At 40.7% G+C, this 982,585-nt stretch overlaps 12 protein-coding genes and 1 long non-coding RNA gene across 43 annotated transcripts; 9 read left to right on the plus strand and 4 right to left on the minus strand.

Annotated features, from left to right (window-relative positions):
- The first annotated feature begins 32,922 nt into the window (after positions 1-32,922).
- LPCAT1 (lysophosphatidylcholine acyltransferase 1) lies at positions 32,923-96,865 on the plus strand. Of its 3 annotated transcripts, none has more exons than XM_049830529.1 (14): positions 32,923-33,168; positions 39,903-40,045; positions 41,582-41,796; positions 51,870-51,982; positions 53,375-53,435; positions 55,992-56,050; positions 61,286-61,320; positions 63,880-63,934; positions 67,493-67,575; positions 79,015-79,140; positions 86,286-86,439; positions 87,332-87,430; positions 90,717-90,855; positions 95,975-96,865. In XM_049830529.1, the coding sequence occupies exons 1-14, from the start codon at positions 33,052-33,054 to the stop codon at positions 96,157-96,159; spliced, it is 1,584 nt and encodes a 527-aa protein (XP_049686486.1). In that variant the 5' UTR covers positions 32,923-33,051; the 3' UTR covers positions 96,160-96,865. The 3 variants fall into 3 exon arrangements, with proteins under 3 accessions (XP_049686486.1, XP_049686487.1, XP_049686488.1); XM_049830530.1 differs by lacking the exon at positions 32,923-33,168 and adding an exon at positions 40,239-41,155 and having other exon boundaries at positions 39,971-40,045; XM_049830531.1 differs by lacking the exon at positions 32,923-33,168 and adding an exon at positions 40,701-41,155 and having other exon boundaries at positions 39,971-40,045.
- A 13,454-nt stretch (positions 96,866-110,319) lies between these two features.
- Positions 110,320-138,376, plus strand: CLPTM1L (CLPTM1 like). Of its 2 annotated transcripts, XM_049830528.1 has the most exons (17): positions 110,321-110,578; positions 111,034-111,134; positions 113,039-113,228; positions 114,473-114,615; positions 116,604-116,682; positions 120,503-120,620; positions 121,102-121,196; positions 122,714-122,798; positions 124,528-124,631; positions 127,140-127,205; positions 128,316-128,366; positions 129,012-129,094; positions 130,937-130,971; positions 131,280-131,335; positions 131,412-131,456; positions 135,898-136,013; positions 137,301-138,376. In XM_049830528.1, exons 1-17 carry the CDS (start codon positions 110,384-110,386, stop codon positions 137,383-137,385), a joined length of 1,647 nt encoding a protein of 548 aa, XP_049686485.1. In that variant the 5' UTR covers positions 110,321-110,383; the 3' UTR covers positions 137,386-138,376. The 2 variants fall into 2 exon arrangements, 1 of the variants encoding a protein (XP_049686485.1); XR_007509813.1 differs by lacking the exon at positions 130,937-130,971 and having other exon boundaries at positions 110,320-110,578.
- An 8,455-nt stretch (positions 138,377-146,831) lies between these two features.
- Positions 146,832-180,104, plus strand: TERT (telomerase reverse transcriptase). Of its 2 annotated transcripts, XM_049830182.1 has the most exons (17): positions 146,832-147,113; positions 148,438-149,957; positions 149,994-150,343; positions 153,028-153,223; positions 157,478-157,667; positions 161,114-161,296; positions 162,494-162,655; positions 163,049-163,144; positions 165,045-165,130; positions 167,117-167,230; positions 169,032-169,103; positions 170,962-171,147; positions 172,606-172,732; positions 173,060-173,121; positions 174,866-174,990; positions 175,357-175,494; positions 180,001-180,104. In XM_049830182.1, the coding sequence occupies exons 1-17, from the start codon at positions 146,886-146,888 to the stop codon at positions 180,102-180,104; spliced, it is 3,939 nt and encodes a 1,312-aa protein (XP_049686139.1). In that variant the 5' UTR covers positions 146,832-146,885. The 2 variants fall into 2 exon arrangements, with proteins under 2 accessions (XP_049686139.1, XP_049686140.1); XM_049830183.1 differs by lacking the exon at positions 161,114-161,296.
- Positions 180,105-186,618: 6,514 nt separating this feature from the next.
- On the minus strand, positions 186,619-213,410 carry LOC126051226 (sodium-dependent neutral amino acid transporter B(0)AT3-like). Its single transcript, XM_049830212.1, has 12 exons — positions 213,254-213,410; positions 204,500-204,640; positions 202,758-202,895; positions 199,947-200,128; positions 199,442-199,552; positions 194,140-194,252; positions 193,751-193,879; positions 192,977-193,133; positions 191,220-191,424; positions 189,484-189,643; positions 187,931-188,093; positions 186,619-186,831 (listed from the first exon to the last, which is right to left on the minus strand). Exons 1-12 carry the CDS (start codon positions 213,408-213,410, stop codon positions 186,619-186,621), a joined length of 1,869 nt encoding a protein of 622 aa, XP_049686169.1.
- Positions 213,411-215,717: 2,307 nt separating this feature from the next.
- On the minus strand, positions 215,718-237,765 carry SLC6A19 (solute carrier family 6 member 19). The gene is made up of 12 exons (XM_049830400.1): positions 237,564-237,765; positions 229,803-229,943; positions 228,112-228,249; positions 226,648-226,829; positions 225,750-225,860; positions 224,901-225,013; positions 222,407-222,535; positions 220,654-220,810; positions 219,709-219,913; positions 218,980-219,139; positions 216,527-216,689; positions 215,718-215,927 (listed from the first exon to the last, which is right to left on the minus strand). Exons 1-12 carry the CDS (start codon positions 237,763-237,765, stop codon positions 215,718-215,720), a joined length of 1,911 nt encoding a protein of 636 aa, XP_049686357.1.
- Positions 237,766-246,073: 8,308 nt separating this feature from the next.
- CCDC127 (coiled-coil domain containing 127) lies at positions 246,074-250,564 on the minus strand. 3 transcript variants are annotated; one of them, XM_049830420.1, is made up of 3 exons: positions 250,391-250,564; positions 249,853-249,982; positions 246,074-249,185 (listed from the first exon to the last, which is right to left on the minus strand). In XM_049830420.1, exons 1-3 carry the CDS (start codon positions 250,424-250,426, stop codon positions 248,512-248,514), a joined length of 840 nt encoding a protein of 279 aa, XP_049686377.1. In that variant the 5' UTR covers positions 250,427-250,564; the 3' UTR covers positions 246,074-248,511. The 3 variants fall into 3 exon arrangements, with proteins under 3 accessions (XP_049686377.1, XP_049686379.1, XP_049686378.1); XM_049830422.1 differs by lacking the exon at positions 250,391-250,564 and adding an exon at positions 250,357-250,372; XM_049830421.1 differs by lacking the exon at positions 250,391-250,564 and adding an exon at positions 250,209-250,344.
- A 79-nt stretch (positions 250,565-250,643) lies between these two features.
- On the plus strand, positions 250,644-266,543 carry SDHA (succinate dehydrogenase complex flavoprotein subunit A). The gene is made up of 15 exons (XM_049830399.1): positions 250,644-250,768; positions 254,079-254,165; positions 254,474-254,635; positions 255,023-255,166; positions 255,313-255,477; positions 256,681-256,829; positions 258,103-258,227; positions 259,504-259,672; positions 260,266-260,461; positions 261,262-261,433; positions 262,793-262,911; positions 263,287-263,398; positions 264,543-264,673; positions 265,218-265,331; positions 266,200-266,543. The coding sequence occupies exons 1-15, from the start codon at positions 250,703-250,705 to the stop codon at positions 266,284-266,286; spliced, it is 1,998 nt and encodes a 665-aa protein (XP_049686356.1). The 5' UTR covers positions 250,644-250,702; the 3' UTR covers positions 266,287-266,543.
- Positions 266,544-267,678: 1,135 nt separating this feature from the next.
- Positions 267,679-285,897, plus strand: FH (fumarate hydratase). Of its 3 annotated transcripts, none has more exons than XM_049830401.1 (10): positions 267,684-267,842; positions 273,192-273,326; positions 274,106-274,216; positions 277,384-277,560; positions 278,530-278,712; positions 279,699-279,864; positions 281,712-281,915; positions 283,170-283,297; positions 284,950-285,103; positions 285,676-285,897. In XM_049830401.1, the coding sequence occupies exons 1-10, from the start codon at positions 267,726-267,728 to the stop codon at positions 285,816-285,818; spliced, it is 1,518 nt and encodes a 505-aa protein (XP_049686358.1). In that variant the 5' UTR covers positions 267,684-267,725; the 3' UTR covers positions 285,819-285,897. The 3 variants fall into 3 exon arrangements, with proteins under 3 accessions (XP_049686360.1, XP_049686358.1, XP_049686359.1); XM_049830402.1 differs by lacking the exon at positions 267,684-267,842 and adding an exon at positions 268,270-271,491; XM_049830403.1 differs by lacking the exons at positions 283,170-283,297; positions 284,950-285,103; positions 285,676-285,897 and adding an exon at positions 282,345-283,091 and having other exon boundaries at positions 267,679-267,842.
- Positions 285,898-286,243: 346 nt separating this feature from the next.
- CHMP5 (charged multivesicular body protein 5) lies at positions 286,244-297,131 on the plus strand. The gene is made up of 8 exons (XM_049830423.1): positions 286,244-286,383; positions 291,385-291,489; positions 292,218-292,264; positions 293,873-293,966; positions 294,047-294,118; positions 295,210-295,318; positions 295,711-295,823; positions 296,527-297,131. The coding sequence occupies exons 1-8, from the start codon at positions 286,315-286,317 to the stop codon at positions 296,575-296,577; spliced, it is 660 nt and encodes a 219-aa protein (XP_049686380.1). The 5' UTR covers positions 286,244-286,314; the 3' UTR covers positions 296,578-297,131.
- A 250-nt stretch (positions 297,132-297,381) lies between these two features.
- Positions 297,382-317,439, plus strand: BAG1 (BAG cochaperone 1). 6 transcript variants are annotated; one of them, XR_007509785.1, is made up of 9 exons: positions 297,382-297,484; positions 300,601-300,729; positions 300,880-300,962; positions 301,684-301,797; positions 302,306-302,413; positions 302,573-302,710; positions 307,820-307,885; positions 311,018-311,080; positions 313,473-313,524. XR_007509785.1 is itself a non-coding variant. In XM_049830424.1 (7 exons), the coding sequence occupies exons 1-7, from the start codon at positions 297,442-297,444 to the stop codon at positions 313,560-313,562; spliced, it is 630 nt and encodes a 209-aa protein (XP_049686381.1). In that variant the 5' UTR covers positions 297,382-297,441; the 3' UTR covers positions 313,563-317,439. The 6 variants fall into 6 exon arrangements, 2 of the variants coding, with proteins under 2 accessions (XP_049686381.1, XP_049686382.1); XR_007509786.1 differs by lacking the exons at positions 311,018-311,080; positions 313,473-313,524 and adding an exon at positions 309,689-309,709; XR_007509787.1 differs by lacking the exons at positions 307,820-307,885; positions 313,473-313,524 and having other exon boundaries at positions 311,018-311,082.
- A 64-nt stretch (positions 317,440-317,503) lies between these two features.
- On the plus strand, positions 317,504-338,757 carry ZNF830 (zinc finger protein 830). 3 transcript variants are annotated; one of them, XM_049830417.1, is made up of 14 exons: positions 317,504-317,676; positions 317,831-317,930; positions 318,856-318,976; positions 319,534-319,567; positions 320,962-321,167; positions 321,504-321,594; positions 322,260-322,323; positions 325,368-325,448; positions 326,787-326,863; positions 328,759-329,861; positions 332,085-332,245; positions 333,015-333,118; positions 338,401-338,523; positions 338,643-338,757. In XM_049830417.1, exons 1-10 carry the CDS (start codon positions 317,555-317,557, stop codon positions 328,940-328,942), a joined length of 1,080 nt encoding a protein of 359 aa, XP_049686374.1. In that variant the 5' UTR covers positions 317,504-317,554; the 3' UTR covers positions 328,943-329,861; positions 332,085-332,245; positions 333,015-333,118; positions 338,401-338,523; positions 338,643-338,757. The 3 variants fall into 3 exon arrangements, with proteins under 3 accessions (XP_049686374.1, XP_049686375.1, XP_049686373.1); XM_049830418.1 differs by lacking the exons at positions 338,401-338,523; positions 338,643-338,757 and adding an exon at positions 333,544-335,262; XM_049830416.1 differs by lacking the exons at positions 332,085-332,245; positions 338,643-338,757 and having other exon boundaries at positions 338,401-338,501.
- LOC126051298 (poly(rC)-binding protein 3-like) lies at positions 325,490-845,550 on the minus strand. Of its 12 annotated transcripts, XM_049830407.1 has the most exons (15): positions 845,332-845,550; positions 738,663-738,800; positions 509,102-509,199; positions 388,378-388,527; positions 374,807-374,830; positions 374,674-374,706; positions 371,435-371,551; positions 366,003-366,134; positions 362,487-362,615; positions 360,393-360,536; positions 356,118-356,174; positions 355,559-355,634; positions 353,694-353,746; positions 344,873-345,042; positions 338,698-339,046 (listed from the first exon to the last, which is right to left on the minus strand). In XM_049830407.1, the coding sequence occupies exons 4-15, from the start codon at positions 388,453-388,455 to the stop codon at positions 338,698-338,700; spliced, it is 1,362 nt and encodes a 453-aa protein (XP_049686364.1). In that variant the 5' UTR covers positions 388,456-388,527; positions 509,102-509,199; positions 738,663-738,800; positions 845,332-845,550. The 12 variants fall into 12 exon arrangements, with proteins under 12 accessions (XP_049686370.1, XP_049686371.1, XP_049686372.1 ...); XM_049830413.1 differs by lacking the exons at positions 338,698-339,046; positions 509,102-509,199; positions 738,663-738,800; positions 845,332-845,550 and adding exons at positions 325,490-326,358; positions 469,036-469,536; XM_049830414.1 differs by lacking the exons at positions 338,698-339,046; positions 509,102-509,199; positions 738,663-738,800; positions 845,332-845,550 and adding exons at positions 336,464-336,680; positions 469,036-469,538.
- LOC126051306 (uncharacterized) lies at positions 339,080-353,563 on the plus strand. 5 transcript variants are annotated; one of them, XR_007509793.1, is made up of 9 exons: positions 339,080-342,270; positions 343,848-343,956; positions 344,607-344,886; positions 345,295-347,517; positions 350,590-350,812; positions 351,203-351,390; positions 351,836-352,734; positions 353,307-353,324; positions 353,428-353,563. It is a non-coding gene; the product is annotated as an uncharacterized LOC126051306 (long non-coding RNA). The 5 variants fall into 5 exon arrangements; XR_007509789.1 differs by having other exon boundaries at positions 353,307-353,563; XR_007509791.1 differs by having other exon boundaries at positions 351,905-352,734; positions 353,307-353,563.
- Positions 845,551-982,585: the final 137,035 nt, after the last annotated feature.

The raw sequence follows: 982,585 nt of genomic DNA on the forward strand, positions 1-982,585 counted from the left end.
CACCACCATCGCCTTTATTTACCTCTGGGGAATGCTCGTCATCATATTGTGGTCCTCGAGACATGTGTTTTCTCCCTTTCTTTTTAATTGGGTCTGGATACTCACTGCCTTGCTCACTGAGGTGTACATGTGCTTGGTTTCAGCAGGAGACAACTATGGGTTAACATGGAAGTCACTTGGCCTCCTCTGCTGAAATAGGGAAAGAAGTATTTTGCCGTAGTGGCCAACAGCCCCAACTTCTTAAGAAACTTCTGCTTTTCTAAAGTTCTGGTTTTTTCAGCTAGTAGCTGTGAGTAATCCCAGACAAGTTTCACATTGCTCCATGTGACTTTTCAGCTTCATCTTTCCAAAAAAAAGAATTGTAAATGTACAACTTAGCTCATTCAGATTTTGAAAGTAAAATAGTTATAAGAAGCAGAGGAGATGCACAGGCTTAGATAAATCTCATTTATCTTTCCAAAGAGAAAGGATTAGAGTCCATGAAGAGAAAGGATGAAAGTCCATGAAACTGAGAAAAAGCCCTAAAATGTGAAAAAAAAGAGGTAACAATAACTTTGGGGTTTTAATCTTTGCATTTTTTATGTGTACTGTTAAATACAATATAAATTTATTGAACTGTTGGGTTTTTTTACAAGCCTTATTGTTGTCGTTTAACCCCAGCCAGCAACTAAGCACCATGCAGCCGCTCACTTACTTCCCCCCCCACCCAGTGGGATGGGGGAGAAAATCAGGAAAAAAAAGTAAAACTCATGGGTTGAGATAAGAACAGTTTAATAGAACAGAAAAGAAGAAACTAACAATGATAATGATAACACTAATAAAATGACAATAGTAATAATAAAAGGATTGGAATATACAACTGATGCACAATGCAGTTGGTCACCATCTGCCGATCGAAACCCAGTTAGTCCCTGAGCGGAGACCCCCCCCTCCCCACTCCCCCCAGTTTACATACTGGACATGCCATCACATGGTATGGAATGTCCCTTTGGCCAGTTTGGGTCAGCTGTGCTGGCCGTGTCCCCTCCCAACTTCTTGTGCCCCTCCAGCCTTCTGGCTGGCTGGTGATGAGAAGCTGAAAAAATCCTTGACTTTACACTAAACATTACTTGGCAACAACTGAAAACATCAGTGTGTTATCAAGATTTTTCTCATACCGAACTCAAAAACACAGCACTGTGCCAGCTACTAGGAAGACAATTAACTCCATCCCAGCTGAAACCAGGACACTTATATTTGAGGTCATTTTGTAATGCAGCAAGCCACTCCAGAGCAGCTAAGTACGGTGGTGAAAAAATGTTTATTTGGTGATCTGCGGTAAACAGCCTTATGCCTAATAAATCAAAGATAACAGAAAAACTTATGGAGCTCGGTTACAGCAAGAGATCAGCCCTGCGCTCCCGAGGTACCACATCCCGCGCATCCGCCCGCATCCAGCCCTGCTTCCCAGCTCTCCGTCACGCTGGGCTCCGTCATTCGGTCATGATTTATTTACCCAGACCGTTAAGTTGTGCTGGCATTTCCACAAGAACTTGTAATGGATATGTAGCTGGCAGAGGGCATGTGTACACAGCGCGGCGTCGGAGATACCCATCTGGCTGGGAGGGAGCCAGCACACCTACACGGAGCAGCGGAGCACTCTGCAAAAAAATAACAAACCTGAAATCCCCAGCCGTGTCCAAGCACGTATAGGGAATGAGCTCAGCACTGCACAGGCATGGCTTACGTCCCCCAGCCTAGCAGGATCGGGGCCGGCGGAGAGATCTTTGTGCTGATCTGTGCTGTGCAAGGCTGGCAGAGGTGGCTGTGCTGCCTTCTCCCGGTGGCAAAACGAGCTCTTCTCTCAGCCTCCTCTATGTAGCAAATGCAGAAATATGACCTGTTCTTTCCTCCTCCTTACTGAGCACGGGCTACAACCAAGACGACTTTGGTCAGAATATACTTACGATACTATTTACTTCTTGAATTGGTGACATACCTTGTCAAATAATGGATTTACATCCCGCCTAGTTGATGTATGAAGTCCGAACCTGATTTGTAAGTCACGCCGCTTTGTATGCTCTTGCGTTCAATTAAGAGCCATTGAACTGATTTATGGCTTGAGCTTTTGAATTCTAAATCACACTTGTATTCTACATCTCCTGTAACTTTTTTGCAAGCCAGCACTTTTTACTTTGTTCATAAACTGTGCTTTACTAACTTGTCTGTACAAACAGAAGAAAGGAGCCATGCCTAACGAGATAAAGCTTTAACGTGCTCTTCGCAATGCACAGGGCAACTTTAGCACCACCCGTCTCATCATCCCATGCAAAACTAGTCCAGCCCTTGTATAAGCACACCACACGTGATCCCACGAACCATTCTGCAGCCTTGCAAAGGCCATTGCCTAACTCAAACCAGTACCTTTGAGGCTGGCCTGGTCTGAATCGCTGTTTCTCTAGGTCTGTGCTTCTGCCTGAGAATCCACATGCGACAAAAAGCCAGCAACCGTTTGTACAGGCTCAGTACATCTGAATTGAGCCCTCCCTGGGTGCCTTCTTCCAGGATGAGCTGAACCTCTTTCTGTACTGATTAAGTTTCATTGACTATTTTTCAAGCTTATTTTTATTTTCATACTTTTTTACTTTGGACTCTGGGGTTCCTCCACTGTATCGAGTGCATCCTCGCTATGCTGGGGAAAACTTAAGTGCCACGTTAATGTCCTGATCATCCCTGGGTAAAATCTGAATTTTCTTGCCCCCAAGCACCATGTATCTATCACCTTTTGTCCCCAAAAACCATGCAGTTTGGCCATTGGCATTATTTCTACAGGCCAGTCTCTGTAGCCCTGCACACAGGGCAGTGGAGGATACAGCAGAGGAATGCCCTCGCAGAGAATAAGTCTATATATATATTAACAGAGATGCCTTCTGCTGTTGTACCCTGAGTCTTTATAGCGGTCAGGTGTTTCCTTTCAGGAAAAATGGCTTGTGTCACTCTTTTGTGGCTTCGTCAGCTGTATTTCAGAAAAAGGTTGGAAGATTTTAACACCAGCGGATTACAAAAGCAGGTTCAGCTACAACTAATCGTGTCCAAAGAAACGAAAAGGAAACCTCTCTCATCAGTTTCAGCAACAACAGGGTATTTCTTTATACAAAGCAACAGAATTGTTCATATGGATGCGAAGTACCAAAGTCCTAAGGTAGGCGCCTACTCCCTACTCCCTGTGCTCCCTCTGTGCTGGGTGTAGCACACAGCCCTCAGCTGTCCTTTTACAGCAGTTACGTTTTGTGACCGTGTACTGGGCATTGAGCAAGCACAGTAGGCAAAAGCCACAGAAAAGCTTTTAAAGAAGAATATATATTCAGCTCTTTATTTGCATCCTGTGACTGAACCAAATGTGGGAGCACTGACCAAAAAATAAAAGTGCCAAAACTTCTGTTCCAAAGAACAAAATGATTGCTGAGAGATCATGACTGTCACCACTCTGTGACTGACATTTCCACTCCCGCAGAGTGTTTCTGCGAATGCTTAACCTGTGTGTTGACTATCACAAGTTTGGAAGTAGGCAGTTTGCGTGTGACACATGCGCCTTCTACACGTCCCCACGATACGCGTTAGAAAAACAAGCAAATTGTTTTAAGAGCACTGCCAGGAGCAAAGGACAGGCTGCAGAAGTTCAGGCTGCAGTACTTTGTGTTACAATAAAATGTCCAGTCTATATTTCCCACCGTCAGCCAACTCTGCAGAGAGCTAAGAAGGAGACGATCTCGCTGCTCTATTGCCAATATTGTCCCCTCAACACACCCAGAGGTGCTCTGGGCTTGCAGCCACTGCTCTGAAATGCTCCGAAAAGAGTGCAGCAGCAAACTGTTTGATAGAAAAGCCAAGGAAAGGCTGTCCTTACAGCAAACCGAGGATTCTAGCAATGAAAAGTAATGACTTTGGTGTATACATCAGCCCCGTTGGCGCCACGTGGCTTACGGCGCGTTCTACACGAGACAGATGTACCACGTACCGTGTCTACCTCAACCCATGTGCTGCTACTCCAGGGCCATGCCGAAGCTCTCCAGTAGGAACCAACTGGTGCATTCAAAAATGGACAGAGGATGCAAGGGACTTCGATATACATAAAGACTATATATGTATAGCATATTTCTAAAAAGGACGCCTTACCTAAGGCAAACAATTACCAAGGAGGAGATTTCCAGGGTAGAGAAAGTAGATAAAGCAGAAGCCGCACAGCCCTGGACAATTCTCCAGACTGTAGCAGACACAATATTTTGTAGTTCTCTTTTTCTGCAACAGTGTTTGGGGGTGGGTGTTGCTTTGGGGAGTTTTCTGGTAGGTATTGCCAAAAGGCTAAATGGTTTGAATGAGAAAAGGATTTAAAAGAAATCTTCCTCCCATTCCTTTCGCAGCTAATGTTTCAGGTTCCTTTTATTTAGGTGCAGATGGCAGCACTTGTAGATGAGGAACAGTACTGACATAAGAGCAAAGGTCGTGAGAGGCTTGTGACATATTGGAGCAGAAGTCTAGGGTCTTTTAAGAGAAATTAGTCTGCCAGAAGAAACATATTCTTTAACGATCGCACTGATAAATTTTATTCTCCATTTATATAAGCATTATTTTACAAATCACAGTTTGAGAAGTCCAAGTAGAAATGTAAATTGTTACATACTCATGGCTAGCAATGCTCCTCTTCTGTGCAGGTGTCCCGTTTTCCCTCAGATACTAGTGAATTTGGCCTGGTGTTTGCTAAGATTACGGGAATATGCGGAAATGGTGTTTATACAGTCTACCTTTTTTTTTTTTTTTTTTTTAATAATAACTAGTCCAGGCTTGCTATAATCTGTGGCAGCTAGCTTTGACTGTCCAAAGTCTTTAAGGAACTAGAAATAAGAATATTTTGCCTGCTTTGATCTCTTAAGGAGGAGTTGTTCCCTGGGAACCGTGCATTCATATGGATCTGAGATTGCTGAAAGAAAGCATTATCCAACAAGCTATTTAGTCACCACCAGTCTCGAGCTGGTGTTTATGGTTAAATAAATCAAGCTGCAAACAGGTTTGCACACCCTTTTTTCTACTTTGGGCAGCTGTTTGCAAGGACTTTTGTTGGGTGCCACCCTGGCTCAGGGGCAAAAATAGAATTTTAGCTGATTTTCCTTGTCTCTAAAAGTTCATTAGAGGAAAGATAGTGAACAGATGTTTTAAAACCAATAAACTGCAGCCATGGATATTTTCAAATAAGTATTTTAAAATTACTCATTGTATTACATCCATTCAGGGCTACTTGCAGCTGCTATGACCTCCAGGCTGAAGGTCAGCTCTTTTCTCAGATCCGTGACAAGCAGCAGTAAATTGGTTCATCTCCATGTTTGGACACAATTTTTTTTCTGCTATGTAGTCATGCCCTTAAAATAAAACTGCTGGAGGTGCTCTGCTGAAGATATTTAAGTCTCAATATCCAGAGACGATGACCACTTACATCACTTAATGTTGCTGCATGGAGTAAGAGTTGGTCCCTAGAACGGGGGACCCACGCTGGAGCAGTATCCTTGTTTGGTGCATTCAAAAAGGAAAATCAGGGCACATCTGTTGACAGATAAAAATAACAATATATTTTAAAAGCAGCTTTAGTCAGCTAGAGCTATAATTTTTGTGCAGTAAAGGAGGCAGTGGTCCTGTGGAAAAAACAAAGTGTAATTGTAAGTGATATCATAAATCATTGTTTTAGGTACCCAAATTTAGCCTGCATTTCAATATAAATAAATAAAACTGCAAACACAGTTCTTCTTAACATACTTAAAAGGATATTTTTTTTTTTCTGGTTTTTTTTCACTAGAAATTGTTTGTTTCATCTGTTGCAGACTTTTTAGGTTCAGGTGAGAGCCTTTGGGCCAAAGGAGTGCCCTTCCATTGCCTCATAACAGTTCCTTTACCGCTATTAAGATACAAACTGTTAAATACCACCACTAGTCATATTTTTGTTGCCATAATAATTTTGACATTATCAGGCAGTGGTGACTGAACACCAAACATTTCCAAGGGAGAATCTACATCAGTGTATGCATCATGGTATGATCTTTAGTTACAGTTACAGCTGTTTCACTCAAAAAGGATTGGGAAATTTGGCTTTCTATCCACAAGTGACTAAATTTCAGAAATTATCGATTTTCAGCATTCTGGAGGTGATGCTTTTGAAATCCAAAGTTGTTTTGTAGTTCTAATGATTCCAAACCTGTCATTAACAAGCAGAGATTTTACAGAATAAATGTTTAATGCACAATATATTAGAACACAAAATTTGCATTCTTGCATGTGCTTATCACCAGAATACAAGATAATAGCACAAAATTAAAGATTTCACAGACTGTGCCTTGCTGGGCCAAGAACAGCTGAAAAGTATCCAGTGTTTGCAAATATTAGTTTGCTTGGCTGTCGCAGTTGCCATCGTTCTGTTTTGCTGGATTGCTAAAAGCGTATTCCCATCAGAAGCACTATTTCAATAAGCAAAAAAAATTCTTATTGGTTTAATAACTGATACTTAATTCTCAAAGGCAGCACATAAAATCTGTGTGTGATACATTCACGGTGATATTTCATCCTCTTGAGCGAATCCAGTAGGATGCAGACTGTTGGCAGTTATGCTTCCACCAAACTCCAAGCTTGCTTTTGAGTTAATTTGCTTGCCAAAGCTGGAACATCTCGCTTACTTAAAACATTCTTCATCATCGCTGGCTGACAAGATCTTCTTTCCCAGCAAACAGCAGCTGTCCCTGCCTACTGGCTGTAGCGTGAGGTGCTAAGAAAACAAATCCAGGCACTAATATTTGCCATAGAAGTTGCCTTGTTAACCCCAGCGACACTTTTACTTCCTGAGAAGGCATCTGAACGTCAGACAAACACCCTGCAGACAGCACTGCCGGTCTGGGTCCTTTTATTTTCCGTGTAAGAGACCGGCAGGCATTTAGCTTTTCCTTTTTCCAAGTGCAGATCCTTTCCTCTACAGATCCCAAATTGTTTTCATTCATCGGTTCTACCCAGACGGGCAGTCACTTCGCAGTTTCACCCGGTGCAGTCTGAGGTTGTTTGCCACACTCAGTGCTGATGGTGGGACCGACTCAACCAGAGCCTTGAGGTGGAACTGCTCCACGTATCTCTGAAGTGAGCAAACCAGAAGATGCCCTCTGTCTCCAGCTTTTAAAGCAGGATTTATTAGAAGTCGGCATAAAATATTGGTGCAAAGCCAAACAACAAACGCTATGAGCAGCAAGCAATGCGTTCTTCATCTCTCGGTGACAGCTTAATAGCTGGCATTTTATAAACAAGACCTGTCTTCTCTGCACCCTAAATGTTCCCAAGGTTGGATTCACGAAGGACTGCAAGCAACATTTCCAGCCTTGAACCTCCTCCTCCAGCAGCGCTTTGAGCTCGCCAGTGCGTTGCTTCAGCAAAGATTCGTCTGCCGCAGTGAGAGTCCAAGGTGCCAGGAGGAGGACAAGGAGCCTCGCTGGCAGACCAAACTCTTGAATAAGCACGTCTTCACACGACTGCTCAGTGCCGTATTTTTTTCCAATGCCGTGCATTTTTTTCCAGTCGGCTAACAAAACATTGCTTGGTTTTGCACCAAGCATGGGCATCAGGATGCCTTCCTGACTTCTCAGCAGACCACTAAAGGTTCAGCACACTAGGATTCTTTCATACATCAGATTGCTTATCCGTAGCTATCTCCTGTTCAGCTTCCAGTTTCTTGCTCGGTGCAAGACTTTGCTTTTGCCTTTGCACTCATCATTATTGCTGTTAAAAGATTAAGTCCTTAGCTCATATCAAGCCTGCTGACTGCTTGCCATCTGACTTAACGTGGCCACTGACATGGGGGTTTTAAATCCACAATGTGTCTCCAGCCTGTAACCCAGTGTCTAAACCAACATATAGGTCTTCTAACAACCGAGAATTCATTGGGAGGAAATTCCATTGGGTTTTAGTATGTGTGCACATTTATAATGACAAGTTCTGCTTTAACAAGTAACAAATAATCCAAAGTCTCTTCTGTACAAATCAGAAGAGTTGTGGCAGAGACTCTCCATACCAAAGAATAAGGCGACAGTGGTGAATTATCCCAGAGACAAATAAACCAGATTTACTATATGTGAGTATGTGCAATTTCTCCTGAATGACTCCCATGTCATATACTGTACAGGTCAGAAGTGCAAGAGAGCTGAAATGAAAGCTAAAGAGTAACTGTAAATTGGGCATTTCCCAACTTGTGTACAGCAAGCCACAACTATTCTTTTAATCATTTTGGCATGTGAATTTATTGATTTAGCCTGACATCTTGCATTTCCCTGGGGAAAACAAGCTACGAAAAATTCTTTTTGCACCATTTCATATCTCTGCCAAGTCTGAGCAGAATTTGGTAAGACAAAAAGAAATCGCCAAAGTTCATGACTTGGGCAGAGCAGAAGTTCTCAGCCATGTAGAATGAAAGTGATGCTCGGGAATTTGGTCTGTGTTGAGAGACTGAGGTCAGGAGGCGTGTGTGTTTGTGTGCAGTGGTGCCTGGTTGACCATCTAGGTCTGTCTGGGAAGGCAGCGACTTTTTAACAAGCTTTTTGATTAGCAAAAACCTGAGCGATGGTGTAGCTAGTTGCTATATGGAAGTGTCCTTCCAATGATTCATGGTTGTCAGGGTGCAGGAGGCTGTATCAAGGACTTCTTCATTCCCGGGTGGGGGTGAGTGGCGGGGGAATGGAGAGAAAGGGTCTTCTGTAAGCGTGAACGAAGTGTTGACAAAGGAGAACATGCACCAGAAGCATTGCCTTGCTCAAAGTGTCCCTCTAATCCCTCCAGACATGATGGCAGGAAAGGCAGGTTGATGAGGCATCCCCCAGAAGACAGTTTTTCCTCTCCATCCTTGACCCTTCCTTCAGGGGACAAGAGGATCAAAATATAGGTCAGGTTCCTCCAAAGCTTAGTACGGAGCACTGGCCCCAAACCTGTAAGACTGTGAAGCATGAAGTACTCCTTTCTGTACTTGACCTAGCCACTTAAGCAGGTGACTGATAGTCCTGATTTCTTTAGATGACCCTATGATCCCAAGTGTTATTTCATGGGTTTAACACAAAGGCAAGAAACTGAAAATGAGCCAGGTACCTAAAATCATGCTGTCATGGTTGCATCCTTATACCAGGTGGTGGAAAGTATGTCAGAAACACGTTGGGGCACGTTTGTGAGGTTGTATGGGAGTCTGTCAAAGTGATTGAGTGAGATGGTGCTGGAGGACCAGTCTTAAAAATTTTCTACATCTGTGTCTCTGTTTTCTGTAGGGTGCAGAAATAGTTCAGTGAACTATTCTTGCAAGCGTGCCTGAGTCAGAGGGACCTACACAGTTCACTACAGATGGGGATGTTACTATTCGAGCATGTATGCAGCACAAGCCATGGAGGAACCAGAGCCTTGGAGCAAACCCAGGGGCAAAACACACCAGTATAAGGAGCAGTTTGTTTTGGGGGGAACAGGAGTGTGTTGCCTCCCACGAAGCACAATTAGTGGGAACACCGCTTCACTGATATAACTGAGTTGTGGGTCAGGATCATAAAAGATAATGAGTAAAACGGGTGACACTGGTAAAACCACTCCAGTCTACATGAACAGATTTTGGCTCCATTACTCAGCCACAAGGCTGCAGAGTCAGTTTTATTTGAAAATATAAGGCAGCTGAAGAGTAAGACTGTGCCTGAAATGCCTTGTTTTCTCTTTAAGGATATGATCAGGTGCAGCTTTCAAACACAAGTCCTTCCTGGGGTGGGGAAGAGTACATCACAGGTCACTCACAAAACTGTTATTTCTGGGTCTGGAAAAATAACGTTGCCAAAGTAAAACAAGTTTTATAAGACAGAAAGGAAAGAAAGAGAGAAAAACGTAACTTAGAGCAAAGAGGTGGTGTATGTGGTGTTGTAAAAGGAAAGGTGTGTGTCTGAAAAGGACTTGGAAAGTGACTTGATAGAAAAATCCTTTTCCGAGAAAAACTGGACACCATACAGAATTTATCTGGGTAAATTATGTGTCTTTTGTGAAAAAGCAGTATTTGTAACAATAATACACTAGGGAATATCATATTTATATCACTGCATTGGATGATCATCTAGCATTGATTTTAATTTTTTGTACTGTTAAATAGGGGAGACTGAACTGATTTATACAGTGGCTGAAAGTCCACCAAGCAACACAGAAATTCCAAGTTGAAATTTTATGATAAATTTTTCCAAAACCATCTGAATAAAGGTGCTTGGCAAGACTCTGGGCATACGTAGGTGTGCATTTTCAACCAATTGTTTCTGGAAAGTTGGTTGGAGATCTGGGAAGCTGGGTTACAGACACATAACAGCTATTCATGTTGTTAATGCAGCGAATATCGCAGATTCATGAGGAAACCCTGGAGCAAAACAGTTAATAATATCGTGTAAACATTTTCCATACAGAGGTCACATATGACTGACACACAGCACTACCGATTTGATAAAACACTTTTGTAGACTAAAACAACATAAGCCAGGCTGTCACTCATTTGAGCCTTAGCCTCAAGGCTTATTTAAGATATAGAAATGAAAACGAAGTGTGTTTTACTGATACTCTCTCCTGTTTCTCTTCCACTGGTGCTGGAAGGACCAGTAGGAGTTCAGTACATGTTGGAGGAAATTGTGGTACCTATTGGTGAATGACACTGCTATTTGTACTCTGTGCCCTACATGACCCAATCAATTCTCTGTTGCAATAAACACTACTGCCTGACTAAAGAATTTAACCTGAGAAATACTGAACCCAAAACAAATGTCATTTAACCTAGATTGGATTTTTTTGTTTGTTTGTTCATTAAAATTGTTCATAAGGTTCCATTTCCTGAGGCAAACCAAGGGCAATAGAAGCAGAGATATGTAACTAACCATAATCCTTGATGATCTTATGTTGAAACACCAGTGCTCAGCTACTGCCCTACATCTTAATTATCCTGCTCTACTTAAACATTCAAATCAGCAGTTCCAACCAGGAATTCATAAATACCAAACCTTGCTAAAAAAGCCTACCTTCTATGTTTCTCTCTATTGTATTACTAAATATCAGGCACTCTACCCCAGCTCAGGATTTCGAAACGACGGGTTTGCATCTAAACTTAGGGTTTTCATTGATACGACAGCAGACTATTCCTGTTTCTTCATGCCCCTTTTGTGAAAAGGACCTGTTCCTACAGGGAAATACATGGTGCTGTTGCAGTTAGCTCTCTGGGTAGAGAAATTCCTTGCTGCGTCTGTTACAATCGGCCTCTCAGGATGCTTTTGCTCATTATGTCCAAGATGAGAACAAAATATTACTGAACTTGACCTAGGCAGGGACTAAAACAAGGGTATCTTTCTCAGTCCTTGCTAACGTAGGTATCTAGAAAGGTTCAGGAATACTCCCCTTGATATCAGCCTGCAGACCAGCTGTCTAACCTACCTCAGTGAAGGAAGCCACAGAACTGGCTGACTGATCTGTGAGCAAAATAAATCTTTTGTCAACCTACTCCAGCAGTCTGAGGGACCATAAGCCCAAAAAAAAGAAACCCGGGTATGTCCTAGAAGGCCAGATGGGTGCCAAAACCTTCCCAGGTAGAATGAAGCATATCATGAAAACTATCGGAAAATTATAGTTGTAGCTGGGTAGGGCCCAGGACCATACTTCCCTGGGCCTAATTTTGGAATTACAGCAGTTGTCCCAGCCACGCAAGAGGGATGGACAAGGGCTTTCTACACTGACACCACTAACAAGGGAGCAATGCCTACACCAGAAGAAGACTGTAACCTTCATAAGGTTGCTGTCAGTTGAGTCAACTCCCTCTCCAGATGAACCCTCAGCAATATTTGTGTCATCCCCCACCAGTGGAGGGAATCCCATCATGGTACTGAAAGAAATATGGTGAACCTATGACAATTAATGAAAATATTATATCACATTGATACAGATGAATTAGTCCTTGCACAGAGAAGGTACATGCCATAACCGATACACACAATGCTTTACTGAAAACTGGAGAAAGTGTCAGTGTATGATCCATCAGAAGGCTGTTTATTCCAAAGACAGTGTCTTATTGTATGTTTCAATCTATGCTAATTGCCTCATCATCTGTTCCATTAAACCTTGAAGACTTTCATAATTTATTTAACAAAAATTAAGAGCACAGAGCAAGAGGTCTCCATTGTAGGGCTCACGGATTCTCAGAGAGAAACATCATAAAAAGTCTTGAGAATTCAGAAAACCGGTGTAAAGGTGTTGTGAAAAAGAGGGGTACATTTGCTGATGATTGCCAGTTACTGAAAGACAAAGGCTAGCTATACAACCTTTCTTTACAGACAGCACACACAGTGTTTTGGTGTTACGGTAGCTCTGATGCTCTAAGGACATAAGCATGGCAAGATCTGTAATCATCGTCCTTTATCTGGGGATTTGGAAAATACTGTTTGGTTTTTGGGCACAGAGGCTCTTGTGTACATCAAAGCTTGTCTTCATTTTTCATCATGTGATAATGTTGGGGATATACGCCATGAAAAACACAGCAATGAAGTTTCTTCAATTTTAGGCTCGTTGGAATCTGTATTTGAAGAGTCTCAGGCAAAAAAAAGACAGTCTTTTTTTGCCAACCTCAACACTGTGATTGACTCCAGTTGTTAGCTCATTTTGATCTTGGGGGTAAATCCAAATGAGTGGCATGAGTCCGCTTTGTATCAGGACTTCACACCATTGTGAAGATTTGTCACAAAAATGGATTAGCCTTCACTTTAATCTTTGGCATGCATGATGAAATTACATTTGTGTTGTATATACAGCAGTGCAATTTTGAGTGGGGACTGTCTTATAAAAAGATAGAATCCCACGGTCACAAATTTTATATTTTGGTGACTCCCTCTAGGGTCAACAAATCTTACTTCAGGGACTGATGACTTCATGACAAAAAGGACATTGAGGAATTCCCTTAGACCGTCATCACAGCACATTGATTGTGTCCAATTTCAGTCTGCATTGAATTTCATTATATTTTTTATTAGTATTGGTGTTAAGCATAGCTATAAAAACAAGCTTTGCCCCTGAAGATTACTGTTTAGTAATGCACAGCATTTTAAGAAAAAAATCACTACAGAAATCATTATTCATATTAGACTGGTTGTAAAATGGCTAAATGATGGTTGCCCAAATACAATTATTAGTGAGGACTCATAGATAATAAGGTTTTCCAAATAGAGTCTCTAAGGGATCAGCTGTCAGGATAATATTCCTCAATATTTCCATGTCAGCTCTGAAGGAAAATACAGGAGGATTATGGCTGCGGAGGGAGCCCAAAGATCAGTCAGCAGTGAAAAGGAACGGTCATTTACACAGAGGGGACCATTACTCAGTCCGATGGTGGAACTGTTGTGAGGATGTTTGGATGAAGAAGACAGAGATTGTTTCTGGTTTATAGTAAGAAATCAAGAAATCGCATAAACAGGGCAGACCCATCAATGATAACAGGGTGGCAAAGCAGCAAAACTCAAGTGCACTTTGAAAGAATAATTAGCCTTTCAAATCCTTAGCTTGTAATATTACAGTATACTGTGGTTAGATCACAATGATTTAAAATGTTAGAAATATATGTAATTACACAATACAAAGTTGTACTAATGAGGATATATTCTTTCTAAAAGTAAAAAAAAAAAAACAACAAAACACAAAAATGAAAACTTGCACTATTTGTAAGGTTGAGTTATAGGTTTTTTACCCAAAGTTTGTAAGATATTTTGGGAAAAAAAAATGAAGTTGACTTTTACTCATGCAAAGAATGAAGTCCTACAATAGTTTTCCAGAAAAAAGAAACCTGTAAATAAATAGAAGTTCAAATCTGAAAGAAACAACTAATAGTCTAAGGTAGTAATGAAAGTAGATGCAGTATAATTTTTTAGTTGTTGTTGTTAATCAGAAAAGATCCCCACTTCACACAAAGTCATTTGGAATGAGGGAGTGGGGCCCTGAGGAGCAATTGAAGTCAAGTATACTTCACTAACAGTAATTAACAGCATGCGGGATGTAGTACGCGGCTGCAGTGAAACAGGATTAAGCAGGATGAAGGAACTCATTCCATTACTTTGAGAAAGATTCCACTTTCTTTTAATGCTGATGTAAATCTGCAGGAGCTTCAATCGCTGTAATGTAGTCGCTCATGTTAGACGATAGTAGGGAATAAGATTTAGGCCATTGTCTTTTATCAGAATTCACATCTCATGGGCATTAATCGGAATGCTCATTTTCAAAGCTATTAATATCAAAATAAGCAGTAACTGCCTGGATACAAGAAGTTTTTGTGTATGTGATTATTCCGTATCATTTTTTTCCAATGTATAAATGGAAGCTACAATCCAGAGAAAGAAAGCTTCTTCTAGTAACTTATTTACATTTGTTATTAAACGTCTCCCAATGCCAGACAACTATTTATTTCTGAGAAAATGCAAGGTCCATATCCAATGGAAATATGTTTGCTAACAGACCACATGGAACAGGATAAACATTTAATTATGTCATTTTGAAACTCCAAAAGGATCAGCTAAGCTGTAATTTGTCATGTTATTCTGGTTTTGAATACTTCACGGTAAACTGTCTGATTATATAAATTCATGTTTGCTCTCTTGTTAAAGACATTTTTGCTTTTGAGTAATACAGGGCAGAAAAAGATTTTCTCTCTAGAAATTGAGGGGCTGGAGTTTTTCTGTGGAACCAATCCTGCTTTACAAAAGACCACCAGTTTACAAAACACTGCAGATGACTCTACTTGTGAACTAGTTTTGTTTGCCAAAAGACTAAAGTATTTCCATCTGCCTTCTGCCATTCAGAAATTATCCTATAAATTTTTTTTTATAGGAGATTGGAATGGAAAAGATAGAACTGTTTGCTAAGGAACATATAACCTATAATTGATTTTACTCCCCTTAGTCTGAATAATACTTTCCTTTATCTAAAATGCATGAGCCCATTTATATCTGTGGTTCATTTTGGCACAAAACTACATTAGAGCTTCTCTCTGAAAAGGAGCTGATTTCTGCCCACATTGTTTACTGTCTTCTCATCCTTCTTCAAATATTAAATCAGTACCACAATCAATTTCAAACTATTAAGTTAGAGACTTTAGTATTCTTGATGGATCGTTAGGTCATCCTGCTCAAAAGTGACACACAAAACCAAAAACCAGATAGACATGAAAAGTAAATGTGTTGCGATATATTTATGCAAATATGCTGGTGGAAGATGTGCTCAGTTATCAACTTTCGTTGGCTTTTTGAAGTCTGTAATCATGGCTGACATATGTAAAGTCAAAGAAAGCTTTCAAGAAGACTACCATTTAGACTACATGTACTAGTTTTCTGGAATTGTTGTAACTTTGTTGGAATAATTACTGATCTAACAAATTTTTGAAGTTTCACATTTGGCACTTGAAAACCTTGACTTCACTATGATGCAGAACTGATTTCTTACAGAAGGAAATCTCCCAGTGATTCTGTGTGCTCCCCTTGAGTCCCCAGCCTGCACCCTACCAAAAAAAGAAGATGCATGAAGGTCTTGTGTGGAGAGAAGACTGATGTTTCTCTGTTTCTTGTATTCTTACTCCACCTTCCTGTCCTTGCAGATTCTGGTTCATACGTACTGTGCTCATACACATTCAGGAGATGATTTGCATTAGGCTATCAAAACAATAAAAAAAAATACAATTCAATGGAAAAAAAAAAAAAACAAACACCAAAACACCAAAAACCAAACACATCAGCTCTGTCCTGAAGTTCTTAATAAAACATTATATGTCTTGCCTGAATGGCTCAGTTCAGAGCTCTGAATGCATAAAGACTGTAAGAGAGCAGTGGGTCCAACACAGATGAGAGATGCATCTACAACGTGCATGGAAATACTTGACCTCGCAGAAAAAGCAAGTTGTTCATGTTGGTGCTAATGAACACCAGGGAGATCCATTATTTGGAGGGAACAGATCTCAAACTGATCTGTCTGAGATCAGTTTCTGAGAGCAGAAAATATTTCAAAATAAATCCATGCAATGGATAGTCAAAAATCACAAGGACCACTTTCCTTTTAAACAAAGAAATGAAGTGAAAGCATTGCACTGTCATTGGCAGTGCGTAATTTGGACATGGTTCAAAGGTTCCAAAAAGTATTCAAAAACTGCAAAAAATGCCTCTAAGGGTGAGAGAGAGACTTTAAGACCTCAGTCTCTTTAACCTATCAAAGAGAAGACTGAGAGGAGAAATGATTACCCAGTATAATTATCTCCGTGACGGAAAAATACTAATACAGGTATTAAGTAGCTTTTCAAACCAGCAGTGAAAAGTGCAACAAGAACTAAAGGCTGAAAGCTAAAGCCTGACATATTCACATTATTACACAGGCAGAATATTTTAACAGGGAGGGTAGTTTACCTCTGAAACATGGTAATAGAGGAAGCAGGACATTATCCATCTCTCGTGGTCTTCAAATTAACTATCCTGCACTAAGACATGAAGGAGCTACGGCTTCTTAATGAAGCAATTATAAAGAAAATGTTAACAGGTACAAAACAGGCTGCTTCTTGTAATCTCACTCTGCAAAATGACCAGACTATTTCAGGTGAAAATCAAACATGCACAAACACAGAGTCAGCTTGAAGCAGGCTCCTTAAAGGGGAAATTTTGCAAGGCTGTAGACAAATTAAATTAAGTCTTAATTATAATCAGTAGTACCATCTCATTCTTTTCAAACAACCCTTGGGTTTTACTGGTCTTCTGTACAGAAGGTCAAGCAGAAACAATTTCCAGAGGCCAGAGTACTAAGCAAAATTGTTGACAGCATCTAGTCATTGCTAAAGTGATCGCTTTCAAATATACACAAAAATATACTGTAGCCTCATAGCTGTATTCATACATACGTCTAATAGTCTTGATTAAAATTTCAAATAAAAGATAAGATTTGAGATTTAGAAAAAATATTTTATTCTTCATGAGGACAGTAACCTTTTTAAAATGCAATGTAACATTAAGATAATTATCTAGTGTATTGCTTAAAGCAGAAACAATCTGAAATATAATGCAATTATAGGGGTTCAGTAGGCATTTTTAACAGTGAAAATACATCAGGTTTTGAGAGCTTGCAGGTATCTGAAAACTTCTTTTTCAAATTTTTTCATCAGTGTAGTACTAGGGGTAAAGTGCACTGTAGCCTTCAACTATAAAATACAGAGATAGCTCTGTACCAAAGCCAGACATACCCACATGCATGCAGTAATGTGCTCTCATACATACAGATCAGATGCAAGTAACAGAGTTTGGCTTCATGTTTGCAAACTACATTTTTTCTTCCCCTCCCTCCCTCCCCTAAAATTCAACTGTTGTAATGTAAGCCTTATTAGATTTTCTACTTATTATTAACCTGGAGGCCCTCCAGCCTCCTCCCTGCTCTCTTTCTTATTCGTTTTTATACTTCTGACCTGATGCAATCTGCCTGCAGGGGCAAATACAGTTATCTCCTTCTAAATTAAAATTGTAACTCATTTGGTACAGTTTACACAAGGCCTCAGCTTTGACACATGCAATTACTATGAACATAGGAGGAACATGATTGCTGAGAGCCACCAGAAATAGAGTTTAATCAGAAAACATGGAGTTGTTCCAACAGATTTATAATTTCACCACTTGCTATTCTTTTATGTTCCTGAGTGTTCGGATAATTAGATACACTGATTTTTTGCTTCCCAAGAGGCTAGGGAAAGCAAAATTCCCACTTTTACATTAACAAGATGAAATTATAATACACACAATCCATAACTTTTTTGTTGAAATGACAAATTCATACAACATTAATTTTAGTACTTACAAAATGTTTCAAATAATTTGTTCCGTAGTATCGGTGTGTATCTCATAAAGTAGACTTATGTGAACTAATTACCCATTCAGATGGATCACCCAGTCTGCCAGCTTTTATTCACATGAGAACCTCTAGGTAGCTCACCTCGCCTATCTTAAAAGGCAGCTTTTTTTAAATAGGTCTTTAAAAAAGTAAGGTTCACATTTTGTGCTACTAATAGGGAATGATCCTCTGGTGTAGTGGATCAGACTGCAGATCTGTAAAAAGGTGGAGATGTTATGGAGCCAGGTTCATAGCCCTGCCTGACCTCTGTGCCTCAAACTCATCTCTGAAAAAGGAATTTTAAGTGTATTTGATCAAGTTCAGTTAAACATAGAGTTGAATCAACAAAGAGACATCACTCACTGTAATTAGAAAGGAAGATGCAGACTTCAACTACACGCTGCCTTGCATGATGGCATTACGTTCTTCTGAGGATAGGGGTGCTCGTGACTCGATTGCTTTTACAAATAAAAGCATCTGAACAGTAAATATAAATGAATAGACACGTGCAACATGGAAGGGTTTTGCGGTCTTTTTACTGGGGTCTGAATGCATTCATTTTAATTATACTTTAATATCAAGTTTTCCAGGCTGATGGATGGGCCTCTGGGAGGACTGTGGGTCAAATAAGGAATAAGGTTACAGAAAAGGGTTACAGAAAATACTTTGGGTAAAGAAAATGCATGGCTGATGATGTGCTCTGTAGTACAAATGTGGTCCTGGAGCTCTGGCTGCTTTTTCAAGAGGCCACCTGCTTTCTATTTCTCCTTTTATGTTAGCCATTAATTTCACTGCCACAGGCACAATTCATACTTACAAGGTTGGAGGCTCAGACAGGAGCAGCTGCTGTTTCAAATGGCACTACTCCATTCCCAAGACAGCCAGCTCAGCTGCAACAACATCAGTGACCTGGATACACCAAATTCACCAAAAGATAGACTTTTCCATCCTTAACATACTGTGTTCTGCTGAGTACGTAGCAGCAAGGAGAATCCATAAGGCTTGAAGGAAACAAACTGCAAGTATGACAATGTTATGGAAAGAAAGAGCCTGGAAGAGCAACAAAGAGAAGCAAGGGGGAGGGGGGGGCGGGGAGGGGGGAGGAAAAAAGGGATTACATAAATATTAGTGCTGAGGTTGCCAGTCTGTCTCAAGCAAACTGCTTGGTCTAGAAGATTTTCTGTGTTAGTAAAAAACCTAACTTACGTAATAGTACCAGTTACCAAATTTATAAAGAGATGGCAAAATAGAGACATGTGGTACTACCATGTTTGTTTAAGTCTGGGATGACCAAGTCCAGCTCCAAATGCAGATTTATTTTTTTTGGCTCCGGGAAGGTGCCCTGAGCTGTCAGGATACACTGCCATCCTGGCAGCCTGTGCACCCCCATTCTTCTCCCCAGGACCCCACCTTCAGTGGGCTCTGCAAACCACCTGCAGAGCCATCTCATTTCTTAGACAGTTTATGAGCTGAGCCATGGTCCTGGGCAACCTGTGCTCTTTTTTTTTTTTTCCCCCAAGCCCATTTGGTTTCATCTCAGCCCGTTCTGGGAAAATCCAGCCCAGGGGTCCCTGCACCACATTTCCAGAAACTGGAAATGCAGGTAGCGCAGCTCAAAGCATCCCGATGCTGTTAGAGGCACAGCTCTTAAATTGCTTCGATGCTGGTACAAGGATACAGGAGCCTGTGGCCAGGAGCAGGGTCAGGGAATAGGTGGGGGAGAAAAAAGGACCACAGCGGCCCTCAGCAGTCTGCCTTAGGTCATCGTCACAGTGGAAACAACCCCTGAATCATCTGAAATTCCATCGTGCCCCAAGTGCATCAGGGAGAGCTAGAGCTTGGGAGCAGCGCTCCAGTAACATATGGGGACAGCAAGGGCTCACAGTGAGTGATTTTGCAATATCCTGAAAGGAAAAGAGACTGACTGTTCCCTGTCTCGTCCAGTACAAGCAGCAAAAGCCGTCAAATTAATTTAGTAGCGGCCATGTTCAAAACAAACAGAAGGAACTGGCTCACTACACGGCAGATAGAACTGAGAAACTCCTTGCCCAAGGGGCTGTGGCTGCAAGAAGTCTGGTGGGGCTCCAACGGAGGCTTGTAGGACTGCTTAAAAGATCCAGAATCTTGTAAAAGAGACCACAGCAGACTCGAGAAATACCCTCAGCTGGGGAAGTTTTAAAAGGGAAGTATTTTATAGATTTGCTTTTGTTGTGCCCAAGCCATCCGCTTTTGGACACTGCTGCAGACAGGATAATGGATTAGTTGGCCCACGATCTGTACCAGTCCAGTCACTCCTCTCAAGACTGATAAATCCTACCAGCTTCCAGTTAGGAGCAGCTGGGTGATTTCCACGGTTGCAGCTAAACGGCTGTATTCAACAGCCACATTAGGCCTATCCTCCAAAACCAGGCCTAATCCCATTTTTTAACCTGTTTCTGGCCTCCACAACATCTTGCAACAATCAATTCTAAACTTTATTTATAAATTGTGAATAAAGGCACTTCATCTTCGTTACTTTAAATATGCCACTTGGCACCTTCATTGAAAATGTTCTCGCCACATTATAAGAAAATAGTAAAAAAGTTGGGGATTTTTATTATCTTCTTTCCCATACATTCATACAGCTCTTTTCTTGCCTGAAGCAGTTCATGTATTTATTTATAACTCAGCACAAAATTATTCTCATAAAAAGTTAGAAAATACATATCTTGGGAGATAGCTTTGAGAGTTTAATGTTGAAATCTCCTACAGATAAAGCATAGAAACTTAAAGGATAAACATTTGTTTCTACAGATTATTTGCAATTCCTATTATGATCTTCTGTTGTGCTGAATACAGGCTCTGCATTTGTACCAGACTCTTCTGCACCCCTTTGCCCCAGTTCAGACATTTACAGGCACATAAATTGAGTCTAAGGGAGTTGGTTAGGACACTTGAGTGCCATAATATGAACGTGAAAACACCAAATGTTAAGCATAGCAGTGGGGAATCCACAGCACTTAAAAAGAAAGGCCTGTGTAAAGGGATATGCTGTATTTTTTACAATGGCCATGAAAATTGATAGTAACGGTGGCTAGATAAGAACTAGGACAGAGTAAAAACACTTCTCTAATTCATTTGATTTGTGACACTAGACTTAAACTGTTCTCCTGTGTTTGTAAATAGACATAAAAGCAAATGTATACACTTCTAATGTAAAGACAAAAATCTCAGTTACCCTCTAGAAAAAGTTTGAATTGCTCGCTAGACCAGCACAGGTTTCCACCAGGTGGTGCTCCGAGCTTTAGAAAAGCTTTAAACAGATTAACCTGCTGCAATGCAAGGGGAGGAACACGTTGTTTGACGGGCTGGTGAGCGAAGAAACCTGCTGCACCTTCTTGCAGATCTCAACCCACCTTCCTACATCCCCAGGCTGCAGTAGTTTTGCTCTTTCCTCACGCCTCCTAGAGAACTCACAAGCACAACATTTTCAGTTTCGTTCTCCTTTTCCTACAACTTCTCGTCCCGGTAACCCTCAGGTCCTGCCCGTGCCCCCAGCTCGGAGCTGGCGTCGTGCCTTGGCCAAGCTGCGTGAGTGCCCGTTGCCCTCAGCCCACGGGCACAATCCTGCTGAGCCCATGCTCCAGCCTTCCCACAGCACAGACTGGCCTTCCTACCTTTTCTTCAGCTGCAGAATTTCACAAAGCCTGTAAGACACCTCTCAAACCTTTTCTGCACAGCAGACTTATGCAGAAACACCATCTCTCGGGTATATGCACGTATTGTGCAGCTTCTTTATCTGGTCATTGTTATTCTTGCCACTATTCTTTTTACTTCCTCCACTATTGCTGTAAGGGTTACCATCTTCATTCTTGACAGGTAAACACACACCAAAAAAAAAAAAAAAAATTCCTAAATAGTGTTCCACACAGACATTTACTTTTGCTACTCCATTGGCAGACATTGCAGTGTCGATTGAACTCCCCCAAAGGCATTAATTTCTTTGACTTCTTGGGTAACACCTGCTGATATCTTCCCCTGTAACCTCTTCCATCTGAGTAGCAGAGCAGCTTTTTCATCAGTCCACCTGGTACCAGCAATATACATAAGAAGAATGTTGAAATACTGGAGACGTTTTGGAGATGAGCTGCAAAAATGATTGAAGATAGGGAAAAGTATCTCCCAGTGAGAGATTCAGAGTTCAAACTTGTCCACTTTAGATGTGCTTGAGCACCATCAAGTCCCAAGATGGGAAAAGAAAGGTAAGAATTAGTAGGAAACAGAAAGATATAGACATAGTTAAGTCCAACACATGAGCAGTGTGCAGCAGAGTTGGGTTTGCGTGCATTTGGGGATACCTCATGCTCACTGGGTGCATGAAGAACAACTGCAGCCAGTTTCTGGGAACATCGCACTTGCCGGGCCGACGCAGAGCAAGCAGGCTTTGCAAACAGATTAGGTGGTAACTGAAAGCACCAGACTTCCATCTGCGTGTACAGCCACCGTGCACATGGGCCACAATCGTACTGAGGCTTTCCAGACAGGCACAAGCCTGGTCAGGCTGTGCAGTTATCTGAAAGGCTAAATGGTATAGATTCGTAAGGTGGAAGAAGCTAAAACTGAGCAGGCAGGTCTATATGAAGTCTTCCCAAGGAGTCTTTTTTTACAAGAACTGCCTGTCTTTGGCTCAAAACAACTACCACTGGTTGGTGGAACAGACTAATAGCTGGCAGCACCAGCAAAATTTCTGTCTTAAAAGTGTGCTGCTACAGTTCACTAAAATGAGATTTGTCCTCATTCATCAAGAAGGAAATCTTAAAAGCACAGGAGCAGGAGCTGCCGGCAGGGAAGAAGTCTGGCCTGGCTGAGCAGAGATCTTTGGCTGGAACTCAGGGAAAAAAAAAAAAGAGAGTTTACGACCTTTGGAAGATGGGGCAGGCAACTCAGGCAGACTACAAGGATGTTGTGGTGTTATACAGGGAGAAAATTAGAAGGGCCAAAGCCCAGTTAGAACTTAAGCTGGATACTGCCATAAAAGACAATAATTTTTTTTCTATAAATATATTAGCAACAAAAGGAAGGCGAAGGAGAATCTATAAGGCTACCTATATGTATGCACTCTGTAAGAGACATCAAGAATTTTTAAACATACTGAACTTGGTGCAAAAAAAAATCAAATTCTGTGCCCCCTACCAACAGATTTGTGTGTGTAAAAAAAATCCAGCCTCCAAAGAAAAAAGCTTGAAACCAAAAGCTGCACACTCCATGACTTATGATTAAATGTGGTGGAATATAAAGACTGGCTAAAAAAATATACCAATAAAACAAATGCCTACTGTTCAATTTGTCAGTGCATCTTTACTGCAAAATACAGTGAAGCTGATCCTCTTCAGGTTCTTTTCTGAGGAAAGAGCACTAAGCAGCAGTCCTGAGTGAAGAAAAGCAACATGCCATTGTAACAGAGGTTGGGGGGGGGGTCACAGAAGAATACAAGACATTGTGGGTTAACTGACCAGTATCTTTTGCAGAGGGATATAAAACTACAGGTTTTGTATGGGGTCTCTGGCAACAAATTACCTGCATGTAAACAGTTCCTATATGGTAAATGACATGAGACCAAGAACTGAAAGTATGATGTGTACACCTGTGTGCATGAATATATATAAATTATTATTATATATTATATTTTTATAAATGTGATGCAGTTGCAATGCTTCTGCTGCACTGGGAGGCTACTAAGCTATATTTCTTGCAAGTTGGAGAATAAGCCGATCACCAGGAATTTGACATCCATCACAAGGCAGAGGGCCAAGCTAAGAGGGTGTTCCTCGCAGGCTGTGGATTCTGGCATGGTTCATTTTTGGAAAAGCAGTACAGAAGATTCTCTTCATCATGTCAGACATCAGAAGGCAGCGACTCGATGGCACAAAAGAGGCAAAGTTATGGGATTAAAGTTTTCCCATGCTTTCTGAAGAATCCCAACGAGCAGTTAAAAAGGAGGAGAAAAAAATGCTTTACACCATAGCAGCAGTTCGTCTGAAGAAAAAGTTGCTTGAGAAACCTCCTTTTAAGTCATTGTCATTCCCTGACTTCACAAACACTTCATGTGACAAGAACAGCCTCACCAATGCTACGGATACGGAACTTCAGATTTTTAGGGCAGTTGAGCCCTGAAATTTACTTCAACTTGGCCATCTGTCACACTTTCCTTTTTCTCTCTGATGCTGACTGCGACCATTGCCCAAGTCCCTGGCTGCTGGTAGATCTCCTGCCCAGTTCATTAGTTTAATTTCCTAGCCAAAGAGGTAAAGTCCACCACTTCTGGAGCAATGGCCATTCAAGCAGAACACCACATGACCACCTAAGTTGATCTCTATAACTTCTGCCCCAAATCCCAGACAGTAACTTTTTCATTAATTTCTATTTCTGTTAAGAAAGACATCAAATCTTTACTAAAAACTTCTAGTGGGAAAGATGTAAGCATCTGAAGGAAAGCCTTTGGATGTTTAATTATTTTCTTTTCACTGGCCCTTCCCCAAATCTCCTCTTCTCCAATTTAATTTGAATCTGGATGCTTTTAGCTTTTACTTGCAATCATTGAATCTTGTTATGATATTGTTGTCTGCAGGGTTAGAGTCATCTACCACTAGCAATCTCCTTAAGTGCATGTAATTATGAATCCTACAGAGTACATCAGACTCCACGTTTCTCACCAGCTGTTTTTTTTCCAGACTGTGGAATATTCTTGTGTGTTCTGGCTGAAACCTCACTTAAAGGCTAGCGTCATTTATGAAGGGAGGATGTGATGCTCTGGTAGCAATATCCCTCATGCCAAAAGCAAAGGACTGCCAGGGCAGACACATGCTCAATCCAAACAGGAGAGCCATGTAATTGCATGCCTATGACATGAGTGGGAGCCTGAACATTGTGTCGGGAGGATCAGCTAATTCTGAGCTGATGATCCCCTTGCCCTCTTAATAAATTCATCATCTCTGAATACTGTTCCCCTTCTCTCTGGCTTGCTATGATACGAGCCAGAGAACTACGGCAGCACATGAATTAAAGGATACAGACGGGGTTGCTCCACTGAGGGGCTACAACCACCACGCAGGCATGCAACTACCGCTGCTTCCCGGGTACAGCACGTGAGTAGCTCTGCACTGCTAGCAACGCGCAGGGACAATAATCTCCCCTGCGTCCTTAGCAAATCCTCTGCTGTCTGACCTGTGATTACTGGTGGCTGTGGGTGGAGTCGCGTGAAGTCACACAGATGAGCTTAAACCTCATGTAAGACATTTTGTTTAATAGGGGCTGTTCAGTGGACCATAGGTATGACTGTTCTTCCCTGCCACTGAGTAGATTTTCTAAGGTCCATCCATCCTTGTCAAAGCTTTGGGAAGACAGTCTGATCCCACCAGCAATAGCACACTATGCATGAAGCAAGAATCACTAGCAGGGAGCTCCTGCTAACTAATAATTGGATACCTAGTATCATCTTTTTCCACCTTGCGCAACTGACAAAAAAAATCAATTACCTTTTGGCAAGAGCCAATGAAAAAGTGTTAAAATCTGAGTATAAGATTAATATAGAACAGGGCTATGCAATTTATAACTGCATCATTTCAAGTGATTATTACTACCTGACAGGGTTTTAAACTTTCACATTAGATTAATGCATTCAGTTTCGCCATCCTTATTGTTTGTCATCATGGCTCACTGTTGTAAAATATTTCCATTGAAATGTTACTAACACAAAATGTTGCATTCAAAGAATTGTCTTTTTATTGGCAAGATGATCTTGAATTTAAGAAAAGCTGTAGAAAAGCTAGGTACAATCAGTCATGCTAACTAACCACTCCATTCTCCAGCGCCTAGAATTCATTCATAGCATGAACAGCTAAGTGATACTCAGCTCATACAAGAGACTATCTAAATTTAACTGCTGTATCACGTTAACGAGAGATAAAATGCCCTGCGTCCACAAACAGATGGTGTTAGCCCACATTAATAAACTCACTGGAGAACTTAATATGCTTAGATTTAGATGGGTTATTTGACTGGATGACGCAGTCGATGACGCATCCTGAAGAAACGTATCTGTATTTGGCAGTTCTTTATCGTCTTATTCGGTTCTGCTGGCTATGCCGTCTGCTCTCCCTCTGTCCTGTCCTGCCTCTGGGTTATCCTGACTGGCAGATATACAGGTGCAGCCCTTTGATGTTCTTCTTTGTGGAAGCCAAATGCAATTGGAATAAACCACTTACTGTTGCACAGCCATATTTTGTATTTTCACATGATCCCTGGATTTTACTGACCCCAGGGAAGACCTGTGCATCCAAACTGTATTTGGAGAGCAGTCAGTGTACCCCTGCTCTCTCCACCAACACACACACACAGGTTTAATCTCCCTCTTCCCCCAGCAGAGTGTGAAGAGGTATACAGGTAAGAAATAGATGGCCACCCATTTCTGCCTTGCCCTGTCTCATTTGAGGGCTGCAGCTGCCAGGGAGCTGGCATGGGCAGGGGCATGAGCTGGGCATAAAGCCACTGGCATCACTGTGAGACCCATATGGTCTCTTTTTCACCACAGGCTGTGATTTTGCCTCCCTGTATTCTGCCTCCCAAGGCAACAGATTGAATCTGGACATTCTTGCCCAGGGATATTTTGGCAGCTCACCCTATCTGCACTTCCAAAAGCATAAAATGTTTGTATGTTATGTTTTGCATATTTAACCAGTGTTACTAGCTTGTAGTAAATAAATATTTAAAACATATTAAATAGTGGACTTTGCTACTTCAGAAAAATTAAATTAAGCATTTCATGTGATTGGAAAGTGGTGTTGCATGTGATTGGATCATGGTATTAATTTGATGAAGGCTGCTTCTGGTGAATTAATTTATATGAATTTGATCTACCTTATCAACATTCTCCATTATTCTTTTGTTATTTGAATAATGCAAAGCTTCCTAAAATAAATCTTTTGGATACTGCTTTACTCATCTTCTGAATAACGTTCATTTAGTGCTCTTTAAATAAAGGTTGCCTAATACAAAACCTCTGTAAATACATACAGTAACTTAGAAACGAGAAATCATACAAAGCGGGCAGAAGAGAACATGTGCAAACTGAATGTTCAGATGTATTGGAATTCAGAAGGTATTTTCATAAGATATTGCAATATTTGCACAAAGATACAAGTGTGGAGTCTGCAGAAAGCTTAAGATGTTCTTAGCTACCTTATAGAGTGTGATCTGGAAGATGGAAAATCTCGGCTCAGTAGTTAGTATTCCAACCTGCAGAAATTACCATGACAGTCATATGGACCTTTAGCTGCTGTATACCCAGGCACGGGCTTTAAATACGGGCAGAAAAAAATTGTTTCTTTTGAGAGTAAGTACATCTGTAGAATTTGCATATTCTACTGGCAAACCACAGATGTACCTGAAAAGTCACAGAAAAGAACTCAAGGATTTCATTCCTTACCTTCCAAGATTATCTTGGGTCAGGGAGAGACCATTTCATCTCCTCAGGATTGCTCTTTCCTGTTGGGACTAGAAACATAAAGTGTTTTCAGCTAAGACACTCAGAGAAAGAAGAGGAAGAAGGTGTGTGAAGATGAAAAAGAAACACACACAGATACTGAGGGCTACAAGCATATTAACACACAGAAAACTTTTGCTACTTTAATTTGCACCTAGTCCCCTTTATCTGTGGTCTATTTTCACCTTTATGCACCTTGTCTGCGTGGCCATTTACAAGGATGTGGTTTTTCAAGTAAGAACTGAGAGGAGTTCAGTCTAGATCTGAACCACCACTAAGAACCAATACATTTAAAGGTCAGTGAGATATTACCAGAACCACTATGGCCTCTTTCTTCTGGGTTTCAGTCTAAGAACAGTAAGGGAGAAATAAAATACACAAGACGAATTGGGATACTCTTGAGCAAGTGATCAAGCATAAGGCAGATCTCAGATCCCAGAGCAATTTGTTCCACAGCCTTGGATCAGCCTTTGAAAGAGTTGAGCAAGGCTCCAGCTGCCCAAAATTTCTTTTCATCAACTGGGGAAGGATGGAATCAGCAAGCAACGCTCCTTAAGTTCACTCACCCTCGTAACGCTGCGTATTTCCAGTGGTGTGCAGGGGCAGTTTTTGCGTAACAAGTGTGGACTGCTCAGCCCCTGGCAAGGACTCCGTGACACCTAGCACATGTGTCTTCTCCTACTGCAGTACTGAGGCCATCGTCAGATGGGAGCTGATGAGTTTGTTTGCAATTGCTGAAGCCAAGGTCGCGTATGAATTATAACACTGGGAATCCTGAGGTGAAAACTATGTATTAAGTGAAAAATTATTTCTTGAAAACCTTGAATTATTTTTCCTAATAATTCCTGAATGAGGGAGGTCTCGTTTTGTTTTGGGGTTTTTTTTTGCCACAAGGGCCTCTTATTTCTTCAGGCTGACATATCCAAGATACTACAGCACCATCAAACCAAAAAAGTGCTGTTCTTCGCACAAACCTGCCACTAACTCCAGCCACTCCTTTCCTGATTCAAGAAACTCAGATGGATTCTGCATTTCCTCACAAATCAGAAAAGAAACCTGAGCACATTTTCATTGCAAAATCTGTACTCCTGCTAGTTACTCAACATAAACTTATTTGATTTTTCTCTTCACAGAATACTTTTTTTTTTCTTCAAATATTCTTAAACTGTTCCCTGGTTTAAACACTGAATAGATTTGCAGTGGGATCATGAGGAAAAAAACAAAAAAGAAAAAAAAAACCCCAACATTAAAAAAAACCCTACAGAACATGTGAAATCAACTGTAGAAAAGTTGTTTTAAGGGTGGAGGTGTATCTGAATTGTGCTTGAATAGCTATCAGCTGATTCTAGCAAATGGCCAGTGAGGTCAAGAACCATCATAAAAATCAAAGCAAGGACTTTTCCTAGGGAAGAATTTTATTTTATTTTTTTAAATAAAGTTCAGTGCTGTGGTCAATATATTTGCTTTTCATAAACTTTTATTTGATTTACTTTAGAGAAAACTACTTCAGTTTAGCTGTTAAATATTAAATACTCCTTTTCCTACTTCAAGGCTCACAGAAGAATATTTCATAATTAATATTTGTATGCTTTTTATACGCGACTCCTCTTATTTGTACACCTCCCTATAAATCATACAAAAGTATGACAGAAAGGACCAATTAGAGCTATTGCGCACCAGGGTAGGATGGGACTTATATGTTTGTGCAGACTCATTTTAATGGTTTCAGGTTCCACAGTTTCCCTGAGGAGATTATTTGAGAGTTTACTGCAATTTATTCTCATGATAGTGAGCTTCAACATTTCCTTTTCCAACTGTATCATAATACACTTACATCGAATATAATGTATCACACATCTTTTCCTCTTGTGAAGCTAGGTAGGTTCCATAAATCCTGCAATAAATTCGTCACCTCTTCTTGTGTCCTTTTAAGTCCTTATTAGACGAGCTACATAGCGTATGCCAGCCTTGCCAGCAACATCATAGTTACAGTTCTTTTGTGATTTGCACAAAAAAGTAGCAATCAAACCCCAGTACCATAGACTTACTTTATTCAATCTCCAAATTAATTCACAAAAAGAAAAATGATACTTGTTTTTAAATAATTGTATTATGTTATATATTGTAAGTATAAAATAATGCCCTTCTTTTATGCACGCTTGCAGAGTCTTACCCCCACCTTCTCAGGGCCGTACAAAAACATTCCAGGAGCAAGTTTCATCATGTGTCTGTGAAGGGATCCAAACAAACTTCACAGTTCACTGCACAAAAAGCAGTAGCATCCTGTAAGTGTGGCTCACTCTGCCCTGCCATGTAGGATGGTCCCTTCACCCCTCTCTTTTATCACACGCCAAACTGGTTTGCTTGCAGACTCCCAGCCTGCCTTTGCCATTCAAGCCCTGCCACGGGATCGTCCCTGTTCCAGGGCTTGCGCTCAGCTCCCTCACTGGGCAAATTTTCTTTCACAAGAAAAAGGGCTTAGATCCATCTTTTTACGACTACACATTAAAGGGACTACAAAGATGGGGAAACACGTTCCTGCGAATTTAAGAAAGCTAGGGTGTACATTTTAAGTTATCTCTCTTAAGTTATACTCATCACAGCAGAATTTTAAAGAAAAAAAAAAGAGAATCAAAATCCAGAGAAGCACCACAACCTCCTAGTTGTTCATGTATGCTCATATAGGCTCCAAAACAACCTAGAAGATGGCCATCAAATTACAACTCATGGAACAATATTCCTACCCAACAAATGAGTTCTATAAAACTACAAAGTCTCCTGGAAACTCTTTCAGGTGGTACAGATGTGGTAATTAGAAAATAATGGACTAAACCCATGAAAGCAGTAATAAAAAGTTAGAATACTGTTTGTGCACTCAGTAATACAGAACAGGTGCTCTAATAGCGAAGGTTTAAGAGCTAAAGGAACAGGCAGGTGTCTAATACTCCACTAGATTTTACAATTGTGGAAGATGCTACAAATACCAAAACCTCTGATGCAACTACTAATAATATTAGATCATTTTTGGAAGCTGGCTTTAGAAAACTAATAAAACACAACTAGCAGAACTAAAGAAGCCTGCTTGCGTCTCACAGCTGAACTTGTTCCGATACCCTCATCGCATCTCGTGTCCTACGCCTACCGGACGGGGAAGCCCTCAAACGCCGGAGCCCTCCGACCGGCTGCGTGCTGGGTAGCCAGTGCCCACCACTTGCCACCCGCTGACCTGACAGGACAGCTTCTAGCGGCTGCCAAGCCGGGCAGATCCCCGTGGGGAACGGCCATGAACTCCTCCCAGGCCCTGTTAGAGGGAGTCTCTGCTTCATTCTTCAAAAAATCTCTCATTTATTATTGAAATCAGCCCCGTATGCTCGAACTGATCACTGGCTTGAAGTCACTGGAGAGGGAGGAAAGGAGAGGGCAGCCAAGTCGTTTGGAATGCAGCTAAAATACTTTAGAGAGTTTACAGTTGAAAGGGATCGTTGGATCACATACTCTGACCACGGGCCAGTAAGTCTTATCACTAGTCCCAAACCGAACCGAGGAGCTTGTTTATGATTAAAACTCTTACATTTGCATTAGGTTATCTCAGCTCCTGACCACTGATTCTTCTATGTTTTTTTCCTACCATTTTAAAAAGCTTTAGCAGGCAGTACTTCTTGCTTGTGGAGGTATTTGAACACTGCAGTAAAGCCAACTCTTGCAGATCATTTTGACAAATTAAATTATTGTAGCTTTTAAAATGTATTGTTGTAAGAGATTTCCTCCAGCACTGTAATATTTTGGCAGGTCTTTTCTGCACCACCTGATCTTTAACATCAGAGCTACACGCCTTGTTCTAGTACCAGTCTCATTAATAGACCTAGTAATTGATCTCCTGTATGCTACTAATCCTGGTAGCACATACAACAGTCATACTGGACACACCGCACTGGGAGCTTATCTGTAACAGTTTGTTCGAAATTGCTTTTAGACTGTCTTTTCCAAGACACAAGCTCTCCTTCCAGAAGCATGGCTTATATTCTTGGAAAATATATACGCAGTTGGCTGTAAAAGCCTGTTTGAAAGTGTTAATTTTACTAAGCAGTCCAGATGACATTGCAGTTGCTCTCACAGTAGTTTACCATTTAGCACATGTACAGATTTTATTAACAGAGAGTTTATTTTGGATCTTTGGCAAAAATCTTTAAAGATGCTGAGCCTGCAGAACCTTGCAAACCCCAGTATCGTGAAGACTAACCTATAAAAAATTTTCAGATCTTTCAAAAGTCAAAACCAATTTATCCTTTTAACACATTAACCATTTAATAGCATTAGCCATTAGAAGTATATATGGTTTAACCATAGGATTCGGAGACCATTTTGCAGTTCTAAGCCTAATGATTAGGAACTGTAGCATCATGATGTTTTTGCAGCTACTGTTATCAATTTACCTTTAAATCTCACTGCATAAGGCTATCGGAATCGTTTTACGAGACCCGAGATGATTAAGAGTATCTTACGTATTTCTTTATCAAACCGTTTGCGTTATCTTTGCTACTGTTTTGCCTGTGGTTGATGTGGAACAGTCAAGAATTGTCCAGGTCATTCTCCTTAATCTTTTGAAAACGGGCAGAACACGAGCGCTTTTTTATTTCTGAAGAACCACTTTTATATTTAAAGATTTATTAAACCCCAGGCTTAGATACTTCCTCAGCCGACTCCGTCAAGATCCCAGGGTGCAAATTAGCTAGACTCTTCATTAAAGAACGTCTAGGTTGTTCGGAAGAGAAGATTCCCCACGGAGCTGGCAAACACCTCGCTTCTTCCCGGTACGGCGGCGACACGTTCGTTATTACCGATCGCCCATCTCGCTACTGCTAATAGCAGGGAAGAACCACCTCCGCCTCAAAGAGATGCCCCTTATCCCTTTTAATTCCTCAATTTTTAAAAAAAGAAAAAAATTCCCCTCAGCTGTCCCACGCCCAGCAGCACCCCCTCTCCGCGGCCCGACCCCGGGGCGCACCTGAGCTGGACGGCGGCCGGTCCCCGTCACTCACCTCCCTCAACCCCCGACCCCCGGTGCTCCTTTCAGCCGCCCTCCTCCCTCCCTCTACGGGTAACACGGCCTCAGCGCGCCCGCGGAGAACCCCCTTCACCCTCCCCTCACACACACCCCACCCTCCCCACAGCCCGCCGTGAGGGAGCGAGGCGGGAACCGCTCTCCCAGCATGCCCTGAGGGGAACGGTGATGAGGGTGGGTGGGCGCGCCAGTGCGCGCGCGCCCCCCCCCCCCTTCCCTCCTTCTCTCTCTTTCTCTCTCCCTCTCAACCGACGCGGAAACCGGCGCCCAAGCCGTAGAGCCGCTGTAGCCGGCGCGCAGGGCGCATGCGCGGGCCCCTGAGGAGGGCGGGGGCCGGCGTCTCTCAGCGGCGAGGGCAAGCTGGCCGCCGGTGCTCTCGCCCGCCGCCGTTACTCGGAGCGGGGACCGGGGCGGGGGGGGGGAGGGAGGGACGGGACGGGACGACGACAGTAGCGGTCGCTAACGCAGCGTCCGCGCCCTCCTCTCTCTCTTTCTCCTCTCTTTCTCTGGTTGCTGGGCCGCTCGGTAGTCTTGCCCCGCCATGAAGTTAAGCAGCCGCGGCCGGGGATGCTGCGTGGCCGGCAGCCGGGAGCGCGGGCCGCCGCCGCGGAGTCCCTTCGTGCACCAGCTGCGCCTCAGCCCCTTGGAGAAAGCCAAGGTAGGGGAGACCGGGGCCCGGCCCACCCCCGCCGCCGCCGCCGCCGCTGCTGCTGCTTCCTTCCGCGGCGTACCGGCTTGACGGGCCGCGTCCTGCGGCGGGCGGAGGTAGCCTGCCGACCGGGCTTTGTGAGCCGCCGGTGGCGGCGGGACCGGGGAAGAACCGGTGGGGGTTTGGGGGGGGGCGGCCGTGAGGCGCGGGGGCTCGCGGGGCCAACGGCCGCTGAGGCGCCCGCCGCTCGCTGGGCGTGTTCCTTAAGTTCTTCACCGCCGCTTTCTTTAAAAAAAAAAAAACAAAACCACCAAAAACTACTGGTTTGGGTGTTTTTTAAATACGGTTCTGTGCTGTTTTGTGGGGTTTGGTGTTTTGGGTTTTTTTTATTGGGGGGGGATAGGGGAGCAGTCCCGTGGAGGCACTCTTTTCCAGCGTCGAGTTAAGGTATGCCAGGGCCGAGGCATCCCCTGCCTCTCAAGTTTGGCCCCTGGGTAAATATAAATAATTCTTAGGGCGTAATTTACGTGTTGTACAGGTAGCATGAGATGACAGGAACCGGTATTGAAATGCGAATTTGCAGTTGCATGGCTTTTTGTTCATGGTTTGTGTGTTTTTGTTGGGTTTTTTTTGTTTTGTTTTGTTTTTCCTCCGTGCCACTGCCTCGCTCATCTTGCACAGTGAGCAGTAGGTGGTTGGATATTCAGAGGGCATGGCCCTCGTCTTAGCCTTTCGGTAAGATCTGGGTCAGGTGCTGGATGAAGAAATACCATCAAAGGCTCACCTAATAAGGGGCTGGCCATTTCTATTACTTTCATCACTGTAATACTTCAGTGCCTTAAAACTGTTGTTTTGGGGGCCTAACAGCCTACAGTACCTATCTACGTGGAAATTAAGATCTGCTAATATTGAACCTCTCTGATCAAGGTGGTTTAGATCCAACTTTGATTTATGTTCTGAGCAAAGTTCATTGTCGCATTGCCCTGTTGCTGTCCAGATACTTAACACGACATGTATGGCCTGACTTGCAAAACAACAGAACGTGCCTTATGTTAAGTATCTGGCAGCCAAGGAATTTATAGGAGACTCCAGTGGAAAAGGTTTTTACTTTTTTAATCAAGTTTCCCACTACGTATTCCCTGGTTACTGATAGATTGTTGTTTGAATGGGTGAAGAGGTTGGTGTCATTCAGTTTATACCTAGAGCTTCCTCCATAAATCACATAGTTGCGATGATTTCTTTTCCATGTAACCTTACTTTGTTCCTTAAGTCATGTTTTCTAAGTAATCAATGAGGCAGAAGTCTTCCAGGGAGCAGAGGGAAGCAAAGACAGCATGTATTCGTATGGACTAGGATTGTATCTAATTATAATAACAGCAACAATATTTTAACTTGCAGTGTCAATTTATCTCTCTAATGTTGCTTTAAACTTGGTTATTTATAAGTAATTTAAAAAATACTGCTGGGAGGGCAGAGTACCAGTTCCGCACTTTTTGCAGTATTGAGTCTCATCGGAGCCACTAGCATTGCTGATCTGTTGTTAGTCCTAACAGACCTTTAGCTGCTTCACCAGCAAAGTGACTGGTTATAGAACATACCTGCCTTCTGTGTGGGCTGTCCTGTACATCTGTATGAGATGTGAGCTTTGCCACTGGATTTCAAGGATTTGTTATTTTCAATGAAAACTGTAAGATGTGTTTAAAGCTCCGTAGATTTTACAGTGTGCAGACCAAAGGAATAGCCTCGCCAAGGAGTGTGACTTGGTCTTGCTTTTTAAGTGAGCAATTTTTTATTGATGTACAGCGGCACAGACTTCTTTAACCCAGCCTTTCTTGCAGTCTTATTTTTGCAGTTTTATGGGAGGAAAAAGCACACAAGCTGATATACGGAACCGTGATAGATTTTCTTCTTTGCCTTGATTGCGCTCTCCTAACCTCCTCACTGATTAAAAGTTATGCTCCTAGAGGCTGTTAGAGAAGAGCTGTGGAACTGTTCCACTTACGAGAAATGCTGCTCTCCCAGAGAGGGAGACTTCTTCGATGGGGAGGCTGCTTTACAGTGAATTACAGCAGTCTGCGTTCTCTTCCATACTTTCCTGGCCTGTTGCTCGGGGTTCGGTATGAAGTATTACAGCTGAACTCACTTCCTGTTCAGCTGTAGGCGCATACTGTGTCACAGGTTTTTCTATCTGCCCTGTGAATCTAACAGAGGTGAGTTCTGGGATTGCAAAGCCTGTCGAGAAAGTTTAGGAACGTGTGGGGGCTGGAGGTATGTGAAGAAGTTGGTGAGCACAGGGGACTGGGAGACAAGACTGCTTTGTCTGACAGTCTGTTTTCTGTTGCTGGTGGTCTGCCAGATAGCTCCATTATCTTCACTGCTACCTCATCCTGCACCCTGCAAGAGGTTAAATTTGTTTTTTTGCTCATTAATACAACTCAAAGTAAATGCATTTTAGAACATTTCAGACCGAGACTGTGGGAGTGAAAAAAAGGTAGAAAGTAAGAGGACAAAGCAACCGCAAAGAGGAAGAACAACAGCGAAAAAAAATAATCCATTTGAGTGCTGAGAAATTGTTCACATCATCTTTTACTGGCTTTATTAAAACTGGGAGATAACGGGAGTGTAAAAGCAGTAAGGCTATTTAAGAACTAAGTCTCATGCTTCCTGTAGAAATGATGGTTATTTTATTCTGATCTGAGGGTGACAGCGTGGGTCATTCTTGAAGCCACCTGTTTTATTTCAGTACTACAATAAAGAGATCCTTTCTAGAAGACAGACAGACACGATTTCATTAACCGTTAATTTTGTTCATTCGAACACCTTCTGGGCACCCATCACATAAGTCAAAGCTCTTGATTCTCGTTACCTCTGCAGAACAGGCAGAAGCATTACTGGAGCTGTCACAAAGTGTTCGTACCTTTGTTTCCCTGCCACTTAAAAACACAAAATGATGACGTTTTCCTTGCTTCCAGTGTTTCTGGCTCTTTTATTGCACCAACACTGATGTTCCATTGGTGCCTTGGTGAGCTGATTTGGCTCATTAAAGCAGCATAGTGTTGTGTTTTTCTGTATTGTGATTGTTTTCTTTTGCTGGGATTGCTTTTCTTCACTCTAATGAGCTGTATTGGCTCATTGCAAGTTCAGATAAGTGCTAGAGCTGACTCAAGGGGAGGATTGAGGGGAGAGTGAACAAGACCACTCTCTTGAGCAGCAATGATCTGTTAGATTGTTTTAGTTGCACATGAAAATTTCTACTCCTGTATTTATCTCCATGATTGTGTCAGTCAGGGAACGGGAACTTGCAGAGTGGGAAAGTGAGTAGTAAAAGAATTGATGAGGGATGAATTCCTAGCTCCTTCAGTGCCATCTTTGGTGAATTGAGGCTATAGGGATGATAATAGTGAAGAAGTGAAAGTGTGGGGCAAGATGTAGTCTCTATCTGATACGTGTAAAAGAAAAATCAAAACCTCTGCCATGTTAAATGTGCAGTTAATTATTGTATTTTCTTTGTCCAATATGTGACCATCAATTTGTAATAAGTCATGGAAATTTTGTTGTGAATGAACTGGTTTTTAATGATGTTTCTCACTGTACTACTAATATCAGAGATGCATTTTTTTCAGCTTCTGTGTGCCTGAGAGGTATGATACTGACTTTGAAGACAGGAAATGGAGACATACAGAAGGAGAAACAAGAGTACTCTGTGATTCTCTTGCTCAGTGCTTAACTATGTAGGACCTGATGCTTTTGAGAACTTAAAAAGGGCTTAAGTTCATATTATATACCTTCATTGTAAGTTCATACTCAAATCTGAATGCAAAGTCTCTAAACAAGGAGAATGTATGATACCTATTTAGTTTAAGTGACTTGCCTTACATCAGTTTGAAGCCCTTCTGACAGAAGAGTGGAGTACATTTTCCCAGGGCAGCCTTCTGTTACAAGCTGTAAGACCATTCTCTCCCTTCCTGCTGTCCATAGGTCTTTCACAGCATACACTGCAACTTCTGAAAAACTAAGTAGGATCCTGTAGACCAGCAAAAGTTAAATGAGCTGTAGTCAAACCCCTCTTGAGAAAATCAGTTGTGAGCTGAACCTCCCAAGGTGCAGCCCCAAATGGGCCTTTAGGGTTTTCTAAATGTATCTCAAAACACAGGTGTTTATGTGTGACTTATTACCAGATAGAGTTTGTAATTTTAATAGAAAGCATGTCTGCGTGAATGTCCTAAATATGTAGAAATATGATCACCAAAATTAGATGTCTGTACAAGGTCAGACCAGGAGTGTATGTCTCCTGCATTCTGATCTCTGACGGAGGCCAGTGAGGATGGGATCTTCTCCCTTTTTCTGTCTGACACTGTTACTGTACTTAAGTTTTACAGGATAGAAGCTTTCTTACCCAGGAAGGTGTCTGAATGTAGATGTAGACTGAACTACTTTTCAAATGTTAGTGTCTTTGTTGATTCCTAACCTTCTTCATGGGCCAAACATATTTCTCTCTCCTACCAAATTTCTTGTGTGGACAGGTACTGCACTACCGCCTGCTAAAAAAGAGGCTGGTGTCACAGCCAGACCCCATATACCTGTGTACTTGGAACTGCTTCTTGCTGGCCATTTCCACCACTGCTGTCTCTGGACACAGAAAACCAGGAAGCCTTTTCTACACATTTATGCCATCTTATACAAGCTTATGGATGCAACTACTGCTTCCGTTCTGTGATGTGGCTCTAAAGCAGTCTTGAGACAAAGGATTGCTACAGAGATGCAAAGTACTGAATAGCTGACCAGCAGTCACCTGCCATTCAGCTTTGCGCTGGTGTAGGGAGGAGACTTTGAGGAGTAGGAGAGAGTGTGAATCCCAGAGGACCGTGTCCTCACCTGCATTCTGTTTCCCTTTTTTCTTGACAGTTGGTTCTTCTCATTTTGCGAGCTTAGAAGGCAGCTGCTCTCTCTTTTCCAGTTTGCAGATGAATGCTCCCCTATTTGCTGCCAGGCATGGTGGTCTTGTCTATGGATGCAGAGTTGCATGAGTTAGTATGACTTCAGTGCTCATCTGACACTTGCAGTTTAGGAAGTTGTACTGGTTCATCTGGGAAACTAGCCTATCTAAGAAAAAAAGAAAAATTTTGGTTCTGCAGACTGAGGCAGTCTACCCAGGGACTGGAATCCTGTCTTGGGGAGTGAGACCATGGTTGTTATGAGATGATGGTGCCAGTCTGAACCATCACTATAAAATTTTGACATTGCAGTGGGCTGGTAGCTTAGGGCTTGAAACTGGTAACTTGGGCTTTTCTCCTGCTATGTGTTCCCTGCCCCTACCCTAGACCTACAGATTTGTATGGCTACAGAAGGGGTTGGTTATTGAGCTGTTTTGGGAAGTGAGAGGAAGCAGGAACCGATCAATGGAAAACTGAGCTGTGTGATGACTAGATCTGCATCAGGGAAGAGAAGAAGAATACGAATAATGCTTTCCACAGCAGCCTAGAGATGCGTCAGATTAAGCACAACATGAGACAGCATCTTATGCCTCATTACTCATCCTTGCCCAGCCATTGTGATGCTGAAAAGTGCTTTTTTACCTCACCTGGTGCACTGATATGTAGCATATTTCCTTTTGAATTCTCTTTCTTTACATGGCCCTTCTATTTGGTAGTGTTGTCTTCATCTTCTGCTAGCCTCCATTGTACAGCTTGAGGAGCTTTAGTGCCACCCTAGCCAGCTTCAGCCAGTTTTCAGTTCCCTTTCTCTCCCTTAGCCAGTCATCTGAAGCTGTATCCTCCTCCACATTAAGAGCTTTTTTTTTTTTCTTTCTTCCTGTCCTTTGAGTGAGAAAGATGGGGACTCTTGGCTCTTGGAACTGTTTCCTGGAGCAAGTGGATCATTGCATGCATAGCTGTTGTGTTTTCTGGAGGACAGTTAGGAACAACTCCAGCTCAGGAAAGGCCCTACTTTTGGGAGAATTCTTCAAAAGACCATGGGAGGAGTTCCAACATGACGTGGTTTTTGCCAAAGTTGAAGGCAGAGGGCTGACTGGCTGGGAATGGGCTCTCCAAGAACTAGAGCGCTGGAAGGAGGTGCAGAGGCAGCTAGGTTCACCATGGCTTCCCAGCGGAGGATAACTTCTTGAAAACCTCTGCTTTCTAGGGGGTTGTGCTTGTTAGTGCAGACCTGGAACTTAAACTCGTATGCGTGTCTGGCTATTTGTCCAGAGGTCTCTGCAGTGTTCTACCTGTGGTTCCCCACAGCTTCTGGTTCCAAGAACATACAGCAGAGGAACTGGTGCCTGCCCAGCCCTGGAGGATCTTTCTAGGTTGGGTCCTGTGTTGCCATGTGAGTGCACCCTGCTGAAGAAGTGCACATCACTGACTGGGAGCTGCTGTGATGGACTGACTTCTCTGTAGTGCAGTAAGATTTACAACCCGCCCATACTAAATATTTACTTAATGTGAGGCTGCAGAAAGGGAAAAGAGCATGCGGATGTATTCACTGACAAACAGGGTCTGAAGAAGTATGGAAAGCTAAGACTGCATTAGCTTTAAAGTGTGCTGTGTTTCAGCTATAATTAAGGTGGGTGAGTACAAAATTGTTACGCGTACACCACAATTATTTGTTTGGAATTGAAGTGTATTCTGCTATTTTTAACATTAGATATTTTTAAATTAAGACTTCAGATCAGTTTCTAGGAATCGGTGGCTTTTTCAGTCCAAGATTGTGTTAGAATAATGCATTTGTTTTGGATTTTGCAGATTGCCTTCATGACCTTGACTCTGTTTCCTATCCGACTCTTTTTTGCTGCTTTTATGATGCTGTTGGCCTGGCCTTTTGCATTCATTGCTTCAATGGGATCTGATGAGCAAGAGCTTGAAAAGCCCCTCTCCTGGTGGCGAAAGTGAGTCACTGCTGTGGTGAAATACTGAGAGAATCGTTATTTAGTTCAGCAGTTTGAAATAGAGAAGATTGGAAATAACTGATATCTGTCCCACAGACCTGCTTTTCTCTTCAAAAGAAAAATATAAAAATTATTACTTAAACACTTTCCTCAGATGGGAAACTAAAAATACCTCATCTATTTGATTTACCAGGTGACCCAAGAATTACAAGGAGAAAACCTGATCATTTCTGGCCTCTTATCGTTATCAAGGATGTAGTGTGAAGCTTCACTGTGGCATCCGTCAATTTCAATTATTCCCATAGTGTCAACTTCTTGTTATGAAGATTGACAGTACAGAATGTGCCCAGATTTTGTATTCTAAATTGTTCTTTTAGACTGCTTCACCCCATTGTTTGCTAGCCTGTGATGAATCGACAAAACTTCTCTTGATTCTCTGAGGGCTTGCCCCCTGCTTTGGTGCTTATTAATAAGTCTGTGCTTGCTTTGATATTGGAATGCTAATTAAGGTAGAATGTAAAACAGTGTTTGCCCATCCATGAAAACTGCCATTTGAGGAGCAAGAAATGAGGAGTGTATCACCTATTCTGTAGAGAACTTTAAAATTAGGAGCTGGGACTAGCATGAGGGAAGTTGACTGTATTTTGCATCGCAGGAGGGGAGGAGGTTGAGAACCACAGAAGCGTGTCACTTTACATTTCATTTGGAATGATATCAGTATAATAACTAAAGGAATAATGGATTGCCTTCAATCTTGCATACAGTTATTTTGAAGCTTTTTATATTGTCCCTCCCCCATTTCATCCAGTTTTCAGTGTCAGCCTGCTCTCCAGCCTCCAATCCCTGTGAGTATAACAATTTGTGTTGTTTGGTTTTTACACTGTTGGTTCAAAGTAAAAGTTTCTCTGTTCATGACTTTCAGTTTAAAAAACAAGCAAACAAAACCCTACAAAAAAAAAAAAAACAAAAACAAAACCAACCACAAGACACTTCAGGAGGAGATGGGGAAAAGGGATGAAAGTAAAATATTTCCGAAGCTCCCAGATGTGTTGTACAGGCATTCCTGTGTTTGAGAATCTCTGCCCTGCATTTCTACACTGCTTTGTTTAGGTAAACTCAAACCCAAGAATCAGGGTTGTTGCATTCTAGCAATATCCTAATAGCATTTTTCAGGACTCAGTTTTAGAGCTTTTTTGGTGTTACTAGAAAGCATTATTAGACATTGTATAGGAGAAACTCAACAGTCATAGTCTGAATCAAAATTAATTTAGTGCTAAAATAAATGCCAATCTTACTGTGATTAAGAAGCATTCATCTTCAGGCATGAAATGAAATTGAATGGCATCTTACCTTGAAAGTGGTCTTAAATCTGCTGAGAAAGAGAAAACAAAGGGTCTATGCAATGTTCCTGCTCTGTTTAAGCAGCATATGCTATCTATACTTTCGTCATGCTTAGAAAGTTTTTGTGTATTGTTTTTCTTTGCACTATATTAAAGTATGTGGTGGCAGCATAACTGTTTTCTCAACTCTTTGCAGGATAGTGGATATTTTGCTGAAAGCAATCATGAGAATGATGTGGCTTGCTGGTGGATTCCACTGGATAAATGTAAAAGGCAGACGGGCATTGCCGGCAGAAGCAGCAATATTAACTGTGGCTCCCCATTCTTCCTACTTTGATGCCATTCCAGTAACTATGACCTTCGCCTCCATTGTGATGAAAGCAGAAAGCAAAGATATTCCTGTTTGGGGAAGTAAGTTGGTAGATACTTAATTTTTCAAGAACAATTAACAATGTTTACTTAGGAAGTTCACTGGTTGTGTATGAGAAGGCCTGAAACGCAAAGAAAATTTTGCTATAATATATGATGGGATTTTTTTTTAATGGTCTACTTTGAATGCCAATAGAAAAAATTTTGGGGGGAGCGTGGATGGATGATGGTTTTTTTGTTCCCTTTCTCCAAAGTTGAATCATTGTACAAAGTCAAAACAATCCTACAGAGCTCATGGTTAAATTTGCAGTGAAATTGCAACATTTTAAGACCCAACAAATAGAAAAGCAAGTTAGGACAGGGCTACAGAAGCAATGTGTGAGGCTATAGAGAAAGTCCACCAAAACTTCTTTCTTGATGCGAGTTGGGGTGCCATCCCAGAAATGTGTTTTAGGAATGTTGTCTGCTCTGAATGGTACCCTGCCTTGAGGGAGTGCTGCTAATCCTTCATGCATCAGTAAGTTTGTTTCAGGCAGGGTGTGAGACATAAGCAAGAGCAGATTGTTGTGTATTCAGATTTAGTCATAAGAAATGCAGATGTGCAAGTCAGTAGTGTTTGAATACTATCTTTAGAATTATCAATGTAGATTCTCACAAAGGCTTGAGACACCTGTGGGTTTTTTTGGTGCAGTTGTGCCAAAAAAATGTGTAAGCTTTTAGGCTTGTAGACTTCTAACCAAAGTCTGTGTGGAAGCATTTTGGAGAAACCCACCATGTTGTGTCTAGGGACCAGCGAAGTTCAAAGAATCTTCCTGTGTCTCATTGTGTAGATTTTAAGGGTAGTATAAAAAGGACAAAAGATTTTACTTTGTCCTTGGGTAGGGACTCTCTCTTTGTCTAAACAAAAGCTTTGACTTCCTTCACAACTAAGTGGAATCAGGCTGTTGGTGATGACATCCTCCTAAAATTTCATTAGACAATGTGGTTTTAAGTAGAACCTATTCAAAACCAGAAGCTGAGACACACCTACAAATGGTGAGTGATTATATGTGGAAGCGTCATGTAGGGAATCTCTTGGTATAAAGGTGTCTCTGTATCAGGTAAAGCTCAGGCCAGAACTGTAGCTGTATCTCAGTTTCATTGAATACCTGACTAACAGATTCTAATAAAAGTTTGTGGCAGTGAAAAATCTCTTTAAAAATGAATAGATGCTTTGAACAAAAGGATATAGGTATGTGTTTTTAAAAACAAATGTATACAAACAAGCAAAAGAAATTGAACTCTCTTGTCCAGTACTGAAAGAAAATGCTGTTGTGAGACAGTATGTTGACACTCCTGTATAGTATAGGTGTATCCAGGCCAACTTGGGCTTTAGGAGCAGGCCAGCCATTGAAGCAGGGGCAGATTTATCTTCTTTCTGAGCTGACTTAATTGACTGTTTAATAATTACTAGCTCAGCAAAATAAAGTAGTCCATATGGAGCATTCCTTTACTTGCAGCTGGACTGTTTGGAGGACCCAAACTAGATGAGGTAACTCCAGGCCATGTTGTGTTACTGAAATGTGATGAAACAGCAGAATGGCATTTGACAGAATGCCCTAATAGCTGCTTAACTATCCCACATAATAGATTCAGTGGGGACTAGTGGGAAAGCCTGAGGAGAATCTGTAGGGATATGGAGGTTATAGTTACACTGAATGTACCACAAATAATGCGTATCAAGTAGCTCAAACTATTTCCTATATACCTAATTTAATTTTAAGGTAACTTTTAAAGGATTCAAATGAAAGTCTAGACTTAGTACGATAAATTTCAAAAATCATTCACTTGATTTTGTTCATGTGTGAGCAAAACCAGTTACAGAAAACCCAGAAAACTACATATAGTGATTTGATGGAATATTACTGAAATGTACAGTGCAGTCAAGTAAATGAGTATTTTGTCCTGTATACCTGTATTCGCTTTATGTCATACAGCCACAAAAATGACGTAGTCCCTTGTAAAATGTTCAGAAAAATGCCATGGAAACGAGGCATGGCAAAGTTTGTAACTGGGATTCAGAGTTCAAAAACCTTTTTTGTTTATAGAGGAATACTTGTATATGAGCAACATTAATTACAGCAGTTTGTGTTATTAAAGTAAATGGACCTTAACAGAGAGGTAAGTAATCACTGTAATGATTAGTTGGGCTTAAAATGTAGTGAAAACTTTCCAGGGGAGTGAAGTTGTTGGTTTTTTGTTTTTTTTTTTCCTTTTACTGCTTGAAAGAGGTTTTCTGTGAAGCAGATGTGCTGTGAAGCACACTACCTGTGAAGCAGATGTGCTGTGAAGCACACTACCTGTGAAGCAGGTAGTGACTATCCTCTCCTCCTTTGATCTAGTATTTTAATTCCAATTTTATTTACACTCTTTTACATACACAAAAACGTATTTCATGTTATTGGACCACTGGTATTTCTCCTATGCTATCTGTGAAAAGGTGGTCATGTTTTTCTTGGATTGCGTGTTGAATTGTCAGCACTCTAAACAGTTTATTAATCTAGAATTTATATTTAATTTTTATGTTCTTCAGTTTTGTAAATCTTGCAAACCTGTACAATCTCCAGTGAAGTTTTGGAGCCAGCTGTTGATAATCCTAACCTTGCTATCTCTTAACTGAGTCTTGTTAATAGTCATTCAGGATCTCTGGGAAGTTTTGAATAAAGTACATTCATTTAACTCTGTGAGCAGACTTCAGCATGTAAAAAAATGAAACAGCAGAGGAAATTCCAAGATAATTTCCAAATATAAGGACTTTGGGTGAAGAATAGATCTTCATCCAGAGTATCCAAATATGTTATAAACAGCTGGCTTTTTGATGTTATGTACCAGAGGGATCAGGTACTTTAGCAGGCACAAAAAGATCTGACTGCTAACTGGTTACCAAGATTGGTTCCAAAAGTATTTAATAGGTTTCTGGAGCAGCTGCCTGTATTATTGTACCCTTAGTTTGCCAGTCATGGAATATTAAGGTTTTGATCCACTTCTAAGTCCAGATGGTTAAAAGCCTGTTCTTTAAGGGTTTGGAAGTATTCCGTGTGTGTGTGTGTATGAGTGTTTCATTGCCTTCTGACTTGAAGGCAGCTCTCCTGGATGACAAAGTCCAATTTCAGAAGCAGACTCAAGTCTTGTGACTCTTTCAGGCAACTTCCTTTTTTTTAAGAAAACAAAGAAAAGAAAAACCAAATTAATAAATGCTCTTTTGCTCTGACAGAAGACTTGTGACCTCTTCAGTTAGTGGTCAGTAGTGAAAAAAATTACCCACTTGGCACGCATACTAGGTTAACAAACTCTGGGGAGGAACTGCTTGCCCAATATAAAGAAGCCTTCAATGATCACAAAAAAAAAAATAAATATCAGTATCTGGTAAGTAGAGAATGCTAGAACAGACGGAGCACATCACCATGATGCTGAGGAAGGACATATATTTCTGCACAGTAGCTTGCAGAGTTTTGGTTAGGTTGCAGATGTGAAGTTCGCTGGACCACTTTAAAGTGTGCAGCCCAGGGAAGATGACATCTAGGAATCTGTTGCACCTTACATTGGCTGAACAATTTAGACAAATTCATTCATCAGCACAGGTCCTTAAACTTTCCTGTTTAGTCTACTGGACCCTACTTCAAGTCAGGACAAGCTCTTTGCATAAATTCTGGATAGTTACACTTCACTGCCTTATTTTTCGCTGGTAAAGCAACCTGGTTAAAAGTTATTTTTCATTGCTGAAGAGGTCAGTGCTATGGCAGAAATACTTCAATAAAAAGGAAAAGGGATTTGTCAGTAAGTATGATTTGGTGAGGATTTTGTTGGACAACTGATTCGAACATCTTCTGTGGTCTGAACTTTTAAAAACTAAGTTTAAGGTGATAAGCTAATTTACACTTTAAGCAATTTCTTGACATCTGTAAGCTCATCCTCTAAAAAAGAAAGGAAGTTGGTCCCTGTGATACAAATGAGGGGGATATGTTAGCTTAAGTTTATAAAGGGGAAGGAGGTCATTTGTACTTGGCAAAATACAGAAGAGCTATAGAATGAGAATCATACCGTGCTGTAAAAACTGTATCAATTCTATTGTGGACTTCTTTTCCACATCTAGTAAACTTACGATTTTTGGTTCGAGCTCATCTTTTGACAGTGCTTTATAGGCCTTTCTTGAGCATCATAACTAAAAGACAAGTAAGTAATTCAGCGGGAAATATTTATGCTGTGGTAGCTGGGTATGTTTTCTTCTTGGAATTTAAAAGATGCCAAATTACTTACTCATCAGCTCTGTTATGCAACCTAATTCTCCAGTCCTCCACCCCAATTGCTTCCTGCTCCCCCCCGCCCCATACCTTCCAGAGCACACAAGAAAGAGAACCGTGGTAGACCCATAGCTCTTCAGTGAGGATCTTGCATTTAAATACTTCTGAGATTCATCAAAACAGTCCTTAAACCCCTTTTGGAAAAACCTGCTGTAAGGTGAAGGCGTCACAGATTTCTTTATACACTGTAAATCAGCAGCTTAAACACTGTTAAGGTCACCAGCTTGAATGCCAACATCCTATGCTATGTTGGCATTGTAGACTGCCTTGAGTACACAAATGAGCTCCCTAATTCTGAGGAGCATCTTGGAGTTACTGCCAAGCTTATGCATTTCATCCTTTCCTTTTAAAAACTTTGGTTTCAAAATTCAATGTTTCCTTCAGGCTGTGGGCATCCAGATGGTCCTGCAATATTTCAGTCCTTACAGGAACTCTCTTGGAGAGACTTAAAATAATTGCACTGTCATCTGCGTATTATAGGTATGCCTTTATTGTTTGGGTTGGAATCCTGGACTCGTTGGATTATTTTATTTTTTTTCACCATAAGTTCAGTAACAATTACTTGTCATTTAAACTGCTGCTGGAGTGCCTAAACCACCATCACTGTTTTTTAAGCATCCTATTTAATATCATTTATAAAAGTTACAAACTACAGTATATACGAAGCCTGCAAACCAACACAACAGCCTTCATAAAATACTTTTTGAACTGGCAGCAGAAAGCTAAAACATAGAGCCGTGCCCTCGTACAGGTATTGCAGGTGTGAGAGCAAACAGCAATCTTTGTGATATGAAAAGGGTCTTTGTCCCTCAAGAAGTCCTTAAAGGAAAGAGATCACATTTTTAAAGACCAACCTAAATACCACAGAATTTACTTCTGTTAAAGCTAAAGAGAACACTGATTATTTACCTCCCACTACTGACTTCTTCTTGTCCTACAGACCGCATGTTTCCTGCCTTTCTCTTTGGAAATACGGAGAACTTTCCCATTAACACTGCATCTATATTGGGAATACCTGGTATCTTTCTTTCAGGTGGTCCATCTGCTAAACATTGTCAAACTCAGAGAAGTTGTTCTTGACACATATTTAGCTTTAGTGGTTGGTTCAGTCTTGGGTTTTAAAAGTATGTATTTCTGTGTATGATTGTTGTTCTAATAAGATACTACCAGTAACTTTACAAATATCACATACAACACCGTGACTACAGTAACACTATTTCTGTAAGAACAATGTAACTCCAAGTGGAAAAGATCCTTATTTTGGTTGACTTCAGTTTTGTGCATCGATACAACTTTGTGTATTTGGGGGGGGGGCGGGGGGTTAAGGGTTTTTTCCATTTGTAAGGTCTCTGTGTCCATATACACAGGAAGCAATTTTAGTCTGGAACCTTAGCAGGTTTTTTCCCATAACCTTAAGAAGACCTCTGAGCCTCTTGCAGATTGTTTTTTTTTTTCTCCAGAAAAGAGCAGTTTTCATGTTAGTTATTACTTCATTAGAAAAGGTGTGAGTTCAGAACTTTGAGTATGTTTATTTCAGTAAGGCAACTCTTAAAAACTAAGCCCAAGGTAGTGCTTTTCAACCTTTAACCTTCATGGTTTTGTAAGCCCTAAATACAGAATGCACAAGAGGGCAACTGCTATTAGAAAAATAATCTGGGGGTTTTTTTCCCCATAGTAGGAAAAATGAAGGTGTAAATATTGTAAATAGATATCCCACTTCAAGGCTGCCTGTATTACACAGCCTACCTCCATGTTAAATGCGAACAGAGCCAGTTGTACTGGCTCTATAGGCTGTCATCTCAGTGTATCAGAGGAACATATGTGATGGGATTTTGTGGTGTTTGCAGGGGGGAGACCAAGTGAAGGCCTAGGTTCAGCATTCTCTACTTCAGCAGCAGATCTGTCAGTGATGCTGTTTCTACAGTGGCGAAAATTTAACTGCCCACTCAAAAATGTGTGTATGGATACATGTTAGAAGAACAGTATTTAGTGCCGCATTGCCATTCCATGTGTTCTCTGGCACCTTGTAGACCAATGGTGATGCTGTCAGTGTAGCTTTATCTACTGTATGGTTGTAACTGTCAAGCATAATTTAAACTGTTTGTTACAATAGCTTTTTCTATTCCATGTTAAGTAGCACTTCATGTCTTGATTTGAAACAAGGTTTCCTCACCCACATTTGCCCAGAAATAGAGAGGTGAAATACCTTCTTTTTTCCTGTTATCCTGAGAAGTTCGTTGACACTGATTGCATGTGTTCAGCTTACCAGAAAGAAACTTTTTTTGCTTGTGCATCAGCTGGTGCTTGAAATGATTGCATGGGAGTTATGGTTCTGAAATCAGCTGGAGCTGCCACCCTGCAATTAATTAAAGCAATTCTGAATTTTTGTAGTCTCTCTTAAAAAAAGGCAGTTTCGTGCTAAAGCAGCTTTCCATTGGTTAGCATATCTGTGGCATTCTGGCTGCCCTGCAAGACAGAGGTCTTGATGAATTACTAGCAGTACTGTTTAAATTGCAGGCACCTGCCTAAGAAGGTGGAGCACAGTATGTGTCACCTGTCTTCGGGACTACTTGTAATGAGCTGAACTTGGGTATAAGAGTAACTACATCAAGTAGGACTGACACTGCTAGAGAAGAAGCTGGAATAATGATACTGGCCAGGTCAATTTTGTGAATCGAGGGATTGTCTGCCATCACCCACTAGGATTTATAATTTAAGGATGGTTTTAATGGAGTGAGAGAAGATGGACAAGCACATCTTTTAGCATCTCTGAATACTTGAGCTGTGGTTTTCACTACCTGGTTACAATTGGTCTTGAACAGTTAAATTGATGAGCAGAGAAGGTTAAGATGTTGCGTTTATTAAGCATATTGCACAGTTCTGCTTGTTTCCTTAAGTTGTTCAGTATGCCAGCTGTCTGAAGCATTTTCATGCATCCTGCTTTTTGCTCCTGCCCTGACTTCGCTCTAGTCCTGCCTATTCCTTGCCTTATACTACCTTACAGTACCGTCTCCAGGCTTCACTGTATTTTGACTTGACTTCTGACCGCAGTCTCACCTTGTCCACCTATTTGGTATGTTTCTCAGCTTCTCTTTACAGACCTTTGGCCCTGCTCCTGCCCGATTTTTGCACAGATCGACTTAGTACAGCCTTTGAATTTTCAGATGCCTGTCTGTTTACTGAATGTGAAAATATGTGGTGGGAGTAAAGGTCTGTGTAGCCTTGTGCTCTGTTTTTAAAAGTGGTTATGAAAAGAGTATATGAGGAAAGGCAAGTACAGAGCTAGCCTTCCCTTGGTATGTACTTTCAGCTTCTTACTGATGACGGAGAGTTTCAATTTCACTTAAATTGTTGGAATTAGCCACTAATGGCCTGGTAGTTGGAGTCCTACAGGATCTTAAATTGCTGTTTAATGTTAAAACAAGAATTCTGTCAGCTTTTTAGTCTGACCCCTAAGGAATTAAGACTTGATGTGGTGGGTTGAAATAGTGATGGCTTCACACATATTTGAAAGCAAGCTGATGGTTTAAAAGATAATTAAGTTCTGCAAGCTGCATGAGAATAGCGTCTGAACCATGACAAAAGAAATGAACCTTATCTTGCAGCCTGTTTTGTGTCATATAATTCAACAGGCAGGACAAATCCATAGGAAAGCAAGCTTTCAGTTGTCTCTTCTTTTTCAGCATACCATAATTGTTTTTCTTTGCACATGAGTGTGTTGCTGTTAGTGGTGTCATCTGTTTGTGAGACAACTTGCAGTGTGTTATTTTGGAGGTTGGTAACATTGCAGTAGCTTGCTTTTGGGAAGGTTGTAACAGTAACCCAGGTTAACACTGCTTGCCTGTCTGGTTTTCAGATAGAGATTGCGTTGGTGGTTAGAGATTCAAAAGTGGTAGCTTGTCTATAGTCTGATGTTTCTATCAGACTGCCCTAAGTAAAATCTATCTGCTTGCTTAATTTCATGTGTTGCAAAGATGACCCTGCTTGCAGCATATTCCCAGGTAAGAGCCTCCAAGCTCTGGAATTACCTTGTTCATTCATTGGCCTGAAGTAACCTGAATTCCGTCATTTGGGCCTAATGTAAAAGAAGCTTTGGGGTGAAGGCTGAGGATATTTGAGTCTTTTTTGCTTTCTTTTACTTGATAATGATGTTTTTGCTATGGAATAGCAATTTGCAGCAGTAGGGGGAAACTCAGGACTAGCATCACTGAGAAACAAAACAAGAGTTATGAAACCAAGTATGGTTTCCTTTGAAATTTTATTGCTCGTTCTGTTTTTTGTTTGTTTTTATGTATCGTTGTTTCGTGGTTTGTTTGGGCATTTTTTTTGTTGTTTTTTTAACCTTCCCACAGCAGTAACTCCAGCTGGCTCACTATGATCCTTGCTCCCCTAGCAAGCAGTGTTCTATGGATACTATCTAATAGCAGGCATGTAGGAAAAAGTGCAAGAGTATGGTAACTTTTCTCTGATACACTGTGTCCTAAGCTTCCACAACTTGTGGAACAAAAGCAGTATTTCAGAGGCTGGCTGAATATTTGGGAACTTGCTGTGAGGTGTGACAGATTAGTTTCACAGAACCATAGAAGAATTTTGGTGAGTTGCTGGCAAAACTGCCAGTGGGGTAACACCAGAACCAGTAGCTTTTCCTGAGTACAGGACTGTAATTCCTTCACTGGTTTTTTTTTCTTCACACTTTAAGCACTGGCTGATCCATTAATGCAGCAAGTCTATCCTTGACAAAAGAAGATTATACAACTAGTGTTGGCAAACTCGTCTCACAGTGGTTAGAAATGTGAAAACTGTGATTTATATTTGTATTTTAGGCAAATAGAATAGCTAATGATTTAGTGACTCTTGAACCTTCGAATAAGATTGCAAGGTACAAAAATGATAAAAAGGTATTTGAAGACAACCTGCTTAAAAACATGAAGTAGTATATTTGAAGATGCTTCTTTTGTAGTGCTTTTTGACACTGTGAACGAGTTGTATATGCTACTTATTATTTTGTAAGTGGGTCTTGGTGTTCTTTTGACAGACATGCATGGAGGGGATATTGTGGATTGATTTCTGATACTTGCTCATGCTCATTTTGTGTCTGGCTATGTATAAGGCTTCCTGGATTCCACTGAGCCAGGAAGAAGATACCTGAGATCTGATTCATCTCGTATGAGAAATAGGCAAACAGGTGACAGCTTAGAAAATAAGCATGCTTTTTCTTTTGGTGATGCTGATTCGCCAGAAAAAATAACTTAATCCATGTATGGAATATCTTTGATAGTGTACCTTCAGTGAAGCTGAGCTGTCATAGAAGACAAAACCTGTAAAGACAGTGGCAGTTTGACCCACAGGATGTCTTTTGGAAGCACTTGCACAGGGAGATTCCTGCTACTTTCCTGGGTTGGGGGTGGCTATAGATTTTGTGATTTTTGTGGGGGGAGGAAAGGGCCTATGGTCAGCCACAGCTGCTTGGTTGCAAAAAACTATGCATGACACGCACAATCATGTTTTAAATTATCTGTATGTGTACTGGTCTATTAAAAATTGAACAAGTACCAAGTGCTAAAATAATGAAAATGGTTTTCCTCACAGGAATTCATGAAAATATTTCAGTGAAACTGCAATAATTCAGCTGAGTATTTAAGTTTGCAGTGTAATATAGTAAAGTAGTCATGTACATGTACCAAAATTTTTGTCCAGAGAACTGGGGGGGAATCTTTTTCAAACAAAGGGGAAATAAAGGCTGGTTTGCTTCTTTTTGTTTTCCCTCATCTTCAGCTCTAATCAAATACATCCGGCCAGTATTTGTATCTCGGTCAGACCAGGATTCTCGCAGGAAAACTGTTGAAGAGATTAAGAGGCGTGCTCAGTCTGATGGTAAATGGCCACAGGTACTGTATACTACTACTGTGTGACAGATGGTATTTGGCATTTCCAGGCTTCCGATATGCAGTTTACTTTTTGCCTTGTGGAATTCTTTAGATGGTTTGTGGAGGGTGGGATTCCCCCCTGCCTTTCTAGAAGATAGAATGTAAGATTATCTTATCTGTACAAAATGCTAGCTTTTCATTGCCATGTGTTTCAACGGGAGACTGGGTAAGTACATGGGAAGATAGCTCTATTAAGTGATACCAAATGGACAGACCACAGCAGATTTAGAAAGTCCTCTAAGAAGGAAATAGTTAGGTGCTCAGCAGAATACCTGGGGAATTATTGTGTGTTCCTGCCTTTCTCAAGATTTTGGCATGCTGTCACTGTTGGAGATGCAATACTGGCCATAACTGGAGTATACCTCTATTGGACCACATGATGAAAACATTGCTAGAAAGTGGCTTAGGGTTTTTTTTCCTCCACCTGAAATGTGACTATTTATAATGTGCCTTGGAAGAGAGTAGTGGGAGGAAAGGGATGACTACCAAAGGTGTCAGTTTCTTGAAAGCATGTGATTATTTTGTGAATTTGAAGCATTCTTCTTGTGAATATTTTTGATTAAGATATGGTATGTCTTTTGCGGCATTGTTACTACGACAGTGGTTACATCCAGGTACTGGACTACAGAAACATTATAAACAGTTATAAAAAATGTGACAGAAAGGTGATACATAGCTTTCACATCATGACTTTCATCAACAGATTTCAAAGCACTTTAAAAAGTAAATATTCTTACTTACAGATTAAGAAACTGAGTTGCAGAGCTGAAGTGATTTAGAGAATATCTAGCAGGTTTTGGCTTTTTGCTGTCTGAAACTTTTTTTTTTTTACAATCTAACCTCTTCCTCTGAATTCGGTTCAACTTGAGTATTTTTTGCCTTGTTAGAATTCTGTTTAGATATTTTCAGCCTCTGTCATTCTGACATCTGTGCACATGCCAAGTAATAAATGCAAAAAGAAAATAACAGTCTTCCTTTTCTTAGCCTATAGGCAGGTAGCTTGGGAGCAGGAATTTTGTTTTGGTGCTGGTAAAAATATCATATTCTATTTTGCACCTTTTGTGAAAATTCTGTTGTACTCACAACTGTTTCTGATTGCTGTCAATGTTCAAATCGAATAAAATGATTATCAGAGGCCAAGAAAGAGGCAAATTCACAGATAAAGACAAATATTTTTATTATTAAGACAGAACTTTACTTCTTTATTGAGCACTCTTTTTTATTACTCTGAACTGTTTTTTCCCTGAAAACTTTTTTACTGTAATCAGTTAATGTTAGCTTTGAAAAGATGTGTTTATAAATAAATCCACACTGAAATAGTTCTTAATAGTAAAATATTTTTTTTATTGCTAGATAATGATATTCCCAGAGGGCACTTGCACAAACAGATCCTGTCTAATTACATTCAAGCCTGGTAGGTATGATGCTCGTTTCTCTGTTCTCTACAGAATGTTCTTGTATCTTCGTTTTCTGAAATACCACTTGCATTGTAATTTGCTTGCTGTTGCAGAAGTTGAGTTAAAAATTGCAGTAGCGTGGAATTGGAATAGAAATTTTCTGATGCTACAAAAGGATTGTAGTTCCACTGTTGAGCAAAATGGTTTAGATAATTCAGATGTGTTTTTCTTCTTGGCTTGTGAGATGCATGTGAGCTGGAGGAGTAATGTTTCTTACTGGGTTTTTGTTTGTGGTTGTCTTTCTTTTTCTTTTTTTTATTTTTTCCTTGCCCCCTCCATTTCCTGTTTGGGGTCTGTCATGCAGCATTTAGATACCTTAAGTTTTATAGTGTATCAGTGTGTATCTATTTCAGGCTGCTGCAGCCTTTGTTGCTGTGTTGTACGTGGTTGATTCCTCTCCAACTCTTCTGTTGAGTTGCATTCTGGTGAAGATAGCATGAGAATCTTGCTAGTATAGCACTGTTACAGAGGCTGTCATTTTTTACAATATTTTTTTAACATCCACATTCTAAACTCTTTTCAGTTAGTATCAGTCTTTTAGCTTATCACATTATTAAAGGGTATAACACTGGACATTGTTGCAGCTGTAAACTGTAGTTACAACAAGGAGAAATGCCAATATATCAGTGAACCACCAATGTTTAATGTAAACTTGCCTTTATGATGTAGGTAGGGAGATGGTGAATGAGGAAGCTGCAGTGAGTGAGGCATTTGTGAATGTGTTTTTTGACTCTTTCTAGGCTTCTGCCTAGCTCATTGTGTTCTGGTGTTGCTGTGTGTCTTACATTTTGTATTACGTACAACTTGCATATCGCTATTAGAATATCATGCAATGAATCAGCATTGTAATTCCTTGCACTGATTCATTTGGCTGAAGGAATCTCAGTATTGTCTCCTGAACAAACATTCAAAAAGCTTTTCTTCCTCCCCTCTCAGCTCTTTACCTTTTTAGGTGAATGAGTGGTGGTTAGGAGAATATCCACTTCTTTCGCTCTTTAGTCTTCCTTTCCCTCTCTCTACCTGAATCCTGGCCATGCTTTGAAAACCAGCCTGAATCCTTCATTAAACCCCTGATTTCCTGCATCCCTGTGCCATAGACTTTCTAGGCACCATATACTTTCTGCCTCAAATCCCCAGTCTATCTTCCTCTCCTGGTCTAGTACCTGCTGCTGTCTGCCTCTTGACTGTCTCACTTTTCCTACTGGAACCTGCTTCTGTATCTATCCGGCCTCCCAGAAATCCTTTGCCTCAAAATTCCTTGCTTATATCAAATTACTTAGGTGTCTATTCAAGTAAGTGCTTTCAGGGTGCCTTTCCCCATTCTACTCAAGTGGTCTACACTCCTTGTTCTTACTACACAGTTTTTTGGCTTTGTGTTCGTGCAAGCTACTCATACAGGGCTAGTCTAGTTTTGTTTAAATGGTGGTCTTGTCATCTACCACTCAGATTTTTGTCATCTTTGGATTCTTTCAAAAGTTGCTTAAGGTCTTGGTTTAGGAGACTGAACAGAAAGTACCACTGGGCCAAGAACCAAATCTTTGCAGGATCCCATTCAGACAACCTTAATTTAAAGATGTGTAAACTCCATTAACTATTACTTCTTTTACAGCTATGCAAGTATTCTGTAAAGCAAATGTAATGCTAAGAATACAGTATACTTCCATTGGTCAGTTCTTAATTTTAATTGAAATAGTAGGCAGAACGTATTAAATTGCTATAAAAAACATAGTTTGAGTGAAGACTGTCTTTATTGTTTTCATGAGAAAAAGATGTTTAGAGAAATCTTGAGCAAGATAGTTATCATGCTTACCCAATCTTTGTGCTAGAAACCAAGAAAATGATTAGCAAATGACATTTATAGATCTTGTGCTACTTATTTACCAGAACGATAATTCTCATATGAAATGAAGTGATACTTCCGTGCAACAGCTTTAGTTCAATAGTTTCTATTAGATTTTTCCATAGCTACAGAATAAATAAATAAGCCCTTCTAAGGGGAATTAAGGTGGGAGAAAAAAGTCAAGTTAATTCTGTTACTTCAGAGATGATAAATTTCCTATAAATCGGTGTTGCTCAGCTAAAAATAGGAAGCTGCTTTTGCATAAGAAAGCTTAGGTTCTTCACCAAAAAATACTGTTGACCAATAGAGAATATATTGACTTAAATATCTTGCACATACTCATATATTTTTTAATCATTTATCAAGCTGAATTTGGTACTGGGCTTTGACTTTTGTACATAACAATTTATGTAAGTGGTAGAGGATAATTTAGAGAATGCAAGCAAGCATTCGTAATTATTTATCTTCTGAAAAGATGGTTATGCATTGTCATTCTTCAGTGCTTGCTCTTTAGATTACTTTTGAGGCTACTTTTGGGTCTTATTTTTCCTCTATCACTTAATTCTTATGCATATCAGCACAGTAATTGTATAATTTTTTTTCTTTACTGCAATAAATTTATTCTCCACAAAAATGCACTATGAAGTAATGATTTGTTGTATGTGCCTTCTAGGAGCGTTTATTCCTGGAGTTCCTGTACAGCCAGTGGTTTTACGTTATCCAAACAAACTGGTAAGTTCAGCTTGCAGTAGGTATGGGGCATTTTCCTCTAAATACATTGGCACTTCTGTAATCTTTTAGGTTGGATAATTAGATTTAGAAATTTGGCTAGCATTAGTAAATGCTTATTGGCTAAGTGTGTGTTGCTTAAGCCTCTAGCAATATAAATAGTCTTAACTGAGATAGTTTAAATGTTTCTGCTTTTATTAGGTTACTCTTTTAAAACGGTGCTCTGAAAGTTACTGAGGTTGTTACAGGAAGTACTGTACAAATGACAAGACAAATGTCAATTTCTGCCTAGGATCTGTGTTCCCATGTGCTCCCTGTTCCTACAGTGTGTGCTGGAGAGTTTTTTTTAGTATAATTTATTGCTGGAAGATGCTTCTGCACCTCCTGCCTGTGGGGTTGTTAGTCACAAATTAATGCAATTAGATAAATGATAATAGAATAATGTTTGGGGGACCTCGTCACCTTTATAAGGTGTCTCAGTGTCTGGTTTACATTCACTATGCACTTGGCTAAGGAATGCTAGACACTAGCTAATTTGGAGTAGTCCTTCAATATAAATCAGATTAATGTAAATTATATGTGCAAATTATAGTGTTTATTTACAATATCTAAATTAAACAATCATTACAAATGCTTGTAATAATATAGGGAAACAAATAAAGATAAAGCTTACTTCATCTACTTCCAGACCAAGCCTACAGCAAAGCACAGACGAGGTGGTGGGTTTTTTATATATTATTATTATTCATTTTACCTGATGTAGATACTTTCCTGTCGTACTGCAGCCAGAATCCTGTATGTCTACATTCCTCAGTTAAATAGAAGATGCTTCCTAGTGAACTTTGCTAGCTTCTATACTTGAAGTTTCTTTTTGAGCACTGTTAGGCTATTTTCAGGTCCAGTCTGTCTCCTTCTAAAATAGAAGTTATTTAGGGGAGTGTGGGAGTAATGTCAGAAGTAAAATAAGGACTGCGTTGCTTCTTTGCTGATGCATGTCACATCAGAAGATCTCATGTAGTCTCTCTTTGACTAACCCTTTAACAACCCCTTGATCTAAGGAGTTCATTTCTTCTTGGTACCCAAGTGCTGATGTTTTAAAGTTTTTTCCATCGATTGTTCTTTCTGTCAGTTTGCAGGTTGATATAAAACGTATGCTTGATTAAAAAAGAAAAGAACCTAAGCAAAGTTAATACACATAGACCACCATTTGCTCTTGACTGAGACAAGGTGTGATGGCAGTCAACTAGTTTGCAGTAACAAACCCCAAAATTATCTTTGCAGATGCTGTGACAAGTATAGCAGTCTGTTACACTCTCATAGTATTAAGTGCATTGTAGCAGGTTGCCTGGAACTTTTCATTACATAATTGTTTTATTTTCAGGAAGAAAGATTCTTTTCTAAAAATATTTTTAAACCTTTATTGCACTACCATTTTAAATTGCAAATATGCACATGCCTTATGTCATACTTAATATACCTTGTTACTTTTGGTTAATATTGAACTTATTTATAACAATATAAAGCTATCAAAGATTAATTTGCAAATGTTAAAAAATTTATCTTCATCCTGAAATGTCCTTATTGCCTGTAGTACATAATATGCAGTGTTTGTCAACTAATATTAAATGTCCCTAATAATCTATTAATGGAAATTGTGAGCTTTTTACTGTGAAGTAAATGAATGTAAATGTCAATGAAAATTTTCGTAATTTTTTTATATTACTGCAAAATGTTGTAAAAGAAACTGTAAATATTTATATAGATATCCATTGGACTTTGCCTGAATCTGTGTATGAAACTTTACTTTTTCCTACTACTTTTAATTGCTGTAAAACAGTTTTCAGTGCCTTACTGAGTCATTTAACCTCCTAAGGTCTACTTCCACTAAGCATAAATGGGGGGATGATAGTTGCTATTACTATTTGATTTTTAGATTATCTTGGGGGCTGCAGAAGAGTTGCAGCAAAGTTAGAATGAGGAGAGGAAGGAGGAGGAGTATGATGTGATACATGAAGGTGAGATTTATTTTGGTTAAGATGCAGTTAAGAGTTAGGTAGCAAGCAAGAGTTGGGAGAGAACATTGTTTTTCATACACTAAAGCAGCATTTCTAGCAAACTTTAATTGTCTCTGGCTTTCTGTTTGTTGTCTTGTTTGACTGCTGGATATTATAATTTTAGGTTTAGAAAGTAATTTCTTAAGATCTTCGCTTAGCCTGTGAATTCTAGATATGCATTGTGTGCAGTCACCCCACTGCTTTTAGCTTGAACTGTCTGCTCTGATCTACCTTCAGAGCTCTGAGTTCCACAGTACAGATGCAAACAGTCTTGGACTTGAGTGCCGCTGACTGTTCTGGGAGGCTTTTTGAGATCAGAGCCTGGGGAGAGTGTAGTAGGTATGTGCACTCTTACATGTTTCTTTCTTTGTACTCTATTCAAGAACTAGGTAGAGTACTACTGTTTGGCAGTGGACTGAAAAGTGGCAAAAGTGATGATGATAAATTCAGTTCTTTTCTAGTAAATAAATCTAGTTCTGGTTGCCATGAAGAAATCTTTCTAGTCAGGGTTGCCCTCTGAATACCTTTCTTCTTTGGGCTTGGGATTGTTTGTAGTAGATGATGCCTCTAGTCCTGTATCAATATTTCTTTAGGAGTAGTATGTTAGTATGTTGCTCCCCTTGATGCATGAGCAGAAAGAAATTGTAAGGTTTAAAGTGTTGGTTAGACCTGAAATTCAAAATTTGCTTCTGTTTATCTAGTTTGGTAGTATTTTCCCTATTGGATGCTTGACAGCTATTACCTACATTTTAATTAAAATAAATGCTCTGTCTCCATCCATAGGTTCTGCAGCAATCCTTTTTGCAGTTCACTTGTACACACGAAGAATTTTAGTGTAAAGCATTTCCTTCTGTCAGAGTGCTGGTGATTACAAAAGGCTTATATACCTGTTTAAATTTCACAGAGCCATTTTAAATATATTTTTATGCCCCAGTGTCTTCCACAGGTAACTGTGCTATTTGATAAGAGGTTTGGCAGCATCTCTTGTGCAGCTTTGTTGTGTCAGGGTTGACTGAGCATGTAAAAACACAGCCTATCTGCTGTTTGAAGCTTGGCATGATTCTCAGTATCTTCTTGTGTCATACAAATTATATGGAAGATACACTTCCACACAATTCAAGGGATTCATTATCTAGATACAAAAGTTTCAAAGTGTACTCAGAATGCTATCAAAGTGAATGCTGTCCATAAGCATAAGCCAGTAGCTGTGATAAAATATAAAAGGTATCTAAACTAGGTATAGAAAATACCACTTCCTCTCTTCTGCTTGCTGTTTTTTATCATTAAAATATTGGATATGCTGGCAGGAGTCTCCTGCAAAATAGGTCTGCCTATTGCGGACCAGAATCCTGTTTTCTACTACATGGCACTTGGTCATCATCCCTGCTGCATCCTGATGTGCTTGATAAGAAAAAGCATGCATGTCTGCTGTGACATTCATATTAGGAATTTCTTGCAGGATTGTTGATAGATACGTGGCTTATTTGAGTTTGTCGTGCCAGCTAGCCAGCACAATGGCTGGATTCTGAAAATACCTATTTGCTGTGCAGTGATCCATTGCCCAGGCAAGGTACCTTTATAGAGCTTGCTTTTCTTTGTCTCTTTCTGCCCTGTTGTAATTTAGAGAGCTGAGTTGGATATGTGTAATGCTGTGTTGTTGTTCTGTATGGTAGTTTCTGATTAGAGAAATTATCAGCTATCTACCTTGAAATGGTTAGGGTTTATAAATGAAAGTTCCCTGTGGAAAAAACAAACCCCATAACATGTTTACTTGGAGTATTGCCAAAACCACTTTAACAGTAAAACTACAGACATTAAAGTTCTACAAGATCATTACGTGGAGAAGTCTATTTTCATGCATGTATGTTGATTGCTAGAGATAGAATCATTCTTTATCATATTTTGTTTGATTTAAAATAATTGTTGAAAGTCAGGATTTAAATTTTTAGTAGCCCTTCATGATAAATTGACCTTGCCCCAAGCTGTTGATCTATCATATTAGTCACATTTTTCACCTTTTATGGATGTGTTGCTTGCTCTCATTTTAACTTGTGACAGCCTTTTGCTCTAAATGGTAATTAAAACATGAGTTTGACTTGATTTTTCGAGATCATGGCACACGTGATCACCTAAACTCTCTAAAATGGTTTGGATGGTAGCATAGAACTGAACTTGGAACACTTTCAGTAGGTTGATAGACATATCTTTCTGATCTGGTCTTTTAGAAACCTGAATTTACTAAGTCCTCTTGTCTTTCCATTAACGACTTGTACATTTTTTTCCCAGTTGTTCAGAACAGTAGCTTTGGAACTCATTTTCAGGTTTTTGGATTCTTACTTCTATGCTTAAATTTCATGTCCAAGTGTTGCAATTTTTTTCTTATGGTGTTTCTTAGTCTTACAGTTAAAATGTGATGACCTTTACTGTTATATTCTTCCTTGTCACCAGTTATATACTTCTTTCCAGGTCTCCATTCTTTTTTTGCTGGTTGGATCTTGTTCACTTTTTTCACTGCTATTTGTCCTCTCTTAGTGTTTTATACACTGCTCATTGCAGCCATCTAAAAGTGCTGCTGGTCTTGCCTGAGAGTAAATTCGTGGGTTTAGGTGTCTTATGTGCCTTTTGATTCTTGGATCAGGCAGGTGGCTGTATGCTGTCTGTGAGTACAGGCAACTGGAAAAATACTGTTTTGAGGTCCAACTTAAGGTCTGTCTTGTCCTACTGCTTCATGTCAGTTAAGCAGACTTCAGTCATCTCCACAGGTCCCAAACACTTCAGAAGTGTTACAGAGCGTTCATATCTGTTGCTGGGAGGCCTGTGTAAAGTGTAGGGGGACACCCTGTCAAGCAGGATGGGTTAGGAAAATACACATGGCCTATGCATATCCAAGAACTTCAGCTCACAGTAAAGAACTTTCTTTTCCAAGGCTAACAGCATTTGAAGAATCCCTGGATCTTTAACCGTTTTATGAATATAGATATTCTGTGTTTAAGAGCTGGGTTCCTGGGCATTTCCTAGCTACCTAAAAGGTAGCTGGTTCCTGTTGGGGCTAAGAACTTTTGCAAAGAGGGCACTGAAGTTCCGTGTAAACCTTTTAGTCATATGTTATCAGTTATACTAACTATAATGTTACAAAAGTTTAAAATACAGTAATTAATTGCAACTGTCGTGCTTCTTTTCTTAGGATACAATCACATGGACGTGGCAAGGGCCAGGAGCGTAAGTGGTTTATGTTTAATTGCTTATACCATGATTGCTTTCCTTCATTAGTTTTTATTTACATGTCTTATAGGCATATATAGTCAAGTAGTAATTGCTGGTTATTGGCTTATTCTCTGGGATTAATTTGTCTTTTATCTATTATTACTTAGTTATGATAATACTCAGAGGAATTCAGGCATAAACAGTATAATTCTGCTGCTATGATTTTGGTGGTTTGCAGAATGGATTTTAGGTTTTTATTTCAAACTTTTTTTTTTAAGCCAAGTGCATTGATTTGGTGTGTTTCTGTATGGCTATTGTTTGAAATTGGTCTAGTCCCATGGAAACAGTCAACTCAGGGAATTTGGAGATACTGTTTCCATTATCTTGCCTGAATGCAACTTTGATTTTTTTTTTTTTAAACCCAAAATGTTTTTCTAGAGGTTCCTTAGTAAATTTATGTAAAATACTAAATGAAACAGTTCTTGCTTGTTTAAAAAAAATAATATTTTTTTAGCATTATTTTCACGTTGTGGTTGGACTAGTTCTAAAGTGTTTCAATGAAGATCAAAGCAATAAATTTTGAACCCTACGTAACAGGGAGTTGGTTTCTATGGTTAATGGCTTGCCATTAGCCTTCTTGGGAACTATTGTTTTGAATGTCCCACCTGAGATGCTGTATTTTAGTAGTAACGAGGAAACCATTGGGATTAGCCAAGATTCAAGTAATTTAGAGTTTTGTGAATTAATTTTGCACCTTCAAATGGACTGGGAACCAGGTCTAATTAAGGACACGTCTAGATTTGGAGACTTGATGAAATCATTGATCACTTTCAAAGGTTCAGCTTTTAGTGAAGTCGTCATGTTGGAAGTGGATGAATCCATAATAGTGTCTAAAGTAAGTAGGTACTGTAGCATTTACTGTATGCAGGGATTTCTTTTCTCTCCTTGTGAGTTCCTACCTGTTCCCTTGCATTTGCACTGCAGTTCGTCTAGCAAATTAACTCAGCCAGAGGGGAGAAAGATGAGTAGCTTACTTCCAGCTTAGTCTACTACCTGAGGAGTCAAGAACACATAGGAGGAAGAAGAGGGAAGGAACTTGTAGGTGTGTTGCCTCAGATCACTTCAATGTGTACAAAACCCTTACTTGGAAGTGCTGACCACTGCTTAATAAAGTGAAATTAAATTAAAGCTGAATCAATCTGAGGCAGGACGTGATGTTATGCAAATTCACTGGATCAGTTTAAATTACAGCCTTATTTAATTAGGATTAATTCTCCTGAGTGACCTAAAATGTATTTCTGATGTCTTAGCAGAAAATACTGTTAAGACTGATACAGTCTTCACTTTCTCAGCGAATGTCTCTCTTCTGTCATAGTGTTAGCCAAAACTTAGTCTGGAAATGCTGATGTATCCAAGAGTATTCTGTTTGTTCAAAGTTGTTGTAGCCTATAAAATGGATTGAAAACTTGTCACATGGAAACTATGCGCTTCCACTTACAGAAGTTACTTACAGTAATGTTTTACTATTTTGACAGTATTCAGAGCAGATCAACACATTCTACCTTGAAAATAAAGATTGACTATAGCATACAACTTAAATTTTTTCTGCATCAGGCTTGAGTTAGATACAGGTTCTATCAGTTTTTTATGTTGATATTTATAATTTGAGGATTACAGAGAGTTGACAGAGAAAAGTTTACTTGTCCAAGAGCATTAAAAAACTAATAAATTACAAGGACCCAGAAACCAGACTTTCATATTTCCTGTCAGCGACATGAACTTCAAATCACAAGTTCCCCTGTTCTTGCTCCTTTTCTTTGCTTTAATCTGTTCAAAGTTCAGTAAGAAAGAAGGGGAAAAAACTGTGTTGCAGCCCTGAATGAGTGTATAGCAAAATGAGCAGGGTTTTGCTTCTAGGAACTGCACTTTATCTGCCTAAGAGGATTTTGACCAGCCCTCACCTCACAGTGATTGATTGCTGTAACTACCTAGATACTGTATAAAATGTGGCTACTGACTCGGCTCCCTAATTTAGGTTTACTAAATCCTTTCCTGGATTTGAATCTTCCTGCTTTCTAAGGTCAAGTTTATTCCAGTATCTTGTGTCTTAGGCTACAAAAACGCATGTACTATTACAGACTTCTGAAGTATAATGAACTTTGATTCCAAACCAAGTTGTTAATAAAATCACAGCAATTATAATTAATCTTGCCAGCTCTATGCTGAATACAGCATTTTCTTGAAACAGACATTCTTTCCACACTATGTGTACATCATATCTTACTGTATGTATTAGTACCTGTATATCATATTACTGCTTGTCTCCCTGCTTTTGGGTATCTTTTAAGATGCAACTTCAGTGTAAATTGCTTTTGTTCTACCTTACAGAATGTAATGTATAGAATTACTCACAAAGACCTTTTCTGTTAATTTTTATCTGAATATGATCATACCTACAAGTAGGAATGTTACTTGAAGACTTCAGAGCATAATGTACTACTGTTTCACTACATGTAAATCTTTTTCCCTTATCCTTTTCCTTTTTTTTTCTTTTTTTTTTCTTTTCCCTTTCAGGTTAGAAATTCTATGGCTTACTTTGTGTCAGTTTCACAATTCTGTGGAAATTGAGGTAAGTAAAAAAAAAAAACAAACCAGTGTATTCTGAGCAGTATCAGAATACATAATATTGTACATAATTCTGAAGTAAAAGTTTGTATTCCAACTTTATATGTTAACACACTCTAAAAATAGGTTAAAATACCACTTATGTTTTAGACAAATGGCTTCTGTATCTGAAAATGTAGCCTAAAAATGGAGTAACAAAATATAGTTTTCCACTTGGCTTAAAACTTTACTTTCTTACTCATTGAAATTGAGTAGATAGATTTCTGACTCGTTTAAAGAGTCTTTTGTGAACAAATTTCTTGTCTTTCAATCACCTGATTGTTATTCCAGCTAGTATACCAACTGTGTATGTTAGATATCCAAGTGTGTCAATGCTGATGTACAAACCTAAGGACTCACTTCTAGAGAAAAATCATTTTAAGTGGTTTCTTATAGGCCAGATAGATTATTTAATATGTCTGGCTAATTTTTTTATTAGGCTGCACTGTTCAGAATGTGAAATTGGAAAACAAAAAGAAAATTTATGTATATTCTTAACTTTATTTTGAGGGAAACACTATGTGATTCTAAGGCTGAAGACTATCGTAGTGAAAATGTGAAAACAGTTAAAACCTTTCCTTTTAAATTGCTATCCTCGTGCATTTTCCAGAGAGTAATTAATCTTTGTGGAGAAGTATGGTGTTTTAAAGGTGTTATAGAGGATATTTGACAGACGTCATGCGGTTCTTTTGCTTACCTTTTTTAATAATGAGGTAGCTACTTATCTCTTACTGGTGGCAGGGTAAATTAGTAGGAACTATTACATATTTACATACATGTACGTGTTACTATTGTAACATATAATGTGCTAATCATGGTATTTAGCATTGCTATGCTCTGTGTTTACTTATTTATGCTATAAATTCTTCTCAAAAGTAATGAATTCACAAAATACCAGCCACTGACCAGTTGTTTCTATTATAGAAATTAGTGGTTTGTATTATCACTTTAGTTGCGTGTTTGCAGCTATTAATAGTAAAAAAAAAATAATTAAAAAAAATAAAAAAAATCTTATTCCAAAACAGTGGCCCGTTTGTGGTAGAAGGACAAGGAGTGATTGCCTCGTGTAGATACACGACAAACCAGCTAATTGGCAGGATTTTTACTCTGTCTCAGGAACATGGTTTTCTGCCCCCAGCAAGTAAAATGGGTTCTTTCACACAGAAGTGAACACCGCTGAGCTTTTGTGATTTTTGAGGCAGCAGCTGCTAGCAGCTGCTGAGTTTCTGTAGCACATACAGAACTTGCACAAAGACAAGTTATAATCTTTGGTTGTCTTTAAAAAAAAAAAAAAAAAAAAAAAGGCAAGTGACTTTCTGAAATACTCTGTACTAAAGCAGGAGCTGGCAGAGGCTAGAAGAGCAGAGCTGTTTGCAAGGCTGCTCGCAAGTATGAGGCAGAGTACTTGAGAGCTACTTGTTGAATCTGTTTTTGTAAGGAAGTGCTGCAGATTTAGGAACATAGAGAAAAAGAGTTGTTCTGTGTTCAAAGTCATGTTTTTCCCTTGGTTTTCAGATTTTGTTGGCTTTTATTCCTGCTTTGTTCCATCAGCACAGGGATACTGGCTAATACCAACCAGCCTTGATACCAGAATTACTGCTGAAGACCCAATAACTCAGGGAGATGTACAGCAAAGCAACACAATTTCAATATGGTTCTGATTAAATGATAGCTTGTAAGGTCTAACAGCCAGCAATCAGGATCCAAAGATTGTTAGTCTGAGCTTCTCTGTATACAATGTATGTTCTGGCATTATGTGTCATCCAGCATGTATATTGAGAAGCAAGCATCTATGTACATTTTATAATGGGTTACTATAAATAGTGGCCTGCCCATCCATTCTGTACTTGGAACTGACATGCAAGCAATCTTGTGAAGAAGAAAGGGTATGTGATCACCTGCACATGTAGTTTGTTTTGGCTCGTGTCTGTTTTGCTGGCCTGTCAGCTTCAGCATTCATACATCTATCAGCCTGCAGCAGCTGAGAGTTCTTCTCTTAGTTTTGTTAGTGGTGCTGAAATGATAATGCTGTTTCTGTCCAGTTAGGTGCAGACATGGAGAACACGTCTGAAATCACCTCATATTCCAAGTTGTCCTGATAGCAATTTGCAACTCAAAGTAAAATAAATAGAATTGGGCCCAAAGGAACAATCTTTCTGTCTCTGTTAGCTTCACAGTCTTGTCCTTTTGTATATTACATCACATCAGGCTGGTGCCACCTGCTTGTAAACCTAGAAGACAGGAGGCATAAGTTTTCAACTGCAGTGGTGCATATAGGGAAGGCTGTAGCAAAACCCAAAATAAACTAAAGATTTGTCCATCACTGAATACTTCTGAGAAACAGACAAATAATGGCAGCATTTTGGGTACTGCTGATCATACCATTATTCTTTTCTGAAAATATAGCTAACTTCATAGTTACTGAGAAATATTTGCTTAAATGATAAAATTTATGTTTATTCCCCAATTCTTATTTTCTTTTCTAAAGACCAGTGTGAAATTTCTGGGTCATAATTCCCATTTTGTATTACCGATAGGTAATTATATGAAATATAACTAAGTTTATTACACATTTGGTTTCTACTTCAGAAGCTTTCCACAGGATTACAAACATTTTGGTGCATAATTTATTTCATTACGTTGAATTACTAGGGGAATTGTCTGTCTGGGACTGAACAGGGGTGGGAATTGGAGTGATCATTTCTTGTTCCTTCTCTCTGAGAAGTTAGTTACTCGGCAGAAATGGGATGTTTGAGGGTTTTTATAGGCAAGACTGGCCATGATCTTGGGACTTGCATATTTCAATGAACACTTAAAAACATAGCTAAAAGCTAGAAGGTCTATTAATATAGGCCTTCCCATTTTGAAAGCTGCCTTTTCTGTTGCAGGTCTCCAGCAGTTGTGGTTTAATTTTCCCTTTCCAACCTCAACTGTTCTGTGGTTCTGTGGCCATCTGCATTTATTTAGAATTTTTCTTTCAACTGAGTATTGATATCCAGTGTCCAATTTGAAGGAGAAATTTTTCAAAACTTCCAACAGCAGAAGATAAAAACACTTCTAATGTGTACATTAAGCAGTCATATATGATTCAAAATATGCAGGGGCAACAGTAAATACCTGATGTCCTGAGAATCTGAATTCTTGATATTTAAGCAGATAGCAGGTGCTTTTCTTGGTAATCTGCAAAGAGCTGAACAATACAGAATGTAAGATAAAAGTTTGTGCAAGAAAATGCTAATACTTTTAAATAATTTAAAAATTCCTGGTCTCACCTATGAAAGGAAGGTAAAGCTCTACTTGGGTTCCATGAGGTAAGAAATGAGCAGAGTCACTGTTATGTGAATTTCTAGAAGTATGATGCATCCTTAAGCATTTGAGTTCCATTTTTAGTTTTTTTAATAGTCCTTCTGTTAATATAATTTTGTAAGTAGCAACAAACTGTATACCTTTTCACCATAGTGCTATAATCGAGGTTGTTTAAAATGTTAAATATTCTTGGTATAATTCAGTTCTCTGTATGCAGTTTCTGCCTGTGTATATTCCTTCAGAAGAAGAAAGAAAAAATCCAGTGTTATATGCCAATAATGTCAGACGTGTAATGGCAGAGTAAGTATGTTTTAATATGGAATAAAAATACATGTGTGATTTTAATTTTAGGCTCAAGAAAATGTCATTAAATCAAGTCAGTGTAGTTGCCTGCTTGCAAAGAAGCTTGTAGTCTGCAGTAGTCTATACAAAACTTTTTCTGTAGCAGTTGCCTTCTTCTCCGAGGAGGCCAGGGAGCCACAAATACAGCAGGAACTGTAGGAGTTGGATGTTTTGGTTCTTCTTTAACATGTCTTCATATAACAAGCCAGTTCTGCTTGCTGCTGTGGATATTTAGTCTTCTGGGGTGAAAGGTATAGTTGAATTTTATGAAAGTTAATGTAACTGAATTTTGTGATATTGAGGTTGCATTTTAAGCTGTGACTTTTTAAATGAGGTTAAGGATAGTTTCCCATATTCATTGTTAGCCTGTGGTTATTTCAAGTAGTAAAGCACAGGAAAGCTGCTTCTGTTGGAAATAGGGCACTGATACAATGCAAACTAATTGAAGTTGAATGTTAATGTGAGGATGCTTACAACACTTGTCTATAGTGTATAATAAGGCCAACACTGAATACACAGACCTTCATTGTCTTTTGTTCTATTTTTATTAATCTCTTGTTCATTCATTTTTGTCCTTTCAGTAAGTCTTCCATTTGCCAGTAAATGTTCTTTTCAGTATTTACAGAGAACCCTCAGGTGTATGATCATTAATAACTCTTGAAGGATTTATGAACCTTTCTACTCCTAATTTTGAACGAAATTGTGAAATCTTAATTTCCTTTCTGTAACTTCTCTTCTGTTTCTAAGTTGCCAGTTTGTAGACAAAAACTGGTAATTCTTCTCTGGTTTGTAAGGAGAACCCAGCTCTGTGAGTTTCCTTAAGGATGTTGGGCCTGTAATACAACAATAGATCAATAGTCGATCTGTTGTATGAAATGACAGTTCTCACAAAAGAAAAATAAAGGATCTGTTTGAATCAACCTGTCTTAGAGTTGTAGTGGCCTCAAAGACTTTTGTAGTTAATTTAAGGCAGTCAGCTGGCACTACATAAAAGTGTTGTCCTCAGACTTTGGGTAGAAGAAGGTTCTATTATGAAACCTTAAATCTGAACTCTACTTCAATCAGATGACAGGGATTGTGTGGTATAAGGAGAAATTTTGAAAGACTAAAGAAGTTTACAACAACTTGCATGTTGAAAGCCTTCTCTTCTATGTTTGCTTAGGAGGAGAGCAATGATTTTCCTTTTCCTTTTTGTTTCTTCCTCCCACCTCTGAAGAATTAGGCATTTCGGGTAACAGATGTGGGATGCAGGTCTAAAGGGAACACTCTCAGAATGGTGACAGCAAATATGGCTTGCTTGGAGATGAAGAAAAGGCTGCAGATGCTGTGTTGATGTGAAAGGAAAATAAATGTGTTTGGATATCGAAGTTCTGAAGTTAAAATGCAGATGGGACTAAACCAGAATGCTGACTCCTGGATACCATGGATTACTGTAGACCAGTTAAAATAACATCAACATAGCCAAAATTTATTTACTTCTGATCACTTCCAGATGCTTAGTTCTCCTGGCAGTTCTCCAGACTCTCCCAATTAGCTCATGTGGCTTTTGGTGTAGGAGATACCAACTCAGATGCTGCCAGTCTATTTTGGAGATCTAGCAGTTGCAACTCTAGCACCTCAGGTGCTATTTGGTGCTAGTATTGCACCCTGCATTGCTGAATAAAGGACAGTATTACTGCTTCATCTGGATTTGTCTCTTTTTCTTGAAGATTCAATTGGTGACAGTGTACTATTTTGATGTCAAGAGGTCAATTCAGTATCTCTTTAGATGTCTGCTTTCCCCTTCATCCCTGCTGTATTTTTCTGGAAGAAGAGTCTAATGCTACTGGATATTTTATAGCAGCAGAGGTGGCAGTCCCAGCTAATAATGCATTTGTAAGTCTAAAACCAGTGTTGCAGCAAAACCTTCTCTCTTGCCCCTGATTTCAAGGGGAATTGATAGAACTTACCGAGTGCAACAATAGATATGATTTCCGCTCCTGAAATCTGTTTGCCTTCATCATACTCTTGTCTTGTGAACAGCTTCTGTTAAGTGTTGAAGAAAGCACTTGACAGCATGTCTGCTTCTTATGCTGCTTCTGCTCACTGACTCTGTGGAGAATTCTTGGTTTAGCCTTACTTGTTTAGATTTTCTGTGGGCAGCCACAGATGCGAGTGATGGGAGTCTCTAGATAGTTCCTGTTCGCTTATATATAAACTGAATATTTGACAAAGGAGTTGCTGTCATTCACAGATGTTTGCTTCCTTAGGACATTAGTTTCTTGCATGACAGATTAATTTACTTGCCCCAAAAGTGAAACCCAAAGTGAGCCTGGCCTTTTGGCACTCTGCTTTAGGCCAGGAACTTCAAGTGTAACTGTTCTCCTATGCTTCAGGTTCCCTCAGGCAGCCATACCAATAACAAAGGAAATGCTGTCTTTTAACTGTTGTAGCGCTCTACACATCTTCATTGTATTCCTTCTCATCTGGGATAACAAGGATTGTATACTTTTGAAGATGCATTCAGGTGTTAACCAACCATTTGTATTATTCATCTTTGCTGCCATAGAGCATCCATTTGAGTATGAATACACTGGTTTGTTTTTCCTGGACCATGTTGTGGATGATCATCTCATTGATGTGAACGTTGTGACGAGAAGTTACTCAGGACAGATTACTGTTCTGCTCTGCAGGCACCCTTTTCTGCTGCTTTTCAGGACCTCATCTCACAGACTTTTTTTTCTAAACTAAACCTAGTTTATGTTTTAATTAATTCAAATGTAACATGAGCTGATCTTTTCTTGATTGATGGTGTTTTTCAGTATTTGTGCACTGATCTGTCACCAAATTCCACAAGAATCCAGGTGATATATTTCTGTTTTTTAAAGGATAGTGCTGTGGCAGAAAATGAATTTAAGGCTCGCAGCTTCTACAGACCTTTCAGTTGCACCTGTGGATATTTGCTTCCTGCAATGCTAACTTGCAGTCATATCTTGTGTTGCAATCCTCCTCATCAAGAGGATGAGCAAGATCCAAGCCTTAGTGGTTGATTGCTTTACAGCATCTATAAAACCCCAAAACTTCTTTCTAAAAGGCTTTCTTAATCTCACCTATGCAATTACCAGGTTTTAATGTCTGTGATCTTCAACCTTTTTTCTCATTGACAGATATTTACTCAGTAGCATTGGGCCAAAAACTAGATCATGTGCAGTCTTGTTACAGCCACTCAGCTCACTGTTTCTTCTGTTTTGGGGATTATCTGTGTAATCAGAACTCATGCAGGATAGCCACTGCTGCTGAATAGTTACTCCATGCTTGTCTTCCCTGGGATCATTTTCTTATTGTGCACAAAAGGTATGTGCAAATTAGATTAATCTACTGTTCAAAGTATGGACCCCTACTTATTCCTTGTCAATATGCTTTGGATTTGATTTTTCTCATATAACCTATCTTCTTGAGCGCGTCTGTCATCTTTAGTCTTTCTGGTCTTCCTCTGACTTCTACTCTGTTTCATCGATATCCATCTCATCCACAACATGCAGTCAGGAAGTGTGTTTAGAGCCACTTTAACTGAAAAAGTTGAGTGCTTTTAAATATGGCAACAATCCATGCAGGTTCTCCCTTTAAAATAAATAAATAAGATTTGGTGATATCTTAAGTTTAATTCACTTCATGTGTTCTTTATTGTTTTAATACAGTTCTGAAACCACCATGCTAGTAAGTCATGCCATGTAGATACACATTATATTGGCTCACTTTTTAAAGTATTACTTAAAATTGCAAGATCATAATTTTGGACTTCATGTGTGAGCTGTTATCACCTTACATTAATGGTAGTAAACATGGATTATTTTGATCTGTTAATTTATTAATTTTGGTACTTACTGTTTCTTCTATATATCTTCTAATTGTGTCAAGCTTTCTGGCCTGCATTGTTACATTTTTATTTTTGCTTTTTAAAAAAGTATTTTCAAAGTATTAACTCATGATTTACTGGAACTACAGTAGTGTTGTAAAATCATCGGTGTGTAGACTTGAGGCTTCAACCCTAGCTCTTCTAGAATTATCAGGAACAAATCATCTGACCTTGCCATCATAAGTATTTATTTTTTAAAATCTCAGTGATAAATTAAACATCTTTACCGCTGTTAAAGCATTTGAAAGTACTTCATGTTATTCATAAGATATGTCATCTTAATTGTTTCTTGATTTAAAGTATTTATTGCATGCGACATCTTTTTTTGCCTCTTGGCAATTTTACTATCTTCAGTTAGTAATAGGTTATGTCACCGTTTACATTTTTTTTCTTATGCTTTAAAAACAGTCTTATGCTTCTTAGCTGCATCAGTTGCAACTTTTTCTCTGTCTTTACCTTTCCATATTGTTCTTATGCATCATAGTTTCTAATTTACTGATACCCACTTAAAATTCATTTGTTTTGTGGTGGGTTTGTATTTCCCTAAAAAAAAAAATTAAAAATTAGTTGTCTGTCTTCATTGTGGGATTGTAGCCTTTTGCCTGTTGAATTGATTCTTCAACACCTAATTTTCATTAGCACTTTTATTCTGGAAGACAGAATTATTCTGATAGTTGTAAAATAATCTAAGTACTGTTAAGAGTATAGAAATACTGCTTTAAAGAAAAAGTAGGTAACTCTTCCACTCCCACTTTCCAATACAAAATTTGTTAGTTTTCTTACTATCCATTAGGGCTTAAATATATTTAAAAGGAGTATGTCAGTAGCTCAGCTTCTAGTTAGTTGCATGTACCTAGCTCTGTTCATTTTGTACACAAATAAACCCATGGTAGTGCAGGCAGCTAATTGTGAAAATCTGCACTCCAGGCTTTTTTTGTGTAAGTAACCTTGCCCATAATTATAGATGGAGACTGCTTAGATAATTATACAGAGACCTGTTGGACACTTACTAACATATAAACGCAATTTGTTTTGCTTTAGTTTGTTAGTTTCTCTTACAGAGACTATCTTCAAAATAAAGAATAATATGGGTTAGATGGTACAATTTGAAAACAAATGCAAGTTAAAACATTGCAGCTTTGTTAATTTTTTTATGCATATGGCAGATGTTTAGACCGAGACCTGATGGAAACTGGACACCTTTCCTTCTTGTTTTTTCAAAACTTAAGCACCTCAGAACTGAAGTTCTGTCAGCATCCCTGATTTGAGCATTTCATTTTTCTATCTTTCTGGTGTTAGAACTCAGCATTATAACTACAGACATGACACTAGCCAGGGGTTGTGAAGTTTCTTTTGTGGTGAGCCCAGAAAGGCAGACTTCCTGTAGAAATACCAAAATGTCATTGTCTGGTTTGCATTTTTCCAATAACTTTGTTTTTCTTCTCCAATTACACAAACACTTTAAGGCATGTTTTTTTTTATTTACAGTAGATGCTCAAATCAATTGATGTGCAGAATGTTAGGCATGGAACTTGAAAACATCTGTCTTCCTTACGTTTTCTCTGTCAAGTGCTTGCCAGGATCACTTTCCCCTTGTTGGAGCATGTCATGCTGTTAAAGCAGTAACTCTTATCAGCTTGACATATGAGAACTATGGTTTTGCTTTTGAGCAATGAATCCTTTTTTTCTAGCATGCTGGTGAAGGCCAAAGATATTGCAGATAGTCTTCTGCGTCCATTTCGCCTTTTGTATCTTCTACATAGTCAAAATGAGATTTTTATTATTTTTCTTGAAGGCTTTGACAGCATCAGAATGTGATGTCTGCCACTGTATGTGATATGGTAATGCTAGTTGCTGAAGAATAGCTTTGAGGATGTGGATTTGCAGTAGCTTACTGGTCTATCTTGTGGCTATTCGTTGTATTTTTCAGTGGCCAGTTAAATCTAACTTTGGAGAAACTGCTGTGCTCTGTGCCTGTGCTGTCTTAAGTTTTATATGTGACTCTGCAGAAGCACTGCTTGGATGCTCAGCACTCAACTTTGAAATTCAAGACTTCTTTTTGTCAGTTTTGTACCATCAAAGGCATGAGGATTAGTGTAAGTGGAATTACTGAAGTGCTGGAGTTAACAAGCATCCATTTGTTTAGGTTTCAGGCCATATACAAAAATGGAGATAACTACATCGTGCACTCTTTTATTTCTGTGAATGCTGCAAGTGTGGCTATGAGGCAAATATAGTTGCTGAACATGGTTAACTCTGCGCAGCTTCTTGCTAAGTTTATTTTCTCAAGGAAGAGATAATATTTTAAAGTAAAATTTTGCAACAGTTTGGTTTGAACTAGATTTTTTGAATGCTGATAACACAAAGAGAATCCACTTCATTTTTCACCCCTTGAAGATTTGTGATGTACAAGCCTACAAGATCTTATCCAGACCGACAATTACAGGACCTATTTTCTTAACACAAGGGATAAGTTCAACTGTTAGCAGTTTCTTTTTCTGTCTAAAAATTAAACCATCATGAGATACTATATTCTTGATGTGACCTCCAGACTCCTATGACTGGCCTTTCATTTGCTTATAGAAGGTCACAAAGTAGGAGTAGTCCAAGGAGAGAAAAGGGGCTACCTACCCTGGCCTTCCAAGACTAAATAGGTGAAACCTCTGCAGCTTGGGAAAGAAAGAAAAAGAAGGGGGAAAAAAAGTGGAGAGTTGTTTTGAAGGTCAGTAAAATCATGAGTGTTCTGGAAATGTGTAGTAAGGCAACTCCTGTTACTCTCCGTAGCAGAAGAGATAGAAAGCACTCAACAGTAGATCAGCTAAAAGTAAATTGAAATACTCTTTAAAACATATACAAAATTGTGGCTTTCACTACCAGATGCATAAAATGAATCCATCAGAGCTGACATATACTGTAAAAAATTTGGTCCGTCAGTGATTCTAAGCCACAGTGGTACAAATAGTCTCTGGTTCAGGAAGTTCCTACACAGAAGACTACCATGTTTTGTGTCTTTTTCCTAAACATCTGATAGCAAATTTGGTATTTTACTTCACTATCCTTTTAATGTCTTCAGCACCCTATAAGGATTACAGCCAATTTAAAGTGGTTTTATTGAGTAGCCTGTGGAATCTTTTTCTAGATTAGTTCACAGTTCTGCTTATTAACTGTGTAAAACATTTTGAAAATGTTTTTGTTAAAGCATAGATTCAGAGTGTCACAATATTGCCTGTACTCTTTTCTCTCACTTTCCATAATATTACAGCAGTCACAGTCTGGTTTATGTTCAGAATTTTGTATGTATAGTGGATTGGTATGCAGAAGATGAGAAAGTTGATAATTTATTTTTATATTATGACTGCACAAGTGTTAGACATAGGGAGCTGTTTGGTGTGAGAAGTCAGAATATAACAAGTACAACTGTTGCACGTAGCAGATTGGGTTTGCAAGAAGGCTTTTGGATTTTTGTTTGGTTTTATTTTGGGATTTGGTTTGGTTTTTTTGAAGTGCCTTGCTGATTTTGGAATTTCATGTAATGTGGTATCATGAAAGGTAAATAGCCAGTATTTCAGAGGTGGGAGGGAGGGAGAAAGTTTCAAGGTATGTCAAGCCAAACATGCACATCTGGCCATGTAAAAGTGCTGAACAGTAAAAAGGCCAGGCTCAGGTTAACTGACTGTGAAAGCAGAGGTAGCATGAAGAAAAAAGGGAAAAAAATGCATCCAAATGAAGATATGGGACAAGCTGTTATATTTCTGGTTTATTAAAAACATTGGGTTGCACTTGCAATTTGCATCTCAAATTGAAATGATCTTTTTTTTTCCCTAACAGTTGAATTGAAGTAGAGGAAGATTGCCCTGGAGATGAGTTGGGATAGTTTGGTAACTGGTTCTGTAGAAAATCCTGTCAGTTGCAGCTGTACCCAGGCTTTACAGTGAACTCTAGTATGCCAGTATTGTAGTATTCTAAGAAACTGAAAAATTCCCAAGTCTTAGCACAAATAATGAGCTTTATATGTTCCCCAGCCTCAGATTTTTCAACATTCTGAGCTGAAATCGAGGTCCTTTTGTGTTTAACTTCTAGCTCTACAGAGCTTGTGATTTACTTTCTGAACTCAAGAGCCCCTTGAACTCCAATTTATCTGGCCTTGTTTGATCCTATGACTGAATGTCACTGTGAGCAAAAGTTGTTTCTTCCCCTTCTTTACTTCTCATATTTGTAATTCCGAAAATCTGGATCTATATACAAACACACTGTTTCAGTTCATTTTGCTTTTTTTGGAAGTCCAGAGGCTGGAAAATTGCCAACAGGTGAGCAAGAGAAGATGCTTTTATCCTTCTCAATCCTGTTTTGTGTTTGTGTTGACACTGGGCATACCTGCAGGCATTAATTGTAGTGGGAATTTTTCCTGTACCAATAGCACTGTAAGTCTGGCCCAAATTCCACTCCTTCTGTAAGGGGTGCACACAGCTATAAAAAGATGCAGGTTTTATTTTCCCCTTATGGTTTGGCTGAATCTGAGATGATCCCTACTTTTGTTTGGAATTTGTTCTGTATCACACGTTTGGGTTTGGTTGGTTGTTGGGGTTTTTTTTAGTTCCTCTCTGGCTAGGCTCCTTCAGCATATTTGGGTACCATTATTTAGGAGAAATTATTTATATCTGGCATTGGCTCTGGATGGCAGTCAGTCAGGCTTCTACCCTCCCCCCAGGCTGAGTGGCCTGATCTTAGTCATCTTTCTTTTGATGTGTTTGAAAAGCTTCTAGCTTTTAGTTTTAACAAGATACTGCTTCTTGCTTTGGCTTGCCACCTTATGGTTATGTTTTAACTTGTCTGTCTTCTCTCTTTTCCTTGAGAGAATGTTGGGTTTTTTAAAAAAAACAGTCTTTTTGTTCTAATTGCCACCTTTAATCAGTTGCTGAGTCATACTGGATTTTGTTTTGTCCTTTCAGAATCTTATTAAATAAGTGTCTTGTCACTTCTCCTGATTCCCTAATATGGTGTGTTGTTTTGTACCACAAATGAATGCTTTACCCTTTCAGTTTAACTTATTTTTTAACCAGCTTCCCCTTTACTGTATAGTTGCCCTGTGCTTCAGCTGATTGCCCATAAGTTCCTGTATTTCTGTTGTGTGCTATACCTACTGTTGCCTTAAGATCTCTTGAAATTTGGTGTAATGTGCCTAGCTGGACAAGATCTTCAATTATTACCACATTCTTTTATATAAGCTGCTCTGGATAGTAGTGCTTTATAGTGTGTCCTTGCTGCTCTAGGAGTTCAGCTATTTCACTACAGTTGCCAGGGAAGTTTATAGGGATGATCTAGTGCGCACGCAGTACAAAAGAAGGGAACAGGCAGTAATCTAAACTGGCAGGATAGACTCTCCTTCTTTCCTCCACCCCTTTTTCTTCTTCCAAGGAAATTGATTTTGTATTGTATAATACTACACTGTATTAAATACCATCTAATACAAGTATTGACAAGACCTGTAATACCTGATCTCTAAGTCAGGTGGAACTTGGAAATAGATTTAAATGCCCTCAGTATGGGGGAGTTCTTCATCTGGATTTTACACAACATTTATTACAACATTAACCATAAGTCCAAAGGGGTGAAATATGGTGTCACAAGGACCTCTTGTGACATTCCGTTAAGGTGGTTTACTTATTTGCAAATACTACTAGGACATTCTTCACAGGAGGAGTAGTGTGATGAAACAGGAACAGATCAAGAAATGAAAAATTTGGAGGAACTGAATTTAATCACTTAGGTTCACCCATATGAGGCAATCTAGCCTTCAACAGTCTGCAGGATTTTAGGATGACTTTTCTATGTACCTGTATCTTTTTGGCTTAGTTGGCTTTTTCTTTTTGTTCCTTCCTATTGTTGTTCTTCCAAGGGGGAGGCTATTCATCCAAAATCACTACCATCTATGTCCTTGTTTTATTCATAAGTAGCTAATAAATAATACCTGATTTTTTAACATATTGGTACTTTTGAGCTTGAAAATCTATTAGTGAGGTGTTTTTTCTGAATATTTGACTTGCTCAACCTTAGAGAGGAGAGAAACCCTGATCAGTAGCTTTAATGTTAAGCGCATGTCTTAGTAATGTATTAGAATTCCTGAAGTTTGACAGTTAATTGGTGGATAAAAGAGAACTGGCTTGTGTTATTTACATTGGCATTCAAAGGCCTTGCAGTGAGATTCTAGGGAAGAGGCTACTTAACAGAAATTAAGTTGTTACTGCATGAGAGGTAACTGCCGTTACAGATCAAACTGTCTATAATAAGGTATAGAATTGAATGTAGAGTTTTCATCAAAGCCAAAATGACTGTCGCATGCCTCAGGGTTTTGTATCAATCTTGCCATTACTGTGTATTAACTTCACAGATGAAAAAGGTGGTTAGTAGTAAGGTAGAAAAACCTGTAGATGAAAAGAATGAAGGTAAGTGAAGAAAAAACTTTTGTGAAGACTTCATCAAACTAGAAAAAGCTGCACAAAGGAGATAATGTTCCGTACTGATATACGTGAAAACATGGCAGATGAGTAACTTGTATGGAGCAGTGTTTGCTTTCTAAATTGCGTCTTATGGTTGTACACTGAATTCTTAAAGGCCTCTTCCAAAGCAAAGTGTCTTTCTCTCAACTTTGGCATAGCAAATGCAGTGCAACTACAGTATCGGGATTTCGTTGAAGTATGTTTTGGTGCTGCTATTACTATAGAGCATCAAGTGAGAAGTATAGCAAAAATGAGTACTTAATTGTTTGGCATATTAAAACTTGGGAGTGTTTTTTCTTCTACCTTTCTTACAGCTGTGCTGGTTTTGGCTGGGATAGAGTTAATTTCCTTCATAGTAGCTACTATGGGGCTATGCTTTGGATTTGTGCTGAAAAGTGTTGACAATACAGGGATGTTTTCATTATTGCTGAGCCGTGCTTACACAGAGTCAAGGCCTTAAAAATAACTTGTGTTTCCTTGGAGTTTAACTCTACTTGCTTTTATACTTCATGTTCTAGCCATTCTTTGTAGACAAATGTTGTCTGTTGTATAATTTTAATTACTTGAAGGTAATAGTTGTTCTGCTCAGGTAATTATTGATTTATTAACATGTTAGTGTAATAATAATATAAATATTTAACATAATTATTAATAAATATGTATTTTTGTTCTAGATTAATTATTGTTAAACCCTTGTTATTCACTTCTATGAAAATATGACAGAATTTGAAAGTCTATGCACTGCCTAATTTTTCCCTTGTGTTCTTTTATATTTTCATATACATGTAAAGTCAAAATAGATGCTCTGCAATGGGTAGAGTACCATATTTCATTTCACATTTGTATGTGAACTTTCTTTTATGGACTCTTCCTTATGGACTCTTTCTTATTGTTCTTCAGAATAGAGAGCATAGTTACAGGATTTCTTGTTATAAAAAAAAGTTATGATTCTGCATAGTTTTCTTAGATTATCTTGCTTACTTGTGTTTCTTTGGTTTATTCAAGGGCATTGGGAGTTTCAGTGACAGACTACACATTTGAAGACTGTCAGCTAGCTTTGGCTGAAGGACAACTTCGTCTGCCTTCAGACACGTGTCTTTTAGAATTTGCAAAGCTTGTGAGAAGCCTTGGGTGAGCATATACAATATTTATATGTAAGGTGCATCTTTATTATATAACTATGTTGATATTGTTTTCCCTTCACATAACACTACTGGATTTATGAATATATACGGAACATTGTCATATTACCATTGGGAAACACTGATATAAAATTAAACCAATACTGTTATCCACTCTCAAGCACCACCTCTAGATCGTAACGAGTAGGTTGTAAAATGCATATTTTCAGTCTGACAAGTGACCAGAGTGTGTCTGAAATGTTCATTCCTGAACAAAACTAGAAGATACCTCCTGAAGAGAGTCAGGAATACTGTGGGATTCCAAATATTTGATACAGTTAAGTCAATTGCCCTTTCCTGTGACACCGATGAAGGGAGAACAGTGCTGCCATAGCAGTCTTGTGACTGGATTAATGTTATAACAGTGAGGGCAGAGGGGTCACCCTTTCCCAAGAAGCACGAAGAAGTGGTTGATCTTTTGAGTACGTTACTGCTAGATGGACTTTCTAACGAAACCGTACCTTAGTATATGCAGTGTGGCTCCTCTCTTCTCTCTTCTCATAGTGTCAGTTCCCTCTGGCTTTACCTTTCAGAAAAGCTTCAGCAAACAGTGAAAAAAATTCATGTAGACCAAATAATAGAACTTGTTTCTGCTGTTTTCCAGTTTTTCTCCTGCTTCTCCTCTCATCCTATTCAACAACCAGAAACTAAATTTACAGCCTCATCCTATTAACTGCTTTAATATACAAACACCCTTTTCCATTTTTTGTCTCCTCACCTGAAAGTACAGGGCATAGTTTCATGTTTCCATTCTGTAACTTATTTCCTTTCACTAATTTTCCCTTCATCTTCCAGCTTGTGTACACAAATGAAAAGAAGAAGAGAAAGATCTATTGGAGAATAAGGAATGTAGAACAGCATATATTATGCATTCAGATAACAAGCATATATTAATTCATTGTCGGGATCTCCATCTGAAAAGACTTCCAGTAGGATAGGAGAGACTTCGAAGGGGAAGCAAACATTCTTGCTTTGTTCCAAAGGCTCTGAATTTACAGTACTAAGAAAAATGAACAAACAAACAAAAAAAAACCACCCAAAAAAACCAGCCACATCTCTTATTATGCAGTTGATAATCCCAGGATTCAGCTTAATCCTCTTGTTAAATTGTCTGGCTTCTGTCTGCTTAATTTAAAGCTGTTCTTTCAAATTATGTTTTTCTGGGTTTTTGTTTTGGCCTCTAAAACAATTATGTGCATTTGTGAGTGAGGTTCCCCACAACCCAAAAGTTCTCTTGTCTGTTTTGAGCAATTGTACATTGGTGAAATATTATCCTGTCTTGATTGGATATGTGCCAGTAAGAAAGCTATTACAATGGTATTTTTCTGGCACAATTGGATGAAGATTGTAATATGACTTCATCTCTAATGCATATTTGATGACGATGCAGTCATTTTGCTGTTTATTCAAAGGTTTTGAGGCCAGGGAGGCATTAAGATCATCCAGTCACATCCCTAAATAACTGGAACAGTAGATTTTACCCAATGGATTTTGCATCTAGTCTTAATGCTTATTTTTGAGCATTTTTCAAGGTAACATCCAGTTTTAAATGCAGGATTTTTATAGTAAGGCAAATCCAGATTTGGTTTTGGTTTAGATTCTTTGAAATCAAGTGATACCTCAATTGGCTACACTGGAGAGTTATTTCTGTTCATGTTATGTATCTACAGGATTCATTAACATTGTCTGTAAAACTTGCTTAGTCTGTGCTCAGCTGGATGGGATCCAATCCAGAAGTCATGCAGCCACAGCAGTGAGTTCTCATGCTTCATCTAATGAAGAGCTTGGGCTCTTAGCACAGCTATACAGCTGCCAGGTCACAGCTGGCTGAAACTCAGCTGCCTCATACTGACCTCTGTGGCAAAATGATTGCTGTATCAATGAGATCAATTGATGACAGTCTCATCTTCTCAAATGCTGCATTCGTTAGTTGTCAAGCAGTTATGCTTCTGTTGAGCCTGATAATCTAGGTTTGACCAATGGGCTGATTACTAAGCTATATGCAATCTTTATTGTAGCTTTCATACATTGTAAATCCTTGGCTTCATTTGATGATTTGTTCCACAATTAATTACCCCACTGCTTAAAATGGTTCTCCATTTGTACTTTGAATCTATTACCGTGTCCTAGACATTGAAGCTTGTTTGGATTTTATGCCTTATTGAAGACCTCTTTGGATATCTTCTCCTTCAGAAAGTGTTAATACAGTATAAATAAGCTTCATCTCCATCTTTTTATGAGCTACTTTTTATGAGCTGCTTTAGGGTAGTTGCCTGCAAGGAAATCCTTAAGTCCTGATTTGAATTGTTTTGTTCCTATTGTCTGAAACTTCTTTTCATTCTAATTTCTGCATTCACTTGGCCCCTGGACTAGAAGGACCTTCTAGCCTTAGTAGTTGTTCCCCTTTTTTATGGAACCGTGGCTTTTAGGCCATCAGTAGCTCCTTGGAGAATTCCTAGTTTTCAGTTAAGTGATTTTCTAATTTTCTGGGTTTGTAATTATTCTCAGCTTTAATTCTTTTACTTTCTGAATATTAGAGATATCTCTCCTCTCTTTACTAACAAAAAAAAAAAAAAGCCAAATGTAGCACATACTGCAATCCAAAGTAGACTTTTTTTTTTGTGACTGTGTTCTGCTTGCTATTAGATGAGGCTTATAAAGTCAGGTCTTGATGTAACCTGAAGTTTTGCTCAAGTAATTGTAGTCGTTTAGGCCTTTTGCATCTCTTTGAGAGAGGGGGGAAGTATTGATAGCCTCATCAAACTTCTAGCCAGATTAAGATCTTTTTGCTTATCCTGTGCTTGATTTTTTTTTTCTTCTTTTTTTAAACTGATCTCTTCTCATTTCTCTTGCTTTCTGTCTACCTGTCAATTTGTTAACATTCAGTACTCTACTACCACATTATTTACTTAATTGCTTCCTGGTTGTTTTTTCCCCAAATCTTTCACTTTTAAAACCCCAGGTATGATTTGGAACATCTAGCAAAGGTGGATGTGTCTCACATCCTTCTGTTTTAGTCACTGTTTTCTACTTCCTGATTTTCCCTATTCATTCGACAAGTCTTTGGGAAATACTATTTAAAAATTAAGATTTTTCATCTATTTTTTCTAATTTTTTTTTTTTTAGGCTAGGCAGCACTGATACTTGTACAAGATAGCACATTTTCTCTTCTAGTATGGTAGTTGGCTTCCACTTTGTGCATCAGAAAGCACATTTTCTCTTCCAGTATGGTAGTTGGTTTCCACTTTGTGCATCAAAAAGCAATAAGTATAGAAAGTACAGCAAGAACATAATATGGTATCATGGTGAATGTGCATTTTATTATTGGTATATGTGTGGCACAAGACCCTTTGGTTTGGCAGGTTCTTGATCTGTTGTATGGATTTAGTACACAGACTCTGAGGTTCTTTGTATTTTCAGTGAAGACAGTATGGCTGTGTTGATTATGTCTACTTTTAAAAGCTATGGTTTGCACCAAATTATCTTTTTCAGGTCAGATTTTGGAAAAATCCCCTGTTCTTGCCTTCTAGATTTCTTTAGCTTTCTCAGTAGGATTACTCCTAGTCAGTAACTTTAACAATGGGCAGTAATTTATTTTGGAATTCTTTTTGAATCCTTAACCACCTCCTTTGCTTTCCTGAGCCTGAGTATTGTTTTGTCTTGTACCCATGTGATGAGTACTGGTGATGTCTGCCTTGGAAGAATGTTCTACAACCTTAGCAAGCCTGCAAGGTTTACCTCCTTGCACATTCCCTGGCCCTGGTGAAATTTAATGTTAGTAAACCTGCTTGTGTTGAATCAATTCTGCTGTCTCTTAAAAGCCATAGTATTTTGGTAAGAATGACCTGAATTAAACGGCAGTTCCATTTTGACCACTATTGTCCAATGTTATCTCATCCAGTTGGCCACAAGGATCTTACTAGGCAATGCCTCTATTGGCTCTTAAGATCTGCAAGAAGATAATTGCCTCATAGGCCTGGTGCCTGCCTATTCTTGCTCAACAGCCTTGACCATCCAGACTACAATGTAAACTTCCGCTGTCCATGTGTGCCTGAAATGGTGGTCCAGACTGTAGGTAGAGCTTTGCATCCCCAAAGTAATAACCCCTCACAGCTAACTAACAGTGCCACGACTTTAGAGTGTTCAGAGATCATCTATAACAAGAAAGAACCTCTGGAGGATGTTGTCCGTCTGCATTCATGATAAAAGCAATATAGTCTATTACAGGAGGTGATCACGGATTAGGCTTAACACAGCAAGTACCAACCATGATAACCCCTGCCTCATTGATCAAGGCAGGGTGTGCCAAAGTATTCGGAAGGTCGGTTTTGCAGCTGTTCAGTATCCTTTCTCCATTATGACAAGAAGTTGCACAGAAGTACATCAGCAGACATAAAACTGAATGTATTGTGCTTTTCTGGCTTAGGGCATGTTTCTCTGAGCTTGCAGTTTGCAGTAGCTAGCTACAAGATCAAGCTGTTCTTATGCAACTTCCAGCTCTGTGAGACACTAGAAGTTTTTTGGCAGGTTCCCAGCATGCAAGAAAGGAGTTTGTTTTCAAATAGTCAAATACAGCTAAAACTAGCTTTAAGGAGGTAAGCCATCTCACTTGCTAAAAATAGTGGCAATTATACTGAAAATATCCTACCTTCAGGGATCTGGTTTTTCTTGTGAAGTCTGCTGTGAAGGATTTAATGTTCAGAGCTGTTAATCTTGAAAAATACCCTTTGCATCTTCAGGGACTCTGGAATGACTTTTTGTTCTTTTTAGTGCGCAGTGGCCTAAAAAATGAAGCAAAACACCACAATAGCAAATAATGTTATGCATCGTAAAACGTAGATCCTGCATGGAAGCCATTAGGCAAACAAGCATGATTTCATGAGGAAAGACATCCACTGTTGGCTTTCTAGCTTTTATAGCCTCCATTGGGATAAAAGTAACAATTTTAAAGGATTTGAGACATTCAAACCATTTCATATTGGTTCAGAACCTATTGTGGGGGATTTGGAACACTTGACTTCAAAAGACTTCTGCATAGTAGGTCATGGTCATCCACAGGTCAATTACTTTCTGAAAAGGCTAGACAAGCGGAAGCAATTAAGTTTGCCTCGCTGATCCACATACTCATTTTGTGATTGGCTCACATCTCTTCCTATATTTATAAAACCCAAACCACAAGATGTCTGCGAGATTTGTGGTAAGCCATGCTACTTTCCATACAAGGTTTTGCCTTAAAATTTTTAGCTTTTTGGACTTAATTAACTGGTGAAGAGGAGATCTCACAAGTCTTGAATACTACTCACCAAACAAGTACTCGCTCAGTTCTAAAAGGTGAATTTTGAGTCAATTCATTGCAAATCAAATCTCTGATTTAGAGACAGATGTTAGACTGCATGTTCTGTGTCAGTGGTGCCTTATCTCAAGGGAGGATTCAGATGCCAGCTGTCCTTCATCCTACAGTTAAAATCCATATTGGCTACTACAGTAGGGATGTGTTATCTGCGGACACTTCTTATATGTAATCCCGCTTGTGAGAAGTTGAGTTCTGTGTACATCTCAAATCTTCCTTGGATTCCTTTGTCATTGTTCCTGCTACTTTTCTGCTTGATCATGGAAAACGAATGCTTGCAGAGGAGAGTTTGCTGCTCTTTTTATACTCTCTAGGACCAAAACTTAAGATAGGTGCTTTAATGCCAGGATGGAGAATATATGAATGTTCTGCAGGGCCCATGGGTCTCTGGAAAAATTCTTGCATGTTCAGGTCTTGCAATTCAGAAATACAGGGCTTGGCATTGTTTAGTACTAAACACTGTTTAGTATTCACTGTTTTGGTGAGTCAGTTTAGGTAATGGCAGACAGCATAGTAGTTGTGGTTTTGCTTAAAAGCAGTGATGTTTAGGAAGGGTCATTTCAGCAAGCAGTCAAGGTCTGGAGCTGACATATTAGATAATCTTCCTTTCAGAAATGCTCTTATCTTTTTTTCAGAAGCTCCTGAGAATGCTGATATTAAATATTTTATTCATTCTTGTCACTGAAAGGAAGCTGCAGAGGAGTTCCAGCTGCAGTCTGGCAACAATTCTGGTGTGAGCTTGTGAGTTCTGTAAACAGCTGCTTTTCCTTGTCTGCAGCAGCAAACAGCAAAACAGACAACTGCAGAAGAATATTGTAGAAGACTTTATCGGCTTCTTTTGTCTTCAGACTGGAAAGTTTGGATGCCCATGTTACTCTAGATCAGTTCAGAGGAAACCTGCTGATCACTATTTTGTTGATGTTGTAATAGGGAGGGAATTTACTTTTCCCCACATACCTGCAGCAGCATTTATTATATTCATAGTAAGACTTATTTTCACAAAAACAGGAAGCTTAACTTAAGGAAAAAAAACCAACCAAAGAAAATAACAAACCCAAAAACCCCACGCAGTAGATACCTGCATAAATATAAAGCTGTTCATTCATCTGTCAAAATCTGGTTTTGCAATCGGAAGGACTGAGGGAATTTCTGTAGCTGTATTAACTCCTGTAACTTTGTTTGAGTCACCTCGTAATGGTGTCCAACTCTGGACTGAATGTGAAAAACGAGGACTGACAAACAGGATTAACAGTATAATCGCTATTATGTAATCCCTGATTTCTTTTAGGCAAGATGCATTAGGTCTTTCCTGTTCAGTGACATTAGTAAATTTGGAATCGTAATTGGTTTATGTTACTGTCCTACAATACAGCCATATTCGGGTGACCTAAATCCCACCTAGTTCTCCATGCCTGGTATTTCTTATTAGCTAGTTCTAGACTGTGTTTCTTGTTCATGTTGAACTGCTTACACGTACAGCTTATAATCAAGGTAGAATAAAGGACACAAGTTTATGACCACGGTTCCTATGCCCTTGCAGTAATTTCTAATAGAGTTCAAGAACCAATGGGAGCCTTAAAATTACAGGAATATGTTATTTTATTATAAAGTTGCTTAGTAATTCTGATTCCAGATTTTGCAATGTTTTACACCATTATCATCCATTGCTTCATTTGGTATGTTGAATTTTGTATTGTTAAAACTGGGTATATTTTTTAAATGTGCAAAAATAATATGCTTTCTAGGCTGAAGCCAGAAACACTTGAAGATGATCTTGATAAATACGCTGCAAGTGCCATGAAAATGAAAAAAGAAAAGGTTGATCTTAAAGAATTTTCAGCATACTTGGAATTTCCAGTTTCTCACACATTAGAAAGTATGTTTGCGCTGTTTGATGAGGTAAGAAATAACATCACGTTTAAAAATTGTACTACTTTTGGTAAACTCTGCTTTAGCCTAAGTTTGTTCCAGTTGAGGTCTGATTTGGGCCTAAGTGCTTTTGAGTACTTCACCATAGTATTTGCCTACTGCATTTCCCTTTCAGCAAGGTAAGAGCACCTATCATCAACTCAGTAAAGCATTCATTCAGGTAGAAGTTAAAAGGAGTATCAGTTGGACAAAACTGATTTTCTTTCTAGATGCAAAATATGAAGAGGAAGAAAGATGGGTTCAGGCTAAAGCTCTGCTGTGGCTTGTTGCAACTGAATGCAATGCCTATTAGCTGGTATTTCACTTACCTTGTAAATAAATTTCTTGTTCTTCTAGGTTGCCTGAAACCTGAAGGACCTAGGAACTTGGCAGATGAGCCAGTTTTTCATTCCTCTGGCAATTAGTCAGGATGGGGCAATGACTATTATCTTTGTCTGGATGAGGTGCTGTTTGGACCAGGTGGTGGATATGTCCAGTGTTCTCTCTTAGACCGAAGAGCAGATGTCACGTATTCAGGGCTTAAATTAGGCTACCTTGCCCTCTAGTTCTCTGACTTTAATTTCAACACAGTAATTCAGATTATTTAATGTAAAAATCTTAAATATGCAAGTGACGGGTCACAGCAGCAGCACTGTCTTCCAAGAATCTTTGAATTATGACTTCTGAGCAAAACTCTGAGAAGGGCTGCAGAGCTTTGATGACCCAGGTTCTTGCCCTGAATTAATTCCATTTCAGTGAGACTTTTTTTGTAGTGGCATATGTACTGATCTTTCTGAATATTCTCCATCTTTAGCCACTGTTAGTTATTTATAAAAGTTCTCTGACAAATTGCAGTATTTTGAGGTGAGGTTTTCCTTTACAGAATGAAGATGGTATAATCGACATTCGGGAATTTGTCATTGCTCTGTCAGTTGTCTGTAAGCCATCCAAAACTCTGGAAACAATTCAGTTGGCATTTCAGGTAAGCAGCATTTTCTTCCTCTATGTAGTTTACTTTTTTTTTTTTTTTTAGAAATTATTAATACTGCCATTAGACTTAAAAGAAGCTTGTTTGACATGCCCTTTTAATACTTAATTGCATTTTAAAATAACATTAATGGAAATTTAGATTAAGAGGTCATTTCAGAGGGAATGCACTGCAAGTTTAAGTCATGTAAAACTGAAGTTTACAGTTTGAAATTTTTCTCTGTGGAACTCTGGTAGAATCTTTTTCAGCACATTGAGTCTCAAACCTGAAGCCCTTTGATTCTTCTAAACTAAAGGCTAATGAGCTGTTCTTACTACTTTTTTAATGTTTCAATCAAATCTTATTTTTCAAGTTAATAAAATATTTAAAAACTTTTCCTACATGTTAATAGAGATTAATCTTTTAAGGTCCTTTTGCCTTCTTGATAAGATTTTCTTCCCTCTTAGTTCTTACCGTGTTTCTGTGTTGGTCCTGCAGTCTCAGCCCAGACTTTATGCTTCCCAGAAGTGCTCCTGATCTTGTTCTAGCCTCAGTGGTTTGTTGCAGCATCAGCATAGATAGTTATTAATGCAGGCTTTTTGGGAATGTGTCAGCAGCAATACTTAATGTTTAGCATTCTGGTGGGGTTGTCTGACACCTTGGTTTATTACTCTTTAATTAATTTCTTTAATACTGCTATTTCAACATGCAAACTGCTGCATCCTGCATCATCTTTCCACTTTGCCTCAAACTCACATGGTCTTTAGCGTTACTGAAACTGAAGAGTGCTAACTCTTGATGCTGTCATCACTGGTGAATGCATGGAGTTGAGAACATTGATTTGCATGGTACTACATGGTAGCCTTATTTTCTGAGTAGTTATTTTTTAGGTTCTTCAGCATACCTGTATTACTCTCTCAACTATGTTTTGCTAAATAAATGAGGGTCCTGTGAATGTTTAGTGTTCACATCTATCATTCTTACCCTTTGGCCAGTATCAAACAAATTTGACAAAGGAGGAAGGAACAAAAATGTTTAGTTACTACAAATATTGGGGGAAATATGCCTCTAATAGCTGCTGTTACTGCTACTTCTGAGGGAAAACCAGAAAGGTCTCTGCCCTTACTTATTCCATTTGGTCTATGTAATGGCATAGAGAAACGGTCAGGTGCTGTTTAGTCAGCTCTGTGTATTCATACTAAAATGAACAAGCTTGAAGTAAACCTGAAGGTGGCTTTTGGGCAGTATTTCAATGAAATTTAGCTGTTGTGATGCATAATGTGCAATATACTTTTACCATTTTAGAGAAAGAAAAGCTCAGATTAGGCAATTACTTTCTTTTTGGAAGCACCTAACTTTAAGTTAATAGAACTGTTTCTTTAAAAAATTCTTCACTGTCTGCTCTATTCTTCAACTCATAATATGTAATTTTGAGTTTCCTGGTTAATTGCAAAATATTAAGTTAACTGTAGAACTGCAGAGAAGTACTATGCGTGTATGAAGAAGGGGAAGCACTCAGCAAGGGGTAGCAGGTAGTGCTCATTTTTTCCTGCTAGTGATGATTGGAAGGGTTAAGAAAAGTCTTGAGCTGAGGAAATTTTGCTCACAGTATTCTAGAAAAAAGGAAAAGAGAACTTTTTTCAATATCCTTTCTTCCCCGTCCTTTCCAGGGTTTGTGCACAGTAAGATGTTCACACAGTTTACTGGGAGCCGTTGAAGGATCTAGCCAGTTCATGAATGTGTGACTTTGAACAGTTGCTGTCCTCTGCCATGTGCTACTTTTTGCAAAACACCCTGTCATTTGTTTTCAGGGATAAAGTGCAACATTTCATGTAGCTGAACAAGTTTTCAAAGTGGAAGTGTTTAGTATATGGTTGAAGAACTTGAGAAATAGCAGTTACTGAGCTACTAGAGTTCTAAAGCAGTGAACAATTAAAAGAGAAGGCGTGGATTATAGCAATCAAGTCTAAGAGCAGCACTCCAGTCTAAGTGCTAAGCATCCTCCATTCCTAATTGTTAGGGAAACAAAAGGGTGTTGTAAATCTTGCCAGTATGATGCTTGTGAGCCTTACCATCAAGTATCACTTTCTGACTACTTGATCTGTGAAAATATAGCAGGTTTTATTAAACAAGTGTCTTGTCCTTGCCCGTACTGCTTGTGAAACTGTGTGTAAGTTAGGTGCTAGGGAGGAAAAGGCAAGATTCCTGATTTGAGCATGAATGTTGTCTTCCATGGTACTTAAGGTTTTTTATTGCACTGACTTTTTTTATCCCATTGAAGTGTGCTGTCTTGTGACAGCAACTTCTGCTTGTGTGAAAAATACATCCTTATGCCAGTTTTGTTCAATCTCATCAGTTTCCACCTGCTTGATGTAGAGAAACTAAATGGAAGTTTCCAAAATAGCATTTTTCACATGGTTCAATATTTGCAGTGTTGTCATGCTTGAAAATGAGACAAGGATGTTTCAAAAATGCTTCTGTCTCAATTTCCATTGCACGGGCAAATTGAGTTATTTTAGAAAGTTAAATGAAGTTGTATTTGTTACAGATGTTTTGAAATACTCGGGTCCTTTTTCAGGGGAAAACACTGTACTTGTACAAAGATAGAATGAGACTATGAACAATTACCTTTAGTTGTCAGTCTCCTGTCAGTAGTAAAGCTAACTCTTTCTGTGAGGAAATTCTGCTTCAGGACTTAAGAATATGCAAATTATTGTTTTCTAGAATTTTGAATAAGTATTTGTAGAAAATTATAGGCCCATCACTTTATGGGGTAGGATTCTCCTGATTAATATAATGCCACTTAGATGTAGGCATTTTATGCAAACTGGCTGTTGAATCAGTTGGATGTTGGTCAAAGGAATCTCAAGATTTATATCTGACCAAGTGGAAACGGTATCTGCTTTAGGCTGACCTAAATATATCTCTTGATTCCACAGACTCTCTTGGAGTGGACAGCTCAATAGACTTAAAAATTATTCTCAGTTACATATCTGCAAAACATGCTAGTGTTAAATAGTCTTGTCTCTGAATATCACTGAAATGTCAGTGCTTAGGCATGTAAACATAGGGTTTTTTCTGACTATAGCAACTTTACTTTCTAAGTGTACACAGGTGAACTAATAATTAATGCTGTCTTTTACCCAGACTAATCAGAAATCCTTAGTAGATCATATCAATCTGAGAGCAACTAGAATTTCCAATACCAAATTTTAATTTTGCATAACTTGTTAGCGTGGTGCTGTTTATAGGAGTTAGCGTTCAGCTTTGCAAATGTTTATCTTGCTGTCTTGATTCATAGCTGTACCAGTCAGAAAATGGAACTATAACAGAAGAGGATTTAGCTCATATTCTGAAGACTGCCATGGGTGTGTCACAGATTAATGTTACGCATCTCTTTAGAGCTGTAGATGAAGAAGAAAAAGGAAAGATTACATATGGTAAGTATTTTAAGTGGATCTGAACTGTCAAAGTTGTATAAACTCATGTTGATATACAAACTGCCTATATTTTTATTAAACTTAACCATTTTTCGTTGACTTGTTGACTTTAACAGTGATAAAAGCACTGCAGACAAAGTGAATTTACATTTAAAAAAATATATTTGGGTTTCACCTTTAATATCAAATGTCAGGTTTACATGTTTTCACATGTTTTCCCCTCCACATTAAGTCAGGCAATTACCTAGATTAGCTCTTTCAGCATATTCTGTATGTCAATATGTTTTTTAAGAAAGCTATCTTAGTTCTGTCCTGTTGCTTTGTCTCTTGTGTCTGTTCCCCACTGTTTCTGCCCTCCCAGAATATAGGGGGATGTAAGATTTTCTGCTCCCATAATAATTTCTCAGCCTGTTTCAAAATAAGTCACGAGTGTGTCTGCGGGGGAAATGAGGGGGTATTAACCAGGCTGCTCAATATATAGTCTGTAATGCAGGCGATATGGAGGCGAGAAAGTTGCATTTGAAAAACTGAGAGATCTGGGTGAATAGATTATGCTGGGAACCAAAGTACTTGTGTGTTACTTCAGATTCTTCATCTTTTATGCAATAAGGTTCTAAATTTAGTTGTATCATTTAAGTATTAACCAAGTTGTTGATAGCCAATATATCACGTATCTCCAGTAGAAGTGCTTATGACATGCCCTGTTCCAGTGGTTTTCCTTGAGGATAATCAGTATGTTTTTCATTTGTAAAAATCTTACAAATTAAGACATCAGTGTTAGTAAATCACAATTTCTACACTAGTAATTCCTATGTTTCAATCATACAATATGTATGTAAAGCTTCAACTGCAGAACTATTTTAGAGTTATTGGAATGAATATCATTGCCATTGTGCTTCCCTTTTTTCCTGACTGCTATGTCTTGCCTCCTTGATTCCTGCTGTACTAACTCTTTCCTTTCTGCACCTCTCATCTGTCACATCCCCAGCATTTCCATGTCCATCCGACGCTATTGCCTTTTTCCTGCCTGTCTTTGTTGCTCCTTGTCTCCTAACTCATTTGGCCGGTGACTCAACTTTTCTCCCTCCCTGCCCTGCCCCATCACCAGCTTCAAAAATACCAGCACAGAAATTTAAGCTGGTAAGCCTAGCAGAACTCTAATTTTGGCATACTTCATTGTTTGAGAATAGGTAAATTTGAAATGGTGTACAAGTGAACTCAGACCAGTTCATGTGAGTTGCCAAAGAACTCGTATTTTAATATCCATCTTCAATAGTACTTAGTTGCATTTACATTTGCCCTTTTCCCCTAAGTGGTCGTGGTATATTACCATCACAAGAAAATCTGGACCACTGAGCCACAGCAGTGGCCACTGAAGTGCTTAGCTCTCATTTTCACTATTTTATTTCCTGTAGTCAAACCTAGTTTTTTGTGAGGCTACAGAAAGTAGGATGGTGTTTACATAATTTCTTTGAAACTTTGCTTGGATCTTTTTCTGAGAGAAGTGCTCATTTTATAATATAAACATTGTGCTGAGATTTTAACATACCTGAAAGCTTAATAGCAAGAATGAATGTCCAATTTATTGTGGTAGAGAATTAGAAGTTGAAAATAAACTTCTGGTATTGCATTTCTGTCTTGAAAGTTCTTGCTGTAAATATTCAATCTCTTGCCTTTCCTGAGAATGCGTACAACTTTCCACATACTCAATTTGTTGCGCTTAAAATACTGAGAAGGGAGGGGTGGAAAACTTGCAGACTATGCTGTTTCTGAAGGCATTGTCCAGACAGGTTCGGAGAAATGAAAACTTTGTATATGGTGGAAGAGTACTGACATTACTTTGGATATGCACAGCAGAGGGGTCTGCTCGCAAGCTCCTTCTTGTATCCCAGAGAAAAAGCTCAGGTTGCAGGTAAACAGAATAACCAAAAGCAAAATTAAGATTGTGTAACTAGATTGATAATCTTGGATGTGACTTGTTAGAAGTCTGGATTTTTGTTGCATGTTTGCAAGTACACTAGTTGGCAAAGATCTGTGTCAGTTCTCTTAAGCAGCATGCTGTTGGCTTAACTGTTTAGATGCACCTTGATTCCAAAGCTCATACTTTCACTGTAATCTAGAGAGAGGCAAGATTTCTCAATCTTAAGACATGATTCTGGAGAATTTGATTAGGTTCTGTAGGTGGGCATCACAAATTCTAGGAAACTCTCCACCTGCTCTTGATAGACAAATGATGACTGAGTGTTCTGAAGACTGCCTTCCTTGCTTGTAACAAGAAGAAAGGTGGAATTAGCAGTATTGTGAATATCTGTATGGATGAATGCTCAGAGAAGGAAGAATTATTTGTTCTTTAAAATGTAGTACCCTTACCTGTGTTAACCACAGGATTATCCTATTAGGTTCCTGTACACTAAAGTAATTACGTAGTTGAGGGGGAACAAAAACTAGAGGAGGTTCATGAACACAGAGCTTCCATCAGGAGCATCAAGTAGTAGGAGGGTATTGCAAAGGCAGAAGAAAAACCTCTTGCAGTTCTTGTAGTACATATGCATACTTAATGCAAAAATATGGACAGGAGTCTTAAAGAACTCCACTTTGGATTCTTCCCTTCTTCTTGTGTCTTTCTTCTTAGTAGGAAGCAAAATTACTTTTTTCCTAAGTAAATGGCTAAGTTGATCTTTTCTTCCAGTCTGATGCTTCACAGCTGCTTTAAGCTTGAGCTCCAGGATGAGACATGCAATTAGAAGTAATGCTGGAATAGCTCAATTCTTCCTACATCACCTTGTGTCGCATTTCTGATGAATGAAGCAAATGGGATCCCAAGCACTTTTCCTTGGGCTCTGCTGTCTACAGCTTTGAAAAATATTCCTTAATATCTTCAGGACTTGTTTCTACAATATCCAAAATGTCTACTTACTGAGATCTATCAGCAACATCATCCTGTTCAATTCAATCCTCCCTGGAATCTGAGGTTTTTCATTTGGATCCAGTACTGATAAAACGTTGAGGAATGGATCCTGACAGAGTTGTCAGGATGCCAATTTGGATATAGACGATCGTGCTTGTGTGAACAACTGCTTCAAGGGATTTTCTGAATTTATTTTCTGAAAGGATAAAGCAGCTTTTTGAAGAATTACTTAGAATGGCATCTACAGTGAATATTCTAGTCTTTCCCATGCAAAAAGGATTATGCTTAATGAGACTGTAAAAGCATCTTTGGTACTGTTGGTTGAAATTTTTATACTTATCTTACCTTAGTTGGGCTAACTATCAGAATGACCTTTCCCAAAAAAGGCTATTTTTTCATAGTCTTCAGTAAGGTGCACATACATGTATTGTTACAAAAAGGAGTAGATCCTTGGGATGGGCTTGAAGTGTCCGTGTGAGGAGGAAAAAGGAAAAAAAAAAGGAATGCTTTCATGTTCCTGCTGCAGGCCAGACCCAGTTAAGGCTGATAGCTGATTGCTCTCTCCTTGTTAGCTGCAGAAAAATAATATACTCAGTTGGATTCACTGAATGTGCTTAACTGTTTTGATTCTGATGAATGAGTTTGCACTCAAGTGTTTCTAATATATTATTGCAACTACTACCACTGTTAAGTATTTTAAATATAAAGAAGTTCTACGTTTCCTGCTTGAGAAAGGTAGATGCATCCCATTCTTTGCTATGAGATTATTTTTTTAAAAGTTGAACTTGCATTAAATATTATCAAAAGAGAAATTTTTGCTGTATGCACTTTCAGACATTTAAGATATCTCCCCCACGCGATGAAGACTTTATCGTTTACATGATCAGTCAGCCTGTTGTACTTACTTAAGATGGTAGTGTTGGTTTTCATGGCCTGAACATCATCAACTTTTGTTGAAATTACAGGGTCCAAAATACTTCAGATCCATATAAACTGTAGATAAAGGATACCCACTTTTTTGTTTGCAGAAGGATGAAGTTACATTTATTGCATTCTCCCCACGTATCCCTTTGCAACAGTTCAGAGGCAGGGTTGGCCTACAACTTCAGTGCCCCTGTGAGCCAAATGACATTCTCTTGCTCTTTGCAATATTGAGAAAAACATGCTGCCTCTAATGGAGAAGGGTGGCAGAGAAGGAAAGCTGTGGTAGTTCCCTTCTTCCACACCAGCCCAGTTGTACCAGGAGGAGCTGGGCTTTACTCCTCTGAAAGGCTACTTCAGCTGTCATCTGCGCTGCACTCCAGGGAACTCGCAGCATTGTTTGACCATGAACTCTCCTGGGATAACACAGTGAATTGAGTGGGCTGTGTGTGATACGCTGTAGGTGACTGAGTGATAATGTTCACATCCAGCTTCTTCCAGTGTCAGTTTACATTACAAGAATAGCTTCTTATGACTTGGATCCTGTACAGTATCTTGTGTTCAAATCGTGTCTGAATAAATAGTCAAATGGGCAAATTGTGACAAGGCTTCGATGCCTGATTTTTCAACACAAGATGTAACTTCTTGATGTTAAGGATTCCCCACTCCCCCAAGAACTGATCTTGCTCTTTTTTATTGTCTTATTAGTATCCAACATTAAAATCAATTTTTCATAATGTGTTACAAAGTAGTTACCTTCTCACAATATTATTCTCTAAAATATTAGGAGTTTTGAAATGCTGAAATCTTGAAAGTGGAAGGCAGCAGTGATAGCTTGCCATTAGGTTGAAGAGAATTATGCGTGCAAAGCATTAAAGGGCATGTTTGCAAAAGACTTCCCAGATTTTAAGAAATGACTGCTTTTGCGGTTCATTGTTCCTCAGCTGGAGGGCTTCTGCCCTTCCCCCAGTGAACAGTGAGATGCTGTGTCAGGGCATGTGGTGCTTCTCATGCATTTTAATACAAATCTGAGCCTGTTTACCCCTTCACCATACAAGCTAAGCTCTGGTCTGAAGTGTTTTAAGAGGGCTTAGGTAACTCTTTGTGGCATCTGGGTTCTGGGCATGTGGTAAACTGCTGAGAAGCTAAAACAAGCTATGGGGATAGCATTATGTTAACTGCTTCTATTTTTCTCCAAAGTGATCATGTGATTATATATGTGTAAGTACTCAAATTTAGCATCCTTCTGTTTCAAAGAGCTGATTCTGTGTAACAACGATTTTTTTTTAGATGACTTCTACAGATTTGCTGAATTGCACCCACACTTTGCAGAAGACTATCTCTATGCTGATCAGATGGGAGCTGAGAGTGGCTTGGAGACTTCATCTCTTTCTGCTCCTAATGGTATCTGTACTGACTTCAGCCCTGAAAATGCTGAAGATAAAAACAAGCCCCTGCAGAAGAAACTGAATTAACACTACAACTGTTACCTTCCTCTCCTGGTGAGAGGATTGTCTTTTCTTGGGATTTTCATAAGTCACTCCAACTATACAGCAAATACCAGTTTTATGTGTGAAAGTTCTTCTACCTTAATACTGTTCTTTGAATCGTATGTGCTATATTTAACAACATGTTCCAGGTTACTTTGGAGAAGGTGTTTTTATTTTTTTTCAAAAAGGTCTTTGAAAGGCAAAAATGTGAATGTGCTTCATTATTAATGTTCATATTTAAAAGGAAGCGGCACACTTATTTATATTCCATTGGCTAGTTTCATGTACAAAGTGTCGCACAAACTGTGCATGTATAAAGAAACTGTAGCTACTATGGTGTTAAGTGCACTTTGGTGATTAGTGTTTTCCCTAGTTATGGGGATGTTTATTTGGGGCCAAACTTTGCTGTCCATATTTGCATAGTCGGTCTTGTTGGTTTCAGTGGGATTATTCTCTCGAGCAAGGCAAGCATATTTTGGCCCTTTGTTTTGGTCTCAGTGAACATTTGAAACAATTAATGCAAAAAGTTGCTAAGGATTACTTTTTATTTTTATTGTTGAATGACAAAATTGTTTCTCTTTCAGTCTATTCCATGGTAGAATGAAAAGGAAAGGCTTTTTATCCCTCACCCCAACACTTTTCTACTGTAATCTTCTGGATGCAATTAAACGTGAACTTTTTTCCAAACTGACATGCCACATACTGTTTGCAAATACATGACAAAACTGTTTGTGCTTTTCTTATAATCATTTCAAATCATGTTCACCCACTTAAATGGGAGACGTTTACACAATTGTACTTATTCTAGATTTATCAGGAATCACAGGTTTCTTTTGTAGCAAGCCTGTATATACAGATAATTTAGCATGGAACACATTATGAAAACTTTGTTGTATCAGCACAAGTTTGAAAAGGTTGCAGTTTCTGCAGAGGCCAAGCCAGCAACAAGTTGCAGAACATCCTGAAGAAGTGCTAGTTAAATCTCTATAGCAACATTACGTATACTGCATATAATGTATATGAAGCTTAAAATAGTTTAGAACTGTTAAAAAAACAAAACAACAAAAAAACCCACCAACCTAAATCACTTGTCTTAGTAACATTTTTTATCTTTCCTTTTGTAAAGCCACATGCCTTAATTACCAGTGGAGGTCTCAGAGAAAAAATTAGATTATTATAAAGTCACGGAGCTTCACTGATTAGGAAATGTGACAAAAGCCTCAAGGAGTAGGAAGGAGGACTCTGGCACAAAATAACTGTGATGGCAACTCTACTTCCAAACAAAGAAACAATACTTTCAAATAATTTCTATGACTAATTTTGTAGGGCTGCACTAAAATATGATGGTTTTGTGATTGGAAAACTGTTGAGATTTGAATTTTCCACATGTTGCAGTACTTTAAAACTACATTTCAAAGGGAGAAATTTTCGCTGAAAGAAATCTGTTTTGTACCAAATGCTTTTATTACTATTTTTTTTTAAATAGCAGGAGGTGTTTTAAAGCTCATTAGGGTATTGGAATGTGTCCTTAGAAATCCCTAACTGTATGTGGCAAGACTCCAAATTAAAACTGGCTTTAATAGAAAGTGTATGAGGGAAAAAAAATGTAACAAATTACGCTTTCTGTGGGGTATGTGGAGGTAGGTCCTCATTTGGAGGTAATAATTAAATTTTTGATTTATCCAAGTAGCGCATGCCAAGCTGACAGGGCTGCAGCAGACTTGCAGACAAGATTTGAATTAAATCTGATCATGAAAAACAGGATAAATGGTTTAGAAAAATAAGGCATGTGAAGAACTACACTTAGGTAGGAATAATCAGCTGCACAAACAGAGGAGGGAGTGGGTATTGCTGCATAAAACACCCTGGGGCAGGGATGTTATAGAGTATGACAAACCGAGCACTGTTAACTTATTGCTGCAGAAAAGATACTCATTGTAGTGGGACACATCAACAGTGTAGCCTGTGAGAAGCGTGGTGGCATTTCTGTGTTACCAAGGTGTGATAAGGCCTTACCTGAAGTACCTGTCCATGTTGGGGCACCTGAGAAAAACGGGGAGTAGCTGGATAGAGTCTGGGGGACAGAAAGTACTCAAAAAAAGAGATCAAAAGTATTCTTTAATCCAAAGAAGAGAAGACTGAAGGAAGATGTAGATCCAGGCTATTCATTTAAAAGGCAAGTTAAGCATTAGGAAAATTTCCTTGCAATACACCTAGTTAAGCTAAGGAGAATGGGTTATTCCAGGTGGGATGAGGAGCCTTCCTTCACTGGAGGTTTTGGAAACAGAACAGACAGACAGCTAAGGTGGAGACACTTGATTTTGATGATCATGCCCCAGGGTCATAGGGATATGTCCTGAGGTCTGCTTGCTGTGATTATACAGTATTTTAGTCGGTATGTGAGGGACAGCACACGAACTGTAGTCTGGGCGTATCACATCTCCTCTACAAGAGTTTTTATGGTGCGTGGCTCAAGCTGTCTGTCTAAGATTAGTTATCTTTTGCTTTGTGTGTGAGCTTGGGAATTTGAGAATTTCAGAGTGCAATGGACGAGAGAGAGTTCCCTGAGACACATGTCTGAAAAGAAGAAAAAGGTAAGCTTAGTCTCATGGATGACTTTGAGGTGAGAGAAGCTCCAGAGGCTACTCTGTCCGCATCTGTGAGAGTAAAGCAAGCTGACTGAAGTTAGCTAAATACAAGTGTGCCTAATTTGCATGTATGATGTGTGTAACTTGGGGATCCGTCTTCTGAAAACCGAAGGGTTCTTTTGGTTCATATTTGTTTTGCTAAGGGAGATGTTTTCTAATTGTGGTGAGTGTAATAACTGCACTTGTGTGCAGCTAAGCTGTGCGGAGTGTTTGGGTTGAAGGGCGCTGCAGCCTACAATAGACAGGTCCTTAAACAAACGCCACGTTGCGTGGTGAAGAAGCACTGAAAGTCATGTGCGTCAGTGAGCTCAGTCCAGAGCTGCTGCTGAAGAAGGCTGGTGACCAGCACATTGTTTGCTTGGTGAGCAAGTACTCTTGATGGAAGCAACCATTTTAAAACAAAACAAAACAAAACAAAAAAACAACAAACAAAAAAACCCACACCACCACAAAAGGACACTTGGATTCTGTAATGAGTTGCGATGCTCCCTCTTTTGTGAGATTGTTGAATGAGGTAGAGGCATAATGAATTGATAGGGTGAAGTCCTGATCAGCCTGCACGAAAACAGTGTTAGATCACACAATGTCACAAAAGATGAGATTATTGAATATAATTCAGATGATTTTAGCATCTGTAGAATATAAGGCTATAATATTAGAGTGCCGTTGTAGTGACAGAAAAGCCACATTACTATAGGGTGGTAAACTCAGACTTTATTGTAACACATTGCATTACTGCAGCAACGTTCATTACAACTCATCTATCAAACTCTGACTGCTGAAATGTTTTAGTAGTTCCGCATAAGTAGCCCTTTTAAAAGGCACCTGACTGTGGAACAGCTAGGTTGTGACAGTCAAGTTTCAGTGACTTGCTGCAGTGTGAGGGTAGAAGTGAAAGCTTCCTTTTCCCCTTCACCAAACATTGACATGTAAATGCTTTCAATTAAAATATTACAGATTTTACAAGCACATTGTTTTAACTGGTGATATCGACAACCCCTAAATTTATAGGGAGACATATGAAGACATGACTTTAGTTCTTTGCAACACTTTAACTTATTAAATGTTCCTTACACACAAAAAATGCAGGGGTGTGAAGGCATTTGACATGTCTGATGAGCACTATGCTACTTTTATGTAATACTGCCATCCCTTGCCAGTAGAGCTCTTGCATCAGACTGAATTTTTATATATTGTATGAGATAGCCACCCAAAGGTTTGCTGTTCTGATATGATTGAACAAGTATACTCTGTATTTTGAATGTACCTAGTTACACAGAAAACCATGAAATCCAAGATACCTAAAAAGTGTCTTTTTTTTTTCCTTCATTTGTATTTCTTCAAACATAATAAAGCCCCACTAAAACCAGACATGTTTAGGAGGTGCAAAGCGTGTTTAAACCACGGTCCCTACCACAGTAAGGCAAGTGCTATTACAGATTTCTCAGGAGTCCATTGCTGTAAGCAGATAGGCTTAAAAGGCACTAGAGGCAATTGGTAAGCCTTATGGAGACATTAGGTTGTACGCTTAATTTTATACCGATGAATTGCACTATATGTTTCAATGCATTTATTGTAGCTAGAATACTCTTACTGTGATAAAAACAAACCAGGCTCACGTGTGTGTTTGCTAATCCCACTTTGAAGGTATAAATCCTTGGGTCACAAAGGAGAAAAGGAGACGTGTGTGCAGTAGGGAAGTGATGCAACCTCTTCAGTGGCAAAGCTGCCAGAAGTAAATAGTTAAGTGTTGTACATAGCTGTTCATTAAAATTTTCATGCTAACTGAATAGGCTTGTTAGCTAGTTTAAGCATTGAGCTCGTTGGAATAATTTTTATTCATAAAATGTAGTAAACTTTTTTCTGGAAATAGGATTGTTGCACTTTAACATCTGCATGGCTTGATAAATTTTCTAAAGCAGATATGGTTTTATTAATTTATGAGTTTTATTACAAGGCCATCTTTGGTATTGCCATTAACTTCCTACTTTTATATTACCATGCAGTAAGTACAGCTTTTCGTGTTAACTGTTGTAGTCACATTCTGTTCTCTGCTCTTTCAAAAATGGTATTCTCGCTTAAAAAAAAAAAAAAGAAAAAGAGAAAGAAAAAGAAAAAAAGGTCTTAAAGAGTACAAGTTGCAGAACTTGAGCAGCATGTGCTATAGATCCCATGATCTCAGAAAAACACTGTAAGTGCAGTTTTGCATATCTTATGGGACTGAACTAGGAGGGAGAGAAAGAAAAATTCTGATTAAAAACTCTGACCAAGTCAGATTAATTTTCCTTTAGGTCAGAGTGTGGGTCATAAGACTTTCTGAAATGTTACATTCTGCTTTACGTGAAGCCTTTGTTTTTTCCTAGCAGCACTTTCATGAGTGTTCTAGAATTAAGAAGTAACAAATATGTTGGTGTCGTGGTTTAACCCCAGCCAGCAATTTAAGCACCATGCAGCCACTCACTCACTTGCTCCACCCCACCCAGTGGGATGGGGGACAAAATCGGGAAAAAAGTAAAATGCATGGGTTGAGATAAGAACAGTTTAATAGAACAGAATAGAAGAAACTAACAATGATAATGATAACGCTATAATAAAATGACAACAGTAATAATAAAAGGATTGGAATATATAAATGATGCACAATGCAATGGGTCGCCACCCACTGATTGATGCCCAGTTAGTCCCTGAGTGGAGACCCCCCCATCCCCAGTCCCCCCAGTTTATATACTGGACGTGATGTCACACGGTATGGAATACCCCTTTGGCCAGTTTGGGTCAGCTGTCCTGGCTGTGTCCCCTCCCAACTTCTTGTGCCCCTCCAGCCTTCTGGCTGGCTGGTGATGAGAAGCTGAAAAAATCCTTGACTTTACACTAAACATTACTTGGCAACAACTGAAAACATCAGTGTGTTATCAACATTCTTCTCATACCGAACTCAAAAACACAGCACTGTGCCAGCTACTAGGAAGGCAATTAACTCTATCCCAGCTGAAACCAGGACAGTTGGTCAAGAATTTTACATTAGCAAAACTTAAGTTCAGCTCCTAAACTCATATTGAAGCACAGAAGTTCCCTGTGAACCAAGAACTTAAGATGGTTTGTTACTTATTAGGTATCCGAACTTCAGCTAATTTGGAAAACTTAAATTACTTAATATGGCTAGATCCTTTACAAAAAAAAAAGGAAGACTAGGTCCAACAGTTCAAAATGGAAAGTAAGAATTTGACATCAGTGCCATTCATAATTAGTTATTAATTATATTAATTATTAATCAGTCCACCAAAACTGCAAGATCCATTTCACAGATGAGCAGGAAGACTGAGATTGTCATTCAGGCAATTCTGCAGGCCCAGCTAGGTAGAAACGAAGCCAGCTCTTCTTCAGTCAGAGGATGATTTCTTGAAGGTACTGCAGCATCGTGTATCCAAGTAATGTCTAGGTCACTGGCAGCGCAGCCAGCGAGGTTTCATCTGCTGTCCCTGCTTATTTCTTTTGAAGACTGGAAAAAAGTACTCAAACCGTGATAGGAACCTTGTAAGACCTCCTTAAAGGTAAAATCCTCAGGCACCACCTCGGAGGAACAAACGCCACAGTTCTGTGCTATAGCAAAAGCAGTGAACTGGGTATACACGTTAGTCACCAACACACTGATCAAAATGTGCATCAATTATATAATATTCAGGTAAAACTACTGAGAGAATGCAGCAGCGAGCAGATGATCCATTAGATGTGCCTGGACTTGCATCCGTAAGTATTTCCGACATCTCGGAGTGATCAAGTTAAGACAGTTTCTTCCTCTAGGAAAGCCTTCGGGTTTATTTCAAGTTAATTACTTTGACTTTCATAAGTGGAGAAGTGATTTGTTTTGTAGATAACTTTTTCCCCAGATGGTATGATGTGCTTTATCATGTAATGGGATTAAACTGGAGTGGGTGCTGCCAAGAGCAGAGGATTTAAGAGGCTTATAAAATGGAGGGGTTAAGTTTCTGTGAAATATGCTGAGACCTTTTTGCAGCCGTTGACGGTCTGCCTAGGTTGTCTTGCGAGTTCATTAGGCAAAATAATTGTACTAGTTGTGTGATGGCAGTGGCTGCTTATTCCATTTTCTGTAGCAAAGTGGTAGAGCGGAGTGCTCCTGTGCAGGCTAACAGTGGGGGGGCATCTGTAACTGGTAAAGACATATTTGTAGTTTTCAAATGATCAGTCTCCGGGAATGGTAACAGTAGAATTGCCTTAGCACAGATTGCACCTCAGTAAGTTATTCCTGTTAATTACTTTATTTGTTTGGGGGTTCTTTTACCAACATAGTTGTCATGCTTCTTTATTCTGAGCTAAATTGCACAGGGCATATGAACATCAGAGCTCATTTGAGGTTAGTTTGGGGATCTCGGAAAAGGTGCTGTATGATAATCTGTTGATCTGGTGTTAAGTTTCAGTTTTTTCACTTTGACCAAAAATGTTAGAAGCAAGAGAAAAGCCATAATGACTTTTGTATTATTCCGTTTAGATATCATGAATGGGTTGTTATTCGAGAGCGCCAGTTTTGAGCCAAAGAGTCAGCTGGAGAATAATCGGGCTGAACTTCTGGTCCTGAACCAGCAAGCAGAAAAGCCTGTCAAGGCCAGCATGGCAGCAAAGCTTTTGCTGCGCAACTGGTCTTTCCCTACAGTAAAGAAAGATCTTTCCTGCCTCCTGGGCTGGTGAATTCAGTTTTCTGTAGCCCTAGCTCTTGCCTGCGCTGTCGGTTCTTTGTAGGTGCGTTGCAGCCTGAGGGAGACCTCGCTGCCTCTTAAGCTTAAGTGACGTTCATGGACTTTTCTCCCTGAGCCGTAAGCAGCAGGTGAGTATTAAAGTCCTGTTCTGGTAATGCCACCCAAAACGAAGGGCCCGTGTACTGCTGTAGCTAGTGCCTGCTGTTAAGTAAAGGATTGCTTTTTCTTTTCCCACACTTTAACCGTTTGCAGGTGTGTCCAGGTGACAGCAGGTCTGAAAGAGCTTATGAGATTCTCCGTCTTCCTATAAGCAGTAAGAAATTAAATTTAGGAATATAGTACAACGAAACCTTAAATTGGATTGACTTCTGACTCGCTATGCCACTTTCAGTGTGTGCCTGTTTACTTCCAACTTCCGAATGCAGCATCTGTAAATGTGATAGCAAACAAAGTCTCCTCATGGATACTGAAGAAAGCTGAAGCTCAGACACTTTTCATCCTACCATGGTACTGGAAATGAAATTCATCTGATGATATAGGTTATTTCTAAGTCTATGAATGTATATGGGCAAAACCCAAATACATGTCTTTTACTCACTATCCAGCATGAAGACAATTTTGTATTTTAAATGCTAAAGAAATAAACTTGTAGAGATCTTGTATGCCCTAAGTATATATTTTTGTCCGATGTTTTCTTTTATAATGAAGTTCAAGCAAAATATTTCTTATATTTCAGAAGGGAGGTTTAGGTTAACCAGTGCTGTACTTTCCAGACTACAAAAGCAGTTTTTAAGCAAACATCTAAAAATGAAATTGTATTTTTAAATATGTGGATTAGAATTCCTTAAGTTAAACATCTCTCCTTAGCAATTGTATATACTTAGAGAAGAAGCAAAACCGTTTCAGCTGCTTGTCTGTATGATTGTTTGTGTTTGGTGAATTGTTTATATTGCTTTCTCAAATTGCTCTAAGGGTATTAAGAGCTCCATGTAAATCGGTAACGTTAGAAATAGAAGGAAATTTCCTTAGAAGCAATAGATTTTGTTTCCCGGAGGAGGACCAAGCGTAAGCATCTGCTAACCTCGTATTATGTACTGTACAACTTCAACGTTGCGGCATTGTGCTGAAAGTATTGGGCATCTGTTCAATGGGACCACTTTCTAAACCTTTTTGTAATTCCCAGCATCTCTCCAGGTGCCCAAGACATTCCTAATTTGATTGCAGGTACTAGTTGATCTTTTTGGAAGAATAAAATTATCAACAAGCTGAGAAATAATTCAGGAAAAAAAAATGGTTTTGATCTCTTGAATTATTGTTAAACTTGCATTGAGGATATCATTTATATATTTTGGAAAAAATACTGCTACGTTTCTGAACACACTTGACAATTTAAATGCAAAAGCAAAAAAGTTAACCTTTTAAATGATCACATTTTGGAATTTTCTCTTACCGCTACTGAATCCAAGTTAGGCACTGCCATGAAGAGGATGCTTTTAGCTGAAAACCTGTGCTGACAGAGCAGGGAAGGTTTTTCGTAGGAACTCACTTGCAAGGTATTACGTGCTTGTTCCATCAGTGGTACAACTTCTGTTGACTTCAAGGCTGCTCAAGCAGACCTGGTGTGTTTAAAGATGCATATTGGCTGCAAGCTTTTTTATTATAATAGCCCTTGGATATGCAGTGTAAATCTGTAATGATATATAGTGCTACTGGATAATAATAATCTGAATGCATATTTTCTGCTGTAAATTTCCCTCCTATGGTATGTGTACATAGACTATTACCTTTGCACTGAAATGACTATACTTCATAACTGTAAAGCAAAAACAAGTAGTGTACTAAAGATGACTGTAGCTTGTGGTTCCAACTGTGGAAATACTTTTGCAGAACAAAAAGTATAGCTTCAGTGCTACGAATTTGATTTTTATATTTTTTATTAACATGCATGGAAGACTAAGGATAATATTTTTTAAAAATGAACTTGGTTTTGTACATTTTTCAATGTTTAAAACTATATGATTTAACATTACCTCTGAATACCAGTGATCAGTCAATTCTTAAAGGAAATACCTCAATTTGAGCATTCTTTTCTTGTTAGTTGTCTGATAGGTTGAAATGGACTATAGCGTGTGATGAACTGAGCCAAATCATGTAGACACTTAAACTATGCTATATAAGTCATATGATGATTTACTAAAAGGGAACTAAATGATACACTACAAGTATTGATGTGCAGTAACCTATTGATGTGCAGTATACAATCACGGCTCGTTCTGCCCAACTGGACGTTTTCTTATGAATGGCTTGTAAATTGAATTTTCAGCGTGAAGCCAAATTAAAAATGAAACAAAAAAATGTTTGGTTTCCTCTGGATTTTATTTTTTTTTTTTAGATTTAAGTTTTGGGTTTCTTTTACAAACAACAGGGTTTACAACAAGGAAAAGGATACAAATCATAATTGTGAATAAGTACTGAGTCCATATGTGTTTAGGTGTGCTCTGTTGATGTATGTTCTCTGTGGCAGTGTATGTAGGAGAACAGTGTTTGTTTACCTGACAACTGGGAGTATGAAATACAGGGTTTTGAGGGGGTTTTGTTTGGGGTTTGGGGAGCTTGCGGGTGTGTGTTGTATTTGGTTTGGTTTATTGGGTTTTTGTTTTGTTTTGTTTCACCTAAGGATGATAGAGATATTGACTCTAGTTCTGTTTTCGGTGTTTAAAGAAGACTGAATGATCAAAAAAGATTCGCAAAAGGGGCTCCAGAAGTCTGGAGAGCCAGTCTGTCTAAATTATACTAAAGTAGCTCTGGCTACTTTTATTTATTCGGGAAACAGACGAGAAGTGATCCAAGACTCCAGATACCAACATAAATGAGAAATTCATAACAGAGGGTGGAAAAAGGCATAATGAGGTCCAGTGGATATAAGCTGAACCATTAATATGAACATTTTTAAGAATACAAGTGAGACACTGGGGAAGTTTACTGGAGAAATGACGTACATTCATTGTGATATGAAGATTGCAAGGGAAGACTTGTTAGTGGTTTTTCTTAATGTTAGTCTCTAATTTCAAGTTACAGGTTGGATGCATTTTTTGAGTATGGTCTTTGCGCCAAGTCAAGTTAGTCATGCTGTGGTTTGTGTGAAAGAATAGACATCTGTAGGTGATAGCAAATGTGTGTAATTTCATTCTGTGTAAGAAAAAAGACTGAATACTGTATTCGTCCAAAACAAAATTTAATTTAATTTCTTCTTTCAGTGGAGTCCTACTAGTCATGCAGCAACATGGCATGCTTTCTTATGAAGAAAAGCTTTAAAGCCTGAACCACTTTTTGCTTAAATATATTTTTCCTTTGTCTTCTGTTCTAAAATGCAAATGACTTATTTGCTTTATACTTATGAGAGTAGTTTACACAAGAAAATGTTTTAAGTAATGATAGAGGGTGATACCAGAATGTGGCCCAGTGAAGAGGGCATACTGACTGTCATTTTCTGGCAGTTTATTATACAGTGGGTCCTCTTCAGCACATGTCACCTCCTCCTCTGGCAATATTCCGAAATCTTTGCCTTCTGGCCAGTCCGTGATCACTTCCAAAATTCCTGGGCAGCTGGGGTTTCCTATTCGAGCCCGTTGTGTGATCAGTGCGATCCACTTACTCCACGTGGCGTCAGCCGCGTGATGTGTAGAGGAGGCCCTCCCTTTGAACATCCAGCTCAGCACCGGCAGTCGGGGTGCTAAGAGGAGCTGTGTTTCGGTACCAACCATTTCTGAGGCAGCCCGAACTCCTTCATATGCTGCCAATATCTCTTTTTCAGTTGGAGTATCGCGAGCCTCGGATCCTCCGTATCCCTGACTCTAAAACCTCAGGGGTCAGCCTCAGGTCTCCCCAGGGTACTTTCTGCCAGAGGCTCCAGGCAGGGCTGTTCTCTCCGGCTGCGGTACAGAGCACATTTTTAACATTTTGTCTTGCCCAGACTGGCCCAAGGGCTACTGCATGAACAACCTCCTGTTTAATTTGTTCAAAGGCTTGTTGTTGCTCAGGGCCCCATCACCAATCCAGGGAACTACGGGCCTGTCAGCCTGACCTCAGTACCAGGGAAGATTATGGAGCGGTTCATCTTGAGTGCGCTCACACGGCACGTACAGGACAAACAGGGGATCAGGTCCAGCCAGCATGGGTTGATGAAAGGCAGGTCCTGCTTGACCAACCTGATCTCCTTCTATGATCAGGTGACCCGCCTAGTGGATGAGGGCAAGGCTGTGGATGTTATCTACCTCGACTTCAGCAAGGCCTTTGACCCTGTCTCTCACAGCATACTCCTTGAGAAGCTGGCGGCTCATGGCTTGGACAAGTGTGTTCTTTGCTGGGTGAAAAACTGGCTGGATGGATGAGCCCAGAGAGTGGTGGTGAATGGAGTTAAATCCAGTTGGCGACCGGTCACAAGTGGTGTTCCCCAGGGCTCAGTATTGGGGCCAGTTCTGTTTAATATCTTTATCAATGATCTGGACAAGGAGATCGAGTGCACCCTCAGTCAGCTTGCAGACAACACCAAGATGGGAGGGAAGGTTGATCTGCTTGAGGGTGTGAAGGCTCTACAGAGGGATCTGGACAGGCTGCATCGATGGGCCAAGGCCAGTTGTATGAGGTTCAACAAGGCCAAGTATCGGATCCTACACTTGGGTCACAACAACCCCATGCAGTGCAACACGCTTGGGGAAGTGTGGCTGGAAAGCTGCCCGGCAGAAAAGGACCTGAGGGTGCTGGTTGACAGCTGGTGAATGTGAGCCAGCAGTGTGCCCAGGTGGCCAAGAAGGCCAACGGCATCCTGGCCTGTATCAGAAATAGTGTGGCCAGCAGGAGCAGGGAGGTGGTTGTTCCCTTGTACTCAGCACTGGTGAGGCTGCACCTCGAGTCCTGTGTTCAGTTTTGGGCCCCTCACTACAGGAAAGACATGGAGGTGCTGGAGCGTGTCCAGAGGAGGGCAACCAAGCTGGTGAGGGGCCTGGAGCACAAGTCTATGAGGAGCGGCTGAGGGAACTGGGGTTGTTTAGTCTGGAGAAAAGGAGGCTGAGGGGAGACCTGATCGCTCTCTACAACTACCTGAAAGGAGGGTGTAGCGAGGTGGGGCTCGGTCTCTTCTCCCAAGTAACAAGCGATAGGACAAGAGGAAATGGCCTCCAGTTGCGCCAGGGGAGGTTTAGATTGGATATTAGGAAAAAAATCTTTACTGAAAGGGTTGTCAGCCATTGGAACAGGCTGCCCTGGGAAGTGGTGGAGCCACCATCCCTGGAGGTGTTCAAAAAACACGTAGATGAGGCATTTCAGGACATGGTTTAGTGAGCATGGTGGTGTTGGGTTGACGGTTGGACTCAATGATCTTCAAGGTCTTTTCCAATCTCAATGATTCTATGATTAATGGTACCCCACTTAATATGATTGAACCTGGTAGTTTGGAAAAGTACCTGGGACTAAAAATAGACCCATGGACTGGAATATCTACAGCTAAACTACTGGCAAAGGTAAAAGACTGGTTACAACGGATAGGTGAAGCTCCACTGAAACTATTCCAGAAGGCAGACATCTTGAAGGGATATACTATCCCACAACTGATCTACTTAGCAGACCAGGCCGCCGTAAAAGTAATGTACCCAGAAACACTTGCCCTGACAATTTGAACAACAGTCAAAGAGTGGTTACATCTATTGCTAAGTACCTGCCATGCCATTCTATATTCCAGTACGTGTGATGGAGGTTTAGGCATCAGGAGACTCTCGGGTCTGATCCCCAGTGTACAAACCCAAAGACTGCATGGGATTGCGCAGGATGAACTAATAAGATCAATTGTGAAAAAGGTAACAGCTGGAAGTGACAAGAACAAAATTCCATCTATTTGGGACCCGAGTGTGGTTGGGGTAAAATCAGAGGAACTGGGTGACGAGGAACCAGCTTCAGAATAGGAGCTATTGGCCCCCAAAATTATTTTTCCTGAACCATGTAACTGGAGAAAACAGGAATTTACAAATTAGACCAAGTTACAGTCTTAGGGCTGTGGAATTACCAACTTTGAAAACGATAAAATCAGTAACAACTGGATCGAAGGTTACAGGGGCATCCCTCAGAAAACTTCCCACCACGCCACAAGCGAGAGCTAAGGTGTGTCCCACTAGGGAATTCCCAGCAAGGGGGAGGCAGGAGTCACAAGTTAAATCCTGTCAACCCTGCCAGGTGGAAAATAAAACCTGCTCACGTCACCCGGTACAGCCCCGCGGTACAAGGCGCCAGAACTGAAAGGCACAATGTGAAATATTGATGAATGAAGCTCAAAAGGATTGGATTGTATTCCGGGAACCTATGTGAAACGATAAACAAAATGAAATATTTAAGCCCGATCTTGTGTTTCGAAAGGGAGATCAGGTGATAGCTGTGGATGTTACGATGCGGTGCGAAAGTCCACATCGGTGGCAGGCGCGGCGGCGGGAAAAGTGAAGCACTATCACCACTTTGCTGCGTCACAGGTAATTTCCGGTTAGGCTGCTGAAGGATTTTTTAATTATCATCATCGTTAATACCGCAGGCACCGAAGCCACCTCGCCCTCCCTTCCCTGACAAGCCACCGCCCCCCGCCTTCGCCTCATGACGCACCCCCCCGCCCACGTCACGCCCCTCCGCGCTGACGTCACGCCGCGACGCGCCCCCCCCCACCCATAAGCCGTCCCGTCCCGCTAGGCCGGAAGTGACGGAGCGACGTGACGGTGGGATGCGCGAGCAGCAGCGGCGGCGGCGGCGGCGGCGGGGCGGGGGCGGCCCGGTTGATCCTGAGCGGGGGGGGGGGCGGCGGTGGGCGCCGCCATGTTGAGCCGCAGCTCGTTCACCAGCCTGGTGGTGGGGGTGTTCGCCGTCTACGTGGCGCACACCTGCTGGGTGATGTACGGTATCGTCTACACACGGCCCTGCCCGGCGGCGGCGGCGGCGGGAGGAGGCGGCGGGGCGGCGGCGGCGGCGGGGTGCGTCTGGCCCTACCTGTCGCGGAGGCCCAAGCTGCAGGTGAGCGGGAAGCAGCGTCTGAGGAGATGGCGACGGCGGGAACGGTCCCCTCACCGCTGAGGGGAGGCGAGGGCTCCGGGCCCGCTCCTCAGGCCCGGGCTCGTCTCCCCCGGCGCCGCGCTGGTGGGTGTGGGAAGGGCGGCGCTGGCTGAGGGCTGCGGTCACGCGTGGCCTGCCCGCAGGTCCCGCACAAACACACACACCCCCTTCCCTCATCTCGTAATGCCGCGGTTTGGAGAGGGGGGGGGGGCTGGTGGTCTGTGGAAGGCGGATAGCGGCCGCGGAGGGTGGGATGGAAGCGTGTGGTGGGTTTGTTTGTTTGGGGGGGTGTCTTTTGTTCCCCAGTGTATATAACCGTCCTGCCACGGGGGGAAGCTGAAACACAGCTCCGTGCTCTTAGGCGTGAGCTTGGTGTTTCCGTACCCTGATTTCTCTGTGCTGTGTTTTGATTTCAGTTAAGCGTGTATACGACCACGCGGTCAAGCATTGGTGCCGAGAGTAACGTAGATCTGGTTTTGAACGTGGAGGATTTTGATATAGAGTCCAAATTTGAAAGGTAGGTACCCAACCTACGAGTTCTTCAATTCCAAAGTATGTATCCTAACTAGTAGTACGCATGAAGTAAGGTAAGGTAGGCTGTTCATAATACTTGTGTTGAAAGAGTAGAGTTGTTGTTCTTATGTTCTTTGGGGGTTAAAGCTATTTTTGCATTGTGTACAGGCTATTCAGTTCGCACTTGTCTTCAAAAGTAATAAACGTGTTTGCCGTGTTAAGGTAGTAAAGGTATTAGTTGGATTTCAGCCTTAGAGTTGAGGACAAAGTGCCGCTGTTAATAAAAACAGTATTTTTTTTCTTTAATTAAAGGCTTCTAGAATATTTCATGGATTAAACATTGGTAAAGTGCCTGCCTTGATGGAAATGCTGTGTCAAATTCACCTGGCACTGAGAAACAGTCTCTTAGACAAACTTTTCTTGACGTTGGAAGTCATCTTGTAGTTGCAGGAAGCAAAGCTTGCAAAACAAGGCTATACTAGTAAATACAGAATGCCTGTTTCTCTCATGTAGATTCTGCAAATCTTGAACACTGTCCTGTGTTGTCTGTTGTAATTTTCAGATACCGCTCTAAACGTTCATCTCACTAGCTGTGCATGATCAGTAACGTATGTATGATGTGCGCTAAGCTTAAGCATTGATCAGTTTGGATCAGCATACTCTTCTCAGCAATATGGCCAAATGTTTTACAAAAGTGTGCTTTGCTTATAATAGTCAAAATTACTTTCCGTTGTGAAAATCTAAGTCAAAGTGCCTGCAAATGCTTGAGACTTTCCTCTAATAACATGTGTAGCCAGTCTGCTAGTTACATGATGTTCTTAATAGCCATGGCTTCAGACCTGGAATAGAACTTGCTAATAATCGTAAAAGTAAACCTTGTTTTCCTGGTAGTTTAGAGTTTTGCGATCTTCTGAAGGGATGTGGGTGCTAAGATGGAGTAAAATTGTGCCCTTAGACAAATTTCTGAGTGTAACATTGCGCTCTGTGTATGCCTCTCTACAATTAAAATGATTAGAACTGCTTGTTTTGTGCTTCATATTTGCTGCCTTACTTTTTTTTGTTTAAAATAGTCGCCTTATTCTTGACTGTCTTCTTGTAGAGTCTCCCAAGTTCTTTCACGTTCTGCATTTTCTATAATTAAAGAATGCGTTGGTCTGCAGTTAGGTCATTTTAAACTTCATCTCTGACAGACTTGAAAATATAGGAATTGTTTTACTGACAGAGTCTGCTAAGCCATTGGAAGTACTCAGAGAAAAATAACCCGGGCAAATTTACAGGAATAGAGGAGGTATTACACAAGGTTGCATGTAGGGTGATTTCCTGGTTAACACGAGGGGAGTGACTTCGTGGTCAATCTCGAGTTCTATGCTTGGCATGCCACAGCTAAGAAGATATTTTGTTAATGCAAAGCGCTTGGCAAAACTTCATGATTTTCTTTTAAAACTTTTTATCGTGTATACAATCTGGGATACATATTCAGTAACAGAAAGCTATTTTCTACAAGTGCTGTGGTAATTTTGGCCCTATGACCTCTTGGCAGGGGAAAACAGCAAAAGAACTGATGATGCAGTCCTGTGTTATCTAGGGTAATAAAGGACAAATTGGACAAAGATTAAAGTATCTTAAGATAACAGTAAAACTTTGGAAATGCAAATATTATGATACATACTGGAGTATATAAATTGATCCTATCCAGCCGCAGCTCACTGGGACATATTAGCCAGAACTAACTGTTGTGTGCCAGGGAACCTAAATGTCTTGTCTTTTTTTTTTCCTTTTTTTTTCTTCCCTAATGTCCCCAGCTTTTTCGAGCTTGCTCCCAGAACATCTTCAGTGATCCTTATATGTATAGCTAAGTATTTCAGCATGTGCTATGCCATCTCATAATGTATTTATTTTGTATTTTAGGACAGTGAATGTCTCTGTACCAAAGAAAACCCGAAATAATGGCACATTATATGCGTATATATTTCTTCATCATGCTGGCGTTTTGCCTTGGCATGACGGTAAGCAGGTGCATGTGGTGAGCCCTCTGACCACGTACATGGTCCCTAAACCAGAAGAGATTAATTTGCTCACTGGAGAATCAGCCACACAGGTAGGTGGTTTTTCCATCTATAGATGAACAACTGAAAAAAAAAAAAAAAAAGTAATTTATTTTGTAGACACTTCTAGTGTTAGCATCCGCTGTGCTTGCATCTTTACGCTAATGATGATACTAGGGGGAAAAAAAATTAAACCCCCTCTTCTTGATTATCAGCTTGTGCTCTAATAGTAGACCACTCAGCACAGCAGACGTAGAGCGCTCTATGACACTGGCTGCTATCAAAACACTTCTCTAGTTAACTTTAATTACTTCTTTAAGGATTCATTGCTTTTGGTAGAAATAGCGTATTGTTCTGTAACAGCATGATGCTGCTTGCTATAGTGAATTGGATTGATGTGACATAATGCGCTTTGCTTTTATAAAACAGATATGAACTTGATTTTGACATTGGTGAGTGACCAATGTTAAATTGCTTCTTTTCTTTTAGGACATTCTTACTTTGCACTTCAGTTCAAGAGAATAAGATAGTATCATTTGACAAATGCTGTGATTACTCAGCAGGGGAAGAAATGTAGCGTTATGTAATGAAATACTTGTGAGTGGCTGTTGTACCTTGTATTAAGTGGAGCTTGAGAATTTCACTCTGTTCTTCTTTGGAATCTGAAATACACCTGTAGCCAGCAGTGCTGTTTCTAAATCCTGTCAGGATAAAGTTGAAAATGAGTTGAGGCTAGAGTCCAACGCTAAAAGTCAGAACAGGTGGTGTTCACCCAAAGAAAAGCAAATAGAACACCCTTTAGCATCCATCTACTGAAGGCTAAAGTCGTACTCGGTTTCAGCACTGCTTTATGCAGCATTTGGAAGCTCAGAAGTTCAAAACAAATGGTCTGATCTTTTTAGTCCCCAAAGTTCATATGGTTGATCACCCACATCCTTCTGACTGTTTTGAAGTAACATCTGATTACGCTACAGTCCTTATTTCAAAGTGACTTTCTCTGACTAGTATCCACATTCCTAACATATGAAGATTAATTAGCTGAAAATTCATTCTTGATGAACAAGGCTATAAATGGGCACTGAAGTTTTTCAGTGTCAGATTATGGTGGGCCTTTATAATCCATTCTGTCATATTTGAGCAAAATACTTGACCTGGTCAAAATTAAGGTAAAGTGTTTCTTAGTGGGCTTCTGTTTTGTGGTATAGTTAATGACTCCATAGTTTCTGCAAGTTAGAGTATTACCCTCTTCAGAGTTTTGTATCATTTAGCAATATGTATGTTTATTGTATTTTTAAAGCAAATTGAAGCAGAAAAACAGACCAACGCTCTAGACGAACCTGTCTCTCACTGGAGGTCAAGATTAACCTTAAATGTCATGGTGGAACATTTTGTGTTTGATGGATCATCCCTCCCTGCTGATGTTCACCGTTACATGAAGATGTAAGTCAATGACTTAGCTTTACTAGATTTGTTATTTATAAACTTACTGCACATTTCTTCAAAAATCCTCCCTGGCCTCCTTTAGTATTTTACATTTAAATTGCCGCTTAGGGGACAAGAATAGATAGTCTTAATGCTTGCGTTTCAGTACTGACAATTAGTAAGATACTGCATACAAGAAAACCTTATTGGAGATGCCTCGTTTCTGGGCAGCTCAGAGTTTAGAATACTTTTTTGTATGGAGTTATCATAGTAAGACAAAGCAGAACTACAAAGACACAACTAAAATGCTACAGCAGACTTCATACCCCCTTGTTCTCAAATCATACTTCTGGCCTTTAAAGCAATTACTGTCCCTTGACCTTTCCAGTTATCCTTCAACTGCAAGTTATCTGTGCAAACTGCAATTGCTGAAGAGGCACAGCTGATCTCCTGTGGCGTCTTTTTTTCTCCCTTTACGATACGATTGACTTGATTTTACTTTGACAATGTGTGTTTCTACATTATGTCACTTTCTCAAGAAAGTACTGAAAAGCGGGGATAGGTTTTTAGGCCACTAAATGCAGGCAGTAGCTTCTGTTCACTGCTTGCTTAAATTACTTCCAGCATTAACCATAAAGATAGTGCTGTATTGGCTTGTGCTGCTGTTTGTTAATGCCTTTCTCTGCAAGTATCCTGTTAAATCCAGAGATAGTTGCTTAATCAGCAGACCCTGGGGTTCTGGGATAGCTTCCCAGCCAGAATAGATAAACTTAGTAACTCATAAGATAGGCCCAGAACAAGAAGGGTTTGGGCTGGGGTTGATGAACGAGGATACTTTTTCTGGTCATGTTTAGATATACATCAGTGCTGTTCTGTCATTGCATTATACAGGAAATAGTTTGGATATGAAATAGCCTGCTGCAATTCCACTAGCAGTAGCTTTAATTGTAGTTACTGTATAGAAGTCTAAACCTCTTCAGTTAAATAACCAAGCACTATTTCTGAGCCTCAGTTTAGCACTTTTCTGTATTACTGTTGCCCCTTCTGTATTTAGTATGCAGTCTTTCTTAGCATGCATAGAGACTTCTTTCTTTTGTCAGCAGCTGGAATTCAACTTTCAGGCTTTAAAAAGCTCTGTTACGCTAGTTCCATAGATGTTTACTGAGAACATCACAGGGGAGGTAACTGCCTTTCTAATGAAGAACTTCAAGAACTTGTCTCTTAGGGCATTAGGCTAAATCCTTTCCTAAGGTATTGGCAAAGCAATTGTGTATAGGTCACAATTTGCTAAATAACGTTCCAGTAGTCAGTTATGTAGAGGGCTCAAAGGCTGGTAAGTTTCTATTGGTTTCATGCAGGTTGGTGAGGTGGTAGAGCAACCCAAACAAGTGCTTCTGTTGAGGAGAGGACAGAGAAGGTTTCTGCTCCTCGTTCACTCTCCCTGGTAGTATCGAGCCTTCTGGCATGCATACCAGCCATCGTGTTCATAGTCCCATGCTAGCTAGAGCATGTGCTGTTGCTGACCTGAGAGATGTCACTGAGGGTGCAGAGGAGTGGGGGAGATGGTGGAGGGTTGTCACTGTTGCAGTAGGAGAGGGATACTTGAGACAAAGGATAGAAATACATGGCAGTAAACTTCAGCACATTTCTCTTCGAACTTTTAATTTTCTCTACCCTTGGTCATGCAACAACTTCGGCATCATCACAGCCAATGTCACGTGTCTTTCATTATTTTTTTTTTTGCTTATTCTGTCTTTCTATGGAAAAGTAAAAACCAACTGAAGAGAAGTGTGACATGCATAATCTTTTATACAGACATCTCTCAGTGAAAGACTCTAGGCTAGCTGCTTCTTTCTTGCTGGGTGTTAAAGGAAAATGTGCCTGAAAAGATGGTGGGAAATATCTACATGGGTACATTTGAAAGTGATGAATGAGTGCTAATTTGAATAAAAGTAGTTTTCTTTTTAGATTACTATAGTCATAAAATCCATGTTTAAACATCCTAGGGTTCAGTTGGGGAAGACAGTGCATTACCTTCCAATATTATTTATTGATCAGCTAAGCAACAGAGTGAAAGATTTGATGGTGAGTAATAGAATACCTTTAATTATATTTACCAGTTTTAACAGTAATCTTCAATGTTGTTTTAATTACGATTTTGTCATAGGTTGTTTGCTGTAATGAAAAAGTACAAATTCACAAAGGGACTCTATCAATGACTTTAACTTAATGTGGTCAACTGTGGTAACTGGAGGGGCTGGATCTGGGTTTTGAGACTCCCATCTAGCAGAATTCTTTACCAAGCACTCCCTCCTATTCCACCAAAAGATGCGTGGACTCCATTGCTTCTGCCTTTTGGGTGGATATGGAGGACATCACTGCAGCAGCAGCTCTGGTGGGAGGAGTTTTATGAGCAATTTGACTCCCTAAGCTGAAGAAGTTGTATTGACATCCCAGAGCTGCTTCTGATACCTTCTAGGGAAGTGACCATACTGAACACAGCTGATACTGGAGCTATGCTGAGATAAGTCAGCAGTTGTTCTCTTATCTCCAAAAAATTCACTTGTGGTTAAATTTTCTGGTGGTGCTCTCTATCATGTTAGAGTAACCTGAGCACCTGAAAATTTGGTGTTGCAGTACATCTAATGATTTTGTGCACTGAAACAAATCAGGGCTTAGAAACATCAATAATGGAGTTACAGAAGGATGAGATCTCTGGAGGTTGCTAGTCCAACGCCCGTGCTCAGAGTAGGGTTACCTAGAGTGGATTGCTCAGGATTCTCTCCGGTTGGCTTTTGGATATATCCAACGATGGAGATGCCATAGCCTCTCTGGGCAGCCTGTTCTAGAGTTCAGTCACCCCTGCAGTTACGATAAAGGTGTTTTCATACATTTAAACAGAATTTTCTGCATTCAGTTTTTGCACAACTCTTCTCTTGTGGGAAATCATGCAGTTCCTTTGGTACAAGTTGCACGTGGCATCTAAACTATGTTCATCTTAGCAGCTCTTAGTTAAGCCCTACAGTTCTTTTCAGTTGCACTGGCTGGAATTTAGCTGTCAGAGTTTCTGAGAGCTAAAGTCTTGGAGTGTCTCAAAACTGTTAAATGAGTATGTCTGGATTCAGCATCTTCTAGATGAAAGTCTTGGTGGATCTAAACTTTTCGATAGACCTTCTAAATCATCTTTGCAATTCATTAACTTTAGCTCAGACAAAGAATTTTGTTACTTAGTGTTGGGGAGAATCTTCTTTAAAAACTTGTATCCTTCCCCCACAAAGCTTGTTCAGCAAAATAAACTCCTCAGCATTTGTTACAACTCTTGGTAGCAGATAGTTTTGTCCAGTATTTCTTTAGATACACTTTTATGATGTCTTTATCAGTGGTCATTGTCCTTTGTTTTAAGTTTCTTACAGCTCATTCAGTTCAATACATTCATATGAGCTTCTAACTGGTCATGTACCCTGTTTACAAATAAACTCAGCATTCTCACTTTATTAATAACATTCCTGCAGTTGTCATACATGTCACGGTTAATGCTATTGTAACTCACAGCTTTAAAGTTGATAAGGATCCTGAGAAGTGCTGCAAAGGCTATTCCATCAAAACTAGCAAACTTGCCCTTCAGCACTGGCTTATGTGACTCTTCAGTAGTGACTTGCCAAACTGCTTGCAAGCCTTGCAGAAAGAGTGGTCTAATAGTATGTGAGATAACAAGGGGCAAGTGAAGAGCAGGAAGGAATAAGGGAAAAAGGTGATAGAGCTTTTGTGGAGCGCGGTTGGCGTTTGACTGAAAATAAGGGTATGGAAGCTGTCTGTTTGGTATGCCCAACCTGAAGTCATGGAGCTGAAGATGCGTTTTCCCTGCTTGTGCTACACTCTGTAGATTTTGAACTGACTGTTGTTTTGACCCAGAAATAGGTCTTCTGTGGTAAGCGCTGTAGTCTAGATGTTATGTGTTCCTTGTGTTCTTAAATTTTCTTGCCAGTGCTGGGGGTTTGGGGATTGCACAGGATTCTGATTTAATAAAGAGAAAGCTTTAAAATTCATACTGCTGAACTTGCTTTGTTTACACACTGTGTTGTAGTGCTGACAGAGTGCTAGGTTGTATTGCAGAGGTTTGGTAACTTCTAGTTTTCAAAAGCTTAACAACCATCACACTGAACTAGGTTGTGAGGCAGCGCTTGTGGACTTCTAATTGTTCATTAAGGAAGAGTTCATTCTTCTAGTCTTTGTATCTTCATTTAATTTGCTTTTGCTGTTGAGGAATTCCTATCTCTGTCTTGTATTATAATCTGATTTCCTTGCTATGCTACCCCTAACTCCTTAGTAGTGCTTTGTCTGTGTAAAGTGCATTTGCTGAGTGTTACTTACCCGTGCATTTGCAACATTTTTGTTTCCTGTATGTCCTGCACAGGTAAAATTTCTTTTCCTTTTCTCCCAGAAATGTTGATGCTATCTTTGATAGACTTGAGAAATTGGAATGGGAATTGATGGATTACAGCCATCCTTTAAAAAGGAGAAGAAGCCTGGAAGATGTTTATGTAGCTTTTGGTAAACAGCTGTAGAATCTTGCCAGCATTCTCTACTGTCAGCTGTAACCACTTTGGTTTCACCCTGGTTTTTTGTTTGTTTGTTTCTTTTTCGAGACAGTTCAGAGATCCCTGGCACCCTTCCAGTTTCTCAAGCTTTCTCCCTGCTGTATTTATAAAACTTTCTCAGCTTCTCTTTCCCATACATGCATGCATGTTCTGCCACTGTCTGAAGAGCTTATAGGGTCTTGGGAGAGTGGTGAAGTTGAGAATTGTTTGTACTCAGTGGAGGAAAGAGTGAATGGGAGAATGAACAGAATCCCCAGTTCACATCTGACTGACGCGTGGGGAGGCTAAAACCATGTAACATGAGAATCAGAAGCCCATTCATCTCGGATAGGTGTCAGCTAACTAATTGCTGTAGGAACAGATACAGTGTAGAGTAGCAGTTCTGAGATGGGAATTACGATTGGATAGTAATTAGGAGCTGAGAGCAATAGATGTTGAACTGTTGCCATTCAGGGTGCCTGCCTATCTGTAGTCTTGAGCTATTCTTGAAGGTTTGAATCATACTGCCTGAACTTGTACCTGGGTAGCTGTGGAGAATTCTGATGTCTATGAGGACAATGGTTTTTTTCTTTTTTTTTTAAACCTATTTGAGAGAGAGTCAACTATCATGCAGGAGGAGCTGAGGCAATTTAAGGCTTTTTTTTTTTCCCCAGCTTAAGGGGGCCCCAGGTAGTTCTCATCACAACTAAAGTGTAGATGGTATAGGAGGATTAGCTGAATTTTATTTCTCATGGAGCAGGAAGATTTCTGTCACACCCCATATCCCAAATTTTGCAGGCAGGGTAGTTTGCATCATCTTGCTGCCCCACATTTTGTTTTGATATGAGGTGTTGTAACTTTAATTTTTCTCAAAAACAGCCTCAATTTAGTTCTGACTGTGGCCTTTGATATTGATTTTTTTCAATTATTTTTAATCTTCTAGTTTAGGTAATCTCAGCATATATATTCAGAGAACTGTCAAAAGAGAGAATTACCTTAAGCACGCTTTTCCCACTTGAGCCGAGACCAGCAGAAGGAACTTTATGTGACTATCTCAGAGGCATCTGTATACAGTAACAGTGAGACTGAGAACTTGAACAGAACAAACTGCTAATTTAGCATTTCTTGGGATAAATCCCCACAGACTTCAAGCATAGTCTAGAAGTCTAAGATCTTATTCCCTTTCAAAAAACAAACTGACCTCTTAAAATTGTGTGATTAAATCATAATGTCATATAATCATTTTCGTTTATTTAAAAAAAAAAGAATGGAAATAATTTTTGCAATTTTCCTGCTATTAAAAGAAACTGTATTTTTGTGAAATACAGGTTATAAATCGTTCAACAACAGAGCTACCTCTTACAGTTTCGTATGACAAAATATCTCTTGGAAAGCTCCGATTTTGGATCCACATGCAAGATGCTGTGTACTCCCTCCAACAATTTGGTATGTTTTTTATTTTTAATGACTTTGGGCCAAAAAAAAACCCAACAAACCAACCCTCAATAGTGTAGTCCTTTTCTCATTTTTCAGTTTTCAATGTGAAGCTCCCTTTTCTTACAGATCAAATAAGTTCAGAGGCCAAGTTGAATAATCCTTTTTCTTCCTACTCGGGCCAGAATGACTTCCTGTGTCTCGCCATTTGTGTCTCTGGTGTGTAACTACAACCTAAGCTGAACAACATGTTAAAGGCATATCAGTCTGCTTGCAACTGATGGGTTTTGTTTAAGGCAAGCCTTAACTTGCCAAAATATAGGTAGACTTGGGTTTTAGCAATAAAGCTACCATCGTGTTTCAGGTTTATGATTTCTCGACAAAACGTGTGCAGGTGACAGAAGATTGCTTTCATACTGGACTCTAGCATAACAGCAATGTGAATTTCACAATGTCTAATACTTCCTGCATAATTACATGTTCTTTCTCTTAGGGTTTTCAGAAAAGGATGCAGATGAAGTAAAAGGAATTTTTGTTGATACTAACCTGTACTTCCTGGCTTTGACGTTCTTCGTAGCAGCGTTCCATGTAAGTGGAGAAACTTTGGGGTTTAGGAATTAGAGTATATGTAATTAAAAAGGTGGGGGGGAGACACACGTGACTGAATTTCAACTCTTTCATTTATTAAGAACTGTTCTTGGAAATAGTAGTTTCAATAGGGCAATGGAATTGTTTTCTGGTACAAGTCAGCTGTATTTCCAATACAGAGTTAATATAAAAATCTCAAAGAAAACAAAAATCTGAGATAACTAGATAGAAACTAACAGTCTTGACTGAAATATAAAACATTTAACTTCATTATTGCTTTTTTTTTTAGTTGTAGTTGAACCAAAGCCCCTAGAATTAATATGCCTGTCAACATGAGTTTAATTTTTGTTGTATAGCTGTGGCACCAATAGTAGGGTTTGAGTCTCTGACTTCTGATCCCTGGAGAAATTTAGATCAACTGATCTAAATTGCTTCAAAAAATTGTTGCTGTAAAGTGCAGAGCTTGTGGCTCTAGTCATGGTTATTTGTTGTTGTTGTGTCCCTCTCTTAGCATTGTGTATGTCTTGGTTTATATATGATTTTTTTGTTTTAATGAACAATTTTTTTAGACTGTACTGTTCTACTGTGAACATTTTTATCATCTATGATTGCATTCAATACAATTTCCGTATTCTGGGAGAGATAAGAACTTGCTGGGCATATTATGTTTCTTTATACTTATATTACGTACAATTAATTTTGTTGGAAAGCCATAGACTTCCCAGTCATGGGAAGTCATACTTCCCAGTCATACTCTTTTTTCTTTTTTTTTTCCATTCTGTTTATCAGGTTGTAAGATTATCTGTAGACTGGGACTAGCTCTTCTGATACTTTTTTCTTTTGTGCACCATTTGCCGAAATTAAAAAAATATATCCATTAAAATTCTCTGACGCAAGGGGTTCTTGAATTTGTGCTGCTTTTTTTAAGACAGTGAATGCTTAAAGGAAATACTGGAAAATATATTGAATGAAAATACTGAAAAAATTACTCACTACAAATAAATTTAATGCTAAAATGTCCCTGAAGTTTAGGTCAACTTGTTAGTGATGAAACAGAGATGAAAGCTGACTTGCTGTATTGCAGGATTTTTTAAAAACTTTAGTACTAGCCAAGCCTAAATTGACTATCAAACCAATACAAAGGACTTTGAATCTAATTAATTGTGGCTTTCCCTGGTCTGTCAAGGAGGTGAGTAATTCCTCAGGGTCCTCATTCTTCATCCTCTACCATGTGTTACCCTGTATTGGGTCACTAACTTTCTTTACAGGACACTGCAATGTGCAGCATTGTAGTAGTAGAAGTATTTGGAATTCATCCTGTTGTTTTGCACTGCTTTTAGAGCCTGGGCTTCTAAAACAGTTTTTAGCTTTTATTTGTGATACTTAATTTTTATTTCTGAAGCTTCTAAAACAGGTTTTTCTTTAATTCCATCTTAAATGCATTTTTAACAGTTCAGCTGGCAGTCTCTAATTGGTGCATGTTTCAAGCAAATGAGTGTGTGTTTTGCTATTTGCAGCTTCTCTTTGATTTCCTTGCATTCAAAAATGACATCAGTTTTTGGAAGAAAAAAAGGAGTATGATTGGGATGTCTACAAAAGCAGGTATGGACCAAAATGCAGTCTTGTGCATGTGCTGCGTAACATATACTGTGTGTTTTCAATATTACTCTGAGTTGACACTTTGACCAAGATGGCAAAATGAGATGTTTTTGTCTATGAAAAGAAGGCAGCTAACAGGCTGGTTCCAACTTCATTAGCATTGTGCTCAAGTATCACTTGCTTTTCAGCACTTGTCACTTCCGAGGTTTGACTGTCTTGTAGTTGAGAATTAGTTTAGTATTAAGTCAATTACCATACTTCCCTTGCTGAAGGAAAAGAAAAATATTTGAGAAAAGAATGAGGACCAGAAAAAACCCCATGGGTGGAGAGAATGTGTTATCATGGGTAATGTTGTCCTGTGAGTCCCACGTGTTCCTTGTAGGTAGCTACAGGTTCCAAAATAGTTGGGGGGCGAAACACTGTAGTGTAATGCCTTTATTTGATTTGGGCTTTGATGTGAACAGGAGCAGTAGAAGCTCCTGTGGTGGGATGGGGGGAAGAGCATGGGAGGGTTGAGTTGGCTTGGATGTAGGAAAGATGAGAGAAACATAGCAGTCTGACATCTTGTCAAGCCTTCCTAGAGACAAATGAAGGTAGTAGCCAGCCCTGGATGCTTGAGTTTTAACACACCAGTCCCCAGCCTTGTTTATTGTGCTAATGCTTACTGCTTGTTTTTTCTAATAGGTTTTTCCATTCTGACTATAAACCTGGAGTCACTTGACCTCTGAGACTATCCCTAATTCTATCATATTTACAGGTTGATTAAAACATGTGAGGAATGTATCAATACCAGGAACAAAATCAGGCGTTCTGAATTACGATGAACAGCAGAGTGTTTTTCTCATGTGGAGAATCTGTTTTATCATCTTTATCAGGGTGCCTTTGATCTTGTAAGCCATTTATACTGCTGTTGGCATATATACACCAAAAAGTAAAAATTCAAAATAGTCCATGGAATTTCAGAATTGAGAATTAATTGCCAGTTTAAAAATGAATAAAATCAAATTGGAAAGACTGAGTGACAAAGGGTTTTCTAACCTTACTTTCGAAGTATCAATCTTCAGCCTCCAGTAATTAACGGTTCCCATCATCTCTTTAGCAAGCCTTAGTCACCTTTCTGCCTGTATCTCCTTCTTTCCCTGAGGGAGAAGTGCAACCAGCAATTGCTCTGGAATGGTACAGTGTAATTGTCGTTGTCTGAGTGTGTTGTATAGCTCTTCCCTCTTTCTGTCCCTGCTTGGGGCGATGGTTATTCGAATCTAAGAATTACTTAGAAGACACTTACAAGCATCTAAGGCTTTATAAAACCTGAAAAATAACCCTAAAATATACTTAACATTTACAAACATTAAATTAGTTGCATGAGTTTCAAAGACTGACATTGTATTACCTCACAGCCTTTAGGCTTCCTTGAGACAAGAATCATTAATGTAGTTCATAATAGTACTCATACATTGCTGAACTGCTGCAGTACAGAAGACTTCCTTAAATATTCTGACTTCCTTGCATCTTTTGTGATAAGGATTTCATAAAATGTTTTTGTACCTTATTTGCCTGGAGGTATATAGATCACTGGCTATTTCTAGGACTACTTGATACATCAAGATGTTTATAGAAGTTCATGCTTAAACTGCGTAAGACAGAATTATAGTAACTAGGCCAACAGTGTTCTGTCATCTCAGCTGTTCGTTTAAATATTAATAAGCCTTTTGTTTTCATTTTTTCTATTTAGTGCTTTGGCGGTGCTTTAGTACTGTGGTAATATTTCTTTTCCTTTTGGATGAACAAACAAGTTTATTGGTACTGATCCCAGCTGGCATTGGTGCAGTGATTGAGGTGAGTTCTTAAAGCTCTAGAACCAAATACCAGTATTCGCAGCGACATCCATAGTTTATTGTAGAAAAAGAATGCTAAACTAGTTACTGGAAAAATACTGCTGTAGTACGCTGGCTTAGCAGCATTGCTTAACTGGCTTTCAGTGGTAGAGGAGATTGTGTGCCTTTATCAAATCACTAAACTGGAAGTATCAGCTTTTTCTGGGGTGGGCCAGCTGGTATTGTGGAAATCAAACGTAGAGCTATGCTGAGATTCCTTCCTATCACATCATCTGATAGGCATCACTCCTGACCAGGCATGTATAACCATGTCAGCAAGCCTTCACAGAAGCATTTGTCAAAGAGTAGGCTGTGTGCCATCAAGACAGTGCTGCAGGTCTGCAGCTTTCTCCCTGGCTGTGACTGAGGTGCTTGGGGGAGGAGGAGGAGGAGGAGACTGCTGGCTGTGTTCATTATTCCAGAAGACCATGTCCAGTCAGTGGGTTGCAGGTACTGCTTAGAAGCCTGCTTTATATGTAGTAAAGCACAAAGTCAGCAGCAGTGGGGAGGGGAGATCTCTCTACCTAGCGCTGCTTGCAGATCTATTTACTTCTCAGTATTTAAAAAGAAGTTCAGGAGTCTCATGTGAAATTCTTGACCACACATCTGTTACAGTTGCAGACAGTCCCTGTGGAAACAAAACAGTTCAGAATTTTTAGTTAGTGATTAAATTGTTGAATAGAAAGTCGTGAAGTGATCCTTACATTTCAGCTTATTGTATAAAACAGATTGAGCTCTCGTGAAAACTATGAACAGTGGTGTCCTAAATAGTACTGTTTCACTATTTTTCAGGAAGTTGAGATTTTAAGTCTGATGTATTTCTGTATGTTAAGTTTTTTTGTATCAGATTTTCCGGTGGTTTTGTTCCTATAAATAGCAATTTAGTCTTATATTTCAAACTTTCTTTAGCTGCCTAAAATGTTAACTGAGTTTCAGGGATAAATATATATCCCTGTAAATATGCTACTTCTTTTGTAGAATATCTTTTATTTTGATCCTTGAAATCTAAATAACTAAATTAAAAAAAATCTGAAGACTTCAGAAATTCAAAAGTGTCAAATGATTTGAAAGTGAATCAGGTCGAGAAAAGCGATGCTTTTGTTTAGTGGGGAAGAAGAAATAGTCCTGGTCTCAGGCATGTATAGTGGTAGGGTAACAGGAATGATCAGATTTAAGTGCAATTAAAACTGTTAGGATTTTGCATTTCTCTTTAATAATGAAGATTAATTTCTTGGTTGCCACTGCCTAAGAACAGGCAGATTCAGATCTCATTTGGTTGTTGTGCCTGTCTGAGATTCTTCTTTGAGCTGTGCAAAGATCTGTTAAATAGATCTCTCTGAGATCTGTAGTTCCTATGACTGTTTGGCTCCTATCATCTTTCTCGTGCACCTTATTTTCCGGTATGTTGCTTCTGGATTGCAGGCTGGGGGAACTGGGTTTGAAGGATTATATAGGAACACTCTGTGGGACACTTAAATTGAGAGGAAATGTTCTGTAGGTTCTGTTGAAGTAATGTATCTCTCCTCTCAAGTAATGGTGAGATAACATGGTTGTCTCAAGGTGAGAATGAACATATGGACTATACATCTCAAAGGAATGTGCTGGGAAGAGCTTTTTCACAACTTGTTCTTAACACCTGTTTCTCATGCAGTAATAGTAGTGACATATCTTCTGTAATAAGTAATTTTCTTGCTTGCATCAAAGATGACAGTAAGGGATTGTCTTTACTGTATTGCCCTTTTTTTTTTTGGAAGATATGAAGGGTGAGAAGACAATATTGGTGTATTTAAAGTTAAACAAACAAACCTTGTCCACAAAAAGCATAGCTCTCCTGGTGAGCTTACTGTGTTGGCTGAGTTGTTGAATCGGTATAGCAGAGTGGGTACATGAGTAAATTTTCAGGTGAACAGAACCTTTGGTTACATTACAGTCAAGCTGTTACAGCTGTACAGTAAGTAGCCAAACAGTTCAGCGAATTCGCTGACTTTTGCTTGTAGCCCACTACTGAAATGTAATGACCATGTAAGTGCCCACTTAATTGCTGTTAGGAGTTCTGAGGCACCCTTCATCTTGCATACCCCAGCTGACCTCAGACGCAGGTAAAAACTTGCTTGGCAGGTGGTTACTGGAGAATTCTCTAAATGCCTTGCATGCTGGTGCTGAGAGCAGCTAACCCCCACCGAAGTGCTGCAATCCAGATATCCTGGAAGGACTATATTATTTCACTTAAAGTATATACTCTGATACAGAGACTTAATAGTGCAGGCTCCCAGTGTTGTACTTGTCTGGTGACAGGTTTTTTGGTTTATATAGAGACGCAGGCAGTGTTCTGCAATGAGGCTGTTCCTGCTTTATGCAATGGGTGCTTAAAATAGATATTCTGGTGTCTTGGTTCTGATTATCTGAATCCTGCATAAGACATTCCTTTGGATAATCTTTTATGTTCACTTTTTTTTTTGGCTAATCACAGCTCTGGAAAGTGAAGAAAGCTTTGAAAATGACAATCAAGTGGCAAGGCTTAAGACCCAAAATGCAGGTATAGTAGACATTGGCCTGTTAATGATTACACTCTTGATTTATCCATCTGTTTCCACATTCCTGTGCAACTTGGCTTTTAGTGAAGTGAAGATCTAAAAAAAAACCTATAAAAGCTTTGTATCTACATCTTCTCTTTATCGATGGTTTAATCCAAAAGCTGGATGAGCATTTTCAAACTGAATTTCTTTGAGTTCTGTAGAAGAAGCAGCTATTTGTATTTATGGTGTAAGAAACTTCAGAACTCCTGTTAGTCCTGCTAAATCTTACAGGAGGGACTGTGCTTCTACCACTGTATCAGAAAGGCGCTCTTAAGTGACATTGTGATTTGAAGTAAGAAACTGAATTTTTCATGAAGCTGTAGGTATAACTTCTCCATTGTGGAACTAGTAGAAGTGACGTGTTCTGGAGATAGGACAGTCTTTGACAAATCCTCTGGGTAAAAATTAAGTCCTGAGAGTGTTTGCAGGACATGCAGTGGCAGCAGGGATTCAGATTACTTTTTTTTGACATGAGCATAATCTTTTTAGGTTACAATCAACATGGGAAGTTTCTCCTGTTGGTAGGAGAAACAGTTGTCTAATCTTCAGTGTTTACTTCACAAGAACTACTGGGGTTTTGTGCTGCTTGAAGTCTCTGCATCTTGAGTGGCTGATAGCTCTGGTTGTTCCTTTATCAGTATTCAAGGCACTGTGTTTAAGCAGTGACAGTCACAATTTCTGGAGATGTGGTGATAATCCATAACTGAACTCTTTGTGCATGAAAATGGTTATGGTTTTTAATGATGCCTTGCTGTATCAGCCAGATTCTTAGCTACTTGACTTTGCTTTTCCTTTGTGAACTCTGCTGTCTCAACAGCATTTTCCTAAGCAAAGCAGTCCTGGACGTTTGGTGTAAAATATGAAGAGAAAAACTAAACTTTTTGCCTACCTTGTGTTTAGCAGGCTGCACAGAACATTTGTATGACTCTCTTGTTATAAGAACTTTGAACTGTTACCTAGCTTAATGTCTAAGCAGTTTAGTTTGCAGTTTAAATTTCTGTTCAGGGAGTTGGACAGCAGGTGCTTTTTACCCCAGTCCTGACTTCATTATCTTTTTATATGTATTGCAGTTTGGCACATACAGTGACTCTGAAAAGAAAACTGAGGAGTATGATACCCAGGTAAGAGGGAATCCTGTGACTTCTAATCTATAAAGTCTATTTATGTGGCCTGCTCATTGACTTGTTTTGCTCTTCATATTGCTACAAGTATATTTTCCATGTTCTCATAGTTGTCAAGTGGATCATCATCATGTGGATGATCAGATAGTGAAGATTTGTTCTGATAATTTATGAAAAGAAACAGTGAAAGAGTTGTTTTGTTAGCTGAATCTGGTTGAAACATTTCTCTGAGAAGCAGAATTGCAAGTAACTTATCTGAAGAGAAATATCTTAAAGGGCTGACATTCACAAATTTGAAAATTGATGTTTTTATTTGTTATTTATAGTGGAGGAATGTTCATGTGCTTCCTGATTTCTGGAAGGAGTTGAACATAGGTGGAGACATTGGTGATAAGTAGACAGCTACTCTTAAACTCTGATCTTTGTGCTGCCGCTTGGTGCCTATGCTCTAAGGTGCTTGGTTGTCTGAACTGGGCATTGGAATTTTCACCACTTTCTCTAGAACTTGAAGCATACTAGAAACAATAGCAGTATTTGGGAATAGGAAAAGATTTTCAGGAAAAATATTATGTGGCTGTCTTCTACTTAATGCCATGAAAAGTCTGCTGTATATAAAATGTGAACTAACAGTTTTCCTTGTCTTAGGCTATGAAATACTTGTCATATTTGCTCTATCCGCTGTGTATTGGTGGTGCAGGTTACTCCTTGCTGAATGTCAAATACAAAAGGTACTGTAAATCTATAAATGATCTTGTACAGAATTGAAACATTGCCCATTTTTTCTATATAAATTAACTGGAGATGATGGGTTATGGAAATCAGTTATGTTAGTTTGTTTCATTCATAAGCCAGGAACTAGAAAATTCCTCATTCAATAGGATCTAAAGCTGAAGACTCTAGCTGGTTTTTTAGTGTCCTGTAAGCTACAGGCTGTTGGATTTCACAAGTAACCTGATATTACTGTAGTATAGAATTCAATAGCTTGCGTACATGAGTAAGCTGTCAATCAGAAGAGGAGGAAGAAAGCTGCCACTGATGTTCAGACAACTGGTAAGGTGACAGGAGAGATGAGAGGAATTCAGTGGTTGAATATGTCCAGTAACAGCGAGAAGCAAAAGCTGTCCCAAAATTATTTGCTCTGACCAAGAGGTTCCTGTGTTCCCAAATATGATAGCTAGATGTCAAGCAAGCAAAAGCATTTTTAAGGGAGGACCCTGTATTCCTTTACAGCCATGGACTTACTGCAGCATATTGATGCTTCAGCAAGAGCTGAAGACTCAGTATTTCATGAAAAGGTGAAACTCTTGTCCACTTTCACTCAAAGTAATACAACTAGTTCATTTTGTATTGGAAAGATGCAAGGAAACATGCAGCTATGAGACTTTGTTGTAGAAAAAAATCTGCAAATGCAAGCATGGTGATGGCCATGTAGACATACTTTTTATAGTGTTTAGACCCAGAAGGGATGGGAGGGAGAGCAAGCATTAGCTTAAAATAATATCAGAAAGAACTACTGTTGCTGCATACATGAGCCATAGCACTTGTACTAGAAACTGGGGCAATTTCTGGGCTATTAGAAAAATTGTTTTTTCAAAAGGTTCTTGTCTTAGTAAGGGGCTAACAAATATGCAGCATTTAAAAATTTTGCTTTTCTCACAAAATTCTTGAATTTATTCAGTACTGCAAAATGCTATATGCCAGCTGTTCGATGAGCTGTAGCTGAAGAAAGTGAAAACAGTTCATATTATAGAATTTTTATCATTGTTAAATCGGTTTGTAAGGAAATGTGATGGAACAATTAGTCTTAAGAGTGGCTTATCCTTTAATCTTGCAGGCATCTTCTGATGCATTTTTTAGATGCTTGTGGATTACTGAAGTGCTGCTACAGCTGTAATGTTGCTATTAACATGTCACTAACACAGCAGTGCAAGTTTATTTTTAAATGATGTAACTTGAGCATCACAGTTATTAGCTGTTTTTACTATCGCAAGCAGAAGCATGGAATTTGACCACTCTCCATAGCACCACTGTTGCTTTGCGAAGATTGTGCTCCATTGAACGTCTGGGAAGGGTTGTTAGATGTAAGGAGGCAAAAATGTAGTTTCCTTGTATCTACTTTCGTTTTTTAAGTGCCTACTGTGGTGGTTTCCACTGAATGAATTTGTTGTTTGAAATTTGATTAAGTCCTTACAGTGCCATATTAAGTGTCTCTTTAGTATTTAGAATACAGCGTTACCTCTGCAAGCCTTAATATTGTCAGGGTTCAGTGCTCAGTATTATCTGATGTCAGTTTGTGTGCAGAAGTCTTAGAACATTCTGAAAAAATGTAAAAGCCGTTTATAAACTTGTTGTCCAAACTTCTTGTATGGACTGATAAGCATCCTTTGCTTAAACTACCTTCTCTGGAGCCCTGCCTAATCCAAGGAAGAGGCAAGGTATTTAGTTCTTGTGTAATTTGCAACGTAGCCTTCTCTTGGAGTAGTCAGCATACAGTCATGTAGAGGATGTACTACATGTATGTATATTTGGCTGAGGTGGAAAAATAACCGGACTGTTGTCTTTGTTTGTAGCTGGTACTCCTGGTTGATTAACAGTTTTGTCAATGGTGAGTCCCTTCGTACGTTTTTTTTTTTTCTATGCGCATTTCTTCAAATGGAGGCCAAGACTCAAAAATAGAAAATTAACTGCTGTCAGCTGGATCAGTGTACTACAGAGCAATAACTTGACTGTAGGTTCCAAAATAATCACAGTGATTGAGAAAGGGAGAAGAATGAACCTAAAGTGAACAAAAGGGATTAGGTATGTCTTCTCTCTTAAGGAAAATGACTGTAAATCTCTAATTGTGAAAGTACAGTTGGTGTGATGTACTTCTGTTGTGCACTTGTGTCTAAGTTTTCCATATTTTATCTTCAGGAGTGTATGCTTTTGGATTCCTGTTTATGCTGCCCCAGCTGTTTGTAAACTACAAGGTAAGATTTAAAAGTGATAAAAGACTACAAGTCTCTTCTTCCAGACTTTATTACAATTTGATATTTTTATTCCTAGATGAAATCTGTTGCACACTTACCATGGAAGGCTTTCACATACAAAGTAAGTAAAGCTCTAATTTAAAGATTGGAGCAGTCATTTTGGAAATAATTTTCTGTAAGAAACAGCTTAGTAATATGTATCTTAAGGCTGACAGTGCTTTTTTTGTTTAAGAACTAAACTTGTTTGCAACTGTCCTTTAAATAAAACACATTGATTTCCATTTTTCATAATGACTTCCATATGACAATACTTGGATCCTCGTTTTGATTGTAATACTGCTTTTTGTACTGTCAGCTGTCTTGCATGGGTGCAAATGTTGGTCCTGCAAATAAATTAATCAGTCTAAATTTAATGCATTATTTTAGGAAGAGAGAGATTATATTAAAGGATAGTTCTCAAGAAACAGATAGGGCCACTAAGAGACCTTATTTTGGCAGGTTCCAGGAGCTACCAGAGACTGAAGCAACGTACACACTGTTTTGTGCTAGGGTGGTAATTCTGAGCTTCTGGGTGGTGTAGTGACAGACGTGTGGTGGGTTGTTACATGGTGGAAGATGGGCTGCACTGTGGTGTCCCCACTGCCTAGACTGCCCTTGTAGGAAATAATGTGATGCTATAGCAAAGCTTAACACCAAACCTTGGAGGAGGGAAAGGTGAGTTTATTTCAAAACAAAATCAACTTAGTGTAACCCTTTGATACCTGCATACCCGCAAGCACCCACCTGTGTGTCCAGGTGGTTTGTATAGTATCCAGGCACCAAGATGGATGTACCCAAGTATCCCAGTCAGGATTCCTTGTGCTAATATGGAGGACAAGAGACACGCACTGTTGAGTTCCTATGTGTCCTGTGTTCTTCCTCAGTTGGCAACTACATGCTGCTTTTGTTCTCGTACCCCTAAAGAGCTGATAGTGTTTTGACTCCATCCTTTACTGCCTCTCTGAGTCATTAAGATTTTTGTACTGTCCTTTGTTTTCCTGATCATTATGTCCAAGAAACCCTGGCTGGATGTGCTGGGATCATCAAGACCTTGATGCCATAAAAGTGCACTTTTTTTTCTTCTGCTTCCACTCCTAAATGCTTTCATTTATTCTTCCTTTGTGCCAATGTATTACAGTTCTCCAGAACATCAGTACTTTAAAAGAAACAGTGTTAAAAAGTGCTCAAGACATGGTGTCCAATTCTGAACACATCATCTGGGATAAAAGAACTAAAATCTTAAAATTTGAAGTGCCTTTCATAGCTTTTCCATTTCTGTGAGCCTACAGCAATAGCCCAACTTTGTACTGCCTGAATATTTTTAAGGAATCAGGGGGCATCTAGGAAAACAGGTTGAAATATAGCTGATAGCAGAATAGCAACTAAACAGTGTTTGATATAGACATATAGTAAAAAATAAACATCTAGTGTTTCAGACATACTAGGCAAATCAGCATGTTTCTTAATAGAGGGGAGTAAAAGGTACGTTAGTGAAGTAATTTCACAATTTTACTTCAGCAACAAAATACAGTAACTGAGCAGAGACATCAGCAGTTAAATAGACAACAAAGGGAGAGTATTCAAGCAAGTAACCTTTAAAGCAGTAGAATTCTCTTACGGAATAGCCTTTTCTTACAGAGCATTTATGGTTCCTGTTAAGATGCCAGAGGCTACCCACAACAAAGGCTTGTGTGTATGTAGAAAGAAGTATATGATGTTTTCAATTATGTTTAACTTACTGGGTTTTGGAGGGGGTAATTTACTTTTTCCTAGCAGATACTTAAAGTTGCTTGCTCTCTTCTGCACTTTGAAGAGTGGAAAGAATAGTCTGAGGTTTCATCTCCGATTGTTGTTTTGGAGAGCTTTGGGGTTTTTTCCTTAATGTGAACTCTTTCCTGTGTTGGAAGACTGTGGCAAAAATGAAGATTATTCTAACTTTCTGTTTTCTGTAGTCTTTATGTCTTTTATACTTTCATGAGGAGCACCTTCAAATGAGGTAGTCTCAGAAGAAAACTAGCTAGACTAAATACTATTAGATGGGCTGCCTTGATGCATTCAGTTTCAATGGCTTATGAGGGCTGCCTAAGTGCCTGAAGGATGGAGCATTTAGCTTTTTCTTCCTTTCATCACTGTAGGATCACTCACTTGGGTGTTGACTTGGAAAGGCTGCCTTTTCCAACTTGCCAAGTTTGGGTTTTTGTTCCATGACGAACCTTCTTTGCACAGGCTTGAGAAGTGCCATCCATATTCTTTGATCGCTTTGGATTGGTGTATTTGTTTTGACTTGCCAGAAAGAGCTTTCCTGTTGTAACTAATCAGAACTCTCTCCTGTCCAACATCCCCATCTTCTGCTAATGGTTTGTTTCATCGTACAAACGTTGGTTCATTTTGAAGAGTGAGTCCTTGTGTGCTTAGAGAATACATAATTTTGCCCCTTATGGTATGGATTAATGTACAGCTTGCTAATACTGAAAGAAGCAGCCGTGTTACTGACTCAGTTCATTAACCCAAGAATGAATACTCTTTGCTGGACTTGTTTCCTGCTGGTTTTAGTCAGTTTGAAACCATTTATTGCACCATTTGAGTACTAGAGCTGGTGCACTGTAAGAGTTGATTCCTAGTCCTCCCTGTAGGCTAGAACCAGATCCAGAGGAGTTGCCCTTCTGTTTACTTTCTTTACCTTCTCTGACAAAATATTGTTGCTGTATTGGTTTTGTTTGGCAAGGTTTTGGTAGCGGGGGGGGGTTACAGGGGTGGCTTCTGTAAGAAACTGCTGGAAGCTTCCCCTGTGTTCAAGAGAGAGCGAGCCCATATTAGCCGGCTCTGAGACGGACCCGCCGCCGGCCAAGGCCGAGCCAATCAGTGATAGTGGTAACGCCTCTGTGATAACATTTTTAAGAAGGAAAAAGTTGGGACGGAAAAAAACTGCCGCCGGAGTGAGGAGTGAGAACATGTAAGAGAAACAAGCCTGCGGACACCAAGGTCAGTGAAGAAGGAGGGGGAGGAGATGCTCCAGGCGCCGGAGCGAAGATTCCCCTGCAGCCCGTGGTGAAGACCCTGGTGAGGCAGGCTGTCCCCCTGCAGTCCAGGGAGGTCCACGGTGGAGCAGATCTCCACCTGTAGCCCGTGGAGGACCCCACGCCGGAGCAGGTGGGTTCCCGAAGGAGGCTGTGACCCCGCGGGAACCCCGCGCTGGAGCAGGTTCCTGGCAGGACCTGCGGATCTGTGGAGAGAGGAGCCCACGGAGCAGGCTTTCTGGCAGGACTTGTGACCCCGTGGGGGACCCGCGCTGGAGCAGTGTGCTCCTGAAGGACTGCACACCGTGGAATGGACCCATGCTGGAGCAGTTCGTGAAGAACTGCAGCCCGTGGGAATGGCCCACGTTGGAGGAGTTCGTGGAGGACTGTCTCCCGTGGGTGGGACCCCACGCTGGAGCAGGGGAAGAGTGTGATCAGCCCTCGTCCTGAGGAGGTGAAGCGGCAGAAAATAACGTGTGATGACCATAAACCCCATCCCTGTCCCCCTGTGCCGCTGGGGGGGCTTGGTGGTGAAATCCGGGAGGGTAGTTGTGCCCGGGAAGAACGGAGGGGTGGTGGGAAGGTGTTCTGAGATTTCGTTTTACTTCTCATTACCTTGCTCTGGTTGATTTGTAATAAATTGAGTATGTTTTGCAAATTGAGTCTGTTTTGCCCGTGACGGTAATAGTGAATGATCTCTCCTGTCCTTATCTCGACCCGCGAGCCTTTTGTTATATTTTCTCTCCCCTGTCCAGCTGAGGATGGGGGAGTGATAGAATGGCTTTGGTGGGCACCTGGTGTTCAGCCAGGGTCAACCCATCACAGTTGCCTGTTGTTCTCTCAGCAGATGTCTGGAAATTTAAACTTTTTTACTCAGGAAAAAAGTAGTGAGAAAATGATTTCATTATTGCTTCAGAAACAGAACCTATAGTATGCCTAGCTGAGTGGAAATGGTGTAGAAAAATATGTCTCGAATAAGGGATGGGTGATTACTTCCAGGAGAGCACCAAACATATTTTAAAATCTCTCCAAGGCTGTCAATTTAATGCTCTTAAGAGCAGTAAATCAACAAGTTTTTACACAAATTTCAAACTCCCACAGAAAGTGAAAGTGAACTGACATTTGTAAATCTTAAATCATTTGAGTAATGAATGAATAAAAGTTCTTTTTCCAGTTTCTTTGAAAGATGTCACTGAAGTTGAATCCATGTTTTTCCCCTCACATGACAATACTCTCACTTACCTGAAGTAATCCTACTTCCTTTTTACTTGTAACTGTAATAGCGTGGTCTGGAGCAGACAGTATGGTCTTTGTTAAAAGCACGCACTTCAAAGTTTGCATTACTTAGTTTTTCAGCATAACACTTAAGTATTGTTATAAATATGGAAGCAGTCCATATTCCTACTGAAGAATACAGTTCTAGGAAGCCTGTTTCCTGTAGCTTTGTATGACAGATGACTTCCTTTCTTCACAGCCAACTGAAGTATACTTTTCTTTTATTTGTAGGCATTCAACACCTTTATTGATGATATATTTGCTTTTATCATCACTATGCCAACGTCTCATAGACTGGCGTGCTTTAGAGATGATGTCGTGTTCCTGGTGTATCTTTACCAAAGATGGTATGCCTTTCTTTAATATTCATCAGAGTTTTTACAATGCTGTAGATGGTTGCAGTCTTACTGTTATGAAGAACTATAAAATAGTTTGGGATAGACCTCAAGCAGAATTTTTATACTATAGCAATATATAGTATGGTCTGAATAATGGTAGTTGTGTGTACGCCTAGCGAAGGGAATGGTGAGCAGGGGATCCTGAAAATGAGATCTCAATACAAATAAGAGGAGCAAAAGAGCTTTCCATAAATGACAGCATTCCTGCACCCTTTTTAGCATGCTGAGAGAGTAGTCAAGCAATTCCTTTTCTCACAGCACTCTCAGATTTTTTTTGTCAGTTACCCCTTTTCCCTCCCCAAAACAGTCCTCCTTTTCAGCAGATAGTTTCACATTTGCCAGTTACAAAAAAGATTAACCTGAGATATCAATACCTGAAGTAAGGTGAAGGAGAGCAATTCTGAAGCTTGTATTCACAAACCCACTTAGGAATTCTGGGCTTCTAACCCTTGCTGAGGGGCTGCATGTCTACACATGCTCAGTATGAGGCATGCTTTCCACATTACTCTGCAAGGCACTAGGAAAGGATGTTTTCTGATGGATTGCCCTGCTGTGCTTTCCTCTTTATCTAGTTTCCAAACACAAGTTATCAGGTTCTCTTGTAAGTTGAGCATCAGGCAAGTTTCAAATGTTTTCAGTAGCTGAAATCAGATGGGGAAGAAGGCTATATGCAGTTATCATTGAAATGTCATTCATAAGTGAAGCTACAGAAAGTATATTCTTGTTCCCAAGAATAAGTATTTATATGTGGAGCAAACACGAATTTTAAGCCAAGTTCACGTTATACCAGAATATATGGATGTGTACATCTAACTAATCAATACTAAATGTGGACTTCAGTTCTGGGTTTATATAGTCACACGTAAGTATAGTAAAATAGGTCCCCTTCCAAGGTATTCTTCTAGAAGTTAAGAGCTCAACAACTTCTGATAGGGGCTGGGCACTGGTTTCAAGTTTGAGAGGTACCCTGGACTGCTTGAGAAGTACTCCAGCCAAGCTTTAGGGGACCTAATACATCTCTTAAGAGGGCCTGTTATGAGACAACTGGTTAAGTCTTAATGTGAAGAAGGTGATGTGTCTGTAGTTAATCTTTAAAACTGTTGTGGTTTTTGCCACAAATGGGAATAGAGAATACGATGAGAAAGAAGTTCACTTTTAAAATTAAGTATCACAGAACTGCTTAATTCCTTCAGGTAGCAGACAATATTGTAACTAATGGCTTGTTTTTTCTGCCAGGCTTTATCCTGTGGATAAGAGCAGAGTGAATGAGTATGGAGAATCCTATGAAGAAAAGCCAAAAAAAAAAGCTCATAGAGAATAACTTAAGAATTGAAGAAGATTCTGACCCCTGGACTCTTACTGGCTTCATGTATTATCTGGTCTTAAGGAAAAACTTATTTAATAAGAGTATTTTTAAAGCTTATGACAGAACTACATGGACAATACATCTTCTATATTGCCAAAATCTAGTTTTGATATCCTCCTATTTCAAGACCCTCTTTTTTCCTCACAAGGTCCACAGTCTGCCAGATGTCGTTGAACAAACTTCCTGCATTTAAACTTATCTTCGGTGAAAACCTAAAAGTCCTGACTGTTGTAATTAATATCTAAATCTGTGTTTTGAAGGCAACTCACTAACTCAAAGGGTGGTGCCCATGCCGCTAGGCTATGAAAAGTGAAAAAACAAGCCAGTGTGTTACAGCAGAATCAAGCATTATTGCCAAACTGGAGGCTGTCAAAAATAAAATGTATGATATTGGATTCTATGCCAATTACAAATCAATCTTGTTTAATAATGGAAATTCCAGAAATAGTGATTAAGCTGTAAGTTGTATGTGGGCATTTTTCATGGCTGAAAAAAAAAAAATAAATAAAAATTGTTGGAAATACAGGATGAAAGAGATGGGGTTGTTAGAATTCAAATTCTGCCATGTTCTTAGCCCACAACGTGGCAGAGGATTTCAGTTGGCTTAAACTGAATGAAGATGTGAAAAAACTCTAATATTATTTCTTTAAATATGTATCCAAGTTTATACAAATCCTTCTGCATTGTTGACAAACCTGATTTCTTGGCATAGCAGGTATTCATATAATGCAAATCATTGTTACATGCTAGGAAAGTCTCTTTAACACATCTTAAATTCTTCATCATGTGCTATCCCAGTGACCTATTACGCCAATTCTCTCATCTTTCAAAGGGAATAATTCCTTCATCTTTCCCCTCTCCTTCCCTGCCCCGTTCTGTTTATAAGATAAAACACACATCATTCAAGTGGAATGATTTTGCTCAAATACAGTACAGATTCAACAAACTTTCTGGATACAGAGAAAAAAAACCCCAGCCTGGTGAAGAACAGGTATCTTCCTTTCACACAATTTAAAATCCATATTCCATGGGAACAGTTCATTAAGGGAGGTATTTTGATCTGTTTCTTTCAAATTAGTAAAAACAATCAGGTTGAATTATTATATGAGAATTCAAACTTCACAGCTATATCTAGAAAACCATGGTTCTAGATTTTTAAAAGCAAGTTTCTTAGGAACGGTAAGTGAAATACAGAGTGCATTCCTTTCAGCAGCAAATAAAATGCAGTTAAAAAAAAATCCAAAGGGCAGAATTGTAATTTCCAATTCTAGTTTTGCTTTGGTCAGTAAGTTTACAAGTGGACCTTAATGATTCTAGAAGTTTCTTTATTAAATTGCATGCTGTTTGTGCAAGGCTATTTAACTCCAATTTGTCATTGATTGAAAATATTAATTGAATAACCTTGAAGAACATAAATCTATTCCTATAGTCTGTAACTACTTTATGAAGTAGATTTTATCCAGTTCTGATACTGCAGAAGTCTGAACATATAAATACTTGGGTCCCCAAAAAATACAGAAATGTGCCTAACTTCTTTTGTCACAGACTATTAGTCTTTCTTACATTGAAGTCCTCCGTACATGCTACTGGCAATGGAAAGGAGTCTTGAATAGTTAACTCACGTTCATGTTAAGGTCTCATTAACACTGTTAATTGTAACTAAGGAGGACTGTTGATTTTAGCATTAAACATACATAAATAAGTCTATGCAAAACTGGGGTTGCATTTGCTGTATCTTGTACCTGTTTTGGATTTGTTTGGAAGGAGCTCTTTGCTGTTAAGCAGACTAATTTGGGGCTCCTATTTCATAATAATAGTTAAATGTAAGTGGAAAATTTTTCCTGATATAAATAATACATATAGCACATTCCCTTTCTGTGCCATTTCAAAACATTCTAGTCATTGGTTCTAGAGTAGCTTCTGAAAGTCCAGAATACCATATTCAGGTATTTCTAATGTTTCATCACTCATTTTTGTATGTAGCTGTTGAAAAATCACTCTTGCACCTTTACATACTGTGAGTTTATTGGTCTTCTGTCTTGCATTTCTGATGACAATGACCTCAGAATATCCTATACAGTAGTCATAAAGAACATAAAATTAGACCATTTTGTGTCTTCAAAATGAGTGAGACTTTCCTGTTCAAATCATTGTTTTATGCATTCCATTTCCAAATAAAAGACTTGGCATACGAGATAAAGAGTTACCTTTTGTTGTTGGAAAGAAAGGTGGTGAAAAACTATGTAAGTAGTGTAACTTCGGACATACTAAATGAAATGTTTTAACTTTCTAGTTGTGGCAATGCCATCAGCTTGAAACAAAAATGTGGTGCTGTATGCAGTTAATGCAGAAGAAAAACTTATATACAAAGTTTCAATGAATGTCTTGCAGCTCATGCTGGATTATCAGTATCTGTGATCTATTCAAGAGTTCAAGAGTAACTTAAAAAACTTCCTCACTTCTAATAGGATTAACTGTGTTAAGCAACTAGGTGACCATCTCACATTCTCATCTTAGCCTTGTAATGGCTTTGGAAGTTAAAAGATGACAGTGATTGGGGCTGGGGCTGTCTTACAGTTAATTGGGAAAAGCCTCATACGCTTCTGGAAGATACTCTCGCACAGTACTTATTAGTTCATAATAACATAGCAGTCACGATTCTCTAAGGACATAAGTGAAGAAAAGCAGCTGACTTGACTCTGTGGGTGTACACGACCTGTGGCTCCGTGCCTCTCGGCTGTGTTACGGAGACCGTGCTGTACTCCCACACAGTTCTTGCACTTCCATTCCATGCAATTTCCTGCTCATCCTCACCTGCTGCTGACTCTGTTCTCCAAGAGGTGACCTTCTGCCCTTATAGCTTTTTTCCCTGGAGCCACAGGGCTATCTGAATTACAAAATGGGCGGCAGCAGCACAGTTTTTCTGTTGCCAGCAGAGCTTAAGAAGTCTGCTCTCCGCTTCCGTTGCTGGAGCGGGTACTGTATCCATTGCTGATACACAGCACCAGCCTTTTAATACAGCATTACACTCCAGTAATCGTCAGCTACAGCATCTACGGCTTGGTGCCAGAAGCATTAAGACAGATAATTCTGTAGTTTGTCTGCAAACACCATGTTTTCCCATCGGAAGATAAATCTCACGTTGAAGAAGTGAAGCATGATCATGTATTAGTAATGCCGGTCCTCTTTATGTTACAGGTTACAGCTTTTCCGTATCATAAGATCTAAAACAATGGAGATGGGAAGGGACCTCAGGAGGCTATCCAGTGCCAGCACAGCATCTTCCCCTCCTTACAGACTAATAGGGCTTCCCCATAGTCCTGTGTAAAACCCTCTGAGTGAATAAATCTAGCTCTAGGAGTTGAAGAAATAAAGCCAGGAAGAGCCCAGCTTTCCCAGATGCCCAATGACAGTCTCTGACTGCTTCCCCTCTTGCACTAGGAGAGGTTTGGTCCTGTATCTGTGAGGATCAATGCTCTTTTCCAGTAGATACAGACTCATTTAAGAATTTCCTCTTAGTACAGAGGGAACTGGTGTCTGCCGTGTTTTCATCCATCCGTGTTAAATACCACTGCACCTTCTGAAGGATATCTGGAGCTAATTAGTTTGCTTCGGCTGCTTTACGCAATTCTATTTCTTACTGCTCCTTTTAATGTTGGGTCCCCAAAAATCCTGTATTTTTTTTTTTTTTTTTATCCTACCCCCACTCACCCTGATGAGTACACTCGCATCAAAAGGAGCACAATACTTAAGATTCAAAAGACAAACACACTAACACTGGGGAATTCTGGCTCACGTCTGCCAATGTTTGCTTAAAAGAATAGGATAGCCTCTGCCCTTCTCCCCCCAGGTTTCTGCTTAGCAATACTCTGTCCTTTTAGTCCTTGCCATATGGTACCCATAAAACTTCTCGCAAGCTGTTTTCGGTATAGCAGGTACCAGCCTCTCAGTTTCTCGACCCCAGTGTTCTCCTTCGTCATCCACAGCTCCATAGTCCTTATTTAGACAGAGCTCTTTCATGGTTGCCTTTATGATGATTTGTCCCCCTAGTCTTGTACGCCTGCAAAGACTCGTGAGCTGTCATATTTTGGACTTTGAAGAGCGCACTCTGAACGTTTTTATTAGGCATTAATTGCCTCTAGCAGTCTCTAGCCACAGGTTAGTCTGCGTCGAGCAGACTAAAGCCAGGTAGATGTTTCACTGCCGTGGTTCATCGGCACGCTCTGGTCCAGCTAACCACCTGGCCACTGAATCTGAAGCCTTTGAGCGTGTATGTGGGAATCACAGCTACACTCATCGTTCCGCTCAGAACACCTGGCCTGGCACAGCTCCAGCTTAGTGCCGCGTAACACTCAATGCCTGGCTGGTGGCCAGCCAGCAGCGGCTATCCAGCACGCTCTGCCTCCTCGCTGCCCTGCGGTCTCCCGTCTGCATCACTTGCAAGCTTCAGCTCAAAGAATCGTCATAGATAATGAGTTTGACTGACTTCCACAGGATCTACTGGAGCATAGCCTCTACCTTTCCAACTGGACTTAGCAATTTACAGTTCCTGTACTGAAATTCTCAGCTCTTCCTGCATCTACTGTTTTGTCTCCATCATAAGCAGGTGTTTCATTTGCCTAGTGCTGACAAAGAGAACAGAAAGGAATAAGCAGTGTTTTATTCAGTAAAACCAACAAACCCTTCATCAACTTGCTTAAGAACTGGTTAGCCTCACCCTCTCTGCCATCCCAGAAGTTACAAAGATACATAGGAGAGAAAAAAACCACACCACCTTGAACCAGGAATTTGTGTTGTTTCAAGACAACTCTGGTTTCAAAAACTGGGGGATCTCAGATTAGTGTCAGAGGACTAGGCAATCCGACAAAATTCCCGTCACAGACCTTGACTCCGTTATGCTTGGAACACAGTAAGGATTCTCTGCAGCCTCATACAGGCTACCTCTGATCCTCTTTAGCTATGCCAAAAGTGCAAGGATCAGCAGTACATTATGGATCTGTTTTCTTATTACCAAAACCCTTTGCTGAACAGCCATTCGAAAAGCAGACTTGAAGATACAAGGCTCTGCAAGCATCCATGTCCTTCACTACCGCTTTCTTCAACCTGTAACTTCACAGAATTAGAATTTCAAGAAGTAGCTTACAAAAAGGGAACAGAAACACATTCACCCCCTTTGGGGTCAGGAGAGAGGAAAAGAAGAAAGTGTTCTTTGGTTAGGATTTGTTTTTAAATGATTGCTTATAAATAACGTTTAGCTGGAGTGCCAAGCAAGTCCCTTAAACTTTCTTGTTTTCTATCCCAGGAATTCGGAAAGGATTGGGGTCTTCTCCTGCTAATCAGCTACAGCCATTCTCAGTCTGCAACAATCTTTTTTAAAAAGCTGCTTTTTTTCTGCTGACCTCTGCATTCCTAAAGGAAGCACAGTCTTTGACTGAAAGTCTCCCAGTGACAAAGGCTAATTTAGTTCATACACAAAACAGGGATTCATTCTGCTGAAGATTTGACCAACTGAAGGAACTGTTCTTACATTCAGCTACCAGCAGGATCATATATTTTACTTCTTTCAGATTACTCTTCCCCAGCATCTTTTCCCCTTGTTAAATGTAGTTCCATAGTTCTTTTTTGGGACTGTATCCTGGCATCACATTACTGGGGCAGAGTTCTGAAGGACTCAGCAGAGAAGTGAAAGGCTACTCCCTTCCCTAATGAAGTTGCCAACTACCAACTCTTTTTAGGGTCAAGCTGAAAATTTCTTATCAGAATGGACCATCTTTGAAGTGAGATAGTTAATACCTAGGTTTGCCAAGGCCGAGAGTAAACGCTAAGAAAAGTGCTTTCTTTATAGGAGCAGAATTAGATTCTTCAGCATGCAAAGCTTTATTTCCACTGGACCACTTCTGGACCCTACTAAGGTTTAGCGCACGTGGACTCCCATGCCGCTGCCACAGGGGCAGGACTTGCTTTACACCGGGCTGTCGAGCAGCCTACGCTTCTGCCTTTTGGCACAATGAGTCACAAACGTGAGCTAAGTAGACTTGGAGCACTTGTACAGCATTTACTCCACACAATAAAAATACAGCCCTGCGAAGTCAGGTTTTTTGCTAGTGCTCCTGGTAGGTGGCAGGTACCAAACAGCCTCTGCAGAGAAATGCTGGTTTTCTTTCTCCTTTCCTCAAATACCCATGTGTAGTGAGACATGCCTTTTCTTACATGGTAACACCATTCTGTGGGTTTGTGAGCTTGGATTTAAGTGTAAAGGGTTAGGATATGAAAGCTGAGTTACACTTACTGTTTCTTACATAGCCAGCCCCCTCTGAGGTTACAAGCACAGGACTGAGAGCAGAATTCCCACCACTCAAGGACAGCTACATGAACTACAAATGGTCAGTTAATGGTCACTGGGGAATGCCATCCAAGGGGACAGGTAGAAAGAGGTTCTCTACACAGAAACGAAACAACCCATTTGAAAAACCTCCCATAAATGGTGAAAATGCAGAGGATTACAAGGCATAAAAGATGGTCAGAGCCCCCTACAAGAACAGGAAAGGAGTTACAACAGGGAGAGAACGCTCCAGCATTAACCCTGTGTAAGGACACTGTGTCTGATCAACACCACCTCTTCACTGCCAGCAGGTTCCCCACCCCTTCAGTACGTGAAGAGCACTGCTTTTTGATTAACATTTTGCTACGGCAGACTCTGCAATCACATAGTAAAAAAATAACCCACTGAGGTGTAAAGGATGGAGTAAATAAAAATTTTAGGGAGCCAACTGTATGCACATTTTCTGCTCTACCTTTCCCATGTAACAAGATGCTGCACTTAGGCATAGTAAATCTAGATGCAGACTGGTGGATGATGCAGGCATCCTCAGCACTAAAGTAGCAGTCAAAGCCTGAAAGCAACTGGACAGACCACACCTGGGCTATGAAAAGATCTGCGCCCGAGGGAATGAGCTTGTGTGGAGGTCTCAAAACTTACAAGGCTCATCTGCCTGAACAGCAGCATGTCAGCACAGCATGAGCTTCCAGAAAGTAGTAATTCAGTAGGGACTGAACCCACGGTGTTGTGGTTTAATCCTGGCCAGCAACTAAGCACCACACAGCTGCTCACTCACTCCCCCTCCCCGGTGGGGTGGAGGGAGAATTGAAAAGGTAAAAGTGAGAAAGAAACTCATGGGTTGAGATAAAAACAGTTTAATAGTTAAAAAGAAATAATAATTTAAAAAAATAAAATTGTAAGGAAAAAAATTAATTACAAAGAGAGAGGAAAATAAAACCCAAGAAAGACAAGTGATGCAAATGAAAACTATTGCTCACCACCAACCGACCGATGCCCAGCCAGTCCCCGAGCAGCGGCCCCCCCTGCCAACATCCCCCCCCAGTTTTATTGCTGAGCACGGTACCATATGGTCTGGAATATCCCTTTGGTCAGCTGGGGTCAGCTGTCCTGGCTGTGTCCCCTCCCAGCTTTTTTGTGTGTCCCCCCCCCCAGCCTCCTCGCTGGCAGGGCAGTATAAGGAGCACAGAAGACCTTGGCTCTCTGTAAGCCCTGCTCAGCAGTAACCAAAACATCCCTGTGTTATCAACCCTGTTTTCAGCAAAAATCCAAAACATAGCCCCATACCAGCTACTATGAAGAAATTTAACTGTATCCCAGCCAAAACAAGCACACACAGAAAATTAGTTTCCCCTCAAACTCTCTAATACGGAAAGGCAGCGTGAAACGTGAGGAAGAGCAAAGTATGACGCACGTGAGCATGGCTGGCTGTCAGCCAAGAGGCTGAGAAAAGGATCAAAGAGTTTCTGGAGGAAATATTGGGACTGAGAGGTGAAAAGCAGCACTGAACATGGATTAAACAAAATTGAAAAGTTCAAAGTTTGACTGGCACGGGGTGTGTCTGATGCAATGAAGACCATGACTCTGAGGAGGCAAATGGAGGAGGAGAAGGAAAGGCTAAACATTTGCTTTAAGGAGCAACAGGCAAGTAGGGAGAAGCTGAATCAAATAGAAAGGCTGGGGCTGGTGTGAGAAGAGAGACATGCCATTCAGGGACCATCACACACAGTGTGAGAGACACACAGTGGCCTGCAAAAAGCAGTTAAAAGGTGAAGAAGAGACCACTGCAACACTCAGGGAGAGTCCCGATCCAGAGGATTGGGATGGAGATGCATGGGAAGAACCAGACCCATCTAAGTCTGGTAACTGTAATAATAACAGTGCTAAAAAGGGCTTGTTGCCCCACATCACAGGCCTCGCTGCAAGATGAGCTCTGTAACTTGGGAAGCCAGCCAGAGAGACAAATGGCACCTCCAGTTACCAAGACCACTGTAAAGAAAACCAAGGCTGCAGATGCAGCCCAGCAGAGAAGCAAGTCCCTCACAACAGGCTTCATTCCACAGCAAATAAGAGCTGTGACAGGTGACAGGTGCCCTAAAAAGGGATTCTGGAGGGATGTCCTTGATTGGCAGCGTATGACTATGGATCTGGCTCAAGCAGCAGCCTCAGGGTGAGACTGGGACCAAGATTGGCCACATTGGCTGAAGATCCCCTAGTCAGTGATGACTCAGACTGATCCTATCTTCTGTTATTTCTACTAATTTACCTGGAACAAACATCAGGCTTAAAGAGCTACAGTTCCCCAGAACTCCACTGCAATCGCTTTTACAGTCTGGCATCAAGTTTGCTACCAGGAAGTCTTCAGACACCGAGAAAGGTTTTGAGTAGGAGGTTACACTCCACCGTAAGTGATTCGGCTTCTTTGTTCACGAGTTTGAGGAGAAACCCAGAAGCTGCCCATTTGTTATTTTTAGGGTTTACGCTGTTCATCTCCCCCGCGACCTCTTCTACAGTCGCTCTTGTTTCAGACAGATCCTCGAGGGAGTGCTGACCCTACAAGGGGTTCCACAGAAGGGAATCTTCCAGAGGAAACCCACCTTCCCAAACAGTTACAAACTCCTTCCAACACCTTTCTTTGACCGCAGTTCCGCCCCATCCCAAGCACCCCGAAAACGCACAGCACGAAATCACCCACCGAAAAGTCGCTACGAAGCTGTCCCAACACAAAAACCCAAGCAATTTTGCCTCACAGACTCCCCCTCCAGCCCTTCCTTCGCCCCTCCGGGCTGGGCCGGGCCGGGCTGCCGCAGCAGACGGCGCCGGAGGAGGGAAGGAACGCCGGAGCTGGACAGCGGCCTCCCGCCCCGCCCCGCCCCGCCCCGCCTCGACCGCCGCCCCTCAGAGGCCACGCTGGGGCCCGGCGGTGGCCGCAGGGGCAATTTTGCGAGGGTGTTTTCCTCAGTTTTTGTTTTTTGGTTTTTTTTTTTTTTTTTTTTTTTTTTTTAAATTGATGCAGTTTGCGCCCGCCCGCCGTCGGTGGTAGGGGAGCGTAGCGGTGCGGGAGGGGAGGGGAGCGCGGGGCCACCTCAGGTGGCGGCGTGCTCCGTCTCTCCACAACATGGCGGGCGCGGAGCCCTTCGCGGCGGTGCTGGCCGCCCTGCGCGGCTGCTACGCCGAGGCCGCCCCGTTGGAGACCTTCATCCGTCGGTTGCGGGAAAGCGGCACCGGGGAGACCGAGGTGCTGCGGGGCGACGACGCCCCCTGCTACCGGACCTTCGTGGGGCAGTGCCTGGTGTGCGTCCCCCGCGGGGCCCGCGCCATCCCCCGGCCCTTCACCTTCCAGCAGGTAGGAGGCAGGGACCGAGCGGTAGCCCGCTCGCACCTGTGTCGCTCCCCGGGGCGGCCGCACCAGCGCCAGCCCTCGCCGAGGACCGAGCCCCAACCGGGGTTGGGTAGTGGTGGTGGTGGGGGGACACCGGGCGAGAACACGGACAACCCCCCCACCCCCCCCACCCCCCATCCCCATCCATCATCATCCCCACGCCGGCGGCGCGGGGCTTCCCCGGGCGGCTGGGGCGAGCGGTGAGGGCCGCTGCCGACCCCGAGGGGGGCCGGGGAGGCGGCGCTGGGCGCTGCCGCCCGCCTTGGCTGGGTGGTAGAGCGCTTCCTGCGTCCTCCATGGCTGAGCGGGGGCGGCGGACCGTCGCCCCTCGTGGCTGCTGCCGGCCCGGCCTCCCCTCGCCTCGCCTCGCCTGCCCCCTTCCAGCCGCCTCGGCTGTCGGCCCTAGGTAGCAGGGAGCGGTTGGGGGGGATCGTTCACCCCCTCCTCCTCCTCCTCCTCTTGCTGGGGGGGTGGGCGAGCAAAGCGCTGGCGCTCAGCGGGTGGGCGGTTAGCCAGGGCAAAAAGCCTGCCGGCCTGGGGGGGCTCCCTGACTTGCGCTGTGGGGTAGGAACGAACAAGCTCAAATGTGGCCCGGGGAGCAGCTGGGGAAGTGGCATTTTTTTCATTTCCACTCTTGAGAGGGTAGGGAAGAGGGGGGGAACACCGGTTGCAGGTCGGCTTTTAAGCAGAAGAAACTTTTCAGAGAGGAAAAGACGGCTTTTTCTCTTGGAGCCGCTAAGTGCGTGAGCGAAACCGTGCTACGGTAGGAAACGAACTTTGCAAGCTTGTTGAGCGGGTTTTAGAATTGTGAACCGAGTCGTTTAGTTGAACTTTTCTTTACGTAAAAGGAAATGGAGGCCTCAAGAAAAATCGGTGTTAGTTCCCTGGAGGTTAGAGCCTGTGTGAGCACGTATCTATGAGCACTTATCTACGGGCAGAGTGACCCGAAGGCCTTGGAGTCCAGGTTGCTCCGGGAGCCGAGGGGAGTAGTGTAGGGTGTTTCCTGGGCATGAAAACGAGGATCAAAAGGGCAGACGTTAAAAAGACTTCCTTAAAGTCGTAGGCCCGTGTCGCTGCATGTAAACATGTTCTGGTACACTTGAAAACCTTTCTTTTTGGGTATGGCGCTTGTGAATCGTTAATATTGCTTTGAAAGGGCTTGATCTAAAGCTGATGGCTAGGACTATGTATCTTGCATGTCTGTTTATTTGAAGTGTATATTGTGGTTTATGGAAGAGTTGTTGATAAAAAGCTCATTCTCTTTTTCTTTCTTTCTTTCTTTCTTCAGTTATCTAGTCAGAGTGAAGTCATCACAAGAGTTGTTCAGAGACTGTGTGAAAAAAGAAAGAAGAATGTCCTTGCGTATGGATACTCCTTACTGGACGAAAACAGTTCTAATTTCCAAATCATGCCGTCTTCAAATATATACAGCTACCTACCCAATACTGCAACAGAAACTATTCGTATCAGCGGCCTCTGGGAAACACTGCTGAGCAGGATAGGGGATGATGTGATGATGTATTTGTTGGAACATTGTGCAATCTTTATGCTGGTTCCCCCTAGTAATTGTTACCAAGTTTGTGGGCAACCAGTTTATGAACTTATTTCACATAATGTAGACTCATCCCCAGTGTTTGTTAAACAAAGGTTTTCAAAGCATAAACGTAGTAGCTTGCTTGACTATATGCAAAAAAGGCTTATGTTTCATAGAAAGTATCTTTCAAAGTCGTATTGGTGGAAATGCAGACAGAGACTTGAAGCTAATGTCTCCAGCATGGGAAATAAAAAAAATAACAAGACACAAAGCGTCATGTCCAGTTACCAGTATTCTGCAAAAGCCGTTTCTAAAGCAAGCAAACAGATCAGAATGGTTACTCAACATCTGGAAAAACAGAGTAGCTCCAGTTCATATTTGTCAGCTACAGCACCATCTTTAAAAAGGAAGCTTGATAGGGAACAACTTGAAATTCCAGCTAAGAGAGCAAAAGTAGACGAAAAAGAGAGAGAGGAAAAGGCTTGTAATCTCACTCCTAATGTAAACCAAAGTAGTTCCAAGAGATACGGGACTGGGTATGTAGAATCACAATCTGTAAATCTCATTAAAAACCAGCACGTTTCTCAAAGAAGTAACAGTGATATGTCTGGTCCTTCTTTAGTTCACACATCTTGTGACAGGAAGAAGTTTGTGGCAGGTGAAAGGTCTTTCCTGCAAGGAGTTCAGAGTAACAAACCTTTAAAGTCCAGCATTGAAATTCAAGCAGAATCCCATAGGAGAGGAGTAGAGATGCATGTGTATAAATCTCAGTTGGATTCTGTACAGATCAAAGCCGTGGAGGGTATTTCTTCAAAATGTGGAAGGCAGGAAAGTCCCCTAGCTCATTTGGCAAAGAAGTTACCAAACACACTCCTGCGTTCTGCAGTATACATTGACAGGAAGTTTCTTCTGTACTCTCGCAGGAGTTTCCAAGAATGTTTTCCTAAATCGTTTTTATTGAATCGCTTGCAGGGCTGTCAGGCAGGTGGAAGACGGCTTATAGAAACTATATTCTTAAGCCAAAATCTGTTGGAGCAAAAGCACAGCCAAAGTCTGCCACATCACAACTGGAGAAAGAAGAGGTTGCCCAAACGGTACTGGCAAATGAGACACACATTTCAGAAACTCTTAAAGAACCATGGAAAGTGCCCTTACTTAGTTCTCTTGAAAAAAAATTGCCCTGTCTGGATATCTGAAACCAGTGTGAGACAAAGTGAGCTGCCTTGTGAGGCAGCCTTGCCTGGGGAAGCAGAGGTTCGTGAGCAAGTGGAACAGTTTGGGAAAGAGCCTACTAAGAGTGTGACAAGCAGCAGATGTGAATCTGGTCACATTGCTGCGCCAGACAACTTACGCGCTCCTCTTGCAAAATCTGTGCGTGGGGAGTTGCAGAGTGAGGATCAAAACTCAGGAGAGGTGTGTGATTCAGCCCTCGGGGAGCTCCTCAAGCAGCACAGCAGCCACTGGCAGGTGTACATCTTTGTGAGGGAGTGCCTGGAGCGGGTCATCCCCGCTGAGCTTTGGGGTTCTAACCATAACAAGTGCCGGTTCTTAAAAAATGTGAAAGTGTTCATTTCCATGGGGAAGTTTGCTAAGCTTTCGTTGCAGGAGTTGATGTGGAAGATGAGAGTGAATGACTGCATGTGGCTTCGTCTAGTCAAAGGTACTTCTTAAAGAACTTCAGGGACGGGGGTGTCAGATGTTTAAGGTGGGAAGGGGAGGGTACTGAATATGAGTTCAGAGTTGTTGAGTTCATTGATAATAACCATAGCCAAGAGAGCAAATCTAGTAATATTTGTAATTGATGGTGGAATAACACTTAAGCCTGTCTTCCTTCCAGAACTACAGTTTTCATTGTTTTCATTCGCGCTTTTTGTGTGTAATAGGATGACATTTTCACAAACATGAATTCAGAACCTGGGCCTTTCAATAAAGCTCCCTTCCACCCCTACCCTCCAAATTGCAGTAACTCTAAAAATTCCTTGAAGTATGACCTAAACACATAAGGAACAAATGCAGTCTGCCTGTTGGTTACCATAAGCCTTCAGAAAGAACTGAAGACGCTTGTAGTGGCATGTGTTCCTCTGCTATGGGAGTGAACCTTCGTTCCACAGTGTGTTTCCCCTCCCCTTGCCCCCCTCATCAACCTTGTGAGAAAGACATGAGTATGGGAGCTGTGCAATCCAGGGGTTGTCCACTATCTGTCACCTTTCTAGAGCCCTACTCTAGGAACAAGAGACCTGTGCTGAGCACTATTTCAGGCTGTGTTGTTGATGGTACAGAGGTCACCAGACCGAGTGGTCCCTGGCTGAAAGCTGTCGTGAGGGCATCAGCTGATTGCTCCAAATTCTGCATGAATCCCTTCAGTTTAGTCCTCTTTTTCAAATGATGTCAAGTAAATCTTGCTTCCCTGAAAAAGTCTTTATCAGACACTATCCTAGGATTTAAATCTAGGCTGAAGCTGGCGTTCTGTGGTTGATTGCTGTAGGATCTAATGCATGTTGTCATTTTTCTGTGCTTCCATTCTCCACCTATACAATGTGGATTGCACTTCCTTAACTGGTATGTTTGCAGTATTTATTCTTACCTGGTAGTGTACGTGGATCCTACAGTAACATGAGCTGAAAATGGTATTCCTTCTTAAAAGGTGCGATAAGGTTCTGAAATTACTATGGGTTCTTTGTAATGTAGGAGGAAAATAAACAAGTCTGATGTTTGAGAACTGATGTCAAAAATAGGGGAGGTTACACTTCCATAAGAAACTGTTAATGCTAGCAAATACATTGATTCTTTATTCAGAAACTCTGGCTCAAAGACATGCTTTTCAAAATGCTGAGGAGTTAAATATTTTAAAAGGTTTTTATTGTAGAATATATGTTTGGTTCATAGTCATTTGGAACATCTTATCTGAAAAAAATGTAATACCCTCATACTCTCTGGTCTTACTCCAGGAAAAGCAACACATAGGCTTAATTTTAATTTTCATGAAAGTACTCCCTTGTGCTTGAAGTTTAAACACACATTTAATTGCTTTGCTGCACTGTAGTTGTTGGTTGGTTTTTTTTCTCCAAAAGTGGTAGTAGTGGTTTCTTGTTAGTTCCCTGAATTGTAGCCATCATCTACATCTGTTGTCAAGCACTTAGTAAAAAGTGATCTAATTCCAGGACAGCTACTTAACAACATGCTGATTTAATTTGTGTATTACAGTGGCATATTGCAACTCTTCAGTTAGAGGATTTTCTAACAATCACTGGATTTTTTCATTGATGTTAGCTGGCTTCTGTTGAAGTGAACACTGTTTTCTCTCTTTATGGTAGTCTTTTCTTAGGTGCTGTAAATACATGAATATGCCTCCTCCCTGAAGCACACAAAAACCAAACAGGGTAGAGAACTGGCAACTTATTTCCATTTCATAAGTCTCAGTTTTAAGCCTCAGCTCTTCTGTGTCAAAATTAAGCTGTTTTTAACACATTTGTGCCATAATCATTTGTGCTATGCAGCTAAACTAATATTTCTCTATATTTCTTTAAATTATCCTGTTGTATTTTGCTAAATTCTACTCTTAAATTTAATTAGAAAAAAATGTAATTGAAAGTTGGCAAAAATTCAGTATTGTAGCACTGGGCTTTATTCCCTACTCACCCATATTTCAGCACCACTACTGGCCTTAAATTTGACAGTAGCTAGGAATGTTCTGCGTTTGTAATTTTTGTGCCATCTAAATATTAGAAGTGCTGATAGACTTAAATAAGGGTAATTTTTTTTCTTCTTCTTTTTTTTGACTGCAGCAATAAGCTTTTATATAGGATGTCTGAAATAAAGGTTAACCCTGAAATTTATTTTCATGTAACTGGGAAATCTGAGTATCATTCTTATCCCCAGGTCAGCCCACTTCAATTATGTTATTTTTACAGTATACCCAAGTATTTTCATTCTTTTGCAGGTTTTTTTTTTTTAAAGTTTTATATTGTAGTAGGCTTATTTCCATTTTGCCTTTCCCTTCACAATAATTTTGCCATTGTGCATTAAAGATCTTGCACGATCAACGCTGGGGAAAGAAAGTAAGTCTTTGGGCTACTAATGGCATGTATTCATATCCTGTATGTCAATTTGTCACTGCAAATTAGTTTCTATGTTTGTACTTTAAGCTTGGGTCGGTCACTTTAATGCCAGTGAAAATTTGGAGTGGCATCTGTGCACTTGTTTGTACTTGCTTTTTTTCTTTCCATTAACCTCAAGCTAAGAAAAGTGTTAACAATGTGTGGTTTTTTTGTTTGTATGTTCTGTTTCTTTACTAATACAAATAGTTGATATTCACTATAACTACCTTTGAATTGTTTATTGAAGGTGATCACTTTGTTCCTGCATATGAACATTGTTTCCGTGAAGAACTTTTGGCTAAATTCCTGTACTGGCTGATGGATACCTATGTTGTTGAGTTGCTCAGATCATTTTTCTATATCACCGAGACCATGTTCCAGAAAAACATGCTTTTCTACTACCGAAAGTTTATTTGGGGCAAGTTACAGAACATTGGAATTAGGTAACATTAGAAAACTAATCAAACATTAATGGAATATGTAGAAATCTCGTGTTTTGTAGTGTAAAGTTATAATTCTGCTTTCATTTATTGCCCATTTATCCTCCTTTTATTTGCTTAATTTCCCAAAAGAAAATTCAGCCTGTGATTTTAGTATGCGCAGCTTGTAAATTATGAAGTATTTTGTGTGAGAAAAGTGATTCAACTTTAGAATTCTTTGATAGGAGAAGAGAAACCTTTGCAACAATAAAATCCATTTTATTTGATAAGTCAGTTTTTTACACTTTTTAACAGTGAGTAGAGCATAGTGGCAGAATCCCAAAGTAACCTTGGGAAAGTTAATTTTAAAAATACTCAATTTGCTTCAGCTGCTTTAATTAAAAAAAAAAGAACAACACCCCCCCCCCCCCCCAAACAACCCAAACCCAAACCCCTGCTGAAATGCTGTAATACTCTAGTCATAAATTCAGACAGAGCTTTGTGATTTCAGTATTTTTAAGATTGAAGGATTTAAAAGCTGCAGTTTCTTTTTTAGTGCAGCTGTGGAATTCCATGCTGCTTTTTTGCTCCTAAAAATGCATGCATGTATTTAAGTTAGGGCATTATTTAAGATCAAATTTTAAGCAATTAAGTGAGAAAATAGGAAAGATTTGAAGGCAATTTTAATGAATGGTATTGTGCACACATCTCTATAGTTCACATCTTTTTGGGTTTTCGTTATAAATTGTTGGTGTCTGAGAGTGCTTTGCAACTGATATTGCAAAATTAGCATATTTTGTCTTGTGTTTTAATGGCTGTGTTATGCAGTCAACCTTTTGCTTTCACAGTGGTCTGTTGGTCTACAATGTTGTATGTGTGATTTTATTTTTTTCCCTTCCTGCCCTGCTGCTCCCTGATTTCAACATTGGTATCTCCAGTGTAGCTTTTCTGCATGTTTTTGCCCTTAATGGGGCCTCAATCTTGTTTGCAGTTGTAGCACAGAATATGCAATTTAGTAGTAGTAGAATATAATTTTCAGTACCACATATTCTGTTTGTTTTGTCTTCAAACTAACACTTAGTTTTGCAATTAGTGTTTTATGTAGTTTTAATGTACTTTAAAGGCTACTTTTTGGCATAAAGTATCATCAAGTACTAATTTTACACATTAGATATAATGCTGTTTTTAGTGGGGTATGTGATTAAAAGAAAATTTGGTTTTAGCCCTTTTGTCCCTATTCCCAGTTTCCCAGAAAAAACAGGCATGTAAGGACAAGGTGCTCTGAACTCCAAAGACTCTAATCTGGGGTGATCCCGTTTCTTCTAATTTCCTCCCCACATATTTCCCCACTGTGCAGGAAGCCCTTTCTCACCTTTGGCTTGGGAAGTCCCTGAACAGTAGATTACTGGAAGCTGGGGAAGCATCCCAAGGAAGTACGGCTGTGTGCTTGCCAAGGGTGTGCTGTAAGGGCAGAGTGTTTGCTGTTGGCTACAGGATACACAGCTATAGAGACTTTCAGTCTGATCCCAGCAGCTGCGCTTAAGCTTCACTCACAAGGCTAGGGCTTTCAGCACTGCTTTTTCAAGTGTGCCATGTAACATGAGGTCTCCTACTAATCCAGCTTACTGCGTTCATACAGGTGGCAAACTGCCTGCTTCACACGGGAGGAGAGGAATTGGGGTTTAGAGATCTTGGGAAACAGCTGTTGAGAGCTGCCTTGGCCATTTTGAGGGTCTCCAGGCACCATCCTCTCTTAACCAGCCAGCGTTTTCAGGCACTGTTGGTGAATTGGTGCCAGAGGCTGTTGAGCTGCTTTCATCTTCCCTGGAGAAAGAGTATCTGGCTGTTGTGCGGTTGTTCTGGTTCTTTTTCTCAGCTGGAGCTGCTTGTGGCCATTGCTTTGAGCTGGCTTGCAGGAAGGTGTTCGCAGCCGAGCGTGGCCACTGATGCCTTTCCAGTTCTTTTGCATCCTCCTTTGGGAGGAAGAGAGTGGATGGAACAGGCTGGACTGAGTGGACCTGGACTTTACTCATGAGCTTGTCTTTGCACTGCACTGTCGTTAGGGAGTAAATCCTCATGAGTAGATCTTCCTGCGCAGAATCCCACTCAAGAGTACAGACCATGGTTCTGAGAAGGGACATGGATCTTTATGTTTGTCTTGCTGTATGGGTGGAGGTGAGAGTGTGCTGGTCATTGCTCACAGACAACGTTCTGTTAACTTTTGAGGCTATACCAAACTTCATACCCCAAATTAAAAATAGTACTTACTAGGAAAAATTCAGTATTTCATGCTACAGTTGCTTCAAGTTACATGGCCCACAGAATGCAAAATTATGTTTTAAAAATAAGGTACCCGATGTTGGGGTGACAGCATCTGTTTTCCTAAGGACCGTGCCCTCCCTGCTCTTGCCACACACAGTGGCTGCTGAGGATTAGAAAATGCTGCAGAAGTTCTGAATCTCCCCCATCAGGTTGTGGTGAGGTGACAAAAGACAGCAGGATCATCCACTCAACTTCCTCCAAGTTCCCGTGCTTAACAGCGTTGTGAGTGTGCAAATGAGAGCAGAATGGTTCAGTGGCCATTAGATCAGTGTATATTAAAAATAATTAGCACTGCTATAAATGCCATGAAATAAGCAATGAATGTTGCTGCAGGCAAAATGATGTCCAATTCTATAGCTGGCCAGAGGTAGTAACGATGAAGATCTGCCAATAATTGGCCTTTGTCTTCACTTTCAAAGGAAGTAATTTTTTTTTTTTATACAGTGGTTGAGGTTTTTTTCCTCCAGACTTAAATGTAAACTGTAAAGGGGTGGAGATTTGATCATTCAGTTGTTTCTGTTGAACTGGAGTTCTTTGTTTTGTCTTGGTGATCTACCTAATACTGTAGTACATGATGAAGTTTTACGGGTTCAGTGATCTCTAGCTGTGGAAAACGGATGTCCTGTCCTTTCTGTCTTACTTTAGGCAGCATCTCTACCAGGAATTTAATTCCAAAGTCTGAGTATAAATCCTGAAAACACTCGCTCAGTAATAGCTCAACTTGCTGGCCCTGGATGCCTCTATACCTTCTAGGTGTCATGCACTGTATCGCTTGGACCCTGACAGTCCAAGCAGCTGGATCATTACCTCGTGAGTTGTGTTGGCATGGAGAAGAGAAGTATTTGCGTGCCTCTTACCCGCATGCTTGGCTTCTCAGGTGTCTCCTAGAGCATGCTTACCAGCTTTCTACCATCCATCCACTCCCTTTTGTGATAGTGTGGCCTCCTATTGTTAAACCAGCTGGTTGGTTTGTGTGGGATGTGAAAAATCTGCATGTAAGTTTAGATATGTGCCCCTTCTTTTGCGAGTATGTGAATTGTCTTGCTTCATTTCCCAGGGCAGTAGCCTAACCACTAGGCTGTAGGGCTTTTTGGAATGGCACATTTTGTCCATCTGAACAATACAAGCAGTGCAGGAGATTGATCCAGGTCTTTTATGTTGTAGGTAGGGCACTTTAACAATACATCTTAAGTAAAAGCAAGGGCTTTTGCTCCACCTCCTTTTCCTGCGTCATTGCATGGGAAAGTATTGATTTGGACTAAGCTACACTGAACTATAAATCCTGAGGGGGAAGCACATTTCCTGGTAAGATGAATTTACGGAGCTCAGAACCCGTGACTTGGGAGCCTTCCATTCTTGATTATTTTGTGCTGTTCAATTTAGCTGCAGCTAAACACTTGAATCATGTTACTGGATACTTAAATGCCCTTATGTTGTATATGTGTCCTAGTATCTCAGTTCACTATAACTTTTAATAAGTACTAGGTCCCCTAAATGTTGGGATTAGAACAGCCCATTACAGCATGCAAGTCCTTCCCTGGATCTTTCTTAACATAGTTTTCTGAAGGTTCTATTCAACTTCATTAATGTCTTTCAAGCTTCTGAAACCATGAGAAATATCCAACTTCCTGTTGTCTTGCATCAAAAATATTTCATAATGTTCAAAGGTACTCAGCTAATATGTGCTTAAATTTTCATTTGTGTTAATTAAGATTTTTTTTTAATTACCTTAATTTGCATCAAGCAGAAATGTGTACTCTTTTATTATTGTATTACGTTGTCATTAAGATACTGTGAAATTGGTCTGAAATTCAGATGTCCATGTCACTTTCTGCAGAGGTTAGTATTTGTAATTATCTTAGAAAAATATTTGGTTTCAGTTATCATAAAGAGATTAAGTGTTTTAACTTTACTGCCTTTCCTGTTGCTTACACTAAATGTGTATTTGTATTTTAGAAACCATTTTGCCAGAGTACACCTACGTGCTTTATCTTCAGAGGAGATTGAAGCTGTCCGTCAAAAAAATTATGTTCCTATGGCATCAAAGCTCCGGTTCATTCCCAAAGCGAATGGGTTAAGACCCATAGTAAAAGTGAGCGGTGTTGTTGAAGCACGAGCATTCAGCAGGGAAAGCAGAGAAAAGAAGGTTTTTATTTTCTTTATTGTTTTATGTGGGTTTGATGTAGGTAGCTAATACAGTGAGTAAGGTTTTTTTGTTACATAAAACTAGTTTTAACATGGTGAACTGGAACATTCAAATCAGAATGACTGAATGGGTCTACCTGTTGCAACTTAGCTTCTCCCTTCCCAGTGCTTAATTGCCATTAGCCTCCAATTCCAGAATCGTGTACTTCTGTTTGCAAGCCTGTCTTAAGGAAATGAGTCTTAACAGAATGGCAATGGCCTGTCAGGTAATCGTGTTTTCTTTCTCTTCTCTTTCCATCCCTTTCCCTCAGGCTTGCTAACTGTGTCTGGTTGTGGTAGGCACTGGCCATCTATGGGAGCAGAAAGACAGAAATCTCAAAGATGCTCAGTATTCTGAACTAGCATGTCGTATTTGTTTGGCACACCAGGGAGTGAGGGATGGATGAGTCCAAATCCCTGTTGGGATTTAGCTGAATACTGATTGTGCACGTTGATCGGCTAGTTGGCTGTGGTGCCAGGTCTACTCAGGGGGCTGAACAGTGGTGCGTTGGGTATGTTACAGGAGAAGGTCTAACGAAGAAGGGCGAGTAAGCTGGATCAAGGATAGTAGGGGGATAGGAAGGAGGCAGGGAATTACTGCAGTGTGGGAACAAAGACAGAACATTCAGTGCATGGAGTAATCTATTTAACAGGCCAGTTAACCACAAGACATAGTGGGAACCCAGTTTCACTATCTTGCATGACTGCATTAATTGTTTTTCCTTAAGACTGAGTCCCATTTAGTGCACAAGATTTAAGTGTTTACCAAATGGGTGAGAGGTCAATGGCTTCTTAGTACTTACTGTTCAGTATGTGATTCCAGCCCAGATTTACAGGGCATCAGCTAAAAGTTGTTCCGAACTGTTACTTCTTCCTAGTCTTTCTGTGACAATCAGACTGTCAGATTTGAGAGTATGCACACAGTGAATCTGGAAATAGTTGCAGTGCTTTAAAGGTGCAATTGCTCCTGTATGGATCTGGAATAAAGGATGACATGAATATACTGAAGAAGATTAAGGTTCAAAGTTGACCATGGTAGCTGGTCAAGTGATTTGAGCTAACCTGGCTGCTCTGGAGCTGAGAGGGAATATCTGTGTCAGCTGAAAAGTAGGAGCAATAGACTCCTGTTGGAGAGTGCTGACAAATAACTGAGGACACTAAGGTCTTCAGCTTTTAGACAGTCCTCGTCTGTCTAAACTGATCACAAAGCATAGCTAATGATTTTCATAAGTCCATGAAAGAGAAGGTTGTAGTAGTGTTACCTTTCTTTTTGGATAGTAGACTGAGAAAGAGAAAAGTGTCTAGTGCAAAATGATCCATCTTGTTCATCAATTTAGGGCTTCCAACCTAATGGAACTGATGTAGTCTTCTCTCCCCCCCCCCCCCCCCCCCCCCCCAACTTGCATGGCTTCTTAGTTTGCTTCTGTCATGGCCTTTTATTACGCACTCTGTTCCAGTTTTTCATCCTGTACCATATCCAGCTTGTCTCTGCTCTCCACTTTCCTCCTAGCATTTAAATTGTAGAAGGAAGACAATCTTCCAGTTCTTTCTGTCTGAGAATATTCCAGGTTTTGGAATTTGGAAGCCAGTTTAGAATTGTAGGGGTAGTCTTGGCCAGCTTCTGTAGCTCAGTGCTGGAATGTATCCAGATGACTTGCCAGAGAGAATCTCCCAAATATCCAGTGAACCAATTTCTGATTCTTGGGCAACTCTCAAACTTCGCTGCAAAATACATGGTGGAATGTGTCCAGTTCCATGAATTTATCCTCAGATCAGTGTAGATTTTATTTTGTTTCAAAGGTTTTACGTATTTGCTTTACACCCTTCTACCTTTTTCATTTGAACCAGTATTTTTTTTTGTTTTCTATTTTTTATTTTTAATGGGAAGCTCAAAGCACTGGGCAGCAGTAGGGTTCCAAAAGATCGAATTTGTCTGAGAGCTCATAGTCTTTTACTGCATTCTGGAGAGATTCAAACAGATCTTTAGGTTTTGCAAAAATGTTAACAAATCTGTGGATTAAACCTGTTCTGGGGAATTAAGAGGCTCGAGGGAATTCCTTCCAACATGAAAATGAGGAGTTACTGTGACTACTGCAACTCCAGGTGTCTCAGGTCTAGTTCAAACAGGGGTTGAAACCAATCTGAGTTTTCTTTTATTGACTCACCTGCTAACACCCATATGGCCATCAGCTTTGTGAGAAGGTGAAAGTGTGCTTTTTGAGAAAAAGCAACCATCTTGGGATATGCTTATTAAGAAGGAAAGGAGGAACTTTGATTACTTTGAACTTGCTGCTTCTATTTACCTTTGAGCTACATCTCTACCCTTTTGATTGTTTTTCTTAGGAACTTGGCCTATAACAGAAAAGATACCACTGCAGTAATTCAGGAAAGCATATTAATTTTCAGAAATCTTTGTTTTATAAACTTGTCAAAAACATTTTGCAAGATCAGCCAGTGAATGAACATAATTACTTACCTTACGTAAAACTGAAGTTGGATTAAGTTGTTCTGGAGGCAGTGGCAGTAGTCCACTGAACATTTTTGGTGTGCTTTAGTTTTACCAGCTTTTCACTGAAACCTGTAATTGATTTTTTTCAGTGCAAAAATAAATGTTTTCAGATGAATTGGAATGCTTCTGTAATTAGTAGTTTCAGTGTATCCGTATCATGATCATAGTACTACTGTTGATAGTAAGAACGCTTTTATGTATACATTTTGGAGGATTTCTCTGAAGCTCTAAACTGATTTATAAGTATGCTATGTGTGCGGTTTGTTTATTTTCTTCAGTGGTATGGCTTGCCCTTTCAACATTCTTTTGTTGCCAGCTCTGTCAATATTTTTTTTTTCCTTAAGGTGTTTACAGAGCTAATCAACCAGCTCAACTTCACTGCTGCTCTGGTGTAGTTTACTATTCCCATAGCTGAGAGTTAAATCTTTGCTAATGTACTTGCATAAAGTACCTCCAGAGGCTCAACTGGTGGTGCAGCTGAAGTTCGCCTAAAGTCTCCAGGTGCATGTTCTTTTTGCTGTTCTCTCCAGCAGAGAGAATGAAGGGTATTTAAGAAGACACCTTTTAATTGGTGGCAGTTTTATTTGCTGGAGTGTATCTCCTTAACTATTACACCTTGATTTCCAAAAGCCAAGTACAGAAAAAAATTTTTTCCATGGGATATAAATCTACAACACCCCCCCAACACCCCCTGCCCCAAAACCTCTGAGGCTGTTTTGACACTTCCAAGTAGTTACTGAAGCTATATTAATGCTTTCTGAAAACTGAAGTTGACCAAAATAATATAGTAAATATACAAATTTAGTCTCATACTTCATCTGAATGTGAAATCTATGTATTGCACAGAATTTAATACATTTCACCATACTTAAAGGTGATTCTCTTTGGTCTCTTTTTAGATGCATCACTACAACACTCGACTAAAAAATCTATTTAGTGTGTTAAATTATGAACGGACTATAAACACCAGTTTTATCGGCTCTTCAGTGTTTGGGAAAGATGATATCTACAAGACATGGAAGAAGTTTGTTACAAAGGTTCTTGAATCAGATGGTGAAATTCCTCATTTCTACTATGTAAAGGTATGTCTTTGTAATTACATATTCAGACTAACTTCAAAGTCAGCTTGTGCAGATATTTTTATACCTGTAATAGGTGTGATCTGAGTGCATGATTATTTCTCTCTCAAACTAAACTTTTGTGCATACCTAACACAGACTCTGGTTGTTTTTTTAAGGGGGGTTGTCCCTGGAGTAGTGCTTCCTTTACTTGGATATTTTTCTGTTAATCTTTCTGTTATGTAGCAGCTCTTGCTTCTGCACATGCACTGGCTTTTTCAGTTACACTTACTTGGATGTAAAAATGGGACAAAAATAGAAACTCAGATATGTTTTTAGGGCCATCTTCCCAAAGGAAAACCAGGAAAAACTCGCTATGCACATTTGGATAAATTCAGCATCTTTTTAAAAATAGGTCTCTTCTGTCTCAGTATCATTAGTTTCTGTTGAAGATGAACACTTGAACTCTAGTGTGTCTCCAACAAGTTTCTTCTCCCACTTGAAAGTAATGAGTGCTTGTCATATCCCACTATTTGAAGGAGTTTCTTCTTAACACTTTTTTTTTCAGTTACGTCTAGCAAGCAACCTTTTGTGTTTGAGCTGAATTCATAGCTTTGAATTGGAGCAATTTATACAGATGTATGTAAATTACACTGATTTATGTATATATATATTATGTTGGGGCTCCTCTCCCATGCTCTCATATGTCAGTTGTCATCCTGTCCTGAAATTACTTTCAGTGATTGTCTCGTTAACTTTCAAGCCAAAGAATCATGTCATTGATGCACTTCTCCTAAGGTTGTTGCTTCTTCAGAATGTTTTGAATTTTGTCTATGACAAATAAAAGCAGAGGTAAGATTGCAATATGAGGTTTAGGAAAGGTGAAACACCTGAGTTTGCAGCTTTTCAAAAGCCCAAGATGTCACCTCTGTGATCACATGGAGAGGAGCATTTCTTAAAATATTTAAACATAAAATATCAGCAATAAACTTTACTTAAATGATTGAAGGTTCAGTGTTAGATTTAAGGTTGCATATGGTATCATCTTCTGTTAGTAACAAGAATTGTGCTAAAACTGATGGTTTGGTTATCCCTTGTAAGGGAAAACTCATTGAAGAGTGAGGAAAGGTTTTGCAGATAAACAGTGAGTTTTTTTGTACTACCACAGTGTTCACAGTGATACTGATGAATATATAATGGTAGATTTTTCTTCTGTTTCAGGCTGATGTGTCCAGGGCTTATGATACCATTCCTCACAATAAGCTTGTGGAAGTGATTTCACGGATCCTAAACCCTGAGAAAAGAACTGTGTACTGCATACGGCGCTATGCTGTGATTATGATTACCACAAGTGGAAAAGCCAAGAGGTTCTATAGGAGACATGTATGACTTGCTGATTTCTTCTGTTTGCTGCTGTAGATATATTTCAGTCCAAGGAATATTTTTGTTTGTAGCTTTTTTTTTTTTTAAGTCACAATTTGAATTAGAGAATTACTTCATAAACCCTTTTTTAGTAGTGTTGGATATTTTCCAGAGTTAGCAAAGCTTCTTTTTACTCTGTACTTTTTACACTTTTTACTTAACGTTAGTAAGAGTAAAGATAAATGTGTTGTGGAAATAGAGATACGTGAGGGAGATATTTCATTTTAACAATAGCAGAATTGTTGGATTAAAATAATGCAATCAGGCTGGCCCTTTGACCTTCACTGAATAAAAGAGTCTGGTACTGAATTTTCTACTGCTTTTGTCATTTATTTCTTTACACTCAATATACAGGTTTCTACTTTCAAGGATTTTATGCCAGACATGAAGCAATTTGTGTCCCAGCTTCAGGAGAATGCCTCATTGCAAAATGCAATAATAGTTGAACAGGTAAATATGGGGAGGCTTCTTTTCAACTGAAAAAGAAAGCTACAGAAGAATTGGAGGAAGATTGGAATTTTTAATTGAATGTACATAATATGTGGTGACACCACCTCTTTTCTAGTTACCCAGCACCTTCCGTAGAAAGTTTTTTGTCATCTCTTCTTTGATGTTTATAACAGGCTGTTAGTGTTCAGTGGAGGAAATGCACCAGGCAAGAAATCTGACAAAATGTCCTGCTAGACTTTTTCGAGATTTTCTCATTGTTGTCTCAAGCTTTCGTTTTAACCAGTGTTTTCTTTTTCCTTTCCTAATTCCATTGTTTGTTGCGACAGGTCTCAAGTGAGAAATTAACTGTCTAGTAAAGAAGGGCTTCAGCCTGCCAAGGTTGATAAGAACGAGCTCTTCTTTAGAGTTAAAATGCAACACAAAACAAGAGCAACTCCTGTATTTTTTTGTTTAAAGAGATTTCTCACTTTCAGTAAATTAAAGTACGGTTAAAAATGATACGTATTTTAAATTTACTCCAGCTGATGCTTTGTTACAAGAAGCAAGCATGCTTGTGTTCTTTTAATTCTTGTGCTGCAGAGAACTGCTAATTCCAAATGTTTGTTCTCAAGACTTCCTTCTGTGCAAGGAGCATGACAGAGGAAGGCATTAGAATTAGGCGGTATGCTCAAATCACTTTCTTAATACATTGTATTGCTTTGCATCATGGTCTTCCATGATAACAACCTACAACATTCCTGAGCATCAGATGATCAGACATGTGTTTTTTCATACGCTACTTTCTCTTGAAAAATTTTTTTTCTAAGCTTGTCAGTGGAAAATTTTGACATAGGATAATCTATGCTTCTAACATGCAAGTAAAATGATCTTGTATATCTGTGGACATAGGAGCAGAATATACAGTGTGGGTGGTGCACAATTCCAGGATGCTACAGGGTGCAGAGAGCCTAACGAGTACATGAATGAAAATGAAAACTAGCTGGATCTCTGATGATGTGTATGTAGGGGTTTGTTTTGTTGTTTTTTCCAGTGCACAGCTGATTTTGGTAACTACGCTAGCTATTACATGAACAGCAGCATTCTATTTCAAAGTATTTTACATTTGAAAATGATTTGTGTGCATGTGTGTCATTACTTTTTAAAAAAAAAAAGTATTCTGAGAAAAGTATCATGTCAGCCTAGTTGTCTGTACCACAGGTGCATTGCATTAGCTTTTCAGTACAAATAACCATGGTCTCACATGGCTCTATCAAAAGCTGGGTGCATTTGTCTGATGTCTAATCTATGCAAGTGGGAAGTAATTTTGCTTTATTTCTCATGAAGTCATTGTTAAAGAGATTTAAACAGCTCTAAATGATTTTTTTATTACACAATTTTTAACAAAAAGCTTCATAAATATTGGGTGGACAGTCACACATGTAATCGTTGGTAATATGTGGCAAAGAACGTGTTCTGCAGCAGAACTGGCAAGTGAGTGTATCTATACTTGTGGAATCTTAAAGAACATGACAGTTACAGAAATTGCCCTACAGGATAGAAGGTGTCCAAAAGAGCAAGGTCTCATACATCGTAATAATCCAACATAATATACCTAGCACTTTAGAAAGTGGGTTTAGATGTTATATTTGACTATTTTCCCATGTAATGCCAATCAAGACTGTTTTTCTCCTAAAGCAAAACAAAAAAAGGAACTGCACCATTTACTTGTTAGATGTGAGCAGCTTTTTAGCATGTATATTCAGATCTTGGTTTTAGGTGTTTTTTTTCTTACCTTACGGGGTTGAACTACTAGTCTTAACTTTTCATAAAGGTTTCTGTGTATCTTTTAAGTTTATACTGTATTTTTAGTTTCAGTACGTTTCTGAAGGACAAATCTTGTTTTGTTTTGTCCCATTTCTAGAGCTTAACTTTTAATGAGACAAGTTCCAGCCTGTTTACTTTTTTTCTTCAAATGATACAAAACAACATCCTGGAGATTGGGAGCAGGTAAAAAAGAAGTTCATTTTTCTTTGTATAATGTGTTTGGTTTTTTTGGTTGGTGGTTTTTTTTCTGTTAAGCAGGATACTTTTAATTGGCTCAAGGGATTTTTGATAACTGCCTTTTAAAAATTTTTATTTCATGTTAATTTGAAATCTGTTTATCAGTTTAAGATCCATAAAAGCATGAAGAGTTTGATATCAGATTTATATTGAATAAAATCTCTCTTTCCCATCTAGATGATGTTAACTATACACACAATGCATTATTCTGTGAATATGTAACCTTATTCCTTTGAAAGTGCAAATGTAGAGCAAAAGAAAAATACTTAAAAATGTTGGGATCCATAGTGATGAACAAAAGCAAGGTTAATAAGGACTGAGCAACATCATTATGTTTAATAAAAGTTTAACGGTTTTAAAGAAAGCACACCCCGACAAAGCCAACTTCACACGTACTTAAATTCAGTCACAGCTTAGCTGAAAAAATGCTGTTTGTCCTGGAATGCATTTGCCCTTTTTAAGTAGCTCATTCTCATTTGCAGTTTTGGGTGGGTTTTTTGGAACAAATAAGTTTAGTAAATGAGTACACTCTTTACCTGATGGTTCTCAAAAAGCCGCCACAGTTAGTTATCATTCACTTGATGTTTTGAGAATAATGCTGATTGTTGAGCTGGCGACCTAGAAGGAATCTTTTAATACCATTTGATAGATTTATCAAAAGCCTGGAAAAATGTAAAATTACTACTAGAAAAATTTGCACAGGACTCAAAACATAGCTAAGTTCACTCCTAGAATGTAGTATGTGGCCCTGGTGTCCAGTTGCATAATTTCATTCTCTTCAGTTTCACTAAGCCATTCATGTAGTAATAGTAAAATGGACATTATAATGTAATATCTCACTCCTTCAAAGGAGTGTTGTGAAAATAATTTCCTTGGGTTTTGTGAGGCAGGCTCATTCCGTTGCTGCCAGCATGGAAAAATCCACAAGGTAATGGGGAACTTTGTCTTCAGTAGCTTATCTATATTTGATACATTACTATTACTATGTGTGGTTTTACTGGCTTTATACAAGGAACAGTATAGGGGAAGTATTAATGAACCTACCCTTGGCTATGTCTATATGAGTTATTTGAAGCCACAAGAAACAAATCAAGATTTACTCTTCTGCAAAATGACAACTGACAACTTCAGTGAACTTTTCAAGCGGGGGGGTGGGGGGAGGCTGAGTATAATTACAAATAGTAAGGGTTAGCATTTCACAGGAGGTAGTGGTTTTTCCTGATTAGAAGTAAGATAGCTTCATGCCTGAGCTGTTAAATGAGGAAATAAATGTGTTTTACAGTACAGCTGGGATATATAAAACCAGATCACATGCTCTATTGAGCTAAGCCATCAGAAATTTCCCTAAAATTAAAGTGATATTTATTTGTGTGTGGGGGGGGAACCACCAAACCAACCAACCAAAAAAAAAACCCCCAAAACCAGAAACCCAAGAAAATATTTTCCTTGGCCAGATCATGCTGTGCAAGTATAAACAAAGAATAAACACCTCAATAATAATTTAAAATAAATTATGGTTTGAAAGATTTGTCCAGTGCACTTTGTTTCTTGTACAAGAACACTTGTTTTGAATCTATGTAAGATGTAACATAAAGAATTACAAAGCTTAAATGAAGGGTGGCTCCGCAGCTGAAGGAGGCAGGAGGCATTGTGGTTTGAGATCAGTTTTAAAATTTCTTGGAGTTTGATAATAAGAAAGGAATAAGTATATTAGTGGGTTTTTTCACTGTTTAGCTTAAAACTTCTGGAGCCATATGTAGATTCTCAGATGAAGGAACAAACAAATTTAAGTAAGGCTAACTAGCAGGCATGTAGCGTATTTCTCATTGAAACACATACGTTATACTTGAGGAAAAAAGGTAAATTTTTAATGGCTATTGCAATCTTCTTGCTGCATGTTTTGATTTTTTTTTTTCTTTTATTCTTTACTAGGTACTACTTACAGTGCTGTGGAATTCCACAGGGCTCCATTTTGTCAACCTTACTTTGCAGCTTATGCTATGGAGACATGGAAAACAAATTGCTCTGTGGAGTACAGCAGGATGGGTAGGGATGTTTTGTTCTGTGCTCTGTTACAGTAGTGCATAATATAGGGTATATGTGTTAGACATTTTCTCTGAAGTTTAATTTTGAATTTCAAGGATTTCCCACTCTCCATTAGGAGTGTGGTGCACACAAACATCTCTGCAGCTTCAGTGTCACCGTGATTGTTTTGTGGGGGAATTTCCCTGTTTGTGATAAGATTGGAACGACAAGCACTTAAAAGAAGCTTTCCCAGATCTGTGGGTAGGCTACTTGCTCTTACAAAGACCGCAGTATTTAGAGATGCTGTAAAGAGCCTGACAAGCTCTTCTTGTACATCTAGGAAGTTTATGGTTCTCCCACACTCATTCCCACAACATCTGTGGTCTTCTGTCCTCAGACAAGATAGGATGTTCATTACAGGCTTTCTGATATTCCAGGTTTCTGCCTGAGGGTTTTCCAATCCACTGTCTGTAAATCTTAACTTTTTATCAAGGTGACAGCTTTATTGCAGATTTTTTACAAGGCATAAAGCGTGCTGGTTCTTGTTTGAAGCCCCGTGTGGCTCTTGGTACATCTTCTAAGTCTTTGTGCTCTGCATATGCTTGCTGCTTAGGAACTTGACAGAAAGCTCGCCTGATAAAAGCTCTACCTCTTTATTAGTTGCGAATACTTTGGGGTCCCTTTTAGCGCCATATGAACTGATCCCCAGGTGAATCCCAGATTAGGGTCTTCAGGCATGAGCTGGAGCCTGAAGCTTGTCTGTGTTCACGCATCTCCCTCCATTGCTATGAATTCTGTCCTAAGAAAGAAAAAAGAAACTGAGAAGTGTGTAGGAGGACTCGGGATAAGGGTATCTGTCTGGTGTCTCTTCTTGGGAGGCTCACTGGTTAAGTCTCAGAATTTTAAACATTTCTTTACACGAGTAGTAGGGTTCTTCTCATAGACTTTAGGATGCTGTGATGATATGAGTCTAAACAGCTATATTTTGCTTTTAAAGGATGTTGCTTATACATACTGAAATTATGAAACTGATTCAGAAGAATGCACTCTTTAATATAGCAGCTGTTTTTATATAGAGGAGATTTTAGAATGTTACTTAGGTGTCTGTTGAATGATTTTGATAGTTTCATTTGACCTTTAAGTCAAAAAAACCCTGGCTAATGACTTGGCTAGGCAAAAGTGCAGCTGATCTGATCATAGTGATGGCAATACTCCTGCTTTGAAGAGGAGACTGGACGAGATCATCTTTAGAGTTTCCTCTCTATGATCTACTAGGCAGGATTTATCAGAAAAATAAGGGCATGCATGGGGCCTGAATTCTGTTGAAAAAGAAAATTCCAGCCTTTACAGTGGTAGGTGGTGGTGTGTTTTACATTCAAGTTATAGCTTCACAAACAAGTTACTACATGGTAAACAAAGATACAGAGTTAGAGCACATCAAGAATCTGGTATCTGCTTGTGTACCTGGTATTACACTTCCTTTCCTTGTCTTGTAGATTAAGATACTGCAAATTCTCCCTTGGAAAAGTGTAAAACCCTGCATCCAAGAAGCTGCTATGGAGTAGCTTATGTGCTGTAAATTCCTGTCATGTTTTGTGTAGCCAGCCCCTTTGCTTTCTTTTTTTCTTTTTTCTTTTTTTTTTCCATTTATTTTTAGGAAAGAAGCAGAACTGAGAATTTCTTTGTGAGACTCGATTTGGAGGTCATATTGGCCTCTACTTTCTTGTGAATTAAAATGGGCATGTTGTTGCTCTGAAGAGTATGACAAAAATTTGAAAGGATTACATGTAAAATAAATCTAACAGTTTCTTCTTGATTACAGAGTCCTAATACGTCTCATTGATGACTTTTTGCTGGTTACGCCACATTTAAAGCAGGCAAGAACTTTTCTAAGGTATGCTATTAAAGACATAGTCTTCAAAGTAATAAACATTAACAACTTCTAGGTCATTCTTTTTCATCTTTATACATGCTTGTACATATAGGTGTATTTGTTTTATGGGTTAATAATCAAGGGCTTTTTTGGAGTCCTTGCTGGTAGACTGTGCCTGGGAAGAATCTTAATAGCTACATTCTTGATGGCCAACTAACAATCTGTTGCAGCTCAGATGGTGGGGGATTCCTGCTGAAGTTTAATTAGGGACCTAGCTACTGTCCTTGATGGAGCTTCTAGCAGCAGTTAGTAGTGCAGACTGACCAAAGCAGCTGACATTGTCTTTTAAGACAATTTTCCCTCAATTTTTTAAGATGTCTTAGTGACGTTTTTAAAATATATTTGTCAGGCAGGCATGCTGCTACCTTCTATTCGCGAGGAAAGAATGGAACTTTTCTCTGATACAATACTGCTAAGAATTTTCTGGTCGTTAGTATTCTGGGGTGAGTGTTTGAAGATACTGATAGCATGGCAGCATGCAGCTCATAGAAGTTTTCAAACAGTAATTCTTTAGAGTGCTTCAGAACTACCTTTTTTTAAAAACTGGGCCCCCAAAGAGGTTCCTGGTTACCATGGATATGAATGTACAGTCAGTATCCAAGAAGAGTTCTGCTGATGCCAAAGCCAGTTTTAAGGATCCAAAAGAGAGATCTTGAAGAAAAGCTTAGCATTTGCAATGCAGTCAGTTGAATCGTGCTTTTCAATAGTCAGAAAAATGCAGCTCTGTTGTGACCCTGAAAGGTCATGGGGAAATCAATTAAGTACAGTTTGAAGTGTAAATTGTACTAATTAGTGGATAGTGTACTTTGAAGACTTCATTTGTCCTCATTTCCTTATCAGAACAGAAAGAAATTTCTAGGGATATGGAGATTTACTGGAAGTGATAAGTTGAACTAAGAGGCTTGGGGATGCCTTGAGCTATTAATCTCTGTAACATCTTTTCAGCATAATGTCACTTGAAGTAGCATTGCAGATACTGTCCTACTTGCCCTTTGAACTTATCTGCATCTTTATTCTATATCAACTTCTGTACTAGCTGTGTTGATTTTCTGTAAACAAGTAGCCTCTTCTGTGCAAGTTTCCAGAACTGCTTACAGATCGTATGAACTCTCTGCCACAAATGGAGTAGTGACAGTTTTTTCTAATGTAGTATTAGAACTGGCGGACTCAAGAAATTAATTTTGAGGAGACAGCGTTATGACTATTAGTCCCCAACAAGAAGAGCCTACCTCTTCTCTCTCTTTAAAAGCATGAAGTGTGCACGAGTACATCGCCAAGTAAGACAAACTGCTGCTTATCCATGAGATGGCGCTGCTGATCCCATGTGCAGTAGGTAATCAGCAGGCATTCTGGCAATGAAAACATCCTTAGGGAAAACTCTGTGGAGAAAGTTCAAAACTTTTCATCAGATAAATGAGGTTCCTGTTATGTGGATTCTCCTTGGTTTTATTAACTTTAAAAATCAATAAGTCTTCATCTGTGTTTTTCCAGTGATTTTGGTCTCAATGGTTTCTGTGAGTGTGGTTTATGTAGCTTGTCTCAAATGTTTCACGGCTTAAGTTCCTAACTTTTACAGATTAATGCAAATTTTTCTCTATTATCCTCATATCCTTAAGCTTATTTATTTTATGTATTTATCTCTAATATCTTCAGTTTTGTTTATTTCTAGCTGTGTTCCTTAACCTAAAGAGTTGGCCATGATTCCCTTTATTCTTTGGTTTCTGTCCTTTGATGTAAGATCATATCAGTCTTGCAGCATGGTGGGCTTTTTTATTTGCTTTTGCATGGGAGTTAGGCTAACTGTTTATATCTGTTTTAGGACTCTAGCAACAGGTATTCCTGAGTATGGCTTTTTAATAAACCCCAATAAGACAGTCGTGAATTTTCCTGTTGATGATATCCCAGGATGTTCCAAATTTAAACAGCTGCCAGATTGTCGTTTGATCCCGTGGTGTGGTTTATTATTAGATATACAGACACTTGAGGTTTACTGCGATTACTCCAGGTAAATAGTTGAATACTCCAGTGTCAGCTTTACAGTATATTGTACATAGTGTGGGAAGCACAAGGGTGTCTTGTGAACAGTGTAGATGAATTAACTGCAAAATAGATTTTACAGTTCTATTTCTTATAAAGTAATCTAAACATTCTATTCTGCTGTGGAGCCTGCTATTTTCTTCATTCCATTCTGGTGGAATGTACATACCACTAACACCATTGAATGTGGCACAGATCGCTGGTGACCAGAAGTCATATACTGTATGGTGGCTAAATGGTTCTGAGAAAGTTTATTCAATCACCTCAGTTCAGCTTCTTTCACCATTATGCACTATATTGTACCTGATATCATATAACTACATTTTTTGTTCTGAAATTGTTATTTTTTTTGTACCTTCCTAAAAGAAGCAGTAAGGATTACATGAACAGATTGGGATTAATTTTGTATAGACTAGAGGGACTAGTAATTCTTTCAACATCAGAGGTGTTCCCCTATACTACCATACTTCAGATGGTAGTATAGGGGAGAAGTAACCTGTCTTTAAGCTAGCAGCCTTGACTGTTTACACAAAGCAGTCTGAAGTGGCATAGAATTCAGGATGGGACAATATATACTACTGAAAAGCTCTGTAGATCCTTTACATGGTCTGCTAGAGATGGCATTAGACTTTTGCTAAAGATTAACAAGAAAGAACTGTTTAAACTGAAGGATAATATTGCTGTGTTATTGACCATATTTAGTATAAACAGCCAATGCATACATTGAAGTGGGAAATCAGAAGGAGGTTTTCCATCACCGGAGTGGTGTTGTTCTTCAGTAGTCTTCCAAACCAGAAAATCTTGGTCAGTTTAGGAAAGGAATTTATATGACATGATTTTCTGTAACAACAGAGGACTAAAATCAACAGCCACAGAGATTTATTCACTAGCTATGTTTCTAAAAGAAGCAGTTAACATGGATGAGGGCATTGGTGCTGCTGGTCTGGGAGACACTCATCAGAATCCTGAGGGTGTTTGTTACAAGGCTGCCTTACTTTTGTTGAGCTTGACTTAAATAACTGGAATGGTAGGGTGAACTGAGGTGGCATCCAGCCTGAGCTCCTGCATTGCGTGGATCACAGTGTATCACCTGGTTGTCACTGGAGTCATTAGTAATGGCCTGGCTAGACCATGTGTTTTAGAAATATATATAGTTTGTTTAAGGTTATTGGTTTGGTTCTTTTAGCAGGGTGAATTATTCAGCCCTGGGGTATTGAAGTCGTTCCTTAGCTAATAGCCTTAATGCCACAATGTCTGGTCTTTCTCTAAATTGAATTTAGTTATAGTAATCTTGTAGCTACTGGCTCATTGATTAGCAGGCAATCTCTGTAACATGAGAAGTTAAATGAGGCTTACTTTACAGAAGTTAATTTAGTCTATTAGCCCATGGAGTTTAACTACCTTTTTTTTTTCTTTTTTTTTCTAGTTATACCTGTACTTCCATCAGATCAAGCCTTTCCTTCAATTCAAGTAGAACAGCTGGGAAAAACATGAAATACAAATTGATTACAGTCCTGAAACTGAAATGTCATTGTTTATTTCTTGATTTACAGGTGAGAATATGGAAAGAGATGTTTGGAAATACTGTGATTAGTGATACAGAACATTAAAACAGCCTTGAGTTCTAACATAAAGAGTTGATTTTGAGAAGTAATCCACATTACTTGGAAATGTTGACATCAGCTAAAATGTGGGGTCTCATCACCTTCCAGAACTGAGCCTTCACAACATTGTTAACTTGGGCACATAAAAGAAATCTTCAAAGTTTAGCACAAGTTTTTTTTTCTCTAGATCTCTAAATCATCTTATGCTCTTGAACTTGAACAAATCCTATCATGACACTAAAATATTCCTATAGCTCTCTTTCTGTTCTGTTCTAGATCAACAGCCTTAGAACAGTTTTCATTAACATCTACAAGATATTTTTACTTCAGGCTTACAGGTAGGCACTGTCTTCCGTGGTAACTGAATATTTCATTACTCTTTCTTGACACATGGAGGAGCTACGGATTAGGAAGAAGTGTGCCATATAAATGTGCAGTGGTAAATGTCAGTAGTAGGTCACGTTATTCTTGTTTCAACACTGTTCTTACGTAATATTATTAGATTCAGGATACAGGATTATATTGATGTGTGTGTTTAAGTGACACTTCACTAAATGGATTTTCAGTGTCTGTTGGTATTGACAGCTGACCTCAAGAAAAACAGTCTGTTTTGCTTCAGGAGGATGACGAGAAGCCTTATCACTCATTAACCAGTTAATATTTAGAACTTTGTATCTATTAAAATCATATCGAACTTTGACCTGTATAACTTTAGGTAAAGTGAGGTTTCATTCTACCAAGTTAATTGCAGTTTCTTAGCTGCTGATAATGTCTTAATTGCTCCTTAGCTGGTAATACCTTGGGTTTTGTGAGCTCTTCTTGACCAGCAGAGGAAGTGAATGTTTTCAACAATGATAAGGGAAAGAAATCAAAACTGATAAGCAAGTTGGGAGAAAATACTAATCTCTGTGCATTGAAAACTTTGAATGATTGGCAGCACCAAGTAATTGTTTATTGCTTTAATGCAAAAAATGTCTAAGAGGTGCTTCCCTCTTTATAGAAATCAGGTGTTGCTCTTTTGCTAGGCTCATACTTGTTAGGAAATGGCATTTTAGTTTTGTTCTTCAATTCAGCTTGGTCCACATTTACCCTGTATCGTTCTTGTGTCCAGGAAGTGTAATTGGACTTGTTTAGTACAGCACTGATGTGTCAAACTCTTAAACTTCATGTTGTGAGTGACTTACAGTTTTTCTCTGATGTTGGACATGATTAGTTAGTTACTTCTGTTTGCTTTTATGGTAACACTCTAACAAAGGTCTTTACATTAGAGTACCTTTAAAAAACTGTCCACCATGCTAACAGCATGTCAGGTTAATTCAGCCAGAGCTCTGTGATGCAGTGTGGTAATTATGTTTATCCTTTAAATATTCTAAAATTTCAAAATTTCTTGAAGTGATTACACTTATGCTGTGTTAATTTAATAAACAAGTGTATACATTGTTGAGTAAGTAAAAATCAGCGTTGTAGTTGTTGACTGTGTTCAGCATAAGCAAGATTATAATGCCAAAGGCTGAAGAAAAAAAAAAGAGAGAGAAAAAAAAAAAAGCCAGCAGTTTTAAAATACGTCCAAATAGAGGAGTAAGGGAGCGTACAATACAAGTCATTTCCATAGAATTGGCTTCCAAATAGACAAAAGAGTGGGGATCCTGGTCTGTGGAACACTACGTTATTTGGAGGTCTGTTTTCCTGAATTTCTGAACAGAATTTGTTGTGGGGTTTTGTTTTTTCTTCCTCTCACACTCTCTCATGTGGGTGTTCTCTGGATGCATGGTCCATGATATGGAATTGCTGAGGATGTGTAATTTAACTTTCCCTGCACATAAAACGGTCATTCTCAGAAGAGAATTCTATTACCAAGGCAGATGGCTTCAAGATCTTTCAGCACAAAATTGACAAACATCATATGTGTCTGATCCTCCAGGGATTTGTATATATGGGAGAGGTGTTGTATGCTAACAGTGTTGATATAGCTAAAGACTGTTGGGTGCTTTTAAATGTTGTAATAGTGCCTAAGGTATGTAATCATAGTTTCACTTGAAGTTGCAAATGACTTGTGATTAAATAGGCTGGTTTTGTGAACAGGTTCCATGCCTGTGTTCTCCAACTTCCGTTCAACCAGCAAGTTAGAAACAATCCTTATTTCTTCCTAAGGATCATCTCTGAGACTGCATCATGCTGCTATGCTATCCTGAAAGCAAAAAACACCGGTATAGTATGTTATTGGCTATGAAGTAGCATGTTTGGGTTTGTTTGGTTTTGGGGTTTTTTTTAGACAAATAAAGCATCTTGAATGTGCAGTCAGATCGTGTAATTTTGAGATAAAGATCAAGAATGAAAAATAGGGAGTGCATTATAGGAATCACTGTGGGTTTTTTTCTTAAACTCAATTTGCTGAAGATAAAATGTTTCAGGTTTTAGTTTTTCGTTCTCTGCTGACATAGGAGACTTCATTGACTACATAGGTTTTTAGTAAAAAAAATTTTGGAGTGATTTTGTAGAAAGAGAAGAGAGGTCAGCCATGCTTCTTAATGCTCATCATTTTCAGTGACATTATTTTCCTCTTCTGTCTCTAGGCGTTGCTTTAGGTAACAAAGGTGCATCTGGTATGTTCCCTTCTGAGGCAGCAGAATGGCTCTGCTACCATGCCTTCACTGTCAAACTGTCAAATCACAAAGTTGTTTACAAATGCTTGCTTAAGCCCCTAAAAATCTGTAAGTACTCTATTATTTTTACATTTTGAAATATGGTTAATTGTAATAAAACTTGGAATCTAATGGATTTTTTTAAGTTTTCTTATCATAAAATGTTATAAGATATACACTGACGAGCTTTCTGATTTTAATCAAATTTACTAAGTATAAGTAGACAAATTAAAATGGTATGTTTTTCAGCACTGTGTGTTCTAGAGTCTTGTTCTTATGGGACAGTTGTTGATACTTGGCACTCAGTAAGATTGTACAGTTCAGAAAGCTTAGTAAGATTGGGTTAATCATATAAGCATTCTCAGCAAGTTTACTAAATGAAATATGAATGCTCAGTTTTCTATTTTTAAAAATGTAGATTAACTGACAACTAAGTTAGTTCCTCCTGCAATATAAACTCTTACCCAAAAAAGTGTCACCGGGGTCACTTTGAAACAGAAGCACTTGCCGTTCTGCATGTGCTATATTGTAATAGAGTTGAGTGGTCTTGGCAAATCTTTGACTGTTACAGTCAGTGAAAGAAGCTGTCTGTGTACCTGGCCTCTGGGGAGCTCTCTCTTTGACCGGTTGTGCGGTCTGTCCCCAGGCCAGCCACAGTAATAATAGCGTTTTCAGTTCTAAGATATTAAAAGTGAACAGCAGTAGGTTTTTCTGAAGCGGTCGGTACTGTTGTTGAATTTAGCTACAGTGAAGGCCAGACTCAACACTGACTCGCTAATTTGTACTCTAAATGACTCATTACTTGGGCAGTTTCATTATGCAATACTGAGAAATTCTTCAGTCTGGTTCCAGAATAACCCTTATTTGATTCGAAATGTATTGCAAGCTTCCCTTGATACCTGTGCTGAGACCCAGTGTCCCAAAAAAGAAAGTGGCTCTGCTTTGGAAGTAAGTATTTCCTCCCATATCAAAGGCTTGCAGCAACGCCTGAGTGCAGTCTGATTTTTGGTGGTGCAGTGTGAATGTATCAAAGAAGACACTTAAACTTTTACAGGAAACAAACTGATGGCTGGGATTGCACCAGGCGTGTTTCTGACAGCAATGGACTTTCTGTATGGAGCAGAACTCCAGCAGTCTCTCCCAGAGAAGCTCCTTCTCTCAGTTATTCAGTGACACCAAAACCAGAGGCACCACGTCTCATCACTGCTGCAGAGAAGCCAGTTCTGTTCAGCCCTTCTAGAAGTAGCAGGGGAAGCAGACCTTCCTCTGGGAAGGGAAGAGATGGCTGTTTGCCTCACTTGGCGAGGACAGAAACTGAAGAACTGAGCAGAGAATGCAGTAGTCACACCCAGTAGGATAATAGCTTTGCTGGGAGCTGTGTCACTTCTCTAAGGTCCATATAGAGCACATCTGAGTTTTAATCCCTAATGCTGAAGGTTTTGCTCTTGGCATCTTTGACTGGCAGATCACAATCCAAGCAAAAGCTCCCCCGTCCTTGTCTGTGCATGCTTTGCTGTTGAATCTGATAGTATGTTCAGGGTGGAGGTGCAGCCCCAGGCACCTTTATTGTCCAGCAGAATCTCATCTTCCATGGGTGTGTGCATCTGCCGTAAAAGTAGTCTCTGCTGTCCGCAAAATTACACCACGACAGATACCAAGGAAAATGGTATGGAAAGTAGAGGTAGAATTTTTCTAGTTTGAATAATGATTGTTGTTAGGTTCCTTCTGCTGTACCTGTACAGCCCCTTGCCTAATCACAATACTGACCTGAAACTTGGTGTGTGGTCCACATCTAACTCTGTATGCACAGTTTCTAACCCAAGAAGGGAAAGCTGACCATCTATCAGTTGACTTCTCTGACAGTGAGAATTGCACTTGCAGAAATGGAATAACCTCGCTTCCTAAATTCCTGGGAACTATTGATGTTCTACTTGCCGAGTATTGTGAGGGTGGAGCAGGAAAAGTCCAAAGGCAAGTAGAAAATTAGTAGTGACATTCTCTTGAAGAGTAGTTTCCAGCTATTGTTTCATAAATCGTACCCTCTCTGAGGCAGAATTCTGTTCTTCACATCCATAATGTCAAGACAACTTTCTCTTTTTATCTACAAGGCCCAGTTTCCTTTGGAAATATTTGAAACTTCAAGTACACTGCTGAAAGATCAGAGGTTCAGATATTTTGCTAAATGGCTGCCTAAACAATTAGCAGGCTGTGACTTGTTTTTACCATGAAACTTTTAAGATGGAAGATTTTGCTGTGATCAACAGATCACTGGGGCCCAAATAACGTGAATGCTGTCTCTGAGAGATCTCCATTTGCTTATAGCCCCCTGAAATCTTACCTGTACTTCCACTAGCCCTGTTCCACCTGTGCTGCAAGGGTTGATACAGTATTTGGTGGAGCACTTCTGTAGTTGCTGTTTTCATGAAAATCTCCCAAAACATCTACTAGGTAATTTGGCAGGAGGGTGGCTGTTTGGGGTCAGCTTGTCATGCAGCTTGAATGCCTACCGGTGACTAATTTTGAGAGGTGCTTTGACTGACTGTATATTTGTTTCCCACCTGCCTTTCTCCTTCCTTTAAGAATTGGTTGAGGTTTTAAAAATAATTTCAAACTGTTCTTGAAAAGGAACTGAGAAGGCACCAGATGTCCCACCTACAGGCTGAGCAGGAGGGAAGGTGAGGCATCAGTGTGCTGGTACTGTAAAGCTGTACAAAGGTATCTTGTGATCTGTAGTGATAAGTCATACGCATACCCTTATGTGAACGTGCATCATTATCTCCATGTCTCCAAGATCTCTGGTCATAGGTGAAGGCTAGTTTTCAGTCACCTGATCGCACATGTTATTTATATTTGTATTGTCTTCCAAATTTAGTAAGATACTAAGTCTTCCAATCTTGTAGGAATGCACTAAAATCTACTTAAAGAGACATTGATAGATAGTTTTCTATTCAGTCTTATAAGTTAGTTTTGTTTGGCATGCATCAGACTTATTCATGGGTAATGTTGTAATCAGAACATTATGCTGTAGGGTGGGTTACTACATAGCTGAGCATTATATAGAGATGTCGGAGCTAATTTTAAACACCGTATTTTAAGTTTTGTCTTACTTCTGGAAATCAGATAGCATTTGTGGGTGTCAGAGTAGCTGTGACAGGGAAGTCACTGGTTCTCAGGTGTGTTCCCTGTGAAGTTAGCTCAGTATCTTTATATGGCACAGCAATCTGTAGCATAGAGATAACCAAGGCTGGTAATAGCACCTGTGTTGATTTAACTACACTTTTTGTTGTCATTTTGGAGTTTGTATCAGCTATATAAAACCTATTACCCCTGTAAGATCATGTTGTTGACAGGAATTGATATAAACTTAATTTTTTTTCTTGTGTCCCTGCACATGCCTTTCCATTACTCTCCATGGGAGAGGTTTTGGGGAGGAGGTTCTTCCCAATATTCCAAACCCTGTTAAATATCAATATCAGGGGCTTGTCAGTACAAGTTGTCGTCATTCTTCAGAGTTAAGTATTTAAAACGTAGTTACTGTTTAACATCCCTCCTATTATTACCAGTGGGGAAAGGAGCAAGAATCTTTCCTTATCATGATAAGATATCATCTTATATATTTATATATATATAAATACCTCATCTGTCTCCTTTCCAAATACAGAACAAATGTTTATTGAGCACTTCTGCCTTTCTGCACCATTGACAATTTTGCCAACTCTGTTTAGGTAATGGACTTAAACTGTTGCTAGGATTCTACATGTTCTTCCTAATCTCTAAAAAGTCCTTTTTGTTGTCTATAATTCTGTTGACTATAGACTGAGTGACCTGTGTTTCAAAACTGTTATGTCCTCTTATAAAAACGCCATTCCTGATTTAAGAGCCTTGTTTAGTTTCCAAAATTTTCCACCTTAAGGGTGGCTTTCCAGTTAGTCTCTGTTCTCTTACAGAGAAACACAGTGGGGAGAATTGCTGTTGCCAGTGTTATAGCAAAAAGTGCATTTTCCACGTGATTTTTTTTTTTTAATCTTTTTGTATATGTCAGTTCCAAACATAGGCTACTTTGATGTCATATCTGAAAGTAGAGGAGAAAGGAAACAGTTTGGGAATACCTTCCTGCTGCAAGTAAACGTTAGCAACCAGATAAGGACCTGTACCTTGTCCTTAGCGTTGTTTAAAATACGGTCTTTCTAAGTAACTATGGCTTGACAGAAGGCCTTTTTTGGTGGATCAAGTTATTGAATAAATGGTCTTACACTTTTCAAAAAAATTTTAAAATTCTTAAACCCAAACAAAGAAGTATTACAAGGACATAATAGGACGAATTTGCTCCTTGGTTATCTTAGTTTGTTAGTATTTTAACATATGATTTTTAACCTTTTTATTTATTAGACTGATTTAAGAGCTAAAGAATAGTAGCATATTTTATTATAGCTTTTTTAATCTCCATATTCCAGGTGTTCCAACTTTTTAATTGGATTCAGCTAGTATTGATTTCATTACTTTATTAGCATTTTCCCTAAAACAGAATAGTTAGTTACTTGAAGTAGTAATGAATTGTTTCTCATATTTTGGTAGGTAAGATGCAGCTATTCAGGAAGATCCCCAAGGATACTATGGCACTGCTGAAGACAGTGACAGAACCGTCTCTTTGTCAAGATTTCAAAGCTATCCTGGACTGACTGATTGAAGTTTATTTTGTAATTTTTCCAGGTTTGAAAATAAATGCTATGTTTTTAGATGACTTTTCTCTGTAGTTTATTTTGGTAGAGTGGACTGAAAACAACTTCACTCTGAAGTTTTCCATGTTTGTTTCTCAGATACTACACAAGGACTTAAAAAGAGCAGACAATTTTGTTAATACCTTCTTGTTGGTGTTGCCTTTAAATTGACAGGCTATTCGAAGTAATTGACTTAGTTTCGTTCAGTAATTCCCATCTTTTTGATGAAGGCATCATTAAGATATGTTCTGTATGAGCAGATCTACTTCCATGTTTCAGTGTGTTGTTTCAGAAGAACTGTTCTTTGCTTCTCTGTCCTGCAGACTATTTTATAATAAATTGTCTGGTTATTTGCAATAACACGTACTTGTCTCCAATACCTTTATTTTATAGTAGTCTTTAACATCCTGCCCAGCTGGGTTATGTCCTGAAAATCAGTTACCTGCACAGGGCAAGTGCATTTCATGGCACTATCTAGCAAGACATACAGGTCAGAAATTTTATGCTTTGGAGAACACAACTAATATATGCCAAAATTTAAGCATCAAAGCTGGTTATGTTTAGTGTATGTTTCATATATTTTGAATACTTCGTGATATTTTCAATACAGTGATGTACAGAACGATGGTGGTGCTTTTATACCTACAAAACAGAAGTTCTTGATTAAATAATATACCTAGCAGATGACTCTTCTGTTTGTATTTCCTGTTCTTTATTTAGGTTTATCTTTGGCTCTGTAATGTTACTGAACATTGGCTCTGTAATGTTACTGTCTAGCCCTGGTGTTGGTGTGTTGTACACAGCTGAATTTTGCCCTGTGGGTGCTCTAATAAACCTGCACGTATGTTGGGGGTTTTTTCTCTTCCAGGCTTGTGTGTTGAATTTGCATTGCTCTAATGTAGACCTATTTTATTAGGATTTTTCTGTCTCTATTATAGGCTAAATAGCAGCTGCTGGGAGGTTTTGTCAAAGCAGATGGAGGATATCTTGCTGGAGTGAAACACTGTAGGCAGTGTTACTGAGTAGATGTTTTCAAAGGATTGACAGACCACCACCATGCAGGGATTGGTAATACAGCTCCTAGAAGCCAATTTGCCATATTGCAGTCTTTCCATTAACATCATAACTCAGTTCGAACTGTCAAAATGTATAGAGTGTCAGTCATACAGTTGTTTTTTGTTTTTTTTTCTTTCTATGAAGTGGCACTGTTAAAAATAAAATTAAAAAAAGCCATAGAATAACTGCTCCTATGAGAGTAGAGAGCAGATGAAGAACAGCACAGTTGCTCCCCGGCCAGCAGCTCAAACATTTAAACCCCCCCATCCTCCACAACGTTCTGTAGTGATATTGGCGTGAGGGAACACTATCATGGACAACGTCACATAATAGATGCCTGGCGGTGCAAGAAGCTTTATTTTTTTGGATCATATGGCAGGAAGAGGCAGCGAGGTGCTCCAGCAAGGGCCTCCGCAGGGACGAGACTTGAGCACTTGGAGAATTTCCTACGCTTCGGCTGGAGCTGTTCCTACCTGTGGCTGTTCCCCCTTTACATTCAGCTGTGCGTTCCTTCCTTCCTGCTTCTCTTCCCCTCTCCAGCTGTAGTAGGTGTGGGTGACACAAATTTTGACTCTTCACCACTTACTGCACAGGCCCTGTGCGTTTTGTGTGTCATGTTGAAGAAGCACAATGTGCTGGTGGGCAGCAGCAGGGGTGAATGTGTGCTCGCCTTGTCCTGGTCGCTGTGTTCTGCATGAACCTTCAGAGAAGGTTGAAACAGAGGAGCCCAATCATTTCCCGAGAGCTAACGAGCATGCCTGTTTTGGAGGAACGGTCTGGAATAGGGGTTGGGCAGCCTGAAAGGATACCTCGTGAGCCAGGATCCTACAGCACAAATCCATACAGGGAGGATGGGGCCCTGGGAAGAGCAGGGAGCCTTTCTGCAGTGAACAGCTGTGCCAAGGCAAGCTTGCAAGGTGTTCAAAAAAAGAGTGTCCTGGATAAGTGAGGTAGATAACTGGAGCAAGACCTGTGATGAATTGGTCAGTGTTTCAGAAAGAATTGCAGATACGTGGGCTTGGGAGGACTAGAAGAAAACCTTTCTGCTCCATCCAGGAACAAGGTAGTTATGGATATGTTTGCTTCTAAGCATTTGAACTTAGATTTTTCCATGTCAGCCAAAACATGTTTTATTCTATAAGTTTTAACATTAAAGACAGAAGTTTTTAATGTCATTCAGCATGTTCCCTTCTAGAAAAGGATGGGGCTGTTTCCACCTTAAGGCTTAGAACAACGGGTCTTAATTCCAGCATCGTCACTGCTTTATGTGGCTTCCACAGGATGCTGTAACATGGAGAATGGAGGGAATATAAACTTCACTGATAGCTTGGATTAGCCCATTTTTGCTCTGTATCACAATGGATACTGTGATAATGTAAACTGCCAATGTGGTCTCAGCTGAAGGTGTAATTTTATAACAATGCATAAAGTGTAATGCTTGCAATTCTCTGAGCCAATGTTTGCCTTTCCTCTTAACTACTTGCTGAGTCATCAGTTTTAAACAGTAACTGCTGTTTCTGAAAGCTGTTTGTAAACAGATGCAAATACAATGCAGAAATCACAAGAGAAGACATTTTAAAATATCTTCCATTCAAGAAGGCAAGTGAAAACAAGGCTGGAACTAGTATGTGTGTTAGCAAACAGAGAATTTGGAAATTTAAAGAGCTGGCAGTCTGTATTGTGAACTTGGACTTGCTGCTGTGGCTTATGACAATTGGAAAAAAATGCTGTGAGCATATACGTAAGGAATAGATTAGCCATAGCAATGTCATAGATTTAATGCTCTAAAATGAGATGTTTATACTGTTGGGAGGGTAGCAATATTCCATAAAGCTACTTCTGTACGAACTGTTTTAAAAGAAATAGTACGATATATTATGGGGGTAAAATATTTGCTACTTGATTGGTAGCAGGGTAGTACATTAAACTGCAACTGCTGACAGGAAACGTTAGGGTGGATTGAGGAACTTGAATCTGGAAATATTAAAAGAATTAGCTTAGGAGCATTCTGAACCTGTAATGTGGATTTTCAACAATCAGTGGAAAGCTGGGAAAATTGCAAAAGACTGAGGGCTGGGGGGGAAGCTTAAGACTGTCTCAGTATTTAGAAGGTAAGTAGAGAGATTGAGAGCTAAGCTGCTCAGTGTAACTACACTGCAACCTGTGTTGCAAGTTTTGCAAACCACTGTGCAAGTGAGCTTGCTGGAGGCTTTATGTGGGGAGAAAGAGTGATAGGGCTGAAAATTATTTTTTAGTGTCTCTGTGCAGGGCCAGAAGAGAGGAATTTGACAGAAGCCCCTCTAGAGGAAATCGTAGCATCTGGATGCATCCATCAAACACATCCTCCCCACTGCTTCTTTTTGGTGGAGTGTTATGGACTGTGAATCTCAATTTGAGGTAGGTATCAAATTTTGCAATGTGGGAAACTGCCTGTGTGCCAGAAGGAATATGCTCTTCTCTCTAGCAGCTTTTCTCTGTTTTTATTGTTTTATGATAATTTGGATGCTTCCTTATTTATAGTGCTGTTGCAGTGCTCCTTCTGAGGCTTTTTCCTTTAATAGGTACTTGAGCTTTTTGTCTTAGGGCTATCAATTCTGTTTAAGGCTGGACATCACCATGCCTGTGTCTGTGTCCTTTACAGATTTACCCCTAAAGAATCCAGGCTGTTCTTACAGCCTCAAAAATTCCAGAAAGGTCTTGTCCATCAGAACGGTGTGAGTTCACATTAGGGTACTATAGCAAAGAAGATCTCATGGGACATGCAGAAAAAAGATTGGGAGGAGAGGGAGCAGAAGTAGAAAGTGCTTAGTATGTAAGACTTCAACACAGATTCAGTTTCATGTTTGCATGCACATGCTTACTCAAGTAACAAAGTCAGTCATGCTATTCAAGAGAAAAAAGTACCTATAAGATGCTGTCCTTCATATGAATATGAAGGGGTAGATTGCAGCACTAATTTTACTGGAATAAGGCTACAGTTCTGGCACAGGAATTTCAGTAGAGGTCACATCAGAAATGCACTGAGAACAGAAGAGCAATATTCCTGCAAGAGTTGCTCAACACATTATCTACATGCCTACTTCAGCTAAACAGTAACTTCAGCTAGTGCATTTCCCTGATGTGAGTTGTAGTTGCTGGAGCTGAAAATTGTCTTCCCCGAGTCCCATCCCAGAGTGAACTGCGTGTCTGACGACCCACAAAGTCTCCCGTCTGGTGAATGGGAAGGGGCAGCTCGAAGTCAAGAACTCTGTGACTGCCATGACAGTAACTCAAGATAGATTTATAGACTTGAGAGTCTTGTATATGTAGTTTAATTCTTTTCTCAGCTTGTATTAGTTGGATGTATTTTTCTTTAACAACAGATCTTTGCCCAGGTACTTAAACCTGCTGCGTATACTCTGCATATATGATTTTAATGAACACTTAGCTGTCTGTAGTCAGAGACATGAATATAGAGTGTACACTTTGGTTAATTAAAAATTCTTATTTATGTATTTATAGCTTTTATATGAATATATGTTAAAAATTATAATTATAATGGAGTTTTTGATTATTCTTTTTTTTTTTTTAAGCCTTTTTTACTCATAACCTTTCAAGTCTAATTTGCAACAGGCACAGTGGCAATTTAAGTCTTCCCTGTCATTGTCAAGAACCTTTACAGTGCACAGCTGCAGAACGTCTTGTGATATTTCTGCTAACAGAAGCTGTGTTTCTATGCTGGGGTATCTGCTCCTCTATTGACTTGGAAGGGCTGTGGCTGTTGGTAGGGTACCATGGGGAATTGCTGGACATCATCACACAGACCATTGGGCAAGCCTGTGGCTCTCAGAAATAAAAACACATGGAGCCCAGGCACTTAACTGTTTTGCAAGTGATACTACTCATCCCACATAGTGGAATGGCCAGGAGGGTCTGGACTGGCAAACTGCTGTGCACACAGACAGTTTTCTGGTGCATTTCCTTCCAGCAGGCAGAGACACAGTGTGCTTTTGATCTTCTGATGGATCTGGTGTGACAGACTGGATGCTGCTGTTTCTAGTACTGTCACTGCTCCCGGAGAGTCTTACTGTCCAGGCTAGTTGCAGGACAGGAGGTTGCAGCAGCAGCTGTGTGAGGGGGATACTAAATCTAAAAAAGAAAAATCTAAAAAAAACCCCCAAACCTCTTTTTCTTTACCCTGCTCTTTCCTTAAGCAGCAAGATAAAAATCATCCCCTCCTCCCTCCCAGGCTTGTAGTTCCCCTTGTGCCCCTTTCAAGGAGTCAGGTAACTGCCTTTGCTCTGCAGAGTTGGAGTTGGTTTCATTCACCTTCACTGTGTGGCCAAATTCTTGTTACCTATTATGAAGCCCTACTAGTGCATAGCCTGTCACAAGGCTCAATACTGAAAATTGCCTCCATTTTCCTTAATCATCTTCTCCTTTCCTTGAGTCTCTTAATTACTCAGCCTAAAGGTTTTGTCATAGCTTATCCTCACATATTTTCCCTATATTTTTTCAGAGGCTGCTGGTTGCTCTAGTATCTCAGCAAAAGGAATCCTCATCTCCCATCACTGCAGTGGCCAGGGTCTGCAGGCAAGTACATAAAAACCCGTTTTTAAGTAAAGATTAACTTCATTGTCCTGTCCTGTGAGGTTACAGCTCACTGAGAGGCTTCCATGCATCTGCACTTCCATTACAGTGTTCAGTTACTGGGTTCAGTATGAGAAATTAAGGGGAAAAAATTGGGGACATATGTTTTCACTGCATTTTCCACTACAATAAATTCTGGAATCTGCTAGGGTAAGAGATTTGTGCAAAATTAATTACTCAGATTTACTTAATGTACATTCTTTTAACTGCTGATGCTTTATTTTTGCTCTTTGCAGTGTTTGAGAATATGAAATAATCACAGAATAACTGCTGTTTAAATGTTACAAAAAGTAGAGTGCAGTGGACAAGAGGAGTCCTTACTCTTCAAGAGCTTCCATTCTACATCTCTCAGAGGGCAGGGTCAGTGAATGAAACTGTAGGTGCTTGCGTTCCAATTTTTATGTTGCTGATCCTTAGGAGCAAACTGGGTTTTTAGAAGAGAAGTGAAAGAAGACAGGGCACTTGCAATAATTAGCAGGCTTTCCAAGTTTAAAGTCTGGCTGGAGAGAGACATGAAGTTGGTAATGCATGAAAAGGGTTAAAGCAATGGGGCTGGTACTTGGTTGGTGTGTAGGATTCAGGACAAGGATGTAGGAGGGACAGGATTAATGTAACTGTTGTGAAATTGGTTGAAAATAAAGGAAACATAGCAGCACTGTTTGTAGAGTCCTAGTGATTGGCTGTAAGCATATGAACTGCATAAACAGGTTGGTTGGATGATACCATGCTGAAGCTAATTGTGTCTAACAAAGGCTGTCTTATTTTCACTTACAGACAGATAAATGGGTATTTATTCTTTTGGATGAAAAAAGTTGCTATTAGACCCCTGACATGAAAACACTTCTGGTGCTACAAAACTTGGTTCCTTGTTTCTGCACATTCGTTTGATCAGATGGAAAAGTGCTACCAGAGGCACAAACACACAAGGAAGGACAGCTAACAGCACACAGATGGCCAGTACCCAAGGTGGATAAACTTTCTCCTCTTTCATAGGAAAGCCTTCCTATGGAGATAAAAAAGCAAGCAAAAGAAACAATTGGTAGGTACACTTACGTTTTTCTCTGATTTCCATTTCCATTTTCTTATGGTGTTATAGTAAGTATAGCTAAAGTTTTACTCTTATACTGCAACAGCATTCAGTGGCCCTGTATACCTTTCTCACAGGTCTGAAGATGGCTGTAAATGTTTTACAGTTTCAAAGATTTATAGCTGAAGTGTGACACATTCCTAGGGATGCAGGCATTGCCCAAAGAGTTACAAACTTTCACCCTCAGGTGGTTAAAGTCTGATTATTCTTGTTAGTACTCAAAGCTTACCTGGTTTCAGCAATTACTGAGTGTGCTCTTTGCCAAATAGGGAAGATTTATATGAGAGATTTTGAGGGAATGATGATAATGCAATTTCTGCAAGACTGTGGGTATGAGTTTTATTTTGGGATAACAGATACTCAATGGCGTTTGGAGGAGACACTGCTGCTGTGTAGTCCTCACGCAGTTTAACACCAGAATCGATCTTCAAACAGGGTGTATTTGAGAGGGATCCAAGAAACTGCAACTGACATGAGACAATGACATCCAGATCAACTGTTCTCAACATTGACATCTCTTTGGTGCTGAATTAACCAACACTGTTCTTGGACCACTGCCTCCCTCCCTGTCTGCCTGTCAAAACTACACATTCATATATTCATCAAGGCCCCAGTGATATTGGTAGTTCTCACTGAGTACTGTTTTCATCCTCGGCATCTGTTGTGCAGCTCTAAAGCTCTGCCCATGCATTTGTTCCACCTGTGAACCCCCTGTAGGTATGGAGTTTCTGAGACACATTTCACTTCAACAGTTCTCTGCATTACACATATCTGTAAGAAATGTGGAGCATGGACTATGCAGGACTCCTCAAGAAGATGCTCTGTTAACAGAAATGCATTTTAATATGTGTAACCTCTATGCATACCAGAGCCTTCTCATTCTGAGCGTTGCATCGCTTCAGGCTGCTTTATGTAGGTAAACAGTGGATGACAGTGATTTTAAAGGATCTGGTAAGGGAGAAAAATATACAAGTCTTGCTTTTATTAGAAGCTTTGAAAATATTTGGGAACATACGTATTTAGGGTTCCAGGCTGCGTAGCTTGCTGGCTTCTGTATCTGAAGAGTAACAAAGGCCACGAAGACAATTAGCAGGAGCAGAGGGCTAATGAACCTCCATGTGATCTGCCAGTAGAGATTGGGTTTTCGTCCAGTCATCCATTTCACATCTTTACTGAACCTTTTAAGAGGAGGCATGTTTATGATGATGTCAGATCTAAGTGGTAACAGTTTCACTTTTTCATACTTTTCTGTAAGTTTTAAAGGCATGGTACAGCTCCCTAAATCTATGCTATTCCATACCTTTTTTGTAATAACTTACTATAGATTTAAGTAAATAATAATACCAATAAATAGATATAATTGATCCCTACCAGGGACAAATGGTCAGTTTACATTACTTGAGCACCTAGTCTAAGGTTTCTAAGCACAAACAAGTGAAGAAAATATTACAGCAGTTCTGTAGAACTATTCCAAAATTTAAAGAAAGACAAAATTGCCAAGGGAACAAACATAGCTTGTTAGGAAGAAGTCTGAATTAAGCGGCATCAAATCAAGTCAGGGAAAAAATTATTGCAGCCTGAGCCAGCTTCCTCTGCAGTCGGTAGCGGCAGTCACTTGGACATGGAACTGATCTTTTACATATACCTCTTACAGTTTTGTACATTGAATGGGCAGTAGGTATATGCTTCTGGGTTTGATAGTGTCATGATAACCTGTATCTGTCAAGTTGGAAAGTGTTTCGTAATCTGGAATAGGAATTGTGATTGTGTGTGTGTGTTCAAACACAAGCTTTGTCTTCAATTCTGTTAATCTAACTGAAGATACTAGAAATTCTCTCGAGAGCTGGGAAAAAATTATTTGACTATGCTCGTATCCCATAGTAACAAGGAGGAAAAAGTATATGTATACTGGCACAACAGAGAAAATACAGGTGCTGTGGAATCCAGAGTCTGTTGTAGCATGTGAAACCAGGTTTTGTTGCCACTTTTGCGTCATGGAAGATTGAGGCTAGCTGTTCAGGCAGCAAGAGGGATGTGTGAAATTGTTTTATGATGATGTAGCCTGGAAGTTATCGCCACTTAACATGGGAGATGCTCCAAGGATCTTAACAGTGGATTTAAAAAATTTTTAATCGGTGTCTGTGACTGTGGAAATTCTCAGCATGTAGGTTGAGCTTTTTAACCTGGGCGAGTTACTGCATGTTGTTTACTATGAAGTTTGAGGGGAAAAATAATGATATACAAAAAATGCAAGAGTATACAAAACAAAATGGCAGCAACAGGAGCATATTTGAAAGATGGTGTAACTCCTCTTGGCCAAAGAGCTATAATGGCTGTTGACTTTCTAGCTTTAAACTTAGGATCCCTCCTTCCATAAGTGCTATGTAGAGATTATTCTTCCTGTTTTACACATATAGGAGACTTGAAGCAAAGAATAACTACATTCACAGAAGTGTTAAGTACTACAGAAGTAAGTTAATATTGTATACCTGTATGTAACATACATGGATTGAGAAGAAAATATATTTGTCTCTTATAAGAAAAAAATTCCATCCGTTTCCAACGTACCTTTTCATTTTATAGACATATGCAACCCCAATCACTTCAAAGAAAGCGATGACTAGAAGAGGCACGGAGCCTGCATAGCTGTCAAAAATGTCAATCCAGTAACTCCCTGAACCCAGTGTAAAACACAGAGTGATGAGGAAGGAAATTAGACATATTATACCTGAAGAAAAAAAGGGTTGTTACTGGAGTACTGAACTGAACTTGGTAAGTATATTTTTGTTCTAAATTATTTTTGCTCTTGTTCTAGTGATTTTTATCTTCTCTCCCTCTATGGAGCTATGACAAGCTATTTTTTCCTTAGAGGAGCGAATGCCACTTCCCAAACTTCATTTTCCCCTGTGTATTGGCCAAGAGGCACCAGTGTGTTGCAGGAAGAATGCACTGGTGTGACTCAGAGCATCCTTCAGTTGTTAGTACTTCCAGCAGATAACCTGGGCTGCGCTATGCTATTGCCTTGTGTTAATTTTTGACTGATGCAGTGAGTTTCAAGTGCCCTTATTTCCATGCAGTCATAGGCTCAAAGCACACGTAGCCGGCACCTGGGAAGTTGTAAGGGCTCCCTGGATTTCTGCCCCCCATTTCCTCAAAAAACCCAGAGCTTCAAATGTGTATGTGCCTTATGTCACAGTGTGTATGGTTTAGGTTTCACCACACTTCTGTACAGTCAGTTCCCCTTTAGCCAAGGTATGGATTTGGGGTAATTGAGAGAAAAAGTGGGAAGGAAGGAAAGTGTTGCTGGATGCAGACTTGGGCTGCAATTCAATTTGTATGTCCTTGTGCTGTGTCACTAATTGCATCTGACTCTGAGATGGCTTTTGGTTCAATGCTGTGTAAAATTGGCTCCGGACTTTTTTTTTTTCTTAAAAAAGCTCACAATTGGAAAATCAATTTCAAAATAATACGTTTACCTTATCAGGTTGTGTAAAATGAGAAGGGTATAATTTTGATGCCACAGGAATACTCTAAAAAAGGCACAACAGCAATATTCCTGATAAAAATTTAAAAGGACAGGTTGCAGAAGTGTTAATCCATTACTTCAAACTGCCAGAAATTTTTCTAGACCAATTTCACAGTAGGATCTCTCAGACTCTCACTGAGTCTGGTTCTTCAGGAACAGGTTGGGTTCAATAACTGTCTCTGGTTGAAAAGATTCCAGTTTTGGTGCAAGAACAGGATCGCACGCACTCATTCCTGTGTTTCCAAGTGGTAATCTTCTACTCTGGCGTGTTCACAGTAAATGTGAAATAATCTGTAGCAGCATAAACCTGAATGAAATGGGGGTGAGTGACCTGTCTTACAGTTGTGACAATGTGGTATGTTTGTGCACAGGTGGTTATGTCAGACCAGCTGATGTCACTGGTTGCGTTAAAGTGACTTGTTTAGGTGCCAAAGGCTTAAGTGAAGACAAGGCTCTTCCTGATAGCTACAACAGCTCAGAGTGAACTTGACTCCAGGAATAGCAATTTAACAAGCTTTCTCAGACTGAAACAGCTCTTGCAAGCTAAGAAAAAAAGATGGAAAGGGCAATATAATACTGTCATCTGACAGCTACTGCCATAACTGCTACCTCATCTATGTGCTTATCTTCTGCAAACACAATCCACTGCCCTTACTAACACTGTGAGATAGCCAAGTTAATATTACAAATTCTTAATCCCTCTACAATATTTATTAAGGTAGTTTGCACATCTATAAATAAGCCACCTTCTTTGAAGAAAGCAAAGCAAATACCTTACCAGATAACAGCTCTTTGGGTATTGATTTAGATATAATTCGAAGCTCTAAAAGAGGAGTGAAGACTCCTTCGATGTTCCCAAACATAGAAGAAAGGCCCAAGCTGAACAACATTATGAAAAACAGGATGGCCCAGGCCTGGGAGCCTGGCATGAGAATGATGGCTTGAGTGAAAATGATGAAAGCCAAGCCAGTTCCCGATACACTCTGCAGAATTCACAAACAGATAAAAATGCGCATTTTAATGGCGTAAATACAGTTTCTCATGCATATAGAATTATAACAGGCTTCTGTCCTTCCCTGGAGTCAAGGGTGCTGGTCAGCCTTTGGGGCTCTGTGGCAGCCAGCAGTTGAGAAAACGGGGAGCAGGGAGCGTTTGTGGGGATTTTAATTGTAAATGGAGTATCAGACATGTGTAGAAAATGATAGAGCAGAATTTTAGCTTGCACAGAGATGAGTCCAGAGTAAAGCAGATCTGAGAGTTGTAATTGGAATAGCAATTGTTTTGCCAATACCATCTCAAATTTGTTTTTTAAAAAATCTGTGTTGACTACAAAAAGACCCATAATTACCAGGGCAGGAAAGGCTAATAGGGAAAAACACAATTTCAGCCAAATTTCTTTGAATTCACTATCCCAAGGACAAGGATAGTTAAATCTAATCATTGAAAAATGCTAATATTGCTCTAATTTGAAAGTAAAATATGTCAAACTGTAAATCAGAAATGGGCGTCATCAGAGGAAGCCAGACGAAACAGAAACTGAGTTGTGTAAGGGCTGGAATGTTGTCCTTTGAATTCTCTGTCGTGTGATTAAAATAGCTTATTTTACCATTGTTGCGTGTTAAGGCTATCGTGCACTGGCACACTCTGTCTCTAACAGGTGTGTCCACCCTTTTGTCCTAATATTTTATTTTAATTTTTTCTCAAGCTTCTTTCTTTTGTATTCTCTCCTCCAACCATGGCCCTATTCATTTTTCATTAGGTGGTAGGGACTTGTAACAAGGGAGTACAAATGGGTGAATAGTAAATGAGAGTTACAAAACTGGAGCAAGTGGAATGAGTTTGGAGAAGTAAACAGAGAAGAAACATCTGTGTTTCGTGATAGGGGAAATGTTTTAGGAGGATTGGAAAAGACAGAAAGGGAGAAGATGTATTTTGGCAAGGGGGAGGGAGGGTGGGGAAAAAAAAATAAATTAAAATATTGGTGAGATCCTGTGCAGAGATGAGGAAAAATAAAAGGGAGAGGTCAAAAGGGAATAGAAAGATGGGGAAAGGAAGAGAAAACAGAAGACAGTGATAAGATACCTTCCTGGTGGTCATACATGTGATTGAAAGCAAACAGTGAACATTTTAATAGATTTTTTTGATACTTTCTTAAATATGGATTTAGGAAACTCCCATTCAGCATCCTTTTTCTATAATGTTTTCAGCTAGATGCATTTCCTCTGTTGTGCTTATTCCTGTAGACCAAAGTAGGACTGAATCTAGTGTCCATGGTAGGCTCCAGGTAGGAACCCATTTGAAGATAGGCTTTGTGATAATAGTGTGTAATTTTGCATGCCGTACCAGACAGCTTTGAGTTGAAACTGTCCTACAGCAGTGTTATTTCAAATTTCGAGAAATCATTTTGTTTGATCATTATGTATAATATATTCATTATGAGTATAGTAATGTACGAGCACGTATAAGAAAAAGGAAAATACCAGTCCTTCTACATATTTTGTTTAAGGGTTACTTTGTTGAAAGCAATTATGGTACCTGATCAAGAAATTCTTGAAGGTCACAGCTTTTCAGTTTGAGTCCAGCAATTTTTTCTGGATGTGATGAATTTAGGTAACTAATCCAGGCTGTATAGTTCTGTCGCATGATGCTTTCTTCTGGAAGATCAAATTCATTGATGACATTGATAATGTTCCTGCCAGAGAAGCCAACATACCATTAGTTTAAATGTTTGCAGATGATGTGGCTGGAAATGCTATGCCATGTATTCGGATGTTAACAGAAAGTTGTGTTTACTTTCTGTGCTGTTATTTACAATATAAAGGAAAATGTTAAATAATAACTTTGTATATAAAATAGGAGAAAATATTCAGACCATTTAATGTCTTCTCTTTCAGACACAAACTTTGAGTACTTTATGCAGATGCAGTCTCTAAAACATTTCTGTTTTTATTTTATCAGCTCTCCAGAGCATTTCCACCACTTGTGTTTAATAACTTAGTGAATCTAGTGGAACAGGGAAAAGTGTTGGGTTTTTAACTACTTCTAATGCTAGTCTGAGGCTGAGATGTGACCCTTGATGCACTACTTGCAGTGAGTTGTTTTATAATTTGTCTTGCTTCTTACAAACACTACCTCTGATCATTCTTGCCTCAGTGCCATAATACTTTCCATTTTTATATTAGACTTCTCCATGCAGATGCTTTTCCTTTTTAGTGAAAAGAAATTCTCTAAATGCATGTTTTTCAAGTAACACATTATCTATTGAGGCGTTGAAACCACAGTATAACACTGGAAATGCAAGTTTCTCACCTGTCCAAGCAGTCCCAGTAGCCTGTCGTTGCTTTAAACCCCAAAACAGAAAAGACTGGGATGGAAGCATAGAGGGATGTCATGCTGTTCACAATTGCCACTGTCACTGCATCCTTTTCACAGTCATTTCTAGAAATAGCATTCAGACAAGTGAAGTGACTAAAAAAAGGCAATATTTTATCTGTGATTCTCTCGGGCATTTTATTTTTTTTAGATTTTTTTTTTTTCCCCCCCTTCCTGTTAGAAAATCTATTTGGCCTTTTAGAAAGACAGCAGCTGTTAAGATCCTTTAGAAAAATTAAGATCCAATTAAAATGTGAAAGTTTTAGAAAATTGCACAAAATGCAGCAAGAATTTAGCCAATTTATAAAGGTTGTAGTTCTACTTACTTTGGTGGATTGTAGCTTGAGAATGCAATAAGCCCTCCAAAAGCCAAAGAGAGAGAGAAGAAAATCTGGGTAGCTGCATCAAGCCATACACGGGGATTTTTCAAAGTGTTCAGCTGAAATAATTGGAATAAATGCATGTATTAGGCTGAAATTAAAATTTCTTTTTCTCTCTTGGTTGTTATAGCTCATCTCTTATTAGACTTATGAAATTGAGAGTTGTGCTGCCATGTAAATACACTGAAAATGGAAATTAGTACAAAATGTGTCAGTAAAGCAGGTGTTTCTGAAGACATAATTTGGTCTATTTAAATATATTTAGTAATTATAGAATCTGCTTCATTGTACACATCTTCTGTGTGACAGTAAAAATGTGTTTCTAAATGATAGGCATTAGGCACGCAATAGGGACAGTACATTACATTTTTCCTCAGTTTATTTCTTTTTGTTAATCCACATACTGGGTAACTTCCAGTTTAAGAATATTATCTTCCTAAAACTGTATAAACAAATACTAAACCTTCATTGTTTTAAGACAAAGTGATTCCATAGCTTTCCAAATTTGCTTTAAAAAAAAGACTAAAAGCCCAAGCAGGCAAGAGCAGGCTCTTCATTGAAAAGAGCATCTTGGATTCAAAGTACTGTGAAAACAGCAACAAAAGATAAAATGGCAACATAGGAAAAATAAAAAAAAAGGACAAATTGACAGAGTGAGATTTGAATTTTGATGTAGGGACAACATGATAGAGGAAGCTAAATTAAAGAGTTAATGACTGTTGGATTACAGAGAATAATATGCAATTTTAAATAGCTGTGCTAAGAAGGAATCTTACCATTAAAATCTAAAAGAAAAAGATAAAACATAAGTAATGTGCAAAATGTAAATGTGCTCAATGAATATTAGTTTCCTGCAGAAACTAAGTGGCATGTTATATTCATACCCTACCATGTGAATTACTTTCTGATCCGTTATCAAGTAGGGGAAATAAAATCCAGTATTAGTTAAGAATGAGCGTTTTAAAAACCAGGTGGCCCAAAAGTAGTACTGGGGCTGTAGAGTATTTCACTTTGTTTTACATCCGTCTGAGTCAAATCTGTATCCTAGTCATGCAGGGTGAATTGTGTGTTTTCTGTGTCGTGTCTATGTGCCTGTGCCATTCATCCTAGTACGTGACTAGGAAGATTTGTAGGAATGCTCGATCCTGCCAGGAGCATTGGTAGGAATGAGGGGTAAGTATGCCAGAAGACCCTTAATAGCACTTTGGGTTTCTCTGAAGCTGGCCTGAGCTTGGAAGAGCGCGAATAATGGGTTGACCTCGGTGTGGATGGATGCAGTGAATGCCTTTACTGCAGATGCTTTCTCCACAAGTGTGCCAGTGCTTTGACCACGGCAGAACTGGTATTACGTTTTGTACAACATAACATAGCAAGCAGATATGTGTAACTGTTACTGGCCGAAAGGCTTCAGCTTAGGCAAAGCTTTCTAGAGGTTTATTTTGAAAGATCATAACCAAACCCTTCAATGCCAGAGTGCTCACTGGTAGGACCTTGTGGAGGTGCAGGACTAGATGCAATTGCAGTGCAGAAACTTGGCATTCCCGTTGCCACTTGGCCTTCACATTGTGATTAAGTGCTGATAGATACAACTGTTACAAGTCTGGCTTTCTGACTGGGGACTTTGGCAAATGAGTCTGGAGATAGTTTAGTTTGGTGGTAGATGCAATGCATTTATTGACTCTAAAAGATGCTCGTCAGCGTCCAAACTTGAAGAAACAGCAGACAGGCAAGCGTGCTGTGGCAATGTCATTATCTGGTTTTAAGCACATTATGAATCTAAATGTTATTTTATATTTTCAGTAATACGGCATACAGATTTCATAAGAGTGTCTTCAGAAGAAAAAATGTGCTGGAGCTAGAAACGTGTGGATGAAGATACACAGCCAGAATGTTAATGATTGAACACGGGACTAATGAGGAAAGGAAGCATAATTGCTCCCCCCTGGGTGGTAGGATTTTTGAATACTTGAACACATGAAAGACAGATGGAAACTTTCTTAAAACAGAATTAAAAAATACTGGGATCGCTGTGATGTGTAATTTTGGTGTAAAAACAGCTGTTGCTTTTCTCATAAGCAAGTGGCTAACAAGTAATATTGCACTTAAAGACAGCAGTTCATTAAGGTAATGCTTTTGTTCTCCTTAATACCAGAAACAATATGGACAGACCGGGTACCTTGAAAGCAGTTTTAAGTGTCCATTCACAGTAATGCATCAGGTGTAAAACTAAACGGCAAAATAGAGGAAAAAATTACAAATTGCCTCTGTGATAGAGGACCTGGTGCCTGTGCTGCCTTTTTCTTGGCTATTCTCACTGCTCATTAAATAACTCCAGAGCTCTGGGTGCAGGTGTCAGTTGCCCAACCAAGTTCCTGAAATTGTTTGTTGCCAGAGAACCTCCAAATATTTACAGTCTCTGAAGCTCTTTCAGATGTGAAAGAGACTGGAGAAGGAGGCCTTTGTGCTCCCTGAGCCGACACAGATGTCCACAGAAGCTGAATCGTGTAGAGACCGTTGCTGATGCTTGGTGGGATCCCTTTTCTGCTGCCTCTGGTTATTTTTTTTTTTCCCCAAGAACCTTTCCAAAAGTCTCTGTTCCAGCTCCTGTGTTGCTTCATCTTTGCACAGCTTCTGCTTTCCCCTCAAGTGCCTGTGAGCAAAACTTCAGTATCTTTTTTGTTTTCTTGGCAACTTCACTTTCCAGGTAGCCAAGGATTTAGTGAGGGTGAGTACATAGACTTCTCCATGTCTGAAAGTCAATGGAAAGAAGTATTCCTTATTTGTTCTAGAATTTAAGGTGTGAAAATGTGTCAGATGGCAAAAAGCCGACTATGTATTTCTGCATGAAAATAAGACCACAGCCTGCCACTTTTAAAATCCATATGCATGCAGTTATTATTTATGATATTTATTAATAAGAACTAAAATACAAACTTGGAAAGTGAATAAACTTAAACAATGGTGCTTTGGAAAAAAAAATTCAGTTGGGTGATTATGATGTTGAAACTGGGTAAGATGTGACTTTTAGCACTAGGTATTTCTTTCACAGATTTTCAAAAACAACAGTGAGGTGTAACGGTTACCAGAGAGTGGATGTGGCAGCTGTTACAGAGAAACTACAATTTCTGCTGCACTGCAAAGTTGGAAAAAAGTTGGAAAAGATTGCCTCCAATGAGTGGAGAATGACAGGAAGGTTGATTTCTTTCTTTATTTAAAATTTTCTTTTTTTAAAGCATGGTGAAACAGGCAGTAGGTGAGCTAACTCTTACTTTATTTTGCTAAAGCTTTACAAGCTCCTGCAAAAAGACAGGAGAAGAAGAAGAAAACAGCACACACTTAAGAAATACGCTTTACGGTTTTGTAAGCTAATGTGGTTTGAGCGGGCCAGGTCAATCTTTGCCAAAAAAAGCCCACAAACCGAGAACCCCCCTGTGCAACTCACTTTGGGACATCCCCTGTGGAGAAGTGTAACAAGAAAAACGCATATATTTATTGATGGCAGTGGTGGGAATAGTTCCTCATTAAACAGGCTAACAGAAAAGGCAATAATGGTACTGCAGCTGTGGGCTAAAGGGAAGAAGAGAGAAAGGAAATGTTGTTGCAGTTGTATGCTTACTGTCTTTTTGAAGTCCTTGAAGTGCCAAAATCCTCCATAGCAGTTGGTGTGTTAGTTTAACAAGCCATCTCTCTGTCTCACACTGTGACTTCCTATGCAGTAGCAACACCCATAGCAGATATCACTTACCAGGCTGTTGCATCAGCTTTTCCATGTTTGTAGAAAAGTTTCATCACCAAAACCACCTTCAGATGACTCTTCAAGGACGTCCCTGGGATCTGCTTCCTCAGACCAACTAATCATTAACTGCAGGTTGATTGCAGCTGGTTTTTCATTCTGACTTCTGGCGCTGGTCTACAAAACAGTCCAGCTCTTCTTTTCTGACGATCCTCTCCCCCTCAGCACTGCAATACCTCCAGGCTTTGTGGATACACGTAAATCTAGTTTTTGCATTAAGTTCGCTATGCAACGTTTGTAAGTCCCTAAGATGCTCTCCAGAGAAACCTGACAGCTGGGCAGAGACCAAATGACAACAGGCCAAGCCGTGTTCTGGTTGTGTTGTCTAGTCTGCTTTTGAAGAAAGCATTAAGACATTGCACCAAGCATTTATTGTCCTGTTTGGGCCCTAGAAAAATGCAAGTGCACGTCCTGATCTCCTGTAAAGACCAGGGTTGTCCTTTTTGAGCTCTGACAGTGTTCAGATGGGTGCCCATACCACTGGGCTTGCAGGGGGAGGGATAAAAGAGGTGTCTCCTCTGAACTTTCTCTTGCTGGTGTCCCTTTCCAGGCTGGCATGTAACGTATCTCCGGGCTTCTTGGCTTATGTTTTCCTTAATGCCTGTATTCCGGTTGTAGGACGGGAAAGGGAAATACCCAGTGCTCCTGTGGTGGGAAGCACTGCTGTTGCTGTGGAGGCAGAGGATGCTCCAAGACCATCCATCAGTGCGTGCTGCTTTTCCTCCTCTACGCTCACTGCTTTGTGGAGCTTTTTAGCATGAAGGCAGAGCTGTGAGGAGCCTACAATTAATAGCAACCGCTTGGTAGGACAATTTCACTTTGCATTTGGGAAGGCTGCTAAGAACAGTGTAAAGAGGTCCTTCTGAAATGGCCTGCATATGAAGGGATCTGGGACTCCTGTCCCTTTGAGAAGATGAGAAAAAATGGGAGAGGGATATTCTCCAGCAGTTCTGTCTTTTAGGGACAGCTACAGGGGGTGAAAAACTTAAGCTATAGAGAAATGGGTAGGAGAAAATTACTTTCAACCTTAAAAAAAAATCACTTTGCACTATAATTCCTCAGTCATTTTCCTTGCGAATTCTTAAAAGGTTAAAGTTGTGTAAATTCTGTAGCATTGGCAGGGAAATCCCATCTTTATCATGTGTAAAAGAGAGATGATTCTACTCATGAAGTGCATCAGTTTCACTTACACATTCAAGACTGAAGCACCTATAATGTAGTCAATTTTCCAGTATTTTCTGATATGCTTATTACCGAACTGTTAAATACTTTGCTGCTTCTTTTCTTGCTAAAGTATATTAAAATACTGAATCACTTCATCTAAGAAAAAAGAGCTTAGCTAAGATCTTGGATAGGGAGCTAGATCAGGAGTTGCTGGAAAATTAATATACAGTATGAGATCTGAGGGGGAGAAAAAGGAAAAATAACATTTCTGACTATAGCAGCAATACTTACATTAGGGGTGAAGAGGTAAGCCAGACCATCAGTGGCTCCTGGTAGAGTGAGTCCGTGGATAAGGAATATAGTTAGGACCAGGTAAGGAAATATTGCTGTTACATAAATTGCCTAAAGTGAGAAGGTAAGAAGACAGACAGTTACTAACATTGAAAAATCCTGTTTAAGTTATTACAAGAGTCAATCCTAATAATATTGGGTAAGACAGCTACAGATGAACATTGTCATCTTTAAAAGAACCAGAATGTGCTTTTGCTGAACGTATTTGTAACAAAATTCCTCTTAAAACTGCTTGAGGGGAGACTGGTAGGGCAGAAGCATTTGCAATGGGGAAGAAGTGTCATTTTGAGCCAGCTGTACTGCTGTGATCACTTCCTTGGACAAGGAGCACACTGAAACGGTGCTAGTGAGGTAAACGGGGAAGGCTTTCCTTGGTGGGGAAACTCAGTATCTGGAGAGCAAGACCCAAAGTGTGGGATAATGAACTTCTGTATCCTTTCCATACCTTTCCTGTGGTTTCAATTCCTCGGATGGTGCAGAGGTATACAATTGCCCAGGAAGTCGCTAAGCACAAAATGAGCCACCACTGTAACGTGCCAGTCTCAGTGACATCAGGTGTTATGTTCAAAGTTTTCCTGTACCAAAAATAATTTACTGCGGTACTTTTGTAACATTCTTCGTTGAGCCCTGGAAAAAAATGTGGCAAGCGTAAGAATAAATTTTAAAATTGGTAATATTTTTTCCCACTCACTGTAGGGTTAGGAAGCAATACTTTACGCTAACGGAGAGTGGCAGGATGGTGTTGTTGTGGGTTGCCAAATGAAATATAGAGATGGACTGAACTGGCCTTTCTGCACTGTCTGTAATGTGCAGCAAGACAAACTCCGTCACGACAGGCTGAGACTGCGAGACTTATGTGAGACCTTCACCAGAACATCACTAGCATTTCTACAGGTGATAACTTTCTAAATAGAAAAGGTGTCATACTCAGTGCAAGGTAGAATCTAAACTGTAATTGTGGTGGAGACTATGAAGTTTTTTAGCTATATGGCTACAAGCTGGTGGAGCCTTAACAAGGTTCAGGCACCTGAGGATACATCTAAGCCTTCAGATCTTCAGGAAACCCACTGACCTGCTGTCTTTAGCTGGAAACCTGAGTTCCCTGGGTGCTGCACCTCCTGCCTTTGCTCCTAGCCAGAATCAGGTGTGTCCCAAGAGCACAAGGCAGTCCTGTGCATTTCCAGGAGCTGGGGTTACACAGCACGGAGCCGACAATGGTAGCAATCCCTGTAACCAGGAGGTCCAGCACACACCAGGACTGGGAGAGCTCTTTCCCCTTTCCCTGCCTGGTGAGACCTGAATGGCTCTTCCTCTGCCTAGGAGAGCATGCTAACTTTCTTGCAGTGTCTCCTGCTGAAGCTGCTGTTTTGCACACAATCCCACTCAAGTTTACCATAACTCCTACCCCTCCCCGATTGTGGCCATTGTGGCTTTACGAAACTTTTCAAACAAAACTTGCTCTGGTGAGATTGCAAGGTGGAAAATGAAGTCACTTGCAGGTATGTGAGGCACTGATTAGCCAAGTGGCTTTCCAGTGACAAATTTACACTTGCAAGTGTGGTTGCCACTGAAATGTCATTACACCTGAAGCCGGTGATCCTCTTTCAGTGTCTGAGGACGCTCGTGTACTCAGACTTGCTGGCATCCTTTCCTCAGCTCTGAATTAAAAGAATCGGACGTGCACCCGGACATACACTGACCAGTGCAATCCTAGTTACCTCTGAATACACAGTCTCTGGCTGTTGAATGAAAGTCTGTGGGTTATAGCGCAGTGTATGAGTAACGAGCTATGTCATGAAAAGCTTTGCTGCTGTTGTCCCTTTAGCCCCAGCTTAAGTACGTGAGCCTGAAATAATGCCATTTTAGTCTACGTTCAGCTAAGCCTAGTGGATGGGAACAGCTGGTACTTGGCTCGCTTAGGAAGCAGCTCCCCAGAGAGAGCATTGCAATCGTGATGGAGAAGTGCAGGTTCTTCCCATCTTGGCACTGGTATTGAAAAATCTGTCCTTAAAGGACTTCTTCAATATTTTCTAAAAGATTCTTAACTAAAATTGCAGTTTTTCTGTATACCAAACCGGTTGATTAAAAAGCTGATCTCCAAAGGAGGTTTGGAAAATATTTGTTTAGCTCGCTAGTCGGGCCACCTGTATCCTGAGAAATGAAAGAATCCTATTTCTTAAGGCCCAAATAATTTTCTCTACTTCTGTAACAAAGATGGGGGGTGTCTAATTGTCTTCCTACTCCAGAATAGTCCTAAGGTCTCCAAAAGAAAGTTGACTTCTGCTATGTTTTGTTGTTTTGTCTTTTTTCTTACCCTCTTACTCAGATTACGTTTCTTGCTCTGCCCTGGAACTTGTCATCTCTCATGTTCTGAACAAAAAAAGCTGAAAAATAATTTTAAAGAACTGAGAGCAGTCTTCCTTATCCTGCTTAGGTACACTGTCTTTGGTCTCACTAAAGTTTTTGAACTGGGTAATGTGAATTTGGTCTGAGCCTCAAAGATTCCCTCTTTAAGTAGTATCTCTGCTACCTCAAAAGTGTTTTGCTTATTTAGTTGCTCCTTTTTCTTTTTTTTTTTTTTTTAAACACTTATTTTGTTTCCCTTTTAGAAATCAAGCAAAAGGGGTCATGGACTTTCTGGCTTTTGTTGTGCCTGTGAGGATGATGAATTTGAGAAGGCTATCATCCTTCTCGTAGCTTTTTGACAGGAAAACAAACCAGGTCTTTTGCACAACCTAGGGCCAAATCAAGTGTGACTTCTCTTCTCAGGGCTTTCTTGGCTAGCTGCTCTAGGAAACTGTCTTGTTGGATGTGTAAAAGTAGTCTTGGCAATCTACAGGCAGAAACTGAAGTTCTCTGGTAGGGTTGTGTTTCCTGCTCTGGCAACTCAGCTGATCTTTCTCAGCACATCATGGCAAATGAGCTGAAATGTTATGAGTCATAACCAATGCATCACCACCCAATGAAAACTCGAGTCTCATTTAAAGCAGTTACCAAAAGATGTAGTCATAAATTGGGTTCTTAATTATGCTAACAATCTCACGTGTCTTGATATGTAGTTTATGATAACAGGCACGTGTGTCTTGATAAATGGTTATTTCTCCATAGTCAGAAAGCAGAGGACGCTCTTTCAGACTGGTATTTGTATCATAGCACAAGCACAAAAAATAAACAAAACTTTTCCTGTTGCAAGCCCCAAGACTCTGACATTTGTGATCCTCCTTTTGCTAGCAGTGATGCTCTAAGTGGTAGTTACCTGTTCTGTTTTCATTTAGAGGGCAAACACTCCAAGGAAGAGGTTCTTGGAAGGAATTTGTGAAATACCACATCACCCAGGTTAAAACAGTGTTGTAGTATAAGCTCACCAGAACTGACACCATCCACGAACCAATCCCTGCAGAAAGCACAAGATCTCAGCTTAGAAAAGCTTTGGAAAAAATTATCAGTCACAGCACTTGCTCTTAGAAGTTCACGTTTCCTATTTTTTCAAGATTTTCTGTTTTGCCTCAGAGATTTTCACATGAAAGATGGGCATTTGTGTCCTTAGTAGCCAAACACTGGTGCACAGTCCCCCAGCTCACCAGCCCTGCTCCAAGAAGGCTAACAACAAAGATTAGGGTTGAAATTTTTGCTCAAGTATATAATACATTGTTTTCTGCAACACGGGACAACTTGAATAGCAGAGACCAAAAGAGACTGACGTCTCACAGCATGCTACAGCTGCGTAAGGAGCACTTTTTTGTCCCAAATCTTGCATATAAGCATGTAACAAACACCAGTAACTGTTTTACTCCTACAAGAAGGAAGGAAGAATAGCAACACCATGGTTTCTGCTTGCTTGCATTTTTGCAAAGGGAGGATGGACGTGCCTAATTGTAGGAGATGGGTTTAGCTGGCGGCACCACCCTGCTGCTTGGCATTTCTTCCTGGTTGCCCTCTGGCCCTTCGATAACTCCTCTTACCCAGCCCTTCTCCTCCCACGCCTGCCCGCAGGCACAGCTCTTGCTGCCAATCCCATTTTCAGGCGCCTGCTTAAAGCAGGGCATCATCCAGCAGTCCTGGCTGGAGCATCCGAGGGTTTCTCCTTGCCCCGGCAGGCAGGAGGATGCCATCTCAAAACTGGTAGAGCCGAGGGTTCAGCCCTCTAACAGTGGCTGCTCCCGGTCACTTTTTGCAGCCTAACAATGCACGCAGGACATGAGGTATGGTTTTTTCAGTGTATATTAAATTAAATAAATAGAAAAAAAATTGCTGGTGCAGGGCTGCAAACCAGTCTGATACAGGCTGCTCTGTGGATTGTCCTTGTGCCCAGCCATGTTGTTAATGTCCCTTTAGTAGCCCAACCGTGCCCCTCTCTCATGGAGGGGAACTTTCCCAGGTGCATTAGGCTCCTTAGGAAGTGCCAGGATCCCGTTCCTGATTTTCTGTCCCTCCTCCAGTCCGACTATCCCTGGACAGAGAAGACTGGCTCCTGGTGAGGCTGTGAGGGAGGAGCGAGAAGCCCTGTGGGCAGGCAGCTCTTGTGTAAGCACCAAGATATGGTGGGAACGGGGCAGTGTTGGCTAGCAGAGCTCGTGATTGTTACTATTCCCACAGCAAAAGTTATGAGGTTTGCATTTAAGGCTCCTGTGTCCCTAGAGTAACACCTGATGGGAGCAATATAGAATTACAGAATCATAGAATGGTTTGGGTTGGAAAGGACCTTTAAAATCATCTAGTCCAACCCCCCTGCAATGAGCAGGGACATCTTCCACTAGATCAGGTTGCTCAGAGCCCCATCCAACCTGACCTTGAATGTTTCCAGGGATGGGGCATCTACCACCTCAGTGAACAACCTGTGCCAGTGTTTCACCACCCTCATTGTAAAAATTTTCTTTTTATATCCTGACAAGCATTTCTTTTTATATCTTAGCAAGCATTAGGTGCAGGTCTGTAGGAAGAGAGTGCTGTGTGGGAGCACAGCTGCAGTTTCTTGAGCTGGGACCCTGAGAGACGTACCGACTCCTCCAAGGTAAGGCGAGATGGTGTTCCAGGCACCGATGCTACCTTTCCTCAGGCACTGTCCTAGGGCCAGTTCAAGATGCAACAGTGGGATTCCTTCGAAGAGAAGAGCGATGAAGTATGGGATCAGGAAAGCCCCTGAAAACACATTTAAGTGCAGTTGAGCCACAGGATTATCTGCATCTTACTGAAATTACTGGTTTGTAATTTGTCTGCTTTATGACCCTAACAAAGTCCTTGTGGGGTGTGTTGAGAGAGGGAGCATTGCTAGGGATACCTGCCAAGTAATGTCTGTTACTGGTAATTTTGTTGGTGAAGATGTAGGAGGAAGAACTGGGATGCTTAATGCTGCAGGACACTTCCCCTCAGGCACTGCTACAGCCCATTATAAACAGCCTCGCTATTTCCTCCATTTCCCTTTCTTTCAAGCATCTTCTTTTCTCCCCATGCTCATAAAGCGCAAGGGTTTGCCTCTCCCTTATACTGTCTCTTTCCCGTTCAGTGTATCATTTCATTTCCGTCCCTAAAGTTCTCAGGCACCTGCTCCTCCATCTTCCCCTGGTAAAGCAGGATTTTGCACTGGAGACCCCCAAGAGACCAGGTTCCTTTACTGCATAAAGTTCTGCTCAAAGCACAGAGCCTCTGGCTAATGAAAAACTGAAAGCAAGCCAAGTTGTTCTGTGAGACGTGGGAGCAACGAACCCCTATTTCCTCCCACTTTGTGTCATCTCCTACGTCTTCCCTATTTTTTCTCGTAGCAGCTGCCTTGGGCCAGAGGCAGCAGATGCTGTTGAGTGCCTGCAGGCGGGTCTCAATCCTGCTGGCAGCCTGGCTAGTTCCTGCAAAATGGTGTGCAACACCTCATCTTCCCCGCCTTTCCTCAGAAGGGACACGGGTTTGGGTCTTTGCACAGATACTGGTTTTCATGACACCAGGAGAAGTTTTGTCAGTATGTTTAAAGCACCTGCTCAAACATCCAATTAAATTGAAATGATCTAATAGATTGAAGTTGATTGCCATGACCGACAACCGCTGTGACCACAAAGCTTCTTTTTCTTGGGGAAGCAAAGACAGAAGTCCTGCCTCAGCCCATAACCAATCCTTCTACCAACTCATACCGACTCTGTGCTCCTCACCGCTTTTGTTCATAGACCCGTGCCTTGTTATACCATTTCAACTTTGCCTCCAAATCTCATAGCTGAGTCTCTCTGGGCTCATAGCCCAGCTCTTCCAGCCCTGGAAACCTTCTCCCCTCCCTCCAGGCTGGCAGGGAGAGCAGCTTTACCATCACCTCCATCGGTTCTCCGCTCCGTCTTCGGCCCGGAGAGGGAGGTGGGGGAATGCGCAAGGATTTCTGGTCTCCTCCTGGACTGGCTCCTGTGTTTTGCAATCACCGATTATTCCGAAAGGCTGGGCAGATAAATCGAATCACTTGGGCTAGGTGTTGCAATAACTTTGCTACCTATTGCTAGCTGCTGCAGTAACTACATACAACACCCAGAGAAAGTGTGTTGTTTAATGGTTTAGCCCTTTATCAAGCAGTACATAGGAACAAAAATCAGCAAAGCTCTTCTCAGTGAAGGACTGTTCTTAATTTGCCAAAGGTGGAAATAAATGTCTCTCCTTATGATCTGATTTCTTACAATATTTTTAACTGCTAAGAAGCAGATTTGAAAGAGGAGTCTCACAGTTAATTCTCATTATGTTAAATCCTCATTATGGATCCTTAGTACCCCTGCTCAGTAGTCCTCTTGCTTGGAGGATGCTCTAAAGTGGCTGTTATAAACCTCCTCCCCTCCCCCAAAGAGAGAGATTCACAGAGAGAGAGTTAAGGACCACAACAGTTTGTTTATTTTTAAGTGTTTTACCACCTGATGAATTCTCACCTGGAGCTACCTACCAAAGCTCCCATGTAAATACTAAGGAGTTTGCAGGTCCGTTCCGCAAGAACTCAGAAACCTCTCCCCACGCTCAGTCCTGTGCTCTCCTTCAAACCTGCTGCGATATCGATATCCCCCTCAGCAGCATACCTGGGGATGCCCACCCAGCCCTCCTGCGAGCCCCATGCCTTGGGCTGTCTCCTGGGAAAAGCAAAATATTCACGCGGGTGACTGGAGCACGGCAGCACGGAGCACTGGGCTCGTTCGCCCGGCTTGTTCGCCTGAGCTGTTTCTCTGCAAGCCACGCGTGATGCTGAGCCCTTGCTAGCACAGTGCTCTATAAGGGACCAACCTATCTCCCATATCATATCTCCCTGGAAATAACTGTGTAATAATTAGTGCAAACTGCCCTCTGTTATCTCTCTCCCATTTTCTGTTTGCTAGTTGAACCATCAATAGCAGAGCATGTTTAGATATTCTGCTGATAAAAGCCTGTTTGCTTTGTGCTGGCTTGTACGTTATCTCCAATGATATTTATAGCATGGCAAAACATTATGTCGCACGTGGAAAGAAAATACGGGTTTTCCATCAGAACTGTATAAAAAGTATGCTATCTGCAAATATGGAAATATGGCAGAATATTGGGCTAAGAAGAAATAGTTAATGGAGCTAATCTTTCTCAGAACTAATTCAGATAAATGGCTTGTAGTGTAAAAATATGTGTTCAGTTATTCATTCCTTTGCTTTACAGTATTTTTAGGCAAAAAGGAAATAGTCATGAAAAGCATAGACAGTCTGCTCAAGCACTTGAAGCTTACTCTTTTCCACAATAAAATCCCCCACCCATAGAAAGAAAAAAAATACTGGAAAGGTATCAGATACTCCAGCACTACATAGATAATGGCTTTGTTTAATAGATAGAGGAGGATGTGCCATAAGGCAAATTTTAAATACTTTTTTAAAAAAAATGCCAGAAAAATCTAACTGTGAAAAAGGCAAGAAGAAAATCCAAGAAGCAGAATGAAGAAGGAAGCTGGTACCTGACACAGAGCATGTGTCACAAAACAGAGCATTCAGACACAGGCACAGCAAAACCCAATTGGCACCCAGGTGATGTGTTGAACAGGTACTGCAGAAAGGTTTGGCTTCCATGAGGCATGGGAAAAGGAAACCTTAGCAGAAACAATCATAAAGTGCCAGTAAGCAAATTATTCTATATCTGAATATTCTAGGTATATGTATATCTAGATGTTCTAGCTCTATATGCTCCACAGTGAAAGGAAAATAAATGACATACGTAAGAAGCGAGCCCAGGGGAGAACCTCTAAAACCAAAAGTTTAGCTTCAGTAACTTTTTTCCTCTCAAAAAATGTATAAGGAAAATGGCAGTGATCAAGCATTTGTAAGTACCTTAAAAGCCTGGAGAAACGCCCATAAAAATCAAAAGTATCACCAGGGCATGCATCCCTGAGACGTGACCTAGGAAAATTTCAGTCTACACCATTCCTTCTGTTAGAAAGACACCCAAAATGCACAAAGCATCCATCCTGCAAGTACATACATGCCCTACTAAAAGAAGGTCAAGGAGAAAAAAACCCAAACCAGTCCAAAATCTACCAGAGTTAAAAGCTATGTTGGAAGGAGATCCTGCACAAGGATACCGCAAAGCCAAGGAACAATCCTTGTGCACATGAGAAGGCACAGAAAGCCTACAAGAGCTTTTCCAACTGAGGCTATCATCAATTACAAATACTGCACATATTGGTAAGTTGGTTTCGTTAACGATAGGGTCCCAAGTGACAAGGAGCACCAGTCTATAGCACGGTCGGTATCGTTGCTAACTCAGAAGAGCCATTAGAGTGGAGATAGCTCTGTAGTCATGGCAGTAGAAAAGAAAATGCCTGCTGCGCTCTAGATGCACTGTGGGTTTTTAAAACCTGACCCCTCGATTGCAATGTACAGGCAAATCAGGTCAGAAAAGCAACTGCTTGAGCATATTCAGCCCTCAGCCTGCAAAATGACGCTTCAAATTCTAGCAAAAGGTCACAACAGCATTTGAAAGGCAACAACGTGAATATCAGAGATTTAGGGATAGAAAAAAGTAATTGTAATGAAGACAGAAATGACCCAGAAAATGGCAAAATAGTAATTCCAAAGGAAACACGTGTAGAGTCTGAAAAATTCAGAAAGCCCATCTCAGTATGATACAATGCAACAAGCATTCAGAGATCCACTTCACCGGTTCTGTTGGTACATAGGAGAAATGGCGATGGGTGCATTTTTCCAAAAGACTGAGAAATTAATGGCAAGATACCTGCCATAATTTATGTTTTACCTGCAAGAAATTGCAATAGGTGGGAACTACTTGTTCAGATACAGAGAAAAAGCTATTAGCTATTGAAAGGGGATTATCAGACCTGTCCCCATTTCTCCATGGGATTTCAGCTAAGCAGCGTAGTAGCCAACACAGCAACGAATCACATCAAGACATCAGGTAGGGAAAAAGCAGCAACTTAACCCTATTCACCCCTCTCTCTGGAAAACAATCCTTCATGATCTTTGTTATGTCTTTTGCACATGCCTTAATCCAGGTGAAGAGTGTGAGCTACTAGAAGTGTGGTATTTGTGCAGTATATTTATGATGGCACTGATTTTGACTGACAGGCCCCATTGCACATCTTACGGACACTGAAACTTGACAGGGTTGAGTTTCCCACGTAGATGACTGTATCTCCTTGAGCAATAATGAAGCAGCTAAAGCCATGTCCAGAAAACCAAGAGGGCAATAGCCATTTCAAACGAAGATGGGTAACACCTGTAGAGTGACTTATAAAATAGCCTTGGTGGTCTTCCCTGTGAAATACTCATGACTGAAGGACGCAAGTGAGCAGCACCCATGTGCAAGCACCAACCTGAGCTGTAAAGAGCAACCAAGTACAACAAGTTATGAAAGGATCAACCCCGAATGCCATAGTTTTTCACCAAGGACTTGAGCAGGACATGGTAACAATCCAGAAAAGGAAGTTTGTTACTTGTTGTAACATAATTAATTTTTCTATCAGAGTATGAACTGTTCTGCTCTTCCCAACACATATATTTTTTTTTTTTTCACAGTGTCTTCCAAGTATATCTGTTGTTCTGCTCAGATTTTATGTTCTTTCTGAGGACGCAGTGAGCCAGACAACTGCATTTCATACCAAGTTGTAGTTCAAATTCTAGCAAAAGGTCAGGTAAGCCACAGGTTATGAAAGTCTGTAAATCATTGCCCCAGAAGTAAACAGCTCTCCCTTTTTAGCAGGACTTTAGTGTTTACATGTATTTATTTTCCTAGAAAGAAACTGTATTTTATATTAAAGATTTTTTTCAATCATCCTATAGGCTCGGGCACCATGCTCATTTTTAATAACCGTGGCTTAGGGAAGCGTATGTATATACTAGCTATAATCAAAAGTAAAACACTGCAGTAAGTTCCAGCTAGAACTGGGTTGGGATTTTTTTAAGTATACTGAGATGACTGTATGTGTACATATATAGCTATATGACTTGTTTGAGTCTCGGTTTTAAGTGACAAACTATATACTGGGCCATTTAGAGACTTCTTTTCAATCCCAGTTGCCTGGGAACCTTTGCGTTTGTCTCCACTTACTGTGGCAAACAACCTTCATGTCCATTAGTCATGAAAAGTAAATAACTAACTTAACTCAGGCAATAAATCCAAATAATCAGTAACGACAACGGGTGATAAATGTCAGCAAAACTGATATTATATTAGATCCAAGTTACTGAGTAACACTAATGTGCGATGAATAAGGTCCAGAGGTCTGATGAGAACAGCTGACATGAGGCAAATATACAAGCACTTATTTTTATCTCTTGTTTTTTAAAAGATCTAGAAATGAGGTAAAGTGCATTGCCTAACTCTTAAAACACTTGGATATCACCTGAACCAGCTGTGAAACTGTGATCCGTACCCCAGAAGCCATTCACTGCACCTCTCAGGGCTCCCGCTTAACCACGATGCTGCTGGTCTCTCCCATCTTCACCTCTTCAGACCAACACAAGTGGGATTTATGCTCCAATAGCCCTGAAAAGCTATTGGGCTTTTGCATCTGAGTTGTCTGCTTTCAAAAATGCAACCCCAAATCACATCACTGCCTTAAATTAGCAGAAGAAAAAAGCAGCTACATTATACACTGGTGTAAACCCAACAGCTCTGTCTTCTTGGTGGTCTTCATGACTCACACAAACTCTTCCAACGCCAGCTTTCTGAGATAAATTATTCACAAACCCCACAGCGCTTTGTTACAGAGTCCATCCTGCTGTTGAGCTCTCTGAGCCCTTCGTTAAAATCCAGCGACCAAACACTGGCTGTACATCCATACATTGAACCTTTATTCACCCCTGTCTTGTGATGCGGTTCGCAGTGAAGCAAAGTAGCTACATGCCATTACTGAGTCTGCTAGCTATTTTAAACTGATTTTTTCACTGGCAAGATTGCTACTTGTGGAGCAAAGGAACAACTCGACCTTTGTCCCTGCAGCATTTTCCTATTTTTATTATCATTAAACCTGCTCCAAATCCTGTCTTTTTTGTCCCTAGCAGCTCCTGTGGGATGTATCAGTGCTCAGAAGCTGGATACACAAGCAAACAGGCTTTTGGAGTAAAACAGGTCACCCTGGGTCTCCTTGCACTCGTACTCATGCTTCTTCTGGGGTGGTAGAGGTCCGTAGGGCAGAGATGCAGGACATCCCAGAGGGGAAGGATGGAAGGGAGAGCTCAAACCTCAATAGGAGGTGAGTGTTGCTGATCTTTTGAAGTGAGGCTGAGATCTGAAGAGGTTGAAAAACAGCTGGCCACAGCTAGTCCCCCACCTCCAGCACAGAGAAGCAACCCTTGGTGCTTCATGGGAAGGTGTGAGAGCGTTTTTACAGTCAGCAGAATAATATTTCATCTTAATCCATAACAGAGATTTGCACAAAGCCTTGAAGCACAAAGTTCATGCAGCCTCGTGCAGCTGGTGGCCCCAGAAGCAGCTCTGGGTAACAAGATGTGCAGAGGAGCTACATCTCGCTATGGTCCCGTCTGTGAGTTTCAAATCTTCCACTGACTGCTTTGTGTTAATTGTTCATTATATTACAAAAATATCACTTTATGTTAGTTTTATTATGTTGTTTGTTAATACTGAATGCTTGTTCCCTTGCTCTAAGATAGAAAGGCCACCTGAGATGCTGTAGGGTATTTTTCCGACCTACAGCTCCTATGCCAGAAGAACATCTTCCTTGCGGGCCCCATGCCGTATCTGCTATGGGGCTGTCTCTCTACAGGTGTTTATCGTGTCTCATTAACGCATGTATCATTAACTGAAGCGACAGGCTTTTTCCGTGGGCAAACGCAGAGACACAGCGTGCTCACACCTATGGCTTTCTAACCACCCAGTTATGGCACTTCTCTGAGAGAGTTTCACTGGGTTTCACATCTTGTAAATAAATAATGGCAAATGTTGTCTCCTGGGAGGAAGCTAACCTACTGCTTCTTCTCTTTTCTTATTTGAATTTGTGTAATCGTAGCTTCCAGCTGTTACATGTTCAATGTTAAAGAGCTCCTTGCCACCAAAATAGTTTCCATTTGCTTCTTTATAGACTATGATAAATGTACTCTTTCATTTTCAATTTCATGAGCTGAATAGATTGGATTCTTAAGTCATTCCTTGTCCCATAAGTTTCCCAGACCTTAAATAATTGTTGGGGCTTTTCTGCATTTTGGCAAGTTTTTCAAGTTGACTTTGAAATTTGGACTTTCAGAAGATGTCAGAAGTTCAGAAGTTGTCTTAGTGTCGGTAGCAATGTCTACACCTACTTCCTAGTGCTCTGCTTATATATGCCGAGATTCTTTTTGTTGATACAACCTGCTATATCTCATTCATTCAGCTACTTACCAGAGTCCCTAAGTGGCTACTTCTTTCTGAAACACCTCCTTCCATTAAAGGCAGCATCCATTCTTGGTTCCTTGGTTGAATCAAATATATGTAGTTCATCAAGTAATACAGACACCTTAGTAGAACAAGCTTGGATTTAATTTTTTTTTCTGTCATTTGACAGTTTCTCCAGGTTTGAATTTTCTGTTTCTCCCGTTAATTAAAAGATAACGAATAATTCTGGGCTGAAACAATTTGCTATCTGACTCTGCTTTAGACAGCTTACCATGGCAGATCTCAGAAGCGACTGTGAGTGGTGAGTTATCAAGTACTCTTTTCCGATCCATCTATATTTACCAAATTGGCTGCTTCTAAGGCAATTCTTTGTGGGACTGGTGCCCAGGGACAGGCTTGGGCAGCTCTTCACACTGCCTGGCAGGCTCCTGGTTGGTGTTCTATCAGCTGAGCATTTCAAACAGCCTCACAGACATCAAAAAGTGCAATTTAGTTTTGTGCAGGGCCAGTGCCAGACGATGAGGTAGCTCCTACGAGCATCAGAGAAGGGAGGGGAACGACTCGCTCACCTTCCCAAAGGAAAGCGCAGCGACCATTTATCTGGGAGCCTGTTCTCTCCAGACTTTTCACTTTTCCTTAACATAATGACCTTCAGGTTCAGTTTCGTGCTCCCGGTGGGACTGTAGCAGCAATGTAAGAACTTACAATGGTTTTGCTGAGAGTTAGCGTCGGTCTGGTCTTAATTCCTAAACAAACACATCATTTTAAAATGAAATACACTCTATAGAAAAAGCTAATCTAACTGGTGCAAAACATTTATGAGAATGAGACAGTTAAAGAAAGAAGTGATGCAAATATATAACTTCCATGCCCATCATAAGTTAGTATGGTTACATTAGGATTGTAGTTTAATATTTTGGCAAAGTCCCGTTTCAGTCTTACCGCCTCCATGTATCTGACACAAGTATGGAAATCTCCACACGTTCCCCAGACCGACGGCAAATCCGATACAGCTTAAAATATACTGGAACTTATTGTCCCACTTGGGTCTGCCATCTTCCTTAGGGATTTCAGGTGGCACTGATAAATCTTTTGACATTTTAAGGAAATATCCTTAGCTCCCTATAAATGGGAAGATCCTTCAAAACCCGTCTCTCCTACAGGTTTTATGCGGGGTGACTGAAGGATCCTGGAAAGGGAGGTGGAGCTTTCTTTTTATGTAATGCAAAGGAATGTGTCATTGCAGTTTAAAGACAAAACCAGGAATTATTATTATATAGACAGAGTTACCACTCTTGACTCTTTTGCGGCTCCTTCTATAGTTGGAGGATGGGGGAATATGTTGTTAATAGGTAACTCGGGATCAAACGGGGTTTTATTTTCTGTTCTCCTTCTGTTCTTAGGTGCTTCCAGAGAAGTGTGACACTGAATATAATTAAAAAGAAACCTTTACAGCAGACTTATTAAAACCGTAGAATACTTGGAAAAAATCTGTGAATAAAGCAAGTGTTGCCATTTCCTCTTTTAGTTCATTAACAGAGTTAAATGATTGAAGACATCATTTGCAAGTGCAAAAAGTAAATAAAAAAAAGGCAAGAAAAATTAGACTGTGTATGCTCAGACATTAGAATCTGGTCCCTTTTCACCATCGCTGCTAGAGGTTAATCACTTCCCACCTGTCAATGAATCCCAAGAGACTATTTTTACTGTTCATTAAATAGTTACTGATGAATGCAAGAGCTGAGTGCTTTCCTTCAACTGAAAGTGTGTGAGAACATTTTTCCTGTTGCCTTTCGGTTATACCAGGGTTTTGCTATTTTGCACTCCAAACCAGTTCAGTCCACACTTACGAGATCAGCCAGACAGCTTCACTAAATCCACACTTTATGCCTGGATTCCCCTTTTTGAAATGGGAAGAGTTTCTAAACAAAGATGGATATTTTTCTTTTTGTTTCCCCAAAAAATACTTTGAGAAAAAAAAGAAGCCCTGCTCTGCACCAAAGCATACCAGTATGGTCAGGTTGCAGCTCATCCAACCAGAAGCCAGTTTCACATTTAGGCTACACAAGTCTCCCCAGAGAAGCACAGATCATCTGCTTGCAGCTCTGCAAACATCCAGGTCCATAGCTGGAGCAACTCAACTTCCCAGTCCCTTATCGGGACGTCTCACGGGGCACGCACGAGCCGGTGAAAAAAATTGAAATTGGAATGCAAATGAATTTAATAATTCAAATACTCATACAATGCCTGCTACTTTACTCACTATTTAGAGCAGCTATACTACTCCAAAGATACGCTCTAGAGTAGATATACCCTAAAAATCCCTATTTCTTGTAAGAGCATTTTGATTATAAGGAAGTGTCAGGCTATAAACTGGATCAATTCTTAAAAGGTGGGTGTAGGAAGAGCTGCAAAGTGATAAAAATGTGTTGCCTGTGTACAGGGACAGTGGGATGAAGGGGACCACCTACCTGGAGGGGACATTTACACTGTCTCCTTCTGGCATTCAGCCTGGGTGCTCTAAAGGTGCTCCTTTCTCCAGTGACCACATACCTAAGGAACGGGACTCCTGACTGAGCTCCTCTGGGTCACACGGAATTTGGAAGCTTGAAATAGTCCTAAGGTCGGTGTCCGTGTGTCTGTGTGTACGTGAACGAGAGCTACCCACCTTGGTTGTGACAGATGAGGGCAAGAAGCTTTGCACCACCTGGCTGCCTTGGATCCCCCATCAGCAGGGATGGCCCAGACGCCAGAGAAGGCAGATTTTTGCCATTACCTGAACTGCCGCTGCCCCATTGCAAGATTACTACTTCTGTCGTCAGTGAAAGCAGCGCTATCTGCTGGGAACTTGGAAGGAATAGGCAATCAATAAAATAGCCAGAGCTACAAACGAATCAAACCGTCATTCTCATACCTAGAAATGTTTTTATTAAATATTTTAAACTTCTGCATTGAGACAAATAATATTGGTGGCTTTGTGCAACACGGTGGCATGTAAAGTAAAAACAATTTAATGTGCGAGAGAACTCAATATTAAGTTACCCTTCGTATTGGTCACCCAACCAGAATGACTGCACATGGAAGAGTCACTTCTGGCACATCAAGCACGCTGCATCTCTAAATGGAGAACTGCAAGCCAGTTTTGAACAAGCTGGCTTCAAAACCAGAAGGAGGACAAATGATTTGGGCCAGCGCCCCAATGGCTTGCAAAAGTGGCTGTTTTGCTTCCAGGATCCAAGCCATTAACTCTTCACGGTGCATTGCATTGTTAAGTAAACAAATGTTTACCTGGAAACAACACATAGTTATCCTTTTATGAAAAGAAAATTAACTCTGGATTCTTTAAAAAAAAATATTTTTACTTTTCTCGCTGACAAAGCATTCTTCCACATGTTTTTAAATGGTTTTACGCTGAATACTTTAAGTTTCCATTAACAGAAGTCTCAGATGTGGAGATCATAAGGCCAGTACGATCACTTTTTTTCTGACAGAAATTTCTGATCGCTTTGTAGGTGGCAAAGACAGGGATGGCCAAACTAGGCACTCCAGCGAGAATTACAATAATAGCATACACCCAGCTGGGATATTCGACCTTCTGTGTTTTGGGGAACTCCTCCTGAAAGAGCAAACAATCAAGTTGTAGTAAGTCATGAAGGAGCAAATACTTGGGAGTATGCACACATTCAGTAATTCAACAGATCAAAAATGTATATCAGAACAGTCGCTAGCCACAATGGCAGAGTAATTTGCCAGTTCCACAGCAGTTTCCAGCTCAAGGATTTCCAGTCTCGGCTGTTTTGGACCAGGGCTTGGTGGCCAAACAGCCTTTGGGTGGGAATACTGAAAACAAAGGGAGCAGGAGGGCTGGAACATTATTAAGAAGGAGGTGATGTTGCCAAGGAGGAGAAAAGCAAGCAGACCCATTTCCCCATCTTCTTTTCTCTCCCTTTCTGTCTGTGTCTTATGAAAATAAAAACTCGTCTTTACAAATGAGGTGTCCTGCACGACTTTTTCTGCTTTAAGGATTGCGATCACAGCTGAATTTAGGACTTATTTTTCTAAGTGTTACTTTTTATTATTACTGAATGTCTTGTAGTAAGTTTTTTTACCGGAAAACTGTTTCAGATGGGAGATTAATATAACTGACTATGACTCTTACATTAAAGAAGAATACATAAACCAATTCTACATAATATTTTGGTTTTATATACTTACGTAGCTAGGGTCCCAAATGCTGTAGAGCAGTTCTTCGTTGACTTTCACCACAAAATAAAAGAAGAAAATAACTAACATAATGAGAGGACTGATAACCCTCCAGGTAACCTGCCAGAAAATATTGGGCTTGTGTCCAATCATGAACTCAATATCCTTGTTAAATCTAGAAACAAAAATAGGAAGTTCAGGACAGTAAAAACTGGTCAGGATCAAAGAGTGCCTACTCATAAACAGGGAAGTCCAAACTACCCCTCGCTGGGCTTCCCAGGACTTTGGTATTGTCAATGTGAAGCGAGAATTGGTAACAACACCAGGAGTGAGATCTAAAAGTAGTTCAAGTTAAGGCAGATATCGTTGCGAGTCAGGAAAGTTACTTTTGGAAATGTACTTTCTTCAAGAAGTCTGTGAAGCATGTGCGAAATAGTTTTGACATAAAAGGGCCAATGCAGATGGACTTTCTCTATAATATAGTGCAGTATTGTTTCACGATTTTTTGGTAAGCATCTCAGAGCTGCATAAATTAAAAGGAATGACAGAAGATTAAAAACGAGCAAAAGCAAATTGGAGTAATTTTAAAAATTAGATTCTATGCATAATGTTTGCTTAATGTGGGTTTCTACCAGTTTTTTTCTGGTTGAGTATTGAAACAATACTTAACTTTACACATTAGTAACAACAGCTAAAAATGTGTTATCTGGGTTATTCATAGAGCATGCAGTGGACAATGGGGCAAAAATGTCTCCACAAAAAACCCACAACCAATCCCTGCATTGAGAGTGATACTGTCTGTATCGGTCCTGAACCAATTCATGACCTCTACGTACGATGCAGTACCATGTGCACGCACTTCTTAATAATTATTTTGGACGTTTGAGGCCTCTATTGTTAGTCCTCTTGTCTGGCTTTCCTGCATATGGTGTGGGGATAAGTCTGATGGGACTATTCAGTTGGTCCTACAGCTATGAACAACACGCAGCATTCAGCTGAGCCTCAATTACTGCGTAAATTTATTTTATCTTTTCATCCCTAATTTCTAAGATCTAGGTGTCATTCTTAAAATGATATGGAGCCCCATGTCCCGATGGCAGAGCGGGTCCAGGTGTATTTCACGTGAGTATCGTGGATAACATGCATGTTCTCCTTCAAGGAGCAGAGCCGTCGTTCTACCAATGCCCCTTTCTCAGAAAAAGGTCACAGAAACTCACCTGGAGCCGATACCACGACCTTTGGGCAGCCCGGATAAGCTCTGTGCTCAAAGAGGGCTACAGCGATGTGTACTGGCCAGGAACATGAAAGTTTGGTGTGAAGCTCTTCTCTGAATCAATCCCCACCCCTCTATGGCCTCAGCCCACGTTCATGTCCGGGCAATAGTTTTAATATGACTTTGTGAAGTGTTCTGAGATTTTAAAGGGAGGGAAAAGTGATCAACACAGACTTTTCTGTCCTTAAATTAAAATAAGCCTTCTTTCTCTAGGGCACTCCCTCTGTGCTTCTGATTTACCTAGGTTGATTCATGCCTCCTCAGGTAATATAAAACGTAAAGTATGGGAAGATGGGCCACAAGGACGTTGACCCCATCGCCAGGAGCGGCACAGCCGGAGGGTCTGGCACAGGTTCAAGCAAAACCTATGGGTGATTGCAGTCCCCACTCTTTTTTTCATAGTTCTTACGTATTAATTATGACCAGAAAGATGGTGAAATTTGATTTATTACATCTCTAGAAGGTTGATAGGATAATTACTCACTGCTACCACTGATAAAGTCCTGAGTCTTTCAGCTAAGAACGTATCTCAGTAGCCTTGGATTTGCATCCTGCTGTAAAACCATATCTGCATTCTGCCTGGAGATCCCCGCTTTGGACAGTATCATTTAGCATTCACTTTAAACACTCCCGGGATATACATCTGTTCTAAACTTTCAGCTCCGTGCCAATGTGCTTGTACTTTGCTTCTGCTGATCAAATATTGAATGCAATTACCCTGAAGAAGATTTATTGTAAATGTCACCGTATTTAAAATGTAAGTGAGCTACAGTGGCACTTACATAACTGTTGCAAATACGTACGTTCTGATGCCTACTATAAAAAGAAATTAGTTGCACTCATACAATTATACTCTAGGCACTTGCTAATGCTTAATATTTTCTTGCAGTATCTTAGCCATGTGTTTATTTTAGCTGTTGCTATAGAGCACTACCTAGTATAATGTATTAATAAAGTGGAAAGCTTTCATGTACAAATAAAAATCCCCACTGCACTCTTCACAAGCATTTTTTCTTTTTGTTGAGAACTATTTTAGAAACCTGAATCATATAAGCAACCCTAAACCACAGTTGCATAATTTCAGTGATTTCTATAACAGAAATTTTATACACTGAGATGTAGCAAGATTGCAGCTATACAACTCATCAATTTATGCACTCGTTTCTAGTAATATTTAAGTTGTATTTCATACCTGTCTATTCCATAAATGTAGACGACTGAAAACATCTCAAAAAATGCAATTATTAGCAAGGGAATAGAGCCGGCAAAACTGTCAAATAGAGCCAGCCAGTAATTACCAGACTTCAGCACAAAAATAAAAGCTATCAAGTAAGACCCCACACAAATGAGACCTGTGGAAAAAAAAAAAAACAACAAAGCAACAGCACATTTAGGCAAAGAAAGCAAAAGAGAAAAAAAGTAAGATGTTTTCCCAGTAGCTAGAAAGCTTTCTACGTCACTTTTAATTCAGTTGCAGCCTGAAGGTAACTACCTTATTTTTAAATGGTACTCTGAGGAAGCCTGCTTCTACACAGGTAAAATGGCAAAACTCTCCTAACGTTGCAGGGGTGGGAGATGCTGCAAACAAAACGGGAGAAGGCTGAGGAGAAAAAACCAAACAGGTCCTCTCCCTCCTAGTCAGGGGGGACAACATTGCCCTGGCTGAAGAGCTTCCCGACGGAGGAGATGCTAATTAATCATCATGAGGAGGCTGACGGGCAAGGAACGGGGTGAGCAACTATCTGCAGGCTCGGAATGAACCTCACGGGAGCTGCCCCGTTGGGAGACACGAGAAAAAACTTCAGTAGGTTTTCTAGGACTCTTAAGACGACGCCAGATCCCCAAGTAGGTGGGTTGGTTTTTCAGTATACAAGCTGTTCCCTGGGGAGGGGAGAGGTCACTTGTCTAAAAAAGCACTTACCAGTAACAAGTTCCTTAGGCACTTTGGGGGGTATAATCTTAAGATCTTGTAAAGGTACAAGCACACCTTCCATATTTCCAAACATGGAGGACAAACCCAAGCAGAAGAGCATGATGAAGAAGAGAATGGACCACAAAGGGGAGATGGGCATTTTGGTGATAGCTTCAGTGAAGACAATAAAGGCTAAGCCAGTTCCTTCAACTCCCTGTGGAAGATTTCAGAAACTCCAAAATTAGGCTCAATAAAGTCGCGCAGCACTTAAATTTACATTGGTATTCACTGGACTTGGTGTATGTTACACCATACCACAGTAATTTTGCTTTTTGTTTCCACGAAGACCTCCTAATGCAGCATTATATTTACTGTAGTTACAATACAAATTCTATTTCGTGGAATTTTATGGATCCTTATTTTCACCTGTAATTCGCCACCTTTTTAACCAAGGGGAAAAAAAAAAAAAGTGCACCCATTTTATTCTTCTTGTAACTTTTTTCACCCTGGTGCCGAGGTCCATTCTTCTGTGTTGTGACATACTCATCCTGATCGGGACAGGACTTGCTCCAACTGCTTCCTCGCTCTGGGATTCTCTTCCCTAGTCATCTTGTCCCACCACGGCTGCAGCCAGCTGGTTCCAGAGAAATAAATACCTGCTGCTATTTTGCCAGCTACATGAGGCCAACCTAGAACCCTTGTGGTTTTAGTTACTAGTCAGACAGATTGCCAATACTTTTCAGAGGAATTAAACAGTTTATCTCTTCAAAAGCAAAATGGGGTAAGCAGAAGTAATTCTTCAGTCCAAGAGCATTCCAAGCCAACTGCAATCAATCAGTGGAAAAATATAAAGACCCAACAACCCCAGAAGAAAAAAGCATTAGGCAATTAAAAAATTGCTATGCGTTCCTACCGTATTTATGGTATCAATATGAGTCAAGGTGTTAAACTTACATCATTCAGGAAAGTTTCCAGATTACAGGTTTCAAACTTCAGGCTTGCAAAAAGTGTCGGATCGGTCCTGTTACATAGCTGCTGCATTTGTTCAAAGTTATCTTGGGTTACATTACCTTCTGGCAAATCAAATGCATTCATCAGAGTAAGAATATTTCTGAAAAAATGAAATACAATTAATTTGAAATGATTTCTTTGTAAGCATCCTCAGGATTCTTCTTCATCATCAAGCGAGTTATTAACAGCACGACGTCTCTTATAAAGATACAAAGGAAGCAATGTTTCTGTGGCTCAAGATCAGATTTTGAAATTGGGAAGTCCAGCAGTTTCGTGCGTGTGCAATTCTTTCTTTCTTTCTTTCTTTCTTTCTTCTTCCGAGGTGAGTCTGGTACCACCTTTCACGGCACAGATGACAGCTAAATGGATGGGCACTCGAGGGAACCTGTGCAGAAGTTAGGTGCCCATCTTTGCGCTGCAGACTGGGCACCAGTTCCCAGACTGGGCACCAGTTCCCAGACTGGGCAGCTTCTGGGCATGTGTGAGGTGTCTGCAGTTATGTGTCATGCACTTTCACAGCTGGTGTGGAGGAACTTGGCTGGAACCCGCAGGGTCTGGCAGCCCTGGTTAGAAGGGAGTCCGAATTGCTCTGGTAAAATTAGGTACCTCTGATGAGACCTAAGCATTTAAGCTTTCCAGGAGGCAATCTAAACACAGAGCTGGCACCGGGACGGGGTATATTACATTTGTGCCATATGTCAGCTCAGCAGGCATCGATTATTGTGAATTCTGCTTTTTTTTTTTTTTTTTTTTTTTTTTTTTTTTTTTTTTCCCCCAGAGTTTCTAGACAATCTTCCAGTGCTTGGTAGAGCTTCATCTAATGAATTAAAATGGGAAGAATTCCATGAATGAATTTGGGTAATTTCCCAGCGTAGTACGCAGAGTCACCAGCGGTACCTGAGGTGCCTACGCTGTGATCCAGCTGTGGCCAGGATTCTGCAGGACTGTCAGAACCGCCTGGTCACAGCGAGAGTTCTTAAAACGGGCAGTGCCGTCAGTGGCTCGTTGCTCATTTTTGAGGCACAACTGCATCGTTTGGCCACTATGTCAGGAGGGCTTTGAGGATTTGACATCAGCCGCAGGAGAAATAGCAGCAGCAGCAGACTAGTACCCTTTGGTTGGTTGGTTGTTTTTGAAGTATGTAATGTAAACCCCAATTTTTCACAGAACCAGTTTTACTGAAACTTGCCTTATCCAGTTAAGTAAATACATTCCTTGAGAACATTTCATATTCATGTTGCAAATGATTTGTTTTTCACATTTACCTCTAAAACTATAGATATTCCAGCATGTTTTAGTGAAATAATGTATCACGAACTGAACCTACCTTTAGGTAAATAGAAATTGTTACATAAACTGCGGTTATATTTGCAAGAACTGTTTGAAAAAAAGGCATTAAAACATGGAATATCCTCTTCCTCCCTTGTTACTTTTTGGAAACATCAGGGAATAATGTAAAATATAGTTGCTTACACAACATCTATCTAGGAAATAAGGTGGCTCAAATAATTCTCACTCCCTATGAGGCTGACATCACATGATTTAAATATTTTGAAGACATGAGTGGTCTGATACCATGTGGGTTAGGAGCTGCAATTGTTCAGCAATAATAAATCCGTTATCATCAGGCTAACAGAGCTGCCTCAGCCAAACAAACAGCTGTATAGTCTGGTGGGGTTTTTTTCCAATAACTTACTTGTCGAAACAGTCGTCATATCTTTCTGTGGCTCTGAATCCAATGATGGAGTATATAACAGTTGCTGCATAGACGGATGTGAAACCATTGATCACTGAGATAATCAGGGCATCTTTCTCACAGTTATTGCTGCAATTCAAAGAGAAAAAAAAAAAAGGGATTTCAAACACATTCCCCAAATAAATACTAAAAACTGGCTACCAAGACTGATAAAAAGTAGTCTACAGATGCATAGGTACATCAGTACTCTCTCTAAGAGTGTACAAGTACAGCTGTTAAAGATAGATTTGGTGAATTAAAACTTGGTGCCTTAAGCAGTTTTGGGGTTCCCCCCCCCCCGCCCCCTTAAATAATCCTATTCGTAAGGAATAACTGCCTGAGTTGTTTTGATATCTGGCTCATGGAAAGTAAAACATGAAGGGCAAAAAAGTGTTTCTCCTCCTTTTCACGCCTGGATGCATGTGTGCAGACACACATTGGCATAAACTGTATGTTAGCTGCTGGGGTGTTCCGCTGCAAGGTAAAAGATTTGGGTTTGAATTCGGACAGTCAGAAGAGAAAAGTGACCAAAAGTTTCCACAGCACTTTGGTATGGTGAAGTTGCAGTAGCCAAGAGCGCTTGGGACCAGTTTTGTTTGATTGTTGGACAGAAGATGGTTCAAAATGTCCTCAAGTTTTGGAAATATGATGGAACATTATGCTGATAAGGTCAGACAGGCAAGCTATTACATTGTGAAAATTAAACTGCTTTGTAGAGGCTTCTCTGCTGTGGGCACTTGTCAGCGTATGTGTGCTAAGATGAAAAAATTGTGGAGCCTGAAAGAGATTTTCATCTGAGAGGGAAGATAAAGAATCAATATTAAATTAGTTAATGGTTTTATGTGAAGGCTGTAAAGTTCTAGATATTGTATTTGTCTTGGACAAGAGAGCACTATCGAGATTAACTTGATGTTGTCATGTTTAATTTTCTGATCACCCTCAAGAGGAGAGGAAAGACAAGCCTGCCCAGCCAAGACCTGTGACGCTGTGACTTTTCCTAATTTACAGCATTGCAAACAGGTCTCTAGTGGGTGGAAGGCATTGAATTGAAATTCTTGGCTGTACCCTCCTGTCAGTTTTTCCACTCTAACATGAGATTCTCAATGACAGGCTTGATAAAAATATTTCTTCCCTTTAGAGAAAGTAAGATGCTCATGATCCTCTTGGTTAGGAATGGGTGAATCCCTGATGGCATTGAAACCTCACAGGATTTCTTGAGATGTTTATAATCCCAAACTATGTGGGAGCAGAGTCACTCACACCTGGTCCAGCTGGTGCTGGACTGCAGGTGGCCCAGCACCACAGTGTAACACGCTGGTATTTGCACGTTTTTTTCTCATATCTCCTCGGGAATTTCATTACTTTCTGCAGTTTCCTCCTTCAGTCGTGAATGACTGAGAATCGAAGGAACGTGGCCCGGTGCTATAGCCCTGTGTGCTGGAAAAGGAGAAGGACACTGCTCCTTTTTTTTGGGTCTTTTGGAAAGATGCGGAACATTCTCAGCCCTGCTCCTCACGGCTGTGGGAACATTGACTTGGACCTGAAGTGGGGCTGGTCACCTCGCACTGAGACTTGCAAGCACCAAAAGTTCCAGATGAACTTTGGAAAAAATATCTGAAATCAGGAGCGGTGGTAGGGAATTACATCAGTGACTGAAATGCCGGGGTGGTGTGGTCAAACCTGAGCCAAAACCGAAACACAGATTTCTGAATGCATGACCAAACCGGATAAACAAAACTTAATTCAGAGAAATTTATAAAAAATACTAGGTTCAGAGAATGCTGCACAGTTTGTCTTTCAAGGGGACAGTGCTGAAGGAATGGAAGGCACCAAGAGGCACTGGTGGCCGCTCCAATATTTTGGGAACGTGAGTGTAAAATATAGCACCATGTCGTAATTTGCTGACTGGGTCATTCCCTGGGTGATGGGAGTTTGTACTCCACCTCTTCCCTGGCCCCATCGCATATATATATATATATTTAATATATATATATATTTATATATATTTTTATATATATATATATATATATATATATAAAGGAAGGAACTGAGTTTGAATTTCAAAACTCCTAGATAAATCCCTAAGCTAAAGATTTAAACTTTGGTCTGTAAATCGCTTTGAAATGTGTATAGCATCACCCAGCTCCGACAGCGGGGACACAAAGAGCATCCCGGTGCCTCGAGCGCTCCCGCAAAGGAACCTCCTGCCCATCAGCCGGTGGTGGGCAGCCAGTCCCCTTCTTTCTAGCCTGTGCCACCACATCTTTCTGCAGGAAAGCACTGCGACCTGAAATCTTGGCTGGTGAGACCTAGCATCAGTCAGAGATGTGCCTGACGTGGCTGAGGGGATGGTGTCCCGGTCCCATTACTGTGTAGTGATAAGGCAGAAGTGGACACGCTTCATTTGAAAGAATGAAATATTCATATAAAATTTGGCTTTTGCCTGGCTACTTACTGAACAGAGTTGTAACTGGAGAATGAAATGAGGCCTCCAAAGGCCAGGGAGAAAGAGTAAAACACCTGAGCACCTGCGTCCAGCCACGTCACTGGGTTAGCCAGCTCGGTAACCTGAGGCATCAGACACACAGCTTTAAGCATCTGCAGCACTGCTATTTAGACTGAATACCAGGGAATTAAAACAAGAACATTAACCGTGCAGAACTCACCATTTTTGAAGAATATTAACAAATAGGTCAATACTTTTGTCAAACTTTTTTTCAAAAAGAAAACCTATGTGTAGGTTTTCTACAAGTATTTTGAAGACTGATAAATGTTACTTTCCGTAGCTGACAGCTACCACGCCTGTTTCCAGAAAAGGTGTTCATTATTTAGCATTAATAAGGACCATCCAGAGGTGTTCTCGTGGAAAATGAGACCCCTTTTCATTTTGTTTAAAAACTCTTGTGTGGTTAAATCATTCCCTCAGATCTTTTGTCCGTATAGCCATACCAGTTAGATGGGTGCTACTCCCAGCTGCACTATTTGTACTTTAAGGTTAGACTTGTCCTTAACTGGTATACAGGAAAAGAAAGCAAGCCCCCTTATGGCAATCCCATTGCTTTGCTCCATGATGATCCTTTTTTTATAACAGATTTTGTTGAGGGGTGGAGAGAGAGAATGTGTGCGTATATATGTCTACTTTTTACATGCAAAAGATCCACCCCCCAGAATCAAGATTTTAAAGGCATCTCAGGGATAGTGAGAAAAGCACCAGCGGAGGGGACTACTTTTCAATTGGTTGTTAATTGCAGAAAGAAAGAACTACATCGTGTTTCACTAAGGGACGAACCATGCGGTGACTTACATTAGGAGTGAAGAGATACACGATTCCGTTGGTTGAGCCTTTCAGCGTCAAGCCACGGATTAGAAAAATGGTAAGCACAAGGTATGGAAGAGTTGATGTTACATACACGGCCTGCACAAGAAACATGTAAATAAAACACTTAAATAAAACAGAACACTTGAATGAAAAATAGCACTGCAGGGAAGAAAAGAGGGAAATAAACAAGGTACTGTAACTAACAATAACGGCAAGTTTTAAGCGAGTCACAATTAACATACTTCACCATGTTCAAGAGAAACAGTATATGCAGTACATCTTGATAATAAACATTTTCACAGTTATAGCGCTCTATTTAAGACAAATTGTCATTGTTGAAATCCGACTCGTATCGTTTGAAAGCAGTATAAAAAGTAATCGACACCCTGAGATCAGGTTGATGCTGCCAACGCGAGGTTGGGCTCTTAGGGCTTTGCTGGGCAGCAGAACGTTGGTCACTCTTTAGAGAGACAATATTAAGGACTAGCACAAACCCAAATAAATCTGTACATGTATGTTCTGAAGGGAACGGCCATAGCAAAAAGATCGAGTCCCTTGAGCCTTCATTAAAGGTTAATATTAATGTTAAGGTACTAATAGCTAAAGAATGTTTTACTAGGACCTATGAGGACAAGGAAGCAGAAGTGCTCGCAAAAAGCTCCACATAAATCAAATCAAATCAAATCAAATCAACTCCAATCCAATCCAATCCCATTTCATTCAGCTTCCTTCTTCAAAAAGCAGCCTCAGTGATGACACAGTAAGTTTTAGACATGCTTTTACTCAAGGAACAGGCAGTTTCTACGACATGATTAAGTCAGTATAAATAAGGAATCACAACAGCATAATGAATATCACCGCATAAAAACCCAAAATAGAGTACCTTTCCTGTTGTTTCGATGCCTCTGATTGTGCACACGTACAGTACACCCCAGGCACATGTTAAACATAACAAAAGCCACCACTGTATACTGCCTGAATCGCCAATGGAAGTGGAGATGTTTAATGTTTCTCTGTACCAGAAATAATCTACAGGAGAGCTCTTGGCACACTCTTCTACGTAATCTGTAACCACAAAACGGTTGTCATTCTGTATGTCTTTTATTTACTTGAAAAAAAGGAAGTTAAATAATAAACACTGCTGTTCTGAATTATAGCACCTAATGCCAACAATTTTGTTGTTGGCAAATTTCAGATACTTAGAGGCTGGTTTCATGGAAAAATGAGACATTCAAGAGAGTTTTGTTCAACAGGGATTTAATACAAATTTTGTTGTTATTTCTATTAATTCAACCATGCAGATAAAATCTCTGAAGCTCACTCAGTGACTCTTCTATTGTTACAATTTTTCTTTTTTCCTACAAAAATGTGAGGTTAGAAGCCTCTTGTGCCAAAGAAAGCGTGGAGAGGATTTCTGAGCATAAATGTATGTATATCGCTTGGACTATTTTTTTTTTTAGTAGAAGAAAAGCAGTTAGGCAGATGTTTCTCAATGATAGCACGCTTCCTATTTATTTCATTTAAAAAAACCAACCAAACATACAACTTGGGGCTTTCCACACGCATCCTGCTCTTTCTTGCCTGATGGATTGTGGGCACCTGCTCTTCCCCTTTGGCTCTTCCCCTCCCACCCCTCCTTCAGATCAGCAATACTTTGTCTTTCTGTTTCGTGGGGCATTTTTCAAGGTCTTGACAGTTCAGGTTGGATTCTCAGCTCCCTGCAATGCGCTGACCTGTGCAGTATTCTGCCCTGGCCTGCCCTTATATGAGGCTTTTTATACTTATTCTGGGAGGAGAGGAGCAAAGCTCTCTGAAGAGCTGTTCATTGACCCACCAGAAAAACCTGCTTCATACAGCTTCACGCAGGACTGGTTACGGAAAACAAAGCTGCTCTCACCAAGCAGTCTCCAGGGATCTATAGACTGCTGTCGTATTGAGAGATACAGGTGTTTCATATGGATTATGCATCTCCTTTTTTTTTTCTTTTTTTCTTTTCAGTATGCTAACAGAGGGCTGTTGATGAAGAGATGGATGAAACACGTTGTCTAAATCTGGAAAATGTTAGTGTTTATGCTAGACTTGCACTTTGTGAATATCCTGTATGTGAACACATCTGTCAAAATCAGCCCTGAAGTTTCATATAAAAAAATCAAAGTTTGTCTCAAAGATTAAGTGTCGATCACGTTTTATATAATGTGAATTTTTACAAAACACAAGTATTAAGATAGCACAGTGTTCCTGACAGGACTGCCATTCTTTACTGCTGTTTTACAGAAAGAGTCTCGATTAGGCTAATTGCTAGAAACCACGTGCTGCACAACAAAATACAATATTTCATAAAATATACCTGTTTGGTTGTCATTGAGAGGACAGCTACTCCAAGGCAGGGGCTCTTGGAAGGAGTTGAAGAAATACCACATGACCCAGGCAATAATAGTGTTATAATATAAACCCACCAGGAAGGATACAAACATTGCTGCTATGCCTGAAACAAATAAAATCAGAACACAACGTACATTTCAATACTCTTGAATTCAGGACATATGAAAATATATAGCGCGAGCCTCAACCTTTCCCTACCGTCCTCCCCACCCTAATTCCATGTTTTACAGCCTTTCCCCTCTCCTCTATTTTGGATGTAGGTTTAATCACTGTGAATTTGTCACCTGAAGGTTGGACAGGTGAGACCTACGTAGACGTACAGCCTAAAATTACTCTAGGACTGATGCTGACACCCACTTAGGAGCCAACATTACGGGTGGACTAACTCCCCACAGGCACCACACAATCCTGTTCACAGTCTTGCCACCTGATACCGAGGGAGTTTGGGGTGCTGGGGACATGTGAAGCTCAACCGACTTGGGGTTTTTGCCTAAATGAGACCCAGATTTCCCTCCTCTTCCACAATGTCACCGCAGAGGTCAGCAGAGGTGGTGGTGTATAGGATGGACGGCTGCAAGGAGGCACAGTCTGTGAAAAGGTGCAGGATTGAAGCTGCTATCGCTCCTTCTCCGCTTGCTCCCAAGTAATCAACCTCTGGTGACTTCTCTGGCGGACAGTAGATGCTAATGATTAGCTCCTGGGAGCTCTTAGGTTCTAAAGAAGTTTGAAAAATTCCGGATGCAATGAACAAATATCTTTTGCAATTGATTTACAGATGGAGCGCGTGCCAACAACAGTCCTAACTGGCTGTGTTTCTTCCCTTTCAAGTGTGTGGTAATCACAGACTCACAGCATGGCTGAGGTTGGACGGGACCTCTGGAGATCATCTGGTTCAAACTTCTGCACAGGCAAGGTCACCTACAGCCGGTTGCCCAGGACCACGTCCAGGCAGCTTTGGAATATCTCTAAGAACGGAGACTCCAAACCTCCCCAGGCAATCTGTGCCAGTGCTCGGTCCCTCTCCCAGTTTTTCCTGGTGTTCAGATGGCATCTCCTGTGTTTCACGTGTAACGAGGTATCTGTAGAGGGTTTTTTATGCTGTGTGCATAATGCTGCTTTTTACTACATTGTTAGATGGAGTGTTTGAATACTCAGAGGTCTGGTACAGTGGTGAAGAAGAATTTTCTGCAAAATCCTGTCTCCCTGGCTTTTGGCATGGTACCTCTCTCAGATGCAAGAAAGTCACGTTACGTGGAGCTGAAGTCTGGTAGACCAGCTTGGAGAAAGACACAACTATTATTTATCCACAGAACAGTTACAGAACAAATTTTTGGGAGACTCAAACATTCATCCTAATGGTAAAAATGGCCAATATTGCTAATACAGAAAACATCTCTGAAGCCCGAAATTGGTCTCACGTTAGAGAAAGGTTTTAACCGGACCCACCGTACCTGGGTATGTGGACACAAAATTGTCATAGTGCCTTATCATGATTAGTTTGACCTATCAATGGAGAGTTAGTGAGAAGGGAAAAGTAATAGATCCTGGAATCTTTTATGGCACACTGGAATAAAATCCTGAAGACTTGCTCTTCAGATTATCAGTTCAGAGACTTGTGCTTTTTCAGGGGGCTTTTTGTACCCTCTTCAGACTTACCAACCCCTTTCAGGGTAGGGTGGATAGAGCTCCAGACACCCACGCTGCCTTTCCTCAGCCTTTGACCAATGGCAAACTCAAGATGAAGCAGGGGGATACCTTCCAGGACTAGCAAAATCAGGAAAGGGATCATGAAGGCTCCTGTAATGGAGAAGAAAAAAACACGATTCCCATCAGCAAAGTGCTACAATAAAGTACAAATGTTAGATTTGGGGGGGGTTGACGTAGTAAGCGACTTGTAAGCATACTTGTAGAAAACTTTCTCTGGCTTCTGGGCAATGCTTTTGCCGGATTGCCCAAGCAGGGGACTTGATTATGTATGTGGTTTCAGGTAGGAATTTTTATTCTTCCCGAGTGACAAACATAAACACAAATTACACACTCCCAAGGTTAAACGTTGAAGAAGCCACCTTTGGATTGCAAGTGGAGGAAAGGTAGGCACTTTCCTGGAATGACTTCTTTTTTTTCCTGCAAACTGTTATGGTTTTATAATTGTGAATCACGCAAATTATATGAAGTAGCTGAATGAACTAACCAACATGCCTCTAAAGATTAGGCAGGAGCCTGGGGCTGTCTATATAAAACAACCAGTAACTTCCTGGCAGCCGTGTTCAACAGCTTTTCTGTTTGAGTAGAAGAGATCTGAAGTTCAGGGTTCAAACCTTGTTAATTATGACAAGGCTGGTTAGTATAGGACAAGTTTTTTAAATTAATTTTTTCCCGAACATGGTGTACCTCGGACATGGGAGATAACACATAACATCACACTGGAATACCAAAGTGCAGAGTCAAATGCTTGAATATTGCTATATATTAGAATTAGGATTATCTGTCATTACAAAAAATCTTTAACTTCCTAATCATAGGCTGTAAATAATCTAAAAGTGCATTAAAAAAAAAATGCAGAACAGTATGTGAATGGTTCAGGTTTGGTTATGTGCTGACTTTTTTCTCATGTGTGCAATGAAAATCAGGTAGCGAGTGAAAGAGGAAATTTGAAGAATAGAAACTATAGTTTTGAATTCAAGGCAGTTGAATGTTTTGGAAGAGCTGAACTGCATGCTTGTCTGCTCTGTGGGATATCTTCTTGATGATGTCGTCTACACTGGAGTTTTAGAAACGATCATTACTGCAAAGTCTTCATTTTCTGTGTACTTCAATAAAGTCTGCTAAAAACAATACTGTTGTATCAAGTGGCCACTACTACAATGAAATCAGCCAACTATACTTTGCTTTCCACTGCTATGGAATTCAACTAATGCTAGCTACTCACCTGTCTTTCCCTGACATTTTAAAGATTTGCTAATCAAAATCAGTAGTTTTGAATATATAAAATGCTATTGAAAATGCTGGGCACTTTGAAAATGCACATGCCACACATCAGGTTGAATGACTAATCACTGATGCACCAGAAAATATGCTTTTTGTTGAAGCCAGTTGCCAAAGGTAACTGTATAGACATGATATTCTCAGACTTCTATGAAGCATGTCATTTAGCAACACAAAAACTTCTTACTAAAAACGTTAACACTTCCTAAAATCAGTGTAGTTCATCTTGCATGCATTAAAAACTGGCAATCACTGTAAAAATGGAGGCTGACAAACCGAAAAGGTTTCAGAGGAGAGCTGGAAGGATAACTGACTCGGGACATATTTTTTGTCAGTTAAAAACTGAAGGACTCATTATGAATTATTATTTGTAGAGAAGTTTGCTAAACTCCCAAATTTGCTCCCAAATGGTCCCAAGTCAGTGGGACAACGTCCACGCACGGAACCTCTGGCCTTTCACAGAGACAAAGCTGGTTATCAATGTGTGGAGCTGCAAGCAGCCAGAAATATCTCACGTGCTCCAACCTCATGTCAGGCTGGCACACAGTTTCCCTCCCGTCGCACTCCGTTCAGGAGCTCTCACCAGGGTAAGATGAGATAAGGACAAGATAATTGTGTTTATACCAGCAATTTTTAGTTCCAGAGCATTCTCTGTTTTAAGCCCAAGACACTTCCTAAGAGTCTGAAAACCGACCCTACAGAGTTTTTATGGGTGCTCCATCAGGATCTTTTCTTTCTACCTCCCCTTTCCGATGCCGAGTAGGTGTCTGCTGTGCCACAATCTCACTTCGCTCTGGTAAAGCCCTTCCTCAGCAATGGTAGCAGTTCAGCCCACACGATGGAACTGTACAGCTACCCGATCCAAGGACTCCTCATTTGCACTCAGGGTAAGTCCTTGCCACCCTTGTAAACTCAATTAGCAGTGATTTCAGATCATGTCTTGAAACTTAATGGACTGGCAGTTAGTTTTGCTAAGGTACATTGCTTAACCATCTTTGCTCCTAGTGGAGACGTGTCACTTTTTTTCATCAGGTCACAGTAAGATTGCTTAAGGACTTGATTAGAAGTTCTCCCCCTGGTCAAAGATCTAGTTGCACAAGGAAATACAGTCCTTTCAATCTATGACCACTTGTTTCTTATCATATCTGTCAAAGAAAATATTTTCTTTGGTAGTTACCCTCTCTGTTAGCAGAAGGGAGGGAAGATCACGCTGTTTCCTATGAAGCATTAAAAGCATTTGCTTTAGAAAGCACTCAAAGGTAGTCTCAACTTTTCACTTTCAGGCTGACTGACATCCTAAATTCTGCCTGAGACATTCTTGCAAACCGTAAATGCAAAGTGCACCTCCACTCGCACAGCCCTAGCAGTCTGGGTGGACATCACGCCTCACCCTCCCAGGCAGCGAGATTCAGCGACAGCTCTGTCCCTACACCATAACTCTCCCCGTGGACCGCGTAGTGCATCAAATTTGCTGCAAGACTCTCAGAATTGAACCACCTTCTGCGGCGGACGTGCCATGAGCGCTCTATCATCAACCTCGGGGGATTCCCTGAGGCCTCGAGATACTTACAGAGGTACTTTTATGACTTTAAGATGACATAAAAGATGTCATAAACCATTATGAGATTGAGGTGTCATAAAAGAAGTCTAAGCATGACGCATCTTTGACAGAGCAGTCAGATAAAGGGACTCCACGACCTTCCTTGAGCAGCCACAAAAAGGGGAAAGGGTGCCCTTCGCCATCTATCCCATGAAATAGATGTGCTGTCCAACTGTCTGCTCACAGCTCCCCACCTTCCTCACTACCTCGGAATCGCCGGCAAACAAATTTCAGGTTCAGGGATGGACACAAATGGAGAAGGTGGGTCTCTGTCCACCCCTCTTGCTGTCACAGACATAAAGTACGTGGTCTGTGTATACACCCGCAGTGCAGAATCTATATCCCTACGCAAACAGATAAAACTGAAACATTTCTAGCTTGAAGGGCTAGCCATGTATAGTAGGGTAGCTCTGATGAGTTAAAATTGCAGGGTGTGCCATGTCAGAACTGGACGAATAAGTAAAACTCCCTATATTTAGCTGTAGGAATATTGGTATCTTTTCAAGAGAAACAAAATGGCCGCTCTCCATTATGTATGCCACTTCTTTTTTCTCTTTCTTGGGTTGTTTCCTTTGCAGGGTTAAATTCTAACAGTCAGCTCAGAAATCTAACTCTGTTGTATTTTCTATTCTCTCAATTTCTCCCCAACCTTTCTGAAAGAAGCTATAATGGAAAAATAAGCGATAATGATTCTGCAAAGCTGTTACCTGGGACATACCAAAAAAAAACCCCAACAATTCTTTTTAAGCTGTCACAATTTTGTGAACCTAACAAATAAACTAATGATCTGAAGATAAATGCTGTATGGATGTATAAAAACAATGAGTAATCTCCCAGACTGAAAACCTTACAGCTGAGATACTAGATTCTCATCCTGTTTCAGTACTGTATTTCAGAACACATAATATTTGGTTTGAACAACGGTACAGCTATTACTCTCTCTTTAAGAATTTCTAATGTGAAGTTGAAAAACTTATTATTGCTTTTATGTAATTCCTCATAAAGGGAAGGCAGGTAGACTTCAGATGGAGATGTTTTTCTATACTATCACATTCTTAGACCTCAACTGTAGTGAGGGTACCGGTGCCAGCAAGGAACTGCTGATGTCATTACTGTCACTTCATTCAACGTGGCGTGCACAGAGATGAAAAAGTTCTCCCTCACGCAGTGGCAAGGTTCACCACAGACATATGCAAGCTGTAGACTTCAAGACTTTTTTTTTATCAATGGTTTAAACATTAAATATACATCCTCTTTTATATAATACTTATCAGGGATGAAACAAAAGTGTTTAACAGTTGATTAAATGACATGTTGCTCAATAAAGATTAAGCAAAAGCTATGTGTAATGTCAGAGATAGCTATCAAATGAAAGGAAATTTCAATCTCATTAAGCTGGTGAAAGCACCAAGGCAAACACCGTCGCTTTTACACTGTGTGTAGATTGAAATCTAGTTCACCTGTGGTAATGATGTATTTTACAACTTTTAAGATGTGAAAGGGATAAAATGTGCTTTACTCTACTAAATTTTACTGGGGTAAATATTCCTTTTTTAAAAATATAAACTCATAATCTATGACAACAAAAGTAAATTATGTAACCCCCCATTTCTTTTTGTATATTTGGATATCACAGTGTCAAAGCACTATCATAGTGATGTGTTTAGGAAGAAGCAGCCCTCAAATAATGCTAGAATTAGTTCAAACATCTGAAAATAAGAGTTATCTATAAACACAGGGTTCCTAACTACCTTCACTACAGTCAATTTGCAGACAAAAAATCCACCTTCCTTGAAGTCCAAGTTCTACAAGGGTAAATTTTATACTTCACTATAGTCCATTTACATTCCATGAGGGATATAAAATGTGCAAACACTGATTCACAAAGTAGGTGGACATCCAGCCTCATCTGGGAGTGTCCTGGCTGAAATACTGACTATCTACACCCTTGCTACCAGACCTCACCTGTGCTAAATGACTCCAAACGTTCATCCATATAACTCATATTTCAAAAAGAAAGAAGTTAAGATAGCAAAGCCAACCCTCGGAAATTAGAAACTATTTTCATGAGGTAGTCTATGTAACCTTGATTCTGCATGCAACTTATGAGACGACCTGTAATTATGTGATCACACAGGACTGTTTCTCATCCCCTCCAGATATTTACTGTGTGATAAATAGCTGTATTTTTTTCTGTCTCTTAATGCACGGCCGTAATCTAACATCACATCCAAAGTGAGCTTTAGGACTATGAAATAATCACGCCAGGGACAACCTGAGGAGCAGCATAATCCCCATCTCCAGTGAAAGAGAGCAGCAGCAGAAGGGATTCCTGCTGCTCTGCACCCAGGATTCAGTGAAGACATATCCTGAAGACACAAAGTGTGAAGCCGTACACCAGCCAGAGTAAAGGCACTGGACAGACTAGGGGAAAACGGAGCTTCCTCAGTGCACTCATGAGTGCGGTATATGCTTTGTATTAGATAATTTGGAAGAAGGTGCATAACGTTGCAGTTTTCCCCCTCTGTTACAGAGGCACATCTTGTCTCTGAGGGGGGCTGAAAAAATGCAAAGATGAATGAATCATCTTGACCACCACGTTGAGTGGCAAAGACTAAGGCAAAACTTGTCCAAAATGTCTAGTAAATATGTATTTCCAGCTGGAGGTAGCTGAAGCCAGACTTAAGAGTGTCTGTGCAATCAAAGATGACGCAGAGTGCTATATCTCTTGGGTGTTTGCGATGCTGTGAACGTGGCTGAATGGGAATTAGAGAGGCAGGAGCCAGAAAATCTCATGCGGCAGAAAATGTCTCAACGCCAAAATATCTTCCGAAATAAGAACTTCAAGATCTGCTTTTACACTACAGATGTGAATACAAACATTCGAATTCAAAGCCGTCCATCCAAAGAACAGTAAAAGCTTTTTTTTTTTTTTTTTTCTGATTGAAGGGCGAAGTTGGAGAACAGGCACTATAATAAGAGGATGGCAGTGATGGCAGGAATTGGATTTAGACCCACCAGAAGAGGTTCAGGTGCACTTTACAGCAGGGAAGGAGGAGGGATTGCACAACAGCTCTCCACCCTCACGTGTGATATAGTTAATGAGTCCTTTCCAAGAAGTCATGGGAAGGCATTGCTGCTCACTCTTATGCATTGATATGAGTCACAGAATTTGGTGTGATGCAGAAGAATTGATAGAGAAAGTAGCAAGTCTGGCTACAGGGACACAGAGCTGTATAGTAGCTCTAAGCCCAGAGCCAGCTGCATCATTTCTTTGCTATGTGCTGCCTTTCAACTTCTGTCTAAAGTTTGAGTGAGTCCCAGGGAGGCAAGAAGCCGGGGATAACTGTTGTTAGTGTTCCTGAGCAAGGACAAGCCACAGGGTGATAAGAAAGAAAAATAATTGCTGCCAAAGGATAAATTAAAACGCAGTACTGACAGGCACACGTGAGCAATTCATAAATCTTCGCTGACATCAGTCAGAAAAACATCAACCATACCAAGTTCTTTGTGTCTGTTGGATGTTCATCTTTCAGCTGCATTTCATACAGCTAGAACACAAGGGAAAGGAAATATAGATGGAAAAGCAGAAAAGTGCCTATAAATCAACACTGGGAAACAGGGCATGTCCCTGTCCCCTAAGACCAAATAGAAGAACCTGAGAAGCCAATGAGTGCCATGAATTTTGGAGATATCCATCCACTTTTTCAAATTAAAATTGTCACACATGGAAAGGGGGTTATGATTTTTGTGTGTGTCTTGTAACTTTTTTGTTGACTGAGCTGCAAACGACCTCCAGTTTGCACTGCAAACTCTAAAAGCCAGCTCATGTTAGAAAAATCTTAATTTTAAGAGCATCTCTTCTTGCAACTGAGACATCTGCTGTTAAACGTCCCTGAGTTTGTACCAGCAACCCCCCACAGAGCCCTCCTTGGCCCCTACTCTAACTAGGAAGAGCAGTTTTTAAACATCTCGCTGTGTACATTTAATGAATATTACTTTGAAATACTGTTCCTTCAGCCAAAAATTTTCTTTCAAGATCAAACATCACAAAGGAACAGACACTTTTTACACATATCCCAGAGTGAAATGGAGATAACGAGTAAATAGTGGGCAGAAAAGACTGTCGGGAAATGAGAAATTTATGTTGTCATATAATATTTAAGCAATGGTTCAGCTCAAGTTCATCTTTAAAAACAAACAGCAAAACAGTGAAACAAAATTTTTAACATAGTCATTCAGTCCTAACCCGAACCCTAAGGAGTCACAGTAAATTACATGGTAAATAGTATACATTAGGATTTTAAATGAATTAATAACACAAATGGCTAAAAATACATTCTTAACGTTAACTACTTTCATGCTGTTACTCCTATCATAAACTACACACACATTGACCCTACAGCTGACAGGAAGATCAGCCCAAAACCAATGAAAACCCTATTATGAAAAGGTCATTTGGGATCATGATCAAAATCATACTCCCAAGTAATTTATCAACATTTTTAAATATACATTATATAAATGTAAAGTAACATTAGTTTTAGATTGAGAAAATATACTACGTACATGACAGCGCAAGACTGATTTGATCAGTCCTGTGTCCTGACATAAAAACAGTCCCTTCCTTTTCTTCCATCACTAACAAGACTTCAGTGGGTGTTCATAACCTGTGAAATAACCTTCTCCATCAGACAGTCTTCTAGAGATGAACATCGCTGTTCTTACAGGAACTGACCAGTTCTAAACACATTCCATTATTCGTTTCCCAAAAAAAGAGAGATTAAACCTAGTTTATAGCCAAAATTAGTTAAGATATATTAAAGACATACCTCCTCCATGGCTCTGGCAGAGATACGGAAACCGCCACACATTTCCTAAGCCCACACAAAACCCTACGCACGTCAGCATATACTGAGCCTTGTTATCCCATTTTGGTCTGGAGTCTGCCTCTTCTTTCTCAAGGACCTCAAGTTCTGCATGGGAAGGTATCCTGTCCTCCAGGCCAGGATTGGGCAACAGCAGCTTCACCATATTTTAAATTTTCTGAGTGAAAACGCTGCCCCAGTGAGGAGATGATGAAACAGGCAGCTAGTTAGAAATCTGCACAAAAAGAGAACATCTATTTGCTGTCTTCAGCTATATATAGTGAACCTTTGGCACTAAACTTGGAAGTGCAGGCTTGTGGTAAAAAGAAGCGTCAGCAAATCGTTCGATTGACCAAGTCAGCTCTGACACTTATTAATGCTTTATCTGTCAAGGTTTTATGGAACAGTCTGTTCATCTAGTAGAAGACATTGATTTCAGCTAATGTAATTCAGGAGATAATTTGGCTATAAACTGTAATCACCTATAAGGTTATGAAACACCCCTTGCCACTCCCCTGTTTAAACTCACTTAAATACATATACAGCCCTAGCAAATCTGGAGTGAAAAGATTCCACTGGCCTCAGACTGAATATAGAGGTTTCATACTGGTTTTTGTCAGGAAGATAAACTGCTTGTGAATCACCGTCACATTCAGTTTCCCGTAGTGTATGCTTACAATATTGTACGTTTCGTGATAATTACTGGAACATGTTCTTCCTTCTCTGTAAGAGATCTTACTCTACTAAATGTTCTAACAAAAAGGATAGAGAATGAAAGGGATTATAAAATCTGACCTTTAAAATCATAAGCGTAATCTCCTTACCCTAACGCCTCTAATCATTATTATAGAACAAGGTCTGAAGAACATAACATCTTTCTTCTAAACGGGCTTGAAATCAAAGGTCCCTTCACCTTTTCAATGACCCTGTGATATTACTGGTCAAAAATGAAAAAGAAACACTGGTTAACAAATATCACAGATACTACTCACATCCTCATTCTTTCAGTACAATCACAACAGGACTGTTCTGTTTGTACCTCAGTGTTATCAAAAGGTAAGTACTTGCCACTGAAAACTGTATATAAAATCTAACACAGTATATGTCATAAGAGAGAATTTTGTCGGCTAAGCCCTACAGGCTCATTGCATACAACGATACAGGGTGGCAAAAAAACCAAGAACTAGAAGGGATCTTGTAAGTCCAGCCCCTGCCAAAGAAGGTGAAGACATCACAGCATCCCTTTGCAACCTTATCATACTGATTCAAATTTGATTTTTTTGTACTCCCTATTTCTAAAAGTCTTGTCTAGAATTGCAGCCCTCTTATGCCCCAAGAAGGCTGTTCATCATCTTTTGTATAGAAGAGTTATGAAAAAAGTCTTCATCCTTGACATGGACAAGTGTGTAGAGTAGCTGAGATGGATTTTCTCTGTGCCTTGTAATCAGGTATTAATATTTCCCTAACTTGACTTGAAATACCTCTATCGGTCTGCCTAGCGATAGCACTTGCCTTTTTCATGACCCTGACAGTTCGGTGAATGAGCTGTCTCCTGATTAACCACTGGATCAACACCTTTCTTCTCCTTTGGCGGTTCCAATTAAGGAGTTCCTAGGTAGCAGCACTTCTTTTTCTAAGTTACCAAAAGCATATTTATACATTTCACCCACTTTCTGCTATTCCAGCTCATTTAGCTACTCAGTTCTTCCTGAATGACACTTTTTCAGCATTCACAATACTTCTGAGACTGTGTCATGAGTACTTCACTAACACACTACTATTTTTTGTCCTTAGTTACTAGTGGAAGAATGACAAAAGATTGTTCCTAAACCGATCCTTGAGGAACTGCTTTAGTAACCTCCCCTTAGACCACGATTTCTGCTTTCAGCACAGCTTATCATCATCATCAGACTTTTACCTCGTTCGTTGTTCATGTTATGTCTCCTGTTTAGCTCAGCTAATACATCCAGTTGTGGTCAAGTGGCAACTGGTCCACTGAAGTGCAAAAAGACTACATTAACCGTACTTCCCTTGTCTAGAAGAATGAATTTTCACTTATAATTGGCAATAGAGAACTTCCAAATTGCAGCTCTTCAACTTCCAATTTTGCAGAAGGACATTGACCTATTGGTCAATAGCAAGAAACTGCTTGGTCCAGGAGCTCACAACTCATCTGGGTTATTATTCCACCTCCTGAATCATTGGAAGATAATCCTAATATTCATGCTGTAGGGAAAATGAGGCAGTAATAGAGAAGACAGAATACAAATAGGAAAACCCAACATCCTCCCCATAATATTTCTATATTCCCTGAATTGCAGGCTTTAGTTCTAAATCTTTGCAAAGTCATATATAGAACCTCTTTCAGTAACAGAATCAGATCGTGATTACATGCTGTCCACACAACACATCTTACAGCTACGATCTAATGACTCTTTGTAATCAGAAATCTTTGATAATCGAGATTCTGTATAGAATTTATTGAACCTAAAATAGCATGTTTCTCTTTAAGCACAGTGCAAGCTGACATGGAAGGAATGAATGTAGCTTCCTTTGGGAATCAAATTATATGAGGACAACCTGTTACGATAGGAAACAAGTTCACACTTGTGTTAGGATGATCTGAAAATTTCTCTCTGCTGTTTCATGTGCAAGCAGTTTCCATCAGGATCCAAAAATACATTCCAGATTGCTTTCTGCTGCATAAATCCCAAATGTCTTTCCGGAGAAGTTTATCTTACTTTGATAATGCCAGGTTCCAGTGGTTGTTGCTTATCTATCAGTTGTTAAATATTTGCAGAAGCAAATATGCTGCTATAGCATCTAGCTCAAATTTCTTTATCAGTGTAATTGCATGCCTAATGATCTTGGGAGGCGCAGCGCCTTTTTCTGAAGGACCTGAGGTAGCAATGGGAGATCAGCTGGAACATGACCCACAATTGCACGGAGGGGTTGTCTATATTGCCACCCTGTGGATTTGAACAAACAAGCTGCTCCGCGATAGTCACAGCCACTTGCTTATTCAACAGAGCCCTTTCCTTTGCTCGAAGATAAACTTCTCCTTCAGGTAACACAAGGCTTAGGTTTGGCACATCCCACGGGGTTTGTTATGGCTAATAAACCTCTACGAAATCAATCCTTTCACAATACAGGCTGCTAAACAAGACGTGTCTTGCAAATTGTTAATTATAAATGCAGGAGAAAAATGGATCTTACATTTAGATTGGATTACTTGTGTTAAAACATTTCTAATGACACATTTGGCTTTTTGTCCACCACCCCCATATTTTTAATGTACTATTTTTTCAAAAGTTAGAAGAGGCTATGCAAAGAAGTAAGCCAACTTGTCCATAAGTAACTCACAATTTTACAAAAACTTGATTAAAAAGGAAATATCCCCTTTCTTAAAGCCATATATTTTATTGGAATATACACACATACACGTTTGTGGAAGAATATGGGCATATTCCTTTTCTTAGATGAAAATTCCCCTGGGGGGGGGTGTCTCTGTTTATGGTGGCGGGGGCGCTCCTGGTCCAGCACAGCTCGCTCACCCTGCAGGGACCCATCCCCATACAGAGAAGGACAGGTTCTTCTCCCACAAACGAGTCGAGTTGACTGAAGCTCTTGTCTTCTTCTGCCCCGCACCATGGGCTGGAGGCGACTGCACTGGGGGAACCTCTTCTGGCTGGGTCCTGTGAAGGGGAGGACAAGGAGCAACCGGCAAGACAGGGCAGGTTCTTTAAGAAACCCAATTCCTTTCATTTAAAGCCAGTGAGAAAAGCAGAGAGCAGTGGCAATATATGTGGTTTGCGTCCAATCATAGTTTCAGGAATGAAAAACGGGTATGGTCCTCTCCTTGTGATCCCATCATCCCTGGTACGACATAGGACAAGTCTGTAACTCTCCGAATATTTTCAGAGTGACATTTACAGAGCATTGCAGCTAGAGGCAATTAATCACACACACCGAGTTTGTTCTCTAATCTTGCCTTACAGGATACCATGTTATTAGGATTAACTACATTATTTTCTGACCCTTTTTAGTACTTTAGCAGATACTGGTGTGAAATCCCTTACTCTTGTGATTCTATAGCAATATCTCAACAGTATTAATCATATTTTTTTGCAGTCGGCTTCTACTTTGTAGTCAAAGCAACATATACAGCAATCACAATTACTTTTCGTTGTGTGATAAGCCTAAAAGAGGAAAAGATGGAAATGTAAAGATGGTGGTAACTATACAGCCAAATGCCTAAAGCCCAGGATTCTTATTTGGAAGTGTAAAGTGGTAAAGATGTAATAAAAGTGAAGAAGAAGAAAATTCAGAGGTTAAATGAAATGCTCTCTCTGACAGGCTGTCCCTGGCAAAATCTGCTTGGACCATCTTTTAAAATATGTGGAGAAAACATAAAATCCTTTCACAAGCTGCCAATGGGTAAAATCCTTGACCAGCTATGCAAAGAGGGAGCACTGAACCCCAGGGTCAGGAGGAGACTCAAGACCCCGAGCCTAGGGGACACTAATGGTCATATTAGAACAGGAGATATGCAAGCAAAATGTTTCAGAGTTGCTTAGTTTTAAGGCTAATAATCAATGGCAGCTGGTTATGAAGTTTACCTTGCCAAGAAATGTTCTGTAGATCTTTAACTTGATCTAAGTTTTATGCTCTGTTGTTCTCAAACTCTACCGGATAAGTAACCAAAAGACACAGCTCCTCAGCTGGCATGATTTGGTTTCCCATGTGTGTGCTTCAAGGCTGCTGTTGTCAGCCCACAGCAGTTCAAGCAGGGATACCTTGAAGGCTTTGGAGAAGCCCAATAAACTTTGGAGGCTAAATCTCTTTCCATGCAATTGTAAACTTCTCCAAATGGGAAAGAAGTCCTTTTGTGCCAGCAAGTATCACTGCAGAGGAGAAACAAGACAGCACTGAGCTGTCACTGAAATTCTCTCTCAGGCTATTGGGAATGCAACGGAGGTAGGACGTCATATACAATGACTTCCACAAGCATCCCTTTCTGGAATGTTTTTATGGTGTCAGAGAGTTTCCTTCAGCAATCTGACATGCCTAGAAATTGCCAGTCTGTGTTTATTGTGGAAGTAGCAGTGTCCTTAGCCACAGAAAAATTAATGAGAACAAGCTATGAACATTGTCTGCTGTCCAGAACTGAGCTGACGCTGATGCCCATGTGGCACTTGTCTCCTTTTCATCTTCCAGAAATAGGCATGATCTTTGTTTTTGTATATACTGGTAGTTTGTGCAATACTTATTTCAGCTTTGTATATAATTTCACTTTAGTAATAGCAGCTCCAGCAACATCATTCTTCTTTGTTTTGTTCTTGTTGAGACCATAGAGGGAGATGTGCTATCCTTAATGTTGCACCGCATACGTTTAGAAGACCCCCAAAATATTGTTTTCATCTTTGAAGAATACATTTCATCTTTGAAGAATACATTTCACCTTTGGAATCACTTTAGGAGGGAACTACAGGCAAGGTGCACAGGTGTAGAAATGCTTCTGTGGACAGCACCAAATTACCTGATCTCATGATGGCCAGCATCGCCCTAAATTTCTTAGCCGGTGAAGTGCTACTGCTTGGATCTCTCCCACCACATGCATCCCTTCTCTAGGAAGGCAGCAGAACATGTTGATGGTTGTAGGTTGTTGCTTGCCATGTTCATTAAGCAACGAACAGTGTTCTTTAATCAAGGTTGTTACTGTTCCCTTTTCCAGTGCTGTAGTATAGAGTGAGATGCTAATAGGATGCTGAACTCCATCCAACTCCTGCATGCCACCTTTGCATAGAGGTCTACCGCAATACCCACTTTGATGGAGACAAGTTCATTGCTCACCGAACACCACGTTTTTTTCTCAGCTGTCTTGTTATTACGGTCCAGTCGTGTTTGGACCAGAGAGCTCTGACCATGTAGCATCGGAGATGCGCTCCAGAAGAGTTGATGGGAACGCAAGGTGCCGCTGAGGCTGCTGGCTGGAAGACCCATTGGCCAGAAGGGGTGGGTGGTCGTTAATAATACCAAGTACCAACCGCTTCAGCTGAGGATTTCGTTCTGATGGCGTAAGTCAAGTTTAGAAGTGAAGTGTCTCATAAATAGAAATCCGCAGGAGCAGGTATGAAAAGAAGGGGGAAGAGGCGTTTTTCCAGCAGCTGGACGGCTCGGGCTGGGATCAGCCGGGAGCACGGGGCTGTTGGGGGTGCACGACAGCGAATGGCCATCACGGCAGCTCTCACAACCCCTCTGCGCTCTTCACGCTCTTCCACAGGCTCTTCACACTCTTCCACAGACTCTTTGTTTCCAGAGGCACCATTTACTTGAGTTGTTTGGTTGTTGCCATTAGTATTATACAGAGTAGCTAGCAATTTCGGGGCTATTTCACCAGCAATGTTTCATCTTTTCACTTTCTCTGACAGCTATCCATAACCTGTGTGTAATTAGTCTTTTTGCACAACTCCTTCCACAGTAATTTCTCAGACAGTGGTACCTTGTGAGTAATAAGGTCAGGTCAGGTGCTGAAGTTTTACTTGTTTCTTTTATCTCCTACAAAATGTTTTTAGGTGTTAGCAGTTTAAAAGGCCAATTTGCCCACTTTCCAAGACTTTGAAACTTCTCTGTGCTGAGAAACGGTTTCTCACTCTCCCACTTGGACTTTATGAACTGAATATACTGCTGCACACATTCACAGACAGAACGTTTATTATTTTTATTGGAATATTTTGCTGGGAGAGCTCCTGCAGCAATCAGTCGGTTGTTTTGTTGTGAAGTGGCTGGCCGATCACCTCATTGCCAAGCTACCCTAAATTTCAGTGAGTTACTTCTTTGCAGCTCCATCTGTTGTCTCAGCTATGCAGTGATTAGCTGGAGAGCTCCTGGACCGGGCAGTTAATTAAGGACTAAGTGGCCTTGGCATGCACACAGGCAAAGACTCCACATCCAGCTGCACCATGACTAGAACTATAGAGTAAACTTGAATTTCATCCTTTTATCACAGCAATAACTTAGATTCCTTTGATTTTGCCACAATACCTGAACTGTTGACCACTGCCTTGTGTCCTCCACAGAGGAACACTGACTATTTTCTCATCCTCACACAGGAGTGCTCAGAAGCATGATTTAAAGAGCAAGAGGCAACGGGTGGCTTCCCAAGAGCAAGACCTGTTGTCACGCCAGTGGTCTTCTGGCAGCTCCTGTTTAGGCAAAAGGAGCGAGAGAAGGCCAGATCCTCTGGGATGCTCCTCTTCACCCATGCCCCTTCTGGAACATTTCGTAAGGAAGATTTTCCAGCACCCAGTCCAAGTTCTCTGAAGTCTAAGTGTGTCTTGTGTTTCTTTTTGTGTTGCATGCACCCAGGACAGCAGCTGTGTCACCCAACAGACAGACCAAACAGAATAAGTGTTTTGGTTTTATTGAAAGCACAAGACGTCTTGGCGGTGTTTCCTTACCTGTGTCTACACGTAGAAAGTCATACGAACGCAGCTACTGCCCTGCGGGGTAGGGACTGGGGACAACTTAGCTGTGATGATGAGGGATGGGTAAATGCGAAGGATTGTGTCAAATAGAAAGAGATTAAGCATCTTTTATGGAGGGAACAAGGACTTCCAGAGTGTCTGAACACTGTCCTAGAGCAGCTGGATTGTAGCTTTTCACAGAGCAGAAAAGACAAAATCCACACAGGGAAACAAAAAGGAGCTGACGTGCAGATGAGACATCTGAGAGATTCTGGAGGAAGGCAGAATGCCCTGTGTAACAAACAGACAGAAGGCATCGCCCCACTCTTTCAGTGGGATGGTCATCTTTAACCACTCCTCTTTAGTTAAAGCTGGTGCACTTACCTGTTTAACGATGCTGTTCTTTCCCAAGACAGAAAAAACTTTCCAACATATTCTCTTCTCAGCATCAAGACCAGAAGTTTTTACATGCCCATTTAAAAATTGTCCTATTTGTAAAATCTTAAAATTGTGCAGTTTGCTCGGAATAGTTGGAATAAAATAGGAAATTCCACTCCTCCCACCCACCTTGCCCAAGTTACAAAACAGTGCAGAAGTATGCAAGGGTTTTTATTAATTGTTATTGCTTGTTTAACAGGTGAGTGACTGTTTTTGTAACAAGAAAAGTTCATTAAATATTTTGAAAACAAATTATTAGTGCATTCTACATATATATGGGCATTTCCAAACAAATAACTAATCCAGAACAACAGCTGTTGGGCAATATAAAGCTCACAATAGAACTTTTAACATAACAACCTACAAAGGGGGAATGTTGCAAAAATATGTAACACACCAGCAAACATGAGTTTTGGTAGAAGCTAACAGGATTGGTGCTTCTAAACCAGTTTACACGCTTTTAAAAATCCTCCTCAAGTAACTCTTCGGTCTTAATATACTGACCTGCAAAGTGTCCATGAACAATAGTTCAACAATTAGTTGTGCAAATAATTGACACTTCTAAAAAAGTGAAAGTGAGTATCAAACATTTATTACATTGCATCCAACCTTGTACAATCGAGTGTATGATCCTTCAACTTATACTTGACTACATTTTCTTTAAAACATTTTGAGTGATCAGTGACAAACTATGAAAAAAATGAAAAAGCATAAAATGTTTGATCTTTTAATCCTAAGAACTCATGAATATGTACAAATTCAAGGCATGAATCTCAAATACATTGGCATTGATTCACTGGCTGCTGTTTGTCATCCGAGTTGCTTAACTGCCTGTACGTATGTACGTATGAAGTGTGCCACAGCTGTGTGGTCAGACACTTTCCACATCCTGAAGGAATTACACACAGGGTAAGTTATTGAAACTAATTTGTTCTACTGGGAATTTAGGGCATGTACATATGGCCAGCTACAGTGGCTTGGCTCAGACTGTCACACAATAACTCGATTGTGTTCTCACCTCCCAACTCGCACATGCTTGGCATCCAGACAAACTTTGGCCTTTCTGGTGTTTGTGATGATATCTCCTTTCCCCCCCCACAGGTCTGTCTATCTACTACAACTTTATTTAAAAAAAAAAAATAAAAATCAGTACATAACAGACTAATAAATCAATACCACAGTATAATTAGTACCACCAGGTTGAGCAAAATCACAACTGGAAAAATGAGTAGTTGGAAAACATGTATTCTGTTTAGGAATTTTATTTCATGTTAGATACTTTTGCTGAGTAACTGGATTAGGTTGCACACACTACTTCAAAAGATTTATCTGCTGTCTTCTGTGCCCAGACTGAAATGAAACCAGGAGGAAATACTAAGAGAAAAACCCGTATCTGCTGAAGGTCTCTGTTAAAATTGGATAGGCATTCACTTAGCTGGATTGCTTCCGAGCTATACAGTAGCTGATTGCCTAGAGCAAACACGTTTGTCAAGTCTAGCCCTCGGTAAATAAAGAACTGCTAATTAAAGAACTGACAACCTACCGACACTAATCAAAGTCAAGGATCAGAGAAGACCAGATGTTATAAACAGAAGGGTAAACACTGCCCCTTTGAGGTCTAAGGCTGGATTAGAAAGGAGGAAGAAAAAAAGAGTTATTCTCCAAAATACATGGCACATTTGAAAAAGAAGGTGGTTCCTACTGCTACAAGGACCCAAAGAACACTCAAAGTTTTAAGGGATTTCAAGCATGGAAATGCACTCTTTTCTTAGTCTTTGTTTGTTTGTTTTCATCTAGATCTGTTTATTTTACTGCACTAACTAAACTAAAAAGCCCCCTGTCTTTAAGGTTTGCAAAGCTTTTGTATCTGTAGGCTTTCATGGTCATGTGTATGTGAAGTGGTGAACCATAAGCTCAAACTTTAAGAGTTGTGGAAGAGTATACTTCAGTTCTGGGAGATCTGAGACGGTCAGAGAGGGAGGTAGTGGCTACCAGAGCAGGTTGCATTCAGGTTCCTATCTGCAAATAACAAACGGGACCTGTTCAGGGAACAGAGCCAGGTACAATGGCTGTAACCCATGGAGGTTCCTGCAAGCTAACCAGGCAGCAGCACAGTGATGGAATGGAAGCACACTGTTGGGTTACAACTAAAACCTTGACTGAGAGAAAAACCTAAGTATTCTTAACATATCTCCAGTATGATTGAGAATGTAACTTTGAGTTTATACACTTCCTAGTATTCAAGCATGGATCTCTAGCTCCAATGAGACTTTCATGAATCTGTTTCTTCGTGTGTTATTTTAATTAGCTTCTTTTGGATGTTTCATTCATAAAGTACTATTTCTATATTAAGCTGGAAGACAATGCAAGACTGATTAAATTTGAAACAAGATCATACTATTCCCCCCCTCAGAATACTAATACATACATTTATACACATACACATTCACACACACATAATTTATATAAATGTATGTATATACACTTAGGATTTATGTGGCAAGTAGCTTGCTCAAACACAGTCTCTTCCAAACACCTGCTTCAGAACCAGTCTTGCTTAAAAAAAACAAGCAAACTTAAAAAAAAATAATAAAAAAAGATAGCATTGAGACATCATGTAAAACATCAGGGATAAGGAGTACAATGTGCTACCCCACTTAGGGGAGACAAATCACACTTCTCTGTTGATGGAGTATGACCATCAACTAGGTAAATCAGTCTAAATTCTGTTTTGCTGCTTCTGATACCTATGGAAGCTGGCACCTCTCTATACTACACAGCAGCCTGGAATACAAACACAACAGAGTTTAAGAGCATGCAGAGCTCACTGGAGCATCTGTTGTTGGACAGTGAAAGGGAAGGCACCGACACTGCACATCCCATGCAAATACAAGTGCAACAAGGAGGAGAAACGGAAACGCAGTAGGAGAATTTAACACTTTCAGACTACAACTGTGATTGTCCCTACTATGCACGGTGGATCACATGAAATCCCATTACTCCCCTGCTTAGCGTTTTCCTAACATGGCCTTTTCTGCCCTCTTGAACTTCCGTAGTTCAATAGCTAGTTCCCAATATCTCAGATACAGCCACATAAGTCTTCCATTTTGACTTTTGTTTCTGTTCAGCAGATTGCCACAGTAGTTATCATGTTTGAAAATATCTTTTAAGCCACTTTCCATATGTAGAGCCATAGCAACAGGATCAGTTGCTGCTTTAACTAGCAGATTTCTCTCTATTTCTAGTCTCTGGCCTCTGGGTACAACAAGGCTGCAGTAGATGTCCTGTCTTTCTTTGAGTCCCTCTTCAAATTCTTTTAGTACAATATTGGCTCTCTTTTGCCACTCTTCTTCCTTTGCCAGACAACTTTGATACAAGTTACCTTCTGCTCCTGAGCGCAAAAGGACTTGTTTTTCTCGCTCTAACTTCTCCTGCTCCTGCTCTAGGATCCTTCTTTCTTCTACTAGTTTGCGACTCTGGGACACAAGGGCTTCACGGTAACTCAGGGTTCTGTGGCGTTCCTTTTCAAGCTCCAACTCCAAATGAGCGACCGTGCGACGATTTTCTGTGATTATATCCCGGTATTTGGCTTCCAGCTCTTTTTGCAAAGATGAATGTTTTTTATAATATTCTTTTTTTTCTCTTTCTATTTCTTTTTGACATTCTCTGGTCCAGATCCAACCTATCACATATAAATGAGACTTCAGACATGAGTATAACACATATAACACTGATGGGTATGATAATAATTAAGTATGATTCTAAAGAAGCTATTAAGGGGTAAAAAGCTTCCTTTCCTGCCCTCCCCAGTGATATTCACTTCTATTCACATGTCCCACAAAATGTATTTCTGTGGGTCCATGTTTCACAGTAAGTCACTTTAAATGACTATGTTTCCTTTGAAGTAAAATCCCCCCTAGTCTTTTATTGCTAATACACACACTTCTTGGATTAAAGAAGGAAAATAAAGTTATGGGGAAACAAACTGGAGGCTTCCAATGCAGGAACTACACTGAGGACTTTTCAGGTCCAGTCAATAAATGTACATCCGCAGCTCCCTGGGTTGTTACCTTTGGGCTCTCTAGCACATCACGTGCCCGCTCTTCTGAGAGAGCCATGTAAATTAGAGCTTATTCAATACGGATTCAATTCCGTGCGTGAAAAACGGCCGTTGCCCTAACGCTATAAACAGCGCTTACCGTTACAAACGAGCAGACCAGAGGGAAACCCTAGATGGGGTATTACTTTATCACTGTACTGCTTCAGAGGTTCCCCTTTGGCGGGCGGGTGAGACCCCCGAGCGTGGCCGCGCACCCCAGCTCCGGCGGCCAGGCCTGGGCGCTACTTACGGAAAGCGGCCAAGCCCAGCATGGGCACCAGCAAGGCGTAGTTCCATCTGCTGCCTTCATCCCCGGGCTCTCGTTGATTTGGCAGGATGTTCCAGTTGGGAGGGTCATTTAAGTTATTCATGAAGGCACCCTAAGACGTACGGGAGAGAAACGGGGAGTTATTTGGCCCGCTCCCACAGCCACCTCGCACCGCAGCTAACTCCGGGACGGGTATTTCTGCCTCAAGACCCTCAAACGGCGGCCCCATCCCTCGGGGAACTCTGCACGGACGCCCCTTCATCCAGCCACAGGCTCCCCGGCCTGCTCCATAACTACTGGCCACCCCGGGCCTCGGCGCTGCCGCTGTCACCGCCCACCCCCTTCCCCGTCCGGCGGCACGTTTGTTGCCGCCGTCCCGAAGGTCTCCAGGTTTCCTCCGCGTTGCCAGGCCGAGGCCGCGGCCCCGTCCTCGCCGCCGAGCCCGTGGCGGGGCGGGGGGGTCCCCTCAGCGGGACAGACACCTACCGGGCCGCGGCGGAGCGTGGCCGCTGTCACTTACCTGCCGGACCCGCCCCCTTTTTTCGGGCCGGCCCATTAGCCTAGAGAAAAAGGGGGGGAGACGAGGGGGACAACGAACCGACTCGCCCGATCCCCTAAGCGCTCCGGGTCGTCTGGCTCCGTCCCAGCCAGCTCAGCTAGCGGCATGAGGCGAGGTTTGGCAAAGGAGGGGGGGACACCGCATAGAAGTACACAGGCTCTCAGCCTTTGAGCCCCCCCCCGCTCCTAGCACAATTGGTTTCTCCCGCCGAGCCTTGCGGGTAGCGGCGCCCTGGCGCATGCGCCCTCGTCGGCGCCTGCGGGCCCTTGCGAAATGGCGGCAACGGTAGCGGCTTCGCGGAGCTTGGCGAAGCGCTGGTTGCGGCCGGCGGCGCGGGCGGTGAGTGCTTGTCCTCGGCCCGCTCTGCTCTCCCGCCGGCGTCGAGGAAACGGTCAGGCCGCGGGGCTGGCGCGGAGAAACCCCCTTCAGGAGGGAGACGGGCCGGCCGGGCCTGGCGACCATCCCCCCCCGCCCCCCCAACCGGCGTCCCCTGCCGCTCCCCTCAGCCGCGGCGGGGGAGTGCGCCTGCTGCCGGCCGGGCTCCCCCGTTGCCTTGCCCCGCGGCCTGGTTCGCGGCGGCCCGTAGCCGGTGTCTCCCCCGTGACCTTGGCGGGGGAGCACCCGCCCCGGGGCGGGGAGCCGCGGCTGGGTTGCGGGAGCGGGGCGGGCAGGGCCGTGCGGAGCCGGGTGCCCCCCTCGGCGGGCTCGTTCCCACCGGTTCTTTTATGCTTTTTTTTTTTTTTTTTTTTTTTTTTTTTTTCTTTCGAAGCGGGGCCGGCCTCGCTACTCGGCTCTTAGGGCGGGTTACTGGGTGGTAGCTGACTGTGGGCAGGGCTGGGCCGCTTCTCCTGGCTTGGAAAGCGAACGCCGTAGCCTTAGGCCGTGAGGGAGCTCCAGGGGGGATGGGAGAAGGCAGCGGGGACGGGACATGGTGGGGAAGGGTCTGGATGAGGCCGGCAGCACCTTCCAGCCCCAGCACCTGGGTAGAAAGCGTACTGCTGGCTGCTTCTGGACCTGTGTGGGAAGCTGGTGTATCTCTGTATGTTGTGTGAATCTGGGTAGCAGTTGTTTCCAGAAGCAGTGCTTCTTAAACGTTTGACTGTTTTGTTTTAGATGATCCGTAAGCAGTCCTTAGCGAAGGCTTGTTTTCCTCCGTGGTGAAGTGGGAGTTTTCAGCTTCTTTCCGCTGTTCTCATTGTGTCTGTAATGAGCTTGGGATTGCAAAAGACAAATGCGTGGGAAAAGGACCCTGTAAATGCAGCTGTAGTTGTCTCTGTCTTATAAAGCAAGTGCAGGAAAGACAACCTGCTGAGAGGGAGAAAGACTTAAAGATTGTCTTTATGTTTTAGATGGCGGTGAACTGGCTCTGGTTGGACCTTTAATTTCATAAGGGCGGTGATGTCCCTGGTGGCATAAAAACTTAGGATTAGTGTGATCAGCGTTTACTTAAAATTTAGTGTAATGTCTTTTTCGGCTTTGTGGAATTCTGTTCAGACTCATTCTGAACAAAACTTATGGTGGCAGAAATTCATATGTATAACTTTAACAGAAAAGCGTATGTGGATGGGAATGGCAGTTCTGAAAACTGTTTTCTCAAAGCTTAGATGTGGAAAGAAAAGCAATCTGCTAAATAGTTGTGTGGTTTGGGGTTTTTTGTAATGTATTTCCAGAGTCCTCTGATGCAAAATATGTTTGATAACTGTTTATAGCAACTTCAGAATATAACAAAGTTTCTTCAAAGGAAATTAGTTGCAAGGCATTATGGCAGAATTCTGACTGAATATTGCAGCAGGCTGTTTACTCTGAGGGGAGAAAAAAAAGGGTCAGTTTCTTTTGGGGCTTTAGGGCATAGTCACAGGGGAGGTGGTTTGTGTTGGTTTTTTTCCCCCCCCTCAGTCATTTGCACTTTAAGCAATACTAAGTATGTACAAACGTCTTCATTGTGTGCTGTCTTTACATGCAGTAAAGATTTTCTTTGAATTGCTTTATGCAATTACCAAGTGTATTGTTGCTCACCTATGATAAATAATTTATTGCAGTAAAAAGAGCTGTACTGTTGTTGCAACAACATTTTGGAAAAAAGCATTAGGAGTATATGCTAGAGAATGCATGGTTGCTACGTTTAAAGTGTGCACTGTAGCGTGCCACGTCAGTTAGAGTTCTGTTAGTCTAACTTGACAGTTCTGCTGCAGAGAGGAAGCCCCATTTTAGCTTGCGCTGTAGTTGTTGGGAAAGCTGTTTTGCAGATAAATTGCATATGATACTTAGGTTTCTTCTGGCTGTCCATAAACTAGTTGATCTGATTCTGTATGTGAAATGTTAACAAAGATTATTAATACAGGAATTAAGATGGGCATGGAGTTGCCCCAAAGCGTGGTAACAGAGCAGAGTGGAAGGGGGAGAGTAACTGCCTGGAGGAGTGTACTTGCAGAACTCTTTGTGAATAGGTGTTAAGGCTGACCTTACTTGAAGATGGCTGTAAAAACCAGAAGTGTGTTAGCAAATACGATGACACATTAGATTCACTGTTATGCAAGACGATAATTAGAGGAAGCTAGTATGAGAAGTGATAAAACTAGGTCGAGGAAGGTGTACTGTAGTTCAGTTCTGGTATGGAGGAAGAGGGGAATGTTTGGAACAGATAGGGAAGATCTGCTTGTTAGCATATTATAGGGTGATTGTCTTTTCTAGCAACTGTTACATTCGTGGTTCAAATGTTACTCCAGTGCATTTTAGGATATATTTCAAATAGGGAAGTGCTGATGTCACTGCATAGGTCACTAGTATGGGTTTGTGTTGCTGTTCTCATCAATCATACATCCTCAGTTAGATGTGTTTTTCTGAACAGTGCAAAGAAGAAATACCAGGTTCCAAGAAATTGGGTATTTATACTGTGGAGACTAAAATTCTTTTAACCTGTTAAAGCAAAGACTGGATATTGGGTAGGTTTGTGTGGTGGAGTTTTTTTGTTTTGTTTTTGGTTTTGAACATGTCAGGGGAGAGGGAATAATATTACAGAAGGGGAAAACTGTGCCCTTGTGCTTCATTTAGGTATTAATAAATGGTTCTAAATTGGCCACTAATTAATAGAGAATGAGAAAAAGAGAAATATATCTGACTCTTGAAGCAATGTTGAGCTGGAACAGCTTTCCCTACCACCTAATTTTTTTATCTTCATTACTCTTGACCACCTGAAATAATTAAAATTCTGAGGATTGATTGATGTGAGAGGTATTTTCCATTAATTCCTGTGGTTCCCATAAAGCTGTCTCCATCTTTGCTTACATACGTAAAAAAGTGTAAGAATACTGCAGCATTAATTGCAAACATATTCTTCTGTTGGTGCAGCCTCAGATAGGTCTGAGAGACTGGTTAGCTTTAGTGATGTAAATAACATACCCTGCCAGTAGCAGGGTGTCACAGACTGTTCTCTCATCCAGTCAAAACTTTTTTTCTTTTCTGGTTGTGAATATAGGAAAGCTGGAACTTCATTGCGTGTAGCTTTAAAATAAGTTGATACAATATTCTTGTATATACGTTACCAGTGGTGAGTAAAAGTTTGTTATAAATGTAGGGTAGCTGAGAATGCTGAAAGTCATCTTTGTGGAAAAATTTGTTCTATAATAGTTATCTTGACTTCTTTCCATAGTGGCCAGCGGCATGTCAGACTCTTGCACGCAACTTACACTTCACAGTCTATGGAAAGAAAAATGCTTCTACGAAGGTTTCTGATTCGGTATGTTTGTGCTTCTTTATGTCTTAAGTAACAGGTTAAATAATATACATAATGCTTGAGAGATGTGAAACAATGTGGTACTCGGCTTTTAGTGGAATGTTGTGTTCAAGTACATAGTGAGATTGAGTTGCTGAAATGCATTGCTTTTTTAATGATAGTTTCCACCCAAGACAGTACATAACAGATGTAGCATTTGCTGCAAGAGTCTATTAAGAACATGAAACTTATACTGCTTGTGTCTCTATGAAACTTAAGTTTGACCTACCTTGAAATATTTGTAATCATAACGAACTGATTTATTTTTGCAGATTTCTACACAATATCCAGTAGTGGACCATGAATTCGATGCAGTTGTTGTGGGTGCAGGAGGAGCAGGTCTGCGGGCTGCATTTGGTTTGTCAGAAGCTGGATTTAATACAGCATGTGTCACAAAGCTGTTTCCCACCAGATCTCATACTGTTGCTGCACAGGTGAGAAATGAGGTAGAATAAATGTTTAAAAAATGCCTGCTGTCAGAAAGCTGATTTGAATATCCACACAAACATCGTGTTTCAAGGCCACGCTTCCTTTTATAAATATTGCATATTTAGCTGAAACTACTTTGGAGGGCAATATACGTTTAGATTCTATTCAGTGCAACTTTGCAATTTGTTGTGTTACACGAAACAGAACAAGATAAGAGTGAGTGTGAAACTGATAAATTGTGCAGGTTTTTCACAGCCACGTTAAATCTGACTTTACTGTATTTTTTGTACACGGAGGCATAAATGGTGTGTGACTTCTAACAGGAATGAGTAAAACCTACTAAGGCTGTACTTCAGTAATATAATTCCAGGAAAATGGATTTTCATTTTCAGGGAGGGATCAATGCTGCTCTGGGAAACATGGAGGATGATAACTGGAGGTGGCATTTCTACGACACAGTGAAAGGGTCTGATTGGCTGGGTGACCAAGATGCCATACACTACATGACCGAGCAAGCCCCAGCTGCGGTGATAGAGGTGAGACTCACTGGAAATCATGTTGGCTCTAAGTATTTATAACACAGACTAGCTTCCAAAGAGATCTCCTTACTAGGAACATGGTAAAATAACATGTTGGATTGTTATGCACAAGAGTTTCTGATGTTTCTGTTTGGGTTCAACAGCTGGAAAACTATGGGATGCCTTTCAGCAGAACTGAAGAAGGAAAAATATATCAGCGTGCATTTGGTGGACAGAGTCTTAAGTTTGGAAAAGGAGGACAGGCTCACAGATGCTGCTGTGTTGCAGACAGGACAGGACACTCACTCTTACATACTCTGTATGGCAGGGTAAGCAGCTGTGAAGCAAACTTGGTTTGGGTTTTTGTATTTGCAATTGATGAAGTTTGTTTTTTTTCTTCTTCCCCCTAGAGGTTGTGGGGGGGAACCACCCATGTGTAGCTCTTCACATATGAATGAGGAATCCTGGGGAATGATTGAGAACAATTTTGGATTTCCTTCCTTCGGCAAACTGGAAGGATGTAGCCTAGGTGGTGCTTGGTTTTTGTCAGGAGTATGCAGAAATAGAATAAACTGAAAGATCGTAATTATAATGGCTCTCGTGAAGACAACGAATGTTAATTAGTGTACACTGTTAGCTTTGTGGCCTGTAGTAGTTCTTAACTGTTAATACTTTTGTGTCTGTTAACGAGACCCAAAGACAATTTATGTAAACCTTCCCCAAAGAACTTCTTTCAAAAAATCTGACACAGCAGCATTGGGGAACCCTGAAAACAGGTACAAGGCAGTGTTTTCTTTCACTCATCTTCAAACAGGGAGCAGGGGAAGCAAGAGGTGTAAAATGCATGGTGGTGTACTGTGCATTTCTGAGCTTGCTCTATGGCAAGTAAGTGGCTGGTGTTCCAGCGTCTGTTCCTATCAATTCTACAAACCATAATTAAAGGAAGGTTTGGTTATTTTAAAATGGTAGTGAGCTACTTGAAACCTGAAATTAAGTAGCTAGTAGCTAATGTTTTTTTTATTTACTTAGTAGGTAGCTAATTGCTTTCCTTCAGGTTCACACTATATATGCTGCTGCAATATGAATGTTCAGTGCTGCCAAACGCTGGTCTGATCCTTGAGGGCATGAAAGAATGTTTTATTCAATGCCTGCTGCTTTTGCTGGTATACTAGGCTCTTGGAGATGTATTCTGCTTCTCTTCAAGAGGTTAAGTAAAACGTGCTTGTACATGTATCAGGCACTGCAGCTGACTAAAGTGTTGCCAAATGTAGCGGGAAATAACAAGTCTTGCTGACTAGCTATGACTTCTCAGAATTAAGTGGTTTGGTAACTACTTGTGTCTCTTTAAGCTAGAATAGATTCATTTTTATAATTTATAATTTTTATAAAGATTTGTGAGGAAACCAGCTTCCCTGAGAGTTGGTGGGAGTGGTTTTTATCATGATAACAGCCTGTATGCATTGACAGTTTTGAAGAGAGGTTACTTTGGTTTCTGGATTTTTCTTAAAATTCCTTTTTTTATTTTCCTCCAGTCTCTAAGATATGATACAAGCTACTTTGTTGAATATTTTGCCTTGGACCTACTTATGGAAAATGGAGAATGTCGTGGTGTTATTGCCCTTTGCATAGAAGATGGCACTATACATCGTTTTAGAGCAAAGAACACTGTCATTGCCACTGGGTAATGTAATGTTTATGTTGAAGGACGCAAACTTGAGTGTGCTACTAGTTGGAAGTCTGTGTGTTTGTACATATATTTGAATCCACAGTGTAGAGATGCCGTGTTGGCTTGAAAAACATAACTTGCGTGTTCATCTGCTTTCCCTGCTTTGATCAAGAGTAATATAACTGAATTCAGTCGTTCCCTCTGAAAGAAGGCAGCTATTACTTTTGTGACCAAGTATAAATTTAATGTGAGGTCTAACTTTGAATTCTGGAGCAATGACTCAAAGACGAAATGTGCAAGAGCAGTATGTGTGATCCAAATGGTCTGAGATTTTTAAAAAAGTGCTGTTTAAAGCAGAGATTGTTGCAGTGCTGCCAATGTGTATGTATCTGTAGGGTTCTGAGTTTCCTGTAGGAAACAACTTTCTTCCAAATCTAGGAGAATCTGTTACATTAAGATACCAAAATTGTAAGTCTGATTGTTGTAGGATGAAATTGCTGGATGAGTGTAACTTAACATTACTTGGTTGCAAAAGTTTGTATACCTTTATTACAATGCTATATGCATTAGATAGCAATAAGCAGCAAAAGTCCCTTCTCTGTTTCAGTGTGACAGATATGTTTATAGAGCATAGCAAAATAATGGAGTTTGGTTGCCTATATAATTTGGCTTTATTAAAGCTGAGGCTGTTTTTGTACTTGAGTACTTTGAGGTACCTAAAATATGTAGATTGATACCTCTTCTGAGAGTTTGTCCTGAAATTGGGGGTATTTGCAGCGCTCAATAACATTGGAAGCTAACATGTTTTAGGCACGAGAATTCTCTTTTAATACCTAATTTTGGGCAACTAGGTTTTGTAATCTAGAAATATAAAATCAGGGCGGTGTTGAGGACTTAAACTATTGTTATATGCTATTTTTGATAAAACTGCTAAGTGATAGTTCAAATTGAGTTTAATGCTATTGGGTTGTATTGAGAGAACTTCCTGCAGTAACTTTTTCTGGCAAAAAGGCTTCTGATATTAACCTAACTATCCTGCTTTGGAACTGTTATTCTTTTTCTTGGACCTTCTGTCACCAGCTGTTTTTTTAAATACAGTTGAGCATAACAGGACAATACCAATTTTCTTTTCTTTTGTTTGAACGTAGTACAGGCGATGGCAAAACTTGGGTATCTTGCTTATTAACCCTCTGCTCTATTTCCACTATTGTGCAAAGAGCATAGCTGAGTGGTATGTTCTGGTGATATGTTTTTGACTGCTAATTCTGTTAACTTTTGTGTCCTGTAGTGGGTATGGCCGCACTTACTTCAGTTGTACATCTGCTCATACTAGTACGGGTGATGGCACTGCTATGGTCACACGAGCTGGTCTTCCTTGCCAGGACTTAGAATTTGTACAGTTTCACCCTACAGGTACAGAATATGAAATAATACAATGTTATTTTTAATGATTTGAACAGATTGGGGGTTTTGTGGTGTTTTAAAATGTGCTCAAATCAGTTTGCACTTTCTGCAGCACTTCATTAGTTGCTTGTGACAGGTGTTCAGACTTGGTTGCAACTGCTGTGGAATATAAATTGAGAGTAAGACACAATATGAGAGAGATATCTCAGCTGTTCTAATTTAAAGGCCAGTGTTAAATATTTTAAGTTGCTGTCTTTACCATACGAAGAGGTTTTATGAATTCCAAGTTGAAACCACTTCACCTCTTAAACTTACATTTCCTCTTGTCTTTAATATTTTGAAGAGTTTGATATTAGATACAGGAGCAACAGGGTAGATGCAAACGTTAAGGAGTTATATACCAGAATCTTTTGTGGAAGTGGGGTAGTTGAAGTAAAGGTATATATTTAGGACTGCAGTTTTATAGCAGAGGATCAGGATCTAAACTGTGGACAGCAGTGGTCACAGACTAAAAAGTGAAGATCTGCTTTTTTGGTTGTAGCTAAATAAATGCTGAGTTTTAACTTGTGATAAGTAGTGATTTTTTTAATTGTTCACTTAGTTTTACAATGTTCTCCTTGTTATGTCATAGAGATCCAGTGTTCATTTCACTTAGCTAAGGTTTTTCTAGTCAAAGAAGCTTCATTACTTGTCTGAGAATTCCATAGCTTTTCACGTAATTATCAAGTGCATGAATTGGTTAGCATTTTTGTTTTCTATGATGACCAGTGCTGAAGGCTGACAGGTAGGCCTTCCTTCTCTAAAGAAAAAGAAGACTTATTGAGTAGGCTTTGACATTCCACACAATTGGAAGCTGTCCTGTACTGCCTTAGCACAGGAGAAGAGGGAACAAAGATGAGCAAACTGGCCTTGAGATCATCAGCTTCTGGTTTACTTAAAGATGTTGAACAAAGTAATTCCTGAAGGTCTACAAAGTCTTTGTAAAAGTCTCCTTACCTATTGCTGGGTGCAGATCTCTTCTAGTTCTGATATTTTAGATACCATGGGTGTTCCAAATCAACTTGCTCACCTTCCAAGAAGAGTGTTTGAAAGGAATAACAATACTTGTTTCTGAGCAGTCTTGAGTCTTGGGAGACAGTTACTAGTGATATGATTAAGGTGGAATAAAATCTATCCCCGCGACTTGTTTGCATTATTTTAAGGCAACCTTGTTTGTTCAGTCCTGGTCATCCTGGTTATGAAGCTGTTGAATATCTCATTTGATGGTTATTTTCTTTCTTGACAGGTATCTATGGGGCTGGCTGCCTTATAACAGAAGGCTGTCGTGGAGAGGGAGGTATTCTAATTAACAGTCAAGGTGAAAGATTCATGGAGAGATACGCACCTGTTGCTAAGGATCTGGCTTCCAGGGATGTAGTATCTCGTTCTATGACCATAGAAATCCGTGAAGGAAGGTTAGTTAAATATTCTAACAAAGCTGCAGAATGAATACTTAATCATACTAGACTATATGTGGTACAATGTGATAAACACCTCATAATCCATGGGAGTGAGCTTTAATAACTGGTAGCTGAACACTGCATGTAGGGAAAAAATTTTGCTTGTTAATTCCTAATGATACTAAAAGGGAACACAAGATGTTAGGAGTATCCTGTTTGAATTTGGTGCATCTAGAGACAGTTGCTCAAACAAGTTTAATGTATATGCTCTTAACTGCAAACAATGGAAATAATTTGGTGCTCTGTTCTCTTGATTAATTATCTTCAATTCTTAGATATTTCTGCAGGGATATAGTGGTTTAAAGTCTGAAGTACTGTGAATTATTCTGAAAAGAAAGCTGTGAGGTGAAAACTACATGTAAATTCTGACAGGTTCAACACTTTTCAAATATGCTAGATATTCATTTTTGTCAGATGACCTTTGAAAAAATTAAACGTAAAATTTTTCATAAATGAAACAAATTGGATTAGAAATATTACTGGTGTTTGCAGAATTCCTGTTATGTGTTCCAATGTTGACTTGGGTTTTTGTGTTTTTTTTGTGGTAGGGGTTGTGGTCCTGAAAAAGACCATGTGTACTTGCAGTTGCACCACCTACCACCACAGCAGTTAGCAACCCGTCTCCCAGGAATTTCAGAAACAGCTATGATATTTGCTGGAGTTGATGTCACTAAAGAGCCTATTCCTGTTCTGCCTACTGTGCATTATAATATGGGAGGTATTCCTACTAACTACAAAGGACAGGTAAGTAATAGATCACTTTCAGGATTTTTTTTTTTCCAGTCTGATAAAAGGAAATGATTTTCCAAATACAAAAGCATTAACAATGCTTTTCATGTATGTAAGGATGCTGAGTAAGATTAGCTTAATATTATAGTAATGATGTCAGAGTACTTAAAACATACAGTCTGGTTTGGTTTTGTCAGTAACTTGAGAGCCATGTTACAGCCCATCTGGAGATGAAGAAATGTCTAAAATGAAGTTACTGTCATGTCTGACAACAATTATCTTGTTTATCAAGTTGGTGTTAATATATAGTTGAACAGGGATCAAACTAGGGCTCTATATTACAATCTGTAACTGCAGTTAATGTATATTAATTCTCTGTACCTCATGTAATCTCTACACTAAAGCAGATTGCTTCAACTCATACTAGTTAGAAGTCAATGTGATGGTGTCAGGTGAATTTTTCTGTTTCAGTGTATTGCACTTGTTAACTTTTAGTGTAAAATTTTGCCTTAGAGATGTGTGCAGATCAGACTTCCTTCCTGTGCTTTTCTGACTTGCTGCAGAATTGTGATGAAGAGTACATGGTTCTGTTTCATCAGCATAACTAAAGAAATCTTAGGTTTTACTGCCATCTGTATTTACGTAGCATTGCTACTTACACTTTAGAACTAAGGTATTTATTGTTTTAGAGTTGGAGAAAACTTCAGATTGCTGTGTTTCATCCTTAACATGCACATGGCCTTTGCAAATAAGGAGGTTTGTGCTGTTATAAACTGTTTAAGAAATGAGTATTAATTGACTGTCTGAAATGATAGGTGATCACACATGTGAATGGTGAGGATAGAGTGGTACCTGGTTTATATGCTTGTGGGGAAGCAGCCTCTGCATCTGTCCATGGCGCCAATCGACTTGGAGCAAACTCACTTCTGGATTTGGTGGTCTTTGGCCGTGCTTGCGCCCTTACTATTGCAGAGACATGCAAGCCTGGTAAGTCTCACTTTGTTTTAGAGACATTTGCCTTTATAATTTCATTTCTGCTAAACAAAGAGTTGTTGCTACCTAATTCAAATTCAGAATGCTAGACATACACTCTTATTAGTTGGAAAAGCCAGAAATCAGTGTTTTTGCTTTTTTATAGGCATGTTCTTTGTGATGCAAATGCTTGTCACTAACATTTGCTTTGTGAGTTGATCTTCTTAAAACTGGAACTGGGTCAATGCTATTGGCAAAAACAGCTGAGATTTTTCACAGACTAGCAAAACAGAGTATTGAATTATGAAGACTGATTTCTCTACATGCTGCACTTTATCTTCTACATCAAAATGTACAAAATGTATTATAGTGGAATTTGCTGCTGTCTTGTTGATATATAAGGTGGACTGCATATGCAAATGATACTAAAAATAGATAGATAGATACTAGTATCTAGAGATAGATACTAAAAATCATACCATCTCATCCCCTATATATGGATTATCACAGCCGAATGTTATTTTTAAATAATCTGGTTCAGCAACAGGTAGTGAGCTGAAAAAAACCCCCAACCAACCAACAAAATACTGTGAGAGGCAGTTATGTTGCCAGAGCAGCTGAAGTCCAGAAGTAGTCATCTGTTTTCTCATTGCTTAATGTACAAATTAATAAGACTGTTTGTTTTTTTTCAGTCTGAATGTGCAAAAGGTACACAGAGTAATGGTTCTTGATGGAACCAGCTTGGATCTAGTAATGCCAGTTGGCTCTGTCTTTGTGCAAACATTTATTTGGATCAGTCTTTCTGTGACTCCTTTGAGTTTGAAGTTGCAGGAGGGTTTTTATTAGTCTGAATGCAAAGCTACATGAGAGATGAAGTGTGCTGGTAAGATGCTGTGTTTGGTTTGTTACCCAGTAACAGATGGGTTCCAGTATTGAAGGCAAGATGCAGAGCTCATGTAACTGCCAGGCTTTTTGGCTGGTCCCTGGTCCCTTAATGGGCCCAAGAGAGTGTGGGAGGTCTGGGGGTGAGGAGACAAAGTATTAAGGGAAGGTGGTAAGGAGCCACGAGCATGAGCTTATTCTATAGTCAGCATCAAGTACTGTTTTTAAGGAATTAACAGCAGAATTTAGCCAAACCTGTAAATTCCCTACTAACTGTCACAGGAAAGAATGTGATTCATATATTCCACTGAGAACTCTATTTTTAAGTGTAAGGATACTATTGGTGGGAGTTCAGGAAAATTACAGTTAACCTGTACCTTGGAGGAAAACAGGTTCTGTTTTAGTCAAATCTGACTTTTAGTGGTTGCTAGTCTATGAAACTGACAAACCAAAACCAGTCACCTACTAAACTTACCGAAATTTTCTTATTAGGAGAGCCAGTTCCCTCCATTAAACCAAATGCCGGTGAAGCATCAGTTGCTAATCTTGACAAATTAAGATTTGCTAATGGAACTGTAAGAACTTCAGAAGTGCGACTTAACATGCAGAAGGTAAGCCTGGTGAAGCTCTCAAGTATGAGGTGCAAGAAGCTGCAAGCAACAGGGGGCTTGGTCCCTTTGTGAAGTACACTTCAGGATTTGCTTTGCAGAAGTAAAAAGCAGTGTGAGAAGATTGGCTGTGCACAGTAAAGGCTGTATCAGTTTTGTTAGTTTCTTCTTCCCTTCGTGGCTATTCCTCTTGCATAGTTTACCCAATGTATAATAGAGCGAGGTTTCCTCTAGGATGAGCAGAAGACTGTTTTTTCTTCAGGCTGCAGATGTGTTTGAAGTCAAAACAGCTCTGTATCAAGCTGTTGGAACTAAGGAAGTCGTGGGATATTATGCATATGTGGCATGTGAAATTGATTTTGTTTTACTGTCTTGCAGACAATGCAAAACCATGCTGCTGTATTTCGTACTGGTTCTGTACTCCAAGAAGGCTGTGAAAAACTCAGCCAAATTTATAGTGATCTGGCTCACCTAAAGACATTTGACAGAGGTAATTTGATAGCAAACAATCCACCTTGGCTAGAGTACTCTCCGGGAAAACTATTGTTTTTTGTGGTGGTTTTTTTTTCTTCTGTAAACCTTCTTATGTGTTTCTTGAAACTTTGGCTAAAGACTGACCACTTTGAACCTTTCAAAATATTTTGTAGAGCCCTACTTGCCAAACATGGTAATCAGTAATGTACTAGATCTTACTGGTCATTTTCTGACTGCATAGTCTTTCAAAGAAGCAGAGACTGAAATCAGATATAACTGTATAAGGTACTAACTGCTGTTCTTTCATAACATGATACGAAGTTGTTCACATACTAAGATGAACTTTGTAAGTGTCATCCGAAAAGACCAGGGAGTTGCAAAAAGATAAGACTATTCATAGGCTGAACACTTCAGTTTTCACTCTTCAGCTGAGCAGATGGTGCTGCATACAGATACTGGCATATCTTGCAGTGTATCTTAGGAGAACTTGGTTAATTAAGTACAACTGGTGAGGTACCTTTTTGTCCACTCACGTGTATTTCTTTCCATCTACTGCTATTTGACATGTATCCTAACACTGAAAGTAGAACTGGCTTTCTTGGACAGCTCTCACCAAGCATCAAGAAAAGTGTTAAAATAGCTTAGAACGTAGGAATCAAAATGAAGATACATTCATGTAAGTGAACTTGGGTCCACCTTGGAGATACTTAAATGAAGAAGAACCTTGTATAACTAGCAGGTTGGTTTGTTCCTGAGGATGGGCAGGAAGGGAAAGCCCTGTTGTCTGGATCTGCTAGGGATCTACTTAAAAAGCTACCATGTAGCCAGATCTTGTGATCCCAAATGAGGTATGGGGACTGAGTTGTAGGTATGGTATAAAGCAGGCAAGAATCCATGGTGTAATTTTGTCTCAGCAGTACACACGCAACGGGGACTCCTGGTAGAACTACTGAATTTTTCTAAGATTGATTATGACTGTTAGGGTGTAGGAATTGTTACTGCGCCTTGCAGGCAATAGTGAGTAATTCAGTGCTGCAGAGTACTGTGACTGCAGTAGGTGAAGCATTGGCTAGTTCAATTCTAAGTATCAGCAATAGGACACAAACTGAAGAATAACTTGTTTGTAGAACATCTTCCATAGTATTTTAATATCTTACTAGGTATTGTGTGGAACACTGACTTGGTGGAGACCCTGGAACTGCAAAACCTGATGCTTTGTGCTCTACAAACCATTTATGGTGCTGAAGCTCGCAAAGAATCCCGGGGTGCTCATGCCAGAGAGGACTATAAGGTATAAACATTTTCTGTGACCTGGATGTAGGATTGAATTTTCTTGTTACGTGTCCTCAGATGGATTATTTAAAAGTTGTAATTTCTTCAAAGTACAGTCTTTAGAGTCTTGAGTTAAGACTAGTGTAGTATTTGTTTGGGGTCACATCTGTTCCATTTTATCTGTTCTTATTTGTTATGTATAAAATGACCGATGCACGCAATATTGGGTGACAGTCTTGAGAGAAGAGTTGTTCATCTTGTTGTTCAGATGTGTGCATCTGAATGATTAGAGAGGTCTAAACCAGGACTATAGTAATAATAAGGTCATGAGTGCATAGACAGGACTTCAAGCAGAGTAATTGTCCTATGCAGGGAACATTACCTTAAAGCCCTTGTTAAGCCTCAGTATTTAAGATTTGACATAGACAGTGTTAAGATAAAGCTTGCTGGCTATTAGGAGACACGTTGTATTACAGTTGTAATTGGAATGCAACTAATCATGAGGTTGTAAAGTGATGTGCAGATGTAATTTCTGGTCTATACCAACCTAATTTTCTCCTTAGTTAAGGATAGATGAGTTTGACTATTCTAAGCCGCTCCAAGGCCAACAGCGGAAGCCATTTGAAGAGCACTGGAGAAAGCACACCCTTTCGTATGTGGACATCCCATCTGGGAAGGTATGTTGAGCCTGATGCTTGAGGTTCTTTCTCACTGTCAACTGACAGCTGCTTTCATACACAGCTCTTGATATCATGATAATACTGCAAATGATTGTCACCATCTGAGGTACCTGGTACAGTTTAGTGTACTTAGAGCAAGTACACTAATGTGGGAGAAGTTACTGTTGATCTTTGGGAAATGACTTTGCAATTTGAGCTGGAATTGTTTTTCCCCTTGCATTGGGCTAGTTCAAAAGCTTTTTCCTTTTCCTCTGATGGTGGCAAAACCCGTTGTTGGTGTTTAGCATAAAGTTTTTGTGGTGTTTCAAAGATAGAACTGAAATCTGACCCTATACAAGTCTTGAGAGTTTTGTTGGGTTTTTTTATCCCGTACTCTGAATCCTCTCTGTTTCCTCTCTCCCAGTTTCAGCTTCTTTGAGCCTAGTTTGAGGACAAGTGAGAACACTTTGCTTCCTGAATAGCTGCTGAGAATGGAAAGATAGAGTGATACAGTTCTGTCTCCTAACTGACCATTGGGTTCTCTATCTCCCAAGACTTTCCTAGCTTAAAGAACTAGGAACTAGCAATCTTGGCCAAAACTTTACTTTTGTCTGAAAGGCCTTTTTAAAAGTACTAGTCTTCTGATACCATTTCTGGTCAGGCTTTGCTTCTGAGGAATCAGTCAGTGGTAACTTGGGGGAACTTAAATGTTCTTTGTAGTTTACTAACTTCATTTTCTATGGAAGGAAAAGAATAATGGAGAAATTAGCTTAACATCAATGCAGTTGTTCAGTTATCTGTGTTATTTGGTCATTCTTGTTAGCTAGGCTGTCTTGTTTAGATACAAGATGTTTGTCTTAAAGTTCTTTGTTCTCTTTTACTTTAGGTTACCTTGAAATACAGACCTGTGATCGACAGAACTTTGAATGAAGAAGACTGCTCAACTGTCCCGCCTGCTATTCGCTCATACTAGTAACTTACATTTAACTTGGAGTCCCCTCCCAGAGGCGGTTAGTGTATATAAGCATAGCACAAGCAAATCAAAATAGTATTGTCACTCTCAATTAATGGAAAATGCTGACTAAACATTTTTCCAGCTTGTGTTCTGCTGTGGCTTACTGTACAGTTATGAAAAAGGAATGCAGGACAGCTTATGTTCTTTCACCCATCTGTCAAAACTGACAGAGAAAACACAGAATGTGTCTAAATAAAATGATTGGAAGTCTTGTATTTGTTTGAATGTGCTGTTATGTATATAATTACAGTGCTTTTATTTTGAATGTATAATTATTTCCATACTTTAAGAACAAGAAATGCATTGCAATAGTTTTAGACAAGATTGAGATGCTGAGTTTTATGATATGGGGACTTAGTCAGCAATTATGACACTTAAAATTAAGTAACATGAAAGAAAAGCAGATGATGCACTAGTAATTACAACTTTATTATTTCTAAAGCTAAAATTGTCATATTGTTGTTTTATTGAAAGAAACAAGATACTTGTACTCCAGTTACTTCTTCCAAAATATACCATGAACAGAATATATTCTTAATAGCTACTCTCTGCTATCTCTGGAACTGCTGAAGCCATTTTAGTGGTGTGTCCTGTGTGGGTATTTCTTCGACTGTCTTTTCTCTTAGAGGAGCCAAGGGCAGTTTTGCAAAAGACTTACCTAAGTGTTAAAGCTTACCTGGCTCCAGCTTACTGTGCTTTAATGCCAAGATGTAATTTGTAAGGCATCAATAGAGCAGTTTCTAGCAGCGTTTCTGTGAATAACTCCCCATTCTTGGAGGACTGAAGTGTAATTCAATGGAGTGTTTAATTTTTGACCATTATTTTGTTTTCTCAACTGCTGACTGTTGGCTGTTGTTAGAAAAACTGGACTGTTGCTGGCTGTGGTTGGAAAAATTGAATACACCCTATTTCGCTCTGGCAGCAGTGTTTCTGTACCTTGCACCAGGGAGTGGGGACTGGACTCTGAGAAATGAAGCACTACCCTGGGACGGGCTGGAAGGGAAAAGGGGGGAGGAAGTAAGGTTCCATACATCTTTAACAAGATTACAATAAAGCAGAATAACCTAACGCCATTCTCTCCCTCTGGAAGTTGCTGTTCCAAGGCCTTCGCCCGGGGGGGGGGGGGCGGGGCCGGCTTTTCCTCACACCGCCTGGGGGCGGGAAGGGCGCGAGGGGCGGGGTCTGCCCGGCCTCTGCGCATGCGCCGCCGCCTGGTCCCGCCCCCCGGCCGCCGTTCCGGCGGCAGCCGATTGGCGCGGAGTCCCCGCTACAGTGATGGAGGCCCGTACCGCCTTGACGTTCGTCCGGGGTGGGCCCGCTCTCTCTCCCTCTCTCTCCCCTCCCCGCGGCCGCCCTCCCACCCCTCCCCCGGGCGGTAACTCCCCGCAGCCGTCACCATGCACCGCTCACTCCGCGCCTGCCGCCGCCTCGGCTGCTCCGCCGGCTTCCTCGCCCGTCAGCCACCTCCCTGCGCCACCGCCGCTCGCTGGAGCCCGCCGCTGCGCTCCGCCATGGTGAGCACCCCGACGGGGGGGGGGGGGAGAGCGGTGACCTCTAACTGCCACAGCCAGCCGTTGCCGCCGTGACTCCTCCCCCTTGCGCCCGCCGGCGCTCGCGCCCCTCCGTCCGCCACCGGAGGGGAGAGAGGCCGGGGAGCGGGCGCTCGCGCGCTGCCTGAGGGAACGGCGGGCACCGGGGGTTTCAGCCCTAACCCCGCCATCCCCTTGCCGAGCTTCTGCGGCTCTTTCCCTTCTTCCGCTGGGGCCGGGGCCCGTCCCCGCCTGGCGGCGGAGTGCGCGGTGAGGGCCGGGGCCCGGCTGGGTCCCCGCTGAGGCAGCGTTTGGCGCAGCCGGTTTTGGAAGCCCGCAGGAGGTGTTCGCTCCCAGGGACGGGCTGCGCTGCCCGGGGGAGGGAGACTGGCGTCGTGAACACGGCCGTCGGCTGCCTCGGCATGGCCGCGGAGGGAAGGGCTGGCATCCGACCGGGTAGGCGGGAAAGGTGTTGGTGTAGGACCTGCTGTGACAGAGCTGCGGCATCCAGCAGCTTCTCCCACAGAAATTTCAGGCCCCTTTCTTAGAGCCGTTGAGGTACAGACAAGACAAAGCTGTGTCCCCGCAGAAGCGGGGCTCTCCGGAAAATCTTTGGGGCTGCCTGAAAACTAGGGGGCTTTCAGCTGAGAACTGCCTGTGAATTCTAGCGGGCATCCTCAGTTGTTCAAGCGCGGTCAGCTGGCTGTCAGGCTGAAACGTGAGTGGAACTTGTTTATTGCACGTGGCTCAAGGCAGAAACGAAAATGCTGTTTGAATTAGGCACTCTGAACCTCAGTACGGACAGCTGGGGTGTTGCACGGAAGCCTTAGTCGCAGGCGCATCTCTGTAAGTTCGCCCCTTAAAACAGGGAGGTAATTTAGACTCTCAGAAGAATTTCCGCAGAAAGTGGGGTGTCTAGGATTCTATTAATTCATTCGTTTACTAAAATAGTAAATTTCACTAGGACGGTTTCCAATCTGTGAAACTAAGGTGTAGAAAACAGCATTTAAAAGAACAGGCTTCCCAGTGGGTGAATAAACTGCATGGTGAATGAAACGTACCTGTATAAGAAAACTGGTGTCGAAGCAGACTATGTAACTCAAACCGTTGGCCTGTCAGATGGTTCCCTCTTTTATTTTTCTGTTTGGCATCATCCAGGAAAGACATTATAGGTCATGGCCTTCATTTACTTGCTGAAGACCCGGTATTTATGAAAGGCTGCAATCTTACGAGAAACATGCGTTTTGATCTTTGCTGGTCAGAAATATGACCTGTCCTGTAAATAGGCGTTATTAATTGCTTAGGTTTAAATAACAGCCATAGTTAGAGCAAAATGTCCCTCAATGAATTTGGAACTCAAGCAGCTGTTGAATTTTTACAGGAAAACTTTATATGCTTTTATTCCAAGGCAACCACCAAAAAATGTACCAACCAGTATTTAAATAAAACTACCACCACCACCACTTTTTGATGCATGTAGAGATTTTTCAGCAAGAGTTGCTTTGGAACATGTCACGCAGACACAACCAAATGTGCATGTTGTCCTATGGTATGACTATTGCGTTGCCTTAACTTAAGAGCTAAATTGCACAAGATGTTTTAAATGGAGTTGTGGTCATAATGGTCCTTCTTCAGCTGAATGTTGTGAAATATTTGGTTTTGGTTTCTAAAGAGTAAATTTCAGAATTTGTGACTCGATATTACGAAGGAGAAATGATGCTTAAAAATGGAAACGTTCTTCATCTGGTAGAGGAGAGCAGTTGAACACAAATTCCATTTTCTGCTGGCCTTGAAAGATTGCTGTGCTAAAAATGATGATTCTTTGAATTGAAATACTTATATCCAAAAGTTGCTGCATCCTTAAATCAGAATGTAATTTTCCACGGGAAGCATTATTGCAGCAGTACTGCCCTGTGAATCTCTCCAGCGTGTTGTGGTGCAATCAGTTCTAGCTGATTAGTTCCCTGCACCAAGGCAAAAGTACAGTTATATTTGCCTATGTAACCTTTGGACTATGGGCTCTTGGGATTTTGGAGGGCAGAGTGCACTTTGTCAGGCCTCAAAAAAACCCCAAACAAACATATATAGGTTCGTTTTGTAAAGGTGAGGAATAGTAGTTCTGAGCTGAGACTTGCTGTGGCCATGATAGAAACTAAGTGAGCATAGGAGTTTGCCGTAGCCTGTGGCAGAGTTGGCTAGGTCTCCTTTTGGCTTCTGTGGCCTGCTGGTGGGCGAAGTAGAGGGTTCACACAAGTGTGCTGCTCTTGTGTCATTTTACAGCAGGTTGCCTAGGTCAGGGAGTGAGTGCAGAAAGAGCTTTAGGTAGGGGAACTGGGATCTTTGGCTCATAAAGCCACTCAAGAGGGTGAATTCTGTCTAAGGAGTGGGGGAAGCAGGGTTTTTACATAACAATTCAGTGACTTCTGTAGGCTGCTACATTAGTCTGAAGGTAATGTTGAAGTTTAGTTTAGTATGTATGAAAAATATCACTTTGCTTTTTTACCTAATGTCACTTGTTACTCTATTAATCAGCAAATGACATTCAGCTTAGAGCACCTTACACCATTAACTTGATTGGACCTTGTAAATGTGTGTAAAGTGGAATTGGCTAGGAGTGTAATTTTTTTTTTTTAATAGTAGGATTTCATTGTTAAAAGGTACTTGTACGAGAAGGTACTGATCCTATTTATCTTTGTTTCATCATTGTTGACATTGGGATTATGTAAGTTTGAGGAATGAGTTGTGCAACTGCTAGCTTTTTTGTCTAAAAGGTTACAGGTAGTTTAACTTTTTTATATTGTTTGAGTGTGGATACTTTCAGTGATTGAACCACTGATGAGATCAAGAGCTGAGCTTGGAACTGAATTGGTTCTGCTTATCCAGCTCTAGGGAAAGCTTGACATTGTCTGCCTACTCAAGGCATCCAAATACTAAAAGCAGGGATTTCAAAGACCATGCATCAGTGATCCCTACTGTTGGAATATTAATACGTGCACGTGTATAGTAAGACCCACAAGCATCCCTATTTTTTTTGGTAGTAAGATGCCAAAGAAGCGTTAAGTATGTTCTGTTTCTTGTTAGCATGTAAGTGAATGCTAAGTAACTAAAATTGGATAAAGAGGATTAAAGAACATAAGGGTGGCATACTGGTCCACACTAAGCTTTGTATTCTTATGGGGTCAGTGTCTGGAAGACCATCAGCCAAAACACAAGGTGTGGGGAGCAGGACAGCAATGCGAGAGCTAACCCTTACTGTTTGTGGGCTGGGCTGCGGTTTCTTTTGGGTCACACGCACCACCGACTCTGCAACAGTGCCCTAAGCAAGTGGGGCTGGTGTCTCTGGTATGTGACTGCTGGAGTACCTGGCGGCAGAGCATCTCCACCTGGCTGGGAACGCCGCTTAAGACAGCGAAAAGGCTGGAACACCACCACCGCCTGCAGCTTGCCATCCATGGTGATGCGGACGGACCTGGGCAGGCTGCTGCAGAGAGTCAGTGTTGCTGAAGAGGCTGTTCTGCCCAATACCCAGCTGTGCTCCTGTCCAAGAAGACAGACCCACCAAACAGGGAGCAAGTAAAACGGACCAAGAAAAGAGAGGAACGGTCTGCCTTCAGAAGTGGACACCTAGGGAAGAGTAAGAACTGTGCAAACATATATGATGCTTTCCTCTTATTCTGACCCAGGCTCTTCATTTTCACATGAGAGGATTTCCTGAGTCTGTGGTTTGTATGATAACCCAATTTAGATCTTTCTTCTGAGTGCTTATCTTGCTTTCCCTCAACTCTTGTGGGCTTCTTGTATCTGCAGCATCAGCTGGCAAGGAGTTTCATCAGTCTGCCACTTGTGTGAAGAGCTGCTTCCTCTTCCTTGCTTTGAACCTGACTCCTGTTAGCTTTATGTTACGGTTCCTGTTTCTTGGAAGAGACAGTGAGCAGATAATACCCATCACCCTTCTACTGATGCTTTTATTGACCTCAGTTTTCCTTCAGTCCCCAAGTTGTCTCTTCTCTGAACAAGAAAGTCAGTTGTCTTAAGAAATCTGTTCCTTACCTTTCATCAACTTTATTGCCTTTCTTTGAACTGTTCCAATAATATGCTTTTTGGGGGTGAAAGAACCAAATCTGCACAAGGACTTCAGAGTGTAGATGAACCGTGGTGGCACAGCAGTGTTTCTTTTTGTATCCTCTGCTTTTCTTAATAGTTCCTAACGTTTGGTTTTCTTCTTTCACTGCACTGCAACATCGACTTGATGCTCTGATAGAGCTTTCCCAAGGACTCACCCTTGTGGGTCATGGTTAGGTCAGAGCCCAGCATTCTATATGTATACACCCTACCTATGGAGTTGGGATTGTTTTACTCTATCTATGATTAAGAATTACAAAAGACTTCTTCCCCTTCCTGAAGACTCTGCAAGAAGGTAATCTCCTCTTCTGGGGAAGGATGAACACCTTTCTCACAGAAAATTGGGACTTTGCTGACCAAGGCGTGGGGAGAGGAAGAGTAAACTGCTCCTGTTTCCTGTCCACTCCCATAATGTTTGTAGAGCTGCATGTGAATGTGATCACATCATCACAAATGAATGGGTTGTTTCACAAAAAGTAAAAAAAATACTTTTTAGTTGGTGTATGTCAGCTAAAATTAACTTACCTCTGGCCGTGTTAGATAATAATAAATGCTAGGTGTATATGTGATACAGAAATACTGCCTTACAAAAATATTGCACAAAATATACCTAGATGCAGTTTCTTTGTGTTGCACAGCTAGGACAACTGTGTTTCTGGTTTATTAGGCTTAAGAAGGTAATTAATTGTTAGTAACTCAGCACTGGATTAGTCAGTTGCTCCCTTCCAGTATTTTATGTCTCATGTGCAGTGTAGATTTCAAACAGGGATTCTGTTACATGTATGTTGACTGAGCAGATGCTGCCTGAATTATTACTGTGCTAGTTCTTCAGTTTGCTTTTAATAAAACACCAGTTCCATAAATTCTAAGATAAGTTACTAATTCTTCAAAAAGAAGAAACAGAGACTTTCGTCGGGGTGATGCGTTTCGTACAGTGGGCAGCCGAGGTCTTAAGTCTTGCAGTGCTCCCTTTCACCAGTGGGTCTGCTAGGCTACGCAATGTAATTAGTTGTGACTTTCAGGGAGACAAGTGCTCAAACTAGAGAAGTGTCTTAACTTTGAAGATATAATTAGAACAATACCTATGACTAGCTGCATGTCTTTGTTCTGTTTTTTCCCCCCTTCTTGCATGTTTTTTCTTAACTGTATCTGCTTTCAAAAAGGATGTGCTGTTTACCAATGTTTGAAATGCCTTTCTTTCCTTTTCCATAGTCCACTCAAGAGGCTTTTAGGATAGAATATGATACCTTTGGTGAACTGAAGGTCCCAAATGACAAATACTATGGTGCCCAGACTGTAAGGTCTACAATGAACTTCAAGATTGGAGGTGTTTCAGAAAGAATGCCAGTAAGTAATTGAAAGCTCTGTTCGTTTCCTGTCTTTAAGTATGTTTTGGATGTGAGAGTGAATACCTTCTTCTTAGACTTTTGCTGGGAGTATGAGCAACTTTGAATTTAATTAAAGTTAAAAATTCCTTGGCAAGATATTGTTCTGTGTTAGAAATACTTTTTGTTTTATTTAAATAAATTGAATATTGCTTTTGAATAATTATTTTACTGTGTTGCTTCACTTTTTTTAACAACCGGGATGAATAGAAATCTGTCTTTAATTTTTCTGAAGACAAAAGACTGAATGGAATAGTTTGTTTGCTATAGCTTTATGTAGTTTATTATTGAAGATGTTTAGTGTAGCATGAGTTGATACGAAGTTACTTCTTCACATGTAGCTGTGCATAGAGCATTAGTGTGCACCCTCTTTGTCATGCAGTGGCTTTCTATGTGCTGAAACATGTGTCGGTTTGCCTTCAAAAAGGCTGATTTAGAAATGGAAACTGTTCTCCTTTTCCGTTCATTTTAATGCTTATAATCTGTTTCGATACACAAAGCGTACCCGGACTTACAAAGAAAGGACAAGCTGTGTACTGCTTTCTGTACTGCTTGGATAAATGTTTCTGTTAATGGGACCATAGGTCATGTGATCTGATTGCTCTTAGGTTTAGTTGATGGACTACTGCTTGCACTTAAGTTCAGAAGGAGTTTGGTTTAGAACTAGACCTGTGCTATAGGTTCCTAAAATGTCCTTTGGGGAAGAAAAATTACATATTTAAACTTACTCTTGTGTCTCAGGTTCAAGTTATAAGGGCTTTTGGCATCTTGAAGAGAGCAGCTGCTGAAGTAAATCAAGATTATGGTCTCGACCCAAAGATTGCTAATGCTATCGTAAAGGCAGCAAATGAGGTAGGAACAAACTGTTCAAAATACTAGAACTGCCATTGTATTTTTGTTAAGCTTTTCTTTCACCTCTTGCATTTCTCAAGTTGTCAGAGGAAGACATTTATTGTTAGTAAATTTTGGGTTTGTTTTTCAGATTTAGAAATAATTTACTTTATATAATGTTTTACTATTTTAATTCTTACATTTATAGAAATGATAGAAGTTCAAATACATTTTGATACTTAAATTATAACAAGAATGTAATTTTTCTACTCTATTAAGACTACTCATTACTTGCATAGTGTTGACTCTTACCAGGTGAACAGTATAAAAATACCTAGGAGGGGAATGGAATGTCTGTTCATTCAGCTAATGTGAAGTCTGACGTGCCAAGCAAAGCTTTTTCATTTTGGAAGTCTCCAATCTCTTAAGCAATTGCATCTTGGTAATGTGAAGACCATCTGCAGTCTGAAAAGTTCCTCTGTTACTAGTCTATTTCCTCTTCAGACTTAAGCTTACTAGTAAATCTGTGCTCTGAAAGTATCGCTTTTATAGCTAAAGAGGACACGCTGTGACACGCAGGCATCTCTTTCTCAGGATAAACGCCACCAAAGTGCACAGAGTTGTGAATGACCATTATTTGAGGTATGGTAATACCAGGTGTGTTGCTTTGTGTAAATCAATAGATACATTTATCTAGAAGCATTGTTTTACAGAGCTTTCTTCTTCTGACTAGCTTCAAAATATTTCAGTGTTTGTAGAAGGCCTTATCCTCTCTTTACCAGCTGTAGCACCGTAAGTCCCAAGAGCTTTGGAGAACTCCAGAATATGTGCAGTCTCTTCTTGTGGTTTCTAGGGTTCTTCTAGTTACAGGTGGGTCAGAAGTTTTAGTGGCTAAATGCTACTTAGTTTAGGTTCACGGGTTCTGGAAGTTGTTTGGGGCTTTTTTGTTGTGTTTTAAAAACACCCCTGCAGTGCTATCCTTTCCCTTACCTCCAAAATAATTTTCTAATATAACTGAAAAAGAAAGATACAGCAAGGAATCAAGTTACTCTTGGAGGTGGGAACTTTCCCCCTGTATAATATGGGAAATATGCAAGATCCTTTCCTGAAAAGCATGATGTCGTGGTTTAACCCCAGCCAGCAACTAAGCACCACACAGCTGCTTGCTCACTCTCCCTGCCCCCCAGTGGGATGGGGGAGACAATTGGAAGGAGAAAGGTAAAACTCATGGGTTGAGATAAGAACGGTTTAATAAAACAGAAAGGAAGAAACTAATAATGATAATAATAATATTATGACAATAACAATAATAAAATAATTGGAATATACAAAACAAGTGATGCACAGTGCAATTGGTCGCTACTTACCAACCAATGCCTGGTCAGTTCCTGAGCAGCAATCCACCCCCAGGCCAGCTCCCCCCAGTTTATATACTAGGCATGCCATCACATGGTATGGAATACCCCTTTGGCCCCTTTGGGTCAGCTGTCCTGGCTGTGTCCCGTCCCAACTTCTTGTGCCCCTCCAGCCTTCTTGCTGGCTGAGCATGAGAAGTTGAAAAATCCATGACTTAGTCTAAGTATTACTTAACGCACTGATATTTTCAGTTGTTGCTATCAACATTCTTCTCATACTGAGTCCAAGATATAACACTATACTAGCTACTAGGAAGAAAATTAACTCTACCCCAGCCGAAACCAGGACACGTGATTCCAGAAGGACTGATGTATCTTGATAATCTGGAGATAGTTATCTAGCCTCCAAGTTGTGACAACAGATCCTTTGCTTTGCATTCTCGACTTTTCTGAGGCTAATATGCATGGGGGTGATACTTCTGAGCACAGATTTTGATATTATCACAAATACACATTTTGAAAAATCTGTAAATGCATATAAGGTTCGGCAGGCTCAAAAAAATACAGATCAAACAGGACAGTATTTGTACCTGTTGTTCTGTTTTGATTTGAGATGGTAGTTGTCATAGCCTACCTACAGAAGATGTAAGTTGGTATAGCAATTTTTTGCTGATCAGGACTTTGTTCCCATGGGTAATCAGCAAGTCAATACCTGTGAATCTTTTTAAGTCCGTGTGATGCTCTTACTTGTTTATATGTGTAACATACTTAGTCACACTTGAGGTACAGTAAAGACAGTCACAGGTCCCTTATAGGCACCTCTCAATTTAAAGCCATGTAGGTCCAGGGCAGTATTAGGGAAAGCAGGACTTACAGGAAGAAGGTGTTTGATACCAGCAACCATCTGCCCACTCATTTTGTTGATGCAGAATATGATGTCTACAGGTGTAAGAGGTCTGGAACCTCCTGGTATGAAATTTATTTCTGGAGACATTTCAGAGTCCAGTTATACAAATACCGTGTACTGCATGTGCAGGACAGATGGCCTTTGGCAAAAACACCTCCTCTGGGGGACTATTTCCCATAAGGAATGGACTTCTAAATGCCTCTAATTCAAATTGTTATATAGTTGTGATCAGTGTTCATGATGAAACTGTGCTGCTGTTGAACTTGATTTCCTAGGAGAAAGCAGTGCACCCATGCTGATCAGGAGTTTGTAAACAGATAAGCACTGTCTGAAAACTGATGTTTCTGACACCCAAAGGATGGTCATGACCCAAGGAGACATAACACTGAATCAGTACCCTGAAGCACCTTATGTGCTCTGCTTGAGAAACTATTTAAGGTATTTTCCTTCCCCAGGAGATCTTACTGACCTGAACAAATAACTGTGGAAGGGAGAACCAGCACATACTACCTCTAGTCCTACCCAGGAGGATTAGAATCCAAATTGCTTTAAAATTTGGGAAGGGGAGGGATGTTTTTGGACTTATACAATGATCTGCATTGTTGGGGATACAAAAGATAGAACCTAAAAGACCTTTTAAAAATATTTTATTTCTATGACTGTAGAACATGAAATCAAATTTTATATTTCTCTTGTGTTTCAGAATTCAGCATCTTCAAAAAAGCATAGCAAAAGTTTTTTGCCCTGTTAGTATCTAGTATTACATCAAATTCTCAATTATTCTGGTATAAATTCACAATTGTGTGTACATTTACAAATATAATGGAGAACATTATTTGAATTCTAGCTATAAAATTCTCAAGTTTATGCTTTTTAATTGTTTTTGTTCCAGCAGAACAACTTTTCTCTCTCTTTTTCCATTATAGGTAGCTGAAGGAAAATTGAATGATCACTTTCCGTTGGTGGTGTGGCAGACTGGTTCTGGAACTCAGACCAATATGAATGTCAATGAAGTCATCAGCAATAGAGCTATTGAGATAATGGGGGGCAAACTGGGGAGCAAAACCCCAGTACATCCCAACGATCATGTTAACAAAAGCCAGGTCGCTATACTTGCATTATACTTCTTTTAATGGCAAAAGTATTTTTTTTGGAATTGTGAATTTTGAATTGTCTTACACCACTGTTTAGATTTTTTTTTAAAAAGGGGGAGTGGAAGTTTTTGTACAGCTTTGGAAACAATTTTCCAGGTTTTACAGTTTAAATGAACTTCAAAATCTCAGTCAGTGACATTATGAGCTTTTTGGGTTAAAAATTTTGAACTCATTCATGACATGAATTCATACATTATGTAGCAGGCAGAGGTGGCCTGGTGACAACCGCTGCTACAACAGGCAGTCTTAAAGAAGTTAAATAGAGATCCAGTTTCTAAAGGTTGGATACTTATAACTGTTATCTTCATAATACATAGCATAAAGCATGTAGAAAGAATAATAAAGCATCTAAAGTCCTGTAATGGGTAAATGAAATATCCATTTCATTTTTTTCCCCCCAAGGATCATGGTAGACGTTTTTATTGTACTTCGCTCTTAATATTTTCTTTAGATTAGCAGAAGTTTAAGGCACTGACTTGGTTGTATCGCTTCCTGATATTTTGTTCTTACTCAGTATCCTGGGAATGGATTTAAGATTACCAAAGCAACACAGAGGTGTTTTAAAGCCACCTACAATTGCTTTAACATCATCTATCCATTTTGTTACCTGTCTCTTGTAACTACTTTAACAAGCCTTTTTCTTTTTTGGACCCAATGTTGTTGTGAATAGTCTACTCACATAGTTAACTTTCTGTGGGTATAGTTATAAAACGTGGTCTTTATCAATAAGGTGCTGGACTGGAGTTTAGCAGTTTTGATTATTCCTGCTGATTGACTTGTGGAACACTGCTAAATTGCTTTCTCTTAGTTTAGTTTCTTCATGTTTATAAAATAAAGAGAATAAAGCCATATGTGTACATCTTGCAGCACCAATGGTGAGAAAAACTTGTAAATAAATTTCTTGAACTTCCTTCACAGAGTTCAAATGACACTTTCCCAACGGCAATGCATATTGCTGCTGCCCAGGAGGTTAATGAGGTGTTGTTACCTGGCCTAAAGAAGCTACAGAATGCACTTGAAGCAAAATCCAAAGAGTTTTCCCAAATCATAAAAATAGGGCGCACTCATACACAAGATGCTGTTCCACTTACGCTTGGACAGGTAAAAAAAAAAATCATCATGCATTTGTTTGACAAAGTCTTGTAAATATATCTGAGGAAACTGAGGCAAACTTGAGGAACCCTAAATTATGTTGATAGCTTAAGTGAAATAATAGGAAACTGAATCTCAGTCAGGGTATTTTCATCTTTATTGGAGTTTGCTGGACGCTGTAGTCTAATTACTGAATCATAAATTTTCTCAGTTTTTTCTATGTGTGTTTTACTTCTAACAGTAGTAAGATATAGATGATTTTTAAATCATTCCATTACCAAATAACATGATGCAATATTTCTATTACACTGACATTGGAAGGAAGAAGGTAATTAGTCTCTAATCTGTAATCTTACATAAAAGAGCTTTTGCTAACACACAAGGCTACTAAGTATTTGGAATTAAAATCTTTGATATATGATCATGTGTATATATATGTATATGTTTATAGGTGTATATATATATGATAGGAAATCTTTGTTGTCACATTGTAAAGAATGGCTTATATTACATTAATCTGGTAATGAATTAACTTACATGGATTTTTATCAGTTCAGTTTAAAATTTATTGTTTTTTTCCAAGAATGCACAGGTGGGTTTTTTACTAACCAAAATTAAGTGGAAAAAAGCCCAGGATCTGTTTCTCTAATTGTACCTTGGGGACATTAATTTATTCTGAGAGCTGATTTACCATGGATTCAGATGCTGCTGAGTACACAACTGAGATAAAAGACAAGAGAAAGATGCATTGTGAATACATTTTTATGTGTTAGGTTGTTTTATGTGGAGTTGTTCATACTGTGAGAGCAGTCTTCTAATACGTGTAAATTTTCTCTCTTAATGAGAACATGCTAAGACTTAGCATCTGTGCAAAGTTCAGTGGCTTTAGGCTTTTAAAGAAATTAGTCCAAATGTGTTAAAAACCAAAATAATTCTAGATGCTTATTCTTGGTTGTTGTCTTTGTTCCTTTATGTTGTCCTCCTTTCTTTCAAAGGAATTCAGTGGCTATGTGCAACAAATTAAATACGGTGTGGCTAGGATTGAGTCAACCATGCCAAGAGTGTATCAGCTGGCAGCGGGCGGGACTGCAGTTGGTACAGGATTAAACACAAGAATTGGCTTTGCTGAGAAAGTTGCTGCTAAAGTGGCTGAACTGACAGGTGAGGAATAATATTTCAGAGTTACCAGTAAAGCAGTATATGTAACACGCAGTCAAATTCATACTAAATCTTTCAGTTTCTGTACTTCTCATAAGCTTCTCAAATTGTCTTTGTGTTTTAATGTGAAACTTTCTGTTAATGCTGTATTTTATATGCCTTGTACTTAGGGTTTTTCCTGGAATGTATTTTTGTAGTTACACCCGATGCATTGACACTGACTGAAATTGCCACGTTTTTCTTAGCAAGGCTTAGTGGAGGTGGATATAGTTTCAAGCTTCTATTATTAGTCCAGCTTCTGTCTTGACGGCTGCTCCTCTGACTTGCTTAATCTACAGTGACTTGGCACAAAAGAAGAAGAAAAAGACCTCCCAAAGCCAGTACATTTTTTCACATGAAAGTAAAAGTTAGCTGTCTGATTTTTGATGCTGTCTTTTTAGATCTTAAAACTTAATGTACAGAACTACTGAGTTTTTTGACCTGTGAACCAGTTCTTCTGTGTCACAGTATCAGTTTTAAAAATGCCCCCAAGATGGATGCGTGTATCTTTCACTTAAGTTTGCTGTAAAACCTGAAACTGCTTATCAGCAGTATTTTTGTTTTAATGGATCAATTATTCACCATCTCACACAGTCAAGATTTTCTTGTACCCTGACAGGGAAGAAGTAACTTGTCATAAGCAACAGCAGCTGAGAAGCGGTACAGGGCTTGTTTTGGTGCTTGAAGAAGCCATGCGTGGTGTTAGGAAGCTCTCCCATCTTAATGTTTGTTAGGTGTACCATATGGGCAGATTGTACAAGTATGGCAGACTACTGGAAGTTCTACATGTTCTTATAGGGGAATTTTATTGGCAAAGGCAAAATGGAAAGATTGGAATGATATCTGCAACTGAGAAGGCAGCTATGCAATTCAGAATCCCATGCAAATTGGGTGGGATTTCCTGTTTGGCAGCAACTGCGAAACATAGTAGAAATTCTGCTGTTTCTCTAGCAAAGGTGTTATGCTACTTTTCTTAAAACTGGCAGTGTAAGCTCAGACCAGTAGTTTTGTAGGGCAGAAGTCCAGCACACAGTCAGCATCCCTGTGCACATCCTTAGTGATGTCCATTACCACTAATAAAATTCTGCTGAGAATTTTCTTCCAGAGCAAAGCCCAGAAGAAATGTTTTTTTGTGATGGAACCTAGCCTTAAATCTCAGGCATTTAATTAACGTAAACAGAGCTGTTGCCTCCATTGCTCTTGCGCTCTTGCTGTTGGCAGCAGTTGCAGGCATCCTCCTGGGTCTGAATCAGCTTTCACATGTTCTCTCTGGTTTGTTGTGCTCCTCCAGTGCTGATACTTCGATGCATCTTTTTTCTTTAAGTAGCTAATTCCATTGTGATTACTTTTTATTTATCCTGATGTCTGCACTGTGCCACAAAACCCTCTATTTTCATAAGTGAGAGAAAGCATCACAATTGGCAGTCTAAAGAATCTAACTTGATTTAATGGAAGAAATACATAAGTTTGGGCTAACTTGTAAGAGGTTATTGACATTCACAAAATATTGTGGTGCAAAGCAATGTTTAGTATGCAACTTGTTATGAAAGTTTGAAAATTACACCTTTCTTGTGGGTACATGCTCAGATTTCTTATTCTTCCGTATTTTAGTGACTTTTATTGTGTTTTTTGTATTGAATTTAATCTGTTGTAAGAAATATGTTTGTGTGGAAAGGTGTGGAGAAGAGAGATAACCTTACAGCGTTACTAATTTTTCTTACTTTTATTCAGCTAATTATGTGTTTGATTATCTGGTTTATATCTGCAAGGAAGTGCCTCACAGGTTTAATATTTCCCCCACCTCCCTGTAGGTTTGCCTTTTGTCACTGCTCCAAATAAGTTTGAAGCTCTTGCGGCTCATGATGCTCTAGTTGAACTCAGTGGAGCTATGAACACAGTGGCATGTAGTCTGATGAAAATAGCTAATGATATTCGTTTCCTGGGTTCTGGACCACGCTCTGGACTAGGAGAACTCATCCTGCCTGAAAATGAACCAGGAAGCAGCATTATGCCAGGTACAGAGAAAACATACGGAGAAAAATTGCCTGTTTCTTTTGTTTTGAACCACTAACTCTTAACAGGTACTTACCAAACACCACCACAAATGTCAGAAAGTCCATGATTCAACACTCGTGTCAGTTTTTATCTTCTGCCATATTTTACCTAAATTTGTGTTCATAGAAATGCTTGCTTGCACAGCTCTGTGTTGGCAAGTATGTGGGGGAGAGTAGCATCTGTAAACATACGACTTTATTAATACAAGCATACTTCTCAAAACCTTCTTTTAGAATTGCAAGATCTCTGCAATTGTTATGTAAAGGCTTTTCTGAAACAAGCTTTAAATGATTAATCTATGAATTGTAACAATATTGTGATATAAATTGGCTTTTGTCTTTACTTCCTAGCATGAATAGTGTTATGTACTCACATTTTCCCTTCTGCAGTGATCCCATTGTATGGGAGGATAAGAAAGGAAGGAATAATATTAGTAATCATTCCTTGCCTCTCTCCTAAAAAAGTATGTATATGTGAATTTTGCACATCCAAAATTATTCTAAGCATATTCTTCCTGTATGATAAATTATAAAAGAAGCAGGTTGTGAGCATATCTGGCTTTAATAAAAGCAGATAATAAATGTTCTTATTAGGATTATTTCTAGAAATGAAATCGACTATGAAACTTCCTTGTTAGGAGGCCACTAATTTTTGTTCTTTTTTTCCTGACAAAGTAAACATAGTGTACTAATTTTATTACAAAGTAATTCTAACAAATCAGTAGTACTTTTCTTAAGTTGACTGAGATTTGGTAATGATTTACCAGAAATGCCTACTTGCACAAGTAAAGACAGGTTATAATCTCTTGGCTATTAAGAACTGTAGTAATTAACACCTGCTTAGCTCATGCACATTTGATCCAGTTCCCAAAAGCCTTGGTAGATTGCTGAAGCATCCATAGCTGTCTTAAAAATCCTAGCTGAATTAGTAGACTAGTACAGTCAATTTAGTATCATTTATCAAAATTATTTCTTTTCTGTGGAGCACACATACAGATGAGTAAGACGTGTTATCTCCTATAAAACATCTGTTGAATGTGATTTGGTAAATGAGGAAACTACTGTTTTTTGGTTGGTGGGTGGTTTTTTGGGTTTTTTGGTTGGTGGTCCCCCCCCCCGCCCCGCCTTTTTTTTTTCTTTTTTTTTTTTTTTTCTCTTTTTTTCTCCCTTCCTCCTTCTTCTTTGGTAACCTTTTTCTCTCCCTTCCACAACCAGGAAAAGTGAATCCTACCCAGTGTGAAGCTGTAACCATGGTGGCAGCCCAAGTTATGGGAAACCATGTTGCTGTTACTGTAGGAGGTAGCAATGGACACTTTGAACTGAATGTTTTTAAGCCCATGATGGTAAGTTCATAAAGTATTTTAAATAGCTAGGACTTTTGAAATCATTGTTGGTACAATCAGATAACTCATGGGAAAAAAACTTCAGTAAATATTTGGTCAGTATCAGCACCAGAGAAGCTAATAAATTGTGAGAACAAATTCTATTCTTTTGTATTGTCTTTGTTATTTTGACAGGCAGTCTTTTTTATGTGAAACTATCTTATGCAGATTCGCTTTTATCTTAACAATGTATGCTTATCATCAGTCTATGGCAGTAGGGAGAGAGGAACACAAACTGAGGCAAAATTTTTTCCAAAGCCAAAGAGAATTTGGTGTTTTAGCTAGAAATAAGGATTATTTTTTTCCTTAGCAACTATCTGTTACTAATTTCTGTTCCTGCTGAATACCAAAGGATTACATGCTTTTGGCAAGTGAGTCATGTAAAATTGTAAATGATTAGTCTTAAACTTCAATATTTAAAATAATGTCTGCCTTCTACAGTGTGAGCAGGACACATCAAGACATATACTGCTGCTTCTGTGTATTTAATTTTAAAAAGTCAAGTTAATTGAGTGTTACAAATCACCTTGTACTGAAATTTGGATGTTTTGACGCCAAGTCCTAATTCTTGTTTTCTTCTTTGGGCTGTCTACTTTTTTGTTTGTTTTTCTTAAAACCAACCAAGAAGATAAAAATAAACAGAGGAGAAATTGAGGAAAAGAATATAAACAAAAGCATCAAATCAGAAGATTGTGGAGAACTGTGTATAAGATGTTGAAGGAATAGTACAGAGATTGGGGTAGGGGTGATAGTTTAAAAAGAATTAAGGTAGCTTGCAGAAAAGATCCTAATACTAAATAGAAATAAAAGGACAGTTTTTGAGTTTTTGTTGTCTTGTTGTAAGAGGTACAAAGGAAGCAGCATGTCATATGTTATTTTTCTGCACACCCTGTACTGACTGACACAGCTTTTTTGTTACGCTCATTAGAAATGATTGAAAGAAAATTGAAATTTTATAATAAAATCAGTATTTGTCTCTTCCTTACTGTGTCTGCTTAGGGTAATCATTTTTTTCTGCTGATCTGAACATACTTCTTCTAAGCATATAGCACCTGGTTTTGAAGAAGAAAAAAAAATCATATTGAACAGCCAAGAGATGTACCTAGCAGAAGATAAATTTTGATAGAAACAGACACCTCTCTAAAAAAATTTAAAAAAAAAACAAAAAACAACCAAAACCACCCCAACAGTGGCATGTCATGGATTGTCAAAGTAGAGGACTAATGCCAGACATTATTGTACTTTGTATTTTTAGATGTCCTCTCATGATAATTACCTGAGAGGGAAAATGACAGTGAATCAAATGCCTTCATGGATTTTTTACTTGGTTATTTGTGAACTGTTATGACAAAATGATTATACATACTGTGGTCGTCTTTATGCAAGAGTTCTGCTATTCAGTGCTTCTCACAAATTCCTTTAAATAGAAGTGGCTGAGCTTACCCTGCTAAAGGAGGAGGAGGGCGTACGATTTACTGTACTACTTTTCTACGAATAGCCTGTTAAGGAAGTGGATATTGCAAGGGAGGCAATGGTTACGAACAGAAGTGCCAGACTGTACAGCTATTAATGTCAGAATATAATAGTTTGTATTTCTTTCTTTTTTTTGTTAGATTAAAAATGTTTTAAACTCTGCAAGACTTCTTGGAGATGTTTGTGTTTCTTTCACTGACCACTGTGTAGTTGGAATCCAAGCCAATACGGACAGGATCAATAAACTTATGAGTGAATCTCTGATGTTGGTAACAGCACTGAACCCACATATAGGTAGGTTTAAGGCTCAGAAACTTCTCAAAACATTATACTGAAATATTTGCAGTAAAGTTATTTTGTGCACATTATTTGTATTGTCACAATGTTTAGGAGACCAAGTCATGGCTCAGGCTAAAAGTTAATTTATGTTAACATCACCAACTGCTATTACTGTTGAAAAAGATGTGTCCTCCTTGCAGCGGCCATATCAGTGCATTATAAAAATAATTTTGACGAGAGTCAAAAAAAAAAAAGGAGATTGCGAGAATTTGTGTACCTGTCTTCCTGATCTGATCGCTAATAATAATAATGAATAGTGAAAGATTACTATAGGGGATGTTTTTTTCTAAAGAGAAAGTCACGTAAAACTTGGATCTAAACGCATTAAGAGCAGAATAGCAGAATTTACCTTCACTTTAAGTAAGGAGTTGGTGTAAACATTTGGTGTGCATTTACTGCAAGTTAAGCAGTAATGGCAGCATCCAGCAAATTAATTCTCTGAACGCCAAATGTCCCACTTTTTTCTCACCTCTGACAAATCTTCTGAAACTGCAAACGGCTAACTTGCTCGTTTTGTTTTGTTACAGGATACGACAAAGCAGCTAAGATCGCCAAAACCGCGCACAAAGAAGGGACAACGTTGAAAGAAGCCGCTCTAAAGCTGGGATTCCTTACGTCAGACCAGTTTGATCAGTGGGTGAAGCCTAAAGACATGTTAGGTCCTCAGTAACCTCTGTAGGGGGGAACAAAAAAAGAAAAAAAAGAAGCGTTCATAACACGAAAAATAAATAAGTACAATATGCTTTTGTTTCACGTGTTTTCGTGGTTATTACTTTTTGACAGATCGGGTGAACTGATCTTATGGGGCAAGATTCTACAGCTACGGGTTTTTATATTGGAAAATAACAGAATGTCAGTACTGATGTAACTTAAACGGTGTTTTTGTAGGCGGCGGTGTTGAACAGGCGGTGCAAGCCCCGTGCCGTAGAAACGATGACACAGTGTCAGTGTTGAGGGAAGAAAACCGCTTCCCGTACGTCATCGCCGTCCCTCACGCGCTGTGGCCCCACGCAGCCAATGGCAGCCCGCCGCCGTCGCGAGGAGGGCGGAAGTCCGGGGGCGTGCCGCCGTACCAGCGCTCCGGGGGTGGGGTGGGGGCGGAGCCTGGCCGTCGGTGGGTTTCCGGGTCGGCCGGGAGCTGTTACCGGGACCGAGGCACCGCCGCCATGAACCGCTTCTTCGGTAAAGCGAAGCCGAAGGCGCCTCCGCCCAGCCTCACCGACTGCATCGGGACGGTCAGTGCCCTCCCCGGGGGTGGTGGTGGTGGTGGGGGGCTGAGGGAGCGGTGGAACGGCCCGGGCTCGGCCCGGCCCGGCCGGTGGGGTGAGGCCCGGGAGCTGAGGGCGAGCCTGGAGGGCCGGCGGCCCGCGGGCCCTGCCCGCCTCCGCTGGTGTGGAGCTTCGGCCCCGAGTTCAGTGCCCGTCTCCGGGCCTGCACCGCCCCGGAGGCACGGCGAGGGCGAGGGGGGGGGCGGTGGGCGTACGTACGGTGGTTTGGAGACAGAGGCCTGTGGACGGATAGATAGATGGACAGACGGACAGACGGATGGATGTGGGTGTCGGTATGCACCTGCGCACGGGTGTGCGTCTGGGTATCCGGGGGTGGAAAGAGAGCGGTGTGCGGGTCTGCTGGTGTGTGTACTTGAGCGTGTGTAGCTACACGGCCGTGCTTTGGCACGGTGTGGTTGTGTGTGTGTGTGTGCACGCAGGTGTGTTTTAGCGCACACCTGGGCATCGGCGCTTGTACAGATATACGCCCACTCCTGTGTTTCTTCGCTGTGCCTAGGAGCACATCCCATAAATTGATGCACGCAATGGGCGTGTAAGGCCTGGCTCGTCTTACATCCTCGAGGATATTTCCATTATTTCCGTCTGAGGGCTTCGCTGCTCTGATCGCACGCGCCAACTCCCTCCAAGTTGCGAGAAGGCAGGGACAGGAGTAAGGGAACGAGCCCCTTTGTCCCATACAGAAGGTGGGAGGGCAGATCCCACCTTCTGATGAAGATTGTTCTGTCTGCTACGGACGAGCTTGCCGTAGGGTCGATGGCAAAGGCGTGTGCAGGTGGACAGTTAAGCCCAGACCGAGTAAGAAATGCTGAGGAAGCACGTGGTGGAACACTTCACAGCTGTTGTAAGGTTGGCCTGCCTGAAAAGAAGGTTAAGGAAAAGTTTTAAGAAGGTTAATCTTGTAATTTCATAGTCTTTGTTTGGCTTTTAAGTTTGCGAAGAAAACCGGGGTATGTTTTTACCGCTCCTTCTGTCTTGAACTAATTTTGAGAGGTGAAGAAAGAACACAAAAGTCTTGAGTATTTGTCCGAGTGGCTAACAAAGGCAGGTGAAATGTCAGTAATGGTTGTGGTATAAGTAGAGGGTAACTGAGCATTTTCCCTGGAACCTGGCAACAAAGCGTTTTTGTGGAAAATCACCGTTTTCCTCCCAGAAGACTTATTTTGCTACCCAGTGAAGAGACTCTTTCAGTTAAACACCTGATATTTGTCAGTGCTGCCTACACAAACCCATGCACATCAGTCTCTTGTGGATGCCAGTGGCTGGGATGAGGAGAGAAGTGGTCACAGTTACTGTTTTTCCCAGTACGTTATTTTATTGGCAAAGAATCTGCATTGCTTTTTAGCGGTGTTGAACCCAAACATAGCTCCAAGTACGTTTAGTTAGAACAGTAAATAAAGCATATCCTCAAAAATCCGGGTGAGCTTTCCCATTGTTACCAGTGAATGCTTTGGTGGATGTCTGCAACTCCAAAATCCATCTGAGATACTGTTATTAATACTTAAGTTTGCCATTCCAGCGCTATAAGCAGAAGATCAGGAAATCTCTTCCTCAGAGCAGCCAACTCTATATTAGTCAGTCAGATTTCTGAGGGCTGATTTTGACAGTTCCAATTTAATGTGTGTTTTCTAATGTTGAGACAAATCATAACAAAACCGGCCAGATTTCGATATGCCAGTAGGCTGTCTTCCACTAGGAGCTTGTTCAATCCCAGTGGATTTTTGGGGTACATAAAAGTGTAATTTAAACGGCTGCTTTGACTGGCAATGCCAGGAATTTAGGGTTTTTTCCAAAAAGGTGGTCGTCACCACTACCCACCAGGAGCTACATGCAGTTTTGATTGTCTTCTAGTTGTCTATAATGACATTATCTGAAAATTTGGCTATAGAAGACAATAGGTTAGCGGAAACGCAGACTTTCAGATTTATGTTACATATGTGGTGACTTGGCAACCCGTGATGGATTACAGGGTGGCTTTTAAGATACGAAATCAAGAGCCTGTGTTGGTCAGCTGTTGAGAAATGAAGGGCTGGGTCCAAGCACAGCTCTTGGTATGAGGAAGTCTATAAACCACTGTTAATGTTACTGAGCTCCATCTTAGCTTTTTGCCCTGTTTTGACAACTTTAAATTTCTGTGGATGGAACTAAAATTTAAGACAGTTCTGTATACTAGTAGGTGTGGGCAGAAACATACTTCCTTTTACGAGTTTGAAGTTTGTGCATTAACTTTTTGTGCCAATTTACATGAGGTAATCTATTTGATCTGAAAATAACTTGCTGTGTTTTCAGGTCATTTTCCAATAGTGAAATCTCTAGTACAGGTCCTGCTAAAAGATGAGAGAGATCATCAGGTTTGTTTTTTTTTTCTTAAATTGCCTGTGAATCATTATTGAAGAGAGTTGTGTGAGATGTTAAAAACTTGCACTGTTTCTTTCGCATGTGAAATTCAACAATTTGGAGACACAAGTAATATCACCTCTATGTTGTTTTCAATCTTAGACACATTTTGTTATATCTTTTGAAAGAGTCAGATTGCTTTGTAAAATCTCTTACTGTGTTACTTCAGTGGTAATTGGCCATTAAATGGCAGTTAGGAGTTATTGTATTTGGCGAGCAATGATTAATGTTTAGAGTTACTATTTGTTAAAAATGTAGACAACTCTTGGGCGGTAATTATGCCTGTGTTTGGGGTGTTCTTTCCTGTGTATGCAGAAGTAGTATGACTGAACCCAATAAGATCAGCACACAATGTGCTTTTTCTCCTGTGGTGAGAGAACAAGCATCACCTTAAGATATCAAAACAATTCAAGATTTTTGCATTTAAAGAGCTGGTTCTATGGGGTCACTAATCTGAAGTGTTTACTAAAGCCCAGGGAACAGTTCTCCCTACTTTTCTTCGATGGCTGGTTACTATTGAGTTTTCCGGCTGGCTGTGTGATGCCCTTCTGTCACTTATTCTCCACTGGTGTGTTCCCATTCTCCCTTGCAGTTTCTGCTCGCTGTCTTGCCCGCCTGCTGTGCTTGCCTCGACATTGCACTAAGTGGCAGATTTTTTTTATCCTTGCTGGCTGAGCACAATCAGATGACTCAAAGCTGTCATGAGGCTGGTAGGAGGAAGGATCTGTGGCATTGGTATTGTTTTTACTTTGTCTTCTTTGAAAAAACATTCCAAATTTACGTTTTTTCAGAGTAGTAAGTAGGAAACATAGGAACAAAAGACCAATAGTTGTGACAACAGTGTTAAAACTCAGTCTTGTATGTGATGTTCTTTTTTTAATTGAAATAAAATGTGATTTTGCTTAATAGCGATTTGGGATACCACGATCACTTTCTTTTGTTTAGATTGGGGCCCTTCTTTAGCAACGAAACGTACCTCAGCATGCCTTATTTGTCAATAATAGAAAGCAGCTCTTCAAGTCCTAATACACAGTCTAGTTTTCTTTTGGATAAATTAGATCCATTGTCCCCTCTTCTGTCCGTTCTCATTTTTAAAAGCTGTGTAATGTCCTGTGTAATATGTGTGTGCAATTTTTATGTAGTTAATCAAGGTGGGAGGATCTGTCTCTGTTTTCTGCTAGTACTGCCTAAAAGAATCATATAAATAAACCAAATAACTGGGTTTTCCCTGTGAGGGAGGCTGACCTCAGAGATACATTTAGCTGATGAAGATCTTGAGGAGGTGCTACACTTTGAGCCTGCAAGAGGTTTGCAATCGCCAGTATCTCTTTGTCTTGCTGTTAGTAAAATATTTGGCATCATAGAAAGCTTAATACAATTTTTTTCAATGCCAGCTGTGCCCAGGCACTTTAATGTCTTGTGTGGAGTGTTCATATCAAATGTTCTACTCAGGATGCCTCTGGTGAAAGCATGTTGCTGTCCTAGAGCAGAGATTCAAAAGGATCACTGAGGCACCAAAATGAAAATCTGCATAATTATACATGTTTAGCCACACTATTAGCAAGTCAAAATTGTAAATTTGCACTGATTGGCCTCACGCTATAATTGGAATGTCAGTATATTCTAATCCCTAGAGAGGCTCCTTGGAATGAGAAGTTAATAAGCTTTATTTTGTTGTTTCCAGAGAAATGCTGTGAAAGTTGGTTCACGTTAAGGAGGCTTTCTTTATCTTTTTTATGAATTTGTCTATGCTGTTAGAATGATCTATACCCATGCTGGGTTATGTAATTATCACTTTTAACCCTCTTATGCAGAATGGTTAAAATATTTCCATGATGACAGCTCTGTGATACGCTTTGCAGCAGGGTTGTTGGGCTTGACTGCTGGAGGTCTTTCACTGAGCTACGCAGCTACTATTGGGATTTGAAGCAAAAGTGCAGTAAGAATTCAGAGTAGCTACAAGGTGGAACTGCTGTGTCCTGGCGTCTTTTGCGGGAAGTGATGGGGAAAGTGTCTCTCAGACAAATAAGTTAGGCACCTTTGAAAAAATGGTTAAGTCTGGGCTTCTTAAACGTAACCAGTAATCCAGGTATTATTCTGAAGGATTACTGTTCTCTCCTCACCAGAAATAAACCTCTAGCCTTGCTGAACACATCCCTGTCCCATTTGCATTTCCCCCCTACCTGCCAGCATGGTACACTTAGGTTTTCCTTTCTCCGTTCCAGTTTAGTCCCTGGCACTGGAAGTTATCAGAAATTCCTGAACGGAGACCTTGACTTGAGTGGGTGTGCAAGGGAGCATCTCAAAGTGATGACAACATGTTGCAATGGCAGAGCTTCCTGCAACCTCAGAATGTTTCTTGTGCTCCTTGTAGAAGGTGTTTCACTTGATTCTGGGTTTGGATTCTCTACAAACTGTTTATAAAACCACTGAGTGAAGACACAATTCAGTTAGAAGCATAATGAAACTGAGGCTGTTCTTTTTATTGTCCAATACCTGAACAAAACCTTAATGAATGTTTTTTTTGTTTGTTTTCCCCATTATGTATTAAAGGTGGATAGCAGAGCTGAGTCAATTGACAAGAAAATTGCTAGGCTTGATGCAGAACTAGTGAAGTATAAGGATCAAATGAAGAAGATGAGAGAGGGACCTGCAAAGGTAAGAATCTTCTGTGGGATTTAAGCATGAGAGGATGTGACTCATACTTCTTGTCACGTAGTGGCGTGATTTAGCCAGTTCATCAGGTTCTTAGAATTGCATGGTGCCCTACTGATGAGATCTAAAGATCCTGCAGGATTATTTTTATTCTGAAGCATCTCTTAGACATGCATCTTTGAACAGTGTTTTCACTGGTCTTTATTTCTTCCAAAGTGTACTGTAATTCCTCAGTTCCTGAATTAAGTCTAGTAGAGAGGCTGTTTTCTTCATCAGCCAAAACAAAAAGGTCTGCACTGTGCAGAAAGGGAGTAGGAAAACCCGTTTTTGAAAGTGGATGAACATGTAATATAAAATCTATCTAATAATAAACATATCTAATATAAACAGTATTGTTAAAGTACCTTTTGCAGTATTATTTGATGCTGACCATTAAAATGTGTTGATGAAAGATGGTTCTGGTGAACTAAGTTTGACTTTGTATTCTGCTTATCAAAAAAAAATTTAAAAGCCAGAAATTTGAAAGTATTTTCTATTAGAAGCTTTACTTACAAGCCTATTTGGTTAATCATTAATGCAGGACAAATGCTGAATGTGACTGTTGTTAAACTCTTTGCACTGGTAACTGAGGAATCTTTTGGAAAACTTAAATGCAATACATTAGGTTTAAACGGTATAATCAAGAGTGAAGTCAAATATTTTTCCTAACATAACGATATTGTGTCTTTCAGAATACAGTAAAGCAGAAAGCATTGAGAGTGTTAAAGCAGAAGCGAATGTAAGTTTAAACCTTTCTCAGTTTGGGATTAATGAAAGCCTGTTTTCTTTAAGGGTGATGGCACACTTTCATTTATTTTTCCAGTACTCTTGCTTCTGAGCATTCTTTAAAGAAAAATGCTGAACAAGCTAGCCGGCCTTTCAGAAGCATCTCCTTGCAGATTTTGCATCAGCATATTTATGCCTTACTTGTATGTGAGCATATAAATTTGGATTGGGACAAGCTGACCTAAATCTGCTCATTATTAAAGCAATGCTTGGGTCCTAAACTTTCTTACAGTGCCTCATTTTATATTATTAATTGAGTGCTGTAGATCGTGTACTTAATGATCTTGGTCTGGTTTACTGGAAATTTACCTGTTCTCTGTGGACACCCTTTAGGACTTGAGCACATGTAGCACAGGTAATTGTGTCTATGCAAAAAAAACAGAATAGACAGGATAGATGATCCTGTGGTCTGGTATAGTCTGCTATACTGTCTTGAAAAGTGTCCAGCAACAAATACAAAGAAAAGAATGCCAGAACATGGCAAGTGTTCAGTCGCTGGAATATTTTACACTCCCTGAATTGCAAATCTCTTAGATGCTATCTGAGCCAAAGCTCCTTCGTCTTGTATTTCATATCCCTCAGATGAATTGTACCTCTGCAGACTTGCTCAATTACTTGTTAAGTATTTGTGAACTCTTACCATCCAAAACATCCTATGGTAAGGAATGCAATAGTTAGATGTTATGAGAAGAAGGACTGCTTGGTTTTGTTTGGTTTTTTGTTGTTTGGGTTTGGGTTTGGGGTGGGGTTTTTTTCATTTTTTTTCCTATGCCACCTGCTAATCTTACTTGATAGTTGTTCGCCTATTTACAGTCACTGGGCCCCTCATAATAGGCTATCATCATATCTTTTCCATCTTGTTGAACAGTAATTTATTTAGTCATTCTTTGTCCAGAAGCTGTTCTGTATTCGGAGCATCCTTGTCTTGCAGATGTTCTGCCTTGGGTTTGAAGAAGGACTCGCTGTTCATGTTTATGCTTTCATTTTTATATTTAACTTGACACACTTTACATTCTTGATTGGATACAAATTTAGCTTTGAGAAGGATGATTTCTTGATTTTTAAAGTCTCCCTCTTCTTTCTGGTTAGCCTTAACAGTTACCTTTTGCTACCCTATCCTCCCTCTCCTCCCTGCCCTGCAAAGCTCCAGTGCAGAGCCATTGTGGTTTGGATAACCTGCATCTCTTCCATTGTGCTTACAGCATTAGTGAGCAACGGCATGCATCTCTAGCTTATAGCAATTAAAACTTTTGCTATATCCTCACCTACTGTGTTAGCCTATACAAATATGGTATTGCTGTCAGTTAGAACAGAAGCTTAGTTCAGGAGTCACTTTGTCCACTTCAAATACACATAAATGCATATGGCCAGATTTTTATGAAGCTGTTTATTCTGTGATTGTTTATAAGAAATTAAAAAAAACCCAAACAACAAAAAACGACCATCTGTTCCTATCTTTAGACTACTGCTGCTGATTTTTCAATTTAAAAAAAAATTAAGAATTTTTTTGGCAATAAATAGTGTGGTGTTTTAAAGCCATTATTTGCATTGTTTTTAACAGGTATGAACAACAGAGGGATAATCTATCACAGCAGTCTTTTAATATGGAACAAGCTAATTACACTATTCAGGCACTGAAGGATACAAAGACAACGGTACCAGTATATTAATCTCACATTTGTTTAATTTGTGTATGCTACATCAGATACAAACATGTTTTTTGGCTCTATTCTAGGTTGATGCAATGAAACTGGGGGTGAAAGAAATGAAGAAAGCTTACAAGCAAGTCAAAATTGATCAAATTGAGGTGAGCTTCTATAGTTATTAAAGCACAGAAACAGTGTACTAAAATAGTGACAAGTGGACTGTGTAACTTAAATGTAAGCTGACTGTTTTAGTTCACATGAGTTTTTCTCCCTTTTTTATGGGAACACCATCATAATCCCTTCCCGATTTCTCTGGTACTGCACAGTCAGTTGTTGGCCTTACTGCACTGATTGTTGTTTCCTTGCTGGGCTAATCTTTAACGTCTCCCTTTCTTTCCTCTGTACTTCGGCGTAAATGTTGGTGAATACTTCCTGCTATGGCTTTTTTGTCCTCTTTTTTTTTCTTTTATTTTTCTTCCATGTTAGCAACACGCAGTCCTTTGCTCCCCCAGTTCAAGGTAGCACCTGATTAAAAAAAACAAAACCCAAACCCCAAAACAAGCAAAACCCCCCCAACCAAAAAACAAACAAAAAATTTAATTTCAAGAAGTCTGCAAGGCCTGAGCCTGTCTTCAGAAAATGCATAAGAAACCCCTGTAAGATCTCTAAATATAAAGTATGCTGTACTTAAACTCTTATCAAATGCCAGTGCTGAATTCCTTTAAGTCCTCTCTCCTACGCTGTTTTTATATATGGCCTGCATTGTAAACCTTTAGGCAAGTATTGTCTCCTTAGTTTTACCAAGTATAGTGCCAAGAGGTATGCTAAAGTATCCTCTAAATTTTGCTGTGGCACAACTCAGGTTAGTGCTTATTCTCCAGATGGTAGATTTAATTTCTCTAGATTTCAAACTCTCCTGCTTTTCAGGATGATGCTGGACTCTGGGTATTTTATTAGAGGTTTTCAATTTACCCTGAAGAATACTTAAACCAAGAGGATTTTGCAGAGATGTTGTTTCAAGGTTCTTCTTTTTCTACCTCATACATTTATTGTAATTTTAATAGTAGTTAAGGCCACACTGTAGTCCTGAACGCATGTGTCTTGACTTGTATTAATGCTGCTTCAAAAAACAGTTTATGCATTAACAAATTTGAGTGCCTTGTATGTTGGAATTATTAAACTGAATTTGATTAATCTCTGATAAGTTTAAAACTATAAAATATGGACCAGTTGAAATTGTTTCTTGCTTCAGGACATACAAGATCAGTTAGAGGATATGATGGAAGAAGCCAATGAAGTCCAGGAGGCACTGAGTCGCAGCTATGGAACACCAGAGATTGATGAAGATGACTTGGAAGCAGGTGAGGAAGGTGGAGGATGATTTTTACGTTACTGAACGTAAAAATCATCATGCAGTCATACAGTGATTTTTAATTTCATTAGTCAAATACTTTTAAGTGTGTTTAAAAAAAAAAAGTTTTAATCACTTTTTTAAACATAAAAGCTGCATTTCCTTTAAGACCAGTAACAAGAGTATGAGACAAACATGAGAGATACGCTGATGGAATGCTACAATGATGGAAAGAAGGTTCTCCATTGTGTGTGTGTCTGTATTCCTGACTGATGACTAAATAATGCTGAATGAGTATGAATGTAAGCATTCAGTATGAATCCTGTTTCTCTGTAAGAGTGACTTTTCTTTTGCAAAAGGAATTCCTTGCATAATTTTCCAACCGACATAATTTAATTCCAGAACTGGATGCGTTAGGTGATGAGCTTTTAGCTGATGAAGACAATTCCTACTTAGATGAAGCTGCATCTGCTCCAGCAATCCCAGATGTCACTCCTACTGACACGAAAAACAAAGTGAGTCCTTTCCTCTTTAAAAGCAATATACGTGTATTTTTTTGTTTTGGATTAGTCACATTTGTGTTGGTTGCTTGATATTTGGAATCAATATTTTGAACAAGAAAATGTGCTGTTTTACATATTTTGGATGCTATATATGAGACAGTACAGTGTACTGAATGCTCTTCATTATATTTTAAAGAGCTAAAATGGCATTTTGTAACTCCTGTCAGATGGGATATTAGAAGAAATATCTTTACTGAAAGGGTTGTCAGGCATTGGAACAGGCTGCCCAGGGAAGCAGTGGTGTCACCATGCCTGGAGTTATTAAAAAACCACATAGACGAGGCACTTCAGGACATGGTCTAGTGGGCATGGTGGTGTTGGGTTGATGGTTGGACTTGATGATCTTAAAGGTCTTTTCCAACCTAAACGATTCTGTGATTCTAACATCGTCTGAATGCAAGTAGAATGAAGTATACTATTACAGCTCCTGCTACAGTTATTCTTAAAAATGTAAGAAAGTCTTCTGTGTGTTTGCTTTTGGGGTTTTGATACAGCTTCATAGTGAGGGAGAACACCGTTGCTCTTATTTTGACCCCAGCTGTCACACAGGGACAATTACAGATATATCACTTTATAGAAATTGTAAGGAAACTTTTGTGAAACGTTCTGGCTGGTGGAGAGTTGTTAACCTGTTGCTTCTTTCCCTTTCTTACAGGATGGTGTATTGGTAGATGAATTTGGATTGCCAAAGATCCCTGCAACATAAACGTTTCAAAAGCACAATGGATATAATGAACTACACTTTACAAATCATGTTAAGAATTTTTTTTTTAAATCCTGGAGAACTTGTCCTTCCAGTGTAACCTTAATATCACTACATCTTAGAAGGCAGTATCAATGGCTGGTGGTGTTCTTTCTTTGAAGAAAGTTGCTCTGCTACTGACTTTTCTATTAATGGAAAATTCGGCACAGTTCTCTTCAGTGGAAGCAGTCAAGTCTGACAGGTTTCGATTTCCATGTCTTCTGGACAAAGTATGATGTGAAGAGTAGTGCTGCCTGTCGATAGCTGAGGTTTATTTTGACTCTGTATTATGTTTCTCTTTCTTGAAACCGAGACTGTGCGTCGCTGCTCACTCTCTGTAAAATAGCTCCCTTATTACTATGCTCGTTTGATAAAAGAATTGAAACCAATTTTTAAACTACTGCAGTCTCGAGACTTTTACGCTACCATCCTTGTAACCTTCTGGGAAGCTGTAATAAATAGGGTTATTGTTAACTTTATGTATTCTATGGAGACATAAAATCACGTAGATGAGCTGACGCCTTCGTGTGGTGTTTCTGGCCGTTAATTTGGGCTTTGCCCCCCACCCCCGGTTTTAACCGTGCCCGGTGCTGCTCGAGCCGAGGCCTCCCCACAGCTGAAGGCCGGTTCCGTCCCCTTTCACGGGAAAAAAAAAGAGCCCCCCGCCCCCCAGCAAAAACGTCATCGATGACGCCCCGTCAGCAACAGCCCCCGCCGCCTGCTGGCGTCACGTCCGCCTTCCCCGCCAGAGGGGAGGGGCGTGGCGCGGAAGTGACGCGCTGCCGGCGCGCGCCCGCCCGCCGGACGGTTTCCTCACGGCGGGGTGAGATGGCGGCGCCCGGAGCCCCGGTTACCGTCACCGTCACTTACAGTAAGAGCCGGGGCAGCGGTAGGGGCTTGGGCGGGTCTCGCCTCCCGCCGAGCCGAGCCGAGGGCCGCTTCCCCCGGCGGGAGCGTGCGGGCCGGTCCCCGGCGCTTCGGCGGCCTCCTCCGGGGCCGGCCTTCCCTGCCGCCCCCGCCGGCCTCGCCTCTGAACGGCAGCCGCTGGGCTGCCCCGGGACAGCGCGGGGGCGGGGGGGGGGGGGCACGGCTCGTCCTCCGCTTAGCCTGGTCTTCGATCCACTCGAGGTTTCACTCCTCCGCTGGCCGCGTCTCCCCACCGTCCCCCTCGGGTTGGATCTCTTAAGCCGATCCAACAGAAGGGGGGGGGGGGGAAATAAAAATAAATGGCTTTTTCCACGGCCACAAGGTGATCAAAGTCTCCGCGCGGGGTTAGATCTACTGTAAGGATGATGGTTGGAACAGGCGACCTTGCCAGAGAGCGCGGGGCTGGCAGAGGTCACTTTTTTGGTAGTAATCTTCATTTAGATGAAATCTGCCACTGAATTCAGCCCTGTGCATTAAAAGCAGGCGCTGCCCGCTGGGCTCTCCTCTTGTTGGTTGAACAAGCTTGAAGGTTTGTCAGTTAGCGAGCTGCAAGATCACAGCAGAAAGCGGTGGTTTCTTCAGGAGGACGGCTGGGTGCTGACTTGATGAAGCAGGTTACTCAAAGGCCAGCTGACACGGTTGAGCTTTTTTTTTTTTTTCCTCGGGGGAAAAAAAACCAGGAGGAGGGAGAAGAAGGTGGAAGGGAAGATGTTGTTAAGTCTGCAAATAAATATAAAAAGTTACTGCAAAGAGGTACGAATAGCCTGGACTCCAGGGTTCTTAAAAATAAGATGGGAAATACCATGGTTAAATTTTGATGAAGTGGATCTAGGTGAGGCAGTAGGATGAATGGGAAGGATAGTAAGGTATTAAATCAGCAAGGTAATCGTCAGCTTGGTTTTGTTAACAAAACTTGTAATTTTTTACAGATTAGTTTTTAATTATTGAATAATAAATTCTGCTCCTGCTCCTTTTGCACTATGTTGGTGATGTTCTTTCCACCTTTAGAGCTTACTGTTTATTTCTGCTTGCTCATTCGTATTTTCAAACTGTTGGATTATTTTGTGAAAATGTTCCTTTATCACCTGGCAGTTTTATCTAAGAGTCTTTGGTAAGGAACTTTGTGGAATAATCTGTTTGAATCTTCATGATGCGTATGCTCATCCATGCCTTCAGAGAGCTCCATTTGATCTGAGGTGTTTCCATTTACAAGGATGACAATGACTTAATGATATTAACATATTTAAAATTCCAACATCTTGCTGTTTGCCAACAGTCATCTTATCTGAGAAGGTTTTTATCTTTCCAGGTGTTTTCTTCTCTGGTAATTACAGGAGCAAATAGAAGGCGTTGTTCATCTTGGACTTCAGCTGTCTGATTTATACCTGTTGCTGTCAGATGCTTGTTTACTACATAGCACAAACATTTTTATTAAAGTTTTGCATGCATGAGTGAAAGCGGGCAAAGATTGAAATAAGGGTCAAGAAAGAGAATGATAGTAGACGCACATGTATCACTAGACTATCTGCGAGAAATTGAATTGACCTGTTTTTTAAATGTATTTAGGCTTTTTTTTTTTAAAGACTTTGGAATTTTGCGCTAGTGGTTACTTTAAATTAGTATTGTCATTTACTGAAGCAAACTAATAAACTGTGATACGAGGTCTAACCTGTCAGGTATTTTTCATGGTGATTTCACTCTGCTGTGAATTTACAGTAAAATTTTTTTTACAGTCTGCCCACAGTGGTACTCGTAATTTGTAATTAAAGCTGTTTCTAGTGCTAGGCAAACTTCAGCTGTTCTCTTCCCCATTTGCTGTTTGCTTGTTTGTTTTTTTCCCTCAGCTGCTGACAGGCACAGCCCTTACACAAAGCAGTTGTATATACCAGAACAACCTTTTGAAATGTATTGAGCTTAAGCCCTAAATTTTTGGGTTTGGTTGTTTGTGGGGGTTTTTTTCCCCCCAAAAAATTGGGAAGAAGGTCTGTTTATGGAAAATGCTTGGGAGGGAGTTTGTGTAATGTCATTTTGAGCTTAGAACCATTTTGAAATTAAGAAATATTGTTGGAGCTGCAAGTTTTTGAGGCCACAGTGTCACTTGTCATGTGACCCTTGGGAGCTGGAACAGGCTAGACATTTCTAGCACTCTTCTTCATAAAAGATACATGCACTTCAAATTAGTGGCATGAGAATAGTTTTATTTCTGGTATTTGTTAAGGAGTTCTCTCTTCTTGCAAAGTAAAAAATGCCTGTCTTGATTTCCCTTGCAGCCAGTCGTGGTTGATTCCTATGAGTGCTTTCAGACTGACGGGCCTTAAGTGAGTGGGAGCAGAGGGTTATAGGAGGGCTTTATTGCAAAGCAGAGATGAATAGACATACTCCTTTTTTCTAAGAACTTCCTGCTGTTTGCATGCAAGTAATCTTAGGGAGTCTGAATAAGATGCTCCATAAGTGGAAGGTGACGTATAGGCTGAGACTTCTCAAAGTGGTTAAGGCTGCATATTAGCAGTATTATGGGGAGAAATAATTTTTGGACTGTGAGAATTCTCTCAGGTGGGTGGTGGAGAGGAGGCAGGGTAGGCATTGATCGCTTACTTCTTGTGTATGAGGAGTAGGGAGCAAAGGAAGTGATAAATTGTCTCAGATTCCCCATTATGCATTCAGATTCCCTCACCTTGCCATTAGAAGTTCCTACAAGTAGGAAATGGAATACATCAGGAAGGTGTGGGCTTTCATGCTTTAGCTTGTGGGATGTCTGGACACCGTCTGCACTCTTAAAAAGAGGTGGGGAATAATATTTAGCAGGAGCATTATGCCAGTAGACTATGCCTGATCAAACTCTTCAGGTTGTTAGAATGTAAAACAAAATTTTCAGCTGAGATAAGTCACTCCAAGAGGAAGGAAATGCAATAGAATCCTTTGATTGAAAATTATGATTGTACATGAGAATCAGTGATTTGAGAACTTTCTGCACTAATGGAAATAAATATCAGAAGTGGATTCCCTGTAATATTTTTCTAGGTAAAAATAAGTATTACTGTTACTCTGTTTTTTTGTTAGGTAATGAAAAACACAGTATTCAGGTGGCTCCTCAACAAGAAGATGGTGAACCTACACTACAAGACATGGCTGTACTAATTGAACAAGTCACTGGTGTTCCAGTTCCTTTTCAGAAACTGATATACAAAGGTAACTTATAAATCTGTCAACGTTTCTTATAGATGATGCCTTTCATCTTAGTCACTTTCAGGTGTCCATGTTCTGCATGTTTTCAAAAAGACATTCTTATGCCATTAACTATATTTTAACTGGTTTTTTCCCCTCTCATTTTCCATTTAGGGAGGTCTCTGAAAGAATTGGAACAACCGTTGTCAGCACTTGGTGTTAAAAATGGTTGCAAAGTCATGTTGATCGGGAAAAGGGTAAGTGTTGCTTTTGGACCCTTTTTTTTGTTTGTTTCCTTAAATTATTATCATTTCTGTCAGTGATTCAACTGCGGAACACAGAAACAGGTTATAGCATAAAACCTAATCTCATATACCTACCCACAAAGTTGAGTTCAATGTCACGTTGTACTGCATATAACTCTGCAGTTTATACATTTCGGAAATTACATTGTTGACTGACTTCTGCCTTACGTTATTGACAAAATTCTGCCTAATCTGTTGCTTGTCGTTGCTCCTGAACCTTCTGTGCACTGATGACCTCATCTTATTTTTCTGTTTAAAAAAAACAAACAAAAACAAAAACCCTGTAGCTGCTGAGTCTGCTGGGTTATTTCTAGTGCAATGAGCTGTGGCTGGCTTTGCCAAGTAGAGGACAAGGTAATATCTCATGATATAAATGTTACCTCTACTTAAAAGATGCTAAGCTAACAAAAAAAAAGAGTTTTCCTTTTTCTCTTCAAATTCATCTAATTTAATGTGTTTATATACATTGCTGCTTTGACTGTATTTGTAATTAAGCTTTGGAAGAAGAAGCTTATTTGATAGGTATTAAAATATGGAAAGAATGACCACAGTGTAGTATGTATTTTAAATTAGCAGAAGCCTTTATGTCTGTATCACCACTGTTGCTGCTTTTTAGCTGCATAGTGTCTCTATTTGTTCCATGGTTGTGAATGTTGTGCTTTTGAATACACAGAATAGTCCAGAAGAAGAGGCTGAATTAAAGAAGTTAAAAGATTTGGAGAAGTCAGTGGAGCAAATAGCTAATAAGTTAGAGGAAGTTAATAAAGAGTTCACAAGTATCCAGAAGGTATGCCAGTTTTTTATCATTTTATATCTTTGCAAAACAGTTTTGTAGGTATATGAATTTGAAAAAAATACCATTTAAAGGTTTTGAGTAGTCAGTAATAGGCCACCCCTCCTAACTGTCCAAGGGTTCTGTAAAATTCTTACTGAATTTCAAATGCTATTCATGAATTTGAAAAATAGAGATGTGGCACTAGTTGGAGGAAGGTAAATACTGTTGCATATTGGATAAATCATATTCTTTAGATCTGGAAAAAACATAGAGTTCTCTCAAAGTCCAAAGGAGAATGGCTGTTACTTGTTTAATCTTTTAAGTAAACCTAGCACATCGTACGTTTAGCGTTTCAAGGATTGATAGAATACAGGTTGAGATTGGAGTCCCTATCATACTTGAAACTACAGAAATTGTAAAAGATGTTTTCTGCTGTGGTGGACTGACAGATTTTCTAAGCTGAGTATTCTAGTAGGGTATGGAATAATTTTGTCTTTCCTTCTCCCTTTTTCCTCCTCAGGGGTTTTTAGCAAAGGATCTCCAAGCAGAAGCACTAAAACAGCTGGACAAGAGGATAAAAGGAACTGCAGAGCAGTTCATGAAGATCCTGGAGCAGATTGATGCCATTGTAAGTAAATAACCACAGAAGAGGGTCAAATCCCAACAGAAACTTACTGCTAAGACTCTATCTTTCTTGTAATTTATTTAATATTTTAAAATAGTAAAAAATTTATTTTGGCTTTGAAAATTAGTTAATTGGTTTGCTCATTTTTTCTTTAATATCCAGCTCTTGCCCCTGTATGTCTCCAAAAGACTACTTGGCAGCATCTATTTCTAAATGGTGACATTAATGCCTGTGCATGCATCCCCATTCTACAGAAGAGCTTCATTTGGGGCAGCAGCCTGTTAAGACTACATGAAATGGGTATCCTTTACTCAAGTTTTACCCTTTTAGTTTGTCTTGGCAAACTTTTCTGTTAAACTTCATGCTAACAGTAAAGGTCTGGAAAAAAAAAAACCCAGATACACTTTGTATTCTATATCGCATAGGAGCAAGGAAGTCCTGAAGAGCGAAGAATTTTCTGGTCAGTCATATGTGGACTGGCAGTACTTTTATTTGAGATGCCTGCATATTGAGGACTGGATACTTTCTTTGGAATGTACTGGGGTATATTCAAGTGCTTCACAGTCATTAATGGATCATAACCTTACAGCATATTGCCAGAGTATAATATGTATCTTCCTGCGTCATGTAGTAGCTGAGAGCTAGGTGAGAATAAGGGACTTGTGCAGAGATAAATAGAAGATTGTGGCAACTAGGGTATTTCCATATTCTGTTTCTCTGTCTGCTGGTCATTCTCTGTAAACTTCTTTGTATAATTATGTTGCATATCATGGTCATAATATCCTGTTCTGAAGGAAAAATGCTGCTTTTTTGTAGTAGTGATGTCTTTGGGTCTACTCCTTTATACAGTGACCCTTTATGGGATTGTTTCAGAAAGATTCCATGCAAGTACCTATAATTGGTGAACCAAATGTAGTTTAATTGATGGACACTTTGAAAAAGTTTAGCAGCAGGCTAAATCAAAGAGTAATAATTTGAATTGGCCATCATCAAATGCTATACAATATGGATGTGTTCCTAGGAATGGTGGGGAGCTCATTAACTTATTTCCTCCTTTCGTATTGTACACCTTTAATGGTAAACTAGCCTTTGTTGTTTGTTATAGCCAACAGTTCTTAAATACTTTTTTTGAATTGTAATATGCTAAGTGTGTTAAAGTCTTAAAATTTCCCTTTCCTTTTCTCCCTCCTTTATAAAGAGGAAAATATTTTGCTGACAGTTCCTGAATGCTGTTAGACATACAGACTTCATATAACTGATTCCCTATTTGCAGTGGCAGCTCTAATATGTGTTATCATGGAAACAGCATGCGTGACAAGTGTTACAATTGGATGGGATTAAAGCTTATTTCTGATCCCTTCAACTTCTGATACCAAGTCCTATCTAGAAAAAAGTCAGTACTTGTATGCTGGTGTACAGTTCTGGAACCCAGCAAGCAGCCTTGAAAAACCCTTTCACTGCTTCCTAATTAATCCAAACTGAATTTCCCAAGTTCATTTTTGATTCTGGTACTTTTTGCATGGCTTAAACAGAAAGCATGCTATTATCTATCTCCTTATCCAAAACACTCCAAATAGTACTGGACAAGGGACTTTCAGGTTTAGTACAAGATTTTAGAAGACTTACAACCTAGAGGCCTCATGTTTAGATTTAGGAAATAATGGAGTCCTTGTGCCTCAGTTTTGTCTCTTGTGGAAGTGGAGCAGCCAGAGCCAAAACTAATTATAACTAGTATGTTGTAATATTTGTAATAGTTGTTTGCTACTTTGTTGTATAAGAGCCTATGACATTGAGCCTCATTCTTTTTTAAAACAAGAAAGAAGTGAGGGTTTTCATTACCAGTGATTGAAGTTATGTTCCAAATACCAAAGTCCATATTTATTTGTTTTAATATATGAAGGCAGCTGTGTTTTTTGTCATGAAAACTGAACTTCTGTGCAACTTCTGTGTAATCTTGCAGATGAGATGAATGTAGTTGGGTGGAATCTTTACAAAAAATGTAGCTGTTCAGTGTACTGGTGTTACACCAGAACAGATGAACAGGCCACCAACTGCCTGAGGTATTACTTAGCTGTACTGTAGTTGTGCAATGTACAGAGGTAGCAACACAGAAGGGTAATGAGGTATGTATATGAACAATAAATAGGTTCCACTGAAGTAAAAAATGGTAAGTAGAAATGCAAAGCAGAAAAACGTAAAGCTTCCAGAAAGTATTTTACCTGTATCTCAGAATTGTTTTATACAGTATTAGTATTCTTTTTGTTTAGCCAAGTAAAAAGCAAGTTCTGACACATCTCTTAAATGCTGTTGACCATGTAGATGTGCTATTGATGCAATCAACAGCGTCTTAAAAAAAGATAAGGGGGGGGAAGCGACGGAGTGAGCTGTTTTCTGCTAAGACAGAAGAGTGGATGCATTGTAGAAGTGAAACATACCAGCAAGCTCACACTGTAAATGTTTCAGTTTGTTTCTTTGGCAGAACTGTTGTGAAAGCTCTTTAAAGTGTCTGGGCTGTCACACATTGTTTGGATCAGTCAAAAACATCTAGCTTGATACAAAATGAGATTTGTATGCATATAGAGAGCTAAGGGTGAGGAAGCCTACATATTGTTTTCTATCTATTCTAGGGGTGTCACCCTTTTACTGTTAGCAGGCAAGCTCATTAATTAGAGGAGCTGAGTTTGGAACTACTACAATTTTTTTACTAGAGCCCATGTGTTCAACAGCTATGAATTTAAAAGAAGTGGTTTAGGAAGTGGAGAAGTAGGTCGGTAGTTATACAGTATTGGGGTGGGAGAGAAAAAATACAGTGTTGTCACTGCCAGAGATGTGAAAGGAAAGTATTGAAGGGATGCTTTTGGGTAGAGTAGCTGTAACTTAAACATTTTAACATTAAATTGTTTAAATAGGTACTGCTTCCACAGCAGGAACGGTGGAAGGATCTTATGAGCATCTTACACATTTTTGAATGCTGTGACCCAGTTAGACATTCCCATAAGCCACAGATCTTTGAAGTTTTCTTCAGGAGGAATACAAATTTAGTCTTGTTCAACAGTTGAAGATTTGTGTGTGCGCATCACCAGAAATGCCATTTATTTCAGCAGTTAAAACATTTTGTCCAGGAGTAAAAGTCAAAGTACACTACTTATTACAAATCTTAGTGAGTAGAACACAGAAAATCCTTGATTCGATCAGCTGGCACAGTCTTTTAAATAACTGAAAGGCTTTTTCAAGAAAAAAGGAGGAAAGCTTTTCTGAGATCAGCAGGAAAATTTAAATCCACAGTCATGACACTATGTACTTCTTGTGAGCCTGCTCTAATTTACATGGAGTCTGTCACCAATGTTGCAGTCTGAGAGATTACTTTGTTCTCATGATGATTTCTTATTAAATGGCAGATTGGTAATCTAGAAAGACAATATTGCAGAGCAGAGTGTTCCAACAACTGAAAAAAAAGCTTTCTCTTCTGAAATACCAGTCCCTGATTTTGTTTACATAAATTCATGACAAAATCATCTGTCAACTTGCATGTATCACTATTGAGGACATTGATAACATTACTGACTCATAATTATGTTCTGGTGGCCCATTCTCCTTTCTTGAGGATCTGTTTTGGCTATAATTCCACTGTAAAACTTACTTAAATCACTGTGTTGTTCTGATGAAGCTTTTTTCACTGTCTCCTTGTCCCTGCTGTACTTGTCATCTGGTAAATCAATACCAAATTAACATTTCAAGGACTAAAAGAAAGAAATATTCTGAAAACAACATCATTCTGCCTGTAACAGACTTTTCCCAGGCTTCTGGGAAGTTTTGACACTTACAATAAGATGAGAACTTACTACTAAACCTTTGAATTTATCTGTATAAATAAACATTTGATAAGCATTTCTTATTATAATTCCTAAATCTCTTAGCATGAATTATAAAATCAAAGCTTCGGAAGAAAATTTTTCTAAAGCACAAGGAGAATGAAAATACTATCATCACTCAGTAAGGGTAGAACGCATAGTTACCCCTTCTGTATTCAGAAAACCCACTGACAAATGCTGCCATTTAATAGCTGCTTTTAAAGAAGCTGCTCAGGCAGACATCTGCTTAGATGACAAAGATTCAGTGTAACCATAATGTGCTTACCCAATCTACCAATTTATTTAACAATAAGTTTAAAAAAAGGGAAGGGCTGGTAGTCAATAAAACCTGCACACTAAAATACTGTATGTTGTTTTGGATTTTTAAAAGAAACTAACAAAAAAGCTTCTTGTTAGATGGATGGGGTGTCAGCAAAAAATCCTTTTTTTGCAACTGATTAGCATTGTTTGGGGTTTTTTTTCCAATTTGATAACAAAGGAGAAATGTTTCTAGCTGTTACTGCTAGTAACTGCTAGTTTAGGAGATTGCCTGTTTTAAAAATGATGTCCCTTTGGTTCTGATAACATAATCATAAATAATAAATTTTACTAGTATTTAATTTGTTTATTAACTGACTACACTGCTATAAAGTGGATTCAGGCATCAGATATTACCTACTGGGATTTATGGTTTGGGAAATAAGAAATAGCCAAAGAGGAGAACGAAGATGTGGCAGTAACACTAAGCTTAAAAATCATTGTTGGAAGCGCTTCCAAAACAAATGGAACTTGAGCAGAGCTGAAGGTGATGTTCTGTGGCAAAGGGAGGTGGTTTTATTAGAGATCAGCTGTGAAAGGGGAAAGAAATGACAAGAGAGTTTATATTTTCTAAGCAGCAGTGCTCAGGAGAGAGGGATGCTAGGTCTGTAGTTAAAAGAACACTCAAGAACAGAGAGAATCTAGAGGCAGGAAAACACACACATTAATTTATTACTGTGTAAATGGTGATTGGTTTTAAGGATTTCTTGTACAAAGCATGAGTGTTGTGCATCCAAAAGAGGAGTCTTTAAGGATGTAACGTGTGTGTGTCTGCAGTGCATCTTGTCAGTGTATCTGCAGGGTGAGAACTCGCGAAGAGATGTGGTTAAGCAACTCTGAATTTGGGGGGGTGGGGTGGGAGATAACCACTGGTAACAAGGGGGACTCAGGCTCTGTTTCTGGGTGTATGGGGAGAGGATAAAGAACCCGTGCCCAGGAGTTCTACAGAAGTTGCTGGGGTGAAGCCAGCACTGCAATCGCTTTTGAAAGTTTAAGACCAAGGACTGTGAGACTTGAGCAGGGTTTTGTCACAGAGAAAGTGCAATGCAAAGAGGAGACCTGCTATGAAAGTAAGAATATGCTGTGCAGTAGAAAGCTCCGCAAGCAATGCTAGCACCAAAACGTAGATTTGGCAAGAGTTTTGCATACATGCTGCCTAGGCTTAAGCTACTCCTTCTTTAATTAAATTTGATTTTAATTAAATATGGAAATGTTATTGTGACTTAAGGTTTATTGCCAGCTTCACCTGTTAGACCCTGAATAGTTGGACAACGTATTCCTGGAGAGGAGACGTAAGCTGACTAAGGTAAAACAGAGAGACTGTGAGATTTAAATTTGATGTTAAGATTTATAAACTTTACTAATTTGATTGTAATACCTTTTGAGCAGCTTGATAAGTTAGTACATTTAGGCCTTCCAATTCCATGTCTTTGCCAAGGAGATTACAAGGTGTGATTTGAAAAAAAAACAGCTATGATGGCATGCAAGCAAACATAGGAGTTTGCATGCACAGATGTAATTAAAAAGAACAGTTTTGAAAAATGTTGTCAAAAATAGAAATAGTCTGAATGTCTTCCCTACACTTAGATTTCAAATTTTCCTCCAGTTACCAAGACGTGTTTTAGAAATGGACTTTGTGTGGTAAGCCCAGCTGGAGTTCCGTGTCTGCTATTGAAAGTTAACTTAGGCCTGTTCTGGTGCTAGGAAATTGTTTGTTAATTTGCTATTTCAGATTGGTAGGAATATTTGCCTAGGCCAGAATCTCTTTCAGAAAGCACAGCCTGAAGTAAGTACTCAGCAAAGGGAGATGGGCAGTGTAACTGAGCTAGTGCATAATTTCATTTTTAATTTGATTATTAAGAAATTCCAAGTCATGGAAAACTTCAAGGCATAGAAGAATTCTTGTGACAGTGAGATAACATCTTCATTTTCTGGTGAGAATCAGCTATTAATAATTAGGCCTAACTGATCTTTGTTCTTTCAGGCTATTGCATATATGGATTCAAAATAGTACACATCAAATATTCTTTATGCTAAATGTTTCTTGTCATATATTATATTAATTTTAAAAAATGAATTGTGTTGTTGAAAACCAAGGGGAAAATAAGAATGTTTTCTCGTGTGGTTACACGGTCCTATGTTTAAGATCCCTTAGAATAGTTCATATAACTTTATAATATTTTTTAAAACTTTTTTTTTTCCCCTGTGATAACTATAAGTACTCTGAAGGCTGCCTTTTTCATCTGTGAACTAGAACTGGTGTTTGAAGAGAATTCATCCACAGCTTTAAACTAACTTCTCAATTGTTTTGTAATGTCTTTGGAGCATTCAGTTTCTGAAAGAAAAGCATGGAATACAACCTTTCCACAGTGTCCTGCTTACTGGGAGGAGACATGGAGGTTTAGCACGCTATAGTGAGCAATGGCTTATTGCAGTACAGAGTACTAGAAAATATACTTTGTAAAGAGCAAAGTAGCCTCCAAAATGAACAATTTAAAAAAAGCTGTGCTTTGGAAAGTGGACATATGCCACCTAGTAAAAAGGAGTTTTCAGTTTAGGCAGACCATTGTTGAAAAAGTAATTAACAGCTTCTGAACCTATCCTGTGCTGTAAATCCAATGAAGTAAGGTGACATTACATAAGTGAACAAAGTGACTAGCATAGAACAGGCTCCTGTAGGAGAATTTACATTGTGCGTGACAGATTCCTGGGATTAACCTGGTAACTTACTTTCAGAGCTACTTCTCCTCCTCTTTCTCACAAAATTTGGAAAGGATACCAGTGTACCCAGCATGTCTTAGAGCAACAGGCTGGGGGCCCTCGCTAGCACATCCTCCCTCTAACCTTGGCGTTTCATCCCACAGATTGTCAAGGGCAAGGCTGATATTATCCCCTGTCCCCCTTCAAGTCTAGTTTAAAGCTCTGTCAATGAGCCCTGCTAGCTTGTGAGCAAAGACCCTCTCCCCATTTTAAGAAAAGTGAATCCCATCTGACACCAGCAGGCCTGGTGCCGTGTAGGCCATCCTATTACCGAAAACCCCAAAATTGTAGTGGTGACACCAGCCATGGAGACATGTATTAATAGACTGGGTCTGTCTGTTTCTTCCAGTGTCGTTGCCCACAACTGGAAGGATAGAGAAAAAAATTACTTGTGCTCCAGATTCCCTTACTAACCGTCCCAAGGCCCTGAAGTTTCTTTTGATTGCCCTTGGAAATGTAAGAATGTGTCCCAGCTCGCTCTGTTGCGTGGCCCTTTTCTCATCACCCATGGTTCTGGGAAACTGTACTAAACCTGGTGATTATTATTTCTCTGTCTGATATCACTTATGGTGTGCTAATTACTGCACAAACACTGGAACAGTGTGATGCCTGGGATCTCAGTGATGCCTATAGTTTCACTTCCCCTGATGGACTGTTTTTCTGGTGTGGAATCTTGTGTATTTTTAACTCCTGTATTGGGTTATGTACAAGACTCCTATATTTAAGACCATACATGTTTGGCTGGATACTAAAAGAGCACTTTTTTTTTTTTTTTTGACTGTTATAAAAGATTATGTATCTAAACCTTCCACTGGGTCTTGCATTTTAGCTGAAACAAAACAGAGAGTAGTATAGGGAAACCTCTATTCTTGATAGGGAATTAGGGTGGAAACTAAAAGTTATACCACTGAGAAACTCCAAAAATTTTATGCATCATCAACAGTGAGAGCACAGTGTTTCTAAGAATGTTCACATAAACTTCATAGAATGATAATCATCTGTATGGGTGTTTTACCTGCTACAAAAACCATCATAAACCTGAGCACCATTCCCCACCAACATCCCAATTTCACATAGCTCCAAAAGGACAAAGCATATAAGATTTGCTAAGATGACATACATGAATATATTGGGTGGTAGCAGTACAGAAAATGATGCAGTTTGAATTAAATTAAAAGCTGTCAGCATGTAACGCTTCACATCTGTTGCCTTCCGCGACTAGTTTGCAGAGAAAATAAGATGCACAGCTTAAACTGGCAATGCCTGCATTACTGATGATACATTCTAATGCTGGCAAGTGATTGAATTAACTTGTTCGTAAGAAATTAAATCATCTTATAGTGTCTGAAAAAACCTGAAGTTGAAGCTCAGCAGAGCAGTTAACATACACCACAGTAGACAAAATCAGTGTATGTAGTCTATTGCTGTATGTTACGTAAAGACACGTGGTAAATTTGCTAGCTCAGTTCTTTGCGATCAGCATGCTGCATCCCTGACTTTTTGAATTTATGGCTTTTTCTTTTAAATTTTTTCTTGTGTAATAATCCTCACTGAGCAGGCATGGCATTTGCAGGATGCCTGTTCAGAGGATTCTTTGATACATTCAGTTTTTGCTGTAAGTTTAACATGTTAATTTCAACATGAAGCTGCATCAACTTGTTTGTTTATTTTACTGCAGAATCTGCCAGAGAATTTCAGTGATTGCAAACTGAAAAAGAAAGGGTTGGTGAAGAGGGTTCAGGTGAGTTTTTTGGGGTTTTTTTTGTTTTCCATTAATGCTGGGCACTTGTATACCAAGAGTTTGTGAAAATGAGAGCTGTTTAGATTTTTTTCAGTGTTTGTTCTTACCTTCGTATTTCTTATAGCCTCCCTTTGAGAGGTATTTAATAGCTTTATAATAAACAGTATACAAAAATACAGATTTTCATAGTTCATGCTGTTTTCAGATAATGTTTGTAATTTACATTAGTGGTTGGCCTTATGGCTGCCTGATGACGTAAAGTAATTCTGATAATTTGTAAAGAAAACAGGATCATTCCTCCTTTCCCACTCCTTGGTGGGCTGGAGTAACGAATGAGGTCTGGGCATAAGAATGCAATCAACTCTAACTCCTGCTGGACCTTGCTAGAGGTGTTCTTTGGAAAATTTAGCTTCTATTGCAATGTTCCAACTTTCTATGGAGAGTAAGTCTCTAAAGTAAAATCTGTACAGAAGAGCAGCTTCTCTGGGGGGTGGGTTTTTTAATTGCTTTGCCATTGTATGCTGCTTAGGAATTCCTGGGCATTGTATCCTTAGAGACCTTGAACTGAAGGTTTGTTAATAAATACTGGAGTTCATGTTTCTGTGTGTTGTCCCCCCCAAGTCAAACTTCCATAAATGATTGGTAATGCTACTCATATTACTGGTTTTATTTGTATTATGCTAGCTTCAGTCACAGGTTAGAGTCCTGAAAATTTTTTGTGAAAGCACCTTGCATTCATACATGGAGTTGAAAGGTTTTGTCTTGTACTGTAACCTTATTAAATACTTTCCATTAATGTTTCCCAAATTTTCTAAAATAGCCATCTATTTAGAGGAAGCCCTACCAAGAAGTACTTCATTTTACAAATGGTTTTTGTTACAGCTTTAGGGACAAAGCACTTTGTACTCAGTTACAGAGGTAAGTTCAGATAATGCAGATTGAAATGAAGACGATTGCTGGCGTAGCTATGTTATATGGGGCTCTGAACGTGCTCTTGATTCCCTGTGCCTAACCAAAGCAGCAAAACTTTGTAATAGAGGTATGGCTATAAACCTCATGACAAGTTACTAGAGCTCCACTCTCGGGTGAAGTTATTGCAGAAATAAGTGGGGCTTTGTATAAGAACTGCTGTTTAAATCATAAAACAGACTCTGTTGAGTAGAGATCAGAATTACTGATGTGCTTTTATAGGCACAGTGTTCTGCAACTATAGGTTATGAAGCCTTTGAGGACTGACAAGAATCTAAGGGGTTTCAAACCAGAGCTGTTAACAACAATTTGTTTTTCCAGAGCAAGAAAATGATGGCAAGTTATGCTTATTACTCTTAAGTATTCATGGAAGTGAGGGGGAGCTATTAACTGCCTTCTGTTGCTGGCAATCACATATCTTCCGGAATGGGGAGACAGATAAAAAACACTTGCAGCCAGCAATCGCAGTTGTTACCACCTTGACTTTTTCATCCCTCAAATCCTTACAGAAGTGAGTTGATGCCAGTTCAAGGGATTGGTTGAAGATAGACGATTCAAAATAGTGTGAAGCTTCTTAATGTCATTTTAATGTAAATAACATTAAATATCTGGTTTGACTGTTAAAATCTAATGCAGACATAGCAAAACTGAGTACAAGATGTGAATAGATGGTGGGAGAGTCTGCTCAGGAACTACAGTGTACTCACATACATTGGAATTGGCATTAAAAGAATTTATTGGCTTAAAGTGCTGGCGCGTTGTGCTGTGTACAGCACAAGCAAAGTGACTAGTGGCTGCTGGCTCTTAATTGCTGTGTGTGGGTTGCTATACTTGTAAGAACTCGTGGACAGGTCCTAGGAAAGCTTAAGGTGCTGTGGACTGCCCCTTTTGGAAAGGAGCCTTCTGTCTTTTAGGCACACCAGCTATTAACTGAGAAAGATGAGGGTTTGTGTTGCCCTGTAGTTCTGAGAAATAGAAGCAGCCTTGGTTTAATGAAAGCTTGTTTTAGGTTTGACTGAGTAGGTTTGTCACTCCCACCCTCAGCGACAGAAAGAAGTATGTGCTTTAGAAAGGAGTTTAAAAGTCGTGTTCCAAATTGAAGCGCTAACTGGTCTGACCCTTTATGATTCTTGTTGTTTATGAACTTTGGATCAACTCAAAGTACTTCAGCAGCAGGACTGGTGAGGATGGGCAACCATGTTATTGCCTTATCAAATATCATTATTGCCTTATCAGTCCATGTTTCTGTTGGACTCTGGGTAAACAAAATTGTGAACAAGCTATTGTCAAAACTGAACTGGAAGGTGGTTATTGAGTTGGCTTCTTCAAATTCATGTTGGAAACTGCAGTATCTGTTCTTAAGAAGTATCTACCATTGCTATAATTACATCCCCAATAACATTTATTTGTTTCTTATTCTCAGGTTTTTCTTGCCCAGTGTGATACCATTGAAGGAAATATTGGTCAAGAAATGGACAAGCTACAGTCAAAGAATTTGGCACTGGCAGAATGAGGCATTGCCCTACTTAATTAGGAAACATAATTGCTCTATGAGCAAGAAGAAAAGTTTGCTCTTTGTTTTGGAGCACGTATTCAGCTTTTTTTTTTTTTTTTTTTAAAAAGCCCAGTCTGTTAGACTGGTACCAGTCAATCATTTCTTGCTGGTTGTCTTGTTTGCCGCTTGGTTAGACTATTATTTTGAAAAGAAAATCCTTCCTGAAGAATGGCAGAAATAATCTTTGTGGTGAATTGTTATGTATCTTATGGACGAATGTTTAGTTAACTAAGTTATAAAGTTTGCAGTGATGGGCAATTTTGTCTGATATGTCTTTGAATTTATTTACAGCTCAAATCAAAGAAGGTCTATAATTGTACAAGTGCCATAAGTTGCAATTGTAGGACTTCAGCTTGATTGAAAAAGGCAAACTGAGACGACATCTGGGAGAGTCGAACATTCTAGTAGACGGTTCAGAGCAATAAAAAAACCTACGCATTTGTATCTACGTAATGTTTGTATGCATTTATAAATATAAGAAAGCTTGACTATAAGGGAGTCGTACCTATTTTAGCCTTAAATTGTCATAATAAATGGAATGTACTGTAACATGTATGGTACTTAATTTTGAGTGGTGCTTTAAGTTGTTACTAAGCTTGATACAGACGTATGTCTTTTATATAGATTTCTGATGTACTGTGGTTTTTATAGATTATTCTTATTTTTATTGTTTGTGTTCCATCTTGAGTTATGGTGGGAAATGAAATGAGATTAATCATGCTGCTCATATACCAAGAGTTCAGTTAAGCAAGGTATAACTAAGGAGCTATTTTGAAAGGTTTTTTATACTTTTTTTCTGTTTTTATGGAATTCATGATGCTATATTTAATGGAAAATTACAGTGATTATTTCTAGTCTGTTAAGGTAATTGGTGAATTTTTATAGCATGTTACAAAGTGACAGAACTTTATTTTAGCAATGCCATGTGACTGAGGGTTATGACTGATTCTCGCAGTCAGATACGCGCCACACTTGGCATTCTCTGTTAGGTGAAAAATAAGCTTTTGCAGGAGATAGTACCTGTCAGCAGGTGCAGCCAACTTTGCGGTTGTTGGTCAGAGCCCATAGCTAATGTACCTATAGTGGGAATTGCTTTTTCACTGATAGTTCTGGTCCGTAGGTCAGTCATATATGCAGTGGCTGCTGCGGTAGTGACTGGTAAGGAGCCTCTTTCTGAGGGGAAAAAAAAAAAAGCTCTTTTGTCTCAGATGAGTCAGACTAAGGAGGTTTAGAAATGGCCCTTAGGTAGTGAGCTTTTATCTATATGTGACTGTTCTAAGATTAGCTTTGCTTTCCAGATAAAAACAGGGAATGTGTGTAAAAAGATGTTAACTTCTAGTAAGTTATAAACCATAAATAATTCCTAAAGTATTTTTATTAAAGTATTATCTCTGATGTTTGTAATTGGAGGAGCATTTATTTAGTGAAAAATGCCATTGGACAAATGAAGTGATAGCCCTGCATTGGAAAGGGTCACTTTTATTCTAACAATGCCTTCTGACCATACCAAGATTGGAGTTGCCATATTTTTTACTCTTAACCAGTTTCTTCAAGGTTGTATTTTTTCCACATGTAACTCTCTTCTCAGCATCTGTGGAGGATTTTAAGGTCTAAACTCCTAGGAAGTTTGTCTATCATGTTAGGAAATGGTATGTTTGGTAGGACTGTGGATATTTTTTCCTAGGCTGCTATAGTCTGGTCATGCTGCATTTTCCCAGCACTTTAGAGTTAGGAGAAAGAAGAGTTGGTTATAGCCATTTTTGTGAAGCCCTACCTAGCTTGGTGCTGCTTCTGGACCAGATTCAGCTGACTTGTAACCACCAGCAATGCTGTTGCCTAATTCAGGGGATGCAAGGTTGCCCACTTGCCTGTGATGGAAAGGATCCTCACCCTCTCAAATGTAAGTCCTCTAATGCATTGAAATTTCACAGGTGCATGTATAATAAGCAAAGTATCCTCTTGTGCCTGTGAAGAGAACTGGGAGCCGTGGTGAAGGCTACGACCGTGTCCATTTCTGCTGCTCCTTTGTGTTTTTTCTCTCTTGGGCAAGAACACTAAGGCTATAGGCAGACATCATCTTCCCAGCACTCCCTTCCCAGAAACTTCTGCTTCTTGAGATGTGCCTGTGTGAGTACATCCTCAGCCTGTCTCAAAGCCAGGTGGACTCACTTTAAGAAGTTCTATAGTAGGTCTTTTGATAATCTGCTACTTTGAGGCAGAGAGTGATGAGGAACCTCTCCCACCAGCACATCTGGATTCAGCAAAGAGTGGGTGTCCTGAGCTGAAGTTACCTTACAGTGGTGATTCCTGGTATCAGAGTGTTTGGTTTCTATGCCAAAAGTATGTGTGTGAAGATGAACTTTGCAGTATAAATTTTTTTGTCTTCCAAATGTAAAAATGAGTTTATTTGTTTTGGAAAATGGATGGTTGTATTTAAGTTACCTAAGACCTTCTAGAGTGGGTTGACTTTTATAGTTAGTTTTGAAAGAAGAGTCTTATACTTCATTTTTTCATAATAGCCTTAAATTTCAGTGAAAGCAAACCTCTGTGCTTTTGAAAAAGTGCAGCAGGCTACAATTGCAGGGGGAAGGGGAAGGAAGAGGAGATTTTAAGTATTCTTCAGTATTTATAAAGGTAAACATAGATCTTAATCAAGCTTAAACTATATTCTCACTGATTCTGTAGTCTGGGTGTATTGTGATACCTATTTTGCTGCCGAATCATTTCTGCACCCCAGCCATCTGCCCTGATCACGTCAAAAGAGAAGTTACTCCCTTTCGCCTTAGTTGCATTTGCCCCATCGTCTTCCTCCAGTTGCTGCGTTGCTCTGGCTGTGTTTACACATCTCAGATTTGCCATGTGGGCAAAATATCTTACCACAAAGTTTGTCTTTTTATGAAAATGGAAATCAAATCACACACTTCCTTGCCCCGTTTTCTCCCCCAGCTCCTGTAGGCTGGTGTGAGACGAACCAAACCCGACCTTCGGGGAGCAGCGGAGTCTGGAGCCGTGGGACGCCTTGGGAAAAGCGTAAAACACGCTGGTTGTAGTGGCGTCCTGTGACCGAGTCCTCCTGAAGGTAATGTGGCTGTAAACCTGGAGTAACGCTTCTTTGACTTTTAATGGTCACGCGTGGTTTGGTGTGGAGTACTTGATGCTGTGGAACTTGGGGCTAGATTTTTGGGGGGTTATTTTGTTGTACTATCATGAATGAAAAGGTAAAAATAAAATACGGAAAGTTCTCTGCTGTCCTTGGTCATGGTGCGCTTACTAAATGTTGTAGATGTGCTGTAGATGGACTGTATTTTAGTGGGGAAAATGCGTGCTGCTGTCTGTGTCGTAGTGTGCACTGTGTGGGTGAGTAGGAGGTGTTTGGGAGTGGGAACTGCCTGTGCAAGGTCTCCCCAAAGGGAGTGGGGAATCAAAGCCTGAAATGTTGCCTGAAATGATCCGCAACAATCTGGAAAAGGGGGGGGGGGGGAAGCTGGATTTTATTTGGTTTTGGTGGTTTTTTTAAAGCACTTTTCACAGTTGCGTTGCACACTGAGGTGATCTGGATGTATGGGATGTACTTATTATTTTTTACTTATTTGGGGCAGGTCTGGGGGTGCGTTTTAGGGATCTTATTCAGAGACCTGGCCCACAGCTGGATTACCGTGCCCATCTAGTCCTGATGGTGCTCCAAAGGGTTAACTTCTGCCAAACCTGATCAAGACGGAGAATTTAATTCAGCTCCTCTATTGAGATAATTTTCTCTTCCTCCTCCTCCTCCTCCTCTGGGGGCGGGCCTGGGCCTTCTGGCCCCGCCCTCCCCCCCCCAGCCGGAGCCCCGCCCCGGGGCGGTGCTTACCGTCAGCCGCTCCCTCCCGCCGTGCGTGGCGTCGCGGGGCGGGGCCGCAGCCTCCCTCTAGCGGTCGGCACCGCCCCTGCGCTGTGCTCGCCGGGAGAAGATGGCGGCGGCCGGGGTGGGCCCGGGTCGGAAGCAGGTGCGGCAGGAAGAGCTGCGGCGCCTCATGCGGGAGAAGCAGCTGCAGAAGGCGGGAAAGAAGCGGATCGACTCGCCTTTCGCCAAATATCCTCGTCGCCGGGCTCCCTAGCCCTCGCCTCGGGGGCTGGCCCGTCGCGGTGTGAGGGAAGGAGGGAGGGAGGGAGGAAGGGGGTGTCCGGCCGGTGAGGGGCGGGTGTCCGCGCCGCAGCTCCCTGCTTCCCTTAACGGCCTCCGCCACGTACAACAGCCTGGGACACCTCAGCTGCACGCTGTGCAACGCGCCCGTGAAGAGCGAGCTGCTGTGGCAGACCCACGCCCTGGGCAAGCAGCACCGTGAGGTGAGCTGGGTTCCCGCCCGGGAGGGCGGGGGGTGGGGGGGTGCTGCTTTTTGAGGTGTGCGCTGCCGTTGAGCGTCTGCCGGGAGAGAGTTGTGTGAAAATAAGCCTCGTTGCTTCGTCTCGTTTCGTTTTCTTAACACCTACGTAGCGATGGAAAGGCCGGCCCTTGAGAGAGCCGGCCCGCGGCTTTCAAGGGTCGTGCTCTTGGGGTGAAGCTGCTCCCACGTTTAGCGACAGCTTCTAACTGTCCCTCGTCTGCAGCTGGGACTTGGAAACCCTCCTTGGGATCGCTTTGCTACCTGTATGTTACCAAGTGACAGCTTACACGTGGTTGAGACAATGGGCGCTTTTTTCTTCATAATTTAGCAGATGAGAATTTGTAAAACAATTTCAGCGAGCTTTTAACTTGGATGCGGCCTTAAATGCGGGTTTTTATCCTTTTACATTCTGCTGCTGCTTCTTAGCAGAAACTGAGAGATTGCATTTAATTTTACAAGTACTGGGAAGACCAAAAGAACTGAGATGACGTCTAGTTCATTGCCTGCATTCTGAGTAGATCATCATGGGGAGGCATAGTGACATGTCTTTAATACTACTGCTGTGTTTTAATTTTAAAACACTTAATATTCCAGGACCTCAGGATGAGTCCAGCCTTCCTGCTCTTTCCTCCAGTGTCTTACAGCTGTAAATATTACTGGTCTTGGTCTTTCCTTTCTCACTACTATGACCTCCCTTGTGCAAGTGCCAATTCCTCTCCCCCCATACCACATCATTCAAGAGGCTGACAGAAACACGGTCTTGGTTTTGGTATTCATGATGTCTATTTCAGTGATCTTGCTCTAGGAAGATATTAGCTCACTTTAATAAACTGTTCTAAAAGTGCTGTATTTTAAGCTGCAATCCTGAATTTTGTACTTCTTTACAGAGAGTTGCAGAGTTAAAAGGCACAAAGCAGACAGCAACTGGTTCAGCTGCTAGCACGTCATCTAATCCTGTCAAGAGAAAAACTGTTGACACAGAAGATACAGAGTTAAAGAAAGTAAAAGGTAAGGAGAGAAAAATACTTATCAAGCACTTGCCAGAATCTAGCCATTTTACATCTTGAATGTCTTTGGTTTGGGTTTTTTTTCCAGTGGAAGTGAGTGTGAATACACAAGGCTGTTGAGTTAATGTCAGCCTGTTGCTGCTGAAAAGGGAAAAAGTCTGTCTTGCTCTTTCTCTGTGAGTTTGCTGATCAGGAGAGAGCTGCACTTTTGGTCGTTTACCTAGTTTTCTTCTGTGTTATTGGGTTAAAATTAGGTCATGGAGCTGTGGGCTTGGTCCAAACAGAACCAGAAACAGTGCAAGTTAAACAGTAGAAGCACTTGCCCAGAAATGGTGTCAGTCCTTTTTAGTGGGATCAAACCACTGGTTTATCTCAAACCATGCATAAAAGTACATGCTAATGATAGTTAATTTTTTTGCCTTTGGTGCTACTAAACATGTAAATATAAAATATGTGGAAGTGTGCATTTGTGAACTTGCTGCTGCAGTAGGAGTTTGTTTGAGGGATGTTTCTGTTAAAAGCATGGATTGTAAGAAGTGACTCTTGGCTGTTACACAGGTACAGATGAAAAACCACATACGTCTACATCTGGGTAAGTAGATCTTATTACGTATGAGTTTTTTGTAACTGTACCAACTGCTGCATTCTCTGTTGGTAAAAACTGCTGGTTTTCCTCATCTGTCCTTCCTAGCCAAGGGTAAAGATTCAGAGAATCGGCAGATCCCTGCTTCTGCTCATTTTCTAACGTAGGTGTGTATTCCTGAACATGGCAGCATCTTCCTCAGTGCAGATGAGAAAATCATGGTATTAACTCTAGAGTCTCTGACAAAACAGAAATTCTTTTACTGTCACTATCCGAGTTTTAAGCATTAGTATGTGGTGGTACTACGCAGTTTGCTAGAATGAAAATACCTAGATTGTGGCATGCACTCTAATCTTTAAATGTTGGCATACTGCAGGAGAGATGGTAGTCTGAAATTAAGACAAATTTTAAATGTGTACTTAAATATACGTTTAAACTATATTTATTCACAGAAACTACTAACAAATGTCATCAACAGGTCTTTATTAAGATGTTTTTGTCACTTAAAATTCGTGTAAATGCAATTCATGCAGTTAGAACTCTCACAAATATAGGAGTGTATTTGACTTCGATTCGGTTAAGCATCTTACTGCCACTGAAGATTTCTGGTGGTATTTGGACATCTTTGTGGGGTTGGTAGATGTCACAGGAGGCCTGCAGGTCCTCTGTATGCTTCTTCACAGGATAAATTATTATTATCTTGCATAGCTACTACATGCTGTTTACCTTGATAGTAGAAAACACCTTGTAGAAATTCTGAGTGTGTGTGCAAAATTAACAGTTGAGAGATTTGTTCAGTATTAAACTGATTGGTATGATTATTTTAAAGTATAACCTGGAAAAACGTTTGCCTTGGAGGCTTGCAGCTATTATAAGCAAATCTGGGTTTTCTCATTGCTGAGCCTGTGTGGCTCTTCTAAGCTGCAGTTCTGAGCAGCAGTAGGTCCCCCAAGTAACTGGTTGTGTTCTGCATGAAGGTTATCAAGGTTTATATGGCATTAGTGTGACCGCTGAACTATTAATTTTGTATTTAGTGTGTTTGCAGCAGGTATATTGATGCAAGTAACTTTGAATGCGGAGATAGAATCACCTAAGCTGCCATTCCTCCAAATGCACTTTGTTTTGGGATATTTTTATTAATGTTTCTGATATTGAATACTCAAATACAAAAGTGGATCTGAAATGTGTTTTCAGAATTAACCTGAGCATTTCTGGGGAACTTCAAATGAAGGCAACAAGCACGTGCTGCCTTCAGACAGTGGTTACGTGGGTAGCTGTGCAGTTTAGGGTATTGCACTGTATCTAAAAAACTGTATTGCTCACAGGCTGAATAGGCTTCGGATGCTAGACTGTAACTGATTCTTGTGAAGTTTGAAATAATTATGTTGTGTGTTCTTTACTAGGCTACCAGCAGATTTTTTTGATGAAACAGAGCAAGATAGGGCAAACGAACAGCTTTCAAAGGGTCCAGGTCCCAGTTTATTGTCAGGAAATTACGATGATGAAGAGGAAGAGGAAGAACAAGATCAATCAAACAAATCTTCAGTTATGCATAAAACTGAAATTCCACCTCCAACTCAAGAAGTAATAGCTAATTCTCTGCCTGCAGGTAATGCTGACTGAAATAGTAAGTGATTCAGTAAGGAGAAGTTGTGTTTTAACTGACGATGGAAGGGTTTTCATTTATTTTTCTAATTATTGCTATTAGCTGGTTAGCATGTGTAGAGAAAGGAGATTCTTTGTTAGTTTTTTATTGTGTGGTGGTTTCTCAGCATGCTTATTGGTTTTATATTCTAATTGTTTGAGCCTGTCAGATGAAATAATGTCTGTCTGTTCTTCCCTTGATTCAGTAAGGTATTAATTGAAATTCTTGACTAGTCAGAATTTTATAAAGAAGCTTGAACAGTTGTTCTTTTTGTTCATAGGCTTCTGTCCTTTCTTATAGACTTCTTTGACAGCAAAACTACAGCTGCTCCTATAGTTTCCCATTCAGGATCCATACAGAAAGCAGAGATACAAGAGAAGATAGTGGAAAGGTAAGCAGTCAAATCAAATATTGATAGATTTGGGAACTGTAAATAAACGTTGTTCTTCCAGGAAATGCAGATTGTGATCACTTAGAAATCTGTCATATTGTTAACTTGTATTTGGAATAATTTGCGCGTATGTCAGCCTCTGGCATTATTTCAGACGGGTATTTCACACTGTAGAGGCAGGATAAGAGGTGGAGCAATGTCATACAGTGTCTGTTAGACATCTCTATTTGTAAATTTTAACACAGGGTACTTTGGAAGCTTAATGTCAACCACTGCTTTTAACTGTTTAAAGAAAACCATTTGCTTGTTCTATAGTAATGGTTCAGCTCACTTGAGCACTTTAGACAGTGGTTTCAGCTTTCAGAAGTAGAGACTGTGCTGTTAAAATGTTTGTGTGCTCAGCACACTGGAAAGAACAGTTTAAGAAGCCTAAGCTGTAGCTCTTTTTTTGACAGTGAGATTTAAATCTCTCTGTGCAGTTCCTTTTAAGTTAGTTAAGACCGAACTGAAGAAGCAGGTTTTGATGGTTGTAGGTAAAACTTGGGGTGTAAAAAAACTTGCTCCATTTCTAGGTCCTTTCATAAAAGATTATGGATTTTATTCTTGACTATTTTTAACTCTACGTGAAGTGTTAACTTTAGGATAATAGTAATCAAACATTTCAGGAAAGAAAACACTGCTGAAGCTTTGCCAGAAGGTTTCTTTGATGATCCTGAAGTGGATGCAAAAGTAAGTGATCTGCTCTTTTTATGCTGTTGGATTTATTTCTGCCAGTTGTAATGATTTTCTGAGTAGTGAGGATGCTTTTCCAGCTAATTAGTCATACCAGGATATAAGGAAGGGACTGAACTATTTAGAATAGAATAGACTATATCACTTGGAAGGGACCTACAACGATTATCTAGTCTAACTGCTTGACCAATTCAGGGCTGACCAGAAGTTAAAGCATGCCATTAAGGGCATTGTCCAAAAGCCCCTTAAACACTGACACAGGCTTGGGTCATCGACCACCTCTCTAGGAAGCCCGTTCCAGTGTTTGACTAGCCTCTTGGTAAAGAAATGCTTCCTAATGTCCAGTGTAAACCTCCCCTTGCACAGCTTTGAATCATTCATTCTCTATTAGAAAACATGAAAAGGGATGGAGGTGGGCAGGAAGACCTTGTTAAATCATCTCTCGGAAGGTATTTTTGATTGTGGTTCCTTTCTGGCTCTTAAAGAAAACCAAAGAAATGTTATTTGTTGGTTAAAATGCTGGACTGAGATTTGGACAATCCACCTGTTACTTTTATTTCTTTGAGTCATCCCAGGAAAAGCATTTCACCTAATTTGTACATCCAGTTCTGCTTCGGAATTGAAGATATAAAAATAGTTCTCTAATGTCCTTTGAGAGATCCTGTTGAAAAGTATTAAGAGTTACTATGTGACAGATACTATACATCCTGTTAGAATGAAAATAGCTAGGTTGTGGCCTGCACTGTAATCTCTAGTACTGGCATACTACAACAGTGAACTTGGTCTTCAGCCCTCTTGTCTTTTACCACTATAGGTTTTTTGATGCTGAGAAAAGAAATATGGGCATTCAACATGTTTCTCAAAAAAAACCAAACCAAAAAACCAACAAAAAACCCAAAAAACCCACAACTAAAAATCTTGACATTTTGATCAAAACGAAGCATACTTCCTTCAACTTGCATAGTACAGAATGATGACCAAAATAAACACTGATATTTGAAATACAAACTTTTTTTTGTTTGGTTTGGTTTGTAAAATTTGCCACAGGTGGCTTTCCTGCTTGCTTTGTTGAAATAATAGTGTTGTAGGCTCAAAGTCTTTTTTATTTTCCTTGAGTATATTTCCCTATTCACACTGTGGAAGGCTGCTGGCATATTTAAATTGCATTGTGAGGTCGAGCCATAACTTCTGATTTGGAGACCTTCCAAATAATGCCTCTTTATGTTCAGTTAGTCCCACTGTCCCAATCACAAGCTTGGGTGTCTTTTATTTGCTCTGGCAAGATTCTTTTGGCACCACTCATGCCCATGTGTTGGCATATGTGAATAGTTTTGAATAATGGCATTTTGAATACTGAAATATATAGCTGAAAAAGCCATACCTTTTTGTTGTTGTTGTTTTGATTTTTTTTTTTTTGCATATGACTAATTGGAGTGATAAATTTTTCATATACTTAGTTTCACCATGAATTGGGAAGCTTGTACAAAGTGGGAATGCCTAGCAGGCAAAGGAGGATCTGCTTATATCTGTCTGTGAGGATGCTGGTTAGTGATCTTTGTTCTGGTTATCGCCTCAGCTGATAAAATTTACAAGTAGATACATGTTCCAATAAGCTCTTCCTTGAATTGCTTCCAGGTGCTGCTCTTTTTTAATCAGTCCTTTCTAAGTTTAGCTAATAGGCAGGGGAAGGAAAATGTTTGTGACTGCTTATGTTTAATTGGCTGCAGTGATTCTGTGTTGGAATCATATGCAAAATAATTATTTTCAGAATTAACAGTGAGCATTTGGAAGGGAGATTGTGGGCTTGAAAAATGTTGACTCTTTACATCAGGAATTTACAAAGCATATAAATTCTGGATTAGATAAATATTTCAAGGAAAAATAATTTCTTTAGTGTTTAAATTTATTGTAAGAAATACAAATAATTATGAATTACAAAAGACAACCACAATGCGTAATAACACAGTACATACACATATGATAGAAATAATCACAGAACAGAAAAATGAAATGATGACTATTACTTCCCAGTAAGTAGTTTGCTTGGAAGCTTCTAATTTATTCTATAAACTTAATTCATACTACTGGATTTTGTATAATTGTTCAGGAACAAAACATACCAAACTTTTCTTTACCATGATGATGACTGATGTGTTACCAAAGGAGAGGAATGAATAAAGGAAAAATAAAACTAATGCAAAAAGATGGTGTTATGAATTATTCTGTTCAAACTGCTTAGTTCTCCTAGCTATATAATTTTCACCCAGTCCAGAGCCAGGCATCGTCTGTCATCTAAGATGTTATATGCCACATCTTCCACTCTTGAATTATGGAAGGTTTGGTTACACAGGTAGGTTATATCTTGTTTATTTACTCGTATTAAAAGCACAATCTGGTTTTGATTACCTTAGTTGTAGATGCTAAACACATTCTTACAGCTATTACTTTTTCAGTCTTCTTGTCTTAGTACTTAATGTAATCTACCACAGAAGAAAAAGCTTTGCATGTCATTAAAATTGGTATGTAGGTGTACTATTTCTTCTGTTAGCCAACAAAATTAGACTAGATTTGAAATATAGTCAGACTATCTAACACCAGTCAGAGTAGCGACTGAATCATTTGATGTTATGCCAACGGCAAATAATTCACTGCTTTTTGGCTTGTGAGATAGCTACTATATACGATTGAACAGGCAGCTTACAGAATTTAAACGTTATCACCCAACATAGTGAAATTACAGACCATCAAATTAACAGACTTAGTCACTTGTTTTACTCTGAACATTCCACACCATCCATTCTTAGTCAATTATTATTTAACGTTACAGTCAAGGATGTTGTTTTAATTCAGGAATAGTCAGATTTTTCCTCCAAAACCATTGTGTAGCTGCACTCTCTTAAGCATTACTTGAATGGAAGTATGTTGACCAGACTTTTCTGAGAACACAGCATAATTTGTGCTATTTCTTCAGGTGTTTTACAGTGCCCCAAAGAGTCACTAGACATAAATTTTTAATAAGCCTGTTTTTTCATGTTCCTTAGGTGCGAAAAGTTGATGCTCCAAAGGATCAGATGGACAAAGAATGGGATGAATTTCAAAAGGCAATGCGACAGGTCAACACAGTAAGTAATGGAATCTATTTTTATTGATTCTAAATACTATACACAATAAGGAAAACAACAGTTTCATGCAGCTCTGCAAAATGACTGACATCTGCATTTGTCAGCTGTTTGTTGCAATGCAGTGTGTGGTTAAATGCACTTTATAAATGAGCAAAGGGTTCCTTCTATTTTCCTCTCAAGGGAAATTAAGTTGAAAAAACTTTTGATCAGGATCCAGTCATCAATATATATCTAGCTACATTTGTTAAATTGTATTTAAATAAGATAGCATATACATCAGATCAGTGTCCTGTATCCAAACAGGACATAATTTTGGGCTCTTCTTTAGATGAGATATTTTAACCTTGAAAAACACAGTACAAAATGCCAACTGTTTGTCTGCCTTTTTCAAAAACGATCTATAAAGTGTAGGTAACCTGGGTTTTATGGTTAATTTAAATCTACTGGAAAGGAACCCCAAAATCTGGGAGGGACAAAAGATTTTGTGTGTGAGACACATAAGCTGGCCACAATTTTTCTGTTCTTCCATTTTTTACTGTTTAGCATTGCATGGAAAGTCTTCCCGGAACAGATTTTTATCTGCCATTTTGTACAATATAAAACTGTGACTAACGATACCTGGTGTTATCAATCTTCCCCTAGAGTATTTGCTAGGTTTTTAACTTTAATTGTAAAGAATTGCCCATATGTCAACTGCTAAGAAAAGTGGTGAAAAAAAATTTATCATTGCTCATTTTAAAGCAGTCAGCACTATAAACAGAGCGAATGTTCATACAAAAGCAGTGGTGGATACATTTTGCTAGCATTAGCCATTCAGATAATTCTTCAGCTTAGAAGGAATCTTCTCAGTTATGCGTGGACCATTGATTGCATAGCATCTCCCAGACATTCAGATTTGAGAAAGTATATGCTGAAAAAAATAACAGGTTAGAAACACTTCGGGATCTAGTGGGAATATTTAACCAGTATTTTCAATAAGTGTGTGTAATTAAGTCCCAAGCATTGGGGTATAGCTCCTATTTCAACCTCAGACTTTGGGTGTGCGTAGCTTGTTTATGCTCCATTTCAAATAGTAGTATATTGAAAAATTTGAAAAGTTAACCCCAAAGCAGCCAAACTACTTTTAGTTTTAAGAAAAAACATTTCAATTTCAAATTAAACCAGATCAGGTTTTTTCTGTATTTGCCTCCAGAGTCTTTTGTGAAGGTGGGAGTATACATATTAGGAGACTAACATTGACTTGAGGTAGAGGGGAGAAAGGGAAGACACAGACATCGAAAAGGAACAACAGTGGAATTCAGGATGAAGGTGAATTTTCTTAGCGGTTTTCTGGTTTAGATTTCAGAAGCAATAGTGGCAGAAGAGGATGAGGAGGGACGACTAGATCGTCAGATTGGAGAAATTGATGAGCAGATGTAAGTAGATCAATTTTTCCTCAAACTTTCTGTTCTCCAGCAGTAATGGATCACTATTTGACTAGAGTGATAAAGACATTTTTAATTTGAATCTTCTGTGATACTACCTTTCATTAATCACCTAAATAGACTCCCTCAAATTGCTTAATGATACCCAATATGAATTTTTGTGCAAATTTATTTGCAAAGAGAGAATGCACTAGAATCACTGAAAGTACGGCAAGCAGGCATGAGCAAAATAAAGCAATAGAAGGCAAATTCTTTGAACAAACTGTCACCCTCCCCCCTGTCAAATGTCTTAATTTGTATTTCTCTATGAATTCTGATTGATGTAGAATTTATGTGAACATTTTTTAAAAGCAAGATCTGATATTCTGCATGCAATAAAATTTCAATAATGAGATTTTGGTGGTTTGACCATCTGTTTGCTGTACTGAAAATGTCCTGTTATGTCACTAACTCTCCTTGTTTCTAATGAAAGTTTACTTAAAGGTTTTGTTGAATGATGGACTTTATAACATGAGGTGGTTTTTTTTGTTTTGTTTTCTTGAAATGGTAGGCATAGCAGTTGGATAAGCATTAGCTTAAACTCTAGGTTACCTGAAATACAGCTTAGTAGAACAGATTGTTCCCATTACCATGTAGCTTAACACGTTGATTAACAGTGATTGTGGCAATGGTAGCAATGGAAAAGAAAAATATTAATTCTGATTTTAACGAACCTTGCAACAAAAAGAAGACACTAAAAATTAAAGCAACACTTAAGCTATCTGTACAGTTTTACATGCTATAGGTAATCAGCATATAACAACAGCAGCATTGGGTTCAAGCTGAGCTTTGGTAGTACATGAATGTCTTTTAACAATGTTCGTGTAATTTTGGAGAGGGCTTGATCTAAACCTGGCTGTCTTTGAGCATTCATTTTTCCCAGTAGCTTAGGATGCTATAGTACGTAGAACCAAATTCAGAAGTTTATAGAGAATTTGAGGTTTGTTAGCATAATTATTTTTCCCCAAAATAAAAGTTCCAAGTAGACTTTTAAAGGCTATTTTTGTAGCTTTGTCTTCTGAGTGTATTTAAACTCGGGCTACTTCAAATTTAATTCAAAATCAGATTAATTCCAGTGACATTCATGTTTTCCTTTAGCCTTCAAATCTTCATCTGCGACTGCCTGTAAGTAATCATATTGCAGATACACAAGGGGAAACAGGATCCAGATAACAATCTTTCTTTGTTGACTCTTCTAGCAAATAGGAATGAAAGAAGCAAAGATGTATTTAAATCTGGCTGATAGTACTTGGCATTTTCAACAAAATAGCCTGTTACAATGGCTAGAATAATTGTTATAAAACACATTTCCAGGACAGAACTTTTTAAGTAAATGGAAAACCGAAACTTGTGGATTGTGTTTACTTAAAATGTTCTGTTATAGCACACAGTAAGCAGATAAAGAATCTGAACACTTGTGCTGCTTTTCTCATTTTCAGAGATGCCATCCCTAAGTTATCAAAATTGATAGCCAGTTGATATCTCCCCTTTCTACCATATATGAAAACCATAAGTGAAGCAAAGAATGGCATCTCTTCCTGTGTGGAAGTGGATATTGGTTCTGTGTGCTTTTTTAAAAAATGATTTGTGGTGGTATTGCAGTTGTTAAATACTTGGATTAGATCTTATTGCTAGAGAATTGACCACACCTCTCCTCTCATCTGGTCTGTTTCCACCTGATGAACACAGAGAAGGTGCACAAGCATATTGAAAGCTTATTTTTTCAGTCGATGGGAAGCTAGCAAGTTTTTTTTATCCCAAGTTGGAGAAGCAAAATCCAGCACTGTAGAAAATCCAATTCATGTGGAAAGACCACAAATGTTAATAGGTGGTTTACTTTTCAACAGTGAATGTTATCGCCGTGTTGAGCTTTTGCGTAACCGCCAGGATCTGATGAAGGAGAAGTTAAAGGAAGCCATGAGATTAAGAGCAACACAAGAGAAAGAAGATGAAGCTATTGGTAGCGAAGATGAAGAAGAATTGCAGGATTTGCTGTCTCAGGACTGGCGGGTGAAAGGGGCTTTGTTGTAGCATTTCTGCAACATGGTTGAAATTCTCTTTACCTCTCATGTTATTTCCATTGTTAGAAGTGAGATGCTTTTGTGGAATATTTATTTAAAGACGATTGTGAGATGGTAAAGAGCCAAGTGCATTAAAAAAAACCCAGCTTTGTAGATCTACAGTGGTGTATTACTTGCTGTAAAAACTGTATATTGCAAATGTTTTATGCACCTTTCCTATTAAAATTATTGGTTTCCTACCAGAGGTATTTTAATGGGATTAATAAGTAACTGAAGAATCTCTAAGGTTTTGGAAGCGTTAGATATATCTGGCAATTTTGAGACTTGGGTTGTTGTGCATAGAAGTAAAGGACTTGCAAAAGTGATAGCGTATGCAGTTTTCCCAGATTGGGGGGATTAGGGAAAGGAAAATATTCTGCATTTATGTTGTCTTAAGATTTATAAGTGCTCTTCCGTCCATTGCCCCAGCTCCCAATAAAATATGTACAGTTTTTTCAGGATCTGTTACGGTTTCTCTGTGTGTGTAAGGACTAAGCTCAGAAATGTTGAGCTACAGCTTTTCCACAGATACTCTGTGATGTGCCATAGGCAGTGCTGAATATTTTTCTTTATAGTATCTTGTTTTGCTTAGTGCAGCCATAGTGTAGCAAAGCTCACATTTCTTGAACCAGAGGGGTGAAAACACAATGGTTACATATTTGCATAACTAAATGAAAGGGTCACAAAATGCCAGAGAGGAAGGTACTGCACTGGAAACTGATGAGGTAAAATTTATCTAGCTGTAAATACTGGAAATTTTCTTAAGGTATCTTAGGCACAGAGAGCATCTAAAATTGATTTCTGTTCTGATAAACACAGATGAAGTAAAATCGAGAACCAACAAACTTGAGAAGACTGGGACATGGAAAGCAGAACTACCTTGAGCTTTGGTAAGTATCTCTCTTTTTTTTCCTTTTTTTTTTTTTTTTTAGTGAAGCATTTTTATTTGACTTTTGCAAATCTTAAAACATTTCAAATTTGCTGAGGACTTTTGAAAAAATAGGAGAAATGTGTGGTTTGAGATTTTTATCAAAAAATTAAAAAAGTTAAGTTGTGAAAGAACAGCTTAACATTTTCCTTTTATTTTTTCCCCCAAAGATTCTAGTTTTAAAACAAGTTCGTGAGGTGTAAAGGGAGAAACCAAGCTTTGTTCTTATGAGAGCATTCTAAATACTTGCCTCAAAGATGTTTACTAACCAACCAGTAAAGAGAAAAACTAAAGCTAGATGTTTGATTTGCCTGTTCCGGAAGAAAGACTTGATATGGTGGGAGCCCTTTCCATATTGTGAGATGCCTTTTCACCACTCCTGGTTTCCGTGATCCTTGGGTTCAGCTCTTTATTTATATTTCTACAGCTGTCAAAATTCAAGCAATGGTCCTTAGCAGCTTGGTGCATCCATTTATTTCTGCTCATATATGCTGGCTTACGGCCACTGTTTTTTGGTTGATTTAATAACCATAAGTGTAAGTAGCTGTTACTTTAAGTTGCTAAAATGTTTGACGCAACGCTGCAGTCTTGGGTGAATTAGTAGTGTTGCTGAGACAGCAACATTCAGAGAGTATGGAAGTACAGAATACAGAAACATTCAGAGAGTATCAAAACAAATAATGAATGTTTTGGCAAGTTGGAGAAAACTTAGTTGGGCCAAAACTGGAATAAAATTTCTGTATATAGCATGAAACATTTGAATATTAATGTATAAGGAGGTGCCTATCATGCTGTGGTGAAAGATCTCTAGACCCCTTTATCACTATAAAGAGAACTTTCAGCTGAGAGGGTGATACAATATTAACAGGTGGACAGTTTTTGGTTTTGTTTTGTTTTTTAAAACAAAACAAAAGACACTCCCCCAGTTTCACTCTCTAGAAGGGCTAAGCTAAGTTTCTAATTGTTCTACTTATCTTTGCTTTTCACTGACCTCATTCACCAAAGCATGCTAGCTTGTTAACACTGAACTTTAGAACCACTCTGCATTTGGCTTAATGTCAGAGAAACAGAGGTGACTAAAGTCAGGTTACACTGAGTGTCATGGACATACACAGATGTTTTTATAGTATAAAAATGTTCAGTTTCTGAGCTTATAACTTACACTTCCATTTTGTACATCTGTCTGTAACTTTTTTTTTGTACATGAATATGTAAATCATGGTTTCAACTGCAGATAAATAGGAAAGGAACTAAGTATTAAAACAGTTCAGCTGTTTCAGTTCAGTTGCTCTCCTCTTTAGAGATATCTAGTGGCAAGAACCTAATCAGTGAGTTTAGTTACAGTGCAGGGAGCTTGTACATTCAAATCCAAACCAGTGCAGCCCGTTGTTTTAATTATAAGAAAGAGATGGCAGGAGTGAACACCAGATCACTCATTACTCTATTTGTTATCCTTGCATAACTTCTGTTGTAAAAGTAAAGATGATAAACAAGCCAGTGGGTGTACATGTTGCTGAGGAAGTAACTGACAGCATTGGTCCCTCTTGGCTGTTGCTTGTTCAGGAGTTGGTACTTTTTTCCTTGGAGGAATCTCATAGTTCCGCAAATAGTGTTGTAAAAAATTTATACAGCTTATTGTATACAACTGTACGTTTCTTCATTTGAAACAAAGCTTTTAGAGAGCTCTGTTAAGAAGATAGGAGTGACTTTGCTATCTGTATCCTGTGTGACCGTTGATGTACATGTGCTGTTGTGTCAAGAAGGCAAGAAATCATCCTGCTTTTTAGCAATGAAAGTAGCATGGCTGTAAGGGAGAAGAGGGAATTATCCCAACCTTACTGAATAGTCAAGCTAATTTATCAAGGTAAATGATCTCCTGTGTCTTAGAAAAACATAGGCATAATTAATTTATATTTTAAGTCTGTCATCAGTTTTAGAAAACAATTTTATGGACTTCTGATGAGCTATTCAGCTAGACGATTACCCAGAGCAAATAGCTGTTTTTAAAAATACGTATTTCCTTAATTTCTTTCTAACTTCTTAACTTTCTTGAATTCTATTTTTAAACAAAAAAAGATGAAAGCAGTCTTAATAACTAGCTCTGTCCATAGCCACTATTACAAATGAGGTTTTAATGTCTGGCACAGTGGAATTGAGAAGAATATTTTAATTCTCTGATCTCCAGGACGTCCAGAAAACTGAAGAATCAGAATTAAGGAGGAAGACTTAGCATTTGTAATCCTTACTTATTGATATAATGGAGAGTGTTGCCCAAATTTAAGAACTGTGGAATTTCATGCCACCAAAAAATAGTTGCAATTCGCCAGCACAGTGGTTTTGAAACTGGTAAGTAACTTCCAGGGCCAGAATGTGTGTGCGGGTGTGTGCATGCGTGTTTGAAGTGGAGTTCCAAGTAGCAGCTCTACAGGGAGCAGCTAACTACGGCTGCAACTGCCAGTTGTTGGTAGTTAGCTGTTCTTTGGCAAGTGCAATCACAAATGGTAGGTAGTCTGTGTGCTAACTTCTCTCCCACCATGGAAGAAATAAGCTGCTGCTGTCATGACTTCGAAGCAGATGTGGAAAAAGGGCTGTATTTGGTACAGAGGAGGCCAAAGTGATTGCGCAAAAACAACCAAAGCAAACCAAAATAACAACAACAAACAAAACAGTGGTCTCATTTGTTAACATGATTGTTTGTCATTCCTTCGCTAAAGCATATAAATATAAAATTTGCTCTGAATTACGAATACTGGTTAAAGAGCACATTAACATTAGTTTTGGTCAGGCCCCCTGCCAATAAATTCAATCTGAGGAGAGACAAATTTTGCTTATTACATGCCCCTGTGATTAAATTCTCTGCATTTTATCATCTTAAAAACACTGAGCTAGAATTAACTCTAATGAGAAAAGTCGTATTACTCAAATGTTTTCAGCATTTAAAAAAACTTTCTTTTTTCTTATAATCAAGAAAGCTTGCACTAGGAAATCAGACATTCAACCAATAGAAATCATGCTGTAGCTGTCATTAGAAACCATAATGTGAGTATATAATGTTTCAGAAATTCCCTTTTGTTAAGTACCATCAGATGAATTTGACACTTCTCTTTCATTTCAGTTACTGTCTTGAGACATATGCCAGTCTGTAGAGTGACAGGACACATGCATTGATGCAGAAACTGATTTTATCAACATTACTGCATTCCTTTCTGGAACCAAGGAGTAAGTACAATTCAGTGGCAAGAAAGGCACTATTACTTTGTATCCCTAGAAAGTGTTGCTTAGGCCAAGAGATTTGAAATTTTCTGGTGCGAAGCAGTTTTTCAGTGTCTGCCTTCATTTATCTTCTGTTCGTCACTTCACTTAGAACTATCCTGGCCTGTCAGCTGGGAAAAGAAATGCAAGCAGTTCCCTTGTGTAGACATCTAAACCAGGTCTTTTTTCCAAAAATATAGCGGAGGGACTATTGCCTTGTGTAATTGGTGGTTACAGCAGTTACAGAAGATATATCTCTCTCTGTTCAAATCCTTCCTCTCTATGCTGTCCTTTGAACTAGTTGAGCAGCCTAACAATTTCAGTCTTTCCTTTAGAAGCTGTGCCACTGTAAAATGATTGAATTAGTGAGCATATGTGACTTTCTTGTTCAGTAATTATGACACTTGCCCGAGAAGGGGAAGGTCCTGTTCCAAGTACATAAATAGTGCCAAAATACATTCAGCGGAATCGACGCTCTGGAATAAACTGGATTTGGATCTCTCCCATCCCAGAGAAGCGCTCCTGTTTTCATGCTGTTGGGTATTTAAAAAACAAACCAGGGATACTTCCATTTCTGCCTAGTTCAGGTGGGGAAGGTTCAGCATGGGCTCTAAGACTGTCTTGTGAAACCTCACAGAAACACCTTGCCCATGCAACCCAGTGAGGCTGAGGCACTTACCAGGTGCCTACATTCATTGCATCAGCGAGATTTATGCTGTTAGCTTCCTAGGAGCCTTGACTGGCACAAATATGCACCTTGGGGCCCATAGATGCCTTCTGGCTATGTCTGAGAACAGAAAGCACTCTGGGTATTAGCAATGGACTAGATTATGTGGCTGAATACTTCTAACTTTGCTTGTTTTCCTTCTGGTTGACTATTCTAGCCAGCATTTCTACTTTCTATTTTTTTTCACTTGAGAAACTTTAACAGAGCAGCTTGAATTTGTTTGAGATGTTTGCCAGAACTCTGATAATGATTTGATGATGTGAAAGCTACAGAAATTGTGCTTTCACTTGGAAACTCACAGTTGTGTGGGCAGTGACCTTTTCATATCAGGTGCATGCTTCCTCTTGTCTACCTTTGGGCATGAGTGGTTTAGTTTTCTATCTATCTTGGATAATACTATTTTTTACTTTTTTTTTTTCCCCTTCAGATGTACCTTCTTGTGTTTTATTTGCCTGTTTTATATATTAAAGCTATCCAGGAACTTTTTGTTGCCACTCAAATCTTTTCCAGCTAAAATAAATAAATTAAAATGAGTCCTCAATTAGCCTAGCTTTTATCACATTTCTGCCTGTATTTTTTGCAAAAGCCCTCTCAAGAGACTTTTTCCCTTCCTTTGTCCATGTGTCTATTTTACCTCTCCGCACTTCACACACAAATGTACCCCTGCACTAGTTTGTTTAAATCTCAGTCTTTTCTAGCCAATTCTGCAACGCACGTGGGAATTATTTATGTGAAAGATGCTATACGTGACAGAGTTGCTGCTGCCCTTTACCTAGCAGCTTTACTGGGAGAGTAAAGCCTTGACCTACTTAGTGTTGAGCTGCAATAATGTTCTATTTTTTTCATTTACACTAGCCAGGCTAGCCAGAGAAATAGCTTTTGCTGTTAAGGAAATGAAGTGTATGGAGGTCTCCGCTGTGAAAGCGGCTTCAGGTCTCCTTTCAAGAGTAAGAAGTTAAGTATATTTTAAGTAAAATATATATAGTTTAAGTAATAACACAGAATTTTATCAAGGTTAGTACTACAGCCTATAGTTCTTCCAACCTAAGGCTTGGAATAGTTAATTCAACATTGGGTAAGGCTTCCTGTGTGCTGGCATGCAATGAGGCATTCTGTAATCTTCCTCAGCAGCCTTTATTGTCAAGAGTTGCTTTGTGGCTGCATCTGTATTGAAAAAGCTGTTGACTTCTACAGGTTTCCAGGTCTGGATGCACGTCTTGGTCATACTGTAGTTCCAGGCTCAGACTCAAGACCCAGACACATAGAAGCTCTCTGTACCCTAGAGTCCATGGAAAATAATAGTGATAGGCCCCAGAAATATTCAGCTGGGGCAGTGAGGGGAACCGGGACCCCAAGCTAAACAGCTGGAGACAAGTATAGACCTTAGTAGAGTAGGAATGGAGGTTGTAGAATTAGTATCACATCATGAAGGATGCTACTTGCTTGCACTGCCAAAAACTCTGCTTTCTCATGAGGATAAAGCAGTAAATGTGAAAGTATTGCCAATGCCCTAAGAGGAGAGGTGGCCAAAGCGCAGCCAGAAGTGCTGTACGCAGCAACTCGGGGCCAGCCCCTTTCTTTCACTTCCATGTGAAGAAATAATTTGAGGCTGTGACTGCAGTGCTTCAGCAGATCCAAAGGAGGAGCTGAACGGCTCAAGCAGAGTGTCAGGGCAGGATGAGACAGTTCCCTGGGTTAGCTATCCATTTTTTAATGCAAATTGTCATGCTCCTCCCAGCTGCTGGGCTGCTTTCCTGGGTGGGCGAAAGGTGCTGTCTAGAAGCCTTGTCACTGAACAGTGCTGCCGGGAATGGGAAAATACAAAGGGTCTTAGCAATAACGTACTCAGTACCTGAGTTTGTTCTTTTGTTCCTGTTTTGTCTTTTCCCAGTATCTGATCTTAAAATCAGCATGGGAAAACACGGGAGATGATAGATACAAACCAGTGGCTTCTCGTAGCAAGAAGCCAAATTCTTTCTTTTCTATGCAGTGTGAGAAGTTCTCCAAGAGCAACTTTGTTAAAAACCAAATAAGGTTTTGCAGAAATACTGCTTGCTCTACTGATTACATGATCTGGTTCCATCTAATCATGAAAAGACTCACCATCCCTGACAATGGGCTAACGTACTTTCTAACGTTGCCAGTATTGCACAGTTGTTACACTCTCCCAATGAGCACTGGGAACTTAAGCGTGATGATATGAAACCTTTAATCATTAATGAAAACAAGCAATTTGTCTATGATCTTAGTTTGACAATCCATAAAATAGTGTTTCTCAAATGACAAATTAGCAACTTGGTTACAAAGAACAAAGTTTAAACAACACAACAGTTGTATGCACAAAGCTACCACGTCTTTTTTTTTTTTAAATCAGGAAAAAAATTTATTTATAAAAACGTCTCATTTAATTTACTGTCGAGTCTCTAGCTGAATACAGTGGTTTAGAACACTAACGGCCCATGCTTTTATACAGATTAGCCAAAGCATGAACATCAATGAAAATTAACCCCCGAAAATAACTTTTCTTTGCTTTGTTATGAGCCACAACAGTGTTAAAACTGGAACAGTAATGAAAGCAACACAAGAGTTAGGAAGCACAGTTGCTTAAAGAGTAAAGGAAGTATTTTCATTTGATGTCTCAGAATAATAAGAAAGTTAGAAATGGCAGAAACTCCTCTGTAGATTAGTCCATAGAAAGCATTGTCTCATGGGGCTTTGGAAAAGTCCTGTCTGGTGGCTAATGCACTAGGGCATGATGAGATACATTACAGAGCCCCCAGGCCAGTAACTTCTGAAGACAGCCTAAAATGTAGGAACAAAAATGAGGAAAAGAAAAGGAAAAAAAAAAAAAAGGCAAAAAAAAGAAAAAAAAAAAATCTTCTCACTATTAAAAAAATAACACTTGAGTACAACCAGCATAGAACAGCATTTCAATGCAGGCAAGTTTTCTCACACAGAGGTTGGTGGTTTGGTTTTTTTAAAATGTCAATTACTGAAACAGTTACAATAGTCCAGAACAATTTTACAGCAGGTTTCTAGAGCTGTTAAATAGCTGAGGTACCTTGACATTATTTCCAGTTTCTCCTTCATTATATACAAACAAAAAAAGAAAGCCCAAAACAAACAAAACAAAAAAAACCAAAACAACAAACCCAAACAACAAAACCAACCAAAAACCCCATTTGGATAAGTGCAAACTGTAACAATGGCAGTTCTACAAATGGTTACAGTGACAAAACTTAGTGCAAAGGTACTAAGGTGAAGAAAAGCCCACAGAATACAGAAATGACACAAAATACTGAGATAGTACTTAGCCCTATACAATAATAATAACACACTTTGAAATACCATGTTTTAAAAAGTATTGCATTTGCATTGTGTTTTTAGTTTATATTAAAATGCACTGAATACAGTTCAATTGTTAAAGCTTTGTGTCCAAGGAGTGCAAAGTGTATGAACATGGCGGGCTAATGGGATTCTGGATTCGGAAGTGGTGAGGAAAACAATATTGCATTACTGAGTTATGCAACAGAAATTAAAAAGAAGGTGGATGGACAAACAGAAAATGCAGTTAAAAACTAGTTCCAACAGCTAGCAACCAGCCATTACATCACCCAGCTCTCTTTGGTTTGGCTGCAGTTAGGTGTCTGGTTTTACTTAATCTGAACATCGTTAAGTTCCTGTTAAAGGGATGTTATCTGTTCAGGCAGCAACCTTTGAATGTCCTTTGGCAAGCACTAGATTTTATTCGTAATTACAATACAACCCGATTGCATGATTAGCGGTGAGTTAAATAGGGATGTATTTTGTACAGAAACCTAACAAAAAATGGTCATTTTGGCTGAACAAAATATATGCGGGAGGGGGTACCAGAATAGTGACTGTGCATGTCTGATTTGTACCTACTCTTAAGTACTTACAGAAGTAAGTACTGTGTCGGTATATAAAACATCTGGGTGCAAAAGGAGGAGCCTGCTCTCCTTCCCTAAAGCAGAGTTCTTAAAATTGTATTTTTCCAAACCAGAGAAAGATTGTTGTGTCCTTTAAAAGAATGAAGTGGAAAGGCTCAGGTGCCTGATAGTTTTTTGGTTTTGTTTTTTTTTCTTGGTTGTCTTCCAATCGTTTTAAGTTAGCGGTTTTTCTCAGACCAGAAAGCTTCATTTGTTGTATGCAGAAGTACCTGAGCTTTGGTACTTTCTAGCCCCCATCTCCTGCTTGCAGGCAGGTGTTGGGGCAGGGAAGACGGGAGTCTTCAGGCCTGTGGAGAGCAGCAGAATGACTGAGGGGGCCAGCACTTCACGAGTGGATTTCGGGGGCGTTAGCCATCACCAGAAGTGCTGGATTTGCAGGCTCTAGCAATAGAAAAATTCCTTAGAGGTGCCAATTTGCCATAGAAAATTGTTCTGCGGTTGGAGGGATCCCTTCAGATGGATCTAAGTGTATTTATATGCCAGGCAGCATTGCTGGAGCAGGAGCCGGCTGTCAAAATTTCGCCTCACTTATGTTTTTTCTTTCTCTCCAGGTGTCTCCTTGCTGGGGTGGGGGCAACCCTGCCGTGCTGCGGAGCTGCCGGAGGGGCAGCCCTGGCTGCGGCCCCGGCGGAGGGACGGCGTCGCGGGGGGAAGCCCGCTGTTGGAACTAGTTGGTAGGTGGTGCCCGGGTGTTAGTCGTTATGGAGAGCGGAAGACGACTTGAGTCGGCAACAGTTAACACTAGCAATTTAACAGAAAATAAAAGATGCCGTATTGTTTCCTTGATAACTAGGATCTACCACAGACTCTTGGTAGAGCTGGCAAAGCTTGCATTGTGTCTCATCCCTTCAATATGGAGCAAACTTCTGGCGGTCAGATTTCTTAACCCCGCTCGTCGAAGGAATTTTGGCAGTGTAAGCGGACAAACTCCCCGTGGCCCCCGCGGCGGCCGCGGCATTTAGTGCCAGGAGTGGGACAGTTTTCATGCCAAGCAGACTGGAGACAGGAACGGCATAGTGGGTGGTTGGCAGAGTTGGTAGGGGAGGGGGGGTACTGACGGTAACGGCGGAGGCGGCCGCCAGCACGGCCATGGAGGTGGGGGTGGAGGTAGGGGTGGCAGACTGAGAGAGGTTCATGTTGAGGTCAACAGGGGTCGTGACGGAAGCGGTCTGGGTGCTGACTTTAGCCATCTCTAAGCTGCAAACGAAGAGAGGAAGAGGAACAAACAGGTTGGGAGGGTCCAGCCAGGGCGGTGGGGCCGGGAGGAGGAGGAGGAGGAGGAGGAGGAGGAAGGGGCGAACGGAGGGAGGGAGGGAGGGACAGCAACCACGAAAGGGCAGGATTAGATCGGTGGACGAGGGGGACAGACGAGTGGGAGGGAGAGGGGGGAGAGAGAGAAAAAAAGGGAAAATGAGGGTCAAAGGAGGAACATGTTATGTGTTAAAGAAGAGAAATAACAAAAGGGTTTTTCATGATTCGATGGCGAAAACATTACTGAGACTCTAAAGTTCTTTCAAAAAAAAAAAAAAGAGGTTGGGAGGGGTTGCTAGTTCATTTTACGTATGAAAAAAGAAATCTAAGGAATGCAGGTAATGGCAAAAAGATGGAAAAAACGAAACTTAAAGAAAACTTAAAATAACTATGAAGTTTACTCCCCAGCACTGATATGGTGAATTTCGCTTTTCAAAATTACGGTATTTTTGAAAGGGGGACGCGGGGGGTTTTGGTAATTTTTTTCAATTTGTCAATTTTGTGACAGAAATAGTACCCTTTGTCATTTTGCTAGGATGAGAGGAGACTGAGCAATGATTTGCTGCTTCCATCTAAGGCATAAAGTTCTGGTTTGTTTTGTTTTATTTTAGAAAGTTAGTTTTTCATTTCATTCATTGTGAGGTCAATGTGCATTTTTCATATAAAGCAAACCTGATTAGCCAGTGTGTTCACTTCGGTTTGTACTTTCCCCATACTTTTTTTTTTTTAAATCACAACAAAATATTTATGCAATCAAATTATAAGGAAATTAGTAAAAAGGAAGACGGAAAGACACCCCGGCTTCCACAGCAGCGGTATCCTTTCTGAGCTTGTGGCAGTGGTTACAGTGAACATAAAAGAGTTACCAGCTGACAGACAAGGTACTACTACATGGATACAACATACACATTGTCAAGACGGACCCCACCAGCATGAGGAAGTTCAGATTGACCCGACCTCTGAGCCCAAGGCAGTGATGGGCTCTTTGGAGGATGCAGATATCAAACCACCTTCACTTTAGTCTAATTCCACCCACTGGCAGGTGAGATGAGTTTGGCCCATGTACTTAGGCTTTTCTGTACATTTTTAAACAGTAAAATACAGTAATTCCAAGTACGCATTGTTTTTTTCAGATGACAAAAGGTTTACTTAGATAAATCATCTCTTTGCTGTTTGTTGCAGCTTGTGCACTGGCTCTCGGCTCGGAACAACCTAAATACTAATTTCAGGACGTGTTTTGCATGGGACCAGCTGGGAGGCGTGACAGTCTAGCGTATAAATAGGACTATGGCTTAGAAAGTCTTTGCTAGCTACAGTTATATGTGTATTAATTCTAAGTTTGGTGATTTTTTTCAGTAATGACTAACTTGTTGGGCTCCTGGGCTTTCTCCTGAGGTGAACCAAGGAGCCGCAGCAGCTTCTCCCTCCCAGAGTGGAGTGTGTGCCAGCGAGCGAGCGGCTGGCCGGGCAGCAGACCTGCTGTTTTCCTATCGGATCCCGTCAGGCCTGGGGAAGCTTCCCAGCACAGGGTTTGTGCTGGTCCCTGTTGGCACGTGGGGCTGGCTGTGCAGGCTTAGAGAGCAGCAGCTGTAGCCAGGCTACAGGTTGGGAGAGGAGCGTGGTCACCGTACTCAGGGCTCAGAAGAGCCTCGCTTTTCCTCACCTTAGACTTACATGCAGTTTTGACAGTAACAGCCCGTGGTCTAATCCTGGCCAGAGAAAGGGAACAACCAGAAGGCCTGCCCACTTTACGCAAGGGCAAGGATGTAAGCGATCAGCTGGTGCTCTACAGGGGATGGGGACGTTGGACTAGAGCTTCCCAAAGCGCTGCTGCTGGTGGTGAGTCTAAAGGGTGCCTGAAGCTGGGGAGAGGAGCGTGGAGGAGCGTGAGAAAGGCTTGAGCGCCGAGCTGCCCTCTTTCCCGCAAAAGAAAGAGGGCTCTCGGAGTATTTATTAACTCCTCGTTGGCTTTTGCCAACGTTGGCTCAGGTCTTCTCTGAGGGGCTGGGAGGGGAGGAGGGCGAGTGCGTGAAATGCAGACCTGTTTGTGGGAGGTAAAGCTTTTGCTTTCCTACCCTGTGGTGTTCATCTGTCCCCATGGATAAGCAGCTCGGAATTTTTCTAACCCTTGCAGCAGAGTTGTTCTTTGCAGAGAGAAGAGCATCCTTGCGCTGTTAGCCATGCTACTTGCAATCTACTCACACAGCAGGATTTCCATCAAGAATACTGAATCAGTGAATACAACTCCACTGTATGTCCTCGACTTGGGGTGTTGGAGTTACACGGTGGTGATACCTTATTAGGTTTTGAAAAGCTCAGTTTATATAGTTGTTATTTTTTAAATATTACTAACACACTATTATTCTGGGAGGGAGGCATATAGAAAGATAATGCAGGATTCGTGTTTCAATGACTCCAAATTTGCCTACCTTGCATTTAACAAAAAAAAAATCCGTACTGATACAAGGGGTATTTGAGCCCGAGTTCTTTCCTGCACCAGCAGGGAGAATAGATCCCACAGGCTAAATGCTGGTGTTGGTAGCAGCCACTCAAAGTCTCTGTCTCTGGTGTACTTGCACAGGTATGATTAAAGCAGTAATTTGCCCTGCTTCACATTTATTACTGGTGGTAACGCGCAAGGTGAAAGTACATCAGGTTAGCTATTGGCTGTCCTGTGACAGCGGCAGTTTCCCAAACCAATTGTAGATGCAACAAAATTAAACGTGAAAGCGGGTGAGGCAGCCTTCGTACAAAATTTCATGGTGCCAATTCTACACCGTACCTTTGAAGACCTACACTTTATGAATATATACATTGAAGGCCGCATCCTGCATTACCCCAAACTGGTGAAAGGAATAAAGCTCAATTGTGACTTTGGCGGTCCTGTTAGCTCTGTGAATGAACCTCTTATCAAAATGGCAGTAAAAAAATATCTTCAGCAAACTGTTTTTCAACAAGAAGCAAGTGCTGCTGGCTACAATTTGTCTATAATCCAAAGTCAAATATTACACAGGAAACCTAAACTGCAGTTCATTCTTAATAAAAGCTAGAAGATGGAATTGGATAATGAAAATCCAGTTACTACAGTGGAGACCAGCTAAGAGACAGAAGATTTTACAGGAAAAAAAGACACTTGGACACATTCTACTCATACAGAGGTCAGCGCTCAGGTAATCAATACAAAATCAAAACTATTTTTGAAATATTTAAATCTCTGTCTTTATATTTATCAATGTATTAATATATCTATAATTTAGAGTATACTGTGTACGTATTCGACACCAGATTGCAATAGAAGTCTTAAAACAACTTGATAAATTATTCTATAGATGGCAGCTTTGGCTGGAGGCTAGTTTAAAGATACACACAGAACGTTTCAGGAATACTGTGGATAGATAGTTTTTTATATCCTATGCTGCTCTGAGGCATTGATTTATGCAGAAATACTGGCCCTGGAAACCAAACCACAAGAATGACAGATCTTCTGGGAGAGAGATTAAAAAAAAAAAAAGTCCACCTTACCCTGAATGCTTATATGGCTTTTATTTATTATAATTATTGTTTTGATATACCAGACTATACCTTGGGCAGTCTAGGTACTGTACTCAGCTCTTCCCCAACACTGTTTATTTCATGCCACTATTTATTTAATCTTTAAAAGAGACGGCAGTACTTGTGGCAGGTTCAGGACTGACAAAACACTGGAATTGGCTCCCAGCGTGCACAGGCAGCAGCAGCAGCCTAGATCTGCCTCTCAGAAACCTGCCCGAGCACCTAAAACCCAGCTACAGCAGACCTCCCTCTTGCCTGAAAGTTTCTCGTTTCTTCCTCCAGTGCGACTGCGAACTAGCACTGCTGCGGTGGTGGCACCTAACTGGACGGGAATTTCTCTTGTGAAAGGAGAAATCTGGAATAGTGTCACTTTTTTAAATGAAAAAGCCACCTTAATGTCCTATGTTACCTTAGAGCTTAATTTATTATACATTACTTTAGGAGTCTTCATTTACAAATGAAGTCACTTTATCTAAATACAGTTTCAACACATGGTACATAATAATATATGATGGTTTATTGTAGATAATGGTAACAAATGACTTCTATCTAGAAATTCAACAGGAAGAAAATATTTTGTTTATGGTTTCACAGGGTATAGATAGAGTATCCATGGTATATGACTGCTGAGAAGTTTTCTTCTTTGCAAAAGTATGTTAAAAGACCTCATATATATCCCATTCCATCAAAAGAATCATTAAACAGTAATAAACAGAAGTGTGAGAGTTCACAGGCTTTTCTAAAGTGAGTCAAACAGGTCACTAGAGTTTCTGTCTCTGGTGAGCAGCTCACTGCAACTCCATTAATAAGTGCATTATTTTATTTGCATGCTTTAGCTGTCTTGAAGATCTTAAATTGTTATCTTCTGAGATCCAGGTGCATGCCATATGGTGTTTGAGCAACTAAAAATGAAGGGGTCTATTCTCATCTCGATGTGTGGGGAATCCCTGAACACCAAGAGAAGAACATATCCTTAAGGGTTAAAGGAGGGAACACATTTTTATTTGATTACAGGGCTTATGGAAGTGACATATTTGCTACAAAGAATATAAATCAAAAGAGCTGTAGGTTGTTTTAGGATTCTGGAAACGGCTTATCTTAAGCTTCATGACGCCACCCCTCAATATAGTTTTCCCTAGGAAACTACTTTCAAACCGAATTATGAAAAGTTATATTTTTGTTTGCTGTACCACAGAGCTGAACAAACATCCTTTTCCTCCATTAAGACGTTTACAGTGGCTTGCAGTGGTGCACTGCAGAACTGGGCTGGAGAGGAGCTTGGACCATAGGAACCTGTAGACCTGGTATGACTACAGCGCCCCCCCCCCCCCCTCCCCCACCATATAAATCACATACTTTCTACTACCTTAACAGCAAACATAGTTAAACACAAAGCTTGATTCATATCACAGTATTTTGGGGGGGGTGGGGGGGATAAAAGGGGGAAAAAAAAAGGCAATAAAATACATAGATACTCCCCCTCCCCACAATATATTGCCTTGGTCCATCCTTTACAAGTAGATCTATGAGCACTGTATGCTTTGCGCTTTCTTCTCATGGCAATTGCAAATAAATGTAGTATCAATTTTAGTATTTTTTTTAAATAATCATATAAAAACTGATAGAGATTTAAGCTGTTGCAATGGTTTAGCTAAACAGCCAGTGCTTTCATTAATTCTGGCACCAAGAAGTGGAGAAGCAGATAGTCTCACCCTGCCTCATTAGGGAATGCTTTTCACAAATTTGTGATGCTGTCTCTGAAAAAATAAATCCCGTGGCTCTATCAGTTTAATATCAACTCTGAGTGGCAATTTCCAGTTAGTAAATTACACCTGTTTTGCAATCTGTTTCACTATATTTGCCATTTAGGACAGTAAAATGGGTCTGTGAAAAGTATTTTCTTCTAAAGAATTTATGATTGTAATTTAATTTAATTTATCTGCCTGTATTTTAGGTGGATGCTAATGTTGAGTATTCAGATTTTTCAGCTTTTGTCATTCAACATGACCTGGAACTGCACCGGATTAAGCTCCTTTCCATATAAACCAACAGCAAACACAGGTTCTAATGACACAGGCTTTACAAATCATTAGGAATTGAATAATACTATGCAAAATGGACACTGCGAAGCAACTTTCTGGATCTATCCAGGACAGACATTTGCTGGACAGCAGACAGAGCAATCTTGCAGAAGCGTTATCACTTACAAAGCAAACTTACCTTGCATTAATGAGGTACTGTGCTAAGCTGATGTTTGCAGGGGATCCTGTGATTGTAACTTGTCGTTCTGCGGAGCCTTCTGTGGCATTAGCAATCTTGATCTGCGCTCCTGACATCTGCCTGATTTCATTTATCTTACTGCCTTGTCTGCCAATAATGCAGCCTATTAACTGGAGTGGGACAAAGACTGAGATTAGTGCCACAGACACAAGCAAAAACCACTTAACTGCAATTTGTAGTATTGCTAAAAACATGGTTATGAAAAGCTCAATATCAAACCAAAAGATTTTTGCTGTGCTGTTTGGAAGGAATAACTAAGTAGCGCAGTCTATTGGCTCTACGGTGATACGTCTCTAAATCGAGTTTCGCTGCTACATGATTATCAACTCGATATCAGATTATTTTGCTGTCTTCTGTGGCAGGGAAATGACAGCGTGCCATGGTACTGACGAATACAAAACAGAGCCTGACTTGCCAGTGGCAGCAGCGAGCCAAGAACAGCAGCTAGAAGTCACGCTGACCATCCAAGGCTGCCGGTGTGCAGCTCTGCACTGTTCCAGCGCGCCGCTAGTCCTAGACCTCCCTGGGCACACGTGGTCCTCGCTTGGCCAGGTACTGTGCTATTAAAGTCAGTGGGATTTACAGCTCTGTAACTGCAGGCAGGTGCAGGCATAGGAAGAGACCGAAATTTGTCTGCGTTCCTTTGCAGAAACTTACCAAAACTCATATTTTTGTGGGTAAAACTGAGCCCGAGTTGTGTGTGTCCCTAGATCCCCAGGGGTTTTTTGTAAAATTGCATTGGTGTTATCTTCAATTAACAGTGTTTTAAAGGTTGTTTAAATGCACTTGGTGGACTCACAAGCTTTTGGAAGCTGTGTGCAAGACCTCGAGAGAGTGTTTCGCAGCACACCTAACTAACTGGTGCAGCTGGGGTAAGGGAGTGTGATAGTCGTGCCAGGGCATTGCTCCTCCAGCACAGGGACCCTCCCCCAAGAGCAAGTAGGCACCAAGCCAGCAGCTGAGGCTGAGATATTTTGGCCTCTGTAAGGGTGAGAAGGGTGGACTTTTGTTTTGTATTAAGGAAGGACTGGGTGCTGAGAAACTCAGCAGTGGCCAGAATGGGTGGGAAATGGAAGCTTTGTTCTACAGGCCTGTTGACACTGGGATGATGTTGCCAGTTTGGCAGAAAGGCTGTGCCAAGATACAGAGACCGCCTTCCCCTCCCACCTTTTCCGCTGCTTCAGGCCCTGACCTGTTACCCTTTCTGGTACTGTAGTGGTTGGAGTATCTTGCCAGAAACAGATTCACAATGTCCAGACATTTTATCAGAAGAAGGGAAAAAAAAACCCCAATGTAATCCTTGCTTCATGCTCAGGGACAAGCAGAAAGCCAAAGCAGGTACCCCAGGTAGCTGAAACAGAGACCGAGCACAAGGGGAACACCCATGAAGGGGAAAAAATGGGGTTTTAGGAAATGCACACAGGATTTCCTGTCCTGTTCAAACAGGAGGGCCTCGCTGAGCTCTCTGTCCTTATCCTGAGGACCTTAGTGTCCTACCAGAGCATCATCGTACAGCAAAGCTGGCAGCATGAGATCCACTCTTATCTGTTAAAACCAGGTGATGGACTTCCATAATTTTGTTCCCCTGAATCATTTGTATGCCATTCTGTAGCTATAATTTACCCAAATCTGGTCAGAAGCGTTCACTATTGCAGAAGCAGAACGGAGCACAGAGCAGGGAGAAGCTTTGGGTTGTCTTTACTTGACTGCTAGCCAGAGTTGTCCCCCCAAATATTAGAGTAGCTTGAAATGGCCAACAGGAGTGGAGGCTGTCAGTATTTCCTTCTGCCACAACCAGCATCTAATCGTTTCTGTGATGATGGTCTTGAAGCGACTGGTCAAGAATCCATCTGTTGCTACTGATGATCTCATGAAGCGGTGACCAGAATTTAGGCTCTGTGAAGTAGCTGTTATGGTGCTCATCACGTCTTCAGATTCCTCTGATACTTTTCCTGCAACGTGCAGGTCTGAGTATGCTTCTGGTTGCTTTAATAATGATGTCTTAAGTGTCAACAGGAAAATGCAGGCTGCACGTATTCCCTCAGTTTGTCCCCAGAGCAGGAGTGGAAAGCTGATAAAATTACTTGGTGTAAAAAAAAATGGGCAAAAATATATAAAAATATATTATTTAGAAGAATTTCAAGCAGTCCAGTTAACAGGTGTGGTTGTCATTATGGCATTCAAAGCAGAGGAACTGTGTGGGACTGTTGGTTCTTCAGGCACGTTGTGAGACAGCCTTAGATGTCTGGTTCACCAGCTCTGAGAATGCACTTGCCGGGTCACTCGGGAGTCTACTGCTTGTACGTGCTGGGGGTCTTCCAACAAGGCTTGTAACCCAGGTGGGTCAGTACAAAGTATTTGCAATTTCCTAGCTGACTTTTGAGTTAGGGAGTGAGGATTCAGTCCATGCACCGGTCAAGGATATTGCTGATGCAAGCATCTGGAAGAGAGGGTTGATAACCTTCGGTCTGAAGCTCTCCAAAGTCATCCTTTGTTGCTGTGACAATGGGCTGCTTGAACATGCTCTGTAAGCCGTGATGTGACGTGCAGCTCACGCAGAATACGCTTCTCCGTTTGCCATGCAGGTAGGACGGTAGTGCTGGGGTGCTTGGGGTGTCTCTGGGGTGCCTTTCCTGTTATGTATTACTTATGCCAAAATTTGTGCAGTATCTATCTGAACAGTCAAGAGCTGATGGGTTCTGGAGGAAGTTCAAGGGACTGGTTTTCAACTACAAAGCTTTGATCAATCAGGCCGTGGACATTTGGTTTTACATAAAAACACTTGCCCTGCCTTGCTTTGAGATGAAGCCAGGACAAATTGCATCCGAACACGTATCTCTTTTTGAGACTGACCTTTCTAATGCCATCAGCTGCCCGCCCCGGTTGTTCTGTAGCTGGCCATTTCACACCATTTGGCAGGCGCTGTGTAATTCAGACCCAGAAAAGTCCCTCACCACAAAAGCAAGCTTCCCCAGACTTTGAAAGTTGCTACCTTGCATGCGATGCTGCATGTTTTACAGACATGGGTTCGCTGCTTTTCCACACTCAGTAGATGGAGTTAGTTACGGAATGTCGAGGACAGTAAATATAGAGCTGTTTTTAAGGACTTTAAGTGCTGCATTATTTTTGATGCTCACCTGCTTTCTCAACATACAGTGAGCCTTACTCTTACTTACAGAATAAATCAAGAGGAAATTCTCCAAAAAAGAAGTGATAAAGCTGGTTCATGTGAGGGAGGAGCCAAACCTACTACAGACAATACCAAACCTACTATGCAATATAGTATAAAATATATACTATAAATATACATATGTGTAACATACATAATATACACATATGTACATAAAAACACACGTGTATGTATATGCATATATAGTTTAACTCTCTGAAGACATGAGCTCAGATCAGATGTGCACCTAGCCCAGCAGCCTGTCTCTGACTGTGGCAGTAGCACACGCTTACAAAAAAAAAAAAAAAAAAGGATAAAAACAGTGTGAGGTATAAAACAAAGTTTCCACTGGTATCCCAAATTCCCAGCTAAGGCTTACAGACCACCTGAGCAGCAGCTGGTATCTCTGCCTTTATGCTCAATAGTCCATGTATCTGACAATTTCTTTTTGAACTCATTTTGCCTCCTGCCCAAGAAGGGCCATAGCAGTGACCTGCAGAGCTTGCTTGTGTGTGTAAGCAAGTATCAGTATTTGTTCATACATCTCAAAATTTCAGCTGCTGTCCCCTCCTTCTTGGAGTGTGAGCACCAGGGGAAAACTGTTCCCTTTTCAATTTCTCTGCATGGCTTCTGATCTGGCTTCTTCTACCTTAGTTTGCCTCATTTCTTCTCATGCCAAAAAACCCTCAAACAAACCAACCCTAAACCATGGATTCTGCTTTTTGCCTTTTTCTAGTTTTACTCTGTCCTTCAGTAGCATTCTGCTGGTACCAATGTAAACAGGACTGAATCAGGAGTCTGGACTCTTAAAGGGTGGGACTGGAAGGTCTACTGTGATTCCTCCAGCCCCAAAACTCTTGATGCTGATAGTTTCTTCCAATATTCTATGTAATCTCTCGTTCAAGTCCCTCTCTTCCTTTCTTTTTTCTTCTCCATAATGCTAAATATATATATTGTTTTCCCATAATGCTATAGTCACTGACAGAGCCTAATAATAACAACTTTCTGCTGGGTGTTTCCTGCACATTTGTTCCTCTGTGTCCATCACACTGTGTTACTTCTGTGCAGCACTGGGAGCAGTCAGGCTTTTAGGTTTTGGTTTATTATCTGAGGCCAATGCTGCAGAGTATTGCTTGTCACAGGCAGTGGCATGGAGCTCACTTTCTTTTTAAATACTGGTTAAAAAAAATCAGATTCCTTTCTTATAGTGAATATAGTGCTGGTAAAAGGGCTAAGAAATTAGCCTCTGCAACTTGGTATCTGCTGTCCAGAGCAGAGGGGTTGACCATACCTGTCCACAGGTACATCGCTGCCAACCCAGTGCAAGTCCATTGGCTTTGGCAAAGCCTCTGCATTAGTTGAGCAAGCAGGTGCTCATCTTGAAGGAGACTCTTCAAGCACTTTTTGTAAAGATACAGGCTTTCCAAGTTCCAGGTTTGGGTTGGTTTTGGTTTTTTTCAGTCAGAAATGCTGGGGCAGAGTACTCTGTAGGGAGAAATAATCTCCTGAGGTATGATTACAGTTCTTTACAGACTTACTGCAGGGCTGAGAAAGATGCTTAAATACTCTGTGCCTCTTAAAACCCAATAATAATAATTATTAACTTCACTTCCCTTGCACCAGGATAATGCAAAATCTCGACTATAATAATATCACAGGCTTTGCAAGAAGGCATATAGAAAACTGAGAAAACGCGTTCAGAAATGAGCCTTCTTATTACTTGTTTTGTAACCCAAATGACTCTGCAGATTTGTGTGCATTTCAATTTATTGTGGACCCAACACCAGTTCCCATCCTGTTCCCTAAAGCGGGCAGCAGTAGGTGGTTTTGGGGGGGGATTATTTTTAATGCTAAATAGTGCCTCGTCCCACAAATGGGCTCACTTTGCTTCTGATAGATATTGTCTGCAAAATCTTTCTACTGATTCTTGAGCTCATCTGAACAGGTCTACCTGAGTAATCAAATGCCATTTTTTTTAGATTAAGGGGAGACAAAAATCAGGCCATGTGCAGACATAAAAAATGATTTTAAAAAAAATCTTTTTTTTTGATTCCACAACCCCTTAAACATTGCTAACTGATAGAATCTGGTTAATTCTGTATTTTGGCTTTGGGCATTATTTCTCTATTACATGAGAGGCTCTCAGCAGTAAGGTAAATTTATTGAGGTTGAATTCACAGGTCCCTTGCCTTCACTAGAAGTGCTTTGATTTACACTACTGCAGGATCTTTCCCAGCACGTCCTGTGTGGATTATTAAGTCTTTGCCTAACCATTTTTTTAAAATCCTCTCATACAGCTGGAAAGTTTCTGAGGCAGGGATGGACTTAGCCAGCAGCTTAGTTTTATAAGACCACGGCCCTCGTTCTCAGGTCTTTTCTGGAAGACGGCTGGAGGGAGGGCAAAGGTGCACTTTTCCTGTAACAAGTAGGTGGTGGGTGGCCTTGCTGGAAGTCACGGGTCGGACACTGCCTTTATATTCTCCTTAAGGGCTTATGGTGATTCTCTCCACCGCAAGCGATGGATTGGGGATCTGCAAAGATGAGAGGTCTGTCCCCCCAGTGACCGCTGGTGGAAGAGGCAGTGCCACAGAGACCTCCTTGGAGCATCACCTGGAGCCGCCGCTGGATTTCACCGTGAGCTGCTCCGAGAGAATTTGGCACGTGTGGGTCCCCTGCCATTGTTTGCAGGGAAGTACTCCTGGCTCCACAAGGTAATGAGGGCACTTCTTCAGTATGCCATTTCCAACTTGGATGGACTGACATTTCTGTTTCTGTGGAGTATTGATCAGATTCATAGCTTGCTTAAAATGTTCTTGGTGCTTTCTGAAGGGGAAGTTGTTTTCCTGTTATTTGTTTCGACCTGTCTGTCCCACATGTATGCAAAATATGCATAATTTTTAATGAGACAAGTTCTTTTTATTATTGGTCTGTTCATTTACTCTCAGTGGGCATTTTGGGGGATTGGATCATGAAATCTTAAGCCATCTGTTAGCTGTGCCAAATCTGCCACACCCAGAGATACCATCCCTTAAGGACCTGCCACTGCTAACACCACTTTATTCTGGGATTTATGTGAAACACACTTATATTGTGTAACTTAGGCAGCAGCGGAAGGCCAGACAAGATCCGAGCAAGGGAAGAAAGGCAACCAGATGCCCCTGTAAGAGGTTTTGGTGAGGAAAAGGAGATACTAGAGAAAGATCAGAGTGACTTCTGAGAGGGACCTGGAGAAATGTCCTCTCTGTTCTCTTTTTGGAGATACCCGGAAGTTATGAGAAAACCTAGAAAGGTAAATCTTCTGAATTCAGTATTTGGAGAGGAAGCTTTGGCTTTTAGCATGTGGAAAATAACTTTCTGTGAAATGCATTTCTTTGTTCTCTGGTATCTCATTGTTATTGAGCAACAGGTTAGTTGCGATTATCAGCATACGGCATGAAGGAAGTAGCATGATATTCTTACAGGAATTATTAATAACAGGAAAAAAAAGTTCTGTCACTGCCTTAATGCCAGAGGGAGTGAGGAAAATTTATTTTAATATGAAGCTATGCATATTGTAAATGGCTGTTAACATCTACTTTCTGTGGACTAGGCTAAAGTCTGAGCTCCTTACTCTCTTTATATCTGATTTTGCTCCATCAGATTCTTACCGAGGCTTTGGCTTTATGTGCTTATCATTATCTTGGTTTTAAAAAATCAGCGTAGCACATGTAGATATACACTGACTTCTCTTGTAGCTGCAGAGCATGTAGATATTTGCAAGTCTCGTGTTCTTCTCATGCATGCTGGACTTTTGCACACATAAGCGCATATGATAAGAAACCCGTGAGACTCATGCAGCACCGGGGATCCCTGGAGTCGGGGCAGACAGGAGACTGGCCACATGCAGCCAGCCCCACGCCAGGGCCTGCAGCTTCCTTCACCTTCAGCCAGATGAGTAATCGCCATACCACACCGACGGCCTAGCTATCAAACCCGGGACTAGGAGATGCTTAGCAGGAAAGCAAAGTCAAATTACCCACGCAGGCTTTGCCGCACAATTGTTGTTGCCTCTCCTGCCCTGCCCTCCCTCTGTGCACAGATTCAGGCTGACAGGGCGCACGTGAAACATGGGTGCTGGCGTTTTTCCCCCCTGCAAAATTCCCAAGAAGCCCCCGATGCCCAACGGGACGCGAGAGCCCTTCCACGCACACGGGCAGCACTAATGCCTTTTGGTCCTTTAATGGACCCCTTGACACCACATGAACGTCAGAACTCCCTTTTCACCACCTGTAGAGGCCTTGCGGGCTGTTTCTGAGCCTAACCCCATTTTGGCCTTGGCTTTGCACCCTTAGCAACAACAGCAACAAACGCACTGCATAGCCAGAAAAATCTTCTATTAGAAACAACGCACGGATGTGTGTTTGCTTTTCAGAGAATAGTGCTGAGGCAGGGCCTTTCATACCTCCTGGATGAGAAACTGATGGTTGTTTTTTTTTTTTTAATTTTCTACTGCACTACAGGACACAAGGCCAACTTTCTCCCTCTCCTTCTCCACTCTGAATCCTGAAAGAAGTGAAGTCAGAAGAGTGACCTTGGATTTGTATCACTGATGGCAAGAACATCTGCCTGAAAGTGGGATGAAAAAACTTGCACTGTAAGGATAAATAGCGTGCTCCGGTAAAATTCTCAACATACAATAAATTGGGTTGTAAAGCAGGTACTGATAAATCAGCAGGGCATCTTTTAAGTAACAGAAAGCTTACAAAATCACAGCACTCACACCTTCACTTCTTTGTTATTCTGTGGGGTTTTTTTACTGTAAATCATTGCCACTGAGTTTAATAGAGCTTACACAGTATTGTAAGTATCTCTTAAGTAATATAATTGCTATTTGTGATCCCATTCATGCTTGAAAGCTTTTTTTACTGGAGGGGAAATCTTCAATTTTCCAAGTGACTCATTTGTAATGAGAACTGAAAAAAAATCATCCGTTTGCAATGAAAGTGAATAAAATGGGAAGGCATTTTTATATGACACACAGCATATCAGTTGGGCATTTAGAGTAGCTGTTTGAAGACTCAGCACCATATTGCTCATGGAGACTGAGTTTGTTGATCACAGCTGGTCCAGAGTTGCTGGAGCAGGAATGTTTTTAGCCCTTGTTTTTCAAGTAAACTCTTATATTGCATGTTTACATAACTGAATTAGCTTTTTTTTTTCCCTCAGGAAAAAAAGCTGTCTCAGGTAAGTGCGGGGTGCAGCGGAGACTGGCACAGCACAAGCCGTTGCACGGGGGATTCCAGCCCAAGACAGCACACGAGGCTGCATGTTTTTCCACCCCCTTCAGCCCTTCTGCAGAGACCGCCCATGCTAGTGCCACCTGAGAGATGAATTTTGGTAACTCAGATCTAAGACCGGCATCGCTGGAGACCTGACACTGCTGCTTCTGCCCAGCATTTTACTAACCTTTAATACCCCCTCCCCAACAGACTAAATGGTGTACAGTTTATTCTGGGGACTGGTGTTTACAAATCGGCCACAGATGAAAGGTTTCCCCGCCAGTGGCAGAGGAGCAAGAGAAGAGAAAGCGATACTGACTATTGGTCCACTTACATCATTGGGAATAGTAAGTTCATGGGAACTGGTTGGAGTAGTGGCATCCAGTCCTATTCAGGGGACAGAGGGAAAATGTTACGCCAGTTGTTTGCAAGAAGGGCAAGACACAACAAATGGTATTTTAAAGAAGGAAACATACAGGAGGAAGGAAAAAAAAAAAAAAAAAAAAAGAGGAGCAAAGAAAAATAGAGAACTGCTAGTGAAACAGAAAAGAAAGCAAGAGATGCAAAACTCAGAGGGCTGGACTAATTTTAAATGAGTCTTATTTTAATTAACCTTTAAGCCACCAAAGCAACAAATGTCACATGAGATTCCACAGGGTCATAAAAACCTTCTAGAAAATGAAGGGTTTCCCCTAAAAATAGTCTCTGACGTTTGTTCTAAACACATCAATTGAGAAATTAATGGATGGCTGAAATTTGACCTGTCTACCAGGAATTCTAGAATACCGAAAATGGAAGTCAAATGAACAATTAGCAAAACATAGATACGAAAAAGAAAAATTAATGAATTAAAATAAGGATGAGGAAATTAACCTAGGAAAATTTGGAAATTATATGTGGGATTAGCTGCTGAAGAAATGTTGGGAAGGGTAATTTTGAAGGGAAATGTACAAAATAGTCTAAGCTGCATACATTTGTTTGTAAATTGGGTGGACAAAAGGAAAATGCTCAGGAAAAATGCAATTACTGCTCTAACACAGAGTAACAGAAACATACGTGTCACAAATATAACCGGGAAAAGATTAAGGAGCAGCATGTTAATGACAAGAATAAGGAAAATATAAAGCTAGGAAAGGCAATTTAGTGTTACTTGTAGATATTTTATCAGATACATCATGAAGAAACAAAAGTATATTTTGGATGTCATGTCTCTCTCTCCTTTTCTCTTTTTTGGGTGTTTATTATTGTGATGATGATGATGATGATGATTATTGTCTGTAAAGACATGCCAAAAAATACTCATTTCCAACTAGAACAGATGGAAAAGAAATACTCTTACAAAAACGTGACTCACCTACATTTTACATAGGTTTGCATTCAATTGAGTTGCATATGCTTATTTTACATAGAATATAAAACAACCAAGTTGCTCACAGAATTTGATGTATGTGATAAAATGTTATTTGCCATACGAAGCATGTACCAGTACATCTGTAATTCTGTTTTGTGAAGTTTTTAGATGTCAAGCATGTATGAAGTACATGTACAGTAAAAATGATTTATTGCAGGGTTAACTGACTTCTCACACGTGAATCAAGAATTCAGCTTCAGCAAGTATAGATCAAATTTGCAGTCTTTAATTTAACTAAATTTCCATTGCATTTTGTGGCTCTATCTGCATATCTAGTAGGAAGAGGCACTTGTCCCAGCAGTGATGATTACAGATGCTCTTAAGACATTTGGCTCTACAAGGAATTCGAGTTTCAGCGTGCTGTAATTTCTTTAATCAGTATTTCTGTACTGCGATTACAGACTGTTTTCCTATGTTTACTTCTTTCTGAAGCATGTTACCAAACTAGAAATTTGACAAGATGCATGCCCAAATACTTCACTCGGGACCAACTGGTACATACTGTATGGTCCATAATAACTTTACAAGGACTGAACAAAAGAAACTCAGGGCTTTTAGCTAATGGCACAAATGAAGCGGTTTTGATTAATAAATGTACCAAACAAAGCATGTTTTAGTAATGATGAAAGGAACTGTCACAGAGGTACGGGAGGGAAGAACAGAGATTAATGTGTAAAAACAGAAGGGTTGCTGGTCATTGACCACATTTATTATTAAAATGATGTAATGACCATGGGAAACAAAGCTGTTAAGAAGAAGGACATCCCCAGGGGGTCATGGGTACGTACCAGGGAAACCAGGGGTGGTCTGCCCAAGGGGAGTAAAGGGGGGATGCTGCATAGCCAACTGGTGAAGCTTGGTCAACTGCAGGGCAGGATGGGAAATTAGAACTAACCAATCAAATGGAATTATTTCAGAGCAGAGAAACCATCTTACATGTTCTAAAACTGGATTAATTAAAATTATATTGAAAAAAAAAAAAGGTTTAATCATTCATTCTAATCTAACGTAGAGAAAAAAACCCAAACTGGTTATAAATGACATCTCTACTGTTATTACATGTAATGGCTATTGTTAATATTAAACTAATTACTGTAGAATTACATATTAAAAGAACTCAAATATATCACATGCAAAAAAGACCAAGATAACTGTCATTTGTTCCTGGGCCATTGTACTTTCTAGCAATTACTATGCAAGGTAAGAGATGCCGCTGAGCTAACATTTGGCTATACAGTGCGTTGTGCAGGTAAAGTGTCCTTAGGCCGTGTCTTTGTTGCTAACTGTAGAAAGCAAATGTTGCCCGGAACAAATAAGAGGAAGAGGAAGAAAAAGGGAGTAATTTACATGCGCTGGACTCACGTCTGGATGAGGGATGGCGTACTGCCCCTGAATCGTGAACGCCTGAAAACAACAAGCACAGTTAAGACACGGGTCAGTCAGGTGGGACAAGCAGCGTACCTGTTCTCATCAGAAAATCTCCTTCTGCCTCCCCAGGCAAACGCCACCCACATCGCTTTCAACACTTGGTGAAGCTTAATTGTCTTGTGCCGCTTGATAACGCACGGTACGGGAAGGTCTCTGTCGGGCTGCCCACGTGCCCCTTGCAAGCAGGGTCCAGCCAAATGCTGCTGCCTGAGCTCTGACGACCTCGGTCCTCAGCACGTCTCTTTAGTCCAGCTCCGTCTGCCGGGAGCAGAGCTGGGGACACCGCAGGGGTCGAGGAAATCGGGGGGGATGGCACTTCCCCTGTCCACTGCGCACAGGTTGATGCCGACGCTGAAGCAGCACCAGGGGCAGCGAGGATGGGGCAGACCTGCCGGGGGGATGCCCTGCTCTGCCATCCAGCTCCTGCCTGCCACGGGCCGGGACCCCCACCAGCCGGCTCTTGAGCCGGTTCTTGAGCCACCTCAGCTGGCTACCGACAGACCCTAAGTGCCAGCAAACGTGTGCACCCCACGGGGCTCGTGCCCCACGCTGCCACGCCGGCGAGGACGTGAGCACGCGTGCTGGGTGGCAGCCTGTCCTACAGTGCCTGGAGACACAGGAGCGTGATGGAGATCCCCAGCGTCATGGTCTTCTCCTCCACAAGAAGCCAACTATCGCCCCTCCAACTCCAGCCTCTCTGCACCACAAGAGCAGTGCAAGGGGTATAGTTTCTGGCATCGCTTCTGGCAGCACTGGGGAGAGGTGGGGGAGGCCAAAAAAAAAAAAAGGACGTGAGCGGGGAGGGATACGGTGGCATGCCTGGACCTGGCTAGCACAGCCCGTTGTCTCTCCTGCTGGTTCCGTTCAACTCTCGGTAACGGCCTCCAAAGCAAAAACTACAGCAAGTTTATAATTTTCTAGTATATCCTGTAGGGCTTTTCTGAAAGGAACAGCATGTCAGAAAAATTCTAAATGTGCTTGCGCTTAGACAGGCAGGAAAGCAGAAGGACAAATTATAACATATAAATATTTGTAGTGGGAGAATTATAAACAGGAACAGAGCTGATTAGCTTAGTTTGCAAAGCGCTTATTTGACAAAAGGCCTCTTAGAAAGTAATGAATCCTCTGCAAATGATAAAACAATTCATTTAATGGAGTTTGGATATTAAAACCTTTAATGCCTCAACTGCTTGATGCACATTTCTGCAGCAGAATTTCCCTTCCGGAGAAGAAACATCTCATTTCGTTTTTAAATTAGTTATAAAGCAAGGCCCCAATCCGGCAAACATTATGCACATGAGCAGTTTTCAGGCAGAATTGTGTGCTGCTGGGCTCCATGGGATGCTCATGGGCAAGGATACTCATGTGCATCTACACGGGATGGCCGTTAGTGACGCTTTATAAATGACAAGAAAAGGTTCCAGACCACCAAAACAGGCGATCACTGCCATCTGTGGGTCTTAAGCAAGCACGTAGTCAAGCAAGCAAAGCACGTGTTTAAGTGTTTTACCCGCTGAGGACAACTTTCAGGAGATGGTACGCTGCTTTGCTGATCGGGGGCTCTGTGCGTAGCCAAGCACTGGAGCAGCCTCAGGGAGGTTATAGCTGGAAACGGCGCTGGGCAGGAGCTTGGGTCCATGAGCAAACAGCGGGTTTGGAAACCACGCTTTGGTCTCTGAGCCTCTGTGCTGGATCACAAGCGTCCTTTCTGATCTTGGTTTTACTTCAAACCCAGCTGAGAGAGTATCTTTTACATGGGTGCTTCCCATGCAATGGTCTGCAAACCAGCAAGAAACCACTGCAAAAAAAATTCACCAGCGAACCTAATAAAGTCAACCCTTTCCTCATCACTCCGCCTCCTCATACTTCCGTGTATACATACGAGGAAGCAAACAAACTGGAGAAACAACAAAAATAACGAACATTCAGAGCTCAGACTAGCTTTTACCTGGTTGTCAATGAAAGCCATCAAAGCAGCACGGACAAGACGGGTCTTGAATTTTCTTTCCCAGTAAAAAAAAAAAAGCTCTTCAGTTCTTAGGCTCCCAAAAGGTCATATGATTGATTTAGGTTGAGAAAAAACTGTCTTTGACTGCTTTACCCTTTGACAGACGAACTGTGCCCTTCTGTGGCTGAGACCTGCTAAGTACAAGCCTGGCAGAGGCTACCGAGACATCTGGACTGTAATGTTTCACTAAGGACATGAGCTACGGGTCTGCTTCCATCAAAGTCAAGTGCAACTTCCCTGCTGACGTACTGACATTAGTAAGAGCGGGAATGACTTGGTCTACAAATATTCCCCAATTTAAACCATAAAACTGCTATGAGACATAAAGCAAAGCTGTACCCTGCGAGTACCCGTCTAAAGAGCAATGTAGCACAGTGTGTAGAAATTTCCTATTTGTTTCCATCAGGCAGGAGTGCTGGATTTTTTTTTTTTTAACCACTGCATATGCTAAATGGTGGTAAGGGGCAGAACAGGGCAGGACAGTGTTCATCTTCCTTTTAGTTCTGTCATGCAATACAGTATCAAAGAAGCACAAGAGAATTAAAAGCAATACTTAAAGCAGAAGAACCCCAACTTGTCAAGGAAAACTAGAAATTTGATTTTGCTAGTCTTGCTTGATATGCAAGCATTAAACAACCCAAAACCTTTCAAGATAGCCATGATGGAATTTAGAAGGGAAAAATAACTTCTATAGCATAGCCAAAAGGTTGGATGGAATTAACACTGCTGATAAAATTCTGTTTTCAGTATTAATTTCTACTTATGAAACCTGGTTAACGTGTCTTTCCGTACTGACGCCCAAACACACCTTAAGCGTTTTCTTAAAAAGTCTGCTTAGTCAGAGCACGCAGAAAGTCAAAGCACACAGAAAGCGTCCGTCTTTTACACACTTTCTCACATCAACAAAGTTGCATTAGGAAAGTGAGAACAGTTGTTTAACTGATAAAACTGAAGATGACAAGAGCTATTAGACCTTAAAATAGGACACTTTCAATTATTTATACAAACTGCTCAGAGCACTCTAGCAAACAGTTTCAATACTTTTCAGTAATGACGTACAAAGACAAGTCACTGAAGGTAGTGGCAATTACAGTACTGGGAACATGGGCTGCTGCATATATACACACACTTATTTCTTAAAGGAAAGCACTGCAGTGTAAACTTGTATACGGAGTAAATTATTCTGAACTTTCAGTCACAGACCAATTTCTAGCAAATTATGGAATTCCTCTAGGCCAGATGTAGTAGATCTATTTCCCCTTGAGTTGGACAGGGCTTGCAGCATCTCCCTCCTCCGCCATCACACGTATCTGGGCAGCTATATGATAGCACATAGCGGCTATACGAGTCTCCTTCTGAGCCTCCTATGGTGTTTTTAGGGTACCTACCAGCTGCGTTCATTGCTGGCTCATCAGTTATTAAAACCGCATTGCCCCTGCGACGGATGACGGCAGAGCAAATTCCTGCCCCGTCTCAGCGGCACGTTGCAGACCCATTTCAGAGCATTATCAAAAGGCAAGGAGGAGTCACGTTGCACACGGGGTTTTAAAGGTAGATGAGAACCCTGGCTGATATAGCTTAAGATGAAGGGGGAATCGTCAAAACTTCACTTTATAAAAAAAGAAACAGGAACAACACTGTTCTTGTTTTATCAATCAGGCTGTTGCATGCCCTGGTTGGGAAGGTTTACACTTGCGTGTATGTAGTTCCTGTAACCTCAGAACCCTGTTGCTACTTGGTCCTGAGGGACTATAAGCAGCAGAAATTACGCGTGTGTAAATTTTTCCTGCAAAATGCACTATTTGGTCCTAAAAAATACGAAAACTGTGAGAGAACAATTATGCCTTTCATGAGCAGAGATATCCTGCTGTTTGATCATCTCTGAAAACTGACAAAACGGCTTATACTGCTAGTGGAGCTGCAAGTGTGAAAAAACCAATCCCTACAATAAGGAATTTTGGCCCACTCGGGGAGCATCTGATTTGGACACCTCTCAATCTGCAGAAGGGAAAGCTTTTCTTAATTACATAAGTTAAATTTTAAATGTAGGTAAACTACCAGTCATCACAATTTTGCATCAAGTTTGCAATGCAGTGTTCTCCTTTCCTGCAAACCGTAAGCACACAGAGTAGACAAAGCACATCAATACTATACCAGGCAAAAAAGAGTAAAAGTTGAAAACTAACAGGCGCTGGCTGAGGTTGGGCCAAGACGGTGTGGTTTCCAGCTGAAGCCAAAATGGTGTCTGCTCTTACCTGGCCACCTGCAAAAATGATAGGTGCAGAGGCAGGTTTGGGACGGTAGGGGATGGTGGCACCTTTGGGTGGGGACTGCAGACAAAAACACAAAGCAATCAAAATGCAGAACGAAGCAGAGCTTGTATTAAAAAAATCACTCCTTATCTTGGTCACCTCGGACAACAAGGCGTGTAGCTAACCCAGCCCACCCTGCCCTCCACCTCATCAGCCCAAAAGCAAGCCGGAGGCCGGTCGTCTGGGCTTTGAGGAGAAGAGCCGAGGTCCCGACTGCACGGCCAAAACAGGCAGCGCTAGCACTCGTGGCTTCATTACTGCCATCGTCGGATGAAGCTGTGAAGCTTCGTTAAGCATGTCGGGAAACACGGGCACAATTTTGAGATTTGTCGATGTTTTGGAAGAGTCCGGCCCGTGCTCTCCCTTTGTTAACACGGAGCACGTCTCCTGCTTATCGATCTTTCCTACGCTGCTACGCATCAAGGTTTCTTGTTTTACCAACTCAATTAAGTCAGGTCTTCAACTGCAAATGACCCGCCTGATCCTGCCTTTCGTCTGACTGAGCTGGAAGGTTGGAGAAAAATCCTCCCAGCTTCTGCAGGAGCATAACCATGGCCTTTGTAATGCATGAAAAGGGATTTTGTTCCCTGTAGCCCGAGGCGAGGACCCAAAGGGAAAACCCGTAACCAAGGCTAACTTTCTCCTCATAAATAAAGCAGGAGCACGTGTCTGTAAAAAAGGCTTCAAGCCGTCTGTGGTACACCTAGCAGGATGGTGCCCCGATTTCAGTGCATTAAGTACAACCAAAGAAGGTAACAACAATATCACTTCCATTAATTAATACCATATAAATAGCTATTTCGTGTCAATAAAAGCGTTTGTTGCCAAATTAAATATATGCTGCAAATAGAGCACATTCGTTTTCTTGAATGTTTGAAGCAGCAAACTGTAGTTAAGCCAGTGTCGTCTTAGTGCTGCTTGCGACTTGCCTAGTGCTAAAATTAAGGACTTCTTCTGTCAAAACTGGTTATTTAATAAGTGGCTCTACCTGCGGGAAAATAGGACTGCGTCTCTCTGATTTTGAGAAGCAGCTTCTCTCATCATCTTTAACAAATAACTATTTATTCCATGAATGTCACTTGGACAATAGACTAACAAACTAAAATTATTTTTTAATATTATCTTTCTGTTGTCTTGCATTTTATAAAGTAACTCCTTCCTCACAGCAGTCCAGCAAAAACTGAAGCAAAAGTCACTTCTGCCCAGTAAAACACCGGGGATTTATTAGTTTTTATGCTTTTATTTGCGTTAGGCTGTATGACACTTTGATGCAAAGGCTGTACGTCATTTTGATGCATTCCATACTTCTGAACAGCCAATAGCCGTAGTGCTGTCTCAAACGCTCCGCTGTTTCTCCCCTCTTTAAGGAATAACAGAACAGTAGGGTGTCAGAGATTGTCATGAGACAGCCCTTGACTAGACCAAACCAAACCAACAAATCAGAGAAAACTTGCCAGCAGAAAATGTGATAAAAGCAGAGATGTTTCATGTTCCTTGTCAAAAATTACGGTTACTAGGTCAAAATATTTAATTTGCTGATTATTTTTTTTTCCATACTTCTGTTCAACTTAATCAGTTGAGAAATGTACTTGCACGAAATTTTCAGCACGGGTTAAAACGCCCAGATCATTAATTTTGTATCATTTAATCTAAGAGCTAAAAACCCGCCATCAAAACGACACCTTCTGGCCTTATGCAATGACCTGACCCTAAGGAAGCAAAAAGTCCTGGCAAATCTAGATTACTCTAGTCGGAATTATTTCTATTTAAAACAAGACCTAGATGTTTGCTGCCCTACTCTGCCTCAGAATAAAATACTTTTCTCTCAGAAGAGGCTGCAGCTCCACGCTGGACCTGGTTTGTTGTTTGCCAGTGTCGTGACAGCCCCGGTCTTTGGGAGACGCTCTCAAACACCAGGCAGGGCACGGTCTAACAGCGTCCTCTTGAAATCCCGGATTTCATGCTTACCTCCAGCATAACCACGCAGATTTGCTTCACGCACTGGATGATGGCGTCGGGAGTGCCCGAAATGGTCACGGCGCGCTCCGTCGAGTTCGGCAGCATATCGCCCGCTACCTGCACCTGGGCTCCTGTGGACTTGAGCAGAGACAAAGCAAAGAGAGAGCGTCACGGCCGGGCAGGCGACGGCACCTCTCCAAAACCAGCGATTCACCCGTGATGGAGGGGACGCGCCTCTCGACTTTTTGTCTTTTCTGCGGTAGAGCGCGTCTGTAAACTCGCGCCCAGGCGGGGTAATTGGGGTCTGGCAGGACACGGATTTGCCTGTTCAAGCCAATTTGCAAACACTCCTACCCTAGGAAAATTAGTCCGCAGTAGCTGTTAATGAATCAAAGCGTGACCTGAAATTTCAGGACAAGTCTTCTAACCCTCTCAGAGACAGACAGTTGCGATGCTGACTAAAAAATGAAAGAGGTGAAGTTCTTTTCAATAATAAAAAGAAAGGAAAAAAGTGCTGATAACCAAAGAAGGTCTGCTAATCAAATGAGCTGCAGATAAATGGCTCTTAATCCACTGATGGCCGACTTGTGTCTCTGGATGAGATTTGGGGCTGCCTTATGCTCTGGAATATCTTAGGACGGTACAGAAGCACTTCTAAATTGTAATTAGTGTTGATTAAATATATGCACTTCATCAACTTTTAGCTCATTAATGAACCCAAGGAGGTAATGAGCCAGTTTTGTTTTCTTTTTTTTTTAAATTTGATCTTGGCACTAATGTATCTTAGTTAACCAAAAAAAAAACCCACAAAGAAAGGAAAAAAATACATGAGACCAAAACAATCCTTGGCATTATTTCACAAACATCATGGAAGACCTTTTCAGTCAATAGAGAAAACCCCAGGCATCTCATATTAAGTTAGCACTTTTGCATATTACAAACAAAATCTATTACTGACTGTTATTGCAATGCAATATTTTGGGCTTTTTAAGAAAAGTATTTTCAGTAACCATTGACTTCGTGTCAGTCAGCAAGGAATTAATTTGTTTTCCTGCTGGTTAGATACAACACGTGTTTTTTCTGCTTTCCAAAGACATTAAATTACTGATTGCATCTTCTGTTCACTAGTACTGTTTAAGGCCAGAATATCAATTCCTTGCTCTATAATATGCTTTGGAATTTCACCACAATTCAATCAATCAGTCATGCTTTGCTTTTCTGTTTTGGTTTTTTTTTTGTGTAGCCTTATCTTGAAAACAGTACTGCAAGCCTACATGTTGTTCCTGGGTACATCGCTGAATGCAAAAGACCATCCCTCGTGCAATTGCTGCTCAGCGTCTTGTGTGATGATGAAATTAGACCACATCTCGAGCTGGATGCTCCTTTTTCTTCCTGTTTGACTGTATTTGCCGTTTAACATACGGTTCTGGGTATCTGTACATCTAGCACAAAATACTCTGCCAAATACTGCAGTCATGTATGCATTTGCTTCCAGTGCCAGTCTTGTTTATTCTTTGACTTTGGTCATATATCAGCATCAAAAAAATGAGTAATATTTTCTCCACTGTGCTTATGCTTAAGAAAACGTGCAGTGTGACTTCTCGCTACATTAGCCTTGTCAAAACAGCTATTTGGCCAAACGCTGTCCTTTTACTTTCTTGTACTAGACTAGTAGGTAATTGCTTCCGAAACTGTGCTCACCAGAAGAATCACTTTAGTCGTTTAATGTACACAGACCAACAGACCAATCTCACCTTTAAACACCTATGTCCTAAAAGCACTCAGTGCTCTGGATGAGGTCACCAATATTTAAAATAAAATCAAATCCAAAGTACCGACAGCTGTAAAACCTAGAGCTAAGCACTTACCAGCACACAGTTCACACTCACGCCTGCTCTTATTTTAACACAACTAAGAAATCAGCTGGATTCCGGCTGCCTGACAGCTCTCCTGGACACCTAAGAGATCTGGAGGACCAAGAGAAATCATGTCTCGTGGCTGAGGTCGCCTCTCACTTTTCTGGGATTAAAAAAATAAATAGAGAGGGTTTCCTATCACCCTGACATCTGCACAGAAATAATGCTTTTTTCCCTTCAGTGTCATCAAGCGACTCCTTTCTCCCGCATCTCAAAAGCTGGTTTTTCAATAAGGACTACTGAGAGGCATAGCTCCCGGACCATTTGATGAAAAATAAAGTAACAGCATTTCAACAAAAAAAAAAAAAAAAAAAAAAAAAAATCTGATTTGTAATTGCCTTTTATTTGCAGGTCTCAGTAAGCACAGAGACCCCCTTCAAATGGCAGGGCTCCGAATCGTTTTTCTGTGAGTTTACAGCAGACAACCTACGCGTGTTTTCATGAACACGGTTTACAAAGCAAGAGGCGCATGGAGGAAGAACAGGTTGTCTGCTTGGCAACAAAAAATCTGAAACAGCTTTGGCAGCTCTGTCAGCTAATGGAAGCGGTACACGCTGCTTTTACTTCCCTGTACGCAAGGAGAGAAAAGACCCTTTCAGTAGCGGCCAAATCCTGAAAGGTAAGATAAGCCTTCAGAGGGATTTGTTAAAAAAAATCCCGGGACAGTCACATTGGCATTGAAATGAAATAATTTGGAAGAACTTGAAAGTCGAAAGCATGAGAGCCTTAACTGTCCTCTATCATCACCTTTCCTTCCAAGGCCACCATAACCTAACATTTCATACCAAACGCTGGATACAAAATTTTGATCAAAGGATTTTCCACACCTTTTTGACATTTGATCAAATTTTCCTTCATAGAAAAAATATCCATTAACTTTTTTTTCACATTTGAAATGAAACGTAAAAGCTCACTGAAACCTACTGTCTCAAATCTACATTTTAGATAAAAAAAGGAGGTTTCACTTTGGTAAAGCCTGTCAAAAGCTTCTGTTTTGACATAGTCAAATGAAAAAAAATGATCAGCATGTTATCTTGATATTCAACACCCCATGCCATGTTGGAATGAATACAAATTTAGGAGGAGTACTGTCACTTTCTCCGGAATAAAAATCCATTTTTCCCAAAATGTCCTATTCAGATTTTCTCTACATAACTGAGCATGTACCTAATTTTCTTTCTTGACTGATTACAAACATCGGAACCCTGGCTTGGCATGTGCCATGTCGTTACAGTCATGCATGGAAGAATTAAAACTGGCACTGTATGATAATTTTTGCATTTTCTGGTTAAAGGAAAATGAGGCTGATAGCACAGCGCATTGAATGAATAACTTTAGCTAAAGTCTGGATTAAAAAAAAGTCAATATGCGTTTGGAATACCTGAAATGGGGTCACCTGTGGCACAGTGAGATTAGGGGGAAACAGGAAAGGAGTATGAAACTACATTTTTTCTAAAGAGTAGATCAAGCTTTTGACCTACTAACCTGGACTCCCCAGTGCTACGTGGACTCTCTCTGGCTCGTGTGAGGAGCAAAGCACGGCGGCCGGCGGTGGCCGCGGTGGGACACTGAGCTAGCCAGTGTTCCCAGCAGACATCCCAAGACTTACCTCCCTGATTTCTTTGATTTTGGAACCTCCTTTTCCTATAAGGGATCCACACTGACTTGCCGGGACGACGAGCCGCAGCGTTACAGGCGGTTTGCTTGTCACCGTGCTGTTTGTCATTGAAGCGTTTATGTCCTGTAATCACAACGTCAGGGAGAATTAGCGGAGGATTCGGCATTCCTGATAGGAACTGAAGGGCTCAGAGCAAATGCCCAGATCTGGTCGTGGAGACCCGGGGAGCGCGCGACCAGTTGTGGTTTGTTTCTAGCGCAGGTAAAGCCGTAAGCACGAACCGCGCGAGCAGCTTGTGCCGGAGGAATTTTTTTGCTGCCTGGCGTTGCAGGTCCACGCTGCGGGACCAGAGGCCAGTGTCTGAGGCAAGGTGAGGCGGAGGTGGTATCTGTCATCAGACCAGCCGAAGCAGATGGAAAAGACAAAGAGGCTTTTGACTTCAGAGGCCCCCAAATCCTGATTTGGTCTGTTTTCCACCATCTCAATTAGAACGCTTCCACTAAACAATATGTCTTTACATTTCACGCAATTTCTTGTCAGGTTTGATACAAAGAAAAGAGGTTAAAAAAAGGGAATGACAAAGAATCTGTCTAATAATCTGAAGCAGAGAAAATCAGATTATTTTGATAAATATTTTGCCGCCCCCCAGGTTTAATTTCTCTTTCGCAGGAGATCCGTAAGTATTTGTAGTGTCAAATAATTTCCAAAATCTTTTCCATCACAGCTATGTAACCAGAGTACAAAGAGCTCAGCAGAACAACAATAACCTGTATCGAGGTAATGTAACCTGTGTCCATGTATCTCGATATCCAATGAGACTACACTGCAGATTTTCAGGAGCATTTCAATATACTACTTCTCACAAGGTTTACATTGTTTTAAATATATTTTGCTAGTTCAAAACCTTCTAGCCAAGACAAAACAATCCCTCTAATATCTTCACCACAAAGGAGAAGCTAAAGCTTATTTTCCCACTGATCGATGGGATGCTGTTGAGAGCACTTAGGATCACCAGAAAAAGCCACAGGCTGCCTAGCACTTGTGCAACAACTCATGTGAATCTCGACGTGGTTTGCTAACACTAGCTGTGAGCTGAAAAGACCATCTCGTCCATCTGTGAAGTGGCATGGCACAGCTTTTACATCCTTCACAGAAATGCTACCCAAAAGATTAGGACAGGATGACAGAAAACATGTATTTCATTTTCATTTAGACTCATTTACGATGCAATAATAGTTCCAGCAGACAGAACTGATGTTTCCCTACATTCTCGCTTATCAAAGATTACCACTTGGGGGCGGGGGGGGGAGTGCCTATACTGTGTGATATCAGGACGTCAAGTTGAAAAAAAAAAAAAGTACTTTAAACAACCCTGCATGCCTTGTTGAACCGGTGCGGGAGCTCAGTGACACCAGCACTGACACCTGCAGTAGCTCTGCATTTGTGATGGCAGCATTCTTCCGTCCAAGAAATGGCTCAGTGTGACCTTGCTTAGCTTAGAAGAGAAGAAAAAAAAATCTTGAACAGAATGAGGCATTGCTGCATGCCACAAGAGAGCTATCAAATCATTCCTCTGCCAGCCAGTAACTCACATTTTGTTTAGTGCCCGTGTCAGTGAGAGATTGCAACCCAAAACAAAGCGAGAGGGATAACGGATTTTTACAGCACCCGTGTATCTGAAATAAAGTGCAAGTCATGACAATTTTTCAGCTGGAAGATGCCATCTCACTCTATCACGTTTGTGTCAGGTGGAGGCACGTGATCATCCAGATGTAGGTAAATAACCCTCTTCAGCCACCCAGCAGGACCATGATAATGTCTCCCACTTCCACATTACGTGGCCTGGCCTCAAAGCCTTCGCTGCGCTTACTGCCTTCGGAAGCACTTCACAAAAATTGGAAGCCGTTAGTCTCTTTATTTTCTCCTCATCGTTTAAAAAGAACAAAATCTAAAGACGCAGGCTCAGCAGCGTGGAGTGCGTGAAGGAGTTAGTCCAGCTTAAGAACACAACAAAAAAGAAATGAGCAGAAAAAAATCCCCTCCAGACCTGCAGGCTCCCAGGTAGGGCTGTCTGGAGACTTTCTCACAGACCGGTTGTCTTTAGCAGCAGGAGTTAGCATTTGTCATAAAAAGCACCATCCCAATTGCTTTTATCACCTCCCCTTTCTTTTCTCCTTATTCCTAGGGCTGAGCAATTTCTTTGTAAACGTTTGCAAATAAACAAGGGTTCCACCAAACTTTGTCTTATTTATTTGGAGAAGGTTTGACCACTGAGCTCTGCCTGCTGGTTTTTCGAGCACTGAACTACTACGTGCTTCCAGTAGATTATGCGTATTTATGCCCAATACCAGAGCTGCCCCATTCACCAGTGAACTTAGAGCTGCATTTCTTGGGTCTCAGCCTCCAGTCTGGAAATCACTGCTCTAAAATGTCCCCTCTTGCAACTCCAGTGGTCTGCCTGGGTTAGTGCTGTTTTTTAACAAGTCTCTTTTTCCTCTGCAGTAAATACTTCAGTTATTTATGTAATTACCTACCTGGCTTGTAAATTCATCAGCAGGCTGCTAGAAAATCAACTTTTATTAGGAAGGCTGTCAAAGCGGAGTGATATAAGGCTGCAGAGCAACCACACAGAGAACACTCCTCCGGATCTTTCTTTTTGATTATCTGACGCATTTTGAGCTTTTTGCTAACTTTAGAAAAGCATTGAGGGCTCCCATGTCATCCTAGCCCTGCTCATCCCCAGCTATACAGCTGTAGGGTTGAAATTAAGGGTTCAAGGACTTCATGTCAAACCGCTTCATGCGGGCGTGCATAACAAATACCAAAAAATCCCTCAAACTATCACTCTCACACATGCATCTTTTTCGTTCTGTTTGAAAGTAGGTGCGATAACCAGAGCTGGGCCAGGCACTGTCTGCTCTGGGATTGTCAAATTTTTAAATGGCTGAAGAAATCTCCAACAAAAAAATATGCATGAATAGTAACATTTGGTACCTAGCTCCCTTGTAATTTCTGAAACAGTACTTTATGTTGCCTCCAAAGTGTTACAGTTACCTCATTTTATTGACAGGAGTAATTATAGGAAACCTAACTGATTATATGAGACGTTTTCTTTACCACTGTTCCTTTAAATATACCAGAAGCCAATTATATTAAAACTAAATACAGATATTTCAGAATATAACTGGAGTCCCTTATCTGCAGGGAGTGCCAATACCCATTTAGAAATATCCACATGAAGAGTCCAGACGACCCTCTAAAATCTACAAGGGTAAATACGCATAAAATCCAGTCAGATGCCTGAATTCCAGATTTCTTTCCCTATTGCTAGCTACAGCACTTACAAAGACAACGTGGTGTTGGGTGGTGGGGTAGGGATCTGATGCTGTGCAGCGTTCGATGTTTTTATGAGAAACGCAAGGTTATTTCCCCTGGGTACTCATTTTGGTGGGAACTGGCAGGGATTATCGCTGTTAATGACTCCTTTAGCATTTTTCAGGATAAGGCCTTAAGCAGAGCGTGTTTTTCATGTAAAGAGCAGAGAGACTGCTCTCTCCAGCTATCCGTGGATTGGAGGGTATGGTACCATACCCGAAGCTGCTTCTTAAGCTAGAAGAAGCAGGGATTGGTACAAGTTGGGTAGGAGATAAAGCTGAGGAGGAGGTGACAACAGGTGGTCTTAAAATCGGGCTGCAGAGAATCACTGGTGTGGTCCTGCAGGATTCAACCTCAAAATCATTATTATCTCATTAAAAACTGGTAAGAAAAATTAGTGTTCCTTTAAAATATACCATGCCACAAACCCAGAGTACTTTATCAACGTGTTGAAAGATTGGAATATCACAAAGAAAGCTCTGAAAACTCATGAAGGATAGGAGAAATATAAACGGGATTAACATTTGCAGTATATAAAAAAAAAAAAAAGGGGGGGGTCATTTGTCTGGGGGCTGACAGGAAGGTTCTCACTGCAAACATCTGAGCGGGAGCTGGGGATGCCCGCCAGGCACAGCGCGCTTGTGTGCAAAGCACGACACTAGAAGGAGGTGAGGCATTTCCAGCAGCAACAGGGATACTACAGCACGATAGCCAGGAGAAAGGACTGTTAGCGCCATTAAATAAGCCCCGTGGAACTTCATTTGCAACCCGTCCACAATTAACACATGCATTTAATACAAACTGTAACTGGGAAAAGGTAAAAAGGGACTGCTAGAGGCAGGACAGGGGCGGGGAATGCATCTTCTGAAAGACTGAGCTTGGCTCGCTCACTCTGGCAAAAGCAAGGGGGTGGGGGGATAAAACTGTTTTCTGAAGACAGGTCTAAGAGGGGAATCGTCAGGGATGAAAAGGCAAGAATTACTTAAACTAATGGCCAGTGCTGGCACAGAAGCAAAGCTGCAGAAACTGTTCATGGATAAATTTAGGTGAGGAGTGGAAAAAACCAGGTGTCTAATTATCAGAGAACTGAGATTGTGGATCTAAGATCAGGAAACAGAAAAAAATCTAACTAGTTTTTGATCATGCTGTGAAGATGCAAGTTGCAAGACGTACTGCTTATGCTAGAAGACAACTGCATCTGATGACACACAAGCTCTTTCCTAGTCCTGTTGCTCTAAATGTGAAGAATCACCATGGGTAAATAAAGGCGCACGCTGACACTTCCCATCAGTCTCCCATCAGGAGAGATGCCTGGACTAGATGTGTGATTTCAAAAGTAGAGGGAGGTTAAATCCTCTCCTGAGTGACCAGGGTTCACGTTCTGTAGTCTGCTGTCTTTTCTGTGAGGTTTGCCGTTAAAGTGGTGGCCATATCTAATTGTAGTTGGTCCAAGAAACCTGAGGAGATCCCAGCACTTTAGGTGCGTATCTGCACAGAAGAGTTATTTTACAGTAAATTGAGCTCTCGTCTCACTTACTCTTAGTGCCTTTTTTTTTAATTAATTTTAAAAGCCAAGTTTTAGATATGGTAATTGGTAATTGGTAATCAAATAGTTTGTTTTTAAAAGAAAAATTTTCTAGTTGAGTTATATATTCATTTTGACATATATAAAATTTACATCAATACCAAATGGAATCATAGAAAAACAGAGCTAAAAGTTAGGAAATTATTCTTTTCAAATCAAACCCACAATGGGACCAGAAATTTTCCAAGACATTTTTCCTACCATTAGTGCACATTACTAGAAGCAATTGCTTTTCCCTGAAGCCTTCAAAAAGCAAAAGAAATGATCAAACAGCTTGTAAATCGACCCATTATTTTTCTTCAGCGTTACTGCCAAAAGCATTTATAAAAATACCACCATTTTCATTGCTATTAAATAGAACATTAAACAAATCATATTTAACATTAAAGCAAACATGAGAAAATTCAAACAGTGTTTGTATTTCAACTTGAAGAGAGAAAAAAAATGTATTTTATTTGCTTACCTCTTCAAATTTTAGTGCAATCATAGAAAAAGCTTTAAAAATTGCATCTGTTGGGCCTGTTATTGTCACAATTCTCTCTGGACAGGAGCCTTCTGAAATATTGATTCGAGCACCACTCTGTCAAAAAGAACAAACATTTTTCAAATTTATACTTCCCAGGGAGGAAACTAAGTAGGATTAGGGATATAGTTGGGGAAGGAATATCTTGAGGCATCTAATTCCCTCTCCTACAACTGCAGCCCCAACATCATATAATTTGAGCATAAACTGATCTCACTCAAAAAATTCATCTAACTGCAGGAAGCCGGATTCTGCCTGGGTAAATACTTATACAGCCTTCATCACAGTGTGCAAATAGTGCCTCTGTAACTCAAAGTTGCAAATAATTCCACAATCAAGTCTTTACCCTTCCCTCTTGCAGGGTTAACCTTAAGCAGGACTGGAGCTGCGGAATTTCAGACGAGGTTGTTGTCTCCAGGGAGCATCAGCAGCAGATTTCTGGTTTGCAGACCCAAAGGCAGGACTCGATCTGTCTATCTGGGTATTGCTTTGCGCTGTGGAGAAGGTTCCTTATAGACATGTCTTGTGTAAAGGCAGTCGATTAATAGGCACTGAACGACCCTTTAAAGGAGTAGCGGTAGGACAGGCAACAGTAACGGTGTTATCTCCTTAAGGCAAGCAGCCTGTTGGAAGGAGTTAGAAAACCGTAAGTCTTGGAGACAAGCCAGGCTGGCTCTCAGGTATACTCAGTCCCATTTATGCCACTGTGGCAGTGCAGAGAAAACCCCGAAACCAGATGTAAATACATTTAAGAGGATCTTGGTGTAGATAACGATCAAAGCCGGTTCAGGTAAGACCCACCCTATGCTTTCCCTGAGGTTTCAGGCACGGAAAGGAGTTAATGCAGTCTAATGACTCAGTGGCCCCTCAACTCATCCACAGGCACTGACCTTCTCGAGGATCTGAGCCTATAGAAAACGTGAGATAATCTGGGTTAATTTGGCCCTTTGCCTTCAGGGTTACCACCAATCGACTAACGTGCTGTGTGTCCGAGCCCTTGTTCACGTGCTGCTCGACACCGAGATATCTTATTTCCCTGTGTAACGGCAACCAAGCACGACAACAAAAAAAACCCCAACGCTGCCGACGATAGAAAAATCTTGGTGCCACGACCTCGGCCGTCAGACACACTCGGCGTTCCTAGGTGAGAAGGGGCAGCAGGCGCTTCTTCCGACAGGCCGACCTGAGCGGGACTTTGCCCTCCTCGTCAAACACCAGCGCTGGATCGGGAAGGAGATGGTGGCCAAGGTCTCCTTCATGCTGGTGGCAACGTCTGGCAGAGCTGCCGGCGGTGGGCAGGCCTGCCCGTCCCACGGCCGCCTTGGCGCAAAGCACGGCTCTTCCTTTGAAACCGGAGCCGTGGGAGCTCGTCTGGAAGATCGCTCCACCGGGGATCGGCGGCAGCCAAAATTCACAGATGTTACTCCTCCAGTAGATGATGGGTCAAAGCAGAGCTACGGCAATTCAAGTGTTATGTGGCGGCCTCCGTGTTTGCGTAGGAGGTTGACAACTGCAGGGCACAGAACCGAGGGTTTTGTACTTTTCTTTAGGCCAAAAGTTGTCTCTGATATTTCCCCAATGACAGAGCAAGACAGAGTTGCATTCCATTCCGTTAAGATGGCATACACCTTGCCACATCTGTCAGGAAAGTCAAAATAAAGTTGCATTTTGCTTATAAAGAAGTACTGAAGAAGGTAGTCACTTAAAGGAGGACCAAGTTATCATCGTGTGGAGACACAGCCTCTTAGTCCTGTGCTGATATAAAGATGCATATAATTCCTTTCTTTAAAAAAAACACAATCAAACAAATAAAGTCTCTTGTGACCCCACGTACATGACAGTAGGTTTTTGGGAGTGGAAGAAGAACGTTTGATATTTATCTTGAAAAACTAACTAGGGATGATAACTCTTCTCGAAGATGTTTCACTCAGAAGTCAGGAGCGATCTCCAACGATGGCTTCCCTTTTGTTCATGCAATTTATATCCAAAGATATCTGCCCATGATCATAATTAATAATTAAACTAAGATGTGTTTAATCAACTGGCAGGATTACCTAGTATATTAGAAACATTTTTTTCTTGTATTTTTTTTAAGTCTTAGCAAATTTACTTATGTGTGAAAACATGGGTGAAAACTCTTATCATCAGAAAAGGAGCTCTGAACTCAGTCAGCCTGACAATGAACTCCTTGTTGTGTATATTTAAAGATGGATCTCAGGAATTTTCTTTACTACAAATACTTAGAGATTTCCCTGCCACAGACCTTCTATCAGTGTATAAAACAACAAAGCAGCTGACATAGTAACGTACTGCAGATTTACCAGAACCAAATTGACTTTTCTGGAGGCATTCCCTATACACTTTGCACTCCTAAAGTTTTAAACAGTAGGATTTGTCTTTTGACTTATGCTTTTAGCACTTGCTTCAAAGAAGAAAAATTACATGCATCTCCAGGTAAGATGTACTGCCTTGGCGGACAAGCGTGGGTCTGTAAGCTCCACCTGGGCACAATCTTCTGAAGACCGTGCAGATTGCTCTGCGGCAGGGAAAGCAGCGTTGTGGACGCTGGGGAGACTGAGGTTTATGCAGTGCCCTGTTTTAGTTAGCTATTTTGTGTTGACAACCTTTTCAAAGGATGCGAGTGGTGGGCGAGCAGCTCTACCCTGTCTGCATCCTACTCACCGCTGCAGAACGATGAAAAGTTAAGGCTTTGCCAAGACATGGAAGAGGGATACTTTTTGACTTATGCAAGTTTGGCTCCAGCTCTGATGAAGCTTGTGTCTACCCTCAAACTTTACGCAGCATCGGTCCAATGCTTGGTTTCAGATTTCTGAAACTCTACCAGAGGCCAAACCACGTGCAGGACCAGTGTCGGTACGCTAAAGAAAGATACAGTGATTTTGATGCAGAGAATCATGTTGGCTAGGCTGTTCCTGAGATAAGACAGCAACAGGCATATTGCTGTGGGAATGAAAGGCTCCAGACTGCTGTGGCGATAAGGAGGTTACATTAACAATAATGTTTAATTTAGGCCAGAGCATTTATATACCGCCACTTGCAAAGAATGGTGATGTTAAATTAACTGCCCACTTGATGGCAGTGTCGGTCTGCAAACGCTCAATTTCCCTGCTCTCTGAGCTGGAAAGAAAGGCAAGTAAAGACATCAAGGCTTGTCTTACCTCCTCCCTCATCTTCTTAACTGTCTCACCTTTCTGTAAAGAAACGGAAAAAAAAAAGTTAGCCTGGGCTGATGAAGCGAACCGATATACAATATTTTGTCATGAAAATAAAGAGAGAAAGTAATTTCCTGACCTTTCCGATAATGCTTCCAACCTCCTGCAATAGAAAAAAGAAGACATAATGAATGATCCGATTCACTACGGAAGAGCGTTTGCTCTGCTCCTAAACTGTTTCGCTATCACTTATTTCAAACCTGCAATGTGAAGCATAGAGTAGCCCCCTTCCATTGTTGCTGTATACAAATATGCCATGTTAGATACAAAGGGGCGGACGAAAAATCCGGCTTTGCAGCTTAGTGATTGTGAAAGAAAAATACCCTTAACGGAAACTGATCTTGTGGCTACAGATCAATCTTGCTACTATAAAAACACAGGTCAACCCCTATCAGGGAATGAAAAGTTCAAAAATAATATAACTGCACAACCTGCTGAAGAAAACAGGATATAATGCAAGCATCAAAATAATTGCTGATCTCTCTGAGGGCAGGCGTTTACCCTCTTTACACCATGTAATAGCTAGAGCTGAATTTCCATGCTACTGAGTATTATTGTGTAAACACCTGGTGGCCTGTCTTAATCTCTCTATTAAGCACTTACAGAACAATAATTGCTAATCACTTTTTAGGGATTTGGGAATTGCTACTGGGCTCCCACAATCTTCCATGAAGGGACAGAAAATACTGAGAAATGTGACTGTGAACATACAATAGGGGAACAATTTGGCAGTTCTGGCAACATCCCAAGGGTTAAAGCCTTGGTGAATAAAACCAACAGGTAGCAAAAAGGAAGTTAGTAACTCTCAAATGAATAGTCTGGACACATAACACAAATCACGCAGGTGTGACTTCAGGCTGGAAATCATCTGATGGAGAGGAGACCAGCTAAAGGAAAACAAACTCCTCTTCTATGCTCACATTGTGAAATGTATTTAAACAGTTAAAGACTGTCTCACGTGGCTGATCTGTCCCAGATATATGATCTACAGTTCCTGCCTCCTGCTTCCCCAGCCTACATACTGAAGTCTGACCCATGCTGAAACACAGTCCAAAGAGTAAGGTTAAAGAAATTGTCCTCCGTTGCTCTATCCAATAACGGACTCATGATAAAGTGGTCCGAACTTCACTCTGCAGTGACCTTGAGAGAGTTATTTCTCACCAGAAGGTTATTTATAAGCTCACGTCCTTCTCCCAAGACATAAAGACTTTGCAGTGAGAAGAAGACCTATCTCAATGAAGAACTTTGGCATACGGTTCCTTTGCGCTCTCTGCAAGTCTATACATAACACCAGACTGGGGGGAACAGTCAACACACTGCTGGACAAGGCTGCTGTTTGGAGTCACCTAGACAGGCTGGAGAAATGGGCTGAGAGAAACCTCAGGGAGCAGAACGAAGTCAAATGAAAATTCCCATGTCCGGGATGGAACAAGCCCATGCAGCAGGACAAGCTGGGCAAAAACTTGCTACATGTAAAACTGGCTTTGCAAAAAAAGTCTTGAGAGTCCCGACGCACAACTCCAACATGAGCAGGAGCGTGCGTTCCTGAGCAACCAAATGCCGGTCTGTATTAGCAAGAGTATAGCCAGCAGGCTGTGGCAAATGATTCTTGCCTTCTCCTTGTGTTTGTGAGACCACACCTGGAAGATTGCATCCTGTTTTGGGCTCCTAGCACAAGACAGAGAAGGTCACGCTGAAGTGAATCCAATGCAGGGCCACCAAGGCGGTCAGGGGACCGGAGCACAGAACACGAGGAGAGGCTGAGAGAACTGCACTTGCTCACCCTTAGGAAGACAAGGCTTGTGGGGAATCTTACTGCGGTGTATAATAAGGAAAGCAAGTTACGACATCAAATTCCTACTCAATATGAGGAAAAAAGTTTTTACCATAGGGATGGCTCGACATTGGAACAGGCACCTGCAGATGCTGTGGAGTCTCCAGCCTTGAAGGTCTCCAAACCCAGCCTGGGCAAGGCCCTGAGCGACCTGCTCCAATGGGATCTGCTTGATTCAGGAGGTCAGACTGGAGGCCTTTGGGGGTCCCTTCCAACCTCCATGGGTCTGTGATTCTTCAAGCGTGGCCTTATACCCACTGAAGTCAATGCCTAACTAGCCACAAAGTTCCTTAACCCAGTGAGGCCTCTTTTCAGGTTTATTTTCAAACTTGACTTTTTCAGTTTCCCATTTCCCTTTTTTATTCCCTTTCCTGCTTCTCTTCTGAGATGGCTTTCTGCTCTCTTGTACATGCTGACCAGAGAACAGATATTGTCCAGACAGGCATTGCAAATCTTCCAGAGGTAACTGCTTTGCAAGCCTACAGTTCTGCTGCCTGATGTATAGTAGACCTTTACATGTCACACAGCTGTGTGACTGTTCTTGCTAAAGTTTCCTTTGTCCGTCTGGGACTGTGAGACGTCTGTACATCTGCACATACAATGCAAAGAAGCAGCTCTGTGAGGAGAGGAATAAATGAAGCAGACTCGCTGCAGTTTTGTGCCTTGTGACCAAAATATCCTGTGTCTCTTAATACGTGGGTTTATGTCACGCCTTTTCCTGGGGCTGAGACAGCCCTACCAGCGTGCTATGTAGGCTTTCTAATGAGGTGCAGCTTTTTTGTTAGCAGTGACACAAATTTGGGACAGCCTTTTTACAGAATTTTTAAGTTCTTACTATTTTTTTATATTAGCACTGTCACTGCCAACCTGCCTGTAACTGTTGAATGGGATTAAACAATACAGGGAGTAAGACTCTGAATGATGATAAGCCTTAGGAACCCCTCCTGTCTAGTAGTTCCTATCTTGCCCACTCAGCACATTCAGCAGTTTTACCTTGAAAACTTTTCCCATTCTTCTCAGTCCCAGCTTTCAGAAATAATTTCTTTTGTAAAACAGATTCTTAGGAGGTATAGAAGGACCTTTTGCTATGGGTGAGCATATTGTGTTTCAACTGCTCTGGGCAAGCAATAGTATTTCAGTCCGTGGTCCAATTTCTAGGTTTTGTATACCTGAAGTTTCATTAGAAGCTGTAGGCCTGGTCTTGAACCTGCAAGGCTCTGCCAGAATACACTTAGTATGAAATCTGTTCCAGTCCATTTGATCATCCTGAGTCTTAATGACAGATGCTGTTCTTCCAGAAATGTATGGACGGGTCATGGCTAATAAGCACAAGGATATCTTCCTCGGAAATAGGAAAAGATACTTTAGCTTTGGAAACAGAAAAGCAATATACTATTTGTAGCCTTAGTAAACAACATGGTCCATTTCGAACGAGGAAATTGGGAGTATGTAAACAAGCAGAGCAGAGCATAAAATATTAGGATTCTTAAGCTGCTTGTTCCACTGAAGTCTGTGGGAGTTTTGCTATTGATTTCAGTGGGGAGAGGGATTCTACCTGACTGATCATCACCTTGTTATTACCAAAGAGTACAAGCTGCTGAAGAACTGAGCAAATGAACAGTGTGAATCCCTCTGAGAAAAAATATTTCAGTCAGACTGGTGACTAGTTCCTTGCAACATGCTAGTAAATGTCACTGTAACGCTGTGGAGTACTTCAAACCTTCCCCTCCTCAAAGGGTGAATTTAAAGCTTATTCCATAAGAAGGTAGTTTCAAAACATCCAGGCAAACGCCACCTCTCCCTGCACTGGGAGCTGGGATACTGCTTGGAAGTGTGAGGGAAGGGCATAGGGGGAGAGAGAAACATTAACTTTACAAGGATATTCCTAATTTTTCCAGAATTTTTGATCCATATAAGTCACTACCCCCCTCCCCCCCCCCCCCCAAAAAAAAAACAACCAAAAAAACCACCCCAAAAACCCAACACCTAGAATGGTTCTAAACAGGTCACTTCAGACTTTTTTGGGGGCCTCAGCTGTTTCTAGGAAAGCTCTCCTAAGTACTGGTGACAACAGATCATGTCTTTAATTATGATGAGAAACCTACTTCAGCCACAGATTAAATCGGAAGACTCTTTATACCTCATTCTCCAAGCTACCAATGCATCAAACCTTTAATGTTTCTTTATACAGTCCAATATTTGTTTCATATAGATTCTTATATCACCCTGAATTACGTTTTGTGCTTAATGAGATACCTAACATCATTTTTATGACACTCAAGTTTTACCAGTATCCTAGCCAAGGTTACTTTGAGGGCTTTATCTTCTTCAGAAAATGTTTCTAGGTCTGCCAGACACCAAACTGTGCTGTAGTTAACTGCGTAAGACTGAAGGGATGGGATGTCTGTCACCTGCATCAGTTCATTAGAAGTTAGGGATCTAGCGTAAGCCAGGCACACGGCCTCCTCTGCGGTCCAGGGAGAGAGAATGGAGGATGTTTTGTTCCTAAAAGAGGAGGGAAGAAGCGTACTCCCAAGGGTTTTGTCTTTTTCCATCTGCAGCAGAAGCAGCCTAGACTGACACTAACATTCCTGATGTTTGGTGAGAGGAATCCTGGGGTTGATGTCAAATTCAGCCTCAGTGCAGGTCAGACAGGAGTTTGATTTAGCTGTCCTAGCAAATAATTGCCTATTAGAATATACTAATAACTCTTGAACTATTTGCCGTTTTCCAGTGCTCAGGAATATAAGCTAAAGGTAAGTATTTATGATCAATTTCAGATGGATTTATTGACTAACTGTCTACGCATAAACACAGTGGGAAAATAAGTTATATGGTAACAGTTACTGGGTTTCATATAATCACATTTCAACAGCTGATTGAAAAGCAGGGCACAAGAAAAAAAGACGTTCTAAATGGGGGAACTAAAGCTCAGAGGGAAAAAGACAGGCCCAAGGCAACCCAGCGGACTGATGCCAGAGCTAAAAGCACTACCCAAGCTCCTTGGCCTCAACATATAAACAGCCAGATACGACACAGCAACCGTGCTGGATGTATAGGATGTCTCCGAAAAGCTGCAAATGTGTGCGTGCCTACATGCACTGATACATATGCATACACACACACACACATTTATATATTGGTGCATAAAGAAATTACAGCAATTTGGGGTGCCTAAGCTGAGATTCATCAGAGAGGCCTGAGCTTCAGATTATGCTGAGTACCCAGCCCAGGTAATGCCTTCCAAAGGGCATATCTCCACGTGACATTATCTCAAGCAGGACAGGGCGGGTTGAGTTCATTTACGACTATGATTTTCTTTAGTACGTCATTTCTAATAAAACAGATAAAACAACAAGAGGTGAACCTCACCAAGAAACATTGGAAGACTGCTCGGTATCGATAAAGTATATTGCTAGCCAACCACCCATTTCATCGCAGATAACTTGAGGAAAAGCAATGGTAAAACCAGGGGATGCTTTCTTTGATGCTGAAACGCAACATATAATATTATTTGCGCATTATATTCGCATGAACGGGATGAGTTTTGCTCTTAACGAACACTTGGGGAGCGGTGGGCCCATCGAAGAGCAGAAAGCTATTTTTGCAGTTTTTGCATCGTCATCTGTGGTGAAGGCAAGGCAGCACCAACACAACAAAAGGTGGCAGCAGAGAAGTCTGCAAGCTAAGGCTTTCCCGGGGCTCTTGATGGTGGGAATGACTAAACAAAGACATAAAACAGGCTGTAAGAGAAAGCTATTTCCTAATCAATTATCTGGTGTGCCTTTTGAATAACAGGAGAAAGAAATTAGTCATGTTAAGAAAACAAGAGGCTTAACAAATGGTAACAAACCTTGGTTTAAAGATTAACCTTTGATCCGTAAACATAATGCGTGAAATTCCATCATTTTTCTAAGCGTGAGGCTAGTTATATAATTACTGTGTCCCAGGAAATCAAAACAAAACAGGTAGCTATTCCAGGTCCATAGAAAAGCACAGGCCTTGCCCTATTACTGTGGGGCATGCAGCTTTTATTACCGGCACTACGGGGCGAATGGAACACTAACCTCACAGCAGCCCTGAGATAAAGCCACGTCTAGAAGGAAAACACGTTTAAGAACTAATATAAGAATATTGTATTTCACCCCAAAGCATCTGACGAAGCACAGGCCACCTCCTAAAGCCTGCAATTCATTCAGGCAATGCTTCAATTGCATACGCTTACCTGCTTTCTATGAGCAAGAATAAGGTAGAACCAGTAGGACTCTACAAGCAAAAAACCTTGCTAGAAAAGCTTTGAAAGGAGAGAAATACAGCCTTCCATGGTGGGAAAGCACATTCATCACAAGACAAGGAGGGATCCTGGCAACGGCAAACAACATCTCTGATGATAAAGTTTTCTAGACCAGGACCGGTTGTCGTTATCTCATCCATAAAGAGGCATAACATAACCCAACTCTCTCTCTTCATCGCCTTCTGAGGATAGAGCTGCCAATACTCGTATAAACTCATGAATACGCTTGCATGGAAGACCCCAGGAACATGTTCCATGAGGATGTTCTGAACAACGTGTTTGCGTGGAGCACGTTGAGGCATCAGCATTTTTCAAAGACTGGAAGAAAAGTCAGGTTTGGGGAACATGACGTAACGTGTCTACCTCAGGGAACAAACGGCTGCCTCGGATAAACTGAGAGGCTGATTTGTGTTCTGGGATTATGTGGGATTAGCCTCACTGACATGGGAGATCTCATCTCATGTTCCTAGGTGGTGCTTCAGTAGTCACTGTCTGATGCTAACAGCCCTAATTTAGCAAGGCACTGCAGTCCAAGCCCTTACTGAGACAGATCTCACGCTAACAAATGTGGTAGTGTATGAGGACACCTTCAAATTATGTTCTTTCTGATGGAGGTGCCAGAGTTATGAATCTTCCACAGGTCCACCGACCATTTTGGGGGCAGTTGTGCCAATAGGCATTTCTCATTTGCCTTTTGATAGCAGATGGGTAACCAATTTACATTCAGTTTCACACCAAACCTCCCAGCCTTCCCCCCCCCCCCAAAACCAACCCAAAACCCAGTTCTGTTCCTTTGCTTGTCTGCCTGTGATGCTGAAGCACAGCATGTGCCTCCCGCAATCTCAGCTCATTATAGCTGTGGACCAATAAGGAGATCGTTTGACACAAGTGGGGAAATTTGGCTATGGAGATCATTTTTGGGGACACAGAGTGCCCAGGGGCTGGGGGCAAAGACCTCTGTCCTTTCCGTTGATCTTTTAGGCTAGTGAAAAACTCTCAGCTGTTACTACACACACTAAGAGGAGATCCATCTTGTGTTGTGTATTTGCACACAGAGTACTGTTCCATAACTAGAGCTCTTAGGTACCACAGTAATGCAAACAAACAAAACAAGAACTGTAATAGCAATAGGCAGGACAGTCAATCCTCATAATACCCTGACAGTGTTCGTGGAAACTAGAAAGAACAGAACAAACATTGGCTTGGTTGGCATTTTACTGCTTGGATTAAATTACCGACAAGGTGATTCTTAAAGCTACTTTGTTGTATTCTGTATTTTAATAAGTAAAAAATAAAAGAAAAAAACGGGGGAGAAGAAGGGCATTACCTTCAAGATGGGGAAAAATTATTTCTGTGCTTGCTTTACAGTCTTTCAGAGGGCTATTAAGCAGACACAAAAAAGTGGTCACTAAAAGAAATCCCTGATGCTAAAACTGTATTATCTATACTGATGGAAAAGGCAGTTTTCTCCATGGTTTTATTCTGTCTATATTTGTGCTGTTAAGTGTGAGCAATCACCTTAATAATCCTAAATTTTCTTTCTTGCAAAAAATTCTCTCTATATAGCATCATAAAATAATCACCAACATGTCTGAAAGTGACCACTGAAGCTGGATGTAAGTGCACTGTAACCAGTCCTTCCAGTGCCACAGGGCACCCACTGATCCTGCTGAAACCATTGGGAGACAGAGTTCCTCAGGGCAACTAAAATTAAGCTTTGAGTACTGGAAGATTAGCACCTAAAAATCAAGGCACTCATAGGGTTTTGTCCAAACCTGAACATTTGACTGAAGGTATATTTTTCTAATTCACTACTGCTGAAACTATGAGAAATACACCATTGAGCAAATGGTAACAGCGAAGGAAAAGCTCCACTCAGTCATCGTACCTTTCCTCCATCAATGCAGATTATACATTCTACATAATACCCGTGCTGCTCTTCCCCAGACATGTTTAAAATCTGCTTAGGAGACTTCTAGAACCTCATAAAAATCTCAATGCCAGGAATTTCTCCTGGGACTCCCTTATTAGGATTTATTTTCAAAAATATATTTTATCCCATTATTGCCAGCCACAAGCACTTGTATCATTCAAAATAATGACACCCCATTACACTCGTATTAATGCTCTCCAGGTATTTATGAGAATGTCTGAAGAAAGCTAGACACAGTCTCCTCAGCCTCCTAAAATTTTGTTATTTTTCTGCAAATTCCCTCTCTGCTCCGTCTTCAACATCACTCACACACGTGGCACCTGCTGCTGAGCACAGAACCGCAGGTGTGATTTTGCCAGAAGAACAGTAAGGTAATTACCCTCTCTTTGCCCCACGATGCACCAATGCTATACATCCAAAATTGCATATGCTTCTGCTGCAATAGCTTTCCTCTCCAACTCAGCGTATCCCAAATGTGCCACTCTCTAGGCACTGCCACATCTGATGCCTTTCAGCCTTTTATGCTTTCCAGATTTCCTTCTCTCACTGCACATGTATCTTCTAAATTACCTTCTCCAGTTAATTGCCTCAACTCTCCAATTTACACCTCTCGGTATTTGGCAAGAGTCCTGCTTCCCTGCCGGTTTTCCCTTCCCTCCTTCATCCTACCTGTAAATGATTTCCTCCTTCTTCCCAACCATCTGACTTTATTAATCCATTTTGTTTCCTATTTCTGAACTCCTTCCCCTTTCTCTAAAAGATTCCTCGGATTCAATGTATTAATATAGTCTACACAGGTGTCTTGCAGACTTCACTGCACCCAGTATGCCTTCATCGACGCACACCTTCACACGGCGTCTTTGGAAACGCTGCATTTTTACTTCTGCAGGTTTGTACTGGAGGGAGGAAACAGAAACTCCTGTGCCACCACTACGAGATGGAGACCAAAGTGGATTCGTGACCCTGCTGCCCTTTCCATGCTGGCACATTTGAACATTTTCTCCTGTTCCACCTCGTGGACCTGACTTTTAAATCTCCATTAAGCTGCTTTTCTGAAATTTAATGTCTTTCGACCAGCACAGTCTCTTTACCATCCACATCTAAAATTAACCTTTAACGGTGAGTCTTTAGGGTCTTAATCAGCCTATTACCACTGGCTGTGTACAAATCCAAACCAGTCCAAAATCATGTAATCATTATCCAGTATAGTCAAAGTAGGTGCTTTTTCAAGAGTTATTTCTTTCTGGGTATGAACTGACCAAAACTAGAAGAGGAGCACTGTAGATGTCAATTACTAAGGCATGTTGGCAGATACCTGTGGGCAAGGCTACAATTTTCTACCATCTTCCAACCTCATTACCTGTGGCAGTAAGCAAGAAAAAAAACCCAGCCACAAGCTACGGGAATAAAAAATTCAACACAGAGTGAGCAAACAACGATAAGAAACATCGAGCTCCATCAAAGACCCTGTAACATGCAGGTAGCCAAAAGAAGTTTGATTTTGGTAAAAATTAAAAAAGGAAGAAAAAGTAAAAGGTACATTTCTTTTGGAGCCTGAGCTCTGCCTCTCCTTACAGAGAGATCTGATAGCTGGGGACTGTTTGCCCATGAATGCAGACACACTCAATTTGTGTTCCTTAAGCCCTTCAAAAATGTTGATCTGATCTGGGTAAATGCTGCCACTTTTGCCTTTGCTGGAAGCAGAAATCCTGCAACCCCTGCAATATTCTAATCCTGCCCAGAAATTATACTTTTAAAGCAGACAAAGGTACTAAAATATCCGTACCCATTCACTCGTCTGCCCTACACAGTGGTTTTACTTATTTTACTTCAAGAAACAGCATGAATTAGATGGAAAATACGGAAGTAGGGCAATGTAAACAGCCCCAGTCCCTATTCCCTGTTTTTCTCTACTGAAATGCATGAAACGGTTTTATTCCTTAATGTGGTGCATCTTTCTCATTAATAAAAGATGAAAATGCATCTCTGCATTATTTAATATACCCTATATACCCAACTCCTGGACATGTTTCAAAAGGCTCTTCCGTTCCTGCCCTCTCCGGAGCAGCATTCAGGTAACTCGGTCAGAAAGGTCCCGAGCAGCAGAGGCTGCAGTGCCATGGCAGCTTTACAGGGTATATTCATTTTTGTCTAACTTGTCCTTAAAAGCCTCCAGTAAGGGATGGTGCGGCGTTCCCGGGCTGCCTCCTTCCCTCCTCACACATCCGCCTAACTAGTTTTTCCTAATTTTGCTTTTAAAATTCCCACAATTGCTTCTCTGTGGATGTGAAGAACACCCGAGCGCTGCCTGCCCTTGTCGCGTACTCCCTAACACCTGCCCTCTAATTCATCGCAGGAAAGTACGACAAATGTTCTGTGTGGCTCCCGGTTTCTCTTCAGGGCCGTCACGCTATCATATCGTAGCCTTTTTACTGATGGAACGCGGCGTAAGATGAAAATTAGGCTTTTCATCTTACACCATCACACGCTCTCTGAAGTCCTGGCTCAGGAGGACACCTTTCATATCAGGCCCTGGAAACATTTACCCCGAGGTTAACCTTTTATACCTCGCAGTGGTTAGCTTTTTTGCTGCTTCCACAGGTGGAAAAACCCCCTGGTGCCTTCCCTTAAGATTACATTTTCTGCCCTGAGAAAATCAAGGCTGTGCCTTCCCTCGTCGCCAGCCAGCTGCTCCCAAATCTTGCTACTCCGCGGAAGAGCGGCCGAGCTGGTCCTCCAGGCGGCCATCCCAGCCTCTTCCGAAGGATGCTGCACAAAGCCCCGCCAGAGCTCAGCTGGACCTACAGCCGCTTCTTTCCCCAAGGCACGATAAAGGAAAGGTGATGAGGAGAGGTATCCCACCCGCAGGGAAGCACTGATCCTGGGTTGTTCCGGAGCTCGGGACTGAGCTCCCATCTCTTTTCCTTTCACCAGACGCTGATGTTGCCTTTGATTTTTTTGCCACTTGTTTTGGTTGTTGTTGTTAAAGATGCTTTTTTTATTCCCTATCCTCTTGCAGAGGTCTGTCCGTTCATACAAATCCCAATTTTTCTGTCTGCAGGTATAGAATTTAGCTTAATTGCCTAATTAAGATGTCCATCCTTGACTTAAAGCCCCTATACAAATCACAAGAAAAATACATACCCCAAATTCCCTAAGTCTGCAGGATTTACAGCCGAGATAACTAAGCACAGTAGCACAAGTTACGGACTTTCAATCAAAACAAATACAAATATCACAAAGCACATAGACCTTCCCTATGCAAAGGTACACTGGTAATAAAGGTTTAGAGACGGAGTTAAGGTCAGTGGCGACAGACCCTCATATTTCCATGAAACACACTAATAAATAAATAACTTTAAAATTATCTTACTTTAAAATTATCTAACTGAACCCAGTTTGCTACTGGTATTTTTAAAACCCACCTTTTAATTCGCCTCTTTCAAGTTATGACCAGTTATTTACAGCTCCAGCTCTGCTTCAGTTAATTGTTTTGTCTAGAAATACTAATTAAAGATCAGCAATTTCCACCGATGTCATTACCACAACAAATCTTAAGGAAGAGCCTTAGAAAAATGTTTCTTCTTCTTTTTCAGAGGCACATACAGCTTTCAGAGTGACCTTCTCACACTGAGCTCATATTGACTCAGACATCCTTCATTCTTCTGTATTATCATTTCTAAATCACAGAAATGACATCAAAGAAACCATAAGGGTCTGACTTTTATCACCAAAATAAATTCTGATTTAACGTACTCTTTGCAATACTTAGGCACAATAGGATATGTGATTAGAGCATAGTAGAGTTAACAGTATACCCATTGTGCCTTGTTAACGGAGGATGCATGGTATACTCCCGCTTAAAATTTGAACTTCATAGCTTTTATGGGCTTAATTTAGACACTTGGGGCTACATATGCATTGAAGATTGGACACATAACATCTGTTATCTTTAAAAGTGGTTGCATACCCAACCATTGATGTTTAACACAGAAAAGTAGCTTTTTCTAATTTAATTTCTGATTTCAAATTTTTTTTTTGTTTCAACACCCCCCCCCCCCCATCTGCAGTTTAACTAAAATGTCCTGAAAATGACAGATATTTGATTTTTGCTTTAAAAGCATGATTCTGAAAGAAGCAGATATGTCTGACAGAGGCTGAAAAAAAGCATGCCTAAGCACATGGGAATTTGACTGAAACCAGTAGGGCTACATGTACCCGCCAGGATAAGGATGTGTTCAAACATTTTTCTGGATTGGGATCAGAAGCTGGTAGAATCAACCCTTAAGACCTAATTTTGAGTGTAGACATGCATACAGATTTTAGGTGGGTTTGGTAAGAGAGACTGTTATTAAATTTGTTTGACAGATCCCTATTTAAGATGCAGATTTTACACACCAGATGCCTGCCTGAAGCTGAATATTTCAGGGGAAAAAAATCAAACAAAACAGATTATTTCTGAGAAAATACATAATTTGATCTGACATAACCTAATTTCTGACTTTCTTCATTTGCAAACTTAAAATGTACCCCCTCATACTTCTTAGCAGCTCGATAAGTAAAATACAAAGGGAGATACCTTAGTCTCCTATTTTTGCTATGGGTATATCATATGTGCGTTCATGCCATTCGTTGAAAGCATGCACTGTTTGAAAATGTAAATGTATTTTTAGTTATTAAATTAAATTCTAGGAGTAAAAATACTTTTTAGATGTATATATACAAATTTGATCTCCAGAATGAGATACATATATATATATATATATATTTTCACTGTTCCTTGTTAAGAAAGGGCCAAAACCACCTCCTTTATATAACATTCATTCATTAAGCCTAAAAACGCCCGCTGTTGCCTGATGCAACTAATACAAATGATCCTATGAATTGTGTTTTTTAATTAAAAGCCCATTTTGTGATCTGGCAATGTGAAATAAACGGCTATCAGACTGTTAAGTCTGACAACACTGAATTGGCACTTTGTCCATGGCACAGATTTCACACTTATCTGCATGCTTAAGTGCTGCGCTGGACAGAAACGAAATGACAGTCAACCTTCCAAATCAAACCCGCAGGGGACCTGGATGAATGCTTGGTATATCAGGGGGTTCGCTCTAATAAGATGTTACATCGGAATAATGAAGAACTATCCCGTTTGCGTTCAACAGAAATAGACAGTAATTCTGTGTCAGTTATTTCACGCAAGTCAATGTTCTGGTATCTTAAAAAAACCCTGCAAAAAAATCCAGCAAATGATGAGAAAGGCAAACCGTATGCAGGTCAGCCTTATGCAAGGGTCTGCCACATTTGGCTAACTATCAGTGAAAGAACTCTTTTTTTGCCGCCGGATCTGCTCAAAACGGTTTTTTTTACAGACGGGGTTCATGCCAATGAACCCGGGTTGCAGTGCAAACTTAAGTGTGATGCCTTGGAAGGCAGCGGGTGATTTTTCAGTGATGGCAACGGTGGTTTTGACTCAAGCGGGAGGAGGAGGAGCGGACCCTCTGTTAACGGCCCCGTCAGGTTCTGACGGTAACTGCACACACTCGCTCAATACACAGGCAACTGCTGTGGCGACAGTAAATGCTTCACCTTGCCGTGCATGAGAAGGCGTATGGTAAGCGTGACATTGAGACCTCCTTCAGTCACTTTTGTGTCCTTCGTGTTCATCCTGGCCTTGTATCTTCAATACTTGGAAGCAGCTTCGTTTTTCTTCTTTTTGCTTCTATTCACTTAATCAACCTACAAAGAAAGGGAGAGAAAAAGAAAAAGTACCATTGAGCGGCTGAAGCTACTCTGAACTGAGAATATCATGTTGTACAAACCAATTAACATTCCTCCCTTTGATTTTCTGGACTACAGTTTAGTGCTGAAAAGGCTCCTTTGATTATTATCCCTCCCTGACCAACTCTTTAGCCCTTCACCAATTACAAGATAAACTCCCCTTTGAAACCTTAAAAATTCTCTTAAACTTCCTGTATTTCAAAGCTGAAAGTACAGAGCACAACAGAGTGAAATACTGCGTTTTCTTCTGAACAGCATTTTCTCTTTGTTAACCATATATATATCTATCTGCATTTTTACACATGCCTGGTGCTGTTTTCATTTCTCTCCCTGTTACTACCTCTTTCTCTTTCTGCTCTTGCAGACAAGATATTTTTGTTTTCTCTCCAGCTAGAGAGAAATTAATTCTGAGCCTAAACACTGATCTCTGCCAGCAACAGTGGATGACACATTATCAAAGACATCTGAGTAACTAAGAGCCACTTGCTGCTGTAAATCTGGGCACTGTCTGACTTTGTTTTTGTCTACCAGGCCCAGAGGTGGCTCAGACCCTCAAAGACCAAAGCTGAGCTTTAGTCCTAAGTAGAAGAAAGATTTTTCTTAATTCCTAATGACAAATTGCAGATTTTCAGTCATTTACAAAGTCCTAAATATCCTAAAATGCTAATGAAAGCTGCAAGGACTGGCTTTGAAGGGATAAACAAGATGCGTTATGAGATTACTCATGCAAGAACATTTATCGGTACAAGCAAAAATGGGGGCAGGAAGGAATAGTACCAAGGGCAGGCAAATTCCCCAGTAGAAAAGGCTTAGAGACTCCTTATTCGCTTTTGTCCTTTTCAGGCCTATCTTATAGAGCATAAAACCCTTAAACAGACATCACGCCTCTCAGTAACCATCCCTTAATGACAACCCTATTAGCTTTGCACCTTGGAGCTTCCCAAAAATTTGACTGGCTTGGGCACTGGCTAATGAGGACCCCTAGGGGCAACCATTTTGTGGCTCGGAGCGTACAGCGGTGTCTCACCGGGGTGACAGGCTATTGTCCCCTTGTAGCCACTGCTCAGGCATGGGACCAAATTACTGGAGGGACCTACGAGATCATTCCCCTAAAAACACCAGAGGTAGTATCATGCAGACTGTTTCATCCACTGATTAATCTCCATCTTAAGAGCCACTAAGCACTGACATAGTAGACCAAAGTAAAGCCCATCTCAGTTGAGCGTGAATTTGTCTAATCTTCTTGAATCCATACATCTGGTCTCTGAAAGTTCTGGCCTCACAAATTAATTATTAGTGTGGGAAAAAGCGCTCCACTTCATCTGGCTTAAATCTGCTGACTGTCAGTTCCCCACGTTACACATTTTGCCCTCTGCGCGTTATCTGAAGACCATCCCAGACAGTCACTCCTCTGGTGGCTGATGGTTCTCGCTTCAGCCTGAGCCTGCGAGTGGCCAAGCCACTCCTGATATTTTTGCTGCTGGGAAGTACACTGGAAGATGCCGAGTTTTCTCCAAGTCTCTGCAGGAGTACTTAGGGCCACAGAGAGCTTCTGTGCCTTCAGTGACTGCAAGAATAAGAGGCAGACGTGCTTGGAGAGAAGTGAAAAGAAAGAGGGAGAAAGAACAACTTAAACTCCTCCTTCCTAAAGGCAAATTCATTAGTTGCTACCACAGAGCAGCTCCTGCCTACCTGCTCCATTGCCAAAGTTGATTTTCCCTAACTCAGGATGGACTCGGTGTATTTCATACCATACGCTCCACCACCCAGCCCACAGCCGCTGAAATAAATCCCATTTATTTCACATTTCTAGGCTTATCACTTACATCCCATATCACCTATCCAGACGGAGAAAAGCAGAAGAGAAAAGCAAGGTGCCTGGGTGAGAAGGCAGAAAACAGAAGCAGCCTGACCATGTCTCTGATGCACCATGTGTGCAAGAGGGCGAGAAGAAAATGTCCCAAGGCTCTGTCAAAAAAAAACCCCCAAACCCAAACCAAAACGCCAAACAGGAACACTTTGGTGCATAAACAGTAGAACAGATCGCAGCGTTCTGGACTTTATGGGAGGAATACTGGCCATCTGAGATCTCTAGAAACTCATGGTACCTTAGGGTATGCTTGGAAGATTTCACATAACGGGTGTGTTTCAAGTAGAAGCAAGGTATTTAAGACCTTCTGTGGACCAAAATTTAGCGATGAAGGTACAGCTATGTTTCTAATAAAATGTATTCCCAAGTGGGAAAAATAATCCCAGACTAGATACAGGCTTACAGTTGCTATGACCTTTTACTGCTGTGATGTTACAGCAGTATGCTCACTTTGGGAAAAATTTGGGAGGAAAGCCTTTTCTCAGAAAACAAACTCACCGCTACCCAGGCCTAGCCATTTCCACAGAAAACCTGGAGAAAAAAAAAAAAAAAGAAAAGGAAAAAAAAAAAAAAATCTGTGTTTTTTAGCTAAAGCCTTTTGGGTTCTTTTTAAACCCAGAAGTGAAAAATGAAATTCCACCACAAATACTGTTAAAAATATCACTGCCATCTAATTTTTTTTAAAGGATTTTGTCTTTGCCCCACCTCCCAACAAGCTCAAACTCTGGCACCTGGTACTGAGAAACAGAACAGATGTCTGGGGGAGGGCTGGGAGCGTGTGTGCCTGCAAGGAGTTAGGCAGCTGTGTGAGATACAAAGGGAATGAATTAAAAAAGGCAACCTCACATGATAAGGAAGAATACAAGAAACCTACACATATACCATGAAGAGAGAAGAGTTTTTACTATGCCAGGTCATTTACAACTGCCCCAGTTGTCCTGAGAGTCCAAGTATTCCGCTAAAAGATTTACAGATTTATAAAGTAAACCTACACAACTGTTAATTACCCGAGTATTTAACTTTTAAAGACAGATTAAAATAAAATGCCTTGTTGTACTTTATTATTTTTAACTAATTACAGCCAATTTTTCCGCAGGCATCGTTGCAAACACGTGCCGGGCTAGATCTCTGTGTGCATGCAGGGGTCAGACCACGGCACAAGGAAGAGAGTGGTTTCCTCTACAAAGCCTCCTACCAGCCAGCAATACATCTATGTATTTATAAACCTACTGCTGTAATATATGAGCACATCATGAATATTAAATCAGTAAAATAATTTCCCTCTCCTTTGCAAAATCAGCATTTCAAACAATTTACTATGTTCCTGCCTTACGCGTGTGTCTACGTGAGCAAAGAGAAGGCTAAATACATAAGGCTTTCCTTTCTCAAGCTCTGTGTGATGAGGTCTCGTGGCTATTCCGGGTGCTGGGAGCGTTGAGTCTCAGACTATGAAAAAAATCAATATGTCACGCTTTTCCTGATGCCAGAGGAAAGTCAGGGGACTCCACAGGTGAGCAGAGAGCCTCGTACAGACAGATACAGTCAATGGCATAGCTGAATGTTAGAAGTGAGGGTTTATCCATTTTACTCTGCCTTCAGCAGAGAGCTGGCAACGACAGGAGGACAGCTGGACAACATCCTCCTTCTGACCTTGGGAGGGGAATGGACCAGAATGCACAAAATCCAAGATCCAGGGCTCTGCAGCTCCAGGTAACGAGCAAAAAAAAAAAAAAAAATATCATGCCCAGGGAACGAAGGCAAGTAGATAACATCAGATAGTTCCCAGCAAACAGCAGATCTTTGCCTCCTGTGGGGCTGAGCGTGAACTTCTGAGGACACTTCCACTGCTGTTTAACATGTAAAAAGTGAAAATTTCTCTTTAGGTAGAAAAGGGCACCTATATGCATTAAAAAAAACCCCCAAACAACCTTTTGAAAACTCCGATAAAATGGACATGTAGTGTCATGCAAATGCCTTTTGTCTGTAAGTATGCGTTTCTATACACTTTTAATATTAGCTATCCCAAAAATGGCATGTCCTATATGCTCACTGTTCATTACATAAGGACCATCAATTTTCTAAGACGGTTTTTCAATAATCGTTGGTAGATTAAGCGACTAAACCAACAAGCACCTAAGCCACGTGTTCATCAGACTACCAAAAAGAACACCACAGTTTCTCTCAAGGATTTCACTGAATTAATAAAAGCTACAAGAAGAACTATACAGCCAAAGGGCAGTGCCACAACCCACACGCACGCACAGACACGGAGGTTAGGAATCCACGTGGCTGAGGGGGTAGTGTGAAATTGCTGCCTGAAGCCATGGAAAGTCAACCTCATGACCCCCTTGCTTCCTACTCCTCATGCTCACTAATCCTCTCCCAAGAAAATAAGCAGATTATTGCAGAGAATATGGCTGCACCGTGCTGAAAAAAAAAATAAAAAATGTTTTAAATCTCTAAGGTGACCACTTCAGGCACGCAGGATAAGAAAGCCTTTGACTCCACAACAGGCAGGGATGCCAAAGATGAATAAAATCAACATAGTACCAAGGTGGACATCAGGCAACTGATCTCTGAGTTTAAAGCCACAATAAATTATTTGACATCTGTGAATCTGCCAAGAAAGCTACTCATCTGGAAGATCCAGAGGAATGAGAGGGAGGAGGGAGAGAAAGAGCGTGCACGTGGTGAAATGGGACGGAGCTGCACAGTCACAGAGGTGTGCTGGAAAGGAAAGAGATGCAGAGAGAAGGAGAAAGGCAGGGAGAAAGAGAAAAATGAAGCTTCGGATGGCTGATACGGAGAATGACGTGAGAAGAATCAAAGTGGAAGTAAGAACCACCTGAAAACATTGAAGGAGGAAGCCTGCTCTGATACGTGAAATCTTGATTGTATGGTTGTTAAATCTGAGCCTGTCAGGAAAGATGAAACTGGTCAGAGCACCCAGCACAGCATTCCTTGTGCTTGAGCTCAAAAGGGACTCTTGAACCTAATTATGGTGCTTCATCACCATCAACAGAAAGATGTAATTATGAAGAAAGCAAGGAACAATCTACAGATGAAATTCAAAAAACCAAATTCCAGTTGCTCCACTGGAAGAAAAAAACGTTTCTAACAAAGAAAAAAGAATGGGGGAAATTATAGTGACATTCAGCAGAAGCCATGTCTAATTTAAATGAGGACACACAAACGCAGTCATCTAGTTCCCATGTATCGGTAGGTTTAGAAGAAAACTTCAATAAAGGAAACATAAGAACATCCAGCCTCTCACAGTAAATCTGTCATTTCCATAATTCATGGAAACATCCCAAAGGAGGGGTAGCTAAGCACATGATAAACCCATAGGGATGGGGGCAGGCAAAGACAGGAGCTGAACAAGGAGACTAAGACGCGAGCACAGTAACCTGAAGACAAAGAGATTATCCTGAGTTATGAAGAGTTGGAAGTCGGACAGTAACACACTGATGTTTTGAAGAAATAGTTCAGAGTTTGGTTTATTTAGCAAGAATTCTTTTTTTTTTTTTAAAAGTGTTATTACCGAAAAAGAGGAAAAAAAAAGATAGTAAGAGTGAACAAAAAAGAACAGAGAAAACTGAAACACAGGAAGCCATGAAAAGGCTGTAGCTAAGTCCTCTTGATCAGAAGCCTGCAGGTGGAGGGAGACCTCCCGGGAATTGGAAGAAGCACACTGCCAGGGATCATCACGAGAAGAAAGGACCTGTGCTTTCAGCAGAGCAGAGTTCTTCGGGGACAGATTTATGCTACTTACATGATTTTAGTCTTTCATTTAAACTGGAGGGAATACAGGAAAGGAGAAGGAGACCGAAAGGAACATAAAATTACTACAGGATAAGAACTGATGACATTATCAATAGAAATTGACAGATTCAGCTTTATAGGTAAGGTTTAAAATTAAAAATAAGCTGTCTGCCACAGAAAGGTTCATGCTATCAATTGAAGAAATAACTACTTTGCTTTCAAGTTCTCTGATAAGCTAAGCATTTATTATCTATGGCTTTTCACTTGAAAGTAGCATCTCTGGATGTCAAAGGACTAAACAGTGTAATTATACAGAAAAACACTGGCAGAAGCTTAAAAAAAAATAATAAAGGCACAGCCCAAAGTGAAATCAAAAGCAAAACCAGCTCCAGTTGTATTATTTTGTTTCAAGGAACTTCTTTTCAGAAACTGTGAAAAGTGATAACAATCAGCAGCTATTTACTGTCTCAGCTGAAGCAAAAGACGACGACTGGCCATTTGCTAAACATACACATCTTCAGTTTCTGTGTCAACTGAAGGATGAAGACATTTATTGTTACTAAACCATATCGCTGTGAGGTTACTAAGAACAAAAAGCTCACAGGATGCCCACAATAACTTAACAGTAATAACAATGACAACTCTTCAAAGGATTTCTCTCCCAATAATAACTATTTGGAAAAGGAGAAATCACACTTTGAAGCACTCCATTTTTACACAGAGAGCTCACCAGGGGAATCTGATTAATGAACAATAGCTAAAGAAGCAGGTGCAGTATTAACCTTTCTCCTTTACCAGTTCTGCCTCCCAAATTATTAGAGGACTGTACACAAAGGAATGAGATTATACATTTTATTCACATCTTGATCATTTATATCCCCAAATAGATTTAATGTTAATCTCTAACTCCTTAATGAAGTGAACAAGATCCGCAGAACCTGGCTCCATTAAATTGTCATATCATGGCCCATTTTAAGTTGATAGTTGGGATGGATCCAAAAATCCAGAACTGAGAAAATTAATTCTTTGTGTTAGCAGACCAAAGCGGGTGTGTGTGTGTCAGCTGGTTTTCACTAAAAAGATAAGAGAAGATAAAGGAATACCTCAAGAACGAAATTTGAACAAACACTAGAGAGAACGAAAGGAAATTCATAAATCACATGCTCAAAGAGATCTAAGTAAAAATTAACCAACAGGAAAGTAACCTGAACATGGACCACTGAAAGAACAGCAAGTGGGTTTACAAACAGAAATAGAAAATATCTCTTTTACAAAAAAAAGTAGTAAAATATGAGCTCAAAAGTCAAAGGGCACTAAAGAGCAGCACATTATTCCATGAGCTAGCAGCTACCAACAAGACAGTTACACACCTTAGCAAGCCACGTGCTCCTTTTACTAATTATTGTAAAAATCTCTGTATCTCTGATATGCTAAGCTCTGTAGTTACTACATCTATTTGGAAGCAGCAGGGTTGGCAAAGGAGTGAAACTGATAAGGAAATAACAGATTGAAAAAATAGCAGAACAACTTTTGAAGGCAATAGCAAGTGAAAAGCTGGCAAGACTCCAGGAGTGCTGCCTTTCAAATGTAATTTTATGAAGTATGTAAAGCGGTACTAGTTTTTCCTTGAGGGATATGTTAACGCTATTTTGTGAGAGGAAGAACCTATCCTATCTATAGAAGAAGCTGTCTTTGTGTTCTCCCTAAACCAAGAAATGCCCTTACTCTGGACGACTAACGTCTTGTTTGCTGAAGATCACTAGATGTCAAATAATCCTTTGAAGAGAACAGCAAAAGATGAGAGACTTATTTTTTCTCTTCTCAGCTGATGAATGTTTAGCTGCTGAACTTGACATATATGAACTCCATTCTTTAAATTTTTCCTCATGCTGGTCAAAAAGCATATGCTTCAGCCAAGGACGCTGGCTGCTGCCTTTTTGATTAATTAAAGGAAATGAACAGCAACATATTTATTGACGCTTCTACTTACAACATTTTCTGTAAAGCCTTTTGAGTAAACAATATGGCATCATGACTTTACTACAGGAAGAAAACTCACAGAAGCACAATAAAGACTATTGCCTCGTTGTTCACAAAACTATTTCCTAATATCAATATTCAATGATGAAATACTTATCTAATATAAATTAATATAAAAATGTTATGCTGTGTGTGAAAAGACAGCTACACACTTTGCCAAAATAGAGAAAGTTATCCCTTCAGAAAACATCACTTGTCAAACAGGTAATAAATGCTATCAAATGCCTGGAAATCAAGTCTCAAGAAATCTAGAAAAGCTGTATAACGGCCTTCAGCAAATGCCAAACAGATCTGGGATCCTGTGGGGAGTAAATAATTTCCAGGTGGAAAACACAGTAATTCTTCTACCTTTCTTCCATCTTTCTAAGTCTTTTTTTTTCCTCCTTTCTGTAATTATTCCAGAAAGAATTACCGTAGCAGGAATGCAGAGAGCATCTTTACAGTTTGCCATGAACTACAAAAAAAAAGCAGCAGGGTGTGCGTGTCAATATTTTGTACAGATCCACTAGCCAACTAGCTCTTCTGCGTATGTGAAAAAGCCAGGCAGCTAAAAGCTCCTGTAGATGGAAGCCGCCATGGTTAGACTAATGAAACAAAAAATCCTCCACAAATAAGAAAGTTGTGGCAGCCTGCTGTAAATTATTCTGTACAAATATCCTCCAGGAGGATTCAACGACGAGTTCAGGATGGAGCAGAAGGTGCTTTCTTTCCTTTCCTAATGGCACACAATGCAATTAACTGTAAGCTTTATCATGGACCTGGCAGTTTGCAGGATCAGGAAAGACAATATATGCGTGTGGTAGACCAGCTATTTACCAAAGAATGATTTCTAATCATAGCTTTGAGCACAAAATCAGCTTCACCTGCCACTTCATCCGGTGGCTCCAAACCCCGCAAGTTAAGCATCATGTTGCTCCAATCTTTGGTTTTATGTTGCTCGAGTTTTAAATAAAAATGTTGCTTTACTTACTTATGTTCAACCAAGAAACAGACACTCCAGCTAACTTGCATTAATCATTCCATATGGTCTGAGATAATAAATCTAACAGAGAAATGTACATACAAGTCACAGTGAAGATGGGGAAAAAATTGAACAGACCACCAAAAGGAGCAGAGTCGTCTCTCCAGCACAGAGATGCTTACAAGAATGGCCTACCACATAAGAACAGATTTTCAGTCCACTCCTGATCCTGGAAAAAACCTGGATTCTGATGACCCAAACATTGTGAATGTGTGTTATATTTGTTAAATTATCCCTGTGGCCCAAAGTCAAATGTATGACTAATAATAATAAATATTTTTATTTTGAAACAATGTTTCAATTGTAAATTTACCTTGATTTAATTCAAAGCAAATAAAACAACTAAAAATGTTCTGGGGCATACAAACTTTGCTTGTTGATTCAAAAATAAATGCACTTGCAACCAAAGGAGAGTCAAGCCTAAACAGATGTTCTTTTTTCCATTTTTTAAAATCTCAGAGAAGAGAGAAATCATTCACATCGTCTATTTCCAAGATATTTTAAGTGAGCAAGATTTATTTACATATGTAAAAAGATATATTTATCTTTAAATAGTATGCATATATGCATAGAATACGGTCAAATGCTGGAAAATAAGCAAGGTACATTTTTTACACAACAGATGTGGACAAATGTTAAAATATTGCTGGGGCATAATCCAATAAGCAAATATTAAGAATAGCATGATTTTTTAAATGACATTTTTATCCTTAGTAAAAACAGTCTCACAGATGTAAAGAAGAATTATAATTTTCTTTGCTAATACATACAAGAGTACAGATAGCTTCTTATTGATCAAAGGGAAAAATGCCCCAAACCAGTAGAACAGTCCAAGAAATATGGGAGCTTCTTTAATGGGAAACATTAACCCATCAAGTATGTTCCCACTGGGCACAGAATAAGCAGATATTTAAATATATTTATGTTTTTATAATTCCATCAATGTTGAAATGACATCTGCCTTAGAAGATATATTTGTCCAACCTATTTGTAATTAAATTTTTTGTAGACATATCCGGTTCGATAAACATGAGTCAGTTGTTTCACTCAATCCAGTATAAAACATGGCTGTTGGTTAGGGAAAAGAGGCTAATGATACTAATACATTTCACCTAATTAAACAGAAAAATATTATATATTGATATAATTGAATCTGACACAAACAAGCAAAAATATCACTTCGTAATCACCTTATGTTATTTACAAGGCTGTGATTTGAAAAACCATTCAAACTCCCTAGATGGATAAAATAAATATTCATTAAAAAAAAAGGAAATTCATACAGCAGCTAAGGGAGGGAAGAGGATGAGCTCCCATCCTTCTGTTGCAAGGGGATTGGTATTAGCCTCCGGAATGTGGCTCCCTTCTGGGATACCACGCTCGTGCTTGCTTGAGGCAAGGGTGGATTTGGAATTGTCGGAGAAACGGATGCAACAGGAGGAGCACAGCTGTAACAGCTGCAAACACGGCTGAGCACTGCGAAGACTTCCATCGTTTACTGGGATAAAAGGGAAAAGAAAAAACAGAGTTGCAATGTCCTCCCAGTTCACTGGAATTGTTGCCTTCAAAAGTCATGCTCACAAGGCAAATATTTAAGTTCTCCATCACTGGTGGTTAGTCAAACCATATAGCATTGTACGAACTTCACTGTGAAACTCAAGACTATGCGGTGGGTAAAAACCCCTAGTATGTTCCCAGAGCTTCATCTGAAACTAGATTTAACAACAAGAAACAAAACCCAAGCCAAAAAACCAACAAGCAGCCCACAATAAACGACTCTTTTATGGGCAGTCAATACTCAGAGTAGAGCACCAAACACATGCCAAGGTTTAAGCCGCTTAAGTCAATGTTTTTGTCACTGATTCAAACCAGGAGAATCTTTAAAACTCAGAGCAAGTCTAATTGATGAAGTATTCAAAAGCAAAGAAAAATCAAATCGTTTATTTATTAATAACTTCCAAGCGCCAGCCGTAAAGTGAATCGCTGCATCTTGCTCTAGCACTGGGAAAAAGCAGCGCTAAGGCTATCCATTTGCTACTTCTGTGCAACCTTTACAAAGAAAAGAGCCTGGTTTTGCATAAACAACTCATTTGCTTCACCAAATTACTCAGCTGAAACAGCGCTTCACGAAGTATCTGTCCTTTTGTCTACCCTTCAGTCCCTCTCCTTACCAATACCTGCGTCCGTACATACCTATACATATACGCGTATGCGTTCCACCGCTGGAAAAGCTTTGGTGGGAACCCGGGGGTGCGGGATTCCCGGTCGGGCTGGCGGCAGGTGGGTGGGCAGAAGGGGCTCACAGCCAGCATCAGAGAGAGCAAAGCGAGACGATGGGGGCTCTGGAAGCGAACTGATACAATCGCTAAAAAAGCCCCCGTGTTTGGAGGAACTCCCTACAAAAGGTGCTTTAAGCAGACTTAGGGTTCACATTCCGGTTTTTTTCCCAGCTGGTCCAGTAACTTTGTTGCTGGTACGCAACCCCGCTGCCTTTAATGGTTTCAGGGATGTAACTGGACGTGGAATTTGGTCCTATGTTCTTTATGAAAACAAGACAGGACCTGTGCTAATGCGAAGGATTTGATGCTGCCCTTACCTTCCCAACTTTGACTTGGGACCACAAAGCGGTCCATTTGCTCATTTGAAAGAAAAAAAAAAAGTAAAGATCAAAGAAGGTAATTGCTGGTTTATTGCAGAGACTCCAGAGACATACTGAGGAATAGGTTACTATTAAATACAAATAAAAAATTAAAAAGCATTACTGACGTTTTGGTAGTATCTACATCAATAACTAGAGGAGGGCATTAGCAGCACATTAGCGACAGTCAATTGGAAGGACTGTGGACATTATAAAAGAGAAGAGCAGGAAGACAACAACCTGAAAAGAAACACAGTGCAAAAAATGTATGCCAAGATATTTACAATACTAGGAGAAGAGGAAGCAACCACATTCACCTAACCATATCCTGCTTCATATTTGGTTCTGGACACTCCATAAACACAGAAAAAACCCAACAAAACAAACAAACAAAAAACCACCAAAAAAGAAAAAGTGGGAGTTCATTGAGAGGAGAGTCGAAAAAACTACTAACAGAAAATGATACAAAGATGGGGGTGGATCTTAGCCACCAAGAAATGAGGCAGTATTCGAAAAAGGCTACTGATATTGGAGGGAACCAAAGAAAACGAGAGAAACTAGGATGCTGCAAGTGAGGCTGGTTGATGTAAGGGTGACTTTACTACCCAAAAAAGAAGAAATTAAAGCTAAATCTGTCCCCCCAAACTAATTTGGGGTATCTCTCAGGCTGAATGACATGTTCCAGAAGCGGCACTGCCTCTGGTGTTTCCATGTAGAAAGGTTGCTGGAAGCTTCCTGGAAGCCTCATAAGAAATACACTGCAGTCAGCCGAGACGCTCAGCACCAGGAATGCCAGATCAGGTCTTAAAGAGAATTTACACGTAGTGTGCCTATTTTATAGGGAATTCCACCTTGCAAAGTTTGCTTTCATTCCAAATGGAACAAAACCGACAAATTTTGAAACAATTTAGTGTATGAGTCTGTGAGTATGTGTGTTTGTGTATGTTTTAATATTTTTTGTCAATCCAAAGAAGTTCTTTTTCTACAACTAAATTTTTGTACAGGCTCCAACTTGCTGGTTTTATATTCTACTATGTATAATATATCTCAAAGTAAATACATCTCTTTGCAATGGAAAACCAAAATGCCACAATTTTACAATTTTGCAAAGGCAGTACGGACAGTCACTATCAAAGTTTAATTTAATGTTTTAAATAAGGAAATCAACACATTCCCACAGAACATTTAGATATTGGCAATCGGGGGAAAAAAAATTTTGAGAAATTTCTATCTGCTCCTCTATAGACTCACTTTGTAATGGAAACAGAGTTGAGTGAACAGACGAGGTCTTTTTAATCTCCAGTTTCCAAGACTTTGTACATTTTCTGTCTCTTCCCTGTTTTTATAAGAGCCCTGGCATTATTTTTATTGAAGTTAGAGAGAGGAGGGATGTTTTAGAGATTTTATTTTTTTTACTATTATTTAGTCAATAAGTAAGTTAACTTGGTAAGAGAAAAAGGAGGTCATATAGTATTCAAAAAGATACAATACTTGTTTTCTTTTTTCCCCTCCAGTGCTCTGTATTGAAATCTGAAAAGCCCTGTTTCAGATTCTGCACTTTGCTATTGCACACGTAATAATAGGACACACTGGCCTTTGATACAATTCTCTTCAGGGAACAAAAGCTTCCTTTGGCACAACTACAGCCACTGCTTGTTGTAGGTTACACATGTCTTTCCAGTCAAGCATGATTAATAACTGTTAAAAAAAATGCTTATGACCCATGGCAAGTATTCTTTCAACTATAATACCAGCATTATGGGCTCTGAATCTCAGTAATTTTAAAATGTGCTTCTACAATGGAACTATAATTTAATTACTTTTTCTGCAGCCTGTTCCATTTTGTTTCATCACTTTGATTGCACCATGCGCTTGGCAGCTTATGGAAGACTGCATCTGCCTCCAGGATTATTTCACTGGGCTCTTTCGACATCTGTTTCTGAAAATGACTTTATTTGCAGTGGCATAAAGAATAATCAGAGACTTGTTTAATCCAGATAAATTGGAAAAGAGAGAGACATGGAGATGGAGTTGGAGGCAGGGAAGAGACGGGGGGAAAAGAGAAAGGAAATCTATGTTGCACGCTGCAGAAGACATCAAAATAATCTGCCCTGTTCCTGCGCTTCTGAAATGCTGTTATCTGATGGATGATATGATACATGAAAAGACGAGTCACTAAGTCAGTTCCTTTTAATATTTGGGTGGAGTTTGTAGATGCAATACGTAAGCCATTCCAGCTAAAGCTTCATGTTTTGCTTGATCGGTTTAATATAATTTTCATGAACTACACTTGCAGCCTCATCCCTCGAGAATCACAAAGCGGTCTGAAATGATCGGTAGCAGTTGACGAAAGTCCCTATAATAAACGAGCTAAACCCAGGCTCCAGCATGACCTGACAGCCTTCCAACCGCGGCTACAGCCAGCACCTGTTGCAGAGTGCCACAGCACGGACCGCCGAGCGCAGGGTTTAGCACTCACCCCGACGGATAACTTCCCACACATCAGCAGACATCAACTGGGTCACCTGTGTCTCAGATGAGCAAATACATGCCCGCGCCTGCGCCGGCTTGTGTTCAACCCAATGGAAATCACCACTGGCGACGGGCGTTTATTTGTGTGTTACGGGTGGGTTTGTTAACCCGCAAACCGTCATAAGCATTTAAAGAAGCACTCTCTAACAGATCACAGGTGTTGGTCAGGTTTGGTTTTGTTCCTTATTCTTTTTGTTTATTTTTTGCGGGGAGTGAACAGATATTTGTCAAGAAGCATCCACTGCCTCAAGAAAGAAGTGATGCAGGAAGGCACCTCCGGCAACAGAAGAGTAACGACCGAACGAGCCACACAACGTGGCTTTAGGGACCAGGGCCGCTAAAACTTGAAGCGCCAGAGTGGACAGACTGCAATAATAACAAGCAAAACAATCCCCAACGTGCTCTCACTTTTGCGAGTTTAAAATCTTGCCTGTCTTGTTGCTCCTTTCCCTTTGGAGATTTTTTCTGTGTTATTTGCTGGTCTTCTGGGCTGTGTTGCTGTAGCAAGCACATCAGGAACAGTCACACTGAACAGATTATCCAGCTGGTTGGGACACATGTATTTTGCTAGGAATTACTTAAAGACAATCCAAAAGGAGGTCATGCAGTTCTCAGAACAATAATGAAGAAAAATCATTGTCCCCAAAAGTAATAGGTATCATGCAAACACACAATAGCTGGAGCTAAACAACTTAGTAATAGCCTGAGTCCCGCAGTCGTGTAGCCTTAATTAACTGTCACAAGCATTTGGACTTTCCTTTCCCATATGGCCAGACTGACTCTTGCCCCAGTCAAGAGCGGTCCCAGCTTCCTTTTGGAATTTCATCCATCCAGGGCATGTAACTCCCTGCACACCCAAAGACGTGGTCTTAAGAGGTGCCTATGCACTATGCTGCTGTCCCCGTGGGAAGGTCACTAAAAGGAAAGACAAAAAATTCCTCCTCTTCTGTATTTCACTGCCTCACCTTTCCTCAGCAAAATACAGCAGGGGAGCTGAGGACACTGAAAAACTCAAAGCTTCCACATTGCTGATCTACTTACAGGCAATATGAGAAGCAAAACTCCTCTGGCAACCTGCATGTCTAGTAACTTGGCAAGCTTGACAGACCGCATTTGGAAGCCTGGTTATTTTCATAAAAGACATAATCCCAAAAGCAAACATCTCAAACTTTTGGAAGGAAACAGAGCAAACCAAAAATACACAGCTAACAAAAAGGGAAAAGTCATCAGTGTAGAGTATTTTGCTGAAGAACTATCTGAAACCCAGGACAACAAGGTTCTCTCCTCTCCTTCTTAACCAACCCCCCCGATATCTCTCTGATGTCTGAAGAAGAGGTGAAGATTTGATAGAAGATATCACCTATTCACAGAAGGTTTCTATTTGGCTAAAACAGGAGGGGAAGCTGCCCTAAGAGAGATACGTTCCGGTGGCAGGGCATGCCTGTGAAAATCCTATTAACAGAGATTAATAAAAGTTATTTTCTTTTTTTCTTTCTTTCCTTTTTTTTTTTTTTTAAATTTAGATAAATTCACTTCCTCCCCTCATTTTCCACCTCACAAGCGTGGGCTGTAACAAAGCAGTTGCGCAGGGCCAATGGACGTGCAAAGAAATTGCTCATTGCTTTTCTAGAGCTTCAAAGTAAACTGTACACAGCAGAAGACACGCAGAGGGTCATTATAATTTGACAAGGCTTTGTCATCTTGCCAGTATTACCAAAGAACAAAAGCCATCATGCTAAATTAGAAATTCTCCCTAAAGAATTTATAAGAATTTATTGCTCAACAGCCAAGGTGAAAATAGTTTGCTTCTGAAGTACCAGCTAATGACCACTATTGGTCAATGAGTAGATGTCTGTGCAGTCAGATATGGCTCGGTAGCATCTCTGTCCCCACGATGTTTCATAAAAAGGGTCCTTAAAGACAGGGTAAGTGTTTGAACATACAGATGTTTACCTTAGCTTAGTCACGTGAACCTGGGATGAAGCTTTCAGACTGTTGGTAGCAACTGAAGAGACAGAAGGCAACGTAGTCAAAGGAGAAAGGGTGGCAAGGGGGCCTGAGTCCGAGAAGGGTAACTTTGCCGTCACTTGAGGAGGGGCAGAAGGTGCCTGATGCTGCAAAAAGCGGAGGAGACAGCAGCCAGTTAAGTTGGCTATATTTTTTTTTCTTCAAGGAGGTGATGAAGGTAGCATTGAGAGAGACAGGGAAAAGAGTCAGTGGAGATGGAGTAACTGACAGGAGGGAAGAAACCAGCCAAACTCGTGCTAAGAGTCTGGGATTGCATCAGCCATGATCAAACTTAAGAACGAAGCAGGCGTAAAAGTTAAAAAAGCACCAGGGTGGGTGCTCCTGGTACGGCATTCAGAGCCCTGGAGACAGGGTATAGTATGGTCACGTTTGATTCATACACACTTGAGACAGGCTGAACTCCGTCAGGAAAAGAAATTCAGTTTATGCAAAAGCACAACCTGGTTTGTACGCACTCCCCTCTCTTAGGCGGGGCACAGAAACATTTTCTGAAGACACTTTAAAGGCTATACTGGTAACAGGGAGCAGCTCCTCCAAAAGTGAAATCAATGTATGTGAGTGGAAACAGCAGAGATGCCTCCTAAGTGGCTAGATGCTGGCAGGTCCTTAGTTATTTAGGTGCAGCTGACTATAAAACCGAGTGATTTAAGCCCCTTAATCCAAGCACATGGAGGATCCCAGAACCTGCTCAGTGTGGGCACAGCTGCAGCCAAACCACTATGCCACCAAATCTTGCTATCATGAAAAAAACGATGTCTGCAGTCATTCTATCTTCAAAAAAGGTCATAAGTATAGGACAGTTATCCCCCAGCAGCTACCCACAGAGACTGTCCAAGACTGCCTGGAGTCAACTAGTTAGACCCAACGATGCATCTGAAGAGCAAACCTGCTCGACAGAGTTGCTCTTAGGTCAGCACAGAAGGAAGACCACACTATATTAATTGTATTAACTATTCCTCCTCCCTTTCCCCTTGACATGCTCCATACAAATTAACCATTTTTCTTGCAGCATTTAAGGAAATGTACTTATAAATTGCTTTCTGATGCTCCATTTCTCACCTATGTAATTGATTTTCATCTACAACTTATATATACATCCTTGAAGTGAAATCAATTAAGAGCGGCCGAAATGAAAACGGACCCTGTTTGTAATGAGCAGATCTAGTTCCTCTCTGTAGCTATTCTCCACCTCAACAGGGGAAGTGATAAGATACAGAAGGAAAATAATCTGTGTGGGAGGCTTCACTGTGCTCTGCTTAATTAACTGCTGTTCAATATGTGGAACACACAGCGGTGTGCACCTTCATGTCCACGCACGTACTTACATATAAAACCAACGTGCAGAGGTAACAGGGTTGACGTATTTTCTATAAACTGGGATATAACACCAAAACATGGCCAAGAGGAACTAGTCTGCATTAATTTACAAAACAAGTCGAGGTTCTCCCAGACTGCAACAGCTCTGAGCCTATTTAATACTGAGTTCATGAGCAGGATCCTTTTCTTCAGGATCCAAGTCTTCAACAGCTATCATAAAGATGAAGCTCTGCCTTTGCAACAGCATGCAGTCAAGCTATCTAGAGTCTCCCCAACCTGTACTGTAATATAAAACCAAGATAACGGAGAGATCAGCCATGTGATACACATATACATATATATGTATATTCGTTCTGATGGATTCCTACATGCATTAAGCTGCCTGTGTTAGCCCCAATGCTCCCTCAGCACTCAAAGATAATATTCTGATCACATAAAATGCGGCAGCAACCACTGTTTTATCACACAGTCGTCCCATACACAAATGTCAGATTATGTATTGTTCTTGCCAATGCAAATGTCAGTTTGGATCGTTCATAGGGTACAGATGTGCCCCGGGTTACCCTGGGTCCCCCGTGGAGCTGAGGCACGAATTCCCAGCACCTCGCAGGACGAAAAACCTTTGCCGCAGTGATAGGCTAGGGTACATTGGTCCTGCCTTTCTGGCATGAAGGAGGCCCAAATAAAAGGTTAAGTCCGTGTACTTCTGACTCCTAAAATGCAGCATCAAACAAAAGCACGGCAGGACAACTTCTGTGGATATGTAAAATTAATGATCCAGTTTCCTTGGTCTGTGAGCACAGGTGAATGGGGAGTGGAAGGTCACAGGTGGGGCTCCTCTGGGCACAAACCGGACCTTTAAGGAGCAACGTCAGGCATCGAAAAACCCGCGGAAAGGAGAACAGCACAACGCGTGGTGGGCGACTTCTGCAGCTAACCGCTCCTCTACTGTTTCTACAGCAACCTTTTGGTTACAAAAGGCTGCTGGGGGATGTCTGTTAAGATAAGAGGGTGAAAAAAGAGGACATTTTAGGGAAAGGAAATATCAGACGTACATGGTGCGTTAAATGTTTCCCTTGACTGCCCCGTGCTCTAAACAGGAAAGGTGGTGAACCACTCTGAAGGATTTCCTGGGCTCTACCGATAGCCTCCAAATGGCTCTCATTTCTCATCATGACAGATTTGGTTAATGGCAAAATTGAGGAACAAAAAGATGTAGACAACCTGAAAATGTTGAACCTAATCATTTTGTGTGGGTTTTTTTTGTGTGCGTTAAACCCTGAGAAACATAAATTCTGTTGAAGTATTAGGACCTTGGAGAAGAATTATACAGGTAATTTGTTATTATGGCTAGCTGAATAAACCCCCCCCAAACCTCCAACAACACATCATTGCCTCCCAGAGTATTTCTTCAAGGATGAAGTTTCAAATGCTACATAAAGCCTAAGGCATCATGTTTTATATGAGGTGTGTATGTGTTAATAGAGGGATATCCGTGATGATATCCTCAAGCCCTAGGCGCGCTAACAGTGCCTCTCCTCCCTCCGAGCCACGCTGCCTGCTTCCTTCCCTGAATCACGTCTCCACCAGCTAGTTCAAGAGACCCCAAGCCAAATATTCCAAATTTCTTCAAGCTATTTTGTCAAGAATTCCTAAACGAGAAACTAGTCTGAAAGTCCTATTTCTGTTACCTAAACATTTGTCAAATATCATCCATTCCCAGACATTTTTGCTGTTAAAAAACAGTGGAAGCCAGCTCTCCCGGGAGTACAGATAACTGAGATAACCACAGTACTGTACTCTAACAGTGTTCAGAAAGACTAGCAAAAATAATAGCAAAACAGCAAAGGAGCTGTAAGTATGAAATGCAAAGATGACTAAATACTTAAGCAGTAGCTTTCGGGTCATGCGAATACAAATGCAAGTCATTCCCTTTCTGTTCCATGAATCACAGAAGCACAGCAGCTGATGCAGAGGAATAGTTACAGCTGCACGTTCTCTTCCCCCACACACCCCCTGCCCCAGTTGCTGCCACCCTAGCACTTCTGCAAACGACAGTTTTGCCATCCAGCTTTTGGAAATCCATAATGCAAAACTCCGTGGGTCTTACCTCCTCCTTAGTGATGGACTGTTAACACAAACTGGCTTGACTTTACATGCAGACAGAATATACCAACAGCTGCACTCTTTCATAAAACGAGATACAGTTGCTAATTTTGCCACCAAAGTCATCAGACCAGAGTTTCTTACTTGTGGCCATGAAATTCCTTTCAGATGACATACTTCAAAAAAAAAAACCAAACAAACCTAAGAATCCATGGAGGGCAGGATAAAATGACTCATATATTTTAGCAAAACATAGACTTGCAACTCCGAGACATGTAGGTTTGGCAGGAAGCAAATTTGTACACAGCCTATTACAAAAGGCATCTTGTTGATGTCTCCCACAAATGCATAAGTAACTGACAGGCTACTTGAAAAACTTTCATGAAAACAGCTTTTTCATGGGAAACTGAGTTGTTCTGTTGTTGGGCTTTTTTTAAGTTTTAAACAAAGAGTCTTATTTTTTGCATGAAGGACATTCCAAATTCCACTTTCCAACTTTAATCACAAAATACCTTTGCAGCATGTATTAGAACAACAATGGCTCTTCCCAGGGAGAAGTCTCTTCTGGACGAACTAGCAGCTAGCAAATATCTTGGAGCTGCTAGAATACCAAAGCGTGAAGCCCCTGGCCAGGATGTCTCCCTTTCCCCTTTTCAAATCTTGCCCACAGCAGTTGCAGTGTGAGCTTTGAGAGAAAATTCCCTTTCCTCATCCTGTTCTTCCTCGCTTGCATGGGAATGCGCTTCTCTGGGCTGTGACCAGGAGCGAGGACTTCTGTCTCGGTGTGGAAGAGGGATGCTCTGCTCTCCCCTGTCCACTCACTCCGCAGAGGAGCCGCTCAGCATGAGTAACAAAACACCAGTGTGGAGGGCTGGCTGGAGTAAAAACGCTAGCAATGACGAAAAATGAAGCCCTACGCTGACAGCATACGCGCTACAGAAAATGGCAGAGTTATGCTGAAGTCCAGGTTCAGGTGGGTGAAAGTCCCTATACCCAGTATTTCCTATCGGGTAGGTGCCTCTGGTGGGCGCAGCCAGAATATAGAGAAACTGAGTCCAAGGTCTCCGGTGCAGTTGAAGCCATCTGAATCCAACCACCTAGGGCATTTCCCACGCCGCAGCCGTCTCCCAGCTGCTGCAGGAATTCTGGCCAAGCACAGCCTTGCTATTTAGACCCATAGGTCCTACGATTGCAACCTTAAGGCTCACGAACGTACAGCCCTGCTCTCGCTGTCAAAAATGATGCTGCAAATTCTGCAGACGTTTAAGACGGTAACGTCCCATGGACTATCTGTGGGCTCACCTCGCTCAGAGCAAGGGGGCACAAGCTCTCCCCACCCACTGCAGGTAGGTAATAATTGTGACAGCTACGCAGGACCAAAGCAAATGGAACCAACCTCTAGTTCTATACGTAGGCTTAACTGTGAGAGCATTAGTCTACAAAACAGGCTTTCTAGTAAGGGCTAACTAGATCTATACTACAAGGTTCTACCAGCATGGGCTATCAAGGGACAAGAAGACGTAATTTTGAGGTGCTAAAGCTCTGCTGATACAACCTTCCAGGCTAATATAAGGTCAAAACAACGTACCTACCCGAAGTAGTTTACTGTGCTTGGAGACTGTGTACAAGCTACGGTGTGTTCCGTCGCTAGTCGAAGCTGTAAACACACAAGGGGTGCACTGGTCGTACGGTACCGCGGGTTTACAAAGCCACACTGGTGTTTACATCACCTGAGCACGTGCCCTTAATTTCAGTGGGACTGCTTAAGTGATTGAAGGTATACCAAATTGGGCCTTACCCTTGTGCTGGTAACGTTACCTTGAACTCTGCAAGGTGAACAGCCATTTACATCTTCAGTAGATTAAAAGTGTTGGCTTCATTTGAGTTTGCTTTTCAAACAAATTTAATTTGGAGGATTTTGTGTCCCTTTTGTTCCTGGTATGTAAAATGCTAATCCACTTATTTTGGTACACGTCCCTACTTTAAGATGCTTTATGACTGCACACTTGTAGCATTACAATTTATCATATGCTGGCACTGAAGGAGATTAAATCCAAAATCTTGTAATACTGTGGCAGTTAACACTGGAGCTAGTTCAACCACTGCTTGTCAACAGTTTGATAAACACAATGTTTTTATCCTGCTGGTAAATTGTCTGTAAAGAAAATAAACTTTTTGTAAATGCGTTTGCCATTTTCAGGTGTACTGGGATTGATTTATCCAGCTACAGGTTTATCCTGAACTGTTCACACTGAATAACAAATTGACTGGACAACATACGGCGATTAGTATTCAAGGACGGTTGTGCATACAACTAACTTGGTTTATCCATTTTGTGCCGTCATAGGGCGATCTGGTTCAAATTAATACCACAAAATAATAATAGTAAATTTAATACAACCTGGTTTATACATACCTTCAGAAGGTATTGACAGATCCACATAAACAGAGTTTCTAATTTAACAGTTTATTTAGAGGCTGTTAGTTTCTGACTCTGGTTTCATGCATAATGTAACTAGCCTTTCTAAACACTGATAGCTCTTTAAATGTGTGCATGAAGCTGAATTAAAATTTCCATGGACTTGGGAAAAAAAAAAAAAAAATTGAAACGAATCAAACATTCTCCCTCTATCGATGTATTTAAGAACTGTAAGTGACCCTGAGCCAGTTGAGCTCAGACTCCCAAGCTCCTGGTAACACAGCAGACAAGTCCACGTGCACATTGCACATCCTTATCTCCAGTTTACACGCTATTACTTTCACATCCTTTGCAGCTCCCTAGGTAACCTGACAGATAATGACAAATATTTCATTAGAAGATGCTGAAATTGCTTTGTTTCCATAAAATATTTGGGTAGTGTTAGATAATGCTATTTCTGACAATTCTCCTTTCTCTTTCTTTCATTAGGAAACTCCCAAGAAGGTGTTGCCACATCAGAAAAATGAAAGCAGCGTTACAGAAACATTTTATGTGATGACAAATGCACTTTAAGAAGTCTCCATCCTTTTTTCTTTATATTTACTTCTTTCCTGAAGTCCTCTATCCCCTCAGTCATGCTGATGTAACTGTAAACTGAACAGAACTGTACTGAAGTGATTTGACTTGAAAACCAAACCAAAAAAAATAAACCCCAAATCTGAATCTGGTTTATAGCACAACCCTACAAAGAATCATCTGGCACAACATGGAAGTGGATGAACAACGGTGCGGGAATGGTGACTTATTAAACTGGCTTTGCTGACTGAGGAAATGTTTGTGTAACCATGCCTAGCTGTATAAAATAGATGGTACTGAAGAATCAGATGTTACACTTTTTTCCCTAGCAGTTTTGCCCATTTCTAGTTGGCCAGGGTTAAAATTTTCTGCTGCTTCTCAGGGACCGCAAGACAACTTGGTATCTGCCTGTAATTCCTTGCTGTTTCTCAATCGTGTTGTCTCAGGTCCAGGAAGGGATGTGTTCGTGGAGCTGAATTTCTCAGCAACGTGCAGTGTAACTGCCTTTGGGTTAGCAAAACACGAGGAGTGGTCACTTTTTACTGTTGCTACCTTCGTCACTGTTAGAGCTGCAGTGTTGGTAGTTAACCAAACTGGAAAGATGCATCAAATAGGGAGGCTAAATTAACCTGCGAATTTTCTTCAACCATTTACACATCGCATCACAGGTGTGATCTTTTTTCTTTTGAAAAGAGCAGCATACATTTTTTTTTCCAGTTACCTGTGACAACTAAATGCTCAGTACAGACTGAAAAGTCCAAAAAAAAAAAAAGGTATTTACTGTACTTTCTTATATTTTAATTGTAACTTTTTAAGAAAATGAAAGCTTTGCTGCAAACACATTTTGATCACTGAATGAAAATGTTCTTTCACATTTCTGAAATGTTTTGAGATCCCCAGAGAGAAGATAATGTGTAAGCCTTACTGTAAAAAATCACCACCTCCTCATCCTTAGAGAAACAGTATGCAAAATGCTTACAGTGAATTTTAATGCAGCAGAAATGCAGGCACTATTTCTTCATGACAATTTATCTCTCCCCCCCCCCCCCCCCATTTTAGAAAAGTATTTGGGCCCAGATGTTATCAGGTGAAATTCAACAGCAGACGTCCTGTCAAAGGCATGCCAAGCACGCTGAATTTATTTTAGTGATCTGCTGGCACTCCAGTGTAAACGGCTCAGTGTCATTAACCAAATTCTCCCTGCTCACCTGAAGTGGATTTAAACTCATTTTTGTCTTGCAAGAAGAACCACACAAGAGTAATCTGATTAGTTTAGAAGCTGCTAATCTGATGCTAATTTAGAAGATGCTTAAAGTGAAGTGTGTGGCAAGGAACAACAACTAGTAGCAGCAGGTTTCTTGCTTTTCCCATCAAAGACCCAGAAGCAAACTTTACCATCCCATTTCTATGCCAGTGTCCTGGCACGTCTTTGTATAACCGTCTTATTCTGACAATTTTGCTACTGTGATTTTGGAGATGGGTTGAAACCGAGACCCAAATGAGAATGCTGAACTCTGAAGTGGCACTTCTTCCTAACTCTACCCACAAGTACAATTCCACCAAGCCCCAACAGACAGATCTAAGCTTCAAAACCGGGCCTTATCTTTCTTTTCTTTCTTTTTCCTCCATTAAAAAATATGATTCCTTATATTACATTTTAATAATCCGCAGTATCTTGCCCAATGACCGTAAGGCTCTGCAAAATATTTGCAGTTCCTCATTAAGCCTCTACATCAGGAAAAGATTGTTGCTTCTGGTTAGCTGGAGGGGACCTGCCGGTGACCACGAAATCACAAAGATCTAAGCAGCTAAGGGTCGCACGCTCCTAACATCTCCCCGGAGGTCCTGCTGTCCTCAGTAACTCCCTGGTTCAAGCTCATGATCCGCATCTTGCCCACTAAACCAAAACCTGCGTTGACACTTGTGCCCGGCTCTCGGTTCCAAACTTGCCTTCGCTGTCTTCTGCAGGCCTGGGAGCCTGGTGGCCTCCTGCCAACACCGTCTTTGGATCGACTTGAATTGTTCTAAGTCTTCAAACCTGGACAGACACCCCCCCTTACCCTGCGAAACGAACCCCAGAGAAAGACCATTTCTCACCATTGGCTCGCTCCCTCCAAGACTTGGGATGACACCATGTCCAAAGCTCAGGCTGTCCCACAACTGGGTCCCCCTGCTGCCGTTCCAACTCTGTTGGAAACCTTGGTGAGCAGATCAGCCCGGCTCGCCCACGGCCAGCAGCCAGGAGGAAAGGATAAACCTGTCTGGACTTCTCCTTTCCCAAAGAGCCGGTTCCTAATCCCAATGCCTTCCTTCTCCCTGCCACCCTTAGGCAGTGGCAGCAGTGAAGTCTCCTGCCTGAAGTTCATCCGATCCGGACACAAGACTCTCATTTCCGTTCCTGAAGTCATCCTCCCTCTTCATCACACAATCATCAATTCCTAGATTAACTTCTTCGACAACATCCTCATTCATTACGCCAAACTGATTCATGTCCCGAATACGGCTCATCCCGTGCCCAAAGGGAATGCAGCTCCTCTGGAAAAACGGCTGCAATGATGTCATTCGTGACTGTAACACAATATGTATGTATAATAAGGCCAAATTGAAGGCATAGAAGAAACCAAACATCTGGCTTTTCCTACTTCTAAGAGCTTGTTTCTGCCACTTTAAAGTTCTTCTCATGTTGTTTTTCGGCGCGATGCTACGTACTCTTTGTTAAGCACTGACAGCGGGGTTGGTGCCACAGTGGAAACAGATATAAATAGAGTCTCTGTCTTGAGGAATACCCTTTCAAGCAAAAAAAGATGCGGAAAAGAAAAGAGCCTGAACCCCTTTGGCCTCACAGAACTTCACGGTCTTCACCTCCCACTGCCAGCAAAGTGAAACCTACAGCCATCGCAGCCCTGCACCACTACTAGGGGACACGCAGGGGAATTCCTTCAGATGGGAATAAAGCTAAATACCACCTAAGTCTATGTTGCTACCAGTCTACAGCGTAGCAGCATTTACAGCACAGATATTAAGTCCCCAGTGTCCCACCAACCTTCATTCGTAAGCATAGTTTGGGTGTTTTTTTGGTTGGGTTTTTTTTTTGTTTTTTGGTTTTTTTGAGCAAACAACTTGCACTTTGAGCCTCCTCGGCATGGAGGCTATGCCTTAACATTTACTACATTAAGCTTTATTGTTCTTATAAATATCACGTTCCCTTTTCGTTCTGCTTTACAATTAACGTCACATAATGCACAAGTCATCACACACCGTTATTTTTTTAAATGAGAGTCAGAGCTGTACCGCACGCAAGCGACCACCACCAAGAAAAAGCAGCACTACTACCTTTGGTTCTGCCCTCTCCTTCCTCGCAAACCACAGCCCTCTCCCTGCTATGCTCAGCCCGTTTCCATTTCTAAAAAGTGCAATTTTAATATGCTGAGAATTTTAGGCACTCCAACAATTTGTAGACACGTTTGAGCTTCTGACTATAAAGGGTCACTCTATGCTAAATTAAAAAGGACTGAATAATCATTTATTATAAACAAAGACTCTTTTGTTCCCTGAAGTTGTTGCTATGCACATTGATGCGGGAATATAACTTGATCACAGGGAACAAGAAAGCTTTGTAGTTTGCATTTTTTTGGCTTACAGATGCAGTCCTGTTCACAGTGGTCACAAAGACATCACTTGATTTTTCACCAGGATTAGTAATGAAACAATCTTTTCTTGCTAACGTTTAGTGCTGCACAATTAATACACAACTGTAATACAACAGACCTGTCTTTATGGGTTTTGCGGCTGGAAAGCCTGGGTTTTGCACAGTGTTTCTTAGTGTTTCAGACACTGAATGGTACCAGTGATGGGCAAGGGGTGATGCTTGCAGTCAGTCCAGCCGTGCCTCTGCACAGCCAGTTCACAGGGTTCAAGCCAGATCCCAGACCTGCTCACGCTGTCCCCCGCGGCCTTTGGCTTTCCATTTTGGACACGCCATGAGGTTCTCCGTAGCATAAGGCAAGGCTGCCGCGGAGAAACAATCCTCTCGGGGCAGATTTGGGGCAGGAGTGATAAAGTCGGAGGCAGAGAAGCCCGACTCAAACCCTGGAAGCCATCGGAGCCTGCCGCTGCGGTGCAGTTGTGAGCGCAGACAGGCGGTCAGAGGAGCAATCTGGCCTCAGACCAGGTCTGGGACAGCTCGGGGCATTCCAAAAGCATGGGCTGTTTTCATTTGCGGTCCTGTAGGTTTAAGTGCTCACTTGCACATGGGCCTTTAGCTAAGGAAAATGAGTTTACAAAGCATCTTTCATTTAAGAATAAATGAAACGGAGCCACGGATATGGGAAATGACTTTGGGAGCCGAGGCAAAAAACCAACCCCAAAACCAAACATTTCTTGCTGTTGAGTAGGTTTTTAGTAAGACATTCAAAGCCCGCAAACAATATTTTCTCTTCTTTGACCGCAGCAAACTGCATCTTCACTAACCCTGGCATCAGAAAAAATCAGCTATCGCTGCCCTTCTCCAGTTACAGCTGAATCACTCTTGGCTCTGCAAGCAGGGCAAGGATGGGAACTTGAGCCTGGAGAGGCGGAAAAACTTCCTCAATACCCTTCCCAAAGAAATATTTGTGCTAAGAGTCTGCTTTAAGACTGTCAGGATGTGAAGGTATTGTCTTGTTCTCTGCTGGAGCACGAGCATATATGACGTGAGGCACCAAGTAGCTTAGCAACTCAGGAATAGCAAGCAATGCAAATCATTTCATAAAGCAGCACATAAAGTAATAGTCTTTTTGCCACTGCCTGATATCAATAGCAACTTGGACAGAGCACTTTTCACCCGTCTATAATTCTGATCTATAATTCGCTTGATCTTGTCACGCTGAGTTATCATACCGTCTTACACTGAAAGCAACTTCATTTATCAGTTAACCTCACCTGACAAGGGGAAACTGTAATATTATTGCATTTTACATGAAAGAAAATAGGGTATCGGTTAAAAAATTGGAAGAGACTGCCTATTTCAAGGACTATTCTAATGAAACGAGTTAGATGTGCTTTTCTGGCACTGCTAATACTAATTTTCACTGAGCGTATGTATTTAGTGATGTTCCGTATCGGGAGATGTCACAATGCACCTAATTTGTTCACAACGATTCAGCAAAACCATTAAAACAGGCAGACCACAACGACCTTCTTTGGTTGAGCGGCAAAATTGCATCCACTCGCTTTAACGTGAAGCACACTTCCAAGCGCGTGATGGACATGATGTTAGGTGAGTGTTCACACACGGGTTTGCTGAGGCGGTGGGATCAGAGCAGGACAAGAGCGAATACTCTGTTGCCTTAACATGATGCCTTCACCCTGGGGAAACTCCCTTTCCTTCTTATTTCCTCTGCAAAGAAAATCTAGCTGTCAAGTGTCAGTCTGAACTCAGACTAAAACGTTGATAAGATTTCAACAACATAAAACTGCCTTGGTCGTTTCCAAGCTTCGCAACAACTAGAAATAATCTCAGAAAAATAGAAGTACCTACTTATAACATATGGAAGCTTGAATGAAAATCAACATTTCGTGATTTTCTGCACCCTACCCTAATGTATGGGGTCTAGAATAATGTATAAAGTCAAATTCTCAGGACGTAAAAAACCCACCAACAACAGAGCTCTTGCTTGCCTGTTTTTCTGGCTCTTCAGTTTGGTTCTGCTCTGTTAAGCTAGGATGAAATCACAGCAAACACTACACTAACTCTTCTGTTAATTAACAACCTGCTTCGCAACTGCACTTTTCATTCCCACAAAAAGTGCTGCATTTTCACAAAGTATCACTTGTAGTAAGGCATTCAAACATGCTAATGGCAGCTTTGCCTCCCAGGGAGATGTATGGGCTTACTCTGCATTAAAGACTTCTGAGTTGATTTCCTTTTATTACTGTTGTTATAACTATTTGAAAAAAAATAAAGAGAATTTGTTTTGTTTTTGCAAACTTGCACAAGAACAGATAAAGTGGTACCCGGATATGCTTTTCAAAGATACACATAACCCAGCTAGGTTTACAACAGTGTCACAGAAATGCAGATCGGAAAGGGGCTGGGAACAAAAATTCTTGACACATCCCCGTTTTTTTCCACATCACAGAAATGGAAGACAGACCACTCTGCATAGGCTATGATGGGAATGGGACAGAGAAACGACTGCAGACTGTGCAAAACAGATGTGACTGTAAATTGCAACATATGCAAATTGTTCAGTGTAGGTTCCTATAAACATTGTATTTTTATTTTTTTTTAATGATCTTCACTTGTATTGTTATTGAGTATTTCAGGCTTTTTTCCTTTGCTTTATTTTTATCCGGTTGCTGGGTAGTAATATCAACGATTGAAAAGTTTAGTTGCAAGACAACAGGATCCAGCACTTGGTTATTGCAAATGCTTCTTTACTGTAAACACTGACATATGCGAATGAAGAATCTGGGTCAAAAAAGCACAACAGAGGATGCTACCTGCCTTTATACTGAATAGCAGGCAGCTGGGAAATTGGCAAGCTTTAGTACAAAAACAGTAGGAAACTGCTTCAATGAGATGATTTATTTTTTTGTAAGGGCATTTTTAGATGTTCAGCCAAAATGAGAAAAGTTGGTGTTTCCTCTTGAATTAATGCTTCACTTTCCAATAGATCTAGGCATCTGCGGCTCCTATTTCACCGTCCGTGCAGCAGTGAAATTTGTCTTGCTAGGCACCTCTGCGCTGATTGCATTGCTAAATAAATTAGGAGAGGACGGGACCTGTGGGTCTGGGAAGAAGCACTCTTCAGAATAGTTGTCCACTGCTAGACAGGGAGAGAAGAGATGCCTTGGAGAACATGTTATTAGGAAACTGCCTGGGAAGAGAAGCCCCAGGGATCTTGCTCTATCTTGAAAGCAGCTGCTATACCGCTAACATATGATAATCTGCCTGGAAGATTCTCGGGTAATGTTATAACTAGAATAAAATCGATGATGCAATTTTTGACCACGTGTAAGTGGTGGGAGATTGTACAATATTAAGAAAGAGACAAAAAACAGGCCACTGCATGAAGAGAATGTCTGGAGTGCATCAGCAATAAGCTCACAGGGCATGGAGAAATGAACACAATGGGGCCAGAGAGCCCCAGACCAATTTACAATGAGTCATGATTCTCCAAAATAACAAATCAATGTAGATGACATATCCAGCCGTCATCCAAACTATATGGCCCTTTCTGAACCAGATCTTGAAAAGAGTAATTTGTCCCTTGAAACTAAGCATTAGGATGAACCTTTTTTCAATGAAAAGTGCAACTAAATTTTTTTTTTCCTAAAAACAAACCAAACAAACAAAAGAATTCAATAGACAAACACATTTGATTATATAGATGTTACTCATTGAAGGTGTGGCCCAACTTGAAAATGTCATGTGTCAACACACAGAGCACATTATGCATTGTCAGTCTTCTAGTTGTATTTGTACACAAACTTAGTCAAACAAAGCTAGCAGAATTATTTTTTTTGCACCATTTTTCTGAAAATACATATGCAAGTCACATATACAAAGCCTTTACTACCTTGATCTCACTAGATGTTGTTTTCAGTAGGACTAATAAAAGTCTAGAGTAAATTAATTTAGCATATTGGTATTACTGCATAGGGAAGGGCAAGGCAGATTACGCTCCAATTTACAACGCTAAAAATAGATACACTCACTGTAGGTGTTTTAAAAAGAGGATCTTATTCTAAAAGAAAAGAAATAATTTTAAAAAGTTCCTCTAAATCCATACTTATCTGCAAAAGTTAAGTTCCTGAAAACTAACATTAAAAGCCTAGGATTCCCCTTATGGAAACCACCAGGAGCTCTGCCATGAGAATAAATGGCAGCCACATCAATGGCAGCAGAAGCGGTAGATAAATTAATTGTCTACAAGCACACCTTTATTTAAAAAAAAACCCATAGGCATAAGATCAATTTGTTACAACGTAGATGTTAGGTGTTACAGAGTCAATTAATGAAATGAAAAGTTAGGGTAAATCCATCACTGCCAATTAAGATGTATTAAAGATAATATTGTCTCTTTGGTGTTCTTACAAATTTAAAGGCATTTACCCTTAGGCTATTGTTATTCAGCTCTTGTATGTGAGCATTAGCCCGTGTCTTAATGATGCTTGATAATATATACACTGCAATGGGCTGTTTTCTTCATTTAAAGGTGAACTGCCAAGCAAAAAGACTACATCCCTACTGTTGCCTTAGAATGTATTAAAGAACCGCAGTAGCAGGACTGAGTATTTTTGCTTAAATACTGTGTGCTAACATCTTTTGTCTTGTCTCCTCTTTCAGCCCCTTCTCCAGGCAGGGGCTCTGAGCAACGCAGCATCTCGTTGTGTTAAAGCTTTATTGTTCGCTCCTTTTGAAACGCACAAGCTGCTTTAGCTTTGAGAAGATTTTGAACTCGCACGCTGTCTGGATCTGGGCGTTTCCTCCATCGCCAAAAAAAGGGGGAGTTGGTTTGGGGAACTTGCACAACGCCTGGATGCCCGTTGTCTTCTGCTCCCACGCACCTCGAAGAGGGGAAGCGTAAGCCCGGAGTTGCGCAGTGATGAACAACCGTGCCGTTGCACTTGAAGGCATGTGTGCTGCCGGGCTGGAAGGAACAGGGAAGGCCTGCGGGCACCCTGCAAACTCAAGGTGGGTCCGGTCCCTGCTGTTGGGTTTAGATATACTTCTGACAGTCCCTAGAACTTCTTTGGATGACTTTGTTTATTGTCTTCGAGAATCCCGCTGCTATTGCTTAATCTCCAGTGACAGGCAGACTGTTCCCAGTGCACGATTAAATATATACAGGAGCACAAAGTAATGAACAAGAACCTATATTCTCCCTTAGGAAAGCAGGGACCCGTTATCAGTACCAGCAGTGATGCAGATGGACGCTCCATTGAATGGTTAAAACCATTTGAGATGAAGGACAAGGCCTGGTTTTCCAAGACAACACCCCACAAAAAGCGTCAGCTTCTTGAGTGGGAACTTCTTTGTTTAGATAAAGAAAACCTTTGAACTAAGCGCTTCCTTGGTACGCTCAGAGAAGGGTTTCTATGGCACTACGCTTACACAAACCGCTAGCCCTGGTGGGGACGGCCAGAAGGGAAGACTAAAGGTGTCCTTTGCCTCTCTCGGTAATGAAACGAGGAGCGGTACTCACCCTACAAAGAGCAGGCCGTGCCCTTTGCCGACATGGCAGAAGGGCTGTCCTAGACATTAGCATTATAGGGGGCAGGTGAAAAAGAGAGTTGTCAATCTCTCACATCTTGCTGGTTGTATAAAATGCACTATGTTAGAACTAAATACTGCTGCTAATGAAATCATATTGTTAAAGAAAGCCATTTAACATGGACAAGCATTAATCAAAATTACTTCATTTTTAAACACCATCACTGTTAAAAACAGGAGATCATTGAACTCTTTCCTTGTTGAGAAAACACGATACAAGACAGTACTCCCACTCCCCTTAGAGGCATCACTGAGCTTCCATGGGAGAAGACGACTGATGCTGTGGAGAAAAAGACATTTTCCTCTCAATGCCACCCTGCTCTCCCCTCCCATCCCTGCCCATCAGCTTTGAAGAGGGCAAGACACAGCTCTCTGTTGATTCACTGGGCACAGTTTTAGCCATCTCAATGAATGAATCTGAAGGTAGAAACAAAAGAATTGTAACATTTTGTTCTACACACTGAGCCTCAAAGGTCTTGATCTTGAAATGTCACTGGTCAGAGATGTCCAAATAAATATCCTTCAGCCAGAATTGTAACCTTTAATAAAAAGGTACAAGTACTTCCTAAGGTTATATGTCTTCAGCACAAACACAATGTATACAAATAAAAACAAATCCAACACCACAGCTGGTCTTTAATGGCACTTAATTTACATGACAGAACCAGAACTGAGTGTTTATGGAACTGGCAAAGGATTGAGGTGATGGTTTTACCTTCAAACTGCCACTAAAAAAAGCCTCCCTCCGTTTCCATAGATGCTTCCCAATGCATTACCTTTTCGGTAACGCGTGCTAGGAGATCTAATCAGAGATGGGTGTTTACTGAAATACAAATCCACAGCCAGTTGCTCCTTCAGACAGCAAAATTCACCTCAGAGTAATTTCCCTTTTTGCAGAGGACCAGCAAGCTTTAAGTCTCTCTTGAACTTTCAAACTAGGGTTTAAATAAGACTTAGGAGAGGTATAGTTATGATGTTGACCACCCGCCTCAATCCGTAGCTTAGATGTGAAGCAGAGCATACAGAACACGAGTCGACAAGCCTTGTGTTCAGTGGTGTCCAAGGCTGACGATACACCTAATAAAAACCAGCACAGGTACCTCCATATTCATCATCCTTTGCTGGGAGTCAATTACCCAACATCTATGCAAATTCATCTGAGTCTTCCTTGTGTTGAACATAAAATTGCACCACATCAGGTCAGTTTGAAAGGCTGCATTCCTTGTTGGCTGAAGTCCACATCTCTCTCCTTGCTGTACTTCAACCCCAGCTGCAAACTTCTAGTAAAGCTGCAGTATTCTATTTAATTATTTATTAAAATTAAGCCTCACATTAACACTGATAAATAATCCATGTTAACACTCACAGAGCTCAAAACTCCTTGGAGCCAGTGACTCTATCCAGCCTTTCTTTTCTCCAGCACAAAGGAAGTCCCCAGCCACATTTTCACCCCATCAACCCAAGCTCAAGCTCTTAAGAGCAACTGCATCTCCAACGCTCTGCTACCACCCTCGTTTTTCAAACTGTTGAAGTTTGCCATCGACCTCAGGGAGATAAGTCCAGGACCCCCAACGCGTGAGCTCCAGAACAGGGAGCACCGAGTGAGCTGCTCTAGAAGCGCTTTCAGCAGGCTGTCATCCAGCTTTGTTCTCATCTCTTTCTTCAGTTTCAATATCCTCATTCTGATGTAAACTCCGCATAATTTCTCTGCTTTTCTCTTCTTATTCGCTTAGATGGTAAAACCGGCTTTTCATTTCAACTGCTCACAAGCTGATCTGCTACATCACTGTCAGAAATTAATACTCCACACAGCAAATTGCCACAATTACATTACTAGTAAGTTTTGATATTTCTATGATGACAAAACCCACATGAGAGAGGAACCACTTTGTAAAGAGAAAATTGGCACTGTTATTTACAGGTGTGTCTGTGCAAAGGGCAATTTTCTGACACACTGTTTTATTCAGTAAGCTGAAAAGAATCTCCCTGCCCAAGATATGCTTAAGAAAATGCATGCAATAATTTAATTAGCTACTGCAATTTTGTGTAGTCCACGTAAGGTTTTCTGTAGAAATCCCCCAGTTCATGGGACTTCACTGGAAGGACTCCAGGAGTTCTCTTCATGCTGCACAAGAATGCTTCCACCCCACAATATCAGGTGAAAAAGTGTCACCTCCTAACAACATACTGTTCCAGTATTATTTGTGCTTAGCATGGGAGGCACTGGCGGCACAAGTATTTGGTGCAAATAACTGCATGTAGAGACAATGGTGTGGATTCAATCTGCCATCCTGGATTCTGGCTGAACGCTTCTAAACCACAACCTCTCACGCAAACTTCACATCAGCTTACACATAGCGTCTGCTACCAAATAAGGCTATATCATTTCTATTTAGCACAATAACAAACAAAAATAAAACTATGACTAAGCACAGAAGTTAAAAACATCTACCTGTTTATACTACCCTGGAAATATCTTGATGCAAGTAAACATTCCACCAGGGGTGGAGCGTGATACCCATCAAATAAAGAATAATGGCATTCTATCAACGAACATGGAGGTATGTGCCCAATCCATGTAACATGTTGAAGAAAATGTGGTATCAGAAAGGGGCAGGACGGCCAGCTGAAGAGAAACTGGTGCAATTTCCTACTCTGCCATAGATGTGCTGGGAGATCTTGGGTGACCACTGCTCGGTAAGCATGGCTTAACAGTCTTGATGCTTTTCTGTTCAAGGCACTGAGAAATCTCTTGGGGAGACATACTAAGAGATCAGTTAGGGTACAGCTAGGGACATCTCATTTAAAGGGCTAGAAAGAACTGAAATGCTCAGAAACCTCTAAGAGCCTCTCCATGATATCAGGTGGTACCTTGCCCTGTTGTATGGATAAGGCCATTTTGATGTGAGTAGCTGAGAAGCAGTTGTGTCGATACCCAATTCAGTAATAAATTCTAGTTTGACCATCTTTTCACCATTCCTTCCAGGGAGGCAAAATTTGAAATCAAGGATAAAACTTTGAGGTATCTTACATCCTTCCCCCTTCTCCCTCAAGAAAGTTTAGGAATGAGTCTTAGGTGGGTGGATGCTGGTTCAGCCATTCGTACATTTGTATTGAAAACCAAAACAAAACCTACATTTATAGTTAGGAAAGTCATTCCAGGAAGCTGTGAGAAAGCAAAACATCATTGGGGAGCTCATTTAGAGAAAGCACAGCAGGATACGCAGTCACAGAAAAACAATATTCAAAAAATCTGACCTAGATAACAGTATTTCCTAGTGACTAGAGTTCATTAAAAACATCAGATTAAAAATGTACTGCACTGGATTCTTTGAAGCCCGAGTGTCACATTCAGTTTAAATAACCCAATCCAGCTAAAAATAAAAGCAACTTGTGGTTTTTTTCTGTACAAAAAAAAAAAAAACCCAACAACAAAGCAAGCTGAGAGTTCTGCTATTAAGAAGAGGCTAATAATAAGTCAGTATGAAAGAGAGCTCTGACTTTGTAGGGTTTTATATGAGCGAATGCTTTCTTTGGCTATAAGCGACACTGATAAGCTCACAGTCCTGAGTGTTGGGTTCAAAGGGATTCCAAATGGAAAAGCAAAACTCAGCAGAAAGTCTCAAAGTTTCCACACTATAGAACTAAAGCATTTTCACGTAATTTTAGTGGAAAATCACGATGATTAAATTATGCTGTCTCATGTGTTAGCACACGTTAGGAAGTCTCCCTCAAGCCTTTCCTACTTCCCCGCTTCTCCCCGAGTGCTGCAGTGAAAATCCTTCTTACAAAAGGAGGCTCAGTTGTGTCCCTCACAGAGACAAAGAAGGGAGACTCAAACCCTTTCCTCCTTGAGAAAGCTTTGGAGTTGTGTTGAATACAGCCCCAGGTTACCTCTCCATTTCAAGAAGCTACTCACAGGCTTCTATACTCAAAGTGAAGCATGTGCTTAAGCACTATACTAATGCCAAAGTGCTTTTCCACATCAAGCCTATATTCACCTTACAAGTAGATGTGGTTTACCTTAAAAGCTTTACTGTCATGTCAGCATGAATAAAGGGATGAGATTCATTAACACGTAGTCCATATTTTCCTGTAAAAATAACATCATGCATCACAAAATATTTTCTAGTGTAAATTCAAAACTTTAGGTCCCTGCAGAAGGTCCTCTGGACTTCTCCATGTTCGAAAAAGACACTCTCCCCACCCAACAAAAACCATAATCTAATCTCTAGTTTAAAATTTGCTAAAAGAGAAGAATCACAGAACTACAACCATCATAAACACACCTTCATGCTTACCACATTCAAGGAATTTGACAGTTTCTTAAAAATTACTCCAGAAGCAGCTTTGAATTGTACAACTGCTTTAAACCTAACTGGCTGCGTGGTTAGCCATTTGTCACTTGATAGTATTTATTTTTGCCCTGAAACAGTTACAGGAGCCAAACTAAGATCTTTTAGAAAACACTAAAATAATGTAGGTAGATGAGCATGCTCCATTCTAGTCATTATTTACTTACTAATCAATCGTATTTGATATTCACTTCTTATCCATCAAGTCTTTTCCAAGCAAACCCATTAAAGAAGGTCAATTAGAAGACGACTACAGTTGCTAGCTAATATCGGGCCCATTCATCCCCTGAAGATAGCAAAATACCAGTCAACCATGTTGCAGGAAAGAAAAGGTTCATTGCAACTTCTGCCACCTGGACAGTAAGCACTGCGCAAACCAATCCCTACTGGATTTAACCGTGGTTTACCGAAGGGGTTGCCGGTGCTCCCACCCTCTTCCCACAGTTAAATCTGATGAGTTAGGGACTCAAAGTCCCAGCCACCTCAGCTCACACGCTGCCTCAACACCAGATAAAACCTGAAGGTGGATTACACTGCCCTGGGCTGGGACCTGCAGTGGCTGAGGGGCAGGCACATTACTTTTTGCTCTTTTTACCTCAAGGATAACGAATTCCAGCAGAAGCAGGGCGAAGTAATTGGCACTAACTTCTTAAACCGCCTTGGCATCAACAGAGCTCTTCAATCACAGCCCGTGGAGCAAAACCCAGCCCTGCTCCCCATCCGCTCCGTCTAAGTTACCCACAAAAGGATTTGCTAAAGTACATGGCAATTGCTTTTCTTTTGTTGCCCCAATCACTGACAAATCTCTGGAATGAAACTTGTTATAACTCATTTCACCAAGAAGATGAAATTTCTTCTCAGACAGGCAGTTCTGCCTAGTAAGGCAGCTCAGCTACCTGCGTGGCTTTGGATCTTGGGCAAATTTGCAGACTTACCAGAATGAAAACTGAGCAAAACAGCCTCGTGTGTTTTAACGGATTTAACTCTTGCATTTTAGAGTTACTATTTTTAGGCCTCGCAGGCTGACATCATCTCCTTGCAGGGCCAGTAATCTGAAGTTAAACTTGGTACCTTGGAGTCAGTGCTCTTCCACCCGGGATTTTTGCAGATCACCTCAGAAGTCCTACCACAACTGGTGCCTGTCCAAGTGTCTCTAGTGACGGTGACTGCTTGGCAGTCACCTGCAAGACCTCCCTAGCATTTTCTTTCTTACTCTCAAGAACAACACATTACTTCACTGTATTCAGACTTCAAGGCTATCTATAACATAAAACTGCTACAAGGTCCTCCTGCCGCTTCAGAGATCGCTGGCAGCAACCTTTCGCTGGATGTTGATTTACTACATTTGGTACGTAGTGTTTCTGCATCGGTTTCCATCCTCTCAAAGTTCAAAACACGGTTACAGGCTGACTGGCTGACACAGGCGGTGCTGCTCCCCTACTGCCTTCGTCCCTCTGCCAAGAACTGAAAGGTAAGGTTGCTCCCAGTTTCGACCTGATCCCTTCCTCCTTGAGAAGCCTTGGAAAAAAAAAAAAAATGGTCCAAACGATTTTGCTATTTTACTGTTCAGTTTTACTGTTCAATCAGAATCATGACGCTTTTTTCCTGTAACTGGATTGACGTTTCTCCTTTGGAGGACACCATTTCCGTTGAATAGCACACAGTGAAATAATCCTTCCTCCCTGCCTGATATTCTAAGTGACTGATTTGGGACTCTACATTAACCTTGGCAGCTAAAATTATCTAAACTGTTTAATGCTTAAGAAGGGAGTTTCTTCTTGCATGCATGAATCTGAGGTTTCCATTTTCAGCCCCTCTAACTCCAGAAAAGGGAATGGTTTGCTGTTCCTTTTTATTTATTTACTTCTCACTTGAGGCCCTTTCTTGTGAGGAACATTTCAGTATGAGTTTGGATCTTAAGAATTAAATTCTAGGAGAAGTTGGCAAGAACAGTAGGAGACGGACAACCGCAATGTGCCACGACACTCAGAGTAAATGGACTTATATTAGGCAGGGGTGGTGCCACTCAAGATCTCTATTACACTAGGGGCAAATCAGGAGCATCTTCAGGACATTGACCGGATTTATATCAACGATAGAGGAGAAGGAGATAACTGGTTTTTATAGAATGTACTTCAAAAAGTTGAAGCAGCCTGTAGGTCTGTCATCCTCCCTCCAACCCTGAGTCTATACAAACTCGCAGGATGTAATTCAGGAAAAAAATAAAGTATCCTGGTTTCAGCTGGGACAGAGTGAAGTTTCTTCCTAGGAGCTGGTACAGTGCTGTATTTTGGATTTAGCGTGAGAAGAATGTTGATAAACACACTGATGTTTTAGTTGTTGCTAAGTCAAGGATTTTTCAGTTTCCCCTGCTCTGCCAGCAAGCAGGTGCACAAGAAGCTGGGAGGGAGCACGGCCAGGATAGCTGACCCAAACTACCCAAAATGATATTCGTATCATAGGACATCATTCTTAATATATAAACTGGGGGGAGTTGGCCAGGAGGGGTGGATCACTGCTCGGGGACTGGCTGGGCATCGGTCAGCGAACAGTTAACCAAGCATCTGCTGTATTTCCTTGAATTCTCCTTTACTTTCTCCATAGGGAGATTCTGGAAAGCCTGTCCTCACTGAAGGCTGCCCAAAATCTGTACTTAGGCTGTGACTAAGCATTGCTTTGGATCGCTCAAGTCCCAAATTCAGTAAAACAGTTAAATTTATGCTTAGGTTTATTTCTACTGAGCTAAAGGCTTACCTATATGCCTAAGTCTCGTGGAAATAAAAAGGATTTAAAATATATACTTGCATTTACACAAGGGAGATGGATTTAAGCATAATGTTCAACTGCTGTATGGAGATGGGACTTAGGCAAGTCAAGGCAAGTAACAGATTAAATTTAAAAGTACTGCTCTGTGCTCCTGTGATATCCCAATAATTAAGATGTGACTGTGGAAGTGGCAAATCACACTCAGTACCCTTAACCTACTTCGTAAAGAATATACTCATAAATTAATGTAATTAAGGTATTTTAGACATATCATCACTTGTACCACGCTCTTGCCCCTCTCTTTGTGGATTATTTTACTATCTGTCTGGTTTACTGCGCCAGGAATAGGAGTTTCCCAATTTTCACATGAAGACTTGCTCCCACCACTGGGACAGAACATATTTTCAAGTTCACATAAGGTAAAATTACTGTGCCAAAATGCAGGTAACTCACCTGAGGATAAGCCCCCTCAGACTAATGTAATAAATTATCATTATTTCGGTCCCTGCTCCAGAGACACTGGAAGAGGCTGTGGCTTAAGCCATTGTCTGAAATACAGTTTTGGTGACTGTAAAATCCAGTCAGATCCACCAGTACAAATCCAAAGTGATTGATAGGTACACAGTTTTATCCAGAGCCTTAATATGTCTCAGAAAAGCTGACGTATGTACAATTTACAATCAGAAATAACTTAGTCAAAAAAATTAAAATCTAACAGCAAATGGATACAAGTAAATGACTGTCAAATGATTTTGGAAAAGCTCTTTCGCATTTACCAAAGCAATGAATTTTAAGTCCCACATCTCAGGCTTGAAAGCCCACAAGTAGCTGTTCAGCAAGGTAGAGTAGCAAGCGGAGATCCAGTAAGCAATTGACACATTTATAACGTAATTCTGTGATGATCATCACATGATGATCTCCACATACATGTGTATACATACCTAAATTTTTAACTGTATAGTGTATATACTTTATAAGGGTATTAAAAATACGTACACAGATTATGTGTAACAATAGTAAAATTGCACCAACGTGTATATTGAATTAATGGAATTTCCAATTATACAAATATTAATACTTCCCCAAAAGTAGCAAAAAAGAATTCTCTCTTCCTTTTAATCTCATAGTTTAAATTAAAAAGATACTGAAAATTACATCAATCAAAATGCAAGAAAGCACCAGTTTCACTGGAGATTTTATAAAAGTATTATTCTCTGCTTTGCCTGTGCTCCTCAGACTTATTACTGCAGTTCTCTTGCAGTTCGGTTAAATGTCAATGCTCCAATTACTTTAATAGTCAAACTGTGCGCTATTTTCACCACACAGTCATTCAGGCTTGTCATGTTTGACAAATCCAGTAATTGAGATGAACTCTTGGAGAATACTGACATGCAACCAGTCATTTCCTACTGCAAAACATTGACCTCTGCAGCGTAAACCACAAAGGATTTATTCAGCAGCTTGAAAAAACAAACAGGCTTGTTAAGTTTAAGATCATCATTTCACACATCTCCACTCATTTCCTTGTTTATTCACTTTATGTTCCATCGGGCTGGGAATTAAAACATTAGGAGCACTTTGAATAAGCACAGAAAAAGGACTCGAGCAAATATTCTGAAAAACTATTGTTAATTAAAAATTGCCTAGCAGATTACTAGAGGCTGAGCGTACTGTCAAGGAGCTTCAAATCCCCCCTCGATCCTCTCCTGCCCCCAAGCAGCTACACCTCACCCCCGCTTCAGCTCTTTAACAGAAGAAGGTATTAAACAAATTACATCAAGCATTTATTGAACAGCGCTTGTTTCAGTCAGTCATTACAGTATGTTAACCCTTCCTAGGGCCTTTTTTGTTTTACCATTCCTCCACCGTGATGTTCCGCAGCCAGTACGTAGGCAACACACTGAAACCTCAGGACTATCCCCATTTACTTCAGATTCACCAAGCCAAGCGCAAGCGCTGCAAAACCTACCAAGTGCGTCGTACTTGCTGGGCTGGCAGGTCCTTGGGTGACGCCTTTGGGACGACCATCAGTATTTGACAGGTCTCGACAGCTACAAGCCCATCATGTTCATATTGAAAACCAAACAAATATTTTGCAATGCCAGCTCGTTACAAAGAGAAAACGCAACAAAGGTTGGGGATGAGGCTGTAACCTAATTCAAATGCAATTCTGAAGTCTCCCTGTGATTTACATCCACTGGGGACCCGATGGTACTTTTGTTATAGATATGAAAGTTACTATGAACCTTTCCACCAGAATTTAGCCCTTCTTTGGATGAAGTACTGACATTTTATATAAAGAATAACGAAGAAAAAAAAAAATAGAGTTGTGATCAAAAGCAAACGGTAGATAAAAATATGAAGAAGAAATAATCCACACAGACAATACCAGCTTCCAAGAAGTGACCTTTGCAGTTGCCAGAATTAAACATCCCTTTGAATGCTTCTGACTGCCTTTATCAGAGACCGCGGCTGGTCTAGGACACGTTACCAAACTGGGCTATAAGAGATCTTGCTTCTTGTTCTCTCTCCCAAAGACTTTTTGCTTGATCTTGGGCAAGTGAATTCATTTATCTATTTTACACGCTGATTGATTGCTCCTCCCTGGAGTCGTTGAAAGAAATGCGTTAACTACTACAGGTCACTTCTGCAGGGAATAAAGACCTCTTAAGTACCGAAGACAGCCTGTCCATATAATTCTTTTAATGCATATTAATTTGCAACCAAGTGTATGGCAACCACCAAGGCTGAAAGGGCAACAGGAATCATCTCAGAAGGCAGAACTAAGAGCAACAGACTTTTGCAGGAAATGAAGAGCTAGGAATTACTTGGGCAAAATTCAATTTCCAGGAAAAAGAAATGCTTCAAATACCCAATAGAAGGGGAAAAGTGAGTAACTAAACAGCTGCACTCTGATTAAATTACATTTATTTTCATACTAGTTCCTTCTAGTAGTACTTTTTCAATTAGGCAGGCATTGCCCACCTGACAGATAGAGACCAGAAGCCTATGAGGCTACTTAGAATATCTGGTAGGTACAAAGCCTAAGACCTGGGGAGCGAGAACAACGTCCTTCCTCGCTGCCGAGATCACTTAACGCTCACTGAGGAGGAAGGCGGTAACTGGAGGGGGAAGCTGGATTCCGGCCTATTCCCCGGGAACGCACAAGTTCTTCATGAAAGCCAGCGGTTAGTTACTCATACGTCACGTGTTCAAATGGAAATTAGCTTGTGGTACAGCACGCAGCTGACTGAAGCAATTCACTGCGTTTGCCTTGAGGAGTCAGACTCAAAGAGGACCAGAGGACAGTCCTTTTCACTGTCTTGCAGTCCTCAGCATCTCCATCGGTCACGCGCACTGCGTGTCCATCCTTACCAAGCAACGGATTTGCAGAGATCGCGAATTAGCTTTCTGCCTATTCACGTGACACAAACCCAGTTGAGTCTCGCAACGAGGAACAACCAGTAGCAAGAAGGTCCCAGGGGAGACTAGGCACTCTCCCGAGGCACCGCAAACCGAGTAGCAGCGTTCCCCGAAGGCAGCGCGGTCTCTTGCGCCGTCTCCACGCGACTGCGGCTGCCGAAGGAGTTTCCGTAAGCGTCAAAGCACTCCACGGTCCTGATCCACAGAGCATCTGTAGGCACGACCACAACGCAGAGGACAACTCCTCAGGTTTAGCTACGAACAGCCCTGGCTAATGAGTATTCGGAGGGGAGGGTTGCTACCTCTCCGAGGCAGAGCCGCAAGGCCTGAAGAAGCGCAGACGTCCAAGACGGGGGTCGGTGCTCTGCCCTCCTCCCCACCATACGGCAGCCCCCTGCTATAGGAGTCCCCGGCAGTCTTCCCGACTGAGGGAAAGCAGGTTATGTCCCATCTGCCACTGTGTGCTGGATTGATTTTTTGATTCCTTCTTCCCCACCCACCTGCTGGTAGATGATATTATATCAGTAGTCCAGACAACTTCACACCACATGCACCTGAGCAGGAGATGAACCTTTTTGATCCAGAGACGCCAGCCTTGCTACTCGCCCTCCATGGCTTCACCACCTCCCAGAACAGTGGGGCTCTGGCAGAAAACCTTTGCCTTTCCGCTAACGAGGAGCAAAGCAACATGCTAATTGAGCATACCTAGGGCTTTAAGGTCTGCACTGGGCTGCCCACTGCTCGGCAGGTAGAGTTTGAGGGGGTGGTTATCATGTCTGAAGCTGTAAAACAGGCATCAGACAACTGCTCAGCCCAGTTCTGGGAAATGGGGGAAAAAGCATTTTCCCGTCACTGGACACAGTAAATCCAAACCTGTCAACCCCCAGAACATCATCCCCCTGCCTTCCCCAGTAAAGCCAAGCCTGGTCTGATGTATCCCAGTGACCGTCCCTCTCCCTGCGCCTTCTTGCCATAGCTCCAGAGTGGATTCTCACTGTTGTACCAAAAAATGGGATTGCAACTCCAATGCTCTTCCGAAGGGCAACAAACTGTAGACCACAGCAGGGAGCAAGTTCTTCAAACTGGAACATGACGACCCTCAGGGTATGATTAAGGAAAGCTGATCCTTACGGCAGCGGGTCTGCACTAGGTGACCTTTTGAGGTGCCTTCCAGCACTCTTTGCTATGACTCTGCTTGCAAAGCCCCGTTTATTAGACAGCATTTGTGGCAAAGGCAGAACTTGCGCTTCTAGGTGGTACACACAATGTATTGGTTTGCTAACTTAATTTGTTACCTATGTAAGGTTATCTATGTTATCTGGTCACTAATACACAACTGAGATTAGTTGCCGACAGTATTTACAATTTTATTCACAATGCAATTTTGTTGCATTGATAAATCATGCAAAAAAAATAACACTGTTATTAGCCCGTGACTAATAACTAAGGAAGTGTCTGGGAAACTGCTTTCCAACATTTCCTTTTTGCTGCCATACAAGGCAACCTGCTGTACAAGAGCTGGCTGCTTACCTTTATATGAAAAATAAACATGCTACGGAAAACTCCGGATTTACATGATTTCTTCTTCTGCATAAAAATCCAGGGAAAAATATGCCCATGATATATCTGCTCCTGATACTTGGAGGGGGAGCTGTCTCATGAAATTAATCTTCTCTTTTAATAATCAGTCATCAGTATTTCTCAGGGTACATTTTCAGGCCCCAGAGCCTGTCAAAGCCACTTTTGCTGACTGTTTCAAAGTCAGCCATATCTCTTTTCACAGTCTGAAAACAGATTATCACATCCTGTAATTTTTTTTTTTTTTTTTTTTTTCAGGCCACATGCTTCTTCACTGCAATCAAAGTCCCAGCCAGCCAGATATCTGAACGTCTAGTCCAAAAAAAAGAGTTTTCTCTTGCAGAAAGAGGCAACAAGGAGGCAGGAGCAAAGGGGCAGGAAGAAAGCGTTATTTGTGGCTCTAAATTGGGAAGATGGGCAACTGAGAGGAGCAAAAATGCCTGATGATCGACTAGGAGGATTGTGGCTTATACCTTCCTAAGATGCTACTTTGCAGGGTGGCCTGCAAGCCAGGCAGGTGGGTGTCTTGGCAACGTATCAACAGCTTTTCATCAATAATTAGATCACCAAGGGGCAGGGAGAGGCAAGTTTATTTACAGACCTGAAAATATATGTATGTTTGTGGGCTATTGATCATACTCAAATGTTTAACCACAGTGTACTTAAACAGTGATTTGCTCTCAGTTATAAAATTAACAAACCTTCCTTTCCTTAAAAATACATTTGTGTTTTCCTCAGAATGTTATTTCAGGTTACTTCGTGGATTTTTTTGACTCACAGATAGTTCACTTGATGCTGGCTTTTAAAAAAAAACAAAAACGAAAGGAGCCCAAATGATCTTCTAGATGTTAAAAAGGCACTGCCTTGTGAGAAAATTCATGACCGCCACGATGATCTCCATTCATGTCTCCAAGCTCCCGAATTACTTAAATTTGTCTGTAAAGCACCCTAACATATTCTAAGTGGAACGGTTACATCTACGAAGAATGCCATAAATTTGCGTTAATAATATCTAATAAAAGACTTATTCACACATCTGGAATGGAGGAGTCAAAGGGCCTGATGTGCCATAAACAACCACAAATTCTTTTGAAATCACAGTAACCATTTCAATCTCGGAAACAATTAGTTTTGGTTATGTACTGAATATGCCGCTCATGCTAATACGAGTGACCTTTAACACTCCTTACATTTACATTGCCAACAAGTGTACTAGGTTCTTTACAGAATAAAAGATGAAAGCCTTGCCTTGGCACGCTTACGGTCTTCAGAGACGAGAAGGGTGAGGGTGTAAAGACAGCAGGAAAGAAATGGGTTAGTCTGTGTCTCCCAAGCTATAGCTTACTAAATATTGTGCTTGTGTTACTAAACACATCTGTGCACAATGCAATTACATTTTCCTGAAGTGCCACTCGCAGCCTCACATGTAAGAAGGTCCGTTCACAGCAGTACTGCATCCTACGAGTTACAGGAAAAAGGAAAAATCCTCTGGGAACGGTCCTAACAGGATACCAAGGGTTCCCATAGCCATGGCAAACTGAGATAAACCACACTCATTTAGCCACAATGCTGCTTTCATAAACTTACTGATGTAGAAGAGACCACAAAAAAACCCCAAAACAAAACGAAAGAACAGAAACTAAATCAGGGCTTTTCTTGATGCTAAACGAGACCTCCTTTTAATCATGTTTGCTTTATAAGGCTCTGGGGGCTATTATGCTTTTGGTAAAATCTTGTTTGAGTTACTAAAGCATAATCTCACAGCCCAGATGGAGCTTTTTCATTTATTCTGAGAATTTAAACCATTTTGGCCATTCTAAGACAATACATTCCACGGCACTTGTATTTTCTGTCATAAATTCTGTGCATATTGTACGGAATTTTTAACAGATAAACATACACAGGTTGATGTAATATGCAGTCTACTTTTTTCTATGTACACTTGCATATAACTTACATAGTATGTATTATATGTTTATATTTTATTATATGTAGTATGCTGTACTATGCCCTTTTCCCTTAATACATTCCAAAGCTCATTGTATTGCCTAAACAACAGGTAACAATAGAGGATGTTTATTATGCATCTTGGGCTTGATACACAACTATGTTTTTCCCGTTTTACACCTATTCAATTAAACTGAGAGTGCCACACAGTTCTAAAACTGGAAAACCCGAATAATGAACTGTACAATAGCTGTACTGTACCATGACTCTCTAACACCCAACCTCAATATCTTTAAAGCACTTTACAGACTTGATCTGCATATTTATCTCTTTCCCTTTCAGTGTGGAAAAGCGGAGTAGCTGTTGAAAATTTTCTGTTAATTGCCCTCAAACATCTGTTTAATAACTCTGAGAAAATATGAAATCAAAAGGGTATCTTTAGTAGATGGCTTTTCTTTATGTCTCTTTCATATGCACGTTCATAAGCGTATACTAATATGCCAACCCCTAAAAACCAACAGAAAACTTCAAATTACTTGGAGTGGAAACTGAGTTTTAGTCCTAAAGGCACAAACCTGCAGCTGCCCAACTCTGCTGCCTACACTGAAAATGAAGCTAACATAAAAATTTCCAAACGAGAAGGAAAAAAGAAAAAAACTCTTCACACAATAAAAATAAATAATTAGATGCAAGAACACACACATACACAGAGGAAGCCTGTCTTGGTTCTACAGTAAGGAATCATTTGAACTTATGTTTCTGGTTGGTTTTCATCCCACCAGAACCCTATCAACAAAATGATAACCATGTATTACAGGCTGCCTACTTACCGTTAACACACACTTAATCCTGCCAACGCCGGTTCTACAGAAAACATTACCCGTGTGCAACCATAAATGAACAAAATTACCATCTGCACGCTGAAGAACAGAATTGCAAACGTAATTATATCTCTTACTTGTTGTAAGTACACAGTTGGTTTAAATCTGGACTTACAACCTGTTTTTCAAATAACAGCTTCAGTCTGCTTCCAAGCCACCAAGGTAATGGCTGATAATAAGTAGCTATACCTCCTAATCAGCGAATGTCACAATAAGCATAGTGCATCTATCTATCTAATCTTTTTTGGCCATGTTATTATGGTTTATGAGCAGTTTTACCACCCATATGTTATGCTGTCATGTTCTTCTAAAAGCTGGTTATTAGGATTAACTGGAGAAAGTGAAATATGAATGCCTGTATAAATTACAGAGCTGAATGCTGCTGAAAGCAAGGTGTCCTAGGTCAGAGGAAGACGTGTTATGCATTGCAGGGCATGCTACTTATTTTAGTAGGAAACCCACAGAATTTGCTTTGGCCTGTGCGAGGTTTTCTGACGCGTTGCCACAGTTGGCTTCATATGGAAAACAACAGCTGACCCTCATTTATTTCTACTCTACTAATATGTACCACGGACGTCTGTACAAAACAGTAGAATCAATCCTTCTCCTCACCAACTTTAAAGCCAGATGCTGTAATGACCGTGTTATTCATCCCATTAAGAGCACTGTACCTTATGAAGAATTATTGATACCCCTTTCTGACCTTAACAATACATCAAAATGCAGAGGCCTACTTTCATTAGGACAAAAAGGTCATGATGAAATCAGATATGCTTAGATGCAGAAACCTTCATTTTTGGTACAAAATACAAGACGTACAATGGGGTATAAGTAGAAAACAAAAAGAACCCCCCCAAAACCAAAACCCACAGAACCCCTTGGGGATCTGTGACTCACAACAATTTACTTGTATTATGAATTATGATTTGCAAAGGAACCAATACTGTAAGACTGTTTGGGGCAGGGGCAAATCTCATTCTGTAACTTATTAGCAGAAGTGCTATATGCAAAAGACGGGAGGCACTTATTGTCCTCTGCTCAGCACCGAGGCGGCCCCATCTGACGTTTGGGACATTGCAGTTGCGGGAAGTGTGGAGAAACTGGAGAGAATCTAGAAGAAAGCAACATATTTAAGAGAGTTCCTAAAGCTCTGACAAGGAAGGAGAGACTGCAAGGTGGGGTTTCCTAGCCTTTGTAAAAGAGGAGAGCTTTCTGAGAGGAAAATGTTCTTATAAATGAGGACAGTGCTGTTTTTCTCCACATCTGTCTGGACAAAAAAATTACTGGTTTAACTTGCAATTTAAAAAAATAAATTATTCTGTGATTCCCATTAATGAGAGGGCAGACCTCCTAACTAAAAGGACCACAGAACAGAGAAGGAGACTGCTGCATGCAATCCTGTTCACTTTAAGAAAAAAATCCCGTAAGAGATAATGTAATGATAAATAATTCTCCAACCTAGCGGAACTAGGTGACCTTTCGAGATCCCTTCCAGCAGAAGCACCGTAAGAACTGTGGTGTTCTGCAAAGCAGAGGGGAAGAGATGAGCCCCTTTCCTCTGTGGTGCAGCTTCCCATCTCAGCTGAACAAGATGGGCTGGCAGAGCCCGGTGCTCCTACCCAACGGCCCGGAGGACTCACAACAGCCCACATAGCAGCACACTATGATGTATTTATCAGTAAAACACTAGCTAAGACATTTCTGTGACAGCTCTTCCTACGTTATTAGAATGGCAATTTCAGTATTGGAAGTTCACTCGCTTCTCCAAGGTGGACTCTTCTCTATTCCTAAGTTTCAGCATCCTTCCTTTCTGACATACACGTCTTTAAACGTCTATTCTATTACTATAGAAGGATTCCTGCAAAAGAACATGCAGCTTATAAATTGAGACCCTTTTCGTAACTGCCTCCGAGATTCAGGGAAGAAAAGGTCTTTGGCCAAAGTTGCCCATGTCCGGTGCCAGGGAGTTTAATTCCGCGGACGATCAGCAGCACTGTACCAGAGACACGAAGCTAGCGTGGCAATCTGTAGACAGACCAGCATCCATACCAGTACTTCGATGACCTTATACGTTGAATGAGCCCACAGTTGGCTGCTAAAGCAAACGGGATGCCAGCTGATGATGCACAGCATAGGCGCCGTGTGTTCGCAGTGCTGTCCCTACTAATGAGGTAGGCTGCTGCGCTCCGCAATAGCTGGAGTTTCTATGGAGCTTTTATCTTCAGCTTCAGCGAGTTACAATAATCCAGCCTGGTTGTGCAGAACGCGTTCATCACTACTGCTAGATTCACGGCAAAGAAAAGGAAGCGTAGCTTCTTGAACAGCCAGAAGTAGAATAATTAATTTCTGACTATTTCTAGCATCTTGGAATTGAAGTACTAGCTAGAGTAGAAGGCTGCACAGGACTCATAATGCGTTGAAAAATGAAGGTCAAGTGCCTTCCCAGAGAAAAGGGGTCACTGCCTCTTCTAGTTCCATCAAATCACTCACACTAGATACATTTCTATGCCGTGGCTTGGATACGACCTGAGCCAGTCGCTCTTGCTGAGTAATTTCACAGTATTTTGTGATCTACATGTCAAAAAGAGTAGGAAGATCAAGTATGGATGTTAATATGATTTAAAAGGTACTTTGCAGTAGCAACAGCTAGAGACACAATTAGGTCTCTGTCTTTGCTAGTCATGGAAATATAATGAAAGATTAGTATAAGTAATTACATTACAGTGGTCAAAATAAAAGAGCTAAGCACTGCATTCTCTTTGGTGTCTGTACTCATTTGCAAGTTTGAAGTAGCAGCTCCTTAACGTCTTAGCCGTGGTAATATACTGCGGAGGCTGTATTGCAGATGTACCTTTAGCATTCTATTCGCTCCTTATGAAAGAAACCTAAATAAAGGCAGCACATAATGGTACTTTGCAATGTATGTTGGATGAAGCACTTCTCTGATACACAACAGCTAAACATTACAGTGTAGATATATGAGAAGATGGGCAATGTTCCGTACTCTGCATTAGAAGCTGCTAGTAAAGTAGCACCTCATAGGTGAGGTGACAGCTTAAAATGTTCAATATAAACCATCTTGGTTGGGGGGAGAGGGGGGAATCCCATGCCAGCAAATTAATTCTTAAAGTGGTCAAAACCCCCCAGTGTTCCAACACTGTTCTTCTGAAACAGCCTACCTTGTTAGTTAGTACTAACGCTTTGGAGCAAAGGGAGGTTTGGCAGCAGTCGGAGGTAGCCTCTTATGCCAGGGGGAGAAGGGAGGGAAAAGAGGGAGGGACTGGCTTTTCCCAGTGACAGACTCTAGAATATGGGCTGAAGAGTCTAGAGGGCATATGCTCACAGCGTTAACGACAAAGAGGGATTACCAGGATGTTTTCCCCTCTGAGGTAATGCGATGAAAAAGATAGAGCTGCGCATTAAGCGAGATAAACATCTGACCCTCCACGGAGGCCCCAAGACCTGCAGTACTTTCTGCAACAAATGACACATTGTAATGCAAAGACCTTGAGTCAGTGAATGTGACTGATGGGCGCGTCTAGGACATGGTACCCACACAACCAGACATTATCAGAGCGTGAGAACTTTCAACCTGAGAAGATGCCAAAGCGCGCCTCGGCCTTAGTCATTCATGCCTTGCTGGGATAACAAGGACTTGCCTCGCAAGGCAGTTTTGCATTCAGAGAAGAGATGTGACCTTTCGATTTCTCCATCCGTTGTGGGCCGTTGCTTTCTAGCACCAGCTGTAACCGCACAGCTGGTGGGAAGCTACAAGCAGGCTGGCAAGGTAATGCCCTGCAGAAGATGACTGGACAAAGGTGAGCAGGTACAACGTCCATCCCATTCCCACTCCAGTGGAGCAGCAACCGTGATTTGCAGGCTCGGCCATCGGCACAGAAGCCCCCAAGGAGCGTTTTCATTTTAGAGGTCCCAGGCACGTCAGGAGCGCACGCCTTCTGCTACGCCCCTCGGGTAGCGGTGGGATGCGCACCCTGTCCCTAGGAATACCCTTCTCCTCATTAGGGGGTTACAAACGAGCTCAGCGTAATGCAGTCCTACTGGCGATGGCCCGCCGGGCATCACTTTCTTACATGCTGCCAAAGTTTAAAAGAGTTCAGGTTGCTTGCTCAGCCCACGAATCTCATGTAGTATCACTAAGTAGTACCCAGTAAATCCTCAGCTGCTGCTATAAAATGAAGTAAAATGACCAATAAGCACTATTTTTAACCACTAAACTTGTTACTCATGCAATATATGCTTCTGTCATTCTCTGAGGGAAAAGTGCCTAATTGCCTACATTATATCTCACTGGAAATGTAACAGAGACGACAAGACAGGCTACTGAGGGATGAAAATAACCATCGTGGCAACTTGTGGCACAAGGGCTGACCCCAAGAAAGAGGCATTTATTCTGAAGACATGTAGATTATAACAGGAGTTTTGAGAAAAGCACTGCCAATTAAGGAAATTGTCTGACTTACATCAAGGAAGTCACGTTTACCGAAATACTATTTGCTTAATTTTAACCCATATGTATTTGTTCCTGTGTGCAGGGGTGGAGAACAGCGGCATACGAGATTGATGAAATCCTGACTGCCCCCCCCAATATCCTTTCTGCTGCTCTTGGGACTATAGCTCAGGGTAATACAGAAAGATAGTTTTCTGAAAAATTATAGTGGCCATCACTTACCTTTGAACATATGGTCATTTTGACATAATCTCTAGCAGCCTTATGGCTTAATACTTTGTTTTTGCCTCGACAAGCAATGGCGTAAACCTGTATCTTTTTTCCTTTTTGCTGACTGCCCATCACTCACACACATTTACACAGAGGAGCATACAGGGAACAAATAATAATAATAATAATAATAATAATAATTAGTGACATTACATTTCTGCAAACGCAATGGGTAGCCATTTCTCAGGAATCCTCTATGTCCTCTGCACACAAAACTTGCAGACCTCCAGAACAGCTGCTACTTATTAGTAGTCTATAAATCTGCACACCCATAAATGTGTTGGATGTGCTTGGTTATCTATCAGATATGCAGAAAGGTAATGGTGTGGCACACATTAGAATTCATGAATGCACTTTTTGTAGTGCCTTTTTTTCCCCAGAGGTATATTCAGGCCAAATCAATGGCCTCCAGAAAGTGGTGTTGATGCAGAGCACGGCTTGGAAATCCATTCATGAGGGAGGGTGACATGAAAGATTAATTAGATATTTGTACTTTCTGGGGCCACGGTTGTCACTTTTGCGGAAAGGCACCTGTTACGTGCAGGTATGTACCAGGTTTGACAAAATGGGGCATAACTGGACACGAAGCCTTAAAAATTCATACTTGCAACTGAAAGTGTAAATGTTTAAAGGACACCACAGCCATTGTTCTACACATGCAGCGCGCCACGTGGAAGAATGGGGATGCGCCAACATGACCGTTAAAAGGTTTGTAGCAATGACTACCTGCTAAATGCAATGCAATTAGAGAATACTTCCCTATGAATTAAATGCAAACTCTTTGATATGTGACCGAGTGAGCACATTTAGTTACTATTAGCATATTAAATACAATTTAAACCCCATTCTCAAGCACCTGATTTTTTTCCCCCCTAAGATGGCAGTCAAGCAGAATACAGTATTTCCACACCAGGAGCAGGAGCGGGGCTGGAAAGCTTGGTGAGGCATGAAAAATTGAATTGCAGCGAGGCAACGGAAAGGACATTGTTGGGCAATTACAGCGCTCCAGCGTTTGCAGTCCGCGAAGGCTGCAATCATCTGCAACGACAGCGTGGTGTACGACTCCCCCAAGGCAGTGCACTCTCGTTAAATCAATTTGTCAGAACCAGGGCTGCTCCCTCCCTTCTGCAGAGGAGGCCCACTGGAGCGGAGGACAGCTGGGGTGCACAGCTGTCTCTCTGCAGCAGATCAATTAGAACATCAAAATTCATCTGCTAATTAGCAAGCGTGTACAGAGGGGAAAGAAACCTCCCTTAAATGAATCATTTCCACGTATTAATGAATTCAGTGACATCCCAAATTTCGAGCCTAGCCCAATGAGAAGAGACGTAGCCACGGGAGGTGCTGGCTAACACGAGGAGACGATTTCGTTACCACAAAAGTTGAATCTGCTGCTGAGGTGAAATTAAGTTCACTAAACCTAAAAATTTGCACTTCCACTATCAGTGAAAGAAGGCCCACAGCTAGTAGAGCTACTACGGTGTAAACAGTGATCCCTGTAACGCGGCACTGAGAGTAAATACGAGCGGGAGCAGGAAAAATTCTAATCCCGGTCAGCCTGACATACCGCTTGCGTTGAAATACGCTGAAAAGTCACTGGACTTCTGTGGTTGAGGACCGGGCCTCAGGTCAGCAATTTTTGTACTTGCTTTTATTTATCTTTATATTCAACCTTTGTGTTATTTGAATGACACTTACTGTTTATTCGCATGTTGCAATGTTGCTAAGGGGTGTTTTTACAAAAGAACTTGGCCAAAGTCAGCTGCTGATCTAATGCTGTTTCAAGGCTTAGCAGGACAAGGTCACTATTATTATTTTTTTCCCTGACACTTTTAGCCTGGTTAGAGAAAACAAAAAAAAGAAAATAAAAAGTCATACTACTTTTTGCAACAAAGCTCAGAGTGTAGCTGTTACTTCTTGCATGTGCAGTTCCCAGCCCAAAGAGGAGCCAGGAACATCGATTGATAATACATAGAAAATTAATTTCTTCAGCTGGGACACGTGCCACCAGCCTCCCTGGTTACTTCCAGTGCCTCAGCCATCACAGCCTAATTGCGACGGACTTGAGCAGCTCTTCTCTGGATACCGAGCACAACCCCTTTGTTCTTCGAAGTTTGTCTAAGAACACTCGTACGTACGATGGGCATCTTGTCAGAAATGATTAAGGAAAAAAGAACATCGGTGTGGAGAAGAAGACGACAAAATCATCTCTCAGAAACAGTAACACAAAAAGGGAAACAGTAAAAATGGTATCAGCAATGACCCTACTGCTCATCTGAAGCAGTTGATTCACTACAGTTGAATCCGTTTCCCCCAAGGTGTTTATTTTGTAAGGCTCCATTTTCTTCCAATTGTATGTAGATGTGACTTTTAGGCCACTTGACACCAAATAACTGACTGTGAATCATTATTTTAACATATATTACTGTAACCTGCAGCATGGAGAAGCCACCACACACGATACCTACTTGGAAACGATAGTCTTTAACCTGACACACAGGTGCTGACTGCTTACCTTGTTCTTAGGCATAGATTTCCCTCACCAAGATTTTTCCTCTTTTGTTCTTTTAACGGCACTCATTAAAACTAAAACTGCATTAGAGGGCTGAAAACACAAAGCCACACAGCAATGCCAGTACATGAGGAGCTGAATTCTCTAAGGGGAGGCTATGAAATGTTATTGCTAGCTCTGCTGCAGTAAAACAAACTGCCACAGAGACTCATGTCCATTCTCATCTATTGAAGGAGGTGAGCTGAAAATAAGTCACGGAGGAGGTCAACCACGATACTGCAGTGCCCCACTTGCCCTGCAATAACGAAGAGCATGTATGAAAAATGTTTAATAATACAGGGAAGTTTTACCACCACCCTCACTTCTTTTCAAACCCTGCACCGGACGTTCATCTTGCACTGATTTCCATGACACCCAATGAAGCTTAGGCATGATCAAGAAGAGTGTGACCCACCAAGTTTTACAGCTCTAAGCTGCCATTTAGTTCTAAATTTCTTTGAGTGAGGACTGCTGAATACTGCAAGCACCGAGCTGTAATATATACTCCATTAAAAGCAGTCTAGAGAATGTGACATTCTTCTTATCGTATTACCTCAGTTACTGGCAGAATAATATAATTATGATTCACATTGAAGTGGCCTACAGAATGAATTTAATCAAATTTTAATATAAAATATGGCCACTCAGAACATATTCCATTCAATAGCTTGTTCAGTCAAGATTCTGTGTAGGGAGGGGAAGTGCGGTTGTCATTCCCAGTAACAAAACAACAATCCTTTTTAAGTCAAATACAGCGTCACGATGTTTAAGCAGACAGTCGAGGATGCATTGGTGTCACTGATATTGTGCTGTACTCTGTATATAATTTGGCATGGATGACTGCTGCATCACTTTCAGTCTCTTATGTTTACAATACAAAGCTATAGAGAAACTTAGTATTTGAGTGCTCCTATCAAGGAATAAGTAATTCATTCACTGAGAAAAAGTCTTCTCCTACCTATATTCATGCAGACCAAGTGGCTGGATTCTGTGCTGAAGGACACCGGGGCAAATTCAGAGCATAGTCATCGAAAGCACACCAGTTGCTGCAATTCTACACCGTTCTGACTGAGCTGATATCTACTGATTTAATTATAACTAAATGACTTGAAAGTCGAGTGTGTCCCATTGATCAGATCTTAGGTGACTCCAAATGCAAGGAGATACTGCATAAGTGCATAAAATTCTCATAGATAGTTTTTCAGAGAGTCCACTTGGGAATCATGGTTGCAAGTGTTCAGATACAAAACTAATGCAGAAAAGACACAAAAGATACTAGATATGAGAGGTATTAGGTAATAAAAGCATTTGTGCAGGAGTTTAAGTTGATTACTGGGGACATCTGCAGCACATAAGCTGCTGCTTTTCAGTTTTAAGGCTCCAGCAAGGCCCTCACACTCCAGTAACACAGGAAGAGCTGTGATGGGTTAAAAATTCAGTGGAGAGCTACATTTTACTTTACAGCATCTGAAGATGCAGCCATGCACTTTACAACTATTTACAACATTTTAGCTATTTGACTACGACTTCCTGGCTGTTAATGAGATTTTTCCTGAAGGTGTCCATGAATTCCTTGGATGTCATTCAGGAGTTCTGTTGGTTTATTTTGTTAGGTTTTGGTTGTTTTTTTGTTTTTTTTTTTTTTCCTCTGGGTTTTTTGTTGTTGTTTGTTTTCGTAAAAAACCCTGTCCATCTGCTATTCTCCTGGGGCTCTCACCACATCCCTTACTGCCTCACAGCATCTGTCTCCTTTATCCTTTCCTTACACTAGCTCCATTTGCTCTTCTCCCTTTGCTTTTTTTCTGTTATTTTAACTTCTTTTTGGTTCCTATCTGCTACATCCGACATCTTTGTTTATTCTCTCTTCATTTCCCCCTCTCAGCAACCCTGTGATCCGCCATCTCACTGTCCTGCTTCTGATGACTTTCTCCCCCGGGAGGAACCTTCCTGCCATGTCCACTTTCTACTTCCCACCCCAGTTTTGGCACTACTTCAAGGCCTTTAATAAAGTTATTCCTGCTTGCACATCTCATGTCTCAGCCTCTTGCTTTCTCTCTGTCTCTGCTTTTATTTTCTCTGAAACTCTGTATTTAAAATGACTATAATTAGCCACAGCTTCATTACAATTCCCCTTTCCACCATTGCCTCAGAGATCAAGACGCTTTCTTCTGAAACTACTCCTTTAACTATACTTTGAGTGATTTCTCCTTCTCCCTACCACTCTCCTTACCTCTGCTCAGATGGTCATGGGGATATGGGCCTTTCCCAGCTACCTTTCGCAAATGTTCTCTGGTCTGGAGTTCTGTTCAATTATTTTATTTTAGGTCTATTTAGTGTCACATCCAGTTCTACTTGCATCTCCCCTCCATGTTGCTCTCATCTACAATCTACCAACTCCTTCCTTCCCTTCTTCACAACTAACTGAACCAATTTTTGATGACTTGGTCTTCCCCTCCTTCACTTAGACACCATCACCCTCCCATCTTCATTCAGCTAAAAGCCTTGATTCAATTCTTCCACCCTGCCAGACTAACCTTTCGTTTTACTTTGTTCCAACTAAGCAATAACATGATCCCACGCTGCCATGGTAGCCTTCTCCTATCATCTTTTGGTCTCAGCCAAAACAGAGCATCAACCCCTCCTCCTCACTCCTTATCTGTGATTTCCAGGTCATGAATACTGATGACTTTTTGCATCTTCTCAGTTTACTCTTGCATTCTTTGGCTTTCTTTGCCCCATGCACGTGCCTGCAGATCATCTTCCTTTTCCACATTTTTCATCCTCAACTCACTTGTTCTTCTGCCTCGTTACAAAGCATAGCAACTGTTTGGATATCTCACTTCCCACAAGCATTTTTACAAATACTGTTTGAAACTCTCCATTTCCATTTTTGACCTGCTGCAGTCTGGCTTCTATTTCTTGTACAAATTCCCTCCTTCACTGAAGGCTTTAGTGTCTTCTTTTTGGTCAGGTCTTTTAATCAGCACCCTGGCCATCCAACTGCCTTCCACAAAGTGAGTCAGAAGCTTTTTCTCCAAGAATTTTAATGCCTTTTTTTTTTCCCTACCCCTCCAATCATTACTTAAGAGAATAATCCTCACCTTCCCCCATGGTTTTCAGAAAAAACCTGACACAGGCGTGTCTTGTGTTCTTTTACCTTCCGCATCTTATTCCCCAACTTTATCAAGAAATTGGACTACTGTGCTGATATTATTGATTTACCTCTCCCATGCATAACCATCTCCTTTTCTCCAGTCTGTATTTTGATCTTTCGTTCTGATATCTCCTGTAACGATCAGCAAGTTCAAGAAGGACAGGGACAAAGCACAGTAGACCTTCCTGCTATTTCTTTCCCTGAATACTGCAAGGGCTCTATCATCTTTCGTTATTACCAATCACGCAATCATCTACCAGGATGCCATCTTCAACTCTAACCTCAGTGTGACTTTTGTCACCTAGTTACGTCCTAATCCTGCAAATGTGCCTGAGAGATGACCTTTTCTATTCATCCTCATTGCCAAAACTTGCATGTTGTGGTCTTTTTGCTAGTTTTTACAGCTCAGTGTTTCTCAGTTCATGCAAGAATTAAAGAATTGTGATATTCTTGTGGTCAAAGTAGACAATATTAGATGCATTTACTGCCAGAAAACCCTTGTTCAGATCTTTCAGGTTTTAATCCCTGTACCTACCTAAGGAGTGAAAGAGGCAGGCAGGTGAACAGAGAGGGACAGAGTCATACGCGTCTAGAGCGTGGGACATGAAGTCCTGTGTCCAATCTAGGGAAGTGAAACATGGAGGGAAAAAATAGAAAGGCAAAAATAAGGAAGATGTGGAAATAAAGAAAAGGACAAAGAATCAAAAAAATGCAAGCCAAGTTAGAAAGACAAGAACAAATGAAAGGAAGTGGGTGCAATAAATAGAGAAACAGAGAAAATGAAAAAAGTAAAAAAATAGTGGGGGAAGTCTTTGATACTTAAAAGGATATTTAAAAGAAATTTAAGTAAGTACGCTCAGTTATAACTTTAGGAAAAGAAACACAACCACCTCATATAATCAGACATCAACCAAAATCACTCTGGCTTAGCAGGAAGTATAAAAAATCTAAAATATTTCCAAAGTTTTCATTAATCTTTAACTTATTCTTGAAAATGGGGAAGGAATAAGTTTGGTTTGAGAAGACATTCCAAGTTAATAGCGCAGCTCCACAACCATGGCAACAACGAGTTGACTTCACGCTGCTGGGGTCTGACACGGGAGCTGCACGCACAGTACAGCGCTGGGATCGTGATCAATACCAAGAGAAATGCTGTGGGTTCACCACTCTGCTACAGCACAGCTACTTCATGTGTATCTTACCGTGCACGCAAGTCATAGTAGATCCTCACTTGTTTTAGGATTATTTCCAACTAATTTAAACTCATAACAGCTTTTTAAACATATCAGCATCTTAAATTAAAAATAAATGTTTTCGTCTCAGAGCTAGGCAAAGACCTTAGGAAAACTGGTTGCGTTTATAAACATGTATCTTACCTCTAAACAGAAGATGGATTTCCAGGTTATTCAAAATACACAAGAAATCCCCTATATTTTAACAGAACAGTGGCTTCAGAAACAAACTCAAAACTACTATAGATTAAACAAAATATTACCTGTTTGAACTGATTTCTACACAACTTCTAATTGATTAAAATTATGCTGAGTTGTGAATGTCTAAACATACTCTTTGTAATGAAGACAGATCATTAAATACCGACTGTTGTCAGAAATACTAAAACAAACACCAGAAAGGTATTGTACAAAATTAAAATATTAGATAGGTCATCTTCAAAGTTAACGCAGGATATTCCATTCTCAAGATCACTCTTTTCTCAGGGAGAAGATTAATTTTTGTTTGCCTCCTAATCTACACGTTTTAAAATAATCTATGGTGTAACTACGGTACTTCCATCTGTTCCAGAAACATGCCCTTTCAGTACTACCTTTTCATTTATCAAGACCATGATGAATATAAAAACAAAACTATCATAAATTATCACAATCAAGCCACTGAACATATTAGAAGTTGAGTAAAGGGAGATGCTGAAATAATTTGTCTTGCCAAGTGAAATGATGGAAAAGCTAGCAGTGCAGGGGGCAATGCTATGCATGGAAGAAAAATAAATGGAAGGGTCTCCATTTCACTGACTGCTCAGTGTATTTTTCTGTCCAGTTCTCTCTAGTAGGTTAATAGCTGGGCTGTCTTAACCATGATAGCCTTGATGACTGTACTGACAAGAAATCATGATCTACAGCAGATCTGCTTTTACAAAATGGCTGGATAAGCCCTTCCATTAACAATACTAATCAGATAAAGTATTGCTAATGGATGACCCTGCATCTGGTTAGCATGAACTGCTCTGTTTAGTATGTATATGCTGTCTTTCTCATGCAAGATCAAGATGTCACTGCTATAAATTTATACATTATGTTTGGAAAATTGTTTATAATTTATTCTCTACATCTGCTGCAACTTTGGAAAACAGAGAGCTGGTTCTTTCTTCTTGTCATTAAATCAGATTATTCTCGTGCACTGCTAAGGGTTTTGATGACCCAAATAACAAACAAAGGACCAACATGTAAGGACAGACTAGGAATTAATTTATATACTCACTTTTCCCTCCTGGTGTAAGGGAGTTATCTATAAAGTATGTCCTGATAATCACATTTCTAGGTAAAGCATATTATGAAACTGGAAGTATAATAGCCATTTGACAGATATGCTGCATAAAGCCATAGTGTCCTGAGCGCCAATCCCTTTATGTAGCTATAAAATATTTAAAGTACACAGTGTTTACAGGCAGTTAATAGATAGCAGTGATAAATCCCTTTAAGAAAAAAAACCTTGTCCTGTGAGCTTTATAGAAATGAGAGAAATCTTAAGAGGTGCAGCATCCACAAAATTCACACGCCAAGAGATCTCCCATGCTCTTTTCTATGAAAAGAGTGGCATCTGTGCCAAAGCGTGTATGGAAACGATTTTCCTTCAGTCCTGTGATGGGTTTGCCACCAGATCAGCGTATACTATTCACAAAAGCTTTTACAGCATTTGTCTTCAGTTAGTAAAGATCTCCCTTACCGACCGCACAGGTAACAGAACTTGGTTGGCTTTGTTCTCTTTTGCAATGTAACATGCAAAAAGAGAGCAAAACATCACCAATTAATACAACAGCAACATTTTGTACCTACCTCATGGAGTCAGTGCAAAGTCAGTTATAGTCTGGACATGAGCGAGAAGTTGGAACCGAAGTCACTTACGTTAACGTTTGTTTTACAGAAGAGTGTCACAGTCCCTGCAGATTACGGCTGGCTTTCATTTTAAAGCAAAATTTAGGACTCTTCCAATTTGGCCCAGAAAACAGATTTTTGCTTCAAGATTGCCAGGTTTACAGTAAACATACAGAGGATTGTCTTTGTAAAGGCTAACGCAAAAACCGAAAGTTGCAAACTGTTAAAAGGACCTATCCAATATAAACTTAGTGGTTTTCCCCCTAAAGTTTCTTTATTTTCCTCTACATCAAAAAATCACTTGTCACCCTACTCGGTCAAACTAGTGACATCCTGTTGAAAAGCCAAGCTACAGAGGAAAGCTTAAGAGAGTTCCTAAACCCCTATGCCTAAGCAAATCCTCAGTTATGAGTTTCTTCTCCTTAATAAGGACCTTGAACACAGAGGGACAGGTTCTTGTCAGCAAGGGGCTTGGGAGGTCAAAAGCTCCCCTCCACCCATGGATCTCTTGTTTGTTAGGTGGAACTGTGATGCTTCACATATTTATGAAAGAACATAAACTATGTCCTAAACTTGCGTTCCTTTGATATTCAGAACTTGAGCTGCATGAGCTGGGAAGCAAATAGGCATTTAGAATATTAGTGATTTTTAAAAGCATTTTACTTTGCCCCCCGAAGTTCTGAAACTTAAATGACTTATCCCAATAGTACTAGCAATGCTGAACATTGCACAGCTAACTCAAAGCACACACTTGTCAACTCATATATCATACAAAGAAGCTAAAAGACATTTTCATACCAGGTTACTAATAATCACTTCATGAAAATGAGCAGACAATGCAATTTAATTGTTTAAAAGTGGCTTTTGCCAACCTACAAAGCTAAATTTTCACTTTCAATCAATGCAAACCTATTTTTTCAAAAGTTATTTCCCCCTCCCCCAAAGGAATACTGTGCCAAAGCTTTTACAGAGGTTACTTAATTATGTTTTTTTTCCCCAGCTACAATAATGTTTGGATGCCCTTTCAGCTTTAAAGCTTTGATCTAAATATTGTCACGCCCCATATGATTTCGAGGTGGTCTAGTGCCACACGGAAACAATGCCTGGGGTTATCTCTGTGCATCTTTTTGCCAAATTATGCAACCTTCCACCTGTGGATGGAAACAGATGCCAGATACTATCAACTGTAAGTGAACTCCTACATCTCTTCTCTATAATGAATCTATTTTTCTTTAAACATTAACCTCTACTGCTGCCAAGTCTGGATTCCCTCAGTGCTGTTCTTGTGCCTGCAGCGAGGTTTGCGCAGCTTGGTCAATCTTCTTATAGCACCTGTCAACTCACTGTTATGCTTTACATGCTTTCCTTAACCCCTTCATTGTCATTTTATTATTTTGTTTTTAAATCAGGATGAAAATCAGGACCTAAGTCCTCGGCTTTGAGTCTTACAGAATCCAGCCCTATAGGACTATGCCAAAAAATACAATAAAAACCCCAATCTTAACCCAACACTGTTTGGTTGGCTCCTTTAAGGTCTGGGACAGATCCAGACAGTACAAGTGTTTGCCCTTAATTTGTTCTTATACTTTCCAGCCCCATTGCACATCAGAAGGGATGGATAAAGCAAGAAAGAGGAGAGTTTTGGTAAAAGGAGGAATCGAGGTGCCAATTCCCACATTTTTCAGAGTTTTAAGGATTTTTTTCCCTCCTTAAAATATATATAACAAAGCAACGAACTCTTTACAAATGAGCCAAGTTTCTCTTCCCTATCTTTACGAAGGGCACCAAAAAGCACAGACTGGAGGAAAGCCGAAGGGCAGCTGCAGCTCGGTGGTGGCTCAGCAAATCTTGCCTGGGCTTCTGCCTGAACCCCGAGCCCAGGAGAACCATATTGCAGAAGGCCAAGTGGTCCAGACTTTGTACAGGGTGATGGACGGAATTAGCTTCAACATGCCGACTGCTGCAACGATGTTCTTCCATGAACGCTCTTCAACACTGAGGTCATATGTACAGAAGACTTTTTTATGTGTTTTGGGGGTCATAGCGACGCTGCGTATGCTTTTGTAGCAGATAGGAAAGTATACAGTTGAAGAAGTGCCTCTCGCAACCCATAGGTATCTTTTGGCCATTGCTTAAAGGCAGGTGCTTTCATCAAAGAGCTGAAAGCAGCATTTGTTTCAATAAATTCATGGGTGTAAGTCGTCGGGAATCCCTGTGGTTATTCTTACCATTAAGACAGCATCGCAGCGTTACCAAGCCGCTGCTTAAGCTTTAATGGGTCTGTGACTTCACCATGAGAAATTCTCAGCGTAGCTCGTGCTGCTCTCCTGATGTCAGAAGCACGTACCCCAGAGTTCAATTACTCAGCTAAAACGCAACAGTTGCCTTATACAACATCGTGCCAGAAAAAGGTGCGTTTTCACACAGGAACCGATCTATCCATTTCCTTTCAGGGTGGACTTTCATTCGTTACGCAGTTGTCCTTTTCTTTTAATTAGGCCTGTTTGCTGTGTTAGCAATTGCAAGATGATTTGAGGTTGGGGATTCCCCCCCCCCCCCCCCCCCCCCCCCCCCCCGAAATAAAAGGTAGCATGGTGGTAGTAGTGGCGGAAGGTAAAAGGATCTTTAGGAAAGGGGGACGGTTTGATGTTTTGCTTTGAGACTGGCAAGTTATTTGGATAACCTGGTGGCTTCAGGCAACATCCCAAAATAAAACGATATGGTGTCATATAAAGGAAAGGAGGAAGGTCATAAATATCACAGCAGTGCTCCACTAAAATGCAGTACAATTAACTCCAGGAGCTGCAGCTTCCCTACCTGCATTAAGAGTCATTTGCAACAAATACAAGCCCCAGTCGCCTGAACTGGAAGAATGTTTTCCTGCTCAAGACTGCTGCCAAGGGCTATGATCAGACATGAGCACGTTTCATGAAGATGACAGTTACTTCAAGGGAAATGATGTCCACCCCAGGCAACCCTAGTGATTTCAGCACATAATTTAGGTAACAGCAACCTCCTACACGTTCCATGCTGAAAAAAACCCCAAAGCCGGGGGGAAAGGGGGGAAGGAATCCCAAACACCAAAAAACCAGTGCCATATCCCATAAAACATCACCCTTCTGTCAGAACGAAGCCCGATTCCAACATAAACACCTTTTGGGGTAACCTCTTCCTACAAACCTCCAAACTGAAATACCGCTTGTATACGTAAAATAAAGAACTATAATGTAAGTACACATGAATGAGCTCTGACCTTTCCTTCTGGCTTGCCCATATGACTAAAATAATGATATCTGCTTAAGGTCAGAGGTCTGGAATATATGAATGCTGTGCCTGTAGTACATGCGTTCCAAAGGCAGGCTGCACTGTCATGGATAATTATGATATCTAGTGTAATCACATCTCAGTTTCATTTACAGTAGTAATTTTTAAATATTTTTTTTTTTGAGCATAAATAGGAATAAGCCTTGATCCAGAACTATAAGACATCATTGTTATAATAGGAGATCTCTTTGGCAAGACTAACCATTTAAAATTGAGAAACTTTTCTTTTTTTCAAACTAATCTAACTTTTCATTTGCATTTAATTTGCAATACATCAGATAATTGTACAAGCAGTCTAGAAAAGCTCCATGCTGATGTTTCAACACAAAAAGATCTCGTTAGAAAAGGTTCTGACCGTAAGAAATGAAAGGCTATATTCTGGCTACAAACCACATGATCCATTAGTAGGATAGGGGGTAGGGGGAAAGGCAGCAACATCACCATAGAGAAATGTTCTGCTAACTCAGTCTTGCTGGTTTTCTGAAAACAAGGGAATATATTTTCAGGTCAGTGATTTTCAACTGTTTTCAATTCACAGATCCCTAAATATTTTCCAGCGGAGATGCAGACCTTTGAATAGCAAAATTAAGCCCAAGGCAAAGTGCCTGCTTTTCATCTTTACCTGCCACGGGTTTGTGAGGTATGCTTCACAGACTATAGGTTCAAACCCATTTTTTTAGAAGATCTCTCTTTATTGCAATTTAGCTGTTTTGCTTAGAATACTGCTATCCTAGCTTTGCCTAAAAGGAAGGGGGGAGAAGAAGAGACATGCTCTGTGGACAAGACTTCTTTGAACTGAAATCACAGATGCTAACGTTTTTAGGTCCCTTCATTCTAGATACGTTTAGGTACAAATTACATTGCAATCCTTCTTTCTGTAGTTTATCAGCCTTCAGTTATACAGGAAAGCACCCATGCCCAACTGCCTGAGACTGATCTTCAGCATGCAAGATCCGTGCCTGGTCCTGGTTCAGAGCCAGCATGTCTTTGACCAGAACCACAGACTCAATTTACAGCACAAAGTGAAATGCCGATATACTACCGGGGGCGCAGGGAGGTGCATACATGCCGCCCTGGAGAAGTCCTATGTGTCATCTCCATTCGCCCACGAATCGCCAGACATGGGACAAACAGAAAGGCCTATTTTTTTTTTTGTTTGTTTTAAAATATCTTTCTTTTAGTTGCCTGCAGAATTCTTTCCTTCCCTGGGTTCCACTGGAGCAAGGGGAGGGCCCGTTGCTCCGACAGAGGTTTACACTATGTATAGTCCTCTCCATATTTCCTTCGAGAGCATCTCGTGCATCCACTTAGCAACAGATATGATTCACCCAAAGGGCCCAGCCCAGCATTATGTGGCCTATATGAAGAGTCCTCTACGTGACAGATATCCCCTCAGGCACAAACTTGGAAACAAAAGCATCTTTGTGCCCACTGATCATTGAAGCCCCTGGAGCGCTTCTTTCAATCCATGTTTTGTACACATGTTGGTTTTGAAGACACGCATCCCTTATGCTCTTTATAGAGTGTTCTTGGTGCAGGCATTTAAAAGAAATATTGATTTGAACAGGGTTCTTTTCCCCAATCCCCTTCCAAATTTTGACTAAGGGTTTGAGCACTAAGCATCAGCTCTAACTCTGGTGTTTGGCAACGGCACATCATGGCTTCTGGTGATACACCGCATTACGGAGAGGAAAGAACAATATAGTCACCATGCACTAGCTGAGACCCAATGTAGATGATTATGTAGGCTCTTTCCAATAACGCCATCTCCTCCTCTCTCTAATTTATACAGGAAATAATGATTAAAAAAATCCTCAGACTAATTTGTATGTGGGGATTGTGCAATTTGATAGAAAACACGACAAAACCTTGATAGAATCACCAGAAAAAAAAATCTTATGGATTTATACAGTGCAGACAACAATAATCTAATTTTTTTCCACAGTGATTTTGATGTTACTTATTCCCACATCTACAGCGTGTTAGCAGTCTTTTTCCCTGCTAACACACTGTAGAAATCCCTTTCCTGGCAAACATCATCAAGGGGACAATTTCCCAGAGAAATCTGGCTCAAATTCAAGATGCTTTGGTAGGATCAAAGATGGATCAAAAAAGGGGGAAGGGAATTCATGAACACATCAACCAGAAAATGTGCATGCATCTACTCTTGCACTTGATCAAGAAAAATGAAGCAAAATTGTTTTCTTTTAGTCTCTGTACGACTGATTAACATTGAGGCTGTCAACAACTCTGATTTGCAACTGGGAGCAACCGTGCTTTCAAAGAGATCCAGATCAAGTAAATGAAATATAAACAAAGATGAGTTAACACCAGAAACCTTCCCTGTAGAACAAAGACATGGAACAGGGACTTGCACACTTTTTTTTTTCCAGACAGGTCATACATGTAACATCCTGACAGATTTAATGTTCACACTTGCATTACTATAAATCTGCAAAGCACTCCACTTCAATAAAAACTTGATTTTGATGAGCTAGAAATCAGTGGTCCAGAATGGCTTCAAAGAATAATGGACTACTTCAGAAAACTCGTTCAGATTTTTGGATGAAATAAAACATAAGACTCCTTTATGAGGCCATGAAAGCTTACTGAATATCTTTGTTACATCAAACAACAGCAATTGAGCTGCTTAATTAGAGAAAACTGAAAGTAATGTTAATAAAACTACTACAAAAGAGCTAAATAAAATAACTATGTTGTTGAAAATTGCACTGAAATTTATTATCCTTGGTTCATAAGATACGAAAAATAAAAGTGAATTTGAAATATATAGGCTTGTCTTTGCAAATAATACTGCCAAGCATGGAGTAAAATAACTCAGGTCACACTGGAAAGGGCTTCCTTACCATTGATAACTGGGTAAGGGGATCCGTGGGGACAAAGAAATTGAGAGTTAACCCAAGTGACTCAACCCTACCTTGTATTGTTATATTCTGCCCAAGCCACCCTAGCATTAGCAACTAACACACTTGCTATTGGTCTTAAACTGTGAGTGTTTAACAGCACTTTGCAACTTCACGCTCCTAAGCTGATCTCAGGTGCAAGACAAGAGCAGACAAAGTGATTGCTACTCCAATTTGTGTGCTGCATTTTCTTTGGCAGTAAGGGAAAAAGAGAAAAAAAGGGCAGGGGGAAAAAAAAAGAAGAAAGAGCGAGCAGAAGGGATAACAGAACAATTTCTGCCTCTGTAAGCGTCCCCTGTGCCATTCCAATTTAAACACAGACCTTAAGATGAGCATCGTGGTGGTCACGTTGATCCCAAGCCGAAGAACAAAGCAATTAAGGTGCAAGGACTACCAAGGCGCAGAAAGCAGTTAGGTGACAATATGTGTAAGCCCATAGTGGGCTTACACATCTCCCCTAGACACCAGGAAACTGTATGAATAGGAGCCAATTTTCCTTTTTAACCTTGCGAGGATAGTTTTTTACAACGCGAGCGAACTTAGTACAAATTACTGCTCAGACCTTGAAAATCTGGTTCATTTGCAAAGGGATCCCCCCCCCTTGCAAACACACACACACACACAACTGCTGGCTCAGGAGTAGCTGTGGTTGCAATTCCAGTGTCTGGGAGACGAAGCTGTTCAACAGCCATTTCTGCTCATCCCAGAAGGTACACGGACACTCAGACAGCAGCTAGTCCGTGCAGGCCAACTCTCTGCACTCGGCAGACTAATCAACCTGGGTGGCTTAGATTAAAAAAAACCCAACAAACAAACAAAAAAACCCAACCCCCAAAACCCCCCAACCTCCCCCCAAAAGCAAACCCACCCCCCCAAACACACCCCAAAACCCCAACAAAACCCAGAAAACCCCAAACCCAACCAACCCAACGACCAGCCCACAAAAAAAACCCAAACGCACATCTATTCTCTCTTGCTGACAACACGACCACAGGCAGCATGACAGCAACGCTCCCTGCCTCTCTGCCTTGCGTACCGACAGCGCTGTAAGAGCCTATAAATACCATGGGGACGCACGCCTGTGGTGCAGAGCCCGCTCACGCTCTCTTTCCATTCTCCGGCCTCGTCACCAGATGCCAGACAGCTCTGCAGGGCAGCAAGGGCACTCCTGGGCTTTTGTAGCCGACCGGAGTAACGTGGCAGCATCATTTGTTTCAGAAACAAAACAATACGGAAGGCTTCAGCTGTATAAGTAGGAAGCGAATGGTTTCTTGGAATCTCGAGAACCTGTTAACTGTACGTATCTGACTTCCACCGCACGTTTTTCTTTAGCTATTTATGCGCTACAACACAGACTCCCTGAACAGGCTACTAACCTTAAATGATAACAAGCAAAATCCTCCAATATCCTAATTTCCTAAACTCAGGCACTTGTGGCAAACCTCCCCACCACCCTTCAGTTCACAGTAATGCCAAGGGCGTTCAAGAGAGCTGCTCTGAGGATGGGGGAGGCAAACCGGGAATACCCACCCCGAGCTCCTCTGCTCCCAGCACAGTATGGCAAGATGAACTCCACGTCTAATAGCCCGAGACAGACATTAGGAAGGAACTCGTCATTTACCGAGGAGATGGTAATCGAAGCCAGGTCTCTGCAGATGCTGTGGCAATGAGATATGAGACAAGATTCCAGCTCCAGGGCTAGAAAGATGCCTTCAAATGGCTTAAATTTTCTCCCTAAAGCCTGTTATTTTCTAATTCCAGTTCAATTTTTGCAGCAAGTCCCCTCTCCTTGGGCTTCCCTTGGGACAACAGGACTGTGTTTCAACTTTTCAGGACTAACACTGCTCTCCCAGATCTCAGTGACTGCTGACTTCAAAAGGGAACATACTTGGTTCATTAGACTACTTAATGACATTCATTGTGGCACTGATCTTAAAGCACTTAATGCATTTAAATTTTTTTTTTTTTTTTTTTTAAATAACAAGTATAACCTAGCAGTCAGAATGGATTTGCCAACAATTGGCAAGGACCTCCATCACAGGAGGAAGCAGGCACATTTGAAAGACAGCTTGCCTTATTCAACTTTCACCTGAATTATGATAATGCATCATCCAGAACCATGCATCAAAATCTTTTGTACAATATTTGAGCAACATTTATATTTTTTCCAACTGAAGATAATGAAACAAATTAATCTCTGGCACAGACTACTATGGAAGCAAATAAGCAACGTGGCCACTGATGCCAAGGATAAATCTGGATGGGAAGAGTAAGAACCACCAGTGGTGATACAATCAGCACAAAGTCTTTAAGTGTTTACATCTGGATGAGCAGAAGAATGTGATAATCAAGGAACAAACTGCTTTGCTACTAATTCTGAAATTCTAGCATTCACTCAGGCAAGAACAATACAAGTTGCCAGTGGTGTGAGCTATTTCACACAGATAAGCAACTCTGGAAGGAAGCAAAAGGTGCTAAATGTTACTCAAGGGAGGAGAAACAGCAGTAGAGAAAGAATTAGACACACAGGATAAATTTAGCAGAAAAAGACTACTGACTTGGAAAATGTACATTACTAGAAAATTACAGAAAGTTAAAATAAAGATTTTTTTATTATTATTATTATTATAGAAGTTACTACAGATGTCATTAATAGAACCCCATGATATTTCTATGTAATTTGATTTACAAATGTAATTCATTGTTGGGTCACACTGAAACTGAAAACATCTTAAATTCAAGGGAGAGAAATCAGACACGGTTCAGAGGTTTGATGTACTGGGGTGAGGGGGGGGGTATAAGCGTGGAGTGGAGAACAAAACCAACCAAGGCTGTAAAAATTTAGAGGCCTCCTAAACACAGCAACTGAAGTTGGTTTTGTGAGAACTCTGGTACGTCCAGCAGCTGGTCTTACATGCCGTTGGTGTCTCTTTATTTTAGAACTATTACTTTGTTGCTCTCTTGAAATCAGAAATGACAGATACACCTGAAAATTAACCAAAACCCAAATACATATCAAGTAAAGAGGAATGATTTTTTTTTTAATAATAAAAAAAAAAAGTCCATAAGCATTAAGTTCATACACTCTGAAGGAAATATTTTGCATCTTCCCATTTGATTTGCCTTTGTCTACAAAGCCAAAGAGGATAGCAATCCACAAACATTTGAAATGTGCCGACACAGAAAACAAGGCTATGTTTACTCATAATAAAGCAAGCTTTAGGTTGGAATATAAGCGGCACCGACAAAAACTGTAGTTGTCTGAAAGCATCGAGCGTGATGCCATCTGAAAGCAGGGTCAATATTTGATCGGAGATCGAAGATTATTTTGCATGTTTGATCTGTTTGCAGAAGAAGCAACTGCTGGTCTTTGATGTGTACGTATCTCCTATAAATCCAAGGAGGTAATAATTCCACAGTACAAAGCCATGACGTGACCACAAACGGAATATCACATGCAGCTCTTACCTCAACGGATTGCAAAAAAAAGATATAAAATAACTAGGCATACACAAAGAAGGCTGACTTAAATGATATAGGAATTGGAGGGTGAGATACTGACTGTGAAGACAGACTAAGGAAGCTAAAGTTATATAATCCAGAAAAGAGGATTGAGCAGAATATGATCATGGCCTATAAATAACTTACAGGTAACAATATAGATGAAAGAAGAGAATTATTTAGAGTCCTAGTAGAGGATAAGATGAGAAGCAATTTCCTTTAGCTAAAGAAGGAAAAACCGAACAGAATAATGTAGGCCAAACATTTGCAGAACTTAACACCCCACAGCAGTATGCATGAGACTGCATTTTAATCAAGGTGAAGCCATTTTACACACGTGGCAGTTCTACCGAAAACAGGCGAGTCTTGGGCCTAGCAGGACCCAGCTCGACCCTACGGTCGCCTGCCAACGGAATGGACTGGGGTTTGTTTTGCTGTCCGGGTACCCAATAGCAGAGATGAATTCAGAGAGATGTCAAAATTGTATATAGTTTTAAAGTTAGAAGACAGGCTGTCTGGAAGAAGTACTTTCAATTTCCCCTGCAACTTATGGGAGACAGGTTGTTAATACTAACCACAGACAGGAAAAATGGCATTAACATGGCAAATAACCCGCCATAACAGTTAAAGATGGACATAGAGCGAGTGCCCTGGATGTGTCTCGAAACAGCAAGAAGACTTGCTCTCAATTAATCCAACTTGCAGTCTTCAAGCAATGTCAACATAAGCCATACCTGCTCATAGCAAATAAATTGGAACAAGTAAGTAGAGATTTACCTCAAAGACTGAAAAAAAAGTGAAGTTTGACTTTGCAAATACATTCAACAGAGCAGCAGGAGTCTACAAAAGACGACGAGAAGCTGGCCTTAAGATTAATGAGATCCAGAAGGCTGCTGCTGTGCCCCTCATGCTGCTGTACAGCGGCGTGGACTGAGCTAACGTGAGAGTAATTATTTCCTTGGGCACTGCGCAGGCAGCGTAGCCATAGCCACGCCGACGTAAGCACAACCTGCAAACCCACGTGTGGATGCCGGTAAAAGCTCAGGCTCTTGCCTGGTTTTGTGCTGCTGCGGCTATATCGCCGTCAGTAGGCAAGCAGCCCACTTAATGGTAGTTTTAAAAGATCTGCAGGAGGACTGTGCTGATGCACTAGTCTGCACCGCAGGCAGCTAAATACTGATGTATCCAAGCGGACTGATGTTCAGGGGTTAAATTCAGCCCAGCAAGGCTTCCCAATAGCCAGGAGAGAATGACTGGCTTCCGAGACGGGCAATTCGGAGCTGCTCTGCTTGGAGGTGTTTCTCCCTCCACTGAGTACAGACTGAGCCAAGGCTGGGGGGAAGCCTTGTTAGGCAGCTTTGGGGAATACTCCCGCCTTGCATCAGACATACCATACTCGTAACCAGATGTAACTCTGCCCACTAAATTCTTGAAACAGCATTTTATCTTGGATCGCACGCTTCTAATACTGTTAAGTGTCTGTCTGATAATCCAACTGATTTACAATGGATTTAGAAGAAGCAAGCAAGAATTTTTTATACTTAATAGCATTGCTGTACACATCTTGGGAAGATTTTGTTACTCGATTGCCAACTGTCATGAAAACCCAAACGAGCAGTGGAACAAGAATACACCTCTTTGCCCCATAAACAAGGCCATTTGAGACATTTTTTCTGCTATGGAAATGTCACAGGTTCAAGAAAGGTAATCGACTGCAGTCCATTTGCTGAGAAACATTTGTACAATGGTATTTTTCTACAAACGCATCCAAGATGCACAATCGCAATCAGCTCAGAAGAGAAACACTGCAGTAGTTATAACTGTAAGTAGAGCTACAGATTGCCCCTTGCTGCAAGAGAGTGTTTTGTTTGATTTTTTTTTTTTTTTTCATTTTTACATCACGCCCTTGTGTCTACAGTACTATGACAGTAAACTAGATAATACACCAGTGTTTACTAGGGAGGCTCGGACAACAACCAACCAAAGCCTACTTGTTCCATCCCATTAGAGTCCCTTGCTAACGCAGACACGCCGACACGCACAACTTCACACAGAGGTTTCAGATGCACTGGATGCCGTCCAAGACTGTCTGCTCACGCACCACCGCAGCACCTTCTTGGGGCATTCATTCCCATTTCAGTTGGTATCAGCAGTACTGGGGCTGGGACAGTTTTGAATGGGGGAAAAAAAATCCCACAAACCTGCCTAGAATATGATGTTTTAGGTATTTCGCCGCTGAATGTTCCAAGTGGTTGAAATAAAAATGCACAATTTTTGGAAAGTCCGTGTTCCTACTGAAGCAAAGTGGCGGTGGACATAATAAAATAGGAGTTACGGTGTAGTGTTCCCATGCTAAACACTAGACCTTTCCCATGTCGTTAAGAATAACATCTCCTCTCAGGGACGTGGAAAAAAATCCACATACCAAGATAAGCACTTTCTACTCAAAGATATTGCAAAGACTTTCCCTTTCCAATCTCATGGCCATACCACTCTCACTCTCCATTGGTTCCACGACTGAGACAAGGTATCTTTGCAAACCCATTTCTTTGTTCTTTTACCCCAAACAGAAGGTGCCATCCAGGCTTAAAACTCAGGCCTTCTGAAGAGAGGAAGGAAAGTCAGGAGAAATGGATGGGAGAAGACGACCAGAGCCCGTGAAAACACAGTTTCCACAGATCTTAGAATCATAGAATCATTTAGGTTGGAAAAGACCCTTAAAATCATCTAGTTCAACCATAAACCTAACACTGCCAAGTCCACCGCTAAACCATGTCCCTAAGCACCACATCTACACAGCTTTTAAAAACCTCCAGGGATGGTGACTCAACCACTTCCCTCAGCAGCCTGCTCCAGTGCTTGATAATCCTTTCAGTGAAAATTTTTTTCCTGATATCTAATCTAGACCTCCCCTAATGCAACTTGAAACTGTTTCCTTTTGTTCTGTTGCTTGTCACTTGGAAAAAGCTCGTATCTTATTCAGATACAAGCTGGAGCGGTATCACACATCACCTTCACGATGAGATGCCACCCTGCAGCCCAAGTCAACAGAAGTGGCTGGTAACATCTCTGTGTTGTCACAAAGATGGATGTTCCTGGGATGTAGGAGCACAAAGGATCCCAGGAGCCCTCGGGGATTAGACAGAAACCTGTTCTCATCCAACTGCTCCAAAGGAATAATCGAGGAGAAATTCTGTCAGGGGCTCTGAGGACATCTCCTCCTCCTCAACGCCTGCCTTGGATGTTACAACAGGACAGGGCTACCTCCAGCTCAGCCTCTTATCACAGTTGGTCTTCTGCACACGTGTTAAAATTCAGGACAACCTTCACAGTCTGTCCCAAAGCATTAAGGCAGCAAATGATTGGAAGACGTCGAAAGAGCTGTTTCAGTTTGTAAAAACTAACCAAGTAAACTGTGTTAAAATATGGCTTCAGTTACAAATCCAAGACCATCATTGGCTAAGAATGCAGATCAGTGGCACTTCAGATTGCCAAAAAAGAGAAACAGAAGATGATGTTTATGGCTCAGAATCCCTTCTAATACCATTTTTGTCACAAGGTCGCTACATGTATATACAAGCTACAGAGAGGTACATAAAATAGGTGTCCAGTGCTTACACAAAACTACTGACTTTGACTAAATATGAATTGAACACGACAGTTAGGTTAAAATTAATGTTGATGAACTCCATGCTTTGTTGATCACACATCATAAATTAAAAAGAAATTTATCTGAACAAATACAGTTAAGTCCTTTTCATGAGTAAGAAGTGTGAAGGCAAGAGACTGTTACAAGCAGCACTTATTCAAAGCTGCAGACACGAAAGCCAGTCTCACAACATGAGCTGTAAAACCATTTTTGTTTATTACTATAGCCTACCCATTTGACATCTACCCTAATAAATGGTTCTCAATGAAAAGCATGCAAGTACACACCATTTTCTCCGGCTTCCCCCAGAGTATTGAGGATCATTAGACAGATCATCGGCTTTCTGCAAGAGACATCTGCATAGTTTTCAAATTTTGACTAATAATCTCTTGAAATAAGGTTTGCAGCAGAAGACATGCTGAGCCAAAGTCATCAGTAGTCTGAGTCTGTGAGGATGTGATTTTTGAAGATGACTTTGCCCTCAGCTTTAGACATATTTGCAAGTCCAAAGTGGTTTTATTCTGTGGATGTCCCCACACCCCCCAAAATTGCAATTACTATCAAGAAAATAAAAGTATCAACCCAGAACTACTTCAGCCGAGATGTTTCTGTGACTATTCCCAGCAACAGACTTGTTTCTCAGAAAGCAGAGAAAACAGTGCAAATCAATTTCCTTTCAAACTCGGGCAAATATGTGCACAAATGTTACTTGATTTGCCCAGATTCTAATAAACAAAAGTATGCAAGAGACTTAATGTAGTATAAACATGATTATTTTCTTTAGAAAGTTGCCAGGCATGGTTTAAAGTTGTAGTTAAAGTTCCCACTTAAGTGTTTCAAGTGAGTAAGAATTAGTATTTTTGAAATCAACACAGCCAAGAAAGGACTTTGTAAAATCTACTAAGCTCCACATACGATAATCCCCCAATATAAAAATATATGTATCTGAAAAAATCTGAATTGCATTAGCAGTGTAGGAACTAGAAATGAAACCTATTTTAGGTGCATCTGCAATCTTTTATGCTTGTCCAGTAGATTTTAGGGATATTATTTAGAAATACATTTCTGTATCTGTCAACTCAGCCACATTCTCATTGAGAGCATCAGATTTTGATGTATTTTTAAGTCTAATCTCAGCGGCATGCAGAGCTAAACTGAAGGTGACATTTTATTAGTAGCTGTAGGCAACCCTAGTTCTGGCTACTTTCGTTAATATTTATCTCCCAATGTATATATGATCTGCTGCTTTTAACTTTATTGACTAATAATAATATTCACTGGAGATTGGGTCTTTCCTGCCTAGCGATGGGAAAGCGGAAAGGTCACAAGGTAAAAGAAAACTCCATTTTCATAGGCACTTTAATGCATTGCTCCTAAGGGAATTCAAGTTGCTTTAGAAAGGTTTAGATATATATTGGTGGGCCCTTTACTCCCGCGCCAACTAAAAGCCCATCCATCTGTGCACAATCCAACGTAATAAAAGCAGAGTAAAAAGGATAGTTTCTGTACACTTTTTTTTCTAAAGCCTCGCTTGCATTTTATTGCCAACTCCACAGTAACTTCGCACACCCACTCCAAGTAAGATCAGGGTTGTTTCTGAACCAGAGGTACAACAGGCAAGGAAAGGTCACAGTGCTGTGAGATTGCCTTTCAGACAATGAACAGGATTAGAAGTGAATAGGTCTCAGTGAGCAGATTACCCTAAAACGAAACCCAGGGATGACAAGGCAAAACCCAGGGTCCAAATAGTTTGTCAGCAATCTCCTCCCAGCAAGTCTGGGGTCAAGAAGTGGCTACCAAAAAACCTGGCATATATATATTTATATTTATATGGAATCCACCACAGGTGGTGTTGATATATTTGCCCAGACAAACAACAAAGCAAGCAAACAAAACCCTCTAAAAGTTTAGCGTATCCAAAAGTGAAGGCTACCTTTGTCAGAAGAAAACTAGTACCGGAAAATATGGGAACATCAAGACAGGCTGCCTACATGGCCGTAACGCTGCCTTTTATCACCTTTGCATTGAAACTGAAAACCAAGAGAGCAGGAAGGCTGTTTATGAGAAATCAAAAAGCATCATCCAACCGCATTAAAGAATGTTCACGCGACTGCAAGGAGATCGTATCGCCCACCGGCCATAAAGCACCCCTCACCTCTCACCCATCAGCTGACACTCAGTACCTGGCCGTGGGTGCGATCCTATGCGGGGGGCAACACGAAGCAAAACAGGTGAGCGACCGTTACACTCCGTCATGACAGTCTTAGTAGTTGCCGAAGGAATTTATCTGCATTTCTAGTGTTTAAGCTACTGCATTCTGCTCCACAGCCAGTGGAACAGGCATCCCTGAAGTTACCGTGCCACAGCTGAAGATCCGTGTCGTGTCAAAGCATGCTTTTTAACACACGGCTGAAATTACTCACAAACGCTAATGAGCTACCAACGAGAGGTTGAATACTGTGACATCACATAAGAAGTTCCGAGAGGATATGCTGACAGATTAATTGGTACTTTAGCTCCCAGGGAGATACAGGCAATTATGGTACCTGTAACCAAACAGGAGGCCAAGAGTAAGGCTGGTTAGAAGCGTGCGTGTCGTGGTTTAACCCCAGCCAGCAACGAAGCACCACGCAGCCGCTCTGTCACTCCCCCCCCCTCCAGTGGGATGGGGGAGAGAATCGGGAAAAGAAGTAAAACTCCTGGGTTGAGATAAGAACGGTTTAAGAGAACTGAAAAGAAGAAACTAATAATGATAATACTAATCAAATGACAGCAGTAATAATAAAAGAATTGGACTATACAACTGATGCACAGTGCAATTGCTCACCACCCGCTGATTGACGCCCAGTTAATCCCCGAGCGGCGACTCCCCCCACCCCCAGTCCCCCCAGTTTACATACTGGACATGACGTCACACGGTGTGGAATACCCTGTTGGCCGGTTTGGGTCAGCTGCGCCGGCCGTGTCCTGTGCCAACTTTTTGTGCCCCTCCGGCCTTCTGGCTGGCTGGGCTTGAGAAGCTGAAAAAAATCTTTGACTTTAGACTAAACGCTTCTTAGCAACAACTGAAAACTTCACTGTTATCAACATTCTTCGCATACTGAACTCAAAACAGAGCACCGTACCAGCTACTAGGAAGACAGTTAACTCTATCCCAGCTGAAACCAGGACAGTGGGAAAGAATCACACCCAGCACGTGACGGTCACAACAGGCACCCCCAAATGCAGACGCGTTTCTGTCAGCATCGGAAGCTGTTTAGGGAGCTGCTCTAGTTAGTCACGGAAAGTACAGCTTCAGGAGGCTCCATCACCACGAATCACATTGGAGGCTTTTGTCAGAGATGTATCATTCCTGCTGAAACAACAGAAGCCTCCAAACTTTCAGCAGTCTCTTAAAACACAGCGTCAGATTCAGAGTATTTCTTATCTGACGCTACAAACACTGAAGGGACATTAGACTTTGTCACGAGCAAGGTTTAAGAGCTCTTCTAATTTTTACTCAGCCTTCTCTATCCCATCCCAGTCCACAGTAAGCATCTTGGGATGCTCACAGCACTTAATTAACAGCGACAGTCTTTTCGTTACCTCCGGGCATCTGTATTTGTACAGTGGGAATGCTGATGGGGGAAGGAGGGAGGGGGAAATGAAATCTCTCTCTCTCTCTCTGTGTCTGCCTGGAGCCCTTGCTCTTCCCGGAGAAATCTAATGGTGTAACTTCTGATGTTCCCCACTACTCAAATCAAAATCCAGAGATTTAAACACCTCTGAACTGAAAGGAGTTGAGACTCCAAACCTGATTCTCATCACTGCGAATGAAAACTCTGAACTTGCTTATCAGAACAATGGTGATCTCTCGTATTTTCCTATTTGCAGGAGCAAAATATTTTATTTTAATTTACTCTCATAGGTATGACATACATTAATAAAAAAGACAAACAGTCTTTTTAATCACTTTGATCATATGTAAGCAAATCTCCACCAGATCCAGGCAGCTCAGGGACTTTCAGTATTTAATCCAGTACTGTATAGTAGCTATTGAGTGGATTTACAGTATTTACAAAGGTTGCGTCTGTCCCCAATGTTTTTACAGCCTTTTCATTTAAAAATCTCTGCTGTTCTATAGAATGTTTAATGTTACAAAACAGCCGGCAAAATTCCCATTAGCTCTTCCGGCTAGATCCTGGCACGTAGCCACAATCATGCTAATGAAATCCTTGAGGTACGCACACAGTTTTGTTAATTGAATGAAATCACAGAAAAGTCATTTTATGGTCTTCAAAGCTCACATTCTGTCTTTCTATTCATTTAAACCAGGCTCAAATGCTGAATAGTGCTGTACTGCCCACCAACAAGAAAATACAAGCCAACGGAGGTAAAGGCAAAAGACCATCATAAATAAATACAGGACTGGACGGCGTGGACATCGCAACAAGCACTTCATTGCCATGTAGCTACATCCAAAAGTATTCTTTTCCTGGGAGACGTGCCCTCTGCTTTTCTGGAGAGTGCTCTGCATCTGGGATGGTATTCCACTGCCCTTGTTGCCACCAGGACAACCAGACTGCTCAGATTTCGTTTCATGAAATCCTCGGATTAGCACTAATATCTTATCTGTATTTGCTCACCAACAAATGCATATCTATTTGTATATAAAAGATGACGGGAGTCTTTTTCTAGAGCCCCACTTGCTCTGTATGCAGCCACCCAGACTTTCGCTGCACGCCTGGGACTGCGGTTCTGACACAGCCACCCCCGTTTTCTAAAACTTGGCTGAACCTTCAGAAAGCCTCGTTTTAAAGCATCACAGTCAAATGCTTTTGTTTGGTTTTGGGTTTGGTTTTTGTTTGGTTTTTTTTTTTTTTTTTTATAAATTTATTTCAGTGAAATTATTCTTTGTTTCTTATTACAGACATGTCCCTAAACTAGTCTGTAAGTATAGTCAAAAGTTTTTCAGTAAGCATACTGTGAATCTAACAGAAATAAAGCAATACAGAACAAGGCAGAGAAGTGCAAACAGTATTTTTCTAAACATTTTCATTGTTTGGGGTGGTTTTGTTTAGTTATTTGAAAAATGTTTGTCTTAAACTGTTCTTGAGGTCAAAAGGAAACAAAACCAAACCTACACATTCAAGTTTTTCTCTGAACCATTTTGTAGAAGTTTTCAGGTGTCACTGCAATAAATCCTACTAAGAAATGCTGCAGCGTCCTCCTTGCGCGCTTGTACCAAGCCACAGGTTGTCTGAGCAACTAGATTATGCTGAAAACACCAGGTATGTGGACTCTGCTGCTTATTTATTCCATGCTGTTACAGTCAAATCCTGCCACCGATGCCCCTGTCCTTCTCAGAGGGAAAGTCTGTTGAGGTCACTGGGCTGAGTCTTGACAGTCTTAATCACTGCTCAGTGACTCCCAGCAGCGTCTACCTACGACGTCAAGCACGGACCTCTGAGGGGGTGGGCGGAATAGGAAAGTTCATCTGACTCTAAATGACCATTACAGCTCTGGGAAAAACAAGGTCTGATCTGAGTGGGAGCCTGGTCTGTAGGGGAACAGAATTTAAAAAAAAAACAACAAACCAACCAAGCCCTTGCCCCCGTAACATTAACCCTCTTGGAAAAAAGATCCATTCATGTTGGTTTGCCTTTTTTTTTTTTTTTTTTTTTTTTTTTAGTAGAGATAGTAACCCTTTATATTTTAAATAACAATGACTTTCTATACTAATTGTTTTTTGTGTCTCTGCGCTGAAGGCTTTCAGGGCTCGGAAGGCAAGTCAAGATGCTGAACAGCGTGTGTGTACACAGGATGACAGCCTTTGGCAGGGGACACAAAAGCTTCAGAATACGGGTGAGCCCAGCGAAGGGCCACCCGTGTGCGTCAGGGACGATGGGGCTGTCTGCTGGAAATCTGGCATACTGCTCAAATGGGAGTTTGTTAATCTGAACTTAATTTCTGTGCCTGATTGATGAATGTTAACATATAGGCACACTTGCTGAACAGTTTCATGGCTTTATAACCACTTTATAGGCGCTCGGATGTATTACCGTCTCCCTCTTCCATCCCCCTAGCCAATGGACACTACACTCCATAAAAACATACACCCTTAAGACTAGGTGGATGCCTGTTGCAAAGATTTTCTGCTTGATTTTAATCCAAAAGAGCTGGCATCGAGCTGGTATTTTTTTAATTACAACCTCCTTCGCTCAGTTCTGGTTTGTCTTGTGGAACACCTATCAATCAGGAGGAGTCACCGCAGGATGCACCCAGTGGCAGAAGGCTATTTCACCTCCTCCCCCAACCCCAGACGCTGACTTTTTTTTTTCCTCTGCCCCCCCCTCCCCCCCCTTCATTAACTAAATGCACTGAATAAACCTTAACATCCCAGCTAAATCCTATTGGCCTTGGATTTGCTGCTTAATGCTAAAACCCGAGCGACCCATTTTTCTCCTGTTGATACTTCTATTGCTGATGGCAGCCAGCAGAGAAAAATACCCAACCTTAAAATATTTTAATGTAAGGAGCAAAACCCAGAAAATTCATCACTCACTCTTTCTGCTGCTGCTCATGAACTTTACGTAAGCTCTACTTCATGTGGCAAAGCCTCCCTTGCTTTTGTGCTTCATAGGCAACACAGCGAGTCTGTTGCTTAGCAAATGAACGCAACAAAGTGCATCTGTTATTAAAAGTGCGGCAAGGTCTCTTTTAAAGAAAAATGATCTTGCAAAGTCTATGGAAATAAATTTCTGTGCATTCGACAATCTCCAGTCACGACGCTGTTAGAAACGTCAGAAGATGGAAACCCCGCTAACTAAAAATCTTTGGGAAAGACTACCAACGAGAGTAAAGCGTTTCAGAGCCACGGATTCCTTTTGGGTTCCTATCCTTACGTTTTGCTTTAACCTGTAAGTTTGTCTTCTCGATTTCACGTACGCAACAGAAAAGGCTAAAGATTATTCGCCACCCCCTGCACCCCGGTTATAACCGCTGTACCTCATCTCACCTCGGCTCAGCTGCCCAACGCTTCCTCCTCGCTCCGTGGCGAGGAGCGGGAATCCCGACGGTCGCTTCCCAGCTCTTGACTCTTTATTCCCAAAGCGCCCAAACCGGGTTATCCGTGCGGCTACAAAGTCTCCCTATGGCAGCATTAAGAGCTTTGGCTCCCGAGGCCATCGGCCCCCGCCTTTACTCCTCGCTCCAGCAGACCTCTGACCTCTCTGCCCCCCTCAAAACATCACCGCCGTGACCGCCACGTGTTTTGCCGCGGCATCTGCCGCTCCAAAACCCCTGCCCTCCTTCAAGGACCTCTTTCACGCTTCTGCCACGCACGCATCCGTGCCTGCAACCACGTCGCAAGCTTCTCCGCAACTTTCCGCCACAGCGATGACCCCCTCGCCCTACGGCAGGGTCTCTTCCCAGTTATCCCAGCCCTCCCGAGCAGGAGGGCCAGCTCACACTCCGCTTCCCCGGCTCCTGTCCCGCTTCCCCCAGCACGGAGCGCCGCCAGGGGCGCGAACCGCCGCGATTTCGGCTAGGAAACCTCTCGCCCCGCGACGGTTCCGTGGCAAACGGCTTCGCGGGGCAGAAAGCTGAGCGCTTCCCGCACGGCTTGCAAAAGTCGCTCACCACATTTGCAGTAATCCGTCGGAGAAGGCTATTCCAGCTTGCTCTTGGGGATCCGACCAACACAGCAGTCTTGGGATTTGACTTCTATTTTCTAATACCGCATTTCACTCTACGTGAATATCGGACCTCAATGCCCCGCAATACCGAGGCCGGCTTCTGAGAAGAAGGGCTGGATCCTGAAACGCCTACCACATGCACGCCCAGCCCTTCGCCTGGCAAATTCCTGTGGCTTTCAGAGCCTGCAAAGGCTGAAAAGAAACAAGGAGCCTGGACATCTAGTAGAAATTCAGTTATCCTGAATAAAAATTGTACTCACAAAGAATCCGAAAGCAAATCTAATCTAACGCTGAAGGTATGCAGCACAGGTTACACATTAAGATTATTAGTACCATGTCCGTTATGAGAAGGCTTTCAAATAAAAGCGCTTTCTCACTGACTGTGCACTTGTGTTAATGTATTTCTTACCAATACCACTAATGGAGCATTCATCATGTTTCTAGCTTCTCTGAAGTAACAAGAAAAATATATTGAGCCATGCAAGAGCAAAACGAACGTATCCACTTCCCCAACCGTTATCATAGCGCTCACACTCTACAGATGTGTGTAAATATGATCCTTGAAGGAAATAATGGCAAATGACTTCAACATTACAGAAATATTCAAACCAGCATAAATCGGAGACCAAGAGCGATAAGGAACGGAACCAGTAAACCAAACAGTTATATTCTTGAGGACCTATTTTTGCAGCATGGACACAGATGAAAGAAAGAAAGGGGGCAAGGTCTTTTGTCAGAAATCGGCTATTTCAGACTGTAAGAAAAGTAAAAATGTTTTCGTTCACCTGATTATAAATTAAGAAGGTATGGGCTAATAACCACATGATCGATCAAGTTTTTCCTTTTCTTGAATACAGTGAGTAGAATACTAGATAGATAACGTATTTATTAAGAGGTTTATGAGTAGGCAATCCCCAGCTTTTCAGTTTATTTTATTTTTACAAACTCTTGCCTGATTTTAGTATGGCCAATTCCTGGATTCCATTTTGAACCATCCTCAGTGATAGTTCATGAACTTTGCACCAGGAATCTTTGTAGGCATAAGTGGTGGACAAATGGATTACCAGCTGCCTAACTCCATTTTTCCCTATTGTTCTGCTTCTAAAACCGTATATAAAAGAAACAAACAAAACCTACGGCTAAGACTGGATGGTACGCACACTTCTAACAGCACTTCATTTTTTTCTTTTAAGATTTGAAGACAGGCATGCACAAAAATTTCCAGCTATGGCTGCATTTTGCTGTCTGTAATCTACACAAGAGCTGTTAAAATACGATTAGGTAACACGTGTTAAGTGAGTGTTTATTTTTCCAGTAGTACCAGTAGGGTTATCAGAAACACAAATAGAAGTTGTACACTAAACATGACCATATCCAGTGTAATAGCACATTCTAGCAGATGTATCGAAAAGATTAAAGCATGGGTTTTGGCACATAATAACAAAACTTCTTGCACCTTTCAAAATAATAACAATAATAATAATAATAATAAAAAAAAAGAGTCATGAAGTCCAGAGTCCTTTCTTATTACTGTTACCATAAAGCTATCATATATTTCCTAACTTTTCTTTAAGAAACACGCACTTTGAAGTTCACTTGTTCCCCCATTGCACACCACACAGAACCACGATACGCTTGTTTACTTAGGCTGTTTACATTAGCAACTTAAAAGCAACCCCCCCCCCAACCCTCCAGAAACGTTAACAGCTAAACGAAAGGAGGTAATTTCCAGTGTTAATACCCCCCAAACACGGGACAACATTCCAGCTCGGCTGCATTTGACAGGGATGCTGGTTTCTAGCATGTCAGAAACTTCCTCGCCTCTGCCTTTCTAATCCCTCCGCAGCCCCTGCGGTTTCCCTTGGCCTCTCTCCATTTCACGTTAAACTTGCAGGAAACTATTAACCGGGACGCACGCACACATACACATCATTTCCAGCTGAAATTACGGCATTTAAACCCTGGAGCTGCCGGCTCAGGCGGGGTTACTCACCCGAGGGAAGCCCACACTTTCCAACTGACAGTCCCTAAGAGAGAGATTTTAGCGCGGATGACGATGATGATGATAAACCAGCCCCGTCTCCGCACAAATCCCTTCCACAGCAACTTGTTGGTTTCCATCTTTTAACGACTTTACGCATCGCAGCCTATCCCGGGCAGACAGAGGAGCAAAACTCAGCCCCTAAATCACCCGCAAAAAAATAATAATAAAAAAGCAGCCCTCTCGGCTCCTACGAGCTCAAAACAAAGCAACCCACCCCCATACCCCCCCCACCATCACCCCCTCATCCTCCCCACGACTCCAGCAAGCGGGAGAAGGTTTCTCTTTGCCTCTCTCCCTCCACCTTCTCCTCCCCACCCGGGGCCGAGGTACCCACCTGCCGAGCGGGACCCCGAGCCCCACGCCGGTCCCTTTCTCCCGTGGGTGGGTGGGTGGGCTGCTGCCGCCCCAGCCGGCTCCCTCCCCGCCGCCCGAGCGGGGACAGATGGCCGGGAGCCCTGAGCCCTACCACAGTCAAGCAAAGCTGGGCTTTTTTTTTTTTCTCCCCCCCTCTTTTTCTTCTTCCTCTCTTTTTTTTTTTTTTTTTTTTCCCCTCTCCTTTTCCTCCCTTCTCCCTGTTTTTCCTCCCTCCCTCCCCTGGCTTAGCCCCTGGCAGATAAACCCGAGTCAGGCAGAGTGTGCTCGCAACACCCCCTCCACCAATCATTTCAATTAGTGCCACATGAGAGGAGCTTCTGCCCAAAATCTGCTTAAGAAAGGGCCAGAGGGCAGGGCAATCTCCTTTGCTCAACAATGACCAGAAGCTGCTATAAATATCCAAACAAAAGCACTGTCAAGGCCAGGAATGTCACATCCTAATGTGATAAAAATTGTAAAGATCCCGTGTATACCAGAAGTACAAAGGAGGAAAAATAATTTTTAAAAAAGAGACAGAGATTAAAAGCAGTCGCCACCTTCCTACCCTCTCCCCCAACACGAAACCTGGTAATATGTTATCAAAGTTGTATATTTCTGGGTGCCGAGCTATTGTGTTTTCCAGGTCCTGAGCGGCTCACTCACAATCCTTTTGTGACAGCTGCACGCTAATATTTATAGGTACCCGAGTCTACAATATATATCCTGTATAACCAAGTACAGTGACCGGGGCTGGGCAGAGGTAGCCCCCAACCCCGCAGATACATTGCATCCCACAAATAGTACAAGCAACGACTTCTCTAAATTAAAACATTAACAAGAGGTTCCCAATATGCCAATAAGTAAATCAATACATTGATCAAGTAGAGACTCGGGTGTATTTGTATCAAAACTGGGGGATTTAATCTAATTTGATTTACACACGTTTTACGCCAGCATATTCCAGCACTGGGAGTGAGGAGAAACTCCAGGCGGAGGTTTCTAACTCTACGGTGAGTTAGAGCTGAAAACTAACAAAAAATCCCCGCAAACTCCCTCGATCAAGCAGAGCGTGTCCGCCGGCAGTGCCCGGACCTGGAGTTTGTGCACCACTTCCCAAACCTCCAGTTTACACCGTGAAGTAGCTGGATGCTGCCTGCTCTGGCACGGGGAGGGCAAGCCAGGAGACGGGAAGGGTTTCGGACCCATTTGACTGCTTGTAAACCCTGCAACGCCTTTGAGAGAATAATTTCCAGCCTGTTGATGGCAGGATGACAACAGCTAGGTTCATCTGAGGAGAAGCCGATAGTCGCTGTCACCTAATTCCCCCCCTCCCCCCCGCCCCGAGATGTTCCCGAATGTAATCACTGCCAAGGGAGGATGCTCAGCCGATGTCCCTCCAACTCTCCTGTCTCGATGTTTATGTACAAACCTACGTAGAAGTAGTTAATCCTATTGACTAACCTCATGCTCTTTTAGAACTGAGATAAAAGCCGTCTGAAATTATCCCCGTTTCCTCTGTTTGGTTTCCACCAACTCAACAATAAACTTCTCTTCTACTACAAATAAATGTTATTTTTTCCATTTCATTCCCATGCCCTCCTCTGATCATACTTGTTTGTCCCGCTGCAGTGAACACTGCTTTCTCATACTAAACCCATTCACATACAGGCTTATCCTCAAAGCACCCTTATCCTCAGAGGATGTCCAGAGATGGGTTTTGCTGCTTTATTAATTCCCTCAAGTTAAGCATGTGTCCTACATAACAAAGGATGTACTTTTAGAAGATCATTTGAAGAAACGCATTGAAAAGAGAGAATATTGAAGCGAAGCTCCCGCAAAACCCTCGTCCAAAAGCCACGTGCGCAGGCTCGCAGGACCAAAACCACCCGCAAGATTTCCAGCCTTCCTAGTTTGAGCAGGGACAGAAATGTTCTTTCTTTCGACAAAGAGCTTTCAGTAACCCAGAGCGCACAGATGCAGAACGGTAACACCGACACAAACAATACAGACTGAGCGTTGGGCCACCGAGGATGGGGGGGGAGCAAAGCAGAGCCCCCCAATTCTGGCACTGGCAGGGTAGATGTCCATGTAGCCCAGCACAGCAGCTGGAGGTGCTTGCAAGATATTGCAATATAGCTAAATAAACCCTGGCAATTCCACCGCCTGATCTTTACGTAGCGTCCTGCTTTTACTTCAAGCGGGGCCAAGCTGGGCGTCCGCAGCAGCAGTACAGACATGTGTTGTAAAGGAGCGGACAGAACCTTTGCTGAAGGAAAAAAAAAAAAAAAAAAAATCCTCAACAACAAAAAACCCTCCAGGTAAGCAGGAAAGGATTTTTAGGCTAATGAGCTTACCTGGGAAAAACATCACCTATGACTTAAATAGCTGCATAGTTGTAACTGAGTAACAAGACAGCAAAAATAAGTCACTACTGGAGTGAAATGAAAGCTTGTGTGCACGGTACAAAAAGCTAGCCAGCCAGGCAGATGAATAAATTGGCGGAACTGAGCCACTGATGCCAGAAGTCAAAGAAAAATATCTTTCTCTCTGCATTTTGGGTGGTTTATCTTTCACTTCCTGGATCAGCTAGCATTACAGAGTTCAAAGAGGAAAAAAAAGGTTACAAAAATAAACAATATTTTCTCATTTTGCTCAAAGGCCCTGTTTGAGTTGATCTGTCTTGACCTGGCCCTCGTTGTTTTGCATGCTGCTTTCCTCCACCAGCTTTTCCAACCTATGGATAGAAATGGTGGAAGAATCTTGCAACCTCCCTTCAGGATGCTGAAAATGTAACATGAAGAAAACCGCATGTATTGAAATATTCCTTGCAGAGAGGTATTCAGAACGGCTCTCCTTGGTAAGCTTGAAAGTATTCAAAATGCCATTTGCTTTACAGATCAAAATGCTGTGTTTGATGGTAAATCTAAGAGACAGATGACAGAAATCTCCATGAGCAATGTCCCCAAAATAAAATGTATAAAGAAAAGATACTGCTTAGTTTGTAAACAATTTAGTGTATATTTGCAATTTTAAACTGTTTATAAAATATTCCACCAATAGATCAGGGTAAGGCTTCTTGTTTTACAGAAAATTATGACTATTACCTGGAAGTGATTTAAGTTAACTCATTATGGAAATGGAAACCCGGATCAGATGCATCGGGTCCTCGCGTTTGACATAATTTCCTGGAGAAGCAAGGAAATACATGGAAAGCTATCCTCAAGCACTGGTTGAAGTTTTCCCTTAAATACTGTTTTGTTTGATAAGTGAAAACTGACAACACCACCAAATCATCTACTATTAGTGTTCTTTTCTTTTACATGTCCCTGCCCTTGGAAAAAAAAAAAAAGGATTATGCTATTTCTTTGTCTGAATAAAATGTTGCAGTTCCGGAGATAAAGACTTATTCAGCTGAGCAATTAAATAGCTAAATAAATGAATCAGCAGAGCAGAAGTGACAGATTTAATTACTGCTTAGAGCTAGGAAGGGGAACTAATTATGGGGTTCATGAACCACATGCCATTCTTCTCCTTAAGCATGTGCTTCGAGTCTTCTGGATCAAGCTCTGTAAATGCAGTAGCATCATGAACCATATTTAAAAAAAAAAAAAAAAAAAGGAGAAAAAACAAAAAAAAAAAAGAAAAAAAGCCATCCAAAATTTAGAAATTAAGTCTAATTTTTGAAGAAAGAATAGTCAATACTCTGCTTTAAAAGCCCATGTTCAATTGACTCGATACTATGAGTTAGAGAAACTTTCTTTTAAGTAGATAAACACTAAAAATGTAGTTCTCCAAAAACTGAAAGCACAATGAAATTCACTGGTTGTGAATAAACCAAAGATTGCAACAGAAAGCTGCGGTAATTGAGGCATAAAGCATACAGCTATATCAAGTGATTAGGAGCCCTGTTCCTCAGAAAGGATCTGTAACTGGGAAGCCTGAGAAAGCTGCTGATCCTACCTCTCTTCTGCTTTGGTCAGCCCACCTCAGCAAGCAATAAAGTTCAAAAAAAAAAATTTTTTTGGCCACCAACTGCAAAGCCACTAGCTGTGGAAAAAAATGTGCCTTGGTTTTGCCTTTTGCCCCATTTCTCTACTTTGTATTTACTTTACCATCCTAATTTTATTCTTGTTTGATAAGACTGTCAATACCAATTATTTAAGCTTCATATTAACATCATGAGCCTTGTGGTATAATACCAGAAACATAGAACTCCTTCCCTCAGTAGTGGGAGGGAGAAAGAGGAAAAAAACCCACACGTACTGCATTTGAATCACATCGTTCACTGAATCTCAAAATTTTGGCGAGTTTATGGCTATCTTATACAGATGAAAAGAGACAGGTATCATTTCCGAAAAGAAGAAAGCTCCAAGCTATGTTTAAAAAAAAGAAAAAAAAATAAATAAAAAAAATTACTGGAGATAAGAGAGAAGTCTTTCATTCATAGCCAGTGGTTTTCTAAAATTAAAATTTCAGTCTGTTGTGATGTCTGTTTTAGCATAATTTTAAAAATCAACATTTGCCTCTTTTCCTAAAAATACTGTGAAGAAAGAGATAAATAACTGCACCGTTGACTTCCTACACCATTCTGAAAAACAATCAGACCTTCTACTCCACTGACTTTGAAAATTTTTAAAAAGCAGGACACGATGCAAAAAATAAAATATCTTATGGCTGGGAAAGATCTAAATCTACCCCAGCTATAGCCATATTCTCCTTCTACACAACCAGTAATTTTGTCAAAATTAAAATAATCGTGTCCAAACCCAGAAATGTAGGCTGATCTCTGGGAAAGCTCACTGGACAATCACAGGTGCCGTCATCTTCCAAGATTACGGCATCAGCTCTGCTTGGCTGAAATTCTGTTCTCTGAAGGCAGCCAAAACCAAGGTCTATTGCATCAATAAAGTCCAAAATAAATCCAATCTTGAAAATCAGTGTCTGGGCTTCTGTATCAAGGGACACTGTATCTGCAGGGAACCAGGAGCACTGTACATCCAAGATAAGGTAAAACCAGGATTTTTTTTTTTTTTTTTTTTTTTTTCTCAAATGAAATTATGGTATAGCTCTATAAAAGTGACATCCCTTGCCTCGAATTCCACTGCAGCTAGATCAGACGAAAATGCACCTTGTACCTAGACACACAGCAAAGCAGAGAGGAGCCGATCTTCAAAAAGGACACTATATCTGAAACATTACGTACAAGTTGCAGTAGCACTCATACCACACGATTTTTAGAGCATCTGTTATCCACGTTAATAAAGTGTGATGTCTCTAAAAAGCCACTAAGGTACCAGTGATCGCAAAACTTGCAGAATACATGCACAACTGATATCTCATAATAGAGATATTATGGTTGTATAAACAACCTCAGTGGAGCGTGAGGAGTCGAGAAGGGTCCCGTGGGCAGGGGCAGCTAGTCGGCGGACTGCCAAAGGACAAAGGTGGTGCACGACTCTTCTGGTCTCGGGAGGCAAAATCACCTGTATTTTTCTGACAGTCCCTGATAGCTCACATGGAACCCACCGTTTAAGTATCTGAGGCGTCCCTCTCAAGACAGGACGTGATCGACATTTGCATTTGCATCCAAAACCACAGCCCCAAAGGAATACCGGGCGTTTGGAAGTGGAAGTCACGCAGAAGTGAGCTTGCCACCTGGGAAGAAGGCTGATTCCATGAACCCCCCCACCTTCTGCTCTCCCCGCAGGGCAATGCAAAAGAAATCCCTCGCGGGATACTTGAAACAGGAGTCAGGGTTAAATATAGACCAGAAGCTCATTTGTCATGGTTTTATTTATACCCTTTTGCTCTCAATCTTGCACTTCGATGTTTGTCCTTAAGTCCCGCTTAACGTAATTTTGCAGTTTTTTACCACCCAGCCAGCGTGGTGCAGTGGAGAGACAGGATGAAACAGAGTGAAACCAGTGGGTTCTCAGTAGAAAACAAAGAAGGGTGCACAGGGTGTCTTGAGACATGACTGTCTCCTCCGGCAGGGTCATAGAAGACCAGAGCTGGCAAATATTTCTTTCCTGTTTTCAAAGGATCACTGGGGGACGGATGGGAAGGGAGGAAGGACCTCACTAGCAGGGAAAGGATTAGCCCTAACAGGCACGAACTAATTCCTCTCCTGCGAGAAGCAGATGGCAAAGCAATATTCCACAGTTCTGGGTGAGCCCTGGGTTTTCAAACAGGCTCCGACACCGTGTCTGGTTGTTGCAGGGAAGGTAGAAGGTCATTTTTCACTGCCATGGGGAGCGTGACAGTTTATCAAAGCTACCCTTGGGAAAGTTTGCTTGTGATGATTTACAAAAGAGGTGACTAAGTATGCCAGTGGGTTGCTAGTTGACTGGTAAAAAGCAGAAATTACTGTGTTTTTTGTATAAAGTCTAAATAACATTTATACACTACTAATCACAGAGCTAAAAATAATTTAAAATCACCCACCATTTCCTTCTTTTAAAACCCAAGTGATTTGTTGGGGGTTTTTTTGAGTGCCCTATTGCATTTTCCTCATAGTTCATTGAAGACTAGAAGCAAACATCCAGTCTTCACTGAGGACTACTATAAAAAACAATCAAGCTCCTTGACAATAATGACAACTGAAATAACAGGAGCCACTGTCCAAACCAAAAGCTGAAGTAGGCATCCAGCCATGATGCCCAAAGGGTTTTCACTGAGAAGGGCAAGGATGCCTGCACACAAACGTCAGAGCTTGCTTACGGTTGGAATAAATTTTATCTGAGAAAAAACAGAAATATGCCAGAAATAGGGGGAGCGAGGAAGCATGTGAACTGGCTAGAGGGCAGCCCTTGAAGACTGAGCCTGACCAAAACTCAGAGTCGGTTCCTCCTTTCTCCTACTGCAGTGGCACATCAAAGAGGAACAGCCATAAGAAGTATGAAATAAGGAGTAAGAAATCCAATCCTCACGCGCCTCCCAATACAGCTCCTGACCTAATACAGATGACAAAAAGGGGGATTATAATACGGCGCACGGTGACGCTTTTTGAACAATTAGAATAAAAAGCTGTCTTGATTTGTAAAAACAGAGAAGCAGTTACGTTGTAAAATTCTGTCACTTTGAAAAACACTGGCTGCGATGTGAGGGAATATCACAAGCACAGGATGGACCAAGAGAACAATTAACAGATCTAAAGGAACAGATCAATTCCATCACTTAATGTCTGAGGTTTGCCAACTTAAAGGAACAGAGCTCCAGGGCACGAAAACCGGTCACACAGTTGTGGAACAGCCTTGGGAAGTTCCACTTCTAGACTCTGAATTTAGCTACTGAATTTGTAATCTCTGGAAATTCCTACAGCAGGAGGTATAGAAATTACCAAGCCCAAAATCCCCAAAACACAGGGAGGTTGAAAAGTTGAAACTGAACCACATTTGTGGTTCAAATCCCAAATGCAGACAGTGATGGCAGAACACCTGTCCATCCATCCTGAATGAAAATTTTTTTTAACACTCACCTGTAGAATTCACAACAAAGAACTTGAAGGACAAAAAGGAAAAACTGAGATAGCCAGGAGCGGAGAATTAAATGCTGATAACGTCACCCGCATTTTGGAACAAGTAGCACGGTACATACAACATTGAGTCCAAGGACGCTCCCTGAAATTCTAAATATAAATAACGCCGTGATTATTCCTCATTTAAGACCATAAACATTTTGCATGCCTTTTATTCTAGAGCTATCACGAGACTTTTCAACAGCTCAGACAAAATCGAGAGTCAGTCCTCCCAAAACAACAGATGGGACAGGGCCACCCCTGCCTGTCGCCGAAAAGTGGGGAATTGCAATGGAGGGATCTAGAGGATCCACGCTGCTAATCTGGCTGCCTCCCGGGACTGATACCAGTCAGCTCTCACAGCTGCCAGCACTGGGCATTCTACCAATAGTTTCCACTCCTACTTTAGGGGCAGCAGCAGTTTCAGACAACCTGTTTTTCCCTGTCCTAATATAGACAAAATTTGGGGGGGTGTGGATGTTAAGAGACGTGCACTTTGCTTTCCCAGCAGCCTTAGGCAATTTCTGCTTTGCCTGTGCTCAGAGCCAGGCCAGTTTGCTGCTGGAAGCTGGACTCAATTTAACTATGCTTCTTCTGCATTCTCAGGAGATTCACCAAAGACCATGTTCACCAGTGTCATCTCATAATTCTTCTGAGAGTCAGGGGCCTTGACCCTAAATGTGTGAAATCCACCTTGTGTCAGTCTTAATTCTGTCTCCAGGGACATGAGTATAATATCATTCTCAAAAAAGCAAACAGTTCATCTCTAATGATCACGAATTTTTTAATATGCTGTCTGTATTGTGCTCTTCAAGTTCCTTATGAGTTTGTGTGCAGCGAAATTCTTGATGTAAAAGACTACCGTGAAATATTTCAATATGCTGGTGCAACATAAGAGTTATCAGTGTGCCAGCATAGAGCTCGACTAGTTTGATCAGGAAACTACTGAAGAGCCGTAGAGTAAATAATAGATTTAAAACCAGGAACAGCTTTGAAGCGTGTATTGGCAGTTGCTCATTGTACAGTACCATCAGAACATGCGTTGCATCAATATTGGCAGATAACACTCAAATTTCAGTAAATATTAGTGTTTCGAGCTAGAGTTATTAAAGCCTTATGCGGGTATATTTGTTACAGCTTCTCTGACAGATTATACCGTTGTTGGCCAAGTCCACTAGCGTAGAAACAAGAGGAGAAAAATGCAGAACAATAGTTTTGGTCAACATAAAATCACACTTTGCTATATCAAAATGCCTTTTTATATCCAACTTCATATCCTACTTCATTCCATTACTCTTTTTGAAATGTCTGAAACTTTACTGGGGGAGAAATGCTTCAGTGGTGCTCACCAAGTTTAGACCCCTTCTCCACCTGCAGATTTCCACTGCACCCTCCTGAGATTCACTTTGTCTTTCAGTGCCTTAGCTCCATGGGCGTAAAATAAAAACCTTGTCCTACCTCACAGATTTGCTATTAGCACAGCCTGTTTAGATTCTGGAGCATTGCAGCACTATGGGAGAAAAATGGTTTATCTATGTACCATTTTGTGTGTACATTTTCTACTGAGCTTTTTTTTTTAAAAAAAACAACTAAATTTGCCGGTTGAACACTTGTTTTTTCATTTTATTTTCTAACTTCCATCACTTAGTTTTGCTTTGTACTGTGTTGTGTCTTCTCGTAGAGTCTTCTTTCTCCTTCAGTCACTTTTCTGTGTCATGTAACTGTGATGAAGTTTCTCTCCACACCTCTTCTCTCCACCATTGCATTCTTCTTATTTCTCCTATATTGCCAGGCTCTCTAGACTGAGAATAGATAACTATTCCCAAACTTATTCACATCTTTGTATCTTCTTCCTCATTGCTCTGAGCCTTTCTTTTCCTGTCTGTGTACCATCCTGCTTCTCCTCCCGAAAGAATTTTCTCCCTTTCCAGGGGTAAAGGAGAGCCCTGCACCAGCAAGCATTCATTGATGAGGAGGTAGGGAAATTAGAAAGAGTGACTGATCAGAGAGCTTTTATTCAGGATACATGTAGGCCTTTAGCTATGTGTAAAACACCTCAATGAAAAAGATAATGAGTGCTTCTGGGCAGGGATGGTATTTGCCTGAAATAAGCATTTCTCCAGTGCTCAGTTGGAAAAAGCTGCTAACCTTGCAGAGGGCTTAGAGTTGCTAGAGCTCAAACCCCAGGAGGCTTTAGAGCTAAAATCTTAGAGTTAAATCTTACATCTCGGACCCAACTGGGAAACAAAATCAAAGCTGCCGCATGCTAACGAAACACGTGGTTTACGGGCTGATCGCAGCCCAGGTGCTGATGGCTTCCAGCTACTTATTTCTTTGTCCTGTGCAGTGGACTTTCAAAAAGTGCAAGTCAGGAGCAACCAGTGCTGTCGTTTACCTTGATTTCACTCCGTTGGAGGATCTAGATGTGTCCTCAGAAAAAAGAAGTTAAAAGTCTCATTGTTAAACCTAGTTAAAACATGATGCTTACAACTGCAACTACAACTTTCAAAGAAGAACTCAGAATCCAGCAGAACTCCTAGAGTAAGAATAGATAATGTATTTATATATATAGTCATACTAATTTTTATATTTACTTCCTTTTCAGGGGTGCTCAGTGCATTTTAAAAGTTTGATAATCGCTCCGTTCCAAAAGGTAAGATGTCTCCTCTCTGCGAATCTGGAGAAACGTTAAAGTTGGCAATACATCGCTGGAAAGCCTTACGTTGTTAGGGCTCAAAACAGACCCACCATTTCTGTGCAGAGCAGCAGGCTCGGGGAGAAATCGGCACCTCTCCTTCTGGAGTGGCTCCTGAGCAAAAGCTCGCAGGACTCAATCCTGCAAGGCGCTGACATAATCTGGTAACACACTTTTTTGCTTCAGGGTGCAGTGCTCAGCCGCTGCCAGGATATACCCAGGAAACATGTCTGTATGCACCTCGAGGTTTACGAGAGACGGAACCGACCATTTGGAGTCTGCTGATGAGTGAGGAAATCTGGGCAGCTGCCCAAGGATGAAATTTGCCTCTGCTTTGGGGGATCTGCTTGCTATTCAAATCCCATCAAAGCATCTGGAAGCTTTGCTGTCTGTCTTCCTCACCTTTGGGGCAGGACATACACGCACACGCCTATATCCATATCTAAACCTCTGTGTATATCTGGGTATGATTTTCAGAAAACACACAATTTCATGATTTCAGACAATTCCTAGGACTCATCCCACTGAACTGTAGTGCAAGCTGCGCTGAAACCTTTAAAATTTCAGAGGTGATTATTTTGGTATGATCACTTTTTCATTTGTCTGTGTAAATTTTCCCAACCTGGTCTTTCCTCCTTCTGCTCCTTCTCTCACACCAACCCTTCCTTTCTCTATTCCTTTTTGCAGGTGGTTTCCCTTTGATTTTCCCCCCCCATGGTTTGAATTTTATGAGCACTCCCTTCCTATTTTAGTGCCTTTTCTGAGGGAACACAAAAGAGAAAGCAATTCAGAAAAAGAACCAAGAATTACTTTATAACTTTAACTACATACCTAATGTCAGATCATTTGGGGGGGGAAGGCAGGGAACACGGAAAGAGAAACTCCCCAGAGTTCTCACTTTTTTTCTAGACCATTTCAATACACAGCACAGTAAAGGAGATTACTAGAAGTTCTTCTGAAAGTGGAAGTCATTTCCCAATCAGAAAAATAGAAGAGAGTATCAACTTTGGCAAGTTAAATTTAATAAGCCCGGCCAAAAAAGATTTTGAAGAGCAATTTGCTAAAGGCATAAAACCAATAATAAAATGTGTTTTAAGCACATCAGAAACAGGAAGTCTGCCAGAAAGTCTGTAGGGCTGATAAGTAACTGGGTTAGGAAAGGGGAGCTCAAAAAAAGATCAGACTGTTCACCAGCAAAGTGAAAAGAATTCTTTACGCACGTGTTCACTGCGGAAGAGACTTTGGAGGTTCCTAGGCCCAAACCTTTCCTTCTGGGGAACAAGCCCCTTAAAACTGGTTAGACAATAGGAAACACATAGTAGAAGTAAATAGTCACTCTTCACAATGCAGAGGGACTTCTAGTGGATCAGCACAGGGAAATACAGAACATAGTCGCCGGTACTTTGGATAAGGCTGAATAGTGAGGTGACGGTTAATCACACCAGATTATTTAGGGCAGTAAAAGCCGAAGGTGACTGAAAAAGTGCAGAAAGGTCTCAATTCTGTATGATCGGTGATAAAACTGTGGATGAGATGTAATGCTGACAAATGCTGAATCCAAAATAAAACCATAGCATCCTAACTACGAGTACCCAGTGATGAGCTTTAAGTTAGCTGTTACCACTCTGAAATATGGCTACTGCAACTGGAGAAATCATGTACCATTCTACGAAAACATCAGCCTAAAGCAAATGGAATATTATGAACTATTAGGAAAATGAAATGAAAGAGAGCAATCTTACTGCCACAGAGAGAATGTGCCTTATCTTCTAAGCCCTGAGGGACTCACCTGAAGTAGAAAACAGAGACAAGGATGATAAATAAGATAATTGACGGTAAGGGACAGTATCTGCGTGAGGAACAATAAGCAGGTAGGGATAACTCTGGAAAAGCGATAACTCAGAAAAAAATGCCAAAACCGCTAACATCATGTGCCACACTGAGAAGGGTAAAACAGAAGAGGCTCTTCACCCCTACTAGTAATACAAGAAGGAAAGAGCAGCAAACGAAATGGTGGAGTGTCAGATTAAAGCTTAAAAAAGCAAATATGGGTTTTTTATAGAATGAATAATTAAGTTACGGAATAAAGCATTAGAAGATATTGCAGATGTTAAAAGCCTGAATAAAATAAAAAAGCAATGAAACAATTTCATGGGACATCCCTCTCCCGCACCCAATATTTATTAGAAACAAAGGTATAATTTCTAGCCAAGTCCCTAATTTCAGAGCAGGAAAGGCTGAGAAGAGTACTGGAAAACGTACTCCCCTAACGCTGCCATCTTACGATCTTGAAATATATGTTATTATCTATGTTCAGAAAAATATACCAGGCCTGTCAGTTGGGTCCAGCAGAGCCGTTTTTCTGTTCTTACCCTCGGGAGAGCTGTTCTCTGAGCAGAAGACCTGCACAGAGGCGCAGGGTTGCCCAATGAACCACTAACAACGCGTGTCAGGACAGCAAAAGGGAGCCAGAGGGTTTCTCATCTCATGCTGGGAGCTCTACGGCATCTGTACCCAAGCCTCTGAGCTCTCTAAGCCTGGATATTCACCTGGTACAGTCAGAAGCTCTGACTACCACTCTGGCTGCCACCAAAACTAGGGGTTTATTTCACGCCGTAATGTAGGTTTTCCTCGGAGGAGTTCTGGAACCATAAGAGGAAGAACAAGGCCTTGCCCTCTTGAGAAAAACCCCTTCTGCTCACAGATCCATTGGACAGTAGAGTCCCTTATTTTTAGGTAGGTCTTGATACACAGCTAGTGAAAGATTTTGAAAGAGAAATCGCTGCCTGTATTCTGGAATGAAAGATCCCACCAAACTCCACAACAATTTCTTCCCTTCATTTCCCCAAACCCCGAGGCCTATCAGATTTATTCTCTAAGCAAAAGAATATTTGCAAAGACTGAGAAAACTGGTGAAGAAAGTTGTGTGCATTTTAAGTAGAATAAAAAAGCAAGACAGAAAAATATTAAAATATATTTAAGTTGGATTTGCCCAGGCTAGTAAATCACCCAAACTGACCTATTTTTACCTTGTTTACAGGGTCTGCAGAACTCTTCACTTGTGTGGATTAAACATGCTTCACTGAGCTTTTTGTTCTATTTAACAAAAACCACAATCCATTCTGGCAGCCTGGTATACATGACTACTTGTGCAATATTTCCTAGCAGCAATGACTTACATTTTGGTAATAATAACGATCTGCATTTTCGCTGTTCTTTTTCTTCAGAGTGCCCCAGGAATATTATTTAAATCCTTAAAGCAGACACTTAAGTAAGCAAAACCAGATTCTGTTGGAATTATCACGTTGGAAGGGAACTTTGGGCCTCATCTGGGCCCACCCAAGCAAGATCAGCTTTGAAGTTACATCCGAGTTCAAAGGTCACTCAGGGACTTGCACAGTCAACTTTGTCATATCTCCAAGAATGGAGATGCCACAGACTCTTCGGGTACCTGTGCCAGTATTTAACCTCCCATCAAGGCAAGAAAGATTTTTCTGATACTTACACAAAATTTCTCATGTTGCAATTTTTGGTTGTTGCCTCTTGTCCCATTATGGTGCACTGCCTAAAAGAGTCTGGCTTCACCTTCTCCGTACATTGCCAGTGCGTAGTTTAAAACAATTAAGATTTCCCCCTTATTCTCATCTTCAGGCCGAACAAACCCCGTTCTGTCAGCTTCTCCTTGTACGTCCTGTGCTCCAAGAGACTCTTTCCAGTACGTCAATGTTGATCTTGAACACGGGAATCCAAAACAGAACATAGTCCTCCATGCAGGGTCTCACACGTGCCAAGCAGAGAGCAAACAAGAATCACTTCCCTCAACCTGCTGGCTACGTTCTTGCTAGTACAGCCCAGGATGCAGTTGACCTTCAGGATGCACGGTTGGCTCCTGTTGGAGCTGGTGTCTGCTGGGACCCCCAGGACTATTTACGCGAAGCTGCTTTGTAGCCAGGTGGTGCCCAGCCTGTCCTGCTGCATGGACTTGTCCTGCCTCAGGTCCAAGAATTTGCATTTGCTTGTTCCAAACTTCCAAAAGTTTCTGCCAGGTTACTTCTCCAGCTTGTTAAGAGTCCTCTGAATGGCAGCCCTGCACTCTGGCACATCATTAATTGCTCCCCTAATTAGGTATCGTCCATGAGCTTACTGAGGGTGCATTTCATCCCATCAGCTATGTTTCTAGGGAAGACGTGAACAAATGTCAGCACCAGGATTGACTCCTGACAGATGGTACTAGAAACCACTCATTAATTGGACTTTATACAACTGATCACAACTCTTGAAGCCTCACGATATGGCCAGCAGCGCACTCACCTTGTAGTCCACTTCTCAAGTCCATGTCTCACCAATTTGGCTGCAGGAATACCACGTAACAGGCCTTGCAGAAGTCAAGGTAAATAACGACTGCTCTTCCTTCACCCATCATACCAGCCATCTCCTCAGAGCAAGCTCTCAGACTGACCAGCCACAATTTGCCATTTGTGAATCCGTGCTGGCTGTGCACAATTGCCGCCTTGTCCTGCACGTGCTTGGACATGGTTTTCAGAAGGGTTTTCTCCAAAATCTTCATGGAGACTGAAGGGAGCTTTACCAGCAGATAGCTCCCCAGATAATGCTTGCCTTTTCCCAGTCCGCAGGAACCTCTCCTGATCCCTAGAGACCTTTTGAAGAAGATACAAAGCAGTCCTCGCAGTGACCTTGGCCAGCTCTCTCCACATCCTTGGATCCGTTCTCTCTTGTCCCACAGACTTACGTATGCTGAGTTTGCTTATTTGGTGACTAACTCAATCTTCCCCGATCCTGCCTGAGAGATCGGAGGACAGAACTTGGCAGTAAAGAGCAAAGCAAAGAAGCTGCCGAGTTGCTCGGCCTTTTCTGTGTGCTTTGCTACCAAGTCTGCTGCCTTGTTTCACAGCCCCGCATCTTCCTTAGGTGTCCTTTTGATTCCACCTCTAAAAGCTCTTCTTGTTGCCATTCCCATTCCTCACCAATTTCAAACCCAGCTGAGCTCTGGCTTCCCTAATTCCCTGCCTACATAGCCAGAAAATGCTCTCCACTGCTCCCGAGTAGCCCTCCTTAGCCTCCTCTGCCCTCTTTTTTGGCATTGGAGACCAGGCTGGAGCTCCCTGCCCGCCTGATGTGCCTGGGTGACCGCCTGGGCCATGCCCTCAGAGAGCAGCATCCTCTACGGGTCCCCGTCCCCTTCCCCTTCAGGGCAGCCTCCCCATGGGAACCTGCCAAACAGTTCCCAGAATGAGCTGTTGAACCCTCTATTTTCGTTTGCTCTTTATCATTCTGACAACTTCCCCTTTTTGCTCAAAGTATTGGTTCATTTCAGACAAAAGAGCTGCAAAAAAGGAAGTTTAAATGTAAAAAAAAAAAAAAAAAAAAAAAAAAAGAAATGGAAATTAACCTTTTTATCTATCAAAGTCAGTTTAGATGGATCTGAACTTTTACAAGAAGCTGTAGTCACTACATTGTGTTCACTAAGCCGAAAAAAAAAGTAATGGATTGGTGATGCTTAATGATTATTGACTATAAATAATGTAAATTATTAGTAATTTTAAATATTGATTTGCATACAATGATCCATGTCTAAGTCTGACAATATGGCTGGAAAATAAAATCAAGCGAGATTACATATCCCCCCCCCCCCCCAACATGTCACAAATTTTTCTTGCTACCTGTCAACAGCCGTTTCACTTTTCACCAACCTAGTCTCGCCTCCTTTGCAAATCACAGTGCTGCCTAATTTGAACATTCCATGATCATGTTTTTTAGTCCTAAATCATGAGCCTGTGAGATGTCCAATTACTGCCTCTGTGATTTTATTCATAAAAGACAAGCAAGAGGGAGAATACTGGGTTTTTTTTTACTCCCACCTGTTATGCTAAGAGAAACTAAACAAGTGTTTGACAGGTAAAAATATAAATGATGAACCCCCAAATTAAAACACTATCGGAATTAAATCCACATACGTTTGTGAGAGTTTGGGCAAGTTCCAGAAACTGACAGCATTTTGCTTTTTCTTTGACATGTATAGTATGCTCCAAAAGCCTCCATTAAAATGCCATGTAATTAACTTAGGATACAAGAGATAAAACAGTGAAGAGAACAACAAAGATAATTTGTCATCAGGATTTTCATTAAACCCCCCAGTATTATAGGAATTAATTTCAGCAGTGCTTTGCCCTGATTATTGCCTGTCAGACAGTATACAGGGACCCAAAGGGATATTTGAATGGGAGCCCTTTGCAGAATCTCATCCTGCATCAGCTTTATGAAGGTGAGTGGTTTAGCTACATTGACTGTAATTCATCATCTGTATTTTAATATTGCAAAACCTGAAGACTTTGCTCTGGTTTTAACTTCCCTGAGCATTACTATTTTCCAGGAAATGTTACACTGATAATAGCTTTTCCTGACACACATTGCCATCTCCATCTTAGACAGGGAGAAACATCAACGTGTTTCAAAGTCACAGTAGTCGTTAATTTGTCACTTTTGTTCCCCAGCCCTTACAGTTTGCTACATAGTGTTGTATCACACAGGCACACAAACCTTGTTGGCCACGGCAAGGCGAGAACCAACTCCGATTTCAGATTCTGAATCGTCCTACCACCTGTACAGCATTAGGCAGTGTTCTTATCCAGCCTTCGTTTTTTTTTTTATTTTTTCCAAAATGTTCCCCCTGTAAAACAGACGACTTTGAAGTCTGCAACACATTCTAAAATAATGACTAAACACTAATCCACTAACATATTAAAGTGGCACTTGAGAATTTGGCAGTATCACTTGAAATAACCTCTCAGCCTACTGATGTCTCTCTCAGTATCCCGTGTTTCCACACATAGTTGATGAATACAATTATTTGAACTAATCCGTGCCTATACTTTGCTTCACACAGTATTTCTTCCATGAAAAGCAAATGATGCAACACATACGGCTAACAGGAAGGAAACCTGTAATGCAACATATAGTAAAAAATTCAGTTTCTATAACATTTTTTCCTTCAAGTTATCTATAAGTATTTTTATAAACAATCTCACCTTAAATCTGAGAGTGCCATTGTGGACTGTATTACAGGAATTACTTTGGTCACTTTTGGCCAAAGCAATGCAGGATTTCAGTGTCACACATGGGGGCAGGGAGGGGGGAGCAGATAGACAAATCAAACTCACCCCTACAGCATACACGAGATACGCAACGTTACTGAGGAACAACAAGCTGCAATATTGTACGATGTCTTCTAAAATCATGCTAAGGGAACACAGAGGTAATTGGACGTTGCCTTGAGTTCTTTTTGTTCATTGGCGGGAATTTATGATTTATTCTCTGTAAAAACTTGACTGAATAATGTCTGTGGTGCACACAGCTGCCTATAAGGCGTGTAGACAAAGTGTCTTTTATGGCTTAAAAATTATTAGGGGATCAAGATCCGCCTAGCTCCTCGAGCTGAATAAAATGTGGCTGAAACCAAAGGACTAAGCTTTCGATTCTCCCTCTTTGAGTGGGGAAAATGAAGGTGGGGGGTGTCCTCATCCTTAAGCAGTATTTCAAACAAAAAAGCAGCATTCTCTAGCATTGTGCTTTACAAGTTGTGTTGGTTCCCTGCTTTTCCAACAGTTCCCAGCTTTCCTAAGAGCTGTACCAATAGGCTACAGGTATCGGGTTCAAACCTGCTTTGCTTGCACCTTCTGTCATAATCACATTATGAGATGACGCGTACATTCATTTGGCCATAAGGGAATGCTTAGAGAATTCAGGTTAAGAAGATGACTCAGTTTCCTTATTTAGATGGAAAATTCTGACTATCTGGCACATCAAGCTAGTCATTAAATAACAAAATGTGCCACCTCTCTTTCTTCTCTCTGTCCTCATTTTTCCATTCCCAGTTTCCTGGTCGTTCTCTCACCGCACATTTCTCCCAGTCTGTTGATCCCTTTTCTCCTCTTTGCTACTCCTAGACTTGCTCTTCCTCCTGTTCCTCTTTAGTTTTCCTATACTATCTGCTATCCTCCTTCTCCTTTTATTCACATCCAGCCTCCCATGGTGTTCCTTTTCATGGAACACATATACATGGCAGGAAACCAGCAGCTTTCTCATTTTCCATTACTTTACGTAGAGAAAATCTGTGCCATTACATAGGATCTAAACCCAGTCTATAGCAATGCCCCGTTCACCAGGTGCCCCAGAAGCAAGGGGCCACCATTTCTTTTGAATGTCCTGCAGCCCACGGAGCTGTTCTAGCCAGGAACAGGTCCCATAAGTGACATGCATGACAGTGGCTCCATGCTAAACAGCAGGTCTTGCTCTTCCCTGAAACTCTTCAAGGCTGCTAGATGTGTAAAACAAGTTATGTTGGGTCACACAAAAAGTGTTTTCCCCCTCCTCTCCCAGTGCTAGATTTGCCTTTTAAATTATTAAAGCTACTCATCAGAGCTAGTTCTACTGGGCAAGGCCTAGGGCTTCTGAACACAAAGATATCACAGGCATGAAAGCATTTCTTTTCTGCCACAATGGAGCCATAGAATGGAACCTAAAATAAAAAGTAGAAAATCTAGAGACAGAACATTGGATTTTTCTCTTTCATTTTTCTTCCTTAGATGTAATACCCATTAAATCAGCCAGTATGTAGGCAACCTCTTATTTAAACTAGAATTATGGCAATTGCATCCACTCCACATGGAAACATATTGAGTAGTAATGGCTAATTATTTCAATGGACTGTTTTCCAATCAATAATTATTACTCCCAGATATTGATTGTAACCCATATCTTTGAAAATATCAACAATTATTGCTAAAAGACTGAGTAGTTCCTATAGCGGAAAACATACACATTAGGAGAGAAGAATTAGTCAAAATTATACGCATTCTGCAACACAGAAAATCTATTAGCACACACAAATTAACAAGCTACTTTGTGTTTCCAGTCAGAGCACCACGATAGTCTGTGACTGGTAATCTAGAGCACAAACAAAGCTGTGAATTTGCCATGCTAAAGTGCCACCATTGATATTCCTACATTTACTGTGCCTTGCTTAAATGAACTAGTCCAAGAGGAAGGTGGTTGGATGATGCTTACTTACATTTGGATAGTACCCTTTATGTACCAGCTATAAGCTGTTGTCACAAGAACGGCGAGGACTCCCTCCAGATTCATCTCCCGTTTTCAACGCAGCCACACCAGTTCTGCTTTCAGGGCAACACCATGGCTGCAGGGACATAACTTGCTGAAATTACCTTAATTATGCTTTCTCTCACCTTTACAGATGCTGCTGATACCAAAGACGACTCTTTGCAATCCTATCCTTGGAAAAGGTACAGAGAAAGCCTTCCACACCACCCTTTTTTTAACAAATCTGTCTTGCTAGACTTTGGGTTATAAGAAATCTGAAGCAATTTCTGTTCACTATGTAAAACTAGGGCAACAGAAATGTGATTGTTAGCAATGTGACAAAATACATTTAAACCTCTGGCAATTAATGAAAAGCACTAGTTTCTCAGTTCAGAAGTATCACAAAATCACACTTTCCACTGGCTTCAGTGGGAACTCTCACCTGGATGTAATTCTGCCCTTACTGCCTCCGTACTGACAGACTTCTCAGCACTTAAAGTCATCCGGGCAACAGGGAGGCTTTGTTAACTCCATGAAAACCTGGGATTACCTTAAGTGTTTTTTTTTCTTTTTTAATTTTTTTTTTTTTCATTTTTTTTTCTTCTTCCAGCAATCGGTGCAATTTTCAGGAATTAGAGTGCATGGGCTAGAGGAACGCTGATGTGCTTTTCTATATATCTTACGGTAATCAGGATAGGAATGTCGCACAGTTGTGTCTCCCCTTTCACGGCAGGAATGTGAGGAAACTACAAAATATTGCAATATACACCAATGTCACTGTAAGTAGAATTTGACTCGCAGGACTTTTTTTTCAACTGAAAAATCAATAAACATCAAACAATTACAATACGAGCAACTTTTCCCAGCACAGCCTGTAATGAAATTGTGCTTTAGACATAAGGCTAATGCAAGCCACATTTTAGCCATGTTTTGGAGTTAGCAAAAGGCAGAGTTCTCTAGAATTACCCACTACCACCATGGCATAACCTGAAATTTTTTTCTTCTGTCTTCCAGATGCATTTTCAGTTATTCTTTTATTTCTTTACTTATTTTACTCCTTGCCATATTCTCTGGATAGGGTGCAGTTTAAAAACATCTCTGTTTTGATTTACAACACAAGTCCAATAAATGCTTATATGCCTCTGACCATGAAATATTAATCTTTTAAAATACACACTGATGCTTTGAACCATCACAGAACTGATGGTGAAGGTGGTCAGAGCTTGTCTGAACCTGAGCTACCCAAGGCTGGGTCCTACTGTTTTACCCGAGGCAAGTGTGTAGATGAAAGTGCAGTTAAATAATAAAGATAACATATTTATACTACTTCGAATTGTTATTTCACTTGGCACTGCTCATTTGGAGTGAAAAAAGAAATCCTCCAGGCTTGTAGACATGCTTGGTACAGTAATTATGAGAAAGAAAAGAACAGCTGTTTGCTCTAGGTTTCAGAGTCAGTTCAGGCCGCTAACATCTGAAATCGGGAAAGCAGAACAGTGTCCAGCAATGAGAAAAGATCACCCTGTGTCTGACTTTAAAAAAAAAGTACGCAAAGCCCATGTTGCCTACAGCGGGCCATATCCATGGTCTGGATAGTGAAAATAATACAGCCCTCCTCTTCCAAAAAAAAAAGCAAAGCTGCGCACATCACCACCGCCTGGCTCGGAAGGGAGACGAAGGCAAGGGATTGATCTGGAAAAGGAAGAAGGAAAACTACTTGCTGAGAAGATGCAGAAATACACATCCCTGTTGCCTGACACAGGAAAGAAGAACGGGTGCCGAATGCATCTATGGACGTACATCCTTCTACTTGCAGCACTACCCAAGCCAAGGGAAAACAACCAGCTGGAGAGAAACAAAGCAGAAAGAGATGGAAAGTAACATAAATCCAGCCTATCCAATGCAATAAAAGCTGAGGCAGATTTTTAAAGGAGTTCAGCACCAACGATAAGGGTTCTGTCCTGCTAACAGGTCTCCTGAGCTCTTCGAGATGGCGGGGGATAGAAGAGGAACAGGAGAACAGTTTTGAAAGCTTAGCGAGATTGCTGGTGCGGTACCTTATACCGCGTCCTAACGCAGCGTCTCAGCCTTTGTACAGGGCCCCTGAGAACACCCTCGCAATGCCACGTGAAGCACTTCATAGGGTGACACAGCTTACTGTAGATGTAGGGGTTACAATTTACGGAATCCAGCCCCGGGCAGCGTGAGTCCTGAACTGGGCTGCTGCGATGCAGGGCTGAGCACTACGGACACTCACTCTCTGGCTTAGCTACTTGGGTTCCTCCAAGTAGAGCGAGAGTCCATAAATCCCTAGAGAGAAGACACGCTCAGCGGGGAATTGAGTGGCTGACAAACAGCTGAATGGAAACACCCCACGGAGCGGCTAGCGCATCTATGCGGAGCCATATGTGGGCACAGCAGGGTAAAGGCAGCGTCATCTCCTGCCACGGGCTGTATTAGCAACTATGTTGGAATCCTTTGCTCCAGAAATACCCACTAAATATCCCGGTTCAAAAGATAGATATAAGCAAACATTGCATGGAGGTGCGCTCTTACAACATTAACGCAGGGGGGATTTTGCAGTAGTATGCCTTGGCATTTCATAACATTATCTGACCACTTTCCCAAAAGAAGAACAACAACAACATACAGAAATAAGTGGTTTTGCTAAAGGTACAGTGATCATGAAGGAAAAAACCCATAAAATCCAGACACATAACAACTGTTTGGGATGTTTCCTGGCCTAAATTGCAGCTCTCCTCATGTCTAATATCTTGGATGCAGAAGATAGTTAATGATGATCATAAAATAAAATACTGAAACGACTATTCAATTCCTATTCTCTGGCAGAAAGCGTGATGTTGGTTATTACTGGCCTTTCACGCTTCTCTAAGTCTTTAAAATATCACCTCTGACTTGACTGATGTGCTTTTGAAGTAGTTTGTTGAATCAGAATACCTCCACTACCACTCTACTACCAAGTTCCCTTCAGAGTTCCTGGCTTCTGTATTAACAAGTTTTCTTTCTTAATGTTTTCTTCTCTCCTGTGGTCAAGGCTTGGAAACGCTACTCTATGCGTGTGTGCAAGGACACAAGGTTCCTCTCAGTGATTTTATTTGAGCTCCTTTATTTAAGAAAACAAACATTGGGATTAATTAATTCTCAGATGTGACTTCCCAGCTGAGAAACTACATTTCTTCCCCTACTCCCTTTGTTAATTCTACTAATAAAGGTTATTGTGATATACTGGTAGAGAATTTAAACAGTAATTTTGTTGATGATACACTTTGCAGCGGAGAACGGATCTTCCTTTCTCGTCGTGAGAGTGGTGCTGCCGTCCTTTCGTGGTACACAAACGGTAAGGCAGCCAATCTGTTTGGATATTGCAGCAACAGGCTTCTGACTCCCGAGGACAAAAAGAGACTAATCAATCCTGTTCAGTATCTGGATTCCTCCTCAGGTGTCCAGGCTATGTTATCTTCTCCATATACTTAATTTTTCTTCTGGAGGAATCATCAGGGATTTCCTAGCAAATTACCAAACTGAACTCTTCAAACTCCTTAGGCCGTTCTGTAGCTGGGATTATGGAGCATTAGTTATCTACTGCCAGGTTAAGCTCCATGAGCTGCTGAGAGCACCTCCTAATCAACTCTTCTGTTCTTAACTGGTCGACTTACAGACTATAAAACAAACTTTTGTCTCCTGTGTAGCAAAGGTTTGGCACACCCTCATTGATCTCTATTTACTAAAATTAACCACCAATTAACGTGCAGTAAAAGAAAACCAACCCCAAAATGCTAGCATAGGCCAGCTTTAGCCTATAGAAGGGGGGAAAAGGTGAACAAATGTTTAGGTATCAGTGCGAACAAAGAAAATTTGCATATGAGTTTACATATCGTTGCACGCTTAGCATCACACCTGAACGCAAGTCTGCTGGACGCAACCATGCTACAGCCACTTCTGCTGCCTTCTCTTGTGTTTAAAGTGCTTAAGAGTTGGAGAATAGCAAACCCTCGCTTTGCGCACAATATTACACTGGCTTGACAACGTTACTCTTCCCGGTTTTCCACACTCTGCCCCGAAGCTGCGCCAGCGGAGGGGCTCCTGTGAACACTCTAAAATGCTCGAGGCAAAACAAGCCAGTTTATTTTAAGTGGTGTGAACTGTGGATCTGGACTGGCTTGGCTGAGTTTGCAAGTTGCAGGCTAAGGAGCAATCATGCGAGCCGCTCCGCTAGCAAAACCGCAGGGGCAGCACTGCCAGCTGGTGGGTGGCAATGACAGTGGAAAGCAGGAACGTCTTTAAGCAGAACAGCTGGAGCTTAGAAGATGCCATCCCTCTGCAGCTGTAAAACTTCTGCCTCAGTGGCCCTTAGATATCAGAAAGACCAACCCCAAAAGAAAACAGATGTGACAGGGAAAATTTCTATTAGTATCTGGGAAAAAAAAAGTTACAATATTTACTTCTATCCACTTGATATAAGCTGTACTCAAAGGGAAAAGAAAAAAAAACCCAACCCAAACCAGCTAGTAAATCAGCAAATTCTTGTAAGTATATAAAGAAAAAATTTCTTATACCAAATCCTCAAAGATACAAACTACACTTTTCTGTGGTATTTTTCCTAGCTTTTAGCATTAAAAAACCTCTAAACTCATAAAACCTTTAAATACCAAAAGCTAAATCTATCCCTAAACGTTGTTCCTGTACTGGCAAAAGTTTTCAGCAAAGATTTGCTTCAGAGATAACACCATTACTAGTATTTAACCTTAAGCATGTCTACGTAGTTTATAGGCTAAAGCATCAAGCAAATGGCAGGTCTTAAAATCCAATGGTGGTTCGATGGACAATTTTTTCTGGCCTGACTGAACCAAAGCAGTTCCCTTCCCTAAGATGCACGTTCGGTTGCGCTGGGTCAATGATTTGGGGACTACCCTGCAAACCAGATGAACACACTGCTTTGCTTTATAAAGGACCTTGAGACAAAGAGGAAGGAGATGGGCCATTTGCCAAGGTTGTTAACCCAGTTCAGCGTTCAGTCCTACAACAAACCTTTGCCAGCACAATGGGAAGGAAAGAGGCAGAGATAGGTAGAAGGTTGTGGATGCAGGTGGGAGCTGCTTAAGGTCAACTTTGCCACAAAAAAAATACCCACGGAAGTCTAAATTGGTGTTTGGCGTGAGTTCTGCACCCCACTCAGAACTACCAATTAGTATTTATTAATTTCTATTAATACTAATATACACATAAATTAAATCATGTTAAATATTAAACATACCAAATAAATAATATTAAAAACCTTGATTTGATAGTCCTTTAAAACTGTAATCAAGTAAAACTAAAATTAATGTACATATAATGCATTTGTATTTTAACACCTTTAAAGAACTTCACCTAAATATATAGTATGAATTCTTACACAGGAAAACAGTCACTTGTGATTCAATGCGGTTTGTCTTTTGCATTTGGAAGGAACTGTGGGATGGCATCACGGATGTGTATTTTCCTCTCATTCTATTAGATACACCATAAAGCTTTCAGAATATTTTTACGTGTCATAACAAAAACTCTATAAGAAGCAAAAAAATAGCTGAAAATCGCAGAAGTCTATTTTCTGAGGCCCGCCCCTGACCCCAGACACAACCATTAGCACAGAAACTGCACTTATCTTATGGATATGGAATATGGCCTTCAAGCAATGGCTGCCAGAACCCACATTTAATGGAGATAAAGTAACAGAGCGCTGGAGAATACCAGCTAGTAAACTTCTCGGGATTACTCACACAAGACATCATCCTTTTGCGTAAACACACGAACATCCTTTTGCCAGCCAAACCCCGTGTTAATCTAACATTGAATTAAAGGCAGTTTTCACTTCTGGACTTCACATCGTGGGCTGAGGGTGACTCTCCCCCCTCTCAGCACTACGCCAGAGCTCCCGGAGTTTCCCAGGCTGCTCTGCAGCTTGGGTTTGTATATTAAAAGTATATGGCACCGCCTCTGAGGGGGTATATTAGGGCATAAAGGTCAGGAAAGGAACTGAGAGAGATCGCCCCAAGGGCCAGCCCCCCAAAGGTGACACATTCTGTGAGAAATGACATTCTAAAGGACGGTTGGTCTCACCAGCAGCCTAACGCCTACCGCAGGGGTAACGATCGTGGCTGCAACGCTTGAAGGGTGATTGTTTAAAGACACCCAAGTCTGACCTAAAGGAGGACTTACGTGCTTGAAACTTGCCTGCTTCTCCCAACTATTCTGGTCAGCGCAAGAAAGGACAACCCCGCCTCTCTTATCTCACATGCGTTTAAAATTAAAACCAGCAGTTTGAAGCCGAGAGCAACCTGTTCACATATAAAAGGAAAAAAATTGCACGCAAACTTACCCAAAACACTGAATTATGAGAAAACTATGAATTGTAACTAAAGTTACACCTCTTGCTACCTCCCAGAGCAAAACATAAACTAGCTGAGTGGCTGTATTTAATTCTTTAAGCAAAGCTGCAGGACTGGATCTTTGGGTCTCAGCTTTAAACAGAGAAACATGCAAGTTTCGGCAAGGGTTAAAAGCAATATTCGGCAAGGGTTAAGAGCTATATGAAGTTGCTGGTACATTGCACAGCTACTAATCTGGCTTAACTTTTAAGAGAAGTGATTGGAAGTGCAGGTGCAACAGACTGTCTTTTCTCACTGAGTGGGCAGTATTGAAGAACAGTGCAGAAAACGGGGTGTGTTCCAGTCAGCTGCGGAGAAGCTGCTGTACTCATTTTATAGACTAATAAGACATTTGGACAAAGATTTTAACACCACCAGCAGTAACTGAAACAGTAGCAGGCACTATTATCTATGAGAATACATTATGGAAAACTTTGTAGCTTTTGTTTTATCAAAGCACAGTTTAACAAAGAAGCTTTTTCATTTTTCATTTTGTTTCCAAGTATTTCATGACAAGCACAGTTCCAGAAGCCATCTCTTATCCTTCTAGACTCTGATTTCTCATGCAGAATGAGCGTATTGAGGTTTTAGTATTAAATAGTTTACTCACAGCACTCTCATTCAGACTCGCATGCTAGTTTTCCTCCTTCACAAAAAGGTATTTTTGGATACATGGCTGAAGAGCCAATGCACAAAGTTGCCTTCCGAATGCAGCAGCTGAGCGCAGGGCACAATCCCAGAGTTATCCCTCTCGCTACCCTCGGAAGAACGCATGGGTAACGCTCTGCACGTCGTTCTGAGCATAATGGGAAATGCCATCCACGCCAGCAAGGCTGGAAAAACCTTTTTCCTGATTGGCTGCTCATCCCAAACTGCCTGGCAGAGGTTCGAAATATGCAATGCAGGGGAGTGATATTCTGTGGCATTCATTCAATTTACCTGCACTACACTCCAGGGAGCCATGCTATTAAACAACAGCTCCAGCGGGTCAATAAAGTTAACTTAATTAAATTGCCTTCCCTCCCACTCTTCCAACTAGCAAGATTTAGGGCACAGGGACACAGCACTGCTTGTAAATAAAAGGATGATTTAGCTAATCATTTGCTGAAGAACGGCATATTTTTGTCAATAATTCTATACGCAAAGCGGAGAGCTAGCTTAAATTAAAACAATCATGTAGGATAAGGGGAGAGACAATACCCACTAATGAATGGCCATTAATATTTTTCAAGCAGTGTCAATTAAATCCACTACTTAAAAGTTAAATCTCAGAGATTGCACTTTTTGCTCCATAAAACTGAAATTACAATTGCTCGAGTGTAATGTTATAAACCATACCATCATTATTACAAGCATAATGAATGCACATTCCTAATTTGCTGGGGACTGATCTAGTCCCTTTCTGGTCATTTTGGTACATACGCTCTCATTGCCTTACAAGAGTCATCTTTTAGGAGTCTCTAGTCTGTCTTTTTCAACGGCAGTACACAGAAAATATCACCAATAACTAAGGATAACAAACATTACAGTTAAGCCAACGTTTACAGATTATTTGCAACTTTATCATACTTTCAAATCCTCAGTCTGAAACCTCTGAGGCTGCTTGTCTATTTGAGGCTAGATGTTTTGAAAGGCTACAATTAAACTGATGTAGCTGTTTTGCAAAATGATATTTAGCTGTCCTTATTCCTTTTTCCTCAGAAATTCTACTACCTTCTCAGTCGGAATACAGACTTACATTTTGGCAGGAGTTGCCCTGATGTTACACGTGCACCCTCTGCTCTGCCTCTTGAATCTTTCCAGCTTTGCCCCAAATCTCCTTTTGCATACGCCGAGCAAAAGCGTGACAAACACTAGCAGCTAGACTCTCGAAAGATTTCTTCTGCGCTGCTCATCATCTATTCCCTCTGAGCTTTTACCTGCAAGTAAATGGGTCTTTTTTGTTTCTTTGCTTCAAATATCTTTACTGTTTCCTATGAACAGCAAGACCTTGGAGCTAGTCTGAGTTCTTACAAACAAGTGAAGAAGGAGGGATACTTGTAAAGGCACATAGGCACAATTTAATAGAGGAAGTATGAAAATGCACTACAAGGCAGAAAAAGGTGCCCGTACGTCCTCACAGCCAGTTGTTGCAGTACAGGCGGTCTCTCCGTAAACCTGGCTGCCGTTGGGTCCGAGACCGTCCTTTCTTCCTAGAGCTCAAATCCTCCCCCAGTGTTGGGTTTGCTGCCCTTTGCTCTACTCTGACTCCATCCATCCAGCGCAAGTGAAGGTCTCTGACCCCAAACCAGTGAAATCACCAAGCTGGATAGCCTCACCATAGAGGCCTTTCTCTGTTTTTCATGCTGGTTATTTTGTCTCCTATTTTTTCACAGCACAAGCTGGAATGGCAACAGCCTTCCTGCACATCATCTCGCAGTATCACAGAAAGAAGCCCAGGGAGAGCGTTACTCACACGGATTTGAATGTCACTCCCTAAGAACTCCCACCGAATACCGTAAGACAAAACTAAGATTAAACATATTTACTGTGATTAGGAGTGTCAGAATTCGGTTGGAATGAACAGCCATTTGACTGCTTCATATTCCAGAACGCGTTACTTCATCAGCGCCTTGTCAAAGTCGAGAGTCCACAATGAAAAATGCATATACAAATACAAACATTAAATAACCAGGCTGAGAAATTTAACATCAAACTAAATATCGCCTATCTAGGGAACTATCCGTCAAAGAGACTGAATTAATTTAAATTAATGGCACAATGCAGTGGAAAGGTGGTCAGGGTGCCAAGCGCTGGAGGGGCAGAGCCAGGAGGCCCGGTGGGGTCGCCCGTCCCTTTCCTCGCGCAATTTCTGCAGCACCCAGGGGTGCTGCTCTTGACCTCCAGGAGGGGAGGGTGACACTCAGCCGCTCCTGGTGCACCTTCCCACTGACAGATCTCAGCCTCAGAGAAAGCGAGCTCTATTCCCAGCATCCAGAGGTGCCAGGAAGGGGAGGGAGACTTGCAGGACAACAGTGACCTTTCGGCTAGGACTGAATACACTGAAGAAGAACTTCTGGAAGTAGAAGGGTGAGGGGAAAGGGAAGTTTCTATTATAAAACAAATAGCATTGAAATGGAAATTCTTCTCTGTTTTTTTAACCAGTTTAACTCCATATGGCAGCATAAAATAATTCAGTATTATAGTCATGACATTCACATATTTCCTTTTCCTTTTTTCGCCTCAATTCCCCAAGCTGGATGAAGTTGATAGGCCAGGAGACAGATGCTCTGCACTTTTATTGCAATATATATAAATCTCAGTAAGATTTCTATAGTATAAATAGTAAGAAACTACAAGCATTACCAAAAAAAAGAAAGAAAAAGAAAAAAAATAGGAAGACAGTCTTCTTAGGATAATTAAATGGCTTGGTTCCTTCCTAATGAACTGTACTTCTGGCTCTTTGCTCATTCGTACCCTGACAAGACAGGCAAAGAATACGTCTGTAACTGCCTAGTAAGCGTTGTTATCTTTTAACTGGTTATTAGTACTACAATACAAAAATAATATTCATGTTGAGCTACACAGGACTGCATTTAGCCAAACCTGCCCTTAAGCTGGACTGGGTCTCCCAGCATGGGATAATCACAGTTTGGTAGCCGCATTCCTCCTTAAAAAGACACTAAACACTCGCTCTCTGCCCCAAATTCTTTGGGCTGTCAGGAATTTGCAGCACTTTGCCAGAGCCCCAGGAGTTGCAGCTGGAGGCAGGGTGTCACAGACATACACCATAACCCCAGGGATCCCACAGACACATTTTTGGGGAGGAAGGCAGAGCCGCGAAGAGTTTCCCACTGCTGCGGCGGCGAAGGTGCCGCCCGGGGGTTCAGCATCGAGGGCGAGCGGCAGAGACAGGCAATACCTGCTCTGGTGCAAAGGCTCTGATGGAAAACGTAACCCCTGAATGCTATTTTAACACGCCTGAACCGGGGTGAATTTCTGCCTTTTTGTGTTCACTGCCACTGGCTTTTCTTGCCTGATTAAAGGCTCCCTAAAACTGAATTCCTTTCAGCTGTCCTCCTGCCATCCCCCCAACGAGGCGACTGCGACCCCTCATTTTTACTCGTGCACACACCCAAACCCCTCTGAATTAGCAGACGGGTGCCACAGGTGCTCAGCATCTCCCGAGGCCAAGATCTTTATTTTTTGTACCTGTCAGCCCAGTCAATGAGTGCTTTATCTCACTGTGGGCAAGCGTATTCCCTCCTGCCAGTGTCAAAAGCGTATCTATCTATTCGGCAATGCTCTACGCCAAGCAACTGCCGGGCTGTAGGAAAAGAAGATTGTGATCAGCACCGTTTGTCTACGTAATTGCACTTGTTACTGGACAACTGTTGGGTCAGAGGCTAATGTTTTTTATTTATAGTCTTTCCACATTCATCTGAATTTTCCTGTGCCTTTTCCCCTAACAAAGATTGCGATGCCATTTGGCCTCATACTGCAGAAAGTCTGCTAGAAATCTGAGACAAAAATATCTGAAAGTAAATCCATCACACTCGATTGAACAGAATTTTATATTAAGGAGCTGGAGAAGCACCTCAGGTTCAAGGTGCATTTCTAGGAAAAAAGAAAGACCGCGTACGTATCTAGCCTCTTTTTTTCATATTGTGTAATTTCTAGGAAAATATATTGGATTCTGCTAATGGTTTACACAGAATTAGATATATGGAAGATGAAGATCTATACATTTTCAAGGTTAGCTTTCAATTAGCCCTTTATTAATAAGACTACCAAGCAAAAGTCAAATATACTTGCCTGGATGCTACCTCACCTTTAAAAACCGAAACAAAAAAATCTATGTCCCCCTTATATCTCCGTGTCCATATAATCTGGTTCTGAAACGCATTAAATGAGGAAAAAATAGTTGTTTTCTTTATGATAAGAATTCTGTTTATTTTCACAAAGTTTATGCATACTATTTTGCCTTTTTGTTATGCTTATTAAATAAACAAATCAACATCTAAGTGTAACACACTTATTGCCTTAGGCAAGCCACTATTTCACTTCTTTAACACCTCAAGGGTTTCCAAATAATCATGCAAAGTAGAGCTGCTTGCTTCATTTTCCATTGTCATGCAGGCAGCCTGGATAGAAATTCACACATCATTTTTAACACAAGAATGGATTTGCCTCAAACTAGGTGCATTTTTTTCAGATTAAATATGCGTTTTTATTTTAAAATAGGATCATTTACTATTAAACATGAACTTTTAAGAAGGTAATGCCAAACTTCTTAAATTCCATAACTTGATTTACATTAAACTACAAGCAGTATTCAAGCGTTCCATATCTGTTGGTAAAGATTTGATGACCATCAAACCACTGAGCTGGGAGAGTTTGAGTGACTGAAGAAAATGGTCTCTGACAAATTGTTCAGCCCAGGTTTGATAGGTGTAGCCTCCTCTGCAGGTCCAGAGAAGGTATTTGCACTTCATTGAGGTTAGCGCTGTTCAATATCTAGTTCATGCAGAGCTATTGCTCGAGAGCCGATAAAGGCAGAAAATCTTACTTTCTACTGTAGGTAAAAGCTCCATGGCAGAGGCTGAAATCTGCTAATTCTAAAATCTTGCAGGACACAGTAAACAGAAAGAAACACACAGTTCTGTTTACTCAGTACAAAGAAGGTTAATTTGACTAATAAATCACCTTAATGTAAGTAATAAATAAAACAAACATGTAGTAAATGTGAAATGCCATTCATTGGTTTCTAAGATAACAAAGTAAAAATCAGGAATCTAAATAAATATATGAGGAGCTTTTATATAATTCCTCAAATGCAACTTAATACAGTTCCACCTTTACAAACAAAAGTACCTAATGTAAACAAAGCAGCAGTCAAAATAATCTCATGCATGATATTCTCACAACAGTGGAGCAGGACTGATTATAGTGTCAAGGACTTTTCTCCCATCACCACTCTGACCATGGGAATTATGCTTCCAGTCAACAATAGTGTACACCAGGAGAATATGACGTAAAAGGAAATTACCTACTCTTATTTGGGTAATAATGCATTTCCCAGTCTAGATTATCAAACAAGTGAGGTCACCCGCTGGATTATTTACTGCTACACTGTGGCAGAAAACCAGAATACTTTAAAGATACCAACTGAGAAGAACCGACCCTTTTCCAGGAAGGTAATTAAAAAGTAAATGCACCAAAGACAGACAGAGCGATGATTTCATTTACGCTCCTTGCTTGCTTTTTCCCATAGTATGACCATCAAATCGGCTCCCAGCTTCTTTTAAAAAAGCCAAAGCAGACTAAGCCCTTCAAATCTGTTGCAGACATTTTCTTCAGCGTACTAATGATTTCTGTGGCCCTCTTCTGACCCTGTTTTTTTCAATGTGCTTTCTTAAAGCAGGGACACCAAGACGCAGCCTTCTAGCATCAGTCTTACCAAAGCCAGGCTCGTGAGCAAAGCAACAACCCCTGTTCTATGTAATCAATTTTCTCACTGGAGTTGCTTATCTGATGGGATTCCTGCAATCTTTCCCTCAAAGGTTAGGACTCCTTACAACACAATTCCTCTTTCTCTCAATGAAGCTAGTATTCTTCAACCTTAAATTAAGTATTTCGCTTTATATAGATGGACTGAGGTTACCAAGCAACCCAGGTTTCTTGCTATAGCAAGGGGCCTGGACTATTTGTATCGTTTGCAAATTTCATTGACAGTGATTGTGTCAGCTTCCAGGTTGTCTGAAAAAACATTGAAAATATATGTCTAATTGTGAAATTTGTTGAAACCCACTACAGACACCTTCCCTCAATCACGACTCATCATGCCAAGTATTTTCTGTGGATAGGCTAGTTTAGCATGTGCTTTATTGTCACTGTGTAGGGTTAATTTTTTATCAGAGCATTGAACAGATTGCAGTAAACTCTAATAACTTGCCTGGGAATATTGAAAGCTGAAAGGTACTGTAAGCAGAGGCGAGGGTTTTGGGTTCCAATACTACTCAGTTGAAGAAGGAATTGACCCTGTGAATATTTCACTTCTGTACTACAAAATAAAAGGAAATATGACCACCACTACATCCACTTATACTGTGAACCTGATTATCCTTCTCCTTTGCTTTTGTAACATGTGCCTGAAAATAAGATGTTGTTAATCAAAATTGATTAATCTACCTAAACCCAACTGGAGCCTCTTTCCTACCCTCCGCCCCCATCTCAAAATGAAACCCTCCCTTTTCTCCATTCAGATTGACTCACTACTTATTATTTATTCCCTGGGTTGATGATGTGATAAATCAGGTGTGTGCACAGTCCTGATATGGTTAATGCCACAGAGATTGAGTAATTCAATTATTAGGCTTGAACTCATTGCGTCAAATGGCCTCAGCTTCCTTATGGTCTGCTTTTCACGGTAAACAGGACAGAGCTTCAAAACTGCATCTTAGAGACAAATCCAAGCAGAATTGAAGCTGTTGGCTCTAGCCTGGCTTTTCTCTTAGTAAAATTCAAGTGAATGGTCAATTAGGTAGATACGGAAGCTCGTATTGTTATACACATCTCTGACATGTTATGGTCCGGACAGCAACGTGAACCACACAGAAGTACAGATTAGAAGAGACATCACTTAGTAACAAGGGATATCTTCAGTACATATATTTCTGTCTCCCCAGAAAGCAGAAGTAGTGACCCTGTGTTCTTTTCAGACCCCAAATAAGACTCAAAAGTTTGGCTATGTGCTTATAGCAAAACACCTGAAAAGCAACCAAGCAAGCAATAAGAAAGAAGGAAGCTGGTTTTTCACTTGTAAAAACAATGGATACATAGAAAAATCTTACAATTTCATCTGCTTGTGTAGAATGTGAAATTTCAGGTGTTCAATCTACAGCTTCTAACATAATTACATTTAAGTAATATAAATAATATAAACCCAAAGATTTTTACTCCTGTATTTTCACTGATTGATGTGAGCACTTATTAAATAGTGCGAATTCTTTATATCACTCTTCCTTCTTTTATGGGAAATAATATATCAGAACTCTTATTTTGGAGGCTACTGATAGCTAAACTTGCTTATTTATGATATACAAGGTCATGAAATATTAGATACTGTATCAATTCTATTCAATGTATTCTCTTCATCTTCATCTCAGAAATATGCAGTGGCAAAAAGTGATAACATCCTAAAATTTCATCGCCTATTGTCCACAGGATAATCAAATATGACTGCCAAAGCTGACCCAGCCTGTAACCAGGCACTGAGTTTCATAAAATCCTTTGGGTACACTGAAGTGGAACATATTCCAACAAGAAGCAAATAACATAATATTTACAGTAGCTGTATGAAATTACAAAGAAAGATGAAGTGTGGTAGTGATATGAGAATCTTCCTTGCTATTTTGGTGGAGCAGTCTCTGGAAATATAAGATCCCTCCCTTAAGAGGCTAGGATGAGTGGACTCCATTGTTTAGAAATAATTCTGTGTTTTAAAACGTAGTTTCTTATAAATGTTATTCTTTATGAACAGGAAAACTTTCAGAAGTTCTGAAGTTCTCCTTCAATAAGTCTGGAACAGAAAAGAGCTTTCTTTTCTGTTCCTCTTAGTAAGAATCCTCTTCCTCTCCCTTCCAATGCAACTTGCTCTTTTTCCTCTCCGCTTTTCCCAAACCTACTAGCCCTTCTAACACTCTTTCCTTTAACTGTAGAGGCTATCCTCAGACACTATTATTTCCAGCAGTTTCCAAATTTTTCCAGCTTCCTCTCACTAAGTCCTGTAAGGACTTCCAAGTTGTTAAACACTTTTATTTTTCCCTTTCTATAAAATCTCTGCTATTTTTGAGAGATGCTGTCGTTACATTTGTCTCAAGAGTTTTCACCCTGGGCTTCACTCAGATAGGGAGGAGTAACAACTTGTAGATTACTTTTAAAAGCTTAAAAACCTCTCCTATACCGCAGTGCACTGCAACCAGCATCTCCCTGAGTGCTCACAAACTCTCTCATCTGCAAAAATCAGAGGACCGTCACCGAAAGCTGATGACGGAACTTGGGCTGATGGCCTTCACTCCTTGAGGCTCAACCCTTCGCCTGTTGGGAAATGCTGAGACATTTCACGTGAATATTTCACTGAATCTGAGAGGAATTTTTAACAGGTATACCTCTGTTTATCTATCTATCTGTGTGTGTGTGAGAATTGACCTAGGTATATTCTATTGAATCGCTTTGTAAATGTTAAATTAGCCAGTGATTTTTACTAAATCTTGTGACTTACCTCAAACTGTAAATGAACATCAGACCGCTGCTGCACACATAATCCCTTAGACAAAAACTCTTACCCAAGTCTGGGACTAGGAGCAGATCCAGCCACACCTAAGCTCCGACAGGAGTTTAGAATGCAAGGGGGTCTTCTCTGAACCTCGTGACTCAACGGGAGGGTCTCCCCTACCCTTCTGTGTTCCCCATCTTTATACAAATCATGAAAAATCAGTTCTAGCTTGATCTTTCCTTGTATGTTTCTCCCTTAATCTTTTGCATTTTCGGTCTCTGGTAAATCATTCTAGTTAGAATCAAACTTGATTTTACTTTGTACACTTCACCCACGTATTAAGTAATAGAGTGAACCTTGCCATCAAACTGTGAAATCACGCTTTTATAAACTCCTATTAAATCACTTTTGCTAATGTGACAGACTGCAAGAGTTAACTTCTCAAACATTGTGGTGGGACAAATTCTGCCTAAGGACAAACTCTACAGAACAAGGAACCCAGCCTAGCAAGGAACCGCGGGTGAAAAGAAGCCGATCAGCACAGGACATCAGCAACAGGACAGGGAAGTCCCTGTTCCGATAATGCTGATCCCTCGAAATAACGGGTCCCGATAATGGGACCCCTCGGCTGACTGGGCCAATGCTGGACCCAGGACCAGTGAAATCTTTCTCTTTTCTCTCTCTCCCTTTTTTTTTCCATAATCCCTACACCCCATCCCTTTAGACATAAACTGATGACTAAGTCTGGGACTAGGAGCGGATCCAGCCACCCCCAGGCTCCTCTCTGAGAAGGAGTCTAGAAAGCAAGGGGGTCTGCTCTGAACCTCCTGACCCGACGGGAGGGCTCTCCTCATTATTTTCCCTGAACTGATCCCCAAATAAGCAAAGCCTGTAGTATATGCTTAGTGCTGTACGGTTAGCACATGTTACACAGTTTGCTGACGTAGTTTCATGCCAATTTTTGTTGCGAGCATACCAGTTTTTGTGGTGAGCATGCCAATTCTTGTTGTGAGCGAATAAAAGTTGAGTGTTGCGAGTTAAAGGATCCCTGGTGTCATTTCACCTTAATCCCAACCTGGGAATCAGCAAACCCGAGTCATCATCCTGAGAAATTCGGATATGACAGCTAATACCTTTGACGGTAATTTTTTAAGCAGTTCTAACCGCTCATTTGTGACAAAGAGGCGTGAGAAGGTTTAAGGGTAGCCAGAGATCTAAATTTTGGGGAATGCAGGGGAATTTGAGAAAGACAATGCAAAATCAGTGGGAGAAAGTGAGTCAGGTATTGCTGCCGTATAGATAATAAGCATAGTTATAGAAACAAGTTGTATTAAAGGGCTATTCTGGTACAATCTGCTGTACTAGGTGGACTGCACTGTGTAAGGTACTCATTTAGATGCAGTGTTAGCAAACTCCTGATGTAGTATAAATCTGAGACTAAGCAGTTCAACCTTTCCAAGAGTAAGACAAGCAAAGGGAACGCAAGAGACTAAATGGGCAAAGGAGGCATATAAAGACAGTTTTTGTATCCATGTGAACCCTGGCAAATTTTAGGGCCCCATTTAATACAATGAGTAACCTCTGGAGGTGCCCAAGAAGAAAAAGAAGAGCCCAACTGCAAATGAGCAAGCATTTCCTGACCCTGATGCCACACAATTCTAGCGACAGAAAAGAAGCTTTAACCATTTAACCTTTTACCAGGAAAAAGCCCCAAAATGTCCAGAGATACGAGTACAGTCCCAGTGGCATTACCAGTGGGAATAATCAGGTGAGCAAGTACTTCATCTCAATTATATCTGTAATATTGATAGATTTCATTCTAGCTGGGAAAGATTAAGATCAGTTTCATACTATTCAATTTGCACTCACATTCAATTGGCCCAGAAAATGAATATGGTAGTCCATATAATAAATGCAAGGATAAAATACAAGTCAGGGCTACATGGGAGAAAACAAAACTGAGAACGAAGAACTTACTTGTCAGAAGACCAGTGATATTTAAAAAACTGCTGTTGGTCAGTTTTTGCAGTCACTCTGCGGTCTCAATGAAGATATCTAAAGGTGTTGAGTATGCTCTGAAAAGAAGAAGAAGAATCAAGAGCTTAGTAATTATATCACCTACCAAATACTAAACCAAAACTTGTCCAAAATAACTTGCTTATGAGGTTATTCATTCATAAAATAATTTTTTATTCCACCACTGAATCTGCGGAGAGTTTATGGGCTTCTACAAGTTGAACTGCTCAGATCAGGCTTCCTGGAGTGCACAGGGAATCAGAACAATGAGATGAGTAATTATTTAATTTATTCTCTTGCATACCTACACTTCTAAGCTGTTCCACTTGTGAGAGAACAGTGAAAATGAAAGAGGTCCAGCTCCTTTCTGGTTTAATAAACCAATATGCTGGAGTAAATGATTTTCCAAAACAGGCACATAAAATCATGTCCCTAAATGTCTTTCAAACAACTGACTAGAGTTCATTAGTTATCTTTTGGACTAGTTCATGTATTTGGCCTCCTTATTTGTGATCGAATAGCTGAGGATGTCCCTTTGTACTCACAAAATTATTCTGCATTTTAGGTCTAGCATTATAATTTCCAATTGTCCTTAATGGACAGGACAGTTAACTGAGTCAAGGAGCCATCTCAGCTCTCCAAATCAAAATGAAACCGGAAGACTGGGAGATGACCAGTGCTCCCACCTATGCAGACTCGGGGCGGGAAGAGGTAGAGGAGTTGGGAATGAAGGAGTGAAGTTGAGCTTGGGAAAAAGAAGGGGTAGAGATAAGGTGGGTTTAGTGTTGTCTTTGTTTCTCACTATCCTACTCTATTTTTAATTGACTATAAATTAAATGAATTTTCCCCAAGTTGAGTCTGCTTTTTGCCCATGATGGTAACTGGTGTGTTATCCCCTTGTCTTTATCTCAACCCATAAGATGCTTCATCATATTTTCTCCCCCTGTTCTGCTGAGAAGGCGAAGTGAGAGAGCAGATGGGTGGGTGTCTGACTGCTGGCCAAGGTCAACCCACCACAGCTATAAAATAATGTTTTCATCACCGATCTCTTCAAGATCAGCAGGACTAAGACCGGAATGGAAAAAAAAGCCATACAAGGAAAACTCTGCCTATAATGCATAGGAATAAACAGAATTAATAAGGAACAGAACTCCTTCTCAGAAAAAACTGCATTAACAGGAAATCTTCATACACCTTTAACTTCTCTACTGTAGTGCAGCCACAAATTTGAAAACAAGTGCTTACATTAACGAGCAAAAAGTCAAATGACTCATACCCTATGAAAGGAGAGTGCCGAAAACCTCATTTAAAAAAAGATCTCTGCTTGTGATATGATACTGAGGTCTTTTTCGCCCATTAGGGAATTTTTGACAGTGATCACCGAAATATAACACAGCAAGTGTTTTAAAGTTGGAGATAAGACTGATTGACTTGCAATAATGTATTTATTCTGTCAGCATTTCTTTTAGAAACAACTATTTAAAGTTCTTTCGCAGCTACGTTTTAACAATCCTGAGGTGATTTATTTAATTCCAGATTTCATTAAGCTCCAGAACTTCATTTTAGCAACCATTATAATAGTAATAGCACATTTCAGCCACAAAAAAACCTGAAGGGCTATGCATCTCTATCTGATATTGAAGACTATGGAATGAAATCTCCATCGAGTTAGTACAGCAAAGGATTATACATTTGTTTGGATTCCCTTGGCTTTGGTGAGGATATGCCTTACAGTGGCAAAATTAGCAAAACCCTCTCAGATAAAACTGGTTGAATGTACTCTTTCCTGACTGAGTTTCTTAGAATTAATGTTCTGTTAAAATAATCAACAACCTGCTAAAAAGATGGGGGAAACATTCACACTGCCTCACATACTTGTTGTGAGGAATCTCTGGTATAACAAAACCTAGAACAATATGAATTGCCAGCAGAACTGAGCGAATATTAAATTCTACCAACAATCTCCTGTTTACAGCCTAAAACGCTCTTGTAATTTAGCTGTGTTTTCATGGCTAAATAACTAAGGTCTCATGCCTGTACCTTGGGAAATCTATAAACACACAGTGAAATTAACTGTTACTTGGGAAAGAGAGCTTGGAAACAGCTTTATGGAAATGTCACCTAAATCCTCATCAACTGTCAAAAAAAGAAAATAGTATATTAGGAAATATTAGGAAAAAGAACAGAAAACAGCAGAAGAAAACATGATAATGCTGCCATAAAAATCCATTGCCCACCTAACGTTTTGAATATTGAATACAGTTCCAGTCATCTCATCTCAAAAATGACAGGATAGCAATAGAAGGATAAAGAAAAGGGCGACAGGATGATCAAAGGTATGTAATGGCTTCTGTACTAGGAGAGGGAAAAAAAATGGCTTTACGATTTTCATATTGGAAGAGCGACAAACAAGGGGAAGGACTGTGAGAGAGCCCCAGAAAGTCATGAACAGCACTAAGAAAGTGAATAAAAAAATGCTTTTTCACTGTATTTCATAGCACGGGAAACAGTCCCAATAAAATGAGCAGTTAGCAAGTTTCAAACATGAAACCCAAGAAAGGATGCTTTCCCCAAAGATCATAATTAAACGGTGGAACTCATTGCCACAGGATGCGGTGGATGCCACATACAAGTGTGGGCTTCAAAAAGCAATTCACTGCGGTGGTAAATCAAACACTGACCAGTCTGTATTTTACACAAAGATACACAATATAAGCCTTCAGCTTAGGAAACATTATGGAGTGATGTGGGATGATATCAAGGGAAGTTATCCTTTGGTCTGATTTAAATACAGCTGTCGCAATGTCCTCATTCGTTTTGCACTTCTATTGCATTCTCGGTGTTCTCTTGCAACACGCAGATGTTAGAAAGTGCACTGTGCCTCCAGCTAGTGTGCAAGGAAGTTTTTGAGGGCAGGAAATTCCTAGTTTCCCTGGTCCCCCTGCGCGGCTTCACAGCCTAGGGTAATCAGAATAAATGAAGGGTTTTCTTTTTGGAGACCTTACAAGCCCATCCGTAGTTTTGGAAATAAAAAATGAATATAATGATAATTATAATAATACTCCATACAGACCTGTGATAATCTTTTAGTGTTTTGGCACCTTGCACAAACGAGTAAATAAGAACGGCTATACTAGGTCAGACAGAAGATCTGCCTACCTAAGCCAGTATCCCATCTACAACAGTGGCCAAAATACAAAGTTAGCTTTGGCTAGCATGACATATTCGGCTTTCAGGGTATGATACACTTCAGAAAGCCGTGAAAACCTTTTTTGTCCTGATCAGAAACTGAGTAACCACTATGAAAGGAAAAATTGTGGAGAAAAATCCTCCTCAGGCCCAAGTCCTGGTTCACTTCCCAGCGGTGGGGATCACACTCAGCTATGCCGCATCCCTCCTCTCATACGCTGGTTTTCACTGAAAAATAACGTGGGCATGTAGCAGGAGGGAATAGTGATAGCAACCACGGTTAATGATCTGGGCAACCGAGACTCTGGGTACACGTGCCCCACAGCTTACGTGCCACCTGCACAACCAGCGATGGAGTCAGCCGAAGGTAGTCAGAGCATTTTCATTGTAGTGTTATAAAAGCATTTTCTGAACATAGCCTTTTATTTCATAGGAAGCATCAGCCATCCCATGGCAGAACTGGGAAGCCCTTCATTTGTAGCATGATAGTGAGCAGGTTAAAGTCCTTTATGAAACTGCATCGGATGAACACAAGATGGATACAGAGTTGAAGCAACCTTGCTTATTCACTAAAAATAATCGTATTTTATCACCACAATAAAGGGAAAGGGACAATTCTACGTATCCTATGTCTATGCATTTGTCTGGAAAAATCTCTATTCCTCCATCATGAGTTAGATTAAACAGTTAAAATGAAGATCACTAACTGAACAAGAAGGACCATTTTCTTCTTTTTTTTTTGAGGGGAGAAAAGGCAGTACCTTATTACTTATTTCCATAAAATGAGAGTTTTGTTTATGAAGCCCTTTAATCTTCAGTAACAGCTGGATGCCAGTCCTGAGGCTCCTTAGAAAACCCCAGCCTAAAACCTGCCTCAGTCGCCTGCACTATTTGAACTTAAAATTGTATGTAAGCCCCTCTGCAGATATGTTTATATCAATCCAAAATCACAGATTTGGACTAAATTTAAGCCAATTCCTAAGAGTCTTGCCCAAAAAAGGGAAACTGGGCCAAAAAGATATTGCAGAAAAAGCTACTTCTAGCTACCCACATTGGAACAGTGACTACTCTTGACACTCATATTCTATACAGAGAAATGGCAGCCATTCAAAACTGATGGGAAACGAATGAGGTTTACACCCAAAGAAGTGTGTCTGCATAACTTATTCAGACTTAACTTACTTATAACTTTTAATGTTAATTTAGGTAAACTTCAACAGTTTACCTAAATTAACATTAAATCATTACTCTGGCCAAGCCAAAAGACTTTCTTATGCAGGCATGTATTTACCCCAACGCCTGTCCACTCAATAAAGGTTATCGTTCAGGGGAACCACGAGTCAGAAGAACGTGTTCTAGTAGCACAGAAGCCAACTGCCACGAGCCCCAGGACCTTACTACGTTTACGCTGGTTTTTCAGCTCGTAGAGTTGTGTTGGTCTAGGACAAGGTATCCAGGTCCCTGACTGGCTGACAACTTCCCCAGTAAAATTTTTTTTTTTTTTTTTTTTTTTTTTTTTCTGGGGGACAGGAAACAACAACAACCTTTCCAGGGTGATTTTATTACCGTGGCATGACGTGGGACTGCTGGTGTGGCTGGAGCCCAGCCTGAGGAGCACAATCTACCTATATTTCTGAGTTGATCAGGAAAGGATTCCTGCTGTGGGTGTGACTAGAACAGACCATCGCTTTTATAGCAGTTTACTGCTTTGTCTACCAGAGCACATCTAAAAGAATTAAACTTTGCAGCATAGAAAAGATCCCAAGTCAGCTGAAACCCCTGTGGAGACGATGAAGCAGCTCAAGGGCACCTGCAAACTATGGCTTAGTCTACTGGACGTGCTAGTCCCCCCTACCCACCCACCTACACCTAACCTTGGCAAAATAGTAGGTTTTTGTGGTAGTTTGTACCAGGCCTAGAAATGATATGAACTATAGTACGCTTACAGGCACTAGAATCGATGTTAAACCTTCTACTAGCCCAGCAGCACTGCAATAAACACATCTCAGATAACATTGGTGTGCCAACAGCTCCTTGTATAGTCCTGGCCTTGTTTCTCAATGGAAATCAGGAGTAATCAAAGAAATAATGAAATTAATAAGTTAAAGGGTAAAAAAAAATATTATTTTTGATAGCTTAATTCTTTGCATTGGGAGTAGGTGTCAAAGTGTTGGCATTGGGGGGGTTGCAGGTGTGGCCTCTGTGAGGAGCATAGCTGGTGGCATCTCTGGGGAACATATTTAAGAAAGGGCAGAAAATACCACACAGACAGAGGAGAAGGGCAAAAAGATGAGTGAGAAACAACAGAAGGAGTACCAAGGTCAGAGGCGGTGCTCCAAGCACTGGAGCAGATATCCCCTGTGGCCCGTGGAGGACTCCACACCAGAGCAGACAGGTATTTCCCGAAGGACTGTGGTCCATGGGAGAGAGCCCAGGCTGGAGCAGGGGAGAAGAGTGAGTGGGAAGGAACAAACTGGGAGCAAATTAAATTCATTTTCCCCAAGTTGAGTCTGGTTTGCCTGGGACAGTAACTGACAAGTGATCTCCTTGTCTTCTTCTTGACTCATGAGCTTTTTCATCCTATTTTGTCCCCCTGTCCTTCTGAGGAAGGGGGTCGAGAGAGCAGCAGGGTGGGTGCCTAGCCACTGGCCAAGGTCAACTCGCCACATCCTTGGAGCAGGCAACGTGTTTATGCTACTCTGCTTTCAGTGAAAAGGTCCGTGCTGTTGCACCTCAATTATATACATGAACTCCAATACCTTCAGTTAAGTTAACGTGAACTGCTCTGAGCAATCCTTATATAGACAAGGAATGATTCTGTTCTCAGGGAGCATGAGGATGCAACCCTACTTTCCTACTACATCCATTGTAGCTAGTTTGTAAATGCATTATCCAACCCTATTTCCCGTTCGCAAACTGTTAATGATCGGATTTCTGCAAATGCATTTGTTAATTACGTACTGAATTATTTGGACAAAGCGTTTTTAGTGTGTGGGTTGTTTGTCAGCTGTTTGCTATTGCCTATGCATTGTTAATAACTGTTTTGACTTCTGCCTTATGTGCCTTATGGTGCAGGACAAATGATATTGTTCGTGAATGGCCACCTCATAGTAACAATAATGTTTCTGCTTACTGAACAGATGAAAACAACTTTCCCAAAAGAAACAGGTGAGTAAGGAATGACTAAATAAGAACCAGCAAATAGAAATAGGAACTAAATAAGAAACAGAAAAAAACCCCCTACCATCTTAGTTTGCATCTGGATACTGTTGTTTGCCTGCGAGGAGCACAAAATATTCAGCAAAGCAAAGCGCTTCCTCACACATGTAAGTAAATATTTCTCAGTTCTTCAGGAAAGGAATTGAAATGTCATCAAACCGAATAGCTGTTTGGATCTAACAGATGTTTTTGTCAAACGTTATAGCAGTAGTGAAACAGTTTCATCTATAAGAAACCAAGTTTGCTGTGAACAACATGTAATCTGTAATGCAAAGGTTGCCATATTACTGAAGGAGTTTTGAGGAAGCTACGGGGGCAACCAATTAGAATTATTATATTTGCTGTAAGTCTGGACAACCACCTGGAATGATTTCATTTGCTTTAGGCTTGGTCAACCCAAGTGCATTCTTTTTTCTGATTTTCCTTAAAACCTCTGTTTCACCTGAAAAGATCACATCTGGTAGGGTCAGTGCTTTTTCTTTGCCCTTCCAATCCACACACACACCACTCTTTAAGTCCCAGAGGCCTTTGACATTGCATTACAATGGATGAGCCACCTCTAATATGCTGAGAAGGAAAAAAGCAGACTCCCCAAGAGAGGGGAAGCAGACAATCTGCCCTGAGGCTTCCCTATTGTTATTTCATTTGGAGAGACAGGCAATACCACAGTGTCTATGACAAGAGAGGAAAAGATTTCAAGTCCCCCCAGCTGCCTCCTCCTTAATTCGATACTGATTGTTCAGTTGGTCCCAACCCTCCCTAAAACACAGATTTTTCATGGCTGCTGTGCTAGAGAAGTCTCCTGCCTGCTTGTGATGTGCTGTTCTACTTTGAGCAATACTCCAAAACCAGTGAGCACATGAGTAACCATAGGCAGCAGACACTGTGCTACCTCAAGCTGGGTTTTTATTGAAGATTATCCCGGTGCGTCAGGAAGCAAGATTCATGCTTAAACTTCTCCAATCGCCTCCGCTTAGTTTCATAAGGACACGTGCAACCCAAAGATATACGTAAAGAACGTTGCACAGTTCAGTAAGCATTGCTTTGGGGAGGATGGACAAAAAAGAATGTGGTTGTCAGCGTAGTATCCTTGTTTGACAAGCCTGGACTGACAGCTAGGGAAGACTGTGCAGATAAGAAAGAACAAGGGTTGTTTCACTGACACTCTCTGCAGGAGAAAACCTCTTCTCTATGCAGTAGACACTGATCAGTAATGGTTAAGAAGAGGGAATCTCTGAGAGACTGTGTTTAGTTAATATGCCATCTCAACTTCGAAAATACAAGCATGTTTATTGTGCTATATTGCTCAACAGAAATATGAAGCACTTCCAGAGTTCTCATTCTCTCCCGCAGTAGGTATCAAAATCTTTTACTAGGTGAGAAGCAGTATTATGCAGACTGTACGAAGAGGCTGAGCCACCTGCCTCAGGCCTTGCAATGAGAGCAGTAAAACTAGAAATAAAATTCACGTGAGCTATCCTAGATGCTATGCAGGTTCCATCACCGCAGGCAGACTTACACAGATGACACATCTCTGACAGGTAAGGGCAGAGAAACGACATAACTTGCCCCACGTCACATAGGTGAGGCTTACTTAACCTTCATGGTAATGCGTTATCTGCTAAACTGCTCTACCTCAGTAATTAGCTAAGGCTAATGAAATGGGATGCTATCAGAAGGCAACTGAGAAGAAAAGACTCACCGTGAATTACTGACCGTTATTGCTTACATCACAAAAATGACACCCATTAAAGTACCACTCTCCAGCAAAAAGAAACCGAACAATCATAGCACAAACATAACAACTTGCACAGAGGACTAACTGTGCAGGAGATATAAGTATTCTAGGACGAAAAACTGTTAACATAGTATCAATTTAATCAACTATTTTTTATTCCAGGACTAGAATGAATAGACACATACCATATTATAAGAATCTGTGAGCACAATCCCATTTCACTTATATATGAAATCAATGGCCTTACATTAGAAAAGAATCTCATTCAGGGACGTCCTCGAAACCATTGACATGATTAAGATGAGCAAGATTTCACTTACTATGGTCAGCTGACATCCCTGATGCATATCACGCATTACCAATTATACTGTTATGTTATCCTTACTCAGCGCTGCAATACTTAAAATGTCATTTCATCCATTCAAGCATCAATATTGATCTCTGGTTACATTAAGTATTTCCAGTTACACAGTGTGAAAAATCCCACCTTTCCAGCTACAGTTTTAGCGAAATAACTCAGCTGAAAACTACAAGAACAGCTCTTATTCAATTTCCTCATTCCACGTATAAGAATGATTGGCAGTAATCTACTTCATTCAAACAGCGATCTCCCATAGTTTTCCAACAAGATATAAACGGAAACAAATAATTTTGATCAATCTACAGCTTACACAGACAATAAATAGCATTCTGGAATCAGTAAGCAAATCTGTAAGGGTACAGTTTATAGCAGCAGGTCATTTTCTTGTACTGCAATTTAGATTTCAGTTTTCTGATATCCGCTTAGCAATTTTACCTGCTATGTTTCCCAGAACACTGTGGTGTATCCTATTGTCATAGGCAATTTGGCCGTCTGGAAGCACAGTAACGTTTCTATAATTTAACTTGCATGCAGAGGCCCACCTTACCCTTCCTTACGCCAAAAGGAAAGCCCCGGTTGTTTCCATTGCTTACAGGTTATGACCCCTTTTGTGAAGATAAGCGGGTCCTCTTTGATCACTAAATGTGACCACCCACAGAATACGTGATGCAGAATCCCACTTGGTTCGTAGGTCCCTGACTACGAGCCTAAACTACTCCCTTCTCACCTTGTATACCACCCTGTTTGTTTGGTGTCAGTGTACGAAAATGAGATTCCTCTTAGAAATTACGGTTCCCTCGCCTTCCATGGCTGTCTCAATGTCCTCCAAAGAGAAAACAGACAATACAGAAAAGGTGATAGACAGAAAAATGGCTCTACAGAAGGAAAGAAAGTCAGAAACAGCAAACTGCAGAATTACTGGTGGCCAGCTGCGGCCGTCCACCTCCAGGGTAGGTTTGTCTGTAAGATAAGGAAGCGCAGCCTATTCTCTCAGCCAGATCATTACCAAAGCCACTGAACAGTTGGGGGAATTGAAAGGTTGCATACTGGAAAGGGCTCAGTGGGTGATTTCAAGCCCAGGCACTCCTGGGAAAATCTGCAAGATAAGCAGGGGTCCAGCAGACTTGAGAAAGTCTAAAAATTCTCTTGGAGGCTGAGCCGAGGGGGTTGCAGCAGAGGCAACTGGTGGGTCAGGGGTGGAAGGACAACCCAACCCTCGGTGCAGATACCGGACTGTGGCCTGCATAAGGCACGAGAGCCACAAAACACTGGTCTTGGTGCAGCAAAAACCCGCTGGTGCCCACGGCTAGCGAGCTCTGTCCTGCAGGAGAGCAGTGTGCTACTCTGGCACAACACATGCTAATGCAGGCAGAAGGCTAAGCCCGCAGATCAAGTATTTCTTTGTCCCCTTAGCTGTGCAGTTTGCATAAACTGTAGCAGGACCTTGGTTATGTCTAGCAGGCACAGGAATAGTTTACCTGCTCTTTATTCCACTTTTCCAGGAGGGACGATGAGGCCTAGGAGAAATCTGACCCATTCTGCACCAGTCCGCCACCATTAAGCCTAACATTTTTGTACTTACAGCTGCAATAGCATCACAGTCTGTAGATTGAGATAGATGCTGAATTTTTTTATGAGCACCCATTGCAGTAAAAGTGAAAACTCTTCAGAAACATAAAAGTTCTTTGAATCACTACAGTATTTATAATGAAAAGAGAAGTAAGTCACCATAAATATTTAAGTGTCTCAAATAAAGATTAATTAAGAACTAGGCAGGAAGCTGCCTTTTCTTTTTAAGCAATAAATTTTTAATTGCAAAGTATGCTTTAGTAACAAATTGGTGCTTAATGGAGGTATAAAAGGAGAAATCTGAAGGTCAGGGATAATGATCAGATACCTGCATATGCCTCTGCACATAGAACACTCTACTATACTTGAGCAAATATTGCAAAAATTATTAAAAGATATGCATTTGAATAAAATGCTAAGTTCTGGTGAAGCATTTACCATCCTTTTTATTTGCAGGAGTTCATGCTCATATGCAAGAGTATACCTTAAAAGAATACAAATTGCAGACACCTACTTCTAAAAATTTTTCCGTGGCTGACATGCCTTTGATTAGGAAAGTAGAGAACAAACAGAAAGGTGCCATTTGGAAGAGATGAAAACATCTAATTTTAACTACATGGAAGAAGCCACGTCTATGGAAAATGAACATAAGCAAAGAGCTTCAGTTTTCCAGTAATCAGGTAATAAATAACATTGTTAGTCATCTGCAGACAGACGCAGGCATTCCAAGTGCGATGTCATGGACTATTTTAAGGTGTGCTCTACCTGTTTGAAAAGAAGCTTAATTCTTCTCTGGTCTTTTAAGACAAACAGAAACCAGAAAGGTACCATGACTTCAATTATTCTCAGCTACTCAGAGAACCTGGAAAAACTGGCTTTGGAAGGCATGGGCAAGGCATACTTTGGTTTTGTTTTAGCACAGTGCCTTGGTTTGTTTTGTTGACTCACACTTCCCCTATTGAGTGAGCTTATTTTATTTATTTGTGCAACCGCACATGTAGAGCTTTATACATTAGTTAGGGTATTGCTATCCATCCAGGTTCACAATACTCAGTGGTGACTATTGGGTACTAAGCTGAAGTAGCAGCATTTTATAGACACCGTGCATCAAATGAAAGTTAATTACTGCAATATTAGTTGCATAAAGGCAATTCTGAAATGCAGTTTTGTAATGGGATGAGCAGAACTGAAAGAAAAAAGACAAAGTGCAAGAAGAATTTGCTGAACTGAACTGAAACCTAGCTTTTGATCCAAAAAGCATGGATCAGGCTGAAATCATGTAGTCTCCCTTCATATGAATGTGGCCTCCTAGCATGCATAGAAAAAGTCTCTTTCCTATATTCTTGCTTGCCCTTTGCACATTCAGAGATAAGAACATAAGAAAAATAAAGGGCCAGAGAAAACATCAAAGCGTTTCCTTCAGTTACTCTCTTGGTGGGATGTTCAACAGAAAGGAGGCTTCTTTTTTTATTCTACTGTTTGAATTTCCTAGATGCAACCTTCCAAACTTATTTCAGGCCACCTGCAGTAGGAGATTGCTATGATTTTCGGGTACTGACCAGCTCCCTGCCACCTCCCCGCTCTGAATACTTTATTCTATGTTTACAGTAGAGCTTTGCGTGCTTTCCTCCTAGCCACTTCCCAGTAAGCTGAAACTGAGAAATGAACACAAGCAAGGGCGAGTGGTTTTCCTTTTGGCAACTTTTCAGAGTCTCACTTGAAATGGAAAAGTTTTATTATTTTGTTTTGGGAATGAAGTTCCTAACCAGAAAAACAACAACAGCAGAGAATATATCTTCTTTCTCTGGTATTAGCATAGCAGATACCACTACAATTAACATAAACTCTTAGCCTCCCGCACTGCAATTGTACCAGCTTCTCTCTTCCTGGTGCTCAAGCACTGGTACTTCTTATGCTAATAGTGGAGCATTAGGAATATCCCCTATGCCCTACTGTCCCATGGCAGAGGCAGGAACCGAGCTCCTTCTCTGCAAACACGAAAAATTCCTAGTGAATCCTAAAGCAGCGAGTACTGAAGTGATGCATTGAAATGAGAGAGTCAAAAATAGAAAAAGTGGGCAGTTAAATACAAAAGAGTTTGAACTGCATGAGCAAGACATACCTAAACACACTGGGTCACATCCTCAAGTGGTATAAATAACCTTAAGACCATTAATCTCAGAGCTACATTGATTCTCCCCTTGCTAGTGATATAGCACAAGTCAAAAAGAATCCAGTGCTGGGCTCCCACCTTGCTAAGCTTTGGTAGTTTGCGTATTTTATAAAACAAGTTGAGAAAACAACCACGAGGGGTTAGTAGCATGTTACAAGCTGTCCACTTAGAGAACCTGAGCAACTCAACTGGCACACAGCCTAGGAGCTGCTCTGCCTTCCACAGGGTGCCTCTGCAGGCTGGCAGGGCAGTCTGGGGTAGCCTCCACAGCATCTCCCCGGTTGTGCAGAGACTGCGCATCAAATGATGCCTTCAGCCTCCCCATTATTTCCTGAGGCAGCTTTCTGAACACCAAGGGACACTATTCCCTGAGGAAAGCATAAAATCTTCTAAACCTCTCTAAGCATTAAAAAGAAACGCAGGGGAAAATACAAATATTTTTTTCAACATTTTTGAGCACTGATTTGTGGTGTAGACTACGTTCTCAAATGCTTCTTCAGCTGTAATGATCTTTCCTTTAAACCTTGTCAATTTAACATGTTCATGTTCTGTGATGAGGACCATCTCTCACTGTCTATAAATTTGCTTATGTACAGCATAGGCTATAGTCTTGGTTGGACCAATGAGAAACAAATCCAAGTGAATCTGACATCATCTGTAAGATGGGGCTCTATTTTTCTGTAATAAATTTACTCCATTCACTCCAGTATATTTTTTCTCTCATAACAAACATTTGAAGAAGCCATGACGCCCCTTACTTTCCTCAATATTTTGTAGGTGTGAGCTTCTGATAGAGATTACATTTTACGGATGCTTAATACAACGAGAAATTAATATTAATGGCACTGATCACTGGATCAAGATATTTGTTGATTATAGTAAGAGTTTAATCTGTTTAGTTTTGCTAGATTTACAAGATCAAGAAAGAATGATCAGAAATGCATCTATACCAAGCTAGATTTGGAAATAAGCATCACTGCTGGCAAATAAAACCACAGCGCCTTTCAATATTATTCACAAAGGTTGTTTTGGTTGCCCAATACAGTGATTTGTTACCAACAGAACTACATTTATTTCAAAAGATCTATAAATGCTGGGCTTACCCCTCCACGGAAGAACACCTTTTCTGCCGAGGATTCCCCGCTGAAGCCCATAATTACGTGGTGCCATTCCAGTCTAGCTGAGTGCAGAATCAGGACCCGCTCACGTTTTGACCACCAGAGCCGTGGTCCTCCACTTGCCCACACGACTCCTAGCCACTAACTGACTTTTCCAGGGATTTCAACTAATGGTCAAATCTGGCTAACAGAAATCAAAACACAGAGGTTCTTACCTAAACACTTGTAATTTGTCTATAGCACAAATGAAACAAGCATGTCCCTTATCACTGAGCTTCTCCTATCATTTGAGAAACAAGTATGTCGAAGCACTGCTGTAAACAGGGTGGGAATACTACTGCTGTGCATCAGGAGAAAAACAAATAAGACAAGACAGTAAAAAAAAGATGCTTTCTCGCTGAAACAAACCAAATCACAGCATGGAACTTTATTACAGAATCTGACAGCAAAGCACTAATTCGCTTCTTTGAAAGATGCAGATTCAATCAATAAATCTCCAGCTATCAGAGTAAATCCTTCAGGAAGATAAACCAAACCAGAAAATCGGAATTCTCTCTTCTTTCCACTGAACATTTGAAATATTTAACTTTTTCTGTGCTGTATTTTGTTGATAAGGTATTTGAGTCCATACCAAAGCCATGCTTTATTTTCATCGTATAAGCATATCAATGTTCCTGTGCTCCCATTCCTTAAAAAAATACATTAATAAATTAAAAAGATAATAAAGCTTCAGTGAACTATTTCTGCACAGCTCTGATTCTACCAGGTACTTCAGTAGAAGCCTTACTCACTAAGATCAAGTCAAAGCTGAACACGTATGTTAAAAACTATGGCAAATCAGGGATTAAAACCTATATCCTGTATCCACAGCTCTACATACTCTGTGGCGTGTATAGTATACATTTTCTGAGGTCCCTTATTTTACTGGAGGACAAACACAGCAATAGTCTACTCTCTAGAACTTTGACATACGCTTGTCAGCTGAAGATGGCTTTAAAACCAAAAGTTGTTATATAAATTAAAAAAAGGAACACCAGCAGCAAGACCTCCGGGGTCTTCTTTCCTTTGAGACTGAACTCAGGTCTCATTTTTGGCTTGTTTACCAACATACTAATTTCCTTCATTCGCTCCATGTTTTCTATTTTTGTATTGTCATGACGTGCTTACAGATCATGGTGGTGAAGGAGGAAAGAGGAGAGAAGTTTCTGGTAGGGTAGTGGCCAGACCAGAGTAAAAACCTGGGAAGAGGTGGCTAATATTTATGATGCTTGCAATAATAACCATGAGAGAAGTAGAGTGCAGCAGAAAGATCTACACTTTTCCTGAAAGGCTCCTGTTTTCTATGATTTTCTTTCTTGATGAGCAAGATGGAGACCGACTGAAATTTTGGACTGAGTGGGAAATTTGGTCCCTTGTAAGTTCTTGCAGGGATGAGAACAACAGGAAAAGAAGATGAGAGTTTGGATCTTCTTTATATTCAAGACATTATTAAGTTCTTTATGAAGTAAAGCAGAAGAAGAGAAAGAAAGGATGGGAGAGAGGAGTAGGCTTTAAGGAAGGAGTCAAGCATGACAGAAGTGTTTTGAGGAGCAGGGTTCACTCAAAGCTAAAAAGCAAACGTGCTTGGCCAAGAGCACAGCAGAAAGGAAGGGAGAGGCAACACTTGGCAGGAGGAAATGTGATCCCACTAATGGTTTCAGGCCAATATCCGCAGATTAGGGATAATTGTACCTAAACCAAGATCACTTACCCACAACATTACATGATTATCATTAATACAATAAAAGTAGTGTGGCTACAAATAGAGTATAATATGCACTAAGGGAACTAATTACAGCAGATAAGGTCGGCAATTTCAAAGCGGATATTTGTGTTCTTAATCGACATAGGTTTCTCTACCTCTTAAGGATGTTCTTAAGTCTGCCTCAGTTCCTGGAGTACCAGGATTCCAAGATATATATAACAAGGAAAGCTATTTTATGACTGGGAACCTTCCTGGATGCAAAACTGTCACTCTGGTTACAATGTTTATCTGCTTGAGACAAGATTCAGATTCAGGAGCACCAAGGCTTGCGTCTGGATGACCCTTCTTGGTTCAAGTGGTAAGATGCCACTGCACCATTATACCTCCTGCTCTCCCCTTCTGCTCAGAGAAAGGGTAAGGGCTTGGGTGGGGGGATGAAGGAGGCAAAGGCACATCAAGGGAAAACGACATGTCCTCACAGGACAGGCAGTACGTTCAATATTCAGGGGAAAGAACTAAGGACAGAATAACGAGCACAAAACTCATCATTCTATCATGTCAGTGAGGAAAAGAGTGCCCCTGTCGCTACACTACTAGGGAGAGACTCGCTCAGCTGCATTTTCTGAAGCTCTTACTCTGCATAGCACTTTTTGAATCGCTAGCTGTGGTCGTTAAGCTGCAAAGTACCTCTGTTCGGACAGAAAGAATTGAATCTGTGTAATACACCTGCAAAGTTAGAAATTATTAAGTAATAGGATCAATTTAAAAAGAAACTTTTTTTTTTATTTCAGATGGCATTACCTCAACCACAAACTACTAAATCTGAATTTTTCAAAGAAAAATATTTTAAAGACTTCACATTCTATTAGTCACAATGCTATCTTAAAACAATGTATTTGGAGAAGCAGCACCTGCATTCATCTAAAGTTTGAATGGAGCAGACGATGAAATGCTTAAAGGAATGGAAATCCTCTTATATACCTACTTGTTGAATATTCAGCTACACATCTTTGTGCTTTCTCCAGCCCTCTGCTTCATACTCAAGATGAACTTCACACAAGCACTTGAAGTTACCCAATTATCCTTCTACAAATCCCTTCTCAAAATTCTTACTTCCCATGATGCTTATAAATACAGACTACAGAAAAGGAGATGGAAAGGTCCACAGGAGGTCATTTATCCATCTTCCTAAACCAGGATCAGATTATTCCCGAAGACTGCTGCAGTTTCCACAGTAACAGAAGGTCTGCCCGGATCAAAGCGATCTATACCAGTACTTTCTGAATATTCCCTTCCCATCTTTCACACCTTTCCTTTAAGGAAGGAGTCAAGGATGATGTCCTTTACTCCAGGCCACTGTGGAAATGAAAACCACCATTTCCTTCCTCTGCTGGTGAAGCCATCATCATACTAGACCATTAGCAGTGCTGACCAGCTACCTCACACAGGTTTCACTGCTACCTTTTATCTCCCTTGCCTCTTTCTTCATCTTTTACTTAGGCAGTAAACACCTCATGCTAGTGACAAACCTTTTGCTCTGTGTATGCCTAAACTTCAGACTAGGACTTATTTGGTAGTATCTTTACACACGCTAATGGTAATAAAAAGAGGAAAAACTTAAAAGATTACAGTTGTCAAAAGATGAGGAAATACTAATTATTTCAGAGAATTGCAAAGATAATGGATGTGGGTTAAGCAATGATTAGCAGCCAGCTGGGGTTTGCCAAGAATATTACCAAACTGATCGAATTTCCTTCTACAAGATGATAACAGTATTTTTAGAAGAGAAGTGTTAGCTGCTTGGATTTTGACACTGTCTCATATAGCATTCTTACAAGTAACCTGAGGAAAACCAGGTCTGAATGAAATGTTCATACAACAGATACAAACATGACTGAGTTTATCAGATTAGTTAACGAAGCACTGTATTTACTGCAAAATCAAAGGATGGAATAAGCAGGGTTATCCAGGGGTCCCACACCCAGTATTACTCAATATTTTCACTAGTCATATAGATGACAGGATAGAAAGTGTGCTAGCCAGGTTTGCAGATCACAGCACGTTGTGAAGGACTGCAAGGATGTTGAAAAATAAGATAGCAACCAAAAAGAATATCAATAAATTAGATCATTGATTTGGAAACAAATTAAAAAAAGACCGTTACTCGGTATGGAAAGAGAGAGTTACATCATTCTTAGGCAGGAAAAATCAACTGCAGAAGTATGGCATGGCCAGAGTTTTAAGTGGGTTATATGTATGAAAATCAAGTTTGCTTCATACCTATAATTGGGGTGTAAGTGGGTAACAGGGCCATGGCTTATGCATACCCAGTGCACTTCGCTTAGTCCAGGAACTCCCCAGCTAGTCACCTGTAGAGATGAGATAAAGGACTGGTTTGAGAGCAGGGACCAGCCCGAAACTAGGCGATGACCTGATCATTCACAGTCAAGCGTCTGACTGATGTTACAGGAGCCCTGCTGGTGGGAATTTTGGACAGTTACGGAAATTACTCCCTTCTCTCAGGTCACACTGTGTCTAGTCCAGTTTGTATAGTCAGATGTGTGAACACGCTGGGTGCAGTGTCCCAAAGGCTGCTCTTGGTACTCAGAGTTACTACTGCTCAGCAGTAACCAAAACATCCTCGTGTTATCAAGCCTGTTTTCAGCACAAATCCAAAACATAGCCCCCTACTAGTTACTGTGATGAAAATTAACTCTATCCCAGCCAAAACCAGCACAATGTAGTTAAGATATATAAATAGCACTGAATTACACAGGTGCTGGGTGGTGGCTCTGGACCACGGCCAGCTGGATTATAAGAAGTGGGCAGAGAAGTGGTTCGAGGGCCTCACTCCATGTCACGGCAAGTGCCCTTGCAATGGAGACTCCTGTCACCACCAGACAGAGACCAACCATTCTGTTCAGGAGATTTGATCCTCCCTGTGTGTACTACCCTATGCTAAGAGCCTCAATTCTTTTTCTTTACCAAACACTCTCTCTGAGTGTTTATGCAACAGCGGGATGGAAAACAAGTGTCTGCGCAACAGTGCTATGGAAAAAGGATATAAGAATCATAGAGGACCGCTGTATGAGTTTCACTCTGCTGTAAGAAAAGCAAATTCTGTCTGGGGATACCTAACAGAAGCACAGCCGGCAAGAGAAATGAAATGATTCTTCTGCTGCTCCCAATACAGCAAGACCCAGAGGAGGGCCTAAAACCGAATCTGTTCTTCGTGTCCACAGCAGGCAGGGCAGGAAATAATAAGCATAGACCAAAGCAAGGAAGATTCAGGTTAGAAACAAGGAAAAACTTCCTTTGAGGAAAGATCCTGAAGCTCTTGGACAGACTGCTGTGGTGACAGCATTTCTATTGCTGCCTAAACTGTTCCTTAAAGTTTTCAAACCTCTGTTAAAGACGAGCCTGCCACAGGATGAGGGAATTGTCTAGGTGAGGTCTTGTGGTCCTTTTCAGGTCTATGACTCTAACATAATGTAGTAAGTGAAAGAAAAACCTACGCTTATTTGATACAATTACTCCTGAAGTGGACAAATACAGAACTGTAGAGTAGTCTATTAGAAAGGTCACCACGTCATCTGCAACAAACATGTGTTTCCCGATCATCTGAGTACTTTTAAGACCAGTGAAAATCTTTGTTCAGCTTTAGCGCCAATGAATTCCATGATATGCGAAATGAAAGGAGGAGTTAAACCAGATGTTTCTGTGTTACTTGTAGGTCCTGTAAGACCATTAAGTTCACAGTGACTGAAATATGCTGTTATAGGAGCTTTAATACCTCAAGACATCATCTAAGTAAATAGGCATTTTTACTCCTAGACACATTAGCAGATGAATAACCAAGCTCATAAATGCGTAATGAATGAATAACTCATTTCAGTCCCTGGAGGTAACGCACAGACTAGATACCATGATTTCCTACTGAAGTGCCCGTTTCAAGGACAAGCCTTTGAATTTTCTGTAGCGTGAATCAGCACCATCACGGTGTGCTTACCTTCACTCGGGTATATTTGCAGCAGGAAAAGCCCTTTTGTTTAAAGAGAGCCGAGAGAGCTGCCAAATATCACGCCTCTTGCACAACGCTCGGACATTTGGCAGCAACGACGATGACTCCTGCAGCCTGCCCACGCCAAGGGAGCTGTAAGAAATGCCTTCCAGCGTGGCCCCAAATCCGACAGCAGGGACCTGTCTCTGGCCCATCCTCTTGCCTCCAGCTCACGTGAGCTGCCAACGACGGGGGGACGCTGTGCCAGCAAAGAGACGCGGGCCAAAGCTGACTCCCTTGGCTCTTTTCCCCAAGGCGACAGGGGAAAAAAAGCTGCCGAGGGGAAAATAATTAGTCAGCAGAGATGACAGACAGGTGCGGTTTTCCCCATTCCCAGGAAGGCTCTAGCAAAACTGAAGGTGAAATCATACCTTGAAACATACCCTTTAATCAACTCAGCCTGCTTGCCAGTGGCACAGTAGTTGTTGTCATTAACGAAGGCAGAGGAACACAACCCTCTGCATGAGACACCCTGTGAAGGTGAAGGTCCAGAGAAGGTCTGAGAAGTATGTGCTGGTGCCTGTGGAGCCACAGACTTACTACTCTTTATGCCTGAGAAAGCCTACGGCCCTGAAAGCACTGCCTGCACAGCCTGAGTCTTAGAAACCATCTCATACCACCGTAAGCACTCTCCCCTTAAAAATCAGTCCCTCTGGAGCTCTTCCTTAGCCATCAGTTTACTGTCAGAAGATTCAGCGCCGTCTCTGGTAACACATTCCCTTCCACCTGCACCACATATTTCATTATGGCCAATATCTCCCTCCTTCAGACTTCTCTAGACTCACGTGAACCCACGTGAACGCCATTTAAACTCCTTCCCAGACATAAGCATCAGCCTTTCCCACACCGTTTAGAGGAATACAACCAACAGCTTACCTTTTTAAACACGGATTCAGCTACTGAATTCTTATTGAATAATTATCACCAAAAGATATACGTGACTCGTAGAAAGGTACATGAGAAAAACTGAATCTTGTGAGACTCCAAAAATTTTGAGTGGCTTGGTGCTCATTTGCGCTTAAGAAGTGCTTTTAGTAGCAAGTACACAAAACCCCTCCCTCTCAAAAAAAAAAAAAAATCCCCAAAGAGTGATAAATAAACTATGTATTAAGATTTAACACATATAAGTGTCAGGTTTTGGGAGAAATGACAGCATTCAATAAAGAAAAAGAGAACTACGTCTTCAGCAACTACAATCACAAATTAATTAGTTCTGATATAACTTCAGAAATACATTAAGAACAGCCATTCTAATTTATTTATGACTTAAATGCTTTTGCTGATGGGAAACATTACACCTAAGATAGCACAATATAAAATAGCACCTATCAGCTGCTGCGTTGTCTGTGGTGGTGTCCACCCACTTTATTGAGGAAAATTACAAATGAACCTCTGACAGAAGGAAGATGCTGTGTGTGGGTATTGATGCAGAGCCCGATGGAGTCAGAGGACCAACGTGCTCTCACGACACGTGAGAGACTGAACATTCAGAAGCAGAGATCGTGTTGGGGGAGGAAGGGTTGTTTGCTTGGTTTTGCTGGGGTTTGTGAGTTTAGTTTTTTACCTCCTGATCCTTGTGTATTTTCCTCTAAGTCACAGGAAATCAGTTTTCTGAAGGCAGGATTTTTCAGAAAAAAATCTGTGCTGTCCGTTCCCTCTCTGACCTGTGTCACTCGCTATTCCTCATTTTTCAGAGCTCAGCATTGACATCAGGCTCCCATTCAGCACAGCCGCATTCCTATCAATCAATCTTTTCTCCTTAGGAGAAAACCACATTTCTCTAGTATAACTGCTACCTATGTTGGTTCTTCTTATTACAGGCAGATGACAAAACACAGCAGCTGAGACTGTGTGGTGTAATCTGACTGACCTACATTTCACTAAGTATCAACCTCTACAGGCTTTAAATGCATTGTTCCCTACTTTGAACTCATTTCAGCATTCAGACTAAATTTTTCCAAAAGTCTCCCCACAGATGAGGAAGATTTCATTTAAGGGTCTCTGCAGTTGGATAGAGCCGTGGCTCTCTGTTTTTATTTACCGTATGTTATACGTTAGAATCAAATGTCACCTAGCAACTGCAACATGTCCCCTTTTTCACTCTTACACCCAGTCCTAAAAAGACCAATGCACACGTGCAATTTGCTTCCTGTGAGTAGATCCTGTTGAAGGGGATGAAGTTACTCATGTTTAGTATTTTACAGGCCTGAGGGAATGAAATGGATCAAATAGAATAGAAATATGTTATTTCTGATCAGTGTTATAATAAAATATTATTGTACCATATCTGAATTGTTGAAGTGCATTCAAAAATATTCAGTGAAGTCTCATCCAGAATGAAATTCTATTCATCTTACATTACGATATCTTAGGCACAAATAAATTATTATTATACAGCAGTTACTTTGTTTAGAGGATAAATATACTTGTATATGTAGATGTACAAGACAACATAATAATAGCTCTAGCCTGTTCAACTAGATTCTTCTTAATACAACGATTTTTAAGAAGAACATACTAGAAATGTTGTAACACTGTCTTAGCTAAAGGGACACTGCCTGATCCATATTTCTATCTATTGATCTACCTTTAAAACACCCTGCTGTTAAAATATTATTAAAACATCTCCCTCCTCTACTAAGAGGGCAGTCCGGATGGAGGGAGACAAAACCACCTTGAAGACTGGGCTTTCTTCTTCATAAGGTGTTGATATTAAAAGAAATCTTCTGAGGGACAGAGGATTTTGGACATCTCCAGTATGTTTGCCAGTTTACAAGGGCACTGGAAAACACGAAAACGGTGGTGACAGAGAGTACATGCCTTGGCTGCAAACCAAGACAAAGCTGGCTGATCTGATTTGAAGCCTAAGAGGTTTGATGGCGTCTTGTCCGCAGGACTACGGAGTGGGCTGTGATGAAGGTGCTTCCTCGGCACCGTAGGTCTGCTGGGTGCGTGCCCTGGAGTGCTAACCCACAGCCAAGACCGGCGCTCGCCATCCTCTTTTCAGGCAGAACTACACATTTGCATTGTAATTTGCTCACGGCTACTGTAAATCCTAAAACTTTGAAAAAACAAGGCCACTAGCATACATCTCTTGCAGTCTTCGGCAGTGACTCTCATTGTCGCTTCTCTTTGTAATTCAACTACTGTTCTCCGCTGCTGCTCATTTTTTTTAAGATTAGTGTACCTTTACAGCTTCTTAAGACAGCTTATTTTCTTGAACTCCTCTATAGTACATGTTGACCTTCTTTCTTCTATATGCAAGTAACAATTACGGAGCTTTACCATAAACTTAATTAAAAAAGAAAAACCCCAAATCATACTACACAGTGCTAATACCTTTATTTTAACCTGGATCTGCTCTTATTTTCACTGACAACATTACTACTACTGTGAAGAGATGCCATTCTGTATCTGAAACATCTTGATCTAGAAAATAGTTGTAGCTATCCCTGATTAATTAAAGTCTCTATCTTTTCAAAAATATTTATTATTTTTCAGACTGAGTGCCCAAACTGTTATTCCAGAGCAGCACCTGTGGGCATGTATCAAGACAAGAAAGCAAAATCAGAAGACACCATTACTACCGTACCAATTACATTTGCCACGCAAGGCTGCGGAGAAGTGCGTTCCCCGGAGAGCCAGAATTACACACTAAAAATCACTCAAAGGGATCACCCATCACTTGATCCAAATAAGTGCTGAGAACTCATTTTATCATCATTAACTGATCACAGCAAAAGACTGTTGGTTAAAATTATCCTTCTGGTTATAACTCCACACACTAATGTCATCCAGACAGGCTGTCATAAGCCCATAAACTCACACGCCGGGAGAAAAAGCTCACGGTCTTGGTTCAGTTCCGTTTACGGCCACTGCTTGTCACTGTTACAGATGTTAATTAAACACCTCTCGTTTTGAATATCCATAATTCAACTTCCGGACTACTTTTGTTAATGAAAGCCTCACGCCCACATGACGCGTGAAAATTAACGTGCTACGACACGTCTTTTTGTAGGCACTGTCGGCCTGAGGCCCCTCGTGCTGCTCTTCCATCCTTGCTCTACGTAGGCCAAACTCCGCTATTCATCAAGCCTTGTTTTTCACCCTCCTTTGACGAGCCGAAAGGCAATATTCATTCGGTCTGCCCTACCATCACAGTCTGATTTGTAACCTAACTGCTCAGCTGTCAGCTTCACTGCAGGTTGCATTTTATTTTAATAAAACCGTGGGAGTGAGACAACTTCTTTGTACAAGCACAGCGAAGGCCTGGAGCTTGCCTAACTGAATCCATTAAGGCTTTATTATTAACTGATCTTCAAGATCTATTCGAATATGGAGTGTTAGTGATCTGACACAACGCTGAGAATAAGTTTAATTGACTTTTGGTAGTTTTTCCTTTTCAGGATCAGAACTGAGCGGAGTTAATGCTCTGCTACTAGAAAGGGCCCTCTACCCATTACTGACCGCACAAGAGGACACAAACCTACCGTACCAACACTCAGGCCTAAAACCCATCCCACTGAGGACATTCACACTTCTTCTTAAAACCTAAACATTGCAAAGCATTTAATTCAAACAGGTGAAGTATAATGAGGAACAGGAGGTTGGGCACGGTTAACACACAGCTAATCTTGACAGACTAATTCCTTTTATCTTAAATTTCCAAAGAATTGGCATACAAACCCCAAGTGTTTTAAAATAGCTTGCACCTCCTCGAAAAACTAGGCACTTGGGTTTGTGTCTCCTAGAACTACGCTAAACTCACATCAGCCAATTCACTTGCATTTCTCAAATGGAAAATGCAAGCTCCTGGGTTAAAAAGAAGATAAGGCTCACTCAAGCTAAAGGAATGCAGAATCCTCGCAAAAATTTAATTCATACAATAAAATAAAGTAAAACAAGCATAACTAAATATATAGGAAACAAACTAGATTTAGATTCCCAGGTCAGTGACATTACTGGTTCCGACAAGGTGAATTTATCCAAGCTTTTAAAACTAGGATGTCCAATTTACCCAAGAACACGCTTATATTTTTCTGTTCCATCTTTTCAATTTGATGACATTACTGCTGCACCATTAGCAAATAGGTTGCTACTTTTTAAAAATTTTTTTGCCAAGCTGAGAATTTAACAGAGAAATAAAGTTCGGATTCTGTGACACCTATGTTTCAAAATTCACTATCAATCATCAGGTTAATTATTGCTCGAAGAAAATCAGGAGGTAAACTTAAGTCAAGGTGCAAAACACCCTGGAACAACTTTTGCACTCTTTTATGCCCTGTTTTGCCCCACTGACCTAATCAAGTTGCAGAGAGTAAGAACAGGACTGAAATTCTTTCCATTATAGAAAACAGCCTTGTACAATGAAATTTCTTTGCAGGTCTTGTTTAGTTCCATAAATGTTTCCGAATGAAATTTTTGGTCTGATTGAAATTTTCTACTGACTTGCATAAAGTTGCAAATTGTTGCCTGTCTTCTACTTGTAGCAGGATGTATATACAGGATGTGGTATTAATTTCATCTATCTGCGAGACTATTAGAAACTTTTCATATAGTTGTTTTTTTAAAAGGTAGAAAGTAAACTACGGGTCTGATTCTGCAGCCCCGATCTTGTGTTCCATTGTCTTAGACGTTCTTAACATGTATTACAAATGCTAAGCAATGATATACAATCATTAATTGCCTTTAAGAAACGTTTTTGCCTTTTTAACATCATCTCAAATTGCACATAGACCAATAACAAAAGAGTGTTTGCTCAACTTAAAATTAATTTCACTTACGTGAACTTCTGTGATAAACAAACACAAATACTAACGAAATAAACATGATTCAAACCTCTCAAGGGAGAAGTTGATTTACTGTGAAGACTGCTTTCTGTGTCCTGCACTGCCCCTTGCTGGAGTATCTTACAAATATGACACTGTAAATTCTAATAGCAGCACTAATTAAAACTTGCAGCCGTTTCTGAACCACGAAATAATCTTAAAATGTAAGGACTGCACGAGTTTATAATCAGTCACTTAATCAACAGTTCATTATCACACATGTGGACTTCTTTTCTGTAAAACTATTAACCATTCTCATTTGCAAAGACTAATTTTAATCCGTACAGAGTTGATGAACACCGTTAGCTTTTTCCCTGATTGCTTTCTCAGAAGAGATTGCTATTCAAAGAAGAAAACCATAAAATGAAACACCCAGAAATATTGCTACTTTACTGCTAATGAAAAGTGGCAAGGAAACCACGGCAAGCAGATGCTTTCCTAAGAAACATAACACGTCTAAAATGTACACTAAATGTGAACATGATCCATACACAGAAATAGGAATAAGAAAAAAATAGCGCACTTAGCAATATCTCTTACACCTGAAACTTCCACAGCGTTTCCTGTTATCTTTCAAAAATGCATCTGAAAAACCGGCATCTGTTCCATTTCTGTGTGTTTTTGGTCATAGATTCATTCATTCTCAAAGTTGTTGCAAACTTGACAAAATAAATACACTCGCGTACCTGTGTCTGCGGCTCTGCATTTTTCAGCTTTCTGGTTCTGGTGATTATTTGATTTCTTTTAAGTTTTCCATCATGGATACTATTCAACCTTAAACAAAGAACGCGTTTTGACAAAACTTTGAAAGGTCGTTTGTACAGCTGTGTATGTAGAAAACCTGAATTACATGTTAGAAGATCAATGACCACTTCCCTGCATTAAAATAAATCCTACCACAACACATCTTCTAACCAAACTATTTGTAATACCCCTCAGCTAGTCATAATTTATTCAATTTGTGCCGGTATTTTTAATTGCGTCCTACATGCATATATTAGCTTTGGCGAAGCTATTCTATAGATCTGATCTATATAAGCCCAATGCAAGTTACCCTCTCCTTCCCTCCCAACAGGGACAATCTTCTGTTGGTGAATGAAGCCAAGGACTGACTTTCCTTAAGTTCTGTCTATGAAACCACAGACTCCAATTTGTCAACAAATAGTAAAGCACTCGACGGTACGCTTGGTCTTCGCACTGAACTAAGTGACATCACTCTCCTGAAAGCTGGGGGCCGCGTAAGGGTCAAAACAACTAGTCTACACTTGAAACGTTATCTTCAATTTAAAAACGCGCAAGAGAAAAAAAAATAGCAAGCCATAGGCAGCTAGTTACTTAAATGTCTGTCTTCTAAGAGCTTGCGGGAAAAGCCTGAGGGAAGAGCCTTAGCCCTGGCCACACTGACAGCAGAGCACCCTTTCTGACTTCATCAACGCTTTAACTTCACCCCCAGACTTTTAAACTGACCTGGGAGATTGGCCCAAAATATAATGGGGTCAAGTGACAAGAACAGGAATTGAACCCTACCTCTTAAATAATCCTCCATGCTAACAGATCTATGGGTGGTAACACTAAGGGAAAAGACTGAAAAATATGAGGCGATATTGGAAAAGAGCACCACGAAGCACCTGCAGCTCCTTAGAGAACTTACAAAGAAAATAAAGACTAAAATATTGACTGTGGTCTGTTCCTGTGTGCCAGCCCAGGTATTGATTTAGCCAGTCCGTCTCGGGATGTGAGGCTGACAGAGGTCCAACACGCAGTGGTTCTGTTTTCCTACTGTCCCGATCCAGGAACACATCGGGATGCAGGAGCAAAGCTGCAACCAGCTTAGGGTCCTGCCTCTTCTTAGCTCGCACACGTCCTGCTGCTACAGGGAAGCTCAACGTGGCTATTTCAAATGTCAACTCACTGCCACAGCTGATTACGCATCTGCTCTAGAATGGAGTGTCATCAAAGAAAAAAATCTTCTACATTGTACAGAGCGGAGAGCTCTATGGGAAAGCTAAATTGAAGCCTGCCAAACCCACCAAGCCCCTTTCCAGCACGTCTGCAGAAGAGCAGCGCTGTGAATAAGAATCAGGATGCTACCACAGATGTAGCATGGCAAAACGGGTGACGATAAATCTCAAGGGTAAGACGGTGTCTCTGTGTTTCATCTGTATAGAGCGAGGCAGGCCAACTCCCAATTTACTCTTAAGATTTGATTGAGGGGGACAGAAGTACAATATATTACTTCTGTGTTTGGCACCAGCGTAACTGTGGCTGGAACACTGTGCCTATTTCAAGCATCCAAATTTCAAGAAGGATGCTGAGCAATTGGACAAGGTTCATAACAGAGCCTAGGGAATGATTAAAGAATTAGAAGACATGCCTTCTAGTGAAAGACTCCAGAAGGTTAATCTACTTAGCTCATCAAAGAGAAGGTTAAGGGGTTGGGACTTAATCATAGTCTCACATCTAATATGAGAAGCGTAAGTTTGACAGTAAAAGAGTTTATCTCCTACCTAATTACCAAAGGTCCAGTGGTTGAAAGCTGAATATAAATAAATTCAGAAAGGACAGAAGGCAGGTTTGTTTGCTAATGTATTTAATTTTAACCAAGGAGGGTAATTAACTACTGGGGGGGGGGGGAGGGAAGTGCTACATTTTGCCACTGATGTGAAATCAAGATTGATGCTTTTCTGAAAAACTGTGCTGCAGTTCAAACACAGTTATCAGATACAGGCTGTGCTCTTTACTGAAAGATATAAATAACACAGAATGAACTTACAGAAACAAAGTCATCAACATATTGTACTGAGAAGTGCCATAATTTCTAAATATAGCAAGTCCTTTAGCTCAAAACTAATTCTGCCTAAACCTGAATTTAAAAAGATGCCCACAGAAATCTGAATCACTAAAAGGACATACCTAGCAGCAAATTGTAGCTAGAATTAAACACGTGAATTTAGCCAACTACAAAAAACGTACTCAATATCTACTTCATTAAGGGCTATGTTCTGAGAGACTGTTTTGCCACAGCGTTCCCCAAATCATTCCCAGTTATTGATTTGCACTGTCCAGGTGGATGAATGTGACTCCGATAAGGATGAACACTTCAAAGTTGAATGATTCTCCATAGCTGTCTAACAGATAAGCTTCTAAACACATCTGGCATTACTGGGAAAATACGATATAAAAATCAAGCAGGGATTGTTTCCCCCCAACCCCGCTTTTGGTAATGGTAGAAGATACTTGCAATGTCGGTGGGTTTTTTCTAGGAACAAATGAATCAGCTGTGTCAGGAACTAATTTTGCCGTAACATAAATTACCTTTACATTTTCTCTTTGTTCCGGTGAGACAGGCCTGCTGGTGAACAACCTCTTCCATTTATTCATACAAGCATGTATGAATACAAGACATTTATTCATACAAACGGTAGCATGAATTTTGAAAGATGCATAACCTCTGACTTAGGAATACTGGGGTATATAAGATTTAGCTTGTTAGGTGATTTTCATTAAAAAATAGAAACATAGAATAAATACCTTGGTAAGTGTCTCAACCCTTAAGCTAAAACTCCTTCTTATACGCCTTCACCTTCACCAATAGTCCACAGGCCTAAATTTCACAAAGAAAATAGTGTATTCTTTAAATCATATTAGCTAGCACAAGGTAGCCAACTTTTTGGCAGACCAAAGAATACATTACAGCAACCTGACAGTCCTGACGTTAACCTGGATGTATACCAAAATCTGCCTATTTATTATTCAGATTAACTTTTATTATCTGTATATCAGATCCTGAAAATATTGGTGTTCAGATTGCAGAAATGCCCATTCCTTTCGTGTGTCAGGCTTGGAAAAATAATTGTCAGCCAGGAGTCAGACTGATACTGTCACCTTAACACACAAAAAGTAGATTTTATGAGAGACAGCCTAGAGCTTGCTTCATTCAATTTTTTATCAAGTTTCACAATTTGTTGCCCTCGGAAAAGAATCTAAAAGTATCTTTGATATACATCGTTTCTCATTTAGGCATGCAGATGTTCCTGAATGCTTACAGTATGTTTCAATCTCGCCTTAAAGTTAATGGTGAGAGCAAGATTCTTTTCTCCTGTTTGCTGTGATGACCGGATTAACAAGCAGAAAGGTGCCACGAGTAGCACGATAGCAGTATCGCAACCCAGCACTGCCTAAGGCTGATGCCCAATTCGAGTCTCTGGAGTCTTTCCAAAAGGAAAGGGAATTGCATGTTGCTGTAGGGCTCAGAAGAGGTTCACGGTGCAGGTCTACACCCCAGGCAAACTCACGGAGATGGGTATAACTGCAGGCAACGTAAACGAGCGCAGCGCTGGCCCGTGCAAGGCGTGCTGGCCAAAGCATTCAGACAGCTCCAGGTCCAGAACACGTCCATGTTCCGAAGGACAATCCTTTCTTTCTTTTCAACATACTGTGTTCCGTCTTTGCTATTGTTGTTTATTAATTTGACCTTGTTGGTTTTAAGTTTACTACTAAATCACTCTGTTTTCCCACATACTAATAGGGTAGCCTTATCAAGAGGGACTTTAAAGCAGCTGGTGCTTTATGAGCAATCTGCATCACTCCAGGTTAGTCAAAAAATATACCAGTTACTACAGAGCTTAGGAAATGAAACACTGATCTAGGCAGTAGCACTAAGAGCTTTAGAGGTTTAATGTTTTACAGCTCTGGAGGTATATGTTTGTATATTTCTAAACTGCTTAAATCAGTGGGATGCAACATTCTAAGCCTTGAGGATCAAGCTTATTTTTAAAAGTTCAGGGGACAATAACAAATGCTGAGAGAGGTTCTCTGTATTATTCTGAGCTACATTTGTGAAAGTGTAAGGTGAATTGAGAATTTTTTTGCATTAGGTCATTGGACTGTCACAGATTATTTTTTTTCTTCCAGATGGGCTTGGGACAAATGCTTCTATCTTCCTAGTTTGCCACATTTTGCTATTTTTGTTCATCAGTTAGTGTGTGCACAACCTAGCCTCCCAGCATCATGGCAGGGGTGGAAAAGGCAACTTGCCAAAAGTCAGAAGCCCTTTGCTGATGTGTTATTCAGAGGGATGCATGCAGGGAACTGCGCAAAGGGTGAAGTTGCAAGGTTTACCTAAGCAGATTTTACCAAGTTAGTTCTGTGCTATTTCAGTGAACTGAACCGGCTTGCTGTGGATGGCACTCAAGTTGGCACAAGGTGGGTCGGCTTTGGGGGACAGGAGGTGAAGCTCTGCATCTGAGCAGTAACAAACCGATCCGTTTGGATCAAGCCATACCTTGAAACTATGCCCAGAAAAGTTTTTTTTCTGCTGCTTAAGTGAACTGAGTCATGGGGGAATCCTTCTGGAAGAGTCCAAGGAACACCAGAGCCAAAGCAGAGCTCAGAGATAATATGTGGCAGAGCCGTAACATAAGAATATAGATAGCAAACAGGTAGAGAAATAAATGATTCATTAAGAGGGTTTTTTTAATCTCTCGTGGTTTAACCCCAGCCAGCAGCTAAGCATCACGCAGCCGCCTGCTCACTCCTCCCACCCCCTGCAGTGGGGTGGGGAATCGAAAACAAGTAAAACTAGTTGGTTGAGATAAGAACAGTTTAATAATTGAAATAAAAAAAAAAAAATGAAAAGGAAAATAACAAAAAGTAGAATACAACCCAAGAAAGACAAGTGATGCACAATGCAATTGCTCACCACCCGCTGACCGATGCCCAGTCAGTTCTCGAGCAGCAAGCTGCGCCCCTCCTCCCAGCCCAACTCCCCCCAGTTTACATACTGGGCATGACATCACACTGTATGGAATACCCCTTTGGCCAGTTTGGGTCAAGTGTCCTGGCCGTGTCCCCTCCCAACTTCTTGTGCCCCTCCAAGCTGAAAAATCCCTGACTGAGCATAAACACTACTGAGCAACAACTAAAAAACATCAGTGTGTCATCAACATTCTCACACCGAACCCAAAATATTATACCAGCTACTAGAAAGAAAACTAACTCTATCCCAGCCGAAACCAGGAAAACATCTTTCTGTAGAAGGAAAAATGAAAGATAATTATGAATTTGGGCATAGGGATGAAAACATGCGATTGGGTGACTTTGCATACATTGGTTAAGCTACACAGAAATAGACATATACATCCTAGCTGCTTAAGAAGCAGCATGAATGTACGTCTTCTATTTTTTCCCCACCAAGTTACACAAATATGCAAATTTAATAGCAAATTATTGATTTTAATTATTTATAGTGGAGATATTACAACTAGCATACTCAAACTAATGCTTTGTAAACTACGATTGCTAGAAAATAGTCAACCAAAAGCCCACGTACAAATTCTTGTGCCAAGAGGGGCAAGCTCCACGTATGTAGGCAAGCCTGCCATACAACAACCTTGTTAAAGCCAAGTTCTCGTGAAGAGTATACTAACAGGAAACCTCATTATAGAGAGTACACTACCTACTACCTAGCAAAAAATATATCTGACAACACACTGTGATAGAAGCCTGAATATTGATATGCTATGTGTAAAACTAATAAAGGGGAAGACTATCAAAAGGTTCCAATTTTCAGTAATACCTGTGCTAGCTGAGTTAATTGGAAGTCTTACCCATAACTTTTTCTGAATATTTCCTCTTCTTGCAATGATCTGTTATTTCCTTGCTTGTTAATGGAACAACAGTTAGAAATTTCCCAAGTGACAGCCTGCTCTGCAGGCTGCTTGTAAACACAGAAGAGTGCATTATAGCCATCCTCTGTTAAAGCTATTTGTTCTGTGAATACAATCTGCAATCTTCCTGACCAACTCGAAATAACCTCAAATACATTTTTTTGCTATTAAGAAGGCAGAAAAAAAGAGCATCATTTTGGTTTTTTTCTTTTCTTGGAAGGAATTCTTGGATTCTACAAAGACCTGCTTCAATTTTTCTAAAACTTCAATAAGCTGAAAAACAAACACTGGGAGATACTGTGTTGTAGAGCTATAATGTAAGGGAATAGAATGATACAGTGGTAGAAAGAAAAAAACCCCAACATTTCATTAGGAGATTTTCTCTGTAAGATTTCCATTCAGCCCTACACAGGAATACAAAGTAGAAAAGATTGTAAAGGGAGAGCATACAGTAATGCATACAAAGGCCAGACATCTACCGTCTAACACATGTTCGGTTCAGCATCTTAATTCCTCATATGAACTTTCAAGGTGAAAAATTCTTATACTTTCAATGCAATGCTAACGGTTATCCTGGATCCCTACAATGTAACCGCAGCTTGTGATTTTAGTTTGGTGTTACTGTTTTACATTGGTGATGGTCTTAGCTCTCAGCCTTTAAAACAATGGTATTTTAATCTCATGAAGAGAAAAGTTAAACTAAAAGTTTTTAGTTGGAAAAAAACCTTCTGATGCAGAAGTTTTAAATCAACAACAAAAATAACTGAAAGTAAGTTTAAAAAAATCATGCCATAAAAAAATACACTATAAAAAGAACAACCCATCTTCAGCCTGCTGTGACGGTGTGGCCGTGCCCACCTGCGGATCTGGATGTTGCCCAGAGCTCTGCCTGGGTGTGGGTACACGTGGGCGAAGAACATCCTACACACTGCCACGAAGGGGGAGGCCAGATGCCAGCGTTGGCCCCAACAGAGCTAAAGACTTTCCTGTGTCCTGCACTCGCTCCCTCTATGTATGCGAGCGTACCATAAAGCAAACTTGCTAACGATCTAGGGTCTCAACATGCATCGCCGCAGCTGCCTTATTATGAAGGGCAAGTTTGCACCTGCAATACTACGGTGTAAATATCAAAAGTCCCACGATACACTGTACAACGCTATACAACTGTAAAACAGGGTAAAAGAAAATCTCTGCCTTACACAGGCCATGCAAATATGCCTTCAGAAAATATACTTTCTCCTCTTAGTGACTATCTTTTATTGGTTTGGGGGCTTTGCTTTTATGTTTGGGGTTTGTTGGTTGGTTTTTTTTTTATTTTTTTAATTAAAGTGAGTAGAGTATGTATATGCACATATATTAGCTTTTAATATATTAATATTTGTTTGCCTTACTTTTTGGCATAAAAAGGAGTTCATTTTCAAAGTAAGAAGCGTGACAGGATATTTTCCTTTAATTCAGAAGACCTTCTGTCACTCTCAGAAATCCCACTATATTTCAGTCTTTAATTCACAGTAGAAGCCACTTCAGTTCCTCACGCCATAATTCAAGAGAGGTAGGTGTGATCTTTGCTTCGCAAGAGGAGAGGGAGCACGACACAGGGACATTCTGCAAACTCAGAGCAGCGCTGCAGTGCTAGCGAAGCAGGCAGATCGAGGTCCTTTGTTGGAAGCCAGTTTTGGTCCCAACTGTCATATGTTTAAGGTGAAACTTGTGAAACAAATGAAAACTGAAGCATTCCCATGCAAACCATAAATCTTATGATTTAGCATTAAGCCTAAAACTATTAATGGATAAATCTCCAATGGCCAGGAATGATGGAAAACCTGCTTAACATTACCTGTTGTGCATACGCGTTTGGTATTTAATCCTTCCCTATGTTTCCCTGCTTTCACTGCCTTAGGTTACAATATTAATATTCTTTTAATGAAGCTTGTCTATGTGAATTAAATTATGCTTGAGTTCTGAAGGATTCAGATGCGGCATTATTTTTTCATATTTTTTCCTCCAGACTACTTATTTTTCCTTAGACAAAAATGCATCGGCAAGAAGGCGTTGCCACTAGCTCTCAGCTGCATGAAGAAAAGCTTTCAGAGCAGCACTTGGAGCATCCAATTTAGATAAGGATAAGTTCTATTTGGAAAATTTTGGAGAATGCTAGGATAAGAAGGTTATCTGCTGACCAGCTGAATGACAGTCAAGAAAATGTAAGCATCCTCCACAAAGGGTGGTTGTATCAGAGAGAGTACATTAAAAAAATGAATAAGAACCTCCTATTCAGAATCATTTACGAACTTATTGTACCAGATAAGAAAGAGCTGGAGTTCAGGAGTATATCTCTTATAAAACACGATTAGATTCCTTAATCTTAGGAGTGATGAATATTTACTCTGGAGCTTTTAAATATATCCGAAGATTTACATACATTTATTCCAATAATTCGAGATTTGACAAAATACTGATACAGTTTGCACGCCTTCCCTCGTGGAGGCAGAGCTGAACTGGCAAAGCAGCCTTCTGCCGATGCAGATGACAGTCAATATATCAAGTCACATAAAAGAAATCAATGAAACCTTTCTATTTCTGCTAGAATGGCTGCTGTACACCAGGGTTCCTGCTGCGACGGGGAAGGTATCAACCAGTGGCCTCCCCATCCACACCTCATGTTCCTGCTGGGTGGCCCTAGTAAAACCCCGACACAGAGTCGAGGCCTCAGCACAAAGGGAAATGTCTTAAACGCATAGTTTCGTGAGCAAAGGAACTAGGACAGCGTGGTTTCTGGAGGACCTGAGGCACCGGACTGACTCACTAAGGAGGTGCGAGTTCCCACGGGAATCTCTCGCAGGCTGCCGGTGCCGACGAGGATGCCCTGTCGGAGCGGAGTCTCTGCTGCTCAGTAAGGTATTGGGAAACTATCGGAGTCTCCCATTTACGAAACAAGGATAAATGAAAAAAGGTAACTGTGTAAATGACCAAAAGGGTGGAGAAGTTAGTGGCCGTAGCAAAACCAGAGAAAATCAAAGAAACTGAACTCATTGACACTCCCACTGTCCTCCCCCATGCAGGATGTGGTAGCCCTTGCAAATTCCTCCCGAATTCCTTTCCTTACTTCTTTGATTATTATGGTTGCTGGAATGCATTTATAGAACTTCAAAACCAGCATACGATATCTAATATGCAGAGAAAAGGAAGAAAAAGAAATTCTTTAACTAAAAGGTACATTCGTAGCTCTTGTTCCAAACTGGGCCACTCCAGCAGATCATATGATTTATACTCAGATTTCCTTAGATCCTCTTTGAGGAGGAAACACGGGATCGCAAACATAAATGTCCAACTGTGCTCCAGAGGTGGCGCATTTCTTCTAGAACAAAAACGGTCAGTACCTTGGTAGTTTTATGGTCTATGAAATAAGAAAACTACGATCTTGATTTGCAAGCCAGAGACACACTTGGAGCCCCCCTCATCTGCGTTACCACTTCTGAAGAGCTCAGTTCCATGCAAGCAGAGGAGCTTTTTCTTTTTGCCCTAAATACCATTTCCTTTTCTTCTGTATTTTACTGCACAGGAGTTTTCTGCCTCCTTATTACTGATCTTGCTGTAACACTTCGCAAGGTGTGAACGCACATCTGTGGGCACAAGAAGTGCTAACACTTCAGTATCTACATTTTAGCAGATGTTACCTTCAATAACCATGCTTCACTGGAGACAGCAAGAGTATGTTTGTGTAGAACTAATCTTCTGGAAAAAAGAATTGAGCCATTTTGATAATTCCCACTTAATATTTGATATCTACAATGCAGATGTCTACAGCCAAGGTAGTGACCTGCATTTTCTTTAGAGTCAGTGAAGAGAAATAAAAACTTGTAAGGTATGATTTATGTGACCATTTTTAAACACATAATTTAGAATAGAATTATTTATATCCGACAAGTGCTTATTACTCTCTATGAACTAAAAAGGTGCTAACTGAGAAGCGTGGCTACATCAACAGTTATACTGTAAACACTTATTTTTGGCATTGTGAATCCCACCTTCTGTACAGCAGAACAAGTAGGAAAAAAAAGAAAAAAAGTAACTCGTGAAGCAAATCTGATTGGCACAGCTGTGCCTCAAAGGGCTGGAGAGTTGGTTAAATCCCTTGCATTTCTGTGGTTGTGCTGCACAACTTCATAATTTGAATCTTCCTTCCATCTACAACTGGATGCTGTTGTTTTAATTTCACACAGATACTAATTCATTAAAAGATCAATTTAATCAACTAAGCAAAATCGATGTGACTCCAACTGCAAATTTGATTTGTTGATTGCACTAGTCTCCTGTAATCAGTTTTGTAAAAGAAAAAAGTTTACACGTTAATTGATTTTTGCTCTACTGGCTTGCCATAAAATGCTAAAAAGAACATTGAGAGCTCCTGCCCCCAAAACGAAAGGCAAGTTGTAGCTCTGCAAGAAGAGATATAAAGCTACTGAACCTTTTGCCACTTTGCCGTGCTTCCAAATTACAACAGTCGCTGCAGAAGATCAATAAGTAACATAAGGAACTTCATGAAAGCACTCTGCAATGATAATGAGATTCTCCCACCAACAGTGATAATTCTTACGGAACAGGTGAAATGTGATACAGAAGTATTTGCCTCACAAAGAGAAGAAAAATACAGTCTAAAAGACCTAGCACAGAAATCCATCTTGCCTTTCAACTGGTAAATATATTTGAAACTACAGAGGCTTAGAGCAGAGCACTGGAGCCCTTCCTTCTTCCAGATCAGAAAATTATGCTGGAGAATTATTTGCCCTAGAGTTTCATGCTCTCAATTTCCACTACTCCAAATTACAGGAGTTGTCTTCCCTCCTGGACAAGAAATTATGAGAAGGGGAAGTTCTTAAAGGGACAACAGACAACAGGGTAAGGAGGTACTGAAAATCAACTATCTTTTGTCTACGATTGCCAGAGTAAGGTCATCTAGTTTCATATGTCCTGAAATACAGAAACAAATAAATAAAACTGGTTTCCTTAAAAAATGGGGAGAAATTCGAGCCTTCCAGAGGAGAAATAGCTGATACCAAAGGGTATTGAGTACAAGTGAGATGAGATCTGACATCTCCAGGACTGTTCCACCTATGTTTATGGTCCCTCAGCTTCACAATATTCAGGGTAAGAGATGTAACAAGTGCACTTGTAGGCACTGGTTCTAGTATCAGCTTCTTGCCATACAGTGTGTCAATTCTGTGCGGTTTAGTGCACAATCATTGACAGGGGGGTTGTCAGCGGTACCCACCGTGCATGAAGAACTTCAAAATGTATTGAGGTTGTCATATGACCCGATCTGGGCATTCAGCTGCAATTTGCACAGGATTTGCTCTGTACTGGGGATAGGAATCTGTGAAATTGGTTACCGTATCACTGCCAAAAGGTAGCAGATGTTTTTTTAGACCTCATCAACCAAAATACATTTTTTTATCTTCTAAAACAAGGTTCCAACACTGATAAAACCATCCTACTACCTACCTAAGCACTAACTAGAAGAATTAAATCACAGTGGCCAACAACAAAATCTTTGCCAGTGTGCTAGCTCCATAGCTATAAATAATAAGATAGAACTGAAGGAAAATCATAAATTTTCCAATTTTCAACTCTTGTGAGTAAGGACATCACAGGTAACGCAGAGTAGATACGTAACCTCACACACTGGAAGCAAGATATACGTGGATCACCACTCAAAGGTCAAGCAACATTTCATAGCTCAAATTCTACTCCCAGTAAAGCAAGGTGCAAGTGGAAACATTTCTCATGAGTTTACCGGCACTACGTCAGATCTGCACATGCGTAGCTGACCAAAGCTCAGCTCTGAATATCTAAGATCAGTATGTAAGGTATTTATGCACATAATTGATGGCCGTACCCATTTAAGTAGCTCGATCAGTGGGCTAGAGTATACGAAGATGAAATTGCCTAAACTAACAGCATTGCACCTGAATGGGATGGGGAACACGTTGTGTTGGTATAAGGGACTTTTACATCAGCATAATGTTAGAGCTTTCCAAATAGAAATATTTTGATCCAAAAAAAGAAAATAAATCTCCCCAAACAAACAAACAAACAAACAAAAAGCCTTTGTACTCAACTGAAATAGTGACAACAGGAAAAACCTGTCAGACCTTAGTGATTAGCTTTGGATGTATTTCTCTCCCTCCTAGATTTTCTACCCTCACACAGAACTGTGCCAGTTTTTTAAAGGATAGAAAATACAACTGTAGTTACTTAATTTTTGAAGGCATACAAAAGAAAAGAGAGAACAAGGAAATGAAAGGCTAAATCGCTAGCTGGATTAAAGCAAGCTGTGGTCCCCATGTTGTCCTGAGCACAGACAGAGCTCCTCAGTATTTCAGAAAGAAGGAAATTACCTTCTGACCTTGCACATAAAATAGCCTGGGTATCTAGTCATTACAAAAAGAAGCTTATGATCCTCTCTTTGATCTGAACTGATGTGGAAACTTGGCCTGTCTTGGATTAAGCTGAACATGGAAATTCAACAAGGGAGGTTCCCTTCTGTCCTTCTTGCATCCATTTTAAATCTAATTTATAAAGCAGCACCCTTAATCTGCTTGTAAACTTGTTTTTAACTGTCAGACTCGAGTAGCTATCGAGCAAAATGTTACACATTTCAAACAACTGCCTAACTGGGAATTCACTCTAGAGACATGACTGCATTCAAATAAGGTATTCCATCTTCACAGGCAAATATTTTTCAATTTATATAATTTCATAAATTATTTTTAAAGAGAATTTAAATATTCCTCGACTACTACTCCTCAGTAGCCACCAAGATTGTAACAAACGTCGGCAGAGAAAAATTTGCAAAGTAACACTCCGTCCTTCAGTGCCTCAGCAGTGCCCTTGTTTTGTATTTTTACAGCAGTAGCTAATAGCTTACTTGCTAGTTCCTCCCTTGTGTCATACACCTGACTGTCTTTTGTCACTTTTGTGACAGCCATTCTGTTATTTAAGCATATCTTTCCCTTGTACCTAATATAAGCACAAGCCTATCTGCAAAACTGAAGCTGTGCCTTCGTGCTTTTACTCGAGCAAAACTCCTGTGAACTTCAGTGAGAGGATTAAGGCCTGCTTGCTAACTTTCCCAGTGTAAAAGCCCTCAGCGAATGGAAGAAACATGCAGACACCAGTGGGAACCTCCTGCCCCAGACAGAGACGATCCCTCTCCCAGCCTGCAAAAGGGGCTGGGGACTGCATGGAGACTTTATGGGACACTCGAGGAGAGCCGTATGGAAGCCTGAGACTTCTTCAGAGCTCTTCACGCTTCTCGGCCGGACAACACAATGTCGTCAGGTCTTCAAGCCAAAGTCTTCAAAAAACCTGTACTCTAGAGAACAAAACAAGTGGTCTGATCTCCAACAAAGTCAAGAGCCAGGATCTTCCAGGGGGGAGGGTATTCAATGCTTTTCAAAATCAGAGGACTTCATTAGTTGTTTCAACTCCATGCCTTTCACCCTTCGTCAGATTCCCCAGTCTATATATCAGCAGCTCTATCCTGTTGGTCACCGACTTGTCGGAAAGCACCAGATCACCAAGACGCGCGTGACTTTTTTCACTGCAGAGTTAGCTTCAGTTAACATATGTGCTGTTGATAACTCGGGTCCTATCCATGAAACAAACAAACAAACGAACAAAAACCCAGCAGCTCTCATTCAGGAATAGTTACACCTTTAACTGAAGTTAGCTGGCCCATCAGTGGAAATCAGCTCAGGAAAGGCACCACATCAGCTACTAACACAACTATTTTATATTGCTATAGCGTTAATTCACGGGGTGGCTTTCCTCATTGAAGCCACATTAACTTGAGGGGCATTAATTGAGTGTATGCAATTTAACTCTTCAGTGAGGACAAGTTCTGTGAAGTAGCTTTTACCATAACCTTATAACCTTTCTGCCAGTAGTGCCTTATCAGGAATTCATTTTAAAAGAAGAGCTTTTCTCCCACTCTTAATGTAGTATTGCACAGGGCAAAGCAACCAACCGTCTGCCTGGTATTTTAGCATGCTGGACTAGAAGCTCTCACCTAGGACAGAATAGAGTCGCAACAAGCCGCTCTCACCTAGGACACAACAGAATCATTTTTATTTTGCTTGTTGTTTTATGTGCTTTGACCTCCAGGTTTTGTCATTTTTACCAGAAGGACCTATCATTATGAGTGCTTTCCGCTAGCCAATATAAATCCTTGGCAGCCAGTCCCCTCAGCCTGACTGAAGCAATCAATCTGCCAGAAAATCACAACAGTATCATGTGCTATGAATATTTTATAGTTTACTTACTCTAATTGCCTATTTCATGCCCAAGCACTAAGGTCATGCTGGTCACACCTGTTAGGATATTTTGTCCTCCATGAGACTGAAAAGCAGGTCGAACCCAAGAATATTCTCATAACTCATAATTCAGTTAAAGAAAGATAAACTGGGACTAAGAAACAGATGAATCGACAAGCTTCTCCAGACCACAGAGCTATCAAAACACTTTCAAGACACCTGACCTCTTTTCACCCTGCACACATATCTGTCAGGCACTTTGTGAACCTACTCTGGGTCTGGAGCCACACAGTGCCTATCTCAATCCATTTGTGCAGTGATTTCTGTGGTACGTGCTGATGTGGCAGGCTGACAATTAACCTCTGCTTTAACATGGGATGCCCTTAGGTTCAAAGTCAAGCTCCTGTCCAGAGAAATACTAATATAAAAAACCAAAATAAAATAAGACAAAATAAAATCAAATAAAAATTTACTTTAGCAGCTTCTTTTAGGATTTTTGCATCCCAGGACCTCATTTGCATACCAGGCTCTGGAACACTGGACAACCCCAGTACACTATTGAAAAGGTAAATGCGAAGATCATCCTGTACTGGATTGTCCTGCATTCAAGCTATCTGAAGAAATACCTGCACTATATCACGCTCCCAGATTCAACATCTTGTACGTAGCTGGCAAAGTTATGTCCTTTCCTCTTTCTGGTGTGGAGATAGTGCTGCCACATATAGGACTTACAGTGCAAAACGTGTATTGAGCACTGATGTATCAGTAAAGATACTCAAGAAACCTTTAAAGAATTCCACTACAGTAGGACATCCCCCCAGATACAGGCACAAATACAGCGTATTAGGCACATTAAAGACAAGAGCGGTGCTTGTCTACCGTACCAGGGAAATTAACTCGATTCCGGTCTTCTTCTCCTAAGACAAGACATACAGAACTGGAATAACATAAGCAGCTTTGATTCAGCACTGCTTCTGGGTTTTACTGCTTAAAGAGAAGCATGCCTTCACAAGTACACTCGGGTTATTCCACAGTTCCAGCAAGAGATACATGACATCTGTAGCATGTACTGCCACGGCAATGCAGCAGGTGATTAGAGATTCAGACAAACCCATCTTTCAGCGCAGGTCGTTCTGGTATTCCACAGGCTGTGATAAGAGCTGCTGGGTGAAGGCCAGGGTTGGATGTAAAGCAGTGCTCTAAGCACTAAAAGCACTTGGGAACCCTGTTATGAACTTTTGGAATGCGGCATTCTGGTAAAAAGAAGATTATTGCCAGCAGATTCAGAACAGACATGATATTCTTCTGCCAGAAACAGAAAACAATGACTCTGGTAGCATTTCTGTCCGAGTACAGGCGGTTCTCAGCTGTCATGCACATAGACATTCGACAGGAATCCCTAGAAATGAACGTTTGCTAATTGTTTCCGTATCCAGGCCTAAGCAGAAAGCAGTTTACCAGATTTGCCAGTGTATTACTTCATACACTATCTGTCTCTCACATCCCTACACCTTGCTTTCTGTTGGGATTCACTGCCAAAAGTTAGAAAAAAGCAGAACTGGATAAAGAAGCCATCACAGTTGGATAAATCCCACAAAGCTGTCAATAGAAAAGTAGCCTGAAGTAGGAAGGCCATGTATCAGACTGGTCTATTACACATTCCAGAAAATGGTGGCTTATACATTTCCTGGATTTCCTGCAAAGATTTTGTTTTGGCAATGTCTAGAAATTACAGCTCAGGCTGTTCCTCAGCAATGCAATACCTGGTAAATACAGCCTTTTAAAACAAATCAAGAAGTGCACACAAATTCACACACGCAGAGTGGTGATTTAGGTTTTGTGTTAGGCTTCTGCCTCAAAAACTCTCCTATTATCGTCCTAAAAAAATGTACAAAACATATATTGTTCTGAATAATCTGTAAACCGCGAATGATTCTCAATAATCAGTTTCAGTGCTCTATCATGTTTTTGTTGACACTTAATAGGATGTAGTTTCACCTCAACTTTTTCATATACTTTAGTGGGGGAAAAGGGTCATCTTGAAAAGTATTGCTGAATAAAGTCTAAAAAGTATTTTCAGTTTGTTTGTATTCTTCCAAAGTTTTATGCATAATATAGAGTCACAACTGCAAGCCTGGAATAAGTAGGATGCAAAATAATTGCTTCAAATACAAAGAGCTCACACGTCCAATTTCAGTATTCAGAGATTGGGCAAGAACTTTTTTCCTCCATCTTGCCTTGAATACTTCTGTCAATCCTTTAAGTTTTCCCATTCTTTCAGACATCTTCAATTTCATTCAGGTTCTGATCGCTGGAAGATTCCAAAGTATTTGTGTATCTGTATGTCCACTTCCTGTGCTGGTATTTTTAATGATGCATTTCTACCATTTATTGTAATAATTAACACCAGAACCAATAACTTCAGTACGACTACCTCTGATAATTTGGTAGTTTGAATTTGCCTGAAAATGTGGTCTCATCAAAAGCTATTATGATGGTGTATGGGAAGATGCAGCCGTAAATATGCTCGCCACATTCAAATTCTTGATGAAAATAAAGCTGCATATAATGTTTTGCGTTTTTTGCCGATTCTTCTGCTAGTGAATGACTTTTGATACGTAATGCAGTAATACACTAAGGATATTTCTTGGATATGTTAGTTACAGTCAGCTTTTTTAAAATAAAGATGGAATCAGAAAGTCCTCTACCTGGTTCCCCTATGATAAGGATCTTTGTAAGTACACAGAAATAAAAATATGATATTTTTCCTAAATCAATTCATTATCATGCTTTAGCAGCTGTTGAAGTGATTTGAAAAGTTTACTGCAAACCTGAACTGGCAGTTAGTTATACCCAGAATGATTTGTAGAGTACAGTTTTGTGTCTATCCCATGTTCCCAACTGTACTGAAATAAATTTAAGACTGTTTAAGCTCATTTGCCTTAAAGTGATGTGAAAACCCTTGGCCACATCTAGAAAGTAGGTCATACTTCTTTTCTAGGAAAATCTTTTTTCTTTTCGGGAGGAAAAAAAGCCTTTGTATCACAGTACAAAGCTTTGTAGCTTCTTCTTCCTTTCAGCAGCCAAATACAACAAGGGGAAGCCCAGTGATGGTTTCGTCTCTGGAGGAAGCTCTATGCCACATAAGCCTTACATGACGGCATGCATAATATTCTGCTAAGATAAGAGCAAACAATAGGAGAAGCCTGTATCGGACAAAAGCTGCTACTGATAGGAACTGTTCAGGTATCTTAATTGCCCATTGTCTTGACCTGGAAATACTGGACACGGATAAGGTGCCACATCTCCAGGTGCACAGGAGAGATCAACACCACTGTAGGGCCTTGACTATCCAGACAAACCAGCAGGCTATTAGGCAAAGAATATAAGTCACTCCATCCGGCACAAGCCTGCATGGAGTCATCCTTCTGCTATTTTTCAAGTTTTATTTAGTAGCAATACCGGAAAAATGCCCAGCAGTTCCACTTCCAGTTAAATCTTTTCAGCAGCAGTAATGCACACATTTCCTAGCACAGCACATCTAACCCTAGAGTCTCTGTCCTAGAAAACATTTACGTAAAAAAGGTCCGTTATGTGCACCAGCGGCTGAAGAGTCAGCAGTGCTGGCACGACGATGGATACTGCCTACTTTCTTGTAAAAAAGTTAGAACTTCTTCAGTTCAAGGAGCTTGCATTAGAGCTAACAAATTAAACAAAAGTGTTGAAGCTGCTACTTCAGTGAAAATCTCTGTGTTTACTAGATGAGCTACAAATATGAGCACTGAAGTGTGGCCAATGGGGATATCTGCCTACTAGCAACACAAATCACTGCGTATTTCTACTCATTTTATTACAATACTAAGCTTATACACTACAATACTAAGTTTCTACACATGGGACATGTCTGATAAAAAAGAGATTTTGCTTTTGAGATATGCTGCATGTTTACTAAACTACTTCATCATCCTGTTCTTTCACAAACAAATCTACCTGTTATTATTTCAAATCAAGTTTCTTTCTTTTAAGTCAATCTCATGGTAAACAACTGTGCTATTCTTGCTGTGGATTTTCCCTGAATGGACAAACGAGCCTGAGTGTCAAAAGACCAATTCTGTGCTTATGGCAAGTGGATAGATTTATAGACTGTGACCGAGCAAGCAATGTACTTATAGCAACAGTGGATAGTTTGAGAATGAATGGCAGGTGTACAGGGTATTGGCATCTAATTGAAACCTGCTAGTACGATATAAAGCAGTCTCCGTTTTAAAGACTGAAATGGTTACCCTATCCTTAATACGAATGCTTTGCAGGAGTCAGTGGAAAATAATAATAATAATAAATCAGTAAAAAAAGCAGATGAAGGAAGGAATAGGCTAATACGTTTGCATGTTTGGTGTACAGGATCTGAGCTGCTGTAAATGGCAGTAAATTACATGCCATGTCTGAGAGCCAGTATTGCACATCAAACTAAACACGAGATGGTAGCTATCATTCAGATGAGACAGCGTCTGCTGTAGGCACTGGGCATCTGAAAGGGAACCTGAAGCAGGGGACGTGGGATATTATGCTCATGAACATGAAGAATACAAAGGCTGAACCAAACTTGGGTTTCCAGGGCTGTTTGCTTCTTCCCACTGGCTCTGAACACTGGGCAGTGTTCAATGGTATGGAAAGTTAGATGCTCAAGGACAGCTCTCTCTCACCTATGATTAAAAAAGCATAGTACTTTCTGCTGCTGACAGCTGATTTCAGGCTGAAGGCTATATATTGTCCCCTTGATGCGGCACGTCCTTGAGTAAGATTTGAAACTTGATTTCGTGTTTGTTTAAGCGGAAGCAGTGGACCACAAACACATCTGTCCTTTCCCTCAGCAAAGGAGCAGCAAACCCTTCATTAATCAAATACAATGAATGTTAAACACTGACTCTATTAACTCAGAGTAAATAAGCTACATGATTACATTCATCTTGGAGGTCAAGCCCAAGGGGATTTGTCAGAGACCACTTCGTAACAGGCTACCCTTCTGCCCTGCCGCACCTTTTCCCCTCTCCAAACAAAGCGCAGAAGGAGACGGGCACAGGCCGTGTGGTGTCCATACCGAACATCTGCGTTGCAGCGCAAGGACGGGAGCAGTAACTCTGGACACCGTCAGGTAACTGGACTGGATTGTTTAACAGCAACAAAGTTGCCCGTGAGGACGAATAAAGCCTCTTTATCCATAAGAAGCTGCAAGAAGAAACTTTTGTTTTCTCTCCTGGCTTGGTCTACGCCAAAAGCACGAGAGTAGAGAAGATGCCCAAGACTCCCCTTTGCTGAGGCATCTGCACAGCGAACTGTGCCAGCGACCATGAGATGACTCGGTTCTCCTCTCCGCTGCCACCTGAAGAACGGGCGGGAAGGAGGGCTGAGCAAATCAACAGACCGAAGAAGAACCAGGGCCTCAAATCCATGAGTAATTCATCTGATTTTGGTGAACTACCTTTGCGATATGCTCCTAGTTGGAGGCTCGAGGGAGTAGCAGAATTTATCCTCATATGAATAAATAATTTATTCCACACGGATATAATGCATCCACGCATTTACAGAAAAAGAAACACAAGAACGTAGTAAAAAAAACCCTCTAAGTTTTCCAAAACATGATTACATACTTACTGATATAAACTCCTTTAATACATTTGCAAGCAACCTCCTATGAAATGATATGCATATTCACAAATGCAATGAGTACCTTTCTTACCTTTAATTAGCATGGCAGAATTTCTGCACTCTGATAATTTATCTGTGAAAATTACGTTACAGATTTTGCAGCTGATATGAAGACATTACAGTAAAAGACACCCAGTAAAAACTATGAACTAATTACATAATGAGCCTTGAGAAATCAAGTTCTCACTTGGTACGTCACTGGTGGTATATCAGATATGAACATCAGCGGTACCCAAGAGCAGTAATCTGCTCTATAAACATTGGTGATTAAACTTAATAACTAGGTCTTAATTCTGCTGAACTGACTATCCAGGATTAGATGTCTGCAGATGCCTCCAGTGCCTGGAATGATTCATTTATGTCAAACCAGGACAGGCAGCTCCCTACAGCACATATTTGTGTTTTAAAAATCTACTTTAAACTATCCATACTGTAAATCTTCCCCGCTCTTCCTTCGGTTATACACATCTTTTAATGCTGTACCCTTTGTCCCAGCATATACTGGAGTAAATTATTTTGTGTTACTCAGACAGAAATCAGGGCAATCTCTGCCCACACGAACATACTGCACACCCGAGATCACAAGGGCTATATCCCTCCCTTCGCCAGTTGTGCACACCAGCAAGAGCGGCTCCATGGAGCAAAACACTTGTAACTGGAGATCCCACAGCTGCATTATGCCCATTTTGAAGCTTTTCACTTTGGACTAGCCCTGGTCTGACTCCACTGACCAAATGCTTGTTTACAACTGGAACATATTATGAACACCTCTGGAGAAAATCTTCCAGCCTCGTTTACTCCCAAAGAAAAGCAGCTCACGTGTTCAGAGACAGCTCCACACTGCAAACCAAAGCAGAGTGTGTAGGGAGAGTTGGGAGACTTGCCTCAAAAGTGCCCTCCTAATCCGAACTAAAAAGCTAATGGAGACATACCCCATCTGACCACATCATGCTTATGCTAAAGGGTGAAATTCTCTTTCCTCCATCTCACCTTTCAGGAAAGCTGAGGAGTTAGTAGCAGGGAAATTCAAATGTAATCACAAAACTTCTCCGACAAAATGGTAATATATCACTTTAATGTGAAGCTGCCTCTCCCACAAAACCTTGTGCAAAAAGTTATGTGCTTTTGCCGAGTGGCCTTTCCAGATTTAGTTGTCCAAGCAGACGTAAAAACCTATACTAATCCAAGATGACACGAGACAAGGTTTCTAAAAATGTGTGTTCTGCTTAACTGTTCACTTGCAATATATGCTCAATGGTAAAGCGGATTTTCTCTATTAGTCATGACTAGTTTGCGGGTCAAGGTCAAACAAATTTAGAACAGATCTCTGAATATGCTTTTGCCTCCTTACGCTATTTACAACCCAGTTTACACCAGGGCAAAACCTGGAGGGCCCGCTAGAAGCATCAGCAGACGCTTTGGTCTGTCAAGTAGACATGCTTCATAGTTGCAGTCAGCTTACAGTCTGTGTGAAAAGTATTCAGTGCTCTTTGCGTTTTTGTGCGTGTGTGCTTTAATTGGATTTACTAGTCTTTTAAATCTGGGAATTACTTTTAAAATGATAGCTTCACACAACTGTCCACAGCTACAAAATTAAGATCTTCTCTATGGGAGAACAAGGAAAACTATGAAAAATCAATGAAAAATGTGACCAATTTAACGTGAATTAAACTGTAGAGACTACAGCTTCTGAATGAGATTGTATTTTTAAGTTACATAAACCAATCATTGTAAAGACTTCTTAGAACACGGGGATGGAAAGGACTCAGTCCTCTCATTCCCCTTATATCAGTGTGCCCCAATATAATGTGCTTATTATTCACCCCCTAAGTTGCCTTCAAAGAAAATACATGTGCAAGAGTAACCTATCTACACATCAGAATGAAGGCAAATTGAGAGAGAACAGCAACGCTACACCACCACCGAGCTCCAGTTCCGACTAAGTCCTGATCCTCTAGGAAGACCTAGAAAATAACTCCAAGAGACCAGCCTGCAAAATACCCGGGAGCAAGTATACCTCTATGAGGAGCACATGTTACGCTTCACAGTGCAGTACAGATTTCCCCATATCCAGATCTTGTTAACGCATGCTGTTCCCTAAGTGACACGCACTTGTTTGTCTGTCCCTTCTAGAAAGAATAACCAATGTCACTTCACCCTTCTGCTTCACAGGTGCCAGCTATTTTTGTCGTTCTAATTATCTTATTAGACAGCATAATTAAGTTAAGTTCACAGAAATTGTTCCTAATCTGCATTAGATGCTGTTGTATCTGTTTCCAGCCTAGAAAGAAGAGCTTTTCTTCAAGTCTTGCCTATTTATATTTTGTTGGTCAGATGAAAGATGCTTACTTTCCCACTTTCTCAATTTGCCTCCCTTGCTAATTGTAAAGGACATTTCCCAGGCCCTGTAGCTGCTGCAGGTGTTAGCTGCTTCCTGAGCATTCATATGATTATGGATCTCCATCTATAGCTGCTTGCCAGTAATGCACCCACAAACATCCAATAAAAGAGAACTGTAAGACACTGAAAACAAAACTTACAGCAGAAGTAAATTAGGCAAAATACAGAGGTCGATCTAAGGAATTTCAACATACGTATATGTATGTATTTAGTTCTTGCTTCTTCACCGTCTGCAATACGCGTTTATAATATTCTTCGTTCAGACTCTAGAAAAATCACGTGCATGGTCCTCAAGAAGATTTACTAAGTGCACGCCTGAAGTTTGGGAAAGCGGAGTTACAACAGCATGTTGTCTTTGAACTTTGTCTCTGCTACTGATACTGATAATAAATAGATTTACATAGAATTTGATGCCCAGGAGTTATGAGCTGAAGGGGACAAGCCTGTAGTAGATGCTTCTGACAGAGTGCTATCCGATTTTGACATCCAAAAGAAAAAGCCTGAAGTAAGGTTAATAAGACTGCATGTTCCATAACATTTTCCCAGTAATTCTTGAAGACAAAAACACCTCTGAGACTCTTCCAAGAACTGAGAAGACTAATGATATATTTGATCTTAAGTTTATTTCTTTCTTTGGATGTTTTCTTTCTGTCTCCTCTCACATTGATTAGTGCTGTGTTAGACTAACTTTTTTTGATTATTGTCTCCTGTGCTATTTTTTCTGAGATGAAATTAAACTTTTAAAACGTGCTTTACTATTTGCAAGTGTTTTCTTTCTCCCTTTCTTCTTTGCACTTTCTCAGTAAAATTAGGAGCTCTTGGGAAATGCTAAAACATCCTTTAAAACACGCCAGCTATGCTCTTTAAAAACAGTTTTGATTCCTGTTCTAGAAAAGCACAGGAAAGAAAACAAAAATGGGGTGCAGTCAGTGTAGCCTCACCACTGTTCAAAGTGATTAAGTCAGTACGATCTGTAGTGTAGCTCATCCTTGAAGTATTTTTGCCATTGCTCATTCGGTTTTCTAAAATAGAAGGATATGTACGGAAGCTAGCTTTACGCTATGTGGCCAACATTTATAGAAAAATCAGAGACTCTGCCCAGGCTCAATTCATTGGCCAGTGCTGCGGATTGACATAATTCAGATCTCTGAACAGATTCTACAGCAACACATCTATTTCAGAAATACAGCAGCAAGTTTCTGAACTTTACCTTCTCTTATTTCATCCCAATAAAGTCCAAAAGAGAACGTCAAACGAGAAGAAAAACAAAATGGGAATGTGTTCTCTAGATAAGATTCTTACTCTGAATGCAATTTCTCCATGGACTCTCAGTCTTCAACTTGTGTACTTGTACAGTTATTTTCAAAAATTATCATCTTTTAATAAAAGCCAAAGCAGTACAGTCGTGAAATGGGAGATCCCACTGTGGCAAATGTTTACAAACAAAAAGACTGTTCTTGCGCTAAAGGCTTTATGATTGTTCCCATTATTCTAATTCATTGAACAGTTAAACTTTACTATGCTGCTGGTTTTATAGAGCTTCTGACTCATCATTGTTCTTCTTACTTCTTGGCAATCATTTAAAGTTTGACCCTTAATCACACGTGGGAAAACAAAGATCTTCACTGGAGTGTCTGAGAATATTGTGTTACCACAAGTTGAGAGACACAACCAGTGAGGGCTCAGCAGAAAGCAGCAGCAGGCACTGTCAGAACTGCCTCCAAAGAGAAGTCCAAGGACACGGTAAAGAGCTGATGGGTAGCTGCAGGAACAGAAGACGACATTTTTGGCCAAGAGAAGAAGCTGAAGATGGGAAGGGAAACCAAGAAAAAACATGGTCAAGAACAGGGCTGAAGACAATACAGAGCAGAAGCAGCCATGAAGCTACATGACTGATCTGAGGAAGTGGAAAAGTGAATGATGAAAAAGCGGGTGCAGCATGGTCAGTGCTGAGAATGACCACAACCTGATGGAGATAACTGCAGTCCATTTCAAAGTATGCAAGGTGACAACTAGACTATCCTGGGAAGAGGTATCAGGTTTCCGAACTACCAGTAACTCTGGAAGAGAATGAGGGCAAGAGTGCAAAAGGACTCATGATATACCTCATCTATTTTGTCCATAGCTCTAGCAGACTTGAGAAGTATTGAGCTGTCCCACCATGACCTCCAAAGCAGCTACCATGACATGAAAGAATGGAAGAGGGGCCTTGGAACTCCTCAATTTTTCAGGAAAAACCTATCTGATGAAACGTAGCAAGAAGTAACTCACTGCAGTCAAGGCAAATCTGAATCCTGAGCTCAACAGAACTAAAATGAGCTATTTTGCCCCATTATCAGCGTCTTCTTTCCAGAGTGTGGTATAGGATTTTAAAAGGATGAACAGTTCTCCCTCCTAGACACTTATGGGAAAGTCGTCGGAGCTCTTTGTTTCTTGAAATGGTGCTTCCTGCTCATCATTTCCACTGTGATAGTGCCTCAGAGTGTTACCTTTCTGTAATAAAGATTGGAAAATTGTATGCTACTGATTCTCCCAAGAGACAAGAACACACCTGAAGCAAGCGCCGAGGTTGAAAATACTTTATGTTCTCTTCCTCCACCCAAACCGCAAAGTAATAGGTGCCGTGACAACTATCAATATAGTAGGATGATGTGTATCAAGTCCTTTCTCTCCAGTATCCTTCTATCAGAAAACTGAACTCGCTTCAATCTTTTATTAATACTTGATGTTAGTTTTAACAGCATAAAATATATGCTAATAAACCAAAGGAGTATTTATAGCAGTGGCTATACATGATGAAATTATTTTAGTGGCAAGGACACCAAACCAGAACGTGCCATGAACTGGAGATTTACAGCTGTATATACAGGACTTTGTGAGACAGCAAAGCTCTTCACTCTGTAAGTTAGTTTTAGTATTGATTTCAAATCCGTTTCACTCCTATACTTTCAGAAACTCTAGCAAGAGTCTATCTGCTATTTGTAATTTCATTTACATAGCAAATATGTGCTAAAGATTACTGAAAAAGTTTCTTGCATTGATAACCTTAGTGGAAATAATATCCAGGCAGCAAACCAGAATTTTACAATGCAGACTCACATAGATTATAGACTTTCTTTTAATGTACTTAACCAAAGTAAAGCTTGACAATACTCCCCTGCCAGAATAAAACTTTATCATATGAAAGCTGCCCACGTAGCTGAATAGATGGAAATCTTTCATACTAGTTAAATAATATATGCAGCTTCATGCAGAGCAATAAAGTGACTATCATCAGAATTTCATATTGACAATGGGGAAAAAAAAGAAGTAATAGGCCCCATTTATTCCTGGTAAGATTTTATTATCTACAGTAAGGTTATACCTTGAAGTATAGTTTGGAGGCTTGGGCATGTCAGATTTATACTGACTTCTGCTTTTCAGACTACCTGGGCTTTGATTCCATAACCCATTATAATTTCATGTACTCAAAAGGACTGGTTAATAGATCCTGAGGTCCAATGGTTTGGAAAGTTTAAAGTAACATCAGGGACTATCAAGTCAGAGGGATCTCTGTATTTGGCTTGGTGTTCACATAACACTGATAGCTCTACACTCTGCGTTAGATCTGGCAGTTCAGCTCAAGTTTATTCACATCCAGCTTCCACAAAAGCTGAGTGAGGAGACTCACCACTGAAAGAGGCTTCGTGGCCCCTCCTAACTTATTAAGCTAAATGCCATATACAGAGTAACAAAATTATAATAAGATAAGCCTCAGTGAACTAACTGGTGGGTGCCTGCAAAAATTCAGATATTTCAGTTAGTACCTGACAGACTACCAGCCATTCTTGTCTTCCAAAGAAATGCTGAAAAACCTGTGAAAGGGAGAATTTCCCATAGGAAAAGTTTGTCTTCCTTTCTTATTGAGTGGTGTTTTGGTTTGGTTTTTCAGGTGTGGGGGGTTTTTTTGTTTCGTTGGTTGATTTTTTTGATTGCCACATACCACTCAAGCTTCACGGAGTGTCTATTGCCCTAGGCAAGAATTCAGACAAAAAGAGTATGCCAAGGACAGTGGCTGTAAGGATCAGGAACTCCGTCAGAATTTCCTAATGGGGAAAAAGGAACATAATCTTGATTTCCTGCATGGGGTGAAGACAAAATCAGGGATCTCCGCTTCCCAGCAAGAAGCGAAGGAAAAACAATCACAGCATCTTGCATACACACAGCTGGTGTCTAGCTGGCTCTAAAAGAATAGGATGTACTGCAGCCAGGATCTGCAAGCACATTGGCACAGATCCCCTTTCTGATTGTTCCACTAAACAGAGACAGTATAAAGTGGCATCACAAGATCTTCTAACACTGTTATGTTAATTCTTGCATACTCCTCAATCCTTCTCTCTAAACTCTTGCCATTACGCACTGACCCCATCCCGGTGGCAGATACGTGGGATGTTCCAGGAATACACACAGTGCTGAAATCAGGTTTCTTTGGGCAACAGCTGTGCTACACGGCTCCCCCTCTGAGCGTCTGATCGCGGCTGTAAATGCGTTCGAGTGGAGAAGGATGTCTTAGCTCAAGGTTTGGATCTTCTCCATTTCTGATCTAATCTTTGGTATAGCTGTTCCTGTAGTTTCATGGTTTATTTTATCTTGTATTAATGAGTAAGCCAGTAACCATAAAAAGTTATATAACAACAATGGAACCAGTAACATAAAAGTCATCGTCATTTGGCTCCATTAAACTAAACAAAGCGTGATCCGACAGTTATGGAAGAATCACAGTAAAAGACAGCAAAGTCCTGTATCATCAACCAGAACACATCTGAATAACTTTAGATTTGTGTTATGTCTTAGCAGGTGAGGAGCTATTACACAGATTTATTGGTTCACACTTACCCCTGGTATAACTCAGTTAAAGTAAATGGTGGAACAAAAGGAATAACTTTGGTCTATTATGTAGTAAACGGTTTTTATAGCTTTGCTGAGTGAATAAATACTGATAGATAGGTTTTGTTGTCAACTACAGCGCTTATTTTCTGCATTGTACATTTGTATTCATAGCAAATACACTGAATGTGTTTTAAGAGAAAGCAATCATAAAGAGTTGCACACTAAGTTATATATCCAGTGTGAAAATTAAAACAACAACAAACATACCCAAAAGGGACATAAATGTTTAGTCATGATCTTATAAGCAGAAGAAACAAGTCTACCAATGTTTCTAGACTGTGGATCTGATCTCCTGCGGTGTTCCCACAGACTTATTCTGTGGGATTAAAATGCTGAAGCTTAAGATATTATGTTCTCGGACATCCACCCTCTTAGCAATTACTGTCTCCACAGCAAGGACAGCAGAAACAACATGCAAAGAAAGCAATGGCTCTCTGGACACTGAAGTTCACAAGTTCAGCGCATTAGTTTAAACTACTCTCAGCCTGTTGGATTTAGCTGCAGGGTTTAACCACTCCTCAGCAGGATGCTGAGGAGAGCAGCGTTCTCTTCTGCCTCTCCACCGTGTATCTGCTGGTCTCTCGCAGCTTGGTGCGTGGACACCTGGAAGCAGTAATGTCATCGTTGCAGCTTATTCCAGCACAGCCCATCCCTCTGAACCCTAAGCTCTCTGAAAACTTCCCCAGAGAAAGAATAAAGATTACGTTACGACACTTCTCTATTGTTTTCTCACACGGCGCATACTGCTGAATTTTAATGGTCTCAGACATACTAAAAGCTTGAGCATCCAAATTTAGAGGGTCCGCGGAGCTTAGACAAGATGTGAGACACCCTGAAGGGACACCTTGGACAGTAATATTTTGCAGAGATTAGATAAGGCATCTTAGTACAGCTCTGCTTTCTTTACCAAGGAATAAATCTTGCTCCCAAGAAATTAGTGGCAAACTTTGCTTTTACCGCAGGCCACTGGGATCTCGCTCCAATCCAACTCTCAACATGTTAGCAGAAACATATATATTTCGATTTAAAGCCAAATCTTATACCCAAAGAAAGTAGCCTGGCCCACTGCTTTACTCCACTGTACAGAAGCCCGCTCCCTGCGGCTCCACAAACAGTGAGGGAGACGGTAAAATAGTCCCTTTCACTTCTACCGGAGGAAACATAGAGACATAGCTATGGGATGTTCATTGACGTCGTTTACCACAGGGTGCTCTACAGTATTGTGTAATCATGTGGCTTTTATTGCACGGGACAGAAAAATACTAGCTGTTAAAATATGATTTCACAAAGTATTAGTAATTAAGCAGGTAATGAAAATTAACTTGGAACAATTCTTCTTTGCCACTGCTAAGAATTCAACCCCCTCCTGTTTTCAGTCCAAGAGAGGGAAGGAGGAATAGATTTTTATTTTTTTTAAGTGAATTTAATAGCTCATTGCAGCTGATTAACAGGAACTCAGACAATTTTATTAGTAGCGCTGTATTTTCATGTGTAAAGCCTTTGCCCTCAGATAACCTCACATACCTCTAAAAGCACTACTCCTTAAAAATACACGCTGCACCCTCAGATAACCCAAACAAAGTAAGAGGTGAGGAAGGTGAAGGAGGGGTTACGGAGGGAGAGGGAACAGACAGTGGAGGAGCTCCCAGGAAAATTTTTCTTTTTATTACTCACACACATATACAACCCACTCTGCTGCTGAATGACATTCTATTTTTCAAGCAGGTAACCTGCAGGTTAGACACACAGAAATACAGGTTATTATTATTTGAGCTGCAGTATACTGAGGAATGGACTTGCACCCTAGTGTGCTGACTGTATTACAAACAGAGTTTAAAAAAAATGTTTCTGTCCCAGTAGACCTTCACAGTCCCATAAAATTACAGAAAGGTCAAATCTTGATGGTAAGTTCAACCCAACTCTTTTCTGGTTTCAAGTCACTCAGAGTGTTTTATATTACACCCTTGGGTTCTTTGTAGTTCCTTTCAGTCACAAAAGCATTTGGCAATCACATTATAAACAGTTCAGAAAAATTCAAAATGCAGGAGCATAAATTACTTGAGACACTCTCAACCTTTAGAGAGAGAAGCCAAAAGACGGGAGGGAGAGGTAACGTGAATGTGAAATGGGGGACAAATAGAAAATAGTAACAACATTTTACTTCCAAACTTCTGTCTGACATCCAAGCAAGAAGGGAGGCATCAGGGGAATTTCCCAGGAAGTTCAGCCCCCAAGAAAGCAAATCGTAGCCATGATAGGGAGGAAAAACATCGTCTTCGGCAAAATTGGCCACCTTATCTATAGGTACAAAGTGTATGTTCGAGATAGGTTGTGCTGTTGCATATAAGCCCTTGTTTTCCCCCTGACTCCTGGTAAATGGGAGCATGCTAAGCATGCCAGCTAAGTATGCTCTCCATGCAACCTGCTCCTGAGAGTTGCACAGGGGAAGGCAGAGAAAGTTCTCAAAGGCGAGAGTGGGACGCAGAGGCAGAGATCATGAAAACCAGAATTTTCTTCCAAGAAAACAAAAAAATGTCCAAAAGACATCAACAACAATTACCACCAGTCTCAGGACTACATTGATACAGGGATGTGATCTCTTCATTTTTTCAGATGTGTGCCTGAGTGTTCAGATTGTCTACATTTTCGATACAGCTGAGATCAAGCTATGGAAATTCCATCAGCCTTCACATTCATCCTCCGTAAGACTGATTTTTATTAGCCCTATTTGTTATTTAAAAAGCAGTCTCGCTAAGAGGCCCCTCTTGAATCAGGAGTCCTGTTTGGGGGGAAATTGCAAAAATGTTCAGTAACAGATAGCTGTCACTAAGAGAAGAATTTTCAACCCAAATAGGCAGACAAATGAAGAATAATTGCTCCCACAGGCACAGAGGGATGAAGACTTGACTGCCATTGGAAAAAAGGTTTTGGAAAAAACATGGGGTTTAGTGAGTCGTGTTTTTCCCTTTCCAGCTCCACAACCAACAAAGCAGGTCTTCTTTTTCTTTTGGGGAAGCAAGCAACCCCATTTTAACCACATTTTCTTGTAGGCAAATGCTCACCTAGAAGTTGCCACCCTATTCCATCCCCGAAGCCAGCTCCCTACATCCCATATTTGAGCAGTGAGGAGTATGAAAAAAGGCCACGTTTTCTCCTCACTTCCCTTTTTTAAAATTTATCTTCTAATATTATCAAGGTACCTTTCTCTATGGAATGTCTAACAAGATATTTTGTATCCCTTAAACAAAAGTAGTAAAGTGACGTATTTTTATTAGAAGCACCAATAGAGTTACAAGCGACATTGTCCATCACCAATACAGAAGAAGGAAATATGTGTGAATGTTTCCCTGCCTTGGCTACGTTTAAGATCTGAATACTGAACGTGCTGCCAGATGTGATCCAACTCACCTATGCTAGTGAAACAGAAATACTAAGAATATTTCAAAGCAAGCCCCAAACCCAGAAAAGTAAAGCCATCCAACAGCTGTGACAGTGGACCGGAGTCCTTCTCCCGTGTTGCTGAATGCGGCTGGAGCAGCAGTTAATTACCAGTCCTTTTTTGCATCACGAGGAGAAAACCTCCAGAAGAGGATCACAAACGAAGGATAAATTTTTTTAACAACCGTAAATCAGAGCCTAAAGAGTCAGCATAACAATATGTTGTGAAAACATTCAGAATACTTGGTTTGCCCGCAAACAGCAAATCTGAGATGAGCAACCTCCCCCTGCATTAGTTACGCAGATCAAAGACGCAGAAGTTCAAACGTAGAGGTTTGAAAAGCAGGTCGGTGGATGTGGTGACGTGGCACAGGGAGATCAGGCCAGGGGCCTCGACTTTGGCCCACCTGGTCTGCAGGTACAGGCACTTTCTCTCAAAGTGTGGTGGTGGTATCGGGTTCTCTGGTTCCAAACAGCAAACGCAGGCGCGCACGAGGAAAAAGTAACGCAACTACTTTACTGAGGACTCTAAGAACATGGGCAGGGGACTTTGGGATTATACTATGTTGGCCTGGACTACTGACAACTCCTTGTGTCACCGGCTTTCCTAACAGCAACAGGCCATCTCACCAATATTTGCACAGTTACAGAGTAGGCTAGGCTTGGCTATGCCCTAACAGTCAGTACCATTTTATACAGATGTCACGCACTTGATTGCTTCAGCAACAGCTGATAATTTGTCAAATGGGACCCCAGCAGTGAGGTCAGCCTGGTCATAAGGGTACTCACACCAAACCGCTGCCAAAAGTGTAAGGTCTCGCTTCCCATCTCTCCTCTCCTGCTCCTCCGATCCGCTATCCCCGGCACAACCCCATCAATCTCCTTTCCTTTGTACCTGGACTATCTACCTTCTCTTTGCTGGGTGAGTTTCCCAACAGGTCGGGGGAACGAAGCATTTCAAGGAGAGGCTGGACAGGCACCAGAGCTGGCCCACGGTTCCGAACAGAACTGTGTGACAGGGAAAGCCAGGGAAGATGATGGAAAGAAGCACAATAACGTCCCCTCTTGGTGGCTGTGGGAAGCTGTTAGATCAGTTCAAGGTGTATTTCCTTTCACCCTTTCGAATACAGTCCCATTACAATGTAAAGGCCTGACTTGTCTTGCTGTGCTGACCCTGGGAATGCTTGAGGGCTGCAGAGCAGGTGATGCCCATGCACAGGTGGCAGAGTTTTCAGCAGGTGGAAAAAAAGGCAGGAGAGGGCTAGTAATCCATGTATCCACTGATGGATTTAAGATGCAGTGTAAAGAAAGGTACCCTAACTCTAGCAGGGGCTAGAGATGTGTGCAGAGCTAATGTGATAAATTCACACTCGGATGCACAGCTGGCTGATCGAGAAGTGCAGGGAAAAGATGAAAGTATAAGGGGAAGTAGCAAAGAGAAAAGCATTACAAAAGCATACATACGTACAAAGGAGGAACATCTGAAAACTAAACTTCAGGTACCATGAAGTTCTGCCACCAAGGTGAACTTTCGGGTACTGATGCCCTACCCTCCTTCCCCTCATGCCAGTACCAGCTAACACGGAGCAGTGCGATGAGTCCGATTCGGCTGAAAACTAAGCCCATCCCCATCTTACTTTTCAGCTGGATCGCCCTGAATCTAACCGACCACACGGCTGCACGAGCAGCAACGGTACTAATGCAGTGGCAGCCTGTGCTTAGATGAGTTCAAAGCACCCATCGCCCTGCTAGCCAGTACAACCCTGCAACACGTTCACAGCACAAACCCGTGCCATCCATCCTGGGATGTACCAGGCAGGGGTACTGGTCCAGGACAGCTGGCCAGTTACACGGTAGCGGCTCTCTGCCTTGTTTCCAGTTGCCATTGACTCGTTAGCAGGTTAAGAAGAAAGTTGCATTAAGTCCTTTGCTTTTCATTTTCCTTGTGAGCACGCTGTTCTAATTAGGAAACTGAAGCCAGAGAATGACACAGAAAGTGGTACCTAGGCACAGTGTTCTTACACAGCTATCTACCCTAGGAAATAAGGAGAAAACTGATGTTCTTTAGAACCTCATCATCTTCTACTTACCTGCGTGTCAACTGAACCCCTGTTAAGGCCACAGAGACTCAGAATAAGCAAGGCTAGAGGAAAAAAAAAAAAAAAGAAAAAGAAAAAAATGTGCAAATATAAAGGGCTAACATTTCACTGTTTTTGTGAAACAGGTCTTAAATAAGTACCTTTTAAAAGACTTACTGGATTTTTTTAATGACTAGAATTAAGGGAGGTATTGTTCCTGCAAGGGGTATTTTGAGAAGTGGGTAGTTACGGCACACAGTGTTACAAGCAGTGAACCACCTGCCCAGAACCACGAACCGAAGGACACCGTCTCCCCTCACGTAAAACACAACTTCAGCATCTGGTTTCCGATGGAAGCTCATTTACAGAGTGGCAGCTCTGATGTCGTAATACAACGTTAACAGGTAGCAAGCTGTTAAAACGTGGAATTAAGATGAATATGGTTGATACCCAAGGATTATTTTGCAGATTAAATACAAGGGAGAAATATTCATGTTTCAGTAATTACGATAACATTGTATGAATAGCTTCCCTCAATTAATTACATACATTCTGAACCAAATAAAGCCTTAATGTGGCTGATGACAGCAAAGCTGAATGTGGTCTTCCTTGCCTAAGCAATAATGGTTCTGTTCACATAGTTGGCACTTCTGAAAGGAAGATGAATTCTGGCAACCAGATCTATTTTCCTTAACAGATGTTTCAAAATATGGTAATGAGGTGTGGGTTTCCTAGGCTGTCAGCTGGAATTCACTAACCAGGAAACAGAACAAAATGGATTTGATGCAATCCATCTTTTCCCTTTAAACCTTTAAAGACTACATTAGATTTTATATTAATTTTACAAAACACTGCTTGCAATAAATTATGTAACAGTACATCCACCTCTGCTAACACAATTTACTCTCAACCTTTCCTTCACTAATTCATAACTGTGTGTGACAGACACCATGTCTATTTGAAGGGTTTCAGAGTGGCTCTAGCACCCAGAACACTATCACATCCCCCCAAAAGAAAAAAAAATAATTAAAAAAAACCGGAAGAAATAAATTTTTTCTGTGACACGCTCAATCGAACGCCACAGTTTGAAAAATGCAACACATTTTTAGATAGCAAACAAAATTCATACTGAAATTGAATCTTAAGTAATTTCTTAAATACAGCTTTATCTTCACATTGATGAAAGCTGTACTAATGAAGGACCAGCTAGAATTACATGTCTAGCAGAAAGATGAAAGAGAATGACTCTCTTAATTAAAAGCTGAATCACATTTCAATTTTCCACTTACAGTAGTTGCCAAACTCTTCTTTCCTGTATTTTTATAGAATAACTCTCACGTACATCTCCGTATAAAGGAGCAAACTATATCATGACAGCGTACCATATTAAATGTTTGCATACCTACAAAGAGTAAACAATTGAGAAACACATCAAAACCTTAAACTTCCAGCATTGCTACTCATATAAATGATAAATTTACGTGTCTGATGTTATATGTTGGGCATCATTAAGATTGGTCTTTGGTTAGCAGGTAAGAAAACCTACACTGAATCCTGACAACACAGAAAGACTAGCACTAGTCATTTTTAGCCAATGTGCACTGTTAGAAGGCCAATAACATTGGTAGCTGTATCAATAATATTTTCGCTGGCAGAACTCATAGCTTCACCAGTTATTAGGGCTACCTGCCAATTCTTCTTAGGAAGCCCTGAAAAGAAGGGAAAATAAACAACTGGGTCGACATTTTCCTGACAGTCTGCAGATGGATTTCCTATACATGATCACACCACCCAATTTCAGACACAACTGTTTAGGCATTTCCACGAACGAGGTTAGAGAAAAACCCAGTGGTCTGCAATTTCAGATAATTCTGGCAATCATTCCCCAAGAAACTGTAGCATCTCACGCACTGGAAGAGTAGCGTGAAATTTGGAAGATTGGTGAGTAAGCTTTTGCATCCGAAATATGCTTCTTACTCTTATGCAAATCCTCCCAAAGTTGGCCAAACTATGAAAACGTGAAGTAACGCTAAGAAAAACACTTATGCACTTATGGGAGGTTTCTCAGAGCCAGCTAAAATGCCTGGACCTTCTGTTCTTGCTGAGGAAGCTCCATCTTTTCCCTGTCTGTGACTGAACTTATCACCTGGCATATCATCTGCCTTGCAGGACTTGGGCTGCTCCAACAGGGAGAGAGGAGGATAAACCTTCATCCCTGCTACAGCTGCAGCGGTACAGGACAGTGGAATGGAGAACACCAACTCTGCCTTCTCCTCACCATCACCTAGCACAGAGAAGGAAGCTGCTGGACTTAAATACAGGGAAAGAACCAAATTTAACATAGTTACAGGTTTATTTGGGTCCTGTTGTAAAAGTTACTTGTGCTCTTCGTCACACTCTCTCAGGTACTTTTTTTACGTTCTTATGAGTGGCTGGGAATCGTTACTGCTCCTGTATTGCAAATACAATACTGAGTATTAGAGATTCAAATCGGCACCCCCAAAATGCCAGTTGTGTTGTAGAGCAGAAACTGAATCCATGTTTCTGATTTTTCTCCTTTTCTGCTAGCCTGGGGAGAGATTGGGGTAGAAGAACAGTGACTGAGACTTGGAAGAAGACTAGAACTAATATTTCTGATAGTCTTTGTCTAGTTAATTCCCACCTGTAAAGCAGAAATATGTGTTCTTCATTATCTTTAGAGACTATTGTGAAGATAAATCCACTGAAGACTTTGAAGTGACCAGAAAAAAAACAGCAAAAATAAGTAAAAGAGTAACTTCTAATAGACATGTTAGTTCTAGGGTGAATATGACTTCAGAGTAGTAGGATTTATTTATATAATAAAAAGAATTTTTTTGTTTTATTTTGCTTTTTAACTGACTATATAAAAGCAAGTGTGCGTGCACACGCATATTTAAAGAGACAAGGATAACCTATACCAAAAATTTTACTACAATAAAACCCAAAACTTTGATATCAAGCTAGTAGTTTCCCCCAGTCTCCCATTAAATAACTCCCTCTGCTCCCCACAGAGAGAGTTGCCCTTATTATGGAGAACTTGAAGGACAGTGGCAAAACAGGTAATGGTTTTTTCCCTCTGCTGCTTGTGTAAAAGACAGTAAATGCAGTTTCATTATCACAACCAAAACACTAAAGCCATTTTCTGCTGAGGCATTGCTGTATTGACCTGGAACAAGCACGTAGCCAAGCTTATGTCTGAAGTTTGATGTGTCCAATAAATAATAAATAGTAGGTAACCATAAAATACACTGAGATATGCCTCATAAGCCGGACTTCATTTTTATTTTCTCCGAGTAGTTAAAAAACTATTATGTTAGTCCTATTGCTAATGGCAGAGCTTATATGTAGTAAGGGTTGCTTCTACATCAGTCTTTGCCAAGTGTTCATACCTAGCAGCCATTCTCCAGACTATGTAAAGCTATAAATCTTATTGCAGTTTTAGATAGATAGTTTTCCATACACAAGCCTACAAACAGGCACAAGACATTACCCACGATGACATCAAAGCGGAGCATCGGGAGGCTGAACGAGCACACGTTTCAATTCCATCATGTATAGCAGTGGTCCTTCTGAGGCAAGAAAGTTCTTAAAGTGTCTCATTTCTGCCGACATAAAAATACTCTTTTTGGACCTACTGGTCCACTGCCTCCTACAATCACTGTAATATTTATACTGAGCAGAACTCCAAAGCCTTCCTAAAGAAACCAAAATCAAACTGGGTTTTCATCCCCTCCTTAAACAATAGCTCGTTCACTGACAAAACTTGTCCATACTTCACTGTTACCTAGTGTTAAAGAAAACAGCAAAATACAAGAAAAACCTCTGGACTTGAGCACTTTCAACAGTTACTATCACGGAACAATCCACAGCAGGACTTGCTTAAGCTCTGAAATCAAGAAACGTTGAAGGTGTTAATAATTTACACTGGTGTCATCTTTCATTTGCTATCCCCATCCATATTTTACACATTCATCAACACCGCTTCACTTCAGTGGCAGCTGGACTTTCATGAAAACACTGGAATGAGCTGACACTGTGGTTCAAAGGCACTCCATTTTACAGCTGTTTTACTACCATTCTTCTGTTTCAGTTATACTCGTGTGCTCATCTCCTCAGCATTTTGAGGCTTGCAGTCAAAACATTTACTTTCGAATTCACTCACCTCTATCTTTCCCACCTGCACCCTTTCCTTGGCCATTTTACCAATAGGTCATTCAAAACCACCTCTGAAGTTTCTTGCATTTGATGGTCTGTGATATTTGAAAGAGTACTGGCAGCTTGCTCCATGCTACTGTCAGAACCACCTCCCGACGCCTAGCTCAGGCCAGAGTGAGAATTAAATCCAGCTTATTTAGAAAAAAACCCATTTGATTTCCATCACCAGCGCCACAGCAGAAACAAGCAGCCCAAATTCAGTTATGTTGATTTACGTACAAGGAATCATAAAACAGTCACTACCTTGGGACCTGATTTTAGGCAAAGGCTCTGTCTGCCGCTGCATCCCTTTAGCCTTTCTGCATGTCACCAGTGGTCGCTGCTGTGCAAAGCAGCGCTCTTCGGTTCCCTGTATCCCAAAGGCTATCAAAGAGATGTAGTTTTTGTCACTCTTTCTTCACCTGAAAGTGAGATGTGACCCCCGTATTAGCGTACTACCGTCGCACACAGGCATCCTGCGCAACTAAAAGCACTGGCTTGTGCTCTGACAACATCTGCCAGAGACAGTGTCATGTTGCTAGAAATTTCCAGATACCTGCCAGAGACCAACTCCAGTGCCAGAATTTCTATTCTATCATGTCAAATTTGGGAACAGCCAGAGCAGTCAGCATCTGGGCTGCAGGGCTGTCTACTCAGTGGCTTTATTTTATAACATAGCACTGCCATTCTCATTTTGCTAAAGAAGGATGAACCTCCTACTCCATGCTCTACCAAGCTTCTCAAAATTCATTCCCTTCTCCCAGGTGACTTTTGATATTCTGGCAGTTCTCAGGGATGCATCTCACACCTGTTCTGACTTCCTTTCATTCAGCAGTAGGTATGATCTAGTATTGCTTGTCTCGTATAGAATGCCACGCAAGTGCACACATCCAGATTTTAGTATCACAAGACAAAAAAAGTGTAATTCTCAGATTCATATACTCCTTGTTTCCTGTAGCACACAAAGACACCATCCCTATGCCACAGCTGAATTTGGCAAAGGATTTCACCATGGCAGGAGGGTTGATATGGAGACCTCTTCTGGCGTCTTCCCAAAAGCTGATGTTTAAAACACGATTTTAAATTACTTATTTTGTTGTTCTCATTCACAACTCTATTAAAGGTTTTCTTGTATGTGACCATAAATATTAAACAGAGTTCAGTCAGCACATTCATTTCTGATTTCATCTGTGGATTGTAACAACCAGCTTTTCATACAGAAATAATAGGGTTCACAGGCACATATTTTATTTAAATTGCTGCTTTATTCCTTACACCTGTATGCAGAACAGAAGGAGAAAACTGGAAGCTCAGTTTCCTATAGTAGGTACTTCAGGCCAAGAGGAAACTGAGATACAAAGAGAAATGAGAGCAAACTTTCAGTCTTTCTTTTAGGTTACGATTCTTGAGTGTTCCTGATAAGCACCGAGGTATGATCTACTAGTGATTTTCAATTATAAGCCTTTTTTTTAATTTTTATTTAAGTAAATATTTGAAGTTTCAAATAACTTGAGTCAAAAACAAACTAAAAAGAAAAAATAAAAAAAATGCTGCTAGTACTTTCCAACAGTGCATTAAACAACATGACTAATACCTGACACATGCTTTCATTAACTTTTCTTCCCAGTGCACAGGTGTGTCCAGATTAGAAACAGGTTTTCTCTCTTTAGTTTATAATATAATAAGAATAGAATTCACTGTTCATTCATTAGAAAAAGTGATGTCAAAGACATGTGCCCATATCTGGGGGCAAGCATGATAAAGATTGTGGTTGTTCTTAATTCCTAAGAAATCTCAGTTGACAACCATTTTCTCCCAAATTCTGTATCATCCAGCTATGCTTTATCCATATCATAGAACAATGTTACTCAAGCAGTGACTCAGGAGACTTTTGAAACTGGTCCAAGATGTAATAGAAAAAAATCTTTTGGTTTTAACCAAAGATTTTAAAAAATGACATGCATATTCCTGTTCATTACAAGCAAGCAAACAGAAACAAGGAAATAAAAATAATGTAAATGAACTTCAATAACCTTTTTTTTCTGTTTGGTTGTAAATTAGATTAAATATGGCAATTAATACTCTCTCCGTCTGTTGTTTTCAAAAACATTTGGGTGGCCCTTGGATTTCTTTGAGAAAGGGCAGGTTACCTACTTTGATTTAAAAAGCATGAGAAATTGCATCACAGAAGGAACAGCACTTTTGAGACAGGTTCCTGCCCTAGGATTGAGCATCCCAAATGCCTCCAGGGGATCACTGCAAGAGAGAAGGACTGTAATTTTGAATTTGATTTCAAATTCTCTGCAAAGTCTACTAGAAAGCAGAGACCGTTTTAATTTGCACTTGGCATAGCTTGTATCATTGAGGAATCATGTTAAAGCACTATATGCTATTTACTGATTTCCAAAAGTTCAAATTTCTGTGCTATTCTGAATTGCAATACTGAATTACATATTGAATTAGCTAAAAGAGAATATCATCTAATCTGATCAATTGCTAGCTATATATGCTTGATGAAAAGAACAAGGGGAAAAACATGGGGGGTTTGTGATACCACACAAAAGACAAACTAACTCCTAAAAAGAGTTTTCTTAATTACATTTACTCTGCAGATACATTTTCCTAAGCTGAAGTGACACATATGGATACCGAAAACAAAAATTGATGTCTTCAGATATGAATGAATTTGTATATAGCTTATGTATTGCCCAGCACCTAATTAAGCACCTTCAATTCACAGCTTGCCTGATTCGGCTTCTTCAACCTTTTGTTGGTTAAAAGGTGCTGGCAAACTTCTAATTGTTCAGTCTGTTCTTCTACAGCCTCTTATTGTGATTCTTGGTAGAGATACTTCCCTGAACCCAGCAGGAGAAAAAGAAAGGCACATTTTAAGGAACATTGCCTCCTGCCATAAATGGTGTGGTAGTAGGATTGTTTAGGAGTTGAGAAATTATTATCAGGGCTTGAACTTTCAGTTCCCTTTCGGGAAAGAAAAGGACAACTGGGTTTGACCAGTGCAGCAGAGGAGCTGCAAGCCTTTACTAGGCTCTTCTAGTGGTGAGAACTGCCTGTCAACCCACTGAACACGTTACGTGTTCCTTCAGTCATGCCCACGAGGCTGCTGGTGCTGCACTACACAAGAGCTTTTATCATCCTTTCCAAGCCCAGACCTCTCCTAGGTCCATGAACACCACACCAATCAGGTCATGCAAATCACTGTCCTGAACAAAACAAACCAATTCCACAATTCTTATTCTCTGAAGTACTCTCATTGACTTCATTACAGCATTTAAGCCTTGATTTTTCCATCCTGCACAAGCAAGGAAAACAGTACGGATTCATTTGAGATGAAAGGGGAAAAATCGTGTGAGATAAAGTCACATGAAAACTTCTGTCCAGCACAGGAATTATTAATAAGCAGCAAGATGAATGTATGACCTCTGTCTTTGAAAGATACACAAACACACTCGCTGATAAACTATAAAAGCCTTACTCTGTAATCTAACTCAGTTTCCAGCCTATAGCAAGCTGCATTCTTCATCAATGGAATATTTTATTTTTCGGAACACCTACATACGTAGACTCAAATATGAGAAAATATTACATCCTGAATACATACATTCAGCAAGGAAGTCAGCACGACTGCTCTCGGTGTGAAGGCAACCCAATGATTACACTGTGAATGCGTCTGTCATCCTGACCTCTAGATTTGCTTAATTACTTGTATAATATGTTTACTGGACAGTTTAGAAGTATCCCATTTCATCCAAACCGACATTTTCTCAGAGTGAGCCTGCGTTATTACTATATGGGAAATATAATAAGAGGACAGTGTTAGAGGCATTGCTTCACACATGAAGTTACTTGTGGTGTAGTTTCATTACGTTTCACAGTATGGATTAATTCAAGTGACTGGTACTCTGGTCTAACCATCTTAAGATATTCACGTCTAAAGACGAGACGTACTCTGAAGCTATATACAAACGGCTGTATTTTTATTTGAACTGACCAGTAAGCAGAATTTCTGTTCAGCAACAACGCACAGTTTTGAGATAAAAGCCAAAACTACACCATTTTAATGGAAAGAAGAGCTGCAACAGCCTGTTTCAGAAACATCAAGGCATTGCCCGAACCTGGAGGCAAACATACAAATAGCAGCATGAGCAAGAGAAGTAACATCATTAAAACACTTCCAAGTTTCAAAACTTTCTGATCTGAAATGCATGTGAATTTTCATGGATAGAGGCATGACAGTGTAGTCTAAACCATTTTAGCTGACCTATTACCAATAGAAAACTGAGATCTGGAGATCAGTATTCTCTGAATATGCAGTTAAAATTCCCTACGAACTTAACTAGAATCTGAGTTTCAAAACCGAGTAAGAAATCTGTTTGACTTTATAACTTTCCCCAATAATATATGTACAAGCTGTTTTAGCTTGCAAACATGAGTGCATCTTATGAGTAAGAAAAAAAATTATGGCTTTAGAAAGTAGGCACGTAGTTCTGTGTTGAATTCTTTTAGTTACATGAGACTAAGTCAGACTTAAGTCCTGTACTTTGATGGAGGTGTTTACACATATCCTCTTAAAAACAGAATTTGATACTCTATTACTTTAAGACTATTCCTAGACGGATGGGTATGTTTATTAAGACGCAATCCATTATCAGAAACATTTTAGACACAATTTTTCTAAGAATAGGGAAAACCCGTGATACCTTCAGTACTAAGCACTTTAAATTATATACATTAAAATTTATTCAAAGACTTCAAAAACATAAAGATCAGTAAACACCTATGAAGTGCTGTCCCCATCTAGGCCAAACCATTTGAGCCAGGTGAGCAGTGCCATTTCCTCAATAGCACTCTGCATACAAGTCACTGCTTTAGAATCATGATTCCCAAAGGGATTTCACAAGCAGAGCTTTCCTACAGGTCGCGATTAGCTTCTGCAGGGCTGTGAAAAAAACCCTTGATTTTTACTTCTATAAAAGGCAAAATAACTGTCGGTATCGACGATGACAAAATCCTCCGCAAGCAGCTACAGTTTAATACCTTCAGAGTGGTATGATCTGTTATGCTGATCTGTGTTTGGGATTCTCACAGCGCAGCTGCGCAAAGCCCCCAGGCCCTGGAAAACCAGTCCCGCTTCCACACCAGAGCCAGGGTGTTGGAAGTCACAGGGCTCTGGTTTACCGTACCGCTTTAAAACGTAACCCCTATGTTTTTCTCCTTCCATTTTGCACACTCTTCACCAGGTTGCAACCAGTTTTTAGTCCCAAATCCTTAAACTCTCCCACAACTCTACCAGGAGAGGGGACTCCCTATCAGCCTCCTCATTAAGAACTTCCACTCATCTAGGAAACATAAAACCTCTGCTCCTCCATGTAGCAAACCCAGAAACTTTGGAGGTTTTCACTGCACCTCACAACCCCTGAGCAATGAATCCCAAGGGGAAAGTTGGGAGCATTTGCAAAATCCTCAGCAGCAAAGTCGCTGCTGCCGGAGCTCCCCACGCTCCTTTAAGAAGTAAAGCTACACTTTCTGCTTTTAAGCCTATCACCGTGGAATTTACTTTGACCAGTTCAGCAAAAGGACTTTAGTGAAAACAGTAAAAATTAATGATGGGGAGCTGCCATATAACTGGAAGCAAAGCCTGAAAGCCCATGCTTACCAAGTGTTATTCAAAGTCTGCTAAAGCACCCTCTGAAACAGAGCCGCCATCTGCCATACTTAAGGATGAGAGTAAGAAAGCAGAAGCTAGTTTTATTTCAAAAGATTTCCCACTACGTACACAGGTAGGAGAGACGGGGAAAGTAAACAAAACGTGCTGAAGTGCTGACTCAACACAGCCAAAGACCTGGCACGGCGATGAACGCCACGCCACCTGCAGAACAGAACATGACCTTCGGGCTTTGCTTCCCATCCAGGTTTTTGAGGAAGCTACGCGGCAAAACACGTGCGTCAAGGGAGTGCGGTGTCTGCACAGCTCCTCGGAGAATTCCTGATTCCCTGGTCCACAGATCTTTGGGTGTCCAGCACTGTTGTATTGATTTCTCATCAGTGTTTCAATTCTGCTACTTGTCTTCTGTCTACTGAACTCTGAAAAATCATAAGCGTGTTTAACTGCAACCACTCTGAAGACCTCTGTGAGAGGTTGAAGGTAGAGAAAGGTGTTGAAAAGATCAGACACAGGAAGTATCTGCTGCAAAACTAACAGTTTGACGCAGTGAACATCATTTAACAACAACAACAAAAAGATGCGGGATCAGATGGAGCATAATCTTAAAATCTTTCTGTGACAATTGTTCTAATATTACAAAAACATGAAGAATAATAAAGATGATCCTGGTCAATGACACCTTTGAAAGAGAGGAACGACTAAACACATGAAAACAGTTGTTATTTCCCTTCTGTATTTACCTCTTACTTGCCATTTGCATTGCTCTGGGTCACAGGATGGGCACTGACCACTGAAGAATATCAGAGTACAAGAATGGCTGGACTGCCAGGGCCTTTCTGGAAATACTACATATCCCATCCAGATCAGCACCTGAGCCTAAGTCCATTTTTTTTCAGCCTTATGTGTTTATGAAAATAACTATAGACTTCCTTTTTTTACTTTGTTTAGGTTTCTGTTTCTGCATATCTAGGGTACAGCTAAAATTGTACCTTTCTGTCCTGTCAACAGGCTGTAAAATGTATGCACGTTTTCATAGCTATCAGAATCCTGTAAAATTGCACTGGGGTGCTGTTACATGCAAAAACAGATAGGAGCCATATAGGTGCGAGAGGGTGTTGAAAAAATGAAGCTATTAGATTATATGGTTCTGTCAGACAGAATAGGATGGTATTCTGCCTTCGCTTAAATGTCAGCCTACTAAAATCAATGGATACAAAGACAAAACTAAAGCGTAAGACATCTCGCTACGTGCAGTCCTTATTGCACGCTCATTTGTATATATGACATAGATAAAGGACCATGTTGACAAAAGCCTGTCCACCTTTCTGACTTTATTAGTGATCTAATGAAAGATATTAACCCTGCCTGGACACCTTGCATCACTCATCTGTGCCACATCATAAGTACATTCCTTATTTGCTTGAAAAGAACACAGGATGCTTAAAGACCCAACGTAGCAGCCACCCCAAATTTAAATATTTAGTTACGTTGAACAGTTTTAAATATTTTGTTGCCTAGTTTCTGAGCTTACTTCAGACTCGGGGATAAAAAAGTAGTAGGTAGAGATCACGAAAGCCCCCAGGTGTCCTGTGGTCAGAGACACAAAACACCTCTGACGACTTGTCACTGCCCAGCCAGCGCAAGGAGAGGAGCAGCAGGAGACGAGGAGCGTTACAAAGTCCTGTAACAGCCGAGCAGTTCAGAGGGGAGCTTAGAAGGCCCAACACAGATAACTTTTACACCTAGCACTCTGTTTCGCTATCTTGCTTTAATCTAGTTGTGGTTTGCTGCAAAAAACCTGAGAGGCAGCAAGCCTCAGGCTGCTACAAAACCATGAATCCATTGGCTGGACATTCAGTGGGTACACCACACACAGCACACGCGCTCTTATCAGAAAGGACGAGGGAGAGGAACTTGAGTTACTGTGGGGTGGAGAAGGGGTACAGGACAGATATTAGCAGTTCAAGGCTTGCTTAACTGCTCCAAATGGATCAGCTTCCGAAGCCAAGGGTCATAGTGGTGAAGTAGGGCCAAGGCAAGACAGGTACCTGAATCAGCACCCTTTCCCCCTATCTATGTATGTACAGAGACACAGAGTCTTTCAGCTACAACTTCTGTGTGAGCAACAAGCTTCAGCTCCGTTATTCTGCTTGCAGAACGTGTAAGCAGCTTTCAATCAAATGGAAAAATAACTTCACTTACATATGTTCACGTAACAAAATTTATTTAAGAATCTCCAGTGATAGGGAGCAGTGAGGGATGAAGAAAAGGATACACGACACATTAGCATTCTCACCCCTCTTACGTGTTTGTATTTCAGTACTTTTAAAATTAATTCAAAATTAAACATTCCCAGTCATATCACAAGGGAGTTTCAGCTATGTATTGTGGCTGGGAAACTAAAATGCATAAAGACAACAAGACCCACTCAAGTATATGTCTCTTAGTACAGAAAGGATATTTGAAGCTGCTTTTATCACTTACTTGTTTTATTATTTATAAGGCCATCTGCAGCCAGTCAGTTCACCTAAGCCTGGTCACAGCTGAAAGCCCTTTTTTTGTTGTTGTTGTTTCTGCTGTTTGTGACATGGAACCTGCCCCTTAAAAAGACATGCTATGAGATGCGCTACTCACTCACAGCTGCCCCCTCTTTTCCCCAGTAGCTGTATGAGGGTTTGATGTTAATGCGATCAAGGTCTGTAGGATGTTGCTTGTTAGTACCCCTATAAAAAGCAGTTCATGTACAGGGAATTCAAATTGATGGGTTGACAATTAAAACTAGCATACTTATGCTCATTTTGTTCAGTTGTTGCAATTTTTCTGGGCCTTTTTTCATTTAAATATCATTCAATAACAGGAAGTCCTGCTGAATAAAGTATCTGAGAAACATATATTAGAGTTGTATTAAGGTATAACCAGAGCACACTTTTCTAAGTCAATCTTCCCCCATTTAGTCTCACACCTTCCCCATACGCTCAGCAATGCATAATCTACTCTGTGCCCCACACCTCATTAGGTCAGGCTCAGGCATTCGGTTTTTGCACAGAAAAGCTGCCATTCCCCGAAGAGCAGAAGGATTCCTGAGCATCTACTTCCATTCACTTTGTGAGAAGTCACCCCTTGAAAAACACGGGAAGAAGGATAAATGTTGGACTATGATAGCCACCACAGGTAATTCGCTTTTAATGTTCTGAGGACACCACATCACAACTTACTATAGCTATTATTGCTTATCTCAAAGTTGCGTTTACAAATGCCAACCTGCAGTTGAGGATCTCATTTCTATCACCACCTCCAAACAGGACACTGTTAGCCAAGCACAAGCTGGCTAATCACAAAATTGGAAGTTTTAAATGTGACTTTGAACCTCCAAAACGCAGTAAGACCATATCTTCACGCTTTCCTCTGCAATCACGAAGACTATCAAGTTTCTTCTATTGGCTTCTCCCAAGAACTACAGAATTAAGGCAAATCTACGACTACCTGTCTTGCAGCAAAACTACCAGAATTAACAGCACTGTATCGTACCATTTAATCATTAAAAGTTTGGGTATGAAGGATGAACAAGGCAGACTGTGTGACTGTGGCCATACAAATAGATGACACTGTGCAGAAAATTTGTTTCACGTTCTAAACAGTGTCTCAAGAGTTATGGTTAAGCAGGTTCAGTGAATTAAAGAAAAAATATCAGTAACCCTTCACCTACATAAGTGCCCAGCACTTCCCAGTATAAGTACTATGGCCATTTTCTGAAGAGCTGCAGCATTTCCACAGCCTCTAGAGGGGATCTCATATCTGCCAGAGGCATTTCTCTAAGAGTGGACATTTAATTTTTTCAGGTTCAATAAAACCACATGCCACCTTAGGTAAGGCTTTCCATACAGATTTTCCTTGGTAGTTTTTTTATTATCGTATTGGGGTTTTTTTTCTGACAGGCTTCTTGAACACTCCAGCAAGTAGCACTCTGTCCATCTTTCCCTAATATCTTAAAGTTGAAATTTCAAGCTGGACATGGACAAATTAACTGTGCTACTGTCTAAAACATTACTTTGTCCTAAGGAAAATTCCACTGGGCAAGTGATCAGAACAGATGATAACATTTCTCTCCCAAAATCTTCTAGATGCATTTACAAAATCTAAGGCTGAAGAACTAATGCAAAATGTCAGTTCTAATTTAGGAAGTTCAGTATCTAAAATGTTTTTCTACCATTTCTCAGATGTTTTGTAGCTAAACTGCATTCAGACAGAATGATCTTCGCTAATGCTCTCTCCTAACTGAAGTTACCATGTCAATACAAATGATCATCATTTTACATTTAAACTCTTAATCACAAACAATGAAGCAGGACCTTCTGCTTGAATTACTAGACAAGCAACCCGAGACATCTATTGGCAGTAAAGTATAAGCAGAAGCAGCTCGTCTTTCCAAAATACATTCAGACACCTTGCTCTGTATCAGTGCTGGTAAAATAAGACATAAGAGTAGAGAATTTACACAACCTATCATCTGTTTTCCTCCAGTTAAGGTATACATGTTGTTTTTCACGTCTACTCTGGAATAAATGAGCTTCTACCAATTCCATGGGAAATTATTCCACAAGGTATTTATTTTGGAAGTCCCCGAGTTCTTTCCCGTCAGAGTTGCTTCCATCCACAAACATAAACAACTGTTTTTTAAATTTGAAGCCACATTCTGCCAAATTTGCACCAAGAGACAGCTGAGAACAAAATTAATGAAGGTATTTTATCACCCTGTATTCCTTTGTGGATCTGGCCCTTACTTCAGAAATTGCCTTCAGTTAAACCAGCAAGCATCTTGGGGGAAATGAGATCTGGGGAAATAAGATCCTGCATCTCATAAATAAAACTGGAAGAATCTGGTTCCATACTTGCATCCATGCATCTTTCCTCCCTAATACAATCTAAATATTGATATAAGCCTGTCAAGGGCAGGCAATAAGCGCTTGGCAATGCTAAAACACCTGTATCGTTCTTGCTAAGCAAGGCCACGTGCACCCAGAAGAAAAGGGACTTGGATTTTGTTGCACAATCATCATATTTTGAGCTTGACAGAAATTAAAGGTAGAGGTTAGTCAATGAACGATAATACGATCCTGAATAGCACAGTCAGCATAGGTAATGTTTGCTTCTTATCATCTCCATAGCATCTTTCGCAGCTTGTGGGTGAGTCTCATACCTTGCAAATGCCCCTGGGAGAATGACCAGGAGGCAAAAAAGTGAACAACTACCCTCCAGCGGCTGAAGACTCAACACACCGAAGGGGTGAACTGAGGCAGTTTGCAATTTCCACACAGTGTTTCAGTCTGTTGTTTAACAAAGTATACATGAATAGATGAAGTTTATACGGCAGCCTGTTTTTTTCCCAGCAGCCTTGCTGCCCTCTCATTAATACCTATTCTGCAGTCAGACACGGGCAATACTTTTGTACGGAATGAATTTCACTAGCCCTCTTTTTCAATTAGCAGCCAATGCTGTAAAATACACTAGTTTTTAAAAATGTTCGGCCTTGTTATCTTGCAGCTTTCTTCTTTAAAAACACCTCTCCTCTACAATTTCTACCTGCACCTGTTACCTCCTGCAAGTGATAACTTTTCTTCATTACCCGGCACACAAATTTAGACATTAATCCCAAAGGAAGGACCATAAAATTGGTTTCGGCCTGCCTTTAAATTTCCTTACTATTTACCTCAGCTAAATCCATGAGCCAATCTCTAGCTTTGCAGCTTTGCTTCCTGAACTCATGTATTAATGATATGTCAAAATCTAAAGCTCCCTGAAGAAAAGAGGTTGCCATGGGATACTGAGCGCTTAGGAGCAAAGTGTAGAAAGACGTATCCTGCTAAGAAAGGCTCCAAAGACCTTGCTGTGTCAGCCAGTATTGCTTTTTATCTCTTTAGATGAAACAAAATCACTGCTCTGGGAGTCACTGGGCATCTGTCAGCTCTGATTGCTCCATCGTACTGACCATTTCAACAGGACTATAGGAATCCATTAGTGGAAAGGAAACTCCTCCGGTTCTGCAAAAGCTCCAACTTTGCTGCCTGGTATCGGGGCTGCTCTCCTGCAACATATGTAGACAAATAATTTACCTCTCTGTAATCATCCTTTTTCCTCCTAGCTTTTTAAATGTCTCCGAAGCCATATGCAAAGATGTCGTGTGCTAAAGATTAGTGATGCTTATGAGGGAGGAAAAGAGAATAAGGCGCGAATGCTTTAGGTGGGGTTAGCTAGCCAGATGGACATCATTTCCTCAGAGGTAAAGCTGACTTTTGAAAAAGACAAAAGGAAAAGAAGAGGTGAAGACTAGAATATGTGACTGCTGAGGGATAATTTCCAAGAGAGAGCATAGCTTCTGCCAGAAGTGTGTGCTTGGTGAGAAAAATAGAAGTCTGAATTGCCCGAAGGCTAACAAGAGAGAAGGCATTTGTGACAAGTTCCCTGTGTGCATCAAAGAGCTTGGTCACTCATGTAGTTGGTAGCATTTCTATATTCCCTCAGTAACGTAGTCACACTAACATCTTTACAATTTCACTTTTTCTGAACACAAATTGCTGCCACAGAGCAATAGTACATACACAGAGGTGGCTTCTGACACAATCTTTAGCAACAGACAAGTTTACAGAAATTCAGGTCTGTCCGCAAATGATTCACGAAAGAGAAGAAAGGCTAAATTTGAATAAAAATTTGCACCTTTTTTTCCCATCTCCTGTAGCAAACTTACTCTTTGTAAGGGTAGCTGTAAAGATTTGATTGCAAATGTTGTGCGCAGTAATTGCATTGTTTTAAAAAGCTACCTAAGAGCACAATCTTCAACTGGCAAAACCAATTATGCATTTACATGTCTCATATGTTTCTAATTAATTTTTTTGAAGGAAAACAAGAAAATTTTGCCTCTGGATCAGCAATGATGTTCAGTTGAATTATCGGTGATATTGATTATTTCCCCACACAGCTATCTAAAGATACAGCTAACATACAGGCTTTGGTCTTCCTCTGTTGCAGTCATTTGTACAGATAGAAGTGAGGCAAAACGATGCATTGCGTACTTTCCAAGAATACGTCTGCTTCACCAGCCAGTGACTGGTGGAGGTAAGAGAAATTCCCCTATTATAATGGTTTCCAGTTGAAGACCATGCTAGATTCTGTCAGCAGGACCTCTTTTATATCACGAGCATCCAATGCTAAAAAGAAAACAAGAAACCAAGTATACATTTTAGCTATATAGGACAGATAACTTTTCATGGCAGAACAAGGAACATGGTGTTATTTACCTCCAACACGAGATAGAAGAAAGATTCCACTGAATATACCAATGAGACGACGTCGAAAATATTGTGTTCCTGTTTCTGAAAAGCCTGTATCACAAAAAATACAGGGAATTTACAGAAAAGAAGAACAAATTATTAAAGAAAAGGACGTTGTGATTTATGGGTAAAGATCAAAAGATTAATGCCCGGTTAAATTAAGACTATGGTGAATGGGCGTATGAAAATCAGTTTGAAGTATTGCAATGTCGTAAGCAATGAAATGGCAGAGACATTACTTCTGCTTAAGGGACAACATAACAAAAAGCGAATATGGTGTAATAATAGATAAGGAAACATCTCCCAACAGTGCATTTTACTGCACTGCACAGGTTTTCCTCGGAAACATTGAGGCTCACACCTCTTAATGTAAATGAACGTGCTAAATCATCAAGTTACCCACACGGGCAAAAGAACAGTCTAAAAGAGCTCTCTGTGCCAGTTTTCTCCTGTGAATTTGCAAGACTAAATTAAAAACTAAGAAACAAAAAAGTGTCTTGAGTTCAGAACAGCAAAAGAGAGCAGATTCTATAAAAATACGAGCTAAAAATTACAGTTCTTGGTTTTACTTCTTCTCATACTGGAAACTTTTGAATCTCTTCAAAAAACCCAAGACAGAATATAACAGTAAAACAAAATTGCCTTTGGTGAAACATTTCTCCTTGAAAAATATTTTTAGTTCAACAGTACTTTAAGTGTAAGAAATCTCTTACAAATTGCAAAATCTTTCAAATGAGAACTTTTTGTTTTGAAAAGCAACCACAGTGATTTTCTGTCCACTGTATTTTGTAATAAACATGAAATCCTCATTAATTTTTGACTGTATTATCATTAATCTACTGACTCATTGATTTTTAAATTTAAAAAATAAAAAGCAGCAAAACCCCAGGAAATCAAAATTATTGAAACAAGCAAAAAAACCTATTCAAGCTGCAACTAGTACCCAGCTCCCATTGTAAGCTTTTGAAAACCTCATCCTCCCTGGGGCGAGTGGAATCCACAATGACACAGTGGATTCAGATTGGACCGATGGCCTGGATAACCTGCACACTTAACTGCATGCAGCATCAATTCCCACCCACAGACCAGGATAAAACCCACACAATGAATAGTACATTTAGCCAGACAACAGCCTTGGATCATGAATGAAGAACAAAGAGCACCCTCATGTCTTTGAATTTAACTTTCTGATGCGAGGCATCACTTTCAGGTATAAATCAGAGCTCTTGGGAGTGGGGTTTTGAAAAACTCCTGGTTTAAGTCAGTGGCAAAACTTCCATTAACTTTTGTGAAATGTTACGAGCCCTTCTACAAAAATGTCAGCACTCTGAGGGACCGAACACTTAAACCGTTATGAAGCACAGCATCATGGTCAGTTCCTCAGAGTGGTAAAAGGGCATCTGTACACGTACAGTCCACTCAGAGAGTAGCATATGTTTGGGCCACGCGATGCTAGCCAACTAACGTAGACAACTAGTTTTCCTAGGCTCCTTCCATAGTCAAGTAAGAGTGATATGTAGCACTTGGCTACTTCCTATTGCTCTCACATTTAGCAAAACTGTCAAAAATTCAGCATATTCAGGCACAGTCCTGGTTCTCTGCTGCTTCCACCTAAAAGCGCTGCTGGGGATGGGATTTAATTCCCCTAACCAGACAGCTGTAGTGTTAAAGTATCTCTCTGAAACAGGCTTCAGCTCCCTTACATTGTGGGGTGCAGCAGAGAACTACCTAGATTACCGTTCATTTACCCAAACACAGACATCTTCAACTACAAGCAGCCCTGTCAATTAGAAACTGACCCTTGGAAATACAACCCCCCCGCTTTGAGCCCGCACTGAAAGGGAGATTGTTGTTTATTTTAATGTAACCTCTGTTAAACACAAAGTCAGAGCAGCTGCAGTTTTAATTCCTGGCTATAGGGCTGCAGTCAGCTTGCTAGTGTGCGACATATTCAGGCTCGACTTCCCATAGATATGGGGAAATCATTGGTCATTTTACATTTAAACAAATAACCCAGGAGAGCCATTAAATCTTTAAAACCTCAGCTTTAAACAATTCTCGAACCTCATCAAGGTTGGCTTTGTACCTCAGCTTGAGGATGACCTCAAATTGGCTATGACAAAGCTAAAACTACCTTACTCTTGCCACTACTGTCATAGTAAAGCAACACCGCTGCCATCTCATGTATTGAATGCAGTGTAAACACATCCCTTTTTTTCAGTGAAGACACAGCCTGAGGCTGCTGCTTCTCCTTTCTCTGTGTGTTGGAGCATGGCTGTCTTTTGAACCTCCTGAAGTCAGCAGGATCCCCTGGGTAATATCATGTTTATTTTAGAAAAGACCTATTGTTCTGGAGACTAAGACCGTTTCTGAGGCTATTTTGAAACTGCTCTTTCAAACCGTTCATTGTTCTAACCTTCAATTTTAGGGACATCAGAGGAAAAGTGATTAAAGACCCGTTTCCCCCAGCAGATACACTATTTTTATTCAGTTTTGATGCCCTATTTGGCTATTTATTGCCCTTATTGTTCCTTTTGATGGTTGCTAGGGAGAAGGAGATTAAAACTCAATGTGCAGCACAGCTCATTCTAGGGTATAATTTTTCTGGTATTTAAAATAATATATGCTAGATAATAGATAAAAATTACTGTGTTGAGCTTAAAAGGGGATATTATTGTGCCATATTTAGTTTTATTCTTTCCTAGTCTTCAAAAAAATGTTTCTTAAGGGATGCACAGGAAGAAGACAGATGTGATAAATACAAACAGATTTCCTCTGTGAATGCAAGAGAAGAAACATAAGCCCCAGAACAGCTGACTCTGTTTTCCTCCACAGAACAAAGAAAAAGTTCCTCTCTAGGCAGGACTAATTTACTTTAATTACGGTATTTTTACTGAAGTACGTGCTGTCATGCATTATTTGGAGCATATGATAGAATTCTGTGAAAAAAAAAAAAATTCTTAATATGGCTGTATTGGTGATAAAACTATTCAAAAAATGGGCAAATATCCCCTACTTGGTGATCAACTACATTGGGCAGGGCAAAACACGGCGTCTCCCTTGGAAAAAGCAGAAATCTAGTCAGCAATCATGTTTTGCTCTGGGCCTCTAGTTTCTTCCGGAGACTCTTGATTTCTTTGGGAAGGTTGGTCCTTCCAGACATGATCAGCAGTGAAGCGACAGATTCTGGGTAGGTCAGGTGATAAAGCTCTTTTTAGTGAAACCGAAACGGATGGTTGTACACAGGAGATGGACTTCCCCGTGAGCACTGCTAATCTGGAGTCGGTGTCCGGAGGAGGAGGAACAATTCACCCACTTCTGAGCCTGCCTGGACCAGAGGGAGGAAACTCCGCAAGGGGAGATCTGTCCCGTGCGGAAGAGCTGCACAGCTAAAACCAGGGCTGTAGGAACGGCTGTGCCAGCCGCAACGCACCGCTCGGCTTGCATTATTTGTCAAGGTAAGTAAAACAAGAGGCAACAAGTTTTATCAAGTAGGAAGAAAAAGCTCATTCAAGGTAAGTGACAGATTTTTAAAGCTCCTAAAACCTGGGAATGAATAGAGACTCGTGAGTGAGTTTGGACAAAGCATTTACATTCTTTGAGAAACAATATCTGAAACGGGGTAGCCGATTCCTGTTGCTGACACCTGTCAGGAAGAATTCAGAGAGGAATTTCTCCGCTATATTAAAAGAGAAAACATGCCCGTGGTCACAGCCTCCTCTTACTCCCTCGGGCTCAGTTTCTACAGCTGACTGCCTTTGGGCACATGCCTGTGTGCTGCTCACATAGTTTTAACAGGGTCCCATGAGGAGGAGAATTGGAAAGAGCGAGGTTTGATTCCCAGCCCCACCAAAGGGCTTCTTGTGAGCCCTGAAGCATCTCATTTCATCTACACAGTTCACTTCTTCATTCAAAAATGAATATAGTAGCACTAACCCATTCTACCGCAAACTATAACAATATTAATGTGCTTGTAACACTCAAATGTTACACTGATAAGCATCACGCAGAAGCACGCCTAAATATTCACAGTGGACAACGGATTGTCAGATCAAAGTGTTTGGCTATCTGTCTCCCATGAACTTCAGATCTTTCTCTCGCAGAGATTACAGCACGCCTCAGTTGTACGACCAGAACTGTAAAAGCTGAACATTAGCTGCCAGTATCACTGATTTAAAAAGAGGAAAAAAGTCTCATCAGCACAACTTGAAAGAGCTCTGAAAGATGCCAGTTTGGATTTCACAATTCAGCCTGTGATCGTTAGGCAGCCTGGGACTGTTGCACTGGACATCTTCTGATTACCCAGAAGCTATCTGCGCAGAGTGGTGGAATTGGCAAACATTGCAAGTACCAGGAAAGCTGTTTTTCTAACAGAACCTTAATTTACCAATGCCTGTCAAGATCAATGAACAAATGACCTCAGGAGTTACAGCTATTTTTTCAAAAGAAATTACAAGACCCAGTGGTAATGGATGCAAGAGAGACTCATGTAAAATACTAACTCAGCTGGTTTCCTCATGGATCCTTTAAAATCTGTGATCCCTGAAATTAAGTATTTCTAGAGATTATAAAGTGTGTCATTTACTACAGCAGTTCATATACTCCCTCAAACTCAAAACAAAAGATTCACAGAGATCATAAACTTGCCAAATACAAGACCTGGCATAGATACACATGCTTTTCTTCTGACTGTCAGGTTCTGGAGAACTTTCATTTATGAGAATATTTTTTTCCCAGCTTTCTAACTGCTCTTGTATGTGCGTGCTACTCTGACTACATGTGTTCATATAGAGCCGGAGAACTAATGTAACAGAGTAACAAGAATTTCAGCCTCAGTACATACTACAGGACGGAAGATGCTTCCTTTGAAGTAGCTTCAGTTTTATAAGCATAAACACCAGAAACTTGAAAAAACACATAGAGAACCCAATGAAAATAATGATCACGTAGAGGTCAGCTGATAGAAGAGCTGACAATATGACTGACTGCACAGTTCCAGGAGAGAAGGAACTCAGGATACATAAAAGGAAAAAAAGAGTTAGAGAGACAGTAGCCACTTAGAGAGTCAAGATTTAAATTAAAACAAGAGGTGTTGTAGAAGGCAGGTGAACTGAGCTGACATTTTATGGAATTAAACGCAACCTAAAAATGGAAATAGGGACTCAAAGGGATGATGTAAAAGTATGGTTTAAAAATAGTTTTCGAAGAACAGGAAGGAAATACATAAGGTGAACTTTTACTAGATTTGAAGATCAGCTATCAAGGGAAAAATGAAAATATTAACATTTAAGGAGATAGTGAAGGCTACAGAAAACGACTCCAAAACAGCACGGGCAATGTTAAAAGTCATTAGGAAGATGAAAAGGACTTCCCTGAAGATGCGAGATGAAAATATCACTATACTGCTGTAGCACCTTAAGTAAACAGTTGCTTAGGGTCAAGTATAGCATCGGCTACACCATTTTCAGATGGATCGTTTCGGTGGTCAGATGTTAGCCCGAGCTGGGACAAAACCGAATTGACTGTGAAGCACTCTAACGTGCGTGTGTTACTGCCACTGCCCAGAAGGAAGACTTATGGAAATATTTGCAACTGAAGTCTCCCCAGATGGAAGGAATTACAAATATATATCTACAGGGTACACCCCTTGGCTAACCACAGTAGTTTCAGTCACAGAAATGGCACCGAGATTTCTTGTCAGAGTCTAAGATGTTAGATAACCTATTTGATGCCAGATACGTTCAGTTAACAGCTATGGTTTCTATGAAGAATATAAAATACCAGTGTGATACTATACTGGATACCTCTTCTATTCCAAAAGTGCGTTTCCCCCGCTTTGCATTTTGGCAAACGTATTCCAACTTCAAGGAGATAAACATCAATTGTCCTGAAGCACTTAGTTTTAATTTAGAAGAAAATAAAGCCAGATAAAAACTGTAACCTTAAGTAGGTTAAAACGACAGCTTTGTCTGAAGGAGAAACAAACTAATTTAGAAATCTTCTGCACTGGATATTTACTACAATTTTGTTCAATCTTGATTTAAAATGTTTCAATCAATATGGCTTCAAAGCATGTCCCTAGTGAGATCTTACTGTCAGCTATTCAGCACATCAGCTCATCTAAAATCCTAAACCCAATCGCATGATATCTAAATGGAACCAGTCCCATTTTTTTAAATCAGATGGACACGTTGAAATTTTCAAAGGAAAATAATCAAGTCACAGCAAGAATTATGCAAAAACATATCAAAATGAACTACTGACGTCTTTTAAAATATCAAGCTCTCAAAATGAGCAAACTTGATCCTATTTTACTATAAAGCTAGACTATACTCAGATGTTGCTTTTTTTTTTAAAAATCTGAGCTTCACACATTTATACAGCAGAACGGGTCTCTTAAAATATCAGATTCAGAATTACTTAGGCTCCTTTCTTCATCTCAGTGTATCTGCCTTCTTTCTCATTTTGACTGGAAGAGCATGTAAACATGTATGTGCAAACTACTGTTCACATCAGGTGGACCTGCTTTTATAGGGAAGAGTACAAACAATAAAGTAACAGGATATTTGCTAATATAAACAATCTTACAGACAAAAAGAGAAGACTCGACTAAGACAAAGAGAACAAAACACAGAAACCTAATTAGAAGGTAAAGTCTAGATATAAAAGCAATTACAAACCTCAGCTGTGGGAAGCAATTTTCATGACGACAACAACAAGAAGCCATTTCACCTCCTCTCTGGGCCCCGGCCCTTCGCTTCCCTAACAGCCTATGTGGTGTCTCTGCACGCTGCATAGTGAGAAACAGGCCAAAATTTAACATTTCAGACCTGTAACTGGTGCTGAATCTATTTAATCTCAAACTGCAAGAGAAATGTTTGGATGCAAAATAAATTACGCTTCATTACAGTTACCTCTTCTTTCTTCGTAATCTAAATCCAGATACTAAGCTCAGGAAGTACTCACAATTCAGAGTCTCAGGTATATCTCAATATTACAACCAAAACTGAGCTTGAGTCTCTGTTAGAGGAGCTTATTACTCTAATCAACTAATGATGTCACCGAGTACAACGTAGACACGGTGCCTGTACTGAGACTGCTTTAATTCCTGTTTGAAGTCCCATGCAAGCTGTGATAAAACACTAATCATCAGAGATTTCCACACCCTTAAGTGATAATCTGCAAAGCTCTATGAATTTTGTATATAGCTGCTCCAGCATAAAAACCAGAAAGATAAGCCCACTAACTTACATAGCATTATTCTTGATTTAAACCAATATGACAAATATCACAAGTTTATGATTATAGTTGCAAATTGTCAATTTTGCTTAAAGGTAAAAAAAACCCCCAAAATGTGTAAATTTAGCTCAATGTAGTAAATAATAGGTGAAGAAGGTTAATGATGTCTAATTGGAATTTTCTTTTTTTCATATTTCAATTATTTTTTGCATAAAAAAGTATTGTTGGGAATGCCAAATAAGCCAAAAAGACACTTATTAGCCAAATAACACTAAACAAAAATGAAAATGAAATGCTTCTAAACTTAATTTGGGCATAGGGCATAATAATTATGAAACTTAATAAAAGGTAAACAGAGTTTCAAGAGTCATTTTTCAATTCAATTGACATGTAATGGGCTCCATTTACATGCAAAACATATCTTGGCTATATAAGCTACCCACAGCTGGCAGAGGTTCAATTTTCCAATTATAGCTAATAGATATTTCACTGTAAGTTGAGAGAAAAATTATATACACTATAAAAGCGTGTGATGACCAAGTAAGTTGAGAAGTATGTAATCAATGACAATCAAGATATGGAAAAGGAGGAGCAACTCTTGCTTCAAATGAGGAAAAACCGAGACACAACGGGTCAGAGGACCAACTAACTAAATTAGAGTTAACTAAATTAGGACAGAGGGACAGATCCTGGCGGCTGCTGGTGTACGCCAGGTGCGTGTGCGTACAGGATGGGTGTGTAAGAAAAAGTATGAAATAAGATGAGAATCATTTACCACTCGGCTACAGCTAGGAAGGTGCGATTTTGCACCTTTTCTGCTGCTCTTCTCTGCTTGTACTTGACTCCGTAGAGGCACCGAAGCCAGAGACACCATGGCAGGGTGAACGAACGGACACACAACCATGGGCTGATTTTCCAAATTTTAAGCGTGTCTTAGAGAGGGCAGCAGGCAAGCACACCTAAGCAGCGTAAGATCGTATGAGCCTTTTTGGAGGACTGCTTTGCAAACTGTACAAAGACAGACAATCAGGATAGTATTCACATATATCTCTGTGCACATTATACCCGTTATTTTTCACTGACAATACGGGTGTTATTTCAGCTCTCCTGCAGCATTACAAGGGTTCTTCAAGTAGCTTTGCTTGTTAAGAGCCTAACCAGGTAGTCAGGAGGAGTCAGGCCACCTCACCCAGCTGGTGTTGCAGGCGTGAATCTGGCTGGTGCTCTGGTTCCAGCCCCTGGCACACCATCTTCCTCCAGGCCCTGGGAACCTTCTCTCGCACCGTCCACCCTTATCTCCCTGTCTCACGCTGAAGCCTCAGGGATATATTCTGCCCAGAAAACACAGGAACAAACGGGAAAGCGGAGCAGTCCATAAGGCGGGGGCGGCGGCTCCCACCTGAGCAATACGTAGAGACCTCCAGAAGGAAAAACCGCACTGCATACAGATTTACAGCGTGTTGCAGGAAGGCCAGGCAGGATTTACGCCTGTAAACACTTGCTGCTGCTTGCACTGTTCTGTGGTAGGATTTCACAACAGGTGAGAAATGCAGCAAATGCTCTCAGATGATGATTTTTCAGCTTTTCTAAAATGACGGAAGTTTTTAGCAGCGTTAATTGCGTTCTGCACTAACTTACAGGGAAAACCTCTCCAAGAAATATCTTAAAAAGAGTTAATGGGAGAAAAGGACGTTTTTTCATGCTACTGCTACTGTTTGCAGGCGCGAGCACAGAATCTCTGTAGAACAGGAGAGAAAGGGAGGGAAGGATGGGGTCTGCAGCCAGAATAAAGCATTCACAACTGGGTTTATTTTGTGGTATTATGTATGCAGCAAATAAGCCATTTTGTTTGTATTTTTCTTTTTTTCTTTTTTTGAGGAGTGAAGAGTAAAGGTGAGATGTGAAAAAGATAGTTTTTAGCCTGTACGATTTATACATTCAGCTACTGTCATGATAAAAAAAAATATGGGAGAACCAGCAGCAATAGAGGTAAAAAAAGAAAGAACCGAAAACACAGGAGGGAAAGAAAGGGTAAGTAGAAGGAAATTAGGGCTAGATATAGCACCATATCTTATTATGGCACTACCTTTTGATGTAAAGGTTTCCACTATCTGCTTCAACAAAAGACTGCCTTATACAGCCTAAGAAAAGGTTAAGCCACAAGACAAGGGCAAAAGTGGAATGTTAATACAGGCAGAAATATATTCTTTTGTGAAAGAAGTGAAAAGCTTTCCTTCATTGTTTTATTCTAAGAGAACTTTGTAAAAAGCACATTTTCATGTGAATTCATGGTTTCCTCTGCAGCCTGTCAAGTGGTTTTCTCAGCATTTAATATCAGAGTGAGTGTGTAGATAGATTACAAGCTCACCCAGCCTATTATTTCACAGGATTTATAACTGTTGTTAGTTAAATAATATTTTTTGTGTAATACACCTTGTATAAGAAATCTGAGGTTTTCAGTCTTCACTTCAGCTCTGATCTGAAGGGAAAAGAAACCTTCAGGCTGGCACCGAGGACAGAACAGAGAAGCGATGTGGCCGAGATTAAGGCAGGGATGATTTCAGGATGTAATCTGAAGAGCTCACAAGGAATCCCTTCTTGCAGATGTCAACACAAAAGACGTCCTGACAGGAGGCACTTGGCATTTTTGCATCGCTCTTCATTCTGCACACAGGGACAGGGGCCAACGCTTGGGATCCTCCCAGGCTCTGTTAGGGCCGACATCACACACGGGTGTACGTATTAATGTCATCGCTGACTTAGCTCCAGCTGCAGAAATATTCATTGCCTTACTATGTCCTTCCTTCCCTTTCCTGGCCAGTGTTATGAGATCCTGCTTTTTTTTTCTCAGGGTGCTCAGAGGAGCTGAAAACAGACCAGTCCCTTGGCAAAGACACCGCCAGGGAACGGCTTCTTCCCAGTGGCCAAAGAATACCGCGAAGAAACATACAAAACCCAAGAAAATTGTTCTGAACATCTTGCCAAAACTCGACATATTGCGTTTGCAGATTTTCTTGTAATTACTGTATTTATTGGAAAGATACGTATATAAACACACATAGAGTGAACGTATACATGCGTATATGTACTGCATATATTACTATATGTGTGTGTCTACACCTGTTATATATGTATTTATATAATAATAAAATGAGGTTTTATTATGGCTAAGATATATTGCCAGAGCTGCAGGGTGCATTTTAGAGCACAAACGACAGGAAATCACCAGATTACTAGCACATTGGCAGTATATAGCTTGACAAGGTCCATTTCAACTATTGTTGCAAATAAAAAAAGGAGACTGACAAAACACTCATCCATTGCCAAAGCACCCTTCAGCCCATGCTGCCTTTCATCCTATTCTTCCATTTTACATATTTCCACTCACAGACATGCCCCAGCTTATGCTGTTGCTACACAGGGTGTAACTAACACACATTGTTTATTGGAAAGGATAACATTAAGGAGAAGAGTGTGGAGACCTCAGGAATGCCATCCAGCTCTCGTGCTATAGTTAATAAACTAATCATAAATTCCTGTTCAATTTTACTAGTGCTCCCTCTCCAAACTGTTGAATATATACGGCATTTCAAAACTACGGTTGCATGCTAGAGACTGAAAACCACAAACACACAGGAAAAATTACTTTGAAAAGCCAGTTTCAGGCTGCTGTTATAACTAAATTTCAGCTGGCGCCATGCTTAGCTTAATTACACAAAATGAAATAAAGGCTAAAGATAAAAACAGAAAAGCTATACCACAAAGGCAGTACCCCTGCATGGCAGGCAACGGAGAAGAGGAGGTGGGCACAGCGGACATGAGGAGTACACCGAAGACAGCTTGGGGTGGGGGAGCGAAAGATCCCAAGTCCCGCTGAGAACTGGCCTAAATTGCAGTTTAAGATTGCAGGTAATATAAATCAGTGTATTTAAACTCACTTAAATAAAGCTATACTACCTTACACCTGTTGAAAATCCTGTCCAATGTATTTCAGTTGATAGCAATGATAAGCTGAGAAGTGGATTTAAATTACTACTTGCATTAGATGAATCAGTAATAATGAAAATGCAACCACTGAGGAAAATATCCCCTCAAATGAGAGCCTTACGATGCTAACATTATGTTGCACACACTATTAAAGAATAGTTGAACAGGTTGATTAGCCCTTTCTAATGGTGCCCATCCATTATTAATAAAGCCATCATACTTTTAAGGCCTGATTCTCAATTATTTCATTAGCTGAATGAAAAATTAAGCAAAGATGAAGAGAGAAACATTTTAGCTTCCTTAGCAGCCCTGGAGAGGGAAACATTTTCTCCCACAGTGTATTTACCGAATTATTTGACAAGCTGAATAACCAACCTTTATCGTCAAGGATTTTTGCTGGTGAACATATGCCAATGAACCCACCAGATTTGTTCATTAAGTCTGACTCATGGGAAGATTGAAAAGAGTGCACCATATCAGCAGTAGGAAAATGCCAAAAGATTTAGATGCTTTGCTTGACCTTTGTTTATGAATTGGCTTCCTCCACAAATGGGGCTGAAAGCCTCATAAAAATCCTTCATCTTTTCAAAAAGGGCAAAAAGGAGCCTTCTTGAAATACAAGCTCAGTAATACTTACGCACAAATCCTTTTTTTCCAATTTATATAAAACTCGCCATACTTTTTTTTCCCATTCAGCAGATCACTCGGAAACAAAAAAGTGCTGTTCAGGCCAACTGAGATGAAATTCATAAACAGAAGAGCAGAACTTCTAAGAACAAATCAATGTTTAAAACTCGAGATGCTTCCCGTTCTTCTGCTCATCTTCCCCATACTTATACAAGCTTACTAGTCACCACATTTCCATTTTCTAAGAGATTAATACCCACTACCGTATGTGAGAGCCAGGGATGCAGCTAATGGCCTACCATAGAGCAAGAGATACATACTGATTTTTGTAGACCAGATTAGCTCAGCCCATTGAATTTGTTTTCCATACACAGGCAGTAAGTGACACCAGCCTCTAGGCTGATAAGCAAGCCGTGGTTTGCAAGCATTGTGTGTGTCTGAACTATAGCCAAAGGGGGATGAAACCTTATTTGTTTGATCCTCTTAAACGTTTTGTACCTATTCCTTAATTCTTTCTGAAAGCCTCCATACGCACTGCAGACCTCCTAATAGTTACTCTGAAACAACAGCTGCCCACAGAACGTTGCTCAACAAAGACTTCTTTCAAACTACAGAGGGACAGGACTGAAGGAGAGGCAATTTACAATTGTATCATGCAAGAGTTGACGCAGGGAGAAATGGATGAAAAAATTTCCCCAATGATTCCCCAAGACACAAGCAGATCATGGCAGCTGCTGTTGCTGCATCCTTGCCGCTAATGCACCATATCTGTAATGAAGTTTTCTGGTATTTTGGAGAACAGAATTAGGGGCCGTTTCCTTCCCACGTTCCTGGGGCTGTCTCCCAGCCTTAGGAACACAGGTGATCAGCAAGGCATGCTTGCTTGTCAGAAATGAACTCACCTCACATAGTCTCACTGCTTAAAGCACAGCACTGTCACCCAAAGCAGAACACTTGAAAAAAACAGAAAAGTGCAATTTTTTTTCATGTGCAGAGAAGGCGGAGCAGGGCATTCAAGAAATACAATTGTAGGAATGTTCAGCTAAGCACTCATTTGTCTTGGTGTTCCAAGTGTCGTCTTATTTTCTTTTTTTCTCTCTTTTTTTTCTTTGATTTAATGCAACTCTACAGCGTTAAAGTTCTTTTTATATTCATGGCTGATGCAACAGAGGGAATGTTTGGAAAGTGAAGTGAAAGCAGAGCTGTAGTGAACAGAATTTAAAAGGTTGCCCTAAGAACGCAAAGCAACAGAAAACAGAGATGTTTCTGGGAGAATATGATGAAAGGTGTGGTGAGATTCATCTCTATGGGAAAACAGACAACAGGAATATTATTTTTTTTAAAAAAAAAATAAATGATAGCATTCTTCCAAAAGAATTTTCTACCATCAGACTAAGCCTAACATAACATTTTCCTCCTTCTTGTCTGAGAACAGCCTATTTAAGAGTATATACTATTGGCTTCATACTATGGTTTGAAGCCATATACTATGGGTTTATTCTATGTATTCAAGCTTCTGCTGCCCAGACATACCCAATCTCCCTCCATGTGTCGATCCACACAGACAGCTACGAGCTGAGGCCCAGGCCAGAAAAGTATGCCAAATCACTCGCCTTCATCCAGGCTCCAAGCTCCCCTGCATCCAGTCCAACACTGGCAATAGGAAGCACCGAACACCCTAAAGCTTATCGACCAGCGTGGCTCTCCCCGAGAACTGCGTGGATGTCAGGCGCTGAAGGTCCCACCGCGTTTCCACACCTCACGGCGAATGGAAATGGCATGGTTCGCAGTACACTGCATACACGCGTCTGCTCCTGCACCCTTGTGTCAGCTGGAAGAGCAGCCAGAAGCACAGCCTGAACAGCAGCTCCCCGAGCAGGCAGTCCCAGCAACCGGCCCTCCGGCTCCGGGAAAACGGCAGGGTCTTTTTCCTTCCTTGTGTATGATGCCTAGCACAAAGGCATCCTTTGATTACTGTTCCCGTTGCTGTTTCTTACTAATAAAATTTTCTGGGCTATGCGAGACATCATTGCCACGTCTCCTCTGCAAGCTTTTTAAGTCCAAAGCTTACCTAGAGCTTCTTTCCGATATCGATTATAAAGCGGTGCTTTTTGGGTCTTCATTGTATAACACTGCGATGACCCAGGCCTACTAAATGACTGCAGAGTGACCAAGATATTAAAGTCATAGGAAGGGAGGAAAGGTTGGCTTCTATTAGCATTCCGTTAATGTGCTTCATGTTGCTAATCCTTGACCTCAATCTACTAATAAAATATTTTCAGATTTGGAGTGCCAGGATCATTTTTGAGTTCATCCATTCTGGTGCAGGAAATTTAATTTGGGCTTACAGTAAGCGACAGAATCGAAAACTGACGAGGGGATAGTACAGCATATTACGGTATTAGAGTATCTGATTTCTGACTTACTTTTTGCAATGCTATAGAAACAGACTAATGTGCAGAGATTAGAGGTTTGAAAGGACTGGAAGACCATATCCATATCCAGTAAATCAGATGCTTAGTGCAACAAATACCCACTGATTACCTGTTATTAAAAAAATGAACTAAAATACATTCATAAAAACATATAATGTTACAAGAAAGGAAGTATAGTATAACAAACATTGATAACCCTGTGAAAGACAAGAGATGCTGTGTATTTTTGAAGAATGCTGGTTGTGTTTCTTTGTAGTCATTCTTTGAAATAAGTGATATATTTGTCATTTCAGTATCTCAGAAAAGGCTGAATGAACTCCCCTGCTCTCTGTTGTTATGAAAGAACTCTAAACGTAACTCCTGCATCATTACATTATCGGAGAACTAGGTTATGAATCCTAACCTTTCCGCTACACGTGACAAGAGCAGTTTTGTCATCAGATTTTGCAAAACAGAATCAGCCTGAATATTCCAAGTAAGTATTTCAGGATGAAAAAATGGGCTTTGTGTAAACGTTGACAAGCAGAAAGTATTACTGCTCCTGCATGTTCAAATGAAACGTGGATGAATAATCATTAGAGAACCGGTTTACTCATGAGAATTTGGAAATTATTCACAACCTTGCTTTCTCCATTAACACTGGCTTCTAATATGTAATCAATGTATTTCAGGATATCTCCTGTCTAAGTAGTACTTATTAAAAAAAAAAAAAAAAAGACACTGATAAAAATGTAGGGGCCTTCAACAACCATTTGACTTAGAGCAGTCGTCCCTCTTTCAGCAAGTCTGTGGAAGATGGGTGCCCTTTTCCCACCTCTATCAGTACCTTCCCAGGGAGTTAAGGAAACTACATCTACATATTTTCCCAATGTATCCAATGGGTTTCTTGGGACCCTTAGTTAGCCAATGTTTCCAAGTCATTCAGATAACATTTACAAAAATCTTTATTCTCTTACCAGTGTAAAAGAAAGAATATGAAAGGGTTTTTTATCATTTGTTTAGGTTGGGGTCTTTTTTGCATTCAGTTCCCTACAGCTGAGAAGATTTGTTTACAATTTCTTAATCACTTTAAGCTTTCTGGGAACCAGACTATGACTGAAATTTTGAAGTAGAAAAAACTCTGAGACAACGGAACGAATTCTGCATCAAGTAGAACCTTTGTGAACTCCCTTGCAAAGATTAGGCTTCAAATCAATTATTCAAACTCCTTTTGTTAGTTCGATGTTTACATACACAGACTTAACAGGCGAAGTAGCTTTTTTACATGGGAGGATAGTTTGACTGGTTTCTTGTTTTCAGCAGAAGTGTTTAGTGCGAGGAGAGATTCTAGACTAATTTCACTGGTTTCTAGTGTTGGCACCATTGTAAAGTCAAAATCCGAGTCTTGCTCTAAATAGGTATTTTAATGTCTAATAACTAATTAATAATTTAAGCTTCTCCTCCCTTTTAAATAATGCATTGAGAATTCTTTGCAGCTGCATCTGGGTTTTGAGTTTCTGTAACTGCTTTAAAAATTTCTCCATGTAACCACCAGGGCTACAGACCGAGATCACATAAGTTACTACATACCAATAGGAATCTGGGAAACAGAGCTGTAAGACACTGGTGTAAAACCACCAGCAAAAAGGCCTTACCCAAAGTACACCTAGGGGAAGCTGAATTTTTCTTTTAAGCCATCACCTCTTCCCGGCCAGAAGGATCCTGACAGATTCTTCATACTCCTTTCTTCTTCCTCCCTCTCCTCCCCCTTTTTTTTCATTTAGTTACAGAAGTTTTGGCTAAAGAGAAAAACAAGTTTATCTTTACACCTGACAGTCTAAGCCACTCTTAAGAAGCAACTGACTGTCAGCAGCACATGACATGGTAGGGTTGAGGACAGGCACCTTCTTTAGGATACCAGGGAAAGAAGGATGCATACGAATAGACACTGACTTAAAAAAATCCTTCCCCTGCCCCCTTTTAACAGCAACAAAGAAATTTTTCCTTTTCAGAATAGGACACTGTCTTTCTCTCTCATCCTCCCACACTGCAGTGCTCTGTTCCCCTAATTTCAATTATTAAACTTTGCTTAGACATAAAAATGTCAATGAAACAGCACAGAGAGAAACATTATGAAAAGAACTCCTTCTGGGAACTACAGGCCTCCTAAGATATGGATATGAGTAAATGGAAATTTGGATCCATGAAAAAGAAAAGGACCTTGTGAAAAACCACATTAATAACTGAGGAAAACTGAGGCAAAGCTACAAGAAAGCAAGCAGTGCTGTAACCGCAAAAAAGACTTTGTGTGATGAACTTGCAGAAATAAAAGTTACCTTCTTCCTAAATGGATTTGTTTGTATACTACAGCTTCTAGGTGTTCTAACAACACAGCTTTGCTTTCACACCCCCCCGGGCCCCAAATCAAACCCTAAATGGTGACTCACGAGTGACTCTATTTCTTTATAACATAGCAGTCACAGTGTCTCTCTCACCATGGCTGGTTTAGCTAAGGTTCTTTTCAATGAGTTACTGGTATTAGAATTTTCTCAGCCACTCGCATACCCATAAAAAAAGCACTGTAATTTCCCATCTCAGTGTCAACATGTCATTTTTTCTAAGACACTTGACAAGCCCCTCAATCCCAAATCCAAATGCTCATATTTTATATTTGCTTCTTGTTTCTGCACAATTTTTTTCAGCAGCTGTTACTGCTTTTCCCGATTTTACTCACTTTTAAATGAATCCATGTGGTCCTTGTCTCTCAGCAAGAGTAGCCTATCCTGAATCATAATAACACTTAAAACTTTTTTGAAAATGAATTTGTTTTCCTAGTTGCACCACACACAACTCTGTTCTGGCTTAAAAATGCCCTTAAACCCCCCGAACGTCAGCTGTTTCACAGATCAGAACTTATATAAACAATTTTCATCATATTCCAATTGTAAAAATTATGAAAATTTGGAAATTAGACTTTGATCTAGTTTCTACGAAAATTAAATTAAGATAAAATCTTTTGAAAGAGCACTAACAATAAGAACCAGACCTACCATTTTATAAATGAGACGCTGTTTTACTTCATTACACAAACATTTACGAACAGATGTAAACCCCTGACCTTTCATTCTGCTTCCCACAGGAAAAAGGAAAAAGTCTTGTTACTAGCAGTCTTCATTTATGTCAGTCATCATTCTGATTACCAATAGTACCAACATCATATTAGCTGGAGTTCATCTTCCAATTTTATAAAGTATAAGTGAAATTAACAAACTTGTAAGGAAGTATACGAATAACGTAAGGTATACTCTGCAAAATGCTGATAATCCTAGCTGAGACACAGCAGAGCCTGTGTAATGACCAACATTACGAGCAAACTCCAATAAGTCTCTTGTCTAAGTACTCTTCCAATTTCTTGTTGAGCCTACTTTTGGCATTCGTAACATCCTCCACTGAGGAGTTGTATGTCTACACCACTGTGCATGAAAATCACCCTCCATTCGTTTGTTTTGAACATGGCTTGTACCAGGATCACGCAACGGCCCCTGGTTCCTGTACTGAAAGAGATGGTGAGCAATCAGGATTATTCACCCTCCCATCACACTTGCCATTTCATAGATTTCTATCAGATCTCACCTCAATCATCCCTTTTCAAGGAAAAAAAGTCCCAGCCTACTCAGTTGTTTCTTATGTGGAAGTCATTCCACATCCATCTCACATGACAGTTTAATTCTCTTAAAGACTTCTACCGAGGGACTTAGAGTCAAAGCAGACTCTATCAGTTGAGTCACTCATCTCCACATACTTGCTGACCACTTAAAATAGAAGAGATTTGAAGACAAAAATTCCTTTACAGTAGCCATTCTGATTCTTTCCAAATAGATCATGTTTATCCAGGTGTCCACTAAGTCTCTCTTTCGTTGAAATTTCTACTAATTTCTCCGGATGGATCTCAGTTACAGGACTGCTGTTTCCAGCTTCCACCTAAAGGTTTCTTCAAAGATGGCCATCACACCATCCTCCCGTATTCAAATACCAACAGGGTTTTAAAACAGGATATTACACTCTGCTACTATTACACTATTTTATCCCTGAGTTATTTTGGCACCCTTTGTGAATACTATCCAGTCCTTGTATTCTTTTAGTGATCATTTCCTCTATTTCTACTACAACCTCTTTGACATTTATTTCAATTCCACAAAAAGCCACTGTTGTGCCCTTCCCCAAAAAAAGGTTTTGCTGTGGGACTCTCCTTGGTCTCTTCAGCAATGAGTGCTGCTGTAAAGAGCTGATTTGGCCTGTCAGCGATGTACTTCTGCTTCTTTTATGGTTCTAGCCCTTCCACAAGTGTTTCTTCTTTGTGCTTGACCTTCTACACCCTCCCTGAAGGGCTTCTTGCTCCTGGGTATGAATAGGGATCAAAGTTAGTTCCAATTCCTTTAACTACTTGCTCTTCAAACTCTTCTTTCGTCTGCGCCTTTGTGCAGCTGGCCAGAGTTTAAGATCCATTCTCTTTTCTTAATTTGGATTCAATTTCAGTTCCCTAGAGGATGTTTTCTTCTAGTAACCTCCATTACTTTGCTGATTAGCAATACTTTTATCCTTTTCCAGTCCTTCCTCTAGTGCTTTATTTCCAGGAGGGTGCTCCTTGCTAATCTTCGTGCCACAGGTAAGGATAACTCTCTCAGCTGCTTCTTGTAGGCTCTATTAACGATGCTTGCTCATTTTTTACACAGCTCGCCTTTTGAATAGAAGCAGGTGATTTCTTGCTAGCTGTTGCTCTTGAAGGGATGCCAAATCTTAATACAGTATCGGTGACAACACTGATACAATGATGCTTCAGCTGTAAGATTTCACACCAGGCCCTTCCTTACATTCCTAAATACTGATTCAAGGGCTGAATTTTCCTTTGTGAGTATGCTGAACAGCTGCTCTACATGAAACAACCACTGAGAGCACCTAAGAATTATGTCTCTACTTCATGCCCTTATATAACATTTGCCCAATTCACATGGGAAAACTTTAAGTTACCCCATGCTAATTTTCTCCGCTTTCTGCTTCTCGCAGAATATTACAGCGGTTCTGACCTTCTGGTCAAGCAGACAGTATTGTGGCCCAAGTGTTGTATTCTTCCTGTTCACACCTGGAATTTCAATCTATATTGATTCTAAACGTTACAAATTGCAGTGGTGAGTTGACTAATGTGATGTGAATCTTATCTCCTTTAATTTACAGTATTATTATTCCACCTTATCTTTCTTGTATATTTGGTATTAGTGTCTCTTTGATTGTCTTCTTTCCAGTAAGATGTTGACACACGCTATTACATCCAAGTCTTCATTTAGGTACGAATTCCAGTTCCATCTTCATTCTTAGATTCACACAATTTCTTTAGAAATACACATACCACTACCCTAATTCCCCTCTTGGCAGGGAAAGAAGATAACCAGCTGCTCACTTAAGGATATGAATGTTTTCTATCTTGCCTTAGAAGCATTATCCCAAACTGCTATTCTTGCACCCAGCAAAATGTCAACAGCTCAGTGCCTGATTGTGCTCTGGACACCCCAATCTGACCAAGGACCATTTGGGGGAAATCGTCTCTGGCTACTCCTGTTGGTTTTGGCTTACTAAAAATGTGCAAGGTATTTCAATGGAGGCATAATTTCTTCATCTCGGCATACTGTTTTCTCCAAGTGCTACAGCTGTAGTTATCTACTGTTATATATGTCTGAATAGGATACACTTAATGACCTACAAGAGGCTCAGTTCTTCTATGCTTGGTATGATTAGCAATTTTACAAATAATCTTACTCAAGTCAAATGAAGACATAAGAGCCTGCTACAACTGCCAGCAGTATAAGCCTAGAAAATTGTGAGAAGAGGCCAGACATACTTGTCCCAGACTCTAGCAGCTCAAGGACTTCCTGAGCCAAAGACGCTATCTTCCGTTTAGCAAACCTTGATAATCTTATTCCATTGATTTCTCCAATCACATTCTAAATCCACGTAAATAAAACACTAGCAAAATCGTAGATGGAACACAGGATGCAAAATTTTTCATCCTTGGCCCGATTACTCGTCTGTCAGATTCTTATCAGGAGCAGTAACTGCGCATTGTGCTGGAGCATCTATGGATGCCAGCTATACATAAAAGACAAGGAGAGGTGTGCTTCTTCCTTCTGTATTGACTAAATATAGAACGAGATTGAGCTGCATCCCCGAAATGAAACATGACTTCGATGCCTATGACTACTCTTTACAGTTGAAATCTGGGAAGAGCAAAACAGAAGTGTTTCTGAAGCGCCATGCCACATCCTCCCCAGAGGAAAATCAACACAACTCCACAGAAGTTCAGTGGAGTGACACAATTAACAGTGTGTCTCCCCAGTTTCTGCCCCCACCCTCAGCGCATTGTCAGGTACAGCATGCACCTGAAAAGAACACTTTAGAGAGAAAAACTATTCTGCTAAGCTGAGAGCCTCTCTAATGCAGCTTAAGCTATAAACCCCACACCTTTAGGGAACACTTTAAAAAAAAAAAAAATCCACCATCTGTTTTTATACGAAAGAGGAACACCAAACTGCACATTTTACTCTCTTTGAAAAAAGCTACTTCAAGAGTAGATGGGATGTGAGAGATGCACCTTGCCCATGCACGCGGCCCTTGCTTAGCTCTCCTCACCCTTTGAAAGAGTTCTGACCTAGCAAAGTTCAAAGCACTTGAACACTCGATGTTGGGCATGTTCTGCAGCTTTTTTACTAGCCAGGAGGTGTACCCTGAAATAGAAACATGATGCGTTCGTGAGCAGCTGTGAAGTGTTCTGCTTTCGAAAACTGCAAGAAGCACCAAGTGCTTCTTCCTAAGGTACAACTTATTGTTTGCTCTAGTTCAATACTATGTTGCTCTAAAATGTTGCATCTGAAAACCTAGATGCTATAAGCAATTAAAGCCAAACTAATGCACCAGAGCCTCATGAGAACCTAAATTCTAGCTCTTTATACCAAGTTCAGCTGGGAGGAAGAAAGAGTGGTAGTCTTGAAGGAAAGAGAGAGTTGTGTATGGGTATCTAAATAGGTATAAACACGCACATACAGACATCCATGTACAGAAACTGTTACTTATCCTGAAATTATATCGAGTGGTTTCTTCTATTGTCTGAGACAAAGGACTTTTGCTAAATCAGCTAGCTAGCATACGATTAGCATTGAAACCAAGCAAATCTAATCTAACCTTGAGTAACTAGAGACAGTTAATCTCCAGAACTAGGGACTTCTCTAGTTCGCTAGGAAGTTGAACTTACGTCAAACTAAACAATGTATGATTCTGCTGGAACAATGTCTATTGATGTGAGAAGCAAAAATATGTCCAGGGTTCTATACAACAGGGAGGGAAGTAAAATCGCCTGTTTATCTATAATTTTAAATGTACAAGCTACATTAATAAAGCTCTGTGAAATGACACTAATTAAGGAGACAAGGCATCTTGTAAAAATTCAGTGGATTTCTTACTGCTTGATAGGGGTTTTTCTTAGACTTTGTGTACTGTATTTAGGTTCCTGAATCTTTCATAATCAAGACATAAAAAGAAAACCATCCTCCACAATGAAATATTTACGCTCCTTTAGCACCAACTTCACTAACGATCTCTGCTTCTCTGTCTGAAAGCTGGAGTGCCCCAACATGATTTCCTTTCTAAACTGAGTCACTTGTTCCCCTTCATGCTTTGGAACTCCCTGTTGGCATTTCCAGTCCGTATCGAAACTGGGAAATCTGATAGAAAAAGGTTTGTTTTCTCCAAAATGTTTTACAGGAAGCGTCGTCAAAACCAGATACCCTCAAGGGGAGAACCATCTATTCTAATTTTGCCATGATGCATAGTCCTTGCTGGTTTTACAACAGCCAGCCATGAGACACGGACCTCACTGCAGGCAGAAGTAAAAGATGCCTGTGACAGCAGACTACTGAGGTGACCGTGGCTAGAGAAGGGATCCAGCAACATCCGAAAATGCAGCTTCTCCCCCTTGAACAGCCCTTTGGTCCTGCTTCTACCACAGAGGCTGAGGTTGAGCTGGAGAACATGGCAGCTACCGCAGGGAAGAAATGGAACTGCGGCTAACACCTTGTCCCCGACAGCATCAGAAGTAGCAAGCTCTGTCTGCGCTGTCACAAAGCCTTGAGCTGGCTCAGAGAGAAGAACTGATGTATTCTTCACTGTCTCTTCTTTCCATTCCTGTACTCATTTTGTAATCAACCTTTCAGCAGATGAAATGAAACATCGTTCTGATTACAAGTGCATCTTTAAGACATCGCTCCTGAGCATAATTTCCCAGTGACTAGACAAAGAAAACTTCTGATTTACCATCTGCTTTTTAATTCCTTTCTGAGTGAAGATTATGAGTAAATAGGTCATCTTTACGTCTCCTCAGTCAGTCTACTTAGATTCTCTGAATCCACCCACACATGACTGAAGGCACTACACAAAAAATCCACGCTATCTGAGGTTGGCGAGCAGCTTGTCTTCCAAGTGTACTGCAAGACAGATACATTAATACCTCCAGCAAATACCTATGCAGCATGGTGATGGGGAATCTTTCCCCATCGCTTGCATTTTTATATCCTGCTAGGACTGAATCATAACTGCATAAGGATGCTGAAAACTATTATTCAGCTGCAGATTATTTTTCTCTATTAAGATGCATTAAAAAGGAAACACTTACAATCTCTCATGTTCACACTTTTCACATTACTTTCTTCAAGAGCAAGGTTATTAAACAGCTGCTTATTTTGACCCTTTGAAATGACCGCAATTTAGTAATGGAATTACAGTTCTTCACCTGTCACTGCATACCAAATTGTTAGAAGCTTTGGAATGAATTTCTGTGCAAATGAAAATGATTGTCACTATTGTTACCAGCCATAAAGAATGAGTTCAGAGTGTTTCTTAACAGGATGCAAATGCTGCGAGTTGTTTCTGATAAATTACTTCAGTCCTCAAAAATAAAGAGTTTAAAAAGGTGAATGTGAAGATGCAGTCAGCAAGACAGTAAATGTTAGAGGAGGACAGAGCTGTAAGTGTGGGCACAGCAGGATGCCAAGACTAGAGAGAACTACCAAAAATGCATGCCTGGAGTATGGAGTCTTTTTTAATTAGCATCAAGCTTCTCTGAAACAGCCTTCCAAGGTAGCCTTGCACTTTCTGTAGAGGTGGGATGGAAGTCAGTTAATTGCTTCTTCACAAACATCTAATATCATTGTGTAACTCAAACATTTTGGCTTACAATACATTTCTCTATTACCAGCCAGCTGGAGAAGTGTGGTCCCAAAATTGACACCTGGTCTGCTTAATCACACTCTTCATATTTCAAAACTGGCCACATTCAAAAGTCCTCAGCCTAGTGACATCTCAAGCAATCAGATCACCGTGAGGACTAGCACATTAGTGTGCTATCCTAACGCATCACTGATATACATTACTGTGCCTAGTCCTTTTCTGGCTCAAAAGGACTGGACAGCAAGCAAGGAAAATCAATCAGACCCAAACTTTGTCTACATCTGCCTAAATTGCCTTCAGAAAGCAGCCAGAAATACAGTGCCTGGTTCCTCCAGCACATCCAGTTCCAAGTTCTGACAGGCCATCTTGGAGATAGTTTTTGTTCAGGTGTACATTTTAAAGACCAGTTTAGCTGTCTACGTTTTTAGTCTATCTTAAATGTGGCAATAATAGATTACCGATAGGGGAACTCAGGTTGCCAAGAAATGGCTCACAGGAAATTTTAAAACTGCCTGCAGAACTCTGATTTTACAGAGTCGTAGGACCAGTCGAGTTGGAAGGGACCTCAGGAGGTTTCTGGTCCAACTTTCTGCTCAAAGCAGGGTTGGCCATGAGATCAGACCAAGTTGCTGAGGGCTTCATCCAGGTAGGTCTTGAAATCCTCCTATGATGGAGACTGCCCAGCATCCCCGTTCCCACGCTTAGCTGTTCTCAAGGTGAAAAAGTTTCTCCCCGCATCTGGCAGTCTGAATTTTCCCTTTTCAGTTTACAACTGTTGCCTTTCACTCTCCTGCCGTGCACCTCAGTGGAGAGCCTAGCTCCATCTTCTTGCTAACCTTCTTAGAGGAGTTGGCAGGCCACTCTTAGCTTTCCACTCTTCCCCAGGCTGAACAAGCCCCTTTCCCTCAGCCTTTCCTCGCAGGGCAAATGCACCAGTTCCCCAACCATCTTGGTGACTCCAGTTTACGATTTTTCTTTTATTAGCACCCAAAACTGGACAAAACATTCCAGAAGTGCTCTAGAAAGGCCAAATAAAGAGGAATAATCATTTCCTTCGATCTAACTGCAGTCCTGTTAATGCATCCCAGCATATTGCCAGCCTTCCCTGGTGCCAGGGCACGCTTGCTGACTCAGAAGCAGCTTCCTCTGCACCAAAAGTATGCTCAGTCACATGCTGCTTAGTCCTCTTCTAGCCCTTTCGATGCTAATAATTTCTTCCAAGAATACAGTCTGTAAGAGCGTGGTGCTCCTGAAAGCAGTGTCAAGAATGGCATCACCATAGCAAAACAAGCAATTTCCTAAAGAGGACCAGGAATAGCTTAAATACACTAACCTGCATATCTTTACTATAGCCATTCAAATACTGTTCTTAAACAACGAAAGCTTACTCAGTCCCAGGCAGGTCAAAAAAAGACATAAATGATAGATTAATGTGATCCATATTTGTGATGGAAAAGATGTTTAAAAAGTGCATGCTCATAGAAGTAAAATAATGTCTACATCCAACTGTAAGAAAAATTAACTACACTAACTACTAAGGAGGAAAACAAGACAAATAGTTACGTATACCTTAGGCAATTTTTTATCTTTAGTATTAATGTTCTGTTTCTACTGACAATTACTCCTAAGACCTTACAGTTGAATATTTCACCTGTTCTAACAGGACAAGTTAAAAAAACCTCATTCACTCAACATGCCACAGGTTACCAGGCTTATTATTCTGCTGAAACTAGGAGCCATTGGCTGCCTTTTTTTTTTTTTTTTTTTTTTTTTTGGTAAGTGCTAAATATACACAAGAGGCACTGAGGAGGGAAGGGTAATCAAACTGCTTAAATTAACATCACTGAATCAGAGGCCCAGGCATCTCTGATTCCCTGCCCTGAGTCATCTTTCATAAGAAGATAATTTTGAGAATCTGTACCTTCAGCTTGGTCACAAGCAATCCTACATAAGATTAGATATTTTATATTTGTCTTAGGACTTCATGTTTGGACCATGACCATAGATATCTGTCTAGTAGCAAAGAACACTTTGTAGGATTCGAGGGTTCAACATTGATTTTATCATATCGTAAGGCACAGGTTCCTACTTAGATCTTTTAGGACTTCTAAAAGCTGAGTGATCTTCGCAAAGCCAGTGCTGCATATTCCATTTCTGTTAGGTTCAAGCTAAGCTAAACCCGAAGTGGGTTGATGGTATCAAAGGGGGCTTTCATCTGAAAGGTCCTTATTTAAGGTCATAGCAACCGGGCAATTTCTCATGCGTTTCTCCTTACTCATACTGAACTCAAAATACCTACTTGATCATGTACATTTCTTCAGGGACTTCCACATTCTCCCCAGGCCTCTGCATGCTCCCTTAAAAGCATGCCCATTCATGGGGTACCTCCAGTCTCTGAATTAGATTAACTTCTGCAAGAAGATGGTCACCGTTATTCAGATCTCGTTCTTTTAGTGAAGGCAAATGAAATCCAAATACGTTCACCTTCACACGGCATATAGTGAGTGAGTGCATCTGCACCTTACTCTTCTGTATGTCAGACTTCTCTCATTTCAGAGACCTTCCCGAATTTTCTGTTCTCTTCCCGTTTCATTTCATGGGTTCCTGGAGAATCAGTTGCTAATGGCTTTTGTAGAGAGGGACGTGAATTTGTCATTTTTCTGTTTAATGTTTCTAATAAAGTGCATTGTGAATCATCATAATCTCAGGCCAAATTGTACTTGAGCGAAGGAGGAAATGAGCAGGATGAAACCTCCTGTCTCCTTGTGTGATTAGATGCATGCAAGCTGCAGCACTATTTAGAGTGAAGGGATAAGACTCAATTATGACAAACATAATGAAGATTCTTTATTCAGGACATTGGAGACTGTCAAATCCCCTGCTTCTTCCTCAGTCTTATTAAACAAACTGTCCTCTCTGCTGCCAGCTGCCCAAGAACGCTTTATGCCCGTGCATGCTCTGCAAAGCTCCAGAACAGATCTTTGTCAACAGCAAGTACAGCGTCTTTTTTGATGACTTGTCCTGTTCCTGATAAATACCTTTAAATCTTCGCAGCAGCAGCAGTAAAAACTCAGTTTATTTTCATTAATAATCACTTATCTCTTAGTTATTTACAAAAGGTCACGTAATAGTCCCTATCGCTGCTTTAGACACTGCAAAGCTCTTCTGGCATTAATTTTACCGTCAATACAAGTTTTGTCAGCAACTACCATTTTGAACGTCAGTATTCCTTTCTAATTTTTAACATTTTAAAGCTGTCTTGTTTATATTTGCTCGATTCAAAACTAATAAAAAAAAGATTGCGCCTTCATAATAGAAGCTCTTTTTTGAAGGTACATAGGTATCATTTATTGTTCACAGAGTTCCCATAAAATCTATAAATAACCCATAAAGTAAACAATACCTCTAATCACTACCTTTCTTCAGACTTTGTGCCATTCAGATGTGAAATTCTAGCTTGACTTGCATTACAGTTATTGCTGTTTATTTGACTAAAGTGCCAGGGGGAAGTAGAGTCAGACCTCAGTCATATCATGTGTGGAAAACAACTCTAATGAAATCTAGAGTTATTCCGCTTAAATACATGCCAGTGGGATCAGAGCCTACTTGCACTACATCTAGCAGTCCTGCTTGTCCTAGTTATTGTTGTGGTTTGCCAAAAGTCCCACCCGTAAGATAACCAAGCTGGGTTAAACATACTGGCTGGGTGGAAGTTGCACAAATGTAAGTAAACAGTAGCAACATTCCAAATGCTAACAAGAACTATTACTTCATCCACATGAGCATTCACTGGCGCTTAGCTAAAAATGTCATTAAATACATTTCATAAGCACTGCAGCCTGCATGTAATACTAGAGGTGGACTGATATAATCATAAATTATTCATGGACAGTCAATGGCATTGTAAAAAAATCAAGATTCCTCTTCTGAGAGACTGACTATCCTTTTGAGAATATCAGTTGAACAGCTATTGCACTTTAAGACAAAAGCCTTTCAGTGAATACAAAATATAAAAACCTGTAATGATATCTACATCTATGCAACATAAGTGCATGTCTATAGGCACAAGCCATCAATTATGTATAATGAAAAGGGTATAAAGTGCCTACCCTTGAGAAACAAGAGTAACATATGGATGCCTAAAGGTATCAGGGTATAATGAGTCCTAGAACTCTCACAATCAAAAGTACAGGACCCGCACAACCAGATACACTGATATTGATATGACCAGGAAATTAAAAAAATATTGGGAAAAAAACCCAAAACCAAACACCTAATGAATGCTATGTAACTAGATATCATTATAAAAACAGGTTACCAACTACAACCAAGTGACCCTAACAACTACTCAGTGTTACTGTTTAAAGAGGAACAAGCACTCAGCCGGCTGTAAAAGCTTATATGCAGAAGTTAGTGCAGAAAACTGGTATGTCTAGGTGTCCTGGTTTTGGCTGGGATAGAGTTAATTTTCTTCCTAGTAGCTGGTATAGTGCTCTGTTTTGAGTTTGGTATGAGAAGAATGTTGATAACCCACTGATGTTTTCAGTTGTTGCTCAGTAGTGTTTATGCTAAATCAGGGATTTTTCAGCTTGGAGGGGCACAAGGAGTTGGGAGGGGACACGGCCAGGACACCTGACCCAAACTGGCCAAAGGGGTATTCCATACAGTGTGACGTCATGCCCAGTATGTAAACTGGGGGGAGTGGGGCTGGGGGGAATCACTGCTTGGGAACTGACCGGGCATCAGCTGGTGAGTGGTGAGCAATTGCACTGTGCATCACTTGTTTTGTATATTCCAATCCTTTTATTATTATTTTCATTTTATATTATTGTTATTGTTATAACTTTTAGTTTCTTCCTTTCTGTTCTATTAAACCGTTCTTATCTCAAACCATGGGTTTTATCTTTTTCCTTCCTAATCTCTCCCCCATCCCACTGGATGCGGGGGGAAGTGAGTGAGCGGCTACGTGGTGCTTAGTCGCTGGCCGGGGTTAAACCACGACACTAGGCAACATCACTTCCATAAGATCCACACCTTTATCACTGTCAAGGGTCCTAGCAATTCTGCTGTGCAGCAGACCACAACAGCACTCAATTAAAGCAAGAAAAGCAGACTACTTAGTGTTCTTCATGTTCAGGCACAACTTTAATAAATACATGCCACGGCACTTCATGACGGAAAGAGAAAAAGTAAAATGCTCAAAATGTATTACTACGCCAAAACTAAGTCTGTCACCGTGCAGAATGGCACAAAGAGCTTCGTCTCTAACTTTCTCCCTGTATTTACGTAAAACCAAGAACTGAATAGTAATAGGCAATTATTTAGGGTGTTAATATCCAGCAATGTTTGTCTGAGCAAAGGCCTGACAGATTTGTTCGATACGGTAGAGAGCTTCCCAGTAGGCTTCGGCATCTCTGAACCCACAGGTCTAAGGCACAGGGTGGGGTAACCTCAGCCATCTCATTGGAAATGCTAGCAGAGAATTTGCCATCCTCTGTAACTTGTTCTGCAGACAGCAAATCTTTTTGCTTTCTGTACAGTAATTTCTAGGTAGTCCACTTGGGAGAAAAAGTAATGTCTGTTACTCTAAGATAAAAAACTACTTCATGTTACTTTGCTTTTATCAATCTCTCCACCAGTTGAAGGAAAAAGAAAGGTTCCTTTTATTTTTCCCTATTCCTTTCTAACAAGTAAGGGAAGATCTATTTTAACTCTCATATGATTTTATTTTTTCATGCATTGTGAAGCAGATCCCTTTTTAGTATCTCATAGGTTGCTTCCAACTGCCCCAACCTTCCTATCTGACACTGAGAAAGACATTGCCATTAAATGTTTCTAGGTCAAACCCAAATTGAAGTTTCCTCTTTGGCAGCTGAGAACGACTTATCCTTCACTATCACTGGGTAAACACAATATTGCTTTTCAAAGAAAATCATAGCAAGAGATGAAGCAAAGTAGATAGTAAACAAACAAACAAATAATCCATCAAAACAGTGGCAATGTTTTCCAAAACAAAACCCAAACCTCCAACTCCTCTACAGCACTTGCTCATGTAATTTTTCAAGACAGACAGTTGCAAAGGGAGCTTATCATCTTAATAAAACTTGATCCATTAAAATCAGGAAACCAACAGTAACTTTTTTCCACTTCAATACAGGCCTTACTAAGAAGCACTGCTACTGCAGTCATCTTAAAGCGAGGCCAACATGCTACCATAAAAAAAAAAAACAAAAAAAACAAACAAACCGAAAACGTGGATCATAGAGTCTTTAGCACTTGGTTAGTACACATTTCATTTCTTTTCATCCTGCTCATGAAACTGTCCCTGGTTTTCTGGCCAAACTGCCTAGGACAAGTGACAGAGAGAGCACCACGCTCAAAGGCACAGAAACTTACCCTTCATCTCAGCAGTCATTCTTCGTTTTCACATTTAAGCTGTGCCCACAAACAAGGGGTACACTCAATAAATCTATTGCAACCTTGGAAAGAACCCACTGCAGATGTTTCAAAAACTTGAATGGGAATCTCTAAAATGGCTGGAAGAATTACCCATCTAACTACTACTGAAATGAAAGCCATCTGCCTGTAGGTAGTTTCGTATTTAACAGCCTAAAGGTTGGACAAGGGACAGTGACTCATCCTTTAACTGGGAAGAGTGGGGAAAATACTGCATTTGCTTTTCTCACAGCATCAACCTCAACATTCGCTGTGCCACATGAAGTGAAGTACTGAGGCGGACAGAACAACACGTCCAGCTCAGAACGATGTCTCTGGCTGGTACTAGATGCTTCAGCAGAAGAGTGGCATCATGTAGCAGAGAGCTAGGAAAAAGAGGGCACTCTCAGTGGAATAAAAATCCAAGCAAATACATCCCTACAATGAGAGATTCACTGTGAGGAGCCTCACAAGAAGAAAGAAAAGTAATAGCTAGCTAACCCAGGAAATGGTTCTGCTATGTAATTTTCTAGAACTGCGAGTAACAAAAGTAAGCCAGTTAGATGAGGGATCAGGTTTAAGGATGGAGAAACATTGTATGTCCACAAACTCATCGTTCTAAAGTGTCTGTTGGAAATTACTTCATCCTAAGGAAGCTTGTGGGGGAGGTCTGCATCAAAAAGCCCACTGCAGCGTCCCAGGGCCACCGTCACAGCTCCGTAACTTGCGAATAGAGCAGACACCACCTGCAGCCCCACTTCACCAGCCCTTCCTCTCTACAGCCCCAAGATTTATCCCTGCATCCTACTGGGAAAGCCAGGCCCATCCGCTACCTCAGATTCCTAGGTCCACTCCCCAGAGTCTGAGGAATTCCTGTTCCCCGCAAATCTTTTGGCATACTCGGCTCAGCTGGCTGAACGCCATCGCCCACCACCAGGTTCTTTTAGAAGCATGAGATGTCCCCAGCTGCCCTCATATCTAAAGGGCAGCTCCCACGCTAACCTGAGGTGTGACACTCCCGCTGCTGTCTAAATAGGGAGAAACCAGAAGTGACAGAAAGACAACAGGATAATGACACAAAAAGGAGAGAACCTTGTAAAATTTAAATGGAGCGGACAATTACCAAACCTTCTTGGTCGTTCCTAATTTGAATCTTGAAACAAAAGGCGATTTTCAGGTGACTATGACGTAACTTGGTATCCCAGGAAGGAATAGTTTAAAACAGAGAGTTTAAAACCATCTAAGATAGTTGGGCTTCAACTTATTTAAACGTATATTGGTGCTATTCTCTGTTCTTATGTAAAAAAAGGAACACCTCCAAAAGCAGCTCAAAACCTTGCTGCCTTTTGATCTTCCCAGCTGACGAATTATTTGAAGTACAGCTAACGGGGAATGCCACAATTACAGAACCTATGGAGTGGCATATTTAGGAAGTGATTTACTTCCTCTCCTGTCAGAACAGCTGCACAAGCCTGATGCGTACAGTCTATCAGACAGCTGGCCTAGAGGCACAGAGGCTGCACGCTACCTGACAAGTTGGAAACTTTAATTGGGGAACAAACATCAAGCCTTTATCTTGCTTAAACAAAAGCAGCAGATCTATCGAGAGGATAGAGCCATCACCTTGGTGTTGTTCAACATTCCCTCGGTAACCGATTTTGCTGCTGGAATTTGCATCAGCTTGGCAGGGCCCTGTTCACCTGCTCTTCCAGTTTAATGCAAGCATCAAGTACGACAGCGCTTGGTTCCTGCGTGCAGAAAAGGGGGAGGTGGTCCAGAGAGAGAGGATTAGGACGAGCTTGTTTCAGGCACAACAAATCAAGGAAACTGCTCTATAGGTTGAGATCAAGACTAATTCCTCTTATGAAATCACATTCGGAGGAACAGTGATTATCTAATGTTAATTTGAATTACCAATTTGAAATTGGTGTCACAGATCACGTTACGGTTTGTGAATCTCTATTGCATTTAGTGATGTGGACTGTTTGCTTCACCAGACTAGGACTTCAGTTTGTTTAAAAGCTACCAGCTGTTTTTTGATGACCTTGAAATTTCTGGTTCTGCAAGAGGGATTCAGCCAAAGCTATGTGAAATAATACCCTCCCCCGCTCCACGCACACTGTTTCATCCTGAGCAAAGATACGATCCCAGAGAAGCAATGCCTACGAACTTAGTAGATATAACACGTACAGCCAAACCCTTTCATTTCTACCTGGGAGCAGTGCTAATGGAAGCCACATTCAGAAATCTTGTAAAGCAACTCCACCACTCATTAATGCAAGAGCATTGACTTAATTATAAATGTCATCTTCTTGTTCAGCCTGAAACTTGAGAAGTAGTTTAAAAAAATCTCAATCTAATCTTCTGCTGTTAATTAATTACTAATTAGAGGGATACATGCTAGAACTACTTTGTTTACTGCAACAGAGGTTGCCATGCCCTTTGATGCCTTTCAATGAGACAAACCACAAAACATAATCCCAACTGCTCCATGTTTTGGCAGAAACTGGACCTGCCCCAGTAAGCTTGGTGTTCTTCTCTTCTGTAAAATTTTGCCTCACTTATAATCTTTTTGGGGTTGGATACTTTTAGATGGTAGTTTAAACCCCATATAAAGCAACTGTCCCCTTGCAGCGATTACTTAGATGGGAGAACTATGAGGTAAATTGGGAGAACTAAATTCACTGTCTAAACCAGATCAAATTCTACTCATCTTTATACCTCTTATGCAATCTTCTGTACTACATTTGCTTTAATTCAAGCTGTTAAAAGGTGACAAAGTCATGAAACATTTCAGGAACACACAAATCACTGGAGTTTTACATTTGCTTGTAAAACCCAACCACAAAACACAGATCGTTTAATACATGTATCATCCCATCCTTGCTTGGAAAACATCTCCCTTGAATCACTTATAAACCAAGGATGCAACAACACTGGCAAAAGAAAGGCTTTCAGAGCCATATGCAGTGTTGTAACCTTCCGATTTTTCTGCAAACAAGAGCATTAATATTTTGCTTTCCTTACTTTACTATGAAAATAAAAAATAGGCTGTGCGCATGCACACACAAAAAGGTTTTTTAAACATACAGTAAAAAAAACCCCAAACTCTTACTGTTTTACCCACTGATCACCCAAATATTTTGAAGGTCTGTCAAATCTCATTTTTTCCACAGAGACACAACTTCCTGATTCAGTACATGTCAGTGATTAACAAATACAAAAAAGAGCAAATTTGAACTCCTGTCCTTCTTCCAGAACTCTTTTCTTCCCACGCTTGGCATACTAGTCTGGTAGTTTGCACAAAGTCCTTCCTGCTTTTAGAAGGCTTGGTCTTGAGAATACTACCTCTGGGCAGTATCACCGCTTTTAATAAACTACATCTGAGATAAAGAAATTATGGCAGTTTATAATCAGCTGGAAATGAAAACCGTAGTTGTTCTTTTTGGAAAAAATAAAATAAAATATTGGAGAACATTATCTAATATAGCACTACCGCCGCAGGGTTGCTGCCAAAAAGCAAGGCACTCGGTCTGTCTGCACTCTGTACCCGGAGCTCTGCTTTTAGACCATGCAGTAAGCAGGTACCACAGCTGTGACGCATCCAACCTCAATCTAATGCACGGTGCCTTAGATCCAGAGGATGTGCATGTGGTTCTTCCCCTGTTCTTTAGTTCTAGACAGTGCGTTATATATTTGTGCGTCTTGCACAGGGTTTTCCACTTGGCCGGCCTGCCAACCTCCATCCCATTTCAAGCGCCTCTCCTTTATACTGCAAATGCATCCTGGCATCCATTCCCTTCCACTAGCCAGGAATGTTAAGAACAGAACCCAACCATGTCTAATTCTCTTCATCCTAATATACACCACAACGGTTGATAGATATCCAGCCATCGAATAGCTTGCAGAGCTCTCACCCTTTTCAGTCCATGGCTGGACATGCAGCTGCAGTTCTCAAGAGTGCCATTAGCCTGCCAGCTTCAGAGATTATCCACACCACGCACAAGCAGCATGAGCAGTTCGAATAGGTACGTGTCAGCAAGAGGATGAACTGCGTTCAGCAATAAGCCAGTAGAAAACAGAAACAGGCTGGTTTCAAACATTCACCGACTCAGAGGGTGGGATTCAATCCAGAGCTAGAAATCTAGCAGGCAAACCTCCCCTTAGACATCAAGAGATTCTTGCACCAAAGGTCTTGGGGACACTTTTTCAGTTCTAGAGGGTCCTCTTCCAGAACAGCGAGTTCAGCGTATTGTTACAAATACAAATAATAGATAGCAAGTCTATTCCAAAAAGTGCTTTATTCTTGACAGGCTGCATCAGAAGAGTTTTCATCTGACTGCTTTAATAGAGCTCAGACATATTCTCAGGGATTATTAATTACCTTTCAACCTCCAGCACCCACACGGTACAGAGTTAATTCTACCAGAACTGCAATACGGGTTGAAACACAACAGTTACTCAGGCCAAAAAAATTGCAAGGCTTACAAGAGTGCTCTACTGTTCAGTAGTCTCCACTAAGTGAGAACAACTTTTCAAAGGTTTAAATAAAAGAAGGTGCAACAAATATTGCCATCCGAGCAACTCTGTTTAGGCTGTACTTCAGCATTTGAATGGGCAGGTTACAGAAATCCCTCCAAATTTTAGGTTTTTTTTCTTTTTCTCCCACCACCACCACTGCTTTTTCAGTGTAAGTATTTCAATGCTATTAGCCCCAACATTTTCTTGCCAAGAACACGTTAGTTCAGTCATTGTAATAACACCTGTCATACCCAAACCACTGCTCTTCACATGGAACCATACTTAAACATGTGGGATGTAAATACGCAGCTCCTGCACAAAGCACTTGGACGTAGGACAGGGTTACCCAGTGAGCTCATGGAAAGCTCATTAGCTTACTTTCAGTCTCAAAACTAGAAAATTTATTTAAAGTATGTATATCTGCAGTCACAGGGGAAATCGGACGGATTTTCCTGTTTTCCAACTATACTTTGGTCAGGAAACATATATATACGTATGCACGCATATGTAAATTCACACATGTATAAAGCACAGACAGCACTGATAAACAACTAATAGCTTGTCTGCAACAAGAAAAAAAAAAAGCCCAGTGCGAGCAATATAAAAATCAAATCAAATGAATCAGAACAAAAAAGGATGGATTTCTCAAGGTGACTGACTGCGTGCATTGTCTAGTGTTCAATATGGACTGATCTTTTTTGGTTGTTTCTCACTCAAGAAGAGCACAAACACAGCCTGGCTGCCTATTCTTATGACAGTCCTTGTAACTCAGTAGCTTTAGAAATCCACCCCCCTGTCAAGTCTGGCTGAAGCTGGTTTAAAAGTTATTCAGAAGAGGACTTGCAGATACACCCAGAGAATGTTCATGAGAGTCTTGTTTCCTTAGGAAATTAGGTTGGGGGGGGGGGGGGGGGGGGGGGGGACGGGACAGGGAAGGGAGAGAAAAGAAAAAAAATTAAAGAAAAAAAAGAGTTGAGGGATATAGTTAGAATACAACACTACAGAGGATTTCTGGGTCTCTGACTCCTGACCATATATTCTTTCTGTGTTCACAGGGAATGACACCACTTTATGTGTGCCTTGGTTCTCCCTTAATGTAAAAATTACACTTCCATACTCAAAGGGATGTTGGGATGATAAACTCCCATTAAGGATCGTAAACTGTTCAGACACTACAGGTATAAAACCATACACAATGACCAGACAGTCAGAAAGTGGCTACGTTGCTGTAAATCAGAAGCAAGTGAAATACATGCCCACACTAATTATGTTTTAGAGGCCACAAGTTTTTCATTTCTGAAGGGATTCAAATTTGCCCAAAGTTTAAGGGTAGTTTCCTGTGAACTTACTAATTCTGCACAGCATTGCTCACCGTCTCCATTTTCAGCTGTTGTTTCACCACCTAATTGGCAGTATTATGATTGCTTCTTTCATTTTTACACAGAATTCTCAGGGAATATTATACTAGATAAAACTTACATAATGGGGGGGAAGTCATTTTTGTTTATGTTCTATTCCTTTCAACATGTATCATTTAACAGAAGCGAAACATATTTTAACCTCAGATTTATTTTTTCAGCTGCTGCTCCTGAAGGGAGAAAAAAAAATCCTTGATTTTTAAGTGCTTATTAAGAAAAAAAATATATATTTTAGGCCTTTTTTTAAATAATCATACAACGCTTTCACTACTGAGAAAACAGACATCATCTTTTCTTACACCACTTGCAACTGGAATGCCAAATTCAGTGAAAGAGTAAATAGGGATAGCATAGTTTGTGGAATTCTTTGAAAAAGACTAATACTGTTCCATAGGGTTATTATCTCCCAAGTCAGCGCCCAAAGAGTCAGCAGATATACTAATATTTTTGAAGTAGAAGCTTATCGCATTGATTGCAGGGAAGTTACCTGTCAGAACACTACTGCTGAAAGATGTCCTTCTATTAGCTGGACCAGAATTATTGTGTCATAAAAGCCCTCAGAAATTATTAAACCTTTTATTTCCAAGATAAGTAATAAAGGATCCTAAAATATGTTTTTGTATAACTATGCAACCAGGTAAATCCAGTGAGCGTATGTGTGTGGAAAGGAAGAAAATCTAGCTAAACTCCACATAACCAATATTTTATCACTATCAATTCAGACCAAGGCCACACCCTCAGAAACTCAGCTCAGAAAAACTGTATGCATTTAAATTGTTTTCACTTTATAGACTATTCAATGTTCAGTTGCTGATTTTGCTTATCTCCTGCTATTTTTCCCTTTCAGAGCAGAGACCAGTCTATGCTTTGAAAACAGGGTATTCACTTGCATTTGTACACCTGAGGAAAGCAGCGTATCCTCTGTCCAGGCAAAGAATGAGGTTTTCTGAGAGTATGAACTACTAATACTGATTATAGCTGCGTGTCTTAGAAGTCATTAAAAAGACATTTTGCAAAAGCCACAGAAGGAAAAAATGGATAGAAAAGCCCACCCCTGGGTCATTAAAAATTACTTTAACAAACATTATTATGCGAAATGAGGACTGTACACTTAATAAACAGCATTACCGAAGAACTGAAGTAGGTTTATGTGAGCGTCCTGCAGTCACGGTGCCATGATCCTGAGGGGTGGATCTGCGCACTGTTGGCTTACTCAGCAACAGGAACATGTTCCAAACCAGGCACAGACACGCCGTGGCACTGCGCTGAATTTCACCAAGGCACGCTGTACGCTGTAGATGTGTTTATGCTGGCTGCAGAAGAACAGCTGATACGCAATGAGGCTTGAAGCCTGCTGGAACAAAGCTCCTGTCAATGTTTTGTGAGCTTATCGAAGCGAGTTTAGAAAATGTGTCATGTGGTTGCAGGGGGCTTGATCTGGCAGAAGTCTGAAAGCTAGGGTTTCTATACCACAGTTTCATTGAGTGTTTCTGGCATAGCTCCTTTCATTTTAATTCTAACTCAAACCTTGGCACAATTACTAGGAAGAATTATTTGCTTCACCTGCTTTACTTAGCACAGAAGCTCTGGTTTCCAGTAGTTCTGATCCGTCATAACAGTAAACCCAAACAGTCTAGTTCTGATGTCACTTGTGACATCAGATTGTAACTCTAGGGAATAACTCCTTCCATGCATCACCTCGTGACCAATCCTAACACCACCTCACAGGCAAGTATTTAGGACCTTTCAAGTGTATTTGTTAAATAACTAAGAGTTTGTCTACAATAGTGTCTTAGTCCGGATCAGGAGTGCACTTTTGAAGCACATCTCCCAGACGGCCTCACCTTGCACTTTGGTTCACACCATAAAGGAGCTTAGAAACTGGATTCCTCCTGGATGAAGCTAAATTTTGGATTTTGCATCCAAAGGAGAGCAGCGAAGCTGGTGAAGGGGCTAGAGCACAAGTCTTATGAGGAGCAGTTGTGGGAACTGGCGTTGTTCAGTCTGGAGAAGAGGAGGCTGAGGGGAGACCTGATCGCTCTCTACAACTGCCTGAAGGGAGGTTGTAGCGAGGTGGGTGCTGGTCTCTTCTATCGAGTAACTAGTGATAGGACGAGAGGAAATGGCCTCAAGTTGCTCCAGGGGAGGTTTAGATGGGATGTTAGGAAAAAATTCTTCACTGAAAGGGTTGTCAAGCACTAGAACAGGCTGCCCAGGGAAGTGTTGAGTTCCCGTCCCTGGAGGTTTTTAAAAGACGTGTAGATGTGCACTTAGGGACATGGTTTAGTGGTGGATTTGGTCGTGCTAGGTTAACATTTGGGCTCGATGATCTTAAGAGTCTTTTCCTACCTACATGATTCTATGATTCTATAAACCAAAAGAAGCGCTCCAGGAGTGCACGTAATGCATCCCGCTGCTAAGGAGGGTTCAGTCCAAGGGATGACACTGGAACAAGACCCGAGTAAAGCTACAGACAGCTGCTGTGACTGCTCTTCAGTATGTTCTTCTGATTCTCCTGACCCATCGTCTTCCTGTTGGGATGAGGCTGCTACAATGAGACAGCCTTATGCCATTTCTACACCTAATAATTGAACTCTTTCCTAAATAAAGCTACAACACACTAAAGAGACTGCGAAAGAAGCTTCAAGCCCAAATTTGGTGGAGTGATAAACTGTGAACTAAGAAATGGATGCCAAATGCAGTAATTTTTACCACATCTATATTTTGAGTGCATCCAAAATAAGTGTAAAATACATAATGCAGAAGGGTAAGCAAGGTTAACCAGGGTAAGGGAACACGTATAACCTGCAAAGTTCCTACATAAGGAGTAAACATGTATTTCTCTTGCATGCACGAGAGGCTTGCACAGCTCAAAGTAAAAAAATCATAAGGGACTAAATCCTAAGAATCCCTAGATGATGCCACATAAGAAATCCCACCACAATGAACTGTTAGGAAGATGGAAATAGTACACAGTTTATAGCTGACCCCAAGTAACATGATCTAATTCTGAAATTAGCTCTAACTTTGAAGTTAGCCCTGATTAGGGCAGGTGCTGATGGGGAGAGCGGCTTGGACCAGAGGGCCTCCAGAGGTCCCTTCTACCCTAAGTTATTCTATGACTCCACAATTCTTAATATTTGTTAACAGAAATGTAAAATTGCTTGATAAGGAGCACACAACACCAGTGAAGTCTCCTCTTATTTCAGGGCTCGGTGTTTTCGTCAAACAGCATTTTATATAGTGGAGGAAAGAATTCTGTCGGCCCCAAAATTACAGTGCTTCACTGGAATGAAAGCAAAGGAGTTTTTATACAAATACATAAGGTTTATCTCAAAGCTTGAGCCTTTAATTTAAAAAAGCTTACACCGCAGGTAAGCCCAAGTTATTTATCACCAATAGAGCCTTGCAATTACATGGAATAAATGATGACTGCAGAAGAACCAAGTTCTGTTCCTAAACTCCTTCTACGCTATGTCACCTTCGGCAAAATACTAAAAAAAAACCCAAACAAACCCCAAACGATTGATACTCAATACACGTGAAATTTTTTCACTCCAAGTCAGTCAGTGAGTAGTTAAAAGTAAAATTTTATTTATTCTAATTTGAATTACATGTATATGCAAAGGTCTGAAAAATCAGAGTTGATCCTCCTTCAGCTTTATTTCTCCTGTTATAAAACAGGAAATGCAATAGGGCCTTGGTGCAGAAACTACTAGAAGAAAATTCTTTGTCTTCTGTTTTACCGGAGTCAGACTAAATTATCATAATAGTCTGTTTTGGCCTTAATCTGTACTTCACTTCCTCACACAGGTTTTGTGAGGATAAATTCACTTGGGTATTATTGGTGATAGGAGCAATTTAAGTACATAATAGATAGAGAATGTTCCCCTTCCAAATGAATGGATTAGCAATTAAAGATATAAATAGCATAATCAGTTCTCCAGTTTCATTATTAATTATCTGCACACACAGGTAATCACACAGATATACACATAAACATTTGATTTTTTCTTTTTTTTTTTTTTAAATTGACATTTTTGAAACACTAACATTTTAATCATAAACATGTGCATTAGCTAATTCTCCAAATACTCTGGCAAAGTAGGGGAATAAGTATTAATATTCCTTCTTCAGCTGAAGGAAAATCAAGAGACTGCGGTGAACAGTAAGTGATTTTTTCAAAGACCATGTATCAAATTAACAGAAGAACTTCGCTCCCAGTTCTCTGCTCATTCCCTCTCTCCATGTTGCCTCTAACTTGATTAGTTTCTTATGACTAACCATTAATAATTCTGCATTATGCAATCATCCCTAGGTAGAAGAGAAGTTTATTCTTAATAAATGTCAGGGAAGCCAAACAATTTGAGAGTACCACAAAATGTATAATAATCAGATTAATTAAAGTGGACTCTGTTTGATTATGGCCATAACCCGATATACCCAGCCAGTCAGTCTCTCATAGGCTCTAATTGCCAGACAAAATTACATTTCAAATGTATCAGGAAAAGAGAATCTTTTCCTGCATTTAAAGTCATTATTTTTCTTCTCTGCAAACCGTGTACAATCCAAAATAACCCTTTCTACTCCTTAGTAAACTAAGTAATAATAAAAAAAAAATATAAAACTCTGTGTAATCAACAGAAGCCTTGGTGAAGCAAAGTAATAATTTTCAGTGAACAGCAAAAAACCTGCCACTCGACAGTGAAGCAGAAGTGATTCGATTTCAATAGATCTGATCTGATCACCCTGGACAGCATTTAATCAATTAGCCTCATTTAGCAAAGTACATAAGTGCATGCTTAGTATTCATTTGATGTCACCATCGTGGTCATGAGGTTATAAGGACATACCTGAGCCATGTACTGAAACTGGATCTCTGCTACTACACTGTGCTTCAAACCAACCAGTGAATTTGCATTTACCAGTGAAGGAAATACAACATGTGACGAGGTACATGGGGTCTATCAGCCTTCCTATAAATGGGAATTTCTTACTGGTTAACCTCACAGAGCAACATATAGAGAAACAGCTTAAGAGAAGGTGCTGAATACAAGTCTGCCCACATTCTCATGAAAGACAATGTGAACAACATAAGGGACAGCTACAAACATAAGTGTCAAAGATGACAGAATTCCAAATTCGGTTATTTTAGGCACAACCATCACTTCTGTTTCTTTGCTGGTAGGGCAAATAGGTTTCCCTGCTCACTCTCAGATTGCAGTCATTTTTCTCTTCCAAAACCCTTAAGGAATCATGGAGGAGAAAGCACGGAAACTTTGAAAAGGTAAGAAATCTTTACAAACACCACGTTATGCTGGGTAACTTAAGATGTTTCACATCCTTTGGGGGTTTAAAAAAAAAAAAAAAAAAAAAAAAAAAAATTAACACAACAAAATGCCAGGTTCTGTCTTAGCACAGCGAACTCCACCAGCTCTTAAATCTTCCTGACCGGCTCCATGGCCAAAGCCCCCTTCCCCTGAGCAATTTATGGGTGGAAGAATCCTGCAGCAGCAACTCTACAGTGCCAGGCCATGCCCCTGCCTCTTGACACCTCCTGATGCCACGTGCTTCTTCCCCCAGCTTTCTCCGAAATGGAACAGGAAGCAGGAACGACTGGGTATGGATATGACCAGACCTGAAATTCCAGGGCAGCTTGGAAAAATTCTCTAGCTTCTTTAGGATTGCCCTTTTACAAGAGGGAAAGGATCAGGTTCACATTTGGACTCCTTCTCCTGGCCCCAGGCCAAGTGATTCTCTCTGCGCCTTGAACGATCTGGTCTGTCACTTATGGGGACAGCAGCGCTGATGGACTGCTAGCACCGCCTGCAAATTAAATTCCAATTAACTGCACTATCTCCTTGATAGTTAGCACTAGCCGCCCTGCCCCCGCCCCCCCCCCCCCCCCCCCCCCCCCGCCTTTAGTCCCATTCCTAGTGGCTGTGCCTACAGAAACTTGAGGTGCCAGCTCCAGACAGAAAATCAAATTAGGATTTCAGCTTTTTCAATTCTTTTGCTTTCTCTTGAGCTTGGTCTCAGCCCTGGTAGCTGCTCCAGCCTCAGCATTTCACCGTTGAGCAGTAGGGCCAGAGCTTTAGCAGTCCCTTGAAGGCTGGGGTCACGTTTGCACCGTGGATCAATAAGCCGAGTTTTTCAGTCTAATTGTACCGCTAGCATTGTACCTCCACAGAAGTCCAAGGCGAGATTTTTCTCCTGAAAGGGCCCCGAAGCCCTTACGCACTTTGGACGTTAGGCACGTATCTAACACTTCAGCAGCGCCCACGAATTCAGTGCCAACAACCGTTCGTTCTCAAAACGCTGCCACACAAAGAATACAAAGGAAATCCGCAATTAGGAAGCTTTAGGAGAAGCGAAGAACTCCCTGGTTTCAGGTGGTTATGGGAATAATATGGGATCCTAATTTGCTGTTTACTCTGTCTTCTTCTAGTACACAGATTAGCCCTTGACTCCAAAGACTTCTGTCCAGAGTCTCTGCAGGGTTACAGCCTCTAAAATGATGCATTTTTGAGTAAGCATAGAGAAAGAATTTCCATTATTTTATAGAAATCTGACTTCCCCGAGAACGACAGTATATCAAAATGAGCTTGGATCACTAAAGGGGAGATTGTATAAAGCACGTGGGTGTTTGACAAGAAAAATGAAATGCCTTTGTGAGAAAGGAATTCCCACGGGGTTTTGACCGAGTCTCTGAAAACCTGAACCTGTTCACCAGAAATGTCAAGCCAGTAAACTGGGATTCTTGTGGAGACAGTGACTCAGGAGTAAGAGAAGCTTTCAGCTGTTCCTTCTTCCACCTAACACCACTACTCATTAATCTACAAAATACAGTATAATTCGCTATTATAAACATTAGATTGGATATCAACAAATGTGGCATAATCTATGAATAAATAAGAATGTTCTTCAAAGACCATTACCATAACCGGAATGAATACATCAGACACAGTCCTCCTCCTTCCACATTTAACCGACTCAAATATCTAAGCACTAACGAACTGAAAAAGATTTTCCTTGAAAATGTTCGTTGTAGAAAAGATAGCATACACTGTAGGTAACGCAGTTCAAGAATAATGATATCATATTCCAGGAATAGACACGGGTTGCTCCAGGTTGAGATAATGGAAACAATTTAGGGCACAATTTAAGCTAAATCTAAATTATGTCTGTGCGAGAGAGCTGTAAATTCAGGCAGGAAGGGAAAGGAGAAGGTACACGACTGCGGGTTTTCAGTGAAGTAGAGCTCTTTGGATAATTGTTGAACCTGAGTTTTTAATCTATAATTGAGGTGATTATTTAATTTGAATTTTATTAGGAACCGTGCACTGTAGCAACATCCTCTTTCAGTTTACAGATACCAGCTGGGTAACATAGGCATGAAGAACTAGGATGAAACATTACACTTCACTGAAAATTCAGCACATCTAATTAGTCACCTAAAGGACTGATTAATTAAGTTTGGGGGGAAGGGGGAGGCTTGCTTCCATAATACTAAATCCTTCCTGAAAATGTACAGATATTCCAATAAGAGCAATTGGAAGGAAACCAAATTATAGAAGGCTACCACTACTATTTCTGAGCTTGCAGAAATCCTTTGCTAGATGCTACATACCATAGTGAAATACTGAAATTATAAACCTAAGAGGCATTCAAACTCCAGTTTCAAATATCAGAGGATTTTCATTAAATCATATTGTACTTCCTGTTAGATAAGATTTTAACAGAGGGAACGATGCTACTCAATTTTCTGGAAAACATAGTAGTAACTTTAAGAACTTGTACTTTTGCTGACACCTCAAGTAGCTAAAAAATGCCTTTGATTTTAATTACAATGAAATATTTGCAGATCATAGTATCTCGCAACTGTTAAAAATTTTTAACATTTTTAATAGTCTCTTACAACTTTAGGTTACTTACTAATGGATTATGAACTTCAGCCACAAAACCTGATAGGTTGAGAACTGAAACTTCATTTATTTTGTAGTTCTCATATACTTATTTATTCTTACCTTAAAATAACAGGTAAAACCTCAAATGTGGCCTTTATTAGAATCACAATGACCACCTGGTTTTTTTGTTGTTGCTCTCCTTTCCAAGACTGGTATGCTCAACAGACTTTTGGACAGCCCTGCTCTTAAAAAGCAAGACTGTCAGGCTACAACCATGTAGTTTCCATCCCACTTTGATTTTCTGAGCATCAGCCACAAAGTCTTCCCATGATGGCACAGAGCATGTTTTCCCTGTTAGTAGGCTGTACTATGGGAACAGAGTTCTGCTGCCCTTGTATTTCCTTACTCAGGGAAAACCTTTCTGACTGGCTTTCCAAGGAGCTGTGCCTCAGCTGGGAGAGCTCATCTTATCCGTATAACACATGAAAGGGCAGAACCTGGAAAGTATTAGCTGCACATTTACCTCTTATTTAATATGAGTTACGTGCACTGCAGTATCCCCTAGCAGTCAGACACTGCTGTGCTTTCATCCTCTTCATACCGCACAACAGACAGAAACGGGCAGTTTAACACCCGCAAACAGGAGTCCTTGTAAACCTAACTAAGGGGAACCCTCTTGGATTGAAAACCATAGTCAGGATCAGATGTCCATGCTTATCCTATGTTGCGTAAACGTACAGAACGCTGAGTAATTCAGTTCACAATATAAGATGTAGCATTATCAGACACACAAATATGACTATCTGAAATATGACAGCTAGAAAAATATGTGAGTATTGACAAAACTATTTAAGAGACTTTTTTACCTGTAAAAGTTAGAAAAAGGTATTCCTCAAAATGTTGCAAGCATTTACATTTTTGATACTATAGTTCTTTAAGGACATTACATACAGTGTCCTCCAGTACTTCTGCTTTAGCTAACAGACTTAAATACATCAAATTGAAAGCATCAAAAGGCTGGACAGAGAGAGGCACAGCTTTGAACTACTGTCCTCACACATCAGTTATCAAACTTAGCTGGGACGTTTTTCCTTCAAAATATGTTTCACCTTCCCATCAAAGATGTTTTCCAAAGGAAAAAAAAAACACCATTAACAAACAACAGCCTTTCTCTCTGTCCCTCAACACCTTCCATGGGGAAATATTTGAACATTTTTTTCAGCAAGGAAATTTTTACAAAACAGTACCTTCCAGGCTGCTTTGATTTGATCAATATTCTACTTGCTTTTCTGTCTTCTGCTGCAGCTATTCCACTTGGCATAAACCACTAAATAATCCTCCAGCCATAAGCTGAAATCTCAGAGAAGAATAATCACTACCATAAATTCTCCGTTTTCTTCCTTTTTTCTCTCAAAACCAAAAATATTTAGAGTTTTTACCAGCGCAAGGCAACAAAAATGCTGGAGCCACCTCCCACTTCCAACTCAAATACCGTCCAACAACTTCCCAAGTAAACACCTACAGGCCAACACACCACATACAGATACCTAGGGAAAGGTGCAGAAGAACATCACTCCAAGTAGACCAAATCTGATCACATGAAACCAAAGATGTAAGCAACCCACCATCCTGCACCCTGAAAACGGTCAGTAAAAGGAAGAAAGTTAAGAGAGGTCATGAATACCTGAATAGTATACGTACCCAAGAGGAATACAAACATGCAAACCCCAGTTACCGGCAGAGCCCTTCGGGTAGCTCTCCGGCAAATTCACCAGATCTCAGCAACCACACCAGAGCCCCGTGGTCTGCTGCCTCTCAGGTGCAGCAGCATCTTTCACTAACAGCCATCAGTCCCGACCTACCCCCGATGAAATGCTGACCCACACCACCACACAAACATTTCACGTATCTGCTGCTCCCATTTCCAGGCAGGTCATGCACTGGGAACACACGTCGTTGGGTAGCAACGTGTATCAATGCAAAGAATCAGCGATGTCAAACGTGACTTGCTGGCACTGTATCCCACTGAGTCCAAGGTGGGTCTGGATGCGCACAAAACCAAAGAGCAAAACACAAAACACAAAAATCCCTTTGTTACTTCTTGCCTAACGTAACAAACTTCGCTGGTTATTGGCAAAGAAAAGTTGAAGACAGAAAGTGCCCAAATTAAATTCTTTTTTCCAACCATTTTGAGATTAACAGACCCTTAAAATTTTCTCAGTAGAAGCATTGTAAATTCAAGCTCATTGACAATAAACTTGCTTTTCTCAGTCAGGCTTTAGAAGTAGCTCACGGATCTCCACAAGGCCTGAGCAAGCCATATAATGAAAAACAATCCTAGTAAATTAGGAGGCCTTTTCTTTCAAGCCCTGTCACACGCCTTCTGTTTTTTATTAATACTAAGCATACTATAGTTATACTACTAATAAAATCAAATATAATGATACTATGCATACAAATTCTTTATCCAAGAGCTCCTAAAATAGAATAAAAACTTCAGTTGCCTCACTTAGAAGCCAGGAAATCATCATGATTATTTGCTTTGTAGGATTAGAATTTAAAAAAAAAACCAACACTTACACTGAAAACTCCCCCCCCCCCCCCCCATTTTCTTACAGGGTTGTTTCAGACATGGTACTCCTTCAGTGCAAAATAAACAAGGAAGATAAGCCGGCAAGCAAGTTCCAAACATTCATTGCTTCTACCTTGTACATGATTTTTTTTGCACTGCTGTTTTCCATTTTAAGAAGTGAAAAGGCATCCTCCAGGGATTGCTCTGTGCCCAAGTAAAAGATGCAATTAAAAATCAGTCTTGTAAAACGTTATTGTTTCTCACAGACAGGTAGAATAGCACTTGCAGCCTTGTGCAGCCTGAATGTGAATGAGCTCCTACTGTATCCCATACTATTTGGCCTTGTTCATCAGAACTGCAGGTCCCTTTGTGCTCAAAAGGTAAAATAAGGATAGTGAAGCTGATAATAAGGAAAATCAGGACCTAGGCTGGCAAGGCAATAACAAATATTGCCTAGTCAATAACAAATAACTTCTATCTGCACGTGTACTTCTAGTGTATGTCTGATTTTAAGAAATTTTCATGAAACATATATAGAGATTATATTCTTAAACAAAACCAGTTCCCTTAATCTACTAAATCAACCACCTAAGCACTGTAAACAACCATTAAAATAGATTTTTATTTAAAAGACTTATATGTACATGGTGTATGGCATTAGTAGGAAAAAAACCAGAGATGCAATGCACACAATTCACTACTCCACCTTTTGACTACCTCCATCAGCAACTGATGCCTAAGGAAAGAGTAAATGCGCAAGGGAACTACAGCAGTATTTCCTCAACAGCAAAGGGACTTCCCAAGCCAAAGTTTGTGTCTATACCTTTGCTCTGACAGCACTTCAGGGGGCTTTTGCCAAGAACTCATTAAATGATTTTGGAGCCTGATTGTGTAAAAGAATTCCTAACAGTTTTAAATTTTTTTCAAAGCTTTGAGGTTGAAACATTATGTTTGATCCTCTGATTCCTTGCACCATGAGAAAAAGAATAAATAATCTCCACACTGTTTCAAGGTTAGATAAAACTGTGGGTTATTGCTCAGATATGTTTATCATAAAGTTGAAATGTGTCAGTGAACTTCAACTCCTGATATATGGAAGTTGTCTCTCACTCTTGGTTGCTGGCCTTTTTATTCTTTTCTAATTTTCCTCCTTCACTTTTGAGAAAAGTCCAGACCAGCATAAAAATTTCAACACGTGAACACACCATTAATTTATGCAAGTATATATGCAACACCACAATGACATTTTCTGGTTTGTTCACTATTCTTGCTTACTAGTGCCCAGTTTTGACTGTTGCTGAGTTTGAGGAGATGTTTTCAAGGAGCTATCTACAGCATTGCTCCAAGACCTACTGCCTAAATGCTAACTGCCAATTTCAGGACCATCAATGCAATATGTATACTGTAGGCTGCTTCCAAATGTGAATTACTTATGTTATTTGAATATGAAGTTTAATCTGCTATTTACTAAAAAAATGCTCTGTGATATAAAGTTTTTCTATAACTTTTTACAACAAGAGTTAGTTCTCGTTGCCCTTAATAATTTGATTTCATCAGCCAAGTTGGCCATTCCTGTGTTAACCACAGTTAAAGTACTCATTTTAATAATTTGCTGAACCTAGTGAAAAAAAGCATTAAGGCTTGAAGACCACAAAGAACTAGTGAACTAAACATTTTCATGGTAAATATATGGGAGCATGCTTTGTCTTCTACATGGAGAGCATTTGATTTCTGCTGATCAAACTGTAGAGTAGGAAAACTGCTTTACACATTTTGTTAGGACTACAGTGCTTTTCTAACTAAGTAAAACAGAAGAAAACTGATAAAAACATTTTCAAACCATTTGTTTGGATTTAAAGTAAATAAGTATTTAATCCTGCATAAGTAAATATGAAGGTGAGTAAAAAAATGTTATTATTTGTAACGTTCATAAAGTTATATTAAATCAACAGAATATTGTACCTTGCTTTTACTATAGGATTGTGTATACATACACACTTGAAAAATGAATGTACAAATTATGTGCTTTATGGATTAAGAAAGATATTAAAGAATTGGCTCTTTGACACTTTTCCTACAAGATACCTAGAAACCTGCCATTTATCTTGTTTCTGTCATGATGGGGTAGATTTATCTTGTTTCTGTCATGATGGGGTAGCACATCTGAGAGAATGTGGTGGTTAGAATTGACTTTAGTACTAAAGACAGATCTCGTTCTATGCACAAGTAGTAAATAACTGCTGTGACTATGCACAAAAAAAATGAAACAAAATTTCATGGTTTAATCTTAATTTGGGAATTAAATTTAGAAGCTACATCACTCTCCACCCCTTTTTCCAGGTCATGTTTCCAAACGAAGTCCTAGATGGCATAAAAAACCCCTGTGAAGTTAAGCATGCAGTCCACTTACGCATAAGTTACAACATACAATAAAATCAGCTGTAAGCATGAAGAGACAGCGTGGTCTCACTCTAAGTGCAGTTCTAGGAGGACTACGTAACAGAGCAGAAAAAGTAATTTATGCACACAGTAAATGATCATCAGCTTGCAGAAGGCCCCCCATTGATTTTGCCATTTGATCTTCCACAAATAATTCTAGAGAAAGCCCCAGGTTAATCCATCAAGCAAATGCCAGGGAAGGATCAAGCTAAAACACTACCCGGTATTCTTGGTAAACACAGGAACGCCACTGCCGCTCAGATCACGGTACACAATCGCACTGGGAAATGTGAAAACTCTCAATAATAACGTCTTACTACAATTAAGTTTAAAAGCCAGAAACCAGCACATTTGGGCCAGATAAAGGCATGTGGTTACAGTCCAGATCTGCAAACATATCTAAGCGCTTCACTGTTATTTAACACTCTCAACATGAGATTGGCTTCGGAATGCTTTTGTTGGAATGAGGGTCTCGGTGCTTCCAGCTTCCAATACCTACTGCTGGCCCACAGCTCCTACACAGCTGGGCAATTTCATTCTACTTAGCAAAGAAACTGCAGCTAATTAAAAGCAATGTAGTCTTTTGGAAGGGAAAGAAAGGAGGGTATTAAACCTTTCCATCACTTCAAAATGCTCAGATTCAGTCTCTGCTAACAATTTTGGAATAAACAAAGCCACACTGACTGCAAAATGCAGGCTTTAAAAATATTTGAAATATACTGAAATCATGGATGTATTGAAATGTCACTTTCTTCTTTCTTAGAACAGTTCTATAGATATTCTGAAACCTGCAAAGGAAAAGAAACATGCCATAAACTGCAATATCTCCAGCCTCTGAAGTACATGCGGGAGACAACTCCGGCCAAGAGAAATGCTCCTGGTAAAGACAGCGTACATTTAACTACAGTTAGGCTGCAATACATCCCTTCTTCAGATAGGCAACTGTTGTTTTCCCTACCACTGATCATTCCCAGCTGGGGGGATTTTGCAAGTGATCTCCTGCAGATACCCAAGTCAGAGCAAAAGACAGGGATGTTCATTGCTACTGATGGCTTTCAGTAGAAGTGAGAAGACCTGGATTAATTTAATTCATTTCACTAGGGAAAAAAAGAAAAGGGAAAAAAAAAAAGAAAAAAAAGTTATGCAGGTCCTCTCCTTCCCCAACTGTATTAATCTTAGGTGAATGCTACAAGTAATTAGCCCTGACTTGCTTCCAGCACTATCCTTGCCCAGAGAAGTCAGAGACTTTATTAAGGAAATCACATAACTGCTGTCAAACCACTTCATTTTATTGAGCTTTACTCCCATTTTTTTTCTCCTGGAAAACAAATTTCTCAGTGCATTCGGACTCCTCCAAATCCCCACACTGCTGCATTGCCAGTCACTGGAAAAAGAAGGTTCTTCAAAACTGCTGCTGTCGTCCCACCCAAGACAGTCAACGGGTGACACTGGGGGGGGCGTGTAGAGGACCTAGCTCTTATTCAAATACTCTGTCATCTGGAGAGGTATATATGGGAAAGATGTCAGAATCCAGACATTTCACAAGGACTATATTGAAAATATTTCTAATTGCTGACTCACAGCTTTGCAGTATGGTATCAGTGAAGAATACTACTACATTGCATATTCAAGAGAATGATAAACTGTAAACTCCTGATAACAAAGAAACAGTTACACGGTTCTTGTGTGCGTGCGTCTCCCCAAAACACAATCCCAACAATAAAAAAAGTTTGTGAGTTCTTGTTTTAGAAGTACAGGAAACATTTTTGAAAGGAAGAAGCTCATTAATGTACCAATGCTAATCCTAAGTATTTCAAGATTCCAAAGAAATGTTGGAATCAATTAAATTATTTTCCACCTCAGAAACTCTTATTTTCATACAAAAGAAAAACATCTTCATAAAACAAAGGCTTCTAGGGTGTTTGAGGCTCCACTCATAAAACAGGGAATAACATAAGTTGTTTCAGATAAAAACAATCTGAAAGCGTATGCTTTGTAAACCACAAAAACCTCAAGAACGTTTGTGGGGTTTTTATTTTGATTTTTCAACATTACATAATATTGAACTAAAATGATGTCTTCACCAATGTGAAAAGTAGGAGGGGAAAAAAGACGTACCTTGAACAAGATCCGATTTTGACTTTGCAATCACGTTTATTCTCTACAGAAAGAAAGAAATACATACTTTTTTTATGAGAAAATAAATTTTTGTTGGGGATGAAACACCACAGAAGAGTAGCAAACGTCCAACCGGGAAATCTCTCAAAAGCTTTTTCAGTTTCACACTGATCCAGTACCCTTTTTATCTGAACATCTTGTCTGCACATTTTACAAATTTCCTAGTTGTTATAATTCTCCTAGACTGATAGCTCCCAGCAGAGCCAGGTACCAGCGGGGCCTCATTGTGCCGGCCACAATACAAAGCACAATGGCAGATGTTTTATCTGCCCCAAATCGCTTATAATCCAGTGGCCGTGACGCAACGCTGACTGGTGCTAGTGCAATCACAGCTGTGAAACAGGCCCCTCTCCAGTAACATTCCGACTATTTCACACAAAGGGTTAAAGTAATATTTGTCAGTCGTGTGCAGAAAGGTTTCATTCTGTAGACAATCAAGCATTTGAAATCTCTCCAGCCACTGACTACTCAGAAAACCAACATGTTATCCAGGCTCCAGCCTCTACTTTCAGCGGCGCAGCGTACGCAGAGCCAGCGTGCTCCACAGCCCTCTGGAAGCCATCTAGGCAGAGTCCTTTTAGACACAGTTATTGCATTTGGTAAAAGCAGCTGAGGCTTTTCATTCCCTGGGCAGTATTTCTGCTCCAAAATTGCAAGTGATCATAATTTCATGAAAAGCAGATTAGAAAGGGGAAAACACCCAAACCCAGGTTGGCTACTTTCTTTACGCAGAAAATCGTAATCTTGCTACAGAAGTTGCTTGCTGAATACCCGAATTTATTGCAACACTAAATAAATGGCACTGGTTTAGTCTCCCCCTTCCATTCTAAAAATGGGATCAGAATATTTGCACACTTGCTCATCTGGAAGGCTGGGACCTCCAGATAATCTTTTGTTTGAATGGTCCGCGAACTGCAGTCTCGGATACACCACTGCTTAACCACGAGGTTGCCAGTTTTGTGTTGTAGGCATAACTAAAAATGGATTTTAAGTGACACTGATACAGAAACAGTACTTTTTCCGTCCTTATCTTGCATCCAGAGAAGGGTTTTGCCCCTTCAAAGTTAATTCAGCATTCAGCCAAAAAGTGTGAATTGCACTGCCTAGCAAGGAGGAAGCAACTCCTAAAACTGATTTGGTCTAGAGGAAACTTCTGCTCTGCTGATGGTGGGTCCCTTTCAGAAGGTTTGTCTCCCATCGCTCAACCCTGCCCTTCAGCAGCTGGAGATGGTGTTCGGTCAAGTCTCTCTTCAAGCAGTAATAAAAAGATAAAAAAGTTACCATACAAAAACCTGACACATGAATAACGGGCTGCTGCTTAACACCTGCTTAATTATTACATTGAGGCTCTATCTTTTCTATAGGCATTTTTAATTTCTCTCTGAGAGGATTTGTGGAAGCATACGCTACCTGAAAAACAGATGACGAGGTCGGTGCAACCCAAGGTATTTCATTTCAGCTTTTCCAATTAACACGCACACTGGAAGTGCTGGAAAGGTCTCAGAAGAGCAGGGGATTTGTCAAGTGCTCGCCCTCTCCCACACGCATTTGCAAGGGGAGGTAATGGAAGACCAACAGCAAGTGTACTGGTACTGGGCAGATGAGGAACCCACAGATGGCCGGACAGCTCTGGGAGAGAACGATACAAACATGCCACAAAGAAGCACCAGGTACAGAATTTTTTATTTCTCGCAGTAAGTTTCACCAGCGAGAAAGAAAGTCTCCAGAGTACAGCTTTGCTAAACGCACCTTGTTGAGAACGAAGCGAGCTTCACACTCTCTTCATAGTTAACTTTCAACTGCCACACTTTGATGGCAGAATTCATTGAACTTCGAACTATTTTTAAAAGAAATACCCCTTAAAACATTCCCCTTCGACTAGTATTATTATTTCTATCTGCCTCAGCAAACACAAAAAGAGCAGCTCAGATGCTATGTTATTAGAAACGGGGCTGCGTAGGATGAATGAGGAAAATACTAGGACATCCTATTAAACCTAAACTCCACACGCAGCACCGCATCGACCTGGAACCGGAGCACCGCGGTGGGAGCTGGCACTCTCTGGGGAAGCCACTGCTCTTTTGAACTCAAGCTTGGAAACAAGCATCTAAGGTGCATTGAAAGCCTAAGGATTTGCACAGATCTACTAATACATGTATAAACTACACTATATAGGATGCATCCCGACGGAGAGGCAGCATTATATAACTATTGTTAAAGAAAAAGCAGCACTGAAGGGGGGGGTGGGGGGTGGGGGGTGAGAGAAAGGAGGAAGGCATGGAAGGAAAAGAAAACCAAAAAGGTTTTGAATCTGAACTTGGAGTTAAATACACTTACATAATTCTACCATTAGCGGTTGGACATGAAAAAGCAGTCATTTATTTCCTGGTTTATTAGCAACTCCAGTCTCTGAAAGCTAACTTGATTTCCCAGACACAGCTGGCAGGAAAGTTAGATTTTCAGTTTGTGAGATACCATTATTCTCCTTCCCACCACCCACGCCACGTCTTTACATCAGAAACAAACCAACAACTGTTTATAAATTACCAATAAACTAGAAACGCAAACAGATTTTTAATTCCAGGAAAAAACAGAACAGAGTTTCTGACACAAAATACCCTCCATTATTTGGCTGTGCCATCTTTATGCCAGCTGAACAAGAGAAAATTGGGGTCAAATTAAGAGGTGCTCTCAGCTACTTGATACCACTTCAAAGGTAAAGCATGGCTGGAACAGACAACTGCCTATTAAGTCTATGAAAAGGATAGATGTATTCTGAGGGGGAGAAGAGGGTTTACTATTCAACAGCATTAAATCCGAGTGGTCTGCCGGGAACTTTCACAGGGAGAGCGCTGAGCGGCAAAGGCTGTCCAAAATGGATACAAATACGTTGTCAAGCCGCTGTGACAGATCCATTATGGGTGAGCAGCTTAGCAAAATGAACTTGATCTCAACTGTCTCACAATATAAATGCCACAAGCTCAGGAGGACTTGAGCTTCCAGTTTCCCCATCCCTTCCTCTGAGGTTAGCAAGAGAGAGCTGGCATCAAAGAGAAGCAGCGGGTCAAGGAAAGCTTTATCCACAGGAACTACCACCCCAGGAAAGACCCTCCTGTCACCTGCCAAATCTGCCATGCCGTGAAACTACACGCTTTCAAACACATAAACCCTCACAGTTGCGCTCTCTCCTTGTCTGGCTGCAGAAAGGAAATGTCAACAAACGATACATCTGTTTGCATATGCTGATTTCTCAAGTTAGACCAAAATGTCATAGTCAGTGACACTTTTTTCCCTACAGTGAACTAATGAAGGAGCACAAAAAGGATAATGACCTAGGGTTGGTAGCAACTTGAAACTGCTTAAATGACATTTCCCCGGATGTATTAGCAGTAATACTTCCAAACTCAATCTACGAGGATATATGTGTGACATATACGGGTAAGTGAACGCTTGAGCTTTTAAAATGTATTCAATTTTCAAACACAGAATATTTAACACCAAATTAAGTTTTATGATAAAAGTTAAGGCCACGTTACAATTTTTGCTCACGCTTATGCAAAAAGCATTTCAGCATATGCTTAAGTCTCATTAAGGCCAGAAGAATGTGGGCCTGGTGATTTGCTAAGCTACGGCATCAGCGAGCAACTCGCCAGCCAAACTCAAAGGATCTTCAGAATAACCCCAGTAGCAAGTCAGCAGGGTGGCGACTGAGAAAAGATGAAGTATGTTATCTCCACTCTTCAGGAGGATTTCTCTCACATTGTGATGAACTTCTTATAAAATATAGTCATTTACAAGATTTCCTATTATTTCTTTCCTTCAAAATAACAAGCTTTGCCACTCTCTTCAGGTCCATCCCCTCCAAGAGAACTGCTAGAGCAGACACCAAAGGTTCATAGAGGATCTTTTGCTAATTCAGCATAGTACAAGCATTGCCGCATGTTGTAGATCTGAGTGCAGGGATGTGGAAAAGCGTATCTGAACCAAGTCTCAGCCAAATATGCCCTCTTAGCCAACATGAGGAGAGACTAAAGTGCAGTAGGTCCCCTCAGTGTGGAAGATACAGACTACTCCACTTGTTTATTAAATGCCAGCCCTGGCCTTGCTCCAGATTGCATGTTGGATGCCACAAAATAGGAAGAATAGCAAGTATTCCCACCTGGCTGATGATCAGCTAGCTCTATATATTGCTCCACAGGACCAGGTACCGCTGAAAAACACACAAATGAGAAGTTTCATGCATGAACCTGATCACACAAGAATCACTTTTCTCTCTTTCCTCTCTCTTTCTTCTCATTGTCCTCCCTCTTTTTCAATGCTACAGCACAAAAGCGATCCACCTACAAGCGAGGCCTCACTGCAGAAACAGTTTTTCAACTCCATTCAATAAACAGACTGACAGCTATGGCTCCTAACCTTAGCAAAGGTCCAAAAGTGAGTTTTCTGCCATTGCAGCCCAGCCAACACTGCGTGGCTCATTCATGGGGCGAGGATTCAATTCCCCTGTCACATCCAAGAGCTGGTCAACACTCATCATGCAAACCAAATACTTTCTCATGTAGTTGCCTAAAAGACTCGGAAGTCACCCGAGTAATTCAGCAACCACTTCCACTCCCCACCCACTCATTTTTTTTTTTTTTTAAAGCATGCAGTCTAGCATTTACTACAATACTGCTTTTTAACACCTATGTACCATGACATTTGCAGGACTGAGTATACTAGTGCCAATTTTAGCTTTGGAGGGGTTTTGAGATGGAGAAGAAGGGCATTTGCTTTTCTTAAATTGGCCAAGTACTCACTGGCCAGGTTTTTTTTGTTTTGTCTGTTTTTTGTGTTTTGGTTTTTTTTTTTTAAACGAAGTAGTTACCTTATCGTCATGAACTCTGATTAGATATCCAATCTAATAGACTGAAAATTTTGCACATAAATCTCAAAGGACTGCATTGGATTATCAGTACCAGTTGATGAAAGTAAGTGCTCTCCAATTTTTTAGTGTGCCCATACTAAATGAAAAGAGGTATCAATTTATGGAAACATTTATCTGAATGAAGTTACCATCATCAAATGATGACCTTATGAGATTGGCTAAAGAGCCATTAACATAAACTGGTAGACTGCCATGAGACCAAATAATGAGACATCAAGCAGAATAGCATTAACGATAAAAAAAAAACCAAAACAACAAGCCCTACATAAAAACAAAAACAAAACAAAACCAGCCTCCAGTCTTCAATATTTGCTGCACATATAATGCCAGGTGGTTATTTTTCCTGACATCTTTCTGAGCCTCTGCACATTGCAGTGCTCCCCCCCCACACCCCGAAACAACACTGGCAGAACAGAAATAGCCTCATTTTCAAGAGCTCTATCTGCACTAAAAGTTTCTTTTAGTTTTCCTCAACTCCCAGTTTATCTCTGTGAGGAACAGTACTCAACATATGGCTGCTGAAACATAAATACTGACATCACTACAATAAACAATTCCGATAATTTAAAAGCAAAGCAATATAGGAAAAAAAACCCACCAACAAACCCTTAAAAAGTACCATTAAGAGTAAAACCTGGATACGTCTAAATCCCTGCAACTGGTAATTAAAGCAAAATGAGTCAAGAGGTGGAACTACCATCACAACAAGTAATGAAGCATGAGAAACAAGAGAAACCAAATGCACTGAGCCAGGGATAACAATGGACATTTTTAATTGTATTTCTTCACTTTCCCATCCCCACAAGCTTCTCATTGTAGCTCCTCCACTATGATCTCTGCCACTGAGCTCTCTCTTTTGGGCTCTTCACCTCCCTCTTAGCTCCATATTTCCAACTTGCTGGAATTTCCTTCCCTGAATCAGCTGCCTGTGCCTGCCTTCTCTTTTCAGCAAAGCGCTATTCCTCTTGCAAGAATAAAAGTCTCCCCATCCCTCTCCCCACATAATGAGCTATATACACATCAAATCCACTGGCTGACATCTATTTTCCTGGGGTTTTTTTTAGGACATTAATAATGTTACTTTGAAAAATTTTAAGTGTGTTCTATGGCTTGACAGCATTACGTGTGTGTCACAGACTGTTATTCTGCCACCCTTGTGTTTCCAGTTTCAGCCTGCAGCACAATTTGTATTGCATTTCCTCAGGATCAGACCTTCCAAAACATTCGAGGCTTGCTCCTGACGCAGTGAAGGAAAAATTGACCCTGTAAATATAGCCTCTTTTAAGGAAAGCTCTATCTGTAAAATACCTAGATCTTTTATGATATAGAGGAGATACACGCACACACACAGAAAAAAACCTCTGCGAAAAGATAAGCTCATGGAGTGTCCTCTGCTGAGATGAATCTTTCCCTTTCTGCAAGGAAGGAAAGATCCACATACTTCTGCAGCACCGTTTTTCCTTTTTCTGCCTCCCACAAGCAAGCAAGAATTGATTTATCCAATCCATAATAAAAGGCAACATAGCAACAGAAAAATATATCCGTTTGATCCAGTGTTACCAATTACACTTACACAACACGCACCCACCACCAACTTCTCTCATGCACTCTTGCAATATGAATGCACCTCTCATTTGAGGAATTCATACTCAGACCACATTAAGTGCCTGCCTGTATAATTTATCACAAGGTATTAGACACAAAGTTAAACTAAGGTTCATTTTATCTAGGAAGGGATGATGAGATTCTGAACTATAAATCACAACATACTGACATTTTAGAAGCTACTCAACCCATGTGTGATCCATAGGTCTGGCTGGCAAACTGTTCTGATGCTAAAAATACAATAATATGTTTTACACTCCCTATTATTAAATTTACTGTCACTTCATCATGCCAATGTTGGACTGGTGCTACCAGTTTGCCGTTGATTGTCTGTACCAAAAAGCAAGTTAAAAAACCCCAAACGTAGTTGATACCTTGCAAAGAATTGACAGAAGTAAAACAGACCAAATGGAGTTAAAACTCTCTCCTACATAGCTTCATAAAAAGAAAACTCTGAAGTATCAACAAAGTTCCAGAAATTTATCATGATGTTCAGACTGGTAGAGAAAGCAGTGACACTTTTTCCTACCTTCATTTTTAAATCTTACCCATAAAAACCTGAATGTAGACAACAACATGTATTGTAAATAGGACTCAAAATCCTACCGGGAATATATATCTTATCTAGATTACTTCAGGAAAAGCTACCCTGCAACTTGAAAAATGACATCATTAAGCAGTCTCCTAAACCGGATTTGAGAGATGACAAACTAATAGTTACTTGTCATTTCCTTCTTTTTTTTTTTGCATACTTAGAAATTCCTACTGCAAGTTTCAGTGCAACTGTGTTTGTCAGATCAACTCTACCCAATTAAATACACTTCTCCACAACGCATCTGCTTGAGTGACACAAGTAGCGCAGGACACCCCCCAGTTGCCTAACTGCTTCTGACTGCCACAACCCTTCCAGTAATCATTTCTACAGCGGATGTCCCTGCAACAAAGGTTTTCTAAAGCCTCACGCAAGCTTAGATCAAATCCTTTCACTTTTCTCTCCACTGTTTCTCTGGGACTGGAGCAGCCTCACATACTCCAGCATAAGCCGAGCTCCTGCTTGGTCACACCACTGTTTCATGATTGTAAGACCAAACAGGTCTGTAGATCTATGCCCTAAGTATTAAACAACTGCCATGAATAATAAAATTCAGTGAACAGCACAATATAAAACTCTACCCTTACTTTCGTCTCTCTTTTACGTACTAGCAATGTGCTGGGATACCTTCTTTACAGCACTGCCCATCTGGTTAAAGAGCTGAAGAGAAAAGAGAAAGAGTACCACCAAGTAATTTCACATCATTGACTATTACTATACCCAAACAGTTATTTATTACTCTATGAGCATGTGGACTATGCATCAATTATACCAGATTTTCTGAGCTGTCTCCCCAAAAGCCCAAATAGCCTTTTTGACACTGAAATATCTTACCACCTTATTTCAAGAAATAAGGTATAATGAAGTTACTTTTTTTGTTCACTTACCTCCTCCTGGATATTGTTTCTGAATAAAAAGCTCATTGGTAATAATTTAAACCTTGGTTTTGAGTGTCATTTGGGAGAGAGGGAAAGGAGGTAAATTTTCATTTCACTTCCACCCATTTAAATACAAAATAAGTAAGATAATACATCCATAGTTTGCACTTACATTAGCATAATCAAGATCAATGTTTGCCATGTGGCAGTAATTTAGTAAGACATGTCAAAAAGCAATTTACCCATCATGTCAGATGTCCACGAACCACAATTCCACCTCAACCCAAAGAAAACTTGACTTGTTGAAGATGAAGCAATATGTTTTCACCCATGATGAAGTCTCGCCCTCTTTAGAACAGGCTAACAAGCCACAGATTTTTGTGGGGAAGAACAAAAAGCACTTTGTCACAAGAACTTAGAATCCCACAACTTTCTTTTTGCTTTCATTACAATTCAAATATTTACAGATAACTTAGGTTTCCCAATCAGTAGCTTATTTTGTTTTAATCTTTATACAGAGTGTTCACTGAGGTTCAGCACTCGGTTCTAAGAAGTATCTCAGAAAGATTTACAAAAAAACCCTGAAGGTTACAGATTGTAAAAAATTTGTACAAATTCTTATGGTGCCCTTTGAACAAATCCACAAAGACCAGAAAGCAAAACGTGCCCTTATTCCTTTACTTCCACTCTTCATCTTTGCTCCTTTCTACATATTTATATCTCTCTCAGAGTAAAGTCAAAAAGGGAATGGACAAGAACAGGAATGGAAAGAAATAATGAGGACTGTCAGGGAGATGAGGGGGCTGTTTTCTGCCAACAGTACCATTTTATTAATTGCCTTTTTATAAAATCAGCTCTCTGAAAACCATAGCTGCCAAGTATTTAGTTTTCTTATATTCACACAACCTAACTGAGACTTAAAACAGTTTTGCTGAAATTTCTTGAGCTATAAAGCAAGGCAAACAAGACGCTCTAGCAGCCTGCATTCACTAGAAAGTAAGCAGAAGTTAGAGGTGTCCAACCCTCATTAATGTATGTAAACCATATTGGTAATGCTAATATTGTTCTTGAAAAGAAAACACGTCAAGTTTCAACTCTCTACTGGCACGACAGCAGTATAAACATGCATTTTTATTATCTGACTGTGAGTTTGAGATGATAAAATACACAATCTACAACTTCTGGTGTACAGAATTGTAGTGTGCTATATTAATTGCCCCCAAAGTAAAGCACAAAACATGAATCCACCATTACCGACTTAAATTGTTTCAGTGACTCCACTTAAGCAGTGCAAGAGACCTGTTTTCAGGGTAAGCTGGGAAAAGATACACAAGTCGGGAACGTTTAACCTGTGACACCCGACATTGATTTTATTTTTTTTTTTTTTTGAACACGATCTATATTAATGTTGGCCTTCCTATTTTTCCCTTGGTCGTACGGGTGCAGGAAACTCCACTGCATTAGAATGAGGTCAGTAAGCAAAGGCTCAATCCCATTTCCACTCAATTGAGTGGCAGAACTTCCATTAACTTGATAGGGAGTAATAGCAGCGTCTGAATGGCAAAAGATATCCTGCAGGCCCCCTTTTCTTGCCTAGGGCAGGGATTATACGCATCAGTATTTCAGGATATAAAAGAGGGAAAAAAAAAAAAAAAAAGTGGTTATTTGGGAGAGTTGAGCGAGGGGATTATTTCCATGGTTTTGTTTGTTTGTTTTGTGGCGAGCCGTGTTGACACGTAGCCAAGTGCAAACAAGAAAGTAAAAACTAACACTGTGTTACATGCCGCAAGGGAAAAAACAATCTGGTTTTATAATGCATCAGGAAATTTCCTCAGGAATAATGCTGTCACAGCATGCTTGCGTGATATAAAGAGGAAAGAGATGCAGAAATGAATAAATGATTGGGGGAGGAGAAGATTTCTAGTGGACCAGTTAAAGACCATCAAGTCTCTGATATTGCCTGCAAGCAAGTTGCCTTGTCACACACTTACACCTTCATGCGAGAAGAGAGTTACACAGTTAGCCCTTTCTGCTGATTTCCATCGCTTGTTTGCTGTTACAACAGTTTTCCTAGGGAACATTTCAATCATTAAAACAGACGAGCTTGAAGCCAGCTGGACAACGCTCTGCGGCTCAGCCGAATACATCCGCTGCTTTCAAACAAATAATCCAAAGCTGATTCCCCACCCCACCCCCCAGCTCCCCACATTTGTGAGCTATACCTCGCTACGTTTTACATTTCCTTAGTTCTGTTAGGGTGTCCCTCTGCTTTTCCCTGAAGGGGAGCAAGTCCTGGGGCCTTCAGCCAGCAGTCCAGGCATCTGAGCAGGCTCTGCCCTAGAACAGCCATAACGGAGAAGGGCTTGCACAGCCTCTTCCTATGAGGAGCTTAAAACATTTTAAAAGGATAAACACCGGCACATCTACTACATCTTTATCATCCATTTGCTAAAGACTGAAGGAAAAAAAAAAAATATTTTTTTAATGCTTTAAGATCCATAATGTCTTTAAGAACATTACTCAGTACATTTTTATTCTATAGTGCCTTTCTCTTTATTTGCATTTTTAATTAGAGGAAGGTTTATGAATCAACATCAGCATAATGGAAATATATTAGCAACATATTCAGTCATTGATATGTATGTTCATCTAGATAAAAAAGTACCTTGAAAATTCACACACTATGTTTAATACACATTATTCTTCTAATTTCAAACCTTGTGTTTCCTCACATACAGAACTGAAATAACATTTCCTTTTTAGCTCAAGATGGAGTTCACAACTCGATCTTCTCTTTGCTTCCCTCTTTCAAAAGACCACCACCTTTCAGTCCACAGCACGCAGTTAAGCAATACTTGGGAGTGAAAAGGTCTTTGAATGAATCCTATTAAATGTGCTCAGTGCTGTTTTTTCTGCAGTACAGCTGTATACAATAGGGAACATTTTATCTTTGGACTAGTCCTTAAGAATAGGAAATGTACTATATGAAAGCTGATATGAATACAATTAGAAAAATGTGCAAGTCACAGAAACCAGCATCCAATTTCTTAAAAGAGTTAAAGCTTCCAAAAAGAGTAATTTGCTCACTAAGTGAACTATTTGGCACGCAGTGTTATTCCATTTTCCTCTTAAGGTTGTTTTACATTTACGTGGTATTTGTTGTTTTAGACTCCCTCAAGTAACAACTTAAAGACTCTCAACTTTATCACTCCACGAAGTCTGCAACAAGACATTGATCTCCTGTTTCAGGAGTGGGACACGGCAACGGTTCCCATATCACGCTGCCTCTAAAGACACAGACTTGGTCAGCCACCGCTCTGCCCCTCTGCAGACCTTCCTAAAAAGCCAGTCCTGGTGGGCTAAGCAGAACAAAACTAGATGTCCTGGAGGACAAACTGCTCCCTCTCATGGAAAGGACGGACAGACACCAAAAGGTATACAAACCAAAGACCCTGCGGGATCCCTGGGGGGGAGATGCCCCTATCTGTGGCTTCTAAGGGATGGGGAACCTTGGGGAGATGTTGCTAGCATGAATTTTAAGAGAAATCCCATGATGCTGCTTCTCTTTTATGCCAGCCCATAGGGTGATAAAACCCTGTGACATAGCGATTCCTGCGTCACAGCAGTGGTGCCTCAGTAGACAGTAACTGAAAGCCAAAACAAAACCACCCAAAACACATGTGGAAAGATGAGTTCTTGATTTGGGGTCTAACTTTAATTTTTCATACAACCCAGCACACTCTGCTGTGGCGATCAGCCAAGATAAATTTTCACTTTGCTCTGTTTCCTAGCCATGAAATGCCATAAAGAACTAGATAAGGATTATGTCTTTTATCCAGCACACCAGGAGACTAGTGGCAATTTATTTGAAAGGAAGGACTTTAGATAGAAACAAAAAAGGCAATGTTGATTAACATAACTCAGTATTTTCTTTTAAAATGGAGTTTAATATAATTGAAAAGTTGGGGATCCAAGTTATGCACTGCTTATTCACTCAGAAGTTACAGAAAGAACATGAGCTTTACAAGCTTTTCCAAGGCTGTTTCCAGCTAAAGTTCATTACCTGTGGTCTTCTGAAAAAGAAAAAAAGAAAAAACAACCACAAACCAAACCAACTACCCAAACCTAACGGATCAGCTAGTTAGATTATTTAAACAGTGGCCACTCATTGTGCAGAACACACAAATGAGGTTTTAGTTTCAAAATATGAATATATGTCCACAAAGAAATGAAATCACACAGCCAAACTAATTTCTTGAGGCACTCTTGCAACTTATCAGATAACAATAACTCACCACTGAAGATTTAAACCTCAACTTCTTTAATTTAACAAGCATGTGATCTCCCCTGCTTTGTATGTTGTGTAGGAATTTACATTTGCATAAAGGACAGAAAGAAAGCAAAAAAACCCCACCCCTCTATCAAACTATTGTGGTAATGTTGTAAGAGCATTTTACAACGGAGTCAGTGAAGACTGCTAGAGCATCTGTCCCTATATCACTAAGAAAATACTCACTTTCTTTTTTTTTTTTTTTTTCTTTTTTAATTAAAAAGCAAACAAAAGCAGCCTTACCAAGCAACATTTGAATTTCATGGCTTGCATTGGAAAATGCTTTATCCCTAAACTTTGAAAAGACTGCAGTGATTTAGAATAGTGTTACAAGAAGCTAGACCTTGTTAATTCACTAACATGACTCTCAGAAACGAGTTAACACATTTGGATAAATAAGCAAACAAGGCAGAAGCGGGGGAAGGAAAACAGCTCTGAAATACAGCTCTGCATCGCCATTACCAAAGGCTGAAACTAAGATACAGTTGCTAAAGGCATCAACACCACAATACTTTACACGCATTCAAAACATTTAACTACAGTGCCTCATACTATATTAATTAACATTTTCTAGTATCATCAGCGAACGCAAGTAAACTGCAATTATTATGCAGACACATTTCTGACATAGCAAAGTGAAAGCTAGCAACGGAAAATGCAGTAACTTCTTAAAAGGCCGACAGCCGCAAACTGCTAATATCAGGTACGGTATGCTGGAAACAGCGATGCAGCGGCTGTATCATGCCAGACCATTTGTGTAATCAGAGGCATGTCGAAGCTCATAGGAGCCTTGCATCTATCAGGCTCCTGCGAATCACTTAACAAAAGGCATGAAGATGAAGCGCACTGCACAGAATTACAAAATGAGATGGGAGCTAACGACATGTCAGGAAGAGCGTTAAAATGGAGCATTTAAAAATTCACATGTGGATTGAAAACAAATACAAAAGTGTCTTGAGCACATACGGGTCAGAGAACTTGCAGTGCTGAGCTGTACTCACAGCGCCGTGCTCCGATCTGAGGCCTGCAGGCTCTCCTTCAAGAATGGTTCTTAAGTCATTTACATTGTTGTTTCACAACTGTTTACAAGCCAGTGGGAGTTCTTGATACTCAAAAAAGCCTACCAAAAATATTTAAGCACCTAAATTTCAGTTTATATATACACATTTAAATGTACATTTACGTTCCAAACTTCTGTCAACTATTAGAAGTTTGAGTCAGACTGTACCACTGTATGTGTTGTAGATCTCCACGCGTTAGGAGGTTCTTACTTCTGGTTTTTTTCCTCTTAGCTCATAAGATTCTCCTCCCTTTATTTTTTTTAAGTAAAAACTTATTTTACTTCAAGTAACAAAATTAAGTATGTAAAAAAACCCCACCAAAACCCTAAACGACTTGAGGTATAAGCAACAAAATGTCAGCTTCTTAATTTTCTTCCCCATAAGCTCATTCATCATTTCAGAATTACAAAATTTTAAAGGGTTAACATAGGCCCAAAATATTGATGATTTTTAAGAGATCTTCATTACCTTTCAAAACACTTTGACTATCTGTAATGTCCCCGCTTGTCAGATTTCAAAAACCAAGACCACAGCTGTGTATGCAGGCTCTTCAGCCTTCCAAAACGGACATACAAAGGAAGTCACAGAAATAATACCTTAAATAAAGGCAAAGGGCTCAGAATTGTCATACCTACTGAACAACTTCATTTACAACCACTGACTAAATCCATTATAGATGCTGACAGCTTTAGATCTATGTATTACGTTTTGGGGAATAAATGCCACTACATATTTAGCCTTTATAGAGCAAAGCTTTTATTTTGTGTATAAATCTGCGTTTAATGAGCCTTGAAAGAGATGATTGCTAAATAACAGCCTGCTGCATTCAAGCTCAACTGCCTCCAATTATATTGTTTATAATTATATAATTGTACAATATAATGTGTGTCCAACAATCCCTGTGTTTTATTACTGCACAGCACTATGACACCAGCGTAAATCACCTTTTCACTTTCACAGTCAGCCTCTTTCATTTTGCTTACTCAGCCAACACAAATGCACACGGAACTGCACTTTTGACTGCTGAATGCATCAAACCAGCTTACCAGCCTCAGCAGAAATAGGAAAGTAATGGAAGTGGTCAACTCGCAAAGATGAAAGGAGAAAGAAAGGTACTGTCTATACAAGAAAGTGAGGGAGAAAAAAAAAAAAAAGAAAAAACTGGTTCAAAATCATACATGGTGTTTGTGAATTCTGTTTCTTAGGGTGTTTCTTGTTGGCAGATGCTTCTGAATATATTGCCTAAGCAAAATTCTCATGAGAACTAGTACAAAGCAGCCAACATTGGCAGGTAACGTTCTTCGCGTTGTTCTTACTCCTATGTGGATATCGCAGCATTTGCTGTAATGGCACTAAAATTAGCAAGAATCTTATTAGCAAACACGCCATTATACTGTTAAACACCTACAGAAACCTCTCTTCTTCCTCCAACTCCAAAGAACAACATTTCTTCTCCCTGTTCCATCATTTGAAAACTAACCCAACTTTTAATCAGCAATTTAATACACCGGCATTCAGCATATACTTGTAACAATTCCTGCCGCAGAAATTTAAGCCCCGAAGTCATCCATAAGAATCCTTTTTGACTTAATAGGGACAGCATTGCATGGTTTTGACATGACTTGTTGGGCACACCTTCCAAAGTAATAAAATTCTTGGTTTTAAATGTGACATAAAGCCCTCTGCCTCCCTCTTCTCTTCCCTTCCCTTCAAGCACACTCTCCACACAGGATTTTCTCCTTTTCTCTTTAGCCCCAAAGTCCTCACACCCAGAACACCTGGCCTTTTAATAAGTGAGGCTCTGGTACTGCCGCCCCCCCATCAGAAGGGCTCCCATCGATCTCCCCATCAGCAGAGGGCGGCTCACATCTGTATTTTTTGCTCTTGACTGCCTGTAAAGCACCGACTTTGAGTTGGGCCATGCCGACTTTTAAAGCCTGCAGCTTAGCCTTACTCCAGATCAATACACTGAACTCTGACAATTTGAAAGGACGACTCGTTTAAGGGTTTTGGTGTCATTAGGTGGCTAGCAGGTGAGCCCTTCAAAGGGGACTTTTGTTGTAGGGCTTCACAGCCTCTAAACTACCCGAGCCTGTCCTCCTCCCTCGTCAGCATTTGCATACCTTTCAAACTCCTGCACTTGGAGGCATGGGTATAGCTAAAATCTACTGCTATCATCATTTTAACAACTTGGACAATTTCCCTAATTGGGAGAAGTTGGTTTAAAACTATGATTAATTTTTTCAATGTTACCAGTAAAATTACTGCAAACACCTTTTCAGGTCAATTAACTTCACTATTGCACATCAGTTCCTAAACAGTCCCTTAACTAGAGTCATTGACTGTAGAAAAGCAAGGCAGCTGAACTTCTCTTAGGTTTAGATGTTGTTTTGGAACTGAAGACTAAATTAGAAGTTACCATGTAATTATACTTATGAAATTATTTTAAAATAATAGCTGTATCACTTTCTTTGATCTTGAGGAAACGTTTCCCCATTATTTATCAAACAACCTACTTTTATATGCCATCTCTTATAAAAATTCTTCAAACTATGACCTTAATACAAACATTTGTATCGTGTTGAATAGAAAAGCATCAGGTAGTGAAAAACACGATCACCGTCTCAGTTTTGAAAAACTGGTTGTCACAGCAATAAATACCACACAAATGACAAACACACCGATATTAACTTGCATTTAGATTTAGCAAATCATTTCCTATAGCCAGGCACACTTGTTAAACAAAATCCAAGCAGAAGCCAATTAAAGGAAACATCCAAGGGCAGGAGGGAAAAGGCGCAGTGAAGAGGCAGCCCACGCAGAGCGTCACACAACCATGGGTCCTCTCGGTCACTTCAGAGCAGCCTGGGGCTGACTGTAGGACCACGGGGAAAAGCAACGTGCTGCCAGCACAGGACATGGCACCATTTCCATTCTCAGCACAGAGACCTCCCACAGCTTCTAGATCCCCAGATGTACTCAGAGGTACTGACCCAATTTCCAACTGCTGTACTTTCCTTGCTAAAATAACCGGCAGAGTTTCCCACGGCATCTTCCCCAAGTTCTCAGCCTCTTCCGAGGTAAGTGTCTGTGCACCTTGCCTTGAACACCAGTGCTCATTACAGCAACAGGAACAATACTGTTGATGGAAGAGATGCTTTCTGCTAAACTGTGAGAGTATATATACCTCAAATTGCTAAAGTGGTTAAGGTATTCTAAAATTCAGAGCCCTTTGATTTGCCGCCTTGTTTCCAAGTCTCTGGGATTTGCTCTCCCATCTTTACAAGCTTTCCTCTGCAAAAATAAGGGCTACATCTTTTGGCTTTTTCAAATAAATGCCGAGGTTTCAAGTGTTCTCCCCATCCTTTTTCCATTTCACTGCAGGGGAAGGAGGGGTGAGCGTAACGAGATCTGCAGTAAAGAGAAATAGCCATTCCGAGTTCAGGTACCTTGGGTACAATACCTGGGAGCAGCTCTGTAGGACCCCACCGTTCATAAGCAGCTGCCTGACATGTGAAGTGATGACACCCTGTGTGTTTCAGCATTTTAAATAAATGGGCATCTAAACCGTTCTCACCTGTCTTGATTTCAAGCAGAAAATTAGGTGCCAGCAACAGCAAGAGGAAGCACTTGTTGGCTGGCAGTGGAAGCGCACGGCAAGGGCAAATTTAAAACTGGTGGGGGAGGCAGAACAGACTACGTAAAACTTGTTACCAGCTGAGGAAAAGATAAATTTAAAGAAAAAAAAGCAGCTTATATCTTACATTTTGGGTCAGTTTCCTTTCATACACATACTACATTGCCTTTGAAAGGCTTTTCAGTAGATCTATCTACTGCACTTGGTTCTGCTTCACACATCTGTAAATTCCTAACTGTCGTGGTGGTTTGGGTTTTGTTCATATGCTTTAAGGGTTGTTTTCCAGACTGCTATACTTGGACTCTTCTCTAAAAGTTACTGAATTTGTGTTGCATTGCACCTTCAAAATATCTATGTAATACAAGAATTGCCTGCTATAGAGAAACTGCTTCAGAAGGTAATTTTTTCTTTATTTGGTGGGGTTTGGGGAGTGTTTTGGTTTGGTTTTTAAACCCCTCTCTGGAGAAATGGTATCATTAACTGAAGTAGTCATGGCTTTAAAAAAAAAAGTGTTCATAAGCAAGAAAGATTAAACAATAGTGTATGTTTCAATGCAAATGGAAAAAAACCCAGAAGGTAGAAACAAAAAGCAGACACACAAATATGTCAAATTTAAGAGGAAAGAATGTCTTGTCCTAACCATTGATAAAGGCCACATTCCACCCCTCAGAGCTACAAATTGACAGTAGATAAATAAGCAGCAGAGAAAGAATATGCATTAGATACCAGCATTTTTGCTGAGAAATAGAAATCTTGCTACTCTGTAGATGCTAAATGTACCAAACACTTCAAACTGATCTTAGCTTACTACACATACATGGATGAACTGTTACTTCCACAGTCACTGCTACCAGGTGCAGCAATTTTCCAGCTGGCTCTTCCAGTAACCCCAGGAAAAAAAGAGGGGGAAAAAAGTCTTCCTTTGCCATTTGCAAATGTCCAGGAAAATGTACATGTTGGGCATGCCAAATTGTATGCACTTTAAGCCCTGAATTTGCAAAAGGTTAAATGAAGTCTGAGCAATAAAAGCCTTGCATATTTTACTATTTTTCCTAGAATATGGGGAAGTCGCACAACCCTGCATCCAATTTCTTAAAAGAGTTAAAGCTTCTAAAAAGAGTAATTTGCTCATAGAGTAATATAAGCAATTCGGCATGCAGTGTTATTCTGTTTTCCTCTTAAGATTGTTCTACATTTACATTATATTTGTTGGTTTATACACAGTTAGGTATGGTCACACACCCAGCAACAGTATTGCTGAGAAACAGCTGTTACTTTGACTTCCAGCTGAAACAGAAAAAGTGCTCACCTGTTACCAAATTTTACATACATTAGCTTCCTTCACAAAGTTGAAGTATAAGAGGATAAAATAATCGTGCTTCAACAGCTTTATCACAAAATCTATCTCTATTTAAGAAAAAAACCCCATGCATGTCAGTGCATGTGAATGTAAAGTTTTCAATTCTCCTTTCCTTGAACAGTCTTGCATCAAAGCTTTGCACAATAGGTTGTTTTAATTTATTTATTTTCACACAGAAAGATTTTGAATGCTTTTTTCCCCATCCTTATCCCTCAGACAACCCAGCATAACTGAAGGAAAAATGTGTCCTTCCCCCCCCCCCCCCCCCCCCTTATTTAATGGATATTCATTGATTAAAACAGTGGTGAAAGTAGAACTCTTTATTTACAGGTTCATCAAGTATGGTATGTCTTAATTTGATTCTGTCAAGAGCCTGTAGATGCCACTATGTATTTGAATTCATAATAGAATATGAAAAAAATAAGAAAAAAATAAAATCATGAGATTCATTTTAACAGAACATGCTAAAGCATTTCTTGAAAGAAATGGAAATGAATAAAGAAAAGCTAAAGGCGGAAGAGGAGTCATTCCTCCAATATTAGATTTTGTTCTGTACTGAGGTTCGTGTCCTTGCTGACAGCTTGCAGGTAACACATTATTGCAAGTAACCAATATACATCCCTTGACAAAACACTACAAGTCTACATCAGGAATTTAAAAGTCACATGTTCATGTCTTTTCATAAAGTGCACAGATATATGTAAAAATTATGTTTGCACCTGCCAAAAATGCTCTTCCCTCCCTGCTTTCTCCCCACAATCCTTTCTTTCCTTGAAAAAAATGGTTTCACTATGCAGTGAAAACATTATTAGTGTAATTTTTAAGGCTGTAAGGTATCAGGCAGTCATTCATGATATCATAGATACCATAAGACACAAAAATACATATTTCAGCCATTGATCACGCGTTTTGACTGTGTATGTCATGCAAGGATGGGTTTAAACATTATAGAACATGAAAGTGAACAGAATAATGGCTTTTCCATCTCCCATGTGGGAAAAATACATGGCTGATTCCAAAGCCTGAATTCCTGGGTGTGGTACTGATATCAGGTTCAGGTGACTTTCCACATGGCATTCATCTACAAGAAGCCTCCAAGCTTGTCAACATTAGTATTCCAGGATCTCAATTTTCCACACTGACGTATTGTAATTCCATTACCTGTTACAAAAAAAAGTGTGTCTCCTGCCTCCAAAGCACTAAAAAGAGCCATTCTTTGGCCATGCTTTCTGAGCTCTCTACTCATGCCCCGAGCGAGCGAGGAGAATTACTTCACAGGTCGATGATTGTCCGTAGGACATTTTAACACTAATTTCAAGCTTCACCTATGCAATCAGGTCTTGGGTTATCCAGCAGCTGTACAAAAGCCCAAAATGCCAACAGCCATGTATCTGGAGCCTGTCCCCTAAAAGGGTCTTCAGCTCTTCAAAGGAAGTGCTTGCTTCTTGCTGGAACTGAGCCCCATCACTGGAACTCCCTCCCCTCACTTTAATTATGTGCCTCCTAAAGCAATTTGTCAGCTTACTGGGAGAACAGCTTCCCACAGGTAACTCCCTACCTTACAGAAAGAGAAAGGACAACCTAGTTCCCTTCTGTGAATTCACATAGCCTCTTTAAACTCCTCAGAAATCCCCACTGGAAAGCTTCTCTGAAACATTTTCAGGACTCGAGAGTATTGTTCTCCTTTCTGAAAATGCTGATATTATTCCTGTGTCTCCTTTCAAAGATTTTGTCACAGTTAAGACAGGCAGAGTTTCCCTTCTGGGCCTATCAATATTCCTCTGGGCTGTCAACCAGGGAAGTTTCCAGTTCTAAAAGCATAAGATAATCTAAAAAAAAAAAAGAGGCATTTGCCTTAACTGCCTGTTACTTTCCAGAAGTTCTTAAATTCTCATACTTATTCTTCACCAGTCTGCTGAAACCATTCCTCTGATGCTTGTTTTCATATTAATAGTACTGATTAAGTTTTTAGCTCTGCCCCCTCGTACCAAGGTTTCCCTGACTGAAGTCTTAGGGGTTCTGGTTTTAGCAGGACTCCTTTGTATGAAATAGGATGCCTTTTTTTTTTTTTTTTTTTTAAATAAAAAGACCCAAACAACCAAAAACACAAACAAAAAACTGTGCTGCATCTCAGCTAACAGCTACTATGGGATCCAGCCTGGTTTTGCATAGGAACTGAGATGTCCCATGTACCTGCAGCACAACTCATTCCACAAATGGAAAAATACCAAGAAACAGCAAAGCTACTAGGAAGCACGGTGCCCATGTACTGAAATAGCTCTTGAGGAGTAAGGCTGGGTCCAAACAGGCAGCTGAGATGAACCCGGGCTGCTCAGGACCACCGCTATCTCATACAAAGCCACCTCATTATGCCTATACAGACTTCCAAAACCAAGTAGAAGTGCAGACACCTGCCATGGGGCTGCACGGAGCCAGCTTGGGTCCCAAGCGGATTTTATTTCCTCAGGCTTCACGCTGCAAGACAGGAACTATAGCGCTTCCACCCCGGAGCTGGCCCTGGAAGCAATCTGTCCACATCCACACCTATTTGAACATGATCCGTCAGATGGGAGCTGACTTGGCACAGAGCCGGCTCCCTGTTGCCCACCGTGGGTAACACCAGTGCCGGTGGGCAGCACTGCCTCCCACCCTGCACCACAGCTTTGCCACCTTGGGGGAGCACGATCCCATGCCGTTAACGGATTAGCAAGAACAGGGATACGCACTTATTCTCGGCCTTAACGGTGGGAGAACATCACAAAAATCACTGGAACTGAAGAAGGAGACCATTTTCCCATTCCCAGACTGCAACTGCACCCACACTGCTGCTTCAGATCCAAGTCCCAAATTTTCAGGAGGAAAGCAGGAAGAAAGGGAAAGGAAGCTTCTACCTATGAGTATATATCAGATACTGAGGAATTTTCTCTATGACCGTTCAGTGAAAGAAAATACAAAATGCGATGGTCTGATGAGGTCATAGACTCCATTAATGTATTACAAAATAGGATAGGATTTCTGTGCCTTGAGGTAAACTGCTGCATGGGAAATGGTGATCCAGGATAATGTAGCACAGTTATGGTACGCTTAGAAATTCTAAATACAAGTGTGTTCAGATATTTTTTTTTAATGGCTTGGCTTAAGGGGATTCTGAATGCGTTCTAAAAACATGCTATTTTGCTATACTTCATGTAACAGCCAAATTAATTCTACTTTGAAACATATATATTGATCACATTTAGATTAACACACAAATTCTAAGACAAACAAGGTTTTATGTGTCTCATAAATGTTTATATATCAGGATGTTTCTTGATGGAATATTCTTGTCACTCCCACACCTCCTGCTTCAAGAAGATAATAATTAAGATAAGAACCTTCAACAAACTATAAAATTTGGAAACAAGACCTATAAAAAAATCAGAAATTTCTTACTGTCCTTTCCAAAACAAATGCATTCTAAGAAATACAAAAGAAAGATGAAGAAAATCTGGCACTGTTAATATAAAACCTCTTATGTTGCACTAAAAATGAAGGCACTGTTAACCTGTACACTAGCCTAACAGTCACATGAGTTATTCAAAAAGTAAAAGCAGGTCTTTAATTACTGAATTGATGCTAGAGTATTTTTATTTTTTAAACACCAGTGACAATAATATAAACCAATTTATGAGATAAATATTGAAACTGTTAAGAATAAGAGGTAACTCTTATCCACAAAGCAATCTAGTCCCCCTGCATCTCAACATCAAACATTATGGTTTTGATCTTTATTTATTCTGACATTGGCCCAAAAGAGAACAAAAGCTGAGAAACCAAGGGCAGCAAGTTCGGCCATAAACAAAGTAATTTCGTGTTTGCTGTGGGGAGCTGAACACATCTGAAAACACAGCTCTGTTAACGAATGAGTTTTCCAAATAACTGCTACAGAAGTGCTTTATCAGGTTGATACAAAAACACTAGACAATAATTAAGCAAGCTCAAGTGGTGTAAAGATGGTCCCAAAGCCTTAGGTTAAAGCGGAAATTTTTCCTTTTCCCGGGAATGTTGGAAGACGACTTACAAGCTGCCCTCCACAGACGCTGCTACAAGCACTGGTGTACGGAGAAGGCCACCGCACTCAGCACCGTGAAGACTACAGCTTGCTCAAAGCCAAAAAGGACAGTTCGAGAGAGATCACCACAATTTACAGAGGTGCCCAGAGCTGGACAGTTTACCCTAGGGTCCCTTTCTGCCTCCAAAGCATCTCTGCATCAGGAAAACATAAAGATGCCTTAAAGCATTCTTACTTTTCATTTCATCTCCAAAACCTGCACTGTGCTTCTGAAAAGGCAAGAGGGAAAGAAAACATCTATCAGGATATTTCAGTACAAATTTTCCTTGAAAGAAAGCCTGCAACATCAATTGTGGAAGATCAATTCCCTGTAAAATGTTAATAATACATAATAAAGATCTTTCTACCTTAGACTTCAAGGGCAAAACCGATGCAAAGATTTTTAAATATGTTATAGATGTGACATCTTTTTTAAGTGAAAGAGGACTTTAGATGCAGTCCAAGGATGTTTCTCTCAGCAGTTTACAAAAACAAATTCTTCATATCCAGAGGGCTCTTATTCACTTTTCTCCTATTCTGATTTATGAGGTCATTAGTAACAAAATTATTAGTGTTAGTACTTATGGAGCCATAAAAACATTAATTTCATTTAGAGTTCTGTCCCTTCCTCTGTCCTATCTATCCTCTAGCCACCATTTGCATTGGTTAGTATCACAAAACAAAAGAAAAATCAGGAAGCTTTTCAAACCAAGGGACTACAACTCTATAAATTGTACACAGTTAGACTAGCAAGTTACAAAGCCGATAAAACATCTCCTAGAACAGAAAGTTTCACAAATAATTTTCAGGCATCAGACGTGTTTGTGAAAGTAAGGTGAATTTTGATCCTTATTCCTTTTGAAAATTGTAGGTTAAAACCTCTGTTGTAACAGTCTCAGTTAAAAAGATACTATTCTTTTTGATGCAATTTTAAACAGCTACAAGATGGGGATTAGGAAAACTCTCAAATTTAAAAGTGTTTGATTTTAATTAGCAGTTTCCAAAAACTGTGTGAACTTCACACTTGTATGTTTTTGCTGGTGACTAAATCCCACCACATTAGTTACCGGTAAGGTCGTAGTCCACCATTGCTGCAGAGCAATGAGGGCACTACGATAACACCCGCATTTGGAACACCAAGCCACGTAACTGCTTTCTGGCAGTACCCCGGGGGATTTCAAGATTTTCTTTAACCTCACAAAAGGACACTTTGGGTTACTGAGTTGTAACTTTTTCTTGTTGTTGTCAAATCACAATCCATAAACCTCAAGACAGCCTCTCTCAGCCCAAACATGAAGATCTAACTATAAAAAAAAAAAAAAAAAAAAAAAAAAGCATGGAGATGGGAGATGTCAAAGAAATGCAGTTCTTTTCTTAGTCATCAGTTTCTGGCAGGTTTCCATTAAAACTTCAAAAGACACGCATAGCTGAAAGTAAACCAAGTAACGTGGCTGATGCTACTGGGAAAGGTCTACGTTCACAGGGATCGCTCAACAAACCACAGCTTATGTTCTGTGTCTTGCTAAATAGAACTCTAGAGTATTACTCTAGAGTAATAGATTATTCATTTAACAAACAAAAAAAAACCAAACAAAAAAAGATGATGATAATTGGAACAGAAGTCATCAGAAGGAACACCACGTGAAACGTACATAATAAAAGCTGAAACAGGTAAATCTGTCTGTTGTGGGCATTCTGGTTTAGGCTTTTAAAAATAACCATTGTGAATGTGTACAGTTCTACCTCAAGTCAATAAACATTGCCCGTTGATTATGTAACTTTGTGGTCTTGGGGGGGGATATTATTGTTTTCCCATGTTTTCCAGATCATCTGAAATCTGCTCGTTTTTCCTGAGTTTGATTTAAATATTTTGCACTTAAAAAACCCAACCAAACAAACAAAACAACACACAAAGGTTTCCCTAATCTCATGTAAATTCCAATCACTGTTGTGAGAAGTTTAAGTTCTGACTAGTTTATCTTTCTTAGTGATTCCTATTAAAACAGAAGAAACCCCACTACGCCTACTTAAAAAATTCTTCATGACATGGCAAGCCAAATAAAGGATACTGTTCCAAACAGCCTCAGACCTATACCTTTTAAACTATTTGCACACTTCAATACAGAGTCACGTTGTCCCATTGATTATTCCATGTGATAGAACTGAAAGTTAAAATAAATGTAGCAACAAAGCGAAAAGTTATGCTTTCTGGTGGAAAAGCTTCCCACTGCACTGCAGTCACAGTCACCACCAGCACTAGGTTTGACTGGGCAATGATTTTTTTTTTTCCCCTCCAAGCAAAGTAGAACATTTCCAGAGAAATCACCCTGCCACACTTCATGGGGTGGTTCACCTGTTTTACACTCACACTTGTCTTTGTCAGCCTTGCTCTGTAGCCCTATGTAAAGGCAGGAAGGGAGCTGTCATGGCTTAAACCCAGCTGGCAAATAAGCCCCACACAGACGCTTGCTCACTTCCCTCACCAGTGGGATGGGGGAGAGAATCAGAAGGGTAAAAGTGAGAAAACTCATCAGCTGAGATAAAGACAGTTTAACAGGCAAAGCAAAAGCTGCACAAACACAACCAAAGCAAACCAAGGAATCCGTTCCCCACTTCCCCCGGGCAGGCAGGAGTTCAGCCATCTCCAGGACAGCAGGGCTCCAGCACGCCTGACGGGGACTTGGGAAGACAAACGCCATCACTCCAAATGTCCCCCCTTCCTCCTTCTTCCCCCAGCTTTATATGCTGAGCATGATGTCCTATGGTCTGGAATATCCCTTGGGTCAGTCGGGGTCAGCTGTCCCGGCTGTGTCCCCCCCAACCCCTTGTGCCCCCCCAGCCTCCTCGCTGGTGGGGTGGGGGGAGAAGCAGAACAGCCCTTGGCTCTGGGTAAGCCCTGCTCAGCGGTAACCAAAACATCCCTGTGTTATCAACCCTGCTTTCAGCACAAGTCCAAAACATAGCCCCGTGCTGGCTACTATGAAGGAAATGAACTCTATCCCCACCAAAACCAGCACAGGAGCAAAACACAGGGGTACCGTGCTACAGTATAGTCTAGGGAGCGCTAGCCCACTTACAGAGCAGAGCGTGGAGCAGAGGATAGAAGCCAACAGAAAGACTCAAGCTGCAATTCACAGGGGACCTGGCAGTAGCACTGTGAAACAAGCATTTCAATTTGTGTCTTGATGAAAAAAATAAAAAGAGAATTATACCTGTAGCCATCTGATTATTTTTTTCCTAAAAAAATCTTGAAGTAGCATGCTTTTTGGGGGGTGGGAAGGAGGGGGAAATTCATTGAAAACCCAACTGTCTGAGAAAAATAACATCAAAATGTAGTCTGAACTAGCCCTAGTTAATTCCCTCAAACAGAAAATAAATCCTTTGATGAACTTCCAAAATATCCAAGGATATGCAAATTTGTAAACAGGCTAATTTTTCTGAAGGAAGAAGAAGCTTTTATATACTTTATACTATGCTGCTCTTCAGCTACATATATTTTTGCTCTCTGCGTGGAAATACAAATACTTCAGGCAAACAAAACCAGGGAGACAATTATTTTGTTGTTTCAGGTTTCATTACCACATCTGTATTGTAGAAGCCAAAATGTTTCAAGTCTCCCTGAATGCATATGTGCCACTCAGTACATTTCCCAGAAAAAAACCACATCTTTTGTCACAGGTTTTCCATTACTTAGCAAAAAAAAAAAAAAAAAATGAAAATAGGAGATATATTTGTAATTTACCCTAGTTAAAAAAACCAAACTCACCTACAAGGAGAAAACTGGGGCATTTGCTCAAACAAAACCAAGCTGACCCCTGTAGCACAGTGAGCTTAAACTGTTCGTAGATGCATTGTGAAATACCATTCTTCTGAGGTAAGAAAACGGGAAATAGTAACAATTAAGATTTTTAGCTGTGTACTTCCTGAATTATCGTATTAGCAGTTAATGACATGGTATTACTGTATCATTTTGAAGTCAGCTAAGCAGCAACAACTAGAGTATAACGTGTGAATCATCACAGCATAACTGAGTTGCAGGAGATTAACATTCTTGCAATTGGCAATGTTCAGTACAACGTAATGCTTCAGTTCTGAAAATATCAGTCACTCCCATGTGCAACAATGGAGCATCAAGGCACCATAAATACCTCTACTCATCGTTAATAAACCCCTGAACAGGTACGGTGAACATACCTCTGAGACAAATTCAGAAAAGTTTGACTGCATCCTGAGATGCTGGTAACTTTCATTATTACTCCCCCTGTAATTCACCTGCAGCAAATTGCTCACATATATGCAGAGGCACACACAGCTTCACAAACGTTTAAGCGGTTTGACTGCACCCCGAAAGTGTGACTGAAGCCCTCTGGGGACACACCTGTGCTAACTCGGGTACCAGTAACCACACAGCCACCGCTGCAGAGCCCTGCCAGCAAATCCCAGTTACCTTACAGGGAACAACGCTGCTGTCACCAGACTGCAGCCCCAGTCTGCCCTAGCTGACACCGCTCCATGCTAGTGCTCCTGGAGCTGTGCAGAGACAGCTGGAATAGCTTTGCAACGTGCACCTTTTCACCAAGACCTTTTTTTTTCCCTGCAGCTGAGCAGTAAGGTAAGTGCTGAGCAGACAAATGCCCGTAGCAAGTATATGTAGTTTCTCAGTCCTCATGCAGAGCAAGCATTACATTCCTGTTTCCCAGCACAACTGACTGCAAGACAATCAGAGACATAGACAAGTTGTTTGTTCACTCTGATCCAGGTGTGCAATTTGAGCACATGGCAGTGAAACTGAAGATTTGGGTTTGGACCTTCTTAAAAACGAAAAGACCAGTTTCTGCCTTGTGGTGACAATGAAGCTGATAAATCCAAGGATGGGAAGAAACTTGCATCTCTATATTCAGAATATACCTCTATATTCAACTCATCAGGGCTAATGAGGAATAAAGTGCTACCCCTTACTGAAGGGACCTCAGTGGACCGCTGCAGGGATCCCAACTCAGCAAGCATGAAGACCATGTTAGTTACACAGCCCATCATCCTGACACGCCAGCTCTAACACCGAAACAGCCTGCAAACATACACATACCTTCCCCAAGTCACCACCATATCTTCAGACCTCATGGGAGACAGTGCAGCAATTTTCAGCTACCATCTTAGGCTTTAACTTATAACTGTGCATTTCTTCCTCACAGATCCGGTTCTTCGAAACCTCGCTCTTGTATACGTGTTTATGCAAAGGCCCACGTGGTTAGCACAATGATACCTTGGCAGAGAAATAAACAGGTATACGCATTGCGAGGAGATGGTAAATTAGATTCCTAAAACATGGTATTTTGAATTGCAAATCCAGAGGATAGATATCATCTTTTGCCTGTTGAGAGTCAGTGTTAGCATCGCTACACGGCATAAAAGGTGGGAAGTGTGAGCGCATATGTCTGTGTTGGAAAGAGAGGCCATGAAAATAGGGGAATGGATGTAAATACCAAGGCCTAAATACAGAGGTAGCACAGTAGGGAATGGGGATGGTAGTCACATTTAACTATGCAATACGTAGTTGATAAGGTGGCTTACTTAACAGCTTACCCACTTATTTGGTTTGGGCAGCCTCCTCCAGAGCACACGGAAAAGTCCTAAACTGATTTTAAACAACGTAGGTATCTTCAAAATTATTTGGTGCCTGCACACAACAGCTGGACAAGAGAAGGGAATTTATTCTCTTTCCCAAACCCTTTAAAAAGAATTGCCTTTCATATTGACATCTCCTTAGGTGCAAAAGGCAGGCAGATTATCAGAAGTGAGGGCGTACCCCTCGAAACGACTGTTTCAGGTTCTTGGCAAACTGCACAGATTTATTCCTTTTACATTTCCGAGGCACTCTCCAAACTCACATGTAAGTACAGATTTCAAGTGAGGAAAATGACAGCATGATCCCCTGGCCTCAAATAAGTAAAACAACAACAAAAGCAAAGATCTTCAGAAAGAGTTAAGTCATTTGGTGTAGACCCATCTGACAGCTGGCCACCTGTAGCTATAATAAATTATTACTTGACATGCTATCGTTGACTTTCATTAGTCAGATATTCCCCCCAAGATATCACGCTACATTTAGTTTTAAAGATTCAATCTCATATTTCTTTCCTCATTTTTATGTGATAAACTTTAAAATCATCCAAAATTACTTTAGGACTGAACCTTGACGAGGAAACCACAATCTTACATTCAAGTTGCATCCTTACAATCCTTCGTCATTTAGAAATGTCATAAACAGATGTATAAAATAGAAAATAACTATTCCCAAATATTTATTAAAAAGCAAGAAAAACAGAAATCTAAACAAAGTGCTTGGCAATTTATTTTTAATGCAGATGCTTTGATTTTGCACAGCTTCATTACGCATGAATTTCTGAAAGCATTACAAAATTAGGATTAGTTTGTATCATGGATGAGATGCCTGACATTATATATAAATAACTATTCATTGGTTTCATAGTCCTCTAGGGTGTATCACGTATCTACAAGGTATATCTGACTGCTAGGCCTGATTTTTTTTTAAGCCAGCAAATGAGTAAAAAAGTCTGCATAAATCCGACAACTCTCAGTTGGATAAATTTCTCCGAGGTTTTTACAAAGAAAGTTTTATTCCCACTAAGAGCTGAGCGAAACGCATACCTCATTAAATTTTTTCCAGATAAAAAGCAGTCCCCTCCCCTGTCCCTCAGATTTACCACACAGACAACTGCTGAGTCAGGCAGAAAATGATATTTCAATACAAAATGATTCAGATTCAGAAGAAGGAAAAAAGTAGAGAGACCTGCAGGATGTAGAAAAAATGCATAGCCTAGAATTTCAGTCCCTCGCTCAGTAGCACTAGGGAAAGCTTCTACTAGATATGAGGAAATAAAATGTCTTCTCTATACTGTCCTTCTGGAAGTATATGCATGCAGGTCTGGTCAGAGGCTGGTATTTCTACCTCCTCTTTTTTTTTTTTTTTTTTTCCTAAAGTCCATAAAGATGTTCTCACAGAACTTCGTATGACCATGGAATGCCGAAGTAACTACCAGCTCAGTAAAAGCACTTCAGCATGAAGCTACTGTCCCTCTGAGGGGCATGGGATGTGGCAGCTTCACTTAGATGGTTTCACTTAAAGAATTTCAAAGTGTTGGCTCAATAAATCACTTCGTACTGGTGATACTTCAACCATCACTCTTCTTCCAAGCGTCTTTTTATTAAAGGCTGTTACTGTATATTTTATTAAGGGCTGTTACTGTATAGAAATCACCAACTGGCTTTTGTCCATCTAGTTTCAGGACGGTGACACGGCATAAAGACCCCTTTTTTCTCTTGGTTGATAATCTTCACCTACAGAAGGGTAAACGTTTAACGACGGAACATGGCTTTTGGTCTACCAGCCGATTCTCTGGGATTGTCTCTTTTGGCTGAAGTAGCAGCAAACCCAGAACAAGTGCAAGAGCACAAACCTCTCCCCCCGTTGTTTGCTCACCGTGCCCGGGGGGCTTCCCTTTGGATAGAGAAACCAAACTGTTCCCATAAACAGCCAAGCAGGCTGGAAGGTTCCTAATGAAACCACATCCACGTCAGCCAGCCCTCCCTGCTCCGCTGAGCCCCATCCCGGCCTCTGCTCCCGTGCTGGCTGGACACGCGGGGCGTGCTGCCGCAGGCGGCCGCCCTCACGACACCCTCTCCCGCTCCAAGCGGCCCCGGGCCTTGCAGCCCAGGGCGGCTCCCGGAAAAGCTGGGCCTGGAAGGATCCTGCCGACTTTGTACTTCTTTTACTCAAACACTGGGAGGATCTGGCTGTCATCCTGACATGGGTTGGAAGCATTTTTACGCCATGGCATGGGAAAGGCAGGGGTCTGGTTCAGGAGTGTTGCAGGTTCCCGGTGAGATTTCCCCCATCCCCGCTGCAGCCCTGTTGTCACTTCATAATTAATGCCATCTCTTCTCCTTATGTCTGGACAGAAAGTAAATATCAGAAATAATTATAATACTTACTGACTTCGCAGTTAGCTCTAACTGAATAACCTGCTGCAGTGGTATTTCTCCTGCTTTAGGCAGGACATGCCAGCTATTGTTTTTTAATGTCACGGAATACGAATTGTGCGCTTCTATGCTATTTGTTTCGTTGTCAGTCTAGTCAATTTGAAGAAAATGGAATTTATTATTTTAATACCCCAAACCCGATTTCTGCCCACCATCTGCAGGGCAACACAGAAATACATCAGAAGGCAAGGAGGACAGAGTCACTCAGTGACAAAATAAACCCAACAATTTATAAATGCAACTGGATGTGAATTTTTGCACCTGTAAGCATCCTTTAGGATAAGTTAAATATGCTAGAAGGTGACTGACAATTTTCATCAGTCCTAAAGACTGCATAATTTAAATGCAGGGCTTCTTCTCGTCTAATACAAAGTGCTGAGCACAGAATCCTAAACAAACACTGTCAAATTTAAATCTGGTCTGCACAAAATCTGAAACAGAGAAAACCATTTAACCCAAGGTGAGCCTGCACACTCTGTGACTGCAATACCACCTGATTACTGAGAAAGCAGCGGGAAAATCTACCCCGACTGCAAACTTAAAAAGGATGGGGCACGTTAAACTCATCTGAAAAAAATCCAAGAACAACAAAAATTCTAAGTCCTGTAACTGTGCTAGCGTTAGATGGTGACCTGTGTCTGCCTTGACTCTCATTGCAGCAAAGCGCTGCGTTAGTGGGAGACAAGCCCAAATCCTCACGCGTCCCAATAGTCACCATTTTGCTGAAGAATCAAGTAAGAGCCTGATGAACCCTACTATCATTTATAGAAAGCCTCAGAAGAGCTTCAGAACTACAGGAAAGTAGCCGAGCAAATCCTTTGACTTGGGGAGGAACTTACATGCACACGGGCAGGCCGGCTGCGCTCGGGAATCAGTTGGTGCCAAGGAAGCTACGGGAGATCTGCTTCCTCCAGTGTCCCAGTTCATTCTACATCGTATGAGCTGTTGTTCCACCTCCGTCGGCCAGTCCTTTACAAAAGCCCTTGCATAAGCCAATAATTTCATCTGCTCTTCCCAGCAATATGCACAGAACTGAATTTTCATAATTTTGTCTGCAAATTAAGCCTACAGGTGCCTTGTATGGGCATTCTTTAACATCAGCATCACTGTCATCAGCCAGTGACATGTTAAGTTAACTCCGGTGGTGGGATGCTCTGGGACCTAGACATTTCTCTCTGCTTGGGTTTTTCATAAAACCAGGGCAAACCTCCGAGATTTCAGAACACCACGAGTTTTTATTTTTCCTTCTCTGTCTTCTCTCATATCTGCAAGAGCCTTGCAACTCTGACACTGCTTTCTTAGAGTCAAAACATCTCAGCCTTCAGCCCTGCAGTACACATAGTGCCACAGTGATATAGTCGTGTTGCACTGGTCACGTGCTGTGGTTTAACACAAAATGCAGACTGATGTGCCACTTCTTTTTTTATAATTTAAATAAATACTTTAGCATTGTAATGGATAACCCGGCTACTTATTAAACTAGGATTACACGTTCAGTTTTAAACTTTACAACAGGCTGCTTAAACATGCCCTATATTTTTTGTAGCACAATCCTGAAAGCTTTACACAAAACCACATCTAGTACAGGCCGCTACTCCTTCCATTAATGATAAAGGGTGGAAATATGCTGTTCTGGGCAAGCTGTCCAAATAACCCTAATTGCTTTTTTCCCAGATGTCATTCTCAGAAGTAACTCTGACAGTCCCATTCCTGCCCCTTTCTTCCCTCATACCCATCAAACTGACATTCTTTATAATCTAGCTATGATTAGCTAGAAATAGCTAATTTCCACAGCTATGCTTTTGACAAATGTTCAGGAAAGGATGTTTGCAATCATCCAGTTTCTCCTAGGTTAGAATTTAATTTGCAGCCACCAAAGTGCTCTCTATCCTCGTTGCGAAAGAGGTACAGGACTACTAGTCAGACTCCTTTCAGGAAAGGGAATCTATTTCAGCTGACTTAACCTCCTGTAAATAAAGATAGGAACTTTTACTTACTAATTTTCCATCCAAACTACTAATGTACGCTTAAAGAGCATTCAGTTTTTCTTAGGAGTGAGATAAATAAGCCGCTGCTTGGTTAAAACCATAATGGTTTATGACACTGCATCAATGTGCTCCTACGACATGATCATAAATAAAACTGTTTTGTGTTTGTGGCTTCTGGACAAAATATTCTGTTCTTCCATCCTTATTTTCATAAAAACACATCAAAAAGCATGACAAATTCTTATGAGGATCAGAAGATGCCTTGATATGAAAAGTGACTTACGTGCACATCTCTAATACTTGAAATATCTCCAACAACATTAACTTTAAAGCACACATTTAATGAATATAATTACTGCTTAAATAACTATAATAACCAAAGTATGAAACATTTATCTGATTATGAGATTTCACTGAAGCCAATAAAAGCTTGTCTTTTTCTTTTCACAATGTGTCACTACATTTTTCTTCAGTTTTTAATCCAGATGCAATCTGGCATGACAAAAACGGCTGGCTTCCCAGACACAGTCTGATAAGCCAAATTCCATGCTGATTCAAACCCCGCTTGAGCGGGAGCATGTGGGTTTCAAAGACAGCATACAACAGTTGTCGTTGTTGAGAAACTTCTGAAGAGGGATGAATCACCACAGCCAAAATAAAATTGCAGATTACTGGGATTTCTTTTATGGAACAAGGATCTCGCCCATTTCCATTTTTGCATGTGCTCTTCTGTTTGTTTTCTTTCTGATATTACGTGAATTCATAGAGGTCGGTTCGTGCTTTTTTGGCTGCTATATCAAACAATTTCCTCTCCATGCACAGAACACATTCCACTGGAAAATAATAAAAAAAAAAACCAACCCAACACACAAACCCAAAATCACACAGACAATTTTTCTTCTGATTAATCCTAAGTGGAACCAATGCTTTCTTACGCTGCCTTACCTCCATTCCTGATAATGAAAGGTGTGGGGTTTGTTTTGGTTTTGGTTTTGTTTAATTTGGGATTGTGTGGGTTTTTGTTGTTTGTTTGGTTTTTTAAGTTAACCTTTCCATTTGTGTTGCCATAGTCTAGACTGAAGTTTTCTGCTCTATTACAAATGCAAGAGAACAATAAAACAGATTAAGAGTCATACCCTGCTTCTCTCTATTTCAACTGCGAAACCGAGATGCATTGCCGCTGATGCCAGAAGAATTACCCAGATTCAGATATACCAGAATAAAAGACAGAATAATCTAAATATAAATTTGGACCACAAATCAGGCTTATCTTCACATAAAAGCTTCTGATAACATTGCAATTGGCAAAGCACATTTAGCGAATATGTATGGGTACAGATAAATATGTATATAGGCTATGCTTGTAGCTGCAGAAATGCGAACAGAGATAGAGATGAAACCTGTTTAACTCTCTAAGAGAAAGAAAGTGGGGAAATCAAATTGGAATCTGGAACACTTTCACAAAAATATTCTTTTGGATCATAAAATACTCTTTTATAGACACACAAGCATGCAGGAAGACTTACTGAAAACTAGCTAATAATGCTTCTGTCAGCACCTGATGCAACAGCAACATGTGGCTATTTGTCAAGGAAAATTATTTTCCCCAGTAAGTTAATGTCCTCAATTATAGTTTATCATACAACACTGTTGTTAATATTCACTCTGAGCAGAAGAATAGCTCTGATTATGTCTTCATCCATTTGATTTTTCTCTACACACACAGTCCACGTTGGCTTACCGTGTTTGCTGCTGATTAACAGAGAACAAGCCTTGGGTATAGCAGTCTATATTAAGCATATGTTTTATAGCAACTAAATGAATTTGAGGCAATTAAAAAAAACAAAAGTCAAAACTATGGTATTTCCAGCATCTATAACAGAAGATCCCAACAATGCAAGTTGAATCTTCCTTCAAATTTTCAGATCTGGAGTCATGTCACTCAGCTTAATCCTCAAAGCACCAGGGCAAAAGACAAGGGCAAGGTGTAAAATACCATCTTGGGAGAGGGAGAGAGGGAGGGAAGTAAAAAGAAAGATGATAGTTCTCAGAAGTCCTAGAATAGTAATTCAACATCTGGTCAGATGAAGCAGATGATAGCACAGCAGCTGATGCAGCTAGTGAGCACAAAACCCCAGGGATAAGCCCTCTTTTCTCCTCCCCCTCCTCTGTCACCTTGAGGAGCAACATCTTCTAGTGACTTTTAGAAGAAGGAATCACTAACCCATCCTTTCCCCAGTTTTCTGGGGATACTCAGCAGTAGAAGGCATAAAATGTGTCCTGGGACTTCTTTATACCAGCCTGAGAAGATGACAGTGGTAAAAGCTTGAACTTTTCCTTCCTTCCTGTCTTGCCTGACTACAGCTAGGCATACGTGTACATGCTGGAAATGGAGAAGAGGAAGGAAACTTGTCCAAAAGGATGCAGAGGGGAGACAATTTACAGAAAGTTGGAGCGTTACACATTTTGATCACATTTTGAGCCTTTAAGACTATATCTAAGAACCACCATACAATTTAGAAAGAGCACCGCCCCTCCCAAAAGGCAGTTCCTCTAAATTTAGAGGTTCATTGTCCTAGCTGGACACAGTCCAGCTGGACATTAGACCTCTATCTCCACCCCCATCACCATGTAGGCTATTTCATTTAAACGTGCCGAGACTTTTATTAGCATCCTTTATGCCCAAATTTTCAAAGCAATTTGAAAAGCATTATTTTCAAGTCATGCACAAGAAAGGCAGGGAAAAAACCCGAAGTGATCTGTCCAAGGCAGCTTCTCAAACTGCATCTGCTCTCAGTGCAAACCAGTCAAGGCTGGGCACATCTATGTGCAACAGAAAGTCTGACACAGATACCCCAGCTAGCCTTGCACGTGCCAGCAGCAACACTGCCAGCAAATATAAAGTTATCAGCACAATGCTCAAGGCTATGCTGAGAAACAGGGAATAGCAGCCCCCAGAGCACTACTCTAACATAATCATGCTGTGAAAATATGCAAGCAACGTTAGCTGTGGGCATGGTGCCCACATAAACCTACCCATTCTTAGACATAGCATTAATTTGCCCGTAGGTGGAGCTCAAGAATACATATCTAGTTCCTGCATTTTGTGGGATGAACACTGTCTCGTACACTCACCCTAGCCTTACATCAACAGCTAACACAGAAGTTTTTAATAGAAATGACTATACAGGGTCAAAGCCACATAAGTGTATATTCACAATAACGCATACCTGACTGAAAAGATGGACTATTCTTGCTTTAAGTTACATAACACTCAGTGATTTTTATTATCCGTCCTGTTAATCTATTCATAGAAGCAACCGTATCTCCCAGCAGTCCTTTCTTCCCTTGTCCGTACCTAGACTCAGACCCTTCCCTGTAAGCCACGGGAAAACAGATCGCAAGGATGCCCCCCCAAAGAGCTAACACCCCAAGCACTACCGAACAAATCTCTCTTTTCATTCATCCTAATTTTGCAGCAGCAAAACTGTGTTCTTCAGGGGCCCTTATACCATGAACAGAACCAGATAAGCACCTCTTTTTGTATTTGTTTGATTCCCTGACACCAGATAGGAAGGAAGCCATTAGAAACATTAGCTTCTTCAGATGATGTGCTCTCTCATTGAGAACTGGGATTTTAACAATCCACTCTGTTGTTAATTGCTGATGCTTAATCTTTCAAACCTGAACAGGTTATTCAATCATTGTTATTTTATTGTTTACCCATGCTAAATAAAAATCCTGATATGTCAGGAGGCATCCTATAGGAGTTCACAGATAGCCTGCTAAATATTTCAAATGACAATTATTAAAGTAAATTTCTTTGTCTTAGTAACACAATAGTACATCTCAAATTCTGCTCAAAATTGTACACAGTCATCTCTGAAGAATGGAGCCAAATACCACTCCAAGTTACTCGTCTACAATGCTATCTGAACATAACTGGGAACAAAATGTAATCAATGTGCTAAAACCACAACTTCACAAGGTACGTAAGCCAGGATCCTATTTCCAAAGGCAGGATCAGCCAGCTGTAACATAAAGGAATGCTGCACATTGTCACTTCTGAACTTCATAAGGCAAATATGGCCAGAGTGCTCCCACCTGAGAAAACTTAGCATTTGTGAAATCCCTTTTAGTCTAGTAACACCATTTAAGATGCAAAGCTGATACACAATTGGCCCAATCCTGATTCCATTTAAAAAGAGAGTTAATCTATATTAAAGCCACTAATGGATATAAAGGGATTCTGGATTTACACCAACACAAATAAGAACAGGGTATGTCTCTTGCTGAAGATCTTGAAGGGCAAATGGTTGCATTACATATTTTTATTATAACACAGTACCTGAAATGATTCACTGAACTAGTATCCACTAGGGATTAGTGGACATATGCACGATCACACTTGGATGGTGTATATGTTCAGGGGTGTTATTCTAAGAAGTACTTGAGAAAATCAGGAACGGGACAAAAAGCAAAACCTTGGAACTTACGCAAGTAAAATCTGAAAAGCGACGGCCAGGGAAATCAGAACAGCACGTGCAACGGAAGCCAGCAGAGCGCAGCATCAAGATTAATGATTTTCTGTTTCTTACGTTCTTATGACAAGTTTCTAACCATTTCACAGAAATTGCAGCATCATTTGTGGCAAAAAAAAAAAAAAAAAAAAAGATGAAGGAAGCCCAAGGTGGGCATAACCACAGAACCAACCACAGAAGGGAATGGCTTGACAGCAATCCACAGCTCACTGGCAAGTGCAAAGGAGAAAATCCACACTGAAGGAACCAACATGGCAGAGTGTTTGCTGAGCAGAGTGCTTGACCTGGTTCAATTTATTTTGTAGCAGTGAGAAGATTAGCCAATGCCACAAAAAAAAAAAAAAAAAAAAAAAAAAAAAAACCACAAACCAAAAACACCACCAAAGACAGGAGAACGATGACAGTAGCCAGAAAGTAATAAGACAAAAGCCTAGGAGGTTCCATGGAGAGTCCCCAAATTAAAAACAAAACAGTGACATTCAAAAATGAAATTGCAAAACAGCTCTCAGAGAGTGGCATCCCTCAAGCTGTCCTCCCACAATTTAGAATCCAACATTGTTGTTGCTGGGATTTTTACAGGATTTTTCTGCAAGCAGTTCAAATTAATTTAAAAGTTAAGGGCTCAAATAAACACATACAGTGCTTCCTTAAAATGTGTAAGGGCCAGATTGTGGAAGGTTTCCCTTTCTTCTACATGTATATCCCTTACAGCAAAGATACATTTCATGGCAGAGCTCTATTTTGCATGTTAGTTACCTGATTTTGAATCTCTCAATTTTATAGAAATTGGCCCAGTAGCCAAAAATTTGGAGCTAAGCTTAGCAAGAGTTCTCAACCCCATAACATGATTTGTGTATCTTACAGAAGAAGATACACCCCACCAGTTCAACAACAGATGGAAGACTCATACATAAAAATATTAAAATTACAGGAATGCTGCAATATCGCTGTTGCCCCCTGTCACTTAAGTGGCAAGAACTCCAGGGGTTCTGGTAATCTTAATGACCTAGTAGAATAAGCCTATTTTCTAGTGTGTGCATGCCAGCAACAGCACAAGATAACCAGGAGAAATGAAGGCTAAGGAGTGGGCGTAGACCATAGTAATGAGCAATAAAAGTCTCTGCAGCCTTCCTTCTTACACCAAGAGGGGAAGAGGGAGAACAAACCAAGAACGGGAGAGGGCATTGGCAGGAAATGAGCCTGGCACATTAGCTGAAATGCCATCCCCTGCGTAATGCTAATGGGAGCACTTATCCGTGCACCCCTTCCTCAAGTCTTGCTTTTCCCACTACGCAAAAGCAGCAGCAGGACTTCCATTAGCACAGGATGGGGTCCTTCTTAGCAGCTGTCTCAAAATTTGAAACACATACTCATCACTCTGCATTTGTGTCATGCAAAATTAAGTTTTCAGGAGTCAAAATGGAGAGACTCAAATCCCAGACCAGTTACCAGTAACTAAATTAACAAAGTATGAGTTAGCTCAAAATAAACAGCACCTAGCTCACTGGCTGCAAAAATCCCTGTTCAGCATTTACTCCATTGTAGTCTGTTTGCCACTTTGTTTATGCCATCCCTCTCCCCCACCAACTGTATGCACTACGATTGAGCTGTACGGTCTGTTAAATAAATGCTAACTCATCAAACTCAAGATGCTTCATGCAGACACTTCCATTTCAACAATGTTTTCAGTGAAATTATTTTTTAGGAGCAAGAAAAGCAAGCAAAGGCAAATATCATAGGCTAGAATGTTAGAAGCCCAGGTTCCAGTGTCTGAGCTCTGTCTCAATAAGTATTTCAGGATGTAAGACTACTTTGAACTGGGCAGGGAGAAAACATGAGGTGGGGTACCCCATATCCTACCAGCAGCCCCACATCACAGACCAAGCTACTTCTGCCTGAATTGAGATGCACATGCTTTCTATTTGAAAAGGGAAATGCCCTTTGAATGAAAAGGGCATTCAGACACCAGATCAATGCAAAAACCTTAGAAATGTTTAATTTACCTTATGGTACCTGAAAGAAACCGAATTTAGAAGTCCCGGGGGATGAGGTAAGATGGCAGCAGCATCCCCCAGCCAACCAGAGCCTGCCCTTGCACTGGAGGCAATGGCAGATGCTCAGAGACCTGCTCTTTCATCCTGCTGCTTTCCTTGTCCTATATTATGCCAAAACACACAGATGTGAGAAGAACAAAAACGAATCAAAACACCACCACCCCCACGCCCCCCCAAATCCTTGAATCTTTGGGTTTGGTCCTGCCAGTGAAGCTCCACTACCTTTTCATCAGGCTTGAAAGAAAAGAGCATTCAAAATGAATTTCCAGAGTATTCCTCAATAACTAGCTGCACTTGATCTGCAAATTAGAATTGGTGATAAAGTCATTGATGCTCATTAATAAATCTTTACATTGTTTAAGTTGCTATGGGTAGCTGTAATTGTCCCTCAAAGCATCCTGACAATGAACCACAATAAATCAAGTTAAATATACCAAGTGAGCTGCAGTATCAGGTGGCATTGTTTTAACATTTACTGTAATAATAATATGAATGACAGGAACAACTGACCAGAAAAACAATGTGGAGTCGAAAGGCCCCCGAACGGCAAAATAGCACTTCACTTCATCAACCGCTGACACATCACAGCCATCACTTCAATTTCATCCACTGTCCAACAGCAACAGGTTGAATAGAGACAGAAAGCAAAAAATAAACAAGGGGAAATTCAAACTGTGGTGGTTCTCCCCCACCCCCAATTCTGCAGCAGTCAGTTGCACTAGGCAACTTGTCACATTTTATTTTCTTCAGGGAACGTAGTTTTTTATCTAAACTAATTCAAACCAGCAAAATCATTATAACTCATTAGGTATCTAGCTACTCCATGTATCAAAATCATAATTTTTATGCTGTAGGACATCTGTATCAAACATGGTATGAAAGGCCAGTTAGCTAACATAAAAAAGAAAAAAATCATGTCTGGCAAAGAATCTCCTCCTACCCCGAGTTTTAAAGGGAAATAAAAAAACAAAGATAAAAATAAATTTTGCATTTTTTAAAGCTACTACAATCCATCATTGACATCTGTGGGGGAGGATTGGAAGGAGCAATACACAAGTGTAAGGAAAAGGATTGGAATTTACAGCTTGCTGGGGTTTTTTTGGTTTGGGGGGTTTGTTTGGTTGGTTTTTTAAAGAAGGAAAAAGAGCAAAATAAGCATTCAGAAAAGATCCCATTCCTGAAAATGTTAAACAAAGATCACTAACTTTGTTAGCTTCTTCAGTTTACAACATTTATCAGATGAAGAAATGCAATAGGGACACTTTTCCAACAGTCACTCCAACACGAGTCCTTGACAGGATTTACTCAGATCATCTTTCATTCACTTGAAATGGGGAGGAAAAGAACATTCACTAACCACATAAAAAGATAGCACATGCAGTACTTTTAAAGACAGAGTTGCAAAAGATTCAAAACCAAAGTATTTTTCTTACACTAGCATTCCTACTCACAAAGGCAAAAAAAATTACAGGAACTAAATCAGAACCAGGTACCTGATCCACAAGTATTGCTGGGAGACCTACTTAATGCTGTAAGTACACTCAGTAACTTCAATGGGAATTGTGGTTCTAAGCACCACTGAACATTAAGCTATTTCCAATTAGTAATAATTTATGAAAGGGGAGTTTGCAAGAGGTACCAGGTCCCTCACATATACTGTAGCTGAATTCAAAGTGCAGCAGGTAGGGGAGCAGCAGGTACCACTATCATGTATAATTTATTACAACAGGACTTCTCCAGTATCCAGCAGCACTGCTCTGTGGGCTGCTCTTGCAGGCAGCTGGAATTGCTGCTGAACAAGCGGCCCCTGAGAAGTTTTTTGGATATCACAGTTCCCCTGAGCTATAAGCTCACTGCGCTGCTGGCGAGGACAGCAGAGGGACTTTACATTCTTCTTTGATGTCGCTTTGGCCTCAGAATTCAAGTCAGAATTTGTGGTGCAGGGCCACATGAATCCCCTCCGAACTCAGAACTAAAGTAAGAAATGAAGTCATTTAAGTAATTCCCTTGGAATATAAGTCACTTTCTGCATGAGTTATTAAGTCTTTTCAAGTCACTTGTAGAACACAGCTGGAAGTAAAATCTGTCCTTCCAGAAGATATTTTAATTGATATTGATGCTGGGAAAGAGACTGAAACCTTCTGGCAAAACCAAGAGTAAAAGTCTACTGGGAAAGCCAAGATATAACAGGAAAAAGAAAAAAAAAAGTAAAAAAAAAAAAAAAAAGGTGCCTCATGACAACTGTTATTTGCAGCTACAGATAGCATTTAGGAATGTGCTGGTTTTGGCTGGGATAGAGTTAATTTTATTCAAACTAGCCAGCACGGGGCTATGTTTTGGATTTGTGCTGAAAGCAGGGTTGATAACACAGGGATGTTTTGGTTACCGCTGAGCGGGGCTTGCCCAGAGCCAAGGGCTTCTCCCCCCACCCCACCAGCGAGGAGGCTGGGGGGGCACAAGGGGTTGGGGGGGGGACACAGCCGGGACAGCTGATCCTGACTGACCCAAGGGGTATTTCAGAACATAGGACATCGTGCTCAGCATATAAAGCTGGGGGAGGAAGAAGGAAGGGGGGGACGTTTGGAGTGACGGCATTTGCCTTCCCAAGTCCCCGTCAGGCGTGCTGGAGCGCTGCTGTCCTGGAGATGGCTGAACTCCTGCCTGCCCGGGGGAAGTGGGGAACGGATTCCTTGGTTTGCTTTGGTTGTGTTTGTGCAGCTTTTGCTTTGCCTGTTAAACTGTCTTTATCTCAGCTGATGAGTTTTCTCACTTTTACCCTTCTGATTCTCTCCCCCATCCCACTGGTGAGGGAAGTGAGCAAGTGGCTGCATGGGGCTTATTTGCCAGTTGGGGTTAAACCATGACAGGGAACAACAACAACAAAAAAAGCAAATGCTATAATATAAGATACAGATTTTTTCCTTATTATTTTTTTCACACCATTTTTTATATAAATTACATCTTGGAAAAGTGTAAAGCATGTAGTAAGATACAGAGTAAAGGACCACTAGCTCTAATTTATAAAGATATTAATAAAACCAATTTTGCCTTGAGATGGCTTCTTCTAGTACTACCATCTCCAGCACTAATTACACACATGTATCCAACAGCAAAATTTTGCTGGAGTATTTGAGCCAAATCAAAGCACAGGGTAATTAGTCCTGTAAACTAGAGACCTTACTCAGCATCGCTTGCACAGTCAAAACTCCTGCTGAAGCCCCAGGGAATTCAGCATAATTAAGGCACAAGGAAAGTGGCTCTAGAATTGCATCTGAAGAAATCTGGCTAGAGATGGACTCTTTTTAATTACGGTAGCTGGCTCAGAAGTATTACCAGTATCCATCTCAACGATAAGTTGCAAATCAGAACATGAGGTTGGATAGATGAAGCTAACAGGAGGACACCTAGTAGGTAAAAAGAGGACTTCACAAACATTAAAGCTCTCTTTTGGGAGAGATTAGCCCTTTCCGAGTAGGGAAGGATCTTCCGACTTCAAGTCCTAGATGTTACAGTCCTAAGGGGGCTAGACCGACCCACCTGCCAGCGGTTGCCTTGCCTCCTCAGCACCGACACAGGCATTTGTCTGAGCCGCTGCCTGCATGTTTTACCTCAATAAGCTAGCAAGAAGCAACTTTGGTTGCTCTGGATTTATGCTGCCTTAGAGGTCCATAATACCCTGTGAAAGGATGGTAGCACAGTACCTAGCTGATAGATCGCCAGATACAGCCATGGGTTTGCAGCGCAAGGGCAAAGTGGCACAAGACAGGCCCCAATGCAGACAGATGAGGTGTTGCTGCTCCCTTTTCTCATCTTACCTCTTCACAAGCATCCCTCCTCTCTACCTTGAATTGGCTCTAAGTGCTTAACTGACAAGAGAATGAACCACCTCCATCAGCTAAGACAGAAAATTAAACTGCTGGGGAAAAAAAACCCCACAAAACAAACCATCATTGCCTGTTTTGTCGGCAAAGTGCGCTGGCTGACCAGTAAGTAGGAGGATCAAAGCAAGGGAGAAGGCAAGACCACATAGCCACAGCTTTGGTTGGAGCGGGGAAGAGGATTACCAGTTTAGGTGACAGCCAGCTATCGGATTAGGTCAGCTTTTCAGGTTGCAAAACCTTACTACTTCAAACAGTGGGGTCTGCTTCTGAGCATCACTCTTGAGAAGTTACCCAAAAAAAGATTAGGAAGCTCGTTTATCCTCTGCAGGACAGGCAAAGACATGATGATTTCTTGCCCCCCCCTCAGTGCACTTTCACAGAACATACCTTCTGCTGATTTGCCTTTCCCTCAATAAACATGTAAAAATAAAAGAGGTCCTTTTAATTTGAACAATTTCCTTCTCTTTAAAGCTGGACACAGAATAAATCAGAGACATAAAATTAGTTTCAGATTAAGCACAATTTAATATAACACAGACCGAAATGGGAAAAATAATAAAAATGCCTTTTTTCTGGGCTGTAAAAGACAGGCTTATTCTTATATCTTTATATCCATATGGAGTACACCTGTACATAAATGGGAGAGAGATGTCAAGCCTGCTCATACAGTCTCACAAGACATCTAAATATATATATATTATTCAAAAAAATCCCTCAAGCTGAGAGATCTTCTATCCAATTAATTTTCAAAGGGATGAGGCACATAAGTAATTTCAGATCTTTAAGAATTTGGACTCATTGAAACAGGTGAAGTACTGTATTTAAACAGTAGTTTTAAGATTGAGATTTTTTTTATTTACAAGTAAAAGACCTGCAAAGCTTGGCCACGCATAAGGAAAATGTAGAAAGGTAAGTGGAAAATGAAGGAAGGTTTAGAGTTGATGGCAAAATCCTTCAGTTCTCTGGGCACATCCTAATGGAATGAAACTGGGGCAGGGGCAGTTCAGATGGGACATTAGGAAAAGGTTCTTCACCGAGAGGGTGGTCGGTCCCTGGAGCAGGCTGCCCGGGGAAGCGGTCATGGCACCAAGCCTGTCAGAGTTCAAGGAGCGTCTCGACGACGCTCTTAGGCATATGGTTTAGTTTTAGGCAGTCCTGCATGGAGCAGGGAGCTGGATTTCATGATCTTATCCGTCCCTCCCAACTTGAGATACTCTATGGTTCTACACTTTGTGAAGTCAGTGCAAGTTCTTATGCAGAATTTTCATTATTGCCTCCAATACAAATATGTTGGAAACACAGGGAAATTAATGAAGTAGTCATTTTGGCATTCAGAAAGTTGAACAGAACAGTGACATATGTTAAAACATGACAAACTGTCTATATAGTCACCAAAGGGATTAAACTCAGCACAAAGAAAAAAAAAACCAAAACCCAGTACTTCTCACGTAAGAGATATTCAAGAAGAAATTTGTATCATATGAAAAGGTATGAGAGGAAATCAGAAGTTTTAACTGCAACCTTCAACTAACTCCAAGTTTTGGATCAAGTGTAAAGAAAAAAAAAATTATTATCTCACTAGATGAAAGAACTAGTCAGACTGACTAAAGTAACAACTAGAAAAACAACTTTATTTTAATAGTTACTGTTCGCAAGTACAACTTGCAATATATGAATTTAATATATGGCTAGCTAGATTTTATTTTAATACTGTAACAAAATGCATACATATGTAGGTTTTCTAGAAGTATGTTTGTATACAGGACACAGTAGTTACATCAGTGTGTGATGAACTAGCATAAATAGGTTTGAGTGCTTATGATGGAAGGATCTCAAAAAGGAAGACAGACATTACTGATAATGCAGTTACCAGTTTTGTTGTGCCTGATTACACTTATGTCTAGCACCGAGGCTAGAAAATAAAGAGGGCACGGGGAAAGCAAAGTATCTGTGGCAGTTTTATGAAAAATAAAGCTTCCTAGGATGTGCTTAATGGCACTAAAGAAAGTAGTATCTGGAGATGAGCAAGGATTATGGAACATAGAGGAATGGAAGGTGCTCTAACCACATTAGAAATGTGACTAGAAAGGCCACCTTCGGTGTTATTGTATTCTAAGAGGCAAAGTCCCTGTCCTGCTGCCAATTGATGCATAGACTTCATTCCCTTTGAAGTTAATTATAGTTGTGCACATTACAATAGCTACTGTTCTGATGATGATTCTCATATCCATTTTCAAGAGCCATTGCTCTTCTCCAGCTTGCTCTGATAAAAAAAGGTCAGGTTAAAAAAAGAATAAGGCTTGAAACATTGACACAAATGGTTAACTTCTGTTTGTTCATTAATGCAGTCCAGGCATTCTCCTTCCTTTCCCCTTAGAGCAGACCATCAACTCAGTCTAATGGGTGTCCTGCTCACATTCAGAAGATATCAGTTTTGGTCTAATGCCATGTTCTGTTAAGAAACTCTTCATATTTGGAGTGTGGAATATAACCTGTTACATGTCAAACTAAGCACACCCAAAAAGTTACCCGGAAGAGAGCCATGCTCCTAAAAGTGAAAATTGATTTATGCCTCTTCTCTTCATATAAAAATGCCATGCATTTCAAACAGGGTAGAAGCTGCATACCTAGAGCGCTTATGGAAATGATATGTTTGTTTTGCAGAGGAAGATAGCAGGCATTTGCCAGAACCCCTGCATAAGCAAATGCTTCTGCTGCTTATTTTTGGATAAGAGAGTATACATAGACTGACTCCACAACCAGAATTCCTACACCACTTGATGACAAAGGGATCAACTTGACAAATAGCTGGTACTGTACACACAGGAACACAAGTAAGTGTGATAAGCGGTGTTACTGGAGTATAAATTTATTAATAAAAATTTCTAAAAATATGAGATTCCTTCATAGACATTAACCAAGCAGGTGATTTATCCAGGCTGATGGATGCAATATGCTAATCAAAACCAGTCTCAGTGAGACACTGACCATTAATTAGACCCTCATCATTAGGAGAAACAAACTCTTGAGTAAGAGCAGTGTTTGAAACCGCAAGATAAAAGCTTTGGACAATATTCATATTTCTGTTAGGACAGCAGCTACAGGGGCCAGTTGGGAATCTCTGCTTTATTGAGCAAGATGCTGTACCGCATGCATGCAAGAAGAAAAAAAACTCTTTTGGCCAAAGACCTTCATATTACTCTCTGAAAGAAGAAAAACAAATTAAATCAGATCTCCTGAGAATAAAAATGGCAGATGTTACAGGAAAGATTTCCTCTTTGCCCAAAGACAAAAGATTGAATAGTGAACATTTTGGAAGGAGGGGGGGGGGGGGGGGGGGGGGGGGTAAGGCAAGCTTGCTTCCATGGAAAAAAACTTCACCCCTCCTTGCATGTCCCTGTTGTCCATTTTCTCTGATTGTATCAAAGAGGGTCACCAAATGCATAATGTTAATGAATGCTCCTTAGTGTTAAAGACAAATAACTGCTTTCTAGCTTTGTGCACAAATTTCAATTCCTGCTGGAACTGGTGAAGCCCTGCATCTCCTCAGGCCTGCTCTCCACTCCCATTCACTGCAGGAATGTCCCTCCAAGAATCTCCAATTAAGGCATGATGCCTGATTAACACTGATGTGGAAAAAAAGTGTCTATCTTCTTCTACTTTTTTTTTTTTAAATAGCCATAGAAACTATGAAAAGCAGAAATTAAAAAAAAAAACAAAACAGTGTACCAGCAACAGAAGAAATTGAACAAAAGATGACTATCATGGAGGACTCCCAAATATAGTGTTTGAGAAATGTACAGCTCTTTGGGGGCAAAAAATCCATCTGTATATTATGTTTTATTGTCATACAGCAGATGCAATCCAATACTGTATTTATTAGAATTGTTGAGGGAACAGAAAGATACAGCAGGAATTAAGCACCAGGGCTCAATGGTGAAAAATCTTTGTGATGCTGTGTGGTGAACTTACTTTGGAAAGCATGGTAATTTACCTAGTTTCAGTTCATATCACTCTTAGGATCAAACTTGGTACAGAGGCCAGGGATCCACCATTACTACTCAAGGCAGTCAGCAAAAAATTATTTTGGGAGCACTCATTAGTCTTGAAAGTCTAGGTCTTGTCCTTAGACCTTGAGGACTAAGACAAAAGTAGCAAGATATTGCTCTAGATCAGTCTAATAAAAAAAGCAGTAAGATTTCAGAAGAGGGAAGAAAATTAAGAAACTCAGGAAAGCACAGAACACTTGCAGAGAAGAGAATCATAAACTACAGTATAAACATTTTAGTATTTTTCCTTGTTGTGAACTTCAAAAAAAAATCAATTAGACAACAAGAATGTTAAAATGAAATACTGTGACTTCAGAGAGGCTGGGTCATACTGCCCCCCCCCCCCAATTCTGCTATGCCAAACTTACATTTACCAAAATTCTAAAGTATATACTTGGAATGAAAAAGAACTACTAGGACTCTTAGAAGCCTTAGGTATTATTTCAGCATCAAAGATCTTTTTTTTTTTTTTTTTTCCTTTGGTAAGCTGAAATTGTGGTGCCCCATGTATTTACTTGAGGGCTGAACATACTGAAAACCAATGAAAAAGATGGAGACTTTGAGGTAACAATCTTTTATACTGCTTTGTAGCTTAAAAAGAAAGAAGCAATGGAAGTCATGCAACAAATACAAACGTTCCTACAGGGGTCTCTCAGATGTTGCCTCTGAGGTCCCGTTGAAAGTGAAAGCAGGAAATAATTCAAACAAGCTGTTTTCCTGCTGTCTTCCCTACTACTTATGATCCCTTAGTTATCATATCCAGCGAACAAAAATTAAAGCAGCCTTCAGGCTACTCTAACCTTAGCTGTGACAGTGAATCGCAGACACTGCTGGATCTCAGGTTCCTCTGCTTACACCATTCCTGAGCTGCTAGACAAGGCTGCCTCCCAAATCAGCTTTTTCTAGGCACATCCTTTGGCTCACGCAGAGCCGTTGAGTTTCTACCTAATCCTTCCCAAGGTTTCTCAGGGCCAAATGTGTCTTATGCTCAGGAACACTTCAGTTTCAAAACTGCAAGGAGTTGGAAAACAATGCTTCCTTTCACAAATCAAAACGTATAAGGTTTTGCAAAATTATCCAAAAGCCACAGTGTAAAGCCTCAAGATCCAAAGCCTGTTTGAAAGCCACAGGAAAAATTACCACAGGCTACAAATAATTTTAAAGGTAGGAGGTTTTTCTGTCAGGCTTTGTATAAATTGCAAACTCACTTTTCACTGATCCTTGCTCATTTGTGAGCAAAAGTAAATGCCTTTTCAACATAATAATCACCCATCAAGTTTGCTGCTTGCGCTAAACCTGGATTCTTCAGAGGATCACAAACACTCCTAATTACTGCGAAAGTCAAAACCAACCCCAGTTAAAAATCTCTGTAGTTTAGCTCCATCTCTCCTCTACCGCAAGCCTTCTCAATATAAATCTCAACTACTTCCAACCTAAAATACTACCACTCAATATATGGCACTCTAGTCATGACACCCTCTCTTATCAACAGGTAGAAGTAAAGGCAAAAAGTAATTATGCCAGGATTTTTGTGCTCTATTTCCACTTCTTTACTGTCCACACAGAGCTGCTACAGTGTGAAATACTCTAAGTGTGAAAGTAGCTGCATCTGTGGGAGACTTAGGCACATCACCATGCCAGAGTTATAAGGGCATGGTCTCAGCTAACTGAGTTAGGGCAAATACTTTACTCTCTTTGTTGACAGGTATTACAACAGCATAACTCCAGGGAGCGAAGGGGACTGTGCATGGGAAAAGGAAATGTTGAGAATATGTAAAAAAGAAAAAAAAAATTAAAGGGTTTTATTTTTACAGGTGACTACATGATTGATTTTCACCTTTTACCCTTTACATACTTCTCTCCTTGAAATTCTTGTTAGAGTTTCAACTGCAAAGCTCCATGCTGCAAACAAAACATTACACAAATAAACCTATTTACCCTAAAATTACCTCAGACAAGACAGTATTGCTATCCACATTTTACACTTAAGGGAACTGAAACTATAGTAAGAATGAAGAGTCTCAAAATAACACTGATGGCAGAAGAAATGAATCCTGACTTAAAGTCAGACTGTTGTGGCATGATTACTGAATCATCCTACTCTCCCCCTAACAAACCTGAATGCTAAGAAGGGATCAGAGGAGTGTTGGATCTTTTTGAAATAAAATAATCAGAAGCATGTTCATTCTTTACTCCCTGTTCACTCTTCACTACATGAAAGTCTTACCTTCACACTGCACCGTGTAGGAGGCAAATAAAAAACACAAGGCAATGGAAAACAAATTCTGCACTGTTACTGTATATTAAACTTATTAATGAAACCAGTCCCCATGAAAGCAAAGGGATGACAATACTAACCAACCCAGAAAATGCATATGCAGTGGGTACAATACAAAGCTGAGACTGCAGAAGGATGATGGCATGATCTCATTTTTACTCAGAGTTACTGATGTAACTCTACGAGGTTCAGTGGAAGGCTCTTGATTTCATACTACCAGTCAATCAAAACAGAGTTCCAGCTGCTAATAACATCAGCTCTCAGAATTGCTTTTAAGCTGTTTATGAGCCTGCAGGGCATCCGCAACAAGGTTTATTCTGGGGTGTAAAAATAAGCATGTTTTCATGCAGGCTTACAGAATTTTAAGAACAAAATATTAGAGCAAATCCTCAGCTGGAACAAGCTGTCCATTCATTTCAGTAGAGCTGCCTCCTTATATTTGCATATTTCCAATTGACCGTGTCAGAGACGTTGGCAACTATTGCTTTTAAAAGACAAGCATCTCAAACATTTTTTTGTGCTTTCACTGACCTTAAGTTTAAAAAAAGCCCCACATCCCCCACCCCCCCCACACCCCAACAATCCACTACACAAACCCAGCAACCCATGATAAAGTCAGAATACTGGTATTTCCTCCCCTCCCTAGTTATGCATCCAAACTGCTGTGCTCTGCTCCAGAAAGCAGAATAGTTAATTGAAATATCTCGTAAATATTTAAGGTCAAGGATCTCACCAGTCACGCTTCCATGACAATCAGGGGTGGGGGGCACAGGGAAGGACGACAAATAAATTTCAACAGATTTGATGAATAAACAAGTTAAGGTAAGATTCCTTTGTAAACCTGCTAAAATTGAGAGCATCACAGTCAGCAGATTTTTTTTTAAAAAGTCCATTGTCCCATTTTTCAGTCATGCCCATTCTAGTTTAAACTTAAAATTGACCAGATACAAACCCACCCGTGTTTTTCTCTGTCACATACAAAGCCAGTAAAAAGTGTGGAAGTCCCATTCTGGGAAGGATAAGCTTTTAATTCTGCTGGCTCAGTAGAACTTCATTATGCAATTGTGTTGTGGTACCACCTGAAGAGGCTAAGGTCTGATATTTTCATTACTGTAAGCCAGTACTTAGTTAAGTTACACAAGAGCTTAAGAGATCAAGGCTATGAAATACTTAGAATTGACCATAGCAAGCAACAGGTGAGGTTCAACATCCTCAGGAGAGCAAAACTCCTTTACAAAACTTCTGCTAAACAGTCTTTTATTTATTTTTCCACTTGAGCTCCAGAAACTCTCCTGGCCCCAGCCCCACACGAGGGGGCACTACCTGAAGAATCTCTGACAGCCAGGAGTCACCGAGCAGTTCCAGAACCGCAAGGCCAGCGAGCGTGTCTTGGTTGCAACTTGCCTGTTCCCTAGAAAGAAATTTTATAGTCCAAGGAAAAGGGTGTTTTGGGATTGGAGAGGAATTTGAGATACCACAGCCATTGTTCCTATTGTTAATTACCAAAGGCGGTAACATCTTTTTAAATATGGTAATGTAAAAAATAAAATTACCATGATACATTTAAAACAAAGGGATTAATGAATAATTCATTAGTATACGGATGGTGTAAATGCATCCTTGCACTTAAAGTAGATTAACTACTATCTGAAATAAATCATTACAAAAATGCAAATGAGTTTTCCACTGCAATCATATTTTATTCGCATTGTATGATATTTATAGCTGTGTTCAGTATACAGCAATAAATACCTTTATGAAAACAAAGATATCTAGATTAATTCCATGCTATTCAAGTGGGCTTTGGGCTGTTTTCTAGATACATGTGATTTTTAAAAAGCACTTCTCTCTGGAAACAGAAAAAAGCAAGCTTGACACACGAAGACGAATACCTTAATTTTCCATTTTTCACAAGAACCTTGTTGCCTCCGTGATGCCTATGTGTAGCCTGCTACATGCAAAACTAAACAAGATCCTGAAATTGGCCCTAAGGCATAAAGTTTTACAATATTGGATATGTGTTATTTTGAAGACCTAAAAAAACCCCAAAACCCAACCATGAAGAAAAATAGGTCTCTAAGCCTTCTACTCCAAAGAGTATTCTTTTTTCTACCCCCCTCCCCAAATAGCTTAAATGAAAAGGCAATTTTTAAGCAGTTTTGCATCTTTCGTAAAACATGACTGAATTCTCTGGCAATAAGAACAAAAAAAAAAAAAACAAACAAAACATTTTCTTGTAATAGATATTAAAGCAAGTATATGGGTTATTTGGGGTGAATTGAAATATCTGTGATCAATAACAAACACACATAACCATTTCACACTTCCTTGTCTCTTTTCTGTAACTTCAGTATCTGAACCTTCTCTTTCTCCCAGTCCAGAGTCAGGGAAGTCTATTTTCAGCTAAATGATCTTGTGCAAGCACATGTACACAAGCAAGTCAACGTAAGTGTTCAGTAAAAGCTCTAACAGGAATCTCTGCACTCTCACCTTGTCACCACAGCGAGGATTCTTTAGTTATTGGGCTTTCTGATATTGCTACAAAGGAATTTCTGTCGAGAACTGTTAACTGCTTCTCTCAGCTTCCCTAGGAGCATCTGCATCTTCCTTCCACAGAATTTAAACTGAACTTGTATATAGCAAGCCCAGAGATGAGCCAGTCTGCTCAGGAGCACCTAGAAACTCAAACCATAGTGTTTCAACTTTACCAACAATTAATTCCATACAGCACAGTTTCTCAAGTGTAATAGAACCCCCAAACCTGTTGAAACCTCATTATATAATGATCGTAAGCTGTTTCAATAGCATTCAAGATCCATACCTTAGAGAAATACATGCTTAATGCTTGGTTTACATATGAGATTTCTATTTATCTTCCATTTATTTTTTTCCAAGGTGCCGCAGCATATTCAGCTAAATCCTGGCAACATAAGTTAAGCTTTGCTCCTATATTTCCAGTGATGCTTAGTCATGTTTCACAGAAAACATACCTTCTAGACCAAGTTTCAGGCAGCAGTAAATCTGAAATGAGGTTTACTTTATACTGGAACTATGCATTATAGTAGAAGTGTTGACAAATTATAGCATTATTTCATACATATAAAAGCTTACGTTGTTTCCTTTTTTTTAAAATATACTCAAGTAGGTGGGAGTACACACAAATAGTCTGTTAGACTGCATGACTGTCCACACAATATCACAATAATTTTTGTCCTTCTCAGATTTTTGCAGACAAACAGATACTTCAAGAATGCATACAAGACTTTAGAAGGAGCAGTCAGGTTTACAGAAATTATTTTATGCTGACCCAGTTCTCGTCACCTTATTTCCAAACTGGGGAGTCCATGGGAATTGAATAGGGGAAAAGAACCAACAGCCCTCAAAACCTAAAGATGCCACCTTTACTCATGAGACCAGATGTAGCCCATCTCCTTCCTTTCTCAAAAGGACAGAAAAGTAAGAGGATATTTGTTAGAACTAAGAGACAACAAAAACTTCTAGCCTTTCTCCCTACCACACTACCTACAATTTGGGCTCTTTCCTCAGGAGCTGGACCTTGCACTGACTTCTTGAAAGCAAAACATCCACTATCTGAAATCATATTCAAAAAGTACAGGAGGTTTCAGTATCTGGAGCGGATACCTTTGCCTTAGAAAGAATAATACAGAAAGGCTTTTCTCATGAAGAGTGTTTACTTTGAGCAGTAGCAAAAATACAGAAAGTCATTGACACTTGCCTCTGTTCTGTATTAAGGACATTTGGATTCCGGTGTTGGCGTAAACCTTGGTGGGAAACTGGCATCTTTAGGGCTAAGGGAAAAAACTAGAATCTCTCTCAAGCCTTCCTAAGACAGCAGCTAGCATCCAAAAGGTGAAGCTGTTAACAGGACCAATGGCATTGTGTGAAAAAGCCATGCCTCCAACTCGTGTATATAGATGCAAGTATGAAACAGAGTGGTGTGAGATACTGAAAGAGTTAAACACTGTGGTGGGGCAAGCTCTGCTTAACAATGAACCCCACATAACAACGAACCCGCAGAGCAAGGAACCACAGGGGGAAAGAAGCCGATCAGCACAGGACATCAGCAACAGGACAGGGTGAGCGAGGGGGAGATCGCGCAGCTCCCTGTTCTGATAACGCTGTTCTGACGGGCTGAGCGGGCACCTCACCCCACACCGCCAAAGATCAAACAACAGTCACGTCTGCAGGAGAAGTTACTCCCCAAACAACCCCCAAGCCCGCTGACCCATTTCCCGAAGGTTCTGAAAGCACAAACCCTGCATGACACCGAATGAGCCTAACGAGTTTGAGTGTCCGCCCGAAGGAGGGGAAGGATGATAGAAGGACACAAACTGAAGCTACACACACACACACACACCAGAGCGGGACCCCTCGGTTGACCAGACCAATGCTGGACCTAGAACCAGTGAAATCGTTCTCTCTTCTTTTCCTCTTTTTCATAATCCCTACACCTCATCCCTTTAGACATAAACCCCTGACCAAGTCTGGGACTAGGAGTAGATCCAGCCGCCCCTGGGCTCCTCTCTGAGGAGGAGTCTAGAAAGCAAGGTGGTCCACTCCTGATTCAATGGGAAGGATCTCCTTATTCCCTGAATTGACGTATATGGTTTACCATGGGTTACACAGGTCACTGAAGTAGTTCCACGCTAATTCCTGTTGTGAGAAACCACACCACGCTTTCCAAGTTCAGTTTGCATCCGCTGGGAATAAAATGTTTAACTGATCATTTGGTGGTGTTTCACTTTAATTTAGCCCGAGGGAAGTCCAATTTCACCATGACCCCTCCCTGGTCTGTGCAGCCCAGGTCATCACAAGTACGTAATCTAATGTATACACATCCATACAGCATGGAAAACTACCATAAAACTGCAAAAGAAACCAAAAAACCCGTTACCAATACCTTTTGATAGAACTAAAAATTTGTATTGTATCACTGAATTTATCTAGTCAGCCTTTCTTAATATTGCTAGCAATCAAATCCTATACTTCTAACCCTAGCATACAAGATTTGTGAAAGATTTTTTTCCCCATTTCAGGACACTGATTTTAGCACAGTTCAGTTGTCATCATTCCTGGTTACGGACACACAGCCTGTACTTCAAGACCACTGTTTCTCAACTAAATCAGAAACTAGAAGATGGAAGAACTCCTTAAAAGATTGCCCACTGAAATCTCAGGTTTCTCTTGACTCCCTGATAGAGGTTTTCTTCATGCCAAATCTTTCCTGTCTCTTATAGAACCTGTACCACCTTATGCATGGCTTCTCTGTATAAGTAATTAGAGGAAAAACATGTAAGAGAAAAAGGCATATTAACAGTAACTCTACTTCAAAAATAACAAAACTGGCAATGGAAACAAGTTTAATCAGTGACCAAGGATAAGGCAGTAATAGGTGTTAGCCATCCCTCCCCTTCCCAAATCTACAGGGTGTTTGAATCATGCCTAGTTTCATACACTTAAATAAATGAAAGATCTCATGCCTTTACTACTCTCTGAAAAAAAAGAAGGAATTGAGGAAGAGTTTTATCGTGCAGATATGAAGGCTGACTCTAGTCATCACATCTGCACAGATGTTCACGCTCTCTGGACCAACTCTCTGCAGTCTGAAGCCTTGTGTAATTGCTTGTTTGCACATGGGCAAAACACCTGGCATTACGCATGGGTATGGTGCTGGACTATGAATTTATGCGTTTTTGATGGGCAGCTCAGTCGGAGATGCTGGGCGACTGGCACCAGGATGTGGATTCCCCTGTGACAGTCTGGCAGGCACCAATGCTCCTCAGGTCCCTTTTGAATATAGCTGAAAGCACCTTCCAACTCCAAAAAAACAAACAAACAACAAAAAAATCCCCCCCCAACCACCCACATTTCTGAAAGAGACTTTACGATTGTTATATATAATATAGAAAAGGTCATGATTAAGAACTACTGACATTGAGATGAAACTCAATGCAGAGGTCACCAACAAAAATCCTTAGAGAATTAAATTAGTCTGATGCCTTGAAAGTGATACCTTCTAGGCTTTGATAACCTCCTTTAATTAAAGTTTCCCTTCAAGCCTCTAAACAAATATCACTGAATGAAGTTGTGTTAAACTTCCTCAGGGGTTGTGCTGGGGAACGGACACATTGCAAATAAAATGTTAAATGAATCTTATCATGAAGCAGAAATAAGACTTCCTAATTTATGTAGATCCTACCTCATTTTCTGTTTAAATTATGATGAAATGGTTTAGCTTCCTTCACTGTTGCTGTTTACACTAATGCATTTTTTGTAGGATTTAAGCAAAACAAGAAAAGAGAATAAATATCCAGTTATTCTTCAAACTACATGCATGATGGGCACACTAAAAAAGTTCAATGATCAAACAACACAATATGAGCATAGAAAAAAAACCCAAAAATAAATGAGCCACACAGTCATGACTTACAGGAAACCTTTCTCTGGTTCAAGTTTGTTTGTTTTAATGTTACTATTTGTTACTATTTCTAACAATCTTTTCTCTGACTTTTTGTTCCCCCAGATGTTAATTCTTCTCTTAGATTTTTGTTCACTCACAGAAGTTTAATTAAAAAAAACCCCACACCCTATAACATTTTGAAACATATTTTTTCCTTGCCTCAAGGAAAGCTGAATACAGGTTTTGTTCATGCTTGCATTAAATGGACACTTGTAGCAGTTAGCTCGGCTTATTTTCTGCATTCAAATGCCACAAATAGATGGCATTAGGACTGAACAGATCTGTCTTGGATGAAGACTAAAAATTACTCTGTACAATATTTATTTTTCTCTCTCAGCTGGGGGCTTGGTTTCAATAGGCAGCTTGTAGCAGTTTCTGAACTCCAAGATGATTGTCCATTAAGTCCTGAGAACTACCAACACTTTCCCATGTTCTCACATCCCTTGGACTTTGCAGTTAAAAACATTCCTGACTTGTGCTGGAACTCTGAGATAACATTTGTTATAGGAATATACATTAGAGGAAGTGGAATGCAGCTGAGTGCCTTAAGTCGACTAATCAAAGTGACAACACATCCATAATAGCAACAGAGCATCACTAGTGCTAGCTGAGAACTTGATAATGAAGCAGTAGATGTCCTGTAACTCAGCAAAATTAAAATATTTTGTAGCTATGCAACAACTCAACTTTATGGAGAGAAGATCTTGTAGTTCAGGTTGACCAACAGCCTTTTAGATGCCACAGTTGCTTGCACCAAAACATTTCCAGTCCTAATATCACCAAGCAGGGAGCAGGACCCGGCTCAGAGTACCTCCCTCCGAGCCTCCCACATTCAGGCCATAGATGCAAGCACTCCCTAGAGAACAGAGGCTATTTTCTGCCTGTTTCTCACCAGTGCACAAATACTGAAGGAAGGAATATTAAAAACCAAAGAAGAACAGGAATGGGATTCAAGCTACAGCTAAGCTCAATGGAAAGGAAGCTGGTACCTCTAAAAAGTTCAAGCTTCTGCCTCCTGTCCATCTCTAAAACAGAAAAGAAACTGATTAAACAGAACTGACTCAGGACTTTCACAGGGGAGAGGCCAATAACTTACAAACAAAACAGCAACAAAGTTCATTTGAAAGCATGGTTACTTGGAGACCAAGAAAGGTATTAGAAACAAACAAACAAAATACTTTAATTTGGAAACTTTCAAATTTCTCCTGGAAGAGGAAGTCTCCCCCCCCAGTGGCTGTGTGCTGGCTGCGTGGCCAGAAGGGACTGGCCAGTACCCATCTGTTGTGGGCACTGGCTGCACTCCTCCTACCACCCTCCGTCCGGCCCAGGCTTCAGCTCTGGTCCTGCATCCTCCCACCCACGCACGCCCCAGCCTCCTTTGTCCCCACACTCCCAGGAGGGAGACCAGGCCAGAAGCACCAGCAGGACCTGCAGAACTCCCCCCCCCCCCCCCCCCCCCCCCCCCCACCTTTGGGGACCTGCAAAGCAGCCAGGCAACCAGGACAGGGGTATACTGAACATTAGACTTTCCACAGGACAGCCTGTGTGGAACCAGGACCTTTTGCAAAAGCCAGTGATGGCAGCTTACATACCATCCGTTGTCCCAGGTCTTCACATAAAGGTCCAATCTTCCCCCAAATGAATGGCTCTGTGCTTCGAAACTCCCCCCAAAAGAAAGAAAAGGCAACTAAGATAATTGCCTCTATTTTCCTGTGTTTTACCTTTCTAGATTTGCCTCTCATCCTCTACCCAACCTCCAGCTTGAAGGGTCAGAAACAAACATCACATATGGTGTTTGCATTGTCTGATTCGACGCAAGGTGGTATCTTCAGATACCACACATAGACATTTTTTAAACGGTAAGACGTCTCACCTGATTGTTGCCAATTGTGTTGCAGATATTTCTGTGAGAGACTGAAAGACTTAACGTCTCAAACATTGTGGAGAGGCAAGTTCTACATGACAATGAACCCTGCATAACAGAAGTTGATCGGCACAGATCACCGCTGGACATCAGCAGCAGGCTGACAGGGAGGGCGTGCCAGAGGATGCACGGCTCCCTGTTCTGATGCACTCCCCCTGCACGGCCAAAGATCAAACGATGGTCACGTCTGCAGGGAAGGAGAAGTTACTCCCCAAACAACCCCCAAGCCCGCCGACCCATTTCCTGAAGGTTCTGAAAGCACAAACCCTGCATGACACCTAATTAGCCTAACGAGTTTGAGTGCCCACCCAAAGGAGGGGCAAGGAGACAATAAGAGGACACAAACTGAAGCCCCAGATGCGTGTGCCCACCAGGACTGGACCAACACTGGACTCAGGACTGGTGAAATCTTTCTCCTTTCTCACGCTCTCTGTTTTTCTGTAATCCCTACACCTCATCCCTTTAGACATAAACCGTTGACCAAGTCTGGGACTAGGATTGGGTCCAGCCGCCCCTGGGCTCCTCTCTGAGAAGGAGTCTAGAAAGCAAGGGGGTCTGCTCTGAACCTCCTGACCCGACAGGAGGGATCTCCTCATTCCCTGAACTGATGTATATGGTTACCACAGATTCCACAGTTTACTGAAGTAGTTCCATGCCAATTCCTGTTGCGAGAAACCACACCACCTACTGTTACACCTTCCAAGTTCAGGCTGCTTCTGCCATAAATAAAGCATTTAACTGATCCATTTGGTGTTGTTTCACCTTAATTTAGCCCAAGGGAATTCCAAACTCAGTACGACCCCTCCCTAGTCTGTCCAGCACAGGTTGGGACAATTTCACACCCATAAATATTTTTTTAAAACCTTTAAATAGCCTAACCAAATTAGTAGGACAGGAGAAACACCTCACAATTTAGTGCTTACTGCTGGGGATCAAAATACTGCACTGCTGCTTTTGTTTCACCATTCTAGTGCACTGTTTATTTCTAACCTAGAACAAAATAATGTCAGAAAGGAAATCCGTGATCATAAATAGCCAAGGAATAATATCCTAAACAGTACTACTCTGTCCATAAAGAATAGCTTCCTGGCAGTATCATCCTCACAGAATCGTTCTAGAATGTTCCCTCTCATCACTTATTTTTTGTGACTATTAAAACCACACACATGCAAGCTGTCTGCAGAAGAATCTCCCAAGTGGATGCTGTATTGCAGATACATCTAAGAATCAAGTTCAGCCAAATAAACAGAAACAGGCAAATTAATCTCAGGAAGAACTTCATTAGGATAAACTTTGCTCTCAGTTTTCTGGTATCAACTGGAGCAACATCCTGCCCGTAACAAGGCTCCGAACAGGGCTGCTATAACAGAGCAGGAATTTGGCTAACTACGGATAAGCAACAACTAAGATTCAGTTCCTGCCACAGAAAGCATTTTTAATAGTGTGAATGTGCAAACGTTTCTGCTGGATTTGCGAGATCTCCCCAAGAGTTTTAGCAATTAGTTGGCTAAGCCGTGCCACGCTGGGCAGCACAGCTGCAGCTGTCCGGTGCTGCCTGACAATCCCATTGCTCTGCCCAGAGGATGCCACTCTCAGCTCTGCCACTAGGTATTTTCATCCACTTACTTTAATAGGGGGAAAGTAGCTTTACCACTGAATTTTATAGCCTGATTTGCAATGCTGCCCTGGGAGAAAAAGCTGGAAATTTGCGCAAACTGTTAGACGAGCTTTAATAGCAATACATTACAATAAGCTTATTAAATAGAAGCCTGTGATTGAAGGCGATTGCACAGCTTCTGTTGTCTAGGTAATTAACAATGTTACATGGAGCGCCTTGCTTGCAATACATTTAAGACTTTAAATATTTGCAAAGTATTCCCCCTCTTCTTACCTGCCCAGACCTAATCAGTTGTTATTGCTATTCTTTATTACTTGTTAAGCACCTTCTCTGTGCTTGGTGCCTGCAGGATCCTTCCTAGCAGAGTGAAAACAGTATTCGAGTTGTAAGGAGCATAAAGGAATTCTTTATTCAGGCTATGGGAGACAGAGAGCCTCTCACCTCCCCACTTCTTCAGCATGGCTCTTGCTGCTTCACGTCACCAGGCAGGGCCTCTCCCAACCATGGTGACCCCCATGCTCCTGGAAGGGGGTAAGGACCGTGCTGTGCTGGTTCCTCATCAGCAACAGGACATCTGATGGAGACGTGGCTCCCCTCTGGTCCTGGCAGGCGACAGCTTCGCTGCCTTCTCCTTGCGAGTAGGTCCTGGTGGGTGCAGCCTTACTGGGACAGCTGGTCATGGAGTTTGGCAGAGAGCTAGCCCAACCCTATAAGTGATGGTCACCTCTCATGGATACAGTCCTACATACTCAGATTTTCTCCTTTCCACTTTATTACTAACATGGGTGACTTCAGACTTTTAATTGGTAAACCCTAATAAATCCCTTACCTGTTTAAAGATACTCAAAGCTTTCTGATCTCTCAGCCATTTTGCTGGACATAAGAAATCATTTTCAACCCAACATTTAGTCAGCTTGTACAACTTTATTTTCCAATAGAAGAGAGGTTTATGGGCTTCCATAAAAGCAGGTGCTTCTGGCTCTTCAGTCCAAGACTGAAGAACCAAAAGACTTAATTTCCTTAAATAAGTAATCAAATAAATAATCAGGCATCGGAAGAGGTTTTAGTTTTGAATATCCCATAAAAAGGCTATTAGAACCTTTGAAAAATTTTTAATTTTACCTTTAAATCATATAATCACAGAGAAATATATTTGCAGAAAACACATTTGAACCCATTAATAACCCTTTATTTTTAAAGCTGCTTAGAGCAATGCCAAACAAGCTTTAGTTCCTGCAGCAGGAGCAGGAGACCATCAGCCAATATCGTGGGGACAGGGAGCACTGCGCTACTTTGTGGGCAGTGCTGCTCAAGAGAGCGGAGCTGGGGCAGAGCCTTTGGTGAAAGAGCCAGTAGCAAAGATTCACGCATGCAGCAGAGGATTGCTTCAGCTTTAAAAAGAGGGATATTCACTTCACTGACTCAGAGGCAGAGCTCACTTTCAGCATACCATACCATATATATTCTTGCACCCATGGATATAAACTAAACCTAAGACATTTCAAATAACCTGCTGAGATTAGGTTTTTTCTTGCATTCCTGCAGCTGCTGCTTTTGCTCATTGTTCCACATGAAGCCCTTAATTCTCAAAGCACTAATTGAAGGCGGGGGGGGGGGGGGGGGGGGGGAATCTGCCAAAAAGCTAATCACTGCAAACAGATCATAGAACCATTTAGGTTGGAAAAGACCTTTAAGATCTTCAAGTCCAACCGTTAACCTAGCACCGCCAAGTCCACCATGTTCCTAAGTGCACATCTATGGGTCTTTCAAATACCTCCAGGGATGCTGACTCCACTACTTCCCTGGGCAGCCTGTTCCAATTCTTGACAACCCTTTCAGTAAAGAAATTTTTCTTAACATCCAATCTAAACCTCCCCCGGTACAACTTGAGGCCATTTCCTCTCATCCTATTACTTGTTGCTTGGGAGAAGAGACCAACACCCACCTCACTATAACCTCCTTTCAGGTAGCTGTTAGAGAGTGATAAGGTCTCTCCTCAGCCTCCTTTTCTCCAGATTAAATGCATCCAGTTCCCTCAGCTGCTCCTATAAGACTTGTTCTCTAGACCCTTCGCCAGCTTTGTTGCCCTTCTCTGAACATGCTCCAACATCTCAATGTCTTTGTTGTAGTGGGGGGCCCAAAACTGAACACAGGATTTGACGTACAGCCTCACCAGGGCCAAGTACAGGGGGATGATCACTTCCCTGGTCCTACTGGCCACACTATTTCTGATACAAGCCAGGATGCCGTTGGCCTTCTTGGCCACCTGGGCACACTGCTGGCTCACATTCAGCCGGCTGTTGACCAGCACCCCCAGGTCTTTCTCTGCCGGGCAGCTTTCCAGCCACTCTTCCCCAAGCCTGTAGCGCTGCATGGGGTTGTTGTGACCCAAGTGTAGGACCCGGTACTTGGCCTTGTTGAACCTCATACAATCGGCTTTGGCCCATCGATCCAGCCTGTCCAGATCCCTCTGTAGAGCCTTCCCACCCTCCAGCAGATCAACACTCCCTCCCAACTTGGTGTTGTCTGCAAACTCATTGAGTGTGCACTCAATCCCCTCATCCAGATCATTGATAAAGATATTAAACAGAACAGTGCCCAACACCGAGCCCTGGGGAACACCACTTGTGACTGGCCGCCAACTGGATTTAACTCCATTCACCACAACCCTTTGGGTTCAGCCGTCCAGACAGATTTTTACCCAGTGAAGAGTACATCCACCAAGCAATGAGCAGCCAGTTTCTCCAGGAGAACGCTGTGGGAAACAGTGTCAAAGTCTTTACTAAAGTCTAGGTAGAAAACATCTACAGCCTTTCCCAATGTCACAATAAATTAACTACTACTTAAAGTAATCATTCTCTGACAGTCTATCACACACCAGTACAGGATACACACCTGACTGCAGCAGACTGCAAAACGCAAACCTGAAATTTGCCTTTGACACAAGCAATTCCCTAGGATTTTCACTTTTCAGAGTTTCTCAGCGCAATGGAAAGGGAAATAACAAGCCTGTATTACTACATCTTCATAAGAAGATTAAGCAATCTGCTTTGTCACATCCAAGAAACAGTAAATCTGTGTTCTTCCTCTTTTTGGTCATATACTGACAGACACACACACACAAAAAGACAGGAGGATAGGCCATCTCTTTCCTGCTCCATACTTTTATTTTTCCAGAGCACCCACCTTAAAGACCCTTCAAAGGCTCTTTATTTCTTTGTCTCCATCTGCTTCAGCTCCCCTTGACAATGCCTGGTTCTCTTCCCTCTTCACTTTACATGTGCCTCACCTTGGCCTCAGGAACAGTCTTCAATTTACCTTCTAACCTGTGCTCCCCTGTCATACAGCAGAGTTTGTACCCCTTCCCTTCCTTATCTCTTCCCCCTACAACCATTTTCTGGGAAAAAAGCTGTGATCAAACTGCTGGTATTTACAGGGGTTTCCAGTCCTGCCTCTTTCCTTTGTGGCCAGAGGAGACAGCAGACAGCATTTCTCAGCGGTCACTGAAGATGCCGAGAGCCTCACCCATCTCCTGTCTGCCAAATTGCATCTGTGAGACTGTTTCTAGCCCTGGGCATAAAACAAAAGCATATTTCTTGTAGGTCTGGAGGGACAGTAGACTGGTTAATATAAGTATAACTCAATACATTTACCACATGCCATATAAAAATAGCTGCATCAAACACCTGACTTGTGTGACTGCTATCTTGAGATGTGCTTCTTGCAAATGGCTTTTCAAATCATATTTTATCAATGCTTACTTTAAAAAAAAAAAAGTTCAAGCCTCTCGCATAATCAGTTCCTAAGAGTAGGCACTATCTATACCTAGCTTTTCGTTTATGACCTCAAGATCCTCCCGAATGCCCTTGAGCAAACAATCCCACCCAAAAGCATGACATTTTGGATTGAAACGCGAAAGACCTTGCAGGGTTCTCCATAAAAACTGCAGTATATTGGACATACTATAATAAAGTTTTACTGTCTCCAAGTGGAGTACTTTCAAGGTACGTCCTATTTCCACACATTGCATTTTTACTCATTTCTTTTTGTAGTTTGACAATTAAATCATAATTCAGCTTAAAAAAAAAAAGTTGTCATGTTTTTCCAGAAAGGATTTACACTAACAAATGACAACTGTCCCACCATTCCCTCTGTCATATGCATTCTTGCTGTTGCTACCATACTTACCTCCCCCTTTACCATCAGGCCTCCCCAAATCTCTGGTGCATCTTTCAGTGCAGTTCAATAAAAACATCTCTGAACAGGTGTCATTTCTGACCAGCCAGTGCAAAACAAGCTCTGCAAGGTTCTGCTTCTCTAAATTGCCATAAGATGCTCCCAGATCTCACTCATTACAAATCTTCCTTTCAACTCATTTATGGCCAAAGACTAGTCAGCCATATGGTTTTCATTAACTACACACTCAAAAAGATGCATATACGCACATACTTGCCCTGCTCCCGTATGCCCAGTCATGTTAGAGCACTTCAGCAACCCATGCACTTTTCCACTTACACACTTCGTGTATAATACAGATCCCAGCAATTCCTCCTCTTCTTTTTCAGCACTGGAAAAAAACTGCAATGCTAGGGCTTAGTTGCCTCTCTCTAAAAACCACAGTAATACATAGCAATCTACTTTAAAAAAATGGAGGTCTGTTTCTAAGGTGCTGTGTAAGTTAGATTGCAATCATCTCCATATTTGAAGACAATATACAAAGAACAGAGCAACAACAGGTGAAACAAAACAACATATCTGGCCAAGTGCTAACTTGAATAGCATTAATGCCAGCAATACATCAGAAAACATTCAAAAGCAGTGTGCTGTTACTCAAGTGTCACTTTCTGTTGTGGCGAGGATCAATAAGTCTTCCAAACGGCTTGACAGCCACACAGAACAGATTAGCATGGAAGTTAGTTTCACTTGAAAGAAGACCACAGAAGATTAATTCGCACCAGGGACTCCTGTGCACCTTCACGTTTCAGAACAAGAGCCTAAACATAGAATAGAGAGCAGAAAAACACTCTCCTTCAAAAGAATATAGGAATTTCATCAAGTTAGAGAAACTAACTTGACCTACAGCTAATGCTACTTGGCTGAGAGGTAACAGGTGCATCAATTAAAAATGTTGCAGCACCATTTTAATATGGCAACAGTGATGCCAGCACCCAAACTACCTTGGTAATTTTAGTAGTCCTTCATTTTGACATCTCTCTGATTAGCAAGAAGTATGCAATGTGGCCAGCTGGAGTCTCAGGAGTAAACTTACAGAGCTAGAATACAATTGGTCAGCTTGGAAACCATCACTGGCTTTTTATAGTTTATTTCTTCTCATAAGGTTTTTTTTTTTTTGTTGGACTTCTTTTAAATTAAAAATAAATTCTGAAAAATTTTAAAAGTTTAGGGTGCCTGTTCCCAAGTAAAAACAATATAAAACCTTTCAAAGGATAAGTAAGGATTTGGCTCAAAAAAGAAAGAGAGGGCAAAAATCAAGTCAAAATGCTTTATTTAACTGGGACAAATCTAGGAAGAAATCTTAATTTCAAAATGCTATTTCAACTTTTTATCCCTGCTTCAGGTGAGGATTTTAGTTAAGTGATGGGGAGATGCATAAAAATTTGCAAAGCTGACCTACGTCAATCTTTTATGCCTGTAATTGTCAGCATTTCACAGAAGAAATAATCCTTTCTCTATATGTCACTAAACTGATGACAGTGGCGGTCATTATGCATTTTGCAGCTCTAAAATTCTGCTCTCAGTAAGAATACCAGAACACCAGTAATTCTCACACAGGAGAAAGTCAGTGGAGGAAAGACCTAGTTCTCTATAGCCGGCCTTTCAATTTCCAGCTGACTTCCACTGACTTTCAGCCCCACTGTATCAGATCCTCCCAGCTACTGGGCTGGTCTGAGACATTTAACAACCATCCCTGCTTGAGCTTGGAAGAGAATTACAGGCTATTTCCAACTTCCAGAGAAACAAAGTCCTACCCTCCCCTTCCATCACAGGATACTGGACAATAACATAAAGTCCTCAAGCATCTAACCCTTAATTTTAGCATTCTGTGGACTTCCTCAGGACCCTTCCATGTTTGTTTTAGAACTCGACAGGAGCTCTAAATCAGTGCCACATAACACAGCATAAACGCAAAGTGCACACGGGTCCAAAACAATGAGTTTTGCTATAACCAAGTCTTGCTCTGTAGCAGGACTTTCAAGTGTGGATAACGCGCTCGATTCCTCCCAGCTTCTCTAGGCGAGAACTGCATTGTGGGGAGGGAAACAGTAACAGTTGTGGATTTTTATCTTTACTGTAGATTAAATTTGTCACAAAAGAAATGCTTTAGAGCTCCTTGTGTGCTGCCCACATGCAATAGATACTGTGGGCTTCACAGCAGTTGCATAACTGCCTGCGATTGCAGAGGACTGGATGGGGACTGATAGGCAGTCCCTTTCATCCCTATGTTCATACAACTATTAGTGTAAACAAGCAAAATAAATATATTAATCCATGTGTTTTACAAGTTTTCATTTGTAATGCATGTGCAGTTAGGATCAGTTAGGACCTGGTTGGGTTTGATACTGAAGAACTAGAGTAGCTGAGAGCATGGACAATAGTTGATTTATCTATGAAATAAATTATTAGTCTGTATTCAGAAAGGCTAGAAGTCACAAATTAAGACATTTGGAGAGAAATCTAGTGCTCTGAGTGGGCAAATATGTCCTAGTTCCAACCCCTATCCCAACTGTGATGTTTCCTTCACGGGCAGGGGAGCACTAAATTCACCTGTGGTAAGATGAGAAAAGTTATTACCTTCTGGGGAAAACCACTTTCCTTTTTTTTTTTTTTAACACATGGCCATCAGACTTCAATTTTGGAAAATATACAGCAATACAGTATATATAATACTGCTGGGTAGTATTTTAGCGTTGCTCTAGCATGTTAAATATTTAAGTAACATAGGTATCATCCTGGTTTGTGTATATTTTCACAGAAGACTGTTATCAAACTCAAATTTTCCCAGAAGACAGTTGTCAAGTATACACACAGAAAACAACAATAAGCACAAGGGAAGTCCAGCAGACTTCAGTATGTGCTCTGCGATTTCTCATGACTTACGTACATATTGCAGATCAATACAACCATTAACCTGCTATACAGCTGATACCATCAATTAATATTACAGACCCACAGCTATGTGCATCAGCTAACGACCACTCATTCACTTTTACCCTACCTAACTTGCCCCCCAGGATGCTTGACCAGCAGGACACAGTGCCATTTTCAGTTGGGAGATCTGATTTCCACGTGAAGAATCATCACTACATTACTACACAATTCTCAGGTCCTCTACCTCCTGTTGTGTCCTTCAGATACACACTACCGTTTGAGGCTCTTCCCCTGTACAGGCACATAAAGCACCCTAGATTCTGCTGTCTCATGAAGACCTCTCCCAAACCCAGACCTTGCAATGATTGTCACTCTAGCTCTCAGCCTGCAAGCTAAAAAGCTTCTCCAGATTCAGCCCAAAGGTGGACAAAGAGTCAAGCCCTCTCTTAACTACCATATCCATATGGTACATATATTCTCTTCTACTGCAAGAGTAGTTAAGCCTTTGATATAAAATTAGTAACACCATATTCCATACCTGTCACGTCCCCAGAAGCGACATGATTGTCTATATTCTCTTACTTTGAAAAACCTTAACCTCAATGCAATCATTCCATCAATCCAAACCTTCTCATTGGTGAAATATTGGTCAAGCCTTTGTGTATCACACTCTGTAAAATGCAAACGTGTTCTGATTCTTAAGAAATTATTTTTTTTTCCTCACTGCTGTACACAAACAGCAGATGGAAGTTAAAGGGGACACATTTAGATACAGGGTATATATCAGTGCCTCTTACAACGACTTAATGATCAATTAATATTTTATGGCTTGGGACCATTTTCCAGCATGATTCGCTTTTTTAATAGCTTGTATTTGCAAACAGTACTTTAAACATTAAACTGCCTCATGCACATATTCTATTCCTTTGCCTCTTCCTATAGACCAAACATATTCTTTATTGGCTACAGACTGCAATTAAAGCTATACCTATAGCTAATTAGGCAGTTGCCACAGTTCCCTAAATGAATCCTTATCTGGAAGCTACTCTTCAGTAATTTTAGCTGTGCATACAAATGAACTGATTATACTCACTTTGGCCAAACTGTATTCTGTCTACAACAGAGTTGTGGAGCACATGCTTACAGTGTGCTTGTTTTTCCAATTTTGACATAAGCGGGTAACATATTGCGTCCTGCAGCAACGTAGCAAGTGTCACCAATTCTGTGTCAAAACTGGACCCATGATGGGTACCGACCTACTTGCAAATGAGTAGAAGTTCTGCCATTTATGTGACATCTTCTGTGCAGGACCCAACCTCAGCTTCAGGATGTCCAGGGCTGGCCACTGCTTAATCTTTTGTAACTGGTCTTTGGAGACAAGGAAACAAATCCCAAGAGTATGACAGCCATATATCCGCTATGCTATGGCCAAGAACTAGTTCCTTTTCAAAAAGTATGTATGTATCCTTATTATTTTCCCTATAGTCCAGTCTTATTCTCTCTGCACGGGAACAAGGGTAACTCCAGGGGCCACAGCAGATGCTGTCAGAGGGCAAGGACAAGTTCATGTCCCTTGTATGGAAAACTCATTAGGAACATACAAACCGCTTAAATAAGAATCAGGAACAGAGTATTTGCTGGTATGCAACATCCTTCCTGGGCTACTGAAAGGTTGCCACACTCCTCTGTTTTTCCTGAAGGCATGCCACTGCTGAGGTGGCATGTCACAGCTGAAAAACTTATGGTATTCCTTTCATTTCACTTAGAGGCATGCTATGCAATGCAGCAACCCTAACTGCAAAATACCATCACAGATCCCATACATTGATCAAGCATATAGTGTTACTGGGCTACTTACAATTGCAGCAGCCATGAAAAGGCTAAGAAACTGGGGGAGGGAAGAATATACATATGTTTGTACTTTTTAGGTCACACATATGGTGGATTAGCTGTGTTTGGCATATGAACTTTCAGCAGAAGGTTGCTTATTTCACACTTGCAGTTATGGTAAGCACGCTTGTTTCTTATGCCTACTAAAGAATTGTTTAAAAATCCTCTTCCTGATTAGGCAGCCAAGCTGACACATAGGAAACCAGAGAGCTTATATAGAAAACTTTATATCAAGAGTGCTCAGGTTAAACACAGGTCATATACAAGCTAAGTACAAAGACAAAGAACAACTGCAAAGCCAGATCTCTCTTTAGAGCCACATGGAAAATCCTGAACGGGGCAGAAGTCAGTGACGAGACTCCTATTAGCATCACTGATGCTTTAGATGTGTTTGTGCAAGGCCTAAGCTGATGTATCCACAACACTCAACAGGGAGTGCCCTACTGCTATTAGTAAATCCTGGCACAAGTGTCCACAAAAAGCTGCACTTAGCCAACTCAATTATCTGGGGTAACAGAATAGGATAACTCAGATCATAAAAAAAAAAAAAAAAAAAAAAACAACCAAAAAACAACCAACCAATATTCCCCTCCCCAACCCACACACACTGACAGCACAAAACACAGATAACATCAGGTGTGAGACATTTAATACATTCACCTTTGAAAGTATCCCTTTGCAGCCATCTGTAAAGAGCAGAAGAAACCCAAAGGGCAACAAGGCAAAGCAGACTTGATGCCTGCTGCGTTCTGCAGCTAGCAACACCTCCCTGCAGCTGGTGCTGTTGGGGAAAGGGTTAATGAATATGTAACATCAGAGGAAATAGAAAGCTGGGTAGTTGCATTAGACCCCATCCCCACTGTACACCCCTCTTATTCCACATGTTGCCTGCTTCCTGCAAAGGAAGCATCTGTTGGGTTTCTGCCAGCATCACTTCCCATGTGGGTAGCTGTTGTTGTACTCAAGTCTCCCCAGGGCAGGAGCAGGGAAGAGAAGGTGGCAAGGGGAGAAGAACTTCAGGTCCTGGGGATAGAGACTGCTGCAAGGAGTTGTGTGGGCAAGAAATCGTACCCAACCCAAATCTGAACCTGCTTTTACAGTGTGCCCTGTCCTGCAGCCTAAAACAGGAGAAGCCAAAGTCTTTTCATGTCCGTGATCATGAAAGGACCACTTATGAGGCCAAGACAAATAACAAAAGCTTTGCTTCTTTGCTCCAGTGACATTCAGAGCAGGAACACCTAGCAGCTTGACCTGTCTCACCTACACATGCCCCATCCTCAAAAGCAGATAGCCAGCTAGCAGGCAACCAGTGGGAGAAAAGATAGACCTTAAAGGAAGGGAAAAAAAAAAAAAAAAAAAATCACAGGCAAAAGGCAGAAAAAGACTAGAAGGGAAAGTGAAAAAGAAAGAAAAAAGTAGCAGGGGCAGAGAGCATAAAGATGTGGAAAACATCCTTTTTGTTTTTTTCAATCAGACCACGCAGGTGCATAGGCTAGTTTCTACATGAAATGAGGGTTAAATCTTAGAGTCCCTCAGATAGGTTCACTTTGACATACGAAACCAAACTTTCGCAAAAAGCTCACTTTTCTTTAATATTGCCAACCAATGGTTGTTACTACAGCATATGAAAGTTTCAGAAGACTTGCACCCTCTCCTCACAGAAAATCCTCAGATAAAACACTGACAGATCTGGCAGCAACCTGTGTTCACAAACACCCCACCCCACCCCCCCCCCCGAAGCCTACAACCAAAACCCCTTCAGCATCATTGAACACGTTCAGATGAAGCACAGCTCAGTGAAGAATTCCTTGCTCACAGAAGGACTTCCACCTTTCAGAAGAAAGAAGCCAAGTGAAAGACAGTACCTTTCAATTCCAAGAACAGTAGCAAGCATGACTTTGAATGTCATGCTCTTCAAAAGCAGCAGAGGAGAGAAGCTGTTGATATCTTAAATAGTGCATATATGCAGATTTCAACAACTTCTCTATGAAATATTATTAACAAACCCACTCAAACTATTAGAGAAGAAACTCCCTATCACCCAGCGGCAGCAGCCCTGAGAAGCAGCATGAACCGCCGCTACTTAGAAAGAAAAATTACATGCTCCTTTTGCCATAAGAAAAAAAAAAAAATCAATTTATAATCCAAGTCACCTTTTTTCTTCTAAACCCCTCTTCAGCATATTATATCAAATATAACCATTCCATCTCAACTGCCTCCAAATACTTTCAGAGAAAAAGGAGATCCACAGACAGCCAAACTAATGTATTTTTACACCAATTAACAAATACATATTACTAGTTATTTTTCCATAATGGCACAAATTATGTATAAAATAATCTTATGGAGTCCTCACACGTTCACTTTCAAGCTTAGGAAACTTTCATGAAGAGGAGGTCAAAACCATCTCATGCCTCAGTTAAAGCCTGCACGGTCTTCCACCTCCTGCTGCTTAGCTGCAAAACCTGTGTTACAACTCAGAAAATTTAAAGGATATGAGACTAATTTTAAGGACAGAAACCCACAGATACGGTTACATGGAAAAGTAATCGAAGACGACGTGGGCTAATCCGAAAGAAACAGAGTGCTCTTTTTTATAGGGTAAGAAAGGGACCAGTGCTTCTCCCTGCCGGCATGCCTGCCTGCCTCCCAGAGCAGAAGGATGGAGAGAGCCTGCCACCAAGGCAGGCAGGGAAAGACAAGGTCCCCCCCAAGAGGCTAGTCACCCACTTTCACAAGCTGTTAAGCACCGCTCAGAAGTAGGGTGACAGACCCACAGAAGGGCTTTCATTCAGTGCTGCGTCCCTCTGGTTTCTTGCAAGATATTACAGAAAGGTTACAGAACGAAGAAGAACCTGATACACAGCTCTGTGTGACTAGACCTACCAATAAGCATTATCTATAATACAATAGAGATATAAATGTAAGCCCCCACTAATGGAATAGAAATGTGTGAATGCAACCATGCTTCTCAGTTTAAATTTACATCCAACTATCACTGACTATGGCAGTAAGGAATGAGGTTTAGAAGCTTTAGCATAACACATTAAAAGCAGAGCAATGCTCTCCCATAAGTATTACGCGTGCATTTAACTGCAGCATCCCAAATCTGATTTGTTTACATGAATGCTAGATCAGATTATTTATGTCTTCAATTCCTTGAATTGAACAGAATCCTAAACATTATTAGGTATACTTCCACTCTCTTGGCTTTTTTTTTTGGTCAAGAAAATGCCCACATCTCTTAAAACAGGAAAAGTAAATGCTACAAAGTGTAGCGATCAACTGAATGAAAAAACTAGATATTTTCTTTTATGATGGAAAAGGCATATAAAGCAAGTGTTGTGAGTACACCAGTTAGAAATTAGGTGGGGTGCCCCTCTGAAAAGGTTGTTACCAGAAACCTTTAAAAGCAGCAATATAATGCAATCTGTGATGTGATTTTTTTCAATAAATGAGGCTGTCAGTAAAAGACAACTAAAAAAGTCTGGGCTACTAGGACTGAAACATAGAATCACGGAATCCTTTGGGTTGGAAGGGACCTTTAAAGGTCATTTAGTCCAACCCCCTGCAATGAGCAGGGACATCTTCCACTAGATCAGGTTGCTCAGAGCCCCGTCCAACCTGACCTTGAATGTTTCCAGGGATGGGGCACCTACCACCTCGCTGAACAACCTGTGCCAGTGTTTCACCACCCTCATCATGAAAAATTTCTTCCTTATATCTAGTCTGAATCTACCCTCTTTTAGTTTAAAACCATTACCCCTTGTCCTATAGCAACAGGCCCTGCTAAAATGTTTGTCCTCATCTTTCTTACAGGCCCCCTCTCAGTACTGAAAGGTTGCAATAAGGTCTCCCCGGAGCATTCTCTTCTCCGGACTGACCAACCCCAACTCTCTCAGCCTTAAAATATCAGGGTTTTTTTCATGTAAGTGTCTCATAATTGCTGCTTCAATGGTTTGTATATTTAGTAAGAGTTTGTGTTCTAGCTTAGTACATTTTCAATAAATAGAAAGTGTTACTTATTTATGACTTGAGCAGCATATAATACAGCTGAAAATAAATCACCAAGATATATTTGGAGATAAATAAGAACCAGTGAGATTTCTCTGAGGAATTAATTTTAACTACCATCTTAAAAAAAAAAATAAAAAAAATCTCATCAGTTCTATACATGGGTTTCTTTCACTTTTCTCAGAAACATCTGGCAGTAGCTAGTAGCAGTGACAGGACACCGAACCCAACAGACCACAAAGCTAGTCTAAATGCTCATTCATAAATCCCTGTTACAGTGACTAGTTTTATCTAAGAGATTAAACTTAACCTTCATCCCTGCTCATATACCTCTGGTTTTAGCAGATTACTGCAAACAAGAAGTGGGTTTGGCAACAATATTCTAGACAATTTAGCCTTTGCCATTCACAAATCTCATATGTCGTAAAGAGAAACCATGTTTAGCTTTAAATAATTAATCATATACTCAAAATAGCACTTCACATGAAATATTTAGTAGCTGCACAGGGCAACCATGACAAGTGCTGTGTTCAGCCTTACATATGACTTTACAAACAGAAGGCATGATTCTCCTCCTCTTTTCAGGTTTGTAAGTCGAACTCCAGTGAGTTCAACAGCCTCACAGCAATACAAAAATCAGTGGGATTCAGACAATCATCTGGTATTCCTAATTTACATGGGAATTGGTTATAATTATTCTTTCTACATTTACAGTGATTCCTCCTCAAAACATGTTTCCTTATAGGTCAAATTGTACATTGATAAGCACTTGAAACTGCCACCTAGCATCTGGTAGAAGAAATACAAGAACAAGCTCTTCAGTTAGACGGGTTTGCATCTCATCAGCGAGGGATGGCCACCAAGGCACTGAAATACAGCATTTGGAAGTACACTTAAGTCTCACGTTAAATTTTGCAGCACCCTAAACGATGAGCTATAGTTTCACACAGTTTGGAACCACCCATTTTATGTTATCCATTTTGTTTTCAATATGAGCCCATATACGCAAGGTCTCCTTAAAACAACAGCTGGAGATTCTGGATCAAACCCACATCATTTATGGTGATTTGCATTTCTGGATTGCAAAAGAGCAAAGGCTAAAAAGGAGACTTTCTTCAACCATTTGGGTTTTTTTTTCTGCCAGCAGAAAGCAGGCTAGCCTTTATCTTGGGCGATTTAGACCCTTTCTTCTCCTTTGCCTGGCACCAGAGCTGCAGCAGCTGATAGGGCCAGCTTTCCAGAAGCTCTAGGGCAGCTTTGATTTATCCTGCCATGGATAAATCTAGCATGTACCAGAAAAGCATAGTCTCTTCCCATCTACAAAATATTCTATGTGAAACCAGCCTCTCCTTGCTAACCCAACACCAAAGAGACACGTTGCTGTGTCTCATAGGTGCTGACTGCCACAAAGACCCTTCAGAGCTCTCCGAATCCACCCTCCAGCCATCTCTAATCTGTGTGACAGGAACAGTCTGGCACTAAGAATGATGAGGAGCCACTAAGCACAAAATCACTTTGCACAAAACACCTCTCCCTAATCTGTTCTGAGTACTTGATCTGGTCCACAGACTGTTTCTGCTCATCCTTCCATATTTTTTTTCAGTGCCCTATCAGCCTGTGACATCTTAAATGTGTTTATGCTGCTTACATACGTGCAAAGTCTGTAATTTGATGTGCACTTATTTTGAATAATCAATATAAATTCAGTCACCTAAGAAACATTCCTGACTATATCCTTCTAATGATGCACCAGACTGCAATTCCATGCTATTCTAACACAACACTGACAGCATAATCTTCTCCATGGCAGCATATGGTATAATCACAGATCACAAAAATACTAAGTGCAGGCAATACCTAAGCAGATACTTAAAAGTGTACTACACATAACAAGTGTGCAAGTGATCCTAAAATAAAAAACACTATAGCGTAGAACTGTATGTTACTGAAAGATTAATTATTTCATACAATCACTCACTACAAGGAGTGTCTGGAGTCATTCATGTGTCTTTCCTAACCAGGGTAAATATCTCTTCACTGTTCAGGAAAAGCAGCACTGCATGAATAATTGATTTTTTTAAACAATTGGTATGATGTCCAAGTTCATGTAATTAAATTTCCCTTTGTCAAGACATACCACCAGTAAACGATTCCTAAAAGGGGATGAGAAGAGGCAGACTTTAACATCAAAATTTAACTGGCATTATAATCTCAAAAAACCCACAGTGAACTATGAAATTCTCCATCACCAGGCCAGAGATACATACTGCTTATAAACCCCCTCTTCCCTCACCCAGCCCTAATCATAAGTAGATACTATTGTCTGTTAGAGTCCACATACAAATTATGCAAAACAAAAGCAAACAGAAATTTTGTCAGCTAAATCCTATCCCAACTGGAGTCGGTGGCAAGACTCCCACGGACTTCAAAGGCAGCAGGATTTGGCAGGGGTTAAGCGTTCCAAATGGCATTCAAACAACAGATGGACTTGCACTGTAGTTCAAAGGCACAAGACATAGCTTGTGCCTGACTTATGTTAAAATCTTATTGCAGCTTATATATTGTGGAAAGACCACGACTTCTAAACATGGTGAATAGGCCACAGAGAGCCTCATGCAAGCCACCATTCATCCACTGTGAAACTGTGCTGAAAGTCAAGTTACTAAGATGAAGAAGAAAACCAGTGAAAGGTGGCTGGAAGTGGTCAGAGGACGCCTATGCTCAGCAGTAATTCAGCTGTCTGCAGCAGACGCAGGGGAGCAGGGGTGCATTCCCTCCATCCCATGTTTCAGTTCACTCCAGTCATGAATTTATGCTCAGCATTTCACCCACACTACAAAAAAAAGTGCGCTTGCTCATAGCTAGTTCTTGCTTGGCCTTAGCTTACCATTAAAAGACTTGCTTTTATTTTGTGAACTTGTAAGACTTGCGCTATTCTACAAAAATGAACTATGATGATCTACATATTATTAATGAAAATTTGATGAACAAGCATGTTCATATCCAACCGAAATGGGAAATTCAGAAATTTAAAAGAAAGCAACCACTTCTTACTGCTCTCATTTAATCTCCTGGCACCTCTCCAATTTATTCCATTTTACTAGCTTTCCTACACACTCTGAAAACATTGTTCATGGGTTTGTTTTCTCTGTTTCCTGATATACAATCATGTGTATTCAAAACTGAAATCTTAGGATATCACCTACCCTGTAGAAAGCAATGTCATGGCATTTCTAGGAAAGCCAAAAATTCCATCCTGAAGCCAGGAAATTCCCTACCGAAGAGGAAGAGTTTTATAGCCTTATGAGTGGTTTAAAAACACTCAGATGGGACTAGAAATATAGTGCTAAAGGACCCAGTAAAGGTTTGGAAAATACATTTACATCAAACCCAGCCAACTTACCACCACCCATGGACAGAGTACCCAGGTGCTGGACTACACAGGCTACAGGCGAAGAGGCATCTGTGCTGGCTCCAGGCAGAGCCAGCTTGGACTCAGTACCCAAATAACCAGGCTCATATGGCAAGTATCCAACTGGCTCAGGTGAGTATTAGCTCACCGACATTTCATCTCCATTACACTTTCACTGTGCATTTTTATGGTGTGATTTGCATATGTTTTGCATTATCTGTATTTGTTTTTCACAGCCACCCAGTATCATTGTCCTTCTCTGCTCTGCCTCCTACCACCACAGATAACCAGGAGTCCCTCGCATAAATGAAGGGGCATTTGCAAAGCAGTGGGAGGTAGGGTTGAAGAAAGCTCTATAACATCTCCATGGAAGAGAAATACTTCACTGAAATTGAGAGAACCATTCAGTGAGCATAAATATGAACTTCAAGCAGTTCTTTGCTCTGATATTCACATCAGCTTTGCTGTATCCTCTTTTGTAAGTCTATTTTCATATTCCCAATGCATGGAAGCCAGTTCAAAGGTACTCCAGGCTTCCAAAGAGTAGCCCAAACTGCTTCAGAGTTACCATTCAGCATCTTGCCAGAAAAATAAAACAAAAGGCTCCTTTTGTTCTGGATGCCTCTGACTGAGAAATGACTTTGCTTTACAAGTCCCTATTTCACATTCTCTCTGAGCATGCATAGTTTGGAAGCAAAGTGCTCTAAAAACAAGAGAGTTATTAAAGGCTCTTTGGCAAACTGACAGATTCTATGCAAGCAGCCCTGACAGCAAAACATTTTACCAGCAATTTGACAATTACACTTTAGAATTGAGGGCTAATGCAAGTTTTCATTCAGAAATAGTTACTCTAGGCATTTTCCTTATAACGGTATATTCCAAAATGTAAATTGAAGATAAGTATTAGACATTTATCATGCAATAATTTTTCTGTCCTTGTAAGTAAAGTATGTCTTAGACAAGCTGTCCAATGAGGTCTTAAGATGTAATGAAATCATTGTTACCCTACAGTTCATGCCCTCATGCTTAATGTAACATGGATCTAAGCCACCTTTTGCCCCAGAAGCTGTCTCACACCTCAGCCGGATCCACTCTGGCAAAAAAAAAAAAAAAAAACCAACCAAACAAAAAACCACAACAGATATGTTACAGCAGCTTAGGATCTCCTATAACACTGACTGGCAGTGAAAGACCACAGTGAAAGAGCTCTCATATTTCCTGCATATTTCACCACTGCCCCTGCAAAGAAAGTCAAATGTAAGGCTGCATAGATAACATATTTCTTGGCTTGGCCATTGAACTAAAGCAAACATGAATGCACAAAACCTCACAATGCTTCTGTTTGTATTCAGAACAAATGGAAATTTTCAACAAATCCAAAATTAGGTATATGGGTTTGAGCACTTAGAAAGAAATGAAGGACGCACATAAATACAAAAATAGAAAGCACCAGTCATTCTCTTTTATCCAATATCCTCCTGTGCAGAGCCTTTCCTTAGTCCAAGGTAACTTAAACCCATTACATCCCAGTAGAACAGCTCACTGCTTGTGTATCAGCTTTTCTAGGGTGGTATAAAACTTAAGACAGAGTTCCTAGTTTTGCCATTACACATGCGCTAAAGTAGATATATGAATCAAAATCTTCATCCTCTCAGACAACATAAACACTTGCTGTCTTGCTTGATAAATATCTCAGTTTTCAGTGTGACAGAGCTGCAAAACTGGAAAGATAACCCAGCTCAGAATATTCCATTCTTGCAGTAGCAGAAGGCAGACATGGATTCAGACCTTTCAGGCAAAAGAAGTACTTCAGCTAATGTCTTTTGTACCTCAGAGTGAGGAAGTGTTCTCATCATCCTGATATAGTTAGTGGAATTGTTTTTGTTGGTTCCCCACCCAACAGCATTAGCCTGGAATTTTTCTGAGACAAACCTATTAGATCAATTTAGTCCAAATTTACAAATAACACAAGTCATTCACCAAATATTCAGTCTCCTGGATTTATTTTGCACCTATCTAATAGAAAATAAGCACTGCCTCTTCTCTCCCCCTTTCCTCCCAACAGTTGGAGAACAGACAGCAGAGTATTCCACTTCTTCAACTTACTGTAATATTACCATTTTAAAATAAGTCTCGACATTCAAAGATGATGATGGGAAATTACGGATCTACAAACTCCACAACACTGTAATTGCATTTTTAGCGTTCACTCACAGAAAGTAAATGGAACTGGAAGGAGATTTGCAAGAGCAGAGGCATTAGCAAGTGGCTATGAAAATGGATTTTATATTGAGAATGCTTAGTTTGGTAGTGGGGTTTCTGCAAAGGGACTAAAGCAGCAACTTAAAGGCACAACTGAGCAAACCAGTTTCCATTTGTCAGTGGTTAGGCCAAACGGTAAGGCACAGAAGAGAGTAAAGGTTAGTCTTTATAATGGCTTTATGGAGATTCAGTACTTTTCCTATGTTGACTTCCTATTCTGTCCTCAGCAAATGACTACTTGAGCGCTGAAACGTCCACACATCTACTCATTATCTTTTACTCTTCACCTGGAAAAAAGATCTCAGTCCCAGACAACCCATTACACTACAGTTATTCAACTACCCGAATATCATTCAATGAGAACCAGTTTTTGCATAAGCAAAACTGAATCCACTTGTGATATTTATGCCCTTTAGTTCTTCCAAACTGCCTTAAGGAACGGAAAGATAATTAGTATGACCAATACCAAGAGCTTCTATCATCACAGAGGAAAGCAAGCTATAAAATTCATCTTTATACAGAGGCTGTAAATCCTCCATATATCACAGGTACAAGCATCAAGTAGCAATGATGGTACAAGGTACACAAGTGTAAAAACAGCCTACATGAACGGTTCAATATCATTTGGCCGTGGTAGAGTGTGCATTGTGCTGTCCATGGGAGAAAAATAGGAAATTGCATCTGCATTGAATGATTTATCTCCTCCTCAGATACCCATATTCAACTTCATGCACTCAAGTTGTTCTCTGGAGCACTGTATAGGAAGTCCTCTCTCCTCGAATCCCACCCCCAGTGGGAATGAAAGGGGCATGGTTTAATAGCAGGCTCTCTGAACAGTGAAAAGCTTTCATGTATTTGAGGTGAGGCTGTGGGCCTCAGGCTCTCCTAAACATCACAGAATTTCCTCTTTCCAAAACTTATGTTTTAGGATTCATTAAGAGAACTGTTCATTATACTGTTCTAGACTTTGTTTCATTTCTCCTGCCCCTTCATAGCATACATGAGAAGCACTGGAACAGAGGAAACACTGCTGAAAAGGGCCAACACGGACGTACAAATAACTCATGAAATGTAAAATATTAAGAGAGAAAAAAAGGGAAATGAAAGGACTTAATGAGTTGCAAAAGGGCTTATACTGACAGTGGTCAGATTCAACATGGCAGTGATGAGGAAAAATATGTTCAGCTCTCTGCTCAACAGCAGTCAGACCTGTGGAAAAAAATCCTAGAGGATCTGAGAAAAAGCAAAGTCAATCAAAACTAATGATAACACTGTGCCTGACAGTGAATGGGAGCAATTCTGTAGCACCATCCACCCTTTTGGGCTTTATTCATGAGCTGAAAATGAACAATCTGGGTCTCTCAGCAATAATTACCTGCTTGTGATGTGCTGCGTACACCCTGCGAGGATACACGGTGTTGGACAGAAGAAGAGAAGGAGAAAGCACCAATAGAAAAATCCCAGCGTTTCTTCCATTTTAGCAACAATTTCAAGCTGAAATCTGATTCTTTTCACACTGAAACTTTTTTTCAATTTCAGATTTTTAAAAAAAGTACTCTAATTGGCTACCACAGTTATGACTGTTTTGTTTTGGTTTGGTTTTTTAAGCACTAGACTGTTTTGGTGACATCTGTGAAAGTCCTTTCCACAAAATGAGAATGTATGGCACTGGAGGAACATACCCACCTCCCATTAGAAACAGTATTTCATATACCTCTTATCATAGAAGGCCTGTACATACACTCATTTTCAGATTATCTTCAGCATATCAGTATAAAAATGAGACATTCCTTATTCTTAACCACTGGCTTGACTTGGATCCACTTCCACAGAGTTGTTTGGCCAAAACACACCTGCATAACAAGAGGCAGCTATCCTCAGCAGAGGGACAACCTGCCCCTAGAAATGTGACATGAAGCAGCGTGCCTGCCGCTCTGGATGTGTGAAAGCAATGTGGCGCTTCAGGAACCCTTACAATATTTCTGACCTTGGCCATTCCACCGAAAGGCACTGTGTCAGATGCAGCATGAAAAGAGTTCATGCAGCTGCATAGCTTAAACAGGTTGTCCCCTTATTTATCCCTGTACAGCCTCCCAACAGCAAAACACATGCCCTTGCAGCCACAAAGACCAGCTATTGTAATTCTCTCCGTATTGAGTTTCCCCGCAGGGTTTTCCTGCCTCGTGTGGTTAGCGCCGCATGCAGCAGCGCGTTGGCCATGGGGATGGAGCTGCAGCGATCGTGTTACAGCCACCCAGCACAGTGCCCCATGCTCGGGCAAAAGAAAGCCTTCAGAAGAAAGGCATTGTACAGTTTTGTTCACCACTGGTTGCAGAATTACCTTTTCTTCACACCCCCTCATTCCTGCATTCAAACTAACACAAGGGAACATTAAGTAGGTTTTCCTCCATGTAAACACCTTCCCTGTAAGAGGCTCTGTGTGCCTCAGCAGGTCACGGCTACCCTACACACAGCTCCTGTAAGCTCAGCCAGCCTTCCAGTCTACAAACATTTTTGCCTTTCAAAGGGGTTAAGCTTTAACAACCTTTACATATCCCCTCTCCTCTCCGGCCTCCTGCCTTCAGAAAAAAGGTAGAGGAAACCCGTAGATCTATTTCAACACGACTTACCTTCCCTACATGAAAAAACAGTATGTAAATCAGTATTAGTCCCAACCACGGTATAATTGCCATTACTCCTGGATTTATTGCGATTAGTTAGTTCAAGTGGGTCCAACATTCACGCATTTCGCATCCAAGGCTCACAGCAGTGGAGCGCACTATAAGCACACAGAAATTAACACTAAGAACTGTCAATACAGCACCCCTTCACCTGTCTGCAGGTCTCAAATTGAAGTGTTTCACAGGAAAAAGTTGAATGCAGCTCTGAGGGCTCATCTACATGAAAAAACCCTGCTTCCACAGGCCTCATGTAAAAGCCCCAGCTTGTAGACCCTCCCAAAAGCTAAGCCTCCTGGCAATCTCTGCAGTGCTCACTAGCTCTGTTTAAAGTAGCAAAGAGTCAGTGCAACCCAAACAGGGTAGAATATCGAAGCAATTGGCACTGAAGACACTACATCTACCTGTAGCTGGGGTATTTTACTTGAAACTACATTTTGCCTGGTTCCCTGGACAGGTGTTCCCAATGCAAAAGTGGTACCAAGCTGTTGAAAGGGACCACTAATACCTCCTGTCCCCATTAGAGGCTGAACCGCACTTGGAAAGAAGTTTCTTGTACAGCCCTCCGTCAAGGAATCTTGTTTGCACACACCAAAACCACTTTGTGAACCAAACCAATTAGCAGTATAAGTGGGGACAAGGAGAGGATTCAGTTCAAAATTGCACTGCAGCTCCAAACAAAAAACTAAAAAAGCAGTCTTGGGCACTACAACTATGTAAAAACATCTTTTTTGGGGAGCCCAAGTTCCCCTAACAGTTAGTCTGGGTTGGGAACCTGCAAACCTTGCCAAATGACAGCCGAGAGGCAGTGCTACTGGATGCTGCCTTTCTGGACCGCTGCTATTTTTCTTTCAGAGATAGGTGCCTGAAAAAAGGAACTATTACACTCTCTCTCTTCAGCTTCAACTCAACAAGTCATAGGTTTAAGTGCTGTTCAGGTGTAAAACCTCAGGCTACTGGAGGTGACATCCATCCTAAGGCAGCTGCCCAAACAAAGCGTTTACGTACTGTGGGAACAGATAAAGATCCCATAGTGCATGTAGGGAAGCAGCTGGGAAAAGCTGCGTAGATTGCTCCTCCCTTGGGAAAAGCCAGACCCATTCCTGGGGTAGCCTTCTGTCAATGACCCAGGTGCACTTGGTGGAAAACACAGAAGGATGGAGAAACGCAATGTGTACCTCAAGGAAATTTAACCTTTAGGGAAAATAACCCATGATTTGAGTTGTGTGTTATAGGAAGTACTACAGTAGGAACCACTTGAAACACCAGAGAATAAGACTCACAAGGAACAGGGCAAACATGGGGATGACCCAACACAAGCCGGTCTTGGCAGCCAACAACCCACCACGCTGTCTCTCCTGTTTTGAGTTACCACCTTGACAGACGAAGCAAGTCATCAACTGTTCTTATGGACATTTGAAAGGGCCCCATGACATGTGGAAATCATATCTGTATATACATCAAGGAACAGATGATAGTGGTTAATAAGGATATATAAAACCTGACTGTTGGATGTAAAGATGGTTTTAGCATGTAGTAGAAATTGTGTTGATGAGAGGGAACTTCAGGCATAAGAAATAAATAGAATGGAAAGAAGAAAAAAGGTATGGCATAGAAGGATCAAGTGTTGTAATGCAGCATAGGTTAGGTAAGTAAGAGGAGAAGCACGATTAGGACACAGAAATGAAACCATATACGAATAGCGCAGTCAGAGGATACTTAGATGTATCAAATAACAAAAAACTGGAGTATGACGCAAACAGTATGGAATAAGGGGTGGGGGTCTGACTGGGGTGGCGTTAACTTTCTTCATAGTAGCCCATATTGTGCTGTGCTTTGTATTTGTGGCTAAAACAACGTTAACAACACACCAATGTTTTGACTACTGTTGAACAGTTCCTCTAATAGAAGTAAGTTTTATCATAGACTGATTATTTTAAGGGACTTTTAGGTCAGGAAGAGAGCACATAAAGGCTTTGAAGAAAATAATGTGAATCAGTACCTTCATTAGCTGCGTATCGTTTACCTTTCAGATCCAAAGTTTCAAAAAGCCTCATACTGTGGGACATCATAACCAACTAAGACTTGCAAATCCCCCAACGCACACACACATATTTTGCATTCATTGGAGGACACACGACTCATTAGTGGCATTGTTTCAACAACCAATTTCAAAAAACAAATTCAAAGATGATCTAGGAAAAAAGCCTGCCATTGTCCCACAATAGTTACTATCCTTATTAAACACAATTCTTTAAAAAATGGGGCAACTGTTGTAACACACTGAACAATGGATCCCTGGCTGTCTCCTCCCCTCCCCCTCCCAAGCATCAAATATTGAGGAGAAGCTTTTGTTTAAATTGCTTAGTTACTGCTGAGTTGTTTACTGACCTCTTAAATTTTATATTACAACATGCTGCTGTGGTAAAACTGTGAGCACAGACAAAAAAGCTGCCTTAAGAGTCCGTGTCGTGTCCCGTGTCTGTCCCTGCCCCCCCCCCCCCCCCGCCTTGTATAAGGAGAACAATTCACAAGAAGACGACCTCAATTCCATATTTGTAAAATGAGGAACAGCTACAATGGGCTAGAAATGAATTATAATGAGGCACAGCGCTCCACTTGAAGGGTAGCTGCCTTCAAGTACATCAACCTGCCAATTACGGCTGCAGAAAACATTCAAGACAGACATGTGAGAGCCTGGAACAAAGAGGAAATGAGGATATCTCACTGACCCATTGCCACCTCTGCAGCAGGGCTAACATGCACACTTAGGGGTAACAACAGATAGGGCAGGAGGGTCAGAACAACCTGTTGCTGGTTTGGGTTTTTTTTTTTCCTCTTGGAAGAAGAACATGCCGTAATGAAGACGGGAATGCCTTTTATCGTAGATAAGTCTGTCTACTTCTCATATATGCTTGCAAATGCTAGGAACCACCAAAATCCCCTTCGGTGGAATGCCTCCCTGCTCCCAAACGAGATCAGCCCACAGTGCTGCATCCCAGAGCAGAACGATCCAGGCTGAAAAACATGAGTCACCACACTTAAATTCTTGGCAGTTATTACTATTGTTATTTTAAATCATAGGACTTAGTGCAATCTGTGGTTTGTATAAAGGAGGGATTATTTAATGCGCTTGGGAGCGGACCTGGAGTCAGTCTAGTCAGCTTCACCTTAGTCCCTGGGAAGGCGATAGAGCAACTTATCCTGGAAACCATTTCCAAACACATGAAGGGCAAGAAGGTGGTCAGAAAAGGTCAACATGTATTTATGAAGGGGAAATCATGCCTAACCAACCTCATCACCTTCTACAATGAGGTGACCAGCTTGGTGGATTTCATTAGAGCAGTGGATATTGTTTACCTTGACCTCAGTAAGGCTTAGTAAAGCACCAAGCTGTGTGGTGCAGCCACCACGCTGGAAGGAAGGGATGCCATCCAGAGAGACCTTGACAAGCTTGAGAGGCGGGCCCATGCAAACCTCATGAAGTTGTCCTGGTTTGGGCCAGACTGGGCAAATAAGAGGACTCCATGAACACCTTATTAGCCACATAAAATGTATCACAGTTGGAAGCAAGTCACAGGAGTTACCTCCAATGAATGCCACAGTTCAGCTCACACTGAGACTAATTCATTGCTCCATTCTAGAATAAACACGAGCAAATATTCAGAGTTTAATCACTGGAGCCACAACACCATGGGAGCAGAATCAAGACTGATATATCCCTTTCCAGAAATATTTCCAAATAACTTATTCCTAACAACAGTAAAATACTGCAGCATCAGCACTAATCATTTCCTTCTTCAAAAACTAATGTTGATTTGTCTTATATTCTGCAAGTACCCAAGCTGCAATTCGTCAAGAAGTTTGTACTAATACATTGTCATACTCTCTAAAACGATCTGAAATTACCTTCATGGAAATTGTTATGTTGCAGGGTTAAGAAACTGATTTTTTTTCTCCCTGTTTGAGATAGAAATAAATACTCTGTTCATCGGTGAGAATGTCATTGTGAGGCCATAAAACACCTGACACCACATACCTGCTAAAGGGGAGGTAAGGAGAGGAAGATACATCCCTACTGCGACTTGTAATCCCACTGAACCCCGACCCAGGCCTTGTGCTCAGAGCTGAAGGCAGGTATCAGGCTGTCATTCCAGGGCTAAGCCCTTCAAGAATGAGGAAGGAAAGGGAGGGGGTTAAAGCCAGGCCTTTTCTTTCTTTTCTTTTTCGTGAGGAGCACACGTTTGTTCTTTCACTGGACAGTTTACACCAAGTTTACTAGAGAAGTAATTGACTGCTATGGTTATAAAGGAGTCAGAAATGTATGCAGAAATCACAGTATGAAACCTATTTCCCTGCAGCTTATGTTAAATACTGCATCTTAAAACTGCTGTTAAGCCCACCTAATTTTTTTTTTTTTTACAAAATAATGATATGTCCAACTGACATAAAGCAGACTGCTCTGATCTCTGCAGGTGCAGCAGTGCTGCACATCTGACTAGAGCAGATACAGCTACTGTCAGGGAGATGAGGGAAGAGTCCATGTGCAGTGATATGGCTCTACAAATCCCCCAAATAAAGCAAACTACGAATAAAATCACTTGCTTTGTGAACAACAGCACCCCACTCCACACAACATCTGGCCTTGAACACTGTGTTAGTAAAATGCAAAGATGTACTGTGGAATTATTCAATTTACTATGGGAACACTGACTTGAGAAATTCAATTCAGGTTAACCTTGTATTTGGTTTCAGTAGTACTCACATTATTCCCTTACAAAGCAGTAAGGGAACATGGCTTTAAAGCTTCCTGAAATGGGGATTATTAGTAAAATAAAAATTCTCCTTTAAGTATTTCAGTGAGTATCTTTTTTTCTTGAGTATCAAGGCAGAAGAGAGCAGGAAAGCAAGAAAATTGGGGAGATAACTTTGAGGACAACTGTTTAGCTTGCCTGTAAGAACCAAAGCACTGCAATAAAATATCATCTGTGGATCTGAAGATGCAGGATGAAAGAAAAAAAAAACCCAAACAATACCACAACAGTCTTCTGATCTTCAATTTAAAAAAAGCTCTTGGACACTTTCACATCTACTAGAGGCTTATTTTTAGTAGACAGTGTTTTTTAGGAAGATTCACTTAAGTGAGAGAAGGATATGCATGCGTTTGAAGATACAGCAGGACTAAGTTCCTTATCCCTGCTGCCTTAAAAATCACATCATCTCTGCAGTAGAACTAAAAAAAAAAGGGGGGGGGGGGGGGGACAGGGGACGACACAACAATAAAAAAGCCTCAAACTAACATTAGAATGTTTCCTCTCCAAAAAACATCATGATTTATAGAAAGGTGATTTCACTCAAGAAATAATCACATGCATTGCATTATACAGATTAATGGGCTAAAAATAATAAGTTACTGTGTACATGATAGAGAAAAGACACTGTGTGCAAGTGTGGAACAGATCTTGCAGGGGGGATAGGTTTTAAACAGTGCAGGGTGGAACAAATTCTAAGCTTAAACCAAAGTCAATAATAATTTATACTACCAAGTACAAAACATGATTGAAACAGCACCTGGATTCTAGATCTCATCCTGGACAAGTATCAAAATTAGTATTGAACAGCAAAGGTTGTACTGAGTCCTGTGATGAAACCATAAAAAAAAAAAGAGGATTCTACTATACTCTCAGTTGTGCATGCATGAATCTAGAGTAACGGCTGACATTGATGTTATTTTGTACATTTGAGGCTTAACAGGGAATGGAATGGGAAAACACAGAATGTGAGGACTTTCATATACCTTTGATAGATTTTGTAGTTAAAAGGTGCTTTATTACAAGGCTGAGAATGGACAGACAGGAACAGCTATTTTGCAGTCTTAGAAAAACTTAATAGCTACGTGCTAACACTTGTTACATTTACCTCAGAAGATGCCCAGGAAATATATTATAATATTGCCAGAAGGGAAGCAAGACAGGATTACAATTTTTTCCTGGTACTTCAGAATGGGAACAAAAAGAGAAAAGTGAACTGTCTATTGGGGCCCTCAAGTATACTACACAGCACCTGTTAAAAAAAAAAACCAAAAAACAACCAACAACCCAAAATCCAGAACATCCACCCCCTCATCCCCAAATGCAGCCTGTCCTAATATTTTGTAAGAATTGCTCTGTTATCTAAGGTTGTAATGGATCTACTTCTTTCTCCTTATGTCTTGTTCCAGGGTCTTTTGGGAAAGCCATAGTAAGTTTTAATAGGTTTTGCCTCATCTCCCAGGCTGCTCATTGAAAAGGCAAAGACTGTGGTAGTGTGGATGCAACTTACATCTTCAGAAAAATAATTTATACTTGTATATTGTAAAACAAAGGATGTTGAGGGCTCTCATCCCCTCAGCAGAGGGAAACTGGCAGCAGCTAGCTTGAGAAAAAACCCTACACTGTCTCTTTGGACTAAATGAACACAAAGCCTGCTCTCATACACCATCCCCCTTGCTTTAGGTCTGCTGACTGCCACTGAGCAAGTCATTAATACTTATGACCTATGCAATATTAGAATCACATGGATATTTTTCAGAAACACAGGATAAACTCTTTCAATAAGCCATGCTGTTAGGTACGACACCAAGTTACAGCCAGTTTTGAAATTTCTACTTAGAACCATTTTTGTTCATACACCACAGCATTTAGAAGTCCTAATCACAGGCCCAGACCCCATCATATTTGATGCTGTGCAAACATGAAACAAAAAGATGCCAAAACTTCACAGTCATCTTTTGTAACTGAAAGAACTTTACACTTCCAGTTTTAAGAGCAAAAGGTGGCTCTTGCTGCTACACCACAGCAACGGAGGTATCAATGCTTGCCTTCCTCCTAGCAAAGCAATGCTAATCTGTCCCTGTTCAGCACAGACTGCCATTTAAGTAGCATTCCTAAAAATCAGGTTTTGAAATGAAAAACCGATATGGAACCAGACCATATGACTTCGGGAGACTTTTCGTACAGCAACATTTATGAAGTAAAAATCTCAAAGTCACTAGGATCTCCAAGACCTGGTACCGATAGAAAAGATTTCTTTTACAGAAGGAACGGCATGCTGTGTTTAATGCAGCAGAAGCCTGGTACTAACATTCCTCTGCCTGGAAGTTTTCATAGATACAGCCCATACTCCAATCCATCTTGAGGGCATTATTCTCCCTATACATTGTCAAGTTTTATTTAATGTGTTAAAGTTTATCCATAGTCATATCATAATTTATAAACAGTCTTTCATGTGGTGATCCCTCAGAAACTTAAGACAGTACACATAGTTTCAGGTACTACAATTAACCCAAAACTTATATTCTACTTTGACATCAAACTTAGTATTCTGATTTTTTTTTTCTTCTTACTGCCCATTATCTAATGAACCATTTACCAAGGGACTCATACTGTTCTCAGCTGATGTGCAGTTTACTAAAACTAATTCCATTTAAAATTTAAATCACTTTTAAAGTGTCAGCCTGGATATCAAAGAGCAAAAGTGCTTTCTTTTATAAATTTTTGTTTCCAGCATACTTGAGGAACAAAAAAAAAAAAAAGAGAAAAAAGAGAAAAAAGAGAAGGGGATTAATACTCGTTTACATTTGTAAACCAAGTAAAAATAAATCTTATTAGCGTATTAGAATTTTATCATTATGTAGTCTAATCAGATCATACTATTATTAGACAATTAGTTGGTCTTACAACCACAAGGTTCTGGGTTGAAATTTTGGAATAAATGTTCTGTCAAACACTGTTTTCTAGAAGTTGAAATCCTTCAGTACTATGATAATATTTTGTCCAATAGCTTTTGTGGCTTCAAAATTCTATTTAATCAACTGGACTCAGGACTGGAAATCGACCTTTTGACATGAACTGATTTGGCACTGTCCAAAGGTGTGTTTTTCCTTCAAGCACAAAATGACAAATTTCAAAACCTCTACAGGTTTCATAAAGCTGAACTAGAATCATCCACATTGCTCCTCTGTAAAATGTCTGAAGAGACCTGATTGCAAGTAGGTTTTCTAACTATTGTATCTCCTTAAACTCATAACTTGAACACTTCAGCAGTCAAAACATTTTACACCTGAAGTAGGCATCTTTGCTCCTTATCCTCATCTCTCTCAGTAAGAGATTACCTGTATTTTGTAAAGGAACAACTATGTGGACTGGCCTCCTTTCTCTTCCCTAGCTGCATTAGTCTTCACATCATTCTTTGTTCTATTGTTCCAAGTACTGTCTGAGGAGAATCAGCACCTTTCCAGCAATCCAAGAACTGATAAAATCAGTCCACAAGAGAGAAGCAGAGCAGGTCGTTTAGGGGAAACTACTGGAGGAACAAAGCAAGTAGCTCACATGGTCAGACTTGAGATGTCTTAAGAGACCTTTAAGTAACTACAGAGGTATCAATCTGCATATCCAGCCTGTATTTTTGCCTATGTGTATATAGACACGATTCTGAACTAACACACATAACCTGCAGGGAAGATTTTAAATTTCTGAAATGCTACCAGTTTGAAATGAAGCAGTACTGTAGTACCTAAATAAGTACATTCCGAGGTATGCATTTCAGATTTGAGAGTATCCAATTCCCTTTTCCAGATACATGCTGTCTGGATTAATTTTTTTGGTTGTTTTTACATAGATTAGTAGGATTTGTGGCAATTCCAATACAGCAAGAAGCTAGTTGCACTTGTTCACAGGGGTGCGGAGGAAACCTCTTTTGTCATACCACAGAAGAAGGGATTATTGATGATGCTAGGTTTACATAAAGCAAGGAAAGTATTACATCTTTCAAGAGTGTCACACAAGCCAGTGATTATAAATTGGACTCACAATGTGTAGGACGACCCTCAGACCAGAGCTAGTTTTGAAACACACACCACAACTTCACTAATAAGTCTTGAAGGGAAGAAAGGTTTAAGTGCTTTAAAAGCCAGCAAAACAAAGCCAGTATGTTCCAAACACAGTATTCTAGGTCTGGAAAGGCCATCAAGGTCAACTTCTTATCACCAAAGGCAAACCCCCAAGGTAGTCTTCTAAAGGCAGATGGTGATCCTTAGACTGCAGCCACAGATGATACTGCAGAAAAGATAGATAACACAAGCATTACGGTCCTATGAAACTCCAGCCCTTACAATACTCATAATTACAACAGATATTAATCCCAAGGTAAAAGATGCAACAGCACTGTGGAAACCCACGAGGCTAGGTTATAAATAAATCAAATGGCCTAAACAGTTGCTCTACGGCAACCCCTACAGCTTTCCTGCCATAACAACAGGTACAGCCAAATGAGCTCTCACCATTTGTAGTTGGCTTACAAGTCTTCAAGCAAGCTGGCAACGGAATGATAGTTAAAAGTGGGATATGAAGTGATAATGAAGTGTGATATGAATGATAGTGAAAAGACTGATATTAATTGGGAACAGCAGCACTAGGTTACATAGGGCAGTACTATTAATTAAGAAGTAGACCCTACACAAGGTCTACACCTTGGGCAGGAACGTAGTATTAGATGAGCCACACTGGCCTAAAAATAATTCCTCAGTCCTACAACCATAGTAGCCACTGCAAGGATAAAGAAGTAGAGAAATTCTGCAGTGACATCAAAAGGGTCTGATAGCTGCTTCTCAACAGGAACAGACTCTGGATGGCATCCATCAGCTCTGCCCCAGAAACACAATTGTACAGCAAAGTCCATGCATGCCAAGTCAAACAGTAGAGTGACTTGTGAGCAAGAATAACACAGTAATAAAATTGGTTTTGTCCATTCATAAACCATCAAGGTGATGCACAGCCATCATATCGGCATATGTAAACTGGATGAATGTTATCATCATTTCAGAAAGTGCAACTCTGCTAAGAAAGTAAACAAATCAATATTGCAAAACCTATAAAGTAGCAACACACAAAAGCTAGACAGTTCATTTTCTTCCTCGGAAGACAAACCTATCAGTGGGACCTCCATTTGTACGGGATGGTGTGAGCAAGACATAATGCCTAATCCAAACCTCTTTCAATATCCTCCATGGAATTTCATTCCTCTTAAATTTCACAGCAATAACAGCATCTCCATTCATTTGGGATGCACTTACCAGAGAACACAACTGTCTACCCCACCCTCATCCACACAGACCACCAGCTCATCCAAAGGCTTTGGACTGTCTTGGCTGCATTCGCTCCTCTTATACATCTCACCTCTCCGTGTATCTGAGCAGCTCTGAACGGATACCGTCTGCAAACAAAGGAATATGTTACCCCTTTCCCCAGCAGAGAAGAAAGTGTTTCCCCAGCCTACACTGCCCTCCAGACCAGGAGGATCATATTCCTTGGTTTAAAGGACCCGTCATTCTGGATGAGAAATTCCAGGGCAGGGGAGTAGCGTGGAGGGGGGTGTGCACGGAATGTGGGCTGCAGGCGTGCAGCAGGCAAGACACATTAAGTACAAGTAGAGTCATTAGCTCTTACGATCATTGCTGACCACCAATGTATGTGTTGGAGAAGCCACTTTTTGATAGTCTTGCACTAGCTTTGAGTATATTGCCTGATACACTGCTTACAAGGCTTGTGGACAACTGTGAAGCACTTCCAAATAGGCTGTTACAAATAATTCTGAATAACTGTCATTCAGCAAGCCTTTACAGACATTGTTGCCTCCTTAGAAAAGAGATTGACTGAGAACATTAAATCGATACAAGCCCAAGCTGATCCTTGGCTTTAGCATGAGATTGAAAATTGGCCTTCAAGCAGTTTGAACACTTTTGTACTTCCTTCAAGGTCTGTGTAGCACTGACCAACCTTGAAAATTTTTGATCTACTCTAGGTCCTCAATGATGTTACTTGAATATTAATTAGTAGGTCAGATAGCAGAAAGTGTTTTTCTACTGAAACCATTAACAAGAAAGTTTTACGCTGTCTGAGGTCCTCTGTCTGCCTTCCTATACTCCTTGGCAGCAGCCAGAGAGTCCTACTGCCGTGTCTGACATCTAACAGCTTTAAGCAGCTGGAAAAACCATCTTTCTCTGAGAGACTTCTGCTTTGCCAACAATGAACGTCTGCCATCAAGTCTTGGAGAGAGTTCAAAAATCCATGACTTTAGCAAGATTAAGTGCAGAATCAGCCCGCCATGTCTACTATTCCAGACACATATAGAAAATAGGTAAATTTTGTACAAGCAGGTCTACAGCAGGTCTTAGCTTTTGTCTTCTTTTGATATCATACATTAAGAACAGAGAAGCAGTACCATTATATTCTAGCACATTCCCATTATATACAGAAGTAAATGCACTCATAGACAGTAACAAGAATTACCACTATAATAACAAGAATTACCACTATAAACCAGGAGCTAATCTGTCAGTCACAAGAAGTAGGATTATTCTGATTAAATGCAGAAATTCTCATCAACACAAACCACTTTAGGCTTCCATGATTCTCAAAGATTTAGGGTATGATTCCTTTCATCCCAAATTAGATGCCTAAAATAGGTAGAGCTAGGGTGAGATTAATCTGACCTATTTCCATGTAGTGACTGTACAGACAGCCCAAGGTGCCTAGTTCAGACAGATAAACGAAGCTAGGGGAGATTCATCTTACTCAGGATGCCTACAAGCTTCCAATAAGCTCGCTCTCTGCAGGAGAGCCCAAGATATATCAAGAAATGTGTTTACATTAGGAAGCATCAATCCTGTAGAAACTGGTGGGAAAATCATTTGAAATGGTGAGCGATCATAGCTTTACACATCCTAAACCAGAAACAATTTAAAAAATGGAAAAAAAAGACAGAACACCTAATCAAAATAGCAAAACAAGAGAAAAACCCACCTCCCCACCCCACTTACCTGAAGAGACACATTTCAAAGGCCTTAGTTTGTTAACTCTCACAAAAACAAAACCTGAGAAAGTTTCGCACACAACAGAGAGGCAAAACCATTTAAGCTAAGGGACAATACTGGCAGTAAAACAAATACTAACAAACTGGCTTTGAACTTGCCTTCGCTAAAAACTAGAAGGTTTCTAATTTCCACAGGAACTCAGCTGGGGAACAACCAGCTTATAACAGGGCAAAGAGCCCTGCTAAATTGAAGACTGACTATGACAGCCTTCTCAAAGGGATTTATATACTACAGCAGCTGTGATGGCAAGAGAAAAGACAGGATGACTCAGGAGGTGCCTTCCAATCCTATATTCCTAATTTAAGTTTCTACTAAATAGCAGAGGTCACGCTGATCAAAGAGCAAATAGCACCAGTGTTCATGTAATTCAAGAAACAACTTCAAATCTCTTTCCTTCTTCCCCCAACTCACCCACATCTCAGCCCCCTCAGCCTTCCTCTGACCCTAAGCCTCTAGGGCCAGATAGACTAAGCAGCCCTATTATTTTCTTCAAATAAATCACCTCAGCCCTGATACTGAAGAAGGGCAAAGAGAGCTTCCAATCCCTCTTCGTTCATTACCACATAGAAGATATTATACAGCTACACAACAGAAAATAATTTTCATTCACCCCAGCAGCACCATTATTTATGCACTATATGATAATGCATTTCAAAGCAGAAGGATAACACAAATAAACCACTCCAGTAAAACACTTCCTTCAGGAAACTAGATATTATTTTATATATTTATGATATCTAACCACAAGATATAATCTAGGAAACACATCCAACATCCATTTACAAAGCACATATATCTTACCAGATGAGTTTACTTTTCTCATTCCAGTAGAGCTCCGCAACATATGCAAACTCTAGTATTGACTGGTGGGCACCAGCTAAGAACTGGCTGTAACGAGAAGAGAGCTTTCACCTGGGCCTTTCAGGAAGGTTCTCCTCCTCTTTGGGAGGGTAATCAAACACCACAATTAAGAAAGCAAAACAGCAGCCACCTGTGGAGGTGGCACTGACACTCAGAAAAACAGATCCCTAAAGAAATTTTCAAGGGAAGTCTGCCTACTTTATAAGAGTATATGTTACCTAAGTAAAATAAAAAGCATATAAAACAGCTGCAATGTCTGCACTGAGGTGTGAACTACCATAGGAGTGAAAATACTTACAGAAATGTTTTAGGGGGGGCGGGGGGGGGGGGGAAAGGTTGAACATTCATATAGCAACATTAAAAAAAAAAACAAAACCAACTCAGACCAACTCCCCTCTCTGCTGAGTGGACAGCAACCAGAAGCATGCCTAATTCTCAAATCCAATGTGGTTAGCTCGGGAGAGGGGTGCCATGCCACCGCCATTCGTTTTGGCACTCCCCACTGCACTGCTTTACACTACATTCAGGAGGGAAGAGGCAGGACCTGAGGTACCTGTGGCTATTTGAAACCTGCACATTAGGGAGAGGCATGTGCAAGGGTTGCTAATAATGGCGGTAGAAGATGTCCTATGTGGCAAAGTGGAGTAAGTGGGTCTGTGCTGCCTGGCAGGGAAAAGAGGAGTGTGATGGGTTGAGGGAAATGTGTGTTGGTGTTGGTGGGTGCAGGGGAGTTTTGTGTAGTGTGTGGTGTTAAGGTGGAGGATACTGGAAGAGGATGTGTTTATGCAGAGCAGCAAAAGGTGTTCGAAAGTCCTGTTTGGGCCTGATTAAAGGAAAAGTTTCTTCAGGCAATTACTGAGGGAAAGAAAGTCATTATTCAACGGAGTAGGAAGTGACTCAGGACAGCAGTCATATCCTCTAACTATTTATGGTTTCAATGACCAAAGTCACTTTTTTTCCATTAAACTTTATGATGGAAAAACTACAACCATTCAGTCCCCGTTGTAGCTGGATCCTGGACTTAGTGCTCTTGTGAGAAGATGATGAAGGACAATTCGCATGAGTTGTTATTGCAAGGGGAGCACTATTTGCATAACTAACCGTTCACCTGATTAGGCGCTAAGAGACTCATGGGACTAAATCACTAAACCTAAGCAACTTATTGAAAAAGTAAAGAAAAATAGGAGGCAAAATTAAGTGCCTTTATATGGTCCCCTTACAGGTCGAAGGTAGTCTAGAACTCAGTGAAGACTGTACCGACATCAAGAGAACCTCATTATGAAGAAAGAACATGATGTTATAAACGGGAAAGGACAAGTAAAGTGTTTCCTCCAAAATGCTGCTGACCCCGGTGAGAAGGTATATACTGACTATATAGGTTATTTCTGAACAAATAATTTTTCCAAAAATACACTGTTTAAAGTTTTCTGAGATGCTAAAAAGAATCACTGCTGCTCTTAGCCAATCTCTTCCCCACTAATTGCAACACAGCTGCTGTTAGCCAATTCCCCTGGCCTCTCCAGCTTCCACAGTGATTTGAAACCCTGATAATGTTTTTTATTTTGTTTCTTCTGTAGACAGAGGCAAAAGCATTTCCTTTCCAACAGCATGACACAGGCTACAGACAGCCTGACGCCAAAGCTTTCTGCAGATCAATATATTTAATGCATTTGAACTCAGTAAAATCTCCCAGGCTAGTCCAGGCTTGCTTGAGGAAAAAGAAAGCCAAAAGGCTAGAGAGCTGTGTGGATATGGATTTAATATTCAATTTGCTTACTTAAAGATCTCTCCATTTTAACAGAAACCCATTTAAGTTACCTTAGGTTGTAATTTAGAGTATTTTTCTCAAAAAGTTTTGGTGAGTATGGAGAAAAATTTAATTTAGTAAGTTGAGTCAGATACACTCAAACCCCGGCTGGCAGGAGGTATGTTTATATGCATAAAGACACAACAGTGAATAAATCCCAAAGATTGTGGGAGCAAAAATATTATCAATCGTATCACATCAATTCTCTTTCTCCCCATCTCCCAGATTTATTTTGTGCACTTGAATATTGATCCAGCCACTCTGGCCTTTCCCACAGGCTTTCCTTGTTTACTTAAGATTCCTCTCATTTTCATTAACCTTTAATCTTTATTGCTACAAAGCATCTTTCTTGCCCATCAATGAAGTTTTACTGCCTCTTAAACACAATAGCCAGAGGCAATCACACAAGTGAGGAAGCCAGTCGTTTTCCTATCAAACCCATCAGAACTGTTTTCCATCCATTCAGCCTCAAAAATTCCCCAGGGATTCCTGTTCACTCTACCTTCTTCTCCCCTCCCACTCCACAAAACTGTATATCGCAAAAAAGGGAAAAAGCCTCACTAAAACAGCTGCCATGCTTTCCAGTCTTATTTCATATCCATCAAATGCATGATTATGTATTAGGCTAGGCTGTAAAACTCCATAACACCACAGAGCAATTGCTACCTTGCTGTCAATGTTTAAAAGCTGCTAAATAATGGTACCCCAAGTTCACTATTTGTCTTGCAAAACAGAAGCGTTTTTATTGCTTACAATTGGAAGAGCAATTTAATAAACTTCAGCTCTAGGTATAACCTTGGGTTGCCAGAAACAGTGAATAAAATAACATCTTCCACCTTAACATAGTATTAACTATGATGCTCAAATACACATTGCTTTAAATGCAAATATTAATTATTTCATGCTAATATTTCAGCAAGAATGAATGCAATTATTTCATCAAAGCAGATGCAGTGGGAGGTAAGCAGGAAAAGGTAGCTGTTACTGGTTTGCGGGAAATAAATTGAGTCTTTCTCTCAGTCATTTTTTGTTGTGTGGATTAGGTGGTTAGAAAAAGAAATGTTGCCCTTCTGTCACATCAAAAGGTCTGGCTATGGAGTTCCAGACCACTTGTGCTGCTTTCCTGAATACTAACAGTCCAGGTTAACCTAATAATATTTGCAAAGTGTTTATAGTAATTTTTATAGGGTTTTTATTGAAAATCTGGAAAGTGAGAATCAGGGTATATGATACAATCATTAAATATAACATCATTTGTTTCTCTCTCTGAGTGCATCCCATTCTGCTACAAATCTTCATCCTGGTACATTACAGTGTTACAAGAAAGTAGGGTCCCTGCCACAAATTCCAGGACAGCCTGACTCAAGCAGCTCTCGGGTATGGCACTTTATTCCTCTGTAGCAAATATATGAAGAGAGCAGGTGAATTATATCATCTGGGCTCAGCACAGCAGAACAGGAGAAAATTACAGGAAAAGCTTCCATGTCTGGTTTTTGCACAACGTTGTCCTGTGTTTGAAATGGCATAAACCAGCTGTGGGTATTTCACCCAGTGACCAGGTCTGCCTGATGCCATGTCAGAGGCATTGGGCAGCAGCCCAGCTCTCTGCATGTTCTCTGCTTACCAAGTCAAATTGCAGATGGGCTGCTTCAGCCAGAAGCTTTACATGATGCCTATCAAAGTTCCTAAAGAACTCAGTGATCAAAAAAGTGATAATCCCCTCCCAGAAAAACTGCCTTCATGCAGGTCCTGAGGCCTCTCTTGGCTTGAGGTTCTTGTGACAGAAAAGTTTAGCCTGGAAGCAAGCAAGCAATAAAAATTCACACATCCACTCACATCACAATGCTAACTCTCGTCTGCATAAACTTCTCATTGAATCAACTCTTCCTAGCCACTTGCCCCCTCTATTCAGCAATGCGTAACAATATATGCATTTTAGAAAATAAGTCTGTTGTTCCTTGTGATCTACAGAAAGCAAGTTGTGCCTATGCTTTCTGAAGAAATAGCCATAACATCACGTAACCGCTGCGTGCTAAAAAGGCAAAAAGATGTACTATGAGATACAAAAAAAGGACCGTTTCTACCTCAACAGGACTCCCATCTGAGCAGCAAGGTTTCTGTTTTGAGCTTGCATTGTCAGGGATCTCAGCTGTAATTTTTCTATCCTACATGACAGGCCTCAAAATTTGCACGTGATTTCCCAGTCCATGAAAATGTCTACTCTGTCTCTTAAATTTAAATATGCAAATGTAATGCAGTAGCATCTAGAGAGTCCAACCAATACTGAGTCAGGCAGAAGACAGAAAAAATACTCTGCCTGCAAACTTGTACTCTTTCATATGCCAGTAGTGTAGGTAAAAATTCCAGTATAGTCCATCGGCCTATGGACCAGAGGCCAAATTCCTCTCTGCTCTATATTGGAACGGCTCAGCCAGTTGAATTCAAATAACCAGTGCCATTTCATTCCAGCAAAGAGTTTGCCCCAAGGATCTTGCTAACACTTTTGATCATAAACAGTAAAAGGGCAGTAATACTCAAGCTCAAACGAATTAACACACTAGGTTTCTATGGCTCAGAGGAAGCAAAAGCTGTTCAATTTACTGTGAAAAGGCAGCATTTGTCCGATAAATAAAAAAAACAAACAACCAGAGTGTTGTCAAAATAAGCGTGTATATGATGGTTCAAAAATACAAATTATTCACTGCTAAGCACATGCAAGGCCAAATATTATGGATGGCAGGACATAGCAATGCTCTTCTGGAAGCTTCTCATGAGGCAGGTAAATGCTGATCTCTTTAAACTCCGACTCACACAAGGAAGCCCACTGAAATCACTGGGACCGGTCACCTCGCTGTGAGGTGACCTACACCTGCACTTCCCAGTGCAAGACTAGAAACCTCAACCATCCTAAAGGGTAGCTGATACTACACTTCTTTTTTGTACCCGAAAAATGAGTTACACCAAGAGACTTTTAACAATAGCAAGAGGTAAATAAGGAGGTACAACACAATACTGCTGTAGGCCTGCATTTGTTGCACATACTTAATTATTATTCTGAAGGAGAGGTAATGACCAACTGTTAATTAAGTTAGTCAGATCTGAAGAAAACTGTTAGGAAATTTTGAGTGACCTCTGATTCAAACAGGGACTGTGATGGCAGGGAAAATGCCAGGCTGCCAATTAAAGGTTTGGTGATCGAGTAGAGTAACAGGAACGTCTCATGCGGATTGCTAGATCTTCAACTAGCTATTATCACTCAAGGAAAAATCACAAGTTTCATGTGAACAAGTCTTTACCTAAAACAAACACACACTTGCTCAAAAAGCAGTGATATCATCCTCAAAAAATGTTAAGAAAGGCAGTACTGGAGTTATGGCTTCTTATAACTTCCTGGAACAGCATGTTCATGTTGGTTACCTATCTTAAAACACTGTACCAGGCAAAAAAACCACAATCCCCATCCCCTACCCCCCCCCCCCCCCCAAAAAAAAGCCCAAATCCAAAGCAAAGAAAGAAAGAAAGAAAGAAAGAAACAACAACAAAAAAGAATAGCTGAAAAATATTAGGGCAATGAAAAACTTGCCCAAAAGACAGAGACATGCTAAAGAAAGACAAAACAGAAGTCCTTTTCTACATAACCTTTTCTTCAGAAAACTCACTTTTATGCTCTTTTATTCTGCTGCAATTCTGTAATGATCTCTTCTTCTCAGTACTGTAACTGTTGCAGAGGATTTAAACAAAATGGCCCCAATATTTTCAGTGAGACAAAGAATAAGAAGAAACACAATAACATTATACAATAGTATGGAGAATGTAAATTACAATACCTTCAACAGAGCGTAATTAAACGTTATTAAACATTGCTGTGAACTGTCAATAAGTGCATCTATAAGCCATATGAAGGTTAAAAGAGTGAAGACAAGACAACATATTTTTCTGCTCAGGTTAACAGCTCTAGGTGAAGTTAACATGGGTGCGAATTCAAACTCCCAACTAGAAATAAAACCTAAGCTATTTTATCCTGCAATAGTCTGGAAAAGAACAGCAGCCCTTGTGTGAAATGATTCCAAGAGAAGAATCTTAGTACCATATGTTGGTAGGAGAAGAAATCTCATTTCTTTAAGTGGTTCTTGGTCAAGAGGAAGTCTGGACCACCTACAAATTTACGTGTCTGAATATGAAAACTGTAATGAGATAATGCTTGTTCAGTGGCTGCTGAAGCTCATTTTTCACTCTGTCTTTAATAAAGTCCCACAAACTGCTCCACCTCAGCAACAAGGTGCTCATCTCAAATTCAGGAGACCCTACAACCCTGAAACAACACCTAAGCCCCAAAATCTCAGATCTGCTCAGCATACACCTAACAGGCAGAGGCAGATTTGCACCCCTCAGAAAATACCTTGTTTTTTAGGTCACAGCTGGAGGAGGTAGTATCCCGTATTCCACAAGCGTACAGCTGGAGCACTCGAGTGTGAAGGATCTCGTTTCCAGGCTCTCCCCACCCTGAGGTGGTGTGGACACCCCTTTCCTAGTAGAACTACAAGATGGTCTGCAAAACAGGAGTGGGGAGCAGTCCACTACTCCCGCTACAGCCCTGCCAGAGCAAAGTGGCAAATTTCATGCAGCTGGCAGAAAACCTCGCGAGAGGATAGCACAGCCCAGCGACTGGACAACTTGGTAAGGAAGGGAAGAGCCCTCAGTTTCACACAAGCAATGAGATCCCACATATCTGTCAGGCTGCAATGATGACCACGAAGCCTGATGAGTCCTTTTAAAAAACTCTGCTATGGGGACCTACCTCCAGAGAAGAGCCTGGACTCTGCAGCCTGTAGGCACTGGGCTCTGCTTAGCCTTTGCTATGGGCTATTTCAAGGCAGTTTCTGCTGAGTTTGCAGCTTTCCACCCAATTCTGGCATGCACTACAGAGGGAGATTGTGTGTCCCAGCCCTATGTCTTTATTGAGCCTTCCTGGGACTGGCTACTGAAGACACCTGTTTCAGCCCTAAATATGACAGCAGAGAAGCACAGAGATTACATCCTGCCCTTTGTTCTTACACGTAAAGCATTTCTGGCCCAACATTTTAAACACTTCACAATTCACCAACTGCAGTGGGAAGTGTATTGCATCTTCTATATTTTGATTTAACTCTCCTCTGTACTTTGCAGCTGAGGACAAAAATGTTGTCCTTGTGATAAATTTCCTTACCATAAGATCAGAGACACTAACAACAATGAAGGAAGAAAAAACACTAGAAAAAAAGAAGTGCATTACTTAGACAAAATAATAGAAACCATAAATCACTGCAGTGACAGGATTAAATGTGAAACCTTTAATTATACATTTAATCATTTACCAACTTCTTATTTTCCCTGTAGTAATGCTCATGAAGCTTCAATAAGATCTGAGTTTGAGGACCTTTTTATTTTATACCTGGATTGCAAAAGCAATACACACAGAAATGGTTTTAAGAATAAAGATAATATTAACTTTAACCTTCAACTATGTTGACACCTTTACTGAGCACCTTTATTGTTCTCAGTCTTACTGGCCCTCACTTGATGGTGTCAATGCATGTCAAGCCCATCTCCACTGCACAGATATTATATAAACCAAAGTAGAACTAAGGGGGAAATAAGTGGTGGTTCAGAAAGTAACTACTGTATTAAAACAAGAGGGTGTAATTACATTCTTGAAGAAGACGTTGTGCTATTTATGAAGTATGGACAAACCTGTGCCCACCAGCTTTATCTGCTCCACTGCCTTTTCCACAAGGAGGCAAGAAGGAGCTGCTAGAGCAGAAAAGTGACTCTTCAGCCCCTCAACACCTTTCCCTATAGATTCCAGAGTCCAGCAACAGCAAGCAGGGCTGTTGTTGCTGTTGCCATCGGGTTTAGAGTGAGCCAGGAAATAACCCAATTTCTGTAAAAATTCTGTGCACCAGAATAATCTTTCAGCACACTCAGAGTAGTAGTTACTGAAAACAAAAAAAACCAAACCAAAACAAAAAAGCAAAAATAGCAAAATTCCCCTTTTTCTAACTGGAGAGTAAGGCAAAGTCCAGACAGCTTTGGTATTTACACAGATCCCATCAAAGAATGTGCAGTAGGAAAAAGCAGACTTTCATCAAAGTCGAAACATTGCTTGGATGCTAAGAAAAACAGCCTAATATTATACTAAACACATCATCTAGTAGCAATTGTAAAGGCACTATTATACTGCTAGATATTGCATTGCATATCAGAGAGCTGTTGGCAGGAAAATACTTGTCCGCTGGAGTATCCTTCGTTTTGTTCTATCGTGTTGCAGGCTCTGGCAAATTGCCTTAAGGTTCCTAGCTGGGGTGGGCTGTCACACAGCTAAAACCGTAATTCAGCTGCTGTACATTTTCCTTAAAAAGTGTCCACTAGGCCTGGATTGCAGTGAAGATGGGTTTGCTCTACGCATTCAGCTCATGCTTTTTGCTCCAGCACAGAAGACAGGAGCAGATAGGGCCTTGTCAATGTTGTGGGTGCAGAAATGGGCAGGACCAAGTACAGTGGGGAAGCACACGCTCAGAGGGAGTTTCAGCCATCCCAATGGAGGAAGGCAACATTTTTATTATGTCTTTTGTAGAGACCCAAACCACCAGACGGAGATCTCCGAGGTAATCTTCAGGTTGTTTTTGTGGTGGTTTGTTTTTTATTATTATTTACTGCCATTTTAGTCATCTGTTTTGATTTGGATCATCTTTTTGACAAATAAGTCATCCTCTGTACATGGGACTCTTGAATCTATTGCATTGGCTTGTTCGTACTTGACAGACCTCCTAGCTCACTGCCATGGACTGGAGAAAATGCTCCAGACTCCTCTGTGGTCTCTACTTCTACCACATTTTGGAACAGGTGGACCCAGAAAGAAAAGGGGATCATATAATTAGGTTCTGACTATCACATAAGTGACTACACGTTTGCTTCTCAGCTAGGTAATTTTTTTCTATTGCATTTTGTAAGCAAGAAAGAATTGCCTAGGGAAAGCAGGGAACACAGGCCCAGATCTGTAGGAGTCTAAGTACAGTCAGCACCAGGAAAATGAGTTTTCTATCTTTCTTTCCTCTCTTGGGTCTCTTTTTGAGTCATGAGGAGTTTGGACAGATTCCGTAGTAGTTAGATATTTCTTTTTCACCCACCCAATTTGAAAATGGCCTTAACAGCACAACGTGCATAAAAAAACCCAGAACACAGAACTGCCTATTCTATTAAATCCGTGTTCAAGGCTTAAACTGAAAATATAGGAGGTGTCTGGCTTAGTACTTCTGAATGTATGTGGGGCACCAGTGTCAGAGAGCTGGAAACAGGAGATGTTTTTATCATCTTTTTCTCAAAAATTACTGGAGACGAAATTCCTGAGGCAACCCTTAAGGCAGGATCACTCGTTGTGTACCTGACAATGCAAGACTGAGATGCTGGGACATTTACTCACCCTGCCAGCAAGATGATCTGTAGGTCTTGGGATTTTTTCTCTCTTTCCTTTCTCTAGTCCACTCATGCATCAGGTCCCTTAGAGATATGGGACAGCCAAGTGAGTTGACATTTCTTGCTCTGGGTGTAAGATGGTTTCCTGTGACAGAGAAGATATAGAGATCATATGTGGCATATGAAGGCACTGGGACAATCATTTCCAATCATACTATAATTCAAGTAGTTCCTACCTCCTGCCTTCAACAGTAGCCAATATTGAGGAATAAAAACCCCAAGAGATGGTTTCCAAATAAGCAGCCTGGGGGGATTATTGCTTAGTAAGTGCCAGAATCTTTTATGCTGCCCTATTTAGTTGTAGAGAAATAATATGTGTGAGACTTTCCAGTGTTTTACTCAATAGAATCTTATATCAATCAATTCTACTAGTTAACTGGGCACATTTCAAATAAGTTTTTCTTTCATCAGTGTTAAATGCATTTATTTTTAAAGTTTCTATCCCACTGTTCAGGTACTACGGCAATGACCATGATCCCTACTGAAATATTAATTCAGTCCCATCACCCTATGCATATTCTCTTTCCTGTACCTTCTCTAAACTATATTTTCTACTTGTTTTTCACCCCAGAATGTCTTCCTTAAAGATTATTCATTGTTTTTGTGGGTTTTTTTAACACCTATAGATTTTTCCTCTTTAAAGATGAACTGGCCAGACCTAAATACATTTCAGAATGGTGACCAAGCATTTCTGTTTCCCTCTTTTCCTCCCTGTACCACCAAGTGAGCTGTGGGAGACCAGTTCAAAGTCAAGCATGATAATCATCTATGGCACTTTTCTGCTCCATTTCCTTCAGAAAATCAGTGCATCTGGTAGAGAAGCGGAAGAGGAGAATTCAGAATGCACACACGAATCACATCCTCTATGACCACTGGGCTGCCATGGATCAAGTGGAGAAAAGCAAACATGCAAACCTCCAAACATACTGCACTTAAGAACATTATTAAAAGCAGAAACGGGCAAATGCCTAGCTTTGAGGGTTTCAGAGCTTCCCTGCATAATTTTTCTGATTTGTCAATTGAACAGTCAAGAGACTGGAATAATTCAGAAAAAAGAAAGAACCCAACCAAGAATGGGTAATTATTTTAATTGCCTCATAAAGCCTAAAATACAAAGGACTATCACTAGGGGTAACTTTGGAGGCGAAATTGGAAACTTCTCTTTAGAGATTTTTCTATTAAAGGTCATGGGTATCAAAATCTATCATCTCACTTTAGATCAGTTATAAAGCTACTATAAATAAAGTCTCCTATATGGCACCTTGTCATTGATTCCCACTTCAGTGTAATCAGCACTGCAGACACAGGAAATTCTTGAAATAAACAGCAGTATTCTCTACTTACTGCACTTAAAATGGAGTCAGGAGTTCTGCACTTTTATTTTAAGATATTTATTGTAATTGCTCATTGAGCAAATTATTTTATTACTGTTTAGATGAACACAACTACTATATCAAAATACAGTGTAACTATGACAACAGTAATTCATAGTTTACCACTTTCTTTACCACTAGGCAAATTAAGTAATTTTGCTGAATTATTTCTTAATAATAAAAATATTATAATTTCCAAGCAGCAGTGTTGACATTTACAGTTCTTAGAGCTAATCCAATATCTTCTGTGACAATTGAAAATACATCAATATATCTTTCTTGAATAAAACCAGACCATACAACTGGAAAATATAGTGCCTATTCTGCTGAAGCTGTTAGAGAACTCATGGTGACTGTTCCAAAGTTCTGGCTAAAAAAAAAAAAAAAAAATCCAGAAAAAAAAAGTCAAATACTTGGCAACTTTGAAACAAACAAAAAAAAGCATAGTAAATTTACTCACATACAAATGAAAAATCATGCTAAAAAAGAAAAACTTGTGGAAATACAATGTTTTTATATCCTTCAGATTACACTTCTATATCTCTCTAAAAAAGATTTAGGGATGTGAAGATGGAAGAGTGGGAAGTAAGAAGGATGACGTGAAAAATCTAAACCCAACTTTTGCATAAATTTTTTTTGACAGCTTAAACTGAAACGTGACTCCTGAAAACCAAGACAGCAAAGGGGCCCAGAAGAGCAAGTTGCTTGCTGAACACAGCCTCCCTGGCTCACAGGGACTTCCCAGCTTGCCACGTGGAAAGTCATGCAGGCACAGCAGAAGGGCAGCGTGGACAGACAGAGGATGAAGAGGCTGGAGGGTTACTTGGGACCAGTGCAGAACTTCCTTGTTCTGGCCTGCTTGGATGAAACTGGGGAAGACCTCAGCTGGACTTGAAACTGGTGAGGGACACGAGGAGCAACCAGATAAGCTTCTTGGGGAACATCAGCAGCAAAAGGAAGACTGAGGAACAGGTAGTTGGGAGAGGCTGGTGAATCTCCATCCTTGTAGATAATCTACACTCAACTGAACAAGGCTCTGAGCAACGTTATTTAACCTTCTCTTACTTGGACTAGGACGTTGTTGATGCCCTCCAGAGGTCTGTTCTAACCAACACGATTCTGTGATTCTACGAAATACTTCATTTGCCTGCAGTTTTCTTCCCTCTGAATACAAGAAGGGTGGAAGTAAAAAGAAAAAACAGGGGAAAAAAGAAAAGTAGCAATTTACCTCATATTTAATACTTTCCTGAAAGAAGAGATGCTGAATTTGAATAGAAAATACTGTGAATGGGGTAAAACTGTTAGACCACTACTAATTGCATTTCTATTTTTTATTTTATCTTTCACTCTCTATTACTTATATGATTTTGTAAGCCATTCACCTTGTTCTGCTTTTTTTCCTTTTACTGAATTAATGCAGGCTGATAAAAGAAGATTAACTGACAAGCTAGTTCTCATCAGACTCTTGACTGATCTAGGTAAGCTCCAGGTCTAGGTAGGTGCTAGGATTGATTAGCGCAGTTTGGTAGACAGCTTTCCCTGTGCCACATACTGGCAGTTCACAAGTGACACTACCATAAGTGGGAAGAGATAGGACATGGAGATCTTGAGTCCAGCCTTCACAAAAGGACTTATAGGGACCTTTCATGTCACCAGACGTTTCCCTGGGCAGAAAGCTTCCAGGGACCATCTGGGACACCAGAGTGTAGGCATTATCAATTTTCCAGGTGCATGCTTCATCTATTTCTCCTTCTTTGCCTCTTCATGTTTACCCAAGAAAAAGCAAGAATTTAGCACCATACACTTTTCAAGACTGAGTAAGCAGCTTAATTATTCAGACAAAATACCATTGATTTGAACATGTCTGAACAAATGAAATTCAGGCTTGCCGACCTCATTGAGAAGGACAGCCAAACTTCTCAGGGAATTTCCAATTGTATTACTTACAGTTCTTGTTCCTTTCTTTTCTTTCAGGGGCATTTGATACAATACAACGCAACTTCCAATATTGCACATACACAGCTGCTTTTAAAATCAGAGGAGACTTTGCTTAAGATGCAGACCTTCAGCTTCCTCTGAATTCAAGAGCAACCACCAGGAGGGCTACGAAGACGATCAGGGGGCTGGAGCACCTCCCCTATGAGGACAGGCTGAGAGAGTTGGGCTTGTTGAGCCTGGAGAAGAGAAGGCTCCAGGGAGACCTTTTAGCAGCCTTCAAGTACTTAAAGGGGGCCTACAGGAAAGATGGGGAGGGACTTTTTGCAAGGGCATGAGTGACAAGACAAGGGGTAACAGTTTTAAACTGAAAGAGGGTAGATTTAGATTAGCTATTAGGAAGAAATTCTTTACTGTGAGGGTGGTGAGGCACTGGAACAGGTTGCCCTGAGAGGTTGTGGCTGCCCCATCCCTGGCAGTGTTCAAGGCCAGGCTGGATGGGACTTTGAGCAACCTGGTTCAGTGGAAGGTGTCTCTGCCCATGGCAGGGGGGTTGGAACTAGATGATCTTTAAGGTCCCTTCCAACCCAAACCATTCTATGATTCTATGAGTCTATGTGCACCCAAAGACAATATATGAAGCAGGGAAGCTGACAGAAGTGATAAAAAAATCAAATGGCTGGCTGAATTAAGCATCCACTAAAATGAACGGGACCATATACATCTATGAATGTGCTACCTTTAAACATGAAGTGTATCTCACACTCCATCGCTGACTTCTTACACCATAAATTCAAGTTCCTCTAATGTCATTCCATAGGGTCATTTTCCAACAAGCCACACCTTTTTTTCTTCAGTCTTTCCACGTGTAAGCATTTAGAGAATGGACAATCATCTTCCCCTTCACTTTTATCACAGTAGGTGTGTTACAAAATAGAGACCCTATATACTACATTTACTAAATGTAGGTAGGAAGCAATTTCCCAGGCTATAAATTGACCGTATTACTCATTATGTTATTTGCTATAGCAGTTGAACACCAATGAGTTGCAGATCCAAAAAATATCCAAAAACAGCTACCCAAAAAGCCCTAAAATTAAGTTCTTGACAGATAATAACTAATGCTGTACACCCTACTCTTTATATTATGAACAATATGTACACTATATTTATGCAGAAGAAACCAGTATTTAAAACTCTTACATTTATCATAAAAATAGATTTTATTACAGAAAACAGTGCCTTCCCACAAGAGATTCACAATTGATTAAAAAGGATGGCTTGTCCTAAAACACTTACATGATTGCATGCAAAGAAAACAGATGGTCTCTGTAACAGTAATTTGATTTCTTCCAGTAAACATTACTCATGATATAGAAAACGCTTATGTTGATCTCTTCCAGAATGATGTGTGCGCTTTGCATCTCTCTTTAAATGAAGCCTGTAATTCCATTCAAGAAACAGCACAGCAGCTCTAGTTTCCCAACAAATCAAATAAAATCAGGTAGTCTAATGCATCATTCCTCACTTAAGAGCCTGACAACACAAGAGATTGATTTTAACTTTTCACTCTTCCAGAAGTGCTTAACATAATGCCATGCTCTTTCTCATTTACTCCTTTTGTAACACTTCTTCAAACCAAAAAAAAAGAACACCGTTTCTACCCTCATCTCTGCCTAAGAGAAGAATCATAAGCCAAAATACAATGTCTATTCTCTTCTGATTGCATCTAACATTCTTCTCCTTTAGATAGCTGCAGGTGTGTAAGAAGGGAAAAAAGTCTTACTGATACATCTCCATCTGTCCACCTCAAATTTTGTTCTATCCCTTGAGTCACACCAAGAATGCTGCTCAGGGAACTTCAGCACACAGATTTCCCCAAAATGACTCTACTCAACTTTTATGCTTCCCAAACACTGGATGAAATGTGTTTGCCTTTGTAAGGCAGACAGCCCTCATGAGGTCATCTAAATCACTGAAGTCCTTGGGACTGAACTGTGGATGGGAACTCTGTCACTTGTTGCCACAGGATGACAGTCTGGGCTGATAAAGGATTCATGTTGCCTTTCACACATCTTTTGCACTGGATGAATACAGGCCGATCTTTCTTGAAGGTACAAATTTAACCCCTAAGAGTGCACCCTTAAATCTGGCCCTAATTTTTCCAGGGACTTCGCACCAGGGTATGTTCCATCATCTGCAAGTAAGAACATTCCTGCTGGGATGTAACCTTATTTGTCATTATCTTGTCTTGTTTGATTATTGTCGCTTCACCTGACTGGCCTGGACTTAGCCCAGCCACATGAAGTAAGGGCACAAACCTATTAAATGCCTGCTGGGAACACCCTAAGCTGCAGCTCTTGTCGGTGGGAATTAAGGGTTCTCAGTACATTGTAACAGGTACTCAGACCCTTGAGAAATTGGGCTCTTAATTAGATATTCCCTCGTGACATTGTGTGATTATTTAATGTTCTGACAAGATGCCTCAGCAATCTCACAGGCGCTGAATTAACTATCCTAGAAGAGCTCTTTGCCAACTGCAATTCTGTGAAACCTTTGTCATGCTTGGCCATGGAAGCAAATTGCATTTCATGGAGCATATGAAATGATTTACCCAATGAATTGCCTGAATTATATATAACACGAACTACTGGCCAGGCTTGAGATGTCCAGTTTTAAATAGCTGTTCCTTCTTTGTCTCTTTCCTAATCCCTCGCATGTGCCCTCCCCTCCACCCTTCCATGCACACTTTTTATTGTCCCACTTGCTGGCAGAGCTCAGCAGCAGCAGCAGCAGTCCTTGTGGCAATGTGGGATGATTCATCACACAGTCTACATGAGGCAGATTAATACTGCCAGAGCAGTGCCTTATAAATTTCCCTTTCTCCTGTCTGGCTCATCTGCATTATAATATTTGTTACTCACACGTAAATTTCCAGCTCAAGCCTATCCATCCAGGGGCTGCTGAAGTTTTTTAATCTATACTGAAAAGTTTAACGAAACCCCAACAGAGCAAACATTTCTGCCTTGCAGCTGATGCCATGTTATCAAACACATTAATAAATGCTACAATAAGCATGAAAAACAAGGTGTAAATAAACAGAAAAGGGCTGAATGACATAGTATCACCTAACAAATGCACACAAGAAATAGTCATCTTTCTATCATTCCTTATGCATTACAGTTTTAGGCACAATCACCTCAGGGGAAAAGGGCATAGCATCAAATGTTTTCCATAGGATTTTAGCAACAATCCCATTCTGGTTACTAAACCCTGGCTCAAGTGTGCAAAATTATAGTGCTTCGCAATCAATATTCATCTCCCCTCCACTTCGTAGAAATGGAAGCTAGAGAAGGAGTATTTGGACCACCTATCCTAACTCCTATGACACTCAAATACCCACCTCAGACCCAAGGACTGTAGTCTGTCAGCTATAGGGAACTGAAACATGTGCTGCAGGTAAAGAATAATAGAGACAATGACGGTCACGAGAGGTATTAAAGTACTCCAAAGGTTGTATTTTTAGGAAAAGCTTTCTTAAACTTTAAACTTCTCCAGCCCTGCCGGGTTGCAACACACTTTCTGAGATCGCTACGCAGAAATCACAGCACTTGCATGCTCTCTGCTAAGGCTTGTAGTTCCTACACTTGCAACTGCTTTTCAAAAGGTGTATTCAACTCCACTTATCTGTGGTCACAATTTCTACTAAGCTCAACTCAAAGAACTCACAGGCATGGAGTGTCTCCAGCCTCCTCCCTGCCCTCTTACCCAGGCCAGATTTTTGCTTTACCTGCTTACCTTTTAGGGAGGCTTTTTTTCATCCTTCTGTTGTTAACAACATTTCCATTGACTACGTATTTTTTAATGAGCCTTCAACACAACCTTAAATTGTGTCTCACAAGCATCATCAAATCCACTTCCACAATGAGGAGTCTAACTTCAGATAAATCATTCTACCAACTAGTTTCAAGTACAACAAAAAGAGTTTCTTGAGTGCTTTATGCATTCTGGCAAGCATCTGCTTTGCCAGGAGTGGATTAAATAACACTACCTCTATTATTCTAATAGTGTGGGAGATCATATAAAATATTTATATCATGAACTGCAGGCAAAACGCGTACTCTAAATTATGTTCCGGAAGCTCAGCAAGATCTTATATTGATAGAAAAATACCTCAGTTTCAATAATTGGGCAATTTTAGTTATTCCTTATTCTACAGATCTCATGTCATTTTGCTTTCCCCCCTTGGGAATGTGATCTGTTTTCTGTGTTCAAGGGTTTCCTGTGTACTAGTACAAACATCTCACCCACATTATACTGAATCACAGGGACAGCACAGAGGTAAAAATAAAAAAATACAAATGCCGTCAGTGCAGATCAATGTTCTGCCTGAGCTTCTTCATTGCATTATACAGGGCATCAGACAGTTTTTAGTATATAGCTATGAAAAAATTTGCTTAAGGCTCAATTTTCAGCTGAGTTCCAAATTTGCAAACAAAGAGTTTGCTTATGCAGTTATTTGCAAAGATTGTATTCACAAAGCCCATCAATGTGGTAAGCTGGCACCAATCTGCAAGAATAATGTTTATACAAACCAAATATCCTCTCTCCCCAGAGTTGTATTCTTGATTTTATTTGGGTTACTCCAATTCACTAGGTGGGTATGCATGACTGCTTTAGGATCACAAGCCCATTCTCACAAAAGTCACTTGTTTCTGCAGGCTCAAGTTCTAATTTAAAGGGGTTGCTTTTTCTTAATACAAAACCTATGCTTTCCCCACATTTCATTATTATACAGTGCAAGATGGTTGGCATCAGATTCTGCAACTGGCTGAATGCAGTGTATGCATGCTTGTGTTTTGTACAGCCCCAGGACACTGTGACATGAGGAAGAAGGGCATGAACCATTCCTCTGCAGAATTTTCCCTGGGAAGCAGCATTTTCAGTCACTCTGGAGCCAGTAAGGACAGCTCACTGAATCCACACCAACTTTGTCTAATCCTGATGATGCTTTTCTAAGCATCATCAGCAAGAAGAGGAATGAGGACATGGGCAGAGGGAGGGCAAAGTGGCACACAACAGGGAGTGCACTGTGCCTGTTGTGTGCTACTTTGCCTTCCCCTCCATTGGCAGAAGGCATCAAAAGCAATCCCGCTGCACCTCCCATGCAGCCTTGCACATGCTATGAGCAGGCAAGCTCTTTAAATGCGGATATCTCAGTTAACAGCTGAAGTCAGCTGTCAGGCAGATGTCCAAGCTTATGGCATTTTTAGTGGCCTTGGAGAATCTTCTCTGCAGACTGTCACGTGTGGTCCTCTCTACACTTAGATTCAGAGATTACTCTAGGTTGCCCATGCCCAGCTCAGCTCCCGTTGCACACAATTTCCCTGACAAAACCAGCCGCACAGTGCTGTTGATATGTGAGGTTCACCTCTTTGAGTGAATAGAAATGCCTTGCCCTCCAGCCTTACTCCAGTTAGTGAGGGCAGGCATGGGCAAGGGCAGCACGAGGAAGGGAAGCTGGCAGGAGACGAAGCACAGGTTTTCCTTGACTGTCTTGCTCTTGTCAATTCTGCCTCAGCTCCAGCACTGTCACTTGGCAAGGGCAGAGATGGGGCAGCAAGGCCCACCCTTTCCAATGAGAAATGGGGCATTAAGCAGTGCCTGCTTTCCCTGATCCCTCCTCACTCCATGGGTCTGCTCCTTTATTGTGTAGGCACCTCACACTCCAGTGTCCTCCAGTGCTCTCTCTCCTATCTATCTCCCCCAAGGACTGCCTTTCCCCTTGCCTGAACAGGAGTGCCCTGAGAGCAGCTCCCAGCCCTCTGGTTGCCAACTCCTTCTGCCCAGGCTGCAGCTGGGTCATGGCAGCCACTGGGATCCAGTGCAGCCAGAGGAGTAACTGGTCTGTCCATTCATCCTCTCTGCACTGGGCAGAGGACTTAAGATACCCAGTACTCTCAATTTCAGTAGATCCAAAAGCATAAAGTCAATCCCACTCAAAATCAGGATGATTTTCCAGAAAAAAACCACAATCATGGTATTGTAGCCTGTCTTGTGACTTGTTAACTTCCTTCTCTTCAGCCAGCATATGCAAAACTGCAATAACTTCAGACTGAAAAGCCAGCCTTGAATGCATTTAAAATGTGCACATTTCCTTTGCTGTTTATGCAGACACTACATTGACTCTCTGCTCACATCTGTAAGAAAACCTATGCATTTCCCATCCCTGGTCTGATTTCTTCCCACTTTCTCAACCTGACCCTCATGCTCCTGCACTCCCACCAGTCCTTTCCTCCTTTTACTGTCCCCAGCAGAGCAAAAAAATACAGCTAGAAAAGTGAACATGAACATCCATAACCCAGTAAGCACTCATCCCATGTATTAGGTTTTCAAATGATTTTTCAATAGAGATTTATCAGCTGCCTTGCTAGTGGATAGTAAAGCACTCAGCCAAACAGCACCTTCTCTAGCTTACTACTTTAATGATACTTAAAATTCTTAAATAAAACAGAATCAATTCTCAATCATTCAAAGTATGTAAACCAGTTTTGCACTGCTCTCTTTTTTTGCAGCTACCACCAACTATAAAAATACAGAAATTATCCAATAAATTTTGTTTATTGCTCAATAAATACACTCAATAATATACTGCTCAGTAAAGAGTTTTTATTAAAGACAACGACATGACAACAGAATTATCCAAGTACCTAATGTAATTCATTTCAGATTTGTTCAATGCCTGGGACCCTAAAAGCACTTCCACCACTCTGTTCCTTCACTATCTCCTTGGACACGACCCCAGGAACAACAGAAATCCCTCATCCCTGCTTAAGCAGTCACATCTTGCCCTACAGCAAAACAGAAAAGCATCTCACATTATTGAGAGAACTCTTACCAGTATTCCTGCAGAAATAACAAGGTGTTTGATTTTCACTTCCATTTTAATCTAGACACCTTAGCATCAGACACACCGTTGAGTATTTCAAGGTGTCTACCCCGGACAGTAAGAAACTAAGGCTGGAATGTCCACAAGGCTGCAGCCTATGTAAGAACTGCATTTAGCCTAAAATTTCAAGTAGACTCTAGCAGTCTGATACTGAGGGAGGGAAATATTTCAGGTAACCCGGGAGGGTCCAGTCCCACAACAGGATTGCACTCAGATGTGAAGCTGAGCTGTTTATTTTATATTTAAACAGCCTTGCTGACATTTGTATGCTCTGCAGAGCAAGGAGACAGATAAGACTTCAGGTCAAGCCAAGCATTCAGCTACTTAGCAGTATGTCCCAAGGTGACAAGGAGGGCTGAATTTTTGCATCCTTTCTTTTGGAGACCTGGTCAACAAATACAAAGAAGCAAATACAGACCAACCATTTGAGTAAGATCTGCCATGTCCAACACAAAGAGAAAACCTATTGTGCTTTGAATTTCCTTGGCCTAAGATCTTCAGTGACAACACGTTGTCAGCAAGTAGGATTCTATTGATGCAATCCTCCTCCCCCTGGCAAAATAAGAACCAGGTTCCCCAATACTGATTTTAATATTAAAACATGTTCAGAGAGAGTCTTTTTCAGGTTCTCACTGAAAGTCTTGCTTGACTTTATGGCTTGTCACAGCTGACATGATTCTTAATCAGAGCTCCTTTAAAAACACAGTGAATAAATAATAATATCTGGAAAACTAGGACATTCAAACTTTGATTCACATAGCACATCTCTCTACTCTTATCATACATTATGTATAGCTGTACTATATTTTGAAGGAAACCGCTGTGACGTGTTTTCAGTGGGAGATATACGCATGACTACAGACTCTACAGCATATCAAAAAACAGGATTCTGATCTGTGGAAGATGTTCAGATAATTAGGCAAAACTCCAATACAGGAACTTTTTGCCCCAAACCAGAAATATTTTGGGTTGATAATGAAACACTTAGATTCTATATTACCATGAAGGTATCTCAGGAGTTATAGTTTAGGTGCCCCAGCAGCCCAGTGTCAAGGATATTTAGTTTTCCTAAAACTCCAGTTTGCTATGTGAAGACTACGTCATTAGAAATAATCAGACTCCAGCTGGTATACAATAAAGACCCATAGCTGCCTACTTTTATCATGTTAGTTTTGCTTTTTAAAGCAACGGTAATTATTGACAAATTGGTATTGACTCTGATCTCTTTAACTGTTATGTAGATAAATTTTCATCCTATCATTTACTTGACAGTACTAACATCATATCCCAACTTTAATGATGTGACTGAATTTAAAGATTCATAAATTCATTACTACAGCACATATCAAGGTTAAAAGAGGGAGAATTCCCTTATCAGTATGAAGGACTCGTACAGTTTGCAACAATCCTAGATGAAATTACCCTTTTGTCTTTCAATAAGCAGAAATCTCCTGCAGTGGCAAGTGTTCATAATGGACTGTTTCATCTTGGCAATCATCTGAAAAGCATCTAATTTAATTAAAGCTTTAGGACAAAGTGATCTCCCCTTTAACAATTAAATATTTATGTTAACACACATATCACTTAATTGGCATAACATATCAAAGGGTATTAATTGATTGTATAGTGTGTAAGGACTGAAAAAAAAAAAGTCTAGCACAGGTTTAAAAGCCTTTTCTGTATTAAATACTAAATAAAAAATTGCAAGGCAGAGGAAGGGCATCAAAGATACCCCTACCCCAAAGATAAGACAACTGAGATTTTAATGATCATTAGCTCTATGCTACCACTATGGTAACTGCTGGCAGTACAAACTGTATGACAAGCCACCAGAAATGCTGTGTTCACAGAAGCCACATTAACTAATTCTGGAATTGAGAGAAAGAACAGGAGCAGAGATTAGAGAGATCCTAGACTCAACAGTAGGTCTGTGTATTCTTGGTCATTAATCACTGTTGAACACTTGATTCCAGAGCTGCGCCAAAGAAGCTATAAGTGGCATAATACTATCTATGTCAACATGAACTGTATAACGAAACAGTATCTACAGCCTACATCATCTCGACAAAGATCAAAAGAATGTATCACATTTTATTCAATTATCTGGCAGAGAGAGACAGAATTTAAATATGTAAGCCACACTAATTGGAAACATCCTTTTCAGGCTTTTTTCTGCCTTTTTCCTAGGGAATTAGAACATATCCGTGAAAGGGAGGAGGTGAAAATTTGTCTGAATAGTTGCTAAAATTAACTTAAATGTGCAGTTAACAGGCCATCTCTTCAGCTAACAAGCCCTTACTGATACCATTTTATTTAGTAAGAAGCTGACTTCTACACTAACAAGAAGCTCAATGGGGAACATTCAAGCAACTTCATGGGGGGAAAATCAGAAATTAACCTCTTACATACTACTTTTTGAGGTCTTACAGGCTCTACTGTTAAAGCCACATTTATTTATTACTCTATCAAAGGTCAGAATAGCAAAGCCCAAATTAACAGATTTAGACATTCAGTACCAATTCAAGGGACTAGTTCTGACATAGATATGTGTGATTACCCTGTTATACAGTCATTTGGAAGTGTAAAAGCTGCTCATTGAAGTTGCAAATATTAGCAAATAAAACCTGTTTAAGCTATAGTGTTGACAATTTAAGCTGGCATGAACAGATGCTGCTACCAAATGTAGTCCTGGATCCCTCTGTTAATGTTGCTGCCTTTGTGGGTTTAACCCAGGCCAATTCCTTCCAGAAACACTTGTGGCAACATCAGAGAGAACACAGGCAAGGGAATAAAGCAGTGGGGTGGAAGGAGGACAGGATCACTTCCTTCAGTGGCAACAGAAGTTTACATTTCTTGATCTCATCTCCACCCTCTTTCGTAAAAGCAGAAAAGGAAGCAGGAGGGAGAGAATATCTCAACCCCAAACCAGGACTCTTCACTCTACATCTCAGAACTAGCTGCAAGATCCAACCAAGGGTATACTTCCATTATTTGCTAGTGAAAGAAGAAAATATGACAACTTGCCAGAAAGTCTAGCAACAAAAATTTTAGAATTGATGCACTCCTAACAGAAAAGCATACCAAAGGATGAGTAACAAATATCTAGCAAATAAAGCAAATGATGTCTAGGAAAAGACAAGCGAGTTTTACAAATGCAGTGGTCCTCTGTGTAAACAAAGAAGGGAGACACAGGGTGTAAATTTGCTATGTGTAACATCCCCAAAATAAAACATAAAGTCATATAAGCATTACTAGTTATTTCAGCCATATACTGCTTGAAAGTACAGTCTGTGGATGCTCCCCGGTGTTTATTAAAAAAAACTATGTCAATATCTATTCCCAAATTTCAGTGATTTTGAAAAGCTTGTTTCTTATACATATCCTGATCACTACTACACTTAAAGCACTTGTATAGGAGCAGCTGCTCATGAATCTTTCCAGCACAGTTCTGTGCACATACATTTGGCAATGAACTTTCTCACCATGATTTCCTTCTAAATAGATTACATGCTATTCATCAGTTTTCTAGGGCTATGTTTTACAATTAAGAGCAACATTTGGTTCCCTGAGGGCCTTCAGAAACAAAAGGAAGTAAACATTAAAGAATTGTTCAGGAAACTTCAATCTAAGATGGACTGAGCACTTGACGAAGGTTTTCTTCAGAAGTGTAACGTGAAATGGCTACACTAGATCACAACATATACTCCAGTACTCTACCTTTGACAACAGCTAAAAACAGATACTCATGGTGAAAATAAAATTAAGAATCAATCAAGTAAAGAAATTTTAGTAATCATTGTGTTCAGGACTTTCTGAGCCTGGACTGTTTTGTCCTTAATCAGTGTGGAGACATCACTTTTAAAAATATTTTTCCAATTTATACTGAAATCATACATACTTTCAGCCTCTAAAATAGTGTAGAAAGAAAAGTATTTCCTTATCTTTTAAAAATTCTGCAACTTTTTTTGATGACTTCTGTTTCTTGAATTGTGAGAAACACTGAACACTTTTTTTTGTTTAACATTCCCATTTCACATTTAACCATATCCCATCTCAGCTGTCTCTTTTCAAAGCTGAAAAACTAGGCAATAAAATAATAGATGATATTCAGTGTTGATAAATTCAAAGGAATATATATGGAGAAGAAAATGCCCTCTTACTATTCAAATACACTGCTGGGTCTGAATTAACTATTGCTGTTGAGGAAACAGATCTCAGAATCACCATGGACAGTTTTATGAAAACTTCCAGTCAGCTGCAGTGGCGGTCAAAAAGGCAAATATAATATTATTGATAACCAGTAAAAGAACAGAGAACAAAATAGAAAACAAATTATAACAAGCAAATAATAACAACTAATAATAATAATTAATATCAGCATAATTGAACATCATTATTATGTTGTTATTATTTATTTGTTATTACTATTTATTTGTTATTATTATGCTATTGTTCAAAACTAGCATGGACCCATACCTTTACTGATGCACACAGTTCTGCTCCACGCTCTGTGAGAAAGAATAGAGTAAGGCACAGCAAGGTATATATTATATACTACCCCATACAGAGATCTCAACAGGCTGGAAGACGGGGCCAACACGAATTGAATGACGTTTAACAAAGATAATTACAACATCCTGCACCTGGGATGGAAATAATCCCAAGCAGCAGTGCAGGCCAGGGACTGACTGGATGGCGTATGCATCCCTGCAGCAATGAAACCAGCCTGGGGCCTCGACTGCATCAGCCAAATTAAAATCAACTGATGAAAGATTGTCACTGTTTCATTTGGCATTTGTTAGTTCACACTTGGAATAATGTGTCCAGTTTTGGACCCCCACTTCAAAAGAGACATTGAAATATTGGAGATCGTCCAGTGAAGGGCCACCAAGTCGATTAGAGGGTTGGAGACCTTGATGTGTGTGGAAAGGTCGAAGGAATTCAGTTTGGTCAACCTAAAGAAGAGAAGGGGCAGAGGGAAGTCTAATCACATTCTCTCAATACCTAAAAGTTAGTTATAGAGAAGAAGGACACAGCGACAGGATAAGAAGCAAAGGGCATCAGTTGCTTCAAAGGGAAATTTCATCAGTCTATATGAAAAACTTCTTCACTGTGAGAACAACCAAGCATTGGAGCGGGTTGTCCAGAGAACTGGTGGAATCTCCCTTGCTGGAAGTAATTCAGGACTTGTTGGGCCAATGGATAACCTAATCCAAACCCTTGCTGTCAGCCGTAGGTGGGCTCAGATGATCTCCAGAGGTCCCTTCCAACCTAGGCTTTTCCCTGCTTCTACACGGGAGGGCAGCAGGCACAATGGAATTTCCGAAACAGCATCCACAGCGGGCAAGAAGTGGCGGACTAGCGCTCTTTAACAATGAAAAAGAAATGACAGAGGACAGAGAGGGGGAAGACAGTGGTTTACAGCATCATAAAAGACCCAGAGAAGGTAAGTATGGAACAGATATTCAACCTTTTTCACAATACAGGAAGGAGGGGATATAAGATGAAATTTTCAAAGGGAAAACTTGAAAGAAACCAAAGTACTTTTACCAACAAAACAGAACTGACTGGTGAAACTCACTGACTTATATTTTCTGGGTATCAAAGAATAAAGGGCATCAAAAGGACATTCTGAAATGAGTCCATCAAAGGCTGTTAATAGTAGAGATGTAGACTCAAACTCTGGACAGGAAGTCAACAAGCACCAAGATGACCGAACATGGGAGAGTATACCATGGCAAGGATCGTGGTATGTACTCATGCCTTTTCTGAAAGGATTTTCCATATTTGGAAACCTAGAGTTCATGGGAGAATGAGAATGTTTTACCTAAAAAAATCTCAACAAAAAATAAATTCTGATGCCTTTACTGCCATGCCTGAATCAGGAAAACATTCACCAACTCAGTGGCTCAACAATTCTTCCCCCCCCCCCCCCCCCTTTTTTTTTTTCAGATTTCCATTGAAAAGCTTAATTCTTTTCCTGAGGACAAAATTAAATCCTGCAAAATATACCAAGTTCCTAAGCTTTTGGATAGGTGACTACGTAACAACCAACATTTGGCCTATTTTTCTTTTTTAACTGATGCTGGGAGCACTGAGATGGAAGAAGGATCATGCATATGATTATAGCAACAGTGGGAATTCTCCTGGCTTTACAAATGAGAACCATGGCTTACCACAGGGAAGCCACAGAACGCCTTAAGGCCCCAACTGTAGCAGCCTGTCTAAACCTGCTGTGCAGCAGGATTTGTTTCTTAAAATTCACAATTTACATCTTTTTGCCAGAAGGGAGGTTGCACATTCTCCTGTTACAAAAAAAAAAAAAAAAAAAGAAGACGAAGAAGAAGAAAAAGTGTAGATTTTATCAGTAGCCTTTGGTAAGTATTTATTTATTTCTTCTAACCAAAAGGCTCCAAGGGGAAACCTGACTCATTTAAAAGTGAAAGATGAGCTCGCATGCATTTTCTTGATAGCAGTCTCAGAGCACGATGCTGCAATGCTGCCCCATCAGCAGAGCTCTGGTTAGGTATCCCAAGCGTTTATAGGGACTAATGCAGGGTAGACGTACTGATACCAAAATTTCTCTAGGTTTTCACGTTACTAACATTAGAGGACTAAGCACTAAAACTGTTACTTCTTCAAACAAAATCTTTTTCTGATAGCTCCAAATTTCACGGCTGCTTTTTGCTGTGATCAAGTATCAAAACCAAGTGGCAGTACCCTAGGATGATACACATCTTTTAGCTATATTCACAGGCATCCTGGCCCACCATTTTAACTGATTTTAAGGCTGTGTATTACATCCATTCTGTCAAAATATTGATAAGAAATTCAAACATCCAGATTTGAGTCACTTACAGCACATGGCTCAAACACTCACTTCCCAAAATGAACAGCAGAACATTAAATTTCTTTCTACTTTGCTTTTCAAAGTTCTTCAAAAATCAGAGGTAAATCAGTGGGCCTGTTCATGTATAAATATCACATTTATGAGATCCATTGTGAAGTATCATTTCATTCTTTTGTGATCAAATACAGATTCTTTAAAGGATTCGATTATGTTTATATAAAAATGTCTGTACATTCAATGTCAAAGAAACAAAATTTGCTTTTGCCGATGGTGGTAAGCAATTGTCCAAAAGTGCTGAAATCTGCTTTATTCCAAGCCACTACATTAATTTCCTATTGCAGTGATTTGCAAACTGTAATTTATCAATTTGTTTTCATTTGTAACAGTCAATTCTGTTCTTCAGCAGGGACATTCTCTGGGTTGCCTTGGTTTTGCCATAGAAAGGATACGTTTCTGTTTTCTGGTGTGTTTGGACAGATTAGAAGGCCATGGAACTGGAGCAAGAATACCCAGCGGATTATTTGGATTTTAAATACAAAGAAAGAAAGAAAGAAAGCCAAACAACCCTACCCACTAGAATAACGATGTTAATCTGGTGAGACTTAATGAGGAAGTAGCAAATATCAAGTTACATGGATGACTCTGAAATATTGGTGTGGGGCAATGGATTTTACAAGATTTTTTAAAAATCTAGGAGAGAAAAGTTTAGACTTAGTAGATTAAATAACATTAATTGAATGCATGTGCTGTTTTAAGATGTTCCTCTCATTGATGAGAAAAAGCAAATAAAACTATGAGGCAATGCTAGAACCCCCAGATAAGTATACTCTTTAGACCAGTGAAGAGAACAATTAATTTAATCTAAAATCAGGATCCATTTAAATGGATCACAAGTTACTCTTTAAATATTTTTTTCAGAATAAATAAAGCAGATTATCATTATTCTAATTGAATTTCAAATATCCTTGGCCCCATTTTGCTGCCATTTGGAATAAATTCAGCAAAGTGGAAAAGGTTTGTTGATCTGTTCCATCAAGACAATGAGCTATTATAAGCAGATAATCAATGAGTTTCAGATATGGTTGTCAGCTTCTTAAACACAAACAGAAAATCAAACTTTGGAGAAGAACAGAATTGATGTTATTATCCTGTGACCCTAACTGAAGTTGATTTTTCAATCACTATGAATATGAAAAGTACAAAATAAAACTACAGAGTGCTCTACAGCTACTGCATTTAAAATACCCCAAGGTGTATTTTTTGTCAAAAGGCTTTTAAAATCCATCTACATTGCAGTAATGAAAGCATGCAGCAATTAATCACAAGTTCATTTTTTAAATGGAGGGCCTAGAGGATAAAATACTGACTCCTTCACTGACATAAACCCCACATACATATTAGCAAATGGCATCCACAAAATTCAAAAGCTACAGAATGTTACAGTCTCTCATCATTTTTTCCCAGGCTGGCAATCTGTGCAAAACACAAGTACTTATGAGTCAGCAGTTCATTTGCACGTTACCCCAGAAGATGAGAAAACTGTTATTTTTGTTTGGGTTTAGGGTTGTTTTCAAGGAGACTAAAAAGGGGAAATTATAATCAGGTTGATTACTCTAAAACAACGGGTGCATCCAGATCATACACAAATCAGTGTATCAGACCTGAAATGAAAGCACATAAAAATGTATGCATGGTTAATGTAAAAGATTTCTAGGTATTTTACTTCCACAAATCACCTAGGACACTATATTGTGAATTTTGAAAGATTTCTATATTTACAATTGGAATATCAAGTTGATAAAATTCTGATCAGTGTAAGTTAAAAGCCCTAACACATCCATTAGGTCTGTTCCTTTACCCAATGTAACTGGAGGAGCTAATCTCTTTTCAGGACAGGTCTTACCTGCACATGCACAGAAATCTACAGTATCTAAACTTCAACATCAAACTGGCCTGTTTGTAACTCAGTATCCTGAAATTTCTTATGGGATTTCAGGTTTTCAAACATGATAAGGTCAATCCCTAAGTCCATAAATCAGAGGAACAGATGAAGTGAATAGCCTGAGTGGGAGCACTCAGCTTCCCCGATTCCTGAGCTGGTTCTTTGCAGTTTCTAGCACAATTTAATCCAGTCTTGCTGCACAGCGAGAAATGACCATGTGAAATAAAGTGCTGGCACACTGGCTGGGAGTGCAACATTTCTCCAAACCTGAAAGAGAAAAGAGCTCAGTTCCCCACATCTCCCAGGCCAGAAGCCATTAGCTGTTTGACTGTGCTTTTTCTCCAGCACTTCCCTTCCCTGGCAATCTGAGGTAGAAGTAAGACAACAGGCTAACCTGGTCACAGCTATCAAAAAACATGACTGGACTCAGACTACTGCCTGAGACATTAATACATTTTTCTGGTCAGATTCTCCTGCCTGACAGCCCTTACTGTGTTTTCAGACCACACAGTATTGCTATATTCCTGTAACAAATACATTTTTGGTTACCAATCCTTGTAACAGATAACTCAATGCCCTGAACTGTAAACCACTGCTTTTCCTCACCCCAAATCACATCACGTCATGCTTTTTAAGCCAACACCTGCCTTTCGCCTCAAATTCAATTCTACCTTTCTTCCACGGGGTGAGCTTATTTCCTCCTCCTAGAGGTCAGGGGGAGAAACACCAGAGAAATGTTCCTTTTCTTCCTTTCTGCATTAAGGGACAGAAAGGAGAGCAGGATACAGGCTACCCTTTGGGCCAGGACGTGGGAAATCACAGCAGAGCAGTGGTAGGCTAAACACAGCCTTTGGCTTCCCTTCCTTCCCTCGAAATATATTTTGCTGCTCAAGGGCAGAAGAATACCTATCAATGATGTGATTTAGATAGATGACTCTAAACACTGTATAGTAACCCCATTTTGCAGTAATTCTGAGCTCTTCTTCCAAAAGAAGAGGTGATCCTCATCTGTGTTATCAAGTATACCACGCTGATTTACATGCTAAAGTCAGTGAGCTCCTGCTTGCCAGACAGACACCACCAGGTCCCACCTTCTCACTTGCAGATTCTGTTCACAATTTGGCTAATAAGCTCTCTTCTTTGTCTGTAGACAATTTGTCAATAGTACTTGGAATTATTTTAATTCTCGATTAGGCAGTCATCACGCTTGCCTTTTAGAAAGAAAAATATGTTTTAATACAACCCAATCTATAGAAAACAGTTTGGTTGACTAATTTTAATAAAAACATCATTTATCTTGTCCCAAGCACCTCACACTCTACTAAGAGGTTCTCTTTTTTAATAATGAGGAGGAGGAGGAGAGGGCTTTGTCTTCCTTTGAAGACATTTGTAAGTACATTTACTTTTCCACAGACAGAGAAACAAGCAACACACCGAACAAGGAGACCTGCTTCTGAAAATATTACTGCCTGCATCACCTTCCTCTGTCCCAAAACTAGCTAAAGGAAGAGCCAGTGTCAGCACTGAGAGAGATGAATTAGTTTTTAAAAGAAACAAAAAATGGACTATATGAAGCTAAAAGCATTGGTGGACCACAAAAATTGACTGAAAACAACTGACTGCCCTGCAGACATTGATGCAAAGATGTGAAACATGATAAAAGTTGGAATTGTCTGGTTTTCAACATTATATGCCCACTGGCCAAACTCTGTCTGTTGCTCTCCATTAAAGTTGATGAGATGGATCAAATAAGGAGAAGTAGTGTTTGGTCATAAATATTCCATTCCAAAATGGAAAAAAGGAACAACACTTATCATCTGTATTTCAAGAGTCAATAACCATAACTTGACTCAACAGAATATTCAGGATTATGCTTCTAAGATATGAACACTGAAAATGTGAGTGTCCTGAAACTGCCTCAAACCGCATGTGAATCATTACTGACCTAAAACCTCACTGAGGTTTCAAGATGGAAGGATGGCAAGACAAGATGTCAGGATTGAACCCCTACAGACATGTTTAAAAGGATATGCTGAAGTGAGTGTTTCTATCAATAATTGTGATTAAATTATAACAAAGGCAATAAAGAGAATGATATTTATTCATTCTCCAGTGGCAGTAACACAGACAGGAGTTTTGCTTGAGTAAATAATATTTTTGATTTTGCATACAAGATAGTACTGCAACTTTAAGACTTCCTGTTTAGCGGGATGTGTGTTTTTTTTATTGGTGACATGAAGTGTTGGGATTTTGTGCCATTTAAAAATCTTATTTCAATTTGGATTTTATTTCCTGCTAGTAAATCCAGAATAACACTTTTATGTTGTTTGACAAAATTATAAAAGTGCTCGCACATATATCAACTGCTCCTCATTAAGAGGGGCTTTCACATCAGCATTCCTCTGCCCCCATAGAACAGATGTCATGCCATTTTACAATATATAATTCTAATTTATCAACATGAGTAATGCTGAATTACAAAAACAAGTAATTGTTGGCAGACAATATAAACAATTCATTTAAAGCATTCTCCCACTGCTATACTTCTAATTCCTGCCTCAAAAAAACATTTACTCTGTGATTGATTCTCCAAACCATGGATTCAAAATCAATGTATTAGTCCATTTTGGAAACAGGAGGAGTATTGCTCTTGCAGTGTCATTTAATTTTAAGGAATTTAGGTCTTAGCGCTGCTTCTACTGAAGTCATTGGGAGTTCCAGTAAAGACTCTGGTAGGAGAAAAAGCTAATTCTATATGATTGAGATGGAACAGGTTCATATTTTCAGACTTAGATTCTTTAGTCCTAATAAATACAGGTAGAAAGAGGTCAGTTCCTCAGAGCACTTCCACTGCACAGCAGCATACAATGACATGTACATAGTAAGCTGGTCATGAACAGAAAAATATTAACTATTTATTTATATTAATATCTCTGTGCACTCTTTTCTCCCTACAGCTTTGTTTCAGAGACAAAGTGACAGCGTCACTTAGTGTTGTATTCTGTTTTGGAAAGCAAAATATTGGAATCAGAGCTTCTGGTGAAATAGAAATTACAATTTCTGAAGAGTTCTAGAGAGGAATAACTGCCATGAAGGCTTGTCTTGGACTGTTAGTGCCAGTCACTTATGCTGGGGAAGAAAACTCTTATCTTTCTTAGAGAGGCAGAATTTCATACAGAAACCCCACCAAAACCTCCATCTGAAAACAAACTGTCATTTTTACCCACAAGTAGGCAGTCTAGTTGGCCATTCAACACCAAGCTTGAAATCAAGATTCCTCTTTCTTTTTTGCCAGGCTCTGGATGACTTTCATATACAGTACAAAAGAAGCCAACAGTCACTACACAGCCTAATAGTGTTTGGTATATGTCCCCCCAGGCTCCTTGCTTTTTAATTCATTCACTATGCCAAGGACAGTTAAAAAAGTGTGGCCTGGGAATCCATCTCTCTAAGCTCTAGTGCTACCATTTTATTTTCTCGTTGAGACTCATTACTTCATGTACTGTCTTTAACTCCTCACATATAAAGGGCAACAAAACTCTCTGCCTCATATTTTGGTGCAAATATGTGCTTGCTGAATAGCTCCAGAAGGGCTCATCAGCTGCACTGCTAGCATTTCTGAACCACAACAGCAAAAGGACAAGTGCTTCTCTGGCTGCTGCTTCTCTGAGGCTCTTCAGAGATGCAGGAGAAAGAACTGGATTTTGCCACATAGCATCCTATAGCTGCAAACAAGTAGAAACACCAATTTGGAATTCTACATAACACACGGTTCAGCCCAGCCTATACCTCTGATATGTAGGGCAGGGCGAATCGAGGACATCCTGCAGTGCTCTTTTGATCTAAATGCCAGAAGTGATTTATAAGTAACTACACGGTAAATGTTTTTCACAAGCTATTCCATAACTGTTATTTCTAAAAAAATTAGCACATGATACTATTTAGGGATGTGAATTCTGATGCTACAGATATGTTGGAAGAAATGGAGTTGGACAGTTTTGATGTGAGGTGTGTTATTGATTAAATACACAGGTGTTTATATTAATTTCAAAATGCATAGACACTTGTACAGCTGTATATGCATTAAAAGTGATTTTTTATATCCTCCGTGGATTACTGATAACTATGCAAATAAGGAACATTATTGTAATGTTTTTCTTTTGTATTTTGATTGCAATCAATTGTGTATCTTTTTCACTGTCTGTTGGAGCAGCACATACTAGACCTAATAAATGTTTCCATCTAGTAACAGGCAACATCCACTGTAGGTAGATTTAATTTGTGCTGTCAGAAGCAATACTGCACCTAATGAAAGATCCCTCCATGCATTTTTGAAGCATGATAATGAATGCTATGCAGCTGAGATTAAGAACAAGCCTCTACATAACATTTCTTCAATCAGTTCTTTTAATTTTGTAAGAAATACTTCAAGTTTTAAGGACTTAACTTACAATATGAATAATTTGCTTTACATTTACTAATGGGAATGTTTCCTTTGACATACAGAAGTCTATCTAGGAAAGTAAACAATACATTGAGGAAAAAGATTTACAGAACTTCCCTTGAAATCATGTTTTATCTGTTTTCCCTTGGTAAGTCTCCCATTTACAGAGGACGTATTTTCCAAGGCGTGCATGCTCACCTGTAACATTTGCTTTCATTTTTTCTACTCTATTTTTCATTTTTCCAGAGAGAATTAATTGCATAACATTAATTAAACTAATACTTGAGCTAATCTCTTTCCTACCTTTCAAAAAGTATTCTGATTTTTTTCTTTTTACATCAAGATAATTTATAAGTTCCTAACTTAGCAGGGGATACAACTTGTGACCTGTGATGTGCATAAATAATTTTGGAAACAGTTGTAGATCCCAGCTCCAGAAAACAGTAGAGCAAAGCTGGCTTTCTTCCTTAGTAAAAGTGGAAGGCTATTTCAGTAAGTAGGTTGCAACTATCTGCTGCACTGACTGGCACCACAAGCATCTCCATATAGGTAGCACACAGGCACATTTTCATGTCCTTGTGCCAGGCTTCTTCATGTGGTAGCCCATGAGCCAAAGTTGGTCCACGAGAGAGTGCCATTCAATAAGATCACTGTTTACACAAAGCTGAAATTGGAAGAACCTACGGAGAGACTCATCAAACAGCCAAACATATCAAGGCTCAGCCTCAGGCCTACATAGTGCATATTTTCTTTCCCATCTGCCTGTCTTCCCAAACCAGTAAGAGTCCTGCATTATGCTCTGTATTTCTCTTCCTGCAAGTCAGCTTTCCTGTTTCAGCTCTGTTCTCCAGTTGCTTCGCTATAGAAGTGATACCACCTTAGACTCTCTAGCACGAACACAAGAGAGTATTGCTTACTCCCTCTGTCCGCTTCCATTTACATCACATCTGAATTGGACCAATTGTATCTGTTGAGCTCTATATGCTACTTTGGAAACATCCCCTACTTTGCTGAGTTCAAGAAGCCTGCTGTAAGGTATCCACTGCAGAGAATGCTTCATTCACCTTTCAAGCAGACTTCTCACCACCCCTTCACTAACACCTTTTGCAGTCCTCTCTATAATACATGGCTTTTGACAGAGTCAATTCTTACCTTTACAGGTAACTAAGTGAAGAAAGATCTAAGAGGCACAGAAAAAAAAAAAATTGTACCATGTCATCCATGAGGATAACTGTGTAATAAAGTGTTGAGGATTTCTGCAAGTATCCAACTTAGCCACCATAAAGGAAGAGGTAGTCCATGGGAAATGCATGGCCAAATCCAGTTAATCTAGTCCAGCTTCACATGGTTCTCTTCTTCACACGGTAGTCTCCATGACCATGAGTCTCCAGCTTTGCAAGTACCAGAGGAGGAAGTAATGAATCATCTACTGTAAGACTTCATCTACCATCCTTTTGTCCTCTGATGTTATTACATGCCATACTGGGAGGCAAGGGAAGTATTTCCTTCCTGGAGCAATATTTGACGACTGCTGTATTTGTGGTTTAACAGTGCATTTTGGCTAATTGATTCAAGAGGAAAAGAAAAGGTTTCAGTTTTTAATATTGTATCTTGAATCATTAATGAGTCAGGTTTGTAATTTTTTTCTCCTAACTCCCTGTGTCTACTCGTCAGTTTTATATCTGACTGCTTCATTTTGTTTTCATGTTGACAGCTGTTGTGTTTATATCTCTGTGATTGTATGTGTGTGTGCATGTGTGTATGCATTTATATATAAAAATAAATACTGTTCTTAGTACCTGTATTGTTAGCCTAGATTACCAGATTATCAACATACAATTTTTCATATGGTAGTCTTTCAGATGTTTAAAATTATGTTCTTGAATAGAAACCTTAGTCACAATGGTGGCATTTTTCTAGCTCTACTAGTATTGTCACTTGCGTAAAGGGACAGTATCATCTTTAGTATGTCACATGGAGGAGGCATTTACTATTTATTAGTAGGTATTTGATAAAAACAGTCAGACTTTTTCCTAAGTCATAATTTTACATATTTTATATCTCCAGAAGCCAGATATAGACTCATTAGAACACCATTTAATGAATGTACAGTATGTTTACAACTACATGTAGTGAGACTTTTATATGGCCAAACCCAAGGAGAAATGGTTGCTGCTGTTCACAAAGGCTTTTGGGGCTACTGTTTATCCTGTGGAGGAACTTTCTTCCATCAGAAAATGCTTCATAATTTTCACTGATTTATGATTGCCAAGACCATAGCAGTTATGGGACCCAGTCACTGGCTTTACTGATCCTGAAGGGGCAGAATGACAATTGGGTTAATCGCACATGAGTCTGAGTGCTTTGATGTGCAACGATAAAGCTTAGGTTCTTTGTTCACTGATTCTGGGGAAAAAGACATCAAGCTTTTAATGGTCAGAAGTGGTATAAAATGCAGCTATTTGTTTCACAAAATGGTGAGATAGTACGTCAGGTGCTTTGATCCTGTAGCTCACTGAGGTCACCTACTCAATCATTAAAACCCTTTTTTAGATACCTTAGTTTCCCCTTGAAGATCTCTTGTGCAAGCTGTAGTGAAATCTGATCTTGTACAGTCAGTAGCAGGTTCACAGCCCAAGGTCACATTTTATGTTTGAAGGCTAAGATATAGATGGATAATAAGACATTACGTTTAATGAGATGGGCCCAGTAGGGCAATTAGGAGTTGACTATAGAGCACATATTTCCTCCAGGTTCACATGAGTGTTTCTATAGAGGTTTGAAAAGCAGCAGTGCCAGGGAAATGGATGCACAAAGAATGAAAAGAATCATGTGGAAGATTTTCAAAGACCTAGAGGATACTCAGGAGTCTATTCACTGGAAACATCAACTCAGTGAAAAATCAGAGAGAGACAGAGGCCTAATTCTTCTTTCTGTCTTTGAAAACCTCCCATGATAATGCAAAAAATAACTAAAAGTCCAGAAGACTCATTACTTATTTGAACAAAAAAATACTGCTTCGGAGAAAGAAAATAATCCTCTGGACTTTGTCAGTAAATAATTTTGTGTGAGAAATACTTTTGATTCACAGTGATAAGAATAATGTCTGGCCTTATAATCTTGTAGAAAATAAAATTGCCTATGACAACACCTTCTGAAAACTGTAAGTGCAAATGGCTGTAGTCACACTAGCTAGAGAACAGACTGCAGCTGGGCTACTTCAAAAGGCAGGTTTTAAGTGGCATGTGAAGAGTTATGGAAAAGCACTGCATCACTCTGGTTTAGCAAAGAACCTGCCTTTCAAAGATTTTTCAGTGTTTATCCTCTGATGCATAACTAAACTGCTCCCTTCAAGACGTGATACTGACTTGAGACAGAAATACAATCTTAGAAAATAATGATTTATAAGAAATGCCATGTATCAAGCTATCATATTGAGAGCATCAATAGCCAAGTCACATCGGTAAAGAAGTCTGCTGTGAAGGATTTCAACACAGAATTGCTCCTGCCACAAGAATTTCTTAGTCTGATAGAGCAGCTAAACCAGAGAAGGCTTTGGGTTCAAAACACACCATGAAGAGCAATGCCCATTGTAGAGTGTGGCCTCTGTATTCCAGATTAAGCTTATTATATGAACACCTGAAGCCATATGCTTGCAAGTGGCTTACTTTTAGAGAGAGATCATTTCACATCCCTAAATTACCATCTAGGTGGACAGAATGACTGTTCTGCATAAGTAACTCGGCCCCTCAAAGTCTTGGGAACTGTGAAATTTCAAAGGCAGTTGTCACTGTATGATCCCCCTCCCTAGCCGCAAAAGAGCCATTCATTTGAGAAGCACAAGTAGTTCAGATTCTCTGAACCAAAGCATCCCATTGCAGCAAAGTTTACTTTGAAGGAAGATGAACTGGATCAAGACTTCTGCTTAGGCTTACTTTGTTTGGAATTGCTAGCAGGGGACCTCAGTTATTCTGAGGAATAGCTCCAAAAGTTCATGAATTAATTTCAAAGAAGCCAAAGCTAAAAAAAGAAGGAAGATTGGAAAATGATGTCTGGAAGGTACTCCTCTGCTCTCTGGAGTTAATCTTAAAATATAGATGGTGCATTATGTGCTGGAAGAATGTATAATAAGTGGAAGAAATTTTGCAGATATCCAACAAGGTGCAGCAGTTCAAGATCACCTTTTCTTTGACATGTGGTGGAAAAAATAATGGCCGTTACTAAAAGGAACTGAGTATTTTCACTGAATTCACTCCCTGAATGAGAGCATGACTGAATTACTGGCTGTTACCAAACCAAGAAATCTCAGAGGGAGAAAAGACTGGTCACCCTTTCACTAAGCATGCAAGGCAAGGTATATTCAGGCAATAAATGTAACCCCGTGACAGGTTTGCTGTACTGGTAGCCACCTCAAGAGTATTATTATCCCTTTACGAGGCTAAAGGCTCAGCAACATATCAGATACTTCTGGGAGAAAAGGGGAGAGGTGTTACCACAGTGTGCAAAGCATCAAAGGTAAGACAACAGGCAAAGTTCGATTGTGCAGGAAATTTGTCAGCTGACACAAGCTTGACTCACAAGACCTTTTCCCCGCTAAACCCTGTGGGCTTTGGAAAGCTTAAATTGCTCCATACTTTTGAATGGAGGAAGTTGGAGTGAACCCTTTTTTGTTCTGTGCCACTTGGCATTTGGGTAGCTAGAGAGTGGCTTTCACAACTCCTTGTGATTTTGAGCAATTATTTAGACGTTCCTATTGCTTTCCACCCAAAGTGATTACAGACAGGGGCATACCATTGTTGAGGGCTGAAGGCTCCCTGAAAGACTCAAGAATGGACACGAATACAGGTGATGGGTCTGCTGTATTGTCACCCGCAACAGAGGGTAGGGTCCTTTCCATCTCGTTTGCATTCCAGGAAAGAAAAAACAACTTTAAATTGTGACTAACTTGTTAATTGTAAATTGTCCATCTCTTCTCTGTGTAATTCAACATGGTTGTTTTATAAAATAAGACTTTAGATCTCGCTCTGAAGAAAAATACATCCTTTAGTTGACAGTTCCACGTAGATCAAATAAAGTGTTCTTCTAAGTCCTAGACTTCTCAGGTGATAAACACTGTGCAATGAGGTCTGTGAATAACAAATGCTATATACCACAATAAAAGTACAAATCACTTAGCTGTGTAAAGAGGCAAAAGGGGAAGTGAGTATCGATCAAGCATTCCCAGAACTGTTCTTAAACAAAGAAGAATTGATTTGGCTCCCAGTTACAATGGTCTGACAGGGACGAAACTACTGAATTTGAGCCCTCAGCTACCCCAGAGGAACACAATAAAAGTCCTCCTGGCTCACAAGCACTGTCCTCAAACTATTCATTTTCTGTACCTGCCTTTCAAGGCACCAGTTCTACTCAATACAAATGCACGCTGTCTTTTCAGACTGTCCTCAGCCCAGCCCCATTGGATCAGCACACCTATTGGTCAGCATTTCTCTGTTTTGGCTCCTGTTTCTGAACAACAACAAAAAATCTGCTTGTGTTTTCCCAAGCAGTCACAACGCCCAAATAGGCCAGTTACCAATGGTTACCCTGGCAGGATTTAAACGTGGTCTTTTGCCATCTTACCTTATCACACCATTTCATGTTGAGGTCCACAGGGTGGAAAAAGCATACCTTCCTGAGCAACACCAATCTGCAGGGCTACAAGCTATTTAACAAACACAGAGCTCCAAATAGTTTTCTCTGATGTGCTCTGTTATTATCTGTATATTCCTTTCAAAGTGGAGCACAATGCACAGCACCGATCTATACTCTAATTATTCAGCAAGATTAAAGAATATCTTTAAGGCACTTACTTAGAGTTACAAACAAATAAATATTGGCTCCTCAAAGTCTTCTGCTTTGGACCAGAGGCTAGCTGATTCACACTCATTGAGCAGCATACTTCTCATCTAAATTCAGTGAGATTATTTATAAGATAATGTTTTTCAGTCAGAGTAAAGTTTTCCAAATGTAGCCCCTGGGTCTCAGCTATTGTGTAGACCTTCCTGTTCCTCACTTCAGAGACCTACTCCTAGAAGAAAGGACTGGTTTCATCTTCTTCAATAAAACTCTAATGTCATTCAGTGTAGGCTATTCAGATCTGATCATAGGAGAGATTTTCACAGATGTGCAGTGGCGACAGAATTATTGTTATTGCTATTATTGGTTTCTTGGCTTGAACATTACCCAAAACTGGGGCCTTTATAATGTTGTTTCTACTAAAGTAAGAAACAGATTTGTTTCCACTAAAGTAAGAAACAGATTATAAGCACTTTGGTTAAGCGTAATGCTGCTTACACACATACACACAAAAGGAAAGAGAATTTTAAAACAGCAACAAGTCCTGTTTCCCTGAATGCAGCAGAAAGAAAAGAAGAAAAACAAGCAGGGTTTTCTTCTGCTCACGTTTTCTGTTACAAGCCCTGTGCCCAAGAAGTCCTCCCTTTTCCTCCTTTTCAGGGTCATACTCGCAGATTCTCAGACCAGCTGCTTCTGTAGCCTGCAACTGGCATTTCTGCTACCAAGCACAAGCCACAGTCTTCGTAGCTTCTCTCTAAGATTTCATTCTGCCCAAAGCCTCTGATCAAGCTTTCAACTAGTACTGTTTAGCTGCATGCAGGAGCTGTTTATTCTTGCTTCCACTGAAAAGTATCGGTTTGTACACCTGCAGACTAGTGCATAGGTGCACTACTGCCCTTGGACCTGAGATTGCCTGCCTAATGGCTGGCGTACAGCCATGAATTTCCTCCAAGGTTGCCCTCTCACTGGCCACATCTTCTTGGATCACCTGCGTAATCCTGAAAGAACTAGTCTTAACAAAATAAAATGCCTGCTTTTGAAACACATGCTTGTTCACCTTTGTCCCCTCTAGAGAGAAAGAACTTTCCCTGGTTTCTAAGACACTTATGGTTTTGTTTATCTTAGCAACTCTTCACATTTTCTGTTGGTTCTTTCTTCTTGTTGCATAACCTAGTTGATGCTTGCAGTCCCATTTTATAGACATAATGCCCACATTAAATATTTTATTTTAGCAAAGATTTTACCATCTGTGCTTATAATATTTACTGCCCAAATGAATACTTCATCCTTTGGGTTTAGCATATTTCTCTTCAGTATATATGTGTTTATTTTTCATGTCTCACAAAAGACACCTGGTACCCTGCAAAATTCCATGTATATTTTTGTTATCGGTTTCCACCTGAACATGTTCACACACAGACACAAAGAATAACCTAAAATTATCAATTAAATTATTTTAAATTAAATTACATTTTCTTATTTGCTACAAGGATAATACAGCCTATATATCTATCATAGAAAAGTATTTGTGGATACAGTTCATGGGCCTACAATCTCTAGGGAATGTTACAAATCCATTCAATGTTCCCAAACATCCAAAGACCTTTAGGAATTGAAGGATATGTAAAACTGATTGGCATCAAAGAACTCCTTATATTGGACACATCAGTAAGGATGCTCATGTAAATTGTTTATTCACATAGTGAAAGAAATATATGTGAAAAACCAATGTAAATACTAGGGGGGAAAAACCAAACCTTCACACAGGTAAAAAACCTCTCCCATTCTAAATCCCACATTTTATTTTCAAAGCAATGTCTAGAGCTACTATGTCTTCCAGCCAGCAGCAAAATCCCAGCTCTGAAACCACAGGAAATGTAGATAATGCAAAAGAAAACAATCATCTGTACTTCCATTATACTTTATAATATCTTTTTTGAGAGCAAGGTGAGGTTCAGATGTGCAGTTTTTTATGGATAGTTTCCATCAAGTGATCTTGCATGCATTTGAAGACATTATTTCTTAAGTTCAAAAAAAAAACCCCTTATATCTTAGCTTCACTCTTACCATATGTTGTACTACATTATTTAACAATTGATAGCAATGGGTATTGCTAAAAACACTGGAACCAATTGCTTAGAGAGGTTGTGGGGTCTCAATATTCAAGATATTCAAACCCCAGCTGGACAGGGTCCTGAGCAACCTGCTCTAGTTGAGCCTGCTTGAGTAAGAAGGGTGAACTGGATTATCCCAAGAGGTTCCTTCCAACCTCAATGGTTCTGTGCTTCTGTGAAATAAAAGTATGTATGTTTACTGCTGTAAGCCAGGCAAGTCCTTCAGTACTCCCTTTTTTTTAATGACATAAGCAAAACACAAGACTGCTTTTGCACTTAAAATTAGACAAGCGATTAAACGATTTGATATATCCTCATATCTCATTTCAGTGGAGAGGTTTAACCTGCTTCACTTTGCTGATGCATGGAAAAATCCCAAGCTATAACAGCCCCTTCAAAAATAAATCTTGTTAGCTGCACATTAAACATGATCAATAATTAAACATGGAAAATTTTATTCTTAAATTTACCAATAATCTATGAATGCTTACACATAGATACAAGCTGAGGTAACCACCTAGTTGTAAACATATACATATTGTGTCATACTGCATTGTGTGGCTGCAATCAACAGAAAGCAACAAATATTCATCTGGAGAGAACTTGAACAGCTTAGACTAGACACTGAAAGCTGGGTGAGACAACCCTCAGATTAACATACTGCCGTCAGGTAGTCCTCCTAAATATTTACAGAATTGGCTGGATTCTGTAACTCATATATTGAGCTGTAGTTGTGCAACAAGACCTGTTTCACTCGAGAAGCTGCCTGTGTAAATAAAGGCAATTCAGCTAGTTCATAGGGGCCCCAGCATCCTGCCTCCTTCCCGGAGCTGTCCAAAGGCAAAAAAATACATGCTGTAGAGCTTAGTGAAAAATGCCTTCTGGCTCATATAGATTACCACAGGAGTTGAAAAATTTGGCCATCTAGCAGCACAAAAGTGGGAGGACACAGTAATATAAATTATCTTTGGATTATTGTTTGTACTGTAATTACTGAGGCTCTTGTTTGCTTCTTATTTTATTAGTAGAAACCAGAATTGTTACAGTGTTAAAAAAAAGTCTTCCCTAAATGGAAACGCTTTCAAGCAGTAAGCCTAGTATCTTCATCAGTGCCAGAGGTATAAATACCAGAAAGAGTGACAGCTAATCCACATGCACTCAGAAGCAAAAATGAAAAGGCCAGTTACACGCACTTGTCAGTGCTAGCTTCATCTACACCTACTAGTCTGCAAGACCTTCAGACAATCAGTAATGAAATAAGTAGAGGGAAGAGAAGAACAGAGGAACAGGACAGCAAAAAGATGGAACACCAGCAAAACATCATTCCCCATTCATGTATATGGGAACAGGACATTTTAAATGGAGCTTTACAAGGTGGCTTAAATAATTTCAGGACTAAATATCTCTCTGTACTGTATCAGCTTCTCAGGATCACTGTTTGTTGGGATTTTGTAATCCCCTATCTCCTTTTCCACCTCCCCTTTCCTACTCCACACCATTGTCAGCATTTCTGTCTTGGCAACATCAGAGCAAACAGAGAAGGGACTGAAACAAGAGAATCGCATAGAAGAGATTGTTTTGGCAGGGCTATGCAGGGCTGCCTTACTAATCCAGCACACACAAGGTATTACTGACTTGTATTCTATTAAAAAAATATTAGCAGAGTGAAAAAGCATCCCATGCCAAATCCAAGGACTGCTGAGCTCCAGGTGAAGTTCTGTCTTACACTCTCACTCTGCAGATGAGACAAAAAAAGGAGAGACCGTAGTTTTTGTTTGCCTAATAACAACTTTTAAAAAGGCAATATGCATATGGAGCTAGTGTGCTCAGTAATTTGATCAGCCATGCCTGACTGACATATGTGTTCCCCCAAACTGTGATTTAAGTTACAGGGCATCTATGCATCAAAGGGGAGCTTTTCTATCTTCTCTAACAGCTGTGGGATGAAAGTACTGATTGACAATGCAATTTTGCACAGATATATAAACAAGGCTCTTAATTCCTTTAGGCTCCTTGAAAAATCCCATCTGAACATATTCCTATGGAGGAATCTTTCCATGGTTACATGTGAGGGATCCACTGATTTTTCCACTGAGCTTTCTGAGTTCACTCAAGGCAGAAAATATGGCCCTGAAGCTTTGCAGTCACAAAGCTTGGCAGTGTTTCAGAAATACCATTTTCACAAACTTTGTCATGATATTAATATCCATGAACAAAGATCAGCATGCTGGTATTTGCAAAATGAAAAAAAAAAAAAAAACCCTGTCTTTGGTGAATTTGTCAGTGAAAACGTTGCATTATCATTTTGCTCAGGCAGGCTATTATTCGGTGAATCTGAAGGCTAATGTAAGGCTTCCAGAACTGATCTTCAAATCCTCATACATTTATTGAGTAATACCATACAGGTAAGATGGAAATTTAAGGAAATATTTAAGGATAGCCATATTGTATCATTAACTTCTGACGTTTTGTAAAAAATATGAGCTGCTCAGTAGTACATATATGCTGGATATAATGGTTGGACTGGCAGATAGTAGAAGAAAAGAAATGTCAATTGTCACCTTGTTCAGCTTTATCCTTCAAATTCCCCTGTCTTAAAGCATGATGGACACACAAATTTTCTACTGTAAAAGGTCTGTTAAAGTTGCTTTATTAAACACTTTTCAAACTTCTGGGAATTATTGTTCTGGACAGATGTTACAATCTTTTCAGTTATTCCTGGTGAGTGTATTCTGCAGCCGTAAAGACAATGGTACTCCTCTAGCTATTTATGAAGAATATACAAAAGATTCTTGTGGGATTAAATTTGCTCACCAAACAAGCAGAAGTTATGATAGCCCAGAAACTGTTTGTCAGCCTTTCCTGTGCCAAAACAACAAAAAGCGACAAATTGGCAGGGGTGGGGGGAGAAAAGGAAACAGGACATGAATTGTGCAACTAAATTTCAGCACCATGCTTATTCTAGTCTTGGCCTTTTACCAATGTCTCAAGAAGAGATGAACAACAGAAATTTAAGATGCAACCGTCGACTGGTTGAACCTTCTCTTTTCCCACTTCTGGAAGTTCATCTTCCTGTAGCAAAGCTGCCTGTTCTTTAGAGGCTCCAGCTGACAGCCTGTATATTAATGGAACAGCAGTTGAAGCAGATAGGTTGGACTGTGATTTGCAGTAGCTGAGAAGCTGATACACACTCCCTTCTGTTATTTCTGCTCTAGGGCCCTTGTCCACTGGAGGATAGATGGCACAGACCACAGGACACTATAACCTTTTACACCGCTGGAGCAAGATTCAGCAGAGCTTGATCCACTTGTGACCTTATTAGATTTGTCATTTTAAGCATTAAAACCTACAGCTGGACCAATCGTATCTAGCAGTTTGTGATGGTACCCTCCAAAAAGACGAAAAGCTCCCCACCTTGAGGGAGCCACGATTTGTTGGCAGAGGCTCGAGCAAGTACTGACAAATGGGTTGTGCTTTGCTGTCTACCACCTTCTCAAGGAGCTGTTTGCTTGAACATGTTATAGTTTGCTACTGGCACAGATCAGCATGGCATTATGACTCCTCAGAAAGCAAAAAGGAAGTACAAGATGAACTAAGCTGACAGGACACATCAAATTCACACTGACTGAAATTTCTCCCAATCTCTGCCAAACACACTGACCCACTGACAACAACAACTAGTCTTAAGCTCTTATCATCCTCTTTTCTTCAGTCATCCAGCCTTTTCTTTTAATTTTAAAGGGGTATTTGGACCTGATTTTTTTCTTAACACTGCAACACTAAAGACTATTCACACTCAGTGAAAAAAAAAAAAAACAAACAATGCAAAATACTATAAACACAAGGCAGGCTGTGTGCATATAAATGTGCTATTTTATTGTTAGACAGAATGAAAGACCATCCCATCGAGGAAAATAAAGATATTCCTCAAAACCTCACAGTGATTTTTCCAAGATAAAATTTTCAGTGCAATGTATGACCATTGTATGATGGCTAACTGCTGTACAGGGAAAGGCAAAGGGGAAAAAAAACAAGAAGAAATTTGGGGTTTTAATATGATTTGATTAGTCTCAATGGCCCACATGAGGACATCACATTAGAAAGACATTTGCTTGGGTTTGCAACATGAAACAAATCTGTGTTGCAAAAATAGTCAGCATCTTTAAGCTATGCTGCAGAGAAACCTATAGTAGTATAGCCATCTGTTTTAATTCAAAGGTACTGTTGGGTACTGCACTACCGAGAATTCATGGAACAACTGAGTATATTGAAAAGAAAAACATGAGTCAAAGGATGATAACAAAAAGCTCGTACATTTTGTTAAAATGTTTACCCTCTTTGGGATACCATGTCCTATTGGTAAAATAGCACTGCAAGCTTTCTTCATTACATTCTAAGAATTATTTATTTTTGGCTGATTTTTCTGCAAGTCAGCAGGAATAAAGGCATTTGTCATTCAGTACTTTTTTTCTGTCTGTCTCCAAAGTGGTTCAATGCCCATGTAGCTGTGCCACTCATAAAAACTCAAGAAACAAAACATAAATCTGCTTGTCTAATTTAGTGGCTCAGAGAATATTTTGAAGTTTGATTCAAAAAGGAAAATAAAACCTTCACAGTTCATCTTCTATTTTCTTTTAAATAATTCAATCTTTCAAGCATTATATTCCACTCACTTGCTCTAATCCATTCATTTACTTTTCTTATTTTTATTGCTTATGAATGTAATGATCATGAACTAAGCCAGTATGAAAGCCCCAGTGAATAAAACTCACTGTTTGGGTTTTGTATCAGTGTTTGGTGCAATATCCTCTTTTTATCCATAGTGGACACATCAAGGGCAATGACAGCAACAGATTGCTCTACCCCTGTGACCAGTCCAAATCCAGCAAGAACTGGATCTGTTTCAATTATGCCTTTTCTCCTTTGGCATCATTTACCAAACAATGTACCATTTATCTATGCAAAATAATGATAAATTCTTTCTAATTACAATTTTTATAGCTATCTGCCAGCACAGATGTAAATACTTGGGCCATATACCAGAGAATCAGGTAACACCAAAGCAAAGGGGAATCGGGGTCCCATCTCTGAGCACAACGGAGAATTCAGGCCCCATAGCACACAGGATGCTCACAGGTTCTAGCAAGAAGGCTAGCAAGGGTACTAATTAGCGCTAGGCATAATCCCCTTTCTGTGGCCTGGGTATCTCTATGTTAGGAATGGGAAGAACTGTGTCAGATTCCACAGGCCCACTTTTCAGAAGAGCTCAGCACCTTGCATTACACGCTCCTGGAGTCCAAAGCAAGTTCATCCTCCTGAGCATGTGACTGTGTGAAGGACGCTTTCACTTAAGCAGTCAAACGAAGGGCCTCCCTCTGCTTCCATTACAGCCGCTATACACCCACTGGAACCTACTCCCCTGGGCTAAGGGGGGAACAAAGCTCGCTTATTCACATTTCATCTCAAAAGTATTATTTTTCCTTAGGTACGGAATACATTTTTCAAGGGTTGAGGGCAGCCGTGACATTGATCAGGGGCTATACTGAAGAAATGAAAACCTAATCCTCATCTAGTGATGAGGAGGTGCATGCCACAGCAGGCAATGCTAATAGGAAGCACAGATGGTATATGTCCAGCCCAGAAGCAGCAGTGGGAAGGTTAACATTTTCAGGTATCAGACCATTCACCTTCACTACAACATTTTTACAAGCCCATGATCTATGTTCAATAAGAAAGGCATGCTGTCCCCAGCATTTTGCCAACACGACCAGCAGTTTGCTATCTGCGAGGCTATCTACAAATTGTTACCTTTCACTTTTATTTAGAGGGAAAATATGGCTTCCTTTTCTAATTTGATTTAAAATCAAAGATTTTGTGCAGCATTACTCTACTCAAATGATGTCTTAATTGCAAGTCTTTTGATGCAGTATAATCTCCCTGAGAGTACTTTAACATGTAAAAGATGAAAAATCTCTATCAGTTTCTAAAAACTAGAGACCCACGGTGCCTAGCTGGTGTAGGGTTTCCCTTCACACCTGATAGATAAATGAAGTTTTAAAGTCTTCCTTATTCTGATCAGAGGACACACCATATTTACATTCAGATAATCCTGAATGGGAGACTTACTTGCACAGAAAAACAATCTGGGTCATCACAGTTAGCTGTGTGCTTGCAATTTATATCCCCCAGTGAACATAAATAATGCTCACAATATATTCAGGAGAGTTACCCTAGAAAGCGGCACAGTGGAGGGCAGAAGAAAAAGTAGTGCAATTGTTAAAGATGCCTGGCAGTTGTATCCTCATCCAGGTGACAACACTTACTCTCTTTCGCTCCATTTAAGTCTGAGAATGAAAAAGGGTATGGCTTCCAAACTGAGGTCTGAGAGTCCTCTTGCCAGTATTACAGCTCTCACCTTACCCTCTGATAACATAAGAGGTAACCTCATCTTGCTATATGGCTTGACATGTCTTGTAAAATGAATCCCTGACTGACTGAAGACACTGGATATGTGGTAAGGTCACCACACTTACTCATGGAGCTGGAGTGAATCAACATCCTTACAGGAATACACACTGTGGGGCAGCGGGAAAATCCTGTCCTGGTGGTGTAATACAAAGCATGAAAGGATTAAATTAGGAATGAGAAATGGCTGGCAGGAAAACCACCCATACAGTCTTAGAGAGTACCAAGGTGGTTTTGGAAGTTCTTGCACAAGGGACAAATTAAACTAGTAATTAAACTAGCAAACTAATGCAAATTGCTACATCTCCTGCAGTTGGCATTAATTGTCATGTCCAAAAAAAAGCAGCTTTTACAGATGTGCAGGCCAGGACCTCACTGCAATGAGCACTCCATGAGAGAACTGTATCTCAGTGATGATGATTTTCACGTGTACATAAAAGCTGGACTCCAAAGGTGATTTCAGGCCCTAAAGATGCACATAGATGCATGTGCAGTTTTGTGGCACTGAAATCTGCCAACTTTTTCTTCCCTGTGCACGCAGCATGGAAGCTTAATTTCAAACAAATTTGCATTAATGGAAGCTCTTTAATTAACTTAAGATGGGGAAGCTTTCACATCTCAGCTGAGCAAGACATGAGAGAGAAGTGCAAATCCAGGGATCTCATTTCAAGCCCAGTGACTCAGTGAGTTGCAACACAATGAGAATAAAAATCTACTTCCTCTCGCATACTTTCATCTTTGCTTTTTTTTGTTGTTGTTGTTGTTCTTATCCCTACCTCCAAGGTAATCTGGACACATCGTTACCAGCACTGGCATTAATGGCACATTGAAAACTCTGTCAAATGAAATGATAGACAGGGGGATATTTGGTGCACCCTAATGAAATAAAAGACTTATTTTCCAGACATGAGTACTCTTCTTTCCAAGGTGTACTTGAATGCTTATGTCCCTCAGCGCTGCCTAACAAATAAATGGCATCCTAAAAGCAAGTGCTTGGTAGGATATATGGAAACCACGTGATATCCTATACAAGGTCTATTGTCCCTCTAAATTTTCAAGCTGATGTGTGCTAAGGTGTCTTGCGAAACCTTATAAACCTAGCTCCCACACTTCCTATAGATCTGGCAACACAGCAAGTCCCAAACATTTAAGTCCTTTTACTTATTCATGATGAAGCCGTGGACTAAATTGTCAGTATTGCACTTCTTTTCTACCCTGTGTTATTCCCCAGAATTCATTTAGAATGAAGAGGTCTCTTAAGAATTAATATTTACAAATAGTGGAGAGCTCAAAATGTTAGAAACCTGTTATATTAAGCATCTAACCTGTTATAACAAGCATCTAAAATGGTGGGTAAGTATATAACATGCATTGCTCTTTGTGTTTGGCAACGTGGGAGCACACCTCTCTTGTGTCTGCAAAACTTTCACACACTGGTATGAGAGGACCTCCTTGTCGGTATTTGTCCCCAGTCACCAGAAGTCACCATACGTCCACAGCAGTGGAATTAGAGTCTCAGTCGGCAGTCACAGTCTGCAATTATGTCTCAGAAGTAGCAAGGTTAGTTGTTCTCCAAAATCCACCCACAGGCAGACTGCAGCATACCTAGAGAAATGCTGTAGACATTGGACTGCCCAAGCCAGTCTATATTCTGGGTCCTGCACGCTCTGGAGGGAATATTCCTCAGGAAATATCTAAGACCTTGTCTAAAAGATCACCATTTATCTGGATCGACAAATAATTTGGCAATACTGTGTGCTGACTCAGGGCAACTTTCAAAAGGCAGCATAGGTGTGCATATTCTTCTTTACAAGATATGAGGAGCTTGACAGTAATTTAGTGGCAAGTACAGTTCCAACACTTCTCATACAGAAGCAATCTTAGCTGTAGGCTAAGGTATAAATATAAACTATCTATTAACAGCTGAATGCAATTTTAGACTCTCGTTTGTTTCTGGGCTACCTGCTGTAAGATGAGACATAATTCAGTAAGCAGATTCATGCAAAAAGTAACCATGCCTAACAAAAGAACTGGACAACAAATAGGTCTTTTCACTTGTGCTCTCAATTTTACGTGGGCTAAGGTTGGCAATGCAAGCGAGGACTAATGAAATAAAAAATTTAACATTTAATTAATCAGATCCATGTGGTACTTCTGTTAATGAAATGGTGAGCTCAAGCTTAGTGGAAAAAAGAAATAATCAAAACAATCTATCTACTCATCCATCTATAGAAACTGAATGCCAATTCTCTGGGTACAATGCCCTGATTTCAACAACATCATGATACCCTTGTGCATTTGCCTCCACAAAGGAGTCACACAGGTCTCTCTAGAGCAGCACCAGACTCCAGCTCTGTCTTGGCAATACACTTGCTGAAATACCATGTTAGAGTTGTCCCACAGCTAAGGTAGCTGGCAGAGAAGAAGCTTAAAGAAGCTACAGAGAGATACCGTGGAAAGCAGTGTATGTCTAGAAGGAATACATAAAGAACAAACTTCAGATTTTTATTGTTGAGGAAGAAGTTCAATACACTTTAACAACAGATGCAGAAAAAACAAACAAGAAAATTCTTGCTCTGAAGATAAAACTAGTAGAAAACTAGCCCATGGTCAAAGCCCAGGGGGCTATTTTGAAGCCTGATGTAAAATACATAATTTTCCAACAATCCAGAGTCAGTCGGAATATTCTTCTGTAGATATTGTGCTAATAAATATTCTGATTGATCTTTCTAATGCAAACATTGTGCTAATAGAGAAAGAACATGCTGTTACTTCAAGTCTGGAGCACTTTCCATTAGCTAGCTGATCATGGGTGGAGGATTTATTGAATAATAAATTGCCTACTGGCAATAGGCTTGCAAAAGCTCAATACGTCCTTATTAGTGTCTCAAAATTCTGCAATACAATAATTAGGCTTTGAGTGGAACAGAGATATTTTTCTGCATTCTGCAAAGCGTTGGCTAATGATTTTGTGAAGTTCTGACTGTTCTCAGTTGCAATACATTCTTATTAAGATCCATGGGACTTACACTTGCAAGTCTTGACAAGTCCAAAATGTCCTCTATGGGAAATTTTGACTGAGTAGAGCATGCAGAATTAAGACCATATGCAGTGTATTACAGTGAATATATAAAATAAACAAACAAAAATTTCTCATAAAAATGTAGGATATCTCGAACTGTCTCTTAAAATTATAGCATTGCTCGATGTCTCTCTGCCAGGGAATAGAACAGCACATTACATGGAGCTTGCATAAGCTGAATAGGTCTCAAAAAATTGTATTAGCCAACAGAGTGAATGCGGACCATAAATCCCATTTCCAGCTACCTCATAATTTTTAGTGAGTGGTCCTCTCAAAAGACCCAAAAGGGCAAAACTGTACTTTAGGTTGGAGGTGTAAATAAATTTAGCACACAAAAGAAATCATTCCAGTATTACAAGCATGAAAACATAAAATCCAACTCAGTTCCAAATTTCTTTTGCACAGTACAGCTATAGATTACTTCAGCTTCTACAAGGATTTATATTGGAGATGCTGGTAGATGCTGAACTGATGTGTAAGGACAAGACATAGCTGATTTAAGCAAGAGCAGATTACTTCTTCCTCTAGAGATATAGAGAGCATCCATAAGCATATTCTGACTCAGATGGTCTTTCTACTGACATAACACAAACCTAAATAATGAAGAATATTCAGACTCAGCCAGTAATTAATTGCTTTTTAGGGGGTGGAAAAATGTCTCCAATTCCAATATCAGCCAGAAGAGAATAGCGACTGGTGATCTGAAGATAGTTCCTGCAGGACTCTTGCTCATACCTTAAATCACCATGCAATGTGGTACCACAGAGGCTGTGGTCACTTCTACCTAAGATGCACTACCACTCTGTTTTAAGAAAAAAACCACTCCATTCAGTTCTGGCTGTGTTATACGTAGCCACAACCACTGCCATCAGTCCGCAATTTTAATAAAAAATTCTATGCATGCTGACACCACATCCATCCCAAACTAATCTAACTACATCCTTCCCCCCTGATTCTGTATCCCATTAAATCATTTGCAAACTATTAAAGGTTAAGGGATGGTGTATCTCTTTCCCAATTACTGAACCCTATAGCATACTACATACACACACACACACACACACACACAAAGGCATGCGGTTCTGGGTTAGATGATTTTCTTTCCTGAATTTTCCTCTCTCCCCTAGATTTTCACTGTTACTGTAAGGATTATAATATCTAAATAGCTTGACTGGGTAGGCAGTGTATGCAAATTAAAAGACCTGAAAACTTTTGCTGCCTTTAACCTCTACATCACACAACTCCTCTAAGCCTTATTTTCTCTAAAGATACAATGTCATTCTTAGTAAACTGGTGTGACAGCTACAGATGAATCATGCTATTTAAAAAGCAAAACACAAGGAATTAACTGTAGAAATATGAACAATACAGGAAAACGATGAGCATGACACACACAATCTGAATAAACTACTGCAAGATCAGAGTAAGTGGGCAAAATTGGTTGATATTCAATAAAACTGGGGTTGCAGGATAATCAGGGAAAGGACAGAAGAATGTGTTGTTACAGCTGGTTTTATTTACAGAGATGAAACTGTAATTGTGACTAGGTAAAAAGCCAATGCTGATACTAATAAAAATAAGCTAATCTTATAAAATACGTGCCATGCCGCATAAATCTAAATTAATCCTGAGGCAATGAACACTATGAAGCTATTCTTTCCAGCTTTATCATTTCCCCATTTTATCAAAACCAGGTCAAATAGACTATGCGCTGCATGCCTCATATCTGTAAGTAAAAGGTCTGAATTACCATTTATAACAAATGCTCTGGCTTGCTTTTAACACAAAATTGTTTTTGAACTGTTCTCTTTCCAACTTTAAGGCCTTAAAATAGGTAGCGTAATAGTAGTCTGTGTAACATCAACAGCATTAACTTCTATCCATTTACCCATTAAATAGCATATTTATACAGACTTGCTCTAAAGTACAGTTTCTGGGAGAGTACATGAGTAACCACCAGAGAAGGTCCAGTCCAGCGGATATTCCATAGAGATAAAAGGCCTGGTTTGTTTACTTCAATGGCAGAAAGACCCACTGAAAAGTGTAGATTTCATCCTGCGTGGATTATTATCAGTGGTGATTCATTTTGAACCAATCATGACTTTTTATTGTGTTGTATTTGACACCAGTGCAGTACAGTACCTAACCAATATGCATTGTCCACCACCTGGGAGGCAAAACACAAATGACAAATCCTAATCCATCACATTTTAAGAAACCAAACTACGACCAAGGCTGGATGTGCAAGGGAGGCAGGGAATTTTTCTGCAAAACCTTTTAAGTTGGATTTAAAGTTATTCTGGATGCCCTCTAATAAATAAAGACCTGCCTGTAAAGGGGACCAGCAAAGAGCACACAATCGGGCTGGTATTTTGTCCTGTTTCTTTGCCTTGTGTAAAAAAATCAAGGAGGATGAAAATTTTTTGTTGTTGTTGTTTGTTTTTTTTTTACGAAGAATAAGTTCTACTTTTCTACTTTTTTCCAACTAAAATTCAACATTCATTTAACTTAGTAAACTACAATGACAAGGCAACTCATGAAAAAAGGACAGTATGAAAACCAGTAAACAAAAGTTGGGTAAATAAAAGCATTTGTTGTTGTTGTTATTAGATACACAAATTCTTTGTTTCTTTAAAAAATTCTACAACTCCAATGATTGGCATTTTGGAGAAGAGATTTTTTTGTTAACACTTTTGTCTCTCAGCTTTAAGTGTGAGAATTTGCAATATACATCTTTAAGATTTCCACCAAGTATTCCAAAAATAAGAATCAGAACAAGTGTTTCTGACATTTCTTATTTTAAATAGCGGGGGAAAATTCAACATTTCTAAGAACCTTTCCAATCTGTCTTATTCACTGCAAGAGAACAAAGAGAGGGAAAAGTTCAAATGGTTAAAAATCACCTGGAGGTCACCTTGTATTTTGTGAGCATTTACAGAGACAGTAAATGCATTTTTTTCTGTTATCCTGGAAATGGATTTCCAGAAGTATGTACAGAAGACCTGGGTTCTCATCTGAATTCTGGTCCTTAGAGTAACATAGCTACAGCAGAATTAGACTCTAAATAGTAATTGTCAATATCTGAATATTCTGTGAAGTAAAATAATTACAGCAGAGTCTTCTAAAAGAGGTGATATTTAAAGTGGAAGTGTAAGTAACTGAACCAATTTATCCTGTTCATAACTCATTTCTAATGTTACACGAACTAATACTTGAAAACAGGGAAAAGTACTGCTTGAAGTTATTAACATGTCCATCAATCCGCATGAAACTTCTGAAGCCTTGCTTTCTATCACTGCTTATTCCAGAAAGTGGTGTCAGCAAACATGCTGGCGTACATACGTGACCACATCACAACGGTACATCTTACATTTGCTCTACATAACAGAATTTTGCCACGTTGCCACGTTATCCCCAAGCAATAAGCAGTACTCTTTACCGCCCCCAAAAAGTCCAGATGCTCTTGCCTGTGGTGACCAGATTAAGTTCTTGCACCTACCACTCTCTTTCTTATGTGAATGCAATGTTTCCCTTATGATGCTTTATGGCAGGCCAAGGAAAACATGTGCCTATGGCTTTATTTGTTCTGATAATGTTGGAAAAGTGTGTCAATTTTCCCACGCATGGTTGTGATGTTTCCCAGTTAAGCCTTGTAAGTATCTATGCCATATTTAAAGAGGCAATTGATCTTAAGTGGCAATTCCTTAAAATCATTGTTATGTACAATGCGATGAGTGTTCCCAGCCCTCAGGAAGTTGGTGTAGGCTTTGGCACAGACCTGAATAAGGTCAGGACTGTATTCAACTTTTCGGTTTCATAGAGTATCCATATAAAGCTTGATTATTTAACTCTGAATACAGATTCGTATGCCAAAATGCACACTGAAATAACCTCCAACGATCATTGTTACACTGAAGCTACTGAGTCATTGTTGATTCAACTGAGAATCAAGAAAACCAGACAAAATGTATTAGATATTCAGCCTTTGCTTGCTCAAAATCATACCACCACCCACTGCCACCACCACAAGCCAGAACAAATATTCAGCAGAGTTGGTCTATGGCCATTTCCATGTCAAAATGCCAAGCTATGTATTAAGGCAAGCTCTTAATTCTGTAATGGAAGTACTATCATCCCACCCAAATCAGATGGAAGAAAAACATGATCAGCAGTTCTCATCTCAATGTTTCAATCTTTGATGACCTACTATGGGAAAGGAATTACAGGCATTTCTGGAGCCCCTGTGGCACTGAAGCCAGCTTCACAGTAAGTCATTGAACACCCGTGGACAGGGCTTGGGAGAAAAATAGTCTAAAATTCCTTATTCAATAAAAGGGTCTTATTTTAAAAAGACTGGACAATATCTGTGAATTACTGTATTTCAGCTGAATGACTGAAAATATGAAGTCAGTGGATGTTTCTTCGGTTTTGCTTTCTGTTATTACCTTGTTCTTCTCTGATAAAAGGAAGGGACACAGTAAAAGGGAAAGAACAGTGATCAAGAGCTACTATCATTATTTCTAATTGAAAAAGTGAAGAATTTTAAGGATCTGTAAGTTTAAAACAAATACATGAGAATGCGCTGCAAGTCCAACTTACCATTTTATTAACTGCTCACAACCATGAGTGAAAAATTCATCATCTAGTCCCATACTGATAATATACAGTGACTGCAATTAAACTTGACACTTGGCTGTAGCCCCACATGTTAAAAAAATGACCGGCAATGTGATATGTTTGAAATGCCAGGCTGTGAGCACTATTTTTGTCTGCAGGTTATTCTTCCATATCCAGCTATAATAGTTTCATCTATAAACTTAAGCCTTCCAGGCTACATATTCATAACCTTTAAAAATCTCTTTGCCCTGAAGGTAGTTTTCTTAAAGCCTCTGCTTCACCACAAAGGAAGATGCGTCAGGTCTGAGATGCCTAGAATCAGTAAAATCATAGCTTTTCATCCTACCAGCTTACAACTGATGAAGTAGATTACATATAGCCTGCCCATGTGTGAATGCATCCATATGTATTTAAAACTGCATTTCTTGCTTGCTCTGCAGCATTTTTCTTGAGAGGTTTATGTCAATATCTTTGGCAAAATTCCCCCTCCTTCCCACTGTTTTGCAGTATGCTATGAAGCTGTTACCTACTGCCCATCTGTAAGGTGGCTGAATCTGAGCAAACTTGCAAGCACAGACAGAGCAATGCAAAGCAATGAGTGTGCCAGGAATTTGCAAAATGGTATATAAATTAATGATATTATTCTGCATTTTCATTTACTAAGTCACATGATCCTATTTCAGCCAGTAGAAGAGATTAAACATTGCTTTATGACAACTATGTGTAATTTGCTATTCATTACTTCTTTATACTGCTGATCCTCCACATTTACTTTGCTCTTCAGATCTGATTGAGAACATCTCCAAGTCAAATCTTCTGTTGCCTTCTGGCATATATAAAATTATATTTTTGCCTATAAGTCATCTATCTTCAGTTCCCTATCCACAATGCTGGAGCTCTGTTTTGCAGCTGAAAAGTCATACAGGCAAAAGATAGAACAAGAACTGTAATCCGTGAGCTGAGTGAATCAAATGTAAACATTTCAAACAGACGTTCCCAAGCCATGCTTAAACTTCAACTCTGAAAAGCTTTTTTTTTTTTTCAGGTGCAACGGGCAGAGAAAGACCTTTCAGTGACTACAAGGAACACTGAATATATTGCAGATGGCACTGCAAAGGAACTGACCTTGTGACAGCAGGAGTCATTTTTCATAAAATAAAATAAAAAATAAGCCTAGTGTAATCTTAACAAACAGGCTGCTGCATGAGGCTTTGCCTGGAAGAGACTACTCTTCTACAGCCTCCTACAAGTATGACCCAAATTCCATCCGATCAATACCTGCCTGAAAATATCAACTTTCTACCATTCATGCAAAAGTGCTCAAGGCCACATTATTAATTACTAAGAACACCTAGTGCTGTTGGAAATCTCCAGGTTTTCACAACATCATCTAGACATTATAGGTAATAACTTGATCCAGATCCTGTATCAGAGAAAAAAAATGTGTTAGAGATCAAATTACTCCCAAGGAATAATCTTGCCCCATTCAAGGCATTTAGTGACGTTTTTTCCCTTGATTTCAGTAGCTGGGATTTCACCTGTAACAGTTGAATGATTGCAATGGTTAGAATACAATGGCATTTGATTTTAATAATTATTACTGTTAGCCTCCAGTCAGTCACTCTGCATATTTTAAAAAAAAACAAAACCATCCTACCTCTGCATATAAGACATGGCTTCAGACTGCAAGTAATTTGTTTTATTTTTATCTTTTCAGTGTCACACACTTTGCAGTTAGGGCATACTACAGTTAGGAGTATCCACACAACCCCCCGCCCCCGGCCCCCCCCCCCCCCAAAAAAAAAAAGAGAAATTAACTTTCTTTGGTATTAAAATTCCTAGTGGAACTCTCTACCCCTTGATAAGATTTTGTTTCCATGGAAGAATATCAGTTGGAGATTTTCTGAGATGCAATGATCATTTCACTTGCATGAACAAAATGGAATTTACCCATATCATTCCTTGTGACGGTATTTCAACATTTATTTTAGGAAAATTAACAACAGAGAACCATGTCCCTGATGCAGTAATGGATGCACTACATACAAATCAAGGAAGGTTAAACAAATGCATATACGAACAATCAGTATTATCCCCTACTGTAGGAATGTGGTAAATTTTACAACATGGAAACATAATTGGTTACCAATTCCACTAAAAATTTCAGTAAAAGAAGGATCCTGTCCAGCAAGAAAATAAAACAGAATGTGGTTCATAGATTAAGCAACTTTAATACAGCAACTGCTATATTATACATCAGATTTGGTTAGTTTAGTAGTAAACATCTTTATACAAAACACCTGCTAGAATTGCTTTCATTTTAGCTTTCCCCTGGGTTCTTCTATAAGGATAACACTACTAAAAGGATAAACTGTATAAACCACAGTTTTCTCATCGGATTTGGACTGCAACATGACCTGAATTAAAGCTTTCTGTTGAATGCAACTTGCAGAATTCCCTGTTTATTTTCTTGATGGACATGTACCCTACATATGCGAGTCTCATCCCATCTGCATTAATTCCTGTTAAATGTAACTAAACTCCACAATTGGAGACCAGCTGGAGGACAGGACCAGCTGCTCTTTTGTCTCAAGGCCCCCGGGGGCAGGGGGGGGGAACGACACGACCTTTCCCTGAGAGCCCCCAGTGAGCTCCTGTTGTGGCAGTCAGCGCTGGACAACAATGCAAACCCACCAGGCAGATGGGTGGCCGAGAGCTAGTGAAGGACCTGCCCAAGACCAACCAGACATCGGGCCAGATTCGGTCCCTATCCCCCACCGTCACCCTCTGACCTCGTGGTCTTCAGCAGAGGCGGCTGGTATAGTCTCCTCTGAAATGAACATGCAAACAGGGTATGCACGTGCACCGCTGGCTATGAGGATCTTGAGATAAGTGTCCATATTTACATAAACAATGTCTTCTTAAATTCTTGTCTTTTCTCTGTAAATATAAAAGTTTTGAATGGAATAGCTCCTTCCTGAGTAAAAACTATCAGCTCTCTATTTTACAAATTCACACATACGCACTACTTAAAATGCGCAAGCTCGTTTTGGAGGGTAAGAGTATGTGGTGCAGAACGGGGGAAAAAATGGGCATATTTGAAAATTATTTCACATGTTTCCTTGGCTATTCGTCATGCCATTACATTCATTATCCACAAACTTGTAGTCATCCTTCTTTGTCATTCTAGGCTGCTCACAGATGTCACAATTTATTTAACATTCTACAATGATTTCGACAGTGCACATACACATCTGACAATTTCAATATGAATACTGAGGAAATATTATATTGCATTCCGTAAGACCAATATAAAATGAAAAACAAATACTTTGTTTTCATCAAACTAAAAAAAGTATTCAAGCTAAAGTATTACCTTTATATTCACAAAGTATAGCAAAACTGCCAAAGGAAAAGAGCAGGTTGCAAAAGTAATCAAAACAGATGCAATGAATTACAGTACTTGGGGGAGGGAAAAAAGGGTTCTTAAGATCATTTAAACATATAGTTATTAGAACCATTTCTTCTTTTTCGTAATCGGATCACTTAAAATCATTGAATAGTGCTAGATTACAGTTCTTAAGAAGAACACACCACCCTCAGGAAGGTTTTTCCATCTGTTTCCAGCTTCTGGTCTTTTCAGACTCAATTTTCAATACTTCGTATCTCCAACTCCAGTCATTATTCAGGGGCAGCATTAATATAGCCAGTGATAAAACTGATTAGAAAAAGTGGGCAGGGTGGGTAAGTACATTAGGAGTGAGTGACAGAAGCCATGGGAAACCAAGCTGCTTTTGTTACACATGCCATGGGAGTTAGGACCGTACACCAAGGAGGATCTTATACAGCCAGCTCACATTAATGCAACACTAGTGGCTAATGGACGTGGAAGAGGATTAAATCCATATGGTAATGGCACTGAAAAGGGAAAAAAGGGCGTAATAAGAAAAGAAAAATCATGAAAAAGAACAGTCATCTTCTCTCAAACCATTTTAAACCTAAGTCCATCTTCTGATGAAGTAGACCAATTTGCCATTGGTTTTGATGGGAGTAGCACTGGCCTCATTATTGGTATCTGGCATATTTACAATGTATTACATAACCCTCCATAATGCACTCCCAGAAAAAGCACCTACCCCCAAAAAAACCCAAAAATCCATTAAGGGAAGGGCTTCTATCAGTGCCTAGTGTACAAAATGCAGCTCAGTTCTTATGTTGTCTAAAAGGCAATGGTCAGGGGCCCTGGTCCAACAGCTGATCTCTCCTTTCCATTCCTCCTTTCAACAACAAATGTTTGGGATACTCTCACATCCAAAGAGGATGCTGCCAAGTGAAAAGAAGGATTAACAGAACCCTCCCCATGGCACTTTCGTGGTCACTTAAGTGCTCATTCAGGCTTGATGCTCCTGTACTTTCCAATACACCTAATGTTAATCAAGAAAATTCCTCTGCCTGGATGAACATGACTACTACTAAGCTTAAGAGTTTAGTAAATGTGGAATTAATAGTAGGACTGAGACAGTTCAGGCTCCTCCTGTTCTCCTCCTTGGTCAAAAAGTTAATTTTCCCATTTTCTCACAAATTGTGATCTGCCAGAATGGAGTTGCAGTGCATGGAATTTACAGGATAATTTCCAAAGTGATTTTAAAATGTAAGGAAGGAGAAGTGCATTTGCAGTGTATTCCCAGTGAGCACAAGAGCTACTGTTTACAACAGCACTCAAGACTGGAAGTGCCTGATATTTTACTTCCACAGCCCAGAAAAATATTTGAGTGCCACCCACAAACAAGTAGGACCTTGAATCAACTTAAATCCTACTGGGCTATGTTAGGAAAGTTTGGAGGCACAGCATTTATGACCCCCAATGGTTTCACAACATCACCCTGAAATCCCACAGATAATCTTGTAATGTTTCTAAAGGTAGTGAATTAATGGCATTAAAAGGAACGAGGGCATGCATTTCCCTCTAGCGTTGTGTTAAATGTAATATTGAAACAGAGGGGACAGGAACAGGAGACACTTCTGCTGGGACAGAGGAGCACTGCTACAAGTTATGAAGAACTCTCTTTTTAGCCAAGGAGTTTTGCTGAACTCTCTGTTGCTCCCACTTAACTAATCCCCTCTCCTGACAGATAGACAGTACATTCTTCTTTTTTAATGCAGCTGCCAAAAAACTGATAGGTCATTTCCCTTAAAGGCTTGAGATGGGCACTGACAAAGAGAAGTCTTAGTCCTAGTCAGGGGAGCACCTTATGAAACAAAAAGGGTAGCACACGCCCCATGGTTCTTCTGTTCCCCTAGGACTAGGAGCCTGTTTGTTCTGCTAAGCTCCACAGATGTCTGAAAAAGCCCTTGTTGCTCACATAAGAAAACAACAAAGTGAAAGCGGAAAAACAAGCCCAAAATTAAATATCTGGATATCAGTTATTCCAGAGCTTAAAAATATTTGGAGCTAGGACTTTGATTCACATCTTCCCATACTGAAGAAGCAATGTGAAACTTCTTGTACAAAGGGGATGGCAAGTTTGCTGGACTGAAATTTGCCTTTGGCTTAGAGGTTTGTAATGACTGATATGGCAAAATGCAAACATTAGTTATAAAGCAAGCATAAAGAATCCAAAACTTCACGCAATGACTAAAGAAGATCACAGAACAAGTGTGACAGGACACCTAAATGTCAGAAGTATCAGGCACTTACTATGCCACTGAATATTGGTACCGATTGATGGCTAACAGATACAAAGCTGCTATCTCCAAATGCTTCAGAGATTTGGGAAAGCTCTTATTTAGGGAAGGTTTCTGCAGAAAGAGCAGCAGGTTCTGCACAGTGTTGTCTTCCTGACCTGAAGCTGTACCACCAGCCTGGGTACAGAAGCGCATGGCTACCTCCACTAATACAACTGGACTCTGAGATGTACCAGGCTTGCTAATCTATGGCTTCTGGATATAAGCTCACAACTCTGTTCTCCTGCCCTGTCCTGCTCAGTATATTTTACTGCTGAATCTTTCTCTTTTTGCCCTCTAATGAGTGCCCAGTTTGGCACACTCTGACAAATGTGTCCTTGCTTTGCTTTTGTGATAAAAAGGTAAGTGAAAACCGACACTTCCATCTGATTCTCAGCCACAGAGATAGTGTTAAATTTTCCTCAGCTGAAAATCACACTTACTATACTGCCATCATACCCACCATATTCTGAGACCTCCTGCCAAAATGCAACTCTGACTCACAAGACCAGAACATAAATATTTCTGTTCTTTAATTTTCATAACACACTTTAAAATGCCTTTTTTTTTTTCTTGATACAGTTCCATGGCCTGTTAAAGAAGCAAAAGTTTGATGTATCACACTAAGAACATCACCACTTGGGCTAGATTTGTAAGTAGCCTACTCAGCCACTCTATGGGAACACAGAACTGCAGGAAAAGACACTCTCTCCCCAAATCTGTGTATTTGGAGAGGTTCCTCACATGGCTGTTAGCTGCTCCCCCTTTGGGGAATGGTGTCAGCAGTTGTGACACTAACTTCTATAACAAGATCTGGTGCAGCTACACTTTTGCTTTAAATGAGCTTTTTGAGTATCAGAAGAATTTGTACTAAGCAGCACAGACTCCACACACTCTGAAAATGGAGTTATGACCCTGAACTGAGCTCTGTGCTTTTGTGACGAGACTGCATTGACTATTCAAGCTAGCTATTTAAAATTCACTCTGGTATCTCTATACAACACTAAAATCTATAGCACAGATGTGTACTCAGGTCTTCACAGAGATCAAGCTCTTCCTTACAGGTAAAGCTGCTCAAGAGAAACCAATTTTTTGCACCTGTAAGTAAATAACTATTTAAAATCATTAAAAACCCACCCTAGAATATAGGTTTAATCTGCATGTTTTATACAGGAAGGACTCCCAAATGAAGAAAACAAGAGATACTAGTTTTCCTTGCTGTTGAAGGCAGCCCAGAAAATCTGAAAAAAACCCCCATGGTAGGGACTTGTATGATTTATGCAGCAAAACCCAGCAATTTTTTAAAATTATGACACAGGGAAAAATATGTATGGCAGGCAAGATTTTCCATCACCCTTCAGTTTATATGCTACTGTAATGATAGAAGCTAGTGAGTTACTCCTGAGCTATGGTGGTGTGATTGAGCTCAGCATCAGGTACTCATGAAGTGAAGGCATCTATGCTCTCTATTTAAAATAAGAGAATGTAGTAGTTTTAATATTTTTAAACCCCCAAACAAACCACCCTCATGTTTCAATGGTATAAAAGTCAACGCAATAATAACTTCAGCAGGTCAGCACATTTTAAATGTAAAGTGGTGACATGCTCACTAACGAATAAAGGGAACAATATTACACCATTACAGAATCACAAGACTCACAGCATTGCTGAGGCTGGAAAGGACCTCTGGAGGTCATCTGATCCAATGCCCTGCTCAAGCAGGGCCACCTACAGCCAGTTGCCCAGGACTAATCCAGGTAGCTTTTGAAGATCTTCATTAAAGGCTTACTAGATGTTACACTGTTTTATTCCATAACACATGTATAGCATTTTGCTAACTGACAGAACAGAGGAAAATTATCTCTAAACCTCCTAAGTAAGTACTTGCTTATTATAATTATCACTGTGTTTGGGTGGATATCTTAAATTATACCTGCGAGTGAATATTAGAATCTGCAAACCTGTAAAACAGAATGACAAAGTTTATCCAACGTTCAATTTGGATACTGCTGCTCATTCTTAAACCACATCTCAACTGAGTAAATTGACTATTTTAAAGTGTTTGCTAACCTAGCCAAGAAACTTATAATTTTGGGAAAAAAATAACGATTAAAAAATGGTGGTAGGAAGTTGGTTGAACAGAAAATTTCAATACCCACTCATTTTAATAAACAGAATTTAAACAGACCTTCAAGTCCACTGCAAGGGGAAGACATAATTTAAAAAAAAAACCAAACAAAACCAAACGTGAGTGGGGCAGGACTTCCCAGTTAAATTACAGCTTAAAAACATGAATAGTCAGTGTTGAACCTTTATGCCTTGCCTAACAGTTTCTTTAATACGTACTGCTTAATAGATGAGAAAATGTGTTTTAAAACATTACTGATTTTTCCATAATCTAAACATAAAACCACAGTCTGGCCATGGAAAAGTATGTCTCTGGTTGTCACCATTCTTCATCAGATGCAGCTCTGGTGTTTACATTTTCTGTACAGTAGTTCTTTAAATGGTCTACTCCAGCATAGGAAGCAATTACAGCTACTAATAATGCCTTTCTCTGCAGGATCTGCACATCTATAGAAGATAGCCTGATAAGGAGCTGGGGCTGAGATAAGGCTGCAAACAGATTGCTTGCGGCTCCACCAATACGCTGCCATATGTTGTACCCTTTTCTCAGGAACTGCACTGGATCTTAAACATCCTGCTGGAAGTACTTCATGCCATCTTCTATGTAAAACTAGGTGATCCCTTTATGATTATTGCCTTTGAAAGTATGTATGTCTAGGAAAGCACTTAATTACTCGTTTGGTCTGGGAACAAATGCCTATTGCAAAGCTTTTATTTTCTGTGCCTCTGGGGTATCTGGTGTCTGTACAGACAGATGACAGTGCCAGGGTAGTGAAAGAGAACAAACAATGAAGACCATCTCCTGAATGCCCTATTTTTGTTAAGACATGTATTTATAGTGGTCTAAAGACTGGGCTAAATCACAAATCACCTGACGTATGCAGGGCTTCATGACATGGGGCTGCAGTACCATCACCTGAGATTAATGATGGGGCACAGAGCTGTTTCTCAACATGAATGCTGCAGTTGCTCCGAGAAAGAAAATACCACCTCCTTTTCCCAAGCTTTTGCATTTCAATGCTATCTTGTCCCAGTTACACTCAAATGTGTTAGGCATGCAATAAGAAATACGGAGTTGTTGAAACTTTTATTTTGAGATGGGCAGGATGGCAATTCAAAGTCAGGTTTAAAATAGAAAGCACGTTGATTCATTCAGTGTGGAAGCATTCCTGTGACTGTAACAGAGATTGCTCTTATTTGAACAAACCTTACTGCTAAAGAGCCAAATTATGCCATTGGTTTAAAGCAGACTCCCCGGTGAGATCAATGGAGACGTCTGCTTAAAAACCAGTGGTACGACACGGCAAAGATATTTAATACAATGAGTTTCCAATCTAAGTAGCAAATCCCCTAACGGGGTGTTTCTGGAAAGGTACTTGCAGTTTGAAATCAATGAGGTGGAGTGCCTAAGGAGAACGGGAAGATGCCGACTGGCTCGGGAATCAAGTTTTTTCTGAGCAGTGGTGCAGTGGCCTTCCAGCTGTGCAGGTTGTGCTGCCAGCCTAACCTACTCGCTTCTGGACAGAAGATTGCTTGCAAGCGGTGTTCTGTGGCAGCTCTTGAATATAGATACAGCGGCTGTGGTTTAAATAAAAAGAAGCAGCACCGTGCTGGATTGCTTGCTCCTTTGAAAATAAAACTGGTGGTCTGAAGTGACTCCAAAGTCCTGAATACTCAAATTATGCTGAGGGAGATGAACTCGTAATACATGAACACATGAGGTGGCTATAGTAAAAAAATACAGTCTCTTACATAGGTCTGTAATTCATCACCTGGACCAGCACCAACTTCCAAGGTGTTCAAGATACCATAGAAAGAAGGAAGAAAGGAAGGAAGGAAGAGAGGGAGGGAGGGAGAGAGGAAGGAAGGAAGGGAGGGAGGGAGAGAGGAAGGAAGGAAGGAAGGAAGGAAGGAAGGAAGGAAGGAAGGAAGGAAGGAAGGAAGGAAGGAAGGAAGGAAGGATGAGGATAGTATCCAACACACCCATGCTTAAGGTTGCTGTTCTCTCTCAGCTGTCATCCACAGTTAATGGGGACAGAGACACTTCTCCAAAGGACTCTGCTGGCCACCTGGTTAAGTTTCTGCTCTACACGATAACGCAGAAGCACAGAGCACTGTAATTTAAGCAGTGTAAAATACCCTGTCCTAATTTCTCTTTCTGCCAAAGAAAGGGCAAGGGAGTGAGACATAGCCTTCCACACTTCCATCAGAAGCTCTGCTCTATTTCAACAGAGTCGCTATGGAAAACAGTGACTAAAAAAACCCAAGCAATTTATTATTATGAATCCAGCTTCTGAAAAGACCTCTAGTTATTTTTGTGGACTATATGCCACCCCAGACTACTGCTATAACTACACAGCACAAGTAAACCACAAAACAAGACAGGAATGCCATGTACCTCTGTCTCTCTAGATACAGCAGTGATATTACTGTGATTCCACATTATTCATCTTGACACCACATAACATTTCCAAAGTAGCAAAAAGCCACAGAAATGGAGATAATGTCTTGAGCTGTAAAAGACATTTTTTACTTCCTAAAATAACATTAAAAATATCTAAGAGATATCTAAAAATATCTAATAGATATTTTTATGGTCTTTTTAAAAAATGTATGTGGAATCAGTTTTCCAAGCTTTTTTCTCTAACAGGTATGGCTAGAAACGTGGTTTTTCTAAAGAAAGCTGAAGTTACAATGGACATCTGAGGAAAAATCATGAAACATGGCAATACTATGTCAGTTTACAGGACTTAAACACCAGTGTTGTCAACAGGAAGGTAGGAGAACAAACAGAATGCAGTACCTTTACAGAAGCTGCAGACAGGAAAATGGTAACACAGTAAGAATGAGGAAAAGAAATCAGAATATAACAGACAAAATAAGCTATTTGGCATGGGCCAAATATTTTAAAATACAGTTTGATTCAGTTTAATTAGACAAAATGTTTTGAATTAAAATGCAATGATTTTCTTCTTCCCATTATGCCAATGGTGGGTTGAAAAAAATCCAGAAACAGCAATTTCTGGATGAGCTGAGGTGATGTTTTGCCTTTGAAATTTTCTGGTTGGAAATGGAACTCAAAAGAAAATCTCTCTTATCATAGCTTTCTAGTCAACGGCCATGAACGAGACCTCCAAAGGTAGCTTCTCTTGACCCTGTCGTACTTCCGTACTTCCCCTTATCTTATGCTCTTCCGTGCATACAACAGTGTTCAGTATTCAGCCCTTACACTGTTAGAAAAGATGCTTTTTTACTTCAGGATACAGAATTTAATTTATGTCATTATTCTCAGTGTTTCTTTTACAAGATAATCTAATGATTCAGCAAGTAAGAGAATCTGTTCCACTGTATGTCACAAAGAGTAATATTAGCTATTATTGTTTGTGATATGTTAGGACTTTATCTTACTGGATGTACCTAATTCAACATCAGGCTGCTGCCTCTCAGGAATTCTGCAGATCTCTTCTAAACATAACAAAATAAGTAAGAATGCTTCCTAAATCAGCATCAATCCAGTAGAACATACATCTGAGGCTTAGGCTATCTCTGGTAACTTTTTTACTTGCTTTTTGTTTTATCTACCCAACTTACAACCTTTCTTGGGAGTACAAAACAATTTTCTTTCTTAAATACATAATGAAACATACAGTTTATGACAAGGCTCTTTTCACCTTATTCCAGAAAGCAAATATACTCCAAACTATACACTCCAGATACGTGAGTGAAGGACCAGCTGAAGTATAGATAGAACTCTTTGCTCCATGGGTTTGGGGGGGGGGGGGGGGGACACACCAAAAAACCCCCAAACCCAGAAAACAAACCACAACACTAAATAAACTCTAAATCATAGCCTCTGATGCTAGTGTAGTGACAAGTGCTGGAATTTGCAGAAATTCTGGAACAATTGCTTTGAAGTCTGAATGTCCTAAATTCTCTTAATAGATGCTAACTCAACTGTTACTGATGCAAAGCAACCTCAGTGCTTTTTTTTATCTGGGACTTGTACAATGAGGGGTCCAGAAAAATAAGAATGGCTAGTATTCGTACTCATATGTAAAGCACTGAGTTGTCTTTTCTTTAGATGCATCTTTTTACAAACTAGCAATAGCATGATTTTTAGTACTGCAAAGTATTATTATTTCCCCATATTTTCCTCGTTACCCATGTGGGTGATTTTGGATTGTGGCTCCATCATCATGACAGCATTTTTCCCTATGTATCTGGTATGTGAATTCCATTTTGTATTATCACCTTGCCTTTTTTTTTGTAAAATAATCACCTCCTCTCTGTCACAGTTTGTTCACACCTGCAGGGGTTGTAACTCCCAGAAGAATGAGATTAACCCTAATTACTACAGTTTTTAACAGAAAAGAGTTTCAGAATTTGAGTCCTTCTTCTGAAAATCTTGTTCAGCTGTGGACCACAGTATCTAAAAGACAAAACAACTATAACATATTTTATTCCCCTTCTGAGGTAGCTTTAAGTGAAATTGCAATAATCTTCTTGGACTATATAAAGTCTTTTTGATCTACCAACAGTACTTGAAAGCTGGCTTAAATCAACAAAGTCTTTTTACGTCTCAGAAGGTAGTCAAAAACTGGGGTATACAGTGTGGAATGCCATTGGGTTAAGATAGCTCCTGAGCAACTATTTATTTACTTTCAATGTATAAATGAAAGAGAATAAATAACAAGGCATCCGGGAAGATGGAAGAGAAAATAAAAAACACGGGTAAAAAAAAAGAGAAAAACCACAAAATTTTACTGGGATGAGGGGGAAATATTTTAGAAACTGTAGCTAGCAAACAGCTACAAGGCAAATGACCAAGGCAGATCCAAACCCTGACATAACAATTACAAGATAAAATGATCTGCTGGATCTCATAACATCTTTTAGCTCATGAACAGACTAACTTCTTTGTGTTACACATAACACAACAGAGCTCTTGCTAGTGGTACTTCAAGCATGCCCAACACCAAATTATTTCTTCAGTAGAAACAACTGAGCAATGACTAGATTGATCAGTGACTAAAATACTTACTTACAGACCATGGATGGGACATGCCAGTAGAACACACTAGGGAAGCCCAGATTATGTTCATAATTTTCCTGGGAACTCGGTAGATGATGATCATGCAATCATAAACCTTGAGGTCAGTAGTCCTAAATAAATTCTATAAATAAAGATTCTAGGGATAAGTACGTATACAGACATCCACCTTATTTGGAAATACTCACTCTTTAATAATTGCAAATGTGATAAAACTAACATACTAAAAATTTAGTTTTAGCCACTTATAAGTTTCTTCAAAAAATACATCGGTTGCAATGAATTATGATTATGCATGTTGCCTTCAACAACAACGACAACAAAATAATCATCATCATCATCATCATCACCACCACCACCACAAACAGAAAAAGTCTGCCCATTTTTTGAAAATTAAGATGGCTTAGTGTTTAAGGAGAATTTTGCTAAGAACTGATTTTATTAACACTTTAAAGCCTATGGTATAGTACACAAAGTACTAAAAAGACCTCAAGAATTAAAAACTCTAAGGACCTCCTACTTCTCCCCTCCTGGGACATCAGTTCCACCCAGTAACACCAGCCCAAGCCTCTTGCAAACAACATAACCTCCGTGTTAAAACTAGCTGGGCTTTTTCCTGCTCATATTGGAAGGCTTTTGCAGAAACCCATTCCTCTGATAGTTAATAATCTTTAAATTTGTTTCCTGTTCATACCCACTTTTTCTTTGTGCCAATGCAGTCCCTTACTTAGTTCATTCATCTCAGAAGTTTACTTTTCTTGATGTTTTAACAGAGAATAATAATGTCTGCTCTCAGCCTTTTGTTTTTCTAGACTAAGAAGCCAGGCTCTTTAAACCTCTCCATAGAAAATAGCTTTTTTTCTGCTGCCACTTAGCCTACTATCTCTTCCAGACAAGTTCAGATCTTTTTATGAGGTCCTAAATGCATAACCTTGCAAATTTCACTGTTAAATTCCATTCCACTGATATCACTTCACCCCTCAAGCTGATCCCATTTTCCTCCTGTATTGTGAGAGTATCGGGCCATTTTTTCTGTCTTTCTTTTTTCTTTTTTTTGCTAAGGTCACTAATAAAAACAGTAGGATAGACATTTATACCATTCTTTAGCAGTTTCTAGCATGATTTTAAGAGGTATTTATTTCTGCCAAAAGAAGCATGTAGTGCTTGCTACAGTTTTTAGCAGTATTTAGTTACCTAACCTGGACTAAATTCTGTGACTCTTGTACTTTGGATTCCCATTACAGGCCTACCAGCATCTTTAGGTACGTAATACCGTAACACATCCCTACAGTCTGACTGGTTGCAACTTGAAGTTTCTCTGGAAACAAATTTTTAGCAGTTGATCTTCCATAGACTTATCACCAATCTACCTGAAAATCTGATCCTGAACAACTGGAAAACTGTCTTTGAGTATTTTCTGAAATGTTTTGGGGTTTTTTAATGCATTCAAGTACACTATAGCAATTTTCCCCGTCACTAGTGTGTTTCATAACCTGCTCATCCAAGACTTAACATGTACAGTTTTCAAATGATTAGCCTGTTGCATGCAGCAACCAGAGATACAAGAATTAGTTCTCTCTCCAACAATTTATGTGTTCTGAAAGGAAAACCTTTCCTTGAAGATTGCAGCATGCAAACAGGGGGGCTATCACAGCTACTACTCAGAAGCAAAGGGAGTCCTGACTCCACAGGGCCAGAGCAGAAAAGGCAGCATCTCTTCCACAACTGAAAGAACAACCCTCTTCTTCCCTCTATGTTCTCAAGATTTTTCTGTGAGACTAGAAATTGAGTCACCTTGCTTTTAGGTGTCAGAGTGCTAGACCAGTCTTTGACTTGCTAAATGGATTCTAGATTTAATGTGAAAGACGACTAATTTTTTTACCCAGCAAACATACTTTTGTTTTATTAAGAAAGAAATTGCCTGAATTGCCCCTCAATAAAAATATACTTAGTTAACCTATCCAAAACCCAAAAGGAAACAGTCAAAGACTGAAATAGGAGAGCTTGCATTCCTATCGATATTTTTCTTTTTAGTACCACTGTTCCTCTGATGGTCATAAAAGTGAAGCCTACTAAGGCCCAAGCTGCTACCAAAACCTGCAACTGTGATAAGGTATTGGCTTTTCACCTGCTTTGAATCTGCCACATTACAATTGTTTTGTACATTTTCATTCATCATCTGTTCTTCACTTAAAGACAGTGACAGACTTATGAAATTTAATGAATTTTCATATAGTATTATTTGCCTTTTTTCTGTTTGTGCCGAAGTGCGTTTATCAGTGTTGCTGACAAACTGCACTCTTGGAATTATGCCAAATTTGAGTTTACAGGGGAGTTTTTTTAAAGGCTCACTAACAGATAGGTAACATGAGGGGGTTAGACTGCTACTCTTCTTTTTGGCAAAGTGAATTTCTTTGGCTTTTCATCTGGCTGATAAACCAAAATGGTTTGAACCCGTTAACTCTTGGGCAAGAAGAGCTGTTACTACAAGGGTGCTTGCGCCTGTGTTACAGTCGTGGCATTTGTCTTTCATAACAAGCCTTCAGCACCCTTCAAAGCAGGAATGAAGAATGTTTCTTCTATTTAATCCTATCTCTGAGTTACTTTGTTGGCCGTGGCTTTGACTGATAGGGATTTGAGAGGATAGCAGTGGTGGGAGGGGGAGAAGCCTACGAACAGAGGGTCGATTTGTTTTCATTTTCCAGTCTGTATTGACTCTATTTGGTCTGCCACCTTATTTGGGCGCTTGTAATTTTGTTTGTAAAACACTGATAAAGCCACAAAATGCCTCAGATATGAAGCAGCAAGAGGGGGGAAAGTTCATTACAAAAATTCTTATTTTCTTGTACGTTTTCTAAGGAAAATTTACTCATACACTGCATTTATTTTGTTTTTCTTCTGACAACCCAGTGCCAGTGCTCTATAATGTTATGTACTTGACCTGGATTTTATTCTTCCTTCTGTTGTGTCACCCCCAGAGGTTTCAAGTAATACAGTTTTTAAAAAAATAAATATATCAGTACCAACCAAGCATACAAAACTAATCTAGGCTTTAATCTTTTCAGCTCAGACAAGAAAGGGAAGGTTGTGTCTGACCAGGGCCTCAATAGAGGCCCTGGAAGGAAGAAAAGGAAAGGAGATCTATGTACCATCATTATGCATCCCAAAGGAGATGTTCTTTGCCCTGCAGATTCTTCCTGCAGTTTTGGCAAAACTGCTTTTTGTTGTCTCTGTTTCCTCACCAAAAAAAAAACCCAACCCCACCAAAACCCAAAACTGGTTTGTAGCTCCCTCCTTCAATTTTAGTGAAAAATGAATAGATTACATAGGTAGCATACAGACAACAGTATACTAACAGTATCTACAGTAACTCTGACTCAGCCAGACTGGAGAATTCCTGCATGAACTTCAGATACCTAGTTTAGATTGATAAATGAGGTTCCCCTTGTGGCCAGTGGAAACCCATAGGCTCCTCCACAAGATTCAGAACATTCTGCCGGAGCTTCTCTTTCTCTTTTTTTCCCAGTGACTGAAGAGATAACCTAAATGTCGACAGTAGCAATGCTCTTCTGTCTGTGTATGTGTCACAACAGCTCTTTCCTTATCAGCCAGTTCCCACTGATCATGACCAGCCTTGTGGGGTAGCTTTCACAAAGGACGTCACACCCTGGTGATCAAAGAGCCTCCCTCCAGTATGTCAACAAGGCAACTCCTGAAAGGCAACCAGTCTTTGATATTGCTGAAAGGAAAAGGATACCAATCGGCCACCAGCCTGTCCCTACTACATGATTTAAAACAGAAGCAAACAAAAGTCCCAGGCTCAATCAATCTGTTTATGCCTCAAGCTCAAAGGGGCCTGCAGCTCTGGGAAGTTGGAAAGTTAAAAAAAACCATCAGATTAGAGCTGCAGACCACCATGAGCTGGTACCTAATTTTAAGATCAGTATATCTCAAGCAAATAAAGGAACTGCTGGGAGCCCAGCATCTTTGTAAATAGAACCATTAATTTAGATGCCTAATTATGAATTGGGAGTCAACCATGGGCACAACATGGGTTTCAAATCTGCTGGACTGCAAACTGCTTCAGCATTTCAAATTCCCTTTCTAGGACTCTGTAAGTGTGTGCAAAAGTGGGTGACATAACAATTATGTTATTCAAACAAAATACTGCACACATGTAAATGAGCTCTGCCAGGACAGTAGGCAGACATTTGGAAATCCAGAGCTTAAAATGTAACAGCACGACTCTGTCATTTATAAAACGAATTTTCATTTGCTATCATTATCCATGGTTACTTGCCAACAGTCACTTGATAAAAATCTGAGGTACTAATGTATACATAGCTTGATTTAGAAAATCTAGCAAGTCATTAACCCTAAGCAATATATGCTTATCTTTGCTGGTGATGCTGTCAGTGTTTAATTTCCTGTAGATCATAAATTCAATGGAGAGTTGACAGTGCTGCCTGGAGTAAGTAGGGGAAAAATTCCCTTTTTAATATCTCATCCTATTGATTATTTTCTTTACTAGTGAAGCACTCTGTAAGCCATTTGGACAGTAAGATCATTCCTGAAAGTGTCAAGTGGCGTATGATACATAGGGTCTCTCTGGTCAAAATAAGTGGGGGAAGGGAAGGAAAACAGTTTTCTTTTCTCTCATCCCCCTTTCTCAGATTCCTTGAGTTTTCCAGTATTTTTTTCTTATGAGCAAGTCCTGCATTCTTCTGAAGGCTTTACCTGTTTATGAAATGTTTTTCTCTGAGAAATCACCTTACTAACATAGTTTCTCCTTCATTACTGGGAATTTAATACAACAATTTTGGTTCTTTCTTTGTTTTATTCAGACTGTTATCCAAACAATCTTTTCTACTCTGCATATTTTAATGGCCCCTTAGAAACACTACAATATTATGTAAGACCTGATCCTGTTCGCAAATAATCAGATGTCTACCACCAAGATGGGGAACACCCCAGGCAGATGGTGCCTGAACAGTAGTCTGTGGAGGTGAACAGCAATCACTCCATTGACTCAGCCCCCAGCAGGCACAAGCTGCAGCCTCCTATCAAACATGTGCTCCACAGAAATATTAGGGAATGGTCCATATGTCTAATGCTCTTGTGCTGGAGATCTTGAAACTGGCATATGGCTTAACACGGAGAGTGGATTCAAGTTTTGCACAAAGTTATTTATGTATATCCTGTAAAGTCTAGCAACTTCAGAGCAAATAGCTTTAGAGTAACTTATTTTAGACTTTTAGACTAAGCAATGTGCATCAGCCCTCTCAAATTCATATTCAACTGGGAACCGTCTGGCTACTTTTGAGTTGATTTATCTGTCAGCTGAAAAGAAACATCAAATAAAAAAATGCTGTGTTCAGAGACATCATAAGTATTGTCACATTCCTACAGGGCTATGTTTATAAACCTATGAATTGTTTATATTTAGCAACATATGTAGTTTTAAAATTTATATAAAACAGCACTACTACTGCAGCAGTCTACTTCAGTATTCAGTACTGTACACAAAAGATCTCACAGATTTTGGAGAGGTTCTGTTATGCTGAGGCTTAGCATCTCTAACATTCAAAGGCTTGCAGGTAAAGTAAAATTCTGTCTGGATGGCAACAGTCAGCTGTTCTCCATGGGCAAGGTAGCGCCATGTAGCCTTATTAGTTATGGTCTATATTCTTTGCGTTGTGTGAAATGAAAACCTTAGTAGAAATTCATCGAGAAGAGGTTTGGACCATTTTGTAGTTTGCTACAAAAGCCTATAGTCCAATTATACTCCTGGGGAGAAAAACGTGTATTATAAGCTTCAGTGGCAGGACAGCAGTGTTTAACCAAAAGCAGCTCTTACTGCATCATCCCAGTGTGATTAGTAGTTACGAAACTTTTAGACAGGATCGAGATTTTCACTGTAGGAGCAGAACTGCTATAATGATCCAACCTGAGGATAATATCCTGCAGGGAACCCCAGATCTGCCTCTAGAGCTATGTTTATTATGTAGTCTACCTTTGACTAGAACCAGAGTCATCAAAACATCTTTTTCACGTGAGTGAGCACCACACACATGAAATGAATACAAAATGTCTTGAATACAAAATAACGGGTTCTTGCAACTTCAGAGGGATCACAGGATGCCTGTTGCAAATGTAATGAGCAAGATCCTGGGTAGACTCTGCATGGATCTTGCATGGGTCTAGCCATTCCAGTTCTACAACTGGTATACATTGACTAACCACACCGATTAGAAAATGTTGACAAATAATATCCATATGTGCAGCTGAGAAGTAAAAAAGAAACACTTTCAAAAGATTACATCATTTTGTTTTTTCCATCAGAACTCACAAAGCAAATGTGCAACTGATCTACAGGAACCTGAGGATCAGACAATCTGTAAGAGAAAAAAACTTCCTTGGCAAGAGGACATACTGGGAGTTCTTCAGAGTGGTTTTTTCCTCCAAAAAATTACTTCCAACAAGAGTTACAACTTTTTTAAAAATGGAAGGATTCAGGAGTCAGTCTAAAAAGAAAGAATATAATTTCAGATTTCCAAAAAGCTCATTAAGTAAAAAGGGCAAATGCTATTTATGTTACTCAGCTGCTGGAGCTGGGAAATGAAAACCATAAACCTCATCGCTGCTGTCGCTGGGTAGTGGGGGAATCATCCCCTTTATAAATGCTTCTTGTAAACAAGTGTATGTTTGTTTAGGCACTATAGATCTAGGGTCGCTGCTTTCAGCCTCTATGGGAACTCTCCAGCTTGGAAACGGTTGCGAAGCTGCCTGGAAATGAAGGACAGGGTATGTCAGCCAGGGAAACGTCTTTCTCTGAGGACTCTTCAATAACAAACAACCTACCATACAGGACCGAAAAAAAATTGATTGTGTAATCCCTATTCACCATTACTCCTATTCATCCACCCATGATGATGGTGGATTGTGTGTATTGCCCTCCTCAGCGACTCTTCACAGATGGCTGGTTATGAAAGAGCTCTGTTCACTGCTGCAAGCCCCACTGTCCTCTGAATCATGAATGAAGACAACAAGCTTCAAAACCCCAGAAGCTAGAGGAGATAACCTCTAGCACAAGAGAGCACAAGGGCAAAGATTTACTGCCACAGCAACAGAAACATGTGCAGAAAGAGTGATAAAAATTAAGGTAGGAGTGATGCTGCCCCTTGGTTTGTAAGAAAAGTTTTATATCCTTCATTTTTTAAACTGATAGGTTAGGATATATCTTGCTGCATGGCAATTTGTTTTGTTTTAGGGTGATTTTTTTTCTCCTGCTGTTTTTAAGATGGTAAGGTATGAAAAATGGAAGTTATGTAAGGAAAAACATCTTATCATGGCTTCTACAGCATTTCTGACAAACAGATTTTAAACCCTAAAGCAGTCCTGAAAATCTAGAAGGGACCATCTACATCAATACAGAACAACTGAATAGTTCCTGTCAAAAAAACCCACAAATCCTCCACGAGATGTAACAGATGTTTTTAGGACAACAAACCTAGCTGACCTTAATTAAAGAAAACAACACCCTGCCACGCCCACGATAATTGGTATCTCAGGATTACTGTGTTCTCGTATTATCTGGTCATTCTGTATTTCTCTTCAGCCTATGGAAAAAGTCACCAATGCTGTGCCATGCTGCTTACATACAACTAGTTTGTAGATGGTGTGAATGATGCCAGCTGAAATAAGTAACCATAATAATAAGCTGCAGACAAGCGTAAACCCCAGTATTTTAACAGAATGTGTGTGCAACACGTTCTTTACCTGGTGGCACATGCATCCACTTCTTTTACTTATGTATGGTTTCCAAAACTGACACTTCTGTACATAAAAATACAAGAATTCTCCTTATCTTGTGAATAGTTGCCTCTTCATAAAACAGAAGAAAGCTCAGGGATCTCATATAATTGTTATTAATTTTTATGAGTGATTTTGGTACATCAGGGAGTGTTTTTTCTTCACAGATTTTGAATGAATTTAATTATAATTTTATGATTTTTTGTTAATACAATTGTAACTTGGTTATGCTTTATTTCTTTTGAAAGAGTCTATTGCTAGAAGCAATTGTTTGAACTCCGTACTTTTTTAATGTGTCCAGTTGTTTTAGGATCAACAAGTTATATTAGTAATGCTCTCATCTACAAAACAATTAATCCTCTAAGAAAAAAATTGTTCTAAACTAGTAGTTTAACAGCTAAAGAGTCTGTAAATTAGAACACACAGGAGTCTTACCCAGCTATCAACAAAAATAATCTGACCCACTACTGCTTTATGCTCTTCTGGTAAAACTATAACTCAACATGTCTCGAGTTTTCTTTGCTCCATTATCACCAAGAAACAAGTGAAATAGGAACTGAATTCCATCCTATCCAAGGGATGGCAAGGTTTTTTTTTAATTAAATCAATACTGTCTTTATTAATTGAATTTGAAAAAAAGGTTACTCTTTCCATAAAGAATGCTGACTCTTCATCCTACTAATGATTCATTTTTTTTAAATTCAGAAAACTGTAGCCCTGTCAACCCATCAACTGATTAGCATTGATTTGTGGACACCACTGAACATAAGCTAAAAATACTACATTCAAAGTTATTATAAAAGCAGCAAGGTATACTACTATTATTGTGATATTTAGATTTTTAAAGTAGCACAAGCTAACTAACCCCCCACCCCATGGCTCTGTCTTCACCATGTATGAGGCCTGAAGTATGTCTGTAGCTTACATACAAACAGCAATAAAGATGACATTATGGAATATATTCCCTAGGAGTAGATTCCAGTAAATCTATTTTCATACTCTCCTACTCTCCAAGATGGGCCACTGAGCTGGAAATGTCCCTGACAGAAATGTGGGTTTCTGTCCGTAAGATTAACTAAATAAACATACTGAAATGTAAATAAAATCTTTCTGGGTGTTTTGAAGAGAAGCAGGGAGGGGGGGTGGGGGGAAGAGAATCAATACATTCTGAACACTCCTTTTCAGGGCTTCTCTAGTACAAAAGTAGCAGTGAAAGACTAGTAAGGGTTTGAGAAGGAATGGTTCTTACTGAGCACAATGGCTCTGGGTTGTCTAGGGGTTCTGAAAAGAGGCAAGATACTGCAGAAATCTTTGACAGACTCAGGGGCAAGCCAAGGTTTTTAACAGAGCAGTCGGCATGTCTATTATTATAACCTCTCAGCATGCTCCCTCTGCTTATCCATGGGCTTGAGGACTGCTGCACAGCTTCAGCTTACTCCACAAAGGCTTGTGTGAGGCAGCAATTAAGCGACTCATGGAAAAGATCAGCAAAAGATACAGAAGACACAGGTTCAAAAATGAAAATCCTCAATCACTAAGAGAACACATGTTTTCCTATGTCCCCTACATGGTCAAAATGCCAAGAACTAATTGCTTTTTTAAATGTTTGAGAAGATCTAAATTAAGTATTTATCTCTACCTTCACATTGTACCTTCCTGTGGTTGTCTATGGCGAGACTACACCTGAATAAGCATGGCACTTTTCTCTGAAGGCCAACCATCATGAGCAACAGGGAATGTCACATAGAAGGCGTGATGGCCTCTGCCTACCTGAGGCTCATGTTTGATGGAGTTACCAAAACACACCTTGAGAAAAGGCTATGATCACTCAGGAACCATGTTACTCTGAGTAACCTGGGCCTGCTCTGCGAAGGGTTTTTAGATCAGGACCAATCAGTACTAGAAGACCAACGGCTATGACTTTTGTGTGTTACCCACCAGCCCTGGATCTTGGCCCACTGAAAGACCAGCACAGCCAGCTCCCAGGTCTGTGGTCAGCCAGGACTAAGTCAGCTAGCAGCTGGCCTTCCCAGCATCCCATTGCCAAGAAACAGTCCTCCCCACCACAGATGGCAACCTTCAGGACAGCTAATTGTCTGTTAAAGACCCTGCCAGTCAGAAGGTGGCTGTGGCCAAGGCATTGCCTCCATCCCTTTTAAGATTCTCCTTCATGACTATGCTTGATGAAGCGCAATTGTCTCGCTTATCTGTTTTAGAGGGTCTCATCTGCACCTCACACAAATGTTTCTACAAGCTAAGCCTTGAAGTGGAGCTCCTAGGATCTTATTAGAGCTTTTCTACATATATTTTACAAATTCAATATTTACATATTAAAAAAGGACATTTTTCTCTCATGAATGCAAAAGCATCGCAACAGGAACACACATTGCTTCCTGCTACGGTATGAAATATCTCCTTAAGCACTTTAAAATACATTTGGTCTAGCCATTTAATGACAACTTTTTGAAATCATCATAAAGGACTACTTTTCATGGGAGAGATTTGAAAGCAAACAAGCTCCAGATTGTATATATTTCATAAATAACTCATGTATTTTTTTAACTAATTCTGGGTGATATTGTTAGACAAATTTAATAAACTTTAATGGCCCTCCTCTTGGTATTACATTGGTCTTAGTCCTAAATGAAGCTGAGTTCATAAGCTGTTTTCTCATTAGATTGGCATAGATTTCTGGCTCCTCCGTTGCATCTATTATTAGAAAATCTCTTTGTCATGCACAAAGAGCTTTGCTTGACAAAATTTAGTTTATATGATGCACCTAAGCAATCCACTCAGGAGATATTTTGTAAAGCTACTAGATGCTTTCTGTACATAATTCTTTTTTATTTCATATACAGCTGAGTCTTGGTCCTTTTCATTAGCAAACAAACAAAAGAACAGAAAAAAATTAATATTTTCTGAACTTCTTAATGTCTCATTTTGAAGACAGCTCCACTTTGTGCTATTTACAGTTGTAGTTCTAATTGTGACTTTGACTTTAATGCGGTCTGTAACTTTTGCAAATTGCCACGTTATGTATGCTAATTATCTGTTAAAGACACAATAGCCCTTAAGTACCTTCCCTGCATAGGTATAGAAATGCTAAATCTTTCTTTTGCTTCCCCACCCCCAAGTAATGTATTTGAATTTAAAAAGTACTTTATCATTTCAAAACATTTAACCCTACTAATACAACAGAATATTCTCTTTAAAGGTTTAACAGGGACAAATTTACTTTCCTTTCTAGTAAGGAGTCTGCTGAAAAGATAGCTAGGTAGAACACCTAGCTCCTCCATTCCCCAAAGTAAATTGGCCACTGATTTTGAATGCAGACAATGCTCTTGAGTATTGAGTAGCACTTAAGAATGCCATATGATGTCTTTAAACCATACAGAAATTTGTATTTGTTAGTTTAAAAGTCACTATGTCTAAAAAAGACAAACTCATAAATTAGTTTTAGAAACCACTGCTAAAGTAGCTATTTACTGTAGTTCTGCCAAGCAGTGTCTTTGCAAGCACTTAAGAAAAGGCTTCTTCCCATGCTACCCATACATAACCAATTATCCACAGTGCAAGCAATGTGCATGTCTGAAAGGAAAAAAGTCCCTGAACATGGATTTCATAGGAATGACAGCACTGCAGCAAAATGGACAGAAAGGTGCTGAATGGATCATGCTAAATTTCTCACACCACGTGAATGCAAAGGTTGCTTTGCAAGACCAGAACCAGGACGAAAATTACAAGTCTTTTTTCTCGAGTTTTCATGCTCAATTCAAAAGCTCATTCAATTGTTTGACTTCTAATGAGGTCCTAAGTATGCCTTTCTTTAAATATCCTATGTACAAGACATAATGAAAGGCAATGAAATTTGTCTGTTAAAATACAAACCAACTTACTGTAATGCAAAAGATTTATCATAGAGTGTGTTAAGTATACAGTGACAGCAACCATTTTTCCAAGACACTTTTCCTGTGAATTCCTACAAGAACAATAACTACTTCAGCACTAAATGACACCTTAAACACTCAAACACCAGATTGCATCACCGAACCCTTCATGTACAAACACACGAAGAATCTCTCCATGGTATAAAACAATTAGTTAATAGCCAATAGCAGAACTGAGCTGTTTCTTGCAAGAGATACCAGTCATCACTTATCCCAGTCACCTGGTAATAGATCTTACAGAACAAGGAAGGCAGAGAAAGAAAAGCTCTACTAAATCTCTTATATAGTCCCCAGAAAGCGTCAATACAAAAATCTTCCCTTACAGTTGTTTTGATCCTGAAAGAGATTAGGCACAGCACATGGGGCAAGAAAGAACAAGGCTTCTACTTTTCAGTGCAGTGTGACAGGAGAAGCAGTACCACTACAGCTGGACATCCGGCATAGCAGGATGTTGAAACCACTTGCACATTCATTCCTTTGGAATCTGGAGTGCAAAGCAAATGCGCTGTAGTAGGGCTACTGGCAATTAGTGGTGCTTCTGCATCTCAAGAGATACTAGCTGTAGTGCAATTCAGAGCACGAGCCCTTCTCAGGCCCCCTGGGAACTGAACGGATGATAGCAATTTCCAAGGATTTTATACTCTGGCTTTGCTCCAAATTACAGCAAAACTGAAACACTTCAAATAATCTTGGAAGGAAAATTCCATGGCTCTTTTGTGTATTTGTTTATGGTTTGCACTTATTTCTAAAGAAATCAAAATAGATAAAAAAATGAATCGAAAGAATCACTTCAAAACTAAGAATTAAAAAAGATGTATTCAAAAATATTAAAATGTGTTCCGTCTGACAGTCTTTTTTATTTTTTTGAAACAAAAGTCTACTGCAGTTGACCTGCTTTTGTGAAGTATTTTGATTTAAACAGAGCTGCATTTTCCAGGAGAGCTTTCACACCCCCAAAATTTGTAGATTTCTTCCATCTGTCTCTCACTTAGCCAAGATATGCATTTAAATTTTATTCATTTTTTATCTTCAGCTCATTAAACAACCTTCATCATTCCCCAACTGATTCTCATTTTTCCCTTACCCACCGCCAATCTATTTATCTCTTGCCGTGTGAAAGTGCACAGGTACAGGGTCTGCCAGAGGTGGTTTCAGTGTGATACCACACTTTGGCCTAATAAATACAGCAACATAAGTAGCATACTTACAGTTCGGCAAACTTCTTTATAAACAAATATCAAGGGTCCAGGTCACACCTACCAGTCTCAAATAACTCCACTGCTTTGTCAACATTGCAGCTGGCATAGTACAGGAGAAACCCCAGTGAACTGAGTTCCACGTGTACTGTCCACTGCTACCACTGCTCTCCAGTTAGGCAATTTCTTTTCTTCCTGTCTGCTATTTATCCATCTTATCAAACTCACAGATCTGTGCACAAAATGTGATGCTTTTCAACCACTGAAATTGATCTGAAGGAACAATTTCTCAGATCTCCCCCATGACTGTGAGTGTGCAAGGATTCTTCCCTGGGAGAAAGATCAGGCACCAACTACAGAGGGACTCATATTTTTAATAAGAGAACATGCCATCTGAACGTGGCATTCCCTGCCACTAAGAGGAGTTTATGTCTCTTGGGTATCTCAACCTGCTGTTGAGCAGCAGAATACGACTTCCCCCACCATCGCAAGCTTAAGAAGTCACAGGAAGCATATAAAGTTAAGGACACCTTTGATACACAGAAAATGAATGACTAATACATGATGAATCATAGAAATGATGGTTGGAAAAAACCTCTGGAGGTCATCTAATCTAATCTCCCACTCAGATCGAGGACTATCACTGACATGAGATGATGTCAGTTGTGACCATGCTTAGCTAACTCTAAACCTCCAGGGACCAAGAAAAAAAAAATATCTGTCAGATGACAAAACCATCAGACAATTCAGAGTTAAAAAAAGGATAAAATATGGAAAGCATAATAATGTGCGTTCATAATAAATATCATACAATCACATTTGACACAGCACTGCCAACATTTACAATTAGGCCACTTCATCAGCAGCACACCTGAAACCCTGCCGTGCTAAAACCAACATGCCTCTAAAATTTCTAAAACCAGGAGATGTCATGGAGGGAGGTGGAAAATGTCCAAGAAAATAACAAAAGCAATGAGAAGGAGACTGGGTGGCTTAGGTATTGCAAGATGATACATACCTCTTTTTATCTGGGCCACCAGTTTAAAACCATATGAGTATCAACACATTCCTCACTGTGGAATAAAGATGTGATAAAACAATCCTGAAACAGGGTGAGCAGACCTTCCTTTCTTTTTGCCTACCTTCAGAAATAATGCGCCTCATGGAATTCACTCTGGTATGGCTACACCAGTGCTCTCTGGATACAACCAGGATACCAAAAAGTTCAGTCTGGAGTTACATCTTCCTTAAATCTGCCTGGAAAATACTTCTCCTGGAAATAAAAGGAACTCTCTACCTCCGTATCTCAATCCACAGAAATTGACCCAGATGGGAGAAGGTAAGACACCATGAGCACGGCTTCTAGCTTGTCAAGTGTCTTCTCTTTGCAGCAAGATCGTGTGTGTGCCATTGTTCTCATGTGGAATTCTCCATTCAGAGGTTCATCGCATTTCAGAGGTGTTTTATTTGTCCATAGGTTTATCTGTAGGAGGGTTGCAAGCAAACAAAGCCCAGAAGCAAGCTGTCTGGTGGCTACAGATACTCTTAGAAAAAACTCTGCAGGTGGCTGGTGGATTGTAGATCCAGTGCAGAAAAACACTTCATGAAAAGGTGCATAAAGGAGTTTTGAAGATAGAAAAAAAAAAAAAAAAGAGCTTATTAGAAAAGTTTAAAACATGTTACTTATAACTTTTCATATTTACAGAAGGATCCAAGTGTTGCATCTTGCAAAAGAAGATGGGAACCAGAGGTCTATGCATGTGTTGAGAGACTGGAGGATCTTCAAGCACCCAGCAGCCAATAAAGATTGCAATGGGCACCATACTTTGCAGGATCTGCTCCATTCCGAAACCTTCAAAACTATTTTTACTTAATTCTGTTCCTCCTGTTTGGTTCACGCTGCAGATGAGAAACACTCAAATCTTCACATCCGCCCTTCTCCTAGAATTCCAGCCCATTTGCCATATTAACAAAGAACTGGTGGCCACTCCATCTCCTAGCAGGCGTTTCCTCCTGCTTTGGTGTTAAGTGGCCGTTAGTTTTACGGCTTATTCGGAGGACAAGGCTTGTGAGCAGACAGCAACATACCCACTGGGCTCTGTTCTGGGTTTGCGCGGCGGGGTTTTGGTAGCAGGGGAGGGGGCTGCAGGAGTGGCTCCTGTGAGAAGCTTCTAGAAGCTTCCTCGGCTGCAAGTGGGGCCCGCCTCTGGCCAAGGCCGAGCCCATCAGCGACGGCGGTAGATTTAAGAAAGGGAACCTGCAGTGAGTACGGGGATTGGAATGTGAGAGGAACCCCTCCGCGCATACCGAGGTCAGGGAAGGAGGAAGGGATGCCCCCGCAGCCCGTGGTGAGACGGCAGGCTGTCGCCGCCCCAACCCACGGAGGGGAGCGCAGGAGCGGATGCCCCCCAAAATGGCCGCAACTCTGTGGTAAAGCCCGCGCTGAGGCAGTCTGTGACTGAAGACCGGCCCGCGAAAGGACCCGCGCCAGGGAAGTCTGTGAGGAACTGCAGCCCGCGGAAAGGACTCATGCTGGAGAAGTTGGTGAAGGGCTGTCTCCCGCGGGAAGGACCCCACGCTGGAGCAGGGGACGAGTGAGGAGGAGTCTTCCTCGCCCTGAGGAGGAAGGAGCGGCAGAGACAAGGTATGACGGGCTGAGGCCCGTCCCCTGCTCCCCAGCGCCGCTGAGGGGAGGAGGTGGAGAGAACCGGGAGCCGAGTTGAGGCGGGAAGGAGGGAGGGGTGGGGGGAAGCTGTTCTAAGGCTTGGTTTTACTTCTCGTCATCCTTGTTTTGATGCGATTGGTGGTAAATGAAATTGATTTTGCTCCTTCCCCAAGCTGAGCCTGTCTTTTGCCCGTGACCATGAGTGGGGAGCGATCCCTCCCTGTCCTTGTCTCGACCCACGAGCCTGCCTTCATATTTTCTCCTCATCCCACCGTGGCCGGGGCGGGGAGTGAGGGATCGGCTGCCCGGTGCTTTGTTACCGGCTGGGCTGAAACCACGACAGGCTGCGAGGACAGTTTCTCTCAGTTAGGGCCATGAGGCATCAGGGAGGCATGCCTGGGTGAAAGCTTGTAAGGCAGCTGGTGACCCTGCCCTAGCAAGAGATCTAAGATCTCTGCTTTAAGCGAGGAGGGGGGGGGGGGGGGGGGGGGGAACCCAGCACGTTTGTAATCAAAAGCATGTCTTTTAAAGAGAGTAAATAGAACAAACTTTCCAAGAACAAAACAGAACCTAATAACATCGTGAGCAATTGTCTCGAATGTGTTAGCACGTAGGGCATTCTGTTATTTTTCACAGCATTTTGAAATGTATTCCATTTTCTTCTGGTTAGAATAGAAATCTTAATCACAGGACTGGGAAGTGCTGATTGTGTGATATCTGCAAAACTGCAGCCATGCTCTTCTGCATAATCTATCAGTTAAAAAAAAAAAACAAACAAACAAGCTTTCAAATATATATTAAATCATCTTTAAGAAACACTAACGTTAACCAACATAAATGAAGAACTGTCCTGAAGACACTGAATTGTAATGACATTTCATTTACATATACAAATGAAATGCTTTTCTCCTCTCTAAGCTTAAGTGTTATTATGCCTGATTACATTTTCAGATTTTTTTTTTTCCCCCTCTTTAGTTCCCCCATTGGACTGTCTGTTTTACAAACAGGTTTAAGCAAAAACAGTTAACATTTCCATCATGTGGACGCTCATCTCACTTAATTGTGTGGAGTTCAAACATTTCTGGGCTAACTAAAATGTATATGGCTTTGCTTAGCAATGCAAACTTCCTTGATCTGCTTGAGCACAGCCTAAGACACAATAGTGTATTTGTTCTGTGCTTTTAACGAAGACAAAAAATTAGACGGATTTAGGTCAAAGAAAAAAGAGCATGCTAAAGTGCTGTAGAGTTAAAATTCAGCTGCAACGGTAACAACATATCCTAATTAATTATAAACTTCATGAATACTAACTCAAAAATAATGCCAGTTATCACAGCATTTGCAACATTTTTCTTCAAAATAGTACCTCACTATTCTTGGTGCCTAATGCTGCAGTGAAATTTCCTGTTTATCTTGCCTCCCGAGAATTTTTCCTTTCTTCTTTGTCACAGTGAGAAGTGAAATTATCATTGTGGTGCTGTGAAGATGTCCCATTTTCTGCTAGTAACAAGGAGGTTGACTTCAAACATCAGGGGCTATATATTGAAAATATTTACCCACTTCCTGTGCCATTACTTTACTGTTAAGATGTAGTTATTTGCCAAAGTATTTAACAACAAAGAATCATTGTACGTGCCAACTTTTACACTGGTTCTCCCACAGAAGTTTTTCCTATTCAAAATCACTTAGCCAACGACAAGTCCAGACGTTCCATCATACAAAGTTTTGCTACACAAAAGAAGTTTTGTTATACAAATGATGGTGACAAAAAGAAAACTGAAAATATTTTCCTGACTTTTTGATTTGGGATTTGTTTGTGGGGGAAGGGAGATACAGCATTTAAAAAAAAAAAAGGAAAGTAAAAGAACATTGATTTCTGCTGGTGTTCATACTTTGCTGAAAATTCTATTTTTGAATCAAACCAAAGTGGGAGGAGAAGTGTTTATTAGGAAGCTTTTTTCCTGGAAAATACTAGCAGTATTGTTTTCAAAAAGAAAAGCAAAAAGCCATTATGGGAATGGAAAAGAGCTTCATGCTCTGTGCGATACCTGTAAACCATACATCCTCCAGACATGTCTCTGGGCAGCCAGGTTGCCAGCAAGCGGCACAAGAAACAGGAGTTAATAAGCTGCATGGCTTATCAGTTTAGGAGACAGGTTGGGGTTAGTGCCCTGCTGTGGCCACAGGCAGGCAGCTGGAGAGGCAGGAGGGAGAGCACACCAAAGCGAGAGGAGCCAGCAGCAAGGCTTCTGTTCTAGGGGAAACTGCAGGAGAGAGGAGCTATTGGTGAAATATGTGGTGGGATGCACTGCCGTCATCAGGGCAATGATGCCTGTGCTGCAGAGGAGACCCTTTCTCTCTGCTGGTGAGACAGTGAGTGCTGCAGAATCAAAAACTCGATTCTTGCCGCCATTACCCAAGTGCGCTGATTGACAGGCCAGCTTTAGTCCAACCAGCTAGTGAAAACGTGAGTAGCGTAATGTTCTGGCCATGGCAGAAATTGTACCCAACCTGTAATTCTATATTCTAGCAATAGGTAATACACAGAAAATCAAAATATGCTTTAGTTAAATACAGTGAACATTTAGAGGAAGAGCAAAGAAAGAATTCAGTGTTGTTCCCCTCCCTCTCCCAAGATACTCTTCAGATCTCCAAAGACAGATTCACGCATGGATCTCACATGTGACATCAAGGACTGCAGCACGCTCTTAATCAATCCAGCTGGCAATGTTAATTTCTGGACAAATCAAAAGGCAGATAGATTTCATGTTATGCTATACACCTAGGAAATTAAGTTGCTAGTGGTTACAGTAAGTACTAAATCCATGAGATAGGAAGGTGTTGTTATTAACTATACTGCACTGTGATGCTCCTGAGTTTCAAAAGCATCACTGGTGAGTTAAGACTTCCCCAGAATGGCAGATGAAGAAGTGCTCTGAGTAAAAAGCATCAGCAAGCAAAGAGATAGGCAATGAAGGATAAAAGGGAGGCTACGGTTAACATTCATTCATTCATTTCAGCAGATTGCTAAGGTTTCAGAGAAAGGATGGAATTGAAACTCCTAAATCAGTCAACAGCTCTATCCAACAATACATCTCACAGAGGCTTCCTTCAAGAAAAGGCCATGCTTTCTACATCATTTAAAGCACAGGTCATTAGTAATAACTTGAGCATAGTGGGCAGGAAGAATGAGTTTGACAAAGCTTGTGTCAGAGGTTCAAACAACAATTTAATAGTTAACTTTTGTATTCTTGACAAATAGGATACCAACTTCCTCTTGCAAGCTTTAGCTCCACTATATAATTTTCAGTATTTCTCACAAGAAGATGAAAAAAGGAAGAAGAAAATCAAATAAAAAATACAGGAAAGTAGTAACCCTATCTGGCTGCATTCTCCAGGGGAGTCAATGCAGACCAATACAGAGGTATTATTAGCTAGCCGCACGAACGAGGTTAGTGAATCAGCTCATTTATCATTCCACTGTTCTAGCCTGTGGTTCACCTAAAATACTGTTTTGCAGGGTGAATCACTCAACCTAAAGTATCACAAATCTGTACTGCAGCAAAAGCTTATTCTTAACCAACAAACCCGCCATAGGTAACTGATATTGTCACTACACCCAATAAAAAATAAAAGCATTATTACACATAAAAATCATTAAGAAAAAACTTTTAAAATAAAGACACACTACATCTTTACACTTTATCTCAAATATCATACTTAGTTGGACCTGGTGTCTTGCTACGTTAATCTGCTGTACACTGCAAAACTTCTTGGAGTCTCTGAAATAGTATCTGGTAGCACAAGACTAATGCAGCACGGAGACAGGTTGTGAAACCTCAGATGAGGTACCTGACCAGAAGTTAAATAAAACTGAATGAGAGTAAGAACCCTAAAAGCCATATCTAACAGCTCTTCTTGAACTGCCAGTGAAATCTACAGCCTCAGCATCACTATCACTACATTGTGCTACTGAGCCAAATGTACACAGAGAGAAAGCATGCTGGCATGAATTATTTATAGTCAAAGTGGTGTCCTAATATACTCTGTAACCATTACTTTGCCTAAAGATTTGGAATAGTGTAAGAATATGAAGAACAAATATTTCTCCTTTGAACGGGGGTGGACATAAATTCAGGACAAAATAATACCTAGTCAGGAATACAAGGAGAAAGTCACTGTTACTATGAAAGTAACAGCAGTAATAGTAGTATGGAAGATGGAAGAGAAAGCCCGTGATGCAGAATTGTAGAAGGGTTAGTTTGGGAAGGGAAATAACAGCTTAAATTTACATTCATTTAAATTAGACTCTTCTTAAGATGTTAAAAATGAGAAGTGTATGAACAGAAAAAAAATTATTCAAGCCAATGAATCATTTTGAAATGTTTTCAGCAAAAAAAAATTATGATGATTCTTATCACCACCTTTGTTCTGACAGAAACAGTCAACAGGACACATATCAGCTTGACTGACAGTTCAGGACCAGACATGCAGATTTTGTGCATTGCAGACATGAGCTATCTCAATTACATGGGGTTGAACATGTGAAAGATTAATGTTCTGATGTAAAGCAAAAAAACCCCAAGCAACCCAAACAAGCAAAGCATCAAAAACCATCTATATCTTCTGTAGGTCACCTCAAAACATATTTAACCAGATGCTTTCTCAGCTGTGTTCCACTTTATGTTCCATACTACCCTTTGAAGACTTCAAGACAAAAGTTTTAACCTTTCCCTCCAAAAAAAGTTTCAAAACTTTTAAAAGTTGTGTATGAACACTATCTCATGGTGCAAAAATATTCACTATTCTTGAATTTGCTGTAACTTTTCTTTTTTCAAAATTCTATGAAGGGACAAAATAAAGCATTTATAGGTAATAAGTTAAATAAATATCTGAGTCTAGGTGTTATTTTTATTCTTATATGCTTATTTTAACAGGTAGAATAATTTCATGGTTCTCATGAACTAAAATGAAAATTAGGTGTGAAAGCACCAAATGAGAACTAACATGATTTTGTTTGAATAATGATTGAGTAATAATTTTCTGAAGATAATTTACTATTTTAAAAGATTGTGCTGAATGTGTTTGGAGATAAAACTCTACAATTAAGGACTGAAATGCTGCCTTTCTTCATTAATTTCCCCATTCAGTTTTGTTTCATTGGCTTTTTAAACTTACTTCTAATATTTATCTCAGTTCTGACACACTACTTAGAATCATGTAATCCAAGCCACTCCCCCTAAAAATAAATCATACAATCATTTAGGTTGGAAAAGACCCTTAAGTTCATCGAGTCCAACCATAAACCTAACACTGCCAACTCCATCACTAAACCATGTCCCTAAGCGCCACATCTACATGTCTTTTAAATACCTCCAGAGATGGTGACAACCACTTCCCTCGGCAGCCTGTTCCCCAGTGTTTGATAACCCTTTTGGTGAAGAAAATGCCAATTACTATTTTATTGCTAGAAAACTAAGACATGAAACTAAGCTCATACAAAAAACAACCTGTGACAAGAGTAGACCTCAGACCCATCTGCCAAAACTCAGTCTGAACCATGAAACTATCTCTGGTTATTTATGAGACATCCCTGATGCACCCTCCATCCACTAAAGAAGCCCCAGCACCGCCACTATCATAATTAACTCCTAAAGAGTTCTAATGATGAAACATCTAATGCAACGGATTCATAAAGAACTTCACTACAAGTGGGAAGATTCAGTGCTCAGAATGGTTAATGTTAACTAGCATTGTCAATGACCTTCATTCAGTGGATCCTGGAACTGCTTACTGAAGTGCCTCACTTGATTGAAATACACATATTGGTTGTTTGGTCTACAGTGTGCCTTCCCTGTAAGTGAAACCGATTTGGAAGGGGAAAGAAAAAGCTTGTCATTTAAGATGTCCATTGACTTTGTTAATACCTGTATACAAACATACACGGGTTTCAGAGGAGACACACTAGAACCCAAACCAGAGTAGGATTTGCACAAGAACAGGTAGTCTCCAGTGAGTTCATCATTCAAAATGTTAGCATGCTCCTGATGTCACCTGAAAGCTTGCAACTGCTGCCACAAATGCCGACAACCAGCAGCCCAGACTTAGTCTTGAACCTGAATGTGGAACTCCTTGCCTATGTAGGGATCATCATGCAGCAGAGAGATCAGCTGTATTTTTTTCCTGCCAGAACTTCAGTGTAGCAGCACAGCTATCCAAACATTTTTGTAGGTTTAGGATAAAGAACTGGAGAATCATCTCACAAGTAGGGAGATTTCAGAAACTTTCTGGGGGAACAACAAATGACTGCAGAGGTCACATCTTATAATCTATAGGCATGGGGATAGAGAAGAGGTGAGCCACATGAACTCTGACTTTACTGTTCTCTTTTTATTCTAGCATTACACATTGATGCTCAAAGAGAGGTCTCCGAGAACTGAGAAGGGAAATTGGCCAAGAACAGTTCGCTGATTTAATAGCTTACAGAAACCACTTCCATGAAAATCTAATGGCTTGCTAAAGTGCCACCCTGGAGGGAAGTATCTGCCTCATGAAGTTTTTCCTGGGTCTATTTCTGCAGAATCAATCTATGGAGCATGCTTTCATACCAGGTGAGACCCCAGTTTGACTGCTTTCTTTTATGTCCAGCTTTTTATAAAAGCTTACCAGAGTGAGCCCTGATCTTAGTCCGTGACACATAAAGAGGCTTTAGGTCTTGAGCTCCTTTGAAGAACTGACCATGTGCACTTCAGCCTTGCAACACACACACACACACACACGCGATTAATGACTTGCTCAAAATTCAAGCCTGCTGACTATTTGTATGGCAAAAGGAAAGGAGGAAAAAGTCACTACCAAAATGACAAATCTGTCACTCCCTATTTTAAGAAAATTCAGGGGTTTGCATCATTCTCTTTCCTCCATTAAGTCACACTGCACACACATAGCACACAGGTTAACTCCCAAAAGTGATTTCACTGAGGAAGTCAGAGTAGCTGATAAACATTTAAGAGAAGAGATTAACAACCTGAAGAGGAGCTGTTCCAAATGACCAATCTCATCTTCCTTCACATACTTTTTCTCACATAATTAATAAGGTTTTATAAAAAATGATAAGACTACTCCATGGTGTTTGGTTATTATCAGATTACCATACCCCAAGAGCATTTCATAGCCAAGGCAGTGTGGTCTTTTTGCATAATTTGAATGGCATATCCATGTTCTAACAAGACAAGATATGAATTTGAAGGTCTCCATTTATTTCTGTATAACTAAGCAGCCATTTACAAAGCATACACAAAGCCTGACTCAGACTATAATATCAAATGTTCCCCATTTTCCAGTCACTAGACATTTGACCTCTTAAGACAACTGCAGTTGCATCAGAAGCGTTTTCATGCTCCTGAAGAAAAAAAAGAAAAAAGAAAGAAAAATCATAGATCTTTTCAAACTTAACACTTGCTGTAGTCTAACACTGGAGATGCTGGGTCTGGGCATGCTACCCTGCTGACCACCTAAGAAAAAGGCCCATGGGCCAGCCCTGGCAAAATTCAGCCTGAATCCAGTACAAAGGCTTGGCTTTTTTGGTCTGTGTATGAAAAAAAAACCTAGGCAGCTGTAAATTAACCATAGGCAGCTGTAAATTAACCATTCTAATGTTTGTTTCTGAGTAAACTAGCTGTATTTCTATCATATTTTTATTTGTAAAACTAGCTGTGTGTCTATAGAAAAGTTTAAAACCCCAAATGCTACATAAGGACAATTGTCACTTCAGATTAAACTAAATATTGGGGTGGGTGTTTTATTTTCCTTTATAGATTTTCATTTTCTGAACAAAATCCTTTTGTGTGATTTTTTTCTTATTCTTCTGATTCATGCAGTCAATAACATAAATCGACTGCCTGCATCACTCTACCTACACAGTTCTCTATAAAGTTGCTAATGTAAATTGTTCTTCTTGGTTAGTTATGAGAACCTCAGGCAGGGCAATTATGCACAAATCTGAATGAATACAAGTAGAAGAAAGGGGAATACTCTCCAAATGCTGCTGGACAGTAAATAAAGGTGAATCAGTGCTCCCCTCTCTGACAGTATGCCCTCAAAATAAAACCTCCTGCAATACTTGTTTAAATGTTCCTGTTGCTTTCACTGGCTGTGGTCTTCTGAGTTGAGCTGCTTCTGTCTCTTTATATGGCTTTTTACTTGTATTTATTGCCATCAGTGTGAACAGAATTAGCTCAAAGAGTCAACCTCTTGAAAAGTTTCAATCTACGTACTGGACAATCCGATACTACAGGCAGTCTTATGGACAATTGCAGCACCTCACTTCAAACGTCCTATTTCTCATAAATATAAGACTGGAAGAACTGACTCAGAATCACAGACATATTTCAGGACAACTGGTTTTAGGAGAAATGCAGCTACAGACATGTCGACAGAACACCTTATAATTTTGAGATATCTAAGGAATATCTTTGTTTGCATCATAATTTAACATGTTTCTTCAACTGCTAATATCATTTGGCTCTGATGCAGCAGCTCTCTGTTTTTCAATGTTTTTCTGTTTATATTCCCCAATAATTTTCTGATCCCTAGATAACAGAATAAAATTTTCTACCAGTGGGTTGCTGTTGTTAATTACCTTTCAGAGATCCCTCAGGAGTAGTCCACAGATGCCTGGGGTTCTGTAGGATCATATCTGAAAACTATTGTGATCCATGTAACAATTATTATTTATATTCCCACAGAAATGTTACTTAAGTCTTTGCAGGACAAATTAAAACACTTCATTTACCAGGGGGTTATCATCCTCTTAAAACTGAGGGTAACTCAATCCATTTAATAATTGAATGGCCCTCTGGAAGTTCCCAGCTCTCTACATTGACTAACAGATGTGCTTAAGGCAGCTGCTCAAGAGCTTAAAGAAGGGAAATACATGATATTTATCATCAACGGTTGGCTGAAGAGGCTTCCCATCCTAAGTTGCATATTTCATTGATGCTAAAAGAAGCCTTATTGTGATAGATGTTGGTTCACAAAATAGTATTTCAGTGCAGTGCTTGCTTTAAAGCTTAGGTACATCAGTTCAGGTTGGGTTATCAAAAGGGTAAGACTGAGATCCTCAAAGGTATTTATGTGAAGGCTCACAGAAAACTTTGTGGGAGTTTGGTGCCTTTGAGAGCTTGGGTCCTGTACGTATCTTTCTAAGTCACTCTAAATGGGCAAAAGACCTGCATTTGGGATAACATCGGTTATGTTCAACACAGATTCCTACACAGATTTCTGTGGGCATCATGGTAATCAAAATAAGCAGTTTATTTTGTATCAGAAAGTTCAAAATTAATCAAGAATATTGATGGCTGTACATCAGTCTCTTAGAGAACTGGCTGCTTGACTGCTCATGGCACATCCTTTGTGAAAACACTGCTAGGAACTCTGGTTTTACCTGGGAGGAGCACAGAGCAAGAGCAAGGGTATGAAAAGCTACAGCCTTATCAGTGGCCCATGTCTCCAACTGTCCATGTTTAACATCTTAAGTCTGGGTTGTTTGGGGTTTTTATATTTGTTTTAGAATATTAGTTTTGTTTTTGAAGAAGGGAGCAAAGCGCTTTCTTTTTCTAAGTGTTTTCTCCCCCTAATTTCCTCAGATGCTGAGAACCAATACATAGCAGGAAATGGATGCTGAGCAGTACAAAGCCAAGACTCTGGAAAGGAGGAGATTGGGGTGCACAAGTGCTGAGAAGGTTTGAACCAATAGTTATCAGTAAGTCTGCTTTATGTATATATATATTTTGGTTAGACATTTAATTGCAAATATTGTTTTAAAATGGGAATGAGAAGCTGCACTCACTTATACTGCAGCAAGGCAAACCTTGCCCAATGTTTGTCAGCTCAGTAAGTATTTGCTTGTGGAACTAACAGTATGTGCTTTGGAGCGCTAATGTGTTCTCTCAACTGTTTTTCTTCCTACTAGCTCTATTGACAGTAAGATTTGTGTAGTACTGCCATACCCCAAAGGTCATTATTCAAAACATTTTTACACAGTCCCTACCTTCAAAAATAGAACGTTATCTCAAACAATACATGCTGAAGCAGCTGCTTTGCTAGCTATTGTGCCACAAATAAAAGACAATTAAAAAGTTAAAAAATGAATAAATAGTGGATGGAATCTTTAGCTGCAATTATTTTTTGTCTATAGCCAGACAAGTATTTGCAATGAAAACAAGCATCACAACAAGGTTACGTAAGCTAGCAGCACTTCTCACACATGAACCCCTTGGCTTCTTGAAGGATTAGTTGCCAGAAATAATGCAAACAGAAATGTAGAATCCTACCTTCAATATTTATACAACTATTGCATTATTCAGAGACTGGATTGGTAATTGTTGTAAGTTGTTATCCTAGATTTCTTGCACTCCTATGAATTTGACAGGAATTTGGGTTGGGAAAGGCTTAAAGGATTAGGAAGACAGTTATGAAGAGGCAATATCTTCATCTTCGTTGAGATGGCTAGCAAGGCGGTGTTTCCTTATAGTAAAGTTGACACTTTCAGTGACCAAAGGAACTGCAGTACATTAAACTATAAAAGAGCTGTGAAAAGTCAAGCCTCCTTTATGTCCAGGTACAATCCAAAGGGAAAGATGTAAGACCCAGATTCTGACTAAATAAATAGCATAGCAAGAACATTCACTCCTAGCTATGGACTAAAAGGCAGATAAAATTGCCACCACTGCACCTGTGAAGACATGCTGCACAGCTAGAGTCAGATTGCTGCCCCAGACAAAGCCTGCAGTTGAGTCACGAAGGCACTGCAGCTGAGTGTGAAATGCCATGATGACGATGAAACAGGAAGGCATGAAAGCCTGGCAGAGAAAGGAGAGAGCTAGGAGTGGATGCCCTGCTGCATAGCTTCAAAAATAAATATGAAAGGAACAACATTAAAAAAGTAGTGGCTCCGAGCAGGGTGTCTTGAGAGCCTTCTTGCAAGTCTGAAATACTGGGATTCACTAATGCACGAAAAGCTGCCTGACAGTAAGACTTGAGCTGGCATTCTTCATGTAGGCGAGGCTGTGGGGGTTACTGGGGAACCCTATGGATAAGTTTCCAGGGCTCACAGGGTGAAAAACCTTACTTGGCATGGAGTGCTCCATGAGACTCTCCAAAAGGCTGTAGGAGAAGTGCAGACACAAGAACACTTGTTTCCCTTTCATTTTCCATTCTCCCCTTGCTCTTTTCTGTGTTTGTCAAACTTGTGGTATTTATGACAAAACAGGAGATATTATTGGGTGATGTGAATTGCTGTGTTCACTCTCCCCAAGTTTCTTTCCACAACCTCTTAGAAAAACTCAATGCAATGAAGACAATCTGTTTCTTGTATTTGCTGGGGAACACCATCAAGTCTGCATTCATTAAGTCTGAGGCAGAGAATAGCTGCCCAGTGTAGCTGAAATGTTGCTACCTGGTTATATCATATGACTGGTGGTACTCATCAACTCTCATCTGAATGTACTTGAAAGAAGAGAAGAATTGTTTGTAAGTCAGAGGTGGCTTTCCACACCTTACTATCAATGGAGGAGGAGTGAGACACACAATGCTTACAAGGAAAAGGAAAAAAATGTCTCAAAAATAAAAAAAAGGAACTTCCTAATCTATGAGCAACAACCCCACCCCCTTGGGTTTGATGAGAAACTTTTCCTGGTATCAAATAATGTTGGTAGAACTGCAGACATAAAATATGCAGACCTGAAAATTCAGACCATCTCCAGCTTTGATGTGATTTTTTTCTGTAGTAATCAAGCATATATTTGGGACAGTAGCAGTTTCCCTGATTTATGAAGCTGAGGGTTTGGTCCACTGGTTTCAGGAGAAATTAATGGTGGCTGAGCAATGCTCAGCAACCTGCAAAACTGAGCTTTCAGAGAAGTGTTGAAATATACACCAGTGAGGCTGATTTTTCACATTACCAGGTATCCTCTATCTGTAATCTTTGCAAGCCTGAGGCTGTTCTCATTCTGGTTACAGAAGTGTTTTCCAACTGGCTGGAGTTCTGAAGTCAGGTTCACAGGAATAAGAGCAAGGGGTTGGTCACCGAGCCACAAATGTGGCTTCTAGGAATAAAATCACTCAGCTTGAGCCCAAGGTTCAAAGTGCAGTTTTTCCATGGATAATTAGCTTTAAGGCCTTTTTATAAAAAGCGCTTTCACTGGATCAAGGCATGGGACCCTTCCCAGGTTCTAATTCATCCTCGGTTCCTAATTTCTTGACATGCTGAAATCTGAAGCTGAGTGGGCCCTGCAAAATCTAGTACTTTCTAATGAGCAATAATACTTATGTTTAATCTAAAGTTACATTAAAAGAATTGAGTAAACTGCTACAGGAGATGCATCAAGAATAGTTAGACATATCTAACAGAATCAAGTGCTTTGATGATTTTAACTCGAATCTGCATGTAAATTTTGCATAGCTTGATCATAAACAGCCATTTGTGGTCATTTTTGAGGATGGCTTTCTTAAGTAACAAAACAGATCACATCCAATCCAGAATACCCCAAACAGACTGCATTTAGCCGCTGGGATTAAATGTTCACTTTATGAAACAAGCACATAGTTTTTAGGAAGGTACAGTATTTTATTTCCTTAAAGACATTTATTCAACAAAAATGCTATCACCTTTGAGTTAACTAACAAAACCAGTGAAGTACAAAATCAATATTTATACACTGAAACTGAAAACTAAAGGGTTTCTAGTGTGCTGAACAGCAGAATATAGGTCCTTTTTATAAACAATCCCTACTGAAAAAATGACAGCTCTGGCACAACTCACAGTAGGAAGGGGGAGAGGTAAGACACATTTTTTTTTGTTGTGGAGAAATGTAGTCTTGCTTTGAAGAATACATGTCAGAGAGCTCATCCTTTGAACTTGCTCTAACAGAGCCATTTAAAATATTTCTGTGCAGCAAGAGACCTTGTGGTGGAATATGTTAAAGTGTTCAAAATGGTGAAACAAATAAGAGGGATTTCAATGCTGAGCTTACCACACAGTCATAAACCTCAGTGCTTGTGCATGTTAGCTACTAGGATGGACTCCAAAGCAAGCATACTAGCTAAACTAAATTACACTGAATGGCAATATCTTACTAATGCTTTATATTTTATCCCACTGGTTAAAATTTCAGTAAAAAGGAAACCCAATATTATTTTAAAGTTTACAGATGAGATTAGACAGAAACAGATGAGACTAGCAGACTACCACGACTCATAATAAAACCTCAGTAAATCTGTCTGTGAGAAGTTCTACAACGAAAATCAAAACCACAGAAGACTATAACTACATTGAGGTTTGAATAAGGAAATTGCAACCTGATTCTCTACACAGAACATAAAAGTGTATTTCCATGCATAAATAAAATACACAGTGCCTGTACACATATGTGCATTTCTCAAGCTTGAGTTTTGTGAAAACTGTGAATATCTAGGCAGACAGCAGGTTGAATAAATCTCAGTTGTAACAGAGCAATTACCAAATACTGGCCTGGATTATTCTTCGTCAAAATAATTCTCACAAGAGCAAGGTCAGGAGGAGGAATTTTCTCTAAGCATCTACATGAGGCACTCTTATTCATTAAGTCCCCACTTCATATGAATTTGACTACCCAACCTACTCTCCAACCAGCAGAAAATATGCTTCAAGTATTTGAGGATATCTCTAGGAGCCCAGGCGGGATGGCAGCCCTCCTCAAAAGAAATGCTAATGAAAATATACTGAGGTGACTCCTACACTCTCCCATACCCTACTGTATTCTTACACCAAAAAGGAGGGACATTGCAGATAACGTTGCTTATTACACAACAAATATTTGAGACCAGGGTGTCTTACTATCTGCTTTCCCAACCCCAGCATAAGTATAATTTGCATCAGCAGGTGAAAATAGTGATATACAACTAGATTTTTTTGAGTGATGTCTCATTTTCTGCATTTCCTTCTACTAATTCTGTTTGAGAGGTACTTTATTACGAATAAGATCTTAGCCATTTTCTTAGTGCTTATTCCAGTTTGTAGTCCAGCTCTTTAGCCTGCAGTAAGTTGCACTGCAACAGAGTACAGAGCTTTAATAGAGAACTGTACATCTGGCACCTTCAAATCAAAAAAATCGGTATCTTCAAAATTGGTACTGGATGAGAAAGTGTGCTTTCTCATCCAGCTACTGTAGGGTCCTTTCAGAGTCAGCTGCCAGCATTTTTTAATTCTTCTTCAGCCAGTCTTTAGGTCTTGTGGCATAAAAAATAACTAACTGGGTTTTTTAACAAGTGGTGTCCTCTTTTCTGGTAAGAACACCATATAAATTCTAAGCTCTTGTATTCTATTTTTCATATATCCACCTGTATGAATACATATATAATGGCTTAACAAGGGATCATGTTCCGTGAACCCCTGCTACCTGCTGGCATATAGTTCTATTACACTCAAAATATTTAGTGATTTTTTTTCCTTATTGTTCTCAAGTATTGCACTTGATTCACCTCTCTGTTGCAGCTACAGATAAGATCCAAGGAACCTTTAGTGCCTACTAACAAGTGCCCAAAAAGATGTGTAGCTAGGGTTTTTGCTGCTCATCCTTCCTATCAGGCTCATGTGGTGCTATGGCACATCCTGCTCCTGTGGTGCTATGGCACAAGGACTAGACTGAACACTTTGTATCATTTCAATAGAACAATACTTTGGTGATAATACTCCCTGCCCATCTCCACCTGCCTTTTTCACCCCACTCTGGCAGAAAAAATCTTGCTTCCCATGAAAAAGTCCCAACAGAAAAGCTTTTCCAATGTTAGTCAAAGCCGGAACACTTGCACTTGGAAATGTTTCCCGCATGTGGTTTGAAGTGTATGTACTCCCATTCCTTTCTCTAGCTTGCCTAGATCTTCCATGATGCTGTTGGCCATCAGATTCCCATGATCCACTAAAAAGGGATAAGGCTGCTCCTTATACCAGGGGACACTGGTTGGTCAGGAAGTCAAGTTCATTGAAAAACGTTAAGTCCCCGGAACTTCAGGCTATGGAAACAAGGTACCGTGGAAACATCTCCAACCTGCCACATTAGGTTTTAGCCACACTTGCACTTTTTGACCATCAGCTTCTGATTTTCAGTTCTTTTTTGAAGAGTGATCATTTCTGAAATGGAGGAAGGAACTTGAGCATAAAAACGGGCTCCTGTTATACTTTTGGTCTTGTACCATTGTCTGGGGACTTGAGAAGGGTAGAAAAGAAATTGCCTGTATATATGGTCTTTTGCTGATGAGGCAAGCAGGACAAACAGGAATGGAACATGTCTTTGCTAAAGATGGAATATCATTCTCTAATTCAATTTCACTTGTGTATCAGGAGTGATTTAGAAAGGATATGCAAAAAGTTGTGGTGTATGCCCAACATGAATAAGCATGTAGAGTACCAGTGTATTCAAAACATTGTTCTTCATGCTTTCGAATGTTCTTTTGAGCAATGAAATCATTGATGAAACTTGAACACCAGTCACAACATGTATAATACATATGTCAAAAGTTAGTCCACAAATGAACATAGTATACTGCAAAAAAGCTAATGACCCACTGAAGAGCAGAATCATTTAGAAGGATAAGAAAGGAATTTTATATCGTCTTCCTTTATGAGATCCTCCCTAGAACCATATATTTCAGTTCAGTGGAAATTAAACTTTAAAAAAACCCTCAAATACCCATAAATAGAATGCTTTAAACATGCCTTATAGGGAAAATAAACTTAACTTCAACACCAGGTGATCTAAAATCTCTCTCATCATTCTAATCAGGTTTCTTTGATTTTTAGGCGTTTGCTGCTAGGGGAACAAATAAATGACAACAATTTGTGGCTTGCTCTCTTCCTTTTCTTTCTAACCCCCCCCCCCCATCCTGGCACAAAACCACTATCTTTTCATTATTTAGGAAATTTGTGATATTTCATGGAAATAAGATAAAGACTTTATGCTATTTATCCACAAATTTATTGATGTATGCATATTCTAGATACCTATGATCTTGAAAAAAGATAAATAAGAGTTACACTGACCATAGAGTTAACAACATGCTTAAGTACTTGGATTAGCTAAAGCCTAAAACTGTAAAAGAAAGAAATTTAAATCCAGCTGTATGTCACGCAGGATGCTCTATAAATGAGATCCTTCAGCATCATACTGCTTCATCCTTTCTGTCCCTTTGTAAAGAAATTGATAAGGAAAATTCAAAAGAACAACAGATATTCAGAAGTACACCTACATGTCAGGTTACTGCATTTCTCTGATTTCTGACATCTGATTTTGCTTTTACAAACATTTCATCAGCATACCTGAAGAGCTGCTTTGCCTCTTTGCTGTTCCGCAGTGCCATACTATGAACAGATAATTTGGCATGTAAAATAGAGTTGCATCTCCCATAACACCTGTACTTGCCTTTAAGACATTGATCTACTCTCTGAAACGTTCAGATTGGTTGATAACACAGAATTTCACATGGTTGATCACATTTCACTTTCTCCAAGGCATAAATGTTCTTTGGGATAATTCCTTTTCTTTAAATCAAATTCCACTTTACTTTCAGCGCCCTTAAAGTGCCTTGTACTGGAATTATTTATTAACTTAAATGAGGTCTAAGGAGAACAGAACCTAGCTGCCTATACTCTCCACCAAGCCTACCACGTTTCTCCAGAAAGCTGCAATAAATTATAGTTCCATGACAACAAAATCCTGCTGTGTGTTTAAAAACAGGTATTTGTTGAAACTGATCCTTTCCCAGGAAACATTTGGTGAATTGGTAAATTAAAGTCAGCAAGCAAGCAAAGGCCTCTCTTGCACACTTCTGATTAATTCTCCCCATAACCACAGCTATTTATTTTGACCCGAATGCTGTTTGACTGGATGAGATACAACCGCTTTAGTAAGAAGGGCTTGGTTTCAAGTGGTGTATGCTCCCTGGTTAGATGAGATGCTCTTGATCACTGTCCCAGAGCAACTGCTTTCGGCCCCAGCTTAACAAGTTTCCCCCAGAAAATGTGTGGCTGTTGCTGGACTACCAAAACTCCTTTTATGCTGTTACTCCTGATTTTCACTGCCTATGTAAAAAAGCATAAACTGAAAGCTTATCTGCAATAAAGGGACACAGCACCAGGGAACTGTAATTGCTGGCTTATTCTCTGTGCTGGAGTGGCTCAAGGGCCTGTTAGCAGACTTCTGTAGAACAGAGCAGCAACGGTCTTTTGCACCACGGACCAATGCAGTTGAAGGCCCTAAATCTAGCACACAACAGTGGCATTTCCAAGCAGGCAGCCCATTCAGGTAAGGCCAATTCAGTACTGCCTGTATAAAATTTGCTGAAATGGCATCTGAGTGTTCCAGCAGAAGTGAAAGTGTTAACCAGAAATCTTGTATAAATCACATTTTGCAGGAATCACTCTGTTACAACAGATTGTGCAGCACTATTTTTTCCCACTCTTTCTGATACAAGCACCCTAGGCAAACTTTCTAATTAGAGCAGCAGATGTATGCAGTGCCATGTCTCTGTGAAGTTATTATGCCCAAACCAAATTCTGTCACTAGCAGCCAATAATTCGTTTGTCTACTAAGGGCTTGAAGTGGCCGTATCAATTATTTAAAAACATACTAAGAAGAGGAATCCATTTAAAATCTTCTGGGAAGCCCAGTTATAAAACAGTGCATGTTCAGATTTCATTCACAATATTGTCTTTTTAAAAATACAATATTACTAATTAAGGCTTAGTGCATTAGGCCATTAGAACTTGAGTGATTCATGACAGCATAACGATCTTGCTTATCATTTGTGCTTTAATTTATGGGGTACTAAGAAAAAAACAAAGAAAAAAACCTAAGCAATTTGCAAAACTGAAACTCATCCAAAAATTGCTTGCAGTAATTTCTCCTGAAAAGTGATTTCACTGTGTGTAAGTGCTATGCTGGTAAGAAAATGCTTCCCATCAATAATTAAAGTATAATGAAAGTTTCATGTGTCAGAAGACACCCTCAAAACAGGGCTAGAAAGAAGAATGTTGCTTTTCATTCAGACCTTCCACACTTTAAACCTCACAATAACACCCTTCTCAAAAAAGCATTTTAAATAAACTATTTAGTGAAATATATGACTATTCAAAATGGACCAGAAGTTGTAACAACAGTGAAAATTAACACAATTCTAACAAAAGTTGCAGCAGAAAACAAAGGTCTGCAGAGTGCCAAGCTTCCCTAAATGCCAAGGGTACCCATGAAAGATGTGGGTAGTTACCATATGTCAGGGTTATGAACAAAAGTATTACAGAGAGGGCATTAGTTTTCTACAAACTTGTGTAGATTTCAAGTGTCTTAGTTGTCTAAGAAGGTCCAGCCATTGACTCCCATGGTTGGAGTATGTCAAAAGTCTCCCTGGGGCCCATCACAGATAATCTGTGGTCTCCTCCTCATGTTCAATGTCCTCCTCATCTGTCCAGGCACATATTTGGAAGAAACTTCTAGGGACTGGATTGTATTTTGAGCTTTTCAGCCCCATGCAGGCATGGCTGATACCAGCAAATGGGCACGAGTTAATGGAGACAAGAGGAGGAAGGCAAGCAGCAGACTGCCATCAGCCTTTCAGAAAAACAACAGAAATTCTGCACACTGATTTAAAATATCCACATCTCATACTGACAGAGACAGAAGGTTAGCAGGATTTTCAGAGAGGACCTTGACATAAAATCCTTTTTAGTATCGATAGAAGTTAGAGACTGAAACCTGTTAGAGGGGGATTTTCCAAGGGGCCTAAGTTTTCAGCCAGCTGGTCCCCCTGCTTCCTCACACTAGTTATTCTTGAACTCCACTGTCTTCACACTATGTGAAAGCACTTTTATACTAGTAGTCAGGAGGACCATCCAAGCTGAGGATAGCCAGGACTGCTGGCCTTCAGCAGCATCCCTCAGGAGCAATAGAGTCCCTCCTCTGCCAAGGAGGCACCTTCACCATGACTCTGCTGCTTGGGAAGTTTGCACACCAGCCTGCAAGTGAGATCTGGTACGTTGGATCAAAATACCCAGCAGGCTTAACAGCAGAAAGCTAACCCTTGAAACACGTAGGTGGGTCCGAACAAGGTTACTGTGAGCAAACTGCAGCCAGGACAGTTGAAGGCAAGCCTGCCACACTGCTAAAACACTGGAAACACTATTGCAATGTAAACTCTGCATGATTCCCAAGGGATACTGGGCTCGGAGCGAGGCCACCAACTCTGCAACTGAGGAGGTGCCTGCTTCAAAGTAACCGAAGTCATTGTTGCCTGAAGACTTAACTAAACCTCTAACTAAACATTTTTTTGTACAGAGCTACTCTTCTACATGGCATTTAGGTGATAATTTAGAGTTGCATCTGGATTGATGGGACCATTTATATAAGAAACCCCTCAGGTCTGTGGTGAGAAACATTAAATTTGGACTAAACTCTCTTGGCCAATCCCCCTAGTTCTGGCTATCTAACGGACAGAGATCAGACTGGAGTCTCCTATATTCAAAGTCCGTAACTCAGGAGGGGACCAGCAGCCCTCTCAAAATTTTTTCCCCAGCATCCTGCTGCGGGACTGGGAGTTTGCCTTGTCACATGGTAAACCCACTCTCTTCCAACGCTGAGTAAAGACTTTCTTTGATCTCCTGATCTTCCAGCAGAGCCACTGCCTGTCATCTCCTGTGGCTTCAGCTACACAGACAAACTTGGAGTCTCTGATCCCCTCTCCACTTCTTCCCATGCATATAACCAATCTGTAACTACAGTTACTATTTTAAAAGGGTACTAAGTAGAGCTTCATCTCATGTGATAAGATTAGTTCATCACATTTTGAAATGTAGGTAACTTCTGTTCAGTAAATTCAAAACTCTTCAACAGGATCTCTGTTCAGCAGGCTGTGGTACACAAGTACTCTCGGTAATGGAGTTGCAGCAATTAGGTCTGGAACCATCTGAAGATGCCACCTGTTTTTCAATACTCAAATACTTTGATCAATCTTTACCATGTAGGAGCTTGGCATGCCATTATAGGCCACAGTTGGTATTTCCAAGTTCTTGTACTCATCCAATTTTATTATGACTTGATTTCTAAAGGTCAAATTGAATAAACCTTGGGCTATATCTTCCCTCCCTGCCCCCCCGCAAAAGCTGGAAATCTCTAATTTTGCTTTTCTTAGCTTCATCCCCATCTCCATTACCCCACCACATTTCCTTCTGGCCTTTTTTCTTTATATTTTCTCTCCTGATTTATAAAACACCTAAACTTTTCTAAAGGAGGTGAGAATTTGTTTGTAGTTAATAATAACCTTATTGATAAAAAGGTTGACTTTCTTGATTTGTTTCAGCCATGCAAAAGTAGTCCATGAATACAAAAAGAGAGATGCTACCCACAGTCTGAAGACTCTTTTGACAGGGCTTCACTTGAAAATCCAAAGTGACTCTGTGCTGTCCCAGGAAATGCAAAGCTCTTACAGGTTATTTGTTATGACATTTGTTATGATACCTCTCCCTGATGTGTTGACTCTTACCATAGCAACAGCATGTGGAAAAAAATTTTGAAAACCAAAAAGCATCAAAAGCATCCTAGGAAAACAGGTCACACACTGCCATGACATATTATTATAATTTTTTTTTTTCCAGATCAATAGTTCATTTTTTAATAAAAAAAAAACCTGTTGTGTTTTTTTTTTTTTAATAACCGCAACCTAAACAACACTTCTGCATACATTACCACATTCTTTTCAGCTAGCATAAACATTCTGGTTTTCTGAATAGAGTTAGTGCAAAGGACTCCAGGCTTCTTCCCAGCCCCAACCTTTGTGCGTGCACATGCTGGCAGTCTATTCCCCTACAGATCTTGAATCCCTTCCATGCCCAGGTCTGAAGGACAAATATGACTCAGAGCTTACTCCTACAAACAGTCAAATGAGAAACCGCAGCCCTGCTAGGTTAAATGGGACAAATCCAGCGAATGAAGTTATTTGCCCATGTAGGTATACTTAAATCTTAACGGTGTGACGCACACCCTTTTCCATGAAAAGGATGTCTACACCAGGATTAAAGGTTGCTCATTACTAATGGACTAACACCTTGTAGATAACATGCATAGTCATTCTGCAGGCCAGGCAAATGTCAAGAGGCCTAGGAGAAAGCAGAAAGGAGTGTCTGGTGTTGGGCAGCCGATAGGAGTTACAGTTCCAGCTGCTTCATTCACTGTGGGATTTTACTGTTTTAGATAGTGCTTATTGTAGTATTATTGTAGCATTGTCATTTTATATACTACTTATTGTAGTATCGAATAAATATCGAAACTTTAAATATCAAATAACAGAACTGTATCTTATCTACCCATATTAATCTTCTGACAGAAGATTAATGACAAGTAATATAGGAAGGCGGGGGTTTTTTTAAATGACAGATGCAATAATTCTACATTAGGGAAATACTAACCAACCTGTATAACACAGTAATGTATAAAATAGTTTGTATATACCTGGTTAAAGACAGTGACGGTCATATCAATCTAACTATAGAGCATTCACCCTTCCAGGTGAAATGTTGGTTAAAATAGTTCACACATAGGGGCAATGACTTTAAAGCTGCAAAGAATTTAAAAGTTTCAACATCATTACTTTACTCCTTGGTTTTTGAGAAAGAACAGAAAAATCAAACTGAAAATATCATGAATTAATAGAATAGAATATTTCAGTTGGAAGGGACCTACAATGATCATTTAGTCCAACTGCCTGACCACTTTTCAAAATAAAGCTATTTCAGGTAAATTCTTGAAACATAACAAGGCCAGCCACTTCTAGTTCCTGTCCTCTGTTTACATTATACTTCAAGGAACAAAAATAAAACATACACGTTCCTTTTCGCAGTAATTTTAAAATTAGAAAATGAGTCCAGAATCAAAACTTACTAATTTCTATCTTCCCAAATGATGTACAAGTGGTAAATCCACAGGAAATCCAATGCATTCTTGATTAGGACTATGTCGTGGTTTAACCCCAGCCAGCAACTAAGCACCATGCAGCCGCTCACTCACTCCCCCACCCACCCAGTGGGATAGGAGGGGAGAATTGAAAAAAAAAGTAAAACTCATGGGTTGAGATAAAGACAGTTTAATAGAACAGAAAGGAAGAAATTAATAATGATAATAATAACAATAATAAAATGACCATAATAATAAAAAGGATTGGAATATACAAAACAAGTGATAGACAATGCAATTGACCGATGCCCAGTTAGTTCCTGAGCAGCAATCCCCCCCCCCAGCCAACTGCCCCCAGTTTATATACTGGACATGCCATCACATGGTATGGAATACCCCGTTGGCCAGTTTGGGTCAGCTGCCCTGGCTGTGTCCCCTCCCAACTCCTTGTGCCCCTCCAGCCTTCTTGGTGGCTGGTGAGGAAAAGCTGAAAAATCCTTGACTTAGTATAAACACTACTTAGCAAGAACTGAAAACATCAGTGGGTTATCAACATTCTTCTCATACTGAACCCAAAACAGAGCACTATACCAGCTACTAGGAAGAAAATTAACTCTATCCCAGCCCAGGACAGATTATTAGACAGTGTGATTTGAAAATAATTTTGCTTAGAGCATAATGGCTACCTCCTATTTGAAAGATTAATGCTTAGAATTTTGTATCTTTAAATGTTAAAGTATCAACTCTCATCAATTGAAATTTAATCCCAAGTAGAAACAGGATTTTTTTTCAAACTATAAACAAAGGTTCCTTCTGTCATACTTGGAACTATTTATAGTGAGAACCCAGAACTAAGCCAAATGAAAATGAGTCTGCAAAACCCCCATAGAGCATTGTGCACCAGAAGACCAAACCTACTCCCAAAGAGAAACGTGGGTAAGGCACTTGACATATCACTCACTCTCTGAAGGTCAGTACTGCAGACTGGTTTAAGGTTAGTCATCACATGAACGAGGAGCATGACCAGAACCCTATTATGTCTAACTTTACACCATTGTCTATCCTTCACAAGAATTTAGCAGTCCTCACCAGAGCTGAACTCTGTCAGGCAAGAACTTTGCTTTTTAAGCCTAGCACAGGAAGACAGCAAGCAGGATGGCTCCATACTTTGGGGAGTTAACACTGTGCAGAAAAAGCCACTGAAGCTGAAGTACAAGATTAGACCGAGAACAAAGTAATGTAAGCGGGCCACGAACATATTTAAGGGGAAAAGAAACCAGAATACCAAAACAGCCTCCAAATGGTAGTATGGGAACTAAAAAAATCCCTGAGTAGTTCTAAGAAGGAGTTTGATCAGTACATGAAAGGAATTATATGATATCTTGGCTGCAAGAGCAAGGGACTGAACTTGATAACCCAGAAGAATCAGTCATATCTTCTTATGATTATGCAATTCTCCACAGGTATGCTTAAAGGGAAAAAAAAGAAGCATTTTAAAAATATGTTATGAAAAGACACCAGAACCCATAGAACATGATCAAAGTAAAATCTAACATCGTCACCTAGCACTTCTGATTTCTTAGAATTTTGAAATATTTTATTTAAATAAGTTAGCTAAGATTTTTTAAAATACAACTTTTATTCTAGTCTAGACAGCATGACATCATCTGCCAGCATCTTATTTCTCACAGGGCTGGGTAAACTGTTCTTTTTCAACCCTTTCCTTCAAAGAGTGGAATCCATAATGTGGTTTTGTGTGTGTGTGTGTATTTGTGCATAATCTAATTTCCCCATTTAATATTTTTAAAAAAATAATCATTAAAATATAGCCAAGAAGACCTAAGAGCTTTATATTTCATTTATTACAAAACATAGTCTAATCTTTGCCTCCTTTTCTCTGAAGGCATTTTATAATGAATTTCTTTTTATTTTTCTATATTGTTTCTTCTTATTCCAAGAGAAACTTGAAGCATACATTACCATTTAAAAGTAAGCTTAACACATGCTGCACATGTATAGCACATTGCAGGTGGAGCTATGAGGCAAAAAGAGGCAAAAGATGTTTTGTTTGGGAGCCATAAATGCTGGATTAATAAAAAGCAGTACAAGTCAGTATGAAATACGCTGGGGCCCATGAAGGAGATATACATGAAGGATGTGAGAGGGAAGCGTGGAGCTACTGGTGGGACTGCTGAGCACTGGACTTTGTCATTCATGATCCAAGGAGGTGAAGTAAGCCCCAAGTCACAGGCACTGCTCTGCTCAACAGAGGTCACAGGGGCGCCACTCGTAAAGGGTACGGTACTCCTGGAGCCTCTGCCACCCTCCCTCTCTGCAAACTGTCCCGAGGGAAAAAAGCCCCACTTGATCATGTAATTAAAGACTGCATCAGCAGGCGTGCCTATGGACGCTGTATTAAATACACAGGCAACAAAAACACCAGCTCTTTGTAATTTTTAAATGCTTGAGTTTGCCTCCTAAGTGTTTTGAGCATCTTTTTTTCCTTTGCATGCAGCCGCCTAAACTGCTCACTATAAATACTGTCCCAGGGGGCTTCTTCCTTTCTTTGTGTTACCACTCCAAGTCTTCCTAGCCAGCCTCTCTTCTAAATAATTTCTAACTCAGAATCTCACCAGGACTTTCAGACCAAGAGCACAGATCTGTCATCAGCGTAAGTCAATTTTATGCTGCCCTTTCCTATGTCCGCCCCCCCCAGCCTCTTTGCCTTGAGGCAGCTGTAATGTTAATATGAGCAGTTAGTCAGCTGGATTAAGGATCTGATCTGGATGAATTTTTCTTTTTTTCATATTACCAGTTGCAGCACATCTTTCGGAGGAAGGAGTGAGTGCGCAGGACTCCCTTTGCAGAAGCAGCTGGAATTTAGATCAGCTTAAGCTGATCTTGATACTATACTTTAAATTGATAGTGTACAGCTCCCTTTCAGCCTGTCTTTTCGCCTTCTACCATTAGTTGTGCTGTCTCTCTTGCAGTACAGCCTCCATCTCTTGATATTTGTCTTGGGCTTTTTATCTCTTGCATTCTGTTAAATCTTATTAATTCCATCTCTGTGCAATGCCTTTCTCTTCCATCCTCTCTTAAGGACACCCCTACACTTATCTTTTCACATTTTTGCTCATAAATGTACTTTATTACCCTTTTGCTAAATCCTTTCCTTGATTCCAGCTACTTTCCTATCCCTGATTCTGCCTCCCATCGCTTACATCTCTAGGCTGCACACACAGGTGCAAGACACAAGCAAAATCTGAGTAAGAGTGCAAATTTAGAAGTTGCTTTTAAGATTTTGGCCTTGAAGATCTAGCCTGAGCTTGCCTTTGCAATATGTACTGGAAAGATCTCAGAGGAGTCGATGATCTGATATTATCCATATGGCACTGCAGATTTTACCTTCAGACTTGAAAGAATCACAAAATCCTCCCCTTCCCAGATTCTTCCGTATTGCCAGGCAAGGGAATCCTGCCAATCCCAAATGCTAATACAAGCACCGATCCCCACTCAAAAAGACGTAAGGAGCCTTAAAACTAAGCCAATGGCTGGGAACAGTCAAATCTACAATTCTTTTCTATTCTCTACCCCACGTTACCACTGAGAGCTAACTATAAAAAGAAAAGAGAAGGAAAAATAAATTATGCTCTCATGGTCTCTCATTTTACTATTACTGCTGCTTAAAATTTTGCCTGTGTACTACAAAACCCAAGGCAGAGTTGCTGTGATGGCTAATTAGTTGACGTCTGTAACATAGAATCATAGACTGGTTTGAGTTGGAAGGGACCTGTAAAGATCATTTAGTCCAAACCCCCTGCAATCTGCAGGGACATCTTCCACTAGATAGTTTGCTCAAAGCCCCATCCAACCCTAGCTTGAACACTTCCAGGCATGGGGCATCCACAACTTCTCTGGGCAGCCTGTTCCAGTGTCTCGCCAGTGTCTCAACTCTGACATGTCTAAGAACTACCTATGAAGCATTTATCTGCTTCAGAATTCATAAAGCATTTTTATATTAGGTGAAAATCCAAAAATAATGTCTTGCACATAGATGGACATCCAGAAACATACAGCTAAACATTAAATTTGAACTATCATATACAATTAATATATTTAAAATGTTCCTATATTTAACATGTCCTTTATTTAGACCTCAAATTTCAGAAAGGACTTTCAATTAATTTCATCCTGCCACAGAATTAGCAGTGATGCATTGCAGAAATCAAGTGAAAGTGCCAAGGAATTTTGGTCTAGTGATGCAGACTGCCCAGAACATGAGCCATCTCATACAAGCTTCTCTGAGATGATAATAATAATAGTAATAATAATAATACTTCACACCTTCCCTGTTGTCACTGTTCTGTGAGTCTCTTGCTTAGGCAAGCAATCCCACGGAAGTTGAGGAACTATTTAACATGAATAGGAATTGCTGAATTTAGCCTTAACTATATTATCCCATTTTACAGATAGGAAAAGCATTACACAAATCCCACCTTCAATGCCACTTTAGGAGGTGTTTTGTCAGAGCTGCAACAAGCACTCCCAAGACATAGACCATGCCTCTATAATGGTTAAGTGCAAGATAAGCCTTAACTTTGAATTTCCATATTTTGCTGGTCTAAATAATTTCCCATTCATTACTATAAGTTAAAATGTATAAACTTTTTCAAAAGGTACACAAATGAAACAGAGCACACTTGTCCATTGGTATCACAGCAGGAGAAAGAACCATTTACATTCTTATCTGAATATAAGTACTACACTTGGGAAGTTCTCTGTTTCTGCTCCCGTTACAGCCTCTGCTGGATTATATAAATTTCATTAGGATTCTGCACTGCTGGTAAACCACTGGGATTTTGTCATGTATAGAAACAGCCCTTAAGTCCAAGGAAGCTTAGAAGTACATCATGGCCACATGCTGACTTCTCCTCCAGAAAGACAGACTTTTGTTCTTCCTGAGGGGCTTTCTAAGCCCACCTCAGGGCCCTATTTACTTCCCAGCTGATACTCCCTCTCTTTCACCACGTTGTCATTGAGTACTGGTGTATCTCTGCTGGGGTTACTGAAGCAGCCATCACGACCTAAAGGTACTGCCCCAGACTGCTAAGGCTGGCTTGTAAGTGTTTTATACTGAACTCACCCAGGTGTAAAGATGGCAATGGTATGACTGATAAGGGAACCATACATTCATGGCTGTTTTATTCTACCAGAGTTCAAATAACTACTACTTTGATTTGCTTAAAATTTTCATAGTTTCACTGCAGATCAAGAAAAAAATAATCTTTATGGGACCTCCAGATGACTCATTATAAAAGAGATTGTTGTATGCAAAGTGCCAGTAAGTTTGAAAAAGACCTTATCACTATATATGTCATTTATATTAATGAAAGTATGATAACAGCCAGTCATTAAGAGGGCTAAGTTCTCATCACACCTCAGTGGCCTACCCCAAAACCTCATTATGAAACTAAACATTTTTTTAAATGCATACAGAAGAGACTGTCTAAAATTAATAATAATAAATCCTTTTGTAACTATTTTTAAGCAAACTAAGAGACAAATTTTAATCAAATAAGGGGTGGTCCTGAACCATCCACACCCCCAGAATAACAAATGCAATAACAAATTAAGGATTTTATCTATCATTTACAGCAGAAGATAAGCATTTTGCTTCCTTAGAGCCTACAAGTGTCCACCGCATTTTAATATATCTAATGCGTAGATGAGAAAGTCACGGATGTTGCAAGGTAAACGGATCCATAATCAGAATGACTGGAATCATAGACCCTGTTAAAAGCATTGCCTGTTAGCAGAAATCAATAGTGCGCTATATATTTTGCCCTATAAACAAAGCTTAAATTTTGTTACTGATACCACTGCAGCGCTGGAATAGGTAACCCAGTTACAAGCATGGAGTTACAGTAGTGGATTGAATGGGAGAAACTGGCCCCACCCCACTTTAACCAGGAATTAACTGGGCTGCTCCAAACAGATCCCACAGGACAAGGGTGGTCATAGGGACTTATTAATACCGAGGCTCATCCTGAAAAGAGCATTCCTTTTGAATTACGTTTAAAAATGTGTCTCCTCTCATGAAGTATGAAACCTCGTATTCATGTCAAGCAAATTCTGAAAGTTTTACCTACAAAGCCACAGGTATTCTTGCACTTGGTTGGACTTGGTGCAGCTGTTCCATTGTGTTGTCTGAAGTTAACAATAATATTCTTTTTCCCCTTCCTACAAACACTTTCTCCACACAAAGCAGCCTCCGGCCTATGCAGGCAAGTAGGGTATTATAGCTGGATGCAAATCCAGGGAAAACTGGTGTAAATGAAAACATACCACAAAGAAGAAACACTGTAGCTAGAGACTCCCCTCCACAATTATTTTCCATTTGACCTCCTACAAACAGCTGTCATCAGAGAGCTGTGTTAGCACTACCAGACTGTAATTAAGTCTTCCATATCTACTCTAATACAAAGGGAAAACCAAGCAGATCACTGAATGCAAACCGCAAGATAGAGGAGTTTAACACCGTTAAGGGTGGGGGAGCGACTTGCTATTTTAGCCCTGGAGCACACAGCCACTCCAGCCCTGGATAGTTATAGTCTGCTTTCCCAAGAGCCACGCTCTTCCTTTCCCTGCCATGCCCGAGCACTTGTTACCCCTGACACTCTTCCACATTCACCAAGACTGGGAAGGTAACGGCTTGTAGCTCTGTTCGTCACCTGGCTCTTCAGAGTTATACATGGTTCCCAGGAGGAAAATACTTATTTGCTTCTATGTGTAAGCAAGTACAGCAGGAAAAAAAACTACTTTGTCACAAAAAGTATATTTCTAGCAGACAAAACGCAAATAAAAAGTCAGCTTTGCATAAAGTAACCTCATTCATCTAAACATTTTAAAATTACAAATACACACTCAGATTGAAACACACACATAGTACCATTTAAAACTAATAAAGAAAGAGGGATTTACAGAGAAGGACATATTCATTTGTTTTCAGATGGATTATGCTACTGCTTTTTAATGTACATTGTGATTGCATTCTGCATGGATGTAGATAATACCACTGGACCCCAAAAATCCCAGTCAACACTATGATACTTTCCGTTTCCTTTGTTAAAAACTTAAGAAAATCCAGGATCGAGATAGCTTCCTCAATAAATATGTCCAAATGAAACAGTAATTTTGCCCCATGACACAATACAACTGAAACTGATGGGTGTAGTTTAGGACAAGACAAAATATACACATTCTTCATTTGTGGAAGCACCATATCCACAGAATAAAAACTCCTTGGACTAAGTATTTTAGACGATATTGCAGGATAATAAAGTGCAATAATGCAAGAAAATAATTTCAGTTGGCTAACAGTAGAGAGAAATCCCACCTTACTTTTACAGCAATAAGCTCCACAAAGTCAGAGTGACTTCTGACGTCTCCCTCCATTACTTTGTTTATAGCAATTCACAGCTTTATAAGGCTTGTTTCAAGAGCAAAAATGGCTTTAGAGGGGAATAAATCCAAGGTTTGAGGTTTTATCCAAGCATCAAAACATAAATGAAAGGGGCCTTTAATCTAGGTTAGTACGTTATAGAATAACCTAACTGTTGGTGTGCTGCCATTCGTGTCAGTGGGAACGATCACCAGATCAAACTCAATGTTAACCTTGCTTCAGCATTTTCATATTCAGCTGAAAGCACTCTGGTCTTTCAGTTGTTAACGATAGAAAAACACATGACTTGCTCTTTTTTTTTTTTGTACACACATTACATACATATATATTTTTTTCCTTCACCAATGTCAACAGCTAATCAACCGGCATAAGGAACTTAGGGCATAGATTTGTGAAGTGAGCACTGCTTTTTCACAAACAGCTAAAGGATACCAAAAGAATTCTCTTTAAAAGCCCAGCAGAAAAAACAATACTAAAAGTTTTCCATTTCCTGACACATTTTAGTCTTGCTGCGGTAAAAGAAAACATTGACTTGTAAACATACTATGTGTACCCAATGTAAAATCTAAACAAAGTGAGACATTACAGATCTGTTGGCAATTGTATCCTTTGGAAACATCCTAAATCCTGACACGTTGACATGAAAAATGCTAACAAGTGCTGAACACAAGTGACTCCTAGTGACTTCAGTAGTTGTGGATATTTCAGCCTTCTCCGGATTAAAATGAGGAGGCATGATTTTTATCAACAGAACAAGAGCTGTCCTGTGCCAGATGTGATTTTAACAGCAAACTCTGTCAAATCAGAAAAATTGTATCCCATCGCAGTGCTCACCAAGAAAATGTGTTTAGCCAGTAGTCAGAGTCCAGCAGAACAGCAGCTGACAAGCTGACATGCATCACCCTTACTTATTTATTTAAACTGCTAGTGCACTGTGCTGGTTTTCCATCTCGTTTTCTCACTCCTGCATACCTTCAGGGATGATGTACAAAGCACATCAGGTGCTTCTCCCCTCACTGCTAATCAAGCATTAGGAATGGCACAACTCACTCAAAGCATGCTTCCTGCTTTCACAACATCAGCCAGCCACAGCAGAAAAAAACAACAAAACAAAAAAAACAAAACAAAACAAAACAAAAACCCAAGGCAAACTTGTGTAAAATATTTTAATTTAGGCTAACAAGAAAAAGAAATGATGAAATGACCCTTGATAGCACAAGACTACTTCCATGACTGCTCATTTTTGTTGAATGTCATCTACGCAGCATGTGAAAAGATCTGTTATTTTGGAATTGCATTAACTAGACAGGCAACATTACTGTTCCTGTATCCACAGAGCATGAAGGCCTCCAAACACAGACGATAGCAACCTTTTTAGTGTATTTGTAAACTTTTAGATGCAAAAAATGATTCAACCTGTTAGAAAACTATGTATACAAAGTGCTCTTTCGTGTACTTTGGATCCACTAGAGTCCATAAACAAATTCAAGTTTCACAGTCAGACAAGTGTAATAATTTTGAGCTCTGACTATTTGAAACTGTGTATCATTGTGAAGTCAGTTTTCCTTCCAAGTTCTTAAGCCAAATCACCTGCTTGTTTTGAAACAAACAAGGGAGATGCGAAAAATCCATGAAAAAGAGCTAGGGGCTGTTATTTTGCTTTACAATAAGTGACACTTTGCAAATAGCACCCTGCAAGTTATGCCTTAACTCCTTGGTAAAATGCAACTAAAATCTATATTACCCCACTTCACACACATAGGTAAAATACATAGTTGAAAGCACACTAAAAGACTGGGGGAGATCTATGAAACAGATAAATTACTTGATTGTCTCTGAACAATAAATCGTTCCCCAGCAGATTTATAATAGACTGTTCTACCGTAGAAACACATTTCTGTTGTCAAAAGGAACAGTTAGCTGAAGAGCTGAAGAAAGAAACGCCGTCCAAAACAACTTTGGAATTGGGAAGTAAACCAGGCTGCAATGCTTCTGCTGGCTGGCCAAACTAATAATGTTTCATCTCTCTTTTTCTCACTGAACACTAATTTGTGACAGCAAATGATCCATTTGCTCTGGATCACAATGCTATTTTCCCCACTTATCCCTGGAATAACGCTGTCTCGGGCTGCTGAAGGAACAGAAATGCTATCAATTCACGTTAGCCCTAAAGTTTTCCCTCTCGACACTCCTCTACTGAGAAGCCAGGAGAGGAATAAGAGCCATCACCTTGAAGGTGCCAGTAATGATCTATGGAAAGATGTCCTGGAGCACAAGGGACCGAACTCTGTGGAGAGCTCTGTAGCTTTCCTGCATCCCTGACCGATTTCTCCATCAGCAGTCTCTGCCGTGCTCGTCACCCTACGTACAGTGGCTGTTTGGAAGCTTTATCAATCATCCCATGAACACAAAATACAAATGCACTTCACGCATACATATGCACGCATACACACACACACTCAAGACACACGTGCACACGCACACTTGCTCCCCCGACATCACATGCAATTCTTTCCAAGTCCCCTGCGTATTGCTTAAAAACAGAAACCAAGCATACGCACAGAAAAAAAACCCCAAACAACCCCCCCCAAAAAAAAACCCAAAACAAACCAAAAAACCCTAACCAAACAAAAACCACCACCACTACCCCCCAAAAAAAACCGCAAACCACAACAAAACACAGAAAGGAGGAGGGAATGGGGGGGGACGGAGGGGAGGCGAAGGAAAAAAAGAGAAGGTTGGGGTTTTTTTCCCTGCTGTTGCTGTGGCTCCCAAGCATGCAGTGCTAAGGAAGAGTAGTTCCCCACTTTCATCAGCTAGCTCCATCCTTGGGATAAAAGGGAGCAGTCCGGAATGATGCTGAGGCTGCAGAAGGGAAAATAAGGCTTTGCAAACATGCCTGACTCCCCACGAAATTCTCTCCTCCACATCCCCTCCTCCCTAAAACCTGCCCTAGAGGGGAGGAAGAAAAAAAAAAAAAAGAAAAAAAAAAAAAAAAACCAAACCAAAAAACCAACACACAAGGAAAAAAGTGATGAAAAGACACAACTCACCTTAACAAGGGGTGTTGGATGGGGTCAGAGAGGAGGAAGGGTATATAAAAAGATCTATTTTTAGCAGAGGTTGTGATAGTATTGAAACACACAGACACAGGGTTTGGAAGCAGGGAGAAGAGTATAAAAAAACGAGGGGAAGAGAAATTATCGAGAAGGTGCAAGTCAGTCTGGCAGGAGAAAGGAGAATCCCCAAGAAAAAAACAAAAAATTAAAAAAAGAAAAAATAATTAAAAAAAAAAAAAAAAAACCAACCACCAAATGCCAAGAGGAGAAGGAGGGAGAGCGTGGCGGTGCCGGGGTTTTGTTTTGTTTCTCTTCGCTGAGGGGCGGGCGGAGGCGGCGGGGCGGGAGAGTGGTGGCGGCGGTGGGGGGGGGGGGGGGGGGTGTTGTTCGCTCTTTCGGCGAGGGGCCCCCTCGCTGCCTCCCCGCGGGGCTGCCGCGGCCGACGAGCCTCTCCCCGGCGGCTCCGGGCGGCCGGGCTCGCTCCTCGCCCGGCTCCGGCTGCGGCGGGCGCGGCGCGGCGCTCGCCGTTCCCGCGGCTCGCTGGGGCTCTGCAGCCGCGTTCACGCGGCCGCCGCCGCTCCTCGGCCACCCCCGCGCCCGCGCTCCCGCCGCCGCCCGCGGGCGCCCCCCGCCGCCCGCCGCTGCGGGCCGGCGTGGGGGGGGGGGGGGGGAAGCGGGGACGCTCCGGGGCACAGGGGGCTTAAGGGGCGGAGCGGCAGCGGAGGGGAGAGCCGCCCCCGCGGGTAGGAGTCCCGCGTGGGAGGGAATCTCCGCGGCGGTACTGCCGGCCGCGGAGAAGGGAGCGGCTCAACGGGGGAGAAGTGCCGGTGAGGGGTCCCCCGGCAGGCAGCTCCGTGCGGGACCCAGGCCCTCGCTTTCTAGGCTGCGGGGGTCCTCCCCAACCCCATCCCGCGCGGAGCCCTCTCGCAGGGCACCCGTGGGGTAAAGGGAGTTCAGGTCGGGGGAGCAAAACTCGGGCGTGCCGAAAGGCGGCCGGCGGTTTGTTCAGCGGAACGCTGCTGCGCGGCGGCGGCACGTACGCCTCGCGCAGTAGCGTTGAGGAGGGCACCAGCAACGAGGTGGGAGGCTGAGAACCCTACTTATTTTCATTAAAAGGAGTAAAACTGCATCCAGCCTCGCCTTTCATACAGAAGCGTGGCTCGCAGAGAGCGGTGCCAGCAGACGATGTTCGTTCTTGATCCAAATGGAAGCTACTCGCAGCGTTCTGTCGATGAGGGCTATCGGAGGGTCACGTTTGTCTTAAACGGCTGACAAAATCCGGCAAACGCTTAGATGTTACAGAAGCAAGCTTCTGCCTGACTTACCACCCCCAGAAATACTCTGCAACTAAGAATAAATCCTGTGAAAGTTGTTCTTAAGCAGATAAATAGAAAAAACTTTGGAGACCTTTTCACATTTTCATTGCCTAGATCAAAAGAATTTGGGAAAAACAGCGGAGAATTTAAGTGCAGAGAAACAAGCGAGCTTTTAAAAAGTGTTTTACTTCTATCTACGGCGCTATTAACAGTTGTAATTAAGCACGTCTGTGTACGACTTCTGATTTTGAATTGGCATTGTCCCATAAACGATGAGAGCAAATGCAGGCCAGGCTGTTGGATCCACAACTTCAACTGGTATACAAGCTCTGCTTCAGCACCGCTGTTACACTGAGATAAGCAGGAGTACATATAGCAACTAGTAGAGGGATACGCTCCAGTATGTAAAGCGATGCTAAGACAGACACTTACTCAAACTAGTATCGTTTGCTGATACCTGGCAGTAGACGAAGCCATCTGGAATGAGAGTTGTGGAGGTACCGGGCTTTGTAACGGTTGCTCCTAAACACTGGCCTTGGTACCCACAGGGAGGATGGTGTGTGAACCAGCTGTCTACATGGAGACTGCAGGCAGCCTAGCTGAACACATCATGATGGCCAAATTGCCTGATACCAGAATCATCGTTGTGATATGGCAGGGAGTGCGGAGTGCCCAGTTCCATCCTCTAACACTTAAGAGAGCGGCTCTGGTCTTGCAGACACCTTTGGAGCACTCCCGGGGGGGCTCTCAGGAGCATACCAGTTATCTCTGTGCTCTAGCTTCCCAATCAGTATTGGCTGAAATAGAGAAGTGGGTAAAATAGTTTGAATCCAAGTGTTGGTTGGAACTGGAACATCTTTGCTAAATTAATCATTCATTAAAGAGAAAAAGGCATTCTCAGAACCAAACAACAATTTCATTATCCTGTATTTGAAATCTTTTTCCTCCTGCGGAGAAAGAGGTGCTTCCTACGGGTTTACAACAGAGGAACTGGAGAAATAATGAGCTTTCCAAATCTCTCATATGAAGTAGAAATAAAATAAGAGGATGTAGTTCCTTTAGCGAGCTTCTCAAAGGACTCAGAGGAAGAAGATCCTCTTCTCTCTCTGTGCAGGCTCACCTTCTGCACATTACTTCTCCAGTTTCTTCTGTGAATCGAATTGTTCAGCAGCCTAACGACTGAATCCAAGTTTACAGGATTTGGATCATGTCCCTCTTTTTTAAAAATTAAATATATACAAAATTATTCACAGCCACACAAAGGGGAGTAAAGACATTGGAAATAAACTCTGTGCTGCTTGGAGCCTTGATTCCTGCAATAACTAAGTCGGGGAAATGTTTTATACATTAAAGTGGGGGTAATGTTTTATACATTATGTTATTAAATATTTTCTTTAATTTCAGTTCATTTTCAAGAAACTGCATCTCAGTTAACATGTATTTACATGAACTCTCATTGGCTTCTAATATTTATGGATCATTTTGCACTCTCGCAGAAGTGCCAATTTACCATAAAAGACAGGTCCATCTAGTATGCAAGTGCGAGTCTGTGACCATTACCAGTTCCCTGAGCCGCTCTATGCCCAGTAATAGCAGGGCAGTTTTTACTGTCAGTTACAACTCTGTGGCCCTGTTGACTTTCCCAAATTTGCACAGACCTATTATTTTTAATTCCACTTCTCCAGAAGAAAAAAGCCCTTTGATGAATGGCTTTATAGTTGGATTATGAAAAGCATGCACACTGGTAGTATTCAGGAACACCTAAACTCAAAATGCTTAAACACCAGTATATCTTTTGAAATGTACATTTCAGTTGCCATGTCACGGGATCTGCATATTTGATGTCTGATTTACAAGCATAACTTGGCACTCAAGTCATTTGCATGCTGGGAAACAGTTTTACAGCTTGAACATATATTTAAATGGATGGAAATCATGACAAGGGTTAAAACCAGGATTTTTATTACGTGAAGAGCTCCCATAAAAACCCTTTTCCCAGAAGACAGCATATATATATTATAAATAATTGTCTAAATTGCTCAAAAAACAAAGGTAGTCAGAAAGGTTATTGAGATAACAAGACAGAGCATCTAAACTGACATAAACAAAATCATTCTTCACAGGTCATTATATTGCTTCAGGGTGTCACTGTTGCTGCAAACAGTTAATGCTGGGCAGCTTTCCTCTGCTTTTCATTCAGGCAGTCCAGAGAAAGACATACTTTGTGTTTGGTTCATCATGAAACACACAAATCATGTACACTGACAGAGCAGCAAAGTAATCTTTGAGGCAGAGAGATAAAAACTTCAGTTTGGGTAATGCATTCAATGCCCTTATACTGCTGACAGGTATGAACCAGGTCACCGTGAACCCTTGTCTGCCAGTGGTATCTCTTCAAAATTTCTGCTGCAGGGTGGACCGAGCTGAAGAGCAACTTCCTTCCCTCTCAGCCTGGTGGGATGTCTGCAGATCTCCGCGGCTGTTTAGTACCGTTCCCCCAAAGCCATGCTGTAGCCAACATGAAGTGAACCTATAACGGCCTTGTCTTGAGTCCTGTGTGTGGTTCTGGGCCCCACAATTTGAGAAGGATGTGAAGGTCCCTGAGTGCATCCAGAGTAGGGCAACAAAGCTGGTGAAAGCGCTGGAAGGAACGTCCTGCGTGGAGCAGCTAAAGACTTTGGGCTTGTTTAGTTTGGAGAAGAGGAGCCTGAGGGTCCACCTCATTCCTCTCTAGAGCTTCTTGAGGAGGGGATGTGGAGAGGGAGGTGCTGAGCTCTTCTCTCTGGTACCCAGTGACAGGACAGCAAGAGAATGGTTCAAAGCTGCATCAGGGGATGTTCAGATTACACATGAGGAAGCATTTCTTTACTGAGAGGCTGGTCAAACACTGGAATAGACTTCCTGGAGAGGCGGTCAATGCCCCAAGCCTGTCAGTGTAAGAGGCTTTTGGACAATGCCCTTAATAACATGCTTTAGCTTGGTCAGCTCTGAAGTGGTCAGCCACTTGGACCAGATGACTGTTGCAGGTCACTTCCAACTGAAATATTCGGTTTTCTCTTCTTTCCTCTTCTCTGTCTTTACCTGGATAGGGACATAATGAAGAAATCCTTTCTAAATCACCAAGCATCAATTGAATGGTTCATGTTAGTGACAAGCCTGAAAGAGGCATGATGCCAGTCTTTCTGTCCTTGCTATTGATACATGCAGATGCTGGTTTTATTAGCGTAAGGTAGAAAGTTAATTTCAGGCCAATAAGCAGATTTTTCTAATAATATTATCTCACAGAAATTGAAATCTATTTATTGGTCCAAGAATATATTAATTTGAGATCCTCTGACTGTTCCTTTTGTCCAGGCTTTTGTCTGCTTCACCTGAGAATGGTAAAGTCCATGAGTCCTGCCCAGGTGTGATGGGAGTCCACTCACCACTTCACAGGTTATGGACATTTGGGGGAACTTTTCACGGAACCTATCAAAACATTCATTTAATATACACTCTTAAATTCAGTACAGATGTGCAAGCAATAAATAGTACTTCAACATGGTTGGGAAGTCCCCAGAGATCACAGATAGGCCAATGCCTTCACACTATGCCTTTTGAGAAATGATTTCCTGATGACCTATTACTGTGTAAGGGCTGTAGCCTTGCAACTTTATTTCCTGTTGTACCACACGATAGAAACATGTGTTCCATGGGGTTTAATAGCATGATTTACTGCATTTGTGAAAGAAGGTATTTCACAAGTGTGTGACATTAGAATTCCAAAAATGTGACCAGGAAATAAAAGATAATACAGGCTTTTGAACTGAAAAAAAATATCAAACAACACTGAAATGCAACACTTCAGACTAGATGACCAACCTGAATAGTCTTACGATCTTATATATTATTGATAGATTTATTAATATTTTATGTGTTTTGTCAATTATCAAAGGCATCATAATTATACTAGCCCATGTGTCTTTAAAAAGCTAAACATTCCTAATACTGTGTGATATTGAATGAGTTTTGTTTGCTATTTGATTGCAGTTTCATGCAACCAACAGCAATTTTAAACATCTAACTACAAATTAATAGAAATATGACATGCACTACCATATTTTTCCTCTAAAATTATTAGCATTGTGATAGATCTGGATACAATTTTACATACCAATTTGAATTAACATAAACCAGGCTAATAACGAGCACTTGTGAGCAAATCTTTTGTTCCACACTGAGGCAGAGCAGCTGAGCTGGAAACCAGGCAGACAAATGATGGAGTTACAGAGGGAAATCCCTTCTCCTTCAGCAGAGAAGTAGCTGTTATCTTAAGTTCCCTATTAATATGAAAGTTTCTACTCTCTGTCAGAGGAAATGCCCATTGTGATCACTAGTCCAGAGTCACAGCTGTATTTAAGTGCTTCCTGTCAAAACTGCTCAAAGCATTAAGGATTACTTGTGATACCTTGGCTTGTAAGGGGTTTTGTGGATGGACGTCATACCTAACTTTGTCAACATTCATTTCTACTGCAGCCACTTAAGTTGTGAACAGCCCTTTCCAGGATAAATTGGTAAATATGTATCTCTAGATGACAGTGATGAGCACTTGTTTATTTTTTCCAATTAATTGCTTTGTACTATTGAGTAACAGCACCAGTCTATTTCCTGCATCCTTCCAAGGATGTCACGTAGGCTAGGACTGATGGGCTTTTGTGAAAGCTGTATTATCCCCATTCACTTTCTACATTTCAACAGCTATGTCACAAACTTACCAGGAGCTATGCAGAGTGACTTGTCTCTTGCCACCGAACGTACTTCTCCCAGAAAACAATCAACAAGTTCTCAAAATGACATTCCACTTCAATGATTTCTGAAATTACAATTACATTTTAAAAAGTGAAGCATGCTTCTTATTTTGGTGCCTGGTACCGTACATACAAGGCTGACCTCTACAAGCTCTTTCCAATGCATCAGAATGACACTAGCTCTTCCCCCATACTATTAGTTTATTTATTAAACTTTGGTAGGCTATCTGTTCAGACTTATTGGTAATTCTTATCTGACTGAGAAGATTACTGACAGGTTCATCCATTTTAAAAGGAGACTAGAATGGATTTCTCATTTGGCTGTCAGTCTGTGTTCTTCATTTGTCAGAAAAAAGTCGAAGCTCGCTCTTCATTTGTCAAGTCTGTGTTTCCCATCATATACAGTGGGTCAGAGATTACAACTCATCTCAAGTACTTATAGCAAATACATTGTGGACAATAAGAATAGGATTGCTTGACTTTGGAAGACATGTACAGTAGCTCATAGCAAGTGCTACAGGACACCATTGGCAGGATCAAGCCAATAAAATAGAACAGCAAAATGTAGCAGACTCCTGCTCCACTCACAAGTGCACAAGCTTTCTCTTTTTGGTCTTGCTTTCTTTCTATGATGCTTGTGACAAAGACATGAAGTTTCCCCTGTTCTGACATTGTGCCTGTAAAAAACTATCAGCAGGATTTTCTTAAGGAAGCAGTTGTTTTTATAAAAAAATTCTGGTGAACTTTTTAAATTTTTGCATCCCAAGGACATTAGTCAGTCAGAAGAGTTTTTTGGTTTTGTTTTTTCTTTTCTTTTTTTTTTTTAATGGAAGCAATTCCTTAACTTCTAGGATAAAGCTAGATCTTGTAGAGGGTAAGAAATATCCTAGAACTCAACAGACCAGGTGTCAAGGATCAGCAAGGACCAGCAGCTCCCTCAAGGACAGGGAACAAGAAACCAAGGGGGATAACCCCTTCCAACACTGCAGCATTCATCCCACAACACCCAAGTGAGGTGAACAAAACAGGCCCGGAAATCATGGTCAGGTGCAAGCAAGAGTCCTGATCCTCAGGCAAGTTTTCTGTGAAATCAGCCTGGAAGTCAGAGACAAGATCAAGTCCAGTGACTGCTGGGCAGGTCCATCATGATAGAGCAGGTCCAAGCTGGAAGATCAGACTGCAGATCAGAACCATCCATGGCCAGGCATAACTGTGGCCAAGCTCAAGACCAGCACTCCTACAGCATACCCAAAAAAGAGAGATTTGAGGGCACTGGGCTGAGCTTAAAAAAGCCTCTGTGTCTATGGGCAGTGGTATGGGTTGAGGCCCCAGGTGTGGCTGGTTAGTAGCTGTAAGGCTTATTAATGCATTCAGAGACAAGAGGTAGTGGTGGAAGTAACAAAAGAAGTCTCTCGGCTTGCTTCTTTGTGTGGTTTTGTGCTAGCAGGAGGGGTCAAAGAAAAAAGAGAAGAGATGCAAACTAGGTATGTAGCAATAAGCCAGTCTAGAAATAAGAAAAAGGTGGGAAGGAGGAAGGGTGATTACAAACTAGAGAAAAAGGAAACAAAAATAAACCCAAAAAGGTGTGAGAACTGGATGGAGAAAAGAAAGGCTGGCACAAAAAAAAAGTAATGTAAGCAGAAAAATGGGGTTCCCATGAGAACAATATAGTTATAGAATACTAAGGCTTTTATGGAAATAAGGGAAGATGGAGAATGTATTTTAGGTATTTTGGAGGCAGCTGGAGCTTTGCCCTTATGATTGTGCCAAAAAGGGAAAAGAAGATTTTGCTAAGTCATTACATTCCATCTTTTTGTTCTCTCCTTCAAGTTGCCTTCATTTTTTCTGTTCCTTCTTATTCTCCTCCATGGTGTGAGGGTCTCTACTTTCCATGGGTGTCTGTAGGGTTTCCTAAGAAGGCTATTTTTCCTTTTGTTTCTACCTTCTCTTTTCCAAATTCTGTGCCCTGAGCTGTGCCAAGAATTACCTATGGCCAAACTAGGATCAGGTCCACAGTTGACTGTATTTTGCTCTCCCTTTACTTGGCTGACTGTTTATTAGGAAGGGACTACTGACTTATAGTGGATCAGAACTTACTTGCAGTGATGTGAGTGTGTTTTTTCGCCAGGAGAGCTTAGATCATATCATCTTTGTCTCTAGTAATTTTTCAACCCATGTACTCAACTTAAAATGCTTCTTTCAGCTTAATGATGTCAATTCCCATTTTGTGCATCTTCAGCCCTTCCATCATCAGCTCTTCTGATGTTTTTCTGTCAACTCAGATTTTCTTTCTGTCATTATCCTCCTGCTTCTTAATCACAGATTTAGGCACAATTCTCATTGCCCTTGACAACCTTGGACCAATGAGCAATTTCACAAAATGAGAATCAATTGCAATATCATTTTATGCTTCCACATTCAGAAGTATATTTTAAGATAAATGCAAATTCTTATTACTCCGTTGTGTTAAAATATCTGACAGCGCCTTAACATTTTACATTATTGTACCTTTTTAGTATTTCATGATCTAAATCCAATTAATAAACAGAATATTAGGAAAAAATAGAAAACTTGTCAAATTCTTCACAACAAAACAAATTATTCCTAGCTCTGATCACAGATTCTTTTTGCACTGGATTTCACATCCTGCTTTCAAAATAATTGAACTACAACATGAACAAAAATGTTACTTAGCAGGACAAGCAAAGTGAAAACACAAAACAGAATAAAAATATCTCAGTGGAACATACGTATTACTTAATGGTTGTGCACTTACCTCATGTCCACTGCATGGACAGCCACTTCTGACTATATTTGAAAAGAGATGGCTATCTGTGAATTAATCAGAGTCAAATTCTGCTGTATTAAGTCTAGTTTACCCTTATGCTTATAAATCTGACCCATAAACTAATTCACTCCCACTCCTATATTTAAATTCATGCATGATCTGACAGATTTGATAATCCAAGTTACCATAATGAATATCTCCTTTCAGAAAATAATGCATGAAGCATCAGATTTCTGGAATTGACCTAAAAATTTTAAATCAAGTTTCATGTAAAAGTTGTCAGGAAAAACATGCCTTTTTATTTTTAAACTGACATGTAGAAGATGTGTTACTATTTCTGGTATGTGATAACAAGAACAGACAGGATGTAGTCCTTTAGCATGGAAAAGGGAGGCACATACTCAAGTTACTTTGATTTTAATAATAAGAAATTATATTTATTATTTGAAACATTGAGTACACAGGGAATTTGCCAAATGGGTTGAATTAGTGTATGTATTTGTATTATTTGATTATGTCAGCAAGGAAGGAGCATATTCCTTCTGTGAATAATTTGCATCTTCCATATTTTCACTTCAACCAACAATGAAAATAGTTCTTGTTTTCCACCTGATATATCAAATTCCATCACTATTGCAAGAGTCTTTCCATCCTGAGTCCCATTCTACAAGAACCTTTATCCACCAATTTGACCTCTTTCAGAAGATTTTTTGCTGGCACGCAGTACCAATTATTTTCACCTGTGACTCCTCAGCACAAACTGCCTCAGGCAGGTGGATCAAAAGTCCAGCGACCTTTGAGACAGGGGCTGTCCTGTATCATTTAGGAGTGCTCCCAAGAGTCTAACTCACACAAATACAGGCTTCCCACCACATCCCAAACTTCTTCCACTCTGGCCCTGAGCTGGTGGCCTCTCCCAGCCACAGCATGGTGGGACAGGGTGGAGCAGCTGCCACCAACAGCAGTGGTGAGCACTCCCTAATTTGCTTCAGGCAAGGTCAGCTAGGTTAGTGTAAACAGTTTAAATGCATTTTCCCTCAAGTGAAATAGAGCCTACTCTTGTGAACTCTTCCACATGTAGATTACCAGCTGTAGCAATCTCTGACAGGCATTGCTGCATAGTAGGGGTTACCGAGGAGCAGTTCTCTCCTCTGGCAAAGAGGGGTCTAAAGATAAAGGTTACTCATGAGTAAGTGAATGCACGTTGGCACAGCGTGCTTGTGCAGGCTTCTGGATAGGATGGGATGGCTCCTACTCCTCTTACCTTAGATTGTACTGGGGCTCCTGAGTCTGCCCTCTGAGATTTTGACATCCAGATTCAGGGATGGTGAGCAGCAGGAAGCTCAACACACCTTCAAAATCACCAGAAAGATAAATCATAATCAGCGTTTCATCTACCAAATCTGATAAAACTTTGAAAATCTAATTGCCATTTTAGCTTGCCTTCAGTCTTTGCTCAGCAAGTGGTAGGTGTATTTTTTCCCTTGCCCTGTGCGGGTATAAACAAGAGATGTTAGCTCCCTCCTTTCCTTGGAAAATTCAGTGGTGGGAAAACATCAAAAGCTCCTGAGAATGCACAACACCTCAGACTTGGATTGAATAGAGCGACATTTTCTTGTCTGGAAGAACCCTTTGTGGAATTTCTGAATATTTGCATGAAAGCTATTGGGGGTGGTGGGGGTGGTAATGAAGCAATAGTGAAAAATTGATTTGAACATTTTCTTAAGACATTTTCTCTGTGAAGTTTCCATGCCTTTCCATTTCCCATAGGAAATGTATTAATGGTATCAGTGGAAAGGGTAGTATTTGAGGTGAAGCTCTGTATAGGAGTGTTATGGCTTAAGCTCAGCTGGTAACAAAGCACCACACGACCGCTTGCTCAGTCCTCCCCTCCAGTGGAATGAGGAGGAGCAAATACAATTAAAAACTCATGGGTCAAGACAAGGACAGGGAGGGATCACTCACCAGTTACGGTCATGGGCAAAAACCAGACTCAACTTAGGGAAGAAATAAAATCAATTTAATTTACTACCAATCAAATCAAAATAAGGATAACAGGAACTAAACCCAAATCTTAAAAAACCTTCACCCCACCCCTCCCTTCTTCCTGGGCTTAACTTCACTCCCCATTTTCTCTACCTCCTTTCCCCTAGAGCAGCGCAGGGGGACAGGGAATGGGGGTTGGTATCAGTTCATCACACCTTTTCTGTGCTGCTCCTTCCTCCTCACTCTTCTTCTGATCCAGCATGGGCTCCCTCCCACAGGAGACAGTCATCTGTGAACTTTTCCAGTATGGGTCGTGCCTATGGGCTGCAGTCCTTCAGGCACAAGCTGCTCCAGCACAGGCTTTCCCATAGAGTCACAGCCGTCTTGGGGGGCATCTGCTCCCCTCCATGGGCGGGGGGGGGGGGGGGGGGGGGGGGAACGACAGCCTACCATCTCACCACAGACTGCAGGGGCATCCCTTCCTTCACCAACCTCAGTATCTGCAGAGGAGTTCTTCCCACATTCCAATCTCCTCCCCTGCTGCAGGTTTCCCCTCTTAAATCTGTTCTCCCACAGGTGTTACCACTGTCGCTGATGGGCTCAGCCTGGGCTAGAGATGGGACCTACTTGGAGCCAGGGAACCTTCTAGCAGCTTCTCACAGGAGCCCCCCCTGTAGTGCCCTCCCCTGCTATCAAAACCCCACCACGCAAACCCAAAACCAAGAGCTTTAAAACACCACCACCAAACAGCATAGAGATCAATTCAGAATAGTTTCAGAAAAAAAAAAAGTAATAAAACCGTAGCAGCTCTAGTATTACAGAGCTTGTAGGGAGCCTTAGAAGTTTCTGGTATGAATTGGTCAACAGGTTATTGTTTTATGCAGAAAGCCATAATATACTGTGCTGGTCTGTTAGAACATATGGGTACAGTAAGAAACATTTCTTTGTTAAAATCTTTGGCTCAGAGTGATTGATGGACAGCACGTGGTGCCAGAGATAAAGGAGATTTAAAAAACAATGCCCACCAGTATTGAAACTCTGGAGAACAGCACTTTACTCCATATCTCTAAGTAGGGGCTGTAAGGAAGGAGGCAGGTGGAGGTAGCCCTATTTCTGATAATAGCAGATTCTGAAGCAGCAAATTTTCTTCATAGTTTTCAGATACCCCAGACACAGGAGGCTGACTATGAAACTGTATTGCAGAAATCTGAGGAGTATTGTGTTCCGTCTGAAAATGTATGAATACATATAAAGAGAGATGCATTTTAGCAGCGATTACATAAAGGAGAGAAAAACATAGAGGACTTTTTGACTGATATAAGACTGAAGAGCTAGGCTTGCAATTTTGAGTACCTGTATCTTGGATAAGAGAACATATCTTAAAAGGAGGAGGCACAGAATTAAGCTATGATTAAAGCAAATAGAATTTACCAAGCAAAAGAAGTAATGTAATACAAGCCTTTAATTTGTGGATGGTGTGCAGTCTGGACATGACAGAAAATCCAAAACATTAAAGGAATGGAGGGTTTAGCTAGAAAGGCATGAAAAGCTCAAAGAGAGAGTTCACAAATAAATACCATGAGAGCAGCACAAGCTGAAAGCAAATGGGACATTTCTTATTCCTAACTGCAATATAGGAGACCAATTAATGAGCTGTCAGAAACAGTTACTTCCCAACTGAAAGAAAAGCCATAGGTAGTAGAAGGTAAGGAAGTGAAATTCAAGCCTTGGAGAAGGAGAATTACCCCACTAAGTGAACTTGTTTTCTGAACGTGTGGGTAAATGAATTCACAAAGATACAGATTTTAATAGTACAAGGGAAACTTGATATGCCTTCCTGTATTAAAAAGAGCTGAACCCTCAACCAACACTTGAGCTAGTTCTGAGCAAGATATCCCACATGCCCTATAATGTCTTTGTACAGCAACAAACTGGGTTTTTTGGTTGGTTTTTTTTTTTGCTTTCGGCAATAAAGCAGCTCAAGGCCTGTGACCCTGAGTTGGTTTGATACGGGTGGGTGGTCTGTGGCATAGGCTTGAGAGTCACTGGATAATTAGTGAAGCTGGGGTTCCTGCTTTGGCAAGTACAAGACCGAAGGAGGTGGCACAGGGCTGGGCAGTAGGAACTACAAATCAAGGCCAGGAGGTGCGCAACGTCATTTCAAGGGAAGCTTTCACAGCTTCTGCCACCTCTGCATCAGTAGCTTTACCTGGATGCCTCTCTTGAGCCCATGGACACAACCAGGGCTGCTTCTCCCCTCCTGCACATCCATGCCGTGCTCCCTTCCTTCTCTGACTTTCAGAAGGATGGAGGACCTAGAAAGAGGGGATATTTATAGCTACTTCAATGTGCAGGCAATGGCATAAGGTCTCAGTGAAGACAGACCTTCTTAGTCAGTCATTGTTTTCTTTTGCAGAGTTAGTGTTATTTGCATGTTTAATGCTGTTTTACAGACAAATGCATTAATAGGGAATAGGATTTTATAAATAGTGGGATAATGAAATCTCTGAATAATTCAAAACAGCACAAAATATTTGTTCATGCAGTTTGAAACCAAGCTTCAAACCTATGTCCACCACAGAAGGAGTCAATGCCAGGACAATAGCAAGATGGGAGTGAAGGTGCACATGGATTTCAGCTACCTAGTGCTAGTCTAAATCTTCCATCCTTTATTGCTGCCACAGGATGGAGTTACTACCTAAGCAGATGTGGGAGTGCCACACTGGTTTGGAAAACACCCAGTAGTCTCAGGTCAGGAGAGAACAGACATTCCTCAGGCAGTGACCTGTACGCAGGAGAGTTGCAGGCCACAGGCTTCCCAGGTACAAATGGGTCGGCAGAAACTCAGCAGGCTTGTCCCACAACCTGCCTGTGCTCAGACGAGAGCCAGTCCTGTGGTCAATGTTACAGCAAGTCAATGGAAGACACAGCCATGGAGCTGAGGAGCCCATAGGCTTAACAGGGAGGCATCGCTGCTGAGCAGTTATTTGTAGCAAACAAAAGCAGTCGGACACGATGCTGTGGGGAGGACAACTTGCAAGGACTGGGACCATCTTTCAGGTTATTAAGCTCAAGAATGGCTTTAGTTAATAATTCTGTGCTGATTTCATTTAGAAAATGCCAGAAGTGCCCAGCAAACTTGCTCGGCTGCCTTGAAAAAAGCCTGAAATCTTGTTAGGCTGCTTGAGGAAGACAGACAGATCAAGGCAGAAAGCAGGTCTCCCATTGCATAGAGTAGTACATACCCAGGATGTTGACCTAAAATAACAAACTGACTATCTGCATAATAAAGACCATCCAAACTCCAGTTCTGACTCATTACTCTCACTTCGTATTTAGCATAGTTGCAACCTGAGGCATTTTTAAGAGCTGTTTTTCTCATTTGGATTCTCACCGTTGAATGAAGGGTGAGGTCCCACTGTCCTCAAGGTCCCCTTGCCTTGTTCCAGGACAAAAGGCAGTGGGCACAAATTGAAACACATGAAAAGCCTCCTGAACATCAGAAAACACTTTTTTTTCATGTGAGGGTGGTTGAAAACTGGAACGGGGTGCCCAAAGAAGCTGTGGAGTCTCCATCCTTGGAGATATTCAAAAGCCATCTGGACACAGTCCTTGGCAATCACAGCTCTAGGCAGACCTGCTTGAGCATGGCTTTTGGACTAGATGACCTCCAGAGGGCTCTTCCAACCTCAACCATTCTGTGATTCTGTATTTTTCCCCTTGGTGTAGACATTCGTCTGATCACCCCGTGGGACTCGGCACAGGGTCCACCATACCCTGGGCCACAGAGCACTGACACCAATATGAGGATGCTGCAAATGGCGTTTATTCAACTGCGTCACGCCCTTATATACTGTCTGTCGGTCATCCCGCCTCCTTTAACCCTTCTCTTTCCGTACATCGCGAGATCTTCCGAGCGCCAATCCCTACAAGTCCCCCCTCACTATGGCGGATGACCGACGGTACAAACTGGCGTTACAGCTATAAGTGATTCCACCACCTCATGGTAATTCGTGTACTGGTGGGTACCCGCACTCTGTATAAAGAGTTTCCGCACGCAAACAGTCAGTGCTGGTATCCCACAACAAACCATAATAACCACCACCACCAAAAGGATTCCAAATAGGGTCAACGTTTTTCAGTCAATCAAAGACAGGAGCCATTGCCAGGTCGACGAGAGGAGATTGTCAAGCCACTGTCACCTGCCTCCTGTAATTGATTGGCTTTGTCTAAAAGCATATCATAGTCCCCTGCTTGCGGGGTACACACAGCGGTTGCTGTAAAGTGGATCTGCGGTGTTCAAAACATCGGTCACACCATTTTGATGCTCGGTTGGTGCGTCTCCAGAGTTGTTGTCCACAGCGGTCACACTTGACAAGCACCTAAGGGTCACAGCGACCACAGTGCAGGTACTCAGATGATCTTCTGAACGGCATCCTGCAAAATAACTCACAACAAATCGTTATTGACTGAGGTCTGGTTTCAACCACCGTGCCGGCACCCAGCGCACACGTGAGTCTGGGTGCTCTGATGATTGTACTGCAGCATACCCTCTTCCCTGTGTCACCAAGCGCCACCCACCTTCCCACTTTCCTGTTTCTGGGTCTTTCTTGTTGGGCCTCAACTAGTGCTGCTTGTAATCTGTTTGTCCAAGCTTCTTTCTAAATCAAGAAAAAGGTGTGAGTCAAAATCATACTACAAAACTGTCGCGAATCCCAGGGAGTCAGTGAACCTGAAAAAACCACATCTAACAGAGAGCCTGTCATGGGATGTCCTAAGCCGTAATCATCCACGGTCTTCTTCACTTGTTGCAAAAGCTTGCTATCTAACGGAGACCACTCCACCCCTACACCACCTGGACCAGCTCGGACTGGGCAAACTAAAGGGGGTCCTTCAAAACGTATGCCGTCCATAATACACTCCTTTGCTACAATTTTCCAGTCCGGCAACGTGACCTTCGGTGAATCGGGAACTCCTTTCTGTTCCCCAGCTGCTTGTAGCAGCTCCCGCTGTTGCTTCACCTGCTCCTGCAACTCCTCTACTACTCGCTGCAGCATCTGCAGCGGATCTGTAGCTGGGTCGGGCGCAGGTGTTAAAGGCATAGGCGTTGCCGTTTCACTGGCTGCTGCCGACTGCGCCTTACAGCCGGAGATAGCCTTTTGTTTTATCGCTGCGTGCGGCGGACGACAGCGGTTTCCGCCCACCAGTTGCCACGCCCCCTCTAACCGTTGAGCCGACCCCTCGATTGAGTCCGGCCCACTCACTTCCTCTTCCGCTACGCGCGGAAGAGGGAGTGTCCTGACCTTCCTTCCTCCTTCCTTTGGCCGTGCTCCGCCTCTCCCGACTTCCGGAGAGACATCCGGGGAGAAAGCGGATGTCGGCGCCATCTTAGGGTGCGCTTGTGGCGCGGTTCGCAAAACACGTCCCGGCACCCAATCCTCCGGATCATACAGGGGAACCGCTCCCTCCTCTACCTGCTCCTTTTCTGATCCCTTCATCCCAGCCCTCTCCGCCTCCTCTAGTCTCTGCCTCTCCTTCTCCCGTCTCCTTTGCTCAGCCACGGGTTCCTCTGCCTCCTGAATTAACTGTCGCTCTTTCTCCCGCTCCTCCTCTCTCGCCCGTTCACGCTCCCGTTCAAACTCCTCCCAAGGGTATCCCGGTGGTTCGGCCGGTGCTGACGGCTGCACTGGGAGCACCAGAGGCGTCTGCTCCGCTACCTCCGTCAGCCCTTCTGTCCGCGCCTCCCCATCCGCCTGCACGCCCCGATCCGCCTGCGCGTGCATCAATCTCTTTGCTTCCTTCCATGTTAAGCCCTCCTCTCGCACTTTCCTCAAAATCGCCCTAATCCGCCCCCACGTCTTTAACTCCGGACCATGCTGCGTCGCCATAGCCCGTTCCGCTAAAGCCGCGGTGCATTTCGGCCAGCACTCAGGAGACAATATGTCCCCCGGGCGCTCTATCGCTTCCTCTTTCAGGAGCCGCTCTAGGCAAGCTTTCGCTTCTTTTTGTCCCATAGGGATTTTTACCTCTCTAGAGCATGAGTCCAACACCTTCAGGACTGCTTCCATGCCTGGCCAGGCCTTCGATTACGCCCCGCGTAATCCGCCGATGTCCAATCACGTCGGGGTCACCACTTGTAGACATTCGTCTGATCACCCCGTGGGACTCGGCACAGGGTCCACCATACCCTGGGCCACAGAGCACTGACACCAATATGAGGATGCTGCAAATGGCGTTTATTCAACTGCGTCACGCCCTTACATACTGTCTGTCGGTCATCCCGCCTCCTTTAACCCTTCTCTTTCCGTACATCGCGAGATCTTCTGAGCGCCAATCCCTACACCTTGGGGCTTTCTTTCTTAGATGGCTGTTTATGTACACGAAGTTTGTACAAACTTTTTTTCCAAGTTGTCTACATTTCTGTCAGATTTGGTTGCTACTGGTTGGTGCATTCGAAAGTTAGTAAGACAAAGCACATGAGGTTCCTGTGCAGGAGATAACCACAACATTGTGATTATATAAAGTGACAACACTTAGAAAACCAGGGTAGCAGACAATCAAAGAAAGCGTCTGCTTTAACCCAAACAATGTTTGCACTTCTAATTTCCTCCCTATGCCCTTGTCTGGTCACCTCTGTCTTACCTGAGTCAGAAAGCCTGAGGTCAAGTTAGAAATGGAGCACGTATCTCCAGAGCCCATCACTTCATTTAAGCTGGGAGAAGTGCTGCTTACACCACTGCTGGGCCACTGCTATGAATCGGGGTGGGTTTTTTTTAAATAAATTGTATTCAGACTCCAGATAATCATCTTATAGCTGCAACTGTTTTTTTCAAAATGACGATTCAAGCATTTTGTAACCCATCTATGTATTTTCCCAAAACTACCTCAGCTCCTTCAGTTTATACACCTCAGTCAAGTGTAAAATTAAAACCAGGAAGAAAATTATGCTCAGAGAAAGAAAAACACATCTGGAAAATAAATCATTGTATTGTCTTAATGCATTGTAGTCAAAGGCTGAGAAGTGGAAAATAGAAATCACATTCCATTTTGTGAAAGCTCCACTGCTGGCAGAGGTGAAACTAATAAGGCTGGTAAATCTTTATGATAAATATTTAATAAAACTTCATAGGTGTATGATTTACTGCACTATCATTCCTTGAAGAAAGGAAATAACCAAGACCCTATACTTGCAAAGACTATGCATTTCCTTTAATATTGCAAACCACAAGCCTCCCCACTGGTCACAATCGTGTGGATGTAAAATGGAATTTTCCTCTAGTTTTCTGTTGGCTGTAACCCATACCTGAACAGTACTTCCTAACCTAAAATGCTGAAAAATAATGAGAATTTCCCCAAATGAGAAAGAAAATAAAAAAATTCCTGAGGAAAGTAGATGCTTTTTGGAATGTGAGGAAGTTTCTCGGTGGAGAGGACAGCTCACTTGTAAGTCATAAATCTCGTTGCTCCTCTCAGAGCAGTCAGAGTTCACAGAGTCAGCACACGGCCTCATTCCTATTTTAATAGATCTTCCCCATATGCTAGAATGTCGTTTGCCTAGATAACATCACTTTATTAATTTGATGTGTATACAAACCTATACACTTTTTTGCATGTAATTAAAGAAATCAGTGAGCAGATTGATTAAAAAAAGCTACAAGGTGCTACATCTCTAAGTAAAGATGTTAGAAGTTGCTGTTTTAAGCTTCATTAAGATTTTTATGAAAAAGAAAAGTGCTTCTGGCATTATACAGTTCCATAGAAAAACTTTGATATGCATGTTAGCATCAATTTATGGGTAGGTTTTAGGTGTCTCTATATTTAAAGGAATATTTCATATGCTCTTTTGGAGAGGAGAGTCTATTTAAAAGACTAACAGGGAATTTTGCATGGAAGGAAAAATCATTTGGTACCTTTGCAAGACAGTCTGCCTAAAAGAGACTGCTCTCACTAGTGATTAAGCACATGAATTTGCCAAAAGTGCAGTGATTCATGGAAATGGCTCCTATTGCTTTTTACCATACCACTCATCTCCATGGATCAATTTATTGATGGTTTTGAGCCCATCATATATATGGGTATGTTTGAAAACTGCTGCCTTGTGTGTATTCGCATCATATGTCTTAAGCAGGACTGAACTCCCACAAAAAATCATCCTCTAGTTACTTCCCAGCAAGATAAGGTTTGTCACGTTCCTGAACAGCCAGAATGCTGTGGGGAAAGTAAAAAATACTATAGGAAAAGAATAAATGCAACTTACTGCTTTTTTATCACAATGTTCATGGGGAACAAGACTCAGTATTCTGCTACAACCTTGAGATACTGTGAGAGAAAAATATGAGAACTGTAAAAACAATGCGAAGTGACATTTTCTCCCGACTTCCACAATAAATATACTGGTTGTGCAGTAAATATACTGGTTGTGGAATAGCTAGGTGGGACAGTGCTCATCTGCTGTTAAAGAAAAGTCTATTTTTTGTCCTACAGAATGGAGAAACTGTTCAAGAATAGTTCATCTATTGGAAAATATGACCCAGGAAGGCCCAAGCAAGGTCAGTACATCCTAAAATGATTCGTTAAATAAATTCAGCCCTAGGGCAGCTAAGGTGCTGACAGCTGCTTTAACAAGCACATCAGGTCTCTTTGCCCAAGCTTTTTGAAACAGCATAGGATGGCACAGGCCATGAGTAAGCACCAAGTCCTTTCCCCATGTTTACCTGGGGAGACACCATTCCTATGCTATTCCAGACAGTTCTACACGTCACACTGGCACAAAGAAGGAAACAGAAAAGGTGTAAAAGAAATCTTCCAGAAACTTTTCCTGGTTTAAGATGTTGATAATGCAGGCCTAGGTTTTTAAGAGAATACCAAATTAGTTGGACTCTTGACTGCTCTTTTCCCCTTTTTCTGAAGTTTCTGATAGAAAATGTGTTCCTTTTGCTCCCATATGGATTTTGCTTCAGCTGTTAAAGCTCGCATCCTAAGCTTAAAAATAAATGTCAGTCTATGCTGGCATTTGCGACAAGGCAGCGAGTTTGGAACAATGATCCATAAAGTTCCTTTTAGTGTTCTTTTCCTATTTTTAAGCAAACCTTCCCCAAGAATTATGATGAACAAGTGGAGGGATGCATTCAGCAGCAGGGAGTCACTAATGACCATTTCTGTCCTCACCAGTAAATAGCACAGTAGTTAATGGAAATTACTTTTGAGTATTTCTCAAGACAGCTGAATGAAGAAACCAGCCAAAGACGCATATCCTCTCCCTTAATCAACATGCATCTGGCAAATATATAACACTGTAAATACCATATTATCTCTGATACTGTAAAAGAAGAACAGTGAGTGGATTGATATTGATACAGATAGGGAGATAAATTAGCTTGATAGATGGTCTCCTGGTGTTTGTCGCTCCCAACCACCGTAATTACAACTACATTTGAATACTTGGCAGTATGCAAATCACAATTTAAAGTAAATAGTTTAAAATACATGTGTCTGAAGTAACTGTTCTAACAGCATATTCCAAGAGAGACAGAGAAAGGAAAAGAGAGATTTGATGCACTCACCAAAAATCAATTTGTTTTAAAAAACGGGGAAAAAAAACTTACTGTAGGAAAAACAATGAGACAGTGCCCCAAAATTTTCGCTCCCCTTCCTCTTTTCATTTGCCTCTTTTTTTAAAAACCATTTTCTTCTTTCTGTAAGAGTTGATTTCTAAGGCAGATCCTCAGTAGTTTCAGAGAAAACTAATTCTTCACAGCCTTTTTGATTAAGCACCTGCGAAACTGAAAACTCCAAAATCATGTCACTTTTGGAAACACAGGCCTATGACTGCTTAATATAAAAGACCTTCAGACATGACCTTCAATGCAGTGTAAAACTGCATTGATTTTCCAGTCCAACATTGCTGAAATGCCCTGGGCTTTAAGAGAATTAAGTATGCCACAAAGTAAAGCTGGGATGGTGCCATTTTTGGAAGACTGTACTGCAGGTTTTAGTTCAGGCATGTTGTGAGGAACTGAGCTGGAAACTTAGCGTTGGCATGGGACTCACAGCAGTGTGAAATCAACTCTGTGTGGTCGGAAGTAGTCCTGAGAAAAAGAAAGACTTGACTTGAAAAAGTGCTGAGCATTCCCAAATCACGTGAAAGGTTGTCTTAGATGGGTGTAGATGGACATCGCACTGACGGAGAAACCAAAACTCTGAGAGGGGACTAAGCAAGGCTACAGGTAACTGATCAACAGTGCACTGTTTGGGAGAAGGAACAGACAGCTTGCAAGCAAATAATTTTAAAAAGTCCTGTGCTCTTTGTGCACCAGAAAGGACATAAAAAATAACAGGCTTGGATTTGATGGTTGTTTAAAAACGATTTTTCTTGTGTCTACCAAACTGCTCTGGGCAGAGAAGTCCTTCTACCCTTTAGGTATGTGTAGTGTCTGTCAAAATGGAAACAAGATCTCTAGACCTTGGTATCGTGGGACCGAGGGTAGGTCTGAAGAGCATGTTGGTAGGTGCAAGGTGATGACAGAGCCTGTGATGTCTGTTACCTGCTCCCAAGCCTCCATCCAGGAATTCCAGACAGTTCCTTCCTCTGGCTACAGATCCTACAGAAATCCCTTCGACTTCCTCTTTCTACTGCCCTGCTATAAATGGCTTGCTATTCCTGCACCAGGAATGCTGCCATACTGATGGCCCAACCGTTGACCCCCCAAGCCCCAGCCTAACCAAATCATTGTCTGGGGCACAGTGGCATTGGATGAGTGCATGAACATCTTCAGGTGCACCGTGTCTGTGGGACTAGCAATGCCATTCCCATTGTATTTTCCCATCTGCAATAACACGCTCCTGATGATGTGCTGGTTTCTTCCACCTTACACTACCTAAAACTTCTTTGTGCCCTGTGCTGGGATTTTTTTTTTCCCTTCTCCTCAATACAGAAGCTAGAGCTTAAGTCATCTCCATTAAAATAACAGTCTCCTAGGCTACCTCTTCCTCTAGCTGATGTCAGGACCTGTGTAGACATGTTTTTTTGCACAGGATTTGCAATGCATTCACTTTTGAGTATGTAATCAAGCCCTGACAGATCAAGAAATCTTCTTGGAAAAGGAAAGGCCAAAAATCACGACTCTGGGGCAATTCACGTGACTCTCTGATCCATAACTGAAGACCCTGTGTCCCTTGGTGTTCCTAGCTCCTTAGTAGCCTTCCTGGCTTGTTTCCCCAGATTCACATGAGAGTTTGGATTGCTAAGGAGCCAGGCACTTAGCAGTCTGCAGGTCAGTACTCTTTGAACTTCCAGGTTTCTGGCTCTCCGCAATTTTGCTGGAAGGCTAACAAGGCAGCTCTTCTCCAGCTGTCTGCCGGCATGCTGTAGATGAGGTGGGAATACCAGATCTTACAGAGGTCCTCTCCACACAGCCCGCCAGGAAGACTTCAGAGAAAACAAACAAACGGTTGAGACGTAGCTCCCAGTAGGAAGCTCAAGACAACAAAAATCATCTCCTGTCTAAAATCCAAGTTACATGGATGTGCTCCTTTAGAAACACCTCACTTAAGGAAGCGGTTAAGCAGCAGTGACCGGAGTACTGGTAGTGTGGGAACTATTGCAGCACCCTCGTCAGCACAGGGCTTAGCTGTATCATCCCACTGCTGGAAGAGCACAGTTCTGACAGCCCACTTTGCTTTTCCTGCATTAAGTGGGATAAGTCTACCACTTCCCCCTGCACTGAGACTGCATCGTCGTTGCAGTGTCATTCTGAGTTCAGCCCAGACAGAGGAGAACAGAATTTCTGTCAAAAAAAAAAGGACTGACACTGTTTTCAGGATTTCTTTTGTTCCTAGTTTACTTAAAAGTCTCATTTGCATTGTTTTTAACTTTGCTGACTAGAGGTTTTTTCATCATTTCCCTTTTTCCTCCTTTTATATATTTTCTATTGCTCTTAGTTTCTAACTTATATTATTTATATTCATTTCGTTCTGGTCATAGAACCACATTGCTTCACTTAAAGGTTTACTTTCACTAAGTAAATGCTTATTTCATAAATATTAAACAGAGGAATGAACAGTTTTCTTATAAAAAATCTTGTTACGAGCACTATGTTGAGAGTTTACCCTGTGTTTATACACATTTAAAAATAATGAACCACAGAATACTTTGAGTAGTTATGGATATATTCCCTCTGTTCCATTTTTAAAATACATATACATATGTATATAAAATGAATATCATTTTGTACCTGCTTTTTTCCCTTACTAAGTTGCTTTTTAGGCAGTGTGGATATTTTTCCACTTTTTTGGACTGTGGATTTTGAATAGAATATGAAATAGTTCCAGTCATCTCTCAGATGCTTCTGTTTATTTTTTTTCTCTTGACTGATTTAATTCATAATTATTTTCAGCATTTCTAAGTTGGGCCTACTAAAGCACCAAGTCTAGAACATACTGGTTACATAGTTATATATTTGATTCTGTTTCCACATAAGAAATGTAAATCAGACTCCATCACTTCCATTGAATTAGGCATCTCTAGCCTGATCAAGCACTTTCTGTGGTATACAATGCCCCCAGGTCAAACACAGTTACAGGTCAGGAAATATTCATCTGTAGTTTTACAAGTTCCAGGGACAGAAGTGTAGTTTTTGCTGAAACGTCTGTCAGTCAGAGAGAAAGGCCCCCTCATAATTAATTCCTCTCCCCCTGCACATTATTAAAGAGTATTTTTGGAGCTCACTCGGCACTCAGATTTAATGGAAGGATGAACATGCTGGCTGTATCCATATTGTGATTTTTTTCTGTTGGAATGCTGGTGCATGACGATTTAAGACCTTTTGGTCCAAGGTGGTCAATGACTTGGGAGTGGTGGATGAGGAAGAACACCCTTCCTCCATTGTTTTTGCTGTTTCATTCCTTCTAATATATCAAGTTTTTAAACATTTGATTAATATGTCCCCTTCCCACTTCAGTGAATAAGTGAAACGTGTGCTCATAAGCAAGCAGTCTGAACATCTCTTCGCCTGTATGCCCAGCATATTCTTCATTTCTTCTGGCATTTTGATTCATTTTGTTCTCAACATTTAGATTTTTAACTAAATAGGAGCTGATTTTTTCTGTCTCCTTTTGTTGCCCGTTTACTGTCACTGGCTGTAGCTAGGCTATTCTCCTGAAGATCGGTTTCCTCTGTGCTGAGTAGATTGTCCTTGGTTGCCTGTGCTCACAGAAGGGAAAACAATGTTCCACAAACCCCAAACCCTCTACTTTCTCATTTATTAAAATCTGTTAAAATATAAAACCATGCTGTTTCCCCCCAGAAGTCATAACATATAAAGTACATTTCTTTATACGTCTATTGTTTCTACAAATCTGCATACTTGCAGGGCTCTAGATCTGTATTTCTTGTGCTTCCCAAACTTGCATTCTTTCCTTATAGTTTATGTATCCAAGGAACAGGGAGATACTTGTATGCAAAAAGTGCCAAGTGAGCTTCTAGAACTCAGTGAACTGAGTATTACCTACGTGGGGCACGCATTCAGGACACCGACCCATATATTTCTTAGAAAATACAAAGTTTTGTATTTAGGCTTATTTAATTAAAATCTCCTTCAGACTGTTTACAAAATGTCTTCCTAAATGCAATGAAGTCAGAGAGAATGGATAATGAAGGCCAGGGACACAGGCAGCTTTCCTCTATGTTGACAAAATGTTAAGCTAAAGCTAATTTCATTCACAATAGCATGATACTGTCTCTGTTCATGAAAACACCTTAATCATTTCGAGTTTTTGTATTTCCTAATAAAATAAAAATCCTTGCAAAATTCCAGTTACTTGCGCTTGAAAGATTTTCATAGCCCAGGTCAGATAGATTAACATTGATGATTTATAAAACATTAAGCTTTAGTAATGAAATGATGTAACAACTTGCAGTCTGGGGGCTTTCTTATGGGGCATTATTTTAAAATGTATATAAACACAGTAAACTCTTAACAGTACTTAAAATGAGATTTTGGTGACATTTTTACTATACATTTCAATCTTAATATTTATGAAATATTCATTTACTCAATAAAAATAAGTCTCTGGGAAATGCAGTGTGGTGCGGTGGCCAGGATGCAGACCTATGAGTCAGAAGTTTGGGTTCTATTTCTGGACGTGCCAGAAGGCTTTTTCTATAATTATCAGCATCTATATTTGTCTCGTTTTTTCTCACTCTTTTTTTGTCATATATTTGGAAACTCACAAGAAAGACAAGAAATTATTTTAGAGAGAGGGTGTTGCCATCCATTTTGGACTGTATCCTGACTTGGAGAAAGTAGTACAAGTTGCCTCAGTTCTTTCAGAATTTGAAATATTATTATTCCTTTTTGAATCCTGTTCATTCAACTCTATCCACATAGAATAATGTTATCAGTGAATAGATACGCAGCACCCTGGCTAGAGATACAATATTTATGAAGAAATTTAGCCAAAATACAGAAAATTCCCAATGTTCCTCATGCAATTCTTCTACTGCATCGCCAATTTGGACAAAACCAATCAATCATTAAACCAGTCAGGCTTCAGATGAGATTTTTTTAAACCTGAGAGGAAAATACCGGGATTTGGGGTTTCCTGCTGGCTCCTGTACCTTCAGCAACTACTTCATGCCTTCAAAATTTTTTAAGCCAGTAAGATTCCAGTAACTGATGGTACAGTATTGCAAGTGAGAATCTAAGAAAGTCTTCTATTCATAAGTCTCATAATAAAGATGTTTTCACCACCAGTTTAGATAGGGAGAAATTTGCATCCTTTCTTATTCCAGGATAGAATGACCTGCTGAAAACTCCAATGAATTCAATTAAATTCTATTAGGGATTTTTACAAAGTAGTACTCACTCACCATAAAGGAAGTCATATGATTACGATTTTTAAATGGGGTATCTGGTGGCAGGGGAACAAAAATCAAAACATCAGGTAAAAGCAATAAACTGCATGGTGCTAAACTGAAAAAAAAAAATCTCTATGACATTACAACAATCAAATATCTTTCCAATGATGCCAACACAATAAGAACAACAATGTTATACCCACTGTTGCATGAAATAACACAATTTATTGAGGCAATTTGTCTTCAATCTGTATTGTATGAATAATATATCTATAAAAAGATGAGCATAGGCAGCATAACTTCAGTTATATTTTGGAAATTTTAAACATCTATACTAGGACTAAAGAACCAGACAGGAATAATTTACAGTGAGACATTCAAATACCTTGGTTTACTTTTGGTACCCTAAGCTTCATATGCAGCAAAATTTTCAAGATATTAGTCCTAAAATCAAGCTCAGTTACATAGAGTGGAGCATAGGAAAGATGACAGAGCCAATTTACATAGTCTTTCAGGATTTTGCTTCTCTTAATAACCAACTCACAAATATTTACACTAGAAGTAGGCTTTCCAATGTAAAATGTTAGATTTACCACCTGTGTTCCACATGACTAGGTTTTCTTTTCAATTTTTAATTGTAATTTTGATGTGGAACTGGACCTGATGTGTACTGTCGAATTTAAAATTAACACATGCTCTATTTATAGTCAAGGTACTATTCAAGTTGCTGGACCTAATTCTTCCACTAGGAAATCTTTAGTGACGCTATTATAATGATCTTGATTGTTGCTGAATCTTTTTCTTTCTGGAGGATATATACACTTCTGTTCTTATTGGTCCATTTCATACTTGTTTACAGCCTTTTGGAAAATTATTTTGGTTTTCACAAATATAGCAACTCTGTCCAAAAGCAGGTTACTGTTTTGGTCTGCATTTGCTTCCACACTATGTGTCAGCTCTATTTTTCACTCTGCATATTAAAACATGTTATCATTCTTTGCTGTGGCTCTACCCAGCTTCACAAAGATATCAAATTCTTGTTTGGATCTTTCCCTGTTTACCCCTGCAGTTGTAGGTACTCTAAACACACTGGATTCCTTAGTGGCTCTGACTGTTCTATCACCTTTTCCTCTGTTTTTCTGTTTCCAGGTACCCAGTGTAGTTCTCCAGTGGTAGATAATGAACATTTTCTGTTGAAGCCCATGGATAAGATATCTCCATAATCTTAGAGCTAAAGCTAAACAGCAAAGAGCGAGAGTGAGATTTCTGGTAGGATTTTTCATGGATGCCAAGCCCAAGCTCTAAATGCCTGCTTCGTCAAATATCTCCATCTTCCTGATGGCAGGTATACAGTACGTAGAACACAGCGGTCTGAGTCAGTCTCTTCAGCCTTGCATTCCTTCACAGTAAGTCCCAGGTTTTAGTTTCTGGACTGTTTTATGCAGTTCATTCCCTGATGGTGTCTAATCCACTGGGTGCTTCTTGGCCCATTCTGAATTGCTATTTGTAGTCTTAGAGTGCAGGTTTTTTTCCTCCTTTTGGAGACATATCTGAGAAGGCCTCCTATTTCTCCGACTGATCTACCTCTACCTAGTAATTGCTGCAGTAAGTGAGCAGGTAACATCTTCCAAAGAGACACTTGCCTTTTGCACCCATGTTTTGCTATTCTTTTTATATTTTATAATATAATATTAACATATTATATTATTATTCTGTTTTATGGATGAAAAAGCTTTAACTTACATTACCTTTTATCACATAACCTGCTTGATTTTCTCACAGTTAATAAAGAAATTCTATACTCTTATTGGCAACAGTGACTACATAAGAGACTCTCAACATCCTACTGAACTGTATGAAAGTATTTTATGCAAGTATTATAAACATTCCCTGGAATTCTATGGCACCAAGCAGGGATCTGAATTTCTTTGTGCGGGTCTTGAAGTTTTGTTTTTTAAAAATTTTAGCACAGCTTTTATAAGGGCAATTCACTGTGGGTACCCCAGACACTGGAGCGTTTAAAACCGAATTCTTTAGCAGAACATCAGAAACACTCCCAACAAATCATATTGTGGTCCATTATTTGTCACTACCTCACTTGGTATGCCATGTTTGGCAGATACTGATTTTACGTGTGAGAAGCAATTGAAACAGCACAGAATTAGTGCTCAGAGTGCTATTTCTGGATAAAGAAAAAACAATTTAAAGTGTGTAATATTTTCCAGTGTAAGCAAACAAATTAATGCCAGCCTTTTACACAGATCTTAAGTTTCCTTTAATATGCCTGAATTATAAGCAGAGTTTCTAGCTTCAGTGTCCTTCTTTCTTTAGTCATTTATTGTTACAAGCTTTTCTTTGCTGTCAATTTTTTTAACTGTTCCACAGCACTTCGCCTTGTTTACTTTATGGCATTTTTCTATTTCCTGGAGAATTCGTTTTTTCCTGTGAATGTCTACAATTTCTCCCTGTCTCTGGTTTTTTCTCTTTAACTTTTGGGCGCCACTTTTCTTAGTGTCCTACAGTGTAAATTCTTTCAGGAAAAAATAGTATATGTGAATGCAAATTGTTATCGTACAGCTGGGTTTCAGTGTAGACATGCCGATTCTCTGAAGATAATCCATGCTGAAAGGTGTGTTCGGCTCTGCAAGAGTTAAGAAGCCCATTTCTATGTTTATAACATCATTTAAAATGTGTATTTAAAAGGAAAAATATTTGCAGCAAGGGATGAATTAACATTTAAACGTAATTACTTAGTTGTATTTTTAAAGTTACCTTTCTAATGAATAGATGCCACAATAAATTACATGTATTTAAAAAAAAAGAGTCAAACTACTCTTCATAGTGGAATAATGGATGCCTTTAATGACAAGTCATTTAACATGTGCAATCACAAATGAATATTCATGCTGCAAGTGTTCACAGATACTGATAATATTTCACTTATTCTATGAGGGAGCAAAGTAATCATGTACCACATCTAGTGAATAATCAAAGAGCAAGTAGATCAGAGACAACTCAGGGGATGAAACTTTTTCAGATAAATCATTTGTTAAACAATTACAACTAACGAGCATATTCATAAAAATCAGGCTACTCATTGATAATACATAAAGTGACTAAAAGTCTATGTTTGATGGCTACATTATCTGCTATGAATAGTTCATCCATCTTCAACTGTAAAGCTTTAATTTTTCTTTTAAAGTGTGAACAAATATGGCTGAAATTATCTCTGAAATTTGGAAAAACTGAGCTTTCTTCCCTTCTGTGCCAACAGGTTTCCTACTTGACTTTGAACAAACCATTTATAGTCAGAGCCTGCTATGCTCATTCACAGTGGCCAAGATTCCTCCACTGTTTTGACACTATTTGTGGTTTTAAAGGAGCCCAGGGGTGCGTGATATCCCTCTGATGGCTGTGCAGGAAGGTGGCCTTGAGGTTCTTCAGATGCTCGAGCAACTGGCATGCAAGCTGTCTGCTCTAGCTTCTGTAGGGTCCTATCCAGTCTTGTCTACTCCACTGTCCCAAGCAGCCTAACTCTCCGAGACCCTTTTTCTCCTGCGGTGGAGTCCACTAGCATTCTTGTCCAGCTCAGTTTGTTCCAATACAGGGATCTCATTTTTGTGGTGAGATGCTAAGAGTGGGATGTTATGGAAGAAGGGGCCAAGCCTGCTGCGCCACCCTTTGAAGACTGGGTGGTGAGTCATTTTGAGCATGGCCGGTGCCAACTGCTTGCATCCCCCAGCCCTGCACGATCACCAGCTGACACATGCTAGATTACAAATCAGCAGGTAAGCAGTGTGGGTGCTCAGCAGGTTGGGGCTCCAGTTTGTGTTCTGGCCCCAAATTAAAATGGTAGCACTGGTACGTCCTTAAATCCCAGCTTCAGCTGGAAGATGGATCATGTTGCCTTAAACTCACTTTTCAGAACTGTGATCTTGTCCTCGGTTTCATATGGTTTCTGTTAAGTGTCAGCTAGAGAGCCAGCCTAAGAGCCAGAGCTGTGAGCCACGTCCTTCGCAGCTGCATTGCTGCTAGCCTGACTGCCACTTGCTTTGAAAACATCCCTGCAAGCCCTTCCTTCGCACAGAAAATTAGTGGTGGACTAGGTGTAGCTAGCTTGCTTGGAGCCCTGGAGCCAATTCACATCAGGGAATAACTACAGGCAAGGCTAGCAGGAGAACAGGACCATCTGGGCACACACATAGGCTTGGACTGAGAATCGCGGGTTGAGGACAAATTAAATAACTGAATTCTCTGGTCTTGGGAGTGGGATTCTCTCTCCTCCTATGTGAAGCGAGGCAAATGATTGCTGACCAGGGGCTACTCACTTTTTCAGATCCTACTTCAGCCTGTGAGATCCGTTTTGCAGATGTGCTGAATATTTTTTATCACAGCTGAATCAGTGGTTCTTGATTTTGAACATCTGCAGAGCCAGCTAATAGATACCGGTCTCTATAAGGAGGATGGGATGTTTAGTACAGGGTCAAGGGCAGGATGTGTAAAGGAGATGAGAGTTTCAGAACTGGAAATAAGCTCATCTGAACTGGAAGCAGCATACAAAGAGCACAGTGCACTTGAGCCACTGTGGTCAGATATACCGCATGTTACAGAACACAGACAGAATTGACACATGAGTCTGGAAGATTCATAGCAAGGAGTTTGAACAGAGCTATTATGTTGTGGGTTTGGACTGTGTGACAAAATAATAACAAACACCATAAAAATCTTTGAGATGGGTGTGTTGGGGAGGGGGGGTGTGTTATAATGAGGTTCACGTGTTTGGCCTCCTAGGCATGGTATGTCTTCGCAGAAATGTTTGTGGGAAGAATAACTAAAAGCATAAAGTGAGTGAAAAGGGGATAAAATAGAACTTGATTCTGCTGAAGATGCCTCACAGTATACTGACTTCACACCTTTCTTTGTTAGGGAATTGGTTTTACACATTAGAGATACTGCATTTTCTTAGTCTGTCTTTTCTTCAGCTGGGTGTCACATAGGAAGCTATTAGTTAAACTGTAGAAGATGCAGTTTTTATAGAAGAATTGTAAGATTAGTAAGGAAAAAATGAGAGAGGGAGCTCCAGATAGTCCTGAAAGTGCATCTATCTGACTGTAGAGTGATTATTCCTAAAAGATCAGTCTTGAGACAGAACTCATTAAATATTTTTATTAATGACCTTGACACCAAAAATGGCAGTGTGCTAAATGTGCTGATAACAAGCAATTGTGAGGCACTGACAATATTCAAGACGAGTTAGAATACCATTCAGGGTACACTTCAGAATATCACTAGCAACTGGGGTGGCACAGGTAGGGTTCAGGACAATAGCTGGAAGTGGGATTAGGGATGAATAACACAAATTTCATCAATAAATTTGGAATTTGTCAACTTTTAAGAATCGATGAGGATAAAGGAACTGGGAGTATTAGTCTATTATGGGAATATATGAGACATCAGTCTGACATATATAGCCTCAAAAATAGATGTGAAAGCTTAAGAAGTAGCATCTCCAGTACAGGAAGGAAAGTAGTAGTGCTGATGTCTAAGACCGTGTCTGCAATAGTTTGTTCTATTCTGGATGGTTATGTTTAATGAAGATGAATCCAGACTTGAACAGGTGCAGAGCAGGAGGATTAAAATGAATGGGTGATGTAAAACTTTACCTAGAGGAGGGCGATTAGAAGAGCATGATCTATTTAGTTTAGAGCATAGTTTATTTAGTTTAGTAAAAATAGAGAAGAGGACATGCTTGCTGGCTGTAAGTAAATCAGTTAACACGGGGTGTGGGCAATATTGGCACAAAGGAAAAGGGTATAAATGAATCTGGTTAAGTTTGGTCTAGAAGTTAAAGGAGGTCTGGAACAGACAATATTTAATTTTTGTCTGGAGTTTGATCTGATTTAGGAAGCAGTTTCCTACAGTAAAAAAGAAAGGCATCTGAACTGTAAGATCCCATCCCTTTGTTCCTGTGGGAAGACATTAGATATAAAATCCTGTGGAACACCTAGCTTGGGACTGGGCATCAAGATAAATTCTGAGGAGGCAAGGACGTCTCATGAGGCTTAAAAGGGACATTGGTCTGAGGTGCTGTCGAGGCTAAATAGTAGAAGGCGGCACATGGATAAAGGCAACAACACGTGGAGGGCCAGACCCTGGCAGCGTGGACAAAGACTGAGATGAGGTTGAGGAGACTGGTTGTAGGCAATGAGGAGGTGGATAAGCAACCTGACGACAGAAATGGGTTGTGAACAAGGAACCAGAGGTGGGAAAGAAACAGGGAGCAAGACAGACATAATAGGCCGTGGCCAACATAGACCAGTTCTCCTTGGAGCCCAGAAAGGGTCCAGCAATTCCTAAGTCGTGCCATTCCTCTGTTGACACAAAATATCTGTGAAATCTCATGTTGTTTCATGCTGTACTACAGGTCTACATCTAATACAATTTATTATCACCCTTAATCCCAGAGATCTGGCCGGGAGTTCTCGTTATTCTGTCCCAACCAGTGAACACAACAACTGTCACTGCAATGGACATGATTAAAAATGTGTATCTGCGTGATACTAAAAGCAACAAAAGCTAACAGGAGACTCACATTAGAAATTAACACTAGAAACCCTGTAGTGGCATACTGAATAGTTGTTTCATTTTCTCTGAAGTCAGGATGCTCTGAAAAAGTCCTAGAGGCTGGGGAAAATCTGGCAGAAGAAAAATAACTCTCAGTTAATTCTGGTCTAATTAAAGAACTGTGGAAACTATCAGTTTGTTTTTAACTTAATTGTAATTATATTAGCTCAGGATAAGATCTTTCTTTCAAGACTGAAAGAGTTGGGCATTCTGGTCCTATTTTGCTTTCAAAGCAAAAACACCAGTAAAATGATCTAGCTTTCATTTGCACTATTTGATGTTTAGATTTCTTTAGCACTACACTGTGTCCTTAGTTTGGGGCTCCTAAAATAAACTTAATTAAAAACTGCACAGTTTTCATAGGGCAGTTAAGTTCTATAGATGATTGAAAATGAATGAAGTCTGGGAAAGAATAAGACTAGCTGCAATTTAGCTCAGGATTGTGTTCAGAAAACACAAATCTACTGCAACATAAAATGACTGAGATTAAAATATCAAAAACAAATAATTGGAGGGATAAAAAGATGCTGTAAAAATTCTGAACATTCAGTTCTTACTGCATTTTTATTCACTGCTTTAAAAAACATTTGAGACGTGTAAGGAGGTTTATTTTTTTCCACAGGGCAGGCAATATCAGCAGGTTGGTAAATCTTCCTAAATTCCAGCATGACTATAAATAGCCACAAGAGAATTACTGAATATCTCCAGTAAAATGATGACAGTTTATCATATGTCAGCATCTACCTTCCTTATATTTTCTGTCTTGTAAAGAAACACAGAGGTTTTAGCGAGGTAAAAACTGACAAATTACTTGATGGGCATTTGTCCTTCATCCAGCAAGGCAATTTGTGCTGGTAGCAGGCAAAAAGGAATTAACATTTTTGAGATCTAAAGAAACTATAGCATTTGTGCTCAGGCAGACCAGGTTCCGATATTAAGAATCAACTTTATGTATTAATTTTCCTTTGAAGTTATTTAATCCCTTTTATAATCTGACTAGGACTTGACATCTTGCATAGAGGGTATATTTTAAAATAATTTTATTTTAGTTCCATTTCTATCCTGGCACTGTTGCCTACCATTTTAGTAATCTCCACATACTTATTTGAGACAGTTTTAATTTTTCTAAATGATTACCTGGAGCAGAATGGGAATGTCTAGTTGCTATAGGTACCCATATTACCTTTCTGTGCTTAGAGAAACATCATGGATGTCCCCATTTTACATGAAAAAGGCTCTATCTGTTATCCTTTTTCTTCAAACTTATCTTCATTTTGGAGAGGGACACTATTTTGATACTGCTTAATACAGAGGGCACACCGTACGCTTGTGTTTCTCCTGGACACCTGCTCTCATGCAGTCTTGCCATAATGCTTTGCCAGCCTTTGATTAAAGCAAAGTAAAATTCAAAGGATCAAAGGGCAAATCAAAACCGTTGCTGCTTTTATGCACACTAAAGGGAGACATACAACAGACATCTGTCATGAGGCTTAGCACAGAAAGGAATAAAGTATGGGCGTAAGCGTGGTACTGAGGGATCAAAGAATACCATAGGGTGCCCAGGGTAGTACTTATTATTAAAGAACATTACCAAAGGTGGGGTATCAGTAGTACAAGTGATATCCTAAGACTGGCACAAACATAACTTGAGGCACAATCCTAAAGATATGTGAATGAATTTATTAAATAAGGCCTTAAATATAGAGGGGAGGGAGGAGAAAGGGGTAAGAAACTACAGGCACATCTGATCTGTTTTTTTCTTTTAGAATTTATCTTTCATGCTTCATCTCAGGAATAAGTGTAGGAAATAAAGGTGCAATTGCATGACAAGTAAACATGCACATACAAGCTCTGGTCCAGAGGATGCAGGTAATAGTACTAATGATATGCTGGGAGGGGTTGCTCTGTGGGTTAGCAAACTAAATACAACCCCCCTGGGAAACTTAGAGCTGCACTTTGCTTGCTAGCCCATATTTCACTAGTGTGACCTGTGCTAAGCAGCCAGAATCTGTTTAGTTGCTTTCAGCCTGAAAGCTGAGTGTGAAATTGAGTAAGCTTTTTGCAAGTAGCTTGCCCTGCCCTGCCCTGCCCTGCCCTGCGTATTTATGCCCACGTACTAAATCCATATAGCTTGGCAATGCTTTGTAATACAGAATTGCTTGGCTTCCTCCCTCTCCTTATTTTGTAGTTTTATAGCTATAGTATTCAGTGGTTTAAGATTAGGACATTAGTTTAGGCATTGACGTCACCAAGAGGCAAGATCATTTCCTAAAAGTTCTCATTCCTGGCACTGGGTTGTGCTGTTTTAAACCATGTCTTCCTTCTACAGCTAGATGATTAATAAAAGGTACCCCCTGTGCATTTAGGTCATGAGATTCAGCATAAGTAGTTACAGACAGTGCCAAAGGCACAGAAAATTGAATGGGAAGGGCATCTGGGGAATTGTCGTCTTCTCGCTCTCTGTGGCTCTGGTGCTTAGTGATTAGCTACAGCCATGACTGCTATTTTCCTTGTTTCTTGTTGTGCATTAAAATTCAGGGCAAAATATCATCATGCCAGGACCTGATCCCTGCTTTCTGGAAGGTGTGGTGTGCCTTCCTTCTTGGTACAATCTGTTGTTCTGGTGCACAAACTTCTAGTTATTTAATGTTACAAAAACAATAACAAAAGGCCTTAAAAACCAGCTATGCATGTGATGACTTTTCAACATAAAGATTTCTATTCTCACAAGGTTATTATTGGCAAAAGCTTCAGTGCTGGCAATATTTATTTCTTGGTTCAAAAAAATCTGATGTTCAGCTTAACAGGTACCAATTTCTACTTAGTATTTAGACATATCCACTGGTGAAATCCAATAGTTCAGAAGAGAAAGCATTATAAAGACAACAGCAATGATCATGTTTTGCGTTATCATTCCTACTGCATAATTTTTCAACAGTGAAGGCTTTAACAAAGCCTTTTGAAAAATTAATCACTACTTTTATTCTGTGCATAGATAGGATAAGTTTGGGGAAATTAAACCCTGTGAGTGTCCCACTATTTAAAGAATGGTTATTGAAGAAAGAGTATGGGATGGAATAGGTAGTCATGTCAAGGGAATATCCTTATCACTACTACTCCCTTTGTAATCACATGTCGTATGGAAATACAATTAACTGTTGTGGAGTTCTGCTTGGTTTTATCAAAATTATTCTGTTTTTCCAAGAAAACAGTGAACATGAACCCCATACTTGGATTTAAAATATAAATTTCAGTGCAAAGGGAAGCGTTTGAGGGTGGTGATATTGAATGTGTATTTTTACATCAATTTCTCTTTAATGCTCTCATTTTCTTGCTTTTAATATTGATCTATATTTTTATGTTCAGTAACTTGAACCTAACTTCTTAATATTTTATCAGGGAAAAATGTGCAACTCTAATAACCTCAGAAATCTTGGGGCTTGTGTGATGTTGGAGATTAGATTACAAATTTAGAAGCGATGGCTTGGCTTTTCTATGGGAATAAACAGGGATGTGTTAAACAAAACAGAGCACCACATGCATCTGGCTGTTTAGTACGGTGATGTTGTTCAGACAAAAGCTTTCGATAACTCAGTTGCTCTCGATGCTTCTTATTCATATGAGCGAACTGGTTAGTGCACGCCGTGAACCATAAAAAGCTGGAGACAGTGAGATTAATATACCTATAGAAAGTGAGCTTTACCAACGTGTTTTATATATAAACTGCAGAGAGATTCACATACATTGGCTCTGCAACATACATCGTCAGACACCCACTGGAGTGGGACAGACTCTCGATGTGGCTATCAGTTAAAGGGCATCAGTGGCTGATTTTTAGCAGTTGAGGATCTGTTTCATTGTCCATCCAACACACATTGTCAGGTTTGAGGGGAGGAAGTAATTCGGGAAGTTAGTGACAGAGATGGAAGGACTGTCCCCTTCCTTCTTCAATATTTAGTGAATCTTCTCTTGAAAAGTCCTGAAAAGAAATAGAGCAAGGAGAGACAGGCGTGCTCGCAGACATGCACATCTTACAGAACCCAACTGCATCTGCAAGGGCTGGTTCCTAAGCATCTGCCTCAAAATATGCCTCCAGGGTGTGAAAGCCTTTACAACATGTAGCTTGCCCCTTGACCAGATAAAAAACATACTTAAGAAAAAAAAAAAAAAAAAAAAAAAAACAAACCAAACCAAAAAACTCATTTCCATCTACGTCCTCTAAGAAAGGAATGTACAAAAGTAATTTCTGCTGTTCAAGGCTTGAAAACAGCTTTTCAGTCCTAAGCACAAAACAGACCACAGAGATTTTAAAATATGAGACTCTCTAAGAGATCACACCCTTTTTCCTATGTAGCTGGTAAGCTTTGATGCTATGCTTATAAACTAAATCACTGAGGCTCGTGCAAGTAACCTAGTAACTTGAAAAGCTGAATGAATGAATGAATATAAATGCAGTGGTAGCACAGCTTGGTAAATTCACCTCAACACTTCAACTCTATTTATTTCTTGTATGGTTGAAGGTTTTTGAGAAAATTACAAGACATGCCAGTGTTGGGTTAAGCATCTTCTGCTGAAGACCCCTGCACTCTTGAGAAGGTTGGGATTCTCTAAGGTGAAAGAGTCTGCGATAGAAAAAAGAAATACAGATCCAGAATGAGACAAATGGTACCAGTGCAGTTGCAGCACCATGAAGTACTTTCCAGTTCCAGCTGTTCACTGTAAATAGTAGTCTCCTGTGTTAACACAGTACAGTTAGTGTGTTCAACTCATTCTCTGATAAACAGTGTTGCCATGTCTCCATGGAAAGCCATAGGGAGTGTGTTATGGTCTGAGCAGAGCCTGAAGACTTTCTTCCAGCTGTCACTTCCAAGAAGGTAATAATTCATGCCCAATGAATTCAAGAGGAGGGACCACTCATTTATTTCTTTTAATCATAACTTTTGCGCCAATTTTAATTTTCATCCAGACCAGAGCCTGAAAACTTCTATCTTGGTTTGATGAGAGTTTAGCAAAGAGCTTGTTAAGACTGTTGGAGCTCTGCTTGATTTTGGATCAGAGTCTAGTTTATCACTGAGTCACAGGTGACTAAGGATGTCCAATTCTGTCTCACATATTTAGGTTTTACTCGCTTGCTTTAATTTATGCAAAAATTGAAAAAAGCAGCAGGCAGACTGAGCACAAGCATACTGACATACCTTGGTTGTGTCTCAGCACAAATTCTGGAATGATGCTTTTAACCACATGCAGCTATTTTTCTGTGACTGTTTTTCTTTCTACAAAAGAATATACAATACAGTTCAGGAGGACAATGTGCTGCAGTTTATTGCTGAAATGAAAATAACACTGGAAGTTCAACAGCTAATTTAGCTTGCTACCAGTTAGGAGTAATTCGAGGTTCTTGACCTCTTTTTTTGCTAATTGATGTATCATCAACAAAGTGTTTGGGCAAAATGATGGCCATCCCCACTGGGGAAAATATGTAAATGATAGATGTTACTTAGATACATCATATCTCATCTAGACAAGATGAGCTGTTAGGTGAAAGACCTGTCATGCTGAGGCTTTGCACTGTGCTGGGCACAAGGGTCAGGTTTGAGCTCCAGGTAGCAATGCAATATGAAGAGCAGCAGTAATACATTCTTCCTTTCAGCATTAGAATGTGAAAATGTCTGGTTATTTTCCGATTCTAATCCTGAAGCGGAGCATCAGCAAGCCTTTCAAAAGTCCCAGTAAACTTAAGCCATTGGGAACATAGCTAAAAAAAATCCCATGCCTTATTTATAGCTTCATATGTCTTACTGAATAAAGTAAAAGTCACTTTAAGTATGAGAAATCACATTCAGTATTGCTGAAATACAGAGTCAACACACTGGCAACATACCTTCAAAGTAAACTTTAATATGTATAGAAGTTTCAGGATAAACATCAGAGCAGGGCTGAGCTTTGCTTCACTCTGAAAAGTCATCCATCTAATGGCTGTGTCTCTGAATCAGATATTTTAATCCTCTTAGAAGACTTAAAATGATCCACTCTGAGAGTTACTCTGCCATTTCTATATTTAACTAATGGCAAAACTTTAACGGAAAATTCACACTGTACAAAATTCTGATCGTGAAATCTTTTAATGAGAGAAATTTGTCCATTTTACTGGGAACCAAGGAAAGAGGACTTTTAAAGTTTTGGTTAAGACTTTTGAAGATGGGTGATGGATTTCGTTACCTTTGAAAAATTTGAGTGATTTGATTTATACGTAAAAAACCCAAAATATAAAACTTCATGGACTTCTCATTCAGATATCTCTATGCTTGACAGTGCAGGCTCCTACCTTTATAAGCTTTTTAATTTCACTGGTATTAACATGGAAGTCACAAATGCAGTGATAAATATAGAATAATTACTATGGCAGCCAATTCCACAATCATCTCACTTTGCCCCCAGAGCCAAGTGATAATAACTAGACACAGGCATGCTACCTTGCTCGACTAACAGATTTTACTCAAGTACCTGTTCACCCTTCGTCATGTCCATGTTGCTTGTGAACATTTACATGTGCATTTTTTTGCCAGAACGAATACATGGCAAGTAGGGCAGATTCAACCTGCAATGCACAGCAAGCCTTGCAACTAAAATTTTCCTTCAGTCACTGATGTAACAGAGCAACAATTTTTCTAGAAGCTTGTTCTTAGTTACACTGTCACTGTAAAGACTTTATTACCACTTAAAATAGCAGTGTATGCCAGACTCCTGACCTACCAACCAGGACAGAGGTCCTTTGATTTTGCACCATCGATACACTAATGTCATACTGTTATTTTTAAACACTTGGAATGTACCATGCCACCCAATCTGGTATTAGCAAATCTTGCTTAGGTGATTTCTTTTCTTCTGCTGCTCCAGTGGAGCAGTTCATGCTGCTTTTTCTTGCCTTCATCACAGATCTAGCATTTGAGATACAATCAGGAAAAAATGTGGTTTTATTTAAAAATGGACTTGAGTTCTAGATATTTTTAAGCAGGGTCATTAACAATTTTTAGAAATAGCAGATATCTTTCCTAGTATAAAACAAATAAGGTCAAATAAGCTTAAAGGAGAACAATTTTCCCCTCTTTGAGAGAGTAACAGCTTGGCAATGGAAACAGTACAGCATTCAAAGAAAAGATGTAGCCTTTTTTATGTTATTTCCTGAAGCCTGAAGATGCTGCAGAGATTTTACATATCAGTCTTTGAAAGTAAAAAAGTACATGATCATTCAAATACAGACCCACGATGCATTCACATAATTTGAATGATATACCCAGACAATTTCTGACCATTGATTCACGGCCGGATCTGGCTAGGCTGACTTGTAAGGACTTTATCAGCAGAACCATAATACACAGCCCCCCTTTCTCTTCAATGAAAGAAGTCAAAACCCCGACACCTAGAACTAGTGTATGACTGATGGAGCTAAGGCTACTCCTGTTTAGCAGGCCTGACCTCAGCCCCATCTCTGGCACAAGCACATGCTCAGCTTGGTTTCCAAAAGTAGCATCCTCAGATGCACTGAGTCATCTCTGAACCTGTGGGTGAAGATGGCAGTGATGACAGTGCTCCTGGAAACATTTCTAACTTCCCACTCAGTGAACAAAGTTCCCTGTCTTGTTTGGCATACAATAAGCGGGGCTACATTGAACCTCAGGGGAAGGAAGCTCTGGAAGGCTGATATTTTCAGCAAAACAGTGTGTTTTTCTTCCCATCTCAGAGAGGTTTGGAAGCTTTCACCCATTCATCCTGCGTGCAGCTCTGCCTTCTGGCCTTACGTGACAAAATGACTCTCTTGCTTACGCAAGAAGAGGTTAGTGCTCCCGCTGAAAGAACTGCCTCTTTTTTGCACTGACCTATGCTCGTGCTGGGGTCTGTGAAGGGGATTTATCAGGCAAAAAGTCCAACAACCCCTTTCTTTCCGTGGTCTGTACCCCTCACGCCCCATTTACAATGCACGGGAGGCACGTCACAGTAAACAGCAGCTGTTCAGGGACCACGCTGCGCTGCGCCTTGCAGGAGATGAAGATAGGGTATCTGCATGTGACGGGGCAGATGATAGGCATCTCAGGAGAGGGAGAGATGAGCTGCAGAGACAGACCTTGTTACCCTCCCTCACAGCCTCCTACAGTCCTCTCAAAGGCATCCCTCCCAAACATCCCAGGAGTCTCATGAAATGGCTAGCAGGTCTCATTACAAGTAACCTTGGACCACAGTAGTGGCTGATCTTTTTTCTACTCTCTTGGTGAGGATGGCAAGTCCTATGTGGTGGCTATTTCTACAGCAGCAGTAGTTCCCTTTCTCCCTTCTTCTTGTATTTCTGGTGACGCTTCTGCCTGCTGGGTCTGATGATGGCTTTTTTCTAATGCAGCAGTCTCATCAGCGACAGTTCCAGTTCCATGCTTTAAGGCATTCCTGCCAACAGTGTCATGGAGCCGCTCGGCTCCCTACAGACAAAAAAGACTACAGTTTGCAAATGACCGTTGTAGGTTTTAATACTGTATTCATGCCACTCGCAAACATGGGACTTGTAAATGAATCACTGAAGCACTGTAAAATCTCCAGGGACTGCAGAAATCTAGGCAGGAACTGCAGCAATAAAAAAATCACATACTCTGCCATTTTACAGTCTCTCCGGTTTTTGTGGCATGGTACAGTACTCCTCAAATTGATAAACTTACTTTAAAAATGTTTCCCGATTTTTGTACAGACAAACAAGCTACAGCCCTCATAGATGTTTCTTGGAACAGAGCTTCCCAGTAAAAAGTTTGGAATATGATCCTCTCACATCAGCTTCACCTCAGCTATGTCTGACTCAATTGTGAATCTTAAAGGGTCAGCTTTTTAGATGTCTTTTTTTGGACATCTTTCCAATGAAATAATTGGATTGAATGCAAAATGCCGTGTTACTGAGGTTTAGATCATGTATGGCTCTACCATGCCAGTAACTTCAGTATCCATCAAGGCGCTGACAGTGGATATCTAGATAAAATTTCAATATACAGATGTGCTCTTCTGGCTGAGACACTGAATCAAATACTCAGGGCTATGTGTCCTCTCTCTGAAGTAGGGAGCTTCTCACACTTGGTCAGATATTTAGTGCTGATAGAGGGATTACACAGACGAATTGATGTAAACAGACATATGGCAACTATAACTAGGGTTCCTGAAGTAAGTGTTGATGTTTAATGTTCCCTGTGAACTCCAGAAATGTAGGTTACTCCGGATAGAGTACTCTCAGATGTTCTCCACTGTGTGCAGGAAAACCCTGGATGACAGAATTCCCACTCAGCAAAGCAAAAGGGGTAGAGGACATTGTATGTAGCCTCCCTTTAGAAAATATGGCATGGGTATAAAATCTCTCGGTGCTTGTGCTTTCTGCACAGGGCTTAATTAAATCTGATGAAGGTTAATAACTAGGAATAGGTAAATCTCAAAGTTTACAACATCGAGATTTTATCTGAATGAGCACCTTTTACTTCAGAGGCCAATTATTCTGCTCTCCTAAATGGAGATTAATCGGGTGACCTGCTCCCAGGGCATATGGCCTAGTGACCCCTCCGCTCAGCTTCGAAAGGGCTGTCTTCCAGGATGCATCGTGAAATCCTTAACTGCAATCTGCTGCTTTTTAGTTCTCAGGGGAAGGATTTCACAGCATTGCTGCATCTGGTGAATGAGTTTTCTCACACACCTAGCAGATTTAAAGCATGTTATTTAGATGGCAAGGGCTACTGTGTCCTACTGCACCAGAACGAGGGAACGGACTGTCCTCTTTCCCTGTGAGGAGCTTTGCCTTTAAGCATTTCACGAGTGATTTCTTTTCTAATCAAATGGGCTTTAGTAAACCTGTTTAAATTCATTGCTTCCCTTGCATATATAATGCAGAATGCCAGAAAGCAATTGGTGTCAGTAGCCTCTGTCCTGGACACTTAGTACTTTCATCCATAAAGCACTTCACAAACATCAGCTAATCCTCGTAATGTTCTTGTAGGTAAAGCATTAGAGCTAGGTAAATAACTCACTACCAACAGTTTAAAGAATTAAACTCATTTTTGCATGCAAACTATTGCCAATCTGCTGCGCCTTTTTTTTTTTTCTCTCCAGTCCCCAGGTGCCCATAGCACTGTTTGCAGAACACGTGGAAGTGGGGCCTCTGGGCTCTTCCTTAGGAGACATGGCACTATTTGATCCCTTGACCACATATGGAAATTTTATCCAGCAAAAGTGGATACTGCCAGTGTCTCTTGTTCAGATTCTTCAGGAAACCTGCACCATCTTAAGCATATGGTTTTGTGGATCAGTTGAAGAGCTGCATGCTGTTCGGTGAGGGATTTCCCACCTCCCCCTCCCACTGGCCACCCTGCTCATGGCCATGCATTCCCACCAGTTGCCTTGGGCTGGCTCTGGTGATCACCAGACCTGTCCGTGAACTGCCACGGACCTCCCCGACAGCAGAAAGAAAAGCAGTGACAACTCTGGCTAGCCAGCTGCTGTGTTAGCACATTAAATTGGCTCATAGAAAAGAGTGAGGAGTGCCAGAGCTGGCACGAGGGAGAACGGGAGACCTGGGTGGTGAGAAGAGAGGCCGGGGAGCGAGGATGGCAGGGCCAGCAGCGGGCAGGAAGACGATGGCCCTTCCGAAAGTGTCTCCCAGTCAGTTCTCCTGTGTGGCAATGGGAAGAAGCGATGCTTTCGTATCGCTTCCTTTACACTGATGGTCTTGAGCAGTCTTAGTGTTGGAGAAGATCACAGAGAAAGAGGGAAATAAAGTAAGAACAAGAAAGGGAAAGGATTATTATAATATTTGACCAACGGGTCTCTTACCTCCTTTGTTAGAAGCTGGAAATTGCGTTGTACGTTTTTTTTTTTAATTTAAGGAAACATTGGCATCTGCTGATTTGCCATGATCAATCAATGCCCTCAAGCCTTTTCATTGCACCATCGCTGGTAGTCCTCAGCCAGAAAATTCATGAATGCAAGACAGATGGGATAGTCCAGCACTGAAGAAGGAAGAAAGTAGTGAAGTGGATAATTTCCTAACAACTCCTCATCATGTTGTGAATATAATTGAAAAACAAAAATGTAGCTATGCATAATGCGAGGCCAAATAAGTATCAACTATTGCTCTCTTTAGGTTTTTGCATGGAATTTTATTTACTTTTCTAGCTTATCATCATAAATGAATGCAGAAAATAATTTTGTAAATCCTACAGCCATTGCATGACAGAAGAATACTCAGTTAATTATGTATTACTGCAAATATGTTGCTCTGGATTGATTGCCTTGTTTTGGAAAGCACTTGTATATGAAATATTTGATGAACAATAACAATAGGAAGCAGGCAAACCAAAACCCAAGAGAAGAAATAAATCTGAAGGAAATAGAGTGCAGCAAATACAGTACAGAAAAATAAAAGAGCTTTTGTCTCCGGGAAAAAATGGTGAATCTTGTTAGTCAGTTGACTCATAGTCAGATCAGATTGTTAGGGGGTTTATTATTTGATTCAGCAAGTTGCTTAAACATGTCCCTCTGCATATGAGTAATCCCACTGGGAGTACTTACATATTAAAGTTAAGCATGTATTTAAATTGTTTGCTGAATCAGGGCCTTCTGAAAGATATGGTACATAAGTAGTGAGTAACACTTCTTGGTGTGATGCTGAAACAGCCGCATGTTCTGTGCCAGATGCAATTCTTAGAATTGCCGCATCTGGTCACATATATATGTTCTGGTTTTTGTCTGCATTAGCAACATCTGCAAGTTTTGCTCCTTTTAGCTGGGAGTGAATCCAGTACTCTATTTTGGGAATTACTTTGCTGCCAAAACACCCCTAGCAAACTACCTCCATTCATAACAGGAGAGTTCATATTCTGTTCTTCTAAACTTTTTCTTAATTATAAAGAGCTTAAAACTCTTTGAATGGTACTATTAAGTCATTGAATCTCACTCTTTTTTAGCTAATTACTAACATTATTTCTATTTTGGGGGGGTATATTTTCATCTTTGGAACTCAATCAGATTTTCTCCTATAAAGCCAAGTTTCATCATTATTCTGTGCTAAAGGCTGAATTTTCAAGCATGCCAATACAGCTGGCATGACATTGGCCTTCCTAATTCAAGGACACAAAGGATTACCCTAAACCATAAGCAGAAAAGATCCACATTTGTTCTATTAACCAAGGTTTTTTCTTTTTCGTCAAAAGTGATTCGGACTTGCCTCGCAGCTAGGTCTCTGAGCAACTCAGGGTTTCCTGGAAGCCCTTTGGTCGGTAAGAGCTGAGCATCGAACCATGCAGTTCGTCACCTGCACCTGCCATACTATTTACAGAGCCAACGGATGGGAACAAAATAATGCAGAGCAGTAATGGGCAATGATTCACCCAGAAGTGACCACTGACATATAAGGTATCACCAGGACAACTTCAGCAAAATGCCATCGTTTCGGTTCACAAGCAGTTACAGGCTCTCTTTCTCGCAGCTCGTGCTTCCTCCACGGATTTTTCTCCAACTGTTAAGAAAAATGACGAAATAAAAATAAATTGAAACAAAGTTTTGGAAATCAGAAGGCACTCTGTTCTTTATAAAGCATGTGGAATTGTAATGGTTGGTGTGGCAGGGATGATGGGGGTCCTGTTTTCAGGAATGATGGGGGTCCTGGTTTCAGGAATAGAAAGAAACAACGGAGAGAGTAGTTCCTTGGGCAGAGGAAGCAAAAAGCCTGGCTTTCAACACATCTCCCTCTCTCTCTCTCTCTCTCTCTCAACTGTTTGAGTCTCTGATTGCCTAAGAATAAGATTGTGATCTTACTCGTCTTCTTCACAGTGGGGAACTAACGGCCCTTTAGCTTGCTGCCTCGTTTTCACCAAACTCACAGAATCTTTGTCAAATTTGATTGAAATTCAGCAATGGATTAGAAAGCAGGAGACCAGCTTGTACCTACATGTGCAGAATGAGCGATGAAACAAGCCTCATTTCGGTGGGAGATTAAGCTAAAATCCTCCCACTCAGCGAGATGTCTCTGAGATTTTACTCTAGGAATTGAGGCAGTCAGGTCTGTCATAGAGAAAAACTCCAAAATCAAAACCAAACAGAAAATGTCAACAGAGGCAACCCTTCAGTGCATAAGTTGAATATTATGGGTGTGAAAATCAGGTGGTGAGAACAAACAGGCCACCTCACAGTGCCTGCAAGAGCGTTTATGCCATGTTAGCGGGGGACTACGGGTGAGCACGGCTGAGGGCAGCAGGGTCTCTCCTCCAGGGCTGCCCACGGCGGGTGTCAGGTTGGAGTACGGATGCTGGAATTGCTTGAGGCTCTGTGCAAGAGCACAGCCCCTTACTTTCACACAAGGCTTGCCCAACCTCATCCTCATTTTCTGACAGTCTTAGTTTAATAATGAATTTTAGACAGGGCTTGAATGAAAGATGCTTTATAATATCCTGCAAAGTCCTGAGTGACTCCACTGAAGGTTTCATGATGTCTTTGATGAAAGATCCCTGGCTATGTAAAAATCTTTCTTGATTAGTGAAGTCAGCTGCTGTTGGGATGATTTGGGTGGATTTATTTCTTCTTTTAAATTCAAATTACCTCCAAATAAGTTTTCAAGGCACTGCCTATAGATTAAAGGATAGGAAGAATGTGACACAGAATATTTCAGTAGAAGATTTTCCTCAGAAAACTAATCACTTGGGATTCTAGTTCTGCTAAATGAGTTATCTGAACAGGCCAGAACTTTTAGCTGCAGTATATATCTGACCCCAAAAGTTACGGAACAGCCAACATCCCACAGAAAGCAGCGCTCAACAAGGGCACGCTGTGCTTCCTGAGGAGCATTTGGGATCTTGGAAATCAGACCTTTTGCTCCCTCGTGCCTCGTCGACGGTCCAGCCTTCCTCCTGCAGCATCCATCCAGGAGGCATTTTCTCCTTGACGCTCGGGGAACAGGAGAGGCTCGGCAGCACTTGGGAGGTGTCACAGCTGGTTAGTGTCCCCCACTCCCAGATGTTTGCTGGGGTAGCTGGGCTACTGCAGGTGTAAAAGGGAGGGCTCTGCTCCAGCTGGAGGGATGCCTGAAAACGAGAAAGATCCTTGGTAGTTGTAAGAAAAGAGCGGTGGCAGAGAGCAGGGGAGATACACACGTACCGTGGAAAGGCAAAGAAATGAAAGGAGGGAGACGGGCAGCTTGAGATCTCAGAGGGAGAAGATCAGGCAGAGGAATAGCCGAGGAGCTCTGCAAGCACCTGAAAAGGAAAAAGCAGGTTTACAGATTGTCTCACTTCTTCAGGGACCTGCATACGCAAGTCTCGGGCTCATTTTGATTTTACATCTTTTGGAAAGTCAGAGCTGCGAATAAATTGCTATAGGACGCTCTTCTAGCCTCCTGATTTATTTTCTTTAAAAGAGAGTTTTAAAAGAGGCATCTCTTTCAGCACTTTGATATGAAATTGAATAATTTGAGTATATGGGAAGGCTGCATTTAAAAATATATTTTAACAGAAAGGAGGTAGTAAATAATAAACACATCCATAGGTTTGGGCTCCCTTTTATATAATAGAAATATTGAGTACAATTTTGTATAGGTTCAAAAAGAGCGAACTTTTTTCTATAATAAAATTCTCTTCCGCCAGTTTAAACATGTTTTATGAACTGACTTTAGGGCTCTATGTAAATCTGCTCAGGATTCTGAGAAAGGAGAGGGTTATTAATCTGGAAAAAGTGTCTTTGCTTAGAGCCAACTTTAGAATCTGTTTAAAATAGGAATTTTTAACAAGTGAATAGTATTCCCTCAGTTGCCCTTAGATTAGCTTCCTTTCATGGGTACTGGGCAGACTCAGTACAATTTCACTCCTGGAAAAAAGTTTTTACATCCCTGAACAGATATTAAACATGATCAGCATAACATCAGTGAATTTGATGAGATTCAGCCCACACGGTTTGTTCCTCCAGAGCTGACAGAGCTTTTACTAGCCCTTATATCCCAAACTAATAAAAAAGAAAGACTGAATGAACTCCCACGACTGAAGCAAATAAAGCCAAATACCAGACAATTTTAACAAAAATAATAAGGTTTCAGTCATTAGTGAACACTGCAATTCTGTTGAAATGAAATGTTCTCAGCGAGCCAAGTGTGAGGCATGTTTAATTCAATATTATTGCCAAATCTTTACTGGCTATGGAGAAGCCTGTCTTCAAACGTTTGCACCTTACTAGTCTACTCCAACCTCATGTAGAGATACTGTCACATTATATTGCAAAAGTACCCACTTTTAAGGGGTGCTGCCTGTGTCAGGTTAGAGTTTTCCTTTATAAAAATGAAACAGTTGTTGTGAATCTGAGTACAGGTTATACTGATTCCGTGATTTAATTTTGAGCCTGTGGATCTTCCGATTTCTTTTATATTGTGGCATGATTTTAAATGTTTGATTTTTTAATTTACTAGGTGAAATTGAAATAAATTAGCATGATAGTATTTAAGTTGAAACATTCTTTTAATTGTTTAATTCATATAAGGCAGGCAAATAAATGGCCTTTAGCTGTTCTTTTGAATCCTTGCCATTTGAGCCTACTAGTTTCCCACTCCTGACAGTCATGCTGGCAGCTCATACAATGTTGGCTGTCGTATAATGTCGCATTTTCCTTTTAGTTTCCCCCAAGCTAAAGCTGAAGGGTACGCAAGAGGTAGAAGCGTACCAGGTCATAGCACACCTCCCTGCTTCCTCCAGGCCACAGCCACCCTGATCACAGAAGCCACCGTGGAGTGGGGAGGCACCCAGCCTTCCTATTAACATCAGATTGTAAAATCCTGTGCAGAGTTTGACGGACTGGTTTATGCTATGTATTTTCAGCACTGGCCTTGAACTTAAGCTCAGTAACTCCTTTGCATAAGGGACGTGCAAGCTGCTTGGGTCTGATTCCATAAGAGACCCAGGTCCTTTTCCCCTTCTTTCTCTCCCATGCCCACCCTTTTCTATGCTTTTGGAGAGCTCTCATCCTTCATACCTCGCACTGAACCAGCGGAACCACCGCAGTTAGCATACGTTCAGCTGTCAACCTCACTTTTCTGGCCCTTCCACGTAGCCATCTTATACCCGTATTCAAAACTTTACACTGCTTTCCTTTCCCAATGTATCAGTGTCTTCTGCTATTCTAAGACATTTCATTCAGGTATCCCTTTCTGTTCCAGTTCCACAATGGTGCCATCTGAGACATTTATGTATTTACTGTGTTTTAACGTTTAAAGAACACGTCTTACTGTGTGTTGCAGCAACTTCACAAAGAAGTGTAAAATCTAATTGCTGCTGCTCTACGCCACCTCTTCCTTTATCAGATCTTTACAAAGGCTACGGCTAACATACTCATCCTTGCTGTCAAATATATATGGATATAGATAGTAACAGTGTTGTTTTGTCTAAGTCTTGTATTGCAGAAAAAACTAGCTTTAGGGTGATACTGCATCTGTTAGGGTTAGCATTTCCCTTTATACTAAAATCCATAAAAAACCAGGTTATCATTAAATTGTTGAAGTTTTGCACAGTGGACAGGAATGATGGGTTTTTTGCTCCTTTGTTCGCAGCTGTAGGATGTCCCTTTATGAAGGCTAGGTCAGGTGCAGCCCCTTGGAGGGTAAAGCAGATGGTTCCTGTCTATCCAGCAGCTGGGCATACGTGGGTGGAAAAACTTTGCAAGACAGCTGAGTGTGGCACGTAGAAGAGTTACAGCATAGAGCCGGGAGCCTGCAGCTCAGGAGGAGCAGACAGACAGACTTCGGAGGCTGGTGGAAAGGACTTCCCAGGGATCAGGGGGGGATTAGTCAAGTTTGTGACAAACTTAGAAAGTCACTGAGTTGACCGAAACCGAGCCTATAACTGAGGAAGACATGTTTAGGAAACCTTTTTATTTCTATTCTGCTTGAATTGGTCATTTTGAGCTTTTTCTATTAAATTTTTTTGGTTTGGTTCAAGCTCTAGTAAAACATTGCTTTCTGAATTTCAAAGTCTTTCGGTCTTCTTTGGGGATCTCATTATAAAGAAAAGGTCTAGGCAGTTCCATTGCAAAACCTTGGCTGATTTTGGCTTCTGTCACAGTTAGGTAGTTAGGAGACACAAAATATCTCCCTTGCTTATGTGCTTCAAACTGCTGATCATAATGAGTTATTTCAGTGCAACAAAAGACAGAATTTGGTGAAATTCAGTATTTGTACCATTTGCACAACTTAATTATACTACTTTACAAGGCCTGTGTGGACTGAGCTCTATTCAAAAATCTGCAACAAGCAATAAATACAGCAGCAGTACTGGTTTTAGACTACCAGGTCTGTTTGGGACTTGGAAGTTTCTGCAGTTGGTACCTCAAGAGGAGTCTTAGATGAATAGTTTATGTTCTTATCTAGATTACTAGTCCTTTGGGGCTGGCAGTAGCAAGCCTTCACTGTCCTCTTCCCTAATAATTAAGTGTAGGTAAACCTGATCTAGTTAGGCGTTGCCTAGTGATTGCTCGTTGTGCCTTCAGACAGTAAATTTTTCCCGGATTTGGTGTTTGCTCCTTGTCCTGGATCCTGCGGTGTTGTCTTAATCTCCTGGTACTTGAGTGCTGGCCACTCCTTTGGCTTCCTTTCTGGGTTCATGTAGTTCCTGATATTGGTAGTTGGCGCTGATGGGCCAGCCACCACCAACTCCTTCTTGTCATGCAAGCTGGTGTCTCTGCAAGGATGTCAGCGTCTTGACATGTTACGCTGAGCTACACACTTTACAGGCTACTGGATGACAGGTAGAGTAAAATAAAATAAAATAAAATAATACAATACAATAATAATAAAATAAAATAATAATAAATAATATATAGTAGAAGTCTGTGTTGTACATTACAATGAAACTTCCCCATCTGGTCCATCATTATTATATTTATGAAACATATAACGAGTATTTTCAAAATAACATTCATTTCATTATGCACAAGGTTTCCTTCCCTCTTTGGAGCCCAACCTTATGTGTACTTGCTGATTCACTGGGAGAAAGATCAGTTTCTCAGATTGAGAAGCCGTTCCTTAAGGGTTGACTTATCTTCTAATGTGCTAGAGAAAAAAGAATTGACCAGCCCCGACATAATTAAACCAGAGTTTGGTGCCCAAGCTCTCGGCAAATAGTAAGAAAGGTGATCCACAGAGACTTTGTAAACATCTGGTAAAGAAAGATGTGCAATGATACAAAAGCGGGAAAAGATAACAGCAGTGATAATATCCAGGTGGCTCATCTAAAAATGATATGTTTGCAGTCTGCTTTTATGTGAAGCAACCCTTAACTGGAGGAAAAATAATCCAAGCTGGGGATTCTGAGGAATAAAAGCAGCAAATGCACCATGACTGGAAACAAAACAAAACTAAACAAGTAAGCTCACCTACAGAATAAAAAGCTGTAATTGGCGTTTATTGTATCCTGCACTCTAAGATTGATGCTGGTTGTGATAATGGAGGAAGGAAGAGATTTCTGACTGAAAGATGCTCAGAACACAGAGATGGGCTAAAAAACTGATAGGTAGGTATGTAGGTAGATAGATAGATAGATACATACATGTATACATACATGCACATGTACATACAGATACATCTGGCTATATTTCTAATAAGAACCTGCTGTAGTGATGTGTCAGTGGTCTGCACTGTATCAATAAAGTCCTACCGAGATATAAAGTCCTACAAAGATATATGTGTGCTGAGAAGCACAAGATGCACTGTGTGCTGAGCTTGGAAGTGTCCATATCTGTGGTTTGAAATATGAATACTTTGTGCGTTTTTCTTGGTTATGCAAAAACCTGTGAAGAGCTGTGCTGGTTCAGACCAAAGTGCTAGTCCAGCATTCCGTCCCAGCAGTGGCCATAAGTTGTCCCCTAGGGAAAAGAACAAGGCAAGCGCATATTTACCCTCATACTCTCCCAGCATCCGATTATTTGCAGCTCTGAAGATTTCTTGAGCTTGGTAACCTTCAGTGGAGTTTTATTCCAAATAGTTGTTCAGCCTCCCCTTGTAGCTCTGTAAAATTTTTGCAATCCAAAATATCTTTTGGGAAGGAGTATGAGGACTCTGCTGCATTCTGCGTGAAGAGCTACCTTCTCTGGTTTGTCTGCATCAAGCTCCTGTCAGCTTTGTTTCATGACCCCAGTTACATCAGTGATGCACAGTACTATTATCAGTTTGTTTGGTTTTTTTTTTAATTATTTTATTTTATTTTTTTTTAATTTTAGAATTGTGTTGTGTTTCTTTAAAAAGCCTGAATTGAGTGAAATTCCCAGGAGGGAGAGGACAGTGATCGAGTGCGGTAGGGAACTGCGCCTGTCTCAGTTCAGACCCGCTGCGTGTGGCAGAGAGGAGGACGCAACTCCGGAGCTGGGAGCCTGCGGGTTGTTCAGGCAGTGGACAGTCAATTCCTCCTGAAAAACTTCCTGGGGACCAGGAGTTGCTAGGCAGATTTTGCTGCAATTCAGAGAGTCACTGAATTGTCATTGAAAAGAGGTTTGAGGGAATGACTCATCTGCAAGGACACAGTGGGAAGGAGGAGTGATTTATGAACCTTTTAATTTAATTGTTGATATTTATACTCCAGCTGGCGTAGTCACTTTGGATTCTCTCTAAAGAAAAGTTAAGGATCTTAGTTAATACTACAGTAAAACCTGGCTTCTCTGACTTTAAAGCCTTTTGTCTTGGAGGAAGGGAGAGTCCATTGGAGATGAAAACCTGGGCAGATCCACCTCAAATCTGTGGTCAGTGTCTATTTCCTCAATAAGGCTTATTAGTCATGCTGCATCCTGCCTTACCGAAAATTGCCCAGTGTTCCCCACAGGAAATCCCTGACATCTGTTGCTTATAGCTTTTTCTTATGCCATCTCTGTGAAAGTCTGCTCATATTCACCAAGTTATAAGCATTTTAAAAAGGCCAGTGATACTTCTCAGTGAATGCTAGGATTTTTCCAAAGGCTTTTTTTTATACAGAGTATGCTCCCTTTTGAGATTGAGCATAAATTCCCTCCACTTGCATTTCTCCGTTAATGAATCTGAGTGTCTGATTAAAGATTAGAAGTGTTATTTTTGCCGGCTTCTTTCATAAAATAATGTAACATTTTCATGATTTGTAGGGGCCAGCGGGCATTTTGTGTCTAGAGGCAAAACAATCCTTCTCATCTGTGATCTAGCAATTAATATAAATGTCACTGATGACATTTTAAGGTTGCACAAATATTTAAAGTGAAAAGTAATGATTAGGTGGTGCCAGCCGAACAGAAAAGTTTTACTGTTCAGTAAGCCAGGCTGTTTCCAAAAAAGCTTGTCTCCCAAATGCAGACCCCACACTTAATCTAGAGGAGGGTGAAAGGCCAGCCAAAACAAATGAGAATTTAAAAGCAGAAACTTTGCAGAAGATGTAATGGTCACAGTGGATGAGTATTCAATAAAAGATTCCCCCAAAATTCTGTGACTAAAAAACCCTAATGGGATGCTTGGTTGTATAGATGAGGAAATAAATGGGCAGTCAGTGCTATTTCTATGTAATGGGAATATGAATTGAGAAGCAGTTCACAACTGTTCCAGCACTAACAGATCTAAACCAATCTGATACCAGAAAATTTCTTCTTTTTATTTATTTGGATGAGTAGTATCAAAGCAACACTTTTTATATCTTTTCTTTTTCATATACTTCTATGCATTTTTCTTTGTTACCAAGCTTTCTGAAACTTGAGAAAGCTTTCTTCCCATATTTGGCTACTTGCTGAAACCATGGCTACTCTTTTCCTTTTTTTATTGAATCTCCATGTTTGCCACCTTCTTGACTGCCTGTTCTTCTATAAAATAAGCTGTAATTGGTATTCAGTACCTTACATATATTCAGCCCTAGAATTTTTGAAACAATTCCAACCGTTCTGCTTTCAAGACTGTGTCTTACCTTTATACCCCATTCACACCCACCCACTCTGGGAATAATTTCTGCAATGTATCATTGTTATATCTTTCCTTATGCCTACATTTTCTCTTCAAACCTTTCACTCAAACTTCAGATATCACACTCACTTGTGAGATCTCCTGAGTGTCGATGCTTCCAGGTAGTATCCCAGTCAGTGGATGTGACTGTTTTGAGCAATTTCTACAAGTTACTAATCTATTTCCTTACATATGTATACCTTTTTTTCTCCTTAGGTACTGCCAGTGAGGCTGTGCACTAATGGTTTTATTTCTTCGCAGAGAGAGCAACTCTGCCCAATGCAGGTTAGTGCTCAGTTCTGTGCTTATCTCTGTCCTCTTTGCATTCTTTGTTCCAACCTGGAAAACACTGTTTCCTCTTGCAGGTTCACTTTTACTTTGCTTCTGCATATTCCTGGGTTTTGTTTTATTTTGCTTTTAAACTTAGTCCACTGTGGCACTGAGAAGCAGAAAGAAAGAGAAATCACACTTGTAATCTGATCTCAGTACATTCTGCAGGCTGGCAAATTTCAGTTGCTTATTCTGTTATCTTTAAGCCTGTTTTCAAAAGTATTTTTTATCTCTGTTGCATGTCTCTGAGGCCCATTACAATCTGATCTTACATTAGAGATTGTACAAACCATCCAAACAGCATGTCAGACTTGCTGCACTGAAGTCTGCTATAAATGCTTCAAAAACGTCTCCCTTTTTGATTGCACATATGAAGCCAATTATCCTCCAAACAAGTCATTCTTCCTAGGAGTGGAGTATTTTCTATATCTGTGTCGTGGCTTGTTCTTTTTCAGTAAGTTTTAGGCTGGTGAGTGAAACGTGTCCTGGATCCTGCAAATATAATTTATTTGGCCCCAATATATTAAGATAAATATAGACCTTCATCTTCCTATACCTTTCCATAGTTTCACCTCCTTTTGGAAGAAAACAAATTCTTGCATGAATGACTTCTAAGAGTCTGTTGTATCTGTGGCAAATTCTAGATGCATTAGTATGTTAATATGCTGTTGCATTTCGTCATTTAACACCCTTTGTCTTATTTCATGATGCTCTTTCCCCTCCATTGAACATGCTAGCTAATAATTATTGGTGGCAATTTATAAACAGTCAATGTCAGACCATGCGACTAATATTAGCTGAGGCTGGAGCCGGGGCCGGAGCCTGGGCTGCAGCTGCTTCATGCGTGAATTCATGTGCAGCTCACAAATTGGCTTCGGGGAAGACGGACCACTTTGTCCGTCAAAATTCACCGGCATCCCAAACCACACACCTCAGTGGACTCAAGAGCACAGGCACTAATGACTGCACTAGTCCACAGTCGAACAGTGTAAGAGCTGCCCAAGATCTGTAATTAGCTCAGTGTGAGGAGTGAACCCCATTATATCCCTCTTTCAGCCAAATTAAAATAGGACTTTTTTTTTCAACAAGTGAATAGAGGATTAGGCAGAGTCAGGAGATATTCACTCCTCCTTAAAAATAAAAAACAAAAAGGGATCAAAAGAAAATTTTTTTCCTGAACAGATATTAGCCATTATCTGCATAACCATGATCAGCACAATGGCTTTGATGAGACTCAGCCCACACAGTTTGTTGCTCCAGAGCAGACTGAGTTTTCTGCCAGCCACTCTGTATTCGTTACATCCCAACCTAATAAAAAAGACTGAATGAACTCTCATGATTGATGCAAATAAAGCCAAATGCTGCTACAAAAGAAATAAGATTTCAGTCATTATCAGTCACTGTTATTCTGCTGAGAGGGAATATTGTCAGTAAACCCCACGCAAAATATACCTAAGCCACAACTTTTTTTTTTTTTTTTTTTTTTTTAAATAATTGCTAAGCAGAGATACAATGTTGGCACCTTTTAAAGCATCCTTCAGGAGCTCTGTCCAGACTGCCATGTAACACAAACTATTTTGTAGCATGTCCTGCTCACTGCCAGTGTTGGTATAGCCAGTTCCTTCATCACTGTGGGTGTTTTATCTGGATTTTCTTTATAAATTGTAACATAAATACCTAGGCATTTTAGCTGGCTCTGTACAGGTCAGCTCAGGTTCAAGCAGGGTTCATATTACCAGTGGAAACTCAAGCATATGCTTGTGTGATTTAAGCAAAAAAAAGGTAAGGTAACTTTAGAAGCTAGAAGCCTCTAATTCAATCCCAAAGCATGTTGTCAGTTGTTTTCTACTAGCCTGTAGGTTTAATGTTGGGCCAGAAGGATTTGACCAGAGGGAGACTAATATCTGCTAACACCGTTGCTAACATATTGCTTTACTCATGGGTTATTTCACTTTGTATTTTATTATCAGTGGAGCGGATAGCACTGCCTATTATTAAAATTGGTGGATGTTGCCCTTGAAACTCCCCTCAGTTTCTTATAACTTTGTCAAGCTTTTAACTACTAATGTCTAAAATTTTCATGCTAAGACGCCTGCCTCTGGCTGCTTTTCTAGGGTTTATTTAGGTCTTTATTTTCAAGACATTGCAGCTGTTTTGAGGGACAATGCCTGAGAAACGTAGGTTATTCCACATAAGTTGAATAACAAAATGGTACTTGACAGTCTTTTTCTTTAAGCATCAGTAATTTTTATTTTCCTTTCCTCATTACCTGAAGCAAGGTCAAGAAGTTTGGTGGGGAGAGACTGTTATGACAGGGAGGTACATCTTGTATTTGTACAAGGAATAAGCTGTTTAAAAATGTCTGTTTAAATATGGTCATTGCTAACAGGTAAAATTCCCCAAACTTCCTATCTATGGTGAGCACAATCCAGTGTGATGCTGTACAATGTCTGCCGGCAAGTACAGCTGTAAGCAGCAGTGTTATCGGCTTCGTTTGGCCAACTGGACTATGAGTAACAAAATGGTTTCAGAGCTCTCCGTGCCATTGTGCTGGACCTCAGAAGAAAAATCTGCTTCATCTGAAAGCAAGGGAAGACAAAAACAAGCCTGTGGAGAAAAGAGGAGTTTGTCAAGGAGCTCCTTAGGAAAGAGAAAGAGGGGAGGAGGCTGGCAAGCAATTGAAAAAAAAGATGTCATGAGTGGGATGGGAACAAAGACTGGAAATAAGGACCAACAGAGCTGGATGAAGATGGTGAAGGAAGCTGGAAAATAAATATAGTGGCATCTTAGGATGCAGTGAGGAAAATGGAAATTGATGAGCAAAGAAGCAGAAAAAAAGAGCCCAGAGCGCCCAACTTTAAAAACAGACTTCGTATATGTGTGTTAAAGAGGCTTGTGACATTTGCAAAATCTGACCTTTCCAGTTTGTAGGACATTCTGAAATTCCATGATTGGGGATGGAGGGAAGGTTCTGAAAAGGCAAAGGAAACCAAAGAATTGAAAAAAAAATCACTTTTCAGACTAAAGTGTGAAAAAAAAATCAAGTCAGGTGACAGGTTTCTCACTCATAATGTTCAAAAAATTGGATATAGTTTTGACATTTATCCCTTTGAACATTGTTACACCATAAAATAAAATACATCTGAAGTAAGTGATATAACTCATAACTGTATTATTCTGAAACTATGACAATCTAACATTTTGTAGTTAAGCAAAAAAAAAAAAAAAAATTCAAAGCACTCAAGCCAGTACATTCCTCAAAAATATTTGCTTTCAATACGTCACTGATTTACAAGACAAAAATTTTCATATAGGAAAGCATCAACCAGTTTTAGGTTCAATTTTCATTTTCCTGGTGGTGTGCAATTTTTAATGAATGCGGCTTCTTTTTCTGCAGGATACCAGCCACATACTTTGGGAGACATGCAGGATTTGGAAGAGGTGCAGTTAATGAATAAAGGCATTGCAGAAAGAAAATGCAGAAACAGACACTGCGGAAAGAAAATCATGTAAAGCAGGTATTTCACAGGTGGTCTTTTTACTATGTTTTCTTCATTTTCTGTCTCTCTGATTTGATATCCATTTGATCTCATTTGCAGAAATAGTGATAACTTTCAAATGCTGTTCAAATCCATGGAAACTCTTTTGACACGCTAGCTGCTGTATACAGTAAATCCTTTAAAAAAGTAGGTCCAAGGTATTTCAAACAGAGCAACCAGAATTAGTGGGTATTTTTTACCTTCATCTCTCTGTGTTAGGATTTCCCGTCTGTAAAACGGTGATACTGATAAAGTGATGCTAATGGGTGGCAAATGTGGTATCTCTTATTGCTGGAGTGCTGAACTGTACAACTTCAGCAGTTTTCTTTCAATGCAAGTGTTCTTTTCTGGACTGAGTATGAAAAAGTAATTGCTTGCTTTCTGTGATCGCAATTCTGTGGGAGAAAGTCATGTGAACAATCTCTAGCCTCTCACAGAGAAGACTTGGAAAATATTTTTAAACTACTGAACTCAAGTCACTTAATCTTTCCCGCTTACTGCAGTGTATTGAATTTTTGAGACCAAACAGTGTAGACTTCAGCTAGCTTTATAGTCTTGGCTGTTTATAGAGCATTTATCTAAAAAAAATAAATAATAAAATCATGCACTATAGATGCTTCTTAAATTTACCATAAAATGAATAAATTTACAGGAATATTAAGAATAGATATGTGGATCTATTGTGTAATAGCTAATCATTCTCCATGAATGACTAACACTTATGACCTTTATTCTCCAATTAGGTGTATACATGCATAGAGACAAAATTGCAAGAGTTCTGCAAATAAAATATTTAACTTAAATATGAAATAAGAACCTTTCAGATATCTAACAATGGGAAATTAGAGTCTACTCTCTGAGAAAATGTAAACCTGAAATATGAGAAAACATTTCAGCTTTGTATTTTCCCCAAATAAAAGCTTCTGTGGGTTGATAAAAAAAATAAATGATACCAAACGCTGTTGCCATCATTTTTCTTCTTATTCTATCTGTGTAATGCATTAAAACTATCCATAATGACTCTGAAATTGTAAGAAGCAAGGCTAATTTGTGTTTATCAGGCTTCTCAGTTGCACAAATTGCTGTGAGATACAGCTTAAAACTTTTCCAATTACAGTCCATATTTTCTACAGTAAGCAATGAAGCTGGAGGTTTGATTGCTTCTGACTTAGCTCCCAGCCCTTATCTTTTTCTTCTGCTGTATCTTTGTGGCTGCCGTTTAAAAATTTCTTTTGGATTTGTGTCAGCACTCCTGGTGCCATGTAAAGATTAGTAATAACTCGGAGCAGCCGTGTTACCTAGAGCAACAATAAGGGCTCGTTCTTCAACTCTCATCAGCTAGGAGGGGACCACGCGGCAGCAGCACTTTACCCTAGAAGTGTCCACCTCTCTCAGCGTATTGCAGCACACTGCTATTAAATCGTCTCCCCATCGTCTCCAGGGCTGGCTGGTGTTGCAGCGCAGTCAGAGCGCTGCACAGATTGCTAGTCCTTTCTCACTTGATGCAGCCATTCTGATTCACCCAGTGGGAGGATGACACCCGTCTTAGCTCATACCTACTTTTCCCCTGGTAAAAGTGCACAGGAGTGCCCTTGTTTTATCCGGTCTGCTCCTGTGTTGCTAAGACACTTTTCAAGAGGTGCCATTTATTACTGTTTGTTTATTTATCGTGTGGTTTGGACAAGAATCCGGAGATGCAGACTCATTTGGAAAGAGGACCATCTGAGCAGCCAAAGCAAAGGAAGAGTCCTGCAGGCAAAAAATGCACAAAGTGATAAAATGGCTTGCGTATGGTCCCAAAATAAGTCGAGGTCTGGGACACGATCAAGGTTGTCCAGCAGCCATCGCTTTTATTTACCATCACACCACTCTACCACTGGCTAGTTTCAGAGGATTTGGACTTCTCTGTGGTTTCTTACGTAAAACTACAGTGGAACAAAACAAAGACAGCTGAATAAGTCTATCTGGGAACAAAAGTTTGTTAGGGCTGGCTGCTATGTTGATACAATACCTATTGCAATTGCTGCCTGGGGAGAGTGTGTTTGCAGAGTGTGGCAGCAACAGATTCTGCAAGACAAAGTACTGCACATTTGACTGCTATGGCTGGCAGTTTTTCTGTCAAGTAAGCACTGGCAGAGAATATAGGGTGCTTCACCGAGAGCCAGACTTGAGACATTTTGTTCTGCTTCCGGGGGGGGGGTCTGTGTGTCCCCATGAGCTGCTCAGTGCCGTCTTGTTAAATTTTTCTTCTATTAGGATACTGCCTGTACACAGTAAAAGCAAAACACAGTTCAAGTCCCAGCCGAAAGACAGACTGTCTGTTTCAATTCATGCTGTGACCCACTGCAGCATCCTAACAGTGCCAGAGAGGTATGAACAGATTTATTTTTTTCAGGTACACTCTGAGGTCCATTCACACATGCAGCAGAACATAAAGCAACCTCAGGGCAAATGAGACTTGGGGCCATTACCTCCGTCCACGACAGTCCCTCCATGACTCGTTTCTCATCTCTCACTTCTTTGTGGAGAGCCTTCATGTGCCTCAGTGATTCTGGGAAAAAAGTGGGCATGCCCTGCCAAAAAAAGAGTCCTCTGTAGTCATCTCACTGTGACAAAGAGAACTGGTTAAGACCAAGTCATTCTTGTTTTGCCCACATATTTTGGTACGGTTGAGGCAATTTCTTTACAAAGGCAACTGGCTGGAACTAGGCTGGAGCTGATCACTAAGATGAATCTTTATTACTTTTATAAGGAAAACTAAGAAGTGAGTGAAGCAGAGACAGGCGAGGGAGAAAGAGAGGATCCACAAGTTGCCTCCTCCTTCGGCAATTTACACCAACTGACATGAACAGTAGCTGCTTCATACCTCAACGCTTTGTCTCTCACTGACTTTGCATGGGAGCTGCGAAGGCAGAAAACAGAGAAAGGAGGGTACCCCACAACACCACTGGGATTGAGGTCAGTCAAGCCTAAGCAGGAGGCAAGTGACGTTCTGTGAGCTGAGCTTGCCCTGGGCTCGGATGTGTGCTCCCAACACACCAGGCTCTCATTCATCCACCCTGGCACCCGTTCCCCCCGCAACCAGGCTATGCTGTAGATATGTTGAGGATCCCTTTCTGAAGAGCTACTTGTTTAAAATCCTTGGTGGAGCTTACTGCTTGTAAGCACACAAGTATTCCTCATTTTTGAGGAGCCCCCCCCCCCCCCCCCCCCCCCCCGTCATAGTTCAGGTTCTCCGGCTTGTGGGACATAAGCTGAAGTTTCAGTCTCAGTGAGGACCCCAAAAAATTGAGCTGATATCCTTTCTTATGACCTAGCTGTTGTTCTGGGCTGTTGTTGGTAGAATTTCAGGGGCTGATTAGACTTCAGTGGATACATTCCAACCAGGACAATGTTTTCTAAACTGCCTATATATATGCAAAGATCATTGAAGGTTTTTTTAGCCTCTTCCAATCTTTCTGTTCTGTTCCTTCACCCCATCAAACTTCTATTTCTGCCACTGTTCTTCTGCGTCTTTCCATCATTTTGACACTTCTAGCTACAGAAAGGAATTGAGTAGGATGCTTATCTCTGAACTAACAGGATCACAAAACTCTTCTAGTCAATTCTACTCTTTTACAAATGCACTTCATGGAAAACAATACAGGAAAAAAATGTGCAGGTGCATGTTTTCTGATTCCATATGAGAAAAAAGAAGCACATTTGCATGGTATATGATTGCTGATGAATGCCTTCAGAGGAGAATACACCTGAACACAAAAATTAATGATGTGGGAAAGCATCAGTATAATTCCTTCCAGTTTCCTATGGACCCCCTCTAGATCATACCGTATTTCTCTGTCCGCTTCTCTACATTAACGCAGTTAATAATCCTGATCTCACATTTATCTTTTGTAGAAGAGAGTAGAGATCTCAAGGCCATACCTGCACAGAAGTGCAGCTGATGCATTAGCAGGGTTTAGCTAGAGTACCTCCCCCCTGAAAGATTTTCCTGCAGTGGCACAAAAGGAATTACTCCGTCCTCCGACAGTAGGTGATTTCCTCTGAGTTCTTCTCATTGGAGCTCCTGTGCCTAGCATGGAAAATTTAAATATTCACCTTACAAAGGGGCTTGGGCCTGTCTCTGTTGTTCAGTAATGTGGGTCAGGGAAACCTGAGTGCCATTACCCACACCAGTAAATGCTTTATTTAGTTTAATACTAAGTGAAACAGCATAGCTTTCAGAGCTAAACAGCATTCATTGTGGTCTAGATATTTTAGATATGTCACATGAGAGGGAGCAGTCCCACCAGGGAAGATGACTAATGCTCCGTGGTTGACTACTGTATGGTATAACGGCTAGGAGTTGCCTAGAGGTGGACTCAGATCCCTTTAACAAGAGGATTGAATTTAACCCAGATTGCCTACATCCAAATTTTCTAGCTGTTTTCTGAAAGCGGAGGGCTGCCTCACATCCCCTCTCATTTTGTAGAGAGCCCAGCCGATCAGGCAGGATCGGCGAGGCAGCACCTGGTTTGCAGGTTACAGCTGCGCAGGGCATCACAGGCAGATTTGTGGGACCTTTGCCAATGAGAACTTGAGCACCTCTGGTTTTCAGGTGTCTTCAGGGTGAGTTGGCTACTTAAGCAGGACGTGTGGAGCTTCAGTTACGGCTGTAGATGCTCCTTAGGTAGTTTTGGTAGACCCTTTCGTAGATTAAACAGCATCTAGACCTCTAGAGGCTTGGCCGTTGGTGACACCAGCGAGGTTTAGGACATGCAACTACCTTTGCACATCTGGGCCATGGCCCCAGGGGTGTGTTATGCCTTGCCAAGGCTGTGGGCAGTCATCCCGTCAGGGCAGGCTGACCCTGCATGTGTCACGGCTCATACCTTCTGCCCAGCTGCTCTTGGGGCCACGATGTGGTGCCTCTCTGGTCAGGGAGGCTTGAAACTAGGAAGAAAATAGCGAAGCCATGCAGTGTTATCACTTAAATTTCAGTCTTTCAAAGCTATGGTCATTGTAATTCGGTTGTATTTAATTAAGTGCCCGTACCCACGCTCCCATATATAAATCAGCCAACATCAGCCAACGTGGTAGACACTGCCGGTGAGTAACATAGCTCCTGACACGGTGGAGATTTTAATCTCCTATTGATCCTGCAGATCGAGGTCTCTGGCTCGGCTGTACAATGTATAACGTGCAACGACAAAAACAACGTCTTTCTTCTCCAGGTAATGATGTGCAATATTTTGAACAATTTAAATTTGTAGCTGTATTTTCAGCTTTGTCAGATGCATCCTATGCTTCAAAGACACATTCCCACATTTTACATTTTCCAGGGAATTTGCTCGTCAGGCACGTTGGCCCCAGCACAGGCAACCCATGATAGAGAGAGACCCTTTGAGCTAACCAGGATTGCAAAAAAAGAAAGTGAAGGCAAACCCCTGACCCAAAAGACTGCTAATGGATGGGAAGAGGGAGTAGTTAGGCAAGAGCCCACTGTTTGCACAACCCAGTGCTGTGTGCACTTTGTGGCACGTGAGGAGGAACAGCTGAGCTGGGCAGCCTGGCTTTATCTGACTGTGTCCAAATAGACTTCAAACAAATCCCACACTTGTAAAAGCTGGCTCGACTTCTACTGATCTTAATAACAGCTACACGAGAACATCAAAAGAGCAGAATTTGGCCCCATGAAAGGCAAGAAATAACCCATTTATGGGTCTCATTGTAAGGTATTAGCAGTTTAAAATTACAGTCATTGTGTGGCACAAAGAACATTCTGAACAATCCATTCCCTTATGGATGTGATTTAAAATTAATTCATTCTTCCGCCTCACTCCATTATTGCCAGCAAACCAGTGATGTGGAATTACTTACTTCTAAGCCATATGGTCTTCTGAGGACAGATACCTCCTTAGCTTACTCTAATTAATACATTTCATGTATCAGAAGTTCACTCTGATTTTTAATTTTTTGTTAACTAAACTGAACAAATGGAAAAGTCGATTTAGCAATTAGAGGTTAGGGATGCTTTTTGTTGTTTTTCTCATTTCCTATTTACTTTAAAATCAAAGGGGCTTGCATCCTGGCATGTCAGTGCTTTCTAGCAAAGCATTAGATTATGTTGGAGAAGAGATCAAATGGTGTTAAACCCCTACTTTTTATTTTCATGCTTCTACCTAAAAATGTAATTCTTTAAAAGGATTTCTTGTGACAGAGTCACTTCTGCACATGACTGTGTGAAGAGCAAGGATCTAGACCTTGCTGACTCATTTAGCAGAGATTTCTTGATTTTCTTAACAGCTAAGGTTTTTGTTTTGTTTCTTTCCCTGCTGTTTTGTTTCCTGCTGTCAAGAATACAAAAAATGTAGCCTACTATGCTTCATCTAGGCTATACCCAGCTGAACAAAATAGAGGCAAGCATAGGAAGAGGGTCAAAATACTACCTTAGCAAGTTAATTTGTAACATTTTCAAAGACAAAATTCAGTGTCCTGAATTGAGGAACATTTAAAAATTATTTTCTGAAAAGTATTTTTATGTAAAAAATAATAAATCTATGTGATACTTGGGTGGAATTTGGTATTATAGTAATGGACCAGCAATACATTCTGTTAAAATATCAGTGAATGTGTAAACCAGATCAAATAGTCCCCACGTGAATTCATATGTTCCCCTTCAAATGTATTTTTGCTACCTTTCCACTATTTTATATCTCATTAACCGAGTACTGTTTCCATCTTCCCTTTTCTTTATCTATGTAATTGCCCTCTGTGGGAGTATATTGTTCCACAGAAGACCTTTCCCTGCCACTGGGCAGTAGTGACATCCCATTTTGAAGGTTATGCCAGCTATTAGAGGGGGAAAATGAGAGGTCCTATTGGAACTGCAAATGGACTACTAGTCTGGACTCCCTCCACCCCTTTTTTTTGCCTTTAAACCAAAATCATTTTGATGTTTGTCTGTATCAGCTAGTTCCATAATAAAATGTAAACTGGAAGAAAAAAACCTTCCATATAAAATCTGTTGATCTTCACTACCAATGAAAACTAAGACTCCTGAAAGGCCATGAGAAGTATGCAGAGGTCTGAGTGTGCAGACAGACATTTCAGACCTCTCCACAGTCCCACATCAATATTCATTTCCTTATGTATTTCCTTATTTATTTATTTTAAGGCAATCACTAGTTCTGCACTCATACAGAAAACCTTGAATCTGTGACCCAAGTGAAGAGAGGAGAGGTTGCTTACCAGTCATTTTGTCTAACCTTGGCAATTGCACTGAAGAGGATTAAGAGCACCCACTCAGTCTGTTAATGCAGGTCATTCCTGCAACTCATAGCATGCTTCTCAGAAGAGCCTGCCGATATCACTCCTCCTAAGTCCCCAGCAGCTCTTCTGGTTAATCCCAGAGCCAAAAAATTCTCTCTGACTTCTGAATATGGATGCCCACAGAGAGAGTTAAAGGAACAAAAATAATGCAAGCTAAATTTGCATTGTACCTGATAAAGGCGTAACCTCCCGCCATAGACATGAGCCTATAACGCATCCTCTTCCTTTCCTGCAAGCCCTGTGCGAAGATTTTACACCCTGTGCCTTTTGGCTATCATCCCTGCCTCTAATAATTCATTTTCCCGTGAGGCCTAAGAGAATACTGATGAACTTAGTATTAAGAAAGAAAACTGTAATATCAGAACCTGCAGGGAAAGAAATCATATACCTTAACGTGTGTTTGGATGCCCCAAATGATAGTAATTTGGTCATTCTGCTAAGCTGCATACATGTGCATATTTATATTTGTTAACATAATTCCCTTAGCTGTTTAAAGGTTATAGTCAGTGTTCCACATTTCCTTAAAGAATAATTTATTTCTAGCCTTGAGGCAGGCTGATGAAATAGCTGACAGCTTTCTGTATATCTGCAGCACACTTAGATCATAATCCCATTTTTAGGAAGCATCTGTACCAACCTCAGTATGTTCATAATGATGAAATAATTATGGTAGTATTAAAATTCATCCTTTGCCGGTAACAAGCTGCAGCAATCTTGAATGCTCCCTAGGCTAAGGTTCACAATCTGTTTAAATTGGCCTTTCATGGAACAAGTAAACAGCTTTAATTATCTGGGCAAATAATCAAAGTATTCTTAGATCTGGGGGTGAGGTTATATTAATCATATCCTACCTCTAGAGAAGGTCCAATTCTATCAAGCACTTCATGAAAGGACAGGAGTGCTTACTCCATAGTAACACTTGTTAGCCTTCACAGATTATGAAAATATTATGAGTATCATAATGTCAATTCTGTGAAGCTGGAGCTTCCTAATAACAAATTACTGAGGGTCAGTTTATACCAATCAGAAAAAAAGTACTGAATATATAGGTGGACCACCTGCATTTATCACAAACAAGAGCTGCCGCTGAATAATGTGCCTACGGCATAAACATCTGTGATGCCTATCACATGCCAGAGGCAGGTAGACCCCGGTGTAACTGGTAAAGTAGCTTTGGACTTACCCCGAGTCATCTGAAAAGGAAAGAGGGCATTGCACCACTAAGATTAATAGTTGGGACTAAAACCCCTTTCTCAATTCTCCCCCTTCCGCAATAAATCTGCCCCAGAACTCATTTGCACAATATTTAAGCAGAGGAAATGGCATTGGTCAACAGGTGCTCTACCAAACCTGAGATTTATTGAGGGCTACATTTATAGTTTTGCCTTGTCACAGGCTTCCAAATATCTTATGCGGTGCTGTATTTATTACATTACAGGTCCGCTATAGCTTTCCAGTTACTTCTATTATGTGAACACAGAGGAGAAATAAGGTAGAAATAAATATACTGTCACTTTTCCAGATGAATTGCTCAAAATGCTAAACTTGCCACCTGAAATTTATGGCACTGGGAACTAAATTACATAATAATATAAATTTGGCAACATGGCTTTTTTAACTTCATATATTGTAATATACTGCCTTGACAACATTCCTGTGGAGTTAAAACAATGACCATGTTGTTATATTACCTGTAACAACCTTGAAAGGAAATTAAGTGAAATGTAAATTCAGCGTGTTTGAATTAAGTTGATGATTTGTTAGAAGATGCCTTTGTGATTGACAACAAATGGCTTGGTGAAACCTCTGTTCCCCACCCCATTTTTTCTTGACTTCTTCCATGGAGAGGCTGGGAGACAGAGATCCCTATTTCTTTTGCTTTAGATTTTTCAAAGGACTTGTACTCTTTGTCAGAGACAGATCTTCAAAGTATTTCAGAGCTTATCCGAACAACTAAGAGAGAGTTGCTCCTTCACAGGAGCTTCGATCTCATTGCTTTCAATTGTGGGGGAAGACTACATGTGGAGATGGGAACAAGCATGGAGTTAGGAGGGTGTTGACCGGCCCTGAAGATGCACATCTTTGCCCTGTCAAGCTCTATAGCCTGCCTCTTCTTCCTAGATTTTCAAATGCATTTGCCACCCAGTAAAACCTGCTTTTAGAAAACACTCCAGTGGTTAATTTGCAGCTGGATTCTTCTGCATACCCAAGCCAACTGCAGGCACCGAACACTTATGAAAAACTAGCAGAAATGGCAGATTGTAGTAATTTAGCCTACATCCCTAGCGGAGCCACAGCACTCAACAAGAGTGGTCTCCAAAGTGGTCAGGAGCACAGCCCTCTCCATTTCAGGCTGCCCACGTAAATGGCATCGCCTGCGGGGTTCGCGTCCCCTGTGTGTAACGGGGGCACGTACAGCCCGTGATTGGAGTCAGACCGATGGGTCGGGTGCGTTGCTGGTCCGTGTGGCTGTTCTTGAGCTACTTTCAGCTTGACGGACGGTCAAACCCATGGAAGAAGGGCACCTGGGCATCTTTGAGCATCTGTGCTTTAGCCACGGATCAGAGGAGCAGGAAGCAAAAAGCCCAAAGAGGGTCTGGGAGACACATTCCCTCCCGGGGTGACCCTCATGTGCCAGGAACCTGGTGGGATAACAGCCACCTTCGGGAAGGCTGGGGTGTACAGGTAGTCCACTCCGAAGAAGTGTGTGTGGATGGGCCCACTGCTTCTGTTTCCTCGTCTACCCCAGCTTAGGTCCACAGAAACTCATGGACACGCGATGAGATCGGTCCCCTTCACACCACAGGGGCTGTGGTTGGGAAAGGCCTCACCCAGGTTTTCCAGGGCTGCCTTGTCCCCGACTCCACTTCCATCAGCTGTGTACCTGCAGCAGCACCACAGTGGCAACGGTTTCAGTCCAGAAATAAAAATGAGTGAATTCTTGCAATGTCAAGAAGTCTATCCTGCCTTCTTAAGGTTTTCTCTGATCTTTTACTGCTAAATACCTGTTTGTTGATAAACATATGAACATATCTTAAATATGAACCAGAAGAGCTATTAGTTTGGGACAGAAGAATCTTAAGATCTAGCTCAAAACCCCAAAGAGGCAGAGTGCTTTATTTAGAAAGGAAATCTCTCGCAACAGGCCTTGTCTTATTAACTTAAGATGTGTTACGTGCTTCATGATGCTGCTTGTGTTTCGTGATACTGCTTGTGTTTCATAAAGCATCAGCAGTCACACGAGTGCATACAAATGTCTGCTCCGATTCCAAAAGACTTTCTATCTGTCACAGCTGCAGATTTTGAAAACTAACATTCAGAAGTCACAAAAATGGAGGGTAAATATATAAAGAAAAAACACTCTCTGATTTGATTTAGATTCTCATGATTTCAAAAACCATTTCACGACTGATTTAAATCTCTTGCCATTTGAATGCATAGGGTTGGCACTTATTCGGAACCTGAACAAGGTGCCACACAGATCAATAGAGAAGAGACCTGGGAGTTAGAAGAAAGTTTGGTTCAAAGTGATGAGAACATAGATATTAGGTTAGTAAAAAGTGCCGCATATGTCAGACATGGAAAACAAAGACATTATATAGATTCTTTATCATTCAGCTTCTTGCTTGTTCTAATGACTTTCCTTTGCCCAGTACCAGTCCAACCTTACTGTGCTGTTGCTTCTTAGTCTTAAACAGTGAACTGTCCTGAAGCAGAGGGAATAAGGAAATTGAGCCCATCTATAACACATTTCAATAAAGCATGAAGGTGGTATTGGTTCTGTCACCTGCGGATTAAAGTAGCTGGTTTCGTTATAATTTGATAGCGTTTTGTTCTTGTTCTATTATTTCACCGTATTTTATTTAAAAGAAAAAGAATTGAAGATATTTAAAAATACATTGCCATTGTAGAAAAAGGCAATTACATTAGCCTTCTGCTGCTGCACTTCTGTCTCAATGTTAAAATTTCTCAATTTTAAGGTAGATTTTACTTTTCACTTAAGAAGCGTGGGTATAGCCTTTCCTTAAAACACCTGTGGATCCTCCTTCTTTTGTTTCTGTGTTTGTATGTTGCCACCATAGGAAATTAGTCTCAGAACCAATGATGAAATGCCCATTTATTTCAGTGGGACACTAATGTCTCGCTTAGGTTTAATGTTTGCTGCCTGACATCCCAGAAGTGTCTAAATTTTTGCGAATGGACAAAGTGAAGCATTTCTTCTTTGAAGACTAAGCTGATGATTTGGTTTAGTACTTTAAGCCTCTTGAGAAATGCCATGAAGGGCCTTATTGAAAAGCCTCTTGAAATAAATGGCAAGACTGTCCCTTACATCACAGACTTGAGCCCAACCCTCACATCTGTTAGCAGCGTCAGAAAGAGTGCTAGTCCCAAATTTACAGAATTTGGTACTTCAGAACTCACTGCAGTGTATCTCCAGTTACCTGAGTCAATTTATTTCCTGCGGGACATATAAGAAGTTGAACCAAGCTTTTGTCATTATCTATTCCTGTAAATTATTGATGTCTGAAACGCTGATGCTTCAGGCTGTGGTTACAGTAAGCATTAAAGCTTCCTGCAGTATTATTTTCCTTACTGGCTCTTGTCCCATATGTTGGCCTCGTCCACTTCTAGAACAAATAGTGATGGGCTGTGATTGACAGATCATTGTTGTTTGTGTATATATGATTATTTGTGTTCATTTCAGGAATGTCAGAGAAAATGCAATGTTAATTATTGATTTCAAGCAGGAGAAGGCAATGCTTTCTTTTAAACAGCAAGCATCTTTGCAGCTACAGTAAATTTTACTTTAAAAATTTGAAAGCATGTGTTTACCTATTTGCACAAAGCCAGAAATGCTTTTGCTAGGATTCAGCAGCGTCCCTCCCACTCTTCTCTCTGCTGTTCCGTTGCCCAGAGAAAAGCAGCAGCTATGGCATTCTCTGCTGTTAGTGTGGAGCAGCGAGCAGTAGGTTTAAACTGGCTGTCTAGGTCTGGAAGGAAGGAGCTGGATTTTGTTCTGCTAGGAGGAGAACGGCCACTGCAGATCAGGGAGGATCCTCCCTCTCACACAAAAAAAAAAAAAACAACAAAGCAGAGCAAAGATTTCAGAGCCTTTCTGAAATGTGCTGTTGACCTCACATGGCAACACCAGAGTTCTGACAGAGTGCATCAGTACTCTTCCGCGGGGTGGAAGACTGTGTGTCTGAGAAGCCTGAAAGCACAGTAGTAAATAATTATTGTGTGTAAAGCTTCTGGGATGGATTACTCAACCCTATTTTCCCAAGGAATTTTATCACCTCCTGTCAAGGAGAACATATTACAGCAATCCAGGGCTCTGTGTGTCTGCAAACCCCTTCAATAGATGTAAATACTGAAACTTTGGGGATGGTAGGATATTGAGCAACCCATTTCATCCTGTTCACATCAAGAGTAATTAAGAGTGCTTGGATCTCAAAAGCTTGAGGTCTTCAGTGATTTATTTGAGGTCATACTGAAGCCCGTAAGTGAATTGATCCGTGACATTTTTATGAGGCTGAAGCTGGTGTTACGTTAGGCTGTCCTTTCCCTGGTAACCCATGCTCAGATGGCAGGGAGCTCCAGCCCCCGCCCAGCAAGGGATTTAAGCACAGGGTGGAGCATGAATACAAAGCCCATAAACACAGGGTTTAGTAATTCCACGGGGATTCAGATTACATGTGAGCTTTGCCGGAACGGGCATGTGATGGGATCTTCTCTCTGCTCCCTGGTTATGAATGAAAGGAGAGATATTTACCCTCCTGGGAGAAAGCATGAAATCAGCTCCACAGTGCTGATAATCTCCTTGGATGTTTTGAATGTTTTGGGGGAAGCAAGTTGCCCATGCACGTTCCTGAAGCCCCAGAGATGTCCTTGCAAATATGGCATTACTGACTGTCTGAGGCTCTCCATATTTTCTTGTTTGAAGCACACTGCTGCCAGGACGGTTTGGATCCTTCCCTTGGCATCACCCTGCCTCCTGCTCTCCCGCATCTCTGTGCCATCTATCCTGATCCAGAAACCCAGTGAGCTCTATCTGTGGGCTGCAGAGGAAGGGGGAACATTGCTGTGGAAGTAACAGCTCCTGACATTCAACTCGAGGAGTGGGAAATCTGCCACCACACCTTCTGCTAATACAGAGCAAGCTTTGAGACTTGAATTACACTCTCAGTCCTGAAAGTCAGGCTTGAGCATCCCACACAAATCTGACCTGGACTACCCCATGGTAACAGTACAGGAAGACATCTCGCGATGCAACCATATGCTGAAGTTGATGTAGTGGCTTGTGAGGCAGACTTCTCCCTAAGGAGAGTGGCAGATATCTCGAATGATGACTGACAGTAGTCAGTTTTTAGTTTATTTCTCTTGCAGAACACTCATTAAGTCATGTGTTCCTTTATTTGATGTAACAGAGCCAGCCTTTAACTCACGCTGATGATGCCAGCTGTCTGGATATGCTAGTCTCCCTTTTGACCACTATTTAAAATACTCCATGCTGTTCTTTTCCTTTCCTAACTTTCTCATCCTTGCTCCTGTATATGATTATAAAAAGAATTTCCTTCATCTTCTGTTCATCTTTTAACTTACAAGAGCCAAATATACTTACAAGGATCCGGGTCTTTCAGCACTAAAAAGGGAAAAAACCCCCAACAGATTATTATTTACTACTTTTCTCATATCAGAATTAAACTGTGCCTTGCCAGGCTTGCTTAGCTGGCACTGGGAAGATTAATACACCCACATTTGGCTTACTCAAGTTACAGACTGTTTACGCTAACAATTTGGAGAAAATGACACCAGTGGTCTCCAAGAAGTAAAGTGCCAACACAACAGATTTTAAAATCTGCAAGAAATAAAAAGATGGGCCTCAGTAAGAAATGAAAGCCTTGCATGCTGGATTAATAAAGAGGAAACTGTTCACGGTATATAAAATACAATGTGTGTGCAGGACCTGCTTGCTAATCCAAAGCTATACCGGAGCTAAAAAGTTTGGCTTTTTCCATTGCTAAGTATCTAGGAAACCCAGATACACTAGTGTATTAAAATGTTCCTTCAAAATGGCATTTCCTTGCATATATAAAGGTCCTTTTCTAATCAAATCTCCATTTAAATCCACATACTGCAAATGCTTCTGCGCACGCCTAATTCAACTTGTGTACCTAAACACTTGCAAGATTATGGCCTGAAAGTATATCTTTTTTAACCTTTTAGTCCTGACCTTGCTTGAGTGAAGAGTGGGATTTTCAATCATGCTTAAGAAAGTAAGGTATGCAGTTCTCCTCGCTTCTCATATTGGGGGCCTGATCCTTAAAGATCTCTTAAAAATTCTGACCAGAATATTTGAAGGAGGAAAAGAGCGTCCACAACTGCAAGCCTGAAACCAAACAGCTTTTAGAGAAAGATGAATGTGCTGAAGGAACCATCAAGAGAACAATGACTAACAAACAGTTGTGACTGCAAGACAGAGCAGACTTGAGTAAATAGCACAATTGTACATGCCAAGTACTCCAATGCAGAACATTTGTTTTTATATCCATGTGGGGAGGGGAATGTGTAGTAAATGGCTTACCCTCGCTACCAACTGTTTACAGACCTCACACCGTGTTTTCATCTAAATGACTGTGGTCGTTCCAATAGTCTGTAAAGAATATGTCCTTTGTGCATGATGATACAACTAAAACAGGAGGATGCAAAGGATAGTTATAGAGTCAAAATCCCAATGACCAGTTTATCAGTAGTGTCCATATCACTTACCCATGTTTCAACATGATTTTTGATTTATGGCCCAATCTTTAGCCCACTGGAGACAGTGAGAAGATTTTCACTGAGAACAGCATGGGCGCAATCAACTCCTAACCTTCCAAATCAGAGGCTGAGGTGTTTCCCCAAAAAAGTTCCAATGGGGGGCAAAAATAACTTTCCTTCCAAATTCTCCTTTCAAGACCATGAAAACCATAGGTACGTGCAATAACATGCCATGAGCCTGTTTCCGAGATTTCTAAAAAAGTCGTGGAAATCCATGCCTCTTCCAAAAAGCCACTGACAATTTTTGAACTGATCCAACCTGCTTTGGTAGCAATTATAGGCTTGAATCTGTTCGGGCTAGGGATGGAAACTTTCTCACAAAACCCTGTGACTTCCAGATCTTTTGTGGTCTCAGTCATTTCTGAAAATTGCCTTCAGTTCCTCTCCATTGCGCTGTCCACAGAGCGACAGTGCAGCCCAGACTGGGCGTTAATGCCCCAGTGAAGCACTGCCCAGACAGAGGTACCTGGGGAAAGGTAGTCCTTAAAACAAAACAAAACGAAACAAAACAAAACAAAACAAACAAAACAAACCCAGTTGTCTCTTATAATGGCACAAGCTGTGATATTTGAATGATTACTGATAAGGTGAAATGGGATGGTGAGTGTGGTCCCTTAAAATCTGTTTTTCTCTGAGCAAGTCTAGTAAAGATCAGTAAAACATTGACATTATGTCCAAAAGCTGGCAGAGAAGCTCAACAAGGATAAGTTAGCTGGAGCGAAGCCTTTAGCCAGAGAAAAGCACTATATGAGACAACAGTTCCCTTTAGCGCGTTAGCTGGTCGTGACAAATGATTCATAACAAGAAACTGAAATAAAAACATAGGTCTAAGCCTCTCCCTTGTGTGTTGAGTGACGTGCGGAAAACAGACTCCGCACTCAGTGGGATTGTAAAGTAGGTATGTTCATTCAGCGCTGGGCAGCACGGGGGTAGTCCCACCAAAGTCGTGCGTGCCCGACTCGGCAGTTTGCCTCAAGTTTATACAGTCAAGCGTTACATATTCACAATACGCCTATACATATGCATGACCTATCCCCGCTTCATATTAAAATTAGCTCCAAGAGGTCACATCCATAGTCTCCTCTCAACTGCGCTTGCGCAGTGCCTCTTTATGGTGGTCGTCTGGTGGTTGCAGAGATGAAGATAGATGACTCCTCTTCGTCACTGCTAATAACCTTTTTTCTTGCACAGGCTCAATGGTTTCTTGGTATTCACCCAAGCCGCCAGACCAGTCTCGGCTGGCTCTTGGGGCCAGCTCCTGCTTCTTATCAGGAACTGTCTCTGCCTCATTGGCTGGTTCCTGGGACCAGCTCTTCTTATCAGGGACTGTCTCTGCCACAGCTAATTTCAACAATGTAAGCGCTAAACATCATCATTCATCCCCCTTTATTATGTCTACTGAGATTCTTTTGACTCTCCTTGTCTCCTTGAAGCCATCGTAAATTTTATGGAGAGAATATTTCCAATAAACTTTAATTAAAAGAAGAGCTGCTTTTACTAATTCTCTTCTTGCTGACCCAGATAACTCCATGCTGTATGAGGTGGTGGATCTTCGCATGCCAACAATCTGTTCCTGACTTTACTTGCAGGAAACACTATCATCTAAACATATGCGGTGGATGGCCAAAAGATCTGAGGAGTGATTCTCCACATCGGCACACCTGAGCAGCAGGCGGGGTGCCCAGATGCTCTCGCATCCATTGTGCAGCCTAGAGAATGCAAAGACAACAGAAAACGAGCTCTCTTCTCTTTTTGTTTAGCATCATCTGAGGAATGACAATTAACTCTACACAAATTAATAGTGACTGTTATTGATCCTAATCAAGACTGTGTCTTACAGAAATCAGCTACTGGCAGTTCCTAGATCAGTGGTGGTTTGCCTCTGAGGGAAGAAGTGACACTTGGGACACCTGGGAGCTTGAAGCTTCTGCCACTCATTGGAGAAAAGGCCTTGCTTCCAGGCGTGCTCCGTAGAGGGCTTTGGCAGAAGAAAAGCAGTATATTCTGACTGCAAATCTGTCATGCTTGCTCCTGCATTAGAGCAGAACATGACTGTAGTTGCTTAAGCACGCGAATATAACTTTTAAGAGAAGAGGCAAGAACTTTCTGCAATGAATTATTAGAACATGAAAGATTTGTGCACATGATTTTGAGCTATCCCATGACATGATTAAAAACAAGATACTGAATGTCTTGAAACCGTAGTAGGAATGCATACCTGTCCGTTTAAACAATATTGAAGTGGAAGAGAAAATATTTAGAGAAAAACCCAAGGCATCTGAATTTCAACAGCATCTTCCTGAAATACAAAGTTGGAGAACAAAAGGAGGACTGAATTCAGAAAGTAAAATGGAATCTTCAAGTGCACTTTTGTTTGGAAAAATGGGAGCCTAAAATGCTCCCTCTTCTTCCTTTGATCTTTGTGCAGATCTTTGCATTGAAGTATCTATCTGCTACCTTCACTAACAAAAAAAAAAAAAAAAAAAAAAAAAAAAAAAATACTGCTTTATTGTCCTAATATTCTGGTAGGGCTGAGCTCCATTGCACATAAACAAGACTTACTAACTTAGTTGCAGCTGTAAATTTTGCTCAGTGTCACTGAGAACACAACTTGAAGACAATGGAGGCTCTGTGGATATAACAGACATCTCAATTTATTCCACAGAACCTTAACTTCCTTGGTTAGAACCCTCAGAAGCTGGTTGAGTTTACAAGACTGGCATTTAATACCCATAATACGAGTCATTATTTTGTAAGTATATTTTATACTTAAAATATAGAAATTGAGACAAAATAAACATGAATGTCTCCCATGCACGTTTGAGGTTTATTTTACAAGCACCTGTACTCTGAACTCCAGAGGAACAATCATACATACTTATATATGTAGATACAACATGAGTGAGCAGGGATGTTGGCACATTTGGATGGAAGTTCTGGGGAAGAGGCGATTAATCAATCTAATAAGCCCATACAATTTGTATCTTATCTCCCAAATTAAATTTGAATTACGACCTGGTTTAGGTTTATTTAAACTTTGCCCTTTCCATTTGGTTTTTTCCTTCCTTCTTCAGTTTTCTTTTCTACTTCCTTCCTAAATAATCTCATAGCTAGGAGGTCTCCCACACCTTCATGGTTCTTGATGGACTAGCTTACATTTTCCATCACCCTTTCAGTTGATTTATACGACAGAGACAGCGTGCTCTCTCTAGAATCAAATCCTGACAACCAGTTGCTCTGACAGCTCTACCTACAGTGCACATTTGATACCTTTTGAGTTTCAGTCAGCCATAAGATGTACAGTGAAAAGATGTTTGAGCAGTGAGGATGATAATGGATCAAAACAACACGCAAATACTATGTCAGCATAATATGAAAAGCAAGAGTGACATTATGCTACACTGTCACTTTTACAAGTAAGAACTCATTGCTCTCACAGAGTTCCTCACTTTATTATGGGTGCCACATTTTTTGAAAGACAGACAAATTGAAGAAATTTAGAGATAGCAAAGCATTAGTAAATGGTCTGGAAAATAAGAATGTACAAGGAAAAAATCAGAGTTGGGCATGTCCGGTCAAGAAATAAGATGATCAAGGGAAGATGCAATTTCTACATTAAGCATGTTACAGTCATGGATGATTAATCGACAGAGGAAGATAAGAAGCCAAGGGCTTCAAGCGGAGGGGGGAAATGTAACTTTGATATCAGGGAAAACTTTCCAGTACAAAGCAAAACTGACAAAGAACAAACCATCAGGAAAAACTGCGTAATTGCTATCACTACAGAAGCTCAAGGTCAGACGAGAAACCCTCATCTATCAGTTAAGGAGAACTAACTCATACTTGCCCTTTAGGAGGACGACCCCAAACCCCATTTTCTTCCCAAAGGTTCTCAATAATCCTCACAGGTAACCCGTCTTGAGTTTTTGTCTTAATGTAAGCCACAAGCTCTGTTTAGCATAGGATTAAGTGTTGGGATTTGTGAGGCTTAAAATAAATTAGAATATTTTCTCTATGGGTATGCAGGGACCAGTGAAATTCAGATAAAAAGGAAACTCCATAAACACTCAAAAAGAACACTCAGCAGTTGATGAACATGCCCAATAGCAATTCCTGAAGCTGCTTAATGGGTTTTAACTACGGGCAGCCTACTTGATAGATCACACCTGACCACCCTCTGAGCTTTAATAAAATGCAGATGCCTGGGAGAATGTTATAAAAGCTGGTGGTGTTCTCCTTTACCTTCCCAGCTCCGTGGGTCTGGCAGTAGGTTTTGATAGTTGTGTTGCTTGGATGAAAGCGTTGCTCTGGTTTTCCTTAGCACAGCAGCTACTCTTCTGGATAATGTTTGGTTTATTTTCCCCCTTCAGAAGGTAATAACTCTCTTCCTAATTATTTTTGTCCCTTGTTCATTATGACCTGACTTCAACAGTCTTATGGGAAAAGGGTAATACTGTCTGTATATGTGACTTCAAGTTTTCTGGTTCTGCTTAAGCTAAGTGATCCGTGCTGCGTATTGTTGTCACACCGTTGTGGTTCAGATACAGCTTCTGAAAGAGGAATGGAGAGAAATGTGCTCTTACAGAAACAAAATATACAGGTACAAATGCGATTCTAGCGTTTAAATATATGTGACAAGTTATGAAGGACACGGACAGAGGGATTGTTTAATAGCTTTTGCATAAGTTATTCAGAGGATTCCAGATATTCCTTGTAATGTTCTCTTTGTGCATTGAAAACTTGTTTACCAAAAAGCTAATCCAAACCAGGAGGGATGCGCTCTCATTTAAACTGACTGTGAACGGTTAGTTAGTTAGAACAAAGTCTTTCTAGCCCTGAAGTTTATCCCTGCATATGTTTTTCTGAAAAGACAGAAGTCTGGCCTGTGTCAAGTTAAAGCAAAAGGCTTATATGTATGCTGAGTGGTATGTAAAACTGTCCTGTCATCCTTTCATGCTAATATGGAAAACAAGCTCTCTGTCTAGCTTTTCATTTTACTTGGGCTCGAAACTTTGAGTCAGACTACACGTGGTGTTTCAGGGCTATGTGTTTACAACCAGCTACAGCAGGACAGAGTGTAAATTCTGTAAGGGTAAAAGAGAGTCACAAAATGTTAATGCCCCAAAGATGTTTTAGACCCCCCTCCCAACTGAACCCTGCTGACCTTTTGAATGAAGGTAGGAGGAGCAGGGGTAAGACAGGTGATGAGGTTTGTGGTGAGTAGGAATGAATGTGGATTTGCCTAATCAGATGGCTGTGTATTTCAGCTGCAGAGATATTTGAAAACAAGCTGCTAGAGGTTATGCAGAGAATTAACCATTTCAGAAATTGAACTTCATGCTGAAGGAAGCATTTTTACGTTGCAAATGAATGGTTTGAATCTTACCTGTGGTGTAGTACATCACGTGCTCAGCCTCATCACCCCTCCAGTGCTCTGCCCGCCCTTTCGGGGTTAAATGATACTGTACCTACTGCTGGGTCAGAGTTTAGTGCTGCAGGCAGGGTCAGCATGTTTAGGACATAGTGCTGGTCACTGATAAGACACATGCTGTACACCTGCAAATGTACATCCATAAATGAAGTGAAAAGTTTGTGTGATGGCAACTGTGTGCACACAAGACTCCCACAAACTGATCTATTTCTTCTCCAGAGAGAAAAAGGCAATTTCTCTTCAAAACTCTCAAATTTTCTGTTCGGTTTATGGGCTCTCTGAGATCTTTTCTGTTCCAATGTACTTTTATGAACTCCAAGGTCAAATCATGCAGGCTGAATTAGGTAACAGTGTCTAGAGAGAGGATGACTCAGTTTATTTGGGCGGCACAATATGAGCTGCTCATAGTCCCAAGAGCTACTCTCAGCATGTCAGGGATTTGCAGGCAATATTTATGCTTGTCTGTTTTCTCTCGTAGATTTTCATACTGGAAAAAAGTTCTAAATCTTCACCTGGTTTATTTGGGGAGAGGGGGTAGGATTTAAGCAGTTGTTAATAATGCCAGAGAGAGGTTTCTGTCTTCTGGAGATGAAGTATTTCTTTTACTTATTGCTGATTTCTTAATAAGCATATCTGACACGTAACTCAATACTTCAACAGTCTCACAGCATCTGTCTTTTGAGTTGCGGGTGACGGAGACCGTGGGATGGGAATTGGAGGTGATGCCGGGTTGCAGGAGTGGATTGTACCTTGTAGCAAGGCTCCCTTGAGTTCAGCCTCTCCAGGCAGATGATGCAGCCCCGGTGGGCGCACAGCAGCAGGGTGCCTCTCCCACAGCCCCAGCCAGACTTCCCAGGCTGCTGTGCTGGGGGAGGCTGGCCTAGCTTCCAGGGAACTGGAAAAGAAGGTCTGCGTTAGCGCACCAGGAGGGTGGCAGGCCGCCTTTGGGAGACGCGGCACTGCCCTGCGGCAGGGATGTGGACGTAAGCCACCTTAGGTAATAAGCACATCAACTGCATTTGCTGTAAGCAGGGCTTCCTTAAAGAGGGAGGTAATCTGCTTTAATAGTGGCTAAAGCATTTTATCGCCTCTCTCGGGAGACAGACGTAAGCACATATTTTTCTTTTGTGGTTCATGGTTGCTAAATGCAGAGCAGACTTCAGCTGCCTTCTTGCTCGAGCCACCCTGGAACTTCCTTTTAACTGAACATAACACAATTAGAAGCTTGCTGACGTTTTTGTTAGGAGACAAGCATCCCAATAAATAATCTGGAGAGTTGCTCTATGATAGATTGAGTCACTGTTTTCTGAAAGAGGCCAAAGATCATCTAATTTATTCCATCTGGCTGTCTTTTAAGCCCTTTAAAACTTAGGCTGCAAGAGAAAATATGCCTGATCGTGTCTCGGTTCTGAGCAAACAGTTTTGATTCCTGGAACTGGTTGCACCATTAAAAAAGTATGTGATATATTTTTTTATGATGGGAACAGAAGAGGTGGAAGGGGGTGGAAAGAGGGGCATAAGTTTATTGTCATATGTTTGGGTTTGTTTTTTTAAATCAAGAAATGCATGTCTGTGTATGTGTATTCACAAGTTATCTAGCCATAGGAGTAGGTGAAACGAGAAAGCCTGTTAATTCAATAGTTTATTTGCAAAAACTTGTCAATGAGTCTTCAAATGTCCTTTTCCACTACTGACAGTCATTTTTCTTGTGCCTGCGGTCTGGTTTCCTTTTGGAAGGGGAGTTAGAGTCTCCACCTGGCTTAAAATCTTTACATGTCATCAGTTAAACACCCTCTATCTCATCTATTTATTGTGGCCCTGTGATTGTCTTTACCTAAAAAGGTTCGTGTGTAGAACTGGATTTTTGTCAAAGAAACCCTTTATAAAAACTTCTCTGGACCTTTTCCTCAAACTTCTTTGGCCTGTCCCACATTTCCTCCAGTAACTTCTATGACCTTGATAGGGATATAATGAGGGGCTGCTTGTTTGGTTTTTTTAAAAAAACCAAACCACAGAACTGCCCCCCCCCCCCCCAAAGTATCATGCACTTTGGAAGCTTTTTCTTTGAGAAAGACATAAGTAGTCTGCCATGGTTGTGACGTTCAAGTCTCTTACCACAAGAACCAGTTCACATCCTCACATTCAGCTCCAATGGGGATTTTCTAAATTCAGATATAATCAGCTACTTTCAGAGTGGAACCTTACCAAATAAAGAAGTTGGTCCTGTTCTCCATGTTAGTCAACTCTATCATGCTTTGTTTTCCTCTGGTAACCAGAATAATTTACTTAGACCTTTTATTTCCCTCCTGTTAGTTTATTTAGGAATATTAACTTACAACTTCTCTTCATACACTTAGCAAAATGAATGCTTTAGTTTGATTTTTCACAATTTTACAACTGAAAGAACCATTATCATGAAAACAGTAGGTTGTGCTGCATTAATAACTGGTATCCTACATTAAACAGGAGGTAATGCAGTGGTATCTTATTGCCTCCTGGATCTGCCATGGAAAGCTGTAATCCTTTCCCGATAAGCAATTTCCACATTTTTAGGACATTGTGAGGGTGGTTTCTGAGCTACAGACAAACCTACACCCATCCTGAGCTCCTTAGAAGGTAATAAGAAAACTGAGTTTTTAGTTCAAGATGAAAGTCAATAAAAAACCTGATAGACTCTGAGCTCTGAATGATGATGGCTGTTCTGTTAGTTTGACTTTTTGGCTTTCTGATCTGTGCGGTGTGGTCAACTTCTCCCTACAGAAAATATGGGGGAATGGAACTTCTATCATTTTGTTCACTTTAGCTCCTGATTAAATGAACATAAAAACAAAACATAAAAGCTAAGAAAGGCAGCTGCAGAACAGATATTAAATGTACACAAAACATAATAAAAAAGAGAAATTGAATGCCTAATCATACCTTTACAGAATTAAAGGACAACTTTAACTAGCGGAGCTAGCTCTCATTTTGTCCATTTTCTTACTATGGAAGTTAGGCAAAATAGATTTACTGGAACATATGTGATGTACTTGCGATCAAAACCCTAGTAACTCATCTCTTTAAAAAAAAGTGGGGAACTTTGCTAAATCACTGTTTTACAGGATTTACTGTCAGCTCTGTGGATCTTCACGTCTGTGCTTCTTTCTCTCCTTGACTTACTGATGAAATGGCTATTCTGTGATAGTTTATCTCTTAACACTGGCAACGCAAACTGTACCATGTAACTTAAACAGGTACATTTTCTAACTGTTTTAACTGGGGTAACATTTGCCTCCAGGCTTATAGACTCAATTGGCACTTCTTTCACTTGCAAAATGCATTGTAGGTACAGAATTGGATTTGTTCTACTCATGTGGTTAAAAATGCCATTCCCAAAACTTGAATAGATAAATTGTGTTGGCAAATACAGAAGGCATAAACTAAATTAAATGTATCTCCCCTTTACCTGTGGATACAATAGTCTTCTGGAAACTAGCCATTTTGAAATCTAGGTTAGGGTTATGTTAGATTTTGTCCACTTCAGTTGTCCAGTGACTCTTCTGAATAGATGTGTTATCCCCATAGGCTGCTTCATAATTGGATTTGCATCATGAAACTCAAAACATGTATGATCTGGCAAAAGGAAAGGAAATGAGAAAAATAGGAAGGAGTTGCTTTTTAAAGACTGCAGCTTGAAGTATATATCTTTAGCACTTTCCAAAACTGCAAAGTAGAATAAAACCAGGTTTTAAACAAACTGATTTATTATGCCAACAATACATCTGACCTAGTTGTAGAACTTTTTTTTTCTTAATAGTTCTGCAGTGCCAGAACACCAGCAGAAGTCAGTGAAATGATTAAAGCATTCTCTCTAGATTTCAGGGGATGACTGAGGTATATTGCAGCTGTGATGGACAGGAATGATTTGTACCAGCTGTGATAAGCTTGATGTGAAACTGGCAGGCCACACTTTCATTGGCTGAAATAAACCATAAGAAAGATCTTTGACAATGCTAGTGTGGTCCTGAATGAGAGAAAAGGATGTTTTTTCCCATTTTTGTAACAAAGGAGAATAATTTCCATGAAAGCTAGCAAAGAAATGTGGTATCTTAAAAACAACAACAAAAAGACGCTTTGGAACTGCACCGTTTTAAATTAAGATTGCTTTCCCTCATGCCATGTAGGCATTTTAGACACTGAGCAAATCTTCTTTCCTGTTTATTGGCAGAGCTGCTGCAATGTCTAAAACCATTTTTTAATTCCACTTGGTAAGCTCAGAACTCTTTTTTTTATATGAAGGATCCACAATGCAGTGCAAACAAACATGTGTACACCATAATCTTTTGAGAAAATGAAACTGGGAATGAACTAAAACAGATTATTGGTGTTTGCATTGCTTCGTATGTTTAGTGCAACCTTAAGCAGTTAATACTGGAAGACTCCTCCTGAATTTCAATGATAGTTTGCATCTGTGTTACATTGTTTTAAAAATTGATTTGGTCAGTTGCATAAGCAGTCAAGACATGGACTAGCAAAATAAATATCCAGTAATATGTTCCATAGATTTTTTTTTTCCCCCCTGAAGTGAGTTAATTGAAAACAGTATAGAGGTATTGACTGGGACACCTGGCCACTATATGTTTTAACAGAACCCATAAAACCAATAATGATTAAGTTTAATGGATCAATATGAAATTTACTAAAGCTCTGTTAAACTTTAAGCAGTTAAAATCAATAGTTAACCTACTGCAAACAGATATGGAGAAGCCCTTGATTCCCAGCAGAGTTAAATACCTCCTTTCGAAGGAGCGGTGGGTAGAAAGCTCTTGTATGTCAGTATACTTGTCAGTGTCATGCTGTTTCTGGAGATCTTATTAGCAAGAAATGCATTTGAGAACGACTATGCTAATTTGATTCTAAAAGAAAAGCATATTCAAAGCTGCGGGCATCACCAGCGTTTTCAGGTTCAAACGCAGACGTTTTGCCCTGCCTGCTGCTCAGCGTGACCCGGCGTACAGCTCGTGTTATGCTGTGGCTGCAGGTCTCTGGTCAGCTCCCACACTGTCACTTCTGGATTTTTAAGCTGAACCCAAATCCCAAACTGACACATCAACAGAATTCAAGAAGGCTTGAACCTGGACTCGAACATAGTAGCTTAAGCACATAGCTACCGTTTGTGCTGTTTCTTCTTTCTTCCAGACTTTTTTTTTAACACTTAAAGCATTAAATACTTGGAAATGCTCGCAGTATAAATAAAGCACTGTTAGAGCTGCGCTTTTTCATATGTTGCCACCTGCTGTACCTGTACTGCTGCGAAAGGTGCTGTGTGCCCAAAACTAGCTTTGAACTAGAGTGGATGCTTGTAACACCGCGTGTCGCAGCCCAGGCTTCACTGTGGTCTGCAAAGAGCACTCTGAACGCTGTGCTACTGCTATTACACCAGTATTGGTGCCTGACCTCCTTGGTTTAAGGTTGGTTCGGGTTGGTATACAAGGCTTGAAGGAGTTCTCGCCGTGGGTTGCAGACTGAGTGTGTCCATACTGACAATTTAAGTTTTCAGTAATTACACCTATAAATCATAACTTGTGAACTTTCAATAATCACAAATGCTGTCTTGGTTGCTCAGATTAATTTTTGTTTTCCCGCATTTTAAAAATCTGTTTCTCAAGGTCTTTTAGTTAAGAAACTGCCAGGCAGTTTTCTTTAATGCTAAAAGGTAGGCTTGGCTTAAAGCAATGAATAATATTGGAGTCCCTTGTCCTAGAATCTACTCAGTGCTGGCGGACCTTGGAACCTTTATGGAGACCTGTATGTTTCCCTGTGGGTACCGATCTGGGTGCAGGATAAGGGGATTAAATTAATAGTGAGCCTTGAGCTGGATCTATACAAGACTGAAGGAGAATGGGGAGGCAAGAGATACGTGCCTGAAACGTGTATGGTGAGGATACTGTTCATAACTGAGGAATATCTAACTCCAGTTACGTGAAGTAACTCATTCAGAGAATTGGCAGCTTAAAGTGAGAAGGGCAGTTTGGATCAGCACAGCCAAACCAAGAGTCTCTGGTGCTCCTGGTTGGTGTAATCAACCTTCTGCTGTGCTGAATAGCTTTATAATTCATGGAAACACTGGGCTGTAGGAATAGAGGGGATTTATTATAGGGACTTCACCTGGGGGCAGCAATGGTTTTTGTGTTTGGTTTTTTTAAGGTTAGATGAGTGAAGCTAAGGATACATGTTGTCCTATGCCTGCTGGAAAAGGTGGGTTTGCATAATCTGGCTAGTCATCTTTCTAGGGCTTCATGCCCAGTATGCCCCTGGAGCTGTACAACACTTTGGTAGCACAAATACTGTTCTGTTATGCTGTTGTATTGCTGAAAGACAGCACAAACTTACCAACAACAAAGAAAGGGTGGGTTGTAACAAAGCGATAGGACTCTCCTTTCTCCCTTGGTGTTGGGTGTCTTACAATAACTGGAAGAGAAATTCTTATTCCCAGATGCGTATTAAATCTTTATAATAAAACCATTTTTTTGTGGTTAGTTACAATTTAGCTCTAAAACAAAGCCCTGACACTAATCACTTTTATAAATCCTTTTTCTAGGGCTTGAGTTAACTCCCTTTGAAGTCAGTGGAAGTCTTTGAATTTACTGAGAGTTAGTTGAAGCCCCTATGTTATAAGCAAGACTTGGTTGATTGGATTTAAAAAAAAAAAGCCCACTTACATTAACTGCACTTACACACAGCACTAAAACTTTCACATAACAGCCTTCTAATAAAAATCTTAATTTCTAAAACATGTGAGCCTAATTATTATTCATCTGCACTTGCATGCTATGCTACCTCTCACAAGGCTTTCTGCCTCATATATCATGTTGTAATTAGTAAAGTGGGAAAACACATTCATCTCTTCTTCAAAGAAAAAAAATCGTACTTTAATCTTAAGTACATTATAATTGGCAAGAGGAAAAAGGGGTAGGGGAGGTATCTGAAAAGTAACTAAAATTTTGCATGGGTAACCTTTTTGGTAGGGAATTATTGCTGTGTAGCTTTTTCCTGTATTATTATTTGTTGGAAAAAATAAGGGAGAGGGACAAGGAAAGGAGCCCAAGGACCAGCCTGAGAATGGAGCATCAAAACAGGGAAAACCTGCTCTCCCCCTCTCTTGGGAACAAAAACTCGAAGGCTGTCAAGAATGCTAATGCTATTGATCTTACTCTTAGTGCTGTCTCCCTAACAGAGGCAGCAGGCTGTGGTAACATGGCTTATGGAACCACACAGAACAGAAAAAATTGATTTTTTTAAATCAAAGTTTGGATGATGAGGCTGCATTGTGGTCCATGGGACATTCTGAGGGTAAGCAGAAGTCCATTGGTCTAATGTTTGGGAATTCCTGGTTGAAGAGTTGCTGCTTGGTGAAAACTTCCAGTAAGACAAAAAGGAAATGCATATTTTTACAGCAATGAAACCAGAGGATGATCAAATCTGTCACTGTAATAGGCTTGAATATGGTCAGGAATTCAAATGTATAAATCACTTTGGGCTGCAATTTGATGTTATTAATTTCTCTGATCTAAACACAGTACTGTAAAATGATCAGTTATCTGTCTAAGGAATATTCAATTGGGCTGAATATTTAACAATAAGTGCATCAGGGGATATGTATTTTTAAATACTGTAAAATGAATGCAAGCTTAAATATTACCAAAATGGGAGTAAAGAGCGATACGGCACGCTTCCCTAGTGTCAATTTACCGAGGATCCCAGAATACTTTAAGCAAACACCGTCTGAGGCTCCAACCCACAAACTCATTAAGCTACTTAGAAAAGTTAACAGTATTAGTTTGGATTTAGGTCTAACCTTGAAACCACAGGAAACTGTCTAGGAGCCTAGCTTAGCTCCCAAGGACCAACACTTTTGTTTCAAGTGTCTTGCCCAAACTTAAAGTTGCCTCAGCTGGAAACAAGATCCAAGTTTTGTTAGTCTTCCCCTTCCATCATGTCAAATCCTGGAACCCAAATGTTATGGAATAGTGCAAACTTTGCACCCGGCTGTGGTTAGTGAGGTTTATTCTGGGCTTTTGCAAAGAAGCAAACTGCAGCAGATGCAGAGTTTAACGTCTCCTTAGCACAGTAGATGAATCATTCACATCATAGTGAATTGAGAAAGCCCCCACTTTAGACATCTATCTGTCTACATTTTAGGTCTCCAAGTCAGTAATTATAGCAAACTTCCACCCCTTACGGATCTGGCCCAGTGTTCTCAGGCTCTTAATTTTCCATCATCTTTACAAAAAAATAATTAAAAAAACCCCTACATTTGCAGTCAGGTTCTCCCTGGAAATATGCCAGTCTTCCACTTAAATAGTCTATGGAGCGGAAAGAATTGGGTGGAAATTCACCCAGAGGGAAAGCCTCAGCAGATGAGTCCCAAGGAATTGGCTTGTTCATCCCCCTCTGCATGTTCAGTGTTTCTATATTATAATCAGGACATTGTGATTTTAGGGTTGACTTCTCCACGTTGGGATTAGGACGCTTTCTTGTAAATTCTTTGTTTAGACATCTGTGACTTTGGGCAAGCTACTTAACTGTTCTGCAGACTGTGAAATCTGTGTAACCCTTCTGCTGCTTAGCTGTAGTTTATGAAGTGTCAGGAATGCTTGGACAATACTCCAGTATGGAAGTGGTGGGTGACATAAATATTTTGCTGTACCAGAGGGCACGCTTCTGTGAAGGAGCTAGCATATGGTAGGGTATTAGCTGTGCACTGAGGCTGATAGGAAGCCCTGCTGCCTGACCTCCGAATTTCGGGTATTCTATTTTGCCTAGTTTCCCTTTGCCGTACTGAGCTGAATAACTTGCGTTCGATGAAAGAGAAGTTGCTTTGTTGAGCAGCAGGCTGGAGTTTGCTCTACCTGTGCTTTGAAACTGTTGCAGGTGGGTCTGCAGCAGGCGGCTGAGGTGTGCTTCGAGGGCAGCAGCACGTAGGAGGGTGGTGGGCACTGGGGGTGCCTCCACTCGCCCCTCTGAGCAGCAGTGTTCTGCTTGGCAGTGATAACAAGTGAGGGTGAAGTCACCTCTCCTTGAAATTTGTTGCAATAGTTGTTCAATTTTCAAGGAGCATCTTAGTTCCAATACGAATTTGTTGAGTATCAGCTTCCAGGTATTGGCCCTTTCTTATCTGATTAAGAACCACCTCCTCAATGCTTTTCTTTCCCTGCAAAGAAAAGATTGTGTTGTGACGCCATGTCTTATGTTTCTTTCCGATACTATAAACTCATGGAGTTCTTTCACTAAAGGGTGTTTTCTCTGGTCCTTCAGTAAGGGTGTTTTCTCTGGTCCTTCAGTATTTTTTTGTGCTTCTCTGTCCTAAATTTTTCATTATGTTTTTTTAGCAAGTGGACACTAGAATTGGAGAGAGGATTTTAAAACAGGAAATGATAGTTTTGGAGTTATAATTCAATATATGCGATGTGCTGTGGTCAGGAATGTAGGTGCTAGGAAAGAAAAATGAGATGTATGTTAAAATATGCAGCACTGTTTTTCCAGCCTCGCCACTCTCTGCTGTCTTTGTGACAGTTAACTAACTTTGACCATATATCCATTGAGCAAATGCTAAATTACACTGCTATGCACATAGCCATTAGTTCTTGGCTCAGTGAATCTTGGTTACCAGACCTACCCTTTTAACAAGAATGTTCTCACTGCATATGAATATCTTCATTCAGTAAAATAAAATGAATCAGTAAGTTTTAGCTCATTAGGCAAAATGTTGCATAAATGAAGAGAAAAAAACCTATTTGCTGCTATAAATATGTTTCAGAGAGTAAATGTTAAATTGGATCTAACATTTAATAACAGTAACATCAAGTTTTTTTAAACCGTGTAGTATAAATATATTGAGAGACAAAATGAGGAACTTGGATTTCAGTCCATTGTGGGGTGTAGAAATGTGAAGCAGTGTCAACAATGTACAAAGGATAAAGATATGCGTACTGTACACCTGTGCTTGAAAAACGCAAGGTACTTTCCAGCAATTTAGGGGAGAGAACTTTTCCTGGACATTTAAAAAAATGTTGAAACAATTTGCAGGGAATAATATGCTAAATGAACCCCAAGCTCAATTCTTCACTCAGATGGCACGAATCTGTCTTTTCAGAACGTTCCATGGGTTTACAACCACTCTATAAATCCGTCTGGGCTAAAATAGTGATGCTCGCAGCTTCCTCAGTCTTGGGGCTTCTCTAAGTGGGTTTCAGATCATGGCAGAATTCAATGGTCATGGCAGGCGCACCTGGAAACCCTTGCAAATGGCATTTGAGATCAGATGAGGCAATGGGGGTGGACAGCCTTGACCTAACTGTGATTGCAGGAAATATTCCCGGAGAATGCTCTAAGATAGACCTAAATCTTTGATAACGTTTTCCTGGAGTACTTGCTCACTGAATCAAGTCTCTTCCTAGCAGCGACTGTGGATGTTGCTTTTGTGTGAGGGAAACACTCGAGTTCCATCAGGTATCAGCTCTCTGCACAATGCTGTGACCTCAAGGAGTTTGGAGTCTGGGGCTGTTGGGAGTAGAGCCTTTCAGCTTCACGACTTTGTAATAGGTATTTCAGACACAGGATTTCTAGATTACGAAAGTTATCAAGGAAGTTATCTGAAAGCAACAAAACAATTCAATACCCATAATATTGATTTGATTAGAGTTCATTTATCCCACATTTAAAAAAACACCAGCAAATGTTCGACTGGGAAATAAACCAAATATTAACACAAATCATAATGGCATGCTAATTTTCCCCAGGGTACATAGACACTATAGATTTGTCATCATGCAAATCTTTTCCTAGAGTTGATGAGAAATGACAGAAGTGTGATTGTTGTGGGAAAGCAGCACATATATTGCTTACCGATGGTATATTTTTTTAGAGGGGGAGAAGTTTTTTTGGAAGATGGTACTACAGAAAAGTAACTGAACACTTCTTAATAAAGCTCAGCGATCATCACCTAAATCTTGACTGAGCTGTACCATCCTCTCTTCTATAAATGAAGTTTTCACCTTGCCCTTACACCTCTATTAATTAGTTTACCTTCTAAAATATAAATTTATATTCCCTCATCCTTCCTGTGCCTTAACAAGGCATTAGAGTCAGGTAGGCTGGTAACCACCACTAGTTCTAGCTCCAAAACCTAGAGTCAACCTAAACCCTGAAGTGCCTATATTTCTCTGCATTTGCTGTTGATTGTAATCAATCAGTCCTGCTGGCACCAAACAGCTCAGCAGTTAAATTGGTATTGAAACCCCCAGACGTGGCAGGGCAATGCTGGTGTCACCTGTGAGGTCTGAGTGGGAGCGCAGCTGCCGGTGTGAGCCTCACACAAAGCCCAGCAAGGAGAAAAAGGGCCTCCCAGGTGGAGTATTCATCCACAAGGCGGGAGATCAAGCTCCTGTGCTGCCGTTCTTTTTAATCTCCGTTTGGGATCTGGATCTAAGACAACCAGCTATTTACACCACAATCATCTGGCTAGAGTGCCCCAACAAGACCCCAAGGACTTGGTCTCTCCTATTGAAGCTCTCCCATTTTAAGCAAAATACTTACCAGGTCAGATGCTGGAAGCCTGGATCTACCCCACTGGCCAAACCAGAACCAGTCTGGTTTTTTCCACTCAAGCTCGTTAACATGGTTATACGAGCAGGAAGATCTTCCACACTGGGGACTGAGAGTGCAAACTCAGTGCTCTCCCTGTTCCTTGTGGTTAAGTAACTCCTCTCTGAATTTCAGTGCTTAGGGTTAAGACCCTGCTCTAAAATGAGCTCTCACAGCTGGCTCTTTGTATGGGTGTGTAAGAACAGGCTGGGGTCAGCTCTGCCCCAATATTGTGCAGAGAAAGCCCAGAAAAGATGACTTAGGGTCACAACCTTATCACCTTCACTGTGGGAATCCTAAAAATACTTGACTATATAGTAGGAGCTATGGCTTGGACCAGAAACACCAAGATATAGCTGTAACTTTGGATGAGATTCCCATAGGACTGTCTAAGAAAATGGTCCCAAAGGCAGCAGCATCATCTAGTACATCTGTCCCTCTCAATCCCCAAAGCCACATTACGCACAGAGGGCAAGCTGATATGTTATTTTTCAAATGACTGACAAATCATTACTTTTTTTGGAACCTAGAGTTTTAGCAACCTGTCCTTTGTTAGTCACTAATAGTGATGCCCCCCAGCTGGTTGCTGGAGTTTAAATTTATTCTAGTGAGAGATATAAATCAGTTGTGAGACTTTTTTTTGTGTCTGTCAATGAGTTGCTGTCACTGAAAAGGATGGTAAATGATTACTTCTGTTGACAATGGAAGATAACTAAAGTGCTAATCAGATCCCGCATTCTGGGATCAATACAGCATTTCTCACTAGCCTGTCTTTTACACCTCTGTGCATAGTCAGCTTCCTGCTATCCCAGACATCAGTTGAACATACAATAACCAGTATCCCAGCGAATTAGCGAAACACTCATGTTGCTTCCTTGCTCAGTGAACGCTTTTGAAATGAACACCCCTCTCCCTAACACAAACCTGGATAGAATAGGACATCACACTTTTGCAGGCTTAATATAGCTAGAGATATACGATCCCCTTAGTGATTTTGGAATAAACAGGAGAGAAATACTCCTGCTGCAACTAAAGGATTGCCAGCAGGTGTGTTCTTACTCAGGGGGCTCGCTAGGGTCCTGCTTCCCATCCCTCTGTCTGCTTCAGCTGGTCCAACCTTTGTCGCTCATCTTTGTTGCCCACTTTTAACGCCTTCTCTGCCGTTGCAAAGTCGCGGGTTTAAAGTCCCCAAATCTCCCTCTGGCAGTAAAAGGGTTCTTACATCCCTTCCTCCGGGCCTTCTGGGTTGAGTTTGCCCACGCTGGCCCTGTGGCCCTCCGCCAGCAGCTCTGCTCTCTGCCTCCCCTTCCCCACTGCTTCTGCGGTGTGATGCTCATTCTCTTGATTCATAGCAATATAGAAAAGCATGTCAAAAGGTGTGCATCCATGAAGGTCCTCCCTAATGTCCATGTTTAGGGAGGTAACACGCAAGTTGCCCCATAGATGACTCCATGCCTGGCCATGGGAGCTGGTACCCTGAGGTCTTGGTTCTGGTGGGCTTCCCCGTCCCGGCTCTGCGGTGTCTTTGCGCTTGCTCATGGCTTGTTAGATTCCCGAACGTACCAGAAGGACACTTTGTGTGAAGAAAAATTAGAATTTGGGGAACAGTGATAAAAGTGCTGACCTTCAACCATGGTGAGCGTGGGAAATGGCAAAAGTTTTTGCTGGTGAGAAAAGGTTGGTGTCATTGAACCTGCTGTTTTGTTAGTTTCACGCTAAAAGCAGGTGGCTGCCGTCTGCTTTAAACTCTTTAAAGTTGTCCACTGGTTGCAGCTTTCAAAAGTCAAAGTGACCGGCTAAGGGAGTCCCTCTGCGCACAGGAGCGTGCACGCACTGCCTTCCCTGGAGTCTGGAATGCAAATCCAAGTGGTACCTGCTGGAGGAAAGTTCACTGCAAAACGAGCAGGAAGAAAATGCTGAGTAGCTTATTTTACACAGATGCTTTTCTTATTCTAGCAAAATTTCTTTGGTACAGAGGAAATATGCCTAATCTGTGATAATATAGTTCTGCCACATAACAGACCGCTGCTCACCAGACTGAGACATGCTTATTTTCCTTTCTTTTTAGAAGAAAAAAGATCTAGCTTGCCAGTTGAATGCTTTTTGAATTATTACGATTTTTGCATGTAAAGCAATAACACAGCAGCCAGGCTATAAGATAACATGTTCAGTGTGCCATAATCAGATGGGACCAAATGTATTCTTGGTACAACTCTATTAACTTTGATGGGCTTACAGGAGAGAAAAGCACAGACCATTGACATTAAGGGGGAAATTTTTCCTGGATAGAGAAGTGCAATATCTCTATAGGTAATACTGATGTGATTGTTCCATGTCTTGGAGGCACAGTCATTACAATTAATGGAGTGAGTCAACATGATATACAGCATTTTGTTGTATGTCTTTTTTTCATTTAGGAGGCTCATACTACATTTTTACGTGTACTATTTCTGTTCAAGAGTAATAGCTGTGTTTTTCATGCTCTCACTGCTCAGTGTGCAGTCTCTGAACTGAATAGTAGGAGTGTTTCTAAGGAAATAACATTACTCAGGACAGTAACTGCTAAGCAAATGGTACAGGTGGATGTGATTTGCTGCTGACCAAGCCTCATTTGAACTGTTTGGCACACCTCTAAATTAACTGAACAGATGGATTTTTAATTAGTTCTGTCATTTCATTTTCTGCATTCTTAATACATGTCAGGCTATATGTCAGGGAATATTAGCATCAATTTCAAGTGATACAAAAACATTCATAGCAAGAATAAGCTGATAATAACAATAACAAAACATAATTAGAGTACAAATTGGGAGGTCTGTAGCTTTATAAACATGGTAAACCTGGATTTAGGAGACTTCAGAGATTTGTTTAAAATGAAAAAATGCGTGAAACTTGCTGCAAACCAATTAGTTCTGTGCAGACCTAGAGCAGGATTTTCCAGCTTCCAGTTAGTGGGATGGACCTTGTTCATGTGAATTGGCTGAGAAGAGCTGCTGAATTTATGCAATTGATTTATCTGGTTCCACCTGCTGCAAAGAGCAGAAGCACTTGCCTGGGCACGAAAGTGCCTTTTAGCTTCAGAGACAGTAGTAAAAAATTTGGTTATTCTTTCCTTCTGACCAAAGTGATATTTGTCCGAGTGCAAAATCCTTTCTTTGCCATTTGCAGCCAGGCTAGTGGGACTGTTTTCAAAGGCAAGGCAGCAGCAGAATCTGGTCCAAGTATAGTAATATGGCAGCAATAGTTGTACTCCCATATAAAATTAAAATGATAGTGATTTCTGAGCACAGATAAAGCAACACAATATTATATACTTGTTTTATTAAGACAATCTTTCAGAATACTAATGATGTTGTTTATATGATGGTAGTTAACGAGATGAAGTGCAATCTACATAAAAACAAATTCTACACAACTGTATAGAATTAGGATGCTGCACTGTTCATATTAAGCTACAAAGATCGGTTTTTATGCATTTGTAATTTTCCGCGGCAAGCTCTGGATAAAATACTCATTTCCTTCAGATTTATCTCTGCAGGGAATACCTTAGAATTATGGCAGGCACTACATCACAAGTAGTATCAACATCTAAGTTAAAGCAAATAGCTTTAATCATAGATTTCCAAAACATGTTCATCTTTGGATCGGCAGAAAATGGCTAACATGTAAACAGGCCTAATCAGAGCAATAACATTTCCAGCAGCACGAGCCTAAGAAAATTAAGTAGGAGACACCTCATCAAGGGGATGTGACGATGCTCGGTAGGATCTCCATCCCTTGACGCTTTCTCAGCAATATTACACAATGTGCACATAGTGGGAACTGTTTTGTTTAATGTACAACATAGACTGGCATGACTTATGTTTAGGAATATCTTCTTTTGCTGGCTTAAAATTAACCGGTTAAAACCAACCCAGAGAAGTGTTGGTTTTTTCCCAAGAATAAGGAAAGTATTTAAGCCTGAAGGACTTTATGCGTGTGCCTGCTATTATCTAATTTTCTTATTCAGTCTTGGCCCACTTGCTGTCCTTTGAGCCAAATCTTCTCAGCATCTTGTGGAAAGCAATTGTCGGCAACAGAGCTGCTGTTCACAGAGCAGGCAGTATGCTGGCTACTAAGGAAATGCTGGTTAAAAACTCCTCCCCAGTTCAGAACTGGGGCAAATACCTAGGTCTTTCCTATGGCCTAATTGTAAGGTTATTGGCTTTTCTGCGGTGGGGTTTTTTGCTTGACCTCTTTTGCTCTGGCCATTGTCCGCATCCTGAATACGCTGCGGCCAGCTCTTTGGTTTTGTGAGATGTTTCATTTCAAACAAGGCACCCTGGATTTTGAAAAACTTATCCTTGGACATTTTCCAGTCAGATCTGAGGCCGAATAACCTTAGTTGTTGCTTTATATTGTCAGAGGACGTGTCTGGCAGTCTTCAAACACAGGAGGGGTACGCTGACCCGGCCCTGACGATTTCACGCGTATTCAGGCTCTGATAGATGAGCCCTGCGCCCAGGTTACCTTTGCTCAGCTGAACAGTCCTAGGGAAGTCTTTTCAGGATCTGGACTACTTCAGAGCTGATGCTTTAACCCGTAGTGGCGGCGCAGGATCTGTTCTTCATCGGCTTCGCCACCCAGAGGGTTTGACAGATGGATCTGTGCCCGCGTGTAAGTGGGCTCGGGTGTCTCTGCTCTGCCTCCTCGGCGAGGAGCACGCTGTGCCTCTGCAGCGCTTTTCGGTCTGCCAGGCATCCAGAGTTATCCTGAGAGGACCCGAGACAGCCTGGCCTCCTCCCGGGCAGACAAATGAATGTTGTTGTTTTAATGAGGTTTGGAATTTGTATGCTTTGAGGGGAGAGGCGATGTTAGGGAGGCCGTCTTTGGCTGTAAGCACGACTGATGGTGAAAAGCGATGGTTACGGTCCTCACGTTAGTGCACCGGGAAGGATCTCTGCTGGCGACCTCCCATCGCCTCCGCCCAGCCTATTCTTGTACTGTCTGTTTGTCTTTGATAACACAGCGATGACAATGATCTCATTGACAACGGGCGTTGTGATCTGATATTGTTATATAAAAGTCAGCTAATATTTATTTTAGCAGGAATAAAAGGTTTGTATATACAAGGGCTACAGGGCATCAAATAAAAATAGCATGGACGGGTTCAAACCAAACGGAGAACTGCCCCGTGGCACAGCCACGTTGAGCTGTGGAGTGCCTGGCCATAGAGTGCGATGGACCCTAAAGTTCTCAGATTTAAAAAAAAATTGGGCACACTACCGGAAGTAACGCTAATTAAGGTTATTAAATGTTAAAGGCACCACCTCCACTTCAGGAAGCCCTTAAAGCAGGTAGCACCTCAGGTTAGGAGAGGATGCTGGGCCAGTGTTGCTATGTGCCTCCCTTCATTCTTCCTTGGGCATGAGCAATTAGGATATGACCGGAGGCAAGTGCTAGGCTGTATAAACCATTTACCTAACTCAGTATGGGTTTTCTTATGTTTTTATGTATTCTTATGATCACTGATTTCCAAAACAAAATTTCAGGGCAGAAAACCCCATTATGTTGTCAAAAGAAGAAAAAATTTGGAAAAAGAGCAAACAAAAATCCCTACAAGAGCATGCTTCTGTATCTGCTCGTAATCTATTAAGCTGTGAGAGCAAAAAGACAACCAGACATTGTGAAATGGAAGGTAAAGGTGAAGTTAAGAGGAGGCAGCAGGCGCTGGAGTTGCATGCCTGCTTCTTCAAGCTCCCAATACAATTAAAAGTGTTTTCATCAGCCTGCTAGCCAGGACCCTTTATGTAAATAACAGGCTACATAAACTGTAACTAGCATGTTGCTGAGGTAGCAGCCAGAGAGACTCATCACCTCCACTGAAGAAAGGGCGCATTGCTGGGAAGACCTGTACCACATTATTCATGTAACACAAAAGCAGATTCTGAATAATTGTGTTGTGCTAAGCTTAATGTCATGTTTGTTTGTAATTGTCTGAGGCCAGAGTAAGAGGAAAGAAGGTATTTCAAAACTTTTTGTAGCAGTGGGGAGGAAGATACTTATGGGACAATAAATACTGGATGAAGGAAATGTGGGTTCATCAACACAGTTCTGAATAAATAGGCTTGCTTCATTCTGCAGCTGTTCTTTAGCTGTATTATTTGTTGTTTGTAACAACTGCCAGATACTCTTGAAAATGCTCGTGAGTTCTGGATGATTCATGATTCCTTGGTGCAGGTGATTTTTCATCAAATGGTTCTTACCAGAAGTGTGGTGTTTGTTATGCATTAATTCAGTATTTGCTATTTATCGTTTTGTTGTTGTTTGTTTAAAAAGTTAATTTAGGACTAGTTATGAACCGTGAAGAGCAAGCAGACAAAATGGAACAGTTTGCTGACATCAAAAATAGTATGTCCAAACTAGTTGGCAAATACCTTCCATTAAGGACTATGTTAATAGAAATGAGTACTTGCTCATAAACCATTTGAAGAAAAAAAGAAATTGATTCCCAGTCAATATACATTCACTCAGTTTTAATTAAATACTCTTATCGAATGAGTGTCCTGTTAGATGCCCTGGAAGATGGTGTCCGTGAAAACAAACTGTGCATGGGGAATAAACAAGAGGAGTTAGAGATGTGGGCAGTTGGAACTAGATGATCTTTAAGGTCCCTTCAACCCAAATGATTCTGTGATTAAAATAAAAGCAGCTTTATATTTGAGCACATTTCCCTGCATGGTGTAGGTTCAAGCACAAACGAATGAAACATCCATGAGGCTGAGAACCTCTTTTGCTTCTTATAAGGGTGAAGCACAAATGCCAGGTGGAATTTTGCTTTGCTTTAATTATGAGCCATGTTACATAGCTTAAGAATGGATGCAGGAGGAAATATATATATCCAAATATATTCTGCTTTGTGGGATGCAAATTTTTTCTGAGACTTCCCTCACGATTCCCTTAAAAGGTTGGTTTATCTTCATGTTAACTCTGGTCCAAGCTGTGGGAGCAAGGGAAAGGGGAGAATATAGTTGTTACATTTTGTACAAAGTTTATTAGGTTCACGCTTAAGGCCTTAATGTGCAGAACACTACAAAAGCTGGCGTACAGCATATCCTGTCTAAAACCCCAGCAAGTTCACCACGCAGTCTCAGTGCCTTCTTGACGTGATCGTACCATGTGCTATTTCAGTAACCTCCCATGCGCCTTTCTACATTTGTTTCTACCCTTTCCAGATGGACTGTTGTTTCCTTTTGTGTTCCTTCTCACTCTACAGTCCCAGTGCCAGGATTTCGGTTCCTTACCCAGAGCACCAATGGGATATAAATAACACTTTGTCACAGCAGTATATTTTCCCTCCCTTCCCTCCTGGCCCCTAAACCAGCATGGAGGAAGATCTCCTCGCTTTCCTGAAACAGGCCAAGCTCCAGAACACCCTGAATGTGAAACATCATAACGGGGCACTTCTGAGGCTGTCACTAGAGGTGCACAAGTGAAGTCACCGACAGAAAGTGATGCAGTGCCAGATTTTGAACAAACTGCCAAATGACTTACAAGAACAAAAGCAATCAAAGTTCTACCTCCAGCAAGGCATAAGGGGCAAGTGACCTCAGGGTGCATTGATTCTGATGCCTGACTTTCCCCTCTGCTGCACGGTACCAAGCTGATGATGAAGTACCAAGGATATCTAAAACAGCTTCTGAAAACCTGATCTTTCAGCCCTGTGATTAATCATCTCTCGACTTCCATGCACACCCAGTTAGCAGCACTGTGGGAGGTGCTGGTAAGCGTCTTTTGTCTCCCCCCCCCCCCCCTCCTTTGGTGATGAATGCTACAAAATTCTTTGACTTTGTATTTCTGCCATGTAAGAAAAATGGTAATGAGAAGTTAAATCTTTCCTCCAGTGAAGAATCAGTCTTTCTGGGCATATTTAGATGATCTGTTTTCTCTATTACATCTTTCATTTAAAGTCTACCTTTGTGCTCTAGTAGGAAATGATAAGGCTGCATGTCACCTTGGGAACCTGCTCTTTGGAAACAAAATGATCTTTTATGGACATGTGCCTTAGCTTAGTTTTGCTGTGACAAAGTGGTGAAGCAGAGGTGCTGGTCAACAGGCACTGGGAACAGAAATCTAGCAGCAACACACTTGTCTCCAAATTTAGAGATTTGTGAGTAGTGAAGAAGGTGCAGCAACTATCACTGCCTCTCGTTTATGCGGGTAGCCCTTTTAACTGCTGGGATCCCGATGGTGGCGGAGATGCAACTGCTGTTGAAGTGAGAGGTTTGTGGAAAGAGAAGAAGTAGGAAAGGATAGCACTTAGCACTGTAATACGGGAGCAGAGTAAGATAATACTTTTGGGGAGAAATCTAATCAAGTGGGATCTCCTAGGGGTCAACAGTCCCACTCAGTGAGGATGAAGGGGGATGTGAAGAGGTCAAATTTCCCAGTGACCTGTGAGATCAAGCAATGCTTGGTCAACAGGGATTTATTAAATACTGTTTTTGTTGCCTTGTGCAAGATCTTTCCCTCCTCCAGCAACAGAAATGCAGCAGCAGTGCTAAAAATGGAAACCCTGAATCCAAGAGTGACCATCACCACAGTATCTGCCGTTCTCTTTGTGGAGGGAACATGGACAGGCTTGGAGATTAAAGTAGGAAGCTAAATACAGTATTAAGTATAACTCTAGAGAAAAGTGATCTTCAGTATGTACAGCAAATAACGTTTCAGAGGGTTCAATCTAAAGCATTATATAGGAAAATACAACTTGAAAAATATTACACTATCCACCCAAGAAAATTTGCACAATGATTTTAATATTACTTTTATTTCTCAGAGCTCTTGCAGCTAAGGTCACTGTAACTGTATAAAGGGAAAAAAAATCCAGAGAGACATGTTTTTATCATGCTAACTGAGGTGATAGGATATTTTATGTATGTGTGTACAGAGCCACATTCAGACCGAATTCAAACGGTATGCAGGAAACTAAAGGGCATATTAATCTTGTATATTTTAATTCTTGTTTTACTGGTTCACATTGGCAATAATGTCTTAATAATTCAATAAGTCTCAATTCAGTAGTCCAGTCTTAAATCTTGGGCAGCTGGTGGAGATTTTAATAGAATTCAGCAATTTAGTCAATATATAAGAACTGAGATAAGCAAATTAAGATCTACCAGAGATCGGATATAAAATTAGAGACAGTATAATTTTTGATGGGCCATGACCTCAGCAGCTAGGGATTGTCATTTCTCTGTGAAATTAGATGAACAGATAATGAGGCAATTACCTTGTGAACTTTGAAATGATAAACAACCAGTAATGCTGCAGGACAGGCAAAATAAGTTATTTCCAGCATCTGGAGAACCTGATGCAATTTATTTTTAAATTCCACATAAACTGTTTAAATCTGCATATATCAGTATAAATAAGAGCAACTAAACCCAAGTATGTTTTTTTTCTTCCAAAGGCATGCAGATTTCTCAGTGACACAAATAGGAATAAATAAATATATTTATAATAGATTACCAATCACAAGTCAACCAAGCTATCTTATGATTTATGTATTGAATTCAGATGGCCAAGTAATTAAATTTATCGTATTTATCCCAGCGATATCCGAGATAAAATACACCTTGTGTTTTCCTTAGCCTTCAATGAAACGACTGCTTTTCTTCAGCAGGAAATTAAGAGCATCAGAAAGATCTGAACGCCTTTGTACAGTGGCTTTGTGAATATGAAGCCTGTCTGCCTTTTCTTTGCCTTGGGCACATATGTGTGGTCAGCAGATTCATCCTGAGCTTGTCTCGCTGAAATCTAAGGCGCGGGAACGATAGTCTCGTAAAGCTCTGACTGATGGGACAACTGGCAAAGTCTGTTGTTTCACCCTGGAGGGCGAGAGAAAGATGTTTAGCAAAGGACAGGATAGGCAAGTAAACTGCATTTTATCCTGTGGTGATTTGAGTAATATAGACTTCATGCGTTTCTCACTCTGTGCGGCAGGCGATTTTGATTGACATACTGCTGTCAGCTTTAGACGCGATTTTATTGCAAGCAGAAGATGATTTTGGTTGTCTCTGTAGGCACGTGTGCATTTTCTCTGAGTATTTAGAAGTCCCCTACTATAGGTGCATGTTTATACAATCTTCTTTAGCGCATTATACGTGTACTTAATGAAGTGTGATCTTTCGGTAGGTGCTTATCATAACTATTCCTCCAGACAGGCAGTAACACATTTGGGCGATCACGATGATATTTGCTGTCTGGTTCATTCAACTCTGGAGTTACCGAAAAGGTGGAAAGAATTGCATTACCAAAGAGATAAAGAGTAGTGTTATATAAAACCAGACTATAATCTACAACCCTATTGTAAAATACAAGGAGATCAGTGACAGCAGGCTATTTCTTTGACTGGGAAAGGTGAATAGGGTAGGGACAGCATTGGAAGTAGAGGAAAAACCTTTATTTGCCTGCTCAAAATCTTATTCTTGCGTATTGTAAGCAAAGCAAATCTGAAACGCAAAATATAGGCAGACCAAAACAGAAACTCCTCCTCTGAATTCCTTCAGACTTTGAGGAGCTAGACAATCTCAAACCTCATTAGTCTGTTTTTTTCCTCCAGAAAACCACAAGTGATGAGGGATAGCAAAGCCAGCCTCTAAAAGCTTAATTAGGGTGTTTGCTCACTGTGCCCACCTTAGTCTCTTGGTGTCAGTAGGTTGATACAGATGTCAGAACAAAGTAGTACAGGGGTGAACTGGGCCCACAGTTTCTATACCTGGTTTGGAATCTGTTTTAAGAATTATGCATATGTATAAATCAGGAGTAATTCCTCACAAATACAGCTGTATGAATCAATGGGTTCTAGTACTAGAGATCAAAATCAGATGTTTTCTGTGTGCTTCCACTTCATCAGAGGAGCCTTTGCCTTTCCATGCTGCTGCTTCTATTTGCCTTCCCCAGTCAGGAAAGCATTTAAGGCCAAATTTACCTTTAGGCACATCTTTATCTTCAGAGTGGCTTTGCTGAACAGAAGCCCTGGTCACTGGAACCACATCAGGAAAAGCCGAAGATTTGTGGAATTTCAGAGCAGGATCCAAAACCCCTGGTTTGAGTAAGGCCATATTGGGAATGTCAGGGACATCAGCTGTCAAGTTTCCACCAAACACTTTTTAGGCCTCTTGAGTCAAAGGAATAAATCCTTTGCCTGCTCTACCACAAAGCATTAGGAGAAGAAGGAAAACCTGCTTACTCAGAATCCAGACAAACTCTGCTGAGAAAGGTCATGCCAGATGTTCTGCCTGCATTAGTTGTTCCCAGCAGGGCCAGATGCAAGACTTGGAGAACTTGTTAAAAGCCCCAGTGGAGAAACACCAAGTGGGACGGGGTGGGGGCAGAATTTGGTGCCTTTGAAAGACAAGACTGTTGTCAGGAGTCAACATATTCTTTAGGCTTTTCTGTAGACCTATTGTTCCCCAGATTTCAGTCAGGAGCTGCACTTCACCTCCTAAACAGTTAGGACTCTTACACTGTCTTTTTGAAAGATTTTTACACTGCATCACGGACAATGCTGAGGGTAGCTGAATATAAAATGGAGAAGTTCTTACCAGTGTTACTAAAGCTTACTCAAAACGACAACAACAAAAGATCAGCAAATTTGAATACTGCTTTGCACCACTGCTATTGATTACCTTTTGTACTTGCTAACTATTTTTTAATGGGTAGATGCCTCACCCAGTGAAGAGAATTGGGGGGGGGGGGAGGGGGGGATCCACTTATTTTTCTTTTACTTAGTTTTCTAGTTATTTTACCTATAGTTTTTATCCTGTCATGGTGCTGTACTATCTGGAATGCAAACATTGTGAGGATTCATTTTGATACAAATGAAGCAATGCCTATTCGTTTTCTGAGATGGAACACACTTTTGGTAATGCTAGATCTTGTAAACTCTTCATAAGAAACTTTAGTTTGAGAGTAAACCAACAGCACCACCTTACTGGAAACCATATGATGCGTATACTGCTAAGGAGCTAAAAATATAAAGTAGTTTAGGATATTCATCTTAACAATATTAACCTTTCCCTAGAGAGATGTTTCAGTCTGTTCCATCTGCCTATATCCATTTTTGTCATACTTATCCCTGCTTCTAAATTAAATTTGGCTCTCTTATTCAGGTTTCTTTTTATTCCTACCCCTAAATATTTTATCCATTCAATTGCCTATGTGAAATTCCCATTTATGCAAAGAGCACTGTATTACCTTTTAGATAGGGGCAATATCTCAGATTTATCCCATTACTTCATAATTTCAAGCTACAGTAGGGCGTCCCTATTTGTTTCAGAGTTTCAAAAGTAGCTACCTTCTGTTCAAGGAGAAAGTGTAATCCATGTATATGGGAACTTTGCTACATAATCTTGACATCCAACTGTGTTTCCATCAGCATTAAAATCTTCCTTTTATGGTACCATTCTGGGTTTATGAGCACACAGATGATAATGATGATAAAGAAATAAGTACCACCCTAGTAAGTGTTGCTTACCCAACAAGCATCTGTATGACAGAGGAGCACTTATATAATTGACGAAAAAAATGTTGCTTCAACACTTTTCACAAAGCCAGATTTCACTTGATCTGCAGCCAGACTGGGCTAAACAACTCTCAGCAGAACGTAGTCTTTGGTGCACAACTCCTGACCCTTGTCCTGTCCTGATTCCTTCTTGTCATCACCTCCCTTTCCTGACTTGCCTAACCATGATGTGCTGAGTATGTTCAATAACAGAATAACAGGTATTATACCAGAATCTCAGATAACGTTTCGCAGCAGATAGTGTGGTGGGTTTGACCCTGGCTGGATGCCAGGTGCCCACTAAAGCTGCTCTATCGCTCCCCCTCCTCAGCTGGACAGGGGAGAGAAAATATAATGAAAGGCTTGTGGGTCGAGATAAGGACAGTTTAATAAAGCAAAAGCAAAGGCTGTGCATGAAAGCAAAGGAAAACAAAAGATTTTATTCTCTACTTCCCATCAGCAGGTGATGTCTGGCCACTTTCTGGGAAGTAGGGGCTTCAGTATGCATAGCAGTTGCTCTAGGAGACAAATGTGAAGTAATGAATGCCCTCCTCCTTCCATCTCCCTTTACTTAGCTTTTATAGCGGAGCAGACATCATCTGGTATGGAATACCCCTTTGGTCATTTTGGGTCAGCTGTCCTGGCCCTGTCCCCTCCCAAGATCTTGCCCAGCCTCAGTCTGCCAGTGAGAGGAGGGGGGGAATGTTGGAGAGACCGCTTTGGTGTTGTGCGAGCACTGCTCAGCGGTAGCCGAAACGCTGGTGTGTTATCAACACCTTTCTAGGTACCAGTAGAGAGCACAGCACTATGAGGGCTGCTATGGGGAGAATTAACTCCACCTCAGCCAAACCCAGCACAATAGCATAAGGTGTGAATTTACTGTGGAGACAAAAGGAACCTGTCACCTAGCTGGGCAGAAGGGAGGAAGGCTCAGTCCACTGGGCATGGCCTTTATCTTCTCTTCATTTCAGAAAGAACCTTTTTCACTCTCTGAAGGCAGCAGATGGATCTGCAGATGATGCAAATGGATGTAGCTTTTACAGACCACGTAGAGCTATGCCTGCTTATCCCAGCTGGGAATCTACCCTGGCACTTCACGAGCCAGTTATCTTTACCCAGGTTTTTCTTTCTTGCCCAGGTCTTGTTATAATCAGTGAAGAAAGCACAGTGAAGGAGAGGAGAAGCTGTACAGCTCCTGAGGTACCAACCAAGAGGAGAGGAATCCCTAAGGAAGCTACAAAGTTGATCTTTCCTTTTGGCTTCCAGCTCAGTAGACATAAATATGGTCTTGACCAAGGAGTTTGCATATCTTGTACAACAGATTGTAGACTGTCTCAAAGTTCATAGCCAGAATACTCAACAAGCACACCCTGAGACTACTTGTGTCAATGGCATTCAAACATGCAGTGCTTGAGATACCACAGCAATGTGCTGCATTTAAATGGAGGCAGGGAAGGGAGAAAGCACAGTGCAGTTACCACCAGAGGCGGGCTTGGATAGTGGTGAATTACTTTCAGCCAGGACAAGCAAGCTGGTCAAGCTCTATCACTGTTTCACCTGCTTGGCAGCTCTGTCTTCAAGGGAGGTGATGATAAACTCCAGCAATAGTGGAGACTCTTCCTTTTGCCAGCCACCTCCTCACCTGCCCAAAGAGACTACGTAGGTCTCTATCCACAAAAACTGTTAAGCTTAGCGGCCTATTTCAATCAAACTTATTGGAGGATAGGTGTCTCAAAGATTTAGTATCTCCAGGCTTCAGAGAAGAGGTGGCCAGGCAGAGGACTTTACTGTTGTCTCTGGTAAAGGAAAAACTGAAATATAAAGTTCTCTATTGCAGCTATACATATATGTGTGCCACTCCATAGGGGAGTGACACTAGTCACAGGAAAAAACTCATGTGAAATCTTGCACCTTCAGGTGCTTAAGATTCTTATCCTGGGAACCAGATACGTAGGAGACTGGGCATCTTCATCGCCCACTGAATTACTTTGTTTCCCGCTTGAGCGAAGGTGGAAGCTTTTGCCTTCCCCTCCTGATTAGCAACAGCCTGCTCTCCGGTTCAGCTGGATATCGCAAACGCAACCTCTAGTTAAAGAAACCGGGGGAAGCAATCTCAGGAACTGGACACCAGTTTCACTGCCTGGTATAAGGCTCTTAGAAGGGGAGCAGTGTGAGCCGAGGGACCTGTGGGTGACAGGCAAGGAGGACCACGGCGTCGTGAGGTGTGAAGGGGCTGCACGTGGAGGAGACACAAATCTGCTTGGGAACAAGATGTATTTTCTCACCAAAGTGGGATGAATACAGTTAAGAGCAGGTATACATGTCACTCTTTGGTGCCTGAAGTCTGCCCTCCTCAAGGCATCTGCTCCTACAGTGTGACAGGGCTGAAAGCTGTTTTGTGCTGTTCCCAGCTGGGCTTTGATATCCTGCTTTTTCTGGTGACTCAGTTCATTGGTTTGGAGTTGTTTGGTTTTTTTTTCTCCTAATGAGGTAGGCATTTTCTCACCTTGAATGAAACTGGAATGATGCCGTGATGAGCTGGTGTGCAGTATTGAAAGGAGGAAGAAAAACCTCACAGATGCCAAGAGCATGTCTGTATAAACAAATTGAATGTTACTCTGATTACAAGATAAGGAACAGAAGAAACGCTACTTATTTTTTAAAATCTATAATATTGATTGAACGATCATAATTATAGGTCGGTGCTGCAGCAACTGAGGCTCCACAAGGTATTGTAATCGCAGATAAAGGAATACAACAGGCATTTGAAATACTGTCCTAACAAGTAAGTAATACTATAGCAGCTGGCCTTTATTACTTCAAACATTTTTCTTTTATATAGCTAAAAATAAAACAAGAAACAAAGGAATAAACAACAGATTAAAATAACTTTATCACACACATACCAGGCTTAGCAGAAGGTAGTTGCAGAACTGAAATAACACTGGATCAAATGTTCCCCTCTGCTTCTGCATGGCAACAGCATAAGCTCCCTGCCAGGCTCTGAAGTTCCCCACCCAGAGCAGACGCTGAACATCAGCAGACACCGTGGCTCCACTTGATACGTGCTGTAGCGGACTGAGAGATGTTCTGGAGGGCAAAGGAACGCTCCGTGGATGTAATTCTTTGACTTTTTTTTTAATCCCTTGAAAACAGGGCAAGGTATTATTTAGACATTTTTTATGCGAAAATCTAATTCTACTTTCCCGTGAGCCAGTGGAATTAAAAAAAACAACAACAACAAAAAACACAACGAAAAAGGCAAATTATTGTATCAGCACACTTGGAGGTTCCATTTCCCCTTTTCAGGATACCTTTAATGGAACAGCATGGGGGTTTTCAATCACATCACTTTGTCAAGAAGAGTAGGCAAAACCAGAATATAGTAAGTGCTCAAACTTTCAATAATTGATGACCTGTATCAGCTGAGCTGATGCCTAGTTCCACATCTGAAAACTTTTCATAAAAATTATCTTTATTTTTGTGGAAGAAGTCCCCTAAATTCCTCATGAAACTAAGGTTAACTGATTCATATTTAAAATTTCGGTTGCCTAATGAAAGAAGCATTTCTCAACTTAAGCACAGTGACTGACTGGATTTTTATTTTTTCCTTCTGGTTTGGAGAACTGTATGGTAAAAACTCGCAGAAGGCAGGTGACAGGCTGCTTTGCACCACATACGTGGCTGAGATGACATAAGACTCTCAGTTTCTCTGAACTCAAAGGAGTGAGGTCAGCTCTCAAAATAGGAAGAAAAAGGGGTATTGGCATTGCATACACTGTGTATTTCCACTCCTAATCAGACATATATGAAAAGAACCTATGGAATATAAATGACTACAGAAAAAACCCACACCGATTAAAATAGTTATGGTAAAGCCCTTATATTTCCTAATAATTAAGAATTATGTATTGCTGTGTATAAATTTATAGTTGCCTTCTTCATGATGGCATATATAGCATTAGCTTGAAATTTTGAAGTGGGATTAAGCAGGATACGATTTCTGCATGTGAGAATTTTCAAATTGAAAAACATCTTTGTCCCATATTGGTAACAAAAGTCAATGTCCAAAATTTCTGTCTACCATGAATACTTCAGGATGGATCAACGGAAATATCTGTGTTAAGTTCAGTACATTCTTTTGATGTCAGCCCTATGAGAAAAAAAAAAAAGAAAACTTAAAAAATAGAAATTATTTCTCTTTACTGTGTATTAATCTCCCTTTGCTTTCCTAGTATGGAAACTTGCTACCTAGGCAAGTGTCCAAAAAGCATGCTTGAGAGTTTGAAACTTCTAAAGAAACAAAGTTTTTCCCCAGAACGTTTTTCATGACTGATAAGAATCCCCCAGGGGATGTGAAAATTAAAGCTGTGCAGAAGTGAAGATGCTCTCAAATTCTATTCTAACATGAGTGTTTCTAAAGCAGTCTTTATTATGACATTTAAATGCTGTATATGTAAAAACTTTCATGTATTCTTGCTGGAAGTGGAAATAGAGGCTGGCTATATTAAGGCCTCCCTATTGCCCTAGATCTATGCTGAACAGTCCTCTTAAAATCAGCAAGAATTCACTAAATCTAGAGCATATTAATAAGGGTGGTAGAAATAGATGCGCCGTTGTTTTGCTGACTGGGAGCTTTTCAGGGATTGCTTTGAGGCACTCCATTAGTGTTGCCTCACATGCTTCCAAAATAGGTTGGTGTTAGTGTTGGAAAAATTAGATCAGTCCTGAGAGATGAAAGAAGAGTTGTCTGTTATGACAGTTCTTTCAACTGGAAAAGAGGGAGGAGAACTGGGTTAAGCCAGCTCTGTGTCCTTGATAAGAGCTGCAGACAGACCATCAGCAACTGATGACACAGTTGTAGAAGTGTTGATCTCTGGAGGTTGTCTACTTCAACTACTGCCAAAGTACCGTCTACTTCAACCACTTAAAAGCATGTGTCTCCAACACCGGAGGAGATTTTAGCAGTGGTTTTTATGTAGCCAGGTAAGAAATCCCTGCAAAAATTGTCATCATCTCAAAAAATAATTCATTCCAGTGCTGCGCTACTGTCCTAGTGAAGAATTTTTCCCTGTTGTGCAGTTTGAACCTCTCAAGTTGCAGGTTTTGGCCACTTCCCCTTATTTTATACTGTCCGCCATCGTGGAGAAGTTGGTTCCGTTGTCTTTTAACTCTTTAATGCAATTTAGGCTATTAGCAAATTACCCCTTAGGCTTCTCTTCATCAGACCAAGTGCAGCTGTCTTAGCACACAGCTTCTGAGGAGCAGCTCTAGGTCCCAGCCATCTTGATAGCAACCTACTGGACCCTCTCCAGTGTCTCAGCATCTGTCTTCAACTGGGAGGCTGAAAACAGGACCCAACGTTCCAACTGCAGCCTCGGCAGCGATGAGAGCAAAGCTTTACCTCATGTAGCCCAGCACCAGTTTCCTGCGCTGACAGTGACAGCACAGAGTTGGGTTGTGTTTGACCAAGCGTTCGCTGCAGCCCCCAGGTCCTTTTTAGCTGGGCTACTCCTCAGCCAGTTGTTTTCCAGCTGTGCTGACACACGAGGTCACCTCATCCCCAGTGCAATACTTTGTGCTTTTTGCTGAGCTTCTTGAGGCTCCCAAGTTTCTCAAGGTTTTTCTGGACTGAACCTCCTCACAGATCTGCTGAGGATGTGCTCTGTTGCTACCAAATCTGCTGATGAAGATACTGAACAAAAGAGGCCCTACTACTTACCTGTGGCATGCTCTGCTTCTTAACCATCAGCTCAGCATCAAACTGTTGGGGTTTGGTTTTGTTCTGTGGCTTTTTGGGTGGCTTTTTTTTCCCTTGAACTTGTTGTGGTGCAGCCAATTTACAATCTAGGGTTGATATCAGAGTCAGTTGAAATAATACCTGTGTATTGTCTTTGTAGCTCAATAGTGATATGTCAGTGGTATCAGATGTGTTAAATCACACAATATTCAAATCTGAAGACTAACTGGAGTGGTTTTGAGTGCAGGTGAATATCATTCAGTTCCACTATTTTCCTAGGGTTTTTTTAATCCTATATTAAGATAGTTTATATCTGAAATAGTATTGATTAAAATTACTCTACTTAAGCTTCTTCAGTGTGCTTGTTTTCAGACACCTGTCCGGTTGTTTCCCAGGACTGCTGTAATGAGGCTGGCAATGAAATGAAGCATTTGTTACTGATTTTAAATAACATGAAGAGGCAAGGAGAGTTAGCAAGCGGAAGAGATCTTCCAGAGATAAGTAACTCAGATTACCCTCTGTTCCACTTCTGCCAGAATGTTGAACTGGACTATTTCTCCCTCTTTAATCTAATGTGACTATACCAAGTAGGATGCTGATGCCACATTTAACATCATTCTTTGGCAGTAACACGCAGAGGTCTCAAAGCTAATAGCCCTATATTTTTCCTCATATTGATTATGCTTTTCAAAACAGGTAACTAAGAACTCCAGAAATACTTGTATTTGCAGTATTTAGCAAACCCTGTTCAGAGAAATCGTGTATCCATGTTTCCATTTATTTTCTGTACTTCTACCTGTCCTTAAAAAATTGCAATCTATTAGTGTAAGAGTAACTTTCACGAGCCTAAAGACAGTCATTTAGATCTTGAAAAACACTTCTAGTGGGATAGAGTTATTTCTCCTAAAGTATAGTGCTTTTCTGAAATGAACCTACATTAAAGTGGTGGCTTTTCTCACCGTATCTCTTGCAGAGCACTTTCAGACTCACATCTGCTAATTTGAGTGGCACAAATACACTTTTACTGTGCTTTATTCCTGTTTGCCCTGCAGAGGTACCACTGCTAAGAGATGCTTTGATTTCTTTTTCTAGTACTTTATCAACAGAATTGTTTGTTAAGAACCATTCAGGAAACATATCAAAGGCAAAAGAGAGGATAACTGTCATGGAAAGCACAATTGGAAGCCTTGAGGCTATGCTGGAATACCTCAGGACAAGATTTGGCAAAAAACATTTATGAGTAATGAGTATTCTTGAAAAAGAACGCAGCAGGATTATGAAGAATTGAATAAGGAAAGGAGCAAGGAGAGATTATTTACAAACCAAACAAGTCTGCAGTGCATTTATGAAGATGTACTAAACAGAGCTAGTCAAGGAACAGAATGTCCGTTCTTTAGGAAATGGCAGGATTTATCAAAATTTAATTTCTTCCCAGATCATGATGAGAAATTTAAACAATGCAATCCACAGTGACAATGTCTTGTTGTGAGTAAATGTGCATTTGACTTTGGTGTGTGGTTAAAAACAAACCATTCCAACTGTATCAAGAAGCCATGATAACTCTTTGTCAGCATTTTATAATACTACTACATGTCACACATCTAAATTTCATTGACTTGGCATCTTTCAGTAGAAAACTACTTCCCTGGAAGTTGTTTAATCAGCTCACAGATGAAAGAAATAGTCCACTATAAATGTTTTCATTTTCTTTACATCCTTCTCTGCATAGTGAGTGCTTGTCTCATCAAAATTGGGGAACTTAATCTCTTATCAGTAATGGTACTTTCTTTGCCTTTCTCCACCCACTCACCCACCTTAGCATCCTCCTTTACCCTCACAAAAGATTCAAAGGCGATAAGGAAATATTAGGATCCTGGAGTAAAACCTTCTAAGTGAAGGCATTTAGTAAAAATGCATCAAGAATTCCTTTTAAGGACACTAGTAGACCTGAACTATTCCCAGAGGAAGTAAGTCTCTTCTGGTTATTTTTTAAACGACTTTCTATTTTAACATAAAGCTGGCCCTCAAGAATGGAGACCCAAAGAAGAACTTGGGTGCTGTAGGTCTGTTCTGCTAGAGAGCTCATGACTGCGGACACATTCTGCCGGGCACTGTTGGGAGCTTGTTATAAAAATTAAATCCTCCAGCTCCTGAAGGCTCAGAAAAACACTGAGATTGGAGGCTGCAGGGATGTACTTCCCCAGGTTCAAACCCAGAAATAATTAGCTAAAAGGAAAGATTTTATTCTCATAGTAAGGAGAAAGGACTATTGGTATTGTGGACTTGCCAGAACACTTCATGTTCCTAGATGTGTCAAAAGAGCTCACTCTCTTCAAAACGGGCCTGCAGGTTCGTGATTGTGCTTCACTGGCAAGGGTTCATATTAACATTTCTGCTGATGTTCCTGATGCCTGGTTTAAGGAGACATTGGGCTTAAGCTGGAAATCTCTTCTGCCACAGGTTTCCTGGAATCATAAATATTAATGGGGTCAATATTTTATATTATCTTCTATCTACAGAACTTCTGGAAAATATTTGTTATGAGGCAGCGTCTAAAGCGAGTTGAAAGACAAGTGTTGTGCTAGATGGGATGATAGCAGAGGCAGCATCAAAGATGACATTTTCTAAGGATTCTGATTGTTCATGTCTGGCTTTTCACAAGTAATAAGGCTAAAGGTCTTGCCTATAGCATTTAAGTGACACTAAGCTTTGTAGAGAGTTTACCCGAGTAACATCTCATCAGTATTCAACAGAGCTTTGTGTTTAGGATGTTTTCATTTAAAAATGATGTTTTGGATATCAGGACACTTCTTTAAATATAGGAATTTAATCTATTAAATTAGGATCTTAATGTTACTGCGTGCATTTTGGAAAAGAGCGATAATACTTGATTATATTCTATTATGCTAGAGCTGATCTGTTCTTTAGTTCTAACCATGAGGTCTTTGGGAATTGGAACAATTTCCCAAAGGTTGTTGTAGATCGCCCATAACTGGAAGTTGCCATAGCAAGATTGTGTGGGGTTTTCTTTTTCCCCCAAAAAGATGTTCTTTAGACAGAAAAGGAATTAATTCGGGGGATTCCTCTGGCCTGCATTGCACAGGGTGGCTACGGGATCATAGCCAGTTACTTTTGGTCTTATGATCTATAATTTTACAGTGTACTGGATGAACCTATATAACTGGCAGTACGCCCAGGCATCCCAAAAAGTTCCCTGGTGACTTTGAAAAATGTTGTACGGTAGTAATGCCCAATTCCTCTCACAGGGTAGTTGTGATGATGTTCATAGTGCCAGCATTCATAAATCACTTAAAAATCCTTGGATTGGATTGTATGTTCCTGTAAGTAGGGGAGTGGTATAACTTAGTTTTGAGTGATACAACTTAGTTACGTGGAGTTATCAGTAGACTGAAAGCTCTTTGGGAAAAATGTACAGAAGGCTGAGGAGGGATAGGACACCTTGCCACAGTCACCTAATTTCTCAGTCTCAAGCCTGGACTGGAATTATAATCACCTTTCACTCATGTTGGCTCTGTAACCCAAGTGTGAGTGAAGTGGCCATCCGGTTTTCATGCTCCAGGCTCAAGTAGGTGATAATGAAATTGTAAAATGTTTTCTCTGGTTTGTCTTGCTATTGATGTCTGAAACCCAGATTATTCCCATGAAAGCAGAAGTGAAGGAAGACTGTTCCTTTTAAAGAAGTTATAATAGCATTTTAGGGTGAGACAGTGGGAAGATTAAATCCTGTGTTGTCGAGTTTGTCTAAGGCAAGATACGGAAATGTGTGTCTGTACGTACGTACAGACAAACAAATAAATAGCTTAGTGTTCAAAAGTGCTGAGCACATTCAGAAGTAATTGAACTCAGTGGGATTACAAGTGCTTGCTGCCTGCATTACTATTTAAATATCTATTTTATAGACTTCAGGAAAATTTAGGATCAGGCTTTTATGCGGTCCAACCATAAACTTTCCTTGTCACACTGCGATCACATCCCCAGTTGTCTTCCATCAGCTCAGCCACAGAAGTCACAGCAGTTACTGCTGTGCTGTAGTCCTGGGAACGGTCACCCCTTCATCCAGAGAAGACAATCTCCTGTCTTCTCAAATATTTGTGTCTCAATCTCAAATATTTGTCAAGCTTTCTGGGACAAGTTGATTTTGTAAATGTGAATTGCATTAACCTCAGTATGAGATGATTGCTCTGCCCTGCCTCTAGAATTAAAGTTGCTCCTGTGGCCCGAACAGGATATGTGGTTTTCTCCATTCTCTGCTGAACTTCACAGACCGATAGTTTCACCCATCTTTTGTGCTTTACTGGGCTAACACTAATTTTTGGTGTTTGGTTTTTTTTTCCTGATATTTCGATCAAACAGTAATTGTAATAATGTGTGAAAACCGAGGTCCCAGCACACAATGTATATGCCAGTCTTGGCTGATCAGCAGGACCATGGGAGGTGGCTGGTTGGTACAGCTGTTGTGGGTCACCTGAATATGCCTTTAGGGAGACAAGTCCCAAACAGCTTGATACCAACCCAAGGGTGCCAGGCTTACAACAAGGAAATCTTTGATGGGAGAGGAGATGGAATGGGTGTGTGGGAAGACCAAGTGAGACAGAGTATTTAAATTTTTGCATGTCGTCATCTCAGTGCTCAGTGTGACAGGTCCTGCCTGAGGTTTCAAGCTGCTGCACTAGTCAGATGAACTGTGGCTTCTGCTTTTGACTTTACTGTCTCTCCTATTCTCAAACAGGATGTTTCATACAACTTGGGGAAAAAACCCAAACCAACAAACCCTGGAAGATTTAGCTAAGCTTTGCAAACTTGGAACTCACAGCTTCATGCAATTTCAGATGATAGTTCAAGGAATTGTTTCTTCCTGGACAAAGTGGTGCAACTTCCCAACCTGATGCTGGAGGGTTTGTTGGCAAACCTGAGCTTGCTGCATTTCAGCCAACATCAATAACAAAAAAGCAATGAATCGCACGCTGGGCAAGACTTCGCTGTTTCTAAAGCGGTCTGATACATGCAAACATATGCAAGTGCATACAAATGCATATGTAATCCCCACCCCCCTACATTTGCAGATAACTGGATATTGCTGTGTTATTTTTCATGCCACATTTTGACTGCTGCTCTATGTCAGTCGTAAGAGGCTTGGGGTATGGGACTTAATGCCTGTTAAAACTAATTACCCTTACCATTATCATCAATTAACCCCGATTAATGTCAGACAGAAATGCAAAAACGTCGAAACATTTTCTACGATTCAGTACAGACGAGTTCAGGGGAACTGGTAATGACATCTTCAGGCTGTGCATGAGAAACTCAGGCTACCAAAAAGGTAAAAGCTTTCTACATCACTCCGTACGGGAGGCTTTTCCCCCACAGATGTTGCTTGTGGAGGCCAAGAAATTGGTGCTTTCTGTCACGGGGTCACCCAGCTCTTCAGACAGGAGGGGGCTTGGCTTAAGGGATGCAGCGGGCAACGTTCTCCAGCGTGACAGCGTTGGCAGCTTTGACACACAGATGTACCACAGGCACAGCCCTCGTCACTTGGCTAATTTCTCTCTGTCTTCCAGTATTATCGACTAATTTTCCCAGCACAAGGCCGTATGCTGTAGAATGCTGATTTTGTCAGTCTTATAAATATTTAGTGTGTAATGAAACAAATGCTATCGAGGCTTTTCTGGTTTTGAATTTTGCTCTTCCAGACCTCGTTTTTGCTTTCTGCTTCAGGCCACGGGGGCCTTGCCGAGTATGGATTAAGCCTTCTGCTTTACACGACATCTCATTGGAAGTGATGTCAGTGTCCTTGGCATAGTCCATTCTTCATCCTAGTAAATGAAAGGAACCCCAAATCTGTTGCAAAGTTCTGTGTGCGCGGTGAGCACCTGCTGAAAGAAGGGCAACGGCTCGCAGGTCAGGGGAGCTGTGTGTCAGGAATGAGATCAGTTCAGAGCAGCTTTAAAAAATAAAAATGAATAAAAAAAGGTAAGAAGAGAGGAAAAGAGATTCTGCCAAAGGGAGTTGCTTCCCCAACTTGCTTAAAAACCTAAATTAAGTAGCTCACTCAACAATAGGTATTACGGCAATAGTGTGTACAGTTTTGCCACATATGCTTTTCATACGTAGCCTTTCTGTTAAACTAAGAATGGGGAATGGAATCACTTTTACTAAATTAACATTATGATATTTATTATAGTAGTTATATGTACTTATGTTGTTGGCTCATGAGTGCCAAGACCTACTCAAGATTTAGTCCTGGCTGTGGCTCTAGGGACAGTGGATCTACGAAAGGATTTTGCTCACAATGTTCAAATTTTCTGCAACATTTCCTAAATCACTGGCTTTATCCTGGCTGCAGTATGTAGCTTGGAAACTTAGGGCAGAGCTGTGCATAATGGGGATAAAGCTCTGTTCAAAATATCCTCTGCCTGCATCTGCCAGTATAGCTCCTCTGCATCCCCCAGCATCACTCAGACCACTTTCTGATCCTTTCTATTGACATCACCTGCATCAGGCTTTGGAAGGATTTCAGGGATGATTATTGCATGTGTGCAAGGCAAAGACAATTGTTTTTCATTATTCTGTTAGGATGTAGCATGACAGTTATGACAAATACTGTGACAAGTAGGTCTCTTGTTATTTAAACAGATTTAGTTCTTAATAGAAGGTGACAAACCTCCTTAATCTTTCACTTTTTTGCAATGCAGCAATGAACATCAGTAATTTTTTTTAAAAAAAGTATATTTCTAATTTCAGGAATCATCATATGAAATATAAAACTGATTTTTTTGCTTTATCTTGGTTTTCTACTTTAAGAATGGACCCTGTTTCAGTACACAGCAATACAAAGAAGCACCGCTAGTTATGTTATGGAAGATTATCATAAAAGAGAATAATATATGGATCTTTGAGGTATAGATGTAGTAATACTTTATTTCTTTCTATGCTACAAATAGCGCCGGATACAATATTTTACACCACAGCTGTGAAACTGCTGAATGGCATTAGGCTTTAGGGAGCATGAGTGTGATCTACCGGTCAAAGCACAGGACTGAGAAAGGGGAAATTTATACTGTAGGTCTGTGTTTCTGGTGGTACCTAAATCATTCTATCTGATCAACTCAAAGGCGGTTTGGTTTTATACAATGGTATCTCAGCCATATCTCATGGCTTTCCTGTCTAAAAACCAGAGTAGGAACAAAAATCATTATCTTTTTGACCAAACATTGTTTGGTCCTTAACAATGATCAGTAATATATGCTCCAGAGAAAGGTGTGAGAATACCAAAGCAAAGAGATTTTGAAATAATAATTTGGCATTTCTCCCTACTGTTCTTTTTGCCTCATATTAAGGCTGGTTTATGCTGTGGAGTACTGAGGCTTTAAATCCCTTCTGAATGTTAAGCTTTGTGAAGTATTTTGATAACTTCAGTTGAGAAGCACTATATAAGCCAAAGTATTATTAATTGCTTTATTATGCAGTACTCATAGATGTTGAGAAATATATATACAGGGGGGGTGGGGGTAGGTGGCAGCAGTAGGCCTTGCAGGGTTTGCACAACCTGGAATGACAGGCTTGGAGGTTTTTTTGTTTTTCTGAGTGTTGTTTGAAGAAATACACGTTTCAAGAATTTCACTTTTCAAGTTCTTACAGCACGAAAGAGATTTCCTTCTGTATCCCTGAGATAAGTGCAACTATCTCTTTCTTCCTACGAGAATGGGAAAAGTGTGTGAAGTGAAGAGAGGCTGGTTTCATCTATTGCTGCCATGAAGCTGTCTCTGACCATTGAAACGTTTTGGTTTTTTTAATACATTTTCTTGCTGCCTTGTGTAACAATAAGGATCCCACGCTTGTACTTTGTCACGTTGTCTTACCTGAGCTTACTGATGAGTAAAGTGATGTGGGAATTTCAAAATCTCAGGTAAGTCTGGGTTCTGCATTGCATAGAATTTTATCTGTCTCTTTGTGTGAGGTTAAATTTTTTTTTTACTGTACATAAGATAAATGAAAGTTTGCAAAAGCAGAACAAAGCATATGTCTGCTAAGCCTTTGATATTTTATTAAGAGTCACAAAACTATGCGATAAACTGTGATAAACAGCCTGTCCTGCTCTTGAAGGTCAACTTTACCATTGACTCAGTGGAAGCGGCGTGGTCATGATCTTGATTCCCTTCCCTCTCTCCCTGAATCCTATAAATTTGCACATTCTTGTGAAAGAGGCGATAGCCCTTTTGACTCTTCCCTTTTAGCCTGCTTAACAGTTTGCTAAGAGTGCCAAGAAATTATTTTTGCCTTTCACAGCCCCTTTTTTAAATTCCTGAAAGCCCTCATATATTTTTGTAGTATTCCTAATTTTTGTTGGCCTGCAAAACGGGAGACTTAAGTTTAGGAAAAATAATCTCTTGTATGGTAGATGCGTAGCACAAGAAATGAGGGGCCGGGGCAGATGCTTGGAGGTCTGGATCTACTAAGGCTGAATCCTTCCTTGAATTCCTGCATACAAGACCGGTGATCCTGTTTTGTCTTTATGATCAATACATACATAAATGGTGTACGCCAATGCAGTTCACAGTAGCTTTGAAGGGATTGTCTTAGCAAGAAATAGTTGAAAAAATCTGTAGTTGCTTTTGTAATTTTTTGTTGTGCTTTATGCTTGGAAGCTTGTTCATTGTTATCAAAGGCAAAGTCTTGATTCAAAGAGACTTATTGTAATTGTATGACCTAATTAGAATCAAGCTTCTAATCATACATATTTCATAAATAAATTAAGTGATTTTGCATATTCTTTTCTTCAACTTTTGGATATGTATCCAGAGTCAAAAACGTAAAGAATGTATTATTGCAAATAAATTATTTTCTTTGCAATAACAGTTTTGCAAACATTGGCATGGTGCTGTCTCTTCTGCTGCAAGCTAATGTCTCTCTTTATTAACCACACTAAAAACTGGAATGTGGATGAGTGACATTTTCTTTATTTACACACAGTTTTAATGAACAAAAATGTAGCTTGTTATAATTTATAGGATCTGCATGGTGTTAGTTCTGATTAGGTGCAGGGGGACGTATAAATGCTTTTATTAACATTAACTACCACGCAGTTGCGGCTATCAAGAAATTCTTGGACTACAAATGAACACAAAAGGCCTTGGTTGCATCTCATCAAGCGAAGGAGATCATCTTTTCAGTCAGTACCTGACCCAGCCTTCTGACTGAAGAACTCACATGATGTATATAGAATGACTTCGGGTGACTTGCCTGCTGAAAAATTTGATGCAAAGCTGTATGGTAACATTTTTCCAAAGTGACAGTGACTTCTCATTACAACTTAAAGAATCTCTGATTCTTAGAAACTGTGGGCTTTTCGTGTTGTCAGCACAAGGCTGTGAGCACTGCTGCCAGACCCACGCAGCAAACACACTGAGATTGCCAGCACAGAGAGATGTATCTATCCAGTTTTGGCTAGCTATGGAAAAGCTGGAATAGGCTCAGGTATGTCATTCAAAGAGAAATCCCAGAAGTAACTTCTTGTTGCTGTGGGTAATAGGTTTTCATTTATATTCATTATGTTCATGTCATAACCTTTATGAGATTGACTTGATTTCCCCTCTTTGTCTTATTTACAAAGCTTCTGTTTCCTTCTATTTCTTCATTTGCTACTGTCTAAAAGGGCCTTGTAAAGACAAAAAAAAAAGTCTGAGCACTACCAGCGTAACAAATTTTTCAGACTTGCCTGTCAAGGTCTGACATTAACTCCTTTCTCTTACGTGACAGTTGGCAGGTAGATGTCCCTTTGTTGTTTAAAAGGGAGCTTGCTTTGTGTTTCTCCCTGGCCTTTCACTTTTATGCAAAATGCTCTTACTTCCTTATGCTATTAATATTTTCTATGAATTTGAAGGAAGCCAGAAATTGCTCCTCTTTCATTTCCTTTTCACAAATCCCCTGATTCTTTGTTCTATACTATAAATACTGTCTGACTGCTTCCAGAGCTCTACCCAGATATTTCGGCGAGCTGACTGAGGGCTGCTGCCTGCCAGTCAGATGCTGTAGAAGGATGTGCCCACATGCATGGAGGCAAAATGAGACACATCCTGGCAGGGTCAAGTGTGCATGTTCACTTTGCCAAGTGTCAACTCCAATTACAGAATGCTACCTCCCAACATTTTAAAAAATGCAGCCCCTTCTAAAAGTACACGGAGTACTTCTTAATTGCGGGAAAACTCTCTTTCTTTTAATTTTTTATAAAGTGAAGCATAAAAAATTTAAATGAAAACTTTTAAAGGGTATAGCTTGAAATGTAAGAAGGTTTGGAGTGTTGCTGCAGCACATTTGACTCTAAACCCTAACCTGTAAATTGGCACAAGTTTTATTGTGCAGTAATTTAATCTTATTTCTATTGCACGTCACCTTAGACTCAACAGGAGGTGATTATTCCTCTCTGGCTAGGCAATATAGCTCTTGACTATTACAAACCACAGACTTGAATCGAACTCTGAAGTCATTAGACAGAGTCCAAAAAAGTGCTTCTAATGCCCCTCACTGATGCCAGTGATCTTGGGACTCAGCTCTTTTGTTACAAGTGGTACGGTCCTTTTCTATCCAGAAATAGATAATGTACAAAGTTAAAAATGTGTTTGATAGTGAATAGAGAGTGGGAAGAAGGTTCAGGACACACAGTGCTCTGGAGTCAGATTCACCAGGTTTAATGCAGTCCACTGAGATGAAATATTTTTCTGTGGTATGTAATCTGCCACCAGACTATAAGCACTAAGGGAACCTCTACTGCAGAAGACCCAGTGAACTCTGTATTTATAGCAGGCCTATGCAGTATGGTTTCAAGTCCCAGTTTTGAATTGGGGATTTGGACACCCTGGTGTAACCCTATAAGCACTAACTTTTGGGAGTTATCACTTGCCAGTGCACTTGCTCACAACACTAACTGGAGGAAGCGGTTTTCTTTCCAGCCAGACTTGAGGCAAGCAGGTGATCTGCACTGATTTTAGTTCCCTATAAGCTTAATCTCCCCATCTTCTGTCTGTGATTTGTTCCTATTAGTTTAAATTGCTTCCTGATGAGCTGATTTCTGTGGCTGCTTCCTTAATTCTACCCACGTGTTACAGGAAAGAGCCTATGGGGATATTTGAAGAGGACACTGTCTCTAAGCAGAAGAAGCCTGAGATGCTGCGCTGCCTCATGTTGAAACGCCCGTGGGAGCCAAGCCTTTGTGCCAGCAGTAAATGAGTTGTCTGAAGCTTCACCGGTGAGTCAGACCACTGCTTCTCTTTAGCAGTTTTATCAACTGTTGTGCTGATCTAGTCAGCTGAGGTTAAATGTCACGGTCAATGGAAATCTGAGTGTAGATCAGCAGTTACACAACTGCTCTTCTTCACCAGCTTTCAGACGCCTCCTCTGCACAAAACAGCAGGGTAACCAAGAGGGTTTTCTATCAAAGCCTGCTCTGAAATACTTCTGAAGATTCTCTGATTAAGTGAAAATATGCCAAAGACTTACCATGTATTCAGAAACTCAAAACTCCCACATGCTTTTCTAAATGCATTTACAAAACGTGAGTCATGGAGGTCTGCATTTTCAGAGGTGCTCAAGGGTTAAATGTGTAATCCATGGGAAATGTGGGTGTTAAAATACTTGGAACTCTCCTGGTTTTAGCTGGGATGGAGTTAATTTTCTTCCTAGTACCTGGTATAGTGCTTTGTTTTGGATTTTGTATGAGAAGAATGTTGATAACACTGATGTTTTAGTTGTTTCTGAGAAAGTGCTTACACTAAAAGTCAAGGACTTTTCAGCTTCTCATACTGCCCTGCCAGTGAGGAGGCTGGGGGGGGGGGGGAACAGGGGACACAGGAGGACAAGAAGCTGGGAGGGTGTGACAGACTGAATTGTTATCTCAAGCCGTTTGTCTCAAAGATTGTTAGGTGTGAGAGACTAGACTGTCATCTCAAGCCATTCATCTCAAGAATTGTGGACTGCTTATTTCGAGCCCTTTGTCTCTGAGATGGCCTGCCTAAGCAGGACATTCCTCTGTCCATAAGGACAATTATTAGGCCACTGAGCATTCAGGAGAGGAAGCTGACAAACATGCAAGAATGTTGAGGCTAGCATTCTCACAGAAACTGTAGTCTTAGATAAGATACTGGTTTCTGGTGTTGATCACGTGAAGGTCGTGTGATAGACGAAACCTGCAGCGTGTGAACAGTGCGTGAACAATACATATGTGCATACCTCATCAAAATATGCCCTATAAAAAACCGTGGAGACAAGCTGTGGTGTGCACGCACCACCGCAGAATTGAAGACTGAGGACCAACGGGACCACCGCTGGTGGTGACTATCCTTGCAACTCTGTCCCGACTGCTTGCTTGATTTCTGCCTTTTCTTCCATTCTACCCTATTGCTACTGTTTTCTACTTTTGATACGTTTGATAATAAAAACTCTTTTGGGTGTATGGCATTTGACCTCGTTTGTGTCTTAATCTCGCTCTTGGGATCATACCCAAATTTTCCCCAACATTGGATCAGGACAGAGGGGGGTCAGGCGCGACAGCTGACCCAAACTGGCCAAAGGGATATTCCAGACCGTGGCATCACGCTGAAAAATAAAACTGGGGGGAGTTGGCCGGGAGGTGGCAGCCTGCTGCTTGGAGTCTGGCTGGGCATCGATCAGCAGGTGGTGAGCAATTACATTATGCATCACTTGTTTTGTATATTCTTTTATAATAATTATTATTGTTTTCCTTTTCTGTCCTATTAAACTGTCTTTATCTCAACCCACGAGTTTTACCTTTTTTCCGATTCCATCCCCCATCCCACTGGCAGGAGTGAGCAAACTGCTGTGTGATGTCTAGCTGCCTGCTGGGTTAAACCACAACAGTCCTTTTTGACACCCAACATGGCGTGCGAAGAGAACAAATTTGTTATAAGCATTCATTATATTAGTTTAATAGTCGCTGGTCACAATATTGATTTATTTGCTCTGAGTTGTTGTGCTTGTTCTCAGAGTTGTGATATGTAACACCTTACTTGCTGTATGTTTCCTGTTGTGCTGTTTATCGTTTCTGGGGGCTGGATTAAGGTTATCATTTTGCTGTATTGTGTAACACTGGCTTATGATACGATAACATTACTGGTCGTGAGACTAATCTGGTATTTGTACTCAGCATTGCTGACATCTCTGTACTTCGGGAACCATCTCTCGGAAACTATTAATAATTACACTCCTTACCTTTTCTCCTCAGAGAGCCAATCTACGGGGGGTGACAAGGGAGGACACTTTCCCCTCCTCCTTTACCTTCCCTTTCTCCTCCAGGCTAGTTAAAACAGCTCTTGAGAATTTTTAATATCCTTAGGATGTTCAAATCAGCATGATCCTATTGCTATGTCTCCTGAATGTGTTTCAGGTCTGGTTTAAGGTTAAACAACTAGTTGAGAATACCACCAAGAGATCTGCCCTGAGGATGGATAGTTATGAGTGGCAAGGTGTGTGAGACAGCATGGGCAAGTACCTGGGACAGTGGACATCTCCAATGTTTTGGAATTTCACCCCTGAACAAGTGAAGAATCCTGAAAACCTAGACAAATATTTTAAAGTATGCCGTCACCCTAGCAATTCCAGAGAGACACAAATCACTACAACGCGCTGGGGCCTGGCCCATGCCCACTGAGCCCTGTTCAACACTATTCATTGCCGTCAAGGGGAAGAAAAGGTATCTGGATCTGACAACAAAATGACAGGCACTGCGGATGCTCCAACCCTAGACGACGGGCACTGCAGATGCTCCAACCCTGGTGACAGTTTTCCTGGCAACAGAGAGGAGTATTTTCCTCAATCCCTTCAGTGGCAGGGAAATATACCGAAAGGAACCAGAAAACGCACCTGATTAACATGTGGCTCAGAGGCTGGTGCCATTAGTGGAATTTGGGTTTTTTTGATCATGGGGAGGTTTACATGGCAATGGGCCTGCTGGCAACAGATGGAGTCCAGCTATCTCAAAGGGGGAAAAGGATTCACACTCATGAGTTTGGGAGGGCTCTAAACCAGGTTAGAAGGGGGAAGGGGATAAAACTAGGCTCACCAGAGATGAGCCTAGGGGTGGCATGCCAATGCTGGGGGTGGAATCGATAGCCCGGCTCAAGTGCATCTATGCCAATGCACGCAGCATGGGCAATAAACAGGAGGAGCTGGAAGCCATTGTGCAGCAGGATAGATATGACGTAGTTGCTATTACAGAAACATGGTGGGATGACTGTCACGACTGGAGTGCTGCAATGGATGGCTATAAGCTCTTCAGAAGGGTTAGGCAAGGAAGGAGAGGTGGTGCGGTGGCTCTCTATGTTAGGGAGTGTTTTGATTGTACAGAGCCCCATGATTGTGATAAGGTGAAGTGCTTATGGGTAAGGATGAGGGGGAAAGCCAACAAGGCAGATATCATGCTGGGAGTCTGTTGTAGACCACCCAACCAGGTTGATGAGGCAGATGAAACATTCTACAAGCAGTTGACAATAGTTTCACAATCGTGTGCCCTTGTTCTCATGGGGGACTTCAACTTTCCAGATATCTGCTGGAAAAACAACACAGCAGAGAGCAAGCAGCCTAGGGGGTTCTTGGAGTGTGTGGAAGATAATTTCCTGACACAGCTGGTAGGTGACCCTACCAGGGGAGGAGCCTTGCTAGATCTACTGTTTACAAACAGAGAAGGACTGGTGGGAGATGTGGTCATTGGAGGCTGTCTTGGGCTTGGAGACTATGAAACGATAGAATTCTTGATATTTGGTGAGGTAAGAAAGGTGGTCAGCAAAACCACTACTATGGACTTCCGGAAGGCAAACTTTGGCCTGTTCAGGACACTGGTTGAGAGAGTCCCTTGGGAGACAGTCCTGAAAGGAGAAGGGGTCCAGGAAGGCTGGACATTCGTCAAGAAGGAAGTCTTAAAGGCTCAGGAGCATGCTATTCCCATGTGCCGCAAGGTGAACCATCGGGGAAGATGACCGGTCTGGCTGAACACAGAGCTTTTGCTGGGACTCAGGAAAAAAAGGAAAGTTTACCATCTTTGGAAGAAAGGGCAGGCAACTCATGAGGAGTACAGGGATCTTGTTAGGTCGTGCAGAAAGAAAATTAGAAAGGCAAAAACTCGGCTAGAATTCAATCTGGCCACTGTTGTAAGAGATAAAAAATGTTTTTACAAATATGTTAACAACAAAAAGATAGCCAAGGAGGATATCCATCCTTTCTTGGATGCAGAGGGGAACATTGCCACCAAAGATGAGGAAAAGGCTGAGGTACTGAATGGCTGGTGATAGAACGAGAGGAAATGGCCTCATGTTGAGGCAATGGAGATTTAGGTTAGATATTAGGAAATTTTTTTTACTGAGAGGGCTGTCAAACATTGGAACAGGCTGCCCAGGGAAGTGGTTGAGTCACCATCCCTGGAGGTATTCAAAAAGCACATAGATGGGGTAGTTCAGGACATGGTTTAGTGGGCATGGATGATGGTTGGACTCGATGATCTTGGAGGTCTTCAAAAAACATAGATGAGGCACTTCAGGACGTGATTTAGTGGGTATGGTGGTGTTGGGTTGATAGTTGGACTTGATCTTAGAGGTCTTTTCCAAACTTAATGATCCTTTTCTATTCTCAGATAGACACTGCTGCCTTTCCAAGCCTGGTAACAGGCACTGTGGCTGCTCCAACCCCAGAAGCAGGCACTATGACTGCACCAACAACGGCGACAGGCACTGCAGATGCTCCAACTCTAGATGACAGCCACTGCAGCTAGCTCCAGCTCCAGGTGACAGGCACTGCGGATGCTCCAAATCTAGACAACAGCCACTGCAGCTAGCTCCAGGCGACAGGCACTGCGGATGCTCCAACTCTAGATGACAGGCACTGCGGATGCTCCAACTCTAGATGACAGCCACTGCAGCTAGCTCCAGCTCCAGGTGACAGGCACTGGGGATGCTCCAACTCTAGATGACAGCCACTGCAGCTAGCTCCAGCTCCAGGCGACAGGCACTGCGGATGCTCCAACTCTAGACGACAGGCACTGCAGCTAGCTCCAGCTCCAGGTGACAGGCACTGCGATGTTCCAACGTCCACAACAGGCACTGCAGCTACTCCAGCTCTAGGCGACAGGCACTGCAGATGCTCCAGCTCTAGGCGACAGGCACTGCAGATGCTCCAGCTCTAGGCGACAGGCACTGCAGATGCTCCAGCTCTAGGCGACAGGCACTGCAGATGCTCCAGCTCTAGGCGACAGGCACTGCAGATGCTCCAGCTCTAGGCGACAGGCACTGCAGATGCTCCAGCTCTAGGCGACAGGCACTGCAGATGCTCCAGCTCTAGGCGACAGGCACTGGGGATGCTCCAGCTCTAGACGACAGGCACTGCAGCTAGCTCCAACTCTAGACGACAGGCACTGCAGCTAGCTCCAGCTCCAGGCGACAGGCACTGCGGATGCTCCAGCTCTAGATGACAGGCACTGCAGCTAGCTCGAGCTCCAGGTGACAGGCACTGCGATGTTCCAACGTCCACAACAGGCACTGCAGCTACTCCAGCTCTAGGCGACAGGCACTGCAGATGCTCCAACTCTAGACGACAGGCACTGCAGCTAGCTCCAGCTCCAGGCGACAGGCACTGCGGATGCTCCAACTCTAGACGACAGGCACTGCAGCTAGCTCCAGCTCCAGGTGACAGGCACTGCGATGTTCCAACATCCACAACAGGCACTGCAGCTACTCCAGCTCTAGGCGACAGGCACTGCAGCTACTCCAGCTCTAGGCGACAGGCACTGTGGCCACTCCAACGCCTGTGACAGGCACTGTGGCTGATCCAGGGAACCAAACCGTGCCAGTATGAGTCACCCCTATACACAAGAAGAAATATTAGATGGGAAAGTCACTTCATTCTAGCAAGGAAAGACACTCCTACTAAGAAGGGAGAGGAAGGGGTGGATGAGGCAGGCTACCCCAAAGCAGGGCTATCATGAGAAGAAGAGGAGGAAGAGGCAGAACTCATTTATAAGGTGGTAACCTCTCCATCCCTATCCCTGAGTGAGCTGCAGGATATGCAAAAAGATTTTAGCCATTGTCCAGGCAAGCACATTGTCATCTGGCTGCTCCAATGCTGAGATAACAGGGCCAGTAGTCTGGAATTAGAGGGTAGGGAAGCCAAGCAGCTGGGATCTCTTTCTAGGGAAGGTGGCATTGACAAGGCAATTGAAAAAGGAACATAAGTCCTCCGCCTCTGGAGACAACTCGTCAAGTGTGAAGGAAAGGTACCCCTTCAAGTAAGATGTTATGTGTTGCCCAGGCAAGTGGACCACCACAGAGAGAGGTATCTAGTATCTGAGGGAATTAGCTGTGTTAGAGATGATTTATTCTGACCCAGACAATGCACAGTTACCCAGAGATCCTGAAGAAGCCCAATGTCCACGACCTATGTGGCAGAAGTTGGTATGGAGCGCACCATCATCCTATGACAACCCATTGGCAGTACTGACCTGGAAAGACAGACACTGACAGTGGATGAATTGACTGGCCAACTCTGGCAATACGAAGTCTCTCTTTCTCCCTATGGGCCTGCTTCTTGGCTGTGGAGAAACGGTCCCAGGAGTTCCAGCAATTCAAAGAGGATATGTCCTACTTCCCACCTGTACGGACCAGTATTTCACCTATTAGGAGTAAGCGTTCCTCTGCTGAAGAGAGAATATAGTGGGTTACACACCATGGACCACCCCGTGGTTTTACCTGTGTGTGACAGACTGACAGAGTTAATGTCTCAAACATTGTGGAGGGGCAAGTTCTGCATAAGGGGAGAGCGTGCCAGAGGGTGGGCAGCTCCCTGTTCTGATATGCTGTTGTGATATGCTGAGCAGGGCAGCTCACCATGCACGGCCGAAGATCAAACAATGGTCACGTCTGTAGGGAAGGAGAAGTTACTCCACAAACGACCCCAGCCCCACTGACCCATTTCCTGAAGGTTCTGAAAGCACAAACCCCACATGACACTTAGTTAGCCTAATGAGTTTGAGTGCCCACCCGAAGGAAGGGCAAGGATGATAAAAGGACACAAACTGAAGTCCCATGCACGCACCCACCAGAACTGGACCCCTTGGCTGACTGGACCAACACTGGACCCAGGACTGGTGAAATCTTTCTCTTTTCCCTTCTCTCTCTTTCCGCTTTCATGATCCCTACACATCCCTTTTAGACATAAACCTATTTACCAAGTCTGGGACTAGGAGTGGATCTAGCCACCCCTTGGCTCTTCTCTGAGAAGGAGTCTAGAAAGCAAGGGGGGTCCACTCTGAACCTCCTGACTCAACAGGAGGGATCTCCTCATTCCCTGAATTAATGTATATGGTTACCACGGGTTACACAGTTTACTGAGGTAGTTTCATGCCAATTCCTGTTGTGAGAAACTGCAGCACCTACTGTTATACCTCCTGCATTGGGTTTCTGTGGCAAGGTTTTGGTACTGAGGAGGTTACAGGGGTGGCTTCTGTGAGAAGCTGCTAGAAGCTTCCCCTATGTCCCATGGAGCCAATGCCAGCCGGCTCCAAGACAGACCCACCGCTGGCCAAGGCTGAGCCCATCAGCAATAGTAGTATTGCCTCTGGGATAACAGATTTAAGAAGGGGAAAAAAGCTGCGGCAGGCACAGAAACTGCAGCCAGAGAGAGGAGTGAGAACGTGTAAGAGAACCAGCCCTGCAGCCCCCCAGGTCAGTGCAGAAGGAGGGGAGGAGATGCTCCAGGTGCCAGAGCAGAGATTCCCCTGCAGCCTGTGGGGAAGACCATGGTGAGGCAGGCTGTCCCCCCGCAGCCCAGGGAGGTCCACGGCGGAGCAGATCTCCAACTGCAGCCTGGGGAGGACCCCACAACGGAGTAGGGGGATGCCTGAAGGATGCTGTAACCCCGTGGGAAGCCCACGCTGGAGCAGGGCTCCTGACAGGACCTGTGGCCCTGTGGAGAGAGGAGCCCACGCTGGAGCAGGTTTGCTGGCAGGACTTGTGACCCTGCGGGGGACCCACGCTGGAGCAGTCTGTGCCTGAAGGACTGCAGCCTGTGGAAGGGACCCATACTGGAGCAGTTCGCGAAGAATTGCGGCCTGTGGGAAGGACCCGCGTTGGAGAAGTTAGTGGAGGACTGTCTCCCACAGGAGGGACCCCACGCTGGAGCAGGGGAAGACTGTGAGTAGTCCTGCCCCTGAAGAGGATGAAGCAGCAGAGATAACGTGTGATGAACTGACCATAAACTCCATTCCACCCCCCCGCCCCGCACCACTGGGGTTGGGTAGGCAGAGAATCTGGGAGTGAAGCTGTGCCTGAGAATGAAGGGAGTGGTGGGGGGGAAGGTATTTTAAGATTTTGTTTTATTTTTCATTACCCTACTCTCATTGATTGGCAATAAATTAAGTTAGTTTTCCCTAAGTTGAGTCTGGTTTGCCCATGACAGTAATTGGTTGAGTGATCTCTCCCTGTCCTTATCTCGACCCACAAGCCCTTTGTTCTATTTTCCCTCCCCTGTCCAGCTGTGGGGGGGAGTGATAGAACAGCTTTGGTGGGCACCTGGCCCCCAGCCAGGGTCAACCCATCACAATCTTTTTGGTTCCAAAACCTGGGAATGTGAGGAATTCGAGATAAGGATAGTAATTGAGAGAGTTCAGTCTGCTTGTGCCATGAAAAAAAGTTTAAATGATCATTTGGTGTTGCTTCACCTTAATTTAGCCCAAGGGAATTCTGATCTCGACACGATTCCTGGGTCTGTTCTGCCTCAGTCGTGACACTGTGTGACCATGGAGAAGTGGGACATGAGGAAGCAGGATGGAAAATCTGCCTCAACACTAAAGGCATGGGTATATATGTTGCAAGGAAAAACAACCAAAAAAGGGAGGAGGGGTGTCTTCCGGGAAAACCGCTGCTCCAGTTTCCCGTGGCAGTGCCCCAGATGGAGTAGAAGGGCTGATCTTACTTCCAGTCTTAATAAAGGGAGTTCTGATTCATATTTGCAAGTGAGTAACGAATACTACGGCCTGAATTAGAGGGGCCCTGCCTCCAGCCAGGTGGAAGAAAGGGACAAATGGGTTAATTGGACTGTGTGGATTTGATGGCCTGGCACATCAAAGCCACAGGAGTATAAGGCTCTGCTGGACAGTGGTGCACAGTCTACACTAATGCCATCAAGCTATAAAGGGGCAGAACCCATCTGTATTTCTGGAGCAGCAGGGTGTTGTGGGGGGAATGAGAGAGAAAAGAGGTTCGGATCACTTAAAGAATCATCTCCAATTGTATTGGTAATAGAAAAATGACTTAGAAATTTATATGAAAGTGTGACTTCACAGAATTTGATGGTAAGGTTTGCTCTATTAGTACAGGGGTGAAATGCACTCAGGAAAATTGTTAGAGTCAGACTGAGCTTATGTATATAGAGACCAAAATGCAGTAAGGTAAAAGGAAATATTAAAAAGAAAAACCAAGTTAGAACTCATTTCTTGTGATTTGTGCAAACATCAGGAATGTGGAAAAGGGTAAGGAAGACCCTCCCGTTGAGTCACGAGGTTCAGAGAAGACCCCCTTGCTTTCTAAACTCCTCTTGGAGTCTAGGTGCGGCTGGATCGACTCCTAGTCCCAGACTTGGGCAACGGTTTATGTCTAATAGAGTAAAAGGGTAAGGGAAACCCTCCCGTTGAGTCACGAGGTTCAGAGAAGACCCCCTTGCTTTCTAAACTCCTCTTGGAGTCTAGGTGCGGCTGGATCGACTCCTAGTCCCAGACTTGGGCAACGGTTTATGTCTAATAGAGTAAAAGGGTAAGGGAAACCCTCCCGTTGAGTAACGAGATTCAGAGAAGACCCCCTTGCTTTCTAAACTCCTCTTGGAGTCTAGGTGCGGCTGGATCGACTCCTTTTCCCAGACTTGGGTAACGGTTTATGTCTAATAGAGTAAAAGGGTAAGGGAAACCCTCCCGTTGAGTCACGAGGTTCAGAGAAGACCCCCTTGCTTTCTAAACTCCTCTTGGAGTCTAGGTGCGGCTGGATCGACTCCTAGTCCCAGACTTGGGCAACGGTTTATGTCTAATAGAGTAAAAGGGTAAGGGAAACCCTCCCGTTGAGTCACGAGGTTCAGAGAAGACCCCCTTGCTTTCTAAACTCCTGTTGGAGTCTAGGTGCGGCTGGATCGACTCCTAGTCCCAGACTTGGGCAACGGTTTATGTCTAATAGAGTAAAAGGGTAAGGGAAACCGTCCCGTTGAGTCACGAGGTTCAGAGAAGACCCCCTTGCTTTCTAAACTCCTGTTGGAGTCTAGGTGCGGCTGGATCGACTCCTAGTCCCAGACTTGGGCAACGGTTTATGTCTAATAGAGTAAAAGGGTAAGGGAAACCCTCCCGTTGAGTCACGAGGTTCAGAGAAGACCCCCTTGCTTTCTAAACTCCTCTTGGAGTCTAGGTGCGGCTGGATCGACTCCTAGTCCCAGACTTGGGCAACGGTTTATGTCTAATAGAGTAAAAGGGTAAGGGAAACCGTCCCGTTGAGTCACGAGGTTCAGAGAAGACCCCCTTGCTTTCTAAACTCCTCTTGGAGTCTAGGTGCGGCTGGATCGACTCCTAGTCCCAGACTTGGGTAACGGTTTATGTCTAATAGAGTAAAAGGGTGAGGGAAACCCTCCCGTTGAGTCACGAGGTTCAGAGAAGACCCCCTTGCTTTCTAAACTCCTCTTGGAGTCTAGGTGCGGCTGGATCGACTCCTAGTCCCAGACTTGGGCAACGGTTTATGTCTAATAGAGTAAAAGGGTAAGGGAAACCCTCCCGTTGAGTCACGAGGTTCAGAGAAGACCCCCTTGCTTTCTAAACTCCTGTTGGAGTCTAGGTGCGGCTGGATCGACTCCTAGTCCCAGACTTGGGCAACGGTTTATGTCTAATAGAGTAAAAGGGTAAGGGAAACCCTCCCGTTGAGTCACGAGGTTCAGAGAAGACCCCCTTGCTTTCTAAACTCCTGTTGGAGTCTAGGTGCGGCTGGATCGACTCCTAGTCCCAGACTTGGGCAACGGTTTATGTCTAATAGAGTAAAAGGGTAAGGGAAACCCTCCCGTTGAGTCACGAGGTTCAGAGAAGACCCCCTTGCTTTCTAAACTCCTCTTGGAGTCTAGGTGCGGCTGGATCGACTCCTTGTCCCAGACTTGGGTAACGGTTTATGTCTAATAGAGTAAAAGGGTAAGGGAAACCCTCCCGTTGAGTCACGAGATTCAGAGAAGACCCCCTTGCTTTCTAAACTCCTCTTGGAGTCTAGGTGCGGCTGGATCGACTCCTAGTCCCAGACTTGGGCAACGGTTTATGTCTAATAGAGTAAAAGGGTAAGGGAAACCCTCCCGTTGAGTCACGAGGTTCAGAGAAGACCCCCTTGCTTTCTAAACTCCTCTTGGAGTCTAGGTGCGGCTGGATCGACTCCTAGTCCCAGACTTGGGCAACGGTTTATGTCTAATAGAGTAAAAGGGTAAGGGAAACCCTCCCGTTGAGTCACGAGGTTCAGAGAAGACCCCCTTGCTTTCTAAACTCCTCTTGGAGTCTAGGTGCGGCTGGATCGACTCCTAGTCCCAGACTTGGGCAACGGTTTATGTCTAATAGAGTAAAAGGGTAAGGGAAACCGTCCCGTTGAGTCACGAGGTTCAGAGAAGACCCCCTTGCTTTCTAAACTCCTCTTGGAGTCTAGGTGCGGCTGGATCGACTCCTAGTCCCAGACTTGGGCAACGGTTTATGTCTAATAGAGTAAAAGGGTAAGGGAAACCGTCCCGTTGAGTCACGAGGTTCAGAGAAGACCCCCTTGCTTTCTAAACTCCTCTTGGAGTCTAGGTGCGGCTGGATCGACTCCTTGTCCCAGACTTGGGTAACGGTTTATGTCTAATAGAGTAAAAGGGTAAGGGAAACCCTCCCGTTGAGTCACGAGATTCAGAGAAGACCCCCTTGCTTTCTAAACTCCTCTTGGAGTCTAGGTGCGGCTGGATCGACTCCTAGTCCCAGACTTGGGCAACGGTTTATGTCTAATAGAGTAAAAGGGTAAGGGAAACCCTCCCGTTGAGTCACGAGGTTCAGAGAAGACCCCCTTGCTTTCTAAACTCCTGTTGGAGTCTAGGTGCGGCTGGATCGACTCCTAGTCCCAGACTTGGGCAACGGTTTATGTCTAATAGAGTAAAAGGGTGAGGGAAACCGTCCCGTTGAGTCACGAGGTTCAGAGAAGACCCCCTTGCTTTCTAAACTCCTGTTGGAGTCTAGGTGCGGCTGGATCGACTCCTAGTCCCAGACTTGGGCAACGGTTTATATCTAAAGGGATTATAATAGCAGCCTAAAATTCATTCACAGTTGAACAAAAATCATGACAGTAATTTAAGTATAACTTTGAGAGTAATAACTTCTACTATACTTGCTATAATATACTTAATATAGACTATTCAGGTTAGTACACGCATATGCATAAAGACAGTAAGAGATATACATATAAGAGAGTAAAAGTGAAAGAGAATAAAAGAGGTATACCTGTTAAAAATTCCCCTCGAGGTTAGTGAAAAGGTTCACTTCGAATGCTTCAGCATCTTTCTCAACAGGCGAAGGGTTGAGCCTCAAGGAGCGGAGAGAATCATCCCAGGTCATGTTGGCTTTCGGCAACAGACCTCTGATTTTCGCAAACAGGAAAGTTTGTGAGCTCTGAGAGGTGTCCCACTCAGAGGGAGATGCTGGTCGCAGCCCGCTCTGGTCCAGGAGAGCTCAAAGGTCCTTACTTAGTACTGCTTTTTATAGGTTTGGGAGATGATTGACTTTTGTCATCAACAAATTGCTGGAATCCTGGCTGCGCTGGTTCCGTTTCATGTGCAGATAAGCAAAGTCCTGAGACTGTCTCAGAATAACTGAAAACATAGATATGGGATGCTCCAAGATTGTCAGGGGAGGACTGTTTATATCTCAAGGTTGTTATGAGAAAGAACTGGCTGCAGGTTGTTATGAGAACAGGCTATCTCTACTGCCGTCCCCCACCGGGCAGCAGGAGTCCTTGAGATGCCCAGCATATCTCCCTGTCGTAGCTGTGTAAGAGTTTCTGGCACAGTCGAGGGTCGCTTAACTACCCGACTCGTTAGACTTATGCTAAGGCCCGGTGAGCCTTTCCGAGTTCGTAAATCAGCCTGGAGAGGGGGAAAAATGCACTAACACACAAGGGGGATCCCAACAGTTAATTGTATTGGAGGCTGAAGTAAGCCTAACTGGGAATGACTGGCAGAAACACTACATTGTGACTGGCCCAGAGGCTCTGTGCGTCCTTGGCATAGACTATTTCAGCAGAGGGTATTTTAAGGGCCCAGAGGGGTATCAGTGAGCTTTTAGTATAGCTGCCTTGGAGACAGAGGAAATTAAGCTGTCTACCCTCCTGGTCTCTCAGAGGACAAGAAGAAAAGGCCTCAAGTTGAGGCAAGGGAGACTTAGGTTAGACATTAGGAAGAAAATTTTTACTGAGAGGGTTGTCAAATATTGGAATGGGCTGCCCAGGGAAGTGGTTGAGTCACCATCCCTGGAGATATTAAAAAAGCGGGTGGACAGGGTGCTTCAGGACATGGTTTAGTGGGCATGGTTAATGGTTGGACTCGATCTTGAAGGTCTTTTCCAACCTAAATGATTCTATGATTTTATGACCCTTCAGATGTAGGGTTGCTGAAGGTCAAAGAGTAACAGGCACCAATCACTACCACAACGGTGCACCACCAGCAGTATTGCACCAGTTGAGACTCCCTGATTCCCACCCATAAGTTGATTCATTGACTGGAGAGCCAAGCAGTGATCAGCAAAACTTGCTCACCCTTTATCAGTCCCATGTGGCCGGTGCGAAAGACTAATAGAGAGTGGAAACTAACAGTAGACTATTGTGGCCTGAAGGAAGTCACGCCATTGCCGAGTGCTGCTGTGCCAGATGTACTAGAACTTCAATACGAACTGGAGTCAAAGGCAGCCAAGTGGTATGCCACAACTGATACTGCTAAGGTGTTTTTATCAATCCTTCTGGAGAATGCATATTCCAAATTACAGCCTGATTGTAAGCCCTCTCTATCAAGTGACCCGGAAGAAGAACAATTCCTAATGGGGCCCTGAGCAGTGATGAGCTTTTGAACAAATTAAACGGGAGGTTGTTCGTGTGGTAGCCCATGGGTCAGTCAGGGCAGGACAAGATGTAAAAAATGTGCTCCACACCACAGCTGGGGACAATGGCCCTGCCTGGAGCCTCTAGCAGAAAGTACCTGGGGAGACCTGAGGCAGACCCTTGAGGTTTTGGAGTCAGGGATACTGAGGATCCGAGGCTCGCTAGAACTGCCAGAAAATGAAAGGCAATGTGCCCTTTTCACTGATGGGTCCTGTCGCATTGTAGGAAACCGTCAGAGGTGGAAGGCTGCTGTATGGAGTCCTATATGACAAGTCACAGAAACTGCTGAAGGAGAAGGTATATGGAGCCAATTTGCAGAAGTGAAGGCCATCCAGCTAGCTTTAGATATTGCTGAAAGGGAAAAGTGGCCAGTGCTCTGTCTCTATACTGACTCGTGGATGGTGGCAAATGCCCTGTGGGGGTGGTTACAGCAATGGAAGCAGAGCAACTGGCAGCGTGGACGTAAACCCATCTGGGCTGCTGCACTGTGGCAAGATATTGCATCCCGGCTAGAGCATCTGATTGTACAAGTATGTCATGTAGATGCTTGTATACCCAAGAGTCAGGGCACTAAAGAACATCAAAACAACCATCAGGGGCATCAGGCTGCTAAGACTGAAGTGGCTTAGGTGGATCTGGACTGGCAACAAAAGGGTGAATTATTTATAGCTTGATGGGCCCATGATACCTCAGGAAGATGTGCAACATATGGGTGGGCTCATGATTGAGGGGTGAACTTGACCATGGACACTATTGTGCAGGTTATCCATGAATGTGAAACCTGCTGCAATTAAGCAAGCTAAGTGGTTAAAACCCCTGTGGTATGGAGGGCAATGGCTGAAATATAAATATGGGGAAGCCTGGCAGATTGACTGTATCACACTCCCACAAACTTGCCAAGGCAAGTGCCATGTGCTTACAATGGTGGAAGAAACCACGGGCTGGCTGAAAACATATCCTGTGCCCCATGCCACTGCCCAGAACACTATCCTGGGCCTTGAAAGGCAAGTCTTATGGTGACACAGCACCCCAGAAAGAATTGACTCAGACAACGGGACTCTTTTCCAAAACAACCCCATAAACACCTGGGCCAAAGAGCATGGCATTGGGTGGGTATATCCCATCCCCTATCGTGCACCAGCCTCCAGAAAAATCAAACAATACAACGGACTGTTAAAGACTATGCTGAGAGCAATGGGTAATGGGACGCTCAAACATTGGGATACAGATTTAGCAAAAGCCACCTGGTTAGTCAACACTAGAGGATCTGCCAATCAGGCTGGCCCTGCCCAGTCAGAACTTTTACATACTGTAGGAGGGGATAAAGTCCCTGTAGTGCACAGGAAAACATGCTGGGGAAGAAAGTCTGAGTTACTTCTGCCTCAGGCAAAGGCAAACGCATCTGTGGGACTGGTTTTGCTCAAGGACCTGGGTGTACTTGGTGGGTGATGCGGAAGGATGGGGAAATCTGATGTGTGCTTCAAGGGGATTTATTTTTAGGTGAAAATACCCAATAAATTAAATTATATGATGTTAATTGCTATATAGTACTGTATGTCATCATTACTATAATTGTCATATGGCATATCAACAGTATTACAGTAAGAATTACCCAGATTAATGAAGAATGAATTCTGCTGAAACCAAGCAAAGTGCAGCAATGATGGAACCAGAACTGGCATTGGTATGCAACAATCCAACACCACACCCAATCTCTCTTGCCCTGAAGGACTGTTATGACAGATGGAGTCCAAAGGCTGATGGACTAAATGAATTCTATGGACATTTTAGAGGGATGGCACATAGACTAGGGAATGATATCTGTGTGTATATATCAAAACACAGGAAAGGTGGTGGTGATTAATTGGGATATCTTGGAAAGCGTGGGACCTAGGCATGCTGTAGATGGTATAGAATAAGGGGTGGATATTATTGTCCTGGTTTCATCTTTTTTTCCGATTCTCTCCCCTATCCCATTGGTGGGGAACGAGCAAATGGCTCTGTGGTGTTTAGCTGCCTGCCGGGTTAAACCACAACAGGAACCTAGGACCTTCCCTTTTCTGTTCTTCTGATTACTTTGTCAATCCCAGCTGCATTTCTCCCTTCTCTGGTGCAAGATATTGCACTGTGCTGGAGAATTACAGATGCATACTAATATTCTGTGTTTTCTTTCTCTCAGTTCAGTGTGAAACCCTGGCCACTGATCAGTGTATCATATCTAACTTACTTATCATTGCTGATGGTATACATTATTGTCATACATAAAGTAAGACTCCTAACCAATATTTCTAAAGCCATGAATGAAGGCTGCAGTGCCTTTCAGAATTTAGTATAGAAGAATTTCAGGTAGTTGAGACTCCATCAAAGACAAGACCTAAAATGTTTATTTTTTTATTTTTTAATTGCAGGCTAGTAGAAACCACTTTGGAAAAGGCCAAATTAAAAAGACCAGCAATAATCACTTCATTAAAGTTTCTAGTGCCAAGCTGGAGGCAATATCTTCTTACAATGTGTTTTCAACATTTTCAAGGAAAAATATTAACGCCTAGATCTTATGTAAAAGTCTCTGCATAGACAGAGTAAGTATTTTTACTGTAGTGAACTGTTTGCTGTAGCTTGGAACCCATCTGCAAGCACAGAAAAGACTGTCAAAACTCACTAAGAACAGGATTATTTTAAATTAACAAAGGTGGTCTTTGTTTTCCCCACCACCCACTTGAACTTCAGAAACTAAAGGTAAAGGTGTCTTCAAAGTGAAAGCACTTCTGTTTGGAAATTAATATTTTTATGTGCAAGATTTTGTACAGCAAAAATTTCTCATGAAAATCACCATTCAAAATACCTCACTGTGCTACCAGAAGTGGCAAAATTGGTCAACAGCATCAAATACACTTTAGCTTTGTGTTTGAAGAGAGATGTCAAATATACTACCTAACAGACACAGTGAGTACCTAAAAAAAATAAAATAATTCAGAGCAATATATGGAAAATAATGAAGCTCAACTGGTGACAGTAGCTCATCATATATTTGTATCATATTGGTTTTTAGTCTGCACAAAAGATTCTGAATTTTTCAAGCTGAACAATCAAATGATAATGGCAAGCCTTTAAGAATGGGAAGTGGGATGAGAAACTTTATTGCATATTTAGGTACATATTTAAGTCTGCAAAGCTATTTCAAAGGAAGAGAGAATTAAATTTTTGACAAAGTTGCCAGCATGTTAAAGCTAAACTGCTGGGAATGTTTTTTGGTAGCTTGTGATAACAGGTATAAATTGTAAACTTCATGGTTATAAACAACACATACGTGGATGTGTTGCATCTATTATGCAGTACAGAAATCTTCTCTGCACTTCTGCATGTGGATATACGAAACATTTTAGATTTCATAACTGTAAAAAGCTGTTTGCCATTTAAAGTCAGTATCACTAAGCCTCAATGAGCAAGATTATGACTCTCCAATCCACATTAATAATTCAGTGTGAAATATCTTTGTGACACTTGTAGCCCTGTCAGAGATCGAAAGTGTTTATATTTTCTGGATGCATTATATTAAAAGCAAAAAGCGTTAGTATGCTGCATGAATTTGCAAATTCTAGTCATAGTGGATGTGCTATGATATGAAACCTATCATTTTAAACCCAGCCCTGCGTTATCACTCATGTTGATTTCTGTGCGCAGTACTGATTTGTAACAGATGTCTCCTGATAAAACTGCCCTGTCTTGGCAGGTGATATGAGTGAGGACAAGCAGTAAAACCTGAATCCCAAACCATATTCACTTCTGGTCTCCATATGGGGCATAAGGTTCTTCAAACATGTTCGGTTTGGTCCCTCTTGTTAAAATAACTTTTGGTTTTGTGTTTCCTTCATTCCTCTAGTTTTCCTCACGCCTCCATCCAGTGCCCCCTGCCTGACTCTTAGGGTGGATGCAAATGTCTTTCCACTGAAATCTGCTTTAGCCAAAATGACTTAATGAGAGACAGCCTAGTTGCTGTTTGTCAAACTTGTGCACATCATATTTGCAACACAATCAGCCTCTTGAAAGCAGAGGCTTATGTGATCAAGTCTTCCTTTGAACTTCTGGATTCTCGTTAGCAACACAAAGCTTTGTCATGCTGTTGCAATAAATGATATTTTAATAACTGTTAAACCCTTTGAACATAAAGTTTAATAGTAACACTTGCAGGAATTAAATACTTTCATCAAGCGTCAGTGCTTATGGCCTAAACCCATTAGATGCTCATCACCTGCTACCTAAGGTGGGGACTGGGGTTTGCCTTGGGGCAGGGGCTGATTGCATCCAACACTGAACAAGTGCATTTGGTAATAGTAGAAAAAAGGGTTTCTGTCCCAGAGTTTACAGTTTAAACACACAGG

The sequence above is a fragment of the Accipiter gentilis genome, chromosome 27 (assembly GCF_929443795.1).
Source record: "Accipiter gentilis chromosome 27, bAccGen1.1, whole genome shotgun sequence".
In the NCBI taxonomy this organism is placed as follows: Eukaryota; Metazoa; Chordata; class Aves; order Accipitriformes; family Accipitridae; genus Astur; species Astur gentilis.

Bases quoted from the DNA above. Each gene is read 5' to 3' on its own strand.
- LPCAT1 (XM_049830529.1), top strand. From the start codon at position 33,052: ATGAAGTTAAGCAGCCGCGGCCGGGGATGCTGCGTGGCCGGCAGCCGG. The intron at 41,797-51,869 runs GTAAGTTGGTAG...CCTCATCTTCAG, and splicing joins AGATATTCCTGTTTGGGGAA to CTCTAATCAAATACATCCGG. The intron at 67,576-79,014 runs GTAAGTATGTTT...GGTTTATTCAAG, and splicing joins GTCAGACGTGTAATGGCAGA to GGCATTGGGAGTTTCAGTGA.
- CLPTM1L (XM_049830528.1), top strand. From the start codon at position 110,384: ATGTTGAGCCGCAGCTCGTTCACCAGCCTGGTGGTGGGGGTGTTCGCC. The intron at 113,229-114,472 runs GTAGGTGGTTTT...GTATTTTTAAAG, and splicing joins CTGGAGAATCAGCCACACAG to CAAATTGAAGCAGAAAAACA. The intron at 122,799-124,527 runs GTATGGACCAAA...TTTTCTATTTAG, and splicing joins TGGGATGTCTACAAAAGCAG to TGCTTTGGCGGTGCTTTAGT.
- TERT (XM_049830182.1), top strand. From the start codon at position 146,886: ATGGCGGGCGCGGAGCCCTTCGCGGCGGTGCTGGCCGCCCTGCGCGGC. The intron at 167,231-169,031 runs GTAGGGATGTTT...TCTTGATTACAG, and splicing joins TGTGGAGTACAGCAGGATGG to AGTCCTAATACGTCTCATTG. The intron at 172,733-173,059 runs GTGAGAATATGG...GTTCTGTTCTAG, and splicing joins GTTTATTTCTTGATTTACAG to ATCAACAGCCTTAGAACAGT.
- LOC126051226 (XM_049830212.1), bottom strand. From the start codon at position 213,410: ATGTCAAAAGATTTATCAGTGCCACCTGAAATCCCTAAGGAAGATGGC. The intron at 199,553-199,946 runs GTATGGAAAGGA...TTCTCACTTTAG, and splicing joins GAATTGAAACCACAGGAAAG to GCAATTTATGTAACAGCAAT. The intron at 186,832-187,930 runs GTATGTTCCCAA...TTATCTCCATAG, and splicing joins CAGCCTGGAACCCTAAATAC to GAAGGCTTTCCTATGAAAGA.
- SLC6A19 (XM_049830400.1), bottom strand. From the start codon at position 237,765: ATGGTGAAGCTGCTGTTGCCCAATCCTGGCCTGGAGGACAGGATACCT. The intron at 225,014-225,749 runs GTAAGTCACCGC...CTGATGCCTCAG, and splicing joins TGTATCTCTTCACTCCTAAT to GTTACCGAGCTGGCTAACCC. The intron at 219,140-219,708 runs GTAAGTGCTTTT...TTTTTTCCACAG, and splicing joins GCCTAAGGAACTTGTTACTG to GTCTCATTTGTGTGGGGTCT.
- CCDC127 (XM_049830420.1), bottom strand. From the start codon at position 250,426: ATGGGCCGGCCCGAAAAAAGGGGGCGGGTCCGGCAG. The intron at 249,983-250,390 runs GTAAGTGACAGC...CGTACGTCTTAG, and splicing joins AAAGGGGGCGGGTCCGGCAG to GGTGCCTTCATGAATAACTT. The intron at 249,186-249,852 runs GTAAGTAGCGCC...TATATGTGATAG, and splicing joins GCTGGGCTTGGCCGCTTTCC to GTTGGATCTGGACCAGAGAA.
- SDHA (XM_049830399.1), top strand. From the start codon at position 250,703: ATGGCGGCAACGGTAGCGGCTTCGCGGAGCTTGGCGAAGCGCTGGTTG. The intron at 258,228-259,503 runs GTACAGAATATG...CTTTCTTGACAG, and splicing joins TGTACAGTTTCACCCTACAG to GTATCTATGGGGCTGGCTGC. The intron at 260,462-261,261 runs GTAAGTAATAGA...CTGAAATGATAG, and splicing joins CTACTAACTACAAAGGACAG to GTGATCACACATGTGAATGG.
- FH (XM_049830401.1), top strand. From the start codon at position 267,726: ATGCACCGCTCACTCCGCGCCTGCCGCCGCCTCGGCTGCTCCGCCGGC. The intron at 267,843-273,191 runs GTGAGCACCCCG...CCTTTTCCATAG, and splicing joins CGCCGCTGCGCTCCGCCATG to TCCACTCAAGAGGCTTTTAG. The intron at 281,916-283,169 runs GTACAGAGAAAA...TTCCACAACCAG, and splicing joins AGGAAGCAGCATTATGCCAG to GAAAAGTGAATCCTACCCAG.
- CHMP5 (XM_049830423.1), top strand. From the start codon at position 286,315: ATGAACCGCTTCTTCGGTAAAGCGAAGCCGAAGGCGCCTCCGCCCAGC. The intron at 286,384-291,384 runs GTCAGTGCCCTC...TATGTATTAAAG, and splicing joins TCACCGACTGCATCGGGACG to GTGGATAGCAGAGCTGAGTC. The intron at 292,265-293,872 runs GTAAGTTTAAAC...TGTTTTTAACAG, and splicing joins GTGTTAAAGCAGAAGCGAAT to GTATGAACAACAGAGGGATA.
- BAG1 (XM_049830424.1), top strand. From the start codon at position 297,442: ATGGCGGCGCCCGGAGCCCCGGTTACCGTCACCGTCACTTACA. The intron at 300,730-300,879 runs GTAACTTATAAA...TTTTCCATTTAG, and splicing joins TCAGAAACTGATATACAAAG to GGAGGTCTCTGAAAGAATTG. The intron at 311,081-313,472 runs GTGAGTTTTTTG...TCTTATTCTCAG, and splicing joins GGTTGGTGAAGAGGGTTCAG to GTTTTTCTTGCCCAGTGTGA.
- ZNF830 (XM_049830417.1), top strand. From the start codon at position 317,555: ATGGCGGCGGCCGGGGTGGGCCCGGGTCGGAAGCAGGTGCGGCAGGAA. The intron at 321,168-321,503 runs GTAATGCTGACT...CCTTTCTTATAG, and splicing joins AGCTAATTCTCTGCCTGCAG to ACTTCTTTGACAGCAAAACT. The intron at 325,449-326,786 runs GTAAGTAATGGA...TTTCTGGTTTAG, and splicing joins CAATGCGACAGGTCAACACA to ATTTCAGAAGCAATAGTGGC.
- LOC126051298 (XM_049830407.1), bottom strand. From the start codon at position 388,455: ATGAACACGAAGGACACAAAAGTGACTGAAGGAGGTCTCAATGTCACG. The intron at 374,707-374,806 runs GTCAGGAAATTA...GTTTCTTTACAG, and splicing joins TTGGAAGCATTATCGGAAAG to AAAGGTGAGACAGTTAAGAA. The intron at 353,747-355,558 runs GTACGTACCCAT...TCCCCTGAATAG, and splicing joins GACCACCCCTGGTTTCCCTG to GACTGGATGCCACTACTCCA.